Below are 1,126,514 nucleotides of genomic sequence, written 5' to 3'. Positions count from 1 at the left end.
GCCCCATCTACCTTACTCCCCAGATCTAGCACCTTCGGATTATCATCCGTTTCGTTCGCTGGAAAATGCCCTTAATGGAGGAGCCTTCGTGACTGCTGAAGACATTAAAACGTACATGGGCCAGTTCTTTCCCGAAAAACATTTTAATTCTTAGGATCGCGGCATCATGAATTTTTCCCAAAAATATACCTTATTTAACGAATTTATAATTTTTAGTGAAAAAAAATTTCTTTCATTTACATTGAAAAATACACAATTATTTTGTGAACAATCCTATAAAAAATTCCTAAAATTAGTTTATATTTAATTTAAAGCATCTTTAATGATTCCTTGATACTCGCGTTCAATATTTGAGTATTAACTCTATAATTTAACTCCAATTTACTGATGTTGAGCACTTATAGGTGCTTATAAATGTCAGAAACGAAGCCGCTATATTCATAAATTTATTACCTACACCACACTGCACAATTTAATAGGTTTATAGACACTTTAGGGATCCCTTCAAACTCATGCTTAGTATTTACGTGTTAACTTCCCGACTCGGCTCAAATTTATTGGAGCTATAGAGCATTAATATTGGCTCACAAATGCCGGAAAAGAACCTTTTAAATTCGGAAACATGCTCAGTAGAAACTTCTAAAACGTAACATAAAATTTAGTCTGCAATCTCTTCAGTGATGCCCACCGTGACATTCAAGTTAAATATTTACCTGCTGATTTGGTTCTAATTTACTAATATAGAGCACCTATAGAGGCTCATAAATATCGTAAAAAAGTCTCTAAAGCAATGAATTAGTTAACTAAAAATTTTTGAAATGAGTTGTCTTCTAATAGGTTCAAAGTGATCTAACCGGAGCTAACCTGAACTAACCTGCTCATTTTCAAAATACACGCCAATGTGTCAAAAGAACTGGCAAAGCCAATATTTGGTGCTGATATGTAGTTGAAAAGTCGCAAGACGACTCCGATATTGGGCTTATCTTCAATCTCGTAAAACCTTGGCGTCTCCTTTTTGGAGATCCAGATCAAAGACTGTGAAACTGAACACCCTTTAATTTGAGTCTGAAGATATTTTTAATGAAAATGAGACCAAACCCCATTTATGGATAGTAAAGGCTCAAATTGAAACATGTATAGTTAACGGTTCTGGTTAGTTAAGGTTAGTACGTAATCTGGGGAAAGGCTACTAAATTAAGAAATTACTAAATTATGAGGAACGTGAAAGAGGAATCGAATCGAACGAGTCGAACGTGCAAAGTTAACAATTTCTGGTTAGTTAGGGTTAGTAGCTGATAGCATTGCTCCAAAAAAAAGCCATTTTTTTACCAAAATACACCATGCGGGTTGCAAGGGTTCGCGTAAGCACGCACTGTTTATGATATATTTTATATAGAAAAAGTTTCAAATAAACCTCTCGTAATTTTTGTCTGAAAATCTTAATCTGCAATGAAAAATGAGGGTTGCCATTTAAGACTTCAAAGTAACCCCTACATCACACCCAGATGATAGGGTTGGGAAGTCGTGTCATTGTACGAGCCCCTTCAAGACAAACAAATCTCATTTGGATTTTTTTTCAATTAGACGCGTAATTTTCGAGACGTTTCGACTTTTCAGGTTAAATGGACCATCCTGTATATTAAATTTTGTGTTTCGCTTTGAGTGAGGCGTTAGTATTTCTATAGTATGAAACGGCCTTACAGTAGGGACATCTGCAGCCTGTTTTTTGAACACTCTCAAGTACTTCAGGAAGAAGTTCTTTCACTCCTGGGCAACATCCTCTTTTGCTCCGCGTGGATCGTGGAGACCATCGCAGATATTACGATTCGATCCACCACTCTTCGGACCTGAAGCGTCGTCTCTGGCTGCAACACCCCATATTCTTCTCTTATCTTTTAGAATATGGACTATGAGGTATATGTCTACATCTCAAAAAATTATGCCCCATTTCAAAGAGTTTTAACTAAGAGTTTTTAACGAAAACACTTACAGATTTAGGACTAGTTATTAAATTTGTTTTAGACTCCAATTCGATGTAAAATCTGCTCTTTTTGAGATCTGAAAGTTGGAGCTACATTGTAAAGCATAAAATACTTTTCATTTAACATGATTTCAGTAAGATATCAAAGCAGAGCTTCATTTGCAGCATGAGCACCGCTCTGGATAGCTTTTTAACGTGCGAATTTTAGCCGGTTTAAAAGCTCTTTCGTGATTCCTCGAAACTCGTGCTCGGCATTCTCATATTAACTCGCCTCTCTCACCAAGCCCATCAAGAAGTCTCAGGTGGCACACCCTCAACCCTTTCTGGGAAACGAAAACACTACATATACTTTAACAGAAATTTATTTTTTAACTCTTACAGCATAAAATATAACATCGGTTTACGCACATTGACGTACAACGTATAAAATGTAAAATTAAATACATAGTTTTAATATAAAACAAATAAATTATTAAAGCGTATCGTGGCTACCTTCCTGTGATTTGCTGGAACCGCCCATCAAACGAGCCTTGGCCTTCAGGTACTTCGTCTTAAGACCGTTTTCACGAATTTTTATCGCGTTTGACTTGCGGTACTCTTGTCGTTTCAATTCCTGAGCCCTGAAAAACAGAGTTGAGAACGCAGCTTGAAGAAAATGTGGAAATTACTTTTCAGTTTGAATCCTAATAGTCTCTTTCTTGTATATGTCTTTGAAGTCTGCGCAGAAAGGCAGCCACAGTTCAAAGAACCCTGCAGGGGCGAATGTCTCCATGGCCCCACTTTTAGGCTTAAAGAGATATAACTTCATGGTGGTTATGAATAATTTATGACACTCTTCAAGGTTCTGGCATTCGGTCTCGTGCTGCACTCTCGATTTTTCAAGGAAAGTCTCCATTTTCTCTTTAAAGGGTTGTAAATTCTCAGGGGTTGAATTCGCGATTATCTTCTCAGTCTTCGTTTCGCATTCTATCAAATAACGCTTTAGAAAGCAATCACAGCAACTGCACATAACTAACCAGTCAGCTTGCACTTCAGTTGGTTGAGTTGACCTCTCATAGAGTCAAAATCCAGAGCCATGGCTCTTCTAACATCCCCAGGTTCAGGTACAGGCAAAAGTAGAGGTCTGTCGTCTTCTTCTTTACTCAAACGCTTCGCGTAAGTGCTCACGACAAAGTGCAAAAGAGTCACACCTGCCTGACTCCCCTTAACGTCTTTCAACTTGGGGAGAACATCCAACCCGAAGCCATCAGCCTGACCGCGAGTTACATTGCCCCCATTCATGTAGTTACCCAAAGTTAAGACCTAACACACCAGATTCAATGGCAAAAATGGATGGTAATGGAGGTTTTACCAGTCCTAACACCTGTTTGAGCTCTGGACTTTTAGTGAGAAATTCGCAAGTGCTTTGAAAATTGTCCAAGGTGTGGTTGATTGTCGTTATGGCGTCTTCAAATTCCACCTGGAAAGTATAGAAAAGTTCATGGAAGAAACGAAGACCGAACTGTCTCTTGGATGAAATTTTACCTGGAAAGAAAGACATGCAATGCGTTCTGCGAAATTCGCAATTAGCGACAAGTCGTGTAAAAATTGCTCTGGTTTATCCAATGGCACATCCGGTCTGGATTTAAGGTGTTCGTTGATAAGTTCCAATTCATCGGCTGTGGCCCTCTGAAACCATTTCAGTTTAATGTATGTACGTATACAGGGTGTCCGAGGGAAGTGCCCACTGTTATTTTAAAACACTAAAACAGATCAACTTTGCTAGGGAGGGGGGCGTCATTTGGTGAAAAACTTTTTTTTAACGTCATTCGTCTACCCCTAGAAACCACCACTTTGAAATTTTTGAAATTGAATGAGGGGTTGTATTACACCTCGTTTGAAAGGTAATTTTATTCTCTACGTGATCAAGCTTTTATTTTCCGTTTTTGTACGTCGATCTTGTAGAAATTAAACTGAAATAACTGTCGTTACTGATGTGACACCAATTCTAATTTATTCCCAGAGACCCATACTCAACAACATTAAAAAAATGAACGTGTAGCCAGGAATTTTGGGTGATCACATTATTGGGCTATTTTTTTTGGAAACTTAAATGAAGAAAACTAACTACAACTTTTAGAAGCCGCCGTATCTTCTAGAATCCCTGAAATACTTAAACAAGATCCCTGCAAGAATTCGTTTTTCAGCAGGATCGAGCGCCTTCATATTAAATTGTTGCTGTTTCACAATTTCTAGACGAAGAATTTCCCGGAAGAAGGATTGACAGAGGTCCCGTTGAGTGGTCCGCGATATCTCCTGACCTTAGTCTCATGGATTTGTTCTTATGAGGATATTTGAAGACCAAAATCTATGATACGTGTTTTAACTTTTTCGTTTTAACAAACAACAGAAAAATCTTCAGATTGGACACTTTTCTCTGTGGCACCCTGGATGATAGCACAAGAGGAGAACAGTACCTGAATTGTGCACTCTAAAACATGCACCCCCCTGATTCTCCCCTTGATATGTTGGCTTTTGTAATTTCATGGAAATACATACCACTTCATAAATTTGCTGAAGAGCTTCCAGACTTACAACCGAGGTATCGAAACTATAGATTGCATTTTCAATTTCATTGAAATCCTGCCGCAAACTGTGAGCCAAAATCCCAACACTTTGGGATCTCTTGCTATCTAGAAGCTTCACTACTTCCACTTTGGGCTTCACTTCTTGTTTTTTTGTTGGAACCCGAGTAATTACCTGTCACAGCAGATACATCCGTACAAGAAATTCTTACATTGCAACTTATGACTCTTTACTTGTCTGGAAAAAAGTTTCGTAAAGTCTTCCTGCAGCGCCTCTATGGGAAGTTCCTCGACTTCATCCCACACTGCAAGACTGTCTTCAAGAGATTTTGGAGCTTGAGCAACAAGTATCCTGGTCCAATAGAGGGGTTTCATGGGAACTGGGGGGTTTATGGGGGGCTTCTTCATTGCTGAAAACGAATGTAATATTGTAAGTTCAAGAATGAAAGGAGTGTCCCCTCATCACAGGTTTAAAACCATCGTCAATGGTTTTCCTTAGTTAGTTCTAGTTTTCAAAATGTTTTGAGGATTGCAATTACAGCTATAGAAATTATTTCTAATATTAAAGGTTAGTATAGTTCACTGCCAATTGCCTGTGCAGGTTAGTAATTACGTCCCTTGTATGATTTGCAAAAATAATGAAATTCTTGATCTGCCATAATAATTTCTACACACCGGATTTCCGAAGATAAAAAATAAAATATGCTCAATTTTACCCACAAAACCCTTTATACAAAGGAGGATCCATAATTAATACGCCATTCCGCACAAATACAGCCAAAAAAATCAATCAATATTAGGAAATTATGTCCTCAAAAATGCATTTATTTCCTCACTTTTTCCGTTAAGCATTTGCAGTAAAGTGCATCAATAACCAAGCACCTTAAGGAAAGTCAGATGTGCCTAATTTTCAGTTAATTTTCATTTGAAAACCTACAAGTCATCGATTATATTCAGATCCATTCCAAGCCATTACCACGACCAAGCAAATGATGAGGAAAACCAATGGCTTACCTAAATAGGAAGGACCTATTTGGAACCCTAAGGGAAAAATATATAGTATTTTTATAACGAAACTACAGCAGAAAAAATGCTAATTCACCCCAACTAGGGGCAAACTAGCCTAAGGTAATTTCAACGAAAAAAAGAACGTTCACTCACCAGCTTTAACAGGGAAGAAACCTCCAGGTGGGGGTGCTGGCATTGGCAGAGGCCCACCGGGTGGCGGGGGAGGAGGTCTTGGCCCTCCCGCTCCAGGAAAAGGAGGAGGGAGAGGCATCCCTGGAGGAGGTGGTGGCGGAGGAGGTAGCAGTGGAGGAGGTGGGGGAATGTCTGGAAGTGGAGGGGGAGGGGGTGGTGGTGGTATACCAGCTAATGGAAGAGGTGGTGGAGGAGGTATCACAGATGACGCATGTAAGGGTGGTGGGGGGGGTGGTGGTGGAGGTGGTGCCGGAGCCATGCTTAAAGGTAGTGGAGGTGGTACTGGAGCTATGTTTAAAGGCGGTGGAGGTGGAGGAGGAGGTGGTATGGTATTCAAAGCCAAAGGTGATAGAATCGCCTCAGAACTTTCTTCTTTCTGCTGGAACAAATCTTTGTTATTTTTTCTCTAAACATCATTAATTCCTACTTCTTCATCTTCAGTCTGGGTATACACCTCCCTAGAACCACTCCCATCCTTCTCAGTTTGAGTTCCAAACTCATTTCCTGATTCTACTGTCGTTTTAGCCAAAGGGCTGGTAGCAGCATCAACAGTTTGCAGTATTTCTCCATTGATTTGCTCCTCAACGGGAGACTCAAAGTCCTTTACAGCCGAAGTTGTCAAATTCTGAATCTGAATCTATATAATTTCCATGCATTAGCAATAAAACCATGTATCACTCAATACATAGAGTGTACCAATGTTTTATATTTCTCCACTTCTTGTCGAAGGCTTCGGATCTCCTCTTCCAAGGCTAAAATTTCCACATCCCTGGCAGAGCTTTTCATCTCCTGGCGGCACTTTATGGAAAGGTCGTGGCCTGTTGGTTATTTTTAAGGTTTTATTATAGGTTTTCTGTCGTTTTATCGACTGTTCACCTACCAGAGTTGTCCGCAACATCCCCAGGCAGAGCTTCGCAAGGTGATGCAGGGGGCCAGTAGATGGTACTCAGTCGTCCCGGAGTTTGGGGTTGAGTTTGAGGGGCTTCGGCATGGCTCCAATAATAGATGCAGTCAGGCTTTAAAGAAAAATAAGGAGATTTATCTCTTCGCTCTATTGATCTTTATTCATTTTACTCGCACTATTGAGCGCGAGTCGCATCAGGTTAATGTAAATTAGATTATAGTAGGTACTAACTTATTATCAGAAAAATTAAACAATTAACTGTCTTGCATGATCCCATTCCAACTAACTTTCCACGTTCCCGGTCAGAACTCTTACCCGAAAAATTATCGTTGGTGGTACTCCAGGGTCAGGCAGCTGCCTCAGAACCCCGGCTGCTAAGAGATGGGTGCAAAATTGGGAAGCCAGCAATTTGAGCTCAGCTATTCCCAACTGGGTTTTCGCAGGACTATCTGCGCTAAGTTCTGAGATATACCAGTTGACAAGCATGTAGCCTAAAATAGAGAACACAGAAAGAATTATTCATGCATATTGTAGATTCGGAAACTGAAACACGAAGCTCACATAACAAAGTAACTACGGGGGGGGTTGACTTCGAAGGCAAGATTAGGATTTCCTGAGAAGCACCTTTGAGGAGACGGAAAGTGCACTTATAGGAGTCATAAGAAGTAGTTGGATAAATTTTAATAGAACAGGCGCGATGTAGTGCCTTCTAACTGACTGTTAAATCTCTTTTAAGCATGCAATATTCTCTGAGAAGTAGCCATTATACAGGATGTAATATGTTATCTTGGAAATATTTTAGGAAGCCATAGTGCTTTGCAAAATATTTCTTTTTAATCAGAAAAAACGCACCATTTTCGATATAAAAGACGGCAAATTTTCATATTCTTCGAAGGATATTTTCAGTAATTTTCATATATCTCTTTTCTCTCAAATTTATTTCTACTTTAGAAAGTTCGATTAAATGTTACGAATTGCTTCAGTCAGGATAAATTTTTCTCTTGGCTACAACCTTAATTCGCATTTGGCGATATTTTTGCGAAATCTACGAAAACGGCGAAAAACACGATAGGCTGCAGCATACCAAAAGGCTAAAGAGTTAAAGAAAAATTTTTAATTGAAAAGAAAACACAGTACACGACCCAAAAAATCATAACATCCTGCATATGGCTACCGACGATTTTGACTTTTGTTGTAGAAACAGGTGCCCGAAATTTCAAAAATACTTTACAACTCGGGACGTACGCGAAAACGAGCACAACGCAGAGTATGAGAAAAAAAATGTAAAACTTTGCCACCCTGTATATCGAAAATGGTGCGGTTTTTGACTGTAAGTCTATTAATGTATTTTCGAGTACTATCGGCCCTGAAGTATCTCCATGACGATATGTTACACCGTGTATATGAACCAGTTTCAGTGCCTTGTCTAAAGAAAGGACAGAATGAGATTGTATTTGATGGGCAATAATACCTATAATCAAAACTATTATTCGCACCTAAATCTGCCTACACGGGTATTCACTAATGGTATTCAAATGCAGTAACGATTGCACAAATTTTTTTAAACACTTACATCAGTGATCGCCTCTGACTGGCCCATGCAGCTTGATATGTGAATCACATCTCCATAACTAACTATTTTAAACCATATTAATTGCGGAATTAATAATTGTTAAGTTTTTTCAGTCGAAACCGAGGAGAGCAGTTGCGTAGAAAGTGAAATTGTTATTGCATCTCAACATTAGGAGCTTTTTGCAATAACCTGTAATTAGAATTGCGAAGCGAGGAAATGGACTTCGGGTTCATTTTTAATTTGAACTTAAACTGTGTTGTTTTCAATAACTACCTTACCATTGCTGTCCAAGCCAATTTCATTTTCATGACGATTAATCCGTCGGTGTCTAATCACATCAACACCAGCGACTTCCTGATCACACACTGAACTCAAACTGCCCTTCTCCTGTTTTTTATTTACATCTTTATTGTCGAAGTGACTAAACATGGTCGTTATTCGTATGGAACGTACCACAAAACCCAACTATCTATGAAATTATCGTATAGGTACCTGGGGTACTGGGAAAAAATATTGCAGTAAATAAATTTAAAAATAGGTACCCATATGTCTACGAGCTATGAGTGATTCTCAAATTTCTATAATCCCCTCAGGCATCAGTTTATCAGTTGTAATTAATCCGGTTTTGTACTCATTGGAGTGGCAATAATGTCTGATTGAGGGGATAATAATGATTACGCACGTTCAAATTATTTTCAAAAATTAGTCGTAGATACATCAATTCCAAGTGCCGCAAATGGATCGAATATCATGGTGGGAGTGGCACTTTTCGTCTCATCCGAATTTTTAATATTAATTTGTGCAGGAAAACTAAAATTAACTTCACCGTATTGATCATTAAATAGATCCTCATTTTATGATCAATACATACGTATGTGCGTGCTCTTTCAATATAGTGATAGGATTACACGATTAGAACTAAAAGGAAAATGTATTGATATTATTGATTTATAACCAGTTAATCGGTTTGAAATATGATTTAAAGCTTTTCGAGCAACTCGATATACAGGGTGGAACGAAATTTCAAAAATTTTACTCAAGGCGTACATAATAAAAAGCCAAAATATAAGAAAAAATGTGAAACTTTGCGTTTTTGACTCTAAGTCTGTGAGAATTTTTTTATTATTTTGCAGAATGCTATCGTTCCCCGACATATTTCCTGATGATACACCCCGTGCTAAGGATGTCGAATTACTTCTGTGCCCCGAAAAGCTCATAAAACTTGGCACTAGGGGGAAATACCTACATTAACTTCTCTCAAGGAGTCTAAAATATCTCAACAATGCCTGAGTTCTCGCGTAAGACTTTTATTTAGAACTAATGGGGAACAACACGACAATTAAGACAAATATGTAATCCTCATTAAATTAGCTCCCAACATAACGAATTTACAATGTAACTAATTGCTGGAACACGTTACCTAATTTAAATATATGCAGTATACATTGCAAATTCTTTGAGAGATCATCACTGATTGAAATAATAGAAATTATTGGTAAATACTACATGAGAGGACATACTGAAGTGGCGAAAAGGATCTGGTGGATGGTTAGAGGAAATCGTAGTTTAAAAGACAATAACTTGGAGCTTAAAGCGCAAAAAGTGTTCTAATCCAAATTGGCTTTAATCCGAGTTCATCTGAACTCTCAGTCCCAGAAATTCTATAGAGAAATCTGAATATCATTATTGTTAATCAAATTAGGAGATTCAAAACGCCAGCAAATTTCTACAAGTTTTAGAGCTTTCTGAAATACGATTTCGCAAAAAATACGAAACAATTGGTCGTTCCGGCCATTTTGATAAGCAACATACAGGGTGTAGCGTAAACATACCGAGAAATTTTCAGGACATATACAGCTTATAAAAACAAATACTTAAGTCGAATAAAGTTAAGTCCGAAATCGCTTTCCCTCCAAAATACCGAATGCTCAATTTATTTTTTTTTTTAATACTTATTCAATATCTCATGTCCTTTACTTTAAAGAAAATTAAATAAATTCTCCTAAAGATAAAAAAAAAAATCGCACTTGGAAAACAATACCGATTTTTTGATAGGCACAATAATGTAAAATTATTTTGTATGTTCAAAACAGCTATTACAGCAACAAAGCACCAACAGGCTTTTTTTTAATTAACAACTGATGAAATATTAAATAAATATATTCATATTAAAACAATCAGTAGTGTACTTTTTTTTCATTAAAAACACCCTATGGAATAGCCGCACAGACACCACTGGTGTAGGTGAAATATTCTGCCTACTTCAGAGCATGTACATTTATCCCAGTGTAGTGTGTCCTTAATTTCATGTCCGTATCCAAACTGACTTTAATTTTTTTTTATTAAGAAATTAACCACTCTGCATCTTATAAACGAAGCGAATCTAACTTTATTCGATTTAAATAATTGTTTTTGTGACCTCTACATTTCTTAAAAGCTTGTCGGTACGTTTATGAAACACACTGTATATGAGAAAAAAACATCATTTTTAAGCTTATTAGTCACTTCCCTGAAATCGATTCTGATTAGGATAAATGTGAAGAAAAAATCTTAAACCGACATAAATTGCTAGAACAGGCCCAAACCATTAAGATTTTCCTGCATATATAGATGTTCAATCTTTTTAAAAATAGATCCTCAACGAGACGTTTCGTTTGAGGTAAGAAAATGAACAAAAACCCTTGAAGAGCAAAGGGCCTAACGGACAACTAATCAAGAGGAAGAAATAACATTTAAACTCACCCTCGAATTTTTCGTACAATCTAAAATCCAACTTCTCAGGAACAAACTTTGGTCTCTGCAGACGTGCCTCCAACTCTGCTCGACTTAAAGAAGTGGCCTTTTGCAATTTTTCCCCTTCCGTGATACCACTGGTATCCAGAGGCACTGACATGTGTCTCCTATATGATGGGGGAACACCTAAAACATCACTTTGCAATGAAAAGCTTTGTATTAATCAAGAGCACAAGTTCGATGTTTTACGCCCCCATATCGAATTGTGTTCGTCTCATACTAATTGCTTCTAGACATGATATGAAACTAAACGCTGCTGACCTGAATTCATTACTTGACGCGAATGTCCCTCATTTCCAAATAAATCTGAGGCCTCTGAAGTGGTCTCCAGCACAGCATCAGCACTTTGACAGGGGCTCTTATCCACCTTGTCCGTAAGCTCTAAAACTCCTGTTGAAAAGCCTGTTCCATCCCCCTCCAGGCTGATTTGAGATGTTTTCGTTACCCCCAGCTTGCCTAATTTGGATGATTTGTCCTGCGGTGTTTTTTCCTTATTTAGAATTTTGAGGGACATGGGTGTTTTATTACCTGGTCGATTCTAGCACGATATTCGTTGAGCTTGAAAATATTGAGAGGCTGGAAGACTTCGGAGAATGAGTGAAAATCGTCATTTTCCATTGAAGAACTGAAAACCTGTTCATCGGGTTCTAGTAAAGGGGGCATATCGGGGGGCGAAGAATCTTGTGGAGCCGGAGTGAGGGCCAATGTGAAATTTGATTCGGAACTAGCAGAATAATTCATGTTTTACAGGTGAAATGATCTGACAAGCAATTCAAGCAATGACATCTTGTTATCAAACTAATTGTTGAATAACAGGGAAAAAATATAAATTTGACGATAATAAGGAAATTCTTGTTACCAGTTATTCTACTAATTTAGTTTGACGAAGTATTGCCCGAACATACAATTGAAGGCTAAAAACCAAAATTAAAGCTTTGCTGAACCATGTTACCAATACTAAGCTACAAAAATATACTAGGTTTAGCTACGCAAATATATTCCAACCTTGACAGCGTTTTAGGTCCCTTTTCATCCCCAGGATCAGCCTCCAAATGCAAAGTTTTTTCATTAGGTTGCCCCTCAACATCCTCGGGAACTACGCTTGTCCATTCTTCGTTTTTAGCCGACTTCTTGCCCCCCAGAAGCCTCATTTTTTGTCGAGTTCCGCCCTTTTGACCAGCCTTGCCGCCACCCTTGCCCCCCTCCGAAGCTTGTAGGTTGCCCATTAGTTGTTGAGCTAATTTTTAGATTTGATTGACATCTTCTGCAAAAAAATATATTTCGGACGTTTTACGAATTAGGGGCCAGTAACTAAGGATTTGAGCCGCGTTTGATGTGGCGCATGCATACAAAACCATCACCATATGGTGATGCAGAAGGAGAGCTCTACAGGCAAGGCGAAATTGGTGGTAGCAGAATCTTCTTAGATTTGCCTGCGGTGACAGGAAAACTGGCACAGTTTCAGTATTTTAACACTAAAATTCTTAAGAATAAATATCGTTTCAGAAGAAAACCGGCTAGAACACCTGTCACCCTTGTATTCTCCATAGCTCCACAAGCCTTACGGAGAATACGGGGGTTAATTGATATAATAATCCCATTGAGTCACATTGGGTGAAGCTAAAATTACTACTTAGATATTATAGAGGCTTTTTAAATTTTAAACTTCTACAGATAAATGTACGTAGTTCTCACAGAAAATTCATCTGAAGACGCAAAGGCATCGCGCTTTTTCGACATGAAGATGGACCTCAAAAGGATGAAATTGGAAGCTCGTGATGTGAAAACAACTCAACCAACTAGTGGACATTCGGAGAATACAGAAGATAAAAGTTTTGGTAATTGCGAAATTTCAGAAAATCATATTTCTCAATTTCCGGGCTTGTAGAATTTTTTAGAGTATGCCTCACACTCGGGCGTGTATCAGTTATAATTTACTTCAGTGACCTTCTTAAAGTGACCCCATGGTGAATGTAGTCCATGACATTTACCTACTCGTCTCCTTCGCCCCAAGTCGCTACCAGTTCAGTTGCAGGGGAAGTCCAGGAGGTCCAGATTTACTTCGAAATTTACCTGTTTCTCAAAGGCCTTATACTTCCACTGCGAAAAACCACATACACTCACACATACAAACATAAACTAACAAGTAGTACCTGATACGAAATTAGGCTTCAAACCCCACTCAGACTCAGGAAACTGTCAAAGTCGGATGCACATATTGGATCCTACAGGGCCGGCCAAAAACGCGGCACTCCCGCAAACAAGAAGAAACTCATTAGGTTTCACGGTCTCACAATTATCAAACAACAGCCTAATGTCAACGTACCACGGTACCAATTCACAATTTTGTGTCGGGTATCAGTAATGCGTGAACTTTTTCGTTCCATTGCAGTACTCTTTTCACGTTTCGGGCTGTTCTGCTTCGAGACACACTTCCGTCACATTGTGGGGGCCCGGTCCTGCAACGTTGCAGGTTTGTGCTCATAGAACTGAGACAAAACAAGACGTTGGTAATGGAGAGAGGTGATGCTGATCATTAGCTCAACGATTCATTAATTAGTTGTAAATTCAGGAACAACGTGTGCTGGGCGAACTAATTTATTACAGAGATCTTACTGGCAGCAGCAAAGATTACTGATAGGGTTAGAACCTATAGACGTGGAGGGGTGGGATTTTCCAAAAAAGATACATTAATGACACAGGATGGACAAATCCTGCAGCTAGTTATAACCATCCTACATGCAGCATAACCAGAACACCTACGAAAGTGATCTGGTGCGCGCAACTAATCCTCTATATGCAGCTATATGTCTATTTATTGAGACGCAAAGGCCTGAAATGAAATCCGAAATTCCAGAGAAATACGCAAATAATTGTTTTTAAATAAATAATATTTTTACATCCCTTGTGAAGTTCTTGAGGACGCAGGTTTGAATCTAGACATCGGCAACCCCGTCGAACCGTCAGGAATCGATTTTCCCTGTAAGGGTGCAATGTCGCCCTCAATGAGTTAGAAGTGAATGGAGATTGGCCCACATTCAATGAAAAATATCTGATGTTGCTCTTAAAGTACTAAATTTAATGTATAACTGCCTGTCTACCGCAAACCGGGCCTCTTTCTCTGCAGTAAAATGTTCGTTCTATTTCAGTAGCGAATAAAATCAGTTCTAGATCGTCAGAAATCATCAGAAATATATGCAATTTTCTACTTATCCTCACTGTCTCAGACGAGCTGAAATTAGTTTACTTCTTCGCTGGAAGCCGATTACAAGTTTCTACTTCTGCGACAGCTCATCCATGGGCACAACTAGAACTTAAAATTTTATCCCTTCTAAAATCACAAGAAATGCAGAAATGTGGGCAAAGGGCACTGGTACAAAAGCTGGAACGGGGAAAGATAAATAAAATATCGATAAAAAAGAAAATTTATTAAACGAGATTAGAGATATTTAGACAAAGATTTGCAGAAATTTTAAGAAGAATCGGGTTAACTTTAAGGACACGGAATAACTAATAGAGAAGGGCAAAGACTGAATGCCTCAACGAGAATGACACCAACATGAAAAAGGGTAATGAAATAGAATTCGTGCTCTTCCGATTCTTCAATTCAAGTATTCAATAACCGCAAACGCGCGCTTGGTTTCCAGTAGTCTTGGAGCTTCTCAAAAGAGAAAATCTTCGTTCTGAAAAATCTTCTTTTGAAAGAAATTCTGGATCTAAAGATATTTTCAAGAATCGTGAAGGGTTTGACGATATCCGGTAGCATAGCAACTAAAAAGTTGTGAATTTCTCATCAATCATAACGTGAAGGCTTCCATCGCCGATCAAATAATGTTTTAAAACGTTTTCCAGGTTTTGAAGGGTTAAAGAAAAATATTTCTTGATGTTTGTTGATGAGACAAAGCAATGGGCGAAGCAACCTCTTGTGCTACCCGACAATGAAGAGCGGAAATGAGACGGTAAGCCCCAACTGGATCGTCCCTCGTCACCTCAATCATCGTAGAGAAATGAAAAAAATCGGTTCGCCCATTGTTTTTGATAATGTCCACCACAGATGTGGTCGATGTTGGAACGTGAGAAAAGGATTCTAATCCGAACCCGTGAGAGCATGTTAAAATATATATTCGTTTTTTTTTAATATTTTATATTTATATTTTTTATAATTATTTAGATTTATATTTTTCATTTTATCATAGTTTGACGATCTGGAAATTATTTTTTTAGAACAAAACTGAAAAAAAAAATTGGTAAATTGAAGTATCAAGCAATCCGAGCTTTCCCATGCAAATAGTTAATTCTCAAAATATTAAAATTTAAGCACTTTTCACACGGGTTTTCTAATTTACTAAGAAAGATCAAAAGTATTTTAAATATATATTTTTTTATTTAGTGTTTGATTCGAGGCTTCCGGTCGTTACCAACCTTAAAGGGAAGCAAATTTGGGAACGATCCGGGAAGGACAGTGATTTTTCTTGGGGAAGTTGGTGATTAAAAATTTTGCGACAACACCGGACTTGCTAAGGCCGGCTCTGTCTCAGGTGAAACAACAAATTCAGCTTGAGAATAGATTATAAACTCGGAATTGCAAGGTATTTCCTCAGGTATTGTGTAAACGAAGAGTTTTTGCAACGAGTTGGTTCGTGCTTATTGTAAGCTCGGAAAAATGAAATGAAACATTATGTTCATACCAAGCTCGCAACTGCATGCTGAAAAATGATATTACTTAAGCAAGAAAATTTCCCCACGGATTAATCCTCCTTACTTACCTTTTTACATTCACTTTAAATCAAATTTGAGCGCGTCTTACAGATTATAGCAGAAAGAGCTACTTACCACTATCACAAGAAAATTGATACTCATAATTTACTGGAACTTATTAGCAATTTCCCAAAATAGTTAATACTTATCAAATGAACGAATAGGCCACATCTGAAAATAGCCCGGAACCCATATAAATAATTTTATATTTATCTTAGACACTTCTGCACGTAATGTTAGATTAAAAATCCTGCTAAAATTAAAGGGGTCAGAGGAAATGCGAATTGACAAACAATTGTGTCATATTTAATAAAGAACTCGATTAGGCTACCGAATAAATTTTATTGACTGATATAATCATATCATTAATGGGTCTTTTTGACCATGTAATGTGGATGAGATCTTTCCGTCGAAGACGTATGATTCACTGGGTAGATAAGAATTCGAAATTAACCGAAGAATTTACATAAATTTCATAAACATGTTTACTTTCAAGAGAACGTTGAAACATCCTCACTACTAATCCATTTTTACACAATGTTCCCACCAAGTCACCCGTAAAAGAACGCAGGTCGCCCTTCACTAAAGCATGGATATTCAGTCGCACCAAGACAGAGCGGACGCATATTTTCTACTTTTCACGCTTCATTTTAGTTGTTATCTTTGGATAGGGGAATTGCGGATCTGAATCTTTAATATATTACATAGAGTGTCCCAAAATTAAATTACATCAGCAGTATGTTCTAGAATTCGTTTCTGAGATGCAGGGTGTTTAATTTTTTTTTAGTTTAGCTCTGAAAGTTTTATAAGATATTTAGCGCGAATTTAGAATTTCTAAAATCGTCGCCGTAAGGTATTCTAGGCGACTGCGACAACCTACAAGTTGTTTTTTTTTTAGAGTTTTGCCTTCTTTTTCCCGCCCAAAACTTTTTTATATCACGTTTTCGATTTAATTTTTACTGAAAAATTATTGGAAAAGATTCGAGGTTGAATCGAGAAATGATGAATACCTTTTTTAGGCACTTTTTTGACTAGAGTTACTGATAAGTTCTAAGTTTCCTCGTTTTCTAGATATAAACATAACTTTTATGTGGAACTTCCTATACCATTTAAGCACATTCAATAACATTTTAAAGGACGAATCGGATCATAATTAATCTCCCTTTTAATTGTAAAAAAAATCTCTATCAGGATACGAACTCAGGTCACCCTGGCGCAAATTCGACACTTTAATCATAATTGTAAATCTACGCATGATCGCTTTTATTACAGCCGACTAAATATTAATATCATCCGTAGATTTTGCACATGGTATTGATATTTCATAATATTCTGTTATGTTTTATTAGTAAAATTATAATATTTTAGTTACTTTAGAGAATCGCAAAATGAAGCTAATTTATTGGTGAGAACATGCTTGACTAATTTACTAGTACAATAGCATATTTACTTCATTTCTTTTGCCTAACACATGTGTTCATTAAAAAATCTTCATCTTATCTTATTTCTAAATTTGAATTAAATGTGAATATATATTGAATAGGTCCATGTACTCCTTTTAATCGCTCCATCTACACCGTAACTCTACTTTATGGCGAAAACCCTTATTTGATGTCAAACTCTAACCACAACATTCATGTGTCATATGACACAACTGCCATATGAGCCATTCCATTATCCTTTCATAAATTTCTACAGAGATTTGTAGGTACGTTTTTATTTTGTAATTTTGTTTCGTTAAAAATTAAGTTCATCTCACTAAAAAATAAAAAATTTTAAACACAAAAATTTCCCTCGAAGTCCCCTCTATTAAATGATGTGGATATTTCCGCTTCCTAAATGCCAAAAAGCAACAAAAACACCTTTGAAATGTAGTAGAGGTTAGCAAAACAAGAAACTAATTGCTCTATTTTTGACTCCAGGTTTCCGACATGGGGGCTTACAAATACATCCAAGAACTTTACCGGAAGAAACAAAGCGATGTTCTTCGTTTCTTATTAAGGGTACGCGTATGGCAGTACAGGCAGTTAACCAAGCTGCATAGGACTCCCAGACCAAGTCGCCCTGACAAGGCTAGAAGGCTGGGGTACAGGGCCAAACAAGGTAAGAATAAAGTTTCCATATATCTGCATTTATGTTAATGGTCCATTTTTATTTGAAAAATAAAATCATATTTGTATTTTGCTTGCAGGTTTTGTAATCTTCCGCATCAGAGTGCGCCGTGGTGGTCGCAAACGCCCAGTACCAAAGGGAGCCACTTATGGTAAGCCCAAAAGCCATGGAGTTAATGAGTTAAAGCCAGTCCGTAACCTACAATCTATTGCCGAAGTATGTTTTGTTTATTTGGTTTTTACACTTCATAATATTGAGTTTCTTTTTTTTTTTTCAGGAAAGGGTAGGAAGAAGATGTGGAGGTTTAAGAGTTCTTAACTCATATTGGGTGGCTCAGGACTCCTCATATAAATATTTTGAAATTATTTTAATTGACCCTGCACACACTGTAAGTATTATTTATTTTTATATTAAAAAATATGCATTACCGATCAGTTGGCACCTATCTGCTATGGATGTTAAACTTTTGCAGTAATGCTATATTATTTGCATTGGCCAGCATGTTTTTAATTAGTCAGTATTAAAAACTATCTAGAACTCTGCAACATTCTTCTATAAAAATTTATATTTCCTATTGGGTAAAATAGAAATTAATTGGAGTTTTCTTAATTTTTAGGCTATAAGACGTGATCCTAAAGTGAACTGGATTGTAAATTCAGTCCACAAACATCGCGAATTGCGCGGCAAAACATCTTCAGGAAGATCCTCTCGTGGTTTGGGCAAGGGACACAGATACTCGCAGACCAAGGGTGGTTCCAGACGTGCGGCTTGGCTCAGAAGGAATTCATTGCAACTGCGCAGGAAGCGTTAGTGTTGTATTTTCATAATAAGAAATAAAACTGTAAAAATGTTTTATTTGTGTAATTATTTTTTTGGCAATATCAAAAAAAATACATTAACAAGTTTATTACTATATCAACATTTGCATAAGGCTGTTTTACTACAAAAAAAAAACTAAAGTACATATAAAGGGAGATCACTTTAAAAACCTCATATGGGATCTGACATAATGAAAGTATGTCTGCAAAGTTCATCAACTGATATCTCTTAATCAGCTGTTTGATGGTAAATAGCAAATGGCTTAATCCTTGCCTTACATTTAAGGTTTACCACCTACTGTGAGGTTTTTTCCAATGCTCACCCATTAGAAAGTACTATATCATGAAGGTGGCTTAAAATATTGCCTGCATCTCTCGTTGAAAACCTTCACAGACCTCTGCTTAATCAAGTCTTCAACTGTAAGTTCTACTTGGAGCATTCTTAACTGAAACAATTTCTTTACAAACATCTTATTGAGCATTAAGAAAAAGCCTTACTTTGGTTTGTTCAGACCTCAGAGATTTAGGAACATCATGATTATCAGCCTTATCGTCCCTCTCATTCTTTAGTTTTTTAATATTGCCCAAGGTAAATGAAATGCAATTTCTAATAAAACCTTCGCGTTTATCATGGCCCTGTTGAATCTGTTGGTAAATTGACTTGCATGCAGTAGTTTGATCTGCATGAAATGAATCTGTGGGAATAACCGAATTTATTGTGTTTACTATGATGTCGTCTGCTTTACGCATTTGCTTGAGGGTTTCCTGACATAAAGAAGAGGTGAAAAGCAGATTTAAATAGTGTTCGGTGTAAGAGAATTGGAAATACCTGGAATTCGCTAAGATCAGGACACTCCATTATTACGGCAGGCATCTTTCAAGTGATTCTAGGCGATATTCCATAGAATTTAGGCTTTTTTGCGGGGAATAAAGTGGAATTTTTATTTTAAAAAAATAGAATATTCGGCATGGATTACGTCGCTACGATTATTGGGGTTATGTGGAGGAATTAGACATATAGGAATTTATTTATATATTTTTTTGGATAAATGATATAAGTTTTCTCTTACTACCGTATAGGTAAGAGTGAGTCACATAGGAGGGAATTGTTTTATCTGTTACCATCAGCTGTGAATTTTGACACTGACAGTTATATGAGTGTTGACTTGACTGTTTACATTTTATTATAAATTTAGATAATTTATTGTTATTGAGAATATTAATTACATTTCATACTTAATTTAATTTTTTTAAATATTTATAGTAATTAAAATATAAGCTGTGACAAATAGCAGTGGAATCAAGAATGTACAAAAATTATTATAAGAAAAATACTTATGTATATATAGAAAACACTGGGATAAACTAAGAAGCACTAGCAAAATGTTCGAAACTGATGATGATGATTTTGTGCTGGCCCCAAAGTATGTTTAATTAGATCTTTATCATATTAATCTAGTTTCAATCTTGCGCTAACTAGGCTTTGGTAGGCTAGTTTCAAAGGACAGATTTGTCCACTGATTGATGGACACTTGGTGTCTCAGATTAGTGTATTTTTTTCATTTGTCAATTCATGGATTTATGTAACAATAAAACATATCTATCTGGGATACCAACTGCAAGCTTTCTACTAGGCAAAATGGTCAATATGGAGCCATTTATTATTTTATAGTTTAACAAGTAATTTATCATTTAAAATTTTCTTTTTCTTCTAATATTGATATAAGGACTTGCCAGTCTTGTCCTCCACATTCAATCTTATTTTCAGTTCAACTTGAGGCATACCTGAGAATATACAGTCTTTTTCTAAGGCAATATTGGAAATCACCATTTTCTTATGTAATATTTGTCGAATCTAAGCATTTTCATATTATTTGCATCTCAAAAACCTGATAATGACCTTTTGAAGTTTCAGACCTTGCTCTTGTATTTCAGTCTTATGGTCTGTACAATTGAATCTTTTACTTTGTATCTTGACAATATGGCGAAGCAGTTTTTTTTTAATTCTTGTTCTTGCTTTCAGTTCAAAATTGTCATCAATATTCAATACTTTCTCAACTCATTCTGAGGAGGGCAAATCCAGTTTGGTATACAAAGCTCCTAAACAACCAAAACCTGATGAGCCTATACATACAACAAAACAGAGTAAAAATCCACTACAAAATACCCAATCCTCAGTCGTCTTGGCTAATGTTATTCATCTATGGAAATCGTGAGTATTCCTTTGTTAACTTATTTCACGTTCAAATTTTTTTACTCCGGCTCAGACTGATCAAGAATTTCATCCCATCTACTGCGTTTTCCAGTTTATTCTATAATCTCATCATTTTGTTTTATATTTACAGAGAAAACGGCAAAAATGTGACTATGGGGAGATACATGGTAGCCGTCATTGAAAACCCAACGGTTTCCTCTTTTGAACTGATAGCCTACCAGCAGAAAGATAAAATTCTTATTAGAGAAACTTTGGGAGAAGTGCTGACTTTTTACAAATACTCTAATAATTTCATTGCATTCACTGATAGGCACAAACATGTGTGGAACCTAAGTTTTGATAATACTGAAAGATTTGAAGCATTTATTCAATGTGTCAGCAAACATAACTGTCGTATAATTGATAATATTTTGAGAAGTACTCATAAAGAAGAAAATACAAGTAGCATCAAAGATAGTTTGGAGACTAAAGAAATACCAAATTCTACGGAGTCAAGTTCAAAAGACAAAATCTTATCCAGAATTACAAAACTAGGTCAGCCAATTTTACCCAGAAGATTAGAAAGAAGTAAAAGCAGTGAATTATCAGACTCTGAGACAGAATCGAGTTCAAGTGATCCCCTCCCAGTTAAATCTGTAGTTGCTCCAAGTAAAGCGAAACGAAATTTGAACACTCAAGATAAGAGTTTAGCCCCAGTTTTACCAGAAAACAACATTCCACTCAACAATAATATATTCGTGCCTAATAATCACCTGATGTTGAATCATCAAAACTCTGCTTTAGTTTACACCCAACCTTTGCCAGACTTGGGCTTTGGAAATTACATTGTTGCCCAAAATGCCGAGCTGAAAGCAAATTTAGCAGAAATAAACTTAAAGCTAAATAGAGTTCTCAATAATCGAGACAAGAACGGAAATTGTGGTGAAGATGTGACTGCTTTGCAGACACGAATCAAATGCCAAAATTTGAAAATTGATAATCTTTCTACTGACTATCAAAGGACGCGGGCAGACTTTGAAATTCTGAAGAGGAGATATGACGAGAAGTGCCAGGAATTGGAAAAATCACTGAGCGCAAAGCAGCAGGTGGATGTTTTGGAAGTGGAATTAGTTTCTTTACGCGAGGCCGCTAATAATGAGGAGCTGCTGCTGCAAAGAATAAATGAATTAAAAGGCAAAGTATCCGAACTTGAAAAACTTATAGCATCCCTCAATGAACGGAATAGAGTAGCAGAGAGCAGCAATGCAAACTATATTGAGCTCCAGAAGGAAAGCGAGAATTTAAGATTGCAAGTGGAGGAACAAAAATTGAAAATAAATCAATTGCAGCAGAAACTGTCGACACAGAAGGAAAATTCACAGGTGTTCGATAAGGAAAAGATAAATAGAGTGGTGAAAGAAAGTATGAATGAAGCTTATAGAGGAATTGTGGAAAGTTTTGATGACGGTAGAACTTACAGTTTAAGTGATATTCATTTGGTTCTACTCGAAAATTTGAAAAAAACTAGTTATCACCTGATTAATTCATTGTCATGAAGTAAAGTTTTAGGAGTATTATAATATAATGTGATATAATGTAAATCTTGATTATAATGAAATCTTTCGTTGAATAAAATGTTTATGTATTCCGATTAAGAATAATCAGTAATATCTCATACCCTGGATAGGTTTGATTCTCTGATTTGAAATACGTACAGGAAGTCAACGTAATTTGATAGTCGTCTTACCAGTCCAGGTGATACGAATTCATCATTATTTAGAGTTATTGATTTCGGCGATTACTTTTTCATATTTGAACCAAATGTCGTAGGTGATGACAGGGTCGGCTTTAACAAATTTTTTTATAACATCCCTAAAACAACCGCCATCGCACTTGAAAATTTACTTCATTGCGATCAAAATGATTTCAGATGACGGTAATTGTGTGTAGCACGTGTGGGAATGTGGCACTTTTCGCATTCACTGGGTAAGAAACTATTAATAAAAATTGCGTGGAAGAGAAAGAAACTATGTTAGCACAAAATCACAAATTAAACTCTTGTCTATACCTAAAACCACTTACGTCCAACCTATTACAAACACTAGAGCCGTAACTAAAAGCATTAGAAGGGAACAAATTACAACTAGACGGATTTAAATTACTGGAATAGAGATTTTCTGGATTGTACTGCGTGTAGGTGCATTTCCAAGGCATCACGTACTGCAAATCTGGTGGATGATTAGGGGAATTTTGGTAGGGAAGTCCCTTTTCGGGGGCTAAACCATCCGGTCTCAACGGAATCCCCACAGGTGAAGATGGTTTGGTGGAGAGTTTGGAATTTGAAGATTTGTGTATGATAAGGCTTCTTTCGTTTCTTCTGAACTTAGCTCTTCTGTTTTGAAACCAAACCTATAAATCATGGTATACTGATGGATTTGTGAAAAGTTGTTATTTCTTATTTTTACCTGCACTCTGGCTTCGCTGAGGCTGACCTTAGAGGCCAAATCCTCCCTCACAAAGGCGTCAGGATAGTGAGTTTTTTCGAAAACTTTTTCCAGAGCGGCTAATTGGGCTGTGGTAAAAGTAGTGCGATTTCTTCTGGGTTTCTTGTTATTCGACTTTTCCTCCAGCATGTAATCTGAAATGGAAATAGCTTTTGGTACTAATACCCACCTATAAACTTAGATTTAAGCGCAATTAATTTGGCCCCAACACGAGTTATTAATAGATCGGTCGACAGTATCAAAGGCCTCGTTTATCTCGTATATCATGTCTTTTACGATAATTGCACACTTTCGCCGGTGCACTTGCCACCATTCGTCAAAAGGTGCTTTGACTTAAACCGATGTCGATTTTCCAGAGGTTTATAAATTAAAGGGAGCACGACGGAAAGAAAATTTCAAAACAACAAGCCACAAGACGAATTGAGAGAGTTTAAATAATTTGTCGGCTGTCTAAGATTTTTCGGGTTTTGCTTTGAAGTTCCTTTTTTATGAGTTTACATGTGTGAGATTTGTCGGGATAAGCAATTTGGTTATGGATAATTTTTTTGGAATCAGGACTGGATTCAGGTGTTAGATGAGTTCTGTATCTCGGTCGTTCCTTAAAGTGCCAGTCAAAATAGATCTAATTTTTTTATGCCTCAATATCTCCAAAAGTACAAATTTTGCAAAAATTAATCCTACGAATTACGTTAATTTGCGGAAAACAAATTATAAATTACTTCACATAACATTTAGAATTGGTTTAAATAATATTTAAAATTATTTAAAATTTATTTTACGTTTGAATTAACAGTAATAATATGAAATTCTTATAAGTAGCTATGCCTAAATAAATTATGTCTTCAAAAATTGAAAAAATGTCTGTATTTTACAGCTTAAAGTCTCAAAATGCAAACATTTAATATTAATTTTAATTGACCAGTTTTAACGGTATTTAAACCAATTGCCTGTGTTCGCTTTCAAATCTTGTAACGCGATATCGCACAGTTTCAAAGAGTCAAAACAGCCGACTCTGCCAAACAGGATCTAGCTGGTCCCACCGAACAAGCCTTACTTGGTACCTAGCGGCCGGTGGTAGGCTACTTTAGGCTTAGCCAAAATTTGCCGTTTTTTGCCTTTCTATGCCTTTAAAGCGGATTTCAGCTACATTGACAAGGCGTTCGACACCATTTCAATCATTAAATTCAAATTCCTTACTTACTGTCCTCAATTTCCGAACTTGACCTCTTTTGGCCGAGTCTCAGCAGGCTGCTAACCGAAAAATGTCTGGCGTTGTTCTGGGGTGAGTAACAGCGACTTCCATTGTACTCATTCCCGCCGTTATTGTAGTCGACAGACGTCGTGTGATGCTGCCCTTCAAAGTTGAACATTTCTTTAAACTTCTTTGTGGTTACACCCGATCAATGGCCCAATTTGCCAACCATTATACCCGCCTGTCTCCGCGAAATTAAGATTTTTGTCGCAGGCTTTTCGGAGGTTTCTACGGTTGATCTGAAATGAAAAAAATGTTTACAGTTTATGTTCACAGTATGCTAATTTCAGTGAACTTTATATATTGATTAGACATACACATTGTTGCGGCGCGCGGCCGACTTAACAATATACATGTAGAGGAAAAAGGGGTGTATCACGGAGTTGTCTCAATGTGTAATTTACTGCTTCTTAATACATATATATGTCTAATAATCTGGTATGTTTCTTTCTGTTGATTGGCGCATGTTTTTAAGAAAATTATGGGATATGTATGGAGACCATTGTTAGGTAGTGAGTTAGAATCTTAACTAGTGAAATAATGACTTGCTGCAGTGCTTGTTTTTATATAACGACGCAAAAAGAAGAACAGAAGCTGCTTAGACTAGAAGAGAAGAGACGGCGCTAAAAACAGAGATAAGAACAAAAGGCAAACAAGAATTAATGGACAGCTTCGCAATTACTGAGCAGCAGCTGGAAACAGAATAATGGATAAAGTGGAACCTATTTCCTCAGGCCTGCTGCATTAAAATCAGTCAATCGCATCATAATTAGCGAAAGGTTTAGGGTTCAGCATGAGGTGCTGGTGGCCAGGGTCTAATATGAAGCTATTTTAGTGATGGACCTCACCAAGAAATATGAACTATCTTATGACGATAAAAGAAATATTCTCCTCTTTTACAATCAAAAGGTTATAATGACCAATGGGAATGTGGGAATTTGGGTGAGAGTGCTGGCGGCTGAAAACGTGAAAATTTGCCCCTTATGGAGCAAATCATCATGGGTGGTAAATTGGACTTGTAGAAACTAATACAGATTTGTTGACGAATAATACGAAGAAAACTAAACCACTGCAAGTATAGCTAATATTGCAGAAAGGAGTACCTAATTTAAGGAAGGAACCATTTTTGACAGGTACGAGCTTGTACAGTGGCAAGTGTGAAGGGTCGGACCCATTTAAGGTGAGGACTTCCAACTGAGGCTCCCCGCAGTTTATTAAGATTTTTTGGGCGAACGTGGCGCTATTTGTCAGTATTCCTTTGGAATAAAAAAAAAAAATTTGGATAACCTGAAAACTGAATATTGTTTAAGAGTTTTTACATTGAGGAAAAATTTGCTGATACGGCTCCGGAGACGTCGATTAACAGCTCAAAAATTATTAAAAATTAGAAACGACTCTGAGGACGCACTCGTGTGCAAGTTTCTGTGTTTCTCACTTAAATTTGACCTTTTGTTACATGAACCATCAATAATTCTTTTTTTTCGTATCTCTGTTTTTTCTCTCTTGACGTCAGACTGTAATGTCTCTAAGTTTTTAAAAATCTTTCTTAGTCGCTCTCTAAACTCTCTACCCATTATTTAAAATATCTGTTCTTTTCCCCACTAAATTTTTACTTTTCTCCATTCCAATTTTCTGACGTTTTTTGGCTTAAGTTTATGTTTTTCTCGCCATTTTAGAGGGAGGATGGGGACTTTAAAACATTTATTCAAAAAAGTAAGTACTCGTGACATCATTTACATGAGTTTTTAATAACTAAAAAATGTATCAATTTTTTCTCCGTAGTTTCTTCAAATTCTCTGTTCCCTTTTTAAATTTCAAGACTTTGACTAGAAGAATACGTGTTGATGTATTGAAGAAAAACATATCTCCAACTCTTTTTTGGGAGTTGGAGATAAATCAGTTGCATACAGGATGAGAATCTCAATAGTTTTAAGGCATATATCTGAGAAAATAAAAAAATCACTAGACACCATATCTGCAAAATACGCTCTTCAAGGTATCGCGAGTGCAGGCTCTGAAAAAAGCTTTTCCTAGTAATCTTATCAATTATTGATAGAATGTTAAAAAAATGATTCATACCAAACTAAATACGTACCTGATATCGATGTAGATTATGTCAATATGCGTATATTCCAATCTCCAAAACCTTAGATCATGAAAACCACCAGTGCTACGTATCAACGATAATTATCGTTTATTTTACCAGCAGCACTTAATTATTCACAAAACATGCAAATTATCGCGTTTGTGACAATATGGCGCACTAATTCAAATTAATGTTCGGACTAGACTTTTTCGGTGTAATTTCTTAATTCGATTAAGAGCAGTTGTGGGCCGGCGCATCCCAAACTGATCTCCGGGGAGTTTTCAGGCTGGAAATGTTTTCAGGAAAGGGGAGGTGATTTGCCCGCCCCACTTTAGCTCTACTTAAGTCAGGGGGCGGAGTCTGGAATAGTTATATGATGTTTTGGATTGAAAGCTTATACAGAGAGAGCAAAGGTCGCGCTCAAGCAGAAAATGTGATTTAGGGAAATAAGTCATATTGGAGAATTTGTCTGCGAATTTTTAACGGTTCCAGAGGGTCAGGGCCGTTCCAAATCGATTGCTTTCACGAGTAACTAGAACCAGGAAGAAAAAAGGGCCCCGAATCACAAAAGACTAAAAGGGAAACAAAAAGAGGTCGAAGACAGCAAACGTGCGTTCGATTCGGGATCGGGCAGATGCTCGATGAAATCTTTTATTACGAGCCCCAGGGCTGAAGATTTTTGATTTACATGTTTTACGCGACGTGCATAGCGAAGGCTACATCGTCAACAATGACAGTTACTCTAATAATCCAACATTCATACTTCCCATCATCAATCATCTCCATATCAAAACAAAGTTCCGCTAGGTCACAAAAAAACTACCTAATTAACCAGGAGGGGCGTGGGGGAGGGGAGTTAAATTGGTGATCGTAAAATTTACCAAATTAAAAGTATCATTTTTCATGGTGACATGGAAACACGGAAGTAGGAACGCAAGGAATGCATATCCCATATAATTAAGGCGTCTTCCTTACTATGGGGTGGTTACATATTTACATGTCTCGGTTGTGGGTCTCTCAAGGGTGGGTTTCCTTGGGCCAATGATTATGATTTTTTCGGACTATTAAGCTTTGCTGTTTCCTCTATATAAGTGTCGGCACCAGAAGGATTTGCCTAGCCATTTGTCTCAAATGGGATGGACTCTAAACGAGAATATGTTCATCCAGAAAGTGCTGGTTGACTAAAAATTTTAATACCATTGGAACTCGATGCTTCATTACTTCATTATTTGAAGTTCCCGATAGATTAGATTAGATTCATTTGAGATCATATAGAGAATTACATCAGTTCCATATGGTATGATAATGAAATAATTTTTTCTCCAGGGGAACGGCCGTAAACCAGATTTGTTTCATGGTAGTTTGTCAAGTTGAAACATGTCCATGGTACTTTCAAACAAATGTACTGTATCATACCAATTATCGCGCTATGGGTTAACGAAATATCGGCAATTATTTTTAAAAAGGTAAAAAAAGTTATCATCAACCATCAAAGTTCAAAACAGTTAATCATTAAAGACTAAAATCACAGTATCCGCGATATCCTATCTCAAAAACTAACGAAGGTATGATCAACCGGATTGCGTAGAGTTGAGATAATCAATTTCTCGATTGGATCAGGTACTGAAGATCAAATGGAAATCACTCAAGAAAATAATAGTTGATAAACCTTCGAATGATATTTAAGAAACATCTGGGTATCCGAGAAGAACGAATTTGTTCGCAATCGAAATCAGTCCAAAGAAGTGCAAGATCTTCTATGGGAAGGAGAAAAATTCGAGCATGTAGTTTCTTCAAGTGAGACCAATACCGATGTGCCTGTTACCACACATTCGTTATATCTGCGCTTCAGGTAAGATATGCACAGACACGTACTGCATTCTGCAAGGAATGAAACTGAATAGAAAAGAAAATATATAGACGAAAATTAAAAATATGGTTAACAAGCTGATTACTAAAGGTGAAATTCCTACATAATACTCACAAACATTTTAATTGACTGGTACAACCAGTTACCAGCAACTTCATACATCACGAGGACAAGGAGACGGTAAAAGAATCCAGGTGAATCTATCCTCATTGACAGAAACGGTGCTCATATTTCAGGCGCGATTCTTTCCTTAATTTCTCGAATTTTCCATATCGAAAAGGACAAAAACCCACAATAGTTTCCACATAATCGAATATGTATTGTAGCAAAAAGCGCATTCTAATAAGGGCCTATTCGTTTGCAATGATGATGGCGATAGCATGCGGGCCCCACTTCTATTAGTTTGCAAAAATATTGTCAATAAGACCATTCTTCTACCCTGTGTGTGTGTGTGTGTGTGGGACTTGCACCTTGACACGTGCGGGGCATGTGCCCTTCATTAGTTAATAGCTAATATGGGTATTAGCCCCATGATAGTTTTTTCGATTCTGATGGAGGGTGTGTGTCTGATGGTCAGCGAAGCAAATAGTTCATTGAGATATGTATTATTTTTTCAATGATGATTCTTTGTCCTCCTGGAAAACTCAATACCTCTTGGAACTTGAGACACTTATAATCCGCACATTAATATTTTGGCTCCTAAGGGACAATTTCTGAACTTTTCCGAAAACATAAGTTTTTAGTGAAAATTCAAATTCCTACAGACCATTCATCAGGATCGGGTTTCTATATCAGTTGTGGTGCTGATAAACTAGCTGCAGTTTCGCAATTCGCCCCGAAGAGTTTTAATCTAACTCTATCAAAGATAATAGGTTTTGTGTCTAGATAGCAAGACTAATGGACTTCCTCATGAAATTTAAAGTTTTAGGCTGGGACTAATCAGCATAAAGCATTGCCTGAACCCTTTATCCTTAAATTTCCGTTTAAAGTAGGTATACAGAGGAGGGAATTAAGGCCATTCTTAACGTTAATTAATTATGTGTTATAAACCCATTAGGTGACCATGGTAATCCTTTAATAACGAGCCAGGAGTTGCTGCGTACTTGCATTTGAGTTAATGGAGCAGATGTCTGTTGGTTGTATGGATGCTTATTCATTGAGTGCTTACCTGGCAGCATATATAGAGGACCAAAAATCTCGCATAAATTCGTTAAAAGTAAAAAATACTGGAACACGTCAAATATTGTTGTTATTTTTTAATGTACGAGATGTGTATACAGGGTTGCTGATGTAGTAGATAAACGTAGTTTTTTATTTGCTCCTTATGAAACGCCGTGTGTATTATGACGTTTCTGAGCTTTTTGTGAAATTCTGAACATAATTCGTGTGACATAACCACGTCTAAATTTAAGAGTCATTGAAATATTTGCAATTAGAGTGACCTGCTAGATAGCCCGACTTCACTCCTAGGGAGTTTTCCTACGGGGTTCTGTGAAACACCTGTAACGTAGTGTGTATTTAAATAAGCTCATCAATATAGAAGAATTAAAAAAGCAAAATCACTGAAAAAGCTCAACAATTACTTTCTCAAATGATAAGAAATTTTCTTGAGGAATTTCAATTGCGGTTTGCCCACTGTCAAAAAGTCAACAGGACACAGTTCGAACATTTATTACTAGATAGTATATGCTAGATAGTACGAGATAGTAGTAAGGTTACTAGTATAAAATGATCAAAGTGTGCCCCGTTGATTTCCTGGTAGTGGACGGGCCGCAATACAAATACCTCAAGGACTTCGCTTCATCATTTGAGGAGGATTTGTTGAGCTTCTTGAGCAATTTTATTTTTGAAAATTTCCATATTTCTACGCTTATTTAAATATACCCTACATTTCAGATAACCCTATAAAAAAATTCATAGGGGTGAGGTCAGGTGCTCTAGAAAACCACTTTAACTGCAAATACTTCAGTAACTGTTGAATTTAGATATGGATATGTTACACCGAACATGTTCAGAATTTCTCAAAGAATTCAAAAACGTCATGATATACATGGGGTTCCATAAGAAAACAATGAAACAATTCATTTATCTATCACATGGGTAACCCTTTATACACATCTGTTACGCCAAAAAATACACAATAAAAAGGATATTTGATTGGTCCGGCGTTTCCATGAAAAGTATTTTCACGAATTTATAAGGAACTTTTCGTCCTCTATGCATAATGATTTCTGAAGCAATTGAACAATTGGCTACATTCGAAATAATCATTCTACAGGCAGTTAAAAAAAGTTCTCACCAAGGGCCCCTTATAAACCGAATGAAATATTGACAAGCAATCACACGCACACGGGGTATCGGTTCAAAAAATATATCGGTGCTCTATTGTGATTCATTGGGCTCTTATTGAAGGTTGAGGCGAAAATTCAATGGATTTAAATATCTGATGAGAAATAGGAGAGGTCGAAGGTCAAATTCCGCCTTAAGGGGGAGGGGGGGGGAGATTCGTCTCTGTGCGAAAAAAATTACCCTTTAGACACATATGGCACTTACTGCAACATGTTGTAGGTGTACGGCATGCGTGCGTCTAAATTAATCATACCAATTTCTGGTTATGGGCAATTAAATTACGGTGATATATGGTTTCGCTGGCTAAATATGTCACGTGTTATAAGGTTGTTAAAAATAATTGCACTTATTTGGATCAGAGAAATGCATTTCAGCACGGTTCAGTGAATCAGAAAATTTCCATTATGGTTATTTGGTAAAAACAGTTGGAACATTGATGAAGTTGCGTCGCTGACTCAAGCACCTAATTATTAGAAACCATAAATACAGATTTTCGATTCTTCTTTCAGCTTTGGTTTCAAAGACGTCTTTACGCTAGACCGACCGTACATATCTGTGCCAGGAAAACACGTGTTTTGGAACTACTTTACAGACAGTTGCCGAGATATTTGCGCTTGACGGATCGTGTTACATCGCGCTTTAAGTTGATTTGGACGCTTCAGTAATTTTTGATAGACATGTCGCCTGCGTAAGCTCGAATATCATCTGGATGATTGATGGTGTGATTTCTGTGTTGAATGATAAAATCGGTTGCGAATGTCGTCGCAGAAAAACAGAAATCATCATTTATAAAGAAAAAAGTATTTGCCAAGTTATTGATTTCCTGTAATGTGACTGGTGGATTAAATGGAAATTAATAAGGTCCCCTTGGAAAGTGGAAATGTGGTCCATCTTTGGTGTCTTTAGGGTTCGTGAACTAAAGTGAGCTGAACTTTCTTCTCACAAGGTGAAGACTTCCTATAACACCCGATATGTTCTTCTGGCGAGCGGGTAGTCTGAGATTTACCCCCGAACACTCCCCCTCCCCTCTCCCTTCGGTCTTCTTGTAATCGAGCATCATGTATAGTAAGTAAAAAAAAAAGTATTCATACACTCAGACGAGTCTCATTTATGTGCAATTTTCGTAACTTCAAGACAATTCCGATCACAGAAGTTAATATGATCGCACAAATAACGCTTGATCGCTAAAATTTATGAAGAACATAATCAGGAAGCTGCTTCGTTGTACAAGAAAAATAGAGAAAATATCTTTAAATATGTCCAAAAAACGTGTTCATACACTATCAAAACCCAACATCTATGACCTTCTACCCTAAATAACAATTAAGTTTAGTCATTAATATTTGATGGAATACCCCTTAGCGTCGATTCCAGCTTGTAAACGACAATTCATTGATTCAGCAAAATTGTAGGTAACGTTTTCAGGATTTTGAACCATTCGTCCAAAGTAATATTGCGAAGTGGCTCTTTGCTCGAAATTTCTCTTTTTTCCCACTCTTTTCGAAATTTCTCTTTACCTTTTTTTAACTCTTTCCAAATGTTCCCATAAGTGCTCAATCGGATCGAGATCAGGGGATTGCAGTTGTTTTTTAACAAGCGAAGTATATTATACAGGAAGGCTCAAGATTGAGCGAAAATATTTGTGGAGAGTATTTTTGATGTCAGAATAAAACTGTCTGTTCCTGTGTTCTAAGATATATCCCTCCGGACCTGAATTCATCAAAAATTGGGCGAAAAAAATCCATTATGTTAAATTGTGAGGGCGGGTACCTATCAAATTTCATAAAAATTTGCAAGCCATTGTTTTTTAGGCGCCTTATATATTTATTGCTTCACGAATTATGTAAACTCAATTTCAGAAAGGTTGCAGGGGGATCTGCAATTTGCATAATCCGCCTTTTGTTTCCATCCAGGAACTCTATGAAAAATATTCTCTTCAAATAACTGCACTCAATTTTGAACCACCCTGTATAGTGACCACTCTTGAATGGAATTTGATGAATGCTGACGATTGAAAGTAAAATTCTCGTCTAATTCAAACTTTTGTATATTTTTATACATGAATCTATCCCGGTTCCCCTTGACAAAAGTTGAATTGTGCACAACATTTGCTGCCATACAGCCCCAAACAATCACGTTTCCACCACCATATTTTACTGTTGATTTCAGATTGCTCTGCTTCACTCTCTCCCCCAGTTTTCTCCACATTGTCTTGACACCACGTGATGCAAATAAATTATATTTGCTCTTTTTGGAGAAAATAACTTGTTTTCAGAATTCTATGAGATTTCTCTCTGTGTTCATTGACGAACGAAACACGTTTTCTCCTATTGTTCACTTTATTTATCCGGATTTTCTTAGCTGGTCTTCTCCCATGGAATCCCATTCGCGTGATATGGTATCTAATGGTTTCTGGATGAATTTTTTTGGCCAGTTATCGGTTCTAATTGTGAGGCGATATACGGTGCACTTACTTTGGGATTCTTTTCAATCTGCTGTAGAACGAAGCTTTCTGTGCGTTGCGCTATTCTCCTTCATCTTCCAAAACGTCTTAAATTATTGACAAATGCTGCTGATTTGTATTTCTTTATGATGTACCGAATAGTGGCACAACTTACTTCAACACTTTCTGTTACTCTTCTACGAGATTTTCCTCCCCAATGATATTTGATTATCAACTTTTTTACATCTCCGCTAATTTCATTTCCTCTTCGTCTCATAACTATTATTTTTTACTTTGCTCTAACTTGTGTTAGAGTGAACTAATCAAGGCTTATCGCAAATAAATGGAATTTGCAAATAGCGAATTTGGCAAAAAAATTCATTAAAACATGAGCGTATGAGTACTTTTTGGGACATGCCTGAAGGCGTTTTGCTTTAATTTTCTTGTAGAAAGACAATTTTCAGGTTATATATTTCATAAATCTGTGTAATGATGCTTTGTTTGTGCGAACTTATCAAATTTTTATGATTTAAATTGTTTTTATCTTACGAAAATTGCAATAAATGAGATTCACCTGGATGTATGAATAATTTTTTGATTTACTGTACGCAATAGTCAACCTTTAAATAACCTGAACTAATCCGAACTAACCCGAAACACCTGAAACCGTTGCAAAGCATTACTTCTGAGCCTAAAACTAATTTAAACTAAAAACTAGTTTCTCAGCGACTTTTCGTTACTAGCGATTGTCTTGATGAGTCAGATTTAAATCGAAGATATCTGTCATACTAAGCTTAACCGGAGGGTTATTGGCCGGTTGATCGTTTTGATTCGTATTATCAAGATCTACAAGTATTGCCCGAAGTGGAGATTGACGAAACTCATTTTGCCGAAGATATAATAACACTCCTTAAAGGCCAAATGATTGAAGTGCTGGTGCTTTGAGTAGGATTTCTATGAATTCAGAAAAACGAACTATTCCATCACCTATTTCCAAGTTAACAGCTGCTCTATGTCCCAGGTAAAAGTAACGGAAATTCAATAAACACCTTCACTGCTCGTTCCATGATATGGGTCAATAAAAGACGTCTTAGATAAAGTGCCTAATAAACATAAGAAAATCTCTATTAATGCTTGAAACGATCCTGCATTTCTCAAAACCACTCTCAACGGATTTATTTTGCGGGTTTCGTTAGGCTGACAATTATTAGAAAATATTGATTTGGTGCTTATGTCTCCTTAGTTTTGAGGGCTATAAATAATTTTTCAAACATAGTGGAGCCTCCTTTGTTAATTTCAATTTTCCATGCTATCACACAACTATTCTGAGTCTCCCGAACTCCCTTAAAAGTGTCCAATTTCGAAGAGCATTTTTTGAAACTTCAAATTCTGGAAAAGGTAGATATCAAAATGCATTGATTCTTCTGTACCTACTTTCACGTGCCAAACTACCGCGAATTCGTGAAAACTAGTTCGAAATCTTAAATTTTTGATTTATTACTTCTTTAGCTATCGCATTCAAGGAAATGCGGTGGATCGCATTTTCTGAGACTGGTCAAAACACATTTTTCCCCCTTAATTGCGTGCCTTCATTGAAACATTCCCATTCCATCCCTGTGAATTTTTATTCATTTCATGTGACCCTGAAAGTTTTTAAACTTCGTCTGGATGTCGCTGAACCTGAACTGGAAACAAGTTAAGAGAGGGCCCGAAACTGAGAGAGATGGGATTAAAAAAGGGGCCCCATTTTTCGCACGAGCCAAAGATTTGGTGCATTTCCGCAGAGCAGTTGTATCTAAGGCCCAGCTAATTTCGCGGGGGTCTCAAACAGGTTTTTAACGGGCTTTACGATCTTAGATTGCGATTGGGATGGCCCTTCAAGGTGTACCATCGCATGATGAAACGGGCTACACCCAACAAACAAATACGGTGCACGTGGCTTCTTGTGCGAAACTTTGTAACTGATTTCTTTGCAACTTCCTTTTTTTTGTGTCTCGTTAATTTGGAATTATCTAGTAAATATGTGAGAAAGAAAATATAAATTACTGCGAGTCTCATGATGGGAGTATCCCACAGAAAATGCGGTCCGGTTTTCAACAAAAGCTCGGAAAAAAGTCGTTAGTCTTCCAACAATGGAGTTCTACTTCCCTTATTTGCAATTTCTACCTAAATCTAGAGAAGTTGGGTCAAAAGGTTGAAAGATTAACAAGGAACGGTAGTATGTTTGAGGAATAATTGGGTTTGCTTTGGTTTATATTGCACAACACCGGAACGCCGGCAGATGTTGGCTTTGGAGGAATGAAAGCAAAAATTTTCAAAGCATTGTTGAATAAAGTAATTAGAGTATGTTCCCTCTTCCTCCATATTAATTAGTAATACTACGAAATCCCACGTGGAAATTTTGAGTCCTCTCTAAAGATAAATTTAGCGGAAAAACGTGCCTATGCCGACAAGAACGAATGTGGCACGTAAACAGGCTCAAAAGCCGAGATGAATGGGCCCACGAAGGAAGATTAAGTGGTCTGTTGATTGGTCGGAATTGCGCGAACTTAGTAAAGGGACAGATCTGGATTAATCAGAAGATGGGTTGCTGACGTAAATGGATCGCTTGGTGGGGCTGAGTCTGGACCAAAAGGCAGCGTGTTGGCGATCAGCCCTCGAAGCCATAAACAATTTCAACATTCCCCGAGAAAAATTTTTTGACGCGTTTAGGATGAAGCTTTTCAGTCCTAACCTGGATGTTATAATTAGTTGCTCCATGCGAAGGAGGGACTAATTAGGAGCACGTAAAAAATGCTGGAGCGTAAAAAGCGTTTCAGTGTCAGGCTCATCAGTTTAAGTGCAGGATGGTAATTTTGACATAATTTTTGATAATTTCTTGGCTTTTTTGGGTTGTTAGAAACGTTCAAATTCCCATAGAACACTCTTCACATAGGGGCGTTTTCGCCGGGGGCAAACAAGAGAAAATGCAAATACAATCTACCTACTTATTAATGAATTCAGAAGTTTTATTTTGATTCTGTTTCTCTTTCATGCAAGACTATAATCTAATTTCAAACCCGTTGATCAGTCAACATCTCATAACTAAAATAATGAAACGAGACCACAAAAAAAATACTCTCCCCACTATTATTTTTTTTGTGAGCCCATTGTCCTGGGGCTCATTTGTGCACCCCAAGCGTAAGACAAGGTCCTTTAATTTAAAAAAGTGGTATTTACAGGTAGGAACGGCTAGAAGTTGATGGGAAACTTTTGGGTTAAATATGCGATAAGAGCCGGAATAAAATTTTGATTTTTTCCAGCTCGTTAGGCGCCCATTTCGTGTCGCCAGCAACGCCTTGCTCGGGCTTTGTTTTAATTATGAACCCCCTAATTGGGTTAAAACGTGTTGACATTTAAAAGCGATCCCAAATGGCAAATCTCAGATTTATGAACACCGGCGGCTCGTTAGAAACCTCAATGAGGTGTTTAGTGTCTGCAGGTTTATTGCGGAAATTTATAACTTTTGGAGATGTCCAATTTCAGATGTCAAGCACCAAAGTTTATTGTGATTGGATCCAGACATGGCACAAGTCCATGCATAAGGACGAATCAATGAATATACATAATTTAAGGAAAGAACTGTGAAGATGTAAATGAGTCCTTCGCAGCTTTGAAAAAAAAAAGACACAGAAATTGGTGCGCCTTAGAAAGTTTCAGGGCTCAAATGGGGATCTGAAGACTTCAAGAATTGGAAACAGATTTCAGGATTTCATCAAGATCACTCTGTGCGTACAAGCGGATGGGGAGTTTTCAGTGTTTTGAGGCAAGAAATATCCCACATTGCTCCGTGGAGTTTGAAAACTTGAATTATTCATATAATTCAACATTTGAGAACTCAAGTTCGTTATCTTTCCGAGGGAATTAACCCTTCACTGAATTTACTCGAATCGCATAAATTAGTAAACACTTTTAGAGCACTTTTTCTGTTTATTTAATTCTTTTTTCTTTGTCACGTCTGTCTTCCTCAAAAGAGACGTCGCCGTTATGATTTCTTTCTGTTGCTTTCGAACAGTCTGAACTTGATCGTTGAGACTTCCCGCTGGCATTAAAATTTAAAAAAATTAATCAATTATTTCTTCTTAAAAAAAAAAAAAAATTAATAAAAACTCAAACATTCAAAGTATCGATATCAAACTCAAAAAGCTACCCACAAAGTCGCCTCTTAAAAAACAATGAATTTCCAATTTCAATTACCAACATCCACTTTACTCCCATACAGAGCGCACTTACACTATTGAGAGGAAAAAAGACAATGCATCCCTCATAAAAGAGCCGACAAGGACAGCTATACGAGGACCCTAAGGCCCTTTAACACATACCTGACCAGGTAACTGTCGGCCGGCACGACCCCGACAATCGCCCGGTAGATTTCGCGCCGAAAACATCCGAGCATCGCTGGTAGGTACCCATCGTGTACCATTAACCAGTACGACCAGTATTTTTGATTTCTCGGATTTTGTAATGGTTTTTTCCGCGAGTGTCGGTCGTTTTTGAGTGTAATGTTAGTTGGTTTTTGACACTGTGGTGAGTGGTAGTTTTGTGAGATATTGAGAAATTTCAATTTTTATTTTAGTTGACATTGATTTTTTCGGAGTCCCTCTATCATAGTCTTCAAGCTAATCTTATGAGAATCAACGTTTTATTCATGATTTTGGTTGTCAAAGCATATTAAGTTAAAATTCTTGAAGTGGTGCTCATTATCTTAGGGCTACAAAAGAGGTATTACGAAAGTTGCCAGTTGGCAAGGTTTGCTCCTAAACCGTTTAGGTATTTACCTATACGTTTCAGTTATAAAAAAATATCACCAAAGGCCAGGTGATCAAAGAATTGAGTGGACAAATCATCACATCTGCCTTAGGAGATATGATCGAAATATGAAAGAATCAACCTAATATAATGTAAACTCAGCTGATTACATTCACGAATCCATGGGTCTATTCGTAGTACATTATAGTGATTCCATTGCCGTGCAATTAAGAGGCAATTAGGCAAATTTTCAACTCAAAGCCCACATCCTGCTTCCTGCAATCTTTCATGAGCTTGATAAAAATGTTCCCATGATTGTAATAATACATTATTAATTACTTTAATAATAATTAATGAGCAGCCACCCCTAAGCTAAGGGCCGCATTAGCAATTTTGATCTGCTTATTGGCGAAACAGAATTTCGCATGGCTTAAATCCCGAAAGTGTTGGCTTACTTCCCTGATGTCCTAAGCAAATATTTTTGTTTGGGAAAGTGGTATTAATGGGTGTGGATTACTACCTGGTAAAGAGCCCTTGTGGGACAAATTATTAGGGTTTTCGGTTTTGAAGTTGAGCGTTAACGGTCAGTTTTATAGGCAGTAGAATAAATCTGTGGACACGAGTGATGAATTATCCAATCAGAATAAGTGAAAATTAATTAATTTTGTGCTGAGAAGCCACACATTATTCTTGGTTAAAAAATGTTGTATTTAAATATCATTAAACAATTTTCTCTTCTTCCTACTCACCACCGAGAGGAACCTTACCTTTTTCCCTTGGCGACTATCAGCTAATCTATGTTCTACCATCCCCAAAGATTACCAGTTTCCAGAAATTTTTATTGGCCTGGAAACCAGTTATAGTTCTGAATCACTTATCTTGTATGTGTGGGGGTGATATTGTGCAAGGTTAAAATTGATAGCCACCACGAATTCCTCCAATTTTTGCAGCACACCAATTGATTAATATTTTGTATTTTTAAACCTCTCGCCAGCCACCACCATTTACCAAAATCTCCATCGGTCAGAAGATAGCTTACAGGTAACCGTGGTTCACATGCTGGTAGTGCAAATTGGCCTTGGGTCAAATCCCTGAATCTGGAAAGGATAATGTTCCTGGTGAATAACATCAAAATAACCTGTGTTTGGTGACATTTTACATAACATGAGATTTATCTGACTGGCATTATTACTAGGGAATGTTCTACTCTCCAGATTCGAATATCTAGCCCCTGGCATCTTCAATAGTACTCATAGGTATCAGCCATTTTCGTCTTGCATATACCCGTTTTATCATTTTTATTTTCAATTTACCTTTAAAAATCGGCGAAATATGTTTAAACGTAATATCCCGTATCTCAAAAACTGAAAAGTTATTACAACTTGGTTCATGCGGTCTTATAGAGCCCGTCAAGATGGTAAATTTGAGATAATATTTCGAAGCTACTGCTCCACTAGTTTTCCAGATATCGCTGCTCAAAACTTGAAAAGTAAAAATGTTTTAATAGGTTTAGTGGGTAATTTTTAGGTGTGATAAATTTTGTTCCTTGAAGAAAATCTAGAAAAACAAAAAATTAAAAAAAAAACACGTACAGGGTGATTCAAAACTATATTTAACTAACAATGACTCAAAGAGCAATCATTCTTCAGTACTTCTTGTATAACTTTTCATTCCCGTGCGCTATAATGTTTCTTATAATTTGCATTTTGAACAAAATGGTATGCACTTGCAATTAGGTAGATTTGTTCTACACTTCATATTCCTTCCATTCTGTGGAGAAAACTACCTTAAAACTCAGTGCATGTTAACTTGAAACCTCCACTTACATAACTCGAATTTCCATGTATTTGCACTCCTCAAAAAAAGGTAAAAACTGGGACACAGCCCTGCCTCTTAGCTTACATGCAAATGGTTTTTATACCTTATAAACAGTGGATCGAAGATAGAAATACCCCTGTAACTTTCGCATTCAGGATTCGATTTCAAGACTCAAATGATAAGGAATAAGAAGATCTATATATATGCTATAAAAACTGTTTTTAACTCTCCCAATTAAAACCTACTATATCTCATTTCCTATGTTAAAAATCGGAAAAAAGGGTTAGGATGTTTTTTTTTTTGGAAAAAATAAGTACGTCATAGTATTTAGCATTTTTTTAAAAGGGCCAAGTACCAAATTTCATAAAAATTACTAATTATTAACCATTTCAGAGAAGTTTATATTATAATTGCAAACAATATTATTTTATCAATTATTTATAAAAACAAATAAAACATAAAATAAATAAACTAATAAACTAAACCTTGGAAGTTTCCACTACCTCACCTTTTAATTCAATACATTTATTGTATGTTTTAAAATGTTCCTTAGATCGTTTTTCAATTATTGTGGAGTGATTTACTCAAAAGCTTTGCGTATGTGAATTCGAAGAGCTTCAATGTCGTGGGGACGCAATTTTATAAATTTTTCTTTTGATCGTGCCCCACCGAAAAAAATCTGAGGACGTAAGATCGGGAGATCTAGGGGGCCATTCGATTAGAGGACTAGTGCGGCCTATCTATTGATTTTCGAAACGCAAATTTAAATATTGTCTCATACAAGCGGAATTGTGAACAGGGCCGTTATCTAATTGAAAATAGAGGTTTCTCAAATAAGTGAGGGGCAAATCGTCGAAAGCGTTCACCATTTCTTTTTAAAGAAATTCTCGAAAATTTGAACCATTTAGATTTCCATCCAAAGGAAAATAATTTCGTAATTCATTTGAATTTGTTTCTATGTCTATCTTGATGAAATATTTTTTTGTTCGATTGTTATAAAATACACTTCTTTGAAATAGTCGTTGATAATTGTCATTTTTTGACGAAATTTGGTACGTATCCAATTTAAAGAATGCTGAATCCAGGGCCGTACTTATTTTTTTCCAAACAATACCCTAATCTTTTTTCCAATTTTTGACATAAGAAAACAAGTTATAATAGGCTTTGGTTGAGCCAGTTAGGCAAATATTTTTACACCCTAAATAGAGCTTTTAATTCTCTATCTCTTGAGCGTTAATTCTTTAAAATCGATTTACAAATGCAGAAGTTACAGGAGTGTTTCCATCTTAAATGGATTACACTGTAAGTCCCATAACTCTTCCCCATACGACCGCACCGTAGTTTTTAACGGCGTTATGGACTGCTTTCTATGTGGGAGACCCAAAAATTAGTTTCTTTGACCTTTTTGAATTTGCCGAAGAATTTACTATAAGCTGTTTAACGATAGGAAACTTTGAATAGATTTTTGAGATAAACAACGTTCCCCAATCTCCTGCACTTAAACCGGATCATTTATTTAACGTGTAACATTTGTCAATACGTCATCGGTTCAATGGAATACCCTAGATGACTTGCAGTACCATTATTTTTGTCCCCTGTGGATTTTGGCCCAATTGCTTTCGAGATAATGTACTTTTTGTTGTTGCAGAGTCTATTACCTTCTTGTCGCCGCTACAATGGCAGGTTTAATGAAAATATCGTGTGACGTCACAGAAACGCCCCCCCCTTTCGTTGTTAAGATTATTAAAGAAATTTTTCTAACTGCCCTCGTATTACATGCATTTCATCCATCAGGTCATATAAGAACTAGTTCAAAGTGCACCTTTAATTCAGGATAGTGATTTATATAGATAGGACCTTTTTACCTCTCCAAGTGCATTCTGAACCGATAGACCTTTCAGAAACTAGTCTTCATGAAGGGACTTATGGGAAAGAGACCTTTTCTCTTGACATCCCCTATATCCCGTGCATAAATTTTACCCTTATCAATGTTGAGACAGTAGGAAATTATTTCCATTCGTTTTATAACGTAATGGGAAGGTGGGATATGCTATAAATTAAATCTTCGAGAGAGATGCTGCAGTTCCGGGTTGCATTAAAAAGTTAGAAAGTTAGAGGCAAGGAGGGGTAGCTCATCTTCTCATTGTTTTCGACCCTTCCTGTTGAGGAGTTATTGTTTCAAGACAATAAATTGTTGAGAAGCCGGCAGCTGGGAAAGGCTTGTCGACGAATAATGGCATTAAATTTGTGAAAAATTGATGATAAGTAATTTCTGATTCATACAATTCAATAATATCTTGGGGGTTCTTTTTGGAAAAACTAAGATTCCGACAGCCGCTTCCGGTTGTTTAATCTCTTTTTTTCTCAGCCTTTCCCCCAGCATTTTCACCAAAACTCTCACTATTACAAAAATTTGTCATAAGTAGATAAATGCACAACTTGCAAACTTTTAAGACATACGGGATGATTTGAGAAAACCGAAATGAACGATAATAATATAAAATGAAATAAATAATTCAATAAATAAAAACGATAATAAAGAAATTAATTATAAAAATTAAAAAGAAAATAAAAATTGAAATTTTTTTAAGATAATATGTAAACCACTGAATCTTCTCAGATGTAGATTTTGAGAGTTTGTTCTTCCTTAATTGAAGATCCCAAAAATTCCAAATATATCCGTCGTTCTATTACAGAACACTGACACCCTGACTACATATTCTGAAACACAACTTTTTTTTTCCAATGAAATTTTATATACGCTTCAACATATGTTGAGAAAGGATTTTCCTTAACTAAGATTTCTGCACTTTAAAAATATACCGAGCGTTCTAATCTTATGTAGATAAAAAAAATTATACAAAATTACCATCAGGATCCAGAAACATAGCTATTTTTCAGTAAATGTCTAGAACTACAAAAAATATTCTGATAGGTATTCCTGAGATGTTATAACTTGACTAGTACGTTCAATGAGCGGTAAAACTAAAAACTTATAATAAACTTCAGAATGCTTTTAGAAATATTTTCCTTATATTTATTTAAATTCTCAGATTTATTATCAGAATTCAGGATAATTTGCGTCACAGGGGTGTTGAAAATGAACTGAAATTTGTCATTATCAAATCCTCATTTGCTTCATGAAATTTTAGGTTCTTCCGAAAATTCAGAAGTTGTAGATTTTTATTTAAAGATTCTAACGACTCAGAAGTATACAGGATGTTTAATTTTTGACAATGTAGACTTTTCTGAGTAATGCAGGTTGATGAGAAAATTAATAAATAACATAGCCATTGGGAATGATGACTTTACAACTATTTTGCCGAAATTTAGATGTTTTATAATATATGTAATTACTTCAATTTTCATTACAACAGGGTTACACGCATTCATAAAAAGTGTTAACTGGTGTAACTACTGTCGTCACGGTATAGTTACCATTTGTATGACCATATGGCGCCCTAGTAACCCCTTTTATACCACCCGAATGATTGACGCATGCTAAATATTTTAATAGAATCAAATAATGTACGCTAAATTCAACAAATTTCATAGCAGTGACGTAGTAGTGAAAACATGAGAGAGGATATTTAAAAAAATATATCCAGGTATTTATCCAGACTTTTATATACCAACGCGAGAATAATTTCCACATAAATTCCGAAAGAAAGGCATAATTGGGCGGTTATTATTTTTCATGGAAATTATTTTCCAGGTAAACTTATCATAAGTACTTTGCACTGCTGCTCGCAGTGCATGAAAATAGTATATGGTGGCTCTATCAGAGAGGTAATTTTGGATGAAATTACCACTTTTGGAACTTTATATAACTTTGTTTTCTTAGTGGAAATTCGGCTACAAGTGAAACTCAAAAACTGCTCAAATAATTTCTTATCTTCAATGGAAGTACACGTAATTCCAACCATTATCTGCATAAAACCACCAGCATGAGGGTAGCGTAGAATGGCCCAAAACAAATTTTTGAAATTAAATCGTTATTTTATGAGAATTTTATGCCCTTTTGGGCAGAGCGCGGAACCAAACGTGCTTAATGGTGCGAACAGGTGATGTTATTTTTCAATGCCCGTCAGGCACCTGTGTCTCTAATTTGTTCTTCGATCTATAATTTTCCTGTTAGGTCTCTTAATTATCGTACAGGCCTGAAAACTGTCAAGTCAAATGCAGTTAAATTCTCAGCCTGTTTGGACTCACCCTTAATGCGCCCCTTTGGCAAAAATCCCGCGTCTTTCAAATTGCATTTTGCTGTTTTTTTTTCGAGTGCAGATGCATGCAGCATCTCGCCCCAATTTCAAAGGAATCCTTCTCTCTCTTTCACTTCCGTAAGGAATTTGAAAAGAGCCTCTGCCAGGTGATAGCTTTAACCTTCGTACAAGGGTCGGGGCAGACCCTACAACAATAAGTGATCTAATTTTAAATAACACAATATAAGGGACTAAATCTCGAAAAATCGGCGAAGGTTGCAACTGATTTTCTCACGATTTGTAATTAAGAGGAATTGTAACATAAGTGTATGACTAGGCGAAAAAGGGGGCTGATCTATGATTATTTTTCTAGTCATCAGATACAATTAGGCACCTAATTGCCTCCCTAGGTGACCGAAAGAAAACTCCCCAAGACAAGAACGAAATGGAAACCCCGCTTTCTACGCTAATGTATCATTGCGTGACACCTAATCTACAGGGGTGTGGTTGGCCGAACAAAGCGGTTGACTAACGTTTTGATTGTCACAGTGTCACCCTCAAGTTCAAAAAAATCTCCGCAAAATTATTTACAGTCTCTTAAACCCCGATTGTGCTGGACCAAATGGTTTTTTCAAAGGGCATTAAGTTGCGCTTGGTGGGCGGTGATCGGGTTAACTGAAGGGTCGGTGAGGGATCGTGGCGACTTTTTTAATATGGGAAATTTTCCTTTTTTTATTGCAACTGAAACACTTGTTTCCGAGTAAATATTTGAAAAATCTGCTGAAGGAGTTTTGATTGAAATTCACTCAAAAATTGTCAATTTCAAGTCAGTTTAGCCTCCGGAATGAAAATTTTTATAAATCCTGGAATTCCTCGAGAACTTAAGCGATAAGCACCTATATCAGAGTTTCATTCAAAACACTGAAAATGGATTGTAAAAACTTCTGCAATTTATACCCAAAAAAATTGTATGAAATTTTATTATTTTTATACAATTTCGATGTGGAATGTCAATTTGAGAAAATTGAGTTATTATGGCTCTAAATCTTTTCGGTAGTGGAAAACTTTAGGTAAAACTTATGAATTTTTTCTCATCACTCGCAATTTACTGTACCATTACTGTGCTCAGACTCTAAACCTAGATTTGATATGCCACTGTTTACCAACCAGTATATTCGACAATTTCACAGATTATTATAGAACTTTCTGGCTAAAAGCGGAAAATATTCTTGATCTGAATGTTAGGCTGAAATACAAAAAAACTCTTATTGAACTGTAGAATTCAAGCCTGAAGTAAAAAATGGGATGTCTTATATATAAAAAAATTGAGTTTAGGGAGTGAAAAAGAGCCAGACGTGCAAAATTATTTAATATCCTCCTTATTTTCGCAAATCCTTGATTTACCCGAACTTTTAATGCATAATGATTAGGTTTAAGAATGATTTATTAAGAGGTTACTTGGATTGCACAATCTATAGTCAATAGCCTGCCGTTAGATTTTTGCGCTTTTTTGCTTGTACGACGATTTCTTCTAGTTTTTCCCATATTACATAAGTAAAGAGTACATAACCTAAAAAAATATCTTCGAGCAGTCTTCCATTATCTTTCGAAAATTCGTGGAAAGAGGCACAACTCAAAAACCAAAATAAATTCCTACCATCGACATTTAGTATAGTTTGATGAAATTTTTAAAAGAAAATTTTCCAGTGACGTCCTTGAGCTAATATACATTGCGCCTTTAAATTGTTCTTACTCCCTAATCAGAACTCTTTAACAAATAATTAATTTTAAAAAATTCAAAAACAGCATTAACTAAAACGAGAAATACTATCTTTTGACGTTTGTTTTTTTTTTAATGTTGCCTGCATCACTGTTAGCGCAAAATGCCCGATTTTTCTAAATTGGAATATGGGTCAGGTAACACCTCAAATTAAAGGCGTTTCGAAATCTATCCATTAGTTTTTGACAAAATTATGTACTATTGGTAAAAAAAGCAATCCAAATTTAGTTAAATAATACGTAAGTAATAAAAAAAACTTGCTTGTTAATCGGAAATTGTTTTTTTTTTCGATATTGTTCTCACAAACAGTCTTCGGTCAATTTTATTTATTTTTTTTATCTTCTACTTCAGTGAGGAGCGTCGGTAATCTTCCTAAATGATACGTGATAATGTGTTTAGAATTTAATGCTATCAAAGTCTCTCTTGTGGTATATCATCCATACCATTTATGATCAATCAATCCTACTACTGACCCATATCAACCATTTTTATCCAGTCTTTACCCGATACCGCTTTCAATATGGAAAACAACGAGACAAGAAACCGACTCAAATTAAATTTATTTTAGGCATGATATATAGGGGAGGAACATAATAAGATGCAAAATATTCAAAGACGTTTTACCCGACATGTGGGAGACGTTGGTACGCTCGTGCCGAAACTTCTAAGTGGAAAATTATTCAGAATGCCCTTCTAATGGCAATACATGGAACCACTTAAGAATATCCTCTTGTTGGTGTGCAATTTAGTCAAGACGGTTTTACAATGTGTTAATTTTTATACATTCTGCATGCTCCTAGCTGAAAAATAATAATTTCTAGATTGGCATTTTTATTGATTTCTTTAGGGCTACATGGAACACCTGTCCTAAACCGCGTAAGATTAACTACTTCCCAGCCAACAGGTCCCATTAAAAACTCCTCTTTTAGACTATTTCGTTGAGTTTTTAATACAATGCCAACACCCTATGGGGAAGTGTTTTATCAAAATTCTCCACACTGGGGTTAAAAATGTCTACAAAATAATGAAAACTAAAACCATAACTGCTGAAGTTAAATTTATTGCCCTCTCTCTGAAAGCTTTTTTACAGAAATTATTAAGCATATCAAATTCCCCAGTAGTTGAGCTTTTCAAAGCGATTATTTCATTTTTAAAGCTCTAAACGGTAGTGGGTAAATCCCATAAGAAACGTATTTTCGTGGTATAAAAATTCATAAAACCACCAGTAGTGTCCTCGCCCCTTGTTAATGTAAATGAGGCATTTGAATATGGGTTTAATTTATCGTTGCAATTTATCGTAAACCAAGTCCCTTAACAGGGTGCTTACTTACCGTAACATTGAAAAAACACCCTTTATCGCTAACAAAAAAATGAAATTCAATCAAGTCTTGTGAGAGGCTCACATCAAGCTTTCGGGCCAAATTTCTCTTACCTGGAACCAATTAGATTTTTATCGACGATGAAAAATGAAAATAGAGTTTTGGGGAAATCTTCGGCATTTTTCTAGTTTTAGTTTTAAAAAATTGAAAATCGAATATTGACAAAAGGATTATGTAAACTGTAAGAATCGTAAGAACATCATTGAGCTTATCACATGATATTATATGAAAAGATACTTAATTTAATTCAAAAAATACGCTTTAGCTCAGCTGAAACTAGACGTATTAATGGAGTCTTGCCTTAGCTTCTCTTTATTCCGAATTTTTCGGATTGAATAAATTTCTGAGATGTCGAAACTTAAAAGAAAACGAAGACTTCCGCAGAGAAGTGTATTAATTTTTGCAATTAGCTTGCAGATAAGGAAGATTTGTCTGGAACTTTCACTTTTGGAGTTCAAAGGGAGCCCACACTGGGTGCAGTTGCAAAAAGTTTAAATCCAAAACCAATAGAGATGAAAGGGGAGATTTGAAATTAACATCGCTAGGTCTACTTAAAAAGGCCTCACGCTGTTTTATTTGCGATATTCGCCCTGATATTGCGACTTATGGTTTGTGGCCGCAATCACTCCCTTGTGTCCACGATTTACTTCATGATAACCAGAAGTCAAACGCATAAAATATAACTGTTGTGAGGGGCGACTAATCTGATTTTATGCTCATGCATTTTAATGCGATCAGCTTAATCACGAGATTTATTGAGTCATTATTTCCAGGCCACAATGCTGAAATGGACCGTGCTTTCTCGGAGAGATCCACAGGACATCAAAGAGAATCGTTTATCTGCCAATTTCCAAAGTGCCGAGTCCCTACCGAACACCCCTCGACAGAAAACCAAACGGCGTAGGTCTAGTGCTTCTAGAAACAGAAAGAGATACAGTTTGGACGCTTTGGAAGCAGACAAGGAGAATCAATTCCATTCCACCCCAGTTAAAAATTCATCTCTGCATGAAGCTTTGAGCCATTTTAGAGATCTTAGCAATCTAACTCCTCCGACTCGTGATCAGAAGCTGAAAATTAAAAAGAAGAAGGAATGTTTAGAGAACCATGAGAAACTAGTGAGAGTAAGCGACGGTAGCAACTATTTCACCCCATTTGAAGCTGTAGATTCGCACATTGAATCCTTCATGGCTGAGCAAGTGTGCAGCTGCAAGAAACCCTCCAAAATATTTTCGTTCAATGAAGAGAAAATAACCCAACCAAAGAGCATTGAAGATGTAATAGGAGCTACTAATAAAGATAGTTTGCCAGGATTGAGGCCTTTACAGGAAGAAATCAGGGTGTCACCTCTAGTCCGAAAATTCCTAGATTTAAAATTCAGCAAAAGTAACGCGGAAGCTGAAATCAATGAAGATTCTTCTTTCATTAACGAGATGTCTTTGGATAAACTGGTAGAGGCCCTGTTGGAGCGATCATCTTCTAGTGTTGTTGCGAACACTAGCATGATCGTCAATGTAACTTCAGAAAAAGACGCATTGATCCACGACAAAGAGCGATTAATTGACATTAATTCTGAAGCTTCGTCGGACTCAGGGTTTAAAAGCAGCACAAACGAGAATTTACATAGAATAGATAGCGGCTTCCTCTGCAAGTGCAACAACAATAATATTCCAAAAATGCTCAAACAGGAAAAAACCATAATAGAAGTCAATGAAAGTTACAGGGAAAGGTGTGTAGATGTGGACGATTCAAGAAAACGACCAAGCACAACTCCAGAGGAAGTTGACTCCAATAAAAAGCCCAAAACTGACTTTACCCACACCTTAAAAAGACAGAGATGTGTTCGGAGGAAAAAGTTAGAGAACTTCCGCAAGAAACTTAGCACTATCAACACCTCATACATAGAATCGCAAACAGTATCACCATTTTGGTCCAATCAAAAGCAGTTTCATTTTCCGAGTGATGAGGATACCTTCCCAACACCTTCTGCAGGGTTTGAAGTAGAAAACACACCCCTTAGGGGGTGTTATCTTGAGAACAAGGACATTCTAGGCTCTCATGTCGATGATTGTAACAGGACTACAAGGAAGTGTTTGATATTCGATTCTCCGAAAGTGGACACTTCCTCCAGCTTTGCGGACAGCACTGGAAGAAGCGCCATTGTTGATGTGAGAGGGAGCGTGGATTTGAGGATTTTTTGCAATTCTGCGGGGATTTACGTGAATGGTACGTAGTTTGGAATAGAGAGGTTGATCTGATTTAATTGCATTGTGGTGTTTCAGTGATACGGTGCCACGACTTGTGTAAAGCAGATGGAGAAGTCGTTAATCCGTACGTAAAGGTAAGGTTGCTTGTTAGGGAAGCTCTTCGGGGATTTTTACAAGATTTATGTTATTAACGATGCATTTGTTAATATAATCTTTTCGCTCTTAAAATTAGCAGAAGACTTATTCCTTGGAGCTTATCTAGATACTTAATTAACGCCTTGCGGAGAGTGCAATTATACGGTGTACAAAATAATTTGAAGTCACCAACATACACAGGGTCTCCCATTTACAAGAATTAAATTTCCGATCTCAAAATGTCAAGGAACTTGTTTCGAAATTCTATCTTCCCTTTGACAGGACCCCTTCTTGGATACCTAATTGGTAATACGATGAGTAGTGGCCTTCTTGGACGGCATCGACCTCATCAGAGTATGTTCTGTAACAAAAAGTAAATATTGAAACCCAAGACTTCCATTATTTCCATTCCTTAATAAAATTTGGATAAATAAGAATTAACATGGGATATTCAAGCGATAAGGTGCCAGAATCTCCCTTGAAAAGAAAGATCTGATTTATCTCTGACTGCACTCTGGCAAAAGCGAACTAAATTGTTGGCAAACATCGCCAGAGGTATCGGATATCCAAGACCTGTTGTGTCAGTCATCTTGTGCAATGTTGACGTGAAAAGATACGATGTCTCGTTGAATAACTTCTCTTGAGATACCCGCCAACATGTGGAGATGTCAATGAAAAACGATATTCCAGACTCTTTCTTTCCCTTTGAACCGGCTTTCTTGTTGCTTTTATTTATCAAATATATACCAATAAGCGAGGCAAATATCTGGAGGTAGTTTTACCCGCTTGCTTAAGTGGTTATCGCATTTACAGGTGGCCATATATGACCGCTTGACCAGTAGTAGGAGTAAGAAAAAGAATGCAGTCCTGCAACGAACCGCGGTCCAAAGCAACTCTTCAAGGCCGATTTTCAACCATACCTTCAAGTTGCCGAAACTACCTGCAGACACAAGAAAACGACTGCATATCGAAATTTGGCATCGAGAAAGGACCACTATGTGAGTACATGTACGATCGTTTGTTCAAGTTTAAATTGAATATAGATATAATCTCTCCGTTCCATTTGTAACTTCGTCGGCTGAGGGAATGCTACAATAAGTCCTCATATTTCCCCAAAGGCAGGCCCTTCTGACATATAAATTAATTACCTTTTTGTCCCTGCAATAATAAATAATAGCAGCATCAGGGAAAAGTTGGCGGGCACAAGACGGCAACGTGGCCCTTTGGTTGCGCATTCCTGCCGATCGATAGGAAAAGAGGAAATTCGCGGAAAACACACTTTCCGGCAGCTGAAATTACCTCCTTTCCACCCTTAGTCAAAGCAAACCGATACGAGGCTGATGTGCAGAGAACTCGAGGGCACATTTCGATATTGCAGTGATCGCGCTTTATTAAAAAATCATCATTGACCACCATCGGCTAATTTTGATTTTCATAACATCCTTCATTGAGCATAGAAAACGTTCTTCTCTTAGCGAATTAAATTCACAAAATTAAATTTTCTAAATCCCCAATCTTTTTTCCTGGATCCGGCAACAAGGCTGGATTTTCGCAATCTGGGACTACTGGATAGCCTCTCGTTCCAGAGAAACCTCTTAAATGGTCTATCTACGTTGCGGTTCTCCCCTATCAGTGTCGATTGATTACGAAATCGCATGTGTTTGACTCCTAATTTCCAGCGTTAGTGCCCCATTTGTACCGGCCAGCTTATCGTGATAAGTTCCGAATGCTTTGACCAAAATTGTGATATTATATTCATTAGGAACAGTAGTGCCGCAGTACGGATATTCGGAACGCCGCTCAAGTTGCTAATGATTTAAACCCTAATGAGGATATTGCTGAACTGTTTGAAAATTCTTATATTATTGAACCAAATTTAGGCTTGAAGGTAAGAGTGTGCAGTGGTTTTATTACATAAACTCATGCCAATTTATTCATATGATATTGATTCTGAGAAATTTGTTAGTTTGGGTTAGTCCAGGTTAGTGCTTTTATTTGAGATCAATGACGTAACTACGGGTGACATGTGCCCCTTGAAGCTCTAGACATGTAATATGTAATAAGTTACGAAGCTTATATATCACAGGGAGAGAATGCACTGTTCAGCTCGGCACGTAAAACGTTCGACTTTTTGAGAACAATTGAATATTTAGCTTCGCCTTTCTGCGCTCGCACTGCACATCTTGACGATTAGCTTAATGCGATAAAACATTTTTTTCCGACTTCTGGTAACTTTGTCAGCAAGATTATCTCCATTGGAATTGGGAAATTTGACGAGAGCATTTTTTTCAATTTCCAATTATCGTGCCGACAATGACTCAAAAAACGAGACGGTGAAATTTAACATCTCATAATTACGTTGAGCTACGCGAATTTTTATTGCGAATTCCTGAAAAAATCGATTATTCGATGAAAGTGAAAGTGAAAAAAACTGAATTGATGTTGAAAAATAAAATTAGATCGTAGGAAAGTCCAATTTTTAGAGTTTGGGTCATACTTGCGATTTCTCGGCTAAATTTTCGCACCAATGGGCCGATAATACTGCTGCGGGTCGGTCCTTGAATCTCCCGGCAGTGCTGCATGCGAGAAAGCAGCACCATTGGTTCTTACTTCAACTGCTGGTTGAGTTTCAATCTCAATTTGGAAGTACTTCATCTGCCAGCGATTTCTTAACTGACAGTTATCGCCTTTTAGCTAGACATACAAAAATCGACCCTAAGACTCAAATTACAGTTAAACTTTAGACTGGAGCCAATAAATAATCTAGAATTTCAGCCTGGTTTAGACTTCGATCTTGTAAATCGTCTTTACTGTTTTATCTGATATGAATTATTTCTGCTACAATCAGCAATATCATATATTAAATTCCTTTGAATTTTGCAAGTTCTGCCGTCACTGAACTTGGAATTGACGTCAAATGAAGTCTTATCCTCATCATCTTTATATCTATGGTGCTTGTTATACTTCCGGCTATTCTTAATATCTATGTGGGCTTTCTCTATATTGCCGCCATATTTAATTTAGGATCTTTATTCTGTTTAAGTACTCTATGGTTGCCGTCTCCCCTTGTGTAACTGAATTGGGGAGTTTATAGCAAACACACTCGATTTCCACCGAATCTCCTTGAAATTTTAGATTTCTAAGCAAAATTGGAGAATTCGAAATTCGTCGAGCGAGAACCACCTTGCCATCGATGATTGCGAAGATATGCGGTAGTTCAATGCTTATCCTTCTCGATGGTGTAGCTTTCTTTTCCTTCCTGTTATTGAAATTGAGAATATTTCCGCCTCTCCCTATTTATTTCCAGCTTCTCATCATACTGCTGTTCACATAATCATGCTCCAGTTGCATTCAGAGTTCATTCAAAGTAAATTGAAACCGATAAATTCTGCAGTTCAATTTTTGCCAAAAAATTGCTTCCGTGCTATTCCGTTATTCGTGCTTCTAACCAGTTTAGCTTTGATCACCATAATCTTTCTAACTTCCTTCACGGTCGTTTTTTTCTCGGTATTCTACAGGTTGTTCGGACGGAGCGGGCCAAGTCGTTAAAACCGCAGATTTCTCTACATCAAAAGTATGACAAATTTTTGCACACAGACAATTGCTTACTGAGGTAGACTGGTACAATATGGTTTAATGGAGAAGTAAATTCAATGTGATGATGGGGTGTTCATTTGGCCCTTCATCTCGAGCGGCCCTGGCAGTTGCCTCTGCGAGCACAAATCAAAATAAAAATGCCTCCCATCCACCCTAATTTCAGAATACACAGCATACATATGTAATAAGCATCCATTCTATTCCCATTACACTTGAATGGACAGTTGCTCGCCACTATTGGCAGACCATCAATAACACACGGATAATCATGCATCAAATCGAGCGAACACCTTTAGCTTATGCGGGTGGCCTGAATTATTTACATATGTGGGGTTTATCCCTTAGAAGTACTTATTCAGGAGAGAAAGGGTTTGAATGATGTAAACATTCTATATATACAGGGGGTCAATTTGAAAACTTTCGATCCCTATTATCTCGAAACGAGATAGATTTTTTTGGAAAATTCTCGAAACGCATCGATTTTGTTTCCGACGGGGAACAACCTTTATGTAGAATTCACTGCGCCTCTTTCAACCCTCTACCTCCCAGAGCCACCCTCTCAAATATCTTAAATGGTGAAGGAGGTCAAGTAATACATCATTTTAAAGGTCTTTTGATTCTCTACATTTTGGTACCTCATTTTTAACAAATTATTGTTGCTTTATTAAGTGAGGTGTCTTCGATCATTTTAAAATCATTTTTTCCATTAGTGTTTCCATATTGTTGAAACTAAGACTTTTTTGTTCTAAACGTCTCTTACGATGAGGAAATTGTTGTGATAAATCTATTTACTAACTTACTGCCTTATTGTTTGTCGAAACGACCGTCGAAAGAAAAGATGCATTAATCACTGAAGCAAATGTTTATCAATATCATAAATTTCCTCGGTCCTCGAAAAGAAACATCTACGTAGAATATCAGTTTTTTATTGTTTATAATGGAATGCCGTTTCGATAAATTTTGATATTATCTTGCAGCGAAAATGTTATGTACTTACCTGTGGTACTGGTCGATGTTGCTAGGTATTCAAATCAGTTAAAATTTATTGAGATAATTCGTGTGTTATTGTGGATAATTTTAAAAATGGTATAAATAATTCAGCAAAGAATTGAAATTATTTTTATTTATGAGGAGCGAGGAAAACGCGCAAGAAGAACGGCGCAAGGTTTAAACTTAGAAATGTCAATTCATATGTGAGTCACACATACGTTTAAGAGTTAATAAAAAAATTCACTGAAACGTGTTCAATTGCAAACAAAAAAAGGGCTGTTCAGCGTGTTTTAAATGAAGGTGCTCAAACATAGATTCCGAGAACCTTCGTTGCAGAAACCAGCAATTCACGGCCTACGGTCGTAAATCAAACTGGAATGTTAGATAAAACTTTACGAAAAGCACCGAAATTAAATAAATTTCATGCCTACAAAATGGAAATTCTACAGGAGTTTTACGACGTCGATTTTTATAGAAGAATCGATTTTTCAGACATCATGACTAACTTAATTAATCATAATAATTTTTTTAACACACATTTGCTTCAGTGAAGAGTGCAGTTTTTCCTTAATGGCCAGCTCAACAAACAGAACTACCGATATTGTAGTAACGAAAAATCCCAATTCTTTTAGAGAGGGTGCTACACAGTGGCCGGAAAGAAAATTAACGTTTGGACTGGTATTCTTGGAAATGCCGCTCTAGGATCTTCGTTTGTTGAAGAAAAATTAACTGGAGGTCTGCACTTGAACTTAATTGAAAACGTAATTGACCCTTTAATAACAATTCATTTGGAAGATCAAATTGGTGGAAACATCTTGCAAGACGACCAAATACATTTTCAGCAAGATGGAGTTCCACTGCATTATTTTCACTTAGCGCGAGAATGGGTGGGTGACCGATTTTCCGACAAATGGATCGGTAAAAGGGAACGGCCTGCAAGATAACCAAACTTAACGCCGTTAGATTATTTTTTGAGGGCGCATATAAAATCGGTTGTTTACAAAATCCAGCCTGATAATATTGACGATTTGACAAGGAGAGTCACAGAGGTAAGCAGGGCTATTCCAGAAGCGGCATTTGAAAATGTCGGAGGAGGGTTTCAAACTAGGCTTTATTATTGTGTGGAAAGTAATGAAGAAGATTTTGAACAACTAATAAATTAAAATCGCCAAAAACAGGATCTCCAATTTTGAACGTGTTCCTCTTAAAGATCAATAACAACTATTCGTTTTATAATTTAAAACCGTTATGCAGAAGTTTATTACAACAATTTCCTAATCATACAATATGTCTGAATAAACAATTGTAGTTTGAAACTATCAAAACATTAATGGGAAAAATGAATTTAGATGATCAAAGACGCTTAACTTGGGAACGCAACCATGAAATGTGATGAAGGATGAACCAAAATGTAAAGAATGAAAAGTCCTTTAAAATTATGTATTGCTTAACTCCCTTCACTATTTAAGTTATTTGAGAGGGTGGGTTGAGGGGATAGAGGGTTGAAAAAGGCGCAGTGAATTCTACGTGAAAGTTGTCCCTTCTCGATAACAAAAATGGACGTGTTTCGGCGATTTTTTAAAAATCCATCTCGTTTCGAGATAATAGGAATGGGACGCTTTCAAATTGATACCCTGTATATGGAAGAATTCGTTGGAGAAAAATCGTTGAGTCTCCCACGAGAAGGGCAATTTGGGTTCATAGCTTTAACACGACAAATTAGAAGGCTTTTCTTATCGCCATCTCGAAAGTTATTGGAGCAGGGAAAAATGGTCGCTAACCCACCGAAAAACAACTTTAATGATTGCGGTCGGGGCTGTCAAGCCGGGGATAAATTAATGTATCAAGAGTCCACTACAATGCAATCAGGAAACACGCGATTATTTCAATTTTTTCTTGTCCAGGCAAAACAATGACGAGCCCCCTTTACCAACGATTTTCTTTGGGCCATTTAAATCATGTGGGTAGATACAATAATTACGAACTTACCCTTAAAACCACGTGCACGAAAAAACCCTTTCCTTGTGCTCTTAAATCATCTCTGGCGACTTGGATTCGACAGACGGCATAAAAAGTTGTTTCACCCTTGTCTGACCTGTATTTTTTCGCTTCAGAATGGAAGAGGGTCTAAAAAACGACACTTCTATGCAAGGTGATCGGTTACTAGAACGGAAAGACGTGGATGGCCGTTATATAAACTGAAATTTACGATTTTGAATGTGTTTTTGACGAGATAGCGTCAATTCTTTTAAAGATAAGCGCATAGAAAAACAAGGGGTAGATTGCGAAACTGGGGGGATGCTTTCCAGATATAGAATGGTGGGAAGGACAGATGATTGAGTTGTCAGAGGAGAACAACGTTATACCTTGGATTCGGAATTTTAGGAAGTGCATGACTTAGAAAATAGCATATCCCAATGAGTGTTTTACAACCCTTTCAAATCTCGTTGTATGATAAAGAAATCACAAGAAATTGGCATAAATTTGAGCATATTCAATGTGCGCGGTATATTCTCTAAGCCGTTATTTTTACTGGCACAATTTGCCGAGTTATTAAAATGACGCGACCTGCGGTCATAACGTACCTAGTAATAAAATGAAACGCGTTCAGTCACCGGTTTCATTTAAGAAAATTGTTATTTTTTTACATCAGACTTTTTTCAAACTTGAATTCGTATGCTAATGTGCAATCTCATGAAACTTGTACTTTAATATCCTACATACAGGGTTTCTTGTTGCAGGAGCAGCGAATTTTTAGGATGCATGTCCTTTGATGCTCAGGATGTCTGCAAGAAGGTAGGTCAGAATTTTCTATATTGCTTTTCTTTATATATGTAGTTTGTATTAGAATAGTGCTATAAATGTATTTCACCTATTTTCCAAAATGATAATTCTAAATTTGGCAAAAGTGCACCAAATTATTGTAATATTTATCAAAAATTTACAAGTTTATTCAATAAACTTTTTGTTTATGCAAATTCTCAATGGTAATCTTAGACGCCCTTTCTATCGCATATTATTGATGTTTATCATCATCTGCCTCAAAAGTATAACGGATTTCACTACAAGTTAAATGGCTTTCAGTACCTTAACGATCCTTCCAGGAACTGGATCTCTCGCTATAAATGTTCCTCTTTTAATTTTCTGGTTCTTAATTTTTGAAAAAAAATATTTTATGTAAAATGGGTGAGCTTTTTCCTCTATATAAAATTAGATCTTATCCCTATAATATACAGTGTGCCCCAAAAAATGTGGCAGACCAAGCTTCTGCGTTTTTTAAGGGAGATACTCACAAGTCCCGAAGGGAACATGTCGTCGCTAATTCATAATCTTTTTTTTTGAAAATTTCTAAAAAGAAACTCCAAGAATCCAAGAACTCAACTGAACTTTATGAATATTGGAACTTTTTAATTATTAATTTTAAAAAAAGTATCGAACCAACAAGGGCTTGAAGGGAAAAAACGGCAAAAGCCAAAGGCGTCGCTTATTATTCAAAATAAAAGCCGTCAAAAACAGTATGAGAAACGCAGTTCGCCACTGATTATCATAGATATTAATAGCTCATAAATCTTAATTTGGCTGCAGGGCGGCACCAAGAAAGAAATAAGTTAATAACATCCAATTTTCTCAACACACGACTTATCATTATGTTACTATATTTGGAAGATAAAATCTGATATCTGGAGCTAAAATAGTTGTTTTTAAACGTGCACAGGAAGCAACGGTGCCGCCACAGAATTTTCTTCATCCGTCTTCAGATATATTGTAAATCCTCGAAGAATGCAAATATTGTATCGTCAGTACAGACTTTTAGACTTCTGAAAAATGAATTGATAGGCCGATAAGATGTTGTTTCTAATAAGAAATGATATAATTTTCTTCTTTATCAAAATCTAGATCTTTATGGAAAGGATAAGAAGTAGGGCAATGGGTCAGCAATTCTCGGGAGATTAACGATCTGCTCTTTTAAGGAGAAGGAGCAGAAGCGTAAATGTCAAAAATGCAGGAAAATCACCATAAAAAAATTAAACATTAATAACCTCGGCCTTGGCACCCAATGCAGTAATACGAAACCTCTTTAAAATCCGAATAAAGATCGCGTCGTCTCCAGAAGCGTGTACGTTTTTAATATCTAAAAGGATTTCTGTGATTTCGTCGGCGTTAATGGGGTCAAAGAAAAACGATTTAGACATTAACATTCCCTAAATATACAGGGTGTTTTCTAAATATTCGAGAGACATTCGGTGAATCAAATTTTATGTAAGATCCCAACAGACCTGTCCTGTGGGCACGGTACTGAAATTACTAGACGAAATCTGATATGTCTAAAAGATACACTAGAGTATTATTATTAAACTGGGAAAATGTTAATTAAACCGATCTAAGTGTTCGAAAAAAGAGTTTTTTTTTTAAAATTCGGTAGTGTATTTGGGGAACGAAGCGAAGATTTTTGTTCTTATTTTGACTTGAAATCTATCTCCTTAAAATTGCGTGATATGTTTAAGAAACGTCCTGTATTCGAAAATAATCAGTCTGCATCAGTCTTCACAACCTGATCGGCAATGGAGCAATAGAGGTGATTCAACTTCCCCGACTCAAGTGACCCAGCTTGGAAAGACACACGACTCTTCCTTCGTGCCTACCATAAGAAATTCAAATTTCTGTAAAAAATCATTATTTACGTGACGAAGGGACCGAATGTTCCTCGAGGAGACCCTAATCCCTTGGTCGCTCGCAATTTTGGGATTTCGATTTTTTTAACGTCTCATAAGACTTCGTAAATCCCTCAAATTAAAACAGCGAACTACCCCCTTGAAATTGGTGACAAAATATTTCGAACCTGTCGTAATTGGCCATCAAATACACTCGACCTAATAGGAAATGTCGAAGCTAAGAGGCAAATATTTCCATATTTCCAGAAATTATTTCCGTGTTTTTTTTATATTTGACTTCCAGACTTTTTATCCAAATTTCCGCTACGGAATAAGCGTTACGTGTTGAACGTTTGCGTGTCGGCACCTAATAAAAATTGTGTTAACCTTTAAGTAAATTACCTTTCTCATTATCCGTTTAGAGCCCCTAATACCATTATTTGTTGAACGACGGATATGTAAAAATATGCCCAACTCACATCAGTTTATCTAAACTTTTTTTGAATTTCAAGGGACAATTCGACAAACGATTAAGCGGAGCTACGTAGTCTGGAAAAACATCGTAAAACAGGAAATTGTTTCCGGACTGTCTGTAAAATCCCAAATGAATGCGGATATTAGGTCTCCGGTAAAAATGGTCGTTTCCCTTATTGATTGGACGTTTGCTACCTGTAAATTTCATGTGGATAATTGGAAAAATGTAACCTCGCAATTAAATAATCTTTGTGATTATTGAAGGTCGCTTCCGGTCGCCATAGCAGCAAAGGGTCCCCCATGTGAACTTTCTAAAAAAATTATCCCTTCAGAACGAAAATATTTTAACTCCTGCAATTTGCGCCATTTATTAGAACACTTACTCCACTACTTACTAACCTGCGTTGATGCGTTGATTCTAGAGACCATCAATATTCCTGCTTTAACGACGTCTCGCCTTTCAGATCATCGAGGGTCGTTACAGATTGTTACCGCAATCAGAGGGTCGGTCAGGCAACATCGCATTAACCGATGACCTGGTCGAAAGTGACCTCCACGTGACCGGTCACCAGGTCATCGAAATGGGGGACACCAACCAAGAGGGCTGCTGCAGCGAAAGCGTAGTCGAGGAAGTGCTCAGTTTCGACGGCTTCGACAACGACTTGAAACGGTAATTTTACTTTAATTGCGCCTTACAATTCTCACCCCTACACACCATAAGACATTTCTTAGATCGACAAACAAGGCCATTTTAAACGAGCAGCAAAAATATGCAGACGAACACCTTTTCCTTCGTTACCTGGAATTGGACCCCATCGAGGGACCTGAGGCTATTCCTGCAGCGCTGCAGCGAAAGGCTACCGGAAATAAATTCGGCAGGTAGGTCGTTCAGCTCGATTAGCGTTCCCTGGATTTTAATAGTCTGGATGTTTAGGACTCCTTTTACCCAAACGAAGAGGCTTTCCAAACCGGCCAAATCGGGATTCGGGTTTTCGGTGGTGTGGACCCATCCCCCCCGAATCGAAAGGGTGGAAAAGGGGCTTCCTGCTGAGAGAGCTGGTATTTTACCCGGAGACTATATCATCTTCGTCGACAAACACAACGTAGTGATGATGCCTGAGATCGATATTCTCAATCTTATTAGGTAACACCTCATAAATCCTAAAAATATCGAACGAAAAAGAAAATTTCTAGAACAAATTGAATAATTACACATGGCGGATTTTCTCATAAAGCCGCACGAAACTTCACACTTCAGAAACTTAATTGAAGTAATCTCGTGCACTTTACACCTAAGCGGGGCTTTACGTGATTTATGGCCTTTGTTCCAGGTCATATGGAAGTCAATTAACCCTGGAAATATTCCGTCGAAATCCTTCTCGCAACGGTTCAGTACCGAGTGTCCATCAAAAGTCCACCACCATCGTCACTCCCACCTCATTCCGGACTGACAGCAACGTGAATTTGCCCAGCAGTACCTCGGCGGTGACCACGGTACGCAGACCATCTACAGTGTGTTCAACTAATACCGCTTCTGTCGACTTCAGGAGGAGGAAGTTGAACCTTCCTCAAGTGACCTTCAGTTCGGAGGTTGGTGATGGGCTTTTAGTTTAACGTATCAATTTATCGTTCCGGTGAAGTTCTCAAGTATATCAAAGAATTGTGGGCCAATTCAGGATTTTTCGTTAATTTCATGCTCTTAGTAAAGTCGACAGATTCTTGACACGAAGAGAAGTCTTTTCATTTCTTTTGTACAAATACTGTTAATATTATATTATTATTTTAAGTTGTGTTTATCATATTTAATAATTCTTTTTTGGAGATGCTCAGAAGGGGAAATTAAATTCCTTAGGCCAGTATTTGAGTCGTGAATTGTTTGTGAATATTTATTATTTACTTTAGTGTAGGCACATGATTTTAGGCTTGAACAGATGTTTTCTAATACTGCTTATTTTTCACTATTTCGAGTCTTGTAGGTGTCTATTTTTTTTTATTACATTACGTTAGCCAATATTCTATTTTTTGTTAATTTATTTATGCGTTTTTAATACACAGTTTTTTATTTTTAAAGTTTTGTTTTTTCTGTATTTTTAGTATTGATCGCCAATCTGGCATGATGATTTATCTTTTGAGAGGCGTCAGATACACTATAGCAATTCGAATAAGTAAAGTTCGAATGCCTGAACCTGGCAATTCTCAGAGCTGGATACCTCATATTAACGCAATTCATTAATTTCTCCATTTACTTATTCGCTACTCATTGGAGACGTTACTCGTACATCAAATTGCTAAATAGAAAATTTATTTTTTGCGAGGAAGTTTCGAATTTTTAACGTTTTTGCAAAAGTAATAAAATTGTCGAATGGAAATTTGCAAGCAACTCTGCCGTGCGACCATTCCACTGATTGCAATTGATTTTTACAGATGAACAGAAAAAGAAATTGACCGTATAAAGTTACAATATAAAGCAGATGATACAAGAAATTAAACAATAAATAGGATTCGGTTATCAAATGGGAGTCAAGACAGCATATGGGAAAAATGGATAAAAAAATTGCTTATTATTTTTGGACAGAGTTCATGTAAAATCACTTTTTGCAGGTGCCCCTGCTTCCTTAGTGTCTATTCTCTAAAAAAGTTAAATTGCTCATAGAGATGTGAGAAAAGAATTCATGCGGAGGTGAGTTTGGAAGGTTGGGTTTTTGAGTTAGAGGGCGTTAATAAGTTCACCAATATTAAAAGTTCTTTATCTGTAAACCAGACGTAATTTTGAAGCAGGTGCACTTACGTATCTGCAGAAATGAATTTTACAGTCACTTTGTCTAAAAATAGGTAAGCCTTTTATCCATATATTCTATAAGTTGACTTGGACTCATATTTCAAAATTGAATTTAATTTTTTTATGAATTTTTTGAGTGATAAGCGTTTTTTTGAGGCTATAGGCGAGGATTTAAATTTGATGAGAGCAGAAGAGCGCGAAAAATAATTTTCAACCAAGAAGCTGTTAATAAGTATTTAAATTAACGTTTAAAGCAAAATCCGGTTTTTCTGAATAAAATGACCAGTGAAGCAATGCAATACAGTTAAAGGGTTTCTGACCCCTTGGAGGAATGAATAATCTTATAGATTCTAATAATTACTTTATCCGTCTTGTAAAGGAAATCTAGATGAATACCTTGATGTCAAAATTTGAAAAAAAAACATAAAACCTCCTTTTTGAGGTAAAAAAGGAAAAGCGGATAACGGCCATCATTCTGCCAGACCAAGAAAACTGTGGGAGTTTATCAATTCTTTCGATTGATAAAATTTGGGCCATAACTCGCCGCGCTATTTTACTAAATCAGAAATATTTTCCGATTTCTCAGAAACCTTCAACCAACCCTGAAGAGGGCAGGAAGCGCGCTATGTACCAACTAATAACCAAAGAGCAGCAATACGCCACCGCACTGCAATTCGCCACAACAAGATTTGTCTCAGCTTTAGCTGAAAGACGGGACTTAATCACTCCTTCAGAACATAAACTGCTCTTCCAGAATTCCGAGGAGGTACTCCAAACCACCATTCACTTCCCTTTAATTTAATTAAGGTGAAATTTAGCTTCTCCGAATAACTGAAGACATTTTGGACCATTTGGTGCATGAGGATGGTGAGATGGACACTGCCTTATTGGCTAGAGTCTACCAGTGTAAACTCCTCGATATAAAATCGGCCTACAAGAGATACTGCGCGGGGATTAAAAAAGCTGATTGTGTTTTAGCCAATAAAATGAAAAATTCTAATTCAGATTTTGTTAGGTAGGTACGCAATCACCTGCTCTGATTTGCCCAAAAACAATAAATTTACTGTGCAGATTTGTGCAATGCCCAACAGTGCCCAGGAGGAGGCCGGATCTAACTTCCTTCATTCATAAGCCTCTAGAACACTATAGAGAAATATTGAAGTTTCTTATCACTATACAAGGGCAAACCTCTCCTAAACACGAAGATTTCTCTGTGATAGGGCATGTTGTCCATGAAATGCAGGTATGTTTCAATAATTACAAATTCAAGTGGATATGCCAAATCTGTGCTATTAGATTACTTACAGGGAGATTACCTCTGAAGGAGGGTTAATGGAGCCTTGCGGGGAAGGACGTCCTCTGCTCTCAATGCAGGATTTAGAGAGTAGATTGGTGTTTACTAAATGTAAGGTACTGTACTCCTTCTTACTTAATTACGATAATCTTTAGGTGAGTGCGTAATTTCTTTCTCAGCCGTTTTCTCTGAACAAGCCCGGACGCCAATGGATCTTTGGCGGGGATTTGGGGAGGGTGGAAGGGCGCAATGTGCGACAATACTGGACCCTTCTATTCAGCGACCTGATTCTATTTGCCAAAGCCTCGAGAGATAGAGTTTTATTTATCACAGAAGAGCCCATCCCTTTAGCTCATATTACTGATATGTTTTTTAATGTTAGGAAAAAAGGTAGGTACATGGGAAGAACCGCAAAACGGACCTGTAGAAAGGGCATTGTAGATACAGAATTTAGAATATCAATAAATTCGGAAGCCAATAGACAGGCCTCAAGTCCCACAATCCACTGCGGGCCTGATCTTACCAGAACCCCAAGGAAGAATTCGAATAAGAAAACTGTGATCCTGCGCGCGCCTACGACTGAACTTAAGGCTGTGTGGCAGAACCTCCTCCAAAGGCAAATGTAAGTAGGACTTTATTGGTCGTTAAAATCGTTTTTTAGATATAGTTATAGTCTGGTGACATAGCAAATCTCTCTTCATTGTTCAAAAATATTATTAACCATCCGGTTAGTTTATAGAGGAGTTTCTATAGGAATTAGTCTAGAGTGAACACCTCGGAAGACATATCGAATTCCCAGATGTTCAATTTATAAAACTTAGTTGTTTGCATTTGCGCACGCAGCTTCCAATTAAATTCAGGCCTGGATGGTAGTGCTCTAAGTTCCCCAATGGAGTCTCCGGATGTACCGATCCACTCTTCAGTGGGCACCCTGCAATCAATTGAAACCAGTTCCTTCCGGAGGCAGGTGCGTCTACTACATGGCAACGTCGCCTTTTTTGACACTGCGGCAACACCGCTAATTAAACATGACACTCCTCACACATCTCCTTCCCCTACCAAACCAAAAACCCTAATGAGGTCGTGTAGAGTTCGAATTTCTTCTGATGAGATGGAGGAGAATTGGCTTGGAGGCTCCCCCACTCAAGAAGTGGGACAGACAACTGATTCTTACAATCGTTGTGAGAAACTTGAAGTGAACAATAAAAGGTACCCTAAGATTTCCACTGGGTCACCCACTTGCGTGTCTTCTTCGAAGTGTTCTGTGGGGTATTCGACAAGGCTGATGTCGTCCAATAAGAGCAGTGAAACTCCCAGTACTCTAGACTCATCCTCGTTTTATAATCGAAGCCCTAGTGATGAGGTTTTTAGTGAAGATGGGCCTATGAAGGTTTCTTTAGGCGAAGCACCGAGTCCTAGTGCCATCCTCACTCCTAGCACTGAAGTATCTGATGATTCTGATGATAGTTATGACAGGGTCTTCGACCTGAGGGATGATATTTGGGATGTTAGTCAATTCGATTATGATCTGAGCAGTTTAAATATTGATGGTCTGTCTCAACTGAGTGGAAAAATAGCTCACGGGGATGATTTTTGACTTTTCTGGTTATTGATGCTTATTGCAAATTTTGTTAGTAATTTTTGTTGGTAACTCAAGAATCCTTGATGCCAAAGTAAATATACAGGGTGTTCAAATTCTATTTAGAAGCTACGTGTTAGAAAAAAGTTTATCCTTAAGAAAGCAGCCCTTAAAAGGTGTTCACTTATATAGGTTCGCCAGTATCTATTCCGTTGCATGGGTAACTTTTTTTATTTAAAAAAATATAAATTCAGCTTAGTAGTCAAAATTGAGTGAAACGTTATGCAAAATTGATTGCCACTTAAAGATTGCCAGAGAAAAATGAAAATCGTCGATTATTTTAAAGTTAAATATCTCGTAAACGATTTACAGTGGAATGAACAAAAAACTGTTTTTAATAGATAGTTTTGTATAGAAAGAGATAAAAAAATTGTGTTTGATTTCAGAGAGATAACAGATCTGTACGTTTTTACAAATAGAAATCATATTTATCTATAAGCTCATTAAAAATCTGATTTTTTAAAATCGTGTTCATAACTCATTAAAGGATCTATGTAGTTATCTTATATTATTTAGCTTTCACGTTCCGAACGCCAATGAGTTTTGACCGATCCACCTGAGCTTCTCAGGAGTTCTTTTTTTTTCGAGCAAAATATAATTTACGAATCGACAATCATGCTAAAAATAATTTTTTGAAAATTAATTAGATCGCAGTCACAACTTAACCTGTTCGCTTGGCACGCCCATGGCTTTCGATCTATCCAAGTGAAATATTCAAAATTTTTGAGGAAAATAGTTCTACTAATTAAAATGGGTGAGACATTCACTCAAAATCATGTAGAATTTGTTGTATTCCAATTCATAACCAAGGAAATAATCTCACTAGCGGTCGCTACTTAATGTTATACGCACGTCAATGGCGTTTGTCCAATCAATTGTAAAATCTTCGTTAATTTTTAAGCAATAAAGAAACTCTCTCTGTGCCAACTGACGCGTAAACGATACACTTAGAATGAGATACAATTTTTTGAAGTTGAGTGCGTTAGCGAACAAATAATCTAACTCACTATAGCCACTAAATTTCCTTCCCCCGCATCCTTGTAGAATTTGACCAATCTACGTGAAAACTTCTCGTTTTGAAGACATATACAGAATGATTCAAAATTAACTTTATAAAATTCTGTAAATGTACTAACGTTATGTTAATATGCCCAAGAAAGAGTAAGTTTTTTATCCCCTTATTTCACAGGTGAGCTTTGACTCAGATTTCAATACCAAATAAATACCCTAAATACTAATTGTACCTATGTACATCTGCGTAAACATTAAAAATTCAATACTTTTTACATTCCATCGACAACTTTGTTGCGAGTGTTACAGGATGTTACGTGTACATGCTAAAGAGGATACAGGGTGTTCAAATTTCATTGATCCACCACTCATTTTCCTCAAAAAAAGAAATTGTTTTCAATAATTTTTTGAATTTATCAACTCAGTCAAAGTCTTAATACGTCACGAAAACATCTGTATATTTTTTACCAGCTTTGCCTGAAATTCGTACTTCTAGGGATACGTACGCTATTCATACAATCAAACAGATAATGGCCGCTCTGTATATAAGTGAATATTTAGTTTTCCTATTTCCATTTTTCAAACACGAACTTTTTGCCTAGACCTTTTAATCTAATATCTACATACAGAGAGGATAACTTCTAACGCCTAAATAAAACTGGGGCACCCTGTGTTTGGTTTCATTCAAATTTTGAAATCCGCCTCAATACAGGAGTTTTAAAGCACAACCTTCCTACATACCTCTAAATTCCAATCCTACCTTAAATACAAAAAGCTAATATTGTTATTTTTATACCTATTAAAGAGCAATGACGCATACACTATTGGATAAATTAACTGAAAAACCCAAAATCACTTAATTCACTTCAAAGTGTATGCGTAATTTCTTGGTAGTTTCTTAGATTTGTCTTGAACTTAGAGTTTATCTATTTACTGTTACCGATATTGTAATATATTTGCAAATAAACGCTTTAAGTTTTTAAAATCGCTTTTTACTTGAACTATTTTGTCTAGAAACTTTATTTTTACGTAGTTGACAAATATCCATATATTAGCACTCAAGCCCTCACAATATCTGGGTATTTCTTAGATTAATAGCCACTATTAATAGAGTAGCACAACTGCAAATATAATCTGGGGGTACTAGAAATCTCAAATAATCTTAAACTTTCCCAGTAAAATAGGTAAGTAAAATCATTTCTAATACCCCCAAAGTGCATAAACCGCGAACTAAAATACGCTTTTAATAGCCGCCATCTTTTAGCCCCAAACTTTAGCCAGTTCCCGAGATAACAGCGAGCCACTTTCTGATTTCCGGGAAGTGAAGAAGCAACTGGAAACTCTAATTGAGCATAAGTGTAAGCAAATGGGAAAGAGCAGCTTTAATGGAAAATGCAACGCCATTCATTTGGAACAATGGATGAAAGGGCAATTGGATAATGCTAATGAGAGTCCTATGGTTGAGCAAGTGGATGAAGTTTGGAGTGAGGATAAGTTGCGGAAGAGGAGCGAGGAATTGCAGTTGGTAGACGCGATCGGTGAGGAGACAGTTGGTTAATTTGAAGGATCAATTAATTTTTTCTTGTATTAGGTAATATATGTTCACGTGTACCAAAAAAAAACGAAAGCATGTGCGAGGAAATCACTTTGAGTGACCAAGAAGATCAAAGTCCGTCCAAAAGTACCACCAACGAAAGCCAGGTGGATTTCTCTTTTATCGTTACATCCTTTTTTGGTACTATTATTGAAATTCTTTAGGTGACAGTGAGATCCAGCCCAATAGTACCTGAAGCCGTCCCAGTATGCCGTCAGTGCCATAAAAACTGCATCTCCAACATCCTGGTCAATAAACAGCTCCATAAAGAAGACTGCAATGGAAATGCAGCTTCCCACATTGAAGACTCAGCTTCTAGCGATTGGAGAGGAATCGTTTTGCTTGGCAAGTCTCCATTCTCTCTTTAGTACCATTCTAATTTACATTAAAAACATAGGAGTATGCGGGAATCCTGTCGCAGACCTGATGAACTACGACCCGTTTAAAGCGCCAGAAATATCCGTAGCTCCTCCAACTCCGGAGAACTCAGTGAACAGTGGAGAAGGAGAAAAAAATGTTGTATGCAATTGTCGCAGGAACTCCAAAAATGTAGACATCTCCCCTGACGAATCTCCAGAAACTGAAGAACACCCTTATCACTCTCTTAACAGCTCAATTCAAACACTCAGAAGATATGGAACTGTCTCCAGTCTAGAACGCTGCGGATCTGAAGATCGCATTAAGATTTATGAGAACCATTATGACGATTCTTCTGAAGGTAATTTAAGTCCTAAATACTGTTGATGTGATTGAAATATTTCTCTCAGAAAGTGACACAGATCTTGGGATCGACAATGAGGCTTTCAATAATTCGTCTTTGATGAGTTGGACTGCACGTGCTGGAAGTTTTGTGGCTGAAAAAATGGCGTTTTTCGAGAAGATAGGTGAAGACTATAGGAAAGGTGCAGGATTTCTTGACAGATATTTGAAGCCTACGGATGATCACGTAAATGGGGAAGAGGCTTTGGAAGAGGAGACTTCAGGAGGTACTTCTGGGGAGGAAGTGTGGGGCACTCCGACTAGTGGAGACTTGGATGATAATCCTCATTCGCCGAATTCTCCCAATTTTGAGGGAAAACTTTCGGTTAGAGCGTTGAAAAAACATTTTGAAGGTTTAATGCATGGATACTTATGACAATAACTTTGCATGCGTCATCATTTTATTTATTTGTATTATTTTCTTTTTGTGTGACTTTCAGTTTCTAATTATTGCGTTTCGTTATGTGGTGGTCTAATAGTGAAAGATAGATTCAGCTGCTGTGTGTAAGTAATTTATTATTTCAAATGTAATAAAAACTAACAGTGTCTATATCGATTGATCCCCTTATCATTTTCCATTCCCTTTATAGCCCAGCAACGATTCCTACTCCTCAGACACGTTCGACGACACCGAATTGATGATGGACGAGCTCCTAATGGCTCCCCCTATTACCGGAGCAATATTAAGAGGGCTCCTGCCCAGAAGAACCCTAGAACCGCTCATTGAAGAAGATTTCTCCGAAACAAGCTCTTCCTCTCCCTCCTCAGATCCAACATCCCCGCCATCCGGATCCTCTGGACAGGTAAGTATTGAATTGGATTTCATGAGAAGTCGATAAAGATGCTTATTAGTTATTAAATTTAAGGGATTTTTGTAAAACCTTAAAAACTATTTTGACTATCTTCCCTTGCGGGCAGGACATCCGAAATGGAAGTGCTGCTGACACATATTTAGCGGATGTTGCCGGAATCGAGCAAAACGATTTGACGCATCTTCTTGCCAATCAAAACTGCTTAAGCGAGGAAGAAGACGTAGGACAGGTAATGATGACCCAGAATCATCCACTAAGGAATCAGCTGGAAGGAGTGCTGAAGGATTGCGAAGACGCAGAGGGTGTGTATAATTTTTTGAGGGGAGAGCAGGGGGTCGGTGGTGCAATGATTTTTATCCTTAAAAATTGATTTTACAGAATGCTACGTAGAAGCAAACGATTCTCAGATAGTACCACCCTCTCCGAGTATGCCGCGATCGGAGAGTTACCGGAAGATAGTGGAGGCAGCAGAAGATGCCCTCTTGGCAGATAACAGTACCAGGTCTAAGGTGGAGGACCCGGATTTGTTGTTTCGGCACTTTCAACCATCTGTCAAGTTCGCTAATATTGAACGAATACAACGCACCAAGAGCATCAGAATGTAGCTACGTCGCTTCTAAGACTTCAGAGAAATCTTCTAAATACTTAAATTTCAGATTTGAATTCTTCAACGTACGAAGATCAGAAAGAAGAATATATGATCGATTTCCTGAGAACCAAATTGAGAGTTTTAGTAGCAGTGCTGAAAGTAGTAGCAGCGATTGCAATGCAATTCCTAAGGGTTTAAAGGTATGTAGATAAGTACTGCGGAGTGAGTTTTGAAGAAAAAGTCTTTCGTAGGACAATAGAAATGGGAGATTTTGGAGACAACTCAGCAGGAGACGTTCTCCGGTCAAAACAACAAATCCGGCCTAGTGTTTAGTGAGTTGTAATATGTAGCAGAAGTTTTTAAGGGGTATCGGAAATGTCCAATTGGTGGTGCTATGATGGTACCTAAAATAGGAAATAAAAGTGCCACGGGAGCCATAGAGTAGGGTACAACCGAATAATATCTAAACAGTTTTCTAATTTTCTAGAATTTGCATTTTTAAATATTTGTTGAATAGTGCTTAGTGTACAGTGTTGTAACGTTTATGTCCTAATTTGTAATAAGCTTATTGCTTGGTTTTCTTAGTAACACTGTTGTCAATTGCAAGAAGAGCGAATTTTCAAAATTATATTATGCCAAACCAAATAAGTACTTAGTGAAATCGAAAAGTGTTCGAATTATTGTTCAATGTTATTTGGGACTGGTTAGTGATGGTATAAAGTATGTACACACAGACGAATAAATTAATAATAAAAATCGAATTATAGCTAGAACTATTTAGGTCCAGTTGTACTTACATGGATTAGCAGTGATTTAACCTCATACGTGTAGCCAAATTTTGCCAGAATTCTATGAGAAAATTAATCCTAGATTAATCAGCTGCGGTACAACTAGGCCTCATATTTCATTATATAACGAAATATACAAAAATATTAAATAAATACGATTATGAAAGTATATTTAGTTAAATTAATGTTAAATGTCCAATGAATTTGAGTGGGTGTAACGACATAGTGAGTTTTATAATTAATGAATATTGTTAGATTATTATTACAACCTAAATAATGGTGCCTTTTTACTTTAGGGTGAATTTATTGTTTATTGTTATAGGCATCCAGCTCAAAATGAAATCAAAGAAACCCATATTCACTATTGATACTATAACCACCATGCACTTTTTATTGAGAAAACAAAGAAAACTGGAATTGCATCCCGAAATATTCAAAAACTCCGTCGTCATTGTTTATTGTGATAAAGACAAATTTTGTATACCTTATAGCATATTAAATTAATCTTATTCAAACACGGGGTAAGCGTTTCATTAAAGTTTCCAACTGAAATTTTATCGTTATGAATACCTGCCTTGAAGTAACTATGCCGGAATGCACCTAATTGCGTCGATAAGAAGAGTATGCTAAAACCGAAACTGGTAGAAGGAGAAAACTTGCTCATTTTAACAATGAAACCCGCACTTTTAGTATTCTTTTTAGGTCTTAATTGTTGCTCAAGAGCCACTCAAACCCGTAAGTAAAAGATATATATTTATTTAAACATTTTATGATTTAATTTAAAGAGCAATGTGGACGAGCAATTGAAAGCAATTTACTCAAGGAAAGCGAACGTATAGTGGGAGGATATGACGTGGGTTACTATAAGTACCCTTGGTTCGCCGCCCTTATCGAGAACAAAATGGTGCAATGTGGAGGAGCTTTGATTGCGCCAAAACTGGTAATCACAGCTGCCCATTGCTACAAGGAGTATCTAAATGTTCCCAACAAGTGAGCCCATTTTTACACTAAAATTAAAGCTACATAGCCAAAGTTTCAGTACTAAAATTAATCTGGAAAATATCTACACAGTTCGAATGGGACTATACAATATTTGTACCACCGAAAATACAACCAGAGAATACAAAGTGGACAAAGTGCAAGTGCATGAGTTGTACTGGAGCAAAAAGCCTTATTACGACATTTGCCTTCTTACTTTGGCCAACAGTACTGATGCCTATGAGCCTCTTTGTCTACCAACCGGGGGTAAAAACTTTTAAACTCAATATATAAAAATTTTTACATTAAGTTAAAGAAATGGGCCAACATCCTTCGCGCAAGCACCCGATATGTCCTAGTTTCAGAGAAAACAATAATTAAATTTCTAACGATCTTCTTATAGTTGTAAATCACAGACCTAGGGATGGAACCGTGCCCGGCATGGGAGCACTCAGGTACCAAGGGCAAGTCCCATGCACTCTTCACGAAGCGAGACTGCTGATATACCCAGATTCAACTTGCATTAAAATGTTGAATGATTCAGGAAATAATGGGAGCCAGCTTGAACATGCTATGTGTGCTGGATATTTAAATGGAGGCATTGACACGTGTCAGGTAAGTTCTTTAATTCATCAATGATAGGAAATACTAAATTAACTTTAGGGAGATAGTGGAGGACCATTGCAAGTTTTGGACGAGAATGGCAGGCATAGTTTATTAGGTAAGCTTTCACTTTCTCTGTAATAAGAAAATATCCAAATTCCATTTTGTAGGGATTGTTTCCTTCGGGTTTCATTGTGCAATGCCCAAGTTCCTGGGGGTTTATACTGACATATCTCATTACATAAGTTGGATAAAGGAAAAAAGTGAATTAGACGATCTAAATTTCCTGTCGTCTTTAGCTAATGACACTCAAGAAAATCCTGAACAAGTGAACAAAACCGCAAATGGTATCTACAATATTAATTTTCCAAAAATCTTTCTATTCGAATATTTTTGGGTTGTTTTTAGATCATGAAGACCACAGCCACTATTCACACAATCAACACAAGAACCCGCTGACAATTATCATATTGAGGAACCAAGGTCATCGAAAGTCTCAGCATTTACGGACAGAGCAAAGAAATAAAACTTGAACCATTAAATAATTTAATTTTAAACATTAATAACATGTAATCGAGAAAATTAATTAGGTATTCTCGTCAAAATTATATTTATTGTTGTGATTCCCTTCCCAAAGTCTGTATAATTTATTTTTAAACTACTTTAGTCGGTCTAGAGTTGCAATTTCTGGCACATGGTATCAGAATCTTAGAAATTGAGTTTTAATGGTATACCAAGGTATGGCGAATGTAAACAATCGTTTAGAAAATTGAAATTTGGAGTATAGGAATCAATTTTAAAAACATCCAAAGCTTTCGACAAAGTGCAAATAACCAAATACACATGTTTTTATATTGTAATTATAATAGCTTTTAGATGAACTTATCTATTCTAGTTTTAACGTACTTGTTAAAATGAAAGACTATACTTCCAAAGACGATATCGATAAGAAAAAATGATATATCGACTAAGAACATCATACCTAGCCCGAAACACTTTCAATTGTCAAAATTGGTTGATGATAAAATTGGGTTAGGTTTACTTATTTCCAAATACATTTTTTGAGTGCGTGAATTTCTTCTCGCTTAATTTTACCTGAATAAATTAAATATTTCTAAAGTATCGAACAGTTTCAGTATTTTAAAACTGAGCACTATTAGAAAACTGAATAATGTCGGAAACTGAGAGTGAAGATGAACTCTATCAACAAACCGTCCATTGGGGCGAAATTACTGAAGCATCTGACCATGTAATTCCAGACGTTTCTGAAGACATTCAAAGAAGCATGCTTCCTAATTGTTTGGACAGCTATCCAGATAACGATAACTACGTACAGGTACAGGAAATTAGGTTAGTCCTAAGTTTTATTCCTTTGAAACCATAGTTATGAAAACTGAAAGACCATAACCACTTTTCAAAGTGATTCTATGTATTTTATAGACAATTTAATCCAAGTGACTCAATTATGTTTTAGAATAATTTCATTGTGATTTGTATTGATGTGAACTGTATCAGAACAAAGTTTCTTGTTATCCATAACATGTGATTTTGTTTCAGACACGCCCCCCATTTGTGGCTAATGCATTATTCCCAAATAAAATAACAGAAAAAAATTAACAATCCGCATCTAATACATAGAACATAATTAAAAACTTATTATGTTTATAAGACTTTTGCATTTTACATATTACAATTCAATTTAATATATATTTTTTCATTCCTAGTTTGCCTGGATTAGACCCTTTAGTGATGCATGCAATTGACCTTCATAAATGGATGAGCTCTATGACTGAGTTAATGGAATCAGTGCAAAGTGGCAAAAATAAAGTACTGACTGAAGTTCCCAAAATTCCACCAATGCCAAATGTGCAAGTGAAACACAAACCAAACACAATGAATTTTATACCATTAGATGAACAAAGGTACATAAAATTCTCAAGATGAACTAACAAAATCTAATATCTCATTATCTTTCAGTGACAAAGAAGAATTGAATGTTCCAGAATTAAGTGAAACAATTTTAAAACAAATTTTAACTAAATGTACAGCTGCAATGATGGCACAAGTTGGCTTTCAAAGTAACTCTCTAAACAACTTGTACTTCAAAATATATATATATATATTTTTGTAGAGTCACATCAAAGTGTTCTCGACGTATTGGTGGATGTGTTAGAGCAATTTTATATAAAATTTTGCAATAGATTAGTATTGGCATTACATGAAGAAGAGGACATAGGCACTGGGGGATTTCCAGTAAGCATTTAAATATTTTAGCAAATTGTAACAGTAGAATAATCATTATTATTGTAGAACGTTTTAGAACGCGTTCTTGTTGAAACAGGTTTTGGTGGTGCCAAAGGTATACACAATTACTATCAAAGTAGGGTAATAAAGTACATAAACATTCTCTACCAAAGGTGTGTAGAACTGGAAAAAAACTACTCCTTCCTAGTAAGTTCAACACCCTTGTCACCCTCAGCTGAATTTGGGAGGTAAGTTGTTATAATCAGTTACATTGCCTGGAGTTTTTTATGGGACCTTTAGCTTGTACAAAGTTAAAGTAAAGGAAGAAATGGAATCTGATACAGAGATCAGCACGTCTGTGAATGACCTTATTACAACCGGTTACCAGTTGCTGGAAAGTTTGGAAACTGAAGTTGATGAGTAAATGATTTTTTTCACTGCTAACTTTAAAATGTTATTATTACCATGCTATTAGTATTATCTAATGTTGGGTTCAACAGTTGGATTAATTTTTTAGGTCTCAAGGTCCACCACAAACCGTTGAGGACGCTGTGATGTATTCGAGTTAATCTTAAAATTGAAAATAGATGTAAAAACATGTAACTAGATAATAAACAGACCTTTGGCTTTAGTTGGGTTAATAATTGTTTTGTGAGTTAATTATGTAATAAAAATTTAAGGTAGAAGTAAAGTTAAATAATTGATAAAGTCTTTTTCTTTTTATTACTAACAAATTTTAGCAAAAGCCACATTGAGTGAATAGAATTACTCTACACTCTTCAAATTCTTTGTTTAAAAATTCACAGTTCTGTGAAAGATAACTTTAGCCTTGCAATAAAAACCACAAACTACAACATAACCTTAAATTAGGTTAAAATTTGTATGTAAAGCTTGACAAGGCTTTAGAAAGTTGGCTAAAACTAATAGACCACCTGTTTAGTTGGCTAAGTTCTTTCTACTGTATAAAGTATCAAGTTTTTTTTTACATTTTATTAACAATTAATTCAAACAAATACACCAAAACGGCACTTAGTCGCCATTTTGAAATATAAAGCTGTAAAGTTTGTAAAAAAATAGTATGTATGTTCTATAATACAATGCTATTTAAGAAAAAAGATTCAAGTTCATACAAAAGTGTAAAATAATTTCAATTTGGCGACCTTGTATGCTTAAAAGTATCAACAAAAATTTCTCTCTAGATAAAGGAGAGGCAACTTCAAATGCGCATTGCATTAATATACACTGTACTAAAAATGTTTAAAGAACGATTCACCAATAGTAATAAAATAGATACACAAACATAATTTAAAATATTTCACAAACACCATTAAGTCCTAAATGTAACTATGAAGTTACTTTTGAGATTCAATTTTAAAATAAATATTAAAAAAATGGAATGTAAAAAGATTTTGAAAGATACCATTATTCCAAATAGAATAGCGTTACTTAGTGTATAATTATACAGTAAGCCACGCAATTCATGATGCACAATGGTATGAAATAGAAATGATAAAGTGGAATGATAAAAACACTTAAATCTACTTAAAGACGTCGAAAAGTAAAAAGCCCTTTAAAAAAAAATTTAAATGGTCAAAAGTGCAAATTAGCCCACTTGCAGATTAAGATTGTTTTGAACTTGAAGGTTCTTTTGACCCAATGGAGAATTCTGTCTGCAATTTCTTGGTTTGATTAGGAACGGATTCGATACTACTTGGGGAACATTTTGGTGTTGGGGCAAGCTGTTAAAAAAGAAAAATTTTTCCCTTTTTGATCTTGTTTTCAAATAGTAAATACTCATCTTACTTTAACAGGAGCTTTATTTGTTGTTCCTGCACTGCTAGATTCACCTCGCTCTGGTGTATCAAAGTCGTTAAAACGCAAACGTTCTGCAATTCTAAAGTTTCTCTTAACCGCAGCAGGTTGTGTGTCGAGACGACGTAGTATAGGGCGACTTTCGCAATACTCTTGTGGGTTGTATGTTGGTACATCATCCTTCAGATCAAAGGGATCTCAATTTTAATTTTATTAAAGATTCTGTCAATTTTTTTATATAATATAAAACAATTTCCAACCCACTTGGAAGAATATGAAGAAAACTTACGTCATCCCAAGATGTATCAATGGGAACTTCAGAAGTCTCACAGTTATTGGGTTGAAGTGGGCCAGATTGTGCTAAGTCATCAGCAGAAATGTCTAATTCTAGTATGTTACGGTTTGGGCAACACTGGTGATGATACTGAGTAAACAGAATTAAATATTTCATATAAATGAATTCAGGTTGTGTGGCTTTAAAACAAATTCAATAAATGCAACTTTGGTTGTTTCAGGTAAGATATTCTAATTACTTTATCTATTTTCTGACTTTTTTTGGTTATCAATAGGTTTGTCCTTTATTAGTGAGCTCTTTGTAGTACCTTGAACTTACTGGACTACTTTTTTTTGCAAATTTAATAGAACTGGTTAAATTTTCTGTTATAGTGTATTTAAATTTAATGCAGTAGGGTGATGAACTTGTTGCCCTAAGTTTTGAGTTTGAGTACCTAGTTCAGGACCTCCCATGTTCTTAACTGATAAAATTTAGGAGAACTTATGAATTTGTTCAGATAATTATAAATTTGGTTCAGAAATAAAAGTCAAACTTCAAGACAAGGGGTTTACATAGTACCTCAGGTAATCATGATTCTGCTGTAATAATTAATGGAATAATTTTGGTTAGTGAATTCTCAAACATAATTTATTGAGAATTAATTGAGTAGTTGGATAGAATTATCACTTAGGCTAATAATCAAAATAGGATTTTTGGGAAGAACTTAATATGTAACAAAATTAGCTTTTAAGACTCCAGAAATTATGCAAATAGGGCCTGAAACGATACCTTCAATTCTGGTTCTGGGATCCTATGTTTTGAGTTAAAATCACATATTGCCAATTTTTCACTATTCTTATGGCTCTTTCTGCATTTGACCAAATGCACGTCCATTCGGCACTTTCGAATGAAGTGTGCTGGGTTGTATGGACACATGACTTGTTCATCATTACTGTAACAATCAGAGAATCATCCTATTAGTATGAGAAATGTTATAATCTGGGATCAAAAAGAAAATCCTCTAGTTTCTTAGAAACAGATTTGTATGAAAAATATATTGATCTGATGATCTTTGAAACTCTAGAAGTCTTTTCTAATTGATCACCCCTTAAGTAAATTGTAAACTCACTTTCTTAAAGCTTCCATCTCGCCAGCTAATTATAGGGTACCTATTTCAAAGGTATAAGTTTAGGCTTTGGGCCTTTTCTTGCTAAGGGACAAGTCTTAAGGCAGAAAAAGCTTTGCAGTTTTTGCAAAGACCAAAAAATGTGTTTAGTATAAAAAACAAATTAGGCCAGGAGTGGGAGCCCGATAAGATACGACACCGGAAAAATGTACACGTTATGGGCATTGTTGCATGGAAAAGATCGTGATATACAGAGGAAAATATTTAAAGAGGGAACAAACTTAATTTGAAAATCCAACTTAAATCGCTTTTGAAAATTATTCGCTACAGAAACATCGTCGCGATTTCAGTCTCTAAGGTGTAGCATTGTTATAGTTTTGCGGCGTTGACATTGTTGCCAGTACTCCAAGCGTAAGTTCGGCCGACTTTTTCTGGTACTTGAGTCGTTTCTAAAAGTCACAAATGTACATTGAAGATCTCTCTGAAGTCCATTTCAACTATAAATTGAGGGAGGCTCATAAATCTCTGGAGCACCGCGTCCACAAACCCTTTTGGAAAATTTCCTTGGACGATAGGTCAAGGTTATTGAGTCAAGGTTAACTCGCTGTTTTATTAACCATTGACATTAAGCTGGCGGCGCCATCTACCATGACATATGAACTAATCATAGCCGTAAAAAACAAAAGGCAATATTTATTTCATATTTCTTGGCGTTTCATGTTTCTTACGCACTTCTTTCATATTTTATTATTTCTCTTCAATGCCTTGAAAAGTGTTGTTAACATATTTAAATGCCAGAACTTTTTTCATTTCAAACAACAAAGATTTTATACAAATTACGTCACGTCATTCAATCATTGATCACTTGTCAAGTTTAACCTATACACCCTTCAAAAATCAAAAGAACCAACAAAAACTGCATTTTGATGACTTTTAAAAATAAAAATAATATAAAAGTATTAATTACTTGTAAGAATTTACTATTTTACCATTCCAGCTGAACAATTTCTCTATATACGTCCATATCCTATTACCCAGTTTCAAGTTATAGAAAGTCCCTGTTTTTGTTGAAACCACCAATGAGAGTTCCAATTGACTGATCAATGCCTGGGAGCACTTATGACTCATAAAATCATGAAAAAATCATATTAAGGCAGTAGTTCAACACCGTTTTCGCATTGATTTTGAAGAAAGAAAACAATGTGCCTTAGTCTGGACTCACAAAGTTCAATTCTGTAAATTTAGTATTCTAATAAGGGCAAATATCCTTGTGAAGTTGGTGAAATGGATGAAAGGAGAATAGCTGATTATTTCGTGGTAGCTGGGTTACCAGAGGACCCAGAGACTTTTGATGATACTACTTTGTCAGAAGGAGGCAACTTGAAGGTAAATTTCATATATAAATGGACCTTTTAGCAAGGTAATATTTATTGGTTACTAGGTAGATCTAGTTTCAAGACCTAAGTAAGTAGTTTTGTTGTATAACTATTTCTAAATGTTTTAGTAGGTTAATTCGTCAAATTTGTAGTTTTCATTATCTCATTATATTTTTACTTGATAGTAACTTACTACTGCATCTGTTTATTTATTATATCTAGTATGTATGATACTGAAAATGTTGAAACATGTTCTTATTATTAGTAAACCACACTTACAGAAAATGTAACTTAAATTATTTTGAGGTGACTTTACTGCACTTGATTGCTGAGTAAATTTTATTTCATATTGTTTAGTGAACTGCAGGCAGCTTGTAATAAAGTAACATTAACTGCACATGGAAAACTAACTATTATCTCACAACTTTTTTTTTAAACTCACACTTTTTTGTATCACATATTGATATCGACCATTTAAAATTTTCAATAGTTTGTCATATAATCAATTTCATTAGGCAACAAATGGTCAAGCGCCAATCACAGATGTAGGAGTCTATTTTCCTGAAATAGATGAAACTGATCCAGAAGGCTGGGAATTAATAACAAAAACCCCAACTGGCATAAGTGCAAACCTAAACCATGGCAGTTTGCGGACTACAGATTGCTTTTTGTGTGTGAAAAGAGGGAGGGATAAACCTCCTCTTGTTGATATTGGTATGATTCAAATAATTATTGTTTTCATTACATTAAAATGAAAATTTTTAAGGGGTGATGTACGATGGAAAAGAGTGGCTTATGCAGGATGCAGAAGTGGTTAAAACTAGCATAGGCGGGAATGTTGCCAATGTAAATAACTCTGCATCTCTCACTTTCATCACTTTTAGAAGAGGTTTGCCAAATTATCAAAGCTCAAATTAAATTAATATTAAAAAAACATTTTTTTAGGGCATTCCACAATGCCATGTAATGCTCTGGTGGTGACAGATATTTGTGTGGTGATTGCCAGTAAAGGAGAATCACCACCTCATGCTTTTTGTTGCATCAACAAAAACCTTAATAAGGGCATTGTTGGATCTGATGTATTTTTGTGTTACAAAAAGTCAATGAACAGAGCAAAATTGCTGACTTATAAACCCGATATTTTAGCCAGGTTATAAATTTTTTAACACAAAAATTTCTAAATTATCACATAACATTTAGGTATCCTTTGGGAGATATACAAGATTTTCCATTTCCCAATTCCGTACCTTTGTTCTGTTTGCCCATGGGTTCCACTTTGGAGCTATGGCCTATTGAGGCTAGTAAACCAAGGCCAGTGTTTAGTACGTTTGTACTAACTGTCTCTGATGCTAAACATAAAGTTTATGGCTCTGCATTGACGTTTTATGAAAAGTATAATGCAGAGAGTGTTACAGAGGAGCAGAAAAAACTATTGGGTAAGTGAATAGGACTTAGTTACAATTTTAACTAGTTTTAGATTAGAATTAGAGGTAACAGTGCTTTAAGAGTTAGATATTTCCAACTATGTTTAAATTATTATTTAAAGGATATGAGAATGAATATGACAAATACGTCCTACACGCAAATAAAAGTATTTGTATTTTAAGCCACTGGCCCTTCTCAGACGATTTCCAAACTTGGCTCCTTTATGTGCATGTAAGTGTAATCCTGATTTGTTTTTCTCTTTCGCAACTACTTATCCAATTGCTTTTTAAATTAGCACTTAGCAACTGAAGGTAAACCCACCTTAATCCCAGTTGAAAGATACATTATTCAGTTATTGGATGAAGTCCCATTCCCATCTCCCCGAACTTTGTTACAACTGAATGCCAATAATCAAGACTTAAGAGTAATATTCACCCAACCAGAAGATCTTCCTCTGCCAAGGAGTGCGGCAAGCTTTAAGCAGCTGCTGTTCAATTTGGGGTCGGAGAATTGCCTTCAAGTATCTATTACTGTAATGCAAAATTAATATAGGATTTCAAAATTTTTCTGATGCGCAGGTGCTTTTGTTAGCTCTGACTGAGCAGAAAATACTTATTCATTCCCTAAGGCCTGACGTGTTGACTTCAGTAGCAGAAGCTGTTAGTTCACTCCTGTTTCCGTTTAAGTGGCAGTGCCCATATATTCCGTTATGTCCTTTAGGTAAGTAAGTCTTGGAGTTTTATGGAAATTCTTTGCTTAAAAAGCGATTATGCATTTTTCTTTAGCTACCTGAATAATAATAAATAAAAACTAGGGCAGCTTGAATTTTAATAAACCTTCTAAAATTTATTTAGGTCTAGTAGAAGTATTACACGCACCATTACCCTTTCTCATCGGGGTTGATTCTCGGTTTTTCGACTTATATGATCCACCCCCAGACGTTAGCTGCATTGACTTGGACACCAACATAATAACGGTAATTATGATCTGCCAATTTTAACAGATTTATGATTTGGGATTGCTTTCTTCTTTCTCAGGTTGCCGATGCTCAAAGGCAAAACTTGAATACGAAACTATTACCTAAAAAAGCGGCAAAGAGTTTGAAAGCCACCCTCGAATATCTTTATTATCAGAATAGAAACGCTCCACCAAACCCTTCAGAATCGAATAATTCTGACGATATTGAGGCTGAGTTTCAAAGGCGCAAAAAGGAGGTAAGTTCTTTTACTTGTTGCGTTATATTACTTCAAATTTTTCAATTAATCTAGCAAGCAGAAGAATTGGAAATTCAAGAAGCTTTCTTGAAGTTCATGGTTCATATTCTAAAAGGTTACCGCTCCTATCTTCAGCCAATAATCAAAGCACCCACTGTGGGAACCACGGATCCGCACGCCCTTTTCCATTTGGCCGAATTTCTTAAAAGCCGCGATAAAAGTAACGCCAAATTTTTCAGTTTGATGATGAAAACTCAAATGTTTATTCGGTAAAAAAACTACAGAAAAGCATTACAGTAGTAGAAATGGATTTTTTGCAGGTTTATCGAAGAAAGGAGTTTTGTTGTCGACCAGGGAGACCAAGGGTTGACATTTTTCGATGATTGTGCGGAGAGGTTGCAAAGCGACGAAAGTGACCTAAAGTTACTGGAGCTGGAATCAGTAAACAAGAATGACAGAACGGTATTTGTGTTGCCCCCGGAACCAACCAGTGATGGTACGTTTGAGAACTTTACTGGTAAGAGTTATGTAAACTCTTCTGTTTTTGATTTCTTCATTGGTATTGATGAAGATTTCTTGCTCAAGTTAACGTTTCACTGTTACTTGAAACCCTTCCTGAAGACTACAAAAGTAAGAGACTTATCCAATATCAGCTGAATGATTTCAAGTTAAAGCCTCATAAAATAAATTTTTTCGATTTTACTCGTATTCATGATTTAAGTTTCGTTGCAAAAGTTATTAGCAACCGAAACAATTTTATTTTTAATTGTTCGTAATAAGAAGGCAATTTTTTTAACTCATTCAATTCATTTTACTGCATTGTTTCTAGCGGAAAATTGTACTTATTCGTCGTTTGTTCTAAATCCTTTACTGTTTTTGAATGGTAAACGGAAAAATCATTTACCTTCGCTGTGTCAGGCTGGAGCGCCTGGTTCACCGATGGCTAGGAGGACAAAACATGAAATTAAAAGTGCTCAAAAATTGGCAAGGTAGAAATCTTTAAAACCTTAAAAATAAACGTTTTAATTTTAAAATATCTTGCTTTTTTTATAGAAAATTCCAAGGGTCTCCAGATACATGGGCGCGATGCTTATGTGGTACTTGCCACACTTTGTATTTTATGACATTGCCCAGTTTGTTAAGTTCCAATGTCGGTAAAGAAAAAGTTATTCTGCAGCAAGCGTACGAATTGTTGGTTAGGTAGTAATAATTATCATAACGAATGGTTTTCCCAATTTATCTTGTTTAAATGATTTAGAGCTACTCATTTGAAACTGCCTTGTGATGAAGTGTGTTATAGACTGATGATGCAGTTGTGTGGAGAACACAATAGACCGCTGCTGGCTGTGAAATTATTGCTTTTAATGAAGAAATCTGGGATTCAGCCCAATGCCTTAACCTATGGGTAAGTATAGGAAATTTATGTTATTAGTAGTCCCTCAGAGGTAAGTAATGATTTCGTTTGTGATGAAACTGGGTTTCGCCACAATTTAAAGCAAATTCTTTTTTTATTTTAAATATAAACAGGTTTTCAAAAATACCTAATTGAACGAAAATAGAATTCATGTTTTTTTGTCACGGGAATTATCTGAAATATATTTTCTCTGTCGGTTTATTTTTTTAACAAGTGTGACAGTGGAAAATATGTGTATGTAATTTCTTCTTTAGGTTGTATAATCGATGCGTATTAGAAGCTCAATGGCCAGCTCATGCAGGTTCCAGTCAGGTACTATGGAACAAGTTGAGAAACGTGGTGTTTGGGGTGGCTCATTTTAAATTTGCCGGTAAACGCCGTGTACAAAGAAACTATTTGAGTGCTTCTACCGAAGGTGGTAAGTCTAATATACATTTTGAAGCAATTAAGCTTAAAATTTTTGTACTTTTAAGACTATAGAAAAATACGAAACTTAAAGAATGTAAGGAATGTAAAATTATAGGGTCGAGTTTGCTTGATCATACAGACAAAAGTGCTTCACGTAGTTCTCTTGACTCTCACGAAGGTGCTTCATCTGAAGGTGGTCTTCTGGAGCGTTTCCGGAGGGCGGCTAATAACATAGTCAAAGGAAGTGTTAAAGGTGAATTACTACCTTGGGATTTTTTTTTGTTTTTTTTTTTCAAAACAAGTTGTTGGTATTAGAATTGACAGAGACTGAGGAGCCCGACGGCACCGTTATCGAAGAAACTGAAGAAAAACTAGCACCCACCCTTTTTGTTCAAAACAGTGCGTCCGAATGCAGGCTTCTGTCACGGTCGGAGAGCGCGGGCGATGCTAATTTAATTGACAAACTTCAGAACACCAAAAAAACTTGCTCAAGAACATTGGAATTCGAACAAAGCAAACAGGAAGATCTCAATTCTCCCACGAAGTCTGTTAAAACCTACTAAGTAAATCAGAATTTTGTTTAGTTTATTGGTGATTTCAGAGTTTCCCCGAGAGAAGTGATAACGGCAAATGACCCTTTAGGGGCATTTGAGCAGCCAGTAAACGCAGCCTCCGACAATGGAGCCAAAGAAAATCAATCTGTCCCTACCACTGAAACGAATCCCGTCCTAAGTGCTGAACCTGTTTTATTTAGGAATTCCGTCCAAAGATCTGCAACATTTGAAGGTATTAATGTACTTTTATACTTTTTCAATTATTTTTAATTGTTTCCATGAATACGCAGGAAGTCCTCCATCTCAGAATAAGTTGCAACGGTCAGAAACAGTCCCTGCAGCCACAGTTGCCTCAAGCTTAGTCAGCTTGGGATCGAGCTTCAAAATCAGCTTTAAGTAAGATTCGAACCAAATTGTCTTACGTGTATTTAGTTGTGAATATTCTGATTGAGTTAAAATCGGAGTTCTATGCTTGCTTTATCTTTTTTCGTTCCATTCACAGTCATTTTTAATGCTCCTTAAAACCACTAATCTTTGCACTTTGCATGCTGATAGTTGCGCTAGATTAGGTGTTTTATTTTAGCCGTTACACTTCGCAAAGGTTATCGTTGAGAAAAGCCAATCTTAAGATGCCGCAGCAGCTCATCGAAAGCGCTCTAACTACTTTAAGGTGAGTTCTGCTTTGTTTTATCGTCCAAGAAGTGTGTTTTTAATTTTCTGCATCGAATATGTTTGGTTGGTGTTTCTATTCTAATTTTGGTCTTATTTTTCAAGTCTGAAAAGACACTATTACGGCAAAATATGCTTTTAACCTTTCAACAAAATATAATAGAGCTTTTGCTATTGCTTCCTCGTTTTTTAGAGAGCGAATGCCTTACATTAAGGCAATTTAAAAAAATTCTTAAAAAAGATATTTTCGCAACTTATACTGCAATTATCCCAATCAAGTACCAATTCATGTCGTATCTACTTATTTTTGTCTAGTCCCTCAAGTTTGACGGGTCGAAAATCCAATGAGCTTATCCAGGGCTCCCTGAGCACCATTAAATCAGCAGCAAATACTATGGTGAAAAAGATGGAGGAGATCAAAGAAGCTATTTCGACGTCAGCTACGTCCACTCCTGTTAAACTAGCCATAAGTTCTGGAGAGAGAATGGCCTCTGGTGACGGGCTAAATGACGTAGATGGGGAGAGTATCCAGGGGAGTGAAGAAGGGGAGAGAATAAGAAAGGTAACAGAAGAGGGACCTATCAACATAGGGTTGCAGTGATCTGTTATCTACTACTGTTTTAAATTAAAACAAATTATTTTCTCAAGGTATCTGGCGAGTTAGGAAGCAACAGAGGCTCTAGCCCAAATCTTAAAGATTATGAGGAACCTTTGCCTGATAGTTTATACTCACGCCCTGAAGATTTCAAGGGAGAAAGTGAACTAGACTTCATTCTCACCACTTGTTCTCAATGTCATAACTGCAACAGGTCTTTAATGTCGATATTTTATGACTTAAAACTTTATGATTTTCTATGTAGGCTGTTATATGATGAAGATATAATGGCAAATTGGTGGGCCGAAGACTCAAACTTGAACACCCAGTGCCAGGCATGCAACAAGTCAACCGTTCCTTTGCTTACTATCACTGTACACGGAAATGATGTTGTGAACTGTGATCCCTTTAGTGTACCCTATCTGAATCCTTTAGTTTTGAGGAAAGAATTAGAGAATATTTTAAGCCAGGAAGGCGACCTGAGCCTTTCAGAATCGAAATTCATAGACGAACATCCGATTATCTACTGGAACTTAATCTGGTCCTTTGAGCGGATTAACGTACACACACATTTGCCGAATTTATTTTTCAAGCAACGACTGAACGCCCAGAGCAATTCTCGGGAGATGAGTAAGAAAAACAGTTCAGCAAACCTAGAGGAGGAGAATAAAGAAAAGGGGGAGAATGGGTCTGCCATGAAGCTAGTTGAAGAGGGGACGGATCCTTTGACACAAGAATTGGCAGTGTTAGGTAAGTTTATAATTGGTACGCTGCTGATTTTTTGGGAAATCCATAGTTATTTAAATCTGTGTTGAATTTTGTAGGAGCATGCTTTTCTAAGTTCTTTTTTCACAAGACTCACCGTTTTCAAATAAAAATACTGTATGCCAGTAATTTATATGAATTATTATTTAATTTCATAGATAAAATTTACGATTTTAGTGAGAAATAAACGACTGATTACATTGAAAATGTCGCTACGGAATCGCGTAAAAACAAATGAATAAAATTGAGATTCTCTGTTTTTTTTATTATTATTATTTATATCTTCAAGTTGAATAAGAAATTTTGGGGGCTTTATATATTATTTTGAGTTATTAAGTGTAAATTTCTTCCAAAAGTGCCGAATAAAAGAGATTTTATTGTTTATAGCAAACAGAAGGAAATCATCACGTAAGAAATTTGTTTTTAATAGGTTTTTGTGCTTATTTTTCTTATAATCTTAATATGAAATTGTCGGTTTTTTACTTTGCAAACTTGTAACCTTTTTTTATAGAACTTTTATCAGCTCGAGTTCGAGTCAAATGTCTCTGGGACGAGCCGAAATTTCATACTGAAGGACCGCCGATGTATATTTTATGGAGGTTAAGAGACACGAATCAAATGCTTTCGCGGGATAAAGCTAAAATTACCAAATCGTGAGTGCTTACAAAGGAAAGATTAGAGTAATCGAGTATAAAAGTTCTTATTTTTCGCATTAAAGATGATTAGGACTTACTCTTAGTAGTCTATATCCAAATCTAGATTGTTGCATTTATTAGCTTTGTAATTTGGCTGGATCATTTTTTAAATCTGTTTCGGAAACATTCCAATAAAGACCAATTTTTCTAGCTTCATGCAGCAAATTATAAATTATATCCGAGTAAATGATCTGGTGGAACCAATCAAAAGTTTAGCCCAAGAAAGGGAGTTTACCTCGAGAACTATAGAGTACTCGATCTACAGGGACATCTTGTTTTTGGCTTGTAAGGTTTTAGGCCGATCTCAAATCGATATTAACACCTTTGATAAGGAGTATGCTAATGCTTATTCAAGGTAAGAATCAATAACACAAAAAAATGTAAAGTTTCAATAGTTATTGAAATATAGATACTGCGAAAGGGCCGCATTGGAGGTGCAAGATAAGCCGATAAGTCTCAGTTCGTTGTATTGCAGACAGTATTTTCGTCCTCTATTACTTCCATAGTAATATATCAATAAGGGGGAATGATAGCATAAAAGATGATATATTTTTAAGATTTATGGGGGGGAGCAATATATTGTGTCTTTCGTCACATTCAATGAGGATTCTTTAAACTAAGAAGTTTATACGTTTTTAAATACGCTCTATATTTATCTTATTTAAAATTGCACACCTGATAGAATCATCCACTTTGTCTCAATCGGTTAAAATCTTGATTTGATAATTTTTGTTGAAAATGTTCAATATTCAATCTTTAACGATTTACCAGCTGATGATTTTTTATTATTGATAAAACGAGGCTTTGCTTATATGAGTTAATGTTATAAGTTGATGCACGTATATGGAGTGTCTCGAATTGCAATTGCCCCTATTTGACTATATGTTTCTATGTCAACAATAACCTATGTAGTTAAATTGTCGAGAATGCAATCCGGGACACTTTGTATTTTATTATTGTACAGTTATCTGTTTAGTTGAGCGCGTTTTAGTATTAATTTGTTGTAGACGGATTTATCAATACTCTACAAATAACTGGCAACTTTTCAGTTAAAAGCACAACTCTACGAGTTGAAATTGTTGTCAAGTTTCATGAAAATAAGAATAATTGAGTAATCCGTCTTTATCAGAAAGTTATTTTTGAAGTTTGTATATTGGCATTGTAACATACTTTTCAATAAAACAACAATAATTCTGTTATTAAAATTAAAATGATGTTTTTCTTTTGTTTATTTCCCCCATTATAGTTAAGTTTGTGAGTTGGAAAATGTGAATAAATGAAGGTAAGTTTATTTCGACACCCCAATTTTCAGCACTTTCAAAATCGTAAAAAGTAGGTACCAATGTGACCGCGTATGTTAAAAACCAAAAGAGATTTTACAAACCGGTTTGCGTAGGGTTGTAGAGAGCACCGAGACGATCAATTCGATATATCTTTTAAAGCCTTTGCGGCACATGTTTCAAGATGTCCTCCCCAAGTTTATATTTTACATACCCCTTGTTTATCTGCTATTTGCCGCTAGTATAATTTTTAATGTATTTTACACCATGTATAATATTACGTACGAGTACATATTATTTGATTGACTTCTGAATAGACCGTGCTTGTGCCTAAATACGCAACAGATATATATCTTTATTAATATTTTATGTTTTGTGTTTTTAAAGCCACTTTTGAAAAACCTCGTTTCACCATGAGAAGAGCAAATTCGCTTTTAACATCTAAGCTATATATGAGTTGAAGAAGGATCACCTAATGGAAAATTAAGAAAAATGGTGGACTCAGGTTTTAGCAGTATGTATAAATAAATTTTCAATTACAATTTATAAAATTATTAGCCTTAATAATAACAAAATATTCAGTTGGAATTGGTTCGTAATCGAACGGTTTGGCAGTTATTTGGTCCTCCCATTAGGCACTGGCACTACCTAAATATAAACAAATGTATAACTTGACTGAGGAGGTTTCTAGTTATTCTATTATCAGACATGCCATTGGTAATTTTCGTGCTGATATAGAAAGTATATGGGCGAGTTATTATAGGTACAGGGTGTTTCAGTTTTAATTTTTAATATTTCAGAGAACGTACAATGGTTCACGATTTAAAGCAAGCGGGAATAAATCATATCAGTTTTGTTTCTGTAATAAAAGTTAAGCAAAAATGGGTAAGTTATTTTATGTTTATGTTAATATAGAAGAGCTTGTAAAGGCAATAGCAATTAATCGCCAACGTAATTAAAATGAAAGAATGCATAATGTTCTATAATCGAATGGTATATATCCCTTCTAAGACATATTTTTTGAGCCCAAATCCTCCTGTCTGTATTTTCATATCAATAGCTTATCGCAACCGTACAATGTTCTATCATACATCATAACATTAAATTTTATGTAGTTCACGATCCGATGCCCATTCTATTTCACTGGTCAAGTGGATGATGATTCTAGAAGACATCACTGCCAACCTGTTCTCCTTCAAAGTATTAGAGTATGTGTGCATTAGTAAGTTCTTATTAGTCCTATTAATTCCACTTTTACCTTGTTCTATTATATGGGCGTTTTATACTGCTAAATTTCTCAGTGGAATTGAAGAGACTATTCAGTTTTGCAGTATTCTACCTTACGAAGAGGAAATCATCGACCCTGCCGTAAGTGGATATTGAGGAAACCTACCTACAGTGGTAAACGTTCGTAACTTTGAACTTTTAAAAATAAAAAAAAATTGTTGAGCTTAGTGCCGACAAATAATCTGAAGCCAGACTAGAGTTCGATTCCATGGCAGTTATTCACCAGGTAAAGTTGACAGTGCTTTGATCTACTAGTTCTAAGGGTTCATCAAGTTAAGTAGTTTGAAATATCTATGAAATTTTTACTTTGATTAGAAAATGGACTCACTTCAAAAATGAACGCACGACTTTTCTATTTGATGATTGATCTATGTTTGCGATATCGTAGATCAATTTCGGTTTGTTCGATGAACTTTTGATAAACGTCTCCAGAATTCCCCTTAAAGATTTTAAGCAATGCCATTATCATTTGGAATATGCCAGGATTTCTCATTTCAAACTTTAATTCTTACAGTCGTTTTGATGAAAATTATCTGCGTTTCTTGTAACTCAGATTATTATTTTAATTTTCACTTCTCACCAGTTTTTTCCTAAGCTTTCTCGTTCCCTCGATAAATTTAAAATCTTTGATTATTTTTGCCTTATAAAATTCGCATTAGTTAAGACTCATATGGCTTCAATTTCGATCAATGTTGTGAGTTAAACTATTTTAAGGTCATCAAACTGTATTTAATAACATCGCGCAAATTCGCTAATGGCTTTGTGATTGCGGATATGAGAATCCTGCTTAAACGTGTTCAGATGGAGACTTAAATTAAGTGCAATGTTACCATCAAAAATATGTTAGGGGTGTGCAGTAGAACGTTAATTAACTATTAGATGAGTCTAGATTTGAAGGTGAAGTAGGTAATAATCGGTTTAATAGTGATATAGTGGGCCAAATGTCACATAGTAACCGGCCAAAACACTTGTTATTAAATATTTACAGAAAGATTTTATAATATCTTTAGTACCTTAACGTTATAAGTTTCTTTAACGGCAATACAAAACGGCGAATTTATCCTGAACTTCAATACACTTTTCGAATTTTGCTCTTGCATTAGTATTTTAGAGATTGCGGAGTTCTTTTGCAGTTTCCTTATCGAACAGACATTATGTATGTCTAATTAGGAAAATACTTGGCAAGGACCTAATCCCAATGACTGCCCCCCGATTTAAGTCGCTATAAAGCGTTTTTAGCGGCGGAGAAAATGCCAAGTTTGCCTTGAATGTGAGCACTTGCATATGCATTTAAGGCCTTAATGCACAGTAAAGGATCTTATTGGAGCCGTTATAGCACTCAATAAATTTGTGTTTCTGGACCCATTGGGGAAAAGCATTTACGCTCGAGGAGAAAACGTTTTGTTCAACTTACTGACACAACAATCGTCTAATTTGGACAATCAAGATCTACCGCGGATTCGACGATAAGTGAGAATTCGAAAGCTTTTTGAGACTTAACAAACTTTATTAGATCTAAATACAACAATGACGAACACGCATATTAGTGGAATAATAGTTTGAAGTACTTTTAGTACACTCGTACTAAATCTGTTCGCTACGGCGGAGGCGTCTAATTCTCAACTCCCTATTCTATGGAGCACAATTCTCTTATACAGGGTGTTATTTAAGTACGTGGAACAACTTTAAGGGAATGATTTCTTGAGTAATTCTAAGACGAAAACTTTATGTAAACATAGGGTCGGCAATGTTCTGTTTTCAAGATACAGGGTATCAAATTTAAAAAAAAAATGTTTTTTTTTGTAAACATTTTAATAATCCTTTTTTAACGGTAAAGAATATATTTTTTTTTTAGTTTAACATCCTGTATGTTAAAGCGAAAGCAACGAACGGAGCATTACCGGATCTATGTTTATATAAACTTTTCGTCTTAGAATTACTTAAAACTCCTTGAAGTTTGACCACGTACTTAAATAACCGGATCTACCGAATAGCGAGATACTTTCAGAAATCGTTAGTCATTCGTCAATTCCCAGGATTGCTTCTGTAAGCGTATGTTGACGCATTGCCCCAAGTAACCATATCGACACTGTCCAGACGCAACATGCACTATACAATGCGTGCATTTATATGAACATCTTCATTATTTCAAGATTTAGAAGGTTAAGACTATATTCGGGTTGAACTTGGGACATTGTCCTTTCAGTGCTCTGTTGTCAGCTTACCTAATTTTTCTCTTAATTGATTAAAATTATATATGTGCACCACAAGTTTTTCCCTATGTTTTAGCAAATCTCAAGCTGACAAATCTGGTCTTCGTAACGATCGAAAACTTGATTATCATGTAGATACATTACCTTATCTCATCTTTTATTTGTGTTGGTCCATATGAATCCTAATAAGCTACATCTTCAAACAGTCGCAAGGTTTCAGAATAAACATCATAATTAACAATTAACTTTCTTCAGACTCAAAAAATCTCTCTCTATATACATAACTGACATAAACATCAATAATTAAATAATTGCTTGATAAGAATAAGCTTGGCTATAAGTTTTTATTGCCTGCGTTTAAGTCGAAATATACATATATATTGTGCATGTGCAAAAGTGCAAATCATTGCTGTAAGAAGTGGAAAACCATGGAAACGATAACTACACATTCTTGACTTTAAATTTGAATGCTCAAAAAAACTCAATATCCAGTGTCATCCAATCATCAGAATGGCTCTAAAAGGTGACTAACACCAAAATGCAGTTAAATGTAAAAAATGAAGGAAAGAGGTGGCCTCAAGTACTGTGCATGGTAATTGGTAAGTGGGCTTTAAGATTTTTTAGCATAAGTGTCATAACTACATTTTACGTGCATCACGAGATTCGCCTAATTCCTCATTTTCAGAATTCTGTTATTCATATTTAAAAAGCTCATAACAACTTTTTTGTTCACATTTAAGAAAAAAATTTCTTCATTTAGATCAAAAACGCCATTTAACCTACCAGTTTGTGACCTAAAACACCTTCTCTTCTCAATATCTTTTAGTTAGCCTCGGATGCTTCTCAGTTGGTCTTCATTGGTCCTGGTCATCGCCTTTCTCCTTAGTTCTCTCTCAAGACAAAATCAACTATAACATATCTGAAGAAGAAACGTCCTATTTCCTAATTTTTCAGCCATTAGGAAAGTATTAAGCCAATATCCAAAATTAGATTTCCAAATTACATTGGGTTTAGGAATGATGATATTCAGTCCGTTTTATTACAAAATTTCCGAATATCTCGGGACTAAAAAGTCTTTGTGGATGTTGGGTATTCCACATCTATTAAGCTGGATCACGGCAGCTGTTTCTACGTCCAAGTGGGAGTTCTATACTTCCAGGTTTCTCGCAGGAGTGGCCGATGCAGTGTTTTTCTGCGCGGGTCCCCCATACATTGGTGAAGTTACCACACCAACAATTAGGGGTTACTGGGGATTTATGCCAATTTTCGCTGTATATTTAGGGGCATTGATTATAACTGCATTAGGTAGGTAGCATTATATACTGCAATTCTTTTTATCATAATGGTTATCAAGGGCTACATAAGGACATCCACGTAGCTGCCAGCGTTTACTTGGAAAATTTTTGATTTAGCGAAATCGTATTTATGTAGATGAAAGTTAGTGTCCGAATTATAGTTAAAATACTCTTAATTATAACTGTAAGTTACTTTTTTGAAAACGTTGAAATAAAGAAATATTTTGATAAAACTAGATCGGCCTTAAAAATATAGTATAAGGTGACAGTATTGATACAGAATCTCTTTACTCAGCTTTTTCATGCTGATAAACTGCTGAATAATAAATATAATTTGCTTCTCCTTTTTAGCCATCTACCTTGATGTGATTATCTCATCCTGCATAAACATGGTACCCTCCATCTTATTCCTCTTGATGATGTGGTTCTTGCCCGAATCTCCTTACCAACTTATCAAAGATGGCAAGTTTGAACAAGCGAAGGAATGCCTGAAATGGCTGAGAAGAAAATCTGATGTTGAGGAAGATTTTATGCATATTAAAACAGCCGTTGAAAGTTCATTAGCGCACAAAAGTAAATTTAAAGAGTTGTTGACTGTGAAGAGCAATAGAAGAGGGCTTAGAGCGGGAGTATTGGTTCGATGTGGACAGCAATTTTCCGGAATTTCAATATTCATGAATTATTCTCAGATGATTTTTCTCAAAGTTGGAGGTAATTTTTCGCCTCAAGTGTCTTCCATGGTTTTTCTAGCCACAGCAGCAGGATTTAATGTAATTTGCAGCTCGTTAATTGAAAGATTTGGTAGAAAGGTGACATTTATCACTTCAGCGTTTGCATGCGGAATCGTACTAATTTTAATGTCATCCTACTTCTTTTTGGATGAGTATAACTTAGTAAATCTAGAAGGTTTAGAGTGGTTTCCTTTAATGGGCTTGATACTCTTCATCATAGTATATTCTCCAGGAGTAGGTATAATTCCGACCTTAATGCTTGGAGAGCTTTTTACAGGCAGTACTAAATACAAATCTTTGTGTGTTTTGAGCGGCGCTTTCGCAGTTGCGGTTCTATTAACGGCAATGTTTTTCAATTTATTGAACGCCTATGTGGGACTCTATGGGCCCTTTTTGGTATATGGTTTAAGCTGCTTGGTGTCTGGCGCTCTGGCCCTGCGATGGATGCCGGAGACGAAAGGAAAAACTCTGGAGGAAATTCAGCAGAACCTACAGAGCAGGTGACGACATGCACTAAATTTGTATGATAATGTTAAACTATATAATATGATGTTATCTAAAGTTCACTAAACTTGTTACAATATTAAATATGAGAATATTGAAATTCTTAAGTCCGCTGTCAAACACTTCTGAGAATATTTTAAAATTGAGTATAATAAGTTTTTAATAAAATTTTCCGAACTTTTCTTTGCATCTTTTGTGGTACCCAAATCCCCATAAACGTGGACCCAATTTGAGCCACTGTCTATGAACTCCTTATAATCAATCCTCGGATTCAGGTTCCCTGCCTGTGTGGTTCGGTGCCCCTGTTCATCTGCGTGAAGATTTCATAAGCATTGAATCAATGGAGCTCTTCTTTCCCTAAAATTCCTGGCATTCTTATTCAGGCTTGACCTTTATCAGCATGAGAGCATCCGCATTGACTTCTTAGGGAGCTGCTCATGCAGAACATGGTACTCAGAGAGAAGGAAATATCGATCTCTGCCCTGGAAAAATCTGTTCGACTTGATTGATACTCTCCCGTTATTTGTTAGAGGAAGCATTGGAGTCCGAGCCGGAAGTAAAGTAAAAAGAGATTTATTTCTTAGCAAGCGGTAACATGCCACTAAGATAATTATTATCAAATTCTAATCATGATTTTCACACGAAAGAATAGGAATCTCATAGCGGGGCATTAAGTAGTATTCAATTTTAATTTGATGGCACTATATTTTCTTCAAGTACTGCTGAATTTCCTCCAAAGTCCTCCCTTTGGTTTCAGGCAACCACTTCATAACCAAAACAGACGACGAAACATATGAAATTCCGTATACCAAGAAAGGAGCATAGAACCCTACATGAGTGTTAAGTTGAGTGAATATATTTGAACTTAAAAACTGTGCTACTCCGAATAGTAAAAGCATCACATACATTGTTTTAGATTTGATGCTGGATGAGAACAACTCTCCTAACATCAAGGTTGTGATTATTTCCATACTTGGAACGTAAGTCACTACATACATCATCATTCCCGCTAATGGTATTCACCTTAATTTGTTTAAGTCTACTACATCGAAATGATCTAAACTGAAATATATTGACATGAAAAGTAAAAATATTCCACAACAGAGTGTTAACGTGAAATATGTTACTCGTCTGCCAAACCTTTCTGTTATAGGGCTGCACGACAATGTTAAGAAGCTGCAAGTGCTTATGAAGATTATCGATGAATCCTGGAAACTCAAATTGTTGCCAGTCAAGCTGAAGATCATTTCAGTGTAGTTGCTGAATACTGGGATTCCCGAAACCTGTTGCGACCAATGTAAGAATAAAGCTGCCTTTAACGCTCTTTGGTTGCTCTTAACGGTAAACAAGTCTCTAAAGGTACCACTCTGCATATCAGCTGTAAGTATTAAAAACTCTTCTTCTACGTTAGATTTGCGAGTTAACCATTGCAGGCTCTATTTAGCTCCTTCGTAATTACCATTTTTGAATTGTCGGTAAGTAGATTCTGGTAGAAGCCACATAAGGATTAGCAACGCAAGCGGAGTGCCTATGCAAATATACGCTGTGGTTGCGACATCAAGATAACTCCCTAAAATTTAGTTATTGATTCTTGATATATTGTAATTACGGTTTGGTCGGCGATTACCTAAAACTGTAATTGAAAGAAGCCCTAGGTTGACTGCTATTGAAGGAACGGTTCCAAAATAGCCTCTAACTGTTGAATTACTAATTTGTCCTATGTAGGAAGGTGCAGAGGCAAAATAGAGGGCATCCCCTACTCCAGCTAGAAGCGTTGATATGTAGAAATACCACTTTAAAGTGGCAAATATGGTTAAAAGCCAACTAATAGAATGAGGTATTCCCATAAGCCAAAACGTTTTCTTGGTGTCGAGAAACTCGCCCACGAAGAACAGTAATATGGTCGTACCAAACATCCCTAAAATGAACGATTATTTATATGAACTATATTTTTTCTAATAGCTTGAAACAAGTTTTGGACCGGTTTTTGATCATTTCTGGGGATTTTCAGTAAGGTAAATTTCGTTCAACCAATGTTACAGTTATCGGAAGCTCAATATGGAATTCGTATGATTGGATGCGATTGAAAAACCTGTCTTTAGGTGGTAGTTACCAACTGGATGAAGAATAATGAAGTATGATGCTTCTTCCTCTGATATATTGTAGTTGACCTTATCGGTGGTGATTACAACACTGAAGGGAGAACTCCAGGAAAACAACAGTCCTGTGCTCAAAGGGGCAAGGCTAGCTAAATAAAAATATGCACAATTTGAAAAAATACAATTATAATACAATTAACAATATAAAAAATATAAATAATTTTAAAAAAAATCAAATTAATTGAATGTATCGATTCTAATGTTGTGAAAGATTTTGTAATAAAAACTACTAGAAGAATGTGCATCGAATTTCTCAAGGTTCCCTTTTTCTTCAATAAAACATGCCACATTTTAGTGATTTAATTTTGTGTAATAATGAGGAAACGATAGTGTATCTAAGGACCATCAGATACTTACTAATAAGAATTGTCAAAATTTGGGGCCAATTCTTGCCATCACCCCTAGTTTGGTCCTGCATTTTCCTCATATGCACTGTATCTCTATGGTTCTGACATCACGGATATTTTAATTTTACCAGAAAATATTGATGAATAGCTTATATAACATAAAAACCTCTTTTATTTAAATATCTAATTATTTATTTCAGCTTTAGATAAAATCATCACATTAGACTGGGTCTTATACGTCGAGAGGAAGATAGAGCTCATTTCCAATAAGTGGAGAAGATGGAGAGATAGTTGTGCGACCCATTTCCAATAGAAAACGTCATAAATATAGAGCTGAAAAGGCTCCTTACCGACATACTCGGAAAATTTTCAAATACGTTAAAGTTTCAAAATCTTTTATAATCTTTTATTTACAGCTTTTAAAGCTTATAAGGTATATCTGGTCCAAAATTTGGACGAGTAGTATAATACGATTCGAGTTATAGATAATATGACGTCTTAGTTGGAGTTGACAATCTACAGGGCGATGGATTTTTTTGGTTCAAGGCCCCATTTGATGTTCAGTTACTATGTAAAAATTGTATACAAGATTTTAAAAAGATATTCTACGTTCAAAAACATGGCAAAAAGTTCATGTGAAATCAGGTTCAAGAAAGCTTAGATAAAGAAATACAGGATGTTAAATGTTAAAAAAAAATTAGCTAGCTTTGCGTTCAGCTGATTTCGTCAACCGTTTTCCAGGTATTTGTAAAATTTCTAAGTGGGGCATGGCGTTTTTACATCAACGAGCCTGAACTTTCTAAAATTTTTCGCATAATTTGAAAGCTTTAGAATACTCATATTGGAAATTTACTAGTGAAACTGTATTTTCGTTATTTTGCAGATTATTGGCACACATCGGGAAATAGGAGACACCACTCCGAGACTTTTAAGTTTTAAAATAGATAGAGAAATTTAAATTTTGCAAATTGAACACTCGGTGGCGGAACAAAAGAAAGTTTCGGAAGGTTTGCCGAATAATTCTACATGACTTTCCATGTACTCCGAAGGAATACTTCCAAACCACTTTCAGACATTTTCTAAGGATTCTTTGGCAATACGGATCGTTTAAAAAATCTGTAATAAGCCGGTTTAATATTAAATCCCGAAAGATCGCTTCGTGAAAGTGAATATTTTACAGGTATTCCGAAATCAACAACTCTCTTTGTTTCCGGTGAACCAAGATACCATCTCGTTAAATTTAGAGTTTGTATATAGGAAAATGTGCAGATGATCAGAAATTTCCACATAAAATTACGTGAACGGATGGGTCTTAAGTGATAATTAACGGCATTTTCCGTAAAAGAAATACGCATCAACGGTCCGGGGAAAGTCCCCGTGCCAACAGATTTACGCATCACCAACATCGCTATGTCTAGTTGACCGTGAGATCAATTTTCAACTTTTAGATTTTTACCGGGTTTAGATTGTACTCTTCAAAAATGGAAAAAACATCGATAAATTGCTCCATACCCGAAAACGAATTAGAAATGCTGACAGTCATCGCATCTACCTTTACCAGCCTATGCATGAAATATGACTCAAGAGGCGGTCATTTTCAATGTTTGATTTCGTGAATGTATTATTTGTGCCTCTCGAGACCGAATTGCCATGCCAGCTGCAAACCGACACACTGTTATCGATTTCCACTGAAGTTGAATAGTTTTCCCGCCAGCACGGTATGAATAATGACCATACTCTCATTCAATTACTGCATTCTTCACTTGGTATCCATGAAAATGACAGCCCACGAATTTGGGCCAAGTCGAAACAACGGGGTGCACGTATCAAGAACACAATTCGTAATTGCTCCAATTAAACAGTTAACCGAATGTTTCGTAAACATTCAATAAGGCGAATTAAGTCCCGACAAGCGGTGGTTTGCTTTAGTTGTTTAGTAACGCTGAGGGTGTAATTAGTTTAAGAACTTTCGTCAAAGAACATGAGAGGTTTGGCTCTATTAGCATAGTTTCTAACAGGCAGCGCATCTAAGGTAATTAAATGTTATTGCAAGCGTTGTTTTGGATATCGTATTGCAATGTGGGAAAATGGCTTCTGATATCGGCAAGCACCATTGGTAAGGTCACCTCTTTTATCGCACTAGGTTGGTAACAGGTACAAAAGAAGGCAACGTGAATGAAAGTGATGGTAAAACCCGCAGACTTTGATCTCGCTGGAGAGTATGGTTTGTTATCCTAAAAGCATTTATTCCGAGTCTGTGCAAATGCACCCGATCGTTCCTCGAGCGCATCTCCACGTGGGATTTCGCCATCTCTTGCGTCGCTTAAAAATTCCTACGTTAATGATGTTTTAGTGAAATTAGTCTCTCGAATTTCTAATAATCCCCATGAATGCTTTGTGGAAGCCTGCTAATTTCTTTAAAAAATTGAGGGGCGCTGGGTTAAGTGATCCTCCAACCTGTTGGATTTTAGACATGTCCCTAACTAATCCTTAGTTTTTTATTTTACGCACTCTATTGGTGTCTGGAATTCAGGTTCTATTTCAGAGATCGACGACAGAGCGTCAAATTTCATGGAGACCATAAAGACTTCTCCCGCACACACTCCAAAGAAAAGTGAACAATGAAGTGAGGCAATTCCCGCCATGCCGAATTTTAACAGTACTATTGGACCATACAATCAAAAAGCAACCTACTGAATTGTGAGAAGTGGTCGAGGAAGTCCCAAATGAGGCTATGATATATACAGGGTGATTCCAAAGTGTGTTCCCATATTTAAGGAACTGACTGTGTGGATTTTTCTAAGAAGGAAATATTATATAACCACATGTCCTAATAGGAGTGATTTTCGAAATACAGGGTGTTAAATATTAATAATTTATTTTTCGTATTTTCAAAATGACGCCCAGATATTTTATTGAAATTCGGTATACCTACACAGTAGGCCAAACGATACATTTCCCTTCAATTTAAAGAAATATTTTTATAGGGGAATGAGAGGTATGCCACTGATGTTTTCCAAAGTGAATACATTTTTTGAATAACTAACTCAAAATACACCAAAAATCGCTAATATTTTCTTGATACGATTAGTCGTTTTTTGAGAAAATCATAAAATATTGCCTCGTTGATGAACATATATTTAAAATAATAGAAAATAGATAAAATTAGCCATGGAAAATATCTTTGAAACACTTCATGGGGAAAAGGATAGATGCAGTATTATGGCAAATGGTGGCCATTTTCATCAATTGTAAGTAATGTATCCAATTTGGAAAGTACCAGCGCTGTGTCTCATTCCTCTATAAGAATTAACATAATAACCCGCACACACGTGCATGGATACAGCGTATGTACTGTTTGGACCACTACATATAGTACTACTAAACATATAGGTATAATCAGTTTTAATAAAATATTTTGCGCCATTTTGAAAATACGAAAAAAATATTTTATTTTTCTTGATATTTAACATTCTGTGTCTCGGGAATGGATCATATTAGGACATAAAGTCCCTCAAAAAGTATTCGTACAGCTAAAAAAATCCGTAAATCGTAATTTTCGACTGATTTTGTTGAAATTTTGTATGACGAAAATTTAAACATAAACTCAGTTTACGTGTTCGAGAAACTTATGAAAATTTAATTTTTAGAGTGCTTTTCAGGATCTTCAAAAAATTCTGTTTTGAAAATTTCTCGTGCGGTGGAAAATTTTCCATTAAGGTTTTAATAATCTTGTAGAGGGGATTTTTTCTACATGTATCCTGAAAATTATCATGAAAGTCAAACCACAAATAAGGAAATTGCTGGTATTTAAAATCGTCAAAAAAGTCTAAATTCCATTATTTTGCGTGAAAACCGTCAACTTTTTAGCGATTTTAAACGGCTGCAACTTCCCTTATTTCTGATTCAACTTTGACCAAATATTCAAGATATATGTAAAAATCCCCCGTACAAGATTATTAAAATCATATTGAAAAATTTCCATTGCAGAAGAAGTTTCCAAGACGGAGTTTTTTTAACCCTCAAAAGCACTTTAAAAATTAAATTTTCAAATGTTGCTCGAACACGTAAATTGAGTTTAGATTTGGATTTTCATTATACAAAATTAGAACAAAATCAATTAAAAACTATGGTTTATAGAACTTTTTTTCGGCTGTATGAATACTTTTTTTGAATGATTGTACGTTTATATAATATTCTCGTCTTAGAAGAATTCAAAGAATCTGTTCTTTAAATATTGGAATACTTTTAAAGACAACCCTGTATGTAGAGTGTTTCCTGACCAAGTTACTTAAATTTAGGGAGATAGTCCTTGGTTAAAAATTTAAAAAATATATAAGCATTTGTCTGTAATCGTTTTATTTTTGACACACAGGGTGTTGAAATTTATTAAAAAAAACATGTTTTACTGCTTGTTAAAAAATTAATAGGCAGATTTCATGAAATTTTCTTCATTTAATAACAAAAGTATATAGTGTTTTTTAAAAATGATCAGGCACATTGACGAGGTTTTGGACTTTTACACATAAATAGTAACGCACAATAGATTTTTGCAGTTTGCACAATTATTTCGAATAGAGCAACTAAAAATACTGCTTCCCTGTCTTCATGTTCTTTCGTATCTTATTGCTTAACGGGTTGTGCATAACATTATTGCACATAAAACATTTTTTAATGTATTTTATATTTTACGAAATTTCACAATCCCCCTTTTTGCTATGACACGCACGAGTCTTATGACGAGCAGCGAAGAGCAGAGTAAAGCAGTGATTGATTACACATTTACTGCGAATTTCAGTGTTTTCATATTTACGAAAAACTTTATTTATTTTGTAAAATATGCGGTATTTTATGCACACAATGCATATTTAGTACGTTGCAGTCATACCTCAGCAGTGTATGACCCACATTCTTTAGAAAAATCATATTCAAAGTGTACATGATATGTAACATAACAGCTGTAGCAACTCACTAACCCATTTCGCGCTTACTGTTACTTGCTTATTTTGCATTTTGGCATTTGGAATTATGCTAATACGAGCATGTCTATTTGCAGAAGGGCTTGAGAACATAGCCACGTTGCACGACATGCAATTCACCTATTATTAATGCGACATGTGCAACAGGGTCGAAATTGGTTTGTCCGTTTAAATAAAATAACGTAGAAATGTCTAAAATTAGGGCCAAACTAATTATACAAAACAATGAATTTAATAAACCAAAATGTGCCTCAATTAATCATAAATGTCTTTCTTATCTCTGTTGAAGCTTTCAGCCCAATAATAGAAGTACAATTGTGGCTAAACAATGGAGAAGGCAAATCCTCGATCGATAATGTTTTACCCCCCAACGGTGTTCTTCTCGAAATGTTTGCAAATATCTTTTTCCAGAAATTCTGTGCTTTCTCTCTTAGATCTGGCCTCCCTTATAGTGTTCTTTTTAGCACTGCTAGTGCTGTTTGTCACCAGTTTGCTGGGAGCTATTGCACAACTCAAGTATCTAGGCTCAAGTCTCTCCTCATCTGTGGTACTACTTTACACACTTCAAGTTGTGCGACTTGCATTTTCCGGATATGAAGTTATTCGAACTAGTTGTTTATTCAGACAAGAATTTAGAGCACTCGTAAAGAGCTTACAAAGGGTTTATATGGAGATGATGGGGGATACCGGTAAACCAGCGCAGACAAAGGCTTGGTTTTATAGATATTTTTGTATCCAAGTTGTGGTAATAATTGTAAAAGTTCTGCTGTCCGTTTTTGAACGAAGAGCGGAATATCCACTTCCATTGGTTTTGGGAGAACAATTTGAAACAATTTTTGCAACTACATCGACTATGCAGCTCACCTGTATGCTGTTTGCTATAGGGGACACTCAGACTCTGATCAATTATCGTCTACGACGATTTGCGATTAGTAATCCAAATAAAAAATATTTAAAGTTAATTAAGGATGAAACCGGGAGTGTTATGCAATTCTATAGTTCCTTAGCCGATATAATTGAACGCTTGAACACATATGCAGGGCCTATTTTGTTAATGAATGTTGCTAAAGTTCTGCTAAGTTCAATAACATATCTCTTCTACGTATTGAGGCTCTTAAAGGAGTTTAGGGTATTTACCGATAACTTGGGGCTTATTTTGAACATTGCAACAAACTTCCTTCATGCCTTCGTAAGTAGCAACTTATTCATATTAAGGGCAAATAAGGAATTATTCGTTATTTTCAGATCAGCATCCACATGCTATCGTTCGCGGGACACATTGTGAAAGAAAACGTTAAGAAGACATATATGACAATTTACGAGATACAGCAACACCTCCCAGTGGATAGCAAGAGAGGACTTTTGGAAGACATTAATGGTAATTTAACGCTTTTGGAACATACGGTTAGATGTAGATTCTTCAATATATCCGGTGCAGGCTACTTGAACGTAGATTATTCACTATTTTTTGAAGTATTGTCTGCTATTTTATCTTTTGCCTTTATATTTCTGCAATGTATTTTCTTAAAGTAGAATGTTTCTGTCGGGCAGATAAAAGAGCCAAAGATTGTTTTCAACGGCACTCGGTTCTAGTTTATCTTAAATTTAAATCAGTCATCTTTAACCGCATGGTCATACTAACATTACGTTAAAAGTGCAATATACAACTGAACAAGACAATCCAGCTGGATGCTTCTGGAAAAATACGCTTACGATGAACCATGAATAATAAGTGACTGGAACAGACCCGTCCAGTTGCTCGACGCCGTCTTTGAGATATTCTGGGCTTTTCTGTGTGTGATTTTAAATTTATCTGCATCATTTTTAGCGCAAGTTACACTTAAGACATTTTCCTTTGAAGGTACTTTTCAGCACCTTTTACTTCTTGTTACCTTAAGGTCTTTGTTTGACAGTTATCACTTTAATCAAATCTCTTGTCAATTCCTAAAAATTGTTGTAATAGAAAACATGGATGAATTAGTATTAAATTTCGTGAAATTCCTGTCAAGTACCGTCGTTTTTCGTATTATCTCCTACCCGAATTTCGCCATAGAGATCCTTTTAGCCACGGTAGTCTGCGTCAGTCAAGCCTTACTCATCTTCGAAATCAACACTTTAGTAAGGAGGACCAAAGCTAAGACCAAGCTCCGAATGAAACATCCAATAAAAGGTTTTTGCTTCACTCAAGCTCAACTTAACAATATTATTTGTTGCCTGGCCCTTTTTTTAGAAGCCGAAAGTATATCTTTTCATAGCTTGGTTGCAATGAAGACCTCCACGCGGGCCTTCCACGATAAACCGGATATTTACCACATCTACAGCTCAATAAAGCCAAAGAAGAGATTTGACGGTAAAGACAGGAACTTCGGATGGGCGGTATCTACAGGGGACTCGGTGATGAGGCACACGTTTTCAGATAGAGTAAGAATAGTTCTATTTCAGAGGAAAATTGATTGATGTATATTTTACCCCTGAGGGTTAATGTATTGATATCCTGACAACTTTATCAAGATCACTTTCGTAGAGACGGGAAGACCGTTACTCTGTTCTGGAGTTATCTTGCTAAGCAAAGTTATCAGGAGTTCGATGTGTTCTAATGTAGTGATCTTAAGACCCTTTGTAAAATCGTTATAACTCCCTCCTCCATTAGTCTTTTATATCATTGACAAGCAAGAAATAGGTAGACACTAAGATTTTTTAAACTTCTATTTTTGGGATAGCCCTAAATAATTTAGAATCTGCAGCATGATCTTTAAGGAGGAACTGCAGGGCTTAACAATGTAACAGTGTTCATGATATCAAATAATTATCAAACCTTAAACCATTTTGGTGGACATATATTCTTAGCTTTTCCTTTGCAATTTCCCCCAAAGCGAACTAATCCAGCATTCATCTCTCGTTCTCAGGTGGAGTACCTCCTCTCGACTACCCCTTCTGAATACGTGAGATGCGATCTTGCGCGTAAAAGCCGTGAACAAAGTCTGCGTTCGTGTCTCCAGTCCCTCAAGTTCCTTCTCGAAAAAGCATTGAACAACGATGAAGACGACAGCATTAACGTGTCCAAGACCCAAAACAGCGTCAACACCCCCAACGAAGGGTTTGAGCTTGAGCTGACCAATGACTATGCCCAGATCAATAAATTTGCCTCGTCCAGTCTGCAAAGTCCGATGGAACAGAAGGCACCGAATCACTTCTTGAAGTCCCCACTTGATCCTGAGAAATTGATGTCCTGGATGTATCAATGCTCAAATGTGAACATTTCTAAGAGCAACTCTGACATGAGACCAAAAACAAAGACTCATAATGAGGAGGATGATGGGAAGGATGTAGGACGGTGTTTGGCGCTTAAGTCTAGCGAATCGTTGAGCGAGATATACAGAAAGAAAAGGACAACGAGCGGTTTATGAGTAAAATGGGAGATCTCATCAATTAATTTAGTATACTTTTTGGCTCATTGCATATCGATTTTCATAATAAACTCCTCAAACTGCGTTCTAATTAATTGGAATTACTCCAGAGCTATAAGCATCATTTCATTTTTAATTTGATCGTTAGTCTTGTAATTGAGGCAATAATGCTCAAAGCGAGAATTACATGTAATGTGTAGAGTTTAAATCGTAGATGTACAACTAGGTCTCGAGTCATTTGCTTTGTTGAGTATTTTAAGTCAGTACGTTTTGATTACGTAAAATTTAATCGAGCTCTCATTTATATTCGGAGTTATTATTGAGTCATTTAACAAAGTTATTTTGTGTTTCTCTCTTAATCTCATTATTCAGACACTTACCTAAAATGATGTTAAAGCTCCAGAACTCGACCTCCTTTCTGCATGTCCGGCAATATTCAGTGATTCCGGTTATCGCCTCTTAGCCGCTTTACTGAGTACGAAAATCGACTAACAGTTCTAACTATCTCGTTATTCCTGTTCAGTTTAGATGTATATAAAGACTACATTTTTTTAATTTGCGGTTTTGATTGAGTTTGAATCGTCATGGGTACCACTGTATGAGTTGCTACATTCCCGAGCACTACTGGTCATGTAAGTACAGTCACTTACAACGTTTTTTTTTTCTTCAAATATTTCTTTAAAATCACGAAAAAATGTTCACAAAAGGTATTTATTTTTAATTTTGTTTGATTTGGTCAAAAACAATTTGATATAATCGTTTTAAGCGTCTTTTTGTAGCGCGCGTGACCGCTCTCATAACTTCTTAGGGTGCAATCGCTGTAGGGTTAAATCAAGGGTGTTTAACTTTGCTTCCAGTTAGGCATAAAACTGTATTAATAGTTTTCCAATTTTCGTTCACAGTGAAGGAATTTTATTCCTGCAAAACATGCCCAGAACTTATTCATTCGTGAGTAACAAGCATATTCGCTTCATTTCGGTTGAATTCAATACAACATAACGCGATGATTGATGGAGGTTAGCAACGAAATTGGAAATTACCTTTATTGAGAATCTACAGCGATAAACCTCTCCGGCACAACAGCTCAATTTTGTGGATTGAAATATATTTCCTTAATTCCGTTTTATTCTATGGAAAGCGTTTTTTTCCCCTTTGTTCTTATCGATATGCCACGGGGCACAATTATGATGGAAATGAGACAATAGGAAATTATACCCCAAAGGACTTCGGGGAGCAATTGATTCCTCTTTTGTATTAATTCACTCTTAGATTAAGTTATTTAATTTATCAGTTTCACTTTAAAGTAAATTTTTGAATTTATAAGTGTGCGAAACTTTTCCTTATAGGTGAAACCAGCATTCTGCGGCTTTTGGAATGATGGCATTCAAGTTAATGGGCCTTTGATGGGGGTGTAAGTCACGGTGATGACCGCAACCGCTGTTATATGAATATTGAAATAGGCACCTTCAAACTAAAACAAGAGATTTACAATTCTGTCTGGCAAACTGCCAATTGTGAATGAGATTCGCTGTGAATATGTAATTATCAAGTATTGCAAGAATAACATGTAGTTTTCAGTTTTTGTCGTTGCGAGGAGAGAATACCACAGCAGAAATGAAGATAACAGAGAGATAAGAGTGTGTGTTTTGCCCCGGAATACAACTACCCGTTTATACCCTGAAGCAAAGGTTCACAAAACAAGGGCCTAGTGATTCGATAATATATACACTTTATTTTGTTAACTGGATATTGCTTAAAACCGCACTGGCTTATAAAAACTGAAGAATATAACGAAAAAACGGAGTGAAGTTATCTGCGTGTGGTTGACAAGAGAATTCGGAAAAAACTGATTGGGAAAATTCTTGAGACTTTTGGTTTCGGCGGTGGTGGCGACCAAGTTCATAATTTTCAGCCTCTCTCCGCCTACTTACTCACCAATCAGAACTGCCGTAGACCGATTCCCACGGTCCGGTGTATTTGTTTTACACAAAATGATGGAAATACAAAACCTTAAAAGGTTTTTGTAATCATCATCCAGAATTAGTGATTTTCGTGAGGCCTGGCCAATGTTACAAAGATTTCTCACGCCCCGGGCCATGTGCGAAATCTGCCCACAGGCCTTCGCGGTGGCGTCCATACAGCCCTCAAGTCTCGTAAACTAGATAAAAGTTGACAACCCACGCATATAACATAGAACAGGTGGGAATTGGCCAAGTCCACCAATAGACTTATGAGCCACCAATAGACCATGTAGACTTATGAGCAATTACTGTTGGCCCTGACAGTGTGGAAATAACGTTTTGTTGGAGAGAATCTAAGCGATCATTAAGCTCAGAATCATTGAGAAAACTGAAGGAAGATCAAACGACCTTTCCTAAGTGATATTGATTATACGAGTCCTCGTCGAAGTAAGTAAGACACTTGTGGTATCTCCCTTTCTGCCTGAATTAACCATAATTTTAAAATTGAAAAAACGAACAAATTCTCGCGTGTTGGCAATTATTATGGACGTTAAAGCTACACAAGCAATGAACTTCCGCAAATAAATGTTTATTTAAATTATTTTTAATTTAGGTATTGTTTATTACAAAGTACAATTTGTTGGTTAAAACGAAGAGGGATCCTGAACTCTCGACATAAATCAGTGAGGAGGGTATCTAAAAAATGTTGGCTTCCAATTTCCGAATAATTTGAATTTGTCCGTTATTTCCCCGAACGCATAATTTGTTAAACACGACTCGGTTTCTTTGTGCTTTAGGAGCTTCGCCGGTATGAATATTGGACCTTGATGCACTGCATGCGGCAAAAATAAAGATGTTTTTTTCCTGCCAGAAAGGCCGCATTTTTCTTCCCAATTCGTTTAAATTTTCATATTTAACACTCCCAAGTCGGTTGATCGTAGAAACAGCAATTGGGTTATTTATTTATTAAAATGCGTCCCCTAACCAGGCGTAGAAGAACCAACGTAACTTGTAAAATGAAATTTTTCATACGCATTGAATTCATCGATATTTGAGTTGTGATTTAACCATAAGCAAAAATTGAATGCCAAGGGAAATATTAAATGTATTTCTACGTCGTATTTTCCTAAAGATTTAAATAAGGTCAAAAGCTTTTCACGCTCAAATAATTTTGTATGTAAAAAAGTACATTTGGTAGCTGTGGCCGATAAAACCAATGGACATATGAACCTTGCGAACTCTTTTACTGTATAAGTTCTGGTTTCAGTGGAAGCGTATGTCCGCCAAATATAAGATAATATTTCTGCATTGACACTATCAATTATTTAACCTTTTGTGGCTATTCAAAATTCAGATTTCAGGGTTTCTTATATTTCTCCTGACCCCTTAAACCAAATAAAGTTCGTGCCTAAAGTTTAATAGCGAAATTGATTTGTTTTGCGAGATGGGAAAAATAGGACGCCAGTCATTCTGGAGCCAGAAAAGACGACGACGTGTCGGCTCTGCCTCCCTTTTCATTCCAGATAATACAGTACAGTTCCTCGGATCCAGAAATGTGTAACTACGAATTTTTTTTAAATGACAATAATCTTTTAGCAAGAAATTCTAATCTAATGCGGTAAAGACTTGAAACCTAATAAGAACAAAATGCATTCATTGTTTTTATTCGGGCAAAGAAGTAACCTGAAAGCTCTGGGTATTGAATAGATTTGTTTGTCTGCGCCGATGGGGCCTTTTAAATGGAAATAAAATTTCGAAATCCATTAGAGATTTCAATTTTAGATTAATTCTGGGAAGAGGTTTAATTACATTTTCCCACGGAAAAAGGCCTTCATGTTAAGAGATAAATCAATCAATTTAGATACATGTGGGCAAATTTGTGCGCTTTCATGTTCCTCAGTAAAATTTACAAGGGCCACCAACCGGTAAAGAAAATTTACCAAGAAAATTTTTGTTGTGGAAGTATACAGGGTGGTCGATTTTTTTTTAAGGGAAATTTCAATCAAGCCTTTATGTTCAGAAACTGTACCAATTTCTCATATAAACTATATAACAAAAAAGCATTATACTTTTTTAAGAATTATTGAGGACGACGAGAGTCATTTTCTAGTCAACCTGTGAGAGTTCACGTCACTCTAATTAATCTTTAGAACTCTACAAAACAATATCGTTAATTTTTCTCTCAGCACTCAAATCCATTAAATTGTAATTATATAATTGTTACCGAAAAATGACGATAATATGTGTTCCACGCAGACACTCACAACGTGTTACAAACTAAACGTTCAATTATCCAGTGGCAAAACCGGATTCTAAAAAGGGGTCATAAATATCCAATTTGGTGGACAAACAAACAAAATTGAATCCATTCATACATACATGTAAGCTAGATGCTCTTACATCTGCGCCCTACGCCTATGAAAGTTTTAACATATCTGGAAATTGTCTATACATGACTGTTGGGAAACTCATCCAGAGTTCAATCCGTCCAGGGTTTTAGTCAAAAATTTGTTGATATCTAAGAAAAACTGTAATTATCTTGAATCTGGTTCGTTTAGAGTTAAAACAAGCTACGCAATGGGCGCCTTATTTAACAAGGCAATGAATGCAGTCTTCTTAGTAATTTTTAACTTTTTGTTTTCATATAAATTCATCTCAGATTTTGTGGCCTCTGTGCTTACTCTTCATCTAATTCCTTCCAGGAAGTTCACGTTTTATGAAGTGATACCTTTTTCCTAAGAACACACACGATTAGCACGCTCCAAACCCAACGGCAAACTTATTCAACTTTGTGGTCCAATATCGAGTTTCTGCATTTTTCAGTATCAACAGAACCAAATATTCTCAATGGAAAAAATTGAGAACTTGCCGCGCAAACCAAAGCTCTCATATGAGCGACTCAGATAAATAATTGGATATGGCTTTGAATATAGACTTCCTTCATTTTGTTTCCATGTGACCCACTGGCTGAAATAAAGGCGAAATATGATGCAGATGAATATTTATCTCCAGAATAAAAAAACTCAAATTTTGGACCTTTGGGAACTGTGTCGATACAACCGATATAATAATTCAAACTAAATAATAAGTAGGTATACCTGGACTATGTGAACTCTAAGGTTGTGCATCTGATAATATTGCAATTCTCGTTTAATTCCAATATATTTAGAAACTGGACACAATATGATGTATAGTTCATAAACTCATGATAATTCGAAATGGCTGCAACCCAATGTTTTATTCAGTTGCAGTTTATTGCTGTTACGTCAGCGCTGAAACTCGAGTTAGTTTATTATATAGTTTACCCGTACGTTTTGAATTATTAGATCATTGTGGCGAACGTTTAGTATCGCATTTTATTACTAATTGGGTGAGAGATATTAGAAACATCAATGAATTTCCATGTAAAACACGAATTTGGTTTTTATTTCAATGATCATCAACCGAATGAAAGTCAAAGTCCTATCCGCACCTCCACGTGGTGATCAATGGATGTCTTCTCTCCCGAGTCCAGGAACTCCAGAGGAGGGAGAGCGAGGTGACACACGCAGAAGACGGAAAGACGAATCTGCAATGGGGAAAACTGGAGAGTGCTTGAACGCAGGCCTATCGAAAGGATGACCCGTCGCGGTATCAGAAATTAGCCCTTCGGGACTAGTACGATCATACGCAAAAGGGCTGTGGATGTTCCAGCCCAGAGGGAAGTATCTCAGGAGAAAAAGCAAACATGTAGAAATCACCTCGATTGCCGAAGAAAAAAGCGAAAATTTCTGTCCGATCCATACATCCAGATTGGTAACACCATGTTACGGGACCAGAAGGGCGTAGACAAAGTGACTGGAAGAAGGAACAGTGGCGTAGTCCCGTAACTTGAAAGAACACAACTCGAGCACGTCGAAGGTTGCCGTATGTTAGTGCCCCTGTGGCGCCAATTTGTGTTCAGAGATGGGTTACGTGCCGGTGCAATCGGCGCATATAAGACATTAGAAGCCATGATGGCGTCATTTTCTTCGACTTCTCTGCTATGGATTAGTGTCTCATTTGCTAAAAAGGGGGAATAAATTGCACTAGTGTAAATTGCCTCTGCTGTTGGCCAATAATGGTTCACTGTACCAATGAGAAACCAATATTGCATTGTCGAAACATCAAATTTGGGCTATGAATGAAATTTTCTTTTAAAAATTCTGCAAATTCAACATTTGATTCTTTTAGTTCTTCGACACATTATAATCACCCCAAAAACTAAATGTTGCATGCAGAAAATCATAGGTATTTGTGTCGTATTTCTTTTGATTCTATTAGCATATTTTTCTCAAATACTTAGAAATCATAGCTATCTCCCTTTAATTTTATTTTCATGCAGAAATTTTGATTGGATCACCCTGTACAAAAGAAGTTCATTTTACAGTGCCGCATTACATATTCGCCTTAGTCAGTTTATGAGTGAGATTTCGTGGTGGCTCAAACCCCGGTTTGTGTTAAATTACTTACGTATTTCTAATTTGGGAAATTAAATTTTGTTATTAATCACTGTTTCCCTCTAAGTTACTTGGTCTAAATAGGGCTTTAATAGAAATGAATGGTCATTAGCTAAGGGCATTTGGGGCCTGTCCACAAATTATTAGGAGAGTGTTAAGGGATTATTAGAAGACACTTGTGAATTGTCTTCTAGAAATATTGCTTTGGAGATATTTTAGGGGTTGTGTAGCCTTAATTTATTTAGGTCGCCAGAAAGGAAAGAGGAAAGGCGGCATTTAATTGTTCAGACAACCAGAATTTCGTTATTTACGGAGAAAACTACTCTAAGAGTTTGCAACCTCAACACCCTGTACATAAGTATTTTTCAGACCATAGATTTTTTACATCAGAAAGTTCAAGTTCACCAATGGACGATGCAGTGACGAAACAACATAATAAATCACGTAAGTAAATAACTTTTCCATTGACTGATTGTTTGTTTAATGTGGACAAAATAGTCGAAAACCGATCATTAATGATCCACTTTAATTTCCCATTATTCAGTTGTTAATCGGCAATGCACGATTTTATTACAGACAAGTACATATACCCAAAATTAACAAGCACGGTAATATCATTATTGACTATTTCTAAAGGTTAATTGCAGAACCGTACATATCCATGTTATTGTAAAAATTAATTCAGGTTAGCAGCAAATTTCGCTTTTGATGCTAATTTTTAATTAACTAATAAAATTGGTGCCCCTTGTTATTACAGATTTATATGGCTGAGTTTTTTTCGAATTTTAACGAAGGGATCTCAGGAACTAATAGAATTTCGAAGTCGGTAAAATGAGTTAAGATTTGCAGTTATGGGAAACCGGTGCAAAAACACATTTATTCCTTTGAAAAAATTGATGGCATATTAAATATTCCACCAAATGCCGTTTCGATCTTCAAAATTACGCCACATTTTCATTTTTCAATATATCAACGCAGCCATTTGTTTTTTTTTTGTTTGAAGCCAAATTTTGGCGTAGTTCGCAACGATTACTGAAGTATTTCGTGCAATACAAAAACTTAATTTTTTTGTGCAGATTGTGATTTTTTAATTTTTTAAAATTTTCTCTGAAGACCTTCTTCTAATAAAAACAGAGTTTTTTTTTTAACAAAAAGTTTGTATCCTCGCCGTAGTTCGGATGTTTTCTCTAGCCATCTTTTCATCAAAATTCTTTGTTTTCTTTTCGTCATCTGATGTTAATGTACTCATCATCTACGGCGCTCTAAATGCTGGGGCGATAATAATATCCGGAATGGCACTCGAGGACATATTTGTCATCCGAACTCTACCTCCAATTTGTAACTAACTTTTCAGTAAAATTAAGTCAAGAGCATGAAAAATGTAATTGCGCAACTCAACGTTGCGCAACGGTTCGATGCACAATTTGTTTAATAAAGCATGAATCTCGTTAGACCACGGACTGAAATTCATTTTACGTTTGCGTTAGGAGAGAATTTTTATTCAACTAATAATAAATAATATACAATAATTTCATAATGTAGAACAACATTGGACAAGTGCCAGACAGGGCACTCGAGCAGTGACCTCTGTGTATTTACTTTCTTTATATGTTTGTTATATTTATTTTTGTATATAGTTATATATACCTAACCATAGTATCAACTTTGACTAAATCAACAATATCAAATATTACTTGGTTAGTTATTTTATTCTCGTTGAATAAAGTTGTTAAAATGAAAAGTTCCCAAGGATGCAGTGTTCGAAAAACCAGGAAATCCTCATTCAAACTGGAACATTCGACCTCTAAAGCACCCCTTATTTCGCAAGCTTGGTCCGTTGCCAGGATCCATTTTATTAATAAATAGGTCAACTTCGAGCTTATGTTTATAACAATTTTGGGGCAGAATTGTCTACAGGCACTAGGAAAAACATGGTGTTCGTTATTATGCATTTTACAGTAAAAATTCATAAATTTCCGGTGGAACTCGACCACCCAAATTTTACACTACATTTCCCTGCAACGTTTGCACATCGGAAATCAGGCAATTTTGGTTTATGCGCATTCATATGCCAATAAAATGTAAACCGCAGATGTGTGGGGATTAATGAAACTTGTCAGCTTTATTCAAATATCGCTGATGGGGGTTTTTGTGATTAAATGCGTATAAAACACACATTAAGGCGTGGCTTAAACTAAGCAGGGATTTTTTCCCAGGGGGGCAATTAATTTATATATTTCATGTTCGTATTAAAAATGGGGTTTACCTTACGCATAATGGTCGAATCGCACAGGTTAAGCACTCGGCTTGATCCGTATTTGAAAAAAGCGTAAAACGGGAAAGGGGATATTTTATCCGGTCTTTTGAAAGTTAAGAGACGATTCGAAGTATCTAATAATATACCGGGTGATTCAAGAAGGTGACTCGTCTTTATAACTTTTTTTTTTTTTAACTTGGAAAGTTGAAACTTGGAGAGAAGTTCCATGAGAATAGAGCCGATTGATTGACATTAATGGCGTTCATCGACCACTTCCGATTTAACCGGAAATTACCTCAACTTTTTATTTTTAAATGGAATGTCGCATTGGTTTTTACTTTTTTGGCATCTAGAGATCATTTTAGTCTAAAAATATATTATTAAAAAAAATTGTTTTTTTGTGGTTTTTTCATGTCGAGCTACGCCACTGAGGCATACGTATTAAGCACAATTTTGGGTCAGAATTATGGGGAAAAATACTAATTTGTCATTTTATTGAGTGCTTTTCCGTTTATAAGTAATTTAAATACCACAAAAACAGTTTGTCTCATTTATCTTCCGTTTTACAAATGACAACATGGTGGCTCATTGCAATTTTCTAAAAGAATTTTTTTTTGTTAATTTTTGATACCGAACACAACGCATGTTCATTTAAAAATGAACCGATCATTCATTAAAAACATTCAAATTTAGAAAAAAAAATTCTGCTTGTAGAAATATTTTATTAAATTATATGGTGTATAAAAGCGCAAGTTAACGCTACTCCTAATAATGAGGAAGGATTAGGAGAAAAAATTCGTAGGGCGACAAATAATATTATCCCCAAATCGATTAAACAACGTTATGAGGAAAACAGTTCAAATCGCCTTTGTTTGCCTAGAACAAAATGGTGGCCATTTTGAACGTCTCAATTAATTACTTGTTGATAACTACAAAAATCAATTTTTTCAAAATTCCACGCCCTGACGAATAACTAATCTCACATTCTAGAGCTATCTCATAAACTGATGTACTTGGATTGCCTTTTAGGATAGATAAAACATTGATTTCCTTGTCTTCACTGATAATAAAGTATCGTTCTTCATTGGCATTTTCCGTTTTCATTTTGTTCATTAACTTTTCAAAATATTGGTGGCCTGGATGATTTCTAAGTGGAAATCTTTCCGCATAAAGAGGCACAGCATCGGAAAGCCGTTGACGACATTCTCCAAATAGTAACAGCATTTCAATTTTTCCACAAAAAATTATATTTTTTAAAATGACTTATTTTTAGACTAAAAATCACCTCTAGAATACAAAAAAGTAAAAGTTTATAGGGAATTCCATTTCAAAATCGAAAATTGAGGTCGTTTCCGATTAAACAAGAAGTGTTAGACAAATGTCATTAATGTCAATTGGCTCTATTTTCATATATGTAGGTTCCCTCCAAATTTCAACTTTCTAAGTTTAAAGACATAAAAGTTAAATGGGTGAGCCCCCTTCTTGAATCACCCGATATAGGGTGTCCCTTTAATAAGATCGTAATTACCGTTAATTGCAACTAAACTATTTGAATCAAAGAAAAAACAGCTGCAGCGTTCGATTCTACGATAAAAAAAAACTCTATAAAAGCCTTTTTTTTATTTTTTCGATGTCTTGTCACGAACGCCTTGTATCCCTGAAACCATAATTATTTGAAATAATTTTGAATGTTATGCTTTAACATCGTAGCTTCAGATGTTTAACACCCTGTATGTTCTGATTTTTTTAGTTTAGCTAATCCCTTATTTAATTCAAAAGTTATGTGATTGTGGAGTGTGCGAATTTTTTTTTAGCAAATTTTGGAAAGTGGTGCGGCCAAAGTTATACCTCACGGGACAGCTTTGAATTTATATATTTTCAAATACTGTGCATCTGGTGCCTAATAATAATCTCGTTATTTTGGCCCAATTATCCTTGCGATCTGCCACTGTCCCATTTACCAATTTCGAGATAACATCGATTATCACTAAAGACGTCTGGTTTTATTGGTACGGACATTAAGGACTTCAGTAACAACGTATTTCCAATGCTAGAAAGGGAGTCTTCGGAATTATGGGCAAATTTTCACCCGATTGATCGATTTTCCATTTAAGTAGATTCGAGTTTCCTTGATTGAGATATACAAAGTAGCAAACGAGCCAAGTTAGGTGGGTTACGAAACCGCAGATACGTGTATCGGGCCTTTGGGAACCGACTCGGATAAGTTTCAAGATTTGCAAAACTAGACACACCGATTTTCGATATATTTTAATGTGATTTAGTCATGTCGGACGAGTTTCACTGGAAAATTTAAGACATGAATGCGGGCTTATCTTGATTTTAAGGAAATATTTGCATTTTGATAATTGAGTTTTTGAAACTTCCGCGTGTCTGATAAACTTATTCCCACGTTCTCCCGGATACGAGATAAAGTTTATGATATTCGGAAAGTTCCTAACAGTTGTCGAAACAACTGGCGACGCTTGAATTATTATTTGACTTTATTTCAGCATATCCAGTTGCTGCTAGTTTGAGGAGCAATTTGTTATAAAACGGGTTTTGATGAAGTAGTTCGCGTGTTAAACCTTATGAATGGCTTAAACCAAAGTGAGGCATTCTGATGTCACTGACCTCATAATTGAGCTTCATATTTGAGAAAAAGCGTGCGCAAAATGTCATGAAACATACATAGCTCCAAACTTTTACGACTTTCTTGGTGGTCTGGGCTAAAACTCAATTAACCGAACTTTTTCTCACAGAGCTCACCACTATTTATTGAGCGGTTGTAGCTCCCAATGCGACGACATTATTTGCTGGGATAAAGATGGCGATTACTATATGGTTATGGTGTAGGGTGGAATATTTAACCCTCATAAAATGTACAGGGTGTCTTAGATGTAAGTGTCAAACATTAACGTCGCTAAAATAGAGGATCTTAGTTTGAACAAGAAACTTAATAGGACTTTGGTCCGTAAGCGTTTTAGAGGTCATCGTGTTAAAGGTTAAAGCTCTTTTTTCTTATTTATTGACTGTTAAAGACATTGTTTAGTTTTGTTTGTTAATTTTGTCGTACTTCTGGCCATTAAGTTACGCCCATGTACATCGGTACGTACCCTAGGAGGGTCCCAGCCATAAAGGCCCTTTATGGCGGACAATTAGGTAATTTTCAGTAACCGCTTTAGACACTGGGTAATTGCTGAGATCTGTAATTCGTGATGTCTGCGATAACTCTATTAAGCCACTAGTATAGTATTTACCCGGAGGTTGCACTTTACAATCACAAGCTCAGGGCTGGCCCACGATGGCTTCTGATAGCAGTGCGCCACTGCACCGACGTCCGCAATTTTAGTACTTAAGAGGCGAATGAAGTACCCTCTTTCTCATTATTTTCCCCATTCCTCATCATGCAATTTCTGTTGTAAGTTTAACTTGCAAAACACCCCTTAACGCGAACTCTCGAGTAGTAATTAGGCCGTTTCGTTATAAATAAGGGAAAATTGCAGTACAGTCCATTTTTGCAAACCAAATTTGCGTTTTCGTGGGACCATTTATCGAAGCAACATTAACATTTATGTATAGCTCCTAGTGTTTTTAAAATAATTTATTAATTAAGCAATAATAGCACCCACATGTTAAGTCAAAACAAAGGAATACTTTTTTATATTTTTAGGAATATATCAGTTTGTTTTGGATATCTCAGAAAACAGTTGAAATGTTTCAAATTTAAAACATCATTTCGTTAGGCTCTAAGGTACATAATTCAGGCCTCGGAAACACACTCACAGGTTTTCCTCTCTGTTATCAGCTCAAGCAAATTAATGGAGTGTGATACAATGTTCCACGTCATGAACATAACTTATTCCCTAGAATCTAGTTCCTTCTCCATTTAATCCACTACTATTTGCAAGATTATTATGCTGCTCCTTCTTATGTGCAACATCCTGCATATACTTACAAAATATTCATGATACCTTTCCATATAGAATAAATTTCTCTCTTTTCGTTTTGGATATGCGTCCAAATGGCACTGAAGATTTTTCTTAGATGATAAGAAAATATATTCTAAATTGTAAAAAAATATTACTCAGCTTTTACCTGTAACTTTCAATAGTATGCCTCTTCTTCTCGAACAATCTTCCGGATTCGCTGACCACAAAGTTTTGCAGGCTTTTTAGTTTTTCGTAGTCTTGACCTATGGTTGGTGTAGTCGTGTGTCACGTTCATTTACTAGTGACGAGTTTAGTTATATACATAAACTGCAATTTAATTCTAATAAATTCATACCTTTGAAGCTTATTTCATGATACTTGGCTTCAAAACGCCCCACACCAATCTCCTAACGAGGTATTCCAAACATCTGACGTCTCATGCTCTTGTCGCTTTATTTCCTTATCAGGGTATTTTTTAACGTGAGTATAGGAATTTCACTGCAATGTATTTCACTATTTTTTGTCTTAAAATAAACCACAGATAAAACTATCTAACAGGTATAGTGGTGATTTGTGAGCTGGTTTAAAGTGGAGTTCTTCCACTGGGATTCCTTGTGAACAGAACAGTTTGCAACACGGTTGCGAGAGATTTTTTACTGAACGTTTCTGACACAACGCATTCAGTAATATCTGTGTAAAAGCTTCACATAAACTATCCTCATACATGGTGATTATACCTGATAGGCAATTCGTCCGATGATTCATTAAGAAATATACATTTATATTTTGTAATTGTATATGAGTCTTTGCCGGTATTCGCAAGTATAGAATATAACTAGACCTTAAATGGTCGGGAAGTCATCCAAATAAATAAGTGCTATCTAGGAGTGATGCCCAGAGTCTCGAATGGCCCACTGTGCGCTCCAACCAGAGATTTCGACTGTATCCAGGATATCCATGTGGCGCCAGTCGCTCTAGAGCGCTCTAACTTTCATCGTCTCCTTTTAAATTGCGCAGATAGAGCCGCATTTTATTCGTAAGAGTTTTCTTTCGCGCGCGGTAAAAGTTTTGTTCCACCGGAGAAGTTCCGAATAACCCTTTTGGGAATATTAGTTATGGAAATTTAAGGTGAGAATAATAGCCTTTTAGGGATTAGCTTCTTCAAAATGAGATTATATCGGTGGTATTTTGGGATAATTTGTTTCAGGCTTATAATTATGATATTAAGCCATTTTTGTGTAAATAAGGCTTCGAGCCGGCGATTCTGATTTTTATCCAACATTAAAAAATATTAAATAACTTAAAAAACTTGAGGTATCTAGTGGATGCAGACACTTGTATTGTATTTCCCTAGAATTACCATTCCCAAAGTGAGGAAACAGTGATAAAATTTATTCCCTTGTTTTCTTATTTCGCAACTTCAATCGAATAGCCTTTGTCTCTCAAAAAGCTACATTGATCAGATTTCTTTCCATTAAAATGCTTTTGTACTTGTATTTTTGCTACTTCTCCATTCTATCATAATAAATATCGACTATTTACTTTTCTAGTTTTGACAAATAGAGGCACAGCAGTATCTCCATTTTACATTTCAGTTGATAAATGGGAACAGTAATAGCACTGATTGCTGCAGTTGTACGGACCCAGTGCCAAGTTTTAGTATGTTACAGTGTACAGTTTGAATTCACACCTGCGATTTAAAGTACTGAAAAGGAGCAGGCGTGATTATTTCGATCACTTAAAGTAGAATACCTAGAGCTAATACCTCAAAACGGTGTTTCAGGCTCTTTAAAAGGGTCGTGTTAATCGCCACTTTACCGTTATGCCTGCTACTCTTAAATCCCTAAAAAACATTACGGTCTATCATCCGAGGCGTAAATTCTTCCTTGAGTTGAAAATACTTGAAGAGCATATAAAATGCTTTAGTTCGTATCCAGATAGTTTTTAAATTATCTTATCAGGATATTTCCATAGCTGCTTTAAGATAGTCACTTTTTCAACTACAATAGAAGTGTCAAAGATAATAATAATTACACATTTTCTATCTATACACTTTAGAGTATCTTCGAGCAAGCAATTCAAGAGTGAATTTTAAATTCCAAAATATGGAAAAAACAACAAACATTGAATATTTTTGGGCAGATGATTGGGCGCTTTTGCAAAGCTTTGACGGTATTTCCTCGAATTTTCATGAGCGTTTGAGTAACCTGATGCAACCCATATGTAGAAACCCGATGGTCCAACTTTTTTTTTCGCTTTTACCTATGTATCCATGAAATTTTTCAATAATATTTAAATAATTCACTCAAACACTTCCTGGCCTGAAGCATTCTGCAGTAGCCAAAACGGGCATTTATTATAAAGCTACCATGGCGACTGTGGACGGGTTTCTTGCAGATGGAAGAAATTCGAGGGAACCGGTAAAATGGCTGAGGTAATGCCTATCTCTTAGCCCCATGTTCTTTTCTTTTTCCATCCTCTCCAGACTACAGCTGCATGTGCGCCTGCCTTTGAATATATGGCCCATGATGCGTATGTACCCATTTTATACACACTCAGGCCTGATGAAACTCGGCAGAGACACATATCCGGTTTGTCCAGCATGTCCTTTCCTTTCTGCTTGGACGCCCAAGAAATTTTGTGGAAAGGCCGTCAACAAGTTTCTAATAAACATTGATTTGGAAATGGCTTGTTGGTTGTTTGGATATGGTAGGCAATGATGCATTATTGAACGAAAATTTTTGGGCTTTCAGTGTTTCTCTTGAGTTTCTTACACGATTTTACCTTTTTAGTTTAAGTGCACTTTCCGAGATACCTTCACAAAAGATAGAAAAAACTGACCAATGCCGTGGAGCCATTAATCACCCTGTGAATTTTAAGATTCAACTGAGAATTTATTTTTTGTTTCTGAGAGTAGAACTCTCCTAGATTTGAAAATATCTTAGGAACTCTAGGAGCTCCAGAAAAAATAACAATTAAGAACCAGTTGTAATTTTCGGACGTATATTGAAATCGATCGAGTGACCAACAGTCCACAATAGCCGGAACTGGACCAATTTTTTTTTTAAGATTTTTCAGAGAGATACATATTTTTTATACCCAGTTAAAATCCGAAAATGACTTTGTAATTTTCAATAACTGACGATATGGCTTCTTCAGTTTTCTGCCTAGGTACGTGCTGAATGGGGTTTATAGGGCGATCAAAGTTCTGCTCTAGCCAGAAGTCAAAGCGTGTACTTGCATGGTGTTCAGGGCTGATTTCCTGTTTGCTCAATCCAGTGTCTCCAGACAATGTTCTATAGAATATTAGGTTTAATCGTATACTGGAAACTTTAATTAAACTCACTAATGGAAACCAGGAAACTGTCCAATACTCTCCATTTTAGTATTTTCATGGATATTATCCTCTGGGCAAACTTACCAGGACTGTGATTTATTAGTCATAAAAGTTTTTACTGACTACTTATAATAGTTATTAACTACTAAAAAATCAAGGGCAAAAATCCGACGCACTACTTAGTGTGGATATAATATGCATTGAAAATTTATTTCTATATTATTGTTTACAATTAATAAAATTAATTTTTTATTCAGATTTACGGTTACTAAAAAATTATTTCACAGTGTTTATTTCCTTTTTTTTCCATAAAATATCGATAATAATTTCTAAGAATTTTGGAGCATTTTACTTCCAAACGTATTTTGGGGCAATTTGATGTCTTTGGATAAACCTTATTACTTTCTTTTGACTCTTACATTCTCCATTTTGTCGTGAAACATACCTTGCCATTTCAAAATGGTTTTGCATCCAGGAATTGTAGCTGAAATTATTGCTTTGGTAGAACATCGTAGAAGTCAGCGTTACCTTAAATTTCGCGTTTCGCTCCATTTTTTAATTAAATATCATTGAGAAACTCTTATTTTCGCTTAAAATATTTAATTGTTCACAATACAGAGCCTAAAAAAAATTGTCGATACGCCGGTTTTTTTATTGCTGAATTTGTTCGCAACGAATATGAAACAACGTTCAAATTTACGAAATTTTGAACGGGAAAAATAAAACGAAGTTACCCCTATATGAAATCCGGACAAATCCGGAGAGGTTTATAGCGTTAATGGCAATTGATACAATTTATACATAATGTATAATATCTATATGGATAATTGAATTATATGATGCGCGACATTTGTCGGTAGCAATATATGTACATATGCTATGAATGATCCGGACAAATTAATTAATGAAATCATATTACGATCCAACTCAGTTTTGAATTGAACAATAGATTTGTCGAGTCTGATAATCTCCTAACTTGCATTGTGGAAAGTTTCTGATACACTGAGGCTCGTTTTTATGGAAACTTGAGCCCTGTTAGGGCACATCATGAGCAATCAGGACGCAATCAAATTACTGTTGATAGTCAAAACATCTCGATGAGATTAATTGAGACATTAATTGAGCGAGGGTAGTTGAGGTTTGCAATTATTTCAGGGAACGGGGAAGTGAAAACAAAGGTGAAATTGGTTTTAAGCATGCTAACGTGCTTATCTCTGCGGTCCCTTCATTTGACATCGATGAAAAATCGTAGAATTACGGACTTATTGTTGAATCGGGTGTGTAGTGAAAGCGGTATTTCAAGCTACTGCGTATGAGTGAGGATTGGAGGGTCTCAGATCCGATCCCAGCCTATAAAAATGCAAAATTGCCAGATGAAAAATGTCAAAGTATAACTTGAAAAATCAAGAAATCTCCAGTCCAGTTGTCCAGAGCAAATTTTCCTAAACAAAATTCGATTGATAGGCGAGTCGATAGAAGCACAGTTTTGCACCTTTTTCGAAGCTAAATAGCCGGGACCTTAAATTTCGGCGATGAGGTATTGGTACGTACCAGAACCACGAAAGAAATATTCTCTACTTCAAGCAAACTTTAATCTTCACTCTAAATTATTTGGCGCAATATATCTGGAAAGTTAAGAGAAATAGGTGCAATAATCCGTATAAAAATGTGCGCTGCAGCTTGCAGGCGGGTGTAAAATTGTGAGATTTTGCATTTATTACCTGAAAATTTTTATATTTCTTCAGGAGCATAGATGTAAAAATGCACGATCTATATTTTCATTAATCTATTGTATGGACGTTTCTTTGGAGCGCCGTTGTTGCTTCTTCACCGTCGTCAATCGGCAATCAACGACAATTCATTTCCTCGAAGTGTGAAGCAGTTACTGTTATGGCCCAACCATGATAATCGATATTCATCGGTTCTTAGTCGCCATCAGAGCGCACTAATCATACTCTCATTAACGCCCGGCTTACTCATTGGATGAAAAGTTTTTAACCGTTGTATGGAGCGGTTTCCATCGATCGCCATGTTTGCGATAAAGCCATTAGGAACGAGATATCCAGCAGAGGCATTAAAAAACGCTATAAAAAGCCCTTAAATCCTTTTGATAAAAGTCAGTAAATATTTTCGGTTTAATACAAGTGCTCTGTTTCGTATTGGAAACCTGTTCATGTCAAACACACTGCCACCGGTGGGCTTTCGATGGTATATAGGCTATTTATTTTTACCTATATTTCATAAATTCAGTCAAATATAGCAGTCCTTTAGCCAGGCAATGATTTAGAGAACCGAGCAAAGTAAAGGTTTCCAGGAGTGCTAGAACTCATTACATTTTGAGCAGCCCACGCCTCGTGGATTGCTCCTTTTTTACTTACAATGTGGTTGCAGCTCAACGGTCTTTCAGGTGCTTGAGCAACTGCATTTTTTCCATTCAAATGTAACAAAGAGCTCCTCTCGTGCCATAATAGGCACTTCCACGCCTATTGTAATCTCTTTTCTAGTTCTTCTAAATGCAGTTAATGCGTATACACCTCGTTTTTATCGCTTAAAAACAATTGTTTTCAAGTAAACTAAAACCTGCCTATATTTGCAAAGAGATCACATGCAAGATAAATTAAGTGCTAGACTCGCTTGTCACACTTTACAAGCCCCACAATAGCTAATGTCTGAACAAAACATATTGTATATCAGGTCTCACATTAGGGCCCGAGCACGGGAAAATTAATGATTTGTTATGCGTTCGCTTCAGGGAATTTTCGTCGATAGTTAAGTTCTAGTTAGGGGTGTTTTCGTTCCCCTTCACGCAAATTTCTAATATTATGTGAATTTATTTTCTTGAGGTCGCAAAGGCGTAACGTTCCGCCACAGGAGCCGATTTTGTTTGTAAGTTTGTAGAAGCCAAATTGAATAAATTTCCGTTTGGGGCCCGCCATTCTATCATTCACCATTGGCACGTCAAATAAGTTTTTAACATGAATCATATGGCTTTCAATGCGTTATTATAAAATATGTACAGGGTGCTGATCTAAAACAATTCACCTGAAAAGTCTTGAGTGGAATTTTTTTCTTCGTAAAACCGCAAGACGCGTCAATTTCACTTTTAAGGGGGACATTTTTAGATCGCAAATCGCAGGTCATCCCCCCAAACGGGGTGGTGACCCATTCAAGAATATTAAATGGCGCGGGGTCAAGCGGCACATCAAATGAAAGGTATTTTAATTCTCCTTACAAGTATGCTGAAATGCGGGGTGAGTCGGGAGGATCGTGTCAAACTTCAGGAGCGTGTTGTACATGAAAAATAAATGTAAAAAAACTCAAATGTTGTTATCCGATTTTCATTTGTTTACAAGTTATAGCGTAAATAAAATTAAAACATAAATTTTAAAAAATTTATAAATTTCATAAGAAATTCCATAAATTAACGTTCGAATATCATAGTAAATATTCAAAAATATTGCCATTAACTTATAAACATTTTCGGCTTCGTCTATGAAGAGCATTCGTTGCGCTCCTGATTGTTTCATGTCTTTCTTTAATAGCAGCTGCAGCATTTCTAATGCGTTGAACTAGTGCATCTTGAGTGTCCACTTTTACTCTGTACACTTCAGTTTTAAACCAACCCCACAAACAATAGTCTAGTGGTGCGAGGTCTGGAGACCTTGGAGGCCAACTAATAGGGCCACCACGACCAATCCAACGTCCAGGAAAGGTACGTTTATGGTAAATAAAATCCTAGTTAAAACATTTTATTTACGCTATAACTTGTAAACAAACGAAAATCGGATAACATTTGAGTTTTTTACATTTATTTTTCATATACAACACGCTCTTGAAGTTTGGCACGATCCTCCCGACTCACCCTGTGTTTTGCTCCGCCTTTAAATATTGAAAATTTTTTAAAACATCGGTGAAACGAATCGAAAAAAATGACTTAAACTTAATAATTATGAACTTACCAATACCACAAAAAACGATGTTTATCATTGAAGTCTTAGGATAAGGTGGTGGGTTTCGTTAGCGTTGAACGGGTAGTTTAGGTCCGATTTTAGTGGTTAGAATTGTATCGCGAAATTTGTCGCTTCATCTGACGATTCGAAGCAACATGGTTTACGTCAATGCAGGGAAGATTAAAATTGTCACCATCTATTTCAAAAACAATGAAATTGCTCGAGAAATTGAAAGCATTTTTAATGGAAGGCATCCCGTTAAAAATCTGAGCCATCCCTATGTGACAAATTTAATATCTAAATTCATGGAGACTGGACGCGTTGCTAACAAAAAACCTGAAAAGCGACACACCATTACAAACGAGACTGCGCACATTTCAATGTTGGAATATATTGAACTTGATCATGTAAATGAAGAAAAGTTTATTTCGAGACTTAGAAGCAACATCAGGTATTCCACGCAATGGTATTCAGAGGATCTTGGAAAAAGCATAATTCCCATCTCTATAAGATGCAACTCATTCATGAGCTCAATAAAAATGATCCAGATCGCCGTGTGCAATTTTGTGAGGCGATGAGTGAAAGCATTTTGATCAATCTCAATTTTTTATATATTTAATGCTTTTCTGGCGAATGCACGTTCTTTCTGAATGGTTTCGTCAACAGGCATAATTGCAGATGTTGGAGTGATGTGAGCCGTAGAATAATGAGAGAACAACATTCACAGTATCCAGAAAAATTCAATATACGGGCTGGGTTTTTTGAAAGTCGTATTGCTGAATTTTTTTTCACCTGATAATCTGATGGGCGAATTGTGCCTCAATCTGCTTCAAGACTTCATTCTCCCTCACATTATGGATATCCCTGAAAACGACGATCAAATCCCAGACAATGATGTCATTTTTCAACAGCATAGCGCATTGCCACACCGTGCAGGTCTTGTACGTAACTTTTTGGATCAACATTTTCCCGAACACTGCATTGGTAGAAGAGGTTTCATTGAATGGCCGCCAAGATCGTCCGATTTAACACCATTGAATTTTCTTATGGGGTCATTTACAAACTGTTATCGAATCGAAAAACGATATCTACCTCTTTGGAAGACCTTCGCTATCCAATAGTGGTAGCATGTGATGAAATAACCTCCGAAATGCTACAAAATATTCGGGAAGAGGTTGAAGCAAAGACTTCGCTATTGTATGAAAGTAAATGGGTCGCGACTTGAACACTTAATTAAATAAAAGATTATTTAAAAATTTATTTTTTTCTATTTACTTCGCCGATGTGCTAAAACGGTTGTTTTGCAATATTCAAAGGCGGAGCAAAAAAAATTCAAAAAATTGCTTGTGAGGAGAATAGAAATACCTTTAATTTGATGTGCCACTTGACCTCCTCATGCCATTTAGGTTTCGTGAAGTGGTCGCCACCCTGTTTAGGGCGATGACTCTACAGCTACGCATTTATTATCTAAAAATGTCGCCCTTCAAAGTAAAATTGACTTGTCTCAGGGTTTTTTCAAGAAAAAATATCCATTCAGGATATTTCAGTTGGACTGGTTTAAATGAGACATCTATTATATTATAATGGTCATAATGTGTAAATATTTCGGCAATAAGATCCTATAACTTTCTCAGTAGCACGAACAACTAGCACTAAAACACTGACATAAACAAACATTCCAGATTATTCCACATACATAAAAAAGAAGCAATAAATCACACGTCGAGAAAGCGCCGCAATAGACCCATTTTTCCTCTGTTATTACCTGTGGTGCCTGGCCAGTGGAATACTGCTTTCCTGTTAAGGTTGTTCATCCTGAACAGACAGAGTTTCATGGTATCTCACTAAAATTTTATATACTAAGTGCTATAACTTTTGATGCTCTTTGTGAAACTGTATATTTTTGCAATCATCTGCCGAGTGTCCGAGCATGACGTATGCTGAAGATATGACACAAACTGTTATAGGTGTACGAGAAGCGCAGACATGAAAGTTTGTTATTCCTTTAAATTCCAGATAAAACGAAAAAATCTGATCAACTGCACTGGGCGTCCCAAAAATAACAGCCTCATTTTTTATTTTAAATGAAAAATTTTAACAAGTAATCCTCGCTGGGAATTCGTGATACGTTAATCTTAGATATTTTTCTTGAATTATTTTATAATCTTTCATTCTACTTATTAATAATTTAAATTTGACGGTTTCGCACTCAACAAGGTGTACTTATCAGATAATCTCCAATAAAAAAAACTCTTGCGTTGTAAGGTCCATTTTATCAAAAAAGCTGCCACATGTCTCTAAACATGATTACCAAGTGATCGATGAGAGATTAAAGCGGATCATCATTAGTTCCTCTTAAAAAAAAAAGGTTTTTGATGTATTTGATATTTATGTAATTACCATTTCCAATTATTCTTTATTCATATCACTCCGTGTAGCATTGAAACATATCAAGCGCGCAAAGGTCTCCAAAATGAGTCTTTCTGTTCTCTCTCAGATTTGTTTGAGGAACTTTTAAAAAATTTAAATTCGGTTTTGCATAAAAACTTATGTTTAAACTTCGGGGAAAATATGCACATTTTGAACCATCCAACTTAGGGCTTGTTATGAGACTTAGTAGCATTCAGCACTTTGCCGCTTGAAGTCACCGCAAACTGTGTTTAAATACACACATACGGTATATTTGAGGTGCGTCTAAGCGAAAGTTAATGTTCTGTTGATTAGGCTGTTAGTCTATGCATATAGACCCAACAACACGATGCTTCATGACTTCAACTACCATTTATGGCCATATACCAATATTTATGTAGTGTTTACCTGTGAATATGAATCTATGAGAACTAATGGGCAGGCAGGTACGAGACACCATATAGTTTTTCATCCTCATATTTTCACCGGCCCTACAACATTTCTCTCTGATATACAGGGCGTCCCAGTAACTCCATTACAACGCCATATCTCCGTTATGGTTAGAGGTGCTCGAAAATACTTTGGGGACAAATTATTTGGTTTGATGAAACGCATTATATGGTGGTATTCTACTGTGATTACTACTTCCGGTCGTACCGGAAGTCAATGTCGATGGCTTTATTTCAAATGGAGCATAGTTTATATTTTTGCATTGTTAAATTCCACACATCAACGTGATAAAATAATTATCAGGTCTCCCTATTCTTAGACCTTACACGTAAATACTATATGTGATTTTTAGTTCTGTAGAGCCCGGAAGCACGCCTTTGCCTAAAAATCCAAAAATATACAGGGTGTTCCATTCGAAACAAAGAAGTTGACATGGCCTTCCGGTATAATTGGAAGTAGTAAAAACTGTAATTTCCCACCGCATAATGCGTTTCATTAAACCAAACAATTTGTCCTCCAAAATATTTTCCAACATGTTCTACCATACCAGAGATATCGTCCTGTAAAAAAATTACTGAGGCACCCTGTATACAGTGAACGGCTCACAGGAGCCTAAATTAATTGCCCTCATTTGAAATGATCTCTTATCTAATCTTGAAAACCCACACATTCGAACTGAAGTCATCTGAGAGACTTTACCGAGGGAGCTATACAATTTGCCATTTACACGAGTTTCCGGGTATTTAGGCTTTAAATCACACAATGGCAAATTTTCTAAATTAATCATAAACTCTTGTTGAAAGGCGGGAGACGTTATCTCGATACTACGCTGCTTAATCAGGCTAAAATAATTAGGACGATAAATTTAAACCCAATTTTAACGAACCAATATTTTCCCAATTTCCAATTTGGGGCTTCATCTCTCGCGGCGGCTTCTAGAAGCTCGTAAGCACAATAGAGGGCCCTCGAACCTTCAATTTAGTCAGTAGAACATGCTTCAGGCCGAGGACGCAGTTGGTTTTTATGGCTAGACAAATTGGCCAGTTTTCCGAAGAGATCTATAGGTAGGGAGATTCTACGTAGGGTGTTGTTGCATAAAATATCGACAACACTTTCGGTGAAACCCGCCAAGATAAATAAGGGCAGCTTTGTAAAGCTTCCAGCTATTATCTCTCGCTTTTTCATGACAGCGCAGGCATGAAAGAAATTTTGTTTATTCATTCTAGGCTGGAAATGATGATTTTGCTGCAAAGGATGGGTAAACTGGAATATTTCAGATACGTTATTATGCGAAGAAAAGACAGTTGAGAACAGAAAAATGGTGTGGCGCGACGTCGCATTGATCAATTCTTAAGCGATGAAGCTTAATTTGAAATAAGACCTAATTGACGCATTGTAGCCGAGACTCAAAAGAGGTGAAAAGTCTCGTAGGGCTCTCAGAAATAGACCACTTCGTCGCGTCACTTGGAATCGAGATGCGAAATATACTACGAAAAGCAATTAGCGAATATTGTGTCATTTATGAATATAATTATTTTATTACATTTTATTCGCTTATTTCCCTTGGGATAATAATAATTTTACAGGACTAAACAGGAAAATAATGCATAGGGTAGGTCTTTGTCGATTTTACAGGTTTTAACTTGAATTCTGACAAAGAGTGTAAAAGCACACTTAAGCTCTCCTTAGGTATCAATAGAATTTTTGTATTCAGAAATAAGTGGTGTGCCATTTTTTGGCTTCGTTATTCCTACAATGAACGATCAACATGATTTTATGAATAAATGAGCCATAGGACAACTCGAAGCTGGGCAAACCAGACGCACGTTGCCCGAGTGTTTAATGTCATCCAAAGTGTCCGTTCAACATTGTTGAATCGATTTCTTGAAATTGGAAATATTAGAAGAAGACCGGAACAAGGTTGGCCATCAACAACACCCAGGGAAGACCGATTTCTCCAATAACTCGCGAGAAGGAATCGCAATGTCATTGCAACAATTCTAAGAAGCGAGTTTGCCCGTGGTACTACCGGAAGGTTTGTGTCTACTCAAACCATAAGAAATAGACTCCGCAATGTGGGATTCTATGCCCGAAAACCAACGGTGTATATTTCACTGACTGTGGAACACAAAAGAGCAAGAGGGGCATGGGTTGAGCTTCATCGAAATTGGATCTATAATGACTGGGGTTGGGTACTCTTCATTGACGAGTCTAGGTTAACTTCAGAATCTAATAATCGACGTGTTCTGATTTGGCGTGACCTCAGAATACGAAACAATCATCAGTTTGTGAGAGAAAGATCTCAGTTTGAAGGTGGCGGTATCATGGTACGGGGGATATTAGGCTTGGCGGACATACAGATCTTTATTTCATCGACGATTGTTCCTTAAAGGCCAACGGGGAGCTTAATGAAATACTTCAACCTACTATAATGTCGTTTGTTGGAGCAATAGGTAATCAATTCATATTTATAGGCAATAATGCTCGTCAACATTGCGCTAACATTGTGAACAACTGATTGGATGAAATCAATATTGAGAGAACGGTACGACCTGCCAATTCTCCAGATGGGAATCCAATTGAACATGCTTGAGATACTATGGAAAGGCGTGCTGCAAGCAGAAATTTACCACCTCGAATTATTCCAAATCTTCGAAATGCCCTAAATGAAGAATGGAATGGAATTCCTCAAGACATATTTGAGAAATTGGTTGAATCAATATCATCAGGATGCCAAACGTTTTTATCGGCAAGAGGGGGTCATACTCGTTATTAGAAATTTATTTTTGTACTAAATTAATAAATCATGAATTCAAATTACATTGGAAAACCATCGCCTTTCAATTAAAAAATTTGCACAATTTTAAACAGGACTGTCACAACTGGTCATATCAAGTTTAAACAACAAGAAGTGCTTTATTTTATTGACAAAAAACTGTTAAAACAATATTTTGAAATATCCTGTAGATCTTTTGACCATTATACACTAAACCCAGCGTCAAAAGTTTTTGCACTCCCTGTATAAAAAATATTTCGCTGATTATTGTTTTGTTATTTCTTGTCTAGACAAAAAAGTGAAGTTATTTTGTTAATAAACAAAATCGTAAACATCAGAGGGTAAAAAGGGTTTCGATTTTTTATCGACATTCATAAAAAAACTCGTTGGTTTTATTTAGTTTCTGGTCCTTTTTTAAGTCTGTAAGTAATGCATTGTCACGTGCAAAATGCCAAGACCTGAAATTTCCGCCTGCAATAGAGTTAAAAATGTTGTTTTACATGGAGCCGGTCATTGAAATCACGAGATAAACAGACTGTTATGGATTCCGAGAGCATCCATTATTCGAGTCCTTTAATGGCATGAAGAAACTGGTACAGTCGAAAGGAGACCACGCAGTGGACGCTCTCGGCCTCTAAACGAAAGAGAGGATTGGTACTCGGCCCAACACGCCCGCAGACAGCGACGAGATCCAGCTCCAGCCCTTAGAAATCATGTGCAACGTCCATTTCACCTTGTTTTATCGATTTCGATGGTAAGAAGACGGAGTCACCAAGCAAATCTTCGTGCAAGAAAACATTTAAGAGTACCTGCTCTATGTCCAAGACGCCCAAGTCAGGACGATCTAGTTGTAGCAGTGTTAGAGGAATGGAACAGTGTTCTTGAAAGAGGTGATCAAGCACTTGATTGTGTCGATGAACCGTCGTGTCAAGTTGGTGAATCGAATAGATGGTAGTACCGACTTAAGTATTGGTGTTTAGTTTTATGAATGCATAAATAAATTGAAATAGTTTAGAATATAATTCTTATTTTTTCTAAAATGAAAATAATTTAGCAATAACGAAAAAAGGGAGGAGGGGTGTAAGACGTTCGATATTGTGTATACCCGACCAAGTGTGAATCACGTGAGGAATAGTGTATTATGTATCTGGTCTGGCATCGTACAAGAGCAACGAACACGAAATGATGCATTGAGTGAATGATCATTTGGTGCAAGCTGCATGAGGTACTTTTCCTATGAGTGCAACAATTTCTGAAAACTGCAAGGGCATTTAGTGCTTAAAGCTTCAAAATTCAATAAAGGTATCTTTTGTTTTACCTCGTCGATGCCAGACGAAGCCATACCGAACAAAACCGTGGGAAATAAGCTCATTTCCTTATCGTTGTCTAACATCTTGGTACACCTAACATAACCACTCCTATACTACCTCAAGCTACTATTGAGAAACCATTTTTCACTTACGTAAGGCCTTTAGATGTTACCAATTTCAGCTACATACGCGAAATTCATTGTTGACAAAAATGTCGTTTTCCTCCTTTATGTAAACTGGCGATGGGAATGTCAACATCATTTTGAACATATTGAGGCTGCAGGCCATAGGGCTCTTAGCTCGTATATTTTAAAACGTCGGCTTAAAAAGCTTATGCTCCTGAAGGTATTGATTCACATGCGACACACCACCCTAGAGTATTGCTTGAATATTCATAGCCATGCATAAATCCTCATTCATCTAGGTAGACACTATAAACGTGACATCGCCATTAGAGGCTTCACATGGGTGGAGCAGTATTTACTTCAAGTTCTGCAGAACTTATTTAAGTCTGATAACAGCAAAGTAAGTACAATTTAATTGCACTTTTCAAGCAGTTCGCAGTCCGTCACGGTTTCTCGGTCCCCACTTTTTAGTTTACCGGGACGCGTCTCTTCCATTTATCCCTTAAAACCCGATATGGGTCTTTTCCAGGTCTGATAATAAAAGTTTAACCGAGAAACGCAGTTGGTTTTTATGGCTAGGAGAATTGGTGAATTTTTCTAAAAAGGTCTTACGGAGCAAGGAAGTTTTGTGGGCACCCCGTGGCCGTACATAAAACATGCGTTTCGGGCCCTTAAAACGTCAAACGACACTGCAAAGTTTTATTTCAAAGTCCTATTTCTAGGCAAATAAAGTTTTCCCTAAGATGGAAAGTAAACTTCTCTGCTTTATGTGTCCGCACAGTCTTCCTCTTTACGTTTCATTTTACAGTAAAAAGGGAATTTGTATGCTTTCACGATTTCTTTTTTAACTTTCGGTTGGAGGATAAAATGTGAAGGGCTTCGTCAATTTCATCATCATAGAATAAATTGGTTTTGGAAATTTTGTTGTGTTCGCGTCCACTTCGGTGCGGGGTAATTGCTAATAAACTTGCTCCTGGCAGAGTTACTTATTTCCACACAGTCCCATTATCACATCGAGACCATACAAGAGCAGTTTATAAATTCCAATGGGGCACCCGTTAAAGATTCCGCGAAGCCTCTTGCGAACGTATCGAAACACCCTGAGTACGTTCCCAAATTTTATTCTAAAAAGATTTCACCGCAGCAAAATTCCACAAATACATCTATAAGTTCGACAATTTGATCCGGGCACTTGTTAAATCTTCTTTGTTTTATCGAGGAGAAACTGCCGACGAGGCCCATTAGGTTCCCTGGTTGTTAAAGTAAAATTCAACTGCGTTTGACAAAACTGAAGTAACTGAAATGGATGCGAACAAGATAAATACATAGCTGTGCTGAACTGCGATTTTGGCGTTGGTCTAATTTCCATTGCGTCCGCGGCTAATGAGCCTGTTTAGCCTCGGTCAAAGTCGCGATGTGTCAATCATCGGGAATTGGTTAACTTGAATGATACAGGGCGATTCGAAATGGAGTGCAGATATTTTGAGAGGGTCTTTTTGAGGTCAACATAAGACTGTTACCACCTCTAAGCCTGTATCCTAAAATGCACCCTTTCGAAGCTGGAGTCGTCGAAAGTTGGGCGAAAAAAATCGATTACGTCAAGATACGGCCACAGTTACCGATTTTTCACGAAAATCTGCAAGTCCTCGTTTTTTGGATCGTTCTGATAATTTTTTTCCTTAAAAAAATATGTAAACTTGATTTCGAAAGAACATAAGCAAAAAATATCAGGAGTGGCAGCGGTCACAGTCCATCAGTACTTCCCTTTCGTTCGACAACGGTTTTCTCGTCAAGGATTAGTTGTATCAAAAAAGCGCAAACTATCAAAATAATTTTTTTTAAGACTTAGTAGATGATAGTTAGGTTTAGAGCTTTTCGGCGAAAACACAAAATGTGGTCTGGGCAAAGTGCACACCCCCTCCAACCCTTCTGAAATTCGGTTTACATAAATTTTGAAGCAAAAAGGGAATATCGTGTCTAACAAACAAGACTTGCAAATTTTTATGAAATTCGATCAGCAACTGTGGCCACAATTTGAAGTAATAAATTTTTTTCGCTCAACTTTCGATGACTCCAGCTTCGAAGGGGTGCATTTCAGGAGAGAGATCTATAGGAAGAAACAGTTTTATTTTGACCTCAAAACGTGCTCTCTTTAAATATTTGTACTCAACTTAGAATCACCCTGTATATTTTTTTAATCCTAAAAATTCGAAAAGATGATTTGTAATTTTAACCTCATGTATCTTTGCAAGGAATATGTGGTGCAATAGTTAAAACCCGTATCTTCTTAGAACCAAGTCAACGTGATAACCTCGCCATTCGCCTTGGAGCAGCGTTATTTTCATTATGATTTTGTTCATGCATCTACCGTCATACACGAACACCCTTTTTCAGCGATTTACCTGGCATCACTTGCATAGTGCACTGTTTCTTTCCCTTTCGGACGTGCATCAGTCAACCAAACACCCTGTATCATGCAGCCAAGCAAGCCAGTTTGTTAATGATTCGACATTTTTACTAAAGGCAAATATACAGGGCTAGGCAAAAGTCAGGAATAAAATGAATATGTCATCAACGAGTGACTTCAAAAAAAAAAAAACGCCGAAGCACGTGAATTGATTTGGAGTTGTACGCATTTTTTGGTAATAAAGTGAAATGTTTTCCTTCAACCCCTTAGCAGCAACCCCACCCACCTTTTTTTTTTATGAAAGCATATGTCGTGTGTGGGCTCATTGAAACCGTAGTGAAAAATGGTATCTTACCATATCTTTTTTTCTTTTAATTACGCGATTATTAGGGAATAAAAAAACCCTTTTAAAAACAAAAAAATGACACATGCCTTCTTAGTACCATTTGCAGTTTATTCAACGTAGCAGATGCTGAAAATGTGCTCTAGTCTCTACTTGGCACGCTCCCAGGCGACGGTAAATCTCAATAAAAATTAGCGTATGCTGTCTTTAATTCTGAATAAGTTTTTATTTTACATTGATAAAATAAATAAACAAGCAAATTGGTATTCGGCACATCGAAATGAAGTAAAAAAGGACTAATAAAATTGCTGCATTTTTTATGCCAAGTTTATTGCCTTAATAAACCATACAGTTTTTTATTCCATTTTAGAGCATAATCTTATCGGTGTGAATTTTTATTGGGGTTTACCATCGCCCGGAAGCATGCCAAGCAGAGGGTGGAGGACATTTTCAGCATCTGCTACGTTAAATAACCTGTAGATGAGACTGGGAAGGTATTCGTCGTTTTTTTTATTTTTAAAATATGCTTTCTTATTTTCTAATAACCACATAACCAAAAGAAAAAAAAGGGCGTGGTAAGAGTCCATTTGCACGAGCTTCTCAAGGAGCCCACACACGACATATGTACGTTTCCATAAAAAAAAAAAGTTAGCTAGGGCGGCAGCTAAGGGGTTGAAGTGAAATATTTCATTTTATTGCCAAAAAATACGTATAACTTAAAGTCAATTCACGTGTTTCAGCGTCTTTTTCAAGTCACTCGTTGAAAAGATATTAATTTTATTTCGCCCTTTAGCCCAGCCCCGCATGGCTTTTACTGATTAGCTTAGAGCTTGAATAATCCTTCAGTTAAGTTTTGACCCTTATTAATAGTTCCGTTATGTTGCCCTGATCGGTGAGCGGTGACTGATTCGGGCATAATCAACTTTTTTTTATCCTATACATGCTCGTCTATAGCTCTTTGGAAAACGTTGATATTTTCCTCTATAACGCCCAAACGAGTGCCACTTTTCAATGGGTTTCATCCGCCTGTCATAGAATCAAATCGTTTTTCAACTGATGCGATTGCTTCGTATTAGCTCGATGGTTGAATGACGATATTTTACAAAATCCGGACATTAGTGCCAACACTCGGAAAATATTCGATGAATACTTTTTACGTTAATAAATTTGAAATCGCTCTGAGAGATAAAATTATAAAGTCAACAGGGCTGAACAAAATAAACAGAAATACGGGATTACCGGAATTCGATTTTCACGTGTTCATACAATTTGCCTTGAACTGGTAAAGGCAATTCAATAATGGAACACGTATGTACATGCTGAAAGGCTCAATTCCTTTCTTCGCTCAATTTGTCTTATTGCAGTGCCGTTTTTGCGAGATTGATACCACCCACGTCAGCTGGCTGCTTTCAGTCGAACCGCAATTCTTAGATATGTGACACACCTGTGTTTCATAAAACCAATTAAGACACGTACCGGTCAGCTGCATGTGCACTGACCATAGTTCGTTTCATGGGAAAAACCTCTTTTTAGACTCGGTTTGGCTAGCGATAAAAGCCAACTGCGTCACAACTTCGAAATTTCATTTCGGGATCGGTTTTGCTGCAAGGGCAGACCGGGATAATGTAAAAATAAAAGCTCCAGAATAGTAAAATGGCACGCCATATCGCACTAGAGTCGAAAACTCGTGTAGTAACTTCGAATTAAGATTGCATATTTATTGTTAGTGCTGTAATAAAAGCTCCATGTAACAGTGAGTTACGTACATATTTTTACCGGATATATAAATTTGAGGAAACTTGGATTATCATGCAATCCGTAAACATCAAGTTTATTTAATACTTTAACACACATACATTTAGCCCAAAATCTTGCCATTATTCGGTTAAACGCCATTTAATGGAAATTAATGTCCATTTCATTGCATGGGGCTAACAATAAGCTTAATAGCACCACAACGGGAAATGTAGCTGGAGTTAAACAGCCAGAAAGTAGTTCATTTATTCAGTGTTGGATTACGGTAGATTAAAAACAAAGAACACACATTACCTATGTTTAATTTTCAAATGGATTTTCCAAGATGCTCTATTTACGGTCCAACATGTCATCATGGAAACATTTCAGGGAGCGTTAGTACTCTGTAAAATAATTAAAAAATGCTATTAGGTCCATTGTCGAAAATGCGCCTATTTCGGTATACAGGGTGGTGAAGTTTCACACTTTTTCTCAAATTTTATATATACAGGGTTTCTGGCAATTCGAGGTATTCCCTTGGGGAAGTAATGGCGCATGAGGTAAGGAATAAATTGACCCCATATACGAACGTTCCAAAACTTACTAGGTTTTGAGTTATTTAAACAATTTTTAATTCGAAGTCTTAATGATTTCAGAAATTATTTTTCAAGAAATCCTTTTTGATTTTCTTCACTTTCACTACTCAATTACTTGTCTAACATTATAGTCTTCCGTTTGCCAAGAAATCTGAACGATTTCCATTATGTGAAGATTTAATTAATACTTAAATATAAGTGAAATTGTTCATCTAAAGCATTGCAAAAATTTTTTTTAGCAGTCGGATATGACGTATTAAACATGTAATGCCTCATTAGATCGCCATTGAAATGAGGACGTTTTTAGAGCAATTCGTACGCATGGTACCTTGAACATTTTTTGAATTTTTTTGAAAACTGATCAGAAGAAATTAAGGCAGCTGAAATTCAAAAATTTTTTTATGGAAGTTTTTACCCAAAATCAGTACATAATGCAAATGTTTCAGGACATATTTCATTCCATAGGGAAGATTATAATGTTAGATAAGTAATCGAGTAGCAAAAGCAAAAAAAATCAAAAAACAATTTCGTGAAAAATCGCCCGGAAATCATTAAGGCCCTGAATAAAACAATATTGAAATAACTCATTTCTCACGCTGCATCACTTCCCCATAGCAATGCGTGCAATTACCAGTACCCCTGTATATACACCTGTTTACCCCAAAACCCTTCTCAACAAGATGTCAAAATCGTCGGTAGTCATACACAGAGTGTATGGACCAAGTACTATTTTATGGTTTTTGGATCAAGTACTATTTTATGCTTTTTATTTTTTTTTAATACTCTGTATGAATTCTGATATAAAATTAAAATTCCTTCTTCAATTCTTGAACTTTTTGGACTCTTGCAGTATTTTTGCGTTTTCCGCCATTTTCGTAGAATTTGAAAAAATATCGATTGATGCAAATTAAGAATGTAAAAGAAGTAAGGAAAAAACGATCATCCGGCTCTATTACCAACCACCTGAAGCAATTTGTAACACTAAATTAAATTTCTTAAAACACAAATAAATATAAACGGAAAAAAACACTCGAAAAACTTCCGAAAACGTGCTATCCTGTAGATCGAAAATGGTGCATTTTTCACCATGGGTCTATTAGTATTCTTTACTATTTTGCAGAATATTGTCGAACAGTGAAATAGATTTCCAAGATGGTCCTGTATAGTTTGAAGAAATGTAAAGGCAGAGCTTTGAGAGAAAATGAAAACGAGCTTTACAATCGCTAGATGAATTCTTCGGGCGATCCTCATACGTGTTCTTTTAAGCTAGACTATCAAGAGAACAAATGTTGCAGTAAACTTAAAGGGCAGCAAGAGGAATGGTAGAACTGGATAGGTAATTTATTTACCCAGCATTTCCGGAAAAATCGTTTTATCAACTGAAAACAAAATAACGAATAGGATAAACTGTTAATGCAGTTTCATTTAATATTCAAAAAGGCACTTTTTACATAATTCGTACGAAAACACTTCGCTCAGACGTTAAAATTGTATGAGTTTATGGTAGAATATTCAACTTCAATTATTTTAAAACACTCACTTGAGTAAAAAAATTAAAACTAAGGAATATATTGTCATCATACGCTATTGGTTAATATAAACAAGTTGCTATAATCGAATTCCAAGATATGTTCTATTTGTTACTGATATGGATAATTAATTAACAATTGTTGCTGACACAGTCAATGTGATAATCCTTCTCGATTTTTCTGAGATCTCTCCAATTCAGTAATTTATATTAAAAATTGTGCAAAGTTCAAATCTAAAAATTTCTAAAAATGTGTCGTAATAACATATGATAACCCTTGTGTCCACTGCGTGGATGGATCTCGACATTTAAATTGTTTTTAATTCTTTAATTTTTTTTTAACGTGGGAAAAAACGGGATTTAGTTTTTGGCATTTGACTCTCCCAAATCATATGAAACTCATATCAAAATGAATACATCAAAGCTCTGTAGCGACGAAAGTAACACCAACGTTGTGCTAATGAAACATTAGTGAAATGTGCTCATTCCCAAGCACATGTGGTTTAACGTTCTAGAGCCCTATTAGAGTTTGCCATAAATTGTTTGGCGAAACGATCTACGAGAAAGCCGTCAGGATATTTTATTTCGTCCATTTCTCTTAAGTCAATGCCATGGTAGACCGGTTTTGCCATTTTTTTTGGACATCCCGACGGGGTGAAAATAATTTTGACTCTTGTAGGGGTATTCCCCCCGTGGCGTTTCGTCCATTTTCTATGAAATTAATGTGATATTAGATCAGTTCTGTCATTTTTTGGGACACCCATACAGGGTAGCAATAACTTCGGCCTCGCTAAAGTTATCCCCACGTTCCCACTTAATCATTCCTCGTAGCACATTTAGCGAATCAGAGTGCCATAAAAACGTTTGGATACTTTATTTACTTCATTGTAGTTTACACTCATCATGACTCAAATACGTATTAGACAGAAGATAAACGTGACGAATCGTTTTTTGTTTCAGCTCCTGCACAGATTATACATTGAGGAACTTTTGCATGGTCGTAGAGCTCAAGACCGGCCGTCATTCCGCAATTTGTTCAGCCTTCCAATTTTGACTCAAAACGCTTCCAAATGAAAAAAAAATTGAATCTCCCGCGTAAGCCTTTGAGGCCACGATTGGTCAAAGTCAAGACTTCGTGTTTGCTCGTTTCTGACCTTGACCCTGTCCAATCGTCGCTTCGAACGGTTACGCGGGAGATTCAAATTTTTTCAAGTTTAAAGGCGTTTTGAGTCAAAACAGCTCTAATAAGCAGATTGAACAAATTGCGGAATGATAGCCGATTTGGAGTACTGTGACCTCCATGTAAAAGTTTTTCAATTGGATAATCCGTGCAGGCGCAAAAAAAATGAAAACCGATTTCCCATGTTAATCTTCTATTTGCAGGGTTCGCCCGAACACCCGGTATGCTTAAATACATATGCCATAATTCTAAGCAGAGCTGTTTATGTGTGCTTCTTCTTTGCTTTATGAAATGCTTTATTCCTATGAAAACTGGTTCTCTAGTGTTCACTAGTTTAGTGTTGGGATCAGATTCCTTTTGTGCAAAATTCTATGTGTATGGGACATTCAGTTTGCTTCTTGCATTAGCTGATTGATTTGCCTTTGCATTTCCTGGAATTCCTATATATCGAAGGATCATTCTTCATCTTAACTTAATGGAAATCCTTTTTGATTTGGCGAGGGAGGATTGCCTTTCTCTTATTTACTACATACTCCTCTCCTTTTCCAGTTTTATTTCCCTGCATTGCTCCTATTGGCTTTATGTTTGTGTCTTTACATTCTTGTAAAAGTATGAGTGTGGAGAATGACCCTAATTCGATTTTCAACATGGGGATCTCGAAAGCAGCTGGAGATGCGAACTCAGTCAAATGAAGGCAAATTTGTGCATTTTTGAGGGAAAATTTGTGTCTATTTAAAGTGGCGTTCAATTTTCCTCTAACTCAACCTTTTCAGGCCCTCAGAGAACCGTAGAATTACCGATGAGGGATTAGAATATTATTATTATATAATTATATGGTCAAGCCAAATCTCCAGAAAAAATTCCTGTCCTCGGTCTCGCTATATGTCTGAAAGGGTCATCCATAGGCACGTTTTTTTCTCTAATACTGCAATCAAGGAGCAATTGCCAACATCACTTTCCATTTAAATATTAATGTATTTCTGTCCTCCGCGCAAATTTTAATAAGCTAAAAATGCGGGACAGAAAGGAAACAATATAGGAACAACTAGGTAAGCGATCTTAAAAGCTTTCCCGTGTTAACAAAAGATCTAAACTCTAAAGGATCTGATTAATTGAATTTTAGGCTCATCTCCTTTTGTGTGTTAATTCACGTTTAAGGATGGTGCTATGGCACTACGGGGATAAGCCCTATTACTTTTAATGGGCGTAATCTTTATAAACATGAACGTAGTTGCACTGGTAATATTATGTTTGACTACATTTAATTAACAGTTCACCTTTCACAATAGTGCAGCAAATAAGGATTGTTCTAATTATATTATAACTTTTTATATTCTTGTGTTTCCCCTAAGAAATTTGACACAAATGGTCATGAAATGTCGACAAAATTTTTCGCATATTTTTTTCTTACGAATGAGAGATCAAGTTGCTTTACCACACGCATTTCCAAGTTAAAAGTTTTACCGTCCATGGTTTGGGCGCGGTAAAAAATTTCCGAATTTTTTTACCGTGCCCAAAAAAACGTTTTGTCATAATTAAACGCCAAGATGCGTACGTGTTTGCCGCACACGCATGTGAAAAGATTTTATCGCATGTTAATATTTAACTGGACTTACAGAAGACATTAAATAAGAAACGAGTTAAAGTACTAACTATCGTTGTTGAAAGTGAAAGCGTCTTTCCCGGTTCCGATTGTTGACCAAATTCCGGTTGGACCTGTTCGGTCAAGAGCAAATTGACATGCGGTAAAAGATCACTTTACGCGCTTGCATGGTAAATAACTTTGGTTTAAATTCGTCGAAACCTCTCGGGAAGTAAATTGCAAAATGTAGTTGCATGGTCCAAAACATAATCTGAGGGTGTATGACGCATACTTGAATTTTTTTCACAATTTCATACAATACTTTTCAGATTGTTTCAAGTAAAAGTTAGTTTTTGTTGTCATTTGTTAAGTGAGTTAATTAAGTGAAATTTTCTATGCTCTTTTTGCTCTAGTGACTTGTTACGTTAATTGGGTCTATAGCTTGTTAGCCAGGTCTATATGTTGTATTACATGTAAAGATGTGAGAATATTGGGAGATGAACCTCGGAACGAATTTCGATGAGAGTTGTTATTAGGTGTATACCTATGACTCCGCGTTTTTTTACGCATTTTCAACTGCTTGAAACCGTATAAATTTATTAACAATGTTTATTAAAAATAATTTCCATCGTTGATGACAACATTTTCCCAGAGATTAGGCAGTTTATGGATTTTATCGTAAAAAAAATTCGTCGGTTTTGAAGCGATCCATTCATCAAGCCGTTCTTGGACTTCTTGGCGATTCTGGACGCGCTGCTCTGCCAAACCGTGAGCCATTGAACGGAAAAGGTGATAATCCGACGGGGCAATATCTGGCGAGTATGGCGGGTGCGGTAAGACTTCCCATTTGAAATCCTTCAAGGTGTTCTTGACTGGTTGAGCGACATGAGGCCTTGCGTTGTCGTGAAGCAGTATGACTTTGTCGTGTCGATCCGCCCATTCTGGCCTCTTTACTGCGAGTTGATTACGCAACTGCACTAGTCGTTGGACGTAACGATTGGCAGTGACTGTTTCGCCAGGTTGGAGAAGCTCGTAATACAGTATGCTGCGCTGGTCTCACCAAATGCAGAGCAATACCTTCTTCCCGTGGATATTTGGCTTTGCGGTCGAAGTTGTGGGCTCACCCGGGCTCACCCATGATTTTTTCCTCTTTGGATAGTCGAAGTAAAGCCATTTTTCATCTCCGGTCACGATACGATGTAGAAAAGACTTTCTTTGAAAACGTTCAAGCAAGATCTCACACGTCGTTTTTCGTTGCTCTTTGTTCCTTTCCGTCAGTCCATAAGGCATCCATTTTCCTTCCTTTTGAATTTTTCCAATAGCGTGAAGACGAACCGAAAGCCTTTTTGTGCGGGACGTTAAGGGAAGATGCGAGCTGTTCTTGCGTTTGCGCGGCGTCTTCGTCCAACGAAGCCTGCAGTTCTTCGTCTTCAAATTTTTTCGATGGCTTACCATGCTCCTTGTCGTTGAGGTCGAAATCACCTGATTTGAAGCACAGAAACCATTGTTGGTAAGTTCTTATAGATGCAGCATCATTGCCATAAGCCTCAACGAGCATTTGGTGAGCGGCAGTGGCGTTTTTCTTAAGATGGAAAAGGAAGAGCAAAGCTTCCCGCAAATCATGTTTATTCGGCACAAAATTGGACATATTTAAACCTTAATTGAAAAGTTTTAAAAGGTCATATTGCAATTATCATATATAAATAGAAAGCTGGTAATACGGAGCAAAAAATGAAATAAAATTCCTTAAATAAAAAAATATTTTTTCAAAGAAAATAGAACTAGAAATACAAACGCGGAGTCATAGGTATACACCTAACATTATTTTCGAAAGCGTTGTAGAAATATTCCTGGTGAATGTTCCCGACGTGGACCATCGCTGATAATAATTCAAGTACATCACAGGATATGTTACCCACGGTGATGTGATAAAAAAAAGTTTACCTGAACACGAGCGAGAAAATGATTAATTTTCAAATTATGTGGTCTTGAAACGTTCTTTTAAAACACATTTTTCCGTTGTGTTACAGGTTTGAGATATTCCGCTGAAATTTGGAAGATGTTATTTTCAGGATCAGCAATAGTTAGAGACAGCAAATATATTTAAATCGAACAGGGAATCCAAACTCGATTAAATAAATTACCTCATCTATTGCGGAATTAAAGCCAAACACAATGTAATGGAAATAGGAGGTATGTGAAACTTTAATGTCCTACAGCTCCATAACACGCCCTTATTAATTAATCCACTGGCATAATCAGCTTCATTGAAATTCATAAAAACGTGCGCTATAACTTTAATGTTCGAGGAAAATAGCTGATCGCATGCAATTATCATTAACAGTGTTACGCATTTTCTTGAAACATACTTTATATTAATGTTTATTGATTTGGTAGTTACTGATGTTGCTGCGCCCCCGTTTTCCCCTAACGATTCATCCCACTCATTAGCCAAGTATTCACAAATTTCTTCGCTCCTTATTCCTCTGGGAAATTTCGTTTGTGATTTTGCTAAGTGTATCTTTTAGGAGGCTTAATAGGCGTAAGTTCTTGATACGAAAATGGACCTTTTTGAATAAGGAAAGCCTTTTTTTATATATATAGAAAAAAGGACTGAGTGATAGCGTACTAGGCGTTTTGTTGGTATACACATTGAACTTAGCCCGTGACGTATGCTAAAGCTGAAGGTGAGAAATTCGTCTGAATGCAACGACTGAATTTTCAGTATTTTTGAACCTGTCGCTAATAAACAAAATATGAAGGTTTCTCTTATAAAATATTATGAAACGCCGCTGTTTATTTAATTAATATTAAATACAAAGGATTGTTATCTGTTTTATTCGGATCACGTCATCATTCTTTAAAAAGTGTCATTTTTAATTCATAAACTCTACCTGACTAAAACACATTAGCTAAAATTTAGCGTTACTACTTGTGTCAGGCAACAGTTTTATAATCTTACATTTAACGAGTTAGACAGAAATATTAATTAATCCGTCCTTAACATACACAAGAAAAGTTCTAAATTTTATTAAACAGCTCGTTTGGCGCTAAGCAGAGCTTTGTTTAATCTCTCGCTTTAATTATGCATTAATGGCAGGCTACTTTGGAGCTCCATGTGTCGGCACATTTAATATTTAAACAAGCAGAATGATGGATAAGTTTTTTTTTTAATTAACGTAGTGCTAAATACTTCATGAATCGACATTTTCAAAGAAGTCGAGAAACACTTAGAGTTAGAGGCCCTCGACTTTTTGTTATTAGGAATTTTGTACACCTAGAGTTTGAGCAGCAAGCTATTTGTGCATAAGTAACCGAAAGGGATTTACCTTATTTGGGATTCAGCAGGCTTAAAATGTTCCAGCTAATAGAATTTTAAGCCCTACTCTATCTTTCTCAGCCGCATCCGGTGTCTATCTCAATATATAGAGCCAATTTAATCTGTAAATGGGATAAAACCTTCTATGGGTGCTTGAGTTTTAAGTTTAATTTCCAGACTGGGTGTATCTATCACAACGCATTGTTAAAGTTATTGTTTGGTTAGGCAATTGAGGTAATTGGACTAATAGCTGCACTAGAAGTTAGGGAGGTAGGCGAAACATTCGTGATGTAACTTATATAGGTAATTTTATTTGCAACTTAATTATTTTACTGTTTCTGCCTAAGCCGAGATGCAAACTACAATTAAATTTAATTATTTACAGTGCATTCGACTCGATAGAGACTCGGAATTATTTTAATTTTCTTCCGTTCCTTCCATGGCAATAGACGATTTCAAAGAAGCTAGATTCCATCATGGAGAGTTGCCAGAAGCTACTTCATCCTGTAGCGAGTGGTTTCTTGTAAATCATAAAATCAACAATTAAGCGTTGATTTTATGATTTTCAGAGCATTGTTTCGTCGAAAGGCGTATACTTTAAAGTAACATTAGGCTGAGTTTCTGCTACTTATTCCCAAAGCACAGAAGTGATTTATCTTTAGGTTATTTGCACAAAGTAAATATACAAATGAACAGCTTCTGATGACGAACATCAATAATTGAAAATTATGGATATCAACAATCTCTAGAGTAAATAACGTGTAGTAATTGACTTATGATTTTGGCTATGGCTGGTGTAGCATATTTAATAGCGCCACACAGGCAAGAACTACATAAATCACACAAATGTGCGTGCAAAACCGAAGTTACCTACATTACAAGCTATGAAATAGCATGTCAGAATAACAGGGTGGTTTGACCAATTTGCTCACATAAAGTGGAGGACCGCATTGAGGGGAAGGGGTATCAGCCAGAATTTGTTAACCTAATGCTTCAGTGAAAGTGCTCTATAATTGGTTTTTTTTATAGAAGAACTGCCAGCAATTTTTGGTGTTGGTGGATTATTAGGATGGTGGATCAAATCACCATCCTAATAATGATACTTCAAAGCTTGTAATATAAACAGCTTTGGCAAAACCCACAACCTTCTTCGTCGATGATCTAGAAAAAATTGAGTTATCACTTTGTTTACAGAAACCCTAATCCATGGTGACAAAATTGAAAAGTCCAAAGAAATAATCTTGCACCTCACATATGCTCCGATTGTGTTGCCAAATGGCATATTTATGACGACAATATGCCTTCATGGGGACACTAATCCATGGCTCTATTCAGTGCAAAAATGAGCCCGATTTTAGTTCGTCTGCTATCAATAATGGCAATTATTTTTGTACAGTGGCAAGGCGGTCGTCATCTCTCTCTGTCACTAGCCGAAGGCAAGTTGCATTTTTTAGTGATGATTAATACAGAGTTTTAACATTTTACGAATTCCTATTACTTTGAAAAATTTGCTGGATGAAGCCAATTTGTAAATTTTAATTATCAATTTTTACTGGCCGTATTTTTGATAGCACACCAACACTAAGATTAATTTCCTGGAACACCACTCCAAGAACTGCAACACAGCATAACTTTTGATATAAGACGTTTTGACTTTGACGTACCATCATCAATTTCAAAATTTTAAACATGCACCTGGAAGCGAGGGTGCATTTTGGGGTGTTATTTACTGCTCAAGATCTATATGTCCTACATAACTTTACGTTCAAACAAGCCGAGAAAAGCACACTTGCATTGTTGCATTCGTACGAAATTCCTAAAAAATTTAATTTCAGCATACACGTGCGACAATAATTAAAAATTTTGTCGCACCTAGTACGTCACCCCTGAAAATTGATAAATTTGGTTTTTAACTGATAATTTTGAAAATAATAGGAATTCGCAAAATGTTAAAAGTGGAACTGATTGCTAATGATAAGTGAATGTTTGCCTTTATTTTTTCTACGATTCCCAAGGTCTTCAAATATGAGGACCTTGGACCTTCCAATAGGAAGTAAAATTTGGGGTGTCCTTTGCAGGTTTGTTTAAATTAACAGCATCCAATCTGGAAGAAAAAATAAACCATTTTTTTTCAATTTTGTCAGGGAACTTAAAAAATTATCGATTATTAGTACCTCCCCTTCGGTGGGGGCGAGGGTGTCGCTCTTTGCTGATGTTTCACTCTAAAAATTAACTCAGTTTTTGGTATTCCATATTTGAATATCTTTTAAGACAAAATCGTTAAGGTAATAATTGTTATGTTAGATTAATTTAATGTGAAGGTAAAATTAGTTAATAGCTATTTTTCGTTTTTGAATTTAAAAAGTTCATAGAATCAAATAGAGAAAATGTTGTTCCTCTGTGCAAAAACAAATATTCCCATATTTTTCATTATTTCCAAATGTTGCGTATCGTTGTCACTTTGATATTTTTCATGACTATCAAAAGATTTAAAAGCCAAAAAGGGCTAATTTTCGGGAACTCAGAAATGGCTGGGTTTACGTATAGGGTAACGTTAACTAAAGTTGTAGAATTTTGAATTCTGAACACGATGGCATCGAGAAAATTGGGACATTCCGTTTGAAATAAGCAAGTTATTGAGGTTGAATCATGCACTTCGGAAGTCCATTTCGACGGTCGTTGAGGGTTTTTTTTAAATAAAAATACGACAGCTTATTACGTCCTTTTTGAACCCCGGAAGATTGAATCCACAGCGATCAGCGCACAATACCGATCTCCGTGGAACCTCGCTGCTGTGAAATTTGTCCGACTAACTCGAAAACGGCTAATTTTAAAGATAGGACACCCTACACAAATCGACCTTAAAATTTAACGATAAATCCGAAAATAACCATAAATTTGGGGATTCCATTTAAAATTGACAGGTTGTGTATCGTTACACTTTTTGGGGCCACCCTGTACGTTAAAAAATAATTTCTGGAAATACGCCTTCGTGTGCTGTGCAATCCTGCTGAAGGCCAAACTTATTGACTTCGCTGGCATAGAAGTTAACGAAGTCTGACGCACTATTGCACCACCCTGTACGTATAACTTTTACACGAAATGACTCACGCCGGAGTGTGTCACATGCACCAACTTTTTACGATTTAAGGGCTACATTCAGTAAATCTTCGTTTTAGATTTATGATAAGTACGAAAATTCCGCTCAACAGAAAAACAGTATAAGGCCCCCGTTTCGTAAGCCAACTCATCGCTCCCAACGTCCATTGTAAAACTTGTCGCATTGCTCCACGACTGGGGCAAAAACGATTTGAAATGAAAATTTTAAATGAAACTTGTACTTGAAACTTGTGTTTACGCTACACGAACGGGTACATGTTTATCAAACCTTTTGAGCAATGTTCCCTATCTCTAGAAAAAAAGTTTAAATTTATTATCGCCATAACGAGTAGAGTCAAAATGAAGTTTTTCACATACCAACTTTACCAAGTTGCGGCGTTCTTGGGAAAGTTGCTGACATGCTTCACTCGTCTCCAACATTGTCTGTACTTACAACAACTGCGAATGTACCAGAAGCTCATTGTTTTAACTTATCGGGCCAGTGTGGTTTGCCGACATTAGATTAGTATTACTTTATTCCAGGACTGTGTGTTAAACTAGGTGCACTATCTTTGTCCAGACTTGTACTGGAACAATTTAAGAAACATTTAAGCGCACCAATAAATGAATGTCTGGAAGACTAAAAGGATCTGGGAAATGAAAACTAAAAAGAAAGGTGACAAACACCCTGCACCTAAAAGCATTAAACGCCGTAGTTAAATAAAGTTGGGCTTAATTACCGTAATTACAGTGACAACAATGGAAATGAATGTAAAGGGTGGATTGTATGTTAAGAAACCTCATTAAAAGTTTTAAGGCTAGTAAATAACCTGGAAAGGGATGAGGTCGCAGGCAACGATCATTTGTTGCTTTCCAGAGGTTTAGGCAGCGACATAATAACACATTGGTCACATTATTTTGAAACGCTCGGATAGTCCGAACGAATTTACCTTAACGAGGGGCTTTTTATGCCTGCTGGGACAATTTTACATTATACATTTTGAATACGGTTTAATCAAATCTGCCGATATGAACTTGTAAATAATCTATTTCAATAATCCCCTGCAAACAGGATTTGCGATTTGCCAATTTTTAATTTAAAGCTGAAATAAACCGTAAATTTATTATGCGTTGCTGAGTTTGCGTAATGCTAATAATTAAATCAATATGGTACTAAAAATAATGTGTTTTCTATTTGTTAAATAGGACAAACAAATTGAACTTTGAATAATGCAGTAGGCTATTAGTGGAAAAACACATGTGAGGACTCGTGTAATCCACATCCTTCATTTTGTTAGTGGCTTAGCGCTAAACGACCCATTTCTTCCCAAAAACAATTATTCTGCAGGCTGCATGTCTCGAGAGCTTATTCTGTTTTTGAAAGGTCTGGAGAGAGTAGATTTATCATTCACTTCTTAATGGAACCTTCATCCGAAATATGAACCAACTATTGCATTCAATTTAATTGGGAAAGTCTTTTTTGGTATTGAATTTCGTAAAGCTAGCGAATTCGATTCTAGAATAGTGAATTGCCGTGAACGCCCATTATTCTAGAATTTAGACCTGGAAGTGAACTGGTTGCGCAGCCGTATCCGTAAGTTGCAGGAGTTTCAAATTAAGTTAAGGGGGAAATACATAGAGAACGTTTGTTTTTTAAGAAATTTTTTCTCGCCGTGTCATTTTCATTTTTATAGAGTTGTTGTCGGCTCGAACAACAACAAAGTAGTGGTTTTTTTAATAGTTATTATTCGTTGACCAACGGCGAATTAAAACATATACGTCAAAAATCTGCGCCACTCTGTGGATATCGGTAAAATGACTCGTAACAGAAGTGCCAAAAAAGCTTCGTTAATTTGTGGAAACACGCTTTGCAAGAACCTAAAAAGTTGTGAAAATTCCTGAAATTCCGAAAAAATCGGCGGTTAAAAAAAGGTTATGTTTTCTTTCGAAATTATTGTTGTTAGTTTTTTTTTGTAGCGTCAAAGGAGAAATATTCGAGAGATTCGTGCACAGGCCAACGAGTTAAGGAACATTCTCTCAAAATTTGAGAGAAATCGATCGAGCAGTTTTCGAGATATCGTGTACCACGTGCGAATTTTCGGATTTCGAAAAAAACGCGTTTGAAGTTTTAGAGAGAGGAGCGCCAAATTTAAGCGTTTAAACTTTCATTGGTGCTCTTCGAATGGCCCCCTAAACCCCTTTAAGCAGATCTTCCCCTGACAAGTCCCCACAGGTGGGCAAAACGTTAATTGCCCATCTTGGCAAAGAAGAAACTGGATGGTTGAACACTTCTGGTCCGAGATTCTCCAGTATTCGGACGCGGCCGCCGACCTGGCCCTATTGCCCGTTTAGCAAGAAATGAAACAGAAGGAACCCCAAATCAGTTACACAGTTTTCCTAGAATATTCTGGAGATGTTTTTTCCATAACTTAAAAAAAATGCTCAAGAATTTTTTTTCTATATGTATTTCCGCCCTTAATCGAGTTTGCAATTATGAAACGCCAAAAACTGCCTGCTCAGAGACAGCAGACTAGAGTCTTTACTCTACTTGGAATTTTTGAGATATTATTCGAATTTAGTTTCAGATCAGGTTGTACCGGTGTAATTATATTTAATTTACAGTGAGGCACCTAAATACTCCAAAAAATAGAATTTACCTCCCACCAGGTTCGTTACAAAATATGAAATTGTTGTTATAAATGATCGGGGATGATAAATACGAAAGATGATGAATTCGCTTCATTCCACGGTTGGAAAAATTTTTAAACATGTACATACTGCCACTCTTGAAATTGGTCAAATCTGTGTGTCATTATCTATGTATAAAAAACCTTTGTTTAGTCTTTTATTATAATCCTGAAACGCATTCCTATCTTCGTTGTAAATATAACACACTTAGTCCTTTTTATAATTTATCACATTTTATAATTCTCGCAAGACTACTCGATCGATTTTGTGAGTTTCAACCGCGCAATTGAAATAATTTATTAATAACAATTGCATATATTTTAATCAAATAATTTATCAATTACAAATTTCCGCAGTATCTAAAACAGTAATTAAAAATTAATTTTGATTTTTGTTGATAATTTTAAATGCAATACGATGTATTAGTACTAATGGTCTCACGTCAGTGGAGCCGAAATCGGCTAATACTAGAAAAGCCATCCTAAATGAGCTTCGAGAAGCAGTGGCTCACCGTTCTTTGAGCGAATAATATGGATACTTTAAATGAAAAAATAAACGCAACCCATCTGCAAGGACTCGAAAAGAGTAAATCTGGTCGTAAACGAAAACTTTCGGATGCCTACAAACGTGATATTATTCCTTCAATTCGTTCAGGCGAATTTCATAATGCCGTTCAAACGCAGTGCAAGCTTATGAGACTTAAGAATATCCACATCAGCGCTGAAGGCGTTCGCCGTGTGTCCAGGGAAACTGACTTGCGAGGAAGATTAAAAAGCGACTGTTAACAGAAAAAAAAAATTCTTCCCCAAGAAATATGCCCACTAGACAGAAAATAATTGGTCAAATGTTATATGGTCTGACGAAACCAAAATCTATATATTTAGATGGGATGGCAAAAAGTGGATGTGAAAAGGGCGAAATGAACAGTTACAGGCAAGACGTGTTAAACCAACAATAAAATTTGGGGATAGTAGTATAATGGTATGGGGTTAATTCAAGTTAAAAGGGATTAGTTTAATCCACAAAAATAGGAGGAAGAATGACTGCAGTCGGCTGCGTTCAGATTTTAAAGCGAAGTTTGACGGGGAGCCCTGAAAAGCTCAATAAACGTAAAAGGAACACCCTTTTCCAGCAAGATAATGATCCTAGATACATCGCTCGTGTGACGAAAATGTGGCTCGACAAAAGAGAAAAAAGGATGGCCGCCACAATCTCCTGATTTAAACCCCATAGAGAACCCCAAAGCTCAATTGAAGAAATCTGTCGTTGATGTTAATGCTTCAGCATGCAATTGTGGGAGAATGTCCAGAACAAGTGGAGTTAAATCGCACCGCGACAATGTAAGGAGTTAGTGGAAAGACGATTTCGCGCCATATTTCAGGCAAAAGGGCATATCAAATATTAATATTCGACACTTGTAAGCTTGTAATGTTGATGAAATGGAAAGAAAGAAAATGTTTGGTTCGTCCTTGCATAAAAAAAAAACTGTTCATTTTTTTGCAGTTTTTGTTAATTTCGCACCTAAATATAATAATATTTTAGCAACAATGGTGTTGCAATTTAATTGGCATGACACGTGAAAAACATGTTGATCTATCATTAGTTACATGCGATTTGGTCAATTTCAGGAGTATCTGCAGGTCATTTATCATTGTCCCGTCATTGTTTTCTTAATAACCTTGTTTCATCCAAGCATTTCTTCAACTGAGCGCTGAGATGTACCCCAGTTGTGCTGAACTCGTGTCCATAATGTTCTTAATTAGAATCTATTATTTCCCACTTCTCTTATTGTTTTCTTACATTTCCCTGATTTAGTTTATAATAACCTAGCGTAACGTCAAAACAAAAAGCTATTAGTTTGCCAGTTTTATGACTTTATTTATTAAACTCGGAAAAGTTTATTTTAAAGAAGTTACTGGCATCAGTGCTCGTCAGTCGGTGTACTGCTAGTCAGTGCTCATATCTTTCAAATGTAAATTTTCGGAAAATGCATATAAAGGGTTTGTCCCATTTAAAGTTGTGATGGAATATTACTCAAAAACGATACATTGTGTGAAAGAAAGTTTCAAATGAAAGTTGTCCAGTGAAGAGGGGGACGTGTCACGAAGATAGCGGCTTTTAACCAGAACGTCATTTTAAGCTAATGTCGATTTTTGTTCAAATGACAACCCTGTATTTTGTACGGATCCTTGTAGACTTGTAAAATGTGAATATTTTTTATTTGAACAATTTTTTTATTAGACATTTTGCTGCAGATTTATCATTGATATTTGTCTAATTTTTGAAATAGTCGAAATTACTGCATTTTTTTCTAGAAAATTTTGCAATGTGTATTCTGTTTAAAACTCATAACAATTATTCTATGTAGTCAAAAAAAAAAAAATTCTATAAAAAAAAAGTTCTTCAATTTCCTCTTGCTCGAATCTATCCTCTAATAAGGTCTACAGGCAGTCGATATTCTTTTTTCGGCAATCAATCTAATTGTTTTGTGCGAAATTACTTTAAAATCGTTCTTTTTATTTCAAAATTTAATAATTGAAATGGATCGCTACACTTTGGATGAAGAATTAGAAATTGTTTTTATTTATGGAGAGGCTGGAACAAATGTTAGTCGGGCAGTAGAATTTTATCCTGAAAGACTTCTTGATGAAAGAGTTCCCAGTTGGACGACTTCCAAGAGCGTCATTAAAAATTTCTAAGAAACTAAAACGTTGAAAACAGAAAAACGCAATCGCTCCCGAAGTGCAACACATGAAGGCAATCAAGTAGCGGTTCTTGTAGCCGTTGCCTTCGATCCCCTTGTAAGTTGTCGTCAAATTGCTGCTGACTCAGGATTAACAAAGACAAGTGGCCAAAGAATTTTGATGGTGAATAAATACCATCCTTAGCACATTTTTACTTCAGGAACTCCATGGAACTCGTTTCGAAAACCGAGCCAATTTTCTGTAATTGGGCGAGACTGCAATTAAATCAAAGTGCAAATTTCTTCTCCAACATTTTGTTTTCGGACGAATTCACATCCACATACCATGGTGCAGTAAATTGCCATAATCCGCATTTTTGGAGTGCTGTAAACCCACACTGGCTTAGAGAAGTCGAACATCAAAGGCCATGGTCAGATAAACACATATAGTGCGGTATTATTAGGGAATACTTAATTGGATCTTTTTTCATTGAAGAAAACTCGAATGGGGAAATGTACCGCAATTTCTTGCGTAATAATCTTCCGGAATTGTTAGAAAACGTTCCACTTACGATTAGACGGATGATGTGGCATTAGCATGACGACTGTCCAGTCCATTTTTCCAGAAGGTCTCGTTAGGTTCTGGATGAAAATTATCCAGATTGATGGATTGAACGGAGCGGGCCAGTGAACTGGCCTCCAAGGTCGTCCGATCTGACCTCAACAGATTTTTTTCCTCTGGAGTTTTTTAAAGGACAAAGTTTATGCAGAAGTATCAACAACTGCAGAGAACATGAAAAAGAGAATTGAAAATGCTTTCCAATCGATAAACGAGAAGATGTTGCGAAGAGTAAACAACTCTTTTCGAATAAGAGTTGACACGTGTTTGGAGCAGGAAGGACGTTCTTTTGAACATTTACTTTCATAAGTTTCTCAAATCGAGATTTTAAATTAAATTGCTAAATAAAAAAAATCATAGAATTTCTTTTTTTTTTCGATTAGATAAAAGGATTGTTGTGAGTTGTAAATAGAATATGCATTGCAGAGTTTTTCTAGAAAAAAATGCAATAATTTCAACTATCTCAAAAATTTGACAAAAATCTAGGCTAACTCTGCAGTAAAACGTTTAATTAAAAAATTGTTCAAATAAAAGACATTGATTTTTTGAATGTTTCCAAGTACCTCTAAAAAAATACAGGATTGCCACTTGAAGAAAAATGTCCTTGAAATGACCTTCAAACGACGTTTCGGCTCAAAAATCACTATCTTCATGACGCGTCCCCCTCTTTACCGGGCAACTTTTTTCATACGATATGCCGGTTTTGAGTAATCTTCAATAGCAAGGTGTATGAACACAACAATCATTAATTGCTTGGAAAACTTCTGGCTGTTTTCCCCAATTTCCAGGTAAATTCCTTCTACGGTATTTCGTAATATTTATTTTCATGCCCCGTAATCGGCGTAAACTGTTCAGCATCACGAACTTTCAAAATAAAATTTTCTGAAGCAAAAAAAAGGTTATCGTGGCGGCGCTCAACGAAGTGATTTATTGCTTCCTTTTATGCATTCCGAATATTTTCAAATGTTTGTTTATGTTAATGCTTCTATATTTATAACAAAACTGCGGAATCTACTTGTCATCTAATCTTATTTTACCTGTACAAGAAGACCGTCATTAAGAGCCATGAAACCTAAGGCTGGCACTGGAGGAAATGTAACACGGATTTTTGGCAAATGTGAAATACCCATTTTTTTTTTTGTATTTAGTTTTTATGCTTTTCCGATTTTAAAACACTCTAATGCCAGTTGCATGTATATTTGAAATATTATTGGCAAACTTTAAAGCCGAGTTGTTGAATCATGCCCTAAGCTCGGTTCTGTTAAAACCAGCCCTCACATAGGTATATGAATACACTTAAGGTAATTGGCTCATACTGCTATATTGCTATTGCTGCTTTTATGTCAGCAATACATTTTCTATGGACTTCAAAATCCACAAGAGTTCAGTTTACGTTGCCGATTTAGGTAGATGATTTAACCACGTTTAAGCGATGATTGAATAACTCGGTTTTAGTATTTCCAATAAATATCTTAATTTTCTTAATGTGCCCTCTTATAATATATCAATATCTCTCATAATTATCTTCAAGTATTAAATTCAATTTCCGAAAATAAAATTGCAATCCCATACCGTTTCCAAGTCTTGTTCGATACGTTTACGTTGAGCCTTTTGGACAACGATGATCTGGACCAATTCAAAACCCTAACTGCCCTATTTCTCCTGCGTTTCCTCGTCATAATGGCGAGGAAAGTCTCCAAATTATATACGGCGGTTCTTAATGCTCGATAAATTGATATGTCACGGTTGCTACTTATCAAAAGATCTTTTCGGAGATGATGGTTCGGACCAAACTGATCTATATCAGTTGATTTTCAACTAGTCGGATTCAGCCGCTCAGGATCCGAAAAAGGTATTTCGGTAGCAACAGGGGCTGTCTTATCCATTCAGCGTCGAGAACGGCCCTGCACCGTGCGGCTCTAAATTGTCACCCTCTGTTAACTTTTTGACAAATTGTTATTGTTTTTTAAATTCAAAAGCAGGGTTGTATGGGACAAAAAATCTATTCTTTGATGTTTGTTTATATTTTTAAAGGAGTTTTGAAACTACATTCGATGGTGTTTTGCAATTTAAATCTTGTCGATTAGTTGTTTTTGAGAAAAACAGATACATAAATTTAGTAGAAAATGCAATATAAACTCAGTTAAATAGTACGTAAACAATGAGAAAAACTGGCTTGTTGATAGGAAATTGGTTTACTTTTGATTTTCAACTCAGAAATAGTGTTTGGTTATTTTTGTTTATCTTTTCACTTATTTTTTTTTATCAAATGCTCTTTTGCGAGCACTAAATCGAAAACAAAAAAAATTCCCATCAAGTTTTTTCATTGTTTACGTACTGTTTAACAGAGTTTGTATTGCATTTTTACCAAATATATACCTTTTTTCTCTAAAACTGATTCATAGATTTTGAATCGCAATACGCTATTGAATGCAGTCTTGAAACCTCTTCAAAAAATGAACACACGTCAGAAGATGGTACTTCCTGTCCTATTTAATTCTGCTTTTAGATTCGAAAAAAATAATAACTTGTTATGAAATTGACACTTGAGAGGGCACAATTCAGAGCCGCACGGTATAATTTGGAGACTTGCTTAGCCATCATGATGAGGAAACCCAGACCAACTGGAACAGTTTTGAGATGGGCTATTGCTGCTAAGCCAGAATGAGATTTTTGTATTATTTTGAGTTTGGGAGATGTTCCTGATGGCGGTCATTCACTTGATATTTGACGCAGTGCCCAAATTAATAAAAAAAACGTTTTATTCCAATATTTGTGACGTAATGATTGCCTGCAATACTTCATTTACAAAATGGGAATAAATAATAGCAGGTGTACTTCATTTCTTAAAAAATGCAAAAGGAAAGTATGTTCTGGATGATTTAACTTTACATGAGATTTAGTTTGTGAAAATTTATATTAAAAGGGAGAATTTTCTTACATTTGGTTCTGTGACCATCCGATACTTAAAATATAGACTAAAGATTGTTCGACTATTAATTTTCCGATGAATTCTCAGCAATTCGAAAAAACAAATAATTACGCGATGTCAAGGTTTTTTTACGACGAGTTTACCCTCTTTTTTGCCAAATCCCGCTCTAAACGAAAAAATATTACTAATGTGTGTCGTGCAGATGCATACGTGATAAAAGCTTAATCAAATTTAAAAAAGCTTTATTTCACGTTTGTGTGTGTTCTATGTGTTTTCACAGCGTCAATCGTGCAGGTGAAACTATTCGAACACAACTTCCATGATCAAGCGATGTGAAAAAACTGGAAAGGAAGTTTTTTTTTTTTTTAAAGCCCCTTTGAGAATCTGCTGGCTATAATGCTAATCGTTTCGAGCATCTTAAGGCAATCGATACTGGAACTTTTTGGATCTGACTCTTGAAGCAATCACAAAACGTGAAGAGATTGTAAAAAAGAAAAGAGTTAAACGAGTTAAAAACTAGTCTTTGGGTGAGAGGAGGGATTGTATTCGACTCATTTGAACATCCAAGTCGGAAGAGTACAAACATGCAAATTCCGGTGCATTTCCGGCCTAGTCAATATTCAATTCTAGTTTGTTTTGCCTTTCACGTTGCGATATTGTTTGATCTGAATATATGTTGGTTTACGCTTTGCTATTTGTTTTATACTACGTTAGATACGTTTGCTATTTATACTAAATTGTCAGTTTACGCTGATTTGAGAGCACAAAATATTAATTAAATACAATAAATAATAAAAATAGAATTAATTATTTTAGTAATTATTAAAATTTGTTCAATGTTCCCTATTTTGATATGAGATATTTGCAAATGCTTGCTGTACTGAATATTAACTGGTGCGTTACCGTTTTTTCAGCATCGAAAATTGCCCAAATATAAAGTAGACATTTTTATACTTATATTTTAAAACAATTCATTATATTTTTATTAAAATCGTTCAGAAATACTTATAGCAGTTTCCATTGTTCCACGGTACACGGTGCAAGCAAAATGAAAATTTTGCTAATATTTCTCCTGGGACACCGTATACTCTAGACGGGGTGGTAAGAAGCTTATACTTGCCATCCCTGCAGGGAGTCCAAACATTAACACTAATTAAATAAGAACTTTAAGTGGCTATAGCTTGATTAATTTAAATAAAATGCCATATTTTTTAACTCGCCAATAAATGTCATTTTAGTTCCCTATCGAATGGTATTAAGACGTTAATGGCTTCGCGTTTCTACAGAATACGCTAAATAATTGTTCTTAGCGCCATTTGTTGTTTTTTAATTAAAACTTCTAAATCACATGTCATTGTTAGAATATTGTTGTGGTGTCGAACGGTCAAAACGATTGGCCCCCCAGATTCCCGGACTTAACCCCACCCGAATTCTTGATGTGCGGACCCATGAAGGAATTTTTTCACATAATATAAAAATACGCATAAGGGACGCGTTGGGAACTGTTATCCAGCAAATGTGGTTCAGGATTGGCAGTGGTTTTAAAAAAAAAAGTTTGGACATGGACGGTCGACATATCGAACATTTATTGTAAATATTTTGCTTTTGTTTTATGTTATGGTTGATATATGATTTAAGACTATTACTAAAAAACGCCAAATAGGGTAATGAACAATTATTAGCGTTTTCTGTAAAAACGCACAGATTTTGCTATAAACATCCTAACACCATTCGATAAATAATTAAAGATAACATTTCCTGGTAAGTTAAAAAATGCGACGTTGTATTTAGGTTCATCAAGTTATTTCTATTTCAACTTTTTATTTCGTTAGTTTTAATCTTTAGACACCCTGTACAAGATAGCAAGTTTTTATGGTTGAAATATAAAATATAATCTATAATTACCATTCACCGTAAATTACGCGTACATAAATTAAATATTCTTAAGTATTTGAAACATGAAAATTACGTTAAATTTTCATAAAATCCAAATTATTAAGAAAAAACTTTCGGTTTTAGGTATTCTAAACCGTATTAAAACAGACAATTACTTTGACCGGAGAACCAAAAAATGCAGTAATATACCGAGGGTCCCAATGAAAAAAAACATAACTTTAATACCTTCCGGGCTGTTCGGGCACACTGTATAACATGAAAATAATTTTAAAAAGTAACCGTAATACCCACCATGTAGCAAGAAATTAAATATTTTCGAATGTCTCGTATTTTGGCCACAGCGTCCCGTGCCGTATAACGTATAGGCCTGTAATCATAGCCCTGTAGAGCAGACAACGAAGAAAAATAAGTTTATGGAGAAATACGAAGTGTCATTACAGGAGATCTATAATGAAAAATGGAAAAATTCGGATATATTGGGTTGTTCGATAATTAATGTCGTATTTTTTATGTTTTTTCAAAGTGAATATACTTATATTAATAATAAATATTAATCAATGATGTAGTGGCCATCTTGGTGAATGACCTTTTGCCATCTTTCGGCAAGTTGGAAAATTCCGCGTTCGAAAAAGCCTTGATTTTTAGAAGTAAAAAATTGATTTAACTCATATTTAACGGCTTAAGCAGAATCTAAATTTTTACCATTCAAATGATTTTGAAGAGGACGAATCAAATAATAATCTGATGGCGCCAAGTCAGGGCTATATGGTGGATGAGGTATCAGTTCCCAATTTAGTTCCAATAATTTTTGACGCGTTGTTAAAGATATATGGGGTCTAGCGTTATCATGATGGAACAGTACCCCTTTGCGATTGGCGAGTTCAGGACGGTTTCTTTTGATTTCTTCGTTCAATTTCGATAGTTGACGATAGTAAACATTCGAATCAATAGTTTGGTTCCTCGGAAGCTGTTCAAAATAAAGAATATCCTTGTAGTTCCACCACACAGATAGCAAAATCTTCTTTTGATGAATATTGGCTTTAGACGTCGATTGAGCAGGTTTATCTCGTTTGGTCCATGATCGTTTTCGGACCTCGTTATCATAGACAATCCATTTTTCATTACCCATTATGACTCTTTTTAGAAGTGGGTCGTTTTAGTTACGATTCAGCAAATAATCGCATATGTTAATGCGTTGGGTGAGGTGAATTTCCTTCAATTCGTGAGGAACCCAAACATCCAATTTGCTAACGTACCCAAGCTTTTTTAAATGCAGAGAAACGGTTGAATTCGATATGTTCACCTTTTCTGGTATCTCTCGAGTTGTCATACGCCGATTAGCTTCGATTAAGGCCTTCATTTTATCGTTATCAATGGTGATTGGGCGTCCAGGGTATGGTGCATCTTGGACATTAAAATTTCCGGAACGAAAGCGAGAAAACCAACGCTGGCAGTGGCGTTGAGTAAGGCAGTTCTCACCATAAACTTCACACAATTTCTTCTGATCTTGTATTGCATTTTTGCCCTTTCGAAAGTAAAATAATAAAATGTGTGGTTAATGCCCATTTTGATTGTCCATCTTCAACTTAAATTTTAAACAACTTCTTGTTTACTAATCACGTTCAATTTTCGATCGAAAAAAAGTCTAAAACATAACCTTTAAAATGGCACATAATAATATAAGCGACGAGATCACTATTACTCGATATGTATAAATTAAGCCATCTATGAGAATAAAACGACATTCATTATCGAACAACCCAATAGAAATTTTGTATCCAACATAGTTGCTTTCAGATGAAATTTCTTCGACTACCATATTGCACGTGACTTAAATTAAGTTGCCAGCACTCACGTCGCACGAAATGACTTTACCATTATCCCATGAGACACTTACCGCCTCAAAAAAATATTTCAAAAACGCTACTGCTATCCGCACTCATGCTACTTGGGCATTAGGCAAAAAGAATAATGATTCAGATCCAACTTTTTCAATTAACTTACCAATATTGGGGAATTATTAAACTGCATTAATTAAACTCCAATATAAATTCATAATTGATGTCGTGACCTGTCGGTGGAAGGATCACAAAGATTATGAAAACTTTCAATATTATCGAACCAAGCCACTGACAAAGTTAAAATGCTAATGTAAACCTTTAAAATATTCCTTCAAATACTAACTTAACTGAATTCCGGGAAATTTTCGCGTTCCTGGTTTAAGACAACAAAATTAAGGAAAACCGAAGTCGACAAAAACTGAAAAATGGCTGAGCATTTATTTCTGAGTCTTATCTGGGAGACGCAATCCCTTATTGGAGAGGAGACAATCCCTTGAGCGCGTTTGACATTCCGGAGTTTATTTGGGGCCCTTTGAGTGACACTTTTCTTCTGATATAAATTGTGCCTGATGTTATTTCGAGTCTGTCTGAGGTGATAATTGATTTTTTTTCCTATAAAATTTTCGAGCCGGACTTTCGTCTTTACACGGGGAAATCCCGTGGGTGTGGTACACGTGCGAAACCTGCTTTTTCGTCTAGCCCTCAATGCTGTTTAATTAGGATTTTCGTTGTTTAACCCAAAGGAGATTTAGAGATTAGAATTAATTTGCATTCCAGAGACTGTTGTGAATAACAAAGCCACAGAAAACTATTTAAGATAATGGAGTCTTCAGACCGCACTCAACGCCTTGATTGTTTTTGTTTGTGTTCCGCCGCATAATTTACTGAAAATCACGTTTCCAATTTATTTAGCTCGAACAATTCTCGAATTAGACCTATATTCATTTGCAAAATATATTCATCCGCAGATGTGCAGAATGTGCCTCAATGTGCCGCAAATCCCTAATGTCTTGAAACCTAGCCAGGGAACGCTAAAGACGTTTATATTGGAAGGAAATTTCATTGGTAAGCTGTCCCCTGATGAATCCAAAGCAAATACTGGCTTAAAGGCTTATACGGTGCATATCCAATTTACAGCTTAAGGCAAATAATAAATCGATCTTCTACCTCTGAATGTCTTATAGCGATCTTACATAACAGTAATGCAGCAGGAATTAGTCGAGTTAAGTAGCGAGCTTTCATTAATTTGCAGATATTAGTGTTTCTGACACGCGAAGCATTATTAGGCAGCAGGGAAGTGGAGAATGTTCAAGTAAATTCAATTATTAATGTCTTAATTGTTCAACAAAAACCTGGAATATCTTTAATCGTTACTTCGTCAAACGAGCGATACGTGTTCGAAAACTGCGTTTTAAAAATTGTCGTTAAAGTGATCACTTCCATACACATGAAGCGAAAACCAATTTTTCACACCTAGGCAGTTTTACTCTCGCCTTGAAACCGGTATTAAATATATTTTTCTGCTATTTTTGGTCCGAGTTTATTCAAGAAGTGTGCGATATTTAATCACTCAAATGTAAAATAAGAATAACTGCAACTTGTTAAACCGACTAGCTGCACGTTAGTCCTTTCGCTTAGACCGAGTTATCGGTCGATAAACGTTAGTACTTACAAGAATATCTAGTACTGGTAGAGTGTTTGGCACCGCTCGCTATTGCCCTTTTTCTCTCTCTTCGTTTTTTCTTTTTTGAACTATACGTGACACAGCATTAGAAAACTGACTTTTTTCTTGAGTTAATGGAATAAAATTCTGATGTGTCGAAAACGGAGAAGTTGACTATCAATCGAGGCTCCCCAGTGAACAAATCATACTTCCAATCTTCATCAAAATCGGGTTTATTAGTGTTCCTGGCCCAGCATTTTTCTAACCGGCTCTTTTTGAGTTATTTTAATTAATTTCAGAAACCACGGCAGATACATCTGTTTTCATGGTGAATTCGCGAAGAGCATTAAAATGAGCAGCTTTTTCCCAATTTATCCACCCTGTAACTCTTACCGTTTCTGATATTCCCCCAGCATTTATTGTAGAAGTGATCACTCTATACTTCCAAACATAACAAAAATCAATTCAGAAATATTCGAAAAAGAAAAAAAAATTACACGAATTGCTACATTTAAACCACGTTGTTTTTCTTCTCAACCCATACTAATTCCTTCTTCGCTGGCATCGTTTCTCCTCTGGAGGATGATGCCATGAAAATTTTTAATGCGATGTTTCGAGCATTCGTAACTATCATCAGGTTCCTTTTTCAAGTCCCTGATCTTCTGAGTGGCCGAACTTGCATTCAAATAGCAATTTGATCCTTAAAACTCAACAGAATTAATGCCCCGTAATCACTATAAGTACCTGCAGGAAACGTCAGAGATGCTTTAAGAAACCTATCTAATATCTTCTTCGGGAAAGACATCAATGGCATTACTCGTATTTTGTCGATGAAAGGGATGAAAATAGTGTTCAAGTCGCTCCATTTGAATTTAGTTGCAGGGCGAAATTAACGTAATAAAGACATATTTGGATGATTGTTGAAGTAAAGATGGTTTTAAAATAAAATGAGATAAAAAAGCGAATGATTTGTGAATCTGTTGAGAAATTATCACTGAGTTGGCGGCAAAAGACCAAAGGCCCGGAATTTTGTGTGAACACAAGACCACAGACAAATTTAACGACGGAAAAAGTCCACAAAACCAAAATTCTAGAGACCAAAAGTTTTTTTTTAATATTGCAGCTCTACAATGTATAATCTGCACAAATAATAATCTTATTTGTGATTTTCTCAGATCTTACAAGACTGAAGAAAAAACGTTACGTGTAGACCGAGCTTTAGACAATATTGAATAAGAGCCCTGCTTCTAATAGGAACAGGTGAGTGAAATTTCATTGCACTATCAGTTTCACATGTTCCTGTAGAATTAAAACTCATATAGGCAATCAAAAATTACCATCCAGTTAAACGACAGTGATTTAAACCACCTGGATATGGGTCATATGCAGGCTCCGGACTCGAAATGTGACACATTTCGGGGCTCCACTTTTTGACATAGGAAGCGGTGGCGGAACAGTGCTTGTGGCAGTTGGGTTCGTTATTGAGATTAGTGTCCCGAAATGGATATATCGGTCTCTCGACGTAAGAGCTTCAGATTGTTGTTTATAGACATATTTACTTAAAGTCTAAAGTGTATATGAGCAAACCCCGTTAAATCGATAAGCTGACGGATAGTATAAATCAAGAGATAAGATGTATTGCTGACAGACTTCAACACGCAATTTATGAACCAGTTGCCACACAATATTGAACTATGCACAGAGCGTAATGGCGGGTCTGTAAATCTATGATTTCGAAAATAATTTTTGTTCGTTAAATTTTAAGCCCAATATCATATGAAACATTGCATTCCCGGGATGGACCCTTTATTTCACGTGAAAGGCTTTCAGATGTGAAGGTTTAATGCATTGACAAAAGAGAGATCAAAATACTAAAATCTGATGCACTATTATGCAGTATTTATCAGGAAATCCCATCCCAGAAATAAAGCCAAAAGTACAGCTTTTAACCTTTAATGGAAACCTCATGAAAGCCCTCTGAAATCGTGTTTGTCAACTTCTGCACTTATATTAGTGCAGCTGTTCATTGTTTATATTATATTATGTAGTTTGCCTTGAAGCACTTCTAGTCACAGAAGCATCATTGTTGCTGCCTTTAACTATGAATGAAAGGCGCCTGAATTTACAGCGAACCGAGTAAACTGCTTATAAAGTTTCAAAAGAGTTCTTTTTGACTTTCCCAGAAGGCGCTTCAAAGGAACCTGCATAATAGACATGACCTTTAGCTAAAAATGTAAAACCGTAGGATCATCAGCAACGTATAGAAACACTGCATGTTATCTCTTTAATATCCAGCCACCAGTAAACTGCAGTATACACTAAGCTCCTCGCTTATTTTCCCTAAGGCTTGAGCCCCTAATCCAACCCCGGCTATAATTTTTTTCCCTTTGTTTTCATAACTTTTAATAAAATATCTGACAACCCCTAAATCAATTTTAACATTCCTGAAATTTTAGGCGTTGTTTATAAACCCCAGAAATATTATGCTCCGTTTCAAACTACAAGCTTGCCAGAGGTATTATTTCGAACACTTCCTCCTAAGAGTTTCATATTTGATATCAAACGTTCAAGCAATATAATTGAGTAAATTCTCGTTAATTCCAGAAATGTATGTCATTTATCTTAATTACAGCTTGTAGAAATCGAGACGATACCCTTAAAATTATACTCAATGCCTTCTGGAGATTCCAGTTTTCTGATCCTAAATAAATGCATTCATTCTGAATTCATGTCAAGCATATAAGCAATTTGACGGTTCCAGCATAATCCGACACATCGATAGACAGTAATATGCATAGGAAATACCTTCTCAGCATTTGAACGTGTACGTAAGGCGTAACACATTTATTCGTTGGGACATGAAAAAGGCCAATTCGGGAAATAAAATTGTGAAAATGGGGCTGTCGCTTGAAATAAGACTTTCTTCCCTTTTCCCCCTATTACTATGTTGAGGAATAACCCCTCGCGCAGCAGTTGTTGGGGTTGTAAGAGCTGTCGAATTTCGCGCTGAACACACCGTTAAAATTCCTTGTCTTTGTCTTCGAGGATACTTTTTGTTTTGCCAAAAACTCGATCCATGTCGTTCTACAACCACCGCATTCGCCTGATTTAGCGCCGTTGGATTTTTGACTGTTCAACGAGCTCAAAAGGCAGCTCCGGGGACACCGTTTCGACTCGATTGGAGAGATAAAAGCCAAATCGAAGAAAGTATTGAAGGCCATCCCGGAAAAGGACTTCTCTGAGTGTTTCGAGAATTGCAAAAAAACGATGGCATTGTGCCGGACGGGGAGTACTTTGAAGGCGATGAAATTTATTTGAGAGAATAAATAGAGATTTTTCATTTTATAAATAAATTTCCCCTTTTTTTATCACGAAAGTATATGCACTCTCTTTCATCCTACGTTTCGTTGGTATTTGTTCCTTGGCGACAGTGCACATATTTGAACAATAAATTTTTCCATTTTCAATGTAATTTTGGCGTTATTTGATTGTTTTGTTTTTAAGATCTAAAGGTTTCGCCAATACAAAGTTCCTTGCATTCACAAGGCATTTTATAAATGCAGTTTTGTGTGTGTTTCCTTTCGCTCCTCCTCAATGGATTACTGTCTGTTCTATTTTTTTATAGTCTTTTTTTCCCTTTCCTTCTGGCTAAGTACGCCCCTGATCCATTTTCCACCATGTCCCAAATCTTTCTGCTCTCCACTATTTTTATCTCCACTCACCTCAAATCAACTTTTTGGTCTGAGGATATGACTCGCATCGAAACACTATCGCTCTTCAGTGATTGCTACCAGGAATTAACAGACCATTTTGCACTTTGTGCACAGGGTGATTCGCAACGCAACCGACACGGAACAGGTGCGTGTAGGGGACCTTAAAACATGTCGATTTTTTATATGAAATTGTTTCTTGATGCCTACGGTTGTTAAGATATCGGTTTCCGAAGATGAATTCAAAAAATGGAAAAAATTTCTATTTCAGGAAAAGCTTAACCTAGAATCACCATATTTGGGAAATATTTTTGTTTTATTGACGACTTTATTTGCTGAAAATTTTAAGTGGCTGACAACTTAGTAAAGGGTGGTTTAGGAGAGTGTTACCCTTAAAATTATATAAATTTGTTTAGCCCTACCCAAATTAAAATCTAAGGTTTATCAATATGATCGTAAATTTAATTTCACATCTTATTGTACTATTATACATTTTTCGAAAAGTCATTAGTAATTGAGAAAAAAAATGTTTACGAAACTACGTTCCTTAAAGACCTTGAGGCCGCATTTGTTGCGGGATAATACGATTAGGAAATCTACGATATTCTTCTATCCTTCTTCGGAAATTACCTTTGGCTGCACCCCAATACCTACACTCCATCAACTTGTTCATTAAATGTAAATTTTCCGGCCATTTTGACTACAAGGTGCTGCAGGCAAAATGAAGATACGCGAAAAACTTGTAATCTGCAGAAATTTGAATAAAGTCAGATTTAACAGCCATATCCGAGCAACGAAACAGTTGAAGAGTGGTTGGAGCACGGCCTTAAGGTCTTTAAGGAATGTAATTTCGTAAAAAAAATTTCAATATCGAATGACTTCTCGAAAAATAAATTTATTATCATATTGATAAACCTTGGTTTTTAATTTGATTAGGGTTAAAAAAATCCATATAATTTTAAGGGTGACCCACTCCTAAACCACCCCTTTCTGAGTTTTCAGTCACTTCAAATTTTCAGCAAATGAAGTCGTCAATAAAGCAAAAATATTTCCCAAAAATGGTGATACTGGGTTAAGCCTTTCCTGAAATAGAGATTTTTTTCATTTTTCTTATTCATCTTTCGAAACCGATATATCAGCAACCGTAGGCTTCAGGAAAAAACTTCGTATAAAAAATCGACAAATTTTAACGTCCCTTACACGCACCTATTCTGTGTCGGTTGCGTTGGGAATCACCCTGTGTATTCGCAATTCATACACTTTAGTTCTGTTTTTTTTCTTAATATCTTTTCGGGACGAAAACTGTCCTTAAAATGCGTTTTCGTCCAAACTTTTAGTAAAAGCTGAACGCTATTCCCAGTTCGTTTCGACTGAAGATACTGTGTAACTCAATCGCTCCAAAATCCCTATTTGAATGTGAGGCATCGTTCCTAAAGAAAATAAACAATATACGAATAATCCGCCTAAAGCGTATACCACATGTTTATCTGAGACTTGGCACGAATTGAAAAAATCTGCCGCCTTGTAATTTCATTTAATAATCTCTAAGTTATTAGAAGAAATTTGCATGTTAACTATGTTTATTATAGATAAAAACGCGCCAATCGTTAAGAAATCCTTTTTTCATAAACAAAAACCTGTTTGACTTTGATAAACTATAAATTGCAACATGCATTTTGAGCAATGCAAAATTCACCACCACTAAACCAGTTTGTATGTATTTGCTTCAATTATAAAGTTATTTTGTGCCTTTGTGCTGTAATATTTGTGTTCTTGTTGCAGATACGAGAGTTTCGAGTGGTGTAATGAAGTCAGCAGTAGTCAGTGGAGCACTTCTTCTTTTGCCGCTTTTGCTAGGTAAGCAACTCGCTCTGTTTTAGATAAAAGCTTCGTTTTAAAATACACCTCAAGGACTTTAATTAAACTTGCATTCAGTTGCTGTTTTTAAATTTCGGTATCTGCATTGCCACACTCATAAAAATGTATGAAGTGGGTAAATATTTTCAGCAGCGTGTCCTCTGCTTGATTTATTACTCAGCTTCGGATATCAAGACGTCTTTTTATTGCGATATACCACAGCTTTCATTAGATAACGTGACTTCTATTCGAGCAATCTATTATCTGATACGATTTATAGATTCGAATTTATCTATAAATTCTTTGGTTGGATTTCTTATTTATAGCGAAAATCGGGATGATATTAAAATGCCATGGGAGTATGTGGTGGATTTAAAATTTACATTGGAATAAACGAAGCGAACTTTGGTACCAAATTAGAAACTTGATTATTCAAAAACAATCCGTTTCGGTCATAAGCTCATTTCTGGAATCATATGCTTTGTTTGCTTCAACTTTTTCAAAGCGCTATGTGCATTACGATAGTTGCAAAAAACGGCCGAACTGATTTTCCTGCATAATTGTGGTTCACATAACACTAAATAGATTTTTCTCCTATCTCTCTTACTTTCCCTCACCCTTGCTTATCTCTTTTCATCATGGAAAATGAAATGGTTTTTGCATGACAACTTATTTTCTTAAAACCGCATGAGTATCCGTATGATGTGCGACGGCCCGACACCGAAGGTGGGGAGCTTTTTAGCACAGTATGAAAATGAGCAAATGCAGTTTCTAAAGGAAACACGTCTCAGTGAAAAATTACCGGGTTATTTTGATCTCCGAATATTATTTAGCGAAACATTTCTGGAATAAAGAAAATTGGCGACATACGTACTCTTGATGATTGAGGATCAAAAGTCCCGCATAAATTCGTTGAAAATTGAAGGGAATATTTTTGAGGAAGATGCTGGAACACTTCAAATATCGTTTTTAGTGGTGCAGCATTTCATCACAGGGTTGCCCATGTAGTAGATAAACGTACTCTATCATTTTTGTTTAGGAAAACCCATTTATTATGATATTACGTTTTTGAATTTTTTTAGAGATCCCGAACACATTTTATCTAACATATCCATGTCTAATTCAACGGCTATTGAAATATTTGCGCAATGTGGCAACTGGATTGGCCTGCGAAATCGCCAGACCTCACTGCTATGGACTTTTTTATGGGGTTATTTGAACAAAGGCTGTATTTAAATTAGATCAATAATGTGGAAGAGGTAAAAGACAACCACACTCAAGAAGCTCCACAAATAGCTACGCAAATTAGAAGAAACGTTGTTGAGAAATTTGATTTCCGGCTTGACCATTGTCAGGAAATCAACGGGGCACAGTTCGAACACTATAGATCGATTATATTGTTATTTATTAAGTATTAATAGTTCTATCATTATTTTTATTTTTTGTAATATTTTTCGAAAACTACATTAAAAGTGTTCAGATTTTCTGATAAAACTGAAAAACGTCATAATATACATGGGGTTCCATAAGAAACAAATTTTAAAATTCGTTTATCTACAACCATGTATACACATCCGTTATGTCGAAAAATGCACAACTAAAAAAAGTATTTGACGTGTTCCAGCAATTTCTTGAAAAACATTTCCTTCAATTTCCAAAGAACTTTTGCGGGAAATTTGGCCCCCCAAACGAGACACCTATAAAGACTATTGATAAACTTGAATTTTCACTTAACATTGATACATTGATTGATACCTGTCGAGTACTTCTCGATAGTTAACAGAATATTGGGATCTGCCGGGAAATTACTGCTGTTGTTTTTCCATAATTGCATTCCTCACATGGGCAGGTAAATATAGACGGGAAATATTCCCTGTAGGTTTAGGAATCGGCGCACCTGAAATTGGCTCAGTCGAGAAAATCCGGATTCGGTTTGGAATTTAGTAGTTTCAAATTTGATACTAAACATGGAGGCTACGTATCACCAGATTACGAAAATCTCGCTCGTAATAGCAGCAATCGTCGACTAATTTATGGCATCTAACTTGTGATATAAACCAAGGTTCAAATGCCAACTGGGACGCTACAGAAAAGAAAGACAAATATTTCCAAATTTCGTGGTACAATATGGTCTCATTAAAGCCAAACTGCCCCCTTTGTGTCTTTGCCAGTTTTCCATTTTGTAAAACTACCTGCACAGTAAACAGACGAATGTTTATTATATTCTTGTCAGTTTGAAGCCTTTGTTCAGGCTGGGCGAAAATGTAAATTTATTATAACGATTCTTTTGTAGTCATACTACAAATCAGGGAAAATATGTCGCCGAATCCTGCTCGCGATACAATGGAGGATGGAGACGTAGCCTTCTGTCTGAATGGAAAGAAAAATGGTGAAAATTTTAGCTAATACGTTAAAAACATTTCTACAATAAATCGCGCTTTGGAAAAGTATTCATTTGAAAGATTAAAGAGGCAAAATGACTTCGGAATCTGTGCATGTACGCCTGAAACAAACTTTGTACTTTGCCAGAGTAATTATCCGTGAACGGAAAAAGAAATAGGTTTAGCATGGAGGTCGTTTCGTGCTTCTGTACGATACCTACAAAGGGAAGACGGACTTTAAACAGCACACTGCAGCTGCTGGAATTAAAAAGCTTTCCTCGTTCTTTGTGCAAAAAAAGTTTATGAAATCGCAAACTTTGTTCTGGTTCTTTTTTTAGGACAAATGCTAACAGTTTTGTATGTCGAGACTGGATAAAGTACCCTAATCGAGAACTACTAATTGCTAACAAATCAAACAAAATAAAACAAACAAAACACTGTTTGTTACCAAACCGTGTTTACGTTACAAATTTGCTAATATAATGCAAAAACGACTCATATTTTAAAAGCATGAAGGGTTTAATTGTTCCGCAATTAACGGATAAGCTATTGTTTTAAATAAGCAATAGTGCATTAATAGTAACAATAGTGCGAGACCTATATCAACGCTGCAGAAATCATCTTCTCACAGTCCAAGCATCGATCACTTCGGCGGGATTTAATCGGCATGTCACTGCCAGTTAATGATTAATAATTAATAATTAATAGCCATGTTGTGAGTGAAGCTTGGAGTGGAGTAAGCAAGCTGCAATGGCTGCAGTACTTGGCACGTTCGGCGGGGGTTCTCGGGTCAAAGAGGTAAAATTGACTTTTTATTTATCCAAAGCGGACAACAATAACCTAAATAAATAACTAATTTCGACAGTAGAAACGTGATTGGATTCTGGTGTTGTCAATAGGGCAATTATCAATAGGGCAAAAGTTTTGTGGAAGGATAATGGTGAGGGATCAATGAGTGCCATTAGTGATCAGAGAGAGCTATTAATAATGCAGCCTTAACTACCTCCATAAATGATCAAAATTATGTCAAGTCTGTGGTAAGGCTGCCACCTAAATCTTTACGAACCTTCAATGGCGAATATTGTGCACGGATAAATGTTGAAATAAATGTCTTTGTATAGTGATGAGGGCTGGGAATTTTCAAATCAATACATCGGTAGTTACACACAATACTAGAAATTCTCGACGGAAAGATAGGACCGCTAACATGTGATATTATATTCATAGGGATTTTCTTCAGTTAGCGTCAATTGGTAAGTTGCCCACAAACGTAAAACAATGCAGTTTATTTGCCAATATTGCATTGAGACCACTGTAGTCTTTTCTAGACGGTTGTTAGTACGCACTGGATGTACACATTTCTATCTTATACAAATTCCGACTTGTCTCGGTTGCTTCTCTATGGATTAATCATCAATTTCATTTTTTCAATATGAAACACTTTCAGTTACTACTAAAACCATCTTTACTTTTCTTCCGCGGATGAATCTCTCACGATGCCCATCCAAAGTGCAAACATGAACATTAGCTTGCAGGATTTCAATGGATCTTTTTAATCACGGAGAAACTTACACAAGAGCAGCATTTCACGGAGGAAAATTGTTGAACCATTTACGTTACGAAAAAGCGAAGAAACCCTGAATTTAGATCTGGAAGATAATACGGGAATGTTAAAGACTTGCCACGGGGATAGTTTCCACAATGAAGTAGAGTCCTGACACCTTGGAATTTTTGTAAGGGGACCTTTAATGCAACGTAATTACGTTTTGGAAGAAAACTTGTAAGATATCGAAGAGAATATTTTCCTAAGCTATAACAGTTTGGGAAAATGTGAACAACGAATATTGAACGAAAATTGAAACAAACAAATCAATATTCGATAAGAGAGACCTCATAGCTCTGCCTGCTTCCAGATGGCTTCAACTCATAAAACGCTTTCAATTTCATTCCTGAATTGGCAATTTTTAAAATTCTACTGAAAATTCTGGTAATTTAAAAAAATGTTTACCACAAAATAGAATATTGACAAAGGAACTGCTCCATGTGAATTGAATTTTTAAAACTCATAATCTTACTAAAAAAGAAGTTTTTAAAGTTTCCAATCATATTTGTGGAAAAAACTCTATGGAACGTAATACTGCACATCGTAGGTCTTACTTCTTGGCGCTGAAAATTCCTAGTTCTCTGTGAAAACACCATGCTACCAATTTGAAAAATCTTAGTCCTCATCATTGTATAGAACCATGTATTTCAACCATTTTAATTATGCGTCCTAAATAGTTTCTAGGGATTATGCATGAGCGCTAGGATTCGTTTTTGTCAGCCATATTTAAAGCACATATTGTGATAGAATAATTCGGTCACTTCAATTTTAACCCGTTCGTTTAGTCATATTATTATTACTCATTGTTTATTGACGTTGGCTTAATCTCTTTAGAAATTGCGACAGACTAGGAAATTATTGAGAATTATGCAATTCCCCTCGCAAATAAAGTGGCTTAAAGCGTCATTTTCGCTGACGAAAAAAACCTATTTCCACCCCAACAACGTTGATCGACAGGGGAAACAAAACCAGCTATTAACCTTTTCCTGCACAGGACTTCTTTGCCTTGGTTCGTAAGTCGCTTTATATTTATAGCTTGTTATGATTGATTCCCGACTGTTCCTATTTTGAGGGTTTTTTATACTTTACGAACTTAAAAAACGCTTATTTAGTTTGCTTGAATTCGTTCGACCTCGGGATCGGAAATTTCTCGCCATAATTTGGCTGTCGACCTTCCCTTGAAATTCATTGAAACGTAATGCCTTAAAAACAAAATTAGCAGGATTAACTTTTGAGCAAATACCACCAAACTCTATCAGAAAAATTTGGAAAAAAAGTTCAATGCTAATTTTCATTAACAAAATAACCACAATAGAAGATTATCCCAATATTTGGGCTATAATATAGCTATATTTTGAGAACACTAAAAACTCATGCAAACCCCCACAAGACACTAAAAACATTTGTGGTTTCCCTACTTCTACCACTGCTATGCATCGATAATTCCTCGTATTTAGCTCTGAGTTCTTGCCATTTTATTTGCGGCCACAGGAGAATTTACTTGCCGCTTTAATTAACTTCAACAAACTAAAATTTATCTTCTTTCTTTTCATTCTTTTTAATGAAGTTCTATTTCGTCGATTCCCTCAGTATTTGCTCTATTTATTTTCTCTACTGTCTTCTTTCTGGTTTGTAGCGCTGTGAGGAAATGGGCAAACTATATCATTTGGATGAAGTCATGTTAGATGCATCGAGTAAGAGCAGTGGTCGTTTCGTTATGGAATTTTATCAGTTGGTTAATTTTTCCCTGATATGCGAATTTTCAACTTTCTGCTTTTTATCAGTTCGCTTTTTCGCAACTCTGCGATTTTTCTAAAGTACTTTTTCTCCTGGTTTATGACCTGAACGGAGTGTTTTTTAAATTTTAAATCGGTTTTGGGCATTCGAAAAGCAAGACCTCTTAAATCTTGGTACCCTTGGTATTCTAAACCATTCCTTTCCTTTTACTGTTCTCTGATTATCCACTTGTGGGATCTGAAACCATCGCACTAAATCGACTTTTTTGTGGCAAGTTTCCACAATTTTCTTGTCTCCATTTTTGATTTGAAAACATGGCACGTTTTCCGTTCTAGAGTTGCTATTTTTATTTTAAAAAACCGAGAGCAGCCAGGACCAGCCTTCAAGTTTCCAGATCAACAAGAAATGAAAACCCTGATGAGAGAAGTGGCTTGATGATTTTTGGATTTTTGAATAGCTTCTGAAGCTTAAGCTTAATTGACTTTTTGGGAAGATCTGTTAGGACAATTTCCCGGGAATGTAAAATTGGGCAACTATATCGTTTTGTCATATTTGATCAATTTGGCCAGCGCCTTGAGTTTTTTTTGAGTATAAAACAAGTGCAGCTGAGCAGCCCAATGTGCCGAACTCACTAGCATCTGTGCTGGAAAAGAGCTTTAATTCACACCTTCAGGACGAGCTCACACTTTACTTTCGGTTGTCTTAAAATCGATAAAAACTTCCCAGATCCGTATTTAGAAAGGAAAGATCTTGTTTGAGACAAGTCGGAAACACAACGACAAAGAAATTCTAAAATTTATCTATTTTATAAATAACTAAAGAACTAAAACTAGTATTGCACAAGTGCTCCCTTGAAATTTTTCTTCCATTCAACCACGTGCGTAATTATTACCGTTTACGAGATAACCGTGCTAGACATCCGTAATTTGGGCACACTATGCTATTGGGTCTCATCTAAAACAGTTCCTGGAAAATTAACGAATCAAGCTTTCAGAACTTCGGTGCAAATGACTGGGTGAAATGCCCTTTCGCTATAATATCAAACCCTTGGTTTGTTCAAGACATAAGACAAACGGCATTAGCCAGATGTTTCTAGGGAACTTAATGCTTAGATGTTTCATTGTAAGCTCATTGCTTTTGGTGCGTCACTGAAGTTTCCGGATATTGACCTTTTAAGGCGGAAGTCCGGGTTACTCACTATGAAAGTTTCTGTAAATTTCGTCACAGTTCAAACTTAACTTAAATTGCCGCTTTCTTAGAAATATCAATAAACGGATGAAAAAACATTCCTGATTAATTCTATTTCTTTCTCCCCCCCCCCCTCTCTCTCTCTCTCTCTCTCTCTCTCTAAAAACGATTGATTCGAAGGAAATATTTTGAAAGGTAAGTTGAGGAAATAGTTCGGCTCAAGAATCTTCCGTTCCGCTGCCCTAGCCTTTTATTAAATAATTCAAACTAAGGAATGTAATCTGTTGTACTTTTCGTATAAGAGCAAATAAAGTTCAAAGGCGAATAGGAAAATTTACAGCGCCTTGATGAGCATTCTACTAAGCTCTAGGGGAAATTCCAATTTATTTAGGTAAATGTTGTCTACGCCAGCATTGTTATATTAATTAAAAAAACATCGTAGATGCGGGGATTTGCGAGTTTTATTTCGAGAGGTGAGAAGAACTCTCGGTTTTGGGAATCCTCAAGAGTTGCATATTTTCCTCTGGTGGATTAGAATATCGTCCTATCCAGAACACGTTGCTTTATATTTCGAAAAATCAATACGTTGTCGCCATTCAAGCACTAAAAGCTTTTAAAAATAGCCGCTTCAGTTAATTACGTCAGGCCATCCCTTGTGCGATGTTCTCCATTTCCCCTCGAGGGACTAACGAATATAATCTAAAGAAAAATTCGGCAATTATTTATGCCTACAGCATCGTTCCATTTCTCGTACAACCAACACATGCCTTTATGAGAACTTAAATCAATATTCCACTCAAAATCTATTCCTCAGAAAACAACAGGAAAGACGCGGAGCGTCTTGATGCGCGTACAGCGTTTTATTGTCAAGTTCCTTTGTGAGTTTTAAAATTAGTCGTCTTTGACAATTTAAGGAAACAATTTCCTCGAAAGTAAATAAGAGAACGATTTCTCTTAGTTGACGTCTTTCATACAAATATCAATCTAAATATAAATTCCCAGAGCAATTATTTCAACGAAAATGGGCAATACTGACGTCATGTGTGCACATTATAAGTTAATGGCGTTCAATATTTGCAACCATTACACAGGCTCTAAAAGTTTTGTGTTTGTTATGCTGTGGGTGGGGTCAGCGGAAAATTTTATGACTCATGTTGTTACGATATGTACAGGGTTTTCCGTGACGAGACCGACAACCTTGTACCCGTCATTCTAGGGATCTTTCCAATAAAAGAAGTTCATATCAATTATGGAAGGGCCGTAGTAAGTAGCAACCGGAAAAGTTATTTAATTAAAGGTTGTAAGAAGAGAAAAGAAATTTACAAAAAGTTTTCAAAGTGAGAACCGACGTTTGCAAACATGCAGCTACCCTTTGAGCCATAGAACGTGGCCACTGAATTTCATCCGGTTCGGGGCGCAAAGAGTTTGGGCCTTTAATTATGCGGATTTTCAGGACTTCTCGCGTATCTGGCGCACCATTGCTAAACACATGTGTGTCTAGTTTGTTCATAAATGTTCAATTTAACTAATCCAGCTTATTAAAAATGACTCTATTTTTTCTCCAATTTTTCCGACTGTTCCAAAATAAGAGTTGGCCCATTGCGGAAAATGCGTTTGTCCGGCACACGGGACACGCTGACAATGGTGAACAAAATTATCTTCGAAATGAAAAGAAAAATCGCACTCTCGACATGTTCAGTGGACAAAAAGTTGAGTAATAAAGAATGATTTTTCAATCCCATGTTCACATATTAGTTCCTACGTTCATGAGCTGATCTGCTGGTCTTCAGGTTCTCTCAGCTTGTCGGATTTGATGTTTGCAGTTTCGCAATTCTCAGAGGTTAAACTCAAATATCTCGTGAAATCATACAGCAATTTCGTTTCAAAAAAATAGCTCAAATCAATCATCTCGATGCATTCTGTAATCCTGAACAAACGGAGATACATTTCTTTCGGTTTCTGAGATACGGAGTCAAGTCGCTACCTCTTTTCTGCGATTTTCAGGGCGCTGCAAAAATGCTTCTTCAAGGATCCGGGACTTCAAATGAGACATCTGAGATCAATAAAAAATCCACGTTTAAAGCGAAAACTAATAATTTCGAAATTTTCCTGCAAGTTTCCAAAACAAAGAAGGCGCGCACTGTTTGGCAGTTTTCAAGCTGCAAACTCCGATATCTCGGAAACCTGCAGAGCCTAAAAAATAGCTCGCATTAATTGCCTGCTGTTGATATTGCGGTATTTCTGGCTGATGTCTTTCTGTCTGAAACAATTCACTTATCCTGATCCCCCGCTCCTCGCTGATTCATTCCGCCACTCAAACTTCAAAAGTACATAGATCAGAATGTCTTATCGAGTATGAACTGCGTTCATTTGCTGTTAGTTTAGTATTATCACTTAATGCAAAAATAGAAATCTTTAAATTTTCATTAATAAAAGTCGATTCTTATGATCTCACGTTCCCCGCTAATTGAGGCACTAGTAAATCTGACTTAGTATCGTGCACCAAATTATCTGTGGGGTCATTGGGCCCTTTTCTTGAGTATGTACGTATGTGGTGTTCCTCTGTGAAAAGAGACAGATGCACAGTTATTCACCGAACTCCCACTCTGAATAATTCTGAAATCTACGCTGAATTTATAACTGAAAATTGAATTGAAATAGTTCTGAAGCCTCACGTGGTATTTATTTTTTTCGGAAAAAGCCAAAATTCTGTGATGTTTGAAGCGAAGGCATGCAGTACAACATACGAATTAGGATAGGTACTCGCGATATACGAAACAATAACCTGTGCATTCTCTACTCACGCTGCTAGTCCTATCGCACAAGAACTCGTTTGATAAATCGATCGCTTGAATAGAAGATTTATTTTCTGCGAGAAAATAAATCCAAACTTAAATCCATCGCCATTGGTCAGAGTTATTGATTTGTTCCCAAACAGATAATACTCCTGAAGAGTTTTATGTGGCTGATATCAGACTCATTACAATACAAGTATCGTTTTAGCTGTTGCTAACTCCGTTGGTATGAACGTTCTTTTTATTTTTTGGTACCAGTTTCCTGTACAGGGTGTATAAGAAGCTGCGATTGTAAACGATCGGTAAAAAACTTCATCACGTTTTGGTCATTTCAGCCCAATGGGCATTAATTAAAAACACCCTCGAAACGCAACAAATTATAGTTGCATTTTTTACGTTCTTTACTTTGTAATGGTGGAATTTGAGAACAGTTTGGTATTTGCAGGTTTTTTAGGTATGACAAATCGGAGCTTGTGTACGGCAACCACATTTTTAATGTATATTTTTGAGTGCCATTTGCAAAATGTCGGGTCTGTTTAAAGGAGCGTAATATGTTTTTCCTACAATCAAGGGTAAAAAACATTTTTATGGTTTAAAAAGCGAGGACAAAATACAAATTATGCGAAGGATTTCACGTGTTCGCTTAGCGCGCCAACATGAATTCAACCACTTATTCAGCGCTAGCGACGAATGTAACGACTGATATAAGTTTGGTTGTTGTGTCTCTATGGCTTTAATTCATATGTATTCATAGCCAGATCTCATAAAACAGACGTATCTAATTTAGCAATTTGCTTTGCTATCCAACGAATGAGATGGGTTTTACTCACAAGGGTGATACCTCTAGTACTCTGCCCAGTATACGCTCTCGCTCATGTTGCAGACCGACTTTCTAAATTCGATTTTTTTCTATAACGACATGAATTTGACATAATTGTAGGTCTTTACTTCGTTAATCTCAGAGTATAACTTAAAATTGTGTTTACGAGGGTGGACGCGGCTTTTGTCTTCACTTGGAAACCGAATCGAGTATCAGCAGGAATCGGAGTCGGAAAAGAATGGGAATTCCCCGTCTTCGGGAAAGTCCTAGATACTAAACCCTCTGGCGACGCATCATGGGCGTACCCTGGTTGGGGGTGCCACCGACGCCACGTGCACTACCCGTCGCACTGGATCGTGGTGCTGAAGCCAATGAGAAGCATTTCGTCGGTGGTAATTGCGTCTGCGTCATAAGAGCCGACAAACTAACTCTGTGGGGAATTCTCACGCACCAACCAAAGTCTACCATGGGCGTGTCAAAGGGCTATCATCTCCTTAACAATAACTTAACCTTAACTCTATTTACACTCTACCACCTTTCCGAGAGTCTCGACCTAATCAGAATATACAATGCAATGCAATTAAAAACAATATACAGGGTGGTTGATTTGACTACTGGATCCTACATAATCTGTTACATTATTTATTAATAAAAATTCAAAATAAATATATCACTGTTAAGGTTTGTCTGGAAAATATTTTTAAACTGTAAATGAAAAAAAAATCTAAAACATACGGGTCAAAAGTAGGCTATCTCAAACGTTCCTTATATTTTCCCTTATAATTAAATCTTTTATTTAGTATCCAGTAACATATCCCTTGTTTTTAATTACATCCGAAGACCTGTCTTTCGTAGCCTTTAATAATTTTTCAGACGTTAAATTTCAAGTAATTTGAACTTGTTTGAACAAATCCGCTATAATTGTTATTTTTTCCTCACGAATTCTTCTCTCAATTTCATCCGAAAGTTCACTATGGGGTTCAGATTGGGGCTTTGAGCCTGTCAGATCATCATATCAACATTATGTACGGTTAACCACTCTTTAATTAATTTCGAGGAATGTTTCGGTTCGTTGTCTTGTTGGAACGTCTATCGAAAGCTCATACTTCCCGGGCAGCATGTGGTTTTCCAAATTATTTTTATAAGCATATCCGTTCATAATACCGTCAATTTTTTATACTAAATCCATGCCAAACTCTCCGAAACACCCCTAAACCCTAATACCGCCACCTCCATGTTTAAATATCGATATAATATATTTCGGTTTAAACCGTTCATTAATTAGTTCTCTTGCCCAACAAATTCCGTCTGGTTTGAACAGTTTAAATCGACTTTCATCTGAGAAAAGGACAGTTTTCCATTTTTCATGTGACCAGTTCACATGCTCTTTCGCAAAACGCAATCTGCCCTTTCTATTTTTATTCGAGATGAAACGCTTCTTTGCCGATTTTCCCCCATATAAAACAGCGCTTCTTAGTCTTCGTTTTATGGTACTCGCTGATACTGAAACACATAACTCTTGTTGTATGCGACTTGCACTCTTGCACGGATCCTGGATTGATAACATTTGAATTCTCGTGTTCATCGCTTTATCAGTTTTTCGTTTTCGGCCACACTCCGGAAGTTCACCTAAGGTTCTCCTATATTTAAAGTTAGAAATCGCCCTTTATAACATTGATTCATCCAAATTAATTTTTTTGCAATTTTACACTGGTTTTCATTACTTTCAAATTTTTCAAAGACTCTTTCTTTTAACCGGCCTCTATGGGCACCTCTTGGTACCTTGAAGTATTTTCGGTCAATGCTGTGAGTATCAAAGTCGGTGACTCACAATAACAACTAAACAAATCGGTCGCTCTGCATGTGAACCCCATGAAAAACGAAATAGTCTGAAAAATGGAGATAAACAAGATATATTGAAAATTTATTTGCACTTTTACAATATTTGAGTAAACAAGAAATATATTTTATTAATTTTAATTTTTTTTAAACATGCCCATTTTCAATTTTCAATTAGTTGATCTACGTGCGTGAAATGGGGAATGCAATTATGGTTTTGTTCTCGGAAAAACCTAATCGCAAGCTCGAAAAGAGGTGTGATCTTTTTCGTGAATTCGCAGGTACATGCGCAATGTGATAGCTATGAGACATTTTTTGGAAAACGCAATTATCACGTATTTGGCACAAAAGGCCGAGGCAACGAAACTAGTTACGGTCCATCCAAGCCAAAAGTAAAAGTGAGTAAAACATAACCAGCATCTTTTTGCGTCATTTTTGAAATATTTTGGGGATATATGCCACGTGATCCTGCCGAAAAACCGTCACTGATGGTAATTATTCCTGATTCAAAAATAAAAACACTAATTTATATACTTATTTTCACTGTAGAAAAATCGTAAGTGCTTTTTTGGGGTTTGTTTTCCTTTCATCGAGCGAGAATGTGTGACTTTGCACTCTAAATGCACAAATAGCCATTGCCGCCCGGTGCTGAATTCGGCAACATGTTTCATGCATATAAAGGTGAACTTTCAAAAGTTTCCACGGGCATTCCTTCTCTGGGTATTTTGACTTAAAATCAAAATTTTCATTTCGCAGTAAATCTTTCCTCCAATAATTAGGGTCGGGATTTAGTTTATCGCCTGTCGGCAGCTGACGTTCACTTTCTCATTAAGAATTTACCTTTAGGAAAATAACACTGCGTTTACTATAATTACTTTCAGATTTAATATGTGGGGTTTACACTGAAAGTGCAAAAGAATAGTAAAAAATCGTACATTACTCACTGAAAAATGTTCGTTCCTTGTAAAATTGAGTCGGAATATTCCGAAGGGTTGGCCCAGGCAACCTCCTGCAACGTGTTTTTTTTGCTAAAGGCGTGATGCGAAATAGATTTTTTTGTAAGTGACGAGTTCTTCAACAAATCTCCCCCAAAAAATCCGCATTGCTACATTGTCCCCGAGTGTTCTCCTTTACCTACTTACTTAAACTCTACGTCCGAAAATTCGGAATGTTCTCAATTTGCGGGCTAAGGTATCGGATAGTCAGAGGTGGAGGTTTAGTACAAACCTTTGGGAGCACTGTAGAAACTTCCACCGTGTTTAAATATCGGCCCAATTCAACTCTTGAAAGACGCTCTTCTGCATTACACTAGTTCCGGCGTATACGCAATTGTTGCTTCATGAATGATTCTATGTTTCTCCACGACATTCGCCATGCTTTTATTGCAGCAGCAAAACTCGTCTTTTGAGAAGTTACATTTGGAATTCTTCAGCGAACCCACTGAGCTGTTCTGTTTGAGTTACTGAAACGACTTAAATCGCATTAAATGCCACTGGCATTGTCATTGCTTCACCACCAAAGACAGATCCTAAGAGAACTCACCGTATACATTAACTCGCGACGGTGAAAAACTCAATGTCACTTAACGAAAAAACAAAATATCGCACGAGATAAAAAAATAACATAAAACGTGCATCGTGCCATTATAAATTATGAGAAATATGCACATTTCATTTCCAAGAGGCAGCCACTAATACGATTGATAAAGAGAGAAAAAGACACACGAAATGCTGCGAGGCTTTCACGATTTGTCCAATTTACGTAACGATGTTCAGCACGTGGATGGCCAAAATGTTTCTCATTATTCACTCCTCGTTTGCGAAAACGAATACATGACCTGCTGATCTTGCACCAATGTGCGTTTTATGGTTTCTGAATACATTTCTGAAACTTGGCGTGTATTGGAAATTTATCGTGAGCATATTTCAACATTTCATCATCCGAAATCGGGAAATTTTTAAACGGGCCTAAATTGATCGATCCCCTTAATTTGATGGGTGTAGCGTGTGCTCCAAATTAAAAGTTTCACCACATAAGGGGGTTGCGTGTTTTATCCTGAGTTTTCTTCTAAAAGAACAGATTATCTAATTGCGTGACAATTGAGATTAATGCATTTGCTCTAATGGAGTACAAGTGCGAAAATCATCAGTTCAAGTGGTACTTGGTATTTGCGAGATTTTCGACGAAATTCCTGTGGATCGTGCAAAGTTCGAGTAAAAAGAAAACGGTTATCACTGCCAATTGGCTGCTAATAAAATTAAAAATAATCGACGAAAAAAGTTTAAACTCGTCATTAACCGAGCTCCGAGCTCCTATAAGTGAGTTTTAAAAAATTGCATCTACAAATCAACATTTAAACCCCCAAACAGAGCGATTCCTCTAACCCTTTTCAATTTATAAGCTTCCGCTCGGCTCAGCTTTTTATTAAGTTACGATAAACAATTACGTGGGAGTTTCAATTAAATTGAGTTTCGTATTTCGTGTAAAATAAATTACTATCATTTGCTTGCAACTGCTGAACCCATGTTTAAAATAAGGTTCACAGTCTATATTATCACAAACTTTACGCCGTGTGTTTAACAAGCTACTGTCATATCTTTAGGAATTGTATTAAGTAAGCAAGAGGGAGTCCTGACTACTGGGTGAGCCTTTTTCGTTCTATGTAACAAATTTTATTAAATGGGCTGCAGGCTCTTTGCCAAACAGCCCCCACAGCCACTCGCATTTTAAACGATTACGACTTGTTTCAGCGACATAACAAGACTCTATATTTCGAATGAACGTGATAAATAATTATGCAAATAGATTCTGTTAAGCCTCATCTCGACGTGCCTCAAATATGGAATGGGTTTGGAGCAGTCTGACAGAAAATTGGTAGGCATTAGTAGCGTAATGTTTGCATATAACCACGTGTAGTTTCGATGAATCTTTGTAGCAGGGTTAATATAAAATATCAAGCGCGAGTTTATGAAGTTTGACATGGTGGAAAATCTAATTGTTCCCGAATCAATAATGGTTCGCCGAACAAGTCGAAAGGGTTCTGAAAATGACGTGGAAAGAACTGTACAGTAACGAACCAGGATTGTCGACAAATATTTTTAATTACATTGGTCGGTAAAGTTACAAGCAGTGGTTAATCGTGATGGTTTTCGCCGAAGCGTTGGGTCGTGGTCGCGCCCAGTGATGCCAAACCCAGCTCTCAAATACACGAACTCACATAAGGAATTTGTTTGAGTCAGATTGCTATTATTGCCGCAGTAAATCATTTCTTAAAGAAGTAAAAATTTAGGAGGTTCGAGCTTAAGCCATGATTGAAGAACGTTATTACAACAATAGCCTTCACATGTAGAATCTCATTCTGTTCATACAGGATTTGTCCTTAGTAATCTGCAAAGGGTTCATCTTTTTAATATTTTGTATCAAAGTAACTCCTCACACACGAGTAGGGGTTGTCCGAGCTTTGAGCGACCTATTCTCTGCACCACCGATCTTGACTTCGCCGTGTTTGGTAAACTGGTCTTTTAGTGGCAAAAAATGATATTTCTGTCACTAGTTAGACTCCTTATTGTACTAGAACATTTCCATGCATTTAAATAAGACATCGAGAAGGGCCTTAATTTTTTTACATTCCTTAGTTATCGTGAACTTATACATACGTCAAATTTTGCGCACCCTGTATATACAGTAACAAAAGAAAATGCACTAATAATAGGTGCACTTTTAGGTTGATGCCATTTTTCCCGTCATTAGATCTTCGGCTGTTTTCTAAGAAAATTTTTCCTACGGCTATTATAAGGCAAAAAACTAGCACTGTTGGCTGGTTATTGGGTTAAGTGACAAAAGCATTAGAACAAAAAAAAAACGAGCAACCAGTAAACACACGAAAGTTTTTTTGAAACGACTTCTCCATTATTTCCCTGGTCCACTGCCCCTGACCTGTTGTATGCTTATATAAGCCTATCGATTTTTAATGTAACTTAAAATGTAAACGGTGTTACTGCGTCCAAGCTTCCCTTAACATGTTTGCTCAACTTAAATAAAATAACAAAGCAGAAAAATAAATCACAAAAGTAAATAGTTGTCATTTAACATTTAAGTCAAAATTAAATGTTAAAAATCTCCTATAATAAAGCTACCATTGTTCCAGTTATAAATTAACTTTTGAAAGTTGCTGAACTCCCGTCCCTCATCGCTGTATATAGACAGAAATACTGTACAAAATTATCACCTCACTAAAAATCTGTCACAAACTTTGTACTAACTTTGTACTTTGTAACAACTTCGCGACCTTTTATCCGATTTTAGCTCTTTTTAAAATTTAATTGTAACCCCGCTGTAGGTACAAAGGGCAAAGCATGCAGATCTTAATGAATGGTTCTAAAATTAAATTTGAAATATTATAAAAATGAGGCAAAAAACGTTGATGTTGCCTAGCATCAGAATTGTGGTATATTCTAGCGATGCGTTAACTTTGTCCAGAAGTTTGTATTGATTAAATGTGGACTAGGTCTCGCACAAAGAATGACTTTTTCCCCAAGCATAGAATAAGAAAACATTATAGAGCATCGTTAAAAAGTACAGGAAACTCTTTTTCCCTCGACTTAAGAATTTTCCTCCATAAGGATTAATGGCATAGCACAACCATTACTCTTAATATTCAAAGAGCTGTATATGTTATTTACGAGCTCTTTAAGAATTTTACCACACTGATCAAAATATTTATCTAAAACAAGAATATGGTTTGCTGTCTTAAGTATTATAGAAACGTATGGAGTATGCCTTTAGTTTCAATTCAAGATAACAGTTTTATCAGTAAATTAGTATGTAATTGCAATGGAAACGACTTTCGGCTGGCAATAATAGATCTATCCAGTTATTTGATTTTCCTGCTCAGAGCGAACTGCCAGTTTGTTTAAACATCTAAAAGTCGTAGCTTCGCAAATCGGAAACGGTTTTACGATACTGTCTCGCGGGATTGCAGAATACGAGAAGTAGTGACTTTTAAGCTAGATATGCATAAGTAAGCGAATTTAGAGTGAGAATATTGGAAGAATATTTAAGAAGAACGATATAGAGTAGAAGACTTTGGAAGATAACAAGTTAAAAATCCTGTCCCTAGATGCTCGAAGAGCATTAAGTGCTAGTCTCAATGAAAATCAGCACTTTTAACCACAACCATCTTTATTTTTATTATTAAATTTCTTTAAATTCTTGTTCTAAAAGAGGTATAGTGGTGGACACACTGATTGAAGGATAGAACGTATTCTTGTCTAACGCATCTATTACTTACACAGAGTAATAGTTTCTAATTGTAAAGAGATCTACAAAATCGGTAGCGTTTTTTATTTATTTAAAAAAAATCGAAACTGTTGTGCTAAGAGATAGACGAAAACTGAAATCACGTTTCCACCGCGGTTTTTTTATAGATTGCCGCAGAATCAGCTCTTCCCCCTAAATACGACCCTGATAAGATTCTTGTCGATTTCAAGGCAACTTTTCAACATACTCCACGAATGAGCATTTCTTCTCCCAATTGACCACGTCTAAATCCATAGCCATTTACGAAATCCCCGTCTCTGGACCGCTGCATGTCCTTGGATTCACTATCTCGAACACACTGTGTTTATTAGACATTTGGACCAAGTTATATTGAAATTCATAATTTATTATTAATAAATATATAAAATTTATAATATTTAATAAATATTGGACGTAAGCTATACAGGGTGTCTCAAAACAAACGGGCGAAGTTTTAACTCAGTTATTTATGAACGAATTTTGATGAACTGAAAACCAAATGAAATGATATTTTTCAGAATACTACGTAACGTCAAAGTTACTTTTTTTAAATCGACTTCTCTTGCTTCGACTTCAGAAATTCAAACAGAACTTAATATTTTTTTTACATTTTTTTAAGGAAAATATTTTTCTAAATTTACTCACGTTAAAACAATTTCTAATTAAAAAAAAATTAATAATTTAAACAGTATATTGTATGCAACTATCTGTATCTTAAATTTGGAAATTATAAGTTATATAACCTTCTGTATCGTCATGGGGCGTTCTGTGTTATTTTATGGTTGTCTGTATTTCCTTCCATTTCGTCCTGTGGAAAGACGCCCGAGCCATGGCCAAGTGGCCCCAGCGAGACGGAAGAAAACAAAGCTGCCCTTAGCTATCGGAGCCACATTATTCTTCATCGTAACTTTCGGTGAACAGTTATGCTGCAAGTGTGATCATTGTCAATTAATTCTATAAAAAATATTCTTCTGAATCTGATGATATATGGCACGTTAATGTTAAAACATAGTTAAATTGAAAATTTTTATTTCTTTAAATATTAATTCATTAGCTTAAGTATTACAAATATGATTTATCTTATGCATTTAATAACGTATTTATCGGAATTGACAGTTGATAATTGTCGCCAATAACAACATTAACAACTATTTTTAGTGCACTAAAGAACTAATTTACAATTATCACATTTGCAGCATAAATGCTTGCAGGAAATTATGAGGAAGAACGATGTGGTTTCAATAGTTAAGGGTGGCTTTATCCTGTCCGGTCTCGCTGGGTATCATATTGGCGTTACTTGTCCATGACGCCGGGCGTCTTTATACGAGATGATATAATAAGAGGAGACGGAATTAAATGCAGATGATCGCAGAATAACGCAGATGACCCCATGACGATACAGGTGGTTACATACAGTATTGACCAAAATACTTAAAATTTAAAATATTGCGCCTTTATGTACATACCTCTGAACTAATGTAAACAAAGACAGTAAAGCAGAAATACCTTAATATTGTTGGACCTATATATAGTATTTACATTTTGTTGTTTGTGCTCTTGTATAGAAAAAAAAACAGTTTTTCATGTCGGACAAAATGCTTTAAATGTATTTTTTATGATTTAAAAGCTGTTTTTACATTTATTCATATTCTTATTGATCGTTTTGTTTTAAGCTCTTGCTACGTACACCATATTCTATTTTTCAAAAATGGCAAAAAGTAAATCCTATTCATTTCGTTTGAGAAGTAGAATTATTTAGTTTTATAATCAAGGAATATACATACATATATTAGTGTGAGGACGCTTTTGTTGCTACGGAATGGATACAATTCATGATATTGTTGAAAAAATGGACAGATTTATGTATCGAGATATATTGAGATATGTAATGGAACCTCTCTGGTGGAATGGAACTCATTTAAATTAGTGCCTGTTAACTTTATTTTCCAACACGACAATGATCCTGATCACTCTTCAAAAGTAGTGAAAGAGCAGTTAAAGCATGAAAAAGTGTTTGCCATGAAGTGGCCTGCCCAAAGTGCAGATTTAAATCCAAAAGAGAATTTATGGGAACTTGATCGTTTGTTTCGAACAGGGGAACCCATTAGAAATGGACGAGAACTGTTTGAAACCCTCACACAAGTTGATCGGCGATTAATTGAAGAATTAATACAGTCAATGGCTAGAAGGTTGGTTGAAGTGGTTAAAGCAACGGAATATCACACCAAGTATTAAAGATATTTTTGTTTTCATTTTTAACCTTTAAATTTTCTATTAACTAGACTCCAACAATTTTTCAGCTATTATTAATTTTTTTGCGATATACATAAAGTTTTGCAGGAAGTTTTTTTTTTCGTTACAGTTGAAATATATCTTTCCTGAGAATAAAGCTACATAAAAAAAAATTGATGACGTTCACCCACTTTTCAATTTATGAGATCTTTAAAAAGTTTTAAGTATTTTGGCCAACACTGTAACTCATGTTTGTTCAAAATTTTCAATTTTTTATTCAGATGAAAATTGTTTTAACATACTTAACTTGTTATGCGTCATTAAATTCAGCAAAACATTGTCTATCGAAAAACGTGAAGTACATATGGAGACCCATTTGAAATTTGGAAGTTGACACCCGAAGCAGAGGAAGTTGAGCTTTAAAAAAAAAATCAACTTCGACGTTACTTAGAGGTCTGAAAACTACCATTTCATTCGGTTCTTAGTTCATCGCAATCCGTTCGTAGATAACCGAGCTGCGGCATCGCCCGATTTTTTTTTGAGACGCTCTGTAGATATAGACGCACGATATTAAAAGAAATCTACGGTTTCGTCTTGCATGAATCGCCCCATCCCATCTTCCGAGTAAGCCAAATAAGCGGAATATTTTAAAATTTGGATCGCGTCTCCAACATAGCTTTGGCATTGTATCAATATTACGGCACAATAAACAGCTCATCGGTATTCAGACCTCGTTATGGGAGTGTGTAACATGCCGCCTCCCGAGCCCACATGACAGCCCATATCGAACCGGTCGAACCTACTGAATAAATGCGAATTTTGAAGAGGATTTTTTGTTATTTGATTTAGAAACGTTGTGACGTACCAGTGCAGGGTTGCCCATTAAAATGTCGGGAAATTTCGGAGTAATCAGGAAATCCAAAACGGATAAAAACTCTATTAACACCTTGCGTGGCGAATATTCACAGCAGTTGGAGTTTAATTTTTATCTCGTCTTTGTCGACAAACTCCGGTGATTTGCCACTCAGATCCTGTTCAGAGCGTGTGACACCTCATTACTGAAGACAAATATCTCGCCAATGGTAATATTTCAAAAATGTCCGCAATTGGGCATCTTTGAAATATCGTTAAAGCATTTTCATAAAATAGGCAAAAAAAACCGTGTGTATTCATCAAGGCAGAAAGATAATATCTTTCAAAGGGTTAAATTTAGAAATCATTCATAATTCGCTTACGGGTTGAGAGTTTAGAAGCGAGTATAAATCGGACCGCTCCATTATGTTCATCGCACTGAAGCCAGTATTCAGGAGAAAAAATGAGCAAAATTTTTCTTCCCTGAACCTCCCGTAGACCGAGTTTATTAAAATGCTCTCGCCATAAAAAAAAAACCATAGCAACTTTCCTGTTCAAACTCGTAATTTGTTTTCTAAAGACAGCAAAAAAGCGAAAAGATGAAAGATCGGGATAAATTAACGGTCAAACTGCAAGTCTCAACTACCATTGGAATACCAATTGTGCAATTAGCGTTGTAGTACATCATGTTAATGGATATTCCAGCGATTTAAGACGAAAATAAAACGAACCTTAATGAAATATTTTTAAGGGAAAAAAATTGTTTCTAATCAGTTTAAACCAGTCACAAAACTCCTATTATGGAAAGGAGCGGCAGTTCATCATCCACACACAATAGGAGAATTTTTCCGGTATTTTTCTACTCGGAATTCCACAATTTGTGGCTTTGGTAAAATCAAACTCAGCGCTGATCAACGACTTAGAAAACCTGGACGAGGGTTCATTTTTTTTTTGTTGTGACCTCTTTTTTTGGCAAAGAAGACACTAATCCATGGCGGCGGAATCACGTTACCATGACCTCTTACATCTATTCTACACTATCGTTGTGGGACCCATTTCCGGCGATAAAATAATGTCATAGAGACACTAATACCTTGCGACCTTCTGTCCAAAAAATGGGACCAATTATTTTAGTGAAATGACTGCAATTCTTTTCTACATCCAGTTTTTCTAGGTCGTTGATGCCGACACTAAATCTTACAGTCAATTCGATTACTCCGCTGCTTTCCTGCTTCAGTTAACCTGTTCAGTTGACCCGAACTAACCCGAACTTTAGGATTTTCGCTTAATGTACGTTCCAGATACAAGGTGTCTCGAAAGTAAATCTCTACACTTGAACCACGTATTCTAACTCGAAAAATGATAATACTTTTAATTTTTTGCACAGACTACAATATGTAAAGAGACGTAGGGGTCAAGAAGTTTCTGAACTCATCGAGAACTTGAAGTTTCAGGACTTAGCTGGTTAATAGCGTACCGCAAAAACTTGAAGAGGGGGGGAGATTGAACGATGATCAGACATGGCTGGACTGTGATATATCTAAGAAGTTTAATAAAATCGGCGTGGGGCTGATTTAGCTAATAATAAAATGTGTTAAATTTTATCTAAATTTCGACCTCCTGTGATTCGCAAATTAAGCAGTTCGGGTCATATCTTTATAGCGACTTTTGCGTTATTCGCTCCCGAAAAACATCCCCTTAAATTTGCGCCGCATATTTAAAAATATCCTGTATAATTTTTGTGTGATATTAAAGAACAAAATTTTCTAATTGGATTTGAAAAGTTTATAATTATTGTCACTCAACAACCACCAAAGTTAAAAGTTGTTTACGGATTTGTTACTGTTTGGGAAGTGAAGTAACATTTTCCTTCCGCTAATAAGGGAGGCAAATCCAATTTTCTATATAGAGGAAGGAGTTTTTTTTTTTAATTAGAGCTGAGATCACAAGAGTTAACTACCAATTACTCCGGTAAGTGACCCGAGTTGCTAAAGAAAGCGAATGTTTCAACAGATAAGTTTTCTTCACAGTAAAAAGCAAATGCGTGAATTAAATATTAACATGACGTATCGAGAATACTTAAGTTTGTATAGCCCCAAAATGACATATATATATATTTTTTTTTTTTTTAATAAAGGAATCAATTTCGTCTTTGCAATTTTGTCTACGCTTCTGTTAAGTCATTATGGCATTAATATAAATCTCCAGCTTACATCCAGCAATCCTCTAATTAACTTTATTTATATTGAGTAAATGGTCGAAGAGCCCGTTCAAAGTAAGAAAATGCTTAATATAACTAGACCCTACATCAATTAATTTTTTATTTCATACAAATATCCTATTACTTCCGATTCGTTGTATATTCTCAATTTAAATGTATTTGCTTGTTAACTTGTTGACTAAGAAGAGTGCTTGGGGGGTTTAGATGATCAAAGCAAGTACTTACTTTCTCCAGAACACTTTAACGAAATAAAATCTGCAAAAAATGCAAAATCTACGTTTAAGTTAAAGGACACCTATATTTAGCATTGAAGATATTTATAGGATCAAAACTGATTGGAACTAATTATAAGCGATAGAATTTGACTAAGATCTTTTAAAAGGACTATTCGAGGAATTCATCAATTTATCGTTGGCACTGAGGTGCAGCACTCTAAAATTTGAATGAATATTTCAAAACTCGTTTCCCACATGTAAATGTAGTAATCGATATGTATCTCCCGAGAAAGTGACTTCGGAAATGTAAAAAACCCTCTTCAAAAATGCAGAGAATCATACATACAAGGGGGAGGGTGGAATACTCCTAAAGCATACCAAACTCCCTGGGATGTCGGTCTCGAATTTTACTAATTCCGGACAAGGCAACGACAGATAGCGCTGTGATTTACGAGTACCCATGGAGAATATAAAACTTAATTTCTATCTATGGACATACTATATACTTATACACTCTTTAGTGTATACGAGATGTAACATATCCCGGAGATATTTCGGAGAGCGATAGCAATCTGAAAAATAATTTTAAATAAATTTTACAGCCATATTCAAAAAAACTAATTTCCATATACAGGGTGGTAAAGTTTTACATTTTTTCTTCAGTATGAAGCATTTTGGACGATTTTTATAATTTCCTTTTCATTTAGATTTATTTTTAATTTAAGAAATTTGATTAGCTATTAAATTTGATTTAGCGCTATAACCATCCGAAACAAATTGCTTTAAATAGTTAATAGCCGAGCCGCAGTATTGTTTTCCCTTACTTCTTTTACATTCCTAATTTGCATCAATAGATATTTTTACAAACTCTGCGGAAACGTACACAAAAATAGTGTAAGAGACCAAGAAACTAAAGAATTGAAGATGGAATTTGAATTTGGTGTCTGAATTTGTACAGGGTGTTTCAAAAAATACAAAGCATAAGACAATTCATGACTCAAAAAATATAACACGTTTTGTATGGCTACCGACAACTTTGACGTTATGTCAGGTGAACGTTAGAGCGTTTTAAAAAAAATACGTGTACGAATTTTCAAAAATTTAGCTCAAGGCATATATGAAAAAAACGCAAAATATTAAAAAATTGGAAAATTTCCCGCCCGGTATGTCGAAAATTATGCATCTTTGACCACGAGTCTATCAGCATTGTTTAGTACTTTGCAAAACACTATCGTTCCCTGAAACGTCTACATCATGATGTGGTACACCCTATACATGATAAGACATTTTAAAATAAAATATCAACATAGTCTGATGTGCACCGACGGTTAGTGTTCGAGATACTGACCCCTTACATCTCCAAAATTACAGTAGAACTAAGAAAACATATATTTTTCGAATTTTAAAAGTCTGTATTTAGAACGTCCCTAAAAGGTCTTGATTCTTCGTTAATGTAATTAAAGTCATTTTTAATATACATATATTAGTTAAATAATAATAACTTAAAATCTTGGAGACAATGGAGGATCAGAAAAGTAACTCTCCTATAGGAGCACGACGTATTTTGTTGCACGCATTGCAGTTCTAAAATTCATTTTGCAATAATGTATCGAGCAAATATCACGGATGTTGCAGGTGGCAATTTAGGGAATCACAAACCGTGTCCGCCTGAGTTGCCGATTTCGACATGCCCGTTAGAGGAATAAACTTAAAAGATCTCAAACTCATTTCATTACACCTTTGCTGCACTCCCGTATAATCCTATATTTGAACCCTGCGATAAATTGAAGTGAATTTACAGCAAATTCCAGCCTTCATCTCCACAACTTTTCAAATTTCTTTGGCCCACGTTTAAAAGCACGATTTAGTTGCCGAATTAAGAACTTTGAAGCAAAATTGGAATTATTTACGAACCGTTTCCAATACGAAGCTCGACGACGTTTCATTTGCAAACTAAGCAACTTACAATAAGTTTAATTTAATTTTTAAACATAAACTTTCCAGGCGAAATGCTTGGAAAGTTGCATGGTGGCCTTTCCAAGTTCGAGAGCGCACCACTTATTTTATAGCAAGTTTTGATTAAGAATGTTTCGTTTCGAACCACTGTAAAGGAACTTTTAATGGAAACGTTGTAACCGTGTAATAAGATACTACTTTGATGCGGTTTGATTGAATTGTTTGAGCAGCCCCCCCTTGAAAATTTATTTATTTTTCATTACGTGGGGCCTGCACCTTAGTATTGAACGACTCCCTGCACCACGATAAGCCGCACCAACTAACGAATCTATGTGATGGGGTCAGATTAAGTTAAATAAAATGTCTGGAAATTGTACGTGGTTTTTGAGAAATTCCATGACTAGTGGCTCCTGTTTTTTGTCCCATGGGCTACTCCGTCCAATTGCCCTAAACCCTTCAATCACCATGCGACTAATTGTTAATCTTGTCTGCATTGACGTGGTTCGCAATTAGGTACCTAAATAAAACAACTTTAATTTATGAAGCGACGGGTTTAGGAGACAAATAAACCGAACGATTCATGATTTGGACATTTAACATTTCGTAATTGTTTAACCAATACAGTCAACAAGGAACGGCGGAAAGGCAATTTGGAGACAATTAATCTAGTATTGTCCGAAATTTCAGTTCAAAACAATCCGGCTGAATTAGAGAGAATACATAAAGCTATAACTGAGAACTGACAGTGGATGATTGAATTCTCCTAATATGTAATTCTCTCTAATAACGATGGTGGGTAGAGGAATAAAAAAATATATTTTAAGCCTCCAGGGCAAAATAATCGTTGTGGACCGTTTTGGATTTTCACCAGATTTACCGGATGTGGAGAATTTTCGGTAGAATAAATGCAACACCATATTTTACCATACACAACCACCACACATACCTATTGTGCTTATATTACACTTTTGAGTTCGTCTCGTAAATAGGAAAAACTCGTCTAGTATATTCGATCCCGGTGTTCAAGATGTTTCTGAGATACTGACTATTTCGGTAAAGCTATAAGTTTTGCTTTATCTGCCGCTCTAAGGTCCAGATGGTTTAGGACGTGACGAAACAGATTTCACAGCTATTTCTCTCAGATTTCATATTCACTCTGCAAGACGATTGCTGACAACTAATTTAACGATAGTTAAAACTGTTAAACGATTACGAGATTTCCAAGAACATTAAAAAAATGCAATAATCTGCAGTATTCTTTGCCGAGGTCCCGAACATCATAGTCCCCGCATAGTTAACACGCAATAAGCGATTTGTGTCAGTTTTGGGTAAAAAACCATGCTCAGTCTGACGAAAATTGTTTCTAGCCTAATTTTAACTGGGACACTATAAAATGTGCCCCCTGCGTACCAAAAAAACGTGGAAAGAAGAGACAGTCCTTAAGCGTATAGTTAAATACAGGGCGTTTCATGAACTCACGTGCAAATTTTCATGGGATGTAGAGCTCATAACAACAAATACTTGAAAGGAATAAAGTTAGGTCCGAAATCGTTTCGTTTCCAACATACAGAGTGTTCAATTTCTAATTTTTTAAATGTTTTTTAAGTATTCCCAAAATGATTTGAGATAAGTATGTATCGAAGAGACTGACCGAAATTTGGTCATAACATATTTATAAATTGTTTTCTATCTATTTTATATTGATTTATCTGCATTTATATAAATCACTGGATTATACCAAGTTTTTGTTATCATGACTCTTATTCCTTCTAGTCAAAATCTTGCGGACAGTTTTATTAGACAAAAAATGTCTGTCTTCATATTCTCTAGCTCTGCCAAAAGAAAATTAAATTAATTTGTCCTAAAGAATTATAAAAAAAATCACAGTTGGAAAGCTACACCGCTTTTCTGGTAGGCACAAGAATGAGATTTTTTTATCTTGACAACGGCCACTTAAGCAACAAAACACTAAGAGGTTTCTTTCATTAAGAATTAATGGAGTATTAAAAATGTACATTCGCCTTTAAAAAATCAGTGGCGTACCATTTTCTTCATTAAAAATGTCACCGTTGAAAGGCCGCAGCGGACCGCCACTGTCGTGGGGGGAAATATTTTGCCTACTCTAGAACGGTCGCATTTACTCTGCCAGAGCGTGTCCCAAATTTCACGTCCTGATCCCGAATCGTTTCTGAAATATTTAATAAACAAAAAAACAGTTTACATCTTGGAATCGAAGCGACTTCGGACCTAAGTTTATGCAACCTAAATATCCGTTATTATAAGCTCTACATTCCATGAAAATATGTCAGTATGTCTATGGAACACCCCGTATATACAGGATCAACAAAAAATTGTTGCAAAATTGAGTCAAGCAGAAATGAAACTTCCAAACACCAGTAAGAATTTATTTAAAAGAATACTTATGTTAACGAGTTGCGGAAAAGAAAAGGAACGAAAACGAGTCCCATAGAAAAACGTAGGCCGAAAGCATTTGACCTGCCGAAGGTTCTTCAAGAACTGAAAACTAAACTACTTTCTAAAAAGTACCAGCAGAACCTTTTTAAGCCCTTTCACCGGTAAGACCCTCAAACCGACATGAGTTACTACAGATTTGCCAGATGAGTTGGCATATGGCCCTTATCCTAGCAAGGTCGCCTACAATTCTTAGGGTGCAAGTAACGGACAAAAATAAAACATTTAAAATATAACCAGTGTCGTATCATAATTTCAACAAAAATGATGTTTTTGCCATAAACTCCAATTTGTTTGAGAGAAAAATGACAGTTTCAACATTTTTTTACGTTAACAAGAAGAACAAAGTTAAATTGAAAAGGAGTTGAAGATGTGTTTGACTAAAAGCGAATAAGGCCGTTCATGTCAAAAAGCGCACTTTGAACACGCCCTGTGTATTTTTAAGGAGGGCAGATTCCTTAGCCGGCCAGAAATAGAGCTGATACGTATATGGAATTTGAGGGAAAAAACGTGATGGTGATGGGGTGCGTCATTGAAGGCAACATAGATAGATATGGACCTTGTGAAGAGGATTAATCTGATTGATCTGTTTAACGGATTAATAACTTTTTGTACATGATTAATGTGAAAGAACTTTACAATTAACGCTGTAATTGATTGCCTGGATAGATAATGATATTTTTTGAACAGTAAAGTACCAGTATCAACTAATTATGTCTTCAGATGTTGACCGTTTCAAGCACTGAATATGACAAATTATTGTTGATAGCTTCTCACAACCCTGACGGTAAAAGGTTAGAGGTAGGAGAAAGATTGATCCCGTGCTTCTGTAATCTTGTTAGATTAATGGAGTGGTGGAAAAAATGAATATGCCGGATTTTTATTTGAAGATGGAAGGAATCTCACCGGAGATGCGTCGAGGATTGATATAAAGACGAGCTCCAGTGGAGGTTATTCCACTGAAATTTCCCCCATCTCGGATCAATAAAATCAACTCGAATTAAAAATTAATTGGTATCTTCACACTATTTCGCCGAATTAACGGTGAAAATATATATAAAAAAAAAAGAAGCCGATTTCTGTGCACTGAATTTCCAATAACCCTAAAATCTCACTCGATGTAATTTACATTGGCTCGATATCTCCCGAATGTTCGCAAAGTGAGCCATCAAGGAGGAGCTGAATTTTAAAATCAAATTACGCAAAATGGAAACTAAGTGCTCGAAATCGCCGACCCAGTAGCATTAATCATGGCGGAGTGTGCGTTTTATATTTCTGCTTCTTTAACTTAAAAAAAAAAAAGAAACGAAACAAATGCTCTTGAGAAATGAGAGAGCATTTATTCGGTTACCATTTAGATTAAGAACTTTTTCATCTGGTCTGAGAGAACAATGGACGAGAATTGTTAAGCTTGTGTTGATTAATAGAGGATATTTAAATATTTAGGTGTTTCAATTCGATGGAGACGATCAAACATCAACACAGAAACGATTGCAAATTTATTTAACGATACAGATCAGCTAATTGTTTTAGGATGCTGAGAAATTGAACCTGAATAAATTGACGAAACGACCCTTCAGGTGCAACTGGCATTAGGTAAAGATAAGGTAATCTCCATTAAATGTTTATTGGATGTAAAATTTCTCTAGTCAATTCTTGGATAAGATGCATTTCCGACTTAATCGATCAATGTAATCACTTAAGCAGCGAAGGCGAGGCATTTCTGGAAAAACAGATTTCTGGATGGAAATCCACTGACTACCAAAATAAATGGGCATCATCAGGCTTTTGCCTTTGTTAGGCCTCACCAGCCGAAATTATTTTTAAGGTACAAAATGATTTTTATGCCATCCACGCGCAACTTTTAGAAAAATATTGGCTTATCTGGATTACGACCTTCATGCCAAGATTGATGTGCCCTAAGTTAAGCGTTTTAGAAAAACATTTATCGATGTTCCCGATATTCAGGATAACAGTGCGGAGAAAAAGATTAATGATAGTCTTTTTAGAGACATTTTGGCTGTATAATTCAGAAGTCTGCACCAACTTTCGGGTGCTCTTATTGGAGTTTATTTGGTAAGCCAATTTAGCGCGCCGAATTCCTGCCAGATAATTTAATACTAAGCTAAGCCGGGAAAATAGAGAAATAGCTGTTAGGTGTAACTTTTTCGTTTCTTAACTTTGTTTCGATAAGAATTTAAGTTCACGTCACTCGGCACTTAGACAGCCATTTTGTTTCAGATTTCATAGCAGCGAAGCTCCATGTGTCGTACCACATTGCGGCCAAGAGTGAGGGGGACACTTTCAGCGTCATGTGCAGCGATAAGGATTCGGGCTTCGGCGTTGCCTGGAAAGGCCCGAAGAACAGACTTATAGGTGAGATCAGCGGTCTTTTTTTAAATCAAAAATGAATCGGCGACATCTCGCAGGCGAGAAATCGGACCCCCACACGAGCTCTACTTTGCACGGAACGCAGCTGAGGTTCAAGAAAATCAAGAAGGAGGACGCTGGATTTTACACTTGTAAAAGCAAAAGCGACAGCGCTCAGTTTGAGTTGGTAGTCACAGGTGAGTAAAAACCATCTGCGGGTCTGTTTAAGCTGTATATAATAAAACTCCTGTAAAAAATACACCACCACATCATTTTCTAGAAGGCACCATTACTGAGCCTGACGAACCTCCTGAAATAATCCAAAAAACAGTTCACACATGTTATAAATACACTGACTTTCAAAAAAACCGGAACACCAACAAGAACACATCGTACACGTTTGAAATTCTGGCATTACGTTGGGTCGGGTAATGAATAAAAACGATCAAAATATCAAAAGAAAATTATTGTGAATAAGTGAAAAAATTTTATAATAATTTAATAATGGGTGGTATCTCCTCTTAAATTAGTACATTTCTGTAAGCGACGTGGCACGCTTAAAATTAAATTGTCAATATCTTCCTGTGGTATTGTATCCCGGGCAATCTGCACCTGCTCGCGGAGTTCATCTATGGTCTCTGGAGGGCGAGCTAAACGTTGAAGTCTCCGACCTATTATAGCCCATACATGCTCTATTGGGGACAAATCTGGAGACCGAGCTGGCCAAGGCAAAGAATCCAAATTTTCAGCTTCCAAATACCTCAAAGTATCATTGGCTACATGTGGTCGCGCATTATCCTGTTGAAATGTGCTTCCAGGATGGTCGTGCGTGTATGGTACAAGAACCGGTTCTAAGACACTATTAATGTACCTCTGAGCATTTAATCTATCATAAATGAAAACAAGAGTAGACTGACTACCATACTGGATGGCACCCCAAACCATGACACCTGGTGTTACACCAGAATGACGCCTTTCCAAAAAGTCCAAATTTAATCGCTCTCCTCTGCGCCTTCTAACACGTAACCGTCCATCAGATCGCCACAAACAAAATCGGCTCTCATCACTGAACACGATTCTTCTCCACTCATCCACCCATTGCACTCTCGGACGACACCACTCCAGTCGGGCCACCCTGTGGTTTCGTGATAATGGAAGCCGACGCATAGGACGATACGAATTTAGTCCAAAATTTCGAATTCTGCGATACATCGTACTAAGGGAGCCCCTTCGATTTAGGGTGGCTACCCAGTTAGCACCAAGAGCACCAAGGAATTGTTTCAAACGGGGCGCCTGTCGCTGAACGACGAAGTCGCCGGTCTTCGCGTTGGTTCGCCATTCTTGGACGGCCACTACCACGATGACGATTTGCTGACCCTTCGTTAGACCAATCTCTCCAAGCTCTTAGCACTGTTGATGCGTTTCGATCCAATCTACGTGCAATTTCGCGGAAAGGTAAACCTGCCTCATGCGTACCAACAATTCTTCCCCTTTCAAAGGGAGTTAACTGCCGATAAACTGCATTTTGGCGTACACGAGGCATTTTGCACTACCACACATTTAATATGGTACTAACAATAATACCTTTATCGCTATCCGCCAGTAAAAACAATTGCAAAAAGAACGATCGTCACAGATAAAAAAGTAAAGAAAAACTTCATATCGCATTAAAATACGAACTTGAAATGTTTATCATTTTTTTCTCTTTATAGTTCTAAAGTCAAACCAAAATTTCAAATACATACAATGCGTTCTTCTCGGTGTTGCGGTTTTTTTGAAAGTCAGTGTATAATACTTCCGTCACTAATAGAATAACCACCACTTTACCTCCTACGACAAGAGGTAATTTGTTTCGTTGAATCCTCCTAGAACCATTTTTACCACACTAAATACACTTGAGCCCCCTTGAAGTATATTTGCAGTAGTTTCATCCAAACTATCCTACTCTATACATGAGCTTCTAAGTTAACTCTTAAGGGTGTCAAGTGCATTTAAGTATTTCGGCAATTTGCTACAACACAAATTGCTAAAACGTAGAACTGCATTTGATGCCTTTTGAGAGTAGACTTTGATGCTTTTGTAGTCGGTTGAAGATTAGTCCAACCATTTGTGAATGTTTAGCGTAGATTTGCCGTCAACATTTCCTACTTAAGCACCCCGTGTGTGGCCACTTTATCTGGAAGCTTGAAAAGGAACAACGTGGAGAGCTATTCTCGTGTCTCCTGTGAAACATAGTTATTCTTCAACAACAATCTAGAGATATTTAACATACACGTTGGCGCGAATTTTGCCGTAAAGCGGGTGTTGGAACAAAAGCGTTATTCGTTAATGTGATACTGGTATAAGATGACGTGACAGCCAGATTTATCGTGTTAACATTGTAATGCCCTTTCCTTGGTTTAGATCAGATTGCAAATTCCTCCGGGCCCACCCCACTATGTTTTTAATGAGACAGAGCGTGGTTTTACGCATTTGGCTCAGACCTTGTTCGTTCCTCAGCTGCTGGTTAACTTCACTTTGAAAAACGCTTCGTCCGTGAGTCGCTCGTAACCGACGACTACCGCTAACCGGAGATTGAAGTACGGAGTCTCAGTCCACATCTTCATGTCCACTCTTTTGGAACACATTCCCAGTGATTGTTACACATGTTTTGAGCAGCCGATCCAGAGATTGGGATTCATCAAGTTCAGTGGTGGGATAGTTTTACAAGAGGTGAACTAGACTAGGAACAGAATCACTTGACAAATGCGCCCTTGAAACAACTTTTACAATTATAAAATACTGGACTTGGTATCAACTTTTACATGGTGTTTGATGGTTGTCGAAAACGTTTGTTAGAGGAAAACTCTGTGGATCTGGCAACAGCAAAATCAGCAACAACTTACAAGGTAATTCATTTCGCTGCTAAGTAATAATGTAAATCAATCAAGTTGCAAAATGAAGATACTTCTCTGACGACGTGCACCTCGACACGACTATTCGGCCAGGAAGACTTTATACGTGTTACAAACATACATGTACATGTAAGATTACTTAAATCCAAGATTAATACCTATAGGCTCGCCAAGAGGACACTATTGTCTGATTTATTATTAATACCTTGAAAGCCTAACACTTAGGTAACTACCAAAATTGGTCATTTATCGGAGAGTTCCAGCTGGATCGATTTAATGCAACTTGAATGTGCTTAACTTCAAGCTCATGCAAAGAAATGGATGAAAATACTGGACAACTCTGAGTTGTGCCAATTAGCGCTTACTTGGTATATTACCCAACACAGTGGAGACGTTCCTTGGCGTAACATTAGGGCAGATTGCACTGTCCCAGAATTTCTTTTCATTTTAAATTTAGTTTCAGGCTGACCCATTTTGAAAATATCATAACTTCTGAGTATCTTCTTGAAGAGAAACGTTCAATAAAATTGACCTAAGCTCTGGCTTAAACTGAATTGAAAGTTAAACGCCATATTTTAGATTTGATGTATCATATACTCCATTCATCATTTGTCAAAATCCTAAAATTAATCTTCGATCGCTGAGAAATTCGCAACTTTCCAGAATAAATTTAAGACTTTTATTGCTAGATTAGTGGAACTAATTGTTTGTTCACAAACTTTTTGCTGCGATTTGAAGACACCCAGGTATGCTAGAGAATTCTATTTGTAGTAGCGGCGCACTTCGTCTTATAAATTGCGCCGCTAACGCAACAATTAGAAAAGCTTCCGACAGAATTCTTTTACTGCAAACTATTCAAGTTTTGATTGAAGGAGCAACAATTTTTCCTGAAACTGGTGCGTATTTTTTATGTTTTTGCCCCAGGCATCATCGTAAACCACAAACGGCGCAGAAAAGGATCACGATAAATTACGAGCTGAAATTTGTTATATTCGAAGTTTGAAGGTGAGGAAAGTTGAAGGAGCAAAGTTGCGGAGAGTGCGAACTGTGCAACTTATGCCAAATCCCGCCAAATAGGAGGTTCAGACAAGTAATTACTGTTCCTAGATAAAAAGAGAAATTTAGCTTGTATTTGTATGTGCTAACGTAGCATTAGAAGTTTTAGGTGTCAATGTAGCATTTTAAGTTTAATCTAAGAATTTTGACGTTATTTTTAAATTATCGATACAATTTATAAGTCAAACTGTGTATCTTTTAACTTTTGCCCGATGCCATTATGCTTCAACGTCTCAGCCATTATGATTTAATTTAATTAAAGGTGAATAAATATTTATTTTCGCGCGTATTTTATCCAAATCCATGGAAAGCCTCCGCCCATCAAAACAAAAATATTTTCTTCTGATCCAAGTAAGGTCTATTCTACAGGAAGCCGAAATCCGACACAGGATCTGGAAAGCACTTACTGGGTGTAGGCTGGAAACATTCCCGATCTGGATGGCGGACACTCTATACGGCTAAAATTACTTTATTCCGATAGCAATGTAACTTTAAGGCTTCAAATAACCACACGTCTTGTAACATCACATTGTGCTATTAGAAGCGTACTATAATCTGTAGATGAAGTTGGTTTTCTGTTCTAGTAAAGTTCGTTTAGCGCAAAAAGCTTTTCTCTATTAGTGAAAATTCCTGCGTGTTCTCAATTCAGACAAAAAGTTCCGCTGGTTCAATTAGATTTCCATTTACGGCCTTTAAAGGATATTTTTCAAAGCAGGATACACATCTATCGGTATGCTCCATACTGTGTACAGCGCCATCCAGTGTAAATATTGACCTTTCGGTAATTTAAATTGCGTGAAATCAATAGCTTTTTTTCAGACTTTCGTAATTGATTCGTAATTAATCTTATTTCTGTGAATCGTCGAAAAGTTTTACTCGGTTAGCTCAGCAAGAAATCCAAAATCCAGTTACAAAACACATGACTATAACACAGCTAAACGTACTGCTGGATCTAAGGGAACCCCTGGTGCAGTAATCATCTCTTTGACCGGATTAAAGTGTGTTGATGCGCTACTCACTTTTCCTGGGCCGTTATCCCTACAATTTTAATCCCCATAAAATAGTAAACTCCTTGTGCTAAAGAGCATCAGTCAATTGCCTGTGAGAGCCCCATAGTTTCCAAGTATATAGTTGTGGATAAAAGTATGGAATATTTCAAACCCATCATAATTTTATATCAAAATAGTTAATTGTTAAAAAATGAACATATTATACAAAAACCCACGTATATATCTAGCAATATTATAAACATAAACAAATAAATTCATTTCTACAAATATAAAAAAAAATAAAGACAACAAATTATGCTGGACAAAAGAATGGAATACTTCGTAAAATCCATTATAATCAACACAAAACGTTAAGTAAACTAATATTTCATGGCACATCCTTTCGAGTCGATAACAGCTTGACATCGACGGTGCATAGAATCGATTAAATTTTCACAAATGGAAATAGAAATCTTCGCCCATTCTTCCTGCAGGACTTTCCAGGACTCGTCCCGATTGGATATTTGTTTTAACCGTTTCCAGAGATGCTCAATCGGATTGAGATCCGATAAGTGAGACGGCCACTCAAATACTGGGATTATTATCATTAAGCCAATTTTTTACTAATCGGAATAAATGTTTAGGGTGGTTGTCCTGCTGGAAAGCCAAAGTAAAAGCATATGTTCATCAGCAAATGGCAGCATGTGGTTCTCAAGGATGGCTTTGTATGGAAACCGATCCATAATTCTCTCCATTTCGACCAATGGTCCAACACCGGATAGAAAAAAATATCCTCATACCATTTTGCTGCCACCACCATGTTTCACTCGTGATAATTGAGATCAAACCTAGTCCCCATATGTCGAACATAACTTTTCCCATAAGAATTAAAAATATTTAGTTTCATCACTGAAAAGAACAGTACTCCACTTTAAAGGTGACCAAGACAAGTGTTCCCTAACAAATTTAGCTCTGACTCTTCTACTCTTAGAAATTAAGGTCTTCTTCACTGCGATCCTTCCTACTAATTCCATTTCGCAAACCGACGATGTACAGTGCGATCGCTTATATTAATGTTACTATTGTTAGTGATTTCTTGCTTTATAATCCTGGAGAACTCGCCAGGATCTGCGGATGATATGTTTTATTCTGTCGATCGATAGAGGCATTCGTTATTCTTGGACGTCCAGGTTTCAGATCGACTTTTACATCCCCATAAGTGTGAAATTTTCTTTAAATGTTGGAGACAGCCCCTTTGGTTGATTTTTATCATCTTTGCAACGTCTTTTTGATTGCAGTCGTCACGTGACAATGATTTTTGAAAATTTTCCGAAAAATACTTTTTCGTTGCCATATTTCGTATGAAATGCACCACACAATCGGACTGGATGACTGATAATGTCCCCGCAAAAAAATTGTTTTTAACAACAATTTTTTTTTAAATAACACTCCTGAGCCAAATACTGAACGATGAATTTAGGAACACACCTTTACCTTATCAACAAACTTTGAAGACGAAAATAAAAATGATCAAAATCAAAATGTAAGAAAACTAATATTCAGCTCCTCTAAAACACTACCTATTGCGAAATAACCGGAATATATCCCGCTCTTTCGTCACATTTTCAGTGAAATTGGTATTTTTAAGTCTAACCGAGTCTCCTCATTTTCACTTCTCCATTTGCTTAGATATTTACCTGCCCAAATGCAGGAGATATTCTGAAGTACGTTTTCCAGTTTCTTATACAAACATGGTGCTTGCAGCCATAATTTTACGACTCCAACTACAACACAAATAAGCTAAATAGATCGAATCTAATATTTGCTTTAATCCGCTACTAAATTAACTGGAAAGTCTGTAAATAACCATAGAACATGTGGAATAACTGGGAATTAACGTTTGTTTATCCTCTAATCCTCTTTCAATACATTAGCTGTTCGCAATCTCACATCTGGTTAGTTCTCACCTAAAATAAAAACACCAAAAACAACGCCTTTTCATCTCGCTTTTCTTTACATGCACACGTACCGTCTATAAGTCGGTGTTTCTTAATGATTAATCATTAGAAAATATTAAAATGTGACAATTTCCTTCTAAATCATAAGAATTTCAGAGTGCAAGTTAGACTTAATGACGTCACATGGTCCGAGGTGGTCGGAACTACAATGTGCAACAACGATCGTAGATGAAAATTTATTTTTCTTTCCGAAACTACTGGTTCCAAATTTTATGTGGAAAATTGACTATGTGTATTTAAATTATTCAAGTTAGTTTAGGTTTCCTCGGATAGTTTCCAATATCAGAGATGTCTTTCTGAGAGTTTCTAGTGCCCTGAACATTTTAGCTCAGTGAAACCTGGGTAATTAAGGTTTCTTATCTAACATAAGTTGATAAAGTTGATTTACTGACAAAATTGGCTTTTTGATCTTAAAAGTGTAAGGTAAGTTCCGGTTAATTGGAGTAGCTTTTATTTTCTAAAAATTCTCCTTAAGACTTTATAACTTTATGAAAATCAGTTAAGTTTAACCTTAAGAACTAACTGATCAATGCTAGATCGACCTCAAACTAGTCCCCCTTTCCTGTGGGTTTAACCCGGGAATTTCTAATTCTTTAATTATTTTTAGCTTAAAATTTTCAAATCAATTCATACTGGCACTTGCCCTGATCTAACCTGAGGTCAGAACGTCTCGTTTCAAACAGTCTTGTTCGTGATTAATGTGCTGAGATCTTGGCAACTAGAAGAGTGAGGTGTCGGCTAAATAGGGAGTATGTACTGCCAATATAATAACAAAATGGTAAAAATTCTCGTTAGTGATAATTTTCAGTAATTCTAAGAAAGCTAACTCGTAGGTAGTTTTCTAGTTTAAGGCGGTGGTTTATCACACACCTCACACCAGACTGATTATTTTTTTATCATTTTATTGAATTCAATATATATTTTTTATTTTTGGAAAAATATAGACTTTACCACGGGTTTTTCCAAATTCATAAGTTTTAGTTGAAAAAATTCTAAAAATCTAAATTAAAAAATGTGGCACTTAAACCCAGTTCCGTGTTGCTCATTTAAAAGACGAAAGATCCATTTGGATACAACTGAGTCAAATCGAGTCTTATGTGTTTTAAATGAAAAGAATATCTTGAATTTAAGTCGTCAGGCCGATTGATAAATATGAGATCAGACCAACGACTTATACAACACGTACATACGTGTAGCATAATAAATACAAACAAAAATAATATAAATACCCATGAGGCGGTGAAAGAAAGTTGAGGAAATTTGAGCAAAAGAAATAGTTGCATGATAAAAAGGGCCCGAGATAAGGAGAAATGGAAGCAGTAAAGTCAATTAATTAAATAACGGAAATAGAGCGGGTATCAGGGAGATGCGGAGAAACCAAACCTCGGTAATAAAATCATCCGAACGAGAATTGCTTTATTAGAGTATTATGCTACATATAAAGAATAAACATCAAATTAAAGGAAAAAAAATCGAATTAATCAGAGTCGGTTTACATGATAGAAGTTTTGTCCCTGTAATTCCGGATACCATGTAGATTGCTCAATGATATTTGGAAAATAATAATTAAATTCCGCACCACGCAGAAAACTGAGAGATACTTCTGCAGCTTTAATGCCTACTTTAAATTCCAAAGGCGAAAGAAAAATTGTTACTAACAACCTGAACTAACAAAGTAGGTTTATAAATGCGCCTTTTTGAGTAAAGTATGTATTTTTCATGCCGCTTCTCAAAGTAACTTACTTAACCTCCATTAGCGCAGCTTTTTCAACTTCAAAAGAACTTCATAATAAGTGGTGTATGCTCCGAGTCTATTGAACGCCTGAATACCATTTCCATTCAATATCCGCAAAGCAAGCTGGCATTCTTTCTTATATACTTTCCCCGAAAATGAAGTTTGCTTGTTTGGAAACTTGGAAAGTCGGAAATACTTCGAAATAACTAAGCACAAAGTTGCAAAATTTAATGCCCTTAACTTACAAGAATTAAGAAAAGAGAAATAAATGGAAAAAATCAAACTTTGTTGGTCGGCCAAATAGCCATCAAGTAATAAACTATAAGCTCAACAGCCATAAAGCCTTCGCTCAAAGTAAAATTAATTATTAGCGGACCAACATCCTGCTTCTGCTTCGTCTATGGCTAGGGCCGTAAATCGTGTTCAATAATTCCATTTGATAACTTCAGGGTTAAATTTTAAATCGCCCTTATCAGCAATATATCATCAATAGATCGAGCTTTAATTACTTCAAAGTGAGTCAGCAATCTATTTATTGACCTCAGTTTGTTCATGGGAACGCTGCTTTGTTACTCTAACGCGAATCTTTAATGATTTACGGGGTTCCAGTAATAATTAGGGGAAAATTTGCTGAATGTTAACATTGTTAGATAACTCTGTATGAACATTAATGCTTTATCACCATTAATGCTCTTGGGAAGTGTGGGATCGTATGGAAATAATAGACCTGGATAAACAAACAAAACGCCTTTATTGAACTAAAGTAGAGTTTTCGCAACAGTACCTGGGTGGCTTTAAAGTTCTGCAATATATTTATAAGCAATTAGCAATAAATCTTTTATGCTGTTCTCAAGTGGTGCTCTGGTCAAGCACAAGTGCAAAATCCTTCGGAAAACTCCTTTTCGGCCGGAGCTTCGAATTCCTTCAGAAGCTTTCAACACAGTCAACATCTGCCTCTTTCAGCATCTGATTAAATATCTTCAGTATTTGGATATTTCTTTCAGCATCTGATCAATAAATTTAATCGGATGCTTTCAGTTTCCGCAGCTTCTATGTAATTCTTTATCGTAGCCGAATTCAAATTAACTGACTCCTCCCTCCTTACTAAAACCCATAAATCAGCGTGGAGAACATCCCGATGGTTGAATTTCAGATTAACGCGTCATGAGTTAAGCATCATTTTCATCATTTACAAGGTGGTATTTGGTCCTAAATGAACATCTGTATTGTTCACCAGTTTCGCTTTTATATTTATCCAGCTTAAAATCCGGTAATATTTTGATGTAAGATCAATCGGCATGATTTGCTGAAGGGCCTATAGGTGATAAACACAGAGAATTTGAATAGACCAGGGCTATGAGGGAGTGCCGAATCCGAGAGGGAAGGAAATAAGATTTTCTCAGTGATTATTCTCTTAATGGTTTTGTTTGTAATTTCGAATTATTTTGATGAAGATCATTTCAATGGGGCCAAAAAGCCACGCAAGTTTTCATATATCGCATGTATGGAAATTGCGCCCTTTGAGATATTTTCTAGAAATATTTGTCATCTCCGAACTTCCCGCCACAAAATAAATTCCAATAGTAAGAAATTAAGTTAAGAGAAAGATAGTGAAGGGAATCATTTTCTTAAGAATAGTGACAGGCTACATTTTGATTTTCACGGAAAATATCCTCCCTATAAAGTTGCCAGTGCTCTGAACTAATGGCGAATGTTCTTTGATATAGATAAAGGAGGATAGTTTTCCCACAAAGTTGAAATCGAGGAAAGTCGCCTTCAGCTTATACAAAGTTGGTGTAGAATTGTCCCCGATGAACAATGAATCCATGACGATGATACCAATTACCATGTTTTCTTCCTAAGAAAAGAAATCCTGGCATTTTCTTACTGCACAGGATTTTTCACTATTTTCAAATATTCATATAGAATTGTCTCCATTGAGAAAAGTAACACATTGGGGATGTAAATTAACTAACGATGAGTATAACATCGGAGACTGAGAATGTGATTTTCGTTCGAAACGTTCGTACTATTTTTTCAGGAATTCAAGATTAATTACACTGTGTATACTTTCTAAATCAGCTACACAGCTATATTAAATAGAAATTCCCAGCCGCGTACATGAGCGAAACTTGGCTCTATCTAGCACAATTCTAAGAACTTCGCAGCAAAATATAGTTTTATGTGCATAAGAGACCATATTAATTTATATATATATATATGATCGAAAAAAAGAAAACTTAAAATTCATAGGGTGTAAAACATAAAATCTTCTGGCCTCACGGTTGGGCAGAATTCTATCTGATAGGGATTGAATGTTTAACAATGACGACATACCCTTTCTATTATTATGAAATTTTCTAATGACGCATGATATGACGGTAAAATGCCCAAGGGAAAAAAAATCGTTATGGAAAAGTATGAAAATTTCTTCAACTGATCGAAGCAAGAAAAGTCATCTTCAATCTAAACAAAATTCAAGCAGAGTTGTGAAATAACGAAATTATGTAATCAGTACAAATTGGTGTATTTCCGGTCTAGAGAGAGAACATTTTCTCCTCGCGAACGAGAGGGGGGAGGGTCCTACTTTATTGGATTTAAAGCGAGTAAAGCCATCCTCAAGTATGATCTTATTGCGAACGACGTTTTAGTGTCCCTAAGGATGAAATTAGACATATTTGTCCAATCGGCTATTGGTTCGTAAATGTCCAAAATACGTAGCATTGCGGCGGTGGTACTAAGGTTGTCATGGTTAATATTTCTCTGATTGGAAGGGTATTCATTCCATTGAAGTACAGTTCTGGCTGGTACGTCGATCATTATGAGGTATGAAAAGTATCGATTAAGATAAAAAAAATTTGAATTACTCTAATATGTTTAAGCAGTTTCCAAGATTTGATTTATTGCTTAGGATAGTTGCTCTCCTATTTATGATTTTATAAAAAAATTACACCAAGCCCAGAAATTGTAAATGTTCTACTTGATTAATTGATTACTACCAATAAAAAAAAAATTAGGCAGAATTTTTCAAATTTTCAGTCGCGTTTTAATTGCAAAAATAAAATTAAAGTATGAAATTTTATCATCCCTTTCACAACAATTTGCTATAAATACGCATAATGTGAATACCTACATAACTTTAGTGCTTTTGCATGTGCAAATTAATTTTGCTGTTAAATGCCATGGTCCATGTAAGCGTATGTAATTTATAAACAAAACATTTAGACCCAGAACAATAGCTTTTTGTCACTACCAACGTATTAAGCGAAATATTTTAACGAATAAACCGATTGAAGGTAATATAATCCCTCATAAATTTGCGCAAATGAAAGTAAATAGTTATATAATATATTTACATGTTCTAATCGCGTTTCTCGTGAAACACTCTAAAATTTATTTAGTAAAAACTTGTCATCAAACATTTAAATGGAAGTTTGTGGTAAGAAACTGATGATCTATGCCTGTAGGTCAGCATCATTAAAACATAAATAAATTAATTTATGACATCAAGTACCATGGAATAGTTCCGTATCTCAAATCTGTGATAAATCTAACTGCTAAAATGGATAATCTCTGAATTGAACTTTATAAAAAAAGAAATAAGCAACCTGGAAAAAATACTTCAGAGCACCAGAGAATTCGAGGATTTTCGTTGGACTATTGTGCGATGCACTTTGAAATCTTTAGAGCAAATCTGAAATCAATAACGTAAAGCTCTTATGTTGAAGCCAATATTTATTATTGACGTATTCCGGATTACACGCTAATGCTCTCAGGAAACCGAGAAATTCATGCGAAGTTTGAATATGTAAGTAATTGCATGAAAGGCTCTAAAAATATTGAATTTTCTGTCAAAATTTTATAAATGCATTTTCAGTATTAAACACGGACGTTTTCGGAGAGAGACTTTTCAGCTTCCTGACAAAATGGCCAACGCTCGTCCGGTTTTCTCATCTTTCCAACTTAAAAGTACGTGAGAAATATCAGAATAACTGCAGTTTTGATGTATTATACGCCGAAGTTGGTGTATTGACCTTTATCTGTATTAAACGCTATTTTCTCCATCCGAACCAGTTTACTCGTGAGGTTAAAATATTTCGCATTTAAAATCTTCAAAACACAACTGGAAGGGATCTGAATTAGATACACAACCTTTGAAAACATGCAAAACCCATCAACACTCCTACTAATAAATATTTTATTTTCAAGTACCTATCAGGTTTGCGGACACCCCCACCAAAGTAATTGCGAAAGAAGGAACAGACAAAATATTGAAATGTGAAGCCAATACCAAATTTGAGTGGGTGATTGATGGAGAACCCCCAAAAGATAGTAAGTTTTTAAGTTACAACACACCTTTCCAGTGGCAAATAAATCTGTTCGCAGAAATCAAGTATAAAGTGCTAGGGGATGGGCTGCTAATAACAAACGTCACCCTCATGGATAGTGAAAGACACTACGCCTGTAAGGCTTATCAGCTGGATGAAGGGCGATTCATGCAGAAAAACATCACTCTCACAGTGACACGTAAGCCTAACTACTTTTGAGACCATGAAGCATCGTGGCTTAATTATTCTCGGATTATTTGTGACGAGGTTTCCCGGAATACCCAGGCAGGCATCATTTTCAAAATCTCTTTTTTTTCAATTTAAGCACTTCGTAAAGCTGGTCAAAATTGAGTTGCCGAGCGCTTAATATTGACCTAACACGTTGCCACTGTTACTACATGGCATTTGAAGCTTTCCTCATAACGTTTAATTTGAAAGCCACGGAGCGTGCCATATTGGTAGCTTCTTTAGTTTTTAAAACAAAACAAGAAAAATGGTTTTATATTAATTTCTTTTAAGCTAAAGGTCGTGGAAATTTGAGTGCATAGTACACCGCCCAACCTAGTTCCCTATAAGGGCGGTGTAGTAGTTGAAAGAAGATGCGTAGACGAAAAATGAAGATTTCACGGCGTTATCAATAAAAACTTAACAGATGTATTCCTTACTGTCCATTATGGTACCAGACTTGCAGTACTGTGCAAAAAGGTTGGAATTTTTTCCAAATTTGAAATACTTTCTCTCTCTCTCTCTCTCTCTCTCTCTCTCTCTCTCTTTCTCTCTAGATTATTACATTGTAATTAGTTTCAAATTGGCAATACATTCCTAAGATATGTATAATTAGCTTTGAACTCTGTAAACAGATAAATATACAGATAAATCGTATTTTGAGCCTGGACAAAGTGGTTGGAACCTTATCTTATTGTTATCATTTTTTTTATAAAATATTTGTCAAATGAAGTTCAATTTGTTTGCAATCGAAATATTAATATTCAACAATATGCCCTAAGGTGTTGCAGTTTCAAATGATTTACGAGAGCAATTATTGCAGCTTTTTCATGAAGCTGTTGAGCAAAACTTTGTTTCAAGTCAATTGCAATTGAAAAAAAAATAGTTTCATGAATTATAAAACATTTTAAACGAGAAGAAACTGTGAAACTCAACAAAAGTTCAGGTCGAATGCGGAAAACCTCAAGTAGATTAGACAAGAAGATTATACGACTATCAGAAAACAATTCGTTTGCGTCTTCTTCAAGCATTTTGGGTGCCATCAATGAAACTATTCACACTAGAATCACACAGTTCTACGACGTTTGACAGAGGTAGGCCTTCACAACTTCAAACCTGCCAAAAAACCTCTTCTGAGTAACAAGAACATAAAAGCAAGATTACACTTTGCTGAAACTCGTTCAAGTAGAACAAGATTAGAAACGAGTCGTTTTCAGCAATGAGTCGAAATTCAACTTGTTTGGAAGTGATAGTGGTGGATATATTGGACGTCCAAAAGACAGACAGTTCGAGAAAAAATTCATTAAGCCTACAGTAAAGCATGGTGGTGGCTCAGTAATGTTCTGGGGTTGTTTTCATGGTATGGCACGGGTCCACTACATCGCACGATAGGGACCATGGATAGGTTTATGTACACTACTCAAAACATGTAGGGGGATATTATGTTATTTATGAATGTAATTTTTTTATTCAATTTTATTCGTCCACCTCCTCTAAGATAATAACAATTTTACAGGACTAAACAGGAAAATAATGCATACAATAAGTCTCTGTCAATTTTACAAGTTTTAACTTGAATTCTCACTAAAGAGCATAGAAGCGCATTTAAGCGCTGCTTAGTATCAATCGAATGTTTTTACTCCGGATTAAGTAGTGTGCAGTTTTTTGGTTTCATTACTCCTTCAATGAACGAACAACATGATTTGATGGAAAGTGAGGGATGGCGAGCCATGGGACAACTCGAATCTGGGCGAACACAGACGCAAGACGTTGCTCAAGTGTTTATTGTCAGCCAAAGTGTAGATTCAATATTGTGGAATCGATTTCTGGAAACAGAAAATGTTAGGAAAGATCGGGACAAGGTCGACCATCAACAACAACGCCCACGGAAGACCGATTTCTCCAATTGCTCGTAAGAAACAATCACAATGCAACAATTCTAAGAAGCGAGTTTGCCGATGGTACCGGAAGACTTGTGTCCACTCAAACCATAAGAAATAGAATCCACAATGTCGGATTCTATGCCCGAAAACCAATGCTGTATACTGCACTGATTGTGGAACACAAAAGGGTAAGAAGAGCATGGGTTGAGCTTCATCGAAATTGGACCCATAATGACTGGGGTCGGGTACTCTTCATTGACGAGTCTAGGTTAACTTCAGAATCTGATAATCGACGTGTTCTGATTTGGCGTGACCTCAGAACACGAAACAATCATCAATTTGTGAGAGAAATATCTCAGTTTGAAGGTGGCGGTATCATGGTACGGGGGATATTAGGCTTGGCGGACATACAGATCTTTATTTCATCGACGATTGTTCCTTAAAGGCCAACGGGGAGCTTAATGAAATACTTCAACCTACTATAATGTCGTTTGTTAGAGCAATAGGTAATCAATTCATATTTATAGGCAACAATGCTCGTCAACATTGCGCTAACATTGTGAATAACTGATTGGATGAAATCAATATTGAGAGAACGGTACGACCTGCCAATTCTCCAGATGGGAATCCAATTGAACATGCTTGAGATACTATGGAAAGGCGTGCTGCAAGCAGAAATTTACCACCTCGAATTATTCCAAATCTTCGAAATGCCCTAAATGAAGAATGGAATGGAATTCCTCAAGACATATTTGAGAAATTGGTTGAATCAATATCATCAGGATGCCAAACCTTTTTAGCGGCAAGAGGAGGTCATACTCGTTATTAGAAATTCATTTTTGTACTAAATTAATAAATCACGAATTCAAATTAAATTGGAAAACCATCGCCTTTCAATATAAAAATTTGCACTATTTTAAACAGGACTGTCACAACTGGTCAAATCAAGTTTGAACAACAAGAAGTGCTTTATTTTATCAACAAAAAACTGTTAAAACAATATTTTAAAATATTCCGTAATTGTTTTGGCCAGTGCATTTGGACATTTAAAAAAACAAATTAAATCCATATTTACGCGATACGGTGCCGCAAAAACGCAAGTTTCCACGTGAAAACGACACAAACCATACGTCAAAATTAGTGCAAAAATATTTAGTTGAAGAAAACATTGATGTTTTGAAGTGGCCGTCGCAGAGTCCCGATCTCAACCCCATTGAGAACTTATGGGGTATACTGGATAGGAAAATAAGATCAAATCAAATTAAAAATCAGCAGGAATTTTTTGAAAAATTAGAAAATACGTGGACCGGCATGGATCGAACAAAAATTGAAAAATTAATTCAGTGCATGCCGAAGCGATATGGCTAGCTGTTCGGGCCGCAGGGGCAACACACTAAATATTAATTAAACTAAAAATTTGCTTTATTTTTAGTGCTTTAAAGTTCTAACCATTTTGTCCAGGTTTAAAACAAGATTTATTTGTTTACACATTTCAATGTACATTACGCGCATTTGGAATATATTACCAAATGAATACTAAGGACGATGTAGTAATCTAGAGTTTACCTATTAAATATTAGCAAAATATTTCAAATTAAAAAAGAGTTCCATCCTTTTTGCCTAATACTGTGCATTCATTGAAAAGCATCTGTGCAGAAAAATGTTCAACTTTAGAGTCTTCAAATTTACCACCCTCAAACCGTACGTTTCTCTTCTCCGAAGTGGTGCTACCCCTTATTATTTAAAATTTTGCTTCAGTCTCAACTACACCAATTTTTCTGCAGATCCGTGTTCATGCCATCGGAACGCACAACAACATTGATATGAATGGCATATCGCCAGACGATCGATCATACTTTGCAGTTTAAAGCCTGAAACCATATGAAGCTCAACACGGGACATCCAACTTTTAATCTCTTTGATGGGATGAATTCGTTTCACGTAACCTTCCAATATTCACTCTTGCTTGTTTGTATCTTAAAACTTTCCGCATTGAAAAGCTTCCTCTTTGCGTTCAAACCTCATCTAAATACCGTACGTGATCTAATTAAAAACTTTTCAAATTGGAACTTTAAAAATACAAGTTTTCCATTAGAACAGCCTGTGAAAGTAAGGCGATTTCGGGTGATTTTCATTCGTGTTACGTTTTTTCTTCATTTCACCGAAAAGTTTCCCAGATGAATATGCAAAAGCACAATTGGGACGTTTGTAACTCTTTCACTCACGCAGAGAGGAATTTATTCGAAAATTATTTCAATCGTTTAGTTAGGGATATTTCGAATGGGGAGCATTGTGTAAGGCCTAAAAGTCAACCGTGGTGCCACAGAGAGAGAGTTTAATGAATAAACCGCGGTTTCGATCTGTCTTTTATAAATCCAAAACTTGATTTATATCGGATACCAACGCGAAATTAAACTACCGCAACTGTTGTATTTGGGTTTAGCTGTTATGCCGAAACTACCAATAATATTGGCAAGTTCTGGAACACAGAGGAAAATGCATAACGGTGGTTTCGACTTCATAATAGTGCCTCAATATCGTTTTTCACTAAAAGGCCCTATTTAATTCCGAAATGATTAAAAGTCCCGGAATATCCAGACCCGAAATGTTCGCTAGTCAATAAGGTTAAGTCTTACCTCCTCTTAAGGTTAAAAACTTCTTCTTTGAAATCCAATAAATAGTAGTCGGGTAATCTCATCGAGGGGGAAACATCAGATTGGGCCGAATTGATTTTCACCGTCTAAATAAAAAGAAAATAATCAAAATAAGCCGAACAACCGACGTTTAATCTCTAAAATTAATGGAAAAAAAGGCGGCTCCGCAAATTCCAAATCGGATCCGGGACTGCAAATTATTCACGATTAAAGCCTTTACTGGGAATTAACGACATTAGAGAAGAGCGGATTCTGCAATAAAGTTAAAAATATACCCTGGTATTCTTTGCCATGACAAATTTAATTTTGTTGGAGGTTTTTTTTAAATGGCAGGAAAGGTTTTAATTTGCGGCGAATTCTAGAAAAAAAAAATCGAAAGCCGGTAAGACTTAATAATGAAGAACTTAGCCGCCATTGTTACGGGGAAATGTTTATATTTTATTTTCATCTACGTGGACGCAGGAGGTTTTAAAATTAAACCGCACTCTATCCACACAATTTAGCCACCGGAATGGTAAATCTCCAACTGACCAAACAGTAAATTATTTCTTTACCTACCCCTCACCTCGTTACTAGGCGCGCCTAATTGGCACTAACCCAAGTAAAAACTTTACTAGCGTTTAATTAAATTTTATAGCCGTTTCAAATAGGTGCATTAACGTAGACTGTAAACTTTTTTGGTCTGGTGAGAGCAATATTTCGACCTCGTTGATCTTAAAACTCTTTGGCCTTATAAAGGTTTTATTGTAATACAACAAAATAGCGCTAAATACCATTATTTATTTTGCTTTGGATTCAAACGCTGTGGTTTTATGGTTGTTTAATACGAGACATAAAACACGTTGTTTTATAGTTTATTGAGTAGGATTCATAGCGTGGTCCTGCCGAGGTCTCGTGGGAACCTTTCGGTTTTAATTTTCAGCCGGACGTCCTAGCATAGTTCTTGCACCAGGGTGCTAGTTTCTTCTAATAGATAGGTTTTTTTAGTTTCTTTGCAACAGAGTTTTATGGCCAGCACTTCAGGAATGGCAAAGAAACGGCATTTGAAAATGGTGTTTTTTCCAAGTTACAGAGTCCTCAGAGCTCCTCAATTCAAATTTCAATCTTATGATCCAATCAACGTATGCTGCACCGCAAAATTAACGTATATTCGAAATGTTTACGTATTTTTCTTTTTTATGATTTTAGAGTAAATATTTTACGCTTACCAACGTAGTATAACCAAGACTGTCAATAGATCTAACTTGACGGAATTAATAAGGAGTACATTTAAATGAATACCCGGTGTACCAAATAATTACATAACTTTTTTTCGTTAATTTGCACAAGCAAATGAATATTTAATACCGTGTATTGCCCCCTCTTGCTCTGATTACTGCTTCACACCTCCTCGGTGTACTTGAAATTAAGTTTCTAATGTAATCTTGATTAATGTGATCCCGCATTTCCGTGATCTTCAATGACAGCTCATTTAAGTCCCTAGCGAGATCCCGTAAGGTTCTAACTTGTCGTCCCATGTTGTCTCATAAATGTTCGATGGGGTTCAGATCAGAGTTTCTTGCCGGCCAAGGCAACGTTTGAATTTTCACATCTTCGAGGTATTTTAGTACTACTCGTGCCAGGTGTGCACGTGCATTATCGTGCAACAATAAAAATTCCTCACCGATAAATGAGGTATATGGCACTACATGGGGTCTAAAATGTCTGTTATGTATTGGTGGGATGTCAAAGCACCGTTCTGAAGCACAGCTAACTCCTTGCGACCCTCCAAGTTAATGTCTCCCCGTATCATAGCAGATCCACCTCCATGACTCACAGTTCCGACTATGTTGCACTGGGCGTATCGCTCTCCAGGACGTCGACACGCTCTCCTATGACGATTATCATTAAAAAGACAAAGTCGAGACTCATACGTAAAGAGTACGTTGCCCCATTGACGATCTCCCCAATTTTGGTTGGTTGTGCTGACGGTGCCTTCGATGTTCTACAGTCAATAAGGGACCGCTTGCAGCCCTATAGAGAGTAATGTTGCTTTGTGCCGTCCTTCTGCTCACTGTATCTTGACTGTTATGAAAGTCATAACGACGAGAAAACTTCTGCTACAACGCAATATTTGTAATGAATCGACTTCGCAAAGCTTACAGTCGCAAAAATCGATCTCGGTTATTCGTTGTCAACTTTTGTCGTTCTTGTTTAGATCTTCTTTGACTCGTACCAGTCTTCCGAAACCGTGTGAGTGCTCTGGAGAGCGTAGATTGTGCAACTCCCAATCGTAGCGCGATTTGAACTCTTGGCAAACCTACTTCCGCAAATGCCACAGCAGCTGTACATTCCTCCACCGAAATATTTCTCCTTTTGTGGATATTTTGAGCCATTTATTTCCAAGAACAAAATTTTATATTCACAAAATGCACTGAAAAAATAATCCAACCGAACTTAAATGAGGTATACAACCTTCACGTCAAAATTGCTCTTTAAGCAACTTTGAGTATTTTGTGAGTAACTGTTGTTATTTTACAAATAAATGTGTAAAAAAATTAGGAAAAAGCTTTGAGAGTGATAGAAAAATCATTTCAAATCAGTAACGCGCAATATGGATATTTTCGGAGGCAGATTTTTCAATTTTCAAAAATATGTGTTAATTTTGCGGTGCTGTGTATGTATATGATTTCTATGATATCTGTGATACACCTTTGACGGCTTGTTAAACGAACCCTCGAAAGCTTGTAGCGGTCACGTGGTGATAAGGAAAAGATGATAATGACAAAGATTTATTTGTTGGTTTTATATTTTACTCTAAAATTATTACTTTGGTTAGTGCACGTGAGGGAACAATGTACTTAGTGGTTTTATAATTAAAAAAATCTAGATGAGCTTTTATATCCTTTTCATACAAGGTTAATCAAATTTTACTCATACAAAGTCCCGGTCCTAACACAATATAATCCCTGAGCACACGTTTAATACTTTCGTTGGACGAAATAAAAACGGTCCAACGACGATAAACCAACTTTTAATTTGTTTGGAAATAAACCCTTCGTCGTGGAAAATCCCTGGCCCTTTTAGGATTGCGCAACTGGACTTACGTTAAAATAACTTTTTCATTTAGCCTGTATTTTAAAGCGGGGTCAAAGCAATTTGGGAACATATTGTGATTTAGGTGGGGCTAATGCGTGTCCAACATTGAAATAATGGAATGAGGTCTAGAGACGTCATTTATGAGTGTCCAGAATCGGTAGAGGATGATAAATATTATTCACTTTTGTGGGAAAAGTAGGGGATATTAATGTTCTTAATAAGTGGAGGCTCTTAGGAAATGTTATTTGTCTGGATTTCCCATGACACACAGGCTGATGCACCGAACTCTCTATTCAGGCAATAAAGCATGTGAAAAAATCCTTCTTAAGGGTCCTACTTTTCAGATCCCCCAAGGATATATGAAAAAGAAGTCATCGTTTATGGATATGTAGGGGGAGCTGTAAATTTGACGTGCAAAGTTGAAGCGGAGCCTCCACCCACGTTTAAATGGTTCCAAAAGAATAATAGAATTAAGATAATTGGAAGGGAATTGCGAGATTCGAACCCGAAAGTCTCAGTTCTATCGGTAAGGTCTTTTATTTGGCTGCATTATGTCCGGTATGCAGGACATAACGGGTGCATACCTGTAAAGGAAACTAAAGGTCTATTAATGTCGAACCAAAGGTCAACACTTCACCTCTGTATTAAGAATTCACTTTCAAGTCACCCCAAATTAAGAAGATTAAATTTTGCTTATGCCTAAATTCAACAAAAACCGTTCAAGGCACTAATTACCCTTCCCCCTCCTTCAAATCGTTGTCTACTTATTGAATTTGTCCGTTGTAGCTCATCCTTCAAGACAACAAAGACTTCGGCGAGTACAAATGTGAAGCGGAGAACTCAGAAGGAACCGTTCAATCGAGGTTCAGCTTACTGAACGGTTCGCAAGCGGTCGAACTCAAAACCCACATTACAACGTTAAATTTCAGGTACGCAACCATCGGCACCCGTTGCCGTGGAAGTGCGGAGTTCCAGCCCCACTTCCATGGTTGTTTACGTAGAAGAACCAGATATAACCGACTTGGAGAACAAAACCGGCATGAGACCTAATGGTATTCTCGTTGAATATAGAAGTAAAGATGACGAACCTTCTTACTGGCACGCTCAAAACTTTAAGTTGGCTGAAGGTATGAAATCGTTTGTGCCGTAATGTGTGCAGGATCTATTGATTTTCAGACAAACTGTACACCGTCTCAAATCTGACCGCAAACACGACATACCAAGTAAGAGCTGCCACACTAAATCCTGCAGGCTCAAGTGATTTCACCAATAATACCGCATATACAACCACCTCTTCAGCGGTGATTCTTTCTGGCAACATGCCCATCTTCCTTTACGCTTTGGTCACTATACCCATTTCACTTATTTGATGCTTCACGTAGGAGTTAACTTTATTAGAAAAATACTAATTAACTAATTTATCAGGGCAAAATTAAGCGAGTTTACCGACGGTGTTTTGCCTGTTAAATTTTAATTCCATGAGGTACTTGGTTCCCATATAGGTACCGTTAATAACACAAAAAGACTGCTTTATGCTAGTTCGTATACATAATGTAAGAAAATCTTTTTGGTTGTACTATTAGGTCTTTTTTATTCAACAGTTGTAACTATCGAAAAGATTAATGCGATTATTTTTCCTTTCTTTTTCAGAAACCTTGCTATTTAGGAGCACCGTTAAACATTATATCAAATTATCTTTTGCTTCCTTTGATATGCCCTTTTTTCATTTAATGTAAATAAGGACACTTAGTAGAGGGAAGGAGATACAATGTTGTGATTCCGTAGTCTCTCTGCCTGTGAATCTTTAGATAGAATAAGAAACTGAATAAAATTATAAGGAAAAGTATAATAAAACGTGAGCCCGTCGAAATGCATGTTTATTATAATATTGCACTAATTTACTAATTTCATGAATATAATATAAAATAACGAAAACCATTTATGCTTTAATGTGTATACTTACATAATATAATAACTATTCTTATTCTATACATAATGTGATATTTTTCGGTTTGACATGGATATTTTAGCTTTGTTGTTGTAAATGTTTATGAGAATCGTATAAATATTGTTGTGCCAATTGGGGAATCAATTATGAGCTTTTAATGTATATATGACCTGATGTATGTTAAATAGTTTAGGCGACATGCGCTAAGATGTAAATAAAGTAATTTTAAACTTGTCAAAGTTTTTTTTTACATTTTGATAGCAGCGAAATGACCAGAACTCCCTAAATCAAATGCACTAATTTCATCTCGCGCTTTCCTTCTGGACTCCCACTGGAACTCCTCCAAACACTACACATGCACGATCGACTTTCCTACTCATTACCTGCCTGCTTTTTTGCAAATTACAGCATCATACTTTGTCGAATTTTACAAACTTTCCTGGATAACAGGTGCAAGCATTCAAAACCTTCACGTTTAGTGGAGCTTTTTAAAATCTTTTACGTTTCGTAAGATTCACTTCATACCGGAACACAATTGGATAAAAAAATATGTTTATTCACAGGGGATGTGCTCTGAGCCGAACTAGCAGCAACACGCCGTCAAAAAACGCCTAATTACTACATTTATCAAGATATCAATCGCTGAATTTAATAAATTAATTTGACGAATTAATTTAATAAATCAATTTAATAACTTGATTTTGAGCTAACGAACGGGTCGATTTTCAAACTCGCCCGCAAAATTACCTTTGGATTTCTACTTAAGGTTTCTACCGGGGAGCTATTTTATTGTTAGTTTTTCATTTCGAAAATATCCATATCAAATTCATTTTAAAAGGTCACGTAATCGCCATATTGGTTTTTGGATTAGATTTTCTTATGCACCGAGTGGCGGGATTTGATCTATAGAATTTTGATTAAGAATTGGCTTGTTTTTCAAAGAAAACGTATTTTTAAAGCCCGCAGTAATAAACATTAATGCATGGTTTGACTATTGATCCAATGTTATGTCTGACAATATTCCAATTATTTGTTACACTTGCTGGGAAAATTAAAAATTGAAATTTAAAATGTAAAATGAAGTAAAGATGTCTAGGAATTAAGTGGAACGCAGTGGTAGGAAGAAAATACTCGTATAAAAGTACAATTTTTGGCGCTCAAAGGTACTAAAAAAAAAAAAATAGGTTCCTGATATTTCCTTACTATGAAATGCAGTGGATGACAAAGTTCCCAAAATCTCAAATTAATCAATTGAATAATTACTCGCCCAAAGCTCCGTATGCGGTATAAACTTCCGACGCGCCGCATAGATGCCGCCAGCATACTAACATACCGCATCTTCAGAGACAATTTCATTCTAACGTAAATGGTGGTCGAAGATGGCCCCAAAAGTTGAATCGAGGTAGGGCCCGAGTTGAGGGCAAAGATGGACCAAGCCCCCATGTAGGGAATGATAGGCTAAGCTCCATCAACCCAGATTACCTGAAAGTAAAAGAAACGGGTAATTAGTTAAAGAAAACCTCACAGTGGATGTTTAATCGTAAACGTAAGGTATTGAATAAGCCATTTAATTTGATAATATAATAGCAGTCCGAGGGCGTACTACCTCTGATCTTTCAAGATCTACTTGAGGGTATTTTTAATGATCTCCATTTCCACGCTCGGAAAATATCCGAACGACTGGGCAAGCTACACATGATTATAATTTGGTAATTTAAATAAATTTCCCGGGATGTTTTTCCTGCTCTTTTTTCAAGAGAGAGAAATACATGAAGCGTGCTACGTTTCCAGGTTGTTTATTTTTGAAATTCTGATTAATTAAATTGAATTCAGTTGTTATAAAGCGGATTTCCCACCGTGCTGAACATTTTTCAATAACTTGCCTAGATTATTAAAAAAATTAACTAACGCCCTTCTTGTGCTCTAGTTTTCAGGTTAATTACCATTCTTGAGAAAAGCTGTTCTCGGCGTTGAATATTCTCGCGGTTTGCTTTTCTTGAACTGATTGAATAGACGCGTTGAAGATCACGGATATCAATCACATTTGATAATTATAAAATTTGGTCAATAAATAATTTATTTTTAATATTTTTGGAATTTATAGATAGTAAAAACAGAGGAACTGCGTGTACCTCGTGCGTTATGTCTCCGTACCGTCCCTGACTCATTGTCTGATCACGCATAGTAATTCAACCCGTATAGATATAGAGACAAAAACAGGTGTAATTAAATATTGAACAAATATTAAATTATAACGTTAGAAATAGATTCAAAGAATCACATGGGAAGAATAACTGAAAGCATCAAAAGAGTTTGCATTAACTATATTTTCTAAGCTCAAAATTCAATTTCCATTTTTGGATTAATCTTCAAATCTGTATTTTTAATCGTAGTAGAACAAACAAAAGAATTTTTTTAACTTCGATAAGCTGCAAGTACCCACACGGTACAAGACAAATGTTACCTAAATATTGTTACGACTGGCAGCTGCCGTCGTAACCATTTTTCCCCTTGACATATTGACCTGTTTAGCATAATTTGATACAATACTATTTTTTTGCTCGTTTTAAATTGAAAAATGTTTTCGTAAGCCCATGGTTTATTAGCATAAAGTATGCATATCGTAACTAAACTACGCAAAAGCAGTTTGGATCACGTTATTTTTCTTTACTAAAAAAAAGAGGAATGTAAGATATTATTTAGGGAATTAAAGTTATTATTGGCAATTACTGACGAAAATATTCCTACCTTAATATGGAACTAAATTAGGGAAAAACTTTTCTCGCACTTTTTGCTATTTCTCAGACTGATGCGATGCTTTTTTTGCTAAGTGTAGTTATGAAATGAAAACTATTTTGCCACCTTCTTTAATCAATGGAATAATCGCAATGCAGATTTGCTTGCCAATTCCCATTTTACAGTTTTACTTCAGGTCCTTTCGACATTTTTACTACGGACTTTGAGCTGGGGTATACTGGCAATTTCGAATTAAGGGAGAGAGCTAAAAAGCGAAAATCGTTCGAAAAACCAAGGATCATGTTTAGTTTACGTTAGTTCAAGCATTCTGAAAGTCAAAACCTATCCGCACGTTCACTCGATGACCCCTCTACGTTTCCTCCTCCGAATCCAGGGAATTAACTCCGAAGGAGGAAGAAAAGAGAGGAGATAGTTGCCGAAGGATGGATAATGGGTGAAATTCGATAGTGTCTGAACGCGGGTCTACCGAAACAAAACCAGCTCTTTGGAGCTAGTGCGATCACGAACAAGGGTGGCCATACATAAAAGCAGGATGGATTTCGTAACGCAAACAAAAACATTTTAAGAGAGATACAATAACGTCAAAGAAACAATTTCCATTGCCGAAGAAAAGATAAAAAACTTATGTCGGATCCATACATTGGGATTGGCAACATTACTCTATAGGACCAGAAAGACATAGGCAGAATGATTGGAAGGAAGAAGACTGGCGTTGTCTGGAAACTTGATTGATTGAGGGTCCTCTCAAAAAAATTTAGCATCCTAAGTTTTTGAAAGACTCCTATATTCAATTTTTCAAAAATATAGTTTTTGCAAACTTTACACCACAAGTGTTTATCAAAGTTTTACCTGTTTAACTCGTTTAAGCAAAACTAAATCAAATATTTTTTCTGACTTTTCACCCATGTAGCCAAGTCCGCAGGGTTACCAATTGGGTACCGTTTACGAGGTTCCTAAGCTGGAGACCCTTATCTTAGACGATCTACATGATTACAATATTATAACGTTTTTACGAGCAAAACCGTAACCAAACTGTAATAAGAATGAAAATAGTTCGGGAATTGTGTGGTACAAAATTCTTCAATCAAGTGCAGCATTTTGGCAGGAACTGACCATACACAACTAGATTGCAGTGAAGGAGAAAATGGTAGTTCCGAAGATTTGTACAATGTAAGTAGATCGGGCAACTGTATAAGTTACATCGACTGGTTCTATGAATGGACTTTACACAATTCTGCCCACAGGACACGCGAGTTTTCTGTCGCACTGTGCAAAAATGTATTTTTGCATCAGTGTTCATCGCCAACCACCATCAATTCCTTAATAAAATTATTGTCAATACAAATAAATTAGTGACGTATTTTTCTTTGCGATCAGTATTTTGCATTGCAAATGTTCGAAGGATAATGTTTTTCACCAAACATTGTTTTCACTAAATATGTATCTCGCACATCGCAAAGAATTACAAACAACAAACAGTTCAAAGAGAGCATTGGTGGGGAATTCCAGCTGCTAAGGTCATCCGGTTCGGACTACCATAATGATAAAATTCTATAATGAGTCTATGTTAAACCCGTCAACGCACAACAAATATCGCGACCAACAAGGGAACTTATAACATGTGAAGTGATACTTTTTAGGTATCGGGTCTTAGTAGTGACTTTAGCTATTTATTTTTCCGACTTTAGAATCCAAAGACCACAGAAGGTGAGTAATTGCTAGCAGAAAGAAAAATCTCTGTGCATTCATACGTGCGACACCATGGCAGGACACTCATCATCAAAACACAATTCAAGACGTCACAATGGATATTTAATTGCTTCCTTTATTTCAGATATGCATCACTCGCGTAATTTATTCTCCATTTTCATTTTTTTACAACTATCGACATTAATGGTACTGGCGAACAATTCTACCATATATTTCCCCCCGTCTGAATATGATTTCAATCCAGTTAGGGATACCGCTCCGGTAGTTCAGGTTTGCCTGATGAATGATGATAATAAATCAACACTCACATTTCCAGAGAATTGCCCCAAATGATTTAGAGGTACTTCGAGGCACCACAATATACGAAAAATTCGTGGACGATCTTATTTCTCAAGCAGTGGCCAAATTAACAGTGGAAATCAACCGATTGCTAATTGTTCAATCTGAAGGCGTTGAAAATGTCTTATTTTCACCCGTAAGCATCGCAGGTTCGTGAGTGCAAAATTGTGGTTATCGTTATTACATGAATGTTTTGTTAGGTGTCCTCGCTTTGGTAATGCTGGGATCCAATGGAGCCACCTTCAAACAAATCACCCAATTGTGGGGTCTTCACGTGGGGATTCCAGACATCGACAAGAAGTCGCAAATAGTCCACGAGCAACTTGCTAGAATGTTCTATAAGTTGAACCAAACTACAGGGTTTGAAGTCGGGGATGAATTGAAAGTGGCATCGGCTCTCTTTGTTCAAGATGGATATCCTGTTAGTAAACACACTAATCGATCGAATGTGAGAGTAATGAGCAATCCATTTTCTACAGATCCGGCCCGTTTATCGTTCCATAGCGGAGGATTTGTATCAAAGCAGCATAGTGAACGTGGATTTTGAGGCAAATCCTAAAGAAGCTCAGAATTTAGTAAATAATTGGGTGTCGGCCAAAACAAATCAGAAGATTAGGAACATTTTGAACGATGTTCCTCCTAGAGAGACTCAGATCATCCTGGCCAGCGCTCTGTACTTCAAAGCTGAATGGGAGCAACACTTCTTTGACGCATTAACTAAAAGGTAGATTTCTTTACATTCGATTGATCGGTGTCCTGTGCCTTACGATTCCCAGTCCCAGTCATTCATGGTGATTTCGCTAATGGTACTGCCGGTACCGTAATAAAACAAGAATTGCTGATAAGTGCCAGAGTGTGGTGCTTCTCTCAAAATCCATCTCTCTCTTCATTACACTGACGGACATATCGTTCACGCTATTTCAATCCTCTTCTGACCTTAGCATTACGTCCGATGTGTTTTCCATCACGATCCCTCCTCTTTCCATTCCAAAGTTCTCGCTAGAGAAGATAGTATGACAGGTATCGTCCTTTTGCTCATAATACCAGCAGGTGTGATTTGTGTTCTCTGTTGTTTTAAAATGTCATGTCCCATCATCGCTTGTGTGAGGATGTAGTTCCTGTCACCTCACCTTCGACCTTTCGGATCCGCTATTTTCTTGATGAAGCCCTTTATCCAGTTTTTTTACGATAACTAGAATCAATCCTTTTCTGCAAGAAAATTAAAGAACCTGTTATACAGATATGTGGGCATAACCCAAAAGCGATAACGGCTACCCAGATAGTGCTTCGTTAGCTTTCTCTCAGGATCACCAATCTCCTTCCCCCTCTCCCTATACCGCTGTGAGTTATTTCTCCCAGGACTCTGTTTCTGTCTTTAATTCCGATTTCGTCATTTGTTTTCACAATATCTCTGATCGTTTTCGAGATTACTTTCCAGTTTTCCTTGGTGCGTGTCAGCAAAATTCGATATTTTCTTTTCTAATGTTTCTCTCGTGATTGGTACTTGTTTCTCGTTTTCGTCGTGCTGATCACAGTGTTCGGTCATCGCGTGGATAATGAGATCATGGTCTATTTTACCATGTTTTGGATGCACCCATCACTCAACATCTGAGAGAAACTACTTCGTCCACCCTGTGTGCTCTTGCAATCGCAGTTGCCATTTATCCAAAGTATAATGTCATAATTTAGTTTTCTACTCTCTATAGTCTCTGAAACTAACCTGAACTAACCCAAAAGGACCTAAACCATCAATTAACCTCAATATGACCTGTATCTTTCGTTGTGTCTTTACAGTTACATAAAATAAATTTTACAGGCGTCCCTTCTTTATAAACGGAAAAAACTCCAAAGCCACAATCGAAGTAACTATGATGTCTAACGGTGGCGACTTCCCTTACTACAAAGACCACGAATTAGGCTGTGAAATCTTAGGAATGCCCTACAAGGGCAACAGAAGTACCATGTACGTGGTGATGCCGTTTAATTCTAACATCACCAGTCTCAAACAATTTGAAGCTAAAATCACTGTCGCTGATCTAAATCGCTTGGTTAGTAGAACTAAGCTTACTGGGGCAGTGATTCTCTTTCCAAAGATGAACATTGATTCAACCATAGATTTGAAGAAGACCTTACAGTTATTGGGCGTCACGTATGGCAATTTTAAACTTGAATGTAAATTGGCAGTGACGGGTGTTATTGTAGTTCCTTGTTTGATCCTAAAGAGGCCAATTTGGCCCTCCTGTCGCAGGGATTTACTCCCCAACGGGCAAGCTACTCGCCAGTAATTTCCGCCAATGTAACAAGCAGAGTCGAAACTCATCAGCCAGCTGCAAATTTAACGGAAAATACAGAAGTTCCTACTCTGGACAGCCGAATTAGAGTTTCTGAGAATATTGATAATATTCGGCAGAAGATAAATGAACAATCTACTGACAATAGATATCAGAATCCTGGATTGTATGCCAGCCAGGTTATTCATAAGGTTGGTGCATAAAAATACTTATAAGAGCAGTACTGAAATGTTTTTCTTAATAGGTATTCATGGATATAACCGAAAAGGGCACAGAAGCAGCTGCCGCGACCTCGGTGAGTTTGACCAGAGTCGGTAGCCGAGTCACATTCAGAGTCGATGTTCCATTTTTCTTCTTCATTCGACATGATGAAACTAACACGATCCTATTTTGGGGGTCAGTAGCTAGTCCGAATCCTTCCTATCAGATAGTTTAGAGTATATTCAACTGGAAAAATAAAATATAAGGCTAATTATGTTTACATTGCGTACCTCTTGATCGTGCCTCAAAAATAATTATTCTTGCGGTGTGCAGTTTTATACGATATAGACAAAAATGAGTGGAAAAGATAAGCGAAATGCGGAAATGCACGGTTTTCGAATGTATCTTATATCTACGAAACTAACGAGAGTTGAATCTATGAATCTGTGCGTTTCGTGCATATCTTCTGACTACGTTACACACCTGAGGAGCAATAGTCACCTCTATAATCTTCGATTATGCACATTACATAAAACTTTTAAGCTAATCTAAATGGATATTTGCAAAACTGTGGCCGGGCATTCCATTTAACTTTTTTCATTAAATCGTGCTGTTATTTACATTTAACATAGCCCAAATGAGATAGGACAGACGGTTATTCTTGAAGAGCGCAATTTTATAGGCCGCAGACAAAAATCCGATGAGAACCAAATGAGATGCGAAACTGCAGATTTCAAATGCATCCTGTATCTACGAAATTAACTCTAGTTGAATCGATGAATTTTCGCGTTCGTGTCATCTACACGCTCCCAATAATATCAATTGTCCAAATTTTACCGCAATTATCAACAACGTATTTTGAAGAAGTAATGGGACTTCCTGGAGCGAAGAAGAATACGGGAAAGAAACGGGAATAAATAATGAAATTTATGAAAAAAACATGTAAACAAAGCCCCACGCTTGAACTTGAACTTTGTTTAAATTCTCTTAATACGTCGAAGAAAATCGAATATTTTCATGGCATTTTTCATGCGCATTTTCAGATATCACCAACAGCTTCCTTCTCCTCCTTTTTGATCTTGAACTATTGGAATCCTTTCAAAGACACAATGACGAAATATGTCGAAAGGAATAATTCCTGTGAGCGCTCAGTCAGCTGCTTTTTTTGGGTTTTTTCAATGTTTTATTTGATTTTCATGCGTTCGTTGTAATGCATTAAACCCGTAACAGCACCAATCAACGGAAAGATCAAAATTTAACTCACAAAGCATTTTTTACAACTAAGTTCAGAATGAGAATGATGCTCGGAATTCCACTTAAAAAATCTAGGACCGTATTGAAAAAAATTAACTTGATGATGGTTGCAGCAAAACGAAACGTAGGATTTTAAATCTGAATGTAATACGCGGTAGCGGGCAAAAAAAGCAATAATGAAGGGTGAATTAGTTTAGGAATGCCAGTTATTTAAAAAAAAAACGTCAGGAAAAAAGACGTTTTAATAAAATTTTCATTGGGACACAACTATTTTTGCATTTAACCGCTTTTGCGCAGTTATTTTTACATTAAATTTTATAACAGTGAACGCTCCTCAAATTAACGTTAAGAGAATGCCAAAATATACCAAAATAAGGTTAACGCGTGTTAAAATAGTGATTTAAAAACTCACTAATTTCCATAATTTTTAGAAAAGCCGTGGTAGCTGGGTAAACTTTAGGAATTTTAAATTAGAGAATTAAAATCTTGATTAGTTAGCTTTAAAAAAAGCTGTCACTCAATCCGTTTCCATTTAAAATTAACGGAAATACTAGACAATGGGTCTTTAAAACAGAAGGGCGTGTTTCGTTGTCAAATGGTAAGTTACGAATTATGATACGCAATAAGGCGTCCCTTGTGTCTACTTCTAGACACTCAGACAATCAAATTTTTCCAAACGCTGTAAGTACAACGTGTCCTTCGAAATAGACAGTATTTGTAAGAAATAATCTTGTATTAGCAAATACTACGTAGGCTCACTCAAATGATTAATTTTATTATCGATACCTTCTATACGCCCATAAACTACCTCTACTGCTGACATAAGCAACAACAAACATTCAGCCAATTTCATTAGGTCGATTAAAAAGGCTTACAATCAATATTAAATTAATTAGAGGATAGCAAACTTCCCACTCGGAACAATTCAGTTATCAAGCAGCTATCTAGGTCCATTCACAGTGTGTAAAGTATGAAACGTTTCTTTGTGAAAGATTACCAAGGGGATCGCATAATATTCTTATGCCCCATAATAAAATATCTACGATTCATCGGGGTGACACCCAACTACAGTTTCGACCAGAAAAAAGTGAAACATCAATGGGCATTTTCCATTGTAGCAATAGCAGCATTCATGGGATTAACCTACGGCGCGTTCATACTTTGGAAAATACAAATGTATAAAACCACCCTAGACAATATAAATGGAATAGTACAAATAGGAGAAATTTTATTTATGGGCTACAGTATAATTGAATCTTGGTGGAGTCAGGAGACGTGGGAGGTATTTTTGAAATCTTTACAGAATTTCGATAAAATGATGGACAAAAACTCCAGGAAATGTTGGTTTGTTTTTAACAGACACTTCTTATTCATAAGCATGTCTTTCTTGTTGTTTGCCAACTACATTATAGATTTTTATATTAGCATAAATTATATACTACCAAAGGAGTACCTAACTTACATTCCGGTTATTATATACTTCTACGAAGTGACACTAAATGTTTTCTTAGCTAGCTCCATAACTCTATATTTTAAACACTCGTTGCATAATATCAGTTTAGAGCTCACAACAAGCCTGTACACATCTGACTGCAATAAGAGTATCATTAAATGCAAGAAAGCTTATTTAGAATTAGTCAGAGCTGGATATTTATTTAATCTTTTATTCGGAAAACGGATTCTCTTCATGATATTAATATCCCTGTTGCAATGTCTGATGAATTTGTATTCTTCGTACACAAATGTAGGCCCCGACGGGGAGAACATGTACCTAAACGGATCGAGCTTCTATTATATGGGTTTGATTTTGGTAAGTTCATTAAAATGTAAATACTCCATAATATTTTCAAATTCAATTCAATCGAAGTCGATAGATGTATGTACGAAGAAAATACTGCATTCACAGCCTTAAATTTCTAGTTCAGTCAATATATTTTGACGTACTGCTGCGACTTAGTTGAAAGAAAAGCAGAAGATCTTCTAGGAATATGTTATACTCTTCAACAAGCTTTCAAATCATCATCATCCGAGCACACGGAGTTGAAGCTTCTGGCCAATAAGATTATACAGAAGAATCTCAAATTTACGGCTGCACACTACTTCGATTTGAATAGAGGCACTCTGTTCGGCCTATTCTGGAATATTACTACCTACTTTATCGCCTTAGTACAGTTTAATAGCAATAATTCAAAATTAATATAAAATACTGAGAAGTTAAATAGGAATTTTTTCATTATCTGAAGCCACATCCTTTACTCGGAGATTCATCCAACAATTTTCTTCTCAGCCTTTTGGTAAATGTAGTTAATACTAATAACACAGATAGCATCAAAAAAATATTTGTTTCAATATGTGCTATTTATATTCGCCATGAGATAAATGAATGTACATATTGCGAAATTCGCATAAAAAGCGTAAGATCGCGCCAGTGAATCAGCATTATTCCGACTCGACAAAATTATTTTAACATCGACCGTATTAAATATCACGTCAGAATAAATCGATTAGTTCTAATTCAGGGTCTTACCTAAACGTGGTCTAAGGGTTCCATCCCGATCTAGAAACCAGAGATCCCGAAACCAGGATGCTTACGTTCCGTATTCATTCCATGACTCATGTGCTGAATGTAATCTAAATGAATCCAGGACTTCAGGACTCATTTTTAATGATATAATAAAAAGTTTACCCGATTTACTGAACAAGTTAATATGGGAACTAAATATACGTGTATATTCTTCGAACATGCATAACATATATAGGACGTTCAATGTTTTATGATCAGGGCTTCAGGAATCATTGGAAAGCGTTTTAAGATGGATTGTTCTTATAGGTTATTAACGTTTTTAGAAATATAATCATTTCTTTTTTCTAATTTCGTTTTTTCACAGGATCTAAAAAGGTATTTTATATTGTGTGAATTATATAAAAAAACTCAGCGACGTAATGGAGAATCTTACCATATTTTTCGAACGTACTGGATTTTCTAAATTACTTCCTAATATATATAACTATGTACAATAATAACGAAGTACCATTATTCTTCAACATCGATTGAGGTTTCGTAATTGCAATTCGAGACGCCCCATTCCACTGCAATATAACACATATCAATAACAACAAACACGACAATATAAAAAGATAGTTCGAACTATTAATAATATATTCCAGAATGATTACCTTTATTAATACCTACTTGATTAGGCTTAGTTTTAAAGTAAATACGATAATCAAATAAACAAGTCGCTGATCATTAACGTGGAAATTCTAAAAAAATGTGAACAATAAAACATTGCATTATGATATGAACAAAAACTTGAACTGAAACTTTAAATAAATTGAAACAGTTTTACGAATAATTATTATGAAATTCTAAAAAATATATATGATCTGATTAAACACTTAGAAGTCTAGATACAAAAATTCACAGTCGTCTGTGGCGGGCAAGTGCCACCAAAATACTACTATAAGAAATTAGAATTTATAGACCTATCAAAAGACATTTCATCCGGGCTAATTCTAACATTTTCTACCGAACATCGCGGCTGTGTGCCATTGGTGCCGGTACTGCTCACATCTGGAGAATCAAATGGACTGGATTCGTGGCTATCTGTAACCAATTAAAGTAATTTGTTTAACTGTATAGCTTTAAATCCTGAATTGCACTCCCACCTGCATTTTGAATTCCCAAGATAGGCAGGCCCAAAATGAACCTGATATTGTCTGTCAAGTGATCAGCTTCTTTGATTTGATAGAATATGCCTTCTGCTTTGTTTAACATTAATGACATGTCTAGGTTGCCGTTTAGTTCATTTATGTGCTGCAAAACATGCGTTTCTATTATATATATTGATGTATATTGGGTTACAAATATCACGAGCGCTCGATTTATCCCATAAACCCTTTATCCCAACTTCATGAGATTTTGTATTTCTCGCTTGTTATTTTAGTCGTTTTAGGTGGGAACCATATCATATACAACTCACTTTCAGGATTTCAGTAAATCCGTAACCGTTTTCAATCATAGCATGCCGTTCATGTTCCAAAATGGCAACGGCTACCAACAAATGAAAATTCTGACACGGATAACCCGTCCACAAAACTTCCCAAAACCTGAAATTTTGAATTTTTTTAATCACACAAACAATTTCTTTCATCTTAGCATTATACAACGTGCCTAAGAACTTCGTCATTGCTAAGCTCGCGCTTAAACCAAACTAATAACCATCGGAAACAGAAAAACATGTTGGCGCAGTCATGGCTTTCCAAGTAACTTGCCAAACCCGGATCCACAAAACTTAGCAATGTGAACAAATTTCCGAGCTGCTCCTTCATTCCAGCTTGATCTATATCAAAATTTGAAATCTGTAACAAAATTATTACTTTTGATTGGTACTGTATATCCAAAATTGTTTACTCAAAATTGCTAATATGTAGAAAATAACATAAAACTATAAAATTACCAATTTATTCATAAATCCTACAAAACACCAGAACGATTCACACTCGGTTTCAAGTAACATTAGAATCGGTGACAAAAGATCGCTCATGCCTTGCACGTATCCTAAATCGAAGTTGTACATTACATAGGTCATTAGAATATCATTTAAAGTCTGGAGGTTAAAATTGTTGTCTCCAGCATAGAAATCTAAGTTCCTGTCTGTTCTACAAATACCAAAAACGTGGAAACTTAAGGAATAAAACATTTTCCGGCACAGTACCTATTGACATCCTTTTCAATGAGACTTTTTCTTTGAGCAAAATCTGAGAAATTATCCTCCTGAGTTTTTGTGAAGGATTTCCATTGCAACTTCATGACATAATATTCATCACTTCTTGTACCAACAAGCTTTTGTCTCTCAACAGCAGTGCTATTCCAGGGATAGTAATCAAGGAGAAACTTCCAGGCTTCTTTTCGAATTGAAGGGCTTATGCCCTACAATACATCGCAGTTATAAACTTGTTCAAAAATTGCTCACGTGTAAGTATTGTTAGTTAAATATATGCAGTCTATTAACGCACATACTTCGCGATTCTACTATTTCTACTTCTCAAAGTTGATTGAAACTGTCTTAAGATGTATCAGCTAGTGGCAATTCAAAAAATGAGAAAATATGAGCAACAAAAGACACGACTGACATACCCCTCTGAATATCATAACTTTCAATGACTCTACATCCTCCAACTGACCCTCATAATTAAACTGAGCATTCCACTGTTCCTCTGTAACAGGTCTACAACGAGGAAAGTCTTTTCTCTTGGGCAACTGCGGTAGCTGCTGAACTACTTCATAATCGCCCCCTGATTGGGTAATTGATTCATCAATTTCTGATAATGACCGATTTAAATCATCTTGTGGTAAAATGTCTGTATCTCCTGGATCCACACTTCGATATACGTAATTGGTAACCTTTGAGAAGGCTTCCATGCTGCCCTCATAAGGATGCTCTTTGATGTTTTTAAACATGGTCCATAAAGATGAGTCATTTTTCAGGTCTAAAGCAGCGAATGTTTTAGTAAGCTCTTGATATTCAGGACTATTTGCATCATAGACGACAAAAAGATGTTTGTCTCTCCTAGAGGGCCCCAATTTTAAGAACGACTTTAATACTTCAACTAAATATTCACAGTTTCCATGTTGAAAGAGGAAGCTACACATGACTTCTGATGCACCATCAAAGAAAGTTAGAAGACGGTTATTGTTGGCTATTCTGAAACTGTAGTTAAACATAAGGATTAAAAATTAGTTAAAATACTAACTTAAGAGTTTATAAACCTTTTGATGTCATCAAAACCAATTTTCAAATTCTTTAAACGATTATAGTAGTCTGGAGGCAAGTTTCCACTGAGGGTTCTTACTCTCTTTTGAACTGTGTTTACTACAGCCCATTCTTGATCTTGCACATCAGAATCTACAGTAACATCATTTGGTTTCCACTCCAAGAAACGTTTTTTCATTGTACTACCTAAAAATAAAGCATCACGCATGCAATGTAATTTTTGTATGATCAGTTTAGTTTTGATTGATTACAATACTTGTTTTATGGATAATAAAGATAGTTTCCAAATTACTAAGGATAAGAAATCGTAAACTTACTTACCATTCAATTGAATGATAAGCAAAATATGGGGTAAATCACAAATTTGTAAAATATTTTATTAATAGAAAAATAAATATTAATGATGATACAAATCATGCTTTATTCAATTCAGATGAGATATATTATTTTACATGAAAAATAATTCCTGCATTACATCTTTGATGACTCTTACCTTCATTCTCAATGCTTTCCCATACATAAAGTGTGCCAATGGTGTTGATAAATGAGATGTAAGTGGATGGTGCCTGTTTTAAAAGAATTCCATCTTGGCTTAAAACATCTTGATAATCTTCAAATTCGTCATCCATGACTGTTTTTATCCTATTATTTCTAAATATAAATTACTAAATTGGCAATTTGTTGATTAATAGTTTTGAGACTGCTGGAGACTTAAATATATAAAGTCATAGAAAGATCATAGACTGGGAATGCAGCTAAGAGAAGTACGAAAACTTACCGGCAGATATAGTATTAGTTTATTTAGTTAAATGTAGATTGTAAAATGAATACAAATAATTGTTTATTTTATTGTTGTGTTATTTATAATATGTAAATAATCACATCACATGTAGAACTGTCAAGTTTGATATTAGATGCTTTATTTGTCAGTTAAACAATAGGCTTTTTCATAAATGATTCAACCAATCGAATTGATTAAAATCAAATGCTCCTAACAATTAACATTTTTCTACATGTAAAGTATGTAAAGTATCATATATTTGATTCACTACTACTTAGAGACCATTATTGAGTGTGGTGAATGATGTAAATATGAGCTTTTTCCTAAAATCGTTGAATAATAAGTTAATACAACATATATTTGGCTCATTATATTCCTAATATCTAATAATGTACTTCTTAACCTTGGTAGAATATATGATCTATGAATATTTTTAAAAATTGGAGAAAGGAATTCAATAGTATCTAATTTTAAGTTATAAATTAATACTTAGATTAGATTCTTTAAAGCAATTTTATCGATTATTGTTTATCACCTTTTCTTGCCTCTATTTTTTGACGCATCTCGAATCAATTAAAGCTACATTAGGAATCAGCAATGACAAGGTAAAGACCAATAGGGCTGCAATAAAAAATTTTAACATCCTCATCTGTTGTATCCTTTCGATCACAACATTTCAACGTATATATACTTCGGAATATATTTTGAGGAGAAAGAAATTAAACTAAAAATCATATTTCCTTAGCATAATGAACTTTTATTATTTAAAAAATATGAATATTATTTACAATAAATAAATGTGTTCATAAAGTGCTGTTTGCTTACATCCTTAACTTCTTAAGTTCTTTGTTTCGCATAATTTTTAATCCCCTGCTCAACTGCATGCATAGTCACTCCGTTTTTCACCAGAATTGAAACCACACCTACCTTGTTGAGATCGCGTATATTACGACTCTCATCGTCAAAGAACAGCATTTCATCATATTCTCTTTTTGATTGCTCTTTAATGCTGAAGTATTATAGCTTTTATTCAACAAGTTATAGGAATCTGGAAAATACTAACTTGCTAAAATGTGTGACTTTGCACCCTGGAAAAATCTGCTTATATTTAATATATTTATTCCAGTTAAAAAGATCAAGGAGCTGATTTGCTGCTCTGATTTCTGACGTTCTCGAAGCTATGCCTATTTCATAACCCAGTTCTGTTAGAATTTTTAAAACTTCAGGGACTTCTGAGTAGTATTTCACTGCAGCACCATAAGTGTCCACAACACCGCCATTGTGTCTAAAGTTAATTTTGCCACATAATCAGATAAAATCATAAGTATCTCAAGGCAATGTATTTCATGTTTTTTTTTATGAGCCACAGATAAAACTACTTAACAGGTGCAGTCATTATAAATAGTATGCATTATTAAAAATATTACAAATGGAGTTGTTAAACATTGTTATCACCACACTAGCAACGATGCTTGCTGTATCCATTTTCTTGCTCCTTTGGAAAAAAAACTAGGAAATAAATTGTCTTGAACATCTTATGACTTCTCAAAAAGAACTGCCCAATATTTGAATAATATGAAGAATATTGCAATTAAACTCACTTTTTAAATGGGGGTGAAACATGTGTGTCTATCCAAAAAGGCCAAAGTGTGTAATCTAGATAAGAAAACTTTTATTAATTTATTAGTTCTGATTCTTTCTTGGAAGATTTTGACTTAATATAAAAGTTGAAGTTTCGATTCGAGCTTAAATAAGCTCCCACTCTTGCAAATGTTTTGTTTCATAAGCATTATTGTGACTAACATTAACCAGGTTTTTAAATGACAATATGAGATAAAATTTCTGAAAATGGTCAAATTCATTGCTCATTTTACTACACGTAACCTTTCACCATAGATAATTACATCACTCATAGACTCAACTTACCTAAATCAAAAACAATAATTTTTAGTTTGTCGACTTTCATCCTACTGGTTTCTGCAACTATTAAAAAAGATACAAATAATACAAAATATTTCATAGCTTACGTTGTTATATCTAGGATATTCCTGGAATTTAATTAAAATTAATTTTTAACTTATTCTTAACTTATGAATTATTACACTTTTTGAGGTTAAAGACGATTTAACCTTGACCTCTTCAGCTTAACCTAATTCATTGACATCAACCACCATCTTAGTAGACCTTTTCATATATAACAAAAAATAATGAAATCACACTTATTGCTCGTGTTGTGTAAACAATGGTGAGCGTGGTGAAAATAACCCTGAAACCTTTGAGGCTAAAGTTTGAGCTCAAAATTCTAACGGGGCCAAATGTAAGGCTTGAATCAATTATTTAAAAGTAGTGGATGTTGCATTGTTATTTATGATTATGTTCGCCCTTTTTTCCGTAAATTATGTACTAACCCACCTCCACACAATCGGGGGAGATGATATTACAAGTCTTATTTAACAAACGACTCAATAAAACTCTTCAGCACCATCATTGTAGGATGTTAGAGGGTTCACTGGAAAGCACAAGATTCGTCTATTTCGAATAACAAATATGGGCAGGTTCAAGCAAGATTCCCACTTTTCAAACGGTGGTACACCAAGAATATGGAAAACATCCCCAAAGGGGTTTCACTTTCTCCTATCATTGTCAATGTTTTTGTTGATTGTTTTTATTAGTTTTTTTTTGTTATGTTTATGTTTTTGTTATTAATTATTTATATTAATAATAAATTGAAAATTCAAACTGTAAAAACTTCAAGTTTGATTAGTTACACCCGTTACCTTTTACATCATTTAAAACTCTTCCTAATTTATATGTTCAACTCAACCTTGTACTGTCATAGGTACACATTTTTTAAAAGCAATTTAATTTATTGTTAATTGATTAAAATGATTATAAGACATATTAATTATTGAATAAACACAATTTTGTGCTCCGAACTGTGAATATGTCATATGTCTTGTCTATTCAATTACTGTTTAAGTAGGTAAGTGGCAACTAAGCTTAGAATGGTAGCAAACAGAAGAGAAAGCCTTACAGGCACAATATGACAATTATCGTAATTAGCCCCACTAAGAACTCAATCAGAAAAAGAAAGTTGGGCAACAGAGTAGGAAAGGAGATTCTCACATGCACTGAATACAAATCACTACTGCCACAAACGCAAGTACCATTCTTAAGAATTCAAATAAACAATAGGTAAGTAACCTAATGTTGCATGTATGCATGTATTAGTGGTATTTACATAATTAATATTTTCATGGCCAGCAAAATTTATAATATAAAAGTAAACATTTTAAAAGCTATTAAAACTATGGTTTCAGCAATATTACGAATTAAACCTAGTTTATAGAACCACATGATATACTGTGCATTTTTTTACCATACAACATGTGAATGCAACGCAAAAAATATTTATGTTTACATGTTAAAATTTGATTGTGTTGGCTTCTGTTCTATTAGAATTAAAGCCATGAAACTTAGCCAATTTAATTTAACACAGAAAAAGGTTATTGTGCTTATTTTCTTCGTAATTCACATTCAAGCGTAGGTAAACTTGTACTTATTATACCTATTTATTACCTCTGTTGTAAATATATTTGATACCTTTAAGGCGAATTGTTCATGTCTTCTTGTATTTGATTTGGAAATACTAGTGGAGGTGGTCAGAATAGTAGAGTTGCATCTTATATTAAAACTAATCTAGGATAACATATGCCCTTTATGGAGGGTTCAGATAAAAATGTTTTCATCAATATACTATTTGTATACTTGAATTTAAGCCAAAATAAATAAATAAATAACATTTTCTGTCGGTACAAAGTGATTTATTAATAACCCCGCATTAACGTACGATCTTTCGTTCAAGCGCATTGTGTTGGGTTTGTTGCGGTCCGGTTACGGCTATGACTGCTTTTCGCCCACCACATCATCTGGCTTGATGCGTGATCAGTTCACCCCATATGTTACAAGCGCAAGGAGTTAGAAGTTTGAAAAAAATTCTGCTTGTGAAGGTTTTAATTTTTGACATATGTATTATGAGCTTTTCAACCAGTTGGCAAAAAAACGTTTTAACTAATGAATATACTAATGATCGATTAATAATCTTAACTTCATTGACGCATGCGCGACATGAAACAGTGACTCGTTTATTAATCGTCATCATTAATAGACTCGTTAATTAAATAAATATTACTAAGTATTTGTACAGCTCTCTCTCTCTCTCTCTCTCTCTGTCATCAATTATAACATAATGATATGATAATAATAACGATCAATTCCTTTTACGATTTCAACAACTAAATAAGTAAATAACGTCACTCAAAGTGTTTTGCAATTTGAAGATTTGTTTTTTTGTTACTTGTCCAACTGATGAAAATCAGCAAAACTGAGTTAGAATGACCTCATCCTTGTGAAATCAAATTTACGTTTGGCATTCATGTAGCTAGGATTATCCCACAATCAATCATTTTCACTGTATTATGTTGCTGATTTGAATCACTTTCTATAATGTCAATTAAAAATGGTTATTAGAGGCTTATAAATAGTTGTTCCTAACATTGCGTTAAGAGTAATTGTATTAAATCTAGGTATCCCCGGGTCAGACCTATCGTGGCCCAAAACGGGCAGACGTATATGTACGTAAGGCAGCATTAACTTACGTCTCTTAGATGAGCCTCACTATCAACTCTTAAATGCAACAAAAGTATCCCGCACAATGTCCCCTTCGACACCAATAGACGGTTTATTTAATAGGAAACGTCTCCAAGTAAAGTAGCTCTTAGACTTCCAAGCAGACCTTGTTCCAAATGAAAAATCGAAACTGGAGATTTTTCAACTATTTAATTGTGCATACTACCCAAAAGGCATTCAATACCTATACCTGCGACATTTAATCTTGGGCCAAGTGGCGACCTGGCCATTTTTAAAAAAGTAGCAAAACTCGAATTTCGCACGGCTCCCCTATCCCAGGAGTCATGCAGAGACGGGTTGTATATATTATCCCTACAACTTTTCAGGTTAACTATCTGCTTCATCATTAACTTTAAACGAGGCACTGAACTGACCACGTTTTATTTGTATGTGATAAAATGTGAGCTGTAGCAGCTCCTAGAGAGTCCTAGCTCACTACTTTCCAATTAAATAAATGTTATCTTAAAGAAAGCTAAAGGCTCACTTTTCTCCTTGCTTTTCACACTATATCTCTTATTACATCACAGAAACAAAAACATGATAATTAAATAATCCGTACCAGAATTATTTACGGGTCACGGTGTCAACTTATTTTAGTTTAGTAACTTGATTGATCTAGTTTAGCAAGGATTTTTTCTCATATTTTCTAACAAAATAGTAAGTATTCTTACGTATTTTCAGTAAATTAATATACAGCAAGTTCTTGTTTTGACGAATGTCTGTCATATCAATCAACAAATCCCGCCTTAGCAAAATAATAAAACTGAAAACCTTACAATCATCATGTCAATAAGTGTAACTAAATAGCAATTACTTATTGATGGAAAGAGAACATTTATAGTACCTAATCTGCGTACTTCCTGCTAATCATTAGATTGTGCAATTTAACTAGGTACCGAGTGATTGTCAACCCATAACGTGACCATTTCCAAGAGATCTAAAAATACAATGAAGCCTTTAAGTGTTCCCCATTTTATTGCCTTTCCTAAAAATACCCACATTAAAAGTGATTCCGTTCTTTAATTGTTTTATAGTGTGAGTATAGAATAGAAGTCTTCGGATGCTATGGTAATTTCGCTTAGTAATTTTGTGTTTTTGGATTAATATTTTATAGGTAATTATCAGTCTCTCGTGCCTTGCGCAATTTGAAATAAAAAATATTGTTATTCTATTTAAAAGATAAAACAAATCATGTGGTCGCTATATCGCTTATATTAATTATTACTATGAATAAGCATTGTTGAAGTAAATCATAAAATTGACCTACCATATATTAATTATTTATTGTGTTTGTTATTTTGATTGGCTTTGTGTATTACATTTACGACCCATTCTACAATAAAATACGTGAGTGATCAAAGAGTGATTGCAACTAAAATTTCCATACCGGTACATGTGTGGTTCGAATTATTTGCTTTACTATCACTTTTCAAAGATTTCGGAACAGTGTTCTCATAATAACTCATTGACTATCATGTCAATGATAGATAAAAACCAGACAGTGTATTTTTCTATGCGAAGTTAATGTTTGGACAAAGATCACTTAATAAGTTCTAAATCAGTATAAAATTAAACACATTATTATCTCTTTTCAATAGATTTTTACATGTAGAATAATATAATTGTTAAATGAATTGTCTCTCAAAAATTGCCTACTTATGAGCGGTTGTGTAATAGTGTTTCTGCTATCAGAGTGTAACGTTTATGGATTGTGACCAACTGTGGTTTTAAGGTATGGAGTACGGGGTTCAGGTCCAAAGGTAGTAAGAATCTGCTTTCTGTTGTTAACTGAATGGTGAGGCTGCGGTTCAAAATGTATTTAATTAAGCCGAGAGCAAGGTGACCGTCGCAATAATCGCAGTCTCGAAGAATTACTGTTATTATCATCTAATGGTATGTTTCTGGAGGTTATACATTTAAACGTTTTCCAAATGCTTATTATATAAGGTGTCTCAGTTGTAATTTGTGCTTTGTTTAACAATAAAGAAAATCGCAATATAAGGTGACTTTGTTCGTTTTCATAAACTGATATTAAACAAGTAAAAAATGGAGTTCGACTGATTTTATTACATAAAATTCACTGGCTTAAAGTAATATTTTTGCAACATTTGGTTTAGCCACAATACTCCAACGCTTAATTTTTATTCGCATTACCTATATATAGTCGAATTTAGTTGTAACGATACAGGGAGATCAGAAATTTTGTTCGTTTTATCCGATTCTAGTTAATAGATTTTATATATATTCTATATTCGCCTTGGCTGACTCTAAATACGTTCACTTGAAGAGTGGTTGACTAGGGGTGCAAACTAAACTCAGACATATGCACGTTAATTTTATACAAAGCTAAGTCGGCATCGACGGATGTGTAGATTATTCAAGTCTTAACATACAATAATAATAAAATTCAGCTAATTGAGTCCAAAATCGTGCAAAATTGATTACGATTCAATAAATAGGATTCCCTAGTATTGAGATTATTTCGTGAAAAATTACCTTAAAATTAGCTTAATAAATTCTTCAGAAGTCATTAAAAAAAAAAGACATAATTTTGTTATAACCGATCGGATTTGCAAATTCTTCCTCGAAAAACGTTTGCTAAATCATGTTCGTTATATCCGAACAAGAATAACACGCAATAAAATAGATACTTTGTACATTCATGACATTTAGTTCAGGTTAGTTCGATATAAGCCAGATTCGCTATAATTGAGTTTCACTGTATATGGTGCTGAGCAGAACTTTCTTGCATAAACATTGCCTTAAGGCGAGAGGACGGTCCTCCAAAACTAGAGGTACTTTACTTTGCAAAAGGCTTCTTACCTGTTTTTTTAGAGTTCCCCAATCAGTTTTGCCGGAACCTCAACTTGTATCAGACCTTTAACTGAAGATTCATATTGAAAGGTATGTTATCTCATTAAACAAGGATTTTCTGTGCTTCAAGAACAGCATTTTTCACATCTCCCTCACGAGACTAATAGACAATGCAATAATAGACTAGGTACCATTATTTCTTTGGTTTTGTAACGTCTTTCACGGCAGTTTATGGAGCGATCATCCACTTCCTTAAAGTAATTTAATTTGTTTCTTAAGCTTAACTTGCATTGTTTATTATGACATTACAAGATATTAATTCTAACATGGTGCATAATAAAAAGTAATTACTTAAAGTAGATTTCATACATTTAAGTTCTAAATAACGGAATATTAACGATCTTCCAACTAATATTAAAACAAATATTTTGAGGTTATGAGAAGAACGAAAGAGGTATCTGGGAGAAGGATCGCAATATTATCATCCTATCTCTCTCTGCGTGCTGCTCGTATTCCAACCTTCTCTGGCATTCGTTTGGAAATGTTGAATCTTTGTCTTACCTATAGGGACACATTGACCTCTTTTCTTTAGAGCTATCTCTTTATTAAATAGATCGTCCCCTTTAAACCGCGTTAAACACTTCGCAGTGGAATGTTTGGAATGTTGCTGTGACATAATATTTGGAGGCGCCATGTGTTTTCCATTTATCGGTATTCACCTTGAACTGCCCTTCGCAGTAGTTTGTAAAAGGAACGCGAATATTTCGATTTTAAAAAACCCTTTCAGCCTAATTTAGCTTTTAGTCTAATTTTGTTTAACTGTTTAACTTAAAATAAAAATAAATCTAAACAAAAAAATATAAAAACTGCGGTAAATGTCCTCTTACCAAGATACAGGGCTTCACTCTGCCTCATAGACCTACAAACTCTTGACTATACCAGGAATATTGCGAATGATGATTTTAAAAAATTTAATTAAATCTTACTAACTGCTTCAGATATTTCATACCTGAGCTGGATGATTATTTTTCCCTCGCTTCCTCATTTCCTTTACATTCTTAATTTGCATTGATAGCTTTTTTTGCAAATTTTACAAAAAGAGTGAAAGAAATGAAAATACAAACTCGATTGTAAAGAATAAAAGGAAATCAGATATTTTATTCGCCATAGCCGAGTTTTCGTTATATCTGATTTAAGTTAATATATACATACATACATACGTACATGTTATATGTTTGCATATACAGGGAGAGTCCATTTTTGCTAAGAGAACACTAGCATTCGACATGGCTCCTTATTTTAAGTACCTTCGACAACATTTTTTAAAATAAAATGTTCTTTCAGAGACTTTTTAAAATTACTCGAAGACGGTTACAGTTACGATAAAATTGCAAAAGATCAAAAAGGTTCTAAATCAAACGCGAAATTTAAATTTTTGTGATTAAGCTGTCAGTGGCGTACCACAAAAAAGTTCTGGATTGTGAAAGAGGGCCGAAAAAATGTTTTTAAATCGTCTGAACATATCATTAACTTGTGAATCATCATGGGTAACAAATGCTAAAAATTTGATTAAATGATCTCAGAATCTATAGGAGCTGTATGGGAAATATAAAAAAAATATTCTAAATTTTAACATATCGTGTCTCAAAAAAGAAACGTTTGCTGACATGTTTATATGACTTACTAATCTTAAAACAAATTTCTCTATCGAATGTTAGAGTGCTGCTAGTACAAAATATTCCACCCTGTATACATACTGTTATGTTCGCCTTGAAAATTCTTAAGTATTAAACATTATTATTATTTTTTAATTTGTATGTACATGATATTACTATTACATACAAACATACTATTTATTTTGCATTGTAAAGTAGTCAGTTATTTTATTTTGCTCTGTGTTTTTAATAAGAAACTGTCTTTCAATATAGCCATATAATTTGTCGAAAATGGTGGTTAGCAAATAATTATCCATTTTCCAGATCAACATTATTATACTTCTTAATCTACCCCGACAATGCAACATCTTCTTGGTCATTTTGATCTACGACTTTCTCTTGCTGTTCAAAACCCAAAGTTGCCCAAACTCGACTGCGATTCATTACATGGGAATTCCCCGGCGGTGGGATCATCCCAATTACCTTAAAACTGGCCTTATACATTCTTCAATTTAGTCTTTTTAATAGAAAGTATAACCAATCTGACCTGCAAATTCTTCATTAAAAAGGTACATTAAAAACGATGGTTTGTTATAAATGTGTTCGATGCATCGGCAAACTAGACACTTTGTAAATTCCTGATTTATGATTCGTCAAAGACGACCATTATAACTCAGGTTACACTTAACCGAGTTTAAGTGTATAAGATGTTTTCGATCATTTAATTAAAACCCTAAAAAAAAACGGAAAAAATGCGGTATTGATATGTAATTGTTGATTTGTTGCTAAATGATACAGAAATTAACATTACAAGTCGACTGTTTAATATTTTTCCCTTTCTGAAAATTTAAAATACAACCGGGATGCAAAAAGTCTATATCGGTTATTTAGAGAAGAACTCGAGGTAGCCAGAAACTGCCGGTATATCCCTAAAAGTGATTTTTTTTTAACAGGAAGGCCGCCACGTATTACTGCTACTTAGCAACCCCTTTTATGAGAAATAACTTTTCCTTTTAGGTCAATAATAACAAGGTTTTTTGTATGGTAAATTCTATCTTTGGACACACTTTAAATCCCAAAGTTCAGCTAAATACGTAACAAATTGAAAGAGGTGCAACAACAAAAGTAATGAATTAAAAAATTAATTCTCTCTGTATTTCTGCTACTTTAAAGTTTTTTTAATTATTCTTCACTTACAAAGTCGCCTTATTTTGTTATTTTCAATCACCTTTGAACAGAAGATAAAATTGAAAGTGCTTTACAGCTCACTTGCCTTTCATTAAAAAAGTTCAGATTGCGCCCAAGCTTAGTTTCATAATACTCTCGTAAATTAAACCGCAAATTTCACCTACTTTTATATATTTTGCGGCTGAAGGCATAAAATAGGAGATAAGAATGTCGTCACGATAAGGTAAACAATATCTAATTTAGGATTTATGATGACTGAAGCCTAATCTCGGTTCTGGTTTGCGAATGGTAGAAGGTAGGAGGGAATATCAAACTTTCGCAGGTGTATTACGCGCGACCGGTCCAGGTGGATGAAGTCGTGGTTTAAGTGATGTGTGTTTACCTCTGTATCTTCTAAGTCAAAGTTCAAGTTAGTGCCTATTTGAGAGTACAAAATTATTGTCTTAAGAAATTATCAAAGTAAGAGAAGGTAAGCTCTTCGGAGTCGCGTTCCAAATGGGAGAAAATTATATTTAAGCACTTAAGGCACTCTTATTTAGAAGCTTTAGAAATAGAATTAACGATAAAGCATTGAATTTCGAACCTAAAATTTCCGGATGTGTTTTTCCTTACTAAAAATGTTTCAGTTCGAAATCTCTTCCCCGAAATATTTACGTATAGTCAATTTTTATCTGCTTTCAGTAGTTCAAGATAAGATAGGTGCGAATTTTTGGATTGTACAATTGTTATCGACAGTAAAATTCCAAATATATTAAGGTTTAGCATTAATAAAGGAACAACACAGCACCTCAGAGATTAGAAGTAGTTTTACACTAAACATAGTGATAGTATCCATCAGACGCAACCTTGACTTAACATCTGTTTGAGCAACCAAACTCATGTGATCATGTTACATGCTTTTTCCGTATTACTTTATCTCATTCGATTGCACGATCGCCTTCAAATTACTGTTTCATTGGAAACCTTATCAATATTATTACTACAAGTTGTATTAACCTTTCTAGGGATAATTTGGCGGTGTATTATATAAAATCATTTGAAATGATCTTGGTTTAGTAAGAAACAATGACAAATCTTTGGACTAATGCAGGGGACAAACAGATTTCAATGGGTTTATATATTTCCAAAATTGAGAATTGTCGCATTCGTCAGTTAAATGTGATAGTGTTTTCATCCTCTACTCAGCGATTAAAATTTAAAAATAGACCCTCTGCTGCGCTGAAATTGAAAGTTTTTGGCATACGTTGCTTGGTAAATAGAGTTAAAAAGGACCTACAAATCTGCATATTTAAGTCTGGAAGAGGCTCATCTGGCCTGCTAAAATTTTGGGGTATCTAAAAAATTAATTTCAAAAATTAGGTGCAAAGTTTTAGTTAAAAGAGTCAATATCTGACGGTTTCGCATTAATAGTGATACGGCCATTCATTCATTCTAGGTTGGTAAGTTTCCGTTTCCTTTCCTCTCTAAAGTTCAATCAGAAATGTGTTAGCTAAACGAGCTACGAAATCCTTTGGCACTGAAAGGTACGGAATGTCCTTGACATACGTCCTGCTTTATTTAGCGATATATAATTTTCACGGTATTTTTTCTGCTAGCATGTGAAAATGACAAATTTCATCACACTTTACTCCAATCTAAAGCATCGTTTTCTTTTCTGGAGAGAGAATATCTCGTAATATACTTTCGTTTCTAGAGACGCAAATGATGAAAGTTTGATAATGTGCGGGAACGCAGCTCGCCATTCATAGAAGTATAGTTTGATGTTGAATTTTGTCGTTTTTGTGCATAATTCTGTCTATAATAAAATCGTGCCTCGTCGATGTTAATAACAATTAAATTGTTTAATGAATGAATTACCATTTATGACAGGCACAGCCGTAAAAAATTTTTTCTGTAATTTGAGAACATTACCAAACTTGATTTCGCCTTTCTCTTGATCTGTTGCTTCAGTGACAGAGAATACTATTTCCGTCATTCGCAGCAATACACCTGCGCGCTATGACCAATAGGTATTTTATGAACCGTACTTGCTTCAAAGGAATACTATTAATAACTCCTACAACTCGAACAAGTTACTATAAAGTGTTCAACTGCAGTTATTACTTGTAGTTTAATTATTTAATTCACCTACCTGTGTATTTAATTGTCATTTTATAGCTTTTACCGCAATCGATTTATAATGTTCGACCTTTGACACTAAAAAATGTTTCACTTATAAATTGTTGTACTGATCATCACAAATATGACCTTTTATGATTGCATCATTTAACAACCCATTTAATAACGCTTACTTTAATCTAATTCCGTAATTCGTTTTCTCGAAAGTCTTACCCTACAATAATAATTCTGTTTACTGAATTGTCAATGGTAGCAGATTATGTACGTGTGCACTGGATTACCTCATATGAATCTTACACCAAGTGTGTAAAGTTTATTTTTCACACGCTCACCGAGAAATGACAATATTACCTCTTTCTAAATTTTTTTCATTGCACATTTGAACACTTTTATATTTTTAACAATATACAGAATTTAAATTATGCAACATTTTGCCATGCTTCAAATTCAATACTACCGTTAAAAACAATAGGGAATAAGAACAAATGCCCTCTTGCTCTTACTGGTACAACTACCCGTGCTAGTGAAAGAGCTGTATTATAGACTCTAAAATAGAAATTTCCATTATAATCACACAGTGTTAACCTTCCACCTTCATGTAACATTTACTTAATAGATCTTCTCTTTATTATAGCAAAATGGAAGAGATACGTAAACAAGACAAGCCAAAACAAGAAGACCGACCTAGGATAGTAATATCACAACCGAAGCCCAAAAGGCGGCGAATGCGAGTCGGCGATCCTGACTTCACACCTCCAGACGGGGGATGGGGGTGGTTAATTGTATTCGCTTGTGGCTTTAGTAATGTAGGTACCAATTCACCGATTCTTTACTGACAAAATAAATACCAATGAACTACATTTCTAGCTCAGTACATTTCCAATGTTCCAACAATTTGGTTTGGTATTTAGGTCAAGATTTAAGGAACTCCAAATTTCAACAGCCCAAACCACCTCAGTTATAAACATGAATTCTGCATTTAATGCTGGGATGGGTAAGTAATGAGGAAGTCAAGTAAAATTGCATGTGAATAAAACAAGTGTTTTAGGGCTGTTAAATGGGCCCCTTTTCAGGAAATTCACTTATAGACAAATGGCGATGTTTGGATCGCTCTTGGTTGCGTCTTCTTTGTTTTTGTGCCAGTTTTGCGACAATTTTTGGGAGTATATGATCCTGTATTCAGCACTCTATGGTAAATTTCAATCCACTTGCGAGTGCTATGTTTTTTGATTTATCAATTTAAGGCTCTGGAATCGGAATAACGCAGTCTTCAAATGCTCTAGCTTTAAACACTTATTTCAAGAAAAAACGACGTGTAGCTACTGGTTTTTCCTGGACTACCACCGGCTTGGGGCCTATAGTTTGGCCTTATATTATAGTAGCCTTGAATTCCATATATGGGGTTGAGGGGACTTTGTTAATTTTCTCCGGATTTGCCCTACACGCTTTTGTATGCTCTCTCGTGTTGCATCCTGTCCAATGGCACACCAAATTTAGGGTAAGCTGCTGTTTATGTTCATAATATTTGCATTTCCACTATTTCGCCTCAGAGGGGAAAAAATTTTGCGAGTCAATTTGGCAATTGAGCTTTGTGGTTTTAGGACATGAACCCCGAATCAGCAGCTTTGCTAGAGAATGGCCAGACGCAGAGTAGGGCTAAGAAAAATTGGGATAAGCTAAGGAGAAGCACTAGTCTGATTTCTAGTCAGTATTTACATAATGAAGATGATCCAGTTAATACAGGTTAGTGTGACATCACAGAGATTTAAACCAAATATTGTCCTGCTTTATATTATCCTAGATTTATCTCAATATTATCTAATTATTTTGTGGTCGCTATTTAACACTATTTTACATTTTTAACTAAAAGAATTAGATAACAGAGAACTTGCCGGATAATAATTACGTTTTTTCTCAGGTTATGAAATTTGCGATCCCGGTACTCCTATGATGACGAAATATAATGATGGCTGGTATTCCAGGTCTAACATGGGCTCCAGGCAGTCACTGACCTCGAATAAAAGTAAGAGTTCTAGACCGGAATCCAAGCCGATTTCAGCAAAGCCTTCGGCCAGCAATTTAACTGAGTTTGGTAAGCTGATTTTTTTATCACATATACGGGGTGTCCCCAAATGTATGTATCATATTTTAACAGGCTGTTCTGCGTCCAAAAATATACTGCAAAAATTCACTGACCACCGATCGATAGATCTCTTGATTGGCTTTAGCATTATGCTCAGCATTCTATTTGAAATGTGGGCCTATGATCGCTCCGGCTCGTAAAGCTCAATAAGTAGTGAGTTTCTGCGGACATACCGTGGCTCAAAGTGAAAATGATACACCAGTACGGAAATTATTATTTATTAATAAATACTGATTGCGATACCGGTATTTCATTTTCACATTGAGTCACTGCAAGAGCGGCGATTTTCTTCACCCCAAGTCCCGCAATTTTGTTTGTTCACATAACAATTCGGTCAAAAATGTGCCTCATCCGTGATTATGGTAAATTATATTAAATAACCGTAGCAAAGCATTTGCAGTAGAACAGACTATATAGGCACATCCTTTGCTTACCTTTGAAAATCATCAGGCCACTAAATTTTGCACCACCATGTGATTCTTTAAATCAACGTTTCGTTTCACTTATTCCAACAATCTTGTTTTAGGCCGCGACAGGGTGAACTCGCAAGGAAAAAGGAAAGTATCCCAAATTAATAAACCCACAATAGCCGAAGAAGTGGAACCTCACGACGAAAACCGAGAACCTACACCCCCCAAAGAAAACAAAGTTCTTCGCGAGGCTGTGAAAATATTGACTGAATTAGAAGAAACCAAAAAGCGCCAACGGGCGGCATCACATGAACTGTTAGCAATTGAACACAATGACGTCAAACCCAAAAAACTTAGCATATGGAAAAAGATATCGATATTTTTCGATTTCGAATTGTTCAAAGACCCGATTTATCTGAACTTGATGTTGGGTATCACCGTGGCGAACTTTGCTGAACTCAACTTTTCAATCCTGACTCCAATGGTGTTGCAGGAGTTCAAGTTTAGTGAATATCAAACGGCAACGTTTATGTCTTTGCTGGGAGGCACAGACTTAGTTGTGAGATTCTTCATACCCTTTATAGCAGACAAGCTTGGCTGGGATAATAAAACCTTCTTTTTGATTGGTGTACTGGCGATGGCGTTTGGACGAGTAAGTAAGTATGATATTGTCTAATTCTGAATAGAGTTCCGAAAAAATTGAATTTAGTAGGTTATTTTGTTAACGTTATTTGACTAATTACTTCAGATTGGTTTCCCTAAGAAAGCGATACTGTAATACAGCTACCGCCCTAAAACATGTTTTAGTTTTTTCAGCTTTTTAGAGTCAGTTTGATTCGTTTCGTACGTAGGTTTTGTAGTTTAATGCATATCCAGATTTTTTAGATAGTAAAGATGTGCAATTATACTATATAGGGCATTCCTGAATAGATGGTTAAAAATTTAATGGGTGAATTCGGAGCCAAATTTAAGACAAAAAGTTCATGTAAAGACATATCCATAAATATTTCGGCTTCAATTTATCTACAGGGTGTTAAAAACAATTTTTTTCCGTTTTTTTAATCACTCGTTTATTTTTCATCGAAACTTGATGAAAATTTGTATATGTCACCTGAGTGTTTCCTAAAAACGAAAATTTTCGGACTTTAATTTCAAAAACTGGATGATGCAAATTGATAGGTCTTGAACTCTCATTTATCACATTTTTTTCTGTTAATATTTTTAATCTTTTAGACAAATTTCGCCTACATCGATGGTTTAGGTAATATTCGCGATAATAGTCGAGGGTGTTTGCATTAATCAGTTTAAATATTAAAGTTAAAAAAAAACCTGTAAATTGAAGATGAAGCACTTTTGGGTATGTCTATATGAACTTTTCGTCTTGAATTTGACCCAGGATTGACCCATTAAATTTTTTACCATCTATTCAGAAACATCCTGTATAATAACGTCGAATATTTTTTTCTCAGTCCTAGTACACACTCAAACTTACATATGGAGCATTGTTGTGGCAGTAATAATAGGAGCAGGAAAAGGGCTGCGAACAATTTTTATAGCATTAGTTATTCCATCCTACGTACCTTTAGAGCGACTGCCTGCGGCATCGGGATTGCAATTGGCTACCAGTGGACTTCTATTTATTATACTGGGACCTGTAGTCGGTATGCAAATTTATTTCTATTGTAAAAACATAAATTACGCACATCATAGTCGAAATTCAATAGCGGTCTTGCATTGAATCACGGATGATTCGACCGGAAGTTTTTTTGATATCGAATAACGTATGAACGGAGAGTAGTAAAAGAAAATTCTGAAATCTGATTTACTACATAATCGTTATAGAAAACATTATCCATGAAAATTGTAGAAAACTCGTATTGTACTGAGCATCTCTCATTTCCGTAACGGTCTTATAACAGCCGTTATTCCTTATTCATAAGCTTTCAATTTAAACTTACCTTTTTTCTTCCATAGGCTGGATTCGAGACGCTGTCAACAATTACGTGATCACACTGCACATACTTAATATTTGTACGTACACGACAGCAGTTGCGTGGCTCATTGAAGGTTTTGTCACGAGAAAAAGACAATCCCTACAAACAAAAACGACGAAATCATTTAAAATTACTAAATGAAAAAATCCCGTGAAGTGCTTAAGTATGCATAGTTAAATAATTTTAAGTAATTTAAAAGTGATATAGTTTTTATACAATGTTTTTGTTTCATTGTTTACGAAACAGGGGATATTTTTTTTATATTGAGTTTTATTTACCCTGGACCAGTGCTGGATATGGAAACGAATTAACGCTCTGAAGACTAAAGTCTGAAAGAGATGCATAAACTGTAATTTTCATTGGTAAATAATTCTGTCCGGTCCTGTTTCAAATTAAACGATCGCTATAAAAATCTATAGAGTTTTAGAGCATATTCCAGTGAGACACTTTTAATAATGGGCGATTAAAATTTTTCAAATTCACTTTTTATTGGGTGAACGTAATTTTTGAAAACGTGAATCCTTAACCGATCTTGAAGTATTATTGTTAATTAATTTAATAAAATTATACCTATTTTTTTAAAATTTGTTTTTATACTACCGTGTGAATATTTTCATAATTGTTTAAATATTTGAATAAATTTGCCATTTTAAAGATACGGAAGGGGATCGGAATAGAGCTTTGTAACTGCACGAAAATTATACCAAAAACAATATTTACTTTATTTAATATAACTCCATTTTAAAAGCGACAATATGTAAAATAGACGTAACTCTACAAAGTACAAATAAAAGACGTCTTCGAATATAAATATGACTTGTCAACTTAGCTCGCTAAGCAAAGCCTTAAATATAAACTGTAGCAACAAAAAATAAAAAATTTAAAGAAGAACGTAACACAAAAATACACATTTCATAATACAATAATTGGATTACTTTTTATTCGGTTAGTTACGAACGAGACCAACTAAGATGCCACCCTCATACGCATATATGTTGCCAATTCATATTATTTTCGTGTATGTCTCTTTCTAATAAATTAATAGCACATAAGTTGGCCTTATCTGTAGGGATATATTTAGGGATTACTTTCCATCCGCTTCTAGAACAAGACGATTTGGATGGTTCGTTATACAATACTAGGCACACGCCTAACACGTAATACGAAGTAATTTTGCAATGAGTTTATTAATGAATAACACTGGCATAAAAATTAGCATATAAGAATTACTCCTTATAACCCCGCTCCAGACTTTTTTGCCTTTCGTTTCTCTACCTAAAATGTAAGAAAACGCACCACACACTCAACCCTATGCCATTCCACTGACCTCCAGGTGCACCTCTACAGTATTATGCTCCTTCCAAATCACACCATACAACCGTTGCTATACAATTAACTTCCTAAATATATAGTGCATTCTAAGAGAAAAATATAAATTTTTTAACTCTAGACAACGCTAATACAAAAACAGGAGCGAAGAATAGTCTGACTGTTGGGGGTTCAATCAGGTAAAGCGTAGGATTAGTGATGAAAGAAGTAGCTCAATTAAAAAACCTGAAATTCAATTTTTCAATTTACTTAACACTGCTGAGGTCTGACGGTTACTCACCTTAATCTCCGATTAACTTATTTTATGTTTTTTTCAGTGTGAAAAAGCTGCGCCGTTTCTGGTCCTCCTTCTGCGCAGAGGCGGGAAGCGTTTGGGAACGGGACGGTCCCGACGCGGTCGTATCTGCGTGCGCATTGATGTGCGAGATCCACGTGTTCATTTCGGCGTCGTTTTGGGCTTGGAAAAGGAATTCTCCACCATTTTCCAATCTGGAAAATTACAAATATATACAAATAAAGACTAACAACCACATTTAATACACTGCTCAACATGACTTCTAATTCGTAGCAGTTACATTTTTGTCCAAGGCTATGAAAGGGTTGCAATAACGAGTCTCTATAAAATAATTGAATATAGTAAAGGTATTGAATTAATTCACGGCCGAACAGTCATTGCAAAAGGAGTTTTATACCATCTTCGCCTAAGCCATACACGTACAAGCAAAAACTGTACGTGTTTACAGAAAAAAGAAAAATATCGGGTCATGTAATTGCTTGGACATAAACTGCATTGAAAAATTATACCCCGACGACAGTGAGAATCCCGAAGTAAAACTTACTTCAATCTCCAAACATGCTTCTTTTTCTTGTAATCTGAGGCAACCGATGCGGTGGCCCCATGGAGCTGCAAGGCAGTTTCTCCTTTGAATCTTTGTTCAGGGGTAGTCTTAGCTGTCTTGGAATCTTTATAAAACGCCAATTGACTTCCTCTAAGTACCAGGTAAACCTGGACATACATTTTTTTGTAGCGAAAAAAGGGCAATAAAGAATTTCGATTCAGGAAGTACCTTGTCCCAGGATCTGTTAGTTGCCTTATTAGTGGTACTCTCCCATTCGTGTTTTCTCACCAAACTGCCTTCAAAACCGTCCTCATCTGGGCTAGAGCCTTCTACACAAATTATATTCATTAACAACAGATCTGTTTGAAAACCATACCAATTATTACTAATTTTAAAGGGTCGTTTTACACGGCTAGAATAATCACTGACAAAGACGCACAGATTAACAAGTATTACCCATCTAAGACAAGAACAAATAACCTTTTCTGTGGATCTAATAAAACGAATTACCAAAGCTACCTTGTCGAGAGGCCAAAACCCCCTCGTCATCACTGTGGGCACCCGAGTGAGTCTTGGGGCTGCTCTTCTTCCATCTAAAACTGCGGAAGGGCGACTTGCTGCGGGACCTGTCTTTCCGTTTAGCTTTTTCGTCTGATCGGGACACTTAATCCAAACAAGCAAACAAACGGGTAAAGCCATAATACAAAACACAAAAGCAAATGAAATTTCAAAACGGAAGGAATAATTGGCAAAAATAATTTAGGTACTGCAATTTGGTCACCAACTGCTATCTGCGGCTGTCTAAAACGTTACTACTCATCGTAATAATAAAACATACACAACATAAAAATGTCGGCCATATTACTCTGGAGTGTGCACTCGTGCGGGCGTCAAAATACGCCGAAAATAAATTTTGTAGTGTCAAATTTGAGTTTCCGCAATATGTATATAAAATGAAGTTCTTTGGCGTTACCCCATCTGCAGGAAGACAATATGGTGACTGCAATCATTAATTTATAAATTTACGGATTTTAAGAATGTCAGTAAATAATACTTCGACGCTGTAGTCTCTTTGCAAAGTGTAAAATTTTAGTTAACAATAGATTTACGCGAGGAAAAAATCAATAATTCTCTGCCATATCTGAAGAACCTTATATCTTGAAATAATTTTTCAGGAGTTTGGGAAATATACAGTTTTTGCTAAATATAAACCTTCATGAAGATCTCTAGAAGAGCTGACAAATCAAAGCAAATCTCTATACTTGACTTAGAATTTTTAAATAAATCTCAATCGCTTAGATCTTCACTGAGGATCGCGATTGAGAAGTATGAAAGAAATTTTTGTAGGGGTCATGAATGATTTTTGCCACTTACTCCCACCTATACATTCAACAACTCAAATACTAAAAATGACACTGAAGCAATGGAAGACGTCAATATTATTAACGTAAAAACTATCCAGAAATCCCCTTACAAGGATTTAAAATGGAATTACTTACGTGTGTGTGCCCTAGGACTGGGCTTAGGAGGTGAAGGCGTGCTCGCTATTGTTTGAGGACGTGGCTGCACTCCATGCACTACAGAATAACATGCTCATGCGTTAGTTAAATACTGTCATGCACTAGGACGTAGAAATCTATTGTAAATTTAATAAAATACGTATGTCAAAATGAATTTTCTTGGTTTATTTAATCCACAGGTAGTAACCTTATTACGGTGATAGCATGGTAATGATAATAACTCGGATTATTCCGTAAAACTATAATGATGTTATTTATCCTCCATTTGTATTTAATTAGGAATCGCTTAGTAATAGAAAAATTTTACTTTCATACTTTTTGCGTAACTTTAGTGTTTAGAGGATCGAATCTTGGAAAATTTCGTTTATTATTCATTTTCTGGGTAAGAACTACGCCCTAGTTTTAAGAATATTTTCCTGAGAAACGTTTTACAGCCCAGAAAGGAGAATCTGGCCTATAGACAGCTTCAGAAGAAATGGAGATCGACAGGCCGACAACGAACATTCCATGATCTGCTGCCTCGACTTTGCTAAAATAATTTTTTTAGAAAATTATAGAAGATTATACATGTCGAAATACGATAAACCCCGCTTTTTCTTACATTTAAAGAACTGCATGTCACGCATTTTTCCCAATTATTCAATCCTGGGAACTAGTATCTTTACTTATTTAAATATTTCAATTCTTTTACGAACTTTGATATATGGGTAAACGAAAAGAGCAATGAAATTTTCAAATCAAAGCATCAAAAAATGTTTACATTTTAATGAAATCCATTTGAAAACTTCTGTGCATTTTGCTTTCAACCAGCAATTACCACTTTACGTTAAATACAAAATATATACCACTTCATTTGCATCAAAATATGTCTGCGACATGAAGACACACCTTATACCTATTACTACACAATTTAACAACTTAAAATCGTTATATTAACAAACGTATCATGCAGTAGCCCATAATTTACAGATTCTTCAAGCAATGCTAAGCAAAGGCGTAAAAACTGCGTTCTACTTACCATTAAATGCGAATATTTATAGTGTTAAAGTAACGATTAGAGTAGACGTATGTGTTCTATTTTTAGCAATCGTGAAGAATAAGAGACATTTATTAAATATTTTGCGTTTATATGTATTAGATTATTTATTGAGATCCTTGAACGCACCTTATTAGCATTGTGTTAAATTTCAGGTCAAAGTAAGGGAAAAAATGAAGTGACAATTAAACTTGAAGATACGAAAGTTGAAAATAAATTTAAAGTTTAAAAAACAACAGGTGTTTCCGGGTCCAATTGACGAGAGTGTGACTGAATATACAGTGATCAGAACTAAGTACATTAATTTAAAATAGTGAGAGATCTCGTAAAGGATAACATTTTCTCGAAAACCACTTTTTCATTTTTGGGTTTTGTTTCCTAGAATTCATGATACGCCAATGATTCTTGTTGCTGAATTAGAACTATTTTTCAACAAAAAAGGTCAGAGATTGCACTGCTGTGCTGCTATGGGTACCTGCGTCCACAAATAAAATTATTTTGAAACGCAGCCGGTCGCTGTTCACGTTCGGTGGTTCGACAAGCAATTTAAATCTGTTAAAAGGATTCATTTTTCAAATAGTGAATACACAAATGTGGTTTCGGCATATAGTGCCTCCAGTGAAACCCGCTGCCGTAGCTCGCAGGTTCCATTTGCCAAAGTTTCTTAGTGGTCAAGGTCTTAATGAACGCACCTTTGTGTACGTGATTCAACATCTTCAGAAAATTAGATAAGTAAATTTTGCGTTGCAATTTGAAAAATAAGGTCCCAATAATCATAACACATTTCAGACGTCAAGAATTCGGTGTAAGTGCAAAAACCTGCCGACTTTTTTTTGCAGTTTTTTTGGAATATTTATCGTTCAGTCGAATATGCCAGTGCCGGGTAGTGAATTTTGTTCAAAACTATCTTAAACTTTACCTTGATAACGAGGGGATGATAAAAAAAAAGTGTTAAAGAAAGTTGTTGCCCTTGACAAGTTCTACAGCCAGTCAAAATTATTGTACTTATTGCGGACAAACACTGTTTACACAGGACGTTAATGAAGTACGCGAGCCAAGCCAATTGTTAAGGTTCGAAGGATAAGAAAACAGGATTATTGTAAAAATAAAGTCAGAAATCAGCAATAATAGGGCTCCGACTAGAAATACCATAACCAAGACTTGCAAATTTGGCAATATTATTAATCTGTGCCGTCTATGTACAGGTTGAAGATCTATAACATAGTGCTAGGGTAATGTTATTTGTTACTAGTAAAAAGTATTGAAGCCAATAGTAGATAATAAAAAGATTTGGAGTTACATATAGTGGTCCAGCTATACATTATAAAGAATTACCTTCACCAGATGAAACAGCTTTTATAGAAGATCTCTGCACACCAGAAGCTGCTTGCGAGATAATTAAAAATATCGTATTTACTTAATTTTCTCGTTAAATATTTCCATAAAAGCAAATAGGTAATAAAAATTTCTCTCACCTGGTCTCTCCTCGAAGGCAGCTGCACCTGCGTCTGGTCGATCCGCAGAAGTAGATTCTGGTTCCTTAGGTCTAGAGGCAGCTTCCAACGCAGCTCTTCGTTCAGCTTCTTCCCTTTCTCTACGAGCACTTTCTTCGGCTTCGGCGGCCTCACGACGTTTCATTTCGCGAATTTCAAACTATAGATCGGAGAAAGTTTTATATTACTTTTATTTATTTAATTGGAACTTATGTAAACTGCCGCCCAAGGCACTCAGGCCAAATTTTGTTGGGTCACCGTGAATTGATTTTAAACTCGAAAACGAAACGAAATATGGAAAATTATCAAGAGATAGATAATTGAATTTCCATTAAAATTGCCACAATCTACCGGAAGCTGTTATTTTTGTGTACAATTTCGGCCTCGTGGGCATGCTTTTGAAATTTCTATCGAACTCTGGTTCTTGGAAAACACGCAGGATCATATCGTTTTCAAAGAGCTTAAAATTTCAATCAAATCGGCTGATGCATTTTTTCTTAATAATGGAAGAATAATTTTTATTTTTAAAAATTCAGCATTCTGCATTTCGAAAACGAAATACATTTTTTTCTTAACGTGACTCGAGGAAAATGCCCTCAACTTTGCGATGTATGTACAGGAAATACCTTGGGTACGAGGGTCGGTTGTAAGAGAACTGAACTTAAGTCGTGATTGAGCAACTTGGCCTTTCCATTACCAAGACAACGGTAGTGGTATGTACCAGTTGAAAGAGATACCCTGTATATCCCAGAGCTAAGTAAGAAGGTTGAATGGCCCCAAGGGTCAAGCTAATAATGGGCTATTACCTTTAACTGCAAGCATATTTCCATAGAATGTTAGTATTGGTCAGATTCTTTGTTTCTATGGAAACTAACTTGATATTGAACTTATCAGTTAATTAATAATTTGGAACTAAATAATTGGTAAAAAAACAGAGAATAATCCTAATGAAAGTTTTTTTTTACCTAGTTCTTGGCCCAGAACGTAAAACCTTGTATAAAGTAAATCTAATTCTTCGTGCAATCGTGCAAACAATCACAAGCAATGTTAATTACTTATTTATATTAATATTAATAAACATGCCAATAGACCAATGTTACTCAGCTTGTACTTACCACTGAGATATTAACATCGCCAAATCGTTTACCCCAAATCTCGTCAAAACCCATCGTATTGCAATAATCCCCCTTTTCTTTTATTAAAAAAAAATTACAATGTATTTTAAGATAATCACTACTGTGAAATGAATCATTACCCCGATTAGTGCTATGCAAAAAACTCTTTTGAAGACAATTCGCACTATTAAATTGACCTGGAAAGTATTTTTCGCAGCCATATAAAGTAAACCTCCTTCGACAATATTGTCTAGTATTGTAAAACTTATCCGAACTTAAAATGATGTTTCTTATTATATTTTGATTAAGCTCTTTCGAATAATGACGGTTTTTGACGGGTTTGGGATTGGCAGAATTGGGGATGTTGATGGCAAAGTCACAATGCGATAAAGAGAGAGTAGAAGTGAGCGAAATGGAATACCCAACTCCTGATTCTAGCTAAAAACAAACAACATGCATATCTAAATGGTTACTAAGACATTAATCAATTGCATACAATTAACATATCAAACTTCGTTGATGAACCCATGAACATGTATTTCTGGAGGTTAAAGATGATCTCTACTAACGAAAGAATCGACTGAGTAGGGCAACAAGTTAGAACTTTCAATAATTTAGAGACATTGATCTGTGTCAAATTCACAAAATTATTTTTGAATTTCAGATATTATTTACGGCTTTTATTCAAGGTGACTTAATGGGTTCCGTGCTGAGTATAAATTAAAAGTTTAGGATTTGTTGGTGATTTACTACTTTATTACAATGTTACTTTCTTCTGCCCACCTCGATTTTTTCTTATTATCCAGAGATACAAAAATCTCCGGCATGAGGTTACAAATCCAGATGTTAGAAATCTGTCAATATTCGATATCAAACCCATCATTCATAGTTTTCACGGTTTACTAACGGCAGCGTCAATGTTCCGGGAAACGGTTTCAAATTGAGGAACACCGTACCCTTCTCAGATTTAAGAGCCCATGCCATGGTTTCAACCAAAACTCAAAAATAACACTACCACCAACATAAAACGACACATACAAGGCATGAACAAAGAAAATTTATCACTTACCGTGGTCAATCTTTCCAATGCACTAAATCTCTCCTCTTGAGCGGCTGCAGACTTCTCAAATGCTTCGTGTTTCTTGATCAAATTTTCCACGTCGTCAATGGTATGTCCTAGTTCTGTACTCATCAAGTATGGCTCTTGGGCGATCAGCCATGCTTCAGCAACAGCTGCGTCCCGTGCGAACTGGTATACTTCCAGGATAAGTTGCAGGTTTTCCCATCTAAGAAAACATATTTTTCCCAAATCAACAAGATTTGCACTGCATTTGTTTTTTTTTCTGAATTCCATATTAAATTCATATCACTTTTTTTTTAATTAAAGTTGAGCATCAAGTTATGTTTTTTCCATCAAAGTTCCAGTGTGCATTTTCTGCCAGCGGTAAACATACAGAACGCTTCCTAAACTTAACGCGCAATTTTAGGGGGACCTGCTTTATTAAGGCACTCTTTTTTGGATCAAAACAAGGAAAAACTTGCTTTAAAGATATGCCTGAAATCCAAGAATTTTCACATGTGCCAGATAGAGCACACTGAAGCTTCGATAGTAGAGCGTAAAACGTGCTGCTAAATGGAGACCTAAATTATAAACGTTTCAAATTGAGTCCAGATCAAACGAACACACTGAACAAAAGCATTGTACATACCTTTCATCCCACCGTTGCACTACTCCTTGCCTGTGATTGTTCAAAGTAACCAGTTTGTCGGTGATTTCAGCGCTGGCATAATGGTTCCGGCTCAGCAGTTCCTTACCCAGGTTTATGCACGAAGTGAAGTTGTCCTCTCTGGCATCGATCTCCGCTTTAAGGCTCTGATGATTGCTCATCAGCAATTCCACGCCGCCAACATCACGAGGTTTCTCGCTAGTGTTCATCTGTCGAACGACATCGTCCATCCATTGCATCAAAGTCCTGACCAGATTAAAGAATTTAAATAGATCTCCAGTGTCGGCCAATTTGCCCCTGCGTTGATCGCAGGCCAGCTGTAGATTGGCCCAAGCAGATACAACTTCCTGTTCTCTATTGGTGATCTCCTTGGCTCGATCACCGGCATAACTAGCCTGCAACTTGGCAGATTCTTCTTGGATCTGCTGTACTTGGCTCTGCAGGGTCAACAAGTCCTGCAGGAAATTTTGGTGTTTACGTTGCAATGCTGAAACTGAGCCGGCGTCGCGTCCCAATTCGTCCGACATCGCCACCTGTTTCTCTATAATTCGGCTCAGGACGTCCTTACAGTCATGGAAGAACTTATGCAGTTCCCGGGACGCCGCGAGCATTTGCGTACGTGTGTCTATTAATTCTAACAGATCCGTCCATGCTTCGTTTAGGCCATCCTTCCATTCTGCTATTGTGGCTGAATCACTATGTCCAGCTGCGATGAGCGAATCCGCAATATCATTAACAGCGGCAACTCTTTCACTACCAATAGTCTCCGTGTCATGAGCGAATTCTTTGAAACGTTCCCAAAGCAGAGTTACGTGGTCATAGTCTTGACCAAGTTCGTGGGAAGAGGCCACGACCTCCCTATCCGCGATCCACTGTTCAAGATCACCGACGTCTCTGTTAAGAAGGAAGAGTTGCAAAGCTTCGTCCAATTTGGCGCGTCTTTCTTGGGCTAAATCTTTAAGACCCGCATACAATTTGTCAAGTTGGGATTGTTTTACGGTGACCTGCTCGGCCAATGGATGACCTTCCGCAGTTAATGCTTTTACAGTTTCGCCTAAACCTCTTATGGTGTCAGCATAGGCCTCAACGGCGGCTTCGAGACTTTCGTGTTTCTTCATGAAATTCCTGGCGCTACTTTCATCCTTGCCCCGGTCTTCCACCATCATATACAATTCTTGTTCGCTCATCCAGCTCTCAGCCTCGTTGGCATCGAACAAATATTGCTGAGCCCGCTCATTTCTCTGCAGGTATTCTCTACGTCTATCAATGGCATCTTTAAGCTCTTGCCACGCCTTGTGTAGCTCGTTGATGAGTCTGCTGAATTCAGTTGAGTCTTCGTGGCCTTCGTCAATCAGTTTTTGGCCATTGTTGCACACGGTGTTGATGCGTGGCTCGTGATTATCTACTTCAGTTTGCAGAGACTGGTTTTTCTTTTGCAAGGTGTTCACTTGGAAGAGATTGTTACCGTACTCGGTGGAAGTGGCAAGGGGCATTTTCTCCGATATCCAAAGTAGCTCGTCTTCAATGTCCCTTCTGAACTGCAAAGCTTCCTTCTTCTTCTCCAGTATAATTTGCCTTTCAATAAGCGGTTGTTTAAGGAGTTGGAATCTTTCTTCGACCTTGGTCTTTTTAACTTTAATTTCGTTGATGTCTTTGTCGGGAGCTGCAGTCTCCAAGTGTTTGGTTTGTTTCTCTAATTCATCTACTTGTCTAGCTTTAACAGCCATTTGAGTTTCGATCATTTGCTGCTTCTGCATCAAAATATTGACAGAAGCCAAATCGGAACCAGTATCGTCGCTTTCGATTTGTTTTTCGAGTTCGTTCATCCATGAGTCGATATCGTCGCAAGTTTGGTGAATGAGTACCTCGCGGTTAGCGTCAAACAGTCGTTCACCCTTTTCCTTAGTGGTTTGTTCCAAAACATCGAACTGATCCGTAAGTTCCTCAATCTTAGGTTTAATAATGTTGGCATACTCCGGCTTCTCTTTAGCCAATTCTTCTCCTGCACGCTCCAAATTGTGCAATCGCTCCTTGTTGGCACCAATTTCAGCTTCAAAGGCTTGGTGTCTAGTCCATTTAGAATGCACGGTCTTCGCAGACCGGTAAGTCTCGTCTTGGGCAGTAATGTGCTTCTCCTGGATCCATTCTCCTAATTCGTCGCAGTCTCTCAAGAACTGATGAAGTTCCAATTGATCTCGCAATCTCTCAAACAGAGCGTGTGCCTTCTCCTTGTTGGCAAGACGACGCTCATCCAAATTATCAGCGCGTTTGCCAATCTTATCAGTGGCGAAATGCCCTTCGTCACAAAGTCTTCGCGAGAATTCGACAACAGTGTTGATTTTGTCATCGTTGGCTTCCATAGTTGCCAAGAAGGCCTCGTGACGCTTGAGAAGGTTTTCGGCTTGCTCGAGGGTGGTCGGAGTTTCGTCTTTGCTGAGAGTGTGTTCTTGTTGGTTAAGAATGACTTCAGCTTGGCGGGCATCGCGTTCAAGCAACTGCAAGCTCAAAGACTGCGAGAGAAGATGCTGTCTGTTATCCCACATTTGGTGAATTTCATCCCAGCCATCTTTCAATGCCTTTAGACGCTCCCTCAAGAACATGTACTGAGGATCGTCTTGTGTACTTGGATCTGCGGTAATTTTCTCACCATAATCCATCATCTTGGTATAGTCATCGGTGTAATTATCGATTTCTTCTCTGATAGCTTGATGTTGAGACAAGAGCTTTTCAGCTTCAGGCAATGAATTGGGAGTATCTTCTGACGCAATATCAGTTTGAGTTTTTGTAAGCCAAGATTGGAAGTGATCCAAATCCCTGAGGAACCTGTGAAGATCACCAGCTTCTTCCAATTTGGCGTCCCTCTCTTTGAGCATCTGTGTTAATCTTTCCCAGATAACTTGAATTTGTACAATGCGCTCTCTAATGACAGCTGCTTCTTCGGGATGTTCATCCTCGATCTTTTCAGCCTCCTTCTGAAGGGAATTGAGTTTGGCCTGAATTGCAGCCAAGTCTCTTTCCATTCCGGAGAGGCGTCGTTGCAACGTCATGATTCCAGTAAGATCCATTTCCAAACTATCAGTTTCCTGGAGAATCCTGACCTTATCTTCGATCCAGGTAGTTGTTTCACGGCATTCGATGTGGAAGGTTTGCACTCCATGAGCGGAACTGAGTTCGTCGCGTTTAGCATCGGCCTTTTCACGAAGTTCCGCCCATTTCTGGTTAAGTTGATTTTGCCTGGCAGTGATTTGTTCTGAATTGGGATGTTCTACGTGCAGCAGTTGTCTTGCCAGTTGATTGACCAGGGCAACTCTCGAAGCATTGGCGTTCATCTCTTTCTCAAACCCGTCGTAGCGGTGCTTCATGATCTCGACGTCTTCGATGTCCCGAGCTGGAATCATAGTTTGCAACATACGGTCTTTCTCGCTAATCCATTGTTCCACGCCATCGCTCTCCGAGAGTAATCTATACAAAGACAAAGCGTCAAGTAAACGCTGTTTTCTAAGTTTAGCAAGCTCCAACAGCTCCTTGTAGCGGCTATCGATGGAGGCGAGTCTTTGCGATACTTCGGGGGAGTTGGCCACTTCAGGACCCAAGGCTTCGGCTTGTTGATGCAAACTGTCAATAATACTGACGTAATTCTTGAGCTCATCAGTAACGTCTTTATGTTTTTTAAGTAACGATTGGGCATTGCCTTCGTCGCGGCCTACATCTTCACTGGAGACCAACCTTAACGTATCAAGCATCCAAATATCAACGTCGTCGGCGTCAGCAAACAACTGGTGATAATCAACAGCCTCTTCAAGACGTTTCCTACGATAAGCAGCCAAGTCGAGCAAATGCTTCCAGGCTTCTCTGATTTCGGAGAGCCTATCTTGTATTTCCTTGGCCCCAAAGTGGCCAGATTGGATCAGTTCTTCTCCTACACTAAGGGCCGCCTCAAGCTGAGGTTCGTGAGCGGAGAGTTCGTTCTCCAAAATTCTGTGTTTGCTGAGGAGAAGATTAACGGTAGTGAGATCGTGTCCAATGTCTGAGGTAGAAACAATTTGCTCTTTCTCCTTAATCCAGTTGTCCTCATCGGCCATATCCCAATAGAATTGCCACAGTTTTCTACTCTCTTCTAATCTAGATCGCCGCTCTACTGCTAGCCTTACGAGTTGAGCATAGGCCTCTTGCAGTTGCTGAACTCGCTCCAAAACCAGCTGAGGATCGCACGGTTTGTATCCCTCGTCTCCTTCAACGTCAACGAATTTCTGGCTCTGACTAGCAACAGCTTTCACCCTTTCGCCGAGAATATTGATGTCGGCTTCCAGCAAGTTGTGTTTCTGTAGTAGGTCCTCTACTCCCATGAGATGTTTGCCCAAATCGTCAATCAACAATCGTGCTTTCAATTCCTCCATGGCATCTAAAATGTGCAACATCTCTTGGAAGTTCTGTTGTAGCTGCAAAGAGAGGTCTAGTCTATTTCTACGAGCTCTAAGCAATTCCAAAAGATAATTCCATAGGCGTAGGACATTTTCTTTCCTTGCGTTGATTCTTTCCATGTCGTGATAATTTTCGGCTTCCAATTCTGCGGCAACGGACACTACAGCTTGCACACGTTCTTCATAAGCAAAGATATCTGTCTCAATTGCCTCATGTTTCTTTGCAGCTGCTTCCACAGCTGCCAAATCTCTTCCGAAGTTGTCTTGAGATACCAGACGTTGATTTTCACTCAACCAGGTTTCTCTCATACTCGCCTTCCTGTTAAATCTAGCAGCCAACTGCTCCAACTTCTCTTGTCTGATCAACTCTTCCCTTAGAGCTAATTCTCGTTCGTGTTCTGCTTTTTCTAACCTCTCCCAAGCTTTATTTATGTCCGAAATCATTTTTCCTTCTCTAGGAGTGTAAGGACGTTGGTTGTTTGCCCTCATCTTTGATTGAAGAGTAAAGAGAAGGATTTCTAGATTGCCTTTCTCAACAAATTTCGGTGGTTTTTCCACGGTTCTGTAATTGCTGAATTGTCCAAGTTGCTGTTGTACACCTACTAAACTATTAGCAAACTCGCGTTCCCCAAGAGCTGAAATTGTGGCTTCGATCCAAGCTAGGAGGTCGCTGGTAAGGCTCTCGTACTCTTTGATCATCCTGTCATTATCCATGGCAATGCCCACTACCTTGCCAATACGTTTACCTTGCACAGTCTCTTGCTTCATTTTGCTGAAGTAGTGATAATAGGTGACAACATAGGTGATTATGGATTTTTCATCGGGTTGTTCAACGAAAACGTCCTCTGCGTCGAGCAATTTCGTAAGTCCAAGTTTGTCTTCGGCAACATTAAAGGAATTATTCAAGTTATAAATTGGGTTAGACTTTGACAATTTTTCGAACTGAATCAAATCTGGCCGGTGTTTGTGGATTAGAGCATTGAAAGCCAGTCCATCTCTCCAAGAAGTAGTGAAGTTCCTCACATTTACGTTATTGTAACCAGCAGTTTTCATTTGGCACCAAAGCAGCAAAGCATCTTTAGCCGATTTGGTTTCTTGGTTGTCCGTTTCTTCGATCGTAATATCCTGAATTTGGAAGCGCAGGATTATAGTCCATATGAGACCTAATGACAGTCTCGGGTTTCCATCTACGATATCGTGCGAACCCATATTTTCTAGGTGAACCCTTTGCTCTTTGAGGAACTGCAGTGCTTTATCGACATTTTCAAGGCAGTGAATTCTCATTTTTCCTTTGGTGGGACGCGGCAAACGCTCTCCGGATAAGACCTCTAACAATTTAATAAGATTTTTGCCGTCCCTGAGGTCGGTGTAAAGGTCGTGAACGCGCGAATTTACGCGTACTAAATGCGAATTTACCCATTTTTGAAAGGTTTTCTTTTGAACGCTCTCCCTCTCATCTGAAAGAAACAAGAACGTCGATTAAATTAAAAAATATTCTTGAAATCTGGAAAGAAAACTGACATTAGTGCCACGGCCCCACGAGAACCACATTTCGATATGTTTCGCCATTTCTCGAGAATTTTACATCACTAGTGATAATAAATCATTTTTTTTATACAGGCGACATCGTAGGTTAATCGACTTCACTCGGACCGTCTTCACCTAAAGCTAGTTTTAGTTTATTCAGTTTCTTTAACAAGATATTGAACAATATTTTATTACAATAAATTAGGAATTCGCGGATTTCTTTAGAACCTATCTTTCCGGGACACTATGTAGGTTCCAATGGATGTTTTTCGAGCAAGTCATGTGGGCCTATCTATTAGAGGCACTTTAACAAGACCTAATTAAAATTCAGAGCACATGGCTATGCAGTGATGGCATTATTAACGTAATTCAACAAGTAATAATAAGTAGGTTGTCTTAATATGGGATAGCCAAGTGCAGGAAGTATATAAATGTGTCTCCTTGAGTGTAATGGGCAGGATAATTATATCCTTAGCAATACAGTGCCATTTCATCATTTATTTATGGAAATTCGGCAGCAGGCGCTAAGGGTCCAGATAATAGTAGATTTTACGCACAATATCAATTTTATCGGGAATAAATAAATGAGTAATTGCGTTTCTGCTACATGCTTCGCATTACGTATTCATCTTGGAATTCATTATAAACAAATTGAGATATCTATTTACCTCGAAGGTCGCAAACAAACTTATCAAAATATTGACAGTCAGTTTCGATTTTATTCAAGAAGAGAGTGTCCATCTGTAGCACTTTTACTCACTAAAGTTACATTAAAATGTCTAGAACACAATGACAAAGTATTGTGTGCTTTCCGTTGCAGGACTCACCAGCAGGAAATGGTTTGGTTTTTGATAAATATTGCTTTACTACTGATAATGTTTTAATTTAGAGAGGGTAGAACAAGCAAACGTGCATGCTTGGTGAACTCTGCCAAGTAATTAACATTTAGTAAAGGTTGAATAACGGAATTTAAGGGTTGTTCGCGGATCAAGAAATTCGTAAGTTTTTAAGTGAATAGTGGGTTCCAAAATTTTGAATGGGAAATAGTTATTTTTGGATGATTTTCACAAAATACTAATTTGGAGAACGAAATCGACAACAAGACGAAATCCAAACAAGCAAAGCGGTATCACAGACCTGCAGCCGACAGTATTTTTCCCACAACTGAGGGTACAGGGTATATTCATTTATCCGTTTAATCAAAATGTAAAAAATACGTTTTAGTTTCAGTAGGTCACCAGTCGCCTTCGCTATTATAATCAATGGTCATCAATCCGTTGACGGTCAAACTACGCCAGTTATTCCAGTCCAACAATTATTTGCCAATTTTACCACTTTGTGTTCTGAACAAGAAAATTCTAATCTTTTTCTGTGTTAAATAATTTTTTTCTCGGTTATTTAAGTGTTATGAAATCGATTAAATTGGGACAAAGTTACGTAATAAAATGTAAAATTCGACTACACTCCACTAGCTCCAAAAATATCGGAAAGGATATCCAATTCTTGTTATTTTTTTCCGATCGTGGAACCCCATGGGTGTAGAACTGAGAGTAATGTTAAAGTTGCAGCGTTCTCGGAACCAATGCTTTTCAGGGCCAACAACAATTATGCTGATTTTTTATGCTCATGAGGATGCATCATAAACCTAATTTTTACTCTGAATTCAGTGGGGCATAGGACAGTTTGTTTATTCATTCGTTACTAGATTAGATTTTGATCAGATTGTTAGCTCTGGTAACGCAGCTAATCTATTCCCGTAAGAGAGAAACTGATGAGAAAAACGAAAATAACATAATGAAAAACAATACAGACTCCTTCTTGAAATAAGTTAAGAAAAAACTCGTTAAACGCACAAATAAATGGTTTTCCCGAATTTCAGGAGCTTCGGCAACAGTTGATAAAAAACTGAACTGAAATACCATATGCTGCTACTCAAGCAAAAAGTTATAACGTCTTATAGCTTCGATCCTCTTTGTTAGCAATAATATTTATTTAACAACAAGTAATGTGAAATTTTGGAGGAGTCTAATAACATTTAATTACATACGGGTTATAAACAACATTTTATGTCGGGTTTGATGCTAATTTTTAACTCACAATTAACACATCCTCGAAATACGCCAACCACCTGAAAGAAATTTATGTCTTTCAAAACAAGACCAGTGTTAGTTTCACAGAAAATACATGTTACCTGCCTTATTCTAATACGGTTATAAACTTACCTTCTTTGCAGTACTAGTACTATGATGGATCACTTTATGGCCACAAGAAAATATCATAAAGAGTTCTTTGTAATCAAATGACATAAAGGGTGAACATTAAAAAAAAACCTCAAGTATGAACAATTTCATTTATTATTTATCGTCAATATTAGATGTTGTACGGTAATGGTACATGACTTAATCGACGGTGTGGCAAAATTTTTTTATCATCACTGACCGTCGACGTACCGTGCAGCAGTTATAGGCCTGGAATGTCAAAAACACCATCGAAAAAACCGCATTTTAGTTTCGTCAATAGGAAATTTACTAAACAACTCTGATTTCAATCGAATTTTTATTCAAAGTGTAAACCTCTCTTCCTGCGTAAAAAAATATCTTTCTCTTAACACCACCTTTTTACACTGCATTTCGAAGTAATAATAACAATCTCCCCTAAAACATCAAATATTATCTACACAGTTCCAAAGCTAAATATTTAACCAATTTAAAACGCACTTTAAGACAAAATTTCAAACCGCTTCATAGGGGGCAAATGGATTTGAATTAGCTGAGAGCAAACGGAGGCACTAAGTATACAAACCAAAAAAACACCGCTCAACTAAACAAACACTTTACCTGCAAGGGCTTTTATCCTGGACCGTTCGAACAGCCTGGAAGACGAGTTGCCTCCGTCATATTCATAGTCCTCCTCAATCTGCTGCTGTATGGTGGGATCCCACCGCACTATGCTTATGTCTGTAGTCATGTTCGGTCAATTTTACCAGCAAGGCTGGTTACCTGTAATTCCATTATAGCACAATTAACCACAAAATAATTGTACCTACTTGTACATAATGTAGAAATAACATAATTATTAGTAGATAGGTCAAAATCAGCTGCAAAAGGACTGAGGAAGACGCGCAACATCGAGGGGATTCCGTAACTGTAACTGTGTTACCCGTCCAGTATTCTGTGTCACGATAATATCGGTCCTTTAGGAAAATGTATGTCTGCGCTATGCGACAAGATCAGAATGCCATTTTACTTATTGAACAATCTATTGTTTTGTTGTCTAATATTTCAATAATTATTTTACTAGATGACATACAGAATTTGTACAAAAATCATAGACTCTGTTAGGAATAACTGTTAGTTCAAATAATGCAATTCTGAGTGTCTTTTTCGGTGTTTTCATAAGGCTCCTGGGGCAACGATGGAATCGATCGCGAGGAGCAGTCTCCTAGACGCCAACGGTACGTGCCAGCCCTGAGGATTGCCAAATGATTGCGGACCTTTTTATACCGGGGGAGAAAAACATTATAGGACATATACTGCTCATCAATGACTCATCGCCAAAACCGTATTCGGGTCATTATTTAAAGAGATTAAACAAAACAAACAAGTTGCTGAACCGGTGAAAGTGCTCGAGTTTATGCATCACCTGGCAGGAGAAGAACGCTTTTGTACCGACAAATTAGAAGCAAAATAAACAGTGTAAATGTAGCCTCTGCAAGACTGCCCAAAATGGAAAACAGTCAATGAAATTTCGGGACAAATTCATTAGAGATCTGACTCAAATAGGGAAGGGACCTGGAACTGTCAAAGTGTCGAAGTTACGTTACTATTTCAATATTTAAATACCCCTAAACTAATTTCCTGTAGGAAATTTAAACTGATACTAAACTAGGACAGCAAATGTAGCTGCAGGAAAAAAAATAAGCTTTCTAGAGGAAATCCTTCAAACTAAACAGCCACGCACTTAATTTAATCCAGAAGGAATTCGCACTTTAACAACAAGCCTATAGGCTGGCTCTCTGCTTAATGTCATTAAAAAGTATAAATAGCGCTTGTAGGTTTAAATTTAACGCATGTCCGTAGAACGCAGGATGAGCTTAATAAAAAAAATTATATTGCCAACAAGAGAACGCCAATTTCTATGTTTTTATTTTACAAATTCGTAACTGTGTTAGGAAAAAAGTAGATCACAGCTCCACTTCGAGTTTAATCAAGTTTTATGAATTTATGGACACTCGGATGACCTCATCTTTTATTCCCCGTCAAAATGAACTAGATAAGTATTTGAAGATTTCAGCTTACTCAAGCAATTGTAAATAATTAAATCAAATTACACGGAGCATCGTAAAGTATCACATTATGTGAAGCATTATACAATCAATATCCATTCAGGTATTTACTTCATTGTTGGTTTAAACACGCTAGGGCTATACGAGATAAAAGAACCTGAAATAATCTCTACACATGCAAAGTCTTAAATCCACATTGAAGACCAATATTTGAGGAAAGATAAACAACCTAAGTTAGGTGTTAACAGTTTACTTTGCATACACTCTCGCATATACTATTACAAAATACAAACATCTACTATGAGAAGATCAATTATTATTAGGATCTAAGTATTTAATAGGCTAATGCTCCATTCACAATGCTCAATTAACATGATCCTCCTTCAGCCCACTCGCATTTGTCTCTTAATATTAATTAACTGTAATACTTAACCTTTAGACAGGTTTTCAAACCTTAAATTGCTTTGGAAACCCTGGAGTAAAATGAATTTAAATAACTTTCAACTTTATATTGAAGTGCGAAGTACGCTCTCAAGTACCTACATATATATAATATATAATACGTATCAATTTAGCAGGATAAGGATGAAAGTTTTGCGATTAGATGGGTTCATAGAACCACTTTATTTCATAATATTGTGGTTTTGATGCTTTAAAGACCTGTAAGTTGCGGTTATCTGGAGGGTTATCTAAATGGATTTAATCTTATCTAAAATTTTAACACAAAAGAGATTGTTGAAGCAATTATCACCTTCCTATAATTTATTTATTCAGGCAGTTTGTATACAGGTGCAATTGAAATTTTGTTTGTTGTGAAGAATTTCGGCTTGAAGTTGAGAGGTACCCAAATACTGGATGAAAACAAGAGTAAACATTTTTTTGGTTTACACGTAATAAATTATATAGAAGGACGCTTGAAATGTGACGAAATTTGGTAAATGATGGAAAAAAATCCTAAATCTCTAGCAAGAATCTTGATATTTTATTTAATTTCAAGTAATGATGTCGTTCGTCCCATATATCGATATTGCTTCTAGTATTTTCTAGGAATATTTGCCCTGTTATTTAGTTGCCCAGAGGGGTTTCATGCTGAAATTAAATAAAAAATGTTAAAAGTTTCAATTAAATTAATAAAAAGAACAGAAAATGACTGTACTTTTTAACGTTGTGTTTATTCTTAGATTTCTTTTTGAAAACGTCCTTGATTTTAAACGCTCAGTTTTAGCATTTACCCAGAAGTAGGAACAATAAATATGAATTAAGAAATAAATATTAATAATAATAATATATAATAGTAATATCTAATTAAATGAATAATAATCAAAAGAAGGCCTGAAAAGCAAAAAATGTAATTTAACCCAACTTTAACCTAAACAATGTAATAAGCCTCTTGTTTGTTGGATTTAAATCAAACTAGCCTCAAGAGATAGATTTCGATACAAGACTATATTGTAACGATGATGGATTGTAATAAAAAAAACGCAAATTTATAATAGGCATTTTTTAATCAAAACATATTGACAAAACTTTTTGGAAACCGTTTAAAATCGTGAGAACAGCAAATTCCAAGTATGGTTAAAATGAATAGTGTTAATGCAAAATAATCAAAAATGATATTATGAGGGATGATAATAAAAAAAAACCTTAAGTAAGCTTCGAGATATTAGAGATATACATATATTAGACAAATTCACATGTTATTGTTTATAAACTAGATTGATGGTAAACAGCAAGGAGTTAATCAAGGCCCTGCTTCTAGGGTTTACCTGTCCCTGGACGCGCTAAAAACTTAATAGACTATTTAGTAACAAGCTGGCTAAGGAACTAAAGAAACTTATTTTAGTATACCAAATTTGCTTTATAGTATGGTTTTTAAATTTGTATCTAAAAATAATGAAACATTAAAACAAATGTAACTATTTGCCGAATAGTGGCTTACTCTTATGGTATTCAGGCAAATCTGTGTATATTCTTTATTGCTCACAAAATCATAGTGGCACACCAAAGTGTCAAGTCAAGTCACTCATATCAAAGTAGTTTTCCAGGTCCTTGAATGGGTCAATGTAAAACAATAGGGAGCAATAAAAGTGGGTGTGGGGAAATCAATAATTCCTTTCATGTTTCTGTTAATAGCCCTAAATATTTTCCCAAAAATTATGAAGTAGGATGACTTCTCAGAAGAAACCTAGATGAGTGATGTTTTTTCAATAGCAGGCTGGTTTAAGTAATTAAATATTTTCCTTTTATACTTCTATTAGTTAATGTGGTTGTAAAAAAATGGCATGTGTACATACTAGAGTGGAAAGTAGTTTTTGACTGTTTTGGACAATAACTCACCTCTGCACTATGCACTTTGAGTTCACTATCTTTTGCTCTGAATAAACTAGAAGACCTGTCCAACTGATATAATCTATGATTCCTAGTTATTTACCCCTTTTTTATATGTAAATGCAGAAGAAAAGGTAGGTAATACCTAAAGTTTCCAGGGTTGTTTAGCATCTGTGTTAAATTTAAAAGTTATTAACATGAAAGTATGAAAGATTGCGTGCATATACAAATACTGCCAAATTTTCAATATAAATAACTCTACAAGACTATAAGTCTTTATCAACCTATTTATTATAAGATAGTGCAAAAGACGGACCTACTGTCAAGGGTAATGGAGATTTTATTCAGAAGCTTGATGACAAGTATAATATATTTATAGTTGTTATACTTGAACCTATAAGCAAATACTTCTGTCACTCTACTACTACCTATGCCAAAACATTGCTAAAAACCTACATTTAAGTGTTGAATACCATGTTATGTTTGATATTATGCTAACTTTGTTTGCCAGTGCATTTCGGAATGTTTTTTCACATTCTTTCAATATTATTTGGACCTTCAATAAACTTAATAAGCGAGTAGTTCAGGGAGGGGTTCACAAATGTAAATACAGGATCCAAAGTCCTGTCTTCCCAGTTTTACAAGTTGTAATCAGGTATGTCCTAAATTGTCATATGGGAAAAAAATTTAAATACCCACTTAGCAAGGATAAATGGAACTAAATATTCTGACTAAACTACTGAACTTGCCATTATTTACACTAATTACACTTTATCGCATAAATGCATTATGAAGGACAACTGGTAGTGTATATGTATATATAAAAAGAAATGATTCATTGCATAACATCATTAAGTAAATTTACCCAATTTTTAAATTGAACCCAAAATGATAATGGTTAACAAATAATATGTGAATAAATCTTGTTCTCAGAAAAATGCCCTTTAAATGTGGAAAATTTAAAAATAGACATTGCGAATACAGGTTTCCTTGAAAATCGATTTTTAATAATTCCAAGCTCATGTGCGTTAATATTATTTAATTTTTGGTGCTTTGGTGGGCGTTATATGAGAAAAACAAAAATATAAATAATGAAGGAATTCGAAAGGAGAAACGATTTGTTTCGGGCTTCGTTTGAGCCCATTGGACATGGTTGGTGCTCCAATTTCAACAAAGTTCACTGACATAGGGTCGAAAAAACTGTCACTTGTTTAAAAAACACTTGACGTTGGATGTCTATTGTTTTAACAGTTCCATCGTCTTTCTAACTAAATTGACTACCAAACTGTGAATAATTAATGCAAATCTTACAACTTCCAGAATCCTGAAGCATATCAGCGATTTAAAATAACAATTTTCGTCCAAATAAACCGTATTTTGTAATCAAACGGCTACACCTAAAAGCAGCCATTATTGCCTAGAGGAGGCGGCGTATTCGGCATTCGAATTGGGACCAATTAATACTTACTTTGACGAAATATGGTCACACACACTTATCACTGACTTTTTAGCCTAATAATAATGGAAAATCTTTATTATTTTCACTTAAAATTGTCCGATTTTCATCAACCAACACTGCAAACGCCCTGCATGACAGCTAACATCGAGTACCACTGAACAAAAACGCGCATGCGGTACAACGCCATCTTTTGGAGAACGGAATATAACAGATAATTGACTATTCAACTTAATAGAGAAGCAAGTGTGCCTCTTTCATCAAACAGACCTTAGATGATTGGCGTTATAGATGCCAAGTGCATATATGTATATAAAATATACAGGGTGTTAAATTAGAAAACAATGTTTACAAATTCTATATGAAAAAATTTGTATTTTTTTAAATTTTACAAAACTTTTTTTGTAAAATAAGTTTTTGTTGAAATTAAAGTTGTTTTTTTAATTTTTTATATACAACGTGACACATGCATATAAGTTATGTTTATTTCTATAGCAATGTTTTATACTGAATAAAGTTTTTGGTGCTTCGGTTTAACTGTAATCGTTTGATATACGCCTTATAGTGCATATAAAAAAATATAAGGGTGTCCATTTTTTTTATAACAGTGGGACTTTAAAAACATTTCCTATGAACAAAAAAAGTATCAGTTTACTATTTCACCAATATTAGAAAAACATTTCGATAGAGGAGTATAAGATGACAAAATTTTACATTTTTATGTTATTTTTCTCAACGTTTTTACCACCTAAAATTTTATTATCGGGCGCCATTAACCATCTATTTTTTTAAGTTTGAATTTTATATTTAATTTAGAAAGCGTTTCACCTCTTCAAACATATTCGTATTCGGTACTGTTTTGCAGTTATTTGCAAAAGCAACTAGAGAAGTATATGATTATCTCATAAGAAATGTAAATTCTTCTACGTGTTCAATGTTGTCCAATAACATTCGGGTTGATAAAAAAGGAATTGACCCTCCAGAAGTTCTACCCTGTGCATATTGTCAACAATTTGTGAATTATTTCTGTGTAAATTCTAAAAAGGACTGTTTAGTCAAAATTTCAATTTGACACCTCAAAAACTGGAAACAGCTGTGAAATAAATTTTTTTTAATGAGCCCTGCATCATCTACCTATCGAACACTGACTATAAGAAACTTGTTAAAAACTTCGCATCTGGAAGAAATAATTTGGAAACATAGCCCAAAATTAGAAAAAACTCATGTAATAAATAAAAAATATATATGAAATATATGACATAAAAAAATCTGAACTTATAGATCTCCAGAATAAGGTGTTTTCATGGAATTTTGAGCAAATGCACGTAGTTGATCCAGTACTTTTCCCAGTCAGAATATATTCGGAGAAAGGGATGGCCTAGTCATCTCTCAAAGTCAATTTTTCAACTATGTCTCGGGACAGTTTACATATTTGAAATAATTAAACTTGTATATAATACTTAGTACACGTACAACTCATAAATGAGCAACATTTACCGATATTGAACCATGCAAAGGCGATATTTTCCAGATGTTGCGCATCTGTACTCTCATAACAAACACATTTAACTAGCACTAAATTAAACTGCTTCTAAGTATCTAATTGCATTTGAACAACATGAACCTTTATCTTCACGTTGTTTCCGCGTTGTTCTTTTTCGTTTTACAAGCGACTTCTTCGTATCAAGAAAAACTGAACTTAGACGCACTTAACAACTACAGCGAGTTTTTGAATTTCGGAGACAAGAAACTTCATAAAGTGAAGAGTGGTAATCTGGAAAATGCGATATTCAAGTCCAAGTTAGATGTGCTGGGGGAAGTATTCAAGAAAAATGTCCAGTTCTTTAAGGCCTCGGACAAACTAGACATAGTGTTCCTGGTGGACGCCAGCTCCAGTGTCGGGGATCAAAATTTCAAAAGCGAGCTCAAATTTATTAAGAAATTGTTAAGCGATATTACTGTTGACTACAATCATACTAGAGTTGCTGTTGTTAGTTTTAGTTCTCCTAGTGATACGGTAAGTGCTCTTTAATAATTAATATATGGGGTGATTCTCCATCTGACGAGTCTGCACGTGACGATTTTCGACTCAAAAGATGGCGCGAATTCTGAGAGGAATCGGGGGGTAATATGCTAAAGCCCCAATGCCTCCTAGAAGAAAATAAGGCTTAAGCATACTTGGTTGTCTTCAAATATTAGCAAATGTTTGTAGTGTAAAAATAACTATTTTATGTAAATTGAAGTTCTCAGTGCAACCTTAGCATTATGGCAAATATTATGGCTTTGATTTTTACCCTAGAAAACTGTAGGGTAAGGAGTTTTAGAGTTATCCTGTCAATTGATTTTTCTCGTAATATTGAATCGTGACATTGAAACAATAATATATTTCGTAAGATTATGATCCACTAGGCCAAGAACATTGATGACATAAGCGACCCTTCTGTGGACCACAACAAGTGTGTACTGCTAAACGAGCAACTGATGAATATTGAATACAAGGGTGGTGAAACTTACACAGCTGGTGCTTTTCAGAAAGCTAAGGTATACAGTTTGCTCGAGGATCTAGTCTTCATATTCTCCTAATTGATATTTAGAAAATATTCGAGGCTTCCAATCGAAAAGATTCCAAGAAAGTTATTTTTCTGGTAACTGATGGTTATTCAAGTGGAGATAATCCTGTACCAATTTCTGAAGAGTTAAAAAATAACCAAGTGATCATCTTCACCATAGGAATAAGAAATGGGAATTACAAGGAGTTATATGAATTATCCTCAACTCCTGGCGAATTCTATAGCTACCTACTGGATAGTTTCGAGGAGTTTGAAAGTTTAGCTAGGAGGGCCCTTCATGTTGGTAAGTATCCAAATAACCTGCCGATTGATTATTCAATTTTTCGTGTGAACAGACCTATCAGGAGGAGATTACTTACCTCTCGGTTTTAATACCCCATGCGACAAATTATGCAAAGAAGGTGACTGTTGCGATGATAACGCCCTATGCACTTGTGGAACCACTACAGGCCACTATTCTTGCACGTGCCAGCCAGGATTTTACGGATCTGGAATGAGGAACAATTGCTTACGTAAATCTTTCTTCACGATAGCGACATGCATTATTAAGTATACGTATTTGCCCAAAAATAGCTTGCATTCCTGGGACTTATTCAGATGGCCCTAATCTCTGTCTGCCTTGCCCTGACGTCCACCATACGACGATACCTCCAGCACAAGGCATTGAAAGTTGTGTGTGTAAAAAGGGATTTCAGAGCGATGAGCAGGGAGGTTGTCAAGGCAAGTGAACGGGAATAAAATCGACTAAATAAGCTGCGTAATAAAAAAATCACATCTGGTCATTTTTTGGGCATGTTTGAACGTTAATTTTTGGAAAATGCCGTCACCGATTTATATTTGTAATTTTATCATTATTTTCACCTTCTCACAATTTTAACGGCATTTGGAACACTCACAGAGAACTTACTAAAGTGAAGTTCTTGCTTTCTTATTTGGCAATGGAAATTGTTTCCTGCCAAGTGTTACTTGCATATTCTCTTGAAATACTGCTCTTTGCGGTGTTACATCTATAACGCTTTTATGTATGGTAGTTCATGTCTACGGTCGTACCATCTCCAAAGGGCTAATATTTCATAGGTTCTTTCTTCGGCACGCCCGCATCCAGACACTCCGGTTTTACCCATTGCACAGTCATCCTTCGGCCTTCCGCATCGGTTAACTCTTCCTTTCTCTTCCAGAGTTGGCTCAGGGTAGGGAGCCTGCAAGGGTCACCACGTGGAGGTGCAGATAAACTTTTGACTCAAAATAGTTGAAATATCTTAACACTCCTGTCAGAAAAGTGCGTTGCGAAGTATTTTGCATCACTTTGTATGTAATCCAGAAACGACTTGTTAGCCTAAAATTTTCTTCGCTTCGGAACACAAGAGCAGTACACTTCAAAATGATTTAATCATCGTTTAGATCGATTTAAATTGTTATTTTAACATGATGAAATTATTATTTCAAGTTTATTATGAGTAATTTATAGCGATTTTTTGTTTGAGCAGTTTGTTTGAAACTAGAAAATTTTCAGTTTTGAAATGCCCTAAAATCAAAGCCCCAGACTTCGGCTATATCGTGAAGAAGAAAGAGTGCAGTAATGTCTTAAACAGTGCTTGTGGAGTGAGGTGTGAAGTCGGATACACATTGGTGGGAAGCAGCATCAGGATTTGTCAAGATAATGCGACTTGGAGTGGCTCAGACCCCACATGTGAAGGTGCAATACCAGCTCTATCATCGATTTAAGATTAGTTTACGTTAATTAGAAGTTTCTCTGGGTTTTAGTGAAGACATGTAATCGTTTGCCAACGCCCAAATTCGGTTCGGCTAAATGCGAACATACAGATTTAGGGGTGGTTTATGACAGGTCCGAAAAAAATCTTCCAGTGGACACTGTTTGCAATTTTGAGTGCGGCAAAGGCACTTTTCGAATTGGGTCACCGCAGAGAACGTGCCTTCCTATAGCTCAATGGGATGGACTCAGATCTATTTGTAAACGTATGCTACGAACAAATTTTTTATGTTTTTTCACAATTATTTGATTGTCAGATGGTGAATAATTGTTGAAAATACTGCGTAAAATTTCCTCTATTATTTGATTAGAAGATTTGGCGTATTTGCCTAGAATTGTTCCATATGTTGTATAAACACTCTTCCACACAGAAGTAACAAGGAGTAACAAGGAAGCATGTTTCTGAGTAAAATCCCAAAGAAATTTGATACTTTATGGATATTTGATTCTCCGTTTCTACGACATACACAATCGTTAGACAGAGTGGACAATGATTGTTGCTTCTGTGTGGGCCAGTCTCCACCAAATTTCATAATCTAGAATGAGTCCCGAGTTTTAGCTCAATCTTTCGGGTTTTTAGCCGTAAAATGTGATAAGCTACCTCAAGTCAAATACGGAAAAGTAGAGCCATCGTCTTGTACCTCTGGCAAACAGGAATATGGGAAAACCTGTACGGTGGTTTGTAACGAAGGTTTTGAGGCTTCAGGTTCTGTGAATAAAACTTGTGGGGATCACGGGTTGTGGGGCAAGAGCGAAGTAGAGGACACTATATGTTCAGGTAATTTGCTGGACTTGAATGGCCTAAGCTTTATATCCTAAAAATTTATCTAAAAAATATCATAAAATGAAATTTTAAAAGTGAAAAAAATTCAAATTTGTATTTAAAATTAAAAGGTTGATGATAGGCTCAAAAAGCTGAAACGTCGCATTGTTTTATCGAAGAGAAAAGAGACTGCAGTGGAGGGATATCCATTTTCAAATATCTTTCCATACAAGTCATCAAAGAATTCCTTTCTTACGTTATTGGAACCATAAATATGCCTGTACTTTCTTCATCTCGTAACCTATCGCCTGTTTCAAGATTTAATTGAAATAGCTAGATTTTTTCTGACATGCCAAATACATTTTTAGATGCAATACCTCCGAGTTTAATTTGTCCCAAAAACATCACAACCTCAGCTTTATCAGGGACAAACTATGGGCATGTTTTCTGGACTGAGCCTAATATCACAGGTACGCAAAGATATTATTGAACTATCCTGACAAACCTGTTTATTTAAGTTCACATCTTTTCAACTTTTTATACAATTCTTATGTATTGCGTGCATCCAGCATTACTTTTAATGATACCAAGCCTTATTTTTATTGAGACAGGGAACTGTTTTCTCTCATCAAATATCTAAATCAACCAGAACCGAACCAGAACCAGCCGATTCCCACAAACAACCATGACATCACAAATTTCAGTTTTTCAACACCATCTCAAACAATTGCTTCAAATCTGTGGTTCCACTTTTCAATGCCAAGGCATATACTAAAGCGTTTATTTCGCCTCTCCGAGGGTTTGTTTTATAAAATTGTTGTATGCTTAACACAAAAAAGCTAAAAATGACGCAAATGAAAATGACACAACAAAACCAATCAGAAGAACCAGAACCGAAACCAGTGGAATTCCTTTTGACTTTATTATGCCGTCATCAATTTGGACCTTTGTTGAAACTCTTGTAAAATTCCTGCTAATCGCAACTAGAACCATATGTGAAAGAATCATTAAGTCAAGATTATGACATCATGATTTGCATTACGTCATAATGTTGACGTAACTTGCCACCAATAAAAATGAACTCAATCAGTATCAATTTTAATCTTAAAATAACTCTTTTGAGAGCGCCTATATGTTTTTCTCGAATGATATCGCTTAAGATATTATGCGGTTGTATCTTTACAGAATTTTCATGTACCCTAGATATCTCTTCTTAAATGAACCAATTACAGATAATTCCGGTTTAGGAGTTTCGGTCTGGATCCAGCCCGCTATAGAAAACCTCACAGATTACAAATTTAGTCTTGGTGTAACTCCGATAACTTACTTTGCTCAAGATATGTTCAACAATGCAATAAAGTGCAAGTTTTTCGTTGAAGTTCTTGGTGAGTTTTAGCATTTAACCATGAATCTCTTTTGTTCATTTAAGGTATGGAATTATGTGCTTGCAGATGAAGAACCTCCGACAGTCGAAGGGTGTATTAGCCCTTCGCCGTTCTTGGTGGTAGCAAATTCCCAAGAAAACATCACCTGGGACGAGCCAGATTTTCTGGACAATTCACGTAATATCACTGTGACTAAAAGTCATGAGTTTGGAGTTTTTAAACTGGGTACCACGCTGGTCACTTACACAGCGACGGATCCCTCAGGAAATGTCAATATGTGCAAATTGAATGTTACAGTTGAAGGCGAGTGGCTGCCATTATGCATGTTTTGTACAATGGCCAGGACAAATAAGCAGTAACACCGAAAAATTAACTGAAACTGGTACGAGAATAGTTTCAAAAGTACCCGACCTGACATAGAAATGGCGATTTTTTTATTAAATATTATAAAGGCTTAACCTTAAAAAGCTTATGGCTGAAGTTTGAAGGTGCTATGTTGATTTGTGTTTATTTTAGAATAATCAGGCAACTTGGTTTCGAATTTTTTCCACCAAATTTGCCAGATTTAGCCCTCTCAGATTATTTCCTACTCTCAAACTTGAAAAGGAATTTGCCAATAATAAAGAGGTGAAGTCCAAGTCCTACGTTGAAACATTCGAAGCTTCCTACTATAAACAGGATATAAAAGCCATAGAACATCGATGGAAAAAGCGTGTTAATCTCAAAAGATACTCTGTTGAGAAACAATATTACATTTTCAATTTTTTTTTAAAGGGTTAGGTGAGGTACTTGTGGCACTATCCTTATATCAACCTTATGTGACTTTTGCTCACCTTTTCAAGATTGTCCTGACCTCAATCTTTTCTAGTTCACTTGGAATAAATTTAACTTTAAGTACACTTAGAGTAAAGTAAAAATCATATTTTAATTGAAACTTAAACTAACTTAAATTGACTAATAGATCAAAGGAGCAATTTTAAGGATAAGTAACTCTTTGAGTAGACCTGGAGCTAGTTCCGATTGTTGTTTCCTGTAGGTAACGTTCAATTGCTTCAGAGTACTGGCAATTCCAGCTTTTAATTAGAACTTATGTTATCGACAAATTAACATTAATAGATATTTGAGGAAATTTTGAGAAAACTGCCCTTCCTGAAAAAAGCTCAAGCTAGTTCGTATTAAACAGCACGGTGAGGGCTAACAGATTTCACATCGAAAAATTAAATCTTTCTATTTCCCCTTAAAGCAATTTTCAGTTGCTCCAGTTTCTTGACAATACCAAACGTTAATTTCGACATAACGAATTTCAGTTCCTACCACTTTAAAATAATTTCAAATTAGTTTAGAAAACATGCCGAAAATAACAAATTTATTTAACTAAAAATAGTATTTTAGCCTAATGTAGTATCACCGCTAACTGACCTTTGGTCACTTCATGGAAGATTTTTTGGACCTAAGCCTCGCGTTAAACCTTTCATAATTCAGATCAAACAAGTTTAGTTTTATGGAACAATCCACAAATATTATTTTAATCAGGTTGTCTTAAACTGACTGACCACCTAGTAGATGATACATCGACAATAACATTTATTTCGACCTTTCAGCGATATAACTGATAATTTTGCGATAATTTTCATTACACCACACATCAGAAACGGAAGGTTAATTCTAAATTTCGTTAAGTTAAGTAAACTCTAACGTACTTTGATAAGGAGTGATGTTATGACTTGAATTAAGAATTTTAAGAATATTCATCTCCCTCTAAGATAACTTTAGATTAGAGGGCACGTCTAATATTTAATCCGAATATTTGGTTAACGCCATCTGATTCTCGAAAAATTTAAAAATAACTTACATTCCTGCGAAGTGACTTTAGTACATTTAAATCGAAAAGTTGATAATACCTCTGATAAAGGAATTTCTGAGCTTCAGAATCAAAAACAGGCTCAAAAATTGTTTTTTTATTCGCAACATCGGTAAACTGGTATAATTTTAAAGACTATAGGGAATATGCAGATAATATTAAACATCTGTTTTTAATCCAAACTTTATTTAACTTTACGACATTTTATTGGATTTTAAGCAAAATTCCCGAAATATAAATGTCTCTAATTACGAGCTGTTTCTAAAAAGACTTAAACTAAATTTTAATCCGAACTGTTGTTAATCAAATTAAATTTTTATAAAATGTCGGAATTATTACTTTACCAAGGCCAATTCGGACTTCCAAAGCAGCCCGTGAAACTTACTCAAAATGAGCTCGATTTTCTACATCAAAACGATCTAATATGAACTTATCTTAACAACCAAAAACCGTATTTCTTAAGGGCCAAATTATTAATGCGCATCTAGCTTGATCAGAAGGATGATATCCACGGAGGCCAGAACATGTCTTGGCAATTTTTTCGGCAGTTTAGTAAATTGGCCCTAAAGCGTGTTAATTTAATTTAATTGAAATCTAATCTAAAAACAGAATCTCAGTGTCCAGACTTCGCGGTACCTCCAAATGGACAGGCCGAATGCCATGACCAATCAAATGGAGTAAAATGTGTTATAACATGTGAGGAAGGGTACGCAATACCTCTACAAACCTCTGCGACTACGACTTTGGAGAACAGTACTAGTTTCTTGTGCAACCATGTAGATGCCATATGGTACAACCAGGAGGGACTTATGCTACCAGAGTGTTCTGGTGAGTATTTAGACTCGAAGAAGTAGTAAATTAGACGCTTTCTTCAGGTAGCGTTGAATAAACCCATATTAATGATCTTTCTTCATTATCAGTTACAGTCCTTGCTGAAAAATCCCAGGATGGCAATGTGGATGTTTCACTGGACACTGATGGAGCATGTAATGACACTACGAAAATTGCCAAGGTAGACTTGCGATTTGATACTGAACTACTTGAATTGAGTCAGTTTTTCAGATACAAACCACTATCAAAGATTCAATTGTGAACAGCATCTGTACAGATGGTCTTTGCGAAGTGGACATAAAATCCGAATGTGAAGTTGAAAAGTCCGAAGAAGACACGAATAAATTACTGACCAGGAAGCGCAGGTATGCTATGGAGCCAACGGAGGCAATACCTCACAAAAATATGCGCAAAGATCGAAGAAGGAAGAATAAGCTCAATGTAAAATTTCACATTCGAGGCAAAAATTTAAACCAACCTGGCACAGGAGTGAAATTTCAGAACGGCACGTTGAAATTGCAAGATTTCCAATTTTCTTGCCCCAATGGGTTCATACCCAGAAAGAACAGATGTGGTAAGTGATTTCCTTCCACATCAAATCATATGATTCTGACGGAATTCGTTACAGTGCAATGTCCTAGAGGAGCATTTCACAACTCAACTACAAACATATGCCAAAGCTGCGATTTTGGATCCTATAATGAGAAGGTGGGACAAAGTTCTTGTGTTGCTTGTCCTCCAAATCATTCCACCAGGAAAATGCATGTGAAAAGTTCCAGCGAATGTAGAGGTAAATTCCCAATTTGGTTGCAGATATGGTGATGAAATTTCCCATTTCAGCAATGTGTCCTCCTGGGACTCACGCCAGAAAGAAGAAAGCTAAAGCGTCAAAAGGCTCCAACGTATCAATTATAGAGCGGGCCACTCTAAGTCCTCACTGTAAGTCTTGCCCTGCAGGGACGTATCAGCCAAATTTCGGACAAATCAGGTCTGTGAAAAATTTATTTTTTACAAACTTATGCTTTATCCGTTGGTTAAATTTTGGAGATGATGTAGGTTGAGCAGATTGCTCAAAAATGGCAAATATAATTGGTGATTCACTATAGTCGGCATTTTTTCGATTAAAAACAGATGTATACCTTGTCCCAGTGGTTTCACAACTATAAAGGCCCGGTCGATCAATAGTACCGAATGCATATCCATGGCGGCAGATATATGCGAAAATCATCCAAGCACATGCAACAATGGAAAATGTCTCGTGGTGAACCAATATCAGTACTCTTGCGAGTGTACTCCAGGATTCTTCGGTGAGTTTTAATTGTAAATTGTCCATTAAACTTCGAAGAATCAAAAAACATCTTGTAGGGACGTTTTGCGACAAGAAAATGAGTCCATGTGATTCTCAACCGTGTCAAAACTCTGGAAGTTGTCTCATAACGGGGGGCGGGTTCAACTGTAGTTGTCCTGAAGATTTTACTGGGAAATACTGCGAAAGTGCTATAGAAAAGGGGCCGATGTGTGCCATGGAGTGCTACAATGGAGGTTCTTGCTTGGACGTTAGCGATAATGAATTTGTTTGCGCTTGTCCTACAGGTACGATTTTTATTCATGTTGATAATTAAAAGAAAGGTTTAATAATTAATAATTAAAAGAAAAGAGCGAAAACTGTTTGGAACTATATCAGTTCGGTCAGTACCAGTTTTATGTAAAGGGGGGGCTTAGAGCGACGGATTTTTTTTTGGGGTATAGTGGGCACTATCTATATAAAGGGGCGCCAGACTTGCTACGATCGGCCCTGATTTCGGTCACATTTATTCGGCACTCACGCTACGATGGAAATAAACTTTACTGTTATTTGATGTTTTATAGACTTGCTTGCGTGAGTTATTCCCCCAACTTACTACTTCAACTAACATACGGTGCTGATCCTGAACGAATGTATATTTGCCTCAGTTAAAGTATCGCAACGGCCCCCTTTTAGAGAATCAACAGTTGGGCAACTGTAGGTTCTCTTGCTCGCTGAATGAGACATTGATCCTTCAATACATTTAAATGAGAACTGTCATCGTTTTTACTCCGAATCCAAAATTGTTGTCCAACAGTTATACCACTGCTACTTCCGCTGCATGTAGTTAATCTTCCAGGCTTCTATGGGGATCACTGCGAAACAAAAGGAAAAATCTGCGATAATGTCCTATGCGAAAATAACAGTACTTGCATCGAAGATGAAAATTCCTTCAAATGTGTCTGTACCAAGGGGTTTATAGGCCGTAGATGCAATATCCTCCCTTGCGACTTCAAACCATGCGAAGAATTAAGAATATGCATTAATGTGGCAGTGGAGAATGCTACAAGAAGTGATTTCAGGTTTAAAAAGAAAACCACCATTTATTCAGTAGGTACCAATTAACGTATTTCCACAGATGCGTATGCCCTGAAGGTTATACTGGTCCGAAGTGTCTGCAGAAAATTGATTTCTGTAGCAAAATTTCTTGCGAAAATGGGGCGCAATGTGTAAGCGATGAAACTGGTTATCGATGCAGTTGCAGCAAACTGTTTTACGGTCCTCATTGTGAATTTAGAAAAAAGACCAACTACATATTGAATTTTTCTCGGTATGACATTAATGATTTCATCAGGTTGAGGGGATTTGAGGGCAATCTTACTGAAGTAAGGAGCTCATAGATCTATAATTTAACATGCACATCTGCACATAATTATTGTATAGATAACAGCTTGTTTATGGCTACAAACGATGGACAGCTTCAATTATGGGACTCTATTATCCTATGCCACCCAATATACGGACAACGCTTTCACTTTAACTGACTATACAGGGTAAACCGTTGGACGGCATTTGAAGTGATTAAGCTTAATGTTTTCCAAACATATTCAACAGTTTGGTCCTATATGTGAATAAAAAGTATGTTGTGACCGATGTCCTGTTAAACGATGGATATTGGCACCATATCTGTGCCTCATGGAGCAGTACCAATGGCACTTATCACATCTATGTAGACGGAGAAGTGGTGAAAAATGGGTCCGATTTAGCGCCGTTTTCCACAATTGGTGGTAGGTCATCTATAGGGTGCCCAAAAAATGCATGTCAAATATGGTGTCATGAGATTATTTGTGTCACTACATTAAGTCTTCTTTCAAACATTATTTGAAATGTGCCTCGTTTAGGCGCTGTTGACGGTCAAAGTTCTTGAAAAAAAAAAGATTTTTGCTATATTTGGAAAATGCTTCAATTGATTTTAATGAGTCTCATTGTGCATTTATTCATTAGTACAGGGATTATTTGCATGTAACTTTCATGTCTATTCGCAATGTGTAAGTTATGAGTCCTTATCCATCTTCGTGTAAACATGACCAGAGTTTTTTACTGGGTTGCTATATCATATTAATTTTTTTTCTAATGATACATTAGCCTTTCTTCTAACTTTTCTTTTTTTTTCCTCGCGCGGTTAATATTTCATGCTATTTTTTTTTCTTTTCTCATACCGAACACCAATTTGCCATCACTTTCACAATTATCGATACTCGTTGACCTGAACACTGATGTCACTCATGGAAAATATCATAAATATTTATAACATTATTTTCAAGTTTTTTTATCAGATCAATAATGGTGTTCTCTGATGAAAAAATGACCGGTATGATGGAAATTTTGGGTATTTGTGAAGATAATTTAATATTTTGTGTTATGATTTAAGTGGGACGTTTTCCAAATCGTCGAAGACCCGATCGCCGAACATTTGCGCGAGTGGTTATGTCCTTGCGCCAAACTCATATGGAAAAAACCCATAATTTTAACCATATGGGTCATTTCTTTATTAGAGATGCTATTATTGATCTTAAAAGAAACTTTAAAAAAATTTCAAACATTTTTATGACATTATCCATAAGTGATATCAGCGTTCACATCGACAAGCATCCATAATTATAGAAATGATGGCAAATTGGTGTTCGGTATGAGAAAACAAGATATTTTTTTTGTCGTGAAGTATTAACCGTCCGAGAAATTTCCAAGAGATAGAAAAATTGGAAAAATGGTTAATGCATCATCGAAAAGAAAAATCAATAAGATGTAGTTACCTAGTAAGAAGTTCTAGTGATTTTTGTAGGAAATTGGTCAAGAACTTCCATATGTACGTTCCGAATAGACATAAATGTTGTATGAAGATAATTCCTGCACCAATGAATAAATGCACAATGGCTTTCTCTGAAATCTATTGAAGCGTTCTCCAGATATACTAAAAAACATTTTTTTTTCAAGAACTTTGACCGTCAATAACGTCTACACAAGGAACTTTTTTCAAATAATTTTTGAACCGAATCTTAAAGTTTTGACCCACCTAATCTCGTCATACCATTTTTAATATGTATTTTCGGGACATCCTCTATATTTGGGTGTACAGGGTGTCACGAATTGTAATGGACAAAACATTTTATTTTGAAAAATAATCGTAATTGGTCATTTAAGCTTTATTTCAAAATTACGACGTGAAAAAATATGATGTTGAAATTTAATTCAAAAACTGAAAACTTATTAGTTATTTCGATAGCGCTGAACGTATATTAGAGAAAAAATTGTGTCATATGTAAATAAAAAGTATGAAGTGCGAAGGGCTCTAAATTCAAGGGAGCCTCTAATCTGCCCGAGTTAAACCACCGCTAATGAAATTAAAAATATATTTCTTCATTAATTCAAATTGAGACACCCTCATAGTATGGAGTAATATATTTGTCCAACAAAGGGCGCGGCTATTTAATCGTGGGACAAGAACAAGACGTCCTAGGTGGTCGTTTTAGTCAATCTGAGTCGTTTGTCGGAAATATGGCTTACGTTGATGTGTGGTCCAAGATTCTAACTCATTACGAAATTATGGAACATCAGAACGATTGCACTGACAGCATGTTGGGCGACTTGTATGCCTGGCCAGAAATGCAGGAACACACCAACGGAAATTTGCAGGTTGTGCCTTCAAATTTCAATGAAATCATAATAGGAAATCGGAATTTAGATGCTGACGAGTTCCTTTTGCCAAAGGTGCGAAGATCCTAAACCGTTGTATAATGGTTTCATAGACATAGTGGATAACAAGGCATTCTATTCGTGCTATGTGGGCTTCCAGCTGAGTAGCCAGCAGTTTTCCAATGGGCGTAGGTGCACCAAAACTTCCAAATGGGAAGGATTTTATGAACCTTTTTGTAAAAGTAGGTTTCAATTTCATTTTTTTTCTTAATATTACAATAACACCGATCATTAGGCAGTGTTTGGTACCTCTGTTGTCTATTCATCCCCGTTCCCACCTCTGTGTCTTGGTTTCGAGGACGTTGATACCCATCTAGTACCATTGAGAATCCTTGAAGCAATGTAGTTATCTGATATTAGAATAGTAGGTTGCCTTCTTTAGAAGGACTTGGGGGGTGTCTTACGACTTTGAACATCAGCACAATTCCACCCAAAATTCTTTCTCTTTAAATCTTATATTGCCCCAACAACCCCTCGAATTGTGCTTTCAGAAGTGAGTTGCAGCTACCCTGGTGCGGTCAGAAATGCATATTCCATAGGTAATCGCTACTTTTACAACGACAAAGTCACTTACCAATGTTACGATGGCTTTAACATGGTAGGCAATCCTACCATAATCTGTAAGGAAAGCGAAAAATGGTACCCGGCAAAGCCCAGATGTATGGGTAAGAATAGTACTTATGCCAACAAGATTTTTCCATCGGCGGAACCATCAGCTCATTTCTCAACTTTTCTAAAAATAATCTTCTTGGTAAAACTACCAGAGCTTTGATATAGTGAACATAAGACAAAGTTATGAGTGCAAAGTAGTGTATTCCAGGTCCCCAATGTATTTTACCCACTATACAAAATGGAAGAGTTGAAGTAATACTTCAAGCCAATGAGGAAACGGGGTATTCCAGGAAAGTTGATATGGAGACGCAGATTCGGATCTCCTGCGATTCGAATACGAGTCCTGGTGGTGAGATGATTGCGACATGTCTTGAAGATGGTACATCATATTCTTCAACCTCTTCAATGAAATGAATTTGTTTTTCTTCGCTTGAAGGTACGTGGGATAACCTAAATATCTCTTGCCAACCGACGAAAAAAAAACTACCTCTCGCAACAAATTGCCCCATCAACCAAGTACCCCCTCCCCCCACAAATGGATATATTGATGAGTCGAGTCGTGCAGCTGCTGACAATGGCAGTACCGACTTTGTAGAGTATAAATGTAGATCAGGCTACAGACTGAAAGGTGTGAACATTTCTAGTTGCATTGTTGATGGATACTGGACTGACCATAACGTAACTTGTGAAGGTTAGTTCAGGTTATTAAAAAGAAATTAGTGGAGTTTTATGGAATGATTTCAGTTATTGAATGTCCCCTTCCTCCGCAACTCGAAAACAAGACTATGAAATACAAAGAATTGCAAGTTGAAAGAAATACATACGGTACTATGTTGAAGTACGAATGTCTGGATGGTTATACGTTATCTGGAGATGGGGTAATTCGATGCACTAGTACTGGAACTTGGAGTAAAATACAGGCGATATGTTCTAGTAAGTCTTACAAAAAATCACATTTGAATATAACAATTAACACATTTCTCTATTACAGGAATATCCTGTGGTCAACCGTTCATACCACCAGGATCTAAACTCAGCGAAAACTCATTTCTGTATGGAGATTCGGTGACTGTAACTTGCACTAATCAAAAATCATTTAACTTAACATGCCTGAAAGATGGTTCATGGAATCTAATAGACTACAGCTGTTGATCGCATGTTTATTAATATATCATACCATGTTATATTCCGTAAAACTCGATTAATCTATCAGCCTCCCTGTGTCCAGTTTCGATTGCTCCATTCACGGTTGAGAATAAGTATCCATGGGTCGCCTCTCCGGCGAATAGCACTGTTGGTTTACCATTGACAATGAGCGGTTTGGATAAGGCCTCCGCTGTAGCTCCAGATTTCTCCATTTCAGAGCTGACGTATGCGTAGGAGCCTCTAAAGTGTGGATTACTTCCCCATCTTGATCTACATACAAAATTTATACCTATATAGTAATAAATAAGTAATTCGTATGATACAAAATTCGTAAGTTTCATGTGTCTTTTTTATCCTTTTTGCAGCCCAAAATATGTCGAAATTATGTTCCAAAATTAATTTGAACACTTTTTCATTTGAGAATTAATACTGGCGGCCATCATTGAGGCACTACTTAATTTTATGGAAATACTCTGATTATTTAGTATGACCACGTCCAGGTTTTGGACACCCGAAAACAAATCTGAAGCAGTTTCTAATACTGTTATTTTTTACGTGTATTTACTTGAAATCTATTGTCATTTCTATATTCTCAAAACGAAACTCTTGATTGTTGAAATAAATCAAAGATCTAGGAAATCTAGGTCTGCATATGCACACTCTCCTATAGGTGATTTAGAAAAGAAATATATTGCTGTCTGTATCTAAGTGCTCACGGATCAGTTCCCAAGTCGCTAAAACGCTTATTCCATTTAACCATGTAGAGTTAATACATAGATATTCTCGTATAAACTTATGACCACCTTAATCTCACTAGGTAGGTACCTTAATATCTCATCAGGTTCTGGAATTTTGAAACGTTTGCCAGCGAATTTTCTGAGCATAAACATTGCTCCTTTTGTAATGAGCTCATCTGATAAAAACTCCACCAACTTTGCTGTTGGTCCATTGATCCATGCAAGCAATATATTCGGATGACTATCGATTGCTATGAAACTGAACAAGTTTTCCAACCATGATCTGAAATAAAAGCTGGCATCAGATTAACCTTTTGAAACTGCATAAAGGTGTTTTCATATCGAACAACCAAATAGAAAATTCCATAAAAATTAAGTTCTACAGGGTGTTGCGTTTAAAAAATTCAATTTTGATGATCTATAATTAAATAGTTTTTCAGTAAAGCAAATTTCTGGTAACATTTAAAACTTATGGTTGTGAGGAAATCCTTGGTTTTAAAGATAGGGATAAGTGTACGCTAAAAAAAAATCTGTAAACATCAATATATACGGAGTGTTCTATTACTGTATGAGGTTTCGGGTTTTACAGTCATATATTTTCCAAGGTAATGAAATTTCTGGTAAACCCTAAAATTATAGGAAAGCCCCTGGGTATAGGGGCAAGGACGACCGAGATCAAAATTATTAACAGCTATAGGGAAATTCATAAACATCAGTCTATTATACAATGTGTTACATTTGAAAAATTCGAGTCACGCGTTCTAGATCTCTAAATCTTCTCAGGAAATCAAGTTGTTAGTATATTAAGATTTAAGCAGATTTTAAGGCATCTAGCTTTTTTTAAGATAAGGAAAACCTTCATAGGTACCGGTATGGTGATCTGACGATCGAATGATGTGGGATTCTCCCCTGTGGGGGGACGTCTACCTACTAAAACCCTCCTCTCGCCACCCCACAGGTCCCTCTTGGAACCGCGGCAAGGCATTACTTCAGAAGAGGGGAGGCACAGATGGAAGGCTTCTAGCCTAGATTAAAAGTATCTTTAGGAAAGCCAATAAACCGCAGAATATTCAGAGTGTGATATTTGACGAATTCTAGCTTGGCGTTCTACGATAGCACATTTTAACTATAACATTTTACAACAGTAGGGAAATTTATTAGACATTATAGGGAAATCTTTAAAAATAAAAATATTCAGACTGCAGCATTTGAAAAATATGACTTTCCTGGTTCAAAATTTCATGGAAACTGTAAGATCACTGTATTTTTAGGCGTAGGAAAAACTGCGGTGAACGGTTCTTTACCGTCTAAAGGGGGCTTAATCATACCTTCCATCCACTATTGGGCCATGAGGAAACTCCCTTACCATTTCCTCTCTATCCTCGACGGACCAAAGGAAACTGATATCCTTCATATCATCTGCCCACCATTTGTGGGGAAATTTCAGTAGTAACTTATTGACGGTGCCCAAGGGAATACCTTTAATCGAATTTATCTGTGGATTAAAGGAAAAATTGACACATACCTTGCAACTTTCATCATAAAGTTATTTACTTTATAATCGGGCAAAGAAGGGACGAACGCTGTGCTATAAATCTCTTTAAGAACACCCACTGAAACTGTAACAATTACGTGATCTGCTGAATATGATGATCCGTCTGAGCATTTAATGTTAACTTCAGCATTTTTATTTTCTGTCCAAATAATTTTCGTAACCTCTTTATTCAAGATCACCAATTTCTCTAGATCTATTTGCTTTTGAGAGGCAAGATTTCTTCTCTGAAAGTATTATCATTGGAATGAGCATTATCAAATACCTACAAGGAAAGTATTACTGTCAGAACATCAATAATGGTCTTGTACCCTTGATTCTTCCAACCGAACAATTGATGGCCTTCGCAAGGCTGAAAGACATAATGGCTTGTAGTGGACAGTTGGTTCCAATTTTCTGCAGGGTTCAGCAGCACCATAAACTTCTTGAACCATTGTTCAATTAAATGTACAAGGTACCATGTATTTTTATCTGCCTTATCGAATTCCTTTGCAACTCTAAGTTGGTACCTAGATGTGAATCCTAATGCATAAAATTTGAACTACAGGGAGTACTACTGACTCTGAGGTGAAGTAGTTTGCGAAACTTCCACCGTGCTTCCTAGCGCATTCCTTGTCATCCTTAACATCCATCGCTAAAGCGAAAAGTCGGTCAGTTAAAGATTTATCCGGGCAGGTACCATCGGATAGAAAGAAAGACATTCCTTGGCCATCAGGTAATTTTGAAGGGGCAATTAAATCTAAGTCTTTAACCATATCGTAGACAATGTTACCGTTTGCTCCATGCACCTGCGATGGGTACTTCTTGAGATAGTGTTGAATCAGAAAAATTCTTACCCATTGTCCTCCAATGTCAACTACAGTTCCTGCGAATTCAACAGAAAATATCCGTCCTCCAATACGAGATTCTGCCTCCAAAATTGTGATATCATGGAATCCATGGTTGAAGAGTTTCGTGGCTGCTGCTATACCGGAAGCTCCAGCACCAATGATGACAATTTTTGAATCTTTTGCCATCGCAATTTTTGTATTATTGCAGTTCAGTAGGAACACGCACTAGCTAATGATAACGTTTAGCAAAGACTAAGTATGAATCTAAAATTTCACATAGAACAACAGTGGTGATTAAATGTGTCGCTATCAAAAAATTTTATTTGTTAACTGATAACTTTGTTTTCACATTCAAGCAGACTTTTACTGATTTTAATTATTTCTTCGTTTTTATCACACATTATTGCTCCGAGTTTACAACCGGTTTCATGACTGGACTAGAAGGGTTAAAGGCACTATTGCATTGACTAACTAGTTCCTCTGAGAAGACATGGCAAGTTTTTCAAAAAGAGGTTTTTTTATTATTGTTGGTTGTAGATGAGCTCCTGATAAACATTCTCCCTACAGCAATCTTCGGCAAATCTCCCTTTCACGGGAGGGAACTCTGCAGAGCGAGACACCTCCGGGGACTTCAGAGCTGTATAGCTGGCCATTATGAACTCGGTTGAACAGGGAAATTTTGAGAGGGGATGTGATGAATGTATCTACAGATATCAACAATAAAATACAAAAATGAGTTAATTACGTAATACTAAATTTTGGTAGGGGTTTTTCATGCTAATGTGGACTGTAAACAGGGGGGGGGGACCCATTGTGAGATATAGTCGTTCCCAGGACTGTGCCCGCTGTAGCCTTGTGGCACTTTTGATAAGAGCTCAGTAAGTCCTATAGCTATCTGTGAAACCAGTATGTTTTATTGGGCAGTGATCAGCCCTGTCTTGTGGCAAAAGCTTACACGGTGGTACTGTACTCAACAACATAAATCCACCTAATACAGAAAATCATGACACCGGGCACTATTTTGGGGCTTAAATGGACATGAATTTGAAAATCGAAAAATATCGTTAACGGAACCCCTAATTGCTTAACCGATAATGCCATCGCAGATCTGGCAATTAAGACAGTTTCAGCTAAACAGGTTGTTTGCTTTTGAGTTTCGCGCTAATTTGAGATCTACAATGGAGGCAATACAGCGGTTGATAACCTGTTGATATAACACGAGCAATTTTCCAGAACTGTTCGACGTCATTCCATAGTCTCCAGGTTCGACATTTTGGAACCATGTAAATGTATTGTTTGGAAAGTCAATCTGAAATGCCATTCAGAGTTGGACTTCTGGATATTGTCGTAACTGGACAAAATCGGGAGAAAATAGAGAGATGTCAAAATGCACTTTTGGGCACTGCTAAACTGATGAAATGGAGCTAGCACCCAATGGACAACCATTCATATTATTTATTTATTTATATATTTATTCGAAATATCTAGAAAAACATTTATGCATTTATTTATACATTTAGATAATTATATAAACTTAAACTGTTACCAGTGGAACCAGAATTAGTGTCTGGTCATTTTTATGTAGCCTAATATGTAGTCAAAAGTTCGTTATCTCCATATTTATCCCAAATAGTTTGATAGTAGTCCCAATCATCTTGTTTTGGATTGACTTGCATTCCTATAGATTCGTTTAGCGAAAGGTAGGCGACATCCGATGCATCCGGATCTATTGGAGTCCATATCGTGTAGTTTAGTCTGGGGTCATTTACTGGAGTAGGCTCACTGGAATACCACATTCGGTTCCTTGTCAGAAAATAATGTAATATCTTGAAATTTACCCGTATTTTACGAAATTTGACCATAACAGGACTATGGTTTCTGACACTTTAACATCTGTAGTCGAGTAGCTATTTGCTGATTTAAAATAATAATCAACATCTTCTGCATGCCCAGTGCCTAGAATTGCAAATCTTCCATTATTCATCGTTTTATGGTGAAAACCAACCTTCATAGGTTCTGTCACCAGAAGAGGAAACGTTTCCTTGATAACCGAATTCGTAGAAATACACAGGGGCGTATTTAGCCATACTAACTGCAGCCTTCCTTATGGGCCTGTTGAACTGGTCCGCAGACACAAACTGTTAAATTAAGATTTATTCTTGCGTAAAACCTCACGTCATCAATAATTTACTTACGTTAATTAACTGTTGTCTATGGGTTGCAATAGCAGTATTCTGGAAGTATTTGTTCTTAATGTTCTTCCCTGCCAAAATTCTGTCGATACTGTTCTGGGTAAGACTCCAAGGGGCCAGGAGTGCTTTGTTAATATCGTAGGTCAGCAAATATAGATCCAGATAAACTAGAAAATGCGCCGATAAATTAACTTGATGCTTATCATAAGAAATTGTTACATGGAATGCTCCCAGCTGCGACTGCTTCCTGGCTGTTGAACCCCATTAAAACGGGAACTGAGTTGTAATGTCCAGATGTTAAAACCTCATCGCTAGGGCTAACATAAATAGCTCCAGCTACGTTGGGTTCTAACGTTGGGGCGAAGGGTAGTCCCCTCAGACCGTCCATAAAAAACAACTTTATTAATGAATTCGCAGAGTGAATTCCTTCCTACATTCTAGAAGAGTACTTACTTCCCATCCATTTACCCAGGATGTTTTTACAAGGGTCTCCAAAGGAACACTCCTAAGTCTTTTGACCAATTCGGTTGTATTATCTTTGGATATATCCAACGTAGCGGCAATTGAATTAGTTATTTGTATAGCTCTGGTATTTAAACTCCATAAATTTAAGGTAGAACCACTACACATTATAGCCCTATGAAATAGACCTGAAATTGGTGTTTTATTGTGCGTCTTATGGAGATGATGCAGTGCATATACCTTCAGCAAGGGTTGTCTGTATCAGTAAGTGAACTGAGACCGACCCAGCACTTTCCCCGAAAATAGTAACTTTTTTAGGATTCCCACCAAAATAGGCAATATTGTGTTGTACCCATTTCAGTGCCAGAAGCTGGTCCTTAATACCCCAGTTTCCAGAGGAAGCTTCATCGTCGGTGCTGAGAAATCCCAACACACCTGTAAAGACTTTCAATGAATGATACTCATAAAGCAAAAAAGGCAATCTTTTTTGATTACTTTTCCTTTGACGTCCCCAGATAGGCTTAACCAATTTCAGTGATAAAAAATGATTCCGAGGGTTCAATTTTCGGAGTTTTATGTGGGGTTTGAATTTTGAAAATTATTTATATTTCTATCTTTTTAATGTTTATCACATTTTTATTTTTAATAGGAAGGATCGCTAATGGCGTTCGAATGGTTGTTCGAATATTTGTTCAAATCGAACAACTATTTTTTACCTAAAGCGAAAAAGACAAGAGTTGCGCAGTGTGAGATTTTGAATTGTTTCGTTAAAAAATCTTCAAAAGAGGAATTTTTCAATAAAGGAGGTACTTTCTTCCACTTTTTAAAAGCTATTTCGCCGAGAATCCTCGCAATCACTTAATCCATCCCGGGGATATTAAATCTTTAAACAGCCCCCGAGAAGTTCGTCCCGTTTGTTTTTAACGTGGTTTTGTGCAGCTGAGATTGACATGGAATTTTATTTTACCTAAACGGTAATTGAAGGATACGTATACGATGTCTTGCTCCAAGAAAAAATCCGGTTTAAAGGAGGTATAATTGCCGTTTCCATTTATGAATGCTCCCCCATAAATCCACACCAGTACTGGAAGATCAGTTGCATTGTACTAAAAAATCGGTACTTATATTATGAAGTTTTTGCGTCTTTACTTTGGGGCAGTTAAAAAATATAAACTAATATTCCACTTAATTTAGTGTATTAATTCATTAAAAACAAATTTAATGGCTAATAAAGTAGAATAGGGCGTAAAGCGGCATCTAACCGTCCTGATATCAGTACCAAATGTTAATTCAGGACCCTATGCCTTAACCAGTAATAAGCAAAGGTTTAGCAGGTATAATTTCACTCCAGGAACGCCACTGGAATTTAACAGGTCTAATTGCAAGCATGCCGAAAACATGTGAAAGTGTACCGAAAATAGTGAAGTCGGGTTTTACTCCAAAGCCACAGTTTGCCAGTACAAATCGCACAGGAAAAGTACTGGTATAGATTTTTACGTTCCTAAAGAATATCGCAGAAAAACTTTTGGGGTCGACCCTCAGCTTAGGGGACGTTCCTTCATAATTCTAATTACCCATTGCGTACATCAGGAGTGTACACATTAATATACAGGCAGTCTTCATCTCCAGAAATATCGCCAAGGCCCAGTAAATCGTCACTAGAAAATTGAACACATTGACTTCTCTCAGTTGTTGCATCCAAAGTTCCGTTCCAGGGAGAGTTTGGTAGGGGAGCCTGAAGCGAATATATGGGTTCGTCTTGGTGTTTTGCTAGCGAATGGTGACTTACAGCAAACCGTAGATCTCCAACTGGGGGTTGACCAAAAGGAATTCCTTTGAAATTGTAATATGTTACATTGTGCCTTGAAGTAATATCGACTTGGCCTAGAATTGTTCCGTCTGGGATGGTTATTTCTACGGTCTAGAAGGTAAGTGGCATAGAAACCCGAACACCCAACGAAAATGTTCCGATTTCGATAATAATAATATATTGATGCGTCATGATTTCTTGCATATTAATTGATGCTAGCAAGCATATTCGTGATGAGTTAGTTAATATCCTCCTGGAGTATTTCATTCCAGGCAACTTCTATCTTATGTCGAAACGCTACAAGAGTTTGGAGAGGCTGTTGGTTGTAAAACTCACAATTTGCTACATATAATGTCGCATACATGTTCAATTGGAGACAAATCTGAAGGTCTTGGAGGCCAAGGCAGCAATTCAATCTGGACTTGTTGAAAGTACCCTACCCTTATCCGACTTATCTCAATCTATGCCTGATAAAATCTGACCATAGTTTCCAAGCTCTTGCTGACTATAATAACGACACCCGAAAAATGAAAGTCACGCCTTCCGCAAGACAACAATCCTTCCTTTATCGAAGTCACTAAAATGTCGATAATTTGCATTTCTTCGTACTTTTGGCGTTGTAAACTTTGTCTAAAGTTGATACTTTATTTGAAGAATAAAAGAGTTATGGCATCATAAATATTCGTAAAAACTATTATCGAGATCGGAACATTTTTGTGGATGTTCGAGTTTCTATATCACAGGAAATCGAGAAAATTGGAAAGATAATAGAGAAAACACATGAGTTTCTCCTTGTTCAAATTGAAACACGAGCAATTTCCCAATTTTACAAAAAAAAGATACTAAACGAGTTACTTAATCTGCAGTACCTCTGTTAAGCATTCACCCACTACCTGAAACATCACCAGAATTAAACTTTTTAAACAGCGTAATATGAACCCTTTCTCCATTTTGTAGTTTTTACGTACTATAACAAATTCCATTGCGACAGTGAAATATATATAATTTTATCTTTACATAAATATTATTTTTATGATAATAATCTATGGAAAATTTTACGTTTCTTTTGTCTTTTTGACTTATAGGAGTTATCATTTACTAGTATTGTTTCATTTACTTCGTGGACGACTTATGGCAATAATAAAGGGTGATCTCAGAAAAATACCTCGAGTAGACGTTGAACCATCAAAGATATGTCTTGGGTAAAGTCATCTTTAATCTGTTCTTAGTCAGATGTTTGGTATTAAATAGCAAATTTCATGATTAACGCCCTGAGTATACAGTCTCCCGTCTACTGCGCGTTTTTTTTAAATAATCACCCGCTATATTCGGATACTAACCTTATAAGACAAATGACTCCACCACTAATCCAAGTTTAAATAACGAGGAATTTAGCGACTAGTTTTGCATCGAATAAGCTCTGAGATTATTCACAAAAACAAGGTTTTTTATGCTAATGCCTTGGACTGTCTGATAATGATATATTGCACTCTACAGGTACAGACACAACAATGTCCTATAATACAGTCACTCAATCGACAAAACAATGACAACTGGAAGATCTCTAAACAACAATGATTTTACTGATATTTTAAATTTTTAGAAAGAAAAATCGATTATTTCAGAGTTTCACTTAACGTCTATTTGGGAGGAAGTGTGCGGATATGAACGGTGTAAGAGAATTAGTTCAAAAGGAAAATGCTTGTCCTGTATTACGAGTATGAGGCAAAGCGTAGAAGACACTATGCTACATGGCAGTTTAGCTAGTGCTTTTCTCTTAGGAATGGCAGAGATTATCCTCCCCTTCAGGGCCAACCTGTAGGGGGGTGTCGAAGACAATGACAACAACTAGAGGTTCGGTCAATCCGATCTTTTCGGCGAGCGATTTATTTGCTATAGAAACAAATCATGGAACAATTAGAAAATAAATTTTAACAATGTTACTAAAGTTAGATAATATAGAAAACCATTTAAATTGTACAATTTGGAGTCATGTTTGTTCCTAAAGTCCTTTAACCACTTTCAAGCATTTGGCATCAAAATCTCCAATCCATCCACCATTTCGTTCACAACGAACCCGATACTTCTTTCCTATTCTCTTAAATCCTTTCGGACACATCAAAAAACATTTCGTACCTAAATTACTGTTTTTTATTCCACTTTTCCCTATCTCTGTTAGTCTATGTTTTTTGGAACATCTGAAGAAGCCATTTTTTGGAAGTTCCAAGGGTATGCACGATAGTTCTTGAGAGGGCCCATCGTTTTGAAAATTTTGTACTGTGGTTGTGCACTTGTACGAACCTAATGTGTTAGTGCATCCATTGGGACAGTGGATTTTAGCTTGTTCACTTTGACATTCATCTATATCTGAAAATTCGGGTTTTAGTAATAAAAGTAAAGCGTAATAGTAACTGTGGTACCCTCGCACGTTTTGGAATCAGCTGTGAGTTCTAGTCCCTCAGGACATGAGCAAAATGATCTTCCAAATGTGTTTATGCAAATGTGAGAGCATCCACCATTTTCTGCAGTAAGAGGAGCTATTTGTGTTATAACCTCAGATCAAATTGAAAAAAAAAAAACTTCTAGAGTGCTTTGGGGACAACATTTGGTACCTAAAATCTAACTAAACCACGAATGAGTTTCAAAGATCTATAGAGTTTTTTTTTAATCATCGATAGGGTCTCTCAACTAAAACTTAATGCCCATAATCTCTGAAAATAATTACTTTTCGGAGTAATCATAAACTAATATAAGTCAGTTTGTTTTGTGGGAGAATCAGTTTGGTACATAATGGATCTCCCCAACTTTACTCTTGTGTGCTTCGCAGCAACCCCTTAAAGCTTTAAAGGGCGAAAAGAGTCAATGCACCGGAAGGTTTAAGTGTTCGAAAAGAATCTTGTGAAACAAAACCTCAAGTTTGTATTAGAAAGTTCATGGACGATATTTTCTCTAGAGATATTTGAAGTATTTGAAAAAAATCGATTATTAACATACAGGGCGTTTCATCGAAATATTTCAACCGCAGTTATTTTGGATAATTGCAAAAAATTATAAGTTGCTAAAACATGCCGTTTCTGTTTTCGAGGGGTACAGACGATGGCGCGGATTTTTAATTTATTGAAATAACCCCCTTTGTGGGGATGAAATCAGGTTTGGAATTTTAAATGGATCCACACATCCAGTGACCTATTTTAAAGATAACAAAATTCTCTTTAACATAATACACATTTTTTTTACCATCCGTTTTGAGAAAAATAACGCGTATAATATTTTTGTAAAACATGATATTTTTTCAATTATCAAAATAACTGTGATGAAAGTTTCCGATGGGACACCCTATATAAACTTAATGCTAAAAAATCAATCGCGTGCCTACTTACAGGGAACCGACGATTCTTATCATCCTCCAATAATTTGGGGGACGACCCGTTATTTTTGTTAAGCTCAAAAACAAATTTCAGGTCTTCCAAGACAGGTTTCGACAAAATCTTTTCTTGACAATTATCCCTGTGTTCAACTTTGCTTACCTTGAGTGCACTCATCAACATCTAAGCAACTATGCAGATCATCCCCCAATATAGTCCCTTTCAGCCGAGAGCAACTGCAGCGGTATCCCCCATAATTGTTGTTACATACATCTTGGCAAGGTCCATGTCCATTTCTCAGAAGACACTCGTTGATGTCTTCGCATCTCTTCCGATCTCTGCTGAGCCTAAATCCTGCAGGACAGTGGCAGTAGAAGGATCCCACTGTGTTTGTACAATTCATCTGACATCCTCCTTTATTTGGTTGGCATTCATCAATATCTTGGATATTTAAGAATGCCATTAGCTGCTAATTTGATAAGAATATTGTGCATACCTATGCATTTCTTGCGATCTTTAGCCAAAGTAAACCCCCTAAAGCACTCGCATTTCTTTGGACCTTTGGGGTTACAAATATGAGAGCATCCCCCATTGTTGGAACTACAACGGGTTATCTTTAGAGACATCAAAGTGGTGGTGGATTGGATGGTAGTGGTTTCTGTGGGCATAATTGGCAGTACTAGGTTTTTAGACTCCATGATTATCCACGGATTTTTATGCTTCTGCGACTCTTTTTTATGCTTTCTTACTGAATTATTTTTGCGTTTGTTCAATCTCACTATCTTATTTCTCCCTTTTTCCTTTATTTTAGTGTTGTTCAGATATTCCATTGTGGGGGGTTTATGAGTGGATATTGGTGATGGAACGGTTGTGCTCATTTTACGATGTTTTCTGCGACGACGTCGAATACCTTTTGTTGTCGCCGCCCTACCTTCGGTAGGGCTTTGAGAAATAGTGGGTGGGGCAGCCAGGTTGGCGTCAGTGAGGGTTGATTGGTTGTTTTTCGAAATGGAAAGTGATTTGTTGGAAGGCTGCCGCGCAAGGTTACCCTCAGATGCATCTGAAACGGCAAGCAACGTTGACATTTAATGTGTAATACATCGATCAATGGATCAAAGCCCCGGAAAATTTCCAAAGGTCATATCCAGGGATATATTTAAAGAAAAACAGACGGGGAGAATTGGAGAGAGTATCGGTCAGTTACGCGGCTTCCATGGAAGTCACCTTCCAGGTAAAGTTACCATTACAATGATCTTGCGACCAAATCTACCCAAATTAACATCGGAGAAGCGCCTATTAAAAAAGATGTACAGGGTGGTGCACCGAAAAATTCCTAATCAGGTTATTCTTCTTGTAAATTATTAAATGCAAGATACCCGTACAGGTCTCAGGAGAACACATCTTTTACTTGATGGCACCCCCCCTCCTCCAACCTTTATGAAGGAGTGGCTGTGGCACTTAAAATGGAAAGGGCAAAGTTGCTGATATCTTATTTTACTGGGAGTTGAATTATTTTCCCGTAAACCCTGAATTATTCTCCTTTGTTATGAGACACTTCTCGTTGGAATCGATTAAGTAGATCGCGAGAAATAAAGAAATGAAATATAAAAGTAAAAAAAATTCTTGCCGCTTGTGTCAGTGAAGTAAATGTTGCTAATGCTCACTTTTAACCTTCATACATTTATAAAGCCATTTTTCAAAATGTTCGCGACTATTTCGGGAGTAACTTGGTGGCACTCGTACATTAATTTCATTTAAAAGATCGGGTTGAATTGCATAAACTTTAGCTTTCATATTTTCCCACTAAAAAAAGTCCAATAGTGACAAATCGGGAGATCTTGCTGGCCATTCCATATGACCTCTCTTCCCAGTGCATCTACGTTTGCGAGAAACAAATTGATAATAGCAAGTTTTTCGAAACATCGAGCGAAATTTCAAAATACTACCATTAATACCCTTTTTTGTGCTTTTTATGTATCGGCCAAATACTACGAGGAAGGTTCCATAACAAAGGAACCTTGAAAACAAGAAAACTACTGAGGGTCAAAGGAACCACCACCATTCCATGAAAATGAGCAAAGTTGGTTGCTTCATTGCCATAGAGCCCTAGTGAAACCATCAAAGGTCCGTAATTTTACAGAAGAATCACATCGTATCATAACCAATAGCCCTAGCAATAAATCAAACACATTCCAAAATATCGTTTCCGGATTTCTGCGGTTTACGTCTTTAAGTGGCACATTCCTCGAGGCATCTTACGAAAGTGTTACTCATTAAGCATTTAGTTCGCTCTTACACATCTCAATCAGCATTAATTAGATAAGATGGTGCATGTGAAAAAAGTTGTAATGAATGCAATGTGCGGAGCAGAAATTGAGATTTTTAGCCACATGCACAATTTCTAAAAATAGAAATCGGTACCCAGCTTGGGTTGTACTACTAGTTCACTAGAAGATCTATTAAAGTGACATGATAGGAAGGTACCTAAGTAAAATGGAAAGACTTTGGACTAAAGAAGAAGAAAAAAAAGAGAGAAATCGATGAATGGCAGGGACGAAACATACAGGGCGATGCGTTAGTTTACCATCCAACTATGACAGATGAAAGGTGTGTTAATTTAAAGGTCTAAGAAACACGTTTCGTCTGGATTTTGGTGAGATAAAAAAGAAGAATATTAGAGAACCATCGTTGAAGGGTGATATATAATGAAAGGGTGTGTTAGACATCATTAGTGTCAAGATGAGAAAAATTATTAATGACGATAATCACAAGAAAATACCGAGGCAGTGCAATGTAGGAACAAACTTCCTCTCATGAGAAAAAATGCTTTGCTACTGTTCCTGGTAGGTGAAACAGGGGGGCGTTTTAAGGGATAGGCGCCTGGGTGGCTCTTGCTCACGACTCATTTCGGCACAATAAGAGTGGATGTGGCGGGGGAGAGGGGGACAAGAGCCCCAATTCCCTATAGTCAGAAGACCAGATCTTGATGGCGAATAAGGGTGTCTTAGAGAGATTTCACCCCTCTGTCTCCGATATTGTGTACATAGACATTTTTAACAGATCGGCCATAATACTCACCACTGAAATTCGTTACAATAAACAAAATCCAGAACAGAAGTCCACTTAAAACGAGGTTATTCATTTTAAATTTGCTTTACGAGTTCCAGCACTGTCCAGATCCCGAACTTAACTGCTGAGGTTGTCGGAGAAGAACTTAATAAAAACCTATAGAACATTCGAAGCCTGCCGAAATGATTGGGGCATCCAATGACACCTTATCATCATTTTAATGATCAATAGTCAATAGGCCTAAATTGGGAATATTTAATGTAGGCGTTGTTTTTTGTGTCGTGAATAGCCGCTTGGGCAGTATGTGAAGGTGTGACAAATTTATTTATTTGCTCATTTCGAACGTGTGTTTATGTAAATATTAAAATTTTATGTCTTTGACGCTTTTGAATTAGTGATTTATAAATTATTTGGTTCCATACGTAACCGGGTTTTCGTGTTATTATAAATAGTGTCCCCTAAGCAGCCGATAGGTCATGGGACAATCGTCTTATGATATCGAGGCCTCGATATCAAACGATAAATGACTTTAAAAAATGATGGCTAGTTCGCAGGAAGAGATAAAGAAAGGTACAAGCACGAAACGTGCTTAATCATCCAGAGGCAACAAAAAAGGGAGGTGTGCGATAAATGAACACGGACCCATTTGGTGTAGTGACGTAGATGAATGAAAATTATCCAGGAAAATGGATGCTATGGTCCCATAAGATGGCCACCGCGCAGCCCAAAAGCTGTCTGATTGACTGCGACCAGCGAGGTCCGATTGGGAAACTTTGGCCGTCAAGGTCCGGCTGGGGAATCAAATTGTACCTTGACTAGGTCGGTGTTCCTCGTACCTGACCTTGACCTTTCCTATCACTAATTTACTGCACGCAAATCAAATTAACGTGTGTCACTCTCAAACTGCAATCAGCGTGAATTAAACTGTCGCTTTCCTCACGTGTTAAATAAATAATTATTATAACTGAAAATAGCAGCAAGTAGCTCTTTACTTCCCTGATTTAGCACATAAAATTGTTGAACTTCATAAGCAAGTGCACTCTGTTTTTAATGGATCAAATGACTATCATTTTTTGCTTGCTTACTTTGTTCTAAAGCCGATATAGTTTCGCATACATGGTAGGTACGTGAAAACCAACAGAATAAAGGACCCACTCAAAATCCTCTTTGAACAGGAATTGCCTACTGATGATGTTATGCACGAAAATCTAAAATTTTATAAAGAAATTATTTTTTTATCTTCTATATCGGCGTTCTGGTGTGAGTAGCTCTCCGAAATCCAGACGTTTTTATGTGGAATATACGGGGTATTTAAAGGAGACGTGGCAATATTTAAGGGGGTGATTCTTCAGGTCACTTTATGAAAAAAATCTCGTAAACATAGATCTGGAAATGTATTGTTGCCAAGATACAGGGAGTTATATTTTTAAAGCGCACCGTATATAATATTTCCCAACGAATGTCAATTCCTGTTGGACTTGATTTAGTGACATTCAGCCCCTTTCCTTCTAGATTTAGAACGAATTCACAAATGTAGATTCTTAGAGAACATGGGCCTCCTTTGAAATCATCATCGAACGCGTAGTATTCGCAGATTTTCTTAAAAATTTGAAATTTTCCGCACCTAATTAATTCATTTTTGCTTGTTTCTTTGACCTTTAGCATAAAAAGGACATATTCCAAGCAGTTAATACGAATCTCTATTTAAAGGAACCACTTTCAAAATTCGATATATAGAAATGTAACTGTCGCGTTGGTTTCCAATGTGATAATAACCTTCGTATATTCATACATTTTGATTCGTGGTATTTGGTAATTATGTCCGTGAATGGCTTAGATTTGCATTATTTTCAATAACTTTTAATACAATACGCGTTAAAATTATGTATGTAGTTAATAGTGTTAAGTCATGGGTAATTGCATTTTCTGTTAACTAGCAATGAAGCCGTATTTGTAGTCGATCCTAGGTACATTCAGTTGAACGTAATAAAGCGGAGAAAATGGATAAGCCCCTGTCGACAAAACGGGAAATAAATTGGATGAAAGTTCTGTTTCAGTTGCAAGTAGCCTCCTCTGCCATATTCACTATTGGATATCTTGTTAAAAATGGATGTATGTACCGAACGTTCTTTTTCTGTGAGTACTCTTTATTGAAGTAAAAGTGACCAATGCTATAACATAAAATATATGATATTCAGTCATTTTCTTGACCATGCTCGGAGCGATAGGCCAGTTTGCAGGGGCGCACAGATTATGGGCTCATAATTCCTATACAGCGACCGTAGGATTAAAAATTTTTCTGATGATTTGCCATACATTAGTGGGACACGTGAGTATAAAGTTCATTCTCTTAGTGAGTTTTCTTTCAAATTTGGGAACATTCAGGTTCATTTATGTTAATTTAGTTATCAATGAACCCATACCTTTGGTAAACACGTTGTTAAGCAATTTTTGTGGCGCCCGCCTTTTTTCCCCTCTCTGTAAAAACAATGGGTGATGTTTTTCAACTGATGTCGCGACACGATTCAGTTTATCAATTCCTATATCGTCATCAGAACTGCACCACAAACAGAAGACCTTTATACAGGGTGGGCCACGAGTAACGCCTGGGAATTTCATGACAAAGCTTAGAGATTTTTTAACCGTTTCATTTTTGAGATGTGTACAGACGAACTAGGATTACATTTTAAAATTATTTGCAAAGTATACAGAGTGTCCAAAACACATGTAATTGATCAAAGTTACTTTTTTTAATGGGATCTCCTGTATATCATATCATTTTTGCATTCAACTCTCAAAATAAAATTGAGTTTGCTTAAGATTTATGGTATCTAATTTAAGCGGTTTTTGAAATAATTCAGTTTTTATCAAAATGCAAGGTACTTTTCAACATCCAATTTCTCATCATATATTTAAGTTTTTAAAACATTTTAATAGGCAGCCAAGAACGAATCAAATTTTCTACTGCAATTTTCAAAAAGCCAGTAAATTGTACAGGGTGTTCTAAAAGTACCGCCAAATTTATAAAACTTTTAACTGTTAATAACTTTTTTAATTTTTTTTACGTAGAGTTTAAAAACATTTAACAAATAATTGTTAAATGTTTTTAAACTTTACATTGAAAAAATATTATAAAACATATGAGTCAAAAGTAGAACAACTAAAACTTTTCTTATCTTTTTTCTTACAATTAAATTGTTTATTTAATGTCTAGGAACGTATCCTTTATTATTATTTACTTCCCAACATCTCTTTATCATAAATTTTAATAATTTTTCCATGTAATCTTCAAATATTGTGTTCCACTTATTTTGAACTTGTTCTAACATATCCGTTATGTTTATTATTCCTTTCTCATGAACTCTTCTGTCAATTTCTTTTCAAGGTTCTTTAAGGGGTTCAGATCTGAGCTTTGAGCCGGTCAGATTATCACATCAACGTTATATACGGTTAACTACTCCTTAATTAATTTAAAGGTATGCTTCGGGTCATTAACCTGTTGGAACGTCCATTGAAGGCTCTTATATTTTTTTCTGTCCAAAGCAGTATGTGATTTTCCAGAATATTTTTATAAAAATATCCAGCCATAATATCATCAATTATTACTTATGGACCCATGCCAAACCCCCCAAAGCATCCCCAAACTGTAATATCACCTCCTTAATGTTTAACCATCAATTTAGTATATTTCAGATTAAACCGTTCATTAATTAATTTTCTTGCCCAACAAATTCAGTCTGGTTTGAACAGTTTAAATCGACATTTATCTGAAAAAAGGACAGTTTTCCATTTTTCATGTGACCAGTTCACATACTCTTTCTCCAAACGTAATTTAGTCTTTGTATTTTTCTTTGAAATGAAAGACTCCTTTGCAGATTTTCTTCTTTATAAACCAACACTTCTTACTTGGTTTTATGGTACTCACTGATATTGAACCATATAACTCTTGTTGGATAGAACGAACTCTGAATGGATATCATTTTACTTCTCCTGTCTCTCACTTTATCGATTTTTTATTTTCGGTCATACTTCGGAAGGTCATCTGAGGTTCCTCTAATTTTTAAATTAGAAATCGTTCTGTATATTATTAATTTATTTAAATTTAAAAATTTTGCAATTTTACATTGATTTCCCCTGCTTTCAAATTTTTTAAAGATTTTTTCTTTTAACTGATGTGATGAACGAACATCTCTGGGCATCTTATAATATTTTTATTCAATACTATGAGGAGAAAAATTGGTATCACACAGTAATATAAATAAAAAAATGGTTTTCTCTACATATAAACCCTACAAAAACCTAGATAGTCCAAAAAAGGACATAAACAAAACGTATTGAACATATATATTTGTACCTTTACAATATTTGTGCAAACGAGAAATACATTTTATTAATCTTAATTTTTTTTTGGAAAGGTGCTGATTTTAAGTTTTTAATTAATTACTTTACATATGAGCAATAGTGTACGTAACACCTCATATTATCTTACTTGGTACCCATGCAGAGTGTTTCAGCTAACACGGAACCCGTTTACATCAAAACACACTCTAATTTACATTTCGTTTTCGCCAGGTCACCCTGTATAATTCCCATGTTTTGCCCGATGTGAACTTCGCATGTTATTTTGGGGTTCTGTCGGACATTCGTGTTGTTATTCCGAAATGGTCTACGTTCTTAATTATTTCTGTATTGTTATTTCGTTGCATATTAACACATTTCTTACCTATTTGATGAATAATTCAATGGATGTTTTAAAAGTTAGATTTACATTTACTTCAAAGTTGGATTTATATTAACACGTGGACAAAACATTCATAAATTCAAAGCGGATAGCTAACGATTTCATCAATAGAGGGTTGTTCAGTTTCAATGCAGGAGAAGCTAATGTAGATATCAAAAATTTTTCCGTCTCATCGACTATAGATACTGAGCTATTAGATAGATCTTAGAAAGTTTAAAAATTAATGTAAATCCGTCTCAAACCGTTCTGATGTGGCCGCCTTCGAAATATCTAAAGTAACAATTTTTGGAAAACGTATATTTTGAAAACTGGCAAAGATTAAAATACTTCCTTCACCTATTCCAATGCAGGTATACATTTGCACTTATTTGAGTCACACTGTAGATAATTAATTTTGTCTTAAAGTTTTTGCATAACATAGATCTGCTACATGTTTTTGTAAACAAGTTTTCTCCACGTTTTGAATTATATTTATATTTACCATGAAAAAGTCGCATTCACATTACTAGAATTAACACAACATTTATTGTTTAGTTCAAAATATAAATTGAAACAGTATCGCAATTTTCCAATTAAGTTTTTATCGCTTTTATTGCGGTTTCCATCGTCACAGCGATAGCGCTGATTTAATAATACGGAAAATATGCTTATTGATAAAGTGGCTATCAAAAAAGTTATATCCTAAAAGTCTCCGAATACAGAGTATAGCTATATATAACTATAGGTAGTTACACCTACCAAATATTTAAAAGTAAATCTGGAAATCCTGGAAAATTGCCATGAGGCTTTGACCATTTGGGTTTCATAGCGTGATAGTAAAATCATATTTTTTATACCTTCGACTCCGCGAAAATGCGAAATAATGTTTGGAGTTACGTTTTTCCACTTATCATTTCCCTTGGAAATTGCCTAAGCCTGAATCTGGGACCACCCCGAACTGCTTTATTTTTTTAATTCAATCTACTACAAATTCAAAATTGCACTCTCAACATCAAACAAGACCACAATCTGTTTCACTGGACTCTCAATGCTGTTTTTCTAGGGTACCATCTACGACTGGGTTGTTTGGCACCGACTCCACCATAAACACTTCAAAACTGACTTGGATCCATACAACAACAAAAATGGGTTTTTCTACTCCCATTTTGTCAGTTTGATGAAGAACTTGAGCCCTGCCCAAATCGAAGCTATTAAAGAATTAGACGTCTCGGATCTAGAAAACGATAAAGTTGTGATGTTTCAGAAAAAGTAAGGGATTTTTGTTATTACCTCTCTATTTACTTGTTATTGTTATTTTAAGGTGGAACACTTTTCTATATATACTGCTGGTACTTCTCCTACCAATTAACACTCCATGCGAATACTGGGGAGAAAACATTGTGACGTCGCTAATGGTAGTTGGTTGGCTCAGATATGCGTTGACTCTTCACTTGACTTGGTTGCTTCATAGTGCTATAAGCATATGGGACTTAAAACCTGGAGAAAAGTAAGATATTTGCATATATACCGCGTGATTCACAACACAGTGCACCCATAAAAATTGCGTAGCAGGTTTTTTTTTCTTCGGGTGATGGCTAAGATTTTGGTCAATGTCTTAGTGTAAAGTCTTCACTTTCTGATAAGTATCTATCGGACTCTTATTCCAATTTTCCCTTATGGACCTCCTCTCCTCCATCCTTGACCTGATCAGTGGGATCTTAGCTAGTACTAGCACCGAGTTCTTCATTACCATCCTATGTCACTCTTATGGTTAGTATGCGATTCATTCGTCCAGCGTTCCAGCGATGCATCATACTTTTCTTTCATAATAATAGTAACGTACAGGAAGCGTGACAGAGGAACACCGAGATTCTCTTCTTACTATATCCAGGTCCATACATTCCACACATGACCCCAGATAGTGCCTTAACCATTTTACCCATGTTCTTTGCGATCTTCCGTAGTAGTTTGACAAAACTAATGCCCCTACCCCACCATATACCGAAGTACTACAGCGTTCCTTGCGTAACAAGCCCGTGAGTGATGCTCCTCCCCCACATAAATCGGTATTGGTTTATATCTATCAAACGGTCTTCTTCAATTTCTATCAGTAAGAGGGTAGTCCGGGTTAGTCCAGGTTAGCAGCGGCAGATGGTAGACGGTACTGAACAATACTTAATGCAGAATATAATGTAATGTTTTAATTTTAATACTTTGCCCGTTGTAGGATGCTATTAAAGTGAAAATTTTATGAATATCCCTCCTAACTATTTAATATTTTTCTAGCTTTTGAGAGGCGGCATATCTATATCTATTTTTTCTTCACATCTAGCATAATAATCACATTTTTGTTTTGGTTTTCACTAGATTCCCGGCAGACACTAACTGGATCTTCTTGGTCACAAAAACCTACTGGATCTCCTATCACTACTTTGCCCCGTGGGACTATCAAACCAGCGAGTTTGGAAAATATGGAACAGATTATATTACTAAATTCATAAGAGTCTGCGAGGCGCTGGGTTATGCCTCAGATTTGAAAATGTTAGATAGTAATGGTGTACGAACTGCCCTTTTCAAATCCGCTTCTGAGAATATTAGTATTGATAAGTCTCTTGCTGAATATACAGAGATCGATAAACTAAAGACTGTTAACCAAATGGCACCTATACTCTGTTGTTAGTGATTCATTTTATGCCTATTAGCACATGACAATGTTGGTGGCTACTTAATGGTGCATATCGTCGCTATTTAAAAATATTACTGATTTTTAAAAGTAAGTTGGTGTTTTTTTTACCTTAAAATCCATTATTCCCATAATACAACGCGTGTATAATTCGAGGTGAAAGATTCGTATATCGAAAACGAGAGGAAAACGGGGACTGGTTAAGCGGGGGCAAAGTTTGTTTTTAACCATGTTCTCCCGCAAAATTAAAAAAATTTATATTTCTCAAAATTTCAAACAAAGACCTGGAATTTCTTTAGAGGACCTGTGGTGTTGTATGGTCGGATTCGGGAATTTTTGCTTATAGACCTTAAAAAATACAGGACAGTGCGTGGCTTACAGAGGTAAATGTTCTAAATACAAGGGAGAGCCGGTACAGCAGATAGCAAATGAATTATTTAAGATAAACATAACCTTTGCGACCTTTTCTGACCCTTTTTTGTGTGTGTTTGTGTCTATAATGTGTGAAAATGTCATTCACACAGTCATGATCGATCCCTATACAATGTCAGTTTAATTTCCAGTCTAATTTATGAACAGAATGAGTTAACTGTATCTTTCTGAGTTGTTCCGGTTTTTGAATGCTACAACCCTCAAGCTATCTAGAAGATTCTATTACGTATTGTATCTAGCCTATTAACGACACTAATGCCCGATACTAGAAATATCATACTATCAAATAGTTAAGTTTACAGTTAAAGTTCCTATATACTTAGAATAATGACGCATAATTACCAAAACAGCCGATATGGCTATTGACAACTTAACTACAAGAAAAACCTTCATATTTTCAATCAACAACAACAGTAGTTAGAACTACTAGAACCACATTGGTTATTTTTTTACATCTTTTAGATAAATTATTTATTATCTAATTTTCAATTTCTCATATAATAGTTGAGCTCTTAGGCCGGATTTTTCAGTGGTGAGTAAGATTTGTTAATTTTACACTTAATTATCGGATTGGAGTTACATATATGGAATATTCGTGGTGGTGAATGCATGTCCCAGAAATTATTAAGATTAATATAAAATGCAATTTTAACAGTGGCGAGTGTCTAGGGAGAATTGGGCTCGGTGCAAAGAACAGGTGGTGTATTTTCTATGCTGATTTAGCTCTAATAATTCACATATTTCAACATCTGACTAAAATTAAATTAAAAAAAAAAGTTATAAATATGAATTAAACACGCAAAGAATAATAATACGGTTTAAACGAGTGGCGCGGTGGCATGCTGACCTGGTGTGATATGGGTATGGTCGTATGACGTCGGTCTAGTGGCACAGGTTTTAACAATATTCTCCAATGAGATTTTATTAATTTACTATTTCCTTGTCAGTTTGGTCTATGATTAATTCAAGAACATGCTACCAAATAAAGATGTATCAGCTAGCAAGTTCTGTCTCAATTTGTAGCATACTGCCCTATTTAGTTTTTACGAATTTTTAGCGGTAAGCAATGCCGTTTTGCTTGGCTGCCCCACTTTTTAGATTGCTTTTTAATGGTATGACATTGATTTTTCTTCCTAAAAAGTTAATAATTATAACGTTTCGATATGCATGACTACTATTAGCAAATAGTAGATACTTCATTTTTCATAGAAAATGTTTTATACATTTTAAAAATTGCGAATAAAATCCCGTAATTTTTATATTTTAAATTTGTTACCTCTTTGAAAATATCTCTGTTTGTTTTATAAAACTTATTTCCCCTTAATAATTAATTTAAATGTTTATGTTATTTGAATACCCATAGCAATGTGTGACAATGAGGCAATATTTTTAAAATTGCAGTGAAGGGCAAAAAGGTGAATTTTCACGGACTTTGTAACAACTTTATGACCTGGGGACGAATGCTTAGCACTTGCCTATAAAACTAGGCTAGATACTAATAATACTTGATAATGAAGGAATTCATTAGGTAAATATTACCTGATTAATGTATTTTCACGATGCATATAGGTTATCATTCAGCATTTTATAAAACGTACTGTAACTCGTGTAAAATTATCATAAACATAATTTGTTTTTTAATGCTTAAGCACGTGTAAGTTTATTCAAAAAAAGACATTTAATACATTATTTTTGATGTTCAAACTTTTCAGCTCTATCTAGCTACCCTTACCATAATGATTTTTTTCTTCCAATGGAAACGTACGCATGGTGGTCTTCAAGTCTGTTGAAATTTTTTATTGATTCTAAAAACTGCACTTTTGTCGATGGTTCTGTCTGGATATAGCGTGTTAAATATGTTACACAGCTCTTCGTAAGTTTTTTGTGATCTCGATACCCCCGAAATATTGAAATTTCTATTCTTTGCTTCTGATAGATGATAGATGCCTAACAACTGAACTCAACTATTAATGAATTCTATGAAAATTCAAATATTTTGTATCTAAAATTTTTTTTACATTAAAGGCGTTTTGGAATTTCTACGTTTTATTATCATTTTTACCCTATCTTTCAATTCAAAGCGAAATAAGAATAGATTTCCTATCTAAGAAGCAAAGATTAAAAGTCTTAATCTTTTTGAGATGTGAACTTTGTTCTATTTTTTTTTAACTGTGATGCAATTTTAGTTTTAACCTTGCTGTTGTATGCTTTATTAATTTACCTGTTATTTAATACTCTACAAAACCTCGTTTAAATATAAAAAGTTAGTAGAGGTAATTGGATAGAAGTGAAAATTTTTAATATTGAAGATAAATGTATATTTTAATAAAATTATACGTGTTTAAGCGTTTAACTGTCGCATTTATGAAAGATTCAAACATCGTACAGTACTTTGTACGAGTGTTTTATATATTTTTTTAATGTGCAAAAAAGGATTGACGTGTTTGAATATTTTCCATATTCATACATAACATTCTGATTAAAAAACCACATAGTACGTCACTACATGGTGCCTCTCATCACATAGTAGTGGAGGGCACCACGTAGTTCGCTTATTAGATTCTCTCACGAATTGTCAACTTCAGTTTCACACGTATTACCTTCATCAGGAATGCTTTCGTACAGGGTACGTACATATAGACACACATATTTATATATTAGTGTAGTCTAGAAACGATTAGAGGCCAAGGCAACGTCCTTTTTCTATTTTTATTAAGAAAATTATGAAATTATTTTAAAAAGGCCTTAATTTTAATTAAATTAATAAATAAAAAATTACTCACATAAAACGATCATATTCTTTGCACTAGTCTCCAAAAGCAAAGCTTTACAAAATAATCATAAATAAACAATGCTGAGTGCTATTCAAATTTAATGCCTTAATTCATTCTCACAGCTCGTTGAGCATAAAAAAAAATTATAATTTCTAATTTTCGTTCGAAAAATGTTTATAATATGTACACATCTATATTAAAGTCAATCGTAGCACGGGTCTTGCTTTACCAATCACTGAGGAAATTACATACGTACACATGTAGATGTATAAGTGAATGTACTATATGAGTACAATACATAGTCAATATTCAAATTAATCGATACCGTTTGACAATATACGTATGTCTGTATAATATCAGATATTCACTGGAAAAATGAATTAATTCAGCAATATTCACCTAATGAATAATATTTCATGGTTACGTAGAATTAGTGTTTAATTTTATTTTGTAAATAAATGCAAAGTTTCTTTCTACAGGTCATAAACTCGTTACAAAGTTTGAGAAAAACATGTCGTTGTCCTTAAAAAACATTTTTAAAATGTTGTCAATTTCAGTACGTTCTAAAGGTCGAAAACCAGAAATTACTGTCTATCGATCTAAAATACGATGAGGAGCTAAATACGCCCTGTGTTCACAACTTTTTTCCTTCCATAAAAAATTCCAAACAAAGATATGTTAAAAAAACTGTAAATTTTGAGTAATTTGAGTACATGAAATTGCTCATTAAATATTTTAAAAATTATTAATTAGTTTAAAAACTGGCCTTACTGTGGAACAACAGTCGTTATAATTTAAAAAAAATGTGTTAATTATCATAATCACATTAAATTCATTTGTGTCCTTTTCATATATCATATTTATCTTGCTCGAGGAATCTATGATTAATAGATTGGTATGCTTTTTTGCAGTACTCTGTATGTGTGGCTACCAATAACAGTTGGAAGAGCTGCGAAAAAATTGCACAGGGTGATTTTTAAATACTCAAAATATCTCAAAATCTATTGCAGTATAAAAAATTTCCTAAAACAGGTAAATCTGCATTTTTTTGAGACCAACTTTTGACCCATAAATGAATGTGTTACTACTCACCCTGCCGCCCTCACATATCCCATATTAAAACAGTCAACTGTTTGGGGGGAACACCCTTCTTATAACACGTCAATGGGTAACTAAAACCTCCCTGAAATCAATTATGTACGCATTTCTACTTTTTTGAACGTGTTTTTTTAAATCAACCTTTAAAACTGTTGTCTTATCATTAGGTAAAGGAACTGTATGGAATTGTACAATTTAATTTTTCTTTATTTTTTTAAGTCGGATTGGACCTGAGCCAAAGTTCAATTTTACCTAATCTAAAATAAAAAATTAATCAAAATTCAAGGCATCGTACGTTTTTAATCATGGGTCTTTTAAAGGTTTTTAAAAATTATTTTGGAGAGTACTATCCCCTCTTAAAATATCTCCTTGATGATATGTTACATTCTGTACATAGGGTGGTTGGTAGAGCGATAGAAAGTTTTTCGTGGGCGGTAGATGTGATTGTTATGAATCGTTATAATCATATATATCCTTATATAAAGTCTCATCGTTTTTGAAATATCAAAGTGGGGGAGAGTAGGAAGGATAGAGCGGAGGGAACGAGTAAAAGCAATTAGAAATGGCGGGTCTCATTTTGAAAAATAAAATTAATTAATATAATAGTAGTATTGTTTCAGTTAAAACTATGGTTGTAAATTTCAAAATGATCAATACTTATTTAAATTTAATGTCCCTTATTTTCTTGTTTTGAGTAATATTTCTTTTTGTGTTAACTTTTGTGAACAATGATTTTGACAAATATATCATTTGAAATAGAAATCAAAAGTTTTTAAGACTATTTGAATTTGTTGAGCTAGCACCGTCTTGGAAGAAAATTTATTAAAAATTTAAGAATAAATTAGAACCACGGTGTTTTAACAAATGAATTTGAGTGCATAATTGTGAGTAATAATAATTTCTAATTAATTTTTATTTTGCTTCATCAATATATATATTAAGAATATAAAAAAAAATCTGAAAGTAGAAAGTGTTTAGTATTGAAAATAGAATTAATTTTATCAACCCAATCATTTCATATAAAAATTTATGAAGGCCGATATTTCAAGAACGATGAGACTTTGTATAGTAACCACTATGGTTTTATAGCTTCAAAATGATCCCATCTATCTCTCATTGAAAATTTTCTGTTGCTCTCCTATACACCCTGTATATGTGGAGATGGAGGCGCTACATTGAAGCATCGTTCTTCTGCTTTAGGTGATATACGTATCAAGGAAGTGTGTTAGCAGAAGCCATGAAGGCGCAAGTGTCAAAAAAACTTTTTGAGTTCGAAACGGAAATTTTTGAGACAGTTCAAAGAAAAATTAGTCATTATTTCTACAAGACGTTTTCCAACTGGCTTACCTAATAAGTGGACACCTTTGCGTGTTTGAAATAAGAACGTACTTAAGTGCGTCCAATTGACCGAGACTGAGTAAGGAAACAGCCTAATAGCAACATTCACGTGTCTTCATACGAAATTACCAACCCGGTCATTATTTCCAGCACTGTGGTGATATTAATTTGAACAACAATCGGTTGGGGGTTTTATGAAAACATGAACATATCAGCGATATCTCTCACGCATCCTAATCGGTCAGTTTCACATTACGTGCATGGTATAAGCATGGAAGTCTTACGTAATTGTCAATCAGCATGAAATTTGCATGCGTCAACCTCGAGCTCATAAATTGCTTATGCGAATTTATAAGACCATACAGTTGAGTGCTCAATTTTAGTTTGAGTGTGTGTTTGAATTTGAACTACCGAGCTTTCGTCAGAATACAGCGTCCTCAGAAAACCAGGTAATTAGTTTATATTTTAGCATGAATAATTTATTAATTTAATCGCTCCCGCTTTAATCTCAATTTTCTGTTTAAGCGCTTAATTGTTATATAAACAAAAATTTTTAAGTTCAGGTTAGGTCAGGAGTGCTCGTGCTATTTGCGTGCACGGTTTTTCGATATTCTCTTTCAAACTTGCCGTGATGTAGTAGGTAAGAGTCACCATCAGTTAAAGCGCTTCGGCTAATCAAGCACGTGTTCATATAGCTTTCCTTACTTCAACTCTTGGTGAGCTTTAACTTGAACTTTGAAAAAACTTCATCCGGCAGTTTGCTGATGACTGAGAGCTGTTGCTCCCCGGCTGGATAGTAGGGAATCGGTCCTAAGGGCCAAGTTATTAATATGCTGACAACTTCGACTCGTTATGTTAAAATTAACAGTCCGTTGAGAATTTGGCTCTAAGTCTGAGGAACGTCAAAATGACGTGTTTTGATTCGCACTGCTGGTGGCTAAATGCAACCACTTTGCCGTCATTTCCAGGAGCATTTTCTTGGCAGGATTTGAAATTTTATTCCCAGAGGTATAATAAAAAAATCTGCGTTTTTGGTGGCAATATAATTTTCCGAGGTGACCAATTAAAATCTAATATTTACTCAACTAAACTATACGAAATTAAAATACTTGATGATTATCTTCATAACTCGTCATCACCCGCATACTCATTTTGACCGGATGGAAGTGATGCGAGTTGTTTGAGTCCAGCTGATGAGGATGGTCTCTGTCTCGGATACCCTATCATCATAAGTTGATTTTTTTTAATAACTATTCTGAGATGCCTGCGGGCAACGCATGACATGTAGAGAGACATTCGAAGCACCATTATCAAAAAATATTAAACAGGAAATATGTACCCATCCGTTAAATTAGACCAGAACGGAAATGAATTGCACCATCACCATGTGATTCTCTGACATTATCAAGGATACACCTTTTAGTTATTAAACCATTTAATAACAACAAGGAGTTCCTTGTTATCGCTCAACAGTGCTATATTAGGATACATGTGATTTCAAAGGAAACGTATTGGATAGATATTGACGAACGTGCAAGTATTCAAGGAAGTAATTGCATACGATCTCGATCAAGGGACTAAATGCAAAATAGAACAAGTAACAAGCAGAATATGTGGAAAGAAAATTAAAGGTGCAACTGAAAAAAATAACAACCATTATAAATGAAAAGGAAAATAATTAGTGAGAGAAGCAAGAAATGGAAAGAAACACATTATTGTCCTGATGTGTGCCACATCAATGGTTTCCTGGAGTATGTGTCTTAAACTATTCCAATTAAATACGTTCTGGATACTCTAGTCGATATCCAATTAGACAATTAAGCAAGATTCATAATAAACTAAAAGGGATAAATAGTAAAAAAATATCAATGCGTACAATTGTGCGGAATTGGAACAGAAGCTATTTTGCAATAATCTACGTCTTCTGACCGACGAGCTTTAAACAAATGCATAGCATCAGCTTAAAATTATATATAACTATATTACCATGATATTTGCATGCATTGACCTCTAGTTAAAAATCATCTGTGCGTATCTGTTTTGATAGATTCGAACGGTTTTAAATTCAGTCTGGAGAAAGTCATTAAAACAGACCTTGGATAGAATACTAAGTCATCTAAGTAACACATTTAGGATCTATCTTATTCTTCTCGGATCTTTTAATAACTCACTTTGTACGTTTCATCCCGATTTAAAATATCACAATTAATGACATTATAATTAAACATTATTAAATCTTCTATATTCCTACGAAAACGATCTGAAGGTGCTAAATCTGGCGGTCACGTAGGCCTATCGAGAAGTCGCGGTGTTCTGATTCACCATCACGTTCAATAACCACCTGAAAAATTCTATTACAACCAACGACTTCGAAAAATTGGATGTACCAAAGGATTGCTGTCGTTCCGTTAAAAATGGTCCTATTTTTTTCATGGAAGGTCACCGTGGACTAGTGTCCCATTTGCCGAATCTTCTAAATCGTTGCTGCCATCGGAGGAATTGTTTTATTGATAGTTGAAATTACCAATATCACATTCTATCATTTATAAGGTCAAGGATTAGTTATGTCTAATATAAGATAACCATTCGGAAATATATTTATTGTTTTTGTGTTCGAAGTCCGATGACGTATTAGTCACTTTAAAGTTCCTAGAGAGAGTAGAAGAATACTTAGAGAATGAAAGTAAAAAGAGTTTGGAGGATAAGACAATTAAAGCAGAAAGAAAGTCTAATAAACTATACTGGGAAAAAGACATAATGAATGCTACGGAGGGTCATAAAGTAAAGGCATAGAAGTTCCATGAGGATTTCGTTCTAGACACATTCGTCAGGAGAAGTGGCAAAGTCTAATAAATTTCCGTCTCGTTAATCACGTAGATGATTACTGTCCCCTCAGAGTTTTTTTAACTAATCACCAAGATCTCTCGAGATTTGAATAAATATGTAACACATTATTGACTGAACATTAATAAAATTGATTTCCTAATAATGTTAAATAGGAGGAGGATAAAAACACATAATGTAAAATGCCAAAATCATTATTTTAGTCAGTTTTCTGGGGTCAGTGCAGTGCCATACTGACTACACGCTGTATACCTATAACGTTCTGGGATATTTAAAGCTTCAAAGAAGAGCTGATGTGGGAACTAATTTCTATTTTATTGTCCTGATTGCTTTCCACCAAAAACTTTTCTAGGACAACCTATGTATTTTGGACATTTACAAACCACAATTAAAGAGGGTGCTTTCTAATATCTCTATATCGGCAATGAATCTCTACATACATATATGGAATTTAAGTTTTTTGCGTCAGATGACCTTCCATCGTTGTAGAAAGAAGTTCCTGAAGAGTTTATGTGTGAAGTACAAATTAAGTTATTTTTGTAATTAGTAATTTACTTCTTACTCTACTGCGTGTGTATGTTTTTTCATTCTAGTTCAGGTGACAAACCAATTACGAGTAGCCCCTTGCTAAATTGAAAGTTCAATATCACTTAAAAGTCTAATAGGTGCTCATAATGTACTTATAAAACCCACGTATGTGCATAGACATAAATGAATATAATTTAACGAATTATGGATATCGGTCAATTAATATTATTTTACTAACAACGTTTTTTTTTTTCCAGTCGCCACAAGATAATCCAAAAACACTCAACAGTTGTTGAGTAATGACTTATTATTATTACCGATTACTCAGAGAAATGATGTGAGCGTGACGGAAACGTAATATCTCGAATAAAGGATAAAGTTCTTTTTTCTTAGCTCATTCTGTCTCTATTCGGATCGCGTGGCTCCCTAAATATCGGATGATACGGTTACTTAGAGGTCATATGAGATTCACTTAATGGAATATTATAATTGATTATAATGTTTACTGTTTGTGTGGTGACAAAGAAAGATAGATAGCTAAATGCTAAGTGATATCAATCCAAAATAGATGATTACTAATTTGTAAGCTCAATACGTACTCAAAAGAGCGTTAGTTTTTTCAATTTAAGTGCTTATTACCATTAGGTCAGTGCGAAAATAAATGTAAAGTTTAATGGGTCTCACATTTATGTTTCGGAAAAAATCATATTTAACAACAACGTAGTCAGCATTTAATTAATCCTCTAATGAGCATACTGATTATTGTTAAAAAAAAATTTAACTGAAAAATATAGGGGGTTTGATAAACATTCCGACAAACCTTCTGGAGTGTAGAGCTTACAAAAACATATATTTAGATCGAATAAAGCTACGTCCGGTATCGCTTCGTTTCCAAGATACAGAGAGTTTAATTTCTTACTTTATTACGTTTCTTAAATAATTTATAACGTTTTGAGATAAATACGTATAGGAGAAACTGGCCGAATTTTTGAAAATTTGTCATAAAATATTTATAATTTGTTTTCTACTTACTTTATGTTGACATATCTGCATTTACATAAAACACTAGATTATACTACATTTCGTTATCATATGACTCTTTCATTTTTTCTAATTAATATCGTTAATTTGTGGACAATTTTATGAGACAGAAGCTGTTTGCCTTCGTATTCTCTACCTCTGCTAAAAGGAAATTAAATTAATTTCTGCTACTTATGTACCTATATCGAACAGAACAGATTTTTTTTGCTTCAGGGTACTATTGAATGCACTTTCAGTACTTTTTAACAGAGAATTGCACATCTCCATCATTATCAATACATATTAGGAATAGATTCTCTCCTACTTGTAAGCCTATGCTCTCTAAGAAGCGTCTTCTTAGAGAACACAACGCTCTGTTGTATTCAATTCGGAATTGAGACAAGACTCATCGAATGGAGAGTTGCCAGCAAGAATCCTTAATTCAAATGTTTCCATCTTACACTCCAATAAACACTTCTTGAGGGCTCCTCCTTTAACGCCCTGGAGATAGTCTCGAAGAAAAACAACAAAATTCTGAGGAAAAAAGTCACAAATTAGGGGCAGGTCGTGTCACCACACTGGACATTGAAATATCCGAAAAAGTGCCGATATTGTTACTAACAGAAATGATTGATCGGATGTTCCTGCACCGTTGGACGGACACCTGCCCATAACAGATGCAATCGAAACTGGTCCTGGAGTGGAACAACAAAACTCGCCTCATTTGTAAGCAGATCAAGTGACCAAGCTCGCCGGTAAAACATGCAAAAAAATGGGGATTCTATCACTGTATTTTGGTATTCTGGCACCGTTGGACACCTGTGCATAGCATGCATCAAGCCAAGAACACACAGTCGGATCAAAGTCTGAGCGATATTTCTGCGTTGACTTGCAATGAAGAGAATCAAAGTTCTAACCGGCCCACTGACTGACCACTGTCGCGCATTGCCGAGAACCGCGATCGCGGGGGGTGAGGTAGAAAACGAGAAGGAAGGAGGAAAGGAGAGGGAAAAAAAAGTCTCAAAACGAGGGATGGAACTTGTTCTTTTTGCGGAGGTGTAGAAAAAATGTTTCCCCAAGTCACAGGTATTAACTACCCACAAGTCTTGTATCATCGCCCTCCGCTCCCCCCGAATTTCCGAGCATTTTGATTTTGTGGTAGCAACTATTAATATATTACAGCATAGGCTCTTCATATCACGTATGCCAGTTTAAAGTGCACGCATGACAGAAGCATGATATCCTTTCGTAATCGTATCAGCATGAAATTTGCATGCGTCCACCCCGAGTTTAATAAATTATTTATGCCTAGAAATTAAGTCCCAACTCTAGACAGAGCTCAGTTTGAATTGACAGTGGGTGCCTGATACTTAATAAGCTTTGAATACCATAGATGGAAAACTGGTCGAAGGATCTACAGGTAATTATTTGCTTATAGGCGATGGACAATAAGATTTTTTTTTTCAATATTTTTCATTTCTTTATTATATTTTTTATTAATTTACAATTAATTATTCTTCTTTTACGTGAAGAGAATACACAATAAAAATAGTACTGGCAATATTTTTTTAGACACTTTTATGAACATTTGAAAGGACTTGTGATTGCAATCAGACATCAGTTAGTCGTTATTATGTATATGAAAGTTTATGAGCGTTAAAAATTAATATGTATTAGCCTTGGCCTTCAAGTTACTTAGGCATGTATGTGTCGATTCATTCTGATTGTGCTTCTCTAATCTTTGGTTGCTACGAGTTCTTGTTTTTTTAATGAAATTGTAACTTCATCAGGTAAGAAATACTTTCTTTATCCAAAAGCAAGGTTGTAGCAGTGGCACAGGAAAAGCCTTTTTAAACCAAACTCTCAATACATCTAAAATTATTTAGACATTTCGAAACGTTTTCCAAATTTTTCTTTGCCTCAAATTTTATAAGCTCTCCATTTGGGATTGAAATGTCGAATATTCCTGCTTCAATCCACAAGATATGTTTTTTTTCTCTATAGAACCCCTCAAATTTTCCTGAGATGCGACATTGATCATTCCGAATTTATTTTCCTGTTCAATTTACACACTTTCATCGTTTTCATTTCAAAGTGCTCAGGTACTGTTAAGTCCATGAATTTAGGTAATTTTATTCTCGGAAAAAACCGCTACGAAAATATAAATTTCCGGACACAGTGGATAATGATAAGAAGCATGCTGAACGGATTATAATCAGGCACGTGAAATCTCGCAAGTTTTTCAATGTTCTCATACTTACCTTAAAATGTCCTTAGGATTTTTTGAGATAACATAATGCGTTTCATACTCTAATTTTATTCCATCAAAGTCCATATTAAAAATATGTGATTACTGGAAGAAGCCATAGGCGTGTAGATGAAAACGCCAAAGAGACTGCAATTTTCTCATAATTAACTTACAAGTTCTCTCGTGTTTTTCGAGATACTGTGCCTTGTATTCACATTTTACTCCGTCGAAATCCCGTAAGAACGATTTAAAATTTCTGGATACTACTCGTAGTTATCATAGTCTTGCTGAAGCGGTCATACTCCTCAATTCGAAATTTTGAATAATTAAAAAATTCTTCTTAGTCTCCTGAAACAAAGTACGCCAATGCGTTATGGACAACTCATTCTCTGGAAAGTCCGGAAGGAGAATAAAAGTGCTGAATGTCATCTAGTAATAGTCAGGGGCATGCGGAAGATATCTAAAGCACATGAAATCTGACGAGAGTATTGTTGTAGTTGTGTAATGGCGAAATTCTCTAATTGTATGAATGCTGAAATTATGCAAAAATAGGAAAAAAATTGTACATAGAAAAGCGAAAAGTGCTTTAAAATATGCAAAAGATTTTGGAGATTTTGCCAAATTCTTTTCGATATATATTTTTTTTAATTCAGACCACGAAGTGATGACTTTTTACTTAGAGAAAAAATGTGGGTCCATTATTGCTGTAATTAGGTAAACCATTAAGGATTGCATTTAGGAAATTCGTAACAATCGTCCACATTTTTCTCCCTTGCTCTAATATACATAGATGTAGTGTCCAAAAAAAAAGAACGCTCTTTTAAAATTTTGTAATGAAAGGTAAACAGCATGTTAAATTCTATTGTTTTGCGCATTAACAATTATTAAACCTTTTTTTACCGCACTGCTCAATCGACATCATTAATTTTATCTGGACACTGGGTAATATTAAACGTAACTAAACAAAAGGTTTTGATGAGTGACGTACAAAATAATAAAACTTGGTACCAAGGCAAATTAGCAATTAGTTTGATTGAATTTTTTATTCAAATTAGTTTCTCAGTATGGAGCAAATTTATTCCTTACATTATCGAATGTCGTGCATTAATAACTAAAAGAATTAGTAAATGCTTATTATTTTATGCCTGCACGTGATGAGCAGTAGCTAAATTAATATTAGCAGCCTGCGAGCATTTAAGTAGTCCTTGGGCCTAGAAATTTCAAGTACCGGTCTGGGATAAGAAGATAATGTTTTTTTAAAAATAAATTTTGATACTTGAATAATTTCGTGAGTTTGAATAAATTGATAATTTGCGAATTCAGACAATTATTTTTGTGAAATTACTCAAATCGCTATAGTCGGGGTTTTTAAGTGGTAGTAAGATTAGTGTAAGTTTTAAGTAAGGTAGGTGAAAACAGAATAAATATCAAGGTAACGACAGTGGACAATTTTATTATTGCAAAACAGTGTTGGACATGTTCGCGAAAATCGAAAACTATCACCATTAATGATTAAAGTTGGTGACCACCGTTTATTTTTTCGACAGATTTTTTTTGTAAGAAATTATTTAATCGTTTTTGATACTTTTCTATTATTATCCATTTCCATCATAATACCAGTCAACCTTCCAGTCGACAAATTTGAAATTAAAAAAAAAATTCTCTTCATGCTTAAGACAACCTACGTTAAGCAGCCATAACAAAACCATTTGAGCTACCATCTATGAACAAATATTTTTTTTCATTTGGTGTTTCCTGAATATCTCCGTGAGTGTTTGCATTTTTCCGACCTTAAAGCAACTTTTAAACCAGCATTATGCGTGTGTGTGATCCGGCTCGAAAGAATCAAAATATGTGTGCTGGTTTGATTTGACCGAAAGTGACTTTGATCCTTCTCGTGGGGCCAAAATGTGCCACGGGTGTTTGTTCCCATACTTGAACCTCGTAAATTTAAATAAAAATTAAAAATAAATAACGCTTTACGAATAATAGTGCTGTTGGCACGCCCATTGGGTTTCATATGTCCATCTGCATGGGTCCTAACAAATTTACTTTCCTCATAAAATATTTTATTTCAGACGGTTCCACTCTAAGCTACAATGGCTCCTAATGCCTACTCAGCCCCTACTGGCGTTCTCCATGAAAATGACGAGGAAATTAAATCGGAAATCTTGCCGTCAGAGTTAAAGGGAACTACTCCTAGGAAACTAGAATTAGTATGGAGAAACATAATAATATTTTCTTATTTGCACGTCGTAGCAAGTTACGGCTACTACTCCATGTTTACGTCTGCGAAGATAGTAACAACCATTTTCTGTAAGTAGATCTTTAAAGAACTTTTGATCCGAGTGACTGCAATTTACTCTTTGTGTATTTTAGCAATACTTATGTACCAACTTGGGGGATTTGGAATTACAGCCGGCGCCCACAGATTATGGGCCCACCGCTCATACAAGGCTAAATGGCCTATGAGACTCTTCTTGACCGTTTGCAATACCATTGCCTTCGAGGTAACTACCATATTGAGAAATTATTTTTTATAAAAAAATAAATCATTGTTATATCACAGAACTCAATAATAGAATGGGCCAGGGACCACCGAGTGCATCACAAATTTTCCGAAACAGACGCTGATCCTCACAATGCCAAACGCGGCTTGTTCTTCTCCCACATGGGATGGCTGCTCTGCAGAAAACATCCTGATGTTATATCCCAAGGAAAGAAAATCGACATTTCCGACCTGTACGCCGACCCTATTGTCCGATTCCAACACAAATACTATTTGGTAGTGATGCCAATATTCTGTTTCATCCTGCCAACGCTCATCCCTGTCCTATTATGGAATGAAACGTGGACGAACTCTTTCTGTCTCAATATAGCCAGATATATTTTCACCCTTCACGCTTCATGGTTGGTCAATTCTATTGCTCATTTTTGGGGTGACAAACCCTACGACAAGTAAGGCAACATTCGATAATTGTCAATAAAATCTTTATCAAACATTATCTATTTCAGATTTATAAATCCTGCGGAAAACCTGACCGTATCAATCCTGGCTTTAGGAGAAGGGTGGCATAACTACCACCACACCTTCCCATGGGATTACAAAGCCGCAGAATTAGGACAATACTCTGTGAATTTATCTACATTGTTAATAGACACTTTTGCCAAAATTGGATGGGCATACGATTTAAAATCTGTCTCTGAAGAAATGATCAAGAAGCGAGTTATCAGAACTGGAGATGGCTCTCATGCACTCTGGGGTTGGGGCGACCAAGACCAGCACAAAGATGACTATAAAGACGCCATTATCACCTATCGCGAAGAGGAACATGAAGATTAGGACTTTGAAGCTTTTGCATATGTAATTTACACTACATATAAAGTTGTAATTAGGTTGTTATAGAGAAAAAAAAAGGCTGTTTTGATGCAAAGATTTATCGCTAAGGAATTATGCTGTTTGCTCTCTTGCATACTCATATTCAAACGTTTAAGATTAGATATTATATTTTTACATCGTAATGTTCTTTACCAGAAAAATTACAAAAAAAGGGTAATTCTGTCTCGTTTTATTTTAATTATACGCCCAATAAGCCAAATCCAAGATGTAATTTCCAAGTACTTTTTGATGGTCTAATTTCTCTTCTACTGTTGTCACGTGTTGCTTCCTCTACGCAGTACCGGCCTTATGGAGGGGCGAGGTAGGAGGTTTTTTTTGATGATTTAGTGGCAGTGATTAAAAACTTTACTGATACCATCGTACTCTCTAAAGCCGACGTCACCTCCATGACTAAGTTATAGTCTAAAGATCATTATTTTTGATCTCGTCAGAAGATCACGCGAATTCCCTTGATGTTTCCCTTGGAGAAATTCTAGGATTACCGAAAGCAATCAGTTTAATACATTACACTAACTACAAAACGGCGTTAGATTTCTTCAGGCGCATGATGCTCAGTTTGCCTACTCACGCCTAGAGAGCGCAGCAACGAAATTACAGATATTCTTTTTGGAAAACCGTTTAGTTTCCCTAGTGGTATAAAGATGGCACCATGTCCGAACGTTCTTGATGAAATGGTGATACCAAGTCTGATTCCGTTGCTAAAAATTAAATTTACGGGTGACGGGGACCGTATTACTGAAAGAAACTGTTATGGTTCTCATAGCACTGCTTTTCTTGATTAGCCGTAGAGTAAACGCCACAAGACACACGACCCTATCCAGACATGCACCCAAGTGCAAAAGTTCATTAAACATTTGGGTGCCCTAATTTCAACGATATTCGGCTCCTTAGTGCACATACAATAGAGCATTCATACTCTGGATTCAAAATTCGAATCGGACGATCTCGATTTTTTGAGTCAAACATGTTCGTGGTGTATACATTTTTTGGACCAAAAAATCGAAGTTTTGCTAATAGAGTTTTGACCGCAGTCCATCAACGTTCTATTGCACGTGTAAAGCGGAGCCCAATATGTTTGAATTTGGAGCGATTGATCAACATAATTTTTTATGTGTGTGTAAAATTGTCATTTGCTCCACTGTTGACAACCAAATTTTCGCAGAAATCGTGAAAACTTTTATTCAGGATTGGAAATATTTTAAGTTTTTTCTCCTTCTCGTTCTGATAGTCTGGATTGGCAAAATCTTTATTTTTTTTTGTACCTCATTACCCCGTTTCCTTGGAAATAATTAAAAAAATCACATATATTAAGTTGTTTGCGACTACTAGAAATGCAGATAAAGTTAATCCTCTGCTAATACGAGGTAGGTCGAACGTGAAGCTCCTGAGCCATGGAAATCTCATAGTAGGTCGAAATAGTTTTACGGCACGGATCTATTGGAAAGATATGTTTTTTTAACTGTCGTAGTTTTTGAAGGCAAAAAAACGCTTTTTTGCAAAGCCGACCTTGTGGTGTTGTTTCTACCAGTTTGATTAATTTTTTGTATTGTTCACTCCATTTCTTTATATCGCCACTACCCGCGCACCACATTCCTGCTCTTCCATGCAACCGCAGGAAACCTGAAACAGCAGGAAGCGCAACTTCAGTATTCCGCGCGCTTCTCAATCGAATTGTTTGAGAGTTGAGCGGTTTTCGGCGGGAAACACGTGTTCCTGAAGCCTTTCGCAATAACCGAAGCTGATTATTGGCATCAACATTTTTCTACAAAGGGACTGAAGCAAGTCCATATTGCCCGAAACTTATTTTTCATACATCGAGGTAAGCGAAAAAAAAATTTTTTGGCTGCTGGAGAGTTTTTTTCTAGGTAAATATTTGAGCGTGCTATCGAATATCTTTCAAGGTGAAGGAGGTATTCCCTTTCTCGTTGATGGGAAAATAGTCCTTCAAGACGCTGAGTCTATATTTGTTTTGTTATTTTAGTATTGAGGAATAAAGTTTTCTCAACAATTTATAAGGTATGCGTTTACAGAAGAAACGAAAACCGGGACTCTCGTGATTGAATTTGTTACTCTAAATACTTTATATATAGCATCGAAAACAATAAGAAGGCTTGGAAGTTACAATTTTTTAATACTGCCGTATGAAGCAGATCTGCTTCGTCGAATACCATTTAATAGCCCCTCAGGTTCCCATAAGATTATTTGTGATTAACAAATGACGATAAATTTGAAAATTAGTGACAACCCTACAAGGTGTCACAAAAAAGCGGGGCGTCATTAATTGTAGCTCTTTTTTAATGGAACTAGCTGAATTTTTTTTTCACGTGATAGAAACTGCTCTTGGTCCTGTGTTAATTTCTGGTTTTTTTGAACCCTAAGATGCAATGACCCCAACTCAGGACGTTTTAATAGAAATTTTACGCATCTGCAGCGTCTCATAAAAAATTAACATTGCCGTTAGCTTAAGTTACGTTTTAATAATATAGGGTGGATTCCTGTATAAAATCCCCTTAAAAGGCACTAATACTCATTTAGCCAAAAATACACAATAACAACTTTAATTATTACCTTTCCAACTTTAATTTTCTTAATTTTAGTATAAAGTAAAGTCACATTTATATTGAATTTTAATGAATTTTTTTTACCCAACACATTTTTGACCCAATTTTTTCAATTAACTTTTCAATTGTAATAATAAAGAATAAATTTACCTCTTGCACAGCAGCTAAAGGCAATAAAGGACCGTTGTCATCTTGCTCCTATTCAAAATATTTAATTAAAGTAGCAACGAGTTGTTTACGCCCACTATTTAAGTCCTAGGTACCACATTTGTTCTTAAAAGAATAGGTTCTAATGCAAAACAATAAGAAAACTCAAAAAAGACCGAAAAATAAGAAATTCACAAAAAGCTAATTTGCGTACAAAATTTTAAAAATTTAATATTCAAAATTCCTGAAAATGTGTATCATCAGGTTGGATCGAAAACTGGATAACTAAGCGAGAAAATCACATTGCAACAAACAAAGATAAAATAATATTTGTTGGTTGGCAACAATAAAATCTCACTTATGACGTCAGTGTGCTTTTGTAATAGTTGGACTTTACATATGTATAGAACTAAGTTTTTTTGTTACAAAAACTGAAAAACCAAATGGTTGATAATCCTGAAAACAATTTAGTTGCTAATAAAGATTCTTAAATAAATATAAAATTTTCATAGTGGCTATAAGATTGCTGAGTCACGCCACATTGACTCTCCTCAACTTCTGCAACAGTGTCTGTGCATCTGAGTAATATACTTAACTTGAAATCGTCTGTTTTTCCATATTCTCAGGAAATTACGATCTCGCAATTTTCCAATTTTTCCATGTTCAAACTTTTAAATTTTACATGCCATGACATGTGCGCAAATTGAATTTACCGACTCCGCAACTTATCAAATATTATCTGTAAGTCCACTTAGTGTCTTTATCTGGGAAAACTTTCTTTTTATGTATTCTCAGAAGTTTGCAAAAATACAAATTCCGATTGCAGCCTCAAAGTTTGTAGACGGCAAGTGATAATTGATTTGTCCTAGCAGATTTTAGCAGGCCTGTAGCTTTCGAAGCACTACTTCCCTTCAAACTAATTTTTTTATCCAAAAAACCATATTTTTTTCTACACTATCAGGATTTTTTAACACCGTAAATTTAAAATTTTACGACCGTCAAATTTTTAAGTAGAAGTGGGAAAATATTCGCAGCTAACTTTAGCATGCCTGCAACTTTTGAGGCACTAACTGTTTGTCTAAGTAGCATCTTTTATGAGAAACGCGTACTTTTATCCTACGAAATAGGCGATCCTTCGATAGGCATCATTACTCTTCTATAGTTTAATTTTTATATACATTTTTTTCATATTGAAGTCTCAAATTTTTCAAAATATATTTAATAAAAGTATGAGAAAATAAATATGGGATATTGCTCTTGGAAAAAATAGAATATTCATTATTCATTTTACAACATTTTCAATTCGCAGACTTAAAGTAGGACTAGTATATTACCATACTATTTTATTGCTATTCAATAGCGAGAAATGCTTGCTATTGGTTCATTATGTATTATGTTTTCTAACAATAGAAGTAACAATAGAAAAATAGCAGGCGTGCACATTTGAACTTAATGGAAAGTTTACGTTTCGCCAGTAAATCATGGAGGCTTCCAAATTTGTTATACAAAAATCTTCGCATTTTCGTTGTTTTCTGTCAGAAATAATACAGATATGGACGATTACAGAGCGATAAAGCAAATAATGAAGACGGTTACGCATATAAAAGTACGTTTCAAATATAGTGATATGGGAATGTGTAAGTAGCTAGTTTTATAAAATAGTGATTATACGAGGTTTTTCCGGAAAGTTCTGCTAAAACTGATACAAAAAATGTATTTTACATTCAATCAGGTAATTCAATTTTGCCCCCTTTAAAATAATCCTCGTGAGACACAATAAACTTGTGCTATCTTCGTTTTCACAGCTGGAAAGCTTTTATCTCCAGAACAAAAAGCGTGTAGGGTGGCATGCTGTGAAGCCTGGATAGAAGCTGAAGAGGGTGGTGAATTTCTCGATAGGGTAATTACCGGAGGTGAGTCTTGGTTTTACGAATTTGATGTGGAACCCAAATCCCAAAGCAAGGAAGGGAAACAAGCTCCGGAGCCAAGAATGAAAAAGTCAAGGGAATCGAGGTCGAATGTCAAAACAATATTGATGGTTTTTTTTTCGATTCTCAGGGAATCATCCACCGAGAATTCGTCTCTCCGGGCCAGTCGGTTAATGGAAACTTCTATATTGATGTCCTCAGACGCCTCAAAGGTCGCGTGCCTCGGGTTCGACCGAATTTGGCCCAAGGGAGGTGGCGGATTCTCCATCATGACATTGCCCCTGCAAACACTTCCTTAGTTGTGTTTGAGTTTTTAACCTCAAATTCTATTACCACGACGGAACACCCCTCTTATTCACCGGCTTTGACACCGTGTAACTTTTTTCAATTTCTTAAATACAAAATGGTGCTTCGGGGGCGGCATTTGGGGAATGTGAAGGCCATCGAAGCGGATACGACAAGGAAACTGAAAAGCTGTAAAGCAGAGAACTTCTAAAAAGCTTTCCAGCAGTGGAAACCAAGGTGGCGCATGTGTATTGTGTCTCAGGGGGTTATTTGGAAGGGACAAAATCGAATTACCTGATTAAACGTAAAATAAATTATTTATTTCACTTTTATGCGAAATTTCCGGACAAACCTCGTATAAGGTATTCTAGGGAATTCTTCCAAAGACTCTAATACGATAAAAGGGCTCCTAGTAATTATATGTATACGGTGTGACTCCTTTGTTTTGGGGTCAGTCTGTAGAAAACTTATTGATTGTGCGATTAAGCCTGGATTTTTTTTTTAATTATAGAGTTTGATAAACTACACATTATTAGCAAAAATGGTCTGATTGATATAAAATTAAAGGCCAACTATGACAGTTTCTAGGAGCAAAATTATAATAAATGATATTAGCGATTTTTTTAGAAAAAATCCGTGCACGCCACTGTATTGACCACCTCTCAAAACGGACGTGCACAAAATTTTAATGAAACATTTTGAGAAATAACGATTTTGTAAAAGAATCAAAATTGCACCCTCGGTATATGTTTATTTTCAAAAATTCATGGTCGGCTATGAAGAACAAGTGAAGTGTTTAACTGTCAAATAAACGCAACAAACATCAACATCGACATCAGAACTTATTTGTGCTTAACACAAATTAGATTATTAATTGTGATAATTATGGAAAATTTAAGTGTAAGAGAGAAGAAACAGAAATTGTTCGTCTTGTTGGCGACAACGCGCGCTCGGCAGCAGAAGCTGCGACAGAATTCAACAATAGACATCCAGATAGAGCAGTAAGCCGAAGTAACGAGACAAAATGGACGTCGTGGACTTTTTCTAAATAACAACCAAATTTTGCAGTATTTTTACGACAATCACCGATATAGTATAGGAATGCCTAGTTCGGACCTCAATATATCCAGAGAAAGTACAAGAAGACGTAAGTAAGCACCCAGTGTGCATTTTTAATTCTTCTACAAAGTCGTTGTTACTCCACATTTTTCATAAATATTTTGTATAAGCCCGTTTTGAGGGGCGGTCAATCCAGTGAAGTGCACATATTTTTCCTGAAAATAATCGTTAAAATGATTTATTAAAATTTTGCTCCTAGAAATTGTCACAGTAGACCTTGAATTTTATATCAATCAGGCCATTTTTGATAAAACCGAGCAGTTTATCAAACTCTATAATTCATTAAAAAAAAATCCGGGCTAAATCGCACAATCAACAAATTTTTTACAGGCTGGCCCCAAAACAAATGGGTCACACTGTATATTTAAAACAGCTTTGACTCAATGTGTATTCGCTAACATTAAATTTGCCGAATCTAACTCTGACTACCGCACGATTTCAACTTGGTAAACTTGGCATTGCTCCATTAACACTAGTTAAGCTTTGCCCTGTATAAAAAAGTATTTTTTATATAATTTTCAAGCCCTCTATAGTGAGTATGAAGCAAAAACTCACGTATATATGCAGGTAAATTTAACTAAATTGGCATGATTTCACCTGAGAAATTTGCAGTATTCGATTCTCTATGTTTTTATAGAACTCGTAAACTGACAATAAGTAAATACTCGCAGACCGAGATAAATTTCTTTTAGCAAGTGATTAAGGTGGTTCGAAGGTATTTTAATGTTAGTTACTAACTTATTAGCAATTGACCATGAAATTATACATAAAACATTGTATATACATACATATGTAGTAAGAATCGCAATGTACCTTTTTTTGGTCGACTCGTTCGTGCATGGACTCCTTCGCACATAAACTAAGTATCCCCATAAAATGTTAACTTACTTATTATACAGGGTATTATTTAAGTACGTGGACAACTGTCAGGCGGTGATTCTTTGGGTGATTCTAAGACGTACAGTTTATACAAAAATAGGGTCAGTAATGCTTTGTTTTCAAGATACAGCTTGTAAAACTTTTCATTAGAATTACTTTTTTGCAAAAATCTTAATCATACTTAAGCCGATTTTGTTGAAATTCGACAGCGCTATTTAGGGTTATTTTTGTTATTTAGGTGCCGCTGAGTTTTTTAAAATGTTCATATTTTTTACGCATTAAGCACAGCCGTGGCCACCCAGTGCACCGGATTTAAATCCCTTAGATTTTGTCCTTTTAAGAGTTGTAAAGTCCTTCGTTTATGGAACTTCGATTAACACTGGAGAAGAATGAATACAACGGATGCAAGATTCATATAATGAGATAAGAATGTTTCAACGTGTTCGGCAATCGATATTAAGACGAGCTAATGCTTGCATTAAAGTTTAAGGGCATATTCAGTAATTATTGGAAACTTTGCGATACTTATTGTTAAACGTTTTTTTACACAGAAAATTGTATATCATTTGTTAAAGTACTATGTTAATAAAGGGTTTGTCTTGTTTGATTTTTTTTTAATTTCCTGCGCTCAAAGATTGCTTTATGCTACATTAAAAACTGTCTACTAAGATTCAACGTATTAGTTTGCGTATCCTTATAATTTAGGAGTTTTTTTTTAAATATGTAATGATTTTTAAAAAAGTTATTCACACAGTATCTTCAAAACCTGGCATTACCGAACTTATGTTCATATAAACTTTTCGTCTTAGAATCGCTCAAAAAATCCCCTCTGGAAGTTTGTTGACGTGCTTAAATAGCACCCTGTATAAATAACTATAACCTAACCCTTCCAATATTTACTTGTTGCACAGCTCAGAACTAAATGAATGTTGCTTATGAGAGTCCATGCCAGGTCCATAAACGCGAGATTCTATGGCATCTTGACGTAGTGTATCAAAAATACCACGTTCTCAATTCGCGTCCAGGCACAATGAATATAAGATTGATGTTCGCCTATAAAAATTTACTATGTTATTTATTATTTTAATTGGCCGTAAAATTTCTAGCTCGAGAGTGAATTAACAACCTCTTTTATATCTCATATTTCATTCCTATTACCATTCCAATGTTGCTTTTATTTGCTCCGCAAGAAAAGAGAAAAGAGTATTCAATTGTTGGATTGCGCATTGATAAAATACCTCCTAATAACATGAGGGTTTATGGATGATGAATGAAGTTCTCACCAATTTCCTCTGATAGTTTACTGGGTATATGTATCCCTCGCGCATGTGCTTTATTTCTGTACGTTCAAGCACGTGTTTGTTAGTAATGTTTTTCTCATCCGCATTTTGTGGATTTTGTTTAATTTCCGCCCTTCTATGCCACAAAATATTAAGAATTTATGAGGTTTATATTATTTAATAATTAAAAAATGTGTTTGGCTAGAGCACCACTCCACATTGTTTTTGCCCCCCCCTTTCGGCCAACTCTTTAGTTCAGGGAACTTTTCATATTTTGTGAATTAACGGAAAAATTTGCTGCAATATAGAGTGAGTCATGCTCACATTTTGAGTGTCTACGGACTGATTCCACGAGTTAAAATATTTTATAGGTTCCCGTAAATGAAAAAAAAAATTCTGTTAGACCTACGGCTCTTTAACGCTCACTTATGCTATATCACTTACGCTTTATCACGTACTTTAAACCGGGCCATCATTAACAACAACCATTTGCGGTACATTTTGTGCTGTTGCAGCGTGAGCTATTATTTAATCATAATTATTCAGGTAGAAATTCTAACCGGGGGCGTGCAATCCAGGAACATACTATGATAAATAGGACCCAATTATCATTGATTTTTCAACCAAAGCACAAATGACTTTTTTTGCGTTTTTACTCAGGGAAACAATCTTTACCAATATCGAACCTAACTGTGGCTAATTCAATATAAGAAAAAAATTAATAAAATTGGACACAAAATGTTAAAAAATCCAGATAAAAACCGATAAACTATTGCCTGCATCGATTGTTCTGCTATTGAGTACCTGGTTTTACTTAAACATCTGTTTGATGGTTTTGACCTAAACCTTGAAGCATCTCTTCTCTACACTTTGCGTGGGGCATCATATCCGAAACATTACCTGTTACTCGATTTCTTATTAATGATAACGATGCTGAAGACATCTGTGGCCTATTTCATTGTTACTAAAATGATTCAATCTGGCTTTTGTAAAATTATGTTGTAAGCAACATGCATATAATAAAAAGCCCTTAGGGCTGTGCAGAACGTAAGACCTTAGACAAACATTATCTCAAAGGGGGCGCAGATATATTAAATTCCGTTTCAGTCCCGCCTTTGCTCCTTTACTCCGATAAATTCTCTGTAGTCATTTGAAGATTGGTGAATAGAGGCATTAGGCACTTCGTCTCTTGCATATGATACATTAGTAATATGATACATTTTGCGGTTGGAAACTCTCATATAAATTTCACTGCCAAGCTCTGCATGCGTCACCATTTTAGCAAGGATTGCATCGGAGCAATGAATTCTCATCTTAGACATTTTTAATCTTATCGTACACGTTTTTATCTTCCTCGGGGAATTGTTACCTCCCTAGCAGGTAAAATGTTTACCTGTGTGAGATGTAGGCTGAAATAAGATAAATTGACTTAATAATACGGCAGCCCCCTAATTCTCTAGGATTACAACTACCTGGAGAAATGTTAATTTATAGTCAGTAAGTAAATAAATAAACAACGCTACAATTACATCTCTTTGATGTTTACGATCAATGAGCCATGAGTTTATGAAGTTCTCACCGTTTACTACACGTTTGCTACCTACGCTCCTGCGTTTTGTCAATACCAAAGGCCACCAGTAATCGGACATGAGTTCACCCTGCCGATTTTATTATCCAATTAAGCAATTAAAAGAGGACATGATTCATATTAATGCCTCATTATAGTGGTTTGCTAATTCAATTCCCATTCTGACCAATATTTACCAAAATTCCCGATACTCATTTCATTATGCAAATATATCTCTGCTACAAGAGTCTATTAAATTTTGTTGGTAGTTTTGTGTTTCAATTTTGATCCTAATGATCATAAACCAAAACAAATTGGATAGTTTCACAATTAAAAAATGCGTCTGGGATCCCATGAGGGACCGAAAATTCCCGAACAATGTCTGTAGAATTTGACTTTGTGAAAATGAGGTGGTACTAGGCAAATGCCTATGCGGCACATGTACTCAGTCAACATTAATTAAATTTCTTTATTTCACATAACTTAATTTTTTTTTTCATTGAAGAACTAATACAATACAAACAGCGTTGCTCCATAATCGCTCATAGAAAATTATGAAGAAGAATGATACATTTCATTTGTTAAGGGCATGGTCCGAATAGGAGACACTTATCCATAATGTCAGGCGCTCCTATTTAAGATAACATATAAAATAAGATTAAAGTGAGATTACATTTAGATTACCACATGATGTTTCTACATAATTCATAGTGATGGGGAGTTTATTTTTAAAATTCATCTTTATAACCCTCCATCCTGTAGAACTCGGCAATCTACTGCGTTTCATTGTCTTTGAAACGTAAAAATGTGTTCAAAAAAATTCAATACTTAATTGTGGAGCTTTAGAAAACAGGGTCGCCCCATGAGGGTATTGCAGAAAGAAAGTCAAAAATTAGAGAATAAAATTGATTCCTAACTTTATATCTTTCTAAATCGCGTTTTTAGGTTTTTCAAACTTTCAAAGCTGATGATTTTTCATAACACTAAACATTCTAAAGTTGTGTTCACACAATAGAACAAATAACGAAATGCAATTCGGGTTGAAATTATCTACGTAAACATAAATACCAAAACTCAATCCACCTCCTCCACCAATATAAGGCGTGTCTCTTAGAACTGGATCACTCGTATTAATTTGTTTGTTTTCCAATCAAATGCAAATGATAACTTCCGACTATGTATTTGGCTTATGATGCATTAAATTAACCACTGTTTTTGTAAGCATTTTCTGTTTAAATGAAAATTACACCAATACTGGAATTTTAAATGGAGCACTCTCTATATTGTTCATTTTACCAGGTAGCTTCAGATTTTACTAATATATTTTTAGAACTGCACCATGCCGGTGTTATTCCGGTGCGTTTGGAGGATCATTTTTGTTAACAGGTTAACTCGCTGTTAACTGCCCAACTCTTTGTTAATGGGCCTTTTCATCAACCAGTTATATGTATGCCCCATTTTTTTATAAATGGATGCTAAAAGGTGATCATTTTGTTCTTGAGTTATAAGAAGTGTTATTTGGAATCACCAACAACATTTAAATAATAAATTTGCAAAATGCTTTAGCAGTTATATGGATTAGAAATATTGTTGTGAATTCTGGAGTTGCTTGAGTTCAGAGCACAAGATTCCAACATAAACATAATTTATTATTCCAATAAATAAACATAGCTACTGTGGTCCAAATAATGGGCCACTAATAAATCACTATTTCACTACTAAACACTTTAATATCGCTTATTACGATCCCTCTGTTTTTACGGCCGTACTAGTCGTAAATTTACTCACCCTTAATAACGGTTTCTTTCTATAGCTAAAGATAGTAGGACTAAAAGGTTTCCTTATTTTGTTATTAACATGAAAACATAAATGCAAACATAAAAAGTAGCAACAAATCACTCGACGATGCGTCTAGAATAAACTCTCTTTTTCAATGAACACTTGCGGTACCACCTACCACTCACCATAGTATAAATAGAAGATACTCTGTATTTTTTAAACCTTCTGCAACCAACCACTCTACTTTCCTCCTTTATATAAATACTTGTTCTTCAATCCAATCAGGCTTTTATATTGTTTAGAAGTAAACAGTTCTTTGTCTGGCAAGTAATCAAGCATTTAAATGAAAACTCGAACGATTTCCTCCTCCGGGCGATGTGCTGTTCTTTCTGCAAACGATATTTTTAATTTAGATTATATAAATTTCCAGCCATCGAACAATAAGAAAATCATTCTAAAACCACTGAGAGCGAAAAAAGAATAATTGCGAAATTTTTTTGGCACGTGCAGCAAAGAAGCTTTACCGTACGCTGAGATTTAAGGGCTCCTGCAGACGTAATTCGTCTTTTTTACACCCTTTATCTCATCAACGCACCATTTACGAATGTAAGTTTATAGACACTTTATGCTGTATTTTGATCCTAGGAATCACTCACCGATGTTTTTATTTTGCCCTTGCATATATACAGATAAGACTTTTACTTTAACTGGTTTTAGAAGCTCGTAAAGATGTAATCTGTAACAATGATATTAAAGCAACTACTCCAACCGACAATGGCTTTTTTGGACGACAATCATTGAAGTTGTTTACCTATAGTTCATACTGCTGTGCATTGTGCTTGTTTCGATGCAGCAGTGTTAAGGAACTTGAAGATGTGCTTTAATCTTGCATGTCTGTGGTAAAATTAAATAAACTTATTGTTACCCGGTGAATAGTCTGTCGAAAGATTTACGGTCGTTTAATGATTATTTTTATGGCCTTTAAAAACAATTTCGAATTATGAAACTCGAACGAAGGTCCGGTTATCGCCATCATTGCATCAATTAGATGAATTGTAACATAGGAGCGTATTTTTCTGGTGATGAATAAAACGATTGTTGCATTCTATTTAATTACTACATGAGCAATTAATTAACTTCCGTCTGCATAATGGCCGCCAGAGTATCTAGTAGGCCTCAAGTTTAAAGTTTTAGTGGCAGGCCTTGAATTTGAAGGTTTCCATGTAAGTTCAACGGTGAAGAAAAGTATTAGAAAATTAAGAAAAGTTTATTTAATATTGGCGATTTGGCGTTAACAGGTGTACAGCCATGGCCTGACATAAAAGAAATAATACAGAATATAATACGAAAAATATACAGAAAATTCTTACTATACTTGTGCAAAGGACGGACGTTTAGGCTTGGGCAAAGTATAATATCGTACTGGCATGTAATGTAGGCTCTTATTCCCTCAGAAACTGGCCCTACTTGCTTCGCTAATGACTCAAACTTCGCCATCGGGGATGACGACCTACATTATATGCTAGTCCAATAGTATTCCATTTTGAACTAGTAGATACTTCACAGAATCAATCGAATAATTCATTCTCTCAATTGTTTTTTAACTTTAACGACTGAAGTTTTCCGGTGAAAATTACATTTAAAGCCACAAACCCTACTGTAGTGAAACCATACAGAACCTGGGCCTGGAGTTGATATAGCTACTCTGGGAACAATATTTTTAGCTAATTCTACGGGCTTATCCAGCTCCGCATGGGTAACTCTGGGATGTTATCTGAAAGTTAACTTGCGCCGGACGATAATGGCTTCGAATCTCTCATTGTTTTTGGCCTCATTGGATCTCCCAAAACATATAGCCCCTTTTTTTGGGTTTAGGATTTGTTCTTCGATTTAGTTTTCTTAAGGACTCTCATTTAAATAAGCAACGAAATCGTGATGAACTTCGTTAAAAAGCAGGACTTCTATGTCCCTAACATGCATTCCATTCGAAAATAATACCGGGGAAAGTAATTCACTATCTCATTTCCCTGTGGTGTGGCGCGCCTCTTTTAATTATTAGTTATTCCCCTGGGGTTTCCAGACAAATTCTAATAAAGGTTTTTCTCGTTTACTGGAGATACAAGACCATAAAAATTTAATAAGTTTCCACGTTATATCAGGCAGATTGTTATAACAATTTATTAACGCTGAGGTTTATTGTTGTTTATAATATTCGCAATAACTTGCGCGCTCTTTTGCAATAAAAAAAAACTTTTCTCCGCTTAAATTCGCCTAGCAAAACACTCGGTTAAGGCTTAAAAAACACAAACCTACCTAATGCTCTTTGAATACCTACAGATATCCTTAATGCTATTAAAGCTAACAGGATCTAAAATGATTTCGGCTCTATGGCGAAGAACAAAAACTGATATTCCCCTTTTATGTACGACAAGCTAGGTTGATATCGGTGACAGTTTACCATAATCCAATTTACTATCAATTATAACCCATTGGGGCACAAGAGACTTCTGGAATATTGTGCTCACACACAAGTTGGAAGCCCTTATGACTCAAAGGATATATCTAGGATGGAGCCTTTCTAATAAGTTTAAGTAACCAATTCACTGATGAGAATTCGCAATTCTATTATGATCAGAAGAGATCGATAAGTGATCAGGGCTGTTATGGCTGTGAGTGCTTTTGTGATGACCATGTGCTCATGTTTGGAAACCTTCGCAAGAACTTCGGAATTTTCCTGTCATGGATAAAAACGATAATCCAGCTTTGCCCATTTTTGATAACCCCGCATTTTCTTAGCTTTCGAGATCATGAAAGTCAGAGATCCATATAATTTTTTTTGAATTACGCCTACTCTGGTTGTTTTTGAGATATTTAAAATTTAAACTTCCAGTCTAAGGTGGCCGTTTCTCATTGGCACCACGTGATCGTTAAAAATTTTATGAAAAAAAAACGATTCTATTTTTAAATCAAATGGAATATGTCCCCAGTTTTATTAACCAAATATTCCACTATTAACTACTCAGTAAATACCACAGTTTCAATATTTAGCTAATAAAATCGGTGATTGGGCTTATTTTAAAAATCATTGTGTTTACGAAACGAAATGAGTCAATGGTAAATTTTAATTTGCTGTAATAATAAATATGGCTCTGCCAGATGACCTAATGTGTAACATTTGTTAGGAATAAAGGCGAGACATCATTTCATGCATATTATAGCTTAGAACCGTTAACCTCTAATCAAGCAGGATTTTTTTACTGAATTTAGAAAAAAAAAACGTTATTTCTACTTCCTCTGAAAAGTGCTGCTGAACTGTTCCCTCTCACGACTGAATAAAAATAAGGGCATGGAAAACAGTAGGAAATGCGCCTTTATCAAGAATCTATGGAAATATGGAAGGTCGACATGCAAGATCACACTTTGCGAATGTTTCCCAATGAAAATACGTGTATGCTTATGCCACAACTGATAAGTATTTCTTGTTTTTTTTTACTGTATACGCGCGTGTATTTTAGATTATGTCAAAGTTCATTATTCAGGGAATATTTCACATTTTAATAAGTAAGTTTCTTAAAACTCATGCAGTGAAAAAGGTTTATTACAGTTAAACATGCCAACACCAGTTGGAACAAGCTTATTAATGGCCACTTATCTAGAGATAGTATGTTGAATTTTATGACGAACATAAGTGATTTGATGAGAAATTCGATACAAAAATATATATTACACAATGAGAATTTAGTGCGATCGAAGATCACAATGCAAATGGAGCGAGATGTAAATGCGATTAAAAGCATATCTGAAAAGTATATGCAAATGTTCCCAAACATTTGCTCTATTTAAAAAATCCCGTTTCAGGAAATTAGTAATTCTTCGAGGCTTTTATGGTATATTGGTTATATTAAAAAAATTTTAAACCTTTTTAAATGTTCAGTAATGTTCCCACTTGATTAAGCTTCCGTTTTACTATTAGGGAAATTTTCGTTCGGGAAAGTCAAAAACAAAGTGTTACACGAAAATAAATAGAGATTCCATAAAAACATTAGAAAGAAAAACTCGAAAATGGGAACGGAAATGTAAATGGCTAAATTTCTATGCGGAAATAAAAAATAATTTTGAGTTGTCTGTTGTCTTTCTGGAAACCGCACATTTCGATGTAAAACGTAATAAACTTATAACTCGTTCTCATCAAAAAGGTCATTTGGTTAATAAATTTATACTTATTTTGTAATTGTGGGCGTGTTGACTTTTTTTCCAAACATTTGCACCAAGCTAAGCATCTGATATATCATCAAAATCTGAAAAAAGCTGAATTCATAAATGTGAAAATTCAAGTTGGCATCCATATAAAAAAACAAAGTCGATGATGGTTGTCGGAAATCGAAACGTCGGATTTAAAGTATGTGTGTCAATCAGTAAAGTATGGTTATTTTTAATTTTAGAAGAAACATGTATTATAAAAAGTTGTCAAAATTAAAAGATGAGCCCAAAAATGAACTTTCAAGTTTTTAATCCACAAAACACTTTTTTCGGAATTTTTAAAAATTTACCCCATATAGAAAATGAAACAAATACGTTTAATATGCCTATTTTGTTTCAGAGAGGATTAAAAAATACAAATGATATTATATGTATAGTGAAGTATTTTTTGTTAGTTTTAGAGGACTCATGCACTAAACGTATATTTCACACGTATTTGCTATACGAAGTAAATCATAAAAATCCGAAGAAGTATTTTATGGAATAGAAACTTAAAAATTCATTATAGAGCTTATCTTTTAATTTTAAACGACTTCGTGTAATGCATGTTTTCTCTAAAATTAAAAATAAAGGTACTTCACTCATGACCATTTTCATAATTTTCAAATCTCGTCCATATGAAATGAGATATACAAATTGATAAAACTGCATTTTGAGTTTGCACGAATGCACAAAGTTTTATCTAGAATAAAATTTTCTGATAAATTCAACTAAAAAAATTCCATATGGTGCCTACTTTCTGCCGGTCACAGTATATTTTCGCCGTTTCTTTTATTAAAATGTATTTCTGAAAGAAATGAAAACGGTAAGAATAAGTAAATCTCTCATGGAAAGTAAAATCCAATTTTCTTTAGAGTTACACTATTTGTGTTGACGTTTTTCTACGATCTGAATGAGAAAACGCAATTACTTGCTACTTATAACCTCTTAAAGTTTCCTAGTCACGGTATATTGGCCCGTCATTAACTATATCATTTTAAAAAAGCAACGGTATCTAATAATTGCATCCAGTCTAGCAATTAAACAATTGTGATAAAGGGTCGATTTGGTTTCCAGCTGAAGGTGAGACACTATCGAAGAAAATTAGGTCAGAAAGCTCTATAAATAAACTCCTAACCCTCATCGGTCTAATAGTAGGTAAATATCCGATTATTACCAAAATTACCTCATTAAAGGGGCTTGCTTGTGTGAAGCAAATTTCAGCTATAAATATACAAAATTATGTGACACAACATTAAAATGTCGATTAAATTCAAGAGGTTTTCCGAATTATCGCGATGAATGTTTACATGCAGAAAGCTCTTTAAATGTAATTTTTTGTTTGCTCTGCATTTCACCAATATTTTTGTCCAAAAAATGTGTAAATATTACTCTCACAAAGTCACAAAAAACCATATAGTCATGAGTTCTTTTCTCTGGAAATACACACTTTTTATATACATAGTTAACCATATACTTTAATAGATATTTATATTTCTAAGAATAGCATTTTCTTATATGTGTCCCTATGTCATTTTCGTAGTAGTACTCATACCAATCAGGTCTCTGGAGTAATCATTTAATAATTATTTACTTAATTCTGAGATAAATACTATTTTTTAATCATTTTCGCTCTCAATTAGCGAACTAATAAATTTCTCGTCACCTTTTTATGTGTATCTATATTTGACGTTAATAATTACTGAACTCCTTGGGGATATAGCATGAGGTAGAATATCCCCTGGCTGTTTGGGTAACTTAATATTAAAAAGCTTATATCAATTAAACTTTATGTGGGGCTAACCCCTACCAAGGTGTCGTCGAAATAAATTTGATCCACCTGTTTTCGTGTTTGGGAGAATATTCAGCGGGCGAGGGATGTCCATTATGAAGAAGTGTTAATGAACTTATTTGTATAAATGAATCAACATGTATGGGAGCATGGGGCAGAGAAAGTGAATGAAAGTCAACGAAAGTTTATAAAAAGTAAAATTGAGGGCAACTTCATATAAGTTCTTCCATTCTCCAGGAATGAAAAACACATATATTATGACACTTGTGGAAATAAACCTCATCGAAGTTTTAGTCCCGCTGGCAGGTCAGCAAATATATTTCAAAAGTTCATTTCCTCAGAAATATCAAAGTTATTTCACATTGAAAGTTTAACCGGTTTCTTTTGTGCTTGCAATACAGAGTAGCAACCGCACATGAGTGAGGGCATTGAAATTCCTAAAAACACAAAAAAAAAATTGAGAAAGTTACCACCATTGGGATCTAGAAAACCATAAGAGATAAGAAGTCGGTTATATTGGGGCAAACTTATGAATTTTGAGATCCAAGAAAAATCCCCTTTAAAAATTTGAAAATTGCTGCAGTTGCAGTAGAGAACTTTATATATTTTGAAATTATTTTAATTTTTTTGGGAGCTTATTTGGGGATTCCCCAAAAGTTCTTTATTATCACCGTTGCGGCGTTACGGAAATTCTTAAAGCTGTGCTTTTGAAATGGAAACTTATTTAAATTATCTTTCGATTTTGGCATCCTGTGTGTCTTTCATCCTGTAATCTGTAGCTTACTAAGATTCATTAAGATTGAACAATGTCTTCCTTAATTTTCTCAGCTCAAGACTGATAATGAAATTGGGGATTATGACTTTTAATATTTATATCCCTGAGTCTTAAGTTAATAGGGTTTTAATGTAGAAATTGCCTTGGTGATAAATCTTCAATCTAATTTTGTTGAGCAAAGTTTTCGCGAAGTATTGGAACCAGTGAGAAATGGAAAAATAATATAGAGATTTGGCATTATACAGGGTGTTTAAAAAGGAGGCGACAATATTCAAGGGAGTGATTTCTCAAGTCATTTTATGAAAAAAAGTTCCTATAAATATAAGTACGAAAGTGTATTGTTTTCAAGATACAGGGTGTTAATTTTTTTTTAAAGATTTAATAAAATAATTCAAATATCTTTTGCCCGACTTTTTGGAAATTTGGTAGCATTGTTTGTAGTAACAAGGAGCTGATTTGGCTCTAATTAAATTAAAATTATTAAGTTCAGTAGCGTCAGGAGGAATACCTTAAACGCATTTATTGACAAAATAATAAACCCCACTGACATTAATTAAATTTAAATATATTTTTTAGATGAAACAACTAAAAATACAACTTTTTTGTCTTTTGAGTTTTCGTCGTATGTTGCTTTATTTATGAGATAAATGATATATATCATTTTATTGCATATCCATTATCATATAAAAATATTTTAAAAAAATTCAAGAGTTTATTTGTCTATTTTCTAAGAATATTTTGTGTTTTGATGATTTTTAAAAGGTTTCTTTGTTGCAAAACTATTGTTTAAGATTAAATTATTTAACACTCTGTATCATGGAAATAATACGTGTCCGGACCTATCTTTATAGGATTTTTTTTTCATAAAATGACCTAAGAAATCACCTATTTAAATACTACAGCGATTTTTTTAAAAACCGTGTACATCTTGTTTAATTTCTAATTTTTTGTCAATTGAGTTACTAATTGAAGAAATTGGGCACAATGTAACCAAAATTTTTTATGACTTACCGTCTTATGAAACTGTTCGACAGTTTTAAAATGGCAAAAAAGGCGAATTTTTTATTAAACAAGTTCTGACTCTAGGTAAGAAATTATGAAAAAAACAAAGAAAAAAATTCTCGAGTTAAATGAGAACGGATCTTCTCCTTAAATGTGAGTCTGGATTTTAACATAGAATTTCAGTTCCATTCATTATTATATTACTGGAGAGATAAAAATCGTAAGCAATTAAAAAAATGTTGTTGATTTATAAGTTAAAAATTGCATAATAATGAAAATGGTAGTACTTTGCTGAGTTTACGTTAACACTCATCCTGTATAAACACAGATTTTAGATGAAATTACGAGATTGTAAATAGGCAAATGCAGTAAAATATGGATATATATTTTAGGGGTAATTATTCAATTCGAAAGAAATTGATTAAGCCTAAAATGCCGTAACAAAAATAGCATAGTAAGGGAAATATATTTCTTTTTTCAAACAATTTAGCTATTCATTTTTTCTTTTAGTTTTACACTTCGTCCAACCACAAATTAATACGTAGACCGTTACCATCATTAATTATCATTCAATTATAGTTTTCCAGAAAATTAAATAGTAAAAAATGTAAATTGATACCTTTCTTGATACATTTCTTGTTATGTTTAAGTTGAATTAATTTCATTTCAGATTATTGACACCCTAAAAATTGAAATCACAAAACTTAAAACCTAAATGAAACGCAAAGAACGTCCTGGCGTATGTGTACCCCTTCAGAAATCCAAATTGAATCATGAAGCAAACAATACATCAAATCAAATTAATTTCTTGCAGCTTCAGTGAAAAAAACAGAAAACACTTTGATAAATTAGAAGTGAGTTTCACTTTAATAATAAAGTCAATTTGAAGAAATTTTAGAATTATATAGCATCTTGATGCCATAATTCTGGATTGGGTGGCCCACTTGATATTAACTCCATTTCTACTTTTTACAGAAATAACTTAAACGAGTGATCAAATGATGACTTTTACCTGCACTAGGCCACATAATTCTAAAGCGAGGCGTGTTTTTCGCTCGCCTGCGACTCGGGCGCAAACTCTCCACTCATTAGGTAACACGCGTCTTACTATGCTTGTAAGATAAAGGCGGAAAAATTGAATCTACGCTTTAAACTCGGGGAAACCATTAGTAGCTGATCTGTCCTGTTCAGTCCATGAGGTAAGATTCTCTGCTCTAATTTTAATTGCGCCCTTAAAATAATTTCTGCAAAAATAATATCTTTGCCCTAACAATCTTACCTGTCGACTCGTGTGACTTGAGAATGTTGACTGATAAATACTTTCACAAGGCACTCAAATCCTCGAGGGCCTCATAACAATATAACTAGATTGCCACGTGTCTCGTTGCTTTAAACACGGTCCAATCAAATTGTTTGTCTGCCCAAAGGACATAAAAATCTAAGTCCAAAGCGACATTTCGTCGGACGAATTGAATAAACTCGATTTCGAAGTCTACGTGCACATCTAAATGATGATGTGCAAATTTCAATCGAAATTCGACAAGCATTTTCCCCATGGAAGACTATTAAGTGATTCATCTGGTTCTCAGTACTAGAGTTCAATATGTGTAATATTAGATTGGAAACTATCATGGATTTGCAATGCCCCGGGAAGCATCAAGGAAAGAAATAGTTTGGCAAATAAGGTTTGATTCACTACGAATGTAAATATAGGCAGCTGTGTTAGAGTTTATAGGGATTGTTATTAAGGGGATATCTGTTCTGGATTTAAACCGTCTCTAATTCATAATAGAGAATTAATGTTCCTGCTGATAATTAATCTTTCTGCATAGAATACACAACAGATTGTGCTGATTCAGGCTTTTATTGCCATGTGCATAATTGTTTAGATTTAGGTCTAAGAGAAATCTGGAAGTTAGTGTGAATTTGCAATTGTCTCGGGAACAGACGCATTTCAAACAAGAACCTGCGGAAATTCTAATATAACTGCGCCATGAAGGCCATATTGATTAATCTTATTCCTGGGCATCCAGTTTTATTAAAATCTAAACATTGAGTGCTGGAATATTTGCATGAATCCATGCATTTGCTTCTCCATCTAGTTCCAGCCATCTTCGGTCTCTTTCCGTTCCGTACAAGGACACTACGAATAATCGCTTGTCATAAATATGAATTTATTGTGCTCAATTCAAAGATGTCACAATTCGAGATGGCGCCCTGACAAAAATCCAAGTTCATGATGGTTGCTGAAATTCGAAACGTCGGATATCAAATACGACATCGCCACGATATTAAAAAGAAAACGTCGAGGTGACGAAGTGTCAATCATGGTAAATTACGTCGCCAAATATGTAGAGGAAAAAAAAAAGATTATTTTCCAAAATTTTAGAAAATCCACTCCATCAGACTTTTTTAATTGTCAAAACTCATAAACCTTTAATTCGATCTTCATATTTTAGTTATCTAGCGTTCTCCCCAAGTTATGCTCAATGGAGAGCCCCAGTTTTTCCATGACTTTGTACCTGCTAGGGATGAGGGTTTTTTTGAGCAGGATTTAGTAACGGCAAATTTTGCTTTTTCTGCTTACAACAGCCCTATCTGTGATTAATCTTAAGGGGGAGTGGGCAATCTTTTCTACAGGTACTACTTGAATTGGATTATGTACCAGAAGAATACCCAAAATTAACAAACTGGCCAGAACTTGTCTGCATTGGGGCCATGGACTGAGATGCATGGTTCGCGTAGGAGTTGTCTTGAATTAGTTTGACTATCTAAAATATCCTTATTGTCTTGGATTATTTGTATTTCTAAGAATATGCATGCAGTTGCTGGGATCGTAGGAAGGTCATCCTGAAGGTCTTGCAGTCAGGCTGAGTGGATGCAAGGCCAATGGCTAGTTGGAGCGAAAAACAGCATTACTACTGGCCGCAGAATGAACCGCCAGGGTAATTACCCCAGGGGGTCTCTGCAATAAGATCTAGAAGTGTGAACTGTCAAATTGATGATATGAATTTAGTTGCAGATTGCACAGAGGGTTGGGAAGAGTTTGCTTAAAGTCATACAACACTTGCTGGTCAACAACCTGAACACTTGCATCTATTTGCAAATTTAACATCAAGAACTCCAAACTCTTATGGTTACCGAGATTCTCACGGTTGAGCTTTAGAAGTCGCCTTGTGTCCAGAGCTGTCTATCCATGCGGCATTCACTTATATTCGTATTTATTTTGGTGATAGTAATTATCACCAAAACTGTTTTGTAATTTATATTCGTAACATTGTCGCATTTAAATTTAGCTGCAGAAGGAAAATAAACAATAACGTCCTAAATAAAACTTCCAAAGAATTCGTGGCATATTTTAAATCTAAATTGGTATTCTAACTGGAAGTTCGGAAAAGTTTAATAAAATACCCTTCTGTGGAGTTCACATTTACAAATCCAGAAAGACAAACAAGAATGAAACTCTTTTTCATAAAGCATGTCTTGGCCCATTTCCAAAAGAGTATTTAAAAATCAGGGGAAATGTTAAATAAATCAGTTTAATAAAGCAGGCACCTACTCCGAAGGAATATTCTCATATATAGTTTATTTTTTTATTCAACACGGAGAAAAAGAAAATGCACAATAATGTAATTGCTTCAAGGGCTAATCGTCCCTCTCGTGAAAAAAAAAAATTCGGGAATAAAATATAATTCGTTTAGGCACTAGGGCGTAAAATTGTTAATGGCAACCACATGTGGTTATTACTTTAGCTACGACACTTTAAATTTGGAGGAAAAACGCAGATAATTTAATTTTTTCCCTCATACAGTACTTTTCCAAATTTTTAAAAACTTTTTCTTGATCATATTCCTTAAGAATTATTTCATTTTTTGTAACATGATTTTTTATCTGTGTTCACTAGCATCCTCTATATACATAGAGGTCGGCCGTAAGTCTCTCTAGCATTTTACAAAAATAAACTAAGAATTCTGAAAACTTCTGCGATAATGACTGACGTCACCAGGAGGACAAAAACTAGTAATTAAAACGTTTTTAACTAAATTATTATGAAATTAAACGTTTATGTTATTTAATAAATTGCATATTTCAGAGGTCTAAATGAACCATTGTTTTCTATCTATAGCATATTCGTAAATATCCCCATTCGGCTTTAGCCATCAATTTATCGAGTTTACCATCCGTTACACGTTATTTGATTCAAAAATAATAGTAACATTTATATTGAAGTGTTAAAACATTGTTAGGGTATTTGTTAGAACGTTTATTGCCCTTTGACATGACATTTACTAATTTAGGAAAATAAATATTTAATTAACTGAATGAAACTTTCTGTTTTTGTAACCTAATTTCGAATATTGAGTGTTTAGAATCGTTAACAGGAAAACCAGATGACTAGGCGTTTGAAAATATGTGAGTTCTAAGGTGTAGTACAAATTGCGCGGGGTTAGTAAAGAGTTCGATTTTAAGCATACTTAGTGCCATTAATTAAAAAAAAAATTATTGTTAGTTCTCGATATTGGTTTCTTCTAATATATTCTCTGAGTCGGCTGTAGCATAGTGATGCATAGGTACAATCGATACCTGAAGTCATACACATATAAAGGGTATTTCGCGAACTTATCAGACAAACTACAATTTCGCAATTCGTTAATATTATAGATTTCGGTACAGTAGACCTCGTTATTCCAATGTCCCCATAAAAAAGAAATCAAAAGAATTTAAATCTGGAGAGCGCGGAGGCCAAGCTACTGAACTACCCCGACCGATCCAGCGTGTCTTTTATATTTAAGTCGAAAAATTTCAAACATCTAAACGAACATGTGGGCGTGTCTCCATCGTGCATAAGCTCTCTAAACGTTCTCGCACTCCCGAATATGAATTTGCCTTATTACTAATAATTTTTCCTACTGAATAAATAGATATGCGTGTCAAATAACTACATTCACAAGAGTATACGTGATAACTGCACATTTTTCGAAGTTATCCAGCTTTTTACGAAGGCAAAATATTGATCGTTAGGAGTAGTGTGCTAATATAGAGCTAATCTAATAATTAATATCCCGAGCCATTTACTATATTTTCCTGCTCCCAGTCAGATTTAATAGCTGTGTTCTAACAATTATTCACTATTTCAGTGTCAAAGATTAAACGATTAATGATTAATTCGCCTTAATAGGTAGATGGATGGGAGAATGGCGTGACTTAGATAAGCTAAAGTTAATGGTTCTGAGGATATAGCAGGGAAAACAACTTCATTTGAGACATTCGGACAATATGTTATTTCCTGAGGCTGTAGTCACTTTTAAGTATTGTCCCAGACTATTCACAACAATATTAAGTATGACAATCAGAATAGCACCATGAGTACCTTTTCACGTCTATGGATTTTCAGGCAGAGTTTACTAGTGAGCTACCTTGAGCTGTACGGACTATATCTGGTATTGCAAAATAAGTTGTTTGCTAGCGTTACGAGGACTTCCTAAATACATGTATACAGTACTTTCGTAAAGTATGAAATAAATTCACTAATATTAAAACTAAGATGTTTTGGAGAAAATGTTCGGACACATTGATTTAGTTTTTAGAAAACAATGCTTTTTTATATTAGTCATATTGATGACGTCATCACTGTCCGAAATATGATGTCATTGACCACTTTTTTATGTGACGTTTACATATCGTTTTTTAATTCAAAATATTAAGAACCACATTATTTTTTATGTATAAAACGTAAAAAAAAATAGTTCCGTCAGAATTTTTTCGAGAAAAATTGCATTGAATTACGCAAACCAATTTTTGTTTTTATTAATATTAACAACAACGGACTAACAAAAAGGCCAAAACAAACAACAAATATTCCTGCCAACGGAATATTTGCTGTTAAGTCGAAATCGCTTTGCATTTCGTGTGCATAATTATCTCTGTAGTGTTTACCACTTAAAATTGTTTAAAAATTTCCAAATCTAATCGAAATATTAATATATTTTTTTATTTATAAATTATTTATTAATTATTAAAATTATTTGTAAATTAATGAACCTACCATTGGTTTAAGTGTAGCTTTAATAAAGCGTTTTTTTGTTTGATTTTTCTTTAATTTCCAGCATTATCTTTGTGCACGCCATTATTTAAAGGAGACAATTTCTAGCATAAACGATTCTTTTGTACTACATTAAAAACTGTCACTAAGTTTTAACGTCATATTGGTTTGCATCTTCTTGTTATTTATGAGTTTTTTTTAATGTATCACTTACACACACTCAAAAACAAATATTTAACATCTCGTGTCTTGAAACCGGAGTATTACCGGATTTATGTTGATACATACTTTTTGTCTTAGAATCACACAAAAAATCAACCCTTGAAGTTTGGCCACGCACTTAAATAACACCCTGTAAGTACAGCTTCAAAAAAGTATGGCATATCCCACTGCGTCTCTGGACAACGCTAAAAATTATGGTCGAGCTGTAATTTCTCATTTAAACGTGAAATGTACAGGGGCCCGAATTCAGGTCAGTGGCACAGTAACAAATTAAGTTTTATGACGACGTAGTAAAACAAATGCGATATGCAACATTAATATGCAGCAATTTATTTTTGTTTTCTTTTATTTTATTTAGAAGTAAGGCATCATACACTAATTTGGGTAAATTGGATATTATTATCAGTTAAAACTAACTGAAAATAACATTCGTTCAGTACTAAAAAAACCCTGGGGACTTGATTTTAAATTAAATTTATTCCATAACTTAGCCTCGCACTGTATAAAAAACTGTATTTACCGCAATGAAACCTAAAAAATTTAACGTCTATTGTTGATGTTTTGCCCTTCGAATGAATAATGGCCAAAAATAACAAGCCATATATGCGTTTTCCTGATGGTTGCTGATCGCAAAATAATATGTGATATCGGATATCGCGTCCAAATTACCGTATATCCGCAATTTTAGTTTCGTTTGTTGTTTGTGTTTTCCATTCCCAATTTCGCTCCAGACTTCTAAACGGCATAAAATATCAGTACACACGATTGCAATTAGGATTACCCTGTTGGCGTATGTAAATAATTGTCACTTTTTCGGTGCTTTATAAAATCTACAGTGTGACCAGAAAGTATCGAATCCGTCTAGTACATCAAGACTGAGGTTAGGTAGTAGACAATGTTGACTAAAGAAGTTTTAATGTTTTTTAAGTACCATAAATTAATATTTAAAGAAAAAGGTTCGTCGTATTGACGTTATAATAAACCCAGAGTGACCTGATAACAAATTTGAGTGTACAGCAAGTCCGAATAAAAAGTATCACGTAATAGCTTTATTATTATTCAATCTCCTGCGAAGTGATTTGCCGCTGCGGCGGGCGAATCGACCACTACCACTACACACTATAGTTTATACATAAGTTAGAATAACATATGTAACGAAAAATTTACATCTTGTACATTCGGTCGTCACTTATCAGTATGTCGGGGCCCTAACTTTGCCTTTTAGAAGATAGCTTCCATAGCAACCACGGAACTCGCAAATGACCTCTCTTTATTTGCAGGTTTCCCTAGATATTATCCTCTTGGTAGAGCTGCCGGGATTTAGACCCATTCGCCCTTTGCCGAGAGGATAATAAGCCTGAAACCGTGGAAATAAAAATCGAGTATTGGTCAAAATCGGGGTTTCCATTGCCGACTTGCATGAAATAACGAATAATCACAGTTGACTCCCAAGCGTAAATTTCAGAAAATACGATAAAATGAACTGCAGCACATAAATTTTCGATTTCTAAATTGGGGCACATCAAAAGAAATTGCCGCCGTGGCCCACGAATGAACGTTGCCACAAAACAACATAGGAAAGTTTCGAATCTTTTGACGTGAGTTTTATTGTTTTAATTGATAGATAAGAAAAACTTTCGTTTTGAGGGACTTTCAAAATCGAAAAAGTCAGTGTTAGAGTTAGTTCGCACGTAGGGGGCGTAAAGAAAGAAAGCTGCCAGAACCGGTTCCGATAACGACAAACGTCAGCTAACAATGTTGACATTGGCCATGTTAGTTTTTCTGACCAAGGAACAGCGCCCGGTTGCCGCATAGAACAAAGAAAAGTATTTTTTAATGTTTTAAAAAGCTCGAAAATTCATGAAAAATTATCCAAAATTTCGTAATAAATGTGACAAAGTTTAAAACTAAAACCTATGACAGGCACCATGTTGCATTTGATGACAGCACAAATGACAGCTACGATGTTTGGCGTTCGCTGCGATGTCTCTAGTAACAAAAGAAAAGTGCCTGGTTGCCATTTACAATAAAACTCAGTGACTGTTTTAAACCGCTTGAAAGTTACCAGAAAACTTTCAAAAAATTATCCAAGATTTTCATAAAATACCGAGGGGCCGGTGGTTGAGCTATTTTGAGCTATTTCGATGCAATTTTAAGATATTTTCAGGTATTTCCGACGTACAACAGCAAAAATGAATAATAAATTTATCAAATGTGTTCAAAAATAGGTGAAAGGTGAGTCCTTCCCGTCTCTTGGGAAATTTTTAGAATTCCCACCTATTTCCGGTGAAGATCCTAGGAAAACATACGACGCAGGTCGGGACTTGTTGATCATGAAATATGACTAGTTTAGAAGTAATATGAAAAATCTTAAAATGCCAAGCACGTCATTACCAAACAGGCTTAACTACTTTGACAGTTATATTAACCGTTTCATAAGCTTCGTCCTGTTAAATTAGCTCTGAAACGGTCTTTCAGCTATGTTCACTATTCCTTACTATTCGTTCAATTTAACAGGCGGAAAATTGAAAACCATTTATATTCCCCACAGTTTTAAAGCGATTTGCGAGAATTCAATCGGCAAGTTCGCAAATAAACAGCTCGAAAGTAATCAACGTCGCATCCTAGGAATAAAAGTAAATTTCTATTGGCACCAGTAGTTTCATAAAATAATATACATTCTTGAAGCTTTAGTATTTTTAGGGTCTTGTTATATTGTTCTTGTTAACAAGAAGATTGTTGCATATTAAAAGTCTATGAAATTTTCGCTAACAAAGCGCAACCGTTAGAGAGATATCGCACGTTTAATTAATTAGACAGCAGTATCGTGGTGTAAGTACCTAAAATGAATCAACAAACAAACACTAACAAACTTAAGAGCGCTCAAGAAGATTCCTTCAGGAGAGGTAGACAAAAGGGGAGCGCTGTTTCATATAGCAGATATTCAGAAAACCTTTTAGAGCTGAATTGAAATTCGAGCTTTGCGTTAAGTCGTGCATGCAAAGTTAGAGATTAAAAGTTGGTGTATTTGCCGGCTCAAGAAACTCGAAAAGTTTGGTTTGGCGTGGTTTATGGAAATAAATCGGAGTTATTTTAGGTGTTATTGGCGATTATAATTATTTTAATTTGTATCCCTTTAAACGTGTCTGAGCGTCTAAATCCGATGTTTATAAACGTATAATAAAAACATTAAAGGAGCACTTGTATTTATCACATGCTGGAACCGAGAAAGCTGAACCAATTTATAGACAGAGTGAATGTACCGACCAAACAATTTTTGTGCATGTTGCGCAAGCGCCGCTACCCCTTCGACCCAACCCAAATATAATTAAGACAAATTTTTAATGCTTGACTTAAATATTTCGTCAGAAGTCCGCGACTTCATCACATATTGTAGTATGCCATATCATCTCCCATAGTTTCATATACAGGGTTATCATTTATTATATTAAATTTGTCTCTTTGAATTCGGGGCCACTTGCGGCACTTTTAAAAAGTCCGGAAAGGTACCTCCATGGGGGCGAAAAAATAAAGTGACTTTACCGGTAACATTAATTCCAGGCCTGCGCGCTCTAACAAGTATTTAGGTTTAAGGAAGATTACGCCCGTGGCCGAAGTTTGAATTACGCCCTTGATCTCTCTTCCGCCCATCGTGTAACCCGGTTTCCGGGCCGCACCACGCACAACGTTCGATGACGCACGCATATTTGTCCAGATGCAAGTAGAGCAATATTGTACCTGGTTTTTGAACACTCGCATAATACCATAACTGGTTAGGTAACATTACCCAGTTATGTGATAATCTAACATGTATTTAGCCTTCTAACATCTGAAAACTGGAAAAAGCCCATTGTTCGCTAAAAAAGGATTCAAAGGTGAGACTCGCTCAAATCCACAGAGAAAGTTAACCTGAACTTGACAATTTTAATCCTGCTTAATCTACCTCGGGCAAAACTCGGAGCAACTGGAGCGTAAATTTGTCTGCACCTTAATCTGGATAATTTGACCCACGATACGAAAATAAACCGAACACATTTACAATAAACTGCAAATACGTAGCCACAGAGCCTTTTAGACCCGTTTCGCACAAATAGTATGTAATCACTTAGATACGAACCTTCCACTTTTCATTCGCGCAATTAAGCTTTATATGATGTGTAAAGTTTTACGGTATGTTACATTTCCAAAAGAAAGAAAATAGACCATGCGAAGAGAAAGGTATGTTATTTTAATTAACCGTAAACAAAAAAGTACACAATTTTTAAAAACACTGAGTGATAAAGCATTAGCCCTGATGGAGGTATAATAGTTATTTACGTAATAAGTGTGCAATGCAAGGGTTTACGTGGCGAATCGGTTGATGTCTGAGCGAGCTGACGAGCGGCTCGATAAATAGACGAGTTGCAGTTTATGCCCGGTTTCATGTTAACTTGGTAATGATTCAACTCTTAAGTTCAAATTAAAATGCCTTAATCATCTGTTTAGAGAAATTGGCCTGTCACTAAATGTTGTCATTGTTTGCTTTATTGTGCTAGAACGATAATGAAGCATTTTATGGCCGCAAAACGGTGTGATAAAGAGGCTTTTACTCTTTATAACCAAATCGGGAATAAAATTATTTGGGAAGGAGTTCAGTAGCTTCATTCACCGTTACTGATAACTCGATATTCTGCTTTAACCCATCTGCGAATTCCTTCATGACGTAATATTTGAGAGTGCAATCTGAAAAACAGATCTGCCACGTGTGTTACAAATTGCAGGTAGGTGCAACGCAGACCTCTCGGACCCTTTTCATGCAAATGATTCGCATTCACTTAGCTGCCTATCTGACTTTTGTATGATTTAACTTTAAATGGAAACTGTCTATGTTATTGTCCGTAAGAAAGAAAAATGGAACTTTTGTATATCCCACAGTTCTGCATGAATATAATATGGAAATTTTAATCATAGGCTAGGTATGTAGGAAGCGTCAATAGTCCATGCTGTTTTTGGCATTAGAGTTAGCGTATGAAGACAGCTAGTGATGTTGTCAACACTGCTGGTACATTAATGACCAGCATTTGAGCAATGTATTCATGTGAATTCCTTCCTTAAAAATTACCATTCCTGCGACCAAAAAGTGGTGAATGGTAAGAGAAACCTTAGAGTCTAATTGTTAGAAGAAAATGGAACTGTAAGGTGGGGTTTGTCTAGACTAGATTTTAATTGATCAAAATGGCACAAACAGAAGAAACCTCTCAGTGCTGCATTAATTAACACTTTTAATTGGATCCGGTCCGTCGGTTAATTTGTTCTGATAATGAGGGAATTACTTTAGCTATCTATAGCTGTGCAAATTAAATTTAAAGGGAGCTTAATCAGAAAATAGATTATTTTTTGTAAACTTGGGCGCAGAACAGGCTAAACTGCACTAATAAAATGGTTTATTCTATTACGAGAAGAAAACAGAACATTGGCGCACGAGTGACGAGTTCGTTTGAAACGTGAGTTTGTCCCATAGTTCTCCAACGGTTCAATTTTCTAACCCCACAATATTAAAGCAAGACACTTTATGGTAATTTAAGGTCCTTGTAGCTGCGATGGTATCTGGTTAAGTAAGTATATGACTAAAATATAAACTAATATTCTGTAACAAGTTATGGAATTAATTCATTCTGTTATTCATTATAGGTTCGAGAGGGGTATAACTCATTCCGTAACATTAAAAAAAAATAAACAGCATAAATTTTTGTTTGTGAAAATATTTTCATTTTTTATATTACAGTTCAGTATCGTTGGTGCCTGTAACTTATGAGATAGAAATAAAAGCAAAATACAAAAGTACAAAATAACGTTGGTGGAAATTTCTTCGTTTCCATAGATACCATATTGTTTATTTCATTTTATATCAAACCATCATCAAATTTTCAAATTAATTCCAGTATGAATTAAACTCGAGTAACGAAAATAACGGTCTGTGCAAAAAATACGTGTCCAGTGACCTTTTCATTAAAAGTGGAAAAGTCATATTTGCAAACAAACAAATTTCAAGCCCACAAGTTATTTGCTTACTTTAAGTGTGGACAGAATTTATTTGGTGAAATATTCTGGTCGAATCTATTTCCATCCCCAATGAGGTTAAAGCAAATTAAAAAAAAAACCTATTGAACGACTTCTCAGTGAGAAAATTGATGCGAAATAACACGTGAGAATTTTTTTTTTCTATGTCATATTTTATATTTTTTTTTATCTTACATATGTTTATCACAGTATAAACATTTTGTTTGCGAAAATTGGATTCTGCACGTTTCTCCCACATTGCCCTCTTTGCTATGGGTGCAGAACAAACTTTCAGGACCATTATTTGCAAAATTTAACTTTTCTATTGAAGTACGTCCGTATTTGGATCGTGAGTTCCGACAACATTAGATCGGCAGAGGACGTCCAGTTCTGTGGCCTCCTAAGTCACCCGATCTAACATTTTTAGATTTCTTTCTGAGGGAACATGTAAAGTTTACGATTTATGAAATCTCATTGGAATCAGAGCAAGACCTGATTGCCCGAAATACTGCGGCATTTGAACCCATTCAAAACGGTTATCAACTTTTTTCCCAAGTCCGCAGAAAAGATACACGTCGTTTAAACGGGTGACATTTCCTGACATGGGTTCTTATACTGAAATATCTTCTATTCCTGCCCTGAACAATCCCTATGAGTTTGATCCTATAGTTCTAAATTACCTTCTATACATCAGCCACTTACCGATTCCAATATTTAAGCCACATCTGTTACCTATAGTAGCGGGATTTTATAATATAATTTAAAATTACAATTGTCTGACCCGCTTCTTCTGATGCTGGTGCCGCAACATCCGAGCTGAAAATAATAATCTTGACAAGCTAGTAATGGGGTAATTCCATGAGACATGGGGATATCGATCATTAATAATTCGAAATTAAACGTTTCGATATAGATTATGTTGATATGATGGTTTTATGGTTGACAGCTGAATGAAGGAGTATGTCGTTGAAAATTGAAGAAGTGTGTTGAAAACTTAAGAAAATGTATACGACGCATTTAGTAAATGATGTATGATAGTTAAAAAATTGGTGATGAAATGGATTAAGGACTTTTTCAGTATATTTTTGTCATATTTATTCACCTCTGAATTCTGAACGATGCGTCTCAGCTTGCCGTGTCTCACCATCTCGTTTCTGAGTAATACCTACATGCGGAAACTCTACACATGTTGCATTCATTAACGCAAATTATTCAACTTTTCTTGGTAAATTTATATCTTCACTGTAATTAATTTTAAAAGAAATTTTAAAACATCTTCACACTCGATTAACTGACCTAGATGCATAAACATTAGACAATTGTAATATGGTCATTTAGGATGTAAATACGTTTTAAAGATGTGAACTTAACAATGTTAAATTTTATTGTAGTAAAAAAGCAAATTGATTTGCATAATTGTACAAGGGGGGGGGGGGGGGATAAATGTACAGGAAAGTTTCTTTCCCAGCTAAATAGGAAAAACGAGATCACGTGTTATGAGCTCGATTCTTGAGGAATAGTAAAGCCCCCCAAAAACCGCATTATGATATATGTATATCTCACTCTTTTGCAACTATAGGGTGTTTTTCGAAAAATGTACTTTTTTAGAAGTCATTGTGAAAAGGTTCTTATTTAAAATTTTGGTTTTCTATTAAAACACCTTTAAACCACTTTTTACATAGCACACCCTGTATATTATTGATTTATCGGACTGCCTTTCCTTAACTGAGTCCAATGATATGTAGGCTTTTTCTTAAGTTGTCTAGGGTGTTTATTTACAATTCGGATAGGTAACAATTAAAGGCTTAAATGGTAACTTAATTAGATGAAAGAAAACACTCGCGTTACTTAGTTTTCTGTTCACCCGGCACCGTTCCCTACCAGAGAGAGGTCCTCCTTGTCCCAATCTTAAGTGCCCCCCCCCCCCCCTTGGGGGTAATGAAACAGTGTTGTCCCCGAAGTAGAAGCTGGCGACCATTACCACATCTGGCTGCTGCGAGCCAGCACTACGAACCATTCTTTGTTCGAGCCCTTATTCCTTGGTTCAAACAAAGAGATGTTCGCCTTTTGGGTTTTTTCCGTGACCCAAATTCTAGGATGTTGCTGGGAGAACCCAGCAACACGCGAGAATCACTCCGACCGCAGGTACGGTACGCATGGGCGTAACATCAGGGTACGTCACCTTTTATTCCCCCCCGTTCTTCCTATTCTACTCTAACTAATACTATCTATTCTAACACATAGATTTTCCCTGCGTGTATCTCGACTTGATCAGACAGTATTGATTGTTTGGAAAATTAAGCGTTCTGACTAGCGGATCCTACAGATATAAGTTTGATCTATTTATTTATGGGGACCCCTGAAAAAAATGCATAAAGAAATGATTTTTACCATAAAAAGCGACGTATTAACAGGGACATTTTATCTGTTAATAACCACTGGTAACCAAAAATATACAGAGCGTCATAAATCAAGTTCAGGTCGGTTAGAATTTCAGTTAGTTTGGAATCGAAATAGAACCGCTTAGACTCTCTGTGGCAGGTTTGCAAGAAGTGCATTCCAAAAGGCAGAAATTCACACTTTTGAATAAACACTAATTACTAAACAAGTCAGAAATGTGTCCCCTCTGCAGATTAATTAAACAGTCGTCTCTTTATTAAGAATAACAATACAATTTTAGGTTGCATCCTTAACTGTGTTTTCTGTTTTTAACACGCAACGGCTGTGAAGGCTCTTCAGCACACTCCTGATACAATACTTTTTATTTTGAATGCAAAAATATTACAATTGAGGGACGCATTTAGGTGTCAAGAAGTGACCCGAATTTGTCAAAGTGCTGGAAATGAAATGCCCATCATATTGTTTCCCTAATAGCCATGCGGCTATCATAAAAACTGTTTTATGTACGCTGTAGCGAGTGTGAAACTTAATGCATATGTAATAAAATGTACTATTATAGCACGCAAAATATGTCTAAAAATTTTATTAGGTGTTTCAGAGCTAAAGAGGGGCCTACAGATAACCATTATGATTTCATGATTTTGACTGTACTGTTACCGCGTAATAATGAATATTTTCAGGGAATGGCTGCAACAAATTAATTGGTAAATTATGGCTAAGTATCTAGGAAAACGGAAAAATGAAACACTTACACACATATATATGTATATATGAAATATATATGTATTATAAAAATAAAAAATAAACTTAAATTCTACAATGACTGTAGAACTAAAACTGGAAGTATTAGTGAACCAAATGCCATTGGAAGGTATGGGTTTCGAAAAATAACGAACATACACCTATTTCAGGTACCTAATGATTCTGAAATCGTCCAGGAAATTCTGTTGCTTTTTTTAGACCCTAAAGTACGACTTTTTTTGTCACGAGGAATATCCTCACGCTTGATGTTCTACAGCTAAGTAGTAAGGGACTTACCGAAGTGTCCACCCACTAAAACCCTCCAGATGAAAGAACTTTATCCGGCTCCGAAACTATCTCTGACGGATCGTCAGGGTCAAAGAAAACTGCGAGTAGCTACTATCTATTCCACTCGACTTCTGCTAGTTGATTCCGCGCTCTTCCCTATTTATTGTGTTTTTGACCTGTTTCTTTTGGGTCATTTCGGTCCTATTGTACGGCTTTTTGGTCTTCGTGTAATCAAAGGGGTCGTCTTGGTAGCTTTGTGCCACCCTATGTGCCATTTTGTGCCCTTCTAAGTTCCGGGGCAACGCCACTCTTCCTCCTTCCAATAGCTTTGTCTATGTACTTCTATCTATGTACCCGGTCTTCTATTGATCCTGTGTGTTTGAAACGTTTGCTTCTTTCTTTGGCAAAGGAAATTATTTCTGTATGTTCTCTTGAGATTCTTCCCTTTGCATTGTTGCATCCCTATGTCTACGACTAACTTTGGGTGTTTGGTTCCTTTGTTTTACCCATCGCACTTCTGCCCTTTTGCCTTCCGTGTCTGCCACCTCCCCCCTCCCTCCTCCGAAATTAGTTATCCGGGCTGGGGAAAGGTGGCATCTAGAGGTCATCACGTGGAGATATACTTAGGTATTTGACCCCTTCCCCCAAAGTTAGACCAAACGTTATTACTTAGAAGTGAAGGTAGGGTCTAAAATAAGTGTTTTTTTTTTCTTTATTATACAAGATGTGAATAAAAAAATTAAAAAACACATATATTTTTTTCTCAAATTTAATCAAGAACGTGAAGACCCTACCAAAGGAAATATTCCAATTTAAATTACAGAAGCATATCCGCTTTGCTTTCGCGTAATTCGATATAGCGAAGTAGTCCTATAATGAAAAACAATTGTTTATTTAAACAAATTATAATAGAAACACATTTATCCTTCTCAGTGTTGGCTCTTATCTTAAATACAAGTACGGTTGGCCCGCATTATTTTATCACTTGAGGAGAAATTACCGTGTGTTACACATGGTGGCACAACTTGGGTAAGCGTTCAATATAACTAAAATCATCTCCTTGATTAAACCCAAACGTTTCACATTTAACAGGAACGTGTTAAAATTTAGCATAAATCTAACTTGTTTTGTTTAATTTGATTCGTTTTATGAACCTGTAAAATACTATTTTATTATTCCGCCCACGTAGACAAACAAAGTATAATTTTAAATCTATCTTTGTCGGCCTAATAAAAACTTCATTTAGAATCGTCGAGCGCTAATTACTTCAATAACTTTATCCATTGAAGGATTGAATTATGTTTGCTAATTATCTTTCTGTGTTTGTTTTAGATTGTAAAATTGGACCATACGGCACCGGAAGTCATAAATGCAACTAATAGAAATGACAGTAGTGGAAAGTTTAAGTGAATCGGTTTTTTTCTTTAAAACTTCGGATGTCCAAACAGGATCGAGTGATTGATTAATGGTGATAATTAGTGCATATGTCTGAATTAACTCTATAGGAATTGCAATCGATTCTCACCCGAGAGTGAAAGGCAATCTTACAAGATGTCAACAGAAGAAGAGGATCCTCAAAAAGCCCTACTCGAGAGAAGACGGATGGAGTGTTATCAGAATGCTACGGACAATTCTGCTGTGGACGAGGGTAAGTCAATTTTAGTTGTTCCAAAAAAAAATACCTTTCCGTATAATGGCAGAATTTGTACCGTTTCAATATTCACCTGAAAATATCAGTGAATAAAGTACAGGTTATTCCATATTCGACTCTAAAGATGGGGATCTCGAAAATCGTAAGAGATAGACAGTGGGTTAAATGGAGGCAAAGTTGTGTTCCTATTAAATGAGTACGTTGCATTTTTAATTTTTAAACGGCTTCGATTGCTTCGGAAGATATCTGGAAAAAACCGATAGTTGCTATTTTCTTTTCATTTTGTTTCTGCCTTAAACTACATAGAAACATGATAATGGAGAACGCTTTCTTTAGGAGCTTTTTACCACGCTCCGACGTGAATATATTTTTTTCAAATTGGTTTTTTGTTTATATATTTGTGCGCGGTTTGGGTTTTTGAATGTGATCATTTTTTTTTTAATACCGATGATTGTTGATTAACCTTAAACAAGCGCGAAACTGTTAAAACTTAAATATTTAGTATTAGTTTTTTCTGTAACTAGTGCGCGGAAATCTATTATATAAAGAAGCTGTTTTTCTTACTCCTTCGATAATATCCGCTTCTCAATTAGCATCTCGATGGGGTCCATAACGATTTCTTGTTTCATTTAAAGCACTATAAGTTAACAGGTTTTGGTCAAGTGATTTCAACTGGCTTTTGCGTGGTCGCAAATGTTCTGAGTAGTGTTCGAAATATTGCTGAACGGCAATGCTACTGCAGTGATTCGCATTAATATTCGCACACTGTGGTATTTTTGGAAGAATTAGGTTTTTTGCTAACTTATTCTTAACTAACATTATTTATTGCGTAATCTTTGGTTACAACAATGTTTCTAGTATATACAGGGCGAGTCGGGAGGATCGTGCCAAACTTCAGGAGAGTGTTGTACATGAAAAATAAATGTAAAAAAACTCAAATGTTGTTATCCGATTTTCGTTTGTTTACAAGTTATAGCGTAAATAAATTTTTTTAACTAGAATTCTATTTGCCATAAACGTACCTTTGGTATTAGTGTATATTAGGTCGAGGTGGCCCTATTAGTTGGCCTCCAAGGTCTCCAGACCTCACACCACTAGACTATTGTTTGTGGGGTTGGTTTAAAACTGAAGTGTACAGAGTAAAAGTGGACACTCAAGATGCACTAGTTCAACGCATTAGAAATGCTGCAGCTCCTATTAAAGAAAGACATGAAACAATCAGGAGCGCATCGAATGCTCTTCATAGACGAAGCCGAAAATGTTTAGAAGTTAATGGCAATATTTTTGAACATTTACTATGATATTCGAACGTTAATTTATGGAATTTCTTATGAAATTTAAAAATTTTTAAAATTTTATGTTTTAATTTTATTTACGCTATAACTTGTAAACAAACGAAAATCGGATAACAACATTTCAGTTTTTTTTACATTTATTTTTCATGTACAACACGCTCCTGAAGTTTGGCACGATCCTCCCGACTCACCCTGTATAAATATATTTTTGATCTTTTAAATTTAATTATATACAAAGATACTATCGAACAAAATAAATAAGGAATAATTTTACTATCGCAAAAATATTCGGACACGGAATGCGGTGCGATGCAGTGCAGGTAAAAAATAATAAAAAAACATTGAATACAGACTTTTTTATGATCGCAAAGGATTAGAGATGCGTCAGACTCAATTTTCTTGTTAGTTGTGTGCAAGGGGGTTTGAAGGCAAACTTATTGCTTACTAAAATTCACATTATGAAGCGAAAAGGCAAACATATGTATGTAGCATCGGGGTTTTGATACTACTTTAGATATAAGATGTTGTTTATATCTTTTGAATGAAATCACAGGTCAGAGAGAAGGTATACAAGTTTACGTTTATTAATACGGAATATACAGAGAGTGTTAGAGTGACTTATGAATTTGATGAGCGCGGACACGACGACTGCGTTACACTGACCGACCGTATCCCAAAAAACAAGGGCGAGAAAAGTGAGCCCTCCTTTTTTTTTTTTTTTGAGGACGCGACCCCGGGGATAAAAAATCTTGGCGGAAGACGATACTGGTGCCCGTGCATCCAGCCTGTGTGGGGTTTCACCCACTAAAAAACCCCGTAAATTAAAAGAAAAATTGAGTAAATTCAATTTATTCTTAATCGCGCTTTTTGGGTCGCTTTTGTATTGGGTCGTTAATTATCAGAGTCAAACGGAATCCGCTCTTTGCTCTGTAATCCTAAATAGTGAGCCCTCCGTGCCTTGTCCATTCTTAAGTACCAACACCCATGGTGATAAACCATGGGCGTACCTTGGCTAGGGTGCCATTTGCACCATTTGCCGCATCAAACCGTGGCGTCTTAACCGGGAATTGGATCTGCAGCTGTGGGACTGACAAGAAGGTCTATTGCGGGCAATTCCAGCGCCGACATAGTTCACTGTAGGCAGCTCCAATGCCGACCAGGTTTATTGCGGGGATTTCCAACATCGACAAGGCATGGCGTGGGAAATTCACATGTTCTAGGCAATGCCTACCAGTGCCGTGCCTCAGGGGGTATATCTATCTTAAAAGTAATGCTTACTGTCTAACCCTTATCGAACTTAAACTTAACGCATATTTACAAAATGAATAGGTACGAAACTAAAGCGGAGGGTTAGTTACGTAACCCTACATGTATTTCTTTCGACATACGACAATTGATTATTTTTCATCACGCTAAAGGCAGATCGCATCGAAAAATCGGTTATTTGTTAAGTATAAGTCAAAGTACAGTTGGTGATATAATTAGAAGATTTGTTCAAGAAGATCGGATTGAATCAATTCCGCAAAAAGGCGCTCGAAACTTATTGATGAGCGTGAGAAACATAAAATTATTAAACAAATTAAAATAAAACCTGGACTGAGTGCTCCTAAATTAACAGCTGATTTACTAGAATACAGTGGCAAAAAAGTACATCCTGACACAGTTCGGCGATTATTAAAAGAAGACGGGTACAGCGGAAGAGTAGCCCGAAAAAAGCCCCATACGTATCGGAAGTCAATCGCAAGAGACGTCTCGCCCTTCCTCATGAATTCGTTGTGAAAGGGAAAACATACTGGGAAAGCGTTATATTTGCTGATGAAAAAAATTCAATATTTTTGGATCCGATGATCGTAAAATGGTATGGCACAAAAAGAATGAAGAGCTAAAAATGAATAATCTCCGGCCTACTGTGAAATACGGCGGAGGGAGCATAATGGTTTGGGGCTGCATCTCAGCTGCAGGAGTAGGCGAATTACTATTTATTTAAGGAAATTTAAATAAAGTTATGTACTTGGATCTTTTAAAACGAAATTTACTAAAAAACGCTGAAAAATTAGGTATATGCGACAATTTTAAATTTTACCAGGATAATGATCCAGAACATAAGTCGCGTTTAGTCCAAGAGTATATATATATAAAAATTTTCATTTCCAAAAGGAAAAGGGCTATCGACCGTTGTTGGTCTTTCTGCCCATGATATAAATTACTAAACTTAGTGTTTCATACTGTCCAAGAGAAAATAGAAGAAAGAACAGAAATATTTTGAATCAGTTGCACTACTTACATTTACAGGCTGTAGTGCTCTATCAGGGTTGTATTGGGAAATTGGAGATTTAACTGTCTTGTTTGTCTTGTCAGACACAGTGGGGTTACTACTGCCCAATTGTCAGGATTATCCTTCCATTTCGTTTGCATGTCCAGAATTATGTCCGTTATTCTTGTCATGTTGGTGCTTTGGTATAATAGTTGATGGGATGGGTTATGTAGGGGGTTGTCGGGGTGATGTATCTTAGTAATTAGTCTGAGTGCGAGTCCAAGAGTATTTATTATATAATTGCTCTAAAGTATTAAATCCTCCTTCACAATCACCTGATCTTAACCCCACAGAAAATCTCTGGGAATTTTTAGACCGTAAAGTCCATAATAAGCTAGTCAACTCCAAAAACGAGTTAAAACAACGATTAGTTGGATAATGGCAACGCATACCTGAAGATTACATTAAAAAAATAATTGAAAACATGCCGAAACGGCTACAAGTTATACGACATAAAGGCAATCCTACGAAGTATTAATTTGTTTATATGTTTATTTGTTTATATAAATATTGTTTACAAATATGATGTTCCTGGTATGTGTCCGAATATTTTTGCGATAGTAAAATTATGCCTTGTTTTCTTTGTTCGATAGTATCTTTGTATATAATTAAATTTAAAAGATCAAAAATGTATTTATATATACTAGAAACATTGCTGTAACCAAAGATTACGCAATAAATAACGTTAGTTAAGAATAAATTAGTAAAAAACCTAATACTTCCAAAAATACTATAGTGTTCGAATATTAATGTGGCTCACCGTATTTCTATTTGAAGAATGATAGATGTTGAGTGTATCGCGTTTTTCTTCGTTAGAAAATTTCATTTTCCGGTAAGGAGTATTAACATATTCACTTCTAGTGCATGACTTTTCATAAATGAAAGATTTTTCAAAATAGGTAAATAGACCGCGTCTGCAACGCCAATCGCAACGCGTATTTGACTGTCATGTGATCAATATCTGACATTTATAAAACTGTTCTTTCTGACATAGGGATTTTCAATTTCTACCATGGAAGTGGAGTGAGTAGGGAGTGCTGATGCAGAATGTGACAATATGGAGGCATTGCTTCTTGTGACTACAAAGATTTTTTTATGTAGACGTTGCAAATCAGCAAGTGTGACATTTGGTGTTTTTCACTTAACATAGACTAGCCGGATTCGTAAAAAAAGGATCCGTCCCCTATTTGAAAAAAAAAAGATGCTATTTTCATGTTGCAGCGAGAGAAAAGGAGCCTTAAGAAAACATTCTTCACTTTCATATTATATTTTCACGTATTTTAATCCGAAAACAAATTTTAAAAAAGAGCAATTATCGTTTTTTTCGGATATCTCCGGAAGTAATCGGAACGTTTAAAAATTAAAAAGGCAAAATACTCCTCTCAGAAAGATATAACTTTACCTTCATTTAACCGACTCTGTATCTCTTAATGTTTCCGAGATCCCCAGGTTGAGAATCGAATATGTTTGGCCATTTTTAAAATAGCACGTGGTGCGCAACAGAAACGACTTTTGGCAACGCTCATAGATAATTGAGATGCCTCACACTCACTCACCATTAGAAGAGATTGATCTCATCGGTATATTAACTAAGGGGCATGTGCTCGAATGTAAAATTTGATAATATCTTTTATATTATACGAGAGCAATTTAGCGAAAATCCATGGCCTCCTGATGATAGAATAAACATTAAATCTAATTTAGTAATCAAAACTGTTTACGTCGAGCTTTAAGGATTTTGTAAATGTAGACAATGGAAGGTCTGCATTGTTCCATATAAATTTCTTTGTTTCTCAGAACAATGCGAAAACGTTTGGAAAAAGTTAATCGAATTACAATTATTAAACATCCGTTTGTTCGTACCGCAAATATTTACTTGCCTGACGAAAGTCACAATTATTTTAACTCTACGTAATGGAGGGTCTTTAAGCCGCTAAAATAGTTGTCACATTACCCACAAACACGAAAAATCCATTAGCATTAGCGTATATTTTACCGAGTTTCCTTACAATGGGCGCACTGGGCCTTAAATGATGCAATACGTTACCGTTAAATTTTAAAGTCTGTTCCAAAATAGACAAATGAATAAATTTTAATTCCCCCACCCATTCATTATCTTGCTACATACAATTTTCTGGTCGTAACTCTTTTATGCCGCAGTTATTTAAAATCCTCGATAACGTTAAGGAAGTATCTAAGGTATCAGTCCGTATAAGGACAAGGAATCCCGTTAACGCTAATTTAGTTATTTTCAATCACAGCTCTGAAAATAAGGTTAACGAGAATTAAACTAAGTGCCCTAACACTCTCTAATAATAAAAAAAAAACATTACAATATAAGTTTTAAAACAACACAAATAATACTCTAGAAATTATATAGAAAATTTCTGTTAAAGTTAGAATACAAACCACGCAAAATGGTTTGAGCGCACATTTTAATATTTTGAGTGGAACACAAAGAATCCATTAAAGTATTAAATGGAAATCAAACTAAAAAATTCGAAAGGATTACTTTTGCTTGAGATTTTAAGCTTATGCCAGTTGGAAAGTTTCTTCGAAAATCATATTGAACGTTGTGTAAATGGCGAATCACTCAAGCTTAGAAATTGTCTTTGCAATTGAATGCCAGTCTTCGATTGCGGCTTTGTTTTCCACCACTTGGTAGGTATTTTAATTTGAAATAACACACAATTTGTGAAAGTACTAGTAGTAGATAAAAAACTTCTTTTTTAGTTGAAAAATTCAAAATCCTTGATGAAAGAAAAATTCCCACGCCAATGGCGTGTTAGAGGGTGTATGAGGTTCGGCTGCGCCGCTGGAAATCACGGCTAGCATCATTGGCAATAGATTTTTTTTTTTTTAAGAAATAAAAACGATTTTTCATTTTCAATATAAAATGTAGTAATTTTTAAAAGAAAAATTCCCGCATCGGTGGAGTAACAAGTGCGGCAGGGTGTCCGATTAGAGATGCCCTCTCTTTCAACTTGCTTTAGTTTTAATTTTCGAAAAAAGTGTTTTACGTTAAAGATATAGGGTTTTCCCTGGAGACTCGAATATCAAACACACGTTTTTGTAATTACAAATGATGTGCCAAAAAAAAACAGAGCAGACTAAATTTTTCGTTTTTAAATTAATATTTTCAAAGATGTTGCGAAGGAAAAAAAGTCAAAAGTCACAATATTTACTTCGAGTGAGCAAATTCCGGAGTACAAAAAATGGAGAGACAGAAATTAAGCAGTTGTGCTGTTAATTGCCGTTTCTTTTTAATTAGGTAAAGGTCAAGGATGATATACTACAAACATATTTCAATTTTTTTCGTTAAAAAGCTTTGAGATACTTTTGCGCTGCCTAATTTTACACCTCGCTTTTTAATTACGCCCGTTTGCAAAACTTGCGCTTTTTTTTGAGAGTTCATAATTAATAACTTTGTTAATTGCCGCCGTAATATACCCAAAAAATCATTTTCCCGCTTAGATCGTGCTTACACATCTGGTCCCAGAACTTTCAAAATTACTAATATTCTAGAAACTTTCGGATCCTGAAGATTTCCAGGACATTGCCAGGGAATCCAGACTATCCTCGATATTCCTTATTAATATTCCAAATATAATCTACTTTATCGCCACTTCATTAGCGATCATGATCGCCTTCGAGTTATATAAATTCTCTATTTAGTCACATTTATTACTGTTTAAATTTTCCAGGATTGCCTTGGTATCACCATTGTATTACTAGTTTGAGAGCTAGGAATCGAGCGAACTAGCGTTCAAATTCGCATGCCCATGATGACTCATTAACGAATAAACACTGAGCTTATTAGCACTGCATTAATTAGCATTCTTAATTGAGTAGTTTGCTGCGCTCCTTAGAGGTTATTCTAATTCCCAATTATGGGACTTTGCCCTTTCAATTAAAATATTTTCAACTAATTTTCCATTAATTCTTTGTTTGAATAAATACGTGCAATTAGAAATTAATTTCAATTGAATCATTTCAGTTTTCCGAAACTATTCTGGGTTTGTTGAATGTCTGCGATTCCATTCCAAGCTAAATTGCCCATTATAACTTTAATTAGTAATTTAAAACATTATAGCAATTATAACTTCAATTACGAATTAAAGTTATAACATTAAATGCTAAAATAATTCGAAGATATTGGTTTCTTGTAATGCCTTCATCGTGCAATAAAATTATTTTTACTTATTAGGTGTGAAACTCATCAGGAAATGATGCTTGCTAAAACCTGTATCAAATGGTGAAACCCTGCTCAGCTTTTTCGCACATAATCCCATTCGTGGCATAATACTAGCATTAGATAATTGGTTACATAAATAGCTATTTGAAATTTTCCATTTGATTTGGAAACATCTCGGAGAGCCCCTTGAGATTTGGACCTTGTTTCTCACTCCCCTGATTTCTGACTTTTGTTTTTCTCATCAAAATTTACTTGTTGAAGATTTACATTTGAGTTCTAGCTAGATTACTCAACTTGATTAATTTAATCAATTTTTAACTTTCCCCTAAACTTAGGTAAAGCTTTAGATACCTCGCTTACCTCGTTATCGTAATTAATTTTTATTAATTACGCATTAGCTTGCAGCAACGCTTGGGATAGCTCGCGTGCTGAGTTAATTTTCCTTTCTCCTCAATCGTGCACAGCCGCTTACCCTCATCAAACTCAACTTTGAAACCTAATTAAATTTATTTTAATTTACTTAATAGCTTAACGGATGTTTCGCTCTGGAATTATGGTATTGTACTCGCATATCTTGAGGGTAATTCGTTGGCGACAATCTCTCCGTCGGGGATGATAGACTTCATTATATGCCTATCCAATAATACGCTATTATTGAAAGGATTTTTTTGATCAAATTATTTTAAAGAAAAAATTGTCTGCTCTCGGTGAACCCGAACTATAATGGAAAGTAATACGAATGTATTCTGCGGAGAAATAAATTGGAATTTTCATTGGTGCCTAATTTCTAGGCTTAACCCTGTAACAACTGACAGCCAATTTTAAGGTCTCCAATTCTCATTTATTCCAGGAAAATAAAAGTTCTAGCCGAGCAACGACCGACATTAATAAGCTGTTCTGCACGGAATGTCGCCAAAGCGTAGCGTTCTTACGATCGTTAACTCAAACTTGGGGGAAAGTTTGATGTTATATATCTTTGTCACTTGACGAGAAACCATATTGATGATGTACTGTTGTGATGATAAAACTGCTTACCTCTGAGTAAGCATATGACATGAAAAAACGTGTTTTATGCTTCACTGCTTTGAGAGCTCTTATAGTTAAACGATTTCAGTCACCTGACTCGACGGAAACAAGTGGAAAAGTCATCAACATGCAACCAAATATACAAATACGCTTGCGCTTTAACTTATTGCCAAGTTTCATGTTTTATTTTAATTAACATTAGTTTCAAAGTCACTGTCAAATATTAAATTATTCACATGGTATCGTTTTCATTGCTCCGCAACCAATACAGAACTTTGCAGTTAGTTCCGTGTAATTAGTTAAACGTGGCCTGACTAGTATCTCCATAAAGAATTTACATTGTAATATCTGTGCTTACACTATAAGATTTCTTGCAGAGTTCTCAGGCAGCTTAGTTAACGATAAACACATTTTTTTTCGCCTAATTAACTGGTACAAATACACTTTTCATCAATAATTTCATAAGATTTCGTGTTCACACCCAGAAGTGACACGTTTTGTATCTTGCTGTTTTCTGATTGGTCGGAACCTAGCACGTTATGATTCTTTAACGCACCACTGAGCGATATTACCATTTTTAGCCCTCGTTCAATACGTTTTATGAATATTTTCGCAGATCAATTAAATGTGACACGAAAAGCTGGTTTCCATACGTTTGAAAGCCGTGAGAAACATCCAGAGAGTGGGCAAATCTGTTCCATATGAACTGAATAAAAGGCAGCAGTAAAAACCACTTGTGAAATTCTTCTCGTCACTTATTAAAGAAAGTCATTTCTTTATCGAAATGTGATTGCCGATAAAAAGTGGATATATTTGGAGAATCCTAAGCATAGAAGATCCTGAGTAAATTTAAGTGAATCATCGACATCGACCGCAAGGCTAAATCGCTATGACGGAAGACTCTGTTTGATCGGATAAAAATTAAGTGATCTATTATGAGCCGCTAAAACCTGGTAAAACCATTAATACTGATTGCTCTCGAAGATAAATGATCGATTTGAATAAGGCTTTGCATGAAAAACGACCAGAATATCAAAAAAGGTAACACAACCCGATTTTGCTTCATAATAATGCGCACAACAAAACTGGTCAACGAAACAATTAAGGCAGTTTGTTGAGATATACACTTCTGAAAAGAATCTAAGGAACAAAGCATACTTTTCGAGATAATCTTTGTATAATGACATTAATTCACAAAAAATTCATATAAAATTACTTCAACGCTCCGCGTAGGACGGCAAGCATAACAGCACACCAACTTCTTAGCATACTCAAAATCATCCTATTCATAACGTTTTGTTGTAAAAGTTGCCACTGCTCTCTGAGAATGTTGTAAAGAGTCAAATTGCCATGAACACGTGCCGTGAGCGGATTGAGTTGCCTTTGCAGCATGTCCGACACGTGCTCTATGCGGTTTAAGTCGGGCGATTGTGGTGGCCAATTCATAAGAATTACATTAATGTCCCTAAACCAAGACATAATAGCCTGGCTAACGTGTGGACGAACATTGTCTTATCTAAAAAGGAGTTCTGGGCCAGCAGCATACATATGTAAAAAGAAAGGCGACAGGTTCGAACGCGCAGCATTAGTACCGCACTTGATATTGCGCTTACGGCAAACAAATGAGTTGGGTTCGATGACGCAATATAGTACCACCTCAATAATTATGCACCTCCTGAAAATCTCTCTCTGGTTCTAACCATCTAGTACCACGCGTTGCCTTCAGATATCAGGTCGAAATTCAAACCGAGAAAATTGACCTAATTCTCTAGATTATTTCGAGCACGGTACGTTCGCATACGGCTTACTCGCCAGACTTGGCTCCGTTCGTTATCATTACTCGTGCAGTTACTGGCATCGATGGGATACGCACTTGCTGAGCGGCGTTCCACTTTTAGGACAATATACAAAAATTGTTCGGTAACTAGTTCGACTCAAAAGAACAATAGTATTTTGGCACTGCATCCACAAATTGTCAAACTGGTGGAGAAGATGTATAGCTAGCTATGAGCTACACTTCGAATATAATATTTTTTGTTATTTTCATGCATTAAACGTGTATTTTTTGTACAAAAATTCCGCTTTCATATTTGCATCCCTTGGGCTACACTATGAAGTTATGTTGAGATGCAATTAACAGTGCATACTTTTCTTGAATCATTAAAAGTTTTGAGAAGCATTGTCCAGATATTGCTGTCACATACGAGTATTTGAATTTTTAGCAGCCTCAGAAATTTATTATTTTACCGACATAATTTACTATTTTATGAGGGCAGTTACGCTTTTGTAACGATGCTTCTCTGGAACGAGGTTTCCATTTGGAAACGTTGCGGTAGCGCCATTACATTAGTTATGCGAAACTTTTTAATTTCTCTTCATTGCGAGCACCATCATATAAGTCAATATGCTTTTAGGGCCTATGCCGAATGCATAACAATTAAGTTTTAAGTAGTGCTGTGAACAATTTTTGAGTTCAACTTTATGCCAAAATTTGTGTTATTACAAAATAGTGGGAATGGCATTACTGAGAAGGTAATCATCAGTCTATTTGAAAATGCTAATACCAGGCGTCCAGGCGAACCCTAGACATAGGAATTTAATATGAGAAATCGCTTTTTAATTTTTGCGCTTGCACGAATTATCCAATCGAAAAACTTTTACACGGAAATTATGGTACTCAAGACAGGCCATCATTCCTTAGTTATTTCAATTTTTTAATTAGAGTCATTTTGACTCAAGACGCCCCCAAATTTCAAAAATTTGAATGTCCCGCGTAACCGTTTGATACCATTATTGGTCAGAATCTATGTCAAAAGTAAACAAACACAAAGTCTTGACTTTGACCAATCGTGGCCTCGAACGGTTACGCGGGACACTCGATTTTTTTTACTTTGGAGGTTTTTTTGATCCGGCGTAATAACCAGGCGTGAGAAAAGTCAAGAAATAGGTAAGAAAACAGTCATTTTAGTCGACAAATAACCCTGCAGAAGTGCCCACTCGAAACCGTATTTGTAGCTTTATGACTATAGCCGTAAAAGAACGCTTCACGAAAATGTTAGTGGGTGTTTCTTATGGGTTACTAATCAATTAGAACTATCAACATCGTCTGAATCAATTTTCGAAACTTCACTTGGGTTTTTAATTTAAAGTCCACGAAAAAAACTTGATGGGCCAGTTAACCAAACAATTGCCAATACTTTTCGTAATAATAAGAGTTCTGGAGGGCAGGGGACAATTGGAAAGTTTTAACTGGAACTTTAAAATTAGAGAAGTCGATGATGCCGAAGTTGGGCCATTAATTTTCCTAAATTGAGCTGCGATTCTATTTAAGGTTGCGGAAAATTCCTTTTATATGAGAAGATGAATGTATGGCTGGGAAGGAAAGAATGTGAAAGATCTGCACATTTTCTGTTTTCATTCACTTACTAGCGGAGCATCTTGTAAAAGTAACTGAATTCCACACTATACAATGCCATAATCCATACTGCACATCAAAACAAATATCCCGCAAGGCGTTTTATTACGAGCACTTAAATAGTTAATTATCTTAAATACGACCCTGGAATTTTTATCTCATATTTGAAATGCGCTGTTCGTACGGTGCAATGGTGCAAGAAGACTATTTATTTGCATTCTTGTCAAATATCAAGATGTTGGAACACGTTTAAATTGAAAGAGATTGAAATTTTCCACATATTTTTTAAATATGTGCAAAGGAAAAAATGCAAAGAAAAATATTAAATAAATTAACATTGAAAGAAAAAGTTATTTGAAAGCCGCCTATTAACAAACATTGCTGCTGATGTTTGACTTTTTTTGTTTTTTCTCCACAGATCTCGCAATATTGTAAATATTTAGGATGGGTCAGGAAGGGGGGAGGTTAAGATTTTGGAGCGCACATTTTTCCACTTAAACTGGCCCCTAACTGTAGCAGTGGCCAGTTCGAGAGTTTGCAGGATGATAGTGTCAGGAGTTAAGCCCCTTTACAGAACCGAACTTCGTTATGGCAATCCCTCACATTCGGTAACCAAAAGTTTGAATTTAGGCTAAGAAAATGTACTTTTTGTTGTTAAAAATGAGAAAGAGTGATTTAAATGAGAGTTTTGAATAAATTTCTTTCAGCTTAAGTGGGTTGATCTATAGAAAGAAAAATTGATATGTCCCGAATGTTACTATTCTCGCACATATTCCAATATTCACATTCCACTATTCTATTGAAATTTTTCATCTAGGTGAACTTCAAGTTTAGTATCATCCTACGTCTGCTTGTTGGTACATAATAGATAAGCAATCTTAAAACTACGCAGCAAAATGCGAAATTCTTGTAATTTATTGCTCAATGAACGCTTGTTGAAGACGAAACATCAGTTTAGGCACCTGCAAACTCTATTACTACCTCTTAACATTAACCAAACTTTGGAAACTTTGAAATAAGTTTCTGGTGAGTTTATGCATATTATCAAACATTTCAACTGCCTTATTTGCTCGTTTGTATTCGGGTTAGCTAAGATATGCGGCACAGGTTTATCCTTTACAGCTGTCGATTTATATGTTCAAAGGGTGTTGCATGAATCGGATTCACACAGTTATTAGGAAATTTGAAAATTCTGACTTCCGTAGGTTTGCAAATTTATTAAAAAATATATATTTATTTCAGGTCGGTTTTGCCCCACGTATTTCGATGGATGGTCTTGCTGGCCGCAATCACCGGCTGGACAAATCGTCAACCAGTCCTGTCCAGATTTCATCGCCGGATTTGAAAAATCCAGTAAGTTCACATACTTGAAACTAATGAATTGAAGTTTTTTGAGTTTTAAATTGATACGAATGGTCGCTCGTATCGCAGGAATGTCTAGAGACTTGTCGCTCTCGTGAAATAAATATTTCTCGTGGAATCACAGAGGTAAAGTTTCAATCAATGTACAGGGTGATCGTTTTTCAGCTTTTTTTTAATTTCACAGAAATCATTATTAATTTTAGAGTCAAAAGAGGACTATCGCCGATCACGGCTAAAAGTGACAAACACGGCTTCCTTTTGTCGCTCCCAGACCCGTTTTCATCAATATTTAATTACACGTGAATAGATTTTCGATCATAATTTCAGTTTCCTGAATTCTTAATATTCTAGTTTTCCTCCTCTCTCTTAAATATTTATGCCTTCATGTCATATTTATTTGGACTCTCTTCCGCATCGTCTGTTTTAAGCATTTTTACGATTAAAACATCGTTAAATTCTTCACACTGAACGCTCCAGATTGAAATATTACGACAAAATTTTAACAGTTTCCCGAGAATAAGTGCGAATTAAGAATTTTAAAAACGACAATATTATTCTAAAGTTCTCACGTTGAGGGGAAGTTTATTAAAGATTTCGTCTTAATAAAAGCTCGAGGGCTTTTGATCGGTCAGCACGATGCTATACCCGGGTAGTTCAGGATTTAATAAAGTGAGACTTATTATTGAACATGAAAAATTTAATATTGGAGTTATATGAGCTCCAGCGAACACTTTGTTTCTGTTATAAATAGGGAACAAAGCCATTAGAAAATATTGCCTTTAATGTCTAATACGCTGCTTAGGCACTTAATAGACATTATTTTTATCCATTTTACGCTTTACAGATTTCTTAGTTTTCTTCCACTATTAAGAATTTATATCCTCTTCAATGTATCAGAAAATCATGTTTGTAGGGGTCTTTCATTTTCCACAGACACACCTCTTCATTAAATGCCTCTTTCCTGCTTTATTGACCATAAACCCATCGTTTTATTGTGATTGTCGTCTAATAACGGGACATAATTAAAGAAAAACCTCGAAGCGACCGGTAAACTGCACACGGAGGGCGTTGATTAATCCATTCGCTATTACGGTCGTCCGTGTGACACTGACAATAGATATTATCTGAAATTATCTAAGACACTCCTCATATATTTCATCGACTAATTGAAGTTTTTTTAATGATCACCCTAACTCATCTTTCGCCATGTCTGAATAAATAACGTACAGGGTTAAAACCGGCAAATCGAAGCATAGCCGAGGTACGCAATTAACTCCAGTGGGTTAATAACGTGTCGACCGTGTATCGTTCGACACTTTTCGTTACACCACACCTCTAGTTAGAAAAGATGCATTGTGGCATTAACTTGCATGAACGTTGTAAAAAAGTAAATATTTATTAAGATTAAACTAGCGGTACATTTTTTAAGCTGAGCAACCGTAATGGTCTTAATGGGTGCCGTCCGGTAAGTATTCTTAACGGCCGCACTTCGTTAACAGCCCTTTATCATTTTAATTTCGAAATTTATTATATGCAAATTGCCGTATTCGGTAACAGAACATTATTATGGGTCAGCATTTTTTCATAATTGGGAACTTTATACTCGTAGATCAAATTATTCTTGAAGTTTTTGCATAATTCTTTTTCCCGGGACTGCGACAAAAACTTAAAAATTTGATTATGAATCTAATTGTTTTAAAGCAGCTTCCTTGTTCAGATATTAAGGAAGTTTTTGGATCATCTGCAGGAAATAATATTTCAGAAAAATTTCTCTCTTGGGAGGGCGAACTTTTTAAAAAGGTCTCGCTTTGATTTGAATATTTTATTTTTGGGTCACTAAGTTCTTTTATTATAAATAAGTTCATCATCAACTAAACCGTCATTCATTAGAATCACATAGCTTCACAGTTCCAGTTCAAAGTCAATGCCCCATTGAACAGCCCTCCACACTGTTGGTTGTGGAAACATGTTCTCATTTATTACTCCCCCTGTATGAGTTTGGCCAGGATGTGGATATGCTAAAACTAACCTAAATGCAGAGCTTCACTCAGAGTTTTCGGAAACTGACTTTTCGTAAGCCGTTTTTATTAAAATTTCCGGAAAGAAAAACTTTATAACTTCACTAAGACTAAATGGAAAACTAAAACCAACAGGATAAGACCAAATCTGATCATTTCTTTTATGAATTCGACTATTTTTACTAGTAAACACATTCGATTTTTACTCACTTTTTTATGTTTTTGCAAGATAAACATTTTTCCTTGTAAACACTGGGTGATACCATGTAAGTTTGGTTGTGTGCATTCTCGATACTCTGCAAGCCTTTCTCAAATGCTCTTCGAATGATGATGAGGGCAATTGTGTTTCGGACGCATTTTAGTGTTTCTCTCTCTCCCTTGAAAAGCTCTGACTCGATTAACGGATTTGACTCTCTAGAAGATTCAGAAAAAAGTTCTCGCCCAAACCAAGGGTTGTTTACATCTGATATTTGTACTGTTTGTGGGTGCTCGTGGCCTGTAGTTTTCATCTCCTTGGTCAGGTTACGTATGATCCCTCGACCTCCCCGGGTTCCAAAGGCTTTCTTATTATGCGTTCTTTCTTCTTATTTCCCTTACCTCCCTTATACTTTAATTCGATTATTCTATGTTTTTAATGTTCTGCTATAGTTCAACTGAGTCAAAAGTTGTCTTGTTCCATTAAAACCTCACAAACTTGGTAATGGCAGTGGAGCTAGGATCGATATCATTACTTTATCATTGACCATAATCTTACGTTTTGTGGTCAATTATTGTCCGACCAAACATTGTCGAAGTCTAATATTCTATTATCGAGATCTAAAGTAAAACCTTAGGGGTGAATATCAATTCCCTTCTGAATAAGCCATTATACGGTTATATGCGTGCATATACCTTCTATAGACGTTCCAGCTTTGCATTACAATACATTGAGATTATTTACATAAATTAGGGATAAAGTGCTCTAAGCGGAGGTCACAAATCTCATTTCAGTGTTTCTAATAGTTTGCTGACATGTAATTTCCGCGAAAATTCCAGAACCGCTTTAAAACTCCTACAACCTGTAAGGTCTTAAATCAAATTAAAGCAATTAGAAAGCAATGTCGTCCGAAGTAATTACCTTTCGGATTCTGGAACGAACAAACTTTTAATGGCTCTCAAGGGGTCCTGGAAGAGTGCACTGAAATATTACTTCTCCTCTATGGTGTGGATGGTGGAAAAATATTCTTTATCAACCAAGCAGATTTCGGTTTTCGTTTTCTCTGTTTTTGAAGGATACTCGAATTTGATGTCAGAAGTTCTTCTTGGAAACATATTTAACCATGCTCATCGTTAGTATTCATATGGAACGTCTCCCGGCCATGATCGGAGGAACTTGTCTGTAGCGATACGATTGGAATTGGATGCTTTTGAGAGACTGATTTTTAAAAATAAATAACCGACATTAAACGGAAATTAGATTTTTATTTACTTAGTTTAAGATGCCGCGGTGTGATGATAAATAAATAGTCGAAAATCTTTAAAAAGCTTTCGGAAATAAATGAACGAGGCTGTACGGAAGCGAAATATTTAACGCAATTAAATGAAAGGATGTACAGGGAAAAGCATGAATAATACAACAATCCGGATCTCTTTAACAGATCCGATTTCTAAGGCTAACTGAGTAATTTTGCAGTTCTCTCCAGGGCGCTTATTAAATTGCATAGTGTAATACCATCCAATGAAAAGTTTAATCTGGAAAGTCGGCGAATATGAGTTTTTGCTGGTTTCACAAAAGTTGGCTGCGCTTCCGTTGTGGTGAGCAACACAGAAAATGGATAAATTCGAAAATATTGTGGAAAATTACGTAAACCGATCAGTTTGTGTATTTTAACAATGAAGTGCTGTGCTTTTCTCGAACGCCGTATTTCATTGTTACGAAAAATGAAACATTAACAAATACATAAAAATTAACATAAACTATCGTAAAAACGAAAATCTTGAGAGTAAAATTTGGTCATAAATAAAAAAAACTAACAATAACTAGCATGACCTACTCTCCTGTCTAATACGGCTCTGTCTCGTCGGCTCATACCCGCAACGAACGCATCGATATCATCATTCCGATAAATTACTGCTCTTTGCAGGCACAAATTAACATTTATTAAAAGTTGGTTTTCGTGTGGGACCTGCCGCTGAATCATATCGCTGACGTGCTCAATAGGGTTTAAATCCGAAGACTGCGCTGGCCAGGGAAAAACAACGATAGTCTTCAATCAATAAATTGATTTAGTGCTTGCGGTGTGCGGGCGATCATCACCTTGCATAAGCATGAAACCTGGTCCCGCATAGGTAATCATTGTAGGCTGAAGAATCCTGTCATTATAGTCAACGACATTTGGAAAGCGCCAGCTAAGCAAAATCAGTTTCACCGGCAATGTTGTACCCCACCCCAAACTATAGCTGTTCCTCCGCGATACCTACCATCTACCATTTCAGATTCCCGCCATATCCTAGCTCACCTTGTATCTGGACGAGGACCAACGGTGAAAAAACAGCTTTAAAAACTTTTAATGTGTGTGCAGTGGCGGCTCACAGAATCATTTAAAAAGTGGAGACTTTTATGTAAAGAGTGGAAATCCTCGCAACATAAAACGAGTTTGGTGTAAAAACCATTCTCATTAAACATAAAATTTCGTTTTGTTTCAGATACAGTGTATTACAAATGTGAAGACAACGGCACATGGTACTTTCACGAAGAGTTCAATAAGACGTGGGTAAACTACACGACGTGTGTGAACACTGCTGATTTATCGGTAATCATACACGTTCCAGTATAACATTTCTTGAAATCCAGATTGGCTTGTTTGCAGGAGATATATGGATCATATATAAATAGCATTTTCTTTTCCAGTTCAGAACGATAATCGTCAGCATCCATTCTGTCGGATACGGCATATCCCTTGTGGCTTTACTAGTTTCTTTGGCGCTGCTGTTTTATTTTAAGTAAGTACCATTTGTCTTTCCTGAGAACTTTACGAGGAAGGAGGAGTTTTGAATTATTTTATGTCGGTGCTTTAATAGTACTTCAAGATGTACGAAAGCTAACCGTCTTAGTGTATGGGAAAGTTGGCGATGCGTGAGGTGCACGCTTTTCAAAAGTTAAAATGAACAAAAAATTTTGCCCAAAATTTCCAAAAAAACGCACTTTTTCGGTCAGTTTCCTTGCGGGATTTTAAAGTATCGATAACAGTTTTTTGTGCCGACATTTTCAATAGCCCGACAAAATTCGAAAATCCGAACAAATAAGAAACAAGTAAAAGGAGGAAAAATTAAAACAGTATATTAAAAACAAATTAAAATCACTTTAAACACCAAAGCAACAGGTATGCCGAAATGCTGCTTTAGCGTTAAGCAGTATTTACTGTATATTCCATGTGGCATTTTTTATGTATCTCTGGTGTACGACCTGCGTTACGATACGGCCTTTGAATTGCAGATCTCATGGGAATTTTTGTGCCCTTTTTGTGCGTGAAATTCGTATTATTGCTCGTCAACCATATCAAAATAAACACACATTTAGACCCCCCTACGGTTGATTCATATAAATGACTCATGCTAACGATAATAAGGTCATAAAAACGAGGAAATACATTTGACAAAGCTGTAAAAATATGATCGAAAAAATATGGACCTTGCCTCACCAAACATAACGATGGTAATTTATAAAAGGTGATTTAAAATTTATGTTTCAGCTACAGTTTTTCCTTGAAAAAACAAGCCCAGATATTTACAAATTTTATGGAAAGCCCCTGACAAAGCAGCTCCGCTTCATTTAGACGGCCGTCATGGCTTCAAGGAAATTTCAAGAGAATTAATAAAATGAGAAACGTTGTAATTTAAAATTCGAAAATTATGTGTCCGAAAAAATTCTACAGGAAAGCCGTGTATTGTCAAGAAAGCTGCCTTATCAGGCTTTCATTTCGTTATCAGCAGTCATTTTAACGTTATTTCTTATAAATTGGGTGGAACACATTTACTACACCCTATTTCGTATAAAATGCGCTATTTAAAAAGGCTTCCAGCGATTATTGGATTTTTGGTGTTGACATGACGGTACGCGATAAATTCTTCATTGAGATAATCGATGAGCAGTAGCTCGAACATAAAGTAAATTAAATAGTGCAGAGAAAGTTAAAAAAAAAAAAAAAAAAAAAAAAAAAGAAAGAAAAACTCCACTGAGGCTTTAAAGTTCCACTCAGTGAGCATAAAATAACAAATAGTTTTAATAATGTGGGAAAACGTGTGAAAATTAGTCCTGAAGGCGCATTTTCAAAATAGTTTATTAAACAGATTTTAGTGGCTATAATGGGGCTTGAAACAGCAAACTTAGGGACAACTTCCGAACTTACTTTACTGTTAAATAATGCACCTTAATCAGGTTTTAAAAGAAATGAAAAACTCTGCTAATGAAGTGCAGGTGAACGCGACAATCCGACCAAGAGAGAGTTTACAAGTTTTACGAAGTTCTTAAGTACTAAACCTGGGGGCTTACACACGTAGGCCTACTTCGGTTACGAGGCAATCATCGGCTAATTTATTCTCTATAGAGTGTAACATACCATTATGGACACACTTCAGGGAGCGGTAGTACTCAACGATGATACATGGTGTTCAAAAAAAAAGATGCAAACCATGAAATAGCACATGACTCAAAAAAACATAATACTCCGTATGTAGCTGTCGACGTTTTGTTTTGGAGATTCTCAAAGAAAATAGGTGTACAAAATTTTAAAAAATTATTTCAAGGTATAAGTGACAAAAACGCGAATTATGAGCAAAACATAAAACTCTGCCACCCTGTGTAACTAAAGTAGTGCGTTTTGAACTACGGGTCAATTAGGACTTTTTGAATTATTTGGCAGAGTACCATTTCCCCCTAAAATATCTTCATGACGACGTTTTACACCCTGTATGACCTAAGCGCAACACTTAAATAATTAGCAAAAGTAACCTTCCATTGGGTTGTTGCAGTTGCACTGATTTAACAAAACGCGAACGTCCTGGACCCTCAGCTTTTGCAAGGAAAAGGGATGCAAATCTACTACAAACAGCAACATTTTTTTAAGGATAATTAGTAGGAAAATCTAGCAGGGTATATTACCAAAAAATTATGATCACGAAGTTGTAACATAAAGGCATATTACAGCCTTTTAAAAAAGACCTGTGTGTGTGTACAGCTAGTCGCATAACTTATGGTTCCCGATCACTGTTGATGGTTAGTCCGGCGGAAGAAACCAAAGGGGGTTCGACTCGTCTCGTGGGGCCCCATTAAAGTGCTCCTGCAAAATGGCCGCGAATGTACTAGAGTGGACAATCACATTGGGACCGGCCTGAGTTCGCAATCGCAGTTATACTGTTTCGTGCATAATCACGAGAGCTAAAGTTTATTGGTTAAAATACTAAACGTGCTACTAGCGTGTTCAGAAAAAGGGCGTTTACGCATGTATGACTATAGATACATGAGCAAAACTATAATAAAAATAACACTCCAACGCGAATGGCGCGGTTGCCACATTGACTTTGATTTAACAAGACACAACTTTCAGTTATACACTTTAACAATAAAATATCAAGGAAAACGTTGGAAACGCTGTAAGAGAGTTGGAGTTAAGCTGAAAACTAGATTTTCTTTCATTGAACACCGTGTACTTTGATAATAACCACGAACTGACATTAGCAGATCATAGGGGTATATTACGAGGCAGAAGGGCAAATTTGCTCCAATACAACATCATAGTGTACTTTGGACCAAACTGATCAAATCAATTGTTGATACTCTACACCCACCCTTCAAAATTGCAATACTGAATAATATTGTATAATACGTTGAAATTAGCGTTGAAAATCTGTTTCCTAACAACCTAAATCGTCATCGATATATGTATCATCGAATTACATTATTATGTGTTATGGGACGAATAATTCATTAGAGCAGAGGACAAACATAATGTTTGTTTTATATAGGATTACCCTCGATTTCCGATAGCCAGAGTCAGCTTCAATAAAACACGTTTACTGAAATTTGATATTGCTAAATTAGGTTTGCGAGATGATGAGACACATTTCAGACTCAAATTCCCTGGGAATAGTATTATCGAACGGGTTTGGTAAAAATTGATTTATATTGTATTATTATCTATTTTTATTTTTATTATTTTGCCCCTTTTGGTTCGCTCGTGAGCTCAAATTCTCTTAAACTCTTCTTGAATGGTGTAGTTTAAATTTGAGTCAAATTTAATGATTTGATGATAAGGACACTGCCATTAAATCTCAAGGAGTAAATTGCGTCTGCGCCGATCCACGACATCATAACCATGGGGCAATTAGAATTAATGACCAATTTTTGAAACGAGCGTATTATGGGTATTATTTATGTACCCACTAAAGTTTATTTGAACTGCGTCAAAAAATGTCTCCACTGCTTTCTATATAATAAATAATATATAATAGTATATAATTTTAAAAAATTCAGGGAAGCAATGAAAAAATTAATTTTTTATACCATCGCAAGAGAGAAATATGTATAATTGACAAACAAATTATTTATCGTTCGACGATTTTGATTAAATCCGAAATTGAACGAAATATTCAAATTATTATCTACATTTACTTGCGGGCTGGGTATATTTAATAACCATAAACAGCCAAAAAGAATAATTATTGTTAACAGAGTGTTGTTTGAGGCTTTGATGACAATATCCCGTTGCGCTCAGGGTGGTGTTTTCGAAATAGAGGGGTCGATTACTGTAGAGTGTGCCTTTTTCGTGTCTTTTGAAGTGGTATACCGCAAAAGACAACCAGCTGTTCGGGAGTCCGTCGCATGTGGCCCGATGATAATACTCACTTAACTTCTCCAATTCGATTTCGTCTTCTTTTCCTCCATAGTTTTCCTGCTCATAAAATCCTCCACCACAGTTTTGAACTCCTTCCATTTCCTCTCATTCTCCATTAGTTCTCTCCCTGTTATCGCACTCTCCAGGCTGAATCCATTCCCGCTTGCTCTACCTCGGTTGACTCTCCATTCTAGACACGCCAACAAAGTATGTACGAAAGTGTCTTCAACTCCCTCCTGGCAGAACCAGTAGGGACTCTCGCTTTGAACCTCTATTCCTCCTAGATATTTACCAAAAATCTCACATGATTATAGTATTTTTATGTACGCATTATTGTATCCACCTTTTTTAGATCGTTATGTCGAAGTTCTCGATCACACTAAACAGTTCTGGAGCACGCCATGAAAAGAAAAAAGGTTCGATGGCCATTATGCAAGGGGCGGCAGCCGTCCTTTGCCGTAACATTGGGTCAAAAAATGTTTTATTTATTAAAATTTATTCAGATACCCTTCAATATTTCGTCCATGTCATGTTAATGTTTTATATATTTAACTTCAAATCCAGTAAACAAAATACCATTTTTTCAACCAGGAAACTACCAGTGACGGCCCAAACAGACGGAATCTCGGAAACTGCGTAAACATTCCCATGACCTGTAATTGACTACGGTACGGTAAAACAGTAAGGACGTTTTTAGTGTAAACACTGTAATTTTCTACGTATTTCTGGACGCCTGGGGTCCCCCGGTCGAACGTTGACCCCCGAGTCGGATCTGGACGAGCGTGGTCTCCTCGTCGAATGCGAACCCCATGGAAAAGTGTCAGTAGCATACTATCTTTCTGTGATGATTGTGATGGTGGTATATACCACAAACCGGATGTATGTAGTACTATTAATTAAGACCGCATTATAACGAAAACGAGAAGGAAGATTTGGTATTTTTCAAAAAAGCCCTATAAACACCATATACATCGTATAGTTGTTAAGCATTGTTGCAAGTCGTTTGCCAATCGTCAATTCAAAAGCACGTCAAATATTAGGGAAACATGTAGGAGAAAAGGTTTGGTATGAAACTATTTTCTGTATATATTCTAGAAGATGTGCATAAAGCGATATAAGTGACAGTGAGAAACCAGACAGCTTTCATCTGACACAAACGAAAGAAATATTTTGTTATATACAAATAAAACATTTTCCTTGTCGAGCATAATACACATGAATACAAATAAATATGGTGAAATCAGAATTATACCATTAAGTTATATAATAGTAATTATGTTAGTATACAAGCGTCTCATAATAGCCATTATTCCCTAAAGCAAGCGTTTACGTCCCGAGCCGTAGGCGAAGGGCGAAAGCCTCCCGGGGGAATAAGGGCCATAAATAGCCATTATAATAATATACTTTGTCCACGGTCACTGTCCATTGTGTCTAAAAAGTATAACGTCATATATTTTTGAAATATCAAACTGTAATATAAATGGCTCACGGGAATAAAGACTTTATATCCCCCAGATCCCCTATTGTTCCCTCTGGCGCTATAGGACCCCTTTTTAACTTCAGTCAACAAGCCGAATGTCGGTTCATTATTAAATGCTTATGGCCAAGAGATTGTTTAAAAGTGCTTGATGTTTAAAGTAGTTTCTATGCCGAATGCGTAAATTCGGAGATAACATGTTTATAAGAGAGGATATATGGTCTTATAAATACTCCAGTAATCGCTACGATAAATTTTACTAAATAGTTATGGCATCTAAATGCGAAATAGTTTTAACTCTGTAGCAGTATTGACATACCGTTTATACAGGGTGTCTCAGTAACTCTGTCGTAAGGCGCTATTTTCGTCATGGTGAGAAATGCTCGAAAACGTTTTGGAGATAAATTTTTTGGTTTGATGAAACTCATTATGTATTTTAAAGAATTTAGATTCAATAAAGGACTGTTTATTGCAATAAATATTCAAAATTATTTCCATAAACTTCTAAGCATTCGTTTATTTTATTATAGAAAGAGCGTCCTCCACTTGCGAGGATTTGAGGTGTAACGGCAGCACAAGCTTGTGGTATCCTTTGTTTCATGTCGTCTTGTGTTCTAGCTTTTCTCCAAAAAGCTGCTTCTCTAACAACAAGGCCACAAAAAAATCAAAGGGAGTAATGTCAGGTGAAAGTGGTATTCAGGCAGTCAAACTTCCCCTTTTTATCCATGTGTTGGGGCATAAAATATCAAGCGCATTACGAGAAGAACGAGCGTAATGTAGTGGTACACCATCTTCTTGCACCCACAAAAACTGACGTACTGCTACACGAATATTAAATATAATAATATATTAAATGTAAAAGATTGCAAAAATATATGTGGTGTTGCATTTGGAATAAGGAAGATGGCATTCATTTCCGGTTTAACCGGAAGTGGTAAAAGCAGTAAAGTCCCACCGCATAACGCAGGTGATCAAACCAAACAATTTGTCCTCAAAACTTTGTTGAGTATCTACGATCGTAACGGAAATGCCGTGTACAAAATTACTGAGACACCCGGTATAAATAAATAGTTACGAACTATTGCGGCAAATTTTTATCGATATTTGCACCCCCTAATTAGAAAAGTGATCTTCCCTTCGTTTGAGCGAAGAAAGCTCCACTTCACGTTCAGACAGAATGGCAATTAAATTTTCATTGCTAAAATCAAATTTGACGTTGGCGGATTTAGTTCGCAAGGGGATGGGGGCACGGCGTAAGGATTCAGGGATCCACCAAAGGAATTCGAGGGTTCGTCACGAAACTTCAGGAGCCCGTCGCAAAAATTCAGTGGTCCATCGCAACAGAGCTTTTACTAGAAACGCTATGGTGCATGGGAATCATCGTAACCAAAAAAAAAAAAAATGGTCCCGCTTATTAAGAAGGTACTACTAGTTGTTCTGATAGATATATCAAATAATTGATTAGTATTCATGGGTAATTGAGGCCACATTTACATGTTACTGTCCGGCGTTGTACCGATTAATCAATGGTCGACATGAAAATGGAGAAAAATGATACGTACCGTGTCCGATCGCATTCAACAAATGCTTAATAGTCCGGCAGATAAGGACAAACTTTTTATTGTGATTTTACTCAGTATTCTTTTCAGGGGGCTTAATAGTGTGGAAATTCTAGAAAGAAAAGGGACTTTTTTAGATGATAAAAGTGTGTTCTTTATACAGCAAGAGAAAAAGGAAATGAAATATGCGTGTTGCGAAGCGCTTTGGTATAATTTTGCTCAAGCTGCCATGTGTCCCACCCTGAATTTTAAGATAAGAAATTAATCGTAATGCAAGCGCTTATCATTATTCCCCAAGCGTTGTTGAGGTATGGAAATGCCCTTTTTTTCCATGTGAAGAACACGCCCTCATTCTCTTGACGTAAAAATTCCATCCGAAACCCGTCTTCATCTACCGGACTATAATTTGCATTCTAAAACCCCAATAAGTCATATTAAATCCAATTTGAAATCCATCGATTCGCCAGTGCAACCTGATTTAATATGAATCCGATATGGGTTTTCGTCTAGCCTGGCAAATAACGCGTCATAAATCACTAGTTCCATCTAACCCGACCGTCCTTGTGCATACCATTAACATTAATAATACAAAAAAGTCCCATCCTAAGATAAACTGCAACGTCCATGAATTTAGATAGAGGTATTACATTCGGCGTTTCAGTACTTGCCCTGTAGACGCATTTGTATAAACAAGAAGGAACATATTTTCCGTAGAGCGTTTATAAATAATATGGAAACAAATTATGTCCGCGTAATGGCAAACTTCCATCATGGAATGAGAAACTCAACTGTGCTTGCCCAAGGGACTTGGTGGATCTTCGTTCTTTAAATGTTCCATAAGAACTTAAAGTCATATTTCCATGACGGGTCTAGACTCCAAACCGTTCATAAATCATGAACTATAATGCAAGTCACATTGCAACAATTTAGAATTTTTTTGCCCAATTGTGCATTCTCTCGCGGATCTGGAAAAATAGAGTTATGAATAACAAACTTTGGTCCAAAGGGGCCTTTCAGGGAGAGATTTATTATTGAGAGCATCCGCTCCGGATGAAGCAGGCAGTCGGTTTTTTTAAATAGACTAAAACTAATCTAAACGGATTACCAGTTTTTACGATGATATTTTTTATGTAAACGTCGCAGGAGGTTATTTGATACGTAATGCCTTTTTACGAGATATACTGGGCGTCTCAACTTGACCACGAGGATCTCGATAGCCCTAAAAGGAATTTTGACTTTCGCACCAATCTGCAATACCGAACATGCGATGCATCATCGTAATCAGAAGAGGAAGCTAAAGTCGCAAATACAAAGACGGTGCCCGCAAGTAAGGTGGTGATGGTTGTCGAGGATCGAAACGTCGGATTTCAAATATGACATCGTCACGTTGTGGAAGGGGAAAAGTTGCAATGGTAAACTGTCAATCATTTTGAATTACTCTCGCCAGTAAGTTGTTGAAAAAATACAAACTGCTTTCCCAAAATTTCAGTTATTTTCGAATATATCCGAAAGGAACGGAATTGTTTTTCGTTTCGAAATGACACATTCATGACCACCAGAGTGCTCAACTTTATTCTAGTTTGACCGAGCTCCCACCTTCCATGGTCGTCGAGATCCTCGTGGTTGAGCTGCCGAAAGGGACGCCCTGCATGCCCCTAGCTGCGCTCGTTTATTACAGTACGCAATTGTTCCCTTTGAATTAGGGCATAATTTAGGCCTCTAAAACTAACAGTTACTTAATCACTTCCACCTTAATTGCTCCACCTCGTCAAATGTAGGAGGAAATGCGGCTTATCGCATTTCGACACACCTAGCCGATGAGCCTTAGAAACCATTTCAGGCAATCTGAATTTGTGGAGCGAAATAGGTTAGCGTTAACCCTTTCAGGTCTAATGTGCGCTCCATCGTGGATTATCAAAAATTTTTATATGCAGTATCTCTGTGCAGGTGCAAACAAATGTGAGCAAGAAAATGAAAATTTCAAGAACCACAGGGCGTCAGAGCTCTTTCTCATGAATTTGATGTAAAAATATAGTTGTAGCATAAGAATTTTTTTTTTGGTTATAACAAATCAGGGATGAAAAAGTTAACCAGGAAATGTGGCTGGGCCAAGGCCTCGATTCCTTTCCCCATCTGGCCTTCGCAGGAGCACCAAAAATCCTAAATTTCTGCCTACATTGGACAAGTTGTACACCTGCGGTTTCTGTAAGAATTTATGAAATTTTGTGTAAGAGTTTTTAAATCAATGAAAAATAAATGTTTTAAAAATCAGGCCTTAAAGCTCGAAAATGATATAAATTTATCTGGCGGAAGAGTGAGTTTTCGAGAAAATATTCTCTCGAGGAATTTCTGGTCTGTTAAGTACGTCTACAGCAAAACAACAAAAGTACGAGCTTGTTTACCTTGTCTTGAGTTTCAAACACCTTCCAATAGGGCGCGATTAAAATTCTTCTTTACATAAATGTTAGGATCCCGGAGATTTTCCTCAGGCATTTTAGAACACAATAGAAAATTGATGGGACTTAATTCCCTATTTAAAAGACGAAAAATAAGAGAGTCATTACCGCCTTGGATAAGAAAGAAGAGAAAAGAGACAAATTCGCTTGCAAAAGATTCGAATTAGATATTGAACGCCCTAAAATTTGAAAAATCTCTAAAATGATTTGGAGATGTTTGTTCATTGTACGCTCATATCAAATGCGCATCAAGAACACATATCAATGTACTTTCATATCAAATGCACCATCCAGTAATAATAATAATAATTTTTGGCAAAATAATGCTTCATAACAGAGTATCAAGTGATCAAAGCTTCGGTGAAAACAACATTTATTAATTTATAAAGTTAATAATAGTGTGCTCTTTGCGGCATGCTTTGCAACAAATGATAAATCCTTCTTGGTATTTCACTATGTGGTAACTTAAGGTGGCGTCGTAGGTCATCCAGTTTGTGTGAAGCCCTCTGTAAAATTTGAAGAAAGCTGCTCATCGTGTTGCAAAGACACTCGATAGGTGATGGGTCCGGTGAACGTGCAGGCCAAAGCAGATTTTTTCAATTGCGCTTGTTCCAGGTATCTTCACTCAACGGTAGCGTTATGTAACCTCGCATTATCCTGTTGAAAAATGCCAAACCTAAGTCTATGACGAAGAAAACCATTAAGAGTCTTTCTTTTTTACTGAAACTGTAATTATTTGATACTCTTTTATGAGGCATTATTTTGCCAAAATTAAAGACTTAATTATTATTATTTTTGGGTGGTGAGTTTGATATGAAACTGAATATATTTTCCATTAATTTCTGTTTCCATGGTGCTCCAGCGATTCCTTATTTGAACTAATATTGGTGTCTCAGTCTGTATTCAAAATTTACATGAATTATCTATCGCGTAACCGCTAATGGTTTGCACGTCGCATCGAATTTTTGGTGCACCCTCTAGATTTGCTTTGTTTTTTCGAAAATAAAGAGACAACTTTCTGAGCATTATTTCCAAAAATCATTGCCTGCAGCTTTTTGCAAGCACATTTTTTTAACGCACTGCATGCAATAGCCTCGTCATTGAAATGGTTGAAACGGTAAAAAAATTTGAGTCAGGCCTTATTGACTTAATTGAAAATTGTAATACTTTCGTTTTCTCTTTAAGGTAGTACAGAGGAAGAAACAATATCAAATCGTGCTACTCTCTGCCAAGGAAAATTAAATCCGGTCCAAATTTCGTTTTAAAAGCGAAACCCCAAAATCCATTATCATACTAAAAGCTAATTCCATATTCATAGAAAATTATGAGGAAATGCACCTTCATTTAATAAAACTAACAAGCAAATGACCGTGCCTCGTCGGCGGTACACCTCGCGCAAACGTGAAAATAGTTTTACTCCAAATACATATTAATGCCCTTGTTTATGTAAATTCTAATCTCCGTTAACTTGCTAACTTGAAATTGTTATTCGTGTTAGCCTTGAATTTTTAGAGTATAATTCAATATACTCAAGCCCTCTCAGGTCAATTTTTTCGGGTTAAATCAGGTTAGTTCAAACCTAGTTGTAAAATTATGAAATTTTACTATAGACAAGAATAATAATAATAATAATAATGAAGAAAAAAACCAATTATCATGTAGAAACATCATAATAAATATTTCTCCAATCTACAAACGTTACTGAACATTGAATTCGACATCTTTTTTAAGATATTCGAATAGCAGGTGTTCCTACTAAATAGTGTGCGAAATAGGCACCTTGCATATAAATTTTTACTTTTCACACACTGACATGAACGACATGGAAAAAATAATAATACTTATGTCAAGTACTCGTATACAGGGTGTCCTGTTAAAGATACAGAGAACTGCTTGTTGCGTTGCACGACGGGTAATAAAACCGGACCACCCTATTTAAAATGGCCGCATATCGACAGAACTCAAGTTTTTGTAAAGAACAGTTATTTGCACATCTAATACCATCAAAAATTTGTCAAAAATTCAAACTGGGAGAGATTGTCCGCATAGAATAAAATGGGGTAGATCGGAGAGCGACAAGGCCCTTAAGGCCCTAATTTCAGTGCTTCGGCCTACTAGTAGCACTATCAGAGATGATTTTCGAAAGAGAATAGACCAAAATTGTTGGGACTTTTCACATCTTTCTCTATCTGGGAAATTATTGAAAATATTGTAAAGAAACTCCCACCGTTCCGGAGATAGCGATAACGGGGTGACTTGAAAGATTCGCTCCTGCTGGTCCAAATTTCTTTCTTTTCTCCAGTGAGTGGCGTCTCAAAGTACCACTAAACCGAGCATATTGCCTCCTTCTGCCTTTGGAATTTATATCGCCTATTCATATGTATGAAAATCCATATGGATCCCGTCCTCTTGAAAGGGATGTCCCACAAATTAAAAAATTATGTGCAACAAATCTAAACTCGGATTTGTATTAAATCGCGCTGTAGTGTTTTAGTTCACTGCTGCACTTGGTAGTTTCCAGCTGAAATACATATTTATATTCAATTTCAGGGGACTGTGCCACAGAAGGCGAAATGTTGTAATCCCAACTCTCAAACGACGTCAAACTAAATTTTGCAAATTCAGTTTTCGAATGTAAACTGGAAAGGAAACCAGCAAACGACCGTTTTCGGATGGTTTTGTCGAAACCACAATCAATACACCAAAAATTTTTTAATATCACATTTTTCTAAAATCCCGGGCCCCTTTTGTAGGTTCATATTGAAAACTTATTGGAGGGAGTTAAATAGACTTACCGGTAATAATCAGACTAAAACATGCTTTCTGGCATGTTCGAAGTATAAGTATGTTTTAATTGGGCGAAACTAATGATAATAATGTAGAACCTGACCCAGACATATAGTTTCATCGTGTCTAAGTCTAGCTGGAGGTAGTTATTATTTAATTATTTGGCTTTTATTTACTTTCTACGAGACATAAAACTAATCAAAATAAAATAAAAATTCACTATACAAGAAAAATATCACTATCAGCACAATCAACGAAAATGAAACAGAATCGTACATGGACGAAGACATCGGTGACGCGTCTGCCAGGCACTCTCAAAGGGCATTTACTATATCTATAAATCCTAACTTCGACAATCGAAACTGGGCTTCAATCAATAACTGATATGGAAACTACTTTACGCACGATAAGAACCACCCGTACCAACTAATTACTGACGTAGAACATGACGAAGCACTCGCGCGCATTAAACATACAACACCAGGAAAATGCAATATAAAAAGCGAATTATTGAAAAACCTGACCAAACAAACGAACAAAATCGTAATGGAATTATTCAACGATTGCGTCAGAACAAGCGCGCTACCAGAGACCTGGAACACCAGAATAATAACACCCCTTTCCAAATCTGGACTGAACAACACACAAACACAAAACTGCAAACCTATAACATCATTTCCACCACTAAGCAAAATGTTTGAAAATATAATCAAAACGGGACTGAAAAATCTAATTGGACACTACATACCAATTTGGCTTTAAATCGATCCACTCGACGATATACCCACGTTTTATACAGGCCAATAACATACAAACCTCAAACTTAGAAAACAATAATACAGCATGTCTCTTTGTGGACGTAAATAACGCCTTCGACAGTGTTTGGCGCAAAGGGCTATTATACAAACTGGACAAACTCAACGGACCGAACTAGTCAGTACACATTATAAGGAACCTAACAGAAAACCAATACCTGGAGGTACGCATAAACAACACCCTTTCCTTTCCTTTCTCCCCTGAGCAGGGGCTCCCACAAGGATCGCCACTGGCGCCCTTCATTTACAACATTTGCTGTCACGATATATACAACCATTACCCACAAGATAAAAACCATTTTGACAAAACACCATATATACTGGAATATGCTGATGACGCTACACTTATCACGCACGGCGAAAGCGGCGGAAAAACTGCAGACAATAACTGACAACACAATGATTTGATTCTACAGATGGAGACTAACAACAAACGCCACCAAAAATCGACTGCTTCTACCAAACAATCAGATCAAAAGAAAACTTCCCAATAATAGTAACAGACCGTGACCAAAGGAAACCAAAAATTGAAGTAGAATACCTAGGGGTAGCAATTGATGATAAATTAAAATTCACCAAACACGTAGAAAATACAAGAAGAGAAATCATCGAAAGAACCAAACACTTTAGAACTCTGACATATAATATTAAAGGAATTAATACCAAAAGGGCCACCAAAATTTACAAATCCATCTGCAGACCGCTACTGGAATATGCACATATGCTACGAACAAATGCTACAGAGAGAACAAGACAGCACATACACACCACGGAACAGATCGCACTGAGACTAATCACTATGATAAGACACCCCGAGAACCCCCTTCACAATCCATCCAAGGCACATTTATATGAACGGACACTAATGACTACAATAACGGAAAGATTACTACAACTACAATGCAAATGGAAAGACAACCACTACAATTGGACAATACTCAAACCCCTTTGCCTAACAAGACAAAGAAGACAATCCCGCTTCCTTTTTCCTTCCACTACACTGTTGCAATATTTCCAAGAATTATGACTTTTTTCTTTTTTTGCGTATATTTGATTGAATTGTAGAGAAGAAAGGTAAAACATTATGTCTCGGACAGATGGGCCGATGAGGCCGATAGCTCCTTCTTAAGCAGATAAAGATTTTCTGCTATTAACATAAAAAATGAAAATAAAAGCTTGACCACCCAGAAAATAAAATTTTTAGCATTTTTTTTTACAAAAAACAGCAAAAAGATATTCGGGGTGGACGCCTTTTCTTGAGTCGCCCTGATGTTAAAGCATTCACTGGTCACCCTTCACTTAACGCCACGAAGCTGAAGGCGAGTCTATGTGTGATCCCCCATGACTTATAAGTTGTCCGCCTATGTGATGACAAATCACACTAGAAATATCCAAATCATAAATTTTATATCCGGGTTCTGTTTGTTTCAGATCTCTGAGATGCACACGGATCCTGATCCATATGAGTCTTTTCGCCTCTTTTGCCATCAATAACTTTTTGTGGCTCTTGTGGTACTACGTCGTCTTTGATGAGACGGAGATACTCGTTGAAAACAAGGTGGGTATTACCTCGTTTCTAATTCAATAATGATTTAGCGGTGTTGAATCGATCCAAGGTCCTGCTTGTACGGACACCTGTCCATATTAATAAAACATGAATAAAATACTCATAAGCAAGGGCCGAGCAAAACACTTGTAAAATTATTAATTCATGCCTTAAATTGGTCAACAAGGCCAACTTTTTATAAAAAACGATCTTCAGATTCCATGAGGTAACTGTGGAATGTAAATTTGGTTATGCTCTATTGATATTAATGGTTTCCGTCGTGTTTCTTTTGACTTTAATTAGTAGATGGATAAAGATATAGTAAAAACTCATTTCGTTTTGGTCTAAAAGGTGAATGTTAATTGAAATATCCCACCAGGGAATTTAACCCTTGTTTATCTGACGTCGATCTGGTTCTTGCAAATGGCTGTGCGTGATTTGGTGTGCTAACATAGTAAGCGGGGATGATGCCACCCTAACGTGTGTAATGTCTGCATTTATCCCGCAGCCCCGTTGGATTTTATAATCGTTAATTAGATGGTGCATTGCGAGATTTCAGACATGTTCAAGGATAAGCAAATTTAAAGAAGTGTCTTACCACAGCCGTTTTCAGAGTAGCCGACACAATCCCGATCCGGCAAAAAAGAATTATGATTGCTTAGGTCCGAAAGTGCTTCAGTAAAATGTTTTAAAAGCCAATTATATCCATCCTTACAATATTGGAGCAGCTAATGCCAGCTATTTTCTCCAAATAGGTCTTTATGGTGGACAGTGGTCGTCAACTTTCTTGTATGGGTAATAAAATGTCGAATTCTTCTGTTATCTCTGCTCAGGCCGTTGTACTGATTAGCTGGAGCGTTGATGGGAGCAAGAGAGAGCTTTTTAGTGTGTTAGTGACGCGTACGCTTTATTAATGCAACTACATTAATTTCAATACAAAATTAATGATTTTCATCCAGCCACTGGCAAACCCAACAGATAAAGCGAATTTAAAAATCGCCTCCGACATTGCGAATTCCACAATTCAAACCACTAATAGTACAGGTCGTCCATCACCACGGGCATAGTTAGGATTCCATGGGTTTATAAAATTCAATTTTCTCGGCCGAAGAGCAACCAAACCATCTATCTGCATGTTAAACATTCGCCGCAATAATTCACAGAGTCTCTTGAATTAAATTGAATAAAATCAAATCGAGACTGTAACCTCGTTTCACATAATTTTGTATAGTTATTGCTGAAATTTGCCTCGTTCAAGCAAGCCCCTTTAATAAGGTCATTTTGGTAATAATCGGATATTTACTTACTATTAGACTGATGAGGGCTGGGAATTTATTTATAGAGCTTTCTGACCTAATTTTCTTCGATAGTGTCTCACCTTCAGCTGGAAACCCAATCAACCCTTTATCGCAATTGTTTAATTGCTGAGCTGGCTTCAATTATTAGATACTGTTGCTTGCTTGAAAGGGAATCCCTAATGAAGAAGATCTTACAATAAGGGTCATTATATTGTGACTGACACTCTTCAAGTGGAGATAAGTAGCAAATAATTGCACTTTCTCGTTTAGACTGCCAAAAAGCACGATCACAAATTGTGTCACTCCGAGGTAAATTGAATTTAGCGTTCAAAGGAGAGATTTACTTATAATTTAATAAAAATTATCGAGGGGAAACATATATATATATATATAATCAACCATCGGGATCTCGGTAACAATAAGAGGTTCGAGATCGGCCAAATTAAGGCAAAATTATGTCACGTGGAGGTCAAAAATATACCATTTTAAATCTTGAAAAGTTCCAATGCCTTTCGACGCATTTGGAATTTTGGGAAAACTTTTTTATTTTTTCCTCAGCTTATTCCGAGAGCAAATTCAAGACGATTAACACGTCACCATTGCAACTTTCCCTCTTCTTTAGTTTAGCTGAGAGAGTTCCAAGAGTACAGAGCCAAGTTGGTCGAAACGGAGAAGCGAGTGCTGAAGCCAACATCACTGAGGCGAATAATAAATTAAAGCAAAGAGGAGCGCCTAAAAAAGCGACAAATAACCCACGCAAGGTGCGCTTCTTAAGAAAGCGCGCTTCAGAAGTAATTGGTGTAAGCATCAGAATTGCACGGATAGTTCGGGTTAGTTGAAGGTTAATTAACATTGGTGAACATGTGGAGGAACCTTTCACGAAAACCAGAAAAATAAAGTGTTCGCCATAATCTTTACTGGTCCAGTATAGGTATGTCTTTTGATTGATAAGATATACGTTATCTTTCCATTTTTCGAAAAAATTAGAATTTTTTTTTGTCACACCCACAGCATGTTTTGCAAAAACGAGATTTTTTATTAACAAAACTACAATACTGAACCTTCAGGATCAGAAAAAAAACTGAATTAAATAATGTGAAAAGCCAAGTTGATGGTGATAGGGAAAAATTCAGCGGTTGCCGGAATTCGAAACGTCGGATTTCGAATATTCGCATCGCCACGCTCTAGAAGCGGAAAAATTGCTTTGATGAAGTGCTAGTCGTTTTGAAGCTAAATAAGCTGAGGAAGAAATTTAAATGAACAAAAAATAAATTTCAAGCAAAAAATTTCCCTTGGAAACCATAATGATTGTTACAAAACGTCTCACAACCAAGAATGCAGTTTCTCATCGGATGCGGTATTTGCCTTGTTCCAGTTAAGGGTGGGTAATTTGTTTTAAAGTTAATTAACGCTTCAAAGCAGCTAAATGACAGACACATCACAAAGGGCCCCTGCTAAATAGTGGGCACCTACCCACCTTCAGCAAATTAAAATGACGGCTTCTTGTTAATTAACAAATTTCACATATGTGCGATAGCTGTTGACTTGTATGGCAGTTTAGTTTGCCCAATGGTAATAAAAACCAGTTTTATTAACATTTGTGCTCGTATTTCTCATCAAAACTGTTGAAAATGCGGCGCCAATTGGCCAATTAAAAATGTTCACTTCACCTGAACATCGAAAGAAGATACTTGAGAGTTGTGCGAAAAGTGAGATAAGAATGGTCAAAAGTACCCGGACCTGATGAGTGGTCCAACTTTTTAAAAACTAACTCTCAACTCTGTTTTCATTTGCGGATATCCGAATCCTCGTGCGTTCAACTTTAATTCAACTGCTTAGCGAACCTTAGTTTTGCCAATTAAAACCTGCTTCAACAATAGTAAATATTAGTCCTGGTTTTCCCATTGTCATGCAGGAATAACTCCTGTTCAGGTTAGCATTGAGCGCAATTGAGCCCTTTATTACCCTCAAGCCTTATCGGACTAATTACTAGTAGAGCCCTAGATGATATCTAAATGCGTTCGGTGTACATCCACGAAACAGAAATTTATTGTACAACGATGCTGACCACCGAAGTAATGTGTCAAAAGTGGAAAATTGTTTTTTTTATCATGAATTATATTTGACCATTCATAAGGCAACTGTGAGGAATAAAATATGAAAAAACAAGTTCTTGGGCATGAACTGCTGTTAACCAGTGAGGTGGTGTCGCGTTCGGGTAATAAATCTCTCGAGATTAAGGTCAAAAGTGTCGAATTAAGGGTCGAAATAATTTGAGAGAGCTGCAAAACGTTTACACAGGGTGACACAGCCAAATAGAATACATTCTACATCTGCATATTTCTACATATGTGAACAAAGTACCGAACTCATTTTAAATTCTGAACGTAAAAATTTCATCCCTAAATTTAACCCCTTTTGCATGTCAATTGCAGCCTCCAAATTTTTGAATTAGAAATATGGGTTTGTGATACCTCAATTGAAATATCTTTTCATATTCTGTTCAGAGCCGCCATGGTTGTAGACTCTATTGCAACGAATAATAAAATAAAATAAATTCGTGAAATCGACGACATTCTCTACACTAAACTTAAAATTTAACAACTAATACCATTTCCTTGCTGATAATGTAATAAATCCATGGACAATGTAATAAATAATTAAAGAAATTAATTTCAATCTCCTATGAGATGTTCAAAATGCATATTTCGATGCTCTTAGCACTAACCCAATCGTAAATACAATTGCTTCACGCATTAATCAATCTGAGGTCATCATCATTAATCTGAGGCGTAACCAAACCAATCGCAAGCATTGTTCTTCTTTTTAAGTCAGGCAGAACTCGTAATTTAGCTTCGTATACTAGATTTTCCACATATCCCCACAAGAAGAACTCTAATGGACTGAGATCGGGTGATCATGCTGGCCACTCTAGCGATCCTCGCTTGCCCATCACCGATTTTGAAAAGTTAACTCGATGTACATTGTCATTAATTTGTTTTGTTACTTTGTTACGTTATCAATAACGAACCGGCATTAGTTAAAAAGTTTTTTGGGTTTTTGTAGAGAATATCGTCAATTATATGATTTTTTTTCAAATATTCTTTCGAATAAAGTTTGAAATCACAGCAACATTAAATAGAGAATGAAAAAACGTTTCGAATAAGGTGGCACAAACTCGTATTTCCAATTTAATAATTCGGGGGTTGCAGTTGCCACGCAAAAGGGGTTCAATTTACGGATTAAACTTTTACGTTAAAGGATGTGAATTCGGAGTTTCAAATTGACGTGTTTAGATATTTTTTACATATGACGACATATACAGATACTGAATTTATTGCATTTGGCTGTTCCACCGTGTATATTGATGGGGAGCGTTAAAAGTGCTATTCCCAGATTGGTTTCAGGACCAGCATAGCTGCATGAATAATTGATCAAAATGGGAAGAAAATCGAGTTTACAGTGTTGTCTTGAAAGTGTTCTAGATTTCATTTAGATTTTTACTTCCTGCGAAGCTGGTTTCTTGCAGTTTTCAAAGAAGCGAGCTTAAACGCGCTGTTTTTGGCCAAAAACCACTTTCTACAGAAAAAATGTAGTATAAATTGTAGTATAAAGTAATGTGCGTCCGTGAAAAAGCGGCGTGTGCCACGTTGCAGTGGTGTGTGTGTGTGTGTAAAAAATGGCGTGTGCAATGTTTCCATAAGGTGTGGATGCTGAGATGTCGGACTCACGTTACTGGGAAGTTAATGATAATAATTTTGTGCAAAATTGAAAAGCCCGCTTGATATAGATATCAACCATTCCGTCCATTATATAACAAGCTACTGACGCCCAAAAGTTCTCTATAATTAGATCTGGCAAAATCCTCTCAAATTATTCGATAGCGTTCATAAACTTTCCAAAATTCCATGGAGGCGTTTGGAATAATAAACTGGTCATTAGACTTCTCGGTATGCTGTCTGGTTGTCTCGATTTAACAGGCGATAAGGCCTATTGATGTGCATTATTGGGATTTAGTCCTTACTGATCTGGTTTGCAAATTGCGGAGGCGTTTGAATTCAAATATATTCCAAATCAGGAATATAATCAACAAGATTGAGCTTATGGAAATACTGTGGCTCAACTATTTAATTTCATTATTAAAGTGGATTCAGGATTTTTACAAGTGAATTTAGTTGATGTAATCCCTAAATTCAAATCGGGTGTTAATCTTTAATGTCTCATCAACTCTGATTTTGTTGATGGTAGCGTACACGCTCTACCGGAGTAAACACACATCCAATTATGAAAATCGCGAATTATGCATTAAATTAAAGTTGTAAAGGACGGTGCTGAGTGAAAAACTACCAGAGGTTTAAAATTAATGAATTTGTAATTTAACCATCAGTTTAATTTAAAAGTTTGCCTGGCAATTAGTCCTGGCTGGTGAATAATGAATAATTCAGTGGTAGTTTTAAGCATTTTGCTGTACAAATAGTATTAACCGAACTCATAAAGCTGTAGTGCAGAAATTATTTTTTTAGAGTGACCGGAACAGGATTATCAAACTACAGGCAGGGACATGCCTGATTGGCATTCATAAAAAAAAAACTAATAGCTTTACAGTGCGGAGAAGCTCCCTCCATTGATTTTACGGGGTTCCGGTCTACGAGTCAATCAATGAAAGGAAAATTGCCAATCCTACTTAACTGAATAACAATGAGGTGGAAAAAACACAACAAGTGAATTTATGAGTCATTACCCAACCTGTTATATGGAAATAACTAGTATGCAAATGTATTATAAGATATTCCTTGTTTACCTCAATCACTTCATCTTTTTATGCAATAGTATCCGGTACTACATTTTACCACTGTTTCAGAGCCCCTTTCTTCCACGAATTTACACGCAGTCAGATTTCGTTGATCTAGGTCGTTTTATCGAAACCCTGTAAACCCATGAAAAAGGCGCCACCTTATGCAGGTGACCCATTTATGACCCGTGACACTCTTGGCAAAAACCGGATTTTTGAGGTTTCCACTAAAATGCAAGACTGAACCTCAACATGTGGTGATACATCATCGAAATCAGGGAGAGAGGTGAATTTAAAAATGTGAAAGTTCGAAATTGCGCAAAAAAAATACACAAAGCTGATGATGGTAATCGGAATTCGAAACGTCGAGTTTCAAATAGGACATCGTCACTTTTTAAAAGAGGAAAAGTTACTATGATGAAAGGTCATTTAAATCGCCTCATTAAACAAAATGGGGAAGAAATAAAAACGTTTTTCCAAAATTTCATTTTTTTTAATGCCTCTGAAAGTCTCAGGAATTATTGATATGTATTTCAAAATTGTACATCCTTCAACTCAAAATTACGAAACTTTGCCCGTATTTGACCGACTTCGTATTGATTATGGTTCTCGAGGTGTACATGGTTGAGCTAGGAAAAGGAAAATTCTGTGTGTGCCAAAAACGGTGCTTTGAGGTGCCCATAAATTAGAAAAATGTCGTTAAAATAGTATCTGAACATAGCAAATTATTCCTATGCGAGCTTTTAAGGAAAAACAATTATTGTTCTGAGTGTATTAATGTACACACGTCTACGTTAAAGTTTTAATTATTCTTCAACTGCGTATTCCATAAACGTATAATTAAACACACAACGCCAACCTACCTGGAAAATTAGATTTTGGCATTAATACTCTTTTATGATTATATAATCCTTATATGATTTATATTTGGAATAAAATGTTTCCATTTTACAGAAAAAAAAAATTAAGTGGCTATCTTGCGATTTTCCTATAATACGGGGAAAGTCCTAAATTTGACTCTGTTCCATCTCAAATGAATACACACGCCTTTCATAAATTACCGAATTAGGGCTGAGATAAATGGCACGTTTTTTCTTAATTTTGCGAATAGCGCCTCACGCACGAGTGAAGATGGAAGTGCCGAGGGCACCCGTGGAACCCAATTTTGGTTTGAAACTGCGTGTTCGTACGATTCCCAAGAAATGTACCACACGGCATATCGGGCCTGGCCAGAAATTCTGGTCGAACTGCAATTTCCGATTAAAATGGAGAGGGTGCAGTGGCTCGAATCAAGGTCAGAGGCGTAGATAACAAATTCGGCCCCATAACGATGTCGTAAAACAATTGCGTTACCTAACAATGTTATGTAATAACCATTAGCGCATTGCTCTCAGTTAAAACTAAATGAGAACAAGACTCTCACAAAAACCTGAAGCATCGAAATGCCGCTGGATATGTGCTGATCCGAACCACAATTCTTCGGACGATATTTCCATTATCCAACGTTCGCTGCTGTTTGCCGCACGTTTCGACGAACGAAACTGTTTTGACGAAGGGATAATGGTAAAAAATCCCTAAAGAATCGAAATTCAACTTCGATCTAAATTATTTGTTGGTGCAATAATTTTATGAGCTGCGAAGGCAAAATCTACTCTATGTACCATGAAACTTTCGGTCCAGAATGCGACGGAGTTTTATTAAAAATTCTGCTGCGTCATGTTTGCATTCATGATTTGTCAGCGGTACAAAACAGCACTCACTATATCTCTGCACCTCAATCTGGATTCTGCAATATAAAATTTCTTCGAAAGCGAATCCTTTCAACATTTTAGTTTATGACGGCAATATAGATGAGAGTTTTGTTGAAGTTTTATATTCTATTCGACTGGTAGTTTTAATAGCTCCTACTTAAGAAACTGCTTTATTGCAGCAAAGTGATCTTCTTAGCAGCGTTTAGTTGCGAGGATCGGTCCCCCCCCCCCCCCATAGCGTTGGTACCAATATATTCGACAATGTGTAACTTATCAACATGGAGAGATTTCAGACGAAAGTAGTACTCTGAAAAGTAATTAAAAAATGCTAATAGAGTCATTGTTAAAACCGCACCATTTTCGATATACAAGGTGGCAAAGTTTCATAACGTTCTCATACTTTGCGTTTTTCCCTCGTATGTCTTGACTTCTTTTTTTTTTATTTCGTACACCTGTTTTCTTAAAGGATATAGGATATATAAGGATTAAAGGATAAAGGAACAAAATTTTGATAGCCATATACAGGGTGTCACGTTTTTTTGGGCGATCTACTATTTTTATGTTTCGTATCTTTTGTTTAACACTCTGAATGAATTGTGATACCAAATTTAAATTCGTTTTTCAATTCTGTAACTTTTCGGTCTCTTCCAGTATTTTCGTCTCTTTCGCGGTTTTCGTTAAATTTGCAGGAGTATCTATCGATGCAAATTAAAAATATAAAAGGCGCAAGGAACAATAATCATCCGGCTTTGTTATCGACTACCTGAGGCGATTCGTAACATTTAATCAAATTTCTTCAAATAAAAATAAATCTAACCGAAAATAAAATCATAAAAACGACGAGAAAAAATGAGGACTTTGCCACCCTATATATCGAAAATGGTGAATTTTTGACCATGGGTCCATCAGCTTCTTTTATTATTTTGCGGAGTATTATTACCCTCAAAAACATCTCCATGATTATATGTTATGTCCCATATATCTTTTACTTGTGGCGCAGAATAGAAACACAGAATGCTTTCTAACAGCATTTTACTCTACTTTATCATATAACCTTTATGTGTCTAGAATTTCAATTGAGAGCCCTTACACCAATTTTGTTTTAACACCATTCGTTTTCTTTCCTTCCATTATTTTTTCCTTGTTGTATCCAATATATTCACGTGAGAGATGCTAAGGCACCGAACTTTTATAGCAAATGCTATTCGTAAATCTTCTTGGAACAGGGATTTTCATATTTTAATTTATCTTACAGCACTTTAAGACTTCAATAAGCCTGAATATTAAATTCCTCGCAATCAATTATGCTTTTAAACACATCATTTTCTATCCTGCTTTCGGCAACGTAAGTTGGAAAGTCCGCACGAAGGCCCACCAGACAATTCGAATTAAATTTAAAGTAGATTCCGGAACTAAAAGAAGTCAGTTCCTTCTGGAATAGACCTCCAGTGGACTCGTTAACATTAAGATCTTTAAAGGATGTTAAGACAATTATTTTATTCGAGCTCGTTATGTAAAGCATGCATGTCTGTGTATCTTCCGGGCGAAATGAAGCTCTCCAAAGCAGATGCAAAAGGCGGAAATTTATTATTAAAAAATTTATTTTCTCATGTGTTTCGACTGGTTTTCTAGAACTGTAAAACGTTACAGCTTACCCCCATCCTGCCCCTCATTTTATTATAAATTTAAGCCTTAGGGGAATATACTCACGTCATATAAATTTCTTCTCTACGAAATAGATAATGCAAGAAGTTTTCCTGCTTGCGTATGGTTTTCATATAGTTTCCCAAGTTTTAAACTAGATTTTTGCAGAAGATCCCGGTTAAGAATGCAACCTGAGCTAAGGGCGAAATAAAGCCATTATTTTGATGATTTAAATAAATATTAAATTTATCGTGTTTTCTCAACATTTTTACGTGATTTAGATATATTAGGAAATAGAATATTGCAATTCATGCTCTTTTTGAGAAAAAAATGTTTCGTGAAATCCAACGCATTCTTCTGCTAAATGGCAAGAAACAAAGATTGAATCTTCTATACAAGGCATTTCAAATTCGCCATCTCACCATTCAGATATCGAAAACCAAAGGAAATACGAAAAATTTTAAAGGGGGCTTAACCAAATGCCATTTTGAAAATTTCAATTTTCCGAATACTTCCGAAAATATCCGGAAAAAATTCAAATTCGGAGATTTTGTTTTTATTTCTTTAACGTTATTCGGCAAAGAAGCACAAAAACACAAGCACATTTCCATTGCTACTTTTTCTCCGCTACACGATGTCGTTTTCAGATTTGCCAACCAACTATTTTTCTGTAAAAAAATCCTTGTCACGCCCATAAAAAAAATAAAGTTGATGTTAGCAGTCGAAAAACGAAACGTCGGATGGTAAATCTGAAAGCGTCATCGTGCAGCTGAGAAAAAGTAGCAATGGAAATGTGCATGCGGTTTTGGGCTTCATTGCCAAATAATGCCAAAGATATAAAAGCAAAATCTCCGATTTTTAGTTTTTTTCAAATACCTTCGGAAAATTAAAATTTTCAGAACAGCATTTGGTTAAGCTCTAATTACGCAATTTTGCCCCCATTTAAAATTTTTCGTATGTGGTCAGGTTTCCGAGATCTCAATGGTAAGGATCACATTTGAAATGCCCTGTATATACATCTGGAAATGTTGTAATTTACTGCCTAATAAATGAGACTGATGGAAGAGCGTTAACAAATCTGCTGCTCGAGGCAATAAAAAGGGTTTCACAAACATAAAAATTTAAATAGCGCTTTGCTGTCGACGACCCTGGTCAATACTAACTTAAAAATGACCGGAGGTCAGAATAATGTAGTTCAGAACCCTAGTGTATAATATACTACGAGGGTATATCCAATATTAAAAGGGTCTGATTTTTTTTTTAATTGCGAAAGGGTTCCTGACCATAAGAGAATTGACGTACACATGCCTTTACAGTTAAGGAAAGAGAGAAACCTACCACAATTAGCTCTAACTTCTTTTAGTATAAAAAGAAACTATGAGATAAACAGGAGTGCACATCTCCGTGGAACAACGGATTATAATCAGGTTTTTGGCCCATGAAGGGATCAATCCGATTGAATTTTAATACGATTACAGGAGCAGTTCGATGACAACACCCTGTCAAGAACACGTGTGTTTGCATGGCACAATGAATTTTTGGGAGGACGCGAAAAGATCGAGAGGGAGGACCACGCTCGTCGCCCAAGGACAAGCGTGGCCCAAATCAACATTGAGGCGGTCCGAAATCTGATAAAGGAAAATCGGCGCATATACGTTGAGGACTTAAATATAATTTGTCAGAGTGTCCACCAGATCATTGCAGGTGACTTATTTTGAAGTGTCCCCTAGATGGGTTCCCCGTCTATTATAGATGAATCACAAGAAAAAAATTTAATGCACTAAACTGGAAAACGCCGAAATGTTTGTTACATAGTCCCGACTTGTCCCCTTGCGACTTATATCTTTGTGGACCTTAGAAGGAGGCACTTGGAGGTTAATATATCGACGATAATGACGCAGTGGAAGCAATTTTGCTTTAATAGTTATAACATCATCCAAAAAGTTTCAACGGTAATGGAATAAAGAGATCATAATGCAAAGGGAAAAATGTAGTTCTAGGGCGGGAGACTGTGTAGAAAAAAAATGTGTGTCTAAGCTTAATTGAATAAAATTAGAATTTTCTACGAAAAGATTCCCATGTATATTTGAACAAATTCGCAGTAACTGGTCAAATTATACGTAGATAGCAACACACCCAGTCCTATCATCATAATATTCCTTTTATCTAGTCATAACTCTGACTTTTAGTTTTTCGGTTTTCTTTACGATGTTGTTTTAGTTCTAGGTCAGCAAAACAAAAAAGGTGATATAAAATGCAAACTACCTGGAAATTTACACTCCCCTTCAACGAACTGAAAGAAAACACTGATCTTTCCTGTAAACAACCTTTTTTTTCCTACCTAGCAGCCATCAATCAGGCGTCCCATGACAATTTTGCCTCTCCATCACATGAGTATAGATTAGAGCAGCGGGAGCATTTCCCCAGGAGCATGCTTTTGAAAGCTTTAAATTCAATCAATTTTCTGTCCTTTATTGCATTTTTATATTGACAAATGCTCTCGTCCTTAAACACGTTAGACTGTAACCCAGCCATATGAATTTACTACCGAAGGAGTATTCCTGGCACTGATCTCAAAAAAAAAAAAAAAACATATTTTTTGTAATCTCGGCAAGGTAATATGACCAGTTTAAGTATCTTCCAATATCAGCTTTAATCTAATGATCATTTATTTGTTGTAAAATATTAAGGTTTTTCATGAAAGAATCATTCGACATTTCCAATACGGAATACGTAGACTTGGTGGTTCGTTCTGACTGGGAAGGACACGCCGACCACACAGTACAAATCTTTAAAAGTTAAATTCAATAGATACATTTTCGAACAAATAGGTAATTTGAGTCATAAAAGGAAAGAAACTACCTAATGATAAAGTAAAATGAAATGAGGTGAAGGATATTATTAATTTAAATTCTCCTAACTACCACAAGAACATAAATTTTTATTGAGCCTCTCTTCGAACTATTCGAAATACCATTTAAAAATTACAGTTTGTTAAGGATAGTGCATGTTAAAATCAACCTCCAATGCCTCGGAAATCTCTGAAAATACCTTACTAAAGACATCGCAGCTTAAATATCTTATTCTGTTTTATCCTAAAATGTCGATGGAAAGAATAATTTCAGCATTATTAGTTTTTCCGATTTTCTTTCGTGCGTCGGATAACCATGATCTGTTTCTGTGTGGAAAACGCGTTTTCTTTTAATCAATTTTGCTCACTTCATAAGACATGTTAATCTCTATTCAATGGTAGAGATATTATCATAATGGCATTTTTTGATTTTTAACTATGCTGAGAGGGTGAAAAGATTTTTCGGGCGTTTGTCCAACCGAATATTACTTACGTTTGATCATCTGTTCCTTTAAGCAACAGCGGTCTTACTCTATTTTTGCACCCTTAAAGTGTTTCGATTATGGATTCTTAAAAGGTCCGGGATAGAAATAAACTCTGTACAAATGCTTCGCTTATTTGGACCTTAGGCACTCTAATTGTTACATGGAAGAGGGATCTACCCAGGATCGACTTTTTATAGCCCCTTTCCGTCAGGGATAAAAATCGACTACGGATAGTTCATCTTCAAGACATTTTTTGTACGGTTTTATTCTGAAGCAGCTGTCCTTTCATTTACATGTGATGAATGATGAGGAAACATGACACATAATATGCGGTTTTCTTCCCATTTCCTCTCCTGACTTAAAAACAAATTTCGGGTTGGAACATAAAATCGACAATTTACTGCCACTTTCATATATTTAGGAAGAGTGATTGGACCTATTTTTCGTCGGACACGCAAAATTGGAAAAATCTAGTAAAGAAATGCTTTCAAGGGATTCGTCAATCACAATGCTGTTTAGTAAAAGGTACACAATTTGTGGCTTATTGTTGTCTGGAAATGTGTCTTCACGCCCATATAAAACTTTTTTTTTAAGCACTGTGATTGTATTTTACTTGATGCATACTTAAATCTGATTAAGTGCAATTAAGGTCCTACTTTAAGGCATTAAACACAGTGTATTTCGTATGACGACAAGATGAAAATTGGCAAAACCTCAACCATCTGGCGACGCTTAATGTGACATCTTGTGTAGAAAATAGTTTACTTTTATACAAAGTGTCCCAGGTTTTATGATGGCGGGATTTTAAGATTGGCTAGAAAACACATTTTACGGGGGTTGTTCGTATAAACATAGCTTTTTCCACAAAGGAAGAAGGTGCTACGTCTACACTTTCGAATAATTAGAGGACCCTACGAGAGGCCAGGGCATGAACATTCGATGAAATAAAGTTCACGTTCTTCCATAAGTGTGCATCCGATTTGAAGTTTTCATGAAAAGGGTAAGGTAAATAGATAGCGTAGGTATCTATTTACACTTATGGTTGTCGCCATTCCAATGGTAAGCATCGACTTTGAATCATCCTTTACGTAAGGTTCTGGATCACTTAGTATTTAAATGGAATAGCGCTTCGAAAGAGAAGGAAAAGTGTTGATAAAATCTCACGTATATCTTCAAACATCTCGAAAATGCATCATACTAAATACTTTCCTTTAAGGTACGGCGAATAAACTTGGGTTGCGATTCTGTACTCTAGAGAATCGAACGTTGGATGACGTCAAAATGTTGTTTCTAAACAGCAACAACACCTACAAATGTAACACAATCAAGTCATTTTGACGTCATTTCCCGGGAAGAGTCTCCAAAATATAAAATAGGCAGGAAATAATTTGAAGGCCACCTCTGCTTGTACGCAGTTAGAGAAAATGAGACGGAAAACTAAATCATCGAATATGTTCGCTTTTAACAATTATTTTTGTCCTTGTTCCGCATACCGTTGGTTCCGTATACGCATCTCTGTTCAACAATTGGGGCCTTTGGCCTAGGTAGCACTGCGATCGGAACTCGGAAGTTTCATTTTGACATGATGCCGTCTCAGTCTGGCAATGACATTGATTGGTCGTTGGCTTTGGCTGACCTCACAATTGACATTTTTCATTGCCGCTTTCGCGATTTTGATTTTGAGTTCGGGCAGCGTCCTTTTTATATTTTTTATATACCATGCCGCGAGCTTTGTGCCTTGGATGCGGATATTGCGTTAACGATATGGAGGAGATGCACCGACATATAATCACATTGATGAAATTTAGAAATTTAGCGAACAGAAGTATGTGTAACCTATACTTTACACTATAACGAACTTACCTGGAAGAACAAGAAAGCACAAAGGACCATACTTGACTATCAACAGGAAGTGACCAGACTATTGGTAAACTGTCTTTTTTCGTTCTTCAAGCACATTTGGTAAATAATCGCTTCTTTCGCAATTGGAATTCTGTTATATCACTTTTCAGTTCAAGAACTGAGAAAAAGTATGTGCGAGAGAAATTCTCGGATTGCGCATGCGTAATGGTCAGTTGTTACAAAAGAACTTAATGTTTTACATTGCTTTGTCAAGTTCCGTCTCTTTCTAATCTTCTGAAACGATGCCGTTTCTTTTTCGTCACTCTTGAACTTATGAGTGCATTTATATCATAATTTTATGCATCTAGGGAAGAAAAGATTTCAAAATTTACTATCATCTAGCCAGAAGGGTTGTGATTACCACAGTAGTTGTGCTGACAAATTACTCAACAGAAGCAAAGTTGTTCATAAACGAAGATTTCATTGTCACATGTCCAAAAATAGTGGAATTAAATTTACTTACGCACTTTATATTTTATTATGCACTAGTTTTGATAAAATATATTAAATATGTGGTATTTTACCCAAAAGGGTTTCATTTCGGCTTTAAAATTGACAAATAAAGAATTATTATAGGAGAGACCTCTACATGCGCATTTTTGAATTGTTGCTTTGCTAACAGCGCCCTCTTTGCCACAACAGCGAATCAGTGGACTAGAGCGAATTCTATTTTAACATTTAGTTGCCCGTCTCGTGTTGTCCTGACTCAGTTTTAATTTAAAAGTCTGTGCAAGCGGATGCCTGTGTATTCGATGAAATAAGATCCCCTGTATTTAAATTAAGACATAGTCCCTTATATTAAACATTTTTCTTTCAGCTATGGTGCATACTTTTACACACTGTCCTCTACACTTTTCTCGTATCGAACTACACTTGGATGCTTTGTGAAGGCATCTATTTGCATACAGTGTTAGTTTGGACATTCATGTCTCAACGTAATATCCTGCTCTGGATGAACATCGTCGGCTGGGGAATACCACTGCTGACTACTTTGATATATGTTCCTGTTAGAGCCTGTTTCGGCGACTCGGACGAGTTAACAATGTATGTAATATTTGTTAGTTTTAACGGCTAATTTTCACTTGGTATCATTACGTTACGATTTATGAAATTTTTGGATAAAATCACATGAATTACGTAAATAGCAGACTAAAGCACGAGGATGATTTGAATGTGTCGGATCTGGAATTAACTTCCATTTCTAACGTTTCACAAATTATTTCTAAAGAATCCTTTCCGAGGTTGTTTTTCTTCCTATAAAATTGAGCAAGTAAATTAGGCAAGGTCTCGTAAATTTAAGTTTGCCCTTATGGGCAATATCCACGATCATTCCGCGAGTGATTAATGCAGTACGTTTTGAAAAGTTTAACATGAAACGTTTCCGCCGAACGAAAATCTAACTGATGAAGAGTGTTACTACGTTTGAGAAACACGAGAAAATTATCTAAGAACCTCTGGAACGCTCATCGCACGGAGCCGCAAGAAATTGAGCCATTTCCATAGGAAAGGCAGCTGCTACTCACAAGTTACCTGTTAGAAATGTGAGGTTCAAACTTGTAATTTAGAGTGGAGAAGCTTTCTAAAAAGCGAATCAATAATGACTCAGTTACGTCTCCTCTCATCCATCACTATCACATTCGAAGGTTATCGCTGTATAAAGATTAGAGATGAACCCAATATAATCCTTTAATATAGCTCAGCGAGTAACTCTGCAGATCCCAACTGTCTTCCCTAAATGATTAATGATGAAAGTATCGTATAATATGCCAAATGCTAATTATTTTCTTAACTACAAGTATGTTGCTATCCATCAATTAAACCCTCCCCTTCTTTAGCGCAAAATATGAAATTTGAAATACACGCTCCTGTCCCATAGAGTTCCTCTGCCTGTCCTCAAATGGTTATTCGCGTCACGCGAGTGCCCAAAAACTATTTAATTATTTCGTTAATTACCTGAAAATACATTGCGTTAATTAACGATGAAGATGGTTTCCTTCATAACTGTTTCAAAAAATAACTTTTAAGGAATTTCTCTGGGAAGTACATAAAGAATACGTGCCTATATGCTACAAAGCAAAATGTTTTTTTATGTATTTTAGCCTAGTTTTGCTAGCGCTCGCCATTCCAGAGCACTGATGAATTATTGATTGCCATAAATATTTCAATTGGATTTCTCGGATATACCATTTCGCTTCTTTTTAAGTGGAGGACGTCCGTTGGTATTAAATTTTATCTTTGAATAGTGTCCAGCGTCAGATTTGTTGGCATAAGAAAGATGTAAGAATCGTTTAGATGGAGAAAGTTATGGAGCATTGTGTGAAAAAATTAAACAATCTGTTTTTAACCAATGGGTGAGTAACGAAGGCGATTAATAATCGAAACGGTTTAGAGTTGCGACATCAATCATTTTTATACGAGTCAATTTTAATACCGAGTTTCTTATATGAAACTATGCGCTTTAAAAGTCTGATAAAAACATCCAATCCGAAGTAAAAAATCTTTTTTTGAACCAATATATAACTAATTCTATAGGATTTATTATTAATTTAGATCACTATTCAATTTAAAAAAATTATATTTCCTAAATGCCCCCCATGATCTTCAATACAATCTTGAATTTGAAGTTCAAAATTTTTCATTTCACCCCCTGGTCGGTTCTTTATGATTTATTGCAAGAATCTGGTTTACTTACGTTCCGAAAATCATCCAACAAAACTTCTCGCATTTTTATAATTGTTATCGATATTTTCAGATGAAAGTTTGTCACCACCAGATAAAATAGCTGTAAATGGGAACGTTTTGAAAAGACTGGGATCTGAACTGGAAGGGACAGTTTTATCTCTCAATGTGTTCAAAGTGTTAACGCGAATTACCAGCAATTTTGCGCTTTATGAATAGCTCAATACCAGTTGTTTCTTAGAATGCATTGTGTTACTAATAGAGGCGATATGCTCAAGCTGCTGCAAATATGTCTCTCTGCGGAGCAGGTTTAATAAAATCTTCATATGGTGGTTGCTAGGGCATTTAGTTGGCGTACAATTTCAGTTTTAAATAGGCCTTGCGGTGGAATCGTGAAACGTGTGTCACTAATTTTTTTTCTTAAAAAAAGGGGTGCCGTCAGATAGAATTTAAGAGTTAAGTCCGGAATAAAAATCCGTTTGACAGAAAATTTCACCGTTTAAAAATTTCAGCCTTGAAAAGTGCAAGAAGTGGCACATTTCCAGCAGCGTTTCAAAGAGTCCTAAAATTCAATAAAAAGAAAGCCGTTCTATTTAAAGTAAGCAACGTGGCATTTACTCCCGGTGTAACCGGGAGTGTTGCAAACTCGAAAATATTTTATTCTTCTCGTCCCCATCGGCATTCATGTCGTTTCCAATTTTCAGATTTTTCCTATTTATGCTTTTTCCATAATCAATAGCATCCGAGAGGCACTAAAAATTTGAGAATTTCATTCAAAGCCTGTTCTGCACTAAAAACGATTCAGATTTGAACTGACGTTGGCACTGAAATAATAAATACCAATAAATTGAATTGTCCCATTTATATACGTCGTTGAATGTGGACTCGCAGCTAAGCCAGCTCTGAACTGACGTCGAAGATAAACTAGTTTAGTCTTTTTGACGTTGAAGTTCCGTAATTCATCTGCGAGATATCCGAGAAATTGGCCCGAAATAGAGAAGGATATAGATTTTCGTAGTGACCGAAAAAAAGAGAAATATACTCGTCGGAATAATGCGGATGACTCCGAGGTCTCGCAGATAAATAACCGAAGATAGCCCGCAGTTCAACACCAAATCCAACTTCGATAACATAATTGAGCTATCGAACTGGGTTAATCTGATGTCCAATTTATAAATCCGATTTTATGAATTTCATTGGTAGACACTCACGGAAATCTTGTTGCGATAAAACTTCTGTCAGCAAATTTTATCGTGAGAAATGCACTCTTCCTTAGAAACGTTCGATTTTCAGCCAATCATATAAATTTATTACCGAATAAGTGGCCCTGGCATCGATAAAAATCCGGTTTTTATCGCGTGGAAGTCCAGATTTTTATCAGTGTCGTCAAAAATAAAATGCTCAGCTGGATTCCTTCCGACGTCAACATTAACTTGACAATAACTTATTCGTTGTCAACTAGTACACTTTATCATCATTTTGGTTACTCATGCTCACCTAGCAGTCATATTTCTAGTTACTTTTTACAGAAAATGTAAGAGATAAGGTTATCCAAACACTAGGAAAATATAGGCCAAAACATCCGGTAATATTCTCACATGCAATACATAAATGCATTGAAAATGATCGAAAAATCTTAGGGCATTATTCATGAATGCGATCTGAATCAGAAAAATACGAGTGCATACAGTACACTTACGCTTTTTTCATTCAATTCATTCATTCGCTTTCATTCAAATTATTAATAAATTCTGGGGCAATATGCATGAATGTAAGTCGGGATGAAGGGCCTGAAAATGCCTGAATGCAATTTGGAATTACGCGCACTCGTGCTTGTTTCCGATGCACAGACCAGGTATTTAGGCCAACATTTTTCCAGTAATTTCGATGATCTTATGTGGTATTTTACGTAAAAACAGCCGACAGCACCGTCACGAAGACATTTTTCCAACATAATAGAATAACGTTCACGTGTCCCATCAATTGTCTGTTTTTGGTAATCCCATCTTTCTACGTCTCTCTTGTAGCAATAACTATTAGGTCGGTTGACAAGGGACACTGCAAACAGCTCATTAGGTATTTAAAATAACCCCTGAAGCGGCCCGGGTGGCTCATATTTAATAGGGTAAGACGTTAAACTTGCGACACGTTTTATCCTGAAAGTAACGTACAATTCACATAAATTCCGTATCACTTATGCGAAACGTGAAATTTGATGATTCCCAGGGTAATCAGTCAACCGAACTGGACCTCCTGATATTGGCTTACTAATGAGTTATCTACATGACACAAAATAACGAACGAAAGTGCATACGAATGAAATCGATGTAGAGTCAGAAATATTCATAAAGGAAATCATCATAATGTAGATTTTTACTGAAAGCCTGAAATATGATTACATTAAAGAGAAGCGTGAACTGTTCTATGTATGAAATAACGCTCGTTCACGTGTTAACCAGATTATGACGTGTTGGCTCAGTGGCAATAATGCATCTCTTGTGAATTAGCCACTACAATGGCCCGAGTTGAACCCTGTAGAACACGTGTGAGACATGCTGCAAAGGCAACTCAATCCGCTCACGGCACGTGTTCATGGCAGTTTGGCTCTTCAGAACATCCTCAGAGAGCAGTAGAAACTTTTACCACAAGAAGTTATAAATACGGTGATTTTGAGTGTGCCAAGACGTGTCTGTGCTGTAATGTTATGTAATTTTATTGTGAATTAATGTCATTATATAAATATTATAGCCAAAAGTATGCTTTCTCCTTAGATTCTTTCGCACAGTGTATTCATATATGCAGTTCACACAGGCGTTTATTCATAACGTAGGCCGAATATGAAGAATGTTTATATAAACGTGAGGAATTTGAAGGGCGGAAAGAAGGACGCTAAAGGGTGTGTGAGAGCAAGACAATTATATTTGAATTTTATTTAAAAAAAAAACATATTTAATCCCAATTTAAGAAACGATATTAAAGATTCGTATTTTGAACGTGCGGTGGTCCTTCGACGCAAAAATTCTTGCCGTTACTTGAATCGCAAACATAAACTAATCAACAGAATCTCTGATTTCTCTTCTGGAACTTTCGGAATCATCACGGGATAATTGCGGATTTACTCACGTCATGAACTTTATGTTTTTTTTTTTTTTATCCAAAAACGATCTCCTTTTGACCTTTTTGTATAATTTTTATAACTGGAACACACGCATCGCCAAAAACTGCCACCCTGTAGAAATGGTACCTGCTTGAGGTCGTGAAATATTTAGATCCGGGGCGTGCCACATGCAGCAAGAGATTATCGACAAATAAAAGCTGCAGAGATACAAACTCGGGTAAATTCAAGAGTTTCCAACTATAAGTCAAGCGAGGTAATTCGAGTATTGATACAGTTCAAACATGTTGCGAAAAAAAAAACTTCCACAAAGATCTAATGAGCCGTCGGTAAGATCAAACACGAGGACCGCAAAACTTTCAACCATCTCATGGAATTTAAAGAATATTTTGGGAACAACAAAAGCCGAAGTACTAAATTGGTTTACTCAAAAAGCTGGAGGGTATAAATCGAAATTATCAGGAATGATGGGAAAACAGAACTGCCATCCATATAAATTAGAGGTAATTTCAAATCCTCCTCCGTTGTAATCTCACAATAACTCAGAAAACAACTACCTCGAATGTGGTTAATATCATGCGAAATTATGACAACAACGATGTAATTCGAACCTTAAAACGTAATCGTATTTACTGAACGTGCCTAGTCTAGCCTGAAATGGAATTAAATTACTACGTTTTACGAACAATTTGTGTTCATTAGTTGCTGCATAGACTCATCTTTAGCGATTCCAGGAATTTCTGGATCCTTCCAGGATATACGCTAAATTCGCCTCAGGCCTGTAGGAAGGTTAGGGCAATTGTCTTCTGAAGTAAATGGCTAATAATAGCTTGGCAACTCATGAGACGAAGATAATTGGAAAGTTCGGCGGTATGCCGGTGATATGTTTACAAAAGCTTTGGAATATCATGGTTCCGCATCGTTGCTGTTAATATAACTTTTATAACAGTATTATACCGCGTGACATAGAAAAGAGAACGCTCCATAAAAACGATTTTATTTAAGCAATTTTTGGTATTCATATTCGTATATGGGAACACAAAAAACGATTACATTTTCAGACATATTTATCAATGTATTCACGAGTTATCAGTAATTTTAGTTTTTTTACAATAAAAATTGCAATAAAATATCGATAACATAACAGCAAAAAAAATACGATTTAGTGGTGCACAGTGTACTTAGCAAATACTTCCAGATTAATCAAATACGCCTAAAAGCTGAATGCGGCAAAATTCTCATCAATTGAGCGAGGTTCAGAGGGGTCGACTAGCGGGTCTACGAGAGGCGAGCCGGTCATTTGGGGAAATCGCCACTAGATTGAACCGTAGTATTCACACTATAGTGAAATGTTGTCAGGCATGGTTCCAAGAAGAGTAAATAGGCAGAAGGAGAGATACTGGACGATCCCGAAGAACGACGGAGCGCCAAGATCGCCGCCTTCGAACTATCACCCTAAGAGAGTCTCGTCGAGGACGCTGGCGGATCAGTAGTTTGCTAAGTATGAAAAGCCCATTCGGAATCGAACCATTTATCGGCGGATAGGAAGTTTCGGACTGATTTCCTAGAATCCCCATATTGTGCTACCCCTCACCTTAAATCATCGTCAAAATTGACTCCAGTGGTGCAGAAAACGGATACATTTGAATCTGGAATCGAGTAATATCGTGTTTAGCAACGAACCCAGATTCTGTTGGGGCATGCACGAAGGTGGGGCAAGAGTAATAAGAAGACGAGGTGAAAGGCGAGATCCTCAGTTTATAATTCAGAGACATGTCAATCAGGCTGTTGGGGTAATATTTTGGTGTGCTATTGCATATGGTAGCTGGACACCTTTACTTTTCATTCAAGACATCATAACAGCCTAGCGATACATCCGAGAAGTTCTGGCACCTCATCTTGTGCCTTATCTGGACACTCTTGTTACTCCAGTTTTCCAGCAAGACAATGCACGACCACAAGTGGCTAGAGTGACTACGAATTTCTTTCAATAAAACGCAGTCAATTTGCTACAGCGTCTAATTCATTTTTTCGCATAAAACCACATGGTCTCTTACCTACCACTATGAGGTGGACATAAAAATGGGCAAACAAGAGAATATCCGCCTTGTTTCGTCCAAATCTCAAGCTATAAACTCTTACCTTTCTTATATGTTTTATCTCATTTTACCGCGCATGTATGCTACTCGTTGTTTTTAATACGAACCTGAACACGGGGCGAAAATTTTGAGGGAAATTTTTTCAAGCTCTTTCACCGACACGGACCGCGAAAAACTTGTAACGAAACAGTTTGTCGTGCTGGTTTAAAGTTCCATTAGAAATTCTTTACTTGTGCCTAATATACTTTAATTAAAGCAGCGTATTGCAACTTAAGTCTACCAATTATATAGGACCCATGAAGCCTCAAACTCAGAAGGTACACGGATAATCCCAGCTCGGAAAACATTTTTCGCGCTTTAAAATGCAATGTTATCACAGCAAGCTTTTGCAATTGTGCTCTGGGATTACAAAAGTTCGCCGGAGCTTGCCTTATCACGGGTGTATGTGCTTCTATCTGAACTTTCATTACCCAGAATTTCATGTGTCAACATTTACATTTCAAATTACTCTCCCTAGAGACGTCATTACATCTGAGTGAGTTTTGTCTATCTCTCATCATTATCAGTTGTGCTTGATTTTCTTTCCGAACAGTTTCGACCAAAATATACAATTTATCTTAAGTACTTCTTTGCGCATCTAAAAACCCACAGAGAGTGGATCACTTTTTCTTTCTTTGCCCCAGATAATTGATTAACGATAGTTCCATTAGATTGCTTTGGGACGGATCACAATACAACCAACAGCCTTCACGACGAATCAACTTTGTGACAATTCATTCACTTGCAAGATATGTCCAACCCATTTTCATTTTATAGGAGAAATTCGGTCTTATAAAAGTTCTTTATTTCTTTATTCCAAACTTCGCTGCACATTTCAGCTTTAGGATAAAACAGGAAATAACACATATGTTGATTGGAACATATATTGTTACAAGAGAAGCTAAATTGTTTAGCGAAACTACAGACAGATGCCCGCAATTAAAGGGAAATTTATTGCAGGTGTTGGATAAAAGAGTTCAAGTACGACATCATCCAGCAGGTGCCGGTAGCTGCCACCATAGGTCTTAATCTCATATTTCTCATTAACATTGTTAGAGTGGTGGTACTGAAGCTACGGAGAGGGCCAGCTAATGATGGGCAAGGCGCTGGAGGCACGTCCAGGTCCACTTTGCAAGCCTTAAGGTAAGTTCACGTTGCTCAAAATACTTGATTTCGACAACGAATAGATGGTTGCCATAGAAAGTTGGCTTCGTCGCGCAACCTTGGTCTGGTCAGGTTCGCCAATGGGGCCCGAAAACATTCAAAAGTCTGTTGAATAGCCAATCGGAAAGGCATCGTGTTCCATCAGGCCAAAGCGCGGGCTTATGTATCTTTCACAATTCGGCAAAAGTTGGTTCTCGGTTAAATTGTTCTATCCCCCCTATTCGCCAGACCTCGCTCCCTGTAACTTCCACCCATTTCGATTTTTCCCAATTTCATTTAATGGAAAAAACTTCAACCCTTCAGTCGAGATAAGTTTCTCGCAGAAGAATCTGAGAGACCCCAGAAGAGCGGAATTTTCAAGGTGCCTGAAAGATGGCAAAAGCTTGTAGAACTACCTTCTGCGATTCAACGTTCCTTCAAAGTCGGCCCGAGCTTTCCGGAACAACCAACAAAATTTATCGTTTACGTGCTACCGCGATTGTGGGATTTTCACCGACCTGTTAAAGCTTTAATAAAAGTTCGAACCAAACGTACTCGTTGCAGGACCCAATGTCAGCCGATATATTCGATAACACGATAGTTTGGCTGAACCAGGTGTGAGCGAAGGAGTAACAATCACTGTCCTGCAGTATGGACGCCCACAATAGTTAAAACGGGTTGCAATCGCCATTGAAGACCCTTTATCCTTTAATATAACAATGGGACTTAAACTATGTATGGATATGACTAGCAGACCGATCTAGGTCAAGAGTTTTACAATCTCCACTCTGTATGTTGAAAGATGATGACCTGACGTGCCCATAGCGTTGCCGTCAGCTATTAATAATTCATTAGGGTCGAAAATGGAGCCACGTGTTTACATAAGAACAAGATCCAGATCATGAAATTGAGATTCATCATTCGATTTATTGAGATTATACTCCGCTGTATTAGATAAACTGGCTCAGCAACGGAAGGCAGCCTAATGTATATTGCATGTAATACGTCTAAGATTCTAAGATACTTAAAAGGATAAGCAGACATTTAAGGATCGTCTAGTCGTGAGTTGTTTCTCATTATTTTATTGTAATATATCAGTTTATTTTGTCTCTTAGGAAAACTTCTCTAATTGTTTTCCTTTACAGTTCGTTCTCGAATCCATTAAATCAATATGCCTCGAACAGGCAGCTGGAAAGGCCGAGGAAATCGTCACGGGTTCGATTTCATGTAATGCATTTCCTTCGGGATATTCTCTAATTTGATTCACTTTCTACTTGGTGTTCATATATGGGATTCCAGGCCCCGACAAAATGAATGGATTTAACTTAGAATAACCCTGGAAATAATAAACTTTATTTTATTATTTCTCCAGACCATTGGGCTGATTTGTCGAGGGCTCACGATGGGAATAATGGTCCATGCAGATGGCGAATATTCTTGATAGAAACAAATTTATGTTGCAGGGCTACATTATTGCTAGTTCCCTTACTAGGACTGAACTTCCTGCTTACTCCAATGAGGCCCCAAGCAGGATACCCCTGGGAATACGTCTACGATATCGTAGCTGCCATTACTACCTCTCTTCAAGTAAGTACTAGTAAAGTTAACTCTTGTTTAAGTACCTTGACGCAAACTTCCATTCGCTGCGCAGATTGTTTTTTTAAGTTCTAGGTACCGCAAAAAGTCCAACTTTTTTCCATTATGAGTAATGAATAAAGCAACCGAGTAGTTGAAATATTATTTATTCATAAAAATAATCACCTTCGTGTTCCATAACCTTTTTCCAACATACCTCAGGGACCCGAATTCGTCTTTTATGAAAATCAACCGGTTTGGACGGCAAAAAAATGTTTCAAAGCCGTCTTCAAGGTTTGTGGTCCAAGAACGTTTTTCCCCTCATACTGTTGTCCAATGTTTCGAATAGATGGCAGTCGGAAAAGGACAAATCAGGAGAATATGGCGGCTGATTTATAGTTCCCCAGCTAATCGCTAACAATTTTTCCCGTGTAATCTTCGCCGTATAAGGGCATTATCGTGAAGAAGTATCAGGATTTTTGGATTGACAAGAGAAGGCCGAAAATCAGTCAATTTTACATGTATTTTATCAAGTATGAATATGTATATATGTATTTATTTGCAATAATTGATTCGCCTAGATTAATGCGATCAAAATGAACCAGAAAACAGTTAGCTAAACTTCCTTTGGATATAAAATCTACTTAAGAAACATTTTTGACGGTTCATCTTCAGAGAACCCTTGGCACGACTCTTTTGGGTGGTCATACAAAACCCATTTTCCACCATATGCGATGATCCGATCAAAAAAATTGTTCAATTCTTATTTAGACAAGAGAGAAGACGCGGCGAACAAGCGATTCGACCGATTGTCGTTGGTCAGTTTGTGAGGAATCCACTTGTCCACCTTTTTTTCAATGTAATGAACGAGCTTTCAGACGATGGTTATTGAAACATCCAGCTGTGTGACTATTTTCGTTTTTAATGGTTTCGATCGGGACCCCATCATCGACAATCGCTCTTCCGCTTCGAGGTTCATCGATGATGAGATTCATCCCCGTTACGCAATTTTGACAACCAAAATTACGCCTTTCGATCTGAGAGAGCATCCCTCTCAAACACCTAGCGCAGTTTACAGGCTGCCTCTGTGGTCTTTAGGGCTAGTTTATGCTCGTAAAGCGAAACTGAACGAATTTCCGTTTTTAGGTTTTGTTTTCCCTCGAATAATTTTCGTTCGAACTCGAACTGCCAATTCGTTTAAGTTTAAACGGACTTGTTTGCTGATAAAACAAACATCTTTAAAAAAAAACATCTATTAATCCTAAATGAAGCCGGTTTGTTTATCATAATGGCGTAGAAGTTGGAGGTGTGTAAACATGGGATTTAAAAAAAAGAAACGACAGTAATTTTTTTGCTGTAAATGAAAAAGAGGCACATTGGCACAAACTACAGGGTAAAATCGTTTCATTGCAGCTCCAAGTGCTTTGAGGTATTTAATTGAAATTTGTGAAGAATGTCCTCCATAAGGGAGTGAGATCGCCTTAATTGGTTTTGTTATAGTTTTATAGTAGGGTATGATTTTCTTAGAAAATATACAGGATGTTCGTGGCGGTTGGATCGTCCCATTTTCAGCTTTGAAATGCTCCAAATCTCCGGTGGCCTAATAGATTGACGCAGGTCAAAGTCTGCAGCGAATGCTCAAACATTCGGTTCATTGCCAGTTAAATCGAGCATTCAAAAATCAATTTTTTGTTAATGACCCACCCACGCCCTACGACCCAATCACTACGAGTGTCAGTTTCCTGGTCGGATCAAATTAATTTAAAAGCGACACATTTTTTAAAGGATAATCCAACCAGTTCGTCATCACATTCCCAATTCAAATTTTTATTTATATTCCGAACCAGCTTCAATATTCGTAATTTCAATCCGGATTTTTTTATGCAAAGAACGTGGCAACCTGTCCAGATGTATCTGGACAAGTTGCATCTGGAAGGACAGTTTGGGAACAGTCATTAACAGTTTCGGAGATAAAACAATAATGAACTATCGAGGTAGCAAGCGGAATGTTCCAACATTGAATTTCCATATTTCATTCTGTCCAAAAGTTAAAGTGGTCACTACCTGACATGAGGTTTGTTGAATTTATTGACAGAGCAGCTGAATATTTTCTAATTAAAAGTTTTTTTTAATGATAGTTCGACGCAGTTCCCGGTGCAACAACCCGTATATTGCCGCACGATTGCACAGATTCGGTTGGAAGTTAAATATGATCTTTTTATGGACAGGTTTTAATACTTTCCGAGAGGCTCATTGCTCTTTCAAAGGTCGTAAATTGCGAAGGTTTGAGTTAGACTCGAAGTTTATCGTGCCATACAGGGTGGCCCATTAACGATTAGAGCTGTGTTGTAGTATAGCCCAATCGGGAGCAAGTTTTATTAAACGTCATGTCGCGGGAGAAGCAACATTCCTCACTAGATCATATTCCCTGCTCGTTAAATAAATAGATGTTCTATAATAATTATTGGGTAGACAAAATCATAATCAAAGAGTAGATACCTTCATACCCAAATAATCATGTTTTAATACGACTATTAAACTGCAAAAAGCCTATATTATCCTACTTTCGCTTCTTCCAAGCCACCCAGGAATAAAAAGAAATTAATGGACAATTTAATTTCTTTCTGACTGTGCAATTTCCTATTTCATTATACAACGCTCCAGATTTTATTGGATTTAAGACAATTTGTGTTCATAGCAAAAAAAAAATTAAAACAAAGTTGTTGTTCTTAAAAATTGTCCTTAAAACATTCGCCTGCGCAAGTTTAACCATTAATGGTGAATTAATCCAGCTCGAATAGAGCTGGTTTGCTGCATTTGAGCAGTAAGGCAGATTAAAGTTTTTTTTTTTTAAAGAAAATTGAAATAAATTTAGCTGTACATTCATTAAAATTACAAATAAGTTGAATAGAAATTTGGTTTTCTCGAAGTCTATACCTTTTTTTCTTCAAAAGTATTTTTCTTCTGATCTTAGCGTTACCTCTTCGTTGCACCTTTCCGCGGCTCTTGCTCTTTCTGTTGCAGTGTTACCTCAATAGACATGACGGACATCGTCCTTTATCTCGCAATATCAGAAAGGGCGATTTGAGTTGTTTTTAATTTGCGCAGATACGGAGCTGCGGTTTTTTGAACTGGCTATTTCCTCGATGAAGACCCTGTTCCAGTTCTCAGTGCGGTCACTAGTACCGAATTTTTTCTTTAAAACGATTAAAAAATCTATACAGAGAAGTCAGCTAGGCTAAGAGACGATCTTCAGAGCCCTCCTAGTGTCGGGCTGGCTTCGTTCAGGATCACCGACCGACCAGACTTCTTTCCTCCCCTCCAGTATCGCTGCGAGGCATTTCCTCAGGGATTCCGGTTCGGTCCAGTTTCGACTTTTGTCTGCACGATGTCCTTCACGATTTTTAATATTACTTCCCAGTTTTGCTTATCACTTGTTAGGAAATTTCCGATATTTTCTTTCCTCATGTTTCTTCCTCACTCACTACTTGCTTCATGTCTTTCAGCGGGGTATTGGTCGCATTCAAATACGCCATGCTCCGGTATATCAATTTTTCCGCAAAGCCAACAGTCTTTCGAGTACACCGTGTCCCATCATCACTTCGGTGACGCAGCGATCTATTTCACCGCCATTTGCCTGCATCCACAGCCCACACGTCACCCACTTTGTCCACCCTGTATATATTTTTTCCATCGCACTTAGCAATTATAGTTTCACAGGTGACTTCTCATTGCAATCTTCAGCTCCGTTTTGCTCATGAAGAAATAGTGATCTCGCATCCGCGAACCGATCGGTGGGTCGTAGACCCGCGATTGTCCTCACCGTTCATGTTTCTTTTCCTGTTTCGCACTTGCCTCACATATGATTTGAGTTGAATTTTTGAAATTTCCTGAATTTATTGTCTTTATGACTCTGTATCGCAAAATGTCGAAATTGTCGGTAGTCATATATAGAGTAGACGGTTTGTTCGGCTCAGGTACAATTGTATGCTTTGTGTCTTTTTGTGGAACCCTCTATATAAATTCTGATACCAGATCTAAATAAAAAATAAATTCCTTCTTCAGTTCGTTAGCTTTTTGGGCTCTCGCAGTATTTCCGTATCTTTCATTACTGTCGCAAAGTGTGGAAAATGTGCCACCCTGCATATCGAAAATGGTGCGTTTTTCACCATGGATCTATCAGCATTTTTAATTGGTTTTGCAGAGTATTTGTCGCCCCCCGTAATAATCTGTTACAACCTATATGTATAACCTACGGGAACTTCAAATTTGAAAAAACCAAATCTCTCGAAAAGTTTATCAGGAACGCCATGTTTGCTTCATAGAACAGGTGATAAACGAAGTTCTCCATGTTACAGTTTTTTTAATGCGAACGAAACTCCGAGGAAACTGTAAACTATCTGCCTGGAAACTCCTAAATCGTATGACTTTATATTAAGCTTAATGCAACATGTTCCGCACCACAACTGAAGTTTTTCGCTCCGAAGCTTTCTAATTAGACGTCGGTGTTTTAAAAGGTCTTAGCGACTCGAGTTCTTTCTAAATAATGTACATCAAGGTTTTTAAGTTAAATTTAGGGAAAGCTCCCATTCCAGAAGATAATTTAATTGCACCACCCGTGAGTGCTTTTTGAATCGATCAACGCCAAATTTTGCCTTCTGCTTCATACGAACGAAAGTTATCATTATTCCTTAACTGCCGAGACATATGATGCCCGTCCTGAGAAGTGATTGCTTTAATTTTAGTTGAAATTGTTGTCCCAAGAAAATCCGACATCAAAGACCGCACCATCGCTCCAAACTAAGTGCAAAGCCATGTAAGACGTGCAGAGGGGATTTGATCCGCGTTTTATATAGTAATAAGTCCATATCGAAGACATCCCAGATGAAATATATTTGCGTTACATACTGCTGCAAATCCAAATAAATCAATTCCAGATATATCCAGAAAGACTCAAAGAGAGCTGGAAGGAAAGCGAAGGACGCGATTGGATTGCAAAGTTTTTCCGCGGAATTCCATTTCGCGAACTGCAAAGAAGTGCCACTTTAGCACACTAAGATCGAAGATCAGATGTTTCAAGCGTTTTCACTGACCTCGGCTTTGGTAGCGATTTTGCTTTCACGCAAAAATAAAACAAAAAAAAACCGCATTCGTTTGAAAAATAAAATGGCGTTCGGTAAAGTAGTACGATAACGTATTACTTTACCGCACGCATAAACATTGACAACCGTTTGTGCGCCACGGGCAGGAGTGTGACGCTTATCGTACGTACCCAGCAATAAACTACTTATCGCACGGCTCTGGATAAAAATAAATAAATTCAGCCATTTCTTGCTGGCGAAGGGTTTGAAACTTTATATAAAATTACTGTAGGATCTCGATGGCAAAAGTTGGAATAATTAAACAGATATTCCGAAGATTTCGTTTGAAAGGGCGTTTAAATAATGAAAAGGTGTTAGAGCGCCAGCAAACTTAAATTACATTCAAGCCGCGTCTTAGATGTAATGTCGGGAAATCATTTAAAAGGTAATTATAAATAAGAGCTAAAGCTGATAATGAAGCCTCGAATAATAAGAGTTATTGCTAAACTTTCACTCAATATTTTTTAGTGACACTTAAGTTTAAAACCTGCAAGTGCTAGCGCCTCGAGATCTTGCTTTGACAAAGATGATTGCTATGTGGCCCGTGAGACCTCGACCGCATTTGACGTCTTTTAACCCTAAAATCAGATTTAATGGAAATTTCCACGAAACCTAATATACATTTCCTTGTAAATCCTCCGTTAAAGCTTCAGAGTGAATTCCTATAGCATCTAATATTTCTTCGGCTACTTACCAGCTAACCTTCCTACCCGAGGTCTTTGCTTTGTCAATCTTTCGAACACAGCTGAATTTTTGCTTACATTTAATCTTTGCTATTTGGGTGTGACCTGGCTGGCTGAGTTTGGCCGATGTCCAGCATTCGGCAATTAAGAAAACTTGAATCAGATTGTTTTACTTGACGATCTGTTTCAGGCAGCTGATCGCAGTTTTCTTGATTAAAAATTCGTTTTCTATCTCGATTTAAACCGCCGCGTAATCATGCAGACGTTTTTTTTTATATTTACGAAAATTTAAAAAAAAATGGATTGGTCAGCTTTTCCCGGATATTTCTGGAAGTATTCGGGTTTTTTTGACTCCTCTGAAACGTGCCGTCTGAGCGTTCGAAAATGGAAATTTATTCCCATTTGACTAAATTCGTGGCTCTTGCCGTTTTCGAGATCCCCACAGTTCGACGCGAATGGGGCTGTCCGTGTGCACTAAAACGCAGGTTGTCGACTGCGGTTGAAAGACCCGTTTGTTGTTCAGACAACAGAAAACGTGATTTACTGCGATTTTAGGACTAAAAACATCAACGAAATTTTACATTTCGTTTCCCAGAGCTGTTGCTAATGAAATAATTGTACTTTAGTGCAAAGCTGTGACCTGCTGCAAAAAGCAAATACTCTTTAATGAATACTCTCCAGTACTATTAAGTTTCCAATTTTTTCCGAACATTAATTGTTATTTCCTTTTGTTTCAGGGCCTTTGTGTAGCGATATTGTTTTGCTTCTGCAACGGCGAGGTAAGTACCTTTATTATTTGGCACAGAAAGCCAATTTCATCCTTAACTCTTTCTACTTTGATAAATAATCGAGTCAAATTGGAATGATAAAAACCATTCTGCGGTCAAACAGAAGAGCCAAACAAAATTATTTTAGAACTCTTTAATTCACAATTTTGTTTCCACGTAAAGAGCCTTAAAAGTGAGTTCTCCAGTTTAGTCCCCTAAACGACGTTTTACCGACTCGTTTGTTAAAGTGGTCTCATCATGTAGCAACGCGTGGCAAATCATTGACGTTAAAACTTTACTACATCAACACGTATCGGCTCGACCTCAAAGTGTGGTTGCAATGGTTGTTGGTTGCCCTAATTACATCCTTGAGGTAATACGTCTTCAGAAGTGCAAACTTTATGATCAAACTTTATAGCTTATTTCAAATTCCCACTCAAATTAATGTTGCCGTGAAACGGCTTTCTGATAGTAACGTGCTTGGATTAGATGTATTTTAGTGTTTGTCGGATGGATTGGATAGTAAAAGAGATTATAAAAGACCAATTAATGTAATTAGTAGTACTAAACCTCTTAGAAAAGACATTTCCTTGAGGTAATTTCAGTTAATTTAATGCGTATTCCTTTGATGATCAACTTTACAGAACTTTTATGTTGTTTAAAGACACCAACCGGCGAAACAGGTTTTTTTAAACGAATTTATTCTCTGTATTATTAGCAAAAACACGCTTAAAGTTCAACAAAAACCGATAGAGTCGCTCGTAGCTCATTTAAATTAACTCAGAAAAGTCATAAATTTAATACAAAAATATGCAAAAGCGTTTACTTTGTATTGGCCTTTTACTTGACTATACGAATGAATGATTACGTCAGAGGGAGTAAAAGTTTTTGATTCCCTTGAAGGGAGAAAATTGCTTCTTTGCTCTTTCAAGTGCGAAAATCATTTTATATAATGTGTGTATACAGAGTGTTCCATAATAGGATGTCAAAAATTGATGGGATGAATCTGTAGGAAATTTAAATAACCTAATATGAACAAGGGTCCGTCTTCGCATCCTGTATGAAATACAAGTTGATCAAAAAAAAAATTTGTTGTTTCCTAAAGGTCCGTTCCGACATTAAATATCTTTAAGAAAATTGCGGAGCGTGAAATGGGTATAGGGACACCTCTTTTAATGGGAAAAAAGTGTTTTTATTTTCACCACCGACGTCCCCATTGATGTGACCCTGAAGAAACGAAAAATATGATACGCCACTGGTTTTTGTCGATAAAAATAATTTATTGAATGCTCCATATTTCTGCCGAAAAAAGGTCTCTTGAGCATTTTTGACGTTTTCACGAAAAAAAAACTAAAAGCGATTATCTGCTTTCTCCGAAATTCAAAGGTATAAATTTTAGTTCATCTAGCGTGTTGCTAGATAAAAATAGCCTTCCTTACCGATAAACCGTTTTATTTGTTTTTTTTTTTTGTAAGAAATGCTTGTTTTCTTGACTTCCTTTTACAAGCAATGTCTGTCGAGCTTTTTCGTTTAAGAGACCAGAAGTAATCCGCCATCACACTAACGTCCCATAGCTCCTGATATCGATGCTTCAATCGCTTTGATGTCTTGACGAAAGCCTTCTTCCTGCTCTCTGCTCATCTCACCAAGATTAACTGAGAAATGATCCAAATCGCTATGCAGAAATTGCAGTTTTATCCTCATAGTTCGGCCCATTTGTAGATTTTTTTCTTTTGCAATAAACTTCTTGTAACTTTTTTTAAATCAAATGCGAGCACACTTTCAATTGGCTCGAAGACGTTCGTGAAGTTCTCGGCTCTCTTCGTTCGTTTTTCTTTTAATTTGTCGGTCGATACGGACGTAAACAGTAAAATTTCTATCTCGTTTTTACGATGAACGGTAGTGGTGTCCCTAGAGGCATTTGAAGGTCTGATCGAATCAAAAAGGCATAAAAACAAGAGATGTTTTGAGGAAGCTTAGTAATGGAAGTATAGCAGCTCAACGACGAGTTTAAGAATATAATCATGAGCGAAAGAAAATGCAACGACTTAGTCGATTCATTAATTATATCAACTGATTACAGATAATATTTCACATTTTTTTAGGTCCAAGCGCAAATCAAACGGAAATGGCGAACTGCAATGTTTCGTCCTAGAGCGAATTCCTGCACAGTAACAACGGTCTCGGTACGTAAGGTAGTACCCACTAACCTACTAAGATTGCACTTTAAATAATTCCTTTGCCATTACTAGCGAGAGCATGAACAGCAACCTGTTTTCACCTGACTTTACTAATATAATTTGAAGCTTTGATAAGTTTTGATTGAAGTTTGAGTGTTTCAGACTTCGCGCCACATCGGTTTCTGTAATAAAAGGTGGGACCATTTGCAGACCTGGCTATAACGAGAAAATAACGTTCAATTTTAAAAATAACTAACCTGAACATCAGTTTTTTGCATTATTTGCATTAATTAACCTTTTTTGGATTAACTTTGTTCTTATACAAAAAGGTCTCATTTTCCCGGGTGCAAAGAACAGCATCCAGTGGCATGGAGGGCCAAATTTCCATTTTGTAATTGTATTTTTTTATTTTGCAATTTGCAGTATTTACCAGGCGATGCAATAGCTTATGCACGGATTGTATATAGTGAAACGCAATAGAGCTTTTTAAAGGTTTGTTTCTTCGCTTAATATTTCTAATATGCATTATTAATTAGCAGATGATCATATACACATATACGTACAGTCCTGATCGTATAAATAGCACATTTTTTTTTCTTTAGCTAAAATAGTTTTTTCTCAAAACTATATATAGGTACGTTTTTAATTCTTTATCAACAGTATAATGTGAAACATATTTTCTCAGGCAATTTGTATTCATTGAGCTAGTGTTAAACTCCTTGTCAGCTTTTGGACATATAAATAGCAGAATTTAAAACAAATCATCAAATTCGGCACCGTTCTCATAGATTTTGAATAATTTTATTGGAAGGTAAGCACATATTACCGAACCATTTTTTACCTTATTTTGCCAAATGTTATTTTAGTGGGACGAAACAGGCACTGCAGTCCCGAAAAGCGAGCGCTTATTGTGCAATTAAAAAATTACGGATTGAATATAACCACGGTTGCAAAATACCTGATATGCTCGAGGAAACAAGTTGGCAATTCTTTGAATCCGTATAATCGAGCTAAATCAACAGAGAATAAAATTATAGCTCCGAAAAAGCGAAAATCTTCAAAACATATTAATCGGATTATTCAAAAATTTATAAAACCGACCCTTCTCTGACTTTTTCCCAAATCGGGAATGAAATTTTGGGACCCTGTGGCCTGCGACTGTCAAGTAAAATTATCAGGAGATTAAACGGAGCAAATCTTCAGAGGCTGCATCGCTGAGGGAGAACCGTTGATTTCAAAGAAAAATTGAAAAAAAAAGATTGAAGTTTACTTATGACAATTTGCACAAAAACCGTTGATTTTTGGAAAAATGTTCTTTGGAATGACGAGGCCAAAATAAATTTATTTGGAAACGACGGAAAAAGTTACGTTTGACGCCCCTCAAACAGTATCCTCAAACCGCGTTATATCCGAAAAATTTTTAAGCACGGAGGAGGATCTCTCATGGTTTGGGGTGCAATGTCATGGGAGGCAACTGGGCCTATTTTTTTAATTGAAAGTGTATTAGACCAGTTTCGCTACAAAAACGTCCTTCAGAATATGATGGATCCTCACGCTCATTTCGTCCAGTTACTTACAAATTTATGCACAATAACGAGCCGAAAAGTAACTCAAAACTTGTGAAGAAATATTTAGCAGACGATATGATTAATGTTCTGAACTGGCCGACACAAAATCCGGACTTAAGCCTTATAGAGGATCCCTGGAATTGTATGAAATTGGATCTGCATAATAAAAACATATCCAAGTTGGAAGATTTGTGGCTGCATATTCAGGAAAGCTTGGTCCTCGACACCAGTTACGTATTGTTAAAGTCTTCTGGAGTCTATGCCTTTTGAGTTAAGGGCTGTAGTTAAAAATAAGGGTTGTCCGAAAACTACTAATCCTTTGTAAAAATTTTGACTTTTCAATCATGTTTATCGTAATGTGCCATTTATAAGCCCAATCGATTTCTCATTTTATGACGTCATATTAGAATTATGAAATAAGTTTTCATTTTTTCAATGATGTTAAGATTAAGTAACTTAAACGCAAATAATGAGATCATTTCTTTTCCTAATGCAATCACTTTATCCCAATTAAATAAAATATGCTGTTAATGTGATCAGGACTGTAGGCCTCATTTACTACAATCTAGATCCATAAAGGCATAATATATGTGATCTATAGGGTGCCCCACGTGCGAATGAACGTCATACGTAGGTACGAACTTGTGGCACTCTAAATAACCACGAAACCAAATTTGCGATATTTCCTAATGTAGTATATTAGACTGACACAAAAAAGAGAACATCCCGTAAAAATGGCGAATAGTGAGCTATTGAGTTGTGACCCATTTACTCCATCTCGTGCTATCCCTCATCATTCTTCGTCGATACCATAGTCTTCAGAAACGAATCCAGATTTTGTCCGGGTATACATAAATGCCCAGGAAGAGAGAGAAAGCAAAGGTGAAACGGGAAATTGATTTTTTATAAGAAGTCCAGAGATACGTGTACCAGACTGTAGGGATAATTGTGTCCAATGCTATAGCTTATGATAACAAGTCATCACAGAGTTCCATCACAGGCAATGTGATCGCTCAGTGATACATCCAAGAAGCTCTGGAGCAGCATATCCTGTTCCATCTCAGAACACTTAGAATTTCAGTTTTTCAATCAAAAAATACGTAACTCTACGTGACTCGGGTTACTATGGATTTCTTCCAGCAAAGTGAAATAAATTTATTGCCTTAACCAACCTGATTACCAAACACAACACCAATCGAACATGTCTGGAATGTTGCTGGTGGAAGATTATAACATTTACCCCGTCCCCCATAAACACTAACGGTGCTCTGTAATGCCATACAGATAATCTGGAATGAGATCCCCAAGAGGATAATGATCGTCACGTTGAATCGATGCCTAGATGTGTCCAGAAGTGCATGAGATAATCAAAAATTATTTAAATCAAACCATTTTTAACTGGTATTCTCTTTTCTGTGTTACACCATACATTAGTATTAAGCTTGACACCAACTTATGGCATAAATTCGTGAGTTGGTTGTTTTGAAACGAAATTTTTCGTAAAAACTCAAAATGAGTCACGTGAAATGTTAAGAGGGCCATTTCTATAGTTTCATTGCATACCGCATTATAATTTTCAAAGCATTTTTCCATATAAATTTTAGTTCTATTAGCATCAGATTATGGACCTTCCGCCAACTTTAACTATAAGCTAAGTCCCCTAGAAGCATTAAAATAGAAGCCTTGGTCAGTTTCGTTATTCCCATGGAGATTAGCTTTAGGCTAAAATTACCAATATACACCCACAATTCGACCCTTATTGATGTTCCATTTCGGCTCAATTTGAGTTAAGATATTACTCTAAATAATATTTAAACCATCTCTTATGTAATATCATTATAACTTTTTAAAAAGTTTTCTCAACTTTTCAGTTCGTTCGAACGTCATATCCTCACAATGGTGAAGAAAAAGTATGACTAAGTACCATCAGTCGCAGAGCCTCTCATTGGATCCAATCCAGACGAACCTCCAGTGCTTTAGTAAGGAACCACGAACCCGAAGAAACTAACGCTCAATGCGTGTAAATATGGCTGAATCTCATATCATGGTTCCATCTCCGCATCATCGCAGATAAATATTGTTATTTACAACGAATGAATATACGAGTTGGCAGGTCTATACTTGCTTACTGTGGCCATATTTCTTCTTTCCTGCGATCAAGGAGATGGAAAAATATTGTTTTTTTTACAGATTGTACCGGGACCCTTTCCTTATAGGAGAGTAATACCATTTCATCATCTTCAAGATTGTAACCCTTTATTTCACCCTTACAATTAACAAATATATTTCTTCAAGTAAAATGAACTAACCTGAACTAACCTTTTGTTAACCTACTATCATACATCATTTATTTATTTGTTGTTCAAAAACTCTCATCCTTCATCCATCTATATATTATGTTCGAAAAATCTTATTCCTCATCCGTCTATGATTTTTTTCTACAGGCTTATCGCTTCTTCTCTCCTCCATCTCTTTCTTCCTCATTATCGCTCTCAGCATATCGCCAACCGCTGTCTAAGTCTCCAGCTATGTTTTTCTCTGTCATGCAGGTACCCCCCAGTTTCTCCCGTGCCACCCTTCTCTCCTACACGTGCCCAGCACAGTATAATATTGTGTGACTCGGTGTGTCCCCTTGGTCACAATACAAACACGCGTCATTCCTATGTCTGTTTATACTCTTTAGGTGACTACCGAACACTCCATGGCTGATTATTGATTGTGCCGCGTACCAATCTATTCTCCAAAATTCCCTATTTACCTACTCCCCAACGCGTCTTGTGAGGATCTTGGACAACCCAGGTGTTCGAAACAATTCTGGCATTTCCAAAAAATTGCTGCGTCGCCTCTCTCCAGCACAAATCTGAACTAACCTGAACTAACCTTCTTTTCTAGAGGAGGATGAACACCTTCATAGATACCCGGTCTGGTAGCTTTCCGACCGGGTTAGATGGAATTCGTCCCTAAAGGGGATCCCTAGCTACTAAAAACCTGCTCTCGTCACCCTTGTTCCTCAAGAAACCGCTGTTAGGCATAACGGGGGAGGGGGGGGGGGAAATGGTAAACTAACCTCATCAAATCTGTACTAAATGATGAAATGGGACTGCATCTCATAATCCTATGTAAGAAAAACTATATTACCTATATCACATAAACCTATTTAGATACTTTGTTGGAGTTATATGAGAATTTTATACATTGTGGAAGTTATATTATTGTGGCGAATAAATGTGTATGTACATCGAGTTTGATTTCCATTCATTTGGTTCTTATGATTAACGAGGATGCGGTAAAACAGATACCGAATTAATTACCATCCATTGAATTAAACCGATGGCTATTTAGCTTTGTGCCGATCGCCTGAATTAATTTGAGCCCTGAATTACTCGAAAAATCATAGTTTACCAACCAAGAAGCAATAAAGTGTCAAAGGAAAATTTGTCAAAGAAAAGGTAGAGAAATATTCCTTTCTAATGAAGAAAAAATTACCAATCGAAAGTGCTTACCGCTCTACAATAGCCCTGAATTGCAGTAAAGTGGGTATTCGAATAAAAGAAGCGCGTTTTGTGGGGGCAGAAAGAGGCATAGGTAAGTTTATAATGGGAAACCTCTTTTAGCATCCAGTTTTACACGTAATTGGCAAAGAAAAAAAAACCATTACATCAATTACTACATTTTAATTCAACCTATAGTGTAGAACCTATATAGTTTACGAATTAAATTCGCCTCGTTACTCCATCAATGGTCCCTTTGTGCATGCCAAGAAAGTAAGCCCCATATTTAGCAAAGGTAGCAAAGTTGTACGACTGTTCAGCAAATGCTTGAACCTCGCAACAATGAGGTCCGACTTAAATGTATCGCACAGAAATCCGAGGTGTAATTGGTTTGCTGAACGAGGCCGTTTGGGGTCCCACAGTTTCCGAATAGAATAATGAGGGTGTTATTTTCAATGTGAAATCGTGAATTATCGACTACTCCCCATTAATTAGGTCGATACAACCCAAGTATCGATCAGAGGCCTCCTACATACGAGCCATTGTTTACCTATGATCCGAACCTGATAAATGAAAAATATTTTCGTAAATTAGACATTGTCCTAACTAAACTCGTACATAGTTTCGTTTAGAGTAACCGGACAATGTCCCTGGTATTATTAGTAGAAACGCGCTTATACATCAACAACTATTAATGGTGTTACCCATAACTCATTTAAATCGACTCAGAAAAGCAATAAATTTAATTCGCAAATATGCAAAAGTGTTAACTTTTTATAGACCTTTTATTTGGTTACACGAATGCATGATTGCGTGAGAGGGAGTAAAAATATTTTACTACACTGGTGACAGTGCATGATCCACTTAATTCTCCCTCCAGAGGGAGACAATTGCTTTTTTAGCCTTCGAAGTGCAAAAATCACTTTATATAATAGGCGTTTATATAATACTGTACATTTTATATTATTTTCCTCTGCGCCTGATATTTGACAATCAGTCGCGCGTGCCGTCGGCTTTGTTATGCATGTACAGTATAAAATACTATAATTTCTACAAAATTAATATTCTTAATATACTAAAATTCTTATCAAGCTACAACAGCCAGAAGCTTTTTCCAATTACTCCCATAATACTTAATACAGCTTAAAAAAAGTGTCACCGCAAAACGTGCCACCGGAGAATCGAATCTTCTTTAACGTTACCACTGCTTAAATATTCATGGGACGTGCAAGTTACATTGAAGGCATCTTAGTGAAGAGCTTAGGACAATCACACTCCATTTTGTATACGTACTTATTCGTTAAGTATATATATACTATTACCATCATACAGGGCGTTCCTTAATGATGTGCGTATATTTTAAGGTGAGATTCTACATGAAAAAATAATGACAGTTTGTCATATAAACTACGTTCTAAAAATGCTCCGTTACGAAAATACACGGCTGCAAAGTTTTAGAAAAAAACTGGAACTTAATGAATATTTCCAAAATCGCAACAGACATTTCAATAAATTTTAGTATGTAAAAACAGTTCATAAAGGGACATTTATCGCAATAGAAATATGCGTTTTAATGCAAACATGTTCAAAACTATTTTAATATCACAAATAAAACAATAGAAACTTTAATACATTATGGACGGACATCGTAATGAAATATGAGTTGCAACTTACTTCAATGTTTTTAAAGAAAATAAAGATGCGCCACTGACTTCGTCCAAAATAAAAATAGTTAAAAAAGAAAATTTATTGTTATTATTATTGAAATCTGTTCCTTCAGTGTCATCTTTTGCTAGTGTAGTCTAGTGCTTTACTACAATATATATCTTTTGCAATTGTTTAGTTTTTACAATGTAGTAATTCATATTTCATTACCGTGTCAGTCCATAATGTGTTAAATTTTATATTGTTTTATTTGTCGTATTTAAACTGTTTTGAACAAGTTTGCATTGTAACGCATATTTTTATCGAAATTAATACCCTTTTACCAACTGTGTTTACATACCAAATTGATTGAAATATCTCTAGCGGTTTTGGAAATATTCATTAAGTTCTATTTTTTGTCTAAATCTTTGCTGCCCTGTATTTTCGTAACGTAGCATTCTTGAAACATAGTTTATATGACAACTATCGTTATTTTTTTCATGTAGAATACCACCTTAAAATATCTCCACATCGTTAAGGAACACTCTGTATATTATACGTATAAGATAATGCATGTATATATACATACATTGTTAATATATTGTATGAATAAAATTGTCATGGATGCCACTGTCTTCACAAAGACAAAATGTGTCGGTAAAATTGTTTCAAGTCTAAAATTTCCTAAAAAAAAAAATTTCGTATTGCGTATTTCACTCAAAAAATTTGATCTTCGCAGCAAGACGAACAATTTTATTTATCTTTAAACTTATTTTTGTCTGGCACACCAACAGTTTCTTTCCTGACGGTTTTCCTTCGCTCCCATATGTTGAAAGAAAAGCGCAGCTCTAATTTCAAGATCTCTTTGAATGGCAACTGCAAAAATTCTCCACGTTCTTCCCATAATTTTTAGATTTAAAAAAAAATGCCTACATGTTCCTTTACTGCCAACTTCTTCACCATCCACAGGAACTCGCAAATCGAGGAAATTAGGGCAATTACCACGCCCACTGCCAACACCACAAATACCCCTCCAACATTATCCAGATCTAGTTCGTCCGCAGTTTCATCCGAAGAAGAGTGTTCTGTCTAAGTGGGAAAAAACAAATTGCATATTTCTACGTAAACAACACTCCTCGTATACAAAGATACATCGCATGGAAACTTGATAGTTCGCAAGGGCGTCACTTGATAGCACAGTTGGAGGAAACCTTCATTTCGTATGACAAATTTTTGTTTTGACCCTCGTGTAGTCGCATCATTTCCCAACGTCAGGAAACTATTCAACTTTGGTTTCAACAGTGGTTCGATTAATCAGAGCGACATACTTTCCTGACGTAATTCGTGCCACTTACCGTGCATTGTCCTCCTCCATTCATTTCCGTCCACCATTTGTTCTTTAAACGGTGCAAAATTCCCATTTCCTGCAACTTGAGTATAGCCTCGTTAAACGATTTTCTGTATTGGAAATCTGAAAGGTTTGAGTTCAACACTATGCCTTAAACATGCATTTTCATTTAAATAACTTACTAGAAGCCATTGCAATCCCGTACCCCTTCGAATCGATCTGTCCACCAACCTGAATCAAATCGCAGTTCCTCTCCGATTCATATTCTATGCTGGTACTCTCCATCAAAAACGCATATTTTCTCTTGCTGGTCAAAACCCTCTTGACCCCATCTGCGTTGCTCGATTCAAACACTGTAGGGTCAGCCGACTCCATTTGAACCCACATTTGATGGTACGTGGAGAAATTTGTGTCTTTAAAGAAGGAGCAAGTGGAACCTCCTTGTAACAAAAACCATTTCACACATCATCAGAATCTGCATTTAGAGAAACTTTATTAATTTACCATGTACGCAGCCGTACTTAATCTTGCTTTGACTAGCCAAATCCTCAGCACTTTCAATGGTCAAACCCATGCGGGACATCGTAAGAAAAGCCGCCATGTTCGCCGTGTAGGATGAAGTCATGATCAAGGAGAAAAACCACCAGGAGGCTGTTGCCATTCGCGTTGAAACACCTCTGACAAATTTTAGTTAAATCAAAGTAGCTACAAACACCGCTGTAGTATTTTACTACAAGCGAAGCTTGATTAATCACTCACTTGGGCAGGAGATCACAGCCCTGAGTCATGATGGACCCTAATGTTAGCCAGCAGCAATTTCTGATGTTCCATATGTTTTCCAGTTCCCCGGGATTGGGATCGCAGGGATGCGGATTTTCCCAGTCATGAGGGTTTAATCTATGAGGTTTATTTGGTTTTTGTTCAGGTTTATTTAGGTGATACACTGGACATACCTGGCTACAAGGAATATGATCATTGAAATTACTAAATAAGCGGTAGCCATGTAAAGCCAGACGTCCAAGCTGAGAGGATGGGCGAATGATAGTAGTTCTGGGGGCTCTTTAACGGATTTGGCATATAAAATGCTAATTCCTGATTGGAGGATAATTTTGCATTATATGTTCTCTTGGAAGCTGCTTCTAGTTTACCTAAACTCATAAATGGCATAGTGAAATCTACGGCTATTCTCCTCTCGTATGTTATGGTCAAGTCGCACACGGCCAAATCAGCTTTCTGCAGAGAAAAATTAGTACTTAAGTCAGGCCTTGTTCGACATTTATACCCTGTCAAGCAAATGCCTGATCAATCCATTCCATTCTTTCTTTATAGGGTCGAAGTTTCCATATTTTCCATCAGGCACTAAATCGAATGTATAAAAACAGCTCAGAATTTTGCATATTTCCTGCATCAAGTCCAAAGAATAACCTTCAAACCGGTCATTTCCATAATAAACTTTTCCGTATTCTTGAGTTCTCAGCATCAAATAAGGTGCCCCCAATCTGAAAGAAAAATAATGGAAGTTATTTATTTTTCGCCCCATAGATTCATCATTGCCCCCCACTGCACGACGCTAGCTCGTCCTGCAGGGTATCACACCACAACTGCTTACCGAAACATTACCGGGGGTGTTTGATGGGATTTTAGGGGTAAAGAATTTTGAGAATTATTAGCGAGAAATTACTAGATATAACTGAAGGTAGAATTAAGTATTTTTTAATTATGGAAGATCTTGGCACAACGCAATAAGCTAAATTTATTGTGTGTTTATCCTGGTGTATTTGAAAAACGTACCCTGCTCATAGGCAACACGGCATACTGGACATATTTAGAGATTTGAAATCAATGCGAAATTTTTCATACTGAAATAACTTTCCTCGTACTTGATATGCATAAATATAAATTTTGTATCTTACATTAAATAAAGACGATTTCAGGCTATATGCAACATTGATTGGTTATTTGTAAAGTAAGCCAGGACCGGCCTTAGCAAGCCTTATTAGCCAAATTTTTTATAGCTGCCCTTTTTCTCCCAGAAAAAAGCGCCGAGCAGGAAGGTCCACCGCCCTCGGTCCAAGCTCACCGGCCTCTTGCCCCATGCCGCCTCTGCATTTAACTAAACAAAGAAAGCTGACCCATAGCAATTAAAATACAATCAGGTACAAGAAAAATATCAATTTAGTAGTTGTAAAACTGAAAAAATTGAAGTAATTTTCAGATAATCAAGAGTTCCTTTACTGTACTAGAACATTTTAATAAATGTGTTCAATGAAAGTTTACCCAACAATGCCCATTTTTACTATATTCCATTTACTTTTTATTATATTTCCCTTCTCTGTAACTTTATTTTCGGTCCATTTATTGCCAACCTCCACCAAACAACCCCCAATAAGCGGGTTTCTGGAGCAAACCATGAGCTCCATACAACCTAAACCTAATAATGTGATTTTGGTGAATTTCCAGTACCATCTGAACATACCTGCAGTGTATCTAAACTCAGCAATAGCTGCCTTAACGAAAATTGACCGAGTTCAAACTCTTTACATACTCTTTAATGCCTCTGATGTAAACCAAACCATGAACATCCTGGAAAACATGATAAAATATATGGGTTTAGTGGAAGGGGCGAATATTATTATAGTGGTACCCCAGAGGCCTGGTAACGAAGTTATTAGGTTCTTGGAGAAAAGGCACATATTTAAAACGGTTTTTATTGAATACAATGGAAGTCATCAGATAACTTTTCGGGACTGGTTTTGGGAGTTAAAGGGAAATTCCATGAGGTTTAGTGATTTGGTTCATATACCCAGGAACATTAACATTTGCTACTTAGAAAATGAACCTTATACACGTTTGGAACACGGGCAGGAAGGTAAGGACAAACGAGTGTTCTATACAGGGCGTCTCCTCCACACACGTGCAAGGGAGAGCAAGTTTCCTTGGGCCGAAAACACTATTTTTTCATATCAGTGAACTCTTTGGGACGCACCAGGTTTGTTCTTTACCATCCTAGATATATTGCCTCCCCACATATCAATTTTAAGAACTTTCCTTCTTATTTTCACCCAAGGAATCACTCCTTACGGTTGCGCTTCATTTTTACCAAATACCCTGTACATTAAAAAAAAATCTTTCTAGGCATTGAGTTAATAATTTTGTCCATCGTGGGCAAGCACAACGGCATCAACATAACCTTCATCAAGCGCACCGAGGGAGGTTGCACACTTCCCGAATCCTTGGGCATGTTTAAGCACTTAAAAGACCATACTTGCGATGCTATCCAAGGACTCCCACCGTGTTGGGAGTTTATTACTGACTATGACATTACATCATCAGTTCTTGAGGATGGAACCCTCCTCATTAGTCCCACACCGCATTGCCCTAGAATGGTGGGATTGGCCTTATTAACACCAGATCTGCTCCTTCTTTTGCTCAGTCTTACGTGCGGTTTGACTGGTGTTAGTGCTCTAGCATTGGTTCTTAAGTATGGTAGGTTGAGTGATCTTAAATACTTGAGTAATGAAGTCTTCAAGGAAACGCATAAGATCAATAATAAGGTCATCAAAGTGCTGGTACTTACTCCCTTTTTGTTGTCCTCGATAGTCGCCTCAGGTTACTTGCAATACAAGCTCTACTACAGTTTAGTGAGCGAGTTTTCGTTTTGCGGTATTAAAAATGTAGATGATATAATGAACAGGAACATAAATATTGGTGTGGATGCAACATTTATGTCTACAACCGCAAAGTTCATTTCCATGAACCTCTCAATGATGAACACATTTTTTACTCCGATCACAGACTGGCACCACTTAGACCCACAACGGTGCTACTTACTTTCTAACATAATGTTTTGGTATTTCGCATCTAAATTCTACATGGAAAAGAATGGGCAACCCATGTTTCAAATATTGGAACAGGTCCTCCGCTACATGTCAGGAGTGAATTTCCGAAAGGGGCAGCCTCTATTGAAAGAGATCAATTTGGGACTGTTGAGGATTCACGAAAGCGGACTGTCTCCTTACTTGAAGAATACCATACTAGGTCATTTTCGCGTGTATCAACTTGAGACTTCCAAGCTGACTTCAAATTTTGCTCCAGTAAGGTTGCACGAGGTGTACTGGTTAATTGCAACAATGAACGTGTTGTGGATACTTTGTATTGCTGTGTGGGTGATGGAAGTCTTAATTGGTAGATTGCGAAATAGGATGCAGAGCAGGATATATTCTTATTAAATTTCGTTTCGCTGTTCAGCAAAGAAGCTCCAAATTCTGGAAAGCACATGATCAGGAAGCGGAGTCCATCAGCGCCCTACTACTCAGTTCTAGAAGTTTCGGAATTCAGCTTTCATAGTTATACACCATCAAGAACCTTTCCCAACCCCACGTATTTTTGGCCATGTTAGCACGCCCCAAGGAGCTAACCCACAGCGAGGCGCGACTCCTAAAGGGGGCTTAATATTTATAACAAGCATTTGTCCATAAAGAGGCCATTTAAGAGAAGTGGGTGTTTTTTTTTTACAACTTTTATCTCCCTTTTTGATAAGTTAGACTCAAACAAAGGCAAAAAAGTGCCATCACAAAGATTTTTTCCATCTTGTCAGCGCCGAAAAATGGAACATTTCTGACGTCAAAATCACGCCACAGGAGCACCACTACATAGTTTCCTTGCGACCAAAGAGGGAACCAATCTGAATGGGAACGCTTACTGTAGCATCGACTTCTCTGGCGTTGTCGCCTAAGAAAATCACATCCTAATGATGAACTCGGTCACCCGCACCAGTACGTGTGCGACAAGTCGATGTGACCGACTTATCACGAATGCCCTTAGCGTATTAGGACTTGTGGGCACACGTAGTGGGCATTTGGCGAGCGTATTGCTGCGCTCGATGGGCGCTTTTCGGATGTTCGAATTCCTCATATGAAATTACACACAATCAATCTACTGTCTCTTTCACTAAATCAAAATAATAAATGAATCTTTATAGATGACGCAAACATTAGGGAAACAAATAGTCGTTAAAATGTAATTAAATACCCAGGGTTAATGAAGATTTCATTATCGATTTCACTTTTATAGACTTCTCACTATACCGAACAATTTTGGTTGGCAATTCGAAGTCAAAAAATGTTACTCCATATCCTGATTCTTTCTATCACTGCTGTTCAGATTGTTGCAAATTTTCAACGCGATTTATTGCTGCCTAGTCGACCAGGTAAGAATTTGAAAATGGGGGAATATTTACGAGAAATTCCTCATAAAATCCTGCCTCGACCGAATTACATTATACTCCTGGATTGTACCATAGAAACTGACCTTCCGGTCATGAATTTTGACACTAATAAATCACTCTCTGAATTACGGAAAATAAGCAGAATTCCATCTTTGTATGTCATAATCAGCACCTCTGGCGTCAAAGAGTTGGAAATTGTACTAAAAAAAATTCAAGTATATCCAGGTTTTCTGGAAATAGCCAATATCGTCATAACATTGCCTCATACGCCTGGTGAGGATCTCTCAAAACTGCTCATGGACAATATGATTTTTAAAGTGATTTTCATCAGCAGTACTACAGGAAAAATGCTGGATTTATCAAGAAATCGAATTGCAAATATCACAGAAAGCTTCAATCCAAATTTGATTCCCAGGACTCTTCGCATATGCTATTTCGAAAGCATGCCATATACTATATTGGGCACTCATCAGAAAGGTGAGATCTTCCAAAAATCCCCATTGTACGTAACATCACATTAGCAATTTTAGGTTTGGAAATAATAATCTTGGATCTAGCTGCACGATCGGCAAATATCAACATAACCTTCTTCAATTCCAAGCTGGGAAGCTGCAGTTCTGGAGAATCTTTGGGGAACTACCAATATCTCTTGAATCGCACGTGCGATGGCTCCCTCGGAGCCACCCCTTGCCTTATGAATACCACAGACTTTGACCTATCCACAACTTACATGGATGATGGAATTGCCCTGGTGGCACCAAGACTCAAATGTCCCAGAAACATCGCTTCGATACTTCTAAGCAAATGGCTAATGTCGTTTTTGGTTCTGTGCTCCTCCCTTGTATGGTTAGTAGAGCTGGTGCATATCGTTTTAAGAAGCCGTGAATCGATTGTATCGAGAACTAAAGCAGTACTCTTTTTAGTAGTAATGCCATTAAACTTAGGAATGATCGTGGTCCTAGGTTACTGGCAAGGGCAGCTATACAACAACCTTGTCCGCGTCGGACACAGCTGCAGCGTGAATAATATAAACGATATCCGGGAAAAGGGTTTACCTATAGGAATAGAGCCGGATATCTTTAATATTATTTTAACCACGATCTTCCAAGACATGAATGAGGCCTCTATAAGGAAATATATAAGTGTCGATTCAGATATCATGCGACTGGACCCTAAAAAGTGCCACATTCTTAAAATAGGCTTGTTCAGGTATTTAATGCCTAAAATCTACATGAAACGAGGTCAAATGCCTGTATTTCGATTAGTGGAGGTATTCAAAAGAGTTATGTTCGGGACATACCTTCGAAAAGGTTATCCCCTTTTGAGGGAGTTGAATAAGGGCTTAGGGAGACTGCAGCGAAGCGGATTGGTTTACTATATAAGAGACAGAATATTTAGGAATGTCGATTTGAAAGATATTATGAGCCAGTCCAAGTTTTCCATGCAGTTTTTACCTGTGACCTTCGCAGAAATTTATTGGGTTCTGATGTGGCTGGCCGCCTTGTGGATGGCCAGTATTCTGGTTTTTACTTGGGAGGTTCTGACTAGCGCAAAACGCAAATAAACCCTCACCTGGACACAACTCTGAAGTTCTTTTGCCGAATCTCCTCTTCCATCTCCTTCTCCCTCTCCTCAGACGTTAGCTTGTACTCAATCACCTTCGGCTTGTCAGATTTCCAGGTTCCAGTGATTCTAAAGCTCCTTGGCTCGATTTTAGTCATTTCTACAATCTGTAAATTGAAGCTCCTCCTCTGCCCATTTTGGTCGAAAAGCACCGGCCCGCTTAGGTGACCCCCCAGCACTGGCCTGCTCTGTCTAGGAGGCTGTAAAATATACTCTCTTATGTCGTGCAAATTCCCTTTACAAAATAAATACTTTTATGATGAAATTTCGGATCAAATCTCCGTGCTCTGTAGTTACAGACTCATCATCGCAATCCAGCTGCTTCACTACGGGTTCTTCGTTGCGGGCCATGTCCCTATATGCCGTGATGAAGACATTTAAGGCGTCGTACATTAAAGCAGTGCTGGTCTACAAAAACTCAATTATGACATACTTCTGTTCACTTTAAGAATGAAATACCTTAATGTTTCTGAGATTTGTACGCCAAAGCTTCCCCACGTACAACGCACTTTCAGTTTCTGGATCAATCAGGCGAATTGTGGATATGTTCGAAGAAATATCCTTGAATTCGGCCCAATTCAAGGCGTGTGCATCCTGATGAATCGGTAAGCTTACATTTGTATTACGGTCTCAAAGCAATTATATACGAACCAAATCTGTTAATACATAGCTGTGATAATCTTCCAAGAGTTTCACTTCACTCGCTTGCTTTAAAATCTCCAGTATGCGATCGGCCTTACAATCCAAAATAAAACGATAGTCTCCAGAAGCTTTGATTTGCTTGAGCACTGACCTAAAACATATTAATCTCATGCCTTTATTCGTTCCATAAATATCCAAGGTGCAACATACCGTTATGGAGGTATTTCAGGAGACGATAGTACTCTGCGAAATAATTGAAAAATACTTATAGCTCCATGGTCGACATTGCACCATTCAACATTTTAACAACCGTAGGTTATTGCCTACTAAACCCCTGACCTGAATAGTTTTGGACTTTCTTTAGGGATTGTTTTCATTTAGATTTATTTTTCTTTGAAAAAATTTGATTAAATGTTACGAATTGCTTCAGATAGTTAATAACTGGATGGGATAATTACAGTTTAATAACTTCTTTTACATTCTTAATTTGCATCAATTGATATTTTTGCAAATTCTACGAAAACGGTGAGAAATACAAAAATACTGCAAAAGATCAAAAAGCTGAAGAAGACAAGAAGGATTCAAGAAGGGTATTCCAAAAAAAATTCAAAGCATAAATCAGCACATAACCAAAAAAGCGCGACAACCTGTATATGGTTACCAACGATTTTTACATTTTTTTGCGGAGGGCCTTAAAAAAAGTAGATGTACGTGACTTAAAAAATTTAACTCATGGCATACATGAGGACAACTCAAAATTAGAGAAAAAATATTTAAACTTAACCAATTTATGTATCGAAAATGATTCGTTTTTGTCTATGGATCTATTAGCATTTTTTTATTATTTTACAGAATACTATAATTACTTGAAATACGTCCATGATTACATGTTATACCCTGTATATAACCCTCGTTTTAACCTATAATCAGGACCATCTCCCAACTTTCTGAAAGCAAGGGTTAAATCTCCAGGTCTCCTTTGTTTGAGGCTTTCCCTAAGTCTCAGCAAGCTATCCTCATTTTCGTATATTACAGTATAACTTTTCCAATCATTGTCTCGGACTAAAGTCGCTATCGCCTGGGATAAGGTATCGGAGTTTGGATGCAAACTGAAAACTGTACCGAAACTGGTCTGCTGTTTGGGATTCCAGAATGTCTGGAAATGCGGGATTCGTAACGCGGTCGACACGGACTGGACAATCTCGTTTATTTCCGGCGATTCTGGGCCAAATATTGCGGCCACCCCTTTCGAAGCCATTTCGCATACTATAAACAGAACTTTGTATTAAGATTGATAATTCTCCTACTTGCTAAAAAAAACACCTTTTTGACCAGCCACAAAAGCATTTTCCTCGAAACTATTTTCCTTACCAAGGGAAAATTCCCGCTGAATAAGGCGATACTTTGTTTTCGTTTTTATCACGTTCGAGACATATTTGATTGCTCTTTCCGTGGCCTCGGCGTGTTCGTCGGAGTCCAGAAAAATTGCTTAAAAGAAGCGTGTATTTCCAACTTTAACTTTGCATCTGGACGAAATGGCGGCGAATATTTATTCAACTTACCAACATCAATATTGATTTTTTCTTTAGCACCTTCAACATAATAACATTTGAAAACTAAAAGACATAACTGAAATAACACCGAATTACGCATTCTGCCTTAACTCTCAGGAATAAATAACATAGTCCCAAAAGCCTTTTCCGTCGCAACTACTTGCCTTATTAAAATGAAACGTGAGGTAAATTTAGGTCAGAAATGATGTTTAGAAAAGAGAAATTCTGGCTTCTGAACTGGAAAGCTTGGCGTAAATTGTGTGCGGAGCTGCATGTTTATAAATGCTATTTATATAACTTTAAACTAAACACGGGGCTAAAATTAGATTTGTGTTTTGTGAAAGAGACTTAAGGAGATGTCATCATTTGTATGAAGCTGTAGATGTAAGAAAAAATATTAAATATATAACAAATAATTATAACCAATTGCGATGGATTGGTTCGAACTTAAATAACGGCAAAAGTTGTTTTGTTTATCCATCTGTATTCATTATTGCTTCAAGACAATGAAGAAAATCGTAAGAAAATGGAAACCATAATGCAAAAAAATAATAAGTATTCGATTATTAACTGAAGAATTACACTATTTTTCTCACTGTAGTGTCAAGCAATGTTACAATATTTTGTTATTTCTGCATTATTTCATTAAATAGTTTGAAACTTACTTATTCCTTGCCTGAAATACGATCAATTGCAGCTCCATCGACGTTGTCACATTTCCTATTTCGTAGCTATCAATGAAGAAAAAGAAATTGCGATTTATAAGCTAGAGGGCGTTACAGTTCAAGTGTAATAAAAAGTTTGGTTATTTTTTATATATTGATTTTATATATGAGTTTGTGTACTTGAAATTATAATAACCTATTTGTAGGCAAGAGCCCAAAATAGTTATATTTCAATACTGAATAATCCTCAAATTCGTACCAACAATCTGTTGCAATGGGCGACTCAAAGTCCTTTTTGCATCAGTACTGCCAAAAGAATATGCAAGAGCCTAGTTTCGAAGTCAGGCCCACAGGTAAAAGCTGCTGTCCCTCAAATCCACCCTTTAAATAGCAATTTCTACTTCAGTAATCATTATTATTGAAAAAACACTTAGCACCAGGCGATAAACCGTAAACGTAGGAAGTTGCTTAAGCAATTTATTATTTACTATAAAAAATTTGCAATAAACAGCTTGAAAAATAAATTCATCAAAGACACTACTCTAGTGCTTCTATGTCTACTAAGATGTTTTTCCTTATTCACCCTTTTTACTCAATATATACTAAAGTAGCTGGCAATATAAATAAAGATTTGCTGATGAATTTTGCACAACATTAGTTATTTTTACTATAGGCCCGAAACATCGTCAGAGGTTCCTTTGTGAAGTGAGGATTCCAGGAATTAACTATGTAGGGGCTGGCAACTCTACCAACAAAAAGGATGCACAAAGTAATGCGGCAAGAGATTTTATTAACTATTTAGTAAGACAAGGGCTTGTATCCCGAAATGACATTTCCTTTGATTTGGAGGCTGCCCCTCAACTAAGTAGATCAAGTAAGTATTTGTGTCTGTTATATCTTTACACAATAAATAATATTTGACCATTAACAGATGAGGGTATGTCAGAGTCCCTTCCTTTCAAACCTCAACACCAAGTGTTTGAGAAGGGAATGGGACCTGAGAGTTTTGGTGAAGCCTATCGTCCGAGAGGAGCAGAACAGAATAAATGGCACTACATGGATCGTGCTCAAGAACAGAAGCATATGGAGGAAGCTGAAGATCTAGATGTCAATGCAGGCATTCACGGTAATTGGACTGTTGAAAATGCCAAGTCCAAGCTGCATCAGTTTATGCAGAGCAACAGAATTAATGCTGATTATAAATACACGCAAGTTGGCCCTGATCACGTCAGGTATTTGACTCTAAACATTTTAGCCCAGTATGATTTCAGCATATTGCTAAAGTGAATTTGTGGCACTCTGCAATATGCTAGATAGTAAATTGTCTGAGAATTTCTGAATGAAAATGTCATATTGGAGTATTATGCCAATTTGGCAATTTCCGGTGCTCATAAAACCGCGTGCGTTTTAGTTGGGTAATGTAGGCCAGCTGGAACTTCATGTGGAGCAAAAAACCAAGACTTATTGAAAGTTTTTATTTGCAAGGGTTTCTGTATTTATTTAGGACTTTTCATAGAGAAATAAAGTCCTGAGTAATTACATTTTTGTGTTGAGTTTTGTGGTTTTCTGTTCACTTTTTGTGTATGCAATAGACTAATCTTTGCCAAGTAAAGAACTAATTTGGCAGCTATTGGTCAATTACTTACTGAACTAAGTGATTTTTTTAAGATAAATTGCATTTTATTTTGCTGTGGGAAAAAAAATTAAAATATTTTAAAGAGGGAATATACAATGCCTTATAAGATTGAATTTTGATGGTTGAGCCAACTACTGAATTGGGTCTTGTAGCCATTTGTCCAACACTAAATATTGTAATCTGAATAAATTTTGTGCTGCTTACAACACCTTATTGGCACTGAGCTAGAATATTCTAGACATTAGTTTCAGGGATAAGGTGGGGAAATTTGAGATAATTATATATAACTATATTTCAGTATATTTTATTTCAACGCCCGAAGTAAATTCTTTTTATTCGCAACAATTGGCTTAAATGTGTTATTTTTCCTTGTTTATTCCCTATTTACAAGTGTTGAAGCCTTAAATAAATCTTGGTTTTTTTAGCTTCCTTTGCACAAGAGTTCCAGTTGTGCCTCATTTACTAGGGTGTTTTTATTAGAGGTGAGTTGAATGGATTTGTTTTATAGTCCAAGAATTCAATTTAAGTAACAGCCTGACAGACCTTAATGACACACACTTTTTAATTAATTTAAATTCTAATAAATATTAAATTAGCATTGCATTAACACAGTATTTACTTTATGACAATACAGAACTTTCGTGGCTGAAATAAGCTTTTATGTAAAACAACTTGGAAGGGTGGTCCATGGTAGAGATGGAGGCTCCAACAAGCAAATGGCCAGCAAAAGCTGTGCTCTTTCGATGGTTAGACAATTATTTCATCTTGGGGTCATTGAAGCATATTCAGGTAAGTTTAAGGAGACTTGTTTCCTACCAACCAAAATTATCTGTTATTAAAGTACCAACAAGCAATGAATTAAAAAAAAACTATAATCACTATGAAAACAGTCACAATTACAATTTTAGGAACGTTGAAAAAACAGAAAAATGCAGCTGAAATGCCCCCATTTGAGGTAAAAGTGTCTCCCCAGTTGCAACAGCAAGTCCGTGACATTTTGACCACTCTGGAGGTCACTCCTTCATTAATTAAGTTAGAAAGCACCGATCAACCTGTATCTTTATTATCATCGCATGTGTTAGACGATTTTCACCCCTCTGCCCCGGTGCAAGTAAGTTGAATTTTCATTCCCGTATGCGATATTTTTTAACTTAATATGTTAGGCAGGAGTGGTGCCGTGGTCCCCGCCTCAGCAAAATTGGAATCCGTGGACCGGCTGCAATATTGACGAAGGTCCTTTATTGCTATTGTAAGTTTTAAGGTGCTTTAATATTAGATTTGCAGGCTTCTTGGCAACTGCCACTATGGACCAAATCAGTGAGCACATGCTGGAAGAGGCGAAGCTGAAGCAAACTAGCGATACCAAGTGGCAGCAAAACCAAGTCGATCGTAGAAATTTGCCGGTTTTTAACTTCAAAGCCCAGATTATGGAAGCCATCAATGATCATCCACTGATTATCATAAGAGGAAATACAGGATGCGGTAAGTAAAGACGAACATTTGGATTTTTGTTGATTCCTTCCTCATATGTTTTAAGTTGCACAATTGCTCATTCCAGGCAAAACAACCCAAATTTGCCAATTCATTTTGGAGGACTACATCATGTCCGGTCAAGGGGCTTGGTGTAGTATCGTGGTGACTCAACCGCGCAGAATTTCAGCAGTTTCCGTGTCGGAAAGAGTGGCTAATGAGCGAGCCGAGGAGATGGGACAAGCTGTTGGGTACGGTAAAAAAACTCTTATGCATCTCTCCACAAGGTGTCTCAAATTCATCTTCTTAAATAACTAGAAATTTTTTATTGATTTCTTGTACCATCAAATTGAACAAATTGGTCAAAATGGCAACACGGTTGATTTTACACCTTAGGCATTTTCAATTAAATGCAGCAACTTGACTGATACTTGCAGTTTCAATATTCCAAACGTCTATTAACAAGCTTTTAATTGAATTTTTCAGATACTCTGTAAGATTTGAATCGGTTCTCCCTCGTCCTTATGGTTCCGTGCTCTTTTGCACAGTGGGTGTATTACTAAGGAAATTGGAAAATGGATTAAGAGGTGTCAGCCACGTGATTGTCGATGAAATCCACGAACGTGACGTAAACAGTGATTTTGTCATGGTAGTTCTACGCGACATGATTCATACTTACCCCGATCTTCGCGTCATTTTAATGAGTGCCACCATCGATACTACGTTGTTCTCCAAGTATTTCAATAATTGTCCTGTTCTGGAGATCGAAGGCAAAGCTTTTCCGGTCAAACAGTACTTCCTGGAGGATTGTGTGGAATTAACTGGGTTTGTTCCATCAATGGACCAAAAAAAGAGAAATAAAACCAAGAAAGATGAAGATGGAGACGAGGACACTGTTGCTGACGATTCGGATGTAAATTTGAACGCTGTGGTGGGTGCAAATTATTCGGTGCAAACTAAAAACTCGATGGCGCGCATTAACGAAAAGGAAATCGATTTCGAACTTATGGAGTCGCTTTTGAATTATATTAAGAAACAGGATATTCCAGGTTGGTTTGCCTATAATGGACTATTTTAATACTTTCCAAAACCTTTCCTTTCAGGTGCCGTTTTGGTATTTTTACCTGGTTGGAATATCATTTTTGCATTGATGAAACATCTGCAAAATCATCCCATTTTCGGAGGAAGCCAGTACTGCATTCTGCCACTGCATTCGCAAATTCCCAGGGAGGATCAGCGCAAAGTCTTTCTGCCGGTGCCGCCAAATGTCACCAAAGTGATTTTGGCCACAAACATTGCGGAAACGTCCATTACCATCGATGACGTTGTTTTCGTAGTGGATTGCTGTAAAGCCAAGATTAAAATGTTCACTTCTCACAATAATATGACCAGCTATGCCACGGTTTGGGCTTCTCGCACTAATTTGGAACAAAGGAAAGGGCGGGCCGGACGTGTTAGACCTGGTAAAATACTTTATACCGTGTTAATAAAATTTTTTGGCATCTTTTAAAGATAGAAACCCTGTATTAATACAAATTTTTCACAATAGGCATATGCTTCCATTTATGCTCTCGGGCAAGATTCGACAAACTGGACGAATATATGACGCCTGAAATGTTCAGAACCCCCTTGCACGAATTGGCCCTCAGTATTAAACTATTACGACTCGGAGAAATCGGGCATTTCCTATCCAAAGCCATTGAACCTCCGCCACTGGACGCTGTTATTGAAGCAGAGGTGCTTCTAAGAGAAATGAAATGCTTGGACAAAAACGACGAGTTGACCCCGTTGGGCCGCATCATTGCCAAGTTGCCCATAGAACCCAGGTTGGGAAAAATGATGGTACTAGGTTGTATTTTTATGTGCGGCGGACCGTTAGCCACAATGGCTGCCAATTCTTCTACTTTTCCGGAGATATTTACTCTGGATATAGGACAGAGAAGATTGGCCGGACATCAGAGAGCATTAGCAGGAGATAGGCATTCGGATCATGTTGCCATGCTTACAGCTTTTGAGGTAATTTTGTATTTAAAATCGGCAATTCTACATACACGTCCTATGCATAACACTCAGTTGACAATAATATATTACGTTCCAATTGAGATTAATTCTCTGTTTACATAGATTGTTAAGGGACACATAGAGTCTGTAAAGAAGGTGTACCTGAAGTAAACATTTTCAAATTTTTTTTATTTATTCAGAAATTTCAACAACTTTTCGAAAGTTGTTATTTCTTATTCAATTCTCGCAGCTTTTATGTTCATCACAGTCATGGAAATGAGGTTTAGAACATATTTTGGTTCATGTAGCACTTTTACCAAAATGTCAAATAATGTTTATTGTTTTAACTATCAAAGGCTCAATCTTATATACCGATTAATTTCAGTTGTGGGAACAGGCGAGGCAAGGCGGAGAAGAGGCGGAGATTCGCTTTTGCGACTATAAAGGCATCAGTATGCCCACCATGCGAGTAACATGGGAAGCCAAATTTCAACTGCAGCAAATCCTCAACAATTGTGGCTTTCCCGAGGAAACCATGGCGCCACTTGCTATGGAAACTGTAGGACCTGATGCCAGAATGGATATGGTAATGGCTCTGATGTGTTACGGATTGTATCCCAATGTCTGTTACCATAAAGAGAAAAGAAAGGTGTTTATTATTTCCCGAGGTATTTGTTGGTTTTTTATATTTGAGACTTTTTTCAGGTTTTAACCACTGAAAGCAAAGCCGCTCTAATCCATAAAACATCAGTAAACTGCAGCAATTTCGAACAAAATTTTGCATATCCATTTTTCGTTTTTGGTGAAAAAATTCGAACTAGGGCTGTGTCTTGCAAGCAAATGTCGATGATTACACCCATTCATCTGTTGTTGTTTGGATCAAGGAAAGTTGATTGGGTTGATGGAGTCGTTCGACTTGATAATTGGATAAATCTAACCATGGATCCGCAGATAGCGTCAGAAATAGTAGCTCTGCGGCCCGCTCTCGAAAGTCTGGTAGTGAGAATTTCCCAGGACCCTGAACAAATCATGAATCTGAGCGAGACCGACCGAAAGGTGAGAATTAAATAATTATATGGTGCCTCCAAAAAGCACAAGTACTCCGGGAAATATTGGAACAATTTGAAACAGAATTAAGGTATTAATTTGTCTGTCAAGAATTGGCAACATCGTCCTTATTACTGACAATTTTTAATGTTGTTTCATCTTTTATTATCAACTTTTGTTGAGATTATATTTCTCAAAAAAATAACTATTTCCATTCTGTCTGGTTTCGAAGCGTTAATAAATGTCTCTCAACTACGTCACTATTTATTTACCAATCAAAATTCAATTTTAACCGTTTATATGTAAATGCCAGTACAGAATTTTACTAAAAGTTTAATGGTGTTGGAGTTTTATTTCGGGAATTAGAATATTCGAAAATTCTCCTCTCTGCTAGATCTTAGTAAGTATTTGATTTGCATCCACTGTATATACTAGTTCTATAAATTTTCTCTGTTGTTTTAGGTCGTGGCTTGTATTAGAAGCCTCTGCGAACTTCATGCCGGTAGTTTCCAAATAGATAGAGCAGTATCTGGGCCCTTAAACATGGGAATGGGAAAAAGGCCACCTAGAGGACACTCATTGGGAACGTACTCGGGACCTCCATCAAAAATTTTCCGAGGTGGAAGCGGTCCCGGTTTCAGAGGTAACTACTATTTTTGGTTAGAAACAAAAGATTGACAGTTTGCAGGAGGTAGTTATGGTGGACGTTTTAATAACCGTGGCGGCGGATACGAAGGAAGAGGAGGGATGTACGGAGGTCGTAGCAGAGGAGGTGGCAGAGGTTTCCGTGGCGGATTCAGAGGAGGACGCGGCTGGGGAGGTCCGTATTAAATCGGATTAGTTTGCTGTATTTCATTTAGTTTGCAAATATGACGCTTCGTATTATTATATTATTAGCCAAAAAATACGCCTTAGTTGTGATATTTACATTCAGTTTTAAGTAATGGCTTATGGTTGCTGCAAACGAGGGTTTTGAAATCATTCCGAAGTGTTTAGGTTGAAATGAATTGACGAACGTAGATTAAAGTGAATATATTAAGTTACATGTATATATTATTGTTAAGTTACATTTAGTTATTTTTTGAGCATTAACATCGAAAGCTTTATTCATCCTTTCTGCAAAATTATAAGTTATTCTGCAAGTAGAAACAAGTAATTCGATAGACCCTGATGATTATTTATCCTTTTAAAAAGACAATCTTATGCAATGACGTTCAAACCTAGTATGTAATGATAGATTTTGTTTTGTTTGTAATTTTCAAAACGATCACAATCTTAAAGCTTTCTGTTTCTAGAGGTCCATTGCAAGCGTTTTCGCCATTCCTCTGATTTAGAATGTAATTGGCAAAATTAAGTTTGTAATCAAGAAATAAAACACAGAGTAGCCTTTTTTCAATTAATTTCTAACAAAGAGAATTAGCTTTCTTTAGAAATTTTTTTGGTTATTACCGTCATACTCGTTATGTTAATCTCTTAACTCTTCTAAAAAGACATTTCACCTCAAAATGAATGGTACATTCTTGCATTTTTAGTATCTAGAATTTTTTTCAAAAATACATATTGCAAATATATGTAGATTTTAAATTTGTAATAGCAATTGTAATAGTACTCAATTATATAAGAAAATAATCGTTTAAATTATTAAAAACAAGTGCATAAGAATAAAGATAGATGCGCAAGTAAGTGCAACAATTTATTTAATCCCATATGAATTTAATCCCTATACCATCTTAATCTACTCATCTACATACACCCACAAAAAATTGCCAAGCAAGAACTCCTTGATAACTTTTCGCGCCTTATCTCCACATACCGATCTAGGACATGTCGACCACTTCCTCTATTGGCATTTAAATTAGCCGACATTAATAAAAATTTCCGTCTGGAATAATCATATTATAAACGGGCACTTTTAATAGGTAATTGCATTGTTTAGAAGGTAGGGGGTGTAGATTGGCGTCAAACGAACAGCGATTCGCAATTGCAATCTTCAGTCCGTGTCAGCGGATGGTACCCATAATGCTTGATAAGTGCGCGTTGGTGGTACTAGATCGCGGCTATGGAACGCAATAATTCACCGCCACCGAATATTACGATCACCCCAGTTACAGGGGAGAGTGGTAAGTACAAATTATGTGGATATTTCTAGTTTGAGTTCTCAGGTTCTGAAGTTTCATTAAATTTTTCAGGTGAGAGCATTTTAAGATTTGAGACCTTTGTTCCCGGATCTTCTTTAAACCCAAGAATTCACGATAATCGACTTATTTTATCATTCTATCTTATACAGGAAAAACTCTTTGAGACTTTATGCGCAAATTACAATAATTCAAGGCATTTTTTCTGCGAAAAAAAAATGTATGCCATAAATTCGTTCAGAGTCTAAACTTTTCTTCCCCAATTTGGCTTAAGCATGACAATGAACATAACTTTTCTAGGCAGACTTCTGAAAACAAAAAATGAAACCTCTTATCTTTTTCCTTTGAAACTTTCATTTACCACCACTGTTTATATCAATCTATAACTCAAAATTAATATCTAGTATTGCCTATTACTCAGTCATCCTATTGTGATACACGGTCTTAAATGAAGATAGAAGATGTAACGTACGTGTCACCTGTATCCATGGTCCAACGCTAACAAGATGACTATAAAACGGGGTAGTTGGCACTGAATCAGTTTTTATGACTTCAGTACAGTGGTGCCAAATGAGAGTTTTACCATTCAAAGCTTCAATTTTTCTCATGCATAGTGCTATTCATTTTTGTGTAGAGTCACAAATTCTAATTTGAATTCCTATAAAACAAATATAAACTATTACTATTACAAATTGTAGATTTCTTTAAAGTTGGAACCTCCGTCACCAGTGCAGTAGTAATTGGGGTATACGTTTTTCAAATACAAATTGTCCTTAAGTAACTGCTAATTAAATTATATGACTTCCTGCGGTGTCTCAAGAACAATATACACTCTCAGAATAAAAAACAGTAATGTCATGAAGCCTCCTTATTATTCCAATCAGTAAATGCTTGGCAATTCCGTTTTTCACTGTAAGTTAAAAAAGCTTCTCTATTGTCCTGATTACACACTAATTTCGTTAAACTGCCTCTCAATACACAGAGAGGAGAAATAATAATCATTCTGGTTTTAACGCAATAATGACCATCACCGGATATCGTTCCATTGTACCTTGTTGCAATTATTTGTGTACATGGGAACACTAATAAATATCCAAAATTATTCACGAAGTATTCACTTCCGCATAGCGGACAATTTACATTTTATTTATATAAATAGAAAATACACCGACAATCGGAAAACAAATTGTAAGATATTTGTATATTTTAGAGACTCCTAAAAGAAGAGTAAGCATAGTTGAAGGGAATGAAATCATTAGGCCAGATTCGCCTAAGGGAAAAAGTATCTTGCACTTGCATAGTCCAATTGTAGAATCTGCTTCCTATGGAATCATACACGGTAAATCCTAACTGGTGTAGGGCTTCATGCTTGGTTCATTCAAATTGCGTGAATTTCTAAATTGATGCCATCTCTATTTTATTTACAGGAAAAAGGAAAAATGGAGATATTCTTTCAGGCATATACAAAGCGCACAGCTATTCGAGTACTGACAATCAGTACCCCGCAACCGACAAAAATGATAATCGGTACTACTAAAATTTTAAACTTTATTAATATATTTTTCCCTTATTTACATGCATATTTTATAGGTCTTGGTGGTACAAATTTTGTGTAAAATGCCGCGAAGAGGACGAAGATATTCCTTCGTGGGAACCACGGAATTGGCCCAAATTTTGCCCCTACCCTTTCTTCCCTACTTATAGGCAATTTTCTAGGATAATCTGTTTAGTGTTAATAGGTCTCTTGTCTTGGTGCGCTATATATTCCATTGTGGGTATGATGCTGAATGCAAGTTTTACATGTTTTACATCTTAACACGAATTTATAGGAGAAACTGCAGCTCCTCCCCACGGCAAACTGTTTCAATTAATTCTGATCAGTATATGCGCTTATTTGGGGGGGTGTTTGACGAGTCTTACAACCCTTCCCGCTTTGATTGGAATGCTTTTTACGGGGCTGTTCATACAAAACGTAGGAATTGTAAATTTAGACGATTCATTTGCAGAAGTTGCTAATAAAATTAGGTAAAGGAAAAACAGAACACATTGAAGTGAGCTTGTAAATATAAAATCGGAGAAAAAATCACTTTGTATATATTTAAATTTCATTGCCCATTGAGACACTTATTAATATCAGGCTAGAATCAATAATGGGTGATATTATAATATTCAAACATGTTTAAGCCTTTTTAATTGTAGACATGGTGCATTAGTCATAATTTTGATCAGGGCAGGTCTTGACTTGGACCCAAAAGCCCTCTGGAGACTCAAGTTTATTGTAGTGAAGCTCAGTTTATTTCCTTGGCTTGTGGAGGCGGTAATATGCTCCATATCATCTAGATTTCTTCTGGAAATGACTTGGGACTTTTCGATTTTACTTGGAAGTATTATTGCCGCTGTAGCTCCAGCAGTGGTGGTACCGTGCCTTTTTCGGTAAACTTCTTTATTTACACATAGAAAATTAATTAATCTTTTTAATCCAGATTGCGTACTAAGGGATATGGAGTAGCTAAAGGAATTCCTACTCTAATAATCGCAGTGGCAAGCATTGATGATGCCACTTCAATCGCAGCATTTGGCATCATAAAGAGCATTATGTTCATACACAGCTCAGTCACCTCCTTAATTCTTCAAGGCCCAGTTTCTATTTTCGGAGGTTTTGGCTTCGGTATTCTCTTCGGATATTTATTGCGTTACGTGCCTGAAAGAAACGACAAATTCCTGGTAAAGAATAGCACTCAGTAAGAAAGAGGAGAGGTAGTGGATACGTGATATGATCCGCAGGTACCCTTCAGGGTTCTAATGCTGTTGGCAGCAGGAATGGCAGCTATTTACTTTAGTGAGCATTTAGGTTATGGGGGTGCAGGTCCTTTGGGGGCTGTAGTGGCTGCCTTTGTTTCGTTAGTTTTCTGGACAAGACAAGGCTGGAGTATCGAAGAGAACCCTGCTTCAACAGCCTTTGGCATATTCTGGATGATTGTGGAGCCGGTAAAAATGCGTTAATCTTACCAATTATCTCTCATTCTATTCTTCGATACATATCGCAGATGAATCGTGGTTGCAATCGGTTCAGGTTTTAATTTTCAGGTATTATTTGGGATTACTGGAGCTCAAATGAGGTTCGATGAGCTCCATGGCGTTGTGGTGCTAATAGGCACTGGAATTCTCATTTTGGGAGCTATTTTGAGAATTCTTACCACTCTCATTACAGGAATTGGTTGCGGCTTGAATCTCAAAGAGAAACTATTTTGCGCGATTGCTTGGATGCCAAAAGCGACTGTTCAGGTAATATTCTAGTCGCGTACGAAAAGGATACTTTACCGAACTGATTAGAGAGCGATAAAGTGACTTTGCCGCACACAGTCCGGAATAATATTCAACGGAAAGAGACATTCGAGAAAATAAATGTTATACCTAATACATGAAGTCACTTTCCGCACTCATCTGGTAAATATTTATTTCACCACAAGTCAAGAGACAAGAAAATTTTATTTATGTATGAGGGGCATGCAAAATGCAGTTATTAAAATTCAGTAATCTTACGATTTATCCCAAATACTGTTTAAACTATTATACCCTATCGTGTCTAACTCAATTTGGTGGATTTGCATGGTTTGTAGATCAACTCCTTATATAAAAATTTCTTTAGGCTGCTTTGGCACCCATAGCCCTTTCCCACATAACGGACTCAACTTCCAAAGAATACTCGTACGCAAAGAAAATCATTACAGTCTGCATTTTGTCGATCATGATCACCACTACAATAGGTGCAGCTTTGGTGACTCTGCTCGGAAGTAAATTGTTGCGAAAAACGAAGTTTGCAGTGGAGCCGGAAGAATGGAGGAGGTCTCATCGGCCCTCCGTCAGGGATATTAGTATTATCGATGAAGACGAGGAAGAGGAGGAAGATTCAGAGAGTATTAGAAAAAGTGAGGGTAGTGGTGATACAGCAAAGGAAGAAGAGAATGGTGTCAATAATAGGGCCTTTGAGAATCGACAAGAAAATTTGACAAAAGATAGTCTGGAAACTCCGACCAATATTGGTTCTGGTAAGAATGAAAAAGGCGAAATCGAAGAAGATACTATATTGAAAGATGCAAGAAAGGAGGAAGTAGAAAATAATTAATGCGAATTGAAAGATGATAAAATATGTATATTTTTATTTTTGTTTGATAAATATTTCTTTACATTGATTAAGTCTTTGATTACATTTTTGCGTGCTCATTATTTTAGTTTCCAACAGTTAATCCCAAAAATACGTAATAAACGGAAATATTGGGAAAACCCCGAAAATACATATGCGTTGATTAAAATAGTAAATTACATCAAAAATGGAAACATGATGGAAACTATGGAAACCAAGAATCTAAAAGGCCTAGAGTCGCAAACAATTATAACATTTTGGTTTAGAGGCTTTCTTTTAGTTCTCGCAATTACGGTTTTTAAATAAATATTTTTTTACGGTGTATATTAAATCAAACTCAAATGAACTACATAACAAAAAAAACATTAACTTAAATTAATTGCTTTTTACATTGTCATTTTGATGTCTCACAACCTAAACCGTAGCTCAAAAACTATAAGTCTGTAACTTAGTTTTAAAAATTTACTTTGAATGTTAATTTGAACAAAATCCTTTATTCAGTATAAAAGTAGACAAAATGCAAAAACACAGTTTCTCTGCAATTAATTAATAAAAAGAGGACCAACTGATAGTACTCAGTTTAAAGGAAGTAAACTTAAGAATAATACAAATAATATTAACACTTCCTCAAGCGAAGTCACACTGGAATATCAAATTTCAACTTATTATAAGGCCATATAACAAACTATTTATTCACTCTGATTAATCTGAACTGAAAAGAATAAATAAACGAACTAAACTATATTAATAGATAAAATTACTTTTTGGCTATCCGGACTTTCACCACTCCGCTTTCTATCAGAGTCTGGTAACAAAGAGTACTGTCGTTGTCATATAAGTCCACCGTAAGTGGGTCTTCAGCGACGAGCTCAACGTACTTGCATTTTTGGTCTAGAGATTTCATTAACTGAAAAAATCGTGAGATTGTAATAAAAGTAATCTCCAAAGAGAAATGGAGTTTAGCAACCACCAGCAAAAAATTATTTTGTGATTTTTGTTATTTTGTTAATGTAGCATCGTTTGACTAGGTATGTGTTAAACATAAGGAGCAACTTTAAGAAGGTTTTATGAAAGTTTTAAAAAGTTTATTATCACCAACTAGAATACATGAATCCATTCTTCTTCTAAGGGAATAGCCCCTTTCCAGTTGTTGGATTGTTTTTTTACCACCTTGTATTTCAGAAATGAAGGGATTCCAGATGTTCATAAGAACCTTTTTCTTCTTAAATTTTCACCGCATGTTTACGTAAATACCTTGTATATAAGAAAAAAAACTCATTAATACCGGCATGGTCATTGCGTCTGCAACACCTGACAACTGGATATTGACTGTGGCCTCCCAGCATTGCTGAGGGACTTCTAAGAGCTCCGCTGAGATCATTTTTAAGTTCGACGTGAGCACCGGCTCATAGTTGCCGTAATCGACAAACATTACGTTCACGAAGCCTGCTTCGAGCGATTTTACGTCCATTATTCGTCCTCGGTACCACGCGCTGTCTTCGGAGAAGAGAGCCAAACATGGTACTCCCACAATAAAAGCTTTTGAAAGATAAAACTATTACAATTCCCAATAAATAATATCTTTAGCATACCATTCAATGGGGGTAAATTCAGAACCGTGTTTTGTATCGCCGTAGTTAGATTGCACATTTCTTCTTCAGAGTCCGTTAACGGCAAATGAATGGTTATTTTGTCGAGACTCAAAATGCTGCCGATTATCATTACAACCTGGAATTCGGATAATAATAACGAAGTCTAATATTGATCAGAGAACATGCCTTTTCTCCCATTTGGAATTTCTCTGGTAATGGTAGTAATTTGTATTTTATCAATTCAACATTCTCCGGAGGCCGCAGAAAATCGATTTCACACATCCCTTCTTCCATGCACGTGGCCGCTAAGGCTTCGGCTAGAGCCTGAAAAAGTAATTAGAGAAACAACACAAAGTAAGAAATCAAGCGTTACTTCCGGGATTTCTTCATTTTCTGTTAAAACCTCAACTTCGTCACTATCCTCAGCTGGGCCTTGCACTGGGAAATTTGGGCTTCTTGACAAATTTGGACAAAGTTCGCATAATTTCGTATTAACACAAATTCCATCGATATTATACAGATCTACTAAAGGCAATTCTACTTCTTTCGACCCTCTGACTATCACCTTGCACCAATCGGTGACAAGATCAAAGAAATTGTCATAGTCTGAGGTTAACCAGGAACCCGATCTCGCATAGACCTGAAGTATTTTTTTATATATTAAATTGCCCATTTTATTTTTAAAACTCACTCTGTCTAACTTAACTTTGGTTGCAAAGGCTGCAACTTTGGTGAACAACACCTCCCGATAGAGGACTTTGGATGACACGTCGTGATCGCTACCAAAATCGATCATATACACTGTAATCAAGTCTGGGCTTATGAGTTTTAAAATTTTGCCGCGATACCTAAACAAAAGAGAGAATTGTTGATTTTGAAGTACAACTTAAAATAAAGGACAACGGTTTTATAAAAAGTAATACATCGATTGATTTACTGAAAGAGGCGGGAGGCAAACCTCTGCCTTTGTCACTTATAGGCTCCGAGAATGGGCGAGTTCCGTCTCACAGTATCTTAGCTTTTGCTTGAACTAAAAACCTTCTTTCCAATGACTAATACCTAGTTCGCTGCAGTTTCAGTCTCGTAAATATTTTCAAGAACGATGTGCTAATTAATGACCCTTGTTCTTATGACTTCTATTTCATATCAGAGGTGACACAGTGCTCCAAAATTATAAAAAATTCGACCATACTTTATGACAAACTCACCAATTTCCATCCGAATACTTAATGGTACACAATTGCCCAGGTTGCCATTTGTGATTCGGAAGGTCAGGAGGTTCACTTTCGAAAAACTTCTTTATATTAGCCTCCATTTGATAATAGACACAATCTAACTCTTTTTGGCGCAGATAGAGATAGCCTCCGGTCTCCACGCACAGCACTCTAGCCTACAACGAGCCATTAAACATACATTTATTTATAAAAAAATTAACTTACATCAAATTTGGACTCTGATAGTCTGAAGGCAGGCAACCAATCGCTAATGGAAACTATGCGTTTGCGATAAGGGGAATTACTGGACAATTTTTTGGTGTCTGTAAGCAATGAGAAAATTCAATGAGAAAATAATTGAATATAGTATAACACTACAAATTAATGTTACCTCCAATTCCTTCCTGGTCAACACTTGTATTCAAACTTCCAACATTCTTCTCCGCTAGAGTAATCGCCCCAGTCTTGTCAGTTTGTTTAAAGGTATCTGTAGATCTTGTGCCTACCTGAGTTAAGTTCTCTTCTAATCTGCCTGCCTGCGTGTCCTTTGAAGAGATTATTTCTTGATTGCCCTCTTCAGATATTCCCTCTTCTTTTGCCGTCAATTCTTTCTCTTGCTTTAATGAATATGAAGCCTCCTGAAGAAGCTCCTTTGTAATACCCTAAAAGGATATATACATTTCAAAATCAAGTTAAAAACACCTATTTCTTACCTCAAGTAGATTATCTGCATTTGTTGCTTGCACAATTACTGGCTTATGTACAGTTACCCTGAAGGCGAATCCTAGCCTGACCAATGAATTGTTAACGGACACAAATTTAAGTCTATCTGGATCCAATGGACCTCCCCTAATTATCACACCATACCATATATCTAGAGCAATGCTCTTACTAATTGGATCAGTGTCATTTTGCGACTCTACAGTCCCATATATTTTTTTCTGTTTTGCGAAAATTTGTTGCAAAGCTTCCGTGGAAGCGAGACTCCATTTACCAGTACCTCCGGCCGGTCGAATGTTAGCTAAATGACTTTTGTACGCCCATTGTTGATATTTCGTGAAATACCTGTCGTAAACGTAAATTTGCTCTTTTGGCATTATTACATCAATCCCCATATCCAAGAGGAAAATTTTATAATTCTCTTCACATTGCTCTACTATCTTCCCACGAACATATTCACTATTAAACTCAGTAACACATGATTCCCCTGCATTCCATTCGGACTGCGTTTCCTGTTCTTGACAGTAATGAATCTTTAGTGCCTTAAGCATCTGGATCTCTTTATCTCGAAGGTCCAAAAATTTCACCCAAATCTGTTCTGGGGAATCGACCTTAATTACTTCGATTTTCCTCCTTACTACATCCGAATTGTCCTCTTCAGATTCATCGTTGGCCTCCTCATCAACCTTTTTCAACAACGACGACATCAAACCGTCCGCCTCTAAGAATTCCACATTAGCATCGTCATATTGAAGCCATTCCACTTTGGTCGATAAGGGTCCTATTGAATCTGCCAAGTTACTCTCAACCATTAAAGCATTAATGCACACATCAACATTGCCATTGATGTCAAAGAGGAAAACCTCCAGTTCTGGATCAGTCTCCTGAATGACCATCTTCAAAGTATCTTGAGACTTCTTGTACACATGCAAAAAGTCAGTCGAAACAGTGGGCCAAATTGCCTGTTTATTGTAAGGAGCAATGTGCGCTAATTTGACAAAGATGGCCTGGGATTCCAGTTTCGTAAAACACTCCTCTATTGGTTTGATACTCTGAGTAGGTACCATAACGTTCAAGCCCCAATCGACCAAAAGAACGTGGACTTTTTCTGAGTTCATATGAACACTTTTGATGAACCCTCGATGATATTTGAAGCAAAGTAAATTGCGGTACTCAACAAGGACATATGTTCCTTCAATTGGAATGCAGCCACCAGACAGACCTTTAAAGGACTTCTTAATGGCGTAGCACATGGACTTGAAGGCGCTTTGGTGTTGTACCAGATGAACAAAAATATTGTATGGATCTATGACATTGGCAACAATCACTCTTTCTTTCTGGTTCTTGACAAACTTTTTACTGTTTGGAAACACTTTCAGTAGTGGCCAAAAATTCGTTTGTCTTTCTATAGAACTATCTGTCATTGGATTCGCCAAGTTCTGACCATGCACCAAAATATCAGTCACAGAGATTATTCCTCCATCTGAAGAGGCAATCATGAGATCTACTTCCAAAATTCCATGGCAACGTGCTTTCTCCAAAATGCAAATTTCCTTTCCATTAAGAATTTTTGCTAAGGAAATATGTGTATTCTCTTTCCAATTAACGTTCATAGGATTGTGCAAGGTGCACTCGATAGCAAATGGCTTTTTTTGCGAAAATACCGCAGGCAGGTCAAGAATTTTGCTCTTCTCAACCAGCTGAGTCCTTCCATAATCAATAAAGAACATTTCATAAACATATTTGTCCTCCTTTCGAATTTCGCTAACTCTCGCTCTGCACCACGTTCTCTCTTTATTTTCCTGCACTTGGTTATAATAACAAGCCAAGTACAATTCATTTTGTCGCGGCTCATCAACTGCCTGCGCCCCTCCCATCTTCAGATAATTTTCAATATCTTTGCTGAGTTGCAAAAGCTTATTCTGATCCTTTTGGTATTGAATAAAAAAACTATCCATAGAGGCAATATGCTGAATCTGAACTCTTTGTAAATCAGACTTGGTCCTTGTCCCTTCTTTTGGTTTTTGGTGTATGCTTTTATATTTTAAAGATTCTTCTGATGAGCATCGAACTCTGGGAAAATGCTGAGGTCTTAATGCAATACTCATTTCTATGCTCTCGTCATCATCTAATGCGATGGGATTGATGAGTTCAGAATCAGTTTGGTCTTTAATAATATAGTCTTCTGGCAACTCCTTCTCTGTCACCAGTTGATAGACTGGATCCGAGGTCTCTATTCTAATATAGTCCCTAAAGTTGTTGAGGCTGTCCACAACAATCCTTACAGGTACAGTCTGGTTTTCATTGTTTAGCAAAAAACTTGGAATATCTTCAATATGCCTTAACTTCTCAAGAGCTAAATTAAGATTGAGTTTTCTATCACCTATATTGCTTTCATCGAAAGCTACCAACTCTTTGAGCTGTTTCTCAGAGTTTTTCAAAGATTTTTGTATACGTTCCAAGTCACTGTTACTAGTCTTGAATTGGTCCACATCTTCACATAGTTTTTTCTCTAATGTTTCTAAAATAGCATGCCAATCAGCAAAATGCTCATAAATCTCTCTTTTTATTGTAGAAACGTCAAAATTTGCTAACTGCAAAGTTTTTTTTTGAGCTGAAATCACATTTTTCAACACCTTTTTGGCAATCTTCTTAAGCTGCTTGAATTCCTTCATTTCATCATCAGTCAAATGGAATAACTCAATCCTATATGGGTCTTTGGTCACGTCTAACTCACTGCCTAGATTTTCTTTATATTCTTTATGATCATGTTTGCTTAAGAAACAATAACAGCAGCCAGCTGTTTTACAAATCTTGCAATAGAACTCCACCAGCATAGAAGGGTGTTCTATGCATTGTTCAAGGGACAGAGTAAATTCTTGTAGCCTTCTCAGTACAGGTTGATGAGCCATTAGATTCTTTGCACTTTTATGCACCATAGTACAGCAATTTGAGCAGTAAATTCCTTCACAACTAGGGCAGTAAATAGTGGCTTCTTTGCAGCAAGAGCTAAAACAGCACTGGTCTGATGGGTCTGGAACATTTTCATCCTGAGCTAGTTTCTTACTGGTACATGAGACAAATGATATACTTTCAACATTCTTGACAGTCGTCCCTCCATCTAGTTTCTTGCAAGACAAAACGCCCAGAATATGGTAGTTAGGCAGGAATATGTTTTGCAGATCAGACTGACAAATGGATCTTTGTCTGTGGGTGATTTCAGACTCAAGAGAACACTTGAAACATTTTATTTTATTACTTTTGATTCCCTTGTAAATACATTCTTGGCAAAAAGTATGCCCACAATGCAAAACTAGGGGAAGGCGGCTCACAGGTTTTCCCATCACGTGGCTCACAAAATAACTCTCTCTGCACTGGGAACACAAATAACAAACATATTGCTGTGAGGATTCAGACTGTACATTATTACTAGCCATATGCTCTCTTTGAACGTGCGGAGGTCTCTTGTTAAATTGCTGGGGGCCCCAATTACCTCTTTGTTGAGGAGTATGTACTAGTCCAGAGCCTCGACCCATTCCTTTGACAGCTCTACCAGTTGTGTTAGTTGACATAACAGAGGTACTTGATGTATCATCACTGGAAATCAGATTAAGGGGTCTAGCTCTGTCTCTTCGAGGGTTATAGCGAGGGTGAGTGTTTTGTGTGTTAGATGGGTGAAATTTCTGGAAATAATTTGAAGGATATTTGTTGAAATCGGAGCAACTATCAAAATGGTACAAGGGCAGGGGACCCGAGGTCGCTGATACGAACGGCGGCCGGCCTCTTGGCAACATTTCTTGTTTTCTAAAAGTCTAAGTTTGTATCAAGTATTAGGTGTATATTACAATCTTACCACTAATCAAATAAAACTGATTTTATAGTGAAAATTAAAAAAGTGTCGGAAAAAAGCACTAAAAAATACAGACTATGTTGACTGAAAATCATAGAAAAGTGTCGGAAACCGTGGAAATCAACAACCTAAAAGGTTTAGAGTAGTAAACATGCGCATTAAGGCACGTTTACAATGGGTAGCGAACCACTCTTTTGTGGGGTAGAAAAGTATCAATTTATTACAACGATCCTGGCATCTTTCTTTTCAATTCGTCTCGATTCTTTTTTCACGAATGTACTGTTTACACGAGGAGTATCCCATGAAGACGTGCACGATCGTTATTCACTACCCGTGTAAACGCGCCTTAAAGGAAAAGCAGAGCAGCTCAAAACGAACTTAAAATGATGACGTCACGCAAAGAACCGACATGCCGGCCCTAACTGCGGATGATGCATTTAATCAGTCCGTTTTGCCCCGATTATTTATTTTTGCTTTCAAAATTTACAGCCTCTAAGGGCTAACATCTTATCATATATGACTTTATTTCTGGTCCATTCTTTATATATGTGAATTAATTATTAAAATAAGGAAAATAATAAACAGATTAATATAGCAAAAATTTTTATAGATCCTAAAACATACAGGCCGGACCAATTCTACTCGTTTAATATCAATCAGAACAGTGTCAACATTCCACTAAAGTCGACCCTATTTTTTTTAATGAAAAGCCGCCATGTATTTGATGCCTGTGGAATTGGATTTCTGCTCATGCGTTGAGAACCTAACTCAACGGAACATGCCAAAGATGCCATTCTCGTCATGTATTTCATTTGTTTTATTTTAATAAACAAAATAAATAAAACGTAAACCAGAGGTTCAAATTCCTTTTTTCAATTTCATTAAAATTAGAATATAACAACAAATGTTAAACACCTTTGATAAAAAGGGAATCTGTTCCATTTACAGAGCTATTCCTTTCAAATTCAGGTACTGTCAGGAACTGACTATGCATTTGACGTTCACTTCTTGGTACCTAGAGTTCTATCATAAAAAATAATGGAAAAAGTATTCTTTGTTGAAATAAAATGCATTTAGAATCAAGATCTATTGGATTTTTTTTACTGAATTAGGTATCTGTATTTTTGTTTCCTTAATTACTATACAGATATAAATTTTATCCAGGTTTGAGGGTACGTTCGCAATTACACACCTTTGGGCTGTTGCATTAATAAAAGCCCCAAGAAACCTGGTCCAGAGCAATTGATCAATTAAAGTCTTCACTTCCTCAGAACAAACCTCATCCTCTGTCTTGACTGCATTCATTAATCATCCATTAAGAATTAAACTACTTTTCAGCCAACTCTAGCTTACAGAGAAGTCTATAACGAAGCTTCGAATTTGTCTGCTGTGGTAGAGATGGCAGGGCCGTCGTGCCCCACCCTCACCGCAGCGCTCTGCGTTCTTGTATTAATTAATAGGTGTTAATTGTTTATTAATTAGTACGTACTGAATATACAAGACGCTCCAAAAAGATTGTGTTAAACATAAAGATGTTATAAATGACATTGCAGAGAACAATTTTTGCATGAAAATCTCTAGTTAAAAATAAGCAGTCCTGCTCCAGAGCCATTTTATTCAAAAGAGTAATGTTAGCTCATCCACACTAAGAGTTCGGATGTGTAATTCATTTTCATTAAATATAATACATTCAAAATGATAACCTCCAACCTGGTTATATAAATTTGTGCTTTGAATAATCGATTCAGGCATCCGTTGTAAGATGTGCAGATCTTGCTGCACGAAAAAAAGAGGGTGCCATCACACTTTCCAACCGTTCCTATTGGGCGGCTATAGGAGTTTCATACATCAGCAACTTAATGTAACGCCAGAGAAAAAAAATCCAACAGGCTTAAATCGGAACTTCGCGCCGGCCATCTGGTAGGTCCGTAACGTATATTAGACCATTTTCACAGTTTAAGCGAAAAAATTTGTTGGTTTTGATTTAGATAAATGAAAGTGCACTTGCCCCCTATGTTGATGGAACTATAGGAACATCTACATTGTCTGATAGCTTCGGAAATTTGGACGCAAAAAAGTGTTTTTATTCAACATCCAAGACTTTTGAACAAAAATGACTTTTGAACCAAAACGGTTAATTTTTGGACTAGAGGTTTCTAGCAAAAATTGTTCACGGCAATATTCCGTACAATGTCTTTAAGTTTGATAAAATTTTTTTGACACATCCTGTATATTTTTTATTTATTAATATCTCTTTAAATTAATTAAATGTTAATTTGCATTTTTGTGTGTTCATTACTTTGACGTCTAATGGCCGGGCCATAAACGGAAATAGATGAAGCCTAAAATGAAGCGAAAACTTTTGGTAAATTTAAGGTCTCCCATAAGGGATAAGGCAGGTATAACTTTCAGTTCACCACTAATGAATGACAACAGGAAACTGAAGTTGGTTCTAATTAGGGGACAAAATTGGTTAAGGCCTCGTTTTAATATGCGTAGAAGAGATGGTCCTAAAAATTGTCGCAGCAGGGCTGAAATGTGATATTGGAAGCATGAAAGGTTAATTAAGAGTTTCGAATATTATTGCATTTGTGAATCATTAAATATTAAAATTGTGTCTGTATTTTCTGTTTTATTTAGATGTGATTTTTAGTATTTATTGAAGAACACGTATGATAAAAATTTAATTGCATATCTGTCGTCCTTTTCCTCAAAAGCGAAATGTATTTGAATTTTGAAGAAACATTGAAACATGTTTTAATTCCATAATTCCTAGTTAATTCTAATTTTGCCCGAAGTTACTGCATTTTACACCGTGTAAAATATAGTTAAAGACGTCGATTGGTCCCAGAAATAAGCAAAAAGAAAAAATTCATTTGACATGGGCTTTTTACGCTTATGTTGTTGGCAACTTTGTATTTGTTCAATTCTGAGCTGGGTTCTGATCAATTTTGGTATCAAACAATTACGTAAACATTCAAATTTTTGAAATTTGGTGGTATTTTGTGCCAAAATGGCCTAAATTGGACGATTAAAAAAGTTGCGAAATGTTGGCCGGTTTTGAATACTATGACCTCTATGTAAAAGATTTGCAATTGGATGATTCGCGCAAGCGCAGAAAAAAATAAAAAACGATTTCCCACTTTAAGTTCCTATGTCCAGGATTCGCCTGGACAACTGACGTACGAAACTCAAAATTGAGGTTTTTAGCTTTACTTGAGTAATTTGCAAAACGCCATTTATAAAAGTGGAGTAAATTTAACTGGATCAGTGGCTTGGTCTTTGATTGACGATTTTCAATGGCAGCATGGTTAGAACTCTGCAGTCAACTTTAAATTACTGTTGCTAATGAAAAAATGTATATGTTTTTTCATTATTGAGATGTAGCGTTTAATTGGGACTGTATCTTGTTGACTTTTCTAGCTCCCATAGAACTAGGAATGTGAAGCAATGTTTTGAGTATTATCGAAAAGTAATTACAACTAGGACGTCCGGTAGAAAAATATGAAGACTAATTAATATTTCTTTGCGTTATCGGTTTATTTTCAAGGTTGAATACACATTACTGAAAAATATAGAAAAAAGTGATTTTTTTCTTGGAGCGCACTTGTGTAGATTTTACTATAGTAACGTGTGTGCGGTGGTTCTTCATAACTAAATGTTGAGGCAGTGGCATCTGCTCCGAAATAACCGGGAATAAATTATTTTTGTAGCTTGCGGTGTCCAATTTATTAGACGTTTTACGAGAAGGCTTTTACGCCGTACGGAAGTTCATAAAATTCGTACTTATGTGACATTCTCTGTTGATTTGGGACATTCAGTCGTAAAGGTTAATTTTTAACTGCACCACCAAACAGTCATCCTGGTTTAAACGTACTGCCTCCAATATCTGGTCTTCATTCAACGAGTTTACCATCAATGAAGTGTACTTCCGTTTCTCATCAGCAAATAAATCGGGAATATAATTACCTATGTAAAACAGCAATTTTTGCAATAATTTAGACATGATTTGGTGCTAACGGCCTTAATGATATGACTCGTAAATATTCTTATAGATTTAGAGGCACTCTATTTATTGTAATAACCTTTATGAGACATAAAAATCGCTTCTAACGATCAAACACACATCACCCTTTATGTTTACGAGGTTCTGTTTTCTGTTAGGCCCATGTTTTAATAAAACGGTATTTGCATGTTATAAACAATTCCATGAATTTTAATGCTGGCACAGGTAAAATCTAAACGCACATTTCGAATGTGCCAAAGAATATTATTTAATGGCTTAAAAACATCTTGGGCAATGGGCTGTTTCCGAAAATACCGTCAGGGTGGGTGTGCACAAATAGATCCCTTGCCCGGCATTGATTTATTTACGGCCCAACTTTCGGATATTGTTGTTATTTCTATTATAGAACAGGGTGGTTTAAGGCCAAGAACAGTGGTCTTTGTTCGAAATTTTTACCAGTATTCAAATACTGTAACAGCCTCTCACATCTGGGCTGTGTTTGTGTTTCATCGTGAAATTCTAAGAATTTTGAGTAGTAACTCTTGCACGCCAATGCATCCGAACTAAATCAAAAGACCTTGAATGCACGAAAAATTACGTTTATATCTTATTATATTTTGAAACAAAAAATCATTAATGGATTCGCACCTGCCTATATCGGCATCTATAATGGCGGTTGACTCTTCTCGTTCCCACCTTTCTGGTATTACCAAATCAGGTATTTTTCTATACAAAAGATGCGGCCAATGAGATGCATTCGCACCTTCATTTTCGAAAGCACCTGTTCCAATCCAAATTCTTCATTGCGATGAGTCGAATACGAAAGGTTCGTCTGCTTTGAGCCAGGTAAATCTTTTGCTTTGTAATGGTCAAGGGGGTACGGCTTTGGTAATTTTTCGTTTTTGAATTTTTATTTGGGTTTTACATTTGTTTGCTCCCCAGCTTTGAAGCTTATTAATTTCGCTTACCAAAAGCAAAAATTCACGGAAAAAAATCCAGGTCATAACTGAGATCAATCAGTGTTCTTGATATGTGGCTGAAGGTATTATATTATATTATTATATTATATTCCTTGTAATAAAAAACATATAAAATCAAATTCTATTAATGTATTTATTATTCGAGAGATTCGAAGAATTCTACGCTCGACCATGATCTTAAAATGCCACAATCGTCTTTTGGCAGTTTACAAGCGGGAAAACCCCATTTTAGGAACACCCACCTCTGCGGGTGACTTTATCTTCGAAGGGTATAAAGTTACACAAAAGACCCTCTACGTGCCGCCCAAAAGAGGGTTGGTGCCATATACCTAAAGCCTATGGGTTTTTTGTGAATTTTAAACAAGAAATTATAGGTTGTATAGCAATTTTTCTCGGGTCATCCAAATATCTTAACGTCACAATCCAAGTTAAAAATCTGACACAAAAAGATATTTAAGTACCTACCTGAGGAATAACGATAGTGCTTACAGTGGGTGAATGTTTTTCATGTATATTGAAGAGATCTTTGAAACTGAAAAAAATACAGAGTCGTTTAAATAGGGAAAGATTTGCAGTTTTGCGAGCTTAGTTCAAAGCCATATTTGAAGTTTCAAAAAAGTAATGGTTTACTAGGTATTTACAAAATACCAAAATAGCTGAAAAAAAACTAAAACGTCTGTATTCCCTTTATCATTGATAGCATTGAAAATGTGTAAATGTAAAAGTTGTAGATAATTGTTCTGCAAATGTGAAAAAATACATACTTTTTTTGGAAAAAAGCGGTCGTTTTCGAGATATGACACATTTTTTTAAATGGAAACCATATTGAAAATAGACAAAAAAATACTGCATTTTTCCTCTTTTTGATGATATATAACGTGATATAGTTATTTTCAAAAACATTAAAATTCAAACACTTTTTACTTTAAATATAGTATGCCATTACTTTTTTAAAACTTCAGATATAGCTTTGAACTGAGCCTAAAAAACGGCAAACCTGTGCATTTGAAAAAATACTCCCCCTGTGTGCATTGTATAGTTTATCCGTACGTCTATACTATTCCGATGGATTTTAAAAGCATAAATAATACACGCCAATTTTACATAAAAAAATTATGATGCTTAAGTTTGTACGATACCCGACTAGAGTGCGATATATGTATACAGTGTTGATATGCGAAAAGTGAATATTTTAATGATGAATCATAATAGTTTCCGGAGTAAAAAAAATCATATTTGTGTAATTGAAGCGTTGATATTTGTACTTTGCAATTTTGTAACACAAAGTTAGATAAAAATATCTCTTAAAATTGATTACTCCTGAGCCCACTCACAAAACGTTCTCATTCTTTCCGGCACGGGCGACTTTTATGGCATGCAATTTCGAACAGAACTATGATTTAGAGCGGGGAATTCCATGTCATAAACCTTAGCAAGAATGCCTAAACAAACTCTGCCCAAAGATTGGCAAAGTTTGTTTTATTGACTGTGGTAATTTGCCGGTAATCCTATATTTGCACCTCACAGGCTTAGAAGCTGTAAAGAAAGCATAGCAGTAGGGGTTAATTTTTCATTATTCGCGTTTATTAGATTGTTAAGGCGCAAAATAAAATTAGTAAGAAGATAAGCACAACCACAAATTCAATACAATACCGATGAAACATAGGCGTCAAAGCAACGTAAATTATTTGAAACAACTGGTAATATTGAAAGCCGGATATGGTGCGATGGGAGAGCAGCGACAGCTGCAAAAGGACCCAAGAGGACAAGAAATGCGTCATTAGCGGTACTTCTGGGTATATATCATCAGCATGGAGATTTTTTTCTTTAAGAACCATTAATAATGTGAATTTCCTCAAAAGGTAAAAAACAACCCTGTCGCAAACAATGATGCGAATTTATCACGAACCGGGCCATAAACTGCAAATCAACAGAAAAATTCCCACACTTTATTGAGGGGGGTAATTTGAAAATTGAACCCCAAATTTACCGGTGATCTTTGGGCGGCAATGTTCACACTTGTGACCATTCCACGTCCGCAATGCTTCCCATCACGTCCGATGGGATGGATAGAAATTACCGACCGTAATAGAAGGATTTATATACTACCTTTAACACTCCAGATGGTCTGCAATTTCGCTTACATTCCACCAGCTGTGCCAAGGGAAGACGTGACTTTTCTGGAAAAAACGATAAAATAGCAGATGAGAGAGAAAGAGAAAGAGAGAGGGGGAAAGACTGCGAAGACAGAGGTACTCTGCTGCAAAGTTTGAATGGAACAGCTACGATGAGAACGACTCTAACACTAGTATAGTACGATTTTGAAATTTATCTGTTGATGTCCGGTTTTCCACCAAAGGTCGAAGGCGTCATGCTAGATCTATTTGTCATGGAGCCTCGTTCCTTCACGTTATACAGAAGTGAAATTAGGCTCAAAAAACGCTTCAAAATTTTGATTAAGAGTTTGTGAAATATGCGGTACTGTAAAATTTGTTTCAATGTTGGGTAAATTGTTGTATCTATACCTTGAGAACTTTGAAGTTTTTTGACGCATTTCCTTGCGATAGTTGCTTTTTATGATTATTTCTTTAAAACACACACAGAGTGCCCTAAAAGTATCGGTAGCGTACCTTATGTAAAAGTTACGTCTTTTTGTTCTGCAGGGTGTCAAAAAAATTTTCGAATTTTCTAAATTGGAAATAAATCTCGGTTTCCAATTTAAGGACTTTACTCCGTCTGCACCTTATCAAGATAGAAAAATCGATTTAACTTTTTATCGGTACTGCCCACTCTATTCGTTACAAAAATCCGACTTTTATGCAAAACGCATTCGGTGGACCTATTGCGGACTAAAAGTTTTTTCACCATTCATTTCTTGGGTTATCCTTCTGCAAACAAACCATTTCGATTCTCTAATTCAATGCGATGAGCAATATACGTTTCCCAATTCCTGAAATTATACCACGTTCCCGCATCTTGACTCTTTCTCCCGGAAATGGGGCTCTAATGTAATCATCACAGAAATAAAATTCCATTAAGCTTTACTCATTCAACGGCTCTAAACTGACGCTATTGTTGAGTATCTCAATCAGTTCTCACCAGAAGTTTTGCCTCCCCCACCACGTGAATGTGTAACTGGATAATTTTGAAATTGTTTATTTTTCCGAGTTAATTACGTTATGTTTGTTATTCTCCATCTGACTTTTATTGACTACTGAATTGTCGTTTTTAGCTAACTTCTTACAGTCACAAATCATTCCGTGTTCTTCTAGAAATTTCCCTGTGCAATATCTCGAAATAGGCACGTCCAATATTCCCATGCATAAGACAAATAGACAACGGACCTCCCTGTTTATGACGTCAAAGCATTAACACCAGTGATACGAAAAAACGAGACAGCTAATGTCTGTACTAATTTATTAGAAAAATAAACTGGAAGTTCGATGTTTTTACCGACAGGCTTCTGAGTAATTTATTTCATAACATATGTGACGGGAGCCTCTAGATAGGCGTTAATGTTTGCCATTGTTTAACTATTATTTCATAGGTTAAAAGATGTATCCAGCGTCCTATTTTTTGCAATATTTTATCAATATTTTAATTACATACTTTGGCTCTATCTTAGGTATCTTATGTGCGATTAGAATTGGTTTACGCAACCGATATCAAAGGCGAGCTTCGCTTTGAGATGCGGCATACACAAACAAAGAAATATTTTTAAATAAATTATTTAGTGCTATTCCAATTGCCGACTCCGAAAGCAAACAGAAATAAAAATGTCCGCTCTATATGAAAACGACCCGAATACGAAAAAAAAATAGCCAGCAATATATCTTTTTAATTGAGTTCTTAGAATACACACGCCATGTTGTTTGGAATATTTATTTTAAAATTCCTTAATCAATTATTTACTTGAAGCAAATTCTATCTTTACGTATCCCTCTCTAACAAGGAATCCTGAAGGATCCTCTACAAATATTCCCCTAATATAAAATATTCAGCTGCGCACAGTGAGTCTTCGAGGTGATGCTGCTGGTAAAGCGAGAAACTTCTGTTATGCCACCACCGTTCATAGAACTCAAGATATGCCAATGTTTGTTTTTTTTTTGTGGTAATTTTCTTAATGTGAAGAATTATTCATTCGAATTTGTCGTTGGAAACCAGTGGCGTAACGAGCGGGTTTCCAAATTGCCTCTACTAGAGCACGAAATTTCTGGCAGCGCCGGTGCGACTTAAACACACTCGACAGGAATTCTTCCTGATGTCGAAATTGGCACATTCCCCTATGACTCAGAAAATAAATCAGCAAAAGCAAAATGCATTAACTTGACTGAAATACCAATAATTAATGTTAAACGACTTCATTTCAAGACTCCAACAGACTCATATTTCATAAGTTATTTCGGCCCTTCTCACGAATTTCCGTTTTAACTTTAAATTATCACTTCTGACAGCTCCGAGGGGCAAAAAACAGCTTCAAACCCGAGTTATGATCAATTATTTCACTTAGATTTAGACACAATGTGACACGTATAAGAGAAAACGATCCTTTTTAGTTCGCTTCGAATGCAAATTATTATAAGAAAATGTTCCTGGCATATGGGAACCCCCATTGACGATGGCACTTGGCGGTACTTTATCAGACACGTCGAGATATAAAACGTCTCAGCGGGAGACTTTCATCGTTCACCACCGGTGAAAGTGGAGTGTTCCATATCAGCCTGGATCACCATGGATTTTGTCTATTTGTTTTATTGTTTGAGGCAAAAAGTGCTCTTCTGAAGAACCCACGCACGCATCTGTGGACACCTGTTCAAAACCAGCTGGCCGCGTTTTCCCAGAATGTGCCGTAGTTTCCCATCTACATATGTCGTAAAGAAACCTCGTTTGGTGATTTTATATAGAAAGTCTTTGGTTTCTATAGACTTTAAAACAGATCTGAGGAATTTCTTTGAATAACTCGTAGGATTTGGTCTGGATTGAAATTCCCATTGTTGGCAATTTGGTTTGTTTTTCTTTTATTGCACAAATAAGAAGTTGATTCACAATGTTTCACAGTAGTCTGAATTTATTGTATTTGTTTTTATTATACGATAGAAAAATTGTTGTGTAGGCTAGAGTTGCTCGTAAAATCCAGGAAAATTGCAATTTTATTGAAGAAAAATCAGAATCGTATAATACAGGATCCGCAACACATTATACAGGGGAATTTTTCGATTTGTTGGGGGAGTGTTTTTGAAGAATTTTATATTTTAAAACATTTTGTTGCCCCGCTGATTATTGGTGTAAGATAAGAGTTGCTGGCTGAGATGGCTTTTACGTCAAAATTACGGAATATCAGCACATTTTCTGCCATTGATTGTTGCACAGGTGTGCGGATCTAAACATGCACGTCTAAGATTACAACCTCAATTACCCTATAATGTCTTTTATGTTAAACCTCCAATTGCGAAATTACGCAGCAATTTTCCTACTCAATTTTGCAAATTTTTGGTTAGTTAATAGTGAGGAAAAGTGGGGAAATTATGAGAAATAAAAATCATCAAAACTGCTTTTTTCCTTTACACTTCATCCCCAAGTTTCTTCGTTCTACATCGTCGTCTTATGGAATTACGCAATTCTACTTAACTCTGCTGATTTTTATTAGTTAACACTGAGAAAAGTCATAGATCAACCTCTATATTTATCGTATGTGTTGTTTCTATATCCCCCCTTTCACTGCAAGTTAGTTGCATTTGCAGAGCAGTTTTCAAAAAACTTAATAATGCACTTTCCCAAAATTTTTCATTCAAACCGAGTATGTTTTCGCAGCTAGACCCTACTACAAAACCAAAAATTACCACAGACCATTAAAACGGAGGCAAACAACGAGAAATATCGGAAATACTTAAAACTTCAATGGGAAGACCTGAAATTGGTAAATCCTATCGGGAAAAAGAGATAGTACTAGCTTCGATTTTAAGAGAGACAGAAAAGGGTACTCAAGGAGATTGGGATGATCTCTCATCTCATTGGTGGGAAGTCTCTCATCTCGTGCATCTTCTTTCTCGTTTACTGGGAGAACTTCAGACAGTGGGAGCATCCAGTGTTAACTTGACTGTCTTTCGGTGGATTATACCTGCGTCGAGTGAGTTATATAGTTTTAAATATAGAAATTCTCAAAAATGTATAATAGTCGCATCGAGCCTTTGTCTCCGTCATCTTCATCCGATTACGAACAGTATTCCTCGTGTAAATTAACGGATTTAACGAACTCTGATGATAAATTCATTTTACCTGAAACGGAGGAAGGTAAAAGTGCTTTCAACGTTTATTCCACCCCAATGTCACATTCCCATTACACGCCACCGAAATATTACGACGAATACAGGGTGCAGGACAACTACGCTTCAAGGTACATGCAATATCAGGGAAGTTTCATTAAAGTTGAACCGGAAGATGAAGAACTGCCCTTGCTGAAGACCAGAGTTTTCAGACGGAAGAGAAAAAGTTTGGATTCGGATGACGAGAATTCTGTGTTGGGGAGGCCTAAATCCAGAAGAAAAACTCCTCAGACGTACGAAGAAATACAAAATCAAAGGGTAATGGCTAATGTCAGAGAAAGGCAGAGGACGCAAAGCCTGAACGAAGCTTTCGCCTCTTTGAGAAAGAGCATTCCAACGTTGCCCTCGGATAAATTATCTAAAATTCAAACATTGAAATTAGCAGCCAGGTATATAGACTTCCTTTATCATGTATTGTCGACATCCTCAGAAAGTCCTGGTGATAGTGACGTTTTGAGCTCCTACACCGCTCACGAGAAACTTTCCCGGGCTTTTAGCATGTGGAGAATGGAGGGTGATCTAAACCCTCAATAAGTGTAAAGAAAAATTAAGTGTTACGTCAATTAGATTCGATAAATAATTTTGCACATTGTGAGCAAACGCAGGGAAATTGCGACCAAAGATTTTGTATATAAAATAGATATTGCTGGTTTCGTTAGATTAGTGTCTTTGTTAGTTACTTGTGTGTAAGTTAAACATTAAGTGCCGAAAAATCAACGTCTAGGTAACTTTACCAATAGGATCATTTCTATGAAAACAGTTAAATAAGGGCAGATCCCTGCCTAGCCTTTTGATTTGCGTAAAAATTATCTCCTAGATAAAGTTGTTGTATAATTACCACTCTTGACTTAGGCAGACAAAAAACTCACAAACGGACGTACTTTCTCACACATTTATAATATCAGAAATATGCAGTCCAAAAGCAAATCTCTGGCAAAATAAACCCATAACTATTATGTTTGTCCAGAAAAGCTAAAAAAAATGGAAATATAGTTCGTCTCCAAACCTCTATCTAAGTTCATTATTATTACAGTTAGAGACTTCCGCGTGAAAGCTTGATGAAGCTCTATAGCTCTGTTTCAAATCGTCTTGTTATGCAAATTTAGCAAATGTTTCATCCAAGCAAGAGTGCAATTATCAGAGTGCGAAATAAACGTGCAATTTTTAAAGCTCGAAATGAAGGTATTTGTAACGGTTCAGAGTAGGGTCCAGTTAACGATCAAAAGAGCAAAAAAGCATAAATATTATCATTAAATCTCGAAAATAAAAGCTCCATTTTGTCTATTTAAACTTTTTGCAATTTGCCACCACTATTCCAATCGATCTATGACCCAAATCGAATATGGACAGTTGCGTATCATTTCACCTTTTTTCCCTGGTATGCATACATAAGATATCATATATATGATAACCGCATCCAGAGCCTAATGCATTATTTAAGGTAACAGGATTGATACGTCACAACTGCGTTTAGCCTCATATAATAAAGGGAATATGTGCGGGGTAGAAAGCTCTGCATATGATTTCATGAGGTCTACACAGTGGTAGCAAATAAGAGTTTTAATAGTCAAAGACAATTTTGGTACACAATCCACACATTAACTTATAAATTGTATGTCCGTACTTTTGACGATACAGAATTGACAGTTTTAGGACAAATATTGATAACATGCAAAAATTTATTGGCGTGCCGACACATTATTTCTGTCAATTTTAAAATGTTTTAAATTAACTTGTTTTCCTAAAAATGCGTTTTCATATAATACCGTTAAAACGAACGCACTTCATAAATTGCTGTACAACACGTTTTCCAAAAAAAAAAAAATGTTTGCATTCCAACTTGCTTATGATCTGATGATGACAAACTTATTGCAATTTGTGCAATCTTTTTGATGTATAAAATTTAATTGATCGGTTTATTGGTGATAACCATAGACATTCAAATACTAAAAAAATTAACTTTTGGAGCATTTACTTTATCGAGTAAAATACGTCTAATAAATAGTAGATATGTTAAATTGATGACATGTTTTGCGCCAGTGCGTTTAATACAATAAAATGGTGCTTAGACACGATAAACAAAAAATTATAATTTTTCTGATAAAGGGTTTTTGTTGATTTATATCTTAAAATAGGTGGAATAATACCAAAGGTGTTGTAATTCTAATTATTTTTAAATTATTTCCCTGTGGCATAAACTTTATTAGATTTAGTACAAATAATAACTTGGTAGGAGACATTTCTTCCACCCCTTCTGTTGTGATCTAGATAGATTAGCCTTAGCTCCTAAAACTATTTTAAGTCATGTCATAAGTCATAAAAAAAGCTAAATTTGATACCTTGAGAACCATTTCGTGCAGCTGTTGGCATGTTTGTGTCTTTTTTCATTTTTATACTTCGTTAATTTCCTTTTTTTTTGTTCGAGGGCTTCTCCTGTTTCACGATGCATTTATATTTTATCTTTGGTTGTATAAGGTCGTATCTTATATTATGGTGCTGTACATTACTTTAGCATTAATATAACTTATCCGTAGTATCATTAGAATTTAATGTTTTGATTTTAAAAAGATAAGAATGTTTTTGTACTTATTTAATTATTCTGTATTGTTTTTCTGATTATTAGTGAGTTTTCGAAACCCTTTTTTCTTTCACCGGGCATTTGTAAGAATATACGAATATTTATTATTTTTGTTGAAAATGAAGTATTTTTGTATTAATATTGAGTATTATTGCTCCCCTAAAACTAAATCCGATTTTAGCAAATAACGTTGGCCATATATTTACTTTTTGCACACACAATGCTTTCTTTATTCAAATTATTCAACGACTTCAAACGAGTCGTTGTAAAGACGATCATTCTGGCGCAAAATTTCCTAAATATCACTGAACTGGATGCACTGAATTTTTACAAGAAGCCACTTAAAACGGATATAATGAGGGCCTTTGTCTTCGATAGAAAAGCTACTCGTCAGCCAAGATTAATTTAAGTTTGATGCATTAATATTTTTGCATTGGTTTTTGTGTCTGAAATAATTTGTTTCTTCAATTCCTGGAAAATTTGTGGAAAATTGAGTTATGCAGGATACCATTAATATTGAGCTTATTTTTAGTAGTGCTCGATTTTTCATTTAAGCAACAGGAAACAGATAATTTGGTCAATGGTTTGGCCATTAATGATTGGGAGCGAGCGGGAATGAATACAGAATTTCTTGGGTTAATATTAGGAAATAAAAAAATATATTTTTCATCGTAAAATAAATGTACTAAATAGGTATTTACATATTAAAGGATTTGTGATCCAAAAATTAATAATCAATTTTACATCAAATTTAATTCTTCTCTAAGTGTTATCTTATTCCTCTTTAACATATAAATATTATAGATAATACAACAAAGGGCGAAAATTATAACTACTAACAATATATTTTCAATAATTTCCCCCGCAACACTTTTTGATCCTGCATTAATCGATTTCAGCAACAATTTAGCTACATTGTTATATGTTTCTTTATCTAGAACTTCATTATTTTTTAATTTCTCTTTTTCAGTATTCTGTAAATCCAAAGTAGTTTTCAGCAGTTCGAGTTTTTTTCTTATTTCTCGATACTCTTCAGCATTTTTATCAACTTCTAATGAAGATCCATTATAAATGGTTTTACCTTCCAACTCGATCATTTGTGAAACAATTTTAGAAACAATTTGTTGAAAAGAATTAATAGATAAATTATATTTATTTACTTTTGACTCGAGATCGTCGATTTTACTTAATATTGCACTCTGAGATTGATTTATTTGATTCTCGACATTCGTTTCTAGATCTTGAAATTTCGTGATATTTTCCAAACGTTTCCAGATTTCTTTCATTAATTCACTGACGATATCCGAATTAACCTCGAAGGAAGTGAGAGACCCATTTATAAGACCATTGTCGTGTGTTGGTGTACAGGCAATACCATGTATATTGGGTCTCATGTGCTCTTCTCCACTATCAACATAAACAGCTTTTGATTTCAGAATAAAATATATTTCTTTTAAGTCGTTGCATATCCATAAATTGTTATTTAATGATGTTACTTTTAGATTTTCGAAAAAAAGAAAAAATGAAATCCAATTATCATTTGGACCAAATTTGCTTTTGCCAAGCAGATTGTTTGAAATATTCAAAATTTCTAAATGCTGCAAGTTCCGAAAACTACTAGTAGGGAGGGATGACAAGTTGTTATTGCCTAAGTTAAGGTACCTTAAGTCAGTTGCATTCAATATTGAATATTCTCCGAAGTCGATTAATTGATTCGAACTTAAATCTATTGATTCTGTGACTAAGGTAAAATTAACTAACAAAGTTTTAAGAAGATTATTACTAATTGAAAGTTTTTTTACAAGCCCAACTAACTTGAATGATGTTATTCTGTTAAAGCTTATATCGACTGAATCTATAGGATAATGAAACGAATGTTGAAACGAATAATCAAATTTACTGATTTGATTATTACTGAGTGAAAGGTTGGTTAAAAATGTCTGATTTTGGAAAAGATTGTCTGAAATGTAGCGAATTTTATTGTAACTCAAATTGATTTCAAATAAATCACGCAGCATACTGAATGGGTCATTTAACGTTGAAATATTGTTGTGAGATAAATCTAGTGTTTGCAATTTTTTTATGTGGATAAAGAACGAACTGTTTAAAGACGTGATTAGATTATAACTAAGATCTATTTGAAATAAATTTACCAAAGGGCAAAAAAAAAATGGGGATATGGTTTGCAGGGAAATTTTAGACATTGTTAATTTAATTATGGTAGGTGTTTGTGAACAAGAAGTCATAAAATTTGTAGGAGGAATCTGAAGAATTCTAAAAGCTTTATATTTTCCATATTTCCTTTCAAAAAATTTGAACAAATTATCAGTTATCAAAACTTCGTCCGTTTCACAACTGAGTCCTTTAAGGTTTTCATTATGCATATAAAATCTCATGCAACTAAGACAATCTTCTTTCAGTTCTCTGCTCATGTATGATGTTGTCGTTAGGTATTGCTCACATTTAAAGGAATTGGCACTAGATATTGTAGCAACAACAACACCGATCATAGCTACGTACGTTAATAGCTCTCTTCCCATTGCTTTCTATAAATGATTAGTATAAATAATTACTTTAACTGATAATAATTTTGTTACATATAGCAATAAAGTCAATAAATGACAAAGGAAAATAATAATTAAAGTACAAATTCCCCTTTGCATCTAAAAGGAAATAACTGATAATTTAAAGATTTAAAATGTAAATAATCGTTACAATCGATTTCTTTTATCAAAAATGGCCTATTCGAGCATATACAGTGGTTCTAAGTAAAAATGATTCACCTCATAAGTTGATAGATTTTTATTCATAAACTTGTATCTGCAACTTAACAAATAATTATAAATGTTTCTATAATATATTTTGATATCTACTTATCCTAAATAATAGGTTAAATGAACGATTGAACAGCTTTTAATAAATAAATAACCACATAAATAAATAAAGATTTTAAGAATTTGCTTCATTGTAGAAAAAAGGACGTACCGTATAAACAGTAATTTTAATTTATTTATGGTGTTTTTTTTATTGAAATTTAAACATTCAGTTGATTTAGCAACTGTTATGAATTAATGAATATGAAGTTAAGTTATAAAGGTATATGAAGTTATACTTGTAACAATTGTTTTTTTCAAATAAATAAGGTTTAATTAATGTTTTGTTGCAGAATTATTTGGTTCAATGTGAAAAATTCATTCGTCAGCAATGACTGTGAAGTGCCGACGATGATACCAAAGATTGCTGAAGATACGATTTCTAGCAACCTAAGACTTGAGAATTGAAATGCGAAGGTTTTTACGTGAGTACAGACCTAGTATTTTTTTTTATTGTGGATAACACAGTTGTATTTAGGATGAGTAGGCACACAACTTTAAAAGAATGCGAGTTAACTGTTTCCCATCATAATAAAGGAAAATCTATAAGAACTATCGCCGAAATCATCGAAAAAAAGTCCAGCGACACTTTAAAACATTGTAGAAAAATACAAGAAAGGTGGTAGAATCGTAAGCAAAGAAAAAAAGACCAAAAAAAGATATTTACTGATGCTGACGAATGATGGATTGTAAGGTAAGTGAAATTAAATTCTACAGTAAGTGCTCGTAAACTTACTCTTAGAATTGAGAAATATTTAAATAAGAAAGTTGATCCGGAAACACCAATAATTGTTTTACGAAAACACAATCTTCATGGTCGAGTTGCCAGGAAAAAACCATTCGTTAGTGGAAAGAATCGAAAAATTAGAATAGTGTTTGCAGAGGAACACTTGAGTAAAGATTGGTGATTTTGGCATACAATTCTATTTGCTGATGAAATTTAATTTAATTTATTTAAACAGGATGGGCGTGGATATGCTTGGAGAAAATTAAGTGAAGAGCTTAAAGAATAAAATTAAAAAACTACTGTGACACACGGCATTAAGAGGGTAATAGGGCGAAGAAGTATGTCCAGTGTTGGTACAGGGTAATTCGATTTTATTGACGGAATAATGGACAAACACAAGTATATTAACATGTTACAACAAAAATTAAAACATAATGTGGAAAAATTTATTGTAGAAAATACTTTTGCATTTTATCAAGACAATGATGCGAAATACACACCCCATGTAGATAAATAATGGTTGCTATATAACTGTCTTTGTGTACTTAAGACTCCGCCCCAATCATCAGATATTAAAGTGATAGAAAATCTCTGGGCCAAATTAGACACAGAAATGAAAAAACACAAGATTTCGAACAAGGACGAACTAAAAGGAAGACTAATGGAAGAATGGGAAAAGATACCGTTCAATTACATCCGAAAATTTGTGGAATCAGTTCTAAATCAGTAATAAATTCAGATATAAATTTATGAATAAAAATCTATCAACTTATAAGGTGTATTATTTTCACTTTGAGTCACTGTATCTAAAAATAAAAAGAAAGTAGGAGAATGATCTAGATTATCACCTACCTTCTGTATTAAGTTACATATACCCGTTATACCCTTACAAATTTGTTTCCAGCAAAACAGGTTAGGTCCAATATTTATTCAACTATATTAAACGTTAATGCAATTCATATTTGCCACATGGATTAACCAGCAACTGTACACTTATAGTTATTTGTAGTAAGTGATAAAATTATATCAGCAATACAGGATAATTATTTTTCATGTAATCAGTAGAGGAGGAGGAATTAAAATTATATTAAAAGATATGTATTAAAAAAATTTGACAAATCATACACTAAAACAATAGAATTTGTTTAAATCACCCTTCATAGTAGATAAATGCGTCTACAATGAAATGAAATACATTTTGAAATATATTTACATACAAATATGTTACAGAAAATCAAATTAGTTTTAAATTTTTTCATTTTTTTCTCGAATAATTCTAGAAATATTCAATATTTTTTCGTTTTTTTGAAGACATATTAATCCACAGAAAAATTTACAATTTTGCCTTCGCTTAATCATCTTTCATTATATTTGTTTAAAATTCCAATAATGCAGCTCAAATTTGGAATACCGTGTACAATGATAAGATTTTACTTAAATACCCTTTTGCAACTCTTTATTGATTTAATGGGAGTTACAAGATTATTATTTTTATTTCGCATTATACAGGATGTTTAATAAAGACGTGGTAATATTTAAGAGAGTGCATTTTCAGATTATTTCATGAAAAAAAGTTCTCATTAAAATAGCTCTGGAAACGTATTGTTTCTAAAATATATAGTGTAGTTTTTTTTACATAACAATTTTTGAAAAATATTTCAAATATCTTTTAAGCGTTTTGTTATAAATTTAGTGCGCTGTTTGTAGTAATAAGAGGCTGATTTGGCCCTAATTAGATTAAAATTACTAAATCTAGTGATCTCAGAGAAGTATACCATAATCAAATTTATTGACAAAAGAATGTCCGCCACTGACTTCAATTATATTTCGATATTTTTTTTAAGAAGAAGCAACTGAAAATACAAATTTTGTTTCTTGCAATTTCGTCATATCTTGCGTCGTTTACGATATAAAAAATGAGAACCATTTTATTGCATGTCTATTTATCGTAGAAAAACATTTTCAAAAAATACAAGGGTTTATTCCCTTAATCCCTAAGAATATTTTATGCTTTAATGGTTTTAAAAAATTTTGAAAATCGTTCAAAAGATATTTTAATTTTTTTGCAAGGGCCGTTATTTAAAAGAAAAAGTAACACCCTGTATCTTGAAAACGATACATTTTCGAATCTATGTTTATAGGAACTTTGTTTCATAAAATGACCGGAACTATCACGTTCTTATATATTGCCGCGTACTTTTTAAACACCCTGTATACGTTTAGCTGAGAGGTACAAAAATAACATCACATTTTCTATGCCCATCGTTGTCAATAAGTGAATTATAACTGTTCTTGTGTATATGGTTGGCAAGAATTGTATGCGTTTACTAGTACTTCTAAAAAGAGTAAAAGAATACCGACATCTATAATATGGCAAACTTAGTACTATAAATTTGGTTAAATCAAGCATTCATTTTTGCTATTGACGCGGTAAAAATTGTTATTATTTTGTTTAAACTTCAAAAATAAATTGCATAAAACTCATTCAATTATTCATTTTTAAAGATCAACGTAAATGGCTGAACCAGTTTGTTCTGTTAAGCTATTTGGAAATAATACAACACATACAATTTGGGGTAGTTGAAGGGGTGTAAAGGTACAGTATTTATTGTGTGCAGTGGTAATTCGCAGGTAAAAGTAAGTGGGATTAGCATTTACTCTTTATTAAGGGCTTAAACGAGAACACTCATTAACGTTTCCTAATAAATCTGTGGTCATCTTCAAAAAAAAAAAAACGAAAATGAACAGTTAACTAAAATGAACAAATTTTTTTACATATAATTTCTCTTCCTAATACTTCTGTAAAGTTTTTACTTAATTAAATTTAATTTCCATAATTAAAAAGATCCTCATATTTTGCTCGTAGGTAGCACAGTTCATTATGACTGCAACGTTACCTTTGTCTACTGGAACGATTTGAATATTTTAATTTTTGTGGAAAGAATTTCGTCTTTTGTGTGATGCCATTTAAACTATATTTAATTTTAGAAGGTTTATTTTAAATTAATTTTTAACATTTTTAGATTAAAACTTCTATTAGTGTTCCTTTGATAATTTATGGTCTCTTTCTTCTATAGCTGAAATTGAGTTAAGCTTTAGAACATATTAAAAAGTAACGGAGTAATTTAAGCCTTAAGAAGTACAATGTTGGGCAAGTTAAAATTTTTAAAAAATGACAAATATTGTTTGAATAATGCTCGGATTTGGGATCACTCCAACAAAATCTTTTTATATTTATTTAAATAATTGAATTCCTTGACTTCATTATTGTACGCGAATGGTCTTTGAAGTACCAGACTTAACATCTTAAGAAAGAAAATTTGAAAATACTACATTATTTTTCAACATAGTTTTCTTTGATATTGACACAAGTTTCTCAGCGATGGTCTATTGCTTCTACATCCTGGTTATAATAAGAAATTTGGAATATTTCAAAATAGTCATCAACCTCGGACACCACTTCTTCATTACTGGCAAATCTATTTTCGCTGAGTCATGTTTCCAAGTTTAGAAATAGGAAAAAAATCTGAGGTTGCTAAATCGGACGAATAGGGTGGTCAAGGAAAAAGTTCAAAATCAGACTGATGGATTTTGCGCACGGCTTTCTCGCATCTAATTATTCGGTCAAAATGCGATGTCCAGTACTTTTTGAAATGCCCATCATATCTGGTAATTCGTGCAATTTTAGTTGACGGATTTTCAGTACAATTTTGTGGATTTTCACCACAATATCTGGAGTGGTCTTATCTGGAGTGTCATCGGAGGGACCACTGCGAAATTCACTGGACAGCTGGTATCACCGCGTCTAAAATATTTTACAGTTGTTAACGAAGGACCAGAAGTAGAATTTAACTCCGTTTTGATGCTGAATGGAGAAAGACCTTTCAAATGAAAGCATTGAATCGCGTATCAATGACAAATTTTTTCCATAATGATAAAATCTCTAAAAAGGTTCACTAAAAACGGCTCCGAAACAACCATAAGCACATTTAAATTTTAAACATAACGCTTTTAATGTTATTTCTTTGTAATATAGGTAATTTTTTTTTAATGAAAAATCGCCATCTCTTTCAGGCGGATACTTCTGGAACTGTCCACGCATATCTACACGCAATATCTTTTCCCGATCACACTTATTCTCAGTGACAAAGGTAAAATTTCTGGATCTTATGTGTTTGTTTTATGTACCAAATGCGTTATCTAATCTAAGTGCTTAATGCTTGTTGAAAGACAATGAATAAGCTTCAAGCCCTACACTGTACTACGAATTTAGCCTGCCATAAACACGATTTAATTGGCCCATTTGCGTGTGAAGGAAGACGTTTACGATTCTGCTTTGACAATCGGCTCAAAATATACTGCTCGTTTTTCTTATTTCCCCAACTTGGACGTCTTTAAATTTTCTCGAAATGAGTGCGTTTGATCAGTTCACAAAGTTATTATGTTGTCAGTTTCGAACGTCTAACTTGGCTTAGATGTATGGTCGGGGAGTAAATCAGGTTGTTGGTTAACACAATTTAGTGATTAATATCATCAATGAAAGACTCTCTGCTATTAAAGCCACTACGAGTGTATAGTCTTAGCTTTAATCTCCAAAGATTTAAAGCAGTTGAAGTCGTTGCGGTATGTTCAAATGTCTGGATACGAAGAGGGGGAGGCGGCAAGTTGGTGTCAGAATATTAAAAGACAAATAAACTGTCAGTTTTTCCATATACATGCCGGTCTGTATATTATATCGCGCTACTGGAAATCCAGTGAATGTAAACATATCTCGTAATTTGAGATGGCTTTCAACAAGTAAAATAAACACACCGACTCTGGTAGGGCAAGCACGAAGTTCCCCTGCTTTCTAGCCCTTATTTCCTAACGTTTTCCTTGAGAGAAATTAAAATTTTATTTATTGAAGAATCATATGACAATAGGAAATTGAGTTTTAATCGAAGCATATTCAACAAAAAAAGTTGTTGGATTTCTAATTTTGCATTATTCTGATAATGTATCAGTAGACCAGCAAGACGCATCGAAAAGTAAATAAAATTTATATGAAAAATTAGATAAGGCTGAGAGCAACATATTTAGTTATTTTTTCAGATAAAAGTTAGCGAATCTATCCAGTGGTGCAATTTCAAACTCATTTGTTTTAATCGAAAAAAAAAATCATTTTAGAATACTTAAAAAGCTTGTGTAGCGCCAAGGATATTTTCGTTCGTCATATTGGCAATCAAGCATAATATCGTTTTTTCAATAAACAATCAAAAAATATATTTATTTCTCAACAAATAGAAATATGCAGCTAAATACATTGAGAGTCGCAAAAAAACGACGTCCGTTGCGACAAGTCGCATATAGCGATGGAAATTCAAAGGTTTGGTTGGATTTGCATTTACCCCATTATAAAAAAGTCGCTTTTACCGTCCGCAAAAAAGACATTCTTGGTAGTTAGCTGCCGGTGTCGGCTTTCTTTGAAAAGTCATTCAAGGAGTGGCCGATATCTTTTAAAAAGCCGTAGCTTTAGCAGCTTTATAGGCGAATCCCAAAAAAATTATTTTCAAAATGCACATTTGACACAAATACATATGTAAATATAAATAAGTTAAAAGCTGTTATTTTTCTGTTATAATTTTGAATTTTTAAAATAAATTTTCGTGTTTTTTATGCTTCTTTAACCAAAAAAAAAATGTTGATGTAACAAGGACCGGATATGACGACCCTTTTTGCTCGGTCCCTTCGCCGTCGTTATATTCGACTTTCACTGTAATTAAAAAAGCTTCAAAAACACTCGCGACTGGGACCAACTACTTTTAAGAACCAGTTCTCTGGTATTGTGAAGCCCCAATAAAAATTTCATGTCGAAATAAACTGAATTCAATACAAAATTTATATTTTTTCTATACTCGTTAATCATTACTTCCTTTTAGAATTACCATGAGGTGCCTGGCTGTTGATATGAACGGAAGACTGATTCTATTCATTTTCCCATGCCAATGAAGCAGAACTTCAGTCATCGTACTTCCTGATCGAATATTGTTCAGAAGTTAGCCGATAAACACCCATTCTTACATCACTTGCCGGTTGGAATCAAAATAAAATAAAATATTTTTCGATTCTCTCCATTGTTTGAAATAGAAGTGACGAGTTAATTAATAATATATCCGTAAACGTCAATCAGCAAAGTTAGCAAAAATAATAAAGGTTTATTATAGTTTTCTTTAAGATTTAAGTGAAATTCCATGCACACCGAAGAATAACATGAACTTCCATAAAATACTTCCATAAATGATACTGATTTCGTACCGGGTTCGACATTAGATATCCAATTAAGACCTTAAAAAATTAATTGCCTTAAAATTCAATAATTTCCACAAATCATGCAAGTCCATCAGAAGCGCACTTCTGCCTATGTAGAAGAGAAGCTCTATTAACATTAAATAAAACTCGATTTCTTGAATTGGCTGACCTCGTATCAGCGACCACTCATCTGGTGGGTCCTTTCTTCATCGGAGATGCGTGTTTCTTCTTTATCAGTGGGTATATCTCGGTGGGTCAAGGTGCTTTCTCCGATCGACGGGCCGGCAACCTAACCGACATTATTTCGGAGATGGACACGCAGAATGTCCGCGGAACTACTCGTAAATGTCCGAATTACGTAATTTCGCAGTTGTTTTGGTTTTGAAAAAATTTACCACTTAAGTACCGACTCTGGGCATTGAATTAGAGTCAGTTAACCCGCGAGTGCTACTTTTTATGGAATTTTATGGAATTATTCTTCATGCAGCGATAAAGTAAGTTAAACGTTCAAAAAGATTTAGGAATTATTGCAGATCGGAAGAACGGAAGAAATTAGCTAGCTCTAATGAAATATAACATACAAAGGTCTTTTTTTTTTAATTAAAAAAAATGTTTTTCCAAAATCATGGAAGAGTTGCTCTTTGTAAATAGACATTATACTTAAACTACTAATAATGCTATTTTATTGCATCTTCCAACGAGCTTTCCAAAAGAGACTCGCAATCGTAAGATTTATATCCCAATATTGAGGAAGCTTTTTGCCTGTCATGGTACCGTTACACCGCGCCTCCAGTTCGGTCCGTCCGTCGATGTAACACTCTCTCTTACTAGTGCGATTAAGGAGACCTCACATTGTAAATTGTAACGGGTTACGTAGTAAGTCGAAATAATATCGGATAGGTCTATATTGATAATCATTCATACGCGAAAATGTTGAATATTCACATTTCAATAAAAATCAGTGGTGGTCTTCCTTTTTCGTCTATTGCTGCTAATCGTGGTCCCACTAGAAGACGAGGTCAGCCGCAGCCCTGGGGCCTTGACAATGACTTATCTCCTCGATCGTCTTCAAATTGTTTGCTAATAAGGCTTTTAGCGTTTTTTTTGCCGACACTATAGTTGGGTCAGATAAGTGTGCTACTTTCGTTTGCAACTGATGAGTTTAAAATTGCTGCCTCTCATCGAAATTTCAATAGTGATACCAGCACGCAATTTCTTTTTACAAGTACGCCTCTTTTATTCGTGAGAACTGAAGGCATTCAATCAATTATTAGCCTCTGTTTCGTTTCAGGGATGAAAGATAGTGATGGGAATGTATGGACTCTGGGAATAGGGAAGTTCTCCGTTCGCGATGAGTGTTGCGAAAAGGACTGTTACTCATTGACAGTTCAGTCAGCAGGGTATGAAACATTTGTACCTCTTGATGAAGGTATTGAGGGTAAGTAAGGAGTAAGCAACGGATTAGATATGTATTGTGAAAATGAAGTGAAACAAAAGATTTCGTTCACCATTCGATCGAGAATATAAAACAATTAACTTATTTTCAGCCTAGTCTTAGACGGTTAGTGTCGCATGCATCATTTCACTGCCAAAGTGGCCTTCAAAGGATCAAAATTCTATCGACTTAAAAAAAAATTATGTAAATTGTTCTTCTCGATTTTCGAATAAAAAATAATAAATGTAAACCCAGCTATACTGGACCTTAAAAGCTGGAAATTTAATCGAGGCTAGCAAACCCCTGGAAGGTCAAATTTGCATGGATTATTCTACTGCGATATTGGCCTTTAAAGATCAAAATTGAGGGGAGTCAAGCAGGTGAAATTTGGGTGAATTTTTATTCTGCGAAGTCAAGAGCTGTAAAGTACGAGAATCAAGCATACTGACCTATAGGGTCAGTAGATAGGATTCAATCCTAGCTCGCAGGCACAAAGGCCAATTTTTGTTTTTAAAAATCAAGATCTCTCAAGATTAAAAATTGCCATTGGACTTTCAAAATATTAAAATGTAATCCACTCAAGTAAGCCATGAAAAGGTAAAATTCAAAAACCTTAATCTTCAAGTGTTATTAGGGATATCACAGTAAACAGACTTGTGGTCGATCAACAGTCTCATCCATTATTGAATTGTACCGATTCAAACACCCGATCCGACTAAATCGACGGACTGTCTAGTCTGTAGTTGCAAGGAGGGACCCGCAAACTACAGATTAAATGGTCGGCCGATAGTTTAGTCGGATAGGAGTGCATCATCATCGTCTGTGCATATTGGCCGATTTAGAATAACGATGAATGTGCACACACACGTACATTCATGTCTTTATGCCAATTAAGCTACCGACTGAACTGTCTTCGGACCAAAAGTTTGCAGTCTGTGGAGGCTAATGCACGCCGTAGCTTCAGTTATATTGCGACAAAGACAAATATTTTAAAAAGGAAATTCATTAGGCCAATTAATTATTGGAGACATTAAATTAATGCACTTATTTTAATTATTGTGATTCGATAAATTAACATTAGTATTATCATAATGACTGGCTGGGATGTATTATTTGCTTAATAACAAGCAATTATAAGGCAGAAGAGATTTCATTATGTATAGAATTTTCAGCGTCGATGCGTTATAAATATGCAACATTAAATTAGGAATATATTTAAAGTTGGATCTAAGACATGCTATTCAAAAAATTGTTAAATATTGAAAGTTTAATGTCATGTAAAATCATTTGTAATATCGTATGTGATTAAGATTAATTCGAAACTAAAATGATAAATTTGCTTTTCAGCTTCACCGTTGCATGTTTCAATGAAAGGTTTTATCGAACTATGTAACTTAAAATTAAAATTGGTCTTCTGTATGGATGTTTCGCAATGCAATTTGGTCTGATCTCTACGTTCTCTAAAAAGTCTTTGACTCTTAAAACTTTTCGATACACACCGGGCAAATAAGGTGGTCTCGTGCCGTAATTTATGTGGTCGTTAACGTGAATGCTCGCAAACTTTTCTCATTACTTTCCCCCAGAACAATGGACCACACCGAGAGGTGAGAAATTAAACGTTGCCCTCTAAAGACATCTTAAAGCTCGTGCGAGCATTTTTGCTTAGTAATTGCCACAAATTGACCTATAGGTGTGAAACGCTACAATTATATATCCACGTCCTCTAGTTCACCACAAGAACGATATAAATTGATCTGTTGATCTGATTGATACATTGTCTTCGACATACAATGGCAGTCCAAAATTCCCATTATCACTTGTATTCGTTCCTCTTCCGGCTTTTTAATAATCTCAGATAGCCTTCGTGCTAATAGGGTTTGGATCAAAATTCCGGACAAAAACGAGGATTCCACGCAAGGAGTTAATGATGTTTAAACGATTTTATTATGGTGATGCGTGCATAGGGGTTTAACCTAATTTTAGTTTTAGGTTTAAAAGGATTAAGAAGGAGTTTTTCGTTTATGAGGTCACTAGATTTTCCCCATTATCGAATATACCAAATTAATGGTTTACTGTAGCAATATTTTACAGGGTAAATGCACATTCACACAACATTCATTATAAATTATTCGATCTGACGTTGCTATGGCGAGAGTGCATAATTTACGACCCGAAAAAGCACATGCCAGCTTCCTAATGACAATTAATAATGAGGTCTTAATTTTGCAGACTCTACTTTATTGCTCAAATTCAAATTTCATGCTAGTTTACAGTGACATTAAATGGGAATTATTGCGATATGAGTGGATATTGCGCTCTTTAGCGGGGGTCGAATGGGAATTAGCCAACCGCTCCATTGTAATTGCACATTTATCTAATTCACATTGAGACTTTTTATTAATTGTTCTTATTATCCGAATCATTTAGTTTGACTTCACATATGTAGGTACGTGATGGATTAAACGATTAATGACGGTTATGGGGTTTGGAAATTCCCTTCGACTATTTGAACTCTGGATCGTGTGGTTTTACATCCGAAAATTTCTGCTTTCAAATTGGTAGATCACGCATTTTACAAGTGAGAGGCGAAACCGTTATCAATATCAAAGTCAATTGGTGTTGGTCTTTGATTTGTACCATTTTGGTTTGACAGTCGCGGGTGTCTTTACTCGAGATTTTCCATGGACTGAACTTTAACACGTTTCTTTAACGCACACAAAATTATTCATTAAAGAACCTCATTAATTTGGTAAGTAGACCACGTTTGTTTACGTCTAACCAATTATGTTTGTCCCTGGGTCAGTATCTGTCACGTTTTAATTTTTGACATTAGGAGTGTTAAATCTCTGATAGACCCGCTAATGAAGAATAGTTTGTATAACTCTTTAATTCCGAAACTTCATCAGTTTATAATTTTATGATTTTCTGATTATTTGAAAACGTGTAACTGATATGAAGTAAGCAATAAAATTAGAAAACATAACTTTGCAAGTAGATTTGTCTGGGGGCCACTGAATTAGTCGCAAAGGATTATTACACTCACATAAAGGACGAAATTGAGGAGAGACAGTCACAAAATAAAACCAATAATTAAAGAAATTAAATTAAAAAAGTAGATTTCGTTTTTAAAGGTGAATCGAAGTGAACAAATAGAATAAACGAAAAAATAAACTTATCTATTTTTGGATAGAACAACTCTAAACTCACATTCTGCGCGTGTGAAGGGAAGAACGAAGCGCATTTTCACACCTGCTGAAAGTGGTCTAGAGTCACTCTGTCTTAAAATGGGGCAAGTTTTTTTATATTCATTTTAAAACCGGGTCTCGTCATTAGTTTATGTTCATTATCTCTACTTCGAAATAAACGCGGAATATTGTGAACTTAAATACCCTTCGTTAAATAAATATTAATCGACTTTTTTTTATTTTCAAACTTAAATTTTATCATTTAATTCAATAATAAGAACCAGAGTGACAGCATCAAAAGGTATCCCGGAAATGGCTTTTCCGCAGAGTGTGCATCCCTGAAGCATCCCTTTGAAAATACAGCGAAAGAAACAAGTAGATTCTATTTAATTTTTAAGCTTTATCGAAGGATCTGTCCCATCACTGACTTGGAATTTGAATTCTGAACAAATCTTGACATATTAAAACAGAAAGTTTGTTCGGTTTTTAAAAGTTTTCCAACATCATCGATCAAAGAGGAAAGACAACCAACAGAGTCCGAAAGATACCTATCTATAGGTAAAAATTAAGCAAAAAATTCTGGATTCGTGACGAGATTTCTCAAAGAGATTAGACTTTTGTATTAACGAGCCCCAAGTCACGCTCCCAACAAAAGTGAGGACTCCATAGACTTAGCTTCCAGATGGCAATTATCCAGAAGGTTAAGAAAGGAAAGGAAAATGAATGCGTGTTGCAGGGAATTAATTTGATTTTGTCAGTGCGTTTCAATTACAGTTTTTCTCTATACGCCTTATGAGCGAGTTTTAACTTTTTTACATTGCGTGATTCCAGGGGTTATAGATCCATATTTCTGATTCATTTTGAACATGTCAAACATGTGCTAATGTGAAGTTAGTTATTTTTAATCGATGAATAATAATTTCTTGTGAAAGTAACGATAGAAGTACGGCTTAGTTTTCAGGTGTGTTCAGCATTATTTTTTTTGTCCTTTGTGATATCCTGAAAAATTAAAAATTATTCTTTGATTTCAGATCCTCACCATTACTTAGGGATAAAGGAAATTTCGGTAAGTCTCAAATACGAAAATATGTTCAAACGTTAGATAGTTTAATTGAGGGCACATTGAAAATCAACATCATCCGTTGATATCCATCTCATCTTGCTGGTTAAACTTTATAAAAATAACACATTACGAAATATGTACATATTTGCATGACTTCAGCATTTGAAAATGTCTGTTAAAAGATTGTTTTGTTATGTTATATTATAATTTTCCTATTCACAAGTCATTATCAAGCAATTAAAGAGATAAACATGAGCATTTCATTACGCCGTAACTGTAAACAATTCATATTTGCAGACAAATTATGTGACAATATTCAAACCGTGATATTTATTATTTCTGTTATTCCAGGGAAAATTGATTGAATATCCACACCAATAATAATATAGTTTTCAATAATAGGATAAAACCGATTATTTTTCTCAAAAAATGATAAAGGTTTAGAGTAAAAAGTTTATACTATATATACATGTGTAAGATCAAATGACTTCTTTATAGGGAAATTTGATCAAAATTATTCCAGCACCTGTATCCCAAAGTTTACACATGCAGTTTGCCGAAAATGATCCCCAATTAAAAGCCGAAATGAAAAACGAAGATAACAACTCCGCCTGGCTATCTGGTCATTTTTTCCACATTCAATCCTCGAACTCAATAGTTATTCTCTTAGGAGATAACAAGGACTTCGAGGTTGCATGAGGACAAAGAAGTACTTAACGAGGGATTAATAATTTCGATAAAATTCAGACACTTACACAGGAAATGAAATTTTTAATTCTGAACGCTTGGCTAGGGAGGTGAAGAAGGGTCATCATTAAGTGTTTCCGAATTTTGAGATTAAAGTACGAATTTTGTTAAATTTCAAGTTTCAATTAAACTAATTTCAAAGTTTAAACTAAAATTTTAATTAAGTTCCGACTTTAAACTCGAAAATTAACTAACTTCTGACTCGAAATTCGCAGTTAATCACGAGGATAGTCCCCGAAGTACTCAACTTGACATACAGATGGCGATTTTTTTGTTAAAAATTTATCTATGTTAGAAAGAGCTAATTTTAAAAAGTTCATGTCTTAAGTTTGAGGGTGCTACTTTGATTTGTATTTGTTTTGAAACCGTTTTTAGTGAACGATTTTAGAGATTTTGAAAAAATGGAAAAAAGTGGTTATCGACACATGATTCAATATTTTCATTTAAAAGATCTGAGTTCATCCGACATCAAAGTAGAGTTAAATTCTAATTTGGGGGTAATCCGATCTTTCGTTAACAACTCGAAAATATTTTAAACGCAGTGGTATGAGCTACCCAGAAGAACTTCGCAGTGGTCGACCCAAGAACACTCCAGATCTGACATCTCCAGATATTATAGTAAATATCCACAAAACTATACTGGGCATATCAAAAAACACTGTATATTGCATTTTGACTGAACGAGTGGATATGAGAAAACTGTGCGCAGGATGAGTGCCGCGATTACTAACAAATGAATGAAAAAAGTGCTGTAAGGATGTTTTAAGGGAGTGTTTGGCAAAGTTTCGTTGCATTGAAGCTGAATTTTTCCATCTACTGGAAAGGTGATGGCATTAATTTTTTATTGACTGTCTCACTAAAGGAAAAACAATAAACGACGAATATTATACATATTTCTTGCGGTGTTTGAGCCAAGAAATGCGCAAAAAGAGACCACATTTGACGAAAAAGAAAGTCTTGTTTCATTACGACAACGCACTAGTCCACACTTCCGTCATTGCGGTGGCAAAATCAATTAACTTGGCGTCGAACTTTTTCCTCATCCATCCTATTCACCAGATTTAGCTTCATCAGATTATTTCCTATTTCCAAACTTAAAAAAATGGAACGGTGAAAATAGATTTGCCAACAATGAAGAGGTGGTGTCCGAGTTTGATGCCTATTTTCAAACGTTCAAAGCTTCTTATCATAAACAGGGTATAGAAGCCCTAGAACATCGCTGGAAATAGTGTATCAATCTCAAAGAAAAAATAACGTAATATTTTCCATTTTTTTAAAGTGTTAGGTCGGATACTTCTATACTCGTAACTAAGTTCTACGAAGGCATAGAAGGGCTACTGATAATGCTCTGCTCCTTCTGTTAAATTCTGAGTCGAAACTCAGCATTTAATGAACTTTCAAATCAGAACTTAGGCATTTTTCGAATTTAAAGGCAGAAATTATTTAATTTTCAAGCTTAAACCCGGAAATGAACAAAATTCTGTGTTTAAAACTTTCACGTTATAAAAATTGATACAATGGCGTAAGGTGTGGGATCAATTTTTCAATTCATGACGACAAGCAATGCATCAGAAACTCCCAAGTGGCTGTTTCACTTTTGCCCTCCGAATAATAGCTATTGCATGCTTTTCAGGCGATAGATTTTCCAATTAAGTGTACTTTACCAGTGCAAATTTGCTGATAAGAAGGAAAATAGCAGGGATCGTCAAAGTAGAGCTTACTAGAATAAACAGAAAACAAAGTGCATTGCAGATTTTAAATAGATATGAATTTGATTGGGCAGATAATCCATATACATGGGTATAGATCAACCATAATTAAATTTGCACCTTGTTCTCAGTAAGTAATTTCACTCCCAACCCTTAGAACAGAATTAGGTTAAACGACGGAAGCAGCCCTATATTACATAAATTTTCTCTAGTGCAGGTTTCAGGTACGGCTGACGATTAGAATCCTCACGACCGTTCTAGCTCTGGAATTCCTATACGACTTCGCAATAAATGGAGCAAACGCGATCCTATAGCAGTTATAAAAGACTGTCATTCTGTAGCATATTAAAATCGAAAGGGACATATCCGAAAAATGTTTGGTATACAGGGTTGCTCATTAGTGTTTCAAAATGCGATATCTCGGTAAATAAAGTTTTTGGTCTTTAAGAGGCACGTATTTTCAAATTATAGCCAAATGTAGAGCATCCGTCATAAAAGCGTGGTAGTGCCAATTTATTTTCTTGATAGAACCCCCCAAATTTTTGGCGATTTTAGGATTTATTGTCAAATTTTAGTCAGTTCATATAAAGGGACTTAAGACAAAAATTTACCGTTTCCGAGTTATTCGTTAAATTCGGAAATTTTGACTGCTGCAAGGTCACACAGAAATCGATGCTGTACCCTAACCGCCGGCATTGTCGGAATCGCTCTTATGGGCGCCCGAGAGGACCTAATAAGCTACATTTTGATGCGTTTGAAGACAAAAAAAACTTTTCTAAAACTCTCGAAATAGACCTCCGATATTGAACGAGTTCAAACTCCAATAATTTGCTTATTTCAAAAATACATATTTCTGAATGACCAAAAACTTTGATATGACATGTCTCCTTTTAAAACTCACATGCACGTAGACATCGCACTTGGACGCACTGATGAGCAGCCCTGTATATGAAAAAAATAAATGCGACCATTCGAACCATCCCACCTTTGCAAGTATCGTTTTTTCGCCGTTCTCCGTCACACATTTGAGTGTTTACACTGTCTGATATCTATAGATATAGTCAGTCAAGAGTCAAGAATACGGTACGACGTGTAGTTGTAGCTAGTTGTTTAGAACCAGCAGAAAGTAAAAACGTCTCGCGCGTGTCGTGGGAATATCGCGAATATCTCGTCGATTGTGTTGATAACAATTAAATTTAATTCGCTTTCGGTTTCAGTTTCAGTTCCAAAGAAGAGTATCATTTAGTGTCCGTTTTAAGTTGCGTGTTGTGATGTGCAAGCAGTGTGTCTGTGATATTTTATGTGATCTAAGTGGTGATAAATGATCTCTGTCTTTAAATAATTGGATTATCCCCACCACTTTTAAGCCAGGTAGAGGGACAAAATTGCATCCGTCCAAGTTCAAGTAATGTACAAGCAACGCTGGCCAGTCACATTTTAATTCACATTGAACTTTTGCACTCATCCTTTAAATCCCAGCAAGCATACACATTTATTATTTCCTTAGTAGTACATTGTAACGAAAATAGAACCATTAACAAAGTCTCAAACTATAAAAAGAAGAGGAAATAAGAAAACAGCAAATGCGACACTTCCAAGTTCATCTACAGCTCTTAAAATAACCCACCGAAGGAATATAACCTTCAAAAAGTTAGCAAGGGAAATGTAAAATGGTATCAAGCAGCAGTGTTTGTTGTGATGTTAAGGTGTGTTTAGACACTAAGTATCTGGAAACCGTTTTCAGGTAAAATATCATTACATCCATTAAGAAATGTATTAATGATGAAACAATGAAAGAACCTCATTTGCAATTCGCTATTGTAATAATAATATGTGAAAGTAGAAATTTTTTAATAATATTTTTTAATAAATGTGCATGTTTGTTTTTTGTATGCATATTATAAGGGTCAGCAGCAATGTATTTATTTTCATCCAGGGCCTTATCATACCCCACAATAATGGAGGCTTCCCATAATTGTCCCATAACCTTTAGTGGAATTTACGGAGAGAAGTACCAAGGAAAAGTGCAAACATACATTCTTTTCAATTAGCTAATTTCTTCCAAAATAGCAGCTACTTATATAATGAAGTTAAATTAATTGTTTTTATCGTAGTAATCGGTTTGATAACATCGAGCATTGAAATTTGCGCCTCGAGGCGACCGAGCAAATAACGTTTTCGACAGGTTTTCGGAAAATCTATTTCCACACTGCCTGGATTATCTGATAAACGAGATTATAAAACTATTAATAATTTGTCACAGCATTATTTGTAGTATGTAAGCAATAATATGTGCCAAAAAATACAATTCCCTATATACCACTGGGGGGATTTTCCCGCAAATACTACCGGGACATCCAAATGCCCAAAACAAAAATTTAATTTCACCCCGTTAATTTAAAGTGACAATTTTCTCGTATTTCTTACCGTTTTCAAGATTGATGTACTCGCAACATGAATTTGGAATATACTGGATAAAGAAAATTGTCCATAATGCCACCGACATCAAATCATATCTGGCGCCATCTACCCCTAGCAGTATACCACAACTGCTTGTGGTTATTATACCATGCATTTTAAAAGTTCCAGTCGAGTAGGCTTTGGAATTACTTGACACCGACCCCGTATGTCTAGAATAAACTTAACCTCACTTAAATACGACTCCGTTTATTTTCATTATTTGTTGGATTTTATTAAAGCTTGTATTTTTTAAGGCTCCACAGACTTGTCTGTTGGTTAGTTAAAGTTTTCTAGGGTAAAAACATAGTGAAATATCGCACCTCGCCCTTCACATCGCCGTAAAATGCGGAACACAATAATTTGTTTTCCAGCGGCGAGGTGCTTAAAACTTGCTGTGTGATTGGTTCTCTCAACCGCCCGCTCCCTCTACACGGCAGCAGTGCACGTTCCGTTTAATCAGCAGTATCGTATATGTTCGATTCGATGGAAGGACTTACTGTAAACTGAGGGTAGATGAACGGAATATGTGGTGCTGCTCACGGAACCTGACCCAATTTAACATAAACAAAACCTAATTAATTATAATAGCTACCAAATTAAGATATTTGGCGAGTCATTATCATCATCCGAAATCGCGCAACATTTTTATTACCTCTTTGTTCCTAAGAAACAAGACAAATGAACTACGATAAACAGCGATGTTCAATTTTTGGCGAGGAGAATGGCGAGATGAACATGGAGGTACCCGGTGAGGGGCGATGCTTCACTATGCTTTTTCTCTAAAAGTGCTAAAAATGTTTACGTTTAGACAAAAAACCTCTATGGTTGAGTCTTATTTTCGAAATGGACAGTTCACAAACGGAGAATGGGCCTTTGAAATTTAACCCTGTCTTTTTAGCATTGGTTGTAAATGGGGTAAGTAAATGGCTATTAATTCGATTTATTTGTGTCTCATTTTTTCTCGATCCCTAGTAAAGATTAAAATTAAAAGTGAGATTAGATTTATTTAGTGTTAAAGTATGTGAATACTCACATGGGCTACATTTTTTTGTGTTCAATCAAAAGCGTGTGCTTCAAAAGAATGGTTACATGCTACGCAACAATTGATGTTAGTTTCGAGTCACACGTCCATAAAAGCGGCCATGACAACTTTGAATATAAGTGAACAAAATTAGTAATTATCCTTAATTTTTAGACTATAAAATTTTGCTATAAACCTGATATTTGTCCTCTTTTTTGTTTCAATCATTGAAGCGCCACGCTAAAAATTCACTTGTGGACAAACTTCCTTTCATTTGTTTGCTTCCAAGCGTTAAGTAGTGCTAAGAACCACAAAACACAAATTCTTCGATCGCTTTTAGAACCTTTTCAATGTGAGTACGATATGCTAATATAGTGTAATTAGTCTGCTAAACATACATATCTATTTCGGTAGGTGGGTACGATCCTTTGTTTCATTTTTAGGCCTTTCATCTAATTACGGAGACGCAAACAGTCTGCTTCTGAAATATAGGGATTTGTCGTCGCGGTACTTAATACGTGAACTAAATACTGTTATGAGCAGGGTTGGAAAAAAACATGTTATTTCTCCTTTTAAACAAAACATTTGTTTTTAATTTGTTACCGCAGCTTACTTTATTATAAACATGTTTAAAATACGATTTAAAAATAGGTTTTAAATATTATGAAAGAGTTTAATATAGTATAATTTTTTAATACAAATTCTAGCTCTACTGAATATTTACTTACATCATAGGAATTTGGTTTAAAATTCTTCGAGTGCTCGGAAATAAAAACATTATTTCGTTTGAAAACGTTATGGTTATCGTTCGTGATGTCCTGATGATAAAATCTGGGGTACTCTATATAATCGATAACCGAACAGCGGAACTTTACCTTCTGAGCAAATAATCTGTCAGTAGTTTTAAATTTAACAACCCTTGTTATGAGACAAATTCAATATAATCAAAACTTGTCAACTCTGGACATGACGTTGATTAATGTATAATTAACCTGAATTAACCTGCCTTATCCCATCTATTATGTCTTATCTTTGAAGTTGTTGAGCTATTGATTGAAGTAGTGATGATTTAATCTGATGCATTATCTCTGTTGATATGTGTACATAAAATATTTGCGATACATTTCTCAGTGAATAATTGAAGCAAACTTTTAGTTCAAGGTCTCGATTTCAATAAGAATTTAATAAACAATGAGACATGACTCAGATTAGATTATAAATTGTAATAAGAGTCTGATGTAAATAAATGCGGATACATAAGTTTTTTCTCACAAGTTTTTGCTGGTTTGTTGGTATTAGTTAAAATTAAATATGCTATAATACGTACGGAGTAAGGTGCACTCCCAACCGCAAATTGATGTAGATATACAGGGTGTCCATTAAACATACGGCAAAAATTCAGGGGATTATTCCGTGGACGATTATAAAAATATTTTGCTCTTTGAGGATTTTTGAAAAGTCTCTGTTCCGAAAATACAGGGCGAGAACAATTTTCGACATTAGCAACAACTAGTTACTAAATATTACATATAAAACTTCTCAATCAACAATAACTGTTGAAAATTACCACCTCGAGTGAAGTAGTCAAAGCCGCGTCAAAATTTTGGCCAATACGGGTGAAAATTTCTACCACTATTCTTAGTTATACGCGTGAAAGTTATTTCAAAACGTTCCACTCTAAATTTCATTTATCGCCTTTTTTTCTCATGGACCTTTTGAAATGCAAACTTAGGAAAAAATCGTATTTCTGTTTTCTACCTCTGTGGAAATTAAGCTCTCTATTCAACTTGCAAATAAAGATTTCCGTCATCGTAACGCTAAATAGCGTTGCCAACACTGGATGTGAATGACAGTCATATTTTTGGACCCGAAAATATCTAGGGATTTCTTAGACATTGAACGATTTCTGCGAGTTACTCATCGTGTAAATTTTTGGAGTAGAAATCTTTTAGAGCTGGACCTGTAATCGATTTTCTTAAGGTAAAAAGAACTGAAACATGCTGTTGATGTGTGAAGAAAAGTCACGCACGTATAAACGGCTTTCGACTTTCAATTTTATGAAAATTGAGCATGAGGGGAAAAAGCGAAAGCATAATATTGGCGTTATCTGCAAGTCGTTTGCGTGCAATGACCCAAGTTCAAATTTATCGATTGGGAAGCCCTGTGTCTAATAATTTGCTAGGTTTCCCATTTCCGTGCCAATTAAGTGTAATCGATTAGCAATTGGTCTCAATTAAGCGAATTAAACGCAGTGGAATATCTAAATCAGATTGTCTGATTGCTGAACGTTTAAAATTATCATAGATCATAAAATAAACACTAAATTGGATCGGCATCACCAGAAGAGGAATTGAAAGGTAAACCAAATCTTATTAAGTGGATACAAGGTACAGACTTATCAAGAGAGTAATTGCATGTGAGATTGAAGATGATCAACAGTTGATTGCTTCTACATGCAGATAGAAGGATAGTTGGAGACGAGACATGTAGAGATCCCTTTGAGGCAACCAGCTACTGGATATTTCAAAATGTCGAAACACAACTAAAGCTAAAAATAATAATCGGTATATCAGAATCCATTTTAAGATTTTTGCATTTTTTTTCTTCAATTCAATTTGGTGACACGTTTTTATTTTTGAGAAAAATTTGACCGGCGCACCACTGTTTCTACTGGCTTCAAATCCATGTTTTTAAAATGACACAAAACTTTTGCAATACTAAATATACAACAAATATGTGTGTCATTGGCGTTTGATTTTTTATGAAAATTCGTGGCGCATTTGATGATCGAATTTCCACAAAACAACTTTTTTCTAATTAATTTGTAAAACTGCACATGATGGTATTTCAATATTTATGGAAAATTGCGGCGTGTTTGCATCATTTCTCAATATTTTCAAAACCGTACGGTAATACTCAAAACACAAAACACGGTCTTAAAATTAATTGGATGTTCATCACTGTTCATACTTACATCAATCTTTCGAATACTTCGGTCTTGGTTATTTCCTAAAATTCAATCGTGGAGATCTAATAAAAGCTGTTACAAATGAGTCTCATAATGACGTATTTCGCATCATAGCAGTTCATCAAATTCATTAACAAACGGCTCAATAAAACCTCGGCATATTGACCGATATACCGATGAACTTGATCGTCGAGTCGTATCAAAAATTAATGCCCTCAATACAACCATGTTTTACGACATTGACATAAACACAGCTTTTCAAGCGTCCAATACGCGTTTGATTTATAAATGTTCGCAATCGATATAGTTGCCGATTGTGTCCGAAACATTTTTAACGAAATTTCTGCCACTCTGGAAAAAAGCTCAGAGGAAAACCTACCTTTTCCTCCATTCCTATTTAATTTCTCAATTAAAGTCGAAGTGTGTTGTTTGGCACGTCCAAGAAAACGATAAAAACGCGTTCATTTACCCAAAACAACGATGGAATTGCGGCTAAATATCCAATCCCTCCTACGCAATATAGTTAATTGTCCGAAAGATTAAGCCACTGTTCACCTACACAGATTCGCTTCGGGTTGGTCCAGGACTTAATGGATTAATGACGGTTGTTACTTTCCTATTTTTGGCACATTTTCAAGGCCAATTTGCTACTTTGAACGACTTCGGAATGAGTAGTATTAGAACGGAAGTGATTCAATCCTTTCAATCCAACTCTGTGCATTGTCGGTTCTCAATGGACAGCCTCGATTACAGACCTCCCTGATCGTTGAATTAATGGGGTTTAAAAAGCGTTGTTAAAAAGTTGAAATTTTAGTCTCATGGCTGATTATAATATGTAGAATTGCAGGATGTAGAATGCAACGCATTGAACTGAACACAACAAAATTTAAATAAAACAAGATTATTCTGCCTTTCTGTATGGAAAAATAATTGAACTGATGAAATAAGAGGATTTTACGGTTACTAGATCAGTTTTTTCGAATATTTTGGCAGGCAACCTCCATAACCGACTTGGTAATTTAGATTGAATCTTAATGTGTTTATAAGACGGTGGAACGTACTACATTGGCAACAGTACATGTTGTATGAATTTCGTAATTTGGCGACTTACCGAATCATTCATTTCGTTAATGTTCGAGTACCTACTCGCTATCTTGTTTTCGTAACGGATAAGTAACATTTATCACACGACTACATCGTCATGAGTTTCGTTATTTTGTTGGTGAAATTGTAACATCATTAAATGGTCCGTAGGCAATAATGTAATGATGGTAATAATGTATGTATAGTTCTCAATTGCTTGGTCATTTTTGAACTTTAACCTTCAAACTAGAAAAAATTCATTTTTGCCACAGTGTGTAGGCATTAATGAATAAGTCTTGATTCATTCCGTTTCGTGTGGGTTATTCCTTATTAGTGAAGTGTGAATTCTCTGAATCACGTTTCTGCAACACGCGTGAATTTTAATAAAGTTAACACTAGTTAAATATAATATAATTTTGAATTCTGCTGAGATAGATGCTAATCCAATCTAAACTAACTTCTAAAATTTAATTAAGCTAAACAAATCCAAATTGGTGATCTAGCAGGACAAACACGACCTAACCTAAAGTTTCTAAGCAAAAATAGTGGAACATTTTAAAATTTTCATAAAGGAACTTTGAGCCGGCACAACTTATCTCGACAATGTAGATGTTTCAAAACTGGGTTTTTAGTCTTCAAGAAGGAATTTATTTGGAAAAAGCAAGTTCACATTGTTCAATCGTCCTCTGCAATTTACTATAATGAACCACCTATACTTACTAGGTAGTCACGTATCAGGAATTCACGTGAAAAACATATTTCTTTAATCGAACACCTGACTCAGTCTCCCACTAAATCGTGTTTTAAAACTTCATTAAATGGTCCGTGTATCATTACAATCTTTTTGCATAATAGTCCTATATTCAAATTGTTCCTAGAAAGCGTAGGTGTCAAGATCATATTTATAGGCAGTTACTAAGAAATTAATAACTGTCACTTCATAATGCTAAATAGTAATTGACGAGAAAAATCTAAAAATGATCAACGATAGCCTATTTGTTATTTCAACAAGAAACCTGTAAAACTGTAAGCGATAAATTATTATAATGAAACGACTGACGTGAATGTTAACAGATTGAAAATTAAGGGAAGAAGCGAAAGTTAGTAACACATTACAATTGGGTAACTGCTGATAATTTGCTGCAGGTGCAAATTCAATTATCTCGCTATACAGGTATTGAAAATAATAATACAATTACTGCACGGTACATCGAGTTGAATTTTCTGTTACTATTGCATAAGTACCTGGTCACCACACAAATCTAAGAAAGTATCTTCAAATAAAGACTATTTAAAACCTTGTGATTTTATTTTTAAGGGGTGACCTCTAAAAAACTCATTAAACCTAAAATTCAACATAAAAAATTGATTTCATTTATTTCTTCCTACGTATCCATGAATTCTTATTATACCACCAATTCCTAATTTTGTCTATCTAAATCTGTCTATTTGTCACACAATTCGTATCGACCTATGACTCTAATCTAACGTCAACAACTGCGTTGCGTGTAATCCGTCTCTTTCTGATACACTCACTTAAATGACCGGCAAGTACATACACATATAGAAGTACATAGATGTCAACTTGGCAGCACCGACGTAATAGTTTTTGTCTATATTATGATGCGGGATATGTGATACTAAAATACTATTGATGCCATTAGCACACTTGGGTCAAATGAAAATTTTAACCGTCAAAGCAATAATTTTCCTTATCAAGTCGTCTTCACAAGTAATCTGAACAATCTGAATTAACCTGAACCAATATAATTTTTAAATATTAACAACATTTTCGAAAATTGTTTAAATTCTTAAAATTTTATACATTTTTCAAAAAACGACAAAAACATTTTAAAAGGGATTATTCCGAACCTGAGCCGAATCTAATCTTGCGCTGCCCTCAATCCTATCTTCTATGGCTGAATTAATTGAATTTTTTTAATTATCAAAAATTGATTATGTTTAAAATCGACAAGATGACCAAATCTTCAAACTTTTTCGACAATTCTAAATGAGTTACCTGAATCTGAAGCAAACCAACTTTCAAAAATTAACAAAACAGTGTTTTTTCTTATTTAGAGTGCAACATCTTTGTTTCTCTGCATTGGGATCGGAAAACGAACTAAAACACGAAAAAATCAACTACCAAGCGAAGGTGGGAGTTATTTAAATCTCAGCTGTTACTTTAAAAGATTTGGACTGATTATTGTTTGCATTCGAATATTTCTATTACGCTCGGATTTTTTTTTTTTTAAATTGAATGCTTTCGAATTTTTTAAACCACTGAAACTTCACTACGTCGGAACTTATATGGTACTCTGACAATTAAATTGCTAATTTAACTCCATGTTTCGACATCATAGCCTTATGAAGTCATGAATTCGGCATCGAAATGCGGACGTTTTTAATATTGCGGAATTCACACGCAAATGTCCAATCGAAAATATTGATGCTAATGCAGGGTAATAACTCGCTCCAAAATTAGCATAAACAACGTTTGTTTACGTGGCCCCCGAAAGAAATTACATTTCTTTACTGAAAGTGCAGGAGAAAACCAAATTGAAACACCCACGCGAAAGATTTTTTTGACTTTTTACCTTCGAAATTCTCTCGACACGTTTTTTAGTCAAAATTGCTGCTACCCTTGACACATTCCCATCACTCTCATATACTTAATAAATATTTATTCATTCTGTTAGCGAATGCAGTTCAATAAACCATAACTCGATGTGTACAATGTACGATGGTTTCCGAAAGGGCTTTGGGCTCAAAGGTGGGGAGCGACGGCAGAGTAATTAGCGCAAGAGGCGACTTCTTCGTTTTTGCTGATAGCAAAAAAATGCCACTAGAGGCTTTAGATGAAGACAAGAACTTACGTGACGCCTTCATCGGGAACATCATCAATGAGCTGTTGAACGCTGCTGTGACAAAGGCCGAGGGAGTGTCTGTGATAAGTAGAAATCGGAGGTTGAGCGAAGCTGAAAACTTCGTTCGCAACGTGAATAGAACCACTTCCATTGTAGTTCAAGACTGGGACAATGACAATTTGGCCGAATGCTGCAATGGTTTTGTAAAAGGGCTGCAGCGCAGCGTTAGCGAAAGGGTGATACGACCTCAAGTTCCTGATGAAAACTCGAACACTTCAACCCTAAACAGGCACTCCTTGGACGTTAATGACAAAAAAGACCTCAAACAAAAGAAGAAAAAGCGCTTATCTTTCAGCTCTATTTTCCATATCAACAAGCACAAACATAAAGAACACAAAATCGAGGAAGATTCGGAGAGCTACGACACAGTCTCTCACACATTACCAAACTTTCCGACTCCTCTTACCAAATCCAGGAAATATGCCTCAGCCTTGGAGCTTGGAGCCCAAAACTCGACAATGACTAAAGTGGAAAAACCTTCATTATTCAAGAAATTGGCTTCAATAGGCGACGAATCGTCCAGTTTTCTGAAGAGGTCTTTGAGCTTTCGTGATGTGAGAAAGAGGGAGAAGACTCCTTCCCGAGAGGTGCGCTCTGAAAAGAAGATGCAAGAGTGGCGTCAATCTTTGCAATCGTTAGTGGAAAGTGATATTAGTGTAAGCTACAAGGATTTAAGTTTTATCAACTACGATGCCCTCAACAAGTTTAATTATACGGAACCAGTACATTTGAATCCGGGAAAGACTGAAAATAGTTTCATTGGGAGGACGCAAAGTTTAAGAGAAAAGGTAAGATTTTTTTAAAGATACATTGGCTTGACCACAATAACAACAATATCGGCGCTTAACCTTGAGGCAAAACAACAAACACAACTATAAAAAAAATTACAAATTATAACACTGCGGTTCATTAAATTAAATATTGATATAATGGGATATGTACAACGAACAGCTAATAGTTTTTTTTTATTAATTTTTTGGCACGGCTCGAGAGGGAATTTATAGTTTTCATTGAAACGTCAGGCCAGTTAGAATTTAATACGATTATAAATATTGCGGATTTGGTTAGTTGTGAATATAATTTTTCTTTTTCGGGCCAGCGAGAAATTTTCCACGTCCAAAAAATATAGTTCCCGATGCTTAAGAGTATTTTTAAGTTAATAAATATTATATATATAAATATAAAAAACACAGATCCCTAATACACATTAATTCTGGGTTTTTAAATTTGTTTTTGGAAGAAGCATCAGTTCCATAATACACGTTACATTATAAAAAAAAACTTCATTTAAGTTTCATTACTTCCGAGTCTCTCAATTACTTTACTCCCCTAGTTATTTAGACCCGCCGTAAAGTCCTCATCTCTGCTAGGAGGCAATATTAATACCGACTCTTAAAGGGATCTTATTGCAATTTTTCCAACATCTCCAAGGCAATAAAATTGTCGAGAAAATTGCCTTTCCTTTAAATGTATTTTTTTAAAATGTCCTATTAAGTGCTTCGTTTTAGATTAAGCAGACTTTTTGAAAAGTATACATCTTCCGAAGGTCACTTGGAAAAAAATAACTTTGGCGAAACTGAAACAATCCAGGAGGAACTACAATACACATAAAATTGTCTTGAGCCCCCTGAAATAAACAATAAACTCGCGATTAAACAATGACTAAAACGTGAAAATATTTAACCTAACTGTGCTGTGATAAAATACAAAAAATTTAGGAAAAAAGTTGTTTTTTAAACTGAATATAAATGAATATTATTGAAACATATACAAGTCTCTTGATGTTTGGCAAATATAAGTAATTCCGCCATGAAAGTAATAAAAAAAATTGGATAGCGGCAGACGTGAATTGTATGTATAGTAGTATATTTATAGTATGTATAGTAATAGAGTACGCTACTAACTCTTCCAGAAAGTTATATGTAGTTAAAGCTTTATGAGAGTTCTTAAGGTCTTTTGAATGCGGTTTTCCAACTAATTTAATATACAATTTATATATTAATTATGTAAGATCGATGCTCGCCTGATATTTACAGTATTGACCTACTTGTCATACAGATCATCGTACTTAATGGCGCGTTAAAGGCATAAATTTATTCTTGGGTTCGCGATAACGAATTTACTTTGCCCTTTTGCTTCGACCTATTAGGCATTTGTGATCACTCATTCTTTCTGTAACCTTCAAACTCCCTTGATCAGCCCAAATCAAACAAATCATAGGAATCATCCTTTCATATTTGAAGGTTTCTCGGTTTAATCTCAAATGAAACCTATGCTAGACTTAAATTAAAATTATGATTCGTCTTATTTAATTAAAAATGTGTTGTCTCCTAGCAGAAATTTGTTGCTACATTCAATTTTGCACTTATGGTTTCTACAGAGTGTCCCATAATTATTGGTACATCTAATTTGCCAATTTAAGGAATTGATAATTATATTTGTTACAAAATATGTACTTTATTTTACAGGGTGATTTAAATGTTTACTATCTTTTACGTAATTTTTCGTTGTTTTTCACGTTTACATAAATTTATCCTAACAGGGATTAGCGTATATTACCGTTTATCTGTATTAATGTTTTAAAAGGTTTAAACGCCTAACAGAATATAAATTTCAATTTTCCTTTATCTACTTAATCATCCAAGAATTTACAAACAATTATAATTATATTTCGACCCCTTCACTTGGGATTTTACGTGTATCAAACTCCATTACTGATTGTGAGATTACACAAATCTGTTTAGTACTATCAAGGTAACATAACGAAGCCGTAACTTCTTTTTCAGGGATGAAAACACGACTTTTTCATCGTCGCTTTATATCTACTAATTCTTTAAGTTTTAAGTGATCTTCCAAAATCGCGATAAAATGATGATTCCTTCCCCGCGAAAAAGCACTTACAGTAATGGGGCCTCGTTTCACATTTGTCCTCTGGGATTTTATTATATTAATGCGTCGGCTAATAATAAGTGAAATTATGTGTTTTTTTGTTAAAGGAAATCGTGTCATCAAGAATTAAAAAAAAAAGTTACAAAATGCCAGGAATGTTTTTGTTTACCGTGGTAATCTGGCCGATACGAAGAAACCTTTAGAAAGCCTGCAAAATGTAATAAATTAATATTAAATTGATAGGTGATTTCATTTCTTAAGAGTTAAACTGAAAGATTTTATGGTTGATACAGTTTTCCTTTTTCAGGGATCTCCACATTTAAGAAAGCCCGTCCTTTATACCAGACATACCTCCATTACTCCTGATTATAGGTCGAGCATCGGATCTATACAAGGTAAGGAAAGAGAAAAGTTTTAATTTATTTCAGTTGAATGATGGATTATAGCTAAAAATCAAAATTAGTATAATAATACAATTTTTTCTTCAGATTTAGTAAACTCGCCAGCCATATCGTTGCCATCCCTTCACAATGCTACCAGGGAAAACAGCGAACCTCACTCCTCAGATCTCGTTGCCGACCTCCCTTCGAACAATGATATTTCGGGTACTGGGTAAGTACGATGCTGGACAAATCAATAAGTTTAATGAAACCTTCCGACCACTTTAGTTTTCTATTTTCTTTTGCCATGAACATTAGATTTAATAACTTAATACCGAGCACATTGAAAGCATTTTTCTTATAACCTTTGAACTGTTATAACACTATAAAAAGTTAGGATGTAAAATAGTTGCATAACATGGGAAATACCGTAGTAAACATTCGGTAATAAACAAATCGTTTTGCGTGACTATAGAATGTGTTCCTGCATGAAGGCAATAAATCCTAACTAGATATAATAAAATTTGTTAATCTTAAATAACCATGAAGACATGCCGAAAATATAACTGCTAAGGTCAAATTTACTGTGCTTTTGAATTCGACAAATTTTGATTTTGTGAGAACAAAGACAATGGCGGAGGGTCGAATGCGCCACCGGCACATACGGAAACTTTAAACATTCAACTAAATGCTGCACGAGTGTCAAGACTTGGCCACTCGTACACCGATTTAAAGGATGATCGAACTTTCGTTGAAGATATATACAAGGTGACTGATCTTCCAGATTGATAGTTCACAATATATTTTTTTATTTCAGATATCGACGTTTTCGCGAATCCAGCGTCGCTTCCGAAGACGGACGACTGGATAACGACAGTTTTCGGTCAAACAGCAGTGGTGGCAGTAGTACCGGTAGCTATGTAAAGCTGAGACGTCACAACGCCACTAGGCAGAAAATCAGACACCCTGCCACTTTCATCGGTACAAGACCACGCGGAGATCAGACGGTATGTAAAATTTGATAAACAAAGAGAGGTACTTTAGCGAAAGATTACTTCAAAGTGGTTAAAATATATTTTGCATGAAGAATGGTACTGTTACCCCGTGAAAATGGAAAAAACTATTATTCTGTTATTGTATTTTTATTTAAAATTATGTATAGAAAAATTGAAGAGTTCTGAGAATTAGTTTAACATTTTCCAGTCTTCCTAATTGTTTTTTTTTATTTTGAGTGTTTTTTTTTGAGGTCCCATCTCAATAGTTCTTCTATTGTCATATCTAAAAGTCTTTACTAATCTCGCCTGAAAGCCGACTTGTTATCTATAGAAACATAAAAACTTCCCTGCGTGATATCACGTAATCCGGTAATTTGGGGCGCCCATTTTGGTGTAGTTGCCCTAACTTTGCTACGTATGTCGTTGGAGATTAATCCATACCTCCTTTTTTCTATTTTAAGGAAGCCATTCGTCAGGCGAGCTAATTTCTTTGAAATTTTGCGTGGTTACCCCGCGATTTATGAGAAGGAAGTTTGGGAGTATAGTTGGACAAAACATTTTTATCAGCTCACTAAAAAAAACTGAGGGCAAAAATTGCTGAAGTAGCAAACTAAAATATGCAATTCATCAAAACTTTAAATTGCAAATGTTCCATTTCGTCTCAGTGTATTTAACGAAATTAATGCTAACCCACTCTTTGGTAATATGCCCGTCTCACTGCTGATACTGAACAGAAGATGCAATTTCCCTTCAACTCTAAAGTTCAGAAGTTGAAATACTACATTTGTCGACTTAAAGTTTGATTTATTTCTCTTCATCTTGACATGACAGCTCTTAAAGCGTTATTTGCCCGACCTTAACAATAAAAGTCTAACGTCCTTTTATAATTTTTTTTTTATGTCCTGTGGGCTTGACAAAGGTCCTTAATAACACTAGAAATTCCAAGATTGTTAAAGCCCATTTCACTGTGAGGAGGAGGTTTTCGGAACGTGTGCAGACTTAATACGGATGAAAAGTTCTTGGAGATCCTCCTGGGATTGGCGCAATTTTAATTTGGCGTGTTCGATTTTGTGAGAAAGTCGACAGTGGTTAAATGTCTATCGATAACATCTTTGAGGGATTAAGTGCAGCTCGTTGCATTTTGTTTCTTAGCTCGAAATGAACTTGTAAGCAGAAATATCTGGTTAAATTTCAGGCTTATCTATGCCAACATGTCCCCCACGGTTTATCTGTTAAATACTTAATAAACGAATCTCAACCAAAAAATAGCAAAATACTTTAAGTTATACACATCGCAAATATCTAGGGGTATGTTTTATATTAAAAAAAAACAATAACAAAGCTGATTATTTTTAATAAATTAATAAAAAATGCTTATCATTTTATTCGTGACAACAAGAATACTTGTGGATTCATTAATACCCCAAAGAAATACAGGGTGAATCAAAAGGTGAGTTCCTTTCATATAAAAAAAAATTTAGCAATATTCTTTTGAAGTGTTGTAAAGAAAAGTTTATATATATATATAATTTATATATGTATATATATAAATTAAAATTAATATCTCGTGTGTGCCCTTCTGGCATTCAGTACTGCCTGATATGTGGACATCTTTAAGATTAAATTTATCTGCTAAATCCTGCCTTATGACCTATTTGGAATTCATCGGGATACATGTGAATAACAAAATATATTAATACTATGGTCGGTTAAAAATGTTTTTCTTAAAAATGTTTTTTTTTGGGCTTGAAATTTTTATTTCATATTTGGAACCACAATTTATTATCTTTAACTTTAAGAAAATACGTTACAAAGTTATATCCACAGACATTTGCAATGCGTATATTTCGATTCAACCCTCTTTTCAGTTCTGTGTTAAAAATTTATGACCCTTGCCACATTATTCAAAATCCATGATATATAAAAAATCCCCAAAGAGAACTTTTTATATAGATACTATCTCAGAGCAGCAAGCTGCCCCCTTCCACTTGTTTTCCATAACTTCGTGAATTTCCATCTTCTTTTCCAACGCTTTGTTCTATTGTTCCTAAATGCAAAGTAAAACAATTCTAATTTAACTTAATTGCAGGTATAATGAAGCCACGTGGCACTATTTTTATTTTTGTCTGATGGTTTGGAAGTTTAAATATCTGTTTTCGAGATTAATCATTTAGTTGACGTTTAACAATTAGATAAGTTCACGGGGAAGAATAATCTGGACATTAGGCCATTACTGTCATGATTTTTCAACCCTAAATATTGAATGTTAGTTAAGTATACTGAAAAATAACATCTAAAATATGTCGTGATTTTCCTGAAATTTTCTTAATTCCTTTTTAATTATTATCATTAAACAATAAACAAAATAATACGATATTTTCAAATACTGCTTAGATTTTCCGTTTCCGATAGATTGCGCTTCTGCAGAGTTTTCTTTTGCGGTCCTGTTTGTTTAGAAATTTGCTGACACAAAGACTATCCTAACGTACAAAATCACTCAAAAGTAGTTTTCGGAGTGCAATACAAATGCATTTTAAACTCACCGTATTTCAAACCACAATCCCGTTAATTTTAAATTGAAATGAACAAATCCCCTACGGATATCCAGATAAGAGATTTCGGGATAGCCTTGGAGCTTTGCAATTTACCAACGTTTCGACAAGGTAGACGAGCGCAAATATGTTTAACTTTTAATCCTCCATATTTAATGAAAATTACAGCGATTATATTACATTCTTATATAACTACTGAAAATATTTTACACTTCAGCTAATACAGCGTTAGCCCAGATATTTTCCAGGGGGCGAATTGCCTCCGGAAAAGTTTATTTTTAACGATTTGAAAATTTGGAGCATCGCCGAAGAACTTTGAGAAATCAACACTAATACATTACAAATTGCCGGAAATTTAATAATTTTGAGATTATTTTGCATCGTCCTCAGCCCGACAAAAGTTCGGTTATTTTTACTATATGGGCTTAGGGAAGTTAATGTGATAAATTTCCATAGTCATTCTTATTGGTATTTCCCTCAGACGTTATTGGAGCTTAAAGTTATATATTAAAGGCCAGCTCTATTTTTAGCTCTACATGGGCACCCTGAATAAGCATTTCTGCTAATGGACTTGCCATGTTTTCCTGAATAGCGATAACGATTACACCCAACCAAAAAGCACCGTTTTTTGCTCTAATCCCAAACCGAATTTGTACACCCCAATTGCCAATTTTCCCATAATCGGCCCATTTCCTTCATTCATCGACAAAACACATACGGCTAAATTTCAGGCATCGCAGTTGTTCAATCCAATTATTATATTGGATAAAGGGACCGTAATTGTGGAATAATTAGTCGGTCTGGAATTTAACCGCAAACTTTAACTCGGCTATAGGCGTGCCGCATTGCTGCGCTGACCAGTCCGAATTTATCCGGACAAGTTGAAAATGACAAGTGTTATCCTGACCCATTCGAATCTGATTTTGAATGGATCAATGGTGGATAGAGGTTGAAATAAGTATTGCAGATGGAAAAAGCACTCAAATTCAAATTGGTTTCTCTAGTTGATTTCAAGAACTTAGACACGAATTTGTAGCACTTTGCTGATGAGAAATTTTTGTGTTTACTGTTGAAATTGTAATTTACTTCCACTATGCCACAGTGTCATTAAAATTATATCCATTGACACCTACCTCGTCGTTTTATGCAAACCAAATTAGTGATTTTCTAATTTCTATATTGTAGTTTGTCCCTGATTTATTTTGTTCTTAATTTTTGCGATTTATAGCTAAAACAAAATATATCAGAGTCACACATCCCAATAAAATGCACCATATAATATATTATTCCTAATTTATCTTTCCGATTTTAATTTTTGAGCCAGTTGCTTCCGCTAATTTTTTTAATAATGAGAAAAAAAAAGAAAAAAATCAGATGTAAAAAAGGTACATTTCATAGAAATGTATTAAAGTTTATCACTTTCTTGCTTTGGGCGTTATTTTGGGCCAATAAAGGATTCATATCTCTCGTCAAAAAAAGCAGATTATAACCGAATCGTTTCGTATTCTCAATCCCTCTTGTAAATACCTAATGTAAACAAAAACAGCTTAGAGGGGAATATAAAGAAGCTAAAACCAATTTGAATATGGAACATTCTTGCTTTGGTGTCGGCAAAGTAAACAAATAATAACGCTGCCCTGTAGCTTTTGATTTTACGCATGAGGGCCACTCGGGTCACATTAAATTGACGTTAAAACTCTGCCTACATTCAATTTAAAATTAAAACTTTTCAGACTATGTTCAATAAACGCAAACTTTCGCATTCTTGCATTACAACATTGGGGCCCCTTAAGTGGTTTTTATCGCTAGCCCTTCGGGTAAATTAATGTTATTTCTTTTGAAGAACAGTGTTTCAGTAAACGAGATGTTGGTTCTTGTTTATTTAGACTTGGATTATTTGAATTCAAAAATTTCGACATTATTTGTATTCATACGTAGTGTAAGCACGCTTAACAGAGCAATGAAGGTTGTAAGTTTTAGAATAAACTGCGTTTTCTAAATTAGTGTTTAAAATATCTTTTTCCAATGTATCTCTCATCTCTTTCCCTCTCCATTACCTAAAGGTTTCGACATTAATGCACGGTAACATATTGTTGTTGTTGATTTTAAAATATTTACATGGAGTTATGCTGTGGTACATTTAGCTAATGCGTTAATCTGGATTTGTCACCAAATTTTCGGAGACTTAGGACTAATGTAGAGAAATTTGTAAATAAATATGAAGGAAAAAACGGCAATTGGTGATATCCATTCAAGGAAGAACCCATGATAAACAATAAAACATTCCGTCGAAATCGAAATTCTTTTTACGATTTCAAACTTAAGTGGATGTGCGAAAAAGGCATTCTAGACAGATATAGTGTCTAACCATTTTTTTTAAATCTTTGTTCCTCAAGTTCCCTTGGTCCCTTAAAAATTATCAACAAAACTTCATTTTAGTAATATCTGTGTGTGTGTGTCCACTTCAATGACTCAGCTTGGTTTTAATACTTCCAAGTCAGGCGACTTCGGAAGTAGCAACGATTTACCTCCCCAGTTGTTCCTGGGGCTATTTTAATAGACAAGCGAACGGAATTTCCATCCCTCAAAGGTTCGATTTTGTTGCGGCGCCATTGTGTCCCTCTCCTATTGCCTGGCAATATTACCAAATTAGAATTTTATAGACCGGAGGCTGGTGTTCAATTTATGTTACAAGAGCGAAACTTCATTGGAAACTTTTTCGGTCTTGGAACGTAATTAGGTTGGTAGACACACGGGCCTATTTTGTTAGAGCGCCCAATTTCAAGTGTTCTCTTGCCAAGATGAAGTTATCAGGGCACGTGGCGCAATTGCCTAGTTTCGAGAAGATCTCTCTTCGAATATATTCCCGAAAGAAAGTTCGGAAATTCAATAATAATCGAAGACAAGAAATTAATATTTATTTGAACGAAGCAGTTGTGCGGTGTTAATGAGAGGAATGTTATTAAAATAACGTTAAGTGCACTCAAACTTGTCCTCATACTTCCGTCATCCGGTGAGAAATGAACACAAGCAGTCTGAAGATCCATTATATACATACATCCGTCATCCGATCCTGGCCAGTTACAGAGCGGTATAATGTCGGATAAAATTGAAATAATTTTTAGTTTTGGTTTGTATTATTATTCGGTTAATATAAAGATTATTTGACACAATAATATGAATTTTGACAGGTTACCCTTGGCAACAACCCGATTGTGATATAAAGTTAAAACCATATGAAATTTTGTTTGATATGCGTTAGTAATAAAAAGTAAAATTCAGCTCTTTTAATGTCGGATGTATAAGGAGCCACAATGCGGAAAGTCTTGACTCCCTCTCTTCGTAATTTTTGTTTAATATTATCATAATATTCTTCGAAATTGCTCGTATTATGTTGTCTTTTTGATCATTTTCAAGTCGAGTTGCGATTTAATTCACTCAATTGCAGATCATCGTAACGTCGGATGACGGATGCATGAAAGTGAGCATTTACTTCCACTATTTTAAGGCCGACAACACCCGATTTTAGGGGTGATACTGTAGGGAAACGTAATCCATTGTTTGTGTTTCGATGCCTGATTTCGGTGCTCCGACCCTTTCGTGCGACGTCTCTCGCGAGGGTTGATCGGACGTCGCGACGGCCGGCATTTTCGACGCCCGGCAAAGTCAGTCTCGCATCGCAGCTGACGTCGGAAACGTCACACGTGACAACGAACGCAAGATCGAACACGCGCGCGCGCCAAATTTATTTCAAAAGTTTTCCACGCTTTTTCGAGCCAGTTAGTTTTTAAGCGTCGTCCGTTTTGGTTTTTTGTATCGATGTCTTATATGTTTTGTATAAGTGAGTATTACTGTACTTTTAATTAGCTATTAAAGCTTGTTTGAGGTGATTGTGGATTTACTTGGCATTATTAGGCAATCTGGTACTTTGAATAATGGTAATTGAATTTATTGAGGATTGCGTGTATCAAATATAATCAAATAATGTGTTACATCTCTATGAAATGTTCATCTTTGAGCTTAAAAATCTGGGAATATTCACCTGTAGGGAAATTGTATGTAGATATTTCTGAAGGAATGCATTACGAAACATTTACTATTGTGTTGTAGTTGCACAAGGAAATCCATCCATTATATTAACTTGGGACCAAAACAACAACGGGTGACAGACATTAAGGAAATGGAACCGGGTATTCGTGTTTCCTCAATTACAGGATATTTTTATGGAGTTTGTTGGGGAAATCTAATGTGTTTATTTTAATTGACTATGAGCAATATGTCATCTACTCACAAAAATGAGAATTTGAGAATATTGTTGAAGAGGGTCTAAAGGGAAGAAAATAGAGAGTGACTTAAGATTATTTAATTGCCGATTATTTAATTCCGATCATATTTCCATATACAAGCAAATCAGAGCCTCCCATATCATTCTTGAATACGAGTAGATGGAAAGAGCCTGCTTGCCGCTTCTCTGACAGTTTTTCCATTAATCAGATGTAACAAATGAGCATTTCTTATATGCAAGGTCTTGTAACTGAGTATTCTATGTCAAAAAATGGGACAAAATGCATCCGAAAATGCTTTGTTGTGAAAGTACACATAGTACAATAGTTTAACATTTTATTAAATTTCCCAATTGATTATGAAAACTTATACGGTCACATTTTTCTATGTCAAGATCCTCTTTACCACTCTAAACTACAGCTTAGGATTTTGTTTTATTACGTTTACGTGTATCCTAGGCAGACTTGTCAAATCGTCATTCATCAAATTCCTAGTTTTTTTTTTGTTCCTAAATACAATTTTTTTGTAACATTTGAAGTAACTTCCAGTTTTTTGAAACAGCGCTATAATTTACTTCTATACTTGCTCAGTTCAGGTAAGTGGAAATCTAGTTAATTTTTGCTCACAATTTTTTTTACACCTTGTAGTTATCTTAATACCCACACATTTTTGGACTTATTTTCATGTGAATTTCTCGTAATATTTCTAGCAATTCTTGCTGACTTATTAGTAGATTCCTTTTAATACAAATTTCTTAAGTATTTAAAAGAACAAAGTGCTTTTTTTCTATACAGATTAAAGAAAAAGATAAGGTTGAAGCGATTTTCTTCCTTTGCTTTTTTTAATCGGCTTTTTCGTATAATAAAACAGGTGCTATCTGAGTGTCTCAGCCACCAACAACTCGGGAGAAAAGCTCTTAGTTTCGACACCTTTTATTCAATAACGAAATGGAATTATTTATTTGGATCCGTTAAAAATAAACCTCAAATCTTCTCATGTGGGGTATAAGAAGGACACGAGTAATCGATCAAGGAAAAGGTTTACTCTGATAAACGCTTTACTTGAATTTATAGGGCCGATAAAGTTCGTATTTTAAAATATCCCTTCGATAAAATATGGATGCAGGGCCTGAAAAGTTTCCTTAAGTTGGCTATTCGATGTACGGTCATATAAATATGATATTGAGCCGCATTAAGCCATTTATCTTGGGCTAAAACTGAATTTTATTGATGATAAAGTGAAGTTTGAAGCATCTATTTCAACTCGTCTTTGGGTCAGTTTAAGCAGAATTTTTAGATTAAGCATAACAGAAACTCTTACTTGACATTCTGGCTAGATAGACTTTTAAGCTTTAAATGTCTTATTTTACGAGGACATAAATTTTATTGGGTACTTACGTGTGAGTCCATTAAACCGAAAAGTTGAAAAGTTTCCATATTAGTCTTGGGAGGTCGTTGTAGCTTAAGGAAACTTTCCATTTACAGAACAAAAGCAGTAATAAATCGTTTAATAAAATTAGATTCTACATAAAGGTCATTTCCAGAAATACGTCTATATCTTTCTATAGTACCTGAAATTATATTATTTCTCTTGTTAACCTCAATTCAGTAATAACTAACCAAAAAAAAAAAAAACAAAAGCGTCGATTTTCTTTTTGGTACTTAAATGCTAATGCCAAATTTTAGTCGTAAAGTTTAGTGAGGTTTAATGATTCAATTCTTTAGATAATTTAATGAACAGAAATTAAATTGGTAAATTTGTAAATTTTTCGCATTTCAATAAAATAATTCGATTTAATGTAAAATGAATGTGCCAGAGAGCGCAATTTGCTGAAATCTTTAATGATAAAATAAATCGTGTAAAATCCAAAAAGTGACAACTTTGCTTTACTTTTTCCCAGGACCGTCGATTTGCACTCTTCCAAAAATAACGTGAAAATGTTCTACCCAAGAACGTAAAAGTTTAACAAATAAACACCATTTTCATGTCATTTCCCACGTAACTTATAGGCAATGAAACGATACTTGGTTGCATCTTTTACATATCTTTATGTTTGTTAGAATTTCAAAATTTAGATAAACAACATTTATATAATACCTTCCAATATTAAAGGTTGAAATTAACAGTTTTTAAAAGGTCTCAGAGGGAAATTTTCTAAAATAATAAACCTACAGCGGATGTTATGCTTCAAGACAAAGCTCATAAATAAACTTTTTTAATTAGGGGAGGTACATTAAATTGGACTGCCAGCACTCGGTGTTAAGTTTGCAAATGAATTCGTTTTCAACTTTTCAACTGTTGCATTATACTGTTTGATGTGATGATCCCTGTTTTAAATACACCATTTATTCTTTTGGAAGATTAAATTTGAGAGACGTAGGTAGGTAATAAAAATTGTCTTTTCGAATGGTTGGCTCAAACCTGGTTTTTTGGAAACAGGTTAGATTTAAAAAAATGTAATATTATTAAACGCGAAACAAGGACAACGAATAAAAGAGGAACATTTAGATAGATGTAGAACAGGAGTTTTCAAATTAGCTTTATTTTAAGTTTGTTACGTCATTGAAAACTAACAGATATGTTGGGGAGATCAAAAAGTACATTTTAAATAATATTGTGCAACTCGAACTTCATTATCTTTATGGAGTTAGGAAAACAATTTATTTTCAGTTCGCGCTTAAATACTAAATAATTTTAATTATTATTGTTTTGTGTAGTTTTAAACGTTGAAGCAGAAGCAGGATTATTTTGCCACTTTAGAAAGATAAAGAGAATTACTTTTAATCCAGGAAAACACTATTTGAAAAATTAATGAATCTAATTCGAAATTCAAACATTCTTAGAAAAAGCCCTTTTACTAAAGACATTTGTGTAGCAAGAGCTTTAAGGACTTATTTGATGTTTAAAAAAATCGTGCTATCGGTTAAATTTCCATGAATTACAATCTGATTACTTTTACCGGCTGCCCTAACAAATCTGAGCAATTTCCAGCATACGCATGAAATAATATTCTCAAGGCACGTCTAATAAGACCGAATCTACAGGGATTTATTATAGGCCTGAGGCCTGTCTTTTCTCTCATATACCTGAAGTTTGCAAGGCAGTAAACCTCTTTCATTTACGACGATCTGCCAGGACTTATAACGTGTGCGCTTAATGTATCTGCGTTGACGTTATGGGTTTTATATGTTAAATTTGTGTTCCCTATATTAAACTGGGATAGTTAATGAACAAATACATTAAGTATAATTTAAGGGCTTGGTATAATTTGAATTTGTTATGAGATTTGGTGGCGTTAATTATAACTCTTACCGTGAAAGAGTGTAATTTTCTTAAGAAATCAAGTAATTTAATTATTAATAGGCTAAAATTATTTAAAGCTAATTGCGTTAACTTCATCCTATAACAGGGTCATTAAATAAACGTTTTACGCCTATATCTTCAGGGAGGATGAAGTATGGCCCAAATTAGAGCAAGATAATTAGGTTCGTTAGTGTCTCATTGTATGTGTTTTAAGAGCTGTTCGGAAGAAAAGTTATTATTCCACCTCGAATTATGCATGTGAAATAAAAATAAACGAAAAACAATACAGGGTTATTCAAAAAGTGATGCTCACCATTGGGATCTCGAAAATCGTAGCAGTTGCAAAACGATCAGTCTATCTTAACAAAAATTATTGATGGTACTCTTCATCTGAAAAGTCGTATTAAAAACTTGATAGTCCTGTCTAGTAGAGGACAAAAAAGAAGAGCCAGTGAAGAAATAATATTTATTTTTAAGCATTTCTTCAAGTAACATCAGAATAAATTCAAAACAATTTGAGCAATTATAGATTTTTCTCGATTGTTCCCAGAACTAGTCAAAATTTTCTAAATTTTTAAACGTGGTTTTGTTCAACATAAAAGTACGTAAATTTCCTCCAATTTAACCGACTTCACATCTTTTACGGCTTTCGAGATCTCGATGGTGAGCAGGGAATTTGAATAACCCTGTTATCTCTCCCTCTTGGCAAAGCAAACAGGGTGTTCTTTTATGGGTTAAGGGACGATTTATATTAAAATACGGACTGTAATTATTAAGTCTGTGAGCCAGGTGGGAGCCAAGTTCCGTTTTAGAGATCTGGGACAATATTCGGTATCAAAGGAGAATAGCTTTGTAGCTGAAATACCCGAAGAGTATTATAATTAAAGCAAGATTTATGGTGCGCACTTAGGGTTTTAAGTATCTGTTTGTATTAACGATACGGATCCACAAAAGGGTCTTAGAACTTTGACAAAACTACAGTTGTTATTGAGAAAAATACTAATTTCGGCCAGTTTCCAATAAATTACTAGATAACAGGTGAGGTGTCATTAGGAAGAGATATTAAGTAGTATAACAACAGACACTGAGAAAGATGATGAAATTTAATTTAAACAACCAATATTATTACTTCAGAAATACATAATTCTTCTGAATTAAATCGAAGCAACTTTCTCAGTTCAAAACACAGATTTGTTTTTTAAACTTAAAGGCTTTTCGCTATAAGAAGATTATCGCCTTGAAAGAAAATTTGATCGTATGCCAATGCAGAGCTTATAAATAAGTCATTGTTAGATATTTGCCCTTCATTTTAACTTTGATATTTTTAATAAAGGAAATTTAGGACTGAATTTTACATAGTCACAGAAATAATGAACCTAGATTTAGCCTTTTCCGTAAAAGGCATGATATCGAGTTCTATTTAAAATTTACCTTTTGTTATGCTTGCTATTTCTGCCTGCAAAACTATCAGTAATGAATATAAAAGAATCCAATTTTTGCCACGAATCGATTACAGTTTCTATTATTTTTCGTTTGTATGGTACCGTTTTTTTTTTACAAATTGTATTGTTAAGGCGTCAACAATTCATTTTTAACCACCGGTATTTATCAAATTTATGCTACTATTCTAAAACTTTGCATTCTAATTTTTTTTTTACGGAAACTAAGCAGATTTGCCTGCATTGTGTGCGAAAGGAATTATTTGTTTTCTTTACCTTTATTTTGTCCTTTAAAAATATCAGGTAATAATAATCAGGCATAAAGTCTGTTCCAGAAAATATTTACAATTTTCAAACACCGACTGCAGATAAACTGGAAATTTTCGCAAATATGTAACGCGATGTGCATGAAATTTTAAATCTCGGGTCCAACTCAAGTGAGTCTTGAGGGTTGGCTGACATCGATATGATTTTGTAGCAAAATCAGAAACTGGAAAGTAAATAAAACATTTTCAATTTGATTCAAAACATTGAATAATAATGAGAAAGTTGAAAAAAGTAAAATATTTGACAAAAAAGAGAGAATTCAAACTGAGTTTGAGACCTTGGACCTTCACGTCGAGAAACAAATATATTGCGGGATCATCATTGCGTGCTTAATTTGCATCATTTTAAGGGGAGAACTACAGTCTCTAATCGAATTTCAAGGAAAGCACGTGAATACGTCACCTGTAGAGAAAACTTTGATACGAGATTTCATGTAATCTTTTACGGATGTTTCTAGCTCTTACGAGAAATTTAGAACTTGAAGACAAAATAACACTTTGAAAAGTACAATTCAAAAATTCGATCCAATTTTACTTTTTTTAGAGGGTTGTAATCTCGAAATTCTAAATTTAAAATGAATAAGAAAAATTGCTACGTCTTGTTAATAACCATAAAAGTTTTATGAGTTTAACGATATTTTTGATTCAGATGAAGATACGAGTTTGAAGAATGTTCGAACTACAAAAAAATCTATACTAATTTCTAAAAAAACTTCAATACTTATTCCTAAAAATAATTCAATATTAAATGCCGATAAAAAAAATCTTCAAAACAATTCGAGTTTCGAATCAGCTTCGACTCGAAAGAGAAACTTACACAGTTGAAAGCTGAAACACAAAAACGATCAATTTGAATTCCTGAAAAAGCTCTTTAGAACAGTTCGAGAGTAGAATTAATTTCGAATCAAAGTGGAGGCGTATACACTTGAATCCTGAAACACATAAAAATAACAATATTAATTCGCGTAAAAAATTGAATATTCATTCCTGAAAAATACAAACAAGAATCAATATTAACTCCTGCGAAGAAGTCAATATTAATTTCTGAACAAAAATCTTCAAAACAGTTCGAATTTCAAATTAATTCAACTCGAAACCGAAGCGTACACAATTGAAATCTGAAATACAAAAAAGTATCAATATTAATTCCTGCGAAGAATTCAATATTAATTCCTAAAAAAAACTTGAAACCAGTTTGAGTTTAATATTAATTTCAGCTCGAAGCAGAGGGACGTGTACACCATGAAGGCCTGAAACAAAAAGAACTAATAATATTTCTAGAAAGAAGTCTTTAAAACCGTTATGAATTTCGAATTAGTTCCGATTCGAAACAGAAGCGTATACTATTGAAACCTGAAACACAAAAGAATTAATATTAATACTGAAAAGAAGTCTTCGAAACAATTCGATTGTCGAATTAATTTCGAATCGAAGCAGAAGCGCACACTGTGGAAACCTGAAATAAAAAAAAATCAATGTTAATTCCATGAAAAAATCTTCAAAATAGATAAGAGTTTGAACTAATTTCGGCTCGAAACAGAAACGTGCACAATTGAAATCTGAAATAAAAAAAAATCAATATTAATTCTCGGACAAAAATCTCAAAACAGTTCGAGTTTGCAATAAATTTTGAAACGAAGCAGAGAAGTACTCGATTGAAACCTGAAATACAAGAAAATTCAACATTAATTCTTGAGAAGAATTAAATATTTGTAGGCTTTTCCTTTGTTGTCTAGGGGAATGTTGAAGTTCTTCAATGATAATCACTTACCGATACGTATATTAGATAATTAGGTAGACTAGAGTTTACAAGAAGAAATAAACGCGGGCGCGACTTCTTAGTTCCGAGTGACGGGCTGAAGTACTAGAAGTCGATCAGTAATGAAAAAAAAAGAGATTCTCATTCTTCCAACCCTTAAGTAGCCATCCATGTCTGTAAACCATGGGCGTACTCCGTCTAAAGTTCAAAAAGGGGCCTGTAAGCCGCCCTCCCTGGCGGACTGTTACGCAACCATCTGGCCAGAACCCAGGGTAATGGTCAACAACGATCATGGATGTGTCATTACCGTGAATCGGATACTTTCTACCCCTTACCTTATAACCTATATAATACAGATTTGGAATATTCAGATTGCATCTCGATGTGGATCCCAAATCCTATATATTCATAATGTAAAAATAATCTTCAAAAGAGTTAGAGTTCCTTCGAGACAAATTAGTTTCGACTCGAAGCAAAAGAGTACAAGATTGAAATCTGAAACACAAAAAAAGTTTTTAAACCTTCGAAACAGCTCAATTTGTAACATCATTCTACGGCTAAGTCCAAAGATGATACTAAGTTCCTTCCAGAAGAGCCGAAATTGCAAATAATTTCGACTTTCCACTAAAAGTCCAACTATGTCGTTCTAATTCACCCGACAAACTACGAGAAACGACAATCCGAACTCACCTCAACACTAAAAATGTCAGAATGAATCACGTCAGCAACATCCACTTTCACTCATTAAGTCATGGATATACTTAAGGGTGTACCGCACGAGTCTTTAAACTAAGGAATACCCAATTATTCTGATTATTAGTGCTGCGCACATTACGAATATCTTGTTCATCTCCAAACTAACATTCGAGTGAATCATCTACAAAGGGATATCGGTACCAAAAAGGTACAAAAAATGTACAACCTTCCTTTGTAAAGGTACAGCTCATCGATCTTGGAAACGATACGCGAGAGGAAGTAACGTGCGACGTTTCCAGATTTAATAAAATAGGGGAAAAGTTGCGAATTCAAGGCAGTACCTGAGGGGCATAGGAAATACATTTTCTACTGCGCAGAGAACTGGATCGAAAATGAAGTCCGAGTTTTTGGAGAAAAATACTAATTTAGAATTTATAATAATATACATATATGTAAAGTTTTTAAAATAGTTTCTTCATGGGGAAAAATAAAAATCACGTCTTAACCAATATATGCTTCATTTCTTCACCGCGGTACTACTGCTACTCTTACTGATTTTTCCCCCTCAAAGCGCGTGATACACGTTTCATACGCGTCCTTTCGTAAACATCAACATGAACGTAACATTATTTAAAACTATTAACACCTTCATCTTAAATTAATCATCTACCAATATATATATGAAACAATCCTTCCTTGCAACCAACCAACCCTACTAACAGCAATTTCAAACAATATTAATAATAATTTATAACATATTATTAATGTTAATAACAATAGAATGGCCACAAAACATTCAAATAACTTTTACCCTTTTTTGTGGGCGTACAGTTTATTGGTCTAACTATGGATGTGATAGCCGAGAAGAAATAATATACAGCCTGCATATGCTCAAGCTATAGCATATGCATGTATATACAGTGACAAAAATCATATAGGATGGTCACCAACACAAAAAATCAAATTAAGTGAGATTAAAGTAGATACAATGATCAAATACCGATCATTCGCCGCAATGATGGAATGTTATCTGTTAAGAAGCCTGCCAACAAAAACTGTCATTTAACGGCCACTAAGCAAAGAAATTTCAGTTACTATATATTTGCAAACCAGCACGAACTGCACTGCGCGATCTCACGTCCGTCCGTGGCTTTTTCCTTTTTAATTGCCGAAATTTTTGCTTCGATTCAATTCGAAGTCCTTTTAAATATGCTACTTAGAGATCGTGCGAGCTCGGAGATCCGAACACAAACGAACCGACATTTCCAGAAATAGAAAATAAAATCTAACGTTAAAAGCGGGATTTTACCCATTTTCAATAGAGCACAATCCAACCAAGATAAAATCAAAATTTAGTGAAACGGCATTCCTTTGAAAACACAAATAAACAATAAAAAAATTCATATTCTACATAGATGTTTATTTTCGAGGGCCGAGGAAATTTATTAGATTGATAAACATTTGCTTCCGTGATTAATGCATCTTTTCTTTTGATGGTCGTCTCGACAAACAACAAGTCGGTAAATTAGTAAATTGATTTATTATGACAATTTTCTAATCATAAAACATCTTTGAATACAAAAGTGTTGGTTTCAACGCTATCGAAACCCTAATAGGAAAGATGATTTTGCAATTATCAAAGATGTCTATCTTGATAACGCAAAAATCCAGTGTATTAGATGACGAACCAAAATTGAGAGAACGAAGATCCCTTTAAAACGATGTATCACTTCATCACTTTTCCTATTGAAGATATTTGAAGGGCTCTGCGGAGTAAAAGGTTAAAAAAGGCGCAGTGAATTCTACATAAAAATTGTTTCTTTTCGGTAACAAAATCGACGTGTTCTGGCAGTTGTTTAATTTTAATTTTACCATCCCTTTTCATGATAATGGGGGTGGGAAGTTTTCAGGTTGACGCCCTGTATACCAATGCCAAGTAAATCCACAATTTCCCGTATAAGACTGAAACGAAACTAAGCGATTTCTTTTTCCTTGTTTCAGTTAATGTTCTGGAAAACATATGCGCTTACATCTCTCTGTACAAAAAAGTAAATGTTTACTGTCCCATTTAGTGTAACAAAGTTAAGTAGCAACAAAGAAGACAATTAAATCGAAAACCGTGTTCAATATCGCGAAGATTTTCTCGCCGAAACCGGTGAAGATTGCCCGCGAAAGCCTGAACATCGAAGAAGAACGCAACCCCCTCCAAGAAGGCCAGGAATGGAGACGATTTGTGGGCTCCATTAGAAGGAAAGTACAAAGACATGCATCCTCCTCCTCCTCCTCGACGGAGCACGCCGCATCCCAAACTAAGGGCGAGCAGGGCTCTCGCAAAAATTCCCTAACGAAGGCCGATTTGCTCAAAAAGGAAAAGAGCGAGGACAAGGACAAACACAAAAGCAACAAACAACCCCTAGCGAAACAGAAGTCGATCGGCTTAGATGGTCCTTCGAAATGTGACTATTTTAGAGCTCTAAGTTTTAGAGACAAAGCCAAAAGCGGTTCTGTCAAATACGTCGATAGTTTAGTAGCGCCCAAACCGGGCGACAAAGGTGTTCGAAAGAGTGAAAAGAAAGACATCAAACCTAACTTAAGTTTTAGTAAGTGTAAAAGCAGTAGCAGTAGTCCTAAAGGCAGAGAGGGATTGAAGCAGGACGACTTTTTGAAGGCCACCATGAGGATTTTTTTGGTGGTGTCGCCGCCCGTGGGAAGAATGCAGGTAGGTTGCAATTTTAACATTAATACGGAGGTTAGACTGTAGTTAAAAAAGTTTGTGAATTTTCATACCACCAGATAAGAATCGAAATAAGAACATCGAAATTGTCATATATTATTTCCTACGATCCGAAACCCCAATAAACTGAATTTCCATTTTACAGTTCAAATAATGAAGTCCTCTAACTTAGGGCCGTCTACTTCATATCGTCGCCTTCCGCGTAAAAAGTAATGCGCAATAATTGAGATTTATTTGTGATTCCTTTAGAGAGTTGAAAGAAATCGCATTTTAATATTCGTCAAAGCGTCTAAGAAATTAAAATATTCCTTCGACCCAGAAAAATTTCGTCCCACAGAAATTATCTTCAGTCTCTATAATAATCAATCACGATAAAAAATTTTATTCGAATCGAAGTTTGTCGGTATACGAAACTTTAGTTTTATATATGATTGATACCGATTCGTTTTATGGATGGCGATCGGAAGTTTCGAATGCAATGGAAACGTCCGGTGCAATGGAATGTCTCCAGATCCAGAATAATAGGAAGGGATTTTAAACAAAAAAAAAAGGGATTAACAGGAACAACTACAATATAGATGAGAGAAATATTTTCTGCAACTATCGACAATACGTTTGTTTTAATCTGACTTTTATCCAGAAAATACAAGGACGAACTGAATGGAACTTTGAAGGCCCAGCTATAAGGAGAAAGGTTGCTGGACATTTAAAGCGTTTTGAGACACCAGTAATTTTTGGATTCCGAGTGGTCTAAGATTTTTTATAATTGATGAATTTAAGTATAACAAAACGTGTAACGTACCTGACTGAATTTAAAACAAAAAAAAAATTAAGCAGGAAAGGCGATTTTCCCAAAACATCGAGATTCGAAGCCAATGGCGTACTGCATATTGAGCACTGCAAACAGTGGCAGGGACACATAGCAGCTCAATTCCGAATTGCGTAAAATTGAATTTAGAAGACTAATTACTTAAAGACTAATCATAAATACATTTAAATGTCCAATTCAGATTGGCCCTAAACTAATTTTAACTTTGAATGAGCATTTTACGTCCTTTGTCTTTACGCAGGGCACACATCCCCATTTCGGGGCGACCCACTTGGATGGCTAAAATGTTTTTTCGCCCCAGTGCAAAGCTGATTCAGGCAAATGATTTATGAATGTCTCTCGATTTAACCGAAGGACGTAAACAGATTTGTTTGCCGTTTTAATGGAACATTGGAAACCTGATCCCGAGGTGGATGATGTTGCCTGTCTCTGTCCGTCTTTAAAGAAGAGAAGGTAAAAATAATGTAGGCCGACAACGGCAAATATCCGAATAGGGCTCTCTAATGTGAAAACTATACTACGGTTTTTGAGGCTACCTTGAAGGGGGTTGCATTTGCCAGCCATGCAGAAAGATTGTTTGCTGACACGAACCCATGTTATTTAATTCTAGTTTTACCGACATTAATTGCTCCTGTCAATTAATAAAATCGAAAATAACCAAATATCTCAAATAGTTTGTTATGAAAGCAAATCAAATTGGTTTCCCCCGAAGAACAATCGTTGTTGGTAATATGTTTAGTAGTCGCGTTTGACGTCAGACCGTTTATTCCAGAAATGATAAGATCTCTCCCCGTGGCAAATCGGAAATTGTTGCTGGAAACCCCAAAAACTTGGCTGGCACTGCAGAACTCGGGTCGATGCTGGCAGGAGTAATGGATTTGTTTACCATATTTTATGGAATTGCTGACCTCAAACTATCAAGTTCTCTCTCGAACAAATGCATTGAAGAAGTTAAAAATCTCTAAAAGATTCTTGGCTGTAATTTGGCTACGGAGAGGTTCTCTTTTCGCACTGTCATTCTCGCACATTGCAAGACGTTGAAATAGACAGAAAAACCTTTCCAACTAATCCTGCCATTACATTTCCAGGTATACATTTCAACCGCAAAACTTTCCTAAAATGAAGGAATAATGAACTGCCTCGGCTAAAAGTCTGAAACAACGCAAAAAACCTCTTTGGTATTCGTGGAAACCTCAGCAACTTTGTTTAAGCCTGGAGAAGTATGGTTAAAGTTTCACACTTGAAACACATTCCTTAGACAAAAATCCAGCTTGAATTTGACCTACATTCATCTCATTTTTGTTCGTTTCCTTCGGAAGAAAATGTGTAGACATTACAAATAATGAAACTAAATAACAGAAGTAGCGATGAATCTATGTATTTTCGGGGTCGAACACTTGAGTACTTTTGCAATTGAATAATTTTTTTAATTGTGTACTCAAATAAGATAAATCGCCTCTCACTTCGTTGCCCTTTGCTCGATTCGCCTTAGGGATGTTGAACTGCGTTTTTAAGGTTACAAGGCATATTACAAAAATCAAAACTTTGATCGGATTTTTGCCACTTTTCGGAAGTTGAGCCACGATATGTCGAGAACCCGTGAAGTAATAGCCTTAAAGCTCACATTTCTAAATAAATTACTTCCAAGTCGATTTGTCCGTATTAAGTTTTCATCGCGGGTTTAAGAAAAATATTAAGATTATAAATCATATAGTTTGATGAAACGCTATTAACGAAAACGTTATGTAGGATTTATAACCCGAGCTTGCTTAGTCATTAATACTCAATAACACACGAAAATGTTTCGGGTATTTTGTTTTCGAGTTCAGCGGAGAAGAGCCTTAAGATATTGAATTTTTCATTAAGGCCCTTTTCTACAAAAGATTGATGGATGTAGCTATAGTCATTTGCAGTTAAATTACATACTATAAAGAAATTCTCTACTTTGTGAAGCTCACAAAGCTTACATTAATTTTTCATATTTTTGGGGAACATTTGGATACAAAATTACACGATTACCAAGCACACCTTTGTTTGCCATATTGCGCCTAAATTTAACAAATATTATGATATTGATTATAATATTGCAGGCAAATATTAGTTATTTCATAGCGATTAAAATGTGGGATTGAGAGCTGTCATGTCCAATTAAATTACACGTATAATCATCAGATTTAGAACGATATTTCGCTCCAGAGTGAAGAAAAAATCTGCTTAAAATATGGGTCAATCGATAAGACTAACCAGTTAAACCAGAGCTAAATTACACATTGCACATCGAAATGGAAATTCGATAAGCAGAATGCGATAGCTCTATTTGGCGAAACCCAAAGCGCATTCAGAACGATTTACTGCTGTCCTAATCTTGGACATCTCCTATGTAGAGCAACTAGAGCAGGTGCAGCTGTATCGCACCCTTATTAATAGAATTTCCGACCATAAAAAGTTCAGTAAGGTGGAAAAATTGTCGGAAACTTTTCCAGTCTCGCAGTAGTTGCAGTGCACAGATTGCGTTCAATTTGCGGCTATGTTATAATTGAGACAAATCAGGCTCTTTATTTAAGTTTAGAGAATTCCTGGTAAATTAATCATCGAGACACGGAATTAATTCCTTGCTTGCTTTCGGCCTAGCATTAGAACGATTTTCCATAATAACCAAGCCCTGAAGGAAATAGAGCGCGGAGCTAATTAGAACTAAAACTTAGTTTATTTGTTGCGAAATTTTGCACCAGGACCTGCAAAATGACCGAGTTTGATACAACCCAAGTTAAAAGTTTGTTAATATTTTCAACTAATAATTTAAACCAAGTTGCTATAGAACGACTTTCACAGAATAGATGTGAAATCCGGTCGATGCGCATAAGTAAGTGAGCAAAATATAATCTGTCGTATCAAAAAACTCTCAAAAATTTAATATCATGACAAACTCTATAAATCCTCGAAAGTTTGCACCCCAATATTTACATAACAGAACTGCACTGCTATTTCTCCTAAAACTAATTTTTAAACCTCAGGATTCATGATGTTTTGTACGAACAAACTTCTCTAATTTGCATGTCTAATTAGAACTTGATGAAATTAAATATTTTTACAGGGCGTAGACCTAATTCATGGTCTTTTGTTTCACATGACGAATATTCTAACAATTTTGAAGTTAGGAGCCACACACCTTGATGAGCATAAGCCTGGATCGAACTAGAGATAAATGCTTTTATAAGACAATAAGTTATGTTTAACAGAAGACATTGGTGGCTCGTATCTCGGATAATTTCAGAAAGCATTGAAAGTTTTCATGCTCAAAGCCCTTAAGGACGCTTTATTGCACTTTTATGTCTATAATAATTTTATCGAAGACATGATTATCTATTAAATCTCCATCGGCTACGTTTTGGCTTTTCTGACATTTTCGTGCATTTGTCTGACGAAGCTTTTTAATTATAAAACAGCAGTGATCTAATCTCCAAACAAAAACTCACTTATCACTTGATAAAACTTCATTCCAGATTGAAATTTTAACGGGTGAGCATTTTTCATTACGAAATTGGTTACAACCTTTCACGTCAAGTGCACTAGGTAATATCTAACTCCAAATTACGCGAAATTAATGTTTGAATATTAAAAACGTGAATTGAGTGTGCTCACTCACATGTATTGAATGTAGAAAATTACTCGCCGAGTGGAAATTTTGCGTTTTGGATAATCGCAATAATATATCGTTGTAGGGTTTTTGTACTTTGTTAAATCATTTTTAATTTCTGGATAAGCTGCAAATTGGAATGGATATACTATTTCGTTTTGTGGCAGTTATTCAAGGCAATTGTTACGTGCTTTTGAGCGCGCGATATGCGGATAAAAGGCAGTACAAAACGCCCTTTTAAAGTGCATTAAAACTAAAATGGAGATTTTTTAAAGAAAAATTGCGCCCTTTGTACGTTTACTTTTCTTTATATTATATATTAAAAAAATGGTTTATGGAAAAAACGCTAATAAAAATAGGTACAGTCCATTGATCCCCTTCCATAGAGCGTTTTAGAATCTTTTGCCCCCTGTGTACTATTTATTACTACCCTTCCTCCCTTAATTTGAGGCAAATAAATGTATTCAAACTAAACAAAATTTTATATGCAAGCGCCCCAAATTCTATACACTTTGCCACGGAATAGGATTATTCGTAATCTGTTTGACGTCGAGCTTAATGGCTTTAATTTAATTGGAAGCTGTCTTTTACGTCACTTTTAATTCGAAACGAACATTCCATAAAATGTGTCGGATTCGTAATTTTATTCGGTGAATATGAATTAAGCAAAATGATTTATTAGCTACATTAAATGCCTTTTTGTATGGTTAACATTGTAGCGGCATTTCCGTAACTTTTGGACCATTTTTAAGTAGAATAAAGTTTTCTGGACGGATTCTAATCGCAGTTCTGGTATAGATCCAAACAAATTTCGCCGCGCAAATAATGTTCTAGAAAAAAAAAATTACAAACCGATGTTTTTGCATTACTTTCGACTTGACATGAAAACATGTACATTTCACGCAAATAATTTTAAGAGTAAACACTCAAACTTTAACTATATTTTTGTAAAATTTTGGAGGAATACGATGAAAAACCGAAATTCAACTAAGCGTTTTTGACTACTCATTTCTGGCAAAAGATTTTTCCCAACATCTCGCAATTAAGTCATAAAATCTCATGTAGGTACATTAAAAGTTTCCCAATTAACGTGCATCAAGGGAAATGATCAAGTGGCAATTTATTTTCACGCTCTCTTCAGTTTCATTAAACTTTAAAAGGGATTTCCGACAGGGGACACTGAAAAATGGTTCAATTTTGGTACATTCTGTTTCATTATGGCATAAAATTTAGATAGAAGCCCCCTAGTTAAATTGAGAATGATGGTTGCTATCGCCAAACATCAATGCGAAGTGGGTTGACGCAAGAACTCAAGAGACACCCAAATATTCTCTTTCACATTTATTGATTTGGTTCTAATACTTCATAACTCATGGTAATATTTCACGTCTTCGTGGAAGGAAATGGAAATTTATCTCTACACAGAACTTGCTCTATAAATCCACCCTAAAAGGCATCGTACGGAGTACGCACCCTCCTAGTTCAAACTATGAACTTTAGATTGCTCGACATTTAAAGCCACCCATAAATAGATTAATTTCGTTTCAATAGAGATAAAGAAATGCCAAGGGTGCGAGAAGGATCCATAATTTATCGCATAACTCCAAGTTAAGCTAGGAGTATTTCCTGTGTAAAAACTAGAGAAAATTCCCTGCATGATTTCCATGTTAAACGGTCAAGTATCATTAAGTGTTAGTATGTACGCATTAGTTAGATTCTTCATTGCTATGCATTAAAACTACATAACGTAACGTTAAAGTCAACGGTACATTAATAATTTGAACTTTAGAGAAGCAATTAGCTCTATGGCAAGTGAAAATAAAGAGAGCTGTTTTCGAATGGACGAACGGTTCCTGCATAGTGTTAGATATACGAGTAAGTGTAATAACTGGAATCTTTCTTTTCCTCATATACTATTATCAGACTATGTTTCCTAATTCCAAAGCAGCAAAATTGCTTTCATCGAGCGAAGTTAATTTAGCTTTCTATTAAAAAAACTGGAAAACTGTCTCCAAGCAACAGAAAAACAAAACGTTCCTAATCCCTAATGGAATTTTCTCCAACGCCATTCCCACTTTGCTCAAAAGCTCGACAAAAAGCGACAAACTTGTATCGAAATTTGGCTCCGGCCTTTCTCGAATTGCAATCCCCTTTATTGATACAGATGGCTTCTTAGGGGTGACATTTTTTTAATTAAATCCAATCATACACCGCAAACACGACCCGCAATTCTGGAAAAAAACCGGAATTCTATACGGGAAACTTGATTTATCACGTGTGGATAATGGAAGAAGAAATTAGTCTGCAGATATAAGAATTTAGTTTTTTCAGCAAAATGTCCTTTAGAGGGAAACTTTCAATATAAAACTAGACTTTGATGGGAAAATATCTTTGTCTGTTTTGTTCCGTTGCCATAGGTCTCCACATTCAAAGTTGACGCAATAGAAAAGTAATTTCCGTTCGTTCTGGGCTACAATATGGAATGAATGCCACATCTGAAGTTGAAGAAAAATGACATGTTTAAGCCTCTACAAGAGTGTAGGAGTAATGGCGGACATTCAAAAGAATAGTATTAGCATTATTAATTTTCGCTGTTGCAAGAAAATGGTCATAAATTACAGAATTTTGTCAAGCCATTATGGGATACGTGCCAGCAATTATTCTTATCGACCTGGTCATCGTCAATCCAACCCATAAATTTTAAATGTAACAACACTTACAAACAGCTCTTTTTAATCGAATCAGGATTTACGAGCCTTGTTTATACCGCAAAACACCGCATTAGAGTATTTCCAGATTTCCTCAAAACGTTACTGTTTGTACACGAAAGATTATTGAAAGGAGAAATCTTTGAGGTAGTAGGACTGTTTGAGAAATTATAACTTTTCCAAATATTAATTACTGGTTTTAAATTAATTATGTTATTTAAGTTATTATTAAGTTCTTAAGTAGGGCTTTACTTCGCCTTCGCTTCTTTAAATTTTATTAATTGTATTTTCATTTATTTAAAAAAAAAATGGAAATGTTCCCGAAAGGTACTTATGTAGGATTTATTTTATCTTTTAGGTGCGGTCTCGCAGCCTCAACCACCTGGACTCGCTGGAAATGCGCCAGTCCGTGGTTTCAACCGCAGACTCCGCGCTAAAAGACTCAAAATCGGAGCCGGATTGCACGAGGCCTGTACTTCCGCCCCCGGGAGCGCTTCCTTCCGCCAACGCAGCCTCAGATAATCCAGTCGTTGCTTCAACTCAGCAACAGACTCAGTCCGCAGCCAGGAAGCATATGCTGAGTAGATCTCAGGTAGGTTTAAGAAAACAGGAATTGAAAGTTTTTGCTCGGATTCTTTTCGCCTGAAAATGTATTTATAGCAGCTGAGGTTCTAATCCATTATCTCCGCGTTTAGAGATCGGACACGCCAATTCGTCAGGAAGATGGCGTGTTAAGCCGACATATTTTGGTTGGAGTCCGTGCGAAATGCATTTTTAAACCAGGGGGTGCATAGTTGATTCCTCGGCATCATTAGCATGACATTGAGTAATGCAGCACCTTCGCAGTAGAGGCGGCAAAATTCGCGTGCCAGGAGCACACTTTATAAAATTGATTTACCATTCCTGGCTGTTTGGGTGTTGTCGTGCAAAGCAGGAGCTTCGCCATCCAAAGATGCCCTTAAATCGACTTCTATACCAGTTAATTTATTCAGGGCAAGAATTTAATTTATTCAACGAAAAGAATACCGGGTTTTATTGGGGAGAACGGCCATATTCGCAAAAACGAAACTGCCCCATTTTAAACATCACTGTTAATGAGTCATGGCCGTGGCTCCAATTTTCCTGCAATTGATTTTAAAATACGACGCCATTTTTAATTTGTGAAAAATGCCGTCCGTGCCGTTATGTCGCGATTTAATTCAGACTGCGTAAGTTTTAATACAATTAAGATTTAGTTGAATCAAATTGAAGAAATTAGATTTAGCAAGATGTACATTGGGCGGCTCTGAAAAGAACACAAAATTTGCTTTCCATTGAGGTATCATGAGCCTATTCGGAACTACTCGAATTCAAACTGGCAACACAGCAGACGCCGAGATCCAACAAGGAAAGAGAAGATCGTCCGTTCTTGTTACCGAAAAAGAAATTTTGTGAATGTGAGAAAAAATATACCGTTTTACGTAAAGCCACTGCATTTACAATGGAAATTCGATACGAAAAAGACGGCCATCGAATGTTTCGTTTCCTGATGAAAAATGCTAGTATTTGTAGAGAATGGGTTATAAATTCTGGTTTATTTGCTTTGCCGGACATCCTGTTGCAGATATTCGCACACGTTGAAATTTTTACCTTATACAAACCCGTTTTTAAGTTAGGGTTTTCCTTCTATCTGATTTTTATGTAAGAAAAAATTCTGCGCAACAAGTTTATCGAAGTTAATATAACATAATATTCAAAAAAACCCGCCATATCTCCAGAAACCGCAAAAAAAGTTTCATTAAGTATATCAACAGAACATAACAACAGAATTTCTTCAAAATCAAGTTCTGATTTAATGTGAAGCACAGTAACTGGAACTTCTGCGGCGGCCATTTTGGCTCCATTATAAATACGCATGTTGAACCGGAAAACCACTCTTTCAGCATAACAGAACGTGAATAATGTGCCATTATACTTGGTATTATCTATATATAAATATATAACTAAATTACATATAACTCATAATCTACATCTGGAAGTGTTCCAACAGGGTGGTCGACAGAAAGAGAAAGCGGGATTGTCTTGTCTGTCTTGTTAAGCAAGGTGGTTTAAGTATAGTCGAGTTATAGCGATTATCCTTGAATTTTTTCTACAGTTGTATTAGTATTTCATTTATTTTTGTTATTTGTGCGCGTTCATAGTAATTAGTTGGGGTAAGTTGTACAACGAGTTTTCGGGTTGACCTATTTTTGTAATTAATCATAGTGCAATCTGTTCTATTCTTTGTATACTTCCTTTAGTTTTTTCTGTTGCATTTGCCATTTCTTTGTCATTTGCGGACACAGTAATATGTGTTCACAAATACCATGGTCGCCATCTGCCGTCTAAGTCATGATCGGAAAATAGATTTGTATCTTTCGTTGCAGTTTTAGTGCTGATCCCTTTGTCCTTGTATGTTCATATTTAGAAATGTTTTGTCCTTTTGGTGATTTCCAGTATAATGTTTGGTATATGTTTAGCGAATTTTCATTTTTTGTTGATTGTTAATCGCAGGTATTTTACGCCATTATTCGGTTCCATTGTGTGTCGTCTATTATTTTTGTTGGCGAATCGACTTTGATTTGATTGTTTCAGAGTAAGAGTTGGTTTCTAGTGGCATTCGGTGTTAACCCTCCATTTGCACAACCATGTCATTGTTTTGTCCGTTAGAGCCTCAAATCTTCCCACAGCTTTCTCTATACTTTTGTCATGTACACAAATTGCAGTTTTTTCAGCTTATTATAATATGTAAGATATTTTGTCCATATGTTTTTCATCCTGTAGGTCATAATTGTATATGTCGTGGCAGTATGTACCGAGAGATCATCTAAATTTCATAACTAATGAGCTGCGAAGTTTGTTGAAGAAAAGAACGTATGTCGATCATCGTTTGTAAATATTTGGTTACCTAAATAACCTAATATAATAATCTAACCTAATTTTGCGGCATACGATCAAGTTACGACCTAGTTTTTACCTTCCATTTCTTTTGTTTAAAATCCTACAGCTGGCTAGCTATGAAATTTAAATGATCTCACTGTATTATAAAGCAGGGGTGAGAGTCGCGTACTCTGTGGAAGTCCCTGTTCAAGAGAGAAAGGAAAAGAGAGAGTGGTATCAATTCTTACTTCAAACTTTCGGTCATCAAGTAGATTTTTAATTAAGTCGAGTAAGTATTTTGGTGTTTGGAGTTCGTGTAGTTTGTATAGCCGACATCTGTGCCAGACACTGTCAAAGGCTTTGTTAATGTCCATAAATAGGCTTGCTGCTTAGTTCCGTTTAGGCACCGTTTAGTTGTGCTGTTTCTATGTTGTTCATCAAGACAAAGAGCGAGTGTATCGTCGAGTATTTAGGTTTAAAGCTAAATTGATAGCTTGACATATACTTCCCGATCAGTTGTTTAAATCTGTTTTTTATAATATGCTCAAAAATTTTACTTGTCATGTAGTAAGTAGAAGTAATGTAATAGATATATAGTTTAGTATGTGTGTGTGTGTGTGTGTGTATTGTCTAGTTCATTTTTCTGGATAGGCATTAGCACGCCGGACTTCCAAGACTGGAATTTTTTTGGTTCATTTGACGTAGAACCAGCTTGTGGGTTCCTTGAGTTAAAATTTTTACAACTCTGCTTTATATTTTGCTTTTTCCCGCTGCAATATTTTTTATATATACAAATGGTTAATCGTAGTCTGTCTCTGTAATTAGTTTGTATGTGCTGTCTGATCAGTTGTCAAAATAGTTATCGTACCAGTTGTCGACTAGATTCCAATAGTATTTGTCAAATTTGGCCCTTGCCGAAGTGCTGAAAGCAATTTATATGTGACTTTCAATTCGTTATCATGTGTTTGCGTGCAAAGCCTGTATGGTTCCCTCTTTCGTTTGATTATTCGGTATTTCGTATAAATTTCGATAAGGTACGATGATAAAATCACTCTTGGCTCGAGACGAAAATTTTCTACGGCCCATGTCAGCTGTTTTTGTATATCTTCTATCGAAATGGACTGCGAATGTGATTGGATATAGTCATGTACTTATCGCCGTGCTTTATCCGTTTCTGTTTTGATTAAATTTAGTTTTTCGGGAATTTCATCTTCGAAGGACGAAAGTAGCACTTGTTGGAAGTTGATGATAAAAGTGATAGTTAAATGGTCCGATCCAAGTTCGTTGGTCAGGATAATGCCAGAGTCCCGTGTATGTAATAAGATGTCCAGTGCCAAGGGAATATTTCTGCGAAATTTCTGAAAATTTATTCAGCTTCTCAACCCACGAGACGACGCCACGCCTGCTCAAACCGCCGCGCACGTTCAACTGACAAATTACAAGCGGATTTTGGGTTGTGACGTCAGCCGCAGTCTCCTACATTTTTATCGGGCTTTGGCAGCTTCCCCAACCTGTCAATTAGAGAAAATTAAATTTATGTTATATGAAATATCGTCGAATTCCTGTATATTTTCTTATAGACCACGGAAAATATAGGGAACTGCATGACTAATAGGAGTAATGAACTATTTGAAATACAGGGACGTAAGTAATAGAGATGTGTAATAGGTTATCGTGCCTTGTTAGACTAAATAGGCCCTTCCAAATTACGGTCTAAATACAGATATACTACAAATAAATAAAACTAAGTCCTGACCCGTCTCATAATTTTTGCATGATACTGATAACTCCAAATCTCAAAGTATAACTCAACATCTTTTATCGTCCGGGCTGTAGACCTGTTCTCCCTGGTAGTCTTCCTAATAGAAAAATTTTCTGAACTTGTTATTACAAAATTAATGTATTTTGCCATTTTTATTACTATTCATGTCGATATTATACAGTTAAACCTATAGCAACTTGCATACCATCGAAGTACTTCAAGTGTAATGGAACACTTTTGACACCCTTAATTCCTTCTGACGAAGTGAAATTCCATTTCCGTCCAAGTCACCCCGTTTGCAAGTTACGGCTATGATAGCTCAAAAATGAGCGCAAGTCCAACAGCAATAGTAAGTGCTTAAAAGTAGAAACAAATAAGTAAATTTCTACATTGTTTGATATTTCAGAAGAGCTGGACTGGCTCAGGTGCTTGATTCTTACTGCAATTCGTGAATACTCGTTACATTTTATCTCTATGTAACAACAAACAAAAACAAAATTATTGGTTATCGTACCTCTGTTAGTGCTACTTTATGGAGACATTTCACCTAGTGGGAAGAATATTTTAACATTCCGCAGTTAATACAAAATTCCTTTCCTACATAGTTCAGGTTGTATTATAATCAACATTATGTTATAATTCAGATAACTTAAATTGGCTTAAACAAATCAAGTAATTTGGAGAAACGTCTTCTCAGTGTGCATTTAATAATGCGGTAAGCGAAGAGAGACGAAACGGTAGCAACCTCTAAACAATTTTTCCTTGTTAATAGAATTACCCCATATTTTTGTGGAATGGAACATACACGTTAAAGTTCAAACGCGGTGTGAAAACGTCGATCAATACAGTTATAAAAAATGACTTTAGTTCGATGTCTCTGTTCAATCGGAACTTCAGAAACCGATTGATGTGGATCAAAGCCTTAAGAGTGCCAACTCAAATTTTTCTCTATATAACAATAGAATTTTCTTTGGTATCTCTTCGCGTGCTTTGTAACAGGTCTCTTTGAGTAACATTTTAGTCCCATAGCAGTGGTGCATGTCAGCTAAAATGCCAAACTGTTTGAACTTAAAATCGAAAAGTTGCCAGAGAGTCTTTGTTGTTTTTAAAATAATATAGAGCGATCAAGGCTAAGAGTTTATAGACATTGTGACGTTCTTAAATTAAATTTCTCCATTGCCGAAATAAATTAAATCTCCGTTCTATTAATGATTTTCCCTTACGTACAAAGAGTACGTAATAATAACTGCCCTCAACTCAAACTCAAATAAAGGGCAAATAAACTAAAATATAGCAGCTGAAGAAATTCCAATGGCGTAACTACTAAACTAGTTGGACGCTGCTGCTTAATGAAATCCGACACGTTTTATCCGTTTTAATTATTAATCCAGAGAGGACATCTGGCATTGTTCGGTCTTGCAAGTTTACGTGTTTACCGTTAAGTAATTGGAATGCTCCGTTTTGTAAAGTAGTATCTATTTACCTTTTAAAACAGCCTGAAAAACGCTTTGCTGGCTCTTATGATTGTCAAGGCAGTAGGAATGCAATCAGGAAATTGATTATATGTTGAACGCGTACGAAATAGCTTCGTCATGTAGCAAGATTACATTCAGTCAAGTCTTTTTAAGTTAAAGGCACAAACTTATAATGTTACGATAAAATTTCTTTTGGGTGAGTGTTAGAACATAACTGAAAATAAAACACTCGAGAGATTTGAGGGAAAGGGAAAATCCGGTAATAATTGGATCGTCCACAAAGTGATCTACATTGATTTTAAAGAGAAATTGTGTTCCAGGATGTAAAAAAAACTCAAGAACACAATTAAGATCATTAATATTTATTAATCTTTTGTCATTCTACATTAAACATGGCTTTCTGCCAGTCTACTTAATACCCTTATAATAACTCAAATAATGCAAATTTCCTTATTTTTAGACTTCTTAGACTTCATACTGAGTCGTGAAGGCCTGTTCCTGTGAGCCGATTTCGAAAATCAAATCCGGTCGTTTCCGACTTGGAAAATTCTTCGTAAATTAAACTCACAATTTCGCGCCCGGTTAACGTCTCTATTATTAAATGCTGGCAGTGTTCCCACGTGCCACGTTTGACTTGCCCGTGACGACGTGGTCGCTCCGATCAAAACTCTAAATTCGAATGTTCGTCGGTAGTCTCTAGTTTTCGTACTCAATCACCGTAGATATCCAGTTAATTTCGTTAAAACTTTCAAGTTTATCGCCTCCAATTAGTACATTTGCACTTGCGAAAAGTTTTGCTTTGCGAAACTGTTGAATAGCCAACGACGGTCTATTGTAACCATCTCCATTTGCAAACGTTGAAACATGGAAAATTCCTTTCTTTCGTGATTTTCGACAATATGCCTGATCGATTTTTTTCATATTGTTTCAGAAATCGAGTAGCGAATGCTTTAGTGTAAACTTTGAGGTGGGCGATGAATCTACTTGGGATAATGAGTTGTTCTTTCCGGCTCAAAGGGGTATCACCTTACAGTAAGTACCTTGTGAAGAGCAAAAGTTGCGAACGGTATTCAATTGCAATTAATTAAAAACGCTCACACATAAATGTTCATTGAAAAGCTCATTGAAATATATATATATATATATATATATAGTGTGTCCAAGATAAAGATGATTAGGGTGGAGGTCTCGTAAACGGTAATTGCTTAAGGCTTGAGTCGGGAAAAATTCAAAAAGAAATTTGAAAAATTCGGCTTTCCCGAAACAATTGAAAAGCCAAAAAAAAGTTGTGAAACTACTCCCTTGAATGCGCAACTTTTTTCTCATTTAACTCAGTCTGTATCCATTACCGTTTACGAGATCCCAGTGGACATCCTTATCTTGGACACTATGTATATATATATATATCGTCTGGCTGGCATAGAGAGCTTTTATGAAATATTGATGGGATGTGGAAATGGTCCATCGAGAAAGCTTTTGTGATTCGGGGTTTTTCCGCTCGATCATCGAATCCAGAAAGGCTAAAAAACTGTATTTTTATTGACTAAGCATAATAAAAAAGGAAAATTTTATTCCTCGACGTATTGTATAAATATGAAAATTGAATTTCCTTCATGAAAATACGAGGAAGGATTTCGTGAAACTCAGGGAACATAATTGTTATTATTAAACATTTCCAGAGACTTAATCGCGAGTAATCTGGGAAGAAGATTGAAATCCTGCTTTATTAGTAATAAAATTTTAATCCACTAGTCTTCAGAATAGTTTTCCGCTATGAAAAGGAGATTTTTATGATAGTTTAATGTTTGTGAGTGAAACTAACACTCTGCAGTGATTTAAATTATGAAGTTTCCAGAGGTTAAATTCTGGCTAATTTAATAATTTCTCGAGGGAAAAATTTGCTACTCTAAATAAATTTATTTGGTAAATTCCTGCTCTTCGGGCTCAATTAGGACCACCTTAACAGTAGCTTTATTACCACTTTCCTGGATAAACTCCCATGAGTCGAACATATTTATTTCCACGAACACCCATTTAATCTGCACTTACGAAATCGATACTGACGAGGATAATACCGAGCAAACAACGTGTTCATATTTACACTCCAAGACAACAAATATTATTTCCGAGAATAGCCGCATCACCCGTGTCCAGGCTAGACAAACCCTTGACCTTAATACACGGGGATGATACACATGGATTTTTTTTAATTTGGTAGCTTCAATTATTCAATTTCAGTGATTCTCTGGCGAAACTGTGCGAGCTTAGAAACATCGACCTGTCTGTTTGTGATGCCAGATTACAAGACAAGGAAAATAATTTGGAGTCGTTTATCTCCTTCTCCCATGATACAGCGAATCTCGTTGGAAGGCATGTTAGAATTACGGGTAAGACTGGGAAAGGCATGTTGGGTATTAAGCGCTGATTATCTTCATTTCAGCCAAAGATACCAGCAATAAAAAACTTCAAGGATCATTCCACAGCAATCATTCAAGAAAGCAATCCGGTGTAAGTATTTATTATGTGTAAATATTGCCGCAATGATGTGGAGCTCTGCTACGTCACTGACTTTAATATTGACTTCCTGCAAATTTAAGTTTGATTTCATTCGATGCAGGGCCTCACCGGTGGTATTTCCAGATTCATTTTTAATTTTTAGTCATTACAGTCAATACGCCCCTGCAGTGGATCAAATTAAAGCGATATTTTAAGTTTCAGCTTTATTAAATGTTGCATGCACTCACTGCCTTGCGTGAAATTTAATTGACAATTTGAGTCTTCGTAGAAGGTGCTTTGGGCTTAAGATAGGTAGTAAAGTCACTGGCGTAGATAATTTTTATATGAGATCTTAGTCGAAATCAATATTGAAAATTTGAAAGAATTACTAAAGTGACTTTAGAAGTTGTCCCGATGCGCTACTGCCCCACATGAAAGTTAATTGAAAAATCTAAGTATTCATGGGGAGCGTCAGTTATCGAAGCAAGGTATGATGATTTTGATCATTCGATTAAAAGTAGCTTTATCATCGAAAACTCATTCTGTAAGCTTCATAAATATTGCAAGGGTAAATCAGATTTCCCCTTACATGGTGCGATGTCAGATATCCCACTGCCGACCTATAAACGTGACAGCCCAATTTATCAAATGCGTTTGTATTAAATGGGGTTTACGTTGCGGTTGTGTAGAAATTTATCTAATTTGTTGCTCACACCAAACAAATGGTGATTTAGGAGTTTTTCGCAGCATTTGAAAAAAGCCCAGAGGAATTTAATGCACATATTCGTATATAAACCCTATTGCAATGCCTGCATTGTTTAGAAGAACACAAATACGCTGAGCTTGCACTTGTTTGCCCGTGGCTTGTTTAGTGATTTTTGAATATATCGCTGCGTCACAAAAACACGACAAAATGCAGAATTATCAATTTTTTTTGGAAATTGAGCAATAATTTTACGGGTTTCCCATTGTTACAAAAAAAAATATGCAACATTTGGAGCGAACGTTAGAAACAATTAAAATAGGAAATTTGCGACTCTCTTATGTAGGTCATTGTTCAGCAAAAGTCAGGTGCATACACTGCAAAAGTAAAAAGAGTTATTGCACCAATTAGTTCGCGTAATGTTAAGTAAGGAATAAAAATATAGGCACTTCACTAAACTTTCAGGAAAGAGGTCCACGTTAAAACCTGGATAAAATCAGTGAGAAACAAATCGTTTGTTATTTGCTTTTGTTACTTTTTCATAAATCGAGGTAGTAAATCCGTGTTTCAGAGTTACCGACCGCGGACCAGTAGTTTCTTTAGCTCAAGCACAGAAGACCAAAATGTGGTTAGCTCAACGTTATCATTGCACGATTCGGACCAAAGCAAGAAGCAAATCAAACAACGAATAACCGCATTTTTTGGGAACAGCAAGGTGAGTTTATACGTGTACCTAATGAGTATACAGGGTGTCCATTCAGCACTCCGCCGAGTCCTACGAATTTATTTGTTAAATTTTAACGCTTGGTATTTCCTTTCAAACGGATATTTCAGAAAATTGGAAAAAGACATATTTTTTGAGAACTTGTTTACTGGTAGAGAGAAGTATTTCCCCAAATTTGGAGTCGCCCTGTATAACCAAACGGTAGTTGATACGAGAGTAAAAAATACTAGTAAAACCAGTTAATCGGACTTCTTTAAAAAACAAAGCGATGGGATATCCGTCGCTAAACTCGATTTAAGAAAAAAGTAGATTTGTTTGGTCCGGCTCCAAAACTCCTTATTTATGATATTTTCTACCAGCAGAAACCTACAAATTTAGTTTGAAAAACAATACTCGTTTTTCTTCTAAGCCAGGATTTAATATTTTTCTGCGATTAAATTTTAAATTAACCCGGGTCGCGTTATATTGAATATAAATTGCGAAAGTTCCTTCTGTATACAAATTACCGCGGTTTCGGACCTCCAACCTAATTAAATTCGGTTTTTGTTTTTCTTGAGATTTAATGACGTTAAAAGTTCGGAACGAATCCTCTGGTGGATAATTAAAACTTGTCTAATGCAAATTCTGAAACATTAATAGTTAGTTCCTTGTTGATGTCGTTTAATTTCTCACATTTCAGTTTTGAACATTGGATGTTAATTAATATGGGTGTTCGCTTGTTTCGTTAATTAAAGATTATGATCCTGGACGTGAAAGAGAAGTCGCACGTCAATCGTATACGTATTTTTTAGACTTCTATAACGTTCGTTGCTGTAGGACTACTGAATGAATTTATATTTCTATAAAATTATTAGTTACAAACCTTCTAAAACGGGAGAAATGGATGTGGAACAAATTTAAATGAGATCGAAAGGGCACTAGTTTCTAGTGATATAGAATTATTTATACAAAAATTAATAGGAAACAAGATCACTTAAGTAACAAATAAAGGCGTGAAAAACGTAATTCACAATTACGTAAACTTAATTTTTTACTAAAAACTGAATGTCCCCCGGTGATGATAACTGAATTTCGAAGCCATTTTATACGTATTTAAGTTATCTGTCGCCAATTACCGACCGGTACTGCCCGACGGTCGCCAGTTAACTCGCCTGATTTTTGATACGAACAAACCTTTGATCTGTTACTACCATCTTTTCGAAAATCTCATTGCAGGATACGAAATATGAGGCCCTGATAGAACAATTGGACCGCTATTCCAGACACGGGCCCCCCCAGAACGTCGATTACCAGCAAGGTCAATGCGAATCTATTGATGCATTGTATAAATTAGAAGACGACTGGAGAGACATAATAAGCGATTATTCCGGTAAGTTTAAGGCATTGTTCGTCTCTGTTTTGTTATACGAAATGAATAGCGATTCCTGGAGAGAACTATCGTTATATTGGAAAATTTTGCCAAAGATATGTCCCTTTATAAACTCTTGCGGCTATTAATGGCAAATATATGAACCCGGGTGGAAGGAAGAACGAATTTTCGTCGAAAGAAGCAAATATTCTAAATTCCTGTCATCGGGCACCTATTGAGCCTTGCTGTCATCTTTGAAAGCCCCAAAATTGGAAGCTCTTATACAAATACATGCAGTGTGGAGTTTAAAGAGAAAATCCTAAAAATTTTAATAGCTGGAATATTTGATGCTAAACCTATTTCCGGAACAATCTTCTTTTTAAAAGCGTGTTAAGTATGTTCATTAAAACTTGGAATTAAATTTTTAACGCATCCCCACAATTCCGGCTAAAAGTAATTTACCCCAAAATGATGGGTTTGGCACTAAAAAGGGCTTTTATCGGGAAGTTATTGTCAATGGAATGAAGGTTGTTAGTCTAGATTTACCGATTGTTGCTGCTTTTATACCAAAATATGACGATATTATAAAATATAAAAACTTTTAATTATCTCTTACCACACTCTTATGTTGTTGGCTGATAACTACTCATCGTAAATAAGTTCGAAATGAATTGTCGTGCATATTACATATTTAATCTAGACGGATTAGCTGCTTGATATCATTAAATAGTCGCTTTCATATTTCGCTAAAATACTGTCCAGTAATGACGTCAGTTAGGTTAGTTCAGGTTACCCATTAGCGCTATTGAATTTCGGAATTTCAAAGTATCAAATTTATTTTTTGATACAAAGGCACATTCTCCTGGAAATCCATTCATCAACAGCTGAAATAATTCAATAAACTCGGTTTTTTTTATGTCATGCCGGGTAGATCACGCCTTGGAGACCGTCATTAAGCTTTAAAAAAACATGAAATAACGATCACGAAGGTATAGAGCAGAAAACTCATGACTCATGATATACCCTCTTTTGATAACCACCGGCATTAGCCGTTGCTATATGCTGTTCCAATTTATTAAAAATCGGAAGGTGCAGTGGAAATCAATGGTTTTATCTCTGAGTAGATAACGGACGGTGACAGCAGTCAAACATGACAATCGAGTAAATTTAGTAATTCAAGGAATATCAAATTTGAATAGGCATATACTGAATTGTGAGGTCAATATTTGATGAATTTAGCTAAAAATGTAAAATTCGGCGGCTCAAAATCCATGAATAAGAAACATATTTCTTTCCTATCTGCCGCGCTTTCTTGCTTTATTTAATACCTTCAAAGTTTCAATATTTCTGTAAAATTACGGTGTCTTGTCACGCTTCACACGAGAATTTATACGATACTCTTCGAGCATCTTCCAGGAGTTCGTAATATGAGATTCTCTTGAGCATATTGGATGTTTGGGATTGGGTTTAATGGTACGGTTTGTCAAACACGTGGCAAGAAAATGTTATGTATTGCATTAGTTGATACGCACAGGTTTTCCTTTAAGCCTTTTGTGAAGCAAAATCGTCAACGCGGGTTAGAAAGACCTGTCTGAATTTGTTGCAGAAAAATTTTCTCTTCCGCCTTATAAAGAATAATTTTATTGCGCCAAAAAAATTAACTAGAATGGTTGATGATGTAATTAACGAGTTTGAACGAGCCTCTAAAAGACCCAAGAATAGCGAAAATTATATTAAAGTTTTATAAGTAACACTTAACTCGTTAGTAACAGCTCTATAAACAACATTCCTAACTACCCTTCTTGTCTGATTCTTTTGTGTAAATCGTTTTTACTCTCGTTTACTTTAGATTTAAACGACAGACATCAACAACAGCAAACGGCACTATGGGAATTGATTAAGACTGAAGTGGCCTACATAAAGACACTAAAAGTTGTGACAGACGTAAGTATGACTATTATTGGTGCAACAAATTGACTTTGATGTAGAAAATAAGAAGCTCGGTTCTCAAAGAGACGGTATCTTTGAGACATCCAACCTTTTTAGAGCGGTATCAATGCCAAATTGCCTTCATGACTTCAAATAATGTCTTTATCCTGGTTTGGGATCGTTTAAGTCCGGATACATGGTCAGCGGTCCGCAAAAGGGCCTCTTAAGCCAAATAGCAAGCTTTGAGGTCCTTTCAAAAATTGGAGTAGACAACAAAACAATATACAGGGTATAGCATATCATCTTGTTGATATTTCAAAGGGCAAGAATACTCTGTAAAATTGTAAAAAATGCTATTAGGGCTTTGGTCAAAAATACGCCATTTCCATTATACAGGGTGATAAGTTTCACATTTTTTTCTCATATTTTACACGTTTCCCACCTGTGCCTTGAGTTAAATTTTAAAACTTTTGTATACTTATTTCTTTACGGCCCTCTACGTTAAAATGTCAAAATCGGCGGTAGTCATACACAGGATGTTGTTTTTTGGGTCGAGTATTATTGAATGCTTTTTACTGGCATACTCTGTATGAATTCTGACACTAAATTTAAGTTCCTTCTTTAATTCTTTATACTTTCATAGAATTTACAAACATATCTATCGACGCAAATTAAGAATATAAAGAAAGTAACGAAGAAAACAGTCATTCGACTTGGTTATTAACGATCTAAAGCAATTCGTAACATTTAATCACATTTCTAAAAATAAAAATAAATCTAAACGGAAACAAAATTATTAAAACTGTTGAAAATGTCTTTTAAAAAATGTGAAACTTTGCCACCCTGTATATCGAAAATAGTACGCTTTTGACCATAAACCCATTACAATTTTTTTTGTTATATTGCAAAATATTATTGCCTTCTGAAATATCTCCATGGTGCTGTTAGACCCTGTATAATCTTGATTACATTTAAACCTACTCTTCTTCTGATTGAATTGGGCTTTGTGATATTTACCCATGTGTGCAAACTCCTAACTTAAAAAAATATCGTTGCTTCTGACAGCACCAGTCTCTCTTATATTTAACTGCCTAAAATTTGTAATTTGTCCTTCATGACAAGAACTCTCAACTGTGTAGTTTTCATGTTCGAAACTTTAAAGTTCCAATTATGCAAAATTGAACAAACTCCGCTTAGTTGCCCAGTAAAAAGTATCGTAAAAATGTGCCCTAGCATTCGAGGCACCAGCCGAAATTGGCAGTTTGGCTAATCAAAACATGTTTAATGTTCCATGTAAATTCCGTTGGCGTAAACTTCGTTATATCTCAACCCCCTGCTTCGTTAGCTTCCTAATTAAGTATGCCCCGCTCTAATTAATTTGTTTTTTTTTTTTTTTTGTTGTGTTATGTTCGCGATGCCCAAAGTCAAACTCCTCATTCGTTTCAGTTATTCCTGGGTTGTCTGAGAGATTTGCAAACGAAAAATCTCTTCAAAGAGATCGACACAGAAAAACTGTTCTCAAATATCACAGAAATACTCGGAGCCAACGTAATATTTTGGAGGAATACGCTTTTTCCTTTGGTCCGTGATATGAGGAAGTACAAAAGGCCCAGCTGCATAGAAAACATGTTAGAAGGGTTCTCCAAGCTCGACGATACCTTTAAGCCCTACTATAAATATTGTGCAGAACAGTCTAGGTAAGATATAACTAGGTATATCATTATTTACCGGGAAATGGGCAGTGTTCCGAGCTTTAAAAATCAACTGCGCCCATAAAAGAACTTTTTCTTATATAGGTGTCAACATTACTGCCGGGAAAATCTGGAAAGTGAAGTTTTCACTGCCTATCTGACTTGGTGTGAGAGCCAAAAGGACTGTAACCGGTGAGTGTGTTTTCGTTTTTACTGTTACGATTTCCAAAAGCAATATTTCGCTTTTTCCCTCACAAGAGTTTTACGAAGCAGTTATTCTTATAGGAACTGAAGGCAGTTGTAACGACTTTTTCGGGCGAAATACGCTTTATTCTCAGCGGGAAATAATAAATTCGCTACTCAATTAAATGGAGTTTGCTGAGTAAACACTATTCGTATTACACCATTTTTCTCACTTCAAATAAATTCTTACTAAATAAGTCTGAATTTCGCAGTTTCTAATACACCAGAGGAATAGCAACACCTCGTTTGGCATTTAGTGTAGTCAGTGTTTGACGTAAGCCAGAACGATCTTGATATTATCATAGCAACGTAAAAGGCTCTGAATTAATGACGTATGAGTAGATATATCAAACAATTGCCGGTATTCTACTAACATTTGTCTATTATTTTAAATGCAAGACCACCATGTACTGGCGTCCCTGTGCGGTCATTAGGTCGTCAAACATATCCTGCCCCAATTCAATTGAAACATATAACATGCAATAGGTCATATCGACGTTATTTCCTCAGAATCCGCCGCCATAGATGGTTAGTGCCTCATTTGTCAAAAAAAATGGACGAAAGGGTAAAAAACAAAGCTACATCCAGTCCTTGATTGATCATTACTCTACACGAATGCATTTATGCAATATTATCCACATATGAATATCATGTGTCAGCAAAATTTTCAAAAATAAGTTTGCCTAATCACGTGCCTTTAATACCCCTTAAAGTGTGGGAAAGAGAACGCTTTTATTCCACTCAAAATAAACGAGAATTATAGAGCACCCAACATATAGTTAGATACTCCATGATTACCCATAGAATACCACTTTAGATTGGCTCCATATTCTGAGGAAACACCTTGTATATGATCATACTGTATCTATAGGTCACAGATATATTTTTGAAGATTCATAGAGGAATTTGCATGTATACAGTACATAAGTGGGCTATATTTTGCCATATGGCCTTTTATTTCAGAAATAATTGTGAGTGCGTAGCTCTGACGAGTATCTTTAACCTAAAAGAGGGTGAAAAAATATTGATTCGACTAGGCTCCTTTACAGCATTCTCAAGCGAGTCATTGCTTTATGAACACTTCATTGATATTTCAGAAGGCAATTCAGGGAAATAATCTTATTGACGCCCCTTCGACCTTGATATTCCACAGTACTCACGCCCTAAGGATACGGTTTTTGGCCGGGTCCGAGGGCCTGTTTCCTTTCATTACGGGCTAAATATAGATCCGAGAAGAGCCATTTTACAATAGCCAAATATCCTTTGATATCTATTACGTCAGTACACTTCGCCTGAAACATTATTTGAGGTTCTTTTAGAATACACCGTCAAGCAACAATAATTTTTAATCCCGAACTTTTCACTCCTAAGGGAAATCCGTAAAATGCTCGTAGTCTTGGAAAACATCTTTTCGTACCGAATTCAAGCATCTCCTTTTCCATGCATAAGGACCTAATATTATTCCTAAGACGAGGATATGAATTTCACTTTGAATCTTGCATGCATTCTGGAGGAATTGATATTTCCATGATTGGGACACTAAGGTCGGAAACTCTGCGAATAGAGGGATATTAGAGCGAGGTGCTGAATATTTGAGGTGTATTTGACTAATACAACTCGAATTCCTTTGAACCAATACAGGGATGATAGCAGATATATTGTTATCGGAATTTGAATTGTTAAATCGATCGTGGATTTTATTGCAGACTGAGATTAATGGATATCCTAGTGCAACCCATGCAACGACTGACCAAATACGGGCTCCTTCTGAAAGCCATTTTGAAGAACACTGATGAAGACGTAGAGAAGGAGAGCCTTCACACCATGGTAAGTTAAACGACATACATAAACAACAATTCCAGGGCAAATTCAATCCAAGAATAAATCAGGCGTTTTCATGAGGTGTTTAGCTCAAGTCCCACGTGTAATGCCATCAGCTCTCTTACTCTCTCTAAAGCTGCGTATAAACTTTAGCTGTTAACCGCCAAGAACAAAGCACTTTAGCATTAATTCTAACTGATTCGGGTTTCTAAACGTCCTCTTTAGAAGTTGTTTCTGCATGGTGCGCGTTAAGCTGATTAACATTTGTGCACCATGTCAGAAAGTCCTAAAAGGAAATTAGTTATTTGAGATAATATCCGAATATAAAAATGCATTCGCTGTGGCTGGAGCAGAATTGTATCTATTCTTATGAAATGCCTCAGAATAAAATACATTTCCAACGTTAGCAGTTCGATTGAGTTGTGAGATTACGTTATTCCACTTAATAAAAATTACTGAGAATTCGGTTTTCAAGTTTACAAAAGTGTGGAAAACTCTCTTAGAGAATAATGGGCTACACTGTCTTCGAGTTTCCAATCTCACTACAAATTTTTCTTGCTCCCTTTTTTTATTCTCCATTATTTAATCCAAGAACTTCGGGACTATAATTTAGTCACTGAAGTTATAAATCTGCCCGACTGAAGTATTAAAGGGCGTGCAGCGTGAAATATGTGAAGGTTTTTCTTGACCTAATAGACTTGACGAATTATCTACCAAAGGCCCAATGTTCCTACCTAATGGAAGTCCATTTATTACGAAAGTTTTTATTCAAAAGATTTGATAAATTAATTCCTGATAGAAATTGTTTTTAATTACCTCAATTTGATTATGAATATGAAATTTTCATACAACTTACAAAAATACGTCTCGAATTTCTTTTGTCGCAGATAGATTCATAAAAATTATCATATTTAATTTTTAGATCAAAATGGTGGATGACTTCGTGAACAACGTTAATACTAGCCTGAAATGTAGACAGGACAAGGAAAGATTAAAGGGAATCATCGCTAGGATAGAAAGTTATGACATAGTGGTAAGTTTTTTTCAACTTTTAATGTTTTAAAAGGCAGCTTCGCAGAGCTATAATAGACTTCGTCGCTTCTTTATCCGGCAATAGATCAACTCAAATTGGTTCCTAATTTTGTTTTGGGAGAGTTTTTGAAATAGGCTGGAAACATGTGAAAAGAACGTTTATGTGGCAGTACTTTTGAAAATGTCCTATAATTAACGATGAATATAATAAAAAAACATTCTTAAGAGAAGCAATATAGAGCAATTGTTATACATTTAATTGAAACACTTCCAACAACATAAAAAATGTAAAAGGTTCTCCAATTTTGTCTGCCTGAATTATTATTTTCCACCACTATTACTATTCTCAATGCAAATATTATATAACCATCCTTTCCTCGTATCTTCATTAAATGAAGGCAGATAGCGTGGCACATGTGTAAACTTCGTTCAGAAGCTACTACACTGTTATACTATTTACTATTATTATGATACAGCATAGGTGACGCTGAATATATTTCGATACCTTTGGCTCAGTGATGGTAAATGACAGTTTTAATGGTCAAAGAAGCAGATTTTTTCTATTCCTATTTCATGTCTAATTCGCTTTTACTGTAAAACGGCCCATTATTTCTAAGAGGGCGAAATCAAATCAGCAGCCGATGAAACCCTTCTTGGCCCGAAACAATAATTCTCCGTTCCCCCAGGAATCCAAGGACGATGACATCGAGCGCATACTGAGAAGGGAGAAGTCATTCACGCAGCTCGACCTCACTCGTCCCATGTTGGGCTGTCCTCCTGAAAGAAAACGCCATTTGTTACTCGAGGGCGACTTGAAGCTAAAGGACAGCGGGGCCTCTAAGGTATGATTAATTTTACTGTTTTTCTACCTCGCTCCTTTTGTTGCGGCTTTATTATTGAACGAACAACCTCCTAAATCATGACGGAATACGGTGCTGGAGAGCGCTAGAAGGAAGGAACTCCCGACTTTTTTTTTAAGGATTAGCTGGCGATATTATTTACAGTCACGAATATTTCCTGATATAGCCTAAGTAAATAGGTATACATTTAGAACGGAGGATTATTTAAATTAATAAATTCACAAGAAAACCATAAGAAAAAATGCGCAAAATAAGCAAAAACACTGAATTTTCCGCATTTAACTTCTCATAGAGGGTCTATATTAGACTCTTCATTTATTTCCATAATTTAAAAGTGCTTTATCCTCTTCTCCCATCTCGGTCATGCAAACCAGAGGAGAACCTTTCACGAAAAAAAAACAGAGATATATACTTTATTTTATGTAAAAATATTTTTAGTGAAATACACTCCGATATGGAAGCTAAGAGCCTGACAAGGCAATTATGAGGCTTCTGCTCTTGATTTTTTTCGCAAACTAAGGGGAAAATGCCTTCTGCATGAGCAATTTCAGTTAGAAAAATAGGCCTGGGTTAATAAGAATTAACCTCAAGAGTTCCAAGTTATTTGACGTGAAATTAGGTGAGGCCCCAGTCAAACTTCATGTTTAAAATATCAAGCCAAGAATATGTACGATAGTAAAGCTCCAACAGCCTCTCTATTAATTTCGCAAACAACTTAGGACCCAAATATCAAAACAAAAAATTTCAATCCCACAACGTTTGCTCCTTTCCAAACCTCATGACCAATAATCGGTATATTCTGCAACTTGACGCAAGGTTGCCAGATTTTGAAAATGGTAATGAACTTCTGTTGATTTGTAATTGAAATTGTTTTAAAACTGAAACTCCTAACTTTTGATCCCACAAGGCAAATATAACACTTCCTAGGAACTTAACATGTTCAGTAAAATAGTAAAATTTTGAATTTTGTGATTTCGCACGCCATTATTTGAATAGAAAATTTTGCAAAATTGTTTCAAAAACTAATAAGTATCCTGAAGAACAAATTTGATAATCTTCCATCTTTCAGATTGAGGTCCACTGTTTCTTATTAACGGATATGCTCTTGGTTTGTAAACCTTCTACAAAAAAGGGTGTGGCAACTATGCGGGTTATCAGGCAACCCTACTTGGTTGATCACTTGGTTGTCCAGGAGCTGACCCGAGAAACCCCAAGTTTGGCTGTGATATATAGGAACGAGTTTGATATGGCAGTTTCTGCCTTTATTTTGCAGAGTAATGACGTTAAAAAGGTTAAAGTGAGTAAATTTTATATTATTAATGAGCTTTACTCAAATATTCGGGACTTCGACTTCGAAGGACACCGATTCGGGAGATCGATATTCTTGCAATTTGATTTCGCATTCTTGTGACGTTAGAATGGAAAGTTTGATTGTCTATTTCAGGGATGGAAAGAGGGAATCGCCAAGGCTCAATTGCTATACGCACAGGCTAAACAAACCAGCTATATTGGCGACGAGAGTTTAGACGCAGAATATAGTTTAGAATATAACTTAGAAAATGATTTTCATAGCTTGCAGTTGGCACCTAGATCGCCGATGGCTTCTTCGTCTCGCGCTAGTAGAGTGTCCAGTTTGGCTCATAGTCACAGGTGAGTTAAACATATTTTTCCATCGCATGATTCCTTAATATGAGCAAAATAATTTCACAATAAGACGTCAATAATTCATAATTTTTCAAATTCAACGAGTAGGTAGAATTATTAAAGTACTTTGTCTTTGTAGTGGTTCAGTAGAAATGAACGACCAATCATCGGCGGGGTCGGCTAAGGAACCGTCCCGGGGAGTATCAATCGAAAATGAGAATCGAACAGGGTCGATGTCCAGTGATGAAGGTCTTCAGCAACTGCCGTCAGATGGAAAAACTTCAGGAAGCCAGAAAAGCAGCTTGAAAAATAGACTATTCCACAAAACCCCGAATACATTGTCCGTGCAGCCTGTCGGAAGTTTGGGGCAAAGTCTTCCTAATTTAACATTGGGTTCTCCAAATGTTGGGAGCGGGCTCAGCCTCAATTTGCAGCAAAATACTTTATCGGTAAGTGGGGATTTCTACGATGACCGTTTTAGAAATAACGTTTTCCATAAAATTCATAATAAGCGAAATCCCCAGAATTTTCCAAAAAATTTGAAATGAAATTGCGCTTTTACATACGAGTTGTTAAATTTTTAGGTCCCAGGTAACAAAAATGGAGGCCAATTGCTAAGTCCCACCCACCGAGGCATTTCCTACCCTCCCCCTAGTCCTACAAGAGGTAACCTGAGGAGAAGTCTCGCTATATCACAGAGCAAGAACCCGCCCCTTATCAAGACTAGACAAGTGAATTCTGCCTGCAGTGTGTCTTCCAATCAAGTTCCGACTAGTTTCGATTTCGACGTGCCAGTGATTGCAGGTAAAAACTTCATAGGATTAGGTCCATAACGTAATGGATCATTTTAATAACACAATAAATTATAAATTGAATTAGTCATTTCTCTTATTCTGCCCTAAAAAATTAAGAAATAATCGTCTTTTTGAATTAGTAAAATAGGCTATTGGGATTTTTAGTGAGAAATTCTGTCTGCTTCTTGATGTAATAACATCTTACTTTCGGCAATATACAATGAAATCTTAAGATAATATTTCCTAATATCACCGCAATTTCGTCAAAATTAATTATAAATGTCTTTGTTGTAATTATAACTATTTGCTTTTCCTGGAAGTTAAAACTGCAAAATTTTAATAGAAAATATGCAGTATTTTTTAGGACGGAATAATGTGCTCCATTTGTACAGAAAAAGATTTTTCATCTACTCTATCCTTTTTGTTTTCACGTCAATATCACTCTGTAGAAGAAGAACCAACGTAATTTCATTTCTCGTGAGTCTAGTCGTATTCTATAGCTTCAACTAACTTAGTTCATAGTTTTCTTTTGATTTAACTTCACCCAATTGCCTGCTAATTCTATTATTTAATGCTTCTATGCTACACAAACACAAGCATTTCTCAGTAATGGTACCTCTAAGGGTGTACTTTCTTACGTTCTTATAACATAAAAACATTGCATGGATACTGTAGGTACCTGCTAAGATCCAAATCAACTTTTAAATTATAAAAATGATTCTATTTGTAGACGTTGAACCTTTTTGTACTGCCACTGCTAAACAAAAATATTTAACAATGCCTTAAATTTTAATCACAAGTTTGTAGCGTAGCTCTTACCACACTAATTCTTCCCACTTCTATATAGATAGGGAATGCGCTTAGGTTTCTATTCGTAAAACTTTGGGCGGTAGAGCTTACCTAAATCTATTGCCTAAAGTTTCACGAAACTGGTTTGCAGGCAATTAAGCTGATCTTTTTTCCTGCAGGAGTATCAAGTGAAGATTATGAATCCTTTAGTCGAGGTCAACATCGCCAAGCAATGAAAAGGAGTCAAAGGTATCATACAGCAGGCCTGGTAGACGATATCAAGGTTAGTACTATCGCCTTCTGAATAGATGAAATATGGGAATCATTTCAGAAAAATGATTCAAGAGACGCCAGCATTCATAAAAGACTGTCATGGAATTGCACCACGCAGGATCAGAGGGAACCCACCGAGGACCAGACCTAGCATACAATAATAAATCCCCTAGTGTCTTTTATAGTGATCATATATTTCATTATTTGTATATTATGTGAATTGAAGCACGTTCTAGACAAGATCTTGGACCTGTTAATACGCAACCGAGCTAAGGAGTAAAAAACAAGAGGGCAACGCTTCATACTTAATTGAAAATAAAGTAATTCGAGTTATGCGAATTACATATTATAGAAAACTCATGTGGACCAAAGCCACAATATCAAAAGGCACATTAATAATACCATTTGCAACTCCCTATAAGTATTCCCATGTAAAAGAAAACTCGAATCTTGGAGGTCGCTTGTTAGATAGACCAATACTCTTATACCTACTGAAACCTCCTTATCTGTTCCTCCACAAATTAAATATTAAATACATAGGAATTTCGTCGGGCCTAATTATTTTTCAACAAGAAATTTAAAATTTTTACGAATTAGTTGTAAATCTAAGTCTAAATGCTTTTAGGTAAACCCCTGATCAATGTATGTGTAAACAGGGCTTATTACAGTTACTGTAATAATGCTCGAGTAGTGTTTTTCACTTGAGACAAATGAATTTTGTAAATTTGTCTTTTAAGTACAATGATGGTGGTGGTAAAATGATGATATTTGTTTGTCGAAACTTTCTACCACCACCGGTAGGTAAATTTGTTGTCAAATACGGAACAAGTCTAAATGAAAAAATCAAAAGTCGTTTGTAACGAATTAGTACAATGAATTTTATATTTCACTAACTAAATATTTATTTTCTGTTACCTAAGAATTAATATATTTATTTTAAATTATTATTAACACTAAGCCGTATCAGCTATTACAAATTTATTATATTTAACTTGAGGATGTAAAATTCTTTGAACAGTGTAATAAAAACTTCATTTTCCTTTAAATTTTCCTTGATATGTCCTGACGATGTCGATGTCTTTTCGTGGCACCCAAAATTCGTAAAATTGCAGTATCAAAAACGCTAGAGATACGACCAGCAAATAAGGCCAAACACCGCTGCTCAAGTGACTTAAATCGCAGAGTAAATATTAAATTTTTGAAAGTGACTTACCAACTCACTTATAGAGCATCTGCCGCAACGTTTTGGGGTCCTCTTCAGATAACACATTATAAACGATCTGAGTTCTTCTAGAAACATCTTGCCAGTTGTAGTACTTTTGAATCCTTTTATTACAAGCGTAAGGACACACAAACTCATCGTTTTTAAGTTCCGAAATTGCCCTTTCTAATCCTAAATTTAAAGAAAAAGTAAAATCTGCGTTTTCTTTTGAAACATACTGATTATTTGCCTTGCATAAGTGCAGGAACTGTTGGTTCAGTTAATATTATTAAATCATCAGGCAACACTTCAGGTATGCCTCCAACTTTAGTAGAAACCACTTTAAGCCTGCAATGTTAAGTATTTTCTCAATGTTACTCAATATTAAGTTGTTAAAGAAAGAAATACTTGCCCACAAGAAGCAGCTTCTACAATAGCCATACAATATGCCTCTGTCAATGAGGTATTAAGAAAAATGTTCCCTTTAACTAAAACATTTCTAACTTGTGAGTGTTCCAGTGCCCCTAATAAAACCACACGATCTTGCAACCCTCTCTTTTCCCTAATTTCTTCTAACAACCTTTAGAAAATGGAACTTTTAATCAGTATTAAAAGTCTTCACTAACTTTACCATCTTTTAGGACCATCACCAGCTATCAGGAACTGCACATCTTTAAACTTATCACAAATATCACTTATAATTTGTGCCGTTAAATCTACACCTTTTCTATACACCAATCGTGAAACAACAACAATTGTGACTAGAAAGTAGACAGTACTCATTAGTCAATCTAGCTTTTAAACACTCTTACTTTGAGTTTTATCACTTTGACTAGGATCTGGTGTAAATGAATAGGTATCTACTGCATTAGGTACCACAGACACTCTCTTACAGTCTACTCTGGCTCTTAGCACTGTGTTCTCTTTGCCTGTATATGATACACATATGCAGTGATTGCAACTTGCTAAGGATATTTGAAGCAATTTATTTGTTATTATGGCACTGGCATCAGCAAAACCAAATAAACTATGATCAGTAAATACTGTCTAAAAAAAAGCAAGTATCAGTCATATAAAATGTTCTTTTTTTTTAACATTTACTTTTAGGCCTAACAAATTTCCAATAAGCATGGTTTCATGTGCAAGGGCTGAGAAAGCTGAATGTCCATGGACAACCTCTATCTCTTCTCTCAAAAGGATGTGTCTTATAAGAGCAATGTTGCAAATCATGGTGGGTAGAACACATTGATTGTAAAACACTTTAATTGGTAGATAATACACTTTTAACCCATTAGTCATATAGCGAATTCCTACTCTATCTTCATAACTGTGGGTCATTACAATAACTTTATGGCCCTTAAGAATGAGACATTGCGATAAGTTGTAGATATGTTCTTCAACGCCCCCCATATTGGGGAAGAAAAAATCTGATACCATGCTAGAAATCAGTTAAAAACAAGATGTTTTAGTTGCCTGATAAAAGGAATTGTAGTAGTTTATTATTAACTTACCAAATGATGTGTTTTTTTGGGAATGCTTCTGCTTTAACCATGATTAAATCTTTCAATTATTAAAGACTTTTGAAAATTAAATAAGATAAAACACTTACAAACTTGTTAGACAGTTTTAAAATAATATTTAATACAAATTCTCATATTTGTTTACATAATACAGACGTCAAAAACAGATGAGCTGATGACTTATGAAAATAAATTTTGATTTTCTGTGGCGCCATCTCAGAACAAATAGCTGAAAAACTTTAAAGTTAAACAAATAAACACTGTACACGGTTCCCTGGTCCTGTAGGTTCTCATGTTCTAAATTAAACGTACTCACCATTTTGTCATACGAAATCGTTATTGAATTAATTTTTTTATCTAAACATATTTTATTAGTAAAAAATCTTAAAAAATAATCGTTTATAAGGCCTACTACAAAAAAAAAAAACAAATAATCGAATTATAACATTAATTGTTAAAAATTTTGAAATGAGGAAAACTTTCACTCTTTATTACATTACACACTTTTTTTTAATTAAAGTGGCTTCACGTACTAATCCTGTTATCCTTAATTGGATTTAAAAATAAAGATCTAAATCAGTGGACAATAATATAATAAGTGTGGAAATGGCTGACACTAGTGAGTTCTTATTGCACGGGGCATAATGTAAGAATTGTAATAGAAACCATTTTCTCAGTATCTGTAATGGCCTATGGTGGACATCGCTATGAGAATGGAGCTGTCTACGTGGGATCATGGAACAACGAAGGGAAAAGAGAGAGCGAAGGCCATTTACTTTTTCCTGATGGCACGAGATATGACGGCAAATTTGAAGATGGTTTTTTTCATGGCCTTGGAGTACTAACTTTCCCAGACGGAGCCAGGTAAGTCATATTTCATTTAAAAAAACTTTACTATTTCATTAAAGATTTGAGGGAGAATTCTCTCAGGGATGGTTCCACGGTTATGGAGTATTTTGGCGCAACGATGGCATGCGTTTTGAAGGAGAGTTTCGAGGAGGGAAAATGTACGGACTTGGTGAGCAGGCCTAGAACCTTTCCTGTATGTATACTCCAATAATAACTATATATATTTGTTTGTAGGTTTAACTACTTTTGCCGATAATACTAATGGTTTTCCTAGATGCGAAGGGTACTTCCAGGAATGTGACATGAAGAAACGCCTAACGTGCTCAGATGTGGTACAGAAAGCACAGAAATTGGCTTTCATGTCCAGGAAAAAATTTTTGGAATTCTAAAATTGTAATATCAAATAAACTTCATAAATTTGAAGAATGATGCTACTTGAGTTTTAACTATCCAAATAATGACTTTTATCAAACGCTGCAAAAATTTGAACAGATTTCATAAGTTTCACATAAATTAAATTCTATATGTATGATAAAAAAAAAATAAAAGCAACTCTATGTAATTGACTCGCTACCAATACTATATTTGCTACAATATCTTCACCGCATCCGATCACAAAACAATAACATATATAGACTTATTTAATTATAGTATCTCCTAAATTAAATTGCGAGTTTAAGCTGAAGCACTAAATACATACTTACATTATTTATAAACTACATCTAGGGTCTGAAATGTCATTTGGAACTATTAGCATCTTCAAAACGGTAAGAGATACGAAGTTGGTCAAATTACAGAAAAATTGTAATGCTTAAAGCATTTTAATTTGCCATAAACGTGTATGTTGCCATTCACGTTGATAAAATACTTTTTCACTTCGTTTTTATTTATTGAATTCCGCATATCTCAACGTTTTAACGATATCAATACTGCCACATAGCATAGGAGATACCCTATATATCACGCCTAATGGGCGCCACTAATGGGCATCAACATAAAACTTTTCACCATACCACTCTCTATGCTCGTTTAAAAAACTGTAAGAAATGTTAATATTAAGAAGGCAACGGGTGCAGGTAAGAAACTTACTCTATGATAGAATCCACATGGTTCAATGTCAATTTCATTTTCGCACCTGGGATGGACGACTGAGTGAGTAATTCCGGTAATTTGACGAATAATCTGGCAAAATGGATAGCTCCGTATACTAAACAAGGTGGAGGAGGTTGCTGATTGTATACAGCATCAGGCAAGAGGCGCCAAGACAATGATTTCGTCACATGACCATTTACATCTGAATTGCTACTTCCAACACTAAATTAACAATAGTTGTATTGAACAAACTGCTCAAGAATTATTTTCAAATCACCTTAAACCAGGTTTTAAATGAACAGATCCATTCCGATCTTCACTTAATAAATTTCCATTCAGTTGAGAGTTGCTCTTATTGTTCGACCTCAATGTCCTTCTCCGAGAATTATTCGTAAGTTCTGAAAACCCGTTGTGGTTGGAGTGGTTGTTATGATAACTCAAGCTGATGTTTTGTTTTGAACTATTATTTTCATACTTTAATCTAAAATTTAGAATTTCATAAAACTGCGTTAATTAAACATTTTGAATTATTTTATTAAAATAGAAAATATTTACTCAGTTTTAATTTCATTTTGAACATCTATGGGCTGCATAGCTACAGGTGCTGTGACAAACTGATCTTTTTCTGCAGCATAAAGTAGAAGGTCATTGACAGAAAAGTCGAAATATATTCTCAAACTTTCCACTACCTCTTGACACAATGCAATGCTAAAGCAAAATTAAAGTAATAACTTTGTAATAAGATCAAATTTGAGCTTACTTTTTATTTATATCTTCAGTTTTGGACCTAGCATCCTTACTACCAAACTGAATCTTATATCGAGGATGAGGTTTTTCGTTAACTCCACAAAACTGATTTGTTGCATAATGTCTACAATACAACTCTAAAATTGTTACAACATTGGGTTCTGCAGGTAACTTTATCCTCTGCAAAAAGACATTTCTATATATGATATTTAATTTAAACTGTCACACGCAACCAATACCCTATTTTTGCCATTGATTAAATAATAGTCAGCTTCAAGAATTTCTCGAAGTTCGGGCACTATTTCGATTTCAATCGCGTCATCCTCTATGGAGGAACTTTCATCAGAACTACTACTCATTTCCGGATTCTCATCCGTGTCGATTCGACCGGGGCTTCCGGAACTGCCGTCCTCTGATGAAGCAGCAGTGGAATCAGACGGTTTAGATGGTGTGTGTTTTTTGCGTTCTTTACGGTATAAGTAAGCACCACTAACAAAACAAAATTTTATTGAAAGAATTAGTATATGTAAAAGATAAGATACATACAGTTGCAACTGAGCTTTTTCTGCTAAATCCTTTTGGAGTTGCCTATTTTCGACTGTATCCTTTAACACAAATTCTTCACCAACCCGTCTATCCCAGGATGAGTTCCAACCCTTAATGAAATGTAAAATATTAAGTCCTTTATTCTCTATAAGTCCATAAGCTCAACTTAGGTGTAAGAATTAATAAAAGACCGTTCTTTGTATAAACTTATCAATTTAAGGCACAGTTAAATCATGGTGGAAACTTGGTTCACCTAAATTGAATCCTCATAAATTTTCACATCACAGATTACGATAATGTTACTGATAACTTAAGTTTGCCTTACAAAGTTGCATAATATGCAACTTTTGATACAAATATTGAGAGTTATTTATTGCAAAATACAGTTATTGTGTGAGTGATAGCACTTTTTTGTTAAATAATAGTTTTCTTTACTTTACCTTCTGCTCAAGGCTAAAAATTAAGAGGCACTAGAACTTTTGAAGTAATAAAACTTGAGACTTTGTGTGGGAACAATTCTCTCAATAAATAATGAAAAATGGAATTACATTTTAATGGGTTACATTTTATACATCAGTGAGATTGATTAATTAGGGGCAAATCTAGTCCCTACCCTCTAGAACTTAGTCAACTGTAGAGGTAACTTTAAAACATAAACAGAATTAAGTACTTATACAGTTCAATTCTCAAGGGTAATTCATACCTGAAAATGAATTAAATACTCTACAATTTTTTTGCCAGTCTGGTCCTTTTGAAGCACTATATCTAAAACCTGAAATATAAGCATGTAAATTACTCTACGGGCCCAGAATTAATTATGTATTTTACCTTTGAATCATATAAAACTTTGGCTTTTGTAGGGTCGGGCTCATAACACAAAACTCTTTCACCAACAAGAAACTTCAGTTTGATACCTCTTGTTGATACCATAATTATTAGTATAAGAACCGGGGCAATGTAGTGACTACATCAAAGAAGAGTTAACTATAACGTACATTAAACAAAATAAGAATTAAAATAACAAAAATCCAATTATGTTTTATTATTTATACCAACAACATTCACAAACTCAAACAATGATGACAAATGATAACAATTATGACAGTGACAAAAATGTCAAAAAAATTCTATACAAAATACTTACTATGTGACAATGTTGGGCGCATTGCAAATTGATGTGATTGTTTAAATGTATACTTCAACATTTAAAAGAAATACCGACCTTGATTCTTTATGTATGAATTTCAAGATAAAAACAAAATATTTAAAATTTTTATTTCATTTAAAGTAAATATTCATTTGTTCTTTTGTAATTCTATTTAAGGCCAGCAGCACGCTGATCAAAAAAGTGAAAAACGGTTTTATTGATATCGTTTTTGATTTCATTGGTCAATTGCCGGCTCTAAGTTTAAGAATAACTCAAATTTATCTTTGAAATATAAATTCACACAGCCAATGTCTGTAAAATCCATTGTTGCCGGTTGTAGCTTCATGGTTTTTGAATATGATTTAATTAAATGCGAGGTAGAAAATGTCACTGTCAAATCCAGTATCGAGTTGCCATATATTTGTTTTTCTTTTTGCATGTTAATTTTATAATTTCTGACCTTTTACCTTTATTAATTGTTTAACTCAAATTCCAGCTCAAAAACTAAATAAAACGTATCAATGATCGATTATCTTGATCCATAATATTTTTCTAAGTTCAACTCACTAGGGTGACGTTGATTCTTGCTTGAATAGGATGCGATTGACAGGTACAATTCTAGAGTATCCCAAAGTACCAGGATAAAAAAAAATAGAATGCGATCATTATATCCAATGACTAATAGCTTTAATTTATTTTAGGCGAATTCATTGTTGAATATTTCAATAATGTTAAAATCTTCAGTCCAAAGTAAAATCCTAGAAACTTTGCCGGATGATAGGCCCATCACTGCAATTCAAGTTAGTAGCTACAATTTGTTTTTAATACATATCTTCACATTGTGTTTTTAGATCGTAGAAGATATCGAAAAATGTCCTAGAGGCTTTTATCCTATTAACAAGACTCACGACCAAGATTCTGAAGCAGACTTAGGTGAAAAGTCTATTTTTAAAAGCAGCTCTGGAAGATATTTGTGCCTTTCAAAAACTGAAGGTTGTTTTTTTCACTTTAAAAATTCATTATGATAAGCTCTGAATTGCAGGAATCCCCAATTTTTTTTTGCATGAAATAATAATTCTCCATGAAAAAGCACTTCCACCAAAAGGTTTTAGTCTTTTAAACAGGACTGTTGATAGTCAGCAGAGGGGTTGGAAAAAGAAACAATTGTGCTACAAACTTGTTAATCAAAAGGACTATAAGACTGCTATTACTGATATAATTGTGTGTAGTAAGTTGAAAAAGGCTCCTGCTGGATTTTCCTTTGCTGGGTAAATATTACTGAGGTGCTATTACAAAGATTCTTGTTAAATTTAAAGCAACAGTATACAATTATTTGTGGAGAATTTTTGTGGATTAAAAATATTCACCCAAAATTTCCACTACTTTAAGCAATTTTACCTTCTGTTTTGAAATGTTTGAAACCTATTAATTATCTATTTTTCATTATAGTGAAATTAACGGAGTTACTATATGCTACAAAATGGGAAACACCGAATCAACTCAAAATTCAATGGCACCAACTATTCCACCAAAACCTTTGTCACCCATTGCTAATAGTGTTTATCCTTCTATAGGTAAAGAACATGTTCAAACAACTTTAAGCTTAGTTCATAAATATACACAAAGACTGGGTTTAGTTTTTCCTTTATAGAATTTATAAAGTAAGAAAACTAAAAATGATAATATTTGATTTTTTAAAAGGTGACACTGATGATGATTACGAAATTCTAAGACCTGGTCCTGGATATGGTCCTCCAGGTCCTGGACCAGTAAGACCAGCACCCAAGCCACCTGTACCATTTCAAAGTTCTTTTCAACATCAAAATTCGATCCACACCTTAGCAGGCAGCTCATATCCTGGACTTGAAGGGATTCCCTTTGTAGTTAATCCCAAGTTTTTAAATGGAGGCTCAAAGGATAATGGGGTAAGTTAGTTTTTTCTTTAATATTTCATAAATTTATTGGGCATATTATAGGTTAAATTATTGTTTACAGATTCCAAAAATCAGAATCAAAACAATACAACAAATATTGAGGGAATATGACTATTCATTTAGTGTGGAAAGACATCTTTTGTAAATTGTGGAAATATATATATCGCGAGATTATTAATACCAGTGAAAGATTCTTAACAATTTTTTTAGTAGTCATTTATTTTTATTCTTACAGTGAATATTCAGTGTTTGTTCCTTCTCTTTCTTATAATAAGTTTGGAATGATTTATTGCAACAGTTGAAGAGTAGAGTGGTGCCTTGCAAGTTCCACTAAAATATTGTAATTTAATGAACAGAATTCTAACTGCCATCTCTTCAAGCATTTTGCCAAGTTAAAGTAATATGTTGTGCCAATATTCATCATTTTAAGTCATGGTGAGCTTTATGGAATATTTTACTGCCTAGTAATAATAAAATGCAATTCTCAGTTAATCAATAGTAGAATTTATAGTAATGGACTGTTATATCTCTTTTTTAAAAAACAATATTTAAAGATTTTTGTCTTATTTGATTCAGTAGGTATATTATTTTAGGTATACATCATAAGATATATTATTTTTTTAATCATATATTCACATTTTCATAGTTTGTGTATTGTGTTATGCACCATAATCTTGATTTAGTCTAGAAAAAGTAGAAAATTAAGATAATTATAGATAATTTGTTGACCCACTATCATAGCCTTTTCGCGTTATTTAAAAATATATAGATGATACAAAATAAGGTGTTTAATTTTTTTTTATTCAAGACAAATGTGGAGTGTTGTAACAAAAAAAAACAACTTGTAATTTTCATGTTGTAAATTGTATAAAAAAATATACAAAAGTACAATAAAATGTAAATGTATTACATATTATAGCAAAATTGGACGGAATATTTGCCTTAGAATTACTGTTTTTTTCAACAGTAATACATTTGATATAATTTGAAACAAAATCCACACTACCAAAAATTCATAGAGAAAATTGTGCAACTTAAGCAAAATGATATAATCATGGTCATGTGGACCGTCAACAATTGTGCTCCATTACATCTATGGTCCAAAAAGCAAAAGCACCATGTTGTTTTATCATAATAATTTCTAAAAAAAAAACAATTTTTAACTTTACTATTATTGCCACATACTTAAATTTTCTACTATAAAAAACTCATAATCTTACCTATAAATATCCAACTCCTTTATTGAATTGTTGACATAATTTGCCAATTTTACATCATGGGCAGCTGGTCTACAACCTTCATAATGATCTGCAGGGATATCTGTTCTAATAGCCCTCATGGAACTCAGACAATCCCTAGTGATGAGAACGTCACCTTGAAAAAAATTTATACCCTTTACTCAACATTGTCAAAAAATATGAAAGTTGCTTGCTTCTTGTCTTACCATCTTTTTCTTCAAGTATCTTAACACAAACATCATCTTCTTCAGGACAAACTCTTGTCCAGTGCCAAAGCCAATTGAATGGTGTGCCACAGCCTGGCTGTGTCGAGATGCAATGATAACACCATATTGATGCCAAATCTAAAATAAAATTCTAACTTGGAGTTGAATATATTGCCGAAAACTTAAGAGCAAATTAATCATGTATCCAGCAATCTTTGGGATGAGTTAAGAGACATGGGTCAAAAGTTTACAAGTTTGTGATATAACTTGAAACTTTTTACTGAATTTGCAGAGACTAGTAGAATTTATTTGAATTCCGTGTTTATAACATGAAATTAAAAAAATATTTATTTTAGAAACTGCAAGTAGCCCTTCTACACTTTTATAGGACAATATGAATTATTTAAAACAAAAAAAGAACTATCAGCCACACCCAAACAATGTTTTTAACTTACTTTTGGATACCATAAATCCCAAAAAACATAGAATTAATGTTATTGTAGACATAGTAAATCCTCTACAGTATTTTTAGTATTTCAAATTATAATTAAATATTTATTTACTTTTAAAGACTGTTTGTTTATTACTTATATATATATCTTGTCTAACATTTCAAATTTTAACTATAATCTTAACCTTTAAAATTAATTTTTTGAATTGTCAAGCCAAATGTGTAAAAAACACCACCAAGTAGAAAGGCAACAATGTATCGTGTTATTTACAGGCAAATCGTCGTAGAAAGAAATATAGGAGAAAATAAACATTTTAAAATTTTCAAATAAATTGTAATGCGTAAATATAAAAAATTGAGAGACTCTAAAATCAATACCTTATATATTTAGGGGCTAAATTTTGTAATTTTTTTTAAATGTTATGTAATTACCGTCACAAACTGTTGAATATCCGGCGTTGCTATTCGTTTTAGGGGGTTAAGTATACAGTATTAAATGACATAGACACATTTGACAATGTTTATATATATTTCGTAATTAAATTTGTTATTGATGGTAAATTGGAGTAATTATTAAAAGAATGTTTTATTCCGATTGAACTGTATTACAAATCATGGACAAGGGAAGAATCACGAAAGTTGAAGCTGTAGATCAGCCAGACGATAATGAAATTCAAGAAAGTTCTCTATCTCTGGAGGAAGAATCGGAGTATCTACCGGTGATCAACATTGTAGTTAATCCTGATGACCCGCAAAATATAAATGAACTGTCTCTAAATGTGACCCTTTTTATTAAAAAATTGTGGAAAATAGTGAACGACGAACAAAATAAAAATATTATATCCTGGAATGAAAATGGAGATGGATTTATAATTCACGATCAAGTAGCATTCATTACAGAGACTTTGCCGAGGTACTTCAAACACATCCAACTATCCAGTTTTGTCAGGCAGTTGAACTTGTATGACTTTCACAAAACTCAGCCATTGGAGAATAACACATTTATGTTTTCACATCAGTTTTTCTTAAAAGATGTGCCACAATTATTATCATTAATTAAACGGAAACCTGTCAAAGGTAATTAGGAATTGCATATTTATTTTTAATTATTGAGGTCCCGTTATTAGTAGACATTTGCACTTTTTAACACCTTGATTGCCATGTGTACCTCTCTTAAATATGTACTACTTCAGTTTTGTCTCATATACTTTTTATTGCAATTTCAGCCGTATGTACCTATGGCATTCATCATTAACATTAATTTAAATGGATGTACCATTTTGCCTGGTGCTGGTACATTTTTTTTTTACAAATGTTGGTAGATACAATGTTAATTCCCCAATGTTTATTCAATGTGGCACAAAAAAATTATGAACTTTTCAATCCAGGAAAGAGATCTCTAATATGGCCATACCTAACCTATATCAAAATTTCAAAAATAAGCAAATTGCCCACATAAAAAACCCCAGAGACTAAGGTTTGTGCAAAAAAATCTGTCTTGTTGATAATCTGTATTTTGGTTATTGTCAACTTTTGCAGTTACACTTATAGATACAGTTCCCTTATGTTATTGCTAATGTTGTGAACAATAGCAATACCCAACTTGCTCTTGATCTTATTTTAATCAAAATGGAAAAACTGTAGAGTGTAATGGAAAACACCAATATATTTTAGTTCGGCCAAGGGCACCAATAGTTGAACATACATCTGAGCAGTCATCAGTTATGCAAGAACTTACCACAGCTATTCAAGATATAACAGCTAGAAACGCTGTAATTTCAACAGATATGACAAAATTAAGACAGGAGAATGCGGTTCTTTGGGGAGAAATTAATTCTTTGAGATTGAAATACTCTAAACAGACCAAAATAATCAACAAACTTATACATTTCCTCATTGCTTATATGCAAGAACATCAAAATTCTAGGAAATCAGGAAGAACCGTCAGTAGAGCCAATGCAAACAAGTTTTTAAAAACGGGACCTAAAATTATGGAGTTAGATCATAAGTACAAAAACAATCCCCATGAGTTTTGGACAGATTATGACATTCAACAGCAAGGAAGTAGAGATCATAATGACCATTCATCATATACAGTTACTGAACCTATAGAAAATAGTGAAAGTGGTAAGTTCACAATAGATCTTTGGTAAAATTTCTTTGTTATATTTTTGAGTTTGTTCTCAAATTTACTTCAGCTTCTAAAAATGCGGGTAAATCTCCAAGTATTCACGTCTCCCCGGCAGTGGAAGAAGTTCTTTCAAATGCCAGCCAACTGCCAGAACCATCTGATCATGCTTCTCCCCACTACGATTATGCCACAAGTCACCCATCTTCAAGCAAACCATCAAGTTCTGCGTTGCAAAGATCAGCAGGAAGTAAAGACAATTTTGGATATATAATTGATAACTCTCGAATGGAAATTAATACTCTAAAAGAACTATTAAAAAACATCACTCCCGAGGACATGACGAATTTTTATAAGTTAGTCAATGACAATTATAGAGACCAAGAAGAGGATTTAGAATTAGATGTGGAGAAAGAGCTTACGTCACTGAATGAATTAGCTTCAATGCGTCAAAGTACTACTGAACCAAATAGTCAAAACAGTGCAAGACAGGCAGTTTCTACTACAAAGTCATCCTTGGTTGATGGTAGCGTTACCGAGAATGAACGGGTTTCAGCACCACCGTTAGACCAACAAATGGACAAGTTCATTAATGTTGAAAACGCAGCACCAGCGCTGCCATTCGATGACATAATTCAGCTGGCTAATAACCCAATGGAAGATACTGACTTAGGATTAATCAATGATGAATTGTTAAATGCTACATCGGATGACGTGTCGATTGACGAATTTCTGAATTTAAATTAACATTATTCAGTTCTCATCGGAAGCTGTAGTATTATTTGGTTGTTTGTCTTTTTAACAATATAGCTAATTGAAGGTAAAGAATATTGTAGTTTTGTTGAATCTGGCTTGAAACTTTAAGCTTGAATTACTAATTTTTTATTACTTTCTATAATCACTATTGAGAAAATGTACCTTTTTTAATTGTAAATAATTATTAATCCTTATAAAAAACCAATCACATTTTATGTTTTATTTTTTTATCACAAACCTCAGTTGGCCACTTTACAGCCTAAATTAAAAAAAATGTCGAAGGCGCTATGCAGTGGACCCCCAAAGCAATGATCGTTTAGACTGTGACCGCAAAAAATGGAGAAAAACATTTTCGGTTTCGCATCAGAAAATTTACTTTTGCATATTTATGAGGTCACAGTCATAGTACACCAAGTCCATGCTAGTTGTATCATTTCTTATAAAAATTTTGATGTGGCGCCATCTATACATGATTACGAGACATAAGCTTTAATTCGTGTAAAGAACTCTAGAAATTTTTTGTGTGTTGCCCCTCCTGAATACAGAAACCTACTTCTTTTTAGTAGTTGTTTCTTTACGTTGTGTATAAGAGGACACCACAATCGTATTTAAAAAAACCTTTGCTATTTCTATGTAGTTTAGACTGTAAATGACAAAAAATAGGGAATTGCGATTGATCAAAAATGATGGTTCATTCAAATATGAACACAAAACGTACTTACTGCAGTTTCAGATTTTTCTTGTTTCGTGAAGTGGCACTTTATATTCGGTATTTTTAATACCAATTATAATATTTAAGAAGTAAATAAAACACCAACGTTTATTTTAAATTTTATTACTTAAAAATATGTTCTACATGTGAAAACGATATCAAATATCAAATCATATCACATAATCACAGAAATTGTAACAACTGCTTAACTTTAATAAGCTTATACACATACTTGAAATTTCAATACTACAGATCAATAAATAGGAATCTTTTTTGTGATAGTTTTCCTGCACATATGGCACGTCCGAAGAGTATCTGCGCATCTATCGCAAGTCCCGTGTCCACACAGAAATACCACGTTTCGTTTTCTCTCCATACATATACTGCAAGCATGACTTTCCTCAATTTCCGCTATTTTAGTTTCCAGATATTTTAGTCTTTCTGCGCTTGGTTGTCTGCTTTTACCTGCCACTGTCCTGCCGTCTTTTGCTACGCGTTTTTGGACAAATTCCGAGCAAACCAAACATTTTTTCATGCGCATTGAACAGTCTTCGCATGCAGGTTTATGCTCGCAAGGGAAAAGTGTAACATTTTCTTCGGTAATGTCTGAACAAACCAAACATTCCTTAGAATTAGATAACAAATCTTCGTTTTGATAAATATGGATTTTGTGAGAAGGAGAGTTATTCTGAGAGCTGCTTCCTACGTCGACAAGTAGTTCCGATTTTCGGCTCCTAGCACCCATAGCGTTTTCAATTTCAGGCTGGTTTTTAGGCACATCTTCAGTCAAGTTATAGTTATCAACTGCGGCTTCGTTTATGGCCAAATCTTCAATATTACGAAGCTCTTGAGACACTTCATTATTGTCATGCGTGGCAGGACTAAACGTTTTAAGCACTTCTTGCAGGGGCGGACATTCAAGAATATCGAAGGCAGTGTGTCCTTTAGTGTTGACTATTTCAGTGTCGACACCTTTTTTAATGAGGAATCCCGCTATGGCTATTGCCAAATGATGCTCAGTTACTTCAAGTTTCTGAAGAATTGAGTGAATTTCGGGACTTTGCGAAGCATCGACTTTTATGTCTGCGCTCAATTGATTACGTTTGAACAAAATAATGTGGAGAGCGGAGTTCCCTTCTTCATCCGTGGCATTTATGGAAGCACCCAATGTGATTAGAAGTTCAATTACATCGCAGTGACCTGAAATGAATATACATGTATAGTAAATTTTGTGTTTGTCTTATACTTTAAACTTTCTGCTTTTAAATAGATTAATAGGTAAAGAATGCAATTGCTGCCAATGAAATGGCCGAAAAGCAAATTTGCATGCAACAACAACAAATATTTTCTGGAACAACTTCAGTAAAAATGTCGAAAAATTTCAATATTTTTTTGAGGTACTAATTGTAACTCATTTTTTAGTGAGTAATTATTGGTTTTAACTATAAACTCACGCAGAATTAATTTGTTTTGTATAGATACCTTGACTAACGGCCAGTAGTAGTGCCGTCTGGTCCCTATTGTTTATCAAATCAATCTCCGCTTGACCAATCCGAATCAGCGTCTCAACTACGTCTTTGTGTCCGTTCAATGCTGCCAAGTGAAGAGCAGAAAAACCATCTTCTTTCTTCACATCTACCAACTGTCTGGCGTGTTGTAAAAGTCGTCTTGTTGCAACGTTTTTCCCCTTCAGGGCGGCATGATGAAGCACGTTAAAACCCCTTTTGTTGCGCAATGTAAAATCAACACCTGTAATTTTACACATTTTAAACAATTTTGAAACGAATTTTTACAATATGATAAAATCTTTACCTGCGGTTGCACACAATAATTCAATAACTGACAATGTATCTTTGCCAATAGCATCATGTAATGCTGTGTCCCCGTACAAATCCATACTGTTAGGATCCGCTCCAGCAACCAAAAGGAGTTGTGCACAGCGAGCTGGTTGTTTATGAGCAGATACTTGTAGAGCAGTACATCCGCTACGATTTGTCGCATTGATATCTGCTCCGGATTTAATTAAAATATCCAAAACCTAAAGAAAATCACTAGAAACGTCTATTACGTATTGTAGAACGTTGATGATGAACTGAATAATGGTCAGATAGAGTCAAATCCTATATTTTTTCAAATACATTAATTATTTACTGATAAAATCTATAAAACAGACCTAGTTAAAGAACCATTCCTGTAGGTACGCACCTCAGGCTGATTACCAAAGGCCGCATAATGGAGACACGTATCTCCATCGCTGTCCATTGCATTCACTGAAGCGCCAGCTCTCAAAAGCAGCCTTACGACGGGGATATGGCCTTGATGAGATGCCACCTGATTTTTTTTTAATTGTAGATATGTGATATATATATATGTACATACTATCAGCATGTATATTGTAAGCTTATTAATAATATTAAGAATTCGCGTCAAGTCAACTCAAGCAAAAAATATTACCTGCAAGGCTGTCTTGCCATTACTTCTAACGTCAACAGAAAGATGTGGAGGCATTTCCAAAAGACGCTGAACCATTTCCAAGCGTCCTAACGCTGCGGTTCGTATTAACGCATCAGATACTGAGGGATTTATTAACGTTTCTTTACCACCTCGAACTTGAATGGCTGAGTGCCAATGAACTAGACAATATACAAAACATATTGACATAAACAAGGACCTTTTTATATCCTAAGAAATAGTAATTCACTCTTAGTTTCAGTTTCACTTACTGCTAGGGTCTTTCCTTTGATTCTGGACGGCGTGCATCGTATTGGCCAACTCAGCTGCACTGCCCGGCACAGTGCGAACGCATTGAGGATTCAAAGTCCATACTTGACCATCTAACTGCACTCTTAAATCTCCATCGGAGTAAATTTTTAGTATTTTTCCTAATTTACCTAGTGACTATATCCAAATATATTAATATCACTACTACAAATAAAGCTTCTATTTCGTTACATTTCTCATTATTTCAATCCACTCTCCATGGCCCCTCTGTAACTCCTTAACCTTTTCTGCCTCGGTAATCAAAGTAACCACATCACCAACGTTAAGTTTGTCTATTTTAGTTAGACTAGAAGGATTTAAAGTCCAGCGATTGCTGCATCCGTCGAAGTTAACGCGAATGTCCCCTTTATCAGTGACTCTGTGGACAATTCCTAGTTTCTCCACATACTGGTAAAAGATTTTAGTTTTTGGTGGGTAAATGGAATGGAAAAATTACATACTGGTGTATGTCAAACATACAGTCCAAAATGAAGGAGATTTTCTTTGAATTATGATGAAAAAAGTATTCCTTGGGATGTGGATGAACTTCTCAATTTGACTCAAGGAATTTTCCTTTAAATTAGCGCCGTATGTTTAAAAAACACCCTGTATAAAAACCTCACATCTGCCATTCTGGGATTCCATCCTCCATGCCCTTGCTGCATTAACTTTAATTGGTCAACAGATACAGACACCTGTACTCTGTCACCCACGGTAAAAGGTAGTGGTCCACAACGAATAGGTTTTGAAACAGCTAATTCTACATTTTGGCCTAATACTGGAAGATGCTCAGGATAATATGTGCCACCAGATGAAGGCTCCACACATTTAATATCACAAATACCCTTGTGCCCTAATCTATATACATTTCTTGAACCAGACAACCAATGAACATTTACAACAGAGCGATTGCTTTCATTGTCCCATCCTCGAACGTCCACAACCCGTCCAACTTTACCTAAGTTTTTAACTTGAAATTGATAATTTAACCACAAGAAACACTCGCCTTCTCCTCCATCCTGGTTACCCCATTCCCAGTTATATCCCCTAATGACTTTGGCATCCGCAAAAATACCGTATAACATAGACTTTGTCTCTCCTTGACGAGGCGGTAAATCTACCCTATAACACAAATATCTGGAATTTGGTAAAAGTGGGATACAATTAAATAATATGGGCTGACCCTGAAGCATTCACAGAATCAAATCTCTTAAATCTGTGAGTCTGATCATGTTCATCTCGATGGTAACACATGTAACACAAATCGAAGTCATGGCATACTGTGCATTTATATCTCATTCCATTAATACCTGGACTCTTGCATGCATCACATACTATATTAGTGTGTTTAACTCCTGCAAAAATTAAATTTAATGCTTTAGTATGAAGTGTGCTCCATTTGAAAATGTTGCAGATAAGATAAAAGTAGAATTTGTATTTGTCTTCCTGCCTTTAACCTACCAATAGGAAATATTTGGTTGTTAGCCATGCTCTTTTGCATTGAGTTAGAGAATAACATGACAATTGTTAATAGCAATGATGAATACTAGTAAGTATTAAAGAAAATGACCAAAGCAAAAAAATCTTGAAATCTCAACTCCTTGTGACTAAGTCACAAAGCATTTGCATACATAACTTTATTCGGTTTGATAACGATTTTTTTCTTACTTCATTTACATTCTTAATTTGAATCAATAAATAATTTTGTAAATTCTATGAAAATGGCAAAAGATACGAAAATACTGCAGGAGATTAAAAAGGTAAAGATTTGGAGAATGAATTAACATTTTATATTAAAATTTATACAAGGTATTCTAAAAAAAAGATATGATATATACAATAGTATGTGACACATAAAAAACAATATCCTGTATGCGGCAATCGATGACTTTGCCATTTTGTTGTAGATGGGCTTAAAGAAAATAGGTCTGCAAAATTTAAAAAATTTAATTCAAGGTATTTGTGAGAAAAACGCAAAATATAAAAAAAAAGAAACTCTGTCACCCTGTATATCAGAGATAGTGTATTTTTGACGATTGAAATATTTGCATTTATTTATTATTTTCCAGATCACTATCACTTCCTGATATATTTCTATGGTGCTATGGTAGACCTTGTAAAAAATTTTAATAATGACTTACCATTAACCAACACCCTGTATCATAAATAAAGCAAAAAATAATGAAGAGTAAAGGTCTCGCTAATAACGTAAAATCATATAATCCTTTTTCTTACCAATTTGGGCATTGTCAATGATTCTGAGATCATATTTTCCCAAATAACCAACTCTGTAATTGGTTCTAGTACCATTATCCCATTGCACAACTACAGTCTTGTCTGGGGACCCAATAGCACCAGATTTCCCTCCCTGGCCTATTTCACATACTGTTCCCACAAAACCCTCCCCACCATCTACAACACAATGGAGGAATAAAACCATGATGGACTATAATATAGAAATGGACAAAATTAACGCATCAATAAAAATAAGCCAAAGACGCAATAGTGATAACTAAAAAATAGAAATCGGTGAAAAGACCAATAAAAAAAATTCATCAACAAATATACAGGGTTATTCATATTTGACACTCATTGGGACTTCAATAACCATAAGAGATACGAAATTGATTAAATTGGGGCAAAGTTGCGCAATTTGGAGCTCAATAAAATGCCTTTTTAAAAGTTGAAAAATTCCGATTACTTCCGAAGATATCCCTAAAAATACAAAATAAAAAAAAAAAGTTTATTTTGTTACTGAGGTTATCTGAAGAGATAATTAAAAACGAATGACACATCACCATTGTCACTTTTTCTCTTCTACAAAGTGATAATATGATATTTAAAATCTGATGTCTAGGTTTCCTGTAATCATCATCAACTTTGTGTTTTCTTATGAGCGCCATCTTAAATTTTTACATTTTTGAATTCAATTTGTTTTTCTGATTACGAAGACATATAATATGTTAATGTTCAGTATTTCAGTTTGACCAAAGTATCAAAAAAATTGATTTTAATGAAATTATGTAACACACACGTTTTTTGCAATTTAATTACATAAAAATTAATTAAAAAAATATAAATAAATAAAAATTCACAATAAATATTCAAAAATGCTCCCCTCTTGTTCAATGCACAAGGTAATGCAGCAATCAATATTATTAATAGCACGACTAATGTCGATTAATGTCGCGTTGTCTTAATGCTGCATATGCATTAATAATTCTTGCTCATATAGCATCAACACTGACATAATTTCCAAAATGAAACAATGCTTTGTTTTACAAAAGTGATCTGGAATGAGCCCTCTCCAAATGAAACAAAAGGGAGATTGTAAAGATCTCATAAAAGTGGTTAAATTTGACTTGTGCCTATATAGGCAGAGGCTACCCAAAAAAATGCCTCATATTAAACCATTATATACATATGCAAAGCTTATCGGCTATGATTATATAGTTATCCATACAGTATGCTAAACTTTATGACCTCAATAATTTTGTCGATTAAGACCTGATAAGTCTGTAGATAAAGTGAGCCCCAATGTAAGTTCCAAGTTATTTTCATCCAAAGCCTGAAGATGAATATTTTAATTATTTTTGCAAGTTTAGAAAAAGGGATTTTGATAAAACTAAAGTAATAGAACCCATTCAACGTTATGCCTTTGAAGTGGGCCCACCTAAAGGTTCAATAAGTGAAATCTAAGAAGGAAAACTTCCTTGGCATGCAAAAAGAAATTTTTTATAGAAATATTTCATTTTACCTTGATTGCCCCAGCTCCAGTCAGGCCCTCGAACAATCCTCAATCCAGGAGCTAACATCTTTATTATATTCTGTCATTCATGGCAAATACCCAAACTGAAAAATGGGAGAATGGTTGGGGATGTTGAGTCATCAAAAGAAACTGATTAAGTCAATTTATTATCCCATTTTTCGTTATCCTTTGTCAAATCGATCTAAGTATTTAGGAAATTTTCTTATTATTGTTTTTGTAAGGAAATTAGAGACAAAACAAAATAATCTATAAGTAAACAAAGTGCTGCTCACGTAAACTTACGGTAATGGGTCATTAATTTGAAATATTAAATTACAAAATTTTAATGTACTAAATTATTTTCAATATTTATCCGCTTATTTTAGTATTTTCGTAAATAATTTCGTTATTCACAATTAAAAAAATACAGAAATATATATAAGGCGCAAATACTACAAATACAGCTACAAATACAAAACAAAAACAAAATACAAATGTCAAATGTCACGGAAAAAAAATAATGACTTCATATATTAAGATTAGAGTTTTTGCATTTTCGCAGGAGTACAACAAACATTAATTAAGAAAATCAAATTCCTTATCAAAATTTAAATGATTTCTTTTAGAAAATAAAAATCCTTCATTCAATTGAAGTTATAAAATCAAGAGTTATAATATTTTTACAATTTCTCTCGATTAAGTGTTGGCAACACCAGGTGACATTGCGCGCATGTGCATCACCACTAATCATTGTTATTACAGCTTACTTAATTAATTTATTTTTAGTAGTTAAAACCACATACAAATGACAGGTGAAAAAAATAAATCTATTGAAAGCAAGAATACTACAGAGCGCAAAAACGGAAAAATCAACTGCAATTTACCCCATACGCTTAATTCACATTCCTCCCAAGCCCACCTTCGCAATGTTGCCGCAGTTGAAATTTCGCAGTTTTTCGGCAATGCTGTTACCGTCAAATCAATTCCAATTTAACCTGACTTTTTTCCGTATCAAGTCCAAATGAGATTAGTTGCCAATATTTGTTCCTAATGAGTAGTTCGTTCGGTTTCTAATTAATACTGATTAGCTGAAGTCATCATACACACACAGAAAATGCAAAAAAGTCCAAAAATGGAGTGAACTTCGACTGAAAGTGCAAGTCTAGAAAATGGAATTACCCAGACAATGTTGTCCAGATGCATTCAGTTACTGTGTGTGACTGCAGTATTTGTGGCCGTTTATTTTCCTTCCCGCCACGCAAGACACTATGACTACATTACTCTTGAGAATGCATTTCAAGAAGTCGTACTTAACTACCCTCCCTCAGGAAATGGTCTACAAAACTGTACTTACCAAGACACAATTTTGAACAATGAAGTTGTCCCAGTAAGTAATATTTCTATTTTACAAAATTTCATTGCTCCTCTGCCCGGGGGTGAATTTGTACCTTTACAATGTGCCCCACTTATAAAAACTGCAATAGTTGTTCCATACAGAAACCGAACAGAACAGTTGAATATCTTTATTAACTACATGCACAAGTTCCTTCAGAATCAAAATATCCATTACCGGATTATTATTGCTGAACAAAATAATACCCTACCATTCAATAGAGCAAAAATGCTAAACTTTGGAGCTCGATTGGCAATGGATTTAAATTTCACATGCCTGATTCTTCATGATGTTGATCTGATTCCTCTTTCAACTGGAAATTTGTATGGATGTACAAATAGGCCCAGGCATATGTCTAGCAGCTTGGACACTTTCCGATATAACCTACCATATTTAACCCTATTTGGAGGTGTAATTTCAATCCTTGCGGAACAGTACAAATTAGTAAATGGTATGTCAAACACATACTATGGGTGGGGTGGAGAAGATGACGATTTGTATGGACGTCTGGAAGCCCAAAATTTCATGCCCTACAGGTTTGATCCTAATTTGAGCAAATATACTATGTTAGTTCATAAGAAACAATTAAAGAATGCAAATAGATTTGAAAAGCTGAAAGTGTCTTTAGAAAATTTGAATGATGGATTGAATAATTTGCCCAGAAAATATTCTGTGTTTGTTGATGATTTGTTTACCAAAGTTATTTCGTCATAGACTAATCTATTAGTAAACTATCCTATTTTTAATAATAATTAACTTATCTTTCCTTAGCATTGGATATTACGTAAATACTTTTTTTTTTATTGGAAATTTTCAATAAACTTAATGGGATTTTGTGATATCTCTTTCAATGATTCTTATGTAAAATGCATGAATATTTAAAGTTTAAGTCTTTTTGGAGATATACTTTATATTAATATTCTCCATTTTAACAAAAACTTGTGATATACTTATATCATATTTTATGTATACCGGAATAAACTATTCAGTAATTTACATATAATTAAAATTTCATCTAAATGATAAATTACCCCAAAAAATTATGTGATTTTTCTATAAGTATTAACATTTTTTGAAGTATTTACTGTTCAACTTGTTTTCCTGATATAAAATCTCTAAACACTATACCATTGATCATATGCTAGTCTTTAAAATCTATTACACTCTGAAATCAAATAATTTTCAATTTTTTTTTTCTAGTTTATTTAATTCAAGTTTTGCAATCTGCTGTGATTTAATTTTAGTAAATCAAGAATATTCTTTGGAAATACTTTTCATTTAATTAAAGTAATTGTGATCACTGTTAATTTTGAATGGTTCACACTAATTTAACTGTAGAGGTATTGTTATATTTTCCCAACATAAGGCCTTTCAGTAAAGTACAAAAATGTCTTAAAGTATTAGTTTTCTTGAGGTGCTTACGATGGGCAAAAGTAAAAGTACCTTTCACTTCTATTCCTAAACTGTTTTATTCATCAGTTGTACTTAAATTACGCTTTTTCAAAATTATATTTGTATATCATAGTTATATGGAAATCCATAGTTTTGTGATTTGTTTCTTTTTCGGTCAATGCTCAATTAATTTTTATGGTTATTTATTGGTAATTTAATTGTTTAAATGTGATATAGTATTTTGTCTATGTATCTAGTTAGGAACGTGTGCTCGCGTCAACAAATAGATAGTAAGTAGTATCTGGGTTTGTGTATTAGGATTTGTAAATTTAGGGTAATAAAGTATCATTTTCAATATAATGTTTCATTGAACAAAATTACATCTCGCCTTATATCAGGGTATCTACGATAAATAATATAAGTGTTGATGCTTTACTTGCATCCTTGAATATCAAATCTAATCTCTTATCTTCTTGGTTTTATAACTCTTAACAAGCGATACGTCATAATTTTTTTCACTATAGGAAGTTTTACTATCTAGCAAAGAAACGGAAAATTCATAGTACTTTACGAAAATTTAAATGGTCTAATATTTAAGTGATTACATTGATAAATCATCCGAAGGGAATGCACTCACATTATCTTCTTATCTTCCAATTTATGTTTTATTAACACAGAACTAATTCTTGAAATAGATTTCAAAGTAATAATTATTTACCTAACAAGTGCAAAAAGTAATATTTTATCATACCTTGATTACAGTTGAAAACACTTTTTCACATATCAGGTACAATTTTTTTCCCAACGTATGTATATTTATTGACTTTTGTACGACTTGCTCAATAAAATTATAAAAAAATAAATATATCTATATAGGTACTTTTTTATGTAGTATTTTATTCATACATAGCAGAACTAAATATTTATTACTTCATGATATTGATACCCAATAGTCAATTAAATCAGTCTATAACCGCTTTAAGTGATCAAGTCGTAAAAATGCATATTCTGTATGCACTAATATTCAGCTTCTATAACACCGAACGCACCTTGTAACAATTTTCCGGATAAATTCTGTTTGAAATGCTCCTTATCAGCTTCATAGGCAAATGGAAGCCTCAAAACCCAATAGGCCGACTGGGTGAGTTTCTTAGGGCCATCGCTGTTGGTAACAAATATCGGAGAGCCTGCAGCGGGCTGCACCTATTCGTAACGATAATTCCAACACACGGAGAGCAAGTAGTGAATTAGAATTACCTTAGGATAAACGGTGCAGTAAACTGGAGCTTTGGGCGTAACTACATGCAGTCTCATGAGTTGTGCAATTTTGCCCGCCCTACACGAGCAAGGGAAGTACAGCGGCATGTCTGATTCTGCAATTTTGTGTCCGGTGTCCTTTACAATACTATTAGGTGCCGCTTTTAGCATACGGTCCGGGGCTGATAGCATAAACCTATGAATAACAAATCTCATCCAACAACAGTTCTTGATAATTATTAACTATCAATGTGCTATGAAAATATAAAATGATTGGAAGAGGAAACTTACACAAAGAGACAAGTATCTACAACAGAACTAAAGTTCCTAATTTACCTATGTCCTGAAGGACATTCATATTCCACCCCAATGAACACTTTCACAGAGTAAGGGATAGAAGTCACTGGACGTCCCCTCCTAGTCCTGCTGCCGTATTTACTTACAACCGGCCAGGCTTTTTTCGATTTTGATCCTACCGTAACATCCCATGGCAAAAGGTAATTTGTAGCAGTTAAGAACCCCGGATGATGAGACTCGGGTAAGCCTTGAGGATATATTCACATAATCCTACATAGGGGAAACCCGAAATGACTCAAACGTCAAGAACTTACCCACGTTATGACTATAGAGAGATGAAGCGCCTAAACATACCAGTGACCAGCTGGAGAATACAGGCAGAAATCCGAGCGGTGAATATAAAGTTAACATTCCAGGCAAATACTCGGTAGTACTGGGTTGGCGAGTTAGTCCCTTTTCCACCTAACAACATAAACTTTACATTGATATCCGTTATAATACTCATTTACATAACAAGTCCAGTAGGTGATTTGTTACAATTCTTTCGCAAAACAAAAAAAACTTGTTGACAATATGATAATATTTGTTATACTTTGAACGTTTTTTTTTTCACCTCGGGTGTAAGCTGGGTACTTCTGTCAGAAAGTATCGACATTGATTCATCTGCTTCATTGATTGTGGCTGCCTTGAATTCCTTTATGGATGGCTCGAATATTGGAAACTCAATTCTTTCCAATTTTGAGCAACAGTCCTTGCCCATTTGCTGATAAAATAGGTAATTTGCTTGCATAGCAGTATACGGATCATCTCGTTGTCCTATTTTACGACCGCAATCACACACAGCTTAAAGGATGCATTTTGGATGTGTCAATTAGAAACCTAATTCAATCAATACTTACAATTATAGATGAACCCACTTATGTGTTCTTTGTCTGTAGAATGTTTCGGTCTTTTACACGGATTCCCCGTCATTGAGGCAGCTTCGCATTGCTGTCTCCCGTTTTCCCAATGCGCCTGACATTCCATCTCCAATTTAAGTTCAAATTGGGGATATTTCGGTCCTCTAGCTTGCGCTCTGAAAAGACCCAAAACAATTGCCAACCGAGCTTCGTGCTCTGCTTTGGCATAATAAGATGGTAAGCCTTCTTGGTACTGAGCAATGGCCAAAGGTAATACTTTAAGACATCGCTGTTCGGAAAACCGCGTATCCGTGTATAAGGAGGTCATGGGTTTATCCTCTTTAATGATTAAATTGTAAAGACATTTTGAAGCTTCAATCCACTGCCCCAACTTTGGCACCTATAAATTCATGCAATTCAACAATGGCCATTTTCCAATCAGTTATGGACCTATTTACTTCGAAGTAACTTGGAGCATGCTGATGTCTGGATGAAGATACAGTATCATCAAAACCTTCAGTTTTAGCTTGCTGAACGTGCACAAGTAAAAATTTAAAAAAGTCTTTTTCACGATAAGGTTGACTAGAAAATGGAACTTCCACTTGCATGGCACTACCAGGCTGACAATCCCGAATAAGGCCCTTTACAGCCTCACTCAAACGATCCTTAGGTGGTTCGTCTGATACATAGACAAATTCATCATTGAGTGGTATTGCAAATAATGAACAACTACAAATTGTTTTCCAGAAGTTGTGCATGATACTGAAGGTACGTTTTATTACCCTGTGGTGGTAATTATCCTTGTCTTCTTTAATATGTGGTAAATTTTATCTTCTAAGTTATGCTCTAATTTTTTTATGCTTATGTTGTTGAGAGTATTTGCCCTTTCAAAAAAAAATATAATTCTGGGAGTGCATGGTCGGCCATTGGCTACCCAGTCAGGGCTCAAATTGTCTACTAATTTTAAACTATCACAAATCTTGTCAAATATTTTCTTACTGAAAATGTGCTAATTTAACAATTTAAGCTTTGAGCTAATATTGAAACTCACCTCAATGAATCCAATGCTTTAAAATATTGGATATAGCTCATATCAAATGAAATTCCTGGATGGGACAAAATGACAATGTGACTTATATAAAAGAGAAATAACAATGATCTACAGAAAGAGCTCTTGATATTATCATATGTTGTTAAAAAATCCTCAGAAAAATCGCTATTATTATCAAAACCTCCTAGTTTCTCTACTAGGAGATCAGTGTCTAGTAGGCTGTATAAATGAAGATATACTATTTGATGCTCCTCATCATATGAACCTTTTATAAATGACTGGAAATTTTAAACATGCTGAAATTTCAATTTGGAATAATTGTATTTCAAACTAACCTTGGAAGTTCTCTGATTCTCAATTGGAAATATTCTACCTAGGGGCTTAACTTTCAGACCAAACATATTTAAAGAACTTTTCCCAATTATAGATATTACCACAACTTTTTCACCAATTATTCCCTGTCTTTGCCTAAAAATTAATAACACTCACATACTTAATCCATTATTGGAACCTCTGAAAAGTTCACGATTACAATGAGAGTTCAATTATGAAAAGTTGAGCATTTTATAGCTCATTAAAAAATCCACCTTGGAACTTAATTTATCTCATAATTAGCACTGTGTAAAGCTATAATTATATTATATTTTGTTCATTTCCACAGGCAAACGGAGTCCCTCTGCGTTTTCAGAGCATTAGGTTTTCTTCAAAGTTGAAGACAAAGTCAAAGATCAAATTTTTAAATTAAACTAGTTTACCAGAATGCATGTGATGATTGAGTTTATATTGTTGACTTTTTAAAGAAACTGTTGCAGGATTCTGGGCTTTTCAGTTATGTATGCCTTTATCAATAGAGTATATGTTGAGGTAGCTAATTTTTCGTAATATGCGATGGTAGAAATATTCAAATTTTAAGTTAATACCGGTACTTACAACAAATAATCCAAATCTGGCAATACAAAGGTGTTTTTAAATTTCATTTCGATTCGTCTTCAATTCTAACAATTAATTAAAAAGTATCTAATTATTAATTATAACGCCGAAATGATTAAAACAAAATTTAAATTTTCCAAAATAAATAAATAAAACATTAAGGTTAAGTTAACTTGGCAAAATTCATAGCCTATGCAGACGATTATTTAGGTTGTCATCAATGTCACGTCATAATTCATCGAAATTACATTAAGGGATAATAGATTAAGGTCACGTGTGTTCGATTTCACATTTGAAGTCAGGCGATTACATTAATACGGCCACCCTGTACCCATTACGTTAACCTAATGTGGAGGTATGAAGTTTAGTTATTTATTACTCCGCTGTTATTTTCCTTTGGGTTTTTCCTCGATCTTAAAAAGTTAAACCATTCTTCGAGCTTTGAATAAGGGACTCAACAAAACGCACATACCTAGATGAACAGTTTGCTGTCCTGTACGTGATTGTAAATGACAATGAACTTTCAAGATTACTTCGCCCTATGCAACCCTTATCTGCCGCCACTTGTCGTTTTCCTTGCAAGGTGGTAGGAAACGAGGGAAAAAGTTAAATATGAAAAGAAACAGAGTATAGATGCATGAATATTTATGACTCATTTTGCTAGAGAGAATCATAAAAGATTTAGGCAATGCTCTTGTTGGAATTGTCAGAGAAAATTCATTTAAAAGTCTTTCATTGAAGTTCCACACTCTACAAGTATATAGGTACTGCAGAAGTAAAAAAATACATTTTCAATGGTACCCAGAACTGTACTCATCACCATCAAGTAAAGAATGAATAAAGCTAAAATACAACAAGTTTTCAATAAAAAAAATGTATTTATGATTCTTTTTAACCCCAAACTCTAACGCTCTGATCCCAGCTACAAGTCGTGATCGCTATTCCACTGGGTGCAACCGAGAGTGAAGTTATGCGATTTTCATGGCCGCTTAGTGTTCCTAAAATCAAAATTACAGTGTCTATTTCCAAAGCTTAAAGAGCTCAAGAGAGATCCTCAAAATACTACCATTATGAGTGGTTTTTAGAGTGTCCCACATGTGGACGTTATTGTCGTCAGATCCGCACAACAATATTCTTCCGCTCACCGACAAGCCGCAGCTTGTGAAACCACTTTTGGCTGTGGGCGGTTTATATTGGGCAATTTGTTGATCTCCTCGTAAGTCGAACATGCGTGCCGTTTGGTCCTCGGATCCGGTCACGAAAGCGAATCCACTTGGATGGAACTACAATTTTAATTCGAACTTTTCTCAAAATTCTTTTCAAATATTTGGGGATTTGCACATACGCAAACCGAATTAACATCCGCATTGTGTCCAAAAAATGTCTGTTTGGGCTTCATGTCCCTTATGTCCCAGAGCATGCAAGTTTTATCGACACTTCCAGTTACGAAACTGTTACCATCTGATGATAAACTGATAGAAACGACATCTCCGTTGTGTGCACTTACGTCGGAAGTTTTTCTCCCGGTTTCCAAGTCCCAACGACAACTGAAACGTTTGAATTATATATACAGGAGCAATTTAAGATCAAGCTTACAGTTTCATGTCGCCCGAGCCGGTAATTATAGTTTTGTCGTCTAGAAATCTACAGGAACTCAAAAATCCATCGTATCCAGCCAATTCCCGAGCCATCTTGGCAACTCCTGATGCATCTCTGTTGTTTAAGTCGTAAATTGTGCACATATTGTCCATACCACCACAAGCTAAAAATTGATAGTACAACGTGAATTAAATTACTTTTCGCAGATAAATTAAGTTTAAAATTAATTTATAAGAAAAACTCATTAAAGAGTAAGTGTTTGAGTGACTGCGAGGCAGTTTTGTTGCATATTATGCATAGCCTAGGATAAAAATATAACTAAAGAGAAGAAAATGACATCATCTTCGGTTCTATGAGCTGTGTGAGCTTACATTATATATCTTATGTTAACCAGAGACACCTTATCGCGGCACATTAATTCCGAAGGACTAAAATAAATAGCAATAAAGAGGACTGAAATATAGGTTGAAAGTAAAGCCGTTTTAATTCTCTCCTATCTCCGATGAATTGTCCTGGTTAATCTCAAGAGGACGCAAAATTTAACAATACACCCATACACCAACTTCTATAAGAAAATCCTACCGACAAAGTTTCCGGATGAGGCATAGGCGACGCTCATAACCCAAGCAGACCTCAGAGGTATAATTTGAACCTTATTTCCAGTATACGTATCCCAAATAATCAGTTTGCCGTCTAGTGACCCTGTGACGCAGTGCCTGCTATCACCACTGTAGTGTACGGAATTAACCTTGTTAAGGTGTCCTTTCATTAGTTTTCTAGTGAAAAGTTTCACCGTAGGCGAGTGAGCTACGTCACTGCAACAACTATCCAATGTCGTGTCGGCACATGTTTCCTGAGCTTCCTAAAAAATTTTCAAAGTTAAATCAGATTAGTTCCTTGTATATTTAAGGGAATATTGTTTAATAAAACCGCATCTGATAGGTTTTCGTATATTGAGATTTCGTAAAGCTCACCTTTAATTTCTTATGTAAGTCCTCTAGTTGTTGTCTTAGTGCCGCAGTTTCAGGATCACTTTTAGGGCCCATTATTAACTTGAGAATTTGTGTTACGTACTGATCTCAGGCCTCGTAGTTTTCTGTACTAATAAGCGAGCGTGTGTAATCTCTTAAGCGCATAATTTAATTTTAAAGCCGAGTGACCAAAGGAATCCTTACGCGTTTAACCCAGTTTTTGTATTGATTGAAAAATAGGGGAATGAAAATAAATTTGAGACAAAAATTGTCTGCTCGAAAAAACAGGAAGAAAGTAAACGATAAAGGCGAGGAACTATGAATATCAATAAAACCCTTGATTAAAATCTTCCAATAAGAATTTATTAAGGAATAAAATGTGAGTGTCCCTAAGAAGCAAAGCCCTGTAATTTAGCTTCTTTAGAAAGCTTAAATTTTATAACATTCCAAAAAATGTTAATAGTAATCTAAAATATAGTTAAATAACAAAATAACATTTTAAATTGTTAATAGTAACTACTAATAAAATATCCATAAGAATTTAAAAAAATACAATCGGCTGTACACTACAGTAGCACCAAATTGCCCCCTTTATCGTCTACCTTTAAATGCTTAATTAAGCTTTATACACGGATTATATCTACAACACAATCGATTGGGAAACAAATAAGACTAACATTAACAATGCAACTTAATAAAATTTAGTTTAAACACATTCGAATACTCAATAATACAATTTTGCGAATCGTACGCAGGGTCTTGTTCAAGTGCGTGCCCTATTGATATCTTTGAAACGATGAGAGTTACAAAATCGGTGTCCAGAGCTTTTCAACAATTGTAAAATTACTCGCAAATTTCAATCAAAAATAACTCAAAAACTAATCAAAAATGTAATACATTTTTTGATAGTTTTTTCCTTCTTAAATCTTTGACATTTTTAGTTTTAGGTTTTTGACAAAATCTCGAAAATCAAAAATAATGCTTCACGGCACGTTAAAAGTGCCTAAATTGCCAACTTTTTCCTCATTTAATTAATTTTGTAGCTCACACCATTTGGGAGATAGCAATAGTGAATGAATTTAAAAAAGGCATACTGTATTACTTTTTTTTATATGTAATGTATAAAGATTTCGAACAATATAGAAATATTTTCCGCTTATTATTAATAATTATTAGAAAAATGTCAATGATTGTTCTTAGATATCTAGGAATTCGATTATTTAAGGCATTTTAAAGCAATGATATTTACGTAGGACACTAAAAATTATAATAAAAGTTCAGTAATAGGGAGGCATTAACAAAAATTCATTACAAATAAGAATTAATTATTTTGCTTTTTAGAATAAATTTACCAGATTCCATAATCGTAAAACAATAAGTTTTAATCGTTTTGCCTCGACATTAATCGATAAGAAAGTATAGAGAGTCGTAGTAAATTTATCCATTTTTTTTTAAGGTTCTTTTTTCAAGTGTATTTTGTGTGTGTGTATGTGTATGTGTGCGTGGTGTCATGTGTGGTTTAAGAGTCTTAAAAGTTACACAGAAAAGACAAACTTAGGGCAACGATTCCAGTTCGGAAAATTATAAATTTGCAAAGTTGTTTAAGCGAGAATGTGAAGTCTCTCCCAAAACTAGAACGTTTCACCCCGTTTTGTCGGGCGAAATAATTCTCACACTTACACAAGTTTCTGCTTGGCGCAATCTGGACAGATGATGTCCTCATTGTCCGTGATGAAACCACGACCCACCAGGCTGGTGCGACAGCTAGCGCAGAAGAAGCAGTCGTTGTGCCAGTGACGGTCTTCGAAGGAAATGAACTAAATAACGAAAGTGAATAAAAATAAGAAGCAAGATCATATGTAGTTGGGCTCTTGCCTTGGTTCCGCCGATTCCAGTGATAGGTTTGTTACATGCGAAACAACGTTTGGCAAAGAGTTCTCCAAAGCAGTCGGCGCAGTATGGTTTCTCATCACGGCTGGTGAAACGTTCTCCAGCTAAGCTCTTTTGACAATGGGTGCAGGTGAAGCACTCGCGGTGCCACGGTTCGTTCTTGTAGGTTACTCCTCCACTAGTGATGACCTACGAAATAGGTATACGTGATAATTTGGAATTTTTGGTAGTCCTAATCAAAAAAGCAGAAGATTGAAAGCAATAATCGCATCGAAGCTTGTAAAATGAATCACACACAGTGGTAATCGATCCGGGTTGATTCAAATTTGAAGAATCCTGATATTTGGAAGTTTCTAATTCAACATGTTACAGTTTTCTCGGTACCTTGTTGCATTTTATGCATCTAGTTGCGTACTTGTCCTCGTAGCATTTAGCGCAGTATATTTCCTGTTCACGGGGGATGAAACTTTGGGTGCCAATGGGCACCTTGCACACACAGCAACAGAAACACTTCTCGTGCCACTGTCTGGTTTTGTATTCCATTTTCTTGGTTCCTGCAAAAAAAACATGCCAATATAGATACAGTAATTTTTCCAATTAAACATATATTTTATTAGGTTTTTGCGCGTTGCACGGACAGTATTTAAGAAGAGGAGACTTTTCTTAATCACATTCTCAGAGAATACGACCGTAAGATTGAAATATTACAATTTGTTCCAGCACTGCTAGGGCGACCAGGAAAATCATCGCGATAACTGCACCAGTGGAAATTACCGTTGCAACTCCATTATTGCGTTATTGATGTGTCAAACTAGGCAGATAAACGAGATTCTCAGCGATAATCTAAAAAGGGTCACGAAAGTTGTCGATGATTTTTCTTAAGTTTGCTCAAATGTAAGGGAGTACGAGTGAATGCAGCTCCCGAGTGTCTTTTCTAGTATAAGTTGCACGAGTGTATAAATTTAAAAAATTATAGATTTACTACGGGCGTCACGCTCATGATCCTGGAACATTTTCCAGAGTAAAAATTAACAAAGAGCACGAGCAACAGCGACTGGTTGCACAAGCTGTGAGTGCGTAGGGCGACGAGACCGAAAAATCCGAATGTTTCGACAAAAAAATATCATAACAGCAACGGAAATCGCTCGTTAAACATCTAACAAATAAAGACCTTTGAGCGGAACCTTCGAATTGCAATTTCAAAGCCAGGCGGGCAAAGGTTCCATTAAAGAATCTGATATTCTTTTAACAGTCTTCATCTAAATAAACCGATTGCAGTGAAAATTGCAAACCTTCGAACAGCAGCAATATCCCACTTAAAATTGTGATTTTGGGCGGCTAATTGCGTTTAAAAATGTATTGTTGGACGCCCACATACTCTTTAAACAATTGCATTGTAAATAAAGTAAAAGTAATTTGCTTCGAAGTATAGGCAATGATGAGGTCCATATGGGCGGCTTGGAATTAATTGCCTGGGCACCTGAGATGACGCGTAGGTAGACTATTATTCACTTGACCGTCAAGTTTCTCACTATTATTGCTGTTTCTCTCGGTGAATCAGCATAGACCAGAGTTCCAGTCCAAAACCAAATTATTACCATGAGAAACTTATGTTGAATATTATACATGCAGTTAACACCTGACCGTACAAATTGAATTAGCGGTTGAGTTAATGGTCTGAAATAATAGCGGATTTGGCTTGACAAGTACCCAATGGATTCGGACGTAAATTATCATTATGCATATGTATGGAAATAAACGTTGCTAATTAAAAGTGTGACGTGCGCACTGGCGAGTTTTACAAAATATAAATTACGTTAACACGTGTGTGTGTGCGTTCTTTTATTGAAAAAAAAAAATAATAAAAAATGAAACTGAATGTTTAATTATGTAACCCCGTTTACCTATATGGAAGTGCGATATTTGATTTCACTTTTATTTATATTATATATCGAATATTAAAGATTGATTGAAGGTAGCAGTGTGTTGCCAATCGCGCATAGAAATTGAATCTTCCACAGTCGATGGAGGGCATCATTTGATTCGCCCGACAAAGCTAGAGGTATCTCGTTTTCTTAAACGCAGATGTTCAAACGAAGTTGTGTCCAAGCTGCCCCTTTAACGCAAATTTTGCAGAACGACAATTTAGAATAGAAGCTACAATGTAACCAGGAAAGTGTTGGGTAAGGCATTCTTATTGTCTCACAACAAACAACATGCTTTTATAGTGACACATCATTTTAAATTTGGAATTTTTAGCGTTTATGCCGAACTAGGTACAATAAATGTGAAGTAAGTAATAAAATTGCAAAATGGAAATTTGCAAGCAAATCTGCTTTGCGGCCGTTCCCCTGGGGGGCAATTGATTATCCCAGACAGATTGAGAATGACATCGGGCCCAAATAGACCAGATGAATGAAAAAATGAAGCAAAGAAGTTGGCGTTTGTTCGCAATTCCATTTGGTAATTTCATCACTTACTCCACATTCGGTGTAAGTACGCACTGCTTCTCCGAGTACGCCGAAAATTCAAATCTTAAACTATCTTTGATGGAAAACGAATCTTCTATTCAATTCGACATAGCGTTCGTCGGATCTTTTCTATTTCGAAAACTTAAGAACCGGTTTGGGGCCGAGTTTTTTTTATTCTTCTCATAATCAAATTTGATTTTATTAACCTCTTCTAGGCATGTACATATCCCTTTATCGTCGATCGTCCCAATTTCGCGACAGAACTTCAACCAACCTAAAGGTAAACTCTTGGGATCACCGAACAAACAGCGATCCCCCAGGCTGCACTTGAAGCCCTTCTTCTCCCCGGGCAGCTCCATGGTCAAAATGGCAACGTCCTCATTGCGATCCCTGGCCCGCCTAATCTTGTCTTCTCCCACAATTTTCGTTTGCAAATTCAACTTCTTGAACTGATCACTCAAAACGCCCGCCATGCTGACCGAAACGTGTACTGATGCCTCGCACTCCCGGCGCTCGGTTATGTCACATTTGTTTCGGCACTAAATTGGGATGATGATCGGTAAACGGAGATTAAAAAAAAAAAAAAAAAAATTATTTTTTTTTTTACGATCTCACGAACGCATATTACGGAACGCGTGCGATTTGCACCAGCGGCGGTCGTCGAAAGAATCGTTCGTTTTGTTTTGAGTCATCGCGAACGCCACGATACGGCGACGACCAGTTTACCTCATCCGAAAGAGAGAGATTGCCGTGTCAGGCCGCAGCCACAGGGCAACTTAAATTGACTGCCTACACGCCAGAATTAAATAATGACTATGCCATGGCACGAAAAACAAAAATTAAAGGGCTAAATTATTATCGATCAGGGACCTGCGAGTCAGGGAGGAGCTGCCATCGGTACTAAATACCACCAGCATTCCCTTTTATTATTTATCCACACCCTTCGATGGAATTCATCCCTGATAAGAGCCACTAGCGTGACGTGATCCGGCAAATGGGAGAATTAAAAAATCGTAAACTCCACTTCTTATCAGTAAATAAAAAAAACGCGATGGCGGCCAAACAAGAACATAAACGACGGATTAAAGGGGGGCCCACCTAGTAACTATCGTCGATCCAAATTCATTCCGAAGCAATTCTACTTAAATAAAAAAAAATGTAGGTAATTAATTGAAGCGTTTGCGTTCCAACGAGAGCAACGATGAACCCGAACGTATTACCCTAAATCGCAAGCTCTCGTCAGACCATTCCACAGCCCTAAATGGCAATAATAGTTACCATTTCAAAACACACAAACAACATTGATTCGGTTTACAACCATTTTAGTCATTCATTCGCGAGTCGACCTTAACGTTTCTCCTCCCATTTTATTCTTTATTCCAGTTGTGTGCATTGCACGGTTCGAACTAACAGCACTAGATGCCATATGTCACGAGATTTGAATATCAAGGTCTTCGAAATTTTATCATTTCGATAGCAATAATTGAGGTTGAAAACAAATTTTACATTTGTTCTTTTGCTCGAGCGACAAATCGTGAGCAATAAAATTCCCATTTATCATTTGCTAGTTCGAATTCAACGCACCCGCTCCTGCGCGAGGACTAAAAATTCCGAACTTTTAGAGACGAAGAGCGCTCCGAAGGACGAAACGGGGTCCGCATTGAAAAATCACCGAGTTCGTGTTAATATGTCGAATGCGAATGTTGTAGAGACAGAAAGTAACAAAAAATGTGGGTTCTGACTCACATCTTAAAATAAAACAAATTACTTTACAGTGTTATACACGAAAGCAGCGGCAAAAGTCCAAGATGCACGATCGAGTTACGTTGTTTTTAAGAGAGAGATTGTATGTACACAAAGTCGGTCTCTATGGCCAATTTTTCTGACCTATGCCAAAACTTGATAAAATTCCGGCTTTAGATAGCAAACTAAGTCAACTTCACAACAATAAACAATATAATAAATTAAAGATATACATGTCCTTTGAAAGCACAATCAACATTTATCTCGTGTTTACTAATAATGACCTTTATTCGTATCAACAAACATTTAATAAAAAAACCAATGATAAAGTACCAAGTCGTATTTATGTAGACCCATAGTTCGGATGTTTTTCCTCGTCTTAATATTTTTCGTACTTTGCTTCCTCTATGTAGGTGTAAAATGACATCATTTTTCAAAATAACACTCATAATCAGGTTTAACTGAGTAGAGCATATGTCCATAGTCGATTTGGGAGTGACATTTATCTCCAAAAACCGTAGAGTGCTAAATAGTGGTTTTCGCCCACATTGGAAACTTAAAACCATCGCTAAACACATCGTGGCTTTATTCATGCCTTCGCTCGATTATCACGTGAAGCTCACTCCAACAAAAATGGAAACGTTTTTGAATTATTAAAAAATTAACGTTATTTTTGGTGGTATAAGCGATGGCGAATGTTTGAACAAATATTTAATTAGGGCGATTTGCATAATTAATTTATGGTTTTTCGGACGGACGATATCGGCATTATGGGGTCCGCGTTTAATGTAAAAAAAAACTTGAAAGTGAAATGAGAACGTGCATCTGGAAGCTCGTAGAAATCTATTGTTCGCATTCTTCGTTGAGCGTTGAAATTTCTAAAGGAACCCGAAGAATTCTTCTTCCGTCTTATTGCCGCCTGCTTGTTTGCACTAGATTCGCAACTTTTACGTAACCGGGTCCTGTGTTGGTCAACAACTTCGCGTGTCTATACTGTCCGGTCTTTTGCAGCTGCTTTCACCATTACCAGTCCCGAAAAAGTGAGAGTTAGAAAGTGCATTAAATGGAAAAAAATCGCCATTTTTGGGAACTATTAATGTACCACAAATCACGTTGCCGTACCGTTTTCGGTGTCCGAAATTTTACGCAAAGCGCATTTTCGATCGAAATTTTCAACTGAAGATACTGAAAAAACAAGTTCGATCGCCGTCGCCCAAAGCGACGTTACGCGTCGAGGATGTCGATATCGTTAGGGGGGCGTTTGCCCATTTTAACCCGGCTCCCTTGGTGCTTTTACCCGTGAAGTTCACCGGTAACTTACCAGCCCTGAAGATCTCGTGACATCCATCGCATCTGGAGGCGAATTGCTCGTCGTAACAGCGACCGCAGTAAATACGATCTCCCTTCGAACCGAACTGTTTGTCCACCAGAGATTCTCCGCAGGTGGTGCACAAGAAACATGCTTCGTGCCAATGCTTGTCTTTGTAGGAAAGGTCCTAAAGAGCACGAGTTAATGAACCTTCTTAGCCCGTAGCAGTTCACGTTACTTTGGAATCGATTCCAATGGTTCTGCTGCACTTCTCGCATGCATTAGCGAAGACGGACTCGTAACAGGAAACGCAGTAGGGGTGTTCGTCCCGCAGGACGTAGCGCTGTCCGGTGAGGCTTTCGTCGCATTGCCAACAACAGAAGTGTTGGCCGTGCCAGTCCTTGTTCATGGCCTTGGTGTACTCGCCACTGAAAATAAGCTGAAAGCAGAAGAAACTTATGTTAAGACAATCTGCGCCCTTTCGGCCGACCATCATAATGCAATTTAATGACATAACGTGACATTATTAACATAAAATCGTTTTGCGTTATAAATAGCCGGACGGTTAATTCGAAACCTTTGCCAGGAATATAATTGACACTCCACATAATAACAAATCGTTGCCAATTAATCGTATGAGCCGCACAATTGCCATTTTGTTTTTCTTCCTAATGGGTAAATCATGACGAAACTGAGGTTTGGAGCTTCAGTTTACAAACGTACTTTGGTGTAAGCACAGAACTCGCGAGGGGTGGAACCCGCGGCAGGTTCAACAACCCAAAAGGAGAAGTTACCTCGCATGTAAAACGTGTCACATAACAGAGATCCCCATTACAAATTAAAATAAACGCGTCCTTTGCCTCGACAAATAAAACATTACCGACCTTGATGGTGTCTTGAGACAGGCACTCACGGATCGCTTTTTTCACTCTTATTTACTTCCTAATGTAATAATAACAACAATTAAGCCTTTCTACTGTAAAAATCGCCGATACAATTCGGGAGGGAGGGGGACGTTCGATTCTCCATCGAACTCCTGGGAATAGATCACAAACACAAAAACATGGCACGTACCTCTAGCTATTACAGGGGGTATGTAATTGGCCCGTGTTTCCCTCCAGTGTGACAAAGTGAAAATGAAATTTATCAGTTTAAGTAAATTTTAGGCAGACGTAAAAATGCAGTTTTGCATCAAATATGTTGCCGACCTCCATTTTGCCCTCGATAAACCTATAAGATTGCATCCTTGAATGACAATCACCCATAGTGTTGAAAACCATCTGGTTGTGCGGTCATCGCGATAATGCATACCGGGTGTTTGCGCCGAACGGAGTCGGAACAAGCCAATTATATCATTTCGAAAATTGTCTCACAATGCGATTAATTGCTACTTGACTAATGCAAATTCGCGTAGGTGTCTCTTTATGGGGTTTTCTAAGTTAATTATTGTTGTATTTTCGTACGCCACGGTCACGTGAACCTCGGGGTCAAATTGCAATGGGTTCCTAATTCGAAACAATTTGATTTACGATTTAAGCACTTTGTCAATCTTATTTTAATTCAAAAGTATTATGTTTATCCTTTGATAACCGTTGTGGTCATTAATGCCAGAAATTTCAGATTTATCCTAATTTATTACCTCGTAAATGCAAAAAATGAAATAAGTGTGGGTGAAAACATGAACGATTCGAGGAAATGGGGTTAATTAATATCTATTATTGCAGATATGAGGACTCGAAATTTTATGCAAAGCGATGACGTATGAATAATAAAATCTTAAATTTGCCTTATAGGGACCTGCAAGAAGAAACTGATATTATGTTAACCTGCTTTTCAGGACCGCCGTCAGAAGGAGGAGTGGAACGGATCACTGAATGATAAGTGGGCATGACATCAGTACCTTTATTGAAAATGCGTATTTTTCGTTGTAAAATTAAAAATGAACCAACGAAAATACGCAAAAGAGACTGAGGAAAGGTGACACACCAACCGGAAAGATCCAGCAAATAATTTGTGGATAACCCGAGTTGAAAATGATGGAAAAATAGCACCTACGCGCGAATATCGTTTTACAAAACATTATTGATGCAGCAGATGTCATGCAGCGTCAGTAGGAGTGGTCATACTCGTTCTGAGACATCATAGCACATAGGGAACATTAAATAGGAAATCAATTTTCAAAGTTTTGAATTTTCGGCGTTCACACGGAAGCAATAGATACACGAAGTATGTACTACCGAACGAGAGGTAAGTAATAATATTACTACATGGACATTTGCAAAAAAACTGCCTTTCTGTCGCTCCCCTGGTGAAGGTCGATTGTTACAGATGGACGAAGAATGGAATTGAACTTTAACAGCCGCCGCAAGATGATGCAGATAATTAAAGAATTTTAGCAAAAAATCACATTTGTCATGGAAATGTACGTTAAAATCAATATATGAAAAAAAATTGATTAAAAAAAAAGTGTATATTTTTCAAAAAACTATGACCGTGAAATCACTTCTGCAGGTGTGAATTTCTTCTTGAGAGCGCGACCATTTTTCGCCCGCAAAAAGTTATTTTACGGTCACACTTTCTCCGAAAATTGACACGTTTTTCTGCTCATTTAATCTGTACGTTGACTACGACTCGTATTGCCCCACGAGCCCAAGTTTTTGCCTCATTTCTCCAATTATCTGCTTTATTTATCGGTTATTTATGCCGTTCAATGTCATTCTCTACCTATGTGCAATAATCAATTGCGCTCCGCGGAACGGCCGCAACCCAGAGCTGCCCGTAAATTTGCGTTTTGTGATGTTGCTGCTTACTCCACATCCGCGGTATCTGTTAATTGGCATGCCCTAAATGTTCCAACCCTAAGGTAGGGAGTATTGGAAAATGATTTCCCTTTAATTGGTCGAATGTAGGTTGCGATGTCTCTCAAACCAGAGCCGAACTTAAGATTTTGAGTTCCCATTTTGCCGCGCCGAAAGGACGGAACCAAAATAAATATTTAAAACAGACCTAATTTCTGAGTGCGCTCCAACTTGGTTTGGTTATATTTAGTCTGTTACAAAACGTAGAGATTATAAGAATCTTGCGTGCACATTTAGTGAATTGGTTTATTGACCAAATCTGTGACCTAAATACTGAAATGGGTCTAAACACAATAGAAAACTATAGAATTTTTGATAACTTATTCTCACACTTTAGCTCCAAAAAACCACAATCATAACGAAAAATTCTAAAATCCGAAACTCCAAAGAAACTTATTTTGTTTGGCACGCAGCATCGCATTCGCCCCAAACAGTCCATATTTAAACATGAGGCGTTATTCCCAAACGATAAATAAATGATTAGATGAATGAACTCATGATTAAACGAATGATCAATAAATGCTCCGTTTTCAAAAATAAACTTCTTTTCGGCGTTCGGATGAGTATGTTCAGCTCATCTCAAATCTGCAATGGCGCATTTAATCAGGTTGTACTGAACTCCACATCTAAAATTTGTCTCCGAATAAATCAACGTATAGAGTCCACAAGAATTATTACAGGTCTTGACTCAATGCTCGTTGCGCGCGTTGAATTTCGGTTCAAGTTCCAGAGGAGTTGGTTGTAAACAAGGCAGAAAGCCAAAAATAGAGCTCTATACGGACCAATGCGACTAATTTCTCTATGGTTTAGTAAATGCCGCCTCTTTATCATTTTTTCCATTTTATTTCTCTAACTGGACCGAACATGTTGCAAACCCACTAATTTCACTTTGTCACACTCTCTGTAAAGGAAATTATATGGTCGGTGTTTTTCGCATGAGGATATCAACCCTCCTCGGCTTAGCATCCCTTTGACGGCCAACACATACCCCCTGGTACCATTCTCGGCGATGTTGGTCACTTCGTTGCCGACGTCATTCTCTTGGGTCTGTCGTTTGCTGACCTTCTTCACCTTCTTGGTCTTCTTCTCGGTGATGGTGAAATTGGCGGAGGTAAAATTGTCGACGTCTGCCATTTTAAGGTCGTTTTTTCTGTTTCGGAAACGGAACTGGACCGCGCGCGCTCACCGACCTGACTTGGTCTCGCGACTGGATTCTGTAAAAGTGTTTGAAAACGGCTCGAGAGATGATTTTCTCCACGGTATTTTTAGAAAATGATAGAAGAACGCCGTGTGGTGCCGGGTGCAAGGGATTTTTGGTTTGGCGAAGACAAAAATAAATTATATGCTTTTTGACGTAATCAATTAATTCCCCTTCAAGTTTCGCCATGGGACGCGCGCGAAATAGAATCAGCAGTGACGTAACTGAAATTGAGATATCACTATGAACCTAAGTCGGCTCGAGAAAGGAAGAAATGCTTAACCTTCACGTACGAATTCGGGGAGGTTAGTGAGGTGAAGGATGCAAAGGGAAGGAATCAGAGTAATCCTCTCGGCAACATGTACGAATTGCTTTGTTTTATTTGTAATTCTATTTTCTTCTGCACTTTGTTCAAACGCTTTTTTGCCCGCATAAAAATATGTTTTTCCTTTTTTTTTATATTAATTTTCGTTTTCTTGTTTAAAAACGATTCTTTAATATCTCATTTTATGGTGCGTAACATTAATTTTGAACAGCTTTCCTAGCAAATTTGCAAATCATTTTCGCAAAATGTCATTTTCCATTAGTTAATATTACTTGGCACCATTTCTTGTTTATACAAATATCAAGTAGTAACATATAGTCGGCCGCTGCTGCAGTATAGAAAAAACCTTCGTCATCTATATGTTCAACCATAAACACGAGGTCCATTTACTTAACATTTCAAAGAAAATTTATACATACTGCGTTAGTTATTTTTTTCCGACAAGCGTGCGGTAAAGTGGCTCTACCGCATGCATTTTCGAGCTGAAAGTGGTTTTTTACTTTGTTTTCTTTCGGATTGTTCTTTTTCTGGAAGGACGAAGCTAAGAGACGTATTTTGTCTACTTGACTAACACAAATATGTTTTTCATCGAAAATGTATAAAATATCCTTGCTTTTGTTTGATTAGCACCTAACATGTTATGGCTCTATCGCTCAGCTGAAGGATAATGCTATTTTTCTTATCGTGATTCAATACGTTTTATGGATAATGTCGTAAGTGGTCGTGGGAAAATAACTATTACACATTTCTGTAAAAATAATACGTGTACTTGACAATATTTTTTAATTGCAGCAATGTGTAAATACACTCGTACATACCTACCTCAATACTGAAAATCTGTTACCTCCTAAAATAATTCTACAACGTTGCGAAGAATTTACTCGCAATTATTTAAGAAAAATCACACTGCAGTATAGTTTAATTCTAAGGTTAAATAAGCCAATTCCACACTACAAACCAACCAGAAGTAATAAATTTATTTTTCAGCGATTTACCCAAAAAGGATCTCCCGGCTTCTGCCCGGTGCCGGAACCCGTTTGCTTCCGTACATCCGAGTTTAAAGAATTATTTCCTTCCCCTACTTTGGCTCCTACGAATTCGATTCGTCCGTGTATGTTATTAACATTATATATTACTTAATACCTTGCGAATCAGCTGAATTTTTAGAATGACTCCTCCTCACTCGTTTCTTTCTAATTAATTTCTTCTTCACGCCTCCTTTGCTCTTGTCCAACCCATCAAGGCTATTTTTCATCTCTTCAGAATATAATTTTGCATCCAAATCTTCTGCATCAGTTTCACTAGATGAAGCATCATGTTCAGCTCTACTAGAGAGCTCTAAATTGGATGAGGTTTTAGAGATCAATGGATCCTCTGTTTTCAGGGTATGCGACTCTGAGTATGAGCGTCTCCTTTCGATGGTTTCTGTAACATGAGGCGATGCAGATCTGGATTTAGATTTTCTGATTGGAACCACCAATTTTTTGTTTTCCCAATACTCGCTAGAACTGTGGGCCCAACTGCTCTGATTCAAAATGATTTCTACTTTCTCTGATGTCTGATCGATATTATTTACTGGAGAAGTTGATCCGGATCTAGGTTCATCAATTTCAGCCACGCTTACAGGACCGTCAAGCAACTCGCTGCAAATACTGTTTCTTGGAACAGTAAGATCAAAACTTGGAAAGGGCGATGGTGATCTTCTGTAGTACAATTCACCATCCAGCTCGACGACGCTGTGGCCCAACTTTCTTCGGAAAATATTGTCGGTTTTTGGTTCAATTTCAAGATTTCGCTCAGAGACCAAAAAGGTTTCGGGGAGTGGTAGTGGCACGGGTTCGTTCCCATCTTTCAGTAGATACCTGGGAATGCTGCATTCCGCGTTCTCAACTTCTTCAATCAAGTACTCTGGAACGCACTCCTGAGTTTTGGACTTCTGAACTCTTTGTCCCTGGGACTGTTCTGAAACTAAGAACCTTCTAGGCGAGGGCGACCTGGAGCGAACATTACTGCAAAACTCTATTTCGATATCCTCGTGACTGTTAAGTCTGACAGTGGGCCGAGGTGGTAGAACTTGCTTGCTGCGAAGCTGATCGTATTGATCGGAAAGTCTATCTCTGATGCCTTCGAGCTCTTTTATTTGCCTCGTATGAATGGTGGCCAAGCTAGTTTGGACTGGTTCGTAAGAAATGGCTCGTCTCCTGACATTATGGTAGAAGGCTACAAGTTCAACTACGCCTACACAAGTCACCAAAACGGAAAGGAGCAAACCCATGTCACTTCCACAATGGCAGATAGGAGTGCGCACAAAACATAATTTTAATAGATTTCCGGACAAATATTTAATAAGATGGCACACACCGCAATCGCAGGCACTGGACTAACTGTGCCAATAATCTGGCTGGGGCACTAACTACAAAAACCTTGTTGCTGCCTAATCGATAATAATTAGTAACAAAAATATATACCAGGTTATACCTCTAATCGGTCCAATATGAGCGACAGAGACGCAATAGAAAAAAAATTAATTGAAAAACAACATAGGGACATGTTGATGACCAAAACTGACGACACTATCATCGATAAGTTTCTACGTATTCATTCAGCCGAGATAAAAATGTGCCAGACATTCGGAACTATTGCCAATAGCAGATGGCACGACCATATTGCTATGCATTCATTATTTGAATAGATAATATCAAGAGAAAAATAGCAAAAGCCGAGCAACAGCATCTGATTCCGTGGATGAAAATGGAACTGTTAGGAGCTCTACGGAAGCCGGTGAAGATATTACCATTGAAAGCTCCACTTGACTTACATAATAAAGAGCTTAATTTCTTTCATTCTTTCATAGGAGGAATCCTAAAGAGACCTAATTCAGGACCTTCTTTAGTGGGCGCCAAGGAGGAGAACGTTGACTTTTTTCGGGAGCCCTTTTTGGCTCGTGGACATGACTCTTTCGGTAGATCATGAACGATGCATTTTACCTGGATAAATTCACCCTGATGCCACCTGGAAAAACCTTGACAATCACAATTTTCATCGAACTCTTTAAAATGGAACAGCACTACAAAAGCGTTGTTTGCCTGATATTCTCTCAAATCCAGGATTTTGTGTAAGTTAATGAGAAAAAAATCAATAGAAGAGGAAATGACGGCCGGAGCTTACCGGAAACGTGACACCATAACTAGATGCGACTTTCAATCAACAGGGTGTTTCAAAATAAAACGCTTCACAAACTGGAAGTTTTAACAATGTTTTTCGTAATTATGTAAAGAATTGTAATCACTAATTCCGTGTTTGATTTGACGCTTCCCAGATTACCCTTACTTAGATTTAATGGGACTAGGGCAACAACTCCATGCAGAGGTCGGCCAACTTGAGCCTCATCGTCTCAACAGGTGCTCCGATCTCTCGTGGGAAGGCAAGCAGGATGGGATTTAGTGATGGAAACGACGCTGTCGACGTCGAACGTCGAGGCACTTGCTGCATTTGCAATCCGAGACGGCGGCCTTGTTTGGCGAATAGGTTCTGGCAGGTCAAATAATTGCGAGCCGTGTGCAAATCGCACAGACTACATTAACTTCTCGGATTGTTTTTTATATTCCCCTTGGGGCTAATAATACAATTATCAAGTTATATCAGACCCTTTACTTGATGTTCAGTTACTGCTTACTATCAAATTTCATTATTCGCACTTTGGAACATAAGAAAAGATATACTACGTTAGATTGCTGATGCACTAAACAATGAACATGGAAAAATACACGCACTTTCGATCTGCCCGTCATTAGTCATAGGTGCAGGTTTAAGTTGTACCTACTGATATTATCCTCGCCAACTCAGAATCGAAATAAGTGCAATAAATTCCACAATAATTTTTTCTCTTTCCCTAAAACCACATGTGAAAGTCACCGTTGAGAATCTCTCAACACTCACTACATTGCCAATTCGCTTGGGAATATATTAAGATAGAGAGCATGTAAATAAAACTTATTTATGGATTGGGCATTCAGCGTTTTCCACACGGCGCTTTTCACAAAAATTTTTTTAAATAAAATGTGTAGGAATCCAGCTCGTGGTTTTCATTTGAAGTAAAATGAAGATTCTATATATTTCCAAGAACTAAAGAAAAAGAATCAGTAATGTTTGCGTTAGGTTATCCTTGTCATCAATTTTCTCTAAGCTTAGCAATAAATATTCTCTAGTTCTTAATATGCGATTTCTCTAAGTTCTTTGATGAAAATTATCTAGTTTTTCTGCACATGCCAGAGGAGATTTCATGCAGAAGGTTGAAAAGTACCTTATTTGTCGTTGAAAATATTCTAAGCTTTATAATGAAAATTCTCTAAATGTTGCATTGAGCTATAGTCGACATACCTAAAAAAGACACCCTGTATATATTTTTATAACTCAAAAACGGTTTTGATGTATTGCGCCATGCGCCAATTCGATTACTCTATGAACACATCCAATGATTTAGCTTGTCATTCATAGATTTGGTGGAATTTGCTATTAAGAAGCAACTAAAAATAAAGCGAGAATCCTAAACGCTTTTGCAATACCTATAGCATAATCTAACCGATTTAACTGCTCCGGATTACTCAATATACTCAATGAAAAGAAACAAAACCCGGGATACCTACGTCAGAACGCATACTGAAAGCGAAGCGAAATATTTGTTATTTCGTATGATTGCGGCTTATTTTTAACCATTTTACATCTGTTCTTTTTTCTGTGCTTTCTTTCAATATTCTTACATACATAATATTTTGTTTGCAACATATGCATAAGTCAATGCCAGATTAAGGGCCTGTTTTTCCAACTGTTGGGTAATTTTGCCTATAAGATCATTTCCATGGAAATCATTAAATTGACCAGTAAGCTTTGTTCTCATTTTCTCCTTCCTATAAAAATTACCTTGTTGGAAATGTTTCAGGAGGAATTGAGACACTAGGCCTCAGTGTAAAAACATCTAGATAACAAATTATTCGGCAAATGCTGGAAAACGTAACTTGTGGTGCCATCTATGCAGTCAATTGCAAATTATGGTCAGTGCGCACTCAGATTGCTTTATTGGATCGCATCCGCCAACATGTCGTGAATTAAGTTTTCTTATTTTTAATTTATTGTACTCAATTCCCAAATCGCGCATTACCTCAAATATATTTCTCCATCATCTATTCACAACATAAATAAGAATTCCCCGAAAAAATAATATTAATAATAATTATTCGTTTTCAGGCGACAAAACTCTTCTTTGTACGTCAGAGTTAACAAACAAGTTTATTTTTTAGTACATTATACAGATCTTAATCGAATGTGCATGTACTAATCAAAACGCAACATAGATATTCAAAAAAAATGGCGAAGTATTTTCGCAACTTAATTAATATTTGTTACATCCTGTACTTTAAATAAAGTTGAGGGAATTTTAATTTGCTTCGTTTATACCTCTTTTCCTTACAGAGCAGTAATTATTACCTATTTACCAGCACTTACCTCATCACAGCCAGCACATCGTGGTTTCATTTTCTCGGCGTAGTGCCGTTCGCAATAAATATTATCGCCGTAGACGCAATACGCCAAGTCCACCAGAAGATCGTCGCAACCAGTACACTTAAAACAACCAGGATGCCAAACCATGTTGCCCAGTCTGGGAGCGGTCACCACTATCTGCTGAGAAGACACTGAACGGTCGCAATTTGCACAAGCACTGTTCGGGGGTGCTTGTTTGGCTACCCCCACGTCCAGGGCGACTTCGTTACGGGCTGAGACAAAATCCTGAAAACAACATAAAAAAAGATATTACACGGAGAAAAATATTCTCAAGTTTTCATATATCGCAACAGTTATATTGATTTTTTTTATAGGTAGTTACCAACAAATTAACTTATTACGGTTATCGTGCAATATATGTGTGAATTGAAGGAGACTACATGCTATTCCAACTTAATACAAGGCGGTGCCCTGGAAATCAATTTTTCTGCCTCTATAAATAGGGGACCGTAACGGTAGTCGAAACACATACATTTAGTAATAGAAGTAACCTGAAGTAATCTCACCGTGTCAAATATTGGCAGAACAATTATTTGATTGAAAAACTAAATCTGAAATGAGTTTGAAAATGAATAGAGTCCAAATGTCAGCAATGAAATAGAAGTTTTTAATAAAATTTATGGAGATAAATGTCTTTAAAAAAGCAACTTTCCTTGTGTGAATTTCTGTGTCACCCAATGTAACTAAATTTAATATTGTTTAATACCTCAAAACTAGTTGCATATTCGGATTCTATAAATTTACAGGCACTTAGTGATAAGTCTTGCTTCGGTAGCTGTCTAACTATTCGCTGCGATCGTATCGTTTCTCCTTTCGATCCTAATTTAGGTACATCTTCGGATGGCAGTGTTGAGTAGTACTGGTCAACCTAAAAGAAAACGAGATTTGATCACGTGCGCATTGCTAGTGGTAGTACTCTCTATTCAGCGACGCTTCATTATTACATCCCGGAATGTGACTTTAGACAAAATAATCCGTACCTTGACAATTAAATGTTGACTGATTACCACGAAAACAAGGTACACGATTTATAGGTCAAAAATATACCTCATAGCCGCATAGAATGTCGATCCAAAGTCGATAAATGGCTATATCGATCTGTAGATCAGATAGTTGGAGATATTTATACTTAAACACTATTCAGCAACAGCGGAGAAATTGAGTTTTTTCTGCTTTAATCTTCTAGATAAATCAAATTCATAACCTTTTCTGCAATAATGATTTTTTTCCAATATGCATCAGGTCACGAATGGTGAGGCAACAAGAAAAACTAAAAGGATTTGACAAATAATTTTGCTTTTATTTGCAATTGTGGAACAAATATAAATACATGTAAATTTACCATGTGTTTCAGACGTTAACCATGCAACGTTCTGTTAAGATGAGTTTGAACCATGCCAATAGAAGATTACAAAAGTAACATTATTTATTAGCCGATTAAATGTTTACTTAATGCTGTAAAAATGTTGTATTATGTATACGCGTTGCAGAAAGATTTTTGTAATTTACGTTGTACTACCATATTAAAGATGTTTATGTGTCCAGTCGGCACTCGTTAATCGAGTTATGAAAGGAAAATGTCTACTTTATTGTGTAACTAGTTATGAAATGAAAGCCGTTTAGCCACAAGTTTGAATAAGAAAACTGTAAGTCCAGTTGTCAAAATGAGCAAAAATACATTATCAAACGTGCACCTTATATTCAACTCCGCATCTAGAAATGGTGATTTTTTTCTACCTCCTTTTTTCGTTGATTGCAGTCAATAAAATCCAAAATCAGTATTGTTTTTTTCCACTGTGTCGGCTGAACATTTTCTTATAAAATAACCGAATTTTAAATAAAACGTTTTAAAAAACGAGATGGATATTGTAATGTAATAGTACCGACTCGCTGAACAGTGTAGTAAGTATAGTTCAATTTGTGCACAATTATCATATTTAAAAAATAAATAACCACAAATGTGGTTAAACCACTAGGGATTATCCTTTCCCCCATTATTATACCTGTCTAGCTGTAGTCAAACCAGGAGGCACAAAGGTGTATCCCAAAGTCCGGGCATCCAGACCATCTTGTATCACAAACCCAAGCCGTGATCGCGCCCCATGCTCAGCTACCACCTCGTGCCCATCCCTGGGACATTTGCAATTTTTGCATGTCTTTCTGGAACATACACGAAAAATTTAGTGAAACTTCCATCTCCACAAACCCGCTTTTAATAACTACAAGAATAAATCACTACATCTGCGTCAGTGAGCTTGCAAAGTATTGTTGCTATAACCCAATTACTGTCAAAATATGTTTGAGGGGTGTCGTAAAGAGAATTTACTGCAGCAGCGAAAGGGCTTTAACAAGACTTCGCTGCTGCCTTTAGGGCCTTGTTAGAAGATTAAGAATTTGTGATGAAGTTTACTTGGCCTGGCATTTCCATTTCTCGTTTCGGAAACGCTTTTCATTCCTGAATCGTTAATATATCATTTGCGGTCTCTTTTAGCGTTGGTCACCTAGTGCTTCCGATACGATTTCAATGCAGTTTTTGTTGGGGAACTGTCAAAGACGAAGTCCATAAAACGCCACCAAAAAACATTGATATCACGTCGAGTACGAAAGTTGAAATTAAACGTTGATCAGTCGCGAATGAAAATCGTTCAGAAATATTGCGGAGACGAAGAAATAACGAAAAAATGTGTGAAATTTTTGCGATCACACCGACAGTTGTGAAATATTTTCAATTGAAAGTTGTGATCAAGTTGATGTTTTTTATAGAATTTGGGAAACCGGAAACGCCTTGCCGACGCCCTGTCAGTCCTCAAAAATGGCAACCTTTTTCCGGTCGTAGCTCTCACCCTTTCGTAGATAGCAATGGCGAACGCACCTGAAAGTGACTACAGTTTTATCGCTTGGGACATTGAACAGCATCAAAACGGACGGAAAAATTAACTCGCTAACGACTTCATATATCTTATTAAATTAACTAAAACTCGTTGAACGAAATCTGATTAAACCGAACAGAAATATACTAATTAAAAAGGACCGACAATGGGGAAATAGAGAGCGAAAAGTACTGAATCGGCAATAATGAAATCTCAAGCGGTCCATACGGCGATAAAAATTAGCACCTTATGGACCGAATGCAAAAATGATGAATTTCGAGTATTATTTGGCAGCTCATCAATCATCATAATAAATAGCTGCGTATATGACACCTCATACTTAGCTGAATGATTCGAAATATAAATGTATGGATATTTAGATAGTAATTTACATCATATTCCGCATTTCGGCAATTTCTCGGTTAGATGCTCTGCACGCCTTATAACATTATTTTGGCACCTCATGACTTTTATTTTGGCCAGTTAATTGTAAAATGGTCCATTATTTTTAATTTACGCACAAAAGGTGACGTAAGACGCGAAGATAGGCCTGCGAAATTTCAGATACTGTTCCTCACAGTTTCGATTGATTTTTTTTTACTGGATGACACGTTTTTTCTTTTATTTATTTATTTATTTTATTTTTTTTGGTGCCGATATTATCGATGCTGACACATTTTTCCCAATTCAATTACATATAACATACTTCAGAGCGCTAAATTAAAAACAGTTTTACGTACAATCAATTTTCGTGGGCCTTTCTAATTGACGTTTGTTTGTTTTGGTTCAGCTCCACTAATGAACACTTCCTTTTTATCTCAGAAAAACTCGCCGCTCATCCCATAAGACCAATTGGAAAAAGAAAATTATTCGGATTTTCCGCCCCATATGTCAGTCATGTGCCCGGTTAAAATTAAATGTGAACGCATTAAGATGCATCTGAAACCGTGAACACCTTTATATCTATTTCTATATTAACTTATGAAAGTGCTAATTCTGAAATGATGCTTATGAGGGATATATCGTTGACTTAGCTGTTAATATCAGCACCATTAGCGTCAGCACATTTGCGATTTTATTTTATAGGTCCGAAAATAGGAAATGATTACTAATGAGCTACGATTTTTTTTTTGTTTTTGGAGTTAATAAATAAATGAAATTTTCAAAATTTAAGTTTCTGATCTGGCGGTGAATGGGTGAGATTCTTAATAACCGGGGTTTGTTCCATAGGACACTTTGTATATTATTGACGATTAAGAACTTGGCAACGGCAGGGAAAAAATCTTTAATACACACACACACACACACACACACACATACACACACAATATCTTTATTGGTTTTCCATTAGTTTGAGGCTTCAAGATAACTATTTTCGCTTAATTCAGGGCACTGAAACATAGCCAATTTATAGGCGATGCATGGCCGCAGTCACTGAAACTTCATTAGAGCTTTTATCCCATTAATAATATTAATTATTAATGCAAAAACCAAAACATACTTGATATTAATCTTGGTTATGTCCTGTTGAAAAACCTTGCCGTATAACTGAAGAATCCGTACACACGCCAAAGTTAATCCCGACCAAGGCAACGTCGAACTCAAATCCTGTTCGCTTTTGCTTCTACTTTTAGTTAACATAGTTCCCTCACTACAACTTCCACTACATATGGCACTATAGATTCTATTCACTTCTTGACCTTTAAGAAGAATCTCTATCAATTTTCACTCCATCCAATTCAGTAATTTTATGTCCAATGTCTATTTTCGAAACAGCTTCCATTTAACTAATGATACCTTTATCAGTAGGGTTTATTTGTATTTGCTCTAAAAATCGTTTTCCGCTGAAATGTGCTATCTCGAAAGGAAACACCAATCGCTGTGTGGCTTTTGTTAGTAGGATAATTTGGTTTAAGGGCTTATGACTCACGTATGGAAATGTAATCGACTTAAAATCACTAAGAACATGTTACGCAAGTGTAACAATCGAATAAGTTTGAATCATTTAGCGCATTCGGCGAACTTCAAAGGGATTTCGCATGTTCCTTAAAAACCCATTTATTTCCCTGGCTAACCATCCGCCACGTAGAACGAATCATACATAACATGTAAACATCGGATTTTTCATGTTTACAATTTACTATCCAAAAAGGTGATTAATGCTCATAAAGTGGCTTCTAATAGATTAATAACTCCTTCCACTCTAATATTATTAGGTATTATGAAAACAATGTCGGTTGAAGGATGGCTCAATATACTTAACGTGTATTTTTGGAAATTATTTCATTCATCAAAGGTGTCGGGTACAGCACAGTTGAATTCGACTCGATTTGTATTGTTTTTTGTATTTGATCAAGAAAAGGGAGATTGATGTTCGCGACAGGCTAGCTAACGCGCAAAGTGGACAAATTATCGTGTAATATTAAATATTAAAAAAAAATTAAATATTTAGGTATTTTTCAAAATGGGACCATATGCCTAACTATGCTAATGAATAATTAACTCCGCCTGTATGTTAATTACACAAGCAATTGTGCACATTTGCTTCCCAGACAAATAACGGAGCTTAAGGTAAATAAGCTAAACAACGCAAAAATTTTGTTCAAAAACCAATAATCACGTCAGATATGTGTACGGTGCCTATTAACTCACGGCTAATTCCAATGTCAGTAATTTTACAAAAGCTTGCATTGTGAAATATCTATACTGAATGCACAAAGTTGTATCAGTTTATTTTCAATCAACCTCCAAGTTGACTGTTATTTAGGGCCACATTTTCTTAACTCTTTAGTTATACTCGAATTATCATTCTTACGTAAACATGTGCTGGCAAAAAACCGTACGAAAATTCGGGAAATGAGGCGCAGCGTTGGTAAAAATTCATAAAAAAATACTGGCGAAGCCTTAGATTCGCTCAAGGCATTGTGCAATATAGTTCACTGGGCACACACAGCAAACATTAATAGTTATGCGACTAGTGCGATTTCTGTCCTATGATTCAAAATTTTTCACGAATAACAAAACGACTACGGGAGCGTCATTCACTTGAGGAAAAAACGTGGGTGCCTGCCGATACTTCCAAAAGCGACAAAATCAAACGCGATGGTGGATAAATAATTGCAGAAAAAGAGAAATGAGTAAATGGCCCCAAAGAGATAGCGCACATGTCAGCAGCACAATAAACACCGCTAAACCGACCGGCACACTAGACATGTTCGGCACACCGTGTACAGAACGGTTACACGTACAAACACAATAACAAACCTCAACTCGTAATACATTGACTAATCAGCAATTTCACTACAGGCCGAGTTTTTGATTTTGGCGGGTCGCGGAAAGCATGTGCGAGTCACGAACGGACGTCGAGAAAAATGAGGGAAATTCGACGTCTACATTGGGTGAAACTCGCTATGTTGCAGGATAATCTGGGACGACCGCGTGCGTACAAGAAAAACTAAAATCAGTAGGGCGCGCTTTCCAAAACGCGCTGTACAGTCGCGGAAAAAAGTATTAATACATCATAGAAAATTATTTTATAACACAGTTTGTGCAAGGGCCTCTCGAATATATTCCTATGACTTTATGTCTGTACAAAGTGCACGTTCTAAGCTTTTTAATACAAATTTAACGTGCATTTATGTTATCACTTAACATATTGCACATTTCGAAAAATATTCAAATACAATAGGGAAGAAAGTATTCATGCGGTTTTAAATCACGACATGCGCCGAACGGCCGAACATCAGAAATGACGTAGTAATTTTTTTAATCAAGTTTATACAAGTATTTGAATCGTGTGTTTAGAACCTTGCGGATGCTTGGTATCGCTTTGTATAAAGTGAATTCAAAACGTAGAGAGGCAACAATCGAAAAGAGAGAATTAGTGATAAGGCTTTTTAAGGAAAGTAATTCCTTAAAGAGGTTTGGTGAGATTGTAGGAAAAAGACATGCTACAATCCAATATATTGTGAAAAAAAAACATAACGTCTCTGGAAATACTGGGAATAGCCATCGCACTGAAACAACATGGAAACTAGATAATCTAGATGGGAGTTTCATGTCAGGAAGTATAAAAAAATCCATTTGAAAGTTCATTTAATGTAGCTGCGGTCTTGCAAGTTAGATCTGGATAGACTTTAGCACCAAGAACCGCTAGAAATTTCCTAAAAAAAGCAGGATTCGAGGCTCGCGCAGCTAGAAGAAAATCTTACATTAATAAAGTAAATAGGAAGAAGAGATTACAGTTTGCCAACGAATATGTTAATAGGTGTTTAGACTTCTGGAAAAACGTCATCTCTTCTGAGGAAAGTAAACATAGTGTTTTGGGGGTCCGATGGAAGGAAACTAGCGTGGCGCAAACCAGGGACAGCGTTAAATAAAGAAAATCTAAGGCCCACCGTGGAACACGGCGGAAGTGGTGTAATGGTACGGGGGTGTATGGCGGCAAATGGAGTGACAAATTTGGTTTTCGTAGACGGCATTGTGGACAAACACGTCTATCCGTATATTTTAAAAGGAAATTTAATAACTAGTGCCGGAAGATTGCATCTTGAGGGTCGTTACAACTTTCGACACGACAACGATCCGAAACATGCAGCGGAGATAGCCCGTCTGTGGCTGCTCTATAACACTCCCCAGAGGGCACATACACTTCCACAATCTCCAGACATTAACTCGATCGAAAATTTGTGGGAAAGACTGGACAGACGTATTCGAACACATCCAATTACAAACGAAGAGGAGCCGAAAAGTGCTTCATTACAAGAATGGAACAAAATCAAACCCGAATGTGACAGATAATTTAATAGCTTCAACTTCACAACGTTTAGCTCCCATGATAAAAGCAAAAAGGGTATCCTACCAAGTACTAATTAGTATAGGGTAAATGATTTTTCGAATAACATTTTACTCTATGAATACTTTGTGCCTTACGTTATTTGAAAATTTTTCGAAATATGCAATGTTCCCCATGTTAAGTGATCACATAAATGTATGTTAAGTCAGCATTAAAAAGCTTAGATGACGCACTTTGTACAGACATAAATTAATGGAAATATATTCAAGAGGTTCTTACGTGAACTGTCTCATAAAGCAATTTTCCATGAGGTACGAACACTTTATTCCGCGACTGCAGGTACGTCTCTACTACAGAAAGATGGCTCATAAGTTACATACAACTAAACTAATCAATTAACGTTAATTTAATAAATCTTTAATGTTAAACTGCAATAAAATAATAATAACATAATAACGAAGCGGTAATAAAATCGTTAAAGGCGAGTGTGCAGTTAAATCAATTATCGTTAGAGTCGAATCAAATATGATTTAATATTTAGCAAACTGCAACGTTCGTCTAAAATCAAATGAACTGCAACGATTGAGCGCAACGGAAATTACTGTCTGAACATCAAATAAACTGTTCTGTTCATGATAATAACAAACAAACAATGAATTTTATGTTCTTGCCGCTCGGTATAAGCGCTATAACGGATGGAAATGTGAAAGCATTTATCGCACGAAACGACAAAACCTTAAGAGCTTAGCACGAAAAACTCATGAACTCATATACTGAACGTGCTGAATAACTGTGTCATAAATAACACAGACATAGAGAAAGAGGATGATAATACCTGTTCCAAAAAAAGGACTAAACACACGAACACAAAACTGCAGAAGAGTTACATTGCTCCACGTGCTAAGCAAAGTTTTATACAAAATAAAAAGCAGACTTCAGGAACGGAAGGGAAAACCTACCTATACCAATATATCAGTTTGGCTTTACACCGAAACACTCTACTATTAATCCGCTCTCTATTTTGAGGAATAACACTGACTGACACACGTAAACGGCAGAACATCAGCAAGTTTATTTATGGAAATTAACAAGCCATTTCACACAATGCTAAGTTAAGCAAATTATATAAGCTTCAAAAGCCAAAAAAAAACCCACTTCATGTGACCAAAAACCAACTTCAAAAGGGCACCTTGAAGTACGAATTTTCGACACTTTTTCTTTTGATTTTTAAACTAAACAACGATTCCCTCAGGCATCGCCGCTTTCATCCCTCCTTTATAATGTATATTGCCATGATGTACATAGCGCCCCAGAAGCAATGGCACAAGCGAGTATTGCGTGCTAGAGGTTAAAAAAAATAACTGAACAGCTAAACTAGCCGTATAAAAATAATTGCTTCTTCTCATTCTACAGGGCGTCAAAGCATCCCTTGGTCTTTAAATTCGGAATGGATTTCAGTCTTCTATTTATAAACTTGACATCGGTTTTAGGGAGGTCCTCGGGCACGACAGGTTCGCTTTTAATATCTATCGATAACCTCGGCGTCGTTAGGAGCTCATATTCTGAACCATTTTACATCCAAAAAGGTATCTCTAACCGCTTCCGAGATATCTTCAATTAAGGGCCTCGTGTAGGATATCTCGGCCGCGTTAAAAATGATCGTGGCGTCGCAACTGTCGAATTCAGTGTGAAAAGTACAGTGGCTCCAATCCAAGCCAGTGGCGCCGATAACTAATAAAGTTTTATGAAGATGTTGCAAAATAAATATGTTACATAACAATGAGTAATAATAGGAACAATAGCGACGATACTTCGGTTTGAGAGTTGGAAAATATAGTGATGTGGACAATTGACATTCCGAAAAGTTTCATTAGTTGATTTTCTTTGATTTTCAAGGTGTAGGTAAAGCTGCTAGTCCAACAAAAGATATTATTGATTTCTTTAAACAAAGTACACTTTAACTGAAGAAATCTGCAAACTGTAATTTTCTTACTCAACTAAACAGCAATTTTGTGGTTTTCACATTTTCCTGTTTGGCAGCATCCACCAACAATTTATTTATTTTAATGCGGTTCTACATTTTTCCCTTTTTATTTTATCTGGTGACGTATTACGACAGTAACCGATTTTGTTACTTTTTACGACTTTATGGTACACTTTATCCTCATTATTGGGGTCTAAACGCCGTTTTACTTGTCGTTGTTGTTGTTTTTCTTTTGGTTCGGGTTTACGAAAAAAAATTTAACACGTTTCCGTGTTCACAATTTAATAGTAAGTTCTGTGCTTGCGGTCGTGTCGAAACAAAATTGTGGCTCGTAAATATTCTCGGTTTATTGCTAATAAAACCCATCGATTGCGCATACACTACGCATTTTGTTTAGGTTTCAGTCAAATTTGCGCCCCACGGTTATTAGATTTAACTCACCCATTAAACTAAGTTTTATCTACGATATGATCAAAACAATAATTGATTCAGAACATCGAATAACAATTGCTCCGTTGTTTTTCCATAGCGCAAAAAAGAGAAATGGCTAGTTTCATTACTTATTAAGGGTGCCAACAAGTCTTAGCTCGTCCGCTGGTCAGACGAGAGTCCAATCTGAACTTTCTCAGGAATAGGTACCCGCCGCATTTATAATTATTCCCAGATATGCTCCAGTTACCACTGACGCTTAAATTTCGCGATGTTTACGAAATTAAGCACTGACTAATTATCCTTCATATTTTCTTAGATTTATCGATAATAATGCTCCGTGATCCGCCGTTATTAAACGCGCGGTACCCGCCCATTTATCGTGGAAATTAATTCATGAAAACGAAAATTTAAAGTGGTGAGCAATTAATAATTACCGAGGCTGCTTCTCTAAAATTATTACATTGCCACCACCTTCCAAGTTATTTCGGGTATGTATTATACACCTGCATTGTTTCTAAAAGCGAACTTAAATTAGTCCAATAAATTTAAAACAACACTTGCTCTATCTAAGAATAGATTAAACGCGACACTATTTTGGCGAATATGTGTATTAACACGTGCCGCTAAAATCCTCTTAAAAGATAAATCTACTTTTCCACAGCTTCCGGGATATTTATAGCGGCGACATATTTTTCCAGGCTTCTTCACGAGGTATTTGTTGGTAAATGAACGCTTAAATACCTTTTCTTTTTTGTTGGGGGAAAAATGATTTATCGTTCTCCTCTTAGTTTTTTAAACTAAGCGCAACCCAAGCTCCATAAGGAGACTCGCGCTTGGAAATCTCCCATTTTACTACAGGTTAAGATCTAAGCATGTTTCCTTTGCAGTAATAACCTCCCACGTATCTGCCAAACACTCTGAGCTATTGCGTAATTGTCCAATACAGCACAACACGTAACATCTCAAAATTCTATAATTACGAAGATTTTGTAGGCGATTACTCGTGATACCATACTAAAGTGTTTCATCGGTGGGACTTTAGGGGGCTATAAAAGTTACGATGGATACCCACTGAAACTGAATTAATAAAAATTGCAATAAACCCATCTTTTATGCGCTTCTGCGAAACTCGCCATGTTGTTCATTCAGCTGTTCTATTTGAACCAACTAAATCATATTGCATTCAAGAATCGGCGCAGTGCTCATCAAATAAGCACAGGGTAGAATAATTGCCAATTACACGTAAGTAATGAAATATTGTCGTCCACCACCATGCCATGTGACTGCACCATGTAAATGGAGTTTCTGTGGTTGAAAGCGTCCTGATGCGATAGATCAATGTGGATTCGTTGCCAAGACTTCACCTGTATACGGACCGTTGAATCTTCCTTCCTTGAACAATTCAATGTCTGACAACTGCCCCTTTTTTGGAGGTTAAAAATGCATGAATAGTAAACTTATTTCATAAAGGACTGAATGAAATTCTGACTTTTTACAATTTTTTTCCAACCTTGACCCTAAGGCACCTTCTACTCTTCCAATTGAAGAATAGATGACCCCAGTCCAATAATAGGGAGCGATGTAGATCTACAATTTTTTTTCTCACACCATATTGTCAAGAAATTCTCAACCATAACAAAAGTTAACACCCAGGTTCATTAATACCTTTGACCATTAGGTTAATTCCGATTCGTGCCGAAAAATCAATGGCGCGATGTCGTTGCTGAGAAGTTACTTTCTATGAAGTCGAAAATATAAAAGCAGAATATTGGCTTATTTCTCTTCCCTTGGAAGTTATCTTCCTGGCAATGTCGTCAGGACTTCGATCTATTGGCCCTTAATCAATCTTACAATTCCCTGATAGTTGCAGTGGCCGTTAAAGAGATTAAAAATAACTTCGAAAAGTGCAAAACGTATTATTAAATTGTTACCATTATTATTATCAATGACAACTCTCTCTCATGAATTTAACATCGCGAAATGGCATTGCTTGCTCTAGAACCAGTTTCAGAAAATAATTGACCTTGAGACACCCATGCGATTGATTACTAACCACCAGAATGGTTAACATCTAAACTAGACCAAAATACCGACAGCTGCACGTCTGGTTTCTGAAAAACTTTCTACTGGCGGCGCAATTCCTGAATTTATCACATGAAACAGGGTAAAATGATCATTATTATTTTTATTGACACAAAAACTATGTATGTATACGCTGCAAGTAGCGTACTGGGAGTAGGAGACATAAAAATTCCGATTTCGGTGCCCCTTTTTAAGCGACCACCAATTGCGAAGAAATTAAGGATTAATTCTTTCGTCGCTCAATACCAAATTGATAGATGTATGTACTTAAAATGTATGCCTGGTCTGTAGGAATGTGTTAACTCATATTATGGAACGAAGTAAACAACAACCTGAAACGTTATCATGACGTCAAGAACTCAACAGAGGAGAGTTGCTAAGGCAAAAAACCTCTCTATAATACTTATATGAGAGTCATATGGACATTATAATTAAATAAAACTATACTATGCAGGTGTAGGCACAATATAAATAATTATAAAACAACCATATGTGTCCAAATTTTGAAGTGCTTATAAGCCTGGCCACCAGGCATTCATTTCATTTCATTACATCAGCTTCTATTTATAAACGTTATGTAAGAACAATTGAACAATTTATTGCTGTTGGGTATCAGTTTATGTGCACTTGGGCAGATAGAGGTAGTTGCTAATTTTATGAGGTCATATAGGTGCAAAGTTCTTTTTCCGGATTTAGTTCCTTAAAATCAATTTCATTATTTCGTTAAAATGGGCGCTTTATCGTCAAAAAAAAACTGCAAAGGCTACTTAAGAAGTCAACCTCTATTTTACATGAATACAGTAGTTCAACCGTGCAAATGTCGACGAAATGTTAACTGCATTACACATAACGCGACTATAAAACCGTTCAAAGTGGAGCTAAGGGGGGACAAATTACAACAAACAAAATTCTAAAAGACATTTATGGAAGCGCTTTCATTGTTTACTGATATTTGCCGATTCCTCACACTGTAAAAAGCAAAATTAAATTTATCACTTCGTGTTTGTCGCCTGGAGCCTCAAAAGTTCAAACGAATTACTAATCCAGAAATTATGCTGTTTAATTGAGACATATCAAATAGAGAAAATTCGAAAAGAATTCTATTCGAAATAGAGGTAAAGTAGGAAGCATTATTGCTCGTGTTTAGCCAGGATTTAAAAATCATTAAATATCATGTGCAATAAAGATTGATAGAAAGAAACTCGAAAACTCCATCAATTTAATTCCAGCTTATTAATCATTTATGGCAATGGCTTTTACAATCAGTCCGTTGATGTCACAGACAAATCTCCAACGAAGGTGCGACCGCACGAAATGTGTTTCAGGAAATTTTACCTCGCCTGAAAGGGTGCATCAAATTTACTTTTAGATACATTGTTGCCATCGCAGCCCTATTATAGATATTGTTTGACAAGTCATTATTCCTAAGTGAGCCCCAAGGACGTAGGACTTTATTTTAGCGCACAGGTGTGGATATACTAATTAAGCAAAATTTGTATAGAATTCGCTAACTAGGTGCAGAAATGTTAATGCGAGTATTATTGACTTAAACTAATTGATCAGACCAAGAAAAATTTACCCCCCAGTGTGTGTTGTCAGTAAGTTCAGATTTTGCCGATAAAAATATTTTTTAAACCCTTGTAGAGTCTTTTTAGATCACAAAGGTTGTACCGAATTTTGCCACTCAGATCAAGACATGGTTCTCTGATGGAGGTGTAGCAATTACGAAACTTACCTCCAAACGTGCGGCTTGAAACCTTTACATTCGCTGCATTCCGTACAGGGTTGACCGATGTCAGCTTCCTTTATTTGAACACCCTGGAACAAAAATGCATCCTCTATCGGTTTAAGTTTGTAAATGATGACGAAACACCAATCGAGCTTTAAGGACGATTTACGTTATTGGTCAGTCACGCCCAGGTCAAATGTTGTAATATTAGTTTCGTATTCAAGCAATATAAAATAAACATTCCAATATTTGACCTGACCGGTAATGGGAATGATCGTTCATTCTATTATTTGCCAGATCATCGCTCAAGCAGACCCCATGGCTACCTCATCATCATCTCTCGCATTTTAGATCTTGTCAATGTTTAAGTCAAGTATGGAACCACACAGTGTTAAAGCATAAAATTCAATTTTCAATATAAAATCCTTGACACTTACATTGCCGGCTCGCTCCCACCTTTTTGGCGTATTAACGCCGTCCTCCCATCTGTTAGAACCATTTATGGTGATCTTTCGGGGTTCCTCGGCCACGTCATAGACGTGGCTCGAAAATGACGTCGGATATGTCTGGTGACCGTCACTATATCCACCATTATATTTCGACGATCTAGACATCGTGATTTAGATAGTAGAAGAAGAAAGTTCGGTCAATTTAGGTGGTAGGAAATGAAATCCGAATTTTGCTTAACTACTTTTTAAATATTCCTGTTCCAACACACAAAAAAAAACGATATTTCTTCAAACTATCAGCGACAACCTTCTGGAGATAATATCTGCTAATCAAATGTATACATGAATAACTTAATAACAAGAACCTGCAACTCCACTAAGAAAACTTCTCGGTAAACAGTGAATTCGACAAAAATATACATTCAAATCCGATACGTAGTCATTCTGTGGAAGTTTTGGGGTAATAAGAATTTTAATCCCGGGATGTCATTGGCACTTAAACACTGATGTTCCCACAGATAAATATTCAAACTAAGCACTGGAAGGTTCCTATGCAACCACACAGAAACCGTCTTTCGAACGCTTATAAACAACGAAAATCACGGTTTAGTAAAACTGACTGTAGATAAATATTGTTACCTATACAGTCAGCCTCTAACTAGTTCTTCACCTACGTGTGTCTCGCTTTATTAGAGACAAAGACATTCGGATTTTCGGCGAAGAACGATCAGCAACAGATGTACTGTATGCTAATAAGACGTTCGATTGATAACTGGACCGATAAAGGGAGAAATTTTTTTTTACCTAAAATGCCTGGTTTGAAGTCAATAAAAGTTAAAATTGCTAAAAAAAAATCAGGCCACATTGAATAATGACTGACCCACAACCTGCTTTTAAATTTAAGTGGAGACCTCGACGACGATCGCTCATCTACAAATTTACAGAACTCAGTAGCGCAAATCAATTATATCATATTGGAGGACATGTGGTTTTTCCCATTAGTGGCTAAACTGACTCATGAAAGCCACTTTAAGCCAATAAACCTTCCATAAATAAACTGCTTTATCAAATTCTTCTGATCATACCAGAGATAATAACACATCAGTCATTGTCGTAATGTAAAAAAAGTGTTAAATTTCGGGATTTGCTTCTTCAGTCAACACTAAATAACGAAACGAAGATTTTGTACTATGCGGGACAGTTATGAACCTCAAAGTAATTTCAAATTGAAGTATGAAATTTTCTATGAAACGGCGTCAGTCAATTCAGTTATAATGAAAGTCTATTTTGACTTTATATAACCGTAAAAGCGCTTATACATATTTGCAAACTTGTTATACCACTAATTATTAGCACTTGAAATTAAATTTTTGTTCCATACACACACACAAACCTTGATTGGCAAATTTCTTAGTTTCTACATCTAATTCTATCTTGGTTCAAATCTTTTTACAAAATCTTATGCCACGCTCGGAATCACATCATCTTAAACTATCACAACTAAGGGTGACCTTACCGCCTCAGCAATTTTTCCAAACTTGTAATTAACAATGAAACAATGATTTTTTAATAAAATCATTTTGAGAGTATCTAAAACTTGAGAAGCAGTCACTGTAACATCCACAACTACATAGATGATAAATTTGTCGTTCTACGTATTTGATTCAGGCGATTCACCATTAATTTTTCGATAATAAAAATTAAATTATTATGTTATTAGAAATAGATTTGAATTGTATTTTTTTAGATAAGTTGGATTTGTGAAAATGTGGTACCCAGTAATTTAGAATATTTCCTTGTGACTATAATTAAATAGCACATGTGTTAACGGATAAATATATACATGTATAATCTGTTAGGTTAAAAAAAAACAGAAGAAAAAACGAAGAATTGTGAACGAGCAGGCAGTAATGTCTTAAAATGTTCGATGCACTGAAATTTCTAAATACCATAAAATCCTTTAAAGAGCAACTATTTTAAGAAAATTACATGAAATACTACGTAATTTCAAGCGACTTCGAGTAATTCTCGCAAATTTTAAATAAAAGTTTTTGACCCGAATTAAATCAATTTTTCACTACAATAAGAAAATATATTAATTACACCTAAATCACGCTAAATCCGGTTTGGTCGATACCAGCAATAGTCAATAGTTCACAAAAGAAAGTTCTTTTTGCGATGTTGAAAGAGCTATAAAATGCAGATCCCTAAAAATTCGTTTCCAAAGCTCCAGGGTCTCAATGGACATATCCAGAGTCAATATGACGATTAGAACGAAAAACAGCAAAATTTTTCCGAAAATATGTATACATATATATAGGTGCATATCAGGTAATTTGACAATTCAGTAATGCTTTGAGTTTAAATGCAAAGCGCTCCAAAAAATCGCAGTAGGAGAAAAAAGGGGAGGCGGGATAGTTAGTACTTAGGTGGGTAACAAATGAACTATTTGACAGTGGCAACGTTATTACAATTAATGTAATAGCTTAGTATTAGTCATAGTAAAGAGCTAATTAGGCAAGGCGATTAATAAATGCCGAGTAAATACTGCCGCATATTTTGGCCAACTTTACATTATAAAATTTATACTATTTGACAATTGCTGGTAAATGCCGCACTCTGATCGTCCTCCGCGCAATTAGCCCTTAACTAACAATTGCCTAATCATAAAGATCTACCATCATCCAACCTTTAACGGTGTCACATTAGATATAATTTAAATAAATAAATAAATCATTGTTTATTGACAACATACATACATGTTTACATCCCAAAGCAACGTCACCAAATGATATCTGTGACACCTCAAGGGAAAAAAATCTGTAGCATTATTGATTATATATTTATTAACATTTTTGAAGGAGTACCTAGCATGGGCTGTAAGTACCAATTTAAAACATTTAAAGCTCAGTTGTAGTACTAAATCTCACTGGTAATTGAACCACTCCACAAGATTAGCATTGTTTGCACCAGGTGTCATTTGACAGAAATGTCACTCTCATTGTGGATTTTTATGTGCATAAAAATGATATGTGAAAGACAAATCCGTTAGTGGAAAATGCCAAATTGACATGTGACTTTTTTTAGACAAACAGAATGGTTCTTTTTCAATTAAAATGTCACTTATGCTGTCATTTTCAAGCTTATGAGCGTCCATCATCACAGTTAAAAATTATGAAATTGGATGAAGCGTTTTCAAATGCACTGAGATGCTTTGGAGTTTGTGAAATCAGAAAAAATAAAATGAATAACTTAACCAATAATACATCAGGTTCACAGTGAACTCCTCACTAATTCTCATAGATTAAATAATCAAGGCCCTGATTCTATATGAACATTTGAGAGTGAAAATGAAATGTTTAGCAATATTGATTAGTCAAAATATTGCCTTCTCTAATTTAATAGGACAAAAATTTTGTTTTCACTTTCACATATCCTCATGCAATTCAGCCCTGCAGGTCTCCTGAGGCCCAAGGCCCAAAGGTTGGTTCAAGTACCAAGAGTTTACCTGAAACGACTTTTGAACTGTGATCGTACTTACAACTGGGTTTTAAGCTACAGATCTCAGATTTGAGTAACATAAACAGTTCACAATAAACAAATTAATTTAATAACAAAACAAAACAAACTACTTACATCCAAGGAGAAACATTCAATAGCAGTCCTGATTACTAACATATTAAGTACTCAAAAAGGGACGGTGCACTTAGTCAAAGAAGCGCAACACCTAACAAACAGGCACATAAATCAACGAAACATGGAAAGTTCATAAACAAAAATGTTTAAATAAAATGCTTTTTAGGTTAGGATTTACTGTCACCGACCGATCCGCATCTGTTTCGACGCGACTGCCGCTTGCGCTACTTGCTCGAACTGAAAGGATCTGTTGGAATATGGGGGTTCTTTCAAGTTCCTTCAACAAAAAAATATACCAATTCTGGACGTTCTTATACCATCAAAAGTATGTATAAAAAGCCCCAATAGGAATAAGGGCTAGTTTTTGTTCCTATGAATTTGATTGAAACTAGGAACTTGCTCTTGAAATAATATTAGAATGTCCTTTGCATAAGGGCAACAATTTCACAGCTGAATATATTAGGCAACACAAATTACAGTAAACAATAATTTTTCAAATTCAATAATTTGCCTATCGAATATTTGTAAAAACGGAGATTGAGTTTCACATAGGGTGGCTAGTTATTATGGTATGTTATACAAATAGGATTCCTGCCACTAGAATTATTGCTTATATGCCTATTACAATTTTCATTTACTTAGCAACAGTTTTCTTGACAATCTGATGAATGACAACTATCGTTTTACTAGGTTTGTAATATATTTTTAGTATAAAAATACATGTATTGTTATTTCTAATTAACCAAAATACAGAGCTTATGATTATTTTTTAAATGCATCTCTTTAATTTCCTCATAAAACCGTGAAAGATGCAAAAATAATAATAATAAGGATATTTGAAGTCAGTAAACATAAATCTGTATGTGTGTGAAAAGAAAGTACTAAAATGAAAATGGGTCGATAGATAAGACACACAAGTAAAATTTGCACTGTTCGGGAAATTGTGAATTCCTTCAACAAAACGAGAATGTTGAAGAAATAGGGATACCAGTGATGTAAAAAACTTGGCACGGGCTTCTACGGTTATTCCTAAAACTGACATATACAGGGTGTAACATATCATTATTGCAATATTACAGGAATCGATAGTACTCCGCAAAATAATTTAAAACATGCTTATAGCTCTATGATCAAAAACGCACAATTTTCGACATACAGATTGGCACATTTTCAACAACTTTAATAATTTTGTTTTTGTTTAAATTTATTTTTATTTCAAGAAATTTGATTAAATGTTACGTAATGTTATGAACAAAAAACATAACACCCTCTAAATGGCTAACGATGATTTTGATATTTTGTTGTAGAGGGTCTTAAAGCAAACAGGAGTACAAAATTTCAAAAATTTAATTCGAAGTGTATGTAAGAAAAATGCTATATATGAGAAAAAATGTGAAAATTTGCCACCCTTTATATCGCAAATAGTTCATTTTTGCTTATAGGTATACTGGCATTTTAAAAAATTTGCTTACAGGGTAGTATCGCCCATTGAATCATTGATAGACAAAAGTCATAAGAAGAGTTGTCGTAACACAGCGGTTCTAAAAGATCGTGCAAAATGGAATAAAAAATTAGGAGCCTTGGAATCTCAAAACAAGGAGCTGAGTAGAAAGTCGTAAGAATTGACTAGAGGTTTTACTCTAAAGTAGCACACTTTCTCTAAATAGAAAAGTGGAAAAAATATTAAAAGGACTTATGTTACCTGACGAAAAATATGCTTGTCTTAAACACCCTATGTATACAATAATTGAATTACTAAAAAGCAAGGTATGACGAGAATGACTCATACACATTAAGAACTTTCATTAAAATGATGTCTCTGTATCGATGAATCACTCGGTATATTGGCTTACTAGCTGTTATTCGCATTGAAGTGTCAAACACAAACGAATTTTGCAAAATATCGTTTCTCTCTTCAGTACCGAAATATACATACTTAGTTATTACCAAGTAATTGTATGCCGGATTCAACGCCAAAAACAAGTTGACCCAAAAGGGGCCCCTGTTTGGCGTGTATTCGCCGTTTTATTTCTTTCCGTATAAATCTGAGAATTAGTGACCATCTTCCTTAGTCGGCCGGCATAGCGTGTCTTGCGTATTTCGTGTGGACCAGATTAAATTATTATCATGACGAGAATAGTGAGTATTCTGTACCTATATCCCTATAAAAATCTGCATGCAAGGAGCAGTAATAAATTAATTTTTAGTTTATTTTAGTTATTTTTAAAAATTAATGCTTTCCGGTTACCTGCAACGGGTACATATTTCTTTCTCTTAGTAGGGAATTATGCTTTGAAAATATATTAATCCGTATTTATATTTATTTAATTATTATGTCTTATCTCCATATATTTCCCATTCCATCCATATCCATTATATCCGCGCCTTTCTCGCGTAAATCAACACTGATTAAAACTGCAAACGATTAGGTCAACGTCTTTTAAATGTACTGTAGCCTTTTAAACCTGTACCTAATAAATATGTAATAAACTCAATTATGTTTTTGTCTTCTGCTTTGAAATTATTTAGTACTGTAAATTTTACTTAAAGTTTTAGGGATTTCTAGACGTTATAATAAGTCCGTATATATTTATCTTTATGTTTTGATCTTAACGATTTTGATGTTTGATCTGCAAAGGTTTTAGTGCAATATTTTCGTCACATCCCTCCTACAGTTAATTGGATATTTAGCTCTTGCGGACTTCCGTTCATGAATCTGTACTCGAATTTCTTGAACACTTTAAATATGCAAGGTGCAATATATCATCATGGAGATATTTCAAGCAGCGATTCAAGTCTGTAAAATAATGAAAAATACTGATAGACCCACGATCAAAAATGAACCTTCTTCGATATACGAAGTGGCATAGTTTAACATTTTTTTTTCAGACATTTTCGACAGTTTATAATTTTGTTTTCGTTTAGATTTATTTTTATTTAAAAAAATTCGAACAAATGTGCTTCAGATAGTTGATATCTGAGTCAAATCACTATTTTTGTGTGCATTCGCATTTTTTATTATTATGCAGAGTACTATCCCTCTCTGAAATATTTCCATAACATGTTACACCCTATATAGAAAACAAATTAAGAAAATTTGTAAAGTTACATTGTATTTTCAGTACTCCTTATTGCTTGTACATATACATTATACACACTAACGTTTCGAAAGTTGAACATATGAGCACTAGTATTCACCTACGTATTATGGGCTTGCGTTGATACGTCCATTTCTACAAGTTTAAACACCTTAAAGAGGAGTATATAAAAATAATATTTTTATCATGGCCATCCACAATATGATATGCAATTAAATGACCGAATTCCGACTTCTTACAATCTTCAACATAAAATAAATTGCAGACCTTCAGGGTAGTGCTTGGAATTATCGCATTCGAATCCGGTTTGGTGTCTGGTTGTTAATGAAAAGATGCCCAAGAGTATTAATAATAAGAGAATAAAATGTCCAGAAATTGTGCCCAGAAATGCTAAATCACAAATTATAACATTAATCTTCAATGTTAAAAAAATGTTATTTAGATTTTGGTAACGGGTCTTTTTGATTAACATACACTATAATATTGATGTGGGGCATTGTAAAATGTAAATTTCTACGAAACCGTTACATTTTATAATAAATTCTTTGTCGATACCATCAAGTGGAGAATTATCGCTGTAAGAATAATAATTTAGTATATTGAAAAATCGTGTTTAAGCCATTAAATTAATGTTTTTATACATAGGTATGGGTTATGCAACTGATCTCTTTCGTTTGGGCATACCCCTTGCAGAACCCCTTCCAGTTCGTATATCCACTCGCTTACCCTTCTTCGACGGCCTATTTGGATTACAATTACCACGGTCAACCCTTGATTGCACCCCCACTTCAACTCGACATATCTACCCACAACAGCGACCAGTACTTGCAAAATAACGTATTGACTGGCTTGCAACAAACATCGCTTCCACAGCTCACATTAAATATTATGACTGAACTGCCTTATACCATATCTAAACAGTATGTTGAACACGTATTTTGAGGAGAAAATTAAACTTAGATTTTTAGATTTTCTGTGATACCCATGTTTATCGTATCTAAAGACGCCTTAGACTTGGCATCAAAAGCGTCCATAGATCGGCCAGGGATGGTGATTAAATCGAAGATCAACGGTTCGATAGAATGCACCCCGGCAGTGAGGATGGTTCTAGAGAGACCTGTATTGGTGTGGAGTTTGAAAAGTGATATTCTTTTCCCTTCGGAGGTTCAAGTTATAAACCAAGGGGTTAAAATTCCTATTAAAGTAGGTGCTGTAGTCGCCCCTATATTATCAGAAACTGCTGTTTCTCCTGAAGCTCCTTTATCCATTCGGGTAAGGAAGCATATTAGTTACTGTAGGAATAATGATACGATCTCGCTCAAAACCAAACGGCATAATTTAATTATAATTAGAGAACAAACTGCAAATTATTAAGTATTGTTCACCATTATGTCAACAAAATTATTGTCCCTTGAAAAACTTTGTATCAACAATTATAAAATGAACTCAAAACGATTTGAGAATCCTTCTGGATAACCGACATTACCAATTTCTACTGAAAATCAATAATGTGTTTGCCAAAGAGGGTTCTTGAATCGTTCCAAGATAGTTTCCTGGCGGGTAAGAATTTTTCCTTATGTATGCATATATATATATACCAAAAATAATATGCATTAAGTATAACAAAACATTTAAAATTTTTAGGTAGTGTATGCTGTTCCAACAAAACCAATAAAGATTACGATAACAATTGAACAATTAAAAGGTACGTTTGCCAAGGTTATTGTTTCTTATTCTTTTAAACGTTTATTTTTATTAAATATACAGGGTGTAACATATGATCATGCTTTCTACAAATTGCTAATTTAATTGCCCATAATATTTTTTCCTCGTATAGACAAACCCGAAAATGCTGAAAACACCGACGCCGTAGTGGTGCCAGCCCAGGAAGCAGTGGTGGTAGAAAGCGAATCAGAGTTGCCACCAAAAAACGTTACTGTAACCGATTTTCCTAAAAATGAAGCAGAACCAACCCTGGATGTTGGAGGAGAAGATGCTGAATTAGGTAATAGATATACTAATTTAGTAGTAAGTCGTCTAGATCTATACATCGCGGTTACTTAAATTGCAGTAAACAGAAACCCTCCGCTTTTCTTGGTACCTGCTGGCATAGTGTCCTCCAGTCAGCCCATTATCCATGAACAAATCTTCCACAACGACAAAGAATCTCCGTTATTAGAGGGTTTGAGAGATCCTAGCAAAATCAAGAAGAAATAATGATTGCGTAGTTAAACGCAAAGACATGTTATACCGATATGATACGACCTGGCCTGGATATAAACTTCATATACTTTACTGCCTAAATATGAAGATTAAATATGAAGAATTTAAAATACATACAAAAACCTCAGAATTGCCCCAAGTTGGGTTGAATTCGGATGGCTCTAGATACTCTTTGTGTTATATAATGATAATTCAATAGACTTCACCCCTTCTCAATCTTTCATAATTCGTTCTAAATCTCCTTTGCTTTTTTCTACTTGTTCAATTAGACGCACCTTTTGACTCCGTCGAGTACCTGCTCGCATCTACTGTAACTACTCATACACTGTACAGTATGTATACACTGTAACTATTTATCTCTGGCATTAAGTCGATTATATTTCTTTGTTTGTTGATAATTCATTCAGAGCGTTCCTTTAAAAATTAACCACCCGAAATATCTCTTGATTGTGAGGAAAATTTAAAGTAATAAAAAAAGTCGATACATATAGATATAAAGGAGAAAGTTTAATTTGACATTAGAGAGGAATGTATAAGTTACCCCTCAGCGATCCTCATTGTGATATTTCAAATGGCACCCCCTCCCCTTCGAGTGGCACATAATTGCAAATTAAATTCAATTTGCTGTGTAACTATACCAAGAAAACTGAAATCGATTAATGAAGTCGGAAGTTAGAAGAAAAAACGTGTACTATTGCAGGACCAAAATACGTTTGATGCAAAAAATATCAAATAAAATATTACAAAAACGCTAGTTTTCGATACTTTAACGAACAGTTAAATTTTGTTATTTGAATTTTCGTTTTCTTGTAGTTAGTTTTATATCTAAATCGTCATTTTGAAATGGAATATGGCCTAGCTAAAAGAACAGAAATAATTTTCCTTTATGGGGCTGAAAATACATAAGCTAGTAAAACCGCGAGAGTATTCCATGGGACACATTAAGTTAAAATCGTGAGATACAAGTAGCTGATGGAGTTGGTGAGTAAATTTCAAGAAAATGGGTCTGCGTGTAACAAAAAAAACTACAAAGGCAAGAATTATGGACGAAGCTTGCCAGATTGAAGTGTTGAGCCACTGCACTGTAAATCCAACTTTGTCTATTAGGAAAGTCGCTAAGTCAGCAAGTGACTCAACTGGTTGCGTGCACAAAGCATTGAGAATAAGTCAATTTTTTCTTTACAAAATGCAAATGTTGCACCAAATCAGAGAGGACGATTATGATAGAAGGATCTAATTTTGAGAAATAATGCCCCGGCGAATTGTAGATGACCCTCAGCTAACAAAGGATGTCTGCTTTAGAGACAAATCACCTCGAAAGGGACATGTTAATGAACATCACTGTAGATATTGAGACAATGAAAATTCGCATCCATTTCAACAAAGTCACGTTGAATTTCGGCAAAAACATCAACGATTAGACAGGAATTTATGGAGACGAAATTATTGGGCCACTGTTTCTGGAAGGAAATTTAACTCATGAATTGTATATGAACCTTTTACAAAATACGATAAGTCCTCTTGTAGGCCAATTTCTGGAAAATCAAGTCGATGAAAATGGTACATTGAAATTTGATGAACTAATGTGCATTTTTCAACAAGATGAAGCTCCTCTTCACTGTGCCTAAGCAATTCGAAGATGGCTAAATGAATGATTTCCGGAAAAATGGGTTGGTTGAACAGGTGCATCAGAATGGCCAGCACGATCTCAAAATGTCAGCCCAAGAGACTTTTTTTATGGAGTAATTTAAAAGGTAAAGTGTTTAAAACTCCACTTGAAAGTGTTCAAGGTTTGAAAGATAGAATTTTCCCACAATGTAAATATATTATTGGACAAACATTGGGCAATTTTCGCGAAAAATTTGAAAAAATATAATACTTTGTTATTGTATCGCTCATTTTGTTTTGAGCACTTAATAAAATCAATTATTTTATCTCAATAAGCTATTTGCACTAGTGCTCATTTTTCCTTCTAACTACTGATTCCATTAACCGATTTTAGTTTTCATGGTACAGTTACGTAACAAATTGAATTCCGCCTACAATGATGTGCCACTCGATGGGGGGTGTCGTTTGAAATATCAAAGCGAGGGAAGCTGAGGGTGACCGATACAATATTCTTTAATGTCAAATTAAACTTCCCCCCAGATATCTAAATAGACGTTTTTTTTGTTATTTAAAATTTTCCTCCCAATCAACATATATTTCACATGTTTTTTTTAATGAACACCCGGTATATTTTAAAGAATGTAAATCACGGCAAATCGAATAATCCCTACATTAAAACCTTTGCTAACAAATTGTATAAGCTCCCTGTGTAAAGTGAAGATTATCTCTAATCTCATGAACGTGTTTTTATCACGATAATGTTGTGAGCTTATTTGTTCAGAAATTTAATATTAATCGATTTCTTTTTCCTTCATAATATCCATTATCCAAATTAAACTCAACTAGGGGAAACCAGCTAAATGGTATCGATACAAAAATAATGGAACTGATTGAACTGGAGCTTAAACAACCAACAATCATCGTTCATGAAGGTTGTGAGCACAGTAACCGCGCATGCGTCTGATGATTAATCGACTTTAACAAAGTCGCTATGCTTGATATAAAATGAGGCCCGTGACAGAAAGGCGCAGCAAGACAATTTTGACTTTTTGCAAAGTTGCCATAAGGAATTTAAATGCCTAATTTTCCACTTGTTAAGAGGAATTAAAAGTCCATTAAGATTTAATATAAAAGAGCTATTGAGAAAAATAGGGTATAATTTCATAAGCAGAGGTGAAATAGGTTTTACCATTCAAAAGTGAATTATCGTCGAGGACAAAATGGAACTGGTTAATTAAATGATTTTCACGAACCATATGTCGCACCGCATATGCGCAAATATTGTTGGCAGTTATTAAGTACTTATTCTGAAAAGCCTTTGGAACTTAATCTTACTATATGCATATAAATAAGTAAAAAATACTTTTAAACATGTCATTGTTTTTGGGACACACTGTACCATAACCAAAAAAGATACAAGGCTGATTAAATGAGGGCAGAGTTGCAAAAGTTAAAGTTCAAGAACTTGCTGCTTCGACAATCCCTATGACCTTCGGAGATATTCGAAAAAAACACAACTTTTGGAAAAAAGATTTTTATTTTTTCCTCAGCTCATTTGGTGAACAATTCAAAATGATTCATGCCTTATCTTTGCAATTATTCCTCTTCAACAACGTGACGATGTCATATTTAAAATCTGACGTTTCGATTTTCAACAACCATCATCAACTTTTGCGTTTCCTTAAGGGACTTGGATTTTTACCTTTTTATCTTTAGATTTTTTCCAAAATTTCAGTTTTTCCGATTGAATTTATTCAAATTTTCAAACAGCACACCCCTAAAAGCCAAGCTACACAACTTTGCCCCAGTTTAAGAGACCTCGCATCTTCTATGATTACCAAGATGCTCGTGATTGGAATTTAGAAATGGACACCCTGTATATACCGCATCAACGATTTGATTTCAAATTTTTTGACTTGGTCGAGCTGCAACGAGATACTTTTAAAATTATGTATACTGCGTGACATAGAAAAGAGAACACCGCGTAAAAATTGATTTATTTAAATAATTTTTGGTTGTAATGTTTCTGACACTAAAACAAATATCTCATTAAAAGTTGAACTAATTTAATTGTTAAAAACCAAAAAAAGTTAATAATTTGTCGGCCTTCTACGGTGTCTTATACGTTCCTGTACACGCTTAGGAATGGATCTAATGAAGTGATTGATGTCCTTTTGGGGGACCTCATTCCCGGCTAACTGAACAGCATGACATAGCGTCGTAAGAGTTTGTCCCGGCGATAAATGGTTTGAAGCCCAATGAGCCTTCCGTACTCAGCGAAGCACTGATCCGCCAAGGTGCTCAACAAGACGAACCTACCTCTTAGGGCCATAATTCGAAGGCCGCGATCTTGGCGTTATGTAGTTCTTCGAGATCCAGTACCTCTCCCTTTGCCTGTTTGCTCTTCTCGGAACCACGCCTCACAACCTCTTATTATAGTGTTTACACTACGGTTCAATCTAGTGGCGATTTCCCTAAATGACCGACCCTCTCATGGGCCCATTAGTCGACCTCTCTCAAACTCGTCCAATTGATGAAAATTTCGCTGCATTCTGCCCCCAGGCATATTTGATCCATGTAAAAGCACTTTCTAAGCACACGATACACCAATAGATGATATTTCTCAGTCATATTGTTAATAATTTACTGCAATTTTTATAGTAAAAAAACGCTCAAATTCCTGAAAACTCATAAATGCATTGATAAATATGGCTGAAAATTTAATCGTGTTTTGTCTTCCCATATACAAACGCGCACACCACAAATTACTTAAATAAGACCATTTTTACGGGGTGTTCTCTTTTCTACGTCACGCAATACATTTGCCCCAAGATAGGGCGTGCCACCAACGATTTTTTAGTGGGGTCACTGGGTGGAACATAGACCTTTTAAAAAAGGAACACCAAATCTAAACGACCTTCTCAATCTGAAATTTTCGGAAACGAAGAGAGACGAGCAGAGGAACTTCTATAGCTCAATTAACCACGATCGCACCGTACACAGGGTGTTCTGAACGAAAAAAAAAAACAGAGTTTTAAGTGTTCCACAATATCTGGAACTGACGTCTCTTCTACATAGTGGTTCTACCAACATCAGCAATCCCAGCAACAGTTATTTATGTATTGTGTACAAATGATTTTTATCAGAACGCGTCGAAAGAAACGCGTTCGGCAGGAACGGTTTCCTGATGAACGAGCTCGAGACCCGCTGCTGGCAGTAGTCGCAGTTAGTCCGCGTTGGCAGTAGTTTAAGTCATAAGTTAATTCCGATTTCCATTATTTTCCATTTAAGAAAGAATGGTCGCCGGCAAATCTGAAGATAACGGGGGTTTCCGCGAATTTCAATTTCAACGAGTGCAACAGGAAACCAAATGGGAGGTTTTCAAAAAGGCAATTTACGATCCTAACACCAAGTCCGTTCTGGGTAGAACAGGCAAAAGTTGGGGCAAGTATTTCATATCAGCATATTGGACAATTTTGTACGAGTCGCTTGTTGAATGTTCGGTACAACCGCGGTACCAAAGGAAAAAATAATTAACAAGAGAATAATGCGTTACATTATGTAATTAATTGGGCAGCCACTGGGGACTAACCTGAACTAATCTATGCTAATCCACGTGATTCTATGATCAAGAACACTGTAGAACAGATCATGTAATAACATTTTAAATAGGCACATGCGACATTTCTCATAACTTCCGAAATTCCGCCGAAAATAGGTAAGTATATAATTTTAGATTTGGCTATTAGTTACTTATACTTAGAAATGCTGAAGCCCGTGAAATGTCTACTTGTTAATTTATATAGCAAATTTTATTGTGGTAGGGATCGGAAAACTGCCGTGAGATATTGGGTAAATAATGTAATGCAAGCTGGCAAACATACTAAAACTTTTATACCTACTCAACCTATAGTAATTTTATACAGGGTATTCTTTTTTTGGAGCCCACCCAAGCATGGGATTCTCGGTGACTATGGGAGACGGGAGGTCGGTTGCATTAGAGGAAAGTTACGCAAATAAATGCGCATTCAGCATTTGCTGCAAGACCGGAAAGAACGTTATGATTTTTGTTTTTATTGAATTTTTCGATTACTCTACACAAGTAGGAAGACAAAATTAAGACGCTTTTTAATGGAGAACCCAAACATGTTGCAATATTTTTAAACTTCCAACGGGCGAATGTTGGAGAAGATTTTCCCGATAAGCACCACGTATTGTCTTCGGTCAATTACCATTCACTAAAAGATGTACACGGAGGACCAAACGTCCCGCATAAATTCATTAAAAACTGCAGGAAATATTCGTCATCAAAATGCCGGAAAACATCTGCACAGGGTTAGCGATCGGGTAGATAAATGTACTTTTCCATTTTTTTCTTATGAAACCCCATGTATATTATACTTAATTTGAGTTCTATGAGAAATTCTGAACACACTTCCTGCAGCATGCCCAAGTCTAAATTTAACCGTTTCCGAAAAAAAATACAAAATAGAGAAACAACGATAGAGCTGTAAATACTTAAAAAATAACAACATAAACTGCTGTAATCTAATGTATTTAGATGTTCGACCTGGGCCCCATTAACTTCTGACAGTGGGACAGTTGAGAAGGTATTTGTCGAGTAATTTTATTACTTTGCTCTTCTATGTTGTTGGGTGCTTTTAAATACACCCTTTGTTTCAGATAACCCCATAAAAAGTCCATGGCAGTGAGGTCACGCGATCTCGCAGGCCACTCTCACTGGCATATTACGCGAGTGTTTCAATAACTGTTGAATTTAGACGTGGGTATGTTGTATGAAATATGTTCAGAATTTCTCAAAGAACTGAAAAACCTCGTAAAACGCTTATATATAGATATCCATAAAAAATTTTGAAGTACTTTTGTCTACTAGGTGTGTAACCCTGTATACGTGTCTGTTACGTCACAAAATGTTCAACTAAAGACAATATTAGACGTGTTCCAGCATTTTCATGAAAAATATTTCCTTCAATCTTCAACGAAGTTGTACGGTTCTTTTGGTCTTCTATGTATAAGCGCCCTTTGAAATATGTTTTAAAGACGATAAAAAAAATAAAGACTGCAAAACGGATGTTATTTCTCGTAGTCAATTCTCAAAATTCATTAATGGATAGTTTGTTTGAAATCACTTGCATTAGCATTTTAACGCTGACCTTCTTAGAAGTAAATCTAATTTCTGTAAAGGAAGCTCAGAAGGATGACTCGTTGTATACTCAGACTTTACCCCATGCAGTTACTTTGGATGTGCAATAATAATAAATAAATTTCCCTTCATATTGACCAGTAGGATATATTTCCTTCCTTAAAATGATCTGCCCGGTCTACTTCATTTATAATTCACCAATAAAAAGATAATCGAGTTATCTTTCTGTGATAAAACGAATCAAGACAAACGCGAGAACTGCGAAATATCGTTAGTATATGCTTAATTGAGGATATAGACATAATTTAATTTGGCTTGTGCCTAAATGAGATAAATATCGTACGTCTGTCTCTAGACGATCGAATATTATAGATTTCTTCTCTTTTTCTTGTACATTAATCTCGTTTCATTGATATGTAACTGGGCTTGGTCCATAAAAGATTAATCTTAAATAGGAATTTTCCTTTTACCACGATAGAGAGCTCAAAAAACAACATTTTTATGCAATAATTTTCCGAAATCTCAAACACGACCGAAATATGCGTACATGAAAAAAAAGTATGCGACTTTTTAGATAATCAATGTGCGAACAGGTGGATAGGTCGCAATGGACCGATAAGATGGCCCGCGAACTTACCAGACCTAGATCCATGTGGTTTTTATCTGTGGGTTTATACGAAAAGTTGGGTGTTTATGACTGAAATTAACACACTGCCAAAGTTACGTGCTGTACAAATGATTCGAAGAAAAACATCTCTTTTTGTGTAAATGAAACCAAAAGCGACCATTTCAAACACCTTTTATAACCAGTTACGCGTGAATCATAATTGAAGATTTTGTTATTAAAATTCTCATGCTTGTATATTTTGGTTATTTTTAAGTATCAAATGAATATTACGTAAAAAAATTACTTAGTTTTTTGACGTGTATGTCGCGCTAAAAGAAAAATGCCTACTTACGATTCGCCCTGTATGTAATAATTTGAGATTTGCTCTTTTTTCAGTATCAGCATACTTTAACGTACCCAAAGCCCTCTGAAAGATATAGCGCTTTATGTGGGTGTATTGCACTGACCAGACAGGCAAAATTACATGTGATCCCTTTTTATTTTTTTTACATTAATTGATCTTTTGAAAGTTATTTTTAATTAATAAAAATTTATTTTGCCTTTAATTTTAATAGCGTTCCTTTTCAATCCGTCCACAGGTCAACTTCTCATTTTCTACGCCATTTTCTACGCAGTTCTGGCAGCCTTATTTGCCATCTGCATGCAAGGTCTTTTTGCCACTCTCAGCGACAAGGAACCAACTTGGCAGCTGGAGAAAAGTCTCATAGGAACCAATCCAGGCTTGGGTTTTAGGCCTATTTCGGAAAGAACCGAAGAGGGATCTCTTATATGGTACAACATGACGAATGGTACCGATATTAAAAAGTGGGTCGGGTTGATCGATAAATTCCTGGAACGTAAGTACATTTTTATAGAATTTCAGTGTGATTCAGTTAAAGTATGTAAGACAGTGGGTCCAACATGAAACGAATTTGTTTATTTTTTTTATTTATTTAAACGAAATTCAAAAGTGAAAGACACATTATTTTTCCAAATAATCTTCTGATTTAAGAACAAATTTTTCCCAACGTATGAGAAGCTTCTTAATTCAATTATTGTAAAAAGAAGCGAAGTGTTTTTGCAACCAATTGCTGATGAAGCTCTCAACAATTGCATCGTTGTTGAATCTTCATCCTACCGAGGCCTCTTTCAATGGACCAAATATGTAATAATCACAGAGGGATAAGTCCGGACTGTAGCGAGGGCGTTCCAATGTTGTCCAGTAAATATTTCTGCCCGATTCAGGTTGTTTTTATTCAGTTCGGCATTGTCGTGAATCAATATCATGTCTCTGATCGAAAATTCTCGTTTTTTCTGGCGATGTGCAGGCTTCGTCTCAGCCAGTACCTCGCAGCAGTAGGCTGCGTTCATTATGCGACGTTCATGGAGAAACTGAACCTGCAAACACCCTTTACAATCCCAAAAGACTATCAAGAGGAGATATTGGTCCGAGGACAGCGAGCATGTGGTTCGTTCTCACCCGTTTCTCATCCCTCTAGAAAATCCTTGTGGCATTGGTACAATTATGATTTTCTTCAGACAACTGCGCTTCTTTGAAGGGTTTCCACTGATTTTACACCTTCGCACGTAAGAAATTTGATAATAACGTGTTTCGCGATCTGCAGATGTATCTCGTGCGCAGTCATGGTTTCGGCGATTGAAAAGGCGGTCGTTAGAGACCAAGCTGTAGACTTGGTCTTGCGACATCCCCACCTATCACTCTCAAGCTATCTGCAAAACGGTGAGAGTTACAAAATTGGTAAAATGGAGAAAGAGAACGATTTTTGGAATTTTTCAATATGCCCTAAAGGGCGTTGCTAAATTACCTTTATCAAAAATTTCAGAGATAATTAGTGGGGAAAATATAAGTGCAAATCTATATATGCATATATAATTTTGGTACATATTTAGTGAACTCGTGCAGGTTGTTGCTGTACGATATACCTATATTTAGTAATAAGAATTTTAAGCAATCATCATGCACCTATGGGGTAATTTTTTGTATAAGCAACGAGAAACAGATTACGAAAACCCACACTCCAAATGGGCGTGGCTTAGTGTACTGTACACTAAAATTTTATTTAAATCATTCCCAAATAGTTCTGTTGGAAAATATATTTTTTTTAAATTACACCCTGTATCTCTGAAGACCAGGATCTTCCACTAAATATTTATGGGACATATTCCAGAATGACGTTCTACATCGAATACCAAACTCCTGCTACTAGCGTAAACTGGCCCACCCTGTGGATCACCGAGTTTAAACAATGAATGCGGTAGCAATTAGTAATACCTCTTTAAATCTTCTATAATGAATACCAACAGAAAGTTGGAACCGCCTAAATTCTATGGTTTAATCCATAAAAATCAATTAACGTGTGCCCAAATTAAACTCATTAAGGTGAAATCAACAGGGCCGGAAATAGACGGTCGTGGAATCATCATACCAATATCTATCGCCGCAACTCATTACTTTAGTTTCGTTAGGGCCCATTAAAATAATTGCGACAATTTGGTTACATTCACAATTTCCTGTGTAGAAAAATCAACTGATTTGTATAGTTTTCAGCTTACAGTTATAATCAAACTGGAGAGAGATTTGTACCTTGCGACTTCGACAAAACCCCACCGGAAGGTAAGGTCTGCGTGACAGATCTCTCCAATCTGGGAAACTGTAACGCCGGTCGAGACTACGGTTACAACAGCTTATCACCCTGTATATTTCTGAAGTTGAATCGGGTAAGCCCAGCTCGAACGAGCATTGTTCACATTATAGCTTGCAATAGTCTCGATTCCTGTTCTTAGATCTTCGGATGGGAACCTGATTATTATACATCTCCCGTATCGGGCATGCCAGAGGAATTGGAGCTTCATATAAATGTAGGACGCATTGATAGCTGCATAATGGAGGCTTGGATGGTTGCTTTATTCATTTGTAGAGTACTAGAGAGAAAAACGAATTGGCTCTGAAGCAAATATGGGTTTCATGCGAGGGAGTGGACGATATTGATAAGGAGAACGTGAAGGGGTTCAATTACTTTCCTCATGGAATGGCCAGCTATTATTATCCATATAGAAATTATCAAAACTACACAAGTCCCATTGTTGCAGTGGAAATTGTTAATCTCACTCGTAAGTATCTCCATTTCAGAGTCTGCAGGAAACGAATCAGCGCACTCTTTAATATTTCCTAAGAAAGGCACGAATCTTCGAAGATTTCCTTGATTTTAAATACGAGCTTATAGGACCTTCCTTTATATCTGTATGCATAGCGACGTACCCACTCGTCCCTGGACTCATGCTTTGGGCTATTTTTAACCTGCTCCAAATAATCCAGAAGCAGTATTCCAGGCCGAAAAATTACAAATGTTGCGTATTTTAATTTAACCAGAAATTTCAGTACGAGTATGATCGTTATCCCTGTGGTTTGTTCAAACTCGCTTTAGCTTTCTTCCAATTAGTGTCGCAACATAAAAAAAACACTAACGAAAAGTAAACACGTTCGTTTGCCATTAGAGGGAACTTTCCGTCGATATAAGGGTGGAGCCCTTAGATTTCAATCTATAAATAAAAGGGAACTGGTTCTAGCTGCTTTAGCCTAGATATTCCCTATTCCTCGCTCAGTTCCCGTTTGATAATTATCATTGTCAGGGTTTCTGAAATCTAATAACGCATTCGTGTCTATTTCTGACGAGGCCGAAACGCATGGTCAATAATAAAACGTTATGAATATTTTTTAGCAAACGTGATTGTCAGCATTGAGTGTAGGGCCTGGGCAAAAAACATCAGGTACAACGGAGGATCTCTAGACAGAGCCGGATCCGTTCAATTTGAGCTCCAAGTAGATGCTACTAGTAGTTAAATTATCTAATTAAGTTTAGTTGGTTTATGCCTACATAAAGTAATATGTAGGTACATGCACCACTATATGCCAGGCTTTAGTACTTATACATATAATTACCACATTTTCTAGGGAGTATTAATATTGTTTAGGTTTAAAATCCAAAACCCACAATCCCTGATAAAAGGGGAATGTGAAATTTACATACGATTCGCAATTTAAAAAAAAATCAGAAAATTATGTAGTAAAACTATTGTTTTTGTTTAATTACCTGTGATTGTTTTAGTTGTACAAGGAGTCCCAAACGCCATGTGGTACTATTGTTATCTTTCAAACGATAAAAGATACCAAGGGAGTTAAATTACAAAAAAATTGTATTTTTGAGCTTTTTAACTTTCAATTTTTTTTGCCTTTAAAGTAAAACTTATGTAATTTGCAATCCAATATGCAATTTAATTTCTCCAGTATTAAACATATTTTTTTAGACTTGCCCGTTCAGAAATAAAATTTTCAACGAATTTTACATTTTCGTTACTATTTCGACACTGATAAACTATTCGGCGCCGTTGTGTTTGGCAACCTAAAAGGCTCCAGCTTGTCTTTAATTTAACTGACTTCAAATGTCTTGTCCTTTTGAAAATAGACATAGACCCATATTGCATTTGGGACAACCAGTAGATATACTTATATAAACCAAATGGTTGTGTCCTTTACTCTTCTTTTTGTATTTTGTTTTTTTTTTTTGTTATTACTATTTATATTTTTATACATGTTTAGTTGTCCTCATATTATCCCAAGAAGTGAGCATATCCTTTAGTTTTTCATTTTTAGTCTTTATGGAGTATCTAAAAATTCATTTGCAAAACCTGGCAGGAAGGATTCCTTAGAATATTTTATGACGAAAAGATCATGTACGAACGCACCGTCGCAAATTCTTCAATTTGTAGATACAGAGTGTTAAAGGTTATTGAAAAAATTTAAAAATTCTGTGGAATACACAGAATACACGGTCAGTCGCATAATACAAAGAAAGTCTAGGGGGTTAAAATTAAATATAATTATGACTAATGATGTCAGCTATAAAAAATTATGTATACTTTTCATATTTGAGCTAAACACCTTACAAACTTTCAAAGCTGTATGTGCTCCAAAAAAAATTAAGAACAAATGTAACACTCTACGTATGGGAAACAAAAGGTTTGCATACCTACGTTTAGATCATCACATCTGAAACTTGACAAAGGAATTTCCACACTCTGTATATGTATAACCATATTTATGTTATAGATAATTCCATATGAAAGTGAATAAGCTTTATATGCTATCTTTGTGTGTGCCTTATCACTGGACCCAAGCCATGCTTTTGCACAAAACAAAATAATAGTGATAGATACTAACAATATGAATTAGGAAAGATAATACATATTTTTTAATTTTTATATGTTAGAACTGGCTATATTTATACTATTATCATACTGGATTTGAGTGATTTATAATATGTATGTATCCTATTCACCCAAATCTAATTACTTATTAGGTACCTACATAAATAATTGAATATTAATATTGTTACTTATATTAATTTATTTCCTTGACTTTAGGTGTAAAACTTTTGCTGCATTAGATGTAAGGTACAAATGGTATATAAAACAAATACATGGTTGTTTACACAGGAGAGTCTACAATCTTTAATTAGTGAGCTATTTCTCTATGTTTTTAATATTATTTTTCTATACACCTTTGGTCACTGGATGACTAGAAATGCCCTACACATATTGTGAGAGATAATTCCTTAGAACAAATTACAACAATGATTCATTTAAAATAAGTCACAAATACTCCATTATTAATATACAAAGTGTTATTCTTCTGTTTTTTTGGTAAATTTCAATTCAAGCCTGTTTCAGTTTTATTAATATTAATAATCTGAACTTTTGCATAGACACTAATTAAAGTCTGCATGTTTAGATTTAAAAATCATTATTCTAGATCTATAGGGTGGACTATTTTCTAGAACTAAGGGCAATTTTTTGGAAAATTTTTAAACAATATCCTGAAATAAAGTGGTAATTGTACTATGATAAATTCTCTTTTGTGGCAATATAATTGCCATTTTCAGGCATAATTTTCTAAAATCATTTTTAAACCTTCACATCATTATAGCTATGAAAACCTACCTTAAAAACATCAGTTGTATTTCAGAATCTAAGAGTTTTTCGACATAATATATTTGTTTATATGATAAACTTGATGTGGTAGGACAAGGATCTGCATAGACTTTAAGTTTGAAGTTTTTACCCCTATGCAGAAATACGTACAATGAAAATGAAGTACTAAAGTTGTAAAAGGGAAATTTACAAGCAAATTTACTTTGCGGTAATTCCACTGGAGACAATTGATTATTACATATAGCGCAGATAATTCAGAAAATTAATTAATTTTAAATTAATGTCAGGCGAAGTCGACATGTGAAAATAAACAAAATATTTTCTGATTAAAAATAGAGTGACACAATCAAGACAGGTCTATTTGTCAATTTGATTGGCCTCATTTAAGGGATTTAGCGGTAACTGTCGTATTGTTCAACATATTGGATAACTTGCCTTCAATTTACGTTTCATTCATGAAATTAGTTTTTTAAAAGACCGATTATTATCTTTTGCATCGAATCTATAAATTTAATATAGTTACAAGTTTATTTCTTTTGCTAAATATGACCAAGCGATTTAGACCTGGGCTAACGTTTACAGCTACTAGAAGTTAGATTCAAACGCAAATGACGACAAAAGAGTATGGTATTTAAAAAACCAAAAGCAAAAGGTGGAAAATATTTAAGAGAAGTCATTTCGTAAAGCTTAAAAATAGCTTAGAAATGGTAATTTTAATTACAAGAAGATAAAAAAATGTAAATTGCCCTTCGAACTGCAAAAAAGAGTTTAGAGCCTCGATTTCCTTGATCTGGTAACAGTGGCTGAGTCAAGTGGCAACACCGCATAGAATGGAAATTGAAAATAATAAAACAATATGGCGGTTGCTAATGACTTGAACGTTGACGTCACGACTTGAATGATGTCTTGTAGCAAAATAATACTAAAATCTTGTGATTTCTGCAAAAGATATTTTTAATTATTAATTAAATTGTGCACGTACGGGATTACTTGTTTCGCATTTACGTCTGTCTCGTTTTGCGTTACTGCTGGGACGTCACCAACACCAAGTAGAACTATGGTATTTTTTTTTGGTAACTTGACCCACCTGGAAAACTCGTTTCGTTTTCCTTCTTTTTTAGAAAACTGAAATGTTCCGCATCAATTAAAACGGAGCCTGTGGCAATCGGGATTTTATGCAGCGAAAACGGTAATAAATGCAGTGCCAAGTTGATTGAACAAAAACTGGGGGGATCTTCCTGGAATTTGCAAACAAGATCTTTGTCATCTCTGCGTTGCACCAGAAAAATTTACAAGCCATCGAAACTACCTTCGGCGATATGGCTTTCAATGAGGTAAGATGTCTTTCCCCATACTTTCAAAACTTGGTTTGTTTACTTAACACACAAGGTGATTTAATGTTATATTTGAGTTTATGTTAAAGTTCTTATACTAAAACTTGTAGGCATTTTAGATAACCTTTTCTGAAGCTTACTTGTGTAAGCTCAATCACCAATGTGAATTTTGACCTTTTTTCTTCACTTTAGATTGCAAATCTGATGGATCTAAGCTCAAATCTCAATATGCTCATAACTTCATTTAACACTGCTTTTGATTTGAATTGTAATTGGTCCATACATGATTGGTGATGTTAAAGCTTATACTTTAGTTGACTGCACTTGGCTTTCAAAAACCTAATTTTAGAGAGAGCACTCAAATATAGTAGATTGCTGGAAGTAATGTTAAATTCATGATTGAAATCTATCCTCATGTTATCCCTGTGTAAAAATTATAAATACCTCTGCAGTAAAACATGTTAGTTTTATGTGTCAGATCTTTAGTGACTGGGTTTTCTATATGTTGTGTTACTATAAAAATGTTTGGTGATCTTCTTACTAAAGCTATAAATATGGTAATTGCAACATGAGCTTTTGATTATTAAAATGAGATTTGTCTTAGTAAAACTGGGTACAATAATGGAAGATATAGCAAAGAGATGTTTGATTTAAAATGTGTTGTGTATATATATCTACAAATAGCATTGATTTGAAATGCTCAATAGATCTTGATTACCTCTTCACATTTTCAATACCAGGCAGATATTACCTAACAAAATTAAATATTCTGTTCCTTAGCATAAATAACTTAGACGAAATTGCAAAGGCATTCGTTGACTCCATTAAAAACTGTTATAGTGATTTCTTCAATTTTGTTGTGGGCATCATGGAGACATGCCTGAATCTGAAAGTGGTGATCTTTCACACACTAGAAGTTTCACTTCTTTGGCAAGAAGAAGTCCATTTTCCCTGAAGGATTATTTTCGGCATGCCTTAGGAATTGTGGAAACTTACTGCCTTGACTATTATGTCACATTTTTTAGCTCTTGTTGGAGCAGGGCCAGTCTGCTTCAACCTGAAAGCTCACTCCTATGATGGATTTCTGTATTGATATGTGTTTTTTTATTAATTCCATTTCTTCTATGCTGGCCACCTCTGAATATTTTTGAATGAATATTAAAAAATTCCTCATCTACCCTCTACTCTTAAAGATAAGTGCTGGAACAATTGTTTAGAGCCCATTTGTACCAATACAATTCTTGGAGGGCACCCTTATTTTTTTCAAATTTCCCAATGGTAGGACCCTACCAGCTGTGTGCTTTGTCATGTCACGTTTTCTTGTTGATTCAATAACATAGATTATGGATGTCGAGTTTTCAACCAATTATTATTCAATTGATCATTAGAGTCTTGTGTGTGTATTTATTTTAGTCAAAGGTCACCATGAAGGTAATTGCAATTGAATGACCATAAGTTTTGATTTTCAAACAGGACACGCTGTCTTTTTGTGTGTTTTTGTTAGTTTAGATTATTACAATATGGCGAATTGCCCATATTTGTCCTGAGTTACGACCCCGTGCACAACACAATCAAAAATTACATGACATGTAATGAGATGCAAGAATGACTGTATATTATAAATACGTGGCACGTACAAATATACATTAACAAAAAAGGTAGACATTAATTAGTGATATGCTAGATGCCACGAAACGGTGAAAGTCGATTAGAAAAAAAATGTATAAATACGCAAAGCGGCATTAATTTTGTCTATTCGAGCAAGACAAATACTATGGAAAGTTTAAAATATTTGATAAAAAGAAAAGTGATGCATTCGCATAATATTTTGTTAGTTTAGGTTGAAAACTGTAGGGTTTTGTATTTCTGAATAAACACGAACATCGTTTAGGTACGATTAATTTGTAACGACAAAATTACTAATGGCCACGAGGAAGCGGAAGACGATCATTTAAATCGTTAAAACATTTCATTACGGCTCTAATGGTTGGGTCCCACTATAGCAACGACACATACAAACTAATCCTATTTTACGCAAGTGAAATGTTGCCCAAGAACACGCACTATAATTTGGAAAAGCTGCTGATACCTGACAGCTTTTTTAGTCCTATAGGGAGAGCATCTTTTTCCTCCTACCCTACTTTTGGGTTGTCCACAGAGTCATTGCGCATTTTACAGCGTAAATAAAAAACAATTAAAAATAAATAAAAAAAATTTATTTTATTAAATTATATGTGTATTGCCTATTTTGTTCGATAATATTTCTCCGCTTTTTGGGGTATTTTCGTGGTCCGCGCTCGTAAAAACTGAAACTTCTCGATAAAAAAACTGACCCAAGTGTGCGTTTTTATATCTTCGTGAGTCGGGAAAGTTTTTCCATTAAGGCCATTTTGCAGTGATCGAAACCAATGATAATAGGACGGTACTAGATCTCCGGAATAGGGTGGACGTGACAGAACATCCCACCGAAGTTGTGGCAATCTTTCGCGGGTACGATCATCGATTCTTGGCGGTTTTTCTGGATCTCGCTACTCAATTGATCTTGTCAACAACACCTTTGTAATCCCAGCGAACGGATAACATCACTTTCCTTAGATGAATATCCGTTTTTTGGGGAGTTTTGGGCTGGTTCACTATGTTTGGTGTAAGATCTTTTACGTGTGAAAGTATCGCAGACGATCGATTTTGCGGTACCCATTATCGTACGTTTCAAAAAACGGGTCGTACTCTTCGCGTTTAGAGTGCCTCGAGTTCATGTGGTACCCATACATCGAGTTTGCTAACGAACGAAAAGTACGCAATTACTTTCTGGACAATCCAATAAATAGCGATGTGACAGACCAATGTGAAAAATTAAATAGTTACGAAACGAAAACCTTGCTAGCTTATATGACTAGTTGCATTGGCAAGGCCGTTCCGCTTTTCGGACATTTTGGTAACCGAACCCACACGGGTGCACTTATTGGATTCGCTTCGTGTCTGATCTGTTGCGTCAACCGCAAAATAATCAAATATCGCTTGTTAAATAATATTTGGACAAAACATAATTAATTCATCTTGAAACTAAACCATCAACAATCGCATTAACTGTGTAACGGGGCATTTTCAATCACTCCTTTTCCCCCGAAAAAAAAGTCGCCACGGTTAAAACCGGTCACGTATTTTATTGATCTCGTGGTTTGAAATTGACAAAAACGGACCTAAAATAGAAGCGAAAGTCGATTCGAAAATGACTATATAGCTAGAACAACAAATGGAGCCAAACCAAATAGGCCATCGGTAGAAGAAAAGTAGTCGAACTTCTTCGATCAGACGAGGCATTCGACCACACTCCTTCGGTACCGATGGCCACGAAAAATCAGAAATTGAACTCCTGAGCACGGACTGGCAGTTTTCTATGCATGAAAGGAGTTATAGTATCGTAATGCAAGAAAGACTTGAAAAAACGGACATGGAAAATTGCTTCATGCACAAAGTGCGATAGTGCCGGGTTATTGACCCTGAATAAGTTGTCGGGGAACGTCGGTGGATAAAAATTCTAAAACTTTCTACTGATAGTTTAGGGAACAAGATAAGACAAATAAGGAACTTCTAATGTGCCTGCATTTTACCTTTGCATTGTGCCATAACCGCGTAGCACAACAATAATACAGTCTTTTAATTGGACACCCCGTATATTATTTAATTCGATCGGATTCGCCTCAGAATTCCATTAAAACTTCACGTAGTTAAATCATTTTCTGGGCCGGTACATCCGAACGGCTTGAATGAGATCAAATCGCTTTTTTCCACCCGAACCTGCGACCCCCTCTCCCCCTCCCTTGCGGGAAGAGGCGACCCTGGCAGGTCGGGCGCCCTGGACGAAATTTCTCATCGCAGGCTCCAGAGAAGTCGCCGCCCTGCCTCGCTCCCCATGAGGCCCCGACACTGCCTCACGGTTCTTCTTGGATCTCCGTCCCGAGGTGGTTCTATCCCGTCTGTAACGTGGCAGAAAAATAATGGAAATCCAAGGAGATGTTGTTAATAGGTTTTTTTTTTTTTTTTGGAAAGTTACCCGGGTTAACAACACCATGTGCACTTGTTCTGTGGTTTTATGCTGTGTTCCTTTGCACGCTTCGTGCTGATTTAAAATGTATCAGAGCTGAGTGACCTGGGGGGTACTGGAAGTTGCTTGCGGCCAACCAGCCGAACAACAAAATATTCGAAAAAATGTGCGTTGGGCGTGATTTAAAAAGTAAAAGTTTTTATGCGCTACGGTAACGAACCACATTTAGGACAAACATACTGTATGTTTTGCCGCTCCGCGTGCTATGGTAATAATGAACCATAAAGAGTGGATCTGCAATTTAATTCTGAAAATAATTAAAATTAGACCGTGAGTTTATAAGTTCATGTTTTCCATTTGCTTGTGTAGCAAAACTCTAAGGTAATAGAAGATATATTAGGGTAACGCAGGAAGATGTTAAGCTCATAGATAAAAAAATATACAGGGTGTCCCACAAGTGTTTCATTATATTTCAGTGGGTAATAGTACATTGAAAAATAATATGACTCCCTATATAAACCATATTCCAATAATGCTTCATTAAGAAGATAGAGGGTGTTAAACTTTACTTAAAAAATCTAACTTTTATTGATATATTCAAAACCGTTTGAGATATGTAAGTGAAATTTGGCATGTTTTGAGAGTTAATGTAGACGCATTTATTTATGCAAAAGGGCTATTTTTCGTTTCACCAGTGACGTGCGTGCGGACACCTCTCAGCGCATTTTTAAAGAAAAACATGGTGCGCCACTGCTTTTTGTCAAAATAAAAATTATTTTTAGAAGTTTAATTTCATTTAGAAGAAAAATGCTCACTTGACTCTTTTTCGTCCGACGTATCGTTTGCCAGTAAAAAATCGAATACCGTGTATATGCACGATATTCTCTAAATGGTTTTAATAATATTAAGTTTGTTTTAAATATTATTTATTTGCTATAACATTATAGAAATTGTTCAAATTGGTGGCCATTTTGTTCAATACATAATTGAGCTCGCCTGTTCATTGATACTCTGATACGTTGAAATATTCCAGGTGTGTTTTAAGTTTAACACCCTGTATCTTCTTAATGAAGCATTATTGGAATATGGTTTATATAGGGAGTCATATTATTTTTCAATGTACTATTACCCACTGAAATATAATGAAACACTTGTGGGACACCCTGTATATAGTAAGGCGAGAGCAAACATTTTCGACGACCGCAAAAGGCAGAGATCGTGCTTCACTGCAGCCCAAATCGTCGTTTTCATCCCTAGAGAGAGAATCGTAGCTTCAGCTACCCTTTCTAGATATGAAATTTTGACAGCGACGCGTCGCAGCAACACGCTTTCCACGGGAGTATTGTTGCGAGTTGTTGTCAGTGTTGTTAATTGTATGTGTGTTTTGTCTCCCCAGTTTCACGCGATGATTTGGGTTTCAGTCGCATCTGCAGTACCGTAACTCGAAAACAATGGAAAATATTGTCCTGTCGAGCATTACTATTCAAATCCGACGCATTACCGCTTCGGTACCCGCCCTCGAGTACACACCTCTGAACGGGTACCACCGTGGCATGTTCGCGCACCACACAACGCTTTTATTCGAAAGTTTCCACTGGTAGTCGTCGTTCGCGGACTCGTGCGATTGATCTTTTAATTTCGCGTCGAATACTCGCTTCGGTTCTCTCAATTTTCAGTGTTGATAGGTACCAAACAGGTTCCTATCTTGAAGGGTTCTTCACTTGAGCACGACCGCACAAACACTTCGTTATAGATTGCGACTTTTTGTGAATAATAATTATAAGTGCGGGCTGTTACCGGAGTAGAAAGGAATTCGGATTGTAGGAGTGTTCATGTGTTATATCTACAATAATGTTATGCATAGTTTCGTTAAATATGGCTGATTCTGGACTTTAATGGAAGTGTCGGGAAGAAAAGAACGCACGTTAGTTGAGGGGGAAATCGGAGAGCGACGGTGTTTATTGGGCCCCTGCGACATTTTGGAGAATATCACATACATGAAAGCGGTCTCCATGTTATGCAATTTTCACGTTCCCACAATTCTCTCTTGGTAATTCTTAAAAACTACTTAATTAAGTGCGTTTTGGCACAACAACAAGACAATTTCGCTTGCGCCCGGAAAAAAATTTAGTTTCATAAATATTAATGGAAACAGCCACATCGTGTTACACAATTGCAATAAGACTTAATATATTGCTTTTTTCAATAGTCACAGGTTGTTCGAACTAAATTCCAGCCATAAATAACTTTCTGGTCGATGACTAACTTGACCCAAATATGGATGGATTGTTATAAACAAAGGTAACGTAAATAAAAGGTTCCCACTTATCTCCATAAGGTTCCGAGTGATTAATCTTACAAATTGCTTGGATCAGCTAGATGGGTTTAATGGGTTAATAGTTCAAAATTTAGATGTTTCATTAGGTAGGAAAGTCGGATGACTGATAGCTCAATGAGCTGAACTACCACGATTCCCAACTCATACGAGTCAAAAATCTAAGACATAGCTGGTGTTAGAATGCGAACTTTACTGGTGTTCGTACTCCTACAACGTGCATTTATTATATAAAGTTAAACGAAAACGAAAGTTATTACGTCGATTCTATAAATACATGGTGAGCCAAAAAATGTTAAACGTTACCGTCATGTGTCAATCTCCGGTATAGGGAGATTAGACACTTAGCACGCACATGCGTGCCTAAATTTGACGATCGTTGTGGATTTCTAACCTCGCTCTCATGTCAAATTCGGCTGCTGTCGCCGACCGTCACACAAGGACAAAACAATTGAATTCCGTGGCTCCGCCCGATTGCTAATAAGTTGGAACAGCGCATATATGTTCACGTATCTGACTTCGGCTGTCTGGTTCGTTGAATTTGCCTATTTCGCTCACTTCGATCCTTTCGCCTTCATGGATGGCAGTACTCGTTCCTCAAAACCTGATTTAGATGCACCGTCCTCTTCTTTGGAGTTTCTTTGCACGCTGAGACCTTACATTAAGCTCGATCGAAAAATTAACCAATCACCGATACATTAACGAGTTGCTTCATCGCTAATTATGTTTTCCAGCAGTAAAAGCTTTAATCTGCCGCATTATCGGCATCACAGCAAACAGGCTTCCTCAAATTAGTCGCAATAATTACTTTAGCTGATAATTTAACGCAAGGACGAGGAAAAGTAAACAAAAGTATCAGGTTAGGGAAGGATAAAGGTTCTAGAAAACACTTGAAGAATGGTGGTTCACTTAGGTCTGGATAGAACTTTCGATCGTCCTGTAAACGTAAAACGCACCTATTCTCTTGTAATCTAACTCTCGTTTCCCAGGAACGGGGATTTACATAAATACGTTCAAGAACAATGGCACAGACAAACCGTTCGGAGGAGTGTTGCAATTTGCAGTCTTTTTATATGTTCCTTTATTAAGCAAAGAATCGTTACGCAACAGAGCCCTGACATTATGCATTGGCGTATATCACGACGAATACCAGGCGAAGTTTTGAAATTTTCATGTGGGTTTTCTCTTTTGCCATGTCAACTAAGTGGAAAATCCGGAATTCTAGCATGTCGGGAACGTCAGCGCGTATGTATGAAATGTTTTGTCCTAAAACCTCCGAAATGTTCAAATCGAATTTAAAAGCGGACCAACAGGTTCTTGTTTCGAATGGAGCGCGCGCTGACGAAAATAAATCTGAACACGGCCAAAGCCGAAAATGCACCACTGAATAAACTTCAATTGCAATGAATATTCACATGGCAGCCTCACATGGAACAGAATAATGATCATTATCTCATTTTACAACAGAAATCTCTTTCTACTTAGAACGGCTATCTATTAGGCGTGTTATCTTGCTTATTTAGATGCGGTCAGCCACCAGATGGTATAGGAAAGTACATAGAAGAACGCCGTACCAATCACACGTGTGCATACTAAGGGTGTTCAATTAGATCGAAGCGTTTATTTATTGGCTGCTTTGCATAGTCGTAGCATATTACGCGAGCTTTTCTTTCTAGTTTGCTCAGGAAATGGACCTAATTTTAAAACCGGACACATTTAAAAACTAACAAGATTTTCTTGTTCGACAGAACACTCCGTATGTTTTACTGGTCATGTGAAATGAATTTGATGGTAACAGATGCATACTTCGACGATGATTTTATGGGAGTAAAGTATCCGTCGATATCGTCAACAAATTGCAAATAACACGTCTGATTTGGTCCATGAAATTCTCCGCCGGTTATGACTCGGGGGCAAGTTTAGATCAGTGAGCATTCGTGCAATCTGAACCAGAAGAAATCACCGGTGGTTTCTTCATCCGTGCGTATTGTCCTAAAATTAGTCGATAGTTCTCGCTGCAGATCTGATAAGCGGCCACTTAGACTTAAGATAACAGCGACGTGGCCAACCTGATGGACAACGTCCTCCACTTCTCGATGAGCGAACCGTTACCTCGGACACCTTTATCAATGACGATTAAAACGGTGGAATGCGTATGTAACGGACGATAACTCCATTAATTAGTGATTTTGTCATGTCAACGGCACAGTTAGCTGAACGTGGAAAAAGTAACAACTAACATCTAGATCTCGACACTGAAAGGCGACGTTGGTCAATGGTGGGTTTTACCGCTTGTTCTGCGGTTAATTCTCCATTTCGGCGTTTTTATTGGTTCATACGTCCCGCATCGTGAACCACTTGAAGAACCGATAATCTGCAGCACCATCACTTTACGCACAGATTCAGACCAAACCGACAAGGTTGATTTTCGCGCCCGATTTTCCAATCCAATTTCGATCATTTACCGAACCTTGAGAGGAAACATGGTGAACGCTGGCACTTTCGGGGAGCACGTTAGGACCGGTAGCTAGGGTCAGATTTTCATCACCTTTGGTTATTCTTGTTTACGAGTTGTTTTATGATACCTCGATTTTCTAATTGAAAAACATTGATATTACCGTAAAGTGCATCCTTATCTGTTACACACTGCGTGTAATATGTAGCCATAATGGGACCGTTAACATAATACGTAATCATTTCAACAGCACTTAGGTTTTTACACTTTACCAATTCTATGGATCTCTTCGTCATCGATAATAATAATCAATAGTTTTCGACACTTTTCAGTGCTCAAAAGTCGTCATAAAATTTTTGTGCCATTAATACACATGTACTGTTAATACGAATACTATTTAAATCTTCCGAGTCTTAAAAGCTTGAACGCTCCTAAGCGTTTAATTCCCTTAGCTATAGTCTTAATCGGGTTCTGATAAACCGACAGATTAGCGAGTTATATCTGAAAAATAACACTCAAAAATGAAATTTTGACTGTCCGCATACAGGGTATAACACATCGTCATGGAGATATTGCCAGGAGCGGTAGCGCCCTGCAAAATAATAAAAAAATCCTGTGGGCCCGCGGTCAAAAACGCACCATTTTCGATGTACGGGGCGACGAAGTTTCACAAGCCGCCCTGTTTTGCGATTTCTCCAACCGCCTGAAAGGAGGCAAATTGAAACTGAAACATCCTGTATAAGCCCCTCCAACACACACGTTACGTATACTATTCGCTGTGAGTTATTTTTTCCTATCTTATTAATATTATCATGTCGCTTAATGCGGTGCGCTATCAAGTTGCTTCAGCAATAATAAACGTATGTAGAGTACCGGTAATAAATCATACCAGGTACAGCCTGCGTACACACAAGTCAGGGACCACCGCAGCATAACAAAACCTCCTTATCTGAGTAGGGGGCTAATAAACAGACCCGCTAGTACCTATTGTTCTTGATAACAGTCCAGCCTATTCTATTATAGTAACTAACGCATGCACCAGTTATCAACTTACGTAACTTCATCGCCAAGTGGGCTTGAATACGATTTCGAAGAATTTTCCAATCGAAGAGAAGCTCCAGTGTAGTGACTGAGTTCACCTAATGTCGTCCGATTACACACGGTGTTATTTACCATAGTTAAAGGTGAAAGTGGTTCGATGATGGACGAAGAACTGGGTTCCGGATTCCAGTGGCGTGCACACATCCAGTGACTTGTTTCCGACGGACGTTATGTGGGGTTCGAATCAGCATCAACAAAAAAGCGCCGCCATTGCCAGACACCCGTCCACTCTGGATCAGCTGAACTTGGGTGGCGGTGGTGGCTTCTTGGGAGAAAACAAAAAGTGGAACCAGCGACCCGCTTCGTGGGCGGCACCGAGTAATGTTAACATTTTCCCTCCGGAGAGGAACGGTCATTCGCCGCCTCTCAATGGGAGAGAGGTGGGCAGGGGATTTGCTTCCGTAAGTTTCTTTTTTAAAAATGTGGAAAAGTCAAAACGGATTTATGGCACGGGATTAATTTTTAAATCTGAAATTCCCAACTTATAAGTTTTCCTTTATCTATTAAAATACACCGCATTGGTACATATCTTATCAGCATCGTTTGCTGATTCGTCAAGTTTATTTAGCTCGAAACGCGTTTAGTTTTAACAAATTAGATGTCGTAATTTTGAACAATGCGATTTTGGCGGATGCGCCGCTCGCGATTGTCCTTCGCCAAGGCGTCAGCAATTTGGCCTCCGTCAGATCGTTTGACTCGCCACACAATTTTGCTAATTTCAAAAGGAAAAAATGTTTTATGTGAAAAAGCAATTTTCACGGTACATATTCTGAAGACTTTTACTTTACATTCTATTAAGTACTCGAGTTTTTCGTTACGGTGACGCTTGGACGGACCACTTTAATCGCGAAACCGCAAACAAATTCTTGATTGCCTTCATTATTTTAAGCTCTAGAGAGTCTCCAGTTTAGCTAGTCTTTAAAAGAATTTGATATTTCGTACAAAATTAGTTACAGCTTGAACTTTCGGTTTAGAACTCGCAATGTATGTTATTTTATGAAAGCTTTGTCGAAACGATCGTGTTAGCTGACAATGGCGGATAGTTAGCGCCACAAGAGTGTATAATGGCTCATTATTATTTAGACCGTATGCAGGAGGTTGGCAAAAACCCACTCTCTACAACGTATTTCCTTCAATTACTGCTAATCTAAATAATCGAAGATTTTCTTGCTCAAACGAAATTTATGGCGATCATATACTGAATAATCATCCCGATTTCAAGAACTCACGAGTTTCCCATTCCTGCGTGTTTTAGTTTGAGAACGTAGGAACTCTCAACACGGTTATTATTATAGATAAGATACATACATTATATCGATAATTTAATCTGCTTAGCAGATAACTTTGTAAAATCTGCGTTTGTCATGATAGATCGTCGATGTGAGTGAGACCGTGCTGGAAGTGAAACCATGGTTGTTTTTGATATAGCGCACCTTAAGGTAAACAATATTTTCTACCAAAAATTTTCTTTCCCTTTGCCACGAGACTTAGAAATTAGAACGTTGATACCATTCTTAACCTTATCGCTTTCTTGCATCGCGTCACAGCTCTAGCCAGGATTAAGCAACTATCAGTAGCTTTAAAAATATGAAATATCCGCAATTAATCATGTTAGCCCCGAGAATACTTTTCTTTCAAAGAATGATATATTTACTACCTCTCTGAGAACTATCTTTTATTGAGGCTATATTTGAAGATGCGATAAAAGCGTTATCGCTAATGCTAATTTAGGCATTAGTCATAACTGGGACCATAAACAGTTCAGATTATTGTCAATGAGTATTGAAAATATGTAATAATTACTATGTACTCATCCACTAGGCGAAACAATACATTAATAATAATTTCAATTTCAAAAGGTTATTATTACTGTTTAACTGTTTGAAGTTGCCCCCTAAGGTGGTTTATACGTTATCAAGGCATTTTCGTCACCTTCTCTCGTTAAAACAAAATAATAGACGGCAGTGAATTTTCCTTCAGTTAATTTTCTTTTCCAGAAGGTCGATCCAGAACTAATATTTACGAAACAGGAACGTATCGGCAAAGGATCTTTTGGTGAAGTGTTCAAGGGAATCGACAACCGAACCACACAAGTCGTGGCGATTAAAATTATAGACTTGGAAGAAGCAGAAGATGAGATCGAGGACATCCAGCAGGAAATCATGGTGCTCTCGCAGTGCGACAGCCTTTACGTTACAAAGTATTACGGGTCATACCTTAAGGTAATCATCTCTTTGCTTCGTAACAGAATGTGGTATCTGGATTGCTAGAATTGGCAATATAGAGCCTACAGCTTAGTTGGGTGTATACTAAAGTATTGTTGTTTTTGTTTGTTTTTTTTTGCTCATAAAATTGTTTCTCTGGTGAGAGTTATTGCAAAAATGATCATATTCATCATATGAAAACTAGAAGCGCCCTGGGAGGAAACGTGAACAATAAGTAAAACGTTGAAAGTAAACGAACAAATTTGAATAATAAATGAAGCAAAAAACTTTATATTCTGCACAGACAAGAGGCATCCTGGGTACAATTTTTCACTGATACTAAAAATAGTGAATAAAAAAATTACGAATGACGAGAGATCTATTTTTAGGTAATTACTATGGCTAAGAAAACTTGACGTGCGCCGATGTCTTTTCTTCTTTTGAATTAGGAGATCTCCGCAACTAAAGAAATTATTATTTCAATCACGTGAAAATCATAGGTTTCGTGGGAGGAATGTCACACAGGTACTAAGTAAAATGTTGAAAATACAATAATCGACTTTGAGTAATAATTTGAGCTTAAAAGCTTCGACTAGGCCAACGATTTTTGGCAAGGTAACAGCGACCTTCTCCGACCTCTCTATAAGTAAAAAATTGGCATCTTTTTCGAGTGCAAATCAGGAGCGGCACTGCAGTATTGCAGTAAGCGATAGTTCGAAATATTAATAGAGGGGTAATTACCAAAAAAAAAAAAACATTGGAGTTCACCAATTAGTTTTTTCATATTAACAAAATTACGTGCTTTCTATCCGTATAACATTTAACAATTTAATTTAACGTAAAACCAGAGGCGTCCTTCGCAGACTGACGAAATAATTGCAGGAAATAAAACGTAGGCTCGAATCCAACATGCGGGATTCATTACGAAACGATTCCCGACGTATAAATTTTTATAAAATTGATAATTAGTCAGTGAAAATATAATTATTCGAAAGTCGAAATTTCCGAACAGTTTGAGCTATTCCGAAATGGCTTTTACGCTGCCGCCTATCTTTTCAAGGTACATGCGACAATTAAGCGTGATATGTGTAAAAAAAGTAGTAAAAAATTGCTGTGCTGTGAAGTAAAAACTAACAATGCTGTTAAACACACTCGAAAAGCGATCTTAAGAATGCTTCAGTAATATCCGAATACCTTTTGAGATCGTGAGCAAAAAAACGAGCACATACATTTTTAATTCTTCACAGATATTAGCCACATAATAGCAACACTTTCAAGGTGTATTCCTATAAGGCTTTAAATTGCACAGCTTTGTCCCAACTTAATAGACCTCATATCTTTTAAGATAACCAAGATCCTAATGGTGGAGCTCGTAAGTCGCGCACCTTATACACATTTAAATGCAGGTAATTTATTCACTTTGGTGATAATGTTGGATATATGTGTGTGCTTACATACATTTACAAACTTTGCTCAAAGTAAACACACCCGCAGAATAAGTACACATGTTTTACTCTTCTAGTCATTTGTTAAATATTTGACTTAGTGGTGTAATTGCGTTGTAATAAAGTAATTAAAATTCTTATTGTCTATAAAAAGATACACCTATGTATACCTGGTAACACCAGCAACGCTCTGTGTTCAGTCTTTTGTGGTACTAAACCAAAAAAGGGGAGGAATTGTATTTTTCCGTAACGGGGCCATTTTTAGTCTCCCAACAATAATTCGAAAGCAACAATACTTTGTGTTTTGCAATTTTCAAAATTTTGAAATCCATCGAGGAAAACTTACCCAAATTGTATGAAAAAAATTAATTTTTGGATCGAGTAGGCAATGATTGTCAGTTTCATCTCTAAAAACAATTGTTTAGTGACAGTGGCGACTTGTCATTTAAATTGACAGTTGCTGAGCAAATCTTATTGACAGTAATGTAAAATTACGATTTTTCCCCCAATGCACCGTCGACTATCTGTGCTATTTGACGAAATAATGTTTTTTTTCCAAACGAACGGTTTTTGGGAACAGAAGTTGCAATGATTAAACCTTCTCGATGAAAAATTAATTTTTCGAAAGCGAAGAAAAGATTTGACATTTTAAAAACTTTGATAGAATTCCAGGAAAAATGTGATGCGTTTGAAAATCCAAAAACATAAGTTATTTTTGTAAAAAAAATAATCATAGGAAAAATTCACATTAAAATCCACCTAATTGTCGGGAACGTTACGGATGACTCACTCGAAATGCTGATAGTTAATTTAGTACTTTCTCAAGGTAATATTCTTCAATTAGGGAACAAAACTATGGATCATCATGGAATATCTCGGAGGAGGCTCCGCCCTGGACCTGATGAAAGCCGGTAATTTCGAAGAAATGCACATTGCCATAATACTGCGAGAGGTCCTCAAAGGACTAGATTATCTGCATAGCGAACGGAAATTACACCGCGACATTAAGGCAGCAAACGTCCTGCTGAGCGAAATGGGCGATGTCAAGCTAGCTGATTTCGGGGTGGCTGGACAGTTGACCAACACGACTAGCAAGAGAAACACATTTGTGGGTGAGCATTTCAAGATCGACGTCTACATGTGCTTTTGTTCTCGCATCACAGCGAGAAGCCTGTCCTATTATTCTTTTGACCCTTAAATTGTAAATATCCGTGCACATTTCAACATCATTGCTACCTGATGAGGATTCTTATTCATGCATTGATCCATAAGCTTATAATATGTAATCAGTTTTGCCACTCTAGACGGTATCAGCAATGGTGACACTTTTGAGATCGAAATTATCATCTAAAAAAAAATTGTTCCAAATCGATTCTACTTGTGTGGAACTTTGTTGTGTGCAATGTCAATGCGCTTATTGAACTGCTTGCCAAGCACGTGCGAAGCGACTTTGGGGGACGTAGATTCGTTTGCAGGAACTGAACACAATGAGTACACTCTGATAGAGCCCCTACATCTTTTGCTGGTTCGCAGTTACCAGGACAGTCGTTATCGTCCTTAACTGGTTTAGGGTGGAGAGTCACCCGTGAGATTGTCGCACGTCCTGGTCGTACTTTCGACTGATTCGTAGGTCAGAGAGCTTAGATTCAGCAGATGAAACCTCCGGTCCCAGTTTTCCTCCTCACCATCGGAACAATTTTACATCTTTAATCACGGTAGTAAGACTCTCAAGAGACTCCATGATTTTCCACCTTTCTCAACAAGGATTTACCTGATTCTGTCCTCCTGACCGTGCCGAGTTGCTAGTACTTATTGCAGGGCATGTGGGTACCAAAAACTCTTTTGCAATAGTAGACACTTAACCGCTTTTTTTGTCACATCGGTTATTCTTTCCTTCCGGGGATAAAATTCCCCAAAAGCTTTATTTGTCCCATAAAACCGTAAGACCTAAAACAATTTTTAAAGCAGGTACGAGTTTCTTATAAAATTCTCCCCATTTCCCACTCTGTATTCTTTAGGGTCACGAAGATTCCCACTCATGTAGAACCAATTTGGGTCACACTGTAGGTAATTACATGCTTCGTTGTTGAAAGAATCAATTGAACTTAAAAAAAAAATTTAATTTGTTTAACGAAATAACGACAAACTGTGCAATCGAATTTATTCGAATTTTCCTCTATCGAAAATCGTTTCCAGGAACGCCATTCTGGATGGCGCCTGAAGTAATAAAACAATCAGCATATGACTCCAAAGCGGACATTTGGTCTCTGGGCATCACGGCAATCGAGCTGGCAAAGGGGGAACCCCCGAATTCCGAACTGCACCCGATGCGGGTGCTGTTCCTTATACCAAAAAATAACCCTCCCCAGCTAATAGGCAGCTATAGCAAGCAATTTAAGGACTTCGTGGAATCGTGTTTGAATAAGGACCCGGAAAATGTAAGTTGACGCGAAGGTAGCGACAAGGGTTTGTTGCTAAAATTTGCGGTATTTGCAGAGGCCGACAGCCAAAGAATTGTTCAAACATCCGTTCATTAGGAAAGCTAAGAAAAATGCGTATTTAATAGATCTAATTGATAGGTATAAAAAATGGAAATGTACGAGGAATGAAGGTAGCGAGACGGAATCTGAATCTTCAGACTCGTAAGTAGAACTCTTTCCTTCTTTCAGTTGAGTATTTTGATGATATACTCACCGGGTGTATGTACAAATAATTAATGTGGCACTGGTTAATAAATTAAAAAAATGCGAAAAAACTGATTTGTGTAAATGGTGCATTTTGCAGTTTTTTTTTGTGTAATAAAACTTTACACAGTTGATTGGGTACTGTGAAATATTTTCAACTTACGCAGCAAACGCGTGCGGCGAAGCCGTTTTATCGTACGCTTGTCGAAAAAATACATAAAACATATTTATTTCAGAGAGGAACCCAGGCAAGACGGTGACATCGAGTCGATGGATTGGGTAATGACCGTCAAGGGCAACAACATGAAAGTACAGTCCGAAGATGTCACAACCTCGAATCAGAAGAATACGAACTACCAGAACGGCATGCGCCCGGCGATTGCGCGTTCGCCCCCAAAAAATCCCAATCAGAACCACTATCCGCTGGAAAAGAGCATACAACCAGTTATTCAGTCGACATCTCCACCATCAACTGAAATTCGGAAAGAACGAAACGACAAAGATGCCCACCATCGGAGTGACAGAGACCGAGACAAAGAAAGGGAGAAATCGATGCCCCAGGCCTCTTCCAAGGATTCAAGTCCGCTTCGGGGGGAAAGTGCCCTCGTAGGTAAGCAGTGACAACTTCTTCATTATGATAGACTAAAGTATAATGTTGCGACCGTTCGATTTAGTTATTAAAAATCCACTTCTTTCAATCAAAACTATTTTTCCGCCAGCTTCCCCCAGACCAGTGGGTCCCCAACTAACGTGGTCGGCAAAACCATTACAATATTATTTTTATGTACCTATTACTCACCTAAAAACATAAACGTCTCAACATTTTTTCTCTCTTTTAGAAAGTAAAAAGTCTAATCGAAAATCGACCTCAAGTGGACAAAGCAAAAGCGACTTTAGCTCTTCGTCTTTCACGAGCTTCATTTCTCCAGTAATAATAGATCTACAAAGCAGACACCATTATAATGGTAAGTTCGAAGTAAAAGAAAAAACTCAAGTCTTAGCTTCGAAATTCACAGGGAGAAACTCTGAAAGTTTCCATAAATCGAGCGATGCGATAGAAGAACTTAAAACTGCATTTGACATAGCCGAAAGAACGAGTCCGGGCATCAGCAACATGTTTATTTCAGAGTTGGTGCAAAAACTAGTGCCATCCATATCCGAACATAAATTGAAAGGGGTTCTGGATCGACTAAATTAAGTGATGAACTCGTGGAACTTTCACTTATATCCTATTTCCCGCATGCAGGGATTAGTTTCAACAAGAAACTCTTCAGTTCTAACTTGTTCGGAAAATTAATGGGTTTCTTCAATCCACTTTGTTTCTCTACACACAGTTAACATGACAATATTTTCGTGTCTATTAAGCTTATACGGAGCACCTTCAATTAAAACTGAATCATAAATCATTACGGATTTAATGATATACTGATTGAAACACGCTTTACGAACGATACAAGTCTATTTTTCTTCATTGTTATTGTAAAATTGCATCGTTTGGGTTTATCAAAAACTTTAAAAGTAATATCTGGGAGAACGGGGGTACATTGTAATATTAAATCCGTAAGTTAATCGCAATCCTTCAGTAGTTAAAATTGATTATTAACCTTACGCTAGCGTAAGTATGTTCTTCGAGACCTTGATAAATATTTTGTTAATTTATTTTATAAATCATTGCCAAGTCCAAGTCAGGATTGTTGTATGTATATATAAATGTATATAAATGTGTATATATATATATATATATATATATATATATACATATATATATACATATACATAAATATATATGTGTGTGTGTGTGTGTGTGTGTATATATATATATATATATATACATGCATATATATTGTATACCTAGAATTTCTTATGGTAATTTTTTCTTGCTATTGTATTTTTTTAAATGTGTATATATTATACTATAACTGCATAGTTTATTTTTAATTATTCAGAGGTGTCACAAATGAAGAAAGGTATTAGAGAGGTTTGTGATTTAACGACTGTTACTAATTTATTAAATGATCTTTTAAACGGTATATTATGGTTTTATTTGTAATCGTCACTTTCTTAATATAGCTATTATTGATTATTAGGACAATAAGTACCATGTTACCTTTGTTTTAATGGCGGTTTCCTAGAAAACTGAACTACTTTAAGTATTTCGTTCCAAAAGACTCAAAAATTTAATGATATGATGTGCAATTCGTAATAACTAGTTTTTATAAGTTATTCGAAACAAACCTGAGGGTTAAATAGAGGAAACAACCAATAAGAATCGAAAATACTTTGAGGGTGATACTGAAAAAAGAACATATCCTCGATTTGTTATCGAGCCCTCTGTTAAATACATTCAGATAAATTGTAAATTGCAGAGAAAAAAGCTAAATGTAATTTTGATAAAATTTTATATAATACGTGTTTTTTCCACATCTTTTCATTATTGAAATTTTCGAAATGGTGAGTTGCCTTTTTGTGGACGTTTAATATACCGTAAATAGCGTTGTCAAATTGTAATTGGTTTCAGAGGTTTTATAAAAAAATTAAACTTGGTTAAATCTATCAGTCTAATCAAAAACAAGTTTAATACTTCTTTTTGTTAGTGGCTTCCTCTCGACGATTCAAGATCGTTACTATCTGAAAGGGAGATATTCCGCGCTCAAGATTTTTCTAAGTATAGAACTTAGTATTTTTTGCTTTAAATTTCGAAATCGCTTTTTATTCCTTAAAGCTAATGTATCCATGTGCATTTTTCTTTGTGAGTTGGCCGCCATGCTCTCTTAATGTGACTCCAATCGATTTTTTTATGTACAAAACGCCACCAAAAAAATACTAATGATATTTGATTAGCACATAAACATTTCTAGCATACATTGACCTTTCAGGAATAAAAAGTGCTGTTGTAATATGAAATAAAATCGCCTGGTTCCTATTAAAAAATGGGATTTGTTATCAATATATTGGAACTCCAAATACCATCAATGATAATATGTCTTTGTTGTAGAGAAAACTAACAAAAAATATATTTTGAAATACTTTCAATTGAAAGCTTCCGCCACTTTGTACAAAATATCAAAAAATTAAGATTTCTTTTAGATAATAAATTCCTTTAAGTTGTTAAATCACAAATCTATTATTTATTTACGATCCCTGTAATAAAAATAGTGAATGATCATAGGGAAAGTGATGATTTTGCGTATAACAAGATATGAAAAGGAAATATTAATGGCATTTGCAATGAATTATTTATACATATATGGCATATAATATTAATAATTTATTAATGGCAACGCAATGTGCACTCATTGATTCACTGATTTTAATAGAAAAACTGTACATAAACCGAGTGTTTTGCCAAAGTACTTTCCCTCTAAATTTATTACAAATAATCTTTTAGATAAAAAGTGTTCGTAATAAATTGCGTGTGTGAGTGTTATCTTTAATACGCTTACTGGAGGCACTTTGCCGGCGAATCGTCCTTTTTTTCTGAATCTCCAGTGCTGTGGTATTTTGATGCGCTAAACTTAAAAACCCCAAAAATTTCACATTTTGGTGGTAAAAAAAGATTCTCAAGGCAAAAAAGTTTTCAAGGTGAGTGAAACGTAGTGTACCCCCTGCCTGTTAAATATGTTTTCAAAAGCTTTCTGATCTTTTGTACTAAACAGTCTGAAGTCTGATATTTTCAAGATAGACATCATCAATGCAAACGCGCGTTCGCAGCCACAGGAAAATTCTTGAACAGGGCGGCACTTAGCTCCTCTTAAAATGTAATAAAAAACTATATGTGAGGATATCATAAACCAAAAACTACAAAAATGAATCTAATTGAAACTCTGTACAATTATTTGTCACTTTAAGGTTGAGTGGTGCGTTTATCATTATTCTGATTATGTCAATTTTGAAGATAAATAAATCATACGTGATAAATTCAAATTTTCAATTTAAACTTCATAGAACTTTCTAAATTCCTGTTCCTCATTGGTGTATAAATTTTTGAATTACTTTGCAGAAACACCCGGTATTATACGGTTTTATAGTGAACCTAAACATGTTATGATCAGTTGCTCAAGTACCCAAATAAATTTTAAAGAGCCATTTCACATTTACATTCTGGTATTTGTGGTATTAAAAAATATAACTAACTGATCTTGGACGACAATGATTGAAATTAATATTATGCTGTTACTGTAGATTAGATTTTTAAAACCATTATTACAGCTAATTATTATTAAACAGGTATTTAAGGAAAAATACTTAAATTGTACTACTGAATAGTGATGTTAGTACTGGACACTGTTAATATTCCACTGCAGCAAAATTATTAATACTAATGAGTTAAGTGTAATGTCTAATTTAGTTCTGTCAAATAAAATTGTTAACTGTATAAGTTTGAAATTTTTAGCGTTTGGCAAAAGTTATTATTATCATAGGTAGATAGAGAATGAACTTAAGCATAAGTAGCTACAAAATAAAGCAGGTATTGAAAAATAATAAAAAATTAATTTTGAAATTTAAAAAAAAAGGAAAAAATCGACATATGGAGTGAAAAGATGGAAAAAATTGAACGATAACTATCGTTGCAATTAAATTAGGATAAGGGCACTGATGTAACAGGCGCATCTATGAACTCACATTTTACATTTACTCTACGCAAAATTTGGAAAATATTTTTTTAATTCATTTATTTATTCCACATGTTGATATTGGTTTACATTTCAAACCCAAATATAATTTTTTGCTCAATTCCTTCAATTGTCTGCTTTACTGTGTGGCTATTTATGCCCAATGTGATTGCTAATGCTCTACTGGTCTATAACCACCAACTACAGCCCATGGAATGAATGATTGCAGAACTGATTTGTTTGTAAATTTAATAATTTTATTACTTACTTCGTTTTCATTCTCCCTATGTACTTTGGCATAAACGCTAAAAATTCAAATCTTAAACTATTTCTCGCAGAAAATAAATCTTCTATTCAATTGTTAACTGTAGTCATTAATTCATCCCACAGACATGCATTATACACTTATTATGTTTAATCGGGGTTCCTCTAAAAAGCTTTTTTTGCGGTAATAATACAAATGATTAAATAACATGAAAAATACTGTTAAAATAATGATTTGGGCCAAAGACCAACAACATAAAATTTCAATTTTTATTATCTTCCCGTGAAATCTTTTAATAACGTTTGTTTGACTTTGACACTTTTGATGGTAGACAGTAAATGGCGTTATCAACGTCTTACGTTTACGCTTCACCATCTATTGCGAGTTCTTTTAACGGTCACTATTACGTTTTATGCTGATTACAAAAATTTAGTGGTTTATGTTCATTCCTTCTAATACTTCTCACTCAAACTAGTCACGCACCTCAAAATGACCCAAAGGATAATCTTAAAAAGGTCAACAAAGCTCTTTTTTTTACAAACTATTAGATAATGCATGGTAGTCGGAGACTGGTGGGTATGGATATATGTGTAATAAACTAATTCAATTCACAGTAGCTGTTTTTAACAGCTGCCTGGTTTACCTACAAACACTGAAAACGAAGAAATATTGCTTTAGTTTTTGTAGTATTTAAGACCCAAAAACATGGAAGAATATCAACTTAATTGCGATACTGTGTCGAGAGCCGCGGGTATGATATACCGGGTGTAACATATCATCATGAAGATATTTAAGGGGACGATAATAACCTGAAAATTTTTTTTTTAATGTTAACAGATCTGAGATCAAAAACGTACCATTTTCGAAAAGCTTTTTTGCAGATAAATGAATTATTTGGATCAGATTATTAAAAAATGCATAAAGGAAAAACGGAAACTTAATGGAAGATAATTGTTTAATGTTTCTATTTGCCCATGATCTCTTATTTGACTAAAGTTAATGAAAGAAAATTATTTTATGAATTTATTTAATCAAAGACAAACTTAATAAAAGATGTGCTGGTTTCTAATCTATACGTTTCAATATACCCTCCGAAGTTATTGTTGCTATTCCACTAAAATTTGGTAGTTAAGAGAAAAACCTGAGGGTAAAATGATATTCCGAACTTAAAAGTTAATATAGACGATGCTAATAGTTTTTGAGAAACGCATTAATTTAAGTAACTAAAATCACCAAATTAAAGATAACTTAAACAATATTTCTCAAAAATTTAACAACTCTAGCAATAACCATGATTATCACCGTTTAATTCTGAATATGCCCCTATGTGCCAATTTTTATTAAATTTGTTCAAATAGTTTCAATATTAATAAAATGACGAATGAAAAAACTCAAAAAATATAAATAACACGTGCGGCACGGTCTACTTAGCTAAGATCCGAAAAATCGTCAATTCCATTTTCGATTTGCGTGTGAAGCGGTTGCAGATGAAGATGTTGCAGTTGTTGTTGGTTCATAAAATTCGACTTAACAACGTTGCCTTGATGATTCTGAAGCCCCGCCGTTTGAACGGAAAATCCGCCTTGATTTGACTTTATCAGCAACTTCTGTGCCTGACTCTGGATAAATTTGGGCTGATTAAGCGTCTGACCGCTCGAAACTAATTTAAGGACCTAGAAATAAAAAAAACATTGCCGTAACTATACAAATCTAGCAAATTTAATACTTACTGTAGTTGCAGGCGAGTTAGAATGACTATTCTGAGAGGCGGCGGATTGAGATCTTTGCGGCTTAAATACAACCTTTTGCTGTGGAGTTTGCTGAACTCTCTGAGACGGCTGCTGATTCATCACAATAGCGCGACCCGTCGAATTACTCTAATATTTGTGCAGGGTGTCTCAAATTGAATGGCTTAAGAAGTATCTCCGTTATTATTAAAGTTAGAAACAAATAGGTTTCGCAATTATCCGCTCGATTTTTAGGAAACAAAAGTGGAGAAAAACAGAAAAGTTGTCGATACTCGAAGTAATTGGAGATCCCCTGTATTTCATTTACCTAATAACGAGATACTCAGAAAGAAAAACAAGATGTTAAAACACCCCGTAGCTACGAGACTAAGATAACTGCGCCTTTACTATCACCGTCTATTTTCGTTTTATAAAAATAGAGTACACGATTCCGCACATTCGGAGCTCTCTAACTTCAATAAAAACTGAGATACTCTACGAAACGATCGAGTTTGACACATCCTATACATCTTTGTTTTAACTTAAATTAAATTGTGAAATTAAACTGACCTGTTGTAAAATGGTCGTTGAAGTAGTCACTCCACGAGAAACGGCTTGACCAACAGTGGTTATGGTACCGGTGGTCGTGCTTGTAGAGACGACCGTCATGACCGGAGTGGGTTGCGTTCTCGCCTTCACAACGGCGGCATGAAACGCGATCCCCACATAGCCATAATCTTGTCGGTATTCTTCCAAATTATCTGGTGGGTTTCTCACACTTTTCACAACAGGTGCGACAATTTTTATAAGGAGCTGTTTTATATGGCCCGACGCGGTCCTATCAGAGTTTGAGATTAGATTACCTTCAAGGTGGGATTCAATTCGCGCACCTGGATAATAAACCCATAATAGTAACTAAATGTATTCATGACACTTCTTGATGGGGTCTCACCGATATTCTTGATTTTGGGCAAAACAAAAATTCGAGTAACTTCAGGTCCCAATTCCGACAATCCTTGCAATGCTCCATAAAGAGAAGATAAGGGAATTTTATCGGACTGATGCAATGCGTTGGTGAACAACCTGGTTATTCTCGTTTGGATATTGTTTGTGCTGGTGTTAAAGTTTTTACAAATTTGGGACATTAATCTAGAGGCGAAGTCCCTTAATGCCCAGTGATTGTCCAAGTCGGGTCGCATGCAGAGCTGCTTGGAGACAATGCAAGTCGTTACCGACGGTATTAGTTCATGCAACTAGAAACGTATTATAAAATTGGGGACTTGTTATTATACCTAGAATGAAACCTCACATATTTTTCGAGATATAAAGATTGATTGTCAAGCAAAGCCTTCACCATTCTCATTAAATAAATTAGGAGAGCCAGATTGTTTTGGACTACGTTGACTCTCACGCCCTCTATAATGAACGTGCACATCCTCGGTAACATTTCATGCAGTCCTGGGTCAGATGATAAGCTTTGTAGAGCTTCCTAGGTTAATAAATTATACTCAGATAAGTAAAAACATACAGGGTATTTGTTTTTAAATTTCAATTGAACACTTTATGCTAGGTTCCCGCAAACAAATTGCAATAATAGAATTGACTTACAGCTCTTCTAGCTTCGTCTGACCCCACACAAGCCTCAGTAATCTCCTTATAATATAACTGTTGCTCGACAGACAGTTCGTGTGTGGCCAGTTGCTTGATTTGGACAGTTTCCACATTTTTTAACTTCTGTTTGCCTGTGCTTGGTTTTCCAGAAGTTTCTTTTAATGGTTTCTTGTTAATTGGATCTACAGATTCTAACTGTGGACAAATACTTTCTCAAATCCATAACTTTGGAACTATAAAGAAATATGATACCTTTTGAACATTTTTAGTCACAGGAGGTGGATTCTCAGGTATTGTTGGCTGGATGCCATCAATACAGAGCCAATGAGACCTAAGAGATGCCTCTAGAGGAGCTTTTGGATTTAAGTTGGTGAGCAAGTCTCCCAAATCAACTTCTTTTTCTTCAATAAAATGCAATTCACGTCCACCACCAGAAGCAAAACGAAATGGTAGAGGTTCTGCAGAGTGAAAGCCGTACTGGGGCTGTAGAAAAGCGAAATCATGATGATAAGAAAATAGCTAATTATACAAAATTAACTGCATCTTAAATTCAACTTGGTATGTGGGCCATAATAAAGTACTTCACAATATTTGTATATAAATGTATTATTATGTGCTCCAAGAATTTAGGCCATTGGCTAACTATTTTCAAGATTAAAGAATGGTTTAATTTTAGAAAAAGACAAGAATAGTTGTATGTTCTATGATCTGTAGATCAACAGACCTACCTCAATATTCCTAACTTTTAAAGCAGAATCAACGTCTGTCTGTAACAATTTAATTCGTTTTGCATGGTTCATAAACTTTGCTGCATCTTGAATGATATGTTTCAGCTGAAAGGATATATCTTCTGCCAGTTCCTTGGCAGCTTCATCTTGCACATTTCCCAGTCCAATACTTTCAGCAATAACTTTCATTGATTCAATAGAGAAATTTGTGCCATATAAATCGCTTTCACTCATTTTCGACATTTTCAATATATGGATTTAGCTACAGAGTCTGATATGGGTTTGATTAAGTTCTCCACAGAGAAAATGGACACCTAACTTAAAATCCAAGTTTTTATAAGAACGATAAATAGATATTTGGTATCTTAGCCAACACCAGCAGTGAGTAGCTTTGTTTATATGTTATAAAGAATAACACATTGTAGAATTTTGGAGTCTGGTTTTGGTAAAATCACAAACTACCAGCTATTCACTTTCAGCTCCTTTCCATTATAATTTCAGCTTTCACTCTTCTGTTTCATGTTTCATAGTTTCATTAACGGCGACACAGAAACTACAATAATTATAAATAAATCGTGGAATTACAACTGTAAGGCCTCACTGTGCCATCTTCAAACAACACTCTTGTTAGACGCAACACTCCACCTTACATAACCTCAACTTTCTCTGAGACAGACTAAAATGACGTATTAGGGCGTATTCGGTATCTTTACATGAAAGGATTTTGGGTCTTCTCAGGGTCATATCGGGGCATAGGTTGTAAACCCCCAATTAATCCCTGATGATACTTAATTCCTCTTTAACTTGACCTCAAATAAAAAAAAAAATTACTATACAAATCATATATTATTATTATTGAGGTAGAGCGAATAATTTACAGGTTTAGAGGAACATCTCCAGACACATTTGTGATCTGCTACAGAACGAATCAAAATAATGAATCAATTGGTTCTTATAGAAGCACCTTCATATCTACACAAACGAAGCTGAAATATATATTTGATCTAACGGTGGTTCACAAAGAAGCAAGTATATATACAGGGTGTATCTTTCTGGAGATCAACCTTTGTGTTCTCATTTCATTTTAAAATCTACAGTTTCGATTTTTGACAAGATTATAATAAACTTTGTTTATTCTTAAATGTGTTATCATTAATTTTGTTCACATAGCGATAATGGAAACTGCTCTACATGCGGCGTTGTCAATTATTAATTAATTTTCTTGTTTCAAGAGTTAGAACAAAAAATATCTTACTGCTACCAACATTTCGAAAGAAAATTCTCTAGTATACAAAAATCGAAAATCCCTTTTAGTTGGTCTGGTGGTATTCGTTTTTTTAATGTTGGCAAGGATATTTGCAAAATCACGACGTGCCTGAAAAAATAATTCTGAACGTCAACAATATAACAATTATAAAAGATTTGTTAAAAAGAGTTGAACAACTTTTTTCCATACTTTTCACCGACTGTTGTGGTGGTATCAATCCGCGAGAATCGTTCTAAAGACAAAAGCAAGTCGTTATTTTCACGACGCCATTTTGTATGTGCCGGTGATTTTTCCTAGAGTTGTATACCTGTTTAAAAATTTGTATTAAAGTAAATTTGTCAAGTATTATTTATTGTGGGCCGTCCTCGTCTTTCTCCGTTTCACGGGTTTTCCAGGGTAAGCGCTCCAGGTATGAGTCTCCCTAAATAAGTTACCAAATGTCACTCCCATTTATTTGGGTTTTAAAACTTGACCTTACTCCATTAGGTCTTTTTTTGATATACTGGATTATTTATTCCACTGCACTGTCGCTGTGTAGCTACGCCTTACTTATTTCATTCTTTATTTATAGAATACAAAATCTAAGATGTTTGTCTAGTGCAAATCCAAAGCAAAACAATGACTGTGGCAACACGAGGACAAGAGATTGTTGAAGACAACAAGGAAATACAAGTAATCTCAACCTCTATTAAAATCTATTTATTTTTTTCACCTGTATATTTCTCAATAGAGCCCTATAGCTGGCCCTTCAAATTTGACAACCGAAGAGGTCCAAGATGATGTTGAAGAACCTGATTTTCCAAAGGATAAACTGGCTACTTTAGAAGACAAAATATCTAATTTGAGATGGGTAGTTCCAGTGCTGCCAGATCAGGAATTAGAAATTTTATTAAAGGCCTCTATCGAATTGGCAAAAAAGAACTTGGACATCAAATCAGAAGCATGCCAGAGGTTCTTTAGGGATGGCTTGACAGTTTCCTTTACCAAGATCTTAACAGATGATGCAGTGTCAAGCTGGAAATCCAACATCCATGTCTGCATTTATAGTAATTGTTTAAAGTTAATTGAGTTATGTGTAGCAAAATTGCCCCATGATTGGTTTCCACTTCTTGAGTTGCTGGCGATGGTTCTCAATCCCAACAATAAATTTCACAGTTTTAATTCGTTGAGGCAAAGTGAGTCGGCAGGTCCAGGTTGCAATTTGAGTGAAGAAGAGTTGTTTGCAAGGCCTTCTCCTGACCCCAGAAACCCTAAGGGTTGGCTTGTTGACTTGATAAATAAATTTGGGGAATTGGGAGGATTTCAGAAACTTCTTGAGAGGTTCCAGAGTGGCAAGAACTTAAATGTCTCTGTTGTCAATGCATTGCTAACACCTTTCGGACTGTGCTATGAGTTTCTGACTCCACATACTATCCACAAATATGTACTTCCAATATTGGTAAGTGCTAAATGTAGTTCTGTCTTTTCAACTGTTGTTGGATGTTGGATTGTTGGATCCCCACTTAACAAAATTTTATTAATTGCAGTTGATGGTTTTGGTGCTAAATTTTATATCAGATGATATTAAGTGATCATTGCCATCTGATATATTATTATATCTAGAACACTAAAAAAAGGCTAGAATGACTCAAAAAATGTTTGAGGCAATTTGCCAAAATTTTAGAGATTGACAATTTCATATTTTTATAGAGGAAAGGTTATAAATCCAGTTTCTTTCAAGTGGAACACCCCATATGTTGTTTCACAGTTTTGAAGTTCTTCCTGCTCAGAGAGTGTCACTTAAACACAATTTATGTTGAAGTAGAGAAATTAGACAATTTTATTGTCTATAATTTCTCACAAAAAAGTGAAATATGGTTTTGGAATGTGAATTAATCTACATAGAGAATAAAGGAAAAAAAACTTATTTAGTGGCTATTTATGCTCAATTTGATTCCCTGCCTGTAATATGCAATTAATCCCCAATCTTTCCCAAAACCCACAGAGCAAATTGACTTGCAAATTTCCATTTTGCAGTTTTGTTAGTTACTTCATATTCATTGTACTTAGTTTTGCATGAATGCTAAAGATTCCTCAACTTAAAGCAAAAAAAAAGAAGGAATTCTGTATCTAATCAATCAGAAATCTATATAAATAGAGGTTGTTTAGTTTAATTGACATTAGGAGTTGTCCATCCTCAACTAAACTTACAGTAACATTAAATGTGAAAGGAAAGATATCCAGATTATCTTGAAAATCTGGAAATCTACTTGCCTTTATCTTGGGTAATAAAAATCGGATTTAAAGAGAAAAAATATATTACATAAAATATGCTCAAAAGTTTGAGAAAAACACAAAAATTTTATGATATATAGGGTGGTCTATTTAAAATGATTGAGTTTGTGTTACCTTTACTATGGAAAGGCCAACACAGCACTCTTTCAAATACTTTACAAATATAGAGTAGTTTCACTTTCTTGTTCAAAGTTTCACAAAAATTCTCTTAACAGTCCTCAAAAAACGTCAAATATTCAGCGATTATGGAATACCCTCTGTTTTATCTATTGGCTGATATTGATTATTGCTGTATCTATATATATCTATCACTGTTTCTTAATTAGGTGGATGTTTTCAGGAAATGGTACCAGGTATCCTGGATAAATTAACTGATGAAGAACTAAAAAAAGAAGCTAAAAATGAGCAAAAAAGTGACATAATTTCATTAACTATTAGATCAGCCAAGAACTTGGCATCTCGAGTAAACAGTCAAGAGGAGTTGATACGAACTTTGGAAGGGTTTAGGCTGACCATGATTTTAAGGCAGTTACAGATATCAAGCTTCAATGGGAAAATGAATGCGCTGAATGAAATCAATAAAGTAATATCAAGTGTGGCTTATTATCCTAATCGTCATCATGGTATGGAGGAAGAGGAATACTTAACTCCAGAGAAAATGGCTGTAAGTAAAAATAGAGTACGCCAGCGTTTTCGGCGCTTATTTTAGTATTTGTTTAGGCATAAAATAGATTTATTTTGCTTAAAAAACAATTTCTTACCTGCAGTTCAAGAAGCTTTTTCCATTACATACATTTTTTCTTTTATTTATCTCATGAGCAGTAAATTTTCTAAATGTAATTCTAATGCAAAAGTTCTTGTTGGAGAAGGGGTGTTTCAATGTATTAGGTGTTTCAGCAACTCAAAAGAGAGAAAGATCTCAATATATTTGATATATGTACATATATATAGAGTAATATATAAGGCTATTCCCAGTAAGTGGCTTATCTTTCTAGCGAATTAAAAATTTATTAGATCTGAATGAAAAGCATTTTAGCCACAACAGTAATTGAAATCAAACACAAAACTCATTAAATATTGAGTTATGTAATAAACCTCCAATTTCCTCAGTGTTTTCTCCTGCTACTGTTATTAGAATACGTTCCAGTCGACCATCAAAACGAAACAACTATGCGGTTACCAGCTGCGATATGAACTCTGTTACGTCTTCTGTGAGGTCGTTAAAGAATAAATAGGCACGTTCATGCGGGAAGAATTTCTGTAGTTCATAAAAGAGGTGTAACAAAGGTTAAAAAAAACGCTACATCAATTGCAAATATTGCAATAAAGAAATATTATAATTTTAAGAAAATAATTTTTTTTATGAATTAATCGTGTATCAATAAATCAATCTTACACCAACAAATATTTGTGAATGCTATGGCCACATAAAAAAAAAAGTTAAAGTACCCCTTGCTTATTTGCATATTTAAAGAATACTGCTTTATCATATTGGGCGCATTAACTGGTCAACATAATCTTGGACAATGTGTCTGTGAACAATTTGAGAAAAGTTATTCTAAGTAACAGTTTTAAAGGCATTTTAAAAATACAATTTTTACTAGATTGATAAATATTTCTTTTTTAAAGAAATGGATTAATGACAACAAAGTCTTAGAAATTGTTCTTCGCGACTCCCTTCATCAACCCCAATACGTTGAGAAACTGGAGAAGATTTTGAGGTTTTTAAGTAAAGAAAAAGCGCTCAGTCTTAGCGACTTAGACGCCGTGTGGGCAGCTCAGGTGGGCAAGCATGAAGCCATCGTGAAAAACGTCCACGACTTGTTAGCCAAACTAGCTTGGGACTTTAGTGCCGATCAACTAGACCATCTCTTTGAGTGCTTTCAAAACAGTTGGACTTCGGCTTCGAAAAGGCAACGTGAACGTCTGCTTGAATTGATAAGGTTCAACATTCATACCCACTGGAAGGTGATACGATGTTACGATTTTGTAAAACTTTAAGGAGGCTTGCGGAGGACGACAAAGACGGGGTAATGGCCCATAAGGTGCTAACGTTGTTTTGGAATTTGGCACACGCCGAGGATGTGACCACGGAAATTATGGATCAAGCCTTGGCTGCACATGTAAAAATTTTGGATTATAGTTGCTCACAGGAAAGGGATGCTCAGAAGATGGTAAGAATGATAATGTTTGCTTATAATGCTACACTGGTGTGTAAATTATTTTTGTACAATTCTTAGAATTTATGTATTTTAAGAAAATTGTTAAGAAGCACTAATTTGAGCATGCATTGTCTTTGGTGAAAAAATGTGTTAAAATTACTGCTGTAGAAATAATTATATATACAAGGTGTCCCATACTTAACAATACATTAGACGTTTTTTAAAAACCATTAGAGCAATTCTTATGACAATCTTTTTCAAATGTATATTATGTATTTACAAAAATGTTTATTGATTATTCATTTCTATATTCATTTTTAGATGTGGTTGGATAAGTGCGTGGAAGAACTAAAATCTAGTGATTTGTGGGTGTTACCAGCATTAAAGCAAATACGAGAAATTTGTACTCTTTTCGAGCAACACACGAACGGGGGCCATCCTCAGCGCACTCCTCATATTTACTATCGGCAAGAGATAATCGAAAGACTGCAAAATCAACATTCTTTAGTTATCTTAGTCACCAACAGTCTGACTACTTACATGGACCATTTGAAGACAATTTATGCGGAAAGGTCCGATTTGACACCGGAAACTTACATGCCAGATGGGAGGTACTGCCATAACTTGCAGGTGCTAGAAAGACTCAATTTCCTCAGGTGAGCTGTTCAGTGGGTAAGTGTTTCCTTTTACAAATCATTACATTTTATTTCAGATTTCTTTTAAAAGATGGCCAGCTATGGCTCTGCGCTGATCAAGCTAAACAAATCTGGCAGTGTTTGGCGGACAACGCTGTTTTTCAATCGGACAGGGAGGCATGTTTCCGTTGGTTTTCGAAGTTGATGGGTGACGAACCCGACCTCGATCCGGGAATCAACAAGGACTTTTTCGAGAACAACATTCTACAGTTAGATCCGGTTCTGCTCACGGAAAGCGGTATCAAATGTTTCGAGCGGTTCTTTAAAGCTGTCAATGTTAAGGAGGGGAAGTTGAAACTGAAGCGGAGGACTGTTTTGACGGACGATCCTGATTTGATTGGTATCGATTATCTGTGGAAGGTAAATACGTACAATATACGGCCTACTATCAAGTTTATTTTTAACAAGGCATTATCTTCTAAGATTATAAGTTGTTTTCTTAGCAATGGCTCGTACACTTTGTCGAGGCTGGGACCCTATACAAATATTTTTGTATATTTGTTTTAATGAATCGATAGAATATACAAAATAAAAAGTTGTAGGATAAAATCTTAACAATGTCTGTTTTAAAAAAATCATATTGAGCTACACATTTAGATCCGACTATCGAAGGCAAAGATATATTTTTGGGAAATGTATTCATTTAGGCTTTTGAAGACAGTGTAGGGAATGTAAAAATGTGTAGTCAAAGCCTTGATAATTAACTGTGTGTAACAAATTCATTATGATTCTCAATAAAATTTTTTTAGTTCGTAATACAAAAAGAATCCTATGGATTGAGACGAGCTAGGTACATCGTGAACGCATTTTGTTAAACTGTAGTGTGACAAGGTCTCAAAGAGAAATAGACATTTTAACAGTAACATCAAATTGTTTCAGGTTGTGACGCTCTGTCCGGACGATATAGCTGCCAGAGCTATAGAACTGCTTAAAGAAGTTAGTACGAATTTAGGCACGAAATTGTTACAAAACCAAATGACTATTCACACGCAATATATTGGAGAATGTTACGACCGGCTTAGGGCTCATTACGATACAGTGACCATTTTGCAAAAATCGATGGCAGATAAAGAATTTGACAACTCGCAAATTCCAAACAGGATTGGTGTTGAGGCTGTGAAAATGTGCAGAGTCATGAAGGTTCTGCAGGAGTACATAAGTGAATGTGATAACGCCTTTATGGGCGAACGGAAAATATTGCCCTTGCACAGGTAAGTTGAGGCTATTTAATTAATCGACTCTTTGTTGAAATTTTCAGCATTGCCTTGTTGTGGACACTTAAATCATTATTATATATTTTTACTTAGATTCTACATACTATTTTTAATCATTTCAGGGCGTGTTACGGCAAGCATTTAGCTTTAATAGTTAGGTTTTCAAATATAAATAGACAAGTTGAAGACATGGAATTTCACACCCACACAAATGATACCTTGTTGTCTCTAAGAAGAGCTATTCTTAGACGTTTAAAAACGAGCATCCATTGCAAGTTAGAATTGTTTTTAAATGGAGAACCTCTGGAAACTACCGATGACAGGAAATTACTGTCTCAGATACCTCTGCGAGATAAGACTGTAAGTTATTAATCAGGGTTATAAGAAAATAGGGTAATATCATTCCCCTTAAAGCCTTAACCGAATTTAATATTGCAAATATAAAATTTGTGAAGCAAATTACTCAAAAGATAATGTAGATTACCAGTATGATCACCTGTTAGTTATATATGTAATTCTGCAGATAGTATCTGCAAAAGTGACTCAGGTTAACTCAAATGTGGAGTCGTCACAAGACAGCAGTTCAGATAGTTCATCGTCCTCTCCTCAACATTTATATGACGCTCCAAATACGGATATGGAAAACCTATTACCGGGCGTTTTGATGTCTCAAAATCGCGTCTACGCTCATTTTTTTTGTCAACTAATGGCGTTGGGAAGTCAGTTAGAGTTTCCTGGACTGAGGGATAGTGCACACACATTACTGCAAATGTTGCCTTGTGACAGTCTAACGATCGAAAAACTGAGGATTCTTTTTGCTACGCCCGGTGAGCAAAACATATCGATGGATGTGATGTTTTTCAGAGCCATCCCAGCCGAGGTAAATTATGTGAAGTGCATTGGAATTGTTTTATAAGTGTAAGCTTGTTTTCTTTTAGGTGTTGTATCACTTGGAGGTTTTGTACGCTATGCTAATGCCGGCGATGGACACGCTCTCCGAGAAAACTTACGACTTTCAGTATTCCTTCATAACATCAGGGGAGGCCCACTTGTTTTTAGAAATGCTAACCAAGAACAATTTTATGTCCAGCGCCGACAATATCACAAGAAGATCAGCGTATTTGGTAGTTCTGAAAGTGTGCAAGTTAATTTTGACGTCTGTGGCACACGTCTTGGTAACCCTAAGTGAGGACCACACCCCGCCAGAAAGCGGAAACTTTAATGAAAGCACCACAACGCCGGGGATGCATTTGAGACAGGCCTTAAGATCCGTACCTGGACATTCCGATTATGTAAGTTTTTCATCTTTATTGCGAGTTGAGCTATTGAATAAATTTTAAAGTGTCATGCATCCGCATAAGTTTAAATTCTTTGGGTATTGATTTCACAGCACATTTCAAATTTCGCATAAATGAACGTAAACATTCTCACACCTTTTACATATTTGTGTAATTATTTAATCATTAATTTATGTGATGGTGCCCTTCTTTCAGCTCTTGCGTCAAGTATCCATTAAATTATCCCAGGGATTAGCTCAACTTATGGTCGCCGAAACGGGTAGTTCGGGTCAAGCGCAGGCGTTGTTCAGTCAAGCTTTAAACTGGGAACTACCAGACTTGGCAACCACACTGGCATTAGTTCGGTTGGTGTGGGCGGCAAGCAGCGATAATCTAAGCGCCTTAAACTCGTCGCCGGAAATGCTCCACGCATTATGTGATCCCGCCAAGCAAACCAGAACCATCGAATTGGACGTTGAAGACATTTTATTGTGTAAAGAATCCATGGAGTTGTTGAGTACCGCAGTCGTTTTAAATTCAAGCAGTCTGGAGCATTTGTATCAAGATAATTGGTAAGGATTTTTTAAATTTATAATTATTAAAAAATAATAACAAAATTTAGAAAGAAAAATTAAAAGTAAAATATAGTTTGACTATTCGAACTACGGGTTTTTATTAAATTTCAATTTGGTATCTCGATTTTAATTTACATCACAACATTTCTCTATCACTATTGTTTATAGAATTATTTTTTGTTTCTCAATATAGGTGGCCACATTTCATTACTGATCTAGTGCTCCTGAATCCTTGTTGTGCAGTGCGCGTTGCCGCTGCAGAACAGTTAATTGTGATATGTACTTGCGGCGCCGCCAGCCGCCTGGCCTTGCAACTTATAATGCCTCTTCTGTTCTCATTACTTAATACAATGGTGATAGAATATGCCAATAATTCGCACGAGTACTTTCAACTTCTCTGCCAGTTAGTGGGCGTGGCTCACTTTATCGGCTGCCCTGTCAACGATGTCAACGCCCTATTGGCTAACGAAGTAATACATTTAGCTTTACTCAAATGTTTTGATAATGTAAATGTATATATATTTTTAAGGTGGGCTGGCTGCGAAAGGCTCGAGACAAGAATGAAGTTCTGATTGAAGGCCATTTGTCACTGGCTAAAGAATTACTTGGGTTCATGACAGCAGAACAAAAGTGCGAACTAGGGTGTGCCGAATCTGGGAGTTTGATTAAAGAATTATTAGAGGATTTTCTTTTCCCCGCGAGCAAGTTACAACTGCAGCTGACGAAAACGAAGCATTTGGGTGAGGACCCTGCTATTCCAATATGCGACACTCCCCAGACTCAGGCAGCCGCATTCGATTTGCTTATTTCGTTATGCGTCAATTGTGTTCCAAATTACAAACAGCTGGTTTCGATGTTAACCGAGATGTTTTACTCCGGTACGTTTTTTGACCACCTTAAGCTGCATCAAATCACACCACATGTATGAAATTATTATTTTAGACCCAGATTCAGCCATAATAGAATGGGACTATTTGCCGGCCGTTGCACCCCGTCCATTTCGAGGCTTTGTGGGATTGAAAAATGCGGGCGCCACGTGTTACATGAATTCCGTTCTTCAACAACTGTACATGGTAGAAAATATCAAGGAAGGAATCCTTGCCGCTGAAGGTGCCGCTACCGATCCCAATGAAGATTTCACCGGAGAGGAGAGGATGGACTTGGACGTCGATTGCATGGATGACAGGAACTGTGTTGATGACAATAGGAAGGACTATAATGTGGGAATATTGAAACAAGTAAGAGCGGGGAGCTTTTTTTTTTTTTCGCGATTGTTTGAAGGAAAGCATAAAACGACCTAACTAATCAGATTGTGAAATATCTACATAAGGTTTTGGAACACTGTTTATATAGTAGTTTTATAAGTATTATTGTCTATAAAAAAAAGCGGGTTACACATGCAGTGAACTCATATTTACATTTCGTAGTAATCTCAGCTTCATATTATAATGATAAATTTTATTTCCTATTAGTATTTTTTACGGTATTGTACTGATATTTTTTAAATTCCGATTCATCTCAGGTGCAAGCAATTTTTGGACATTTGGCCTGTTCCCGTCTCCAATATTACATTCCCCGTGGACTGTGGAGACATTTCAAGCTGCAAGGTTTGTTTAAAATGTTTTTTTATGTCGTTTAAGAGTTGGTCGCGATTGTCGTTGAATCGGGTTTCAGGCGAACCAGTCAATTTAAGGGAGCAACAGGACGCTGTCGAGTTTTTTATGTCTCTAGTCGAAAGCCTGGACGAAGCTCTAAAAACGTTAGGTCACGAGCAAATCATGGCAAAAATCCTGGGTGGCTCGTATTCTGATCAAAAGATTTGCAAGGGCTGTCCCCATCGCTATTCCAAAGAAGAACCCTTTAGTGTTATAAGTGTAGATATAAGAAATCATAGCAGTTTACCAGACTCTATGGAACAGTATGTGAAAGGTACGTTGTAGGCGTAGGTACGAATCGTCCTTGATGACTGTTCTGTTCCAGGTGAACTGTTGGAGGGTGCTGATGCTTATCATTGTGAAAAGTGTGCGAAGAAAGTGGTGACAGTGAAACGATTGTGCGTCAAAAAACTGCCTCCTATTCTAGCGATCCAATTGAAACGATTCGAATACGATTTCGAACGAGTGTGTGCCATTAAATTTAACGACTATTTTGAGTTCCCCAGGGAACTGGACATGGAGCCTTATACGGTTTCTGGCTTAGCCAAAATCGAAGGAGAGATTATAGACTGTGATTTAGATCCTAACGCTATCGATGTTTGCACTAACTATCGGTTATCCGGCATCGTGGTGCATTCCGGACAAGCTTCAGGTGAATGGACTTTTATTTATCCAATCAATAGTATTGCTTAAAATAATTTACACCTATTTTTATTTTTTGCTTTTTGCCACGGCGCAAAATTTCGTTTATAGATATTTACTGTAACTTTACTTTTTCATATACAGACATTTCTGCCCCAGTTACGTATAAAATTTATTAAGCTGCTAAATAACCACGTGTTTTCAGGGGGACACTATTACTCTTACATTAGGCATCGAGATCCTTCAGGAGATGTAAGATGGTATAAGTTTGACGACGGAGACGTGTCTGAATGTCGTATGGGCGAAGACGATGAAATGAAGGTTCAATGTTTCGGGGGTGACTATTTGGGTGAGGTGTTTGATCCCATGCTGAAGAGGACGACTTATAGGAGGCAAAAGCGGTGGTGGAACGCTTATATGCTCTTTTATACTAGGCATGACGTGGAAGATGAATCGCTAGCAAAATCTTTGAGCCAGTTTACATTGTGTAAGTACCTTTTAACATGACCTTCATGTTTTATTTTGATATAATTTTTAGCATCAATAAAGAAGGAAACACTCTTAAAAATGCCTATGGCCATAGAGAATAGTATAAGAAAGCAAAATGTTAAATTCTTGCATCACCGTGGACAATTTACATTGGAGTATTTTGCATTCATTCGGAAATTAGCGACCACGTGTGCCCCAACAAACATTAGACAGAGTCAGAATCTTGCAAATGATCACCTGGATCAACAGTACTTGCTTAGCGTTCAATTAGTCAGTAGCTTTTTGTTTCATACGGGTTGGCACACGAAGAAAAATCTTAGAGGACTAGCTATGGATTGGTAAATGTATTGCTCTACAATCTCACAGTTTGTTTGCAATCAAACTTTCAGGTGTGATGTGTTGTGTCTACACCTCAGAGCGTCGCCTTCGATACGGTTATGGTTTGCGATGAACATGCTATTCAACCATATGAACCGCTTTTGTGAATATCTCCTTGGTTGTCCCAGTAACGAAGTCCGATCGGCGTTCATTAAAATGGTAGCTTTGCTGGCCCATTTTTCAATAAAAGATCCACCCTGTCCGTGCCCGCCCGGCATCAATAATTCGGATGCTAACGCCAACTTGAGCGAACACGTGATTTGGGCCCTGTTGACCCTGCTACAGCGCGAAGTCAGCGAGCACGGCCGCCATTTACCTCATTATTGTACTGTGTTTCATATGTACGCCAATCAGGGTACGTACATATTTTTACCGGTACTGGCAAAGTGTGTATTGTAATTTAGAAAATTTGGATTGATTTTTTTTTATATTATTATCCGTTGCGTCTCAATCACCTGGTATATATACCGCTAATGTTTTATTTTTATGTCCACCTATAGGTGTTGAAGAAAAAGCGCAACTTTTGAGATTAAATGTGCCTGCAACATTTATGCTAGTGGCCTTAGACGAAGGACCAGGACCCGCCATTAAATACCAATACACTGAATTAGGCAAGTTGAATCAACTAGTCTCTTGCCTAGTCCGTTGCTGTGATGTTAGTTCGAAGTGTCAGTCGAGTATTGCCGGTGGCCAGGTTCAACCTAATCCCTATAGGGAGTTTTCAATAGATGATTATATAGCGACCATATCGCCGCAGGCCGCAGACATTCTATTTAACAGGAACAGGTAAAAATTTTGTTAAAGGAAATCGTTTTTACATTTGTTCACATAAATTGTTAGACTTGCAATATCTGGTATAATATCCGAAATAAAATGTTAAATAGTTGACCATGTTACGATTAATTATACCATTTACCTTTTAGTTACATAAAAAAAATTATCGAAGATACCAACTTAACGGACGAAGCCGTTAAACTGTTCCAATTCTGTTCGTGGGAAAATCCGCAGTTTTCCAAACATGTTCTCTCCGAGGTACTATGGCAGATCTCGTTCGCATATTGCCAAGAGCTGCGTCACAATATGGACATACTGTTGTCGGTTCTATTAATGGAAGATTCATGGCAGTCACACCGGATACACAATGCCGTAAAAGGCATTCCGGATGAACGTGAGGGCCTCCTGGACACAATCGCCAGATCGAAGAACCATCATCAGAAACGAGCATATCAATGCATCAAGTGTCTCGTGACTCTATTTACAAAATGTACAATTGCTAGGAATATGCTAATGAGTCAATCTGATGTACGGAGGTAAATAACTTTTTATTTTTTCAATTTATTAAGCATGCGACGTGTAGGATTTGAATTAATTTTTAAAAAATTCGAAATATTCTTGGCAGATCTTGGACATCATCAGTAAGCTGGTTACAAGACGAACTTGAGCGGAAATATCCACCAAATTCCCAGTACGGATATAACACGTGGTCGCCTCCGGCACAAAGTAACGAAAGTTCGAACGGTTATTTCTTGGAACGATCGTCTAGCGCTAAGAAAACGTTGGAAAGAGCTCTGGAGCTGGTTCCAGAGACAGAACGCGTCGAAGACGAAGGTGTTGAAGATCCAGAGTCGCGCGAGGAAGATGCCGCAGGCCACGTGAGTGACGAACAGACACTGTTATGAATATTTCTTTCGCACGTCGTATTTATGGTAAGTGTAGTAATATATCTTATAGCACTTTTCTTATCCTGTTGACACGCATTAAGGGGATCCAACCGTTGTAAAAATGTCACGGTTTTCGAAAGTTTTCTGTCACCTTAATCTAGTATAATACCCTAAAGCCTACCCTGAAGGATAAAGTTACCCTAGAAAGGGAAAGTTGCCTAGCGACTAGACACACAAAGACAAAAAACCTATTGGATGCACGACATAAATCAATTAAACGCGCGAAGGTTCAGTTGAGACAAACTATCTTCTGAACACCGGTTATGAAACGTTTTTTTTTCTTCACTTAAATCTACATTTCGGGTTCGGATCCTTCTAATAATAATTAAAGTATGTTCATACTACATAGGTATTTATGCACTTACATTCATTATTCATTGTGATTTTCAGATGTCAAGTATTAAAGAACATGTACATCTAATACCCCCGGACTTGCGTTAATACGAACTTTACTCCCACGCCCGTGAGTTGCAGTTTGAGATACATCGGAAGTTAACAGAAAAACACACTCACACATTCACTTGGTTAAAATTGAATTATCTGTTTTAACCTAAGCCAATATCGTTTACAATCCGAATGCATGTGAAATAATAATTTTCGATGCGCGTCATAAAAAATTATTGCGATTCGATTGAAGCGGTCGTAATTGTTAAAAGTTTAGTACTTTATATTTCCAGTAAGTTGAAAACCATCCAATTTTAACATAGTGATTTTTTGTCCAAAACTTATTGATTTTGATTATGGAACTGTTCCAAGTTTAGATACACATCGATAATTATTATCATTACTTTATCCCAATGACTGCATAAAAACACCTACTAAAAACACCGTTTTCTTTTATCTCCTAATTAGAATATTTTAAGCATCTACTTATGCAACTTTCCGAATAATTCCGCATCTAAATCTTGGTATCTTAAAGTGATAAATAACGTTCCAAGTTACGATATTGTTGCACAATTGATTTTTATCTTCAATTGATATTCATGTCAAATTGAATTCCACCGTCAACTTATTAGTATTGCTCCGCGGCTACAAACCAAATCAACTGCAATAACATTTTCGAGACAGGCCGTTTGGGTTCAACACAAACCGCATTTTAATATATTTATGCGTCTTCAAGGTTAAAAATAAGGATTATGCGGTTGATTTGGCCAGTATTTCACATCGGAAATGGGATTATTATTTCAGCTAAAAACTCTAAGTAACGATGCTGAAAGCTGAAATAAAAACTCAGCTTTTGAAATTATAATACTCAATTGAAATCAGAGCTTAAGTAAAGGAAATTAAGGTGGCGTTTACATGTTTTTCGAAAAAAAAACGAAAGCATGAAACTACGCAACTTTCGTATTTAAAACTCTTTGCCGTCTTTTGAAATAAAGGAGCTAGGAGGAAAGGGGGTCAGTACATGCGAAAACATCCTGTACATATCGATAAAGACGTCTACATACATTTTACTCATTAGACTCTTTCATTTCAAAAGCAGAGACATCCATTATTTCTTCGTTTAGCTATATAAACAAATATTAGTGATTTTATTCAGTTAATATACAGGGTGTCTTTTAAATAAGTTAGCAATTCTTGTCTCCCAAACGGCGAAAAATACGAAATCAGTTTAATGGAAAAGACAATTGCCAGATATCAACACCCAACTGAATTTTTTTGATATAGATCTGTATATAATATAGAATCATTTGCTTTTTTTTAACCAGTTTTGCATGTTTCGTAAAATTTGAGAAAATTCTAAAACAATCTGGTAACGCTGTTTAAGTCTCTAAAGATAGGAACTTTTTTCCTATCTAACCGATTTGGTAACTTGTCGTTTCGGATTTCGTAAAGCAACAACGAAGACGATGGAAAGACACCCTGAAAATTTTTAACTGAGTAAGGGTGAACTTTGAAGCTCTTTCTTATGGTTCACGCATTTTAAAAATGTGACCGTTTCCCAATCTGAAATTATCATTAATCATCATTGAATTTTACCTATGTGTGTAATATGTAAATTTTTACAAATATTTCGATTCATACTCCGCTTAAGTTCCTTTACCCAAATCTCAATGTTGAGAATAAAAGATAAAATCCGGGGGAATAATATGGTTTTCGATATACGAGTATAAATAAGTACCTATAAAATATACTAATAAGTGGAACAATGTCCCTTTTTTAGATATCAGAGGAGTGCTTGTGGGGACCCCCTAAAGACCTCCAAACGCTAGTTTAAAATTGTTTCGAGTAGTGAACATTACTACATAAAAGTGTTTGGTCTGTATATAACTAACGGGAAAATTAAACTTCAGTTTTTGTTTATTTTGTGATATTTTTTGTAATTATAAAGTTAAGAAACAACTGTTTAAAGTCATAATAAAATTTAACTTTCGCTTTGTAACTGTTTGTATATATCCTTGAGTAATCGATATAATATTGTATTGTTGATGCTTAAAGATGCCTTTTACGTGTTAATTATTATAGCATCAAGCTACGACGTTTGGCTACCATGTGTATATAGTTTTTCCTCCGGAAACTTCCTAGGGAATAATTAAATTGAATTTTATTATGACTTCCCTGAACCAAATACTAGACAAAATTATAAAGCTTCAATATTTTCGTTCTGTAATCGCATACTAATTTATTGCTTTCTTTGTATTGATAACTTTTTCTTTTTCAGTCGAAAATATTGACTATTTCTAGTGTAGCTTTTGTGGTAGGTACATATAGGTACTGGGTGTTCTGAATTAAAACAGCCGTTTTCTGTACTTTGGACGTAAAAATCTCTTTAAGATGTTTCAAAAACTGCGATATAAAATAGTGATATGTATCATGGAACATTCGGTACATCGTTGTTTTATTAAATGGGCCTCTTCGCCTTTATTTCAAAAAATATGGTTTGAGTGAAAACGATTAGAGGTAAAGCCAGGTTGTCCTGTATTTTTGAATTCAAGATGAACAGGATCTCGTTCAGTAAAATATGGATATATCGGGAGTTCCATTACACATATCGAAATTTAATGTAATAATTACACCATATTTTTAACATTATTTATAGATTCTGTGTCTAAAAGTATAGGAGACGAGTATTTTGATTTTTTTATTGAAATACGCAAGGGTACTAAAATAACAAGTTTTTTGTCTAATTTGGAACACCCTATACAGGGTGGGCATTCATGATGAGGTATGTATTGAGTTCTTCTAAGTTAAATAACTGCAAAAAAGGTTAAATTGAGTAAGTATACGTAGGATTACGTTTAACCTTTTCTTTGTATCTCTTGTAATATAGAAGACTCAAATATTTGCATCACCACAAATGCCCTTCCTGTAGATGACATGAATTGAATACTTAATTTTCTGTTTTTAAAATGTCTTTTTGAAATATATGATTAAAATATAAGCCTATATAGGTACTTATGTTTGTATTATAATTTATGATAAATTAAAAAATACACTTTTATATTTTGTTGTTTATTGGTAGTGTCGTGCGCCCCATGAGGGTGTTCCTTATTATTAACTGTACATTAAGTTAAAATACAAGTAACATACTTGCTCAATCCTTTTACGAAAAAGGACATTTTTTGCAAAATTACCAGAAATTCCTTAAAAAACAGCGTGATAAGATGAGAATTTGTTTGAATTCTCTATGTTTAGGGATTAATTGTCTAACATAAGAAAACATATAGTGTGTTTCCTAAATGTTAGGCAAACATTTAAGGGACCATTCCCTGAGTAATTTTAAGGATTTTTTGCCCTTTGACGATTTTACGAAAAATGGTTTGTTCCCTAAATACAAGGCCATAAATGTTTATTGACTAAATTTTTTCTATTTTATTAAAATTGTTAAAATAAGAATAACAAAATAGGGTGAATCTTGAAAACAACGCTAGTAAACACGTTAAAGGTCATTCAATTTGAATACCTTTCCAAATTTGTTAGGTTTTATCTTCGTTTTATCATGAATACCTATACGAATGGTGAGATGACCGACATGCATTTCATATATAGACTACTCGATGAAAATTTGTTACAGGCCAGGTAATTTTACATTGAACGATTTCCGAATCGTAATGTTCCCAATCGAAAAATATTCAAAAGGGTGATTTAGTGGGACTGTTCGCAAATTTTTAATGGGAACAGATAGAGATCGCTGGTTTGGTCGTGATGGACCTCACTTATGGCCAGCTAGATCCCCCGACTTAAACCCTCTGTACTATTTCCTATGGGACCATCTAAAATAATTAATTTACATTAATCCAGTGGGAAACCTGGACGACTTGAGAAATCGCGTAATTGATAGGTGAAATTCAATAAAAAACAGTCCTGGTATTTTTGAAAAAGTTCGACTGTTAATGAGAAGAAAATTAAAAGCGTGCACCCAAACTGGTTGCAGTCATTTTAAGCAATTATTGCAATTTTTAATAAGTTTCATGAAAAACATTAATCACCTTATATAGGGAACAACGTATTTTTCCTAAACCCGTCAAAGCACAAAAAATTTTAAAAATTACTCAGAGAATAACCCCCTAAATTTTTGCCTGGCATTTAAGAAACGCACTTTATATTTTTTGTAAATTGCAAGCTTCGATCCGCCTAAATTAAACCCTTCGTTACCCTAACGAAGGTTAAATAACTTGCTGACCATCAGCCCCCACCGTAAAAGCTCTCTGTAGAGCGCGACTGCCCATGAAATGTGAGAAATTTGGAGAGCAAAGGTCAAGCACTGTAATAAAATGTACGTAAAATCGCGCTTCAGAGAAAAGTGTCGCTTTACTGTTGTAAAATTTACGGCTGTCTCCGACTGATCATTGGTAATGTGGGGCGCCGCTGGACGATTTCCAGAAGTACCAAAGAATTTCGATAATATATTCAAAGAGCATCAATAAATATATTAATGGCAGTGTATTCTTTTGGGAAAGCATGAATTGCTTTTTTATTTGCAATCTTTAAATCAGATGCGTTGCGAGTTTCAAATTTACAACATTTACCTGAAAATAATAAATACAGAACAATACGAAAATACAGATAAGTGATAACTTTTCGAAAAGTAAATCCTCCACTATAAAGTGTCAAATTTCAACCTTTCGAGACCGCAGAGTGTTAAAACTGTTTCGAATTACTCCCATTACAATATTGAAAACCCCTCGTATGTAATTAGTAACCCAACGAGAAAGAAAGATGACGTTTGAGGTTAAGTTATCCTTATTTTATCTGCAAAAGAAACAAGTTTTGAATTCTTCGTTTTCAGTAAATGACTCTCTATTTTAAGAAATCGGAATGGTGAGCCAAATTCGTTTTGTTGTATTATTGACTAACACCGCTCATGTTTTGTTGTAGAATGGAATAATATTGACCGGATTAGGTTTGGCTGCAGTGGGTTTTGGGGCCCGGTACGTCTTGCGACAGTTGCCAAATGCTACGAAAACATTTACAGAAGCTATGAAAAACCTCCCCAAATTTGAGGAATCGGCGGTAAATTCCAAATATTACAAGGGCGGATTTGACCAAAAAATGAACAGGAGAGAGGCAGCACTGATATTGGGTAAGTGTAATATACGTGGGTCGTTCATAAACTATAATAAAAGTTACTTATTAACGGCTTACTTTACAATAATGCCGTACATATTATTGTAATGGCAAAATGTGACAATAAAGCCATAGATAGCAAGGGCTAAGGTGAAGTGCACCCCAGGTGTACAATAGAAGGTTCTAAGCCTATTTCTCTTGCACAGGGCTATTTTTGCTTGCTTGAGTCGTTTCGATAAATTTCGGTATTATCTTTCATGGCAAATATTTACTTACCAGTGGTAGTGGTTAATTTTAACAGATATTCAAATCAGTTAAAATTTATTACAATAATTCGCGTATTCTTGCATACCAACCCAACGAAAAACTAAAATTAGTTTTATTTATGGTGACATGGTATTCATAGTGTCATGGAAACATTGTGGACGTAATGCCGAGTTACGCCCTACAGCTCAAAAAAATTCCTGAAAATTCAATTCCTAAAAAAAAACTTGAAAATATTTTCGAATTTCAACTCAAAGCGAAGATATACAAAATGGACACCTGAAACAAAAAGGACCATATTAATAAATGAGGAAAAAACCTTCGAAGGGGTTCATAGTTCGACGTGTCGCGAAGGCATACACAGTGGACACCTGAAACAAAAAGGACCATATTAATAAATGAGGAAAAAACCTTCGAAGGGGTTCATAGTTCGATGCGTCGCGAAGGCATACACAGTGGACGCCTGAAACGTAAAAGAACCACATTAATTAATGGTGAAAAAAACTTGCAAAGGGCTCGATGTCGAATTAGTTTCAACACGTCGCGCAGGGATCCCAAATTGTGACTTGAAACGCAAAATAAATTAACCTTCAAAACACATGAAGTTGTAATATCATTTTTTGGTCACGTACAATAATGGTTTTAAGTTCCTTCCAGAAAATGGAAAAAATGCAAATAGGTTTGACATTCAACCAAGGTTTTAATTACTCCGTTCTGACTGACCTGAGAAAAGTCATCTATGAACTACAAAAAACAACAATCACAACTCACCCCGGAACACCGAAAGCGTCAGCCAGAATCCCATCAGTAAGATCTCCTTTAACTCACAAAATGACAGTTAAACACCACCCATTTTCTTTCACTAACTCATGGATGTACTAATGATGTACCCCAAGAGACTTTAAAACAAAACGAAACCCGATTATTCAAATTATTAATGCAGCGCGATTGATGAACGTCTTACTCGTCGTCCTGCTAGCATTCGAATGAATCAGTTACGAAGTGATATCAGTACGACCTGCCCTTTGTTAAGGTACAGCTCATCGGTCTTGGATCGATACTCGATAGGAAGTAACATGCGACGTTTCCAAATTTTGTAAAATGGGGGAAAAGGTGCTAATTCAGGACAATATCCCAACGGCCTAAGGGATTCATTTCCTACTGCACGGAAAACTGGATCTAAAAAGAAGTTGAAGATTCTTTGATACAATATTAATTTAAAATTTCATTCATCATTCTAAATTTAGTATTTTGTCTCGGTCTGTTAAAACTTAACAACTTGTAGGAATTAATAATATATGTGATCAAATAGTTTTAATTCTTTTGTAGAGAATAGCCGTAACTATCGTGTCACGATCCTGCAGGAACATGGTTTTCTCCCCCAGATTATCCGGAATTGGTCATTTCTGTTAATAACACGTTTGTAGATGTTGAATTCAACATTTTTACAAAATCTTGAAAACCGCTAGAGCGATCTCTGAAAGAGCCAAAATTTCCAAGTAATTTAGGCTTCAGCCAGAGGCGCACACAATTGATACTTGAAACACAATAATACCGAATTTAATTTTCGAAATTACAACTAAAAACCTTGGACCTTTGTTGATCGCGAATTGAGGTCGTGGAGCCTTGGAAAGTTACTTTTCAGACCAAGATGGTCGCATTTCGCCGCTTTTTGGTGCTGCATTTCCGGCGCCAAAAAGTTCGAAAAAATTAGGGGGCCCAATACGATGCTCTGTATTGGAAACTAATACAAATATTGCCTAACGCATTTCTTTTTGAACTATCCTGGTTATTAATTTATTCCGTATTTAGAATATCTTGTTTGTCATGCTGCCACCCGGCTGAAACATCTTGGGATCGATAGCTGTACGAAAACGTACAAAAAACCTCACAATTGGAGTTTTGCAAAGGTACGAATCATAGGACGGATGGCAACAACGATTCCATGGCCTCCAAACATTCAAATAGCTTCAAACCGTTTTTTGCGACCCTCCAGCTCATCAGCCTGAGCATGGAAACGATGCACGAAACGAAATAATATTCAGCATGTACAGTTCTGCCAAAAGTGGAGAAACTTTCAATAATTTGCTGTAATTTTACGCAATGTAGTAATATTCAAATTTAATACACATGCATGTGATATGCACTAAATATAAGATAATAATAATTCGAAAAAACGTTTTGGAAAAGGACTTTTTTTATTCTGAGCGAACAAGATCGACATAAATGGAGGAAAATTTATGAAAGTGGAAATTATCAATGAATTCTTACATTATTTTGTTGGAAAACCTTTGCTTTTAATAACAACTTCCGATATGTCACCCCAATCTCGTAATAAAGGATTCAATAAGTCCTCTTTATTTCTAAATTTTTCCGCATTTTCATGTCTCACATCAGCCTTAAGTCGGAGGCTCTACGCTGGCCATTTTATTACCCCAATTCGTCCAGCTTCCAAAAAGTCCTTAATTAATTTAGCGGTATACTTGGGATCATTGTCGTTCGTGAATTTCCAAGTTAAAAGTAAATTTGCCTCAGCATATGGTAACATTGTATTCTGCAATATATTGAGGTGCATATGCTGATTCATAATCCCGTTAATTTGTCCTGGTGGTCCTACTCCATCCCCAAACAAGGACGTTTCCTCCTCCGTGTTTATGTAGGTTTCATACACTTGGAATTGAGTAGTTCTTTCGCAGAACGCCGTATCCATTTAACACTATTCGATCCAAATAGATTGTACTCATGTACTTTCGTCTGATCAGAATATATTTTTCCACTGATTAAAGGTGTACATAGATCGAATATTCCAAGGCAAATTTAAGTCTGGCCTATCTATTTTTTCTAAATATGAAGGAGTTTTTGGCAGGTTTTTCAGCATACAATTTTTCTTGTCACAAGCCTTTTCTAATTGATCTACAGAAATCGAAGGGTAATTTTTTTCGTATCCTCAGCAGCTCCAAATGGATTTTTAACGCGCATCTTCTAATTAACTTGGCTGTACTGAAATTATTTTTCGGGGTCTTCTAGGTTTAGGAACGCTAGTGGGGGTCCCTCGACTTGGGATCATTTAAATTTGCTTGGAAGCGACACTTTTATGCAAGTTTCAATCTTTAGCATTACCAACTCGTTTCATTTCAGAACGATATTTCTCGATTATGATTTATTAAATTTGACCAGACAAATTCTTACCACGGGGCATTTAGTCGGCCCTCATAAATATACTGTCAAAATCTGAATCTGTTTAGGCAAGAAAAATTCATAGAGTGGTAAAGATAAGGAAAAGTTTCTCTATTTTTGGCCGGTACTCTGTATATGCTTGAGGAAGGACAAAAACCACTTACCGTAAATAAACCCGGACTCCTAATCCATTCGGAATTTTCTCAATAAAAACTCTCATTTGGCAGCCATTGAAAAGAGATATTTCATTTATTATACAGGGTGATTGAGTCAACTCGTCCACTACCAGGATCTAAAAGTGATACGACTTTTAAAATGTGGAGTTAAGCTAACTTTGACGTGTCTTTTTTTTACGTTTTCAACTGCCTGCCCCTTGCGGTTTAATTGGGAATAGCTGTTAACTGCTTATTTCAAATGGGACCCCTAGAATATTACTTTATTTTTTGATTCTGCGCAATATTGGAGACACATTTTCTGGACAATGTCCAATACTTGGCCCTTACCGTTTTTGAGATATTTCACCTTGAATTCAAAACGTGCTTCCGTAATGACCAATTTTAAAATTGCATATCTCCATTGTCGTTAAAGACATAATCTTCACATTTTGTAGAATATCAATACAGTCTTAAGTTCACAGTGCTGTTATTTATATGGCTTAGTATCATACAGGGTGCCCAAAATGCAGCTTCGAATATTCGTATTTTCGAAGTACCAGAAGTCTTTTTTTATTTTCTTTAATAACTTTAAGCACTACCAAGTAGAGAATGTAATTTCCTATCGAACTGCGTCAGGATTACTTATACCTATTCGAAACCATTTTCGGAATAATTAGGTTTTCATGCGAATCTATTAGTACATATTTATTCTGGTATTTTTTTTATATAAATAGAGGTGGGAGGTTTTCCAATTGGCACCCTCTATATGCACATACTTAATTTTATTATTGGTTTAATTGTTTCTCGTTTTTGTGAATATTTCCATGCGTTGCCCTCGGGATTTTATGCTATAAAAATAGACTTTTTATTAATATTGGAAAAAAAGTTATTACCTTATTGAATAGAATATTATCTTTATTTCAGGTGTCACCCCTTCAGCCAATAAATCAAAAATAAAAAATGCATTTAAGAAAGTAATGGCCGCCAACCATCCTGATAAAGGTGGGTCCCCATACATAGCATCAAAAATCAACGAGGCCAAAGATTTCTTAGAAAAGAAGCTGTAAATAGGAAAATAGCAAAATTCTATGCACATGTAAATAAAGTTAGTTTAGAGTTGCCATTGGCATAACGAGAAATGTAATTTTTTCCCTTCATTGTTCCACAAATTACTATATCAAGGGCCAAAAATGTGCCTTAAACTTTAACTACAAGCTTTTTTCCAAAGAAACATTTGAATAGAATAAGTTTGGGGAAAAACAAACTTAGAACAATTTTTCGCAGAAAATTAGTCTTTTTTCCAATTGAAACAGAAAAAGAAGAATATTGATTTCCACGGAAACTAGGTTGATGTTAAAGTTAACAATACATGATTAATTTGGCACTAATTCTTATATATCAAAAGTGAGAAGCCCGGCGAAATCAATTGCATTGCAGCGCCCTCTGCTGTGGTGCCGCAACTTAGTTAATTTCCTCGATTTTTTCTGTTATACGAAAACTAATCATCTTCCCAATTTTCTATTAGAATTTCCATTCCCACACGAAACACCTTTTCTACTTTAGAAAACTAGCACATCGGCAACGGCGCATCTGTAATTAGTCACTGACTTTTTTCAAGTTGCCTTTAGCAATGATTTGTTGACTGTTTATTAAACATTTGAATTTTAATTAAAAAAATATATATATTCGAGAAATCTCATCGAATAAAACGACCGCAATGGGGTCTAAAACCACTAAGTTAACAGTGGAAAGCCCAACTGAATGCTACTCCAGCACATATGAAAATTGTAGGAACACTAAAGAAACTAACGAAAGCATTCCTGCTACTCCATTTTTAACACCAGAGGTATGTGTTAACGGATGAATTTAGCTGCTTGAAAAGCATTCTAGTGTGTTTTGTAAAGGCTTCGCATGAAGAAATAAGAGAGGAGTACGTAGATCCGAAATCACCAAGCGAACAAATTGGTCGCAGATCTTTGGAGGTAAAACAATTGCGTAACTTAAAAGTGTGCCTTAAGAGTCCCATGTTCTCAATCTTGCAGGAGCTATCTTTTGCAGTTCTGAAATTGGCAGATTTATCAATCGAAAGCTTAGAAACTGACAGACCTGCTATAGATCCTCCCCTAAAACACCATCTGCTTTTTGATGTAGAGCCTGGTTCTCGTAATGTTAACGCGCAGTGTTGGAGCCCTGTAATAGTTAGGACCTCCCCTGAAGAACAATTACCTGCAATAATTAGAAACAAAAATTTAAAAAGAGTTAAGAATGTAGTAGAAGTTTGTTCAGAAGCTATGAAATCAACAGATCAATGCCGGGCCCCATTAGGGCTGAAAAATGGAGAAGTGGAGAATAGTAATATGGACAGGTTGAAAGTTAGTGATAAACCGAGAAAGCAGGTTAAGGTGGGCAGTAAGATACCCGTTTTTAAAGGCAAGACGGTCAAGGTGCATTGTGAGAACATACTACCAAGAAACAGGATTCTTAACAGTAGCAGTTCAAAGAAAACACAATGAGGTCGTAAAGATTGAAACATTGGTTCTGAGTGTTTGAGTTCGGGTTCACTTTTAAATGTAGATTGTATTTTGAAGTATTGTGAGGGAGATAATGTTGAGTCATAAGTTTAATAAATGTTCCCAACACTGCAAAATGTTGGGCAAGTTTATCTGCACCGCTTAGCAACAACCAAGAATCAATGATTTAAGGCTAACATATTAATCTAGCAGATATTTTCTGAAAAAAATTTGATAATGGCAAAGGAGAGGATTAAATCTGGGACATTAATTGTAAACGATGTAGTTTTTTGATAAATTGATAGGCACTTTTAGTATCAGTTTCTACACTCCACCCTACCCAAATTCTTTTTAGATTAACAAAACAATGTTTCTTCATTAGATTAGATATTAGCGTATTTATGAATCTTAAGAAATTTCGGACGATTTTTGGGAACAACGTGAAAATTGTGTTAAAACTATAAGCTGTCTGATAAGTATAGTTATTTAAATTTTGAAACAAATATACGTGTTTTTCAACGAACGTTACGCCTCAAATTTAAAAGTCTGGACATTGCTTTTCATCAGGGAGATTTTCTTGGTAACTGTGAAGGAAAATAACGCATTATATATTTTGCAATTCATGGGAAAGGACGAAGTTAAATTTATTTAAAATGTTTAAAAAAACAACATAGACCGTTATTCTCTTTATAATAAACAACAATTTTCTTTGAACCATCAAAATTCCACGCACGAACGATTAAATATGAATCTTCTAGTGACAAAATCGACTAAACGTCACTTTGGCCGATTTTTTAATCGTCTTCAAAACACATAAAGCACAACTTCACAGCTTCAAATTTTTTGGCGGGATATAGTCAGGATCATCATCTTCCACAATCATTTGCTCCTCCTCCAAAAACTGTCGCTTGCCCAACGTGCTGAACATCCCCTTCGGCACCGATGTTGCTGCGATTTCTGTCTCCGAATCGATATTTTTATTCAAAGATACCGCAGGACTAGGTTTATGATACACGAACGGTTCCATATCTTTTTTCGACAAAATAATTTTAGTATATTTGGCGGGCTGCTTCATCACCGGAGTAGGATTGGGCATCTTTAGTGTCGCTGGACTGATGATGAAATTATTCAGGCCGGAACATGCACTCGATTTGTTGATTACCACGTATTTGTTGGTGGTAATAGGAGAGATGAATTTAGGCTAAAAAAACTACAGCATCATCTAGAAAATTCGCTTTAAACCTTCAGATTTTACCCTGTCAAGGTGGTCCACGGTACTAGAAGCAGAAAGATCAGTGGGTGACATATTCGAGTCTATCAGCTGATTATCATCGGCAAAGATAATGGGCAAATCCATGATCTCCTGGGAAGTCAAGTTCGTAGGGGGCGGCAAATTTGTCTTAATCGGCTGAGGGAAGGTTACCAACGATGACTTTTTCACGGGCTGCGGTTTAGGGAGACGCAAAATCTTCATAAAAGGCTCTAAACACCAGAAAAAGTTAAAATACAAATGTTCTCACTCAAAATTTCAAAGTGGACAAACTTGTGGGCTGATTTATGCTTTTTCCAGACACATTCAAGACAATGGGCTTGCCGCCGCTGGTCTTCATATTAATGGTGGGTTTTGCTGTTTTGACAGACTTAATTTTGCCGTCAGGAAGAATTACTACCTTGTTGCTTGCTGTCCTCTCACCTAAACCGATTTTAGAAATATCGTCTCGTGTAGATCTTGCCGAGTTCAAAATCAATTTGGTTGTAGTCTGGCTTGTTAGCTGCATATTTTCCAGGACTACGTAGAAATAGAGAACAACAAATATAAGAAATTGTTTAAAACCAGAAGAAGTGAACCTGAAATGAACGTTTCATACAAGCAGGGTTTGTCACTTTTAAGAATATCTTTAAGTGAACGAGAGGTTTAAAATTTAATTAGATATCTTCACACACCATAATTTACTTGCAGAATTAATGAAGAATCCATAAAAGTTTTACTTACTTTTTATCATCGACGGAGATGAAGTTACGGGCTTTTGGTTGATTGCCGGAATGGTCTTAATGCCGCCTTGCAAGAGGGTGGAAAGTTGACCTGCTGGCATTACGTTTCTACCTAAGTTATAGGCTTGCAACCGCGCTAGGTGGTAAATAATACTCGCATTACTTATGTGACATAAACGTGCAAAAATCAAGGCTCTGAAGCAGGTCAATATATTAGATAAAATAGCCACATTTCCAGCCGGATTTTGTCCCGCTTCTTTTAAGATTTTTCTGACCTTTATTAGCTGCAGACTCTCCCTTTCCAGTCTCCTTTCTCCCCCCACTTTCTATGGAACCTCCCCTTTTGACAACGCGTTTCTTTCTCATCACCCCTTCCACCTTAAGAGGGAATTTATGGCTGACGGGAGTGTCATGAGGGCTTTCGGAAGCCGAGGCCGTGTCCGAGGAATGAGGAGATTTCGAGTGATGAGAGGAAGACAAGGAGGAAAGGGTGGAGTTGCTGTTTGGAACTGTAATAGAGGCTGCGGATGAGGTACCTTGGGCTACCTGGGCGGCCCACTTGGCTTCAAGCTTGCATTTGGATTTGCTGGAGCCTGCCGGGCGCCCTACTAAAAAAAATTAAATTGTCATGATTATAGTGAAGGAGATCCAATTCTTCAGCCTCAAGAATACGCTAATTGTTTTTCTTATAGCGGAGATATCATTATCTAGGATTCTATTTCTATGGACTGACAAGATAGTTAATGCAATTTTGATGCCATTCCCAAGAAAATATTCAACTCTAGATTCAAGAATATATTATTTGAAGGAAATAAATACTCATAGAAACAAGTACCTGGTCGTGTTATACGCGGTGTCGGAGACGACGATTCACTCTCTACAGAGCTGGCATTGGAATTGTACCTTTTCCGCTTAACTTTGCTTACTTTTTGGAAATCTCCGGTAGGAACGCGAGCGGGCGATTGGCGCACTTGAGGTGGATACGGCGACAAAATCAGGTTGCTTATAAATTCTCCTACTTCGTCCTTAAAAAGAGAAATAATTGATAAAATCTGGTGAAACTTTCACAAAAAACGTACAATTATGCACCGATCTACAATACTTTGCGTAATGCCCTCTTTTCTCCTTTTTTTCTTAGTAATAATAAGATTATTGTCGGCAGATCCCACCACTATCAAACCAGTTTCAATTCTCATTCGTTCTCGCAGATCTTCCACATCTTCTTGGCTGAAATAATGAATTACAAATTGGACAATATTGACTGAAAAATATACTCACGAGGAGGTACTGGAACACTGGCCTATCACAAACAATACAGGGCACTGTAATTCTAGTAAATTATCATCAGGCTCTCCTCTCCTTCCTTCAGCTGTCAGCATGGAAAAACCGAGGCTTACCACACAGAAAATGTTTTCCACTTGAGCCAACTGAAGAGCTAGAGTTGCCCCAGCACCTACTCCAATCTAAACCATTCAATTGACTATAAAAGATAGTTTTTATAACTAGAATATTCACCAAAATTATGTGTCTTTCAGGGAAATTTTCTTTGGCTTCCTGAATTGCTCCTCTTGCCAGAGAGAACATTTGATCTAAGCAATTAGTCATGGTCATGCGATGACTAGATAAACCTAAATTCTCTAATTTACTGTCATATCTCTTAATTTCCCTTACTTAAATTTACCAAAATTGAAGGGAACAGAAACTACAAGTCCCAAATTTGACAATAAACCCAGCCACTTTTGATGTCTTTTTGAGACACTAGGAGCACAAGATATCAGCACTAATACTGGATTAGAAGGCAATTTTTTTGGTTTATCTTGAGCTAAACTAGTTTCCACTGGATCCCATGATTTCTTCAGCAATGGTAGTAAATTCTCAGTATTAAGAGGGCCCATTCGATTTGCTGAACTTGGAGCACTTAATAGTTTCTCCAATAGTTTAGGAATTTTTGACATTAAGGTCTAAAATTACCTTAGCTTCATAAAGTATGAATATTTTAATTTGTAAACAGTTACCTGGAGAATGTCTAAATACAAAGATAAATTTTGTTGATCTAAATTATCAAGTAGCAGCTGATGAATCCATTGAAGGAGTTTGGTGTCATAGGAAAAAGAGTTGAATAAACGTCTCACTCTTTGGGCAGCCTTATCTATGATAGCTCTTCGAAGAATTGGTTCATTTTTTAAATTTGAATAAGTCATTTTCCCCAAATGAAAGTTATTCAAAATGTTGACAAATCCATTGAATAATTTATGTTGAGCATGAGACCAGTCTGTCCTAATATGAACTTATTTTACCTCTCAATTTTAGCTTATCAAAAAACTCACTTAACAAACTTTTCCTCCCAATTTTCATCATCAATACTACTCCTGGCTAAACTGGCATGTTTCTCACACTTCACCATCAAACCTCTTGCTTTTTCAATATCATAAGCAGGGGCTGGAGGCTCTACATCACTCAAACCATCCACATCAATGAAATCATCTCCACTCTTAGACAAACTACTGCTTCTAAAAAGTGGTTTTATACCCAAACTTTTAGCACTAAACAAAGTTTTTGTGGGTTTTAAAAAGGAGGATTCCGGCCCCCAGTTTCTAGGCCGGGCGTAGCAATGGTCTGTGCACACAGTCCATCGTCCCCTCTCGAACATGTTGGTAAACCGAATTGGATATGAGTACTTGGCTTCTTCGTTTTCAACAACCATTGTGTTTGATGAGACACAAGATCTTTTTTTGGCCTTTCGGAGATCAGCTAGATTAGGTAGAGAACAAATGGGATTTACAGACGTAAACAAAGGAGTAAAACTGAGGAGATGTTTTGGGAAGAAGGATCGTTGTAAGACAATAACACGGCCATCAATATCATGTATGGAAAAGGTAGCTTTCTGAAAATTTAGGTGAATTGATTAATAATATGCAGTAAGTAATTGATATTAATAAACGAGCTTTGAAAACGTACCAATTATAGTAATTTCCGAATTATTTAACAAAACTTTTTCACATTATCAACAAACAATGGGGCCATTTTAGTTTTGAAAATATCAGATTAGGGATGGGACAAAAGGAACTGGACAGATTCTGAGAAACCGGTTAGTTGCGTTACGTTCCGAAAACAGTTGTTGCTGTAAGAACGCAAACGGCTCTTTTAATAATCAGCAAAAAGAAATAACGTTCCGAGTAGTGGGAAGATTCCACGACTTATTTGTTCAGTGTTTATGTTGGTCGCCTTTTTTCTCAGTTCATACTAATTTCCTTTGTGTTAAAGTTAAGGTTAAAAATTAAATGCACAAATTAGTGACATTAATTGATTTGGAAGCAGTGACAGAGTTTGTACGTATCACTTGTCAGAGGCCCCTAATTTTATTCACTTTTTAGGGTGAGTCATCTAGAAAAGTTTCTGTTCTGTAGACCACTGTTAACCAAAAATGGCTAGAAAGATATTAAAGTTAATAAAAAAAAAATGAGAGATCGCACAGCAAACTGCTGGTGATGCCTAAAAAACTTTCATAATTATGAAAAAATATTATATCTAATATCTAAAGCTTTCTAGAAACACGAAATTTGAAAGATATACCGAGAACAGTTTGATTAGTAATTTATAAAGCTCTTGAGAAACACGAACAATAATTAAGCTAAAAACCTTGAAATGCACGTTGAATATCGAATTAGAAAATTAAGTTGTCTTTATTTCTGTTTCTTCGACTTGAAGTAGGTAGGCATGTAGTTTTACTTATACGGGACGGAACAGGTTACAGCCCCATTTTAAAATCTCTAGTTGATTTCATTTGTCATTTCACCAAGTTGCTGATGAGTTTTTAATTACTTCATGTGTCATTCTTATTCTGGAAGATAATTAAGACTACTACCTTCTTCAATATTATTCTGAGACATCTCCAATTCCTTCAACATATCAATGGACTCATTATAAAGTCCCAAAATTCAAAATTGACCTGATTCGTGCGAAATTCATCCAATTACCTGTCCAATGAAAGTTCATTACTAAACATTTCAATAGGTACTGTAAACGGAGCTCTTTCGGGTACCAAATCTAGGAAATTTTGTAACTGGAGATATTTCTCACCCACTCAGATGTAACATGGTTATTTGAGGGCACATTCACAATGGGAATTTGAATCTGGTGCTAGGTGTGTCAGGTTAATGAAAATTTTTTGTGCCTTTAACAAATTCCTTCATTCCTTTATATCATTTTAAGACACATCTGCTTGTTAGAAAGGAGAACTACAAGTCTCAATTTCTTAGTCATCGATGTCGATTTTCCCGAATTGGTTTTAATATAGCTTGTTAAATTATAAATGGTTTCTAATTTATGTCTATAGGTATTAAAATTCTTAATTGAGGGTCAGGACTTTGTGGGTGATTCAACTTTATTAATTTACTGGTAATCTGAAAATTAAATCTTTTCAAGTTCATAGGTAGGGTGATCTAATTTTTGGAGTTTTAAAAATCGGTTTAAGAGAAATAACTGGTCATTGGTCATCTGAAAAAGTCATGTTTAAGTTTTTTAAAGCAATCTGAAAGCTTTTATTTTAATTGAGAGCCTTAATTAAAAGAAAAAGAACAATTTTTGATTTTGATTTCTGGAGAATAAGCTATTGTTGTGTAACTGAGTTTTATATGTACTTTATGTAATTTGGATTAATTTCAGGATCTCACTGTTCTTGTTCTGCAAAATCTAACTCATGTCACAAAATTATGTACTTCCTAATGATTTAAATTTTCATCTCTGTATGAAAAAACTATTTCACTCTATCGTCAGCAAAAGTAATGCTGCACTGCTTCATGTTCTTTTTAAGTATGTCCAACATCTTCTCTCTTTCCTCAACATAAGGAAGATCAAATATAACAAGAGTCCGCAACTTTTCAAGATTAAGCAAATACTTCAGTCCAGCTTCAGTAACATTTCCACACTTTGAAACTTGCAAGAACATCAAACTGTCCTTCACATAACACAACTCCTTGAGAGCTGCATTCTCCAAGTAGTGACACTCATGTAAAATTATCTTGTCAATATATTTACAGCCCTTGAGGTGCTCAAAACCGTTTGTCATTATGCAACTACCTGTGGCATCAATCTCTTGAAGCTTCACTGGGATTTCTTCTTTGGGTAAATTGTTGTAGTCTGTTACATATTCCTCACCATGGACCCACTTAACTTTACCACCATTACGAAGTATCCACTCGGCGCAAGTACGATCAGCACCAAGCAGTCTCACTCGGTCCTCATTAACTACATTGAACTGCAGGTTGACCCAGTGAAAGAAAGAGCAGCGGGGCCCAATGCTAACAATGTTTTTGCAAGTTTGCAGAGTGCGTATCATTTTTCATTCTTCAGGAGCAACTTTATCATATAGTATTCAGTGGGAAAAGGTTTCCAAATGGTCAATTTTCTTTTCAAGTGTGGTGTGTTCCTCACTGAAATGGCCAGTTGGAATGTTATGGGGAGAAGTTTGTTTCTGTTTACCAAATTAGTTCACGAAATGTGCGATTTTTATGATGTAGATTGTTATTATTTCGAGTTAATCTTTATCGACCCGGTTTTGTCGGAGTTTTTTTTTATGACTACTTTGCACCTATCGGCACCTCACATGTGCATATTCACAAGTTTTCTAAATTAAAGGTATAGTGTCGTTAAGAAATATGAAAACATTGGAAACGTCGGGAGATGAGGTGACATGACATTGAAACCAATGACAACATCTCCGCGTCAACAATCTGGATAGGATAAATTTCCATCAGCTGGTTTTCCACCAATCAGATTGACCCACAATCATCAGCTGATAGAGATCATTCCAATCCAGATTGCGAAAAGGACTAATGATAACAGGTTAAACGGCCAAAATGGCTACAGAAAGAAATCAGCGCACACATCATATAACAGATATGCCGGTTTATTTGCTTTTTTTTTATTGCTAGAACTTATATAGGCTTAATTTAATTAATTAATATTTAAAGTGCATGGATGGACTAGATCCGGATGAGAGATAATATATTTTCCATAATTTCACCATCATACCACTTGAATAATAGACTGATTACCAATAATATGGTAAAGATGTAATATATATAATGTTCATGTGAATCATGTTATTTCCGTTCGGGGCACTTATAAGAAAGATATCAGAACTAGAATTTTTTCTTTCTGGTTGAATCATGACTCAGACTTTCATGGCACAAACGAGCTACAGGTAAGTGAGGGTCATTTTCAAGTGGAACCATGATGGCACACCATCAGATTTTAGCAAAACCGACGAGTATGGATTTCAAAGATCTGGGAGCTTTGATTATGAAAGTCACACCTCCTTCATGTCTCAGTATATGTTAATTTTAACAAGAAGAGCTCAGAGATGGAATGCAGTATTTAGTGGTCGAGATTTTAGAAAAAGTAATATTTTGAAAAGATTTATTCGTAAGGGAATTCCCGCAAATTTACGGTCAACCTGTTGGATGGCTGTTTCTGGTTCTGAAAGGCTTAAAAGTCATTGTGTTTCTTATCGTCAGTTAAAGCTCTGTAACAGTAATAGTCACATACTAGAGGCCATTGAAATTGATCTACCTCGTACTTTTCCTGACAATATATTTTTCCTCAATCAAGAAAACTTGCCAAATATGTTGTACCATGTATTGGCAACATTTGCTCATCAAAACCCTGAGGTTGGTTATTGTCAGGGCTTGAATTACATCGCAGGTAACTTTATTCCTTATTTCATATTCATTGTGTTAAAAAATTCCACTCTGAGCGCATTTTTTGACTGAATTTTAGGTCTAATCCTTTTGGTTACCAAAGACGAAACAGTAACATTTTGGTTATTAAAAACATTAGTTGATGAAATATTACCCAAATACTATGTTAAGACCATGTCAGGCCTTCTTACTGATTTTGATGTCCTTGATGAATTAGTACGAACGTCAGATCCTGTGGTACATAGGTGAGAAATTAATTTATATAGATGAATAAACTAGATGGTGGAAACACAAAAGTTTTTAACTTCTTAGACACATTCAAAACATAGGCATGCCATGGGCTATGGGAACAACAAGATGGTTTGTTTGTTTATATGTTGATGTATTACCAACAGAAACTGTACTTCGAGTGTGGGATTGTTTATTTTTGGAAGGCTCCAAGATACTGTTTAGAGTGGCCTTAACTTTAATTAAAATACATAGAAATCTAATTTTACAAACTAGTGACCTAAGTGATTTAACGGCTGTGTTTAAAAATATGAAAAATCATACCAGAGTTATCAACTGCCATGAGTTTATGAAGGTTAGTATTTCGTTCGGAAACATCTGTTTTTAACCATTCATTATATATTTTTTATTTGTTTAATAAATATTCTTTTTAGGATATATTTGAGATACCAGGTAGATTATCAAGCAGAAAAATTTTTAAATTGAGAGCTAAGTATCATCGAGATTGAAGCATGTTCCTTATCAAAGACCATTTTTGTTCCAATTTCAAAATTCTAGTCAGTTATATAATAAGGCTATGTAAATGATACTGGAAAAACTACTGGGGTAATGAGAAATACGTGTTTTATTTAACATTTGATTTATTCCCCGCACATCTAAATATTTAAAACGTCGACATCAGTTCAATAGCTTCGTTTTTATCTCAATTGATGATAATGGTAGTGGCAAAATCTCCACAAACAAAAAACGTAATGTGATAACATGCGAAGAGTAAATAGATGGCAAGAAGATCTACGTAGGTTAGCTCGACTGATGGTGTCACAACCTAATGTTAGTCATACAGTGGGGCGTTTCACCCCTTTAAAAGTAATTCTTGATTTTCCAACGAATGTTTAAAAATAGTTTTAATTTAAAAACATTCAATCTACCTTGACTATATAATACGCAATTAAAGAAAATATATGTGAAGTCCTAGTTTCAAACTTTAACAATAATCGTTTCCATATAAATAATTGACCAATTTAAAATTGATACAATGCGAAAAAATCAAAAATTGTTCAGGAATAGCTTTTTGAGGGAATTACTTAGCAACGCATTCCGATAGATGGTGTTGAAGTGTTCTTACTTTAACTGACCACCGATAGTGGGCGTTAACTAAATTTTTTATTATTTTTTAACAGACTACTTTCCTTCATTATGTGTCAAGAAAATTTTGAAAGTGTTTCAATAAACCCAAAATTTTCGTGTTTTTTTACTTGCAGTTACTCAATTTTCCATTCTTTTGTTCTTCATTATTTATAAATAGGAACTAACTCATCAATTGGCTTAAGTAATAATCAAAAATTTTATTCAAGTTATTGTATAACCCTTATTGAAATAGCTCTTCCAAACATTTCTCCCTTATCACTTGTATATTCTCCAATCCAGGTGAACTTGGATGATGAACAGGCGAATCATTGTTCAAGCAAAGTGAGGCAACTTCTGGTAGAACTGGAGAAATAACCGCTGAATATACACTGGTTTCTGAGGAATTCACGCGATCTAGAAATAACAATTATATTGCGGGGTTGTTCAAAAAAATGAATCGTTAAAATTTACCACTCTTATCAGGTAATTGGGACGTTGGACTTGATCCGGGAACTTTTGCAGAACAAATCATTTGCAGTTGTCCCACATCAGCCGAATCATTAATAGGATTCTCATGTTGTATAAAGTTGATACTCCCAGTATCATAATCGACAGACATAATGCACTTTTTGGTTACATTTGCGAGCTTTTGAGTCTCACATTCGGTTTGAGGTATATTTGCGGTTTTAAGGCTTAAGTGAGCGTCGTTTTCACTAACTTTGATAACCGACCCTGGAGGATTCATAGGACATTTATGGGACTTCTGGCTGACTTTGTATCTGAAGCTTTTATTGCACGCGGTGCATTTATAGGGCATCACACCGGTGTGAATCCGCATGTGAACTAAGTAAGATACGCGTTGTCTGAAACGCTTTCCTAAAATTTCTTTTATCACATGAAGTTGGTAAATAAATCAGGAAACAGACCGCAAATTTCACACCCGAAAGGGCGTTCTCCCGAGTGAATTCGAGCATGGTTTTGCAGCGTGGAATGTTCCTTGAATGCCCTTCCGCACTCGGGGCAGACATAGGGCTTCTCTGATGAGTGATAGAGCATGTGCTTGTGATAGGATTGCTGGAAGGTGAAGGATTTGTTGCAGATGCTACAGGAATATGGCATCTCCCCTATTTTACATAGATCATCCCATAATATCCTATTACAATCGGACAAAATTTACCTTACCAGTATGCAGTCTTTTGTGCTTCTTTAGGAAGTATTTTGTGGTGAACATTTTCGCGCAGACGTCACAAGTCCACTGCTTACATTCAAGTGGCTTGCCACCACCTAAAACCATCGAGTTTTATCAAAAAACAAAAATAATTAAAATCACCTTTGATTTCATCTGATTCAGCACCGTCTTCAACGTAACAACCATTGTTGGTGAACAAGTGAGGAGGTAAATTAATATGGGTATTAAAGCCATAATGAGCCACCTGGAACCGCAACCACTAACTCACAGTAAAAATTATGAAAATAAACTACCAACCCTGAGATGAACCATTAGACTCCCCCTCATTCTAAACCGTTTACTGCACAAATGACAATGATAACTATACTTTCCAGTCTTCTCATCTGGAGAGGTTTGATGCAATAATTTTTGATGCATTTCGAGGATATTTTTGTCTGTAAAAGTGAAGCTGCATATGTCGCAACTTATAATCTCGTCAGGTGGTTTCTGAGGGGTGCCCTCTGAGGTGCTCAGATGTGTCTTTGGTACTGTAAACTGGATCTAAAATGTATCTTCGATGTTCATAAATGCAAAACTTACATTTTCATTGCAAATTTTATGAATGCTCCTGTCAATCTCCTCCTTCACAGTTTCATGCTCCTCCTTGCTGTGATTTATATCGCATATTTGCCTTTTATCCACAGCTTCACTCACGTGTCCGAACAAATGTATGGTAAGCTTATCCAAGCCTCGTAAAGATTCCTGACATACCGGACAGGTTAAGGGGGCAGTTGCCACGTTAATCAAAGTAGTCCTTAAGGAGTCCACACCTTCGAAGTGCGGTTTGGAACACAAAGGACACGATAATAACATTTTTTGGGGGGATTGTTGTCAATGCTAAGTGCAGCGAAACTTCTTGTGAAACGCGAGATTCTGTTTATTAATTTTCTAATCTATTTTTAAGCCTAATGGGAACGGGCAGGCTTACAGAGGCATGGGGGCTATATTTAGGAGCTTGAATTTTGGATTATTATTTTGCCAAGTTTTTTGTTTTGGCTGCTGCTTGGGAATGAAGCATTGGGACCACTTGTGCCATTTACGGATTACATGAGTTGCCAGATTCGAGATATAAATCGGGGGTTTCAATCTGGGCTTATAAAATATTTATTGAAGGCCATTGCTCTACAAATTCCTGAGATATCGATATTTAATTATTGAAAAAAAAACAAAATTTATATATACAGAGGGGATCTGAAGTAGGGGATTTTCCTTTTAATACGACATAGATCTCACAAAATTAAGCAAAATGTTTATGTAACATTTTTTCAAAGTCTTAAAAACAACCAAAATATGCATGTATCGAAAAAAGTACGGGACTTTTTAAATAACTAATTTCCTAACAGGTGGATAGGTTGCATTGCACCAATAAGATGACTCGCGAGATCACCAGATTTAAATCCGTGTAATTTTTATGTGCAGGGTTGTATGAAAAGTTTGGTGCTTGCGATGAGATACATTTCATTTTGGTCCTATTACACCCGTGCTTTTTTACGAGAGCAATGTACTCGTAGTTTGTCTTTGAGGACGTCTCTGATTTCATTAAAAAGGTTCATAAAATTATATTTTTAATCAGGGATTTTCAAAGACAAAAAGTGAAATATTCATTGGAGGAGTTCGTCTCAACAAAAAAGAGCATTTGTTGAACTTTTGCGTCGTCTTTAAGTCGAGTTTTAATGATTACCGTAGGGATCTGTAACTCTTAATATGGCGTACTATATCGCAAAGGAGATGTTTGATCTTTCACCTTCACTACTAAAACTATTGAAAAACGGAATTTGGTTCATTTCACGATATGCTTGACCCCTAGTGTACCTGACCCCCCTGACTTTTACTAGACGGCTTTACAAATTTCAAATTTTTATTTAAACTTTTGTTGGAAAAGTGAAGGGGAATTCATTAGCGCCCTATATTCAGGATAGAGGCCTTATAGGAACCGAGGTTAGACGACGACCTAGGGTGGTGGATTTTCCCTATTGGCGGCTTTTTGGCAGTAGAGGGGTGGTGATTAAAAATTTTATCCACGGCGCCAAACTTGCTAAAGTCAGTCCTACTTATATCCCAAAATGGTCTTTCCATACTATCAAAATCCTTCAGTTATGGAATTTTTATACATTTCATTGGGTAAGTAAATAGTACACCCCTGAATTTTGCCAATAGCACCAAAATTGCCTCCGGTATCTTAGAAACGAAAGCAGATATATAGACATCCCCGTAACCCCGGTCTCATCGACCACACAACACAAATGGCCATGACAACCCCTATAATTCATTTTAACCCCTTTGTATCTTCGTTAGTGAACAATCGAGGTGTTAAACAAAGAAAACTGTTGTTAGTGTAGCTTAATATGACTTATGTGGAGGAGATACTGCGTAAATTGGGCTGGAATGATGGTTTTCACATACCAGTGGCCAATGTTGAAAATCAAGCATTGGAACAAGAGCTCGCAAGGTTGACATTGCAGAAAATTAAATCCAAAGTTGCATGGGACAATACTTGCACTCGACTGGGGAATTTGAAGGACCATTTGAAGTATGTAAATCAGGAGAATGATCACATCCAGGTGAGATTCTTAATATAACAACTCAATAAACCCAAGAACGTGCTTTAAAGAAGCTCATAACTGCCCACAAACAACAATACGATAGTGAGGCTAATCGGTACCAGTTGCTCAAGGGGGAAAAAAGCAAATTGGAACATGATATTAGCGAAGTAAAGAAACGTAGTAATTTCCTGAAGGAAGAGAAGGAAGCTGACAGGAAAAAGCTGGAAAAGGCTGTCATTAAGGTCTAGTGAAACTCACATCCTCCATAACACTATTAATATCATTCCTCAGGTTGAGAGAATAAAACAAGAAACTGGCTGGGACATTGAAGCTTTGAAAGCATGGGAAGAAGCATTGAAAAAGAGGGATGATGACAATGAGCTGATTCAGAAATTCTCCAAAGAAGATGAGAGAAGGTTTAGCGGGCTTGAAGCAAAAAGAGCCTTCCTGCAAGGAGAGTACGATTCTAAAAATTTGATCTTAAGCAAAATAGTATGCGATCTACACAGCTGCGATATGATTATTGAGAGAACTGGTAAATATTATTTTGAGCTATTGAAGGAAATAAACTGACTTAAAAAATTTGGAAAACGAACTCTAATCGTTTCTAAGGTACAGATACCAAAACAAGATATATTTGGAACACGCTGTATCGAGTATAGTACGCCTTTGTATTGTGCCTTGTTCAACCTTTTAAGGACCTATTTTTTCTTTTAATTCTTGATTTCATCCTTTTGATCTTTATGCTGCCTCTCTCTCACCTTTTCCGCTGTACAAATCTATAATCACTCCGTACCTCCTTTTTTCCTTTGTCACTGTTCCACTTTCTCTCTCTTACATCTCACAATTTCTTCCTCCTCTCCAGGCAAAGCAATAAAACAGCAAATCGATGAAAGAGAGGCTCTAATCAAGCAGTGGAAAGATTCAGTGAAAATGCTGCAACAAAGAGATGTGGAGATTGAGGCTGGGCAGGAACGAATATTAGAGGCTGATGCGGTATTGAAGAAGCAAAACGAGCACATGGAGGACGAGAATAAGATGCTGAAAAACCAGCAGAGGAACAATCACCAACTGGAGTTAGAAATTGAGAAATTGAATGCTCTGAGTTCAGGACTGAGGAGCGAATTGAGTGATTTGCAGCAGAGCGCTTTCGCCATTGAGAATGAGTGCCAAACTGTGAAAAGGGGGGTTACAGCTTCAGCAAATAACTTGGAGAAATTGAGAATCCGAAATCGATTGCTTGATAATGAAATTGATCAAAAAGAAAGGTTAATTTGATGCTTTTCTGAGTATAAACAAAAGATTCTGGTCCTTTTTTGGTTCTTAGGAGATGCATCAAAGGCCGGCAAGATACAGAAACGATTCAAGAGAAAATCAATGAGATGAAGGGTGCCAACGTATCATCAGCCGAACGAATCGAGAAAATCCAAAAAATGATTGAAATGGAAGAAAAAGAGTGCGCAGTGTTAATCTCTGATACCGAAAAGATTAACAGTAACCTGTTTCGAACTGAACAACAACTGAAAGATCAACAGGCACTGGAAAAAGCCTTGGAGAGCCAGATCAACAACACCTACTGCATATCCAACAAACTACGCAAACATATAAGGGATGAAAAGAAGATTTTGGAGAAGCTCAAAGAGTCGGTTTACGACGTGGTAAGGACGGCTTATATTGTTCAATAACTCGAGGGTTTAAGAGTCACTTACTTAGCAATTCAGAATCGATGAACTCGAGCAGCGGCTCTGCAAGTTGGAGGGTTCCTATAAGTGCGATAAATATGCAGATGAAAGGGAGGAGAAAATCAAGGTATTGGAGAAAACTTTGGCGGATCATGTGGAGGTGCAACACACCCTACAGCGGCAAGTAGACAGATTGCAGGATGAAATGAGGAAGTTGTCCAACTTCATTGCGCTTGATAGGGAGCAGCTCGAAATCGTGAAAAATCAAGTAGAAACTAACCTTATGACCTACGATATTGGTAAGTTTATATGAGTGCGAAGGTCAATTCTCGTGGCTAAAGGATTATCAAAATTCTAAGCAAATCAGTAAACTCATATATTTGTAATTAACAAAAATATCGAAATATTAACCAACTGACTGGGCTGGATTATATAGGGTATCCCAATTTTTAAGAGTCAGACTTTATCCACGATTTCTACATAAAAAAAATAATTGAAGTTTGCTGTATAGGTTGGATCTCAAAAATGTTTTGGGACAGAAATAGTGTGCGTTAAAATTTTCGTAGAAAACCACATAATTATTAATGTCTCATAAACCGCTTCATATATTTTATGGCAATTTGGTAGCCGTTGCTCATATTACATAACTAATTTTCTGAAGTAAAATATAATATTTAATTTCAACAGTAGCGTGTGCACGGGTACCATCATTAATATAATTAAAGAAAAAAACGTACGGTTTTATCGAAATAAAAATCTCATTTGTAGCCTGTATTAATTAAAAAAAAATATCTTAAAATATTGTTGAGGCAATTGTTTTTTTTTAATTAAATTAATCAAGAAATTAATAATGAAGTTATGGAGTCAGTCACTGCTCGAAGTGTAATCAATAAAATTCGATGCATTTTTAACATCGGCAAAGTGAATAAAGTGAATAATCACGTTCGGACCACTCTGACTTCGCACGCTGCTTCGTAGAAAATTAAGCAACAACCTTCTTAACTACAGTTAAGGTTTATTGGTAAAGATAATGATTTTCGTGCTAACATTGATAAAAACGAAACAGAGGACGCAACCCGTCATTTTACAAAAGCGATCGTACCACCCATCTCCCCAAAAACTGAGGGGAAACTGTCCCCTTATCGATAAACATAACGAAATACTTCACTTCAGATGGGACGGTTACCACCTTGATTTAGGTCTAAAAAAAACCTAATTTCCCGGTACTTCGGCAAGAGTGAGCAAAATTGAACCGTCGCAACGTGTGCTCATGGGACAAATGTGTAAGAATCTACCGTTTACAAAATTCATTATATCCGCGTTTTGTTTTCACAATATTGTAAAGACCTGAGCGGATTCCCCGAGGAAAATCTGCAGACAGTTCAGAAACTGTGGAAGGCCGACTCTCCTGTCTCACATTGTCGAGTTCATGAACAATATCGTTTGTTTCTACGCATTTCCGTTTTTGTCCTCTTTTATTCTAAATGTCGATTCGTCCTTCCAAATGTAATTTATACCGTTTTTGCAGTGAACTATCACTGATACATTTTTCTTCATACAAAACACACCAACGTCGACAAAATTTAACCGAATCAAAATGCACTCAGATCAAAACTGTAACTTCGAAGGATTTTCCCGTTTTACATGATCTGCCAAAGATAAATAAATGATACTGAACAAAAACCGCGTCTCCATAGCAACCGAACATTCACAGCCAACTTAACGGAAGTTGAAACAAAAGTAGCTTTAGTATTATGTTTTCCATTGACAAATTTCGAGGAATTTTAGGCAGGAAGCAAATTACGTTTGCCAAGAAATCCACTCAGGAGAAGCAAGTGGAGGAAAATATGATGCAATTGAGGATAAATCACATTGAAAATGAGATGCGGAAGGAGGATCGGAGAATTTTCAATTTGCAAAAACTGAGAGTGACACTGGATCAGGTAGGCATTGCGTTACTAGATATACTGTGCCGCTGCATTGCTAGCTAGGTGTCCCAAATTGGAGCAAGCAGCCGAATTGGCCCCTAAAAGGCCAAAAACGGGTCAATTAAAAGGTCAAATTTCCTCTAGGAAAAAATCTTTTAGGTCACAAAAGAGAGAAATTTGGAAATTGACACCAAAAAGGCCATAGTCTCAGCAAAAAAACGACATCTGGACGAGGAGAGGAGAAGACTCGCAGGCGACATCTCCATAAAGAAGGTCAAAATCGAACAACTGCAAAAGAAATATCACACTGAGTTAATGGCTTTGGGTATTTAAAAAAATCGCTCAGGTTTTTAGGGTCTCTACAAGTATTTTGATAGGCAAAAACGAACATGGGCAACCGATATCTCTCACTCACTTCAAAGTCAAAAATGCCCAAGAGAAATTTTTCCTTCAACAGCAAGGAGATGAGCTAGATCAGAAGATTAAAGTGGCTGAAAAGGAGATTGTGGCCACTGAAAATACCCTGAAAATGGTCAATTTAACCAATGTGGCTTTTAAGAATAATCTATCCGCTGTCAAAGAGGATGGTACTATTTTTTTCTCTTTTTTATACATTTTAAAATTATATTTTTCTCCATTTTAGGTGAAGAAATACAGGAAATGAAGGAACTAAACAACCTTTACAAAGAATGGATTTTAAATTGTAGGAAAGCCAGACAAAAGCTCGACGAGCAACAAGCGATCCACGATGGTAAATTTTCCTCATATCTTAACAAAAAAAAAATCAAATTCCTCTTTAGAATTAGTAGCAATTTTGAATAATGAACTAACGCCAGCTAGGGCTGAAAAAAAGCAAATGATTCAGAAACTTGAGGAGGAGAATCTGTTCATTGAGAAGCAACAAAAGGATAAAGAAGAAAAACTACAAAGGGCGCATGAGCAGTTGGGAAAGGCCCTGAAGAAGCTCGGGACTAGAGACGTGACCATTTACGAGGTACATTCTTAAAGTTTCGAAATGTAAAAATATTTTAGTACTTTCTTTCGTTGATTGTCACAAATGGGAAACAATTGTATCTCTACTGCTTCTATCATAAAACCGTTTCAATTTTTAGCAAGATCTGGAAGTGAGACAAATCAGAGATGGTAACAACACAGTCTTGAAACGACTAAACTTCATCGCAAATGAATGCACAGAGGTGGCACCAAACATCAATAAATATTTTGCAGAATACAACATCAATCTCAAATCCCAATCAAGTCTGAGTTCCAATACATTCTCCACACAATCCTCGATTAGTTCTGGATCTTCGAGAAGTCTTGGGGCATTAACGGACCATGTTATGGTGAAAACTATAGATATTTCCTTCAAAGACGAGTGAATTGTACTTTTACTTTCGTGAATATTTTTACAAAAATCACAAGAAACGCTACTGACACTTTGTAAACCATGTCTTTATAATATTTTCTCTAAAAGCAACAATTAAGCGACGATTGGATAAAAACTAAGGGCGTACAGAAATTAAAGACTTTTTTTTTGTAATAAATGTTATATTATTTATATTCAATTATATATTCCAGTCCTAATGAAACACTTTAATCCATTCCAGGAGGTAAAAGTTCTGAAGGCATGCCCATGGAGCGTTGCTGTACCATTGAAGAAGGGCTCTTGACTTCCATACCCTGTCGAGGCAAGAATAGCAATTATAATCCAGCAATTTTATAAAATTTATATTTCATTACCATAATACGACGATCAGGGCCGACGGCCGCATTCGGAGGCGCTGAATAACTGCTCAAAATAATCTCCTGCACCTCAGAGGGAACATGCATGCGCTGAGCCTCAGTAAATGTGTTCAAATGGTCCTGCAGAGGGGTTTTAAGCTCCCTGCAGAGGGTTAAAACTTCGGTGAGTTGAGGAGCGGGTAGCTGCATCAAAACTGCGAAACTTTGGGGTTTTGTGCGTTGGCAGCATTTTATGAAGCCCTCCCACACCACTTTATGTTTCCATACCTAATTTCGGAAAATTCACTGCAAATGAAACATTCCTTTTTCTTATGTATTTTTACCTGCTTTAGAATGAGTCTTTGCAAGATGTTCATTACAAATCCTGATAATCGCGGATAACTCCCAAGAGCCTGAATTACAGTTCTCATTAGTAATGTAGGAATGGGAGTTTGGTCCATTAGCTGTTGTAAAACCACTGCTAAGACCTCTTGAGTGTATACCTGAAAATAATATATTATTATAAAGCTAAAGCTGTCGCAAATACTCTCGAATTTACGATACCCTGTAAAAGATTACTGATAAATTTGAAAACGGTTTGATATCTTAAAAAGTGTAAAAACAAATTTAAGAAGTTTAATGCAGCAGAGATATCTAATTATTCTCGATATAGTGAACTCATAAATATTGTTCCCAAATTCATACTTTTCCCTCAGATATCAGGCAGTTTCGATTTGTTATGAATGACCCACACTATAGATTGTTTTTGTCCACGTACCTGTTTTTCTTGCATGCATAAAGACACAGCCTTGATGATAGTCTTTAAATCAGCCTGGTTGGGATCTATTAGATGCAAGGCTACTAGTAGTTCAGTGGGTGATATGGGACTATCACCATATTGCCATAGGACTCTGTTAAGAACCTCGCGGACCACCACAGGGTTGAGTTTGATTAACTTAGGAAGAGCTGACGTGATCTTCAAAATTGATTAACACTTATAGGATGCCTATAGAGCTTCATTAAGGATTAAATTGACTTTTAATGGCAAAAATAACGGTTGATATACATAGAACGTTGATTAAGATGCATAAACAGCAGCTGATGAATTTATTCAAGACATGTCTCCAACATTTTACCACCTACTTGAGATTGTTTTAATCAGCACCCTTTATATAAATCAAACCAAAATAATACGAAATTTGAATTGAGTTTTTCAGTAACACTAAAACAGCACAACATACCTCCTGTTTGGACAAACCATTCAAAACCGGTATCAAAAATCGCACGTCTGATACTTTTGTATTATACAACTCCTTCACCTTCTCTACCAATTCAGTAGTAGGGGGCACTTTATCTGTTAAAATATGAATCACCCTAGTCACAAGGGTTTCTGACCCTTTAACGCAATCTTCCACCAATTGAATCAAATCCGGGCAATGCATTCCCATTGTTCTTATCGGACCTTCAATGAGGCGAAGTATGATACGTTTAATGTCTGCACTAGTTTGGATGTAAACCTATTATAATAAAATTAGTAGAATATCTTATTCATAGAAGAATAGTACCTTTGCCAAATCGTGAATAAGCGAGGAATTAACAGGGAGCAAAGAAATATAAGGCAGAAGACAGGCTTTGATGAAATCGTCATTCCAAACTTCGCTTTTGATTCTTCCCTGGTTTTCCCCACATAGACTTTCTGGAGGTTTGGACAACTAAAAATCACCACCTTTAAAATCAGACTTTCCAGACCATAGGGTTGAAACTCACTTTCAAAAACTCCAAATTCATTTTCGCGAATTCCTCAATGATAAGCTTCAGTTCAAAGTGTTTGTGTAGGTCTAAAATATGGTTTATAGCTGCATCGCGAACTACGTTGGATTCGTACGTTGTATAGGCTAAAAGGGCGTTTAGGAAATTTAACTGTTTCGGTGGTTTTCTAAGGGTTAGGTCTCTGAGTAGTCCTAAAACGCAACCTAAAATCCCAAAAAATTTAATATATAATAAAATTTTCCTTTTTCCTTAATGAAATTTAATGTTTACTTACCTGATCTTTTCTCGTCTCTGCAAATTATCTTCACTTCTTCTAAGGCTTCATCGGTGATTAAAGGGGCTTCTAAAAGAAGTCGAAAAAGTACAAGTGGGTCGTGAGCAGATGACTGAATGAAGCTGCATAGCAATACATTGTAGCACTCTTCAGGCCTCATCCCTTTACGTAAAGGGGGGATTCTTGTAAACCCCTGAATATGCAAAATAATAATAAATTGTGAATAAAAATTGGCTAATAATTGGGGAAAAAAGGAAACCCAAAATGTTTCTAAACCCACCTGCGTTATACTGTATTCCTCAAACAACCAAGCCAAAGCAGTATCAACATTGGAGCGAAGATCAGACAGCAAAAACGTCAATATGGTCTCTCTCACCGACGGATTAAAATTGGATGCCAAAGTGGTGATAATTTTCTGTTGCAGATTTTTGCTCTTCAACTTATCGCAACGCAATAACCTTCGCACTGCGGAAACTAACAGTTTCTCCTTGACGTCCCGCATTAAAGGTTTGGTAACATCCGCTAGTTTCAGAGATCTTGTTTTTGGAGTTTTTTGAAGTTCCTTCTTTGAAATCTGAAAAAACGACAATTAATCACCCGCAAAAAATATATTTTCTTTTCTCACCTTCACTTCCTCCTTTTTCCCTTCATCAACTTCCCTCTTTCTCTTAGAAACCTCCCTTTTTTCTTCTACAACCTTAATATCAACTCCAGGTCCAACTTTGGCTTCCACCCACTGAGCAGCTAAAGCTTCAGCCAAATATTCCTTTCCAATCCTCCCACTAAGCATATATTTAGCATAATCTTTATTAAAACTGGCAGGTGATGTTTGGGGAAGTTTTGGAATGTTAGTGAAAATAAGATAAATCGCCTTTTCAATTGTGAGATTCTCATTTATAAACCTTTCATTTGCCTCTTGAGGAGTGCGAGGGGGAGGTAAAGATGATTGCTCAGATTCGGGTTCTAAGGAAAATACCTCTTGAACTCTCTCAGAACGAAGTCGTTTAGAGGCTCTTGCATATGAGTCTGAAGAGAGAGCTCTCTTTTGGTATTTGCGTCTTTCATCTGATTTAGGAACCATCTTGTTTATTTCACTTTGAGAACAACCCAATTCCAATAAAAGATGACTTAACCGGCTCAAGTATTCATAAGCACCAGGATGTTTTACTAAACCTGATATTTCAGTTTTCAGCTTCTTCTTCACAGCATTGACTTGAGTTGCCGTTAAAGTGGGAGGTAAATTGTTGTAAAGCAGCTCGAGAGCCTCCACAACTCTAACCATAAATTCGGCCCTGTTTTTGGCTATGTTAGTCAAAACACCAATGCATGCTAATAAATTAGCACTACTAATATGAGGAGATCCATGGAATTTTACTAAAAGTTCAAACAAATTACTAGCCTCTTCTTCTAATTTTCTTCTACGTGCAATTTTTAATGTTAACGGCACATTATCCAGAGAAAAATCATTGACTTTCTTCGTCTCTGCTTCATCAGGATAGCTTTGCAACAAAACAACACATTCAAGAAACTTTACTGAACTAGTCCTGATTCCATCATTATCGCTATCAATCATATTGGCAATTTCTAATTTAATGGTATTCAACTGTTTCCAGCCCTCCTCCATTTCCTCAGTGATAGTTGGAGCGCGGCATATCCAAGACAGAGTTCGACGATATATTGTAATGGTGGCTTGAATTACTCGTTTTTGTACTTGAATTGATTCATCACACAGTAACATGTGTAAAGTTGCCATTATTTTGGAGATGAAATTCTCTCTCACTTTACTGGAAATTATAGAAACATGGTTTTGAAAGGAAAAGACCTCCATTCTAAATTAAGTAAAATGAGCTAAATTATTAATGAGGTGTTGACATTCACATTAATTTAGTTTCAGCTCAGAGTTAAAAAACCATCATGGAAACATCCATTTACATAAGTATTTTCCCTCCCTCGACATAGTTGGTGTAAAAGTTGAACTTTCATGACCAGTCATCTTTTTGGCTAATACTTACCATAATTCCTCAATAAAGCCAACTAAATTCCTTTTAATATCTTGCTGCTTATCGGTCACAAAACCAAGCACATTCGGTAGATATTTTAAAAGCAAATGTGGATATTTATATAGAAGAAGCTCCTTAACTTTAGCAAGGAAGTGGACTTTCTCGCTGGCTTGTGGACTTACAAGGGCATTGTTAATATTCTCTACCACCTGGAAGTTAAAGCAATTATAACTTAGGAAATGAAAGAGAATTTTATCAGTTTACTTCTTCTTCATCAGAGAGAGTTGCCATTTCTGAGGTTTAGGGTTTCAGTTATCTCAAAAGGTACCTATACATTAAGAGTAAACGGGGCGGATATAAGGGTGGATTTGAAAAAAAAATTTTAAGTCCTAGAGATTTGGAATTTCGTGAGATTTATGCATAAATGACAAACTTCTATAATTTGCAGAAAAAATAAGAGAAAATGTTTAAAATTAATAATAAAATTGTCCTGTTTTAGTAGTTACGAGCTTGACTGCGATTTGAGGTTAGAATTGCAAATTTTCAAGTTTCCTCCCATTACTCTGAAACTTTGTATTCCGAGCAGTTAGAGCAAATAAAAGCGATAATAAATTGTACATCGACATCGATTTCAGCCTTTCTGTCGCTGTCACTGATAATAATAATAATATATTCATTTTCTTTAAAAATTGTGGCTTTACAGTTAATTATTCATTTATTTATTTAAAAAATAACTTTTCTTTAAAGAAAAAAATCGTGTAAACTTACCTACACATCCTAAGACATTAATATTATGTCCACAAAATCTATCAACAAACGACAAAAATGGAGTTTAGAAAACATAAAGTTAGGCTTTTCTTTACAATCTTTTTCTCGTATAATTTGAAATGTTTCCAGAACAAGAACAATATCATCAGAGCCTTTAGCTGCCCCTCCAGCATACTCATCCTCGGCCATAAGCACCACCTCTGAAGTTTCGAAAAAAACGGATGTGTCTCGACTAATCACCAAGAAATCATGGGATCTCGCTCTGGCCCCAATCAAGCAGGTCCCAATGAACCTATTCATTTCCTACATGGCCGGAAACTCTATATCAATATTCCCAATTATGATGGTGGGAATGTTGCTTATGAGACCAATACAAGCAATTTGGGCCACCAAAAGCACTTTCAAAATTATGGAGACTTCCAGTGCTATACTGCAAATGATAGTTTATATTTTCGGGAATTTGTTAAATATGGGATTAGCTTTGTATAAGTGTCACAGCATGGGGTTACTGCCAACTCATGCTAGTGACTGGTTGGCATTTGTTGAACCACCTTTGAGAAATGAGTATTTAGGTGGAGGAGTAATACTGCATTAAATGGCTTTTTTTAGTATATATTTTTGGTATCTTATGTTCTATAATAGGTGATAAATGTCTACTAAGAATTATGGTTTTTTATGTTTATCTGCAAAATCTTTGATTTTTTCATATAAAGCTTTAGGATCATCAACTCGAGGTATCTGGAAGTGTTGGAAAATATATATGATGTACTAGAAGCTGAAGTAGAAACTTACATCATAGTTTTGACTAAGATAAATTCCGGCGTAAGTTCCAAGTAGGAAGGCGAACTAAGAGAAAAATTGCCTAATTTGAAATTTATTCAATAAATTATTATATGCAACTTACAAGTCCTCTAACCATCGTTTAAATTTTAAGAAAATTTAACATTAAATAATAAATATCTCTAGTACTAATTTGAACGAAAAATACAGAATTTAAAATTATCCACAACAAATCCGCTAATAAGATAATCAGCTGATTGTTAAAGAGGACAATGAATGATATGAACAGATTGAACATGAACTGCAGTAGGAAAATGAACATTTAGAGGAAAAAGAACAAATCAGGAGCACTCTTTTTCTTGCTCTTTTCAAATTCTGACATTGACTTTACATGACCATATAAATTTGACATAAAAAATTATTTATTTTGTAAGAAACAGCTTTGCAGAAACTTCTCTATATTGCCTCGATATCCTCCAACATGGACAAGTCCCTTTCAAGCTATGGTGAGCCCCAGTCGTTGTTATTTTTAGTTTTCCTCATAAACTATCAGGCGATCATATTAAGAGCTAACATATTCCCCTTTAGAGCTTACTGATAGCACAATAAAGGCAGCAGACTCAGAAAGTGGCTCAGGATCAGACAAAAGTGAAGCCATTGAGATAGTAGGCTATGGCGATGTTGAGCCAAGTTCTAGTAACAGTAACAAGTCTGATGACTTTGATAGTAATCTTCCAGATACAGTTACTTTGTTAACTCACAAGGAAAATGGGACAAAGTTATATCTTGTAGGAACAGCTCATTTTAGTAGGGAATCGCAGGCTGATGTGGAATTGGTAAGTATGATTCGTAAAGAGAATTTTTTTTAGCACAATAAGAGTGTAAAATAAATTTGTTAAGGTACTTGGTAAATTAGTATTTATTATTCATTGTACTCCATAAAAAAACTGATTAGTCTGTTTAGTTTTGTTGTATATCTCTTACATTACACTTAGTTTCTATGTTTTGAGACAATTCCCAACCTCTATATACCTTTCAAAATATTAAAAATCATTTTAGGTGATCAGACAAGTACAGCCTCACGTTGTCATTGTGGAACTATGTCCCTCAAGAACTAATATCTTAGATTTAGATGAAAATACCATACTTGAAGAAGCCAAAAATGTAGATATGTCAAAAATTATTGCAACAATCAGGTCAAATGGTGCTATTAATGGCCTTATGTATCTTTTATTACTCAACATGAGTGCACATATCACCAAGGAAATTGGAATGGCTCCTGGAGGTGAATTTAGGGTGGCCTACAGGGAGGTGTGAGGCAATTATTTGTTGAGAAACTGAAATCTTCAAGAAAATGTTTATAGGCAAAAAAAATTCCAAATTGTTGCATCCATCTAGGGGATAGGCCTATTGGGATTACAATGAGAAGGGCCTTATCGCGATTAACTTGGTTCCAGACAATAAAGCTTGCCTGGCATTTGATTACAAGCAAGGATCCTATTAGGTTAATGTTACCATAGCTTGTTTGAATTGAAAATTTACCTTGTTTGTTTCTTTTAGTGTTGAAGAAATTGAAAAATGCAAAAATCGGGATATGCTAGAACAACTTCTAGCAGATTTAGCTGGAGAATATCCAGCATTCCGGGAAGTTTTTCTGGATGAAAGAGACATTTTCTTGACTAATTCCCTTCAGAATGCTGCGTCTAATAAACCAAAAGCCAAACCTGGTTAGGTTGAAGCTACGGTCAGAGTTTTAATTAAAAAATAATGTTTTTGTAGGTGAAATGACAGATGAACCATGGAAAATTGTGGGGGTGGTAGGCATAGGCCATACTCCTGGAATTATTAAACTATGGCCTGTTGAACAACGACCATTTGCAGCCCAAATAATGGAAGTTCCGCCTCCGTCCTTAGCCTCAAAAATCATGAAATATTCCTTTAGAATAACCTTGCTTGGTTTTGGAGGATATCTTGTTTATAAGGTTGTACCAATTCCTCTAGTATTCAAAAGTAAATTTGAAATACTTGCTCAGCAGGTTATTAGTTCTATAAGAATGAATCCAAGTTTCAAATATTCATTGAACTAGTCTGGTGATAATTTATTAAATCCATGGCTAGAAGGAATTGATTAATGATTCACCATGGGTTTAGTAAATGTTGCAAGAAAAGCCCTGATAAGACTGGTGATATTTGTTATGTTTCATTCTTCATTTTACAAGTCCCATTAGATAAATATGCCTAAAAATACACGTATTTTTGAAGAAAGTTACACTTCAAAATGTCACTAAGTGAGGCATTTAATGCATTCCTACAAATAAGATTTTTGTTTGTTAATAAGGGAGAGGGTTGCTCATACTAACAATATTGTTAATGCAGAGAAAGTTGTAGTGATATCTAGAAAAATATTAAAACTTTTATTACAATTGAATTTTTTTTTCGTACGAAATTTTACCTTAATGAAAATTTTATGAAATATGTGGAAAAAAGGTTTGCTTGGTGTATCATATAGCAATCGCATTATCACACGTGAGAATTTCTATTCTACTTATGTTTTTTTTTGTTTGAAATCACTGGGAATCTGCCCTCGAGTAAGGGTTGTTTATTAACATTCCAAAAACCCCCCGTATGTAGAACTCATTATTTTTAAACCAATTAAAAAAAAAATTATAATTCGCACATGATATATAAATTCTTGTTATCAAGATCTCAATCAGACATTTAATGAAAAATAGTAAGTGGTTTAATCTACGCCCTACCTTTATCGGTTCTTTTAATTTCAGACATACCTTTAAATTCATGTGACTTTGACAGTTTTCCTAACCACATAATTTTTTTGAAGTTTTTCCTTTAGTTTTTGTTGATATATGAGGTTTTTTAAATTTTCAGTCTTTAAAATCCAAATTTATTTCATTTTTACGCCTTATTCAACTTAATTACTTGTGCCTCAAAGTTTTGTATTAATTTTAAGACCTTTGCAATCAATGTGTCCTGTGTAATAATGGATTTTTAATTTATTTAAATAGGCAGCAATTCATCAGAGATTTCAAGTACTTACAATCTTGTAACTGCACATAAAAACACAATGCAAGTCATTCACATCTTTGTTACCTTACTTTCGATATTCCCTTATTCGTCCTCTGACTGTGGCTGCAATTTAAATCGCAACAAAGACTCACAATGTTCCTATGAAAACCACATTAACCCCAGCAGCAAATACTCCAAAAATTCTAATAGTAAACTCAACAAAAACCACCCACAAAATCTCGACACAAGCAACATGATCCTCATACATAAAGATACTTTTCTAATGGGTACTGATGAACCAGTATTTGAGGCAGACTTTGAAGGGCCCGCGAGAAATGTTACCATCAACAAGGATTTTTATTTAGATATGTATGAAGTCTCCAACCAAAATTTTTACGATTTTGTGCGGGAGACAAATTATGAAAGTGAAGCTGAAAAATTTGGGGATAGTTTTGTGTTTGAAATGTCGTTGCCTGAAGGCCAAAGAGATCAGTATCAGGATGTTAGGGCTGTGCAAGCACCATGGTGGATTAAATTGAAGGGGGCTATGTGGAAGCATCCTGAGGGCACAGAGAGTACTATTGAAGGTAAGACAGAGATTAAGTAAAAATGAAATTATGACATTAAAAGGGCACAGAAATATAAATTTCCTCAAATCTAGCTTGATCAAATTTTTTGTGTATTAGAAAGATTAAATCATCCAGTAATCCACGTGTCATGGAATGATGCAGTTGCATACTGTAAATATTTGGGAAAAAGACTTCCCACTGAGGCTGAATGGGAAATGGCTTGCCGAGGGGGGTTAAAGCAGAAGCTGTATCCCTGGGGAAATAAACTTAATCCCAAAGGTCAGCATTGGTAAGTTATGGCAAAGTGAGGAGAAGCAAAAACTTTATAGTAAAACTCTAGGATTAATATATGGCAAGGGGATTTCCCTAAGTTAAATACTATGGAAGATGGTTATTTATTCACTTCTCCAGTTGATGAATTTCCTCCAAATAAATTTGGGCTTTATAACATGGCAGGCAACGTTTGGGAATGGGTGCAGGATGACTGGCAGTCAGATCCTGCAGTGAGTTGAATTAAAGCTGTTGTGCAAAAATGTAAATTTTTTTATAGAATTCTAAGGTGAAAAAAGGAGGATCTTTCTTATGCCATCAGTCTTACTGCTGGAGATATAGATGCGCGGCCAGATCCTCGAATACACGTGATAGTACTGCTTCTAATTTGGGATTTCGATGCGCCGCAGATTCCAAATAATTATGATACTTTAATGTGATAATTCCTCAAATATTGAATCTAATTAAATAGGTCTACAATAAGTGTTATTGAATTTTACGTTTTAGAATATTTTTATTAAATTTTTTTTTAATTTGAATGTTGTTTTTCTCTATGCATTCCACTGAAAATTTATGGATACTGAAAATGCCGGCAACAATATGAAGGGAAATTAAAAAATATTTTGAAGGCCTATGGAAGTTTTTGAGTAATGGTAAATAAGTTCGAGAAAATTCACCGATTATATCATCGTATTTACATAGGGTAGTGGTATTGTATAGAGTAATGCCCGAACACACAATTCTTGGAAAATGCAGTGAACGCCATCTGCCGGAATGCACCACTAACTAATGTTTCTACAGCGCTTTTTATGGGGTTTTCAATGTTTTTAGGCTTCTAATTGTAATTTCATGTCTGTTTATTAACAATTGTAAAATATTTATTAATTATTACGGAAGTAGTGGGTAAAATTTACTTGATGGTTTCCAAAAACAAATTTACTAGAGAAATGAGGAAAACTAAAAAAATTTAAATTTCGAAACGAGAGAAGATAGAGGGTCCAATATATAAATATTAAAGCTGTTATGTCGGCTCTTAGACATGAATATAATTTGTTGATTTCTATGAAAGTACTGGGCAAGATTTATTGGTTTATCTTCAAAATTCAAATGAGAAATATGTGAAGTTAAAAAATGTAGCTTACGAATACAACAACCTAGAATATTCATTTTAGGGCTGTTTAAGCTTTAAAATATGCTCTTCAGCCACTTAAAATACCAACTCACAGAGCAACAGAGCAAGGATCCACAAGTCGATATGCAACGAGGAATTTAAAAATATATATTTCTCATATATAAGAATCTAGAAGGTTTATTGTGTGGTTATCAGAGTTCTGATATCTCTTCTTCAATATTATAAAATAGTAATTCAATTTCTTGATGTGTCTAACTAAATTATCCTAATAAATCTATTTCGCATATAAAAAAAAAGCATATTTACCTTTACATGCCGATTTACAGCTTGGACGGTATATTTTGCATATATATATATTAAGAGAATTAAAAAAAAATTGAGCTTCATCAAGAGACCCACCAGAAACTTTAAACTTTAATAATAATGAAATAACAGTCCTGGAAAGTTGGCACTTGAGTAAGGTTCATTCCGGCAACACCTTATATGGATTCAATATCCCATTGGGATCAAACAGGGATTTTAATTGCTTCATAACAGCAATGCTTTCAGGAGTCTTGGAGTAATGGATATATTTGGGCTTCCTGAAGCCGATTCCATGTTCTGCACTAACACTGCCTCTAAGCTTGGATGTATACTCATATATAAAGGGTTCCACTTTCTTCAGAATATCTTGAGAAAATTGGCGACATGAGACTTGGAAATGAACATTACCATCTCCTGAAATATTACATAATTGAGATTTAAATCGACATTTAAGATAAATTACACGATTACCTAGATGTCCATAGCCAGAAACTCGAACAACCTCCGGATTACCAGCTAACCTTTCGCGCATTACTGGGACTAAAGAATAGAAATTTTCAATGGGTAATGAAACATCATATTTAAAGACATATCCATCTAGTACCAGGCCTTCAGTTATTCGCTCTCTTAAGTCCCAAATGTTCTTAAAAGGGAAAATAATATAAAAAAATACCAACAACATTACCTGCATTACCTTCATTTTGGTGGGTTCATCAGTAACAGTACCATCTAACACCAACTGGCTTTCTAAGACATCTTTTAGAAACATGTTTAGTTTCTCTTGATCATGTTCACTGTTACTTCCATGAGTTTCAATAAGCATGTAAAAAGGATAATTAGGAATAGGTGAAGTGAGCTTCAAATTGCCAGTGCAGACGTCTAAGGTGCTATCATCTATCATTTCACATGAGGCCATAATTTCTGCTAAATCTCGTTTTGCCTGTTTCATAACTTTCAGTATGTTTTCAAATGAAGGGAGACCTAGAATTTTTATATTTTATTTAATAACAATTTTTTGTGCGTTAATGGAAGCACAAACCTAAAAAGGCTAAATTAACAGCTTTGGGCTTAGGAGGACACTGCACAGCCACCTTTGTTACTACACCCAAAGAGCCTTCAGAACCAATAAACAGATGCTTCAAGTGGTACCCAGTGTTATCTTTTTTAAGAGTACTAAGTAGATCTATTACTTGACCGTCAGCTTTGACCTCAAATCAATGAAAAATGATCTATAATCGCGGCAAATTGCGAATGGACTTACAGCTTCCACTCCTAAAACGTTGCCATGCAAGTTGCCATATCTGAGAAGACGCAACCCCCCCGCATTAGTTGAAACGTTGCCCCCTATTTGACAAGAGCCTTTAGCCCCTAAATCTAAGGGCATCATTAAGCCGTGATTAGCTAGGGCTTCGTCTAAGGTTTCGAGAATGCAGCCTGCTTGACAAACTATGACTCCTATATAATATATCAAGTTATGAATAGTATAGGGGAAAATGCATTTAACTGACCTGAGTTGTCATTTATGCTATGTATCTGATTCATTAAAGATGTACAAAGGACTACTTCATCAAAAACTGGAACAGATCCACCGACCAATCCAGTGTTTCCTCCTTGAGGACACACGGCGATTTTGTTTTCATTGCAATATGAAAGTATTTTGGATACTTCTTCTGTGCTTTTGGGCTTTAAAACACAGCTGCTATAACCTGTAATAAATGCAATTAATTGAAGGGATAGAATGACGTTCAAAAGCACCCTCTTACATAAAAATTCCCTTAATTTCTTTTAAAATTGGACAAATTAAAACATAAGCTTCTTGACAATGGTGAATGATTTTTTTTTTACAAATTTAAAGTTCATGTTACCGCCACCTATAGAGCAATAATTCAACTAAGAAGAAATTACTCCGAGGAATACAGTGAGTGCCACCTGTCAGAATGTAACTCTAATTAATTCTTTTTCAGAAGGTGGGTATATACAAAACTTTATAACTATTTTTTTATGAGTTTTAGGCTTTTCACTGCTTTTTTGTGTCTCTTCTTCAATTACCTTAAAAAATATAAATTCACTCTGTTATTCTGGTCGTAAAATATGTCAATTTATAAATTTTTCAAGAAGTATTGACCAAAACAGAATGTGTGAAAAGTGAAATTCAAAGAAACGTGTTTCCTAAGTGGAACAAATTAGAAGGTTCATTTTTGGGGGTCAATACTCTTAAACTTGCTTTCCAACTACATAAAATATCAGCTGTATCTGTTGATTCGTCTACAAGCATTTGGCTTATAAAAGACCATTTGCTACACTACTAATAGTACTGTATACTAGTAATAAAACAATTTAGCGCCTATATTGAAATATGCGTTATGAGATCTGATAGAAATTGTTAACTCTAGTAATACCGTTAATATTAACAGAACTTTCTCGTGCCTTTCATATTTTTCTCGAAAATTAGGGTGGTTAGTTTTCATTTTCATTTATAGCTTCCTTGAACTAAAATTGGGTCCCGTTTATCAGCTATAGGTCGAAAATAAAATTTCCTTGTGTTTACCTCTAACACTCCTAATCCAGTCAATATTGAATGATTCGCAGTCAGCTGGATCAATCAATACTCTCTGAGTCCCCAAAACGCTTTTGAAGAAATTCAGATGATTCGAGTCCAGAAATGTAAAGTTTCCTCTTTTTACCGGATACCTATCCTGAAAAAGCACAAAACTGTACATTTTTCACTTCAAAATTTTACCTAATTATTGAAATATACCTTCGTTAATTCGGGAATTCCACTGGCTAAATATCGAAAAAATTGACTATTTTTTTCTAGCCCATTCGCAGACACCAATGGCAGTAACTTTTTAATTAACATTTTTCCAAAGTGAAATCTCTAAAAAAAAAAGAATTTTTATAATTGTAAGAAAACAAACAAAAGACTCAATATCACGGTTAAAGTGATGCGGTAACTGCGAAAAAATTAAGTTCTTCCGGGATTTAAAGTCGAAAAATGAGTTTGCCAGAAAGTATTTGTTCTAGAACTTACATGAAATAACAAATTGTAGTCGATTGTAAATTTAATTTGAACTGAATCAGAATTGAGAAATCTGAGGTGCAAATATATATATATATATAGGTTTATTCCCTACTAAAGCATTGCTACCTTTGTCTAGAACTGAAAAGTTAAATAGCGAATTGAAGTCATATTTTCGGCAATGTAAGGGTACCCATTTAGTTTTTACTTTGCTGAAAAAGAACGTTGTAGAGCCTTTCATTTGAAAACTGCAAATTTTTAAATTGAATTAATTATTTGAGAAGTGTTATGGGGTCTCAAATAATAATTTTCAGTCTTTTTGCATTCAAAATGTTGTCTACTGTTTACGTTTCTTCCTCCTGTTGCTAAAGCTTTGTGTCTACGTCACTGCCGTTGCTGCAGCCAGATGCAAAATTTTAAAAAATATGACGAACTTTCATAATACTCAGTAGTCATTGGAATCTTTTAAGATGCAGCAATTTTTCGTGCTTCTATCTATCATTTAAATTTCTCCTTGTAGGTTTTGACGTAGATGGTATTACGTAATTGATTAAAATTTATGATTTTCAAAATATAGAGACCCCGTATAAAACAATAACATGCAGCAAGTGATTAGCGTCTCAGTATGATTTTATATCTAGTTATTTTTTGTAATAATCTTGTCCACTCCTACTTTTTTTACCCATTCGATCAATTCAAAATTACGTCCAGCACGCCCCTCTATTTATAATACCTAAAAGATAATTTCTCAAATTACGGAAGACCATCACATTACTCATATACATTAAAACGTTATAATCCTTTGTGACCTAGCATTTTCCAAAGTTACTTTCTCCATTTGATTTTTTGTTGTTGTTGGTTTTACTCAAAGAATGTCTTTAGTACGGCCCTGCTTAACTGGCTTCAAATGGACATTTTTTTAATTACTTACAAATAACCCCTACAGCTATTTTGTGGACTTTCAAATTGAATGAAAACCAGTGGAGTAATTGATATCTCAGACATCCTATACATTTTCTAAATTTAGAGAGATACACAATAATTACTCGAAACTCCATGTAGGTACGTTAAATACTTCTGAAAACCTGTGCTTCTTCTGGTTTCTCAGGATTTTCATAAAATTTCCAAATTTAGTTTCGTTAAAACTGTGAAAATCTAGTTGCGCTACTGTGTTTCACCGCCGCCAACTTTATGAAGATGCTACCGATAGCAGGGTCGTACTCATATGTGTTTGACAAAAATTATCCGGAAAAATGTTGATTCTCAATCTCTCGTTTCCAAAAATGTGTACATGCTCTAGGTTCTATATTGTCTCTTGTGGCTATTGAAGGTTATAGAAATAAAACTTCATTTGTAGATTTTATAGTGATATTAAAAATATCATGGTCGTACCCATGAATATTTGAAATCGACTCTAAAAACACTATTCTTTTCCTGCATTTTGGCAAATTCATAGAAGCTCTAACAACCTAGCATGCCACTGTCTTTCTCAAACTGGAAAAGCCCACACAGTTTTAGCGAGAGTTTAAAGAAAAGACGAAGTATCGGGGAGACACTGACTAAATTTAACTAAGATGAAGTATACGTAGTGTCTTGGAAGTTAAATGTGCTATTCGTTCTCATACATAACGAAAGCTCATAAAATATTCTACAAAATTTGTAAATTTCAAAGTGGTAATACCAATATCAGGGTCGTATCGAGGAAAATTTTAAATATGGATTAAAAATTAGGAAGATAGGTAAAACCAAGAATCTCGATCCTGTGTTTTTAAGTCCTCATGGTACACCTCAGATATTTTTTGTATGTATTTCGTTCTTACATATCTATATTAATCATATATACATATATATATATATACATATATGTGATTTTCTGCAAATATTTAAAATTTTGACTATGAACTAAGCGACGACTCGTTTATAATTTTTTCGTTTTTTGTTATTTCACTGATTTATTGTTTGTAAAATTTATGAGATTTCCAGTGTCGATTGATCGACAAATTGTTACAGTCTATTAATTATTAAATTTTTAATTCTTTTTTTAAAGAACTCTGATTTTGTTACGTGATTGTTTTTTTTACACGAAAATTGTATTCGGTATTCCCTTTTTTTTTAACGATATCTCGCCTTACAGTCAGTGGCGGATCAAGGGATAAATGCTTCCCTGAAACTTGACAAGTAACTACTTTGTTACTCATTGATAAACTTGGCAAAACATTTTTTAATTAGAAAAAAAGATTTACAAATTAGTAAATGGGTTAATTCTAAACTTTTATTAATTTTTAGACTTTTGGAGGAAATTTAGTTTAACAGATGTAAATCAAACTTGCACAAACAATGAATTTTTTAGGGGATTTTTGTATTGAAAAATATTGAGTTGTGATTATATTTTCCTAGCACGTGTCCGTATGCAGGGTGTTGCAAAAGAGTTGTACCAAGCTTAAGGATGTTATGAGGGACATTTCGGTGAAAAATTTTTGCATAGAAACGCTTAATTAAAAATGAGCCGTTTTGGCTTCATACTCATTTTTATTCAAAAACGTAATGTTGACGCGTTGAAACCAAAATACTGCTATACTTAAATAATTTTTGTTACAGATAACATAAAAAATATGATAAAGGTTCAAAGTGACGATCTCCAATGTGATTATATAAATTTATTTTTAAAATCATTGAATCGCGCACCCAGTGTAAGATGTGGGCATCTTGCTGCACGAAAAGGAAGATTCCATCATTCTCCCTAACAGTGTCTCTTGGGTGTCTAAAAGAGGTTCATAGACCAACAATTTGATGTAACCCCTACAGGAAAAAGTCCAATGGGCTTAAATTGGGGCTTCGCGCTAGTCATCTGATAAATCCGCCTCTTCCGCTCCATCACCCGTAAAAGTATTGGTTTAGATGAATGAATATACAGGTGCACCGTCACGTTCAAACAATATTCTATCCTGCATCTCCATGGAAATGTGTGCATTATCAGGAAGTACGCCTTACAGAAAATTTGGTAGATGTTACCAAATAGCTGAAGTGGAAGAAAGAACAGATCAAACGGAAAGTTTTGAACAAATATGACGACTCTGTGTCCAAAATGGCTTATTTTTGAGCAGAGGTTTCGATGCAAAAATTGTTCACAGCAATGTCCTTGATAACATCCTTCAGTTTGGCATAACCTTTTCGGATCACCCTGTGAATTATTAATCCTGTATTATTTTTGACATTCAGATAAAATTGAAACGCAGTTTTAAAAAATCGGGAAAAATTGTAAACTTTTGATTTTTCAATGTCTTTTGGAAAAAATTAAAATTCCAGTGTGTTTTTATAGCGCTCCTGACAAACATCGCGAAACCTGAAATCAACAGAGAACATTTATGTTGTGCACTTTGGAGAACAGATGAAGAGGCACAACTTATCCAAGTGTGGAGCAAAAAGTCCAATTGTTATTCTCGATTTGACAATGTCTGAATAAAATTGCGAATTTACTAAATGGTGTGAATTCCCGTTCCTCCGCCGCTGCACGAATTCGCACCAACGGGCAACGGTTTCGCCCATAGAAACATGTTTCGCCTACAAGTTGGGAGCATGGCCGATCTCATGGCTAATCATGCGCATAACCAGGCCCCTCCCTACGGGCATATGCGCGCACTTTGAGGGGAACGAAGCATTTGTCCTCCTCCCTCGACCCCTCTCCCCCGAAATCCTGTTTCCAATCAAGTTCAATGAGATAATAAGATAATGAAGAAAACGTATTTGTTTATCGTCAACCAATGTAACGCAATAATTTTCTCTGTGCTTTATGAGGTATTTTATGGTGTGTGTTGGTGGGGGAGGAACCAAGCTTTGCACGGTCATCAGCTCTCTCCGCTTTATTTTATGATAATTTTTTTTTTACACACAAATTTAATATCTCTAAATGTGATTTATTTGCGTCGAATCTGTTTTAATGCGAGATTTGCGTTCGCGCAATGCCATACGCACAACGCGTTTACGATGGGCGTAACGATACGTCTTTGTATCTACGCAACCTTCTCGGTGCTACGTATAGCGCCAATCATAACATTGTATCGAATATCTGGAAGTCTCGCAGGAAACCTTTGTCAAAAGGACCTTGTGTCAAAAAGAACTTCTGTCAAAAAAATCTTTTGACATTTGTAGTAAACTCTTTCTGTTTCGCCTTACGACATTTTTTCTGTTTCTACATGAATTTGTTATTCGAATGACAATTTTTTTTTCGTTAAAAAATTAGCTCAATTAACATGAGGCTATGCGTTACTCATTCTTTCAAGTAGGGTTTAAGTAAATCTAATACAATTCAACGTAAAGTGCGCTCTAACTAAAGTGTATTTCTTCTACATCTGCATAGCTAGAAATATTTTAATTATCGAATTTCCGGGGGCACGAAGAGTGTTACGCTGGTAACTGGTCTTAACAAGACACTAAAAATCTCCCTTTGAGAGGTGGAACCTTAAACCAAAATTGTGTGGTAGTTGTAGCTTCCTATCTAGGCACAATCCACGCAAAATATGTCTTAGTTGATATTCGTTAAATTTACCGGTGTTTTTCTTAATTTAGAAGCTCAAGAATCTGAAGCTCCAAGAGGGGACATGCTGTATACCTGTACAGACTATGTATTAGGTATAATTCGATCTATTGTGTGAATGTGGCGTGTGCACTTATACCACTTTACCATACCATAAATATATCAGGATCAATAATTAATAAGAATAAAATTTTAACCTGGACCCAGTTCTGCCCTCACTTCTCCACTCTCCACTCAAAACACACAATGACTTTCGGAATTACCTACTGGTAAAAACGCAGCTCAGCGCAACACAAGGTACGTTAGGTAACCAAACTGTGCCTTTTCTGCGTTTGCGTTAACGAAGTGCCAAGCGCACAATAATCTAAAGCAAGATGCGCCAACTAAAATGCGCTTTTCCTGCCCTTACTGTCTTATAGTGCAGTAACGTGCGCACATAGCGCAACCCAATGCGCATTATCTAAAATGCGCTTCTGCGTTCATTTTGTCTTAAGGCGGGATTTGCATTAACGAAATAATGCTCAACAAAGCGACGCAATATGCACTAACCAAATTCTTACATAAAGGGGATTTATGTTAACACAGAGACAGCACTAAGGTGCAGCAGAAGGACGAACCGCAGGAAGTTCTGTTGCGTGATTAGAAGGATTCTGTATAGAAATTCTCCGGGCGTGCCAAAGTGCTAATGTTAGAAAAGAATAGAACGCTAAAGAAACAAGATCTAACATGTACTTTTGACCGTTCGGAGAGAAACCTTGAAAGTGCTCCTAATCACCCACCCCCCTAGAAAAACACGCGAGGCCGCCCTTCCTGAAGGAGGTGGAGCAAGACCGGACGCTGGCCTGGGAGGCGATGACCAACGAAACCATTAGCAGTGAAAAAGAAGTATGTTTTTTAAAATCCTTGTCCTAGACTGGGTTTTTCCCATGGTAACCTCACTGAGAGTTCCTTACGGAACCGTTGTTTGGGAGACATCGATGAATAAGGCCCGCTATACTCTAAATTGGAGGCTGCAGGAAGTGGTTTCCTTGACAATTACTGGTGCGTTCAGACCACACCAACCATTCAGATTTTGGATTCTGACGAATCACGAATGACTGATATATAGAATTTTCTTAATGTCATGCTAATGTGCCAGATTCTGATTCCTCAGGTCATTTAATGAAGAAATGTTCGTATGAACATGTGTCCGCAACGGCCCAACTTCTATAGAGACAGGGTGTGAAACATTTTTTTTTCACACGGGTATTTTAAAATTTTTCAGACAGTACTTTAGATATTACTCTCAATTTTGAGACGTATTAAGAAATTTAAATCTTTAACACAAGTTTTTAATTTTTAATTTTTTTAAAGTCATTCTGCTGCGCAATCACTGACGTGTCCGCAAACATGCCTTCCCACATCATTCGCGAAAAAAGTGGTACGCCACTGACATTTTTTCGTTGAAATATTTTTTCTGATTAAGTCGGGCAATTCATAAAAAAGGTCTCTCACGCTTTTTCGTCAGACAATTAGTTCTTGATTGCATCTATGAAAATCGTCTTAATTAATTTGTTAGTTTCGACAGTTTATTATAAGTTATTATTTTATAATAAAAAATTGTATATGATTTATAGTTTATTTTAAGAGCCCTTTTACATGTAGAATTGGCCGGCCTAATCAGAAAAACTATTCCCGTGAAAAAATGTCAGTGGCGTACCATTTTTCTCGTAAACAATATCGGAAGACATGTACTGGATTAACGGAATTAGTTTTCTTATTAAAATACGGAGTTTGCATGTCCCACAGACATACAGTAAAATTGAAAGCAAAATAAAGTATTTTTTTGAAAATTTTCAAAAATAACGTTTTGAACAGAAATATTTCAACACCCTGTAGCTAAAAAATTTGAATATGTTCATGTGAACTTTTCTTCACAAAATGGCCTGAAGAACCATACCTTCACATATTAACATGACATTAAGAAACATATTGTGTACAATGAGCTCGACCCGGGCACATTCAGGGCATCATGGCTACTAAGAAGGGTGAAGTGGGAGAGGAGGAAGGGGAAAGGTAGGACGGGAAAGGTGTCGGGGTGGAGGGGGCGCAATGCTTCGTGAACCTAATGGAGTCCTCACAATTCATTAGAGCCTAATCAAACACAATATTATGTATCCTCATATCAGTTCACAGGAGTGACAATAATTAAGTGTGTTCGAGGACAAAATTTTCGGAGCCCCCTTTCGCGAGCGGCAGGAATTTCTGACTCTTGAATGAAATAGGATTCATTTTTTCATAAGGAAGATGAGATGTGTTTTGGAGAGGGTGGGGTCTCACATGAAGTAGAAATGGGTAGATTGAACGACGAAAAAGCAGAAGGCCTAACCATTAAAGGGAACAAAAAGGAACATCGTTTTGGTTAGAAAAAAAATATGAATTTGCACATTTGGGAACTTTTTGAAATGTACGCATTAAATACAATTTTTGGATGTAGTTTCAAAAATTGAGAAATTTACACCTGGAAGCTCAGAAATTCGAACGAAACGGCTTAAAAAATGGGCAAATTACGAAAGATTTTTTGCTAATCTCAATCTGTAAAAAATTTCTGCGCAAACTGAACAAAAATCGTGACGTTTTTTTTTTATCTGTAAATTCTCTTTGATTTCAGGCTATTTACCGTTTCTCCTATAAAAACAAAAAACATAGGTCGGTTCGATTTTTCCTTTTTAAATATTCTTCTAAAGTCACCCGAAGACTCGAATAGTATTTTTTATTATCTCTTCATAGGACCTATGATCAAACAAATATTTTTGTTTTCAAAAACCATTGAATTTGGCAGAGTGTTGTGTTTCGATATCTGCGAAATCTCTAGAAAAAAAGTTTTGTCTAAGAATTTTATATATTTTCTGAAATTATATTTTTCTAAAATTAATCAGTTCTGAATTTGTGTGGTACTCAACATGGCTACAAAAATCGGGATTTAAATGATGCATAAACACATATATTATAAAGGAATACCTCGTTAGCAGTATTTGCTTTTTCTTTAAATTGGACAAATTATTTTATTAAAAATATTTAAAAATTAACAACAAACGTTTTGGATCATTTCTGAGAAAATATTCCAGGTTCAATTTGAAAATATGATCAAGATATTGTTCCTATTTACGGATATTTAAAACCCTGAAGATAGCCTAATATCTCAAAAAATATCAGGATAGGATCTTAATAGTCCCAATCCATCGAAGATGAAGCAGTTTTAAATAGTGTTATGGAGACACTAATACATGGCGGCTCTCTGTTCAAAATGTGACCAATTTTTGTCGAATGCCTGCAATTATTTGCTAGATTAACTTTTACGTCAGTGAAAAATACGTTCAGCTGCGTTTAATGGCGAAACGAGATTTTTAATAAGTTGGAATATCATATACCTTCCTAGGACACAATGGTCTAGAAGAACTGAATGTAGCAAACAATTACCTAAATTTCATTAAATATAAGGTAATTTTTTTACCAAAAGGTCCTTATAGGTTAGTGCCTCTAGGGCGTTACTTTACCAGAAATGCGTACCATATAACTAGTAAGAAATCATGATAGCGACACTGTTCGAATTGACTGCCATGGATTAGTGTCTGAGTTGCCTAAAAGTGGGGTCAAAACTGTAAAAATTAATGCTACGTTAAATTTTCTTATCACTTCGTAAGGTTAAGAACCTTAATCAGTAATCTAGAAGAATTGCATGTAATATCGCTTTTTTTCCAGTTTTAACGCCTCTTTTAGGCAAATCAGACACTAATGCAGGGTGGCGTAATCGGAAAAGGTGACATTCCCATGATCTCTTACGTGTTATATGTACTGATTCCACAGGCGCACGAAACATTTCTAATGAACAAATGACGTCACACGAGGACACAATACATAGCGGCCTTCCATTTTAAAATCGGTCCAGTTTTAATGGAGTCCAAGAAATTCTCGGCAATGTTCTTTTTTTCTTTGTCATTGATTTTTCCTTCAGTATCCGAAAATGCAAAAAAGGTATTGACATGTCAATGACAGTGACACGACAAATTGACACTGACAGCCTTGCATGCACTCAGCCGCCATTTTGAACATCATTTCCCATATTTTGGCAACGTTTCCAACGCCGTCCGATTTCGCATAATTTTCGAATTGTCCTCCCTGTGTTAGACACTGGTGGCGCCACTGATGATTCGATCGCGCGTTCTCCCGCCTTTCACCGAATAAACCGACGTTCTATAAGCGCATTGGTCGGCCATACTTCCAATCGCAATTCACGCAACCGTCTTTGTAAGGGTCTTTTTACAGGGCAAAGACACCGACCGCTCAGTTATCGAGCTTTCTTAACCGTCAAACGCTTTTCTAATGCAATTTGTTTGATGTTTCCGTGCGAAAAGTGGCGTTTTGCCTATGAGGCCTTACACTTGGTAATGTTTCCTTCTTTTTTGCAGTGTGAACGCCATTGTTGGTAAGTGTCTATTTAGGGATTTGGTGATGTAATTAAGGCAAATCAGTGACGTGTCGAGTCGGAGGAAGCCATTTGTTCTGTACGGGTGCGGTCGGCTAAAACGCTGCGTTGCCAAAGTTAACGTTGAGAGGTTGATGACCGTTACGTTTTTTCTAATATGCTTTTTCTGAATTAATTAATATAGTACGCATGCGCGTGATATTACGTACTGATTGGCGAAACTTCTGTGAAGAGAGGGGGCGGGGAGTTTCCAACATAAATTATCAGGGGTGGCCACGTGTTGATCAAGTGACAGATAATGAGCAAAATTACAGAATTTAAGTTTTAAATGCCATTTTAGGTTCAGGTTATTTTAATTCAAAATGGCAGCTTGGAAAGTTGTATGTCAATGTAGACATATCAGTAATGAATGAGCTTTCGACAACGTTAAAAACGTGTTGAGCGCAATAACCATCATTGCTCATTTCAGGTTATTTTTGTCTATTTGAAGTTAACTCGACCGTTTCAAAAAATTGACAGTTGAAATGTGACAGTGTAGAAATTTCACAGCTTTTGACATAAGAAAAACAAACATTGGAAGATCTAAGATCAAATCTTGTGAGGGTACGTTACTGGTACCTTCTATAATAACCAAGTTGATTTAAATTTACCGACTCCAGCAAAACAGACAAATTATCCAGAGACCTTTTACGTTATTGAACCGTCGTTGCCTGAAAGCAAACCGGCTCCCAAAGCAGGTAGAAATTCAGAGACGAGAGATAGCTCTATCTCGTTTAAAATGTCCTTGAGCGCCCCATTCGGTATAAAACTGGGTCAGTAGGATTTAACCTTGAAATCGGGGAATCGTTCGTTTCACGCACTCGACAGTGATGCCAAGTTTCAACAGCGTTTCAACTGAACTCGGCCAACATTTTATTGAAAACAAAATACAAATTTTGGATAATAGAAATGACGTCAACGGGATTACATAGATTCAATATAATTGCTGATTTCTAGTATCGTGTCACATTTCATTTGAATTTGCATTTTTCACCAGCTCCACACATCGTCGACAGGGAACTTCTCTATGGGAATTCTTTCAAAACACCATGGCTTTCCTATTAATAAAAATTGAAGTAAAGAATATCAATTTCCTCTGATTGTGTAGCATCCATGGATGTGAAACTTCACGTGATCAAACACTACAAAAATTACGTCACTTGTATAAGGGTTAAAATAATATAAGAATTTAATATGGCCACTGTCAGTGTCAATCAAATCAAATCAATCTTATAATGACGTTTGATTTGAATTAGTATTTTGGTCAGCGTCTTTGCTGTGTTAATACTTTCAAGTGAGCGTGGCAACGTAGCTCTGAAGCCGACTGCCGAGGGTGTTGACCTATAATGCGTTCATTATAAGCACTTTCCATGACAGTTTCGGCGAACGTGAGGGACCGTAATAGCCTTTTCTACAGTTCTCGGACATTATTCAAGCCATTTTCTGATTGCGTTATGTGTGAGAAATTTCGGTTCTAAAATCAGGTCGTTTAACTTGAAAAAGACGAAGTTCTCGGTAAAATTTGTGTTGTAATTTGGTTAAGGTTGTATAAGACTTGTAATTGCCAGGACTTGAAACTCCATTTTCCGGGTGACTTTTTTAGTAGATGTTAAAGTAAGAAAAGTGGAATAGTGTGAACAACATGACAGTCAATCCTTACCTGGGCTGAGTTTGAGGCAACACAATAGAAAAATTATTAACCCATGGAAGACGAAAAAACGTTCCAAATTAAAACCCGTTTTTTCGACATTTTTTTGGTAGACTTCGAAATAAAAGAGTAGAAATTTGTTGAAAAACATGTTCTTGAAATATAAAGGAAAAACATACGAGTTTTAAATCCCTAATTTTCGGTTCATTTTGTCATAGATTATAAATATAAATAGAACTTATGTTCCATGGAAGAAAAAGAAGTTTTTCCAATCAAAGACCTGATCTGCAGGAAAATTGAAAAGCAGATATTCATGTGTTACAAATATTCCTCAAATGTCGGAGAAAAGGCTGCGATTTCGAGTTTTCCGTGTTTCTACTAGTTTTTTAGTAGATTTGAACTAGGAAAATAGAAAATAAATGTTCCAATTAACAAGCTAACATCTTGCGAATCAAAGCACTTTTACGAACTATTTTCTGTTAGATTTGAGATTAAGAAGGTGGAAACAAATATCCTTGAAACGGAAGAGAAATGTATGAGATTTAAAATTTCTGTCTGCCTTATTTTTTGGTAGATTTTAAAGTAGAAATTAGATATTAGTAAAAACAGAAACCCTGTTTTCTGGCTAATTTCCAGTAGACCTTAAAGCCGAAAAGGAGAGATTCAATAATCGAAAAAAGTATTCTTTGTGCATAGGAGAAATGCTTAAGAGTCCTTATTTGCTGTTAATACTGACAGGTCTTAGTTTGCAGTATTCGCGGCAAGAATTTCTGGCAGATCTTAAAGCAAGAATGTAGCGAGCTTTATGAAAAAAATTATATAGATAAAGGTGGGGCTCTCTGACTAGTGTTAATGTTCCGGACCAAAGTGTTCTTTTTTCCAGACTGTTCCAAAAAATTATTTATTAGATTTGAATGCAATCCCTAAACGCCTAAAGGCAGAAATTCGTTGAAACGGATACTCCATGAGCTTACAAGAAAAGATTTTTTATTTTTTGGAACTTTCTGATTGATTTGATATCAATAACAAAAACATTTATTTACGTACACGTGTGGTAACGCTCATATTAATACACTCCTTCAAGTAAAATATTTTGCATAACGCTCATGTCTCACGAGCAACGCATACGTAATAATAATAAAAGCTAATCATCATGTACATACTTCTCAACTTTTCACGTTTGATCACACACTACTGCACTCCTAACCTCACACTTTTACTTTTCACACGGTTACAAATCGTTTTTGTCGCTACTCTTTCATTTACAATACAGCAATAACTCGAACAAAACAAACTTCTTGTTCACTAAACTTACGCAGTTATCTTGGATCATAATTACTAATTACACATGGAACTTGTTTGCTTTTACTTACTGACCTGAGACAGAGAGATATGTGCTTTGTATCTAAATGTGCTCTGTCGCAGTCTGGCCAGCTGATGATGATGAAAACCCGTGACGAAACTGTTGTCGATATACTTATGGTGACATTGAGATATTTTGCAAGGTGAATTTGGTACGTTCACTGCGGTGCGCTTCACGCTGAGTTAGTATTCTCTAGTATTTTTAGTGTTAATGATATAGAATTGTCAATTAGCACTTAGTACAAGCTGAACGTTTGACGAATTCAGGAAAACTGTCAAATGTCAAGTGTTACTGACTCAGTGCCCAACATCAATAATTGACTGAAAGATTATCAAACAGCATTAATTAACTGACATACCGTTAAACCTTATTTTAGCCTTTTAAACTTTAAACTTCTTGTCACATAAAAAAATTGTTTTCTGCTCAGCGTGTGCTGAATGCCCATCGACTACCAAATACTATCAATTGTTCACAGTTGAGTGATGCCCTGTCAAAAGTCAACAATTCGTTGACACTCTGTCAAACATCATTTAAACTTTTTAAATTCTCCAAAACGTTTTCTCATTTCGTTTTATGGTAAAAACAAAACCCATCGTCGTTATCTGGATATTAAGGCATTAAACATTCGGCTTAATAGCGTTTATCAAAAGGGGTCTTGTGCGTTTCCGCCCTTTTGGCCGATCAATAAACACCCTCCGTCTGCCCTTGTCTGCAAAACAAACCATCGCAAACGACCCTGAGCTTGAACTCTGTGTTTGTTCCTTGATTTCCTTCATTTTTTTTGGTTGTTTTCTTTCGGTATTCGCACTCGAGAACTCCATTCAGACATCAAAACATAAGATTAAGTCAGGAGAAACTCAAATTAACCTCACCTGAAAATTATGCGCGTCTTTCTCAAGTGCATAAAGTTCACTTTTCTCAGGCTTGCAAGTCTGCTCTGCTCATCTGGTGATCAAGCAACCCCACCCATGTAAAGAGCTATTTTCGGCATAATTGCATTATGTGTCAAACACATTTAGGGGTAGGGATGAGAGTGTTGCCCCTCACAAGGGTTGCTTCATGATGTCCCATTGAATGTTCTAGAAATCTCCTTCCGTATGTTTCACAACTGTTTATAAAGTCAGTTGCGTCACCTGTGAGAATTGAAAGCGAGTTTATACTTATCTATGAGCTACGATGATTATGACTTCATATGCGACCAGTCAACAGCGCACCATTCAAAATAGATTTTTTTGTGTTCCCATCTGCACCATATAAGATGAAATCGCTCAGAATATCCCGCGATTTTGACATTCTTCTTGATATAAATTGGATCATTCCGCTTATCAATTACCAGATATCCGGTATTTAACGACAGTAGTAATTCGTCATCCATTGCAGGTGGCGTTTTAAGGTTTGAGTCAAAGTGACGTCTGACTTGATACTTTTGTCACGCATTCACTGCATATGCGTTATTAACTCCCGTCGAATTTTTAAACCTTCAGGGTTTCTTGCATAAGCGATAAGTACTAGATGCTAAATTAAAGTGGGCGGCATTGTTTGCACAAATTGCAGAAATGCGCCTTGACACGTGATATGTCATTGTAATAAAAAAAGCTGAATTGAAAAATTAGAAAATCTAAGATAGCGCCCTTCAGAAAAAACAACGATGATGATGGTAACCGAAAATCGAAACGTTGGATTTCAAATATAACAACGCCATGTTGTGGAAGAGAGGGAATTTCAACGACAAAGCATCAATACTTTTGAATTTTATTACTAAATAAGCTGAGGAAAAAATTAAATAGTTCTTCAAAAATTTGACTTCTTTAAGAATAGCTCCGAGAGTCAACGAAATTTTTGACATTTCAAAATTACGTATTATCGAACTCAAAATCGCGCGATTCTGCCTCAATTTAACTGACTTCATGTGTGCTGTTCTTGTTAATATCTCCATAGCAAGTCTCCAGAAAGGGACACCCTGTGTATTAAAGGAAATTTCGATTACCACGCAGCCAGCGCTTTTTCAACCCATAAACTCTATTTATTACCCATGACCTGTCAGTATAAATCTTTCTTTCTACTGGACATCCAAGGGCGATGACTTTAAGCATTTAAATAGAGTTGAGAAATCCAGTGTAGGTATTTAAAATGCTATCTCCATCAAATGCGAGCACTTGATGCGATCTTGATCCCCAGTCAATTAAAAACCTGCTATTTCGCGAGTACGTACGACCCTGATCATGAAATCGCTTGAAAATTCAGTTCGTGTTTTTTAGTTAACACCCAGCAAGGAATTCTCACCTAGAATGCTTATAGAATAAATGGGCCATATTAGAATTTGATTCATTTAGTGGGGATTCGCAGGAAACTCTTATGCAACTAAAACGTTTTATAAAACCCACGTTAGCGGCATGATAGCTGTATAGCAGCCTTAATTTTTTCACGAAAACCTCAGTTTTCTTCTCAATTTTCCATTGATATAGATATGTGTTGGTCGATTGATTTTAAAGACAGGAGACCCTAATTAAAACAAATTGTCATTGGGAAAAACAATCAGAGGAAACTAAGCGCTAAATTGTTTAAGCAAATTCCACAAAATTGTAGTATATCTCAAAGAAACCGTTATATAATAATAAATAGCAATTGTGGCTAAAGATTAAAATTATAAAACTGCTAGTTGGGCTATTAATGGCACTACAAGCAGCGTTGCCACTAGATGCGATGAATAAAAGATGAATCTAAATGGGGGCATAACATGATTTTTCAACGAAAACGATGTCGATCTGGCAATACGGCGGCAACGCCCGGGCTGTGCCACGATCTCACTCCGCGTCGGTTTAACGTCCGTCTATGACGACATCAGACGGTATTCATTCAGTTGTTTAGTAGCTTGCTCGGTTCGTGCTTGTGCGTATTCCGCTTCGATAGCCTTGAAGGGCGCCAGGCAGCCTTTTTGTGCCGCTTCTAGAAATCACCATGAATAAAGTAAGTTTCCTGTTAATAAACAAGTTCACCCAGTTCTGCGTGGAGGACCAGTTGAAGATCAAGGCCTTGGGTCGCGACACGCCCGATTTGAATATTACCAAGGCCACACAGAGCGACAAAATCAACCGATCGCGCAAATTCAACCCGGTGTTGTACAACAAAAGCAACTGGATTTGCGGCTGCGCAATCACCAACAAAATGTACTGTTTCCCTTGTGTTTTGTACGGGGGGGATGAGCATTGGAGTGAGAAGGGGGTGGACGATTTAATACACATTTGGGAGAAAATTAAGTCACATGAACGCAGCCCAAGACACTTACACAACATGTTCAGTCTGAACATGCTCGGAAAAGTCGATATTAAAATTCTGTTAAATTCTTCCCTGAGAGCCGAATTGCTGAAGCAAAACGAGCAAGTCCGACAGAACCGGCATGACTTGGATAAGATTATCAGCAGCATTAGATTTTGCGGGGCCTTTGAGCTGGCTTTAAGGGGACAAGAAGCGTCTCAGAACAGCTTCAAGGAACTGATCAATTTTACTGATGAACTGTTTAAGGAAAACAAAGAACTAATAGAGAAATTTTCATTTTTTAAGGACATTTCGCTGAATGTTCTTCAAGAGCTTTTAGAATGCATTTTTGGGGTCTACAAAGAAGAAATTTTGAAACAAGTGAAGAGTGCGGAGTATTTGTCAGTGATACTGGATGAGAGCAATGATATTAGCTGCAAATGCCAATTGGTGATGATAGTACGGTATCTGCTCAATGGAAAACCTGTAGAGCATTTCTGGAACATACTGCATCCAGAAACTTGCGATGCAGAGGGAGTATCTCGGAGGGTTTTACAAGAACTCGAAGTGTTAATTGGGCAAAACCAAGAGAAACTCGTTTCAGTCAGCTACGACGGGCCCTCAATTGTCAGTGGTTCCTTGGGATTGATCCCTGACAAAATAAAAGAAAAATACCCTTCAGCAAGATACGTCCACTATTATGGACACTCGATGAACTTAATCATATCCAGTGCAGCTTCCGTGAACAAGCAAGCGAGAATCTTCTTTTCTAGCCTCTGCAGCATCTGCTCCTTCATTAGCAACTCGCCACAAGTTACCAATATCCTCAACGAACTAGTCCAAAAAAGAAGAAATTCCAGCGTTGTTCAATGGGACTTCGATGCTTCTGGCCTGGGAGTGAAGACCATTCACGAGTACCGAAGGGATTTAGTGATGGTGATGGATTTCCTGGAGAAGTCTGCTAATGACGCTACAGTGAACCAAGCTGGCGGCTACAAGTTCAGACTACAAGACAAACACTTCATATTTTGGCTGGGAATTTTCAACAAAATCATTCCTCATGTGGTTTCAGTGTTCAATTTCATGCAAAAAGAGGGGGTTGATGCTTACAAGAAGAATGAAGAGTTGAAGAGGTTCGAGAACGCGCTATATGGAATTCAACAGCAGATTGATGTGTTGATTAGTGAAGTTGAAAATGAAATTAACTCAAATCCAGATTTCGATGACGATGAGGATGAGCACGTGGCTAAGAAGCCTAGGATCCTTAACAGGGACAAAAGAAAGGAGGAAGCCATGGAGATTTGCAACGCGATTGTCCGGCATGTGACCTCAAGGTTCACTTCTCTCGACTACCTCAACGCCACTAACTTATTCAGAGTTGGCAGCTTCAAAGAATACAGAATGAGCTTCCCCAGTAAATTCCTTGATGACACAATAAAGCAGTTTCGTTTTTTAGACAAACAGAAGATTACAAATGAGCTTCAGGTAGTTTACGAGAGGCCCGAGTTGAGGGTCATTTCGGGTGTTGTCCCTTTGTTGGCCTTGGTCTCGGACGCCGATTTGGAGTCTGCATTCCAAGAACTGATTAAACTTTTAAGTGTGCTGAGCACCATGCCCATCGAGACAACAGAGGCAGAAAGGTGTTTTTCGGTGCTGAAGCAAATCAAAACTTTCCTAACGAATAGTGCGAGAGCCAGCGACTTGAACGCTCTGTGTGCCCTGTCGGTGGAGAAGGACTTTCTCAATGATATTGATGATTTTAATCATAAAGTCATTAATTTGTTTGCCACCAAGAAGAAGAGGTTGGAATTTGTTTTTAGAAAAGTTTAATTTTCATTTTGTTGTTAATGTGTTCTGTTGGTTATGTTTATAAGTGAGTATGAACACTCTTAAGTGGCTTTAAAGGGTTGTTATAGGTATATAGGGTGTGACATATCCTCATGCAGATACTTCAGGGAGCGATAGTACTCTGCAAAATAATTAAAATATACTAATAGGCCCATGTTCAAAAACGCACCATTTTCGATGCACACAGTAGCAAAGTTTCACATTTTTTCTCATAGTTTGTGCTTCTCTCATATATGAGTTAATATTTTTAATTTTATACATCTATATATCTACAATAAAACATCAAAATCATCAGCAGTTTACACAGGATGGTATGTTTTTTGGGTCGTGTATTTTATGTTCGTATCTTGTTGGAACACCCTGTATAAACTCTGATACTAAATTCATTTTCGTCTTCAATTCTATAGTTTTTCGGTTTCTTACAGAATTTTCGTATATTACTGCGTCCCGGGATAGGTGTAATAAGATGACAAATTGACCAAGAAGTTTTGAATTTTTGAATGACGTTGGGGGGTTAAGTCTTGCTTGTTGTTAAAGTGTGGTATACAAAAAATTAGTTAAACCCAATGTTATGCAGGATGTTTTATAAATAAATTTGTGAAAATCGTCACCAATAGTGTTTTTATTTTTCAAAATACGAAAAAATTCTAGAGAAAATTGTTCAGAATATAATCGAAAGGATTTAAATCTGGTGATTTGGGAGGCTTCTTACTAAGCCCTGCACCACAAGCGCCCAAAGCCCGTATTCATATGGACTTTTTATTTTAAAATTCGTCAAAGATTCACTCTTTAAAGTTTATACAAATTCTTAAACACCCTGCACTTCGTAGTACCATATTAATAAGATTTGCAAAAATAGACATGTAAATTAAGAAAGTTCAGTCTACGTGTTCCGATCAGTAATTAGGATCTCATGGCTGAGTTTTAGCCATTTTAAGAATTTTAACCTGATTTCCGACGTTTTGTATTTTCAAAAATTTAATTCAGGACGTACGTGAGAAAAATGCAAAACTTTGCCACCACTACGGGCCTTTTAGACTTTTTAAATATTTCGAAGCATATTATGACTTCTTGAAATATTTCCATGATGATATTTTACACCCTGTATAAGTGAGTAAGACAAGATATCATTATTTTTGTATGTTGGGACGTCCTGTATATCGGTGTGTTTCGCAATGTTGTTATCTTTTCAAGAGGCAAACTTAAGACTAAAGGTAAAAAAATTATATACACATTTCTTACCTCGCCATAATTTTTTATGATATACTGATATAAAATATAATTTGTTCTTGTTGGTTTGGCAAATATGTTTAAATAGATCTGTGTAAATATATGATCACCCAGTTATTTATTTGGTAGATACCAAACTGGATCTACCAAATAAATCTACTACACATATCTACTGTTGTTAAATATTTGAAATCCCTATTTGTTTCCTTTCTCTACTTCCGATTTGAAACCCCGAACGTGTGGGGCTGCGGTTTGACAGCATGTCACTGAATGTCAAAAGTGTTGCGGCCACAGTGAAAGCGATTATGCGCAAATATGCAACGATGAAGCAGTGTCGGATTTCCGCCTTCGTGATCCGGGTTCGATTCCGACTCAGGCAAAACTTTTTAGTTTTATTTTTTATTATTAACATATAATGTATAACGTATAATAATGTATAAAAATATTGTACGTTACTCGCAGGAAAGTCACTAATACACCTGCGTGATTTGCGTCCACCCCTGCGTGTCGTCTCTATACTGCACACGTTTTCATTAATACTTTATTCGCTTGTTATGCAAATAACTATTTCTTATTTTTTACACATGCAAACATTGTTTCTAGTGCAATATCCATTCTTTTTGCCCTTGGAAAGGCAATGAAGAGTGCAAACAAAAACATTTGGGCCTTTTAAGGGGAATTCCCCAAATCCACATGTGGTTCTTTTGACGATCACGTGACTTGGAAAAGAGGAAAGTTTGCGCAGGTGTAATAAAACAAAAATCGGCCATATAAGGAAAAGGGCTCTAGGGACAAGAAGAAGTGGGAGACTTCGCACATGATCATCGTTGTTTTCAACGGGTTCACCTCCGAATTTTGAGGAGAATTCAAGCAAATCCAACTTACCAGTTCCAAGTTCTTCAGGTTGATAGGTATTTTCCAATCTTTTCTTCAGAGGAGTACCATGAACCAGTATCATTAAAGTAGTCAAAATGGCGAACACAAACATAGCTGTCTTTATTATGACTTTAGTCATGATCAGAACTTCCGAGTAGGAGTTACAGTGATTCAAGTGCATCACATCAATGTGCAGTGCTGCTGTTGTACATCAGAAATGCACAGTGGCATTCAGGAAGGAGGGGAGGTATTGCGGAGGGGGAGCTTTGGGTTATGCATTTGTTTTCACCACATGTAACGATTACATAATACGTAAAATGAATCAAGGGGTTTCACATTATTAAGGCTCGTTTTGGATGTAGCGTGGGTTTTCCCGGATCGACAACTTAAGCAAGTTTTGTTTATTTCCGATATAGATGCAAACAAGCTAGTAAGATCTTGACCTAAAATTCTCATTATTGATCTAATAATAATGTTATTATCTATTAAACTGGCTATGCTCGGTTTATCATGGTGTTCTATTCTCTCTAACTAAGAAACTAAAAGAGGGTCAAAGTTTTATGTCGCTTTCCTCCAGATTAAAAGGCTCAAACTTTATTTTCCAATAAATCAAATCTCATGCGTAATCCTGGGTAAAGTGAACAATCCATTATGGACTATCTCCGAGATAAAATTTGTCACCAGTTGACGAGATATAATGAGGCTTTGATGCCATAGAAACCACCTCGGTTTGTAAGGGGGATAAATCCAGATAGGCAGTTGACAAACCTTTTGTACCCCCCAAATCCCCAGACGACATTATGAATCATGGAATCACGATCACTCACTCTGTTAAACCAAGGAATTAACTAGTGTTCGGCATTAATTTATTCGCGGAGAAAACTATCCTCCGGGTAAACCTATCTTAGTTTGGACTATGTGGCCCTAAGAATTTGAGAAAAACAAGGTTGCGGAAAATTTGTTTAGAAGATATTGTTCATGGAAATGATGGTATTAAGTGTCTTTATTTATATGAGCATTCTCTTACAGATAAACTTGTCAGAACTCTGATTTATTGGTCCTAAAAACTTGAATTTTCATGGAAATTGTCTTCTGGACAGAGCCGTTAATGCTTAAGGAGAAATCGCCTTCAGAAGATAACTTTGTCGGCATGTTGTTGGAAATTGGAATTTTCTATTGGCTTTGTACCGAGTGTCTCAATATTTTAACTTACTGTGCAAATTGAAGATTCTCACAATTCACATTCGCTATTTAACTATTGATAAACTTGCTCTATGTCCCCGATTTTATTGATTTTCGTGCAGTTCCGAGAAAAACTCAATAGAATTTTGAAGTAGGTTTGTCAAACTGGAACATACGAAAGCCATAATTTTTCCACAATCCCTCAATATGGGCTCCAGTGAGGGTCTAATTTTTTTTTTACTTTGAGTTTTCAGAATCAAAATTCTTTTGAAAATAAATCGATACCACTGAGTTTACTTGTGTTCATACATTCACATGTATAAAAAAAAATTGTTTGCCTAGTAGTATTCCAGGGGCGATATTAAACTATTTTTTCTCCGTCGTCTCAACTACATAGGCACACTCTGTGATCAGATTGTTTTTAAAAACCAAAATCCATAGACCATTACGGAAATATTCATTTTTATTTTCCAAAAACCAGGGACGTACGAACGAGTTTGAAACCGCCTAAGAATTAGCAAAAGTGGAGGTTTGATTTTCGCACCTTGAAAATGAAGATAACTTAAACTCGTAAAATGAAGCTACACCACTGATTTTGGCCAATTTTCTGGAGCAAAACTGTAATACGTGGGTTGACAATTTTGAGTGGATTCCTTCAGAGGCGTACAGCAATTAAAAAAAAAAGCATTGTGATTCTTTAATGTTTTAAATCAACTGAAAAAATGATCCAACACATTCTGTCTGTCTCTCTTTGTTTATCATAAGTCTTTTCAGTTTCACTGATATTTGTATGATTGTGCTGTGTGATATCGTATAGTTAATTTACATTAGACCTATAGATAACGCTATCATGCGGTAAATTGGGGAATTTACTGATAAAGATAAGTGTTAAGGACACTATCTCCGTGGAAGTTGTCTGGGGACCCTTGCAGGGTTTAAGATAAAGGCTGTTAAGATTACTTGGGGCTTTGTATGGTGGAATAGAAGCATATTTGCGCACATAAAAGAAAATTATTTAAAAAAATGTTTACTTGCTTGGGAGCACTTCTATGTCTGCATTGCATTTACATAGGGAGGGGTACTGAAGAATTTATCTTTGTTTCCTTTTTTATTGAAACTGAAGTTTAATATTTTAATAGCACAACATGTTATCACACCTATGAGGTACATTGAACCCGAAAGTAATTCCCCGCAGTTACAGGAGCTGAATGACGGCACCCCCTTTAATTTACTCCCCATTTACATACAATGTACCTCCAGCCCCGGGGCCCCAATCTAGAGTTCCTAGCAATTTAAGAGGCTCCCGTAATGTGCGATTAATGGTTATAATCAAGGGTGCTCGAATGACGGAATATGGGCCACAACCGGATCCCATTTTCCAAGTTTCGTGGTATATTTCATGGTTTGCCATTAAATTTTGACGGGAAAATTATTGTTTCGGACTGAGAGAATGACTGATGGAAATTGAATTTTGATACTATTTTGAGATAAAGTGAGAACCTCCCACCAATCAAAATTCTTGTGAGAGAACTCTTTCAATAATTTTTATATTAAGACCTTGTATAATAAATGTATAATTAAAACTCAATAAATACTAATTAATTTATAACAAAATTGAACCAAATCTAATTTCGGCATACGCACACTTTCCTGTTATTGCAATATCCGCCCTTTTTGCGCAAAACTAGACAATGGGCGGCACAAGCAGAGTGGTTGAGTGAGAAGCCACCTATGGAGAATCCTAGAAGGTCGCAAGTGGCTCGTTTGACTATCACGTGATCTAAGTAGAAAAAAAAAATTTAAGTGGATATAATTTTTAGGAAAATTATTTGGTTATATAATAGCACCCCTGAAGCTGCAATGCTATTTTGTAAGGAGCGGTGCTTGGAAACTAGTTATTTGTGAATATCAAATTTGCTAGTTGCTTATTTAACGAGAAAATGTGAATATTTCTTGTGTGCTTTTTCAGTGCAACTTTCTAAATTAATGGAAAAAATATTCCGTCAAAAAATTGAGAAAAACCTCGGACACGTTTAAAAACTTCCATTCCTGGACATTATAAATAGTGCATTATAGAGTATAATTTACGGCAAAATTCAGTATTTTAAACTTACCAGTTTCTTCACCTTCATGTTGAAGATCTTCAAACTCCTCACCCAGGGGAGCACCAAAGGTCGCAACTACAAAAGCAGCGAGGATGGCGAAAAAGCACAAAAAAATTTTCATTTTCGAAGTAATATTTAGTAGCAATCACTTTGCGATCAAGCTAAGGTAACCAATGATGGCTTATTTGACTTAATACTGCTCCTTTTATATACAAAAGAAAGTCGCAATGTCAAATAGTATATCTTTAGATTAAGACAGGTCCGGACTCAAGGTATTTACGAATGAACACTCGAAAACGGTGCATAAATTGACAAAAGTCCTATAAAAAAGTCATGATACATTCAAGGAAAAAGAAGCTTTTAGAAGTGTTAACCTTTAAAAAAGAGTTTTTTGGTTGCCGATGACTAAAGAAACGATCTAAGGAAGATTTCTCATTTTCAGGGGTTTGTAAAATGTTACTTTTTAATGAGTAACATAGTACGATCCTGCCTTATATTTGCCGACTTTAAATATTAATTATTAAGCAAAGGGACTTCCCAATCTTGGGGAATTACTATCGCCAATCCTCGAGCTCTTTGATCAACAACAGCAACAAGCACGTACTGAAAACAATTGTTTCTATATTTGCATTCAGTAATAAAATACTGATTGTATACGCCTTTGACCCCGTCTCTCGACTATAACTTGTTATGAAATATAATTTGTTAAAATCGTTTTTTAATTTTTACCAGTGGTTCTTTATATAAAATGTGCAATTTAAATATCAATCTTTCAATCCAGAAATTATTTTTTAAGAAAAACTGACTCATATAACAAAATCTTGTTAATTTCGATGGGTGATTCCTCTAATTCAAGTGCACTTAGAGCACTTAAACAAAAAATGCAAAAAAAAATTTTAAATAGAAAACTGCTACGTTTTCTTCAAAAACAGAAGCTGAGTGCGATCCTGTCACTCACTCCAGACTCCATTTAATCTAGACTCTTCGTATTGGGGTTCAGAACTATAGGATCAAACTTCTAGGGATTATTCACTCCAACAATAGAAGATATTGAACTATAAAAATTCAGATCAAGGAACATGTCCCCAAGGCACCTTATGATACTTTAAAACTTCTTGGGCACGTTTTATTTTTATTGATGTACACAAAATAACGCTACAGTAGTTGTTTGAATGGTCAGATCGGACAATATTAGATCGGCAAAGGTGATCCAATTCTGTCGCCTCTTAACTCACTCGATCTGACACCTTTGGATTTCTTTGTGTGGGGACATATGAAGTTTGGTTTATCCACACCAATGGAAACGGAGCGAAACCTGATTGCACGAGGTACTGCGGCATTTGAAGCTATTAAAAACGAAAAATTTTATAACATGAATCACCCTGTATAATCTGAACTAGGTACCCTTGAAGGGATTTTTTTTTGGATAAGGTCGATATTGCAAAACAACATGTGACAAATATTCAGGCAGATAATCCTATGTTGATCATCGGATATTGGTGGTAAGCAACATAAACAAATTTAAGGCAAAGGTACTTATGCGTGGAAATTTTGGGTTCAATATGTAGAATTAAATGTGAATGGTGATTATCTTTTGAGGATCAAATTTGAGTTCCAAGCAAATATTTGCATCGAAGTAAATCAGATTTGACTCATAAGAAATTAAAACGCATCTACAGATTCTCCTCTTTGAAAATCTGATGTCTCAAATAATGGATTTCTGTTTATTTTGGGAGCTTTAATACATCGGAGATTCCGTTCAATGGAGCAAACAAGAATGCAACCGCAATCTCCGCTCCTTGGAGAGGGATTTAAAGGCTACTCGTGCATGAAGCCACATCTCGATACCTAAGTCATCTACGAGCCATCAAAAAGCATCAAATTTTCGGGATTATTTATGTAAAAACGTAATGAAATTTCTTCCATGAATTTCAATTTTTTGAGTCACAAAATTCCAATGGGCTTTATCCACTTCCCACATCACCGACTGGTGGTGAAGCATAATTCATGAGGTGCCTTTAAACGTGATAACAGCTTAACTGATTTGCACTTACGATTAAAACAATTAAAAATAACAATATGTTTGTTTTAATTGTTAATATTTGTTTAACCTTTTACAATTTTATTGAACACAGTAATTCCCCATGTTTCATTGTTACTATTTTATGGTTCTGAGTAATGAGCTCCAGGGACGGACGCAGGCATTTTTGAATAGAGAATATTACAGAAAAAGAAACATGTGTATACAGGGTGTTTCTCAATGGATGCTAAGAAATGAGTGAATCATGAGCTTATTTTAAGATAAAAAGTTCATGTAAAGACATGTCTTAAATTGCTTCCATTTCGGCTTACAAAGTGTTGAGTTTTTTTGGATTTTCATTAATATCTCTGTTATTTGTTAAGATAATTAATTTAAAATTGGGAGTAACAAGCATTTTAGCATTACAAACCAACTGAAATAACAATTACTTAAAATAGTCTAGAGAGTGTTACTTTTTCCGTGATCGCTCTCAATATTTTACATCAAAACTTTTTTATGACATTTTAAAATCTTATTCATTAACTTCATTTAATCTCTCTTTTATTGCCTTTTTTGTTTCTTCAGTGTTTCTATTAGAAACAACAATTTAAGAAATATTTGCAAAAATATCTAGCCATATTCGCCCCGATTGGTATATGAATATGAAAAACGGTAAGTAAAAATGAAAGTAAATTAGGACATGCCTTTCTATGAAGCTTTTATCTTAAAATAAGCTCATGATTCGCCCCTTCATTTTTTATCATCTATTAAGAAACGCCCTGTGTAAAATGGAAAAAAAATCAGTGAAGAATTTACTGCTTGCAAGAATTTTTTACTCTTTGAATTAAAAATTAAAAAATGTATATTGATAAAATTGTTGCTTCTAGAATAATGAAACTATGTAAGAGTGTTTTGTAATCATAGAAATTTCTAGTTGAAGCACGCCATAAATACTCATGTTTCAAGCCAAAATCAGATTTTTCATAACTGTTTCCATTATCAGCTTACTTAAAAAAGTCAAATTGGAAAATTCTCCCTCGCAAAATAACAAAAACATTTCAATGTAACCATTAGTGGAAAATCTACTTAGTTATCTGATAAATTTTCTGTTAAATCAAGTTATGGAAACTGGATTGCTAAGCCCTCATCTATATTTTGCACATCTGCTTTTCACGTTAAGATTAATTTTTTGAAAAATTGCGATTCTCAAAATAAAACGAGTATTTATTTAAAATTTGGAGATATTACATTTTATGATCTCGCAATTTTGAAAATATCTGGCTTCCACAATGACAAAAATATCTCTAAGAGGTGCGGTGACATATCTGGAATAGGTGCCCTTAATAAATAAGAAATAAAAGTGTTAATTAGATTTACTTATCAAGTCTGAATTGAAAACCCTGCACTAAGTGTGAGTTCCTTTTAGAGGGAGTTTTTCATTTTTATGTACGGAGATTTTTTGGTTGCCTAATTATCACCCCTTCAATTTCTACATAATATTCCCTTTACGATATAACTTTCGAAACTTCATCGGAAAAAAATTCCTTAGTCCTCACCTGTCGCTTCATTTTTCTTATATTATCGGTCTCCATAATGCTGTTAAAGTATATAAACCATCGCCTGGTGTTAGAGATCACAGACTTAACTAAGAATCAACACTTAATACTTTAATAACAAATGAAAATACAAAAAGAAAAAATGAACAAATTATTTGTTTTATTCGCTATTTTCGCGACTTTCGCTGTTGCTACTATGGCGGTACCCCTTGACGTAGTTGATGAAGAAGTTCAAGTTGAGGATGGTAAGTTTTTGTGCAAATCTAATGGGTAACTTATTAATGGAAAAACTTATTTTTTATATTTAGAACATATAATTGTTAAAAGAGCCACATGCGTCATTTTGAATGTGCTAGTAGGCGGAATTAAAGTGAACGAATCCGAATGCGCAGACCACTGTTTGACCCTTGACAAGAAGGGCGGATATTGCAATGAACACAGAGAATGTGTTTGTCGCGACTAGAAATTTTTGACCATTGTTTCTTCAGGAAAGTTTCCCTCCTAGCCTTATTTCCTTTCATGGACTCTCCACTAATTTCACGTTCCTTTGTATTTTATCCACTAATCGAATCGTTCTTTTTTTCTTCAATAAAGCACGTTTTCGTTTAATTTTTCTTTTGTATTGCGAATAGACCGCTGCGCCTCCAAATTGAACCCTAATGGAAGAAGATATTAGAAAGAAGGAGAGGGAGATTAAAGAAACAGGAAATGGCTTCCTTTTGCTTAATTTCGGCTTACTTGAGAGTAAAAGTGCTGTTACAAGAGTAATTAACTGGAGGCGAAAATTATTACGCCCTAGGGTGAGATAAAATGAGAGTCCATGTTAGATAGACCGCTTTAGGGGGTAAATTCTCGAAGTCATGAAATGTTGACGTCAAAATGACGTTGCAACAATGCATAGCATACGTCATTTTAAAGTCGAACTTCCATATCGATTCAGAAATTTGTTACCGTTATAGTATAGATTTTGTTGGTCTTACATACACGTGCAACAATCTCTTCTCTTTCTCTCTCTCGGTAAATAATAGGAATTGTGTGTGGTCTCCGGAGTGTAAATAACTGTAATGAAGCCCTGCATGGACCGAGGGTTCTAAAATAAACAGATCATTATTGTGCGTTTATATTTCTCCAGCCATATTTCACGTTTAAAGCGTCTTTCAGTAGATTGCACGTTTGTTTCTCTAGGACTAAGCATAGTTCCAAACCAGGACAAAGACATTTTGAGTATTTGTGAAGTTCTTTTTGTCTCAGTTACGAGATAATTGCCAGAATTTGTGATTTTTTTTGATAAATTTGAAAAATTCAAAAGTTTTCGACAAAATGGTGATGGTATTTTTTCATTAAAAATTTTGGAAATTTCTTTGAAACGGAAAATTTCCGGGCATTCGACGAGAGAACGTCGATAAAACATAAAATATAGGACTGTATATTAAAAAATCCGGCCTTAAATCTATATCTTTTATATATGTAAGAATATACAGGGTAATTGAAAATGTGAACTAAAATAAAATAATGGTATAGTAAGTATCAAAAATTGGGAATTTATTATCATATCTGCAGTTAATTTGTTTTACTAAAACTCTCACAAAAATCCGTGTCTGTAATAGAGAATCAACTTTCAAATTTTCACCTAAATTTTAATCTCTGTTAACTTTAAAAAAAAATTTTTTTGCTTCAAAAGTAACATTGAATGGGACAAAAAAATCTCGGTAAAAAACGCAAAAGTGCAACTCAATTGAATAATATGTAAACAATGAAGAAACTTGTTTGTTGATAGAAAATTGGTTTGTTTTTGATTTTGTGCTCACAAACAAATTTTTGGTAAAGAAAGATAAATAAAAATAAAATACCAGTAAAAAATCGAAAACAAATCAATTTCCTCTCAACAAACAAGTTTCTTCATTGTTTACGTACTATTTAATTGAGTTGCTTTTTCACATTTTTTACCAAATGTTCACCTATTTTTCTCAAAAACTAAGAAATAAATTTTGAATCTCAATACCCCATTTAATATAATTTTATACTGGTTTTAATTTGAGATATTACTTGACCAATGTTTAAAATTTTTAAAAATCAGTTATTTTACGCTGTTAGTGACGTAAAGCAATATTCAAAAAAATTAACAAACGTCAAGAGGTAGTATTTTTTGCCCTATGTAACGCAGCTTTTGAATTAAAAAAACTTGTAAAAAGGTAACGATGGCCGAGAGGAAAAGGGGGGGTTTAAGAGAGGTACAACTTCGAGCCGCACGGTATGTCTGATATAATAAAATAATAACATGCATCACGCTAGACTGACCTCTCTAGAATTAGGTTTTGCTATTCTTATCATCGTTTCTCCGATGACTCAAAAGAACTTCAAGGTTGAAAGCACATTTTTCGGGTTCATTCACTCGTGAAAAGGATTTAATGGAAACTTAACGCCTGTTAATGGAAATACTTTTTCGCTTTTGCTATTGCTAGGAACGGAGAGATTTGTTGCAACTGACGGCGTTTCGTGAAAAAACTTTTTGCACTAACTGATTTGCAAATGTTGATATTTTTAGTATTTAAAAAAGTGAAATCTCCTCTTTTGGAAATTTTAAGGTGAAAACGATTGAATGTAAAACGAATATTTTGAGAGTTTTGTCACTGATTCTTGCATATATTAAAACAGTCAAATTCGCCTAAAATTCCGAGATTTTTAAGATCGTTGAAAGGAAGTTAGGTCAGTGAGTTTCTAAAGTCTGGAACTCTTCAGATTTGTTAACAGTTTTTGAAATTTTTATAAATTCACTAGGAAAACTCACAACGGTGCCAACATTGGTTTAATTCAGCAGAAGACTACAGGTTCTAATACAAAATTTGAGTTTAGAAAAATTCTTAACTGCATTTAAAGAGAATAATAAACGTCATTTATGCCAGTGGAATTTCACCTAACTGAAAGAGAAATTATAGGAGAAGATGGGGGAAAATGTTCAACTGTTGAATTCCAGTGAAGTTACCAAATGTTTACATTCTCGATTGATTGCAAAGAACATTTTGTGGAATTTAAAGATGATTAACTATCGAATTAGCATGTGCCTTTTTGCAGATATCGACTTTCAAAATATGAAATTTTCTTTTTGAAACATCAGAAAAATTTTGAGTACTGTGAGGCGCTGAAAATCACAATCTTAAACCAAAATAAAAAATTAAGGAGAAAATCCGTTAATAAAACTATGAATGTCGCTGACGTTTTGATTTTGACTATTTACTGCATCATTAGGAGATGAGTTGTGATTGGTTCGATGAGCTTTGACAGTCACACAAACATCACTATTATCGCGATTAATTCCATTTTACTCCATGTCTGCTGATCGTAAGTTTGAATAATAAATAAAATGAAGACTATAAAAGGTGAGTTTATTTGAACACAACAAAGACAAAAGTGTTAAAAAATATAAAATAGTTACAAAAAGGAACTTATAAATACTTAAATAGACATAAACAATTGGGGATCATTAAAAAAACTTGAACTAGGCGTTGAAACATTAGAGGTATGTCTTGGATAAATTCATCTGTTCTGTTTGTCAGACAGATGTTTGATGGCATATCGCAAATGGTTTCATCAACATCCTACGTTTACGGCTCACTACCTACTGCCAAGTTTTTCTGACGATCACTCGTAAGTATATACAGGGATATACAGGGTACTGGAAAAGAAGAGAATTCTAGTTGAACGCGTAGAAATTCAAATTCGTCAAAGTAGCTGATACAATTTACAAAACTGATCACAAATCGAAGCATTGAAATTTTGAATGATTTTCGAATATAAAATTTACATGAAATTTAGTCATCCCAAACCCATTCTCCCTGCGGCTTATATCAAGTTCCTCTCTCCGCGCGACATATCCTCAGTGTCGTTATGCCTAAGGTGTACTTCAAGTCCTCCCTAGACAGCCCTTCATCACGAAAATTCACACTTAAAACCACTGAAAGCACTGTTTGGTGTTCACTTTCCGCGATAAAACAAACTTCACTTAAGTTATGCGAGGCGGCGCTACTTCCACGAAAACTCGGATGTTTCGACTGGCTGATAAAGCCGCCTTCAGACTTTTAATAATCCGTCTAGAGTTTACCAAACTGTTCGTCCTTCAACTCGAAACGTGAGCCCCCTGCTTCACGTTGTGCCCCTCTGTTTCGGTTTGCCCCTCCCTCGCCGCCAGTGGGTCCCATTTCAAAGCTCTTAGTAAACACGGAGGTAAAGGAACCATAGGCGTAGGCCCAGTTTTTTAAGTCTAAAAAGGAAACAAATCAAAGAAAGTGGAAGGAAATGTAGTGGTGCAATCTAGCTAGCGGTAGGCACACAGAAAATCTTCGTAACCCTACTTCAGATAAGAAAAAAAGCAAATGGCTTCCGACTGCCATTTTGAACGTCGCACTCGTCTCAGTAGGAACTGATAGTCTTTTCGGTGCCTTCTGATTTTTCCAGAAGAAACCGGCAACGCTGCATTGAAATGATCGAAACATGCAAGTTCACGTCGCTTTCGTCGCACTCTCGTCACTGGGTCAATGATCCCATCTTTGTCAGCTGATCGATGACGATCGGCTGTGTGGCCCCTTTACTTCATTACTTTTTCATTCGTCCCTTCGCTTTGTTCTCTCTTCTGCCTCAATCGTTTATGTCGCATCAAACTTTCACACACATCAATTTTTCGTCCCGTGGCAACCCTGCAACAGTCTTTTGTCTGACCGCCATTTTTTGTCGCCAGAATTGTGTCACTTTGACATCTGGTGGTGCTGCCATAAACTCCATTTATAGCTATTTATGTATGCGTATTTGTAATGGATTTTATGGCAGATTAGCTAAGGTACACATTCACACATGCCGAATAACGTAAACAAGGGATAATCTGAAAGCAAACTTTGGGCTTGTAAAAATCGCACTTGTCTAAACAAGTCTGGATTAAAAAAGGGTTTTGTTTACCGAAGGCCCTGTTTCGAAATTATATGGATTTGGGGTTTGTTTTTCCATTAGCGATTCAGTCTAACATTCCTGAGACGTGATCTACAACTCACAGGGACAAGTTTAGATCATATCAGCCACAACTCGAGTACTAATATTCACGAGCTAAATTTGTTTCTACTTTTTTCTACACACCCGAAGAACGAGTTTAAATAATCGCAACTTTAACTCATATCATCCAATCGTAGTTAATGGGCTCAATTACTTGCGGGTTAAACTCGTTTCTACCTTATTGTGAACTCGCAAAAAATCACGCACCTCGCATTAGATCTGTTTCTGCGGCTTTTTAAACTCGTTGAATAAGCGGAAGGTTAAAGTCTTCTAAGCTCAACTCTATCGATCAGAATTCACTTTTTATTACTAAATAGATGCTCAGATAATATGCAATATTCTCATTTCACACAGAACGAATTTCAGAAATCTCAGTTCAACTCATTTAATCGCATTTCAAGGTTTCAATCACTCATGAACTAAATTTGTGTTTTTATTGTTTTGTCTTTTATTTTTTTTTGGGAATTACGCCTCATAGCTCAGGACGGGTTGTTGGAGTGTTGGGCGGTAGAATCTGGTACGAAAATCTGAAAAAAAGATATTTGTTGTGTGAGGCACTGTTCTCGAAAAGTAAAAGAAATTATGAACAATCCGGTTTAAACGTACAGAACGTATTTACTCATACAATAAAGTTAAATCGTTCCGTCCTCGACTCAGTTCGACAATTATCATTTTAGGTTACTTATTACTCACGAGTGAAATTCCTTTATAATTTGCTCTACATTCACAAAAATAGAGAGGGGGCGGGGGGAAAGGGGGGAGAGAGAAACAGTGTAGCGCCATCACAACTCATATCTGCTCACTCACAACTCGCACCTTCCAAATTTAACTCGCCACTCGACGAATTTAAGCTAAATTTTGTTTTCTTCATTTTCTACCTCCCATGATACGTATATATTCATAGACCTTCGATTATTCCTATTTGTGAATTCTTCAGAACTCGCTGCGAATGAGTCTCACCCAGTTCTAACTCCATTTTAAACAGACAGGTGAGTCTCTGCAACCATTTCTCGCAATTTTAAACTCAATTCTGAGATTGAAGAGCCGATTCGTTTTTGAGTTAAATTTGTCTTAGAACAGAGTGTGATTGGATTTTCAAAATTTTAAAAAAATCTTGTTATGAAAAGCTTTGCAGAGAACGAACTTCAACTCTTCTACACTCAGTTCTAATGACCTTAACTCAATTCTGACTCAACTAACTCAATTATTTCAATCTGCTTCTGCAGTGTTATCAATTGGTATAGAGTGAGTTAATTACCATTAACTTTATTGTCTGGAAATGTATGGATTAAGATTTTTTTTACACAATTTGGAGTTAAAAGCTTCTCTCTGTCTCTCGGTGTGTTCTCAGAGCCATATCGCCCTTCCATGACTTTATCTGGTCTCCTTCCAGATCTTTAACAATATAAAACCCTTATGAGGAAAAATCCTGGAAAGAAACTAGTCTGATCTCTTTCCATTTCCTTGAAAATCAGATGCGAAGCCGCGTTATGCATGGTATCCTAGACAACCGGGCGCAATCCGGGAATAGGGCTGCAAGTCACAGGGTTTCACGTGATTAGTTTTGGGGAGCAGGGATTATCCCTGTAATGCTCCAATTAAGAGTAAGTGGTCGCAGTTCACTCAAAGAGACAGATCTATATTTGGCGAAATCGTAGACTTTAATTCTTCAGAAAAACTCGTAAGATGTCCTATAATTATTGTCCCATCTGGGAGATAAATTGAAGCGCCACCCATGGCATCTCACAGTTAACTAAAGCCGACACTACGAAGACCCACTTGCCTGTCGGGGGGTAACATCTGCAAGCTCACGACCCATGGGATTCGCCCTTTTGTCCTTCCGAGGCCTGAAACCCTCATCAATTCGGCGCTGCTGGATTAGGCTTTAACAGAGGCGGAGAGTTTCAAAATTTTTATTTTGCATTTTTATAACGTACTTTATTCATTGCACCTACTTGTGTGTAAACACTAAGCACAGTGGCGTGGGAAAATCTATTTCGGACTAATAGTTTCGCGCAATTAATCATGTTGGAATTTTAGTACAACCTTTAAAATTCATTTACCTAACGCGCCTCTGACTCATACACATTTTTAGGAAAAGATGGAGGAAAATATGTTATTTTATATGTTTACGAGGAAAGGGGTGCGGAAAGAACCGGATTGGAGTAATTATTTTTCAAAATTGATCTTGTCAAAAACTTCAGTATAACGTCCTGTTGTTTGTTTCTTCCCTTTTCCCCTTCATGCGAAACAACGTCCCTGATTGACATGAATTTTTAGTGAATAATAGAACGAGATATGGGGTTCCTAATGCTCACGGATACAGTGGCGTAGGAATATATATATTCGCATATGTATATGCAGCATCGTCAATGGAGAAAATAATGTTTTTGGATTTTAACCAGTCCTTAAGCATTTAATGGATTTAACAGAGTTAGAGACATTTATGACTGATATCCCCTGACAAACCAATATGCCCTATTGTTCGTAACATTTTTCATGAATCTACCTTTAGTAAATTGCATGACTCAGGATAATACCCGACAAGTGTGGCTACCTCTGATCTGAATCTCACTTGTATGTATGAGGGCAATAATTAAAACTTCTTCCCCGGGGAGTGATAATCTAAACCAACACATCATATTTAATAACATTAGTTCCACATTCCAAAGGGGTGGGTGGCAACTATAGACAAACAACAATAATGCTGAGACATGTCATGCTTGGCAGAGCCCCTCATCATTAAATATGGCGATCGGATCATGCTTAGTTCGTTACGGTGTGCGAGAAAGGACCATAATGGCTGGATGGCCTGCCCTAAGCAATTATACTTGGCAGGGGTCCGTTTTCATTAAAACCGTACAAAACGTATAGCTCTTATTCGTTATTTTTGCCTGCCTTGGAAGGGAAAATTACGATTCAGACTGTTGAGGTAGACAAAGTAGATTTCCATCGCCTTGGGGGTTAAACCTTTGTCTAGAACAGGTTTCCTTAAATCTAATATCTAATTGGTATTTTGATATTAAAGAATTCAGCCGCAGAGGGTGAACATCTCATGGGTAGAGGAGTAAGGCCTTAATAATGATACATTACATACCATACTTCCTCCCGCTCAGATGCGTTCAAATGCTACTTTCAGCATTGTGAGAAAACTATTAAATTTAAATCTCTAGCGAAACCATAACGCCTTTTGCGAAATCAAAATTTCTTAACAATTAATATTTCTGACCTTCAAACCGATTTCAAAACGAGTTCGGCCTTTACAAATTCGCCAAATATCTATATTATACCTCTTACTTTGAACTGGCTTTATTTGCATACCTTCAAGTCCTCATTGTGCGGCTCTGTGGGGACCCGATCCCTAAGGTCCAGTCTGGTCAATAAAATGCCGTTAGGTGCATTTTAGGCCGAGTGATTTGTAACCTTAGAAACGACATTTCGAAGGGAAAAAATTGTTTGTCCTATACAAGTCGGATGCGGCTCTGATTCTATGGTTATGGTCCTGTTAAGGGGCCATAAAACGCTTTATGGCCTCATAAAAAAACCTGGGTGGATGTTATGGTGGGGGAGGAAAGGTAGGTGTACAGAGGTTAGAGAATTTGTGGTCTGGCAATAGTGAAGAACGTAAATGAATAATTGGGTTGATAACACGCTATATTTGAGATGCGAAAACTCCACTTTTGGGTATGGGACTTTTTAGAATGGGATTCTATTATGGGACTTAGTGAATATTTTCTGTAGGTTGGCATTAATTTGTCTATGGAAACTCCTATCTCTCGTAGTTTCTGAGTAATATTTGGGTTAATGAGAGGATATCTTTAATGCCTTCTAAGGAGAGTTTTTGACGTGATTCTGTTTAAGCCTTGGAGGCTCGATTGTTTTCCTTTGAGCACCATGCGTACTATTCATTCTCATCTTTCAATCTTTATTACGCCTCGAGTAATTAGAGCCTGATTCAGATTCTACACCAAAACTGCACAAAGCTCAATGAATTCTCTCCAAGACCCACTAACGCTCTATTGCTTAAACTCCACCCTTGGAAGTACTTTGCCGAAATAAGGTTTCCGTAAGTAGGTTGTAACTGTACATCCCCTAGGCAATTTTTTATGCAACTTCCTAGCCTGAGAGCGGCAAGGGAATTCCACCCCATCGAAATCTCAATTGCAAGAGTGCGTATCGATCAGGGACGCAACGGGGCGCAGCCCCCGGGAGAAGGGACCCTGCTAATTTGGTTCGTCGGTGTACGTCACTGTAGGGGGTTGATAAAGGGGAGAAAGTAAAGCTAGAAACAAAGTGATGTTTGCATCAATAGGTTAGGTGGGGATATCGGTTTATGGCTAACTTTTTATTCCTGGAGAACTCATCCTTTAACCATTGAGAGACGCCATTTCAATTTGCGAAAATGAAAGGCCGAAGGGGCGACTTAAACAAAGGAGAATAATTTATGAGGCAGAAATGCCCCTCAAAGAGGTGTTTAGAAATGACACGTGGGCAATTAAATTGATTTTAGGGCAGGGATTTCACTTTTGGAGTTGATGACGGTAATTTGGAAGGATTTTTAATCATGAATTCGTAGCAATAAATTGACAGAGTTATGTTATATACATATGTCATTTGCGATATTGAAATTAATTGATATATTGGGAAATTATTGGAATCGACGAGAGCCATTGTCCGTTAGAAGAACAATCGTGTGATCCAAGTTTCGATGGTGAGAGTGACAGCTGACAGAAGGCAACTGTCAATTATGGATTGACTGAATTGACAATTTAAAAAATTGGATTTGACATTGTTTTAAAAGTCATCTATTAAATATAACATGCAATTGGAGAAACACTATGTGACTCGTGTTTCGTCAACGAAAGTGACAGTTAAGAGCTATAAATTACGTAACGTGAGTTGAAGATTATCCAAATAAATTTTAGTTTGGTTCTGCTTCTAACATCACGTATTGGGTGAAAAATCCGAAATTGGTAATAGTTGGCCCATTGTTCGAAACGATTGGAGGGTGTCCTTCCTTTGAAAGGAGAAAGAAAACTATGTGATTCGAGTCTTTTGCTTGTTCGTCTTCTTAGCTAGCGCCTGCGTTTACGAAGATGCATTTACAAACCTCTACAAACAAGAATGGCGATATCTCTGCCTTACTCTGAAAATTTAAACGCACAGATCAAAGTCCCCCAGAAGAGAATCGGCGACAGCACCTGTCACCGACACACGGCTGGTCTCCCCCCTCCCTCTCTCCTCCTTCTCCTCCTATTGCCGACGCTGCCCTCAGGCGGCGGTGAGACGAGGGAGCCACTCTCTGAGAATCGCCACTTGCCCTTCCATGTTCCAACCGCATTAATCAAGTTGTTGGGGTTTGCGTAATGCGCCTGCGGCTCGATTTGAGCGATGGCGCCGGCGCACGGCTGCTTATGGGGGAATGGCCGCAGCGTCGATTATTTGCATACGATTCAGTAGGGGATAACTTGTCTAATGTCGAATTAAAAAGCCTTTTCACGGCGTATGCGTGTATCTTGTAAATGTCAGCGAGGCCAATCGTAATGGTTTTAGTAGGCCGACATTTTTTCTATTGCCGGTGCGCAGATCCGAAACTGTTTCTCGTCTTTATCTATGTAGTTTTGTTTCGAATTTGCAATGGAGAATCACAAGAGTTTTCGTAGAGATTGATGTCTTTGAGGTCTCCATGAACTTGATGATGCCTGGTGGGCAAAATGCAAACATAAGAAAGGGAACAGCTATGACACTGTTTTTGATATAAAAATGACATTTCTGGTTGTAGCTTGTTACACGATTTTTCAATCTGTTTTTTGTAACGTCCACATGAATAATCAAATTTCTTAATATGAGATTGTATGAGGTATCAATTTTATGGAATCTACTATCTCACACGCTGTTTATCTGAACATTTTTGACACTTAGATAAGACATGCATGTTGTAATATGGTCAACGAATACAATGATCTAGAACCATGACATCAGCCATTTAGTACATCGTTTTCATCGTTTTGTTCGCCGTTTTGCAAATGATATCTTAGGGTCACTAATAAATAGCGACCCTCCGTCCAAAAATTGGAACAAGTTTTAATGGACTACTGGCGATTGAGATTTGCTACGCCTACTTCATCCATATCATTGGCTTGATGAGTCTCGCACTGTTGCCACATTTACTGTTTCTGAAGCTGGTAGGAAATTTCTCCTTTGATCCACTTTCAGTATATTGAGAATATTGTTTAAAACCTTGAAAGTCTGAAAAACGCTTAGTAATTTATATTAAATAAATTACTAACCCGTCTAAGGACATTTCATAATTTTAATACATATTTTTTATGAATTTTTAGAGTACTTTCAAGAGTTTAGAAAGTCTATTGCTAGAAATTCAGGTCTTGAATGCGTAGCAAAAGTCCACAGATGTATGTTGCTTCAAGTATTCATATTTAGATATATTTCTCCCTTGAATCCATTGACCGTTTATAATTTTTTTTTAATTTTCTGGTTATATACTTCAAATAGCCATTTTTTAAAAAGTTGACGAAGCAGTGGCGTGCAAGAATTGATTTTTTTTCAGTAATGTAAATTTTGTTACGAAGCTCTACAAGTGGTAAATGTTAAACACAATGACACTCTGGGAACTTATAGTACGGGGATTTACAGAAGCTTACCATTAATGCATCATTTTAGCTGCGAGATGCAAATGTGTTAACGTGACTAAATAAATGGCAAAAATGAAGAGAAAATATTCCTAAAGCCCCAATTTACCAAAATCTTAGTTGCCAATGGTAGCCGAATCCTTATAACTATGAAAAAACTTGAATGGATTTTTAAATTTAAACGAATTTTCCAAATTAAAAATTCAACATCGTGTTTATATTGCAAGGTTAAGCGCATTTGAGATAGAGAAAAGGCTTAAACATCGGTTTTAGAGAAATGTTTTTAGAAATATTTCATATACTATGTATATATCTACTTGAAAAGGTTATTGGTAAAGAGAGAAAAGAAGCAGTGGCGCGCCCAAGTCGAACATCGACGAAATTTCTTAATAAACTTCATAACGAGCACATGTAGATTAGTCACAACGAAACTATCAGAATTGAGTGACGAGAGGGGGTTACAGAAGCGTACCTTGCTTCATAAAATCAGTCCAACAATAATTATTTAAAAGAGTTATAAACTATAAAATTTGCTCACGCGCATGCTCTATTTTGAACCGTTTTTGCAATTGCATGCAGGCATTATTGAAATCATAGAATCATTAAATCTAGTAATAATATTATTTCAGACTTGTTACCGAGATTTTCACGTCTCTAAATAATAAAGTATATTTATCAAGTTGAGAATATTTCATCATAAGGATCCATAGTCTAACATTCCGTAAACCACGTCTATAGGCTGATAACTCAGCCATCCTCCATGTTATCTCTGAGTGTGCGCCATATAATATTTAAATTATGATAGCCTAAAAGCGGCCATTAGACAGTGTAGAAAAGCGCAGAAGCCCTCAAGCAAGACAAAGACAGACAGCAAGTCTGTTCTGGTTTCTCCATCGCATTAAAACCCAGCCGAATCCGGCCGACAAGACCCGAACAAACTTGTTTCCCATTCGCTTGAATATTATACAAGGGAAACCCTCGAAATTAATATGGACGACGTTCCCCTCACCCCCCAAACGGGACCAATCTAGCAAAATGGAGGGGCAAAGCGAAGTGCGATAGGCCAGAATCGAAGGACATTCGGGTCGACTCTGATGATTCCGAATCCTAGTCAGTGTAGTTCGAGGGACCACCTATAGGTGTGATTACGTAGAGAGACGGGAATAAAAATAATCAAGTTTCAGTGCAAAGTTTCATTGTGGCTTGAAAAACTTTGATTTGTTTTAATGTTTTCAGTTATTTTTAGTTGGATTTCGTTGTGATATGGAACGTAATAGGGGTTTCGGTTTTTATACGAAAAGGTCAGTTTTTGTTTGATTATTTAATTTTAGTTTGCCTTAGTTTGCTGTGTTCGTCACCAGAGGAGGCAACCTCTTCAGTAGTTAAACGGTACGTCTATAATTTATGTGTTTTGTGTGTTTCCAAATCCCCATGGCGTTTAAATAAAACTAAAATGGCGGCCGAAAATAGTACATTATTGTCTGTCCTTGTTTACACTATGGCGATCGCCTCCTGACCGAAACACGTCTCTTTGTTCTGATTGTTCAGCTATACGATTTCCTCCCTACCTCCTCTTGAACACCGGTTGTGAAAGCGGTAGCTGCGCAGTGCGCAACCCATTTTCATGTATATCTCCAATGAATTACATTCGACTATTTGTCGGGGATAGTTGGTACAAGGTACAAAACACTGTTCTTCGATTATTTTGGTGTACATCCATTGTGAGAATATTACCGGGAAATTTGTAATGGATTCATGTGGATTTCAGACATTATTTAGATCTCAAAATCCAACTATTTCATAATTTATGTATCTCTCATATAGAACTCCATTTTCAATACATTATTTAATACTTTCTTAAGTCGTGTTAGTTGGGATATGGATATAAATCGTATGTTAACATGTTCTGAAAAGATCAGATAAATATTTAAAAAACTATAGAAAAATGGATGAACAATAAAAAAGTTTAATATAGAATTTCAACTTTCTGTGACATAGAAAGTACTCAAAAATAAAAAAAAAATAGTTTCTATGAAGTTTTGGGTCTGTTTTTAAGGGTAACATTTGCTAGTGTTATTTGATCTTGGTTTGATAGCATAAATATATATTTTTTAATTGTGTAATTCAACTTTTTTATGTATTAGTCCAATGGACACTTCATTTCGACAACAGTTGCAGGCAAAAAATTGCAAGGAAATCGCACATTAAAAAAAAATGCATATTTTTTTAGAAAAGAGCCTCATTAGCACATCAAGAAAGTTTTGACAATTTAAAAAGCGGCTGATTTTCCAACAAATATCATCGCATAGAGCTTCACTATCATTATAAAAAATAAAAATACCATTTGTAAAGTTATAAAATTAACATGATGTAAGAATTCAAGTTAATATCTCAAGAACTGTAAAGACAATTGAGAAAAATGACAAACAATAAAATTTCCATGCCCTGTACCTCAGAAATAAAATATAGGAGCATTGCTCATCCATGGTTTTATGCATTTTTTTGTGTGCTTTTCAGAGATCAATGCGCTCCATTAATTTGGTTGATTAAATAATAATTTTATTGTCTGAGCATATAAAAATTTCCCACAATAGTCATTTTTGTTTTGATAACGATGACAAATACGAAGAAAACACAAGAGACAAAAAGTATTCACAATACTAAAAACAACTTATTTATATATATTTTTTCGTAAATCTTCCAGTGATAATTTAAGAAACCCATTTGAAACGATGAAAGGGACTTTGATTCCAGAGAATAAAAGTATAAAATTAAAAATGAACTTATATGTATACAAATTTGAAATGAACAATATTTTGAAAATGCCAATTTAAAGACACAAAAATTTAAAAAGTCATAAAGAAAAAATACAATTGTAAATATAATTCTTCCGTGTATTTCAATAAAATAAACGTTCGCTCGCAACTACTTATAATAACTTTTATATTTATTTTTTAAATGAAGAATGCGCCGCTAACTTAGCGTTGGTTAATAGATTTTTTTTTTCTCATGAACTGCAAACTTATTTTATCAGTCGCTTTACCTTCATAACTTTGACCAATACGAAAAAAATCGAAGGAACAAAAAACGTTCGAAATTGATTATATGAGAAAATTAATTTAACGAAAATAACAGAGGCGCAACAAAAATATTGGTTAGGAATTGATCTTAATTTCGAAAAAATAAGTCAACATAGTTTTCCGATTATTTAAAAAATCAAACTATACATGTAAAATCAACATGTTTCTAAAATTTTGCACGTAACTTTTCTAAAGTTGTAGGAACAGTCCTGATAAACTTCAACTAAAAGTAAAACTTCAATGCCCCATATCTAGGAAACTAGTCCTTTCCAGATCTACGTTTGTATGAACTTTTTTCAGACTATTTTTAAGGAGAGGCTGTGAGAGCAATCTGGAAGCTTCTCGGTTTATTGTTTCCTTCGTATTTGTTGCCATTTCTGAATTATTAAAAACTTACGTGTTATTGGAAAAACATCAATGTGACTGGGCTGGAGGACATTGAAGGAGCTGCGAAATAACATTTGGTACATTTAAAATGTTGATATGTTGTATATATCTTGTGAAAAGATGATAAATGGTGCAAGTAAACACCTTCTAACTCAATAAAAAATCAACTCAAGGACAACCTGTGTTGTCGCAGATTTAGGGAAGTAGGTTGAATTGAATAGTTTTGTCTCCATACATGAAAATGGACTTGAGAGCTCCATATATAACGTCAAGATGGTGTAAACTCACTTACGAAGTTTCCACAATGAAGATTTTCATAATATACTCATAAAAATCCTACAGACATTGAAAAATGATCACGAAAGTTTTTATGTTGATTGAGTCCTAGCCAATAGATTCCAGTGTAACCTGCAGTTATCACAAAAAAAGTTTAAGATACTTAAGTCTGGCTAGTGATAGTGACAGTGTTGATCAAATAATATTTTAGTATCATCTAAAATCTGTTTCCGACTGTTTAGGACTGATATAACGATGCAAGCGACGGCTCATTTGTTTACAATTTTGAATGCTGTGGACCTTTCTTTGTCCCTTTGGACCTAAAAAACTCTAAAACGATTTGGATATGGAGAGAAGACCCACAAAGACCGTTTATAGACACATTTTTTCCGCTTTCCATTGATATTCCTGCAAAGGCTTTCCCTTGCGGTGCGGACGAAGTATGTAGGGTCAAAATCGAAAATCGTTAAAACTAAAAGGGATTTAGTTAAGGGACCATAGTAGAAGTCACATATAGTGATCAATAAATATGAATTTCTAGTGGATTATAGAGGTGGGTAGTCCGAAGAAGACATTACGGAAATTCAAATTAGTCGAATAGAAAGAATTTTCAGTTCGAAATATTAGTCATGGACGCAGAATTTCGACGTGAACATCTCGATCAAAGTTACGGGATGTGTCGAAGTAAATCCCCGACAAGGTCCTATTGAACGTTGTATTTCATGTATTTAATGTTGTTTCAGGTGCGAGAATACACTAAGACAAAAAGGAAAAAAAGTTCCAATTCCTTTACCTAATTGCCCAAAGTTTGATATTCCCACATTATTCCATGGCAGACATGTTTTCCCCCAGGAAAAAACGCGGTGTTTCGCTGCACTATGCCAAACTATACAAAAATCACCGTTTCCATTATATCCACCGAAAAAAGACAAACTCCAGCCTCGATTTGAAAATCACAATTAATAATCTAACACTTTCTCGGAATTACTTTATAGGAGAAAATAACAGTAAAAGATAAAACATCTCCTGCCTTGCACGTTTACCAAACAACACTGTGAGACGCGATTGCCAAGACGTCATCCCCAAACACCAGATTTGCCTTCAGTATTCTCGATCATTACAGATCTTTTCTTGATAGTTTTGCTGGGTTTGGCAACGCTGTGCGCTATAGCACTTCACAAACGACAGCGGCGCTTAAAGGGGACCGCTCGGAAAGTAAAAGCGGGCAGAAAAAAGAGACTGAACATTAAAGGGGAGCTGTCGTTCTGTTTCTCGCTTGATTGAATGGGCACCCGCTGTTAAATAAATGGCGGGGATAGTAGGCAAAGAAAAAGGAGGGAGCCGTGGGATTATTCGTTTAATATGCATTGGAGTAATTATACTTTTTTCGCATGCAGCGATGTTTTTTTGTGGGTCAGATGAAATGTAATCATAGCCTTATAGGGAAAGAGTGCGTGTCGGTTTATGCCTTTATTGTCATGGCTACAGGTTGTTCAGTGTTTTTATTGTGGTTATTCCTTGAGTTTAAGTGCTAAGAGTTTGTTTTTGAAGGCAACAAATCGGTTATGCTTGAGCTATTATTCTCTCCAAATGGAAAAAAAAATGAACCTACAAAACAAAATATTTAATGTGACGATTGAGAGTTGATTATGAACAGTGTGCTCTTTTTGGACCAATCAGGAACAGTGCCTTTTACCTGTGACGTCAATTTATGCCCCATGTCACTTATGTGACAAGATAGCTGAAGCCGAGATTTTCGAGCGGAAGATCGAGTGGAGGGTTCGTTTTGGTGGTGGTTGATTTAGATATATTTTGACAATGTATGCAAAACCTGATGAATTTTGTATAAAACATTTAAAAGAAATCAGACTCAAAAGAGCGAAGGATCATCTTTTATCTCGGAATAATCAACTCTACTAGCATACAGCTTGTCGAAATAACTGAAAAAAGACATATTGTAGAGAAGCCTGAAAAATATCAGGAAGATCTTAAATCACCCAATATAATCACCCCAACTCGGTAAATATTCGGCCCTCAACGGGTTTATAGGTCTTAAAAACGATTTTATTAGAAGGAACTGAAGGAATGGCGGGGAAAAAGCATTTCGGACTACATAATTGGGAAAGAGAATAGATGAAGAAAAAAAAAACCATTTCAATTTGCGATCTCGGAAGGACAGATTGTTAATCCAATTAAAAACGTTCAGAAACATCCCATTTAGCAAGATGAGTTAATAATGTTTGGTGAAGATAAGGCGAAGCAGGAACTAGCAGTATGTACAAATCACGGAAGGCTATTCCTGGAATTGTAGAAGAAGCTTAGAGGAGAATCGACAAAGAGTATAATAATTGTAAAATTTGAAGAAAAGGCTCAATAGCACGAAAACATCTTCCGTTTGAGGTCACAGAACAACAAAGCTTGAAGGAAAGTGCCAGAACAACAATATCACATTACCAAATCATCTATTGAAAATCCATTAGAGATGAATGAAGCAACTGGAATATAAATGGAAACAAGAAAATTTTGAAGTTCCTTCTGGATAGGCTGGAGGCAAAGTGTTCGTTGTTGTATAGTTGAACCTCATGGCCCTTAAGTCTTCGTGGAAATGTTGAGGCTGACATTGTGAACCGTTTCACACATCACATAACACTAACTGAGTATGGGAGTTTTAACTGGGGCGAAGTTGAGTATAGGGAGGGAGAACAGAGGGCAGAGAGCAAACGTATGAAATTCAGTAATAACTAAAGACGAAAACCCCACAAAGGGAACAATAAAATGAAAGAAAATCAAAAGAATGGTGACGTACTCGAAATGAAGGTAAAGAGCCTGCTACAGCCATCGGGAAGGAAATCTCAACAAGAAATTATGTAACATCAAAAGGGAAGAAAGAAGAAGAAAACGTAAAACAATCATAAGAGGAAAGGATTACACATCTAAATTAACACTCAGTGGTGAGGACTACTTTTGCCATGGAAGGCTGATCTAAAAGCACAAACCTACAGAGGGGAGTAAATAAAGAATTAAAAAGCATTAAGTGGAAGGAAAGTCTTGAGCCTTCTAAAAAGGGCACACTAGAAAAGAAGGCAGAGAACAAACCCATTGAAGAAACTCTGAAAGGAAGTTCGTCTATACCGGCAAAAACGACAAAAAAATATACTGATAAGTGGCTGATGTGAAGATAGCTATAGCAATGTTTACGAGAGAGAAATGTTTAAGAAACAGGTATAGGAATTTTTATAGGTGCATTTACATTAATAAATAGCAAATGATAAAAATCAGATGATATATGGTATTCTATATGAAAAACTGTAGTTTTAGAGTCAAGTTAAAGGAAAAAAAATTAAATATTGGCACGATCAAACTTCAAGTTTCTCGAAAACCGTTAAAAATAGCCATAGCAAAGTGTATAAAGAATTTGTCCCTTGTGACTGGCAGGTTTATAATATTCAATAATATAGAGGTGGAATTTAGCGGAAAATTATTAAGTTTTTATGGTTCAGAGTAAAAAACAACCATTAAAAAGCATTGGAACGTTGCTCCTATTAATCTCTGCATTACTCGCATAGCAAGAAAGATAGAGGGATTTCTACAGATGAATTATACTTAACGAGCAGCTAATTCATACAATCGTAATAACATTCGTGGTCTTATATACGAAAATGTAGAATTTTAGCGTTACAAACTAAGTGAAAATAGTTAAAAAAAAAAAAAATTGTGACCTTATAACGGTTCAAATTTTTCAAAAATGCTCTGAAATTACTCCCTGTGACTGAGCGATTCAAAATATTCAATAATATATAGGGCGCCTGATGGGAAAAATCGAGTTGCTATTGCTTAAAAGAAAGTCAAGTAAAAAACTCTCATTAAAAAGCATGGAAAGCGTACTCTTATTAATCCATATTATTTGAAAAATAAGAAAGATATGTATACGGATTTCCTTGGATAAATTCAACTTAATGAGCACCTAATTTACCAAATCACGTAACATATATGGGGCCCACCTCATGGAGCTTCACATTTCTGGAAAACCGATAAAGTTGGCGATAGCGAAGTGCACAAAGGAATTATATCTTGTGGTTGATAGGTTTATAATATTCATTAATACAAGTATATTGTGTGTTGAATGGGTGAAAATCGAGTTTTCAGAAGTTAAAGAGAATCATATCAAAAACTCCCTTTGAATGGTATTGAAAATATCCCATTGTTAATTATTATCACTCGAAAACTAAGATAGATGGATACATGGATTGATATGGCTAAATTAATCTTAATGAACAGAAAATCAAAAACTCGTGCAATATCCATGCTGTCCTATACGAAAAAGTAGAGTTTTGGTATGCCGAACCACATAGACTACATGGACACAGATAGAATAGATAATAAATGATGCAGTGTTTCTGCCAGTATTTTTCGGTTTTATTACTTAAATTGCCTTAAAGGTAATTTTGTTCTTAAAGAGACTATACTGCTCGCTTTAAATTTTACGAAATTTACAAAAATGTCCATCGGAGCGCGAAATACACTTGCTTAACGGCAAAATTTCCAAGGCGGTGCAAAAATCTCAAGATTGCACCAATTCCATTCTAATGAACTTTACCAACTGTATAATTCTTCGCAATAAATTCATACCTACGTCGTTTTTTACCACGTTAACAATACATGAGCCTTGTAGTGCGGTTCCGTGGAAATTGCACATTCAGCCATAACCACTGGGTTGCAGTATTGCATGAGGAGTGTGTGGTATATGCCGGTGGTTGATAAGGCTGGTGGGTAGTGTTGCACGCTGGGAGATGTGGGTAATAATAATGGAATGGGATAATTATTGTTTTTTGTGATCATATAAGAAATGGGTAAGTTTTGATTAGGCCCTGGAATGTACAGGTCTCCAAGTGTGTTAGTTATTTTTTGAGATATTGAAGAAACGAAGTTTTATCGGGGCCTAGTAGAAACCCAGTAGAAAATCATTTGTCCTTTTCTATGACAGTAATTCCCCTCACCCCTTGAAACCTCAAAACAAAGACAAGACTCGCAATGGGCCGATCTATGGCGACGCCGCTGCCATGGCAAAAATCGCTCACTAACTACCCCCGAACGCACACATTTCTTTTTCACGTATTTAGGGGGACCGACTTCAATAATCTCCCTTTTTTCCATACACATCCCCTGCAGAATTTTCGGCGAGGGTCGCGTTCAAAAGCACCCCCGGCCGGAATAATGGCTCGTCCCTTCTCTCTCTGATGGGCGGAGATGGAGGAAGAGGGAACGATGGTCGGGCGTTTCTTTTGTGTGTAGTCGAACGAATCGACAGATGATTCGGAGGGTGGGTCACGTGACGAGGGGCCCCGCGGCGGCAGTTTCGACTTGCACCGGCTGCGCTCGACAGAAATAACGGGGGGTTGCCCTGTTCCTGTTGCCGATTTTCAGGACCGAAATAAGGGTGGATTTGCCAGGGAACAATGGAGGATATGCATGATATTTCGGGGGATTAGAATTGCGATCGGTATTGAGAACATTTGAATTTCAACTTCCTCTAAAAGCTTTCAAAACCTGCTCTTGTTAATCTTTATATTACACGACGACTGAGAGACGTAGATCTAGGTATTTCTATAAGATTAACCGCAAAGAAAGTGCGACAAACGGGATAATGTATAGAGTGTTTTATACGAGAATATCGGGTTGGTAAAATAGATATAGCAAAGGGCATCATCAATTACTTGTTGTGACTGGTAGGTCCATAATATTCAATAATATATAGGGTGTCGAGACGAAACCGGATGCGTGCCAAATGTCGACGAATGAATCCCTCCAAAGAGCATTTACTTGGGATGCTCATAAGGAGTCCTATAGAGAAATTACCCTTTACGAGTAGTAAATTCCGAAAATCTGTAACATACAGGGTGTTCTATAGAAGGTGTGAAGACTTGATTCCAACATTTGGCACACTCATTGGTTTCTCGATCGTAGTTCGCTAGAATTTTACATTGATGGTATAGGGAAGTGTCAATTGTTTCAGACAGCTGCGTTCGAAAAGCCACGATTCGTACCAGCTTTTCCATGGTGCAAATTGGAAATATTATAATTTTTTTTCATTTTTGAGCACATTGATATTCCATGAAATCCTAAACTAGCACAGGAGTACTTCACGCACTTTCCATATTATATAAATGAACCCACAGTCGCGGCGTGTATCTCGTCTGCAAACGGTTTAACCATTAATAAATCGACAAAAAAATGTTTTACTTTTCTTATAGATGCAACGGTAAGGCTCGAGGAAACCAGCATCAGTAAAAGCTCTTATTAAAATACCGCTTAAAGGTCATCCCAGTGGGAGACAAACAGTTCTGAGGTCTATAATTAGTAGCTAATTTTAAACGACCAATTCTAAGATTATGAACATACAAGACTAGCTGAGGTGTTGGGTTAAATTTCTGCAAATGTCAGTGCGTTTTTCTCAACCTCCACAAAACAGGCCATAAAGCGAATACGAAACCAGACCTTTTTAAGCCGTTAAGCCTATCCAATCTTCAAATATTTGCAAGTTTCAACCATCGCATTGTGCGAAATTGGCAGGTAGAAAATATGCACCCCTTCAGGCGAGTTGGATCTATTTTGCAATATATTTTTGCCGCCACATCTGGCCTACTGGCAGGCATTATAAGGACCATATATCTGTAACCATCAACATCGTATCGCCCTCAGGACGGGCCTAGTGTAGGGATAGTAGGGAACACTCTCCCCTTCTCCCCCATCAGAGATACGTAAGGGCTTTTGGTTGGAGGCAGGGTCGGAATTAGGGTTTTTGGTAGCGTTAAAATGGTGGAAAATTGCGAAGCGGCCTGTGAAAAAAATATTCTATACACCCGCAATGTAGATTTGAAAACCTCAATGCACGCCACTGTCTACATCCCAGATGTAATAGCTGTGAATATCAGCAACGATAGGAAAAAAAATTTCAGTGATTGTTCAAAAGCCAGGGACGTACTAAATATAGTTTTCCAGTTATTATAAAGTAATTCGTAGAGAATTCTCGTATTAAGAAATGACCTTCTATGTCACTAATTATATGAGGTATAATACCTGAAACGCTGAGTTACAATCAAGAAGATTTGTATTTTTACATCTTGAAATCCAGAGGTGTGCCATGCATTATTTATCGGGTATTACGCGTAACGAATATACGTTGACATATTTGACTTGTTACGTCCGAAAAGCTGGCTACATGTCGCTGTTTGTCCCAAAGTAACATCTCCGTTATAAACAGAAAAATATACGCTGTACATGTCTAAAAATATATAGGATATTAGGTAGAATTTTTCAAAATACTCAAGAAAATTGCTGTAATTCATGGAAATTTTTGGGGACTTAGCAATTTAGGCCATAGCTTAGGTACATGAGAAGTTACGCCTGAAAGACGCAGTTAGAATCTAAAAAAGTTGCATTTCTATAGCATTGAATCCAAGGACGTACCATATTACCAACAATAAAATTGAAATGTCGACTTATTATCATCAAAAATGTAACTGTATCTAAATGCCTTGCCTGGACATAGTAGGTACCGACATAGCGAGTACCAACTAAAATTGTAAAATTTGACCCATGATTAGTAGAAATTCAGAGGTGTACCGCATGGAAGTTTCCAAATGCTGGAAATTAGAGTTCTTACAAAATCGTCACATTTAAAAGGAGTATTCTACTACACTGTTTATATAAGATGTAATACCTGTAAAGATGCGTTACCATCAGAAAACCTCCATTTAAAGACATTTTTAAATTAGGGCACTGGATAGTAAAATGACTTCACCCTTCTAAATAAAACTGATAGAAGAATCTGCTTTAGTATCTTTACTTAGGATAAATCGGGCCGATCAATTTGACATATCTCTTGAAGAGAATTGTTCCTCCCGTTTTGGAGATATTCACAATCACAATTTCAAGGTCGTTGTAATTTAGGTGACTTATTCCCTTTAAAAATTTTTGGAGGAAATTCCAAAATATATCAAATGCTGTTTTTCCCATAAATCCACTTATGCTGAACCTACAAAGGATGTCCCAGGAATAAGAGCCTCTGTCCGTAACTTGAAAATTACGACTAGGAAAAAGTTGAAATTTTAGTATGATACTAAAATAGAGGTGATCTATTGATTAAACATGTTTTCATAGAAATGCCATTTCCAGCTATGCCGGAAATGAATGTCAATTCGCTTATTTTAAATGGAACAGCCTGTATATTATATAACATTTCTATTCTGCGGAACATTATGAACATTTTTCTTGTGTCATATTCTATATAGATGTCTCATCCGAGGGCTAAAGTTGAAAAAAAAATCCAGTTTGAGGGAGCCTCAATTAGGGGTGTTTCCAATATCATGAATAAAAATCGCTTGTATGTGTGAAAATAATGGAACTGTGACAAGTTCTCGGAGAGTTTTATAGAGGTCACTGAGGGGATTAATTTGACATATACTCCATGCATTTTTGGAGTAAATCGTTCCACGAATTTCTGAGATATCGACAATCAGAAATTGCCAAGTGGCAAAGGTGGGTATACCTCAGAATTTTGAGTTCGCGAACGTGATAATTTTGAATGTATTTATTTAATTTTCTTTCGTTTTTTAAATGTTTTGAAGATAAAAAATCGCCCAAAACGTGTGTAAATCCATCCAGAATTCAGGTCCCCGAGAATGCAGACAAAGAAATAGTTCTTCGGTCTCACGAAAGTACCTACATATTTTGGTTTCTCTGGGCGGATTTAACTGAGACCGACAAGATTAATTGAATTCCGATAAAGTTTCTTCATGAATATTATTTATATAGGACGTTTTTCGAGCAGTTCCTCTAACTTTAGCGACCTCTGCAATCTGTCCGATTCCGCGAACCTGCATTTCTTCCATATGCATAACATCTCCGGTTGGACGTTCCATCGAACCCAAAAACGATTAAGGCATTAAATTACACCACCAGGCTCCCAAACTATACCGCACAAAACTATTTAATCTCTTCCAATCGTTATGGGTTTTTTTTCGAGAAGGGTCTCACACACCAGACCGAAAAGCACGCCTCAGCTAACATTCCACCCTCCCATTTCAACATGGCCATCAAGACCCGAACAAAGGGTCCTTCCATGTGTTTCGACATCAGCCATATTTCTAGAAAACGTCACTCAGATATTTATGATGCCCGGCCCGATATAGACCCCCATAAAGGAAGATAGATTAACATTTTTGGGTTCAGGAAGGTTGGGTACCTCTCAGTTGAGGGGTTTCGGACTTTCGGGCAACATCATGCTTCTCGGTCGGAAATAAATTAAGAAGACGGCAGTACTCGTTTCGTGAAAGTGATTGAGAGGTTTCGGATCATGGGAAAGAAAGTTGGGGAGGTGGGAGTTCGGGGATAAAAGCTGTTGGAATGTCAGGGTACCAGTTAAGGTTGCTGAAGCATAAATTTCATAGGAAATCCCAGTATAATCCGCGTAAAAAAGCGCTTTTAAAACGCGTGGCCACATTGCCTGTCACACGAAACAAATGCACACGTCGGTGTTGCCAGAGTTCTCCTTGCCTCAGGCGCTAAATTCTTGAGATGCGACTGAAATCATTCCTACAATCGAATGACGTAAAAATGACTTGCTTTTTGTACTATTTTTATTAATGATTCTCCAGTATTCGTCATTCTGACATTGTGCTAATGCGGAATTGTTCGAATCACTTCTCAAGAATAGACCTCCTGGTTCTCATTCGTTTCGGCATTTTTTAAAAGTTGGTTTCAGGGGTTTCAATTCATTTTTTAGTCCATGTAGTTAATTTCTAAGCAATATTCCCTTCTTTTCGAGTCAGTAAAGCGTCCTCAAAGAGACGCCCCTGGCTTGGAGCAATAGTTAGGATAGCAAGTTTGAGCGTCTCGAAGATTTACTTCCGGTTTAGAAACTATTTATATGCATATAAATAAGTCACAACAGGCACCTGTCAATTCCCCACAAGTTGTCACGTGTGGACGTTGCTTTTCGAATTATCGAAGAAATACGAGATAGCAGTGGCAACAATGCGGCAGGACATTATTGCAGTGAAACGTCAAATTTTAACGGGTCAAGATTGCGACTGCGTTGAAACGGCGTTTTCTGTTTTTCTGGATTTGAATTTTCAACCGGTTTTATTGTGACACTAAGCATCGAAGCGACCTACGCCACTGATATTAAGCATTTTCAAAATTGGAAAATATTCTCGGGTTGTATTCTCAAGTCAATGACGTACTTCTGGGGAAGAACAATATGTGCCGTTGCCAATGCATTTAAAATATCCTGGATTTTCATAATTCCATTCTACACAAAAACACTAGATAAATAAATACTCAACAAATGTTGTTAATATGAGTGTTCCTTCAGAATGACCGACAACTGGTAACAATCCACTAACTTTCAACTACCTGCTTCTCCTCCCATGGGATACAAAGATGCATTAGAAAGTGTTTAAAAGAAAGCGTCAAAGTGAACAATAGTGATTTATGACGATAATGACATTGAACCAGCAAAAGGTACAGTTCAGGGTAAAATACAAAAAACCGGTCAAGGTACACACCATCAAGGAGTATCGCAATCTGAAGCGAAAAAAGAAGTTACTGGAAGAAAGTCGCAAAAAAAATGAAGTTAAGGAGTTTCTGCGTTTCCCTGATAAAGGAATAAGCAATAACTCGCTAAAGATGTAAGATATGTTTTTGTTAATTTATTTTTAAATCGTCTTGTATAGTCATTATAATTGATAAAGCATTTGAAATTTAGTGGAAACCCTCAAGGGTACCTTCGGCAGGTAGACTGTGATTAAAATGCCTCTTTGGTACCGCCGGACTTAAAGTCTATTGTGAGCACCAATATAAATCTCCCTAAAGCTAGGGCCAATATTTCATTTTTTCGTAGTTTATTGCTGTTTTATAGCTCAGAAATGAATCTGTTTGGATAGGTTCCGATACGGTCCTCCACAGTATTTAGTTTGTAATTTTCGACCTAGAAACGGAAGTTTTGAGTTCATATCACGGGCATATTCGTTCTGCGTGAGATATGCATGCAGTGTGTGTTTATGTGGGAGTGCTGATGGGAATTTAATACAGAAATTTGATGCCATTGTGGAATAAACTACTCGAGTACTGAATATGGTAAATTAACCATAATGATAAGCATAGTAAACAAATCCCCTATAGCAAAATAATATGGGCTGGAACATATTGTCATGGCGATATTTCAGGGGGCGATAGTATTTTGCAAAATTATGAAAAATTACTAATAATAGGATCATGGTCAAAAAACGCACAATTTTCGATGTATAAAGGCGCAATGTGTCATATTTTTTCTTTTTAGCCTTTAAGTCTATTACAACTTTTTTACTTATTTTTCAGAGTACTAGTGCTTCCTGAAATAATTCCATGGTGATATATTACACCCTGTATATAAGGTGTTCAATATGAATTAATGTAGTTTTAGTGACCTAAAATAAGCGAAAATAATTTTCCAAAATTTTGAAATAAAATTATTCGAGAAGCGATAGAAACCGGTGTTGAGGATTTCTGTCTTATGATTAATAGGTTCATAATGTTGAATTATATTCAGGGTGTTCCATAGGAAAATTCAATTTCCAGGACTTAAACAGAATTACGTCAAAAAGTCCTATTGAATAGCATTAAAAACGTGCTCTTATTTATCCTTATATTACTCGATAATTAAGACAGATATGTATAGAAAGTTGCATAGGTGAACTGTGCTTAATCATTAGCAATTTAAGAAATTCGCATAATATACCGAATGTTCTATTTGAAAACTGGAGTTATGACGTTCCAAGCAAAAAAAAAATGAGCATAATATTCTGCAATTGCAAAAATCAAGGCCTCACAAAGATCTAAATTACTCGAAAAATGACGAACCTATTAGTATTTACTGCAGTTTTCCATTTACAGGCTTCTTCGATCATATTTTGCAATGTGGGTTAGATATTTCTGATCCCTGAGCGAATCAAAATATTTTCGATAAATGGGTAGGACTAGACTGAAAATATCGTATTTTACGACCGAACTTTCCCAATAAACCAGAACGTTGACAGGATTTATCGTTTCAATTTGGGTAATTTCTTTTTCGTCTTAAACACAGTGAAAAGCAGTATTTCTGCATGGGTTGTAACCAATGTTAGGAATCTATACAGGATGTTGCATGAATATCGGCCTCTACATGTATTTTGAAAACTATGACTAGGAAAAAGTTGGAATTTGGGCATCATACCAAAGTGGAGGTGATCTATTGATTGAAAATATTTTCACGAAAGTATCCCTTTCGGTTATACGAGAAACGAATGTTAACTCGCTTATTTTAAATGGAATACCCTGTATATTATATTAAATTTTAGACTTATTAAATTGCCTGTTTTCTAATACCGATAGTGACATATTCTGATTAATATTGCGTTACACGCACAATAAATAATAAACATATTGGCATAATCTTCATTTGTATAATTTACGGGTGAAGCCATGTTAAAAGTAGAGTGTTGAACATTGAAAAGTGCTTTTATGGAATAAACTGAAAATGGATAGGTTTCGGTGTAGACAATTCAATTGAAAGTAGGACCTATTTTCAGAGTTAAATGCTCATTTATTGAAGAAATAGGGGGTTCCTATTTAAAAAAAAAAACGAGTTTTTTACAGTTTTTGAATAACAGTTTTAGATTATCTTTTAGAACACGTTGTACGAAAAAACGTGATATGACTCATTGGTCCAAGGACAGTAAAGCGGTTTGTACAACAGCGCAAATTTCATTGCAAAATACTTAATCATCCTCGAACTATTAGAAAATAATTTAATGGCTGCAATTGTCTTTTTTTTTGGAAAATCCTAAATATCTCGAAAACCACAAAATTTCGGCATCGAACATCATACATGAAAAACGTTCATAATGTCCTGAAGAACCGAAATTTAATAGAATATACGGGGTGTTCCGTTTAAAATAAGCGAATTGACATTCATCCCCCGTCTAACCGGAAAAGGTATTTTTCTGAATGTATTTTCGTTGAATGGATCACCTCCACTCTACTATGATACTTAAATTTCAACATTTTTCTAATCACAGTTTTCAAGATACGGATATGGGCTCATATTCGTGTGACGTCCTGTGTAATCACCGAATACACAATTTTCGCCTCTTTTCTCTGAAACCAAACAAACAACTGATTTAATAGTAAACAGTCCATCTACATGCACCCAGATAATCCGCCCTCTGGACAAATTTAATAAAGGTTTAACTAACTGTAGTGCCCTCCTCGAAATCCCTCCGTATATCGCATATCTCCCCTGCCGAGACTGGGGAGCAATCGTTGCGTAAAAATGGAAAAAACTCCACTATTCCCCATGGAAAAAGGAGCAGGAAGCGACGGGAGAGGAACATCCAGGGAATGTAATAATTGCATTTTCGGGCCCAAAGTCACGTAGAAGCTTGTATACGTATAGAAAAAGTCGTGTCTGGAATTCCTACAGCCCCGAATATCATGATTCCATTATGTAAATCTGATATGATGAGGAATAAGGCGAGAAATTTCCATTGAAATGGGGAACGTCAATCTTTCTTTGCAAGCAAAACTTCTTCAATTATTAAAAATGTTCTCTTTTGAATTTCAGAACGCAACACTACAACAACTTACAACAGCAACAGCAGCAGCAGGAACAGCAGCAAGCTGACAGCCTTTCGCAGTTGCAGCACAAACAGCCTTTGAAAGACACAACGAACACTCCATCGAAACAAAAATTGAACAATAGCGAAGAAGCACAGGTTAACAGTCAGGAACCTTCTTCCACACAGGATAACGTAACCAATCATCAACAAGGTAATATACAGGGAGTAAAAAAAAACCGAATATCCAGGACCTAAAGCGAATCATACCAAAAACTCTGTTTAAAAAGCATCGAGAGCTAGTTTTTATTCATTTTTAAATTGATTGAGATCTGAGAGATACGAGTATAGGTGTTTTTAAACGTAAATTAGCCGCATGAAGCAGCAATTAAAGTAGCTAAAAAGAGTTTTAGCATCGTAAACTAAGTGAAATTAAGCTTGAAAAAACGATTCGCACCTATAGAATTGCACATTATTTTCAGATATAATTAGGGAAGGACCAATTTTAATTGATTTTTATTATTATGTATTTTTATTAATTTTTATTACATTTTAACAATTTTTTTCTTTATTTTTTTTTGTTTCTTCAGCCGCTTAATCAAATAAGGAGAGAATGTTTTTTGGCAAACGGTCGATTTTATTCCACACTATTTTCAGTTCAACTTACCCACTGAAACAGCCATTTTTTCCCCCTCCTCTTTCCAGGCTCGCGTTCACTTCAGTGCTTAGAAACCCTTGCTCAGAAGGCTGGAATTCACGACATAACCGCGGATGATTGCAAGTATGATGTCGCCAACACACTACTGAACTTGGACAGGGGACACGAATTCATCAAGCAGAGCGTAGACGCGACAATGGCAGATATTAACAAACAAGTTAGTATTTTCGCGACAAAATCAAAGGTTCTTCATTTAACCCGTACGACCTTCAGCAAATCGTGGACGCGAATGGTCAAGCGGTGCAACAGCAACAACAGCAACAAGATCAGCAACAGTTCCAGCAGTTACAACAACAACAGCAGCAACAACAGCAACAACAGCAGCAATTAGTACAGGCGCAAAGTCCTCATTTACAGCAAGTCACTGTGAATGCTCAAGGTGATTTTTGGATTTTTCTGTAACTTCCGGTGATTATTTTCTTCCATAGGACAACAATGTATTCAAACTGCTACCAACATGGGCCCCCCTCAGCAACCCCAACATGCTGCGCCCATGCATCAGCAACAAGTTGCCCAGCAGGGGCAGCAAGTGCAAATTCAGACCCAAGGAGGGCAAGTTTTGGCAGCGGCGGCGCAGACTGGTAGCACTACCATTACTACCATGTCTCCTTTGCAGCAGAGTCAACAAGCTGCTCATCCTCAACAAGTAAGATATTTTTTGGGGGGGAATAGTGATCACGAGTACTGTTTTTTACTAGGTGGATTGGGGTCACGGTCGGGTGCAAGTAATTCAACAACAACCGCAAAACCCCATGTATTTGCAGCAGCTCTACAATCCTCAAGGGCAATTGTTGATGCCCAGCAACATTGCCCTGCATCCGAGCATAAACCCTCAACAGATTCAGGTAAGCCACCAAATATCAGTTTTTTCAAAGACTAATTATATATAAATTGTTCAGGTGATAGCCAAACCCTTTCAAGGGAACCAAATAGCCGCGCCCCACATGATTACTGCCACTCAAGGGAAGCAGGTGCTTCAGGGTAGTCAAGCGACCACCTTTCCCGGGTATACAACCATTCCCACCATTCCGACCACCCAGAACCAGCAGACTTTGGTGTTTAGTCAACTAGGGGTCATTAGTTCGCAACCGAATATACTGCCCAACCATTCCGCCCAGGGCAACGCTCAAGTCACCCAGCAAAAGCCGCAGGAGATGCATAAGGTATTATACAGAGCGTCAAATTTAATTATGCACAATTTATCAACTTCGTGTTTGGCTATTGTTTTTCGTTCAAATTTGACAGGAGAACGCCGGTATTGACGGAGACAATGTTGCAAGATGGGGCAATAAATCTGTGGTTTAAATATTGTTTCCGTTATTATTGGGAAATTGCTGGAAAGTGATTTATAATTTTAATTCGGATTAAAGGTATGCATAACGGCCCAATTTATACTCTTTCGACTTTAACTCGGTCCAAGCGATTTGGAAAAGGGAATCGGATCGACATTTCGGCACTATGCACGTATCGGTAATCGGATTAAATCTTCCATGTCCATTCTGAAGGACGCTTGCCTGCTGCGACTTTTTATAAAAACTCAGATAAGGGGTGCTTAGAATTAACGGAGTTAAATCAAAATTGGGACAAATAAGCATCTTCCTATCGTTAACTAATGTCCATTCTGAAGAACATTTCCTTGTTGTAATGGTGGAATTACCCGTTCTTCGAATCACGGATAGAATCGATCTAAAAAATTCTGTGTCGTACGAAATCTTAATTCTAAGGCCAATTTTTCGTAGTTGTCCGATTAGTACTAGCGAACCTTTTTTTGTCCGATACAGGTAATGGGCCAAAAGGTTCAAATGCAAAAGGTTGCCCCTAATACAGGCGCAGTGGCGCAAACACAACCGCAACAGGGCCAATGCGTTCAAGTGTCTCAAGCCATGATAGGAACGCAACCGACCACGCAAATTATCAGCCCCATCCAAGTAAGCCGGTTGCGGTCGATTGCTTCTTCTGTAGTCTAGAAAAGTTCGTTTTGTAGCTTAGAAAAACATGTGTGATTTTCAAAATTTTCGCATGAAAACTTAGGTATTTGTGGCCCCGAAGAAAAACTGATTCGACTACAGAGAATAGGTTTCAATGATTTTAGTGCGACGTTAAAAAACAGTTTACAAACTTCCACATAACGTAATTTAGTTGAAAATGCTTGATGAAGATACCACTTCCTTGATATGGTTTACGAAGATGGTTTGATAGAAGTTTCATCCGCGGCAATCAGAAGTTTTGCATGGTATTTTTGCATGATTCAACTTCAATGAACACCATTGCTTCATCTCTCATTTGCCCCACTTTTTTCTTTAGCAAGTTTTTAATGGTACCTCTTCTTTCTAGCCGGGAGGCCAACCAATGCAGCTCGCAGCCAACAGCTTCCCATGGCAATTTACTGCCAATGGGATTCCGCAAGTGTGGGCCACCAACGGACTCCAATCCCAAGCCCTCTTAGCACCCAATCCCATCTTCATACGAGGAACTCAAGCCGATGGCTCGCCAGGGATGTTTATTCAGCAGAATCCTCAAACCACCATCCAGACTCAACAAAATCGTAAGTAGTTTTTGAGCCCTTTTCGAGTTGAATCACACTAAATTTCGTATTGTAGAAGCTATAGCAGCCCAAGGGGCTGTCGCCCAAGCTGCCAAGCAGACCAGGCCTATTAACGAGAATATCCAACCCAAACAACCAACTCGGCCTCTAAATATATTGCCGTCCAATGCGACAATCCGACCAGCAAGCTCAGTTTCCACTCAAACTATTGGAGCACAAACCCCGGTAAGTCCCTCAAATATGCTGCAGTTGGTGTAAATTAGCCACAATCTACACACATAAAACAATATTGAAGCTAAATCTTGTGTTTAATATCATACAGGGTGTCCTGAAAACGGGAAAGAGACCAGTTCTCGTTTTCGTGTGTAATATAACAAGTGCGTTGAAAATTGTCGATGCATTTTGAGGTAGTGCAGGAGCATGCACGAGTGCAAGTTGGGTTAAAAAGAAGCACGAGTGCAAGTATCCGCTTTTTTCAATCCAAGGTGAGTTATTTTTCATGCGCATTTGTGGCCGTTAGGGCCGCTATCGTTACTTAATAACGAAATACCTAATTTTTGTTGTAAAACAGGGAATCAACTCGTTTTGTGTATACCAAAGTATGGGAACAAGCAGGCCTAAACCGCCAAAAGTAATTCACAAATTCAAACCTTTTTTGTCCATTTGCCCTCTTGTTACATTTACCCTGGGACACATTGTATGTACAATCAAAACTACCTCAATAATTAGTAGTAAACATGTACTTTTTCATTTTTTTTTAAGACGCTCTGCATGCGTTTCCCAATACTTGTGGTTCAATGCAAGAATTTAGCTTCAATTTGATGCTATTTTGGAAACACTACAATTTTGGTTCTATGTATGTATAATTACCTTTTCGGGAATTAGACATATTCGTCACAGGCTATGGGAAAAGCTGCTTCCAAGGTTAGGCCCAAAGCTCCTCAAATCAGGTCCCCTGCTCCGAAAGCAGATGCTGCGAATCAGACTCAGATGAAGTCGTATACCAACTTGCAGCCTCACCATATTGTGCAAGGCAATAAGTAAGTTTGGTATTTTAATTTAATAATTTCTATTCGTCCTTCATGGCACGCCTCTGAATTATTAAAATTTTGGAAATTAAAAGAGAATTTTTCAAGCACTAACAGCCATTAGAATACATTAGCGTTTTCCAGGATAAATTCCAAAATCGCTTTCGCACGTTTCTGAATTTTTATTGATTAGTTAGATATGTCGAAATATTTTTGAAGAATTTTTACATTTCCAAAATACGCACTATACGTTCGCTGAACTGATCTTCTGGCTTTAATAATTTTCCCGAATGTACGGCTCAAGTCTCCGAGACTCCCTGCTGCACGCCTCTGTTTTGTGTGTTTGACGGTGATATTTTAATATTTGACTCACATTGGGATCTTATTTTATTTTGCAGCACTGATTGTGTTTTAATAATTCATAGTTAAAAACTTCCGGTTCCTTTCGAGTATATTTTTAGATCATTTCTGTACGCCTTTGGTGTTTCCATATCCACCTTCGCAATCCCTCTCACATGCCTTTAAATTATTACAGATGAAAAAGCATATTTGGGAAATTAAAGGCCTAAACCGGTTTTCTAGCACTCTAAGGCCGTGAAACCGGACCTATTTTTATACAGAATGTTGCCTATTGTATGCGACTTTTCGCATTTTGTGCAACTAATATTTTCAAGGCAATAGGCAAAAATTTGTGAGAATGCGGCACTATGTAGCATAGCGCAGTAGCTGTTATTTGCCGTGTTACTCTTCGAGTGATATCGTTCAAAGACGAGGTTCGTTAATATTATAGCGGCATATATGATAATAAAAGCATATTTTATCTAATCAGATAATAATTTGTAAAAATTCCTCTCAAAAAAATCTATTTTCGGAATGCGCGCTTTTACACCTATAAGTAGCACACTCGTCACGTCCTACACTACGAATTCGCAAAGTTCAAGTCAACAATCTTTAACAATCCCACATCAACCTCATAGAATCTCCTTAACAGAATGTTGCTGATGAACACCTCAACGGGCATGACGACAATGACCCAAAGCTCACCGGCAACATTGACAAATCAGCAAAAACAAGTTCAACAGGCACAACAGGCCAACAACCAGCAGCAGATGCAGCAAGTCACGTTGCAGCAACAGCAAGTAATTCAGCAGCAGCACGCCATGCAACAGTATCAGATTCAGCAGGGGCAACAAGCACAGCAACAGATTCAAGCCAAGCCTATGATGAGTAAGTTGGGATTGACTTATTTGAATCTGGACGAATGTGTCAAACTGACACGTGTTCCTCGGCCGGATTTTTTTATGTCAAAAAGTGACATTTCAAGTTGGTGTTGAGCGATGCTGTTAAATTCGTTAACACTTTGATGCCTGGTAAACGTAGAAATTGTCGAAGTAAATCATTGCTCTACAGTCTGGAAAATACGAGAGTTCATGTGGATGGTAAAAAAGACAGGAAATCAGCTTCTCCTCTGGAAAAGCAGAGCTGCCTAAACCCACTTGAATAATTCGAGTTAATAAGTTATATTGTAATATATTGGCTCCTGTGTGATTTTGACTTGTTTTTCACAGTTCAGACCATCCAAGGTATTCCTCAGCAGCAAATTCAGATGACGGGGGATCGGTCTATTATGCCGGTGCAACAGGTGCAACAGCAGTTGCAACAGCAAATGTCCGGGACTCTGCAGCAGGGAATCCCTCTGCAGCCCAACTTGGTGACACAGCCGATGAACATGCAACAAATTCATCCAGTAAGTGTATGGACTAAACTGGAGGAATTTTTTGTGAAAACGTAAATTCTGACCAAGTTTACAAGCTTGCTCTATTGTGGAGTTACTGCTTCGTTTTTATGGAAGTTATTCTCCTGGTAGTGCTAACTGCACCTAGAGTTTTCAGCCATTGAAAACTCCTTTTTCGATGAAAGAGAAGGCAAAAAGTCATGTTTGTAGTTACAAATTTTCGAATTTTTCCTTTCATTGACTCTATGGTCGGACGACGTGTAATAGACTTTCCCTTTGCTACTGTTTCATAACCATTTTTCAAATATTCTAGGAGGATTTTAAGGACTATCATTGCGAAAAATATATCAGAAAAGCACATTTGTGCATTTAGAACGTTTCAAAATGTTCTCCTTTCCGGGTTAAATATCTATATTTTACCAATGTTCCACTCCTGAAATCTTTCTCTTTGCTTACCAATCGAAACCAATCATCAAACAAGTTTCGAATAAATTCTCCTAAAATAATTCTTAAAAATGAATCGTGGCAACGATGCTTTGAAGCCCTCAATGCTATTTCATTGTTTGGCTGTGCTACTTATGGGGCAGTGTTGCCGCATTGACCTAATGGTTTGTCCTAATGTTTCAAAATTTATAGTAAACTGAATTTTCCGAGGTTTCTGTGATTTTTCTGAAAGTTTCCAAAAAAATTACAATGCAATGGGACATAATAAAAGCTGTGTTACGTTCTTGCACTTCTTAATATCCCTTAAAACGGCCCTTGCACTTTAAAATAAATCTCTTTGCGATTTGTTTCCCATTTAAAACCTGTTTTTAACACGTGAAAATGATTTTTTAGCGTCAAAAACAGCGCATAAAAATTTCGTGATTTCTTTGCTGTTCGAAACCATCCTGAGTTTCTTTTGTAATTTTTTTCAACCACGAACACCACAATCTTTCTCTTTTTCAGCAACAAATTGCTCAAATGACACAACCAGGTACCATCCTCACAGGCCAAATTCAGCAAGGCGGGGCGACTCAGACTGTGGTGTCTCAGGTGGTGACTCAGGCCGGGCAACCCATGCAACAGCTGCATCAGATCACTGTTGCTTCTGCTCCTCAACAGCAACAGCAGCAGCAACAGTTGAATCAGCAGCAAGCGCAGCAGTCGCAACCTCAACCGCAACAAGTAAGTAATAGTTGAGATTTGCTGAAAACTGAGCGTTTGTGTTAGAAAACTAAAAATTCATAATTCAAACGTGTTAAACAGTTATTTGAAAAAGTATTCAAAAATTATTTTTCAAATAAATGAAAAAATAAATATTTTTTGTTTATTCAAAAACTGCAAAATTAAACTTAAAAAAAATATGCAGTTTGAAAATTGATTCAAGTTAGTTCAGGTTAGTTGGCAGACCACTTATCCCAAAAGAGTCAAGCATAAATTGAACATAACTTGGCTCAATTTATGCTTTAGTTCGTTTGATTTCTCTCATTAAGAATAATGTTGATGTTGCAGATGGAGTTAATTTGAGAACAATAGAGATTTAATGTGGTTGTTTAACTAAAGTTGTGTTTTTGAGAGACGTATATACTTTTGTAATTATTTCAAAAGGTTTCCCAGGTTCCTTTACCACCTGTTGTACCACCTGTGGCTGATAAAGAGGAGGCACCTAGTCTTGCCCCGGACCAGGTACCACCAGCCCAACCAGTATCTGTAACAACCACAGTTGACACTTCCATGAAAGAAAACAGTGGTGTTGACGGTAAGTGCATTTACATAGAAAATTTCTCATGTTTCATGGGTTTTATTTTTATTAATCAATAAAACCCCATATTCAGTCACCCTTAGTGGCGTTTCAAATCCACAACTTGCTACAATTATGACTAATTTTCTTTGTCTAAAAAATAATGTAACGAACCAGCTGTAATATTATTTTTTTATAGCTTCCAGTGCAGCTGCCAACGACCCCAAAGAAGCCACACCTGCAGTTGCTCAAGACCCCAAATTGCCCCCAGTGGGAGAAACCCCGGGGGTGCAACCAGTACCCCTGCCCGGTACTGTACCATCACAACCTGCCACCAGCAGCGGGGGAGAAGCTGGTCTGCCAGTGGCGGCAACGGCCGAAGAAGTGAAAGAAAGGTGTCCTCCTAAGGCAATGGTAAAGCCTCAGCTTAGTAATAAAGTAAGTTTCTGTATTAATACAAAATTTTTAAAACCCTTTAATTAAAAAACAAATTGTTAGGTTTTGACTCATGTAATTGAAGATTTTGTGATACAAGAATCTTCAGAACCGTTCCCTGTTACCAGAAGTGGAATGATTGGAGATTTAAAACGGCCCCATTCGACCAACGACCATGAAGATGACCCATTACGTAAGTAGTTTTTTCCTCAAGTTTTCGTATTTAATTAAAGTTTCTCTTTAGGGAAAAAAGGCCTTTTATCGCCTAGTGCTTTATCCCCTAAAGGCGATTTGGCTAAATGCGAATCTTGCGGTGTAATTGATCACAAATCTAAGTTCAAGAAGAATAAACGATTCTGTTCTGCTGCCTGCGTCAAAAGGTAGTTCAATCGTCCCAAATAATTGAAATTTAATTGTTAATATTTAACTTTTAGTGGTAAGAATAAGGACGATAAAAAGAAGGAGGAAGTCGGATCTGATGATGGCAAAGCTGAGAGTACTAGTGCTTCGGGGGCCAGCGATGAACCGAGAGTGGATCCTCTGAAATGGGGGGTGAGTACTTTTTTGCGTTATATCATGTTTAAATTCCCCAAACAATACAATGAATGGATTTACAATGGAGAAGAAAATCCATGGTGTATACCAGATCAATATCTGGAACAGTTCCATTCCACCTTTCCAGATGGCATTTTATGTATTGATCGGGGAGAGTATTCTTGAAACTCGCGAAAGACTTTTAGTTGCATCTAAACTGCCGTTGGATGCCGCTGACTGGACAGGGTGATCATTAAAAAGAACTTTTGTATATGAATACCTGAAATCTAGCGTAAGAAAATTAGAGTTAAGTTTAACAATTTTCCAGAAAAATTGCTAAAATTTCAGTTCAGTTTTGAGTGCGTCTAACGTTATCACCTTTAAAGATACAAATTCTTACTGGCACTATAATTCGTAGCCTTAATGGCATATTTGAAATGAAATTATAGCAAAAGTCTTATGGGAGCAAATTATTGATGTGCATAAGCTTATTTGCACCCTTTTTGGAGGGGTCTTGGAGAATGGACAGAAGATTTTGATAGAATATCATAGAGTTTAACTTTAGGGGTGCACCCATCTTGAAATTTCGTCATTTTAAAGGGAGATGAGAAAATTCTGAGTTTAGGGGTGCAATATGAGTTGCAATGAATTAAAAAAATTACACTTTAAAGGAGAAATTCTAAAGGTCACAGCGAATCAGAATTTAGCAACGAAATATGCGAATTATTTATTGGTTGAAAGTGCGCGCTAAAATTACCTGCAATCGCACGATTTCTCTAAAACTCCCTGCAAAAATGTCAAGTACCGCAAAAAATGGTCCCGTTTTTTTTAATCACATGTATACATACCTCCAATTTTTATACCATTATGATAAACACGTCGGGTCCATTAACGATTAACAGATGTTTTTTTTTATCAACAAGTAAGGTCGTTCAAACTTAAATTGGTTGATATTCGAAGTCCCAAGGACAATTATTATGACGAGCATTTTAGAGAATTCGTTCAGTTTTATTTTTCGAGTATAAACTAGGCCTAAAAGCCGCAGAGCGGCAGGAACTTTTGCTGTACTTGGTATGTCTGCTAAGATAAAGAAAATACGTTTCAAGGATAACCCTCCCCCACAATACAATAGAACTCTCACGGGTGCTGTCACGTGACACATTTTTCCCCGTGATCGTTCGTGTAAACGCTTTAAATTTCCTCATTTCCAACCTTGATTCCAGGTCCAAGAAGTGTTTGAATTCATCAAAAACTTGCCGGGTTGTTCCGATTACGCCGAAGATTTCCTCATCCAGGAAATAGATGGGCAAGCGCTGATGTTGCTGAAGGAGGACCATTTGATGACCGCTATGTCCATGAAACTCGGCCCTGCGCTGAAAATCGTGGCCAAAATCGATGATATGAGAATAGACAAAGAGCCTCCAAAACAAGTGTAAGTTAAGTAAGTTTTTTTTTAATCAAGACTGGTGTAGTCTATATAATTTATGAATTTGTTTCAAAGTGTATCTTATTTTTGTTAAGTGATTATGGTAATGTAATCGAGGGAGGATCTGATTTAAACGTTTTTTATATTTTAATTTTACGACGTTATGACCAAATTCTCTAGTTTTATAGAGAATATCTCGTGTAGTGTAACATATAATTATTTTAAGATTACCGTCAGCACTCACTACTTAACTATCAGTGTAAATAAATGTATATTATATAAATCCATATTTCTTAATTTAGTGACTCAAATTTCGCTCTAAAGTAGAGCGACATACAAACCGGGTCTATGTAACTATAATGTACATAGTTCTTCAATAGTCATTAAAAAATTAATTTAATTTCGATTAGTTACAAATTACTTAACCTGACAAAATTGTGTAGATGCACTGTGTTGAAATGTCGGAGTATGTTGTAATAATGTGCAATTTATATGACTAGTATAGTAATAGTTATAAGGCTTTCAGTCTGTGACGAAGCGATTCAAATAAGGATGTTTGTTACTTTCAAAGTACTGCCACTTTATGATTAACAATAAATTTGTAATTTATATAATTTCCTGTATTTCCCCGAAAATCATAAAACAAGGTCGAATTATGAAACGAACTTTGTCATTAAAGTCAGATTTAAGGGTAGTGAAAATGGCGTGTTATAAACGCAAATTGCTTTAAATGGCGTTTAAATCACGCCATTTGCCAAAGTAAAACTCATATTTTACCCGCAGAAAAATGGTTCTGAGTCATGAAATACCTCCATTTCAAAACGACAATTTGCTTGTGAAATCATAATAAGTTTGAGGAACATTTGCTGGTTATAAGGTAAGTTATTACGAGTTTGTTAAAAATGACTGCAAAGCTCACAAAAACGACGTTAAATTAACGTTAATAACGTAAAACAAATTTCGCCACTAAACTCAGTTTTAAAGATGACGAAAATAGCATTTTATAAAGACAATTTTCGACTTTAAAATCTGTTTTCCTGTCATTGAAATCAATTAACTTATATACAGGGTGTTGCAGAACTATGGTATTAAACTTCTAAGGTTCGTCCATTGCAATAATAGAAAACATTTAACTATAAGTACGCATTTTTGGATATGCCTCCTTACGGCGTTACAGCCTTACGACTCTAAGGCAGTTTTGTGCAAAAATATATGTTATCAATCTTTGTTACGTTTTATTTTAATTTGTTTGTACAATATAATAATATAGTGATTGTTCAAAGTGTATTTGGATTTCATATTCATTATTTGGATCGCCAGATTAGATAGCATTGGATTGGCAGAAGCAGTCCAGGGAGGTGGCCCCTTAGACCGCCCGACCTAACACCTTTCGATTTTTTTCTGTGGGACATGTAAAGTCTCTGGTCTATGAAACTACGGTCGAAACAGAAAAAGACCTGAGTGCACGATTCATTGCGATATTTGACGTCGTGGAAAACGATTATTAAATTTTTAGCCAAATTCGCAGAAACCATCTACTTGTTTAAAAGGGCGCAATGAGGTTCAAGGACGACATTTTGAAAAATTATTGTAATGTTATTTTGTATAAATTAATTCAAATGAAACGTACTAAAGCTCGATAAAACATTTTTGTACATAACTGTCTTAAAGAATCAAAAGGCAGTAGCGGCTTAAGTAGATATTTGAGGACACGGGTTTTATACTCTGATGTCTTCCATTGTTGCAGTGGACAATTCCTAGAAGCTTGAGCCCATAGTTCTAAAATACCCTGTATATTTCAAGATTAGTTAAAGAGGAAAAATTCTGCGTTTCATACAGTAAGGTATTTCGAAGCTGCTAAAGTGACTTTAAGTCATGAAGAGGCCCAAACTGTAGAACAAATTTAGATCCATCGATATCTCAAAAACCAATAGAGATGTTACATTATCCGACTAATAGTAGGTTATACCCTGATTTGCTGATTTGAAAGATTCATTAAATACTGAAAAGTCCGGTTTACATGGACGTGCAGTGAACGTTCCCTTTCAGGCTTTTTACTTCCTTATTCAGGTAGCAGAGAAAACGCCATGCGACGCGATTATTTGATGATTCTACACTTAGGTATTAAAGTTCCGGAATCCACATTAACTAGATTTAACATAATGACAACGTTTACTCGGTATTCTTTAGTTCGAGTCTGCAGACAGATCGATTACTCAAACACATTTAGAGATTTGAAGAACAGCATGAGCTTCAAAACCGTTATGATACGCCCCTGTTACATGACACCATAGTTTGGAATTGATATTCTGGAATGCTCATTTATTAAATTTAACATAATGACAAGATTTATGTGGCATTCTTGCACTCGAGACCATAGGCGTCCGGCTACTTAAGATTATTCATTAGATTTGAAGAGTCGATTTCGTAAGCTTGAAAACGATAACAACACGCCTCTGTCAGTTGACATAATAACCGTTCGGTATTGATATTTTATAATGTTTATTTATGAAATTTAACATAGGGACAAGGTTCGCTGCATTCTTCAGTCCGAATATATAGGCCTATCGATTACTGAGAATTATACTTATAGATTTTAAGAAGCTTCAAAACCCTTATGATACGCCTCTGTCACATGGCGCCACAGTTTGGTTTTGATATTCTGGAATGTTCGTTTATTACATTCAACATAGTGACAAGATTTATACGGCATTGTCCAACCGGAGATCATAGGCGGACTGATTGCACAAAAGTATTTATTAGATTTCAAGGGTTTGTATTATCAGCGGGAAAATAATTAAAGTATGCCCTTGTCAGATGATATCATAGCTTGATAGTGATCTTCTTGAATGCTCATTTATTAAATTTAACACAAAGATAAGGTTTGCTGTATTTTTCAGGGCGAGTTTGTAAGAGTATCGAGCACTCCAAATTATATAAAGGGTGCGACAGGAAAACCGAGTGTTTTTGCAATAATCATAGAATTGTTAGTTTTTTATGTACCTTTATTTTGTTTTTTTTTTTTAATTATAACAGCATGGTCTGAAACGTAGCATTTTAGTTAGCCCAAGGGTGAAATTCCTGTTGGAGCACAATCCTTCCATCGTAAACTGTCGACTGTAAACTGTTCTAAACAAACGCTTGGTTCTCGCGTCACACCCTTTATTTATTAGATTTGACGAATCTCTATCCATTATAATGTTTGAAAATCATTAAGATGCACCCTTTTCAAATACACCCATTCTTCCATTCAAACCGGGAACATTCTCTATGCTGAACAACTTCGCAGCTTCAAGCTTCTTCATATCGGTTTGTTAGTCCACGCATTAATCCGGTATTGGCCAAAATTGAGGAAAGATATATGACCAAAATTGAATATGCAAAAACCAAAAAATAACGATCACTCGAGGCTCTCTAAAGGAGTTCTGACCTGTATTTGAAATGTGATCGCAAAACCCCATTTTAGTATGTCCCCGTAGTGCTCCAAGATTTATCGGTGTTCAAGTGTCTGGATGCACGTTGGAGACTCTGGATAGGCGACATTGTGACGGCGAAATTATTTATAAAGCTTATCTATTATATACGGAAACCGGCATTCCTGATTTGGGCTCTGATTAGAATGAAAAGGGACTTGAAAAAGTCGAAATTCCTAAGGAGGGACGTTTTTCAGTTTGTTTTCGTTGCACTGGGGTTTTTATTTGTTAATTTAGGAAAGTGGGAAAATCGTTTGAGAAGGAAATAAAGATACAAAATCCAAGATGAACACAGTTTATCCAAGATGGGAAATACAATCAATCCATGACACACACTAAATCTATGATGAACACACTCGCTTCGAAACTGAACGCATTCACTTTGAGGTTTAACACACCTGTTCCAAGATGAACATTAATTCCACGACAACCAAGGCAAAATGTTTAGTTATTTTGTGTGGCAAAATCTGACTAGGTTTCTCCCAGCCAAAGTCAATTTCTTTTGGAGCCACCGAATAAGGGCCCTATTCCCTCTTGACACGTGAATGTCTCTGAGGGCAGTGCGCTTTACTTGGATCAAACTTCAGTTGATCCAGCCAAAAAGTAATTTCATTAACTCCAATTTAAAAAACAAACGCAAAACTAAACATAAATTATTCAGGCTCGGGGGACTTTTGAATAATTTGGCTTCGTTTACACATTCAATTTATGCCTCGGCTCGCAGTGCCGTTTTCTGGACCCCTGACATTCTGCTCTAACGGTGTGCCTGTTTAATTACGACGCGACAGGCCCATATAATTTAATTAGAACGTGATTACACAATCAACTTGGGTGCGAACTCATGCAAAACACTGTTAGAGCCACAAAAGGCTCTTCGCCATGGTGCCCTTCACCTCTCCCTTGACGCTACTTATATGCAGCTGCTGGAAATTGACGCACTTTGCTCTCTACTCTCTAATCTCAGGATCATTTAGGATCGACATTTTTTCATTATACAGGATGTTCCAGTTTTAACCTGCATAACTTTAATAGCGAATGAACGTCTAAAAATAATGCCAATTTGCTATGTAAAATAACCTCTAATGCGGCTTCTTTTAGCAGAAATGGGGGGTTCACATTTAATTTTAAAAAAAACGGAAAATATTAAATTTATTTAAAAAGAGCTTGAGATTCTTTAACGAAATTTTGGAGATGTTGACGGCTATAAACGTTGCACATGTTTTCGTGGGAAAAAATATTTTGTAGCTTGTCCAGTGGCGTGCCTACCACCATGTTAGGGAATGTATTTTTAGAAAAATTTGTGCCGTATAGATTTTTCAGAAAATAAAAAATATTGTTGAAAAGAAATTATTAAGTATGTATTAACCTACGTAGTTATCAAATTCACATTTATATATAAGTAGACTGAACGAGCATCAAAATTATCTAAGCGTTTTTACTTAGAAACGATGAGCCTGAAGGAAAAATTTCGAATAAGGCTATTTCTCCAAAATTGATCGAGAAATTCAAGAATCATTTTTATTATCAGAAAAGCCATTTATTTCTGAAAAAACATCCCCTACCATGGAGGTGAGCACGCCAGTGGAAAAGCTAAAACATATTTTTTTCCATTAAAGCACATTCGTTATTTATAGTCTTCAACACCTTCAAGATTTCGTTAAACAATCACTAACCCTTTTCCAAGAAATTTAATATTTTCCATTTTTAAAATTAAATTTGAACCCCCTATATCCGGCAAAGAAAGCCTTATTGGACGTTGGTTATTATAGCACTGACATTATTTTGCAACGTTCAATACACTGTTAAAGTTATGCGGATTAAACCTGAAACACCCTGTATAAATCTCCCCATTAACCTGAACCACCTTCATTATTACGAACTTATCTATTATATTATAACTCCGACAAGGATCGCATTCGAACCTCTTTAGGACATCGGCCGTAAAGAGCAAAGTTATTTTCCATAGGGGGGATATAAAGGATAAACAGGAAAGTTTCGGTTAGTTGGGCTAAAACAGCGGCGGGTGACAAAAACATGTAAATTGCTTTCATTAATCTTCTTGTACCTGCAGGAAGGTGGCCCCTTTCCTTTTTAAACTTCTTCCTGCGCGTTTTATATCCGCTTTACAGATGAATCTCTAAAGTTTTAAGTAGGGGCATTTAAAGTAAAATAGTGCTGGGAATTGAGAAAATGCATTGCAAAAGAGTTAATTTGAAGTGGGAGGTCTTAAGAGCCTTCAGTCGCTCTATAACACGTGACGATTCCGTTTAGCTCAGTGACGTACGTCGTCTTAAATACCCACGAGGTTAAGACCAGCTATCTCGTCATATCTGGATAATTTCTGGCAATATGCAGATTCGAATTTGCCTGCTTTACGTCAACGGTTTTCTGGTGAGTTTGGCCATATAAACCGTTTCTGCACAGGAACATTTGCAGCTCATTATCATTGAAAGTAGCGGCCCACGCCAAATTTGAATACCTATAAAATTAAGACAAGATTTTCATTACAATTTTGTTGAATTATTGAATATTTGTTTAATTTTCAGGAATAGGCACGCCTATGGGAACAGGCTAAAGGTGCTCATATAAACTGACAGGGGCCCATCATGATGGTTTTTTAAGCTAATGTTGCAGATTCTTCGAGTTTAACAAATCATTTTGAGTAATGGTGGCGCGAAATAACCTTTCCAGAATATAAATAACATTCTATGAAGTCATCTGACAAGGGACATATGATGGGTTTCAATCTAACGCACAAATTCTCCAAATCTACAAATAATTGTAGGTACCTGTGAATGTCTATGGGGTTAGAAGGACGAATCTCATGTGAACCTTCTTAACATGGCGAGTGCAAAAATGAATAAACCGTTAGAAATTCTCCACGTACGCCAGTGGTTTGTATGCAAAAACCCGAAAATTTGGGACTTCCAAATGCGATATGAACACTTTCAGTGGAAAAATTGTAAAAAATTTGAGAGTGATGCGATCAAATAATTTTCGAATATCTTTTAAAGGTGTTTCGGTTCAGTTGGTCGTTCCCCTATCGCGAATTGAAGTTCGCGGAAATGGTCACCGTATCGATTGACCATCGAATGGCCATATTGCAACTCCTCGTGCAGTTCAATCAAAAACTCGCAATTTTAGACACCCAATGCGGAATTTTTAATGCATAAAGCTTCGGAGCCCACAAATTTACAATATAAGTCTTGGAGGAAGGAAAGAAAAATCACGTCCGAGGTACGTCGCAGCGAAGACAATTTATGATCCCACATAACGTTGCGGTTGCTGGAAATATGGAACGACGAAACCTCTATCTATTAAATTATTATGACCCTATTTCACGAAATATTCTTGGAAAAATCCAATTTTTCTTATAAATTGATTAGTATAGATGCAAGACATTCACACAAAACAACACCTTTCTTGGAGCAAACTCATAAAGTGCAAACTCTGCAAAGGGAAAAAGCTCAAACGTCTTTTTCATAGCGTTTAAGACCTCTTTGAAGTTGCTTAAAATTCCCCAGGCAATGTGGAACAAATGGGAAAAATCGCGTCGTTGGAAAACAATATTTTGCCTGCAATTGGAGCATTTGCTGCCAACTCTCCAAGAAGTTATCTGCAGGCCATTGTGGACAAAGAAATATCGGGTTTGTATGTACAAAGTTTCGGCCGAGAGTTTACAGTTTTTGGATCAGAGGGAGTCGCTTTTGTTAATAATTGCACAAACACAATCGGTCTGAGGAAAGAGATTTGTAGTTGGCAAGAAAGTTTCTGGAAAACGTCTTTTAGGGTTAGAGGACGAATGTCTTGACAACTTTATCTAAAAGATAGCTTCCCTGCATGTCAAGAAATCAACAAAAATCGTCTACCTTTATAAATAGTAATTTAGAGTCCACATTCCGTTGTTTTGATAACTCCCCTTAAAATTACCATTATTTGAGTAAAAGCCCAAGAGTTTCAATAAGGGCTTTACAGCACTGCAACAATAAAAATAATTCTCACGTTTGGGGTTGCACGATGAGCAAAGCACTTCTCGACTCCTTTTGTTACGCCACTGCAAACCGCGATTTCAACTAAATATAAACAAACAGGTGCATATCTACAACAGGAGCAACTATTTCACCTCCGTCGCGCTTTGGATTTTTAAAATACCAAAAAACCTTTGAGTGCGTCACTGATGATGTCGAGCTTCTCAGATGGAAATCTTTTCACAGAGCCTTTAAGCTGTGGGATTTCAGTTAAAACAACAAACTTCAGCGGCGTTTCTATAGCAGGAGTTTGTTGAAATTGCCAACTGCATTTCCCTGGGGTTGTAGGTTTATGAAGTAAAGAGAATTTTGAGTTTTTAGCACGCCACTGTTAAGATGTCAAATTGATGAATTTATATGTGATATGAGGGGCCTACAATGCGAGTTGAATATCTTAAACCTGGGTCGACACTAGCAAAGATTTGGCCTTTTGGGTATGCCTCTGATCTTACCAGATGGATTTACGTTGAAGAAGCCGTGGAACGATAAAAACTGAGCAGTTCATGGGCGTGCCAGGTCCCCAACGAAGGTGTCTTGAAATAGATTAAGTTATGGAAATAAGGATTTTTTCTCGGTTTCACGAGAGCTTAGGCCCTTGGAGTAAGCCTCTGATTTTTATCGAAGTTAATTGGCATGTAAGATGACTTTTAGACAGTTTGTAAAATTGCCGATTATTATGCTGCTTCATCCATCCTTCCCCTTCTCGACCACCCCATTTATGATTTACCTCTGATACTATATCTAGCAGTTTTGCTCTTGCTCTTTCGGGACACCTTCTGATTCCAACTAGCTGATTTATTCAGATTGCCGGGCAACTCTCGACTATATACCTAAGCACCAAAGAGATTAAAACTAGGAAGTGTCATAATATAACTTTTACAGTCATTCTTAGGAGCCTTCAAACAATCCACTCGTTCTCCTTCCCCATCGTAAACTGCACAATAAAACTAGAAGTTTACGACTGGTAAAGAATAATTTCGTAGTGAGAATGACTTCTTGAAAACTTGATTAACACACTTGTTCTATTTTTTTCGATGAAACTTTTCCCGACTTGAACAATAAGAAATTATTAACTTTAAACTTTATTGCAATTTCGTCGCCAAGTACGTAATACTGTTTTGCTTCTCTCTCTCCCTCACAGGGTACACATCAATAACAGGTTTTTGGAGAGCTCCAATGGATTATCCAAAAGATTTCTCCTCAATTTTTCCGGTGTATTTTTGGTTAATCAATCCCTTCTTTCAAATACAACATTAGAGAATTTGCTTCCCGACACGCGGGCATGGCTTGTTTGCTCACATAATGTCGGGTGGGTATTCCTCTGGATACTAGCCGACTAAACTCCTACCCCCCTGCACTCTGGACCCCCATCGTAACCGCATCAAGGCCTTACTTCCAGAGGGGGGTGATGTAAAACTCCTGGCTCCGATCCATGCATTCGGAAAATTTCGACCTTCATCAGTCCGCGTCTTCTACAATCTTTGTTGTGTTTTGTTGATCCTTTGAAAAGATGTTTTTCTGATTTGGTCGGCTAACCCGAAGTAACCTGAACTGAAAATACGTTAAAAAAAACTTTGGATGAGATACAGAGAGTCAAATCGGGACCGCACCAAATGGATATTGGAAGAAGTAGGAAGCTAAAAGAAATTTTCATCAAGGAACTGTTTCTAACCAAACCAGCATAATACCTTGATGTTTGCCTTTGAAACTGGTAGACCGTCAGCCCCAATCACCTTAGGCTTCTTGTTGTCTAAGAAATTTAAATACCGAGCTCCAGAAAACCCATAAATCTCGCACTTTGTAATGCTTTCCACTTTCCAAATGGAGTATCTTAGTATAGGAAAACGGAACTGGAAATATTTGCTCGTGTTTTCTACTTTCGTCGCTATTCTCAGTTCGTTCATGCATAGTGTTAACTGAAACAAGGGGGTTATTTTAGTCTGATTAGAGTTTCCAAGTTACTTTCGAATTAACTAAACGCCAGGCGAATTAAACTGATTTTGAGTAAGGCATTTACGTGCTAATGCTTAAGCAAACTGCAAGTGATTGTGTTTTAAGTTTTCGGTGGGAAATTTCCTAATGGAAGAAATAAATGTTTCTTTTATTGGGGTACTGGATAAGCCTAGGGGACACAAAGAGGTAGACAATCCTCCTGCCACCTCAGGAGTAGAAACGATAGTCTCAGAAAGAGTGAAATATAACAAAACACTTAACTTACGATGTTTTCGTAGGGATAAAGGGAATTGCATCACGTCTCCTTTCAATTTCCCTAAAGCAAATTATGTATATCCAAGACAGTAGAAGATTGCATGCTCATATGAGCAATACAAAAGTCTTGTAAAGCTGTATTGGGGATGCAAATTGAACCACAAAAATTATAAAAGCTATGTTATCCCACAGGCAGACAATTTTCCATTTCCCTAATTCCGCGGTAAAATCGGAAAATAGCGTTCGTTAGTAACACACAATGATGAAACTTTATTTCAATCACGATTTCGATGAGCGAACGACACATGCCTAGTGGTTAATAAAACCATCAGATATATAGATTAATACTCGTAGAATTTCCTGGCTCTAGGGGGATTTTGGGGCAAATACACCACTAGCTAAATGGACATTTTAACAAAGTTATGGGTTTTGCATTAGTAGGTCAACTGTGAAGGGGTCAAGATCAATTTTTGAAAATTTGTAACTTTCGAAATCGCGAAATGGCAGTGAATTACGGTTATTTAGTGCACGGTCTATACGCTAGAAGAAAGTGTGGGGTATATTGGAAGTCTTCCCTGGAGATTCGGGAAAGAAGTTACAAGTCACTTTAAAATAACAATTTGTAGCTTTCCGAGCGAGACCCTATTGCTATGGTTTTTGGGCTACTTATAGCATTCTTCTTTGCTTTACATCAAGTGGAAATAAAAACTGAACTCGATACTTATCCCCAATAACAAAAAAATCGCTTGGTTAAGTGGAATTTATCCAGAATTTCTGAAAAAAATTAAAATTTATAAGCATTTTTGTGTGGCGCCAATGATTTTGTATAAGAAGGTAAACTTAAAAAAAAATTAAAAGCGTAGGAGGACGGGCCTTCGATTGGAAGGAGGGTAATAATTATTAAATGTATCTTTTAAATAAATAAAGGATCTGTAAAACTGCTGGCGTTACGCCAATGACTTTCTATGGAAGGAATGTCCCAGCGTTTTATCTCATTAGAGAATAATTACCTGAAGTTAAAAAACTCCCTCAAGAAATGGAGGCGTACTAGGCGGGAGAACCAGCCAAGAGGCAGAAATTTACATTCTGCACATTTATTTTCAACACATTACTGTCCTCATATGTGTAATCATTTTCCGTTTTATAATCAAGATTCTCAGTGGCGCACCAGTAACCTAACATGATATTTGTGCGGCGGAAAATGCCGAAGGTTTTTTCAATTTATTAGTCTCGTTCGAGACGCCACTGATTTATTTGTACCAACTAGCTAAATATACTTTATCATGAGAACACTTGTTTCCTCATGTTACATCCTCAAAACTGACTAGTCGCAGAGCCCCAATAGAGACGCCTCTGATTTTGGGTATTTGCCGAAATTGAGATCTCTTTATTATAAAGTGCTTAATGATAATTATGCCATTTGAAACAAGAAGTGACGATTCTTCTCCTTTGAATTAAAATCAGAAAATGGAGATTTACGCGCAGAGAGTTTCAGTCGGTTAATTCCTGTGGAGACGCTTCTGATTTTTTACGTTTCGCTTTAAAGTGAGGTTTTTAAACTGCAGCGATGGTCGATAGATAACTTTGCCAGTAAAAACCAGGTTTTCAGTGGCGCGCAGCATAAGATTAATTTTTTTCTGAATTTTTTTCTGAACCGTCTCAAGCTATTTTACCGCTTTGCTTTTGCGTTCGAATCGCCAATAAAACCACAGGATTTAATTGCATCCAGGCCACTGGTTAAACACTAAAACTCGAAAGTTGATGTTACCAATAAAAGCCTTCGATTTGCTTTCCGATCGCGCGGAATAAAATTTCCTTATTTACTCATCCAGACTTTTAATTTAGTTTTATTGTTCTCTTTGTCGCTATTAATTCCAGACATTACATAAAATTAATCCGGCTAGCTCAGCATGTGATTGGAGATAACAGTGCGAGTGAGAAACAGTCAACAAAATGAAGGTAGAAGTGGCTATCCAGTGAAATGGGCTTAATCAGGAATTATCTGGATTAGGGCCGAGTAGACAGGTTGTAAACATGTTCTTGCCAGGACGTTGTCGCCCTCGGGGACGTAAAATCAATTACAGTACAAACCGATATCTGGATGGTTTGAGGGGATATTTTAATTGGCAGCGATCCAGGTACAATGTGCGGTAAATGAAGAAAAATCGAGACTGACTCAAAGAGCGAAGGGAAATAAACCAGGCAAATTTTGAAAGGGAAGATGAGAGAGGCGCCTGGGGAAAGACCATCGGTGTTATTTATCTCGAAACGAAGAAGTAACAAGTGTTTCTGGCAATATAGAGTCGCTTGTAATTTACTTTGTCGAGTCAGTTTTACTCTATGTGGGGAACCGTTTATGATAAATATTTCTCGTGAAATACATAATAACATTTGAACGCTTGCTCTGAAGTTTGATGTGAGTAATCTGGAAATACCACATTCGGTGTAAAAGACCAGAGAATGCAGCGGTAATATTCAGCAGAGGTAACATTTGTGTAACTCTGTAGAAATGTTTTAAGTGAATTTGAGAGGTGCATTTCATTTCGCATAAATCACAGCAATTGCACAACTCTTACCTCTGCCAAAGGCGTTATTGATAAACGGTCAGAGGTTTGCCGGAAGGGAACTTCGTGATAATTATCTCTTGATTTGAAAATCATGCCGTGAGAAAAAGACACCTACCCCGCCGATACCTCACGTCTCTCGAGAGCCACTGCAGAAGGGGGACGGGACACACGGTGGGGAGTTCCGCGAAAGTCCAGTGGGACAGCCAAATTTTTATCGATGATTAAAAAGAGACATTCGCGGAATTTACTAGTTGATTTAAAAGCCACCTCAAGCAGAAAAAGACAACTGCGCCATTGGAATCTCGCGCCTCATGAGAGCAATTGTAATGGCGGGCAAAGAGGCGCGGGGGGCAGTCTCGTGAAATTTCAGCGGCGTAACCAAATCCGTAAACTATCGATAGTTTAAAACAGAATTCAATTCTGTTTGCCATTACGTCAGGAAAAAATACCATAAAGGGTGTTAAAGAAACAGCTTTCGCGAGTTATTAAGAACACCATTTTGAACCCAAACGTTCCCCATAGCCGGGATCGAGAATCTTTTAATTAAAGAAATAATAATCAGAGTTAGTAGCCGAATATCTGTGACGAGTTGAAGATTTTAATAAAACGGTGAACAAGGTACTTGATAGATCTTGAATGTTCGTCGTGCAACAAAAAAAAGTTTAAATTATTCAGCGAAGGCATAGCTAAAAGGAATTTACAACTTAATTGATAGCTAATAAATACGGCCCGGGGGTAAAAGCGAGCTGAAGCGGCAACGCCGCGCTGAGCGCGACCGAGGGAGCGGAGTTTGTTTTTGTTATGATGATTTTTTGCAATTCCTTAATGCCCGATAGCTGATCGAACCTGAATTTTTATCAGTACGCGATTTCACTCGGACTTATTAACAGTACCTACGTGAAAATGCATTATTTACGGGAGTATCACGAGATTCTTTCGATTTATGGGGGGGCGTTACGGAATTCCGAAAATAACGCTAACTGCCATCCAGAAAGAACACTTCCAGCTCGAAAAACGTTATTTTTCATCGTGTGCGGGAAAATTGGTGGAAACGCGGTCGTGCATGCACGGACCCGAATGACGGACATTTCGAACATTTAATGTAGTATAAACAATAACAAATTTGTGTTTTTGATAGAGGCCGTGAGTGGTGCGAAATGTGCAACGTAAAAAGTTATGCTAATTAAAGACGAAAACAACAGTTCGGAGGTAAGTGGCACTTCGAAATAGTAAAATAAGAATCGTATAATATTTACGTTTAAACCGTAAAAATTTATCGGACCTAAAAAAACCGTTGAGAAAAAATGCATTCCCAGTTGATGCGACCATTCAGGGGGCCGCCGAAATTGAATAAACACGACGCGACGTTGACAATTGTCCTACGGAACTTTGTTGTTCGAAGCGATGTTCTTAACCGTTGGCTGAATTTACGAGGGTGAACTTTCCCAACACCCTGTACCTCTTCCTACGGAATTAATAAACGGGTCGTCGCGGCGGGTCTCCAGAAAAAGGCAGCAAAAAATGTCTTGCCACCCGAAAACCGCCCAACGGGCCGATACATTGGAAAAGTGAATATGTCTCATCAGCCCTAAATTTGCACGCGCGCTTCGTATACAGTTACTCGCAAAATTGGGCGAAAACATGTTAAAATGATGTAATTCCTTAAATAATCACACGAAATGAACGACTTTAGGAGCTCTTATTGTCAACATCGACCTACACGATATATTACATCATAAAATATAAAAAAATATTTTTCAAAACCGAGAATAAATTCACCAAATTGTCATCATAAATTGTTAAATTGCAAGTGTGAAAACACAAAACTGAGCGTGCACCATATTAAATGTGCAATTTAGTTAAAGACAAATGTAAAATTCAAATTAAATATTTTGTGGAGCTTCTCTGGAAGTCTACAATGCCTTGAAGTCGCCGCGGCATTGGTTGGATTAATTTAAATGTGTAGTTAGCCGACATTTCCTCCCGTGTAGCAATGATGACATTTTTTTAATTCCCCTCTATTTTTGATGTATTCATTTGGACTTCAGTTTTTAATAGCTGCCATAGATTTTCGATGGGGTTTACGCCCTGTGGGGGAGTTTTCAGCAGTTCCGGCACGTTATACAGGGTTGCCCACTAAGCGCGCGTCGTACGATTACGGCCTCGTTTATAGTTCAGTTTGAAAATTCTTTTTGCAGTTATATGTACGACCTTATAAGGTACATTTTGAAAATATTTCCATTTATACAAGGTCTGACAAAAAAAGATACAGCGAAACATGTTGTTTTTTTTTTTATGGAACGCCCTGTGTATTATTGCATTTTTGGATCTTACGTCCAATTTTAATACGAGTTTATTAACACGTTGGCAATCTAAGAGTGAATAGTTCTCAAGATATGTGCAATTGAATGTTGAAAGTGACAGTTACAGATGATTGCAAAATTGCAAATTGTTAGCAAACGGAAAGGTATTTGGGAAGCCAATTTGTTGTCACAGTACAGTAGAAGGTCCGCATCTCAGTATGGTATCAAGCTTCGCTTAACGCCTTCTACGGGGTGTCCACAAAAATAAAACCAACTTAATCATCAAAAAATGGTCAAAGCTTAAAAATTTGAAATAGAGCACTGCTGTTATTTTGACGTATTATGAAGCTGTAACGAAAAGTAACCTATTTTCACATTTAATTGCCTGTATTAAAGTTGCATAGTTTTTGTGTAATTTTTTTTTACAAGTTTATGCATGGGCGGCACATCTCATTCTAATTTATGACGCGAATGTGATGGACGTATCTATGGAAATAGACAAATAGGGGCAGTACCAACAAAGCTCCATTACCACCAGTATGTGACGTAAGCCAGGAAAATCGTATAAAAATAAACGAGGACCGAAAAATGCTTTATTTTGAAAAATTATTTTTAGGAAAATAATTGAGAAAATATTTTTTTATACACATTTTATCTTGAAAATTCCTTTTAGGCTTCTGACAACAGTGTCGTAACTGAATTCCCTATGGGGTACTGATAAATCCGAATTGTTTATCACCAACATTCGAATACATTTTTTTGTCATTATTTAATTTTTTGTTGTTTGGTTATGTGCATACGTTCAATTTTTCGTGAGAACATTCAAGAATGTTTAAATTATCTTGCCCTATTGACTCCGTTATATTGTTATTTTAATATTATTTTTATTTTTTTCTTTATTTCGAACATTTATATGTTTTTAATCAAATAATACTTGTTCGAAATTATTTGGCGAAAACATTTACTATTAGCAAAAGAATAAGAAACAATTTATAGCGAATGATCGTGTACGCTCGACGTTGTGATCAACTCTACATTTTCTTTAATGAAAGTCTCTAATAATTTTTTTTTACCAACACTTAATCAAGAATTTATTCAGGTACCACCTGTAGACCTCCCAAGTAAAATTTACCTACGACCATTCACCAACGTTTCGAACAACCATTATCGCCTGCAAGTTTATCTGTGACCAATTTTTTGTCAAACCTGCCGTGGTGATTCATTTCTCCATGTCATAGACGCAGCATAGTGAAATACATTGACTACCATCAACAACTTGTATACATGCGCTTGAAGCTTCCCAACTCCAATAGAAAACAGAGTCTATGTCTCAATACTTCAGTTTGCCTGGGAAAGCAGCTTTTCCCGATATGCAAAATAAAGTTAAATGTATAGAGCATAATGGATGTTCACAGCCATATATGTATGTAGGCAAATCCGCATGTTCGTACTTTTAAAGCTTCTAAACTTCGGCAGCTCTTCGTTTAAGTCGAAGTCAATAACTACTGCAAAAATATACTATAAAAAAAAATGTTATGAGATGAAAGAGGGCTGAATATTATTTCTGAAATTTATGCTTGTGGCTCGAGTGGGGTTAAGTTGAAATATTATTCCCCTTTATTCATGTTATTTCCCTTAGATCCAGCAAAAAGAAATATTTTGTCCCTAAATACATTAGATCAAATGCCTGGTTTTTGTCGCAAATGGCTCGCAAATGTACCTTATATTTGACTCTTTGCTGTCAGACATGTGTAGCTGGCAGAGCTGAATTTCAAGCAGCCTGGACCACATCACGTACGCACGTCACGGAAAAATTGAACATTGGTATTATGGAACATCGGACTGTCTTTCTGGAACTGAGATGTGATGGAAAATTAGATGGAAGAACATCGTAAAAAAGGGTATTAGCAATGACGTTAAATTAATTGCCAAGGGGGAAGGAATCGAGAAAGAAAATTGATTCAAATTTATTAAGGTTTTGGAGTCGATTCCCCCTACGAAATGCCACTGTCCCCGCTTTACTGGCGCAGATAAATTGGTCAATCGGAGATATTTTTAAAACATATCATCAGATCTATGCGATTTCTTTAAGGGGCAAAGTTTGCGTTGGCACAGTCTTTTTAGGAAACGCCGCTGATCGCAGGGAAAATTGAAGGAAAAGTGGACGAAAGTCTGCAGTTTCCGGCAATAAAAATTACAGCGGCGTGGATCGATTTCTTTCTCAGGGGCTATTTTTTGAAATCATATTATTGCAGAACTGCCCCATTCCTTCCAAGAGTAAAGTTTCTGCTGGCTGAGTGGTCTTGTAAAACGCCACTGATCACTATTAAAATTAGAGGAAAATTACGCCAAAGTATGATATTTTCGATGATAAAAATTACAGTGGTCTATGCGAATTTATTTCTCCGAAATAATTTTACAGAATTATGTATACCGGGTGTCCAGGCAAACCCTGGACATAGGAGGTTAACACGGGAAATTAGCTTTTACTTTTATGCGCCGGCATGGATTATCCAACTGCTAAACTTTCACATCGAAGTCATAGTACTCAAGACCGGCCAACATTCTGGAATTTTTCCGCCCTTCCAATTAGAATCGTTTTGGCTCAAAACACCTTCAAATTTCAAAAATTTGAACGTCCCGCGTAATCGCTCGTGGCCACGATTGGTCAGGATCAAGGTCAGAATTAAACAAACACAGAGTCTTGACTCTGACCAATCGCGGCCTGGAACGGTTACGCGGGACATTCAAATTTTTGAAATTCGAAGGAGGTTTGAGCTGAAACGGCTTTTATTAGAAGGTTGAGAAAATTGCGGAACGTTCACCGGTCATGGGGACTAAGGCTTCCATGTAAAAGTTTTTCAACTGGGTAATCTGCGCAGGGGCCTAAAAGTAAAACCGATTTCCCACGTTAATCTACTATGTGTCCAGGGTTCGCCTGCACCACCGGCATAGTTTTCGATGGTTCTGATTTCTTTCATGATCTAAGTTTCCGTCCGTCCCCCAGATACACGCCACTGGTTTCGGCGAAAATGCGGAAGAGGCCAGCTGCAATGTGCTTTTTCAGTGGTGAAACTGCTTCCTTTTCGAGTTTAATTTTCCAAAATCGTAGTTTCAGTGTTTTCGAATTTTCATGATCGCTCTAAAAACTGCTAGAGGGTAGTTTAAAATGTTCTGTTTTTTTGTAATTAAACTCACGTTGATATGGACGAATTCATTCCTTCGAAATGATTTTAAAACTAATTTAATTGACTGTTAAAGATAAAAAAAAAGTTTCCTCACATTTCACCCCCCTAAGGAGGAGAGCCATTAATCATTGTGAAAAACGTAGGAAGATCACATTAACATGTGCACTTTTCAATAATCGAAAGTGAAAAAAATCACTGTGCTTCATTCACATTTCTTTGCGACCTTTTCCAGGATTTGCAGTTTCCCTCTCGGTTCGTCTTCTCGTTAAATGACACTGACTCGCACGAAAACCGCGAGACAGTAGTTTTTCTTTATTCAATGATCGATTTGCGTTCTCTCGATTTATCCTTCAGCCTGCGAGATTAGCTAATTTGCATTCTACTTCTTCTACACCACAAACAGAGACAGTAATAAATCACTTCTTAATAGGGCGTAATTTAATAAGACTGGAAGGCTCATTTCATGGCAGATTAAGCATAGTAGCAAAAAGATCCCCATTTAATATGTTGAAATTAAACGGGCATATCCGCGACAGATATCTTCTTCTGTTTAAGAAACGTCTTGCAGGTACACGAAGAGCGGGACGGAAACGAGCCAGATTCGCGACGTGAATATCTCCTATACGTCCTTCTTAATTAGTTATATATCCAGAGGTGGGTGAATTGCGAAAACGCATATGCCGACTTGAGTAACTTAATGAAATTAATTACCCATTTGCGTCTTATGTACAACACATGAAAATACCTGTTATTTATGCATTCAATTTGATAAGGGCCTAATTCTATTCGGAGTCATTGGCACAAAAAGGGCCCTATTAACTCTGTTGCTGTTGGGTAGGCTCGCACACACGATCTCTTTAGTTAATTAAGCCCTATCTCGCAGGTATACGAATTGTTAGACAAAGCAAGGCAGAACATAAATTTGCATTTGCTGTTATAAATTAGCTAAGTTTCCTTCACACCATGGTAGTAAAGGGCAATCCAAAGGTCGTTAATTGCTTTTTAATTCGAAAGTCCGCAAAACGTTGCGACGGAGAGGGACAACATGTGTCGAAAGGTCACCGAGGGACATTAATAATTTCAAGTCGCCTGTAATTATTTCCTTTTTCCAAGTGCCCTAAACATTTCCCGAAATACTTTTTACTTTACCTCACACTTCGTTTTGGGAAAACGCGCGTTTGCCATCTCCAAATAAACTTTATGGCCTATTTTTATATCAGATTTCTTCCGCTTAGCCTCCCCGGGTCCGTATTTAAATGATATTCGATTTTAGTCTTGTAGGGTCTTCGATCGGGCACTCCGACGCGTTTAGACTTCAACAAATCCCACGTTTTATGCCAGTTTTATTGATAAAACGTCCATTGCCAATCTTTACGGTACAGATTCCATCGGAAACGTCCGGCAGTTAGGAATTCCGGTCTGAATTAAATTTTTCTTTGCCGAATGGTTTGTTTTTCACTTCAAGCTTAGAATATTGAAATTGAAATGTCCATATAAATTTTCTTACCGAGTTTTAATATCGCTGGAAAGACAATTTCCGATTTCACTACAGCATCGAATCCACAGCAATAATCAGATAGCAGAAGACATACCCTCCTCCGTTATGTAAATACGTCGAGGAGCAATGAAATTAAAGATAGAGTTTCATTGTTTAACTCCATTATGGAAGACAGGAAGTACTTTTAATATATAATGGAAAATGCCGCGCCATTCTATAGAACGATGAAGAAGAGGAGTTTTCCAATTTTCTAAAAATTAAAGTAACTTCGAAGCAAAGTCCAGAATTAATATCGTCTGCCACCTAAAACTCTTATCCACGTGTTTTTTCAATAGAGCAACATGGTTTTCGTTCTATGGCCAAGACGTGACCGCCCCCTCCACCCTCTCTGGGACAAGCTCAATATTTCGCAATCAGCTTTCCGAATTGTATAAATAACTGCAAAGTTTTCAATCTACTTGGAATCTATGTCTCTCTAGAGTCGCATAAGTCCCGATGGTGGCCCATATTTCTTTCGCGATAACACAGACGTGAGGCCGATGGGGGTTAAATTTGTTTATGTCCCAACTTTGCGGTTTTTGCGTGGGAATTTGTGACGCATCCCGCCACTGATTTATGTTTTAGGCCCTACGTTTAGTCTCAGTTACACCCGGAAAAATTAGGTTCAAAGCTGGAGGCCCATCAAAAGCGGTTTGCCAAATATTAAACGCAGAGGTCTGAGGCGTTCCAGCCCTCGGATCGCGAAATTTTCCGGAAAATTTTTTGATCGAAATTAAACCGATGTTTCTGAAAAGTATGACGTTTTAATGAATGCGTGCTACATCGCCCATTGCAGGCATTAATGTTTTTTTAAGTAGCAATTCCGTGGTCGATAACCCAGTGGCGTACGAGGCTCTGATTGCCATTCAGCATAAAAGTGGGCGGGTTCCATCTTTGATTTCTATAGGGAATGCCGAGTCAGGGTCTCGGCTACGTCTGGAAAACTTGGTTATTCTAGAATTGGAAAGCCTCGATTACGTCTAGAAAATTGAGTATTACTCAACTTCTTTGCTGCTCCAAAAAATTCCGTGCGCCACCGCTTAGTTGTGCACTACACCACAGCCTTAAATTTCGGCTATATCCAAATAGTAAAGGGGGTGAATCTTTGCTGACAGGAAAAATTCGAGATTTTCGCCATTTTAAAGTTCGGGGCAGTCTCATTCCACTTCACCCCCTGTATCTAAAAATTTTCACGAAATTTGCCTCTTCAACCTTACGAATTCCGAAGATTTTTCGAAAATTTCAAAACTCTTCCCCTCAAACTGATTACTTTCCAGTTTTTAAGATTCTATAAAAGCTCCCGTATCTCGTTGTTCCTCGCAAACAATTCACAACTCGTGGCATATTTAAAATTCCATAAATCTCCATGGATTAAGAAGACAGCGCCGAATTTCCATAAAACCGAATTTGAGTTCAGATTCCAGGTAAATACGTCGACGACACACACCGGGAAAGAGTCCAATGGGTCAGGTTGGGAGAGCAGAGGTGTCAAATAGAGCGCTGTAGGAGGGCAGGGAGAGAAACGCGTGCGCCCTCTCTCTCTCTTTCGCTTTCGGGAGATGGCTCAGATTTTGCTGCAGCCGCAGCAGAAGTCAGTAGCCTCGCAGCAGCACTGAGTACGGTCCTGCAGGAGGCTGCGATCTCGAATCGGGAAAGTTTCGTTCGGAGAACTCGTTCGGAAGTTGAAACTTTTATCGGGGTGACGTGCCTGGACGATGTGTTAATTTGCCGTTTTGTGTTCACCTCGAGTGGGATATTGTCGTTTTGATGTGCCCCTGTTTATATAGGGCCTCGTGCTTTTGCCTCATGTGTTAAGTGGGTACTAGGTTTGTGGGAATAATTGGTAAGTGTCATGCAGCGGCAAGGGATACTCGTGTACGGGTGTAATTCTTCGCGAATCGCACAAGTCAAGGCAGTTTCCTAACAGTCCATTAGGATTATGTGTAGTACGCGTCCGCACAACTTCACGTTTCAGCAATTTACGTCGATTAGAAATTTCTCTCCCCTCATCGCTCTAGCAAATTGGTGTAATACCCATGACATTCGTCTGCTCATATATGCTTCGAAAATATAACGATCCGCATGCTTAATCGCTATGAATAAACAAGCAACGTTACCTAATGGCAGAATGCGAAGATTTTAAGAAAAATTACACGACTCCTGTCCCTCGTCGCTTGAAAAGTTATCTTATTCTCAACCTTCTGATGCGTTCTCCAACTGCAATTTCGGCGACAGCGTCACGGGTTTCATTGCTGCATTTGCAACTAACATAAAAAGCCGAGACTGATAGATGTTGATTGACGATTTTACATGTGTTCCCCTGAAAATGGCAGAGAGACTCAACGACATCGCATTTTTATGGGTGAACTCATGGCTCTAAATTTTCTTCTAGGAAAGATCCAGATTTTTAAATTCTGTCCTAGAAATCAATCTTGAAGTTTTCCTTTAACGGATGCAAGTAAGGAACTCAAAAGAATAATAAATTTTTAGAAGTGAACTTTAATTTGTTCCACTCTTGGATAAAAACTGAAGTTTTTGTATAGTTAGTCTTTGGAAGAGGTTCAAAGACGTACTACTAAATCTTGCAGTGAACTCTAAGTTTCGAATTTTATTCTAGGCACATTTCAAATTCTATTCTGGGAATCCATCCTAACATTTTGCATTACTTCACGTTTGAATTTGATTCAAAAGAAGATGAATTCTAAGTTCTTATATATTTATTGTAGGATTCATGAAGCTTTTTCCTGCTAGATGCGGTGCAAGCAATTCATATATTTTACTTGAATCGCAATAGGTATATCTGTGGTTCAGTACCTTGTAGAACACCCTCAATAGCTCGGTAATCTTAACTTTTGTAGTAAACTCTCTTCCTAGATGTCGTTCGAATGCTCCCAAATTTAATTTTAGCCATATTTTAAATTCCAATCTTAGGGTCAGTCCTGAAATTATCCGTGAGCTGATAGGGTAAACTCAAAAGGATTTCGATGTTTATGAGAGAAATTCCAAATTTCTACTTTAGGTCTAAAAACCAAATCTGCAGGTTTCCTGTGCCGCACACATAGGTAAAAAACTTAAACCTGTTATGCGCATTCCATTAGATTTGTAATAATTAGTTACTGTTTAGCGGAATCCAACGAGTTCGTATTAGTATATTTGGAATGGAATTCTAAGTTCCCAACCCTATTCTAGGCATATTCTAGATTATTGAATCCTGAAGTTTTTTTTTGTGTGATGAGGGAGAAAAACTGAAAAAGAACTCCATATTTTTGCATATTCGTGCATTCTGTCTTAGTCCGATGCATACAAAAAACACCATAATGTTTTTCAGGAGGACTTAAATTTACATTTTACCTTTGAAGAAGACTAAGGGTTTTTTCGAAAGTGAAAGTTTATAAATTTCGTGCTTTTTTTTAAGGAAAACTTCAATTGGAAACTTTTCTCCAAGAAGTTTCAAGTTGCACTCTTTATTTCACAAAAATTCTAAATTTAAAAAATCATCCTTGAGGCTTTCCTTGGCTGAAAGCTTAAGGTCTGGCCCTTGTAAAAGTTAATTATTGTGCTATTTATTGAAAGTTCCAATTTCCCAGCTAAATTTCAGATTTGAAGTTTCCTTAATTCCAAATTCCGACACTACATTCTGGAAACAAGTGGGTAAGTTTCGCTTTACCACAGGTATTAGAGAAATTCGGGCGAATTACAAATTTTTTAGATTAATTTCAAATTCCATTCTACAGAGCAAAATTGAGGATTTTCTATGGTGACCTGGAAAACGTCCATAAGGTTAATATTTGTTCAAAATAATTTTTAAAGAGAACCAAGGTCTTAATTTTATTCTAAGTAGATGTAAAATCACAAATTTCCATTCAAAGGTTTCAAAGTTGTCACACTCTGGAACACTTTGAGCTTTTTCAACGCGAATCTTGAGCTCAAATCTCCGGTTCCTGCGGATCGAAAATTCAAAAATTCCATTCCGAAAAGTGAGAGGCTTTCATTCTAGGAGCTCGAACTCTCAGGTTTCACCCTAGAATTGAAAATTGGAGCTTTTTTATGATCTAAATTAAACTAGTCCGTATTAAAACTTTCCTTCGGTTTCTGCGTGGGACTTTTGCGGTATGGGACGATTCAGAAACTCGTTCAAGGTCGCGAAGAGAATTTAAAGTCAAAAATCGTCGACGATCTTCTGCAATTTCGAAACCGTTAGGTGAACTTTCAACACTGATTTTCAAGTTGTAAGCTCGAGGAAGGCACACTTTCAATTAGGGGCGTTTCATCACCTAAAATTCCAGTATTCAGGCCATCGAAACCTACATACATAGGAAATAGCTACATATCCTGAACACGAACGATTCCTTTTTTAAAACATCGGGATCCAGTTTGAATTGCAAATGCGTGTGCGCTGTCTTTTTCCACAATAAAACAAATAAATAGCCGCACTTTACTGACCATAAATTTCACCCTTATAAATATAGACTATTGTAATACTCGTAGGAATAGCTACTAATGAAAAATCGATACTCTCGACCTAATGGTCCATTTTATCTCATACGAAATGGTCCAAATTATCAAGCAAAACGAAGAATCGATCGGACGATAGGAGGGGATGAAGTGTATTTGGAAGCAAACAAAAATTTCCTGCAAACTACCGGGAGATTATCTGCATAAATACGCTTTTTAGTGCCTGCATTTCTCTTCTGTAAGTAAAAATTTGCATTGCCTGAGGTGTTAAAAGCATAATCTTTTACTCAAATCCATTTGATGGGAATACCTTCCCTCCTTCAATCCTCTTAATGCGCATTATTGCAAAATTAAACTGAAACACAACAATGAAACATCACTCATTAACTGAAGCGAGCCTTAAAAGGATTTCGTTAATGCAAGTAAAAAGTGTAAACCTTCGGGAATGACGTTTGTAGAAAGAAATTGGGAGCCCCAAAATAAATATTTCCTAAAGGGCCATAACTCTGGATTCGCCTGCAGTCGTTGGCTTCTGATTTAGCCCACTTTGAACCCTCCAACATTAAATATGCTTCTCTGATCATATTGACAAATATTATGGTGCAAACTTGAGATTTCCAAGAGCCGCAATTTTACATAATGACGTAGTTATTTTTTAAAAATTTCCAATATCCATTATGTTTGTTTACTGAACTGCCACAAAGCAATTATTGAACAATGGAATAGATTATTGCCAATAAACATTCAGGATAATGTAACTATCGAGTTGGATCAATATCGGATTCGGCATATAATTCTCCTGTCGATAGTTGTGTGGTTTGATTGATCTTTGTTAAAATGTTTTGTTCAAATTAAAGACTACATAATTTACGTGTTTATTTTTAGTGAAAAATTCCTTTAAAAATTACGAAAAATTAGATCAGAGAAATTTTCAGATCGATGAGGGATGCGAGTTGTTTAACAAACGTATAATTTTTAAAAGTTTTGAGAGAATTAATTGGCAATTATGCAGGCGAGATCGATCAAGACCTATGCGGATTTCTGGAATATTGGGACATATCGCCGCTTGAGTCCTAATGCCCAGTAGTGAATTTCTTGGCTTATTTGTCAAAAATTTCACTTCAAGGCAATTATCAACGTGAATCATCGATTTCAATTGTCTTTACCGATTAGACTCTGAACTGTTCACAGGATTCCAGAGGTTCTCCAGCCGAAAAGTCTTTCGCGTAGGTGGTCTAATTTCGCCCTTTAAATGTACCAAAAATACTTTTTTATTGTAAAGCTTTGACACTGTCTCTATTCACTCTCTCCGAAGATGATCTCGTACGCCAATGGTTTTCTTCTCTTAAATAAATTGCGCGCTTTTTTGATGTTACACATTGCTTGAGAAGCGATTTAGCCTCAAAATCATTTAGTGCAAATTGCTGTTCTATGTCTATTTTGGTAATTGGGAATTTGCATATCTCAAGATAATCCGGAACGCGGAACGTCATAGTTTCTCCATCAAACAAACTGTAGATTTAGCTCAGTATTAGAGGGATTGTTTATCTCGAAAATCGTTACCGTAGAGACAACTTTACAAGAAAAATCTTTTTTTGAAATGGTTTGGAAGAGGCTGCATTTTCGTGATTTCACATGTGGCTCTCGTACGCGACTATCTGTTCACCAAATAAGTGGAAAATTTAACATGTTATAGTGAATACTTCAGGGATAGTTCTAATCGAAAATCATTGGGGTATATGGTATATTTGGGCCATTACAATTTATGGATTTGTTTTTGCAGTTTTATTTTTTTACGGTCCGGTCCCTTTGCCAAATGAGCTGTAAATTTTAATGGTAATACCCAATGACTGAACAACTGTTTAACCGGAAAATCTTTGGCTTGCAGTTATTTATTCCGAAAATCATTGGTGTAGTTGGTCTGTCTCGGAAGTTTTTTTTTTTGCGTTTGGTTTCTTTTGTTTGTTCGTTTCGGGCGCATGCTCACCACACGTTTTCGAATGCGCTTTCTGCACGCCACTGTTTTTTTTGGCAATTGAGCATGAGCTTCAACCGTTTATTCCTTACACCAGCGACATCGTTCACCCCACAAATCATTGACGCAGATGGCCTATTTTGTCCGTAATCCATTTATTGATTGTCCAATTTCTTTAAAAAATTATCGCAATTTCTTCTGCTTCTTTAGCAATTCAGCTGCCAGTTTTATCAGTTACACACAATGCTTAAGGGATTCTCCTTCGAATTTCACTGATCGACGTTTCTTCTTCAGAATTCAATTCTTTGATTTAATCTCTTCAAATCCAATTACGCAAATTGTACTCAACAATAACTTAGCAGCCTAGACATGCACCTATCAACCTCGAATCTGATATACGATTATTGCCTCACATTAGCAAAAGCGAATAGAAACCTGTTGATACACCACTGCACAAACCTAATTAATTTTCTTGTAATACGGAAACTGCTTTGCTAATTATCATTTCGAATTTTTGAGCCTCGAAAGTTTCACTTAACAGTTGTGAAACTGTGACGAAGCAATCCACTTAACGAAACTATACAAAGTTATTTACAATACATCCGATTAGTGGAAGCTTTGTCAACGGGTTTGCCGACCGCTTTCTTCGAGTTTGAGTTTAGTTTGGAAAGGTGAGGAACATGGAGAAGAGGCTCATTTAAAGTTAGTTGGAAGGATAGACAGTCGGTTTGAATTTAAGACTACGCCGGAGATTTTCCGTAAGGGATTTCAATTCATTTGCTGAAGAAACAGGGGCGTGCGGGGTCAGATTGGGGATTAAAAAAGCCTAAAATCATACTCTTTTAAAACCTAAAAAAATTAGGGAAATTTTATAAATTTTAGCAAAAAAAGTAGTGATCTTCGGCCCACGATTTTCCTTTAAATAGCCCCTCATGTACGGCCTCATCAGTGACGCTTCTAGCCTGATTGGTGGAAAACAGGGCCGTGCTTTTGTAGTTGCGGCAAACACAGTTACGCAATTTATGAGGACTCCTATGAACCATAATTTGTAATATATTGGGCACAATGTAGAAATGTTGAAGCGTATCTGGTAAAAAAGACAGTGGCGTTCGAGAACATTGAAAAGTACACTTTCCAAAGGGATTTTTGAAAATTAGTAACCAGCCAAAGGCACTACCTGTTACAACAGTATTTAAAGCTGCTTAATTGTTGAAGTAACGTAAATGAGCAGGAAAATTTGTGACTTCAGTAGAAAGGCACCGGTGGCGCCTAGTCGACGACGCACTTAAAAACCCTTCTCACAAGGAAAATTGTGGAAAATTGTAGCTTTACCATCTGCATCAGTGGTGTTCGGGTGCCGCGATGTAACGTATAACCAGAAAATTTTACAACTTGATCGATAAAAAAACAGAGGCGTTTGGAGTAATAATCGCGGAAATAGGCCTCCTACACCAATGACTTTCGGACCCAATAATCAATTACATATTGTCAACACGAGGAGAAGTTTGCAGCGTGCTTGACGAAGGAAGGACGGTGTAGTAAACCTTTATTGAGAAAAACCACTGAAGAAATTTTGAAAAAAGGAAAATTTTGGGAAATCGGTGCTGCGAAACTGCATTATCTGAATCAAAGAACCTCAGCAGCGACTTTCCCTCAAGCATTGCGTATAATTAGGAAAATTTACGACTTGACTGATAGGAAACGAGATGCGTCCTGGATTCTTAATTAAGACCCTGTTACGGCACTTTCATAAACCCGACAAATTTGAATTTGTAACTACGGAAATAGACTTCGTGCACCAACCAGCTTCGTATTCAGTAACCACTTGTATATTGTTAATAAACGGAAAGAGGTCGCAGTTTGATTCGAGAAAAACCAGTGGCGTATTGGACCTAAAGGACCCTAAGCCCATAGGGGTAAGCCTACCAGAGAAAAGTTTGTTGGATTGTTATTGCCGAAATAAATGCGAGTGCTCCGATACAGCCTTCGCTCAGGTAATGAATAAAAAATTTATGGCCCGAATGGCACAAAACAGTGGCGCACTGGATCCAGAATTAAGTTTGTGCCTGAATCTGCTACGGAAATGTTCGCTGATCTTTGACTGTCATTAGAGCCTCGCCGTGTCGATGATTTTGTCATTATCTCATTGAACGGGAACAAATTCAAGGCCGAAACAATAAAACGACGGGGGAGAGCACGCACAAAATCCACCAATAACGAAACATCAGGAAATTCACGTGACTGGATTATCATAAATTCATTATTCATTTCATCGTAGCTTCTCACTCGGAAGATGCGTGGCACATCCCCGATATTTTTCAAAACTAATTATATTAAGAAAGCCGTTATTGAAATGAATCTCTGAAGATTGGATTAATAGAAATTCATGCACCTCATGTAATATTCATAGTACTGGTGTTGCATGTGAAACGCGTACAAAATACGAGTTCAAAATCAAACAGACGTAACTGCATTATTCATCAAAAAGGCCTGCAGGTGTTGTAAATTTGTAAATATGGATGTTTGTTGGCGGGTCCAAAAATCCACCTACAAAAATCAAAAAGATGTAAGTTTCGCGGCACTTAAGGGTGAATTTAATTTATGAAGTTCAGGGGTCGAAAGTGAATCAATGAACTTAAGCCCGTCCGTGCTAACAGGTGGATTAGGGCAGGCTTAAGATGGGATTATCGGTTTCATGTATTAGTAAATCATCTTCTGCTTCAAATAGTCGGTTTAAGAATTTTCATCCACTCCGGCAGCTGGAATTGGGTTTTACAGTGGCGCAAATCTGCGGAGCATAACCTTATCTTAAGTAGAAAACTAATTTCTCTAAGTGCGTTTGGCGAGGCAAACAAACTCCTTTTAAACTTTAGAATTTGCTCTAAAACTGTTACCGGGTAAATATTATATTGCGAACTAAAAGTTTTCCCATTTACTGTGGAGACACTATTTTCCGGGAAGTGGAGCAATAAATGGATATATTTGATGACGTGAATATGATTTGTTCTCTTGCGAATAAAATTGTGTGTGGAAATTGACTGCACATATTGGTTTCGCACGGCACAACCTGGAATTGTAATGTAATCAGTTCCCTCTCTCATTTCCTCCCTCCTTCTCTTATCGTTTCGGTAGCGAAGCCCCGATCCATCAAAAAACCGGGTCTGGCGGCAAAAAATCCAAAACACTTTCTCGGAATGAAACACTCACGAGTTATATGGACCTCCTGTAAATAATTTATTTGGGGCTCATAATTTCGATGTGCAAATGCCGGATTCGGGCCCCCTTTTTGTCCCTGGACCCCATTTCTTACGGCTGTCCCCCCAGTAGAGGCGGCTAGGATTTAACTAAATCGTTCCCGGGCTGGTTTCTTCCTACCTAATGAATGATCGTCCTTTATATTTTTTGAGGTTTTCGCTCAAAGCCGGAGATAATAAATTTTAGCTTGTAGCGGAAGCTGCCTGAGTAGAACGAACCGTAAACAAAAGGAAAGACACTGAAAGACTACAATTAGTACATTCATCATTCTGATTTTTTTGTCTTTAACCTAAGGGTGAATTTTTCTCTCTACCAGGGCAAACTGTCGAAATTAATTAGTTAGTTGCATTCGGCACTTCTTTCATTCCCGCCACAGAACTTCGGAATTTACCGTGACCGGATAATAAAACTATTTAATTCTGCCTCGGTTTCGTGGGGTTCACTCTAAATCGATAGTTCGGATGTTGCAAAAAAAATAATCCTATTCGGCAGTGAGCGAGATAGGTCGTGAACTACGAGCAAAGGTTTTATCCTACGGGTGTGTGCTCACCGGCAAGCGAAGGCACAGCAGCGAGTGAGCCCAGTCATACCCGTGAGTGATAAATTTCGCCCAACACGCCGCTGCGCGTTGCCTCGAGTTAAGGGTGCGAATCGTCAGGGTCCAGTTCATCCTCCCTTGATTTATAAACGGGGGGGCTCATAATCCACGAGCGATGAATTAAATATCAAAAAAATTCCAACCCCTAGATCAGCTCAAGTAAGACGTAATGTCGGAGTGCGGCAAATCGTGTCAAAATATGAGAGCACGTCACGTGCGCGAGCGAGATTCATAAGCGAATTAACAGTATTATTATCGCGAGAGTAATATGTTTAACCTAATAAAATTCCATTACTTGGCGGTGAATACCTCTTAGTACGAACGAGCTAATCACGTTAGAGCTCACGAGAGAGCCACTTATCGCAAGAGCACTTAAGCCGCTTATAGTCAAAACAGCATACGCGTGAGTAAAACTGATGACATTTCACGTTTCCAGAGTATATCGCCCGAGCGAACGAGACATTACTCCATGAGGTAGTAAAAGGCGTTATTATTCGTGGAGATATTTCTAGCTCGGTTGGTTCAGATTATGCATAAGCGAGGCGGATCTCATGCCCGACGTGTCCATGCCGTTTGCGCTCGAGGGCGCAATTCGATGGGCAAGTGAAAGAAGTCATTATCCACGAGGCCCACGTTTTCGACACTCAAAGAAGCGGGTAATAGTGCTGAAGCGAGAGGATTTTCTATCAACACAGGTGCCTTATACCGCAACTAAAGTAACGAATTATTCGTGTGTAATGAATTTTTGACGACAAGGCTCGATGCAGGTCGCTTCCACATGTTGCGAAACTACGCAAAAATCATTCACGGGTGAGGGATCTATCAGATGAGTGAGTTAATTGAGCTTTGCGGCACGAACGACCCGCGTACTCAGCTTGGTTGGGATTACGCGTAATATTAGAATTAAGTAATCTAATTTATCCAATGGCTGACTTAAGCAACTTGTAAGAGCCGCATTTAGGGTAAAAGCATTTAGGCGTAGGCAAGTAAATGAAATTCGAAATGAGGCCTATCAACGGCAAAATTTTTCACCCCCTAACTGGGCAGAGTTCGTCGAGTCACAAACGGTACTCGTGAATTAAAACCTCGCTCGTTGATAATGATCGAGTCCCATTCAATAAATTATTTATCAATTTCAGTGTTTCGTCTCTTATGAATGGTACATTTTGAAGTGTCAATTTTCCCCCTTTTCCTAAGTTTTGCCTTTAAAATCTGCATAATTCATTCATAAACCTCAAACTCAGCCCCTTTCGAAGCGCCTTAGCATGGTTTTTGGAATGTTCCCGACCACAATCGCATAGATTTCTGCCATTAATCATAAAATGTTATTTGCATCCGAGAACCTCGTAAAATAATGACTGAAGTAAGTGAAACGAGATTTAAAAATTGGGATTGGCAGTCGATTATATGTTCGATGGCAGTTTAATGTGGCGGTCAGTTTACGGTCTCGAGGGCCCATTTTGATGAAACTTTCGATGAATTTCCTTCAGTTGTGAGTTTTATCGAATCAACATGAATCTACAGGCAAGTGTTAGCACTCGTTTCCTCTGTTTGTTTTCCAAGAGGATGCGGTGATTAACGACGTGTACTCTCCTGTTTAATTCAATGGAAATTCTAAGTGCATAACACAAATACTGCCAGCATTCACGATTTATTTTACCTGTAGATTACTTGTTTCTTTCCTCTTGGAAAACCTTCCATTTCGGGCATGACAAATGATGCTGCGAGGCAAAATTACGACAGTGTTATACACTTTGGCGAAACTTTTAATCTAATTTCCTTATGAATCTTAAAAATAATGTAACTTTTATGCAAATTACCGCAGCTGTATCATTCATTTCGTACTCCAGAAATTTAAATTCCTTTCTGCTATCCAGACATTATTCACAAAAAAAAAAAAAAAAAAAAATTAAATAAATTCCGAAAATTTTTATGTTCGCCGGTTTTATTGCCCTTGCCAGGGCGCAAATTTGCATCATATCTTCTTTACCGCCCCTACTTACGTTTTTTCCACACTAAATTCTGATTTTTATGGGATGATAATATATTTTCGACTATAAAAAAAAAAGTGGGGAAACCAACTTAATAAATTTTAGCCCCCACACACCTAAAAGCCCGAATATAAAATTAAAACGTTCCCCCAATTTTGGGGGATTTTTTGGTGTATTTACAACCATTGCCCTGACAAGACTTATGTCCTTGGAGCTTCCTAAAATTAATAACTTGAGTCGCGTTTAATTAACAATAATCAGGGCTAATTCCGGCAAAGGCACGATGGAAGATTGGTACTCGAGCGATAATTATATATATTTTTTTGGGGCCAAAGTACGGGGCTCCGCTAAAGAGGAAGCCAGCGATAAGAGTGGGAGTCATTTTAAATCATTTGAATCACTTATGATTTCGATGGTGATCGAATGTAGTAGTTTCGGGCCGCAAATGCGGCGTGAACATTTTTCTGTTCCCATCCTCCCTAACCAATCGCAGGGTTGTCCGGCCGAAACTTACAAAATTTACTTCATCATAACTGTACTGCTGCGAACCTGAAAATTGTACAATTGTCCTCCTTCAATCATCACGCGTTTCAACACGTGTTACTGTGATCATGGGTTACGCAATGTCCTGCCTCGGACGAAAATTGTGCCAAAACTCTGGAAAGTTTTCGTTAAAATTCCATAAATCACTCTCGGATTAGTCAGTGACTCAGGACTTTGCAATAATTGAAGATAGAATTTTTTCTTCGCCATAAGAAAGTCACTTCCAAAAGATCCCTCCTTGCGCCCATAATGCGAAAATTCAGGGTTGTCGAGTTTACTACCATAGAGCAGATTTGTACTAAATTTCGGAGAGATTCAATTTCGTTCAATTTCCTTTAACTTATCTTAGCGTTTCGAGTCAAAATTCGTGCCAAAATGAATGTCTAAAAGTCTTTCAATGAACCTCGAGTCGTATAGTCAAGGGTCGTTTAGCGTACTAACTCAGAATAGGATTGTATTCATTTTTGAATAAGTGAATTATATAAGCTTTTACAACTTTTATCCGTGTTTCGAGCAAGTTAAGTCTCTAAATTAGTCTCAGAATCAAACTGAGACTGTTTCGCAACAAACCCTTTGTGTTCCTACAATTAAACGTTGTTTACCGTTTTGGAGCGCGATGGTTCCTAATTTTTTCATGCTCAAATAGCTACAATTTTCGTTAATGAATGCTCGCATTTAGAGCTCAGTCGGGCCCATGAATTATTGGCCAAATTGTGCTCTTAGAACCCCCCCCCCCCCCCTCCCCCCTCTTCCGGAAAATGCAAAATAGCGAGGGTCAAAAGTGTTGCAACGCACATGACCCCGCGATTTTTTTTGAGGCTCTAAACACACTTCGTATTCAAAATTTGAGAATTTTCTTCACTAAAACAACCACGCTGCACCAGGGGGTCGTGCAATTTGCCATCGCTGATAAAACTGGGCTAAATTTTGATTTTCTTCTTCTTTTTCATTTTATAGAATTTGATCCAATTGGTTTGGATCGTACACGGACCCTGGAGGTCTCGATTGTGGCCTTGGAGCCTTGAACGTGCACTTTGATCAACTTATTTCGGTTCCCTCCAGAAATAGCGAATTAAACTCACCCCGTTTCTCGGAAACTAAACGAGATATTCCATTCTGCCAAGTGCAGCATTATAGAGCTTACAGTTGTACTAACTTACACTGGTAACATAATTTGGTGGATTCGCCGAAATAAAACAGGACGCTGCTGCTTTAAAGGAGTAAAAGCAGATCGAAACACCGTCGATTTATCATTTTTTTTGTTCGCATTTGGTGGATCCACGATAGCGAGACAGGGTCGCACCGCAAAGGCACTCAAAGGGGTGAAATTGTTGTTATTTTTTAACTTTCGTCTCAAAACCAATCAAACGAAAAGGACTGTGGCGTAGCTGGTCCTTCGGGCGAGCGGCCTCTGTGCAATTCACCAATGTCCCAAAGAGCGGTTCTTCATAGTGAAAGTTTGACTTCAAATCGTGCCAAGAGGACGTAAAGCCATGTCCGACGCGTCAAATAAGCGGTCGTCCGGTCTCGGGGACCCCGAGAGGTGGTTCTCACCGACTCAACTTTCAACCCAAGATCGCGGCACAAATCAAAATTTTTAGACGATCCGAGGGGGGCCCCAACACCGTTCGCGTGGTCGCAGTTCCTGGGATTGCGAAGGCTGCTTGGAGTACCGTTCGCAAGAGGAAGTTCGGTTCCTGGCCACACCTGTAGCACCCGGCGATTCTTTGTGCTCTAAGCTCCCACCCGATATGCAAATACTGAACTAGTGAGTGGCTGAAGTGGGTGCATTAAAAATTTAAGCGCCCATTAACTACTGAATACGTAATTAATCACTGTCGAAATAGGCGAGAGGCGAAAAAAGGCAATTTTTGCAGATAAAATAAATCATATGGGCGATATCCGTTAGCGTCGAAATTTATATAATATCAGATAGCATATTTCTGGTCATTAATCACCGAAACCGAGATAAATTTGTCTAATTCAATCGTGGAAGGTGTCGGATTAGATTGGTATTTCGAGGACCCTCCCCCGGAACGACAATAAAAACTGGTACCTGAACGATGACGAAACACATTTGCGGCTGCTAATTAAAAATTAAAAATCTACTTTGCGTTCGGGAGTATTAGGGAAAGTGGGACCCGCCCAAAAACGGCAACAAAGTCAACAGTTCCATTTGAGGTTCATTCCCGAAAACGGGAGTTTCGGAGAAACTTCATTACAGATAAAGTAAAGTAGTAAAAGTTTGGGAAGTCATTATAAGTCCCATGTTAACGGCATTGATACAATAAAATGAATGAATGCACGTAGAAATGCCATTTTTCAAGCCGATCCGAAGAAAAATCTTCACGCGTAAAGGGTATTTGTTTTGGGATTGAGCTAAACGTTTTTGTAAAGAGAGAACTGCTCGCCTTAGGATTATATTGTATTGTTTACTGGTGAATCTTAGGGGACAATAAAAAGGGTGAAAGTAACTCGGAACATGGCACGCTTGTGCTGAAGTTTGCTGAGGCAAATATGCTGGCCACTTTCGGCAAAGAGGGAACGGAGGGGAGAACAATGCAGGGGGGAAAAAATTTGAGGAGAACCTTCAGGATTTTTCTATAATGGCATAAACTTCCAGAAGACCGGTTTTATATACAATTTTAATATTAGACCATAGCTCAAGTTCCCCGTGGCGTATTAAAAAATTTCAAACTTTTTAAAATCAAAAAAGAGCCGAATTGCTTTGACTGCTGAATGAATTTTGCCCCCTTTTGGGGCAAAATTCATTTCCGCAGAGGCGCACCGCCACATTACCGGCGAGCTTCGGAGCCCTCAAATAGAACTAAGCTGTATACTCCTTATTCGTCAACCCCGTAGAGACGCCTCTGGCCGTTCCCGTATTAATGCAAATTTGATCTACTAATTTTTAAGTTTTGCCGCTATTTATCAACAGTCGCTTCCCTAATTCTTCAAAGCTTCCTCTGCTTCGAGGCACTTATTTCCCGCGGCATTAAACGCAGCCTCTCAACGCCGCTGTCCTGTATCAATTCAGCTCTAGAATTTTCTTTTCTATGAACAATAACTATGATGACACGTAGCTTGAAACTCATTGGCGCGGATGATCTCATCGAATGGTAATTTTTTTTCTCTATTTTTAGACACTTAACTGAACTCTACGTCACTGCTGTGAACTCAGTCAAATTAAGTGATTTGTGTGCAATGCTTGGATAATATTAACCTTGAAACTCGTGTGAAACTCAACTCAAATGGAAGCTGTTACACGTCTTAAATTTCATCACTTCTAGTTGCATGTCCCTTTTTGGTCATCTAAAGAAATGATCCCATTCTACGCCACTGTTTTCAGCTCAATCAATTTGAAAGTTTAAATATTTATGCACAACATTTACCGCCATCCTTACTCCGAAATTGATTGGTGTAGATGGATTTCTCGAGTAAATACAATTTTTCTAAATCTCAGTTTTTGTACGTCGGTTTTTTTCGGTATCGTCCGATATCCACCCTCTACGCTCGTGCTCTACTTTCAGTGGATTTGCAAATATTCCTTCTCGACCAGGGTACTCCCCGAAAGATTTCATGAAAGATCTAATTAAATTATTACAATTTTTTTTAAGTTTGGGCCAATTCGCGGCACTTATTCGCCGCGTTATATCAAATACACCCCCTCCACCCCACTGATCTGTATCGAATCAGTTAGCAAATTTTACTGCCTCTAGACAAGAATTGGGGAAATGTTAGCTTCGAAAGTCATTGGCGTAGGTGGTCTGGTTGCACTGTTGCAATTTACCGTAACCTTAAATTATTCAACTTTCATGCCCTCTTTTGCCCATCTCACGAAATGATCTCATGACCTCCAGTTTGTTGACCCTGGAAAATCATTGGCGTACAATTTTTGCACTGTGACGGCTCGATCGAATTCCTGATCGTCAAACGTTTTGCATAGGCCGAGACAACTTCGTAGTATCGATTTAAGGATCCTCCTGGAGAAGATCTAATGACCTCTGATCCATTATTGAAGCGTAACGTTAAGTGGGAAAACCTCAATCGTTTACAATCGTAATGAAATCCCGAAAGTGATGAATTCGTCACTCGCCGAGGACAGCGGAGATTTTATCGCCCTCGTTTTATCCCGTTTTTCATTAAACACAGTAATTTCCCGCAAATCCCGAAAGTCACGCCTATTCCATAGAATGTGCAAGTTTCACTTGAAAAACGGAATGAATCGGGTTTGAAAATAAATCGCAAATGTCAGGATGGCCTACGCCTTCGAAGACCCTTCGCATTCGTATCAGTCATAATGAGAAAAAGTGTTGAGATATTAAAAATCGGGTGCAAAATTCCTCTTTACATAAAATAGCTCATTTCCAACAGCATTAAAATGTTAATCTGGCAATGTTGCTATCCAGCTCATAATCATTCAGGAATTCCTTGCAGACTCTTGAGAATTTAAAATTTTAATATCGCGTTCTGAAGGGCAGTCGAAGTCAGTAAAAACTCGCAGACGATGTAATCCGCACTTTCCAGAAGCTTTTGCCGGATCTTCCACGTGATCAAACATTATGCTCCTCAAAGAGCTTTGGCGTTTAGACGCAGCGTGTGTGGACTGCCATATGTTCGGTTATACGTTTATGGTAAGATATTTCAGCTCGTTACAAATTAATTGTTTAAAAGTGTTTAAAAAGGACGTTGGAAAGGCAAACGGATGCTTAACTAAAGGGAGAACTGGCCAAGGGCTCTCCAATGCCCTTTTATATTTGCGTGTCGAAGAAACGACTTATGCTTAAAATTGTATGGTATTTTTTAGTGTGTGGAAATTTTACCAAATATTCTCCATAGAATTATCAGTAAGAATTCATTTTTATGCTTCCTTTGTAGCATTGTAAAGCCATTAAATCCGCGACAGTTTGTTTAAGAGATTTAATGAAAAAACTTTGCAGGATTTTAATTAATCAAAAAGTTTCCTGGTTTGAATAGATCAAAAACAGTTGTTTTGCAGCTCAAGTTTATTTGGAAGTGGCGAGGAAATTTTCGCACTTCATTTTCGTAATATCTTGGTTATTTTGCAGGCACTTTCCATGTTTTGAACAGAGCCATTCAACCGATTCCCTATTTCAGGCGCTGAAAAAGACATTAGAATCCGGTTTGTGTAAGCACATAGAGCTCATCGAAATGATTATTTTGAATCCACTCGCTCAGAGTCTTCGGGGCATTTAGGCTAATAAATTTTATATCTCTTGAAATGAAAACATGGGAAAAAATTGTCGATAGTTCAGGGCAGTTCGGCAGTCGACCTACATAGCAGATGAAACGTTGAGAAAGGGTGCCAAGGGCCCAATCACATCCCCTTTGTCGTCCTCCGTTTTGTTACGCTTGCTATTCTTATTACTATTAATGCAACTGCTTTAGGAATTTCTGCGTTATTGATTCTGAAAGTTTTGAATGGTGGCGAAAAGAAGGTTGATCCGGCACGTTTTCAGAAAATTTCAAGTCGCTCTTTCTCGGTCTGATTAATTAATATGGATCCCGAATTGAACACGAGTGCCCCAGTTAAAGTATTGGTCCCTTGGAAATATTATATGGCGTCTCAGCAACCAAGAGATTTTACAGGCCCGAAAAGGCTTAATCTGCAGCAAATATCGCCCAAGTTGTATAGTGCAAATCCTCTCATTTTCGCAACAAGCTCTACTATGATCGTTTCTCTGCATTCGATGCAGTACTGCCACAAATATGCTATAAACGATGTTATTAATTTCGTCTAAAGTTTGGTTTTTAAAATTATCTAAATTCTCAGACAAAACTTGTCAAGGTATTCTACGCAAGTTTCGTGGCGAACATTCTCTAGTTCGCAACACGAGTGTTGCTACGAAACATGTTGCGTATCTTACGTAAAATCCTAACGGGCATTCTTTAAATCAATCGAATCTAAATCACCATCAACCAAATTTGTGCAAGTTTTGTGACAAAAATTCTCTAAATTTTGTAATAAAAATTTGTATATGCCCTCTGCACGCATCAGAGGCGTTCTCGGCCTCCAAAAAATTTAAATAACAGCTGGAAATATTCTCTAAATTAGTATTAAAAAATTTCTGTAAGTGTTATAACATCAATTATCTAAATATTCTGATGAAAGTGAATATTACTAAATTTGTACTACAAATTGCCCAAGTGATTTTGCCTTTCTCAATCCTACTACCACGCCTCTGAATTTCGGGCAGCCCTCGCGACTTCACAATGATAGTTTTTCGAAATTTTAGACGTGAACAAACCTGAGGTCACGAAGTCCGCATCGCTACGAGCCTCAGTCAGTTAAAAAAAAAAACCTCATCTAAGTGCCATTTTGTCAATTTCAACTGCCCTCTGCTCCGCCTCCGAAAAGTATTGATCCAGTGGCGTTTCTTGCATTTTCATCACGTTTTAATCGTCGGATTTTGTTTGCAAATTGGTCCCAACACACTCAAGATTGTTGTAGAAACATGCTTCAGCTAAAAGATATTTAGTTAGGGCTAAGTATAAATTTTTCCGAGGAATATGCCTGACGATATCGTCGAAATTATTACTTTTCCAGCTATTCTGGCGAAGTAGGAGATATGGCGGTTATTGAAGGGAATTGAAATTCTTACGAGTTTTGCATCTCGAGACGGTTTATATGTATTATAATGGACGTTTTCGATATAAGTGGATGCCACTCTTTGGCGGAGATAACCGGAAATAGACAGCAATAATGGTAAAAGTAAAGGGGCAAACAGACGCAAAAATACGGCTCCTGTGCTGGAAATCATGTAGGTGCTCCTATGGGCCTAAATATAATTGCCTACGCCCCACATAGGGGCGACATTCTTTATTGGGGGAGCAGGTGTTTATTACACATTATTACTCGGCCGATGTGAGAGCAATTAATTCTCCCCTTTTTGCAACTCGTTATTTCGGCCAGATGGCACAAATTCGTTAAATCTCGACAATTAAAGTTCTTATTACGATTTTATACGTCTATAATTGATATGTTCCGGTTTAATTGCCGGGCTTATTGCCAGTACAACATGGGGAAATTAAATTTCAGTTAAATGTTCAATTTTTAAACAGACGAGGGACGAAAGTTCTCTAATCGGCTCCTCAAGTCGGCAAAAAATTTTACTTCCAAAGGAACGAGATGACGCACACGTCCCTTTCTCTCCGTTAAAACGGTCGGTGTCCGCGTACTTTCCGTCCTTCTCGCTTTGCAATAATCGAATCGGAATTTATGTCCAAATCTTTGCATTTCTAGTACTAAGAGAACAAATATCAATTTCCCTCAGCGTGGTGAAATCAAAGCGCCGATTGTGATTTCGCCGTATGTTAATGAAAAATCAATACTTCCCGAACAAAACGGCCCGATACGGAATTGGAGAAACAGCAAAGGAGCGTAAGATTGGACTCTATCCAACTGTAAGTATCGATAATTTCGGTTCTGGTAAACACAATCATTATGGCCGAGGGAAAAATTATTTTCTCATATCCATTTTTCGCCATGAAAATCGAAATGAGACGGTCACAAAAAACAGGTCTAAAGGCAATTATCCTTCAAGAACAGTTTAAAGAAGAACTATGAATATGAAAATGGATAAAGAATGTCCAGGAAACTTACTTATTATACTTTATTAAAGTTTCTCGACTAAAAGGTCTAAATGGATTATCATGGTTTTCGAAACTTTCCTTTTCTACTATATTACCTGAGACTCATTAGCGTAGACGTCTTATTCCTTTAATCAGAATTTTCTATCTTATAGTGGGCTTTTTTATGCCTTTAAATACGGTTCAATTGCGCCCTAGTTCTTTACCAGTTAACGGTGAAAGCTCTGCTATTTGCACTTAATTGAGTGCGATTTCTTTGGGTTGTCACCTTAGTGTTTGTGAATTCATTTATCTATGATTTATTAAATCTGCAAGCAGGGGTTCTCTGAGCCACTGATTTTCTTCTGATAAAGTAAAAGTTTGACTGTTTGTAACTAGTACCCAGAGAATTATTGTTCTTGAATTTTAGCAGCGGGCCAAGTCTACTGCGTCACTAAATTTCCCTTTCCTTCCTTAAAAGACCCTTCAACGTTGCTTTGTCACCGCCTCAAATTGGATCCCCTCCGCGCCACTGTTTCGCAATCAATTAAGTTAAACATTTTATTATTTTTTGTATAATCCATTGGGAATATTCCAGGAAAACATTGGCGTAGAAGGTTCACTTGGAACGTCACAATATTTTTAATTCTTGTATGTAGAGACGTTTACAACCGGTCTGTCATACCATCGCATAGAAGTCCTTCTGCCCCACCGTTTGTTACCCAGTTAAATTTCATTATTTAACTATTGGTGTAGACGGCGTCTTCCGTTCGTCACATTTTCTCAAATTTACGTAAAGTCGTTTAAGACCACTGAGCCATAGCCCCAAATTTAGGAAAGGGGGGTGGGGGGGACCTCTGCGCCACCGTTTCATGATTGTTTAGGTATTTTCTCAGAAACTCATTGACGCAGAAGGTTTTCAACTTGGGGTTAGCAAAGTAAAGCGTTTATGCGAGTTTGCACGTGTCCACGCGAATCGGTTACCTGCTGGCGCATAATGATTGGCGGAGATCCGTCCTCAAAGCCTTCAATGCGCCGATTCCAGTGTATGAATGGGGAACACCCAACCTGGTCTAGGGGCGTCGAGAAGTAGGGACTCGTTCAATTGAAAGTGATTATGTAGCATTTCTTTGTTTCCCGTATTTTTATGAAACTTTGTTTTGAATGCATATTCTCGATTTTGACGATGATTAAACTGATAATCCCTAAGAGTGATAGGCAGATATTTCCTTATTACCAATTAAAGTTCTATTTATCCTTCATCTTTTCTACATCCTGGATAATATGAAAGCATCCATTGTTGCAGCTTCCAGATATAAGCGATTAGAGCGAACTCCCATCGTCTGCTGATTGAAACTGCGCTCAGAAAAATCGCCATTAAAAGATATCAACTGAAAAGTAGTTTCTTCATACCTTCGGAAATTAAATTTTGTTCTTTCGCATGTTGAACTCTATAGTATGCTAAAAGAAAATCAAACGTTGAGGATATTGGAAATTGGCCGAGTCCGGGTTGTTGGTATGTTTCAATTTCTGCTCAGTTTGCTTTAAATTAGCAATTTGCTGTGCAGCCGGAGAGTTTAGTTTCATATATCATGTATTAGCGCCAAGTTAAACATAGATGTTTACCCGGTCGTTAAATTGAGAAAATGAGCATTTCATTAGATTTTCCCACGTTCTCCAAATGGCAAAATCTGAAACAACTATCAGGTATCGGAACTAATCAGCAAAACATATTTGGATTTAGCTATTGAATTTTAATCACTCCACTAATGACGGCCATTCAATATTAATTTGCAACCCAGTTTGCGGTTGGATGTTTAGCTTAAACAGCGGATTCGGATGCTTACATGATTTACCTGTTAGACTTGGTAACACATCGCTCTCTTGAGAGGGAAACAGAGAGGATTGCGATTTTCCATTATCAGCACTGAAGGATGTATTGTAGAGAAAATTTCGTTCGTTTAGTACTCAAGTGCAACGTATGCGCGTCTGCGCTTTCCGGCACTTATCTAGCCAGGGAATTCAAGACTTGATTTGGCTCAGATGAAGTATCAACTCGAGTCAAGTTAGTTTCCCGGTCAATTACTTAAACAAACAAAATTTGCCAAGTGGCGTTCGGACAAAAACATATGTAGAACTTATAAAAAGTAATGAAATAACAAATTAGCCAAATCGTTTAAGTTGCGAAAATGTGGAAAATCTCTGCGAAGCCCCTGTAACCTGCAAACGTTTACGCACGTAAACAGAATTCAGTCTGTTCTTAAAATGATGATAAAACAAAAATTCTTCTATGATTATTTGTATTTTGCCACAAAAAACCAGTGCTGTAGATAATTAAATTTAAAGCCAGTCCAATTTAAGGTAAATATGAGACGTGCCGAGATGTTAAAAAAACACTCCCTGTTTGCCTTACCCAGTACGCAGTGATAACGGGCATTTGACTTTTTCACAAATTGACGAAACCAAGATTACTTAACCACCATGAAAATGTTGAAAATGCACCTTGAATTAACCTGAACTAATACAGGAGGCGTGCCGGTCATCGATTTAATAGTTACAGTTTTGCACAGGCGACGCCATTGATTTATTTACGGTTGAAATTCCCCATATAAAATATTTTTTTAATAGGGGCTTAGAGAATCTGTTTCCGGACACGTGGACTTGGCGCAAAGGAGCTTTTGTTTGCTTGCGGACATAGTGTCGGGTTGGTATCGCTCGAGGCACTGACCGATTAAACTCATTCCCCCTCTTCGCCGTGAATCCCCCCTGAAATTGCCACAAAGCATTACTTAGAGAGAGGAGTGGTGTACAAATCCATTTCCTCCCCCTAGGAGTCCCATACCTCGTCCATCTATGTGTCTAAAAAATTGCCAGTCCCCTTCTACTCATGTGTCCAGACCTTCATCCATTTAGACGTTTAAAAGTGTCCGTCTCTTCAATCTTGCAGCTGTTCAAGTACTGGACGAAACATCCGCGTCCTGTTATAAATCGTGTCATGTTGACCTCTCCATGTGCTCTGTCTATCCGGCGCAAAGAGAGAAGAGCTAGATAGAGTGTAGGTAACCTAAATAGTTTTAGGAAATAATGCATTAATTCATCTAATATAGAAGACAGAAAATAGTAAATATTTAGCCTGAATGTCTGAAACTGCGAGTACTTCGCCTAAATAAGATCAATTGAACACATTTAACTTTGAGAGATAGGAGGGATCCGCATATAGATTTAAAATAAAAGATCAATGAAGCAGTGCCTGCTCGTTTTAGGTACCTTTCCTCCGTGAATATGTTGCATGAGTAGCTACTTACCATGGGAATTTGGCGTTCTCAGGTGAATAAAGGAGTGACTCGATGCAAATCGAAGCTTTATTTCAATACTAAATTTACTTAATAGAAATGGAGGCAAAACTGAAACCACGAAATTGAGTTGCTGCATCCAAGAAATTACGAGGGGGAGTCAAATGAAAGCCTTTAAAACGATATTATCTACGGAAACAATGTCAAAAACGAATAATATGTAATTTTCCAATGTAGTCGCCGTTACCTTCAGTGCACCTCCTCCATCGCTTTGGAAGTGGTTGAATAAAAAATCTTTTGGTAGTGTGCACAGCCACTCATACACCACCGGAGTCACCTCATCACTAGTTTGAAATTTCTTCTCACCATCGAAATTTCAGCGATTTCGTCGAGAACAACGTGACGATTTCCTTTGACTCACACTACAATTACTGTGATCGACCCAGGCGTGATAACGCGATTTGCTTGACCAAGTCTGGGAGAATCAGCTACAGAAATCACCCAAGTTTTCAATTTGTTGCTCCGTTCATACTCTTGCTGGGGCGACAGACATGAATTTCTTTCTATACTGCGACTTCAAACAATGGTGCATATCGACGGATTTCGCCCCTTCACTTCGCATTTAAAATGAATAACATAACGCTGTTCGTCCCCAGTGCGATGCCCTAGCGGAGTCGCCATTTTGGAACTGTCAGCTTGCGAACAGCTTCATTTGTTTCATTCATTCGTTCACGGAGTTTCAGTGAGTGCAAGCAAAAGGCGCTTAGGCGATTAATAAGTGCGAGAGAGACGAACTACTGTTCATCCTTCCATCGTCGACGATCGGCTAGCGTCGTTGGTTCGCGAGCAATACGCCTGAATCCGAGGACGAATCATGTCAAAAAAAGGGCGCATTTTTCAATTGATGCGTTCGAAAATTCAATTGCTACCGTGATATTTGCAGAAATAAGATCAAATTCGAATTTATCATGGAATTTGTCACGAAGAACGCATTCAAATTTGCATCTTTTATTTTGGGAGCAGTTCCTTATCTCAACGAGAATTTGCTGTAAAATCCCTTGATTCGCCTGCTCTTTCCATGAGCACCACCAAGGACGTTCTGGCAAATTAAAAAAAAATATGGATGTGTGAATTCTTCCCACTTAGTCAAAATGAATCCACAAAACCATAATCGAGAAAATTTTTATGAGGAAGAAAAATTGGACATCTCTCTTGCTGTTCAAAAACCTCACAGTTCTATTAAAACCATGGCAAGTAGGGTTGGCCTGTCTAATTCAAAGGTACGTAGTGCTCTCAAAAACAGTAAGTATAAATCGTGCAAATTACACGAGTCAAATGAGATTTTGCATCCAGACCACGAGCCTCGGATGGTGATGATGATACCTTCATGGAAAAGATGAACGTCGATGAAAGTTTTGTTGCCAACATCATTTTTACTGACGAATATATTTCTTCATTGTATGGAAAACCTAATCTATCTGTTGCTCAAGTTAAGGCGCAAGAAAATCCTCGCGAGACTTATGATAGAGGCCTCAAAAACTTAATGTTTCGGCTGGGATTTTGGACGATCACGTTACTCGACCTTTCTTTATTGATGGAAATTTCAGTGCTCATAAATAACTGGAACTTCTCGAACAACGAGTTGTTCCAGCTATTACTGAGTTTCCAAATGTTGAAATTAATAACGTTTCGTTTCAGCAAGACGGTGGTCCTGGCCACAACAGCCAAGCAGTGCGCCAATTCTTAAATCAAAGTTTCCCTAATAGACTAATTAATTACCAGATTTGGGAATAGGAATTAAGTGGGCCGCTAGATCACCAGATTTAACTTGAAATGGGTTCTTTCCCTGGGGTTATCGTAAATCGAAAATATTCCAACGTGAGCAAGACCGGGCACTTGGGCGGGATTGAAAAAAATTCCTAATGCGTGTCAATCCGTTACGCCGGATATGCTAAATAATGTTCGTTGGAAATTTCATGACCGTCTCGGGTATTGTTTAGCATAAAGGGGTGGTCGATTAGGGCACCGTCTATCAAAGTCTTTTTTAGAAAAAATACGTTTTCTTGTAGCTGCATGCGCGTAATTTACGTCCAGCACAATCACGTAGAACTACTCCCCACCTCCGGTTAAGGTGTACTGCTCGCGAGTCAACGACGCTAGCCGATTGTTGTAGATGGAGGGGGACACGGTAGCGTGTCTCCCTCGCACTTATCATTCGCCTAATTCCCTCTTGCTTGCGCTCGCTCGAACTCCATGTGCATAGCAGCGAAAATGGTACTGTATGATCTTCCCGATGTCTGAACACAAGATTATTCGATTCGATACATTAATATTCCAAGAATTCAGTTCGTACTGTGAAAACAAGCTGCTTCGCTGGCTTTTTTTGCAGTTTGACACAAAACTCAGTTTACAATACTTTGAAGAGAATGTGGAAAAGCAAGTTGAAAACTTCAGTGGCGTAGCAGCGAAAGTTTAGAGAAAAAAAAACACCAGTATGAGCTTCCTTGTCACAATGCTTGTCAAAAAAGTTCAGGCTTTACTAGAAAACTTAGCTTAAGGCCGCGTTTTTCCAAGTAATTCCATTTTTAAGTCGAATAAAGTATTTGATGAAAAACCTACTTGATTTGATAAATCTCTAACCAACCAACGCTGTCGTTTTCAATTACGGCCTTGTTGCGGGCTCGTCAAAAAGGCCTGAATGAAAAATCCCTGTCCCAAACATTTTAAATGGAAAAAAGTCGATTTGAGCCTGACATAAAAGGAATACACCAAACACTAATTTATCAGCATTCGGCACGTCAAGTCCAATTCCAAAAAATCCAATAATTCCACCCTTCTCATTCCGTAGGTCCGAAAATAGAAATAGGGCTCGTTTTTAACAATTAAATCCGTCTTTACCTGTGATACACAATATACGGTTGCATAGGGATTAGCAAGAGGCAAAAAACCAACAGTGATTGAATATTGAATTAAATTGTTTGACGTTGCATTAAATATGGAATATTAATGATTTTTTTTACATCTGATCTACTGCATATATGCCAAATATTAGCCAGGATTCCTGTTCTGGGCGCAAACCGAATCCAGGCATTTTCGGGAAGCAGCTATCTTTCCCACTTGGACTAAATTTTGCATGAAAGTCGTGTTAGCTATCCATGCAAAGAATAGCAGTGGTGGCAAATGGGGTGTGAATTGTAATCCTGGAAACATCGACCCAATCTCCGCAACGTAATTTGACTTTCCATTGTAAATTTTTCAATTTTATTTAAAATTCAATCTCAATGGAATAGATTCAACAAAAATTGTTGTCCGTCAAAATGAACAACGTGAAAGCTCTGCAGTGTCACTTGTTGATGACTCTATAAATTGCTAAAACACGTCAGAGGCGTTTTAGAGCTTTGAAAGCTCTTTCCGAATTCACATCTCTCTTTAGGCGACGACTGAAAAGGTTTTTCTTTGAAGTCAATTTACAAGGGACGAAGTACTGGTTATCCATATAGAAATTGACTGATGCAAGTAAATGGCCTGTAAAGTGATGAATCTGGCGGAAAATGCGGGTTAGCGTTGAAAATTTTATAATAGTTCCCGTAGTAAATATAAATTATGCCTGGTTTGTGTTCGAATTCGTGGAATTTTAATGAGGAAAGTGACGACTAAATTTACGTCTCCTGTTTCCATTAAGCCCAGTGTTTGCAGAATAAAGAATTAAGTCGATATACAGATTTTTAATAATAGATGTCACGAAGCCCGGAAGTGGATATTTAAAAATAGAAATCAGCAATTTTGTCCTCATTTTTGGGTATTTTCAATTCCGTTAGAGAATTTCCCTAAAGCGCTAAAATTCACCTTCAACTCTTTAGTGCGGCACAGAACTCTTCAAGCTAGAACTCTAATACCCGCCACTGGGTTGAAGCAGGGTAAACTGAAAATGTCTCTGGTTCAAAGTGGCTCCTCTATGGAACTTTTAATTTAGCACTGGTATAGGATATCAATCGTAACAGACAAACAAATTTTTTTATATCACATTAATTTTGGGAATTTCGCCTTCCTGAAGCTGATGTTTACATCTCCCTGGCGTTTCTGGTTTTACGCATTTTCAAGAGCATTCTGGGGCTTCATTTTCAGTGAAAAACGACGAGTCCTAAGCGGTAAAGACCCGAAAAAATTGGATAAAAAACGTTTTGATCACTCTGGAGCTCTTTTTACTAATAATACGCCAATGATCTCTATCTCTTTCTGTCGGATGGTTTTTACGACCGGTTTTCAATCAAAAACCATTGGCGCACTATACGCGTCTTGGGATTTCAAAAATTAGTATTGCGACAATGTTGTATTCAGGTTGTCAGTGTTAGTGTTTTCATCCCTAGTGCTATATCACTAGTTTTAAGCAGAGTGTACAGTGCGCAGATGGTTGCAACATCTGGCTCTATGAAAAAAAATCTTGCCCTTAATTGCCCCTTTCGAGTTCGTCCTACGCTACAGCTTTGACCGACATTAAATTGAGAATATCTGTGTGTAGAGAAATATAGCTAACTTTAAATAGAAGATTGCTGGCGTAAGAGGTGCAATTCTCAAGTTCGAATAATTGTCCCACTATAACGAGAAATATTACTACATTTTGTTAGTACTTAAACCTTGACTACGCCGCTGCATGCAGCTTCACTGGATATTTAATAGTCAAATAATCATGGTGCAAACGAATTGGTGTCTGATCAAAACTCATTAGTAAACAAATATTTAATACATTTTTTGCAACGTAGTAAAGTGTCCCAGAATCAAGGTGATGAAAAACCTTGGACGCTGTGTCTAGTGTTGCCAATACACTCAGCTATACTTAAGAAAGTTGTTGGGTACGAAACGGTGTTTCTGGGACAGCGAACTCAGGGTCGCTCCGACGTGATTACCCAATCCACAACTTTCCATGCAGCTCGAAATCTTAATGGAAACTTTTGGTTTCCGATTGTGTCAAGTTGTGCTTTTGATCTAACCCCATTCATCGTGAGATTTGCGTGTGAAGACTGTGAGCGGAGATGGATCAACTAAAGAATGAGCGCAGTGAAGAATTTCTTCAAAAATTATTTGAGTAAGAGATTTATGCTCTCCGGTAAAAATCTCGTTCGAACGGCACGAGGAAAGTTTCATCCAAGTGGCTCAAAAAGCGCTCAGTTGTCGCAGGCAGTTATGGATACTTCTCCCTATATTGTGGATGAACTTTCTCTGTCTGACGTGCGGGGTGCGGCATGGGAATCGAGCGTTTTTCATATAATCGTAGAATTTTCAGTTTTCGACCTTTAATCGGTTTTGGATTTTAACGGAATGTTCGAAAACTAAGCATTTTATAATCACCAACAGAAATTTACTTTTAGCATTCGTCGTCCGTTCTCGTTGATGCAATGTTGAAGACGTTAAAAAAAATTGGCCTCCGCCCTTTTCAACAGGTCTCCGTTGGTTGCGGTGATTTCATCTCGGATTACTTTTTTAAACTCTTCTAATGTACGAGGCTCGGCATCGTAAACCCGCGCCTTCAGACAATCCCGCAAAAAGAAATCACATAGGGAGAGGTAAGGCGATCGAGGACGCCATAAAATGTCACCAAATCTGAGCTGCAGTCGGAGACTCACTCCTCCTAACAAAACAATCATAAAGGAATATTGGATATTCTAAATTCCCCGACGGCTCCATGGTGGCAACTGCAAGATGGCAAAAACATATTACGAGCGAAAGAAGGAAATGTCTGTTGAAGTGCAACCCTCCCATTGCAAACGGACGGGTACTACTCGTTCTGGAAACCCTTGGTTTCCGCGCCGCACCCTGTATTTCCCATAAGATTTTATTCAATGTTTTTTCGCTTTTTTTATCTCACCCATCTTCCTTAATCTGTGCGGAAAATTGCCATTGTTTCTGCAATATGTCAAGTCCAAATTGACAATTAAACCTGAACATGCCCAAAAGGGCAACGCCCCCCCTTTTCAACGAAATTAGCAGCCCCCTCGGTGAACACCCTTTCACCCTGCAATAAATAGGGTAGCTCATTTGTGGACAAAGTTGAAAGTGAAACTCTGGTAAATGAAAAAGCTAACACGAAATGCGAGGCTAAATAATTAGCACGTGGAAAAATGGAAATGGCACAACTTTGGGACTGATTGTGTGTTTACGTTCCGCAGGGGTGAATGTAACGAATTTAAATTGCCCTCTCAACTTAATTAGTTCTGTTTCTCCCAAGTGTTTTTGAAGTTTAATCAATAGAGAATTTTCCTTTGTGGGACAATAAGTTTAATTGGGACCGTGAAAACTTCCCTAATATCACTGCGGACAAGAAATATGCCATTCGGAAAAGGGCCTATTCTCTCAGGGAGAGAAATGAATACATTTAAAGTTGTTTCTCGCTGAGGTTCCGCCATCCTTGTAAAAATACTGGCACTTTATCACAGTCGCAGTTGTGGCGATGTCGAACAACACAGGAAAGTTTAACTTTAATTAAAAACCACGGCGGAAGCCCTACGTTTTCTGGAATTTCCCGTAAAATCCCGTTGAGCCTTAATATTCCTTCATTTTTTTTTTGTATCCAGCCGTCGGAGTTCTGGATACGAGAGCTTTTCGTTTTTGTTTTTGATGTTGTTTTCGGAAAGGAAAATTTACACAATCGTTTTTGATGTATTGGGTTTGCTTTCAAACACCACGAAATTTCATTTATTATCGATGAAGTTGAGGAATTCCTGGTTAATTATCTTATGCGTCTTTAGCGGCGTAGGAATTTCGGGGTCTAATATTGGGAGAGATAAGAACGTTTTCAAAATTCATCCACGATCTTTCCGCCACACTTTGAGACTTTCGAGTCGCAAACTTGAAAAGGTTTTCTCACGCAAACACATTACCATTGGTGGAAACTTCGGAGCTGAATTTCGATTTTAAGAATTTTTATGGATTTTCGCAGTATTGGGAACGTGAAATTGCCCCTCCTAAAGTCCTTTTTTTTTTTTTGCATTTCTGAGAAATAAACTTGAAAAACATCTGTACCGGAAAACGTTCCATTCTCATGATTTGACGACCGGCTGCATGACTTATCCTAAAGTTCGTTTTAACTGATTTTTCTTTGGTTAATTTAAAAAGTTTTGTGGGGCATTTTAAGGTCACCATCTAGCCCTACTTTTTGAGGAATAGGGTCCAAATTACAAAGGCATGCACGAGAGCTTGCATTAGCTGAAGCGGAGTTTTTAAAATCCTTAAAACGACGTTTAAAATATCGATTAAATTTGTCCAGAATTAAAAAAAATGTTCATCTACTCCCGGTTTTTCCCCCAATACTTCAGACTGCAGCAGCGAACCAAGCCCGAGTTTCTTACATTGCAAGGGCCCATGCAGGCGTTTATTACAGCCACAAATGAAATTTCTAAAATCTCCAAAACGACGGGTAAAATAACGATTAAATTTGACCAAAATATTAAAAGCTCCGGTCTACTCCCAGTTCTCCTCCGATACTTCGGACTATAGCAGCGAATCACGTCCAAATTTCTTAAATTAAAAAGGCACATGCAGGGCTTGCAACAGCCACGAACGAATTTCCTAGAACCTCCACAATGGTGGTTAAAAATCTCTTATGGTCGCCTAAAATTAAACAAACTTTGTTTGGGCATTGTGGAGCTTCTGTTCTTGGACCCAGGGGATCAGTCTAACACTTCTAATCAAGCCCAAATTTCCTCTATTATAAGGGCTTATATTAGTGCTTGCTATGGTCGAAAACAACCGTTCCTGAGTCCACAGGTTGTTAATTTGAAACATTTTAATTTCGTTGAAACTTGATCAAACATTACGGAGCAACTTTCTAGCTCTTGTTCTCGAATGCTTCAGCTTGAAGCACGTAATCAGGTCCTAATTCGCTACTTTATAAACGCACATGTATGAGCCTTAAGCCAAGGATATGCACCCTTCAAAATGTTGACTTGAAGTCTATTGATTTCGCTTGAAGTTTGACGAAATTTGCGAAGTCATTGTGCACTTTTAGTTCTCGAGGCCAATGCTTCAGATTCAAGCATCTAGTCAAGCCTTAGTTTCCCAAATTGTCAATTGCACATGTGGATGCTTGCCTCGGCCCGACACGGGTGTTTTGGAATCTACAGGATTTTCTTTTATTGTTAATTCCGCTGAAATTCCAACGAGCAATGTTAATGCTTCGGTTTCAAGCACCTAATAGAGCTTTCATTCGCTGGATCATCAGGGGGCACGCGGCGCCCCATTTTCCGAAAAGAAAGTGCAGCTCATATAAGTTTTTAACAAATAACGGTTACAATGGCGCCCGATGAAATTTCCATTAACGACCCGTGGTACGAGTAACATTCCAATTTAATTGAGCAAAAATTTTTGTTCTCTCTCAAAACCGCGTCAAAACGTAACAAAAACTTCAATTTCCAAAAGCGCCTAAAAAGCAACTTTCCCGGACATGTTACCAGGTCCTTTTTTGCTCTTTTTCCCTTCAATTTTTACTAATGCAATCCCCAGCAAGAAATCTGGACCACATCCAAAGCATTTTTCATCCGACATCCATTTAGAGAGGGTTTTCCTCGCTTAAAACAACCGAAACTATAATAATGCATCAACGCTGAAACCTAAAGGGATTTAAACTATTCGGAGAATTTAAGTTTCATTCTTCCACACTTGACTGCACCATACATCCTGCAACTTTAAGAAACTTGACAGTGGAGTGCCGGAAGTTTCGGCCGAACTTAGTTCTGATGTGTTTCTGGAGAAAGGAAGTTTACGTTGAAGTTACTTAGTCCTGTATGTGAATTTCCTCATAAGGTCTGATACATAGAAAATGATGGCAAAAATGGGACTTTACCGTAAAATTCGACCTTCGGTAGTTGCTGCGAAGGAACTCTTTATAGCTTCATATATTATTTGCCAGCCTTTCCCAGATATTTGCTCGTGAAAATAACTTAAAAATGATGTTTACAAAAGTGATTCTCGTCGTAAAATGCCTGGGGAGCTGGAGAATCCAGAACAGATCGATAATGATGTAACCAAGAGTGTGGGAATATATAAACGAGTTAGCTGGAAATTTCCAGGTTCAAAGATCTCGAAAGTTGCCCATTTTGTATCTACAAATCGGTAAACTGGAACAAGGGCTGAAATTGCAGATACGCCGGTGGGTAGGGAGCTCTAAAGTAAACACCCCTACGTCGAAAATGAAGTGTAATTTAACTTCAAACCCTCCCGGCTGAGAGGGATGTAAAGGTATGCTTGTTTGCTGCCAAATAGAGTTTTTTGGGATTTTAATTGAAACATTATGGCGTCTGAGACGAAATTTCTGGATTTGCATTCGTCATCGAGCCTGGCGCTTTCCGAGATATTTCGGATAATTATAGAGCTCTTTCGCATAGATAAATAATAAGTTATATTCATCAATTTTTTTGACAGCATAATCCCATTTACAACCGGTTTTTGTCTGCTCGTAAGCTATCCTTCATCCCTTATCTTCCTGCCGGTTCGGGGGTAGATTAAATCGTTGGTGGAGGCCGCCTACATGTGTTCCCATATATAATTTACTATCCCTTTTTGTTGGATAATCCAGCAGGTTAGTATGTTCTTAATGTTCTCTATTGAGGGGATGATTGTGTTCAGCTAAGCAGCGACAGGGCCGCAGAAAAAAAAGTTGTTCTCCTAGTTCCATTAAGATAATTAAAAATTAAGACATAGAAATTAAAAATCTGAGGGAAAACCTCTTTGAAGGAGGCTTTTATAAGTGCTTGAAAGCTTCCTGTTTCTCTTAAAGTTTCCAGGCTTTTTGAAGTTTGCATGCGGGTTTTAAGTTGCGCAACGTAGCAAAGCTAAAGTATTAAATAACGGTTTATTAATTTTATTCGTTGCTTTTTATTCAAAAACAATACGGAACTAGTAACTAATTTCGGTAAAATACTCCCTCATACAATTCCTAATGATACGCAAACCGGAACGGGACACTCCGAGCTTTGTCAACTGGCGTTCTTAATACTTTGTTGCGAATAAGTCAGTAGCGTGGCATCTCCTGCGATCCTTATGAATATTTAATATCCAGGAATCGGCATCGAATTTAATCCTGCTTCCATATTTTCAGTCTCGTTTTTGACATATCCTGATGCGAGTTGTCACGTGTCATCTATTCCGAGCGACTGTAACGTAAAGTTGGCACTTCGAAACCGAAAAGAAATCAGTGGCTCGGCATGGCTTCGAATTCTGCCATGAATTTTTAGTGGATTGCTTTTGGGTAAAATGTTGCTCCGCTCTCACCCCTCTAAATCGCCATTTGATGCGCCAGAGCAAACCGACAATTTTTTTAGTGGGGGCAACGAAGGTCCAGACCTCCCAAAACCCATTACAAGTCAGTAGCGTAGCCTGTCCGGAAACGCCGATACACATTTTTAACGCCCAGATGTCGACGTCAGTTTATCCGATTTTTATGTTTTTAAATATGTTCCAGATACGTCAATGCAAATCGACGATATTTTTGACCGGTGGTAACGAAAATTTTGGATTTTCAACGCCATCATAAATCAGTAGCGCAGAACGTCTTGACATGTCGGTACACATTTTTAGAATTCAGTCAGTTTTTATCTTCTTAAACTTCTCTCTGATACGCCCCTGGAAGGTAAAATGAGCTTTTGCATGCGGCTGTCGAACTGAAAACAAATCACTGGCATAACATGAATTTCAACTCTGTAACGCGTATTTACTGGATTATTTTGGTTGTTCCTCTGATACGCCTCTGAGAATTAACGTGTTTTTATTTTTTATAGTGACAGCGAAAATGTATTGTTTTGAAACTGAGAAAGGTCAGTGGCGCAGCATACTTTTAAACGCAATTACGAGATTATTGAAGTTAATTTCTATTCCATGTTCATCGTTTCATCGTGTTTCTTTCCTATTAGCACAACAATCAGTTTTTTTGTCATTTCTTTGCTCTATTTTATAAAATTTAATCGGCAAACTGTAATTGCGTGCATGTCTGGTTGCCTATACGAGATTCGGCTTGGCCATGCGTAACAAGATTCAGCCAAGCTTGTAGCTTCTTTACACGTGATCTCCATTTTCAAATATCGTTGGATGTATTGAAAACTGTTCTTTACCGATTGTTGTTGCAGTCTATTTTCAATTTTCATTCAATTTATCCATAATTTTTAATAAAAATGCCTGCATTCGTATAACTTCGCTGGTGACATTCGCCTTTGAATTGACTGACTTCAGAGCGGACGACTTACTACACAGTGGGAGAAATTGGCACAGGAGAAGAGAATATCTTCCGCTGTGCCAAATAACCAAAATCCCTAGGTATGAGAGTTATAATTCTAAATCGCGATTAGGACAATTTAGTTTGCCAACACTCTTTAAGAATTGACAGATTTCAGTAGCGAAGTTTTGCAAAATGTACAAGCAGGGATTTTTCTATAAAAAAATCAATGCAGTTCAAGTCTGGGAATAACGTTTTTGGCTGAGAGATTGGCAACAGATCAAAAATATTACGATGTTGGTAGAACTTGTCAAAATTGGCGAGTTTGCGCAAATACATAGTAAAATGAGTATGTGTGCCCCGATTCCAAATTCGAAAATCTTGCCTTTGATTTTATTAATTAAGCTTCTTAGGGAATCAGGTGAATATGTTGGTGTTAAAATTTTGCAACAAATCCATAGTTTCAGGGATTTAAAATTTAAGAATTTGAGGCAAAATCGATGTAAAAAACCTTCCTCATTCGCAATCCAAAATTTTAAATTGAAATTTGGCAATATTGTCAGTCAATTTGGAAGATTACGGCCAGTTTTGGCGTTATGGCAAGTTTCGGAGACAAGTGAATAATGCTGTGTTGCCGAACATTAAAAGATTCTAGATTGTGGGTCTTTTTCCGAGCTTTCTTGAGCAGAAATACTGGAGCAGTGGCGAAAACAGGGATTTTTTCAACGGATGGAAACCTTTTTTAGTTAGTCAAGCTAATGCATGCCAGAGTCATTTTCCTAAAGCGGAGCGCAGGAGCCCGACAACACTGTAATGTGTAATGACATATCGATGCGGAAACAAATGCCCAACGCCAGGTTGCCAGGTGTATTTAGGGAAAGATACATATATACTAATTTTTAGACAAGAGCGAAGTTGTATTTTTTCTGTCGATGTATTGGAATTACTACAACGAAGTAGATTTTCTTCTTCGTCGCGGGAAAATGACATTTATCACAATCTTCAGTAGGTTTTCTCAGTCGCAAACCAAGGGAAAGCGGAAATGGACGCTTCGGTGACAAAAAATCAGATCTTCAAGCCCTTGTAATGGTAAACTAGAAATGAATGATTTGAAATGACGAGAATATGTTTGCTAGAACTTCATCTTCCCTGATGATATCCTGGCCCTAATGCCGGTTTATATAGCTTTGAAGTAGGTTTCCGTAGATTGAACTTTTGTGATCGAAAGCTGAATAGCCGAATGTCAAATGACTCAATGGAAAAATCCAATTTTGCCGTAAAATCGAATCGTTTTGCACCTGGTTTAAGACGTAATATGTTATTCTTTCCGGCCGTTTAGTATGGGAAATAGAGTTGAAACGAGTTGAAGGTAAGCTCGATAAAAATACACAAGTTCTTTTGACTTTCAATAATAGAACGTGAGCAATTTAGCCCGGGATATATCTTTCGAGTAAACAAGAAAACTTTCCTGTGGAGACGTACACTTTTTAGTAGATGTGATGGAAAACTTTGTTGTTGTTATTTTAAAATTGAATTTTTCCGCCTTCATATTAAACTTGGATGGGATTTAATAAATATTGAAATATATTGAGGGGTGCAGTAAAACTTTCGGTCGCGGCTGCCAGCTTGTTGCCGCTATGAGAAAAACGGGATAAAATGGAACGTCAGAGAAGAACAGGTGTATTGTGCAACGGCGGAAGAGACATATTTGTATAGCATTAAAATGGCCAAAGAGAAAAATTTGATCTTTAAAAGTTGAGAAATTTCTACGCGCCAAAAATAGACGCCCTCGGTCCTCTCGAACAAAATACTTCGAGATAATGAATAAAAATTAAGCGCGAATTTACCCGATTTCTGTCCGTTTCCATAGAACGGACAGGGATTTCGCCGAAGAACAGTCTCTTCAAATGAAAAGATTGGAAAATCGACGATTTATTATCATAACGAGATGAACGCAGTTAGGATTATTATGGATTAGAATATGTGTGTGGGAAAGACAAAGAGTATGGGTGCGTGTGTGTGTGTGAGAGAGAGAGAGAGCGAGAGAGAGAGAGAGAGAGAGAGAGAGAGAACGAGAGAGAGAGAGAGCGAGAGAGAGAGAGAGAGAGAGAGAACGAGAGAGAGAGAGAGCGAGAGAGAGAGGGAGAGAGAGCGAGAGAGAGAGGGAGAGAGAGCGAGAGAGAGAGGGAGAGAGAGCGAGATAGGTGATTTTACAAATTTTGCAAAAATCTTTCTTTTTCTTACATCTTGGCGTGCATCAAGTCTCATAAAAAAAACACATCTAATACGAACACATCGCAAAATATTTAGTGAAAAATGTCCTGAGTTGGAGAAAGCCGATTGTTCAAAATTTCAGTTCTTCTCTAACACCGCAGAAACCGCTTAGACCATGCATTTCCAGTGAAAATTTACCTTCAATGAAAAACCGGATCAAACACCTTTTAATGTGTCTCGCAGAGATTTCAGTTTAAACTACAACCCCCGTTTATGTTCCCAATTCGCTTTGCTTCTCTCAGATTTTTCAGCTCAAATATCTAGCCAAAGCCATCCGTGAATTAAGCTTAACTAAAACTAGCTTGAACCCCCTTAAAAAAACTGCAAGCGCGCCCTTCAGTTCTCAAATGGACTGTATTTTAAGCTCCAATGTGCTGTGAATGTTAGCCCTTAGTTGGGCATAAATAAAGAGGAGTCAAACATCATTGTAGCAGGACCCATTCAACGGGACTAGCACCTCCCTTTCTACTCTCGTTTAGCTTCAGTTCCTTCAGATTTTTAAGCTCGATTATCTAGTGAATTAACCACTAATTACGCCCAACTACTCTTCGCTTAAACATCCCTAAAAGATCAGCAATTCGCATTTCAATCTAGACTGGGACTTCCCTTTGCGTTTTCTTCCAAATTTTTTTAGGCAACATTTTAAGCCCCAATACAAGTCCAAGTTAACTATCGGTTAAATCTCACTAAAGCTTAGCGAAAAATCGACTGAGCACAACCTATTGACCTTTCAATTTAAACTAGAAGCGTTTGAACCCGCTTTAATTCTTCTGGTTTCGGTGGTGTTTTAAGCTCGAACAGACCGTGAGAGCTAACATCCTAGTTAAGCCTACTTAACGCTGGATCAAAGACCTTTTAAACATGACTTACTGAGATTAGAAACGCGCTTAATATTCTCGTTAGTCTCTGGCTCTCTGTTTAATATTTCAAGGACTCTTGAAAAATTCTTGGTGTTAAGGGTGCTGATGCCAAGGAAGTGCAGGCCTGGGGGTTATTTGTGTCTGCAGGATGACATCAATAATGCTCCATGTACGAGGATAATTCCAGAAATACTCGACCCAACGTTTAAAGACAGAAAATTGGAAAGTATGACATTGTTTCTCAACGTAATTTCCTTTAAGATTGACGTAATTTTCCCAGCAATATTCCATAGTTCGTTTATAGTAACAGGCTTCGAATGTCTCAAAATAGGCTCGAACCTCGCATTCGACCTCTTCATTGTTCGCAAATCTATTTGCCCAGAGCCATTTCTTCAAGTTTGGAAATAGGAAATAATCTGATGGGGCTAAATCTGGCGAATAGATAGGAGAAAGTTCGAAACCAATTTTACTGATTTTGGCCATCGCGATGACGAAAGTGAGGATTGGTGCGTTGTCTTGTGTGGAGTTTTGTGGATTTTTGCCGGAACTTCTGTAGATGTCAGAACTGGAGTGTCGCCACCGCCGAGTTCGTATTGGCAGCTGGTACGACCGCGTTTGAACTTTGCCGCCCAATACTTTACGATTGTCAACGAACGACCAGATCCCCCCCCAGTGTGGCGCCTCGACGTTGGCTGGGCTAAGAACTCTGAAATGAATTTATCGAATCACGTAGCGACGATAAATTTTTTCAATGTTCGCAAACTCTCTAAAAGCGTTCACTAACAAGGGGGCGAAAACAGACACAAAACAGCGGTCGCTGCCATAAACTTCACACATAAGCTTTTTAAGGTTAGGTTTTTGTAATAGCGAACGAAAAAATCGCCATCTATACGTCAGGCCGGCTACTTCTGGGATTATCCTCGTAAGTTATCCGATGATCAGTTTCGTTCGAATCAAGGCAGAAGCACTCGCTGAAGCAAGGAAAAGAAGTTTCCACTTCCTTGATTTTTGAGAAATCCCAGAGAAAACAATAATGTTTACACAAGTGTTTGAGTCGATACCAAAAAGGCCTTGGCCTCTGCCAATTATCCAGCCAAATTGAAATCATTTATCTTCGGGAACCAGATAAAAGGAAACACGCGGATAAGAAGGATAGAGCTGATACTCGTGTAAGATTTTTTGTCCTCTATAATGATATAACGACTTTGTTTCGCACGAGCAATTAACCACAGAAATTCTTTGGCATCAAAATATGGCCGTAATGAATCTTCTCTGTGGGACTTACGGCGAGTGCGTTCTCGTCCAGGATCCAAATGAACTTTTATTCAATTTCAAGTCAAAATGGCAAAGCCTCCGCAATATTTCATTGTTCATTATTCATCGGATGCACAAACACACAAATATCCACCACCCACAGAAGAGAATTTATGAAACGCCAAATTTGTTCTTGGTGGTGGAAACGTTCCTTGCTGCGAACGAGCAATTATCTTTGCACCCGAGTGCAATTTTACTTATGAGCAGTTTCCGGAACTTGGAATAGTGAGGACATAAATTCAGCAAGTAAATCTTATTAAATGACCGCCCACAGAGAGTTAACATACGTTGGCGTTCAGCTAGAGCTCTAATATTCGATGATCTATCTTATTAAAGAGACATTCTCTGGAAGAAACGAGGCCAGAGGTGTGTCTCTGGAGAAAGTTTAAGCACTGGAAATTTCGCAGATATTCAAAGCTTCATTTAATGAATTGTTAAAATCTTACTCGTGGATTTCCTCAGTTACGCCATAGTTGACCTAAGCCAAACTGTCCCTTGGTGGACGCTTTACGGCCCTAAGTGACCCGAACTACCCCTGGCGTGTCCGGCTGGAAATCGACTTAATTTTCCATGTAGAATTCCTATTTTTCAGCTTTTAATTTTAAACGGTTCCCCCGGAATCCGATGACTCATGTTTAACATTTTCGTGCTACACTTTCTGTTTAGAGCTGAAGGAGTGTTTCCCATCCAGAAGAGTTTGTTTGCTGCTAAATCTATTGTGGCGTGCCATTTACCTAAGAACGCGACTTCCATTGTTAATCACTCATGGACGACTTAACGCGCACGTCCTAATTTTGGTCCCGAGGAAATTGTTACCGCCAAATATACAGGGCGCCCGTCCCGTCTTCACTGTCGAAGATACAAAGCCGGTGGGATTGGGGCAAAGTTGGGCCATTTGGAGTTTAACGATGTCCCGTCGAAATCCGACGTTTCGATTTTCGACAGCCACCAGCGACTCGTGATTTTTCTTAAGGGCACAACCTTGAATTTTCCCATTTTTGAGTTCAGATTTCTTCCGATTACGATCATGTACCACATGTTAAGGTTCAGTCTGAGTCAAATATGTGAAGATCCGAGATGACTCCCACAAGCAAAAGTAAAGTGCGTGATGGTGATCGACTTGGTAGGGCTCCAGAGACGGGCACCCTGTATAACGCACCGGGTACGCACACGCATCAGAAAAATCTAGGTGTATTAAAAAAAATCATAAAACCAGTAACGAGTAATTTAAATTGTAGTTTACACTGTACTACATTCATACACTCTGAACACGCATTTAAATCGAATGAAAACATCTACACATAAATAAACAATTTTCTCACAACTATGAAAGACTAAAAATTTTGAACTCTGCTAAATTATCAGGGCGATTCAATGTGTTTTTACCATGGAGGGACAACATTTAACTTTGGACGAGACAAATCGAGTCTTAGACCTTCGTCGAGCTGGTTTGAGACGAATTGAAGTAGCTCGTGGGTCTTTCCCAAGGTGTCAAATCTGTCCATTACGACGGCGCTTTAGGGAAACTGGAACTACGGTCGAACAACACCCAGGACGTGGCCGCATTACATCTGCAATTCAAGATCGATTTTTAGTTTTAGCAGCTTGAAGGCAATCTACAATTGCGGCACCCGAATGGGTTGCGGGTTTACAACGGGAGCACCGCGTGGCTATGGGTTGAGATAATCTTAGAAATAGTTCACAAGAAGCTATATCCATAATCGAAGACCCCGGATATGTCCACCTTTCTCAAAAGGCAATCGCGCTGCAGCATCAAAGTGGTGTTGAGAATATCGAAATTGGAATGGAATCGATCGGGCAACAGTTTTATTCCCTGACGAATCCAGATTTAAATTTGAGCGGAGACGGTCCGGAAATATTGTATGTTTATGAGATGTCTATTCACACAGAGGTGGTTCAATAATGACATGGGCCGGAATAATGATTGCCGGCCGAGTCGACCTCGTTTCTCCAAATCGATTCCCCACAGCTCGATACTGTATCGAAAACATTTTTGACTCCCACCATTTGTTGAAGCCGTCGGCCAAAACTTGGCTTCATGCATGGTAATGCTGGTCCACACGTCGCCGGAATAGTAACAGTCTGCTCGATCAGCGAAGGAATTGTCACATTGCCACGGCCAGCCCACACGCCAGATCTGAACCCACTTGAGCATGTCTGGGACAATATAATTGAAACATCTATCGACTAAAATTGGGTTTTGTTGTTTATTAAATACCGCTTAACACTATAAACGTGTAACTTTATTTTCTAATTAATTTCAGAAAAATTTCCATCTACCTATCAAAATATCCCCAGACTTTTCCGATGTGTGTACACAGTGGAAGTTTCTAACTTCGAATAATATTAGTAAATCAAAGACAGTTTTCTTGTGACTATTCTTAATGACTGTCAAGTTACACATGCGCACAAGATGCAAAATTTTTGTTTCTTGTCGTTTAAGAGACATTTAACGAACATCAACTAATTCGAAAAATGAGGAAATCTGATTGAACTCAATTTATATTTCTTCAATAAATGCTCAAAATGTTCTCCATTTACCGACCGACAATACCATAAACGGAACTGAAGCTCGTTTTGAACATTTCTAATTACTTCGGTGGCAATTAGCCTACAACTCTGCCTTATTCGTTCTAGCAACTCCTCAATGTTTTCCGGTTTGGTCGTAAAACTTCGCATTTTACGTACCTCCATAAGAAATAGTCCATAGGTGTTAAATCCGGAGACATGGGGGGCCAATCGAAAGGTCCCATTCTACCAATCCATTTGCCTGGAAATATACTGTGTAACATAGAAAAGAGAATACCCCGTAGAAATGATTTTATTTATACAATTTGTGGTATGCATGTTTTTATATGGGAACAAAAAACGATTACATTTTCAACCGTATTTATCAATGTATTTACGAGTTATTAGGAATTTTAGATTTTTTTTTAACTATAAACATTGCAATAAAATATCAACAATACGGCTGAAAAATATATTTTATTACTATATATTGAGCCTAGAAAGTGCTTTTAGATTAATTAAATACTGCTACACGCAGAATGCAGCGATTTGCATCAATTGAGCGAGTTTGAAAGAGGTCGAATGGTATTTACGAGAGGCGGGTCGGTCATTTAGGAAAAATGGCCGCTAGATTGACCGTAGTGTAAAAACTATAGAGAAACGTTGTCAGGCATGGTTCCAAGGAGGACAAACAGCAGAAGGATAGGTACTGGACGATCCCGAAGAACCACGGAACGCCGATATCGCCGCCTTCGAATTATGGTCCTAAGAGATAGATTCGTCTCGCCGAGGACGCCGACGGGTCAGTGGTTTGCCGAGTATGGAAGGCCCATTGGGATTCGAACCATTTATCGTCGGATAAGAAGTCTTGGAACCTCATCTCGCGCCTTATCTGGAAACTTCTGTTAATCGAGTTGTCCAGCAAGACAATACACGACCACACGTGGCTAGAGTGACTATGAATTTATTTCAACAAAATTCACTCAATTTATTACCTTGGCCACGTCGCTCTCCAGACCTCTCACCGACTGAACATGTATGGGATATTGGAGGTAGAAGGTTGCATAATTAACCCCATCGCCCACAAAACCTTACGACGCCATGTCATGCTGTTCAGTTAGCCTGGAATGAGATCCCCCAAGAGGACATCAATCACCTCGTTAAATCCATGCTTAGACGTGTACAGGAATGTATAAGACACCGCGGAGGACCGACAAATTATAATTTTTTGTTTTTCATTTTTAACAATTAAATTTGTTCGATTTTTTAATGAAGTATTTGTCTTAGAGCAGGAAACATGAGTACCAAAAATTATTCAAATGAAACCATTTATACGGGGTGTTCTCTTTTCTACGTCACGCAGTATACATCGTCCAGGTACTCACGGACAGATTGTTCAAAATGAGAAGGCACGCCGTCTTGTTGAAACCGGATATTTTTATTGGGGACATCGGTTTCAACCGGATCAGGAAACTGAGTAACCATGTTCGGAACTAGTTCTTCCTGCCAGAATTCTAAATATCCCGCTCCATTGAGATTTACTCGGAAGGAAATTGATCTTATCACTCGATCACCAACAATCCCCGCCCAAGCATCGATTTTTTTTTTAGATGTTGAGTGTGGCCTTCCCACGTCCAGTGTGGGCTGTTGTCTGTCCAACGACGACAATTTTGACGATTTACCTCACCATTTAACATACACGTCGATCCATCAGAAAACGGGACGTTCTGAGTGTTTAGAACGTTTCCGACTAATAGATCCATCAATGGTTCGCAAAACTGGAATCTTCTATACGGATCATCTTCGGTGGGTTCCTGAAGGATTTTCATTTTATGAGGTTGAAATTTTTGGGGTTTAAGAATTCTCGTTACCGAAGACTGGTAAATTTCGAGGTTCTTAGCAATCTGTTTAGTGAAGACGTGAGGATTTTCTTGAATAAAGAGAAGTATGTGCATTAATTCTGGTCCCTTCATTGAGCGCACCCTGACGATCGTTGTTTGTTTTTCTTAAATGCCCATTTTCCCGAAACTGTCTCTCAATACTGCTCCAACTCCATTTCGTATTCTTGTCCTATCTCCGTATCCAATCATCATTAAAATTTCAATCTTGTGGGTTTCCGTTAAGCTCGGCATTTTGGTCGATTTTTCAACAAACAATGTTCCCACAAAACGATGAACTAATAAATATCCTCGCTCAATACAACTGGAATGCGAAGCCGCTCTTCTTACTTGTTCAACATTGTGATAAGTCGTCGACTCGGTTTGACGAGAAATGATAAAGGAATACCTTTTGGCATGATATTTTTAAACTCTGTAAAAATTTGGCATGTTGTACGCATGCGTGACTTGACACATTTTCGAAGAATGGCCATAGAAAAATTAGGGTTGCAATTTGAAAAAGTAGTCGATGACGTCATGTCTCAAATTTGGGACAGGCTGTATAAAATTTTCTTGCCTCGAGAACAGCGCAATTTAGAATGCCAATCGCCCTGTCGGAGCATATTTGCGAAAGAAGAACTATTTTTGATTTACTGAATTGAATCCAGCTTAGAGACTCGCACAGGACGATGGTGGATGGTCCTCCTTGGAATCTGCAAACCATGAACCGGTCACCTCCCAAAATATGATTCCAATCAAGTATAATACTTCAGGTTCCCTTGCAGCGCAGCTAACGCTATATCTGGTTAGTGATTCCTCCCATGGGTCAAAAGTCCGAGGAGCGTAGTCCGTATTTCCCATACTTGAAGCTCTGTGGAGATAACGTTGCACGAAACTCGAAAATTCGGAGGTCGAACGGTTGTTGAAACTGTTTCCTTAGAGTTGAGATTTATTGATAAGTCCTGCTCAGTTTAAGCCACGACCCTTGCAGGTTGCTGCCTAGGAAAGATACAGAACTCAATCTAATAGAAGTTACAGAGAAAATCGTGTGTTTTCATATAAAAATTATACCGTAGGGATGGGGGAAATGGGCTTGAAGCAAAAGACCTCAAAAGACACTTCTTTAGAAAACCCTGTTTTTTAAGAGCTCGAACAGCCCCAAGTTGGAAATTTACAGGCTGCATCGAAAATACGTGGCAGGGCTCAAACTTGCAGGAAATATGGGAAAAATTGTGCTCATTTGTATAAAAAGTATGCTACAGAGGCACTGGTAATGAGGTGGAAGTTATACGATCATAAACATCGATCGTTTAGAAAATCTTAGTTTCGCTAATTTAGACACTCTAAATAGGATATTTGCCGATTGCTGATATCATAAGGTCCAAATTTGCAGAATATATAAAAGCAAAGTGCCTTTTTTTTCATCTAGAAAATTTGATAGAAAGTTGCGAAAGGCACAACAGTTCTCTATAAAAAAGCCGACTATGAAAATTTTAGGGTACGAAACGCATCCCTTTGGACGCTTTTGTGTCTCGCCAACCCTTTGCCATCCTAAGATTATTAAAAGCAGTTTTTCGTGACGTGTTCTGGACCGGAGGAGTAATAATGGAGCACCGGAATGATTGAGCCTGGAGGCTCTAAAACTCGCGTAAAAGGAAAAAGTATTTTAAAGTTGAAATGTGAACAGCCCACAGTCTATCAGTCACAGGAGGAAATTTGTTACTAATTTAACTCAGCCCTCAACAGGCGCAGGGTAGCAATTAATCATGACAACAGCATGCTGCAGGCAGACCTCGAAGTTGAGTTTTTATACGCAGTTATTATCCAGATCTCCTTTATCAAACCCTCTCTTACTTGTTGAATTTACATTTTCATCTATACATCTACGATTCCCTGCGTTTTATTCAATCTCCAATGAGTAGAAATAGAGACCCTTGTAAAAATCAATCTCCTCTCTTTGGATTCCAGTCCTCGAACGAGCATGGAAATTAATTAATCACCCTTAGGGCAAAATCGATGTTTTACTGAAAATTAAATACTTGTGTAGCAGAAAAGGCAATATAAAAAGGGATGACGGTCCCTTATTGTTAACCCTTTTTGCCAACAAAGCAATCAAAATCTCGTTTCATATTAATTAGAACCCAGAGCTAAGGGAATCTCTGCGAATTTTAAATGGTTTAAGACAAACTTTTCCACTGAGGAATATGTTTAACCGGAGTCGTCAACAGGGCTCTACAAGTGGCCTTAAATCAGTGAAACAGAATACGCCGAAATTTCTTTAGCATAATAGGGTTAAATAGAGTTTACGAACCGAATTTCTGACTTCACTAAGTTCGGGCGGTCTTCTTGGGGAAGCTTGCGACAATCGTGACGAGGGTAGGAAAATTAGCAATGGTATAGTGTGACGAAGGTCCAGGCCTGATAGTCCGTAATCGTGCCGGATAGAAGGTTTAATATCTCACGGCTGACAAACTGGTGCAACGTCTTATTTGGGCCAGATGCGGAAGATTCGTTCAAGATAATGTCGGAGATAAATGAACTTGGCCCCAGTAAAAGGGCGATTAATCCGGAAAAAAAAAATTGCAAAAAAACACAATTTCGGGCAATTTTGAAGGGTAAATTGCTCGACACGTTTTCGAGATGTCGAGGATCGAAATTTGACGGTGAACGCTGCGCGGTCAAATGCCGATCGTCGACGTCTCGAAAGCTTACGGAGCAATTACTTAAGTTCCTCAAGGTACGAACAACTAAAATCGTTGGGACAGATAAATAGACGTAAAATTTTCGAACCATTCAATCCCAACCCTTTTTGCGGAAGGTTCGAGTTCCTAAAAAGGTGGGATTTCCCATTGCAATCACGAGCAAATCCCAATAAAATGTGGTTTTTCGTTGCAAGTTCTTCGCTTTAAGTAAGTCGTGCATCAAAATGTCAATTGAGTTAAAAGCCGAAATTGAAATTAATTGTCTTAAAGACGCTTTTATCGAGCTAGGTGTTTTTAATGCTTTCGGTTACATTCAGGAGCTGGGTCAATTTAATTAGCGTTCCTCTTAATAGTCACGATGCCGTTTTTATGTATAAATTCTAATCGAGCTCTTTTGTATAATTTTCAATTAAGCCCCCCTGAAAAGGAGTTTCGAGTATCGACTAAAGGAGCTGCTGGGGAATTCGATAACAGTAATTCAGGGACAACTTATAAGGCTAATAGCGAGGCTTTTAGCTAAAAAGCACACCTCTTTAGGTATTTTCGCCGCTAATTTCTTTTTGATTGAGCTTAATGGCGCACCCTAGAGAAGAATCCCACGTGAAGGCCTCGTTCCGTCAGTTCATGTCCTGCGAAATCTCGATCAGTAAATATGGCGAAGGAATGTCAGGGAAATTGACTGTTGACCTTCCGGCCTTGCGGCCGAGCGATTGGTCGGGAGCGAACGGAACACGAGCGACAATGGTTAATTAGTCAACTCGCCCGGTACTTTCTCATTCCAACATTTCGAAATACCCTTAAACCACCCCCAAAATCAGGCTTTCGCCGAAGCGCGTAAACCACTCGAAATAAATGCAACAAATAAACATTTAAATCCAATTTTAATTTGTTAGTTCCATGAATAATCATGGACGAATTTCATGGTCCCGCAACGCATTAAATGCCGTAGAATGGTGGACTGTTTAACGAGCTAGTTTTGTGAAAATGGAACGGACAATGGAAAGTTTCTATCCCAAATTCCCGTTAGCACTATGCAGTTAAATTTAATTTCCTATAGGAAATTATTGTAAATCTGTTTGCCAAGTTATTACGTGTCAGGTTAATGGAATATTAAAACTTATTAGCGAAAACGTATTATCAACGAAGCTCTGCTTCATTAGAGTGATGAGATGACCGCAGGGGGGATGGTGGGAGGGAGGGAGGGAGGGGGGGGGGGGGGCATATTCGGTCAACAACCAGAGTATTTAAATGAAAAGTTGTCGCTAAAACTCGTGATACGTTGAAAACTTGCTGTAGGAAGGTGTCGCGGAAAAGTGTTCCTTTGGGATGCCACGATTTTGGAAAATGGAAAAATACAGAGCGTGTCGCATTTAAAATGATTGAATTTCACGTTCCTGAAGCGCAGGCGATTTGTAAAATTCGGCTTAATCAAATTTGGACCGAACCCCAAACGAAACTCGGCGGAGTGACATAGAGGAGCAGGCGTTCAAAATTTTCGTCGAATTTCCGCTTTTGGAAACCCAACAAGGAGCGACATTGGAACAATATGCCTGTTGTTAAACTTTAATTTAAATCGTACTATCAGCAATTTGTTAATTGCCTCACCTGGATTACGGGCATTGCGAAATTTCCCTGTTCAGTTTTCCCATATTACATTACCAACGCCGCCCCAATAACAAAAACCAATGAAAACGCAACTTGAACAATTAACCAAATGGCAAATAACTAATTTAAATCAAAAGGCAAATCGCTAATTGATTACAGTAAAAAATTAATCGGATTCGATAATGCCTCACATCATCCTGATGCCCAATTCATGGCTCACAATAATTAATATCGTACCAAGTTCCCTATGTAAATAATTCACTATATCATACACATAAATAATAAAATATATAAACGTAAGTAATTAATTCTACAAATTAAATTACACGCGAATAAATCTCTTCCTCATAATATCGCGAATACGCTACAGTTTTTGGATAATTGCAAAAATTTCAATTTGTTCATTCGATTTTGTTGTTTTTGGTCTCCGATTTAGAGAGTGAAAAAATGATGTTAGCGATAATGGCCTTAATTAAATTTCTAATTAACTAGGTGTTTTACCTTTCACCTCTTTTTAATCGCCCTAGAAAAGGTTAGTCCCCACTTTATCCCTCTTTCTTCCTCGTTAAGGACGAACGTAGGCACCTCATGAATATTAAATTAAAAAGTAATTAATTTTTTTTTTTTCATTTTGGGTAATTAGTGAGGTCGGCTATAAACGGCGGATGCGGTCGTGGCGGCGGATGGTCTTGGCCAGGAAACCTTTGCCTCGCGGATTGATACATTGCTCCCCCCCTCCCCCTCCCCCTCCTTCCGGCCCTTACCCGTACAAGAAACGATTTCCACGGGTTAACCTGACTTTAATTGAATCAATTCCCCACCAACTTTGGACCCCCCTTTTTTCCGATCCTCAAATCGGAGGAAAAGAGATGATAGATTACCTATAAAAATATTTCTTCTACCGTTTCGGCGCGGTGTCAAGATAGCTTGCGAACACACTTAATGGTTTTCTTGTCTTGTCGGAAAATAGACCTGTAAAAAGGAAGGTGATGTAGAGAATAGGGACAAAATTGTCGCTCGATTTTGTTATCGCGAACTCCCCGAAACTATGCGGCTTTGTTTGGAAAGACCCCTCCACTTTGATTGATTTCAGATGAAGTTGTTATTGGATTTGTCTCATAAATAACATAACCGTACCCACAGCTATTTGTTAAACCGGGATAAGGCTAAAAAATAGCCGGGATATTTCCTTTTTTTCTGGAAAATGTAGCTTTGTGAATGTCGACTATTATTTAACATAATAATACCGGCAGATTATTTAGAGTGGAGCGGGAATTAGGGCTGTCTCGGCGTTAGCGTTACGTAACATAATAAGTTATTAGTGTCGTGTCCCACGAGGAAAATATAAACACAAACTTTTTTCCGGAGAAATCCGGAAAAACATACGAATCCTGGGAAAAACAGGCATTTTATGAACGATCTGCGACTAGTTCCTGGCGCTTACTAATTTTCATGCGTTTAACAAAAATGGAACAAAACATGGCGCATTATTTCAAGCAGAATTGAATGAAGAGATTATTTTCTATGAAGCAGTAAATTGGGTTAACAATCACCGGCATTGACGCTACGTTACCACCTCCTCTTTTCAATCCTCTCTTCTATTCATCAACCTCCAAGAACTTTTAACTGCACCCAATCTCAACTGAAGAGGAGAGCCCGAATCAACCTGATTAATTGTTTTACGTTCTCCCTTATCCGCTCCTATTCTGCTGTTGGTGTTTTTCTTCTTTTTCCCCCTCGTAATGATTTCCTTCACGGGGACGTATTAGTTCTTCCTGAAATTAAAAAAAATTCTAACGTTCAGTGTGCACCAGCAGGAGCTGGATGGCATAGGTTTTTGGAAAATTTCCTAACCTAACGTTGCAAAAATTCCAGGTCTGCATGCCCACTTTCGAAGAAACTGTAAAGTTGCTAATTGATCAGTGCGGAAAACTATGGCGAAAGAGGAATCGAGCAATGCACCTCCCTATCGCCCTTCATCGGTTTCCAAGAGATACGACGGTACTCCCAGAGGTACCCGACCTGACGTACAAGTGGCGATTTTCGTTCGAGATCTGCCTGCACTACAAAGACCTGAACGTTAAAAAGCTTAAGTGCCCAGTTCGATGGTGCTTCGTGTTTGTTTCGGAGCCGTTTCTGGTCAGTGCTTTCAGAGAGTTTGTGAACATCGAAAAAAATTTGTCGCCGATACGTGATTGAACACTTTCGTTCGAAAGGTCTCAGTCCGACCAACGTCAAAGCGCCGCACTTGGGGGGGATCCGGTCGTTCGTTAACAACCGTAAAATATCGGGCTGCAGAATTTGAACGCGGTCGTACCAGCTGCTAAGGCGAACTCCGCCGTGGTGACACTCCAGATCTGACCTCTCCAGAAATCGCGCCCAAAATCGATCGACTTGGTTTCGAACTTTTTCCTCCCCGTTCGCCGGATTCGGCCCCCTCAGATTATTTTCTAATTTCGAAGTTGAAAAGACATTTGCCAACGATAGAGAAGCGGAGTCCGAGATTAATGCCTGTTTTGAATCATTCGAAGCTTCTTACTATGAGCAGGGTATCGCAGCCATAGAACATTGATGGGGAAACTGTGTCGGCATCGAAGGGGACTATGTTGATAAATAACGTATTATTTTCCAAAATGTTTTTTTCCTAAAGTGTGAAGTCGGGTACTTCCGGGACTATCTTCGTAAATACTTGGAAACTCCAGCCTCTTTGTGGAATTTTCTCTATTATCCGCAAAATTCCATGGCGTTACATAAAAAATTCCTCGTACGAGGTATTTTGGAATAAGGCTGAAATGCGGAACTAGAACTGATGATACCCGATAAGTCCCTAGTTTTAGTCGATGTTTCTATAGTTTTTTAAAATAAATTTCCTATTCAGAAGCATGTGCCCGGATCCTCGATCAAAAGTCCTTCTTTTTCCGGGGAAAAGTAAAACGTGACAAATGATTATGGCAATCAACAGAGCGATGTTTTTCCTAAGGCCATGCTCTCTTCAACCCCTCAAACTTTTTCCGATACGTTATTGACCATTTATTTCACGTTAGTTCTGCTTCGTGCCCATTTTTCGTCCTCGTTAAGTTCATTCAAGTTCCGACTACTCCAGCGAAGTTTTACACGCCACTGGTTTAAAAAAAACAATCGACTCAGGAATGTTTCGGTTGATTAAGAGATGCTAGAGCTACAAACTATCTGGAAAAACAAAGCAACTTTTTTATTCCTTTCTCATTAATTGCTCAATTAATTAAAACAATTCTGAAATTTGTTGTGGACGGCGACGCCAATGATTTTCATCCAGTTCATTCCGGAATTTTTCAGAAGATTAATTAGGGATGGAGCTGACGTTCTCGGCTACGAATTTTTTGGTAGATTAAAGGGCTTTAGAATTGGAAGTTTTCGCAAAGGCATTGGCGCACAAAGTTTGATTTCCAAATAACAATTAGAGGAAAAAGTTTCTCTGCGGCTCAACGAAAATTCAAGCAATTCGCGACAAGCTTTGTGATTAGCTACGTCAGCGATCTTCATTATTAGTTCAAATATATTTCAGTGGGTTTGAAATGATTAGGGCTAAGATTTCCTGCAAAAGCATTGTCGCAGAATGTTTGATGTCAGAGTGATGTCTCTATATTAGCTCCTCAATAATTTTCTTGAAATTCCTGCTAATCACTCTGTGCTTTGTGAAACAGTAGCGTGTTAATTACAGAAGTAATTAAGTAATTGTTTTACAGTGACGGAAATTTGAACAAGGCATGTCGCAAGGCTTCCGGAAATAAAGAAAGAAGGAGTATCCATTGCTGCTATATCGATAAGCAGCGCTGGAACGTCTCACGAGAAAAATCTAATAACATCGACGTAGGAGTCGACAAACCCCATCTCTACTTATCGACACCGTGGACAACCACGTTAATGTCTATGCCTTTTGAGTCGTTAATCCTACAGTTTTACAATGTGGTTAGATGAATAGAGCTGGGAAATTCATTGGCAGAAGGACTGAATCTGAGACGAGTGATGAGTATCGATAAATTAAGCTGATCTGCCTAGTCACCGTGGAAACTCGTTGCAAAGCCAATGTAGTTTTTGATCAAAGTGTTATTTGGAAACTTACAGTAATAACGACTAAAACTAAAACTTCTCCCCGAAATAGGGATTATCGGCTGCCATTGGGAGGGAGGCTGGGGCGGCAAACAAACCCTGAAACTACTTCTGTGTACGATTTTCCTCTAGTAATTTTTTTATATTTTATACCTTGCGTAAGTACATAAGCAAAGGGAGGAAGAACATGCTCGTACCGAAACGACGGCATGGCATTAAACCATTTCCCCCTGCACAAATATTACCCCAAATACAATATTTTCATCCCCTAATGGAATTCCGGCCCAATATCTAGACTCGCTTTGTCTGAATTATTTTATTCATCCCGACTTGAAGTGTCTTTTATGTTTTATTGATCTCTTTACGATCTCCCGCTTCTTGTGGCTGTTACTACGAGAATCACTTTAGTGTCGTTTTAACTTTGCTTTCATAAAAGGATCGTTCAGAGACGACAAAAAACACGAGAATACGGCACGTTCTGATGCAACAGATTTTTTGCCCTCGAAAGGGGGTAAATGCGAAGTGGTGGAGTGCGGGTCATGTATGCTGTACGAATATAGAGAATTTCAAATGGTTTTTGAGTGCTATTATATCAGAAAAAGGGCTTTCTTTTTGCCCTATATGGAAAAGGGTATTTGGCGTTTTTTTCGGTCTGCCTGGAAACAGCTGAAGTCGAGAGCTTTCGAGACTTCGAGGGGAATGTGCCGGGGAGTTAAGTATTTTATAATGTAACAACACAAAGACAAGAGTTGCGGTCAATTTCCAGTCGTTCCTTACTTCAAAAACTGTGTTCCGTACAGCCCTGTCCAACGTATATTACTTTCCAAATAACTCCTAGGAGATCTTCATCAGCCCCCGCAGATCTGAATAGGTCACATCTGGATAATGTCATTGACCTTTTGTTTCTTACGAAAACCAGTGGCGTCGTACTAAAAACGGGATTTTATTTTCCAGAAATGAAGAGTCAAAGAGTCACCAGAAGCTCCAAGTATACCCAAGCATCCCCCGGCGACGTCATCGAGTACCAAAACGTGGGCCAAACCATCATCCCTCTGTCCCCTCAAGGAACGATCAGCGAGGACCCAGACAAAGTCACTTACGCGGAAAGTGTCTTTTACAACGTCAATCAAAGCTCAGAGCTCCTCCTCAAAAATGCTCCTCCAACTCTGGAACATCCTCGTCAATCCAAACAAAAATCCGATATAGACACTTTATGCCATTGCGTCCAGAGCAAAGATCCAACGAGCATGTGCAGGCAGAAAACCCGGTTTGTGGATGAGGTACCACCGGAACAAATGATGGTACTCAATAGGTCTTTTTCCTCCCTGCCGAGGTTGACTAATGTGGATCCGAGTACTCTGGATAGGAAAGCCAGCTACCAGGTTCCTCCAAGGCATACGTATATTTGCGAACAAAATCAAAGGATTTTGAGAGAGATCAAGACTGCTTCTTTGAGGAGGATGCAGTCTCCGGAGATAATAAACCTCCATAGAGGGCCGAATAGTGTGTTTTATGACGGGTACGGGGTAGAACAGTGCGCGGTACGGCCCTGTGATAGACAATGTGAGGAGTATAACAGTGTGAGAAGAGGACAGACCATGAGGAGTTCTAGAAGGTAATTAGTAATTTTAAGGGGCGGTCGTCCACTTATATCATGGACATGGACGTGGTTTAGGTGAAGCACGGAAACATGGTGGACAACATGAAAATTGCTATTTATTTTCGGGTGAAGATCGAGCGAGTCAGTGACGTATCAACACGCCACAATTATTAGAGTTTTTTACCTTTCGGAAACGTATCTGGCTTTCAGTAATTACGTAAAATTCAAAATCTGGTATTTCTAAACCTTTAACAATTTCTGCACTTAAATTAAAACTTCCATTGGCGCATCAGCAAGTCAAGAAGCTTAAATATTTTCTAAAATTGTTATAGTCCAGAATGCGAAACATTTTTGGAGTTTATTAACTTTCGGAGGCGGCTCTAAGTAATGAGTATTGCAACAGAACTGACTTTTCGACAATTAGAAGAATTTAGCAATTTTTAGCTCAAAGTCGAGTGCGCCAATGGACTATCAGGACGTCCACAATTTTTTATTTCTAAATTATCTAAGAAGTTAGTGCCTACGCCTAAATTGATTAAACCTTTTGGCGGCGCCTCTGTATTTCGATACTTAAGTCAAATTTAAATTTTGACGTTGTTGAGTTTTTGACAGTTTTGCAACGTAAAATTTAACTTTTCAGTGGCGCACTCATAACTCAAGTATCAAAAGGAATCCTGAAATTTCCACCAGCAGAAAATATGCAACCTTGTTTCAATTCATAGACCCCTTTAGAAATGTTCCTCATTTATTAGTATGAAATTTCTCCAGTAGCAAATTCCAGAGAAATTCCTTCAAATCCAATTTAACGCTTTAAACAGGATTTCTTTTAATGGCAACAACTTTTGAGAGAAACGCTGTCGGCACAGCACTTTTTATACTTCGCACGCAGTGCGCAAAGTCTTACCGTACTGTTGCATACATCATCGCATCTCTTCATACGAACAATCGGTTCCTATACGAGAATAGTCCCATAAATATTCGAACTAACACATGGACAGTGAATTTTTTGTTTAAAATTTACCTATATTGCAAGGGCCTAACCTTAAAAAGTTTATGTATAAAGTGCGAAGGTAGTACCGTAGATTTGTGCATCTTCTCGAGCCCTTTTCTGGTGGACGCTTTTAGAGATTTCGCGAGTAACGAAAAAATTGTTCGTTGATTCGTCATTCAAAATTTTCACTTCAAAGGTTTTAGTCCACAAAACATCAAAGCAGAGTTAGATTCAACATGAGGCGAATCCGGTCCTTCGTTAACAATTGTAAAATATTTTAAACGAGGTGGCACCAGCTGTCCAGATAAACTCCGCAGTGGTAGACCCGATGACACACCAGATTTGACCACTCCAGATATTATAGTGAAAATCCACAAAACTGTACTGGACGTTTCAAAAAGTGATGTAAATCGCATTTTAACCGAACAATTGGATGTGAGAAAGCTGTGAGCAATACGGATACCGCTATTACTCACGATTGAACAAAAACAGCGCCGTGAGGATGTTTCAAGGGAGTGTTTGGCAAAGTTTCAGCAGCAATAAAGACGAGTTTTTGCGGCGATTCATAAACATGGATGAAATATGGCTCCATCATTTCACACCTGAGACGAAAGAGCAGTCAAAATAATGGACTCAAAGGGGAGAATCGGCTCCAAAGGAGGCGAAAACCGTTCCATGTGCTGGAAAGGTGATGGCTTTATTTTTTTGGGATGTCCGCGGGATAATTCTTATCAACTATCCAAATAAAGGAAAAACAATAAATGAAGAATATTATGCAGATTTATTGCGGAATTTGAGCGAAGAAACTAAGAAAAGCGCCCACATTTGGCGACAATGAGAGCCTTGTTTCATCACCAGTCCACCCTTCCGTCATCGCGATGGTCAGAATCAATCAACTTGGTTTCGAGCTTTGTCCTCAACCACCCTTATCGCCAGATTTAGCCCCCTCAGATTATTTCCTATTTCAAATCTCAAAAGGAGCTTTGCCAACAGCGAAGAGGTGGAGTATGAGCTTGCTACACACAGAGCTAGAATAGAAAAAACTCGAACACTGCTGGGAGAAGCGTGCTAATCTCAATGGAGACTATGTTAAGAAATGATATGAAATTGTCCAATTTTTTTTTCTTTAAAAATTAGATCGGGTATTTCGGGGACTTCTTCCTATTATTAAGGTTGGCAGATTTTCCTCAGAGTCAAAACGTCCCCCACAGCAAACGTTTTGGTTTTTTTCTCCTCGCCCTTTCCACTGCTTGATTTCGGGAAACCTGCATCCTCTAGAGAGAAGATACGCCTTTTTGCCTTACGAATATTTTGTTATTCAGGGACCAATTTCTTTTTGAATTGCTCTTGTGTTAAAATTCAAATTTCGTTAGGGAAAAGGGAGTCCCAATCTATACGTAGGTTCCTGGCTAGGAACTGAGGTGTTTACGCATCTGGTTTTCGGGGGTGTATATGGGGCATGTTTTGGGTTGTTTTACGTAATAAACACTTCGTTCTTCCACTGAAACCTTTTAGGGCAGTAAATTTTTCTGACGTTAATTACCGATTTTAAACTTCGCCCAAGGGAGAGGTAAAACAACCCAGCATCTAAAGTTTAAGCTCGGTTTCAAAGATTAATTTTCTGCTTAGTATTTTCGTCTGGTTTCCCATTCGTGGTGGTAGTTTGTCATTTTAAACGACAAGTTAATAGCGAAAAATATTACGAAATAGGGCATTTTACTCTGCAGCGATCGGGAAGTTATCTCACTTAAACTACCTGACAGTGTAACGATACACAATTGGCCTTATGCCGCGTTTTTGGGATTCTGCATGACTCTTTTTGCCAGGCAGAACTAATTAGTCAGGAGGTAAAGATGAAAAGGGGCAGTGTCGGGAAAATAAATATATTTCGGACGGGGTTGGCATTCTTCGCCCTGCTACGCGATGCGGACAAATCTACCTGTTTGGGAATTCGTCTATAAGAGAAAATTCATATTTTGGACCAGCGGCCTGAGCAATCTTCTCCAAGTTGACGTTCTCAATATTCTCCATTCTCACAATGTTCCAGCGCACTCTGGAAACATTTGTCAACTTCTAGTAAGACCCTCACATTTCTTAACATGCACTAGCTTCCCCTTTCCATAAATTCAGGCGATAAATAACTCGACTCAATGCTTGACTACATTCCCAATTTCTGTTTTGAATTTCAACTAGTTTTATAATACAAGACATGTCTCCGAAGGTATCACTTCACGCTTGCCTGGATGTACGAAGCAGATCTTAATATTGATATATTAAAGCCCTCAAGGAGAGACTGGAGAGAGGAGTAAAGAAACTGGGGAAACGTGGGAGTTGGAAAGTTCCAGCTGCCGCGTAAAGTGGCCGATATATATTCCGACAGACCGAAATTAAATTAAGGAAAACTTAAAACTTGCAAGTTTCAGGCTTGCTTTTGGCTTGGTTAAGGCTCCGGTGAAAAAATGGGTGTTAGCTCTGAGACATTTCCGCTCATTTCATTTGATATATGCTCTGGAAGCGGGTGTCTGGAAAATTATTGCCCCGGAATGGGAAAGTTGAGGGTAATCTGGACTTTCCGGAAAATCGATAGAGAAAACTAGAGTGCTTGTTGCGTGTCCGCAAGATAAGAATAGACGTAAAGGACCCGTAATCGAGAGGTTAAACGCGAATTTCCCACGCTAATTAAATTGGTGAAATTTGGTTCATTCGCTCGTGTCACGGTGAAAATCCACGCAGGCAGGTTCAAAAGTTGCATTTAGTTTCAATAAAATTAAATTTCTCGGGGTTACCGCCTTCACCTCCTCGTCACGCACGCGAAACTATTTATATCTCGGAGATATCAACAGGCGAGTAAACGAGAAAATTCTGCTTTATTCAAGTAGAACATTGGAACATCTAGAGAAGCAGAATCGAGCAAGATAATGCAGAACAGGGCGATCCAAGCTCGATGTCCCACCCATTTTATGCGAAAACAGATGGGCTTAGCCAAGTAATTTCCACACGACTTTAAATACGACGACGTAAGCTGAAATAAATGGTAAAAGCGTTAAGAAATGGAGAGCGACGCTCAGTGTCGCGACTCCGACGCTGTGCCTTTTTCAGAGATTAACTTTTTTTAGTTTTTTTTTTGTGTGAAAAGGTTTTTGAAATTTCTGATAATTTCGAAGCTACAGGACGCACAAATGTTTACGTATTAGGTAATCGTGTGTTAACATTATTATTACTATCACAATAACGTTATGCTATTGTGCAGGGTGGCCCATTTAAAATAGTAAACTTAAAATAACTCGAATGGAATTTTTCTTCGGAAAACCCCGAGTCGCGTCAATTTCACTTTTGACGACGTCATTTTAAGATCGTAAATCTGTAGGTGCGGAGCCATCCCCCTAAACTGGGTGGCAACCCCTTGAAGAATCTTAAATAGCGTGGAGGGGAGGGGGCAGATCGCACAGCAAATCAAAGGTATTTCAATTCTTTTTACAAGTACGCTGATTTCTTTTGCTCCGCCTTTAAATATTGTAAAAGAACCGTTTTGAAATATCGTTGAAATAAATCAAAAAAATTAATTAAAAAAAAAATCGACCTGTCTCGGGATTTTTTGGAAAAAAATCCATTCACGTTATTTCAGATGGACCGTTTTAAATGGGCCGCCCTATATATATTTTATTACAGTATATTCATGCATTTATACACTATATTACATTATTAGCATATTATTAACAATGGACAAAAAATACATTTATATTGGCAATTATGTTTAATTTTTCTGTAAAAGAGGGATGTTTCTGAAAAAAACAGCGTCTGCGCCGCGACCCACGGCGTCGCTCCCTGTATTTTAGAGTTTTTAGCATTTATTCTAGCTTACGTCCTCTTACATAATGCGGTGAAGAAATTACTTTGCTAAGCCCATCTGTTTTCGTATCAGATTGTGGGGATGCGCAGAGTCATTCAGACTCTGCGCATTAAAACTTATAGTCCGCCTAGAGAGTATCCGGGAAAAAAGGGAAATTCAGTTGTAATCGTTCGGTGTACAGTTTTGTCACCTCATTTGTAAAATTACAACAAATAATTTGTGCCATTTACTTGTCCAACCTCCACTCGACTCTGAACACTTAACTAAACCTCCAGGTACGCTCGAAACCGGGTCACCGCCATAATGTCCGGCGATCGTGATCGAGGCCTGTAAAACTGCCCGAATCAAATCTTTATTTCGTGGTGCTGCTCGTTCAATTTCAATCTTCATTAGTCCCCATATATTTTCAATGGGACTGAGATCTGCTGAATCCGCTGGCAATGGAATTATTGTCAGTTGGCTTTCTTGCATCCGAGCTTGAGTATAGGCAGAACCGCGACATCTTCCATTATCCCGCTGAAAATTACGCTTCTCTGGATATAAAGCGTGAGCCGCTTCGAGAAGAAAACCATTTAGAATGTCACAATACTGTGCACTATTAGCGGTGCCATCAACTATACAGGGAGGTGTAGCACCACGCTGAGATAGTGCTCCTCAAACCATTATTTAAGTGGGAAATTGGGAAATTGAAACGGTAACGTTTTCTCTTGATAGTATTTGTAAGTGATCTGCACCGAGCTGGAAACAACTTGCGTCGGATATAAAAACATTACTAAAATTATCTTCTCAATAACGTTGACAAAAATCTAATTTTCGTCACCTTATCCGACCTCATATCCTGCGCTTATTGCTGCAATTCATATCTGAAACGCCTCTGAGCTTTTGCAGTGGAACTCCCGACCCCCTTACAATTTCATTCTACGCTTGGACGGTGCTTTCGAACCCCAGAAAAGCCAGTGGTGTAGCTACTCAAAAAACGACCCTTGTTATTGCGCAGAGGATTTTCGAAATATCGATGATCGCCCATTTTGGGAAGTTCAAACTTTACAGCGGCCATTGGCGTAGCTTCGCTTGAGTCGCAGCCATGATAAAACTTTAATCGTGGAATTTGGGAGCTGCACTAGTTAATTTCTAGTTATCTCTGTAGTAAATCAATATTTGACACGCCTCTGTGGATTCGCGGTAGAGTTTTGAGAATTTCAGTGGTTGTGGACTTGGGACCTTAAAACCTCAAAATAGTCGGAGACGTGGCGTCCTTTCAAAGCTGCACTTTTGTGAATTTTCTAAAGCTAAATTTCGTTCCCGGATATGCCGTTATATCCAGCTTTAACTGCTTGGAATTAATGCCTGTTTCATTTCTGGGATTTTCAAAGACTTTAGTGGTTATAAGCAGGTTTTGGAACGTTTTAACAGTAAAATGCCTTCACATACTAAACACATAGGTATATAACTAGTAAAAGTAAACATTCCATTACCATAAAAGTGTGTTCGCCACAATAGAACCAACTTTCGTAGCAAATATTCTCCAACTGCATAATACAAATCTTTCCTCAAAGCGATGGAAATATGAGTCTTGAACGGAATTAAGCTTTTCAATTTGGAAAGTTTCCGCAACTCGAAAAATGCATATTACATTTTTGCTACAACTGGAGAAATCACCTGTTTGAAACCATAGCTAAATACATGGATTATACCGGGTGGACCATTTAACCTGGCAAACCGGAACGTGTCGAAAATTGGGCATCGGACTGAACAAAGTCCCGAGTGAGATTTGTTCGTCGCGAAGCGGGCCATTCGGCGGCACCAAAAGCGACTGCCCCACAGTACCACGTGGGGATGGGGCGGGGGGTAGCTTCGAAACCCCAAACGGAGACCCCCATTTTTTATTGCCGGCTCGGATTCTACGACGAAAATCACGTGAGGCGTCTCTCAAAGTTCTTGTCCAATCCGCGATACGTGGCGCTGCAAGCAGCGATATGTGTTTCGTGCCGATTCCGGAAGAGTACCGCATCTTTTGCTTTTTAAATTTGAACCTGTTCTATTTCTGGACCACCCGGTATAACGGGAGCGTGTTACTGAAGCCCTGCTAAAAGCTCAATTTACCGTACTATGGAATATTCCATGACCGCGTGCATTGTTAACCTACACTCCATTCGTTCTAGCACCATAGAAGGTATGTTAGCAGGGAAATTGATATACTCCTATCTTGCATTATAAAGACCCGAATACGCCTTATTTCAGACGAAATGGGCTGCTGGAGCGTATGGGAAAACGCTTTTATATTTGCCATAATAGGGCCCACCAAAAAGTTGCTTTCTTCCCGTTTTCCCCAAGAAAGGTCAAGCTAAAAGGCATTTATATGCTAATACCATAACAGTGATATCGAAGGGATGCTCTCTGGTACGTATTAACATACTGTGCAACCTCAATAGCGGCTATTTTAAGCTGTACGTAGATGATACCAGAGAAGGAAATTTCCTCCAAAGTTTCACTGAGGGGGGGATATTTTTTGCCTGAAAGTTCAATAGAATCATTAATCAAATTTGCCTAGAAGGAACATTAAGAGACGCCATTAGGCTTTACCATTTACAGGTTTTCCTCTCTGAGTTAAAGTACTTCATAAAGCGAGACGTTCTGCAGCTGCTCCCTCAACTTCTCCACTTTCCACACTTTGGAATAAGCTGCAGTTTGTTTTGCCTGAGAAATTAATTACTGGGCGCTGATAGATTAAAAAATTCATTAAACAATTCATTTCGGGCTGATTTTATTTTATTTTTATTATTTTTTTTTGCGCCGAAATGTAGCACTAACCCAGATATCTCAAAAGCTGCGGCGAACTCGAGTTCTTAAGATAACAATAATTAAGAGCTGTATTAAATCCCTTGATTGAGCCATGGGAATTAGTTAAACAGTAATGTCAACATTAATAATTGCAGGGACCACAAAACCCAAGAATTTACAGTTTTGCTAACTGGCTTTAATTCGAAATTGCAAGAGCTTAATTAAGATGGAGGGTGTGCGCAGATGTGAGTGCTAATTTTGAGGACGGAGGGTGAAAAAGTCCACTTTACTGCCTTGTTTTATACATATTACTGTTGCGACCCCTGTTTCTGTCTTCCTCGCAATAATGTTTCTTAATATTGTCTCTGAGCTTTATATTTTCCCCTAATAAATTTAACTGGAACCCCTATAAAGGTCTAGTTAAGTCTCAGCGGCATGGTGCAGGGGACTGCTTTATAGGCAATTTCGGATTTTAAAAACACTATTATCATTTTCCCGGACAAAGCTCACTTGAAAGAATCTTAATACCTTATAAAACCGTAATTCAGGCGGTCTGTACAACTTATCCCGTTTAAACTTTAAAACCAAGTAAACTTTATTTTGTTTCATAATTAATGAGGTATGGTTAACTAGATAGCGGAGAATTTAAGAGGAATTTTCTCGTTTTTCTCTTGTAGAGCTTAGTTTCTTATTTCGGTTTCGCGGTCTAGTATTGATTCCAGCATAAGCGATTCAAACGGAAAATGTAAATTAGAGCTTTTCTTATGAAAACTGAATTTGAGAGGGTAATAGTAGGAGAGGTGAGAAAGCAGTCGAAACTTAAGAACTCGTAAAGGAGTTTTGGGCAGGTGAAATGTTTGCCGAAATATTCAGCTTATGATTTGCCCTAATAAACTTTGGAAACGTTCGTTGGTGTTAAAATCAAACTGGGTTGAGTGGAGTGCGGGGGAACGTGGGGCGAAACGGCGTTAAAGTTGGGTTCCTTTCCGGCGCCTGTGAAATCGATCCCGACTGCGGTACGGCGGTATTGGATAGCCGGCGCGAGGTCCCAATTTGAGCCTGTTGGATTTTTCGCTCAGGGCTTACAGCAAGTTGTTGGTGCATAAAACTTCTGCAGACACCCATGGGGAACTGTTAGGGCGAATGATGGGGCCTCGCCTTTCGTGAAGCAAAATCCGCACACCTTGCAACGGGTGCGCGATTCAATTATTCTAGGAACGCATTTATATAACCAGGTTGGGGGTCGTCACTTTGAACGTTTATTATCATTTATTTTTACGTTATTTTTCATGAAAATGAATTAAACGTCGTAGTATTTTGGTGGTGACGAGTAGACATTATGTTCATGAACATCAATGACTGTGGAGCTAAAATCTCTCTCTCTCTCTCTCTCTCTCTCTCTCTCTCTCTATATACAGGGTGTCCTCGAATTACGTGGCCAAAATAATACCGCAGATTGTTTGAGTGAAAATAAGTCGATTTAACTAAACTTCCCTCAGTCCAAAAGTTGATAATTATGGAGCTACATGGTATTAAAGTTGAAAAAAAAAATCACATTTTCTTTAATATCTTTCGATTTCTTTGAGTTAATTTCACGAAATTTCATATTTGAGGGTGTTTTAGGATACGAAATTCAAATTTATTAACGATTTAGTTGTTTCTTCTAGGGGGCGCCACAAGCGACCATTAGGACACATTTAAATCTCTGTAACTTTTTCGTGCCACGGTGTATATTATTTTGGTATTTAAAAACCTTTTTCCCTACCTTTTATACTTGGAAAAAGGTATACTTTATTGACCTCGTTAGAAGCAACGGTTTTGGAGAAAAATGCATCTAAGCCTGATGATGCATGCAAATTACCTTATAATTATTTTCCGTTAAAAAAAATTAAGTTTTTCAAAAATAATTATTAGTAAAGGTATAACAATAAGTTTTCAAAATCAGATATTATTTTGACTATTACAACGGCAAAGTCCATAAACTAACAGCATATCCACCATTTCAGAATAAGTGAATTTATTGGCCATACTTATGGATATTTACAGGAAAAAGAAGCGAAACTGACAAGAAAAACTGAGGGCTAAATAAAAAAACTGACATTTGAGAAACAAATTCAAGTGTTAAAATGTCAATTAAAAACATAGCCAACTGAGTTATTTACTTAAAAGCGCCAACGCAAATATGCAGCGCATTAGAATTATGCGTTTTTCTCCAAAACCGTAGAAAACCTTCTGGCGACGTCAATAAAGTATACCTTTTCTAAGTATAAAAGGTAGGGAAAAAGGTTTTTAAATACCAAAATAATATACACCGTGGCACGAAAAAGTTACAGAGATTTAAATGTGTCCTAATGGTCGCTTGTGGCGCCCCCTAGAAGAAACAACTAAATCGTTAATAAATTTGAATTTCGTATCCTAAAACACCCTCAAATATGAAATTTCGTGAAATTAACTCAAAGAAATCGAAAGATATTAAAGAAAATGTGATTTTTTTTTCAACTTTAACACCCTGTAGCTCCATAATTATCAACTTTTGGACTGAGGGAAGTTTAGTTAAATCGACTTATTTTCACTCAAACAATCTGCGGTATTATTTTGGCCACGTAATTCGAGGACACCCTGTATATGTCGGAGATTTATTAGTCCTTAAGTGATAACTTGTGTATGTTCTTAAGTGAATAAAGTGTAACATTGCGAGCTGATAATATGACGAAGGGCAACGCTGACAGGGCCACCTTAAGGAAAAGCACCGTCGAACGAGGTCGCTACCACCAAGGGCGAAATGGAGAGGTCACGTGTGAGAGCCTTCGCGGGAAACAGGGACTAGCAGGTATCTTACCCCTCGGATTTGAAGGACTCGCGAGATCTGGAAAACCAGAAACCAAAAAGGGACAGGCGGATTAGATTGGCAAGTGACGAGAAGCGCTCGTGGGTCAGCGAATTCGTTGGTTTTGCCCTTTTTCTATTCTTGCTATTAAAAGTGAACTAAATACTTGATATCATCATGTAAAACCTTTCTATTGATAATCCAACATATATACAGGGTGAGTCGGGAGGATCGTGCCAAACTTCAGGAGCGTGTTGTACATAAAAAATAAATGTAAAAAAACTGAAATGTTGTTATCCGATTTTCGTTTGTTTACAAGTTATAGCGTAAAGAAAATTTTTTAACTAGGATTCTATTTACCGTAAACGTACCTTTCCTGGACGTTGGATTGGTCGTGGTGGCCCTATTCGTTGGCCTCCAAGGTCTCCAGACCTCACACCACTAGACTATTGTTTGTGGGGTTGGTTTAAAACTGAAGTGTACAGAGTAAAAGTGGACATTCAAGATGCACTAGTTCAACGCATTAGAAATGCTGCAGCTCCTATTAAAGAAAGACATGAAACAATCAGGAGCGCAACGAATGCTCTTCATAGACGAAGTCGAAAATGTTTAGAAGTTAATGGCAATATTTTTCAACATTTACTATGATTTCCAAACGTTAATTTATGGAATTTCTTATGAAATTTATAAATTTTTTAAATTTTATGTTTTAATTTTATTTACGCTATAACTTGTAAACAAACGAAAATCGAATAACAACATTTGAGTTTTTTTACATTTATTTTTCATGTACAACACGCTCCTGAAGTTTGGCACGATCCTCCCGACTCACCCTGTATATATGGGATAATTAAAAACATATTTGACTAGGGGTTTTAAGGCAAACATTTTTCACCCCAATGTTCCCTGCAACCGCCTGAAGATTGTCACAAAATTTTCGGAACGCCCTGTATTTGAAACTAGTATTATCGATTTCGAAATATATCGCTTGTAATTGATACCACTTTTCTTCGTATTTATTATGTAATTTAATCCGAATCGCTTTTCATCCGGATGTGAATGACCGTTTTAGAGCTAGCGTCCGTCTTTCAGAAAATCACATTTTAAAATCCATTTTAACTTGTTAAATCGGGACAACCTGTCCATTAATAAGCATTCCGCAATTTTTTATATTTTCGTCATTGCGCTTAACATTCAGCCCACGTCGTCAAGGCCCTAAAAGTAATTACTGAAAATACTCCGTTTTTTTGGATGAAAAAGAATCCGAAATTGTTATTTATGAAAGATGGAGACGCTCAATGTTTAATAAAAATCTATTAACAACGCTTCTGCAAATGCAGCAAAAATTGCTCCTCAAGTTTCTCCGGAATTAATATTAAAAATGTCATAAGAGCGTTTTTAGCTATCTGTAACTGAGTCGAAACTCTAGAACTCGCAACCCATTTCCTGCATTAAAAAAAAAATTTAATTGCCCTACAGGTATCTGCAGGGTACCAACAATTATATATAATTTTTCCTATTAATGCTTATCTTAATCCATAAGTTGGAAGAATTGACTCTCTGGAAACTTTGAGTTACTCAAAATAAAAAAATGTAGTTTATGATTCGCCAGATTGAAAGTAATTAAAAATGGCTTTTTAGTATAACTAGAAAACGTCAAAGATCCCCCACATTGCCATTAGCATTTTCTCCATAAGTAGGAAAATTCATAAATTGTTATTCATATTTCACTATTAGGAGTTCTATTCTAAAACTCCCGCCCTCCATTGCTCTGGATGATACACCAATTTTTAAGTCTACGTAGGAAAATTGTGTCTACCATTTTCCCTTGGAAGCGCATACGAAAACCTGTGAAAAATAAAAGCCGCACAATGTTTTTTTTCCCGCCCCGTCAAAATCAAAGTCCTACATGCTTCGTTATAGAAAGAGAGCTTCTGGAAATGAAATTGTTCTTGGAAACCCGAAATTTCCAATAAGAGGTTTTTCACTTTCGCTTCGGTTTCCAGGAGCCAAGGACATTCGAGCAATAAGCGGCGTCCCGACGGCGACGGCATGGATTCAAGCGTCGACGATTCGGGACTTGAACTCCCCGCGGAGCGCCATCTGGCGGGGGGCGAGTGCCAATGCGCCTGCGACCACGTGGTCTACAGCCCCACCACCTACACTTGTTTGCAGGTAAGCGATGTCTATTGAAACCGGATCATCCCCTTACCCAGTATTACGGGTCCTAATTAAGAAATGAAATCTTAAGCAAATCGATTGTTAAATTTCGTTAAATAATGATAAAATCAATGTGGCAATATCGCGAAACGGGGCAATTTTAGATATATCCTGCGATGTATAAACGCCATATTATCCCTATCTGTGTCGCATATGTTTAAATTGGACCATGGCATCCCTAAATTTTTAAATTGGACGTATGGGGTGGTGATATTTCGTTCTTTACGAAAACACGAGATATCACGTCCCAATTTAAACATTTAGCAGTTATAGCTGACACCGGAATATGGTTGGCATTTCAGAAACCGACGCATTTCGGGACTTTTTACAACTTAATTGAGACACTGAATTTTTATTTGATTTGGCGGGATTACACTGTTACATGCAGATATGAAGCGAAAATTGCCATCTGGAAAATGCCTGGAAAGGGAAAAGCCGAGACACTGCATTGCCATAAGAAGCTTGAAATATGAAGCCAGAAGTAATTTGACTGCGGCCAAATCCTAATAAATTTCACCGGGGGGGGGGATTCGGGGCAAATCTGCATGAGGAATATATAAACAAGATATGGAGTGTCGAGACTCAGGCCAAATGGCATATTTGAGGAGAAGACCAATGGCGTTTTGTCTCTTTGATTTTATTGGGGCGCATGGGGATTCGTCAAAGAGAAATAATTTAACGTTATAACGAAATAGTTGAAATTCGACAAGATAATTAAATGAAAAGTGGTCAGGTACGTGCGTGAGTTTTTTCGTTGTAGAGGTCGAGTCGATTTCAAGTTTCAGCGAAAGACTCGTTCATATTCATGAGCGTACCTTGTTACGTCTATGGGCAATTTGAATCGTGAGCTGATAAAAAAACGATTTAATCACTCTGAGGACTCTAAATCTAGACTTTTTCAACCAGAACACCCACAATATTTTATGATTCACTTACACAATTCAAAATTGGAGGCGTACCCCCATTAAAGTTTTCCCCTTTCCAGTAGAACGTTTCGAGTGCACATTATGATGGCATTTCGTCTTCTCGAGGAGGGAAATTTTTAAGAGTCTGGAAAACTCTAAAATCGGCGATTGAACACGTGGAAAATGGAAATAAAGAAGCCTTAATAGAACCTACATTAAGCAGAAACGAATTGACAAATGTGGGAATTTAGACTACTTCAGGTTGATCGTTAATTTTCAACAATTTTTTAAATGGGAGTTCGCACGTGTTTCACTTTTTGTCCGCTTGTGATTTATACCGGAAGTAATTCCGCTTTTTTCCATTGAACGCAATAATCACATGATGTTTATCACAGGAAGCCAGTGGCGTAACGTGTGGAAGTTGTTATTAAAAAATATTTAGGAAATCGGCCAACTGAAGAATTTTTTAAGTTCGGAAATGTGTGGATTCAAGACTCCTCCAGGACGCCTCTAATTTTCGCGTTGTTTTATGTAGATTTTCGTTCCCCCCTCAATAACCATATGAAATGCGCAACGGAAAATTAGCACGCGCGATACATGGAAAATTCATAGGGAAGTTCGCGATGGTTCTGAGCTAAAAGTGTGTGGATATTTTTGAAATAGCCGATTTCGTCCCATTGATCGTGGGGTTCGAGATTCGACTATGCCGTTTTGAACGAAATGATTGTTCATGATGGGCCAAAATCAGTGAAGTTTTGCTGAACAGTTTTTACACACAAAAAAACGAGAAAGTTGTCTTTTTATATTAAAAAATTATTATATTGTTTATGTTAACTAGGTGTGTGAGTAACCATGAAAATTCCTTACCTCACGACCATTATTTAAGAATTTAACATTGCTATTATTGAGCGGATAACGATATTCGTCCTGAACGATTAAATTAACGTCCTGTCGATGGATCGACAACTCAGTAGGTCCACCATTTACTTATGATCTCACTCATGTGCAGTCTCGGGGGGTTCCCGCTTCTTCGAAACCTCCTTCGGAACGATTGAACGACACACGACAAGAAAGACAGTAAACCAGTACAGTGACGTCTGTATTTTTGGCGGCAGATAAAATTCATGAAGTGGAAAATTTTACGATTTTTCACCGTAAAGGGGGAGTCGGAGACCCTCGCACCGCGTCTCCAGCTCGTATCGGTCGTAATTCGGAAAGCCTGCAACAGTGTCTTGCCACTTGTAATGGGAGATCAGTGGCGTGTCGCGGGCAATTTGTCGGAAAGTAATGCTACACGTAAAACGAAACCTTTTTCGGGTTTTCACCCCGATACGGGGAAACCATCCCGATTGCTCGATCGCGGAACTGCCATCTCTGGCTCGATGTTCTAGTCGCATACTTGAAACTCGATTAGATTTCAAATTTCGCTTATCCCTGGCCCACGCAAAGTAAGTGAGGTTTCGCCGTTCCGTCCCCACCAGGCACGATTGAATAAAACCACAAAAACACGGCAATCGCATTTATGAATATTCATTTTTTTTTTTTTTCTTTTTTTTTTTTTTTTTTTTTTTTTTTTTTTGAAAATTTTTAGCACGAAAAAATAAACATTAACTGCAAACAAAACCGGAGCTAATTTATTTCCCATTGGAATAAACACGTTCGAATTATAAATTGATTGTGGAAAAGCGTTTCGTAAAAAAAACGGTTTACACAAATTTCTAATGCCCATGACAGATTTCTAACGAAAATGACGAGGGTTCGCATATTACCGAGCAAAAAGTAAATTGGCAAAGGTCCGTAATAAATTCGGCAAGGAATGTTTTCGATTTCAGGGTTATGAGTTTAAGTGGTTTCGCTGTCTGCCAGTCGAATATTTCCAGAAGATATCCAGTTTTTTCTGACCGGTGCATGCGGGGAAATTGAATGGGGATAATGGAGCGCAATGGCCGGTTTCTTGCGGATTTTCTTGAGAAGTAAATCCATCAACTCAGAAGAGAAATGAACGATTTTGACTTCCCATACGAATATGGCGCAAATTTGACGGGCCGCAGGGGAATTTTGGAGCGTTTAATTTGTGAAAAAATCGGCAGCGTTACTCGGTTTAAGGAGCGCATTTTCAGGGATGTGGACATTCCTAAAGGAAATTTTTGGCTCGCCCTTTCCCCTCCAAGCCCCCGATTTGCCGGTTCTGCCTCACCAGGGAGACCTCGGTAGTTTTAGAATTTCCGATGGTTTCGAACTGCAAACAGGAAATTGTGCATCGCGTCTTCGAAGACAACATTTGATTTCCATAAACTTTGCAGCGGAAAATTTTGACGCACCAAAATTATTCGTTAAACTACGAAGCTTTCTGAATATAAAAAAGCAGCGGCGTAGCTTAATCCGGGGGGGCAATTTTAAAATTTTGCAATTTGCCCAAAAGACCGGTCCATGTGCACCCTTTGATCTCACATCGCTGACGTTCCACAAAAAGCAGGTGCAAGTTTCATGATGAACAGAGATATTTTGAGGTATTTCGAGTGCAAACAGGCAGCTGCGTGAGTCGGTTTAACACGCGAATTTAAATAATTTTAGGGCCCCTTAGGGCCTAATTAAAGGGTAAATTTGGCTTGTTTGAACATACAATCCAATTGTGAAGGCACATTATGTCTCATTCGGCTCAACCTCCGCACATCGTGAAAATTTCCATATTTCCCGTCATAAGCCGGAAAACTCAAGGCGCTATCGATTTCCGCCGCAAAGATTATGGAAAGTGCTTCCTCGCTCTTCCATTAAGCTAATTCGTCCGATACTCCATGGGGTTGTTTTAGTTTTACCGACATTAAACCTGTAGTACCCACTCTCCATAATCTAGAATGGAAGCACTCGATTTACAGTTCATCTTGTTACATTATACGAGATATCGACTTAGGGCTTTTCCATGGATTAGCGGGCGAAATAATGCGGAAACGTTGATCATTTCCCGGTTTCGTGCAGATTAAATCCTGATGAAAAGGCGTCTCCATGATGGAATATGCATGACGCCATAGTGAATGGTCCGGCACTGGGTGATGTCACTGAATATAGCAGTTTACGGCGAGGTGCCTTCTGAATTTAAATAATGCACAGTGCGCAAATCAAATGTAGTAATTTATCGTCCACGAACGGCCCTTTGGATTAACATACACTAATCTGTTATAAATATTCGGTTATCGGAAATCGTTAACGTAAGCTCATAAATCGAAACAAATGCCGCATTTTAACGATATTTAGTGCAAAAAGATAAATACGATATTTATGCAAATTCGAGGGTAGTTCGCGTTTAAATTATTCGTTTGCGACAAAAACGAAATGACTTCATCGCTTGTCAGCAATGTTTGTCTGATAATCGCAATCCCTTTCGGTCTCCCGTTAACTCCGAGCCGCAAAAATCAATTAGAAGACGATCTAAGGCACCGGCCAGATTGCCGCCCCTACGTAAGAACGAATTCGGTCTTTTTCCGGAAAAATGTTTTTGTATCTCTCAAAAACATTCGTTCGGAGCAAACGCAACGTCCACCCATATCGTATTATAAACACACTGGACCGCAGAATGAAACCGCAAAAATAAAACGTGGCGGTCATTCATCAGCGTCAAACGTCACCGGGCAGACAGAAAAAGAATTCGGGGGCTGCTTCGAAAAGCTACAGCTATCCGGAAAAAAATTAAGGGCCCAACAGATGTAAGGAATATTTCGGGGCATGTAATAATGCTGTTGCTTCGACAGCATTAAGGGAGAAATTTTCGGCCGGGAAAGGGGGGAAAGCCGTTCGTTTCGTTTTAAAAAAAATTGGCACAAAGCTCTCGGAAAGGTATTAGATAAGGGATGGTTAATGAGATTTCCGGCGGGAGGATTATTTGATAATTACAAGTGACACGAAAAGGTGCGGAATGAATGGGGATGTGGCCCTTGATAAGTCCTTTATTCATTAGTAATTTTTTCTCCTTCAGGATTAGGAACGCTCTGCAAAACAACTCCCCACGGCAACTCATTTCCATAGTTCACGCTGTTTCAAATCAACTAAAGCCCTAGGGCTGTCCAGGAGAAGCGATACAGCGGTACGAAGATTGCGTATTGGGCACGCAAGAATAACTCACGATTACCTAATGAATAGGGAAGCGTCACCGCGATGCGTCCACCGTAACAGCCGCATTACCGTACAGCATCTTTTAGTGGATTGCCCACGGTGTTCGGATGATAGAGTGACACATGGGATAGACGGTGATGTCCAGGATATCCTCAGGACGGACTCCGTGGCACAACAGGAAAAACTCATACAGTACATAAAAGCAATTGGCCTCTATAATGATATACAGGATGTTTCCCAACTACGTGTAAAAAATTTAAAGGCGTAATCCTCGACTGATTTTGAGTCAAAAATGTCTAATAAACATATGTCCGCAAATGCCTCGTTTCCAAGATACAGGGTGTTGAAATGTGACAAGACAAAGAGATTTTATTTCCAAAATGACTCAATTTGGGTGCTTGAATTTTAGAAAAGACGATTTTTTGGGGGAATGCTTTAATGATTAATCATAAGAATTGCTGAAAATGACCGCCATTACTCATAATGCACGCTTCCATCCCTCTTGGTAATGATTGTCTCACTCTCTCGAAAACTCCTGGTGTGTTGTGTATCGTAAGTAAAACACCAAAATAACACTGACTGTCTTGTTTATAGTAGTGGAAGTAGCAGAAAAAACTAACAATAAACAAGTTAGTAAATACCACCAAACCTTTAGAAACCTTTAAAACCTTTTTCAACGTCTTTCAGTCAACACCCTGTATCTTGGAAACGAGGCATTTGCGGACATATGTCTATTAGACATTTTTGACTCAAAATCAGTCGAGGATTACGCCTTTAAATTTTTTACACGTAGTTAGGAAACACCCTGTATAACAAATAGGTGTTTGATATTTAATTTAATGCTGCGATCCTTAGTGCCGATGGCCAGTAGCAGCCGAGGCACTTAAATAAAAAAAAAATTAATTAATTAAATGAACAAAAGAAACGACGGAGATAACCCTTGTTGCATAATGATTTGGGGCTAGAAATTTTCTAATTCATAATTATGATGGTGCTCCCGCACCGGGCCACTACTTCTCCAACGCCTTATGACCCTTCTTGTTCAGATTACTTCAGGCTACTCCCGAATTGCCCCATTTTAATGCCTTTCCCGGGAATTTCACTGTTGCGACTCTACAGGTTTCTGATTCACGAATTCGAAGTTAAAAACGTAAGAAATCGATTAAGTTCGTAAGGAGGTTAAGTTTGAAGTTATAGTTTTTGATGGGGCCTCGATAAGCGTAAGGGGCGCTTTTAACCCGAAAGCAAGGAAATCCCTTGGAGTTTTACCAATGCGACCACGTGGACTTCTATTTCACGATTTTTGACCGTCCGAAACCGATACAATACTGAAACAGACCACATTGCCAGTTCTGTAGGTTTGCTCCAAGACCGACACGTTTAACGCCTAATTTTTGGCCGAAGGAGGATAGTTTCTACTCCATTCCCTTTATTTTCTCGATTAACGCGCGACCCCACGCGACCCACCATTTTGCATTCGCAAACGTTCAAATAAAACCGATTCGAACTTAATAAAAAAGCGCTAAAAGAGCTACAATGGGATTTCTATAATTTTCAATCCGGGATCGATGCCACCGATAAAATTTCTATCATTTTGCTTTAACTGACTGACCTCCTTACTTTAACGATTTATGAGATGGCGGAGGAAAACCGCTGAAATTAGATAATGCTGCATCGAGTGATGAAGGTCGGGAGTTTTCGAATACAGAGGGTGTTTTATGAACGGGCCGACGGACTTTCGGGGGGTGTGGGGCTCATAAAGACAAATATTAAGATCGAATAAAGTGAGGTCTGAAATCGATTCGTTTTCAGGATACAGAGTGTTCAATGCGAATTTTTAAAAATATTTTTTACACGTTTTAAAAACGGTTTGGCATGCGGGCATGGCACTGGTAACGCTCCATCGCGGGATAAATATGCATGTCCTGGAGAAGACAGAATGTTTCTACCTACACCAGCGGCGTCCGCTCGGCTATTCAATGAGATAGTTCTAATGACGAAAATGGCGCGCCACTGACTTTTTTTACCATGAACACATTATCTTATCAATTCTTAATTGAAAAAAGGGGCCTTCTAGTGGTGTTTCGTGGCTCAAGTAGCCGTTCTTCCGCCCAGCAACAAGCCGGTATACGTTTAAAAAATTTTTAATTATTTAACAGAAATTAATTTGATTTGCTTTTAGCAGGGGTCGAGGCCACGAAGACAAACATTTTTCGTTTAATAAGATCCGTCCGCGAACTAACGATTTTAACCAGAATGAAGTGTCACGTGATAACAAAACGTACTATAATTTAGTGTTTTACATAAGTGCAGATAAGCAATTCTAAAACGGATAGAAAACACTTGATAAGTATTTGGGCGCAATTTATCCCGTCGTAGCCTGTCTGAAATTAAATAGAAAAAAATAATGCAAACACCCTGTATTTTGGAAACGAAGCGGTTTCGGGCCAAACTTTACGCGATCTAAATATTTGCTTTTATGAGCTCCGCATCTCCTGAAGGTCTGTGGGTACGTTCGTGAAACTCCTTGCATGTTATACAGATTCTTCTTTGTCGGACTTTAGCGATGTTATATCAGACCAACGGAGTATTTCATAGTCATGCCGTTTCATTGAAATCGATACAAGAGTGTAATACATCAGACGAATTAAATTCATTTTCCAGGATATCGCCGCTGTATGGTGGCTAAGAATTCCCATCGCAAGATCTGAAAACCACCAAAAAGCCACTTCCAGAAATCTAAGCTAATAGAGGATTCAGATTGACCTCGTGACATTTCCTATTAAAGCCCTTAAAGAGCTCTTCTGGAACGCTGTTCTACTCCTCCTAAAACGATTCTATCTCGTGCGATAAAGCTGTTCTTAGGAAATTTTAATACTTACGGAAATCGGATTGTTGCAGTCTTAGCACTCTTATCTAAACTGCCGCTGCAATGAGGGAAATAAATGGGAATTTTTCTCTTCTTTAGAGAGGGAAATAAACTGCCTCGGTAAAGTGTTAATCAGCTTCTGTCTAACCTCAAACACTGCAAAACAGCGAAAGGGATCGTCCATTGTATAGTCGCTAAACCGAGAGCAAAACAAAGAGATAACCGTTTTCGAAAGAAAAATGTCCTTATTTTCATATAGGTTCGGGAGCGCAAACCAGAATTTATGAGCTTGTTTTCAAAAGGGAAATATAGGGGAAAACTAAAAGTTAAACTCTGCGATCCGTACCTTACATTCAATTTGCAGCAGGGATGCTTGGAATATTTATTCAAAATCGTGCAAAAAGTTGTTTTTAATTTGTAAACTTTTCAGGACATACAAACGTGAATATTAAAAAAAAAAAAAAAAACAAAATGTAAATGCCACAATTAGAACAATTTTAATTTTCGCTTTTGACGAAGGTAGAAATTAGGCGGTTGTCGAAGCATTCCCTTGAGCATTCCCCATTCTAGATAAAGAAAATGCTTATGCACGAAATGCTGTCGGCTCCCATGCAAAACGTTTAATATTTTTTAAAGCAATGTTCCTGAATATGTTGCGCTGCTCGGATTTATATTTATACTCAAAGCTTGCAGTGATTTGTTTCTAGTTTTGATTGGCCTCATGCTAACTTTCAGACAACTTTTCTTCCCTATCCCATTTATTTTTAGTTGCAAGGGGATGATGGACGTGGCAGGATGTAACTTCCATTAAAACCGCTGTTTTCACTGCAAAAAGTTTTGCAAAATTAACATGCGGGTAAACAAGGGAAATTCGAAACTGATGAGTTAATAATGGGACTAAATTACTTATGGAGTATTTCAAATAAGATAATAGCTTCGGAGAGTTATCCGGTTTATCCATTACATCGAGGGATTGGTTGACTCATACGAAGGATGAAATTTTCAATTAGCCCCATGTGCCCAGGCAAGCCTAAGCGGAAACGCCCCTGTCAATTTCTGCGACACGGAGGTATTTTCCAAATCAGTCAGAGTGAAAATTTCGCAGGATCATTTTGCAGACGCTCAGCTGAGGTGCGTGCAGTACCGCCACGCAATAATCAGTGTCACCGCCGAGTTTCGTCAACGATAGGATTTCCGAACAAGTCGCGTCCTAGTCCCGCCGGCACGCCTATGTTTTTAGGGTATAAAACGTCCAGTTCACCTGGATGTAAATTACCCGTCTAGATATTGGTTCGGAGGTGCTGATTTATTTATATTTCCGGGTATTAAAACGGCTTTGATTACAGTCAGGCACAGTAAAGTGTTGTTAACAACTACTGACACGCCTCTGATTTTCGGCTAATAAATCCATCAATAATCCTGGATTTGACTTACACCATTAAATATTATCTAGTGCAATGATCGGTAGCATAAATATCGCATCAAACGTGGGAATTTTCCCCATATCTACTAATATGTTGATTCCTGCCGACGCCCATACTTTTTCGACAACTGAGCGGATAACTCTCAACGTCAGGTAATTATCAGAGGCGCAACATGTTCCCCCATAGTATTTCGTTGATCCCAAGGACACGCCTCTGTTTTCGAGCGACAAATCTATCAATCTGTAGACGTTGCACCTCACAATAATCAGTGGCGTAACGTCTTTTTAATAAAACATATGAAGTTTTCATGTTGATCCGAGGTACCTCAATAATTCAGGTCCCGAGAGCTTCGAGCTGAAGTTCGAGATACCGCTATTTTAGACCGTTTCAAAATGGCGAGTGTAAGTGTTAAAGCGTTTCGTAATTTCAGAAACTAAGGGAGATATTGCAATTCGGTTCATTTGAAGTTTTAAAATACATCGGGTTAATTATGTTAAACTATTCGGCAGTGCGATTGCTCCACATATTCCCGAGAGGTTCAAATTTTCGAAGTTCTAACAGGTTAATGTTTTTGGGTCTCTCTCATCTCTAAATCCATGCATTATTTAATCTTGACCTCTCGTTGAAGCTCCAAAATAGCGAAAAGCTTGGAGTTCGATAACAAAATGTAGTCCTTTGCCTTGCTAATGGTTTACCTGCTGCGGCTAAGAAAAATAACTTATTTCGGGTAAGGATTTTGAAACGTGACCCGAATGGCTAGACTTCGCCTGCTCTAAGCAAGATTTTACCTTCAAAGCCAAATCGATGTCTTTTTTATGGAGTTCGCAGGTGGGATGCTTGCGAGTCGAAAAATCACAAAAACTTTCCTTTTAATAAAACTTTCTCTGTATTATTTCCCGTCTGAAAACGGAAGCTTTAATTCCGCTCTTTATGAACTTTCACAATTAATTTCATCACGGAAGGTATCATTTTAGGCTTATGGCTCCTGCGGGATTATCGAGAATTTTTCTATTAGCACCAAGCTATAGTGTAGTAATCAGCAGTAAATCTCATCCTCGAAAATCAGCCTGCACGTGGGATCTGGGTCACGTTCACCTACATTCCGATGCATTATTAAATCTTGATCTCGTTTTATCTAAACCTAGATGGCAAAAAGCCAACAATCCGAAAGGGAAATGAAGACTTTACTTACGAGTTGTCTAGTTTCGGGAAGGAAAAATAGGTTTGGGAGCTGCATCATCTCGTTAGGCAAGACTGACATGAGAGAATTGGAATTTGTTATGCTACAGTCTTGGATCTCGTTTTGTTGCTTTGGATTTCAAAAATGGGAGAACGGTTACAAGCCAGAGAAAAAGAGGAAAATGTAGTTCGGTTTAGGAACATCATACGAATATCACTAAAACCTAAATCGAACAAGGCAGCAATTTTCCATTCACCATATATGCATTTTTTAAATTGCAAATTCTCCAAACCGTTGTGAAAAAATCCGTGATTTGCAAATATCGACTGGCATTAGTTCGATGAAAGGATTTCAAAAATAGGGCTGCGACTTTCTCACCGAACTAGTTCAAGATGTTGCAGAAATCGGGGAATAGTTCAATAAGCGTGTGTTTTTTAATTTTGCAGAATTTTACAATCTCCCTGATCCCTTCCAAAAACTCTATAGTCGTTCTATCTTAGGTAGCACTTATGCGAAGGTGTCAGCGGAGCGTTCAGGTTAACACCCTAGAATTTCTCGTTTTTTAACACCGTCTCATACCTCGTTGGAGCGCTGCGATTGCGCACTATTCTCAGTGAAAATTAATTGAGAATAACAATAACAACTTCGGGGTATCTCGCACTTTTCAGATATTCACCCTCCATACATTTTAGCTGATTCTTAATGATCGTTTTTGTCCTAAGTTGTCCTGTGTTCCGAAGACGATGATAAATTTGTTCCCGAGACGTTAACAAGGGTTTTCGTCTAAGTCTTTAGTAAAGAGTGAATGTGATTCTCAGTTTGTTTTAACTGAGATTAGTGTGCAATTCCACCGCTCCAACCTCCCCTAGTTGAGCGTTATTCTGAAATCGACTAAAAGGAAAAATAAATTTAAGTTCCTTACTAAGGCACTCTAGACCCACTACTCCTGGCCAAGCAGCAAACAGCACCGCCTTATTTGGAATGTACAGGGTGTCTCCTAAGTACGGCACGTAACTTCGGGAGCGTGTTCTGTCGCTAAAATAAAGGTAATTTGGTTACATGAACTATATCCCAAAAATGCTTCGTTACGGAACGATTTGTGTGAAAGTTTCATTAAAAAATTACGTGATAAACATGGTCCAGCAGTTGTTTACTTTTTCAATATTTATTTCTTTTTTAATGGTTTTTTCGATTTGGAAGGTAAAATGTCTCTGGACGTTTTTCCGTAGTATGCACCGTTCTCTATGAAAAAAAAATTGTAGGACTCTGTAACGTAATAACTAGTATTAACGAATGAATAGCGAGCCATTTTTATTTTCTTATTGTTTAACGACAAACAGCAATTATAAAAATAATCACTTATGCCACAAAATCAAAGCAAACTTTGAAAATTACCACCTTTTGAAAAAACGCACAATTTCAATCGTCTTATCATTCACTTCCTCACTCGTTAAAAAACTCCCGGGATATTTCTTACGGCATTGCAACTTTGGATTATTCCACTTGTTAAGTCAATTTCATCTAATACAAGTGTCTTATACATGAGTGAGTTAAGGCTACCTCATAAATAATAATCTAAAGGATTCGTATCCGGACTGCGAGCTGGCCAAGCTTGGGGACTTCCGCGTCCGACTGAGCTAGTAAAATGTCATCAATTCAAATGTCAAAACAATTCAATAAATCAAATGTCAACGAATCAAAAAATACCTTTTTCCTTCCAAATCGAAAAGACAATTAAGAAAGGGAAAAATATCGAAAAAGAACACCGGGGCATCACGTTCACCACGTAATTTTTTAATGAAACTTTCACTCCCTATATATGCATAACGAAGCATTTCTGAGTTATAGTTTATGTAATAAAATTACCTTTTTTTTAGCGGCAGAATACGCTCTCGAAGTTATGTGCCGTGGTTAGGAAACACTCGGTATAATGAAGTATAAAATACTGCATGCATTGCTCTATCGGTTAGAGTGATAAGGGACAAGAGTTTTCGAATGAAATTGTTACCAGTCTCTTTGTATACATTAATATTTTACCAAATGGGATCTGCACCTTGGACTCACTTTTTCTACTCAAGTAACTAAGGATCGGCTTCACTTAAAGCATAAAAATACTATAATATAAACGACTGTTCATTTGGAGTGATGGAGGACGGGAGTTTTCAAACTCTACTTATTTTTCGTAATTTAAACGCAACAGAACGAACAGTGACAGATAGAGAAACGTAGGACAAGGGGTCACGAAACAGATTTTTGAGCTTCGTTCATTGGTGCAAAGAGAATTCGGCCGCATTCAAGTGCGTCAGATACACGGGGGCTCTTCGAAAACGGACCTTTTTCGTTTTTTGCTAAACTTTGACTAGTGTTCGAACGAAAAACGGGAAAACAAATTTCCATAGAATCTTTTCCGCACGGTGCAGTTTCGAACTCAAACGTGGCTAAACAACAGAAAATGTCTTAAACCGATAAGGAAAGTTTTAACTGAGGACAATACGCAATTCGACCGCTCCAAAAACCCCCATTTATGAGTGAGGCGTCACTGTAAAATCGAATAAAAGAAAAAATGACTTTTAATTAATTTAAGTCCTTTCCATCGACGTATAACAGCAAAGCGGCGGGTTGAGATAATGGACGTTATTAACTAGAAAAAGAAATCGTTTACATTACACTTTCCACAATTTAAACGTGCGGCTAAAATGAGACTTTCGAGGTACTTTTTAACTCTGAAATACAACCTAGTTGGCAGTTCTTGCGATTCATGAGTCATAAATATGTATTTGCGGAAATATCCGCGAACAATTTGCTTAAAGCTTGAAAAGAGAGCTCATGACTGCACTATGTGAGGTGCTAACGTCGAAGTACGTGGTTACGATGACTCATAAGAGAGAAATGTAAAAATGACTTTTCAGACTCTAAAAATGCAAACTAGTTTCTGGGTAAATCATCTTCTAAGTAACATGTTTCCCAAGAATTTGAATTGTGATCGTTCCGGCTTGAAACAGAAACCGTATTAATTAAACTTTGGTACAATCCCATCATAAGCTAAAAGCTAATTACTTCGCTTATATCTGAAATCGATTAAAGCAATATTCGCAATCTAGATTAAGGAGCTGAATATGAAATTGAATGCGTCCTTATCAGCTTTGTGAAGCAAGTTTAGTGGCATACAACTGTATAATTCGCTTTAAAACAAACTCGCAAATTCATCTCGACCTAAACATTTCCTTTATATCCCTGAACGAGGTTACAACAGGCATCAGAGTATTTCAACCCATTTAAACTAATGTCTTTATGTGGTCTAATCAAAAGCTGCCTGCAAGCAGCTCCGTTTGAGCTAAACTGGAAACGCATTTAATGTTATTGCATGTCTTAGAAAGTTGAAAGCAATTTGTGGTGTTCCTGCTGGCAGAAAAGTTGCCGTTTCAGTTTTCCTCATTGGGATTTAAGGTAACATTTTAGCGTGGTGCAAAAATCATTAAAATTAACTGGAATTTCCGGAAATACCCCAACAAAGACTCCTTTGAGGCCGCACAATAGCTCTAAATCCATTTAGTATTACTGGCGCTATGTGGCGGTATAAAGCTTCAGTTAGAATAAACAGTCGTGTAATGAAACAGCACCTTTAACTCTCAAAAGTCGCTTTAGGTGGAAAAGAGGCTACAGATGCAAGTTTCAGCTCTATTAAGGGGCGAAATGGCTTTGTGGAGCTCAATGTGTATGAAATCTTTTGTGATTCGTATCGCATGAGCAGATTGCTCTTTTTCGCGAGGAAAAAATTCAAGATAAACATCGAAGTAACGGGCTTCGAATGGATATCCGGATCTTTACTTGCAGAAAGGGCTTCGGGAAAGTGAAAATTTTAACATTAAAAATTTGAGAATCAGAATTCTCGGAATTGGACGTTTAAAAGTCTCCGATAACTTGCAATTCGCAATCTCATTCCTCACCGAGACTCGTATGTCTTGAAACTCGTGATTGAGTTGAACGAATGTGCCAAATTTGAATCCTATTATCGCAGAGGCAAACATTTTCTGGAGAATTCTAACAACATATTCAAGCAGCTTCAACTCGCAAAAGTAGCTTTGAATGAAAAATGAGTTACAGATGGAAGTTTTAGCTCTATTGGCACAATGGATATTGACTCTTTTGTGGTCGAAATTTACTCCTTTTTCCAAGTAAAAATTCCAGATAAATTTAAAAGCAAAGAGCTCTTAATAGCTCCAAGGCTCTTCGCATACAGGAGGAGCAATTTCGACTGAAATATGGCGGTACTTAAACTATTTTTGGGATTCTACATTTAGATTAATCTTCACTCGGATTCACTGGAAACCTGGCTTATAATCCGCCACGTTGCCCCTGGCAATTTGCAGTTGTGAATATGAGAATGTTTTATAGTTGCTATTTACCCTCAGAGAGAAAATCGAGTAAAACATTCCGAAATAACGTAGGTGTGAGTTCAGAAGTTGTGCACACCTCGACTTTTCGAACCACTTTAATAAGTAAACGTATTTTTTCGGGAAGTAATAAAATTTCAATTTGTTCTTGATATTAAATTCCGAGCCACCTTTAGAAAATTCTAACCGCATTTGCGGATGCTTCAACATATTGTACACAACACCCAGAATACTAAATCCATCTTTGACAGCCAACTCAATATCGATCTCATGGAAATTGAGGAATATTTTGCCTCCTGATATTTACCTGAGGTGCATGTTGGAAAAACAAGATCGTGGTTATTGTTTTATATTGGAAACGCTTTATTCTGATCTCGTGCTCAAATCAAAATCGAATGTATTCCGGTTTAAGTGCGACAATTAAGGCCGATGGAGTGAAAAGATATCGGCAACTGATGATTCGAACATTTTTCTATACACGTACGGTAATTTGGCAAGATTTCTACTGCAGTAGATTGCTGGCGGCATGTTAAGCAAACTCGAATTGACGTACCTACGTGAATTTATAGCTTTTGACTGCTTTCGTATTAAAAATTCTTTAAAATATAAATTTCAACCCCAACCTTGATTCCATTCATCAGCTGTACGTGGCAACAGAAACCCCTCACTTGGACCGTAATAGAAGCACGACACGATGCTTCATGGTTAGGATGCGAATTCCTAGAGTGATGAGGGATAGGAGCGAACCATCGATGACAAGTTTCAGCTAAATAAACAAATTACTGTGTGAGTTCTGCACACTGAAGACATTTATAAATTTTTCGGCATACAAACACTCACCAACCATCTTAAAACCAACAACCGACCGAATTGTCCTCAGATTGATACCGTGAGTTGTTCCTTTATTCAGAGTCTACCGACCTGAACAATAAACTGCTTTATTATTTAGGGTGATGACGGGCGAGAGTTTTCCAACTTACCTTAAAAATTACTACCTGTCTGCGTTCTGCACAATGAAGGAAACTATAAATTTTGTGAAATACTGAGGCACGTTAGATCGACTTTTCCTGGTCAAGTAACAAACGGAATCGTCTTGTTCTAGACATAAAAGAAATACAGCATGAACTGCTCTGTCGTTTAGAGTGCAGAGGGACCAGACTTTCAAGTATTCAAATGAAACTTTTACCAGTGCTTTTCGTATAATTCACGATTTACCAAATGGATTCTGCTCTCTAAACTCTTTTTTTTTGTTGAAGGAACTAACAATCGGCATTATTTAAGGCATAAAAATGTAGATTTTATAGGTAAAAATTTGCTTATGCTTTTCTCAGGCATAATAATAATTATATATGTATGTACATTCGCTTTCATACGAAAGGCACTATTAAGTAATAATAGTAATTGAGTCTTGTAATTTTGGGAAAATAACGCTTCATAATAAAGCATCAAATGATCAGAGTTTCGGTAAAAAAAACGAATTTATTAATTAAAAAGTTTATAATAAATAAATAATAATAAATAACACCGCTTCGCACACCAACGCAAACATGTACGGTATGTCCCGTGTTTATCTCCCAACTTGGGAAACTGTAGGAGATGCAGAGTCGGTTAGATGCAGGCAAAGTTGTGTCTTCATGGACTAGTACTCTGCCCGTATAATTATTCAAAAATTTCAATTACTCCCAGAGATATCCGTAAAAAACCTGAAATTGCTATTTTCCTTTTATATTCTTCCCCCTTAAATTACAAGGAAACATGAAAATGGGGAACATTCTTAAGGCGATTTTTTAGCACTAAAATATGAAAAAAACTTTTGAGAGACGCGACGTTTCGGTTTTTCAATGCCATCATCGACTTTTTTCTTCACATAGGGACATGACCATTTTTTACGAATTCGGCTAGTCATCGATGGATGAAAAACAACCATGTCCGCACTTGCCAGTTTGCTATGTCTAAATAAAAAACATTAATTGTCAGGAGAAACAGTAGCTCAACATCTTCGCAATCTGCATTAGTGCATTTCATTTGCTCCACCTAAATGGTGGGGATTGGAAACCCCCATGTCGAAATGAATAGGCCAATAAATGTCACGTATTGGCCACACGACCGGTTCCCATTTGAAAAAAAGTTGATGATGACGTTGAAAAATCGAAACGTTCTATTTCAGAGAAATGATCTTCGTGTTGTAGCGCAGGAAAAAGTCCCTCAAGGAACGGTTCTCCATTTTCGTGTCTCTGCAATTTAAGGCACGAAGAAATTAAAATAAAATGAAAATTTTCAGTTCTTTTCGGTTGTCTCCGGAAGTAGTCGGAATTTTTGAAATATTGAAAAATCAAAATATTCCGCTCATAAAGACGCAGCTTTGCCTGCATTCGGCTGACCGTGGATCTCCTGCAGTTTTCCAAATCCCCATGTTGAATCTCGAATATGGGACACCCCGACCGAGCATTAGCCGTACGCGCGATGGCGCTCATTATTAAGTTTCTAATTAATAAATATTATTTTTTTTACTGAAACTCTGATCGTTTGATGTTCCATTGTGAAATGTTGTTTTTCAAAAATTACGTGAATCAAATATTATTATTACTGGGCGGTGCGTTGCACATGAAAGCGAACATATAATGATAGCTCCACGCTATTTTCTAAGAAAAACTAAGGTGAATGATGACTAGTGTTTTGGATTTAATACATGTTTACTATTATTGTTATTATTATTTTAATTTGCCGTGAGGTAGGCCAGGGTGATGCATTCCCCGCGTTACGCCCATGACTAGCATTATCGTGCAGGATAGATTCATAAGGCTGCCCTTGAAGGTTAAGCATAAGGTGCCCTGTCGGCAGGAATCTTCCCAGCGGCATTCCCTTTGACTTTAAAAGAGCAGTGACTGCGTCTGGAGTCGGAACCTTTTACGAGGAATGAAATCCTGCACGATAACTGCGTTTATGCTATGCTAAACAGTTTTTATTGTTCTCTAGTCAGGGTACGCCCATGGATAGTGCCCGGTTTTTTCTATACTTAAGGCTGGACACACAGTTGATCCTTCTCTTTCTTTAGTGTCGTCACAATCATGTTGTACGTGTGCGACCCTGTTAATAAGCAATAAAATATTTACAAGTTTTAAGAAAGAAGCACCTAGTTTATATTAAAAAAAAAGGGGGAAATAATTAAAAGTAACTCCCCTTTTGTACAACTAGAATTGCTTAGTAAACGTGAAGGTAAATTTAATGAGCAAAAGAATGGTTCGCCGCTCTTTACATAGTATAGTTCAATAAACACCTGAGAAAGTCTAGGGCTCTAGCCAGGGACCTAGAGAATGTTTTCTTAGCAGTCCGGGATGCTTGTTCGAAAATTTCCTGGACACGACAGTACCATTATCTTTGCCGAAATGAGTTTTTTACTAAATGGGCCCTGCATATCGAGGAAGCGATCTAATTTCGTTACGTACAGCTTAAGCGTCCGGGGGTAAAAAATATCTCTTTTATGAAATATTTTCAGCTGAATGGACGACAAGAGCCGTTTAAACACTCAGCCGCATTCTGATGAATAAATATCAAGGGATATGTTTACCTTACAACGTCACCTCTTCAATTTGTACCTTCCGCAATTGTATTCCGACATTTTACGCATCGGCTCGGGTTTATTCCTTTTTTCCGTTTTTAACTGTGCCCTTTAAGAGCTTAAAAACAACATTAACGCAAAATAACATCGAAATCATAAAAATGCAAAATACGTATGATTTTTGTTCGTTGTCCATTCGGAAAACGTATCATATTGTACAAACAACGATATCATAATTTTAAATTCGAAACTACTTTAAATCCCTTTTGATTGGTATAATGGAAGAGAAACATCATTCGCGTGAAACAATATGAATTTTCATACCAGTAAAATTTGCATGAGTAAAAAGTAATTTTTCTGGATATATTGTTTAGATTCCAAAATAGGTATTATTATGTATTGTTTGGAAATACATTAAATGGTAGAATATAATTTCATTAAAGTTTGATAAACGGATTTTAGCCTTAACCAAACAATCCCCTAAATTTCCGGCTATATAACGCTAAACACCCAATTTTGGCTGTATATACAAACGCGAATTAGTTGCCCTCCGGGGGATGAAGGGTCTCTAAATTGAAAATAAGCATTAAATTTCAATATTGTTTTTTATTTCTCGCAAACTGGTTAGGTCAAAGTGTAATTTAATTGGGAAAAATGCAATTTTTGCCACGTTAAAAAATTTCACAGAGCAAAAGCGACAAGCAGCGACATGATAGAATAGACGTAAATTTAATTGCGCTATAGAACCCACCAATACGTCATTCCGTTCGATATTATCCAATTATGCCTGTCAGGTGCTTTATCTATGTTTAATTTAATGCATACATTATTGACAGGCCATACATTACATTGCGCCCAAATTTAAATTTAACTGCATTACAAGGACTCTGGGTACTCGAATCCAGGTCAAGCAACAATGGAATTAGCTCCGGAGTCAAATGCAGCTCGTTCAGAGCTGCGAAAATTGAAAAAAAAAACTTTATCAAACATAATTCAAAAGGGGAAAAACAAGGGTACACTTTGGCCCAGCCGAGCTCATCAGAGTCTCTCGCAGATTTGGAATTAGGGATATTTTTGTTTCGTATTCCAGGCACGACCAGCACGATTTCAACCCGCCTCGTTTATCTTGGTAGTTTCAACTTGTTCTCGGTCTTAACCTTCGTCATCCCCTTGACCAGTTTAGTTTACGCCCAGATCCTTTATCAAACAATTATCGTGGCTTTCTTAGCCCGAATGTTTAAGCAGGAGCGTTTTAACGCGATGGATTGTGTGTTAAGATTATTTATTTTCTTTGGGAGAATATCGGAATGTTTGCTTTTCATTCCCGGCGAGAGCTTTCTATCGCAGAAACAAAATTATTTCGCACGAGACTCTTTTTGAAGGATCTGGAAATCTTGGAGGATGTAACTGCAATTCCGAGGAGTTGAATTAGGAATATTTGCCGAGGAGAGAACTTAGCTTGGCCCTAAAACGTAGGACCACTCGAGCCCTGAATATTTATCCTTCTTCACTTAAGAACCGAACTACGCTCTTGGGCACAAAAAACCGAACAACATAAATATTATTCAGTTTCGATCTTGCATTGATTTTTTAGCTTTTCGCCGATTTTCATCGTTTTTCCGGCCAATCGCGGACGTTTTCGTTTGAATCATTACTGGATACTAGCTCTGAGAAAAGTTGCAATTGATTTGCCATCATACAGGGCGAAACTAAGAGGTGCTCTTTGGCCTGGATTTCCCAACACCCCTCGCAAGGATCTGGAAGCACCAGGAGATATACCTGTACGCAAGTCTAAGGCTTCGCGTTTCCTCAACATTTTTTCTCGGGGTCAAAACAACACATCCGTTCTGAAATGAATCGCATGATTTTTTTACAAAAAGATGCGCTTTGCCTAAGAAAAATCGAAACTGCCAGAGAAACAAACAATAACAAAAATAACGTTTTAGTCAAGAAACATTAGTCGTCGGCAATTGCCTAAATGGAATGGAGATAAAAAAGTTAAATCGGCCTCCTCGGAGCCCCGAACTAAACCCAATCGAACACGCGTGGAACATGCTGGGGAGACGCATTCAGGACAGACAGCTGAAAACCTTTGCAGACCTTCGAGTGGCTCGTCCGGAAGGGTGAGAAAATTCTGCCAAGACTAAGTGCTAATTGCGTCCTAAACTTAGCTCGTGGCAGGGCAGCCGTTGTTAGAGCACGAGGGAGAGATACACGCTATTAGTGTTTATTTATCCTTAATTTGGACATTAGTTTACGTCGTTTGTTATTATTTATGCATTTCACATGTTGCTTACGAAGATACCTCACATCAGATTCTTCCACGGGGTGCTCAGAATCCGAGGTCAAAAAGCACCTCGTGGGTTCACCTTGTAAAAATGAAACTAACAAAGCCGCATAAGATCGGATTTGAATGATATTTATGTTGCTGGGTGTTTTGGTGTCCATGGGTTTATGCGCAGTAATTGTAAAGGAACCTGTATCAGATCGAGAAAACTCGAAGCCTGACTAACTAACGCAAGCAAATAAGATGTAAGCTCCACCTAAAAGTGAGATCCAATTTCATCTTTTTCTTTACATTTTCCCCCATAATAAGCTGCTAGACCCACGGAAAGCAAACAAGAAAATGGAGTGGCTCAAATTGAAAAACAAACAGGTTCTAAGGTGTTGTTTATATTAGGAAAAGGAAAGTTTGTTCCAGATTTATTCTTCTCATTTCGCCTTGCGAGTTGTGCCAACAACGCTCAGATAGTTTTATAGTTGCGCCGCACCAGGAGTTCTTTGCGATTTAAGGGGAAATTTCTCAAATTCAAGTCGATCGACACGTGAGAAAAATGCCTCATTAAACCTGTATTTGCCAGTTTTAAATTGTGAACACTCGAACAAATGGGCGGAGATTTTTCCGGGATAGAAATAAAGGGCATGCAGTGAATAAAGTGTTAAAGAACAATTATTTAAATTTCTCTTTTCTGTTGCTTTGCTGCGAGAGTGGGAAATTTTTCTCATTTTCTCTGCAAGTTTGCATAAAAGAATCTCTTATAACGCCTTATGAAGAAGTCATGCTTGGCGAAAGCATTTATGGAGTTGCTAGGGAGTCCTGAGATGAATTTTTGAAAACTTAATGGCGAATTTAGAGAATTTCGGACGAGTCTTAAGTATTTCGACATGAAGCTATATTACCATCTTAATGAAACTTTCCGACAAATATTTAATTAAATATGATTAAAAAAAAATCCCGTTCCTCATCACCCAAAAAGGCAATCTGTTTACTACTGGATGTTCAAGAACACGTATCAAAGTGTTTACAGCTCATGCCGTGTTTTCTGAATACGAAATGTAATGAACTCGCTCAGTGATGCAATTATTTCGGCACAGAGATTCATCTAAAAGTTCAGATTTAAAGTTTAAAAACTCGCATCCGGCATCGCTTTACTTAAGGACGCAGTTCAATTTCTCTGCGAACTAAATACGTTGCGATGGGTATTGTTTTCATTACGCCGAAGTTTGAAAACTCTCATCCCAAATTAGTCTGAAAACAAAGCAGTTCTGAGTCACCTTTTGAAAAGCCCAAATTATACACTTTTAGTATCTTCCACCAACTTCGGCTATTCGTACTCACAGAAACGGCCATCTCGGTAACCACAATAGGATTTCCCCAGACGAAGAGTCGATATGTACTAGAACACAAGAAAAAGTTTCTAAATTGAAGGGGGCAATTTAAATTTCTAAAAATCAGTGGCGCAACGCAAAAGTTACTTGAGAGGGAGAGGGGGGCATATGCCCAGGAACTAATGCCATCTCCCCAGTACCTGAAATGCATATGAGACACCTTAGGCTCAAGATGCGAGTTAAATACTGGCAATGTCGCCGTACAAACCTATTAAAATGTTGAGATATCAAAATGGAGGCATTCAAGTCCGAAAACACATTAAAGCATTAGATTAAAATTGATGCGTAAATGCGATCGATAACCACAATAACCCGTTTTCTTATCAAGTTTCTCTCTTTCCGGGGATGTCCAGCAGTCTGGACAGACGCATTCAATACAAAACACTGGTGTTTTAACAATTTTATTCTCGGCTAAAATGCTTGTTGCCTAGCCACCTAAAAACATTGTACAGTAATGAATCGCGGTTCACCAAGTGAAATTCAAGAATTCGCTACAATCTCAAATTTTACCCGATTACTTTCATTTTTGGCAGGTTCGCGTAGGCATATATGGAGTACCCTTGGGATTTTCCTTTATTTTTGCCTTGTCGCCTGTATGAGGTACAAGGGGAGACGTGGCGAAATCTCCACAAACGAATATCGAAAGGGAAAAGTTCAAAGTTAAATAACTGGCCCAGTATACGAACTAAGCCAAATCTCCCAATGGGTTTTCTTCCCTTCGCCGAACTCTATACGATTACGATGAAAGCAAGCATTTCCTGGCCCTTCGTGAACCACGACGGACGATGGGGCCGTTAAATAAGGTCAATTGTCACGTCAAAATTTCCTGCCTCGATTTGCACCCCATACACAAGCACCCTCTAGCAACTGTTAAATACAGTGAGGGTAGCTCAGACGACGTCCCTTTCAGTGCCACTGGGCAGGTCTCCGTGCATTGCCGAGGATTGGAGTTATCTCGCCCCCGCCCGGACCGAGCGCTCATAAAAATCGAAACTTGGGATTTCTTTTTCATTTACTTATATACTAAAGCGGACCCAAAGGCGTCAGAACTCCACACTGCCGACGTCTACATCTTGGCAGAATTCCGGCGTTTTTATGAGGCCGCGGCGACCTGGCCCCTTTTTAAGAAGCGACAAATGCCGACTTCGGCACGCCACTGCTCCGGGTCCCGCATCGGACGGTCTGCGACGGGGGCCCGGTGGAAGGCCCAAACGTTCGTTTTTAATCACCTGAGGCCAGAAACCGTGCAGGAACCACCGGTTGCAAGTCCAGCTCGACGCACGTTGTGAAAACGAGGTCGGTGATGGTGGCCGAACGTCGAAACGTTGAATTTGACCTCGTCGAGGTGCGGAAAGGGGAAAGCTGCAACGACGAAGGGCGGATTATCAGTTGCTTCGCCAAATGAGTTGGGGGGGAGGGGGGTATTTTTCGAAAATTTCAGTTTTTCCTAATATCTCCGAAAGTCAACGATTCTTTTGTTGTTACTTAGCTGCCTATTTTTAAACTTCGAATTGCGCGATTTAGCCCCCAATTTAACTGACCTCGCACCGTTTACGGCCACCGTGTTCCCCGTGGTCGAGCCGCGGAGACGGGCCCCCTGGCCGATACCAGAAGGCGGCGAAAGTAGCGGTTTTCGTTCCCTGAAGATTCCGAAAGCGCTCTGGCATCATTATAATGAAAAAAGCGCGAAACGGTCGCTCGCAAATTCATAATTGAAATTTATGACAACTCCCCAGTTTTGAATTGTTTTCCGCGGCTTCGGCCACCTCAAAGGATGCGGTCCTCGACTGAAAACAATCCTCTAACAGGGGAATTAAAAAGTAATAATCCGGCCTTATTGTCATAAGCAAAGCAATAACATTTCCCTCCTTCAAATATTGTATTCCACGAGGATTCAGGCAAATTAGAGGGCCATCATATCTCTTGTGGAGCGACCCAAAGCGTTTTAATAATCCTAGCTTAATATTAAATCTCCTGAATCTCCTGAAGAGCACATTAAATAATGGAATTTTAAATAAAAGTCCCCGGCGAGCAAAAACCCCTTCGTTATTATAGCCAGGCTTTTGGGATACTGCCTGGATCTCAGCGGAGCGTATTATATTAGCTCGCAAATTGTTTATCTCTCGGACACCTTTGACGAAATTTCGTATAAGAAAGGCAATAACGGGGAATGTATTTTTCGAGCACCTTTTACGTTAAATTTAACAAAAGAACGGTTTAAAACTACCACACAAAAGTATTTGATACTTACAAATGTGACGATGAAGAAACAAAGGATAATAAGGATGAAAATTAGCACCCCAAACCTATAAGGGGAGGAAGTTTCTGTATCATTTTAATTAAGAGAAAATTAGATCATCTGTTGCTCCTTGTTAAACTTAAACAATGTCTTTAATTATGAATCCGAACAAAAGCAGCTTTTTAATTATTATTGTACCCCCAACATAATGGAGTATGGAGCCTTTGCAGGACTGGAGTTATCGAACAGCACGGCAATAGAGTTAATAAGTTTCTAATTAGAAATTTTTATTGTTCTCCGTTTAATTGGCTTTATCTCAGCCATTGGATGTGCGGGGGCATAGCCCGATGGGGTTGATCGTCGCTGAAAAGGGCCGTCCGAAAAATGGGAGGGAAGACGATAATGCGCGATTATTCGCCTATAAAAATGGGCCTGTAAATTGACAATTTACATTCAAACAAAAATCCAGCAGGAACGGATATTTTGTAAATATTTGCAGACAGAATGGGACGTACACAGAGGACAATCCGTCCACTTCCGCGCTATTAATTATTCGGGACAATGCAAACCGTTGACAGTTTATAAAAATTATCGCCGCTGTAATGACGGGTGTAATGTTTTCATTTTGTTTATTTATTTGCTTTGTATTGATTGATCGATTGCCGTATAAAGTGACCCTATCGGTTGCCCTTCTGCGACTGTGTTCTGTGCGCCTTCTAGCGGATTCAACGTTTAAAATTTCAAAATTATGAAATACGAAAATCAAAAAGGACCATCGTGAATCGTGCCTCCCTACAGGGCTTGAAAAAGACACTTACTTGAAATCTATTCAAACTGTTGAATCCATGGCAGTTCACCTAAATATTTGAGGAATTGAGTGTGAACACGGCTCAACCCACACGTAACGAGTTATGACTGTGAAACAGCGCTGAACCATTCAGGCCTCCACTACGCATTAGAAAAGAACCATTAGAAGAAAAAAACAAAATACTGTTTAAATGATAAGTTCCGACGAAGTCATGGAAGAAATCCTCCAACTAAGAAGATCCATTTTCTCCATGAATATGAATTGTAGCTTGGGCCACTTTTGCGATCAACGCCACATTTGTAGGTTGTCAAAGACACTGACTACTTCGAGCAGGTCTATACAGGGTGCTCTGCTTAATCAAATCAGTTAACATCGTTATTAAGGTGCTGTGATTTCACACACCGGAAAATCGGTATTCAAGTCAATTTTTCAAATCAGACTACTTCACTGGGTAAGTTTTGCTCACCGACCTGGATACTTTCACGCCAACCTTTTGAATTTATTTAAAAAACTGCCTATTTAGAAACTTAACTCAATCCAGGTCACCTTCGACAGGACAATGTATGCTGTTTGCAGCATGTCAGTATGAGGCACTTGATGAGGTTGATTCAGTAAATTTTTTTTTCATAGAGAATTAAAAAATCTGCTCTCGGACATGTGGGCTTGACACAAAGGAGGTCTTGCGTACCTGCATAGTGGCAGGTCGGTATCCCTCGGGACTAATTCCGGGACCAAATTCCTTCTCCCTTTTCATCCTGGATCCCCACGGAACCGCCGTAAGGCATTACTACCGGAGGTCTTTCCTTCTTTGAACTCTCATCCTCATTCGTCGACGAATTAGAAAACTCCCGTCCCTCGTTCGCCTATAACATGTCTTGGAGTCAATACACCTCTGTAACGGTGGAGAGTTTTTCCTCCGTTCCGCTGTCGATTTAATGCACTTCTAATCCTTTCATCCCTCTCTTTTTCTGTCATCACCTCCTTTAGGTAGTTTCCGCCCCTGTTCCACACATACTCGCTTCTCAGCATTTCATTCCCTACGTTCTCGACCTGAACCTTCAAATGTACTTCCTCCTCCAGTTTCTTCCTAAACATGTGTTATTTTGAGCATTTAAATACAGGATGGTTCGTAATCTATACGCAAAGAACTCGGACAATTATGGCTGAGAACAAGTAGCGATTATTAGTGCTAAAAACGTAATAAAACATTTTTAGTTTCGGAGACACCAATTTATTTCAAATGAAAGTAAAAAAGTCTTGAACTTAGTAAAATTGAAAGCGTATTTAATTTGTCGTAGTAATTGTTCGAAGTTATTTCCGTGATTTTCAATATACAGCCGAGCTCGCCGAATCCATGAGTTCCCACAAACGCGCCCCAAACCAGGTTGTCGACGAATTGCTTTAGCAGCAGCATGTACACGATTTCGCCAATCTCGTTCCGTGTTAACCTCGGTAACATACGGCATGGTTTTTAATGACTCCAAAAATAAAAGTCAAGCGGCTTAAGGTCTGGCGATCGAGGAGCTCACCTAATTGGACCGCCTCGGCCTCTTTAGTCGTACGCGAAAACCCCAAATATAAGTTATTCGTTTGAGAAATTCTGCACCACATTTTTATTCAAATCGCGTGAAAACGAACTCGAACACGACCACGATTGAAGACAAGGTACTGCTAGAAATACCAAAAATATCGTCTTGACTGATTTACTTCTTGGTTTTTATTTTAAAAAAGTTTCACCTCATGAGTTTTTTCGTAGCTCAACTCAACTACGTGTTGAAAATCACGGAAGTAGCTTCGAACAGTTACTATAATAAACTAAATGTATTTTCAATAGTATGAAATTTAGGTTTTTTATTTTTATTTGTAATAAATTGGTATTTCCGAAACTAAAAATGTTTTATGACATCCGTTTTCACTAATAATCATTACTTGCCCCCGGCCGTAATTTCCCAATTTTATGCCTAGAGGTTAAGAATCGCCCTGTACAGCACGTTCCGCGTACCGTACAGCATTCTGGCGCGTCTCGCCTTACCGTTCCGCACCGTACGTATCCCTGTCCGCTCAGGAATTGCGCAGACGAGTAGTCCCCTCCCCCCGTAGACCGTGTCACCACCTATGGAATTAGTGTCTTTTTCCACGTTGCTGCGTTCCGACCCCTTGTCCATAATTCGGTAAACTAAACAAATGCTATTCAGGTTACGGTATTGTGGCTGTCCATGAAACTCTGTTCAGCTGATTCCGAACAATTTTACACAAACCTATTAGAGTCGTTGAAAGGCTCCCCATTCAGGAACTTACTTTAATCCCAGCTACTTTCAATAGGGCAATTCGCGGCATTTGCATCGTGTCAATTTTAGGCATTTGATGAGGTCACTTCAAGTGCATTTTCCCAGTTAAAATGTTTCATTGAAGCCAATAATTTTCATATCGATCCGGGGCGATTTGTTAAAGTTGTAAGAGACGTTTCTCGATCCGGAAACTGAATTCTTTTCAAGTTAATTTTTATCATATCGATGGGTATTATCTCCTTTCTGGGTCTTCAATGTGATGATAATTGTTGCCGGATACTTTACCCCATTCATTATCAGATTGTTTCCTTCAGATTGCCGCGGCCAGAGTATCTGAAGCCCCATTCCATCTTTGAGATTAAAACTAATCTAAATCCTTCATGCATTTCTTCATCACGTGCATTTCATCTTTCGCTCTTTTTCGACTCCTGAGCTTTCCCAGCTGGGAGCTACGTGTTTGGCAAATTACTCCTTAAATCCATCGGCATTACTTTTCCTAACTCTTCAGAGTTTACTTTATTACTATTTAACAAATTTTTTCCTCGTTAATTACCTTTTCATAGCCGAGGAAAATTGCCATATTTTTTGCGAAATTTTCGCCAGCTTTCCACAGCGTTCCGTCCCTCGAACGGGCTTACCCTTTGAAGTCAAAAATATAGCTATAAAAGCAAGATTTATGGTAAAAGGAAGAATAAAAAATGGGTAGTAATAAAACACTTTCAAGGTTTTATTTCTAGAGAGTAACGATGGCCCGCGTTCGCCCTGAAAGCCTATTAATATGCACCCTCTTAACATAAGCCGTAATAAATAAATTTCCTACATCGGCTTGATTATGACAACGAAGTGATAATACATCGTCGAGGTTTAATGAAAGAATGAAGTTTTCTTAGCAAAAGGAGGAATTCGGAGAGCACGAGGAAAGTTAGTTTACATAGACCCGCAAGTAGTGAACTCTGAAATGGGCTTTTCATTGTGATCAAAGTTCCCGTTTCGGGTTATGGCGACACCAAAACTGGCAATAAATACGCAAGAACTAAATTTCAAATTCTCTCCTGTTAAAGGCAATACGTCACCATATACGATAGTTTTCTGAAAAATTGGGAACATCTCCATTTGAACGCTTTTCCAGGCTGGATCGTTACATAGAACATTTGCTCAATGACGTCCTAATTCGGGTCGGCTAACAGTGAAACATTACCTTTAGGTATACATCAATCTATTTCGGGATTACGTAGATTATTACCCAGAAGAGGATTCTATTTCATTTGCTTCAATAACCGTTCAAAACCGTAACACTTTTTCTCTCACTTTATTAAATAAGTTTAATTTAAGGTGTCAATTTAAAGTTCCCGGCCGGTCTTTTCAAGGCAAAGACCTCAAGAACTTTTTCGACTTTCTGATTTAATATCCCCGGAGGTTTCGAAATGAACTCCAACGATTGGAAAACAGAGGGGTGGAAAATGCGAAAATGTGAATATTCAAACTTACTCTGCTGTTTGCGGAGACTGTACGCAAAGAGACTTTAAATTACTTTGAAATTTCGTTTCTAAAGACACGTTCCATCCGAAATAATTATGTCTTCGAAAGACCCCTGATAAAGCATTCAGATAACGAAATTTTGTTCAAAGCATAATTGCTATACAAATTATGTGGACTCGGAAACACGTGAATTGTGCTTTTGGACTCGAGCCTCTGTCCAAAATTTCCACAATGACAGCGGTGAACTGGGAATTTGTAAAGAAAAAGGATTTTCGACTTTTCCCGATGTCTCTGCGGTTTTGAAATCGACCAACGTTCCTGTAGATGTGAATCGATTTAGCAGAAGTTCAAATTTTTCGAATTGTGAATGTCCGGAAAGTATCAGCATTCGGTATTAGGGGAAATTGGCAGCTCCATTAAAGTGTCGTACAACGACTCGAACATGTCTTTTCCAGAAGCTATCCAGCCCAAACCGACGGAAAATCTTACACGCTCAAGTAGAACAAATCTTGGGATTAATCCAAGAAATCGCCCAATCACGACTGTATCAGTCCTGAAAAGCGTGCACTCGTCTGGAAAAGTAAGTTTTCTTCCCTTCCAAGTATTGAAACGTAAAGAAATAAAATCTCCAGTTTTAGTTGAATTCAAAGATTGTCTTATGAAAAAACTATTTTTCACGTGCATCTTGAAGCGGAGGACCGAGCCCTGCGGGGTTCCCGTTTCAAACCAACCAATTTATTAGCGAACTGAAGTCAAAGAGTTTCCAGAACTTCTAACCACCAAACTACAAGCTTTACCTGAAGTGTTAATAGAACGAAGGACTTCCTCTACAAGTAGTAAAACTCGTGTTGTACAACTATTCCCGAAAACTGTGCCAAGCCTTCGTTTATGGTAATTAGTTTCCAGAATTCCTAAGTCCCAGACTACAAGTCGTCCTTTGGTTATACTAAACCAATCAAGAGTCTATACATTTTCTTACATCATGTAAATTCTGTATTACCATAATTGAAGAAACCCGATCTGGATTTGGGGAAACAACTTTACGGGAGAAACTAAAATCGAGAAATTAACGAGTTTCCAGAATTTCCAACTCCCAAACTGCTCGGTTTCCTTAGGTTCAAATACCATTTAAGAGTCTTCAGTTTCTCTCACGTCATGCAAATTTTTATTACGCTCATTGGAGGAATGGGACTGTTCCAGATTATTGGCCCTACTCACTTTACGAGAAGAACTAAAGTCGAGACGAAAATGAGTATTTTCCAGAGTTTCGAACTGCAATGCGTATCTAGAGTTCTAGTAGCCCAAGGAGAGTTACTACTAATGAGTTTTCCTAAATACTACCGTGGAATAACGTATTAGCATATACTATTCCCGAAGTTAAGAGTCGATTTCGGTTCCTCTCCGTGGAAATTTATGTTGTGTGTATTGTCGCATGAATTCGGAAGCGTTTTCAACGTAAAATGGAATAACCACAATTTCCCGAGTTTAGAGAAAATAATTAATTCAAGACTTCAGCTGCACATCTCCCCTTAAATTTTTGAATCCCTTCTAGGACCGCTAATAATCTTGTAAAATATTCTACTAAGGCTCAGAGTTTGTAGAAGAAGCTTCGAGGCTTAAAACTCCTTTTAAGGCCATTGGAGCACGTTGCTTTTGTGACAGCTTCAAATTTACAAAAAGAAGCACCGTTGGGTCGCAGGTTAACTCTTAGATTTTGATGGGTTTCCAAACTCTCACAGAGACGCTACCGATTCAAGTGCGAACAGCCAGTAAATCTCAGGTGTTGTAAGAAAATCTTCAGGATTTCAGGCAGGTGGTGAGGTCAGTGGTGTCGCCCGTTCCCAAAATTTGCCGAGTCTTCCAAGAAAAGGTTCAATAGTTCTTTTGGACGCATGCCCAATTTCCCAGCCCTTCTGGAAATGCGACTAGTTTTAATCAAATGAAATGGCAAATCTCAGATTTTGTGAGAGAAGCGTTGATGCTTCAAACTCCTACTCAGGTCGGCAACGTGCCTTGATTTTGAAGTTCTCCAAAATTTTAGGTTACACACTTGTTCCGCAATTCTTATCAGCTTTCGAACCCTTCTATGAGCGCTATTGACTCCAGCAATCAGCTTTTAAGCATCAAGTTCTGTCGAGAATCATAAAACTTCTAATGAAGTCAGTGGCGCACCTCGTTCCGGAAATTTGCTTCAACTTCAAAAACGTCTCCAGTTTCATGTTTTTTCTTCGATCATCCGAATTTTCAAATAGGCCGACGGGCCTCAGGCTTGCCGCTGAAATTTAATTTAAATTCCTGATTTTTTTTTTTTTTTTTTTTTTTTTTAACGTATCCCCAATTACGTGCATTGTTTGAATGGAGCATGTACTTCCATGATGTGCAACCGCAAAAAATCATCGAATATTTTTGATGTACTTTCACCCTACACCCTCTCCGAAACGGAATCCATGATATTTCGAATCCACAGATTCCCCGAAATCACGATTTATGCATCTGCAGCGATGCCAGAATTAATTATTTTTTAAGACTTCGAAGGTACGAAGGTAATGCCACGATCATTCGAACGTGTTCAGAAATCTATAAGTCTCACGCTCCAATCGTCGAGGCTCGTTTATAAATGGTTTTTTACTTTCTATATAGTAGAAAATTTCTTTCGCCACTATACAGGGCGATTCTCAACCCACACGTTTAAATTTGAGACATTTACAGCCGAGGCCGAGCAGTGATTACACTGGTTTGCACAACATCGGTTGCCTGAAATGTTTGAGCTGTGGCCGGTTACTAATCGTATGCTCAACTCAGAAGTGCGGGTTGAATTTTTTTACCAGATCTTGTTTTCGATTTAAAAGTAATTGAAGTTGAGGAAGGAAATGACAAGTTATCAGAAAAAAAATATTTTACTAAAACAGCATCAATTGCGAGCTTCAAAAAGTTGCCTTCTAAAGCCCCTTTGTTATGTCTAGCGTTCGAAAAATGACGCATCGGAGGCCGGCAATAGTCGGACATCATATGCGGGTTCCAGAAACCCTGGAAACGCTCCCCTATGTTAGGGACTCTAAGTTATTGGTTTTTGTTTCTATTTATTTTTATTGTTGTTAATGTTAGGTTTATTGTATATTGTCATTTATTCCCTTAAGTTACGCCTATGTATTGCGATACTTATTCGGAGAATACCATCTGGGTGCCAGACCACATGGCCCATCAGGCCAAAGCTAAGGGTACGCTTTGGTTGGGGAATGTGCTACTAGTCAAAGGAAGCTTTCTCTATAGGGACTATTGCTTTGATGGTCAATTTGTTGGACCCGCAATATTCCCAGAAAAGCGACTAGTATAGATATTCCCCAGATGGCCACGAGTTATGGGATTCGGTGTAGCCATAGCTTATAATGGTTCTTGGTAGTGGTGCACCCCTGGTTGGAATTCTTCGGGGTTAGTACTTAAGGGATAATCGGAGCAATTTTCGCTCTCTTCTCTGCTCTTCCTTTTGTCTTGTCGGGTGAAAGCTGCGTCGGTGTCGGGACGTGATCCGAATCATATCGTGTAACCCGCCCAATAAGCATTCTCCCTCTTCTTTACTTAGACCAAGATTCTTACATTCTTTCGAGATAAGTGCAAAGTTAATGCAGTCCATTTTTACATAAAACAAATTGTCTTTGTCGTGTTTCATTTATCGAAGGAACACCCTTAACACCTATGACACGTAAATCTTGAGCCGTACCTTCTCCTTGCTCTTCGCTCAGACCACCGAAGTTGTCGGGAAACTTGCCAAGATGACCATGAAGAAGATAAATTTTCACACTCACATTACATCCCGTCGTAACAGTAGGCCTTCCCCTAGTCGGACATAATTATCTAATTTTCTATTTCCCAAAAAATGTGGCATCACCAAAACAGAAGCCTTCCAAGCATCTGATTCGATATTACTCAACGGGTCTATGAAGTTGGTATCTTGCGTGAGTCGTCTGATTTGAGGACCATCAAAAATACCTTTGTTTTTTATAGAGGAGAATCTGCAAGCAGACCTTGGGGGCTCGGCACTCGGCGATCTTATTTGCCCCCTTTGTGTCGGGTTAACGTCCTGATCCAAGGCACGTTGACCGACTAAACCCCGTCCTCTCTTCGCCGTTGTTCCCCCCGGAACCACCGCAAGACATTATATCAGGGGCACATCAAAAATACCTGCTTTTAACTTTTCCATTGTAAGCTGAGGAAATTTTCGGAAAATTTATGGGAAACAGCTCTCATTTTTATCGAGACTCTTGACAAACTGTTTAATGATGCTCGATTTTGTACTTAATGCTGGCGGGATGATTTTGTCACGAGACGCCAATGGATTGTGAATCACATTTCCTCTATCAGGCGTCGTGTATTCTCTCAAAGGACAATTCCTCCTTGCCCAATGATCCACTTGGGCTCTGCTATCCGAGAGACATATGTGAACGGGGCAAGCTTGCGTTCGCTTGCTGTCTCACCCCAGACACAAGGGGGGCACAGTTGGTTGACATTGCCGAGGTGAACTGTACCTCTTTTATGTAGATTTTATTTTGTTCGAAGGGCCACAGCTCATTTGGCGCTGAACCGATGCAGGACAAACACTCTTGATAACAACACACTTACATTTATTTAACTAAATGTCCAGCATTATCGCACAAGTGACAAAGGTCATAACAAAGTATGGAATTGGGGTAAACTAGAAGACCACAAGCCACCACCGATCATCGAGAACCTTTGACGATCGGGAGTTTTTGTGGAACAGGACAAATGTTATGTGTGAATTGAGAGCAGTACTGGGATCCTACTAAGGCTGCAGGAGTATATAGAGAGAATTGGAGAGGTGTTGAAGAGGCGTTGCGTGTTGTGTGAGAGACCACGTGAGACTGCCCTAAATTTGAATCTTTCCCACCGAATGTGGACCTCATCTCGTCCATATATATATTTTTACCACCTCATGTTCACACCATTGAGCGTGAATTATTAGTGCAGAGGAATAAGGATTGCTTGTCAATGTGGTGCCATGAAGGTGTGAGAAAAATGATGGGTGAAAAGAGTGACCCATTGATGTTCATGACACTTCAGTTTTTCCAAAATTAATGAAACGCTGCAGTATTCCTCCTTCACTTTTGCTCTGTGTGGAGTAGATGTTCCGGGGTGCTCATTTCCATTACGTAACAGAATGCATTTAGGGCTACGTTTTGACCTGTAAATAAACGAACGCCATTCGTTCGGTCCACATTGCGTCAAGCCCATTCTAGTCAACGAACTCCTGATATCCAAACAGAATAAAATTTTGCCATCTCGGTCGAAAAAACGGCGCAAATCTCTCTCGTCTTCTATAAAAAAGTAACTTCTCCATCTGGACCAAGCAAGTTTTCTCCTTTTAACCGTGATGCCATCAATTCCAATGGTTGTTTAGCAAGGTTTCGATCTCTTACGAGATCGTCCGATTCGTTTTGCGAAAAGAGTTGAGGTTTCTCGTCTGATAAACTTTCAAAATCGGCATCAGTTTCTGTTGATGCAGCATCTACGTTTTCTTGGATTTCATGTCCAGATCCATTTTCAGCGGCTGAAACTGAAGCAGTTGGAACTCCGACCGAAAGTTGCATGGAATGCTGCACAGACGTAGTAACTGGACACCGCCACTTAGTTCGATTTCTACCGTTCGTGCCTTTTATATTCACACTAAAAAGCAACAATTCTCTAGATGATTTTGTGTTTTTTTTTTGCCCAATGGTTAGGATTCCAGATTTAAACGCCCTCCTATTTCTCGCTCTTCCATCATCTCAAGTATTCAGTGCAAGGTCTTCAAACACGATCAGGACTCTTCATCTCTATCCAGCGTCAAGCCGAAATGCGCCAGATAGGTATTTTCAACGTACTCGGTGATAGTTTTTCTAGAATTTTTAGACACACATTCACCACGTACGTAACAAAAATAGTTTTTATTACTTGAACAATAACTTTTGAAGCTGCTCATAGTGGCAAAACTGTGCTTATGGTTGCAACGCGGTGATTTTGCCTCAACGCCAAACAACGACAAAATTAAGTAAAAAACAAACATTGAAGAAACTGCAGGTGTACAAAGAAAAGGTTCGGAAATTTAAAAAGGCACGTTAGAAGTGAACTTTAATTCTTATCCCACTAACGATCATCACTTATCCTCAACAACAACTTCCAAGTTTATGCGTATGGGTCGAGAATCACCCTGTAGGTAATCGACCCAAACCGGAGTTGAGATCATTGAGACATTCAGACCCACCGCCAGGGGGCTTGGTTACCGCAAGTATTGTGTTCTTATGGAAATTTATATCGGTGGGGGCTTTACTTATTTATTTATCTCGTAACTGGGATCCAGCCAGCGAGTTTGAAAAATAGAGTATGGGGGGGAAAGATTGGATTATTTGAATTTTTCATTTGAACATTTCAGTAGACTAGTTCGTTACCGGGGGCATCAGCTAACAACCCGGATTTACTCCGGCATAATGCCAATTTGGACTTGAACAGAGCATAACGTGATTACATACAAGTGGTGTGAACACTACTAATCAGAAAAAAGTCAATTTCCATAGTCTATGCAAATGGAAGTGTTCCAGAGCTCATTTCGTAGGCGGGGCTGCCCGGTAAAATTTTTCTAAAAAATAAACTCGCATTAAAATTCATGTTTTTGGTGCCCAAGTAAATGAGTAGTGCTTCGGAGTGACGTTTATTAAATTAAACCTGGTTAGAGCTAAATGAGAGTTAGAGTCTTATGTATAAGAGAATTGCAGATTCGGTTTAATGGCGTTAGTTGAATATTATTAGCGGCAATAAACAGGAAGTTTCAATTAAGTTACTCCGGTTGATCTAATGTTTTAGGGGAATTATTCCTGCTTGCAGGAAAGTTCTCGGGAAAACGCTGCAGTTAAACACTAATGAGATTTTCCGATCGAAAATTGGGATTCCAATAAGACGTTCCTGGGATTTTAAAAGACATCTGGCAATTATGAGAACTTTCCAATACACTTGAGCCAAGAACAATAATTTCTAAGTTATTAGTTAGAGTCAATACTCATTTATAATTCAGGAAAATTACGACAGAAGAAGTAGCGGGAGGTCCATTAGCACCGAAAACAATTTGTTGTCTTTTGAAAGCGGAGAGACGGGCCCGAAGGAGTGTCCTGGAGCGCAATAATTTAATTACCTCCAGGAAATTTATATTTCATTAATTTCATATTCAAATGTCTTTTCATGTAAATTTTTAAATTTCATTACTCCGCACAATGATTCTGAGATATTATACGTACATTCCACGCGCTCTTTGTCTCGCCGAAGACTTTTGGGCCGTTGTCGACTCGAAAACTTTTTCAATATGTTCCTGAGAGATTTTATGAATGGCAATGGGTTCGTCCTCGGAAAGATGTGGACTTGAAACTAAAGCGATGTCCGTATTACCATAAGTGGGGATTGTTGGTGTAAAAACCCCGCGAAATACGAAGACGACAATTAAACCCATGTTAAGACTTAGTGAACCAAGTCTTGATGTCTTCATCGAGCAAGTTAAAACCCCAAGTTGCGCCCCTGCACATCTTACATTTGTTGCCTCCCAGATGTCGCGATCCGTTAGTTTTCCTAAGAAATGGTTTGTGGTTCAAATTCCTCGTCTTTTGTACTTTGGCCAAGAACCAAATTGCGGGGCACTCAAGTTACAAATGTGCATCGGAGGTGATTCTTGGGTACCGGAATTCCCCACAATTACCTTTGGCGGTGGTCGTAACTGGGGGAGCCATCGCGTCCCATTCGGGACAAAGGCAATAATAGGGTCACGGGATAATCTGCCCATTGGCCGTCAGGCCTGGCGAAATGGGTATTCCTCGGGTGAAATGCGCTCCGACTAAGAGTACGCCTATGTCTGCTGACCATCAGCATCCAGTACTTAAGGGCTAGGAGAAGCTGGGCATTATCATTATCTTCTTTCCTATCACGATTGTCACTCATCAGCTGAAGGCGGATCGATACATCGCCAATTCACAATATTCTTCGTCGGATCGCGATCGTTCAATCCTATATTTCTGCAACTAAGTCTTAGTCACAGTTATGTGTTACAAGTCAGTTAATAAACCGTGTTAATGTTTAAAGGGTTGTCCTAATTCCAAGACTTTCGGGAGATCCCACGTGTTTACCTTGCTAAGCAGGTATCTAGTCCGTCTTGGACTCTCGTAACCAGAAGCGCAACGTCGGTACTTTGTACCGACAAGTATTACAAGTAGTGCTCGCGTGTAAGCGCTCTCGTACAATAATTCGCGGGTGGTATCTCCAACCTCCAAGGAAGGAACCCCTGCATATCGCTTAACAACCCAAACCGTTTCCCTCACGGCCCCTCACAGAACGGGGCTCGCCGCTATTTTCAGCCATATTTCATATACGCACTCGCCGTTTTCATTATCGATTATGAATGGCCCTATAATATTGAATGTGACTTTATCGGGGGTTAAATTCCAGCGAAATTCGGCAGACAAATTGTCATTTGTATTGGATGTTGCATACTAGTACTCGGAAACGGCGGCGGGGGAGAGGGGGTGGTAGAGGAAGGGGAAGGAGGGGGAAAGAGGGGGAGGGCGAGCGGGCCTCTGCAATCGGGGCCTTAGATTCGAGCGGCTAATTCGCATGTGAGACCGATCAGCAATCTGCAAGTCATTTTAAGGACCCTTCAAAGGTTCCTCACCTTGTTCAACAAAATGCTGTTTGTTTAAATAACGCACTTCCTGCGACGACCACAGGTAGAGTTGCAGCGAGTTTGTCACCATTTTCGATTGTTATATCAGGTGTATAAGCTAATTCACGTCCTTTTTTTTAACAATTTAGATTTTTATTTATAAAAAAAAAAAAGGATTACAATTTAATCATCACAACAATTGCCCTCACTTTCAATGCATTTCTGCCATTTATCAGGTAATTTTCGAATCCCATCTCGGAAGGAAGATGGTGATTTTGATTGGATAAAATCTTCCATTGTTCGGTCGAGATATTGAAAGTGTGTATCAACCAGGTGATGTTGCAGTGCTCGAAAAGGGTAATAATCAGAAGGTGCAATATCTAGTGAATGCGCCACATGAGGGAGAACTTCCCAGCCCAACGCGGAGATGACGTCAATGGTGTCTTTTGCCGTGTGTGGTCGCGCGTTGTCGTGCAACAAAACGACTTGCCTTGTTCCACCACCATTAAAAGGTCTTTTTTCCTCAATAGCATCCCTCAATTTTAGTAATTGGTCTTGATAACGGTTAGCAGTAACAGTTTCTCTTGGTTTAAGCGTTTCATAATAAATTACACCTTTGGAATCCCACCAAATACTCAATAACAATTTTTTTCCGTGAATGTTTGCAGTACTTGCTGATGGTTCTCCCGGATAAACCCACGATTTTCTTCTCTTAGGATTGTCATACAATATCCATTTTTCATCTCCAGTAACAATTTTACTTGAAAAGTCTTTTTTTCTGAATCGCGTCGGTGGACACATTGCAATTTCGCAGCGGCGATCTTTGTTTTCTGGGCTAAGATCATGAAGTATCCAGTGACCTTCCTTTTGCATCCTTCCTAATTTTTTCAAACGTATCAAAATAGCTGGTAGAGTCATTCCGAGTGCATCAGCAAGCTCTTTTTGTGTTTGGCAGGGATTTTCATTGGGTAAGTTCTCCAACTCTTCATCGTTAACCTTTTTTGGTTGACCGGGGCGTATTTCATCTTCAAGATCAACATTTCCATTCCGAAACTTTTGAAACCACTTTTTACGCGTACTATAAGATACAGCATTCTCTCCCAAGGCTGAACAAATCATGCTTTGCGCATTTTTTTTAAGTTGAAAAGTGAAAAGACGAGAGTGCCTTAAGCGCTGCTTGTCAGACGACATTTGTAACGTTCTTCGTGGTTAGATTAGTCAAATTAAGCGGTTTGATAGCTCACAGATGGCGCTTCAAAACGAACTATATAGTTAGAAAAAATTGTGAATTCAGAGAGGTGTTTTAACCAATTTTATCTAAGGGCCGAGAATTAATTTATACACCGAATACATCTTTGTCGTCAAGTTTTTTAGTGACGAATGTGTCGGAAACGCCCTTAGAGAAATCTGTTTAAAATTTTTTCTATTTTGAAAAACTGCCCTGTAAGGAAGTTTGGAGTCAAAATGTGAGGCTGTAACCTTCGAATAAAGATCTTGGTGAAGCGCGTTGCTGCCGGAATCTGGAGCTGCAAGATGGTGTAAAAGCTTCAGACGACGGTCAAAATAATTTCAGGAACGAGGATGAAGGTAAAAATTACCAAAAAAAAAAAAAAAAATTCCCTGCCCATTGGCCTGTAGTTCGTCTACTTCTAATCGACGAAAGGACTTCCTCATCACGTGATTTGATCCCGATGTATGACGCCACAAGATGATGCAGCGAAATCTAAGGAAGTCCGCCGATAGTGACAAAGACAATTTGATGAGCAAAAATGAGACCAAAAATTGCGAACGTGTTCAACTTCTCCCGCTTCATCCGTCTGTAGCTCGTCTGTTTTCAATTTTTTATTAAACTTCCCGATGAGGCAATTTGCAGTTGGAATGTGGGACGACGCGACAACGGAGGTAAACAGAAAAAATTGCAGACGGCGATGGAAAAAATTTATAAACCAAAATGAAACGAAAATTTTTGTAAATTCTGCCCTGCCGTCGGCCGCTTGCACCTCGTGCATTCCTATTGGTTTTCGAACCTGGCGAAGGAGTGCGGTGCCGAAATGTGGAGCTGCAAGGCGACTTAGAAATCTGAGGGAAATTGCACGAAAACCATTTTATGCACAAAAGTCAGGCTGAAAATCAGACACATTCTAACATTCTTCCGCTTCCTCGGTCTGCAACTCCGCCGTTTCCGATCTGCGAAGCAGCTGCCGCGTGAAGCAATTTGAGGCAAGATGCGGGTAGAAGATTAGTTAAAGTAAGCCTAAGGGGAACTACAGACAGTTGTGAAAATTCTTTAAAAGAAAAAATTCATCAACCAAAATTCTGTGAAAACGTTTAAAACTAACGATGCTCCAAAAAAAAAAAAGAAAAAATTGACGGAGCATTAGCAAAAAAAAATAATTAAGAGGGATAATAAGTTAATCGTGTACTCCCGTCCCATCGACATTTAAAAAAATATTGCAGAACATACTTGTGGATGCAGGAGATAGGAAATCTTCCGCCAATAAAAGCGAAGCTTTGGAGCAGGTTTTTTTTCGAAAAATTTCCACCACAGAACACAACAATATCCCATATTAGACATAACTTGTTAAAGAATTTCTCGATCCAATCAACAGAGAGCATGTACAATCCCAATAGGAAGGCCAATAAAATATTTCAGACAGGCGTGCTGATGTGCTCTCTCCTGAAAATCCGAATTTATGTATCGGATGGAATCGAGGAAATCTTCTAAGAGCAATTTTTCAGGTAGCTTATACCGATGTTTTGCTGTGGTGCTATTGAATCAGCGGAAATATTCGGTCGAGGTCTCGTTTTGATATTCGTTCAGGTTTTGCATGGAAAAATCGATGTTTTATTCAGTTAAATTTGTCTCTTGGAATGGCCCAAATTGTTTCACATTGAGGGAATATATAAGCGAATTTCGAAAATAAACCCTTTCCCTTCCGAAAACCGTAATTTTCTCGTGCGATCGCTCGGAATTCGGTCAAATGTCGTGGTTGTTCCTCTCCGACAACAATTTGTATCTGTACTCTCGCATTCGATGGGAAAAATTAATATCCACCAAAAATCACGTCGAGGCCACGCCATCTCGAAATCGCTCCCTGGGATTCCCCCTACTTTCAAAATGTGCAAGGACGGTCTCTGCGAGGTTCTTGTGCAATGGACGGAAAAACTAATCGTTAAACAACTACGTGTGTGTATGAAATAATCCTCTAATCCATTACAACATCCAACAGAAACACGAGTACATCCTGACCATATTTGCAGATTATCCGACCTCGGGATAACGTAATGGATTATTATTTATTGGTAATTTCGTTGTTAAGCTACATACTCGCTAATGGGGGCCATGGTTGATTAATGTGGTAGAATTTGATTTAATCGGTGGGTCGGTTGGCATTACGCCTGTGTACTGTGTATGATGACGTCCACGTGATTAATATCTAAATATGCTGCGAGTCTGTGTCCAGCACGCATCATTAATTGAAAATCTTCATCTGAAAACCTGTACAGACAGCAGCCTTGGCATTGGGAACAATGCCTTGGAGTTCCTGGATAGATTGAAATTATTATAGAATTTTTGCTCGGGAATTTTTATTTGAATTCTTTCAAGTATTTACCTGCTTGAGGCCTCAATATCTTAAAATTCCTGGAAAATACGGCCTGACACCTTCTCGTATGGGAGAGCCTCTATTGCGGCGATGTAACGCTCAGTATTCTTTGTTTATTTCTGGATAGATTCGGAGACACGAAGGAATATCCACTTTTCTCTCGTGTTTTGTCGCAGTTCTGAGAGTCGACATAATGAGCCCGCTCTAAGTTACCCATAACAATTTGCACCAGAATTAAGGCGCTTTACGGCAGAAAAACTAGCGTTTCCTTTTAAAGTTGTAAAATCAACGTCCGGGCGACGTTACCAGTAGATAATCATTTCGAAAGGGAAGCCTGAGTCCCTCGTTTCCATGCGAACTATTTACCAGGTAAAGTTATCAATGCTTTAATCTGCTGGCCCTCAGGGATAGCACAGGATTTAACTCATACCTGATTCTGATAAGAAAGATACAAAGCTTTAATCTGTAACTCAATTATTCAACTCTCCCATTAAACCTTCCGATGCATGGAAGCTCTAAATGGTCGATTCTAATTCCTTGTCCGCTCTGAGATGCTTTAATATTAAAATCCCCATTAAGCAGAACATGTTTAAAATTGTAGAATTTTAAATATGCACGTCCACATGGCGCAATCTGGAATGGAAGTTTCGATTATACGTTGTAAACTTTAACGCAAACCAAGTTCAGTTTAATTGAAACTCCTGGTTTGACCCTGAAAGTGACTCCTTTTCTCTCTGTTTACTGGTTATTATCTATGCAAAGTTTGGTGGCGGATCATGAGTAATGTTTATTAAGCTCCGTGTCGGCAAAGTAAACGAAAGTCAAGTTAAGTTTCGAAATTTCCGGAGACAATTTGCATGTTTCCCCTGGAAGAACAATAATTCGTTTTTTTCTGCACGTTCGTGGCTCAATTCCAGCTACGTAGGATTTATGATAAAGCAGGTGAAAGCGAAAAAGAATCAATTTTTTCAGATGTTAACACTTGGCTAGGTTGAAACAGTATTAACCTAACTATGTAATAATCCGTTACAGCGACGGCTTAACACGGTTTTAAAGCCTTTCCATAGACCGACGTGCGAAATAATTTTTCAGCAGAGTTAACAAGGAACTCATGCGGAAAATAAAGGGGTCACCCTGTTACACTGGAGGTGAAATCCCGGAGTTTGCACTCACGCACGCATGCCAGAACAAAATTTGGTTATAAAATTTTTTGGTTTAGTTAGAAATAAAAAAAAAAAAAAACTGGATTCCCATCATACAATTCGCCGCGTGATCAATTCGCCTTTTTCTTCCTAGGTATGCTGGAACGGCGTCTGGAAATTGTTCAATTGCCCAATCAAGGCTTGAAGGCTCAAAGGGCCGAAAGCACAGCATTATGTTTACGAAAGTATCAGCCCTTTTGCCTCGACATTTTCACACTCGATAGATTTGATCACCCTCACTCCTAGTGCCGACTCCTTAAGTAAATGATTTATATAAGTTAAAATGGGACCCGGCTTCAAGGTTTCGCGAAATCTACACGGCAGGAATCGCAAGCTAAAAGATGGGAATCTGTACCATTGAGACTGTGGACTTAATAAGAGAGAGGAAGAGACTGCAGAGTAATTTCCTTTCTGCAAAAAATCGACCGTTTTTATGCCGCGTAGAAAGGAAGACGTTCTAGACTTGCCCCCGTATTGCACTGATTTACCGTCGCCAAAATTCCATCCCGAAACAAAAGAAATAACTATAATAATAGAAAATTTGGGCTTTATCAAAATCCATCAGCTCGGAATGTTCTCTTCCCATTTCCCATCTAAGTTACATAAGGAAATGAGCCGACGCGCCGAGCGTGGGAGAGCAAATATACACAATGTGCCTTATCATAATAATAAGTCTGATAACTTTAGATTGATGAATTTCTAATTTTGAGGGGAAGATGCGTTATACTATGGAAAGCATTTCGGAACATGACACGCGGAGTTTGTTACACAGTTGATACTGGGAACGAGGAATGTTTGGAACCTTCCTAATATGCACCTAATTGACATGAACTAACGATCATCGAACTGAGGCCAGAAAGAAATATATTTAAAGCTGTGTCAGACAGTTTACAGAAAGAACATTCTTCAAAACGTGCCAAATAAAGGGTAAATTGTAGAGAAACATCATGAGAAGATTTGGCTAGCCCTACGTTAAGTAGTATCCGCCAGTTGTCAAGAAAATTCCTGTAAGAGGCGGAGGCAGTCTCGTTCCAAAGGAGTTAAATGAATACATTTACAAGAAAATATTGTGGAAACGTTACCTCGAAAATTCCCCTGTTTAATTGACATAAATATAACTTACTACTATACAATAAATAATAATTGACATAAAAAACCGAGTAGAATTTAAGAGAAATTTACACCGAAACGTATCCTCCAAAATTCCTGCATACTGCGGTCGGTTTTCAAAGAAATTACATGACGACATTTACACTGAAATGTTTTTAGGAATTGCCTTGAAGACTTCTCTGAGGACAAGGGGTTAAATTTAATAAAATAGCAAGAGAAATTTATGCTGAAACGAATTCATGACTCGTTAAGAAAATTCTTATGAAAGTGGTCTGTTGAAGAGAAGCTAAATAAGTGCATTTAAACCGAAGTATCGTGAAAAATGCGCTTGAAAATAAATTCGGGACAGAAGGAAGTATCGAGCAATTTTTACGTCGGGTCAACCACCACGGATGACGTCCACCAATTGTCAAGAATAGTCGTATGAAAGGAAGTTTAATTTCAGTAAAGTTAAATGAGTGTATTTATGTCAAAATATATTGAAAAATTTCAGTGTAAATTTCTTTCGGCCTAGAGGTTACTTAATAGAAAACAAAGTAAAGTGGAGTTAACAAACAAAACACATCCACCAACTGTCAAGAAAATTCCTATGAAAAAAGCTTACTTTCAATAGAGTTAAATAAGGACGTTTACACCGGAATATACTGAGAAATTGCCTCTAAATTAAATTTGAAACCAAGAAGTGAATTTAGCTCAAACCCAAGAAAAAGTTTATCGAAGTTTACATTGGCACGTGTCTATCAATTGTCAAGAATAGTACGGCGAGGGGAACCTTATTTTCAACAGTTACGTGAACAAAAAGATTGCCTGAAAAACTCCTTTGAAACCAGAGGTTCATTTTAATACAAAGGTAATCTCTTTTAAAGGAAATTAAATGAGTGCTTTATACCGAAATATGGTGAGAAATATCCTTCATAATTCCTCCGAGACCTGCGGTCGACCGCTTTCAAATACAGTTGGGAAGTTCTTGAGATAGTTCTGATGAAAATTAAATTAAGCGAAAACCTAAAAGGCCCAAATTCGATGACACCGTAAAGGCGGGCATGGTCCATATGTGACGTTTAAATATTAGTTTCTTCGCACCGTGGCTTTGGATAAATGATTCAAAGGGTGACAAACCAAGTAAAATGTGTCAATAGTGAACAATCGGAAACTTTGATCTAACAAATTTACATTAAATACCTACTTATTAAATGAGGTTTTCTTTTTCTCCCTGAAACGTGGCAACTTCCAAAGAAAATAACCAATTACATGCTCCCAATTATATAAATTTCCCTATTCAATTATCTGTGAACTTTGCTGGAACTCCACTTGGAAACAAGTTTCCTCAGAGTGCCTCTGTTTGCCATGTAAAAAGCAAATTGCGAGGCAGCACTCGAAATTTTATGCAAAAGATTCGTAAAATGATCAGAAATGCTGCGGAACTAAGTGAATTTCAGAAGGGGCCCTGCTTGTATATGTATGCATTTCATGGCGTTTAATCAAAGATGAAAGAAATTAATGTATTCCGCTCACACGGAAGCAAGAAATTTGTAATGAGCAATAAAAATCCTCGCCAAATACTCGACATTGCTAAAGTTTTTCCCCTCAGAATTCTCTGATCATTTAAAGCAACAAACAACAACGGCGTTAGACAAATTGCAGCTCTCCATGAATATTTCAAGAAAGTTGGCCATATCTGGAAAATAGAAAGTGTTCCGGGGGCTGGATAAGGAGGTTCGTGCTAGCCGATATCTGCGGAAACTGGTGCTCGTTTGTCACCGTCCACTTCGCCTATCTCGCCTCCATTCGAACTTTTTAGTTTTAAGTGCCGCCTATATGCGTCATTTAACCTGGTTGAAAGTGTCCCAGCGTTATGGAAAAAGTAAATAACCTCGTTGCAACGCCCCGGGGTCGGCGAGAACATTTCTCATAGGACGCCTTTTCCATCTCCACAATTCTGTTATGGCCTCACTGCTATTTTTATCGCGTTTTTTTTTTTTTCCTCAGCGGGGTATCCAGGGGTAGAGCCTGAACTAACATGGAGTAACCCAGATCTGCTTGCAGTGCTCGCCATGCCTCTATTCTACGTTTCACCAACTGCTTCTCGGTTAAAAATTGCGTTCAGTACTCCTCTGCTATTCTATTAAATTATAAAACGCCTTTTAGCACATGTCAAATCAGTGGCGTGTCGATACCTTTTAAGATCCGGGCATTTTCCAGATTTACTTCTTGAATTTAATTGTTTTTGTTGTTACTGCTACTCACTTAAAAATGGCATTCAGTACGTCCCTGGTTTTACTGGCTTAAAGCGCATATCTGTCAAATCTCTCAGAAGCCCTGCGACGTTTATATATATTAACTCGTTGACGTGCTGCATTGTTATTGTACCCAGCGATTTTTAGGAATGATTAAGATTTTCTGCCCTATTTCGCGATTCAAAATTACGTCCAGTGCGCCTCTGGTTTTGCCATGAATACACAATAATTTTCCAAATTTCCTTCTTTCCTTTGATTTTCCTTATTGTGCCGGTTCTTACGTGGTACCATTGACGACGATTGGGTTTCTAAGAGTTTTAATCAAAACGCACCTCCGACTCTCCCAGATCAATTTACAAAACTAAATAGAAACATCGATGTCCCAATATTTGTGAAAAACAGTGCCGCATTGGGTTCCTAATAACCGTCAATTTCCCGAAGTAATTTTCTGGACTTTTTCCTTGGTGTTTTGATTTTCTTATTTGTCTCTCGTTTATATCAAAATTAAATTTTTTTAGTTGTTCCGACAAAATGGGGTTTCGTTCACTCTCATTTTCACTGACTCCAAATATAATAGATGTTTTTCCAATTAGAACAAACCCTCGAAAGGGCTAATAGTAAGCCATAAGCGTAAGCGACCACTGCCTCTTCCAATATTTTTTTACGATTTCCATTTTGGACTCTAAATTTTATTCAGTGCTTCCCTGCTACTACCTAAGTACACGTACCTAAGTGAATTTTTCATGGAGAAGAACTTCTACATTATTCAGAAAGAATACTGTATAATTCGTGGGCGTATCACAACCTTTTAATATTGGTTGGACATTTCTTGAAGAACATTGTAATCCGTAAACCCCGGGTTTCAAGACTTCACATACATTTTGTTCAAATTACCTTCAAGACAGTGGCGGATATAGAGGGAACGGCTCCATCGAGTGTCTCTCAACTTTCTCCACTCTCATCGAACAAACACTTTTTCCTAGCACTAAGTGCAGTTAATGAACGTAGGAAAACTAGTCATCCTTTGAGATCATTATTCGCGCAAAACTTTCCACATTAATATAAATTATAAGAATTAGGAACACTTGGTGAGGGCTCCCTTAACTATAGTCCACAACCGGGACTCCACGCAATAAACTATGGATTTAAAACTTGCCTTATTAGGACATTAATGGGAAACTGGGACAAAGTTTTTAACTTCCGCCTACTTGTCTGGCAAGTTCATTCTTTTGGGGCTTTATATATGTATGGTCTTACAAATCAACAATAAATTACTTGTCCAAGAAGAAGAATTATAAAATTTAAAATCGTCATTGAAAATTTTCATATCTCTACTACTGTCATCTATTGATTTTAAGAAATCCCTCCGTGGGAAGGTAAAAATTCTGCAATAATTTTTATTTGCCCTCTAAAAATCCCTACAAAAACGAAATCGCCGAATTAAACCCGCAGTTTGATTTTATGGAAGAATCTACTCGTAAAACTCGATACTGTTACCCTGTTAGCCGCATAATCTCGGCTTACACGTATTCAAACCATTTAACTAGGTTAATGGCTTATTCTTCTTAATTTTGACTGGTTTGTAGGTGTAACGTGACCGATTTTAATTCCTTTTTTCCCCCATAAATTGAAAAAATCTTGATATAATGGTGAACGACATGTAGAGGAAGACGTGAAATGGAAAAGGCGAATTTAGTGCTTTTTGAATTCCATTCCTTCCCTCTTTGGAGTATTGGAAAAGTGACTACGTTCATGAACGAATATGTTGAGGAAGTATTGATGGCGCTTCCTCAATTTTGTAAAATTTTTAAAGGAAAGATGAAAAATATGGTATTGACTCATAGTCGAAAAGTATTTTAGTGATCACTCTTTGTAGATCGATGAAGGACGGGAGTTTTCAATTTGCATTTATTGCGACTCGCTGTCCCAGCTTTATCTACCATAAACTTATGGCAATAAATTATGAATGGCCGACATTTTAGCCCAACAATCTAGATAAGTAAACGGGAACTACGGCAGATGTAAATGAAATGCGAGTAATATCTCTATTTGTACACCCTTAGTGAACGTAACCCAAATCCAAAAGCAAAGTTGGTCGGTAGATGTTGGGAATTGGGTCAGCCCCAGGACTTTTTCCCTTAATTAAGTTCTTTGTTACCGATGACCGTTTGTTTTCAGACCTTTGCCGTTTTTGGGATATCCATACAATAAAATATCGTGCCTGGAAGGTCGGAGGTATGAGTAATGAAATTGTTACGAGACAGATTTACTCGATACTCTTTCCTTGGACCTGGATCGTTCGTTAATTTTGAAAACTATCTGAGTTGTGAAAGAAACGTGCTACTGACAAAAATCGACTATTTGGTAAAAACATTTTAGGAATCTTAGGAAACGCGTCGTGTTAATTGAAAAATTCAAATTTCCAAGCCTGGACAGAGAGACAAGTTCAATTGCGCCCCTTCTGCGTAATTTAAAACAGCAGCGAAATATACACGTTTTGTGTTATTACCACTGTAATTGTGGGCCATGTAATCGCAAATGTTTGTTAACATGGAACATTTAAATTCGAATCAGTGTGTAACGGGGCCGCAGCTATGTACAGTTTCGATTGTGAATGTACAAACTGAGTAAATATACACGTAACCAGAGGAAAGGGAAAAAACATCCGAATCTAAATTCAAACTACTGAGGACAAAGCAAACTCAATTTATAGTGAAGTTAGCAATAATTCGGGTCATCTGAAGCACGTTTCAGAGAAATTCATGGTCCTAAAGCCCTAAATCATTTTTGGAATTGCATCTCCATGCATTTATTTATGGGGCCAACAAATGGAGATTCAAACTTTCAATAACAAATCGTATTCTGTTCGACCAATTTTGTAATAAATTTATAAGCAGGAGCGAGAAATAGTGCGTTAAACTGTTATTAATTAACTGTCCTCATAGCTAATTAATATTTTCCAACATATTGGCCCTCGGAGCAATAAAGTGAACTTCTCATTCGAAGAGTGGTAGTTTTGGTCATGTCCAAAGCGTAATAACAGTTTATTTCCGATATGATTTTATCGTCGTTAATGGTTGACAGTTTCAGAGTTTTTCCGCGATTAACTCTGGCAGCTTGGAATACGGGCTTATATTGGCAATTTATTGTTTGAGTGGATTTGTAGAGGACTTTTTTCTCGTTTCAGTCAAGGAAATTGCCTCTATGTTTTTGGGGAAATGTTGCAAAGGGATTTGTAAAATGTGTTGGAAGTAATTATAGTGGGGTTAAAACCATTGTTGGATGGATGAATGGATTGCTGACTCGATTCAAGGAAACTTTGTAAATTTCCGAAAAAATATCACTTAAAAAGTCGATTTTTGGCCGTGAGACACGTCCATCCGTGCAGTTCGATCACTGAAAGTTTCGGCCCATTTCGCCCCTTTGGGTTAGAGTTATGAGCGAAACGAGGGCAGTACCGAGAGTCGAAAAAGATTAGCGAGCAAAATTCGAACGTTCACAACTCTGATATCGAAGATTCTGGAAGTTCCGTTTTTACCCAAAGCCAGCAACTCTACGATCTCATAAAACACCGGAAGTATAAACTCAATTCGTTAATGTACTTGAAATTTAAACATAAAAGGATTGGGGCATCACCAACGGTCCAACGAGTTTACTTTAGGTTCAGGAAAGCGAATAAAATTACAGGTCCGATATTGAAAGATCCACAAAGCTTATTTTTGGTTAAAGCAATCCACTCTGTGTTGATTTAAAGCCTTGAAGATATTAATCCAATTCCCCAATGTAATTGAAAGTTATACGTAAGACGGCGGGACATCACCAAAAATCCAACTAGATTACTTGAGCTTGAACAAAGTGAAAATAATTGCAAAGCCCATATTGAACGGTGTAAAAGGTGTACTTTTAGTCAAAGCAGTCCACTGTATGTGGCCTTAAAACCTTGAAGATATTAACTCAGTGTGCTACTTTGCTTCAATGTTATGGATAAAAGTACTGGGGCTTCGCTTAAAATCCAACGAGTTTCCTTGAGGTTCAGCGAAGTTAAAAAATTTGTAATTCAGATGTCTAACGTTCTAGGAGGTTTATTTCTGGCTAAAGCAATGAATTATGTGACATCTTAAACCACTGAATAAATAAACTCAACTCGCTAATTCTTTTGAATATTATGGGTAAAAGTAGTTGGGCATCACCGAAGGTCCAACCGGTATACAATATAGAGCTTACCAAGAAGGGTAATTCTCAGATATTTTTATTTGAATTGCTCTATGAATTCCCGAAATATTGAAGCAGGTTATTTCCTGCACCATCGGAATTTTTCAAGTTTATTTCAGAGAGCTGTTCATTTTAAGTTGAATCGACTAATGTTGAGCGTGTATCGCCCGGAACGAGTCAATTCCCAAGAACTGGGGAAATGCAACTCGACTCATCTTCGTTATAGAGCATCTTAAAAGTTACGACAATATCCATCAGAATGTTCTCCAATTTACCATGAATGACAGACAATCAACCTCATACTTCCTACACGGTGATGCTAAAACCGCAAGTTCAAAAGTTCAAAGTTCTCTTAAAAACCGCCATAAAGATGTAACGACAGTTAGATCCCAACTCTTCAAAGGCTCATAATATGAGTCTTATGCTTTATCCTGGCATCAGTGCATTAAAAATTTATTATCCTGAAATTTACGAGTGTGGCCAAAGTTGCGTTATTTCTCACCAGACGTAATGCTCTATGAAATAGTACCTCATGATAAATAGAATAAGTTTCCAAGGTAGTTTTGAAATTACTGAGCGCTTGTTAAAAGTTTATAAAGCAAAACAAAAGGAAATGGAAAAGATAAAGTAAAGTAAACACATCTTAGACTAGCGTTAATTTAAAGTTTGTATCAGGATTGTGTGCTTTGCGGGGTTTATTAATCATTCGCCTCTATGCAACCTAGAGCAAATGCATTTCTATAGGCTTTCAATCATGCAAATGTCGTTGATATTCTATGGAGTATTTGAAACCAGAATCGGTAATGTAATTTATAAACCGTTCTTCAAATTGGCAGTAAGATTTTATGGACGACTTCCATTAAGCTCTTCCACCCCAACAACTTCCCATAATATAAACTTATTTCCAAGAACGATAAATCCTCCTGACAGCTTCTGGTTGTTCCTCGTCTTGACCTTTATTATCATTCTTAGCTGGTTTGGTTAACACCCGATCCCTTATCAAACAATTATCGGGGACGCCCTGCAGTAAATGCTCAGACCTAACTGTTTCAACCCCAGTTATGGGATCATTTGTTTACGTATCCCAGGAATTTCATTCTGGCTCTTATGGGTGCTGGAATAATTAATCCTCGGGGCGTACTTCTTGTCCGCATTCGATAAAATGAAAAGAGTAATGTCAACGGGCATTCTTCTTTTATCACCGGACAAAGGGCCGAATATCTGAGAGGCACGAGAAGCGGTTTTAAGTCAACACACAAAAAAATGTTGCCGCTTGAGCTACACGAAAAGCAACACAGAGAAAGGGCCTTTTTCATTGTCGCAAAATAACTTCTCCGCCTACGTTCCATGAATAAAGGAAACACATGGATGGACGCTAACGAGGTACTGTGGAGCCCATTATGGGATCTATTATTAAAAGAGACGCTTTGTTATGAGGTTATCGGTCTTGCGTTGCATTTCTCATAAATGTTGTTTATGATGCTTTAATGTGGAAAGAACACAGCGTGAGTTACAACCACTATAACGCAGGTCATAAAACGCCGAGGAAATCGAAAAACTTGACAAATAACCATAAAAAGCAAACAATCAAACGCAACGTTATTTATTATAGAAGGACAAATGTTACATGCTTGATTGACACTTATTGTTCTCATTGTCGACAAAACGAGGAGCAATCAGGGCCATTATGAGCGGAAAATCAAAAAACTTCATATTGCAACGTTGACAAAGAGGCAGTCAGTTTTTACATTCTGTATACGCATCTTTGGACCATTGTTGTATTCTTGATGTGTTGATGAAAATTTGTCAAATACGGGTTTGATCAAGCAGCACATGATGAAAATTCTAAAAGCTCAACGAATATTCAAAAAAGGAATTGGGCCGTTTGTTGAGGTTTGGGAACGCTCTTATTAATGCTCGCATTGCTCCAAAACTGGGGAGACCAGTGTAGAGCTTTGTGTTGACAAAGTCAATTTGGTAAGGGCAAATATCAAAAATCACATAATGTGCAGTTTATGTGTAGTAGAGATTTTACCCGAACACGTGTCAATAAATAATAAGCCAACATTTTGAAATCATGGAGGACAGAATTACCCGAAAACTGGCTCGACAGCTGCGGGATTTGTAGAAGAGATATGTTCCCTGCAACTTCTAAATTTAAAATCCTTAATAATATACCGGATGTAACGTAGAAAAAAATCTGTTGTTTTCTCAAGCTCCATAAATTAACAGGCCAGAAAAAAGGCAAATGTTACATTCTTGATGAATAGCAAACAAATGTTACGGTCTCTGTAAATAGAATTCTTTTACGCAATTTTTTTGACAATTCGTACGTTTGTTGCTTTAATGAAAACGTCTCCTAATTGGTATTTTAAAAAATACATTTATTAAAATAACGTTTGTCTTCCTTTCCAGGATGACCGAATATTTGCACCTGCCCCGGATGTGACCAGAGGAATGGGGTCAACCATCAACCTGTCAAAACCCGATCCTCCGGGTTCCCCACCTTACTACAGGTCCACCTCGGTGTCCAGTTCAAACTCAGTATCTTCGCGAGGTAGGAATCGGCTTTGAGTGTGCCAAAAACCTAATACCCTAAATCTGCATCATCGAGTTTAATTCGCACCAATTGCATTTTCCCCATAACAACAGCCATACTACGAATCTGGATGAAATCCAGGCGAATGCCTATTTGCCTTCAGCCACAGTTTCGCATGCGGATAATCGTAGTTTATAGGCGTTTTTCCAGGATAAATTATTATTTAGCAAAATTAAATAATACGCTATTCGGCGCTTTTCGACGTTCATAAATCGGAGCTGTTATTATTTACGCATTGAAGCTCGAAACTGATAATGGATTTCCCCCGGTCATTATGGTTTGCTAATGGAAGTTTTTCCATTGAATCAAAAAATTCAATACCTGTACGGGATCGCGACGCATCGGTTGCAGGTTAATACAATGTACGGGGATTTTGATTTTCCAATAAGTGCCAGATTGCTGGGAAATTAACGAGAAAATGCGCGGGAAAGGCTCTGTGCAACAGTAGTAGAAGGCTTAAAGTGTATAAAAATTTCAAAAGTATCTTACAATTTCATCAGGATTTGAGAAAATTTCAGATGTTTTTAGTTAAGAAAGAGGAAGATAAGAAACTTTTGGATTTCTGGAAATAATCTTTTTTTGTCACAAGGAGAATCTTCTGAGGAGACCTGGCCTGATGTTTTGGCGGGCAGATAGTACGGGATTATGTCCCTCTTGTCCCTTATCATATTTTTATCAATCCCAATGTAGACAATAAAAAATTTTTACTTTTTCCTTAGGCAATGAATTTGGATTTTTTCTTTAGATGCTTCTTTTTGCGTTTTCACATCCATACGTATATGTCCATACTTGGGTATTTCGTCCCTTCATCATTTTGTCTTGATCTTCTACGCCCTTTCCTGTCGTGTTTGCACTGATTTCTGATGATGCCATAGGTCGTTTCTTTAGCCAAGGCATTCCCCGGTTTTACCCACTGAACATTCCCCCTTCTACCTTCCACAAGTGTTACCTCTCTCTCTCTCCCTGCACTGAGAACAGAGAGAGATAACGGGGATCCAGAGGCCGCCACGTGGAGGTTCGGTTAAATCTGTAACTCTTGAAGGAATAACCACTCAGAATAATCTATGTTCCACCAACCGCATATTCAAGTTAGGAATAGATGTTAACTCACGAGCCTGCTTTACTTGAGACGATATGTTAATTGTAGTTCCAATTGGCATTAGAATTTTTACATGATCAGTAACTTATCACGGAACACGAATATCTCAAAATCTCGGTCTCTTATGCGCCCCAGATCTCCTTCCACTATGTACCATGGGCGGACTACCAGGGGTCGTTTCAGTCAATTCATCAATTGATATTATTTTACCTGATACTCATCATGTACTAGTTTCTTCTGATGACACAGTAAGTCGAGTAAATACAAAAATAAAACTATCAGTTGATGATAAAGAAACAATAGTCGTCTCTATCGCCGCAGAGATTCGCAAATGCTTTCGGAGCTCCCTGTTGCCGAATTCCCTGCTGTCGAAATTTATTCGTGTTGAATAAATTGCGAAATTTACGAATTTTTTTCCTTGACTTGAATGTAAAGCAATTGATGGGCGTTTTAGAGGAAATGTGACGAATAAATAATTCTTAAGGAAAGCTGGAAACATTTTCCTGGAAACGGACGCGCGACTTCGAGCGACAAAATCACCATGGCTTTGCCAGGTACTTCCCTACTTCTACTATCCTGTATTTGTATGAGCAGTACTGACCATTATAACAGGGTTAATTTAGTAGTTTCGTTTATTTATAGGACTAAGCTGAATTACCACTATCACTGCTTAGAAGTCAAAGGAATGCCTCAACAATACTCAGACTATCCTGGTGCATGTATTATGTGAAACATTCTTTCCACCATTGGTAAAATAATTTCGGTTGTAAGAATTATTTTTTCATTTTTTTTCTGTGGATCATTTCCAGTGAAGAGATTTACTAGTCAAATATATCTCCATCAATTGAGCGCTGACAAAAATTTCCTCCTGCAGAACATAGTACACTAATTGTTACTTCATGTACCTGATAGGAGAGTATGTTGAGAACTTCTTCTAATTTTCACACACTTTAACCTTTTTTTAAATTCCTAAAACAGAATTTCTTCCGATATTAGCACCCATTTAAAGGGACGCTCTATAGCAAACTCCCCTTCCCGTTCCGCTCCGCTTTTAAAAAGGTTTCACTCCCTAAGGGTGGAAAATAACGTTTAACGAACCAAGGGTAAATATTTGTATAATCCCACGTTCAAAATGTCGCCAACATTTAAATTTGCACGTAATGAAAGTCGAGGCGTGATTGGACGATTTGCTTTATATAACAATTAGACATGTGTTTGCGGTCGAGGCCTATCCAGGAATCCCCATTTTGCCAGGATTATGTCGACCAAATCCCCAGGAAATGACGAGGCGCGTTGTATGTTTCCGGGGGAGTTATTACGGCGAGGGATGAAATATCTAGGAAATTTAACAGAAAAATTGGGGGTTCGGTTTACAACTCGAGATATCAGAAAAGCGCCCGGAAAACACACAGAAGGATCTAGAAGTTTCTAGAATTTTTAAGGAGCAAAACGTAACTGCGTTTGCTTCAACAGAAGAAATGCACCTCGCATTTGGCATTTGGATTTGACCAATCTGCCTGGACCAGCATTCGTTATGTAAAGACCATATGGAGAAAACGGAGGGACGCGATTTGCATCTTTCAAAAGATTAATTTGGCTGGTTTAAGCTTGTAGTATGAGACGAGGGATGTACAGATAGAGGACATGCCGCAGTAACTGAAGATAATGAGAATTTTGTTATTTTATGTGCAAGACCTCTAAAATGTTTGCGCCCACGGCTCTGTGCAGGGCAAAGCGAATTTTGGGAATAGATGGGTAAATTCATGAAGGATTTAAATTTAATTACTCTACCAGGGCGAGCATATGAAAGTAATACGAAGGAAACTCCCTCCTCGCATTCTTATCTCCGTTTTCTCTTCAGTTTCAATCTTGTAGCTATCCAGTTCCCTCGAGTTAATCCAGACTTGCCAGCTTTCATATCACGAGTTTGAGCTGCAGATAATTTTAAACATCTCCAATTAAGCCGCACTGCTTAATCGGTCTCCCAGCTCCAGCACTAAAAATATAACAAATTACGCCCACTTTGTCGGTTGTAGCTGAGCTATACTTATAATTAAAGCAATTTCCAGCACACACAGTTGGCAGACACAGCAAGAGAAGGGTTGCGGAATTACTGGAAGGTCTATTTGAACAATTAGACACTTGTTCAGAGTCTCTCGTTTTCAACGCGCTCAAATTGCCCGGAATTATCTTGACCGGATCCCCAGCGCCATTTTATTATATTTTCCGGTGGCGCATATCTTTATATTAAAAATAAAACGCCTGAGCCCGAGTTGAAAGAATGCCGTTTCCCACGAAATTTATTTGACTTTTGTTGTTTCATTCAGTTGTTGCATGTTACGTTTAACACACCCTCTCGCAGCCGCCATTCTACATCTTTTCGCAACCGAGAAACAAAGGCATAAACCCTTCGTTTTGTTAGTCCTAGGCCGCGCTGGGAGCAACAGGGTGTCCGACCAAACACACATAACTGCAAGATGGAGAAATCACAATGCAATTCGACAATAATTCTGCTTCTCTCGCTAACGTAACGGGGCCGATAGCTCGGCAAACCGAACGCCGTATTGTTGCAAATCTCCTGTCACCGTGGCCCTGAAGATGACGGTGACAAAGGTGGAACATGACAGATGCCATATTGCATGACAGAAGTGACAGAGACAAAGAAAAGTGCCAGTCACCGCTAATTGGGAACGGACGAAAGGAAAAATCCTCCATTTTGTGGCAACTGATTCGCTAAACGAACAATGAGATGATGGCGCGTTGAGTGGAATACTGAATCAAAATAACAAGTAGCACATTGGCCGACTTCTCTTTTATGTAGTCACTCACCATCGTGTCAAGCGATGATAGTACACACAAAACGAGTTTTCCCCATGGAAATTCAAAGTGAGAATTTAAGAAATACTTGCAGTTTTCTTTCAGCCAGGTATCAGTAACACATCCGGCACACATGTCACTCAACGGAATAAGTTTGACCGCGTTATTACGCTCACTTGGAGCAGACTGCAACAAGATGGCCGACCACCATTTTGTGAAGTAATGATGACATACGCAAAACGAGTTTTCCTTTAAAGCGAGAATTGAAAAGATACTTGCAGCTTTCAATGATGTATCGGTAACACATCCAGCACACCTGTCACTCAACGGAATGAGTAATATCAACAGATAAACAAAAATCGCTACAACGGTAAATCAAATAAAGCTACTACATTGACTTTTGCACTCGCTTTCATTATTCGCAGCCGAGATCAAATCGGGTAAACAATGTGAACCAAAATAAATCAATCACCTTCTGGCCAGGATTTTTCCAGGTTGCTTTATATCGGAATTCGTAAAGAGCATTGGAAATGTATAAATTCTGTTCCGGGTGGATGGTTCTTTGTGGGAAAAGTTCGCTAGTTAGCTTGGTCATCGTCGCACAAATGTATGGACGGGATGAGAAACTAAGGAAAGCTAGAATAATACGTAAAGAGACGAGGAGAGATGTCTCTGGAAACAAATGATTTTAGGAGGAGGAGAAGCAGGGATAGGAAATTTCCGGAATCGTGCGATCGAAACTGAGTTTCTCGTAAACGTCTCAAGCGTTTTCTGAAAAATATTTTTTAAATCCTGATTTTTTTCCACGTTACCATATTTCAAAATTTGGTAAATTTACTGGCATTTCGCTCAAAATGGCTTGCCTGTGTTCAGTGCGAACTGGTAAAATGCATTTTGGCGCGATGTCGGAGAAGCAACAAACGATTTCTTCGAGCTAAACTCTGCAACTGCAGCTACATATTTTTATCCTAATAGCTTCCACTGGGGCAAGTTTAGAAATTAAAGAAGCTAAAAACATCTCTCAGGGAACTTTAATTAGTATAAAACCCAGGCCGTAAATCATTCGTTCCTCCCAAGACAGTGTTTTAATAATATGAAGTCGAGCTTCTCGCCTAGACTGCTAATAGTTCGAGATAAGAAAGCATGTAAGCGGTTGCTTATTAGAGGGAGAGTTTCCTGCAAATTTAATGCAGCTGCTGGTGTGTGAAATAGTTTGCTCGGAAGACTTAACTGGAAAGGTAATAAGCGCAAAGTTGATTTTATTTCGCTTAAAGTTCACGTCTTCGAACAACTGTTGAGGAAGTTTGTTGTTTCCCTTTAATATAGTTTCTTCTCAACGGCTGCCTATAGGAAAACCGTTGAGAAATGAAGATATGAAATTCAATAGAGTGCGCCCTGTTCCTCATTTTCCGCGCGAATCGATCAATCTCGGTGACTCAAAAGTTGCAGCTTATAGAGTAAAAGATCGAGTCAATTCAACTGAACGTGAACCCTTTTAGACTAGTATTCGGCCTCAGTAGGGGCAAGCCTGGGAAGGCACCAAACTGTCCGATTCTATGTCCTTCACTGTCTTTATCAGCAGCAAAAGAAAAAATTGAGATGGCATTGAATGCAAAATATTCGTCCAAATATGGGGCGAAAGAAAAGACCTTCCGAAATTATGTTCACCATAATGTGAAGAAAATGTTATGCGACTTTTAAAAATTGAAAATTTATCGCTCTTGACGGAATCATTGCTTTAATTCTTGAGAAATAAAAAAACATTATTTCCTACCTAACAGCAAATAAGGGAAACGGAAAGGGAACCCCATCTTGGGGTCACAATGGCAGATTTGTAACGATGAGTAAGCACATGGGCACAGGTTTCAAAACAAACTGTTAAAGTAGCCAATAAATCATGCGATTTGAGTATTTTCAAGCTTTTTCCCATATTTAATAGGTAACTTTGGACTGAAATGGAAATCTCGTGTTTAAATTCGCTATCATTACTCACCGTTAGCTTAAATTCGTAAGCACCATGTTTTGTTAGACCGAGCTTTTGTCTTGTGCGTATATGCTGTTGTATCCTGTAATTAATGATTAGGTTGCATTTCTAGGCGCAATGATACCAGCAGTTACAAGTTGTGTGGTTCAATGGAGTGAGACAAGTCTGGACACACGGCCAGAGGCTGCTGAAAATGTTGTAAAATAAGAGAAACCCATGTTTCTTTTACAGAATGTTCTCTCGTTCATTTTGGCTTTAAACACGATTAAATCAATCATTTTAATACGGATTCGCTGTTATATTGGGCATGCGGTAAATATTTTATATCTAATGTTGATGGACAGTGATGCTTCTCCATGGGGAAATATGTATTTTCAGTTGGAATTAATCCCGAATTTGATGGGCTTCAACTGAGAGTTGAAAGGGGAAAGAGAGTAAATGTTAACAATATATATCGAGAGCATGATGTCTGGTTTCAACACTGGATACAATTATCGCATATGATCTAGGTGTCGTATGCATTCTCGCCAGTATCTCCGCTCACCGTTACTCCACTCACCCCCTAATATCTCATTCATGTGACTTGCAATTTTTTTAAGGAGAAATCGCGGTGATTCGCATAAGTTTTTTTTTATAATCAACATTATGCATCAATTGGATTCATTTTAGAAATTTTTCCAAAGGTAACAGAAGTACCGAGAAGCGTCTTTCTGCAGCCGATCCTGGACCATCCTCTCTCATTGAATCAGTTCCAAATATCCGACCTCGAGAGGCTAATCTGCTAAAACATATTTTAGGCCCCTTAAAACCAATAACCCTTTATTCAACATGCGTCAATGAATATAAGTCCCAAACCCCCACATGAAACTACCGGCAAACTAGAGATATTCGGGGACAGAAAAATGCTAAAAAATTACAATTTCGTCCCCCTCCCCTGCCCTCCTTGGCAACAATGGGGTTGGGAGGTAAAGAATCTGTTGAGGAGGCACTACGAACATCCTGTCCAAAACAAAGCCGTTTATTATCACTGTTCCTTTCCTCCAATCCTGGACATTCACATACGTGTCCCTCAGAGAAGCTTTGACAGCAAATTTAATCTAGAAATTACTTTTTGAGTGGTGCTACTAAAATAATTTGTTATTTTTAACCCTGCAAAATACAGAGGTTGCTTCTACTTCCTCAATTTCATGCCATCCTGAAATTGCTTTGTTCCAGGATTTCTTGAATTCCAAAGGAACTATTTCCCAGTTGGTCACAACTTTATTCTCGATTAGAACATCTTCAATTAAGCCTAGAAATACTCGTTGAATAGTTGTCTTGTTTGAAGGAAGTTTGCTTTTAAATTGTTGGAGTTGACTTAATCCCCCGTAATTGTTCCTGGAACTGTTTTCAATAACCAAATCAAAAATTTCGTTCTAAAGGGCAGCTTTAGCCAATGTAATGCAAGAGTTTTCCAGTCTCTAATAGCTGGCGATGAAGGTATTATTTGGGGCAGTTTTAGGGGTAAAAAATACTTGCCCGAAATTGTTTAAGTCGTGTTTACTGGATAAGACTGGAGTCAGCAATTTTCCATTAACAAGGACCAGAACTGTGTCTCTGACGTATCCACTAATGACCAATCTCTTCCAGATTTTCTGTATACGATATACCCAAAGCTTTGCACTTTAAAATTTTAACATCAGATGTTTTTTTCAGGGAATTAACCCGGACTCACCAAAGTTGTTGTTAAAGAACAGTTGCTCCATTGGAACCACATTTTATCTGGAAGAGCATTGATGATCTCTGACAATAAAATTTGCTCTATGACCTGAAATGTTTAATCAAGCGAACCGCAACTTTCTTCTAATTCTTATCACTACCTAAACATTGTCAAAAACCACACTTTCTACTTCAGGAATTTCTGGATTTCTAGGCTTTGCTACGGTATATTTTTCAACTAATTCGGCAGGTGCCTTGAATTCCTCAGTAATATGTTCAGCCTCAGTGATAGGAGAATCATAATCACAGCTGGCAATGCTTCATGAGCATGAGATGACATGAAGGGCATAAACTGAACAACCTCTGATCTCGCAATATCAGGCTGCAGCCCAACATGCGAACTACTGGTATCAATTGCGAACCCAAAGCTGGTATTTCCTACGAACATGTAAATGCGTACTGAGGCCGGTAAGCCGATGATATCTTGCTGAACTCGTTTGTAAGTCTGGACTAAAACTGTATGATAATCTTCAGTAACATGATCTAACCAGACCATAAATCCAATTTTATGTCGGTTTGGTATTCGAAGAACCTCGTAATGCCGGACCAATACTCCATGGTCATTATCAGCATATTGGTGCGCAAACTGTCCAATTACTGCAAATTCCCTGTCGGGTTACTGTTGAAGTTTCTAGGCATTAATAGCTCATTTGACAAAGCTCCTCGGGTTCCCACATTTTTTGGGTCTGAAGAATACAAAAGTTCTCTAATTCCATTCCATTGTCTCTGTAGATCCAAAACAATAATATACACAAATTAGCGAATCATGATGATTCACTCATTTTTGCTAATCATCGCGATCTTTTCCGCCTGGAGTAGCGCGTGCAAGTAATCAGGAACCAGATTTCCAGCGTTTCCATATTCATTCTTAGCTTGACAGAAGATAATAGGGCCCCCATTGGGGAATTGCAAAGTTTCCAAAACAGTTAAAAGCTCTTTGAAGAAACATAAGATATAGTTGACAAAAACTGGGTCGTTGACGTGCACTGTAATTCCTTCTTCGTGCGGAAGCCAACTCATAAGGCTTTAAGGGCATGCAGGGTGATTTTTCTCTCTGAGAATTTCAGAGCCTTATCTCCGAATTCCCGCTGACAGTAAATGTAAAGTCCTGTCCTCATCAGGACGAACAAATCCTCTTCTTGCGTGGTTTTAATGAATTCGGCAACGTCGAGGATTTCTTCAAAGTCCAAGCCACCATTTCCGAAGTCCAAAATACCTGAAATATTTGCAAGAGATAGTCAGTTTTTGAGAGAAAAATGTCTCGCACAGAATAGGCGCCTTCGGCGTAAAGAAACACATGAACTGGATCAGCTGAAGGTTCTGCCGTGCCACCTGCCGGACCGTACCGGATCAGTTCGTGTAATTACACGCATGGCACACCATGCCAATTGACCTTAGCCGAATCGGCCGTTCCGAGCCGGATCAGTGCATGCGCCTCTTAAGGCTGACACAATAGTTTCAAATGGCCATTCCGAAAAGGTGGGAACGTAAAACGAACCCTTCTCAATCGTCATCACACATCAATCAGGAACAGTATACGAAAAAACTGCGAATAACTAGGACACCTGACAAAACATGCCTGAGTGGAGTTCGTGCAAATTCTAAGCGACATAAGTCTCAACAGTATTAAATCCAGTCGCCCTCAACGTCCTCAATCTCTCCCTTCACTGAGATTTATGGACTCGAAAGTAAAGGAAAGCCCCACTAAAAAGTATCTCTGATCTGCCTTTAGGCCTGTTTTGACGCCCCCTTCGGTGTAGTAATCTTAGTTTATTGGCAAACTGCTGCAAAGTTCTGATCTATGGAGAGAGTTAGTGTAACAGACGAAAAGAGGAAGAAACATGTTCCTGACCATGTTCATGTTTAGTCGCTAATAAAGCTTGTTTATAAGATTTTTGTCTTTTATAGCAGTATCGTGATTAATCAGCTATTGCGTTTCCTTAAACTGTTCCACTTGAGATAAGTTTATCGGTATGACAATACCTCTTTTGAGAGGCTTTAAGTTTAGATTGGGTTGTTTTAAATTCTGGACTTTTACAGGCTTTTAAGATGTTTTAAAGACCCCCAAGGAGAGCTTAAATCACTATTAAAAAAAAGTTTCCAAACTGTTGCTGGTGAGGAAAAAGAGTGCTTGAATAACAATGAGGAGATAGAAAGAATTAATGGGAAGATTTATACATTAATTTTGACTATGATAAGCGCTAGAATTTGGAAAAGAAGGATATATCGGAATAGTATTGGGTATATTCTTCATAGTCAATAAATATTGATTTATTAATAAAATATAGAAACACAAACTAACAAATTTACTACTGTTCGCCCGCACCTCTGCCTTGATATATCTCGACTACCCATTTTCCATCCAGTCCAAATGGGGATTCCCCGACACTTGGTCACTTGGTAGCGGCGATAATAGTAACTTCGCTCAACGCTACTTGATCCCAAGATGGCAGGTCAGTCAGCTTGTCGTTATTTTATTACTAACTTAAATACCACAGTACTAGGAACTTAAGACCTACTAAATCTTCGATATATAGGGTGTAACATGTCCTCATGGAAACATTTCAGCGGGCGAAAGTACTCTGAAAAATTATTTCAAAAAAATGCTAATAAACCCATGGTGGAAAACACGCCATTTTTGATATACGGGGTGGCAAATTTTCAGTTTTTTTTCATATTTTTCGTTTTTCTCACGTATACTTTAAGTTATTTTTTTTTAATTTCCTACACCTATTTTCTTTAAGGCCCACTACCCCAAAATATAAAAATCGTTGGGAACCACATGCAGGATGTTACGTTTTGAAGGTCATAAACTATTTTATGCTTTGCTTTTTTTGGGAACCCTCTGTATGAATTTTAACTCCAAGTTTAAGTTCATTCTTCGATTCTTTAACTTTATGGCCTGGTGGAGTATTTTCGCGCCTTTCGCCGTATTCGTAGAGTTCGCAAAATTGTCTGTCGGCTCAAAATAGGAATGTGTAGGGATTAAGGAAAAAATAATCATCCGGTTCAGGTCAACTATCGAAAGCGATTCGTAACAGTTAATCAAATTTCTTAAAGTAAAAATAAATCTGAACGAAAACAAAATTATTAAAACTGTTTAAAATATGGCACCCTGTATATCGAAAATGGTGCGTTTTTAACCATGGGTTCATCAGTAATTTTTCATTATTTTGTAGGGTTCCGTCGCCCCCTGAAATATTTCTAAGATGATATGTTCCTCCCTGTATAAAAACGATTTATAAATTTTACAGTTTTCAAACGTTGCAAAGCTCTCTGTTGAGTATCAGAAACGCCCGAAACCGGCTCCAAATAGTGCAACATTAAGGCAATAATTCCATTTCAAATGTGGGCTGGCTCTTGGGACTCATTATTAATGATAGCTCTAATGTTCCCAGATTATCCCATTTTATGGGCAAGAAAATGAATCGCTTGCCCAATGAAGTGAGACAAACCGTTAGAGTTCCGATCAATGCTTTCGTCGTTTGTAACAATTGTTTACGGGTTTACAATTTGATCGGTTTACAAACTTGATAAAATCCATAATTGACTGCAGGAAACTGATAAGTCTTCGAACGAAAAAAACGTGTTTTGTCAGTGATTTATTATATCGATAAACCTGAGCAGATTGTAACCGACTGAGAACCAGGTTTTGACACCGGCATATTTAGGGCCAAAATTCCTCACCCTGTGGGTCAGGAAATTAATAGTGCCTGTCAGATTATCCCGGTATGAGTTTCCGTTTTACGGCAAATTCGTCTTCTTGTCACCAGGGGCACAAAATAAGCCATTAAAGACCTGCAGCCAGTGCATTAAGCCGTCACGTGGGCCGAATCGAAAACACCTTCGATAATAATTATGACTTTCAAAGGTTCGGTTCAGGCGTAGAAACGGAAAAATCCCTTTAAAACTGGGGCTCGTTTCGTCAATTTCAGGCGAGGCTAAAAATCAGCTCATGCCCAAGGTGATAGTTTCATTTTCCCATACGATTATTCAAAACCAACAAATCTCGAACTTTAAAGAGACCCGGCAAATCTTGGCACCGCTGCATTCATCACTTGACATAAGTCACATGATCATTTCTCTGTCGCCCTTGCATAGCAGCCAAAGCTGCCCGCCACCTTGTCGTGACCAATGTACGAGGCATTGTTGCCACTTACTGGGTTGAAACCGGATCACACCTTTGGAGGCCTGTTTTGTTGTGAATTAATTGGATATGAGCGAAGCTTTGAGAAACAATCCTGGATTGATGGACTTTTTTTAAGCTCACGGAGCATCACCTGGCAATTTTCGAATCCTTTATGATATTAAAAAGTTCTCGGCTATCCTACAGACATATAGCGCACTTATTTTCCCGGATTAGTCCATCGTCCTCAACAATGGCAAAATAATCATGACAACTCCCCCAGCATGTAGCTCGAACAATTATCTACAGAACAACAAGAGCGTCTTAACAAGCTTCGGCTAAGCTGCAGGAAACTGGTAGAATACGATAATTTCGATTTAAACTCAATTTATTAATGAATATAGACGAGGCGGATGCTGCAGCCAGAAATCACAATGGAGCGTGAAATATACGTGAATGTTATGAGCCTCACTGAGAGAGATAAATTACCGGTGCTTCTGTTACATTCGTATATAGTTTGAATAAACAGGCTTGGAATTGGCGTAAATGTATTACCTATGAATCTGAGCGGTGCATAAACCGTATGGACCGCAGTCGAGTATCAAAGGACGCAGATCGCAAATTGGGGCTTTATTAGTCTGTGCAAGAGAATGTATTAGGAAGCCAAATAGAGCGGAGCCCTTTGGAGCCTGCGATTGTTAGAAATGTTGATGCAAACATTAAAGCAGCAAAATGACAACGTTGCGCTTGGCATTTGTCTTAAAAACAATGTCTTTTCTAGTACGCGATAGTCAATATCAAATCTGTCAAACGTAATGCCACGTTGCCAGAGGTGATTTTCTTGCAATAGCCTTCGCTTTCGAGAACTTTCGCGTGCTTTCAGAAACTCATCTCTACGTTTCTAACTTATGACCCATCGGAAACTTTCGGAACTTCTTTGAGAATCTTTCCGGAACGGCAGATTTTTTAAGAGGCACGAGAGGAGGAATTTATGCCAATTTTTGGAAGGTATTGTGATGTTCATAAAGCCTTTTATTCCAGATTGTCGCGACCAGTTGCACCCATCTGGGACGCGAGAATGGCACGACTTATATATCAGAATGTTCGTCACAGTCATTCTGTCATCACACATTTCTTTCAAAAAATTATTAATACTTTTACTAAATAACTATCCAGACACGGGGGGAAAATTATGTATTCCCTTTGCTAATTATCGACATCTTCGATTGAAATTGCGACAAACCGACAACCTAAAAGCAACGTTTCCTTTCTGTTTTCTGGAACATTCTTAGATTTGTTACGGAACCTTTGGGAAGGTTACTCAAGCGAAACGGCAACGCCGCGCTTGGCCTTTGCCCTTAAAATCGCATCGACGTTCATGCACAGACGTCAGCTACGCATTTGTCAAACACAAAGCGCTGTTGCCAAAGTTGATTTTTTGCAGCGTGTTTGGCTCTATAAGTTCAGTGTTTCTCACGCTAACGAGAACATCCCGATAATAAATTGAAGCAGTTTCAGTTTCCCGGTTTATCCTCGACCAGAGTCCTTATTACGTGTTGCCATGCCTTGGCGACTGTATTTTATTACCTAAACCTGAGATCAGCCCAGTTTAAGCAATAGATGCAACCGCTTCCCATTGTGCTTATGTATTCATTAGAACAATAAAGCGAAATTCCTCCCATTGCCATTGTAAATGGCTCCCTTGTAATGGATAATACGGCGTCGAGGTCTTAATATGAATATTCATATGCGTGTATAAAATAAATACGATTTTCCAGGCTTTGGTGCGAATTTAATTAATTTTGTGCAGGAATTCATGTCCTAAAAATCATTATTTTAAACTACAAGTTAGCTTAAATAGTCCAACAGAGCTGGACAGCCCAAATCGTTTTTAACTGAGGCCATCCTGACCGAATATAATTAAATTTCGCACATCTAACATTTAAAACCAATTCGGTGAAATTTAATAAACTGAATTCATATGCGGGATTAAATTATTGGCTATTATATTCTCATAAATAATATGAGGATGTAAAATAGGACCGAATGCCAAAACCGAAGTGTCTAAACCATTCAAGTAATTAATGCGAGTGATGCGCATATTCCACGGTTATTTCGATTGTTAATTTACAACGTTATGTAATATGAAGTCGGAATCGAATGCGAATATCATTAATCTAAATTCATCATTCATTGAAATTTTGATATATGTAGGTACTCGAGGTAGGCAGATTTAAATGAGGAAGAAAATTTGATTTAATGTTGGGTTCTGTTGGTTGCGTGTCTGTAGTCTTCTGCATCCTACAGGCGTTACTTGGTTAAATAGGATTTAAATCAGTCGATGAAGAACAAAGTAGCACTTCAAAAACTCCCATATTGTATGCATCTATCAAACAGGTTTATTCGGTAATACTTTGAGGAGTTTTCGGAAAGTTGGGAAACTCTCTGATATCGCTTTGTTGTCCCGCCGGTAGTGATTTTGTTTTTATTTCCTTCTCTCTGAAACTTTCAATACATGCAAAGAATAGCAATAAGATTTTCATAGCACTCGAAGAAATTTTATGCGACGACAACGTTGCACTTGACATTTGTGCTAAAAAGGATATGGCCGCTAACGCACAGTAACGTCAGTTACGGATCTGTCAAACACAATGCAAAATTGCCCGAGATCTGAACTCTCTGCCCTCACAGGAACTTTGAGGAGCCCTCGTGTGCTTCCAGGTTAGGATCCAGGAGCTCAATTGATGAGGTTTCTCGTTTGAATATTGAACTTGTATCCATGATCCAAGAGACCCAAAAATCGCCTAAAAATTCCAAAATTTTTCGAAACATTTTCAAACAGTATTTACTTTTTGCCGCACCGTTGATATCTCGGGAATTTAGCGCAAATTCGGGCAGTTGATGTAAAAAATGAAACGGCGAAATGGCAACGTGGCACCTAGCATTTGTCTTAGAAACTAAGAGGGAGCTGACGCATGAAACGGATCTGTCAAACAAAATGCCGAGTTGCCAGATTGGCTGCGGTTGTAGGAAGATTGGCCTTTTCCGAACTCTCTCTAATTCAGTGACGAAATAGATGCAGAAAACAAATTTTTATAATGTTCTCAAAGTCAGATTTCATGGTAGATCCAGCTAAAGAAAATTAAAATTTTGTTAAAAAGTGCGCGTTTCCTTTAGCGTCCTTTTTGCCTTAATATAACAAAACAAGCTTTTTTTTGTTGCTTCACTCCCAAAATCAAGATCCAAAAACCTAAGGTTCCTAGCCTAATTACGAAGCTGCACAGCTGCTATTCATCCCATTCCCGGAAGACATTGTTTTAATAATCTGAAGCTTAGCTTCGCGCCTAGACTGCTAATAGCCCTAGATAAGAAACACGTAGGCGGTTGCTTATTAGACGGCGAATTTCCTGTAAAATTAATGCATTTGCTGGACGATGAAACGAGTTTTCCAGGAAAATTCCGCCAACAGTGTAATGGAGGCTAAACTAATTTTCCACCTCTTTAGCCAAAAATTGTTTTTACGGCTAATGGATGGCTGGAACGAGTGCAGTTTTAGTTTCACTCCAGTGAAACTTCAACAGGAAAGCAGATTACACAAATTGCAGGTAAAGATCCTCAATAACCCAGACACGATCCAGGAATTTTAGACCAAGAGCATTCTATTTTCTCCATAAACTCCATTATTTAAAACAATTTGCGATCCCAGACTGGCACCATATAATTCCAGATAAGGAGACACGTGGGAGGTTACTAATTAAACAAGGAATTTCCTGTAAATTTAATGCTGCTCCTCCTCTTTAAAGTGGTTTTCCCTAACATCCTCAAGTTGGAGCGTTAGATAACACCGATTTGCCCCTGATGGAAATCTGGCTCGTAGAGCTGCTAAGTCTGGATGAGCGGCGCACTCTGTGGCTTAAAGTGAATTATTATGTCGTGACGGTGGTTTATGAAAATGTTGTGGAATTTCCAGGGAGATGCACTGATTAATACAGTGGAGAATCAATGATTTCCAGAAGTTTTGCTTCTTTGCCCCAGATAAATCCGAAGGTTTGATCTGGAGGTTAAGACCCTTTTGCCGTCTCGTTTTCATATAAAGATTGTTGTCAAATGACAAAGAAAGACAGATGCGTGATATTCATATTGAATAAAAAAGAGTTGTTCAGATTATTTGACAAAACAGTAATTTTTTACTCGGTAAAGTACCTAGATGTGCCAGAGGCGTACGCGCCGATTTCACAATTTCGGGTGCCACCACACAACCGTGATTTACAAATTCATTGTACCCCGTGAAAACCATGTTTGGTGCTCTCACATAATATAAAATTCTGCAGATTTTAGGGGTAATAAATGAAATCGGGGACTATTGGGCTATAAAAATTGCGAGGCGTGCTAGAGTTTTTGCTTGATTTATGAGCGGTTTGAATTGGAAATTTTAGAAGCATGATTTATAATCTTTTCTTGGTCCATGAAACTCGGCGCAGGCACGCCCATGGTGCAAAATACGTTTGTGGTTATCGAACAACGCAAAATCAGTGGCGTGACGTCAACAATTTGCCCGATTTTCAAACCGTTTAAATCGTGAACTACGTTTTTTTCTTCATTAACCAAATCCATTGAAATGTGCTATGGTGTGCATGTGGGTTTTTATACAATGGAATGTGGGAAGTATGAACCAAATCCGCGGCTATTAAATAGTAGAAAATCAGCGGTGTAGCCTGCATTTTCGCGGGAGAATCGACTCATTTCATTTGAACAAAATCTAACTCTCGCCCCCGTAAGGGTGTCGAAAAAAATTCTGGGCTGGACCAGGCCCCACGGCTTTGTGCCTGATGGAGGACGTCCGAAACAAAGTTTTCCTCTTTGTCATTTTCTAAGTTTCCTCGTCGTCATGGGCCCTTTAAACTTAATCCCCCTTTTCACTCAAACTAGAGGTATCCCGAAATTAATTTCTCTCATAAATTAAATGGAATTTTAAGCGGCTAGTGGTAGTGAAATTGAAATAAATCAGCAAAAGAAAGTCAATTTTATTTAGGAAAAACGTCATTTATAGTTTCGCTCGGCAACGGCCAAAATGCGATTAATTTTAATTATTTATGCGTTAGTTATACCTCCCTCTAAGCCAGACGTCGACTTTATTTCCAGAGTGAGTTTTCCATTTTACGTGCGCCAATTTAGTCTTTCAATTCGCGATTTTTCCTCGCTTTTCATTGTGATATCATTTAATATGTTCGAGGGAAATGAATTCTAAAATTGGCAGTTTCTCGGACGTATTTTATGAATAAATTATGTCTTTTTCATTCCCCGTTTTGAACCGTGGCTCGTCTAAGCGAGATTTCAGATGTGTAATTTTGGGGACGATTTGGATGTAATTTTTGTCGAAATGAAAATCCAGGCGGAACGTGGAAATAAGTACTGAACGAACGCTGTCCATTTCTGAAGGTGGCCCCCGTCATTTACGACCAAAAAATCCCGGAGCCGAAATAAATATATTCTTTACTTCCTCGCTTGGAAGGTGAAAACAAACCTCAATCGAATGGCCTTAATTAGAGGCTAAATAGACTTCGATAACTCTAATTACCTAATATATCTTAATCGAATTTAGATAATTGCATGCCCGCAAATTCCCGAATTTTATTGGAGTTTGCATAAAATTTCTCCTCGAATCGGAGACTAATTCTATTAAAACTTCAGCGTTTCCCTCCTTCGAGCTAGAAAACTTTCGCCGATGCCAACATCGGGAGGAAAAAGCAATTCTCGAACATTTTAAGTTTAATCAAATACGGACCATTAATTCTTTCCATTTGGAAAAATTAAATCAGCAGGTTTTTGGTCCGAACAATGGAGATCCATGTGCGCATTGTTCGCGCTGTATTAAAAGCCTTTGTTTTCATTCTTTGTTACGTATTTTATGTGAAACTTGTTTCGTATCAAATGCTGCGTTTGAATAATACTTATAACTGTTATTAATAGTGATAAATCGGCAGTTTCTTAATGCACTAAACTTTGTCGAAATAAACGGGCGTTCTCGGTGCTTTTTTAAGGTATACTCATGAAAATATTATCCTATGTTCATAATAATGGTATAAACATAGAATTTTTAGCTGTCATAACGAATTAGCAACTTTCTAATAAAATTTTCTATAGCCATATGCACTTAGATATTATATTACAAATGTATTTGAATATCCCGCGTAATCGTTCGAGGCCATGATTGGTCAGAGTCAAGTTCCCAATTAGACGAACACAAAGGCTCGGCTCTGACCAATCGTGACATCGAAGGGTTACGCGGGACATTCAAATTTATCGGAATAATTTGAGCTTTCATCGGGGAATGGCCACGTTTTGAAAATTATTTTTGCAAAGTTTGAGGCACTAAAACGCAGTTTTCTCTATTGAACAAATAATTTTTCCCACTTTTCCTCCCGTTGAAGCATCATTTGCGGATTAGTTTCTGAAATAAAAATCATCCGCCGTTTCTGCGAGACATAAACGCTGTAGTGCCTCTGTGTCTACGTGTTATCATCTATTAAATTATTGAAATATTTGGCCCCAAAGGGGGGGCACAATATTTGGGATGAATTTATGAGGCAAATTTGCAAAATCCCTTTATCCTGTTTGCTCTCCAAATCCACCAATCTCTTTATGCTAAGTTGAAAAGCACTTATATCTCCCCAAATCCAATATCCTTTATCTATACACTAAAGAGACATTGATTTGGAGTTGGCTCGGGAAGTATCGCCTTTGTAACATTCCTGGGCCAATTTGGGCTGTATGTTAGTCCATAGAAGCAGTTTCTGTTATTTGTAGTGGTAGAATTGTGTTTTCTTCGAGGACAAAGAAAAATCTCCAATAAAAGGCCTCTACCTCAAACTATACTCACTTTCCTACATAATATTTCCACATCATCATACTACTTAGTCAAGAAAAATAGAGCATATTTTAGTTGATCCCCGGGAATATAATATATCCTTATAGAGATTTAATGGCGTAATTTTTCGCTCATCAGTTCCCGTATAGCGTATACCGTTTTGGGGCAACATCAATCAAATCGAGGGAAAATAAGCATGATAAAACGCTCGCTGGCCCGATATTATAAGTCATGATATTTCATCCTGAGCTTCGTTTCGATGTTGCAACCTTATTTGGAAGCGTCCGTGACAAATTGTCCAATTTCTCAAACTACCGAGGCCACTTTAATAAATTTAAGCGAATCGTTAGCTCTGGTTTATGATCACGAGAAACAGTAAAATCCTACCCTGGTTGTAAAACAGCGCCAGTTATTCGAAAAAGACGCGATTCAACCTCCATTTGCCGCATGCATTTTAATAGATCTCTTAAGTGTTTGAGTTTATCTAGAAACATTTACTAACTCTCAATCTAATTTTTTTTTAATTCTGGATTAAATGGCGAATCGAAACCGGGTAGCAAAATGACAACGAAGCCGCAAATGACGGCCGAACGTCACAGATTGAAGACGTTACACGTTCGCCAAAAGATGACGTCAAATTGGATTATTGCTGTATGGGAAGATGAGACAATTCTATATGGGGAAATTAGGAAGAGATAGAAGTTCGATGAGCTCTTATTTATTGTTACGTGACTAAAAAATGACATTGTAATTACGGATGCTTTATGACCTCTAAAAACGACCAAAAAAAAACAATAAACCTCAGCTCTAGGTCTATTTTTAAAATAAATAACCTTAAATTGTCTTTTCTGCACTTTTGAAGCAAAAGAAAATAATCACGTTGCTCAGCAGAAAAGGCTTCTCTGGATTTCCTTCAATCGAATATAGAGCCATATCCGATACCTCTCGATCCATCTGTCGATGCTGCTCGTCAATACAAGGTAATTTAAGTCTTTGTGTACTTTAATATGTTCCCATTGACAAGGTCGATTGATTTATCCAGAAAAGCAGCATCCTCCAGCCGCTATAAAGGAATGCGAATGAAGTTTTATTGTCGCCAATATCCGGATCCCCAGACACTAAACGGTTTCAGTACGTTCCTTGCAAAGAAAAAAAAACGGAATTTTGTCGATGTTGCAACTGCGTAAAATTCACTCAGATTTTTCTATAAAATTCTAAAAGTGTTTCAAGAGTTCCTTTAATATCGCTCGAAATTTCCTAGAATTACCGCCTCATTAATCCCCTAAACCTTGTGAGAACCCAGTGAACTACCTCAGATAGTCAAAAGACACCAGAAGTCCCTAACGATTCAGAAGATAGAATAGAAGAACTACTCTGCAAAGATTTACTAACTTCCAATATCACTTGCTGTGTTGTTAACGACGAATTATATCTGCTGCGACCAGGCAGCCAAATGCTGTGAGAAATAGGTTTTTTTCCATCACACTTCCATCAAAGTCACAGATCCATCACAAATGGGGAGAATCAGAAACAGCCAAAAGTCTGATAATAAATTGCAAAGCACCAGTGGTGTAAAATCAACTTTTGACTTTTTCAGGGCTCCCTCCACATAAGCACCATCAGCAAAAAAACTGACCCTTCTGCGAATCTAAAGTTACATTCACTGATTTTTCCTACAAAATTTTAACAAATTACCCCTCTTAAACGGCATTTTCCACCATTAGTAAACAGTTATCTGTTTCAGGAGGTTTGGACTTAACATCCAAACATTGGTGGATAATAGCGACAATTCTGCTACTAGCGGCAGCTGTTGGGGTTGGGGTGCCTATAGCCCTTAAAATAAGCGCTGGTGCGTCATTTGAGGAAAGACTGGAAATAGCTTCTAGATTGTTACAAGTAAGTGCAATTTTTTCCCCATTTTAGATGTTGAATTAGATATAGAGGGTGTTGACGCAAACACACAGTATTAAATATGGAGATAAACTCTATGGAATAGATCTGCAGCAGGTTCGATTTGAAATTCGAATTTTCAAAAACACTTTCAAACGCCACTCCTTGAGTTTTTGTGACACGTAGCTCAAACTTGGATTTAGCCCTAATGGAACAGCCCTTAAGGCTCACAGCATTTGACGTGTCAAGTGATTGTGAGAATCGAGAGAGCGTGAATTTTTCCTAAGTCCTTCCACGTTCTACTCAAACCCTGTATATGTTAATTTAGGAAACGCCACTGATAGATGGGCACAATGATTTGCCATGGAACATACGGAAATTCATGCACAATAAGCTGAAAAACTTCAAGTTCGATGGGGACTTACGGGAAGTTTCGCCATGGTCCAGCAGTGCTTGGAGTCACACGGATTTGCTCCGACTGGAGAAAGGTCACGTGACTGCTCAGGTGAGCCAATTTCTCATTTCGTTACCTCACTTAGCTCCCTTGCTGAAATAGCAAATGTGCTCAACGCTTTGAGCCATATCTTTTTACGAGGACGGCGCCTTCATACGAAATTGAGTGCCGACATAAAAGTCATTTTCGGTAGTATATGTGCTGAATAAATTGCGCCTCCTTGTCATCGGTCAAATATTTCCGTGTTTCACAAAAAATCGAAAAACTGCCAGTTTGCAGCCGCATTGTGCTGACGATGAATCTGCAAAGTTGGTAGTACACATTATAAATCTGCAATGCGAGCAGGCCACGCGTGCGGCAACGACAATTAGCTGATATCGGTTTTGGCCTTTACACGCAGTCAGCATCATTGACGGAATGACACTGACTAGCAAAATTACTCTGTCCTAGAGTAACACCAAGGACCCGCGGGCGCAATCTCGAGTTGAGAAATAGAGGTCGAAAAAAAGTGGATAGAAGCGCAGAATTTCTAAAAATTAACGAGACGAAAAACATACCATTAGTTACGTCAATAACGTGAAATGTTTTACTTTAGCCGTTATTTCCCTTTGGAAACGCCACTGTCTTTCGGGCAAGTGAAAAGCCAATGCTTCTGCAAAGTTAAAGTACTCAGGAAAATCTTGATTTACAACAAAAATTGAAATGAAAGATATATGTAAATTTAATTCCTTACAAGGACGTGGTACGCCAATGATTTAGCGCATCCTGAGTAATGTAAAAGATCTCTACACTTTGAAAAATCGTCTTACATGTATAGCAACGGCAGAAGCGTATGTAAATCCTGAAAATTCCAATCTTAATCAGAGTTGTGTTAACTTTATCTAAAGAATAATTTCCATGAAACGAAGAACTTGGCCGATGCGCTACTTCGATTTCACAATTTCTAGGAAAACTATTTGATTAGCGAAATTATCAGGACTTTGATATGCTGATACAAGGAATTTTTCAAGAAGCAGTTGGTCAATGCTAATACTCTTGTATTCAGGGGGGCACTAAAGTACGGCATTGAGTTGGGGGATTGCAGTTCCATGTCAGGGAGATTTCGCATGGTTTCAAATTTACTTAGCACTGACATTTTGATCGTGCTGTTAAATTTAACAGTCAAATCGATAACAACAAGCAATGATTGAGCGTGTCTATGGAAATTACAGCAGCACCAAAACCTCCCTTGGCCGGGACTGTCCCAGCCATACCCGACCTGGATTTGGACAATTTGCATGGATCAACGAAAAAATCGACCAATAGGATTAATCCGTCATGGTGAATCTATGACTACTTTCCAAGAAACTGGAGCATTGAAAAGCATGCATACCATGAAAATTGGAGCGTTGAAAACACGATTTTTAACTAAGAACCATCAACAAGAAGAAACATCAAATGAAAGATGGAAATTTCAAAAATTGCCGAAAGAAAGTAATACGCCAACGATTTAGCCTCTCAACCCATGTTTTTTTTGTTATTTTAAATTTCTCTTGCGCATCTACCTAGAATCCCAATTTCATCGGAATCCAAATTCTAGAATCGTTGCCTCTGATGGAATTCATAGGATATCCGTTTCTGAAAGACTTCCATATTTTCCTTTAAGATACCATCAAAATCTCTACTAAAATAACTACAAATGCCTGTTTCTCGGTCTCATTTTTTGGGCCATTTTCAATTTCAGATTCGCGGCCCTATCTATCGCCCAGAGAGCGGTTGCGCTTGCCAAACAACGTATCATGAGGTCGTGTCAAGATAAAGGGCGAGATCACAAAGGCATTCGCTATTCCCGGACGGCCGACCACAGAATAAAAGATATTCAATTTTCATGAAAACTGGCACCAGTATTTTTTGCTTTTTTTCCTCGCTTTCTCCTTCAGATTTTGTTTACTGTCGGGACATTCATATTGTTTTTATATTTAAAGAAGTTTTATAATGAAGTCGATGAAAATTTTGCATGAAACTAACCTGACTGAACCTAAACATTTTTACGCATGCACTTAAGCTGGGTAGAGTGTTGCGTTCTCAATTGCTGAACAACAACCGGAACTCTCCATTGCCTCCAAGACAACCTTCGGCAAATGTTATAGAACAAGAAACTAACATGTCTCAACAGTCAGTGCGGAGAGCATTGTAAAAAACAGAAATATCGCCCATTTAAAATTCATAACATTCAAATCTTACTGCATCCAGGAGATACGAATGGAGGGGAACGTTTTCAAGAAACATCATCGCACTGTTGGAGCGAAATCCCCACTTTCCTTCCAAAGTGAAATTCACGATTGAGTGCAACTTTACAAACACATGCTTGTTCAATTGTCACAATGAACGTGTCTGTTCCACTGAAAATCCACAAGAACAGTTGGTTCATTTGGGGATACGATCATTAGACCGTCCATTTACAAAGACAATCTCACCCCAGATGGTTATTTGCACTCATTAACGCCCCGTATTACGGATTACATCGATATAGCATTTGTCTCAAGCATTTGAATAACATTTGATTCTGGCAAAATGGGGCTCCGCGACATGATGTTAGGAGAGCGACTGACTATTGATCTGAAACATTTCCCGGTAGAAACAACCCAGTTTAAACAATAGAAACATGCGACGGCCGGCGGGTCCACCAGATCTTTCTCCATTGGATTTTTACTGATGGGATGCTACAGAACACATTTAGACATCTGTCCCTTCACGTTGAAACCGCATGTTAGTTCTAACGTCTAAAGGCACATTTTCCAACAATTGAGGCAAAACATTTTGCAGAAAATGAAGACAAATGCGTACGTTCAAACGAGCTGGCGGCAGCAAGTGAACTATCAGATTCTCTCCAGCAATACCAGCTCACATGTTTATCGAAAATTGTTTGTAGGGACCGCAACCTGATGATTGTGATCATCACAAATGTGGCTGTTTCTACTATTAAAATAACCATAGCACGTGAAACGTGCCTCCTCAGTAAACAAAACTATTCTCCCGAAATGAGGTTTCCTTTAAGTTGTGACCTAAAAACCATTGACCAAAAACAAATCGATGTGGATAATCTTCAGGATGTAAGACTTGTACGCGTTGTAAACGGTAAGGGTAGAGCAATTATTCGTGAATCACACGCTGTATCATCGACTTGAATGATCCCATATGGAGCGTAGATACGCGAACACTTGCGAATTGATTTCCCTCCACGCAGTGTAAAACTCCTTCAAATTCACTCGTACAAACTGTTCTGGTACGACCATCACCACCGGGACGCTTTAGGTTCTCACTTTCTCTAAGACGACGGTAGTGGGAAGCGAACGTTATATGATGAGGTTGCCGGCGTCCTGAGCATCTCTGCTCATAAAAGCGTGCAGTTTTTCCTCCATTACAATTTGCTGCACCATAAACAAGATGCATAACGGCAAATTCTTCAAGTGAGAAATTAACGTTCATTCTCAACACGAATTTTGATTTGACTCTCAACAAAATTAATGTTACTGCGCCAACTGAATAATGATAATGTACATGCAAATAATACGTCATACGGTCTTGAAATTGGCATCTTTGGACTGCCTAGTTGTGATAAAGAAGTACTTGTGTCCCCAACAAGGAACGTATTTAGAACAAAAAAATTTCCACGAAACGCAATGGTCCTCAATGAAATAAAGAATTTATTTATTTATTTGATGCGCCTTGAAATATTTTACTTACTGCGCAGCTCAAACGGCTCATTTACGGGCGTATGTTTATTAAAGAGAAAAGTTTGTATTGACGTCCTCCATCACCCCTCAAAGTTTGTCGGTATATTTTTGGGACACTCTGTATAATGAAGACACAGCTATGGGCGACAGCTTCGTAGCTGCGAGTCCGATAAATCATCATGTAATGGGTTTCCAGAAACTACCCGGAAACCATAGATCAAACTCAACTGATGTGCTGAGACAACTCCCTAAACGAGGGAGGAAAACTTGTACTGAATTTAGACCCGTCATTAGGATTATTAATAAGAATTAGTCTCTGAAGGTTTTATAGGCAAATTGAGCAGTTAAACTTTCATTAATCCACACATCAAATGCACATATCACCCCCGGTTTTATTGGGTCGCAAGGGACAAATGGGAACGATTAAACGCTTTAAACTGTAAGAGGCCATGCAACTAAGTTGCCACTTCTGCTACCAACATTTGGCTGCAGCTTCTCAGCTGCAAGCGTGTTATGAGCGCATAAATCTTTGCTTAATCCAATGCATTTGCCAGAGCTGGAAGGAATTATGCTCCGGGCTGCAGGCGTGTATGGATATGGCCATTGAACCATAAAAACTTTCGTCATTTTCGAGAAGAATTTGAAGATGGAATCGCTTTTGAAACTAAAAATTAATTTGCCGGTGGACTATCCTACGAAACCACCATAAGATTGAAGATTCTCCGGTCGAACTGAGAACACAAACAATATTGGAACGCATTGCCGCTCCATGCAGTCATTAAAGTTCAGTGGCGTAACTCTGGTTTTCACGTGGCACTGAACCTCGATAATAGTCTATTATGTCCGCATGCACGAACGGCGACTCCTTTCTTGAGGGTTCGCTTAGATTTACAAATCTCATAACTCTTCCCTTTTTTAACTCTGCCAAGTGAGCTCATAGTTGTTTCGTCCTATGCCTCTACTTCAAGTCTTATCTAAATAAATGTTGTCAAGGTTCCAGGAAATCGTCAAATACACCAAAATTCATAAGTTCAGAGGCGAGCTTCAAGGTTCTTTTAGGGTTAAAAATCCCATTATTATCTCTGACAAGAATCTATATCTGCGAAAAGGAAATTCATAATTCCTCCGGTCAGGGCTTCAAGTTTTCGTTTCATGTTAAAGGAGTTTTTTCGAGATCATGGACAAATGCATCAAAATTCATGTATTCAGAAGCATAGCTATAATATCCTAAAGATTTATCCACTTTTCCAACATCTATTGGTCTCTGGAAGACAAGCTTCCTACCCCCTACGTCTCTGCTTTTGGTCATATTTAAATAACTTTCTTCAGGGTTCAATAAAACCCATAAATTTTTCAGAATCGACAAGTTCAATGGCGCAGATTCAGGACCCTTTCGGTTTTTTTACTATTTCTTTCAATTTTTATGTTTGGTAAGTAATCTCATTGTCCCTGCCGCATGCGCTTCTGATTTTTAGCAACGTTGAAATAACATGTTTCAAGAATATACAGGGTTACTGGTAATTCCACGAGTTCCTTTGAGGAACTGATAGGGCATGAGGTGAAGAATAAATCAAACCCATATTTCAAAACTCACGATATTTTGAGTAATTTCACTTTTTTTTTAAATTCGGGGTCTTAAAGATTTCCGAATGATTTTTCAAGAAATCCTTTCTGGATTTTGTTACTTTCGCTACTCGATCATCTGTCTAACATTATGATCTTCCGTATGAAGTGAAATATATCCGGAGACATTTGTATTACGTGAAGTTTTAGTCGTTACTTAAATTCAAGTTAATTTGTTCATCTAAAGCATTTTTACTGTTTTTTTTAACCGCAAATAATAGATTGAACAGTTCAATTAATAGCTATTGAAATGGGGAAGTTTTCATAGCAATTTGTACAAATGTTACCTTGAACACTTTTGAAAACCGGTCGAAAAAAGTTGGAGTAACTGATCTTGAAAAATTATTTTTTTGAAAATTTTTTACTGAAAATCTTCACATAATGCACATGTTTCCAGACATATTCCCTTCCATGCGAAAGATCCTAACGTTGGGCAAGTAATCGAGCAGTGGAACAAATACAAAAAAACAACAAAAAAAGTTTTCGTCAATTTCTCGAGCAAAAATTTAACGATTTAAATCATTAAGATCCCGAATTAAAAAACAATTCAAATAACTGAAAATTTAGAAAGTTCTGGAATGTGCGTATATGGGTTCAACTTACTCCTTACCTCGTGCCCAGTCACCTCACCAAAGGAATACGTCGAATTACCAATAAACCTGCATAGAAAATTTTCAAACTCCATACAATCAGAGGCATAGCTTCGGGGTTTCATAAGCGAGCTACCTCTAATGAGGGACAAACTCAAAAGAATCACTCTGTATACGAAACGTTCCACATGGAAGAGTGGAGTTTCGGCGTTCCAAACGAAAATATTCTTCAAAAATGTTTAAACTGCAGGCTTCGCACAATGGTGTATGTTGGGTTGCAAACATTAAAAGTTATTTATTACATCATTCCACGTATAAGACTATCTTTCCAGACTTAATTCAAGTACTATTCCCATTTTTAACGTAATAGAACGAGGACAAGGTCCCAGCAAAACATAAATTCAGCTACTAGGTCACTGATTCACAATAGGAATACTTTCTTGGCAACCAAACAGCATTACAATGCTGCGTCCAAAATATCTGTGTGATCGAAGATGGGCGTGTTCCGAATGGAACATATGCAATTATAGCCGATACAATACTTTTCGATTTCGGAAAATTCCGGCACCGACTTCCAGGACAATATCAAATTATTTGCTTTGTTGTCCTGAGGCCCATAGGACATAGCCTTTCTCATTTTTCGTAAAAATGAAGAGAAAAGTTTCTCATTTGATTTGTCCGGCCACTGCGCTGTTCTTAATTAAGTCAAGAGTTAAACACCAAAACTGGCAAAGCAATAAATTTTTATTAACACGTACTTATCTCCTTTTACTACTCTATAAAGCACACACTTAATGGGTATCGAGGGCCATCGGCAGGAGTTTCAAATTAGATTATAAAGCAGACAGGTATTAAAGTTATGGCGGGCTGCGAATATTAAGCCAAAATCCTGTGCTTAAGCGGCGCTATAATTTAATGTCTATTATATTGTTAAATAGAGCACCTCCATAACAAAATTGAATAGAGCTCAATGTATAAAAGATAGATGGGTCGTTTTGATTATGCTTCAGAGCCGAAGGCTTAAGAACGGTAGAGATATCGGACAGTGGCCGTCTCGGGTATAAGCAAAACGGCTCTATATTAATGATCGGCATTAATGCATCGTAAAGTTGGATTTTGCGAGTTACGTTCAATCTATTTCCCACAACTTGACAACACTCGGAAGAACCTTTCGAGGGCGCAACGGCTTTAAGCCTCATTAAAAATTTAAGAGTCAATCACACCCTTTTAGATTATGTTTACCATTCATGTTTTAGAATGCACGTACACCCGCCTGAGACCTAAAGTACCCACTTGGGGACCACTTAAGCCCTTGAGAGTAAAGGGACTTCGAGAAGATGCCCGCAGGCTTTCATTATATCGTTGACTTTTCCGGTTTTTCATGGAATTTTGTATAGTGAATTATTCATAGATTGTTTAGAGTGCGGTGGGGAAGCTCCAAATTCAAGGCTCAAGCTTGGATTCTTGATTTGAGCCTTCCTTTCTCATGTAGAAACCCTGTAGCCAGGTGTATTATGCCATATTTCAATTGTTATTGAATTGAGCTGATTTAATAGGTTTGCAAATAGAAAGTCAGCATTTCTGATTTAAGTAAACTTGATTAAAAACAAACTTATTGGAAACGTTAATTATCAAAATAATCTCCATTAGTATCTCTATGGTTTTTCCCGATTTATAGGGTGGATGATGGATGCCTTCGCAATAGAACCATAGTTGTTCCGAGGCAAAATAATTATCGAGCCGTTTTCGAACATCTTTAACTTTAGAAAACTGCTGGTCAGCTAGATGGAATCGTATTGATCTGAATAAGTAGAACTCGAGAGGGGCCAAGTCTGAAGAATACGCCGCGTTCACGGAGTTCCCAGGTTAAGAAGATGGAATTTTGCTATATGCAGATGAGCATTGTCACGCAACATTTTCCGACTTTGTTGGCTCCAAAATTTCACTTCATCTGATCATTTGGGCCTGACAACGTTCAGCTGTTAACAGTTTGACGGGGTTCCAGAAGCTCGTAGTAAACGACTACCGTCAAATCCCACCAGACACATAGTAAAATTTTCTTGACGTGAATATTCGGTTTTGCGACTGATGGAGATAGCCGGCCCGGATCGACCCATGCTTAGCTATGCTTAGGATTGTCACAGAGGATTTTTTCTTTTGTATCAAGAAAGCAGGCCCTTGCAAATGTCAACTCTTGGGTTTTTCTTGTAATCGATTAGCTCATCAGGAACTTATTTTCCTTCCTTTGAAATTTTTCCCGTTAGACGCAATCGAATTGAAATTACTTGTTGAGTCACTCCTAACAGTTCTGCAAGCTTTTTTTCGTCCGGCTAGTTTCAAGTTTTTCGTCTTCAAACTATTCGCGAATCGTCCTCAAGATAAAAATTTCCCTCACGAAACTTCTTAAACCTTAGTTGAAGCACCAACAGAATTACCTCTCCAGGGCGAATTAATCATTTCTGCAGTTCCAGAAGCATTTTTGTTCAGTTTAAAGAGAACATTGATATATTTTAATTTTGCCTCTTAACATCCACCTCTTAATCACTTCTTATGGACTGAGGGACAGCTCGTGGGAAACTAAGACTTTTATCATATAAAGAGCAATGCCTAAACCACACTTGCGCAAAATTGCGGACCAGTTGGATGCCTCTACGTATTTTTGTTTAATACAGCTAACTTGTAAAAGTTCTCATTCACGTCTCTTCTCGTTTTCGCGTAATATATGAATTATTCACTCCATTTTTTTCCTATACCTATTTGCACGTGATTTGCGAGTCATTTCGATCCTCTTAGGGTCTTGATGATCAATTCCAGGTGTCAAAATTGACTTGTTTTTAACAAATCAACAATTTATACAATAGTTTTCATTTCCTTCAGATCTCTATTCAGCATCCCAAAATTTCTTTTATACTGTATTATCTTCAGATGAAAAAAACAAAGAGAAACAAAAAGTCTAGAAGACTTAACGTAATATACTAAAGTTGAAAATTTTAACGTTAACGCAAAAGTAAGTACAATTATATAAAGGAAGTTAATAATAATAGGGGCGCTAGTACTCGTCAAAATAATAATATAATGCCGATACACTTATGGTCAAAAACACGCCATTTTCGATATACAGGTTGGCAAAGTTTCACATTTTTCTCCACGTATGCCTCTAGTAAAATTTTTGAAATGTAAAACGTCAAAAATCGAAAAAAAATTATTAAAATAGCTGAAACTCGGTCATGACATTCGAGATTTCTGACATACAGCATACGTGAGAAAAACGCAATATGTGGAACTTTGACACCCTGTATATCTAAAGTGGTACATTTTTCACCAGCGGTTTATGAGCATTTTTTTATTAATTTACGCAGTACTATTCCTCCCTGAAATATCTTCATGATGATATGTTACACCCCTTATAATTTATACAATGTAGTATATTGCGTTTTAACTCTGAGATTAAAGTTGATAGGCGTTTGAATCGCAGCAGGGTTTCGATGTTTCCGTAGTCACGTTTTTTCATTAAAAATTACATTATAAGGTTCAATATGATGACTCTTTCCATATTCATAAATAATTAGCAATGAAAATGCTTAATATGCAAGAGTATAAAATGACAAAACTCATTTATTGTCAGCAACATGTTACACATACTAAACAACAATATAATAGTGATCCTACAAACCTAAAAAATATTGAAAAAAAACCTCATAATAACATGAAAAACAGTAAATAATTTGTATGTTGTTTTATATGTAACAGTGAGAAGATGTAAGTATAAATATACTTTCCTGCATGTTTTTCATTTAATTTTAAGAGTGTATCTGTTATAAATTAAAAAATATACAAGATGCTTAAACGGTCATAAAACCACAAAAGAATCACTTTTATGTGGAATTTTAATAATAGAATATTTTGGCCTACATTTATTGCTAAAGGAAGATTATAAAAATGGAAACATGAAAAATCATCAATCATTGCCTTGTATGTATACCATTAATTTGACACAAATATTATACCTTTCCAATTTCAATAACTTCAACACTTTGATCTCTTAGCGTTCATCATGCACGCCTTTCTTTCTGAGAATCACCTTCGCGCTTTGATTTTCTTTTAACCACCTGTTGCAGTTTCTTCAAATTGTGGCGAACCAACGTCACTTTTAAAAGGCGACTAAAAATTGTCTTTGTCTGGAAAGCTATATCCCCTGGATGTTGCCCAATCTGTCTTTTGGGGAACTTATAATATCTGTATGTCAAGCCTTTTTTCTCCTGATAAGTAACTTCATAACTGCAAACTTCAACAGCCTTTAAAGGGACTTTATTAATATACCACTCAAGCCTATCTAATTTTCGGCTTTTTGTGACTTCAGGACAAATGTGATTGTCACGTTTAATCAGCTCCATACCCAAATCTGAGGAAAATGGTATTTGAGAGCAAGTGTTAAATTTGATAGAGTTGGTGATTAACGAGGAATTGGGGGTGTCTTCTTGAATGAGACTTGATGTGCTTTCCAGTTTGAATAACCTCAAGAATTCATTCTGATTTAAAGCTTGTGGCTTATGTAAAATTACTCTTAGGTCAGCTACCGGTTGTGGCAGCATTTTACGAAGATTTTCTGAGGATTTTTTTTGCTTACAACAACTTCGGGGCAACAAAGTCCTACGTTTAATTGGAATGGCACCATCGTCATCACTAAGTTTTCTCTTGCGATTTACCCGTTGTTTTAAATCTACCTCTGTCACATGCAGTTCTGTGTTCAAATTCTCAGAGGGTTTTTTAAAAAATTCACAACATTTGTAGACCAAGAAGCGCAGCAATGTCATGATATACTTGCCATCTGAGGTGAGAGTCTTTGAAATGACTTGCTCGGAAGGCCACCACTCTGGCTTCTCTGCCTCTTTAAGGAAAAGACTTCTGCACAGTGCGGCAAAATCCTTGGGCTCTTCACTAGAGACATTAGAGCTGTATTTAACCAGTTTCAGAACGAATCTCTCCAGATAATCTCGGTTCATTTTTCTCACAGCCATTTCAGGAAAATGACCTTTGAGTACCTGGTTTAATAGGTAGGATTTAATGGGCGAAGTTTTCATTTTTGTATTGGAAAATTGATGGTGCAATCTGACAATAACAAACTTGATTTTAAGAAAGTCCTAAACACTTGTAACCACTTCCACTTACAGTTATATACCTCAGTTTTTGAACGACTGTGACACTGACGCTGCAAGCCCAAGTTCCATTGTAATTGACGCATATTAAGTGACGTAAAATGAAAAATGTCTGCATTTGCATCGATATAATGTTGTCGGTTTTTCGCTACCTAGCGGTAGATGGCAGTTCCAGGCGATTTCATTTAAAGCTATTATGATTGCATTTTTCCTGCTACTTATGAGAAATTAATACTACAGATATATATCTGCTGTTACAAAAAACTTTCATTTTAAATCGTAAAAACATTTTTATTAAATCTTTAAGAACTAAATTCCAACAGAAACTCGGAAAATGAGTCTCCGCCGCCTATTGATCCAAATATTTAAACGGTAGATGGCGCTGTATTAAACTAGCTAGTTCAAATTTTCCACGGAATGCTCTATCAAGACTAGGAAAAGCTCTTGGCAAAGCGAGTATTACCACATAGCACATCCTCCATAAAAAGGAACAAAATAACTTTAAATGCCAAAACTCGCATTTATGATTGCTGTCGTGATCTACCACATCACAACTATCTCTTGGAGTAATTTTAACACGGGCTTTGGTTTAGGGGGACAACCGAGGGATTACGACAAGGTCACAATGGCCAAGCTTCGATGCGTGACTTATAGGACTTAAATAGTGTGTCTTAGATGCTGTGTCTATTATGATAATCGAAATCCTCATACAAGTAGTTCCAATTTAGAACACACTGTATACGGCATAAGTCATGTTCCCAGGGTCACTCCCCTAACGAAGACCTAAATTGGACTATTAAATAATAGTCTAGCCTTAAAACATTAACTTCAACAAATATCTGTGAAGAAGATTTGTTATGCAAATAGCTCTCGCTACTTCGCTCAAACTTTGATCCCAGGTACACCGCAATGGAAACTCGCCAAATCTGATTGTAATTATTAATATTACGAGGCCTACAACTCATTCATTTTTTGTCAAAGAGAGTTTAATATACCCCCATGCTCCCTGGTTCTTTATCGACATATGAGGGTGAGAATCGAAATTCAGTTCAATAAAATTAATCAAGGAAATCTTTTACCGATGACGCCAACAATTTCATTTATTTCAAATTTTCATAGTTGACTTATCTACTCTCTATAGATCCTGCAAGTCGGATTCCTCCGTACCCGCTCCCCTCTTTTAACCCAGCTTGCATTTCAAACCATTTCGAACCTACCCTTTCCATCATTAATCTTTAAAACATCTTTCTAACGTTAACAAAACTCATTTATTTTCAGTTTTGGGCTGCATACGTACCATGCGACTCGCAATACAAAGACGCAGTTCAACTTACTTTGGAGCAAATTGATGTAATAAGGAGATTTACAGACTGGTATCATCCCCGTCTCGTGCTGTGCACTTCTGCAGAAGGTTCAAGAGTTCTGTAAATTTTTCTTTAAAAGGTTTTAAAACTATAATTCCAGATATAAAGACTGCCCATCAAAACCACCACATGTGTTCACTAATAGGAGTAGAAGGCGGTCATTCTCTGGCCGGAAGTCTAGCAGTTTTAAGGACTTTATACCACGTCGGAGTTAGATATCTTACGTTAACTTCAACTTGTAATACCCCCTGGTAAGTTTCGTTAATAGGTCAAAACATATTAAATAAATATCTTCGTAATTACAGGGCTGACTGCTCTCATGTAGATATGCCCGGAAAGAAGCCTGAGCATGGGGGTTTAACCGCTTTCGGAAAGGTACTTTATTCCATAATTTTCATTTAAAAATATTAAATATGATTTTCTCAGGCTGTAATAAAAGAAATGAACCGTCTGGGCATGATCGTAGATCTCTCCCACGTGTCAGTCGGCACGATGCGCGATGCGTTAGACGTGAGCAAAGCTCCAGTAATATTCAGTCACTCTTCTACACATTCACTGTGCAACTCGACGCGCAACGTCGCTGACGATACACTGCGCAGATTAGCCTTGAATGGGGGAATTATCATGGTTAATTTCTATTCGTTGTTTCTGACATGCAGAGAGACTGCCACTGTAGCTGATGCAGTCGGTAAGTTACATTTCAGGATATTTTATATTGTATATATATGTATATATGCATATATGTGACATTTTAGCGCATATTAATCATATTCGAGAAGTGGCTGGCGTGGATAACGTAGGCATCGGAGCTGGTTATGATGGAATAAATTAGTAAGTAGTTATCGGTGACATTTAAACCTGATTCTGTATGAGAAAAACGGGTTTTCTAACACGACAAAAATATTTTAGCGTGCCGCAAGGACTACAGGACGTTTCTACCTATCCAACTCTGTTCGCCGAGCTCATTGGAACCGGAAAGTGGAGTGTAGAAGACTTAAAAAAACTAGCGGGTCTGAATTTTTTAAGGGTGATGCAAAACGTAGAGAGAATTAGGGATGAATTTAAAAGGGCCAACGTCCCTCCCTACGAGGACGTGATGCCTCGTCCGAAAGGAACTAGTAATTGCACATCCCAAGCCAACTATTAGGCCATTAAGTATTTTTACTTATATTAAAATGCTAGTTCAAAATGTCTGGTGTATGCATGAATAATATTGTACCCAGCGGCCATCTTGGATTAGCTGCCAAAATAGTGCAAAAATGGCTGTTGTGTGCATGACCCCCCCCCCTCAGCGACCATTTTCACTTAGCTGTCAAAACGCTGAAACTGAAGATGGCCGCTATGAATAAACGGGTTTATTTTAGGCTCAGTGTCAGTGGCCATTTTACATCAGAGTTTTGACAGCGTTACATGATGTGTCACAGAACAGATATATTTTGTAATTTTGTAATTCTTAATTTTCAATGATATTGCAATCACAATAATCAGAAAATCGCACATTTTAAGTTATTTATACATTAGAAAATTGCCAATAGAGGATTTGAAAAGTGCCAAAACTACTTCCGCTGCAATTGCTTATTTAACCTTCAGTATTCACAAATAAGGATTAATTAGAAGCCCAGTCTATTTTCGTGAAAGGGACCTTTCGGAGTTCTTTCAAAATTAATATATGGCATTGCCATCCGCCGTCAGAATAGCTATTTAAAATGGATGTCAAGACGTTGTTTAAATAATTCTAAATATCCGCTATAACCAATGATACTAAAAACAGATTTGGTAAACGCAGGTGATTATTATATAAACAAATACAAAAGTTTCAGTGTTGGCAATCATGGATTATTAAGGAGAAAAAAATCTACTAAATATTTTTGCATTATCATAAACTTCGCCACATTGCAGATCATCGTGTGACTCGAATAGTATCAATCAATACACAGTTGTGTTGATATTTTAGAAAAAACATATTTTGCCGCCATTTTAAATTTTAATATGAATTTTTTAATTCTATAAATTGAGAAATGATATAATAGAGGGTGATCACTAGATATAGGGTTGTCAGAACACTTACTAATTCAAAATGATCGCTGAGAGCAAAGTCGCCGTCCAGGTCAACATAATGCTTTGAGATTAACATTGATGTGGATAATTCGCATTTGACAATTCTAAAAATGTACCTTTAGAAATAAACGCAAATCACTCTGTCGCCATTTTCTTTGCTTAAATCAAAATGGCGGAAATTTCGAATACGAGACAAAGCAACACGACAAAAACAAAAAAATCCGCATACATGTTTTGAAGGAATTTCAGCAAAATAAGTCCGAAAAGTCCCTTTAAACAGTAAGATCAAGACCCTGCTTTAATAATTTAAAATTTCTTAAGAGTATTTATAGACTGATCCCTTGCCAGGGTATACCACCTAAGACTTTGCAAATTTTCCATACAATTTTGATACGTTTAGCTAGATTAGTAATTAAGCAATCCCCATAATAATAATTAAAATAAGTACAATTATTCACACCTTCATTTCTAGACAACCCTATAGAGCATCATAATTTAATTAAGTGAAATAATAGAGTTATGTACTATGTACAAGAGATACTTTATATTAAATACGTTTAATAGTATGATTAATATTGGAAATGGTGCTAAACACTACAAATATTAAACGAATATTAGTAATACAAAGTGACAAATCATAATGAATGTTTGGTTTGAAATACACCTACTAGAAATTAATTATATTGTGGTTTAATTTATGTATCAATGTTCAATAAAAGGCAGAAAGTGACTAGGATAATTCTACGTAGTTATAATCCTCTTGTAATTATTGTAAATACATACTAATAATGATGAGTTTTGTAGGTCAAGTATAATGGTGTCTTCAAACACATTTCGCATGCATATTTATCAAAATCCTAATCAAAATGGAATAAACAAATATATATATAATAATTGTGGGAAATGGGTTTTTGACGCCACTTTTTTAAATTTCTTTATCTCTTTCGAACTCTGAAACGAGTAATTTTATGTGGGTAATTCTAAAATAATTAGTAAAAGGATGCCAAATTTTCTACCTTAGCTAAAAGCCTTTTGTATATATTTAAAAACGGCATTCCTCAACTTTAGGTAATTTTAACGTGTGAATAGAAGTATTAAATGTACATAATCTAGGTATATTGCACATAGACATTTAGAGCATATTTCGACAAAAAATAGTAAATGATGCTAGAGAAGTAATTTATATTTTGCTAACAGTACTTATATTATAATTGGAAATATTTTTCCAGTATCTGAGCAGTGAAAATGAATAAAAGTTGGAAATTATACGATGTCGAGGTAAAACAAATTGCTAAATCTAAACAATAATTAATTTTATTAACAAAAAGTTAATAATCACCACTATACCCGTGCCATCATCTAGAATCATGTTATTGTCCTTATTTATCACGAGGTTAGAGAAAAATAGACGTTACATCTGTTGACTAACAGAAATATAATAATGAGGGGAAAGCCGTAATTGAGGGTATCTTATTTTAGGCAGTTTTATGCGAATTTTGAAAGTCCCAATGTCGATGGCAAAAATGTACAAACAATAGAAGAAAAAAAAACATTAAGGGCTTTTTAAGGAGAACGTGGGATGTTCTCTTCCAGGGCGATTTAAGACTAGTAACGAATTCTTGCAAACTCTCGTTCTAAATCGTCCAAAAGCTTGTGCCTAAGAAATGCCTTCAATGTAAATATTCTTGATATATTATCAAATTTTCAGCTGGAATGCTTGGAAAATATATCCAATTGTATTTAACTATTTTCTGGCATATGTGCTCCAAGCAGTTTACTTTTATATCCTTATACTAAACCTAAAATGGAGTCCCTCTCTACCAAATATAACCGTTTTCATACTTTAAAATCAAAACATCCATTATTTCCATCCGTTGCCCGAGCAGATAAAGCAAGATCAAGTAAACGATTTTAGAATATGTGCATTGTGCCATGCTGAGCATCAGACTTTATGCATTTTTCATAAGAGATTGTCGTATTCGGATATCTAAAACATTTTACGAGCTTTGCATATAACGTATGGTGGTGCAAGGTAAAACGTCTAAAACGTTTTGTTCGGTTTGGAAACGTTGGTAAGAAGCCCATAAATTTTACATTTTCTCTGCTTTCGTATAAACAGGCGAATGTTTGTTTTCTTCCTGTTTCGAGAGGGTTCAGGACGTGAGAGATACATGTATGTTATGCTAAAAAAGTCGTTTTTAATGTATATCAAATGAGAATCAATATGTATTAAGAATGCAAAATCTAATAGCACAATATGAATGTTAAAATTTAAAAGTATATTATATTATAAATTAAAATAGATAGGTGCTGTGGTAGGAAAATAATAATACTTTAAGTTTGTAAATTTGTAATTAATACCTATGTAAAATAAATTTAAGAAATTGTGAAATATCGCTGGACCAATTTCTTACTACGAGTAGGATAATTTAAGCCCTAGACGTTAATTTTCCGACATATCACTACCTAAGTAATAGATAATAAAATGTCAAATGATGCGGCATTTCATCAAGCCTTGGGACACTAAAATGTACCGCACCATCATCAGTACTACTTCCAGTTAATATTAATCTAGGTCAGTCACTATTAGGAAAAGGTAACCACCCTTAGGAAATAATAGAATAAAGTGTACGTGTATCGAAAACCCGTTTTTAACCTTTGTTAATGTTTTATTAAAATAATTTGAATATCGCTGTTAATAAAGAATTTATAAGATTGTGGTAGTTTGCATTTGAAAAAAAGTTCTTATTACATTAATGAGACTTTATTTATATACACACAATACAGCAGGTAAAACGTATCGATAATTTTTAAAAGCAACTAAGAACCATTAACTCTTAGTTAGGTGCGCCGGTGTAATTTGTACTCTTAACACATCTCACCAAACAATCTACCAACGCCGTATCCGTCTCAAAAACTAAGAAATGGCCCTTCTGTATTTTTTTCCCCCCTAATAAACATAAACAGCGTTAATAGCAAAGTTTTATACCAGGAGGTAAAAGGCACTAAGAATGATTAGAAGAGAGTACATGAAAAACTCGCCTATTTCTTGCGTAGAGCTCATTTGAAAGAAAACTTACCCTTAGACCAAAAGCTATTTCTACGTAGAATCTTACAAGAAAATATGAGCTCGTGTAATTTGTGGTAAGCGCAAAAACAGAGAAACAACTATAGTATCCGATTTCGGCTAATGTTCAATCTGCAAAGAACATAGCCAAATACATAGTTATAAAATGCAAAAATTGCAGTAACAATGAAAACTCCTCAAAGAGTCAATAAATTTTATTTTAAAAAATTTGATTCTTATTGCAACCGTCAAAACTGCAAAATTTTATGTTTCGTGAAAAGGTTCTTTAACTTTCTTTATGATAATTTTTATTTAGACTTGTCCTTTGTTTTTATCATAGTTATATATTTTAATATAGAAATAATTTGTCTCGTTTTCATTCTGAAAAAAGCATATTTTTTCAAAATAACGTAATGCTGTACAAAGTATACTATGCGCCTTATTGTATCAACAAACTAGGCGCGCTTAACTAAAGGTTAATATTAAAATTAGATTGTGACGTCTTTATGCGACTTAGATTTACTAAGTAATTAGTTGTGACGTCTTAAGTTACACTTAACTAAACATACTTAATTTTATACTTAAAAATATTGTTATAATTTTAAGATACCTCATACACTCAACATTTGAACCTTACTTACTGAAAATTGTCTTTAAATACTGAACAAGTGCATATTTATAACTGATGTAGATGGGCACAATATTTCATTTAAAACCTATTTAGAAACGAAGCCGTTACTCTTTTGATGGACGTTGTTGAATGCGTGAAGATTGCGACGAATATCATGGTTCCTGCTATAAAGGTGAATATTGATTCAGACGATCATAGTTTCAGATTTTCGTGATTTTTAGAATTTAAAAATAGTCGCGCAAATCAATAACAGAGGACAGGGAAGAGTCAGTACATAACTCATTAATTTCAGTTACGATGAGCATTCACTGGACAAACGAACTCCGAATGAACATCCAACACCAAACAAGCAAGTTAAATTCGTTTAATAAATAGTATTAACTGGAAAGGAATCTATTGAGAATTTGTATTCGATTGAAATTTAGCAATGTGCAAATGGTATGACTACATTTGAATCGGCTAATTACAATTTAGGAACGTGGCCTTTATAAACATGAAAGGATGCACGGTAAAATTGTTCTTTTTTTTTATCCTGAGAAACCAGCTGCCGCTACTTTAATAATTTGAATCAGTGAATACTTTGTTGTTTAGAGTAATTAAACCGAACTCGCTGTTACCAAACCTGTAGTGTAAATCAAGCGTGAAAATAACTCAACTACCTTGAAATAAAATATGTAGAACAACTACAAGAACATGCTTTTGTAACATGACGTGAAAAGCCATAATATCAATTAAGTTGGCGAGACGTAACAGCAGTGTGTTACCGCCTAAAAAGCGAAAGCTTACCTATTTGAAGCCACCATAATGGGAGTCTTCTTCTAGGAAATGGGCAGCCACTGGAAAAATTATTTTCGACTTAAATTTGAGTGAACTGAATGTATTTTTGTGATATATTTAAATTATTACTTAAAAGAAATTGCGCAATATATTCACATACCGGGATCCATCTCCTGTTCTTCCTTAATCACCATTGGCATTACGTCTATTGTGGTTGAGATAGGTTCAGTTTTAAGCCATATGGGTCTAAAATAACAATATAAAATGTTTACTAACATTAAAAAAAAATACAATTTGTTATAACATAAACTCACCAATGCAAACATTAGACGTTTGCTTGTCAAGATTAAATATATTACACTGTATGTACTGATGTTTATACTCACACATGATATTCTGGAGTCGATATTTTGGCATTTAAAGAGCTCTGCAAAACGTCCTCCGGAAGTTCAGTTTTTATTTTTAAAGACCCGTGTTCGGGATTTTCAGATGTACCCGAGTAAAGCCAATGTCCTCCGTCAATACAACGAGTACTTAAGTTAGAATTGCCATTTGCCTTGGAGGCACTGCCGACGTCAGTTTGACTCGAGGTGAAACTTTCCGAATTCTAAAGTTTGCACAAAGGAAAAATTAACATATTTGAAATAATGAAAGGAAAATTGAAAAATGTTGACTATCAAGAATGACAAAGTTAAATAATGGCTAATAAAGTAATGTCTACATACGGCACTGTCACTACTCTCATTTCGTTTACGGGTGTTTTGAAGTTTGGGTTCGCCTGGCCGACCTGTTCAAAAGTAAAGTATTTTAATCATACATATGTAGATGATTCTATTGTTTTAAACCGCGTTTCGATTACTCGGTTTGCATTGTCAATATTTTAGGGCTAATTGAAAGGATTAAAAGAAATTTATGTATAAGACAATAAAACTTTTTATTATTATTATTGGCAAAGAACTTTTCTACTCTTTATAAATTACCTACATCTTTCTGTAAGTAATCAGGCAAAAACCACTTACCGACTGTTCCGTGCAATCTCCTAAACCGCACAATAATGTTCCTGCTATACATTTCAGTGTTGTGGGTGTTTCGAAAACCTTCAATTGCATCCTCCGCAGAGTTGAAAGACACAAAAGCATATCTCGTATACTTCATTTTTTTGGCAAAACCGATGTCTATCCTTTTATACTTCGGATAAGCTTTCACCACATCCTCAACAGTAACCTGACAGATACAATTAATTATTCATATGTGCGTGTTAATTCTAATTTTAGCAAATTATAGACTATTATTACCTCGAGTGATAAATTCCCTACATAAAGTGTCTTAGGATCAATATCTTCCGGCCCTTCAGCTGACTGATCATCTTTGGAGGTTTTTGGCTCAGCAGTTAAAAACCCATAACCGAATTTCGTTTTATTTAGATCCTCCATAGTTTCCTTAATACGTGATGCATCCTATATTGAAGAAAAACAAGTTGGAAGTAAAGAAAATTATAATAAAAAGAACCTATTTTTGCTATGTTCTTGAAACAAAATTTCTACTCCACTTGTCTACTTACCGATAAAGATACAAAACAAAATCTAGGAGTGTACGCCTGTTGAAAATATACACGTTCAATTAATGGATGCAACTTTGATACAATATCTCGGCTCAACTCCAAATCTGGAAATTTTATAACCAACTGGTGGCGTTTGTGCAACTTATTGAGCTCTGTCTCCACATCCAATGCGTGCTGTGATTCCTCAATAGTCCATTCTTTCTTGGAATATTTGTTTTGAGATAGAGGTTTCTTCTTTTTCTTTACTGTGTTTTTTTGCATGGTAGAATCGGCCTAAAATAAAAAAAAAATCCAATGTAAATTGGAAACTTTAGCCAACTTTTTTGAATTTAAAAAAGTTTTCATAGAAAATAAATTTTTAATTCAAATGGGACCGTAATGGAAAATACATTTTTATATTAATTGAGGGGTAAATGGAGGTAAAGTTGTGCCTTCATGATTTTATTTTTTCTTTTATTCTTTGACAATAAGAACTAAATAAAAGTAGGAGTTCTTAGAACGGTAGAATGACAAAATATTTTCAGGTAAACCTTTCTGAAAATATAATACATCCATTCTTGTGCAAATGAGAACTCTTGTTAAAGTTTAGGTGACAAGTCGATTTGAGGTAAGTGATATTTGTTCATTTAACCTGCCACTTTTAATTTATATTATCTGTATTGATGTTTACTCTAAGCGAAATTTGTGAAAAATTAGTTGTTTTTATGTCCCATGTAGTCATTTTCCTAAAACATAGATCTTTAAATATAGAGATTCTTAATGAATAAGAGGCCACTCATTGGGATTTATCAAGTGAAAGATATACACTTTAAAATAATTAAGACTGACCATAATATAACACATAATAAACAATTGTTACTTATGTGTAATATCTAAATTATCTGATTGAAAATGAACACAACTCACCTCATGTGACATGTTTCTCTTTCTATTTAAATGGTTGTTATAGCCCTTTTTGAAATATCCATAATCATCCTGCGCCCACTGGGGACGAATATTGCCTTGTTTCACGGCAACATACTGTCCAGCCCCTGTACCAAATAACTAGATTTACAGGGCTGCTAGAAAACTGACAAGTATTAAAGCCAAAAGCACTTTTAACTGGTTAAGTCCGCGTATTTTTTATGGACAAATTTTAACCTTTGGTTTTATTTCATTCTATGGCATTATTGATAGATATTTGACGATTTCTGTCGGTTGAATTATAATTTGATTAGTGAACTTTGGGCCTACCAATTAAATCTCTACTAGTAGTTTCTACTAGCATAGTCTAATAGTTCTAGTTATTTGACAGTATTATTAAAATATATATAATTATTTGTTCAAGCACCATCCCAAAAATGAGGGAAGAAAAGCTTCTGACACTCATAATCTCATTTAATAATAAATTATTGATTAATACCTAAAGAGGGGAAACTGGAACTTTGATTCATCCTTCCATAAGGCCGGATTGAACTTGTGGCATTTCCCAAAGATGGACTAATAGTCTTCTTATATGGATATGGTGGAGGTTCTGAGAACATTGGCATATATGGTGTGGGAGTATTTTGAGCAGTGGAACGAGGTAGCATTGGTAGAGATAATTCAGGTGATGAATTAGCTAATGGACTTTGAATTGGTGGTCTAGGAAATTATCAGATTTACTATATGTATTATACATAATATTTTTTTCTACAAGTTTCGTTACCTGTTAACCAGACTTGGAACATTTGGTCCTTGATAATATCCATATCTCCCATATATTGAAGGTTCATTTAGGCTCGCAGCTAGGTTATATTGAAATTATATAAAATTAAATAAAAATATTGTGCAAAAGATCTATTACATGTTTATTTTAGCATGGCATATTGACTGATTTAGCAGCAGTTTAAGAGAATCAAAAATTTTAATTTTACTCATGACTTTAGTGATGACATTCATCTTCAGTGTCTTAATATACTATTAAGAATAGAATAATTAATATTGCAGTGTGTTCCCAATCCTGCAAAATCCTTACCTGGCTCCTTCTTTACTGCCACATAATTTGGACCCCTGAATGAATTTGATTGCTATAACCAGAGAAACCAAAATATGAGAAAATTATCAAATTGCAATCACTATACTAGTAGTTTGCAAATCATTAGTACATAGTTCAACCTCAATCAGTTATTACTACTGGTAAAGATTTGCAAATTAGAACATCAATATAGCAGCATAATAGAACTGAGATTTGACTAATGTCAAATGTCATTTTAAGATTAGCTACAATTAGTATCAAGTTTGGTTATTATTTTGCTTGACATGAGACCACATTACATCAAATATTGTAAGATATGTATATAGCCTTAATGAATGTGGTGTGGTAGGTTAATATATTCTACAGTGCAACTAGTTGTCCAAACAATTTATAGGGTATGCTTATTTAAATTGTGTTAATTACTGTGTTTTCACATAATACAAGAACTACAAACAAAATAATTATTGAGGAGCCTCATGAACCACAGTAAAAGAAGTAGAACGTGGTAAAAATGGTGTGCCGCTACTACCCACTACTTTGCCACATCTTACAAGTTATTACATTTATTATTTCCCATAGAAATTGAATTATAAAATCAAATTTCTACTTTTTTAAGATATAATTTGCACAAAATATTGAGGACAAAGGGACAAAAATGTGAAATTTTGATAATATAAAAAACTTGCTACTTGTATTATTATTATGCATATGCATAAGCATTTTAAATTTTTCAAAATTTCACAAAGTCTCTGGTAACTTCTTTGTCCCTCTATCAAAATTGCAAAATCATCAATAACAATAATATTAAAAGATTGCTTGAGATTATCAGCATTAGTTCATACATAGTTGAACCCATTAATGTTAATTAGGTTAATTTAGGGATAATGTCGAATATACCTCAATGTAATGTTAACAAGTATTGAACTATGTGGCTAATAACTCCCTAGTCTCTAACTACTATCAGCTGTTATGAAATGACAACGAAAACAACAAAAATTAATACTGCTGTCTGGAAAAGTAAATTACTTTTATAAACATATAGTTAAAAATTTCCTATAATATATTTTGTTGTTTCAAAAGTCTGATGTGGTTACAAGACAAAAGTTCCTTCTCCACTTTAATTTACAAACATCGAAAATACGGCTACAATTTATTAAACACCTAGTTAAAATATAAAGTGGGGCACTTACGCGATAACCTGGAGGAGGCTTACTGAAGTCTTCCATAGTCTTTTCCTTCAAATTATCTTTGAATACTCCTGGATAGTACTGGGTAAGAACTTTCACTGGATATTTTTAATAGTTATTTATTCATTATTAATCCTTTCTATATATTTTAACTAATAAATCACTAGTAAGTTTTTAAATTTTAATTAAAAAATAAAGCTTTTAATTCTTAGTTGTTATGGCAAAACCAACTTGAATGTAGAAAAAACATAAATAAAACACAAAAAGTCAACGTCAATACACTACTAGGGGATTTCAGTTTACGAGGCATTCACACTCCAGTTTGTGGGGCTTTGAGGTTAACTCTCATTTCATATAGGATGCATTACGTATTATATAACAAGGAAATTTTAACTGACGCTGTAATCCAGTTCTCCGCTCAAGATTAAAATACTCACCAATGAAAATGAAATCAACGATAAATCATATTTGGGAATAGAATTTCACAAAGCCCACAGTACCAACACCTTACTCTTGATATTGAACCTTTCGAGTAGCTGAAGTAGTTTAAGTATGTTAGAAAATCTAAAATCTCGATACGTCATAGGCATGTCAAATTGACAGAACTGTCAACTTATTGTCCAAATTGTTTATATATTTTCATCATTTGAAATTGTATTTATGTTTTAATTAATTAATTAGTTTTTAATTGGGGGAAGATCGTGATTTGTCTTCCTTAGAGGTATAGAAGATTTAGATTTAATTTCGGGTGAAGATGCTGGCACAAAAGGTAAGAATTGTATCCAATATTTTATTATTTCAAGCAAGATGGGGATATAATGAAAGGCGCAAAATTCTTTACAATGACTGTGACAATTTTGCCATCAATCACTATAAAAAATAACTAATTATTTTTGTGGTTTTCGCAAGTAATTAAAGCCATTAAATTATTCATAAATCACATGAAAGCGCGCCACTTAGGCAGAGTCAGGAGTTCAAACATGCGCATATAGCGATGGCACAGCCGCATTTTTGGGCGTGCGTTTCGGCAGCGGCAAACGTAGATGAAAAGTAGAAACAGCCGTCCGCGAACACCTTTAAAATCGGTAAATCGGCCAGGAAATTTACAGTTTCGGTTACGGTACGGTGGAAAGTGTGTCGGTACCGGTTTTGTCCAGATGTGAAAACTATTTCTCATAAGCGGCAAAGTCTAATTCATTCGGATAGAAAGTAAAGTGAGAACAGTGCCTGTAGGGAAAATGAAAGAATACAACCAAGTCACTTTACCCAATTACTCCTACGTTTTCAATTTTGAGTCAGACTTCATTCATCAGAAAACAAGAACATGGATGCAAGACAACTGGACATGGGGATTTTATTATGTGGGTGTCTACATGGTGTTGATATTTGGTGGACAATACTTAATGCAACACAGACCTAGATTTGAGCTAAGAGGCACTCTGTGCATGTGGAACACTCTCCTGGCCACTTTCAGCATTATGGGAGCCTGTCGAACTCTTCCAGAATTCCTGTGTTCTTTGAACCATCATGGGCTCTATCACTCGGTTTGTGTGCCTTCCTTTATTGAGCAAGACAAAGTGTCTGGCTTCTGGACGTTTATGTTTGTGCTCAGCAAGCTCCCTGAGCTAGGGGACACAATATTTATAGTCCTTCGCAAACAACCCCTTATATTCCTGCATTGGTATCACCACATTACTGTGCTACTGTACTCGTGGTTTAGTTACACTGAGTATACATCTAGTGCTAGATGGTTCATCGTGATGAATTATTGCGTCCATTCCATTATGTACTCTTATTATGCACTTCGAGCTTGGGGTCACCCCCCTCCCCGCCAGGTAGCCCTGGTTATAACCTCTCTCCAGCTGCTGCAAATGGTCATTGGGTGCGCCATCAATCTGTGGGCCCATCAGCTGCTACAGCAGGGTATTGAGTGTCATGTGACTCCTTTCAATGTCAAGCTTTCCATAGCTATGTATTTTAGTTACTTTGTACTTTTTGCCAGGTTTTTCTACAAAGCCTACATTGCCAAACATAGTAATAGGAAAACTGCCTCCACAAACCCTGATTATCCTTTAATGAAATCTAAAGTTCAGTAGTTCAAACTATGTAGAGAACTGCTGTGTCAAACATTCCTTGCAGATGCATTTTTAATATACAGATTTACTATTATTGAAAAATTGCATATTTTACTAAATTTTTGTATAGGAACAGCTTTCCTGTTGTTACCACCACAACCTACTTTAGCGTTGTGAAATTTCAGCGTTTCTCTTTCTTTTAGTTTATTTGTTGTTACATAAGTAAGATAAATCCAAGTTTAAATCTCCCATATAAGAATATATTATGTAGGCAACAGCGGGATTAAATAACCTCATTATCAAGGCTAGGAATCTTAAATTGATGCAGTCTAGTGAGGACGCCGTTATGTAATGCCCAGTGCAAGAACCTCGTAACAAGCAAATTTCACAGACTCATTTTGAAAACTGTTTGATTTAGTTTGTAATTAATAGTTTTACTGCTGGAACTTCAAAGTTTAAGTCATTTTCCAAAGGGGGTGATTTCTATAGAAACGAGGAAATAAGGGCAGATCATTGGTTAATTTCTTGGCATGATTTTCTCCTAAAAACTATAATTAAAATACACTATAACTAATAATTTTTTCCTTCTTAAGTTGTCAATCATACAAGACACTGCATTCTTTTATGAGCAATTGCTTACATGATGTATATTTATGACGATGATCTAAGTATCATCTTGCTAAAAATATGCCAATTTCACAAGGCTTTGATACTGAGTATTATTCCCGAGCCTGACCACTCGAATATGGGTCATGTTAGGCTTAGTTTCAACCATGAGAATGTTAAAGTTAAGTTTTATGCTGTGAAAGGTACCCTATAAGGATAGTGTACAAAAAGAGGTATTTTATTGTATTAATGGGGATAAACCTATTTTTTACTTGCTGGGTGGGGTGTATTTATTATATTCGCGGACTAGTCACTAGTTTATAAATTATTGCCACTGTATAGAATATTAAAACGCACGTTTTACTTTCTCTTAAAGATTTTAATCCATTCCTTTCATTTCGTAGCCTAAGCAAATTTTTCTGTTCGGTTACGTATGTTACCCATGTGCAAATGTCACACACTAGGCCAGACATTACAGGATTTGTTAGATAATTACTAACGATTTTTATTTATTCGACCATGTTTTATGTAGAGCACATACATACATTGGGATTTTATAATACAAAAGTATGAGGGGGCCTTTAAAATGTCAATGATATATTGCTAAACACGAAACGAAACAGAGTGAGTTTTGAGTCACAACCACTTTAAACGGTCTCATGCTCCAATTTTTTATAACAAAGACATCAATATTACGACTAATTAACGCTTCCAAATGTTCTGAAGTAATATGAATTTGTTTAAAAAAATTGTCAAGATAACTCACAATTGAATTTTCTAATATTGTTTCTCAAGCAACCATATAAATACATATGTATGCGTTATAGAGATCGTTTTATGCTGCAGCCCGCATAAACCATAGATTGTGATGCATGCGTAATAAAAATGAATTTTTTGCATTAAAATGTACATTGTAAATATTTTTTCTTTGTGTCCCTCTATAGTACAAGGATTTAAATCCCTAACATACTTATCTTACAATATAAGTGGTTAATTACATAAATATTATGGAACATTACATTGTATAGATCGCGTTAAATTCATGTAATGTTAAATGAGTAGGTTCGTTATTTAGAACCTTTCGGCTTCCTAAAACATAGCAATTTTATCTAATGCTAAGTTTAAGCGAAGTTAATAAAAACTGAAATTTTCAGAATACAAAGAACACATAAGTAATTCGATTCGCTAATGTACGTTTTCCTGTATTATTTGAGCAATTTTCAGTCACAAGTCCAGATAATTTCATCGTGTATGATTTTTGCGCATATTATTTACCTAACGATAATATTAAATTGGAATCTGTAGTTTTTTTGTTTCGTTAAATCGAATTTTTTACCTGTTTTGTGATGTACTTAAAAGTTATATAAAAAGCAGAAATAAAGCTTCCGTTTAAATATAATGATTTTTATTTTTTCATCCTAATGATATTTATTGTATGTCATTATTACTTAATAGTGCAAATGTATTAAACGTTGATGATAAGTTGCATAATTATTTATGCATACATTTTTCCTTTTTTAAATACACGACAGTTTTACAAGCCTTCCTATTTTACCAGACCAACATACCATTAAGTTATGCTGCAATATTAAAAATTCGATAAATCTGATTTATTTGCATGACCGAACGATGGCAAGAAGTGTTATATTCGGATTTTTGAATCCTCTTTGAGACTGACTTGTACAAGTAGGGCTTAAGCTATTAGAGTCCTATCGATAAGAATGAAGTTCATGTTACAAATAAAATTAATTAGACAGCAAGAAATTCCTTTAAAGAAGGGCTTGAGTGAGTTAAGACCTAAGTTGAGCATAGCTTAAGCCTTACCTGTATAATATGTATATGTGAGCATTCTTTGTCCATGTTGAAACAATTAATCAATTATCTGAAAATATCATGGGGTTCTAGCTCTAAATTCCTCCCAAGATAAGTGCGAGAAAATGGTAAAAGGGCTGTCACGAATCTTCGCATTTCTTGTTTATGTTAAGACCATTAATTGGCATTATCTGAAAGTGGTGCAGGCTTTTGGTACCAAACTCTTCCCCAGATTAGCGTGGGAAGAGAGGGTTGTTTATAAATTCCTTTAGCGTAGATGAGAGTGACGTTTAGGGGGGTTTGGTACCCGTGGGAAAAAGGGCGAACAGCCTTTCCATCTTATCGGTTCTCTCACGAAGAGGGGATGTATTCTGTGTATGGATACCGGGTGGTATCGGGATTCCATTTTTGGTTCACGGAGAATAAAGAAGTGCTCTGAGAATTGCGTTTTTTTCTCTCCGCCCTTGAACCGCGAGTCTTGCATATATATGCAGAATGCGGCCATAACTTCACAGTCATGAAAATATTCTTTACATTGCCAAACTGGCCAGTATTTGTGCCGTTGTAAGTTATCTGGTGTTTATCAAGAGGATTATTGGAACAAATGTATGCAGACACGAGCTTAGAAATTTCAATTGTAATTATTTTATTTAGTTTAACTGTTATCTTATTGTAGTGATTAATCGTGAAACCGTGATTAATTGTCTCCGTGGAGTATAATTAGTTTACAAAGAAGGTGTAACAAACTAGGTACGAAAAATATAAAAGAGTAAATTCTGAATTTTCGTGTTTTATGCTTGGAGATTAGGAAAGGGAAGGAAATTAATGAATTAGTTTGAAAATTAGACCAATTAATGTTGATATTTCATGAGACCAGGAATGAAAAATAGATACGGTTGCTGTGAAGTAGGTTTATCCGTCGTGTTCCTAAACCAAGTCAACCACTATCTCAATATTGTTTACCTGACAATCTAAGGCAAATGGTTTCTATGGAAATTATTGTCAAATGATAGGTCATCGTCGATATGGTGACACAAGACACGTTATAGCTTTGTATTTCAGATTTAATGTATTTTTAATTTAGGTATTTCTAACGGAATTTTTTCATATCTAGCAGTATTTGTGACCCTCACAGCTTAGATCCTTCACCGATGCGCGCCTTGTAATTTAAACTTTCGCGTGATAACAAACCATTTCCCAACCTTGGTGAATCATCTACCTTATGATTGGTACATAGAACAAAATGTATAAAACGTTTCTATGCCTATAATAGCTAAATTGCCTTGTTTTATTTATGAATGATATATATGAGTTACTAAGTCACTCCCTTTTCGGGACAATCAAAGTAGGGATGTTTTCTTTGCCACCTCAAGGCTGTGACCGGGCATCTGCGTTTAAATAAATATTCAGGTACTATTTGTAAATGTATATTTAGTTTTGTTGAAACTACCATGTCTTTTGTTTCACTTTATGAGAAGTCTTAAAGCTGGTATCAATCGTGTTAATTCTGCGGATGACCCATCTACGATCATTTTGTGGCAAACATAGGCGATATAGACCAATTGGAAATTCCTCAAAACGTTGATTTCCGCTTAATAATTAAGTAATAACAGCAGGTTTATCTACACATAAGCAACCAGTTTGCAACAATAGAAGTCGGTTTGGATCAGTTGATGCGGCGTATACAACGTCGTAATTGAGAATACAGCCAATTTTAGCGTGAGAGTAAAGTCCCCTTAAGTTTTTTAAGGGGGTCCCCAAAAAGGGGATCTTTTGCTATTTTTAGCACAAAATTGGTAACCCACATTGCTTTGTGAGTTACTTGCTTCGCGCACTCTGTACTGGCAATATGGAAACTTAATGGATTCGATTAAATAGGGTATAATGTATCAGCACGGAGGTATATTAGGGGACGATAGTACCCTTTAAAATTAAAAAATGTGGATAGCTCCTTTGTGAAAAACGCACGATTTTTAATATACAGAGGGGTAAAGTTGCACATTTTTGAAAAGATATTTTCAAGAGTTTTTATAATTTGGTTAAGATATATTTACATTACTTCAAAAAACTGAACACTGAAGTAAGCCCCATTAAAAATATACTTAGACGCGTCCAATTGATCCGCAATTTTGAACAGGTGCGGTATAATCATTGGTTTTATATGATAAAAGTGTCGGTTACCCACGAGCTGTTATTCAGTGTATAAAACGTGATTAGGATATGATTGTTTCCAGACAAAATTTAAGAGTTTTAAACTGAACAGAAGTGCTGCAGAAACTACAGAATCGATTCGGATCAATGCAGTTTCATCTAGTTGACCAGCGTTCCTTTAAAATCGAAGATGTTCGAAAAATTCACGAGAAATGGCAAAAGGCCATAGAATATATTGGAATTATTTTAATTATTAGTATTTCCAATAAGTATGTTTTTAATGAAGCTCAGTTTCACCAGAAAATTTTCACTTTCTATTTGTACGCCTACATGTTACTATCGCTCCCTGAAATGTCTCCATGATGATACGTTACACCGCGTACATGTATGTCTGCATGTAATCCTATTATTCTCAAACCAATACTGGATGTAACATTGGAACGTACTCACCATGCACGGAGCTCCTGTGTATCTCCAAGTGACTTACGTGAGTAACGATTAAATAAATAATATTTACTCTTTTATGTTCGTTAGGTGTGCAAAAAATTTATTACCAACTCGACAATAATAATTTACGTGCAGCTTAAAAATAATGACCTAGTAACCTGCATTATTTATTTATATCGTATGGTAAATATAGACGGAATAAAGCCCTGAACTTGAAATCGCCCACTTTCAATTGCGTTAAACAATCGCTAATGTATTGTTCGCAAATATCCTAAACTTCTACATATAAAATGACATTAAATAAATAAAAGTCTGAGGTATTTGTGGTTCCTAACCGTTGTTTTATCAAGATTTGGCAAAATTTCATCAAGTTTAGTGGGTAGGTTGAGAGAGGACAGAGATTAATTAGTATGTTTTAAATATGAAACAAATCAAAATTTAAAAAATATTGTAAATATCAGTTAAGTGATTGCAATAAAACCCACATACTTATTTATAGCTAGGAATTCGAATAGGTATGCGTAGCATTTACATACAGAACTTAAATATCATATTGCTGAGCAAAAGCATTCTGTAATTAATTTCAAAATGCATATAATATTGTTTAAATTAATTTAATGAAGGAATTATAAGGAAAATTGGCCAATTTAACCGTGATACAATTCAATTAATAATGACATTTCTAAATTGATCCATTTTCAATAAATGATTTCTTGTATTAGCTCATTATGTTGGATCGATAATAACATAAAGTTTAATTACTTATTAAATGGTAATGGTGCTCAATGTCGAACTCCCTTCCATTGAGAATTTCATTCATTTATCCAATTTGGTACTTGAACAATGTAATGCAGATATCTAATCGTTGCGCTGGACCAATCACTGACAAATTACGGCGGGAACTTGCACTTGTGCAACTATCGCGGGAATTTCATTCACCGCTTATCCCACACTAAAAATTCGAGATCTCCTTAAGTTCTAGCCACAGTAATAATCACTAGAGAAATTTTACCGCCAAAAAATTTTTTTGCCAATATCGGTTAGTCGACAATTTTACAATGGAGTCATAAATACAGAGCATTTGGCTCATGAAATTCTCCTCAAAATGTAACTCATGCACATAAAATTATAAATTATTTGCGACCAATAAATGTTCATGCAGCCTAAATCAGGAAAAGACACGAGTGCGCATAATGCACATGTAGCACTCGTATAATACGATCGTTCGTCCTTTTCAATCTCAAATTGATTTAATGCAAATTGTGTAATGAATAAATATAGAGTGTAACGTTGACACTATTTTTTAAAGATGGGAAACTTTACATCTCTCTGTTTGAAATAGACTAAAATATACATACATAGTTGAAACGTTCACGTTTTTCGTTGAAAGTTGCAGATTTTTGGGGTTTGTGCACTTATAGTATCTTATAGTATAAAAAACTGTGTAAAAAAACATACATGTTGTCTTAATTACGTGTCACTACTATTGTCCTATCTCTAAAACGGGTGGAATTTCAAAATATGTTAAATTGGGTAAGAGTTGTTAATATTGGAAATTTTTAATAATTATGTCACATTCACCCTCCCAAATTCTTTTTGGTTTTCGACATTTTACAAAAAATGATTAAAACTTTTATTCTCAAATATAATTAGAAAACTATCAGTCTGATCAGAGAAAAAATCAACATATCAAGTTTGTGTTCAACATTTTTTGGATGTATTTTGTAAACATAGTCGCTGCTAGGACCCAAAAAAGAAAAAAATCATTTGAATCGTATCAGAAAAATTAGGTAGCAGGCAAAAAAATGCACAAATGATACACTGATCTCTCAAAAACGAAAAGCGCTTTCGAAATGTGTCTGGTAAGGCCGTTAAAAAAAAACAATTTGTTATCAATTTTCCGAACGCCAAATCTTATGACGCATTTTATGCTTGTGCTGTAGAGAGGGGAGACTAAACATATATTTAACGTTATTTTTATTTATATAGCAAATTATAAAAAATTAATTGAAAACCTTATTAATTGATCAAAAAAACTGATGGACATTAATTGAGGAGCTTTCAAAAAAACTTTGTAGGTACGTAGATACTCAATTGTATGAAGGGGACTTGTTAAAAAAACTATTTGAAAACTATAGATTATTTGAACGAAACGGCTTGATAAAACTTAATAAACAATGCGCTCGTGTTTGGCGTATATATATTTTTTGGCTAATTTTTTACAATTGTAGTCATCAAGAAAATCTACATCGGTCGGCTTAATGCCGAAATCACGTAATCAAAAATTTGTATAAAAATCTCGACTAAATTGTCGTTCTTGAATAAACAACTGTATGTCTATTTTACAAAGTTCCTTAAACGCACATTTAAATTGTACCATTTGACCTAATATTTACAAGCCATCTGTGGAATATTGTTGAGCTTTTATTCAAGCACATATAAGATTTTGTCTGTATCCCCCTGTAATCCGTAATGTAGACTTGCAACCCTGTGTCGTAAAAGAAGTTTACCCACACAAGATTGAACCTCTCAAGCCTTCTGTGAGAATTCTTCACCACCTTAAGTGTTATGTGTATACAGCAAATACTTATACATTAAAATACAGGTATTTATTTTATGTTACAAACTGCTTTGTCAAAGAGATGTATATAAAAATAATATTTTCATAAAAAAACCATTCCCGAGGGATTTGAAATTGAAATCGGTTGTTTATTAAGGAATATCTAAATAATTTTGTAATCATCCAAAACACGTTAGATAAGTGAGAAATTAATATTTTATGTCAAAATTCATCGTTTTGTGGTATTTTTTTTAAACAAATAACACGTATGCAAATTCATTACAATTTTACTATGATCAGGTTTTGTCCCTTCCTTTAATTAGTATATTGCTGACGTCAAAGTAATTATCAACGCACTTCCTAATGGATTTCGACAGAAACTATCGTGTACTTTCCATAGTAACATTTCTTAATACACATAAGTTGCACTTCCATAATTTATTCTCATTCAATTTCATTAGCAGAGTTCAAACTGCTGTCTAATACATTTGTTAATTGTCTGAATTACCCATAGAGGAGTAAATATGTTTGTTTGATAATTAATTAATCGTTCTTGATAATGATGCTATGAGGTATGTAGCGTTTGATGAGTTTTTATAGCTGATTTGTATTTAATTATCATTAAATCCCTTCAATGGAGGGTTGGTTTTCTATGATCAACAGATTCAGTTTGGAATTTTTTGTGTTTAGACAAAAATAAGTACAATGCATAGGAAGAAACTACTAAAGTTGCCAAATGGAAATTTGAAATGTTATTTACTTCGTGGCCTTTTCACTGCTAAATTATTACAAATTAATACAGAATAAAATTTAACATAAATAGTCACACAATAAATTGCTTTCGAAATGTGAGTCACAAAAATTAAATCTTGTGTTCATTTTAAATAATTAAAGGGAAAATTATTTTCTTACTAGAAAAAACTACACAGTTCAATATTACTAGAGGTATTAGCCTTCGAAGTACATAGTTAATCTGTTTGTCTCCTCAAATTCTTGTCTGTCCTATCTCTAAAGGGCATGAAGGAAATAGCCACAAAGCAAATTTGTTTGCAAATTTCCATTTTTAAGAGTTTTCCTTCCCTGATTAATCCTAGTCCTGTCTTTTTTGACTTTTTTTCTAGTACAACTTTCATAGTTCTGAAACATGTATCAAAAATGATCTAAAATTTTAATATTTAAATTTGCTGAGAAAAAGGGCACCGATGAAGCAGACTCTAAGATTAAATTAAATCCTTTATGAGTATGATTCGAATATGCAAAGAAAGCTATTGAGCAATCTGTAAACCAACTCCTCAGATTACATTTCCGATAATTGATAATGCCGAAGTACAGATAATTCAAGAATTATGAGACTGTCAATAACTGCAATAATAATTATCTAATACTTAAAAACCTTGTAGTTGTTAAACAAGGTACTATACTTTACTCAACTTTTATGTATAGTAAAGTCTTGTCTTCGATGGATCCTCGAAACCAGCCACGTGCTGGCTTTTGTTGTTAGAAAAAAGAGGGCGGTTTGCATAATTTCCCCTAATATTTTATTCATTTTTGAAGTTGTGTTAAGTACATTATTGCAGTCTAACAAAATGTATTATTAGTTAGAAAACAGATGAATTTTCTCATTTCATAATGATCTAAATTCAGTAACATATCAGAGTTACGGCAAATTAATAAAATAGGAAAATTGTACTAAGGTAATTATCTAGTAAATATATATTTTATAATTTTATACTCGCAAAAAAACTTTCCATACGCCACTAAACTCTCGTATGAGGTAACTCTTCATCTTTAAATTGATCCTTTCATTTTTTTACACCAGTTGCTAAAATCTCAGAAAATGTTACTTCAATACAATTACAAATGTATCAAAATCAAAGTATAAACTTATGAAGCGGCCCCGATAGCTTCCTATGCGCAACTCGAGCATCAGTGTTTATTTCCTTTCAACGCGTATAATATTGTATAAGCCCATCTTTGTTGTGCCTTGCCCTCGCCACGACATTCTTCGATAGCTGCTTCACCAATACACTAATGACATACGAGGGGTCTTTGCTAAATACATTACAATCGTGTTAAGCGCAATAATCAGTAGCTATAAAGAATAGGAAACATAAAAATATCTGCCGATATTATCTTCTTACCACATGTAAGTTTTAATTATAATATCCTCATAAATTGTGCTTACAACTTGTAAATTATTATTGCCTTATTTATTGATGTGCAAGTAGTACGTTTCAGTAAAACACGTGGGTTCTATGCAAAGTTTAACGACTAATTATTTAGACATGTGTATTTTCTATAAATAATTTGAATTTATAATAGTTTAATATAATAATAATTTTTTTGATAATTTATTTTATTTAATATTATAATATATGTATATTTATAAACAAGAAATTCTAAAATTTTAACTAATTACAGTAACTATGATTAGACACTAAAATTTAGGATTGGAATTTAGTTTTAATTAGATTTTGGGCCAACAAATGGTGATAGTTAATGATATGGAGAGTTTCCGCTAATAAGGCAGAACATCGGCCTGTAACTTTAATTGTGATTTTAATTCTTTATCTGGCTTTGACTTAACAAGGTTTCCGAAATATTCGGGTAAAAGTTCCGACACAGTTGTTTTTGTAATGTAAAAACCTCTTTATGTAGTGCTAAAAATGTTTAATAATATATGTCTGAATTGCTGGAGGGTATAACAGGATAAACAAATTATACTCAGAGAATTATGTTTAATACTTTTCATAGAAAATAAGAGTCACATCCATCTCTGTTGAACAGTTGTAGAATTGATAACACATTGATTTTTATTATTTCCTTATATTTTCATCTGCGATTTCACATAAGTTTTGAGAAATTTGAGTATTTTGACAGTGTACCTTGACAGCTTGTCAATAATAGCCTTCATCTGTTTTCATAGTACACTGCTAATGACCTTTTATAAATTCATGTCATAATTATTTCTGCCTAATTGTATAGATCAAATAGTGAACCAAGAATAATTGAGTAAAAAATGTCTACATTGGTTTAATGTTTAAAGTGATAGACTGAGACTTTATTTAGTAAAATAATAGAAATAATTATTTAAATAACTAGTTGTTAAGATTTGTAAATTCAATCACATCTATTAGATTTTTGCATTAATAATACAAAATTAGTAATGCAAATATTTTAATTTCTTCCTTTGTACTGCATTTAAAAACAAATATTTAAAGTTTACAAAAGTATAGTTGCAGTGAAAACTGCTTATTTTCATAGAAATTAATGCATTTGTAACAAATGAACCCAATCTCATCTGTATATTTTAAATTAAGCTACTACAATACGGAGTAAGTCTATTACCACATGTAATCTTAAAAACTCAACATGTATTTCTTATAACAAAAATGAAGCTAAACATCCATAAAATTTATTTTTTATATTTTATTACATAGTGCTTACTCAAATTCAACTCTCATCTGGAGTTGCACGTAAAGTCATGTCCCAATAGCCTGGCAATGTATCTTCTCTAGGCCTATATTTTCCTCTATGTTTCATACATCTTTTTAATACCAAAAGGTCATCAGGTTTAACGCCCTGATCCATGTAATATTGTGCACAATTCACACAACCCCAAGCAGGAAGTTTCTGCCGGTTTTTTCCCCTCACCACAGGTGCAGCCTCATATTCTTGTGACACATTTTGAGCTTCAGCAAGAAAATTATTCAAATCTCTCAGTTGTTTTATTGCATCTTTTTTAGGCTCTGGAGAATAATCTTCTTGAAATGAACAGAGACTCTGTTCTTCTAACATTCCACTATTAAGAGAATCACCCAAATCTGGATCTATGTTTTCATCAGTTCTCGAGTGTGTCAGGGTGTCTTGGTTAATATAACGCACCATGTTTGTGACACCCATTAGAGAGTCAAATTCAGATACATTAGACGTAATGGTTGATGATGTGGGAGTGTGGTCATGATCTTGATTTCTTGAGTCAACCCTTTGTTTTGGAATTTTTAATTTTTGTCTCACAGTCTTTGATACCGGAGTACTTTCAATAATATCTAAATCATCATCTTCTGATTTTTGCTCAAACAAATTTAAATGTTTTTCATTTTCACTTTTCAATTGCATTTTTTTTGACGGACAAACTAAATTTTTAATGAATTCCACATCCTCAAATACATCTTTGTCTGGTGCCTCCTTATCCATAGGATTTTTTTTTATGATCACCTCTCCAATTTCCTCTTTTAACTTTCTCTTTAATCTTTTCCTCCACTTAAGATGGCTCTGTTTGGAGGATTTCTTAATCTCAGGACTAGTGCTTATATTCTGAACACTACAAAACTCATTTTCACAAATCATAATTGATCCATTATCATTGTCTGATTCACATTTATCTGTACTGTTTTTGGAATTTTGGCTATAGCTATTTATTAGTTTTCTAGACTCGCCACTTAGTGTTACGGTTTTGCAGTTCAAATAATTGTCTACAAACTGATTTCCTATATTTTCTTGAAGAGATTTCTGAAGTCTGCTGTATTCTTGGTTTATACAACATAGGAGCATTGAGAAGTTCTTGAGAATGCAGACGGGTTCATTATTCCATGCCTCAGAAAGGTTACCATCAAATAGCTGCTTCCAAGATTGATAACCATGTGGGGGCTCCATAATCAGAAAGTAATGCTAGTTTGAAATTAAAAGCGTATTGTCATCATGCATAGAATAATGGACCTTATGTAGTCTTCTGTTGTGTGAAAGTCGAACAATCAGACGATTTTCAATGGCTTTAATTGTTCTAGTAACAAGCATATATTTAAATTATACAATTTTCAGTCTTTTATTAATTTAAATCATATTATTAGTGAATTAATTTTTTTTAATATTTAATATTCAAAAAAGTTTTCAAATAAACATTATATTATTTTTGACAAATGATGTCAAACCGACTATTAATAATTGATACAAATCGCCTTTAGCTAATCACTCCAATTGCACGACTTGTTCTGTTTGGTGCAGTTCCAGATTGATCATTGAAAACCCCTCGCTTTGAATTTTCAATGTAGAACGTTGATTACTCAATTCCCTATTTATCATCAAGACAACAGATGATAACTGATAAAGTTATATTTAAGATTTTTATTTTTATGTTTATCTTTTACTACCCATTTCTCAAATTCTCCCTGCTCTAATGGTTCCAATGTAAACGAAAATGATTTAAAAAATATAAAATGTCACAATTAGGTATATACGTATACATATATATGTTTATCTTTGTCGTTACTGCTCTGCTACAATATACCTGTTTCTGCCTGTTAATTTATTTGTACAAATCGAACATACATGTTTTGCATAAAGTTAAAGTTTATCAGTATGATATAATACAAAACAGGGAATTACAAAAAATTATTTTTTTATAACATCTACATTTACAATAAAGGCAATTTAACAATTCAAAGACCCAAATCGAATTAGACAATATCGCAAATTACACTAAACAAACCACATAATGGTACTAGATCCAGATAAGTACTATCGCATCAAGACAATCTTGCTAGACCTTGAGTGTCCAAGGGAAAGACTGGAATCATTGAAAGTCTATTTTAAAGAAGATATAAATTCAGAACGTACCTTTGAACGCATAATTTCTTTAAATATTTTATGGAAAACTTTAGAAAAGAGGGATGTTCTTAATTCTCGGCAGGAACAAGTCTTACAAGTTATTATTGATAAAGTTGCTTCGCAATATGAGAGAGAAAATATAATGAGAATTTTAAACCACACTGAATGGGAGACACTTGGTCACAGGGGTAATATTCAGGCTAATTCAAGAAGTAAGTAAAATTAATAGGTAATAAAGATGATTATTTACAGCCCCTCTAAAAATAATTTAGCAAGTATACAATTCTATGTGTCTATTTGGAACTTGATTAAACTCAAAGTGAGAAGTTTTGAACTACAGAGTTGACCCATATAATATATATTATGATATATTGGTCGACTCAATTCAAATATACAGTCAACCAAATTGTTTGAAAATCAGCTTATGCATATCAATCCTAGGCAGATAATCATTTTTGTATAGGGACTTCTGCCTCTTTCAAAGATTACATAAATATTCTCTTGATGCAGTTAACAGACTTCAATCAGTTCACATTAAGAACCAACAGATCAAAGTCTCCTCCCAGAGGATAATGGCCATTAACACATTGAAGCATAAACAAAGTCTTTTGATATCATTCATTGTTAATTTAATGGATATCATGGATATTTATAATTTTAACAGTTGCAAGTACATTAATTTAATGTCTTATAGACATATAGTTAAATTTTATGTTAAGTAGGTCTCCATCTATTTCAAATTATCTAAGTTTCTTTTTCAGTAATCCCTCCCATTCCAAATACTCTAGTGGAACGCATTAATGAAGAAGTAAAGAACAATATAGGTGTAAAATGGAAGGAACTTGCTCGAGGCCTTAACGTTCCTGAGGGTAAAATTGATGAACTAGAGTTTCGTTACAAGTTTGCCGTCGAAGGCATGTATATGATGATCCATAGTGTTTTGCAGTCCCATCTAGAAAGATCGGGTTCCAATTTTGAGCATTGGAGGGTCGGATTACAGCAGGCACTGAGGAAAGCTCGCCGTACTGATTTGAGTGAAAATATTGATGAAATCCTTAGATTTCATAGTTAATGCTTAAATGACGAACAGCCTTTATGATTTTTGTTTCAGAGATTTTTATACTTGTTATCTGATTTATGTTATAGATGTTTTTCATGTTTAACCTGGTATATGTCTTTAGACTGCAGTTCCGTTTACTTACATCTACATAAATTTTAAACAAAAATCACAACTTAATTATATTTAAGATTTAATTCGCGAAACCCCTTAAATATTTAGTTATTTATCTTTAAAATACAGGACTCAAGTGTAAAACTTGAGGTTTACTGATTGACTGAGAAGAGATAGTGATTAATAGTTATGTAGGAGTTTCCCGAGCAGTTAGAGTCAACACTGCAGGTATTTCGGTGATTTACCGATACAAAATAAAAAAAGATGATAGCAAAATTAGTTGAACTAACACTCGAAAGTTTATCAACAATATATTTATGACATATTTTATCCATGGTTTAGGTTTTATATTATTTTCCTTGTAACGGTTTGTTTCATACATAGGAGGTTTACCGTAAAAAGGTATATACGTCTGAAATCGCTTAATTTCCAAAATACACATTACTTATATGAATTTCTATAAAAGTCTCTGTAAATTTGAATTGGATGTTTAGGAATCGCCCTGTATATCACCGAAAAATATACACTTAGTAAGATTCGGTAAAGCTTTGTTCAGGAGAGTTTTCAACACCAAAATATTACAAAGTTTTAAAGCTGTTTGCGAGTATCATATAATACTTTAAAAGAATCTCTTAATTTTACTCTGCACATAGTGCTGCAATTACTTTGAGTACAAGTAACGTTATGTATTTTTGTTAAATGATTTTTTCATTCATTACTAGTGAGAATAGTAGTTTCAGTATATATATTGAGGATTTAAGTTAAAATTTGTTTGTGTGACTTGAGGATTTTATGAGTTGTCTGCGAGAAATTAACAGATTTAAATTTAATGCTAAGTCCTAAATATACTGAGTATCTAGGAACATAGGTTGTATAATAAAATATAACAGAATATTCTCTATATGAAAGTAGGGTGGTTTCCCTAACCGTTTTACAAATAAAAGCAAAGATGTGACAAATGCACTGTGGGAAGAAATGTATCTTAGAAACAAAGCATTTGGGGACTGGCGTTTATAATATAAACTTTCTGATGTTACAATTGTGAAACTAATTTTGAAACGACCCGTATAGCTCCTGATAAGTTTTTGTATGTTTATACTCGTAACTGGTCATTTGGATGTTAGTAGCAACGATTTTATCAATTCCGATCTCATTTAAATGAGATCTCGTTTAATTAAATAATTTTATATTGATAATTGGAGGCTCTCGCCAACATCTATTTTATTCAATATTTAAGAACATGTTCCGATTAAAAATAAACAATTAATATTACTTATTATAGCCGGTTTTCATGCCGAAAGTTTTATTGTCGACATATACGTCAGGTAACACTTTCGCATAATCGAAAACTTATGCAATAATGTACATTTTGATATATATTAGTACCTATGTGTAAAGTAATGTTTATTGTTATTATGTCATTAAAGTGTTAAACTAAACTGTTTATTGATTTATGTCTGTTTTCTTATTGCCATTTATTCTTTAAGTCAAATTTGAGAACTAAAAAAGTGCTGCATCAAGAGTTATATAATTGTTTAATTTACGGGAGAACCTTAGGAGATTTATAGGAGGAATTAACCAAACCATCTTTATGTATGGAAGAGAGTTGGAACTAAATATAAAAAACTGTAATCTTTGTTAGCATTAAGGTCGCCTCTGGGGAGAGAAATTAGCCAATGATTAAAATGTTCTCTTTTTTTTCTTTCAACTTTCTAGAGATGATTTTTTCATATTGCTAGGTTTTTAGTATATTTTTTCATTTTGAATGATTGTATTAACTAGAGGGATATCTTAAAAGATACTCTAATAATAAAATACTTTTATTCAATTAAATTATAGCAGTGAAACAATGTGCAGCAAAGTTCCGCTTTAAGAATTATTATAAGCGGAATTATAAAAATATTAACTAAATCAACAATATGGATGGGGATGCATCAACTTTAAAGGGTGTATGAATATTTGGAGCTAGAACCAGTCTTGTCCATGGTGTCTTTATGAACCTCATAACCAATTGTGGTGCAGGCAGGAATGCGCAACCTCTCTTTAAGTTTTTTGCCAATTTCTAATACTGATGCTGAGTTATTTGCATCAGAGGTCCAAACACCTTTAAGTGTAAAACAAACAATTTAAATGTATAAAGCTAATAATAACTGTGATTTTCTTACCTATCTTGTCACCCTTATATCTTATGTTAACTACTGCACCACATACTTCATCAGAATGTTCAAAAGCTTCTCCAATTAAACACAGTATCTTGAAGATCATGAATTATATGAATTCAAAGATTATTCATCAACAAAAACTTACAATATCCAGCCAATATATGTCAAGCTCTTTATTTCTGTGCCTTTTCTCCAAGCTAATCAACCATCGTCCACCTCTTTTATTAGCGGCATCTTCCCACATAGGCATGATTCCTTTCTTGAAAAGGGAATAGTCAGTTCCTTGCTTCAGTTCACTTGCCAGTTTGATGTGGTTGTATAAACTGAAAATAAAAAGTGTGCCTTATAAAGACGATTTTTATTTCATTTATATGTACCTCCAAAAATCTTCAACTGTTTGAAAGGAGGCAATTTCTCTTTGGTTCTTTTCCCAAGATTGAGTTCGATCATTCTCAAAATACCACAAAGTCCAGCAGTTCTGAAGGGGGTGCTTCACCGAATAATCAATCGGCGCTTCTATTAGTTCCATTTCATTTTTATATTCGCTTTTTTCATTCTGAAAATTGAAAAAAAAGAGTGTGAGGGTTGTGAATTCAAAATGGCTGGCATATGTCACAGATTTGAGACAAAATATCAGCCATTTGGAGAATTTTTGAGGGGAAATAATTATTGAGGAATGGAGAGGAACAACGCTGGGGCTGAAATAAGGAAAATTGTTTGCTTAAATACCTCAATATCCAATGAATTTGTAGACATTTTCGCCGCTGTTGAGCTGCTGGTGAATGTCTATAAAAAAGAAGGTAAGTGGGGTTAAGAATGATAAATTATTTTTGACGTTTCGTGGGTTGTTAGTTGGAATCGAGTTGACTATATTTTATTTCACTTTTCCTGTACAGTGAAGCTATGAGTTAAAGTGAGATGAGTTTGCTAATTTTAGAGGCGTTGAAATACAATACAACATTTTTGTTATTGGTAAACGTTAAATTATCTGTTTCTTTTGTAAAAAGATATAAACATTTGTTTATATTTAAAGATAATTTATCGAAATTTTAGCGGAGTTTAGTTACTGGTAAGTATGCTAAGACGGAGATATTAAAATTTCACTTTTTTATTTAAAGAAATAGAGCGCTCTAAAATTGGAGTTCCTCAACTTATGGAAAATTTATTTGTAGTTTAAATTAAGAGGGTTTGCCTTTTTGGGGCCCCTTAAAGAACATGTAAAATACATTTAAAGAATATACATACGTATGTATATAGAATTGCTAAATTTTTATTTCAATCATGTACTATTAAACTCTAATATAAACTCTGAAGTTTCTGAATGGGAATATTATAGGAGATTAAAAGGTACTCACAGATATAAAAAAATAATAGGTTTTTTTTTATTTATTCTTGCAAAGCGTATGCAATTTTTGACTTATCACTACTTTCAAAAAAAACATTGACAAATTGTCAGCTAGTTACCATAACAGAACAGAAATTCAACTGGTCAGTATTACCTACCTGCTTTTATCCCTATTTCTCACTTTCTGACTTATTTATCTTTCACTCAAATGACAAAGTCTCAGTATTTTCCACAGTACTCCACAGAAAACGTGCATTTTTACAGGGTGGGCAATATTACACACTTTTCAAGGGAAAAGTCCTATTTCTAACTCTCACTGAGGTGTGAAATTTGAGACCTTTCTCTGTTACTTAATCATAACTATTAATACTGTTTTGGAAATAGTATTTTGATCTAGAATAAATTTTCTTTAGCTATCTTTTGAACTAATTATTATATAGAGAGTGATTCTGAAAATATGCAAAAAATTGTGTTACAAAAATTAATTTTTTTACAAAGCCTTAGAATCTAATTTAGTACCTAATTTCATTTAGCACACTCTAAATTGTCCCATTCTACCTATCAACTGCCTTATTTGAGCAGAAATTGAATGATCACTATAGAGTAAGTTGCTGCAGTGGATGTGATAGATCCCAAAATACCCCAATTGAGCTCAAAGAACCCTCCAGCATGTATGCTGATTTTCCTAGATTTGCTCAAATCCAACAGGAAGTTCAGTTCATTTACAATACGTTGTTCAGCTTCGGTTTTTACATTCTTGTGATTCAGTTTCATCAACATTGTGAAACAAGTTGATGTAGTGCGCTCGCCTTCTTCCTGGATATGTTCTCCTATCATTGCGCCTAAAGCTGCTTGACCCTGTAGATAGAAGTACTATACTAGTTGTAAACAGTTTTAACATAATTGACACGTACAAAACTGTTGATGGCCATCATAGTCTCCACAAAGAAAACGTACATATTAGTATGAATTCCGTTGATAACTCTTGGTTTGGCACCATACTGAATCAACACTGTGCAGTTATACAGTATGTTGATTATCAGACACATTAGCACTAATACCAGATAGGTCTTAATGTAATTGTTAAACTTGTCAAGCATATTACACAAATAATTGTAATGACTGACCATCTTGCTAAATTTTCCGGTATCAAATACATTTCTGGCGCTCTGATAGAGTCTAGGATAATTGATTTCTCCCAGTAAATAACACAACTTCTGATCTGGCACGACGGGACACGAATTGCTTAGTTCCTCAAGATGGTCGTTTAGAGCCACGTAATGATAGTTAAGTTTGTTGATCAAGCACGAGAAGCTGCAAATCATTAAATTGAGGATATAGTACCAAACATCTCTAGCCAAGAAGTATTTATAAACTGTCCATCCAATGCCAAATCCGAAGAAATATAAATTGAGGCATAAGGGTAAAATGGGGGCTACGCGCAATATTTTTATAAACCTGGCGAAGGTTTTACGTTCCCTTTTAACGCTGTATGTCCTCTTTGAAATGAAGGAAAATATTTCCAATAAAAACGGACTTCCAGCGAAGAAAACCACTGCCATAATGTTGACAACCATCAAGAGAAAGTCGCTGAGACCGTTAATGAATAAAACAACTTCGTTGTTGAAATGATCAGATTCATTATACAAAATTGACTTTCCAATGATGCAGAAAACGAAGACGATGATGTTCAACGCCACCAAGATTATCTGCAGAAATCTTGCGATGTTTTTGTGATTGAAGCTCAGGACTAACAACTTCAATTCCAGAGGATCTTCGTTATCGCACTCGAGTTTTTTTGAGTTCTGTTTCACGTTTTCGGGGAAAATGAAAGGGGAGAGTCGACTAACGCGATTAGACATCTTTCTACTAATGAATATATAGTGTGTATGAGAGATAATTATAACAAACCACTAATTACAATTATCGGATCGAGGATATTTTCAATAATGCAGAAGTAGGGGCTGGACTTGATAGCTGGACACGCAACTGAACCAAGTGGGATAATGGCAATAATTGATTTTCATGATGATAACGCATTTATATAGAGGGGAAAAGATGTGATAGTTTGAGTGTTTTTAAGTATATGAGATAAAGACTTTGGGAGAGAAGCATCAGATAATGAAGAAAGATGTCAGGAGTTCTGGGATGTAAGATTAGTGTCGTGATTGCTGCAGTCATGAATCAATTTGATAATACATGGACCATCCTATACATGGAAATTCTGCAATGCAACCAAGGAATTATAATGAACGACTATTGACAAAATGTTTCATGTTTCCATTAATTGATGATATGCTGTCGAAGCGGTATTGTTTCAGTTCCTGTGAAGTTAGTCGTAAACTTACCAAGCATGGACAAGTCATCTTGTATTTCCAGGCCGTAGTACAAGCAAGATGCGATGGATTTTTTTAGCATAAAATCGCTCTGAATTGATTCAAGAGCAAACTAGGATCGATGTTCCTGCACAGCCCCGTACAAAAAATTAATCGTTAGTCGTGTTAAAAAAGGCAGTTTGTCGTAATTTCGCATAAGTTTATCGTTTTGGGTCTAGGTTGTCTGACTACGGTACGGCATGTAGCAGTTACGACCCTATTCGAGAAAAACCCCTCAGACGGTGAGACATAGAGCACTTCACCGTTTGAAGTCTAGCCCTCAGAATCTGAGGACATCGCCTTCGGTCGAGCCCTGGAGACAGATAGATGAGAAGCCAGGAGAACGACCATCCTGAAGTAGTGGCAAACGTGATGGACTCAACTGGTAGATCAAACGATTGATCCTTGACCTCGAGTTATGGACGTCGTATAAACATAGGCGCCTGTACTACTCTCTAACTTGGGCGTTCAGCGGACATGGTACCTTCAAGAGCTATTCACACAGAATAGGAAAAACGGGCCCGGATTATGGGAAGAACACTGAATTTCCTCTTATTCGAAGAGCAGCGGTACGCGCTAAAAGAATGCATGGACAATGTAACTCCAGCATCCCTTATTAACGAGATGTTGGAAGACGAACCAAATTGGGATCATTGTAACAATATCATTTCTGCGATGATTAACGACAATGAGCGCAAGGAACGTGCCACTGAAGAGAGACAATGATATCGGTCTTAAAAGCAATTGATAGCCGAATCTCCAAGCCCCTCGACACTGACGTTTTATCCCCCAGGAACAGTCTCGTGTCGTGGTAAGCTGCAGAAAAAGGAAACCCCAGATTTTTGAGTGGATACGCACCTCGGGGAATTCCATACGACCAGAACATTAGTTTGAGTGTATTTAGCAGATTTTCCTCGAGACAAAAAAATGCGAGTTGATTAACAACATCAGGATACCGCTAATAATAGGAAGAGAATGAAAACATTAATTTTGATTACTCAGGTTGGACTGGAATGATAGAAAATTACTTTGATTATTACAAATTATCGTCTTTTATTCAGGAAAATTGCAGGACACAACAGTGGAAAATATCATTCTTTGAAATGTTGCATAATCGTTAGCATTTATCAGAATAGAAAAGTAATATAGTCCATTAAGGTTGAGATCAAGAGGGCCCATATTTGATTTGAATTTTTATATCATTATTAACCTTGTGGGTTTCTTCTTATTTTCAAACATGGCAGATTTATTAGACATATTCAGTATTTATTAGCTATTATTAAAATTTATGAAACGAGAATGCTAAAAAGTAACAATAAAACGAACAAAAAAATCAAAGTGGTACTATACATTGAGATTTAGCCAGTTTAAGATCAGAACGTTTGACTTGGCCTGATTATTTCAATAATTTAACTTTGAGTTTTTCTGTATAGATGACAAAAAAAAACAAAGCATCACATACACTGGCAAATTAATAGTTTCCTGAGCGTCTTTGCTTTAACACATCAAATATTTATTCGTGATTATTATGGCATTAATCATCCATAGGTCATTAATGCAACTCTATATGCAACTAAACGGATCATAAAGTCTGCATTCCCGTCGTGTATTTAAATTACACATGCGCTATAATGAGCTGACTACATCGCGACCGCAGTGTTGACTGCTACTTTACTTGATCGCACAGGCGCAAATAACCTCACCGATGGCTTTTTTGGATCATCATTCCCTCGGGAAACTTACGTCTCGCCTCTCGACTGCGGCTCAAGACAAAAACATCTCCCCTACCCAAGATCTAATAAATGCCGTACATGCTATTATTTACATAGCAAGATTTTAAAAACGTTATGTATGCAGCATTAGTAGACGAAGTTGTAAGGACGAATTCAACCCCTGAGGCAATGAGGCGTTCCCCTGAACCAATTAAGAGCGATTTTATGTATAAAATAATTTTCGTCATATGTTGTTTGTACTACGGCCCGTACATCAATAATAGTGGGTCTACAGGTACTTCACGCGAGCATTATTTTATGGTCTCTACATACATTGCAAGCGTATTTTAGTTCTTTCGATACATGATTCTTCATTACGTATTTATTTTTATGGTAGTTAGGTATATTTCAATGTCCAAATATATAACATTTGTTTAGAAAAAAAAACGAGGAATAGAGGTTTAGTCTTATCATATGAAATGCAGTATTATTCGGCTCTATCTATGATTGCATGTGCTACCTATTCAATTAAATGAATTAACCTATTACTAAAGCATTTGGAGTTCAGCTGTGCATATGATTTCTTATTTCTTATTTTACTTTATTATTATTTATTATTACATACACCGCTTTTAAGGCGAATCAAATGAAAGTCTTAGCAACTTGGCTAATTAGAAAGGTCAACACAAAAACTAAAGATACAGTATTGGTTACTGTCATGGTTTTTGTCGAAATTGTCTTCCAGATAAAGTTAATAGTACATGGATTTTGTGGCCCTGAGGCCCGATTTTTGAAACACCTGGTAACTTTGCACGAGAATGTTGACTAATGCCGGAGTTCGATTTTGTCATTTACATGGAAATAATTTTGCTGGAAAAGTTACTAGGTCATTTCAAGTTTTTCAGACTTCTGATAATCAACAAGATAATTTCAATTAATCAATTTCGATTTCGATCTAGTAACCCCAAAGAGAAATTTTTCTAAGCTAGTTTCCATAGAAACGACCAGGTCAGAGAAAAGCATTTTTCAGTATCTCACTTTGAACGAAAAATATCTTGCTGGTAAAGTAGCTAGGAGCTTCAAGAACCAGTCCAATGGAACCGATATCTTTACATCAAGTTACCCAAATCTTTTTGATTATCTTTATTTCGAGTAAAAAGTATTCTTTCATTCTACTCGGATTAAAATTTCATGCTCCTGTGCCTTCATCACCGCTTTTACCAGATCATAATCCCAACGAAATTGATTTTTATCACTTTTACTTTTGTGGTCAACTAATCGGCTATCGCAACCGATCTAACTCCATCAGTTTAGAATTGGATCACTTTGGGTCGAGATGTCCCGTAATCTTGACTTGCCCTTGTTATTGATTTTAGGGCTCAATTTAGGTAACTTTAAGTCTCCAAATGATTGTTTAAAAAATTTATTTTGTCATAAATTTGATTTAGTCGTTTACAATGTTGCCCTGGAGGAGATTTGCAAGAAATCAGAGCGGGGTGAAACTGGCTGTGAGGAAGCTGAAGCTCGGGATATGTATTCTCAAAAAGTGAATTTGGTATTCCCAGGTAAGTATTTTTTTTATATCAAAAACGTCAATATGAAGGTTAATATCGTAAAAGGACTTTAACAGAGAATGAAAATCAAATCAAATGAACTAACACAAGCTTCTACTTTTATTTAAAAAAATTAAGGGTTATGATTGTCCTAAGGGTACTAAATACAGAGCTAAAATTTTTGAAAACCTGGGTACTATTTGGAAAAATGAAATGAAATTGATATGTCTTATTGAAATTCTTAAAATAAATGAACGCAATGCTATTCCAAGGTGATTCCTTTTTGTCTGTTCCGTATATTGTATGTTATTGTTGTAAATATTTCTTGCACCCTCCTGTATATCTAAATCTTTGCACTTGCGAAAACTCTTTAATGTAACAATTTATCAACTGTTGAGTAATCGTTTCGCAATTGTCAGTTGAACGCCTCCAATCTGCGTAAAAAACTACTAAGTAATAACAGCGAAAATCTTAAATAACTTTGAATGCGGTTTAATGTTCATTTGAGTAGATTCTCCGCTGATTGCCTAAGAGCGAGAGAGATGCATATATCCTCACAGATAGAAATTCTATAAAAGCAAGTGAAGTGACACGTATCTAACCGTGTTCAGAGCTATATAAGATTTTAGTGTTCTTGGTGGGATGACAGGCGTGTGTGGATATTTGCGATGTTTGGTGAAGGCGAAAAGGATACTTGAGTTATTCTTTTAAAGAAGTTTTTTAATGTTTTTACCGTAAATTTAGGTTCAAATTAAATGTATTTAAAGAATTTATAGTGCCATAAGTTCGTAACATGAATGTACAAGTTTTGTTTGCCTTAGTTTGCGTTATTTTCGCGTTAGAAAACACAAGTGCCATTGAAAATGGTGAGTGGAGTTTTGAGATTTGGTTATATTTTCAAATTAATTTTACTATGAAAATATGTTATCATGCCTTATTCTGCTAATTAATTATTAATTTTAGCTTCTCTTTAGTGCACAACTCAATATGTGTCTTCAGGCACGTACGCCAATTATCTGAGTACTTTCCAGAATCTGACCTCCTATTTCCTGTTAATGTTAATATTTTTCTTATCCATTTCCTATGTACTCCTGACCTACATTGTTACCAATACTTAATTAACAAACTACTAAGAAGAGTGATAAAAGATAAATATTTAATAACACTTAATTATTTCCCAAATCCCAGTTCCAATCATTAAGGAAAAGAGGAGCAACTGTGATTAAACATGGAATATTTTTAGGATTTTAATAACACAGATTTAATTAGCTTAACACATGGGAGCTATTTTGAGCGTTATATAAACGTATGTTCTCTGTTTTAAATGAGCTACATATCAGCAGAGAAATCACTTAAAATTATCATTTTAGGCAATGTGTTGCAAGGAGTTTTAGATCACAATGTCCCAGAAATAAAGATTTAATGTATGGAATGAAGTGCTTATTTTTATCCTTTTTGCATTTTAAAATTTAAACAATAGTATGGAGGTACCTAGGAAATAACAGAGAGATTAACATTATTACACATTCTTTTCATTAATAATTACTTCATTTACTCCCTCAACTGGGCTTTGCCTTTTGTGCTTTACTGCAGGCAGCATGCCCCAAAATATTGCTCTCCCCACTTTTTAGGTAAATAACTGTTATCTATTTTAATGGATTTGGCAATATTCTTATTTGTTTTATTTCTTCTTATTGCAGATGTTCTAGTCTTCACAGTTGCCACAAATGAAACCGATGGCTACCAACGGTACGTCGACTCAGCAAAAAGATTCGGCATCGAACCGATAGTATTAGGCAAAGGCGAAAAATGGAAAGGAGGCGATATGAGACGCCCTGGTGGAGGGTGGAAAATAAACCTTCTAAAGGCTGCTTTAAGACAGTACAAACTAGATGACGAGAAAATCGTGCTGTTCACTGATGCTTATGATGTGATATTTCTGGGGCAATTAGGAGAAATTATGCGTAGATTTAAAGCTTTGGGGGCGAGAGTTTTGTTCGCGGCCGAGCCTTATTGCTGGCCCAATGTTGAGCTGGCCCCTCAATACCCTGAAATTACCAAAGGACAAAGGTAAGTTTTATTGTCTTAAGTATGGTTTTCTTGGCTAAACTTACATAGTTTTATTTCCTTTTCTAGAAAATTTGTGCTGAATCAATATTATGTTAGAAAAAAGTTTAAATGCATTATTTTCTTATATGGGTATATTTTTTTGTTTCAGATTCCTAAACTCTGGTATATATATTGGGTATTTGCCTGAAATCAACAACATTTTAAACAAAATACATATCGAAGATTCAGCTGATGATCAGTTGTATTTTACTCAAGTGTATCTAGATAAGGAATTTAGGGAAAAGAATAAAATTCAGTTGGACCATTTAAGTGAAATTTTTCAGAATATGAATGGCCAAACAGGTACAAACGACACTAGGGTCAAAAGAAATAAAGTTTTACTTTTTTTTTTATATTAGACATTTTGGAAATTAAAACTGTGGAAAACAAAGATGCAGGTGTTGAAACTTACTACTTAAAAAATACAGAAACGGGTACAGAACCTCTAATGGTCCATGGTAATGGTCCTTCAAAACTGTATCTGAACTATCTTACCAATTATCTTCCAAATGGAGTTTGGAATAGTATGGAAGGCTGTGTGGCTTGTAAAAAGGGACAAATCAATCTGGACACCATTAAAAAAGACCAGTGGCCTATAGTATACTTGGGTTTATTTATAGAACAAAACACTCCTTTTATTGAAGGATTCTTCACCAAGATTTACAAAATGGAGTATCCCAAACAGAAAATACATCTATTTGTTCATAACGCGGTACGTGCGACTTTTATTACGGTTTCAAATATTACGTTAGATTATAAGAAAGTTTGGTGTCATAATTTCACGCCTTTTTCTTTGTGCAAGCAAGATTTTGTGGTCGACGAAGTTAGTAATTTCTTTTTTCTCATAAGATCCTTTCACCTCTAATTTTTGCATCATAAATTTGACAAAACTAATTTTTTATACGTGCAATTAATTACTTTTAGGTGAAATTTCATTCCAATCAAGTAAATAAGTTTGTCGAAGCTTATGGTTCTCAGTACTCTTCAGTGAAGCAAATTAAGCCAGAAGATGGCACCACTGAATGGGCTGCAAGAGATTTATCATTGTAGGTGCACTGATAACATTACACAGCGGTTACTACGTTTTTGTCATTTTTTAGAGATCAATGTTTGCTGAAAAATTGTGAAATCTATTTTGCAGTTGACTCAGTAGCGCACTTAGATAATCCATTTACTCTGAAGCTTTTAATAGAACAAAATCGAACTGTAGTGGCACCATTGCTAATCAGACCTGGGAAATCGTGGAGCAATTTTTGGGGCTCGTTGAGCAAAGACGGGTTTTATGCCAGGTCTAATGATTATATGGATATAGTTCATGGGGAGAAGAAGTAAGTGATTTTTTAAATTATTAGACACGTTTAATTCGTTGCCAATGAAATGAAACTTTTTAACAAAATTCAATAAATGTTTTTCCATGTCCAGTTTTCTCGGTAGACAATAATAAGGTATTTCTTTTATCACAATCCTTGTCACTTAATCGAATGTTATGCTGAAGTCAGTTTTGAATGATCTTCTGTCAATCGAATACATGTTGTCTGCGGTACATTCATAGAGACCAGCGTCCATTTGGGTCGCAGGATCGATTTCCAATTTGCTTTTTCTAGTATCATTATGGATTTGCCATTCATGGATCTGAAACAGTGATTTATATGCGTTAAATATGATCGAAAAAGTTGTGTCAAACATACGTGTAAATATTGATGAGTGAAGATTTCGCTCCCATCTTTGAACCAGGTGATATGGGGACGTGGATTACCCCTTGCGACACAAATAAACTGAATTTTGTGCCCTAAAACGTACTCAAAGTCGAAGTGAGATGCGAGAACTATTTTTGCGCCCTACAATCCAAAGAAGTGCATTTTTTCTTACTGTCACATTAAAATAACTTACATTATCGTTATTGTAGTATTTGTCAGATTCAGGATCACGATATTTCCCAGTAATTGGTAGCCCAATTTGGAACTGAAAAGCGAGTTGTGAAGATGATTTATTGATGATTGTTGTAGTCACAATACCTTGGACCTAGTCCTCCCCCTAGATCTGGCCCTTCGTGACTCGATATCCCCTATAAAACCGATCACCAGAAGCAAAACAATCGACACAAGTAATTTCATTCTGACCTTTCCAGCGAAAAAACAGTTGAAACTAAGAGCAACATTCGCGTATCAAGCTGCCGTTTTGCTCCCCTTTTCACGTACGCAGATTGAAAATAATTTGGATCAATTTATGTCAGTTCTTATCATATTCTAAATGATTTGCATTAAACTATAGTGGAGAGCTTTTGATTAGAGTAACAGGATAATGTTGGTTTTAAGGCCCAATTCGCATTAAGTCTGATCAGCTTCTATAATTTTGTATTTAGTTTCAATCGCGGTTTTGTTGTTGAGTTTTTTACTGTATTAACGTTTTGATAAAAGGGTTTTAATGATCCGCTTTAAGGAATGTTTATGATCAAGACGAAAATTAATTATTCTAGAGGTGATTATTGTGTGAGGCTTTGTGAGTAGGTATCAGTTCCTTTCGGGAAAATTGGTAATTCTAGTGGTTAAAAACCAGAGGCATTCCAAGTGTTATCAAGCTGTTATACTACACCAATTTTCAGTATTTTCTTAAATATTACCTTTTAAGGCAACTTAATTCCATCACTGATTATTTTATAAGATCATAGGTGTAGGTCTTAATGGAAATTCTGGAAAATGTTCGTTTTGGTTCGTTGGAATCCGAGGGGAAAACCTAAGTCAAATTTCGTAATTCTTAATCATTTAAAATAACAATTAAACCCAAAAACTTTGAAGGCGGATCCAGGTCTATCAAAATTGCATAAAATCAACTAGTATTATCAATTAGTATCTATCATAAATAATTTCGTTCACCGCGTGGTATACACTCAAAGTATTTCGGTCCTACCTAACCACTGTAAGAAACTCTGACGGACATTTTATCCCAATAAAATTTATTAACAAATGTTATCGCTATTAGATTTCTGCCAATGTGTACTGGTCAAAAATTACACAGTATTATAACAAATGCGTAGTATTTGGTTTTTGAAATTCTCCTTCCAATATAACTCATGCATCAAACATTCTGGAGAATTTTAGACCAACATGCGTTTGTTATGTTACATTGTTATCTATTCAGATTTTTTTACCGGTTGATTAATGGGAAATCGGCAGTGGCGTAGCTACACCTTCATTAGATTTCACAACGTTGCACATGTAAGACTGGCACTTATGGGGTGGGCCTTTACTCGTCGGACCGCTAAACATTGCCTTGTGCGAGAGAGCCCTGAATTGAAAGCTGCGGGAAGGGGGGCAAAATTTCTAGTTACGCCGCTGGAGTTCGTTGAGAATCTTGAGAAATAACATAAATTATTATTCCGAGTGAAGCATTATTTTAATCAAACTTTGATGTTAATAAAACAAGAAAACTAGTATGTAAGCATCGCATAGTCCGTCCTGAAGGCCCTAAAATCAATGGCATATTTATTATTAGCCTGACATTCGTAAAATCCTGCATCTTTCTGAGTCGCCGGGTCTATTTCCATTTTGCTTTTAATTGTGTCGTTTCCCTCTGTCCATTCGTGCACCTAAAATATATTTGTCACTGTAATTTACCATTAACTGCTCTTTTATAGACATCTACTTGGAAATATTTGTGATTATAGAGCTCAATTCCCTCTTTAAACCATGTAATTTCCGGTCTGGGAAGTCCCTTTGCCATACAGAAGAATGTTATTTTTCTTCCCAGCATATATTCAAAGTCGAAATGGCTAGATTTGACAATTTTCGCGCCCTACAACAAAAATTGGTCACCTTCAAGTGTAGACGATTACTCACTTGTACATCTTTGTGCTCGTAATATGTGACTGATTGAGGGCTCCTGTGATGGATTTTAACGGGAATTCGTGCACTATACAGCCGTCCCTTGCCAAATTTATCTAAAATTCCGTCATATTGTCATGTAGCACTAATTTGGGATAATGTATAATTACTTTTTACCTCCCGCCTTGCCTCCTCCTCCTATACGAGTGGGATTCGTTAGAGTCTCCTGCAGCGTTCCGACCACAATCCAAACCAAAAGAAATGCGCGCACTTTGGGGAGCATTCTGTGATGATTTGCGGGTTTAAAAATCGTGATGAAATTGCTCCGGACATTCGTATCAGCGTCTTAATAGAATTATTTACTGCCAGCAGCTTCTTCTATTATTGCGTAATTTAAGGAGTAATCAGTTCGTAAGTGGGTGTATAAAGGGAGTTGGGTTATTTTTAAATCAACTTGCAATAAAAGAGGAATAACCGAATACTAGAAATAAGGTAACCGAAAGTTTCACAGCAAGTTGAAATTTAACATAGCGACACCGCTCGGATGTTGTCCTAAGTAGTATTCGTTAAAGAAAACTGTAATGAATGCGACGCTCGGTGACCCAAATAAAAGTATTGGAAAACGATTATTTATGACAAGAAATTGAGGTTACAAGAACAGCAAAAACGTTTCATTGAAAAAAAAGAAGAAACGCATAGATGTCGGTTAAAAAAGATTTTACCTCTGAAAAATACCATATGTCGACAATATCATTGATTAATCAATAGCTACGGTAAACATGAAAATCCACAAAATTTTGTTAAATTTCGAGAAACAGTTTCTGAGACAACGATGTTTAAACCTTATTTTCCACCATGTACTAATCCAATAATTCTTACAGGGGCTTATGGAACGTTCCTTACATCAACAGTGCGTATCTAATAAACTCTACTCTTCTGAAACAATATGACCGACTTCAGCTTTCTTTTAATCGCCCCAATGTGGACGCAGATATGGCAATTTGTCGCAATCTGCGGGATTTGGACGTATTCATGTACGTGTCCAATAGAGTGGAATTTGGTCACCTAATCAACGCTGATACTTATGATATTACGAGGGCAGAGCCTGATATGTATCAGATCTTCGAGAACGAGCAGGACTGGGAGGAGGCCTTTATTCATCAGGATTATCCGGAAAATTTGAATCCTGAGAAGAAGCACTTGCAGGTACGTTCCGGGTCTATGCAAAATTAATTAATAAACAAGGAATCGAAATTTTAGCCCTGTCCAGATGTTTACTGGGTGCCGATTGTAACCACAAAGTTTTGCCAAGCCTTAATTAACATGATGGAAAGCTATGGGAAATGGTCTTCCGGAAAAAATGAAGATGACCGTCTTGAAGGTGGATATGAGGCTGTTCCCACCAGAGATATTCACATGAATCAAGTGGGTTGGGAGGCACATTGGCTCTACTTTTTGCAGAAATACGTGAGGCCAGTAAATGAGCACATTTTTGTGGGGTACCAAGGTGATCCTCCGCGGAGTTTGATGAATTTCGTCGTGAGGTCCGTTTTTAATACAGAAATTTTATCAAATACTGTGACTTTTTTTCTATTTTAGATATAAACCAGACGAACAACCCTCCTTAAGACCCCATCATGATAGTTCTACGTACACAATCAATATAGCATTAAATGAGGCCGGTAAAGACTTCGAGGGTGGGGGTTGTAAGTTCATTCGATACAATTGCAGTGTTACCGATACACAAATTGGGTGGATGCTAATGCATCCAGGTAGATTAACCCATTATCACGAAGGTTTGCTTGTTACAGAGGGTATTAGGTATATCATGGTTGCTTTTGTTGATCCTTAATTTCATTGAAAATGCAGAATATTGAAAATTACGTCTAAAGTTTAGGTTATTTTTTTAACAAAATATATGTTTATTAATGCTAAGTATAGTTCTAATAATTGGAGACTAATCTCGAAGTTTTTTGACTCGGATTTAGCATTATGTTATGTGTAAAAATAATCTATAAAATTACTCGTTTTTATTAACTTCTAATGTTAAATATTAGATATTTTTACTCACTGCCTTGTACTTTAAATTTTATTGTTGGTTTTGCGTGTTGTATTCGATGTCAGCAATATTTACTAATAACTAAGAACCAAAGAATAAATATGACAGTTCCTTTGTATTCTTTATAATCCTGTGTTTTTCTTCCATATGGCCAGTTAATGATAATCATACGATATGATGATGTTAATTACGGGGTGCATACACAATAACGAAATGACTGAGGGTTAAGAAAATACGATACCGAACCATTGTGTCTTCTTAACAGTTAACGGTAAAATTTTGCTGAAGTTGTGTTCGTGACATCAAAATCGTAGATTTGATAATTGAAAACCAGTGGCGTACACGACAATGTTTACAAAAAAAAAAAGGTGAAATTGAAGTGCTTCGATTTCAGTGAGATTTGGTTCCGCAGTAGGCGTGCGATACAGCATTAATATGCTGCGGTCAAATCTCGAATAAGACAACTTTGGTTTTTGGGACCAAAAAATATCAAAGGCTATACATCATGAAAATTTTTGACCCAAAAAATCGAAGTTGTCCGATTCGAGATTTGGTCGCAGCATATCAATATTGTATTGTACGCCTACTGCGGAACCAAATCTTACTAAAATTGGAGCCCTCTATTTATACCTATTCTTTAATAATTTTTTTGGATACAAATTGTCTTGTACGCCACTGATTTCGATTATTAAATTTTTATCTATATTATGAAAATTTTAAAAAAATTTCCGACCGGTATGTACGAAGATCGTTGTCTTAATGTTTTAAAATGAAGTACACGACACAAATTTTTTTTCAAACTTTATTTCAACAAATCCAACAATTAGTGGCTCCAATTGTTAACTACACAAAACACTAGTAGTTAAACCTAGACAGATTTCTTTTATCATTTGATATTTAATTTAGCTCCAAACACATAGATGGCGCAATAAATTGAATTACAGATTTCTTCATTAAAAGATAACTTTTTTGCCAAAGTGTCATATAGATTACGCAACATCAAAACTTTTTTATTTAAAGATGAAGGTACAATGTGTTTCGCCTCAAAATCGTTAAATGATTTTGGCTTTTCCGGTTGCGATATTTTTGATTGTTTGCATTATCAATTTGTTAATGTTGTTATGTTCGTATAAGAATTTTTTGAAGCCCACTCATAGGAAAAATTAAAAATATGTGTTACAAAAATAGCTTCCTTGCCGTATTGAAAATTTACAAAATTCAACAAAACTAACGTAATTTGACATCTATGTTACTAATTATGATAACAATAACTGACTAGAATACAATAACGTTAAATTGAATTAACTAATAAGATTTTTATTGCATGTACTAAAATAAGTGTCTTGAAACGGATTTAATCCGCTAGTAACCTGGCCCAACCTTGTAAATTAACGCCTACTTTAAATTCCCAAAACATTAAAAATAAATTATAATACCACCAAACTTGTATTTCCATTCAAAGTTTGCTGTGCGAACGATAGAAACCAGCACCTTGAGTTTCTTTCAAATCTTTTTGGAAATGTCTGCGCCCATCCACATATAACATGGCTTCATAATACGTTTGTGGTATCACCTCTGGAACTATGTCCGGAGCTTCTAAAGTAAAATGAAAGGCGTTGGTGGTAGAGGTCAAACCAGAAAGCGGATTATACACTTGAGCAAACACTATGGTTTGTATGAAGTTCTTTCGACTGTAAACCACTGTGGCGTGCATTTGAATTAAAGAATTCACTGCAATTGGGCTTTTGAACTGAATATCGCTCATACTCCTGGTTCTAGGCCTATATTTGCAAAACATATAACTGGCAATCCAACTCAACTCCGTTGCTTGTCTCATGATAAACCCTCCAAACACTGTATTATGTAGATTACGATGTTCTGGCTGTGCTAAGATTACGTTTGATACTTTAGTACTCTGCATCCAGACGCAATGAGGCGGCAAAATCCGCGTCGACATACTAATATCTGAAGGATCAGTCGTTTTGATATATAAATCATGTAGCACTTTTTGTTCATCTGGAGGGGGGACATGTTTGGACACGTGCTTGGAACCAATATCCAGACGTCGCTTCTTTCGGTCATCGCCTCCAGATAGAATAATCTTTTCTCGTTCATTTGCTGGTTCTATAGAATTAACTAGAGAAGCATATGAGTTTGTTGGATCTCTGGCTGCTAAGAGAAACAAAGCTCTGGTGATACGATTCCACTGTCCATCGTCGAATTGTTCCAGCCATACAGTCACCTCAAGGGTAGATTTACTGGACCAACTTACATGACCGGCGATTTTTATGTCTTTGTTAGGCTGAAAAGGAAATTAAGGATGGAGTGGAAAGTTATCTGTTTATGCCATTTTAAAGTTAAAGCATATACATAGGCACGATAAATAAAGAACTGTCTTAGAAAATAAAAATGGAGTCTCTTTGAGATCAAAATTCTATAACAAAATATACAACCATATACTAATATACACAATAATAACACTATTAACAAAAATACTTACTTTTGGCATGTACTCAGTAAACTCAATTCTGTCCACCAATACTGTAACCAAAGTCTGAGGAAAATTAGTCCCTTTTGGAACTCTAGGATTAACAATATGTTTCTGAGCAACAATAACTAAAATCTCACATACAATAATACTGAAATAAGCAAGTAGTCTGTAAAATTTACCAGTAAAAATATCCATATCTTCCACCAATCTCCCAACTCTCACAGACCCAAGGAAAGTAGTGTACTTTTCTTGCAGTGCTCTGTCTTGTGACAATGGGATTATGGCTTCAATATAGCTCTCTTGCATTGACCTTTTAGGCAATTCTTCCTGAGATTTTGGAAGATATTTAGTTAAATGTCCTCGGTTCATTGAATATGGTTTGAAAGGATGGTCAACCCCCATTTCTTTGGCTAATGCCAGTTTCACTATTGATCAACATTCTTTATTACAATTTTATCAATTAAATATAACTAACAAATGCGTACGTTCTTTTAAAGTTACTTTAATGTCGATGGGTATGGTGGCCTCATTCTTTCCATTGTCAGATGATACTCGAGTAAATTGATATCCAGTAAGGGGCAAGCCATCATGCAGTAAACTCATTGTCTTTTTTATTTTCTGTCCATTTGAACCACTAAATTTACTGCTAAAAAAGCATGTAGTTTTTGCTTTAATAATCTTAATAAACTGTTTGCCAAATATTGATTTTGAAAATTTTGATTAATTATAGGAGACCATTTTTTAACCAGTGTAATACCAATGATAAGGTTCAAGGCTAGATTCAAAGGTCAAGTAATCATCAATTAATAATTATTGACTATTAGTGACTTAGTTTTGTATTAAATGTTAGGGATACTTACATTGAAATTACACTAGTAATAGTAAACTTTCTTGGCAGGAAAAAAAGTAGGGACATTCTATAGACTCAAGATTGAGTGCTATTACCAATCTCTGCGGATCTTCTACCTTCTTTCAATAATACCGATGAACTATAAAATGTTTAATAAAATAACTCAAGTTTTACTCCTTTTGCAGATTTCTCCTGTGGCAAAAGTAACCACTTTTTTTGAAAGATGTGATGCAATGTCACCATGGTCAAGGCCATATGGCAGCTGGCCCAAACATTGAACTTGGATCAAAGTCCAAAGGGTATCTTCTTTATTAATATTTTGTTTATAAATATAATTAATAACTGTATGTGTGTGTGTGTTTCGTAATAAATCTACCTAAATCGCGAACCTAACCCTGTCAGGTTCAATCATGTATGCAAAGTATATTTAACTAAAGAGCATGATGTATTCATTGATTAGGGAAATTTTTTATTATTAGATCCTTTATCCTCAGTCAGGTTTCAGGAAATAATAGAAATTCAATAAGTGAATTCGAATTACCATTATTTTTACGGCTTTATAACTAAGAATGAGAGTTTTAGAATTCGGTGTTTTCAAAATATAAACAAATAACAGCTGATGGTGACAAATGTTTGTTTGATATGTTGCCAAAACTTCAAACTGTGCATGAATTAAATTTAATAAGCCGCGATGTCAAATGTGGCAACACCAAACACCGAGGACGCCATTTTCTCGCACAATTTCAATGTATTTTTGAACTTAATATGTTTACATAAAAAATTGGATGGGCAATACAATATAAATTAAAAATAAGGAAAAAAAAATTAAAATTAGATAAATAATTATTTCTGATAAAGCTTTTTATCATAGAAAGAAAGAACTTAAATCCGATCACAGACGCTCATCGACCCAAAACTTTTCTGGGAATTTGAAATAAAAGACTTCTTTAACAAATGTAGAAAAATATATTTCAAAATTTTTACATAAACTTGACTAAATACGCATAAAAATAATTTAACAACAACAAAGATAAAAAAGTAGTCCTATTCTGCATAATCTTCTGAACCATCAAACACTTCACTCTCAATAGAATCATTATCTGACTGGGTTTCATTTATAATAATCCCGTCATCATCATCATCACTAGGTAGCTGTTGATTGTCCTCGCCCTCCTCAGTAGCACTGGACGACACCTCTGTGCTTTGTGACAAAATGACCTGCCTGTCTATATCTTTATTCCGCAAGTTGCCCAACCAGAAACCAGACGCACAATCATTAGCCACCAAAGCTGCTTTCACCCTATATATAATGGACTCTATTGTTTGCTTAAAAGAAGGAATATGGGGTAATATACTCGTATCTTTGGTGAGCTTAGACTGACAACAAAGATGATGAAGAAATCTTGTGGTTGTCTGAATAGTTCTAAAAACTTTACACACCTCAGTTGGACTGCTTTTGAATAAAATTTCCATCATTGGGATCCCATCTGATAAAAACACCTTCAGGACGCCTATAGTCTTCTTCAGGAAGCAAGCTAAGTTTGTGCGGTTGTTTACAGCTTTGGCGATGATCATAAGGTTGGTTAACGTGCCAGAGACTGTGAGCCATAAACAGAGGTGGTCCAAGTCAGTTAAAGCCTGGATTTCGGTTTTTACTGCGTCTAGCTGTGCATTGCACATTTCCAAATAAAACACATGAAAGTTCTTTTTGTCTATTGCAGGAAACATAGATAAAGATCCGTCTTTCGCTTCAAGATATGCTACGTCTTCAGTTAAACTCTCTATTAGTTCAGCAATTTTCTCCACCTTAACGTCCTTTAGAAAAGCTCTTACTATAACGTCCAAATTTTTGTTGGATTGCTGCCCATGATCAAGTTTTCCAATAAAATCGTACCATCGTCTTTTCAGGAAGCTTTCAGCTAAAAACGATAACTTATTCTTTATTTCTTCAGTCGGTATTGTAAGAGAATGGAGGGCTTCTATGGTGTTTACTAGACTTACGGCATGCGACAAATGCAGGCAATGCTCATCATATTGTGCAATTTTAACAGTAAAATCTATAATCAATCTGTTAACCGAGATGACGGTTTGACTATTGTTAGCTTCTCTAGTGGATTTCAGAATATCTTTCAACAAACCACTTCTGGTGGTATGTTGAAAACCTGGCCATTGGAAGATCAAGCAGTAGGACTGGAGGATATTCCCAAAGCAGGTTTTAATGTCATTCGCTTCCTCAGTATAACGACTTTCTTCAGGTTCTTTCAAGAGCTCGCCGATTTTGTTGACGATAATGTTCAGGAAATTGCTCAAATATCGGACAATGTGCACGCAATCTTGGATTAGATGCTCTGGATTTACCTCATTTAAATGAGAAAGACCTGACTCTCTTTTATTTTGAGTTAAAGTGATCAGTTTTGAAATGAAATCAGTTAAGATAAATTTCACTTGCTGGAGATTTAGCGTAAGCTCCTGTGCACTTTCTCTTTGACCGTTGAAGGTTAAGGGGTATTTTATTAGTCGTATTATGTCCGTATCCATTACCCTGAATTGAATTGAAATAAGCTTTTTATTTAAACTCGATGGACTTTTTGTCTTAGGTGCAGTAACCTCCTGGGTATTCATACTTGTGTTTAAAGTATCATTTGCCACTATGGAATTCGATTTAAATTTTTTCTTAGGATTTTTCGGGTCCTTTCTCGCCAGGGGTTGCTTCTTGACGTTGCGGTCCGAGTACAAATGATTTATAGGCAAATTATGTCCTGGAACCCGCTGCAAGAAGACCACTAATTTATCCTCCACCTCAATCAAATTATCTAGCCGTTGAATCACTTTTGCCTTTATGGAAACATGCTTTTGAGTAACGAAAGCGTTAACAATCTCCCGGAACCAATTGACGCAATGAAACAAGCAGTCGCAGACTTGCTTTATTTCATCGACATCCAAGTCGTTAGGATCATCTACATCAGGTAGCAATACTCCACAGCCTAATAAGGAGTCTATTTCAGACAGGTGCTCATACTGCCTAAAATGGAGCAGCCTCAATACGCGAAAATATGGAGCTAACGTTAATACTTTAAAGTTTTTGTCGCTCACTGTGTACCCAACAATGTTAACTGCAAAGTTCTCTTTGGTTTCTTCAGGTTTATTTAAAACGTACTGCACTGAGAATTTTAAATCACTAGTGGTTTCTGGAATGGATTTGGTAAGAAACACATTTTGGAAATCGTGTTCGATCTTATTGAACAGCCAATAATGGAAATATTTATCAAAAGCCTGACTGCTTGCTAAAATTGAAGCTAACTGGTCGTAGTAGAGACATAATAAATCGGGATCATCTCCTGCGGCACTTATGACAAGCTCCAACAGTTCCGAACTAAATTTGGGTGCTCCACAAAGCTCGTTTGTTAGAGAATCATCTATCAAAATATCTTGTTCACCATCTACTGACACACTATGCTTCACCATCACAATGGCACTAACAATACCTATGTGTTTAATGCACCTTTCAGAACGAGATAATAGTTTCCTAATAAGAATACAAATTTGATCCTTAAAGCCTGTATAGTCATGAGACGCCATACTCCCGCACAGCAAATAACACAGAATTTCAAAGACGATCTTCACATCATTCAAATCTAAAGTGTCCAGTTTCTCAAGTAGCTGCATCAACAATGCCACATGCGTGCCAACTTTATCAGGGTTCGCCATTTCTAACGATAAAATCAGCTTTAGAACTGTGTTAATGGTGATATGATCATTAGTCCCAGTTAAAGTTATTAAATTTTGCAGTATTTCTCCTCGATATACCGCCTGTGTATATTTGTTATTGAAGAGAAGGTCAAATAAAGACGTAGAGAACTTGGCTACAATAGAATCCTTTGCAAACCTCAATAGATAGCATCCGATTTGAATCAAATCGTTCATATAGTCGTTCAGAAATTGTTGTGTCATATGTTTCTCAAAACCCTTTTCCAATAAGTTAACTTTAAATAACCCACGAGATACGCGCTTTCTGAATATGGCCTCAATCACTTTTTTCCGGCCTTCAAACACATGATGCAACATCACAATTATAAGAAAATCAATAGGTTTATGGTCCATTGAAGTTTTGCAATTTGAGATAGTGTTTAGCCATCCTTCAGCTACATGCTTTTGGGCTAATGCAGATGATTGTAAGTAGTGGAAAATCATAGTTTTATCAGATTCCTTCTCCTTGCTGCTTACCCCAATCATATTATCCAACGAATTTCTAATTTTCAGCAACGTTGCCACTATATTTGGAGACTTGCAATTATCACTGATAAGGAATTTTATCAAAATCAAATAAACCCGCAGCGAAACCCCAGCAGATATTCGGGCTATGATCTTATTGTTGATTTGCCCCCGCACCTCAGTGTCAAAATCTAAGGCGGTTAAGCAATTAATTATTGCTCCGCATAATTCTTCATTGTTGTCAAGAAGCTTAATTAATTGTTTTGAGGCGAAATCGCATTGGTTGTCAGGAATAACCTCAGGGAGGGCTTCCAGGATTTCCAATTGACAAGGGAGATTCGCAATTTCCAGAATATCCAGTAGGCGCCTTGAAAGTTTTTCCCCATTTTTGATAGTGGGCAGGCATGTAAGGGGTTTCAATAAGGTTCTTAACCAGGCAGTATCACTGGTGGCCTCATCATCAGCAGCTGTGGTTATATGGTCTAAGAGCAACTGAAGAATTTCGTCTTGAAGGGTGTCAACTCTGATGAAAATACTGTAATACAAAACAAAAAAAAGTTGCAAAGACTTCCTTCCTGGGGAATAGCTAGTAATATGCCATTTAAATTATTATGTTTTTTTGAATGTCTTGGCAAAACAAGATAAGAAGTGTTCTATTCTTTATCTCTTTTACATTGTTTTTGTCCTAAATAGTTTGATTGCAAAAACAAAAACTATTTACTGAATTACAATTACAAACCAGGTAATCATAGCAAAAAAAAAGTATTAAAAAATGATATGATGAAGCAAAAGTGATATGTAATGAACAAAATTTCAATGTTAAAAAGACAAATAAAAAATGTTTTATGCAAAAACAATTATCCTAGTAATTATGTATAGTGCAATAAAACCGCTGGATATAAAAAAATTAGAATTAAAGAATGCCAAAACTACATTGAAGATACAAAGAATATCATAGGTCAAATATATGCCACTATGCCTTTGACAATAGTCAGGAAATTAAATCTGGAATAATGCTGGCAGTTCATTTTGTAATATTTTTTCTAAGTTCTGCATGTGGTGATACGTTAACATGGGTTTTGGCCAAAGTCCTTAGTAAAGGATGAATATTATTCTCAGTTAGTTTTAATATATAATGCCTTACAAATCCACAACTCCAACACTCCCTTTTTGTGCATGGAGCCTTATTTCCAAATAAAAGATACAAAAAAATATACCTATTTACCCAAATAAACTATTCTGATATATTTTAGCTTCACTTTCCACCGATTTCTCAAACTCAGTAGGAATAAGGAATTTCTTGAAATATTTTTCCTTCTGGCACAAGTATTTTAACCCCGACAAGAACTGTCCAACACAATCTGGCTCTTCATTTTGGAAATACTTATTTAACTCCCTTACAACAAGGGCCTGCTCCTGTTTTAAAACATGTAACTCTTCAGAACTTAAGGAAAGTCTTACACCAACATCACTTAAAATCTTTTGAAAGTTTTCCGTGCATGGGTGAAAATGGTACTGGGAATGTTTTTGTGAGAAACTTCTGGAGAATATGGATGACATTTTTTTTAGATAGATAAAATCGTATATAAAAACTTTAATTCAGTTTGTTGTTCAATCGTTTACGTCCATGTTGTTTTTCTGGTCATTACCCTTTTTTGGAATCTTGGCGGCAAATCTTAATGTTTAGATATGTCGTTTAAAACGTCGTCTTCTTACAAGTTCTTAGTGTGTTCTAGTGCAAACTTGCCAATTGAAACTTCCTAAATAACAAAAATTCGACGTCGATTTGGTTTGACGTTGACTAATTTGACAATTCTGTTCTCCATGCTGGCTTCTTTACACAAAATGGATGACGCTTGTTGTGTTCTTCCAGCGTAGAGAAATCTTCTCATATTTTTCGATTTCCTTGGAAACATTCTCAAGATATAAATAAATTCCTTCAGCCAAAAGGTTTCTTAATAAGGTGAGAACCTAGAGCACCCGCAGGGAATAGCGTCAGAAGCAAAAAGTGAGTGGAATAAAAATCAATATACCCCCTGCAAATACCATGCTCTGCGGCATACCTTTGTTTAAATTATATCCCATTCGAAGCGTACCGCACTGCCGGCCCCATTAAACAACTACGGCAAATCCATATTTGGTTGTTGCTGTAGGTTTTAGTTTACTTTGTAGATTACAATTGTATTGTAAAATAAAGGATTATTCAACCTGCATTTACCATTGTTTTCTTTTTATTTTGGGAGGCTCCTCCTAGTTATGTCAATAATTTAACTCTAAGCACAAGGAATGACATAGACTGCACCTTGGTTTGAACATAAATTATTCATTATCAAATTCTTGGAGCTTCCCTGCCTTAGGTACTTAATAGCTTCTACGAGTTCAAGTTTGTTGAACTGGGGATTACAACCATTTTTCTAAATTTTAGGTAATTCTCTAATTAGCAGAAAACTAAAAGGAAATGGCTAATAGTGTTGTTAAGGTAACAGATGTAACAGATGACTCTATTAGTGACAGTTTGTTATTGTTGATTGGGAAAGATGGGACTGTTACACCTGACAAACAGACTGTGGAAAACTATCTGAGTAAGTTTAAGTTAAGTTTGACTCCATATATATATATGGTTTGTGGAAGGTCTGTCTGCTTTTTGGATTAAGATTCATATTTAGCAGATACTAACAACTTATTAATCTGTATCTGATATGAAAATACCCCCTAAGAGCAAATATTATAAATAAGTGTTTGAGGACTGTAAAACACATATTTCTTTCAGTCTACATTCTTAAATTTTTGTCACAAATTTTTTGATTTTCATAATTTCTCAATTTCAATTTATGGTTGTTATAAAACTTGATTTTCAGTCTCTGTTCCTCGCTGTTTAATTAAGTGAAAAATCAATCTATTAATTGTACACTTGACCCAGATAATGCATATTTAGTCCTCTATTGTAGGCTCAAAATCTGGACCGACAAATCTTCAAATAATGCAAATTGGTAAAGGTGATGAAAACCAAAAGGGAATTGATGTTATTGTGGATAATGTTATGTACATTCCTGATAACATGGAAGTTGCTAATGAAGAAGGTAAGCCTTACATTCACAAATGAATGTCTTACATTAACAAAGTATTGCTTCGAATTGTAGCTATATTTTATACAGGTGACATCACTTCTGTGTCTCGTAATCTGCGTAATATACAACTTGATCATGATTATACCCCTTTAACATCTCTGAAAGAGCCCTTATCTCCTGCAGAGGAAGATGATGAACTAGGTTTGAAACTATTGATTCTCACAGTTTTCTTTTGCTCATAGTTAATTTATAGCTAAAACCCTGAGTATTTTACATGGTAGTGAAGAATCTGCTGAAGCTGTTGAAGCTGTTGTAGTTCCCTCAAATGCCCCACGGGGAGGCATAAAAATTATATCTTCAATAACAATTCCGGCTCAAAATAATGCACAGAGTCTTTCAACTAGTAGCACCTCATCTTTAAAAGAAAAATCTGGGTTAATTGAGCAGAAGGTTTTAACTCCTAAACCAAAGGGAAAAGTAAAGGTAAATAAGAAGTATGGTTTATGAAAGCTGAAATGGACCTTTTAGGTTGTTTTATGATCAAAAAATTATATATTAACCTTACATATGCTTCACAAAATGTTTTTATTATAATATTTCTTTCAATAGATCTTGCATACTTCACCCAAGGCTGTACAAAGGAAAAGAGGTCGACCGAAGAAAGTTGTACCGAAATTGGCTGTTAGTGAGCCTGAAGATTCGGATGAAGAGGATGATGATATGGAGGATGAAGATGAGGGTAAGAAAACTCTTCTAAAATTTGTATTTTTAGCTAAAGTAAAAGTTTTTATTCTCCAATGTCATATAGAATCAGAGGAAGAGGACTTTTCTTTAGCATTTGAAGATGATGAAAATGATTCTGATTTTGATATCAAGGAAGAGATTACAGGAAAGAAAGGAAAAAAAGGCTTAAAGAGAGGCAAACGCCAAAAGATTTTAAACGAGTTTTCGCCTAAGGAAACTGCTATTAAGGGCACCAAAATGCTGAAAAAAACAAAGAAAAAGGGAGAAGTAGGTAAAGAAAGTGAGGAGTTCAGTGTGAAAACGACAGGGACAGTTGAAAAGGTAATTGTTTGAAATGTGTTCAATCATCAAAATTTTTGTACGTTTTTTCAATTAGACTCTCGATTCAGAGCAACCTGAAGTAAATATTTCGGACAAGACTGAAAGCGATAAAATTGCGGGTAAGTCTGACGGTCTCTTGGCGGAGAAGAACGAAAAAGCCGAAGAAAAAAAAGAAGTGAAACCCCCAGAGAAAAAGCCCCCAAAAAAGAAAAAAGAGCCGCCGAAACCAATCCCTGGCGACTTTGCCTTATTTTCAACTCCTGATATAATTCGGAAAGTTAGTGGTAAAGAACCAGGCACCCCACAAACTCCTGAAACTGCCCCAACTACGAAATCCCTAAAAACTGCCGATCAGAATAAAACTCCTAATTTGCTTAAGTTTGAAACTCCTGGATCTTCGAAACCGGGGAAAATTTGTCCTGAATCTCGCTCTAAGCAGACTACTGAAATACTTTCGAAATCGAGCCGATCGAGTGTAGATGAGAAGCACCACACCCATCATCATAGAAGCAGGTAAATTATTTTTAATTTTGTAAGAGTTCTTTAGACTTAAAAATACTTTTAGTAGCACAGAGGTTAGGAATAAGGACCGAAGGGACAGCGTTGAGAAGCCAAAACATTTTAAAAGTGTTGAGGAGAAGTCCAGTAAATTGGAACATTCAGTAGTACGCACCCATCACCACGATAGAAGGCGGTCTGATTTCAATTCAGATTCCAGCAAAACTTCTTTGAAGCTTGAGCATCAACACTCAAAACTAGATGATAGTTCTTCAAAGTCGTCTCAAGAATCCAATGATGAGAGCATATCTGAGGATATTCCGAGTGCGCAGGATATCAGGTGAGAAAATATTTTATATTTTATTATTTTATATTGGGAAAAAAAAACGCACTTAAAATGTCCCGTATAAGTACGAAGTCTATGAAAGAATATCTCAGCCCTACTGGATATTTCTCACAGATTAAATAATCCCGACAATATTTCAGGGCCATAATAATGAACGATGAAACCAGAACGTACACCACGAACACCACTGCTATACCAGACGTTCCCATCCATCTAAACAATACAGCGGATTCGGACAATTTGAGTTTGGCAGAGTCCGGGTTGGATTTGGATCAATCGATACTGGATAACATAAATAATGACATGATCTCTGAGGACATTTTGTATCAGGTGGCCAAGCAGCTCGTGTCGAATACAGAGCTTCAAAACGCCATTGATAAGGGGATTAATGACGGAGTTTTGGACACTAGTGGCATACAGGAAGCCATGGACATGTCTTCGCAAGTGTCTGAGAGCTCCAATACGTCGACATCGGTAAGTAAATGGCTTAATCAAACACTTACATGTACTATACACTACCTATTTATTTTTTAATAATGCTCTCTTATAATTTCGGTTAGGAATCTCAGCAAGGCGAGATTATTAAACAGGGTAAACAAATAGTACGGCCTGACGGACGGATTTTGGTGCTTCCACCCATTGAGAGACCCACTACAAGAAGCAGAAACAAACGTAAAGAGGAGCCAGTTAAGCCTAAACCGTGTTTCAAGTAAGTGATTTTAGCGTTTATTAATTTGATGGAGATTCGATATGTTTAAGTGTTTGTTTTTTTGAAAGGCAACCAACCATTAAAGTGGATAATAGGAATAAAGAAAGGTAATTGATCATGCCTTAACGTAACGTTTGAGGTGTCTTCTATACACATGACGATTGTAAATTCGAAGGTTGAGGTTTGGTGTTCACAAAGTGAACTATATTTTTTATTCATTTCTTTAGGACGGTTCACAAACCTTTAGACGATGAACACGTGTCCGGTAACGAATTGGACAGTTCTGGGGATGAAGAAGAAGAATCCGAAGACGACCCCAATAAATTATGGTGCATCTGTAACCAACCGCACAACAATCGCTTCATGATTTGCTGTGATACGTGCGAGGAGTGGTATCACGGCAAGTGCGTGAACATCACTAAAGGCATGGGTCAGCAAATGGAGTCTGAGGGAAAAGAGTGGATATGTTTGTTCTGTATGGTAAGTTAATTAAGCTGAATATTTTAACTAAAAATTAGTGATTAAAGGACTTCTTGGAGTTTAAAAACTGTAATGAGTCTTCAAAAAAGTATGAACAAACTACGAGTCTATAAATATTAAATAGAACGTTAGTGGTTAGGTTTTAAAACATTATTATTATTTTCAGGATCCCTCCTTAAAGAGACCTAAAGCGGCTGCGAGAAGAATAAGAAAAGCTTCTCATAACTCTCGTCAATCAACGGATAGTAACAATTCTGCAAAGAAAAGCCAAAAGGAGAGAGGAACTACTAGTGCCGCCTCTGCTGTACCTTGCGTGGTGTGCCAGAAACCTTCCAGAAAGAGCTCAATTTATTGTTCCGAGAATTGTATATTGGCGCATGCTCAGGGGATTGAACGAGTAAGTTTTATTGTTGTTTTAACTTCTTTATTGACTGTACTATTAGGTGGTAGTCTTTGAGAGAACCACAGGAAAAATGTTAACCGGAGCCAAAGCTCCTAGCGCTACAAATTTGGACCAGTGGCTGAAACAACACCCCGGATATGAAGTTGTAAAATCTGCGGGAAAAGTCGTAACAACCAAAGCTAGGGTAAATAAATTATTATCCGAAAAAAAATTACTTATCAGCGTATGTTTTCCAGCCCGGACAACTCACTCAATCAAAACTAAAATTGGTAAAAAACTCTAACAATGACGGAGTCTCAGTTGCCGTACAACAGCGAGGAGTTAACGTGGGGATCATGGCACATGCGCCGAAACATTCCCCCCAATCATCGTCCACCCCCAAGAGGTTTAAAATTATTACAATAACACATAATAAAGACTCGGCCCCAAAGGACTCGAAAATCAAGCTCATTCAGCCTCAGCCGCTACAGCCATCGTTGAATCTTAAAGAACAGACTCCAAAAAAAATCCAAGTGCAAACTATTCTAACGCCGATCTTGCCCTCTATTCCGGTTCCGAAGACGCCGAAGAAGGAAACTCCAAAAAAAGAGACTCCAAAAGAGGCAAAACCGAAGACTCCAAAGGCAAAAACTCCGAAGGAAGATGCGCAGACGCCTCAGGCGAAAGCTGAGGATATTAGGGATAATGTTCAGAAAACTGTGTTTGAGCAGCTCATAGTACGGCTTAAAGGTAGTGAGATCAAGCTCACTGAGGACGAGGTATGAAGGTTTTATTGACTTAAAACGACAAATGAAAATTTGTGAATTTTTACGTAAGGTGAAGAATATATCCATAGAAATCGAGGCAGAACTCTTCAAGTGTTTCGGAGATATTGGACAGAAATATAAAAACAAATATCGCAGTCTTATTTTCAATATAAAAGACGCGAAAAATCAGACTTTATGGAGAAGAATTTGCGAGAGAAGCATTAGTTCATATGAACTGGTAAGCATGTCTGTGAATACGTCAATGAAATTTTATATAGGGAGTTTTCATTCAGACGCATAATAGGAGTATATGATCACGAAATTATATAGGATGTCTTTAAATCGTAGGTTCGCCTTTCCCCTGATGACATGGCTAGTCAGGAATTGGCCAAATGGCGAGAACAAGAAGCCAAACACCAATTGGACATGATCAAGAAGTCCGAAATTGAGTTGTTAAACTGCAACAGACAATACGTTCTCAAAACCCACAAAGGTAAATCAATTCCCCATTTTCCCGCACTTCACGCATAATATAAAAACGTCAACAGGCGAAGAAGTATTGGAAGACCGTCCGAGCACCATAACCGACAACACCGACATCATCAAAAGTTTAACTGAAGGTTCAACATTAGACATGGGCGCAGACCCTAAGTTGCTCTCCAAAGATCGGGACAAGAACAAAGACAAACGAGGCTCCTCCAAAAATCAGCATAAAGATAAAATGAAAGAACTACACTCTGGTAAAGAGAGGAGAGAGAAGAATAAAGAGCATAAAAGCCGTAGATCTTCGAGCAGGGAGGTGGAGAAAGGCAGGAAAAGGTCGAGAAGCAGAGACCGGTCCAGGCACAAGGAGAAGAAGAAGGATAAACGGAGTAGGTCAGGAAGCCGAGAAACGGAGAGAAGTAGGGATAGAGATAAGAATAAGGAGAAAGAGAAGGAGAAACATAGGTAAGTTTTGTAAATATATAAAGTTGTAGCCTAAAATGGCGGTGATTTATACTTAGTTTATGAGCTCAATTATCGTCCATGATTCAATTTGATTCTTTGGAATAATTGTCTACACCCAATTAAACTACTATAATAATACCGATTTTTTTCAGTTGATTTTTGAAGTTGTTTAGGTGAAAATATATTTTCAGAAATTCGGCTCACAAATCGTCTCGGCACAAAAAACACGAGACTATTTCATCGACCGACAGTCTGGATAAACGTTCTAAGGAAATATTAGAGCAACTCAATAAAATAGCCCCTCCCGTGGAAACACGACTTTGGGAGCATGTCTCGCAGGAGGACATAGCCCTAGGTACAAATAAATTATCAATTATTTTGAATGCTTTAGAACTTTTCACGATCGGATTCTTTAACTTTCCTGCGTAGCAGTAGTTAATTTACACCGATGTAGAGCAGAAAACTTCATTGTGGTTTGATCAAAACGAGAGTAATACTTGCCGACGCAGTTGCAAATAAGTATTCAGTAATTGGTGTAAATTCTACATTTCGAGTTACTATACAGGGTGTCCCAGAAATAAGTGCTACAATTTGAATCAACAATAAAACTCGTAAAAAGCAACATTTTTTTCAAGTACATTTTTTGCGTAAGAGATATAGTTTATTACGATTCCGTTACCTGCTTATGGCTTCTAAAATTGTTTATCCTATTCGGATCCTTCGCATAGATATCCACAAAATTTTTCGTCTGTTTTCTGATGTGTATGTCTTTCATGCAAATAGTCAATAAACGCGTACATCAAGTAGGAGTTGTTGGAGTTTTACGTTATGTACCGTTAAAATAATTTAAATTTTTGACTTACCTACAAAAGAAGTTACATTAAGTGTTCAAAATGTCTTCTATTATCGTTGGAAATTATGAATATATTTAGTGGAAACTGGAATTAACGAAACAAGAATGCACCAACCGACTTTACTTATAAACGGCTGAATCACTATTGCAGTACGAGCATCGTGAATACAAGAAATATTTCCCTTTTTATATACACGTGAATCAGCTTGGTGCGTACACAATATGAGTCAACCATGCCGAAATTATTATTTATCTATTACTATTCAGATTCTAGTTTTCTACATAGATTTGTAATTTAACAAACCCAACAATTATTCTCAAAGCATAATTATATTCTGCGTTGAAAATTATCTTCTACCTTTAGTATCGTTTCCCTATCATTTCGAGTCTTTCTGGCGGCATTTTCAACGCGTCCTCGTAGTTCCTCAACTGTATCAATCGGAGTAAAATACATTATCTACTTCATGTGGCCACATAAATAAAAATCGCAAGAATTTAAATCTGGGAATCGAGCGGGCCACGTAACAGAATCATTTCGACCAATCCACCTATTGGGAAAGTGCTCATTTAACCATTCTCGTACAATTCGGGCGTTATGGCAAGGAGCACCATCATGAAAATACCAAATGTTTCCCACGAATTTCCAGCGAAACATTTTCCAATAAATGATTTAGCTCGCTATTTAAAAATTACAAATGACTTCTACCATCTAATCGATCTGGTAAAAAGTAAGGACAGATGAGCCGACCGTTTATCATTCCAGCCCATACATTTATTGAAAATCTATCTTGAAAGTTGCGGGGCCTTATATCATGGGGATTTTGATTTGTCTAAATATGAGTGTTGTGCATATTAAATACTCCTTCCCTGGCGAATCTCGCTTCATCGGTGGCTAATACATAGCTAAGTAGTTTGGAACCCGTCTTAATTTTCTTAAAACCCAGTTGCAGAAACACTGTTGATGATTTTATAATCCTGCGGTTGTAAACACTGAACTTTGTGTACATGGTATGGGTATAATTGTTATTGTCTTAAGTCCTCCAAACTGATCTTTTTGACAAATTGTGCTTTATTGCTAGCCTACGAGTGCTACTCTCAGGATTATTTCCAACACTTTCCAAAATTTCATTTTCAACATTTGCAAAACGATTAGGCCGTTGTCTGCCGCGACCTTGATACACACCTGCACAAGTTCTACTATTTCGAAGTCCTTGAATAACACCAACAAACGTGCGCCTATTAGTTATAAGACGATTCGGAAAACGATGTGTATGAATTCTACGAGCCCGATTAGAATTTCCACAGGCTTCCCCATAAGCTAACACCATATCGGTACATTCATTATTTGTAAATCGCGGCATTTCACACGAAAATTTCTCAATTCTATCAATCATAAACAATACAAGTCTTGTGGTGCATCCAGCTTGACTCACGGTTAGCAAAAAACTTTACGATAAGAAAACATCAACGGAATATCCAGGGTGTATTTGGATTTTTTTTAATCCATAAGCGGTGCCATAGAGTGGATTTAATAGGTAAAAATACCGGAAGTAAATGTGAGTTAAAAAAAAATTATTTGACAAAAGATGTTACTATTGATGAGTTCTGTTGTTAAAATGATGGAACTTATTTCTGGGACACCCTGTATATACGATAAAAATTTTGAAGTAGGAGCAGACACTGATAGTGACCATGAAGTTCCCAGCTCCACGGTAATGATACCGACCCCCCCTCGTATTCAAGACGCCGAAGATTTCCCCAGTCAAAGTTCAGACGATTCTAAATTATCAACGGGACCTAAAGATGTAGAAACTGAGGATGAACCTCCGATATCGCCCCAATCAAGGAAATCTCCAACAGAAATGTGGACAGGGACTATAAACATGGTGGACGTGGCCCAGATTGCCATTACTGCCCATGAAGTTTCGGGTGAGAATATTTTAAATAATAGACGTAACCTGGGACTCACATGTACCGTGCTCTAGGAGATTGTTCTGGACTAAATAAAGAGCTCTCAGCGAACTTGGATATAGTAGGTCGAATATCTCCGGACACAGTTTGGGACTACATTGGAAAAATGCGCAGTTCCAACAGCAAAATAATATCGCTGATTAGATTGAACGCCACCAATATGGAAGAGCAAATGCCCTATTTGGCCCTCTACAGCTACTTAAGTAGCCGCAATCGCCTGGGAGTGGTTAAAAGTACGAATAAAGCGATTAAAGACTTTTATATCTTGCCTTTGGCCGCTCAAAAACCCATTCCTCAAGCTTTGTTGCCACTCAATGGTCCAGGTAAGACACTACTTTTATATTGCAGGTTTCTCCATTGTTCACCATTTTTTCTTCAGTTTTTAGTTCCCGTTTTGGTTACATTTTATCGATTTTATATCTCTCCAAATTTGATTTTTCTTATTTACAGTCAAACAGTGGTTGGAAGCGTCCGTCAAGAAAATTAACGACCTAGTTCAAAACGGTAAAAGCAAACAAAACTTATTAATTTTTGTTTTGCATTTCATTTTTTCTCTTTCTGTATTCTTAGGAATTTGCATGTTTGTTATTTGCGAAATCATTCGTTTTCTTAAGTTTGCATTTTGCCTACCAGATATTGAATTTAGTTTTGGCATTCCCTGTTGGACCCAATTGAATTATTAATTTTTCTCACGTCTTTCCTGTATTTTTGTTTGGTAACATCAATCAATCAACAATTGCCAAAAAAAAATTACTAGTTTCCATGGATATTAATTTGCAGATAGTTTCCAGTTGTTAGATTTTATTAGTCACTGGTAGTGGTACAATATTGTCAAATGTGTAACGTATCATCATTGAGCTGTAACACTTTTTGGAATCTCTACAACCATTTCTGGATTCTCACCGTATTAATATATTAAAATTTTGACTCAAATTTAAATAAAAGCTATATCCTATGAAGTGTTTTATAGTCTTGATATGCACCTTTGCACGAAATATTTTTGTTTTGATTTTTGCGTACCATTTGATAGATTTCAATAAACATTAGTGAGGTAAAATAACATTTGTCTTAGCTTTCCATTCAACTTTTCGAACTCGGATTGCCGAAGGTTCCCCAAAATTGTGTTAACGGTTGTTTGTATACACCCTGTATTTACATGGTTCGAAGATTTTCATGAATAGCATATTGAGAAAAGAGCGTTACCTCTATTTTCTCCAAAGAAAAAAAAATTAAAGAGTTTAATTGGTCATTTCATCACAACCATCATGCTTGTATATCAAGTGTTCCACACAAGTGGCTCACGCCTATAATTGTTTTGCTATATATTTGCTTAAAACGGATTTTTCAGGGTAGGCTTATTACCTAAAACTACATTATTCGCCACAATATTCAACTTAATGCGACTTCCGGTGTATCCGGGCATGGCCTCAACAACGATAAAAAGAATTGTTGAAAAATAGTAACTATATACTCCACCACTCTAGTCTATTTCCTTTCTAATCCGTTTCTTAAAAAAACGGAAAAACTCCTCTGTTTCTATATTTAAATTTTTTTCGAACAAAGAACTACTATTACCGAAAGTATTACGTTACAGGATTCGAGGAGGCTCGCCCAGCTTTGTTATTGGGGATAATAGTGCGAGATAGACGAAAACGCCCCCACGGAGAGCCGGTACCATCCCACGGGACCTCGCACAAAAAGAACAGAATCGAAGGGCACGTGGTCCAAAATCCCCCACTCAGGTCGTACACACCCCCTCCAGTACCGCCGGAAGTAGTTCCGGCGCCCCTGCCCCCATTGCCACCTGCGCCTAAGGTGAGCAGTCGTGTTCCAAAGGTAAATTAAGTAAAAAAATTGGTTTGGAGAAGATCAAAGTATTATATTTATGCTTAACTTAATATTCAGATAAAACACTCGAGTTTGTAAATAAAAGAAATTAGAGCTTCAATTTTCGAACGAAGCTGTATTCGAAAATCTTTATGGTAGAAATATTTTAATAATTGAATACAAAAGTATTATTTGTTAAAATGTTTTCTCATTAAAAAAAAACGTACTGATTTAGGTGGATCCCAGATTGGCGAAATTCAACCAACCTCCGCCACTAGCACCTGAGTTGCCAGAGTCTCCCCCAACTTCAGGAAACACGCCTGCATTTCTTTCACCTTTGATGTCCTTGGTGACTCCCCCCCAACCAGTCCCGCCACCTATTGCTCCAAAACAGGAGCCCCTCACTCCTAATGATGATGGTATGTTTTTTATTGGTAGGTCTATTTTTTCCCTTAACAATACCAAAATCTGCTACTTCGTTAGATGAACCATACAGTCCAGAAGATTCAGACCCTGATACCACTGCCACAGAAACTCCTTCAGTGCTGACTGCAACCACCGCAATTTCGATCAATTCGGCTTCTATTACTACCGAATCTTATGTACCAATTCCAGGTAAAATTTTACCGTTTTTCAACCGAAAAAAATTTAAACATTTTCTAATAAAAGGACTTGGGGATGATACGCACTTGTCGGCGAAAAAGATGGACATTCAGAGACAGATGGAAGAGCTGAATAAACAGATCGAAATGCAAAAGTGCGAAATTACGAGCATTACAAAAAATATTGCGACGGCCGAGTCGAAAATCGTGGGTTCTGCCCTGGCTAGCATCGCGTTGCCCAGCAATTTACAGCAGATATTGGATAGTATCAAAACAATTGGTTCCACCAGTGTCGGGGAATCTGTCGTTACTGCAGTATCTCCGGTACCCGTAAGTCACAAAACTTTCTTTGACCGACTGCGATTTTTGAAATCTCACATATGCCCCTGGTTTTGGAAATATTGAAAAATTTGATCAATTTTAAATGAAAATTCAGGTTCTAGTAACTTCCAATTAAAGAAAATCTTTTTTAGGATAAATAAAATTTAAAAATATACCCTCTATTAGCTTAAAAGCCATAATTAACTCCCAAAACTTTCCACTTCTAGGCCAAAGAACCACCCCCCACAGCGGGAATATCTTCCGATCTCACAATACCTTTAATGATTCCTAAATCGTTTTCCAGGCCTCTGGCGTCATCTCACGATATCCCAAACACAATCCCGTTAAACCTCCCCAATAAATCAAAATTAACCCCCCCTTTCGTCGCATCACCTGAGGAAAAGATTGTTTCTGATCCTGATAAACCCAGCGTTCTGAGTAGTCTCAGCGAGGAGGATCTTATTCGGAAAGCTGCAGAAATGTTGAAAGAATCTCCCGAGGAGAAGAGTTCAAAAAGAGAACGCAGCCCGGCGCCTCGCCCTTCAAAGAGTGAAAAGAAGCCGATTAGTTTTAGTATCGCCAAGAGGCCGAAAAGCGATGTTGCTTTGCCGCCGCTACCTGGTATGGACGACTAAAATCATTAAAAAAAAGAAAGTGAATAAAGTTTATGTTGTGTGTGAATTAAGTGCAAATATTGTAGGGTAAGAAGCAAGGATCAAAGATCTTATTGTTTTTTATGCAGACAAAGTTAAATTTTGTCGAGAAATGTAGGAAAAACATTAATTCTTTGTTAATATAATAATAACTAATTTCAGTGTAATTTGGTGGGTAATCATCAATACTTTCTACCTTAGACAACAAATTTTGTGGAAACCTCTGATTTTATGTTCTGAATGTTTGTGTATTTACTCTTAATGGAACAGTCTTTAAACTTTGAGGGTAATCTTATCCAATATTTTCTAATAATACAATAATTACTATTTCTCTTGATCTCACAAGAAGCTTGCATGGTACCAGATAAGAGATCATCAAAGTTTAAAGTTAAAAATAATTATTGGCAAATTTTAATATATTTAATTAAACATAACTTAAGATCAAGTGAACATGAAGGATATTTTTATTCAGGAAATTCTCGGTGAATCTGAAACATAAAACCGCATATCCCGCAACACGATACAAAGAGTTATTTAGATTGCTGGAAGAAAATGTATTTGAAAAATGGTATCTTTTCAAAATAATTCAATCTGCTTTTCACTTTACCTACTACTCTTCAATTATAGATTACAACACAATACTTATGGGTTTTATTTTGATGTAAAAGAATATTCAACTCCACATATACATTTGTACAAATTACTTGTAAATTTATTATTAATTGAATGAATACTTTCTGTATATAATTTTTAAAGGTCATAATATTGGATGAAAACAGTTATTGCTGATTTCTTAGGTTAGTCACAAGGTTGTTTTTTTTTTGTTTAATTCCGATTTACATTGTCTTGGAATAAATAATATTAACTTACTTTGAGACTTTTATTTAATAAACACACTAAGAGGTGAGACCTTATTTCTCCCTATGATCCAACACATTTTGATATCTTATTTTACTCCTCACCAAATCATCTTCAGTGATGGAAATTGTTTTCGGAGGAATTAGGGCGCCTACAACATTTCGCCCTTCAGCGTTTAAAAAATTAAATGTGGGACAAGCAGATTCAGTAGGCAAGATTTCGAAGGAAAGCTTGTACTTCCTAGAAAAGTTGACCAAAGTCGAAAATATGTCGCGATTTTCGACCTTGTCCCCAGTCCCTAACACTATGATGTCAACTTTTGGCTCAAGCACTTTAAATAAGCTTAAAGACTCTTCATGTATATCTTCAATGTCAGATATGTTCCAAGCTAATACAGATCTGGAGTGAACAAAACAAAAAACGCATAATTAGATTTTAAAGAGACAAAAGCTTATGGGCTATAAGGAAACATTACCTTGGACATATTATCATGGGTCCTAATATTGTTATTTGATTGTTCAATTTAAAACCAACCTGAAATGAATCAAATGGCAAATCAAAACATAGTAATTTTCCTGACAAATTATCAATGAAAATAAGGCTTTCTTTTTAAAGATAAAATTGAGATTAGAGATGTGATTAACTACCTCGCTATAACCATCTATCATCAACCCATATTCATAGTCTTTGTTCATGACATGTACAGTAGTCCTACCTTCGTCTGCATATGTATTTGGAGGATTTAGGGCGTTTGATGCTGTTGATTTGGATAAATATCTGTATAAATTTGAGAAATCGTGAAGAAACTGAAGAAATCAGTGGATTCACTTTACCTCAAGATTATGTTTTTTAAACATTTTGTGGAAGACCCGAATATTCTGTTCACAGGAAAGTTCATAGCTTAAACTGTCTACGAAATAATTCGATGGAAATATCGGGTCGAAATAAGCTATTTTATTAAATAATTAAGAAAATTAAGATATAGTCGTTTTTATTATTTAAAATTTAAGGTTATATCGAGTCCCCTTTCCAAATGTAGAGCTAAAGGACGAGCGTTACAACACACGCGTGATATGGCAATCAACTGATCCCTCTGAGGAAAAATAACCTGCACGAATAATAGATGTCACTGTTCACTAGGTTTCTGATTGGTTGCGCTAAAAATTGGGGCGAAAATTTGGAATCCTTGACGAGGGAATATCCTCATTATTGTTTTATCAATTTATTACATTTCTTGCTTCGAACAAACATCTCCATATTTTCCAATTCTATCATGGGCGAATTACCAAAACTACCGGGCTTCACTTTCTACGACCCAACGGTCGGTATATATTTATTTCCACATATTAACAATATTACTTAAACAACTCTTAGCTTTCGAAATTCCACCGATCTCAGACTTTCGACGTTCGCAATGGCTACAAACAGGCGAAAACTCAATATTCAGGAATAGGAGGCAGAGAGCTGGCTGCCAATTCTGTGAAACACATCAGCCAAGACGACTCCATAAGATTTGATCCATCTCTCACATATGGACGCTGTAAGACTAAACCATTGCCTCAATTCGTGCCTCATTTTGCTTTGTATGACCAGAAATGTCTGACTTTTAAAGCATTTTTTAAGCAGTCTGTGATGGAATCTCCATTGGAGTTTTATAGAGTTAGACCTGTTAATATAATTTATTTTTTGTGTGATGATACAATTATGGTGGTTGAACCAAGAATCGAGGTAAACAATGTCTTACATGAATCTGATTTTATTAGGTCAATTTATCGATTTTAGAATAGCGGTCTTCCTCAAGGGAAGCTTGTGCGAAGAGGAAAGATCCCTAAAAATGATAATGGGTCTTATTGGCATTGGAAGAATCTGCAAGTTGGCAAAGATCTTCTTTTTTACGGCGTTATATATCATACTGTGGATTGCGATACCTTTACTAGAGTAAAAAAATTTTAAAGAGTGTAAAATTCAACACAAACATACTATGTTTAGGAATATATGGCTAGTCAAGGTCTGGATATGGCAGAAACTGAAGAAATGCCACATGACCCATATTTGTATAATCGAAAACTGCAGATGATTCCAAAAATCTTCAAAACCCCTTCTGCAGACAACAAATTTCGAAAATTTTTAGAGTACGATGGTAAAGTATTGAGGTACTTAAAATTTTCCACTCTAGGCCCATTTTCGACTATCATCGCGTTTATGTAGGTTTAAAGCAGCATGGGACGATAGAAAAAATCCATATGGAGAACTAATGAAATTCGAAATTCTCTACTTCCTCTGTGATGATACAGTTATGGTTAAAAACGTGCAAGAGGAAAATAGCGGCAGAGATCCTAATCCTATTTTATTGAAGAAAATTAAACTACCAAAAGTAATACTTATAAATAATTCAAAAACTAAGAATATTATTTCAACGTCGTTCAGATTTATAGGGATACACCCACTACATATCCAGCAATTTATCTGGGAAATACCGAATCTGAAGGTTTAGAATACTATCAACCCAGAGACTTTCTGGTTGGGAATAAGATATTTGTATTGGGGCGAGATATGATGTTGTATGATTGTGATAAATTTACTAGAGATTATTTTAGGTAACACGCACTTCTTTTTAAAAAAATCGTAAAATTCTATACATTTTTTTCAACTGCATTTGAAGAAATGCGTTTTACATAGAACAGAAACCTCCAATTTCTATTGAGGAGAAAATCCATGCATCACCTCCTTGCGACGGTTTAAAAAAACTTGAAGACTCACTTAAAAACTCTCTAACTTTTATGTCTAAATCACCAGGAAAGAACGTTATAAAACAAATAGCTAATGCCAACAAATATCTACGGTATTACTTAGTTTGTTTCCTCCACCGAACCAAACTGTTTGGATGAAATTCTTTAGCTACGAAATGAAAATGGACGCCGTGCATCCTGAAGACGCAATCAGGCGTTTCGTTCTATTTTATTCTCTTGCTGATGGAACGTGCAGAATCCAAGAACCCCCTATTAAAAATTCTGGGATCTCGGGGGGAAAATACCTTCGCAGTACCTTATTGGTGAAGCCTGATTCGGATCCTTTGAACCCAGAAGTTTACGGCGCTGAAGATTTTTATATTGGGGCCACAATAATTGTTTTTGGTCAAAGGTACTTCACTGCAGATTTAATCTTACATCAAAACCTATAATTTTTCTGCAGATTTATTATAACTGGAGCAGATTTGTACGTGTATAAATACATGATCGAAAACTGCAGCAAATTTTCTTGTGAAAGTATAGAAAATGTGAGAAATTGGATGTTCAATCAAGGACACCTTAAGGACGATTTTGATAATATAGTTAAGGACAATTTAGAAGCAACACAGAAATTTGATGAATATATCGGTAATGAATGAAATTTACACAAATTAATATTTTATGTGGACTTAAAATCAAACAGACGAAAGGAAATCAGAGATTCACGAACGTCATGAAGACTCAAACGTAGGCGGAGGAGATACAGAGCCAGAGTTGGAAACAATCAAAAAGCAAACAATTCCTGAAGAATGTGAAAACTCCATTAAAAATAGTTACAAAGTTCCATCACATGATATTTTACCCGCCCAAAAAATTTGCGCTCAACCGGTATTTATCGAAGAAAAAGATAAACACTTCACATCTACTGGAGACATTGAAGGTATTTACCTAATTTCTTCATTAGCTTTCGCTAATTCTCAAGCTTTCTACTATCTACCATATAAATCCTGAATATTTATTTTTAGCCAAATACCCATCATATATTCCAAAACATATTGACACCCAAGAGGAGATGGCGACCAAGTATTACGCTGGGGTGGTCAACGATCAGCAAGAAGTGTCCGATGGGAAGTATCCGATAAAGCGGAAAGAGCCTTCTTTGAAGGAATCAAATTTCTGTGGAAAGGAGAAGGAAAAATCTGGGCCTCTGATGGTTTTTCCTTCAGACATTTCTTCAGAATCGTGCAAATTGAAAAACAAAACTGTACGATTTAGCGACACAGAGCAGGGCGCGACCGATAGGAATGATTTGTGCGCTTTGAAGGGAGACAAGGATGATTGGGACGGCACAAATTTTTAGAAAGATTGTAAATGAAATGTGTCGTTTGATATATATAATTTTTTACCTAATTAAATATGTTATACAGAAATTTTTACCTTTTTGAGAAGTTCTGATCCATATGTTTCGACGATCTTTGAATATTATTCAAATTTGACTTGATCCTTTGCTCCACCGACGTGTGCTTGGCGCTCTTCAGTAAATTCGTGTGCACTGCATCTGCATCAAATTTCTTTACAACCATTTCCTCTTCACGCCTATTAGTCTCCCTATATTTCTTTACACTTGTTTCCCTTTCTTTGTCCCTGACTTTCGCGTCCAGTATCATTTCCTTTCTACGTCGTTCCTTCTCCTCCTCAGTCATCCTTTTGATGTTTTTTCTTTGATTTTGCACTCGTTCTTGAATTTTTTTCGAAGATTTAATTGCAGTTGAATTGGTTGTCAATTTCTCATTTTTAAATGCTATTTTCTTTCCTTCAAAATTCACTAAACCAAAACTCTTTTTTTGAGGATTTTCATTTTCAGAGCCAGAATCTTCATCAGATGAAGATGATGAATTAGAGGTGCTTAATTTGGTTGATTTTAAGTGGGCGGGTTTCTCTGGAAGCATTGTTTTGGTTGATTGATGTTTAGCTTCAGTTTCCTCTCTTAAAAGTTTTAATCTTGCCATTATTTTCTTATTCAATTCATCATCAGTGCTTTCATGGCTACTCTCCTTTTTAGCTTTTTTCTTTATTTTCGGATCTCTATTTTTATGTTCAGGACTGTTGCTTCTTTTGTAATATTTCGTTTTTTCTATACTCCTACTTCTGCTCCTTTTGGTGCTTGATTTATAATGTCTTTCATTCCTTCTAGGACTTTGATGCCTTTTACTGCTGTAATCTCTGGAGGCACTTCTATGTCTAGTCCTTCTAGGGCTATCATTTCTTCTTGGTCTTGCCATATAATCCCTAGATCGGCTTCCACTTTGATAATTCTGCTTTTTTTCTTTATACCTCTGATCCATACTTCTGTTTTTGTTTTGTATTGCTCTATTCCTACTTTTCCTATCTTGTTCCTCTTCACTGGATGACATCTTCTTTTCTTCTTCTTCTTCACTGCTGTCACTACTTACTTTCCCATCCAAAACATCCTGCAAGTCTTTTTCTGATAGTTTCTGTTTTAAAGCATTAAATTTATGCATCAAGATTGTATTCATTGCATCTGATTTTTCTTTTTTGGAATCTTTTTTAGTACCAAATGTCTTTAGATTTTTTAATTTTTCTTTAATTTTCTCATCAAGGTCTGTTGACTTTGACTTCTTGTGTTTCTTTTTGAGATCCTCTTTCTTTTTCAAGGCTTCTTGCAGCTTTTTTAATTGAACAGGATTCTGTAGAAATTGTCTGCGAGCCTCTTCTTCTCGTTTTTTGATGGCAACCAAGGGATCTTCTTGTAATTTTGAAGCAAGATCAACCTATAATGAATTGGGAAATCTTCATGTAAAATTACATCATTTTATTTGTCAAGAGGTATATCGTTGCAATTATATGAGATAAAGTGTTAATTAAATGGATCAAACTAAGGTGTTTTAATGCTTAATCGTTTATTTCTGTTATGTTCAAAAATCAGTGTGTATTCTTTTGTCTCTAAAAATTAAAAAAAAACTTATACCGTGTCATTGTCAGTTTATAGTGAAAATTGGCTTTGCAAAAATTAATAATAAATCTAGGTCATAATATTTGGAAATTAAGAAGTTCCGGCCACAAAGTTGTTTTGTAATAGTATCATTTGACTTACCTGTTCTGCCTGTACAATTTTATTGAAATCTCGTATTGATGGAGGAATACACTCATGTTCGACGTGATTTTTGGGGGTAGGTAATACAATTTTATTGGGTTTCTCTTCTTCATTAATTTGCTCTAAAGTTCTATCAAGCTTCCGGCCAAGCAAATATTCCTCTCTATCGACCAAACCATTGGCGCCCTTGTAAATCCAGTCTAGTTTTTCCTCACTACCCATTTTAGGTTTAGTAGTTAATGAGAGCAAAATTGGTTAGAATACAGCAAAAAAGCAATTGTTTTTAAAGTTATGAAAAACTTGCAAAAACTTTTATAGGTTATATTTTAAATATCAGCTGTGATAAGCGAAATGGCCGACGTAGTCAATTGTGACGTAGGATAATAATATTTTCCCGAAGAAATAATAATAGTGGACAAAGAATTATCCAATGGGTTGTTGTACTGAGACCGATTAGTGCAAAATATTATATTTATTCTTTTTATATAATTTAATGATAATCTTTCAAAAATTTCTTTAATTGGTAATTTTGAAGCGATTTCATTTTATATATGTATACTCTCCATGTCGTCATAATCAAACTTGAACATTATCAGCTGTTTTTATATGATTTATCTATCACTTAAATGTCTTTGTTGACGTCTAATCCGAATAGGGCGGTTGTGTTCGTTTTCCTTTAATTCTATTGTGCTTTGCTATGAAATTGCATTAAATTTAAAGTTCAATTTATTTTTTAGTGGGTGTAGAAGTTTATTTTTATTAAATCCAATTGTTATTTTGTCTTACCAGTTAATTCATCACGTGCAGTGTTCAAAGGCCTAGTGGTCCACCTCAAACGACGCAGTACCCCTTACTAATCTGACTATGATCACAATCTGACACCAAGATTTTTTATCATAATTTAATTATTTCCTTATGATTAAAAAAATTCTCTATAATATCAATAACATAAGAGAAATTCCAATTTCATTAGCATTACACCTTGCCAGGGGAAATGTACAACAATATCCCCTTTAATCAAACATAGTGAAGGTGGTTCCACCCAAGAACAACTCATAGGATATTTTCATTCCAACCATTATAATCCACGTTATTACAATGTTATTACCAGTATTAGCTATGCTGGGGTTGCAGCATTTTTATTTCTGCCAAGCTGAGATATATGCTATAAGATTTGTAAGTATAAGTTGCACCTAAAATGTAAAAATATCTTAACATGTCACTTGACCACTAGTTTTCTTTTTGAAATCATTGAAATAGTACCTATTTTTATTTCATTTAGGACTCCGAATTTTATTTCGAAGAATTCACAGATGTGCAGGCCACATTTGGTCCAGATTTGTATTTAAATTGTAAGTATGTATAATTCTTAATGTTATAAGCAAATATATTTATGAAATAAAGAAAGTGAAGAATCTCTTATTCAGATTTAAAACCAGTTATATAAGGTGTTAATTTGACCTCAGCATATTTAATTTTTTTATACATATCATTCTGATATCTCATAAACTTAAATCAATGTTTTCTTGTCAGCTGGTATTGTTTACTTTTTCAAGCGATAGGAGAATGTTGTGTTTGTGTTGTTCAAAAATGTTGTGTGTACCTTGCAGAATATAGGAGTGGGAAGAATGGTCTTGTTTCTTTTTGAATATTTCAGTGTACAGCACTGTAAATCCCAGTCCTTAAAATGGAAATCTTTTTTTCACAGTACATTATTTCTTATCATATTGTAAAAGATTTTTTAAATCTCCGAATGTATCTAAACCTTCCTAAAAATAGGATGTTCATAGGTTATAGTTATCAGCATAAATTCATTAAGGCTAATGCAGTCATGTCATGATTGCTGAATATCCAATAATTAGCAACATATCTTTAATGTATTTTATCTTTAAGGATAGGCTCAAAATTTATCTTTCTACAATATTTTGATGTCATATTTTCAAATTACAAATCTTATAATTAATAATTTGTTGAGCAGTGAGTACTATTTGTAAGATAAGCTAATGCAATTTATGCTGACAATTTAAATATTCATTCTAAGTATTGCTGATAAGTATTGTGAAGAATAAGAATTTTATTGAGTACATAGATAAAATATATTTGGATTTGCCTCTTTTTCCCATCAATGTTTTCACATTTAAATCATTTTTAAATCAGCCCTTAAACCTCCTATTAGGATGTTCTTATAGTGGAACATATTTTTTCTCAGCAGTTCGAGGAATGCTAATAAATGCTACCCCACCCAGCGCATGTAATGAATCTCTAGCGCCACCTCCTCCATATAGTCATAATAAATTGGAAAAATGGATACTTCTTGTGCCAAGGTACACTCCAGAAGCTAATTGCTCTTTTGAGACCAAAGTTCGTATGGCGCAACTTAAAGGGTAAGTGTTTATTTATAGATAATATAGTGTTTTGAATATAAAATTATTTTTCAACTTGTTGTAAAAACACGCCAGAGGCATTTAGATATGTTGTGTAGACTAACCATACATAAGAGCACAATTTGCCCCTCAACTATAACCCCAATGATTCTTGGTTGTGATAAAGTCGTGAATTTCTTGACGGACAATATTGAATATCTTCCCTAATTTAGAAAGATGAAGTTCGCCTTCAGCTTCATATCTTTTATGGTCGTATTTGTTTCGAATAAGTAGATCATAGTACACTGCTCTATTATGGCATTGTTAGAAATAATAACATATTTAAGCCCTTTCTAGATCCGTTTGATATCTTTTACGTAGTTCAACTTGCAAAGCAACCAAATCAATTTTGTCAATGCCAATAGCGTCCCTTGTGTCTGAATTGCTTGGGTCTCCATTTGAAAGATCTATACATAGGAAAATTGCATCTGTGATTGAATAATTTATTACCTTAGTTGCAATTTTCTCAACCAAATTGAACCAGTTCATTTGGAGTTTAAGTCTCTACCAAAAATTGTGTCTCTGTTTCGCCTTTTAATCTACCCGCATTGCTTTAAAAGCCAAACCACCCTATAAGAGCACTTTTCTTTTGCTGCAAGTTAAACTCTGGCTGGTCTGTATGGATCTCTAAAGCACGCTGCATCTCAACCGATGAAGCCACTTGGCGCGTGGGAAGGATCATCCTTTATTATTTTCCCCAAATTTCTTTGTCTTTTTCCTAATTCACCAATATGAAATCGAGAATAAAATACATTTATGATCGGTTCATTAACAATAATAATGCATGAATCTACACTACTATTTCTCTATGTATATTCTTTTTGCAGTTACAATGCTGTAATCGTACATAATGTTGGCTCAAACGACTTAGTGCCTATGTCGGCAAATAACAGCACTGGCATCAACATATCATCAGTTTTCGTGTCCCAAACAACAGGACTAATGCTGCGCAACATTTACGCCGATCCCGATTATTTTGTAATCATCACCGCCGAAACTCCGTTCAATATTCAGACTCATCTTTTGATCCCTTTCGCTATTGTTGTGGGGATTTGTTTCCTTGTTATGGTAGTTTTTATGGTTAGTTAGCAGAAAAGGGAGAGTTAATGGTGAATAATTTGGTTATTATGCAGGTGGTTAAGTATATCAAGGATCGGAGGCGGCAAAGGCGCTATAGGTTGCCGAAATCTCAATTGAATAAAATACCAACGTGCAAGTTTCAGAAAGGGGACCGATATGAGACTTGCGCTATTTGTTTGGAGGATTATATTGAGGGAGAAAAACTTAGGGTTTTACCCTGCAATCATGGTAGGATTACTGCTAGTTTATTGTTGGTTTTCCTGAATAAAAATTTTCAGTATATCATATGAAATGTATCGATCCATGGTTGACTAAAAACAAAAGGGTTTGTCCGATCTGTAAAAGGAAAGTTTTTGCCCATGACGAACCTCACCACGACTCGGACAGTGACAGCGATACTGACGATACAACCCCACTAATCAGATCTGGAAATACTGGGACTCAAGGAGGGACATTTCAGGTTGTTCTCAAATTGTTTCAAAACCCTCATAATTGATAAAATACTCTCAAAAGGTTCAGAATGAAAATCCGTTTAGAAGGGCTGCTCGTTCCATTTCTCAGGTATTGGAGGGTCGTAATTGCGTCACCACCTCTGACTATCACAGCATCAATGCCGAAAGGCTGGAAAGACAAAGTATTGCGAGTACCGATTCGAGTGGTAAGTCAACACTTTTCTATTTTATACGGTAAACATTTAAAAAAATATCAGAAACGTCAAGCGACAGTGCCAGCAACACAAACACGGTGCCTTCCGTAGACTTCGTAGTTCATAATTCAGATCGTCATGATGAGGACGATTCCGGACGTCACGACAATCCTTTCGATTCTTCTGGAACTCGGGGAGAAAGTGACAATTCTCATCATTTTGACGGCGGCGATGTTCTTGTTTGAAGGTATGATAAGTAGCGAGTAGGTATAGTTCGAATCTAGTCGGAAGAAATGGTCCGTAAAGCGTAGCTTATAAATTATATTTCAAGCGTAATATTGGATGTGTAAGAAGGATGGAACAAACAAGAAAAAAACAGATTTTAAATTTTAATTGTTAAATTTTGTCGGAAGGGACTGACATATGAGACTAATTTCTTGGTATGTTTGCACTGTTTGCCGCGCTATATAAGATTAAATCTAGTTTAAGCTACTTTCCGATATGCAAGAGAAAAAGAGTGAAGGTGCTAGCAGCCAGGTATATGTGTAAATAAGATCGTGACTCCCAGAATAGTTAGCTTTAATATTAATGTGGTAGGTAGTGATAATCGTTGATTTAGATATATCTATATGTTAAATAATTTGTATTAATTAAATCGAAAATATACTTGATGGTAGTGTTTTATTTTGGACATTATTTGATCAATATCTTCCCTGATATGTAGCCGAAAATAAAGAAGTCTCAGAAAAAAATATATAACAGAATTCTCGTAATCCTAAAATAAGCATTGCTGAATAATTCCTTGCAAGAAAATGAAATGATGCAAAGCTAATTTTTCCAAATCAACCTTGACCCAAATACTAGGTCTCCCTATTGAAATTCTTCAGAAAAAAGTCGCAATTTTTGAGGCGTTGTTTTTTACTCGAATCCACTTGTCGGATCGTAGAACGTGTCGAAAGGCAAAAAGGGCACATAACGGCATTTTTGCACGCCTATCTGCCCGTCTCAATGCTCCTATAGGGACTAAACGACCCTTTACTAATATATGACCAAACAAATCGAATTTTAAACTCAATTCAGTGTTGAGGGTCCAGGAAAATGTTCAGTACGCGCGTATACGAGGCAGCGCACTCATCGTCATCCAGTATTGATCGCGTGTTTCTATGCGCAAACTCTTTGGAAAATGTATCCAGATATAAAAATAAAGGACAAATTGACCAGTAAATAAAACAATTAATAGTGAATATATTAAGTGCATATATACACGTTAATATCGCGCGGTAGTGACGTTGTGATAGGCTGAAGAAGTCAGCATGAGTTCTCCGGTCCTCAAGACTCTTTCCCTGCTTTTAGGACTGTTCTTCATATTTGTAGGGATTATTAAAATTTCCAATATCGTTTCCAAGGAGTTGCACAAAGACTTGGTAGGTATTTGGTGTAATTTGAATTGGTAGAATTTTTGCAATGAAAAAATCATTATAGTGCAAATCGCTTGTACTTCCATCGAATTATACAACAAAACGTTAATATAAGGCTTGAGATATTCAAAATTCTTGGCGCCTTGCCTGTCGAGGTTGGGGCAAATATTTGCGTCTATTGTGGTATTTTTTGAATTCCTTTAGCTAATGTTTTGTTAAGAGATGTAACGATGACTTACTCGAAATCAAAGAGAAGTTTAACGACACAGTAAAATTACTTTTCAGCGGAAAGAATATGTGAAATATGCGAAAGTATTTCCGTTCTCGGATTTATTGGACTTCAAAATACCTTCTAAATGGTACCGAAGGACTGTGGGAGTGCTTGAAATCGTTTTTGGGGCCGCTCTGGCATTCTATCCAAATCGTAAGTATTCAAAATTTCCATTACTCTGTTAATTTTCTGCCCTTGAATCGAACTAATTTGAGGTGTTGATGCATTAGAATAAGTTAATTTTGGCTCACATTGACAATAATTATTGAAATGTATGTAGGTTGCGGTCAACACTAAATTTTTGGTAAAACGAGAACTAAATTTACAACATATTGCTCAGTCGTCTAAATAAATTCTCGACTTAGTATAAAATTAAACTGGCACCGATCAGCGAATCCTGTGTTTAGTGGGAGTCCAATTATTGATATTTCCACGTGATAGTAAAATATTAGTTTTGATTGGTACTAAATCGCTGAGGAATACCACGAATTTTGGTATTACGTAGAAAATTTATTTATTTCGAAGAAATGGGAGTTTTCTGAGATATCGACGAACCGCGTTTTAATCAGACTTTCGTCAATCTATCATTGCATGATTAGGGTTCTTTTGCTTCTTAAAATACTTCAGTAAAATGCCCTAATATAAATTTCATCCTAGTTTGTTTGCATTCTTGAACGATTTCTATATCTTGAACCTATTCTTTTTTTTTAGACAAAATAAAAAATGGCGCCAACATGGGTTTGCTGGTGCTCACAGTAATGGCGATGTATTCGCATTATATGGTGGCTGACAGGCTGGAAAGGACAGCTCCAGCCATAGTGTTCTTTTTCCTGCTTTGCGGTCGATTGGTAGTCTTTTTCCAGATTCAAAAAAAGGAATTACTGGCTGCAGAACAACCCACAAGCAATGGTTTCAAGCAGGAATAAAGATGCTCCATGGACTTGTAATGATATACTTAATCGCTACAGATAAAGAAGATATTGACTGAAATAATCAAATGCTAGGTTTGAAATCTTATTTGTACTTGTTCCAAATTAGCCTGAAAAATCCTGATTGTTTCTCAAAAATATTCATACGAAGAGAATAGAAGTTGCTGGTACAGTTATGGTAACAACAGATTAATTAGACATTAGATGTTGTAGGGTACTGATTAAGCTTATACATATAGAGTGTGCACGAAAACTCTGTCGAAAATGTGTTAAAAATATAATTTAAGGCACATTTTTGAATTGGATGATGGATGGATAAAAAAGTAAAAGTGAGCAGTTGTTTGAGAAAATTAATTTGTAAATGAACATTATAAATAATATTTATTTTTATTTATTTTTTTTACTGGTTTATTAATTCAGAATATTATTTTTGTTATTATAATTGCGTTTCTCAATTCACCCTCAAATACCCTCATAAGCAATATAAGTAATTCATGTCCATGTCTAAGAAAAAGTAGGTAGTAATGTATACAGTAGGAAATACTATACGACGACATTATAAATTATTTATTAAATTTTACGTAACCTGAATGCACTAAAAGTACAATTTTAATATTTTACGCCTCGTAAGATATTTTTAAAAACCATAATATTTTCGTGATATCGAAAAAACTTTTCATAAACCATTGTAAACAAATGTTTTCCTTCTTGAAATGAATCCTTAATAACAACAAATAAATATTGTAAATATACAACTGAGTTTAAAGACTATCTTCGTTTCTTCTTTTCATTGGACACATCATTTCGTTGCCTTATTGTCCATATTGTTAAATCGCCATCACTGCCACATTTTTAAACGATAATTATATACTAAACATAAAAGAAAATTTCACAGAAAATAAACCGCTACCCGAAAGTTTTGTGCGTTTTTGTTGCCTAGATTATTTAGTACCATTATTTTACGTAAAAAATCTATGGAACTGTTACAGAAAAATAACCTTGTCCTGGAGTGATGCGGTCCAAGTTCAGATTTAAAATAGCCCGCACATTTCTATAATTAAATTCCTGTACCAGTGGTCACACAACCAGCCGAAAAGTGTATTACGGGAATTAAGACGTTTTGAGAGTGAGTAAAGTTTGCTTATTTGAGGAAAATTTTCCAAATTGTGGAGTGTAGAACTTTTGGAAATTGATAAAAACGAATTACGTCATTCGTTGGGATATAAATGACGCCGTCATGACCAGAGAGTTCGACGTAGTTTCGACGTTAAACTGAGGAGGAGTTTTGACTTCCCAAAATTATTTGATGAATTTCTTCTCATCCGAGATCAAAATTGTTACCGTTTTCTTTTTTCAAAAAAATGTTGTACATCGAATGTAATTTCACCGAATGCAATGCCGATTTAAGCTATATCTGCCGATTATGCTATATCTGCATTCAAATTGAAAACAAATGCAAATCAGTTTGTCGCATTAATCGGTAACATCATTTTTTTTTTTTAGAAAAAACTACGATAATGCTTAAGCAATTATAAGCAGAGAGTAATTTCCATGTGTTAGTTGAAAATGTTCGCTGGAAAAAGTAATCCGATGCCTGAAATCCGAAACGAAGTAATATGAGAGAACAAAAATAAGGAAATATGTTAACGCGGTGTGGAATAAAAGAAATAGGAAGGGAAATGCAGTATTTCAAGAAAAAAAGGAAAAGTGGGTATGAAATTAAAATGCTTCTAAAGGAAAAAATCCAGAAAGTAGTGAAAGCTTCAAGGAAAAAACTATTAATCATTAGTGCCAAGCAGAAAGGTATGAGAAGAACTTTATGCATAATTTCCCAGAGAACAATGAAATAATGATCAGGGTAGATGAAGAAGTGGGTTATTTTCCCTTTTAACTTTTATTAGATTGATATGTTTTAATGACTTCAATATCAGCAACTATTTACTGTCCTTCTTTAGTATTAAAGAATCATTATCTTCATTATCAGGAGCAGACTCGTGGTATGTTAAGCCTTTAAACCCAGTGATAAATCAGTCCAATTTCTAAACTTTCACGCCCGCATACTGCAGTAAAACTATTTCAAATAATGATGAACTGTAGGTTCAATTTCAAATTCTAAGCCTTCTTTCCTTAGGTATTGTCGGTGACTGGGACGTTATGGCCAGAAACAAATCATGTGACTATACACAGCTTCTATACCGGTGCGTGCTGGTAGGGAATATCATTAAATGGTAATGGGTGCAATAAATAAATACCTTTTGAAAAGAATTTATAACAGTACAGTCTTCTCGATAACAAGTATCGTTTAGCTAGTAAGTAATGTAACTATGAATAATACTGCTCCTATACATCACGTTGACAAATTGGTCTACCGTGTGCCAACGCAGAAAGCATGAAGACTTTTGAATTGATTCGAATTGATTTAAATACGCAGTCTGTCATAACAGCTACCTTAATTTATTTAAATGTGCGGGGAATAAAATGATAACACCCCAGAAAAATCAATTTCTAGGGTCAATGTAAGTTGGTTTGCCTACTTTAACATACCTGGGAAAAATGTCTTATGGCGTTTTGCGGACTCCTAAAACAAAATCCTAGACAAAAATTGGCGGCTTTCTTGACGTTGTAATCAGCAATTCAGGCGTACTGCGCCAAGTAACGGTAGCTTAACTGTATTAATTACAAATAGGTATTGACACGGGGCATTAATTCTGCTAAGTTTTCGAGAAAATTTGCATTTAAAACGCCGATGGACTTCGCGGGAACTGACAATCGCGGTAAAAAAATGACAGGACAATTGTTTTTTAGGGATGACTCGTTTGGGAATGGGCGTTGGTGATGCGTCGACAATGTCGACAGTGCTTTAAATTTTCTACATTGCTTTACACTTACTACTATTTAAATCCAATAAGTATTAATCCTGCTAATTATTTTTTAGGATTGATGATATCAAAAATTATCTGAAGGGTGCGATAATATAATAAAAACATCATTAATAGTTCATATAAAAGCTGGCCGTCGTTTTCATCCCTATCAGATGGGAGATAAATATGTTTTACTGCCAGCTGAATATCTCTACATCTCGTTGGTTCAAAAGTCACTTGAAGCAACCATTTCTTACTGTAAGCGATCATGTATGCTCACACTAAAGGAGATTTTGAATACTCAGCACTAAAAAATCCCAGCAACAAACTGCGTTCTTCTCAGAGAAAATGCTCAATAAATCTCTTTGATGAACCAACTAATTACACTTCCAACATCCCTAAAGTTATAAAAGTATGGTTCTTTATTAATTAAAATTTCACCGCTAATCTTGGACCAACGTTCATAAATGTACTTTAATTATTTCTCGAGGCGTTTCTCCGAAACCAAGAACAATCTGGCATTTTTCTGTGATTGTTAACGATGAGGTTTTGTGTCAAGTTCTTTGTTTAATTAGTGTGGGAAAAGATGCTGCAAGTGCCTCAGTAAAACGAACTCCTTTTGGGTAAGATTATTGCTCAAAAAATTAGATAAAAGAAGATTTCTTCTTCAACGTTGCAATATTTTATGCGGACTTATTCAATTGCATGATTGATCATCCTGAAGAAGTGCGGCAAAAACTTAAAATTTCTATTAACTAAAGCTTTTTGCAACGGTTGATGACGCTCAATTAGAGCCCCGATAACAACTTAATTCTGTTTACATTAGGAATAGTAATTAATTAGCCCTTTAAATTGTAAAATTTATATTTCTTCCATAAAGAGAGCACCTGGTCAGTTTGATTTCATCACCGGACGTTGCTGGTATTAATCTTATATTGTTACTTAATAATAATAATTTCACAGGCTCTTTTATTAAGATGTTCAGGAAGCGATAGACACACATTTTTAGCAACTAATAGTTGTGCTAATTTCCGGCTTGTGATGTTAAAAGGTAATTGAAGCAAACCGAGTGAAACAAACTTATGCAAAAATGATTGGAATTTATTTTATATCAAGGTTCACTCAATAATCCTTTCATCTTTGCATTTAAAAAATTCAAAACCTATAAACATGTACTTGGTTGGAAGCATAGTCTACCCCAGCTGTGTGTTTCATGCGCTCGAATTTACAATATAAGTTATTGCCATTACGGTAAGTCTAAAGAAAGAGATATATATTATTTACGAGCAACTTGGGAAAGGACGGCAAGCCCACAGAAATTTTCCTTTACCATAAATTGATGAATCATACACGAAAAGATTTATACTACAATCGGAGTGGTAGCTAAGACTTGTATTTTTTACATGTGAAAATTTTCTGAAATTGAAGTTAACTCGAAGTTGGGTAAATTTCATTCAAATGCAAAGCTTGTTGCGATTTGATATACGGGGTGTTTGTTATTGGATGGTAAAGAATGAAATGGCTGAATTGTGAGCTTATTTTAAGATGAAATCTTCATATAAAGGTATGTCCTAAATTGCTTCCATTTCGATTTCCAGGGTGTTGGAGTTTTATTTATTTTTTCGATTTTCATTAATTTCTGTTATTTGTGAAGATAATTAACGCAAAATTGGTAGCAACAACAATTTTAGGATTACGAACAAACTGAAACAACAATTATTTAAAATATTCTAGAGGGCGTCATTTTTTTCGTGGTCACCGTTCAATATTTTAGATCAGTAATTTTAAAAAGCATTTTTAGAGTTTATTCATTAACATAATTTAATTTCTTATGTCTTTTATTAACTTTTTTGCCTCTTAAATTTTTTTTTTTGGAACAATAGTTTGACAGATATCGGCAAAAATCAAAGCTACTAATTTTAATTATAATCAAATTAATTACTGAAAATGCCCCCCTCATACCAAAATACAAGATTCTACCTTTCTGATGGATTGCCGGAGTTTACGAAAGCATTCAATCCTATTTCTAACAGTTTGACAAGCATCTAAAAAGGTAATAAAAAGAGTTCTGATGTCAAATATTGAAAGTGGCCATGAAAAAAAATAACACGCTGTAAAATATTTTAATAATTGTTATTTCAGTTTGTTCGTAATGCTAAAATGGTTGTTATTACCAATTTTTAGTTAATTATCTTTACAAATTATAGAGAAATTAATGAAAATCGTAAAAAATGAAACCTCAGTGTTTATCATAAAATAAGCTCATGATTCACCCATTTCATTTTTTGTCATCTATTAAGAAATATTCGATTGTCACAGGGATGATTTCACGGAAAACCGTAATGGGATTTTTGGATTCGAAGATCAGGTATGTTGAAGGCACTAAGGGAAAATCTGTTAACCCTCCACAATTCGAATTTTCATACCTGTTTTCCCTGAAAAGGTGGTTAGTCTAGTAAGTCACTTTCTGCTGAATTGACGCACTCAGGAGTTTTGAAGTAATATAGATACATTGTACTTTGACTCAACTTTGAACTCAAAAGTCAGTTAGTTGGCACAGACCTTGTTTATTCGAATATCCTGAAGAGGGTTCAAACGTTGGGTGATCTCGAACAAGTATACGGAACCATAGAAAACTTATTGTTTCAAATACCCGAATTGCGGTTATTCCTCTCTTAACCTTATTTTACGCGTATTTACTAAGAAGTACTTCTTGCAAGTATACAGGGTGTCTCAAAAAGGTTATACCACACTCAAGGAGGTTATAGGGAACGTTGCAGTGAAGAGTTTTGGTTCCAAAGTCATTTTTGTTCAAATGACATAGGTATTCAACTGAAGTGAATAAAGTAATAACCAACAAAATAAATCCTTTTTGTCTTCAGGTACAAGTTTATCAATTGCATTCCTAAACTCGAAATTGATTCTGGTTTCAACGTGACAGCGAACCTACAAATTTTGTCGAGTACCATGCAGGATCACCTAAACCAACAATTCTATGGGCGATGGTTTGGAAGAGGTCTATCAGGTGGTCAGCGCGAAGTTTCGATTTAAGCCTGTTAGATTTTTTCCTTTAGGGTTATATCAACCCATTGATGTAGGACAATCCTGCAGCCACTGAACAAACACTCTTAAAGAGAGTAATGGCAGTCCCCTTCTTCGTACAGCAATATCTGAACATCTTACAATGGGCATGCGATCCAATGATTCAAAGAAAAAACTTATATAACGAGGTGGAGGGGGGGGGTCGCCATTTTGAATCTTTATTGTAATTTTTTTGCGTATATAATAATAATAATAAAAATGAATATTAAAGTGTTTTGATGTCAATGAGCTGACACTACCTATTTGAAAAAAAAGCGACTTTGAAACTGAACTGTCTCATTTTACGCTAGAAGTTTCCATACAGAAATCTTTGTCCGCAATGTCCCCTGTAAACTTCTTAAATTTGGCAAAGTTTTTTGGAACACCCTGTACAAGGAATAAAAAAAAATTTTTTAGATACCTATACGTTTCTCTTCGATATGAACAGATAAAATGTGTATCTCTCGACTTCATAATTCTGATTATGTTGGCACGCTGACGGTATCTTGTCTCGAAAAAGACGTAAACGTAATGAATTACCATGTGAACGTCTTGTGAAGATGCACTTTTTAGGCACCTGGTTTTACAATATCTCCAAGATACCTACGTGAGGGAATGCGAAATTAAAATTAAAAATATTGTTTTGCTTGGCTGCTGATGCCTAGATTAGGTGGAATAAATAAATCCTTAATAAGGTGTCCTTCGAGGTAAAAGTGATAAATAATAAAGTCGATGAAAAGCTGATGATTAATCGTTACAGAATAATTGTTCGCGATGACATGATGAGGAGTCTGATCCTCGTATTTATAAATATCGTATCGTAGTTATAAGTTTTTTTACTCAGTTAAGTAACTAATTATTATTCACTTAAGCTATGAACCACTTATATTATCGTATCGGCTAACATGCCAGATTACACCAATATACAGGCTGTGACTTAATGAGAGGCCGCCGTTTCAAAGGTGCATTTCTGAATTGAATTCAAATAAAAAAGTTCATATAAATATGTGTTCCAGAAAGTCTGGTTTTCAAGATACAGGATGTTCAATTAAAAAAAAGGGTACGTCACTCGATGAGAAAAAAGCAGAAACCTGCGTAGGATCATCTACGACACATGTTTATATAAACTTTGCATTTTAAATTTAGTTCATAAATGCGCCTTTGAAACTGCGGCGTATCATTAAGTAACACCTTGTATATGCGCACATGAATATATGCATATATAGGGTGTAACATATTGTCATGCAGATTTTTAAGGGGGCGATAGTACTGTGCAAAATAACAAAAACATGTTAATTGGCACATGGTTGAACGCGCACGATTTTCGATATATGAGGTGGCGAAGCTTCCCTATTTTTTTCGAATTTTGTATTTTTCTCATGCATGCCTTGAGCAATTTTATCTTTTTTTGGAATAATCTCATATTGGAAAATACAAAATTTGGTATACTATATATCGAAAATGCATTTTTGTGCATTTTTAACTATGGCTCTACTGGCATTTTTAAATTATTCTAAAGGATGCTATCGCTCCGTCAAATACCTCCAGGACGATATGTTACTCCCTCTATGTGTTTTAATCTGCCATAACAGGCTGGATATTTGCCATATTTTCCTCCGTCTAAAACAGGCTTTAATGTATTTTCATGAAGCCCCATTTCAACTTGTAATATCAATTAAAAATGTTAAACTTAAAAATCTTTCCGCTCCGAGAAATAATCAGGTTTTTGGGCAGACATTATTCCCATCACTCCACTACATATTTGATACTTTAGAACGAATAACTGTTTACTTAAATTTTTTGCTGTTCCGTTACTTTAAACTGCATATATTTATCTTTAAATTCCGAGTAAAACTGCGATGTATTCGATAATTAATTGAAAACACTAATAAGCCGCTCAGGAAAGTGAAGGCGCTAATTAATACTATGAAGCTGCTTGTTCTGTGATGCCTGGTGGAAGCTGCTTTCATTGAGAATCGATTAGAATAAATCGTATAAATCTATTTAAAAATACTAAACGTATTTAAATTTTAAAGAATTGTCGTTTATCTTGACGCTTACACTGAATGATGGTAACAAAATGATGCCTCCTTAGCATTAACTTGATCGAGGTGTGTCTAAAATACGACTCAACGCTAATTGATGAGAATGTGGATTTAATAATTAATGATAAATAAATACGACATATCTATGGTCGACAGGCGATAAGCTACCATGGTCATCAGTTTAATAAATATAAAAATTGCATTTTTCTATAAAGGTTTCCTTTTCGTTCCCAAATTGGCACAATTTTCAAAAATTAAACTTCGATCTTGTTGTTTTTTTTTTTTAAGACATGATGTATTTGATACGTCTCGCATATTTGTGACGTCATAGGGTTTCAAAATATGACGTCATTGAGACCCTCTCAAAATGATACGTCAAAATTGCGTCCGTCGGATGTTCTAGAGATCGGACATATAAGAGAATATTTAAGCCGTTGGTTTTAAAATACATTTATTTTAACGTTAACTTAACTAACGATAACGATTTTCATTATATGTCTATCAACTCTTTATCTTAATTCATATACATCTATGCTTTTTCTTGACGTTATCGCTGATTTTGCAATTTCCATTGTCGCAAATCGGAGTTCGTACCAAAAAAAAAATATATATATATATATTTTTTTTTTGTTAAAGCTAGTGGCTAGGGAGGTTCCATTCGTAAGGAAATTAATTGAATTGTTTCTCTTGGAACGTGTTTTTAAATTTATCATTCATTTTAAGTTGATTATTTCGTTTCTAACAGTGGAACCCTCCTCGTCCCCAACCCATCCTTTGTCGCCAATCCACCAGCGGCGGTGCCTTGACTACCTCTCTGTCTGAGACTTGCTTGCAATGATCCTTATCCCCTCATTAGAACTGCGCCACTCGCTCGGCTTGTGACGCGAACTTCTCTATCGGGGTATGATAACCTGCATTATATGCTTGTGCAGCGACACGCTGGTCTTCTCCTTAGTTCAGAATAATGGGCCCCGTTTGGGAAATACTCATTTTTTCCTTATACTTTTCTCCAATTTGTCCATTGAATAATATTTGAACACACATAATCTTCTATTGCGAGAATAGCCTGGATATAAATGTTTAAACTGATTCAATACCAAGTGGCAGTGAAACGAATGGATTCGATGTAATTGACTGGGCAATGGCGAAGACAAAAATCAGAGATTGCCTAGAATTGATTTCCTTTCACAAACCTCTAATTCACACTTCGAGGAGGGTATTTAATGGAAATAAATTACGCAATTTTGACAACCGCAATAGAAGAACATTTATCGGTTTTATTATTGATTATTAGCACTTTTACAAGTGCCTGTAACGCTTATAGCTATATATAAATCAATTTCGATTTATATACGGTGTAAATAGGGCTGCGATTGTAATTATCTGCACAATCTAGTAATTTTGATCAAACAACTAGTAATTAATCAATTTTCTTGAAACTCTGTATGCTAGAGCACGAAATGCAAATTGCAAAACTAGAGCACTAGTTCCACCCGGTTTAAAGTTCTACCCACTTTCCTACACATAGGGTGTGTCAAATTAGCGGTACTGGTATCTTTGAAGCAACAGCAACTACTCGTTTATCGTTGGATTGCCTTTCTTTGAGATTCCATTTTCCGCTTCGATTTATGTGCTATAAATAATTCCAAAATTTCGAAACGTAAGTATATCCTCTTCGTATGTTAACCGTTATGAATGGAACCTATAAGGTGTCCTAAATAAGTTTCGATCGCGCCAGTATCTTCGAAACAGTAGGAGTTTCTCATTAGCGTCGTGATTCTCATATTTCTTCGGTTTCTTGAAGTTTTATTTTTACTCAACTTTTTTTTATATCTCCATTTTGACACCTTATAATGAGTAATACGTTCCATTTTCGCTCTCCTTTCACACGAGCAATTACTTCAGAATACTTCGTATACCATTCTTTTAAACAGCTCTAAGTACTTGAATACGTGCACAAGTGAATGGAATTTCCTATCTTTAGATGTAATCTCGTTAGATAAATAGTGAAAAGTGTCCCTGAACCAGTGGCATGGCAATTTCGTGCTGACGATCCACTCTATTGACCACATTGTTGACGACTGTTTCTTCACTTGTAGATATTTCAACTTGAGAGCTACTGACACACTCGTGCATTCAATACTTTTTTAATAGCCCCCTCACGGAAATGAATCCCTTTAACTATAAATTTCTCGCTGAGAGAGAAATTCAACATTACTAAAACCAATGGACCCATCCACTAAATAACTATATCCCCATACCACGATCGTACCTCCAATCAAAACAACCGAAATCATAGACGAGGTGGTACCGGTACCAGCATCAAGCGCAAGAACTACAAAGCGAAGCAAAAGAAATTGCAGTCTTCTTTGATAACGTAGTGACATCATGAGTACCTGCGGCGGTACCTCTTAACCCGGTGGCGCTACGAATGGGGTACCAGTCCATGGGGCTTCGGTGCGTGAGAACAAACTGTCGAATTTAACAGGAAGTAGAACTAACTGTAAAACGAATTAATTCGGTTGTTTCTGGGCATCTTGGATGAGTAGCACCAATTGGTAACAGATTATTTCGGGTGTCTTTCATGGACTTTTTGCAGAAATGATGTTGTGAATGTCGTGTGAGTGCATGGTACAATCGGAATTGGTGATTTAGGGGTCAAAAAGGTATGTTGGTAATCGAATATGAATAGTAAAGGTTTGAGATATATTTTCAAGCCATTTAAATTTTAAAAAAATCAGCATCGACTTCATGACGATCATCTATTTTTAGCTTGACATTCTTGTACCTAACTAGTCAGCTTTTCAAGAATTGGCTTTTAACATTACTATTTTTATCCTTTTTTTCATAACTCACTGAGCTCTGTTCTGAGTTCTGGGATTTTCTTTCTCTCGTTCCAGATGTAAATCTCCCTGACGCTTCCTTTTGCTATTTTTTCTCTACCATCTTACAATCTTTAAAATTGCTCCTAATAATTGCCTCCATTCTTAACTCTGAATATATTCTTAATAAATAAAAATGAATGAAATGTGCGTAGACTTCATTAGGATTCCATTGCAAGAGTAAAGTTTCACAATACGCTGAAGAAGAAATTTTATGATTTATATCATTACGGGCCCGATCATTTTTCTTTCTATTGAAGTTGCTCAAGAATCTGACAAATACTAAATCTCTAAATCAACGCTTTTATGCAATGTAACTTACAGCTTAAGTTGACAGCACGTTAATGATTTGGATTTCAACGAATAACCTCCAAGAAAGTGTCAGTTTAATTTTTTGCGAATAGTAGAACGCACCATATACGCCGTTTATCACTGGAATATCCGCAAAAGGATTTGTGAATGTAGCTGACAATATTTTTACATTCAGGTAATTCGGAGTCAGGCAATTGTTTTGACAAGCTGTGTTCGACATTTGCACTTTAGATACCATTTTTTCTCTCCGAGGAAAGAATTGCAAATTAATTTTGAAATTTTCGAGTTAATAGAGTTTAACCGGCCGGCCCCGCTCTAGGAGTTCCACCTAAATGGGATTGTTCCATACATCTTTCGCCATTAAGATCACTATAAAAACCATGAAATTACCAAATATACTTCATTTTCCAATTTTGTGCCGTGAATCGATGAAATAGTTACATAAATTACATTGCCAGTACCATAAGGGGGGCGTACTTATACTTCATATTCACCTTGTATTACACTTAATCATGTCCATAAATATTCACAAAAATGTCTTGATTGATACTAATTGTGCTTGAGTGGAATTTACACATTTAAGGAAAAATTGAAGTAAATATTAGTTAAATTAAATTATTTGTTTGCAAGAAAGAGATATGCAAATAACCTGAACTAACGACAACGTTTTATATGTCGCATTTTACCCATTAGTTGATCAAATAAAGATCAAAGAACACCGCTAACAACTAATCCTTATTCATCAACTCATGCATTTTCGATCAACTTTTATGAAGAATGGGAGGGAGGAAATCGAAATTTGCGTAAAAAACATTTCTCTCGTCAAATTCATTAGCGAGTTTGGGCCTGATATGGATCCGTCACTTTTTATAAAAAAAAAAGACTTTTTCGAAGAGGAAACTGTTGGTAATCTACTTTATCAATGGCGATATTCTTCAAATGTTATCGTTCCTGTAAGGTAAGAATTTGATATCGAGTGTTGCACGCTCACCATTACTAGGTCTAGTTATGCAAACTGAAACAAACTTATTATAGATTAACATAAGTTCGAACAAAGCGCAAATTTCAACGTAACGGGGATCGCTTGATTAATAGAAAACCGAAGCACCAATTAAACTTCTTAGAGTTGCATTCGTCACACATCCGAAACTGTAACGAAAGTTTCATTGCAAATAACGAAATGCTATATCATGCAATAGCCCATCATTTAAGTGCAATTTCTCAAAAACTCTTAAAAGAAATTTGTTAACAATGGTGGTTACAATAGTGATACCACTGTTATTGGGCGATGGTATACTTTCTTCGGTTGAACCACTTCTCTTGCTCATTAGAACTTCTCAAATTTATTTCTCTTTATTGAAGGACGCTAGAGTTCCTTGTATACAGGGTGGGTCTTAAATACACTTCAACATACAAATGCGCACGCCTCAAAATAGTTGCATGTACACCTCACTGCAAAAAGCACGTACGCCTCACGTGAATTCCCACGACATCCCCCAAAAATCAAAAATTTTTTTGCATATTCACGGTTGATGAACATTATAAAAATAAGTAAATAAATAAATAATTAAATACGACCGCCTCGCAAAAACTTTAGTTAATTTTTTTAACTTAATATCGATTTGAAAGGTACTGGTGTAATTATTGTTTAATTGTAAAAATATCGTTGTCAAGTGCAATTTCAGAACTCCTTCATCGAAAAACTCCTTTATCGGAAATTCAAAATTTCGAATTTCTGATGAGAGTTCCGCATTGTGCACAGCTCCTCACATCCAGAAGTGCCGAGTGTTATGTTGCAAAGATTGATGCTATAAAGAAAACTCGAAAATGAAGAAGTTAACTTTTCATTTTAACGCCTTAACGACTCCATGAATTTTTCAAACGAAATTCTTCTATTATTTTTCCCATACTTTTTTGGTGTCGTTCTGTAACATCCTGCATACTTGGTCCACCATTTAAGACTCACACTGTAGAGACGTAAAATGGAATTAAAAAATATCTCGAACTGCTCCCATTTCACTGCTGCAACCAATGTAAATTAATTAAGTTGAAAGTTACTTCACTTCAGATAAGTGATTCAGCTGATTTAACAATATGCGGTGGGATTTATCGGACACAACTGAGGCAAAATTATGATAATTACGATGAATAAAAATGTGATCTAAATCTCAGATTAAGGCTCTGGGGTCATAAGTACTAGCTGGTCACAAATTCTGTGGTTATCTGATCCGCGGTGGTGTAAATTTAAAGTTACCTAGACGAGCAATGCTGTGGAGAGACAGGGGAGTAAATTGAAATGTCAACACTTAGCGCGAGGAGAGAGAGAGATAGAGAAATAAAGGTATCATTAATATGTCCGTAGAAGTCGTAATCCCTGGACAATAAATTATGTGTTTAAGTCTTCCTATTCCATCAGCAGTTCTTTATTTGTTCCTTTGAAATCTTCATTATTTGAAAGGAAGTTATTTACAATACGTTCTTCTAATATGTATGTGTGTTGTGCCATGTAATATGTTACTGGAGTAAACGGAATAAAATTACATTAAAGGGAAACAATGAAGAGGGTCTGTGATACCTAGCAGGTGTTGCGCCCAAACTCGATGTTATGCCAAAAATTACGTGACAAATTTCATCAATAAACTGAGTTTAAAGACACACTTTTGTCAAGATTGTTGCTGTGCCTATAAATGTTGGGTGAACCTCAAAAAATAAATTACCTTATTGGCCACAAAAATGGAGTGCTCCGTATATTATTACAAACTTTAACTCTACTTAAACTGCTGATATAATGGTGATAATCAGTAGATAGTGATCGGTTAAGGTGGCTATAAAATTTCGTACTGGGTGTCCAGGCAAACTCTGGACATAGGAGATCAAAATGGGAAATCGGTTTTTATGTTTTTGCTTCTGCATGGATTATCCAATTGAAAAACTTTTCCCTAGAGGTCACAGTACCCAAGATCGGCCATTATTCCGCAGTTTTTTCAAACTTCCAATTAGAGCTGTTTGGATTCAAAACATGTCAAAATTTCAAAAATTCGGGGGCGTTTTGATTTAAATCCGATTGAATGTCCCGCGTAATCTTTCGAGGCCACGATTGGTCAGAGTCACGGTCAGAATTAAACAAACGCAATGGTGCCAACAACGTAAACGTAAAACCCCCATGTCAAACCAGTTTTCTGTTTTTTTCACTTAACCGTTTATTTGAACGCACAAAGAAAAAGTGAAAATAAACAAATTAAACGACTATTTACATATTAAAGTTCAACTAAACAGGTAAGTGAACAACAATAAGAAACTTTAACGTTATTTGCAAAAATGTCTACGAATTGCTCGAAGAGATCACCGACCAATCGTGACACCGATCGGTTACGAGGGATATTAAATTTTAAAAAATTTACTGGCTTTTTATGGTAAAAAGGCTCTAATTAAAAGAGTAAACAATTAGCGGAACGATGGCCGGTCTCGAGTACTAGGACTTCCCCGTAAGAGTTTTTCAATTCAATAACGGGCACAAGCGCAAACAAATTAAAACCGATTGCCCATGTTAATTTCCTATGTCCAGAGTTCACCGGGATAATTGGTGGGCTATCCATCATATACATAATCTGAACTATAGTAATTTCTTTCCTTAAGAAAAAGCTGTTTGAGCTTAATAGGGGAATTAACTTCTTCTATAAGGTTACGACAATGCCGCTATTGAAATATTGGGCTTGTGTGTTTTGTACTGTTGTAGGTTGCAGACCAGGTAAAAAAAGTTAATCTATCGTCATTCTCGATTAACAACAATCTCAACAAATTTAGGAAAATAAGCTGTGCCACTGGGGTTGCATTCAGATGCCTCACGAGCGCGCTCTTCATCGTTTCTCTTCTGTCCGACCGTAATTTCCTCTCGCAAAAACCACTGTGTTTTTGTGGTTTCACAAAACCCCAAATTGGTCTCTTTTCCAGCCCGCAAGCAAGAAAAGAGGCCAATCTGGGACATATTTTTTTAATTGTTATCACAAAATCTTCACTAGCCGGCGATACATTAAACTGTTATTAATTTGCAACCTAACGGTTTTCCACTTTCACCACGGGTTTACTTTTTGTTTGTTTTTGCTTCGAATTAACAACTAACAAAATTAAATTTTACAAACTCACGTGTCCGACATAACAAAAAGCATGCAATTTGGACCCCTTATTGCGCATAAGAACTAAGATGTTTATCTAACGTTCATCGGCCAACATGAGTATTTAATTAGAAATAAATTATTTTGTTCAATAGACAATGTCTCTATTTCGATTGACTTAAATATTATATCAGATCAGTCTAACGATTACAAATAACGGGCGAGTGTTTAGGAAAATTCTGACAAAAGTCTTTGAGAACACTTTAAGCCAATGAGAGGTAGCAGTTCTTTTCTCTCTTTACTTTTTTCAGTCTTTTACTGAGTTCTAATTGATAGGGTAAATGTGGCTAACATACGTACTACCCCGTACAGCCGTCACATAACGAGGGCTTGTAGAAGGCACCATAAGTGAACAATAAAAGCGGGTGAAGATAACGTGGATGCAAAAAGCCCATACTGGAGAGTCTGAAGCAAGCGATTTCAAAATAACCATGTTAATTGCCAGTTTTTAAAGAATATGTATGTAAAATACAACAAAATCAGAAACGTCAGAAGATGGAGGACGGGAAGGCAATAAGAAGTTGTTAAGTAAAACCTTGCTTGAAATTAGGGACGTAGAAAAACGTTCGACCAATTTCGAAGAGCCCCTGCAGTGGAGGTGTCCAATATTGATTTGAATCGGAGGTGTTATGTTCTGCGTTGGACGGTTGATCACATTAGACCAGATCTTCAAAAAAGAGGTGTTACATCTTTCAGTGCAACTGTGAAACCGGACGCAAGTGAACCTCCGGTAGAGTTTACCTCTTCATCCGAGCACCGACAGAAAAGATTCTTTTCTAACGTTGCATATTGGGGAGCGGGAAGTAGTGCTCAGAAACGGACTACAGGAGCACGGAAAGTCCTCGATAGAAGAAGAAAATAATTGAGTTGTTATATTATTGTTATTATTATTATTATTATTATTGTTATTATTATTATTATTATTATTGTTATTATTATTATTATTATTATTGTTATTATTATTATTATTATTATTATTATTGTTATATCGTACGACTGTATAAATAGGAAATTAGTTTTAGTTCTAATTTAGTTTTTTTTTGTTTTTGATTCAAAAAAATTCATTTGCAAATCGAGCATGAAAACCCATAAGGCAAATCTTCCATCGGTTTTTAAATAGTTTAGACATCAGGAAAAACTGAAAATATTCAATTTGCGTCGCAAACGTGCATTAAATCGCGTTGGGTCTTTAATGAGCGTCACAAAAGGCATTCGGTATTTGCCTTTACGTAATTTTCTGTGAATGCCACCTGATGCGGTGTGTACCTCAAGCAGGACCTGTCGCAAGACATGATCTGCAACTACCATTATAATTTACCATTTACTTATTCTCTTTCTTGTCTTGGGCATCAGGATTTATTTGGCAATCGTTGCGCACTGTCAACACACGCCCTCATTTCCATCATTTTTAGTGTTGAAATGCGAGATTTCGGCATGCCGATTGCCCGTTTAAACTATTGAAAGAACATTGTTATTTATTGTGTGTGTGTCTTTCCTAGCGTATCCAACATGGCAATAAATCAGATTTATTTTTCATAGAAATAATTCGTTTAGAAATTAAAAACTTCTCCGCTCTTCATAAATCCTAAACGAATATGGAACGCTCGTGCCGGTTCATTTTCTACCACTTGGAGGCAAATGGAAGATTGACAAATGGCCTTTTCGACTTTTCACAAATGGGTACTTATTTAATTCGCCTGTATCCAGTGGCGTGAACGATCAACCCACGCCACATAGCACCTACGTGATGATAATTCCTTTCTATGCACTGAACCTGCCTAATCATTTATCCTCTTGGAAAGAAATGGTAGTTACAAAACGTGTCGTTAGCGCGTGAATCAGCTTATCATCGATAGTTGATCGCTAATAATATGCCCTCCACTGGAAAGCTGCTTTTACCAGCAATGCCGATTTATTAATGCAGAAAATATCTGTCTGCACATAGTAATTGAACTTTGTTGTAATTAAATGGGTGGGTCTCCTTGCGGGCGAATGGTGCGTTAAAATGAATTCTTATACCGGGAGTTTCTAAAAGGCCGTGCCAGACATAAAAAGGTTGTAAACGACATTTCATTAGTGGAAAAATGCAGAGCAACTTTTTAATAACTAGTGTAATTAGAGTTTTAATGGTTATAAATATTTAAATATAGATTCGACATGAAGCCAGTGTATGTCCAAATATTTCAGCAACAAATCTTCTTTATTTTGATTTTTTCGTGGAAAAAAGTAGAGCAACTTATCGAATTATAACAAATATTCGTCTCGAAATTTATCAAAACACCAAATGACATAAAAAAAAATTATTTTCGAAAATATCCGTTGTTTTTAATTGCAGCATCGCTTTTTTTTGTATTTTTCATTTTTTTAGACCTTATCAATTTGGCCAGGATGGCTGGATCCACGTTTATCCATGCGCCTTTCAAAGCAGTGAACAGTCCCTCCTGATTCCTAAACGTCCCATCTCTGATTTTGCGATCCAAGTTATCCCAGAGGTTCTCAATGGGATTTAGATCGGGGGATTGCGAAGGCCATTCCAAAACGCACATTCGTTCTCTCCTGATCTATTCTTTCACATATTTGAAGGTGCGTGTAATGAACCTGTACCTAAATATTTGTAACTATTAAACCTCTAATTATATTAATTTGTCAAAAGTTGGTTCGCATTTTTCCCATACTGTATGCAGCAGTCCGCAACTCTCGCATGGAAACTCCTAGTCAAAAATGAGCCTTTCTGTCGCCAGAGCGGTTTTCATTGGAAAAAACGCAATGTTAGCACCAAAAGGCTATCGGCATTTAATTCATTTTTATTAAAAATGACGCAAAAAATATGATAAAGGTTCGAAATGACGACCTCCACTCGGTTACGCAAGTTTGTTCGTTGAATCATTGAAACGTGCATTCACGGTAAAATTTTACTGCACGAAAATGGAGATTGCCATCACTCTCCTTAAGAGTTCCCCTTGGGTGGCTGCAGATGTTTCATATACCAGTCACTGAATGTAACCCTAGAGGAAAAAATCCAACGGGCTTAAATCGGGACGGCGCGTTGGCCACCTGACAGGTCCGTGCCGTGAATTAGACCAAACTAATGCGAGACGCCTGATTTGTTGCGATCACAATTCGAAATAAATTTTCAGCAACATCGAATTTAGGGACGCAATTAATAAACTCAGGAGGCAAAAAACTGTTTGTTCACCTAAGCTGAAAATCGACATCTTTCGAAGAAAAATGACTTTGGAACCGAAACGGCTCGTTTTTGATTAGCGGTTCCTATGCACAAATTCTTCACCGTGATGTCCCCATTAACTTCATAAAGTTTGGCACAGCTTGGTTGGAGCACCCTGCGTGTTACGATTAGCTCTGATGTCTTTCTTACGGTCCTAAGGCATCCAATTTGCCCCAGTCGTCTTCCGCTTTATACTACACCAAAACTAGGACCATAATGGAAGTTCATTTACGGATTTAATTTAAGTCTTCAGATTAATACTCCTAAATTTCTCCACGAAAGAGGTTCGTGATTACATGCCCAGCCCAATTAACGACAAACATGTTCAATCTAATGATTGATGATCATATGCCTCGATACGTTCATAAAAAATGTTCGAAATTTTTTTTTGCTCAACGTCTTTCGTCCATCAAGATCACTTTCGGCGTCCATTAACGTACCACATAGCGATCGCTATTAAATTCAAATACATATATTTTGATGCGATGATCTTCGGAATCTGGATCTTATACATCTAATTAACGTGGTTTTAAACCGTAAGTAATAAAATGGTACCCGGCCTAGCTTCGCAGAACAAATAATATTCCATTGTTAAAGCTAAAAAGTGGTTTTTATTCATGTGGTACCTATACAAAGGAAAACGGTACTGTGATACACATATCGTATTTGAAGGAATGCTGGCATGTACGGCATGACCGAACGAAACTAATTCGCATTGAAACGTAAAGGTTTAGTACAATGTATGCAAAAAGCGTTTGGGTCTTTATTATTTTTATTATTATTCGCGAACTTTCGGCACGAAACCGTTAATCCTAGTAATTTTCCCTCATTGGACACAGTGCTCTCGTTGGCTTAAATCGACTGATTTGCATCCTAAACCGGTATTGAAGCAGAGACATTAAGTTCCTTTTAGTTGCCATCAAAAAAGATTAAATTCCTTCACAACGGCAACCACGTAAGCACCGTGCTTAATTGCGCGCGACGTTGCCGTTTGGAAAATTTGCCCGATTTTTCAGGAAAAGTCCACCGGTGAAAGACGAATGGAGAGGCTGACGGGCTGAAGTCGCTTTAGAGAGAAATTATTCAACGCTTTTGTGCAAACGAGTTAATCAATCCCGCGTTCCTCCGGCATTCGTTAATTGATTGTGTTTTTCTTGCGAACTTTGAATTTAGTCTAAATCAAAACCCTTGGGGTGGGTGCCAAAGTCTTTAGAAGCGAAGCATTCAAATGCCCAAGCTTTCGCTCTAAAAGCAGATTTTTCTGCTTTTAACCACTCTCTAACTCTGCCCTGGGTCGTGGACCATTTAGCCGGTGCTTCAGCTAACTGCTTATTGGCTACATCAAATGATGAATTGAAATATTTTTGAGCCACTGCGTGCGTCGAATAACGACAGATGAAAGATACAAAGAGTGATGGATCGCTGGCATTTCCACGGTATAAATAACTAACAAAATAAGTAAAATCTATAAGTTTTATTTTTTAATCATTATTATGCGAAGTGACTACATAGTTCTGTTGTCTCATATGCAATCCAACGGCTTTTAATGGTCTATAATTGAAGATAGCATATGGGGTCTTCTATTTATTGCTGCCAATGCAGGTGGACGACTTTGACAAAAACGAGAGATGTTAGTAATTATAATATGATTTATAGTCTAAAATTCCAGAATATAGATAATTAAGAAGTCCGCAAAATGCTATTATCCATGTTGAAAAGCAAAAAAACTGGGGCCGTTGCAGCAGTGCTACCTCTGCGATGGGCAAAGAAGAGGACGAATGGAGCGTGCCGCTACGCGAAAGGGACCCATAGGACGATAAAGAAAGGAATTGAGCAGAATGCGCGACATAATAATACCTCCGTGTGCAATAAACCCTCGGTCCTTAAAAGACGACAATGAACTATAAACAGGAGAGTTTTAAAACCTCTTCGTCACCGAAGACATACGCCCAGGGGCCGTTCCGGGTCGGCGAAGGTCGGTTCCTTCGAGGCGTTTCGGTGAATCCCACATTACCCGGCTGTCAGAACAACATGTCGAGTGTCTCGCTGAAGATTTTCTTCGTGACAAAAAAGTGCTGATCTTACGGGGGGCGAGGTTGGGCGGAGGACTGTTCAGGCCGACGGTTGTTTCTGCAGTTTCGACTGAAATTTCGCCCGACTCGTCAAGTCCCGTCCTGGTTCTACCTTCGTATGAGATCCCAAAGAGACGACTAAATCTCGCCTAAATTGATTCAGCTGTAGTGAATATGGGTATCTAATCTTGTTAATTACTGGTAGTTTACAAAACGATGAGCTATTACTCATCTAGATAATGATCTTATATGCTGTAGCAACCACAGTTTCTGAGCACAAACGAGTCAACGGTGTTGAGACCATAATTTGGTCTAATGGGATTATGTATAGTCTATATAACACCAGAAGACCCCATTAGTAGATTTATTTGACAGCTCTTAAAGGCACTTATGGAGGTGTAATTGGGCGTATTATTAAATCCAAACGAGTATTTTTTTTTTTTAGCACATAACTGCGTGCCCGCTTTACCGATCAGTGATAATAATCGTTATTACCTATTTTGCTGCCTGAGAATGTATTATTAACTTAGCATCATCAATCGTGTCGGAATTTTACTGCCACAAATGAGATGATTCATTATACATAAAGTTATTTGCAGGTTCTATTGAAATCTACATGTAGTAGATGTTCCATTATGAAGTACATTCGATATCGGGACGTCCATCTAAGTCGCGCAGTGTAGTTGTAATACGTATTTTGCATGCTATGCGGACATGTAAATTAGGAATTAAATAATATCGAAAGATTCTGAACATGACACACCATGCGTTGGGGAATTACCGGGAAAGTATGTGAATACTAGTGAAAAACTTAAATCGGGACTTTTTTTTAATTCTCTGAAGCTCATTAGGCTGTAATTTTCGGACATAAAACCCGCAGTGTGTTATTATGTACGTCTAGAAATTTTCGGAAATTTTGGTTAATAACAGTTTTAGGTCCCATTAAATCGAATATTTTGGGTCGTCCACACGTTTATATTCGAATTTACTTTAATGCTTGTTTGTCTACCGGATCACGGCAGAACGCTGGCTCATGGCAGAAGTTGTTATTTCATGTAAAATTGGAAATCTAGATTACTTGTACGCGAAAATGTTCCAAATTTTCCCGAATTATCTTGAATATTTCTTTACGTCCAGTTCGACTGGAGGTGACCCTAACTGTCGATTTTTAAATGGAAGAAGCGGTATTTTTCTAATGTTTTTTGATTAGAAACAAGACGATTTTTAAAAGAATTGCGCAATTTTTTCTTTAATTTAGGAATAAACAATTACGGGAAAATGCAAAATCTGAATGTTTTTTGGCTTTTTCCGCGCGTAATTTCGCCTCAAAAAATATTTCTAATGCGAGCAGAGATTGACTCAGCGAAAGTCTCAAAATGTACACATATTTTGACGCCAAAATCTGGTAAAAAAATAGGCACAATCAAGCCCAAAATCACATAATTCGTGAATTAAATTTAAAAAATTCATTCTGTCAAAATTTTCCGAAATGGTTCTATTGTCGGTGACAGAGTCTGCTGAAGAGAAAAGTGCCAAAAATACGATACAAATAATACCATTTAAACATAAAAATTTAGGGCTACTTCTAGTGACACCTAAAGTAGCATTACATTCAGAATTACCTATAACTCGTGACAACGTCTTATACCGGGTGTTCAGGCGGACCCTGGATATGAGAGATCAACATGGGAAGCCGATCCTTATTTCTGTATGCCTGCTATCCAATTGAAAAATTTTACATGGAGGTTATGGTACTTAAGACCGACCATATTCACCCAATTTTTCAATCTGTTGATTAGAGACGTTTTGGCTCAAAACGCTTCCAAATTTCAAAAATTTTAACGTTCCGCGCAATCATTAGGGGGCCACGATTGGTCAGAGTCAAGGTGAGAATTGAACAAACACGAACCATATGTCAAATCAATTTTCTCTATTCGCCAGATTTTCTGACCAATCGCGGTCTCGGACGATTACGCGGGACATTCCAATTTTTGAAATTTGGAGGCACTTTGGGCCGATACGGCTCTAATTGGAAGATTGAGAAAATTGCGGAGAGGTGGCGGGTCTCGAGTACCATGACTTTCGTGTAAAAGTTTTTCTACTAATTGATCCGCGCAGGCGCATCAAAATAAAAACCGATTCTTAATCTGGAACTGAGAGCTTAATCTCTTGTGTCCAGGGTCCGGTTGGACACCCGGTATAACCTGTGCGCGGTAGAACATGCGGATTGTTTGGGAGGAAGAAATATTCAATCGTTGTTCCGTTGAAAAACATATAAAGCAGATAATGATGTTTTGCATAAATTTCTCTTGCATTATTCATCTCAGTGAGTACTTTCAATAGTCAAATCTATTCTATAATAGAGACACAATTACTAGCTAAATAGCTTTTCGAAGCTATTTAGTTAAATCACGCTTTGGGTCCGCTCTGTTAATTTACTTCTTATTCAGTAGGAGTTTCAACGCGACATTAAGAGGTTAATGATCTGTTGTCCTTTTTGAAGCATTTCCTTCATATTGAATACGCCTAGATTATTGTATTCAGATGAGAACGCGTGGCACGGACATTTTTCTGCATTACTGTGCCATTAAAGTTATGGTAAATTGTCCCTGAATAGTCGTAATATACTGTATTGTATCTTGAACTCGATTCCATGTAGAGATTTAAAATTGCGATTTTGCTTTGAAGAATCACGAGTCCTAACTCATCACGAGAAATTCAATGCTTCGCCTGCCACTTCAATGCTTTCATTTATCAGATTTAACTGCGGAAGGAATTTTTAGGTATCTTCAGATGGTAGTTAACTGGGACCATCATTTATGCGTAGCGATCATCTTTACAGGTCAGGTATAAAATTAATAATTTCCAATTACCGTGCTCAGTTCCCGACTTAGAGTTCGTCCTCGTTCCTTCGATGATTCGGCGGCAGCCCGGCGAGCCAGACTTGCTAAGGCCGGCCCTGCGTGCATGTTCTGAGCGCTGAAGAGACGCTCTATAATTTGGAAATTTCTGTTCGTCGACCGAGTGGCAATCGAACTTCCGCTCATAGGATCTAGGATTCCCGATCCTTAGTGACCATCAGTGATCTACCAACGAAGTCCCCAAATTATCTTTCCATTAGAGCGGGTCTCATGTTTCCACGTTTTCATGGCGTTTTTAAATCGTTTTTAATCCAGCACGTATTGGTTTTCGATATCATCATAAAATGGGTTAAAGTTTAAACGCGATATATTAAATCAGCTTTCAAACTAAAATCGAATCAATTCGTACTCTCATGAAATATTCATTACGAGATGTGGAGGGAATGCGCAGTGAAAACGCGGTAAACCGCCAATCCCCATAAGGTTTTGCGTTCTGTTAAAAATCTCATGCATCTTTGCCTCATGTTCCATTAAAGTGTTATTTTATTATTTAGCGATTTATGCAGGTTATTTACTCAGAACGGCATATTTTGACCATATTCCAACATGCAAAACCATAAGTCGTCTTAACGTGAACCATAATTTCTTGTTGACAACTCAATTACTATGCCGTTCCTGCTGCTTCTCATCGGTACCTTCCAACATTAACTGCCCGCGTAAGTTATTCCAAAATATTTGTATGTCCTCCAGTTAAGTATCTACGAAACAGATACCTGCATGTTTGTCTTATGATGGATACGACTTAACCTCTCATATTTTTTGCACCTGTTGAAAGCAGACTTTTCTTTGCACGATCTAGTTCAAAGTTTTCCTTTTGGTATATGTCTCATTAAGGAACCTGATGTCTGAACGTCGCATTTTTCTCATAATGAACACATATTAATCATTACGTCAATTTGTGGTAAAAGGACGGCAGATTTAAGGACAGCCCCATTTTTATGCTGACTAGCCTCACATTTCGAAATCATTAATTTTAAATGGGCTGAAAATGTAAATTAAAAACACTTGCAGGCTCTTCAAAGGAGTTCAGGCTGATGGAGCGGTAATCAACCAATAATACCGGTACCTCGGATGGAAAGTACCATGATAGGAGGAAATGAGACCGACAACGTGACTGAGCAATAAGTCTAGGTATTATGCAGGGAAGGAGTTGAATTTAGTCGAAAGTCGCTCAAAGTGGTCAATTTTGAATCTGACGAATTTTCCGATTTTTGGCAGTAATTCAGTATCGCGTAAATGGAAGAGTGCGAGCACGCGAAGCTACGTCGGTAACCGAATTCGTCTATCCGTAACGGTCAATAATCAGATATTAAGTACTTCATTAAGTACATCCTTTTGTTGTAAAGTGTAGTTATTGTAATATGCTCCAAGAGTATGCGATTTGAGTGGCACGTGTAAATTTAATAGCTTCCAGTTACAATTATTAAGATTATTATCTCATTACTGACGCTTAATATGCAATTCAATTTAAACGGTTATTAAGTTTTATATCTCAATACAAACCCTTACAAGGCAATAAGATAATGCCTTAAGAGATGACCTTAATTGCGTTTTCCGTGTGTTAATATCACGTTTTTAAATAAATTTGAAACTAAATCCTTTGCGAGCTGAAGCCCCCAGACGCCCCACTAAGGATCAGAGAACATTTGGCTAAAAACCACTTTACATCAACAACCATAGCGGGAATTAAATCCTCCCATTAACAAGAGATAAAACGAGATTTATGGCCTTATTTTCCATAACTTTATGGGTTTCGCCCAAAAATATATTCATACTTTTCAGTGCTACGTCTTCTGCAATTCATTAGATTTAGAAAGGCCAAAAGCGTCATAATTACGCCTTTCGAATGTGCCGATATTTTAACCCTCCGTTATAAAATGTAAAATACCGATAATTTTTATTACATTTTTGAGATGTTATTCTTCTTCTAGCGATTATCTTCCCAATTAGCATAGAAATGTCTCTTAATCTGGCTCTCCGATTGAGGGCACGTATAAGGTGACTCAGAACTGTGGGATCAAACTTCTATTGATTATTCAGTGCAACGATAGAAAACGTTTCGGTGCCACAACCCATAACCGGAAATGCCCTCCAACGCACTACGGCCTCCTGCAGGACGTCCTGCCGCAACTTCGTGATAACGTCCCATTGACCGTTCCACAGCAAAGGTGACTGCAACACCTTGGTGTGTCCGCATACCTTTCCGTTCAAGTCCGTCAGCATTTGGATCGTCGATTCGAACAATGTTAGATCGGCAGAGGTGGTCCAGTTCCGTGGCCCCCAAACTCACCCGATCCGACACCTTCAGATTCCTTGCTGCGGAGACGCGTGAAATCCCCGATTGAAGTGCTGAACAAGAGTCAGTTGCACGAACTCCTGCGGCATTTGAAGTCGTTCAAAGCGATTATCAAATTTCCAGCCAAATAATTTTTGCACAAATAGAGTGAAATGAAACTCGATAAAATACATTTTTGCGCGTTGAGTTACTCGCCAAATTGCTGCGCACTGGGCGAAAATGGATAAAATGGTCATAAGCCGATATTTCTAAGATTTTTTGATTTACAGATCAGATTATTGATACAGATTTATTGATTTTGATTGCAAATATAAGTATAGAACATACGTTACAAAAAAAACTTACAAAAATCGTTTCAATTCATTAAAAATAAATGACAAAATAAGGGAAAATGTAGGCACAAAATTAACCGTTCACGGCCTCATATTCATTCTTATTCATATATCATGTTTCGGCTGTAAATATTTATCAAAAAATTTTTTTGCAAGTTTCTTGGAGACTGATAAATTCATTCTAAAATCATTTAACACTTTCGTTTGTTACATGAAAGTGTTACAAATGGCAAATAAAATAGTGCAAACAGACATCGCCACGCGCCAATTAATAATGAAGCTTTATTGAACGGGAAAAACGATGCGAGAAATTGATCATTTAAGAGGAAGGACACATTCGACGGTACAGTGGATGATGAACAAATATCGTTATCCACGATTGGTACAAGACGAGCCTAGAAGAGGACGAAAAAGCGCACTTTCTGAAACGGACGAGCGATTTATTGCACGAGAACTAAAGATTAATCCGAAGGAAAGTGTCCCTAACCCTAACACAAGAAGTGTCCCAGAGAATCGGCAAACCTGTGCCGACTGAAACAGTGAGAAGAGTTCTCAGAAAAAGTAGTTTTAATGGCAGAAATCAAGGAAGAAACCCTTTATACCAAAAATTAACGAAGAGAAAAGCCTCGATTTTGCAGGAAAAGCTTGAGGACTTTTGGAAAACTGTCGTTTTCACAGATCAAACAGAAATAAACTTATTTAGAGCGGATGGAGGACAAATCGTATGGACGAAGTCAAACACACAACTGCAGGACAGAAATAAAAAAAAAACAGTCAAACATGGAGGTGGATCATCAATATTATGGGGTGCTATGGGAGCGAGTGGTACCGGCAACCTGCACCAAATTACGGGAGTACTGGGTCAAATGTCCACTTTGACATTTTAAGAGCCAATATGCGATCATCAGCAGAGAAGTTGAAGATGTCGAGAGTGTTTTACTTCCAACAGGACCATGACCCGAACCACACCGCTGGCATTTATGCAGTTTTCGTTAATGCATAATATACTAAAATTATTGAATTCTCAACCTCGATCGCCAAAACTTCAACCCCACTGGGAGTTCGTGGGAAATTTCAAAAAAATGAAGTGCAAATTTGCAGTAACTGCAGAAATTTAGGGGAATTTAAAAAAGTGGTTTTTACCGCACGGGAAAACATTTCTTCGGATGTGACTAGAAAGTTTAACTCCGGCGAGGGGGGGTCGCTAAGTGTTGAATCTTAGATGTTAATTGTTACTCTTCAAATTTCTTCAAATAAATGATTACCAGGTATACCTGTATGAAGTGAGAGTCAGGATATACCAGGTATACCGGTATGAAGTGAGCGTCAGGATATACCAGGTATACCGGTATGAAGTGAGCGTCAGGATATACCAGGTATACCGGTATGAAGTGAGCGTCAGGATATACCAGGTATACCGGTATGAAGTGAGCGTCAGGATATACCAGGTATACCGGTATGAAGTGAGCGTCAGGATATACCAGGTATACCGGTATGAAGTGAGCGTCAGGATATACCAGGTATACCGGTATGAAGTGAGAGTCAGGATATACCAGGTATACCGGTATGAAGTGAGCGTCAGGATATACCAGGTATACCGGTATGAAGTGAGCGTCAGGATATACCAGGTATACCGGTATGAAGTGAGCGTCAGGATATACCAGGTATACCGGTATGAAGTGAGAGTCAGGATATACCAGGTATACCGGTATGAAGTGAGCGTCAGGATATACCAGGTATACCGGTATGAAGTGAGCGTCAGGATATACTAGGTATACCGATATGAAGTGAACGTCAGGATATAAATGTCTCGATATAGGGCATTTGTTGTAAACAAACCTTTTTTTTTGTTTACTTGGTTGGTATGCAAACTGACGAACATATTTAGTACAAATCAAGTCCTTGAACAAATAACAATATATTATTTCATTGTGCAAAAAATGTCGCATTTTGTACCACGAAATGATGATTTGCGGAAAGCATTAATTTTTTGCTTTCATTTGAAGAGAAGTGCTGCAGAGTCGCATCGAATGCTTGTCGAAGCATATGGTGATTATGCTTTATCAGAAGCAACATGCAAAAGATGATTTCAACGATTCAGAAATAACAATTTTGATGAGCAAAATGAAGAACGTGGCAGACCACCAAAAAAGTTCGAAGACGCCGAACTGCAATCGATATTGGATGAAGATGACACTTTAAGTCAAAAGCAAATGGCAGAAATGTTAAATGTTGCACCACGAACAATTTCTGATCGTTTAAAAGCTATGGGAAAGATCCAGAAGTGTGGAAAATGTGTGCCGCACGAATTGGATGAAAGACAGATGGAGAACCGAAAAAACACCTGTGAAATTTTGCTTCAAAGGCACGAAAGAAAATCAGTTTTGCATCGAATTGTTACTGGAGATGAAAAATGGATTTATTTTCAAAACCCTAAACGGAAAAAATCACGGGTTGATCCGGGACAACCATAAATATCGACTGCGAAACCTGATCGACTCGGCAAGAAGGCAGCGCTGTGTGTTTGGTGGGATCAGAAAGGTGCGGTGCACCACGAGCTTTTAAAACCTGGTGAAACCGTTAATACTGTTCGCTACCGCCAACAATTGATTAATCTAAACAATGCATTGATCGAAAAACGATCAGAACGGGCCAGAAGACACGGGAAGGTAATTTTGCTCCGTGACGACGCACCTGCACACAAAGCAACACCGGTTCAGGATACCATCGAGACACTTGCCTGGGAGTTGCTACCCCATCCGCCGCATTCACCAGACTTGGCTCCGTCGGACTACCATTTGTTTTCATCGATGGGTCACGCATTGGCTGAGCGGCACTTCGATTCCTACGGAGAAGTAGAAAATTGGATGTCTAATTGGTTTGATGCCGAAGAGGCACATTTCTATTGGCGTGGTATCCATGAATTGCCAGAAAGGTGGACAAAATGCGTTGAAAGCAATGGTCAATATTTTGAAAATTTTTTTTTCTTCCCTTGTTAAAATCGGTGTTTTATTTTGACAAAATAACGCTCATTTGATACCGGTAGACCTGGTATGTGATGTACACACTTGTGATAGTTTTGTGACTACATTTTCCCCTCATTGCTGTTTGTTATTTATTGTTATCGAATCGGAACAATTTTTTTGTTAATTTTTTTCTTGTAACATATTCGCCAGATTAATTATTCATCTACCAGAGTCATATTCCAAAAATCGTTTATAACGCACATTAAATGTTGCGCTTGATCGAAAACGAGCCTGTTCGCGATTTAATTATTCAGATTTAATTTAATTAGCATTAAAGTAATTTTCAGTAATTATTTAAATAGCTTGAGAATAATAATGGCGTCATTATCTAAACCGAGAAAGATAGTTATTCGTCCACTTTGCGTTCACTTGAATTTTGATACGAATAGGTCTTAATTTAATATTTCGTAGAATCTCCTTTCTATTTCATACTTTCCCCCGGCCTTTTAGACATTAATTCAACAATCTTTTTTTGTCAAATTAATGCCAATTTCAGCCCATTCCTCTTGACGCTTGGTTTTTAATCGTCCCTTACTAGATACTTGATGTTTTTTACCCTTTCTTTCAATTCCAACCATTAAAGGTCAATAGGGCTCGTGTGGCGACTGAGGCGGCGCCTCCAATAATTTTGGTTTATCACATGATAACCATTCTCCAACGATACGCACTTCATGCTTAGGATCATTGCCTCGTTGGAAAACATACCTAACCGAAATTACCATATTATCTGCACTGTTTTGTAACAGGTGTACAAAAAGAAACTGAGCATTTTTTGGTGAAATTAAGCTTCATTAAAAACATAGTTATTGAAAATATTAGTAATCAAAATGATTTCCATAACTGTCTATGGCCTTTTGCCATTTACTGGGTAGATGATGGATGCCCTCGTGGTAGAAGCTTAGTAGTTTCGACGAAAAATAATTATCGAGCCATTTTCGAATATCTTCAACGTTAAAGAATCGTTGGTCAGCTAAATGAAACTGCACGGATCTGAACGAGTGGAAGTCAGAAGGAGCCAAGTCTGGAAAATACGCCGCATGCTGGAGTATTTCCCAGCCTAACGAGAAGACGAGTTTCTGGGTCGGTTTAGCTGTATGCGGACGAGCATTATCATGCAGCAATATCACTTTCCGACTTCCTTGGCCCGTAAATGGTCTTTTTTCCTCCAGAGCATCGCTAATTTGATCGTTTGGACCTGATAACGGTCAGCTGTAACAGTTTGACCGGGTTCCAGCAGCTCATAGTAAACGACTCCTTTACAATCCCACCAGACACACAGTAAGATTTTCTTGGCATGAATGTTTGGTTTTGCAACTGATGTGGATGGCTCGCCTGGGTCAACCCATGTTTTTCTACGCTTAGGATTGTCATACAAAATCCACTTATCATCTCCCGTAATAATATTATGCATAAAATTCTTTCTTTTATACTGAGAAAGCAAGTTCGTGCAGATGTCAACTCTTCGATTTTTATCGTCTTCGGTTAGCTCATGAGGAACCCATTCTCCTGCTTTTTGAATTTTTCCCATTCCATGCAATCGAACTGAAACTGCTTGTTGTGTTACTCCTAACTGCTCTGCAAGCTGTTTTTCAGTTTGGCATGGATTTTCATCCAGTAAAGTTTGCAGTTCTTCGTCTTGAAACTTTTTTTCGACACCCGCACGTGGATCGTTCTCAAGACAAAAATTTTCCTCTTAAACCATCTCCTAACAGTTGAAGCACCAACAGAATGATCTCCCCAAGCCGAATTGACCATTTCTGTTGTTTCAGCAGTATTTTTTTTCAGTTTAAAACTGAACAACATTGATATTCTCAAATGTTGCTTGGAAATGTCCATGTCTCTATTTACGTTTTGTGCACTGAACTACAGCCCCTAAGCAACTGAAACTTTTATCATATAAAAAGTCATAAATAGACAACACCTGCTCACAATTGCAGGCGAATTGAACGTGCCTAAGTATGTTTTTTTATTGCACGTAACTTCATTGCTCAGTTTCTTTTCGTACACCTATTAGATTGTTCTCAAGAATGTCTAAATGGACAAAGCGGTGCATAATTCTATCAATAAAATGAAGTCGACCCACACAGTACCAAGACGGACGCCACCAACTGAGAACTGAACCGCCCTCATGTTTCACCGTTGGATTTAAACGTTTCGGTTTGTGCTACGCCTCTCCTTGTTTTCTGCACAATGGAACTTATCTTGATTTTCCAAATAACCCAATTTCAGTTTCACCCGTGAAAATAACGTTTTTCTAGATTTCAACGTTCCTATTGTAGGGTTACGTAACTAACCCTCAGCTTTAATTTCGTGCCTATTAATTTTAGTAAATATGCGTTAAGTTCGATAAGGGTTAGACAGCAGGCATTACTTCTATGATAGATATACCCCCTGAGGCACGGCACTGGTAGGCATTAGCTAGAACATGAGAATTTCCCATTTCATGCCCTATCGATGCCGGAAATCCCCGCAATAAACCTGGTCGGCATTGGAGCTGCCTACAGTGAACTATGTCGGCGCTGGAATTGCCCGCAATAGACCTTCTTGTCGGTCCCACAGCTGCAGATCCAATTCCCGGTTAAGACGCCACGGTTTGATGCGGCAAATGGTGCAAATGGCACCCTAGCCAAGGTACGCCCATGGTTTGTCACCATGGGTGTTAGTACTTAAGAATGGACAAGACATAGAGGGCTCTCCCTCTCTCCCTTGTTTTTTTGGGGTACGGTCGGCCACTGCAACGCAGACGTCGCGTCTGCGCTCATCAAATTCGTGAGTCACTCTATCATTCCCTGCATATTCCGTATTAATAAACGTAAACTTATAAACCTTCTCTCTGACCTGTGATTTCATTCAAAAGATATAAACAACGTCCTATATCTAAAGTAGTATCAAAACCCGATACTATACTATTAATATACTGTTCGGCAAAGTCAAGACGCTCCCTGCTATTCGCTTTATTAACAAACGGCCCCTTCCTAGCTACTCGTGTCCTCAAACCGTTCTCGTTCAACAATTTTCTCATTGTAATAACATGTACAACTTTTCCATAATCACTTTTAATACTTTTTGCTAAATCGATCTCTGTAGTATTTGGATTGATATTCGCTTCCTCAATAATTTTTTCGTTTCGTGCGTTCGTTAAAGACAGATTTTCTTTCGCTCCCTGGCGGTGTTCAGGTGGTCCTTGTTGTTTTATGTTGTTTTATGGTAGACTGGACCATTGATCGGATTCTTGCAGTAATTCTGGCTATTGCCCGTTGGAATTTTCCTTCCGCATTTAATTCTTCAATCAACTCTCATTTGCGGGAAGAAATTTCAGAAGATTTACGATCCATTTTTATAAATAATTGGCGCTAACCTGAACTTTTATGAAAACAATGATCTGATAGCAACAAAATAACAGTTTAAACTGTCTGGAAGAATAAAAAAAATAGCAATAAATACTTTGTTGCTTCTGCAAAGTGGACGAATAGTTTTCCTCATCTTAGATCTTGAAACCGTTATTATTTTCAAGCATTTTTTATAATTATTGAGAATTATTTTGTTGCTAAAATTGGTAAAAATTGAATAATTCAATTGCGCATAGGCTCATTTGCAACATTTACTGTGTGTTTTAAACGATTTTTAGTAAATATGTAACTCTGGTGGACGAATAATCAATCTCGCGACCGCATATTCTCTATTTATATTTGCGCGAATATACAGTGAGCCAAAAAAGTATTCGTACACCCAATATTGTTAATGCATTCTGTTATGTAGCTGGATTTATTACAGTCCAAAACCATTGGAATAAATAATATGGTATTAAAATTTAATCTAAACTGTAAAATACTAAACGCATTCCTTCGGCTTCAGTTCGCTAAATAAAAACTGATTTTAGAAGGACAAAAAAGTATTCGTACACCTGCTTGCTTTCCTTGAGATATTGTTTCCTAAAGAATGCAAACATGTTTATACAAGTTCTTGACGTTGGTTTGTACAAACACAAATATGTTCATCGCTTTATTCGAAATTTCATCAGAAATAGTCCGCACGTCCAGCAAAAAGGGGCGGAAATCCAAAGAATTAACTGATGTTCAAGAAGATCGAATTGTAACGTTATTTAAGCGAAATTTAAGTTATCGACGCATTGGGCAGATGCTTGAAATCTCTCATACAACTGACCAGTACATCGTTTCGAAATTCAAAAAGGACTCGACAGATTATAATAAGCGTAGTGGTAGTCCAAAGAAACTAACCGCACGAGAAACCCGCAGTATCCTTAAACTTGTGAAAAAAACCTAAAACCAGCGCTCCGGAGATTGCAAAACACATTGAGACAGATTTTGGCAAAATCGTCTGTGCTCAAACTGTGAGAAATCGACTTCACGAATTTGAGTTCAACGGAAGAACTGCTCGAAAAAAGCCGTTCATAGGCGAAATCAATAGAAAAAAACGTCTAGATTTTGCTGAGACACGTGCGAATAAGCCTTTATTGTTCTGGGAGAACGCAATATTCTCAGACGAAAGCAAATTTAATACATTCGGGTCAGATGGAAGGAACTTTGTGTGGCGAAAACCCAATAAAGAATTAGATCCGAAGAATCTTATTCCAACTACCAAACATGGAGGAGGCGACGTCCTAGTGTGGGGACGCATGAGTGCTGCGGGAGTTGGCGAACTTGTCGTCATCGATGGCATCATGAATGCTGCGGAGTATGTGGAGACACTCCGAGGCAAATTGAACCGAAGTGCAACCAAATTGGGAATGCGAGATTCATATTTGTTTCAACGGGACGATGATCCCAAACACGCTGCCAGAGTAACCAAGGAATGGTTGTTGTATAATGCACGACAGTTATTTCCTCCTCCTCCCCAGTCACCGGACGTAAACCCGATCGAAAATTTGTGGGCTTATTTGAAATCACAATTGAAGAGGGATGAAATTCGATCTAGAGCCGCGTTGCTAACCTGCTTCACTGTCGCTGGAATCAGATGAGCTACTGCTCAGCGATGAGGAGGAGCTGTCGCTATCCGAACTAGAGCTGGAAGAAAACATTCGTCCGCCCCCAGTGCCCCCTGTCGGGTCAGCTTTGGCGTCTGTAATTGCATATTAAAACTATCAATTCTCGCAAGTTTCAAACGAACGTAACATACCTTTCTTTGGAGCCTTTTTACTGGGTCCAATCTTGTGATTGACGTCCACAGTTAATCACGAAGATACAAGAATGTTGGCAACAAATCAGCCCTGAAGTGACCCGAAAATTAGATGAATCAATGTCCAGAAGACTCCGGGCAATAGTGAATGAAAAGGGAATGCATACAAAGTGTTAGTCTTTTCACTCTTTTCAAATGTGACATGCGATACGGTGTACGGTCGGGTGTACGAATACTTTTTGTGCCTACGAAAACCTCCTATTTGTTAAATATTCTTTGTTAGCTAATTAAAAACGTTTCTTAGATGATATTATATTAGTGTGTATAAGGAAATTTACATTAAACAATAACTATATATTTAAAACTACAGAAAAGCATTGTGTACGAATACTTTTTTGACCCACTGTATATTATCTTCCGTAAGGCGAAAAAACCTAGGAATATTAGCTTATGTCCATTTCATTCATTTCTGCCCTATGAATGGTCGATTTTTTCAGCAACTCAACACACCTGCCTTAAGGGCGATAAGGCCGCAACGTTTTAGGGAGATATTTCCGGACACGAGTCCTCAGACTCAAATGTCTTCCGCCGTTGCACCGAACAATCCCGAGACGTTCGCTTCCACAGCGTGACTCCCCCTGTATAGGGCGGCCCACACGCATTTAATGTCCCCACAAAACGCATACAATGGAAGGTACCCTGGTACCTGCTATAAAATTTCTGCGCAAACATGACCATTAACACCTTAACCTCTGGTCTTTGTGTGGAAGTAAAACGGGAACGGTACTTGTTTTCTCGCTTTGTTGATATTCCGTCAACGTTTATATCGTTTGTATGTGCGGCCCCGGTTTTCGGTCTACAAACCTTTTTTCCTCCTACTCATGCCTTTCTGATGCCGCAAACAATAAATGGTACTAAAAGAAACGCGCAGTGGCGCAGGTACTAGCCGAAAAAGTACTCACACGCCCACGGTAGGTGGCAGCATTGAGCTTCATCGGGGCTGACCTTGGCAAGTCGGGCGCGCTGGGTGAAAGTTTTTATCGAAATCCCCCCCGGGAAAGGCGCCGCCCTGGGCCGTCGCCCGACCTCGCCCTTCTCCGGGACGGCGCTACTGCATCCCGTAAACGTTCTTGCCTGGAAGTGCTGACGTTGATCGGCGAACTTGAAGAAAATCGCTTTTTTTTCCATGCACGTGTGCACACGACCTTCGAATTTTGCCTGAGAGCTACATACAGTGGCCGCTCAAAGTGAAAATGATAGACCTGTATTGGAATCCCCATTTGTTTAAAAAGTGTAATTAACTTAACAATAAACTAGGAAACGATTTTTTTTTTATTATACTACACTTGTTCTATAATATCAACAATTAAAAATTTTAAAAATTATTCTTACAAAGGAAGGAAAAAAAAGAAATTTTATTCGGTTTCAAAACAAGTCTAAAAATTACAATGATGCAATTTTTTTACCGTTTTTGCAATAAACTAATATTACATAGTTGCTACCCCCTTGGCTGAGATAACTTCGCCGATAGAACGATTTGGCATCGATTCGACCAACTTTTCAGTGAAATCAGTATAAATTTTCTCCCGTTCTTCAAGAAGAGCGCGTTTTAACTCGTTTTTAGTGGAAATCTCATGCTTCCTAATTTCCAATTTTGGAACATCACATGCAGACTTGCTCAAACCGACTCAGATTGGCAAAATAACCTCAACGTGGAGAAAAACGGCGAATCATCCGTTCAGCCATTCTAAATCCATCAGATTTGCTCGAAAATTATACGATCTAGGGCCATTTCCATCATTTCCATTAATTCCATTTCTAATTTAGCTCAAAAAGATGTTCCATGATATTAATGTCGGGCGATTGCAGTGGGGGTTTTTATTACATGAGGATAGTTATACGAGAGCCGTCCTTTCACAATTTGAGCGTCATGCTTCGGATCGTTCTTCTGGTAGAACGCAAAATCCTTAGAAACGTTCAGTTTTTCCACGTCGGGTTGGAAATTTTGCCGTAATATGCCTGTCCATAATGCCATCGATGAGGTGCAGCTCTCCTGTCCCGACACTGGACATGCAGCCCCAAACCATCACGCTTCCTCTTCTTTGTTCAACAGTGGCTTTTAAATTTGCTTTCTTTAGCGCCTCGACGGGTTTCCTGTAGACCAAAACCAAGACCATACGATCCAAAGAGGTTGAACTTGCTTTCATTTGTAAATAAACCTCATTTCCAAAACTAGTCTTCTTCATCCAAATGCTTTTTGGCTAATTGTACTCCGGTCTTATGGTGCTTTAGGCTAATGAACGGCTTTTTTCTGGCTATTTGACCATGAAATTGACGTTTTTCCAAAACTATTCTTATGGTTTCTGGATTCACTGACTTGGGTAAATGCCTTTCAACCTCTATAGCTACTTTTGGGGGCACTTGCTCGGGGATTTGTTTTTACGTATCGCACAATCCACCCTTCATCAACATCAATGACAATTTTTCCTGAGCTTTTTCTATCATATTTCTTAACCTTCCCTCACTTTCCAACTTCTCTACGGTGTGTTGTATTCTTGCAGGACTTTTTTGAAGAACATCGGCGATGGCCCCAATAGACTTGCCTTTTTTGCGATGACTAATTGCTAACTCACGTTCTCTCACAGAGGTATGTCATCCCATGTTGATTTTGAACTAAATTCTAGCAATTATCAATACAACTCAACAAGAAATGTTGATTTCTTGCATTTTTGAACATTTTTTTGCATTCCCAAATATTTTATTATCAAAAAATTGATCTTTATCATTTTAATTTTAAATATCGCACTGAAAGCAAATGGAACTAAATTTTTTTCCTTGCTTTGCAAGATTTTTTTTTTAATTTTAATTGTGGATAATACAGAATAGATGCAGCATAATAATTTTAAATTTTTTACCCTAATTTATTGTTAAATAAATGAAAATTTATTAATAAATAGTGATTTCAATGCATGTGTATCAATTTTCCTGCGAGCCACTGTAGGTGTTTTTCGCTTTTCTCTCTCACTATTTACTTCAAGCATTGACAGTAATTATCAGAGATGTGTGCAATCATGCTGGTAGAGCCATCAGAACGATTTTGCATTCAGTGAAGACATCTTACCCGATGCACCTTCAACTTCGAAGACTGCCTGATGGCTTCATCCTGTTGCGCACCTGTTAAATTCTTTCCAAAATTTGATATCGGCAACCTCGCGTTTGGCATTTATTTTCAATATGTGACCTCTGTTTAACTGTACCTGTCATTACGGCCACCGATGGCACTGAGCGGCATTGCCAAACTTCGGGAAAATCCGGTAATTTCTAAATTTTCGATGGGACGATTTTTAATTTATTTTTTTAATTTAAATATCGAATAACCTTCGCGGATCTGTTAAAAATGTGTCATATTCGTATCCATCACGACACATGTTGATAACGGAAACCCTAAAGAAATTGCCATTCGTATTACCATTCTTTAAATTTTATGTTGATGTTACCGTTTTTTCTACTAACCAGATGGGTTAGGTGGACGATGTACTTCAGCGATTCAATAAGTTTCATCCGAAGATTAAATTCACGGTCGGTTATGATGATGAAGGTAATTTGAAAACAGGCTGGTACGTCAAACCTACCGCGCTCCTGGTAGGGTTCTTAATTGATTGTCCGACAAAGCTTTTACTCATGAACGATTCGAAGTTTAATTTATATACGTCATTTGTCTTTAATAGTCCCTATTTTAAGGGAAAAATGATCGATGCATTGAAGGTATTTTTATGGATGATAATGGAAATAGCTCCCGCGGATGTTGGCAAGTTGCGTCTTTCCAAAGTTGAAAGGCAAGTTGCCGTGTGTTGAACCGGTGGGTGATGGGATGCACGCTGATCCTCTTCACTATTTTATATTTCAGCATATCACGGAACTTTCAAGCGAACCTCAAAAATGCTTCGAATCGATTTATGTATAGCTAAAGGCCTGAGCATTAATGGATGACTCTCGTTTCTTGTGGCGGTTTGGATGTTTCAATAACACCTTCCATAAAGAAAGATTATTCAGCGCAACAATAGAAGACATTCAAGTATGAGGGCCTTTATCCGGAAGTGTCTCTCCAAGGCGCTGCGGCCTTCTGACCTTTTCAGATAGTTACCTGAAAAAATGTGTTTCATCGCGTTTTAATATTTTCATTTATTCATACAAAATGACAATACACTAGTTGTCCAAAATGTCGCCCTTCATTTCGTCAGTTCGGACAACATTCGATCGGCGGAGACGGTCGAGTTCCGCGGCCCCCTTAGTGACCCGATCTAACTCCTTGCGATTTTTTTCTTTGCTAACGCATGAAATATCTGGTCTATGAAACACCAATGGAAACACAGCAAGATCTGATTGCACGAATTATTGCGGCATTTGATGTCGCCGGAAACGATTATCAAATTTTCAGCCAAGTTCGCAAGAACTCTATGCAACTGTATATGGGGGCCGTCATAGCTATGAAATAACGGCGATAACTTGTTAAATAGGTTTTTTTTTTTATATTTCAAGTCAAATTTAGTTTTTTGTCCCTTTTTGATGACTTTGAACTTTTTTTTCTTACCCCGTAACGTTTCAGTGAAGTCTAACTTTAGTTTTTCAAATGTGGCCCTCTACTTCAGATTCGTTTCGTGGAATCTACCCTCATTTGCGTATAGAGACATACCAAATTTTATTAGGCCTAGATAACTAAAACTTCGAAAAAACCCTTATTTTCCTCATTTTATTCAAAGAAATTAAATTCGATCAGAGAAGCAAAGTAATAAATTACAGCTTGCAAGAATTAATCGTTGTTTAATGCTTAAAGCGTTCTTTGAAAATGTTTTCCATCGTTATTCAAACACGGAGCAATTCATTGCATGAATGATCTTGTCACCTGATCATAGATGTCTTGCCTGATTGATTGCATTACATCGACGACTCGAGCCTTCAAGTCATTTACGCTATTTGGCCTATTCTTATAAACTTAATATTTTAAATTATCGCAAAGGAAAAAGTCGCAGGTATTTAAATCAGGAGACCGGACTGGCCACCCTATTTCACCAAGCAAAAAACGGATGCAGCTTTTTTTAAATAAGAAATTGGAATTTCCGGAATGCTATTTACTTGACATTTAAAAAATACAGTGTTTTTATTATTTGGCTTTTCCCATTGAATTTAATTTTTTTTGTATAAAATTAGAAAAAAATTTAGTGCATTTTTTTTCATTTAACCTCAATAAAACTTCCTACCTCTGTGTGCTCAAAAAAGTGTAAAAATGACTTTTTTGCCTTTCCAAGCCCATGTGAGCGCCATTAATTCACCAAAAACTAGATTTTATTGAAACATAAACTGTCATTTAATGTTTTATGCTGACTATGTCCATGTTTATCCAATTCATTATACCAGGCAATAAAATTTATTCGGGCTCCTTCAGTAGGCAACTTTAATTCTGTTTGACGAAGAAGACGTCGTATATCAAACGGCTTAGAAAGTGTCAACAAGGGTTCCCGGTTTAATTGCATGCGTTGTATATTAACTTGGGGCTTTCGCCAACTATCTATAAGTAATACTTCCATAAATTATCACTAACTTGTTTGTCAGAATTTCCAACTCATAAAAATCTTCCTTCGTAGATGGATAAAGTAATTGAGGAGGGAGCCTTAAGGCTGCTCATCACTGAATCAACGTGTGATGTCATTCTGAGCTGCAGCGATCATCGGCTGATGGCCCATAAACTCATACTATCAATCGCCAGTCCAGTATTGAGGGTAAGTTATGAACACCTTCGACGATGTGAACTAAACTCCTTCGCCAACTCCAGGAGCTGCTTCAAAAGCACTCATTTGAAGCCACCCCGGTGCTGATCCTTCCAGACATCAAAGGCTCAACGATGTCTCAAATTCTGGACTATATCTATACAGGAACTGTGGTAATTTACACGTTAGAGGAGTTCCTATCGGTGGCCAAATTCCTGAAGATCTCAGTAAATACTCAGGACATTGAGAATAACGTTAAAAAGCGCGATGGTTTCCTCATAGATTATAGCAAAGCTATCGCCAAATCTGATGTTGGTAAGGGGAATGATTTGGTTAAAGCGAACTTGGACGAGGACTTGAAGAAGAGGCCGCAAAAGATTTTACCTGACCTCTTGCCCATCGATTTTGGACTGAAGAAACCCAAAAACAGGATCTCAAAGATGGTCGTTCCGAGTCCTTGGTGTCGCAGAGATGAAACGAGCTTCCTTGGTGATCCCAGAGTCGTCTCGCCATTACACGAGGTTCGTTAAAAAATGGCTTCTGAGTAATTATTTCCTATAGCTTCCTTTATTATACTTTATCTCAATAACAAGTTTATGCCTGGAATTTTAGATCATTAAACAGGTCCAATGGTTTTTTTTTTGCTTTTATTTGGGTTGGAAATTGGTTCTCTGAGGAGATTGTTGACATAAAATATTCAGATCCGTTACGACAACTCATTATATGCCTTGACTGAACTAATTAATATGCAAATTTATCCTATATGAGCAGTATAAATCCTTTATATTTCCCCGACACGTAAAGTATTTTCCTAAATCTAACAAATATTTCACTGAAATTCTGCAATAATCATTTCTGCCTTAAGTCGGCGCTCAGGCCTACAAATGTCTCGACTATTAATTGCCGTCATTAACAGAGTTGTTCGTTAAACGGCTATTAGCAAACCTGTGTGTATGTAATAGGTTTCAAAAGCTCATAAGCTCACAACGTGCACAATTAACCATTACTTTTAACTCATTTCTCAAATGAACAGAAATTAATTATCAACAAATTCGTACCAAGAATCCGAAAGCGAATACTAATACAGAAGCACTATCGACACATATTTCGGATATGCTAAAGCTAATATTTGTTAACTATACCTGATATAACATGAAACCAGGGAGATATCTCTAGAGGCGACAGTAGTCTGAAAAATAATTAAAAAAATGCTGATAGATCGAATTTTCGATTTACAGGGTGGCGAAGTTTTACATTTCTTCTCGTATCTTGCGTTTTTCTCACACACACACACGCCTCGGGTTAAAGTCTTGAAGTTTCGTACATTACTTTTGCAAAGACCTTCTAGAACAAAATGTCGAAATCCTCGGTACCCGTGTACTGGGTGTTATGTTTTTTGGGTCACGTAATATTTTATGCTGGATATCTTTTTTGGAAAACCCTGTATGAGTTCTTATATCAAATTAAAATTCCATTTTCAATTCTCTAGCCTCTTGGTCTCTTAGAGTATTTTCGTACCTTTTACTGTTTTCGCAGCAGGCAAAAATATCTAGCGATGCAAAGTGAGAATGTAAAGGAAGTGAGGAAAAAAAATCATACCGCCTAGTTATCAGCTACCTGAAGAAATCCGTAACGTTCAGTAAAATGTCTTAAAATAAAAATAAATCTAAACGAAAACAAAATTATTAAAAATGTTTAAATGTGCCACCCTGTGTATATCGAAAATGGTGTGACTTTGACCACATTTTATTATTATTTCGGTGACTACTGGAATATCCTCAGGATCATATGATATTTCCTGTATATAGCATTTATTATTACATTTAATATTTCTTGATATAGAAATATCGTAAAGATTTTGCTTTTCAGTTACATATCTATTAGCAACTAATTTTACTACTTTTAATTTTCTTAGAGGCACGAGGACAGCAACAATAACAACTTTCAAGTGACGAGCATCAAGAAACCGTCCAAATGCTTAGACACTATAATCAACAACTTGTACCTGAACAATCCAGAAATCCGGAAAGAAATGCTTGAAATTAATACGGCTATAGAAAAGCCCCACGATTCTGGTCGTTATCCATATGTAACACCTCCTCAAGGCAAGATGGAATTGCCCAATCTCACCAACTTCCCATTTTCAAGGCATCTGACAAATCTGTCATATTTTGGCCAGAAAACCCCGGAACACGAAGATGGTTCCAACGAAGTTTCTACTCAGAATCATCCAAAATGTTCTTCTTCATGCAGCGGGGTCAGAACTGAGGGCTCGACGAAGACTAGTGAGAGTGCGATAAATGACAATAATTCCAATCACATTTCAGTGAATAGTGGTGAATCCAGTAGCGAGGACAAACATGAAGACCGTAAGAAGGGAGCAAAGAAGTTGTTTAAATGCGAGGAGTGCGGAAAGTGTTTTAGTCAGCTGAGAAACTACAAATATCACAGGTAATTACCGTAAAAATAACCCGGTTTCTGATGCCTATAGAGCTTTTTTTCGTCCTTATTTTCCGATTTTAATGACATGAACTAGTACAAGACGCAAAACACGATATATTGCCTTTGGTCTGCTGCCCTAGAGACCGTTTTCTTTGCCGCCTTGTATATTGCTTATTTTTGTGGTTTTATCGAAAACGTGCCATTTTGCTTTCACCCCTGTAGTGTTCAAATAAAATATCCTTTCCAACTTGCTTAGAAAGATTATCGACAGCCTCAACCTAAAGCTCTACCTGCGGCCGGCCTGCGGCTCGCAGATCCTCATTACATCCGTGTCATCAAAGTGCATTAATACACAAACGTATGATTACTCTCCTAGACCTATAATACTTATAAAATCCTGATGTCGAAAAGTTTGCTGGTAATGAGCTAAATACTTCACATTAATCACTTACGTTGCTGAGGTAGATACCGTACTGATAGGAATATTCCTCATTAAAAGTAACAGATAATTGATAAAGAAAACTTAAAAGATTTTTTTTAATTAAATCCTACTCACCTGTAACAGGAAAGTCGCAAGATGGTCCGAGTTCTCAATTATCTGAGTTCCGTTGAGATTAATCGATATTTGCGACCTCAATCATGTGCCAACCGAGTGATATAACATGTTTCGATTTTACTACGCCACTGCTCCTGCCCCCCCCCCCCCCCCTGCCCGATTGGTTTCACATAAACGTGGGGAGAAACAGACAGCACAGAAATTATGACCAATAATTACATAAAAAACATGTTTGTGTAAGATCGAGCTACGCCTGTCTATAATCAAACACCATTTACATATAATTAATAAGAATGAGTTTTTATCTAATCTTTGATCCTTTCTAACGTTTATCCCCGCAGATCTATGCATGAAGGTACAAAAGAATTCTCAGCGAGATGCCCTGAATGCGACAAAACTTTCAATGACAGGGGGTACCTCAGCAGCCACATGAAAATTCACCGAGATAGAAAGGAGTATGCTTGTCCTCACTGTCCGAAGAGATTCAACCAAAAAGTGGCTTACAATATGCATCTCAGAATACACACGGGTAAGATATCATGTTTAAATGTAAATATTTAATTTTCTGTAATACTAATATGTTTTTAATGTAAATGTTTCTTCACTCGTGCTGTCCATAATAAGCATGTAATTTAAATATTTTACTGATAATATTTAAATATATTTTTTCTGGCTTTAAAATGGACAGTATTCGCAGTTTGTTATGTTTCTCTGCATTATCGCATACGCACCAAAACTCCCTCGTGGTTAAGAATGTTAATAAACTTTCATTTTACCATAATTGATTTGTATATTTTCGATAAGATCAATAATTAAAACGAATTGGAGAGGACCAACGACTTAAAACGCTTTACAAATAAGATCGGTAAATCTTAGTTGGGCACGCGTTAGGGTAGATGGCACTAAGCCAAGATGCACTTCCGCTGTTGTTGAACTTAACTTATACTGTGTAGATGGCGCCAAGATGACAATTTTCGTTAGGGTCCGTTCAGCAACGTCGTCAAACTATTATTTATTCATGACCTACTAAATTTCCATGATGAACTGAATATAAACGAAATATAGTCTGAGTAATATTCAAATTCCCAAATATTTTACTTTTAACTATTTTAAATAAACAGGTTTACCGCTTCCAAACATACTTTTGCTTATAATTTACCGTTAAAAAGCATTAAATTTGTCATAAATTTACGAAATTGTTTTTGAAAATTTTTCCTGGTGTCTCATGTAGTTTATGAACTCCTCATTTAATTAGTAATTATACAAATTATTTCCATGCGAAGTGTGCGCAAAACAATAACGGACCGAGCGAAATTTATTTCCTATTTCAGCATTATAATTATTGTTCATAAATTTCAAAAAATTTCTAAGCGAAATGGCAAATAACAGTGATGGTCAAATTTTTGCTAATTGGAAGAGCAAAGAGTTAAATATGCTACATAAACTACTCAAATACTCAACGGATTATTTTTAGAAGGAGCAAATAAGGCAGGATGCTCAATATTTGCTTTTGAAAGTAGCGCACTTTCATTATCGATACACTGCACAAGGTTGGCTTCAATATATTTTTTATGACGCTTTCGCTTTCATAATCGCAAGTGTTGATACCCTGTTGATTCATGTGCTTAGGCCCATTTAGTGCCTGGTTAATGAAGCCATTTGCAAATAAACAACACGGCTGGTAGCCATTAGTTTCAAGTGCCGGTTCGACTCGGTACCAATCTTGTTATATTATAGCCTCTCCGGTTTCTGTGTGAAATAGTGGTTAGTATTGTTTGCGACCCAACAATTAAGCTTGTTGGTTGACTGTTTACCAGGGAACAGTTTAGGTCTCCGCGATTTGTTATGATTAAACAATATATTTGTTTTTTTTTTTTAGGTGTTAAGCCTCACGAATGTCCCACCTGCGGAAAAAGCTTCTCCAGAAAAATGCTTCTCAAGCAGCACCAAAGAGTCCATACCGGAGAACGGCCATATTCCTGTCCAGAGTGCGGGAAATCGTTTGCGGATCGATCTAACATGAGCTTACATGCCAGACTTCACACAGGTGAGTAAAGCTTTTTTATTCATCTTCCAGCAACTTCACCATTTCCTTTTCAGGAGTAAAACCTTACGCATGCACCCTTTGCCCGAAGAGTTTCACCAAAAAACATCATCTAAAGACGCACATGAATTTCCACACTGGCGTTAAACCGTATAGTTGCGAGAATTGCGGTTTGGCCTTTTCGCAGAGCAGCAATATGAGGACTCATTATAAAAAGTGTGTATTGAAGGATCGGACTGATTTGGTTGCCAAAACTGAGCGGATACGTTCTGTTGAAAATAATTCGTGATAAAAGGGCAAAATAAGTGAGGTCAAGTTGATTAGAAGCAGAGAAATGCGAAATTGAAGGGGAATTTATCGGTAGTTGGCCACTTATTATCGGAAGCATCAGTCAATTACGATTGTACTTTCTGATTTAACGAATTCTTCGGATTTAACCATGGAGACGCGGGTGAAATACTTGAAAACTGCTGAAAAGAGTATATAAACAGCTTCGCGGAGAATTAGTAAGAGGCGCGTCTCGGTAGAGGGTGCTGGATGCAATACGGTTTGCGCTTTCTCTGTGAATGGCGCAAACTGCAGGATTTAAATAAAATTAGTTATCATTGCTAAGAAAATTAAATTAAGTATTTTTGACTAGAGGGTTAATATTATTATTTTTATAGATTTGTGGGTTTTAATTTTTTATTAATTTCCATTACACTACATAAGTAGGATTAATTAATTCCATAAATCTACTAATGTCCACTATTTCCAGTGAGGCCATAATGTTAAGGTCGATATGATTAAATATGATATTGATGTCCGACTTATTTTTATAATAATTTATATTTTTTTATATTTATTTATTACATTTACATTCCTGTATATAAAATTAAGTTCTAAAAAGCTTTATTTTATAAGGAGTATTTCTATTCAGACCTGTGATAACTATTTTAGCTATTTAAGTAGATGATCAGTGTATCTAATAATTTATATTATTATAATATTATAAAAATACCGAAATTTGTATTTAAAAACACATACATATGTTTAATTTGTACATAAAATCCGGCAATGCCAAATGAATACATATACTTTAAACGATATTATGTTCAGGAGAACTACGTTCACGTGTGAAATGAAGTATTTTGACAATGGTTTCTTAATAAATTTGTCTCTCAATGCTTACTAACTAAATTTACAATTTTTTCACTTAATACGAGTAAAATCCCATTTTCCTTTTTGACAAAGCGTGCACTATTGACATAAAGAACAAAAAATTTTGAAATAGTGTGTATTAAACATGATAATTCATTTAGAAGAAATTAAATGTCAATACATGAAAATGGATAGAAATTCGGCCATTATGTCCATTATTGACAATGTCTACATGTTTTCATTTAGCTACCTAAAGCGATAATTTACACCGCTGCAAGCATTGCGATAATTTTCTTTGTCACCCTAACAGTCATATGCCAAACTGAAATATTTGAATTTTGCTCTTCTTAAATTCAATTCATGCAAAGAAAGTGAATCTATGATTTTTGAAAAATTAACACTCATGCAATGCATTTAAACTACCCAAAAATTATTGATAATTTTCGTTGACAACGTATTTAAAAACCCTTGTAAATAAAAATTTTCAACATTGTCTACATCTAACCAGATCATCCTATTAGTTACTCACCACACGTTCCAATAGCCCTAACGTAAGTCAATATCTGAAAACGCCTAATTAAGCTGACCGAAGTGTCAAAAAGAGCAGCTGATTATGATTTATTTTTCTAGGAATTTGTTATTATCAACATAATATTTTCTGAACTTAATAGAACCATTAAAATACACGATAAAACCTTTCACAACCCCCTTCAGCTATTAAACACCCAATCCAAGACTAAAAACCCTTTTTCCAAAGATATTTATCACCTCTTATTCTTGATTACTACTAGTTCAAATCCCCCAATTAAACTTCAGAATGCCTTTCCCTCCAGTACCCCCTGAAATAAAACCTGTAGCTCACTTAATGAAACTGGCAGAAGAGCATGAAGCCAGGAACATTGTTGTAGCTTACTGGGGTAAGCATTGATTCCCAACTGAAAGAGAGTAAATTAAATCAATATTTTGACCTCAGCTCGAATGGCAGCATGTAGACTGGCACTAAAAATGGTGCCAGGCAAGAAATCTTCTGAGGTCACAGGCCTAATTGGTGAGATTCTAAATTGGCTTGAAAAAACAAAACAAGAGAACAAAGGTAATGATGGTATTACCAATGAAACTGCAGCCCAAGCTCTGATAGAAGAATATGCTTTGAATTTGTTTAGTCATGCTGAGAAGCAGGATGCTGCTGAGATATTTAACAAGTAAGAAATTTTGTGTATTTGAAAACGTACTCTCTTTATGTTCTCAGTAAAAGTTGATTTTTTGTACACATTGGAAGGGTAATATTGAAGCACAGAGTTGGTCAACTCAATCTTTGATTATAGACTGTCAATGAGAACTGCATCTACTATGCTTCATAGGCCATTTCAAACACTGGCATTTTTGGTAACCACAAGAAGAAAACATTTAAAGTAATTTTATTTGTATATTTGATATATGTTTAGTTATCCATGAGAAAAAGTATGAGTATACTATTACTTACCGCCCGAATAAACAGATAAAGTAATATATTTAGATCTAAAGGTGAAAGTACTTGCATAAATTCATTGCTGGCATTGTGATAATGCACTGCTGAGCTAATTGTCATATTGTAGGGATGATTCATGTAGCAATTGCATAATATTATCTATTTTCCAGACAATGTGAAGGAAGAACTTTTGTGATATAATTTAAAAGATGTAATATAAAGGAGTGTTCCCTGTGCTCAACACAAAAAATCCAATTTTACACCTAGTAAGATTATCTACTATTATTGAGTTGATTTATTGAACTCCTTAGATAATTTAAAAATTAGTTAAAATTACATTCAAGTAATATTTTTGCCTTGCATTTCACTTACAGGAACACAGTCAAAACATTTTACACTGCTGGCATGCTTTTTGATGTCCTTGAACAATTTGGTCTCAGTGAAGATCTCCATGAGAAACAGAAATATGCTAAATGGAAGGCTGCCTACATTCATAATTGCCTAAAAAGTGGAGAAAGACCTCAGCCAGGGCCTCCCAACTCCAGAGCCGAAGGGAATAAGATGATCCACATTAGTGAGCTCCCAGAAGAGGAACAGCAAAGACTTTTAGAGGAGAAGAGAAAGTTGCAAGAAGAGTTGGACCGAAAGAGGAAAGAAGATGAAGATCAAGGAATATTGGGTCAAATGAATGAGTTTGGGAATAGTTCCCCTGGATCTGCAGGTGCTCAGGAGCCTCCAAATAATATGGGCTTTCCTCTTGTAGATGCAAACAGTGCAGATAATGGATTTCAGTTTCCCAAATATTCCCCAGTAAGTTAATTTTTTTAGGCCCAATTATGTAAAAGTCAACGTAGCTGACTAAAAACTGAAATTAATTTAATAATAATATTAAGCTTATGGGATGGTTCAAGTATAGTTCGAACGCCTTAAGGACACCGCGACGGTAAAATATTCACATTTAACTGTGTAGTAATATAACACAACACTGTTTTTATTGAAGCCATTAGAGTCTTACAGTTTTCAACTTTTTTACAACTGCGTTTGTCACACTCCTATGGGAACTAAATTTCTTTTCCCAGGTTAGCCCAAATATTCCTCAACAGCCGGGATCAGTAACTCCCAACATTCCAACTACCCCTCAAGGTCCAACCACCTACAGCTTACCATCCATCGCCAATGACGGTACCCCCATCAGTGATCACGTGTCTCTTTCTCCTGAACAGATCCAATTAGCGCAGAAATATAGTAAATTCGCTACCAGTGCCTTGAACCACGACGACGTCAAGACTGCTGTGGGGTATTTGCAGAAGGCTTTGAATTTGTTGCAATTTGGAAAAGAATAAACAATGTTAAAGTTAATAGTGGTACGATTTGAGGACTGCTTGTGTAGACTAGTTTTGTGAAATTAATATATATTTTTAATGTATTAAGCTGAAATAATCATTTATTGTTATATTACAATTGTAAGCTTAAATAAAATGTTATTGAATAATTGTCTATTGAAGTGGTTGCCCTGTTTGCCCCTTGTCTTTATAGAAGAGTAGCCGTTGAAACAAAGCACAAGTAGTCATTGAAATACCACAGGCATGCCCTTTAATGGTAACTAACAAATGGCTTTAATAATCGCCCAACGTTTATGATTCATCGCTCATTGCGAGTTTTTTTTTATGACCATGCGTTAGTGAAAAAGAGTGCTATATTCTTGACAATATGGCAAAGCAAGATTTAGCTAATCTGATTTAAAAGTCTATTTAGTTTCAAAACGAACATACGCCCATAATCACAGCAAAACTATTGAACAATGTTACACTTAGACTCTCTTGAAAAAACTACCTGTACTAAAAGAAATACGTATGCTTACTGTTAAAATAATTTAATAAATTCAAAGTTGGAATATATGAGGATATTAACAAATTAACAACAACTACAGGTAATAATAACATTTATGTAAGTGTGTACAAAAGTAACAAAAATAAAATTTATTGCGACTCTGTAGAAAGATCGCATATTTTGCATCTCTTAGGATTTAGAATATTTCTACACATTTCCATATTTGCTTAGTAGATTAAAATTTTTTTTCAAACCTTTCTGGCATAGAATGGACAGAGGGATGGAGTTGTCCAATGGGTAAAGATCAGTTTGTCTTTCGGTTTTCTTTTCCTTTATGGGTCTAAGGCAGTAAAATTTAAACACGCATCAATTTGTACCTTTTCTAGAAAATAAATTTTATATTGACTTAAATCCCAATCGTGGTAAAAGTGTTCTACACCACCAAAAAATGCTGCAAACCATACGGTGAAGAGTTACTTAGAGACGCGTTTGGATAGATGGCACTGACGAGGTGGTTTACGCCGTCGCTAATAGTTCCACATACACTCGATAGAAGGCTTCAATTTAAAAGTACTTTTTACTTTTTTTTATTTAAATTTAAAAAATAATCTATTTTCCCGTTTATTCCCGTGAAAGCTTGGATTTAAATTATTATTATGCATATAAATAATAAATATATCTGTAACTGGCTTAGTAACATCATTAAATTGAATAAATCAGCATTTAATTACCTGAAAATGTTGTGAAAGGACCGGAAAAACCCGGAGAGGGTTTTACACTAGCGATTCGACAAAACTGCTCAAGGCTAAAAAGAAAGCTTCGTAAAGATTTTGTCAGACACTTTTATTTCAATAAATATTAATATAACAGAAATAGGTAACTTTAATACCTACATACCTATAGGTATTTCACAGAGAAGATTGGAGATATATTAAAATAAACCTTTTCCAAGTGCATAAAATACTTTTTGTGGAATTATGGAATCATAACTGACTGAGCTTTCTTATGATAGTACCTACCTACAACCACTGCTCCTGTTTTAGATTGAAAATCTTTTTTAGTTCACCTAGAAATGTCTTTCCATGAATCAAATATCTTAACAGGACAATATATACAAGGTCTTAAAAATAGTATTGCACACAATCTAAATCTAAATAAAATAAACCTCATAACTATTGTTGATTGACATTCTCTGGGCAGTTCAATGCAAGCGAAGTTAGGGCACTGCGTCTACCAGGAGTCACTCCCAAATTCTCCCAGTTGATCCACGATAATCTGGCAGTCAAATCTTGAACCAAATGTTATATAATTAAAACCAGTGGATTGTTGCAATAATTAATCTTACCGCTGGTGTTCCAATTAGCCCGATCCGCCTTAATTTCACCTCTCAAGCAGCGTTCCACGTACGTAAGGGGGTCGCAGTCGGCAGTCAAAACCTCCCTCAATAGAGCTATGTAGGCGATTGCTAGTCGCAAGGTGTCGATTTTAGACAACCTCTTTTCGTACGGGAAGGTTGGCACATGCATTCGCAGTTCGTCGAAAGCGGAGTTTATACTGCTGCAAACCCCAAGAAAATTAGAGGATATTGAAGTTACGAAGAAATTTCACACACAAACTATAATAGATCTACTGATGATACGTCATACCACTACCCATTCACTTGTGCTATAATAAACTACCAACTCAGGTTCAGTACAAAAAACCGCGAAAACTTACAAATCAAAAACGAGCTAAAAGAAAAAAGGAAAATCGAGCAAGACGAAGAGTACCCGGTGGGTCCAATAGCAGACCTCAGCATGCGTTTCCTTTCCCGAATGTTGGCTGCATGTCTTTGCACCCTGTATGGGGACGATCCGTAAAACTCTGAAGAACTTAAGTTGGAGCTGGAGGAACCACATGGATTTGGCTCTGAAAAATTCAATATTGATTGATGAATAATAGGACGTGGACTCAGTAAACACTAAACTCACCAGTGCTATGATGTAATGATGTTAGGTAATGATGTTGGAGGTTTGAGTTCATAGATCGAGATGCGAAAGCACAGCTGGGCAGATCTGAAAGCTCATCCTCGGATAATTCTCCAGTATTGTATCCATACTGCATGCTGCAAAGTAGGAAAGGTTCAATGGAAAAGGTTTTTTCACTTTTTGACTGTCAAGAACCCACCAAAATTCACCCGAAAGTTTAAATAAAAAAATGTTAACAGTAGGTGTTAAATTAACATTGCTTTCGATAAGACGAAGAACGTGGCTTTAACGTTAACATAACGGTACAATATTTGGAAAATTGGTTGAGTAAAATTTTTCGCGCTTCCACTGGAAATTTTGAAATTCATAAAATCGATTTGTTTTTGGTTATGCAACACCTGAGTTCAAAAAAATCAAGCACGCCATTGGTTTATCAGAAATATCTAAATAATGTTTGTACGTCGATTCAACAAAATTATGGGTAGTGTTTACCACTACAAATTGCGAAAATTTGCGAAACCTCCCTGGAACGAAAAACTTCACTGAATTTCATTAAAATGAGATAAACGGGACCTCTGCAGGTTTAAAAAATATGCGGTTTCAATTAGTAAAAACAGAGGCGTACAAAAAGCAATTTCCAACGCAAAACCAGAGAAAACCAAAAAATGGAATTGAAGATATACGTGGTGATTCAGGTTTAAACCTGACAGACGATAGAACTGAACATACAAAAAAATGCATATGAACTTGCACGGTTTAAAGCTACATTATTGAAATACAAGGTGATGCACTTTCAATTTATTTTTGGTATTTTGTTCGTCGCTCCTACGGTGTGTGAAATATTTCCCTGCAGTTTTTACCCTATGGATAAGTTCACAATCCACGCTATTAGAAAATTTCGAAAAATATATCGGGCAATGAAATTTCTAGACGCAAGCACCCTCCTTAGCACTTACTTGATAGGTGGTGAACTAGACGAATCTGGTAACTGACCTCTGCTCATCCTGACTAAACTTTACTGACTCCTCACTAAACTCATCAAACGCACATTCCAACTCACTAATTCTTACATCAACACCAAATTGAATTAAGGAGTAAACTGCAATCCCTCGGGATTTAAACCTTTATACCATTTTTCATCACCATCAAGAGCAATACTGCCGCAACATTTTACCCCTTAACGCACTATTGCATAAAGTTCACTATTAAAGGGATGAATGATATCGATCTGGCTAGAAGGGATGTGCCCGTATGCGAGTTTCAGCCAATGGGAGGCTGCGCTGAAATTGAAACGGCTCTGATTGGCGAGAGATTTTCGGGGGTGAATTATGAATGGGGTGGTGTGCTGTTGACAGGTTGGAAACGAAGGAAATTGCTTTGGGAAAGCCATCAAATGCAGAGATGCGGATGCTGTACATAAAAGCCGTTGGGGGTGGTAAAATTTGCTAGTGAAGTCTCTTTTGTTTGGAGTTTGTAGAGGAACAATACTAAAACGATAAAGGAAAAGTTGCATTTTTAAGTTTTATTAAAAGAAAAATTATGGTCGACGCATTAAAGACATCTAAAAGCGCTATCAATTAAATTATTTCCGCTCTAAAAACCGCAAACAAACAATTCACACATGCTCAAACAAGACAAATTGCCTCGACTCTCAAATTGGTCTCAGGGGGTGTGTCAGTTTTACGGAGACACGTGACTGGGACCCCATGGTTTTGCATGGGGTCGCGTGCGCGACACGAGAGGCCCCACTTACATGTGTCAAACATGGTTTCGGTGGCCTGGTCCTAAAGGGATTTCGGGACAAAGTTATTCTTAACTGCACCAAAAAAAAAAAGTTGGTATTTTCAAAATTCAAAATTTCGCGTCCTCACTGGTTTCAAATCATATTACGTCCTCATTTGACCTACGTAATCGAGCTTAAGTGACTTAAGTGACACATAGATGCGTCATTTAAACTTGCCAATTACGCAGTCAGGTGAGGACAGAAGTCTTAATTAGGCCAAGAACGTGATTTCAATTCAGAGGACTTACATCAACGAACCTAAATTAAATCAAATTTGTTGGTGCAAACTGACCCTCTCAATTTCCGATACAAATACAAATATTTCTTGACCTCATGCCTCGTCATCCGTGGTCTTTTTGTTCAATTGTTTGGAAAGATAAGCCGGTCAGATTTATTCTATCCCTGTTTATTTTTTTGTTTTGTTCGCGGTGCTCTAAATTATTTATTCGGGTTTAGCTGGATTTGTTTGAGAGCATGCCCCACATAGGACCGCTGCCACGTTTAATCCGATTTTTTATTTGGTTTGATGGTGGTCGGATTTGTTGTTTTTTCTCAGGATGATTAAGTTGTAATTGGCTCAAGGGTGGTCACATTTGAGGGCCCACTGTATGGAGAGAGTTGAACCGCGCGTTTATGAATAATTTAATATCAAATTTTTCGTGCTCGAAATTTTTCAGGGAGTAAAACAATCAACTGACATATATGCAGGTAGTGCCATGGGCAACTACCAAGTTGCAACGCCGTTATAACAATGAAATTGCCACAAGCAAGGGAGAGAATTGGAGAAAGTACTTGGTGCAACAAACACCAGTGCCCCCTACAGTACTACTCTGCAGTTATGTTTAAGCTAAGAGTTTTTCATCAAGTTGGGCACATTTAAAAAAATTTTAATCATAAAGTCGCATCAAGATTCCAGTCAAATATCGATTTCCAGGTTTCCCCCCATATGTATATCGCACGTCCTCAAGTATTCCAGCACTTCCACCGATTTTAAACACTCCATATAGACACACTCAATTGGAAAACCGATTACCCACAGTGCCCATTAATTTCTCCTAATTATTATGCCACACTCCATGCGTCGGATGCAGCAATATGTTTCTGGCATTGTCATAGCGGCCACAGAGGAAAATATCGCCCTAGTTTGAAGAGGGCAATCCGGACGCGTGGGAAACGTCGTCCCATTCATATTCATTGTTTGACAACAATTTTAAGTGCGGAAGATTACTGTCATTTACCGGGAGGGTGACGAGTGCGTCGTGACAAATTAATAGGCTGCAGTTCGGGCGAGTGCGGAGGCCGATAGAAAGCCACTTGTGACTTTGATGTTATCTGAGCGAATGAAAAAGTCTTCTCTTTTGATATGCGCGAAAAATTAAATCGGAATGGTAAATTGCCTCGGAAAATCATTGGTTTATGGCAATGAAATCGACACAATTTAATGCGATTTTATTTCAAAAAATCCACTATAGAAAATTTAAAAAATTAGGTCGAACCTCTTTGATTTGACCTACGCGTTTCCCAGTAGTCAACGCGATTTTATTCAGAAAATTTCATGACATTTATATCATCTCTTTTTGAAAAAAATTCTTAAATTATAATGGGAAATTTCTGCCATGGGCATCCCTTCTCCATTTTTATTTCCACGTTTTTCCTCCGCTCACACATTACAGAGTGCTGCGAAGGGCAAGGCGTGCCCTTGTCTGTGATTTATCGATTATTCAATTGCAGGGTAGTTATCATCACAATGAGCAACGCATTTCACGCTTCTTTAGGCAAAGCAAATCGTTGAGGGTAACTTCCGAATTGTAGCTTATCGTCTGTATGGGAAATGAAGGGCTTTGCAGCATATATTATCAGCTTCCGAAAGTACCATATCACCAGCTGAAACTACTACTAATTCATATTCCTAATAGCTTTTAAGATGACTGTACTAAAACAAGAATTTGCGACTGTATCTGCTTTGCCTCGTAAATCTCTCAATTGCCACCACTGTGTCAACGTCATGGAACCCTGACCAACCACCTACCTACACCATGCAGCCGTGTTTTTTTTTGTGAGATGAGAGGAGGCGAAGTTGAAAAGTCAATGTCATTAATCTTGCTTCTTTAAGTACGAAAGAGAGCTAATTGAATAGAAGATATATACATTTTCTGTGAGAAATAGAGTAAGCTTGGAATTCCTAACGTTTACGCAGAAGTAGTGTAGCTCTGAAAATATCAAATTTGAATCGGCACAGTTGACAGGTACGATGTATCTTCTGTCATTGTTTATGGGCGTGTACTGAAGAGGGACGGTTATATGCTATGCAAGCAGCCGACGTTTGCTGTGAGTCATATGTCGATCTGAATAGTGGTTGCAAATGAGAGTTTATATAAACAAAGTTAAAGATTTGTTTTTGTCGACAATTTTGATGCTTTCACAAGGGTTCCAGAACATGTATGAATCATGAAAATTTGAGTGGGTACAACAGAAATCACATTTCTTTATTCAACTTTATTGCAAATATTTCTCTCAGCGCAGAATAAATGAGATATTTTAATATCGTACAATTACAAAACTCTTATAGTTTTCATTACAAAATAAATAGATACAATTCAATCACAATACTTGTTAGACATGAGTAATAGCTATATTTACAAATTTACAAGTCGGTAAATCGATTTTATAATACAAGCTCTCGAGCAGGAAGACCAAGATTTTGATTTAATAGTACAAAATTGCATTTGCAAAATGTAACAAGTTGCTAACAATAATCGTAAGTATAAGGGTTTTAACTCCTTTTAACAAATTTTTAAGATTTTATTTTAAATTATTTGATGAGTGCACAGATCTACAGAGTAATACCTTTACTTGGTACACATCAAAATTTTCATAACAGAAGTTTTCTAAAATATCTTCCTTATGCTATAACTATTAATATGGAGTAAATTTGCGAAATTACGAGAATTCATCAGTCTTTGAGAATATAAGAGAATTAATTCGAGAATGCTAGGCAGGCACTATTTCCACGTATGTAGCTGGGAATATTCCAACGTTGCCATTGCATTCACCCAGCCACCATCCGTCATCTTGCTGTCGATATACCTAAAAAAGAGGAAAATAATTTGATTCCAAGATTTCAAAAATTCTGAAATTTACAAAAATCAGTCTAAGAGGGTGTGGTTTTAGCTTCGCATTTGCATCCGAGCGTACTAGAGTCTCATTCAAAACTTACTTTCAAAATATCTCCAGGGCTCAGCAACAATTCATCAGGTAAATTCGGCTTGTAGGCATAAATGGCTTTGCACTTGGCAATGGGGTGAACGTTTTCGGTGTCGGCCACCTGATCTGTGCTGCTGCACTGCGATGAAAATTCATCTGTAAAAAAATGAAAACTAAGCTAATATGACAACGCTGGAAAAATGTTGTGCGAACAAAACTCTTTGGAATTTGAAATAAATCGGAGAAATGGCAACCTTGTGCTTGAGTTTTATTCCTCAGTGACCAATGAGAAGACGAGATTTTGGGCAGGCAATGGCCACATGGCGAAATTATAGTCAGTACTAGAAACAGAGATCTGAGCAAATCGTTATCTTATAGCGCGAATTTTTTTCTTAACTAACAAATGAATTTAGTTACCAAAATCTGATTCTGGCTGGTTCGAATTGCCATCCGCCGCACCCCGAAGGGTCCAGTCATGCAGAACATGGTCTTCCACATCGTTTATATGAGAATCTGAATTATCCGACTTCTCAGATTTTAGAGATTTCTCACTCAATGGACTTCGATCGGTCTCGAAAAATTCTTCTCGCAACCATTGCGGAACCTAGATGAAAGCAAAAATATCAAAATTCGTTATTTTCCTCGAAACAATATATCTATATCTCTCTCTCTTTTTATGGGAGAAACTTGCCTTTAAGACGCTTTGTTGTAGCCCCGATTTGTCCCTCGTGATGATTATATGAGGCGCTAGTGGATGTCCAGTTCGGGGTCTGCTATCCAGTTCGGCTAAAGCACTTTGCACTTTATATCGGGCTCCTTCGAGGTATGTTAACATCGATTTCATCTAAAGAACCACATGTTATTGTTGAGAAATGCTGGAAAAAGAGTTGAAACGTTTTCAAACTGAGGGGTAATTGTAATTGGCCCGAGCCTGAACTAGCCCTGGAAAGACGTATGGGACTCCCGTTGTGTTTGAGATTTGCTGCAATGTAACGATAGTGTATTACATCACTTACATGATAAAGCTTCTCAACCACAGATTGTTGCGAGTCCTCGTTTCCAAAATTGGGAGTTTGCTTCAACGCTTTTGACAAGTTCTCCACCCCGTTCTTGGACTTCCTTTCGCGTTCTATATCTTGTCGGATCAAATGCAGCAATTTAATCAACGCCTGTGACGACAACTCATTACACCTAAATTACAAAACTTGTAGCATACAACTCCGTACCTGCTTCCTTCTTTCTCGATTCATAGCCAAAGTTATGTGCTCGCAATAAAAGTCAGGTAGCAGCTGTTCAGATATCTGCTGTGAGGTTTGCCTCAAGTTCTGGATGGTGATGAGGTCTTTGGAAGGGTCTGCAGCCTCCAAGGGAAGTTTTAGTCTTTCTGTGGCCTGAAAGTGGCTTTAAAATCGTGGGATATAACAAAGACATATGTCTCACCTCGATTATCCTGGGCTGGAGCTCGTCGATATGCCTGAGGTATGAGGTTAAAACTAGTTTGAGGTTGTTTAGTCTCTCTTCTTCCAATAACTGGAAGGTATTTACTCCTTTTAGTACCGAGGACTCCCATTCAAGCCTAAAAATATTAAAAAGTTGTAGTGGCACCACAGAATTGAACTACAAACTGGAAGTTAATGTCGATTTTTTATGGGACACCCTGTACGCAAAAATCAAGTTTTACCTTGCTCTTTCCGCCCGCACACACAAAGTGTAGTACTCTATATCCGCCTTTTTAACTGCGTCTTCAGCTTTTTTCTTCTTGCACACCAACTGAAATTGAGAGCAGACAGTGGTATTAGAAATTTATTAGATTATATACAGGGTGGTCATTAATATGTGCATATCATGATAGAAGAAGGTCCGGGTGCTTCGACTCGATAAATTGCAAAAACTCTTATTGTAAGTAACGGGCCTGTTTGGAGTATCCTTAAGACCTATTTGTTGTGCCCATACCACATGTAACGCGTTCAGGTACTTCTTTTCCTGCTGATTTTCCTCCATGTAATGCATTCTGTCGTTGGTTTTTGCACACATTGGTTCAAAACCTTCAATTTTTCAAGAAATGCAATCAAGAATTTTCACAATAACCCATGTGTGGGCCGAAGACAATCCACATGAAGTACCCGAAGCCCGTTTTCAACCTCAATTCTCGTTGAACGCTTGGATTGAGATTATGGGTGACTGGCTATCTGGACCATTATTTTTGTCAGGAAAACTGACCAGCGAGGTGGATCGCAAATTTTTGAAACAAACACTATTTCAGTTGAAAAAATGATATGTGGCTTATTCACGATGATACACTTGTGCATTTCAGTGTCGTTCTTCGTAAGTTTTTAATAGTAGCATGCGCAGATCACTGGATAAGTCGAGCTGAACTCCACTTATAGTCTGCTCGATATCGGTACTTAAACCCCCTGGATTATTTCCCACGGGGCTACCTAATTGGTTTATACTACTCCAGTGGAAAATGACGAAAATTTAAAAGAAAATCGATAATTTCTGAGAGTAATTCAATAAAAAGCGACTCTGGTTTTTGTTTTAAGGGTTGGGCAGTCAATTAGGGGAACGTTAGATTCTTGCATCCTAGCTGGAGGTGGTCATTTTCAACAGTTCTTGTAGATTCAGAAGCTTTAAATGTAATACTTGGTAACAAAATGGCGGCATAGTCGAAAATTTTTTCGCCCTTATCTTCAGAACGAGGCGGTTTATCCAAAACCATCAACAAGGGCAAAATATTCTTACAAGAGTACAGGGAATAGCCCCGTGAACTTTTGCCGTATGTTTAATAAACACTCTGTATATGCATTTTAGATTACTAACTTGTTTGAAAGCGTTTTTATTTTAATTTCAAAAATTTGGGCCTGGTAAATATTTGAATATTATATAAAAATAAAGACTTACTAATAACCTCAGGAAACACACCCCGTAATTAACATTTTAACTTCCCAAAAGTACTGGGTGAAAACTCCTCAAACCTAAAGGCCCCCGCCTCAGTTTGGCAACACGGTTGCTTTGTGGCTGCATACGCCACTACTGACAACCACGATGATTTTCGAGCAAAAGAGCATTGCATTGTTGCCATCTATTGCAGCTGAGTCGAGAGTTGTACCGATACATGGGAATGCAGCTAATACCGTTTGGCGTTCGATCGAAACAGTTCTTAAGCTTCTGAGAACGAAGAGATCTGGTTCTGAGTAGTTTTAATGATAATGGGCAATTACTGAAGGGTTTTAAAGTCAAAAAATGGAAAATAGGTTGAGTGGAAAATTTCGTAAAATTATTGGAAAGACTATGAAGGTTCGTACTAAATGAGATCGTTGGTGCCTCGAACCATGAAGCGAAACGTTTTTCTTTATTTAAGAATAGAATATTTAGTGAAGTCGCGAAAGCGCTCGCGCAGTTCGCCCTCCACGGAATTTCATGGAAGCCGGCAGAAATGCAACTTGATGGTCAGTTGCAAGTTAAATGTTAATCAGTTTGCTTCGGGGAAACCCTTCTCAGCAGGCAATATCTTCGAAAAAACGTCAAATTAAACGCCTCATTAAGGGGTAAATCGCATTAAAATCCACTTTACCGTGGAACTCGGTCATCCGAGAAACTACCTACGAGTATAACTAATTTAAATTGACACATAAAAAGGATTTAAAGGACCCTTTTGTGGAAAAAACTGCTTAGGAAAGACGGGGATATTTAGCATTTCTTCTTATGTCCAAAGCGTCTAAAATCTCAAGTTTGGTGCGCACTGATAAAGAACGAAGCCCCAAATGGAGCTTATCCCAATTGGGACATCTACCGATTTAATCAAAATATTTCGGCTTTGAATACTTTCAGCCTTATTATGTAACGTTATTGGCTATTCTGCCAATAGGAGGTCAGGCATGATAATGCAATATGTGCCTAATTATTATTAATAATGAAATGAATGCCTTGAAAGAAGGAAATAGAGCAGAAGCACTGAACGAAACAACTTACACATGTGTGGATGTTTTTATATTCGTGGGGCAGGTTGTTGGTTGTTTATTATTAGAAACCCACCTACAAGATCTATTTTTAGAGGATCCTAAATTACGCATTTTACGATATCGAAAATTGTGTGATAAAACTTCGAAATGTGATCTTACTTTAGCGTTTTCCTTATCTGCCGAATTCTGACGATGGGCCAGCTGTATGAGACTGGCACTCTTCGACAACCTATAAAACGGCCCTACGTTAAGTAACTTCCCTTATGTAAACCTAGCTGAAACTTACGTCTGCTTTCCAAACTTTGTAGTATCAATAACAGCAGCGTCCTGAAGTTTTTCGTTGTCCCTGGCACAAGTATGACTCTGTTTCTTGCCTTTGGCCTCAGCAGTTCTAAATTCGGCCAACAACCTCGCGGCCTTTTCAACTGCAGTTTCGCATTGCTTTCTGGTCCTGAAACACCGGTCAACGTCAGTCAAATCGCTCTAAAGCCATCGGCGCTTCCTCACCGGTGCTGACTTTCCGTGAGGGTCCTCAAAGGCTTCGCAGTTTCCTCAAGCAAAGCGTTGCCCGCAATGCGATGAGCCTCAGCTTTGGCCTCTAATTCCACAGCTACAGCCTTCCAGGCCTCGTTGAGACCACCCACGCCGTTGCTGCAAGCCCTGGACAGTTTGACACTGAGCTTGGACAAGCTTTTGGCGTACTGGGTCTCGGCTTCCGACCTTTCGTGTAGGATTGTGGCCAGTTCTTTGCAGAAGTCGCTTCCATGCTTCACGTATCGTCTCAGCTCTTCGAATCCGTTTTGACCCTGAAAGCAGCACGGAAAAATGTTTAAAATTGGGTCTTGGAAATTGCCTTGGCGACAAATGCATATTGTTTTTTTCTCAAAGAGTACAAAAAACTCGTTTTATTGATTTTTGGTGCGCTCCACAATGAAGCCTTGTACGCCTCTGGTTTAAGGCGAATTATGACGCCAATTTGGCAAGTTATTAGTAAAGACATACGGAGTGATCTTGCAGAGTAAAAGACAAATAAAATGATTTATTTATTTGCGATTTGCAATTTTCCGGAAATTGGGGAAACTGCTTTTTGGCATGTTGGTCGGATTGAAACGCACGTGCGCTGCCGTGTTGATCGAAGCAAGGTGCCAAGTGGACAGACTACCAAGAACATACAAAAAAAAACAATCAAACTTTGATACTATTTAGATTTACAATTTTTCAAAAATTGCAGAAGTTTAAGACCCATTTTCATGCTCTTGGTGTATCACGTGCGATTGCTGTCACGTACGCTTCTGATTTGGACCGAATTGTAACGCCAATTAGACCCACATCATGGTATAAAAGTGGATACAATTTCGATTATTCTGAAATTCGATATTTAAAACTAATTTTTTTACTCCTTGACATGCTTCAGGTAACGCCGCGTGCGCCTCTGGTTTGATTTAAAGTTCGATTCAAATTTGACAAGTTATGAAGAGAATACAGCGCCATATTTTGGCATAAGATAGCATTCATATGTTCAATTCCTTTGGGATTTACAGGATTGTTCCCAAATTAGGGGCATTAAAATGTATTTTGAGCTGAGATCCAGTACTTTTCAGGTCGAAACGAAGCGGGCCACTGGTTTCTGTTGGATGATGGCATGCAGAACAATCTCGTGGAATAAAAGAATAATTGAGTTTTGATTCTTTTTGGATTCAGAATAATTCTTCCGAAAGTGGGGAATTACTTACAAATGAACCTGAAAATGTCTCAATAAATCTAATTGTTGCAGCTCGAATTTTAAGTTCGAGCAGATGTGTCAAAAAAGAGAAAAAATTGTAATTCTTGAAATTTTGGAGGTGAAAACCCAAAAAACGGAGGCGGAAAGAAATTTATAAAAAATGATTGAGTTTAAAAAAATGTTGAAAATTTCTAGAGCTTTTGAGACGCCAGTGGGAGCTTCAATTTGAATGAATATTTGCCTAATATTTCAAAGTCTTGTAACTTAAATTTCACCCTCAAATCCAAAAATAAGACCGTTCCGAAAGTAATAAGAATTGAACGGGAATATTGGGAAATTTCGGAAAATTCTAGGCGTTCTCGGACTCCAGTTAACACTAACTGAGAAAATTAATGTCCATAACGAACCCTGAAAGCAACAAACACCTCAAAAAATGAGGTCTAGAGCCACGATTTTTTCTCCTGAAACCAAAATTTTGGGCGTGTCCTTGGCCTCAAATGGACAATATGAACTTTCCCAAGCGACGTTGTTGCAATATTGATTTTTGAATTGATTATCATAGAAAAACAAATAATTTCTTTGCTTTAGCACAAGCGAGAGTTTACGATTGTAAAACATGCCGTGTCAATGAATCGGTTTCTCGAGTGATTTGTTTCGAATTATGATCGATACATACTTAATTAGCAGCTGCCTGATCTTGCAAATCGCGAAGAAAAAGCGTCTCACGACAATCAGAGCATGATAGAAATCACTCTTTTCGGATTATTATTGCTATATTATGCCCATCTAAACCACACAGGTACGCAGATTATCTATCTCTGCCAGCACGGGGCAAAAAGTTGCTAACATTAGCGAACGCAATGTGCAATGTGTCTCGGCTCCATTTGGCTTAAGGAAATGGACCTTAAAATTGACCAATTAACCTTTAGGTGCGATCGATTATAGAAATGATCTTTGAGGTCTATTACATTAACCTTCGGTTTCAATTGTCATCGGGACTGCTAAAAGTTACCAAAATTGAGCCATCGGGACTGACCTGTTTGGAATCTCTGAATTTCGTGTACTTCCTCCGCCTTAACCATTTAATTCGTAGCTCAGGCATGAATCAGCAGTTGCAAAACAACACGACACGCATCGAAGGGAAGTACGACTGATAAAAATCCACGGAAATTGTTCGTTTTCGGATCCGACGTAAGTGGTTCCAGAACTGATAAGGTTTGAGAGACAGCGTTATAGATCATTCTAAATTACGCAGTAAGCATGGTACTTGAACATAATGCCTGTTCAAACGTTCCAGACGACGCAAAGGCTCTTAAAATTCAAGTAGCTGTTCGATTTAATGAACACTTCAAAATATATCGCTTAACTGGTCTTGGGCTCACGCTAAACCTCCCTCAGCTCCTAGGGGCAATAGCACGAACGTAATAGAAAGTTATCAACGCATACATGGAATATCAGCCCACTGTGAAAAAATGCGAAAATTCCTTCATCTTTATCTTACAATCGTCCAACCAAAACAACGTACCTCCATGCAGTACCTTAGTCAAGAATATTCGTTTTCGTCCTGTATTTTGGTGGCGAGCTTCGAAAATGAACATCAAATTTCACTCGGTGTCAGAACTGGAAGTGGCTTGGAATTGTCGTCCTTGTCTAACCGCACGTGATAAACAATGATGGATCTATATGGTTCGGAAGCGAAAGCCCAATTCGCGATCTCCTCAGGACAACAGCGGTGGAAATTACAAATTTTAATTAAAAAAATTAATTTATTGTCAGAAGGTGTTTCCATTGCTTTCAGGGTTGTTCCGCGCAATTTACTTGTGTATGGCATTATTTGACGTTGGAGTGTGCTTAATGCTCCGAAGTTCCATACAGCGTGTTCAAGATGCGGATGCTCACCATGACGATCTCATAAACGGTAATAGACTGACTTGGTTAAACGGGAGAAATGTTTTCCCATTCAAAAGATCAAGGTTCACTACTCTTGTGAAAGACCAACTTTTCTAACATTTAGCCAAGTTAGTAGATCCTTTCGTGGCACCTAAGCCGGGCACCCACGGGCATGAAGTTTTCTGTCTGGACTCGAAGATAATCCGTATGTCCGGGGACTGACAAGTGTTGCTTCTGTGGGAAACCGGATGACCCGGAACACACGCTATTGGGACGTCGAAATTTGGTGGTCTGAAAAAAGAATTCAGGACCACCTGCCTGGACGAACTTAACCCGGAGACTTGCGCGAAACTCCTATTAAAATCAAAGAGACACTGGGATGCAATTGAATGGTGCCTGGGGGCGGCGATGAAGATAAAGATGGATGACGAGTGGGTTCGCAAACACCGACAGAGATCCTGAGAAATGGAAAGATATATTTGTATACCACTCCCCCATCCGAAGTAATGCCTGACAGACTCCCAGAATGGAAACGGGGGTGAAGACCAGGAAGGGCGTTTATTGGGTGTTTCGAAGTCGAGCAACACCAATAACATCAACGATCTCGGGTCAGTGCTTGTTAAGGCATTTATGTCATCATATGTTACAAAAAAATCTCTCTTATGGGATTTAGTAACATTTCAACGTTCCATCCATGTTTTGAACACTCCGTATACTAGATGCGTCATATTACCCCAGATTTACCATCGATATCTCGGAATTCATAGAAAAATTGGATTAAATGGCAATTTATTTAAGATGTCAATTTGCTGGGTATCCGTTGTGACTCTCAAATTTGCAAAATCTACAGAATTCCCAAAACTTCAAATATACACTCAAACGACCAAAATGCCCTAATATTAACTTTAGAATAAATTAATTAAAACTTTACCTCAGAAACATAGGCCAGCTTCTTTTTAAACGTGCTCTTAATAGTGGAAAAATCAAACTCCTCCTCCTTACTCTTATCGTCACTGAACTCACTCCCAAATTTACTCATCGGGGAGCAGTCACTATCACTCACTTTATCACTAACATCATGCCCCTCTTCATTCCCATTCATATTGAACTTATACTCGATATCACTAGCTTTCAGTTTCCAATGCTTCGTCAGGGAACTTTTGCTATTATTCTTCACAATATCCCTCTCAGGGGTCTCACTCTTCCTCCTCCCCTGATTCAACTTCGTGGAAATGATTTTCCCAGTATTCTGCAACACTTTCTTGCATTTCGTCTTCGAATTTTTATACATTTCCTCAATGTTCATTGCAACTTTGTCTCTATCAACGAATGCGCCAACTCTCTGGTGAGCGGCTTGTTCTGTGATCATATTACTCATCTTGCTCTTGAAGTTGTTCCAGGAATCCAGAGCTCTCCTGGGTCGTTTCAGCAGCGTAGTCCTTCTAAATCTCACTGGAAGTTTGCTTCGAGCCTGACAATAGTCCATCTTCTCAGAGAAGTTAGGACTAGAATTACGCATGTTGTATTCAGCTAGTTTCTTTCTGGCTATGTCAACTTGGCTGCAAGAAATGTGCTCAATGCTGGAATGATTTGAGGAGTTGGGGAGGATCTCTAAGTTCATGTTCTCAAGATCGAAGTCGCTCAACGATTGAGAGAGGCGGTGGTGAGGGTTCAAATTTCTGGGGACTTTATAGAAGCTTTCGTCTTCCTCTGAACGAACAGCTATATTAGGGTCACTGCCGCTTTTAGTTAAAGTTCTGATGGTAACAGCACTTACTTTCTCTTCACATTGAGATACAAGCTTCTCTGATTGGCTGCTTTTAATCGAAGCATTATCCAACTCTTCTAGAGCCTCCTCAATGTCCTCATCTTTCAAAGTGTCGTCCTTACTCTCGTTTGGCTGCTCCAAGACAATCTGGATCTCACTTCTTCTTGTGTGCTTCAACAAAACCGGTTCGTCACTGAGATTTGCCTCATTTTCATATATATTTTCCTGCTTTTGGGTGAACTTAAAACTTATCTTTGGCACATCATATTCAAATTTGCTATTGTTTTTGTCAATGTTTTTCAGTTCCTCCATATCCATGTAAATTTCTCGGTTGGGAGTTTTGTCTTGGGCGTCCACGAACTCCTGATCTTCGTTTCCGGTGTCGGAGGATGTAGAAGAGGAATCGCTCTCCACGTAAATGCTATTGGGGAGGCTGCGCCCTTTATCGAACTCCACCTGGGCCTCGTGGAAATCATAGAAGCCTGAAGATCTCTTTGAGGTTTTGTCTTCGTCGCAGTTGGGGGATCGGCGAAATATCGAGGAGTTTATATTGGGTATGGTCACTCTCCAGTCTTTTTTAGCGATTTTGTTACAGAATTTCTTCATTATCACCTCACAGTTTCATCATTTGCTGAATGTTATGCCAATGGTGCCATCGAACTACGTAGGTATACTACTGGTTAAAAACATGTTAGAAACTAAAGTTCGAATGTAATGAAAAAACCAGCCTAATTGTCGTTCCATTACATTGGGCAGACATACCGGGACGGGTTGATATCTGATTTTCTACACGCAGAACTGCCACAGCTCCATGCTGGTTGTTATGGCCCCAGCGTAACTAGAAGAGTTTACTCACGCTTGTCTTGATAGATTCGGGACCAAATTATCAATCCACTGTTAACTTTAACTTTAAGATTTTTTTTCTAGATTCTTTGAAATGTACGGCCAAATCCTTAGTTTCTAAGGCAGCTAGCTTAGTGTTAATGTTAACAACGCCTTCATAACTCGGCCCTCAGGTGCTAAAAATTGGTTTCTATAAGCACTTAAGGCATGTTTTCGTGTACCCCTGTACGTGTATGATACACCATAACGGGCTATAGAAGTTTAATTTGTTCTGTGCGCGTACAGCGTCAGGTAAATGTATTGAAAATTGAAGGTCATCACATGAGGCATAATTATCAATAGCACGGATGATAATGGAGCTATTTAATGTTCGGTATTTGTGTCCATCAGTCAATAGGGAAATTGTAGCTAGGAAACTTTATTTCGCTTCTAATCATACTGAGACGAATCAATAAGTAACTGAGAAGCAATAATGGGGGCTTGGTGGATTCTAGGGCAGTCATTGGTTTAGGTCTCGCAACGACTCGGGCAGTACTGAGTCAATGATTACGGATTTCTTTGCTACTGGGTGAATAATGGAGTCGTTAATCTGGAAACGTTGCGCAACGGTTTTGGGTCTTCGGGAAGAGGATAAAAATCTTCAACGAATATTTAAGATTTTGTGCCTTCTAAAGGGAGTGACTCAGAATGATAATTTTTTCCCATCTTCAGCACTTAGTGTTGGAGTGTTCAGCACAGGTCTTCTGACACCAGGTATTATTTTGTACGTGGATATCACCACGGAAATCAGCATGATCACCGAAGAAATAAACTACTGTTAACGTTGGGGTTGAGATCAAAGGGACTACTTCTTATGTGTACCTTGGACACGAAAACAAGTTTGAGGCTGAATTGGGAGGAAAACGTGGACCTTTCGGCTCAATCCCCACACTATTTCCGTCTTGGGAAAACTCTGGAGGGGAAAATGAGCAAGGTTTGATATCTGCCTTCTTTGCTGTGATTGGCCAATCGTAAGGCTGACTAGTTGGTTCCCGCGAATCCGGGATTTTAGTCTGAATGATTTAAATCTTAAAAGGTTTTTGCATTTAACACATTAACCCTTCGAAGGGCACGGTCGATATCAACGTTTACAAGCGGCGCCGGTATTTCTTCTGACATGTTATCACGGTGAAGCCAGAACAACCCTTAAGTCGAGCGATTTATGAATTCTAATATTTCAGTTCTACAACACATTATAGACTCAAATGTAAGTAAAACGTGACGAATTGGGTGCGCATTCGACGTCGTGCGTTTCTCCAAAGCCTTGACGCCAAACCTGAACTAATCTGAACTCAATGTGCAGGGATCGGTCTTGATAGGCCTCAAATTCTGATACTGAGTGTTTTCTTTTCCGTATTATGTAAGTCTCCAACTGTTTATCTTCGGTCTGGTTTAATTCGAGTCACCGAAAGTTTTTATTTAGCACTGCATAGGCACCTAAAAATATCTAAAAGAGCACGCGTTTGTGCCTCTCTAACGGTGAAGAAATATTAGAACGCACTATACGCCACAATTAAACACGTTTTTGTCTTGATTAGCTTTAAAAACGTAGTCAGAAACTGATTTTAAGCTCGTTGAAAGGGACTATAATGAGATGTTCTCGTTCAAGGTTTACTAACTGTGCACCGTAATGTTTATTTCGTGTAAATATAAATTTTCGTCCCATTAATTCTCCGGGCAAATATTTAGCAACATGTAAGTCCCACAAGGAGGTTACTCGGTGGTCGTACCAAGACGAAACGAAATTTGGAGCACTCGATTTGTGTCGAATAAAACTATTTTTCGCGACCTTCTTGCCGTACACAATTCAATGAAAATAAAAGGGATATTACGCAATTCTTTCATTGCCCACCCTGCCACCCATCACGAGACGATCTATTGTTCAGAGAACGTTGACTTCTATCAGGTATTTACCTACTTTTACATGATTGATTATCTAGGGATTAGTTCCATTGATTTTAAATTGAAAACATACAAACACACAGCAGGTGCGATGGGGATGGGTAGTAGATAGATTAAGTCAATAACATAAATTACCAGACGAAACGTTAACGAGTGCAACAAATCGGAAAAATCGCGATGTACAGGGTGTTGCAAATTAGCAGGCCGATCCGCTAACCGCAGCTTCATTGAGCGAAAATAACAGGACGTTCCTTGTGCTGCTTCTTTCTTTGGCGCTATTACACTCACCATGAAGCGCTGAAGTTGTTAAAAAATAACTTTGTTAACAGCTTCGGTGCCTCGGGCCCGACGAACAATTCGATGGGGCGCACTTTTTCTACACTCGGGGCAAACGAATTTGAAACCGGAGCGGAAAAAATGGGGGGGGGTCAAGGACCCCCCCCTTCCCCCTCTCACAGCCTTTTTTTTCCGCATGCCGATGGCGATTCAATTTTTCAAGCTAAATGCGCCTTATCTTGATTTTTTTTATTGTTGTAACATTTCGACTTAATGCTTACTTCAGAGGATATTCCGGCTTGTTGCCTCTCAACACATTAAACAAGGGCTCAGGCACTCGTTCGAGAAGAGGGCAATCACACTGAGAACTTGGCTTCGATTCATTCGTTCCACTCAGTTGTATCATTATTATTTACCTTTAACGTTCCAAAATCGCCATTCGTCCGCTGAAACGACTCGATTCACATCAAATTCAATCAAATCTAGAAGGAATGCATGAGGAAAAAATCTGTTTCGCTCATAACATGATGTTTAAGATGGTCATGCGACAGTGCATCGTGTTCTTAGTAATACTTTCCGGACGCGAAAGAAAAATGGGCACCATGCGATGAGAGGCAGCATGCTAAAATATCTTCTAGAGGTAAATCGACATTTCACAAGAATAAAAAGTTACGGTGAAGGAACATTTAGTCTCGAAAATTAGGCACCTTCGCCATCCGCGAACGCAGAAAAAAATTAGGGGAAAGGTGTCCGTGACCCCCCATTTTCCCCGCTTTGATTTCAAAATTTTTTACTTAAATTACGGGAAAAGTGTGCCGCATCGAACTGTGCTTCACAGTAAAATATTATGAAAATATGCCAAGAAACACCGAAGTTATTAATTTTTTTAAAATTTAACACTATATAACCAGTATAAAGCGCCAAAAAAGTCGCATAAGGAACGCCTATTTTTGCTCAAGGAATTCGTGATTAGCGGGTTCGCCTACTAATTTGCAACACCCTGTATGTAGAGTGGTCTACTAGAAAATGTTGACTCCATTATGAGATCATTATTTCACATAACCCAAATTGCTTAAAAAACCATAAATATGGCTATAGGAAAAACCTATTGGTTTTTGCGAGGTTTGTCAACTATATGTGGGTGTGTCCTGAAACCCATTACGCCACTGTTTCTTTACCAATTAACTTAGAAATTTTACTATAATAATCACCACACTTGAGACATTATTGAGTACAAATTTTATTGGTGCAAAAGACCCACCTTTGAGGCCATAAATTTTTAAAAAATTCTTCTTGCAAAACGTGGCATAAAAATGCTTTTTTGAGTGTTAAAAATGTGGCTCAACTACGCTAGGGTTTCTTCACCAATTATATTGCAAATTTTACTATTTACATGTAACACTTGAACGATTTTTGAGTAGAAAGTTCGTTGGTGCGGACTGCCTATTTTGAAAATTACATTTTTTCAAAAGTCGCTTTTCGCAACATACGATAAGTAAGTCTTTTGTGTTCGCAAATGCAGTTCTAGAAAATTATATATAAACATAATTTAAAAACATTGAAAGCGTGCTGGGATTTTTCAATTAAGAAAAATAGATTTGAAGATTTCTATAAACAAATTTTTCTTAATAAGCAGCAAATTTTAAAAAATCTTCATATACAAGGTGTTCTATACGAAAAAAGTTGTGTTTTGGCATCCCAAATACTGAATCAAGCGATTTTTCTTTCTCAGTGGCACCAGAATTTTAGTGCCCTCGTCGTTTACGTCCATGCACAAAATTGTGCTGACACAAATCCTATGGGTCTTTTCACCCACCTTACATCTGGTATATGTAGGTAGATTATGGGGGTTGTGTCAAGGTTTATATTGTGATGTTTCGCAGATGATGCAGCAGCTGATCTTGCCGTTAGGATGGTAAATATATCTATATGCCGGGGCTTGTGTTTCAAAGGGGTCTTTAGAGAAATGGAAAAGCACTAAATGGAACAGACCTGCTAGAGTCAACTGGCAAGTGACTACAGTTTTGTTGTAGTATACGTAGTAGTTTGGCACCATTATGACAACATTGTAATACTGAAGATAAGATGCAAAAGGGTGCGATCGAGCCAGAAACGGGACTTCATTGGAAATTACCATTACTCGTTTAACGAAATACCGAATAACAAAAATAACAAGTTATTTTTAGTAGCACTTTTACGACTTTCCTCCAACTGTATTTGTTCTATTCTGCTCAATTACATCATGTTCAAAATGGTACCCTTATAGCTCTATCTCTAAGTTAGGTGCGCTGAATAATGAACCTCGATCAATATTTTTTTTCACATCACTAAATATCACTAGTGTCGTTCACTCCGGGACCTCACACGAACACAGTAATTTTTCTCCGATTATCACGATTTCGGCAACTTCCGGACAACGGGTACCTACTCTGGTACCCACTCGGTACGATCGGTTGAAGTGGAGCCCAACGCAGAGAACTAAAATTCGTCCGACGCTATTATTATCACATGTGTGCAGGGACTCCTCCGTTGCTTTGCTAATAACACAGATAGATATAGAGTACGTCAAACCCCGCACAAATTGCACGGAAAGAAGTAGCTGTTTTCGAGATATTTAATCCACAACTGACTGGGTGCTGTTACACAGCGTACTGACTGTTTCATGTTAAAATTGTAAAAATCGACGACACGTGCATTAAGTGAGTCTGATTACTATTTTTCGGTTATCGCTGCGACGAGAGAACGTGGAAGTTACGTAACTTTGCTAATTGGAAGCCCCCTAAGGACGCCCCATTTTCATTGAGCGTTCGTTGAATTTTTTAACTATTGTATTAAATTCAGTAGGCCAAACAAAATCGATTTCGCACCGAAATAAGTACAGTCGATACAGATCATTGATTTTCAACTACATAGCTGGTTTTTTCTGACTCAAAAAATTCGATATTAGATCATTTTAATATCAATTGAATTATTGAAAGGCTTTTTGGGTCCAGTAATAACTATTATTCCGCTTTCTTCGAAAATAATCATAGATTGGCAATTTACTGTTAATCTCATTGATTGCTTTCCTTGGTCCGTGCAAACTGTCCCGATCCAAGTCGTGTATGATTGAGACAGTGAAAACCTATGTTTACATTTTTCAGTAAATACGATAAAGTTAAAAATCCGAGCTGTCGATTGAGGCACATTTAACTAGGTAAATACCAAGGGAAACATTATGCACACCATAAAGATACGAATTATACCTACACATATACTGCGAGGGATTTGGCGAATTTAGCTGAATACGTCGTGCTTGGTAGCACATGGAGGGTTTTGGTGCTAATATAATCTCCATAGACTCACGAAAATAGAATTTCAATACCCTGGATTCTATGACTATTAAATTTGATGGCACAATCGAAATTTCACCCTTAACTAAACTTGAAAGTATGCGAAATCTCCCTGACACTACACGGCATTCGCGCAGCTAAATAACGCACACCAGTGACCTCCTTAAAATGAGACTATTAATATTGGCCGATTGTTTTTTTTTAAATTCGATATGTGAACATGTGACATGAGATCGAAATAGCGGATTGGTAAAGTCCTCGTTTTCCCTTGACAGTAAACCCATCCCGAACGATCATCTCTCTAGAGTACCATTCAGAAATACGGTACGACCAGTCAATTATCGTCATTGAAATTATTGAACACGTACTCCCAGTTCGAAAGAGATGTTAATGAGGAAGTTATATGTTACCAGTACCAATATGGTGTCCTGTTATCTTAGAAGGGCTGATTTCAAATCAGGAAATTAGCCCTCGGCAAATGGCAGCGATGTGTGAATACATGTAGGTAGCAAATGGGGGGTTGCCAGCCCTTGTCCGAAGAGAATGATGGGCTGCGCAGAGCGGCGTTGCCGATATACATTTTTAGTTCCAGAATTTAAGAATTTTACGACTGGCGTCCGCACACAGATCTCGGTAATAGTAAGAGGTGTTAATTCGAGCGGCAGACAATTGGCCCTTCTTCGCACCTATTTTGGGTCAACGTTTTCTTCAATCCTTTAGGCATTTTCATTTCTTTCCTGATTAAAAATGTGTAAATGGACATGAAGCGTCCTCATTGACTTTTAAAAACCTAAAATGACCTTTAGCCTAATAGCACAAATCTGGTACCAATAAACATCGAAAGGAAAGTTACATAACAAACAAGATGCAGCCGCTATTCAATACTCCGAGGTCCAGTGACCTTGTTTCGTCGATACCAAAGACCTGTTGCTAATTAAAAACGATGAAAAATGTTAACAACTTTTAGATCGAAAACAGATATTCGGCCAATGGCAAAGAAACCGATTTGTAACGGAACAAGATTAATATCTTCGCAGAGGGATTGTGTATAGTTTTGCCCGGTTTCTACGCTCTCTAAATAAAGTTATTAAGTAAACTAAATACCTGCTGTATAGAATTAAGAATAATTCATTAATACAACGGTACAATAATTATTGTTGTTTCAATATAATATGTAATAGTATGGAGATACTTCCGCCGTGAATTTCTAAGTCGTCAAGCACAAGGAAACGTGCCTGGTTAATATAAACTTGCATATTGCGGCATGAAAACTCATTTAATTGATATATACGAACTGTCAATGGTATTATTTCCTCGAGTTTAGGCAAGTTAATAAAGCCCAATTAAAATAAATATGAGCATTGGCAAATTTGTTTCCCTATTAAAATTTGTTAATTAGTGGAGACCTGATTTCCTTTCGGCAGAGCTGAAAATGCTACACCCTCATTACGTTCACTTAATGAGCAATTATTCAAATTTGATCAATTATTATTGTCCTTATTAGGGTATCAAATCAATTTTGCAGTATGAGACAGGTCAGCGACATGCTGCAGTGATTGAGATAATTGAAATTTAATGAAAAATGGCAAACTTGTCACTGTTTTATATTGTTGACAAAATGGTGAACAACGGTTAGCGATTTCATCCAGATTGTGGAGAGTCAAAACGAACATAAATTTGTAATGAAATTATCCAGAGATATCGCAATAACGATCGTCTCTTTCTTTAAAATTGAAATTTTTTCCGATAATTCTCAATTCATCAAATCGGTGATTGGAAATATGTCATTTGCCGGACTTTGGCACGCTTGAGCGAGCGCGATTGCGAAAAATGGAAATCGCCGCCTGATATACTATCTCGATGATGACGTGTTAGACCCTGTATAGAAGGTGTTTTATTTAAATTGACACAGCAGGCACTTCACTCATTCCCTTATATCTTCCACTTTAAATCACCCAACAACTGTTGCATCTAACCAATCTGACCACTTTCCCAGATAATTTCATTTTTATCTAACACTTATAACTTTCATTATTCATTTTGTATTCGTCACCATTACAAACCAAACGGCCGCCACTTTCCTTAATTCGGATTTCATCGGTCGTTGTCATCATGGCCCCAGTTCAAAGACCATTATTACCATAGGAAATAATAAATAATTGCCCAGACTACCAACAAATCATTGTAATTCGTGGTAAATAAACCACGGAAGAAAGTTTTTTCACGCTCGACTCGGATAGGCGGTTTTCGGATTTAAGTCACTGACATCATGTCGTTTAAGGCTTGTATCGGTACCTACTTAAGATATCGATTTCACGTGAAATTTATTAGATAATATGTAATACTTTATGGTCCAACGTTCGGTGTTTTGAGGGTTAAGGTCGAATCATGAAGCATTCTCGCTATAAAGCTGGTTTAAAGGATTTAATGACTCCTGGTCAGAACCATTGATACACTGGTCGAAACGATTACGGGATTTTTGAAAATATTGTCTTAAAAATTTTTGCGCCGCACGAAACGTATAAAAACAAATTATATTTGTACTTTGAAGTTTTTTATCGATAAATTGAAGCACGTTTTGTTGTTCAAACTTGATTTAACCAGCTGTGACAGTCCCGTTTAA

The 1,126,514-nt window shown here is 36.4% G+C and overlaps 85 protein-coding genes, 15 long non-coding RNA genes and 1 pseudogene across 220 annotated transcripts; 53 read left to right on the top strand and 48 right to left on the bottom strand.

Annotated features, from left to right (window-relative positions):
- Positions 1 to 2,327: 2,327 nt before the first annotated feature.
- On the bottom strand, positions 2,328 to 14,023 carry LOC136343920 (protein cappuccino-like). Of its 3 annotated transcripts, none has more exons than XM_066290926.1 (18): positions 13,169 to 14,023; positions 12,021 to 12,279; positions 11,544 to 11,739; positions 11,277 to 11,490; positions 10,965 to 11,141; positions 6,965 to 7,140; positions 6,626 to 6,761; positions 6,442 to 6,563; positions 6,173 to 6,382; positions 5,707 to 6,124; positions 5,560 to 5,586; positions 4,780 to 4,955; positions 4,520 to 4,720; positions 3,506 to 3,649; positions 3,333 to 3,440; positions 2,998 to 3,283; positions 2,650 to 2,947; positions 2,328 to 2,601 (listed from the first exon to the last, which is right to left on the bottom strand). In XM_066290926.1, the coding sequence occupies exons 2-18, from the start codon at positions 12,239 to 12,241 to the stop codon at positions 2,454 to 2,456; spliced, it is 3,258 nt and encodes a 1,085-aa protein (XP_066147023.1). In that variant the 5' UTR covers positions 12,242 to 12,279; positions 13,169 to 14,023; the 3' UTR covers positions 2,328 to 2,453. The 3 variants fall into 3 exon arrangements, with proteins under 3 accessions (XP_066147023.1, XP_066147024.1, XP_066147025.1); XM_066290927.1 differs by having other exon boundaries at positions 5,707 to 6,121; positions 13,169 to 14,019; XM_066290928.1 differs by lacking the exon at positions 5,560 to 5,586 and having other exon boundaries at positions 13,169 to 14,022.
- Positions 14,024 to 17,380: 3,357 nt separating this feature from the next.
- RpL15 (ribosomal protein L15) lies at positions 17,381 to 18,737 on the top strand. The gene is made up of 5 exons (XM_066291243.1): positions 17,381 to 17,481; positions 17,696 to 17,876; positions 17,965 to 18,101; positions 18,163 to 18,273; positions 18,502 to 18,737. Exons 2-5 carry the CDS (start codon positions 17,705 to 17,707, stop codon positions 18,694 to 18,696), a joined length of 615 nt encoding a protein of 204 aa, XP_066147340.1. The 5' UTR covers positions 17,381 to 17,481; positions 17,696 to 17,704; the 3' UTR covers positions 18,697 to 18,737.
- Positions 18,723 to 19,724, bottom strand: Ccdc58 (Coiled-coil domain-containing 58). Its single transcript, XM_066291245.1, has 3 exons — positions 19,533 to 19,724; positions 19,202 to 19,468; positions 18,723 to 19,149 (listed from the first exon to the last, which is right to left on the bottom strand). The coding sequence occupies exons 1-3, from the start codon at positions 19,575 to 19,577 to the stop codon at positions 19,045 to 19,047; spliced, it is 417 nt and encodes a 138-aa protein (XP_066147342.1). The 5' UTR covers positions 19,578 to 19,724; the 3' UTR covers positions 18,723 to 19,044.
- Positions 19,725 to 19,860: 136 nt separating this feature from the next.
- On the top strand, positions 19,861 to 22,532 carry LOC136344096 (uncharacterized). Its single transcript, XM_066291215.1, has 3 exons — positions 19,861 to 20,127; positions 20,727 to 20,915; positions 21,049 to 22,532. Exons 1-3 carry the CDS (start codon positions 20,087 to 20,089, stop codon positions 22,451 to 22,453), a joined length of 1,635 nt encoding a protein of 544 aa, XP_066147312.1. The 5' UTR covers positions 19,861 to 20,086; the 3' UTR covers positions 22,454 to 22,532.
- A 379-nt stretch (positions 22,533 to 22,911) lies between these two features.
- LOC136344108 (retinal homeobox protein Rx3-like) lies at positions 22,912 to 26,996 on the bottom strand. The gene is made up of 4 exons (XM_066291241.1): positions 26,749 to 26,996; positions 24,603 to 24,892; positions 23,363 to 23,535; positions 22,912 to 23,306 (listed from the first exon to the last, which is right to left on the bottom strand). The coding sequence occupies exons 2-4, from the start codon at positions 24,769 to 24,771 to the stop codon at positions 22,941 to 22,943; spliced, it is 708 nt and encodes a 235-aa protein (XP_066147338.1). The 5' UTR covers positions 24,772 to 24,892; positions 26,749 to 26,996; the 3' UTR covers positions 22,912 to 22,940.
- Positions 26,997 to 37,799: 10,803 nt separating this feature from the next.
- On the top strand, positions 37,800 to 71,200 carry PsGEF (Protostome-specific GEF). Of its 2 annotated transcripts, XM_066291419.1 has the most exons (26): positions 37,800 to 37,967; positions 48,142 to 49,591; positions 49,648 to 49,706; positions 50,521 to 50,705; positions 57,036 to 57,090; positions 59,885 to 60,090; positions 60,153 to 60,299; positions 60,355 to 60,564; positions 60,752 to 61,010; positions 62,786 to 62,965; positions 63,018 to 63,214; positions 63,271 to 63,442; positions 63,496 to 63,609; positions 63,673 to 63,883; positions 63,935 to 64,115; positions 64,337 to 64,460; positions 67,408 to 67,681; positions 67,735 to 67,844; positions 67,902 to 68,078; positions 68,131 to 68,455; positions 68,505 to 68,821; positions 69,087 to 69,299; positions 69,415 to 69,610; positions 69,687 to 69,909; positions 69,965 to 70,097; positions 70,149 to 71,200. In XM_066291419.1, exons 2-26 carry the CDS (start codon positions 48,148 to 48,150, stop codon positions 70,221 to 70,223), a joined length of 5,787 nt encoding a protein of 1,928 aa, XP_066147516.1. In that variant the 5' UTR covers positions 37,800 to 37,967; positions 48,142 to 48,147; the 3' UTR covers positions 70,224 to 71,200. The 2 variants fall into 2 exon arrangements, with proteins under 2 accessions (XP_066147516.1, XP_066147517.1); XM_066291420.1 differs by lacking the exons at positions 69,687 to 69,909; positions 69,965 to 70,097; positions 70,149 to 71,200 and having other exon boundaries at positions 69,087 to 69,303; positions 69,415 to 69,568.
- Positions 71,201 to 71,254: 54 nt separating this feature from the next.
- On the top strand, positions 71,255 to 72,874 carry LOC136344204 (clotting factor G beta subunit-like). The gene is made up of 7 exons (XM_066291427.1): positions 71,255 to 71,420; positions 71,471 to 71,675; positions 71,725 to 71,930; positions 72,067 to 72,278; positions 72,327 to 72,384; positions 72,437 to 72,613; positions 72,675 to 72,874. Exons 1-7 carry the CDS (start codon positions 71,309 to 71,311, stop codon positions 72,797 to 72,799), a joined length of 1,095 nt encoding a protein of 364 aa, XP_066147524.1. The 5' UTR covers positions 71,255 to 71,308; the 3' UTR covers positions 72,800 to 72,874.
- Positions 72,875 to 73,292: 418 nt separating this feature from the next.
- On the top strand, positions 73,293 to 75,218 carry LOC136344205 (STAGA complex 65 subunit gamma-like). Of its 2 annotated transcripts, none has more exons than XM_066291428.1 (7): positions 73,293 to 73,616; positions 73,991 to 74,188; positions 74,244 to 74,344; positions 74,398 to 74,519; positions 74,577 to 74,758; positions 74,811 to 74,930; positions 75,028 to 75,218. In XM_066291428.1, the coding sequence occupies exons 1-7, from the start codon at positions 73,438 to 73,440 to the stop codon at positions 75,077 to 75,079; spliced, it is 954 nt and encodes a 317-aa protein (XP_066147525.1). In that variant the 5' UTR covers positions 73,293 to 73,437; the 3' UTR covers positions 75,080 to 75,218. The 2 variants fall into 2 exon arrangements, with proteins under 2 accessions (XP_066147525.1, XP_066147526.1); XM_066291429.1 differs by having other exon boundaries at positions 74,811 to 74,963.
- LOC136344206 (gametocyte-specific factor 1 homolog) lies at positions 75,210 to 78,092 on the bottom strand. The gene is made up of 5 exons (XM_066291430.1): positions 77,726 to 78,092; positions 77,386 to 77,548; positions 76,612 to 76,746; positions 76,314 to 76,502; positions 75,210 to 76,249 (listed from the first exon to the last, which is right to left on the bottom strand). The coding sequence occupies exons 1-5, from the start codon at positions 77,740 to 77,742 to the stop codon at positions 76,130 to 76,132; spliced, it is 624 nt and encodes a 207-aa protein (XP_066147527.1). The 5' UTR covers positions 77,743 to 78,092; the 3' UTR covers positions 75,210 to 76,129.
- Positions 78,093 to 78,411: 319 nt separating this feature from the next.
- Positions 78,412 to 88,048, top strand: Crag (DENN domain-containing protein Crag). Of its 6 annotated transcripts, none has more exons than XM_066291421.1 (28): positions 78,413 to 79,108; positions 79,614 to 79,812; positions 79,865 to 79,987; positions 80,044 to 80,248; positions 80,299 to 80,534; positions 80,645 to 80,754; positions 80,819 to 81,043; positions 81,102 to 81,243; positions 81,378 to 81,499; positions 81,561 to 81,737; positions 81,792 to 82,006; positions 82,058 to 82,254; positions 82,567 to 82,726; positions 82,791 to 82,937; positions 82,996 to 83,142; positions 83,406 to 83,569; positions 83,675 to 83,812; positions 83,875 to 84,103; positions 84,161 to 84,345; positions 84,404 to 84,509; positions 84,697 to 84,783; positions 85,098 to 85,344; positions 85,431 to 85,591; positions 85,643 to 86,127; positions 86,530 to 86,550; positions 86,654 to 86,795; positions 86,989 to 87,192; positions 87,247 to 88,048. In XM_066291421.1, exons 1-28 carry the CDS (start codon positions 79,007 to 79,009, stop codon positions 87,341 to 87,343), a joined length of 4,773 nt encoding a protein of 1,590 aa, XP_066147518.1. In that variant the 5' UTR covers positions 78,413 to 79,006; the 3' UTR covers positions 87,344 to 88,048. The 6 variants fall into 6 exon arrangements, with proteins under 6 accessions (XP_066147522.1, XP_066147518.1, XP_066147523.1 ...); XM_066291423.1 differs by having other exon boundaries at positions 78,415 to 79,108; positions 82,058 to 82,233; XM_066291425.1 differs by lacking the exon at positions 84,697 to 84,783 and having other exon boundaries at positions 78,412 to 79,108.
- A 3,857-nt stretch (positions 88,049 to 91,905) lies between these two features.
- Positions 91,906 to 94,328, top strand: LOC136343977 (facilitated trehalose transporter Tret1-like). The gene is made up of 4 exons (XM_066290998.1): positions 91,906 to 92,216; positions 92,444 to 92,581; positions 92,635 to 92,922; positions 93,264 to 94,328. Exons 1-4 carry the CDS (start codon positions 92,156 to 92,158, stop codon positions 94,145 to 94,147), a joined length of 1,371 nt encoding a protein of 456 aa, XP_066147095.1. The 5' UTR covers positions 91,906 to 92,155; the 3' UTR covers positions 94,148 to 94,328.
- A 1,609-nt stretch (positions 94,329 to 95,937) lies between these two features.
- Positions 95,938 to 96,728, bottom strand: LOC136343978 (uncharacterized). The gene is made up of 3 exons (XR_010732890.1): positions 96,664 to 96,728; positions 96,261 to 96,395; positions 95,938 to 96,065 (listed from the first exon to the last, which is right to left on the bottom strand). It is a non-coding gene; the product is annotated as an uncharacterized lncRNA (long non-coding RNA).
- A 6,753-nt stretch (positions 96,729 to 103,481) lies between these two features.
- LOC136343919 (uncharacterized) lies at positions 103,482 to 105,130 on the top strand. Its single transcript, XM_066290925.1, has 3 exons — positions 103,482 to 103,802; positions 103,863 to 104,053; positions 104,539 to 105,130. Exons 1-3 carry the CDS (start codon positions 103,601 to 103,603, stop codon positions 105,037 to 105,039), a joined length of 894 nt encoding a protein of 297 aa, XP_066147022.1. The 5' UTR covers positions 103,482 to 103,600; the 3' UTR covers positions 105,040 to 105,130.
- A 12,557-nt stretch (positions 105,131 to 117,687) lies between these two features.
- LOC136344250 (uncharacterized) lies at positions 117,688 to 118,199 on the bottom strand. The gene is made up of 3 exons (XR_010732932.1): positions 118,020 to 118,199; positions 117,831 to 117,962; positions 117,688 to 117,774 (listed from the first exon to the last, which is right to left on the bottom strand). It is a non-coding gene; the product is annotated as an uncharacterized lncRNA (long non-coding RNA).
- Positions 118,200 to 161,436: 43,237 nt separating this feature from the next.
- Positions 161,437 to 220,724, top strand: LOC136344100 (limbic system-associated membrane protein-like). Its single transcript, XM_066291225.1, has 10 exons — positions 161,437 to 161,533; positions 167,624 to 167,698; positions 197,549 to 197,683; positions 197,737 to 197,874; positions 210,579 to 210,701; positions 210,756 to 210,896; positions 218,882 to 219,063; positions 219,324 to 219,417; positions 219,467 to 219,664; positions 219,714 to 220,724. The coding sequence occupies exons 1-10, from the start codon at positions 161,437 to 161,439 to the stop codon at positions 219,905 to 219,907; spliced, it is 1,377 nt and encodes a 458-aa protein (XP_066147322.1). The 3' UTR covers positions 219,908 to 220,724.
- A 4,032-nt stretch (positions 220,725 to 224,756) lies between these two features.
- On the top strand, positions 224,757 to 228,063 carry Spn28Dc (Serpin 28Dc). The gene is made up of 8 exons (XM_066291216.1): positions 224,757 to 224,949; positions 225,077 to 225,213; positions 225,269 to 225,440; positions 225,492 to 225,712; positions 225,771 to 226,015; positions 227,108 to 227,440; positions 227,494 to 227,773; positions 227,827 to 228,063. Exons 2-8 carry the CDS (start codon positions 225,079 to 225,081, stop codon positions 228,016 to 228,018), a joined length of 1,578 nt encoding a protein of 525 aa, XP_066147313.1. The 5' UTR covers positions 224,757 to 224,949; positions 225,077 to 225,078; the 3' UTR covers positions 228,019 to 228,063.
- Positions 228,064 to 232,183: 4,120 nt separating this feature from the next.
- On the bottom strand, positions 232,184 to 243,122 carry Tbc1d15-17 (TBC1 domain family member 15/17). 3 transcript variants are annotated; one of them, XM_066291213.1, is made up of 10 exons: positions 243,108 to 243,122; positions 235,308 to 235,465; positions 234,811 to 235,000; positions 234,178 to 234,751; positions 233,756 to 233,970; positions 233,498 to 233,699; positions 233,212 to 233,399; positions 233,021 to 233,147; positions 232,707 to 232,854; positions 232,184 to 232,644 (listed from the first exon to the last, which is right to left on the bottom strand). In XM_066291213.1, the coding sequence occupies exons 2-10, from the start codon at positions 235,441 to 235,443 to the stop codon at positions 232,499 to 232,501; spliced, it is 1,926 nt and encodes a 641-aa protein (XP_066147310.1). In that variant the 5' UTR covers positions 235,444 to 235,465; positions 243,108 to 243,122; the 3' UTR covers positions 232,184 to 232,498. The 3 variants fall into 3 exon arrangements, with proteins under 3 accessions (XP_066147310.1, XP_066147309.1, XP_066147311.1); XM_066291212.1 differs by lacking the exon at positions 243,108 to 243,122 and adding an exon at positions 235,593 to 235,725; XM_066291214.1 differs by lacking the exon at positions 243,108 to 243,122 and adding an exon at positions 235,593 to 235,718 and having other exon boundaries at positions 235,308 to 235,456.
- Positions 236,332 to 243,807, bottom strand: LOC136344110 (magnesium-dependent phosphatase 1-like). The gene is made up of 5 exons (XM_066291242.1): positions 243,660 to 243,807; positions 237,522 to 237,578; positions 237,197 to 237,251; positions 236,659 to 236,880; positions 236,332 to 236,604 (listed from the first exon to the last, which is right to left on the bottom strand). Exons 1-5 carry the CDS (start codon positions 243,790 to 243,792, stop codon positions 236,433 to 236,435), a joined length of 639 nt encoding a protein of 212 aa, XP_066147339.1. The 5' UTR covers positions 243,793 to 243,807; the 3' UTR covers positions 236,332 to 236,432.
- LOC136344091 (monocarboxylate transporter 9) lies at positions 237,509 to 252,867 on the top strand. Of its 13 annotated transcripts, XM_066291199.1 has the most exons (12): positions 237,510 to 237,912; positions 238,089 to 238,574; positions 238,632 to 238,790; positions 248,694 to 248,865; positions 248,927 to 249,053; positions 249,108 to 249,251; positions 249,304 to 249,557; positions 249,661 to 249,802; positions 249,978 to 250,151; positions 250,729 to 251,268; positions 252,082 to 252,273; positions 252,587 to 252,867. In XM_066291199.1, the coding sequence occupies exons 2-12, from the start codon at positions 238,540 to 238,542 to the stop codon at positions 252,745 to 252,747; spliced, it is 2,100 nt and encodes a 699-aa protein (XP_066147296.1). In that variant the 5' UTR covers positions 237,510 to 237,912; positions 238,089 to 238,539; the 3' UTR covers positions 252,748 to 252,867. The 13 variants fall into 13 exon arrangements, with proteins under 13 accessions (XP_066147307.1, XP_066147296.1, XP_066147295.1 ...); XM_066291198.1 differs by having other exon boundaries at positions 237,510 to 238,574; XM_066291201.1 differs by having other exon boundaries at positions 237,510 to 238,578; positions 238,659 to 238,790.
- A 437-nt stretch (positions 252,868 to 253,304) lies between these two features.
- beta-Spec (spectrin beta chain) lies at positions 253,305 to 275,833 on the bottom strand. 7 transcript variants are annotated; one of them, XM_066291181.1, is made up of 11 exons: positions 275,695 to 275,833; positions 270,451 to 270,612; positions 261,648 to 267,543; positions 261,008 to 261,224; positions 258,806 to 258,983; positions 256,274 to 256,351; positions 255,285 to 255,437; positions 255,003 to 255,103; positions 254,775 to 254,941; positions 254,216 to 254,424; positions 253,305 to 254,160 (listed from the first exon to the last, which is right to left on the bottom strand). In XM_066291181.1, the coding sequence occupies exons 2-10, from the start codon at positions 270,578 to 270,580 to the stop codon at positions 254,238 to 254,240; spliced, it is 7,107 nt and encodes a 2,368-aa protein (XP_066147278.1). In that variant the 5' UTR covers positions 270,581 to 270,612; positions 275,695 to 275,833; the 3' UTR covers positions 253,305 to 254,160; positions 254,216 to 254,237. The 7 variants fall into 7 exon arrangements, with proteins under 7 accessions (XP_066147278.1, XP_066147280.1, XP_066147279.1 ...); XM_066291183.1 differs by having other exon boundaries at positions 255,294 to 255,437; XM_066291182.1 differs by lacking the exon at positions 275,695 to 275,833 and adding an exon at positions 270,660 to 270,770.
- Positions 275,834 to 277,267: 1,434 nt separating this feature from the next.
- LOC136343925 (sushi, von Willebrand factor type A, EGF and pentraxin domain-containing protein 1-like) lies at positions 277,268 to 291,665 on the top strand. Its single transcript, XM_066290935.1, has 29 exons — positions 277,268 to 277,699; positions 278,092 to 278,223; positions 278,277 to 278,535; positions 278,588 to 278,764; positions 278,826 to 278,972; positions 279,766 to 279,948; positions 280,017 to 280,229; positions 280,604 to 280,801; positions 281,155 to 281,256; positions 282,019 to 282,171; positions 282,238 to 282,474; positions 284,642 to 284,860; positions 284,953 to 285,044; positions 285,095 to 285,437; positions 285,492 to 285,653; positions 285,704 to 285,851; positions 285,995 to 286,170; positions 286,229 to 286,456; positions 287,008 to 287,230; positions 287,287 to 287,533; positions 287,592 to 287,701; positions 287,763 to 287,935; positions 289,624 to 289,841; positions 289,891 to 290,083; positions 290,393 to 290,566; positions 290,722 to 290,892; positions 290,950 to 291,204; positions 291,258 to 291,446; positions 291,505 to 291,665. The coding sequence occupies exons 1-29, from the start codon at positions 277,301 to 277,303 to the stop codon at positions 291,663 to 291,665; spliced, it is 5,682 nt and encodes a 1,893-aa protein (XP_066147032.1). The 5' UTR covers positions 277,268 to 277,300.
- LOC136343928 (uncharacterized) lies at positions 281,712 to 282,516 on the bottom strand. The gene is made up of 3 exons (XR_010732878.1): positions 282,417 to 282,516; positions 282,114 to 282,363; positions 281,712 to 282,057 (listed from the first exon to the last, which is right to left on the bottom strand). It is a non-coding gene; the product is annotated as an uncharacterized lncRNA (long non-coding RNA).
- LOC136343929 (uncharacterized) lies at positions 283,011 to 283,725 on the bottom strand. Its single transcript, XR_010732879.1, has 3 exons — positions 283,591 to 283,725; positions 283,371 to 283,487; positions 283,011 to 283,316 (listed from the first exon to the last, which is right to left on the bottom strand). It is a non-coding gene; the product is annotated as an uncharacterized lncRNA (long non-coding RNA).
- On the bottom strand, positions 291,519 to 295,109 carry LOC136343926 (spermine oxidase-like). 3 transcript variants are annotated; one of them, XM_066290940.1, is made up of 8 exons: positions 294,785 to 295,109; positions 294,510 to 294,736; positions 294,232 to 294,457; positions 293,951 to 294,175; positions 293,725 to 293,891; positions 292,485 to 292,679; positions 291,691 to 291,929; positions 291,519 to 291,623 (listed from the first exon to the last, which is right to left on the bottom strand). In XM_066290940.1, the coding sequence occupies exons 1-7, from the start codon at positions 294,962 to 294,964 to the stop codon at positions 291,695 to 291,697; spliced, it is 1,455 nt and encodes a 484-aa protein (XP_066147037.1). In that variant the 5' UTR covers positions 294,965 to 295,109; the 3' UTR covers positions 291,519 to 291,623; positions 291,691 to 291,694. The 3 variants fall into 3 exon arrangements, with proteins under 3 accessions (XP_066147037.1, XP_066147036.1, XP_066147033.1); XM_066290939.1 differs by having other exon boundaries at positions 291,527 to 291,644; XM_066290936.1 differs by lacking the exon at positions 291,519 to 291,623 and having other exon boundaries at positions 291,660 to 291,929.
- A 63-nt stretch (positions 295,110 to 295,172) lies between these two features.
- LOC136343927 (uncharacterized) lies at positions 295,173 to 295,519 on the top strand. Its single transcript, XR_010732877.1, has 2 exons — positions 295,173 to 295,290; positions 295,346 to 295,519. It is a non-coding gene; the product is annotated as an uncharacterized lncRNA (long non-coding RNA).
- Positions 295,520 to 296,227: 708 nt separating this feature from the next.
- On the bottom strand, positions 296,228 to 300,215 carry LOC136343996 (juvenile hormone esterase-like). Its single transcript, XM_066291025.1, has 11 exons — positions 300,112 to 300,215; positions 299,222 to 299,353; positions 299,018 to 299,167; positions 298,400 to 298,538; positions 297,673 to 297,867; positions 297,424 to 297,620; positions 297,190 to 297,367; positions 296,974 to 297,137; positions 296,784 to 296,916; positions 296,617 to 296,734; positions 296,228 to 296,560 (listed from the first exon to the last, which is right to left on the bottom strand). Exons 1-11 carry the CDS (start codon positions 300,190 to 300,192, stop codon positions 296,365 to 296,367), a joined length of 1,683 nt encoding a protein of 560 aa, XP_066147122.1. The 5' UTR covers positions 300,193 to 300,215; the 3' UTR covers positions 296,228 to 296,364.
- A 742-nt stretch (positions 300,216 to 300,957) lies between these two features.
- Positions 300,958 to 318,968, bottom strand: LOC136344242 (fibulin-1-like). 6 transcript variants are annotated; one of them, XM_066291511.1, is made up of 5 exons: positions 318,731 to 318,968; positions 303,104 to 303,667; positions 302,770 to 303,048; positions 301,663 to 301,764; positions 300,958 to 301,609 (listed from the first exon to the last, which is right to left on the bottom strand). In XM_066291511.1, the coding sequence occupies exons 2-5, from the start codon at positions 303,483 to 303,485 to the stop codon at positions 301,245 to 301,247; spliced, it is 1,128 nt and encodes a 375-aa protein (XP_066147608.1). In that variant the 5' UTR covers positions 303,486 to 303,667; positions 318,731 to 318,968; the 3' UTR covers positions 300,958 to 301,244. The 6 variants fall into 6 exon arrangements, with proteins under 6 accessions (XP_066147608.1, XP_066147605.1, XP_066147607.1 ...); XM_066291508.1 differs by lacking the exon at positions 318,731 to 318,968 and adding an exon at positions 310,899 to 311,460; XM_066291510.1 differs by lacking the exon at positions 318,731 to 318,968 and adding an exon at positions 311,254 to 311,460.
- LOC136344244 (acyl-CoA Delta-9 desaturase) lies at positions 307,592 to 313,173 on the top strand. Its single transcript, XM_066291517.1, has 5 exons — positions 307,592 to 307,812; positions 307,875 to 308,005; positions 311,460 to 311,665; positions 311,718 to 311,903; positions 312,764 to 313,173. Exons 1-5 carry the CDS (start codon positions 307,677 to 307,679, stop codon positions 313,074 to 313,076), a joined length of 972 nt encoding a protein of 323 aa, XP_066147614.1. The 5' UTR covers positions 307,592 to 307,676; the 3' UTR covers positions 313,077 to 313,173.
- Positions 315,044 to 315,547, top strand: LOC136344245 (uncharacterized). The gene is made up of 2 exons (XR_010732931.1): positions 315,044 to 315,165; positions 315,224 to 315,547. It is a non-coding gene; the product is annotated as an uncharacterized lncRNA (long non-coding RNA).
- Positions 318,969 to 319,018: 50 nt separating the features above from the next.
- On the top strand, positions 319,019 to 328,923 carry LOC136344243 (acyl-CoA Delta-9 desaturase-like). Of its 4 annotated transcripts, XM_066291513.1 has the most exons (6): positions 319,038 to 319,170; positions 324,426 to 324,533; positions 327,440 to 327,677; positions 327,741 to 327,871; positions 327,931 to 328,319; positions 328,377 to 328,923. In XM_066291513.1, the coding sequence occupies exons 3-6, from the start codon at positions 327,461 to 327,463 to the stop codon at positions 328,702 to 328,704; spliced, it is 1,065 nt and encodes a 354-aa protein (XP_066147610.1). In that variant the 5' UTR covers positions 319,038 to 319,170; positions 324,426 to 324,533; positions 327,440 to 327,460; the 3' UTR covers positions 328,705 to 328,923. The 4 variants fall into 4 exon arrangements, with proteins under 4 accessions (XP_066147611.1, XP_066147610.1, XP_066147612.1 ...); XM_066291514.1 differs by lacking the exon at positions 324,426 to 324,533 and having other exon boundaries at positions 319,019 to 319,170; XM_066291515.1 differs by lacking the exons at positions 319,038 to 319,170; positions 324,426 to 324,533 and adding an exon at positions 324,881 to 324,903.
- A 1,112-nt stretch (positions 328,924 to 330,035) lies between these two features.
- Positions 330,036 to 437,589, top strand: LOC136344180 (calcitonin gene-related peptide type 1 receptor-like). Of its 10 annotated transcripts, XM_066291389.1 has the most exons (14): positions 334,482 to 334,693; positions 334,751 to 334,829; positions 365,180 to 365,495; positions 378,986 to 379,096; positions 383,809 to 383,915; positions 384,014 to 384,105; positions 398,521 to 398,647; positions 414,176 to 414,402; positions 422,251 to 422,433; positions 423,897 to 424,020; positions 430,570 to 430,611; positions 432,705 to 432,785; positions 433,203 to 433,271; positions 436,219 to 437,589. In XM_066291389.1, the coding sequence occupies exons 3-13, from the start codon at positions 365,399 to 365,401 to the stop codon at positions 433,257 to 433,259; spliced, it is 1,248 nt and encodes a 415-aa protein (XP_066147486.1). In that variant the 5' UTR covers positions 334,482 to 334,693; positions 334,751 to 334,829; positions 365,180 to 365,398; the 3' UTR covers positions 433,260 to 433,271; positions 436,219 to 437,589. The 10 variants fall into 10 exon arrangements, 9 of the variants coding, with proteins under 9 accessions (XP_066147492.1, XP_066147484.1, XP_066147489.1 ...); XM_066291387.1 differs by lacking the exons at positions 334,482 to 334,693; positions 334,751 to 334,829 and adding an exon at positions 330,039 to 330,580; XM_066291390.1 differs by having other exon boundaries at positions 334,482 to 334,829.
- On the bottom strand, positions 360,634 to 370,960 carry LOC136344182 (uncharacterized). The gene is made up of 4 exons (XR_010732922.1): positions 370,664 to 370,960; positions 365,373 to 365,571; positions 361,121 to 361,234; positions 360,634 to 361,067 (listed from the first exon to the last, which is right to left on the bottom strand). It is a non-coding gene; the product is annotated as an uncharacterized lncRNA (long non-coding RNA).
- Positions 437,590 to 438,006: 417 nt separating the features above from the next.
- Positions 438,007 to 450,134, bottom strand: LOC136344178 (glutamate receptor ionotropic, kainate 2-like). Its single transcript, XM_066291383.1, has 16 exons — positions 449,885 to 450,134; positions 449,646 to 449,810; positions 449,243 to 449,588; positions 448,332 to 448,473; positions 448,140 to 448,274; positions 447,933 to 448,088; positions 447,630 to 447,880; positions 442,113 to 442,329; positions 441,979 to 442,063; positions 441,784 to 441,922; positions 441,590 to 441,727; positions 441,335 to 441,507; positions 441,013 to 441,270; positions 440,838 to 440,953; positions 440,416 to 440,571; positions 438,007 to 440,358 (listed from the first exon to the last, which is right to left on the bottom strand). Exons 1-16 carry the CDS (start codon positions 449,973 to 449,975, stop codon positions 440,236 to 440,238), a joined length of 2,691 nt encoding a protein of 896 aa, XP_066147480.1. The 5' UTR covers positions 449,976 to 450,134; the 3' UTR covers positions 438,007 to 440,235.
- LOC136344184 (uncharacterized) lies at positions 446,054 to 447,621 on the top strand. The gene is made up of 2 exons (XM_066291396.1): positions 446,054 to 446,534; positions 446,588 to 447,621. The coding sequence occupies exons 1-2, from the start codon at positions 446,054 to 446,056 to the stop codon at positions 447,619 to 447,621; spliced, it is 1,515 nt and encodes a 504-aa protein (XP_066147493.1).
- A 560-nt stretch (positions 450,135 to 450,694) lies between the features above and the next one.
- On the top strand, positions 450,695 to 458,377 carry mle (maleless). Of its 2 annotated transcripts, XM_066290947.1 has the most exons (15): positions 450,695 to 450,893; positions 451,214 to 451,414; positions 451,472 to 451,772; positions 452,811 to 452,965; positions 453,085 to 453,287; positions 453,340 to 453,409; positions 453,461 to 453,658; positions 453,735 to 453,897; positions 454,133 to 454,695; positions 454,750 to 455,109; positions 455,196 to 455,662; positions 456,033 to 456,296; positions 456,353 to 456,703; positions 457,157 to 457,337; positions 457,383 to 458,377. In XM_066290947.1, the coding sequence occupies exons 1-15, from the start codon at positions 450,815 to 450,817 to the stop codon at positions 457,523 to 457,525; spliced, it is 3,699 nt and encodes a 1,232-aa protein (XP_066147044.1). In that variant the 5' UTR covers positions 450,695 to 450,814; the 3' UTR covers positions 457,526 to 458,377. The 2 variants fall into 2 exon arrangements, with proteins under 2 accessions (XP_066147044.1, XP_066147046.1); XM_066290949.1 differs by lacking the exons at positions 450,695 to 450,893; positions 451,214 to 451,414; positions 451,472 to 451,772 and adding an exon at positions 451,786 to 452,658.
- Positions 458,378 to 458,624: 247 nt separating this feature from the next.
- Positions 458,625 to 463,022, top strand: LOC136344179 (sodium/hydrogen exchanger 9B2-like). Of its 3 annotated transcripts, none has more exons than XM_066291385.1 (10): positions 458,625 to 458,814; positions 460,040 to 460,168; positions 460,287 to 460,356; positions 460,420 to 460,604; positions 460,659 to 460,854; positions 461,029 to 461,262; positions 461,313 to 461,553; positions 461,614 to 461,817; positions 461,917 to 462,114; positions 462,479 to 463,022. In XM_066291385.1, the coding sequence occupies exons 1-10, from the start codon at positions 458,754 to 458,756 to the stop codon at positions 462,953 to 462,955; spliced, it is 1,995 nt and encodes a 664-aa protein (XP_066147482.1). In that variant the 5' UTR covers positions 458,625 to 458,753; the 3' UTR covers positions 462,956 to 463,022. The 3 variants fall into 3 exon arrangements, with proteins under 3 accessions (XP_066147482.1, XP_066147483.1, XP_066147481.1); XM_066291384.1 differs by having other exon boundaries at positions 458,626 to 458,814; positions 460,257 to 460,356; XM_066291386.1 differs by lacking the exon at positions 460,040 to 460,168 and having other exon boundaries at positions 460,257 to 460,356.
- Positions 462,962 to 470,916, bottom strand: qin. Its single transcript, XM_066291382.1, has 11 exons — positions 470,353 to 470,916; positions 466,493 to 470,303; positions 466,171 to 466,441; positions 466,005 to 466,102; positions 465,774 to 465,955; positions 465,257 to 465,413; positions 464,939 to 465,205; positions 464,752 to 464,889; positions 464,566 to 464,701; positions 464,259 to 464,512; positions 462,962 to 463,880 (listed from the first exon to the last, which is right to left on the bottom strand). The coding sequence occupies exons 2-11, from the start codon at positions 470,291 to 470,293 to the stop codon at positions 463,731 to 463,733; spliced, it is 5,454 nt and encodes a 1,817-aa protein (XP_066147479.1). The 5' UTR covers positions 470,294 to 470,303; positions 470,353 to 470,916; the 3' UTR covers positions 462,962 to 463,730.
- Positions 470,917 to 481,404: 10,488 nt separating this feature from the next.
- LOC136343998 (twist-related protein 2-like) lies at positions 481,405 to 484,328 on the top strand. Its single transcript, XM_066291027.1, has one exon. The coding sequence runs from the start codon at positions 481,500 to 481,502 to the stop codon at positions 482,190 to 482,192; it is 693 nt and encodes a 230-aa protein (XP_066147124.1). The 5' UTR covers positions 481,405 to 481,499; the 3' UTR covers positions 482,193 to 484,328.
- A 570-nt stretch (positions 484,329 to 484,898) lies between these two features.
- LOC136344007 (uncharacterized) lies at positions 484,899 to 488,833 on the bottom strand. Its single transcript, XR_010732893.1, has 2 exons — positions 488,689 to 488,833; positions 484,899 to 486,782 (listed from the first exon to the last, which is right to left on the bottom strand). It is a non-coding gene; the product is annotated as an uncharacterized lncRNA (long non-coding RNA).
- On the top strand, positions 487,890 to 488,498 carry LOC136344008 (uncharacterized). The gene is made up of 3 exons (XR_010732894.1): positions 487,890 to 488,013; positions 488,072 to 488,235; positions 488,292 to 488,498. It is a non-coding gene; the product is annotated as an uncharacterized lncRNA (long non-coding RNA).
- Positions 488,834 to 494,379: 5,546 nt separating the features above from the next.
- Positions 494,380 to 564,781, top strand: LOC136344193 (pleckstrin homology domain-containing family G member 5). 7 transcript variants are annotated; one of them, XM_066291409.1, is made up of 24 exons: positions 494,380 to 494,618; positions 495,416 to 495,562; positions 499,776 to 499,810; positions 515,919 to 516,006; positions 516,100 to 516,223; positions 516,809 to 516,998; positions 541,612 to 541,845; positions 548,320 to 548,420; positions 549,627 to 549,775; positions 549,829 to 549,896; positions 551,159 to 551,302; positions 552,527 to 552,680; positions 554,509 to 554,603; positions 556,035 to 556,285; positions 556,385 to 556,471; positions 558,229 to 558,349; positions 559,266 to 559,376; positions 560,062 to 560,217; positions 561,305 to 561,532; positions 561,680 to 561,885; positions 562,019 to 562,328; positions 562,464 to 562,683; positions 563,642 to 563,745; positions 563,794 to 564,781. In XM_066291409.1, the coding sequence occupies exons 2-24, from the start codon at positions 495,418 to 495,420 to the stop codon at positions 563,884 to 563,886; spliced, it is 3,414 nt and encodes a 1,137-aa protein (XP_066147506.1). In that variant the 5' UTR covers positions 494,380 to 494,618; positions 495,416 to 495,417; the 3' UTR covers positions 563,887 to 564,781. The 7 variants fall into 7 exon arrangements, with proteins under 7 accessions (XP_066147506.1, XP_066147507.1, XP_066147505.1 ...); XM_066291410.1 differs by lacking the exon at positions 494,380 to 494,618 and adding an exon at positions 495,340 to 495,349 and having other exon boundaries at positions 495,399 to 495,562; XM_066291408.1 differs by lacking the exons at positions 494,380 to 494,618; positions 495,416 to 495,562; positions 499,776 to 499,810; positions 563,794 to 564,781 and adding exons at positions 503,320 to 504,007; positions 512,495 to 513,510; positions 563,123 to 563,150.
- LOC136344200 (uncharacterized) lies at positions 505,659 to 508,332 on the top strand. Its single transcript, XR_010732924.1, has 2 exons — positions 505,659 to 506,096; positions 506,188 to 508,332. It is a non-coding gene; the product is annotated as an uncharacterized lncRNA (long non-coding RNA).
- On the top strand, positions 523,189 to 523,904 carry LOC136344199 (uncharacterized). The gene is made up of 3 exons (XR_010732923.1): positions 523,189 to 523,379; positions 523,454 to 523,593; positions 523,649 to 523,904. It is a non-coding gene; the product is annotated as an uncharacterized lncRNA (long non-coding RNA).
- PIG-A (phosphatidylinositol glycan anchor biosynthesis class A) lies at positions 564,613 to 566,761 on the bottom strand. 2 transcript variants are annotated; one of them, XM_066291414.1, is made up of 8 exons: positions 566,448 to 566,761; positions 566,038 to 566,374; positions 565,749 to 565,983; positions 565,568 to 565,697; positions 565,356 to 565,516; positions 565,187 to 565,291; positions 564,957 to 565,128; positions 564,613 to 564,905 (listed from the first exon to the last, which is right to left on the bottom strand). In XM_066291414.1, exons 1-8 carry the CDS (start codon positions 566,486 to 566,488, stop codon positions 564,767 to 564,769), a joined length of 1,320 nt encoding a protein of 439 aa, XP_066147511.1. In that variant the 5' UTR covers positions 566,489 to 566,761; the 3' UTR covers positions 564,613 to 564,766. The 2 variants fall into 2 exon arrangements, with proteins under 2 accessions (XP_066147511.1, XP_066147510.1); XM_066291413.1 differs by having other exon boundaries at positions 565,187 to 565,284; positions 565,349 to 565,516; positions 566,448 to 566,686.
- A 183-nt stretch (positions 566,762 to 566,944) lies between these two features.
- LOC136344198 (MORN repeat-containing protein 4 homolog) lies at positions 566,945 to 567,734 on the top strand. The gene is made up of 4 exons (XM_066291418.1): positions 566,945 to 567,075; positions 567,134 to 567,320; positions 567,365 to 567,474; positions 567,540 to 567,734. Exons 1-4 carry the CDS (start codon positions 567,063 to 567,065, stop codon positions 567,692 to 567,694), a joined length of 465 nt encoding a protein of 154 aa, XP_066147515.1. The 5' UTR covers positions 566,945 to 567,062; the 3' UTR covers positions 567,695 to 567,734.
- A 130-nt stretch (positions 567,735 to 567,864) lies between these two features.
- On the bottom strand, positions 567,865 to 570,777 carry msl-3 (male-specific lethal 3). Its single transcript, XM_066291412.1, has 9 exons — positions 570,519 to 570,777; positions 570,394 to 570,462; positions 569,691 to 569,800; positions 569,384 to 569,633; positions 569,158 to 569,324; positions 568,953 to 569,105; positions 568,675 to 568,878; positions 568,395 to 568,619; positions 567,865 to 568,342 (listed from the first exon to the last, which is right to left on the bottom strand). The coding sequence occupies exons 1-9, from the start codon at positions 570,618 to 570,620 to the stop codon at positions 568,285 to 568,287; spliced, it is 1,338 nt and encodes a 445-aa protein (XP_066147509.1). The 5' UTR covers positions 570,621 to 570,777; the 3' UTR covers positions 567,865 to 568,284.
- Positions 570,778 to 571,233: 456 nt separating this feature from the next.
- Positions 571,234 to 573,542, top strand: Mvb12 (multivesicular body subunit 12-like Mvb12). 2 transcript variants are annotated; one of them, XM_066291416.1, is made up of 7 exons: positions 571,234 to 571,447; positions 571,539 to 571,637; positions 571,689 to 571,830; positions 571,880 to 572,105; positions 572,287 to 572,411; positions 572,539 to 572,762; positions 572,814 to 573,542. In XM_066291416.1, exons 2-7 carry the CDS (start codon positions 571,566 to 571,568, stop codon positions 572,880 to 572,882), a joined length of 858 nt encoding a protein of 285 aa, XP_066147513.1. In that variant the 5' UTR covers positions 571,234 to 571,447; positions 571,539 to 571,565; the 3' UTR covers positions 572,883 to 573,542. The 2 variants fall into 2 exon arrangements, with proteins under 2 accessions (XP_066147513.1, XP_066147512.1); XM_066291415.1 differs by having other exon boundaries at positions 571,235 to 571,447; positions 572,833 to 573,542.
- Positions 573,543 to 573,613: 71 nt separating this feature from the next.
- Positions 573,614 to 574,831, bottom strand: crim (QVR superfamily protein crim). Its single transcript, XM_066291417.1, has 4 exons — positions 574,671 to 574,831; positions 574,216 to 574,353; positions 573,992 to 574,145; positions 573,614 to 573,912 (listed from the first exon to the last, which is right to left on the bottom strand). The coding sequence occupies exons 1-4, from the start codon at positions 574,720 to 574,722 to the stop codon at positions 573,774 to 573,776; spliced, it is 483 nt and encodes a 160-aa protein (XP_066147514.1). The 5' UTR covers positions 574,723 to 574,831; the 3' UTR covers positions 573,614 to 573,773.
- A 359-nt stretch (positions 574,832 to 575,190) lies between these two features.
- Positions 575,191 to 577,760, top strand: LOC136343994 (heat shock factor protein-like). The gene is made up of 3 exons (XM_066291022.1): positions 575,191 to 575,743; positions 576,341 to 576,793; positions 576,865 to 577,760. Exons 1-3 carry the CDS (start codon positions 575,281 to 575,283, stop codon positions 577,539 to 577,541), a joined length of 1,593 nt encoding a protein of 530 aa, XP_066147119.1. The 5' UTR covers positions 575,191 to 575,280; the 3' UTR covers positions 577,542 to 577,760.
- A 609-nt stretch (positions 577,761 to 578,369) lies between these two features.
- Positions 578,370 to 585,244, bottom strand: mib2 (mind bomb 2). Of its 3 annotated transcripts, none has more exons than XM_066291104.1 (13): positions 585,074 to 585,244; positions 584,780 to 584,972; positions 583,258 to 583,434; positions 582,206 to 582,377; positions 582,029 to 582,144; positions 581,646 to 581,980; positions 581,215 to 581,430; positions 580,986 to 581,160; positions 580,717 to 580,895; positions 580,468 to 580,593; positions 580,075 to 580,300; positions 579,745 to 580,011; positions 578,370 to 579,462 (listed from the first exon to the last, which is right to left on the bottom strand). In XM_066291104.1, exons 2-13 carry the CDS (start codon positions 584,835 to 584,837, stop codon positions 578,516 to 578,518), a joined length of 2,994 nt encoding a protein of 997 aa, XP_066147201.1. In that variant the 5' UTR covers positions 584,838 to 584,972; positions 585,074 to 585,244; the 3' UTR covers positions 578,370 to 578,515. The 3 variants fall into 3 exon arrangements, with proteins under 3 accessions (XP_066147201.1, XP_066147202.1, XP_066147200.1); XM_066291105.1 differs by having other exon boundaries at positions 584,780 to 584,874; XM_066291103.1 differs by having other exon boundaries at positions 584,780 to 585,244.
- A 493-nt stretch (positions 585,245 to 585,737) lies between these two features.
- On the top strand, positions 585,738 to 587,915 carry beta4GalNAcTB (beta1,4-N-acetylgalactosaminyltransferase B). The gene has a single exon (XM_066291116.1). The coding sequence runs from the start codon at positions 585,957 to 585,959 to the stop codon at positions 586,875 to 586,877; it is 921 nt and encodes a 306-aa protein (XP_066147213.1). The 5' UTR covers positions 585,738 to 585,956; the 3' UTR covers positions 586,878 to 587,915.
- LOC136344040 (nonsense-mediated mRNA decay factor SMG8) lies at positions 587,608 to 592,172 on the bottom strand. The gene is made up of 11 exons (XM_066291106.1): positions 591,990 to 592,172; positions 591,395 to 591,527; positions 591,060 to 591,337; positions 590,791 to 591,006; positions 590,467 to 590,737; positions 590,009 to 590,408; positions 589,723 to 589,952; positions 589,424 to 589,571; positions 589,149 to 589,356; positions 588,813 to 589,008; positions 587,608 to 588,758 (listed from the first exon to the last, which is right to left on the bottom strand). The coding sequence occupies exons 1-11, from the start codon at positions 592,034 to 592,036 to the stop codon at positions 588,573 to 588,575; spliced, it is 2,313 nt and encodes a 770-aa protein (XP_066147203.1). The 5' UTR covers positions 592,037 to 592,172; the 3' UTR covers positions 587,608 to 588,572.
- A 447-nt stretch (positions 592,173 to 592,619) lies between these two features.
- Gbeta76C (guanine nucleotide-binding protein subunit beta-2) lies at positions 592,620 to 594,782 on the bottom strand. The gene is made up of 6 exons (XM_066291115.1): positions 594,563 to 594,782; positions 594,171 to 594,450; positions 593,586 to 593,751; positions 593,335 to 593,536; positions 593,056 to 593,272; positions 592,620 to 592,987 (listed from the first exon to the last, which is right to left on the bottom strand). The coding sequence occupies exons 1-6, from the start codon at positions 594,632 to 594,634 to the stop codon at positions 592,881 to 592,883; spliced, it is 1,044 nt and encodes a 347-aa protein (XP_066147212.1). The 5' UTR covers positions 594,635 to 594,782; the 3' UTR covers positions 592,620 to 592,880.
- Positions 594,783 to 594,900: 118 nt separating this feature from the next.
- Lmpt (Limpet) lies at positions 594,901 to 630,081 on the bottom strand. Of its 7 annotated transcripts, none has more exons than XM_066291110.1 (10): positions 629,890 to 630,081; positions 625,811 to 625,893; positions 613,916 to 614,072; positions 612,619 to 612,780; positions 611,856 to 612,137; positions 602,211 to 602,411; positions 601,985 to 602,159; positions 596,834 to 597,003; positions 596,435 to 596,638; positions 594,901 to 596,376 (listed from the first exon to the last, which is right to left on the bottom strand). In XM_066291110.1, the coding sequence occupies exons 1-10, from the start codon at positions 629,929 to 629,931 to the stop codon at positions 596,236 to 596,238; spliced, it is 1,617 nt and encodes a 538-aa protein (XP_066147207.1). In that variant the 5' UTR covers positions 629,932 to 630,081; the 3' UTR covers positions 594,901 to 596,235. The 7 variants fall into 7 exon arrangements, with proteins under 7 accessions (XP_066147207.1, XP_066147205.1, XP_066147206.1 ...); XM_066291108.1 differs by lacking the exon at positions 629,890 to 630,081 and adding an exon at positions 626,242 to 626,433; XM_066291109.1 differs by lacking the exons at positions 625,811 to 625,893; positions 629,890 to 630,081 and adding an exon at positions 616,284 to 616,567.
- On the top strand, positions 608,948 to 609,645 carry LOC136344045 (uncharacterized). Its single transcript, XR_010732900.1, has 2 exons — positions 608,948 to 609,134; positions 609,208 to 609,645. It is a non-coding gene; the product is annotated as an uncharacterized lncRNA (long non-coding RNA).
- A 1,714-nt stretch (positions 630,082 to 631,795) lies between the features above and the next one.
- LOC136344002 (uncharacterized) lies at positions 631,796 to 635,921 on the top strand. The gene is made up of 6 exons (XM_066291033.1): positions 631,796 to 632,028; positions 633,633 to 633,907; positions 633,956 to 634,259; positions 634,632 to 634,692; positions 634,825 to 634,992; positions 635,059 to 635,921. The coding sequence occupies exons 1-6, from the start codon at positions 632,017 to 632,019 to the stop codon at positions 635,202 to 635,204; spliced, it is 966 nt and encodes a 321-aa protein (XP_066147130.1). The 5' UTR covers positions 631,796 to 632,016; the 3' UTR covers positions 635,205 to 635,921.
- Positions 635,922 to 640,003: 4,082 nt separating this feature from the next.
- nrv1 (nervana 1) lies at positions 640,004 to 648,107 on the top strand. Its single transcript, XM_066291061.1, has 6 exons — positions 640,004 to 640,262; positions 643,189 to 643,446; positions 645,159 to 645,328; positions 645,395 to 645,469; positions 645,529 to 645,721; positions 646,330 to 648,107. The coding sequence occupies exons 1-6, from the start codon at positions 640,115 to 640,117 to the stop codon at positions 646,449 to 646,451; spliced, it is 966 nt and encodes a 321-aa protein (XP_066147158.1). The 5' UTR covers positions 640,004 to 640,114; the 3' UTR covers positions 646,452 to 648,107.
- LOC136344024 (uncharacterized) lies at positions 643,529 to 648,904 on the bottom strand. Its single transcript, XR_010732897.1, has 3 exons — positions 648,608 to 648,904; positions 644,070 to 644,320; positions 643,529 to 643,987 (listed from the first exon to the last, which is right to left on the bottom strand). It is a non-coding gene; the product is annotated as an uncharacterized lncRNA (long non-coding RNA).
- Positions 648,905 to 649,460: 556 nt separating this feature from the next.
- Positions 649,461 to 671,179, top strand: GckIII (Germinal centre kinase III). 7 transcript variants are annotated; one of them, XM_066291434.1, is made up of 10 exons: positions 649,461 to 649,658; positions 649,720 to 649,932; positions 659,946 to 660,269; positions 661,866 to 662,090; positions 664,362 to 664,629; positions 665,714 to 665,955; positions 666,014 to 666,159; positions 666,438 to 666,811; positions 667,041 to 667,166; positions 667,218 to 671,179. In XM_066291434.1, the coding sequence occupies exons 3-10, from the start codon at positions 660,039 to 660,041 to the stop codon at positions 667,397 to 667,399; spliced, it is 1,794 nt and encodes a 597-aa protein (XP_066147531.1). In that variant the 5' UTR covers positions 649,461 to 649,658; positions 649,720 to 649,932; positions 659,946 to 660,038; the 3' UTR covers positions 667,400 to 671,179. The 7 variants fall into 7 exon arrangements, with proteins under 7 accessions (XP_066147531.1, XP_066147529.1, XP_066147535.1 ...); XM_066291432.1 differs by having other exon boundaries at positions 659,791 to 660,269; XM_066291438.1 differs by lacking the exon at positions 659,946 to 660,269 and having other exon boundaries at positions 649,462 to 649,658.
- An 837-nt stretch (positions 671,180 to 672,016) lies between these two features.
- Taf6 (TBP-associated factor 6) lies at positions 672,017 to 675,807 on the bottom strand. Its single transcript, XM_066291431.1, has 8 exons — positions 675,146 to 675,807; positions 674,670 to 674,900; positions 674,415 to 674,612; positions 674,116 to 674,295; positions 673,759 to 674,059; positions 673,377 to 673,696; positions 672,810 to 672,956; positions 672,017 to 672,752 (listed from the first exon to the last, which is right to left on the bottom strand). The coding sequence occupies exons 1-8, from the start codon at positions 675,386 to 675,388 to the stop codon at positions 672,507 to 672,509; spliced, it is 1,866 nt and encodes a 621-aa protein (XP_066147528.1). The 5' UTR covers positions 675,389 to 675,807; the 3' UTR covers positions 672,017 to 672,506.
- A 667-nt stretch (positions 675,808 to 676,474) lies between these two features.
- Positions 676,475 to 692,938, top strand: faf (ubiquitin carboxyl-terminal hydrolase-like faf). Of its 4 annotated transcripts, XR_010732895.1 has the most exons (27): positions 676,475 to 676,808; positions 676,984 to 677,084; positions 677,143 to 677,850; positions 679,027 to 679,350; positions 680,316 to 680,629; positions 680,689 to 680,860; positions 681,170 to 681,504; positions 681,561 to 681,903; positions 682,423 to 682,754; positions 682,880 to 683,117; positions 683,281 to 683,637; positions 683,696 to 684,049; positions 684,251 to 684,606; positions 684,803 to 685,079; positions 685,139 to 685,487; positions 685,552 to 685,847; positions 686,132 to 686,216; positions 686,284 to 686,538; positions 686,590 to 686,916; positions 687,112 to 687,393; positions 687,445 to 687,733; positions 687,785 to 688,128; positions 688,274 to 688,559; positions 688,697 to 689,083; positions 689,173 to 689,479; positions 689,885 to 689,957; positions 691,659 to 692,938. XR_010732895.1 is itself a non-coding variant. In XM_066291041.1 (26 exons), exons 2-25 carry the CDS (start codon positions 677,031 to 677,033, stop codon positions 689,450 to 689,452), a joined length of 7,344 nt encoding a protein of 2,447 aa, XP_066147138.1. In that variant the 5' UTR covers positions 676,475 to 676,808; positions 676,984 to 677,030; the 3' UTR covers positions 689,453 to 689,479; positions 691,659 to 692,938. The 4 variants fall into 4 exon arrangements, 3 of the variants coding, with proteins under 3 accessions (XP_066147138.1, XP_066147136.1, XP_066147137.1); XM_066291041.1 differs by lacking the exon at positions 689,885 to 689,957; XM_066291039.1 differs by having other exon boundaries at positions 689,885 to 692,938.
- A 1,670-nt stretch (positions 692,939 to 694,608) lies between these two features.
- Positions 694,609 to 700,086, top strand: LOC136344022 (mitochondrial import inner membrane translocase subunit TIM14-like). The gene is made up of 3 exons (XM_066291064.1): positions 694,609 to 694,756; positions 694,814 to 695,018; positions 699,523 to 700,086. Exons 1-3 carry the CDS (start codon positions 694,754 to 694,756, stop codon positions 699,663 to 699,665), a joined length of 351 nt encoding a protein of 116 aa, XP_066147161.1. The 5' UTR covers positions 694,609 to 694,753; the 3' UTR covers positions 699,666 to 700,086.
- Positions 700,087 to 701,712: 1,626 nt separating this feature from the next.
- On the bottom strand, positions 701,713 to 706,161 carry LOC136344012 (KAT8 regulatory NSL complex subunit 3-like). Of its 7 annotated transcripts, XM_066291044.1 has the most exons (13): positions 706,059 to 706,160; positions 705,428 to 705,984; positions 705,116 to 705,377; positions 704,782 to 705,061; positions 704,616 to 704,728; positions 704,379 to 704,563; positions 704,180 to 704,327; positions 703,936 to 704,125; positions 703,376 to 703,708; positions 703,102 to 703,191; positions 702,652 to 702,897; positions 702,364 to 702,590; positions 701,713 to 702,309 (listed from the first exon to the last, which is right to left on the bottom strand). In XM_066291044.1, the coding sequence occupies exons 2-13, from the start codon at positions 705,802 to 705,804 to the stop codon at positions 701,935 to 701,937; spliced, it is 2,826 nt and encodes a 941-aa protein (XP_066147141.1). In that variant the 5' UTR covers positions 705,805 to 705,984; positions 706,059 to 706,160; the 3' UTR covers positions 701,713 to 701,934. The 7 variants fall into 7 exon arrangements, with proteins under 7 accessions (XP_066147141.1, XP_066147146.1, XP_066147145.1 ...); XM_066291049.1 differs by having other exon boundaries at positions 703,637 to 703,705; positions 705,428 to 706,159; XM_066291048.1 differs by having other exon boundaries at positions 703,637 to 703,708; positions 705,428 to 706,158.
- Positions 706,162 to 706,307: 146 nt separating this feature from the next.
- LOC136344018 (growth hormone-regulated TBC protein 1-like) lies at positions 706,308 to 710,646 on the top strand. 3 transcript variants are annotated; one of them, XM_066291058.1, is made up of 6 exons: positions 706,308 to 706,429; positions 709,073 to 709,305; positions 709,360 to 709,805; positions 709,881 to 710,046; positions 710,114 to 710,384; positions 710,464 to 710,646. In XM_066291058.1, exons 2-6 carry the CDS (start codon positions 709,271 to 709,273, stop codon positions 710,536 to 710,538), a joined length of 993 nt encoding a protein of 330 aa, XP_066147155.1. In that variant the 5' UTR covers positions 706,308 to 706,429; positions 709,073 to 709,270; the 3' UTR covers positions 710,539 to 710,646. The 3 variants fall into 3 exon arrangements, with proteins under 3 accessions (XP_066147155.1, XP_066147154.1, XP_066147156.1); XM_066291057.1 differs by having other exon boundaries at positions 706,308 to 706,475; XM_066291059.1 differs by lacking the exon at positions 706,308 to 706,429 and having other exon boundaries at positions 708,861 to 709,305; positions 709,353 to 709,805.
- Positions 707,612 to 708,438, bottom strand: LOC136344020 (ATP synthase subunit s, mitochondrial). The gene has a single exon (XM_066291062.1). The coding sequence runs from the start codon at positions 708,436 to 708,438 to the stop codon at positions 707,857 to 707,859; it is 582 nt and encodes a 193-aa protein (XP_066147159.1). The 3' UTR covers positions 707,612 to 707,856.
- Positions 710,647 to 711,360: 714 nt separating the features above from the next.
- Positions 711,361 to 713,360, bottom strand: LOC136344014 (zinc finger protein OZF-like). Its single transcript, XM_066291054.1, has 7 exons — positions 712,926 to 713,360; positions 712,644 to 712,880; positions 712,488 to 712,590; positions 712,340 to 712,441; positions 712,084 to 712,281; positions 711,629 to 712,033; positions 711,361 to 711,571 (listed from the first exon to the last, which is right to left on the bottom strand). The coding sequence occupies exons 1-7, from the start codon at positions 713,196 to 713,198 to the stop codon at positions 711,399 to 711,401; spliced, it is 1,491 nt and encodes a 496-aa protein (XP_066147151.1). The 5' UTR covers positions 713,199 to 713,360; the 3' UTR covers positions 711,361 to 711,398.
- A 1,069-nt stretch (positions 713,361 to 714,429) lies between these two features.
- On the top strand, positions 714,430 to 720,076 carry LOC136344013 (coiled-coil domain-containing protein 39-like). Of its 2 annotated transcripts, XM_066291053.1 has the most exons (13): positions 714,443 to 714,506; positions 714,569 to 714,946; positions 714,997 to 715,170; positions 715,220 to 715,463; positions 715,794 to 716,196; positions 716,256 to 716,586; positions 716,642 to 716,909; positions 718,399 to 718,553; positions 718,698 to 718,863; positions 718,916 to 719,125; positions 719,182 to 719,289; positions 719,339 to 719,532; positions 719,651 to 720,076. In XM_066291053.1, the coding sequence occupies exons 2-13, from the start codon at positions 714,731 to 714,733 to the stop codon at positions 719,915 to 719,917; spliced, it is 2,736 nt and encodes a 911-aa protein (XP_066147150.1). In that variant the 5' UTR covers positions 714,443 to 714,506; positions 714,569 to 714,730; the 3' UTR covers positions 719,918 to 720,076. The 2 variants fall into 2 exon arrangements, with proteins under 2 accessions (XP_066147149.1, XP_066147150.1); XM_066291052.1 differs by having other exon boundaries at positions 714,430 to 714,946.
- Sym (symplekin) lies at positions 720,072 to 724,838 on the bottom strand. The gene is made up of 12 exons (XM_066291042.1): positions 724,569 to 724,838; positions 724,317 to 724,513; positions 722,930 to 724,088; positions 722,585 to 722,878; positions 722,305 to 722,497; positions 722,028 to 722,233; positions 721,826 to 721,972; positions 721,502 to 721,777; positions 721,039 to 721,236; positions 720,605 to 720,763; positions 720,279 to 720,548; positions 720,072 to 720,218 (listed from the first exon to the last, which is right to left on the bottom strand). Exons 1-12 carry the CDS (start codon positions 724,593 to 724,595, stop codon positions 720,132 to 720,134), a joined length of 3,213 nt encoding a protein of 1,070 aa, XP_066147139.1. The 5' UTR covers positions 724,596 to 724,838; the 3' UTR covers positions 720,072 to 720,131.
- Positions 724,839 to 724,954: 116 nt separating this feature from the next.
- On the top strand, positions 724,955 to 725,735 carry EMC4 (ER membrane protein complex subunit 4). Its single transcript, XM_066291063.1, has 2 exons — positions 724,955 to 725,150; positions 725,202 to 725,735. Exons 1-2 carry the CDS (start codon positions 725,098 to 725,100, stop codon positions 725,665 to 725,667), a joined length of 519 nt encoding a protein of 172 aa, XP_066147160.1. The 5' UTR covers positions 724,955 to 725,097; the 3' UTR covers positions 725,668 to 725,735.
- Positions 725,669 to 728,573, bottom strand: LOC136344023 (uncharacterized). The gene is made up of 4 exons (XR_010732896.1): positions 728,305 to 728,573; positions 725,977 to 728,246; positions 725,865 to 725,918; positions 725,669 to 725,810 (listed from the first exon to the last, which is right to left on the bottom strand). It is a non-coding gene; the product is annotated as an uncharacterized lncRNA (long non-coding RNA).
- LOC136344015 (traB domain-containing protein) lies at positions 726,235 to 728,275 on the top strand. The gene is made up of 6 exons (XM_066291055.1): positions 726,235 to 726,358; positions 726,441 to 726,688; positions 726,912 to 727,163; positions 727,217 to 727,356; positions 727,413 to 727,579; positions 727,632 to 728,275. The coding sequence occupies exons 1-6, from the start codon at positions 726,334 to 726,336 to the stop codon at positions 727,937 to 727,939; spliced, it is 1,140 nt and encodes a 379-aa protein (XP_066147152.1). The 5' UTR covers positions 726,235 to 726,333; the 3' UTR covers positions 727,940 to 728,275.
- Positions 728,574 to 728,679: 106 nt separating the features above from the next.
- LOC136344017 (formylglycine-generating enzyme) lies at positions 728,680 to 730,254 on the top strand. The gene is made up of 4 exons (XM_066291056.1): positions 728,680 to 729,463; positions 729,563 to 729,734; positions 729,786 to 729,948; positions 729,996 to 730,254. The coding sequence occupies exons 1-4, from the start codon at positions 728,935 to 728,937 to the stop codon at positions 730,134 to 730,136; spliced, it is 1,005 nt and encodes a 334-aa protein (XP_066147153.1). The 5' UTR covers positions 728,680 to 728,934; the 3' UTR covers positions 730,137 to 730,254.
- Positions 730,255 to 730,980: 726 nt separating this feature from the next.
- Positions 730,981 to 776,896, bottom strand: D2hgdh (D-2-hydroxyglutaric acid dehydrogenase). Of its 6 annotated transcripts, XM_066291162.1 has the most exons (10): positions 776,514 to 776,896; positions 775,455 to 775,504; positions 733,909 to 734,028; positions 733,699 to 733,846; positions 732,659 to 732,856; positions 732,412 to 732,605; positions 732,190 to 732,358; positions 731,845 to 732,131; positions 731,622 to 731,793; positions 730,981 to 731,564 (listed from the first exon to the last, which is right to left on the bottom strand). In XM_066291162.1, exons 3-10 carry the CDS (start codon positions 734,008 to 734,010, stop codon positions 731,311 to 731,313), a joined length of 1,524 nt encoding a protein of 507 aa, XP_066147259.1. In that variant the 5' UTR covers positions 734,011 to 734,028; positions 775,455 to 775,504; positions 776,514 to 776,896; the 3' UTR covers positions 730,981 to 731,310. The 6 variants fall into 6 exon arrangements, with proteins under 6 accessions (XP_066147259.1, XP_066147260.1, XP_066147261.1 ...); XM_066291163.1 differs by lacking the exons at positions 775,455 to 775,504; positions 776,514 to 776,896 and adding an exon at positions 753,437 to 753,567; XM_066291164.1 differs by lacking the exons at positions 775,455 to 775,504; positions 776,514 to 776,896 and adding an exon at positions 746,233 to 746,414.
- On the top strand, positions 749,044 to 751,931 carry LOC136344070 (zinc finger MYM-type protein 1-like). The gene has a single exon (XM_066291159.1). It carries the CDS (start codon positions 749,177 to 749,179, stop codon positions 751,301 to 751,303), a length of 2,127 nt encoding a protein of 708 aa, XP_066147256.1. The 5' UTR covers positions 749,044 to 749,176; the 3' UTR covers positions 751,304 to 751,931.
- On the bottom strand, positions 756,138 to 756,908 carry Def (Defensin). The gene is made up of 2 exons (XM_066291166.1): positions 756,724 to 756,908; positions 756,138 to 756,389 (listed from the first exon to the last, which is right to left on the bottom strand). Exons 1-2 carry the CDS (start codon positions 756,833 to 756,835, stop codon positions 756,235 to 756,237), a joined length of 267 nt encoding a protein of 88 aa, XP_066147263.1. The 5' UTR covers positions 756,836 to 756,908; the 3' UTR covers positions 756,138 to 756,234.
- Positions 773,083 to 800,112, top strand: LOC136344069 (polyhomeotic-proximal chromatin protein-like). 5 transcript variants are annotated; one of them, XM_066291158.1, is made up of 20 exons: positions 773,083 to 773,278; positions 789,363 to 789,568; positions 790,060 to 790,229; positions 790,286 to 790,451; positions 790,501 to 790,718; positions 790,771 to 790,917; positions 790,972 to 791,235; positions 791,854 to 792,000; positions 792,407 to 792,617; positions 792,673 to 792,842; positions 793,503 to 793,657; positions 794,637 to 794,872; positions 795,214 to 795,392; positions 796,329 to 796,547; positions 796,971 to 797,121; positions 797,303 to 797,541; positions 797,602 to 797,731; positions 797,783 to 797,918; positions 797,973 to 798,090; positions 799,296 to 800,112. In XM_066291158.1, the coding sequence occupies exons 1-20, from the start codon at positions 773,241 to 773,243 to the stop codon at positions 799,506 to 799,508; spliced, it is 3,513 nt and encodes a 1,170-aa protein (XP_066147255.1). In that variant the 5' UTR covers positions 773,083 to 773,240; the 3' UTR covers positions 799,509 to 800,112. The 5 variants fall into 5 exon arrangements, with proteins under 5 accessions (XP_066147255.1, XP_066147253.1, XP_066147252.1 ...); XM_066291156.1 differs by lacking the exon at positions 773,083 to 773,278 and adding an exon at positions 786,145 to 786,411 and having other exon boundaries at positions 793,518 to 793,657; XM_066291155.1 differs by lacking the exon at positions 773,083 to 773,278 and adding an exon at positions 786,145 to 786,411 and having other exon boundaries at positions 796,980 to 797,121.
- A 12,460-nt stretch (positions 800,113 to 812,572) lies between these two features.
- On the top strand, positions 812,573 to 976,014 carry LOC136344129 (uncharacterized). 2 transcript variants are annotated; one of them, XM_066291276.1, is made up of 12 exons: positions 812,573 to 812,983; positions 871,907 to 872,567; positions 885,008 to 885,176; positions 937,613 to 937,754; positions 958,193 to 958,344; positions 958,667 to 958,843; positions 971,156 to 971,288; positions 971,342 to 971,492; positions 971,547 to 971,616; positions 971,668 to 971,929; positions 971,997 to 972,072; positions 972,151 to 976,014. In XM_066291276.1, the coding sequence occupies exons 2-12, from the start codon at positions 871,909 to 871,911 to the stop codon at positions 972,386 to 972,388; spliced, it is 2,229 nt and encodes a 742-aa protein (XP_066147373.1). In that variant the 5' UTR covers positions 812,573 to 812,983; positions 871,907 to 871,908; the 3' UTR covers positions 972,389 to 976,014. The 2 variants fall into 2 exon arrangements, with proteins under 2 accessions (XP_066147373.1, XP_066147372.1); XM_066291275.1 differs by lacking the exon at positions 812,573 to 812,983 and adding an exon at positions 820,414 to 820,645.
- On the bottom strand, positions 944,530 to 947,315 carry LOC136344183 (beta-galactosidase-1-like protein 2; annotated as a pseudogene).
- Positions 968,309 to 969,995, bottom strand: LOC136344141 (uncharacterized). The gene is made up of 2 exons (XM_066291297.1): positions 969,891 to 969,995; positions 968,309 to 969,830 (listed from the first exon to the last, which is right to left on the bottom strand). The coding sequence occupies exon 2, from the start codon at positions 969,800 to 969,802 to the stop codon at positions 968,774 to 968,776; it is 1,029 nt and encodes a 342-aa protein (XP_066147394.1). The 5' UTR covers positions 969,803 to 969,830; positions 969,891 to 969,995; the 3' UTR covers positions 968,309 to 968,773.
- Positions 976,015 to 976,657: 643 nt separating the features above from the next.
- Pof (Painting of fourth) lies at positions 976,658 to 982,780 on the bottom strand. 3 transcript variants are annotated; one of them, XM_066291285.1, is made up of 14 exons: positions 982,522 to 982,778; positions 981,332 to 981,383; positions 981,161 to 981,273; positions 981,023 to 981,101; positions 980,738 to 980,958; positions 980,242 to 980,366; positions 979,336 to 979,608; positions 979,070 to 979,231; positions 978,794 to 978,998; positions 978,500 to 978,561; positions 978,161 to 978,381; positions 977,935 to 978,020; positions 977,784 to 977,833; positions 976,658 to 977,161 (listed from the first exon to the last, which is right to left on the bottom strand). In XM_066291285.1, the coding sequence occupies exons 5-13, from the start codon at positions 980,904 to 980,906 to the stop codon at positions 977,784 to 977,786; spliced, it is 1,353 nt and encodes a 450-aa protein (XP_066147382.1). In that variant the 5' UTR covers positions 980,907 to 980,958; positions 981,023 to 981,101; positions 981,161 to 981,273; positions 981,332 to 981,383; positions 982,522 to 982,778; the 3' UTR covers positions 976,658 to 977,161. The 3 variants fall into 3 exon arrangements, with proteins under 3 accessions (XP_066147382.1, XP_066147380.1, XP_066147381.1); XM_066291283.1 differs by lacking the exon at positions 981,161 to 981,273 and having other exon boundaries at positions 982,522 to 982,780; XM_066291284.1 differs by lacking the exon at positions 981,161 to 981,273 and having other exon boundaries at positions 976,658 to 977,158; positions 982,522 to 982,780.
- A 611-nt stretch (positions 982,781 to 983,391) lies between these two features.
- Baldspot (elongation of very long chain fatty acids protein baldspot) lies at positions 983,392 to 986,598 on the top strand. Its single transcript, XM_066291299.1, has one exon. The coding sequence runs from the start codon at positions 983,757 to 983,759 to the stop codon at positions 984,612 to 984,614; it is 858 nt and encodes a 285-aa protein (XP_066147396.1). The 5' UTR covers positions 983,392 to 983,756; the 3' UTR covers positions 984,615 to 986,598.
- Positions 986,599 to 995,523: 8,925 nt separating this feature from the next.
- On the bottom strand, positions 995,524 to 997,088 carry LOC136344138 (uncharacterized). Its single transcript, XM_066291295.1, has one exon. It carries the CDS (start codon positions 996,823 to 996,825, stop codon positions 995,623 to 995,625), a length of 1,203 nt encoding a protein of 400 aa, XP_066147392.1. The 5' UTR covers positions 996,826 to 997,088; the 3' UTR covers positions 995,524 to 995,622.
- A 67-nt stretch (positions 997,089 to 997,155) lies between these two features.
- Fadd (fas-associated death domain protein) lies at positions 997,156 to 1,000,391 on the top strand. Its single transcript, XM_066291308.1, has 2 exons — positions 997,156 to 997,988; positions 998,538 to 1,000,391. The coding sequence occupies exons 1-2, from the start codon at positions 997,664 to 997,666 to the stop codon at positions 998,846 to 998,848; spliced, it is 636 nt and encodes a 211-aa protein (XP_066147405.1). The 5' UTR covers positions 997,156 to 997,663; the 3' UTR covers positions 998,849 to 1,000,391.
- A 360-nt stretch (positions 1,000,392 to 1,000,751) lies between these two features.
- On the bottom strand, positions 1,000,752 to 1,001,990 carry LOC136344146 (eukaryotic translation initiation factor 4E1-like). The gene is made up of 5 exons (XM_066291307.1): positions 1,001,839 to 1,001,990; positions 1,001,487 to 1,001,665; positions 1,001,255 to 1,001,432; positions 1,001,113 to 1,001,200; positions 1,000,752 to 1,001,051 (listed from the first exon to the last, which is right to left on the bottom strand). The coding sequence occupies exons 1-5, from the start codon at positions 1,001,863 to 1,001,865 to the stop codon at positions 1,000,888 to 1,000,890; spliced, it is 636 nt and encodes a 211-aa protein (XP_066147404.1). The 5' UTR covers positions 1,001,866 to 1,001,990; the 3' UTR covers positions 1,000,752 to 1,000,887.
- Positions 1,001,991 to 1,002,995: 1,005 nt separating this feature from the next.
- LOC136344189 (uncharacterized) lies at positions 1,002,996 to 1,004,316 on the bottom strand. The gene is made up of 2 exons (XM_066291401.1): positions 1,003,369 to 1,004,316; positions 1,002,996 to 1,003,312 (listed from the first exon to the last, which is right to left on the bottom strand). The coding sequence occupies exons 1-2, from the start codon at positions 1,004,314 to 1,004,316 to the stop codon at positions 1,003,025 to 1,003,027; spliced, it is 1,236 nt and encodes a 411-aa protein (XP_066147498.1). The 3' UTR covers positions 1,002,996 to 1,003,024.
- Positions 1,004,317 to 1,007,862: 3,546 nt separating this feature from the next.
- On the top strand, positions 1,007,863 to 1,016,211 carry Plod (procollagen lysyl hydroxylase). 3 transcript variants are annotated; one of them, XM_066291270.1, is made up of 10 exons: positions 1,007,863 to 1,007,929; positions 1,007,990 to 1,008,106; positions 1,009,795 to 1,010,164; positions 1,010,313 to 1,010,506; positions 1,010,563 to 1,010,915; positions 1,011,128 to 1,011,249; positions 1,011,304 to 1,011,531; positions 1,014,906 to 1,015,230; positions 1,015,285 to 1,015,568; positions 1,015,624 to 1,016,211. In XM_066291270.1, exons 1-10 carry the CDS (start codon positions 1,007,878 to 1,007,880, stop codon positions 1,015,874 to 1,015,876), a joined length of 2,298 nt encoding a protein of 765 aa, XP_066147367.1. In that variant the 5' UTR covers positions 1,007,863 to 1,007,877; the 3' UTR covers positions 1,015,877 to 1,016,211. The 3 variants fall into 3 exon arrangements, with proteins under 3 accessions (XP_066147367.1, XP_066147368.1, XP_066147369.1); XM_066291271.1 differs by lacking the exons at positions 1,007,863 to 1,007,929; positions 1,007,990 to 1,008,106 and adding an exon at positions 1,008,723 to 1,008,960; XM_066291272.1 differs by lacking the exons at positions 1,007,863 to 1,007,929; positions 1,007,990 to 1,008,106 and adding an exon at positions 1,009,401 to 1,009,725.
- Positions 1,011,540 to 1,012,425, bottom strand: LOC136344150 (immunoglobulin domain-containing protein oig-4-like). The gene is made up of 4 exons (XM_066291312.1): positions 1,012,219 to 1,012,425; positions 1,012,094 to 1,012,165; positions 1,011,892 to 1,012,041; positions 1,011,540 to 1,011,835 (listed from the first exon to the last, which is right to left on the bottom strand). The coding sequence occupies exons 1-4, from the start codon at positions 1,012,315 to 1,012,317 to the stop codon at positions 1,011,677 to 1,011,679; spliced, it is 480 nt and encodes a 159-aa protein (XP_066147409.1). The 5' UTR covers positions 1,012,318 to 1,012,425; the 3' UTR covers positions 1,011,540 to 1,011,676.
- Positions 1,013,572 to 1,014,373, bottom strand: LOC136344149 (immunoglobulin domain-containing protein oig-4-like). Its single transcript, XM_066291311.1, has 4 exons — positions 1,014,202 to 1,014,373; positions 1,014,046 to 1,014,140; positions 1,013,846 to 1,013,995; positions 1,013,572 to 1,013,789 (listed from the first exon to the last, which is right to left on the bottom strand). The coding sequence occupies exons 1-4, from the start codon at positions 1,014,305 to 1,014,307 to the stop codon at positions 1,013,631 to 1,013,633; spliced, it is 510 nt and encodes a 169-aa protein (XP_066147408.1). The 5' UTR covers positions 1,014,308 to 1,014,373; the 3' UTR covers positions 1,013,572 to 1,013,630.
- A 1,048-nt stretch (positions 1,016,212 to 1,017,259) lies between the features above and the next one.
- On the bottom strand, positions 1,017,260 to 1,020,018 carry LOC136344135 (acyl-coenzyme A thioesterase 10, mitochondrial-like). Of its 3 annotated transcripts, none has more exons than XM_066291290.1 (5): positions 1,019,966 to 1,020,018; positions 1,019,060 to 1,019,220; positions 1,018,754 to 1,018,999; positions 1,018,584 to 1,018,699; positions 1,017,260 to 1,018,385 (listed from the first exon to the last, which is right to left on the bottom strand). In XM_066291290.1, exons 2-5 carry the CDS (start codon positions 1,019,175 to 1,019,177, stop codon positions 1,017,540 to 1,017,542), a joined length of 1,326 nt encoding a protein of 441 aa, XP_066147387.1. In that variant the 5' UTR covers positions 1,019,178 to 1,019,220; positions 1,019,966 to 1,020,018; the 3' UTR covers positions 1,017,260 to 1,017,539. The 3 variants fall into 3 exon arrangements, with proteins under 3 accessions (XP_066147387.1, XP_066147386.1, XP_066147384.1); XM_066291289.1 differs by lacking the exon at positions 1,019,966 to 1,020,018 and adding an exon at positions 1,019,435 to 1,019,669 and having other exon boundaries at positions 1,019,060 to 1,019,217; XM_066291287.1 differs by lacking the exon at positions 1,019,966 to 1,020,018 and adding an exon at positions 1,019,435 to 1,019,668.
- Positions 1,020,019 to 1,020,367: 349 nt separating this feature from the next.
- Positions 1,020,368 to 1,025,326, bottom strand: LOC136344122 (Fanconi anemia group D2 protein). Its single transcript, XM_066291262.1, has 2 exons — positions 1,024,862 to 1,025,326; positions 1,020,368 to 1,024,171 (listed from the first exon to the last, which is right to left on the bottom strand). The coding sequence occupies exons 1-2, from the start codon at positions 1,025,194 to 1,025,196 to the stop codon at positions 1,020,469 to 1,020,471; spliced, it is 4,038 nt and encodes a 1,345-aa protein (XP_066147359.1). The 5' UTR covers positions 1,025,197 to 1,025,326; the 3' UTR covers positions 1,020,368 to 1,020,468.
- LOC136344152 (uncharacterized) lies at positions 1,023,469 to 1,024,493 on the top strand. Its single transcript, XR_010732915.1, has 2 exons — positions 1,023,469 to 1,023,596; positions 1,023,685 to 1,024,493. It is a non-coding gene; the product is annotated as an uncharacterized lncRNA (long non-coding RNA).
- Positions 1,025,327 to 1,025,446: 120 nt separating the features above from the next.
- On the top strand, positions 1,025,447 to 1,038,996 carry pps (protein partner of snf). Of its 10 annotated transcripts, none has more exons than XM_066291251.1 (28): positions 1,025,447 to 1,025,644; positions 1,026,062 to 1,026,218; positions 1,026,585 to 1,026,716; positions 1,026,777 to 1,026,905; positions 1,026,958 to 1,027,187; positions 1,027,314 to 1,027,443; positions 1,027,513 to 1,027,769; positions 1,027,825 to 1,028,282; positions 1,028,335 to 1,028,607; positions 1,028,754 to 1,029,087; positions 1,029,174 to 1,029,322; positions 1,029,391 to 1,029,429; positions 1,029,550 to 1,029,802; positions 1,029,969 to 1,030,199; positions 1,030,246 to 1,030,389; positions 1,030,442 to 1,030,963; positions 1,031,022 to 1,031,189; positions 1,031,300 to 1,031,444; positions 1,031,500 to 1,031,899; positions 1,032,091 to 1,032,254; positions 1,034,421 to 1,034,681; positions 1,034,738 to 1,035,046; positions 1,035,174 to 1,035,227; positions 1,036,318 to 1,036,559; positions 1,036,786 to 1,036,969; positions 1,037,034 to 1,037,165; positions 1,037,220 to 1,037,482; positions 1,037,701 to 1,038,996. In XM_066291251.1, exons 2-28 carry the CDS (start codon positions 1,026,095 to 1,026,097, stop codon positions 1,038,106 to 1,038,108), a joined length of 6,135 nt encoding a protein of 2,044 aa, XP_066147348.1. In that variant the 5' UTR covers positions 1,025,447 to 1,025,644; positions 1,026,062 to 1,026,094; the 3' UTR covers positions 1,038,109 to 1,038,996. The 10 variants fall into 10 exon arrangements, with proteins under 10 accessions (XP_066147348.1, XP_066147353.1, XP_066147350.1 ...); XM_066291256.1 differs by lacking the exon at positions 1,025,447 to 1,025,644 and adding an exon at positions 1,025,888 to 1,025,993 and having other exon boundaries at positions 1,034,424 to 1,034,681; positions 1,036,318 to 1,036,538; XM_066291253.1 differs by lacking the exon at positions 1,025,447 to 1,025,644 and adding an exon at positions 1,025,889 to 1,025,993 and having other exon boundaries at positions 1,034,424 to 1,034,681.
- Positions 1,038,993 to 1,040,481, bottom strand: LOC136344148 (NADH dehydrogenase [ubiquinone] 1 alpha subcomplex assembly factor 3). The gene is made up of 4 exons (XM_066291310.1): positions 1,039,818 to 1,040,481; positions 1,039,632 to 1,039,761; positions 1,039,460 to 1,039,518; positions 1,038,993 to 1,039,383 (listed from the first exon to the last, which is right to left on the bottom strand). The coding sequence occupies exons 1-4, from the start codon at positions 1,039,880 to 1,039,882 to the stop codon at positions 1,039,038 to 1,039,040; spliced, it is 600 nt and encodes a 199-aa protein (XP_066147407.1). The 5' UTR covers positions 1,039,883 to 1,040,481; the 3' UTR covers positions 1,038,993 to 1,039,037.
- LOC136344188 (EF-hand domain-containing protein 1-like) lies at positions 1,040,258 to 1,043,088 on the top strand. The gene is given in 11 exon segments (XM_066291400.1): positions 1,040,258 to 1,040,305; positions 1,040,359 to 1,040,712; positions 1,040,767 to 1,040,922; positions 1,040,974 to 1,041,137; positions 1,041,193 to 1,041,358; positions 1,041,412 to 1,041,581; positions 1,041,647 to 1,041,826; positions 1,041,883 to 1,042,125; positions 1,042,177 to 1,042,361; positions 1,042,417 to 1,042,653; positions 1,042,739 to 1,043,088. Coding segments are annotated over 11 exon segments (2,253 nt in total).
- Positions 1,043,089 to 1,043,097: 9 nt separating this feature from the next.
- On the bottom strand, positions 1,043,098 to 1,045,146 carry LOC136344131 (pre-mRNA-splicing factor CWC25 homolog). Its single transcript, XM_066291282.1, has 2 exons — positions 1,044,829 to 1,045,146; positions 1,043,098 to 1,044,505 (listed from the first exon to the last, which is right to left on the bottom strand). The coding sequence occupies exons 1-2, from the start codon at positions 1,045,048 to 1,045,050 to the stop codon at positions 1,043,147 to 1,043,149; spliced, it is 1,581 nt and encodes a 526-aa protein (XP_066147379.1). The 5' UTR covers positions 1,045,051 to 1,045,146; the 3' UTR covers positions 1,043,098 to 1,043,146.
- A 304-nt stretch (positions 1,045,147 to 1,045,450) lies between these two features.
- Positions 1,045,451 to 1,049,648, top strand: LOC136344137 (E3 ubiquitin-protein ligase RNF13-like). 2 transcript variants are annotated; one of them, XM_066291294.1, is made up of 8 exons: positions 1,045,451 to 1,046,004; positions 1,046,111 to 1,046,180; positions 1,047,041 to 1,047,212; positions 1,048,079 to 1,048,331; positions 1,048,385 to 1,048,559; positions 1,048,610 to 1,048,791; positions 1,048,845 to 1,048,989; positions 1,049,041 to 1,049,648. In XM_066291294.1, exons 1-8 carry the CDS (start codon positions 1,045,927 to 1,045,929, stop codon positions 1,049,220 to 1,049,222), a joined length of 1,257 nt encoding a protein of 418 aa, XP_066147391.1. In that variant the 5' UTR covers positions 1,045,451 to 1,045,926; the 3' UTR covers positions 1,049,223 to 1,049,648. The 2 variants fall into 2 exon arrangements, with proteins under 2 accessions (XP_066147391.1, XP_066147390.1); XM_066291293.1 differs by having other exon boundaries at positions 1,047,038 to 1,047,212.
- A 425-nt stretch (positions 1,049,649 to 1,050,073) lies between these two features.
- LOC136344151 (novel acetylcholine receptor chaperone) lies at positions 1,050,074 to 1,052,366 on the top strand. The gene is made up of 3 exons (XM_066291313.1): positions 1,050,074 to 1,050,401; positions 1,050,681 to 1,050,819; positions 1,051,378 to 1,052,366. The coding sequence occupies exons 1-3, from the start codon at positions 1,050,291 to 1,050,293 to the stop codon at positions 1,051,590 to 1,051,592; spliced, it is 465 nt and encodes a 154-aa protein (XP_066147410.1). The 5' UTR covers positions 1,050,074 to 1,050,290; the 3' UTR covers positions 1,051,593 to 1,052,366.
- A 9,276-nt stretch (positions 1,052,367 to 1,061,642) lies between these two features.
- Positions 1,061,643 to 1,097,656, top strand: LOC136344130 (zinc finger protein 679-like). 5 transcript variants are annotated; one of them, XM_066291279.1, is made up of 8 exons: positions 1,061,643 to 1,062,127; positions 1,062,182 to 1,062,248; positions 1,091,600 to 1,091,734; positions 1,091,788 to 1,092,243; positions 1,093,638 to 1,094,173; positions 1,095,062 to 1,095,249; positions 1,096,600 to 1,096,767; positions 1,096,821 to 1,097,656. In XM_066291279.1, exons 3-8 carry the CDS (start codon positions 1,091,600 to 1,091,602, stop codon positions 1,097,051 to 1,097,053), a joined length of 1,716 nt encoding a protein of 571 aa, XP_066147376.1. In that variant the 5' UTR covers positions 1,061,643 to 1,062,127; positions 1,062,182 to 1,062,248; the 3' UTR covers positions 1,097,054 to 1,097,656. The 5 variants fall into 5 exon arrangements, with proteins under 5 accessions (XP_066147376.1, XP_066147375.1, XP_066147378.1 ...); XM_066291280.1 differs by lacking the exons at positions 1,061,643 to 1,062,127; positions 1,062,182 to 1,062,248 and adding exons at positions 1,075,612 to 1,075,823; positions 1,076,179 to 1,076,298; XM_066291278.1 differs by having other exon boundaries at positions 1,061,643 to 1,062,248.
- An 858-nt stretch (positions 1,097,657 to 1,098,514) lies between these two features.
- Vta1 (vesicle trafficking 1) lies at positions 1,098,515 to 1,100,864 on the top strand. Its single transcript, XM_066291296.1, has 4 exons — positions 1,098,515 to 1,098,821; positions 1,098,878 to 1,099,106; positions 1,099,747 to 1,100,182; positions 1,100,452 to 1,100,864. The coding sequence occupies exons 1-4, from the start codon at positions 1,098,722 to 1,098,724 to the stop codon at positions 1,100,713 to 1,100,715; spliced, it is 1,029 nt and encodes a 342-aa protein (XP_066147393.1). The 5' UTR covers positions 1,098,515 to 1,098,721; the 3' UTR covers positions 1,100,716 to 1,100,864.
- Positions 1,100,865 to 1,102,035: 1,171 nt separating this feature from the next.
- Fer2 (48 related 2) lies at positions 1,102,036 to 1,104,291 on the bottom strand. Of its 4 annotated transcripts, none has more exons than XM_066291304.1 (5): positions 1,104,126 to 1,104,291; positions 1,103,173 to 1,103,306; positions 1,102,972 to 1,103,110; positions 1,102,548 to 1,102,756; positions 1,102,036 to 1,102,490 (listed from the first exon to the last, which is right to left on the bottom strand). In XM_066291304.1, the coding sequence occupies exons 1-5, from the start codon at positions 1,104,170 to 1,104,172 to the stop codon at positions 1,102,375 to 1,102,377; spliced, it is 645 nt and encodes a 214-aa protein (XP_066147401.1). In that variant the 5' UTR covers positions 1,104,173 to 1,104,291; the 3' UTR covers positions 1,102,036 to 1,102,374. The 4 variants fall into 4 exon arrangements, with proteins under 4 accessions (XP_066147401.1, XP_066147403.1, XP_066147400.1 ...); XM_066291306.1 differs by having other exon boundaries at positions 1,102,993 to 1,103,110; XM_066291303.1 differs by having other exon boundaries at positions 1,102,037 to 1,102,490; positions 1,102,548 to 1,102,759; positions 1,104,126 to 1,104,289.
- Positions 1,104,292 to 1,107,428: 3,137 nt separating this feature from the next.
- Nost (Nostrin) lies at positions 1,107,429 to 1,123,093 on the bottom strand. 3 transcript variants are annotated; one of them, XM_066291264.1, is made up of 13 exons: positions 1,122,694 to 1,123,093; positions 1,116,663 to 1,118,159; positions 1,112,626 to 1,112,924; positions 1,112,405 to 1,112,569; positions 1,112,278 to 1,112,347; positions 1,109,838 to 1,109,926; positions 1,109,597 to 1,109,732; positions 1,109,383 to 1,109,547; positions 1,109,173 to 1,109,325; positions 1,108,848 to 1,109,000; positions 1,108,574 to 1,108,760; positions 1,108,170 to 1,108,312; positions 1,107,429 to 1,108,039 (listed from the first exon to the last, which is right to left on the bottom strand). In XM_066291264.1, the coding sequence occupies exons 2-13, from the start codon at positions 1,118,103 to 1,118,105 to the stop codon at positions 1,107,944 to 1,107,946; spliced, it is 3,099 nt and encodes a 1,032-aa protein (XP_066147361.1). In that variant the 5' UTR covers positions 1,118,106 to 1,118,159; positions 1,122,694 to 1,123,093; the 3' UTR covers positions 1,107,429 to 1,107,943. The 3 variants fall into 3 exon arrangements, with proteins under 3 accessions (XP_066147361.1, XP_066147362.1, XP_066147360.1); XM_066291265.1 differs by having other exon boundaries at positions 1,122,861 to 1,123,093; XM_066291263.1 differs by lacking the exon at positions 1,122,694 to 1,123,093 and having other exon boundaries at positions 1,116,663 to 1,120,682.
- Positions 1,123,094 to 1,126,514: the final 3,421 nt, after the last annotated feature.

The sequence above is a fragment of the Euwallacea fornicatus genome, chromosome 16 (genome assembly GCF_040115645.1).
Source record: "Euwallacea fornicatus isolate EFF26 chromosome 16, ASM4011564v1, whole genome shotgun sequence".
Taxonomy (NCBI): Eukaryota; Metazoa; Arthropoda; class Insecta; order Coleoptera; family Curculionidae; genus Euwallacea; species Euwallacea fornicatus.
Note: the sequence above shows the minus strand (reverse complement) of the source record. Positions and strands in the feature narration are given on the sequence as shown.

What these genes read in the sequence shown, in the direction of transcription:
- LOC136344012 (XM_066291044.1), bottom strand. Translation starts at nt 705,804, where the DNA reads ATGGTTGTTGAAAACGAAGAAGCCAAGTACTCATATCCAATTCGGTTT. An exon ending in CAGTGTTCCAGTACCTCCTC is followed by an intron (nt 704,328 to 704,378) that starts GTGAGTATATTT and finishes TCATTATTTCAG; the next exon opens with CCAAGAAGATGTGGAAGATC. An exon ending in TTGTAGATCGGTGCATAATT is followed by an intron (nt 704,126 to 704,179) that starts GTACGTTTTTTG and finishes TCTCTTTTTAAG; the next exon opens with GACGAAGTAGGAGAATTTAT.
- LOC136344135 (XM_066291287.1), bottom strand. Translation starts at nt 1,019,490, where the DNA reads ATGTCCCTACTTTTTTTCCTGCCAAGAAAGTTTACTATTACTAGTGTA. An exon ending in AGATATGGATATTTTTACTG is followed by an intron (nt 1,018,700 to 1,018,753) that starts GTAAATTTTACA and finishes GTGAGATTTTAG; the next exon opens with TTATTGTTGCTCAGAAACAT. An exon ending in TTACTGAGTACATGCCAAAA is followed by an intron (nt 1,018,386 to 1,018,583) that starts GTAAGTATTTTT and finishes TTTCCTTTTCAG; the next exon opens with CCTAACAAAGACATAAAAAT.
- Tbc1d15-17 (XM_066291213.1), bottom strand. Translation starts at nt 235,443, where the DNA reads ATGGATGACGAATTTGAAGATTATCAAGATGTTTTAAGCCAAGATGGA. An exon ending in GGAAAGCATTGAGAATGAAG is followed by an intron (nt 235,001 to 235,307) that starts GTAAGAGTCATC and finishes CTTTATTTTTAG; the next exon opens with GTAGTACAATGAAAAAACGT. An exon ending in TAGGATTTATGAATAAATTG is followed by an intron (nt 233,400 to 233,497) that starts GTAATTTTATAG and finishes ATTTTGTTACAG; the next exon opens with ATTTCAAATTTTGATATAGA.
- Crag (XM_066291421.1), top strand. Translation starts at nt 79,007, where the DNA reads ATGGATGAAAGGAGAATAGCTGATTATTTCGTGGTAGCTGGGTTACCA. An exon ending in CTTGGCTCCTTTATGTGCAT is followed by an intron (nt 80,755 to 80,818) that starts GTAAGTGTAATC and finishes TTTTTAAATTAG; the next exon opens with CACTTAGCAACTGAAGGTAA. An exon ending in AGTGCTCAAAAATTGGCAAG is followed by an intron (nt 82,727 to 82,790) that starts GTAGAAATCTTT and finishes CTTTTTTTATAG; the next exon opens with AAAATTCCAAGGGTCTCCAG.
- Pof (XM_066291283.1), bottom strand. Translation starts at nt 982,557, where the DNA reads ATGGAAGACTTCAGTAAGCCTCCTCCAGGTTATCGC. An exon ending in AGAGAAACATGTCACATGAG is followed by an intron (nt 979,609 to 980,241) that starts GTGAGTTGTGTT and finishes TTTTTATTTTAG; the next exon opens with GCCGATTCTACCATGCAAAA. An exon ending in TAGGGAATTTATCACTCGAG is followed by an intron (nt 978,999 to 979,069) that starts GTAATAATAGTC and finishes TGTATCTGTCAG; the next exon opens with GTTACTGTTGAGGATGTGGT.
- LOC136344150 (XM_066291312.1), bottom strand. Translation starts at nt 1,012,317, where the DNA reads ATGAAATTACTTGTGTCGATTGTTTTGCTTCTGGTGATCGGTTTTATA. An exon ending in GGGGGAGGACTAGGTCCAAG is followed by an intron (nt 1,012,166 to 1,012,218) that starts GTATTGTGACTA and finishes CTCGCTTTTCAG; the next exon opens with TTCCAAATTGGGCTACCAAT. An exon ending in AATACTACAATAACGATAAT is followed by an intron (nt 1,012,042 to 1,012,093) that starts GTAAGTTATTTT and finishes TTTGGATTGTAG; the next exon opens with GGCGCAAAAATAGTTCTCGC.
- LOC136343926 (XM_066290940.1), bottom strand. Translation starts at nt 294,964, where the DNA reads ATGGCAAAAGATTCAAAAATTGTCATCATTGGTGCTGGAGCTTCCGGT. An exon ending in CCATTATTGATGTTCTGACA is followed by an intron (nt 294,176 to 294,231) that starts GTAATACTTTCC and finishes TAATACTTTCAG; the next exon opens with AGAAGAAATCTTGCCTCTCA. An exon ending in CTTCTTTGCCCGATTATAAA is followed by an intron (nt 293,892 to 293,950) that starts GTAAATAACTTT and finishes TTTAATCCACAG; the next exon opens with ATAAATTCGATTAAAGGTAT.
- LOC136344205 (XM_066291428.1), top strand. Translation starts at nt 73,438, where the DNA reads ATGTCGGAAACTGAGAGTGAAGATGAACTCTATCAACAAACCGTCCAT. An exon ending in GTACAGGTACAGGAAATTAG is followed by an intron (nt 73,617 to 73,990) that starts GTTAGTCCTAAG and finishes TTTCATTCCTAG; the next exon opens with TTTGCCTGGATTAGACCCTT. An exon ending in CCCTCAGCTGAATTTGGGAG is followed by an intron (nt 74,759 to 74,810) that starts GTAAGTTGTTAT and finishes TGGGACCTTTAG; the next exon opens with CTTGTACAAAGTTAAAGTAA.
- Baldspot (XM_066291299.1), top strand. Translation starts at nt 983,757, where the DNA reads ATGAAAGAATACAACCAAGTCACTTTACCCAATTACTCCTACGTTTTC.
- Ccdc58 (XM_066291245.1), bottom strand. Translation starts at nt 19,577, where the DNA reads ATGCCTGCCGTAATAATGGAGTGTCCTGATCTTAGCGAATTCCAG. An exon ending in CTGATCTTAGCGAATTCCAG is followed by an intron (nt 19,469 to 19,532) that starts GTATTTCCAATT and finishes TCTTTATGTCAG; the next exon opens with GAAACCCTCAAGCAAATGCG. An exon ending in TGAGGTCTGAACAAACCAAA is followed by an intron (nt 19,150 to 19,201) that starts GTAAGGCTTTTT and finishes AAATTGTTTCAG; the next exon opens with TTAAGAATGCTCCAAGTAGA.
- qin (XM_066291382.1), bottom strand. Translation starts at nt 470,293, where the DNA reads ATGTTGCCAAGAGGCCGGCCGCCGTTCGTATCAGCGACCTCGGGTCCC. An exon ending in TGACCAGGAAGGAATTGGAG is followed by an intron (nt 466,103 to 466,170) that starts GTAACATTAATT and finishes CATTGCTTACAG; the next exon opens with ACACCAAAAAATTGTCCAGT. An exon ending in CCAAAGTTAAGTTAGACAGA is followed by an intron (nt 465,206 to 465,256) that starts GTGAGTTTTAAA and finishes AAAATACTTCAG; the next exon opens with GTCTATGCGAGATCGGGTTC.
- LOC136344100 (XM_066291225.1), top strand. Translation starts at nt 161,437, where the DNA reads ATGTGCAGAATGTGCCTCAATGTGCCGCAAATCCCTAATGTCTTGAAA. An exon ending in CCCGAAGAACAGACTTATAG is followed by an intron (nt 197,684 to 197,736) that starts GTGAGATCAGCG and finishes GACATCTCGCAG; the next exon opens with GCGAGAAATCGGACCCCCAC. An exon ending in CATCACTCTCACAGTGACAC is followed by an intron (nt 210,897 to 218,881) that starts GTAAGCCTAACT and finishes CCTACTTTTCAG; the next exon opens with ATCCCCCAAGGATATATGAA.
- LOC136344244 (XM_066291517.1), top strand. Translation starts at nt 307,677, where the DNA reads ATGGATAAGCCCCTGTCGACAAAACGGGAAATAAATTGGATGAAAGTT. An exon ending in GTACCGAACGTTCTTTTTCT is followed by an intron (nt 307,813 to 307,874) that starts GTGAGTACTCTT and finishes TATGATATTCAG; the next exon opens with TCATTTTCTTGACCATGCTC. An exon ending in GCCATACATTAGTGGGACAC is followed by an intron (nt 308,006 to 311,459) that starts GTGAGTATAAAG and finishes CTGTTTTTCTAG; the next exon opens with GGTACCATCTACGACTGGGT.
- LOC136344022 (XM_066291064.1), top strand. An exon ending in AGAGGCAGCACTGATATTGG is followed by an intron (nt 695,019 to 699,522) that starts GTAAGTGTAATA and finishes TCTTTATTTCAG; the next exon opens with GTGTCACCCCTTCAGCCAAT.
- LOC136344020 (XM_066291062.1), bottom strand. Translation starts at nt 708,438, where the DNA reads ATGATACGCACTCTGCAAACTTGCAAAAACATTGTTAGCATTGGGCCC.
- LOC136344242 (XM_066291507.1), bottom strand. Translation starts at nt 305,749, where the DNA reads ATGAATAACCTCGTTTTAAGTGGACTTCTGTTCTGGATTTTGTTTATT. An exon ending in AGATCGCAAGAAATGCATAG is followed by an intron (nt 303,049 to 303,103) that starts GTATGCACAATA and finishes TAAATATCCAAG; the next exon opens with ATATTGATGAATGCCAACCA. An exon ending in TGATTCCAAAACGTGCGAGG is followed by an intron (nt 301,610 to 301,662) that starts GTACCACAGTTA and finishes CCGAATTTTCAG; the next exon opens with ATATAGATGAATGTCAAAGT.
- LOC136343925 (XM_066290935.1), top strand. Translation starts at nt 277,301, where the DNA reads ATGAACCTTTATCTTCACGTTGTTTCCGCGTTGTTCTTTTTCGTTTTA. An exon ending in TTGAGGGCAATCTTACTGAA is followed by an intron (nt 287,534 to 287,591) that starts GTAAGGAGCTCA and finishes ATTATTGTATAG; the next exon opens with ATAACAGCTTGTTTATGGCT. An exon ending in CCATAACGTAACTTGTGAAG is followed by an intron (nt 291,205 to 291,257) that starts GTTAGTTCAGGT and finishes GAATGATTTCAG; the next exon opens with TTATTGAATGTCCCCTTCCT.
- Vta1 (XM_066291296.1), top strand. Translation starts at nt 1,098,722, where the DNA reads ATGCCTTTCCCTCCAGTACCCCCTGAAATAAAACCTGTAGCTCACTTA. An exon ending in GCTGCTGAGATATTTAACAA is followed by an intron (nt 1,099,107 to 1,099,746) that starts GTAAGAAATTTT and finishes TTTCACTTACAG; the next exon opens with GAACACAGTCAAAACATTTT. An exon ending in AGTTTCCCAAATATTCCCCA is followed by an intron (nt 1,100,183 to 1,100,451) that starts GTAAGTTAATTT and finishes TTCTTTTCCCAG; the next exon opens with GTTAGCCCAAATATTCCTCA.
- LOC136344184 (XM_066291396.1), top strand. Translation starts at nt 446,054, where the DNA reads ATGGGGGAATATTTACGAGAAATTCCTCATAAAATCCTGCCTCGACCG. An exon ending in ATTGGGCACTCATCAGAAAG is followed by an intron (nt 446,535 to 446,587) that starts GTGAGATCTTCC and finishes TAGCAATTTTAG; the next exon opens with GTTTGGAAATAATAATCTTG.
- LOC136344198 (XM_066291418.1), top strand. An exon ending in ACTTTCCCAGACGGAGCCAG is followed by an intron (nt 567,321 to 567,364) that starts GTAAGTCATATT and finishes ATTTCATTAAAG; the next exon opens with ATTTGAGGGAGAATTCTCTC. An exon ending in AGGGAAAATGTACGGACTTG is followed by an intron (nt 567,475 to 567,539) that starts GTGAGCAGGCCT and finishes ATTTGTTTGTAG; the next exon opens with GTTTAACTACTTTTGCCGAT.
- Plod (XM_066291270.1), top strand. Translation starts at nt 1,007,878, where the DNA reads ATGTCCCGTAATCTTGACTTGCCCTTGTTATTGATTTTAGGGCTCAAT. An exon ending in CTGAGAAGAAGCACTTGCAG is followed by an intron (nt 1,015,231 to 1,015,284) that starts GTACGTTCCGGG and finishes TCGAAATTTTAG; the next exon opens with CCCTGTCCAGATGTTTACTG. An exon ending in TTGATGAATTTCGTCGTGAG is followed by an intron (nt 1,015,569 to 1,015,623) that starts GTCCGTTTTTAA and finishes TTTCTATTTTAG; the next exon opens with ATATAAACCAGACGAACAAC.
- Def (XM_066291166.1), bottom strand. Translation starts at nt 756,835, where the DNA reads ATGAAAATTTTTTTGTGCTTTTTCGCCATCCTCGCTGCTTTTGTAGTT. An exon ending in ACATGAAGGTGAAGAAACTG is followed by an intron (nt 756,390 to 756,723) that starts GTAAGTTTAAAA and finishes TTTTCTACTTAG; the next exon opens with ATCACGTGATAGTCAAACGA.
- LOC136344018 (XM_066291058.1), top strand. Translation starts at nt 709,271, where the DNA reads ATGACTCAGACTTTCATGGCACAAACGAGCTACAG. An exon ending in ATGGCACAAACGAGCTACAG is followed by an intron (nt 709,306 to 709,359) that starts GTAAGTGAGGGT and finishes ATCAGATTTTAG; the next exon opens with CAAAACCGACGAGTATGGAT. An exon ending in TCAGATCCTGTGGTACATAG is followed by an intron (nt 710,047 to 710,113) that starts GTGAGAAATTAA and finishes TTAACTTCTTAG; the next exon opens with ACACATTCAAAACATAGGCA.
- Mvb12 (XM_066291415.1), top strand. Translation starts at nt 571,566, where the DNA reads ATGTTAAAATCTTCAGTCCAAAGTAAAATCCTAGAAACTTTGCCGGAT. An exon ending in TAGTGTTTATCCTTCTATAG is followed by an intron (nt 572,412 to 572,538) that starts GTAAAGAACATG and finishes ATTTTTTAAAAG; the next exon opens with GTGACACTGATGATGATTAC. An exon ending in GAGGCTCAAAGGATAATGGG is followed by an intron (nt 572,763 to 572,832) that starts GTAAGTTAGTTT and finishes TATTGTTTACAG; the next exon opens with ATTCCAAAAATCAGAATCAA.
- Fadd (XM_066291308.1), top strand. Translation starts at nt 997,664, where the DNA reads ATGGTACTAGATCCAGATAAGTACTATCGCATCAAGACAATCTTGCTA. An exon ending in TATTCAGGCTAATTCAAGAA is followed by an intron (nt 997,989 to 998,537) that starts GTAAGTAAAATT and finishes TTTCTTTTTCAG; the next exon opens with TAATCCCTCCCATTCCAAAT.
- D2hgdh (XM_066291160.1), bottom strand. An exon ending in ACGTTTTAGGAGTGGAAGCT is followed by an intron (nt 732,359 to 732,411) that starts GTAAGTCCATTC and finishes CATTGATTTGAG; the next exon opens with GTCAAAGCTGACGGTCAAGT. An exon ending in TGTTAATTTAGCCTTTTTAG is followed by an intron (nt 732,132 to 732,189) that starts GTTTGTGCTTCC and finishes TAAAAATTCTAG; the next exon opens with GTCTCCCTTCATTTGAAAAC.
- pps (XM_066291251.1), top strand. Translation starts at nt 1,026,095, where the DNA reads ATGGCTAATAGTGTTGTTAAGGTAACAGATGTAACAGATGACTCTATT. An exon ending in AAAGAGAAGGAGAAACATAG is followed by an intron (nt 1,031,900 to 1,032,090) that starts GTAAGTTTTGTA and finishes ATATATTTTCAG; the next exon opens with AAATTCGGCTCACAAATCGT. An exon ending in GCAGGAGGACATAGCCCTAG is followed by an intron (nt 1,032,255 to 1,034,420) that starts GTACAAATAAAT and finishes AAAATTTTGAAG; the next exon opens with TAGGAGCAGACACTGATAGT.
- LOC136344180 (XM_066291387.1), top strand. Translation starts at nt 365,399, where the DNA reads ATGTCAACAGAAGAAGAGGATCCTCAAAAAGCCCTACTCGAGAGAAGA. An exon ending in TCCACTTTGCAAGCCTTAAG is followed by an intron (nt 422,434 to 423,896) that starts GTAAGTTCACGT and finishes TTTATGTTGCAG; the next exon opens with GGCTACATTATTGCTAGTTC. An exon ending in TTTGCTTCTGCAACGGCGAG is followed by an intron (nt 430,612 to 432,704) that starts GTAAGTACCTTT and finishes ACATTTTTTTAG; the next exon opens with GTCCAAGCGCAAATCAAACG.
- LOC136344193 (XM_066291407.1), top strand. Translation starts at nt 512,539, where the DNA reads ATGGTTTCCGAAAGGGCTTTGGGCTCAAAGGTGGGGAGCGACGGCAGA. An exon ending in ATTCAAGAAAGCAATCCGGT is followed by an intron (nt 549,897 to 551,158) that starts GTAAGTATTTAT and finishes TCCGTGTTTCAG; the next exon opens with AGTTACCGACCGCGGACCAG. An exon ending in AGCCAAAAGGACTGTAACCG is followed by an intron (nt 556,472 to 558,228) that starts GTGAGTGTGTTT and finishes ATTTTATTGCAG; the next exon opens with ACTGAGATTAATGGATATCC.
- LOC136344243 (XM_066291514.1), top strand. Translation starts at nt 327,461, where the DNA reads ATGGCTCCTAATGCCTACTCAGCCCCTACTGGCGTTCTCCATGAAAAT. An exon ending in GATAGTAACAACCATTTTCT is followed by an intron (nt 327,678 to 327,740) that starts GTAAGTAGATCT and finishes TGTGTATTTTAG; the next exon opens with CAATACTTATGTACCAACTT. An exon ending in GGTGACAAACCCTACGACAA is followed by an intron (nt 328,320 to 328,376) that starts GTAAGGCAACAT and finishes TATCTATTTCAG; the next exon opens with ATTTATAAATCCTGCGGAAA.
- LOC136344149 (XM_066291311.1), bottom strand. Translation starts at nt 1,014,307, where the DNA reads ATGCTCCCCAAAGTGCGCGCATTTCTTTTGGTTTGGATTGTGGTCGGA. An exon ending in AGGAGGAGGCAAGGCGGGAG is followed by an intron (nt 1,014,141 to 1,014,201) that starts GTAAAAAGTAAT and finishes ACGGAATTTTAG; the next exon opens with ATAAATTTGGCAAGGGACGG. An exon ending in ATAATCACAAATATTTCCAA is followed by an intron (nt 1,013,790 to 1,013,845) that starts GTAGATGTCTAT and finishes AATATATTTTAG; the next exon opens with GTGCACGAATGGACAGAGGG.
- Sym (XM_066291042.1), bottom strand. Translation starts at nt 724,595, where the DNA reads ATGGCAACTCTCTCTGATGAAGAAGAA. An exon ending in TTATTCACGATTTGGCAAAG is followed by an intron (nt 721,778 to 721,825) that starts GTACTATTCTTC and finishes TTATTATAATAG; the next exon opens with GTTTACATCCAAACTAGTGC. An exon ending in TATGCATGCAAGAAAAACAG is followed by an intron (nt 720,764 to 721,038) that starts GTACGTGGACAA and finishes TATTATTTTCAG; the next exon opens with GTATACACTCAAGAGGTCTT.
- Fer2 (XM_066291303.1), bottom strand. Translation starts at nt 1,104,172, where the DNA reads ATGAGCAGAGGTCAGTTACCAGATTCGTCTAGTTCACCACCTATCAA. An exon ending in TCTAGTTCACCACCTATCAA is followed by an intron (nt 1,103,307 to 1,104,125) that starts GTAAGTGCTAAG and finishes CCTACTTTGCAG; the next exon opens with CATGCAGTATGGATACAATA. An exon ending in GGCTAATTGGAACACCAGCG is followed by an intron (nt 1,102,491 to 1,102,547) that starts GTAAGATTAATT and finishes ATTTGGTTCAAG; the next exon opens with ATTTGACTGCCAGATTATCG.
- LOC136344204 (XM_066291427.1), top strand. Translation starts at nt 71,309, where the DNA reads ATGCTAAAACCGAAACTGGTAGAAGGAGAAAACTTGCTCATTTTAACA. An exon ending in GAGGCATTGACACGTGTCAG is followed by an intron (nt 72,279 to 72,326) that starts GTAAGTTCTTTA and finishes AATTAACTTTAG; the next exon opens with GGAGATAGTGGAGGACCATT. An exon ending in AGTGAACAAAACCGCAAATG is followed by an intron (nt 72,614 to 72,674) that starts GTATCTACAATA and finishes GGTTGTTTTTAG; the next exon opens with ATCATGAAGACCACAGCCAC.
- LOC136343977 (XM_066290998.1), top strand. Translation starts at nt 92,156, where the DNA reads ATGCAGTTAAATGTAAAAAATGAAGGAAAGAGGTGGCCTCAAGTACTG. An exon ending in AGTACTGTGCATGGTAATTG is followed by an intron (nt 92,217 to 92,443) that starts GTAAGTGGGCTT and finishes AATATCTTTTAG; the next exon opens with TTAGCCTCGGATGCTTCTCA. An exon ending in ATTGATTATAACTGCATTAG is followed by an intron (nt 92,923 to 93,263) that starts GTAGGTAGCATT and finishes TCTCCTTTTTAG; the next exon opens with CCATCTACCTTGATGTGATT.
- Gbeta76C (XM_066291115.1), bottom strand. Translation starts at nt 594,634, where the DNA reads ATGGGCCCTAAAAGTGATCCTGAAACTGCGGCACTAAGACAACAACTA. An exon ending in ACTTACATAAGAAATTAAAG is followed by an intron (nt 594,451 to 594,562) that starts GTGAGCTTTACG and finishes AAAATTTTTTAG; the next exon opens with GAAGCTCAGGAAACATGTGC. An exon ending in GGCTCGGGCGACATGAAACT is followed by an intron (nt 593,537 to 593,585) that starts GTAAGCTTGATC and finishes CAAACGTTTCAG; the next exon opens with TTGTCGTTGGGACTTGGAAA.
- LOC136344013 (XM_066291052.1), top strand. Translation starts at nt 714,731, where the DNA reads ATGACTTATGTGGAGGAGATACTGCGTAAATTGGGCTGGAATGATGGT. An exon ending in CACTGAGTTAATGGCTTTGG is followed by an intron (nt 718,864 to 718,915) that starts GTATTTAAAAAA and finishes GTATTTTGATAG; the next exon opens with GCAAAAACGAACATGGGCAA. An exon ending in GAGACGTGACCATTTACGAG is followed by an intron (nt 719,533 to 719,650) that starts GTACATTCTTAA and finishes TTCAATTTTTAG; the next exon opens with CAAGATCTGGAAGTGAGACA.
- LOC136343919 (XM_066290925.1), top strand. Translation starts at nt 103,601, where the DNA reads ATGGATGAATTAGTATTAAATTTCGTGAAATTCCTGTCAAGTACCGTC. An exon ending in AATGAAACATCCAATAAAAG is followed by an intron (nt 103,803 to 103,862) that starts GTTTTTGCTTCA and finishes CCCTTTTTTTAG; the next exon opens with AAGCCGAAAGTATATCTTTT. An exon ending in GGCACACGTTTTCAGATAGA is followed by an intron (nt 104,054 to 104,538) that starts GTAAGAATAGTT and finishes TCTCGTTCTCAG; the next exon opens with GTGGAGTACCTCCTCTCGAC.
- LOC136344110 (XM_066291242.1), bottom strand. Translation starts at nt 243,792, where the DNA reads ATGGCGCCTCCAAATATTATGTCACAGCAACATTCCAAACATTCCACT. An exon ending in AGGTCAATGTGTCCCTATAG is followed by an intron (nt 237,579 to 243,659) that starts GTAAGACAAAGA and finishes CTTTTTTAATAG; the next exon opens with TTGCAGAAACCAGTAGGATG. An exon ending in AATTATTGTTTTTGATTTAG is followed by an intron (nt 237,252 to 237,521) that starts GTAAGTTGAGTC and finishes TTTCTTATCTAG; the next exon opens with ATTACACACTTTGGCCTTTT.
- Taf6 (XM_066291431.1), bottom strand. Translation starts at nt 675,388, where the DNA reads ATGTCGAAAATGAGTGAAAGCGATTTATATGGCACAAATTTCTCTATT. An exon ending in TGACTAAAAATGTTCAAAAG is followed by an intron (nt 674,613 to 674,669) that starts GTATCATATTTC and finishes ATTTGTCCACAG; the next exon opens with TTAGAATCTGTAGATCCAAT. An exon ending in GCCCAAAATCAAGAATATCG is followed by an intron (nt 673,697 to 673,758) that starts GTGAGACCCCAT and finishes TTTATTATCCAG; the next exon opens with GTGCGCGAATTGAATCCCAC.
- LOC136344137 (XM_066291293.1), top strand. Translation starts at nt 1,045,927, where the DNA reads ATGTTATTACCAGTATTAGCTATGCTGGGGTTGCAGCATTTTTATTTC. An exon ending in CGTATGGCGCAACTTAAAGG is followed by an intron (nt 1,047,213 to 1,048,078) that starts GTAAGTGTTTAT and finishes TTCTTTTTGCAG; the next exon opens with TTACAATGCTGTAATCGTAC. An exon ending in TGCGAGTACCGATTCGAGTG is followed by an intron (nt 1,048,990 to 1,049,040) that starts GTAAGTCAACAC and finishes AAAAAATATCAG; the next exon opens with AAACGTCAAGCGACAGTGCC.
- LOC136343996 (XM_066291025.1), bottom strand. Translation starts at nt 300,192, where the DNA reads ATGGAGAAAGGGTTCATATTACGCTGTTTAAAAAGTTTAATTCTGGTG. An exon ending in ACAGACAACCCTTGCTGAAG is followed by an intron (nt 297,621 to 297,672) that starts GTATATGCACTG and finishes CACCAATTTCAG; the next exon opens with GTCTATTTCATAGGGCTATA. An exon ending in TGGTGACAGAACCTATGAAG is followed by an intron (nt 296,735 to 296,783) that starts GTTGGTTTTCAC and finishes TTGCAATTCTAG; the next exon opens with GCACTGGGCATGCAGAAGAT.
- faf (XM_066291041.1), top strand. Translation starts at nt 677,031, where the DNA reads ATGACTGTGGCAACACGAGGACAAGAGATTGTTGAAGACAACAAGGAA. An exon ending in ACGCCCTATTGGCTAACGAA is followed by an intron (nt 685,080 to 685,138) that starts GTAATACATTTA and finishes TATATTTTTAAG; the next exon opens with GTGGGCTGGCTGCGAAAGGC. An exon ending in AACCGAGATGTTTTACTCCG is followed by an intron (nt 685,488 to 685,551) that starts GTACGTTTTTTG and finishes TTATTATTTTAG; the next exon opens with ACCCAGATTCAGCCATAATA.
- beta4GalNAcTB (XM_066291116.1), top strand. Translation starts at nt 585,957, where the DNA reads ATGTTGTCCAGATGCATTCAGTTACTGTGTGTGACTGCAGTATTTGTG.
- Nost (XM_066291264.1), bottom strand. Translation starts at nt 1,118,105, where the DNA reads ATGAAGAAATTCTGTAACAAAATCGCTAAAAAAGACTGGAGAGTGACC. An exon ending in GTGCGGGCGGAAAGAGCAAG is followed by an intron (nt 1,109,733 to 1,109,837) that starts GTAAAACTTGAT and finishes TAATATTTTTAG; the next exon opens with GCTTGAATGGGAGTCCTCGG. An exon ending in ATCGAGAAAGAAGGAAGCAG is followed by an intron (nt 1,109,326 to 1,109,382) that starts GTACGGAGTTGT and finishes TTGTCGTCACAG; the next exon opens with GCGTTGATTAAATTGCTGCA.
- LOC136344015 (XM_066291055.1), top strand. Translation starts at nt 726,334, where the DNA reads ATGGACAAGTCCCTTTCAAGCTATG. An exon ending in CGCAGGCTGATGTGGAATTG is followed by an intron (nt 726,689 to 726,911) that starts GTAAGTATGATT and finishes AAATCATTTTAG; the next exon opens with GTGATCAGACAAGTACAGCC. An exon ending in TAAACCAAAAGCCAAACCTG is followed by an intron (nt 727,580 to 727,631) that starts GTTAGGTTGAAG and finishes ATGTTTTTGTAG; the next exon opens with GTGAAATGACAGATGAACCA.
- LOC136344002 (XM_066291033.1), top strand. An exon ending in CCTTATACCATATCTAAACA is followed by an intron (nt 633,908 to 633,955) that starts GTATGTTGAACA and finishes TTAGATTTTTAG; the next exon opens with ATTTTCTGTGATACCCATGT. An exon ending in AGGAGAAGATGCTGAATTAG is followed by an intron (nt 634,993 to 635,058) that starts GTAATAGATATA and finishes CTTAAATTGCAG; the next exon opens with TAAACAGAAACCCTCCGCTT.
- LOC136344131 (XM_066291282.1), bottom strand. Translation starts at nt 1,045,050, where the DNA reads ATGGGTAGTGAGGAAAAACTAGACTGGATTTACAAGGGCGCCAATGGT. An exon ending in AAATTGTACAGGCAGAACAG is followed by an intron (nt 1,044,506 to 1,044,828) that starts GTAAGTCAAATG and finishes AATTCATTATAG; the next exon opens with GTTGATCTTGCTTCAAAATT.
- beta-Spec (XM_066291181.1), bottom strand. Translation starts at nt 270,580, where the DNA reads ATGACTACAGACATAAGCATAGTGCGGTGGGATCCCACCATACAGCAG. An exon ending in CATTGGAAAGATTGACCACG is followed by an intron (nt 258,984 to 261,007) that starts GTAAGTGATAAA and finishes TCCGATCTATAG; the next exon opens with TTTGAAATTCGCGAAATGAA. An exon ending in CAGTCCTAGGGCACACACAC is followed by an intron (nt 255,438 to 256,273) that starts GTAAGTAATTCC and finishes GTTTGGATTAAG; the next exon opens with TGTCCCGATCAGACGAAAAA.
- LOC136344069 (XM_066291154.1), top strand. Translation starts at nt 786,215, where the DNA reads ATGACGATAATGACATTGAACCAGCAAAAGGTACAGTTCAGGGTAAAA. An exon ending in AGTCACTGTGAATGCTCAAG is followed by an intron (nt 790,452 to 790,500) that starts GTGATTTTTGGA and finishes TTTCTTCCATAG; the next exon opens with GACAACAATGTATTCAAACT. An exon ending in AAATTATCAGCCCCATCCAA is followed by an intron (nt 792,001 to 792,406) that starts GTAAGCCGGTTG and finishes TCTTCTTTCTAG; the next exon opens with CCGGGAGGCCAACCAATGCA.
- nrv1 (XM_066291061.1), top strand. Translation starts at nt 640,115, where the DNA reads ATGGTCGCCGGCAAATCTGAAGATAACGGGGGTTTCCGCGAATTTCAA. An exon ending in TAGAACAGGCAAAAGTTGGG is followed by an intron (nt 640,263 to 643,188) that starts GCAAGTATTTCA and finishes ATCCGTCCACAG; the next exon opens with GTCAACTTCTCATTTTCTAC. An exon ending in TATTTCTGAAGTTGAATCGG is followed by an intron (nt 645,329 to 645,394) that starts GTAAGCCCAGCT and finishes TCCTGTTCTTAG; the next exon opens with ATCTTCGGATGGGAACCTGA.
- crim (XM_066291417.1), bottom strand. Translation starts at nt 574,722, where the DNA reads ATGTCTACAATAACATTAATTCTATGTTTTTTGGGATTTATGGTATCC. An exon ending in GGGATTTATGGTATCCAAAA is followed by an intron (nt 574,354 to 574,670) that starts GTAAGTTAAAAA and finishes ATTTTATTTTAG; the next exon opens with ATTTGGCATCAATATGGTGT. An exon ending in GATACTTGAAGAAAAAGATG is followed by an intron (nt 574,146 to 574,215) that starts GTAAGACAAGAA and finishes ATTTTTTTCAAG; the next exon opens with GTGACGTTCTCATCACTAGG.
- LOC136344017 (XM_066291056.1), top strand. Translation starts at nt 728,935, where the DNA reads ATGCAAGTCATTCACATCTTTGTTACCTTACTTTCGATATTCCCTTAT. An exon ending in AATCCCAAAGGTCAGCATTG is followed by an intron (nt 729,735 to 729,785) that starts GTAAGTTATGGC and finishes GTAAAACTCTAG; the next exon opens with GATTAATATATGGCAAGGGG. An exon ending in ACTGGCAGTCAGATCCTGCA is followed by an intron (nt 729,949 to 729,995) that starts GTGAGTTGAATT and finishes ATTTTTTTATAG; the next exon opens with AATTCTAAGGTGAAAAAAGG.
- LOC136344091 (XM_066291199.1), top strand. Translation starts at nt 238,540, where the DNA reads ATGTCATATGTCTTGTCTATTCAATTACTGTTTAA. An exon ending in TCGCTTGTGGCTTTAGTAAT is followed by an intron (nt 248,866 to 248,926) that starts GTAGGTACCAAT and finishes CTACATTTCTAG; the next exon opens with CTCAGTACATTTCCAATGTT. An exon ending in CAGCAATTTAACTGAGTTTG is followed by an intron (nt 250,152 to 250,728) that starts GTAAGCTGATTT and finishes ATCTTGTTTTAG; the next exon opens with GCCGCGACAGGGTGAACTCG.
- Spn28Dc (XM_066291216.1), top strand. Translation starts at nt 225,079, where the DNA reads ATGCATCACTCGCGTAATTTATTCTCCATTTTCATTTTTTTACAACTA. An exon ending in TTCACCCGTAAGCATCGCAG is followed by an intron (nt 225,441 to 225,491) that starts GTTCGTGAGTGC and finishes ATGTTTTGTTAG; the next exon opens with GTGTCCTCGCTTTGGTAATG. An exon ending in TTTGACGCATTAACTAAAAG is followed by an intron (nt 226,016 to 227,107) that starts GTAGATTTCTTT and finishes TAAATTTTACAG; the next exon opens with GCGTCCCTTCTTTATAAACG.
- LOC136344138 (XM_066291295.1), bottom strand. Translation starts at nt 996,825, where the DNA reads ATGGAGCCCCCACATGGTTATCAATCTTGGAAGCAGCTATTTGATGGT.
- RpL15 (XM_066291243.1), top strand. Translation starts at nt 17,705, where the DNA reads ATGGGGGCTTACAAATACATCCAAGAACTTTACCGGAAGAAACAAAGC. An exon ending in GGGGTACAGGGCCAAACAAG is followed by an intron (nt 17,877 to 17,964) that starts GTAAGAATAAAG and finishes TTTTGCTTGCAG; the next exon opens with GTTTTGTAATCTTCCGCATC. An exon ending in ACCTACAATCTATTGCCGAA is followed by an intron (nt 18,102 to 18,162) that starts GTATGTTTTGTT and finishes TTTTTTTTTCAG; the next exon opens with GAAAGGGTAGGAAGAAGATG.
- mle (XM_066290947.1), top strand. Translation starts at nt 450,815, where the DNA reads ATGGGCGACTCAAAGTCCTTTTTGCATCAGTACTGCCAAAAGAATATG. An exon ending in CCCTCAACTAAGTAGATCAA is followed by an intron (nt 451,415 to 451,471) that starts GTAAGTATTTGT and finishes GACCATTAACAG; the next exon opens with ATGAGGGTATGTCAGAGTCC. An exon ending in GGCCGGACGTGTTAGACCTG is followed by an intron (nt 455,110 to 455,195) that starts GTAAAATACTTT and finishes TTTTCACAATAG; the next exon opens with GCATATGCTTCCATTTATGC.
- LOC136344146 (XM_066291307.1), bottom strand. Translation starts at nt 1,001,865, where the DNA reads ATGTCTACAAATTCATTGGATATTGAG. An exon ending in CAAATTCATTGGATATTGAG is followed by an intron (nt 1,001,666 to 1,001,838) that starts GTATTTAAGCAA and finishes TTCAATTTTCAG; the next exon opens with AATGAAAAAAGCGAATATAA. An exon ending in ACATATATTGGCTGGATATT is followed by an intron (nt 1,001,201 to 1,001,254) that starts GTAAGTTTTTGT and finishes ATGATCTTCAAG; the next exon opens with ATACTGTGTTTAATTGGAGA.
- LOC136344122 (XM_066291262.1), bottom strand. Translation starts at nt 1,025,196, where the DNA reads ATGTCATCCATATTCTCCAGAAGTTTCTCACAAAAACATTCCCAGTAC. An exon ending in TATCAGAATAGTTTATTTGG is followed by an intron (nt 1,024,172 to 1,024,861) that starts GTAAATAGGTAT and finishes TTTGTATTACAG; the next exon opens with TATTTTCATCAGAGTTGACA.
- Lmpt (XM_066291107.1), bottom strand. Translation starts at nt 608,628, where the DNA reads ATGGGTTTGCTCCTTTCCGTTTTGGTGACTTGTGTAGGCGTAGTTGAA. An exon ending in AGCCGGGAGATCCTTTTTGG is followed by an intron (nt 602,412 to 607,348) that starts GTAAATCGCTGA and finishes TTCTGCTTTCAG; the next exon opens with CTTATTTTCAGTGGCGAGTA. An exon ending in TCACGAGATCTTCAGGGCTG is followed by an intron (nt 597,004 to 601,984) that starts GTAAGTTACCGG and finishes TTTTTTTTGCAG; the next exon opens with GAACCAAGAAAATGGAATAC.
- LOC136344014 (XM_066291054.1), bottom strand. Translation starts at nt 713,198, where the DNA reads ATGTTATTATCGTGTCCTTTGTGTTCCAAACCGCACTTCGAAGGTGTG. An exon ending in ATAAAATTTGCAATGAAAAT is followed by an intron (nt 712,881 to 712,925) that starts GTAAGTTTTGCA and finishes TTTTAGATCCAG; the next exon opens with TTTACAGTACCAAAGACACA. An exon ending in TGAATCAGATGAAATCAAAG is followed by an intron (nt 712,442 to 712,487) that starts GTGATTTTAATT and finishes CGATGGTTTTAG; the next exon opens with GTGGTGGCAAGCCACTTGAA.
- LOC136343998 (XM_066291027.1), top strand. Translation starts at nt 481,500, where the DNA reads ATGTATAATAGTCGCATCGAGCCTTTGTCTCCGTCATCTTCATCCGAT.
- EMC4 (XM_066291063.1), top strand. Translation starts at nt 725,098, where the DNA reads ATGTCCACAAAATCTATCAACAAACGACAAAAATGGAGTTTAGAAAAC. An exon ending in TGGAGTTTAGAAAACATAAA is followed by an intron (nt 725,151 to 725,201) that starts GTTAGGCTTTTC and finishes AAATGTTTCCAG; the next exon opens with AACAAGAACAATATCATCAG.
- LOC136343920 (XM_066290926.1), bottom strand. Translation starts at nt 12,241, where the DNA reads ATGGGCAACCTACAAGCTTCGGAGGGGGGCAAGGGTGGCGGCAAGGCT. An exon ending in TTTCTTCCCTGTTAAAGCTG is followed by an intron (nt 5,587 to 5,706) that starts GTGAGTGAACGT and finishes TTTTTCCCTTAG; the next exon opens with GGTTCCAAATAGGTCCTTCC. An exon ending in AATAGGTCCTTCCTATTTAG is followed by an intron (nt 4,956 to 5,559) that starts GTAAGCCATTGG and finishes ATTCGTTTTCAG; the next exon opens with CAATGAAGAAGCCCCCCATA.
- LOC136344141 (XM_066291297.1), bottom strand. Translation starts at nt 969,802, where the DNA reads ATGAAAACTTCGCCCATTAAATCCTACCTATTAAACCAGGTACTCAAA.
- GckIII (XM_066291434.1), top strand. Translation starts at nt 660,039, where the DNA reads ATGTGGGGTTCGAATCAGCATCAACAAAAAAGCGCCGCCATTGCCAGA. An exon ending in GAATCTGAATCTTCAGACTC is followed by an intron (nt 666,160 to 666,437) that starts GTAAGTAGAACT and finishes TATTTATTTCAG; the next exon opens with AGAGGAACCCAGGCAAGACG. An exon ending in GGGGGAAAGTGCCCTCGTAG is followed by an intron (nt 666,812 to 667,040) that starts GTAAGCAGTGAC and finishes TCTCTCTTTTAG; the next exon opens with AAAGTAAAAAGTCTAATCGA.
- LOC136344096 (XM_066291215.1), top strand. Translation starts at nt 20,087, where the DNA reads ATGTTCGAAACTGATGATGATGATTTTGTGCTGGCCCCAAA. An exon ending in GATTTTGTGCTGGCCCCAAA is followed by an intron (nt 20,128 to 20,726) that starts GTATGTTTAATT and finishes TCTTGCTTTCAG; the next exon opens with TTCAAAATTGTCATCAATAT. An exon ending in GTTATTCATCTATGGAAATC is followed by an intron (nt 20,916 to 21,048) that starts GTGAGTATTCCT and finishes TTATATTTACAG; the next exon opens with AGAAAACGGCAAAAATGTGA.
- LOC136344108 (XM_066291241.1), bottom strand. Translation starts at nt 24,771, where the DNA reads ATGTTCAACTTTGAAGGGCAGCATCACACGACGTCTGTCGACTACAAT. An exon ending in AAGTTCGGAAATTGAGGACA is followed by an intron (nt 23,536 to 24,602) that starts GTAAGTAAGGAA and finishes TTTCCATTTCAG; the next exon opens with ATTACATGCTGGAGGAAAAG. An exon ending in TCAGCGAAGCCAGAGTGCAG is followed by an intron (nt 23,307 to 23,362) that starts GTAAAAATAAGA and finishes CATGATTTATAG; the next exon opens with GTTTGGTTTCAAAACAGAAG.
- LOC136344130 (XM_066291277.1), top strand. Translation starts at nt 1,086,866, where the DNA reads ATGGTACTAAAAGAAACGCGCAGTGGCGCAGGTACTAGCCGAAAAAGT. An exon ending in AAAGTACTCACACGCCCACG is followed by an intron (nt 1,086,929 to 1,091,599) that starts GTAGGTGGCAGC and finishes CTTCCTTCGTAG; the next exon opens with ATGGATAAAGTAATTGAGGA. An exon ending in TCGCCAGTCCAGTATTGAGG is followed by an intron (nt 1,091,735 to 1,091,787) that starts GTAAGTTATGAA and finishes CGCCAACTCCAG; the next exon opens with GAGCTGCTTCAAAAGCACTC.
- LOC136344129 (XM_066291276.1), top strand. Translation starts at nt 871,909, where the DNA reads ATGAAGAGTCAAAGAGTCACCAGAAGCTCCAAGTATACCCAAGCATCC. An exon ending in GCTGTGCACTTCTGCAGAAG is followed by an intron (nt 971,289 to 971,341) that starts GTTCAAGAGTTC and finishes CTATAATTCCAG; the next exon opens with ATATAAAGACTGCCCATCAA. An exon ending in CACTGTAGCTGATGCAGTCG is followed by an intron (nt 971,930 to 971,996) that starts GTAAGTTACATT and finishes GTGACATTTTAG; the next exon opens with CGCATATTAATCATATTCGA.
- LOC136344148 (XM_066291310.1), bottom strand. Translation starts at nt 1,039,882, where the DNA reads ATGAACTTTCCTGTGAACAGAATATTCGGGTCTTCCACAAAATGTTTA. An exon ending in TGATAGATGGTTATAGCGAG is followed by an intron (nt 1,039,519 to 1,039,631) that starts GTAGTTAATCAC and finishes GATTCATTTCAG; the next exon opens with GTTGGTTTTAAATTGAACAA. An exon ending in CCCATGATAATATGTCCAAG is followed by an intron (nt 1,039,384 to 1,039,459) that starts GTAATGTTTCCT and finishes TGTTCACTCCAG; the next exon opens with ATCTGTATTAGCTTGGAACA.
- LOC136344151 (XM_066291313.1), top strand. Translation starts at nt 1,050,291, where the DNA reads ATGAGTTCTCCGGTCCTCAAGACTCTTTCCCTGCTTTTAGGACTGTTC. An exon ending in AGGAGTTGCACAAAGACTTG is followed by an intron (nt 1,050,402 to 1,050,680) that starts GTAGGTATTTGG and finishes ATTACTTTTCAG; the next exon opens with CGGAAAGAATATGTGAAATA. An exon ending in TCTGGCATTCTATCCAAATC is followed by an intron (nt 1,050,820 to 1,051,377) that starts GTAAGTATTCAA and finishes CTTTTTTTTTAG; the next exon opens with ACAAAATAAAAAATGGCGCC.
- LOC136344178 (XM_066291383.1), bottom strand. Translation starts at nt 449,975, where the DNA reads ATGCGTAATTCGGTGTTATTTCAGTTATGTCTTTTAGTTTTCAAATGT. An exon ending in TCCGAAATTTCATCATAAAA is followed by an intron (nt 447,881 to 447,932) that starts GTATTTATTTTG and finishes TATATTTTACAG; the next exon opens with CCTCCTAGACAGAGCAGGCC. An exon ending in TATGCCATTTATGAGTTTAG is followed by an intron (nt 441,923 to 441,978) that starts GTAAACTAGAAG and finishes TCCTCCAATCAG; the next exon opens with GAATTAGCATTTTATATGCC.
- msl-3 (XM_066291412.1), bottom strand. Translation starts at nt 570,620, where the DNA reads ATGGTATCAACAAGAGGTATCAAACTGAAGTTTCTTGTTGGTGAAAGA. An exon ending in AAGTTTTATATGATTCAAAG is followed by an intron (nt 570,463 to 570,518) that starts GTAAAATACATA and finishes CTTATATTTCAG; the next exon opens with GTTTTAGATATAGTGCTTCA. An exon ending in TAATCAATGGCAAAAATAGG is followed by an intron (nt 569,325 to 569,383) that starts GTATTGGTTGCG and finishes GTCTTTTTGCAG; the next exon opens with AGGATAAAGTTACCTGCAGA.
- PsGEF (XM_066291419.1), top strand. Translation starts at nt 48,148, where the DNA reads ATGCTGAAATGGACCGTGCTTTCTCGGAGAGATCCACAGGACATCAAA. An exon ending in GCAGTTGGTAGACGCGATCG is followed by an intron (nt 67,682 to 67,734) that starts GTGAGGAGACAG and finishes TTCTTGTATTAG; the next exon opens with GTAATATATGTTCACGTGTA. An exon ending in CATCCGGATCCTCTGGACAG is followed by an intron (nt 69,300 to 69,414) that starts GTAAGTATTGAA and finishes CCTTGCGGGCAG; the next exon opens with GACATCCGAAATGGAAGTGC.
- PIG-A (XM_066291414.1), bottom strand. Translation starts at nt 566,488, where the DNA reads ATGGTTAAAGCAGAAGCATTCCCAAAAAAACACATCATTTG. An exon ending in CCAAAAAAACACATCATTTG is followed by an intron (nt 566,375 to 566,447) that starts GTAAGTTAATAA and finishes ACTGATTTCTAG; the next exon opens with CATGGTATCAGATTTTTTCT. An exon ending in GGCTATTGTAGAAGCTGCTT is followed by an intron (nt 565,292 to 565,355) that starts CTTGTGGGCAAG and finishes AAAATACTTAAC; the next exon opens with ATTGCAGGCTTAAAGTGGTT.
- LOC136344179 (XM_066291384.1), top strand. Translation starts at nt 458,754, where the DNA reads ATGGAACGCAATAATTCACCGCCACCGAATATTACGATCACCCCAGTT. An exon ending in CCCAGTTACAGGGGAGAGTG is followed by an intron (nt 458,815 to 460,039) that starts GTAAGTACAAAT and finishes TGTATATTTTAG; the next exon opens with AGACTCCTAAAAGAAGAGTA. An exon ending in GTGGTACCGTGCCTTTTTCG is followed by an intron (nt 461,263 to 461,312) that starts GTAAACTTCTTT and finishes TTTTTAATCCAG; the next exon opens with ATTGCGTACTAAGGGATATG.
- LOC136344040 (XM_066291106.1), bottom strand. Translation starts at nt 592,036, where the DNA reads ATGAAATTTAAAAACACCTTTGTATTGCCAGATTTGGATTATTTGTT. An exon ending in CCAGATTTGGATTATTTGTT is followed by an intron (nt 591,528 to 591,989) that starts GTAAGTACCGGT and finishes ATTAATTTTTAG; the next exon opens with GCAAAGACAGGGAATAATTG. An exon ending in AAAGCATTGGATTCATTGAG is followed by an intron (nt 591,007 to 591,059) that starts GTGAGTTTCAAT and finishes GCACATTTTCAG; the next exon opens with TAAGAAAATATTTGACAAGA.
- LOC136344189 (XM_066291401.1), bottom strand. Translation starts at nt 1,004,316, where the DNA reads ATGTCTAATCGCGTTAGTCGACTCTCCCCTTTCATTTTCCCCGAAAAC. An exon ending in TGATGGCCATCAACAGTTTT is followed by an intron (nt 1,003,313 to 1,003,368) that starts GTACGTGTCAAT and finishes TTCTATCTACAG; the next exon opens with GGTCAAGCAGCTTTAGGCGC.
- mib2 (XM_066291103.1), bottom strand. Translation starts at nt 584,837, where the DNA reads ATGTTAGCTCCTGGATTGAGGATTGTTCGAGGGCCTGACTGGAGCTGG. An exon ending in ATGGCAAGACAGCCTTGCAG is followed by an intron (nt 580,594 to 580,716) that starts GTAATATTTTTT and finishes AAAAAAAATCAG; the next exon opens with GTGGCATCTCATCAAGGCCA. An exon ending in ACTACTGGCCGTTAGTCAAG is followed by an intron (nt 579,463 to 579,744) that starts GTATCTATACAA and finishes TATTCATTTCAG; the next exon opens with GTCACTGCGATGTAATTGAA.
- LOC136344070 (XM_066291159.1), top strand. Translation starts at nt 749,177, where the DNA reads ATGAATAAAGTAAGTTTCCTGTTAATAAACAAGTTCACCCAGTTCTGC.
- LOC136343994 (XM_066291022.1), top strand. Translation starts at nt 575,281, where the DNA reads ATGGACAAGGGAAGAATCACGAAAGTTGAAGCTGTAGATCAGCCAGAC. An exon ending in TAAACGGAAACCTGTCAAAG is followed by an intron (nt 575,744 to 576,340) that starts GTAATTAGGAAT and finishes AATATATTTTAG; the next exon opens with TTCGGCCAAGGGCACCAATA. An exon ending in TATAGAAAATAGTGAAAGTG is followed by an intron (nt 576,794 to 576,864) that starts GTAAGTTCACAA and finishes AATTTACTTCAG; the next exon opens with CTTCTAAAAATGCGGGTAAA.
- LOC136344206 (XM_066291430.1), bottom strand. An exon ending in TCCCAGAACCAGAATTGAAG is followed by an intron (nt 76,747 to 77,385) that starts GTATCGTTTCAG and finishes CTGTTTACTCAG; the next exon opens with TATCATCACCAGTGTTGCCC. An exon ending in TTGATACATCTTGGGATGAC is followed by an intron (nt 76,503 to 76,611) that starts GTAAGTTTTCTT and finishes TTTGATCTGAAG; the next exon opens with GATGATGTACCAACATACAA.